Below are 1,153,433 nucleotides of genomic sequence, written 5' to 3' on the forward strand. Positions count from 1 at the left end.
TGAAGGCCACAAACCTTCCATTGGTAGTCATTACAAAGAGGGGAGGGGGGGGGGGGGGGATGAAGGAGTGTGTCACCTTGGCACCGGCTGAGTGCCTGCCTTCCAACTGCTACAGGGCACTGAGGCTGGAGGATACTGCCATGAAATCCGCAGAGCCGTCAGCATTCACCTTCTATTAGTATGCAGAGTTCAGGTCAGAAAAACAATTGCCAGTGCGCACAGACATCACGGAGGTCAGCTGGGCATGGGTATCATGTGGTGACACCATTATTGAAGAGGATCTCTAAGTTGGTGAAAGAGATGACCTTTGTTCGATTTCTTGGAGCCTTTGCAGCTGGCAGATGGAAGACAGTGACTCTTGCTGGCTGGAGGGACGCAGAAAGTCTTCATAGGAGTATTCATTATATCCTTTCTGGCCTGTTATTCATGTAGCACTTGGCTTCATCCATTGAGATGAAAAGTTTCACAGCTGGAGGAGGAGACTGGGATGCTACCATGACACCGCAGTGCTGAATTTGAGGTCATCTCTACGTGACCATGCCCTTTGTGGAGCGAGAAACAACAAGAACAGTACTATAAGTACTGAATAGTAGAATGCAGGGTTTCTGACTAGCCACCAACAGGGTAAAGCACTTTTTCCTTTACCCGGATCTCCTGGGCAGAACCCTCATCAAGATACACAGGACAATCTCAGAAGCAGCAGCATGGTCTCCATTGCAATTGATAGAGGGGGGAGAAGGAGACGGACAATCACCCTCGTGTGCATCCCTACCACAGGTTACACATTTGGCCGGGTGTTCACACATGGCCATTCGACTGTGGTTGTAACAATGGCACTGGTAGCAGCACATCAGGTTGAAATATATGGCCAGACTGCAGTAACGTCATAACCTGCTTTGATCTTTTACAGAAGCAGCACTCAATCAAGAGTGAGAAAAAGTGTGTGTGTGTGTGTGTGTGTGTGTGTGTGTGTGTGTGTGTGTGTGTGTGTGTGTGCACTAAGGAGGCATCTACATTCATCAGCCAATGGACTGCAATGACACGCTGATCAGAGACATACGTTTGGATTTCTGCATGTCAGACCATCGAGCAGCCTAGTGTAGATAACGCCATGGAGGGGCAAAGCTGCAAACAGTTTTTGTGCTTGATAATCAGAAGTAGTCTCCAAATGCAAAGTATCATTACATAAACGAGAGCAACACTTCACAGGGCCAGCAATTGCATCAACACCTTCCTGAATAATACACGGACTTGCAGTAGCAAAGGAGTGACCTCGTTCAGTACGTGAAACCACAAGGAACTGTGGTGCAGCTGGGAATGTCTGAATTGTTAGCCTCATTCTGTTTATGTTTAGTAGTCACTGACTGAAGATGATTATCTCATTGTCTGTAAATCCCCCAGATTGCCAGAGTCTCCAATAGCACCCTCCTTCCAGCTGGGGGGTCCATTCAGAAGGGCACACACCCACCTTAGGTGATTTCGGAAGGCAAGAGCTCAGGCTATCACTCCCTACGTGGACCTGGCCTGTACCATGATGTGTTGGGTTGAGGGAGTACTCGACATCATGGTCACCAGCACCCTGGACTGTACCAGCGGGTACACGCAAACCATACATGTCAATCTGGGGCTGGGAATTCTGCGTTACCCTGTCACCTGTTACACGTTAGACGCGCGTGCTGGCCTTCGGAGTGCACATTGAGAAAGAAAGAAAAGCGGACCCTCAAATGCCGAAGCCTAGGAAGGATAGATGTTGAATGAAGAGAAAAGGAAAGAAAAGAAAAACACTGGAGAGACTGTTCTGATACCTGCTTCTGAAAAGACAGAACACAGTTCCGAAAACATCCCAGACATGTTGCCCAAGGGAGGGAAAAACAATAGCAAGAGGATATACATGCAGCATGTAAGAGAAACGTTGCACAGGCTGGTGGCTCGTGGAAGCCAAAGAGCCCGCCTCCTGTCGGGAAAGACAGGATCAGAAATGCCAAAACTCATGATCTAAATAAAGTGGTTCTATGATATTTTGCTTAGTCAATGAAGGTGCAGAGGCTTTCATGTTATATTTTCAATTGTAAATTGCAAAGGTCAGACATGAAACTTTTTCTGACAGTAGCATTACTTTATTCAGTATTATACATTACATACATGAAACTACACTATTAAACAGAATGTTTTATTTTCTTGGTCTTCTCATTTGCAGATTTGGCCTTATGTTTCAACTTCAGGGCTATAATCTTTTTCTTCTGTTCAGTTTTATTTATTTTCTGTTTCTGTAAAAAGAAAAAGTTCTAGTAAAGTTATTGATGACAAATAGCACTATTTATAACAAAGCACTACACTATAAAACTTTAAGACTGAAATTCCAAAATTTCTACACTAGTTCTGGCACAGTAGAAGTGATTGCCAGCAACAGATAACAAATTCAAATTCTCAATGGTAAACCTTACGTGTGTGTGTGGGGGGGGGGGGGGGGGGGGGTACTGAAGCAGCTGCCTTCAACTGCTGTACTGGAATATCACATGGCTCCTTTCTTTCACCATATATTTTTAAAATTTTAAGTATACAGTTCTAGCATAGTAGTATGTTTCATAGTAGAAATACCTTGCAAAATTTAGAAATAAGTTGTTCCACAATGTCTTCTAACTAGGTCTATCAGGCACCAATGTGTGGTATGATTCTGACCTTTATTAAGTAGGTCTGATAAAGCATTTCCTTAGCAGTGTACACTAACCTTCTTACACAACTGATTTTTAATAACCCAAAGAATGGTGGAAACTCCAAGATGACATATTCACAGAAGACATAAGCAAATCAATAAGTTTACATACAGACAGTGTAGTATAGAAATTCTTTTGACGGTCCTGATTTTTAATTACTGCCTTAACAGTTATTGACATTACAATGATAGCACACATGTCCACAAAAATTTATCTATAGGGTGAGGGAGAATATGCCTATAAAAAATAAATCAAACAATAGAAGGTCCAGTTTCATGTATCAACAATATTATGAAAAGATAGATGAGTATGCACCACAAAGATACATAGAGTAGTGGACAGGAAGAATAAAAAGACTGTTACACATTGAGCTTTCAGCCAAAGCCTTCTTCAGAAAGGAAAAGCACATCTCATGCATACATTATCGCTATTTCCAACTAGAATTACTCTACTCAGTGTCCATTCCCACCTCTTCCTTCCTGTGTTTTTTCATCACCTTCCAAACTGCACGTGCTCTGATTCTGGACAGAGAGGCTGGAGATAGTGGTCATGTGCATAAGATATGCTTGCTTATGTGTATGTGTGTTTCCTTTCTGAAGACAACATTTGTTGAAAGCTCAATGTGCAACAGTCTTCATGTCCTGCCTATCTGCAAAGCAATGTGTCCTTTTTACAGCAAGTAGTAACCTTACAGTGAGTAGTGGTAGTGATAATTCTTGCAGTCTCTACAAAATTATGAAAATCTAATTGCACATTAAGTCACGTTGCATTATTTTCTCATTCTTTTTTTTCGCCAACACCGGTTAACCATTTGCTCCAGGGTCTTTCCTACGCAGCTCATTAAAGTGATGTTCTGGTAACAATGTGAACATATTTGGCCCTTATCTGGTTCAAGGAGAGGTATAAAAATTGCCTCACTGCACAAGTTGGGAAAGTGACTTGTCTGCCACATCAAATGAAAAGATTCGAGAAGGATTTACTTTGAGATTACTAGAAAATGCCTAAGCAGGATGCACCAGATTTGGTCATCGGGTGCAGTGTCATGAGCCTCACTCAGTGCAACATCCAGCTCCCATGTGGAGAAAATGCAGTTGTACAACTCTGAATTGTTGGATCTTAAGTCCAACTGGCCCCTTTCTACAGTCACATTGTAGTGGCAGAATGGTGGATCCTGGGTGGCATGGGCAGTAGTCATTGCATAATGCTCTGCCATCGCCTGGGAAATATCTCAAAGCATTGTGTGAAGACACCTTGTTTCAGGACTGCTGCTATTGGCAAGCAACAGTGTTTACGGGAAAGCATCCTGATGGATTCCTATGTTTATGTAGAACAAGAGGAATGGTTGACAGACTCCAGGGACGCTTGCCATGATCTTTCCTTGTTCTCCTGGATGAGACGTCAAGCCCTGCCCCTATCAACTTCGAAGACTGTGAGGTTTTCTGCTGTTGTGCAGCACTTGAACCATCACAGAACTACATGCCCAACCCGAACTATTGACCAGTACACATCCATCCACCTAGAGACAGGTTGCCTCCAAAAATGACTGGACGACTTCTGGATGGAGACAACAGCAGCATAATGGATCACTCGTCCACTGTGGCTCACCCACTCTGGACATTGTTGTGGTGTTTAAACACAGTCAGCTGGCTGAACAGTGTCCAGACAGCTCTTATGATCATTCATCTTGGCTGTCTCTTTTCAGAGAGAGCTGGTCACTGGAATGAAGGTCATCAGTGACTTGCCACTGAACGAAGTCCAAAAGGGTGGGAGAGAAGAGAGTTCAACAGCTGTGGACTAACCAGCACCAGCACTGAAATGAGTGGTAAAGACTTTGTTGAGGAAGCACAGCTCATGAAACAGCATGTGGCTCTCCAGAACCTAGCCCCAGGGGTCGAGCTCTGAAGTCCCCCAGTAGAAGAAATAATGGGGTTGGGGGTCATTCTATAAGATCTGTTAGAGCCTCAGGAGTATCGCATTTGCTGAGGTAAATGCTGCTAGCAAACAGTGATTGTCCAACACACATTAATTTCAACTGCAACCACTTGCAGGTCAGTAGGCAGGGGGACAGGACAAGAGTGGTTTACATTACTGATTAACACAGTGACACCTCCCTTCATGCTTTTCCCAGTCATGTCATCCTCACAGTGTAGCCCAATAGTAAAGGGGCGTCAGACATTTTAAAATGCATTTCCTCAAAAGCACAACCACAGGAGTTTTAGTTCATACATGTCCTGAAACTAGCAATGTTCCACTGTAGTATGGGGATAGCTCTTTCAACCTTTGTTTCCATGGGGGAAGGGAGCCCCTGATAGGTGGAGGCTCAGTCTTGTGCAGTGTCCCAGTCCAAAACCAAGACCATTTTCTCTGAGGAAGAATCAAGAGAGACATCAGAGAGGAGGAGGAGGAGGAGGAGGAGGAGGAGGAGGAGGATGATGATGATGATATCCAACAGTTTACTTCCCGACTGATAGTGGTCGACACTGTGTTTAATTTTTTGGCATGGGCAGGCTCCAGAGCCACAACTGTGGTTGTGGTAGTGGGCATGGTGGATAGTGGACCAGACTGAACCTTTCGAGGGGCAGGGAGCTCTGCCACATCGGCAACTATGGCTTTTCCTGATTTTTCGGTCAGTGATGAAATTGGTCTAGGTTTCAAAATAACTGCAGTGGCCCAAGTGCTTTGACAAACGCATGTATTACTGCTGGAACTAGCAACCTCCGTTTGAGTGCTATCGGTCTTCTGAACTCACTGTTTCAGAACTTTAGCAGAGGAGGTAGCCTGTGGCAGAGAGAGAGAGGGGGGGGGGGGGCGCGGTTGCGTAACCTTATAGATTTTTTTGGGCTCACCATATGGGACGTGCTTTCTTGTTTTCATCTCTTGTATCTTCCTTCCTTGAAGACAAACACTGCAATCCCTAATCCAAATACAGTGAGCCCCAGAGAAGTTTACACCTTTAGAGGAGATAAATGACTCCTTTGTAGGCTTCCTTATCATATTTGCCACAAGTGGCTTCTCCGTGGTACCTGAGAGTAGTGTGCTCTAAGTGCTGGCGTTTAAATCAGTACATTGGGTTGGGAGGCATAAGGCCACACCTGCCTTGACGTGCTCTGGAAGTTTCATGCTATTAAAGGTAATTAAAAAAAAAAAGGGCAATTTGACAAGAACGCCATTCACCATTTTCACGATATCTTGCAGATCAACACTGCCTTCTTGGGTCCATTCAGCTTTCAGTTCTTCTTTGGGAATATCCACCAGATTCATACAAGTCAACACCTTTGCTATAGTCAAGTTGGTGTGCAGCTCAGTTTCAGTGGTATATTCTCCAAGACTTTTCGCTTTCTGCACGCTCATTGCCTGTTAGAAACTAGAGGTTTTGGCCAATCACGTCCCATTGTGCAATCACTTGACAGATTTTAATGGACCTATGTAGCTTCTTAAGCCCTTCTGAATGTATTAAGGTGTGTCTTTTAGGAGTCCTCTGGTTAGATTTGGTGTTAATAGTTACAAGTGATCCACCCATTCCACTGGAATGAGGGGGAGAAAATTTTGAGGGTTCCATCTTGGTCCCAACAGCAGCCTCGAGTACAATGATCCACTCATACTGAGCCCCCCTTTGCACTGAATGGTGCTTGTTGAAGCATACCCAGAGCTTACAATGACAAAGGACTGGTGGTGCTTACCAGGAGCCCTGGAGTCACCAAGCCAGTACCTAGCAAATACATGCTGAGCCTCCAACAGTGGGAATTTGCAGCCCATTCCTTCTAAACATAAATTCTTAACCACTATGCCACCTCAGTTGGTCTTTACGTACATTTCACTAAATATCCCACGTTCCCACTTTTATCAACGTGGAAGAATTAATCTCAACAATTTAAGAATTTTTTAGTCCATTATGTACTGGTACTCGCTGCATTTCATAGTTATTTGGGTACTGCAGAATGAGATCCACAACCTAAACAAATTTGAAATACTAATTAATCTAACATCCAGGATAGAACGACAATATTATGGAATGGATAGACTGCAACTCACCATATCCCGCACACATGCAAAAAACACACAACTAATGTCTCTGGCCTCGGCACCCAGAAACTGTAGTCGTGTGTGTGAACTGTAGCTGCAGGTGAGAGTGCATGTGTGTGGTGTCCAATTTTGATGAAGGACTTTTTGGCCAAAAGCTTTCTGTTTGACAGTCTTTTTGTTGTGCCTATCTGCGACTCAGCTGCTATATGTTGAGTAGCAATCTATTCTTTTTCCTAATACTGAAATACTAATGGTAGTTTTTACCCATATTCCCACTGTACTGTAAATTTGTTTACTGATGGGGCAACTAAGTAAATTCAATGGGGCACAAAGAGAATTGAATTGTCTAAAGGGTATTCACCTGTGACAACGATGTTTAATATGAATAATAACTTTAAGAAAAACAACATGTATGAATGTAACTGGAACCTATGTAATTATATATAATACATATTTGACTGTGGTATCAGACACAGGAAAAAGGTCAAGTAGAAAATTTAAGACAATAAGTATTACAGATTACATTTACCTGCTTCTTTAAGTACCACCACATCAGCAATAAATCTAACATAAAAAATTGATGTGAAGATCTGAATATTAGTATAGCAGCTGTACGTTTTACGACCACACAAAAACAGGAAAACTTACTTTCTTCTGCTTCCTATCAAGACTCTTTTGCCCTTGGAAAGGCAACCTTTTCTGTTTTGGTTTCACTGTTTTATCTGATGTATGTTCAGAAAATTTTCTGTCTGGAATGTTACTTTCTTTACTACTATGCTCCTTCCTCTTTGCAGCTTTCATTCTGACAATATCTTTGAAATGAGGATTTTGTCCAGATTTTCTGGCAGAATGACAGTTCATTTTGTTACTGCGGCTATTAACTCCAAATTTCTTCTTTCGAATAACTCTTGATACACGTAGTGGCCTGTCTTTGAGTGATGTTCCATGAAGATTTAATGCCAGTTCCACTGCATCTGCACTCTGTAGAAAAGAAAGACACATATTTTTCAAATGAGTCACTGATTTTCAATACCTGTTAATTTGCCACCCCCCCCCCCCCCCAATAATAACTGTTTTATATGTCAAAAGAGCATGTTTTGAGCTGCACAGTTTAGAACATAATACAAGTTCCAGAAGCTGTTATTTCTGTTATAAGAGTAACTGCAGAAATGTCTGAAGTTACAGACACTGTTATCTCCATGTTGGCCACAGTTTCAGTAGACGATAAATACGGACAACAAAACAGTATCTAAAAACTATTATAATGAGTTCACATTTAATGATCTGGATAAAGATTTATTTCTAAAACCCGTTACTTTAGTGCACTTGTCAAATTGTTTTTAAAATACATTTTAAACATTGCACAAACTTCTCTTGTGAGAAGTTGGATCTTGGCATAAATACACATTGAGTAACAGCTGGTCACTTAACTAAACTTAACACATTGTAGGCCTCATTTTAAGAAGTACACTACATAAATCATGGATAAGTAAGTCTTAGTATTTTCCAGCCATTTTATTGCACAAGCTCCTGTAGTGGAATTGAGCAAAAGCAACAGATGAAGAAACATTGGGCAAAAATGTTGAAAAGAAAATAAGGTAAAATTTATTATTTTAATTTATAATATACTTCTGCTTGCTTTTTCAAATAACATTCTTATAGCCAAGAAAATTTGTAGTATCTAATGTCCATTGCATTTACATCACCATACATTCCAGCAAGGGATTTCCAACAACACCCTCATGGAAGAATGTGGGCAACTTTCCATACAAGATACAGAAGTTCATGCAACACCTGACAGGCCCTGAATGATTTCATTCTTAATTACACAATCAGTAAAGTGGAGAAGGTCATTAGAAAGACTAAATACAACATTCTAAAGCTACATAATGGGAGGCTACAGTGTCTGTAAAAAAGTATTCACTAAACACTTAGGGTAGGGCAATATCGTGTTCAGAATCTGTGTAAACAGTTTCCGGAGACTGGAGTAACTCCCAAGGACAGAAGAGGTGATGACAGAATCTCACACTTATGGTGATAGGTGGTGGTCTGTGAAAGATTTTACTGAAATCATTAAAACCTACTGAGAAACATTACTGTCAGAGGAAAAACATTCACAGGCAATATTTACGTAGAGACCTTTCAATTTTCAAATTATACAAAATGCATTTTATAATAATTACAATATTAGATTTGGATCTCCTGCCACAGGTGAAGCTCTCTTGGTCCCAGATCAGGATGTTATGTTTTGCTATACATGGTTAGAAAATGAATTCTAACAAGGTTCATGTCAAAATGCATCAATTTTTCATAGACTGTGCAATAAAAATCTAAAAAATATACATACACTAAAGCTACTAGCCTATGGTTATGGAGCGCAAAACAAAAATCGAGTTATAATTGACATATGCACAATTGTCCACAAAATATTACACATGCCAACTTTTTTTTTTTTTCAGTTGTCAACCATTCATATATCCCTGTTGATCACATATTTGGTCCGACTGAAAAGGAATTACTTTCAAAGAGCTCTACCTTGAACCCCAGTAACTACTATGCCATTGTCAGAAACTTACGGACACTCTACAAACTTTGTTCAGATGTACAAGTTGTTGACTGGAAGACATCTCTTAAAGATCCCATGAAACCTCCCTCTTCCGGGCACTTTCAGTTTAAGCTTTCAAAAAGTACATTATTTAAAGAAAGATCAGAGCACTATTACTACTCAATGGGAACAAAGCTATAACACTGATATCAGATGTGGTAATAGTATCTGCAGAAAGGAAGTAAAAATCAGCAAATATAAATGAAAGTTTCATGGGGAAAAAAAGGTTAATGTGCAACAGTCCTTTTACTGAACCGCTATGGATCAGGTTGGATGGACGTTTATGAACTTTCATTCTACAAGGATGTCTTCAAACAGCAGTCTGGATCTGAACTGGATGAAGAATCTGATGTCAGATTTACCTGATGAGGCTAAGAGCAGATCAGTATTTGATTTAAAAAGTAGTGATTCATAATGATATGCTATTTTAATACAAAGTTAACAATTGTTCAAAAAATATTAATTAGTAGGTATGCACTGTTATTCTTTCTTTTCTTATTTTTCATGTGTACCCATCATTTTAATGCCAAAATATTTCCAGAAACTTATGTTCAGATTATAGTTCCGAAACGTGTTATATTAAAAAAATACTCTGGTGTGATTTATGGGAAGTGTAAATATAAGTCCAAAATATAAAAGAAAATTGTAATAAGTACATAATAACAATAAAACCCATTTAAAACTGAGTGACAGTTTTTGTTTTTGTTTTTTCCGTTCCTGAAAATTTTTATTACATAGAGGTAAGGGACTTTCGAAACAGTCAAGTTTCATATGACTACATCTCGATCATTCGTACAGATTTCATCTTTTACTTAGAGAATGTTAAGACAAAGAAACATTTTTTAAAGGAAAAGAGCAGCCACCTACAATGTTTCATGAGGACACCCTCAGAAATACCCTACCTAACAAAATGGAAATTTTGGGAGAAAACATCTTTAGTTCTCTACAGGGTCTCCTTTCAGATCGATATAGCAATGTTCAAACGCTTTGATAGTGTGCTATAGTGAGAATCATCTAGCTCTGCAAAACAGCCTTCAACTGCAGACACCACCACTTAATTTTTGGCCCACCTTTTATGAGGAAGCCATTTCTTGAAGTTTGGAAACACAAAATACCCAAAGGAAGAAGCAATTCGAATTTTTAACTCTTAGATTTTGGTCATGGCAAAAATGGAGTTGTAAACTGGTGCAAGATCATGACCAAATGTACCTTTCTTTTTCACTAAATTAAGCAATTTTTTCTCTATTTCGTAACTCAAAAACTGCAATAAGTTCGCATAATACTCGCCATTGACTCCTCCTCCTTTTTGAAGATAATCAATGAAAATAACACCACACACACAAAAAAACCTGATGCGCTGACCTTGTCTGTAGATGGAACGTTTTTGCCTTCTTTGGAGCTGAGTCTCCCCTTCCAGGTGATTGTTTCAACTGTTCCTCTGCCATGTTTCATTCAGGGTTATGAACTGATGCAAAAACTGGGCTTTACTGCTGTGGAACATCAAACACACGACTGAAACTTCCTCACAATGCTGTTTTTGTTCAACTGCGAGCCCCTAAATGCAGCACCCATGCTTTCTCAGATTAAAATTTTCCATCAGTATGCAATGGAACAGCAATTCTTGAAATACATACAACATAGACTAGCTTTCATATCATCAGTTGATGGTCATTCAATACAATTTTGTGAATTTTCTCCACAATATCTACATCTACATATGCCACCCGCAAGCCAATGTACAATGTATGGCAGATATGGTGGGTAGTATCCTGTACCACTATTAGTCATTTTACTTCCTGTTCCAACCGCATACAGAACGACTATCTGTATGCCTCTCTTTTTTTCTGTGACTTAGGAAAAGGGAAAAAACGAAAATGGAAACAAGCAGCAATGGGAACGAAAATCAAAAAATTGGGGAAACTAAAAGCAGAAGGAAAGCTTAAAAAACCACTACAGAAAGGGGTTGGTTGTCCCCAAAAAGAGCTTCAAATGACTTATGTCATCTCACTGGCACAAATAAACTTGAGAACGAGATCGGCTGAGCTAAAATGGATGATATATCAGGCAACAGCTGTAGACGGGCGCAGAATGAAGTAACATAGGGAGCGCAGAATGAAGTAATATAGGGACACTCAAGTAAAAGGTGTCTTACCATCCACAGCTGAGAGAAGTGGGGACAGAGTGGGGGAGGATTGCCGCTTAAAAGATGTCAATGACTAAAAAGACAATGCCCTATCCCGAGTCTAGTTAAAATTGCCTCCTCCCAACGGCGCGTTCGGGAGGAAGAGGTCCAAGCACAGGGAAGTGCTTTAACATCCCGCAATTTATTATGGGGAAGTGTCAACCAATGTGTGTGCCATAAAAGAACACGACGGCATAAAACACTCTGTAGATCGGCAAAGGGAATCGTGCGAATAGCTGGCCAAAGAAGAGAGACTGCAGCCTTGGCCCCTATTTCGGCCACCTCATTTCCACAGATACCAACGTGTCCTGTGATCCAGAGGAACGCCACGGAGACGCCCCCCAAGTGCAGCAAGTGTCTGTCCCGAATCCGGTGGACCAGAGGGTGGATGGGGTAGAGAGCTTTGAGACTGAGGAGAGAACTAAGAGAATCTGAACAGATAACATACCGCATCCGCTGATGGCGACGGATATATTTGACAGCCTGGAGAACAGCGTAAAGCTCCGCAGTATAAGACGAACACTGGTTGGGAAGCAGAAATCTATTTGGGGTGTCGCCAACAATATAGACACTCCCTACCCCTAACGATATTTTTGAGCCATCAGTGTACATAAATGTGGCTTCCTTCATTTGTGCACATAGAGCAGAAAATGCCCGACAATAAACAATAAATGTGCACTCTGCCATAAATTAGTGAAGAAAAAGGGGCAACCGACCGCGAAAGCCCCAAGATAACAGTGTGCGGAGGATGCCTGTCCTCCAACAGGTATCGTATGCTCTCTCCAGATCAAAAAATATTGCTACTGTTTGGCGTTTCCAGAGAAAATTGTTCATAATATAAGTGGAGAGAGCAACAAAATGGTCAACTGCAGAACGATGCTTTCGGCAACCCCATTGGGTGGTGTTAAAAGACTGCGGGACTCCAGCCACCAAGCTAAACGGCAATTCACCATACACTCCAAAACCTTACTTACACTACTCGTGAGAGATATGGGGCGATAGCTAGAGGGGAGATGTTTGTCCTTTCCAGGTTTCGGAACAGTAACGATGATAGCTTCCCACCATCGTCTGGGAAAAGTACTGTCGGTCCAAATTCGATTATAAAGGCGAAGGAGGTAATGCAGACTATGGCATGATAAATGCAGCAACATTTGGTTGTGGATACCATCTGGTCCTGGGGCGGAGGAGCGAGAAGAAGAGAGTGCATGTTCGAGTTCCCACATGGAGAAAACAGTATTGTAGCTTTCGCAATTTTGAGAGGACAAAGCAAGAGGTCACACTTCCACTGCACGTTTCTTCGGGAGAAATGCTGGCGGGTAATTTGAAGAGCTCGAAATCTCAGCATAGTGTTGACCCAATGAGTTGGGGTCCACTAATGTATCATGCACGACAGTGAGCCTTGACACTGGGGAGAAACTAGGCGCGCCCAATAACCGTCAAAGCCAACTCCAAACTTTAGAGGAGGGAGTAAAGGTGTTGAAATAGCTAGTAAAGAAGTTCCAGCTTGCCTTTTTGCTATTACGGATGACGCGACGGCACCGCGCACGGAACTGCTTATAGCGGATACAGTTGGCCAAAGTAGGATGATGTCTGAAAACGCGAAGAGCACGTCGCCGCTCACGTATTGAGTCACGGCATGCCTCGTTTCACCAAGGAACTAGGGACGCCGGGGCATTCGGCGGTGCGAGGTATTGAACGTTCCGCAGCTGTAAGAATAACGTCTGTAATATGAGTGACCTCATCGTCAACGCTAGGAAAGTGACGGTCATAGAATGTCGCTAGAGACGAAAAAAGTGTCAAATCAGCTTGGGCAAACTTCCAGCGTCTCGGGCGCATATATGGCAGTTGTGGCTGCAATCTAAGGACACATGGAAAGTGGTCACTTGAGTATGTATCAGCAAGGGCGAACCATTCGAGGCGCCGAGCTAGCGGAACAGTACCGACCGAAAGGTCCAAATGAGAGAAATTTGTCGTGGACACAGACAAAAATGTAGGGTCCCCAGTGTTGAGGCAAACAAGATCCGCTCGGTGGAAGACATCTAGCAATAGTGAGCCACGCGGACAAGGATGTGGAGATCCCCAAAGTGGGTGGTGGGCATTGAAGTCCCCAAGCAGCAAACAGGGGGGTGGAAGCTGACCAAGAAGATGAGGGAGATCACCTCGTGCCATTGGTGTGGACGATGGAATGTATACAGTACAAAGAGAGAAGGTGTATCCAGAAAGGAAAGACGGACAGTGACTGCTTGGAATGAAGTGTTTAAGGGGATTGGATGATAATGGACAGTATCATGGAGAAGAATCATGAGTCCTCCATGTGCTGGAGTGCCTTCAACAGAGGGGGGATCAAATCGGACTGACTGAAAATGGGGCAAAACAAAGTGGTCGTGAGGATGCAGCTTTGTTTCCTGGAAACAGAAAATGACCGGCGAGTAGGATCGTAAGAGGATTGTCAATTGATCCTGATAGGCTTGAATGCTACAGCTATTCCAATGGATAATGGGCATAGGGTGGACAGAAAATGAAGAATGTGACCAAGGTTGCCATCAACTCAACGACTGCTCAGAGCTTGTGACCGACAGTGTGGAACGGCACTCAGGTAAAGGCAGAAGCTCCTGATCCATGAGTAGTTCAGGAGCAGCTTCTGCCACCAGCGACCACCTGCCAGCAGTGCACCTTGGTGACACAGAAGACGGCTGAGGGCGGTTACTGCCAGGTAGTGCCGTAGACGAGACACTCCGTGGTGGAGAAGGAGAGGAACTGGGTTTCTTATTAGCCTTTTGGAAACATGATGTTTAGATGAAGGAGGAACCGATGGTTGTGAAGTTGGGGTACATAAAAAATTTTCACGAGTATGCTCTTTTTTGAAGTCTGGGTGTCTGACTTGGGATTGAGATTTAGCAGAACCCAATGAAGGGTGAGCCATAGAGTGAGTAGGCAAAAGTGGGGAGGTTGAACGGGCGATCTTTGCGCTGGCCGATCTGACGACCGTGTCATTAAAGGTGTTGGCAAGGACAGTGCTGTATTTTCCTGTTTGAGGCACAGTGGGCTTTCGACTGGCAAATAATTTTTGAGCAGCAAAGGTCGACACCTTTTCCTTCACTCTGATTTCCTGAATGAGCTTTTCGTCTTTAAAAATGGGGCAATCTCCAGAGGAAGCAGCGTCGTCACCCATACAGTTGATGCCACGAGGGGATGGAGGTGGACAAGCACCCTCATGGGCATCCTTGCCACACGTAACACATTTGGCCAGATTAGAACAGGACTGGCTGGTACGATTGAACCGCTGACACCGATGGCAACGCGTAGGGTATGGGACGTAGGGGCAAACGGAAATTATCTCATAGCCCGCTTTTATGTTCAATGGGAGTTGAACTCTGTCAAATGTCAAGAAGACAGTACGGGTTGGAACAATGTTTGTGTCAACCCTTTTCATGACTCTATGAACAGCCGTTATGCCCTGGTCAGACAGGTAGTGTTGAATTTCCTCATCGGACAATCTGTCAAGGGAGCGTGTATAAACGACTCCACGTGAGGAATTTAAAGTGCGGTGTGGTTCCACCCGGACAGGGAAGGTGTGGAGCAGTAAAGTATGCAGCAATTTTTGTGCCTGGAAGGCACTGACTGTTTCGGTGCCATTCCGTAATCTGGAACAAGACTTTACAGGACCTGCAATTGGGTCGCCACCTTTCTGAATAATGAAAAGGTTGACCGTGGAGAAGTCGTGACCTTCGTCAGACCGAGAAACAACAAGGAACTGTGGCAACGATGGAAGAACCGTCTGTGGCTGAGACTCCGTGAACTTACGCTTGTGAGCAGACATAGTGGAAGATGAGGAAACCATTGCGGAAGAATCCCCATGATTACCGGCGTCTCCGATGGTGCGCTCCTCCCTTGTGGGGGCCCTCTCTGAGGGCACTCCCGCCTTAGATGATTGTTCACACCTCCCGAGAAACGGACGGAGGGACCAATCAGCATTTTTGGACGGTATCAGCTCGGGTAATCACCCCTCCCTGGGCCTGGCCCTTACCAGGGGGTACGTACGTGTCCTACCTGTCTACCCGAGGCCGGGAATTACGCGTTACCCCGTCACTGGCTACACACAAAAATGCGTGGGTCGGCCTTCAGACACGCACAGGGAGGAAAATAAAAAGAGAGGGAAAAACAAAGAAAGGGAAAGGAAAGAAGAGAGGTCTCAAACACTGCAGCGGAGAAAAGGGTAAAGAGAAGAGGTAAGGAAAAGAGAAGGACAAAGGAAGTCTGAAGACGTGCAAGCAGAGAAAGCGAAGAATGTGTTACGTTTTCGAGCATCCGTCTCCGGATGTAGGCCCGAAACATACTCCCAGAGGGGGAGAAAGGGAAGGAAAGTGCCGGAGGTGTGGGGAGGGTGGCAAGATGGGGGATAGGGAAGGATGCCGAAAAGGAAGTTATGCAGCCCGGAAAGAAAGGAGAGCCACATTATCTCGGGGTACCGTGCTCCCTACGCACGTATCCACAAAAGAGCTGTGGACCCCCTGGGGGGCTATATGCCTCTGTAGGAGCCCTGATTTCTATTATCTTCAGGATCTTTGCATGAAATGTTCTACAGTCAGCTTCAAATGCCTTTCTCCAAGTTTCATCTATGCTGTTCCTCAAAAGGAGCATTGCCTTCTCTTCATGAGCTCCCATTTGAGTTCCTGAAGCATCTTCATAATACTTGTGTGATATTAAAACCTGTTGTTGTTGTTGTGGTCTTCAGTCCTGAAACTGGTTTGATGCAGCTCTCCATGCTACTCTATCCTGTGCAAGCTTCTTCATCTCCCAGTACCTACTGCAACCTACATCCTTCTGAATTTGCTTAGTGTAGTCATCTCTTGGTCTCCCTCTACGATTTTTACCCTCCACGCTGCCCTCCAATACTAAATTGGTGATCCCTTGATGCCTCAGAACATGTCCTACCAACCGATCCCTTCTTCTGGTCAGTTGTGCCACAAACTTCTCTTCTCCCCAATCCTATTCAATACTTCCTCACTATCATCACTAGTTATGTGATCTACCCATCTAATCTTCAGCATTCTTCTGTAGCACCACATTTCGAAAGCTTCTATTCTCTTCTTGTCCAAACTATTTATCGTCCATGATTCACTTCCATACATGGCTACACTCCATACAAATACTTTCAGAAATGACTTCCTGATACTTAAATCTATACTCGATGTTAACAAATTTCTCTTCTTCAGAAACGCTTTCCTTGCCATTGCCAGTCTACATTTTATATCCTCTCTACTTCGACCATCATCAGTTACTTTGCTCCCCAAATAGCAAAACTCCTTTACTACTTTAAGAGTCTCATTTCCTAATCTAATTCCCTCAGCATCACCCGACTTAATTCGACTACATTCCATTGTCCTCGTTTTGCTTTTGTTGATGTTCATCTTATATACTCCTCTCAAGACACTATCCATTCCGTTCAACTGCTCTTCCAAGTCCTTTGCTATCTCTGACAGAATTACGATGTCATCGGCGAACCTCAAAGTTTTTATTTCTTCTCCATGGACTTCAATACCTACTCCGAATTTTTCTTTTGTTTCCTTCACTGCTTGCTCAATATACAGATTGAATAACATCGGGGATAGACTACAACCCTGTCTCACTCCCTTCCCAACCGCTGCTTCCCTTTCATGCCCCTCGACTCTTACAACTGCCATCTGGTTTCTGTACAAATTGTATATAGCCTTTCACTCCCTGTATTTTACCCCTGTCACCTTCAGAATTTGAAAGAGTATTCCAGTCAACATTGTCAAAAGCTTTCTCTAAGTCTACAAATGCTAGAAACGTAGGTTTGCCCTTCCTTAATCTAGCGTCTAAGGTAAGTCGTAGGGTCAGTATTGCCTCACGAGTTCCAACATTTCTACGGAATCCAAACTGATCTTCCCCGAGGTCGGCTTCTACTAGTTTTTCCATTCGTCTGTAAAGAACTCGTGTTAGTATTTTGCAGCTGTGACTTATTAAACTGATAGTTCGGTAATTTTCACATCTGTCAACACCTGCTTTCTTTGGGATTGGAATTATTATATTCTTCTTGAAGTCTGAGGGAATTTCACCAGTCTCAAATATCTTGCTCACCAGATGGTAGAGTTTTGTCAGGACTGGCTCTCCCAAGGCTGTCAGTAGTTCTAATGGAATGTTGTCTACTTCTGGGGCCTTGTTTCGACTTCGGTCTTTCAGTGCTCTGTCAAACTCTTTCACGCAGTATCACATCTCCCATTTCATCTTCATCCACATCCTCTTCCATTTCCATAATATTGTCCTCAAGTACATCGCCCTTGTATAGACCCTCTATATACTCCTTCCATCTTTCTGCTTTCCCTTCTTTGGTAATAACTGGGTTTCCATCTGAGCTCTTAATATTCATACAAGTGGTCCTCTTTTCTCCAAAGGTCTCTTTAATTTTCCTGTAGGCAGTATCTATCTTACCCCTAGTGAGATAAGCCTCTACATCCTTACATTTGTCCACTAGCCATCCCTGCTTAGTCATTTTGCACTTCCTGTCGATCTCATTTTTGAGACGTATGTATTCCTTTTTGCCTGCTTCATTTACTGTATTTTTATATTTTCTCCTTTCATCAATTAAATTCAATATTTCTTCTGTTACCCAAAGATTTCTACTAGCCCTCCTCTTTTTACCTACTTGATCCTCTGCTGCCTTCACTATTTCATGCTTCAAAGCTACCCATTCTTCTTCTATTGTATTTCTTTCCCCCATTCCTGTCAATTGCTCCCTTATGCTCGCCTTGAAACTCCGTACAACCTCTGGTTCTTTTAGTTTATCCATGTCCCATCCTCCTTAAATTCCCACCTTTGTGCAGTTTCTTCAGTTTTAATCTACAGGTCATAACCAACAGATTGTGGTCAGAGTCCACATCTGCCCCTGGAAATGTCTTACAATTTAAAACCTGGTTCCTAAATCTCTGTCGTACCATTATATAATCTATCTGAAACCTGTCAGTATCTCCAGGTTTCTTCCATGTATACAGCCTTCTTTTATGATTCTTGAACCAAGTGTTACCTATGATTAAGTTGTGCTCTGTGCAAAATTCTACCAGGCGGCTTCCTCTTTCATTTCTTTGCCCCAGTTCGTATTCACCTACTACGTTTCCTTCTCTCCCTTTTCCTACTACCAAATTCCAGTCACCCATGACTATTAAATTTTCGTCACCCTTCACTATCTGAATAATTGCTTTTATTTGATCACACATTTCTTCAATTTCTTCGTCATCTGCAGAGCTAGTTGGTATATAAACTTGTACTACTGTAGTAGGTGTGGGCTTCGTATCTATCTTGGGCACAATAATGCGTTCACTATGTTGTTTGTAGTAGCTTACCCGCATTCCCATTTCCCTGTTTAAATTTTCTAACCCACCTGCCCAATTAAGGGATCTGACATTCCACACTCCGACCCGTAGAACGCCAGATTTCTTTCTCCTGATAACGACATCCTCTTGAGTAGTCCCCGCCAGGAGATCCGAATGGGGGACTATTTTACCTCCGGAATATTTTACCCAAGAGGATGCCATCATCATTTAATCATACAGTAAAGCTGCATGTCCTCAGAAAAAATTACAGCTGTAGTTTCCCCTTGCTTTCAGCCGTTCGCAGTACCAGCACAGCAAGACTGTTTTGGTCATTATTACAAGGCCAGATCAGTCAATCATCCAGACTGTTGCCCCTGCAACTACTGAAAAGGCTGCTGCCCCTCTTCAGGAACCACACGTTTGTCTGTCCTCTCAACAGATACCCCTCCGTTGTGGTTGCACCTACGGTACGGCTATCTGTATCGCTGAGGCACGCAAGCCTCCCCACCAACGGCAAGGTCCATGGTTAGTAACAAATTGGGCAGCCCGCCTCTGAACTGCTTCGCTATCTTCCTTTAATCTGACCTGATGTGGATCACAACACACTCGCAGTACACAAGAATGGGTTGCTCTACTATGAACATGCAGTTTCCTTTACAAATGAACCACACATTACAAAATTCTCCCAATAAACTGAAGTCAACCGCTTACTTTCACCACTACAATCCTCACATATTCGTTCCATTTCTACTGCTCTGCTACATTACCTACCTATGCAACTGACTCGACTGTGTCAAGCAGCACACTATTAATGCTGTTTCAAACTTACAGGTTTCATTTTTTAACACACCTGCATTAATTTACGAGTTTGTACATTTAGAGCTAGGTGCCATTCATCACACCAACTAGAAATTTTGTCCAAGTCATTTTGTATCCTCTTACAGCCACTAACCTTCAACACCTCCCCATATATCACAGCATCATCAGCAAACAACCACAAGTTTGTGCTCATTCTGTCTGCCAGCTCATTTATGTAGATAGAAAGTAATAGTGGTCTTTTAACGTTTCCCTGGCGCACTCCTGACGATACCCTTGTCTCTGCTGAACCCTCGCTGCTGACAACACATTGGGTTATGTCTTCAAGCCACTCACTTATCTGGGAACCTATTCCATATGCATATACCTCTGGTAACAGTCAACAGTGGGGCACCGTGTGCAATGCGCTTTTGGAAGTTTAGGGATGCAGAATCTGTCTGTTGCCTTTCATCCATTTCATTTATATCTACATCCATACTCCGCAAGCCACCTGACTGTGTGTGGCAGAGGGTTTCACATGGTATCATGCAGGAAAAGGGCAGGGCAAGTTTATAAAACTGTGCTGATTTGTGGACAGAAGCTTTTCTACTACTACTACTACTACTACATGATCAGGCCCAGTGGACCGCACGCATCTACAAGTTTCCTCCTCCACTGTATTCTGTCCATTGCTGCTATCCGCCATTCGTCCACATCTATTGACATTTGTTTTAAATCTTCATGAAGTCCATCCCTCCATCGCTTCTTGGGTCTCCCTGGCGGTCTCTTTCCTGTAGGTGTGAAATCCAGGAGCTTCCGAGGCCATCTGTGATCCTCCATCCGGGCCACATGGCCGGCCCACTGCATTCGTTTGGTTTTCACAGCTCCTGCTATGTAGGGCTGCTGGTATAGGTCCTCAAGCTCTTGGTTGTATCTGATCCTCCATTCCCCTGTATCTGCATCCAGAACCGGACCGAAGATCTTCCGAAGCAATTTTCTCTCAAAGACAAGGAGCTTATGGAAGTCCTGTTTCCGGATACTCCATGTCTCTCAGCCATTTAGAACAACAGGCTGGATCAGGGTTTTGTACAGTCGTATCTTGAACTGTCTGGAGACAAATTTGGACCGAAGCAGTTGTGCTAGGCTGTGGTAAGATCGGTTTCCTGCTTGTATTCTGGCATTGATCTCTGCTTCACATGACAAGTTCTCGGTGAAAAGTGCCCCTAGGTATTTGAATTCTTGCACTCTCTTGTAGGAATGGTCCCCAACCTGCAGTGATTGTGGATGATCAGCAGTCTGACAATAACCACACGTCATAAAGAGGTACTCTGTCTTAGCTTTGTTTATGTTTAGCCCAAATTTGCTGGCAGCCTCCTTTAGTGCTTTGGTCATTTGCTCCAACTCCTCTTCCGACCTAGAGAGTGAACAGATGTCGTCTGCATAGGCTAAGTATGCCAGTCTCTTTCCTTCTATTTCAATCTCTTCGTTCTCTTGGAAGGTCTTGCGTACGATCTTCTCGAGGGCAAAGTTGAACAGGATAGGGGACAACCCATCTCCTTGCCTGAGTCCTGTCTCAATTTCAAATTCCTCAGTTACGTGATTTCCCATCTTCACCTTTGCATGTGTTTCGTTCAGACAGATCTGTATCCGATTGATGAGTTTCTCTGCTATGCCAAACTCCCTTAAACAGTTGAGCAGGCTCTTGCAATGTATGCAATCATAGGCCTTCTTAAAATCAACGAATAAAATATGCAAATCTTTACCATATTCACCCAGTTTCTCAGTGAGCTGCCGGAGACTGAAGATGTGATCTACTGTTGACCGTCCTGGCCGGAAACCTCCCTGGTACTCCCCAATCACCGATTCTGCCACTAGTTGAATGCTGTGTATGAGGCAATTGGACAGGATCTTATAGCAGACGTTAAGCAGGGCGATTCTTCTATAGTTGTCTCATTTCAGTTTGTCGCCCTTCTTATGTATTGGACAAATCAGAGCCGTTTTCCATTCTCCTGGTAGTTCTTCTTTGGTCCATATTGCCTGTATCAGTCTGTATTTTCTCTGCAAGTTTCTCTCCTCCTGCCAGGATCATTTCAGCCTGTATTCCATCTTCACCTGAACTCTTATTCTGTTTAAGGTGTGATTCTGGTTTTTATCTCATCCAGGGTAGGTGGGTGCATCGGCTGTAATTGGATACTGGAAATCAAACTGCAGTTCGGGTTCATCACAATTTAGCAGCTGTCGAAAGTACTCTTTCCATCTCTCAGGTATGTCCCTATTGTTCGTCAGGATCTTATCACGGGAATCTTTGAGAAATTTCTGCTTGGCCTGGTGACCTTTGCAGAGGTACTTCACCCTCAGAAACATTTCCCTCATCTTTTGTCCTCTGAAGTCTGTTTCTGCTTCAGTGATATTCCTTATGTATTTCCTCTTTGCTCTTCTCAGAATTGCTTGTGAAGTCTTTCGGACCCCCTCAAATTGTGCTTTGGCCTGTGCCAGATTTGTCCCCTTCAGCCATTTGTTCCTGCCTTCTTTTCTCCTTTCCAGGGCATCTGCACATTCCTTTCCAAACCAGATCTTCTTGCCCACTGGATTTCCCATGAGTGTTTCCTTTGCTGTATCCCTAACTTTTCTACCCCAAGGAAATTTCTGGCGTGGTTATCTCATCTGACTGAGCATTGCTAAGTTCATCTTGGCAGTTTGTAAGGCCTCATTTGAACTATGCCACCCAACAATTTACCTCTGTGAACAAAGGAGCAGACACTCCCCAGATCAGAATCTAGCTCAGCTTTAATATTAGTTGGATTGAGACCTTTCAAACATAACCATCACAAGTCTGATCCAAGTTTACAAAGTTCCTGAATGTGGTAACTATTGATGACTGGCAAATAAACAGTAAACAAATTAACATAACCAAACTTCAAACTTAATCTTTATATGGCTGGCATTTTAAGCATAGTCATTTGTTTGAAACAACAACTGCAATCTATATGTCACTTCGGGTACTTCTGGGACCAACATCATATTTGAAAGGCATTGCTGCTTCTCATTGAAATATTCTGTGGTGCTAATTTTTACACTTTTATCTTGAGTAGAACAACAAATTTTATGTTATAAACAAACATTTAAACATTTTAAGTACAAGGCAAATTGCAAAGTAGTTTAAACCTACACTAGCAACAAAGTAAAACATCTGAGTGAAGTGTGGGGTGGGCAAACTTTCTCTATGAAAGAAGCTGTTCCTGCTCAAGTGGCAATATGCTAAAATGAATAGCTTTTTCTTCCTCCTCCTCAGAGTGTGTGATACAAGGTAGTGGGGTCTCCTCTTTACACTATCTGTCTCCAACTGATGTGATCTTGTGGTCAGTCATCAGAGTGGAAACCCACTATCTTCGAGGTCTACATGGTGGGTACCTAGCCAACAGTGCCTCTTTCAGCCAACAGATTGGCTGCCATTGACTTTCATCGAAAATTTGTGTTTTGGTATTGTCTCTCAATCTGCTCAAAGTACACTTCCATACCATCATAGACTACTTTCCATCACTTTCTCTACAGTAGAAGCTACTATGTCCCACTTTTAAGTATCAGGCCAGTCCTCCACCCGTATGTTTTGGTTTGCATTATAGTAAGCCACTGCTCCACTTCCTTTATTGCAGGCTAACATTCTGCACCATACACTGCAACTGGGCACAGTGTAGAGTGGTATATTCACGTCTGGATTCAGTCTGTGGTCTTACCATCACCAAGAAAACCAGTCATTGACCGCCGTTTGAGACATGCGTTACTGTTTTCAATTTCAGGAATGAGTGATTTTGTTTTTTTTTAGCCAAGGTACTTCGACAAAGGAAGAGGACCAGCACTCTAGTTAAACTGAGCTGCAGTGTTGAACTGCAAAGAAGGAAGAACATGTGACCCTCCATTTAGGTCATGGTCAGCTGGCCTTCATTACTGTTAGGTAATATATGCACATTTCCAAAAGTTTTCTGCAGGTACTTCAAAAGGTTCCATGGCTACTCTCCAGTTGCTCATTAAGGTCCTGCCTTTATAATGTGGCTAAGATACATTGAGTCTGTGTTTCACATTCTGCATTTCATTGCCTTTCAGATTTTTCTGTCCTTGAGAGATAAATTTTTTCTAACCACCACTTCATCTTCCCAAAAAGCATAATTTTGTAGTTTTGAAAACTTGCTGCTGCTCACATAAAACCAGTCTTTTTCATTTTCCAGTGCCACACAGGAGGTACAGCTTTGTTTAACTTCAGCATCTGTCCTCTTCCTTTCTTCAGTCTTAATTCTTGCCTAAAACAATTCAATTATATTACAGTTAGCAACAATGACAAAGATTGGATTGATGCAGCTCTCAACACTAGTTTATGTCCTGCACAAGCCTCTACATCTCTGCATGGGTATGACTAACTATATCCTTGGGGGGTTGCTTAGTGTAATGAAGCCCTGGTATGCCTCAACAACTTTTACCCTACACACTTACTTCCATGAAAGAATGGATGATTCATTGATGTCTCAGGACGTATCCTGAGAACCGATTCCTTCTTTTAGTGAATTTGGCGCCACGAATTTCTTTTCTTCCCAATTTGATTCAGTAGTTATTCATTAGTTATCCGAGCTATCCATCAGGTCTTCCACACTTCCCTGTAGCAGCACATTAAAAGTATTTCTTGACTGTTATTACTAGTTCGCATTTTATATCCTCTCTACTTATGCCATCATCAGTTATTTTGCTGCCCATATAGCAATTCTCATCTGCTACTTTTACTGTCTAGTTTTCTAATTTAATTTTATCAGAACTGGCTGATTTGATCAGAATACATTATTTGCCTCATTTTGCTTCTGTTAATGTTCATCTTATAATCTCTTTTCAAGACACTATCCATTCTGTTCGACTGTTCTTCAAAGCCCCTTGTTGTCTGACAGAATCACATTGTCATGAGAAAACCTTGATTTCCTTTGCTGTTTGCTCAATGTACCGTTTGAACAATACTGGGGTGAGGTACCATCCTGTCTTGCTCTCTTTTCAACTACTGCTTCTCTTTCATGCCCTTCGACTCCGCAATCTGGTTTCTGTGCAAGTTGTTGATCACTATTTCTCCCCCACCCCACCCTGTATTCTACCCTGCTACCTTCAGAATTTCTAACAGTAATCCAGTCACCATTTATACATGCTCTTCATAAATATACAAACATAAACATAGGTTTGCCAATTCTCCAATGTGTCTTCTAAATAAGTGGTAGGGTCAGTACTACCTTGTGTGTTTCTACATTCCTCCGCAATCTACACTGACCTTTCCCAATGGCTGTGTCTAGCAGTTTTTCCATTTTTCTGAAAATAATTTATGTCAATATTTGGCAACCACAATTAATTAAACTGACAGTTCAGCTTTACACACACCTCTGAGCACCTGCCATCCTTGGATTGGCATTGCCATATTATTCACGAACTCAGAGGGCATTTAACTTCTCTCATACACATTGCACAGGCGTCCAGTCTGGGGTTTGTACGCAGAGTGAATAACCCAGTTACAGAAAACATCAGGATTACGAATAGGACCACATATGCCTCAAATGAAACATGTAGCCCAAGAGGTATGATCCCCTCGGGCTGAGATACATGGACTGCAGCCCTGATAGCAGCAGCAGCGGCAGCGGCGGTCTTGTTTCCCCATCAGATCAATGTGACCACGGACCCACACAAACATCAGTGACTCCATCAACAGTGAGCAAATGACAGCTTTCCCAAACCCGTTGCACTAAGGAGTGGACAGTGTACAGCTCGCAGAGGTTCTGAAGGGCACGGAGTGTCAGAGCAGATGACAACTGGAAAGCCCATGTTGCTGGATGTACTGCATGGCCGGATGGGTGAAGAGCCCCACTGTAAATACTGAGCAATGTTCTGGAAGCTGATACCAAAATTTGTCGGTGCCATTGACAAAGGCACACTTGACACTGCGATTAGTCAAAGAGCAATCAGCGTACACAAAGCTACTATCACAAAGTTACATGTGAAGGTCAATAAACTTACAGCAATAGAGTGAGGCTGGAGTACTGTAGGCAGATGAAGTCCAAGGTAAAAATGGGCTACTACAGAGAGCCAAGGTGGTGAAGGGTTCACACCCATTGGGACAATGGCAGGCAGCATTACGTTAGGCCACGAGAACAATAGCCAAAAGTGAACTCCAGGAGTCAGCAGCAAAAAGGGGCATGCCCCAATATTGGCAGTCAAATGAGTCATCCAAGAAGTAGACACAGGACGGGTGGCCGGGCATGACAGACAAATGGCATGCGCATCGGCTGAGGAAACATCACATTGGTATTACAGCAGTAGTTCAGCAGATTCGGCATACATACTCTCAACTGGGATAATGGAAAAGGTACCAGTGGCCAAAAGGATCCCACGATGGGGGTCAGTATTGAGACAGCATAAAGACGGAGAGGCAAGCAGCTGCATACATGAAATGCCCATAGTCTAGTTTTGAACGGACAAGGGACCCATACAAATGGAGGAGGGTTGTCTGATCTGCTTGCCAGGAAGTACTGCCAAAGACAAGTAGGGCAATGAGAGACCGTATACAGCTGGCAGCAAGGTAAGATACGTGGGAGGACCAAGGGAGATCCCTATCGAGTATGAGCCCTAGGAATTTCATAGTTTCAATGAATGAAAGAGCAGCAGGCCCAAGTTGTAAATATGGTGGAAGAAACCAATTATGCTGCCAGGAATTAATACAAACTGTTTTGCCAGTGGAAAAGCTAAAAGCAATTGTCATGGCTCCAAGAGTAAAGACAATCCAGACAACGCTGGTGACATCACTCAAGGAGACAAGGCCATGCAGAATGGCCACGGTGGCAAAATCGTCAACGAGGAGGGAGCCGGAGATGCCCTGTGGGAGACAGACTACAACAGGGGTAGTGGTGATAGCAAAGAGGACGACATTCAGGATGGAACCCTGAGGCACACCATTTTCCAGGATAAATGTGTTCAACAAGGCCAAATCCACAGATACCTTGAAAACTGTGACTTTTACAAATTCCTGAAGGAAATCGGGAAGCCGGACTCTGAAACCTCATGTGTAGAGAGTACAGAGGATATCAATCCTCCAGCAGGTGTCTTAGGCTTTCTCCAAATCGAAAAACAATGCCACAGTCTGGTATTTCTGCAAAAAACCATTCATGACATGGGTTGACAGTGTTGATGTGGCGAAGCAAGCATGGATCTCATTACTTCATCTCTTCTTTGGCGTCTGCCTCCTTAAATTCATTTTGACTAATTACCACTAACAAAGAAGAATATAATCTTCATTTTCGCAACAGAGAAAGGTTGGCCCTCAGTCTTAAGACTTGTAACACCAGATCTAATTTTTGCTTAGTTTTGTGTATGTAATCCTTTTCTTAACTTATTTTGACTATTCCCAGCTAATATCACTTGTTATAGGGTGAAATCATTAATTGTTTCGTGACTTAGATTCTACTGTTGACTTATAAACAAATATTAAGTTCTGTAGTACTTACAAACATTTGGAAGAAGAACTACAAGAATTCTTGAAGTATTTATTTGTTTCTATTCAGAAACATATTAGCAAACTCAGCCCTTAATTAATTTCAAAATAATTACCAGGTTTGTACAGAGTATTGTTTGTATAACTATATCTGTCAATTTCATTATTTAAACAAATAATTCGGCCTAACCTTTGTGGTAGAAATAACTGTTTAAAAGGAGAAAATTTTCAATGTATTCAGTTTTAATGTATTCAGTTTTAATGTATTCAGTTTTAATGTATTCAGTTTTAATGTATTCAGTTTTAATGTATTCAGTTTTAATGTATTCAGTTTTAATGTATTCAGTTTTACTGTATTCAGTTTTACTGTATTCAGTTTTACTGTATTCAGTTTTAATTTAATTTATATCGGACAATGTATAGTGTCAGTGTGTATTATTCTGAGGCTATTTAAAGGCCCGATTTTTGGTCCCAAAACAACAGTCAGTCCAGGGCCGATTTTCAGACAGGGAGTTTGTATCAGTTTCAAGTAGCAATAATGCATTAACAATGGAATTAGTGTAACACAAATAGGCCATGTGTTAAAACACTGACAGTGTCTGTTCAATTTATTTCAGAAATAGTGTCACACTTACCTTATTATTCTGCAAGAACTGAATTGTGTGGTTAGGTATTTACTGCTCATAGATACTCAACATCAAACTATTGTAGCAGTATGCTGATGTTTGTTTTCAAACTATTAATGGGGATTTTCATTCACCAATGGCGAACTGGCTATGTAACTGTGTAATATTGGGGGACTGCGAAAAGTGAAAACTGAAATGCAACTATGCAACTGTCAGTTTCATCATTTACAATAGTCAGTGTAGAACTTCCACCACCAATTTTTCAACCAGTATAACAACGCAGTATTTCGACACCGAGGACTATCAATGAAGAAATAAAGCAGGTGATCATCACAACGAGGTGATCAACTGCAAAACGGCTTGCTCGAAATCCACATCATGTAGTGATTAGTAAATTGTAAGACTCGTGCCACCATACCAGCTGGGCATGAATCATACATCACCTTACAAATACAGCTGGTGAGAGAAATGGGGCGGTAAGTAGAAGTAAGGTGTTAGTCCTTACCGGGCTTCGGTATGGGAACGACAGTAACTTCCTGCAAGCGTTTGGGAAACATGCCCGCTGCCCAGAAGCAATTGCATGTATGAAGGAGAAAAGGCTTTCCCACGAGAGAAAGGTTATACAACATATGAATGTGAACCATGTCCAGCCTTCGGGTGGCATGAAGTGAAAGCATGACCTAGCTCCCTCATAGTAATGACAGCACTATAAAGTGCTCACGATTCTGGGAAAAGAAGGGTATCGCCCGAGCCACCTCCACTCGTTTCCGACAGAGGAAGGCAGGGTGATAGTGGGCGGAGCTCAAAATCACTGCAAAATAACGGCCCAAGGTGTTGGAAATAGCAAGAGGATCCACTACATCATCTGCTACTGTCAGACCGGAAATTGGGGAATGGGCATTGGTCCCACAGGGCATTGGAAGTTGGCCCACAGGAAGAGGGAATGGAACCGCTAACATCCAGCTAACTTTTTTGTTATCGCAAAGAATGTGACAACACTGTGCACACTTCTGTTTATAATGACTGCAGTTTGCACTCTTAGGATGACTGTTAAAAAACACAGAGCGCACAACTCCGCATGCGAATTGCATCGTGGGTTGCCTCAGTCCACCAAGGGACTGGGACACTGCACGTTCAAGAGGAAGTGCGAGGAATGGATTATTCTGTGGCGGTATGGACAATATTTGTAAGATATTATAACTGGTCATCATAAATGGGGACATATTGTTCACTGAAGGTCACCAGGGAGGAGTGAAGCCTTCAGTCGGCTGCCATTTTTGGTGTGCATGTAGGGAGGGGAGGTAGGAGTTAGCAAATCGACAGCACACGGGAAATGATCACACAAGTACGTGTAAAAGAGAATGGATCACTCGAGACGATGGGCAAGCTGGGCAGTGCAGAAGGAATGATCCAAATGGGAATAGGTGTCTGTGGAGTCTGGAAAGGACGTGGGTGCTCCCACAATAAAACAAATGCAGTTATATTGATTGAGGTCAGCCAAGAGGGCACCCCTCTGACAAGTTCTGGGAGAACCCCAAAGCGGATGGTGAACATTAAACTTGCCCATCAGCAGGAAGGGGCAAGGGAGTTGCCCAATAACCTGGGGGAAGTGTGCCCTGGTGAAACTAAATGACGGAGGGATGTAAATGGTACAAAGAGAAAATGTGAAGTAAGGAAGGAAAAGGCGGACTGCAACAGCTCGATGGGTTGGTTTGTGGGATTGAAGGGACCAGACTGCTACGGCCATCAGTCATTCAGGGAGATGGTTTGACTATGAATGTCATACCAGATGAGCAGCATGACTCCCTCACGAGTTGGAATGCCATCAACAGTGGGAAGGTTAATGGGGACTGGAAAGAAATGCGAGAGCTCGAAGCACTTGTGAGGAAGCAATTTTGTTTCCTGGAGGCAGAGAACAAGCAGACGCCGCAATTCCAAGAGGATCTGCAATTCCTCTTTGTTGGACCTAGGCTGTTAATGTTCCATTAGAGGAGAGTCATTAAGATGTAAAGGGAGGAGGAAAAAAAATGAAGGGGTGTCACCTCAGCGACAAGCCGAGTGTCAGCCTACAAACACACTGCTACAGGGCGGAGAGGCTGGAGGATCCTGCACACCAAGAGATCTGTAGAGGCAATGGCATTCTCCCTCTGTCAGTCCGCAGAGTCCAGGGCAGAAAAATGGTCGGCGGTGCGCACCGGCGACACTTGAGTTCAGCCGGGTGAGGGTATCATTTAGCGACACCAATAGGATCTCCGAGTCAGCATAGGAAAAGACCGTTGGATGGAGGTACGTAAAAGGTCTGTACGTGAGTATTTCTGCTGTCCTTTCCAGCCTGCCAGTTGTGTAGCAGATGATTTCTCCCCAAGCGGCAAAAATTTAGTAGTTTGTTGCACAGCTGGAGGAGGAGACAGGGAGGCTACCGTGACACTGAGTGATTGTACAATCATGGTTCTGAATTTGAGGTAGCATGTCTGCACGGCCATGTCCTTCATGGAGCAAGAACAGTACTGCAAGTGCAGGATGACAGAACGCAAGGTTTCCGACTAGCCAACAACTTGCGAGTGACAGGGTAAGGTACTTTTTCCTTCACCCAGATCTCCCGTAACTTCATAGCCTGCTTTGACCTTTGATAGAAGCACCACTGTCTCAAAAGGGAGAAAAAGAGTGCTTGTGACCCGAAAGACTGCAATGACGTCCTGAACAGAGAGGTACACTTGGATTTCTACATGTCAGACCATGAAGTACCCCAGTGTAAATAACACTATGGAAAGAATTTAGCAATTGATGAGCCAGGCATGAGCAGGATAGCTGTAGAGGAGTGAAGCTGCAAGCAGCTGTGCTTGAAAACCAGGAGTAGTTTCCAAAAGCAAAGTGCCATTGCAGAAATGAGAGCAACTTTCCACAGGGCCGGCAATTTTATCAACACCTTTCTGAATAATCAGTGGATTTACCAATGCAAAGGATTGACTTTTCTCAGTGTGTGAAACCACGTGTAACTGTGGTGCAGCTAGGAGGGTCTGTGAGTCATCTAGTTCCGTTCCATTCCATTCCATTTACATTTAGTGGCCATTGAATGTGAAGATGACAATTGGCTCAATGCATGGAAATTCCCCAAGAATGACAGCGTCTCCAATGGCATGCTCCTTTCAACTCACGGACACCCCTCAGAGGGAGACGCATCTGCCTTATGTGACCATCCACACCTCAGATCACACCTCACCAACACCTGACAGAGAGACCATTCAGCAATTTTGGAGGTAGCAGCTCAGGCAATCGCCCTAGCCTGTTACGGGCCCTGTCGACCCTGAGCTGGGAATTACATGTTACCCAGTCACCTGTTACATGTCAGATACACAGATCGGCTTTCAGGAGCACACAGGGAGGAAGAAGAGAAAGAGGGACCTCAAACACTGAAGCTGAGGAAGGATAGGAGAAGGGGAATGATGAAAGAAAAATGGAAGGAAAAACATTGGAGAGACTGTTCTGATGTTGCCTACTGAAAATGCAGAACACAGTCCCAAAAACATCCGAGATGTGTTTCCCCTAAGGAGGGGAAAAAGAACAAGAGGTTACACATGCGGCACGGAAAGGAGAAGATACTGCAACAGCTGGGGACCCATGGTAGCCAAGCACGAACCTGCCAAAGGGCGATGAGTCCCCTCAGGGGACTTCTAGGGTTTAAATTGCCAACAAGGAAAAGTCCACACTATGATGAAGGATCACAATGCTTGAAAAGAAGACACAAAACACAAATCAACATGTTTTTAACAACAAGCACCAACAATGAGCATAGTATATTTATGATTTCAATGGGCAGGCCATCTGATGAGAGTGAAAAAGAATAAAATGGTTTCAGAAATATTTGAATAGTCATCTGACAAAAGACAAAGAGGGGACCCAGGAATCCACAGCTAAATTAAAACTTATGGCACAGTGCCCATATACCATATGGATGCACTTGCCCTGGGGATGCCAACAGAACGCATATCCCATCAGCTTGACCTCCGTCCTTAAGCATGTTTAGTACGATTCCAAAGCCGTTTGACCAAGTAATGTGGAGGTACTTCATTGTTCCATAGCCAGAGGCCAGTGCTTATTGGCTATGAGAGAAGTACAAGGACTGAGTTATCTGTAGTTCATTTGCAGGCACTCTTGTGGATCAAAATGGAGAGTAGCAATCTGAAGGAGTCCTATATTTTAAGATATTTTATATTAGGATACCGGGTCAGAAATTAAAAATACCGACAGAGAGAATTCGTATCTCCAGATGAGAAAGAAAGAGATGATTCATATATGTCTGTTTGTTGTCTGTCAAGTGGTTTGCACTGTGAACACTGTGCACTAGTTCAGTACCATTGAGACTTCCACATACTGATTTACACATTATTTTTCTATGCTGATAGTGGTAAAGACCATTGTCACCATCTCTGGTACCTGGTCATGTGTGAAAGAGAGCAAGATGATGGTAACTAGACAATCAGCTACAACTGCCAATTTTCAGGAAGAAGTCAGTGAAGCCTCAATCTTTTCAGGTGCCGCTGAGGAGTTTCATTATTTTAATTATTTTGTTGACAACTGCACGATTCGAGACATCAAATGTGAAACAAATCAGTATGCTGACAACATTGTTGCAAAATGAAATGTAAAGACAGTCTAAAAAAACTTTGGCATAAAGGCTATGTGGTGAAGTTACTTGAAATTTACTAGTGTCTCAGTATTATTTTGCGTATGTGCACCCTCAGATTGTCCAAACTCAGTCAACAGACTCATGTTTTGGCGTCAGGATCTGCAAGTACATCGTTGAGTCATGACCAATTCTGTGCTATAGTGTTTATGTTACACTTCAATGACAATGTTACACATGTCACCGAGAGGCAGAGGAAAGCACAACCCATGTCATAAGGTGAGGCCTTTCTTTGATTTCCTCTTAAGGACACATAAGAACACTTTTCATACGGGGGACACTTTTCATACGGAGCGAGGGGGGGGGGGGGGGAGTTCGGCCGCCAAGTGCAATCTTATTTCAGTCGACAACACATTGGGCAAGTACACAAGTGGAGAAAGTCTAACGCGGCCAGGAATAGAAATCGGGCCCACTGCATCGGAGGCAAGCACGTTATCACCAGTTAAGCATGTGGACTTCATACGAGCAATAATCATCTAATACACAAGGCAATGTGACCTTTTTGTGGCAGGGTCAGGCTTAGGATGCACATGAAAAACAAACCTTAGTTTCTTCATGTCTGGTGAGTACTGCTACTCTGTGTACCGAACTGATTACTAACGACTCCAATTGCTGCTACCTCACGAGCAGTTTCAGCTTTTGCATTTTCAATAAAAAAGCTGTGATCATTCTTTGAGTAAAATAAACAGTTTTTTTAGCAATCAAAACAGAACTACATTTGAAGGCATCACACTGCTTGATGACACATAGGTTTATACAAATTTTATATTGACAAAAGGACGAACAGACCTTATTGCCAAATGAACAAAAAAGGTTCAATATGAAAGGATTACGGGATAACTGTATTTCATGCTGACTCAAGTCATGACTTCATTTCACACTTTTTTTTGCTCTTTTGTTCCAGAAAAGAAGATTACCACAAGGTAATAAAATATTGCCAGTTTTCACGGAATGGTTTTCTAATTTTCTGCTCCAAAATGTTTCCTTGTATTCAACAGTAGCAGTAATTGGCATGTGCTATGAAGAAATGAATAACAATGCAGTAGAGAAAAGCGGATATTTTGTTTTTAGTGTAGACTGAACCTCACATAAGGCCAATATAAACATTTTTAAAGCTGCAAAAGACAACCCTACGCTATCAAGTTAAACTGGTATGGTGAAAAGTCAAGAGCACAATCAAGCTTCCTCCACATCATGCTCAGTTAAGTCCTATAAAACTTATATAGGCATAGATGTAAAGTAATGTGGTAAATACCCATGCCGTTGCAGATACATGGAGCCAAGAGGACCAACTGTCTCTACAACCTGTATTCCAACAATCCTCAACAATTTCAAGACAACTTCTGTGTCTGAAGACCGTAATGATTCTTCCTGTGTGAGTGTCACTGCTTACACCACAATCATTAGTAGTTATAAAACATTAAATAACACAGGTGCCCTGTTCGGCATTGCTTGCTTGTTAATTAATACTTCATTGAGAGCTGTTTAATGACTATATGCGAAAACCAGGAGTGAGACACCCTACGTGCAAGCACCTGCAACACTGCTCTCCCCTGCATGAAACTAATAAAAGTTACAAATTATTTTGAACATACAATAGAAAAAAATTGGGCCAAGGTGCTAAACAATATTTCAGCTCTAGTGCCAAAACCACATATTCTGTTTTCTCAGCACTCAGTGGTTACCTAAAGCCTTTCATTGGCTGGGTGGGCTGACACAAAGAACAAGCAATGCCAGCACAAGCATTCCAACAGGCACTTACCTCAGTTATAACTTTAGTCATATGCGCTAGTCCGTTCCTTGGATGAAGTCTAAAACAGTGGCAGTTCCAACCACACTGCTTTTCCTCTATAACGTGCAGGGTGGTAATGGGTTTATTTCTCATAACCAAAGGAATGATAGTTTCAAATAACCAATGAGAGGCAAGAATAGAAGCATTTCTCTACAAGATATACATTACTACAGACTAAAGAAAATATCAATAGATTGCTGTTTATGTAGTCTAGCTCAGAAACCATAAGAGCACACAGGTCATTCATAACTACTACAGCATAGTATACTTTAGAACTTCGTACAGCAGAGGTGGCAGCATGTTGCAAATTTGCGTAAAAGTAATCCCTCTTTAACAACACTAAGCAAACATGGAAATTTAAATAGAATATTTCATTATTCACATTGTATATAACTGACAATCTACAAATAAAATTCAATCCCGCTAATACAAGAAAGTTTTCTGAATTGCAATGATTCAGAATTGAAATACATACCTCAAAGGTGACATAAGCAAATCCTTTCCCAATACCAGTTTTCATGTCTCTTACAATTCTGATGTCCAGTATCCTACCACATTTCTCAAATATTCTCCAAATTTCTTCTTCTTCAGTTGCTTTAATTAGAAAAGATGCCAAAGTACAATACACTTCATATTATATGAGTAAAATGATATATATGGGGAAAAATAAAACCTTTCAACTTACAGAATGGAACATTTCCTAAGAAAACAGATCTCTTTTGATCATGCTTATTTGAGTTCAAGGCTTCATCCACAAAAATGTGATGATCTTCAACAAGTGTTCCATTTGCAGCTAGTGCAGATAATGCATCTTCTTTAAGTTCAAAGCGAACAAATGCTGAAATAGTTGATCTCTCAGCATGAAATTTGTTCTTGATTACAGCAAATTTCTTTGAGATTTTTATGTCCTCCACAGCAGCACATCTTAATCTTATTGATTCAATTTCACCAAATTCTTTAAAGATTTTCTTTATCTTCTTTTTATTTAAAGTGTGTGGAAGGTTTTTCACAAAAATTGTTCTCTCTTCTTGCTCTGTGTCGCGGGTAGGTTTTCCATTATTCTGCTTCAATTGTATACGTTTCAGTGCATTAAAGGCATTATTGCTCACATTTCCGCTATCATTAAGGTCAGGTGTTGAACTAAAATGATCTGTGGCATCTGCATCTGATATTTCTTCAGAACAATTTTCTGTTCTGTAAGACAAAAACAGAAAATATAAATGAACCAAAGATTCTATGCACCAAAGTAGTCTACAACAAAAACTATCCAAGTAGGAGAGGGAGTGGGAGTGGGAGTGGGAAAAAAAGGCTCTAAAGATGAGTTACTCTTAGAACCCCAAGCCAATAAAGGAACAATATATTGAATGGATTTATTGAATTAATTTTTTATTTTCTCAAACATTTCAAGAAGGAAAATTTCACCTCTTACAGCTATCATTTTTCTGAAGATTGATACCAGTGCAATAAGGCCACAAAAACAAAATCTGAGGTCAGTTGGACAGTGTTTGGCAAGGAAACTGACCGTCTTATTCTGTTAACAATCCTAGTAACTGCTTTCCGCAATTCAGTTTAACTGCAAAAAATCTAAATGACAATGGATGGTAGAGATTCGAAGCCATTTTTTTTAGAAATTAAGTTTCTTGTATTAACCATTGAAATTTGCTTTTCCAGTCTTACAAATGAATAAATAAAAATGTTTGCTTGTAACAACAAATAGAAAAGATGCAATCTGACATTTTATCCATCATCAAATCTGTAAGTCAGTAGGCTACTCTGAGGTATTTTGTACACATCATGAAGTAGTTTAAGTGCAGTATTGTGGTGGCATTGCTCCTGAAGTAGCAGTACTCAATATACAGACTAACAGACACATTGAAAGATGGTGATAAACAGCAACAGGAAAGTAGGTGCAGCAGACAACATAAACTCACAGGGGTGAGTTCGTGTGGAGAGGAAACTCATGAATATTCAACACCCCTGCCATTCAGTGGTGAGATGGCCTGCTAAGCCAACAAAAGAAAGCTATTATATACACTCATTAGCCAGGATGTTGTGACCAGTGGCCTACTATCAATATAAACCCGCCCAGGAGATAGCAGCACCACCTGGTGAAGAGTGACTGCTAGCCAGATCACGCACACTGCATGCAGTGTTAAGGAGTGTGCTGTCTGTGTAGAAAATGGGAAAGGTGCATGATTCGACTTTGACCTAGAACAGATTGTGATGGCCTGGGGGCTTGGCACGAGCATTTTGGAAAATTGTCAGGCGTTCGGGAAGTGTTGCCGTATCTTCAACACGTGGCAAAATCAAGGTAAAACCATGTCACATTGACATGGGGTTTGGCAGCCACTCCTCATTACACATGTCAGATGTCTTTGGCTGGCCAGACTCATAGAAAAGGACAGATAATGAACTGTGACGGAACTAATAGCAGACCTTAATGCTGGACACAGTACAAGTGTGTGTGAACACACAGTGCACCGAACACTCCTAACAAAGACTCGTGCATGTGCCAATGTTAAAACCACGACATCAACAACTACAACTGAAATGGGCACGTGACCATACTCTGATGAATCACAATACCTTCTTCATAATGCCAATGGGAGTGTGCAAGACTGTCCTCTTCCAGGGGAACAGCTCCTTGGCACATGTACTGTGGTAAAAAGACAAGCTGGTGGTGGATCCATTGTGCTCTGGAGAAAATTCCGAGGGCATTCATGGGTCCAGTGGAGCTCGTGCAAGGCAATATGACAACCAAAGAGTATTATACACTTGATGCAGACCACGTACACCACTTCATGAATATGTTTCCTGATGGCAGTGGCATTTCTCAACAAGATAACGCACCATGTCACAAGGCCAGTAGTTTGATGGAGTGGTTCGCCGAACACAATGGCAAGTTCCAATTGATGTGCTGGTCCCCCCCCCCCCCCCCCCCCCCAACTCACCAGACATCTGGGATGTCAAAACCATCATGTTTCAGAGCACTGAGGAGTTCCCACTCCGTAAATGGGGCGTTACAGGGTTCACTGTGGTGTTTACTGATGAAATCACTTTCCCCTTCCCGCCGCCATTTGACAGTGCGAAAGGCTGGGAGGGGGAGGGGGAGGGTAATTCTCCAGCACAAAGACTTCAGCAAAGTGATCGGCAATAGCGTTTGCGTCAGTAGATAACACGCCATTTATGTTAAAACTGGGAACACCTGTTGGGGTCTGGTACCCAAAAACAAGTTTGATCTTAGCCTAGACTTGGGAAGGTGACATATGGCACACAATGTTTGAGACGTATCCCTCCAAACACTCCTGCTTCCGTCGTTTGTTAAATGGCGAATGCAGACACGGAGCTGTTTAAAGGCTACGAGGGGCTCCAAGGAAGGACGCCGCTTATGCCACTGTAGAGCTTGCTGACGCACCTTAATTTCTTCAGCGACTTCTGACGACCACCAAGGGAGAGCCTTTCGTCGCGGCCACCCTAAAGAGCGAGGGATCGTGTATTATACCACAGAAACGATAGTTGCAGTCAACTGCCCAACCATCACATCGATGTTACCGTGTGGGGGAGATTCAACAGACAGCAGAGGTGAAAGTTTCCCAGTTCACTTTGTTTAAAGCCCGTCTGGGCAGGCGTCTGTGGGAAGTGGTCACTACCACACCACACCACACAGGTCGTCATGTGCTCTTCAGTGGATAGATGGCAGAAGGCCAGGACTGAAAACGAGGAGATCAATACGTGCCATGTGTCACACTGAAATGTGTGGGGGCACCTGTATTTAAGAGGTGGAGGTGGAGTTGTGACCGTAAATTTTCGACCTCCCTACCTTGGCCAGTAAGCACAGTGTCACCCCACAAGGGGTTATGAGCGTTAAACTCTCCCAAAAGTAGGAAACGTTTAGTAAGCTGATCAATCAGTGCAGCAAATACGTTCAGGGGTACCGCACCACCTGGAGGAAGATATACGTTGCAGACAGTTATTTCCTGTGTTGTCCTCATCCCGATAGCCACAGCTTCAAGAGGATTTTGAAGGGGTACATGCTCATTGGATACTGAGTTCAGGACACTGACGCAAACTGCACCTGACACCCAATTATAGTCACTACAGTTCCTGCAATATCACTTATAGTCACAGAGGGGAGGGGTCCACATTGCTGGGAACCAGGTTTCCTGAAGGGCAATGCAGAAAGCATGTGTAAAGCTGAACAGTTGCTATAGCTCAGTCAGGCGGTGGAAAAAAACATCACAATTCCACTGGAGGATGATATGATTTTAAGGCTGGGAAGACACGGAACATTCAATGAGGCAGTTTACACCTCAGGGTCACCTGCTGCCAGCGATTTATTTCCTGAGCAGTTTGTATCAAGGGGGCAAGTGTACTCTTACGGCTCAGAGAGCCGACCGGAATTTGCGGAACGGATGGGGCTACAACCGTTCTTGTAACGGTGGCGTAAGAGGTGGTCACAGCCACAGGATGAAGATGCTCTAATTTCTTCTTAGCCTCAGTACAGGTCAGTTGGTCCAGGGTCTTGTATTCCATGATTTTACTTCCGCGATGTAAAACCCAACAGTCTGGCAAACAAGGGGAACGATGCTCTCTGCAGTTGACAAAGATGGGAGGTGGGGCACGTGGACTATTGGGATATGGTGGGTGCCCACATCTCTGATTGTGACACTGGAAGTATAGCGGGAAGACATATGGCCGAACATCCTGCACTTAAAGCGCCGCATAGGAGGAGGGATATATTTACATTACAGCAATAGACCATCACCTTGACCTTCTCAAACAATGTGTCACACTCGAAGGCCAAAATGGAGGCACCGATGGCAACCTGATTATCCCTCTGACCCTGATGGACACGCAGGACAAAATGAATGCCTCGTCACTAAGTTGGCATGCAGCTCGTCGTCAGATTGCAAACGAAGGTCCCTTGGGCAGAGGATGCTATTTTTATCAAGACTGACCCTGACCGCATTTTGGACAAGCCCACCACCTCCCCAAACTTGTCGTCTAGATGGTCAACAAAAAACTGTTGCTTCACTGATATAAAGGAATCCCCATCCATATGTTTTGTTTTCTTTTCTTTTAGGGGCAAAAAACAACTCGGGTCATACGCACCCAAGTCAAAACTATAGGACACAAATACAGAGATGACGGGAACAACTATATATCAGTCTCAAAGGACAGAACAAGAGACAGCTAAAAAAGGCACATGGAAAAAGGGCTAAAGAATCATCATACAAAAATGGAGGTCCAAAACTAAAAATTAAATGGCCTTCTCTATGGCGGATAAAAATTAAAAGGCGCTTGACAGACCACACATCATTCGCTAAAACGGCGATAAATCAGATGGCAAACCCAAGCTGGAACGTAAATTGGTAAAAAAGAGCATTCCAGCAGGAAGTGGTGGACAGTTAAAATTTGGACGCAATGCGTACGAAGTGGTGGGGCAGCACCACTGAGCAAATCATGATGGCCCAGTACACAGCCGAATTAAAATAATCTCCTTCGGGGGGGAGGGGGCGCTTAGTAAGCTGACGCTTATCCCGTTGAAGGGAGGACCATTGGCAATGCCAAAGGGACACCACCTCCTGACAGACGGCAATGCAGAGATCATTGAACAGAATAGAGGTACTCGCAGGCTAAGGTAAGAGGACTGCAGCCTTGGCATCAGCGTCAGCAGCCTCATTCCCTGGCAGGCCGACATGACCAGGGACCCACAGATACATGACATTGGCTCCACCATGAGCGAGCAAGGGACAGTTTCCCTGTACCCACTACACTAAGGGACAGAGACTTTGGAGGGTGCTGAGTGAGTCTAAGAGGACACAAATGGGAAGGCAGTGTCGCCAGATGTACTCCATGGCCTCATACTAGGCAAAAAACTCAGCTGTAAATACAGAGAAGTGAGCCGGAAGCCGATATTGAAAGACATGGTGCCAATGACAAAGGTACACCAGAACCCACAGTCAGTCCGAGGGCCATCAGTGTACACAAAGGTACTATCGCTAAGTTCCATGCCTACGTCATGAAACTGAAGGCGATAGACCGAGGCTGGAGTAGTGTCCTTAGAAAGTGAATGAAGGCCAAGGTTGACATGGGCCGCTTCACCAAACCAAGACAGTGAAGGGTTCGCACCCACTGGGAAAGTTGCAGGTAGCAGAAGTTAAACCCCCATATCAAGTGGTGAAAGTGGACTCCAGAAGGTAAGAGAAGAGGAATGAGCCCCATACTGATGATCTAAGGAATCATCAAAGGAGGTGGCATAGGAGGGGTGGCTACGAATGGCAGACGAACACATGCATACCTGCTGAGGAGGAAGTCACAGAGGTAGGACAGTGGTATTTCAGCAGCTTCAGCATACAGACTCTCAACTGAGCTGGTCTAAAAGGTGCTGGTAGCCAAACAGATGCCATGATGATGGATAGTTTTGAGACTGCATAAAAGGGATGGGCATGCAGATACATGAATAAAGCAGCCATAGTCGAGTTTCGAACGAACAAGGGATTGGTACAAACGGAGGAGGGAGGTTCGATCAGCACGTCAGTAAGTACCATTGATGACATGTAGGATATTGACGGACTGCGTGCAGTGGGCTGTCAGGTAAGAGACATGGGAGGACAAAGAGTGTTTCCTATCTAGCATGAGCCCCAGGAATTTCATAGTGTCAACGAACGATAGGGCAATATGCCCAAGATGTAGAGATGGTGGGAGAAACCATTTGCACCACCAGAAATTCATACATATAGTTTTGTCAGTGGAAAAGTGAAAGACATTGGTGATGTTCCAGGAGTGAAGACAATCAAGACAGCGCTGAAGATGGCGCTCAGTGAGACATATCTGTGGAGAACTGCCATAGATGGCAAAATCATCGACAAAAAGGGAGCAGGAGACGCCTGGTGGGCGACAGGCCATGATAGGGTTAGTGGTAATAGCAAAGAGGATGATGCTCACGACAGAACGCTGAGGCATCTTCCTGAATAAAGGTATTTACTCGAATCTAAGCCACACATGAAAACAGACTTGAAATCAATGAAAAAAAAAAAATTCCCGAATCTAAGCCGCACTTGTAATTTGAGACTTAAAATTCAAGGGGAGAGAAAAGTTTTAGGCCGCACCTCCAAATCGAAACAAAGTTGGTCCATTGTAATATGAGACAATTTAAGTCGAATGAATGACGATACAGCTACAGTAGTTTGGTTTGAGTCTTAAGCTTAAAGCTTTACCAGGTAGCCATTGCTATGTGTCAGGCGCTCCGTCCGTATTTGGACGTGTACTCCCTTCCTTTTTCACGTGCTTCGTCTGGTTTGAATTGATTGCTTATTTTTCTTTGATCTGATAAGTGCCGTTCGTTTTGTTATAGGTGTTTACGTCACTCTAAGCTGAAAATGCATTATTGCACTGTGTCATTCATTGTTTGTCACATTCTGATAATGAGTGTTTATGGCCTGTCGCCACTTGTGGTATGCCTTGCTTTTGTGCGCACTACCACCGCTTACAGTTAAAAAGAGAGAGAAATCGTCTTATAAGCGAAACAATGGCAAGAGACTGCTATTTGTTGTTACACTGCTGCTTTCTTTGATAATGATCAACAAGAGCTAAATAATATACTGCATATGATAGATGTTCTGAACGAGAGTTTAGCGAAAAATTTTCTCCGTTTGAAAATCTTTGCAGACGCCTCTTTAGTACATTACATTCTGCATTGAAATTAGAGTCATCTTAGATTTAAAAATCTAGTCAATTCCCGTGCTTCATTTTTGACTATATCACTATTAGGCATAAGAATAATACGGATATAAACATGACAGGATATCTACATCTACATCCATACTCCGCAAGCCACCTGACGGTGTGTGGCGGAGGGTTTGTTCTTCCGCACTTGCTGTTGTCTCACTCTAGTTTCGTTGTTTATTAGGCAGACAGGATTTAAATGAGATAGCAGCAAACACAAAAGAATACATGGCAAAATGCTTATATTCATATTATTCTTATGGTGAAGAGAATAATGCATGTGATTCACAATACAAAAAGTTCCTATTAGCAACCATCTCTTCTCACAGGCAGGAAAAAATTCAGAACGTAGAGTTGGCCATATTGACAAACATCCCAAACAGTCTTGCCAGTCGGATTGTCGTAGTACATTGAAATGCTGCTACATTCGAAGATGAACAATACTGAATTTGTATTTACTTCGTTGGATAATGTATGAAAATGTAGTGGTTAAAACTCGAGGCGGACAGAAAAAAGCTCATCTTCCACTGACGCAGATGTTTTGGCGCCAGAATTTATCATTGTGCCTGCAAAACATGCCTGTGTAGCGCTACATATATTCGACAGCAGAAGTTGGTTGTGGTGGCACCTACCAACATTTTTCAGAACTTCCGCTTACTTTGCACTCGATTCTAAGCCGCAGGCAGTTTTCTGGATTACAAAAACTGGAAAAAAAAGTGCAGCTTAGATTCGAGTAAATACAGTAGGCAGAACCCACACGTACCTTAAAAATCCAGTCTTTAAAAAATGACCAAAAAAAAACAGGGCAGGCACCCACAGAAGCCCCACGTGTAAAGAGTACAGAGGATACCAGTTCTCCAGCAGGTGGTGTAGGCCTTCTCTAAATCGAAACACAGTCTGGGGTTTCCACAGAAAACCATTCATGACATAAGTGAACAAAGGAATGAGATGGTCAACTGCAGAACACTGCGCTCAAAATCCACACTGTGCATCTGAGAGTAAATGGCTAGACTCGAGCCACCACACCAGCCGGGCATGAATCATACGTTCCATCACCATGCAAACACAGCTGGTAAGAGAGATGGGGCAGTAGCTGGAAAGAAGGTTTTTGTCCATACTGGGCTTAGGTATGGGTATGACTGTGGCTTCAAGCAAGCATCCAGGAAATGAGCTCTCAGCCCAGATGCGGTTGTATGTGTTATGCAGAAAGTGCTTGTCCAAAAGAGAGAGGTGCTACAACTTCTGAATGTGGATAGCATCTGGCCCTGGGGTGGATGACTGGGATGAACTGAGAGCATGATCTATCTCCCTCATAGTGAAGGCAGCATTGTAGCACTCATGATTCAGAGAAAAGAAGGGAAGCGCCCGAGCCACCTCCACTCATTTCCTATGGATAAAGGCAGGATGATAGTGGGAAGATCTCGAAACTTCCGAAAAATGGCGGCCCAAAGTGTTGGAGATAGCAATAGGATCCATGATGACACTGGCACCTAATGTCAGGCCGGAAATGGGGGAATGGATCTTGGTTTCAAAGAGCCATCACAGGTTGGCCCACATGACAGAGGAATGTGTGGAAATGTGAAAATAACTAGTGACTGAAATCCAACTAGCTATTTTACTACCCCCGAAGAACACGACGACATTTTGCACGCATCTGTTTGAAGTGAATGCAATTTTCCAGCGTAGGGTGGCAGTTAAAAACGCAGGGAGCACGTCTCCAAGCACAAATTGTGTTGCGGCATGCATCAGTCCACCAAAGGTCTGGGACACGATGTGGTAAAGAGGTAGTGCAAGGAATTGAATGTTCTGCAGCAGGAAGGATAACGCTGGTGAGATTCTCCACCCAGTCATCACAACTGAGGAAATGTTTCTCTGCGAAGGTCGCTACGGAGGTGTAAAGCTGCCAGTCAGCCTTAGTATGCTGCCATTTGGGCATGCATGTAAATGGGGTAGGAGTCACTAGACGGAGACCACACGGGAAATGGTCACTGGAGTAAGCATCAGAAAGAACAGACCACTCATGACAATCGGCAAGCTGGGCAGTGCAAAAGTATAAGTCCAAATGAGAATAGGTGTGCGACGAGTCAGAAAGGAAAGTGGGCGCAGAGGCAGAAGAGGTTGAGTTGGTTAAGAAGGTCAGCCAAGAGGGAACCTCTCTGGCAGGTCCTAGGAGAACCCCAAAGGGGATGACAGGCATTAAAGCAACTGAGTAGTAAAAACAGGGGAGGTAACTGCCGAATAAGCTGAAGGAAGTCTGCCCTGGTGACATCGAAGGACAGAGGTAAATAAATGGTACAGAAGGAGAAAGTCAGGTGTGGAAGGTAAAGGCGAACGGCAACAGCCTGGAAGATGGCTAGTCAGGGAGATGGGTTGACTATGAAGGTCATCCATTGTGAACAGCATGACGCCCCACGAGATGAGATGCCGACCTCAGGGGGAAGATTAAAACGAATCGGTAAGTAATGTTAAAGCCGAAAGTGGTCTTGAGAGTCCTAATTTCGTTTCCTGAAGGCAGAGTACAAGCAGATGCTGCAATGCTAGAAGCAGCCATAAATCCTCTGTATGGGACCAAAGGCCGTGAACGTTCCACTGGAGGGCAGTCAAGGGAATGAATAGATGTAGGGGTGTCAACTCAGTCGCCGAGGGACAGCTGGTGGAGAGTCACTACTAAAGGGAACAGAAGCAGGAGGATCCTGCTCCATGGGAACCACAGAAGCATTGGCGTGCTTGTGCGATCAGTCTGTGGAGTCTAACACTGAAAAATGGTTGGTGGTGCACACCGGCCAAACAGAGGCCGGGCGGGCTAAGTGACTACGTGGCACACCGTCAAGCAGGGTCATCGAGTTGGTGAAGGAGAAGACAGTTTGTCTTTACCAGACATCTTCAAGCCCTTATGGTTAGAGGAAGACTTGGATGTTGTTTGGCTGCAGCGACGGAGGAAGTCTCCTTGGGAGTACTACTCCTGCCCTTTCCTGCCTGCTGGTTGTGGAGTGGGTAGCTTAACCCACTAAGGCGAGAGTTTGACGGTTTGTTGCACAGCGGGACGGCAATGCTACCTTGACACTGGGCGACTTCACAACCAAGAGCCAAATTTAAGCTCATTTGTCTGTGTGGCCACATCCTCCATGGAGCAAGGGGTAACAAGAACAGAACTATAGTTGCCAGATGGGAGAACATAGGGTCTGCGACTAGCCAGTAATTTGCGGGCTACTGGGTAAGGCAGTTTTTCCTTTACCCGAATCTCTTGTACAGCCCGTTCATCTAGACACAAGGGACAATCCCAGCAGGAAGCTGCATGGTTGCCAGTGCAGTTGACACAGCGGGGAGGAGGCAAACATTCGCCCTCGTGTGCATCCCTGCCAAGGTTAAGCATTTGGCTGGGTGTCGACAAGATGTTCTAGGTGACTCAACTGATGACATTGGTAGCAGCATATCTGATTTGGAATGTACAGCCGGACTGTGAAGACTTCATAACTGGCTTTATAATCTTGAACGGAAGCACCACACTATCATAGGCGAGGAAAAGAGTACACCTTTTTCATTAAATGATGGATGGCAATGACAGAGAGATAAGAGTGTATGTCAGTCTCAGACTGTCAAATAGCCTGGGGTAAATTACACCAGGGGAAGAATTCAACACGGACAGGGTAGCTGTCGAGAAGTGAGTCAGCAAGTAGTAGTTGTGCTTGAGAATCTCAAGCCACCTCCAAAAGTGCCACTCAGTAAATGAGAGCAGGATTTCAAAGGGCCAGCAATGGCATCAACACCTTTCTGAATAATAAACAGTTTGACCATGGCTGCGAAGGACTCACCATCTTCAGTACATGATACCACAAAGTACCGCGATGCAGAAGGAAGGGTCTTCTCTGAATCAGTAGCTTCATGATGTTTACGTTTTGTCAATTTAGATGGAGAGGATGAGAGACTCATCCCTAGGAAATTCCCCATGATTGCCAGCGTCTCCAATGGCACGCTCCTTCCAATTGTGTGCCCCCTTCACACAGTGGCACACCCGCCTTTGTTGATTGTTCACACCTCACCTCAGGTCACACCTACCGAACACCTGACAGAGGGACTAATCAGCAATTTGGGAAGGTTACAACTCCCTGGGCCTGGCCTGTACCAGGGAATATGTGCGAACCCTACCTGTTGACCTGGGGCTGGGAATTGTGTGTTACACAGTCACCTTTTACATGTCAAGACGCATGGGCCAGCCTTCTGGAGCGCACAGGGAGGATGAAGAAAAAAAGAGGATCCTTGAATGCCGAAGTGGAAGAACGAGAGGAGAAGGGAAACAAATGAAGGAAAAGGGAGCCAAAAAGAAAGTTGAGACTGTTCGCAGGTCAGTGAGAGTGCAGAACATTCCCAATAATACCCTAGAAATGTTCCCCAAGGGAGGGGAAATGGATAGCAAGAGGATAGAGAGACAGCACGGAAGCGAAAAAGTGCTGCAAATGCTGGGGCCCCATGGTAGCCAAGAATAAACATGTCAGAGTGGTGAGCCCCCTGGGGATGTCCCCCTCCGTTCTCGTACATAACTAGGTACCGAGGTGAATAACACTTGCTGCCACCCTTAGCCTGGTATTCCTCCCACGGTCTGGCCAGTGAGGGGAATGATTTAGGGTCCTACTTCCTTGCATTGTACTGAGACTTAGAACACTTACAGACTGCTGGTGTTTGATCACCAGCAAGTGATGACATGGTATGCTTCATCGCGTGTCATACGCCCTGATGCCACCCACTCTGAACAGGGGTCCTCCCCACAGGCACCATCCAACTGCAGCAAAGGCCACCTGGCAGGATGGCCATTGACAGGAGTCCCGATGCCCCAGGATGACAGGCATCTATTCCCTGGCATACATGGGGAGTTAACAGCGCAGGCATCAGCACAGCGATCCCTGTGTTATCAGGGTCATCGTCGGCGCAGAAAGAGACACTGCAGTGCTTGGTGGAAAATGCACACGGAGGTGTCCTCGCCAAAGAGATGGAGAATGAGCGGGACTGCAATGCAATGTCGAGAAAGTGGGCTACAGGACTCAAGGCACGTGGGCACGATGCACCTTGTAAGGCACCCTTCCCAATTGCCTCACTCTTACGAAAAATTTGAAAGAATGGAGGTCAAACCCGACATGGGACCATCACATAAAGGCCGAAACGTGAGAGACTCCTTTTAGTCACCTCTTATGAGAGACATGATTACCTTGGGCCTATTCTTATCAACTGACCCGCACGGGGATGGGGGGTGGGGGTTCAAAGAGACTTTGAGGTACAATGTTTTGAGTGGCAGGAGGTTAAAGAGCATCTATAAACAGTTGAGACTGATATACCACATTCGTGATTTGCATAAATTAGTGAAATTTTTCGATTACGTAATTAGAATTACTAGATTTCCTGATGTGTTAGCATGATTTTTTTAAACTTACAATTAAGTCTTTATGTTCTCACAGAATAGAGTGATTAATTTTCAAAGTGCATTGGAAGTATGGCAAAACAATGTGTTTGGACTTTTCATATTGTGTAAGAAAGTTGAGCTGTTATATCATTCTTAATATTGGCACAATGGCAAGTGCACTTGCACTTTGTGGTGTCACTGTAACTACAATGATATGTCTAAGTTATTAACTTAACTCATGGGCAGGGCTTGAAGAGATCAGCCATGCTTAATGGATGGGAAGTGTCAATGTTTCTCATGCGTGGCTGAATAAGCTGCTTAACCCTTTTGCTGCTACACCTACATTTATGTCTACATCCAAACACTGCAAACCATGCATTGCAGAGAGTATGTCCCATTGTACCAGTTATTAGGGTTTCTTCCTGTTCCATTCACTTTTGGAGCATGGGATGATTGATTGATTGAACACCCCTGTGGGTGCAGTAATTATTCTAATCTTCTCTTCACAATCTGTATGTGGGTTATACATACTGAGGGGGTGGTGTGGGGGTGGGGGGTTGTATATTCCTAGAGTAATCATTTAAAGGCAGTTCTTGAAACACTGTTAATACACTTTCTTGGGATAGTTTATGTCTGTTTTCAAGAGTCTGCCAGTTCAGTTCCTTCAGTATCTCTTCGACACTTTCCCATGGATTAAACAAATCTGTGACCATTTGGGTTGTCCTTTTCTGGGTATACATTCAATTCCTATCTGGTACGGCGCCCATACACTTGAGCAATATTCTAGAATCAGTGATTTGTAAGCTATCTCTCTTGTAGAAACATTGCACATCACCAGTATTCTATCAATAAACCGAAGACTAGCACCTGCTTCACCCACAACCGAACCTATGGGATTATTCTATTTTATATCCCTGCAAAGTGTTAATGCCAGGTATTTGTACGAGTTAGCTGATTCCAACAGTGACTTGTTGATATTACAGTCATTGGATACCATGTTTTTTCATATTGTGAAGCGCAAATTATTACATTTCTGAACATTTAGGGCAAGTTGCCAATATTTGCATCATTGAAATCTTCAAGATCTGACTGAATATTTACTCACCTTCTTTCAGACAGTGCTTTGTTATAGATAACAGCATCAACCTCAAAAAGTCTGAGGTTATTATTAATATTGTCTGCGAGGTCATTAATATACAACATGAACAGCAAGGGTCCCAACACTTCCCTTGGGCACAACTGAAGTTACTTCTATATCCAACGAGAACTTTCCATCCAAAATAACCTACTGTGTCCTCCCTAACAAAAGGTCCTCAATCCAATCAAAATGTCACTCGATACCCCATACGATCGTATTTTTGACAATAAGCAGGGGCGCGACTGAGTCAAATGCTTTTCGGAAATCTAGAAACACTGCATCTACCTGGTTGCCTTGGTATAAAGCTTTCAGTATGTCATGTGAGAAAAATGCGAGTTGGGTTTCACTCGATCAATGTTGGTTGGCAATGAGGTCATTCTGCTCAAGATTCATACAATTTAAGATTCTACAACAAACTGATGTCAAGGATGCTGGATGGTAGTTTTGTGGATCACTACTTCTTCCCTTCTTGTAGACAGGCATGACCTGTGCCTTTTTCACACAATTGGGCATGGTTTTTTGTTCGAGGGATCTACAAGAGGGGCCAACTCAGCCGCAAATTCAGTACAGAATCTGACAGGAATCCCACTGGGGCCTGGAGCTTTGTTCAATTTTAACAGTTTCAGCTGTTTCTCAACACCACTGACAGTAATACTAATTTCATTCATCTTTACAGTGGTAAGGGGATTTAATTGGGGGAATTCTCCCAGATTTTCCTTCGTAAAGGAACATTTGAAAAGCAGAGTTATGCATCTCAGCTTTTGCTTTGGTACCCTCAATTTTAGTTCAGAATTTATGTATTAATTATTTTTTTGTTTTGTTTTGTGAAACATCATTTGACAATATTCTGCTACTGTAGTAACTGAAGGCATGCCGTATTGTTCTCTTGACAGCCAAACACATTTCATTCAGCATCCCTCTATCTATAGGCCTATGCTTTTTTACACCTATTATGCAGTAGCATATGTTTCTTTAGAAGTTACTTTACAGTGATGGAATACCATGGAGGTTCCCTCCCATTGTGAACTGTTCTACTGGGTATGTATCTATCCAACAAGAGGTCAACTACACTAGACTCTTGCTAATCCAGCCCTCAATAGTCCAGCCTCTCAGTAATTCGGCACACATCCAAAAACACGTGCACAATGAATTATCATGTGTAAGCTTAGTGCTTTATGTAGTGTATTTGAAATTGTAGCTTTCTTTACAGTTCGGAATAATGCATTCTAAAAGGAAACACGTTACACTAGACCTCAAGCAAAACTCTAAATCTGAGGTAAGTTAAATGGAGGTTCTTCGCAGAAAGCCATTGCGGCTGAGTTCAATGTTGGACGAGCAACTATTTACGACACCAAAAAGAAAGAAGATGTTATTTGACAGTACTTCACACAAATCAATAGCGAGTTGGGAAAACAGAAAGTTTTGTGAATGAGTGAGAATGAAGAACTGGTCGTAGCTGTTTATAGATGGTTCATACAACAACACAGTAAAGGAATTAGAATCCGTAGCTCAATTACGACGGAAAAAGCAGCTGCATTTAACAAACAACTTGGCAGCAGTAACTTGTGTGCAGCAAGTGGAAGTTGTCTATCAAACTGGAAAAAACAACACGGCATTCAGCAGCTGCTAGAGAAAATCACTCAGCTAGCAGTAAGGATGCTGATGAGTTTGTAAGCAAGATACGGCAGATAACAGAGGAAGATGATTTAACTCTTGATGCCTTGTATAATGCTGATGAAACAGGACTCTTTTACAAGATGCTTCCTTCAAAAACATTAACTGCCAAGAATGAGAAGGAAGTGCTTGGTTAAAAGCAACAGAAACAGGGTGTAACATTAATGACGTGGAAGTCATAAACTACTGTTTACGGCGATGGGATTTAAAATCCCAACATCCACCTTGTTTTCAACACAATGACAAACATTCTACCACTGCACTATTGCTCTCAGAAGAAAGTGTGGATGGACAGACAAATATTCTCTCCATGGTTCCACGAAATGTTGTACTGGCAGTGAGAAAAGAGATAAAGAAGAAAAAAAAAGCTTCCACTGGAAGCTACCCTTATACTTGACAATCCTCCCAGTCATCCTTCAGATGTTTCTCTAAAGTCCGATGGTATACAAGCACTCTTTCTCCCACACAATGTGACAGTCCTAATTCAGCCCACGCAGCAGCAAATTTTGGAATCAATTTAACATCACTATCGACATTCACTTCTCGCCTCCTTGCTGAACAAAAGCGAAAACAACTATCAGGACTATGCTGAAGGCATGCAAAGCAATTAACATACACTAGGTCTTCCAAGCAGCCAATGCACGGGATAAAGTGGGGAGCGCTACCGTAATAAAGAGCTGGAGAAAATTGTGGCCATCCACTGATGTCGAGTTGGATTCAGTAGCGAGTGACAGCGATGAACCTGTCAATTCAGAATTATTACTTTGTACACTGTAATGATAATGAAGATATTACTACGTGTCTGAATGAGGAAAACTGTGATGTGGATCAAACTTTAACAGGTGAAGAAATAATCAAAGGGAAACAAGAAAGTAATAATGAAAGTGATTAAGAAGAGGACACAGGAGGAGAGAGCACGAAGATTTCTCACACTGCCGGTGCTGAAGCTGCAGAGGTCTTCCCAGAGTACATTATGCAACAACCAGGTACGTGCAGTACCGACGTAATGCTCGTAAAGCGGTTGCGTGATAAAGCGTGCCACCGTCGTCTATTCTCATTGCGACAGTTAAAAATTAGGGACACGTTTCATAGTGAGTGATACAACTGTATAATTACGTACTGCTTACACTCTAAGACTAAGTTTTCTTTGAAAATTAATGTATTTTTTGATTTAATAAAGTATATCCCCTATGTTTTAAAATTTTATCCTTCTGCTTAATAAAGTACAGTGCACTATATTCCCTATGTTTTCAAAATAAATAGAAACAAAATAATGAATAAAATAAATTTCAGACACTCAATAATCCGGCACTTCCACTAAAGTGGCACCCATGTGTGCCAGGAATGGCTGGATTAGTGAGAGCCTAGTGTATTCTTTTTAAACTTATGCCATAGTTCCTCTATACACTCCTGACCTGTGCTGAAAGTTTCAAGTTCTTCATTGAGATACGACACTGCTGATTTTTATCTACTCTGATTACAGAACACGTTTATCTTGCTGCCTGTTTAGTTGAGCTTTGTACATTGGTAATCATTGATGCCACAACCACGTCATGGTCCCCGATACAAGTTTTGATATGGACATCGTCAAAGGGGTCAGATCTATATCTCACAATTTGTCATCTATTTGTCAATATATACAGATGATCTCTTTGCATTCCTTACAGAGACAGCTTTTGTTGTGGCTGTACTGCTCACCAAATGCTGGTGCCCGTGTTGAAAAATGGGGTTCTGGCCAATATGAAATCCTCATCCGATTTTTTGAGAATTGTTACGTGAAAACATTCGATTTTTGTGTATCTTACAGTCTGACATCTGGACTTGATAAAGAACTGAATTTCTTTTCACTGTCATAGTTATTGTGCATTAAATTAGGTAAAAATATTGCTTGAAATTTTTAAGAATTCACAAAGGTAAAGGTGTACAATGTGACCTTTGCACATGGTTGATTTTAGCTTATACATTGCTATGAACGAAATGTAGAAAAGGTATCAAAATTTTACTTGAAACTGAAAGGTTACGTCATTTCTTTCTCGAGGTATTGGGTTTTATATCCAAAGGACAGTAGTGCACGACACCCCCATTCACATCCTTGCGCATCGTGAATTGTGTGGTTGTAAAAATCTTCATATCTCAAATGATTCAAGATATCAAAACATGGATTCCTGAATATACAATGAGGCAGATATGTTGTATGATAAATATGTGAAGCTTTCTTATTCACCGAGTTATGGAAGTAACTTGTCCATAGCAGTGAGAGGTCAGCAGCTCAGGATGCATTCAAACGTCCCTAAAAATATAGGAAAATCCAAGCAGCACGACAAGTATACATGCCCACAGCAGTGATAGGGTTAAACAAGAGGCAGACACACTACAATGAAAATAATCTATTTGCCATAAATTTAAAATTTTCATGACAATCAGTCATTTGAACTTCGAAAGTTTCTGCAGAGGGACTTGGACTATTATTTCACTCATGAAAAGTCACAGCATCATACTTACATTTTTTTTGTGAACAGCAGCAACAAAACTTAATAAACTTATTGCAGTTTGTGCGACTTAATTAAATTTAATGAGTGTTTAACTTCAGATTTTGAGCTGGACAATAAAAATAATTTAGTATAGTATAGTATCTGATTTCACCATGAGTGAAACACCAACTAACTTTCATTGGTGAATGCCTTTTTTTTCCTTTTTTTTTTGGGGGGGGGGGGGGGGGGTGTGATTACAGCTGTGTGTGTTCAAACTCTCAGACTACATCAATTCAAACTGCTGATCTCATAAATTGAATGAGGATGAAGGGGATGAGGTGGGGTAGCAAGCTTTAACACTCTTGAACTTAACTGGTTGGTTAGTTGGAATCAAAGTGACCAAACTGCAAGGTCATCAGTGCCTTCATCCTATATGTGTCGAAGTAGGAATAAACCTCAAAGGAAGGAAACAAATACTAAATCCGAGGAAGCCAAATTGTGAACAAGATGAAATAACACAGAGATAAAAACAAGGAGAAGTAGGAGAGTAGTGGGAGGGAGTAAGATGGGTGAGCTGCTCTGTCTAGAATGCAGTTTGAAGCCCCAGTGGCAGCTTATGTAGTGGGAGATGCACCTTCTTCATACAACCAGCATTACTTTGTCCTACGTTACAGCAACAAAATTAGTAACACAAACATAATGATAATATCTTAGGAGATAAAACATTAGAAGATGGCAATTATACAAGACTAAAAAGGTGGGAAGAGTAGGAGACAGGTCGGACCACCGACCGAGGGCCACCATGGGTCCCCTCGGCCAGAGCAGGTGAGGGCTGCCAATCCAAACGCTCAGGCAATCAATGAGGCCAACGAGCCCCATCTCACAGGGAGAAGTACAAACCATCTTCATGGGTGAAATGTAAAAGCAGGTCCGCTGCTTTGGCATCATCCACTACCACCAGAGGTAGCGTGTCTGGAAGGTTAAGAGATAACTGCAAAGCAGCCAAATTTGGGCAGTCGAGTAGGATGTGGGCCATAGACAGGCACTACATCACCAGTATGGTGGGTCCTTGTGTCTGAGAATGTGGCTGTGAATCAGCCAACTGTGGCCAATGCATAGCCAACAAAGAACAGTGGATTCCCTGCCAGAAGTGTATGTTTGGGGAGTCCATAGCAGACCGTTCCAAGATCCAGACTTTCAAAACTGATGGTGTAGAGTTGACCGAAGGTCCAGTTATGGGACTTGCAATTCCCAAAAAACCAGTATCCTCGTAGCCAACTTTTCCACGTGGTCAGCTTGTTCATTCCTTGTGATCTCAACACGTCCAGGGGTCCAAACAATGGCGACCGTTTGTCTAACTTGATGGAGGTCAGAAGGAAGAGCCAGGATAGTCATGACTAATGGGTGACAAGGGTAGGACTGGTCTACAGCCTGAAGGCTGCTCAGGAAGTCACTGCAGAACAGAAGCATCTTGCTGAAGCAAGAATGGGCATGGCTAAGGGCTCACTGATGGCCAATTCAGCAAAGAGCGTAGTTCGTTGCACCTTGCACTTGTGTATTCAAAACTGGTTTTCCATTGACTGCTGAATCACCAGCAGTATGTCAATTCTGATCCTGGAAATGAGTTGAGGACATCCGGGAACAGACAGTGAACCACCATGGAGTCAAATGAATCTTTCAGTTCAAAGGATAAACTGACACACATATGAGGTGATACATGCCAACTGAGGCAGATATGAAGTCAGGGTACATGCCATGAGGGTGTGCGTGAGTGCTCCCCGACAAAATGAGACACTGGGGGAGTTGGAGTCCAGAGCAGAGACACTGGTCTAACTGCAGTTGTGAGCCCAGTTCTGGTCCCTGTTATGGGCGATGGATCTCCCTACTAGGAAAAAGGACATGATAGTTTGGATGCTTAGGGGAGCTGTGAACGTATATAGCAGAACTGAGCAGCTGTTGCTGGCATCTGATCCATAGTGGAGCAACACCAGTCTCCACGAGCAGCCTGTTCACAGGGCTAGTTCGAAAGACTCCTGATGCAATGAGATTTATCTGGTCCAGTGACAAAAATGCCAAGGGTGATGCCAAACCAAATGCCAGACTCCCATAGTCAAGAAGGGACAGGATCACAGCTCTGTAAAGTTGCAGACAGGTAGCGCAGACTGCACCCCCGCTGGTGTTATCGAGGTAGTGAAGTATATTAAGATGTACAATGCACTTTCACTTAAGTTGGTGAAGATGGGAAAGCCACATCACATGGCCATCAAAGATCAGACTCAAAAATGGACAAGTCTCCACCACATTGAGGAGCTGGTAGTAGAGGTTGTCAGAAGTGGATGACATGATTCTTGGTGGCTGAAAACAAAGTAGTGGGTGAGGGCTCATGACTGCACCTTCGAATAGTGCTCTGCAGTCTGTTCAGCCAAAATCTGCAGCAATAGTAAAAACAAAGACCATCAGCAAACAAGGAGGTTGATACTGAAGATCTGACAGCTGCTGATAGATCACTGATGGCTTCTAGAAAGAGAGGGACACTCAATACAACCTGCAGTGTCCATTCTTCCGGTTCCCTTAGATATGGGGGGCACTGTGGGAAGCAAGAACTTTAACCCAGAATGTACAGTGCACAATAAGTTCTGCATAAAATTCAAAGGTGGGCCCTGGAAACACCATTCATGTAAGGTAGGGAGTAAGTGGTATTGTCATATGATGTCTTAAGCCCTTTGTAGGTCAAAGAAGACAGCAATAAGGTGTTGATGTTGGTTAAAGGCTGTCTGGATGTTGAACACCAGGCAAACCAAATTATCAGCAATGGAATGGTCTTGGCAAAAACTGCCCTGGGATGGAGCCAGAAGGCCCCAAGACTCAAGGAGCCAACGCAGCCACCAGCTCGCCATGCATTTGAGCAACTTACAGACAACATTTGAGAGACTAATTGGGCAATAGCTGTCCATTTCTAAGGATGCTTACCCAATTTCAGGACATGGACAATGATGCTTTCTGGCCACTGAGATAGTAACTCACTCTAGCTCGGGATGGTAAGGAGAATCTCCTGATGGGTGAGCATTTTGATACAAATGCAGTCTGGTCATAGGGCTGTATCAGTGCAAAGGGCTAGGGCACTGAAGAATTCCCACACAGTGAATGGTGCATTGTAGGGCTCCAGATGAAGTGTAGTGAAAAGTAGGTGTATTTGCGCCACATTCTCTTTAAGGACAGAAAAAGTAAGTTCCTAGATTCAGAGGCTGGAGCATAATGGAGGGCAAAATTTTTGCCCTGGGTTAGTGAAGACAGTACATTTCAATGAAATACCAGGTACACCTGCTGTGGACTGGTACTCAAGAGGCATTTGATCTTCGTCCAAACCTGTGAAGGACGAATGTGTAGTCCAATGGTTCAAAGGTACCATTCCCAACATTCTTGCTTGCATTTTTTTGTTAGGTGGTGGACCCTGGCATGAAGCCGTTTAAAGGTAGTAAGGTACCCACTGAGGGACGTCATTTATTGCGTTGGAGAGCTTACTTGAATGGCCTCAGTGATTTCTTAAGTCCACCAAGGTACTATCTTCCAAAGTGGGGATCCCGAAGAACATGGGATCGCCAAGTCAGCTGTCAATAGAATGGGTGCTGTTGCATTCTGGGCAGACGTATCAATACCTCCATGTAGCAGGGAGATAAGAACGGTAGAGGACAAAACATTCCAGTTGGCACTGTTGAGAGCCAATCTGGATGGGCACCCAGTAGTGATGCTGACAGAGGGACAGAAAGGTTGGGAAGTGATCACTACCACACAGGTCATCTTAAACCCTCCAGTGGATGGATGGGGAAGACGTGGGCTGGAAACTGCAAAAGCAATGGCCAAGTGCCATGTGCCACAATTAAAAGTGATGAGGCCACCAGTATTCCACGAACAGAGGTCGAGGTCTGCCAGTAAGTTTTTGATGTCACTGTCAGTTATCACAGTTACACCCCAAAAAGGGTTATAGAAACTGAAGTTGCGCAGGATAAGAAAGGCAGGAGGAGCTGAGAAATAATTTCAGACAATACATCGGAAAGGAGATACATGACTGTCACGTTTTTTGAATGTATTTCAGGAGCTTGAAGATGACCCAAAGTTTGAACCTGGCTGATCACACATTTAGGCTGTGGACACCCCCCCTCCCCACACACACACACACACACACACACACACACACACACACACACACACACACACACACACACACACACACACACACAAACAGAAAAAGAAGCACATGTTCGCTATGTACAGAGTCCGTAAGATATGTGCAAACTTCACCCAATGTGATTCTTAAAATATCCCCAATCACTATGAAGGGCAGGTGTAAACAATGCTAGAAACCAAGTTTCCTGGCAGACAATGCTGAAAGCAAGGGAAAAGCTTAAGAGATGTCATAGCTCTGCTATGTGCTCGAAAAACTGCTATAATTCCAATGGAGAGGTGAGGGCATGAAGGGATCAGGGAGGCAGGTTACACCTCAGGATGTCACCTGGTGCCACTGGTTGAGAGCTTATGATATCAACACACACAGGTTGAGAGACACTGTGTGGTGCAATCTGGAGCTCTGGGGAATGTTGCCTCAGCCATGGAAGTGGAACACATGGGATCTGGCCATCATCTCCTTTGCCTTTGAACAATTTTTTTTATCTTTCTTCTCCTTACGGGGTTCAGATGACTGGGAGGGCTTCCCAGATTTAGTTTCAGAGGCTGAGGAAGATCGCAAAGCCCTACTATCAGCAGCCTGTAGCTCCTTCAGCCACTGGCTGGAATCCCATTACAGCCCGGCAGAAACGCTGGAGGGGAGGACCCCTTCCTGCCGTGAGAATACAGACTAGAGTGATGCAGAAGGAGGAGAGGCCCCAACCATCATGTGTGCAGGCACTGTCATAACCTTGGTATGTTAGCCTGTCCAGAATCTTATACTCCTCTCTCTCTCTCTCTCTCTCTCTCTCTCTCTCTCTCTCTCTCTCTCTGAAAGACAGTGGAGTCTGATGAGAAAGGAGAATGGTGCTCTCCACAGTTGATGGAATAGAAGGAACATTCACGTGCAACTGTGTTCCACAATCCTTATAACCTGGGCTGGTGTCGCAATACAGAGACATGTGCCTGAATTTCTTACATTTGAAGCACCGTATACAAGAGGATCATACAGTTTCACATCACATTGGTACATTATCACCTTGATCATTTCAGGGAACAAGACACCATCAGAGGCCTACATAAATGTCCCAGTAGTAATCCTCTTGTCCTTTGGCCTCCTATGTACTGACTGACTAAGTGTACAGCCTGTCACTCCAGCCTGTCAGACTACAAGATGTGGTCATGGTGGGAAATGATGACTTGACTCATACTAATTACAGGGAGTGATGGTCACAGGATTGTTATCCAGCATGTCACAAGTCAGCAAGATCCATGACTGGGCAGGAGACGAAGCTTTAATCAAAACTGGAAACACGTTTCATTTTGGAGAAGGCTGAAACTTTCTCAAACTTGTCCTCCGTATTCTCTACAAAGAATAAAGGCTTGGTGGCCAAAAAAAATTCTCAACTACCCCTGTACAAATCAGGTATTAAGGACAGTATTTCTTTGCTTGTCATTTTGCCCTACATTCCTCCCACAGCATAGCTAGGAAGGAGACATTTAGGCGATGTATCACTCAGCACTGAACAAGTTATTTCCTTCTGAAGAGACTGTTGAGGCTGTATGACCACCAGTGGGGGAAGAGGCTGTTGAGACAGACCAGTGGGGGAAAGCTTCATCCACTTCATATGAAAGTCACCTGCCATAGTGCCACCTACTCCAAATGGGGGCTTTTCCCATGGATACCACCCAGCCTCTCAGCAACAGATACCTGGCCAGTGATCCATTGCTAGGAGTCCCCGTGCCCAAGTTATGATGGGCACATACTCCTCAGCACACATGTGGAGAGTTGAACACGGGCACCAACAGTGCAATCACTGTGTGGTCAGAGGACTACCACTGTACAGGTACTTTATGAACAATCCCCCCCCCCCCCCCCCCCCCCCCACACACACACACACACTATGGCTACAGTGCTGGGTTTTGGACTATTACCTTATTATAAAAAAAGGCTGCTAAACTGAAAAGAAACAAAGGTATAATACACATTGGGTGACCTTACCTGCACAATCCACACTTCTGACGATTTGGAAAAGTGGTGGCAGGTCAAACCAAACAATGGGAGCCATGTACTTATTAATGAAATTGAAAACTAGGGTCCTGAATTACGTACCACATAAAAGAGGGTTCTGTACCAGGACAGATAGGCAGGAGGAGGAAAGAAATTTATGTATAGGCTTGCAGCACAGGAAGGGAAGTAGCACTGCACAGGCTGGCACCCCCACGGTAGCCAAGCACATCCCCACAAAAGGGTTGTGAGCCTCCCAGGGGAAGGGGGGGAGGGGGGAGGAGGGGTGTTACCTTTATACAGGAATACCTTAAGAAAAATCTTTCAATAATAAATCTACTTGTTTAAAAAAGTGTTAGGTCATAAATTTCACAGGTAGGTATTGAATTGCACTGAAAACAGAAATAAACCTAGTAATATTACACAATGAACAACATTAATCTAGCAGAATCTTCTAATTAGGAAATAACAGAAATAACTTATGGTTAGCAGACTGAAACACACAATTAGAATATCTTTTTTCTAGAAAAAGTAGAAAGAGTTCTGTTAAATCAGACATGCTCAACTCTCCCTTGATTCTCAGTTCAGGACATCTAAGAACAAGATTATATTGATTTTAAGTCCTCTCATCCCAAGTTTGATATCACTCGATTTCAAATGTGTGTTTGGAAAAAGGGTGAGGGTAAGGGGTAAGGCAAAATACATCATACATACATACCTGTGTAGTTTTGACTTTATTGTAATATTTTCATAGCTGGATGTTTTCCTTTTGTTTTGTGATGTTTTCTCAGTTAATGGAAACTGTTGTTTTATAACTTTCTTTTGAAAAATAATCTTTTCATTGCTATTTTCTTTTATTCCAGAAATTAGACTTGACAAACTGCCAACTTCATAAGCCATGTTACCTGTAAGATTTAATCAAATATAGAACTTATCAGGTCTCATTACCGAACAGCACTGAAAACAAGCAATTTAAATTTGAACAAAAAAAATGCAAATTACGATTAAATCGAACACGTACAGTATTGATACCGACACAGCAGAGCAAGCATAAATCTCTGCACCAGCAGTTTACAGATCTAATTTTGCTTTGCTTTGCTTTGTTTTGTTTTGGGACACAAAAACAGCTAGGATCATAAGTGTATGTCAGAACCATAGAACACAAGGACAAAAAAGGAGTTAAAAATGGTTACACATTAGCTCAATTGAAAGACAGCTAAAAACACGGACTCTGAGAAAGGTCCACAAAATACAACTTAGAGACAACGGAGGTCCAGAACTAAAGATTAAATGTCCTTCACCATATTGCTACAAGGGATAAAGAGTGCGACGTGGCCAACAGCCCGCACGACATTCGCTAAAATGCCTGATAGCTCAGGCAGCGAACATAAATTAGAATGTAATTGGTTAAAAAAAGGGCATTCATTGAGGAAATAGCAAACCGTTACATGCTGAGGACAATAAGCTCAAAGTGGTGATGGATCAAAATTAACAAATGGCGATGGTTAAAAAGACAGTGCCCAATACACAACCTAGCTAAAATGATCTCATAAGGGCAAGAGAGATGATAGGTGGTCAGCCAAGCCGCTGGGAAAGGTTTCCATGATGGGAAGGCCAATGGTGACACCACCTGCTGACAGACAGCAACACAGAGATCATTGGGAGAGAATGTAAGAACTAGCGGACCGAGGCATGAGGACTGCAGCCTTGGCAACAGCATCAGCAACCTTGTTTGTCAGACCAATGTGACCAGGGATCCACAAACGTAACAGTGGCTCCATCAAGAGTGAGCAAGTGCAAGCTTTCCTGGACCTGATGAACTACAGGATGGGCACTGTACAACACACAGAAGTTGACGGACATTGAGAGAGAGTGAGCAGATGATGCAATTGAAAATCCTGTGTCACTAACTGTATTGCATGGCCTGAATATAGGACCAAGAGCTCCGCTGTAAATACTGAGCAGTGTTTCAGAAGACGGTACCAAAAAGTGTGTGTGTGCCAATAATGAAAGCACACCCGACAACACGGATAGCCATCAGTGTACACAAAGGTAATAGCACAAAGTTCCATGCGAAGTCAAGAAACTTACAGTGATAAAGAGAGTCTGGAGTAGAGTCCTTAGGAAGCTAGTGAAAAAGATGAAGAGGGGCTGGTGCACAAAGCCAAGGTGGTGAAGGATTTACACCGATTGGGTAAGAGTGGCAGGTAGTGTGACATTAAGCCACTGGAGCAACAGCCAAAAGCAAAGTCCAGGAGGTAACAGAAGAGGGATGCGCCCCATACTGGCAATCAAAGGAGTCATCGAAGGAGGCACAGGAGGAGTGGACATGCGTTGCAGATAAACAGCATGCGTATCTGCCGAGGAGAAAATTACAGCAATATGGCTGCAGTAGTTTGACAGCTTCTACATAGACTCTCAACCAGGCTGGTGTAAAACGCACCAGTGGTCAATCGGATTTCATGAAGATCGATTCTGTTTAGCGTAAGATGGATGGACATGTAGATGCGTAACCAAAACACCAACAGTATAGTTTCCAACAGACAAGGGACTGGTATGAATGGAGGAAGGTGGTCCGATCCACTCCCCAGGAAGTACTGCTGAGGACACACATGGCATTCAGAGACCGAGTACAACAGGTGGCTATGTAAGACAGGGGAGGTCAAAGAAAGTTTCCTATCGAGCATGAGCCCTAGGAATTTCATAGTTGCAATGAACCAAAGAGCCACAAGCCCAAGATGTAAATACAGTGGCAGAAACCAAATTCATACAAATGGTTCTGTCATTGGGAGAGCGAAAGCTGCTGTCTATGCTCCACAACTAAAGACAATTGAGACAACACTGAAAATGTCACTCAAGGAGACAAGTCCGTGGCAAACTGCAATAGATGGCGAAATCATTAACGAAAACGGAGCCTGAGATGTCCAGCGGGAGACGGGCAAAAATGGGTTAGCTGATTGGGGTTTAAGGGACCAAACAGCAAGGTCATCAGTCACTTGATTCAAAGGCAGTCCATTCGGACGGATTTACATCTCAGAAGAGCCATAACAATAAAAGTTAAAAGGCTAAAAAACATAAAAGTGCAGTTGTGTTGCCAATGATGTAAACAAAAGGGGGCGAAGTCAGCAAGTGGACAACCCCAAGGCTATGCTAGGTGCAGGAAATATCCCACCTCTGATACAGTATAGTCCGGCCTGACAGCTGAGTGGTCAGAGCGGCGGTCTGTCACGCCAAGGGGTCCGGGTTCAATTTCGAGCTGGGCCAGGGATATTCCCTGCTCATAGACTGAATGTTGGTTGGTTGAAAGAGAGAGAAGGGACCAAACTACAAGGTCATCGGTCTCTTGCTCCTAATAAAACAATGCCAGAACGGTGAGAATAAAACGGACGAAATATATAACACAAAACAGAAAGAAAGGAAAAGAGACAAGAATGAAGGGAAGGCAACGAATACTAAAAGAAACAAAAGAGGACAATAAAACAAGAGAGAGACACTAGAAACAGAAGGGAGTAAAGCATGAAAGCAGATTACAGTGGCTGGCCAACCATGAGAATAAAAGGAAAAGCCAGCCACTCTGCAATACATTGAAACCTCCAGCCTAAAAGCACTAGGGTGGAGGACACGGAGGGACAAAGGACATGCACTAAAACCTACACACAAGTATAAAACCCACTCTCACAGATAAAATGTAAAACTAAAGCTGCTGTGGAGGCATTGTCGCCCAACACCAAACGCAGGGTGATGGGAAAGTTAAAAGACTGTCGCACGGTGGCTAAGAGTGGATAGTCCAGGAAGAGATGGACCACTGTCATTTGGGAGCCACAGCAACACAGGTGCATCCTCGCGACATAGTAGATAACAATGCGTTAGCCACGTATGGCTAATGCAGAGTCAGCAGAGGACAACTGATTCCTTAATGACACACAGTTTGTTGTGTGTGCTGTTATGCCATTCCGTCTCCCAAAACCGGAAAATCTGGTGCTGTAAGGAAGAACACAGGTCAACTTCGGAGATGCCTAGCTACAGAAGCGGTTTCCGCGTCGCCTGTTTGGCCAGCCTGTCAGCAAGTTCGTTACCGGGGATTCCGACATGTCCTGGGATCCACACAAACACCAAGGAGCGATAGGACTGTTCCAGAGCGTAGTAGTAGTAGTAGTAGTAATAGTAGTAGTAGTAGTAGTAGTAGTAGTTGTTGTTGTTGTTGTTGTCTTCAGTTCTGAGACTGGTTTGATGCAGCTCTCCATGCTACTCTATCCTGTGCAAGCTGCTTCATCTCCCAGTATCTACTGCAACCTACATCCTTCGGAATCTGTTTAGCGTGTTCATCTCTTGGTCTCCCTCTACGATTTTTTCCCTCCACTCTGCCCTCCAATACCAAATTGGTGGTCCCTTGATGCCCCAGGACATGTCCTATCAACCGATCCCTTCTTCTGGTCAAGTTGTGCCACAAACTTCTCTTCTCCCCAACCCTATTCAATACTTCATTAGTTATGTGATCTACCCATCTAATCTTCAGCATTCTTCTGTAGCACCACATTTCGAAGGCTTCTATTCTCTTCTTGTCCAAACTATTTATCGTCCATGTTTCATTCCCATACATGGCTACACTCCATACAAATACTTTCAGGAACAACTTCCTGATACATAAATCTATATTCGATGTTAACAAATTTCTCTTCTTCAGAAATGCTTTCCTTGCCATTTCCAGCCTACATTTTATATCCTCTCTACTTCGACCACCATCAGTTATTTTGCTCCCCAAATAGCAAAACTCCTTTACTACTTTTAGTGTCATTTCCTAATCTAATTCCCTCAGCATCACCCGATTTAATTCGATTACATTCCATTATCCTCGTTTTGCTTTTGTTGATGTTCATCTTATATCCTCTTTTCAAGACACTGTCCACTGCGTTCAACTGCTCTTTTAAGTCCTTTTCTGTCTCTGACAGAATTACAATGTCATCAGCGAACCTCAGTTTTTATTTCTTCTCAATGGATGTTAATACCTACTTCGAATTATTCTTTTGTTTCCCTTACTGCTTGCTCAATATACAGATTGAATAACATCGGGGAGAGGCTACAACCTTGTCTCACTCCCTTCCCAACCACTGCTTCCCTTTCATGCCCCTCGACTCTTATAACTGCCATCTGGTTTCTGTACAAATTGTAAATAGCCTTTCGCTCCATGTATTTTACCCCTGCCACCTTCAGAATTTGAAAGAGAGTATTCCAGTCAACATTGTCAAAAGCTTTCTCTAAGTCTACAAATGCTACAAACGTAGGTTTGCCTTTCCTTAATCTAGTTTCTAAGGTAAGTCGTAGGGTCAGTATTGCCTCACGTGTTCCAATATTTCTACGGAATCCAAACTAATCTTCCCCAAGGTCAGCTTCTTACCATTTGTCTGTAGAGAATACACGTTAGTATTTTGCAGCTGTGACTTATTAAACTGATTGTTCGGTAATTTTCACACCTGCTTTCTTTGGGATTGGAATTTTTATATTCTTCTTGAAGTCTAAGGGTATTTCGCCTGTCTCATACATCTTGCTCATTAGGTGGTAGAGTTTTGTCAGGACTGGCTCTCCCAAGGCCGCCAGTAGTTCTAATGGAATGTTGTCTACTCCGAGGGCCTTGTTTCGACTCAGGTCTTTCAGTGCTCTGTCAAACTCTTCACGCAGTATCGTATCTCCTATTTCATCTTCATCTACATCCTCTTCCATTTCCATAATATTGTCCTCAAGTACATTGCCCTTGTATAGGCCCTCTATATACTCTTTCAACCTTTCTGCTTTCCCTTCTTTGCTTACAACTGGGTTTCCATCTGAACTCTTGACATTCATGCAAGTGGTTCTCTTTTCTCCAAAGGTCTCTTTAATTTTCCTGTAGGCAGTATCTAGGCAGGCATAGATGGACTCCTGAATGGACACTACCAGAGGGTGGCGAGGGTAGTACTGGTCGATAGCTTGTAGGGTACTCAATGAGTCAGTACACGGGAGAAATTACTCGCCAGGGCATGAGCGGATGTACTTAACAGCACGAGATATGGCCGCAAAACTGGCAAGGAGTGCTGCTCAACATGTCCTCCATGAACACATGCGAAGCCTAGGTGACCATCAGCCATTGAGCCGTTGATGTAAACCACTTTAGACTCCTGGAACACGTCAAGAATAGAGAGGAAGCAACAGGGGAGAGTGGAGAGGTTAATGTACTCCTTAGGGCCATGCAAAAGGTCCAGACGAAGCTGCGACCAAGGTGTACACCATGGAGACTTACGTGAACAGACCACAAGTAGAAGTGGTAAAGTGAAGGACTCCAGTTCGGAGAGAAGGGACCGCACGCAAACAGCAATCGTCAGCCCCGATCTGGGCTGCCGATGCGGGACATGGACTGCCTCGAGTGGGAAAAGGAAACGGTAATTTAGATGCTCAGGGGAACTATGAATGTGTGCTGCGTAACTAGCAAGCAGTTGCGCCCGTCTCATCTGCAGTGGAGGGACACCAGCCTCCACCAGTATGCTGGTCACCGGACTCGTCTTAAAAGCTCCTGTCACTAATCGAACCCCACAGTGGTGCACAGGATCGAGTAAATGCAATGCTGAAGGCGCTGCCAAACCATAAACCACACTCCCATAGTCAATTCGGAATTGGACAAGGGCTCCGTAGAGCTGCAGCAGTGTATAGAGATCTGCATCCCAAAATTGGTGTTGCTCAAGCAACAGAGGGCATTGAAGTGCTACCAGCACTTCTGCTTAAGCGAAGATGAGGGAGCCAAGTCAAACGGGTGTCGAAAACCAGTCCTACGAATTGATATGCCTCCACTACAGTGAGTGGATCGTCATTAAGATAAAGTGTGGGTTCCGGATGAACAGTACGATGGCAACTGAAGTGCATGACACATGACTTTGCGGCTGAAAACTGGAAGCCGTGGGCTAGAGCCCATGACTGTGCCTTGTGGATGGCTCCATGGAGGTGCCAATCAGCAACAACAGTACTGGAGCAGCAGTACGAAATACAAAAGTCGTCTGCATAGAAGGTGAGATGGAGGGCCCTACAGCCACTGCTAGACCATTAATGGACACTAAAAAGAGACACACGCTCAATACAGAGCCCTGCAGGACTCCATTCTCCTGGGTATGGATGGAACTACAGGAGTCACCAACTTGTACACGGAAGGTATGGAGCAACAGGGAGTTTTGGATAAAAATCTGGAGTGGTCCCCAGAGACCCAACTTTCACAATGTGGCAAGTGATGTCACATGCTTTATGTTAGTCAAAAGAGATGGCAATTAAGTGCTGCTGTCTGTAAAAGGCTGTTCGGATGGCAGACTCAATGGACAAGATTATCAGTGGTAGAGCAACCCTGGCAAAAGATGCCCTGACATGGAGCCAGCAAGCCACCTGATTCTAGGGACCAACCCAACTGCCGACATACCATACGTTCCAGCAGCTTACAAAAAACGTTGTTGAGGCTGATGGGCCACTAGCTTTGCACATGAAGCAAGTTTTTACTGGGTTTGAGCACCAGAATGATGGTGCTCTCCCACCACTATGATGGGAAGACACCATCGCACCAGATCCAGTTGAAGATGGCTAGGAGATATCACTTGTAGTCAAATGAGAGATGTTTAATCATCTGACTGTGGATGCGATCAGGCCCAGGAACTGTGTCAGGGCAATGTGCAATGGCAATGAGGAGCTCTCACTCAGTAAATGGGGCGTTATAGGATTCACTGCAGTATGTAATGAATGTGAAGACGCTCCCTTATAGCCGCCGTTTGAGTGTGCGAAAGGCTAGGGGGTAATTCTCCAACGCAGAGGCTCGAGCAAAGTGCTCAGCAAAGTCCTCGGCAATCGCGTGTGCGTCTGTACATAACTCATCATTTACGGTAACACCGGGGAGAGCAGTTGGGGCTTGGTACCCGAAAAGACATTTAGTCTTTGCCCAGACTTGGGAAGGTGACTTGTGGCACCCAATAGTGGAGAGTTATGTCTCCCAACACACTTCCTTCAATTGTTTGATAAGGTAGCGAACACAGGCACAGAGCCACTTAAAAGCTATGAGGTCCTGCAGGGAAGGGTGAGGCTTATGCCACTGTAGAGCTCACCAACGCTCCGTAATTGCTTCAGCCACTTCCAGCGACCACCAAGGGACTGCCTTAGACCTCGGGCACCCTAAAGAGCGAGGAATCTCATTTTCTGCTGCAGAAACAATTGTGCTAGTCACCTGCTTAAACTTCACATCAATGTTACCATGTGGTGGAGATTCAGCAGTAACAACAGAGGTGAAAGTTCCCCCGTCCACCTTGTTCAAAGCCCATCTGGGCAGGCGTCCATGGGCATGACCCCGAGGGTGTGATAGGAAGATGGGGAAGTGGTCACTGCCACACACATGTCATCATGTGCTCTCCAGTGGATAGATGGGAGAAATACTGGGCTGCAAATTGATAAATCAATGGCCATAACTATCATGAGCCACACTGAAATGTGTGGCAGCCCCAGTATTTAAGAAGCAGACGTCAAATTACATAAGTAAAGTTTCGACATCTCTCTGCCAGTAAGCATGGTACCACCCCACAAGGGGTTATGGGCATTAAAATGTCCCAGAAGTAGCAAAGGTTTTGGGAGTTGATGAATCAGTGCAGCTAATACATTCAGGGGTACTGCACTATCTGGAGGAAGATATACATTGCAGACAGCTATTTCATGTGTCATCCTTATTCTGACAGCCACAGTTTCAAGAAGTTTGAAGGGGCATATGTTCACCGCAGACCGAGTTTAGAACATAAACACAAACGCTACCCGATACTCGATTATAGTCGCTACGGTTCCTGTAATATCCCTTATAGCCACGGAGGGCAGGGGTCCGCATAGCTTGGAACCACGTTTCCTGGAGGGCAATGCACATAGCAGGTGTAAAGCGTACCAGTTGCCGTAGCTCAGCCATGTGGTGGAAAAAAACGCCACAATTGACATCGTCAGACTGGGAAGGCATGGTACATTCAATGAGGCAGTTTACACCTCAGAGTCACATGTTGCCACCAATTTATTGCCTGAGCAAATCTATATCCACTGTGTCTGAGGTTCTGGCGAGATCCAGGTCCTCAGCGGATGCCAAAATCTCCACTAGATCCTCAGCTCCAGAGCTTGTAGGTAGTCGTGGTGTGGGTGCCACCACAATTTCCTTTTTCTTAGGGGTTTTCTTCATGGATTTCTCTCGCTGCTCCTTGGGTTTCCCTGGCTGCGAGGACTTTACTGGCTCGGTCTCCGGGACTGAGGATGAGCGTGTATGACCAGCTGCTTTTGGGCTCCTCAGCCACTGGAAGAAACCTGGGAAGGGAGTGACCCAAGGGACCCCTTCCTAGCCAGAGAAGCCGAAGAAGACTTATGCTTCTCCAGCTTAGAAGTGGGGACAGATGTCCCCGATGGCCCGATGGATGGGAGAGGGGGGGGGGGGGGGGGGGGGGGAAGGGTTTGCTCCTGTAGTAGGTGGTGTAGGAGCAACAGGGAAGGAAATGCCCCCCAGCATCAAGGGGACAGGTGTAGTCTTCTCCGTCTGAGAGGTGACCTGGGTTGGCAGAGCTGATGGTGCCAGAACTGTTGTAGTGGCAGCATAAGATGATGTACGCTGAGGATGCAGGCGTTCAAATTTTCCTCTTACCCTCAGTGTATGTCAGCCCGTCCAGTGTCTTGTACTCCATGATTTTCCTTTCTTTCTGGAGAATCCTGCCGTCAGGTGAGCAAGGTGAATGGTGCTCTCCACAGTTGACACAGATGGGAGGCAGGGCACATGGAGTATCGTGATGCGATGGGTGTCCGCAATCTCAGCATGTGTATACAGTGGGAAGACATATGGCCGAACTTCCAGCACTGCATCGGGGGAGGAATATAGGGCTTTACATTGCACCGGTAAACCACCATCTTGACCTTCTCGGGCAATGTATCACCCTCAAACGCCAAGATGAAGGCCCAAGTGGCAACCTGATTATCCTTCGGACCCTGGTGGACACACCGGACGAAATGTACACCTCGCCACTCTAAATTGGCGTGCAGCTCATTGTTGGACTGAAATATGATACCCTGGATCATATTTAAGCTCTTATGGGGTGTGATGGTTACATAAACGTCTCCCAACTTGTCACAAGCGAGTAACTCCCGTGACTGCGCAGAAGATGCTATTTTGATCAAGATTGACCCAGATCTCATTTTGGACAAGCTCTCTACCGCCCCGAACTTGTCCTCTAAATACTCAACAAAAAGCTGAGGCTTCATCATCATGAAAGATTCCCCATCAGCTCTTGAACATACAAGGTACTGGGGCGAGTAAGATCCGCTGCCATCCTTAACCAGACGTTCCTACCATAGTGTGGCCAGGGAGGGGAACAATTTGGGGTCATACTTCTGTGTGATGAATTGACCTCATGATAACTTGGAGACTGCTGGTGTTTCACCGTTTCACCACCAGCAACAGATGATGGACTTCGCTTCATCGTGTGTTATCTGCCATGATGCCACCCAATCCGACCACGGGCCCTCCCCACAGGCGCCACCCAGCCACAGCAAAGGCCACCTGGCAGGATGACCATTGCCAGGAGTCCCGATGCCCCAGGGGGATGGGCATACGTGGTGAGTTAATGGCGCAGGCATCAACAGAGCGATCCCCATGTGGTCCGAGGGTTGCAATCAACAGGGTACATGGCAGCCCCACCACAATGGACTGGCTACCGTGCTGGACATCAGGTGCAAAGAAGTCCATGGTCATCGCCGAAGCAGAAATCGGCACTGCATACTGCATGGTGAAAAACGCACCCAAGGTGGTGTCCTCGCCCAAGAGATGGAGAATAGGCAGGACTGCAATGTGACGACAAGAAAGTGGGCTAAAGATCTCAATGCATGATGGACACGATGCACCTTGTAAGGCGCCCTTCCCCAATTGGCTCACTCTTATGGAAAATATTGAAGAATGGAGGTCAAACCCTACAGGGGACAGACACATAAAGGCTGAAACGTGTGAAATTCCTTTTAGTTGCCTCGTACGACAGGATGGAGCAACTCGGGTCAGACCCGCAGGGGGGGGGGGGGGGGGGGGGGGACTGGGTGATGTGTTGTCCTCGTTATTTCGTCATCGTTAGTGGAAGGGAACATGAAACCACCAGTGGAATCACTTCCCTAGACACTCATGCGGTGGACTTCTCTGACAAGGCTTCCCCCATGACAAGACCTGCTGTAAGGCAGAACACAAAGCTGGTTTAGATGCAGTACACGCAAGACCAACTGCTATTCAAAAGCGTTCCAACTGCTAAAATGTGAATGTGCATACTATAAAAGGACACTACCCAAATTAAAAAAGCAATAAAAAACAGAGTAAAAGGGAGAGAAAGAGGACCTTGGCCAGGGTGGGGAGTCAGGAATCTCCAAACACAGCTTACAGTGGGAGACACCCCAACACCAGAATGAGATTAAAAAACCTTAAAACTGAGAATAAAAACCACTTTCACGAAGGAAACAGAGCCAGTACGACCATCCGGGAATCTTAAGCCAACATTAAAGGTAAAGTGGGGAGAAGTCTGTACTTAGTACACATAGCCAAAAAAAGGGGGCATTCCACCAAAATGTGGGCTACAGATCGTTGGGCTCCACAACCACATTATAAGTGGAGGTGGCTCATTGCGCAAAGGAAACCATGTGTCAGCCTGGTATGGCCGATGCAGAGACGACACAGGGTGGTTGAGGCCTTTTGGGAGAGGCGGAAGGAAGAACGCCATGGGACTGGTGTCACCTTAATTGCACGAACTTTATTAGACAGGGAGGTAGCCTCCCAGGAGTTGGCCCATGACTGTGTGAAGTGGGATTTGATGTGAAGCCGTAAATCCACTGCAGGAGAGGGTTACAGAGAAGTGGGGTAAGTGACTGCTCACCCAGTCAAACGATCAGCAAGCTTATTACCTGGGATACCCAAATGGCCAGCAACCCAAAGGAAGTCAACGGAACAAGCAGCACGGTGAAGATCAGCAAGATGATCATGGAAGGCCGAGACCAAGAGATGGCGGGAAAAACACCTATCAATAGCCTAGTGAAGGAAAGCAGCCGGATAGGAGGTTGATGCTGATGCTATTGCAAAATGGGTCGCAAGATGTTCCGCAAGAATCAACGGGTCTGTGCAAAGGCCATCTGGGAGGGCAAGGCCCGGGAGGGTAGACTGCCGATGGCAACCTTGGAGAGAGTGAAGTGTAGCCCATACTGGTGACATAGGGACAGTAGAGCCCAGGGAAGGAACAAAGCATTCCCAACACATCCATATGCTCCGTTACATTAAGTAACGGGCTTTGGCGCAAAGGCGTTTAAAGTTAATAAGATTGACAGTGGATGGGTGCCACTTAAGAAGTTGCAAAGCTCGACAGATAGCAATGGCAATGGCCGTACGCCACTACAGGAGTTAACGGCATGAAATAGTCCAGATGAGTGTGGGATAGCAAGGCAACAGTGCGAACAATCACATCAGATACATCACGTAGGACGTAAGCAATACAACCTTATGAAGACTGAGAAAAAACAACCTGTGCAGTATATAGAGGCCAACTGGCACGTCGGAAAGACCAACCAGGTAACCTGTCCATTGGAGAGTGAGAGAATCATTGGAAAGTAGTCACTATCGCAAAGGTCATTGTGGGGCGACCAATGTAATGAACGGAGGAGGGAGGGAGGGAGAAGAAAAAGAAAGATCAATGGCCAAAAATGCACAATGAACAGCACTGAAATGGGTAGGGGAGCCATCATTAAGGAGGCACAAGTAATGGTTTGCAAGAAACTTGTCTATGAGAAGAACCCGACTAGATGGAATGAACTGGCCCAGAAGGGATGAATCCACGAGGAGGAGGAGAGGAGGAAGAAGTCGAAGAAGGGCAGTTAAGGCAGCAGTTGGAAGGGGCCCTGTCAGGAGGGAGATAAATATTGCAAACTGTGACCCCAGAGTCCAGGTGGACATTAACAGCAACCGCTTCCAATGCAGTCTGAAGAGGAATCCACGTACTAGCAATGTACGTACAGACCAACGTACAAACGCCACCAGATTCCCACAGGGGAGCAACCCAACTGCAACAGAAAGCACCGAACCCACGGAGGGTCGTTGAGTGGTCCTCAGATTCCTGCAGAACCACACAAGCTGCAGAATAAAATGAAATAATGGATTTCAGCTCTGGAAGTTGACTGTAATACCCATAACAATTCCATTGGATAACCACAGAACGATGATTCAAATGGGGGGTGAACAGGCTGAAGCCTCTCATGCCGTCGGGTCACCACCCGTCACCGACAAGGAGGGGGCGACATCCATGAACAGCAAGTCAGAGTCAGGTTGCGAAAGTGAGGACGGGACCTCTGGAAACATCAGAGTCCTTGTCCCAGGACTTGCATTTCTTCTTCTTTTCTGTTTAGGATTGAGGAGGGCTGTACTGCAAAAAGGAGCCAGCTGCAGCAAGATCTGCAACAGAAAGAGAGCAGGTGACCTGGGAGCCCACAGACCGTGATTCTTGTGGTCGTCATGTGGCAGCAGACCTTTGGCCTGGAAGATGCCAGGAAGAGGGGTTCTGGGAGGGGCGCCCTAGTCTGGCAGACGACGAAGAAGTGGGACACTTCTGCAGCTGGGGAGGGGGTGAGGAGAGGGGTTCAGGACTGAGGTAAAGAAGGGGGGGGGGGGGGGGGGGGGAAGGGGTGATGATGTAACTAAAGCATAGCTAGATGTCACGTCACTGACACAGGATGAAGACGTGCATACTTCTTACGAGCCTCAGTGTAGGTTAGACCATCATTCTTTTCCTTCTTATAAGCCGGGCAATACAGTCAATGTGGAGAATGACTGTGACGAAAATTAACCTACACAGGAGGAGGAACTCCTCTCATGGAATGGACTGCCACAACCACAGAGGGGGGTTTGCGAACAATGGGATGTATGGCTTCACGTCACATTGATAAATCATAATCTTGACCTTCTCAGGGAGGTATCTCCTTCAAAGGCCAGGATAAAGGCACCAGTATCAATTCGCTTGTCGTTCGGGCCCTTCTGAACACGTCGAACAGAGTGAACACCCCACTGTCATAGCTTGTCCCCAAGTTCCTCATCAGTTTGATGGATGAGGTCCCTGTGAAAAATTACACCATGAACCATATTCAAAAACTGGGGAGAGGACAGGGGGGAGGGGGGGGGGCGGTAATGGACACAGAAATTGTGCCAAGACTGTCACAGGCACAAAGGGCCACAGACTGGGCAACTGAAGCAGCTCAGATCAACAACGAACCCGATCGCATCTTGCTCAGAGAGTCCACTTCGCCAAACTTTTCTTCTATGTGCTACACAAAAAATAAAGGTTGGGTATTGGTGGAAGTATCCCCACCAGTCTTGATGCAAACCAGATAGCGGGGGAAAGGTTTCAGCCCTAGCCGATGAGCCTGACCCTCCTCCCAAGGGACTGTTTAAGGGGCAGAAGAAGCAGCACTAAAAGAATAATTTCCATTCAAAGAGACGGCTGTAGAAGAAAAGCCAGTGTTCTGGACCCGTATGCATTTCATTTGCATAGCATCCGCGCTGATAACACCCACTCCGAGCAGGAGCTCTCCCCATGGGCACCACCCAGCCACAGCAAGGGCCATCTGGCACAGCGGCCATTGCCGAGAGTTCTGATGCTCCAGGATGACAAGCAACCACTCCTAGGCTTAGATGAGGTAGTCACAGCTCAGGTATCAGACGTGTGATCCCTGTGTTTTCAGGGGCTCAACCAAAAGTTCACATAGTGACACCACCACCACAGGCTGGCTACTCTGCTTGGGGTCATTCCATGCCAAATGGTCTAGAGGCTCCCACATGACCCTCATGGATTTTGATGAAATTTTGTATGAACATTCACATGTTCTCAATGAACACTGGTAAAGTCTCAGGTTCAGAAATTCAATACTTTTGGAGATAAAGTCACTTGTTTAAGACCATAGCACAGCTTTCTATAGTGCTGTCCTTGAATTTTCAGCAACTTTGAGATGAGATATCTAAGTATTTGCATGAAAGAAACAAAACTTTGCCATCTTATACAACTTTTAGAGCTCTTTCAAGTAAAATATTAAGAGAAGGATTTCTGAGCAATTTTCATATAGATAATTTGAAGCAAAGTTGGGTGAAAAAAAAAGCTGTTTTAAAAAATGCGAACTTTAGTTTTTTATATCTCCAAAAGTAACTGTGGATGTACATGAAACTTTGCACACCATAAGTCACCAAACAAGGTCTTATAAAATTTCATTCTCCTATTGCTTTCCATTATTTCACAAATCCAGGGTGAAGTTGACGATTTTTCAAAAAAAAGTGTTTTCCCCAAACTCTTCTAAACTGTGTTTTCTCCAAACTCTTCTAAACTATGGTCATTAGAAAGAGCATATTCTAAACTATCTAGAAAAGTGGATTTGGTTTTGCAATGCAAGCATATAAGGCCCTAAAAAGTAGCATCATCAAAGAGGCGCACTGGAAGTTTGAACACGTTTTTCTGGCACTCAAATTATACCTGAAATCTTTTATGTTGCCTTATACATTCATTCATTCATTAATGTCTGGGATAAGTGAAATAAGAAGTCCTGATGAATAGGACTAGCATAAGTCCTAATAGCAAAAGAATAAAAGTAAAAACAATGTTATTTCTTAATTGTCAGCCCCCCCCCACACACACACACACACAATTATTATTATTATTATTATTATTATTATTATTATTATTATTATTATTATTATTATTATTATTATTATTAAGAATGAATGTAAATTGTAAAATTTATTTGCATAATCATCTAATTATTAGTTGTCTATTTAATGAACAACACCAGCGTAAGCTGATGGAAAAGATGTGTAGAAATGAGTTGCTTTGGTCCACGATGGCTTAACCACTGCTAGTTTCATTTCACATGGGAAAACCAGCATTCCAATTGCCATAGGGGCCACGCCCGATAGCTTAGCAACAACAGATATGGGTGGGTTTCTTTACCACAGGATCCCAAGCATTATAGTAAAATTATTTAAGTGCCCTGTGTAAAATTAGAAAGCACTCTTGGGTTTCTTAGATTGTTTCCTCTAACCTATTTCAATTTTTGATGTGCTACATTAATTTTCTGACGAATATCAAGGGGAATGATGTATTCCGGTAAGACAAATTTACTGATGGAGCTGGAATAACTGCAATAATGTGGTGTTCCAGAACCCAACACTTGTCACTTCTTGGTGGCCAATAAAATAAATTTGCTGGACCATGTAGGTGCATAAAGTTTATTAATGCATCCCTTTTCTCTGTGGAGGTCTCTCAGATATTCCCAATCCACCACAGGTTTTCATAGATGCTTGCAACATACTGTCCTGGTTGGAGAGCAGACCTTAATATGCCTCCTTCATTACTGTGATGCATTTTAGCTAGAAAAGATGAACAATAATTTGAAACTCTGCTGACCTGAATTGTTGTTTCATCAATAGGTTTGACCAAGTTTAAACCTCTCTTCTTGTGACACAATATGTTTTTCAATTTCATCTTTACTGGCAAAAACAAATTTAATTCCATTAATGTTTTCAGAGCAGAAGTGAAACAGATCTAGGGGAGTGAGAATTTGTCCATTACGTGGCCGTTGCAAGCTTGCTCTTGCTGCTAACCGCTTTGTTGTACCTCCAATCCCATCACAAGGTGATTTCCCGTGACTAGTAGAAATTCGGCTGTCACTCCAAAATCACTCTTATGATAGCACAAATTTAGGAAATTCTTGAAATTTTTATACTGAGCACAGGAGCCATCACTGAAATAATGAATGTGGGTTATCTGTGCAAACCTTGCTTTTATATATTTGATGAGCCCCTTGATAAAAAACGAACTGTAATAGTGTCATTTTGCAAACCATCACTGATAATGTAAAAACTTAAAAGATTCTACTTTCTCATATTGACGAAAGTAGATAACAAATGGATGAATTGTTGCTTGACTATTGTCCCAGTGGAAGCCTTGCACAGCGTCCTGAATGATAAAAGAATAATTTTCTGCAAAATCCATAAGGACAACAAGCTCTTCGTCTTTCAGATGACATTTAAGGCCTTTAAGATGCAAGCTTTGATGCTTGGCAATGTAATGATGGCATGACAGACTCCATATTTTATTTTTTCCATCTTCAATAAATTCATCCACTACCATTTGCTTCGTGTCCAGTGTGGCCCGATCAGTATGTATCCTTTGCTAAAACACAGTAACTTCCTGTGGCTCATGATCTAGGAAATAGCTGGCAATTTTACATGCTATAGTTTCGGGCCCAGGACACCTTTCACAGCGATGTAGCATGCACTGTTTAGAGTTCAAACTGCCTTGCTGAGAATCTCGTTATAATTTTCACGTATACCAGCTCCGCTAAGTGTAAGCTTAACATTTTGGCAAATTTTACACAAGCAAACAGCATGCATTCCAGCTGCTCCTACTGTCACACACCATTTGGGTCTAAGTTCACAAAACTTTGAGAACCCTATTTCTGGATCATTTATATTCTTCGGGGAAGAAGGCCAGAAGGCCAGTGTTCACGCTGTCTGCTTGCCGGGGGGTCTCATCCGAGATGTGGAGGAGGCCCTACCGGCGGCGACAGAGAGCACTGGATGCACCCAACTGCAAATTGTTGCTCATGTCGGCACCAATGACTCCTGCCGTCTGGGTTCAGAGGTCATCCTCAGTTCGTACAGGCGGTTGGCGGAGTTGGTGAAGGCGGAAAGCCTCGCTCGCGAGGTGGAATCAGAGCTAACTATTTGTAGTATCGTTCCCAGAACCGATCACGGTCCTCTGGTTTGGAGCCGAGTGGAAGGCTTAAACCAGAGGCTCAGACGATTCTGCGGAGAGCTGGGGTGCAAATTTCTCGACCTCTGCTATCGGGTGGAGAAATGTAGGGTCCCCCTGAATAGGTCAGGCGTGCACTACACGCCGGAAGCGGCTACAAGGGTAGCGGAGTATGTGTGGAGTGCACATGGGGTTTTTTTAGGTTAAAGAATTCCCTCCCTAGGCCCGACAAGACACCTCCTGAGACACGGCATGGCAGGAGTAGGCAAAATGCAACATGAAATAACAATATTAATGTGCTAATAGTAAACTGCAGGAGCGTCTATAGAAAGGTCCCAGAACTGCTCTCATTAATAAACGGTCACAATGCCCATATAGTACTAGGGACAGAAAGTTGGCTGAAACCACATGTAAACAGTAATGAAATCCTAAACTCAGATTAGAATGTATACCGCAGAGACAGGCTGGACAGTGAAGGGGGAGGTGTGTTTATAGCGATAAGAAGTGCAATAGTATCGAAGGAAATTGACGGAGATTCGAATTGTGAAATGATTTGGGTCAAGGTCACGGTTAAAGCAGGCTCAGGCATGGTAATTGGATGTCTCTATAGGCCCCCAGGCTCAGCAGCTGTTGTGGCTCAGCACCTGAAGAATAATTTGGAAAATATTTCGAGTAGATTTCCCCACCATGTTATAGTTCTGGGTGGAGATTTTAATTTGCTGGATATAGACAGAGACTGAAACGTTCATAACGGGTGGCAGGGACAAAGAATCCAGTGAAATATTTTTAAGTGCTTTATCTGTAAACTACCTTGGGCAGTTAAACAGAGAACCGACTCGTGGCGATAACATATTAGACCTTCTGGTGACAAACAGACCCGAACTATTTGAATCAGTTAATGCAGAACAGGGAATCAGCGATCATAAAGCAGTTACTGCATCAATGATTTCAGCCGTAAATAGAAATATTACTTTTCTGGAGACGAGAAATCTACTCTGTAGGAATCAGCATGGGTTTCGGAAAAGACAGTCTTGTGAAACTCAGCTCACGCTATTCGTCCACGAGACTCAGAGGGCCTTAGACACGGGTTCACAGGTAGATGCCGTGTTTCTTGACTTCCGCAAGGTATTCGATACAGTTCCCCAAAGTCGTTTAATGAACAAAGTAAGAGCATACGGACTATCAGATCAATTGTGTGATTGGATTGAGGAGTTCCTAGATAATAGAACGCAGCATGTCATTCTCAATGGAGAGAAGTCTTCCGAAGTAAGAGTGATTTCAGGTGTGCCGCAGGGGAGTGGCATAGGACCGTTGCTATTCACAATATACATAAATGACCTGGTGGATGACATCAGATGTTCACTGAGGCTTTTTGCAGATGATGCTGTGGTGTATCGAGAGGTTGCAACAATGGAAAATTGCACTGAAATGCAGGAGGATCTGCAGCGACTTGACGCATGGTGCACGGAATGGCAATTGAATCTCAATGTAGACAAGTATAATGTGATGCGATTAAATAGAAAGACAGGTCCCTTATTTAGCTACAAAATAGCAGGTCAGCAACTGGAAGCAGTTAATTCCATAAATTATCTGGGAGTACGCATTAGGAGTGATTTAAAATGGAATGATCAAATAAGTTGATTGTCGGTAAAGCAGATGCCAGACAGATTCATTGGAAGAATCCTAAGGAAATGCAATCAGACAACAAAGGAAGTAGGTTACAGTACGCTTGTTCGCCCACTGCTTGAATACTGCTCAGCAATGTGGGATCCGCACCAGATAGGGTTGATAGAAGAGAGAGAGAAGATCCAATGGAGAGCAGTGTGCTTTGTTACAGGATCATTTATTAATTGTGAAAGCATTACGGAGATGATAGATAAACTCCAGTGGAAGCATCTGCAGGAGAGACGCCCAGTAGCTCGGTACGGGCTTTTGTTAAAGTTTCGAGAACATACCTTCACCGAAGAGTCAAGCAGTATATGCTCCCTCCTACGTATATCTCGCGAAGAGACCATGAGGATAAAATCAGAGGTTAGAGCCCACACAGAAGCATACCGACAATCCTTCTTTCCACGTACAATACAAGACTGGAATAGAAGGGAGAACCGATAGAGGTACTCAGGGCACCCTCCGCCACACACCGTCAGGTGTCTTGAGGAGTATGGATGTGGATGTAGATATAGATAACATATTTCCTGTAAATTGCAAAGTAACAACCTATTCTCCACGTATGTCTTTCTATCTAAAAGTCTAACTGAAATACTTTTTTTCCAGGGCACACCCTACTATACTCATCTTCAAAAAAATTTCACACTCTACTAGCAACTTCTGCTGGTAATTTCCTGCTTTGCCTATTTTTGGGAAGTGCCAGAATGCCCTTCTCTGCCTTAAGCTTCCGAGTATTCTTCACCATTCTTTCGTACACGCCGAACTGAGCTGCTGTTTGTCTGACTGTCCAACTTACAGGTGCCAAGGTTAAAATTTGCATCTGTTCTTTATGAATTGCATTCTGCATCTTGGGTTTCAGTTCAGTCAGCAAATGTGCATAGTCGGCACAGTTTCCACATTCCTTAATTTCACTAGCATCTTCAATTTTTCAGTTTACTCCCATTACATTTACAATTCTGTTTTTAATCACATTTTGAGCCTTTTGAATTTTCTTCTTCACATATTGGGGCTTATCTCTGTAGCTTACTGTTCTCTTCAGGGATGAAATACGCCAGACAAATTTTCTGACCTGGCTTTATGTTATTAACGAGCTGCTTCTTCAACATATCAGAAGCCTTATTAGTTGTTTCAGTATAAAGAGTGATAATTCCTGCCTTAACATTATAATTCACCTTCCCAAAGGGAATGAAGCATTTTTTTGTAACCTCTCATATTGTGTCAATTACAGGGCTTCATGGTGTAGGCAAACTTGAGAGGTATTGTCCAGCTTTGCTTCACAACATCGGACCAACAACTCTTTTTCCTCATCACTAAAATCCGCAAACCATTTTAAAGCAGCTTTTTTGGCAAAGAAAGTGACATGACTCTTTGTTCCACTATCTCCTTGCCCAATTGAGCACGAAGGTATGCTGTTCCCTTCTGCATCCATCTCTAATCAGTAAATGAATAATGTATTTGGCCTCTAAGTGCAAATTATAATCTGCTTAAATTTCAGAGAAATTGCTACTGAATGAAATTATACACAATGTATAATACCAATGAAAAAAATCTAATATGAGATATATGCTATAAAAGACACAAAACAATTTTTTGTAAATTAGATTACAAACCTTGATGGTCTTACGAATCACTTAACAAGCCACACTCAGTCAAGAGAACGCACTCACTATGCTGCAAACACACCACTGAAATATTGATTGTTCAAACAAGGCTCACAATAATGAAACAATCTGATTCTTTAAGTAATTGTTGCCATGATATTTTCTATAAACAGTGAATCTTGTGAATTTTCTCTGCGAAACTAGTGGTTACATATTTACCAAGGTAGTAGGCTACATTTAAGTGTGATTAGAAACAAAATTAAAACTCTTAGATGTTTAACCTAATTTCAAATGTTTCCCTAATAACTTTAAGACAAAAATTCACAGGTTACAACACCTAGGTATTAAAATCTCTGAAATATTGATTGGAAAATTTACATCACTTGATGCATGATTCAAGCAAACCGATTCTTTTTTTGGAAAAATGTTTTATACAATTGAATCCAAAAATTAGGTCTTCATTTTCCACTTGTAAATATTTACAATTTTGAGAAGTACAAAAAATATGAAGCTATTATTCCTTATGATCTCTCTCTTTCTTTCTTTTAAGGGCTACTTCTCATGGTTTTCAAGTTTTTCTGACAGTCATTGCCTATTTACCAGATCTTTTTATTTCAATTATTCAAGGCCCTAATAAATAATTATTAGGCATAATAAAAGGTTTAAGGTATAACTGAGTGCCAGAAAAATGTGTTCAAACTTCCAGTGTGCCTCTTTCATGATGCTACTTTTTAGGGCCTTATATGCATGCATTACAAAACCAAATCCACTTTTCTAGGTAGTTTAGAATATGCTCTTTCTAATGACCATAATTTAGAAGAGTTTGGAGAAAACACTTTTTTGAAAAATTTGACTAAAAATACCCATTTTTAGCACTTTTTGAAAAATCGTCAACTTCAACCTTGATTTGTGAAATAATGGAAAGCAATAGGAGAATGAAATTTTATATTATAAGACCTTGTGTTGGTGAGTTATGGTGTGCAAAATTTCATGTACATCCACAATTACTTTTGGAGATATAAAAAACTAAAGTTCGCATTTTTTTTTAAACAGCTATTTTTTCGCCCAACTTTGCTTCAAATTATCTATATGAAAATTGCTCAGAAATCCTTTTCTTAATATTTTATTTGAAAGAGCTCTAAAAGTTGTATAAGATGGCCAAGTTTTGTTTCTTTCATGCAAATACTTAGAGATATCTCATCTCAAAGTTGCTGAAAATTCAAGGATGCACTATTGGAAGCTGTGCTATGGTTTCAAACAAGTGTCTATATCTGTGCAAGTATTGAATTTCTGAAACTGAAGCTTTACCAGTGTTCATTGAGAACATGTGTGAATGTTCCTACAAAATTTCAACAAAATCCATGATGGTCATGTGGGAACATTTCTTGATATTAGACCACTTGGCACGGAATGGCCCATGTACTAAGTATTGGTTTCCCCTGCCACTTAGGTCCAGAATTATGACTTGTGAAAGAAGGTGGCGTGACCCAGAAATTGCAACCTGCATCTGGCAATCTACCTTCAGACCCAACTTCAGGTCTTAACAACTTTGGAATTATTCCACACAGTCCAGTGAAATTTTTACATCCCAGTAACATCCATTTAGAGAACACACTCCATGAATCTTAACACCAACGACATATTTCTGAGGGAAAATAAAAAAATCCAAAATGTGATTAACAAACAGTAATATGTTAAAAAGTACGTATCGTAGGTGCCCTCTATGGCAAATATAATTCACTCAAAAAGGTTATACATTTTTTTGTGGTATGCTTACTGTGGCCTAAACACACACAGAACTCATTATGCCCATATCAGTCATGAAAAATAGGTTACACATACACAAAAATTTGAAAAATTACATGAACAACATGGATAGTCGAAGTGTGGTAGCACAAAAGGGACAAGTGGTATCCAAGCCAAATTTCACACACTGCATAAGTAGACAATTATACATATCTCAAAATCTCAGCAGGTCATTGCTTGACATTTGTGTACAAAGGAAGTTGACAGATGTATTTGGTAATGTGGCGATTGTTCCACAATTTTGTAAAAACATATCGTAAACTGTTCTGCCTCTTCTTATCCTCTCCCCCAACTGTTTAATCACTAAGCAACAACTTATAGACAGATTACCCCAACCTACCATTAATGTTTACTGCATCTTAACTGCTAAAAACCAGTCTATTGTGCTTCAAACAGAAGTTCTCCCACACTTTAGCTACTGTACTCTGCACACTGAGTGACAAATTGTACTGCCTTCCTGACACTTGGGAAGGAACTGGAACTGTCATAAGAATATGTTCAAAAGGAATCCAACACCTGTCTGCCAAATGTGGCCAATGAAATGATCTTGTTGGTCCTGCTGGTGCCATGAAGTTCACAAATCCATCACCTTCTGCTTCACAGCACTCTGCAACACATAATAAGTACCATTTGTCGTCATAAACAGCAATAACATAGCAACCTAGTCATATGTTGCTGCTTTTGCTTCTGAATCCTGAGTGAGACACACTGTGAAGAGACATGTTGTGCATGAACCTATAGTTGTAATCTTACAGTCTGCTCATCTGCTCAATGTCAGAGACCGCTGGAGAGAAGTGATGATGGCTCCTTGTGCCTGCAACAGTTTTAAGGTGTTCTAGTCTGCTTTTTAGGAACTCTTCGACTGATTTCACCTTATCTTTTGAAACACAGAATGATTGTATGTCAGATATTTTTTCTGTACCCAAAATAATTGAAGAGGTGTTAGAATGTGACCTTCTGTAGGGTGCTGCAGACTAGCTCGTGATGCCATGTGCTTAATAGTAGCACCAATACCATCACATACATTCTTACCATGACTTCTTGTGAAAAAATTCCATTCTGCTTGAATCTGAAAATCATGGTAATGCATGCACAAAGTTTTTGAGATTTTTACAGTTTTTGTACTGACTAGCTGCCCCATCACTGAAGTATTTCACAAAATGTATGTGAGGCTGTTTGTTTTCCATGACAGTGCGAATGTGGGTATGAACTGCAATGGCATCATGAATTAAACAGTCACTAAAAACACGCAGGTTACTGACAGACACATCACTTGATTCACCTCTATAGTATATCGCAAATGGCTTGAGAGTTGCTTGACTGTTGTCCCAATGACATCCTTGGATGGCATCTCGAACTATACATGTATAATTTTCAGAAAAGTCTAGTATTACTATAATTTCATCTTGTTTCAAATTATCCTTACAAAACTGGAGATAAGTCGACTGTACTGTTGCTGTGTGTGGTCAGGTTATCCATTTTTTGACAACACATTTCAACAAAATCTTTCAGTGCACTTTGCTTTGTTTAAGACTTGGGCACTCCACGTGTGTCCATTGTTTATAAGAAACAAGTTCATCGTCACTTTTCACACCTGTGTATCATGCACTGGTAGCAACTGATATCACACACTAGCAGCTTCATTGCACCTTTGTAATCCAGACCAGAATCCTTTATAGCAGCAAACATCAGCTTAGCATTTTGATGGGTCTCACATACATAAACACTGTGTGTGCCCCTTGCACTTACAGGCACAACCCATTCTGTCCGAAGATTGAAAAAAGATGATAGACCTACTTTGGTATTGGGATACTTTCCCTTGAATTCTACATATAGCTCTGATATGTTGCATAGCAACAGTCTTTTTAGCATCTGTACATGTACATTTCCCATTTTCACCATTACATATTCTTTTCTCCAGGCATTATTTGGCTGTAGTCATTATTTTCATAAAACTCTGACACTAGCACCTTTATTTCTGAACTCAATTGCTTATCCTGAGCCTGCTGAAGCTGTGGAAGCACACCTTGGGTTGCTTTTATTTTCCTAGCTTGCTTTACCATATATGTAGAAACATTGAAGTCCTTCACAGTGTAGTCAATAGACCAGCTGGTAGGTGCAAGGGTAAGAATAGCTACTTTTTTCTGCCGTGTGGATATGGCACGTTTTTCTTTCAACTCGTGCACAATTTTGGCCAAATCAGAGCATTTCTGGCACGATTTCTGTTCCTTTGGAGCAGATAGTTCTCTCTCTTCCACCATTAGTGTGTCAGCTATTTTTTGTTTTAATTCCATTTGAACTTCTTGTAGTTTTCTTCTACCATAGCTGTGCCTGTCTCTTTTCCCAACTTTGTGTGTCTTCATGGGAGACAAACCAAGACCAGTCACTGAAGTATTTAATTGCTCATCGGCTGTGGCTGTAGGTGGCTTATGCTCTTCATCACCGTCATGTAAATTATCAGAATATTCTTCATTTTTTAGCAATGTAACAAATCTGGAACATAACTTTTGTCCTGGTTTCATGTCAAGTCCCATGCACTGATTCACTTTCAATACTGATTTATACCAATTTCTTTGAGGTTACACTTCACTGTCTTCTTATGAATCCAAAATGGGTCAAAACAACTTCTTTGTAGGAAAGAATACTTATCCAGAAACACTTTCATATGATGATAAACACTAAAGTTTCCTGGAACTGTACTTTTTGTGCCCACAGGGTGTATCCCGGATCTACATAGCAAACAAATCTTTGTCCGATTCATCCAGATCATACAGTACAAAGCGATTGCCACATTTTGTTCCATATGTTGTTTTATGACATTCAGATGCTTGTGCTCTACCAATACTGCAACTTGTTTGAACAAAAGCGCCACTAGTACACTCTTCTACCTCCATACTGACTTTCCACAACAGTACTGACCAGTCTGAACTAGAATCTTAAACACATGAGTAACCTGTAATTGTTGCTTGTTTCCTTTTTTGTTCCTGCCTAACAACGACTCATTCTGTCCCTGAAAACTACCATTGTTTAACTTTCTGTTGCCCAATGGTTCCCAACAATTGCTGCAGCTTTATCTGAAACAAGCTGTTTGCATCATCACTATGACTTGCTAAATAGTGTTAAAAGAAACGTAACCAAATACATGTCTGTCAACTTTTATTGTACACAAATGCCTTGTCATAACAAGTTGAAATTTTGCCACATATTATATTATGGTCTACTTATGCAGTGTGTGAAATTTGGCGTGGATATCACTTGTCCCTTTTGTGCTACAACACTTCGAAAATCCATGTTTTTCAGGTAATGTTTCAAATTTTTGTATTTTCATCTGCATGTAACTGTTTGTGTGACTGATATAGGCAAGATGAGTTCTGTGTGTGTTTAGGCCACATTAAGCTTCCCATCAAGAAAAAATTTATACCCTTTTTGAGTGAATTGTATTTGGCAGAGAGAGCACATACAATATGTACCTTTTAAAGAATTACATTTTTTAATCACATCTTGGAATTTTTTATTTTCCCTCAGAAATATATTGTTGGTGTTTTGATTCATAGAGTGTGTTCTCTAAATGGATGTTACTGGGTTGTAAAAATTTCACTGAACTGTGCGAAGTAGTTACAAAGTTATTAAGACCTTAAGTTGGGCCTGAAGATAAATTGCCAGATGCGAGTTGCAATTTCCGGGTCACACAATCTTCTTTCACAAGCCATAATTCTGGAACTAAATGGCAGGGGAACTTAAAATTTTGTACATGAGTGTTCCACACTTGGTAACATTGGTGTGCTAAATTTCAGCCGATCTGAGACTATCAGCTAGAACATTTTCTCTGTACTTTATGAGAGGAGCAGGGAGAAAAGAAGCCACGAAGAAAACACTAGTGTCTTGTATCTCTGCAGTATGATTGCATTATTGTGTGATACACTTTACAAGAAAAGAAAAAAAAAATGTCAATTCCAGTATTGTTAAATGTTTTAAGAGTTGTTTCTAGTTTGGGAATAGCTGGTGATCTGGACTTCAATTAGAACACTTACTAATAACTGCATCTCGATAATTAGGTTTGTCACTGTAAAGGGAGGACACCACTGACTTAACATTTCATACGGCAATAATCTAAAGGATCTAATGAGGGGTAGTACTCTACTATACCATTTTAGCGACTGAAAATATGCTCTCTGACAAAATAGGGCATTTTAAAGGAAAATCATAAATACAAAACTAAGATTTCGACCCATATAAATCTAGGCTGCAGATTAATGTACATGTGAACACAGTTCGCGACAATTTATAAGATGAATATACCACACAAATTACCTATGTTACGTAACACTGACTTCTTACCTAAAGTTCATACCGACATCATATACATTTTTGGTTAGGTTGAATCAGTTTTTGCTTAACCACCCACCACTCCTATCTTCAAATTACTGGAGTATCATAATAAATAAATCTTATTCACCAAATCTTGTTGGTATAAGCAAGATATCACGTACATTACCGACAAGAAAAGTACCATTATTTATGATTGTACTCAACGAGAGAAAACTTTGATTCACACAACATACTGTGCACTACGCTACTCCTCGTCTGCATTCTACATTTCAAAACCAGACCGCAAAACAGATAGTAATAAACTCATAGGCTTACCATCTAATAGACGTGGACCATGCCATACAAAAATGTCCAAAAGAGCACGTAGGTACACAATCCGCCAAAGAACCCGTTTGTCACAATGTGTGTCCTACTGATGAAGTATTTCTTCCACTGCGACCCCGCCTTTAGAAGAATTAACGCTGATAGTCCCAACAAAGCGAAAACATAAAATGCGAAACCATACAACCCTGTGAATCCAAGCAGACCAGCAGTTCCGCCTGACAAGGCGGCCATAGATGTTCTGCAGTATTCCACTATAACAGCATTGTTCCTTCGAGCTGCTTCACTATACGCTACAATTTCTCCTGATTTCTCAAGTTTCGTTCTCACTCTACCAACAGGCATCTCAGTAGCACCTCTAAAGAATTTACTTCCAACTTACATCAACAATGATCGAATCTATCGCGAAGTAGCGCATGCGCAGTTGAGACAGGCTGGAAAAAATTGCGTTTGGTTTGTCATACACTGAAATTTTCTACTCAAATAATCTCTTTGACAGTAAGGGGAGGTGTACCTTAGATCATAGATGGTCGAAGAGATGTACACTATCGTATTTCTTTGTCAAGGTTGATACGTCAAAGAAATTTGATGGTGTAGTAGGAAACTTTGTCAAGTCTTGTCTGTCGTCAAATAAATATCATAATCTAGGTCCTCGCCGTAGATTTGATCATAAAAATCGTTTGTCTTCTGTTCACTGCAATATGAAATGGAACAGCTTCGACTGCTGACTTCAGTATAGCTTTTTCACGCCTCTGCAATGTGTGTGTAAACATAGCTTTAAAGTTGGTTTGTTCCGTATACTTTTTTTATAATAAACTTGCTTCGGCTAGAGTGGGGGGTGAGCAAAGAGCGCAGTGCATGCTATTAATTGTGTGTTGATGGACAGGTGGAAAATGCTACAGACGGTGCCACGACTAAAATCACAGCTACAGCCATCGACCTCTACATTTGGTAACATCCAGGCAGCTTTTCAGCAAGCCGGAATAGATGACGTGATCACACTCTAAAATTAAAAAAAATCTTTCATACTTTTCCATTCTGCTTGACTATTTTTGGACTCTGCATGCCACAAGTTAAAAAGCGCTTCATCTGTTTCGTACTTTTTATTAATTTTGTAGTTGCTGGAAAATTAATTCCATTAATTAAATAATTCAAAATTACAAATAGTTCTTATTGCCCATATAGTGTACCAAACATTTACTTACTTTCACATATTCCCCCTCGAGTGCTTTATAAATCGCTTCACACGTTGCTGGAATTATTTGGTTAATGTGCAATGTTATATTCGTGTGCTGTGTTGTAAACTAGAGTAGCTCTCTCAAGTATCAAGAAATCGGTGTGTCACAGTTTTCCTGTCTTCAGCACATATAGCATTTCTAAAGAAAGTATTCTGATTTGTAATATGAGAAGCCACTTTAATGAGCAAATACGGAAATACACTCTCATCCATTCATAATTTATATATTCAGACTTGACTTCCTCCACTTGCAGTTCTCGTAACAAATTTTGCTGAATGCTTTTACTTTCTCGACGCAATACCTCAAGCTTCATTCAGGTATGTGTTCATTTTTACTGCTGCATTTCTTCAAATACACAATGCAATAGTGGTACCAGCAACAGCAGCATGTAATTATAAGTTCTCCGCCATCTTGAAAACCGAGCGAGGTGGCGCAGTGGTTAGGCACTGGACTCGCATTAGGGAGGACGACAATTCAATCCCAAGTCCTCCATCCTGATTTAGGTTTTCCGTGATTTCCCTAAATCACTCCAGACCAATGCCGGGATGGTTCCTCTGAAAGGGCACAGCCGACTTCCTTCACCATCCTTCCCTAATCCGATGAGACCGATGATCTCGCTGTCTGGTCTCCTTCCCCAAAAACAACCCCAACCCATCTTGAAATTAGACGAAGAATATGATGACAGTGTAAAACTCCATTTTAGCACCACGCCAATGATCTTTGTCAAAGAAATTCGAGCAAATCTGATCGTATTTCTTTGTTAAGTAAATATGATATTGTAATACCGGTCTTAGAACAGTCCCACCTAGGAATAAGGCTGATACACTGTGTGTACCTGCAGGTGTATATTGGACTTTACGTTTATCAAGTGTATATTGGACTTTACGTTTATCAAATAATTCATTTATCTGAAATAAAAAGAACTTCTAATACTTTAAATAATGTTTCCTTATTTTTTACGAAAGAATTTTTTTTGTAAAACCACCTTTAAACTTAAGGAATTTGAAGTTAAGTGAAATCATGAATTGTCTTTATAAATATCTGTTTACAGAAATCAAGGAAAGGTTTGAGAATTCAATAAACAATGAATTAGTATTTATGTTACCATATTTGTTTATTATCTAAAAGCACAAGAAAATAAACAGAGCCAAATTTTCAATCCTTTTTCTTCTTCTCTTGAGGGTTGTAACATTATTTGTATTTACAATGTCATTGACCCACTTTCTATAATTGTTCAAAAGAATATTGACAGCAGCACCATGTATATTGTCAATGGTTTAATGTACATAGTGATTTGCTGTGCAAGCAAAACCCTAAGAATATGTCATCAGGTAAGTTGTTATGACATACACAATACAATAAATTTCTTTGACACTTTTCCTGAAGAAATAACTCTTCTTTTTCTGTGAGCAGTTTCTGTGCAATAACATATACACAAGCTACGTATGTTCTAACATCCTGACTAGGATACAGAGACCACTTCTACTGGTCACAGTTGTTAAATGATTTCTGTCATCTTTCACATTCTCATCATCTCCTGCTAGATAAATTTTACAATAATCACATTTAAGTTCTTAATGACTGCATATGAGCAGTAACCACTTATGTAGTGAAGTACAGGCCACAAGTCCTCATCTAACTCCTGTATCTCTATATCTTCCGCTACTACTTTTAACTCTTCATTATATGTCACTTTTGGAAGGTCATTTATGTCTGTCTCATTAGAAAAAATATCATACTTGGCAATTACAACATCACCCATTTTTTGGGATTTAAATATTAATGATACATTGCTTTGTACCCTCAGTTTACTTTCTGTCTCAAAAATCTGTCTAATTGACACATGGGAATTCCCACCACTCATATGACGAAATTTACCAAACCTGCTTTCCAGGTCATCAGTTTGAACCTTGGCTGTTAGAAAGTATTGCCTCATTTTCTCATTGAGCCAATACCAAGCCAGATCCAACAATGCAAGAGTGGTATGCCTAAGAGCTAAATGTGTTTGTCTGCTAAGACCAATTAAACCCTGAGAATTTTCCTTTCTTAACAAATTCGCAAACTGATGTAGGAACTCTTGTATGTGCTCAGAAATACTGGTTATTGGCTCTAGAAACCTATTTAATAACCTTTGACCTTTTAACAATGTTTTTACATTTACTGCATCCCACCACATGCAAATGATCTCAATGAAAGTTGCAGTATCATTGCAGTATTCAATATTGCGCTTAGAGCCAAATTCCGTGAGATCAATAGCTGTTGTATGGTCAAAAATATGGAGAGTAAGTTTTACATTCGGCCTTTCTATGGTTGAGGGATACAGTGCTTTATGACACGGCTTGTTTGCAAATTTCAATAAATTTGCATTTTCCACCATATTAAGAGATTTCAAACCATTGAAAGACGCAAAACCATCTTCCAGCTCATTATTAAAACCCAGAAACTCTATAATCTCTTCTTTCTGATTCAGCCAACTGTTACGTATGCATTTTAGTAGGTACACACTATCAAATAGAAAATGAAAAGGCCTGCTTCCAGGACCTGGAGAAGGGTGTCGGTAATTAATTTTAAATTCAGGTGGATCATTGAAGTAAGATATTCATGGAATTATTATCAGATACAATACCAACAACTTCAAATACTATGCTTTCTAACTTAAATACAGTATCTTTCAGGAAGCTGAAAAGAGCAGAGGACTGCATGACTTTGACCAGCAGAATATCAGCTACATCAGTGTACCTGTGTATCCAAACTATGTACCATGAATACGTAGGCTGAAGATGCACATTCACGACTATTATAGGCCTGGCCAACTATGTTTCCCCATTTGTAGTCCATTTGTGACTTTAAATGGATTTCATCCATCCAGAGGAGAACTGTCCGGTCTTCTTCAGTTAAAAATCTCACTTTCTTAGTTATGTATCCAAGAAAATGTGCAGGAACTTGTTCAAAATCAGGATTACTAGCAAATCCATCACATATTCTAGCCAGAGTGGCAGGGCCAGGCATAGTTATTATACCACTGCTTCTTAAAAACTTGTAACAGTGACGAGAAATAGAATTAACTAATGACCACAAAACTAAAATATTCCATGAATATCTTGAACTGTACTTCTTGCATTTTGGCAATGAAATCTGTTCTTTCATAAAGTTTATAATTTCATGTTTATATAGCAACTTTTCAGATAAATTATTCAAAATAGTGGTTATGAAATCAATACCCTCATTAGATTCCTGATATTCTCTGTTGCTAAATTTTAATTTGACAATATTAAGAATATTAGTTAACTCTGTTGTGGTACTTACAGTTACTGGAAACCTTATAGTCCCTATTTGACCAAGCTGTAAATCATTGACATGAACAGTGAGAGCGAGATTTGCATTAATTGTAACATAACACAGAACTTTCAAAAATGGCTCCTCACTAACTAAAAGAAAATACACACTATTCAACTTTTTGACACAGGTCCACTCATTCAAATCACTAATATTAATTTTATCACACAATTACTTCAACAAGGAGAATGATATTGCCTTCTTATGGTCTTCATGAGTAATAAAACTTTCTTTCAGCACAGATCTGATAAAAGCATTTTCCAAACACTCTCTTTGATCTTCACGATGTTCTCTTGATGCTGATGGTGTAGATAAATATTCAAGACATAACGGCAATAGTGCTGGTATTGCACCTATAAAAAATATTAATTTTTAGTATCTTATTGTATAAACCAAAAGCATAACAGATGCATCCAACAATTATATAACCTAACTCAAAATCCGTAGACAACCAACTTACCTTTCCTTAGACATGGACGGTCAAGAGGCGCTGTAATTAATCTTCCAGTCTTAACATCATATGCTGATGTAGTTCTTTCTATATCGTGTGCTTGGAAATACAGCTCACAAACCTGTTAAAAATAATGGATTACGTTACATTAGTATGAGTAAAGTTTGGCCTATGTATACTGGTTATATTTATAAATTAAAGTCAACGCTCAGACTAAACAGAACCATTTCATAGGTTTATTTACGAAAGCTGCTACTTACCACAGAGAGATCTGAAGGGGTAAAATTATCACGGTAAACTGCTCTTATCCATTTTCTCCTTGCATCTTCATCATGAGGGAAATGGAATGTACTGACTCTTTCCTGAGCAGTATAATTGCCTCTAAAGCAGGCATACAGCACCTGCATGTCATATTTATTTGTTGATGAACACTATTACACCAACATTTCAATTCACAATCATATAACGGCTACACAGGCGAAACAATCAAGACAGCACATGTGGCTTTGTGTTTGTTATGACCCGTAGTGCTTACGTCATGAGCGACTCCAAAGACAGTGTACCAACCTTGTTCCTAGGAGGCACTGCTTAGAACATATTTGATCGAAGGCGCAATTCACATGTTTCGTTGTCTAGCCACCTGTTGTGCTAGTTGACATATCTGCTATCCGCGTGTTGCTCAAATGTTTCTGCCTTAAATAATGAAACAGTGCATCAGGCACGTGGGTGAAAGCTGTTGGGAAGAAGAGCCAACAAGCCACATAGTTCCTTCTTGACCACTAGAGATGGTAGGGGTCAAACGAAGCTGGAACTGATCGATGAGAACTGTCCAATGCCGGTTGTTGATAGTCTTCTGTCTTGCCCTGTACTGAAATCTACGGTTGCAGTCGTCTTTGTATTTGTTTCATATTTACATACTACTGATCTGCATAATAAAGAGGTTTTTTAGTTTAAATTTCGTAAATTGGAATTGAAGAGTTTTCCAGCTGAAAAGATGTTCACAATTAACCCTAAGGTAAGACATTTAATTTTCAATAAATAATCTCATAGTCTATAAATGAAATGTATTCTATCATGAATTAACCTGTGTGGTTTCCGTTTGTTTATTTATTTACCTTTGAAATATCACTAGTAAATTAATTTAATGAAGAATTTTGCGTTTTTTTCAGAATGTTCAACACAATAAATTGGTGCTGAAATACTCCTGTAAACTCCGCAGCTGTTCATCTGGATGTTATGTGGGTTGAACAGAGAAAGTCAGCAACAAGCATTTCTACAGGCTTCCAAAACAACCTCAAGAATTGCTTCTGAAGTGGAAAAATATTTGTAAACTGTAACCTGATGTGAACTGTGCCACTTCTTTTCTATGTGAAGATCATTTTTTCGAAAAAGTTTTTATGAATAATACTAGGCATAGGCTAAACATAGGTGTTTCTCCAAAACATGTGGCAGGCGTTCCTTGTGAAATTGCTAATATCATTAGTGAATCAGGTAAAACTGTTTCTAATTGGGAAATTTTTATTGTGTGCTTGAGAAATAAAAAGTAAGTTTTGTTTTTATTTCACTCTTTTTATCCACCTTTTATGTCTTTGGTACTTAATATTGATGTCTTCTTTTTGTGTTGAAGCATTTACAAACGTAAAATGTTGGAACATTTTTTTAAGAAATTAATGGTCAGTATAGCAATTTTCCTGGGCAATTGGTCAGAAATTACAGTCCTGAAACATAGTTGCAACAAACTTTACAATTCTTCACAATTAACACTGTGATAAAGATTTCTTAATTCAGCCTCTTTAACTGAAGATTATTCTCTTAATAATAGTTTTTTTCCTCCATTGACCCCACAGCTTGTAAGACGTTTCGAAAACATCATTGGAGCAGTGACTGTCAGACGAAAATGTCAAAAATAGACTCATAAACTGACACACTTTTATCAATATGTAAAGGCTCCAGAATGTATTGCGCATCATCAGAACTAGACGCAACACTTGAAACTGACATAAGTCGAAACAAGCTTGTCGATTAAATAACTGCAGCTAAATAAAATTTTTGCAGTCAGATTGGACTGCAAATATTCCTGAACAATAGGTTTGTCACTGCTGTATTGCCATGGGCTATATATATGCTTAAATTATTTTATTATGATGCTAACCAAAACATTTACAGAAAACTGAGATAACAACATTAAAAGCAAAACATCCTACAACATACATAAGCTAGGAGGGATACTACCTGCAATCTTTGTCTTTTTAGTTCATCTCCATGCCACTAGAGGCGCTGCTATCGGTCTGCGTTTCTATCTTTCAACTTGGGAGTTGTACTTCTCTTTTCTTGTCGTTCTGTGGCACCTGGTACATATCTTTTTCATGTTTTATCACTGTGCGTTTCGAGAATTTATTCTCATTGTCAAGAGAAAGTATTTACAATGGTTAGTTGATTGGTTGATTTGGGGGAGGAGACCAAACATTTAGGTCATTGGTCCCATCGGATTAGGGATGGTGGGGAAAGAATTGTGCAGCGCCTTTTCAAAGAAACCATCTTGCAATTACCTGAATCGTTCTAGGGAAATCTGTGTACTGTTTGTATTTGTGCCGTTCCTCTCTTGCACTGTACTATGTCGCCTTTTTGAGGTTAAGGTACCGTACTGTGGCACATCCATTATATGCATGCGTGCACACACAAACACACACACACAGCAGCAGCAGCATTTCCAGATTTTTTGTAAATTTCCCCACAGTTGATTAAAAAATCTCCTAAAACGACCTACAATGGTACCTTTTTGGCATTTGCTCCTCAAACACATTAAATAAAATGAATAAGTATGTTTATCACCAATATTGGCAGCAGGAAGAGCCGGAATTATGTGCCCATACCGTAAAATTATAGTACATATATAAAATATACTCCACAAACTAAAATATTTATTTTGTAAATAAAAACAGATAGCTTGATCATAAAAATATAAAGCATAGTTTTTGGGCACCACATTTGTTTTCTTCAAATTTTTCATTGTCCTGTTGATTTACCATTAGATGCTACAGAAACTTTAGAAACAGATAGAAAAGTTATTTTGTGGCGGTGTAATTTAATTTTTTAAAATTTAATGAGCTGATACCAATACATAATATAAATTTTCTCTTCCATAAAAATTATAGAACATTAACGTATTGTCATAAAGGTAAGTTACATGGTACACTCCTGGAAATGGAAAAAAGAACACATTGACACCGGTGTGTCAGACCCACCATACTTGCTCCGGACACTGCGAGAGGGCTGTACAAGCAATGATCACATGCACGGCACAGCGGACACACCAGGAACCGCGGAGTTGGCCGTCGAATGGCGCTAGCTGCGCAGCATTTGTGCACCGCCGCCGTCAGTGTCAGCCAGTTTGCCGTGACATACGGAGCTCCATCGCAGTCTTTAACACTGGTAGCATGCCGCGACAGCGTGGACGTGAACCGTATGTGCAGTTGACGGACTTTGAGCGAGGATGTATAGTGGGCATGCGGGAGACCGGGTGGACGTACCGCCGAATTGCTCAACACGTGGGGCGTGAGGTCTCCACAGTACATCGATGTTGTCGCCAGTGGTCGGCGGAAGGTGCACGTGCCCGTCGACCTGGGACCAGACCGCAGCGACGCACGGATGCACCCCAAGACCGTAGGATCCTACGCAGTGCCGTAGGGGACCGCACCGCCACTTCAAAGCAAATTAGGGACACTGTTGCTCCTGGGGTATCGGCGAGGATCATTCGCAACCGTCTCCATGAAGCTGGGCTACGGTCCCGCACACCGTTAGGCCGTCTTCCGCTCACGCCCCAACATCGTGCAGCCCGCCTCCAGTGGTGTCGCGACAGGCGTGAATGGAGGGACGAATGGAGACGTGTCGTCTTCAGCTATGAGAGTCGCTTCTGCCTTGGTGCCAATGATGGTCGTATGCGTGTTTGGCGCCGTGCAGGTGAGCGCCACAATCAGGACTGCATACGACCGAGGCACACAGGGCCAACACCCAGCATCATGGTGTGGGGAGCGATCTCCTACACTGGCCGTACACCTCTGGTGATCGTCAAGGGGACACTGAATAGTGCACGGTACATCCAAACCGTCATCGAACCCATCGTTCTACCATTCCTAGACCGGCAAGGGAACTTGCTGTTCCAACAGGACAATGCACGTCCGCATGTATCCCGTGCCACCCAACGTGCTCTAGAAGGTGTAAGTCAACTACCCTGGCCAGCAAGAACTCCGGATCTGTCCCCCATTGAGCATGTTTGGGACTGGATGAAGCGTCGTCTCACGCAGTCTGCACGCCCAACACGAACGCTGGTCCAACTGAGGCGCCAGGTGGAAATGGCATGGCAAGCCGTTCCACAGGACTACATCCAGCATCTCTACGATCGTCTTCATGGGAGAATAGCAGCCTGCATTGCTGCGAAAGGTGGATATACACTGTACTAGTGCCGACATTGTGCATGCTCTGTTGCCTGTGTCTATGTGCCTGTGGTTCTGTCTGTGTGATCATGTGATGCATCTGACCCCAGGAATGTGTCAATAAAGTTTCCCCTTCCTGGGACAATGAATCCACGGTGTTCTTATTTCAATTTCCAGGAGTGTACAAAGAATGAAATTATGTGATATGAAGACCTACTATAATTGTTTCACTAATGCAAATGCTGTTTATTATTATTTATATTGGAATAAAACAATAATAAAACCAGCAAGATCAATCCTTTTAAGTCAGAGTTGCAATCACATCAGCATCATATTCACTATTATGTACCGGATGGTCAAAAAGTCAGTACAAATTTGAAAACTTAATAAACCATGGAATAATGTAGACAGAGAGGTAAAAATTGACACACATGCTTGGAATGACATGGGATTTTATTAGAACCAAAAAGAAAAACAAAGTTCACAAAATGTCCTACAGATGGCGCTGGACAGCAAAACGTCAGTGACTGCGCATGACAATTGTGTATAAATGGAGCTGTAATGACAGAGAGAATCAGATGCGCCAGCAGTCGCAGCATGTTGACGTTACCTGAAAAGGCGCTTTTAGTGAAGCTGTATTATCATAATGGGGAATGTGCTAGCTCAGCGTTACAATCCGATCGCCATAGGAAGGGGATTCGAATGAGTAAAGGTCCATTGACAAGTGCAGCTGTGGCGAGAATGATTTCGAAGTTCGATGCCACGGGTTGTTTAGACAATAGACCCCGTAGTGGCCGACCGAGCACAAGGCGTAATCCTGCTGAGACAGTTCAGGAAGAAATTGAGACTGTAGCGGGTTCGTCTATGCACGGGGAAGTCAGCACTCGTGCAGTCGCACGTCGCACCGGCATTATATACACTACTATTTGGTTGGCACTTAGGCATACCCTCCGATGCTATCTGTATAAAATCCATCACATCGTGAACTGTTACTTGGCGATTTAGTGAAGCGGAGGGCATTTGCAGTGTGGGCGTTTCAAACGATGGCAGAATATGACGGTTGGTTGAGTAACGTGTTGTGGACCGACGAAGCTCATTTCACGCTCCGAGGGTCTGTCATCGCCCACAACTGCAGAATTTGGGCTACCGAAAATCCTAGAACTGTCGTGGAAACTCCATTGCACGACGAGAAAGTCACAGTATGGGTTGGATTTATCACATCTACCGGTATCGGGCCTTTTTTCTTCGTGGAAATGCGTGTTTCTGGTTTTGTAACTGTTACCGTGACGACTGAGAGGCATGCCGATATCTTACAGAATCGCATCATCCCCAGCCTGGCTGATAAACACCTGCTGGAATGTATGATGTTTATGCAGGATGGCGCTCCACCCCATATTCCAGGACGCGTGAAAGATCTCTTGCGTGCGTCGTTTGGTGATGATCGTGTGCTCAGCCGCCACTTTTGTCACGCTTGGCCTCCCAGTTCCCCAGACCTCAGTCCGTGCGACTCGATCGACCGACATCTTTAGGGATGCTGAAAGACAACATCCGACGCCAAAGCCTCACCATAACTCCAGACATGCTTTACAGTGCTGTTCACAACATTATGCCTCGACTACAGCTATTGTTGAGGAATGATGGTATATACACTCCTGGAAATTGAAATAAGAACACCCTGAATTCATTGTCCCAGGAAGGGAAAACTTTATTGACACATTCCTGGGGTCAGATACATCATATGATCACACTGACAGAACCACAAGCACATAGACACAGGCAACAGAGCATGCACAATGTCGGCACTAGTACAGTGTATATCCACCTTTCGCAACAATGCAGGCTGCTATTCTCCCATGGAGACGATCGTAGAGATGCTGGATGTAGTCCTGTGGAACCACTTGCCATGCCATTTCTACCTGGTGCCTCAGTTGGAACAGCGTTCATGCTGGACGTGCAGACCGCGTGAGACGACGCTTCATCCAGTCCCAAACATGCTCAATGGGGGACAGATCCGGAGATCTTGCTGGCCAGGATAGTTGACTTACACCTTCTAGAGCACGTTGGGTGGCACGGGATACATGCGGACGTGCATTGTCCTGTTGGAACAGCAAGTTCCCTTGCCGGTCTAGGAATGGTAGAACGATGGGTTCGATGACGGTTTGGATGTACCGTGCACTATTCAGTGTCCCCTCGACGATCACCAGAGGTGTACGGCCAGTGTAGGAGATCGCTCCCCACACCATGATGCTGGGTGTTGGCCCTGTGTGCCTCGGTCGTATGCAGTCCTGATTGTGGCGCTCACCTGCACGGCGCCAAACACGCATACGACCATCATTGGCACCAAGGCAGAAGCGACTCTCATAGCTGAAGACGACACGTCTCCATTCGTCCCTCCATTCACGCCTGTCGCGACACCACTGGAGGCGGGCTGCACGATGTTGGGGCGTGAGCGGAAGACGGCCTAACGGTGTGCGGGACCGTAGCCCAGCTTCATGGAGACGGTTGCGAATGATCCTCGCCGATACCCCAGGAGCAACAGTGTCCCTAATTTGCTTTGAAGTGGCGGTGCGGTCCCCTACGGCACTGTGTAGGATCCTACGGTCTTGGCGTGCATCCGTGCGTCGCTGCGGTCCGGTCCCAGGTCGACAGGCACGTGCACCTTGCGCCGACCACTGGCGACAACATCGATGTACTGTGGAGGCCTCACGCCCCACGTGTTGAGCAATTCGGCGGTACGTCCACCCGGCCTCCCGCATGCCCACTATACACCCTCGCTCAAAGTCCGTCAACTGCACATACGGTTCACGTCCACGCTGTCGCGGCATGCTACCAGTGTTAAAGACTGCGATGGAGCTCCGTATGCCACAGCAAACTGGCTGACACTGACGGCGGCGGTGCACAAATGCTGCGCAGCTAGCGCCATTCGACGGCCAACACCGCGGTTCCTGGTGTGTCCGCTGTGCCGTGCATGTGATCATTGCTTGTACAGCCCTCTCGCAGTGTCCGGAGCAAGTATGGTGGGTCTGACACACCGGTGTCAATGTGTTCCTTTTTCCATTTCCAGGAGTGTATATTGAGCGTTTCCTGTAAAGAACATCACCTTAGCTTGTCGTACGTTGTTATGCTAATTATTGTTATTCTGATCAGATGAAGCGCCATCTCTCGGACATTTTTCGAACTTTTGTATTTTTTTGGTTCTATTAAAACCCCATGTCATTCCAAGCATGTGTGTCAAGTTGTACCTCTCTATCTACATTATTCCATGATTTATTCAGTTTTCAAATTTATACTGACTTTTTTGATCACCCAGTACATTCTCTGCCTTTAATCTGGTAGGAATTTTAGTGCTTAGCTCGGATTTAATGTACCCTTCATTCTTCAAACTGTACTGCACTCTAATTTTGTGATCTGCTTTGCTTGTGTGCATTCCGTTTCTCTATTTGTCTTTTACCGCATTTATTATGGAGAATGGTCTCTCCGCACTAGTACTGTAGAATGACAGCTTCAAAACTCTTATCATCTATTTGCGGATAGTCGAGAATTTACACTCTTCAGCAGCATCTTCAGAGGCTGAAATTTAATCACAAAACGACTCTGCTTTTTGGGTTATTTAACAGAAAGAAAGAAAGAAATTTTGATTGCTAGTGACTTTAATACAGATTTTCTAATGCAATCTTCCAGTAAACATTTACTGCAGTTAGTAATGTTGTCTTTAAATCTAACTCACACTGTAAAATCTCTACCTAGGATCACTAAATCTTTAAGGACAGCCATTGATAACATTTTTATAGATAAATCAAAGGAACAAAATCATATCATAAAACCTGTAATAAATGTACTATCAGATCATGACATCCAGCTCCTTGTTTTAGATGTAAATTCTAAGCAGATTATCAAGACTGCTAAATATGAGTACAGGAGAGTAGTCAATCAGCCAAAAATTGTGTGTTTTAGAAAACTGCTCAAAGATATGAACTGGAAAGATGTTTGTAGTACTCATCACATGAATGAAAAATATAACACATTCATGAACAATGTCAGTACCATGTTTGAAAACTGTTTTCCTCTAAAAGTTACTCAAATTAAACAGAAGTCTGTAATAACACCATGGATCACACAAGGAATAAAGATTTCCTGTAAGACAAAAAAAAAATGTATCTGTCAACCAAGAATAGCTTAATGCTGATGATTTAGCTAAATACAAGGAATACTGTAAAATATTTTTAAAAAATAATTCAAACATCTAAACAAATGCACTACGAGAAGAAGATAACAATGTCAGGGAACAAAATAAAAGTATATGGGATATAGTGAAAGAAGAGACTGGTAGAACCAGAAAGGAAATGGAGCAAATAGCTCTGAGGCTAGATGACACATTAGTAACCAATGGGCATAGTGTAGAAAATCTATTTAACAAGTACTTTATATCCATTACTGATAGAATGAGATTGTCAGGATCAGTAAATAATGCCCTTGAATATCTGAAACTAGCCTTTACAAATAGCTTCTGGTACATGAATATGTCACTCACTTCACCAAAAGAAATAACTTCCATAATAAAATCTTTAAAAACAAAGCATTCTAGTGGTTACGATGAAATATCAACAAAGTTAATTAAGGCATGTTCTTGTGAGTTTAGTACAATTCTAAATTATTGTGTAACCAGTCAATTGTAACTGGGAAATTTCCTGATTGTCTAAAATATGCAGATCTTAATCCTCTGTTCAAGGAAGGGGATAAAGGGATACCATCAAACTACAGACCCATTTCACTTTTGCCAGCATTCTAAAATTTTTTAGAAAAAGTAATGTACAGGCAGCTTCTCAACCATCTGATGACAAATAACATATTATCAAGAACACAGTTTGGATTTCTGAAGGGTTCTGATATCGAAAAGGCTATTTACACCTACAGTGAAAATGTACTTAATTCATTAAATAACATGATACAAGCAGCAAGTATTTTCTGAGATTTGTCAAAGGCATCTGATTGTGTGAACCACAACATCCTTTTAAATAAATTAGAATTCTATGGTGCCACGTACGGTGCTGCAAAATGGTTCGTCATACCTCGATAACAGGAAACAGAGGGTGTCAGTGCAAGGGACTAGTGAGTTAAGTCTTCAGTCATCATCAGAATGGGAAGAAATTACATGTGGTGTCCCACAAGGATCCATCTAAGGGACATTGCTTTTTCTTGTGTACATTAATGATCTCTCATAAGTTACACTGCCAGAAGCAGAGTTCGTTTTGTTTGCATTTGACACAAGTATTTCAATAAATAGTATGTCGAGTGTAGTTCTAGAAAGATCTACTAATGTCATTTTCATGGATATTAATAAATGGTTTAAAGCCAACTCACTAACATTAAACTTCGAAAAGACTCACTATATGCAATTCAGAACCTGTAAGAGGTTTCCATCCAGCATATGCATAAAGTATGAAGAAGAACACATAGAAGAGGTTGACAGTCTTAAATTCCTGAGATTATAACTTGATAATAAATTCAGTTGGGAGGAGCACACAACAGAAGAGCAGAAATGCCTTAACAAATCTGCTTTTGCAATTCGAGTGTTAGCAGACATAGGCTACATAAAAATGAAAAAGCTTCCATACTTTGCCTACTTTCATTCCATAATGTTACATGGTATAATATTTTGGGGTAACTCTGCAAGTCAAACAAAAGTTTTCAGAGTCCAAAAGCGTGTAATACATATTATTTGTGGAGTAAATTAACAGACGTCCTGTAGAAACCTCTTCAAAGAACTGGATATACTAACTATTGCCTCTTAGTCTATGTAGTCCTTAATGAAATTTGGCCTAAATAATATATCTCTTTTTCCAACAAACAGCTCAGTTCATAATACAATACCAGGAACAAAAATGATCTGCACGAGGACTTAAAAGCACTTACTTTAGTTCAAAAAGGGGTCCACTACTCAGGAAGACTCATCTTCAATAATTTGCCAGCAAACATAAAACATTCAGTTACAAATAAAGATCAGTTTAAAAGGAGCCTGATAGTCTTACTAGTGGCCAACTCCTTCTATTCAATTGACGAATTTTTTAATAGAAACAAATGATGTATTGTATTTATTCAGACTATTAGTAATGTTATTTCAGTTTTTTTAATAAAAAAATGAAAAAAATCCACATCCACGAGGATCTCCTCAACACGGATCTATGGAATGAAAAACTAATCTAATGTAATCTAATCCATTGTTGGAGAGGGATAACTCGTTATTGATCCAAAGTACTGTCAACGTTGTCAGCTCCAAGCAATTCCTTAAAATTTGCCATTATATACCCCACATTATGCTGAACATGTTTAGTAGTGAAATCAGGTGTAAAAAGGCAATTTTTTCTAGAAGCTTTACATTTTTTGGAATTCTCCTCTTAATTTCTTGGCATAATTGACAAAGAATACCACTTATCACTTCATTGTTACTAAATCCTAAATTGATGCACTCAATATGCGTCACATAATCTCTGAAATTGAAGCCAGACAAAACTTGTTTCTTTACATTGCTTAATCGTTCTGGAGAACTTAAACTGACAGATAGTTCAGCAGAAAAGTATGTAGTTCCGATAACAGAGGTTCACCATTATCAGTCTGAAACATGTAAGTACAATAGGTGACTGCTTTCAGTGAGTGTTTCAAAGGTATAGGATACACTTTATTGGATTTTGATAGTAGTATAACATGTAATTCACCAGTGGTATAGCATCTTTCTTAATTCTTGGGCAATTTAAAGAGAAACTCTAAAGAATCCCATTGGTCTAAAATTTTAGTAATGGCTCACTTGTCTCTGACAAGTTGTTTATTTTGGGCAGTTTCTTTTTGGCCAGTGTTTCATGCATCAGAGATTATTCAGTTTGCCACTTAGTACTGCATGAAAACCATTTTTGAACTTCTCTGCCAATGTATTGTAAATGTGAAAGCAACATTTTGGAAACATTTCCTGCAGAAAGATGCAGTGGGTGTGACACACATTTGACAGTAGTAAGTTGGGCCAGAGCTTACTTCCAAACTGAAGAGAATTAATGATGATCTCCTGCCATTGCAATAGCTCTGTCCAAAGCTGCACCTATTAACTTATTTAAATAAAGTCATATGTAGTTAGTTGCTTTTTAAGCACATTATCCAAAGAGTCAGCATCACCACCTTCTTTTAAATTATATTACTATTATACTTTTCTTACTATTATACATTTAGTGTTTTCACTAAAATTATGCACAATGATGCACAATATTTTCTTGGTGTCAATGGACTTCCTCTCATCTCTTATCAGCGAATAAGGACTTTGCCAATGTCTTCAATGAGATCCTCAAGCAAACATGGTGAAATCATATTAATAACCAGCTCTGCACATTTAGCGTGATACAACTTCATTCCACTGAGAACAGTAGATGACTTGTCCAAAGTTAGAAAGCTAGCAACAGAGGTGCGAGATGGTAAACTGCTGATACCAAACAATGTTCTGCAATGAATCCCGCCACTTCCAGCTCAGGAACTTTTCTTTCTCTAGGTATATTTGCACCACAAAATTTTGCTAATCTTGAGTTCCTGCAACCGAATTGAGAAAATCTGAGGGCCTGTAAATACTTCTTACAATTTGCATGGTTAGACAAATCATTTTTATGTGCTTCCAGTGTGTGTTTGCACAATTTGCGGAATGCTTGGTTTCGTCGCCTTTAGGACACATGAACAACCCTGAAACGAATTGACATTATAGTAATGTATCTTGGTATGGTCAGTACTACAAACAGACTGATGGAATTGCAATCGGAAGCCCGTTGTCACCTATTGTGGCCAATTTGTTTATGGAGGACTTTGAGGAACGTGCATTGGAGTCATCGACATTGAGACCTGCGTGTTTTTTCAGATATGTAGACGATACTTTTGTTTCTTGGCCTCATGGTAGTGAGAATTTAAACCGCTTTTTGGAACATCTGAGTTCATTCCACCGGAATATTCAGTTCACTATGGAGATGGAAAAGAATGGATGTCTTCCCTTCCTTGATGTGTTGGTCAGAAGGAAGACTGATGGTACGTTGGGACATTTTGTTTATTGGAAGGCTACGCTCACTGACTTGTATCTGCAAGCTGATAGTTGTCACATCCAGCTCAGCATGAAGGAGTACTTCGCACCTTGGTTCACAGCTCCCACGTTATCTCAGACCCTGAAAGTTTGGCAGCTGAGCTATCACATCTCGAAGTCACCTTTCGTCAGAATGGTTATAGTGAGAGGCGATCAAACGTGAGTTGCGTTTTCAGCCTTCTGTGCAACGGGTGAGTGACGATAGCAACGAAGTGGCACCTAAGTCTATGGCCTTTTTGCCTTATGCAGGAAGCACTTCCAACAGGAGTGGCCGTATTTTGAGGAAATGTGATGTGAAATGTGTTTCTCGACCATCTTCTAACGCCCTGTTGGCGTCCCTAAAAGATGATCTTGGTTTGCGTAAGGCTGGTGTCTATCGTATTCCTTGCAGTTGTGACATGCCATATATTGATCAGACAATCAGGACTGTGGAAGACTGGTGTATTGAACATAAGCGTCACACACGCTTACAATAGCCGAGCAAATCCGCTATTACAGAACATTGCCTTGACACCAGTCATCCTATGGAATACAACAACACGGAGATTCAGGCTTGCATGTCCAGCTATTGGGACAGTGTTATTAAGGAAGCTGTTGAAATCAAACTATCAAGCAACCTTATAAACAGAGATGGTGGATTTTGTTTAAATGCTGGATCCGGTTCTGTCTCTCGTCAAGAAACAGAGGGACAGAATTAGTGGTACCTCACCTGTTGATTAACAGTCACTATCGATGTTTCTGATCTTGGTTATCCTCGGTTGTGTATTGACTCTGTGGTTACTTGTTCTGTGTGCGGTATCTTCCTTGTTTCTCCTCTGTGAACCGAGGTATGAAATTCCCTTACACATTGCTTCCTCCTTGCATTTGTGCCTTCAGAATGGCAGGGTGTGCTCCTGTCGAAATATTGGCGGTGGTCGACGACGTTTATTTGAAATTTTAATATTGTCAGTAAATGGACTGTTGTCAAACAGTGAACATGTAAGTGGAATTACAGTATTTTAATGGTAAGTTACCCCTGCAGTGCTGGCACTATAAACTACGCTATATGGCAAAAGGAGAAGTCATGCAAATATGTATTGACATGTTTAGTACAGATTCTAACTGCAGCAGTTATGTACAGTTTATACAAGAAAAGGAAACAGTACTAGATACAATGAAATACAATAAAGTAACACAGCACACAACAATGGTTACCTCACACAGTACTGGTAGCTAGCTAATACTACTGTTGCCTAATTGTGTGGAGCTTGGAAGCAGTTACAAAAAAGATGCACAAAAACCCAAACCCCATATGATCAATGCAGACAAAAGTTTGTTGTCAACTTAGATGATTTGTTTGATACTGCACACGCTGATTTGCTTCAATTAATGATGACAGGTCGGTCTGAACACTTAGCTGGAGTGGACAAAAAAATGATAATGAAGAAGCAAGTGCATGCTTAAAACTATTAAGTAAAATGACACGCTAAATAACTCTCCAAGACAACTCCCTTGACACCATTCTATGAACCAGTACAAAAGACTAATTTCCTGATTTTAATGAAAATGACATGAATTTACAAGAAGATCTTCTTACTCTGTTCGAGAACATACATCACAGAACCCATAGAACAATTATGCAGAAAAATCTACAATGAGCAGCAGTAGATAGGTACCAATTAAGTATGAAATATTCCGTGTTTGTGTTTGAAGCTACATTTAGGCATTTGGACAAAATACTGATGAATGTCATGAAAGTAAGTTCTCGATTCAAAGAATTCGTGCAGAATAATGGAAAGAACGTACAGAATCCATAAAACCTAACTAGCAAAATGAACTACTGGATGTTATAACTGTTCACTGGGATGGCAGACTGTTGCCTAGACGATTTGCGAGAGTTAGCAGAGATTTCTGTGATATTTTTGTGTGTAGATACACAGAAAATTAAACACTCGACATCCAGGTGCAATACACCAAGCTCGATGAAAGACAAAAGCTATTTATTCCGTAAAAATATCATTAATTTATGTTCAGTACTAACTTACGAGTAAGGATAGGGCAGCAGCGCTGATAGAAATTATCCTGTTCATTGTCACATTCTGCATCCAGTCATGGATTTAATTTATTTTGGCAGTAAAAGCACCCTACCCAGACTTGTGTTTTTTGAAGTCAATGGTAGGCTTATGTAAAAATTGATGAAAGTGTCTGACACCCAGCTTTACACCAGAAAGGCCAGTGTTTATGGTCTTTTGCTGTTAAAGGTTCTGTCTTCCCACTGTTTGACAGTGATGTGGATCAATAAATGATGTAAAAATGGTTGAAAATTTAATGAAAGAGAATTTATCAGCCCCTGACGAACATTACATCCCATCGAAGGAAGAACTTTTACTTCCATTCAACAGTAAGTTAAATAAGACTTTTTATATTATAGAAAAATACATTTACGAATTCATTCGAGTTAGAAGCAATTCATTGTTCGTTCGTCTTAAAATTGATGGCAGTTTTCTATGCCAATGCTCTTCTATGTGGCCAAATAATGCTTTTTTCGAGAAGCCAGAAACAAGGTTTCATTGCTGAGGGCAGTGAACGATAAAGTTAATAAGCAGTCAAGTTGATGCAAGAACATTCTTTAATATTAAAATTTTGGGTGCCAGATCTCCCGTACTCGCCTATCTCAGTATACAGCCTCTCCTCCCACAACCATCAATACATAAAAATCACAAGTTTAGATATTTTAAAACTTTTGAACAAACTTACAATGAGAAATCGTTTTTTACAGAAGTCTGTTCTGAATTTCAAGTTTTTAAAACATAATTTATTATATCAAAACAAAGAAACCATAAGATTTAAATGAACAACAGATGTTATCGTCTGTCGCCATAGCAGTCTCACTCTGCTCCCTATTTCTGCTCGATCCATCGACCCAAGTCAGTAGTCTTCGTAACTAAAATATCAGGTTTTCAACTGCTCCCAGACACTTCGTTTACATGCGACACATCTTCCGAAAGATGGAAACTGAATTTCCGTTTATCGCTGTCATGGTTAAATGTTATGGTCTGAAGCAGATCTGCTAGCTCAGTTCATCATGGCACCTGGAAAATAACTGTTACAGTTTCTGGTTTAGTCATGCACAATCACTATTTCTCTTCAATCAGACAAGGCATAAACAGCTTCAGTCTAAAATTTCTTCACCGGCCGTTGTGGCCGCGCTGCTGCTACGATCGCAAGTTCGAATCCTGCCTGGGGCATGGATGTATGTGATGTCCTTAGGCTAGTTAGGTAGTTGAAAGTCTAGGGAACTGATGACCTCAGATGTTTAAGTCCAATTGTGCTTAGATCCATTAAAATTTCTTCTTATCCTTCGCCATACAAAAAGCCATTCCGTCAATACTAGAGGAAAAATGTTGAATATAAGATGAGACCTGACAGCCCAAGCACATTTCAACATCGCTTGCATTTACGTGGGACCGAAAATCTACTGTGGAATTAGAAAACTGACTAGTAGAAGCGGATTTCCAGGGTCGATTTTGAAGTGTTTACATGACCATCCAGAAGCGGTATTTGGAAATCGGTCAACGAAATCCAGTTTAGGGAGCCCAATGTAAACGTGGTCTTGCAACAAACATACATACCTACATTAATCCTTGTTCTTAGATCATGAATACGACATTTCGTAATTATGTAGAATGTGTCACTTTAACATAACTTTTCTTTAGACAAAATAATTAATTAATATTTTTCAATTAGTTGCATTGTAGCTGCTGAGTGAATATGTGTCCACTATTAATGAATAGAACATTTAGCGATGAATGATAGTGAAGATATTCGCAGCAGCAGATTAAAGTTACATAATGATTTAATACAACCCTATTATTTTAAATCTCTGGTGTGGACTTATTCCATCATGTTCCAAATAAATTCAGAGGGAGGTGCCGGCCGAAATTAAGCCCTTCACAAAACTATCATCATTTAATGACAATTGAGGAAAAACAAAAGTAGTTTTTGTTAAGTTCCATACATCGGAAAAAAACCACTTATGTCATTGCATACTCTAATGGTAACACCAAGCAAGCAAAAAGGTGCCCCCAAACGATAACACTGAAGTCTAGACCACAGACTTAGCCAAAGACCGCACTGCACCCCTCGTTTCTGACTAACGAGAGCGAAAGAGATTTATTTGTATTTTCGGTCAGTCCGTGATGTGTGGTTTTGTCGGCAGGTATCAGCATTATCTGGTTCTATCCTGTAAAGGCTCTTCAGGGAGCGAATCAGATTATTCTACCAAAACGAAAATAAACCCATAACGCCAATAATCCCATTACAATTAATACATAGTTGCTTCTTATTTCAGTGACATACAAAACAACATGAAAACCCACAGAGCCAACTCAGTATGAATAAAAATACAAACCTGAAACCAGAACCCAACCTCCCACATTTCAACTCTCTACTAAGTACTCACTGATCTCATGCAATAAGCAGTATTGGAATAGTACAATACTATAAAGCGTGATTTCGTCATAATTGCATTTATTCTAAAAATAAAGTGAAAGTCGCTTTAGACGAGATTGAATGTCTAGTTTGCATCAAGTGATGTACCTAGAAACCATATAAATTAAGAAGTTTACCAGAAAATTGTGGCTTGGCTCGCATGGTAAATAGTTTAGATAATAGATACGTTCTTCCACTCTTTCAGTTAATATACCCTACAAGTAACAGCATCAGCACATACAGTAACAAACAAAATACCCAAAAACGAATACGACATACATCTATACCCACAACATTCGGCATCTGTGTTCTAAATAAACCACTTCTTTGGTGACTGCAAGAAAGAGCCACAAATTGACACAGTGTGCTACAATGAAGATTCTACATTGTTGTACTTACTTTTGGAGAAAAGACAACCACTTGTCAAAGGTTGCTTGAAATCATTGCTCACTATCTTTCAAGTCAACAAAAGTTAGTTAGTTACATGTTCCAGTGATAAATTTACAGTAACAGTTACGATGTAGAAAGTGTTAAGTGCATAAAAAATGCACACATGAATCAAGCTTCTTTTCTTTAAGCTTAAAATTTTAGTTTCAATAATGGTACAGATGGCAGATTAAAGGTTTTTGAGAGACTGGAAGTACCTGTGCGCCACAACATGATAATATATTTTAGGAATGAATACATGTGGAGAATAAGTAGTTCCCAAAAAAGGCAAAACGGTCCACAGGTTAAGCAAACTTACACTTTTACTTAATGGTTTCTGAACTGTACATCACGCTACAATTGTTAGTTAATCAATTGGGCATTATGGTGTGATAATTCATTTGTCACAGGAAAAGCACGTGTTAGTTTTACATCCTGTTGCTGTACAAATTTATTATGTATTAGAGTGCTACTGTCTCGAGCCATCTTGAGCCATACGTGTATGGCAGTTGATCACTGACTCTAAGTTAGTTCACTTTTCCTATCAGGATTGGTTACAAAGTTTCCATTGAAATCACTACAGATCAATAACTTCTCATTTTGGCTGATAGACAGCTTAATAGGGGGTAAAAAGTTTTATGAATTGCTCCCAATCTCCTAATGGGGATCTGTACACTGTTGCTAATACGAACACTACATTATCTATCTGTAGTTCACATGCACACACCTTTAAGTGCTGATCGACACAAAATTTCCTTAATTCTACGGTTTTTTTTATAAGCTTGTTTTCTGTAAATGGCAGCTCCTCCTTTATCCATGCTATATCTGCAAGTGTAAGATGCTAAATTATACCCATTTATACTCACACTATCCATCCCCACATTTACATGGTGTTCAGAAAGACAAATTATACCAATTTCATTCTTATTTTTGAGATCATCTTAATATACCAAAAGCTCATCTACTTTATTTTTTATTCCCCTGATATTTTGATGAAGTTAGTTTTATATTTATTTACTGTACATGAAGCTTCTTTTATTCTATTTTTCTTTATTGTTGTCTGTCTCGTCATTGGTTGTGATACAAAATGTCAGCTGAAGACGTTCTTAATTATTACTGACGCCATTTCCTCATCAAGATCCTGATTTTCTTTTACATATTTGGATTAAATGTATATAATGAAAAAATTTGATCAGCTTGTCTCATTGATTTTGGTAACACCAATTTTATTGTTGATTGACAATAGATTGCAGATAATTAGTGCCAATGTTAATAAACAACACTGTAATAAATGCCCAAACATTACAAATACTGGAAATTATTTAATCTGAAAAAAATTTTGGCTGGTTCAGTTGGCAGGGAGTGAGCGCAATTTGTCCACTGCTTGAGAATCGAGTGTGAGCTTAATCTCACTAATAATTGCGCAACAGCATAGCATGCTTATTTCTATCTATGCCACCTCCAATCTAAAATTAGCCAAATTAATGTGCTCAAGTCATTTATAGCAATGTGTATGGTATGTGACTCCTAATTATCATCTCTTATGATTGAATGCTTGAATGGAAGAAAGATAATTTCTTCATTTTTAAAACGATGTTAACAGAGGGTAATGAGATTCTTTTGCTTTTGATACCCCAGGCTATATACATGCAACACGTTTCTGTGGAAACTCTCTCAATAGAATAAAATTACACTATGATGTATTGAATTTTCACTAAGTTGAAATATACAGGTTATTTAAAAGTCTAACAGGAACCTAGTCATGGGCGTATCCAGCAAGGGGCAACATCATACGGACGAACACCATCGATGGGAAGTGGCAGAATGATTGTGTCGAACACATTCCCATGGCTGCAACTGTATATCGATCAAACCTACTGTCATGTATTTAGTATACAAATGAACAGAAACGACCAACGAGGTCAGAATCTGAAAAGGAAGCCAGTGACTCCACCATTTCTTTGAGAACAAAACATAGTAGCGTGTATCCATTGCTGTGTTGTTCATCGAAGTAATAATGAAAAAATTTTTACTTGTGCTGCCTACATATGCGCTAACAGAAGTGGGAAGTCAACTATTACTTTACACAGGTAAATGCTGCGGGTAAAAAATAATTCTAGTTTAAATAAACAGTGTGCTCCAGTGAAGTCACTCATTGCCTCCAAACTTTTATGTTTACAATACATGGTTTCCCAAAGGACACCACAAGCAAAAGTGTGTGGATGAAGGCATTGTGACGAAAAGACTACAACCTACAAAATGTAGTAGAATGTCTTCAGAGCATTTGCCAGAAGCTAACAATGAAGGAATGTAATGATCAAATATTCGTCTCAGAGACGGCGCCGTTCGATGCATTTTCTCATCATTTCCCTTATACCTGCAGAGTGCAAGTTGCACTAGATGTTTCATACATGACTCTAATTTTTAAGTCCATGTTACATATTTATATGACCCTCTTTGTTGATTATGTGGTTCCATGTGGTACTGGAGTGCCATGTATATTTTTACTTCATTATTTACATTTGAGTGAATACTGTAACAAAGAATCGATCATTTATGTAAAAAATTTTGGCATAGCGTATTTTTTCATATGATTGTTGTGCTCTGTGTAATTATTGTGTAATAAATCTTTTGTACTTCTTGGAAAAACTATGTATATATGTATGTCATTATGAAATTAACAAGGTACCTTTTTTAAAACTGGCTTTTAAGGGGTGTTGAGAATGGATTGGTCTATTCTAGTGTGTGTAGGCAGTGTGAAGCATTCCAAAAATATTTCTATTACAGTTTTCTTATGCAGGTTGTGATGAGATGACTGATACAGGTAAGCTTTGTTTATAGCGACATAAATAGGATCCCATGGTTAGTTTAACTTCTTTAATAGTCAATTTCGTGTGATACACAACGCTATCTGTTATTGCCTGCAAAAACTGCCAGGCAGTGTAAATTTGTACAAACATGCTGTTATGTGTATTAGATGGTCCTAGTTTAAGGTTTATTGCGCAAATTGCTAATACAAAATAATTGTGTGCGTTATAATGTTGTAGTAGTTACAAATAGCAATTAGTATTAACTGTACAACTGCCAACCTGTCTCTCTTGGAATTGTTGGTCATCCAAGCAGACAGTGGTCTGTTTTGGGTATCACACACGAATTCTTTACAGACGAATGGAAAAACTGGTAGAAGCCGACCTTGGGGAAGATCAGTTTGAATTCCGTAGAAATGTTGGAATACATAAGGCAATACTGACCCTACGACGTAACTTAGAAGCTAGATTAAGAAAAGGCAAACCTACATTTCTAGAATTTGTAGACATAGAGAGAGCTTTTGACGATGTTGACAGGAATACTCTCTTTCAAGTTCTGAAGGTGGCAGGGGTAAAATGCTGGGAGCAAAAGGCTATTTACAATTTGTACAGAAACCAGATGGCAGTTATAAGAGTCGAGGGCCATGAAAGGCAAACAGTGGTTGGGAAGGGAGTGAGACATCGTTGTAGCCTATCTCCGATGTTATTCAGTCTGTATATTGAGCAAGCAGTGAAGGAAACAAAAGAAACATTCGGAGTAGAAATTAAAATCCATGGAGAAGAAATATAAAACTTTGAGGTTCGCCAATGACATTGTAATTCTGTCAGAGACAGCAAAGGACATGGAGGAGCAGTTGAACTGAATGGACAGTGTCTTGAAAGGAGGATATAATATGAACATCAACAAAAGCATAACGAGGATAACGGAATGTAGTCGAATTAACTAGGGTGATGCTGCAGGAATTAGATTAGGAAATGAGACGCTTAAAATAATAAATGTTAAGCTCTAAATAATAAATCCCGTTGGAGTTTGCTGGTCTCCCATCAGGCGCCTCCCCAGGTGGCGGATAGGGGAATGCTCACTAGATATGATGGGTACCGCTGAAATAAAATACCCGGGGTGCATCAAAACTAGCAACTGCTGCCTTGTAGTATGATATTGGCTTATCAAAGGCTAAAGGAAGAAAACCTTGAGTAAAAATTACCTGGTCCTCCGGGTTGGGGGTTGTGCAGTGGGCCAGCTCCTCACTCACATAAAAACATAAAAATGCTAAAAAACCTAATAATATGCCTCGGAGAAATTGGAACTTTGGACGACGAACTGGTGATGAGAAACGGAAAATTATGTTTGGATGCTGGAATGTGCAAGGTATTTCCACTAAAATAAATTTACTACCTGCAGAACTTGACATGTTCAACATGGATGTGGTCGTACTCTCTGAAAAAAAGAAGAAAAGTATCAGAACAGTCTTTGCGGCCAGGATGGAAAGGAAACTGGTTGAATCATTTGAAGGAAGTAGAGAGGAAATATATGACTATATAAAAGCTAATTTGAAAATCATAGCAACTGAGGTGTTGGGTAAAAAAGACAGCAATCACAGCCATGCAGCAGAGTGGTGGTAAGAGGAACTTGAGGTCCTCATTAGAGAAAAACGAAATGCATTCCTTCAGTGGTTGAATGATAAATCAGAAGAAACAAGATCAATATACAAGGAAAAGAAGAATGAAGTGGTGAAAAAAATAAGGATGGCAAAAAATAAAGCATGGGAAAGAACATGTGCCAAGGTGAATAGCAAATTAGGATTTGGGAGAGCAAAAGAAGCAAGGTGAGTATTGAAAGGGCTTCGACAGGATACAAAAAGCTAAACTAATCTCCAACTGATAACACAAAAGGAATGGGAAGAGTATTTCCGAAAATTATTAAATGAGGACAGAGAAGAATATCTAGAAGAAGGAACAGAGGAAGATAAAGGACATGAAGATGATGAGATCCAGATTTTAGAAAGTAAAGTACTTCAGGCGTTGAGAACAGGAAAGAATGGTAAATCACCGGGACCAGGCAATATCAGTCTGGAGTGTCTGAAATATGGTGGTGACAAAATTGTGAAACTGATAACACAGCTCTTCAACAAAATGATACATGGACAGTCAATACCCAACGTGATGAAGCTAGGTTACATTAATACAATATTTAAGAAAGCGGATCGTAAAATTTGTTCAAACTTTCGAGGAATTTGTGTTACAAACACATTAATGACAATTTTTGCCAAAGTAATTAAAAACAAACTGGAAAAAAATTTTAGAACTCAAGAAAGAACAATGTGGATTCACGGCTGGGAGATCATGTGTAGACCATATTTTCACATTACGACAGATTTTGGAGAAACATAGGGAAAAATCAAAAGATATAGGATTAATTTTCAAATATCTAGAAAAAGCGTATGATACTGTTCCAAGAAAATTACTTTGGAGAGCACTACATATGGCAAACATAAACCCTTCCTTAATTAAAATAATACAGCAGATGTATAAAGATAACATTTGCCAAGTGAAAGTTGGTAATAAACTTCCACAGAAATTTAGAACAAGCAAAGGCCTTTTACAGGGCTGTCCCATGTCACCATCATTATTTAAAATCTATATAGATATTAGCCTTAGAACAATGTCTCCTAAATGTAATAGTATGGGATTAGAAATAAGAGATAGAGCTTACCTACATCATTTATTATTTGCTGATGATCAAGTAGTCGTAGCACAAGATGGGGAGGATGCTAACTATATGTGCAATCAACTAGCAGTAGCATACAAAACTTGGGGTTTGAAGATTAATTACCAAAAAACAGAATACTTGAGTAATGATTCAGATGAGCTATACATTGAAGGAAAGAAAATAAAAAAGATAAACACTTTCTGTTATTTGGGATCCATTTTAAATATCGAGGGAAAATCAGAGTCAGAAATCAATAAAAGAATTAGTAGTGGACGGAGGGTCATTGGGATGCTTAACTCAGTCTTATGGAGCAGGAATGTAATGAGCAGAACTAAAAAATTAATATACAAATCCATATTAGAGAATGTGGTTCTGTATGGAATGGAGACCTGGACAATTAACATAAAGCACATTAAAAAATTACAAGCTCTAGAGATGGACTTTTGGAGAAGATCGGCAAGAATCTCCAGGATAGAAAAGATAAGGAACACCAAAGTAATAAAGAGAATGGAAATAAAAGAAAGAATATATGACGTAATGGATAGGAAGAAATTACAGTGGTACGGGCATGTACGACGAATGGACAAAATCAGAATACCAAAATTGATACTGGAGTGGGAACCCGAGGGGAGAAGAAGAAGGGGACGCCCTATGACCACCTTGATCCAAAATGTACAGCACACAATGAGGAGAATGGGCGCAGAGGAAGAAGACACACAAGATCGAAACACCTGGAGAAATATTTTGAGAATATAGTTTAAGAACGGTTATTGTTTGTATTGTAATTTCCAAGTAAATTATTATGTTGGAGATATGCCTCTGTAGTGAGGAAAAGCTCAAAATAATAATAAAATAAAAATAATAAATGAGTTCTGCTATTTGGGTAGCAAAATAACTGCTGATGGTCGAAGTAGAGAGGACATAAAATGTAGACTGGCAATGGCAAGGAAAGCATTTCTGAAGAAGAGAAATTTGTTAACATCGAGTATAGATTTAAGTGTCAGAAGTCGTTTCTGAAAGTATCTGTATGGAGTGTAGCCATGTATAAAAGTGATACATGGACAATAAATAGTTTAGACAAGAAGACAGTAGAAGCTTTCAAAATGTGGTGCTATAGAAGAATGCTTAAGATTATATGGGTAGATCACATAACTAATGAGGAGGTATTGAATAGAAATGGAGAGAAGAGAAATTTGTGGCACAACTTAACTAGAAGAAGGGATCGGTTGGTAGGACATATTCTGAGGCATCAAGGGATCATCAATTTGGTACTGGAGGGTAGTTTGGAGGGTAAAAATCGTAGAGGGAGACCAAGAGATGAATACGCTTAACAGATTCAGAAGGATGTAGGTTGCAGAATGTACTGGGAGATGAAGAAGCTTTCACAGGATAGAGTAGCATGGAGAGCTGCATCAAACCAGTCTCTGGACTAATGAATACACTAACAGATTCTGAATGATGTACGTTGCAGTAGGTACTGGGAGATGAAGCTACATCAAACCAGTCTCTGGACTGAAGACCACAGCAACAACAATAACAACATTGATGTCTACCAGTAATGTTATACTTAAGACAATTCTATTATATGACAAATTATTACAGTTTTAGGCTGTAGGATCCGAGCCTAGACTGCTGAATACATTATGTATACTAGAACAAATGTTGTGATGGTGGTCCCAAAACTCATATGTTTTACAGAAACCATTGCAGGAGAGCATCCTATCTGTAAAATGTGATGAAGGGGAGAATGAACAATCAACAAATTCTCAGGAGAGTAAGTTTTACAGTGAAATTCAAACAATTACTGCAGAGGTTCCCAACTTTTTCTCCTGTGGATCTCTTTGATGAACAAAGTTATATGGCAGAACCTCTTTTGACTGCCTTACATCTTATCTGCTACTCATATGCAAAATTTGTGATAAGGGGAGGAGTGGAGGTAAATGAGATCCAATTTTTATATTGTGTTATTGTAAAGGCAGTAGAGATCAAAGGCTGGGAGATTGCATGCTATATACCTATGGATCAATGGAGCAAAGGGACTGATGACCTGGAGGAATGGTCCTCTTTTATCCAAATAACCAAGCAATCAGTGAATCACGTAATAGAGATTGGGCAGCACTGTTCCAGAAATGATAATTTATGAAAATAAAATGTTATAATGTGTTGATACTTTTGGAATTTAATGGCTCTCTTTGTTTTCTAGTGTTGCCAGACGGTGGCCCTGTCAATGCAAACACACCACATGATGTCCCTACTGCTCATCTGAAGAGAAAATTGGACACAGTGTGTGAAGGAAACAAGCAGTACCATGAGAAAATAAAGCTTCTTATACGTCAATAAGAAAAATACTATTGTCATTTGCATAATTTAATCAAAGCACTACAGAAGAAGAACTATATGGATGAAGAAAGTGCTTCAGCGCTGGGAGATGTATTAGGAATAAATGAACAGTTTTTGTCACATTAGTTTTGCAAAGACTACAGATTCCATTGTTCCTAGAAAATATGAAGCAGCTTTGAGGTCTTTTCTTTAATGCTTAACCTTCTTCACTGAAAGGTTATGATTATGTCAGGACCCCATTCGATACTTCATTGCCACAGCATCGAACAATAAGTAAGTGGTATGGATGGGGCATCTGGTTTCACAAATGAGGCATCTGTACTTTTGAGATTGAAAGCTGCCTCAAGTAGTTCATACTTTCCTGTCATTTGTAATCTGATAATGGATGACATGCAATAAGGCGGCTTGTGGAATTTTATGGCCATAAATACTTTGGTTATGTTGACATGAGCTCTGCTATTGAATCAGTTTGCAAAAGGAGCTCAAAGAGAAATTTTGGTGAGGAAATGCATTGTTATTGCAGAGTATGTAGGAGTCAAATATGTATCTTTGATGTGTGATGGTGCTTCATCAAATCTTGCAATGTCAACTTCTCTTGGTTGATCTCTGGACCCATTAACTCGTAGCTCACTCTACAGAAGCTGGAGCCTTCAATGTGACAACTTCAGACAGCTTTTCAGAATGCATGTCTAGTCATACATTAAAAACAAAACTGTTTTATTTTGTAACAAGTGCAACTGTATTACTATAGCATATAGACAAGAGAGAATCGCTTATATTCTTCATATTTAAATAGTGAAAATGCAGTTTTAACGAGTGTTGTAAAATCTAATATACAAAATCAGGAATTAGAACAGAAGTCAATGATGCTGTAGGATGTGTGGTACGTGTATTAATTAGCACAAGTCTACGATTAATAGAAGTGTGCAAGAAGAAATTACCATTACAAATTATCAATACCCATGAATGAAATTTAAATATACAGAAAACTTATTATGTAGCAAAAACAAAATATCGTGCAGCTGTATATGGGATCACAATCAATATGTTCTTATACATTAAAAAACAAGCTTTCCGTGTCGATAATGATAGATGAGAGTCATTTGCTGTTATTTATTAAATTAAATGTGCATGAAGTGGTTTGCAACATTATTACACAGTCGCTTAATTCATTAGCATTTCAGTGAAAGTTTCCTTGGTGTTTACTGTAGGAAAATGTAACATTTCTATTTTGATGATGAAAAGTAGCATACTTTCAATGAGCTCTTTCGAAAAATTTCCTTCCATTTATAAATCCTTTTGCAGTGTGCTAATAAAAATTTCATATAATACAGTTTAACATCAGAATAATCTTTATTCTTTCCTTACACCACACTTTCTAAAACAGGAGATTCAATAGACAAAAATCAGAATGAGTTGTGTAAGACCAAAACATGAAATTAATAGGATGCAGTAATATAACTATGTAACTATTTTTTTGTTTTCTTTGAAATACATTAAGTTTCCTTGTATCCTTGCTGTTCTTTTTGAGTGGATGCTATCATTTTTTGTTTTGCATAATTATTCAGCGGAATATTTGAGACTGTATTGGTTATATCTTCATACATGGCTCTTGGAGCATCACCACACAAACATGTACACACATCGAAATAAGTTTTGAATCATCCTGGTTCCCAGAACCCCTGAAGACAGACATTGACTGTGGATATTGTATCTCAGACACAGTCATTTTGACTGCCCAGAGATGTCACTAAACCTACCCAATAGATGTAAAAAACCATGCATGAACAGCGCCTACTAGACAGAGAGTGTCTGACAGACAATCAGTTCCAGTCATTCCACCAAGAAGGAGGCAGACAGCTCGTGTTGTCTGTAGTTCAACAATGCCTAGACGGTCAATACCGCAGTTCGATCGCGTCCGCATTGTTGCTTTGTGCCAGGAGGAGCTCTCAACAAGGGAAGTGTCCAGGCATTTCGGAATGGACCAAAGGGATGTTGTTCAGACATGGAGAAGATACAGAGAGACAGGAACTGTCGATGACATGCCTCGCCAAGGCCGCCAAAGGGCTTAATGTACAACTTTTAAGTAACAATAGAAAGGAATGTTGTGAACGCCGAGAGAGGAAACCTTACGAAAATTGATACGTTTATACTCCACTCATTTAGAGCAGCGATATGTGCAAGAACAAGCATTCTTTCCCCTGCTCCCCTCAACATGATTAAATCCGCTCAAAAGTAAGGAATTGTGGATCTTTTGCAAATGGGTCTCTATCTTATAACTAGATTGTCGACTATCAGTCATGAAATATGACCCAAAGCGCAATACAATCATTCTTGGCAAATCTTAGTGCTGATTTCTGCTATACAAGATACTCAGCATAGACCCGGTCAGTATCATGGACTCTGTGGTGCAATGTATAGTGCACATAACTATGGATAAGAAGAATGAAGGTTCGAATACTGCAAAGGACATAAATTTTTAAAATATTTACATGATATATGAAAATAGTGTTAGCAAGAACTCATTGTAACAGTTGTTTCGTTCGTGGGATGTATTGTATATATAGCTTCACTTTAATCTTTGAGAAACGGACAACAGAGGATAACTGCATCTACTTTGCTTACAAACAATTACCTTTCTTGGAAAGCACTGTTATTACTGAACATATCGCCATATTCCCACACTACAATGGGTTGCAGGATGGCGAGCTTTTGAATATGGAGAGATATAAAGAATGTGCAACATGCAGGTAGCACAAACGAAAGGGCTGTGCTTATTGTGAGTGTAAACTAACATCAGTGTCTGAAGCAGACTTAACTTCATATTATGTAAGGTGATGAAATGTCAAAAGCTTAACATTAAGGATCCTAGATAGACAGTGAATGAATGAATGAATAAAAATAGCCTCTGTTATCCCATTGAGGGCAAAGACCTCCTACAAGTAGGGGTAGCTGCTTTTAACGCTAGTGAGCCAGTCCCCGTAAGAGGGTACCACACGTAATGCACACGAGACATTAAATTATACTTGATCACTTAGTTGTAGTTCCATGTCTTTCCATACCTTTCTGTTTCTGGCTGTACTGGTCCACTCTCTACCTGATTGCTTCCTGAATAAGTCATATCACATGCATCTTGGTCTTCCTGGGAATCTCATGCTGATGTAGGGGTCCCATGTGGCAGCTTATGCTGTCCATCTGTCGTCTTGCAGCCTCGCCACGTGGCCGCCCCATTTAGATTTGGTCTTTGTAGCCTGTCTATTATTGCTGACATCTTGTGTATCGAGGTGTTTGGTATTCTGTCTTTCAGAGTGCCAAGAATCTTCCTCTGCATTTTCCTTTGGAATACCTGTAGAGTGTTTCTCTCTCTGGCTTTGAGAACTCATGTCTGACATCCATATAATAACACTGGAAAAATGCAGCTTTCGAGTGCCACCATTTTGAGCCTCCTCTTCAGGTTTCTGTCTATCAATATGAACTTTAAGGCTCAGAAAGATTACCAAGGGAAGGAAACTTTAATTTCTTTTTTCATTTTGTTATTAAAGGAAATTATTTTGCCTAGGTATATGTATTGTGATGCATAAATTAGTTCCATTCCTTAAAGATATATTAGGGTTTATAATTCATCTGTCATTACCTACATTTTAGATTTGTTCATTGTGAGTCCTACCATCTTGCTTTATGTGTTCAGCTCCTGGAGCATCGATTGCAGTTCCCTTGCAGTTTTGACAAAGAGGGCTACACTGTCAGCGAACCTCAAATTTGTTAGTATCTTGCTGTTGAGGCATAATCCAACATTGTATATGTTGTCTTCTCCAGGTGACTTTCCACTTTTCAGTTCAGTGGTAGTTGTTCTAACCTTGCTGTGTATTATAGATAGTATGGTTCTAGTGGTGTTTGGGTCTCGATCCACAGGGCTGCAGTCTGTGGCTTTGTTTGGTAGAGAACTTGAGTATATTGCTTTGTGGAATTCCGTTGCTGATTTGATTACACCCTCTCTTGTGTTCAGTTGCGCAGCTAGTGCTCTCGCGGTCACGTTCTCGCTTCCCGAGCATGGTGTCCCGGGTTCAATTCCTGGTGTGGTCAGAGATTTTCACCTGCCTCGAGATGACTGGGTGTTTGTGTTGTCCTCATCATTTCATCATTCATGGAAGTGGCGAGATTGGACTGAGCAAAGGTTGGCGATTTGCATGGGCGCTGATAACCACGTAGTTGAGCTCCCAGCAAACCAAACATCATCATCGTCATCTCGTATTCAGATGTTCCCCCCCCCCCCCCCTGATTCTTCACACCTAGTATCCATTGTTTCCCGCCCTGGGCGCTTATTCTCGCTGGACAGTACAGAGCCAAAAAAGGCATTGTTTGCAATAAAGTAAAAACTTTGTGATCACATTAACTAGAAGATATGTTTTTGAACATGATGTGTGTGAACAAATATTGCAAATGTAAGTGCACATAAACACCAGAGAAAACGCAGTTGTATTCTGTTTCTTATTCTGCAGTGAAGTTTTGTAATTGTGATTTGGTTTAACAAGATTAGATTAGAATCAGTTTTCGTTCCACAGACCCAAAAATGCGATAATTCTCGGCAATGAGTAACATGTAAGGAAGTATAACATAAAAAATGAAACATTTGGACTTTATACTTACTACCCTGATGATCTGTCAGGAGATAATCAAAATAGATGAATACACTGCAGCAAACTGGAACCGCTAATATTTACAGAATTAATACACTGTCAGAATGACACATTATTAAGCACTTTTCATAAATTTATCATACAAAAAAACCTATTCTTGACTGTTATGACCAAGTGCTGTCAGAATTGAAATCTAGGAGACATTTTTACTTAAGCTTGTGTCACAGTCCCTCTTAAGATTTTCATATATAGAGTAGAAGGAGCTGCATACCAAAAAGTCTTTCAAGCTCTGTTTAAACAGTGCATCATCTGAAATAAGTTTTTAATTTATTGAAAATGTGTGTTCCTGAATATTGGGCCCCTTTTTGGACCAAGGTGAGTTTAGGTCTTTAGGAAGATTATTTTTATTCCTAGTATTGATACTATGTATTGAGCTATTAGTTGGAAATAGAGATGTATTACATGCAATAGGAAGAAATATTCTGAGAAGCAGTGGTTAGAATAGAAAGTTCCTTGAACATGTTTCTACATGATGTTCTTGAACTTACACGTCAAATATTTCTTATTATAATCTTTTGCACGCTAAAAACTTTTTCTCAGTTTGATGAGTTACCCCAGAATATGCTTCCATGTGATTGAATGAACGGAATCAAAGTATGTAAGTTTTTATATTTGTATCTCCTACAACTGACATTATTCGCTCTGCAAATACAGTCTTGCTTAGGCGCTTCAGCAGTTCTGTGGTAGGTCCTTCCCAACTAAATTTACTATCGAGCTAAAATCCCAGCAATTTAACATCGACAACTTCTTCGATTTGCATGTCTTCATATGTCTTCATTAGAGAAGGAAATCTCTTACAGGTTTTGAACTGCATATAGTGGGTCTTTTCAAAGCTTAATGTCAGTGAATTAGCTTTAAACCACTTATTAATGTCAGTGAAATTTTGATTAGCAGCTATTTCTAAATTTTTACTTGACTTACTACTTATTGCAATGTTTGTATCACCTGGAGACAAAATAAACTTAGCATCTGCAATGTACAATCGACAGGTCATGTACAGGGTGTTTCACTAAGTGTGTTTGCCTCTGTAAGTTACGAAGTAATAGATGACAGAAATATTTATTGCAGTAGGTCGCCATAAGAAACTTTACACTGTCTATGGAGCTATGAACATAGTTTATTGTGTTATAATCCAAAGAATACAGCAAAAAGATACAATTTTTAAATGGACCAATAGTTGTTTCTATCATGCACTGGAATCAGTAACACCAGCTGTGTATACATCAATTTAAATTACATTCCTATCACTTTTAGTTTGGGAGCCCTTCAAGTTGTAAGGGCAGATACCACACATGCTGTGCATAACGCAATGCGCCTTCTAAATGTGGTGAGGCCAAGCTGTAACGTCGCCGGTGTCACAGAGTGAGAACCTTCCTCGATGTGCTGTTAGACTGCTGGCGGTCGCCGCATACGGCCGTATACCCGACGGTTCGAGCCACACAAGCAAACAGGGCCCAATATGTCACAGTTACTAACATCTGATGAAGATGGCATACATGAACAACGAGTATGATGACATGTTGCTGATGCTCGGCGACTGCCGTCACGATGCCACTGAAGCAGCCATGGCGTACACCGTGAGATATCCTAGTCAAAGTGCTCCAGCAGCCATTACATTCTTACATGCCGAACAACGACTTCGGGAAACAGGCGGTTTGGTAATGCGCCACAGCAACAGACAAAGAACTTCAAGAAGTGAGGAGACGGAGGGGTTTGTTTTAGCTCACCCAGGAGCTGCATGGGAACGATTTCCATGCGAGAGTTACATTCTGTGAATGGGCCATGTGTAATTTCACGCTGGAGTCTTTACAAGGTGTTATGTTCTCTGGTGAGTCCACGTTCACAAATTATGGTACTGTGAATCGCCATAATGTGCACTACTGGGCCGCAGGCAATCCCAGTGGGTATAACCTATAGACCGTCAACGTAGGTGGTCTATTAATGTATGGTGTGGAATTTTTGGGGATGATATCATCAGTCCACACTACTTCCCAGGTACACTGACAGGTTAGTTATATCGCATGTTTATAATCGACAGTTTAGGTGGACTCCTTGAACATGTGGGTCTACACACGAGAGTCCATAAGTGGATGCAGCACCATGGTCACCCAGCCCATTCTGCATGTGCTGTTGTGGAAGAACTAAACAACAGGTTTGCAGAAAGGTGACTGGGGCGCCATGGTCCTCATTCATGGCCCGCAAGGTCGCCCAATTTAACACCATTAGTTTTCTTTTGGTGTGGATATCTAAAGGATCGTGTTTATGTCACTGAGCACACATCCCCAGATGATCTAAAATGGCGCATCGAGGATGCATGTTGCTCCATGACACCGGCGATGTTACATCTCGTCAGCAGATCCTTTAGAAGGCGCATTACGTTGTGCATTCAAGAACATGGACACACATTTGAACATCTCATTTAAAACAACGTCCCACCGCCAGAACATCCGTCACCCACCACTCAGCCATGTATTATGTACGGCGTGTGGTATCTGCCCCTGAAAGTTTGAAGGGTTTTAGCTCCCAAATTAAAAGTGATAAGAATGCAATTAAAATTGTTGTATACACAGCTGGTGTTACTGACTCCAGTACATAATAGAAACAACTATTGTTCCATTTAAAAAATTGTATCATATTTCTGTAACTCCTTGGATAATGACACAATAAATTATGTTAATAGCTGCCGGCCGGAGTGTCCGAGCGGTTCTAGGCGCTTCAGTTTGGAACGGCGAGACCGCTATGGTAGCAGGTTCGAATCCTGCCTCGGGCATGGATGTGTGTGATGTCCTTAGGGTAGTTAGGTTTAAGTAGTTCTAAGTTCTAGGGGACTGATGACCTCAGATGTTAAGTCCCATAGTGCTCAGAGCCATTTGAACCATATGTTAATAGCTCCGCAAACAGTGTAACCTTTCTAATGGTGACCTACCACAATAAATATTTCCGTCGCCTATTACTTCATAACTCACAGAGGCAAACACATTTAGTGAAACATCCTGTATGTACACAAGAAAAAACAAGTAACCCAAGATGGAACGTTGAGAAACACCACATGTAATGAATTCCCAGTCAGATGGAGACTGATTACTGTACAGGTATTTTACAACGACACCCTTTGTTTCCTGTTAGTTAGGTAAGAGTCGAATCATTTCGCAGCATTGCCGGTGACACCATAATATTCTAATTTACTTAAGAGAATGCTGTGATTCACGCAGTCAAAGGCTTTTCACAGGTCACAGGAAATTCCAGTAGCCTCAAATTTCTTACCTAATGAATTAAGTACATTCTCATTGTTAGCGTAAATAGCTTTCTCTATATCAGAATCCCTAAGAAACCCAAACTGTCACTCAGACAATATGTTATTTGCAATATTAGACTGTCCACCTCTCTACAAATCGAGCTATCAATGGTGTGCAAAGAAGTGAGTAAACGATAATTTTTACTAAGAGTTTAATTTCATTGACTCACGCTATCCTTCTTTGTAACACTGCGATAGAATATCTTGGAGATAAATTATTGTTAACTACAGAGTGCTAGACCTTTTTAATTAAGTAAGGGAATTTAGGCACCACTGTGGTGGCATTTTGCCACTGAAACAAATTTTTACGAACATTCTCATTCTCTGAAATATTTAAAAATAATTTTTCAAGAGTTGCTATGAATGTGTTCGTGGAGTGAGGTGCAAGATACCATTTTAATCCATTTTCCGGAACGTAAATTCCGAAACAACGCATCACAGTGAATTAGCTTTATGTCAGTAGGAACAGCGAGGTAGTCAATGACGTCACAGTCATCACATGTCTCTAATTGTGCGTTTTAGTGGGCTTTCAAATTATTTGGATTTCATTTCGTTTTTTATAAATGAATATTGAAATTCAAGAAGGAAAAAACGTATATTATGAACATAAAATGACATAATTAACCGTTTAAGACGATTTCCAGAAAACAGTCAAATACCCTGTTCTACCTACAGTTTCACAGGAGTCTGTAAAATTTTCTTGGTATTGCGATGTCTCTTAATTTTGGGTCGAACCCTTGGGTATTTCTCCTCGTTTCCTTGAACATCTTTAAAAGTATTGAAGTTTATTAAATCTCCTTCTTCGCAGTGGTTACCACAGATCTCTTGGAAGGCAACCAGTCTTTTCTTGGAATGGCTTTTAACCACTCACGAAGCATATCCGTATCTCTTGGGAACCGCAACACTGTGAAATAGCTTTTATCGTCACTGTATCAGTAATTGCTTCAGCATCCTGGGACACGACACCAAGACTTGTCTGGCATCTGAAAAATATCATTAAATTAATAGCAACACAGTTCCTCCAGACAACTAACTACTCTTCACTAGCATGTTTACCATGTCAACAAGCCTCTGCACCAGCCTTGAGGAGCTCTGTGTTTCCTAATAAGTTTTAACATCTCTCTGTATTGTTCATTAGTTATTGTGAATTTTAATATGTTTTGTACATCCCATGTTTTCTGTTTGGTTATTGTGTCTGTCATTCTGGGTGTCAATAGCAATTGCTTACTGAATGCCTCTCGAGGATTCGTAATTCAAGAACGATTTACTTCAGAGTCTACATTCGGGTTTATACTCGACGGACAGTGATAATGATATGCTCCCTGTGCACTTTGTTTGGTAAATACTGTTGCCGCAATAAAATATTTTTTCCAGAAACCTGCATTCCCAGTGTGTTCACGTTTTTCAAAGGTTACAGAGCCTGAATTGAACTGGACCTGAAATCTGTGGGCAAATATTCATGTTATGGCGACTTAACAGCACAAGAACTGTGTAGCTCCTCAGCAAACTAGAAGAAATAAAAGTGAAGGATATTGATGATTTAAAAAATTCAAAACTGAAAGACACCATCTCTATTCTAATTAATATTGTCTTCTATGAAACCCAAATTTTTCGTGTCCAGGTAGAGGAATGTTAATATATATGCAATATTTCGTGATTAAAGTTGTGTAAACAATTTTTTTATAAAATAAAACAGAAATTATGCATTGAAAATGTAGTATTACATGCTGTTTAGGCAAACGAAATTTTCCACTCCCAATTTATGACCAGGAAAGATTATCGTGATAAAATAGTAAAGTAGTATCAGATAGAGAATAAATTGCAAAACACATTCCATGTGAAATCGTTCTGTTTCACATTTGTGTAGAGTTGTATGGAAAAGTGTGCCGTTCGAGTAATTGGCAAGGCGCAATGGCGAATAAATGTGTTCACGTGTTGTAGCTGTGGCCTTTTATGTTTTGACGTCGCTGTTTGGTGATGCTTTGACTGTCAATGAGCAGACAGACGCAGCTGTGGGAAAAGGAAGTGAGTTTTACTTAGGATACTTCTTTTTGAGGCTTCAAGGCAGATGTTACATTTGAATTAAATTGTATCTGTTCAACGTTAAAAGGTAATTGTGATGTGTACACCCACTAAAACAAATACAAGGCACTCAATGGCGAAGTGTTAATGTCATTTCACAATTAGAGGGGATACGATTTCTCCTTCCATGAATAACAGCTTCAAAGGAGAAGAGTTCAAGTCTTTCCAGGGCTATGTATGATTCAATGGAGATACTGCTTTGCAGGACCTCCTCATAAAGAAGATAAATAACGGCGACCGAGTTACATTAAAGATAAATTAACACACGATACGTCAAGTGACACATCAAAATTCAGTGTTCTGACTCAGCTCCAAATGCATAAGAAGAGGGTCAAAAACACTTCAAAAGTCAACTGAACTTCAAATAACATCTAAGAACACCCCTGAAGTGGTTCTCAGTTTTAGGATTGCTCACTGAAATGCTTTATTTTGAAATGTGAAATAAATTTTTCAAACACGTACATAAGTCGCCAATTACTAGCTAACGAAATTTCCACCCTAATCGCTCCAGTTTCCCAAGCTGAAAATGTAATATCTCGCTGTGACCTCGTTTTGAAATTCGCAAACTAAATGCTTTCGTCACTTAGTGTTTCTCGTACCTCTGTTATAAGAGGCATTGTGGGGACATAAAGTGCACTCTCCTAAATGACATTGATGGTCCCCAAACACAGTGTTTGAAATGACGTTGCAGCATGGAAGGCATCTTCTGATGAGCAAGTGTATTACCTGAGAATATCCTTCAACAACGAGTTCCATCTTCCTCCAATAAACATTTTCCCTCGTATTTTCTCTTCAATGACGAGTTGTAATATTTGGTATCTTTCTCCTATTATAGTGTGTCCCAGATGTTGAGTTTTCCTTCGTTCTTGCTTTTCATATGATGAAGAACATCTTCGTTTGAAGAGGGACGACAGTACAGATGCATTTCAAAAGCAGCAGTTCCTTTATCTAGATATTGGTCAAGTGTCCACAGTTCGCATCGATAGAGAAAAATGGAGATGTATAGCAACTAATCTTTCCATGCTAACAAAATGACTGCTGGTCTGTTCTATGTCAGGTCTGACCTCATTCTTCCAGTTACACTATGCATCCAGTTATGCTACGAGAGTGCCCAAGTATTTCAAGGAGGATACAATCTTGTTTCATTTATTGACAATATCTCTTGGATTCTCACTTAGAGAAGTTTTCTTTGATCTTGGAAGTGTTGACACACAGGCCAAACTCTTTGAAGCACATGACGAAATTGTCAGTTGTGTGTTGGAGTGCTTTGCAGATCATTTTCTATGGTGACAGTGTCAGATTTGTACCTAACATTACTAATTATCTTTCCGTTTATAATGATCCCATAGCTTTCTTCTGCCAAAATTTCCCTGAAAAATGCTTCGCAGCAAATGTTAAACAATAGATGTAGTAGTATACAGCCCTGTCAACCTGGAATAACTCCAGTCTCATTGAATTGTAATACTTTTTGATTGCACTCATTTTATGTGTGTATTGTTCTACGACAATTACCTTTATTAAAATTTATCAGACAAAAATAATTTATTTGTAACCTAAACCTAAAATTTTGTCCATAACTTGCCACCCCCTAAATTATGCCGCACAGGAAAGAGTACGAATTACTAGCGACATACACTGTATTGAGTCATTGACCGCACATTTTAGTACCATTGACAGTCGTTACAGCCACCATTTCACGCTTTCTCTGAGTCGCTTCACTTAGTCGTAATCAATTCTCATTTTCTTCCTGCATAAAAGTACTGCCGAACTTACCTAACCATTCCTCATCGACAATGGCCGAGTTCAGCCAAGTGTCGTCGAAAACCATAACACATTTCGCAGCAGTGAGACTCAAGTCCCAGATACCTCATTCTAGCCCACACATGGCTAACCAAACACTTTTGTTGCCAGTCTCCCTCCTCAGACTTTCACTCATCGTCTTGGTTTGAATGGTTCATCAACTCAGGTTTATGATCAAATTGACTGAGGAGATGAAAGTCACAATCTGAGCTTTGAAGACCCAATCTTTTTCAACAGTGGTGCCTGTGCTGTTTGGAGGGGGGGGGGGGTGAACGATCATTCTCCCACCCCACCCCCATATCCCCCTATGTTTGTAATACCTTTGTCTGACTGTGTATGTGCAGTGAGAGACAGCCAGTACTCAGAACACATGGTTCATACTATTGTGGGACAATGATGATCAATTTGCAAGGTGGGTAAATGATGTTCAGTGACAAGCTAATTACTATTATCCTAAATAAGCATACTTAAACATCTTAGCATGGCCTCCCTTCCATCATTCAACAAGATCTGGATCATACTGAGTAGATCTGACTAGTTCTGACTGGTTCTAACAAGTCACATTTATTGTAAGAAACTGATGCCTGTTACATGAAACTGGAATAATTTGTTGCATATTATGTGCAACTGTAACAAGTAGCCCCTTCATAGTAACAATGTAAAAGTAAAAATTTGCCCTTCTTGTTGTAGCAAAATTTTATTGGATTGCAACTGATACAGTAAAACTAACAAATTGCATCATACAGCACCAAGTTATACCAAAAACATGTTTGACTTCCATTACTACTGGATAATACACTCCTGGAAATTGAAATAAGAACACCGTGAAATCATTGTCCCGGGAAGGCGAAACTTTATTGACACATTCCTGGGGTCAGACACATCACATGATCACACTGACAGAACCACACGCACATAGACACAGGCAACAGAGCATGCACAATGTCGGCACTAGTACAGTGTATATCCACCTTTCGCAGCAATGCAGGCTGATATTCTCCCATGGAGACGATCGTAGAGATGCTGGATGTAGTCCTGTGGAACGGCTTGCCATGCCATTTCCACCTGGCGCCTCAGTTGGACCAGCGTTCGTGCTGGACGTGCAGACCGCGTGAGACGACGCTTCATCCAGTCCCAAACATGCTCAATGGGGGACAGATCCGGAGTTCTTGCTGGCCAGAGTAGTTGACTTACACCTTCTAGAGCACGTTGGGTGGCACGGGATACATGCGGACGTGCATTGTCCTGTTGGAACAGCAAGTTCCCTTGCCGGTCAAGGAATGGTAGAACGATGGGTTCCATGACGGTTTGGATGTACTGTGCACTATTCAGTGTCCCCTCGACGATCACCAGAGGTGTACGGCCAGTGTAGGAGATCGCTCCCCACACCATGATGCCGGGTGTTGGCCCTGTGTGCCTCGGTCATATGCAGTCCTGATTGTGGCGCTCACCTGCACGGCGCCAAACACGCATATGACCATCATTGGCACCAAGGCAGAAGCGACTCTCATCGCTGAAGACGACACGTCTCCATTCGTCCCTCCATTCACGCCTGTCGCGACACCACTGGAGGCGGGCTGCACAATGTTGGGGCGTGAGCGGAAGACAGCCTAACGGTGTGCGGGACCGTAGCCCAGCTTCATGGAGACGGTTGCGAATGGTCCTCGCCGATACCCCAGGAGCAACAGTGTCCCTAATTTGCTGGGAAGTGGCGGTGCAGTCCCCTACGGCACTGCGTAGGATCCTACGGTCTTGGCGTGCATCCATGCGTCGCTGCGGTCCGGTCCCAGGTCGACGGGCTCGTGCACCTTACGTCGACCACTGGCGACAACATCGATGTACTGTAGAGACCTCACGCCCCACGTGTTGAGCAATTCGGCGGTACGTCCACCCGGCCTCCCGCATGCCCACTATACGCCCTCGCCCAAAGTCCGTCAACTGCACATACGGTTCACGTCCACGCTGTCGCGGCATGCTACCAGTGTTAAAGACTGCGATGGAGCTCCGTATGCCACGGCAAACTGGCTGACACTGACGGCGGCGGTGCACAAATGCTGCGCAGCTAGCGCCATTCGACGGCCAACACCGCGGTTCCTGGTGTGTCCGCTGTGCCGTGCGTGTGATCATTGCTTGTACAGCCCTCTCGCAGTGTCCGGGGCAAATATGGTGGGTCTGACACACCGGTGTCAATGTGTTCTTTTTTCCATTTCCAGGAGTGTATGAAGTGGGGCAATGACAGAATAAAGTGGAACAAATTGCAATTTGATTCACAGAGACCAGTAAAACAACAGGGTGCCATTACCTTGACTGTAACTGGGGCTATGATGGTTGGCCTATATGGCGACTGTCATTAACCACCAAATACTACTGGGTGGGGTAATGATGGTCATTTGAAATGATGATTATCATTACCTTGCACATGCATTTATTTTGACATAGCGAAATACGACGTGCTAAGAGATTGCATTAATGTGCATGTGCAGACATGAGCATGTTTAATCATGACACTGACGTAGCAAGCTGAGACATGTTCTGACAAGTTGTGTCGCACATCAAAACTTGTTCCAAAAGCAGACATTCATGATGTCACATGTGCATGTCAGTAGCCTACCAATGAGACCACAGCCACACTTCCTTTACTTGAAAGCATCATAAAGTCTCACATGGGTCAGTGACCTTAATCATATGATGTCACAATTCAAGATAGAGGAATCCATGATGCCACAGTAGTTTTACACCAGTCAGTAAAACAAAACAGCTGATCTAAGTCTGTACTGGCCTTTTAAACAAATACCATCATGATAATGTGGATTCTGCCATTTTGGATTATGACATATTGCAGTCACAGTCAGAGACCCCTGTGTAACATGAATAAGACGTCATAACAAAGGGGGTGTGGCTATGATGTCATGAATAGCACACTGATCTGCACACATGATGCCACAAATTTTACTAAGCTTGTTGAAACAAGTATTGATTTGCTGGTATCACTTACTGTCTATTCGCTTTTGCTTACTAGAACAAGTTACAATTTGCCGGAACAAGTCTCATCTTGCTTAGTTGGCATCGTGATTACACTTCCTGTTGTCTGTGTATGTGCATTGATACAATCTCTATGCATGTCATATTTTGCTGGGCTGAGGTAAATGCAAATGTGTATAATGTCACTTACAATTTCAACTGACCAGCAATGTCACATTCAATAGTACTTGGGAGTAACAATGGACACCATAATAACTGATCACTATTGCCCCAGTTTCATTCAAGATAATGACACCCCGTTTTTTAACGCTCTCTGTGAATGTAATTTCAATCTGTTCCATTCTGTGATTGCCACATTCAACAGTACAAAGTAGGTAATGGCAGTCACATATAATTTTGATGTAATATAGTGATGTATTGGGCAATTTGCTACGTTTTTGATGTAACATTGCATAATTTGTTACACTTTTACAGAAACAGTCACAATTTATTACAATTTCTCTCTAATAAGAAGAGCAATTTTTTACAGTTACGTTTTTGCTATGAAAAAGGCACTTTCTCACAAGTTCATGTCAGTTTGTTACAATTTTGATGTAACATGATGATATGATATGTTGGAACCAACCAGAACTAGTCTGGACTACTCAGAATGATTTGTAACTTGCTCAGCAATGTAAGCGAGGCTGACTAAGATGTGTGTATGCTTTTGCAGGGTAATGTTAGTCACCCTGTCAACTAACATCATATCCTCATCCTGTAAAATTACCATCAGTGCCTCACAATTGTGTCAACCACGTGTTCTGGGTACTGGCAGTCACCCACTTCACATACACACCGTCAGTTACTGGTGTCACGGGATACAGCAGCTGACAGCCACTCTCAGGTTATGGCAGCAGAATACTACTTCGATTCTGAATGCCTATTTCCTTTTGTCATGCATCACTCCCTTGCATGCTTACCATATCATTTTGTATCAGTTTCTCATCTGTAACTTGAGAAAAGAAAAAGTGGATTTGCAAATGCAAACTACATCAGATACTTCATGCTTTCCAAACAACAAGAGATGGGATGCTCATAGAAACTGTACAAAGTTCTCAGAGCAACTCGAATATATAGAAATTCTGGAAAGTGTCCAATTCAAAGACAAATTGCCCCTCCTGAATAATGGGTGAGGGTCAGTTAATGAAACAGATCTTTGAGAGTCAAAGGAATTTATAGCAAACGTCAACGAATCGAAGTTGCATAGCTAAAAAATCGTAAGCCTGCCAGCAAATAGATATAACTGTTTTTGCAAGAACATACAGATGTTATACAAAGAATACGAGATACAATGATTCCATCAAGCTGCAGTTTTACTGATGTTTATCATGAAAAGGTGGTTATAGTACTTCTACTACTAGTAGTAGTATGGTTGGTAAAAATATGTAGAATATCCGAAAACGGCAAAAACTAAACAATGATGTTCTTTTATTTATGTATATGCATAAATAAATCAACCATTTTCCAACAGTATACTTAGGTGGATATAGTGTATGTTCTTTCCAGTATGTCTGGAAGAACAGACACCATTGATGACCTGCAGCCGTCTAAAACGAAATTAAAATTATATATTAATACCTTCAGCTGCTGATGGGAGTTGATATATATCAACGGGGACAGAGATCTCCTGCTTACACGGCAGACGCTCTACCACGGGAGGCATGATCCAGATACTCCCTGCACTAGCACCATCCTCTGTGCCCTTGGTGGCTCAGATGGAGGTATTAATATAAAATTTTAATTTCATTTTACAACAAGGATATTTTTATTCACTTTCTACGTCATGAAAAGTTCAATCAGGTATAAAATTACTTTAAAAACAGTATATGGATTTGCCGATGTGTTTTGTAAGCATAGTAATATATGGAGCATTTTCGTACAACACCTGGAGGTAATACATGGGGGAACTTGTTACACTTGTTATATTTTTGCTGTAACAAGGAAACAATTTGTTACATTTGCGAATGTAATTTCCGTGTCTAATAGGAAAAGATTACAAAGGTTTTGTACTAAAAGATGAAATTAACACTGAAGCTTTGGGTCACTGAAATCTGATTTCACAGGACAGAGTGGATCAGGTTGTGGTTGTGGAATGGGGCCAAAATCAGTTACTGTTAGTTGCACAAAACACACAGACTTTATTTCCCCAAAAGCACTTAATCACATGTGCCCTTAAAAGGATTCAAAAACAATACAGCTGAAGGCCCAAACGCAAATTATTAAAATTGCTTTAAGGAATACACACAACTGAAGGTCTTAGTTAAAAAAAGGAAAAAAATGACATAAATACTCCGCTGAAGGCCACGCACTGGAATAGAACAACTCAAGGTTTAAGGCCTGGATAACACAGATTTACAAAAGAGCAAAATTCCCCTTTCTTTCTTTTTTAAAAAAAATTAGTTCAAACAAGAATCTTCAAGGTTTTAACTTAAGACAGCTGAAGGCCTTGTTTTAAAATTAAAACAAGCTAAATTAATAGGCAACTGAACGCTTCACACAGTACTTGAGACAAAAATCACAATCTAAAAACAACAGAACAATGGTGGTCAGATCTGTTCCAAGGGTCGGCCTGAGGAGGTAACTGTAACATAAGCTTCGGTGAGACAGGCAGCCAAGAGTAAGACTAAATAATCAGATGGCAACCTGACCCAGAAACGGCTGAAGGACCAACCAACAACCTGATCAATTCCCTTCCGCCGACCAACGGCACGACAACAGAAAATATCAGTGAGGACGAAGATACCAGCAGCACTATGTCTTCAAAATTGGCGTCAACAGACAGCCAAGGCACAATAACCACTCAAAAATATGAACAACTCCAAAGGCTGTCGAACTACACGCGGTACAGTTAGCATCAACACGGCGAGGAAAAACAGACTGCGGAACACTATGCTAATGACCTTGCTGCTCTGTCTCAAGCAACCGACTGGGTACTCCAGTACGCAGACAGCCTTAATACCGGCTCAGTGCAAATCACAGAAGCTACACACAGTTCCACATAAACACTCGCACCAAGGACTCTTACAATGCTAAAACGAATCACTGTGGAACAACAAGGAGAAACCACAAGTCGACATACACAGAGTTTCCATAAGCGGTCGGCGACCATATACACGACGTCCGATGAGAAGACCAACCGAACGATCAACCAAGGTCGTCCCCACTCAAGTAATGTGTGTCGGCAACGGTCGGGCGTGTCATGGCTGTCTGGAGCTCAATGCAGCTCCATCCCGACTCCCTTGACGTCCGTTCAGAACTCGGAGACACAGCGACACGGGCACACTGGTCCGGACTCAAACATGCAGAGGGAACACTTGCCCATTGGCCACCTCGACATTTCTGCACAAGCAAAGAACTGACCCACGTCCGGCAAGATGACCAACTAACGAGGCCCACGAACGGTCAAAAAAAGAAGAAACAAACACATGTCGCCTGATGAGTCGACCGACCGAACGACCAACTAACGGTCGTTCCCACCCCAGTCTCCTTCCATCGGACAGTTCATGTGTGTCGCCATCAGTCGGCGAGTACTGGCTTTCCGCACCTCACTGGCGCTCCATCCCGACTCCCTTTGGTCGGACGATGTCCCAGAGACACTGACTCAGATCCAACCATGCAGAGGTAACACTTAGCCATTGGCCATACGACATCTCTGTACAAGGAAGGAACGACCCACGTCCAGCAACATGGCCAACTGATGAGGCCCAGAAATGGTCAAAAGACCAAATACACATCGCCCGATGAGACGACCGCCCGAACGACCAACCAGCGGTCGTTCCCGATCCAGTCTCTTACCGTTGGACAGTGCATGTGTGTCGCAAGCGGTCGGCGAGTACTGGCTGTCCGGACCTCACTGGCGCTGCGTCCCAACTGAACTCCGACAGACCACGACCCAGAAATACTAGCGCCCGCTCCAGAGATAGTACGACAGTGCACTTACCGATAAGCGCTGCTGCTGCCACTCACGGGTAAGCAAACCAGCAACTTAGTGACGCCAGTAAATCGAATAAGAAACGAGGCGACAGTTCTGTAAAGACAAGCTGTTAAGTAAGAAACGCCATGAACACGAGCCGCGAGCGGCACAGTCACTAAAATGTTGGCTGACTTTGGTATCGGTTTTAGAAAAGAGTTTTTCATAAAGATATATATGAGAATAACACTCTTTACTTTGATTTAAAGATCAAATTAGTCTCACTGATAAGTACACTTTAACCTGTGAGCTAGTTCAGCAGAAGTGTCCAAGTGTGTTTTGTAAAGTTATAGAACAAATTGCTACACCTTTTGGGCTCCTTTACTGTGTAGTAGAAAGATAGAATTATGCTCATCAACAAATCAATAATTTATTTCAGTATTGTCAATTACTGGGCTGTGTGTAGTTTATAATAAAGATAATTTAGATGTGGAAATATTGAATTCTATAGTCTATTGTGCTTGCAAGATGTGGTGCAGATATCGAAACTTGTGTCAAAGTATTCCTTTCGTTTCATTACTGTTTTAACATGGAACAGTATTTCAGATAGCATTTCCAGTTGAAAATTAAAGTTGAACCATGTTGTATTGTGATGTTATGGATCAACAAAAGTGTTCATCTAATAATTCGATCTTTTTTGAGTACCAACCATGGTCCGAGTTCGATAGGCAATGGGTTAGCAAAGTTTGTAAAGAAGAAACATTGTTAGCAAGAATCTTAAGATGTTCTTCACCACTTCACTTTTACATGACACTCCAATAAATATTCAGATAGGCATAAGCTATATTGTAAACGTAGACTTCCACAGCCTGTTGTCACAGTCAATAAAATTCTTCTAGGTTTGTGCGTGCGTTTCTTCTGGGTTTGTGACCATATTGTCAACTATAATATTCTGACGTTTCGGCGACTATTGCAAGACGCCTTCCAACCTGAGGGAGACGCCTTGCAATAGTCGTCGAAACCTCAGAATATTATAGTTCACAATATGGTCACAAACCTAGCAGAATTTTGTTGACCTAGGCTATATTTTTTAAACTACAGTACAAGTTTTCTGTTAACACCGACTATGAGGGAGAAAATGCTGTGCACTACTATGAAAACGCGCAGTTTCATTTTCTTCTCACTATCAGTTTTAGCTATGGTAGCAGGCATTAAAATTATTAGACAGACTTTTTCTTCCATAAATATTCCTTCCCCCGCATGCATTTTCAAACAAAAATTGTATGTACAACTACGTCCTATGGTCTGTTTTTTTTCCTGGGAGTCAATTTTAACAGGGAAGCTGTATTTATGGCTTATGGAACTGTGATCAGAATACTACTATAGAACCTGAATCATCCACAACTTTGGAATCCAACCAATTTTCAGATTAGCACACTGAAGAAACTATTCTCACAGATACAGCACCTGGAAAGGTTTCTCTCTTACCCCCATTTATTTTAAGCGACTTCAGTTCCCAATCAAGGCTTCTTTGGCTACAACAATAAACAAGGTTCAAGGTCAGTGAGAGAGGGAAATAGGAAATCGACAGAGAGGGGCGGACGACGGTGGGGGGGGGGGGGAGGCAACTGAACACAGACATAGGGAAGGAAGAGTTGAGCAGAGAAAGGAGGGAGGAGGTGGAGACAGATAGGGGGCAGGAGGAGATGGATCAAGGATTGCGTGGAGAGGTGATAGACACAGATAAGTAGGAGGAGCATGTAGAGGAGGAGATAAGCAAGGAGAGTTGAGAGCAGGGTAGGGACATAGAGAGGGGGTAGAAGGACATCATGAAGTTTATCCAGTTCCCACACATTTCTAGAAATTGCAAGGCATTGCTGATATAGTTGTCTTCTATGGGTTGTCATGTGCAAATGCATTTTCTCAGGTGTTTTCGCAAATATTTGCAATTTAATTTTTGCAATGTGTATCTGTTTTAATCCCAAACAAATTCTCCTCATCAAGTCTTTCATAAGACGTTCAGTGCCTATTGAATGCCTTGGTTCGTTTACATTTCAAACAAGATGATTGTTAAAACGGAATTTTATGTGCCCATTTGATTTATCGATACATATTGGCAGGAACAGTAAAACACGGAGAATAATAGTACTCTAGCAGTGACAGAACAGCACGATTCACCACGGCAGAAGCAGTCAACGGGGTCCAGGGCGGTGCTGGAGTACTGGTTATTCCTCGTGTTTCACTGTCCCTATTACTGCACATCGGTAAAACACATATCGGGCTAGACTAATTTGGGATCACTTTGTGTAATGGGTATCTAAAATCCGCTTTAAAAACCGTTTTGTTTGTAATGAGAAAGAACATTGAACGTTGCGTGAAAAAAATGATCTGTAATATTTATTTGAGATGAATCCAGCTATACATTTTCAAAAACAAAATTGCAAATATCTGCCAAAATTCCAGAGAAAGTGCATCTGATGGCTCTTAGGAGAGACACCCTGTATATATACAGGGTGGTCCATTGATAGTGACCGGGCCAAATATCTCATGAAATAAGCATCAAACGAAAAAACTACAAGGAACGAAACTAGTCTAGCTTGATGGGTGAAACCAGATGGCACTATGGTTGGCCCGCTAGATGGCGCTGCCGTAGGTCAAACGGATATCAAGTGCGTTTTTTTTTAAATAGGGAACCCCATTTTTATTACATATTCGTGTAGTACGTAAAGAAATATGAATGTTTTAGGTGGACCACTTTCTTCACTTTGTGATGGATGGCGCTGTAATAGTCACAAACGTATAAGTACGTGGTATCATATAACATTCCGCCAGTGCAGATGGTATTTGTTTCGTGACACATTACCCATGTTAAAATGGACCGTTTACCAATGGCGGAAAAGGTCGTTATCGTGTTGATGTATGGCTATTATGATCACAATGCCCAATGGGCGTGTGCTATGTATGCTGCTTGGTATCCTAGACGACATCATCCAAGTGTCCGGACCGTTCGCCGGATAGTTACGTTATTTAAGGAAACAGGAAGTGTTCAGCCACATGTGAAACATCAACCACGGCCTGCAACAAATGATGATGTCCAAGTAGGCGTTTTAGCTGCTGTCGCGGCTAATCCGCACATCAGTAGCAGACAAATTGTGCGAGAATCGGGAATCTCAAAAACGTCGGTGTTGAGAATGCTACATCAACATCGATTGCAACCGTACCATATTTCTGTGCACCAGGAATTGCATGGCGATGACTTTGAACGTCGTGTACAGTTCTGCCACTGGGCACAAGAGAAATAACGAGACGATGACAGATTTTTGCACGCGTTCTATTTAGCGACGAAGCGTCATTTACCAACAGCGGTAACGTAAACCGGCATAATATGTATGCACTATTAGGCAACGGAAAATCCACGATGGCTGCGACAAGTGGAACATCATCGACCTTGGCGGGTTAATGTGTGGTGCGGCATTATGGGAGGGAGGATAATTGGCCCCCATTTTATCGATGGCAATCTAAATAGTGCAATGTATGCTGATTTTCTACGTAATGTTCTACCGATGTTACTACAAGATGCTTCACTGCATTACAGAATGGCGATGTACTTCCAACATGATGGATGTCCAGCACATAGCTCGCATGCGGTTGAAGCAGTATTGAATAGCATATTTCATGACAGATGGATTGGTCGTCGAAGCACCATGCCATGGCCCACACGTTCATCGGATCTGACGTCCCCGAATTTCTTTCTGTGGGGAAAGTTGAAGTTGCTATCGTGATCCACCGACAACGCCTGACAACATGCATCAGCGCATTGTCAGTGCATGAGCGAACATGACATAAGGTGAACTACTCGCTGTTGAGAGGAATGTCGTTACTCGTATTGCCAAATGCATTGAGGTTGACAGACATTGCTTTGAGCAAAAATGGTTCAAATGGCTCTGAGCACTATGGGACTTAACATCTGTGGTCATCAGTCCCCCAGAACTTAGAACTACTTAAACCTAACTAACCTAAGGACATCACACACATCCATGCCCGAGGCAGGATTCGAACCTGCGACCGTAGCACTCGCGTGGTTCCGGACTGCGTGCCTAGAACCGCTAGACCACCGCGGCCGACGCTTTGAGCATTTATTGCATTAATGTGGTATTTACAGGTAATCACGCTGTAACTGCATGCATTCTCAGAAATGATAAGTTCACAAAGGTACATGTATCACATTTGAACAACTGAAATAAAATGTTCAGACGTACTTACTTTCTGTATTTTAATTTTAAAAACCTACCTGTTACCAACTGTTCATCTAAAATTGTGACCCATATGTTTGTGACTATTACAGCGCCATCTATCACAAAGCGAAAAAAGTGGTCCAACTAAAATATTCATATTTCTTTATGTACTACACGAATATGTAATAAAAAAGGCGCTCCGTTTTTAAAAAACACAGTTGCTATCCGTTTGACCTAAGGCAGCGCCATCTGCCAGGCCAACCATAGTGCCATCTGGTTTCCCCTTCAAGCTAGGCAAGTTTGGTTCTTCATAGTTTTTTCGTTTGACGCTTATTTCGTGAGATATTTGTCCCGGTCACGATCAATATATATATATATATATATATCAATATATATATATATATATATATATATATATATATATCAATATATATATATATATATGTGTGTGTGTGTGTGTGTGTGTGTGTGTGTGTGTGTGTGTGTGTGTGTGTGTGTGTGTGCGTGTGTGTGTGTGTGTGTGTCTCATGGTTATGAACACTTTATCTTCACTACTGTGGAATATGTCTCTTCTACTGAACAAGTGCTCATGGCTCTTAAGCTGTTCATTTTACACCCCATGTTTACTGGATTTCTTTACTCCTTTTGGGTCTAAAATGTGGAAAGTAAAGAGTTTTGTGTACAAGAGATATGTTTTGCAGCACTGAAGATGAGGCATGTGTGTTGTGCATTTTAGACCCCACATTTAGCAGACTTTTTTTCTTGTTTTCATATAAGGAACCTATTCCCAAAGTTTATACAAGAATTTCTGAAACATCCTGTAATAGTATAGTTTTGCTGTGAAATTGTGTTGTTTTGTTTCCTTCCTTGCACTCGGATTTTAATACGGTAGCAGATGGCTTAAACACTTACCAGATTTTTAAATGGTCAGTTGTTCTTTGCTCGCTGCTGAACTGGTAAGTTTATACTTTTACCACACAGTATACAAAACTCGAAAACTGTTGTATATTCTGGTTAAATGCTTTGTGTACAAACAATTTAAAACACTTCAATACAATGAAAACTAAAAATGAAAACAAAGGAGTCCTTATATTCTATATGGTTTATTATCATTTTGAGTTCTCAGCCCCCAAAGTGGACAAAGTCACAAGGAGGAATCGAAATTTACATCCTGACACAAGTGTTAAAGCTACCTTAGACAAAATGCGGACAAATAGTGGCATGTGGGCTGCATATGGCTTGCTAATGGTTATGTGTGACCTGCCAACGCTATCAGCATTGTTGTGTAACAATTTATACCTTTCATGAAATGCAGAGTTAACTAATGCATGCAGTCATTTTAAGTGGTGCGGCTGTCTGCTGATCTCTGCTTCCACTAAATGGCACCTAAGCCAAAATTATTGCCCACCACCGCCACCCTAGATTATAATGTATATCCAATTCCTGTACATATTTAGCATCTATGAAGCATTGCTGCGTTCACTAACACATTTATAAAATAAATAACACTGGAAGCCGAAAACGCTGCCTGCTGTAGCAAACCAACAAGCAGCTGACATCTCAGTATCGCCTGCAGACACATTACTCTTTAGAGTTTTATTGAATCTGTTAATGCAAGCATTTCAAATTCCTCTGATTTAATAGTTTCACAGTGACAGGAGCCATTTACCACATACAATCCACAGTTTCTACAATGGCTGGATCTTCCAAACCACAACGCTTATATGACTTCCTTTTACCGATCCATTTTAAGTTTATCTATTTATTCATCCAAAAATCTTTCAGAAACACACACGCACATTCACACACACACCTACAACTAAAGAAAATTTTAGCGTAATATCATGTTGTTGTTCTTGTAGTTCCAGAGGTTGTGAAAGACTGTATGCTGATATATTTTTTTACTTTTTTGAAAACACTCTGAAATCAAATGGAGTACAGCGGCAGTTATTACGATAATAGTATTATTACGATAATAGTATTTCCAAACACAATCACCAAGGAGTAGTCAACGATACTCTACAATGGCTGGTGAAGACTAGTGGGATCACAAATTACAATAAAGTTGACCTTTTTGTGCCATGACTGGAGTTTCCTCACTTGAGCGACACCACTGAAAAACTGAGTGTTCAGGCATGCAAGCACAGTGGCACTGCAGTATGCCACTGACTGTGACACCATTTTATTTGTGTGCATGAATCGGGATTTAGAGTCTGGTGTCTTTCCTCATCAGCTCAAAATCTTAGAAGTTGTCCCAGTTCTTAAAAAATTGTGAAAACAACTCCCCAAAGCTACACTTCCGTCTCAATTATGCCATAGCTTTCAAGGATGCAGGAATCGTTAAAGCTGGGTGCACGCAAGCAACTAATGTTACACAACAGCCTGTGGCTTTTTATACTGGTACCATGAGCTACCATTCACACAGAGCGCCACAAATTCTATTTAGTTGCACAGTTTTCGACGTGACGTCAACTGAAAACATATGGATGGGTATTAACGTTGTAGTGGAACTATAACTGTGACAAGAATTAAATACAAGGTGGGCGAAACCTAAATTTTGGACCCAAAAATAGATTTCATGCAGGGATAAATCAGGGGACACAAACACATTTACAAAAGAAATAACACCCAAAGACGAAAATGCTGTCTGATATGGGAAATTAAACATTAACTGGCACATAAATATCATCTGCAGACACGCCACTCTTCTAATAATCTTATTGCATTCATTAATACAAGCATTTCGAAACAACTAATTTTTGAAACTTCCTGGCAGATTAAAACTGTGTGCCCGACCGAGACTCGAACTCGGGACCTTTGCCTTTCGCGGGCAAATGCTGTACCATCTGAGCTACCGAAGCACGACTCACGTCCGGTACTCACAGCTTTACTTCTGCCAGTATCTCGTCTCCTACCTTACAAACTTTACAGAAGCTCTTCTGCGAACCTTGCAGAACTAGCACTCCTGAAAGAAAGGATAGAGCGGAGACATGGCTTAGCCACAGCCTGGGGGATGTTTCCAGAATGAGATTTTCACTCTGCAGCGGAGTGTGCGCTGATATGAAACTTCGTGGCACATTAAAACTGTGTGCCCGACCGAGACTCGATCTCGAGACCTTTGCGTTTCACGGGCAAGTGCTCTACCATCTGAGCTACCGAAGCACGACTCACGCCCAGTACTCACAGCTTTACTTCTGCCAGTATCTCGTCACCTACCTTTCAAACTTTACAGAAGCTAGTGGCATACTGTAGTGGCAGTGCAGTTGCATGTGTGAATTCCCAACTTTTCGTGGCACAACTTAAAAATGCAACTTTTGTCATGGCACACAAAGTTGAACTTGGTTATAGTTTGTTGTGCCACTTTCCTGACAGTACCGCTTCCTGATGGCAGTATTTTGAAGCATGAGCATTGTGCCGCAGTTATCATGGAGTAATTGCTGCTGTACTCCATTCGATATCAGTGTGTTTTGATTTTATTTCTGAAAATGTGAAAGCAATGGTCAGCTGGTACAATTTCACATCTTCTGGAAATACAAAAACAGCAAACTATTTGCTACTGATTTTCGGACTCATTGGTAGTGAGTGTGTGTGTGTGTGTGTGTGTGTGTGTGTGTGTGTGTGTGTGTGTGTGTGTGTGTGTGTGTGTGTGTGTGTAAGAGAGAGAGAGAGAGAGAGCAATACTTGCAAACCAATGACGATTCAACAATCTTAAAAGACTTTTTGATGAATAAATAAATAAATTTAATATATGTTAACAAAAGAGTGAGTCATATAAACTTCACGATTTGTGAGCCCAAGCCAAGCATTGTATTAATTGTTGATTATATGCAAGAATAGATCCAGAGAGTGATGTGCCAGCTGTTGAACGAAAAATCAGTTGTTTGAAATACTTATAATAACGAATAAAATGTTATTCTAAAATCTTGGGGGAGTGGCATGTCTCCAGATGACATTCACATGCCAGTTGTTGGTTAGTTTGCCATTGTACACAGTATTTTCGTCTCCTAGTGTTATCTTGTTCATAAGTTTATTTGGGGCCTGTGTGAAATCTAGTTTCGGATCCAACATTTGGGTTTCCTCTTCATGTGTTTAACTCTTGACACAACTCTAACGCCATAGGCTGCACTATAACATTCATATCTGTCCATGTGATTTCAATTGACACCACACTGAAAGCTGTGCAATTATGTAGAATTTGTAGCATCCTGTATAAACAGTAGATCACAATGCCGCTACAGAAAGCTACAGGCAGTGGTGCCACATTAGATGCATGTGTGAACCCATCATAAGAACTTGGTGACTCAAGCAAGCCATTCGACTGCATTCTCTAGGACATTTTACCAGCAATAATGGAGTTCTATGAAGTAGACAATCCCAACGCTGGGCAGAAACTGCATCCTATTTGGATAAGAGAAGATATTTTTTCTCAATCAGCAATAGATATGTCCCTTTAATCAAAATAAACACTGCAGTTCCACATGGTTATGTCCTTGAATACTTCTCTTCAATCTTTGGAATTAAATATCTGTCACGTTATGAAGCTCAGTTTGTTATATGCTGTGCTGACGACACAACCTTCCTTACCACATATCATGAAATTGCAACTCTGGGTAAGATCACTTGAATCTGTATTGTAATTGTTTGCTTCCAATACACTTCTCCGCAACTCAAACAAAACTCTACACCTCCTTTTTATGGGTGTCTAGAATTTTGGGCTCTTCCACTTACATATTTCTTATAGCCCACCTGTGTCAGTACATTCCCTTCACGTCGTTAACATTCGGAATAAATAAAAAATATTTTGTATAATGCTTAAGAAAGCTCCCTTGGAACACTGTTGTCATCACTTCATGAAGTTGAGAGTAACGACTATTGTCAATATGTACATTTACAATTGTACAGTTTACATCAAAGGGATAATAGATAAATTATAGGCAGAGAAGAAATTTACCCTCAAGCAAATCTGGATGTACAAAGGTAGACATTAGCACTATGGGAAAATCACATAACACAAACCCATTCAGGATCTTCAATAAACTTTTAATCTGTGATCAGTCTCTGTAAAATGAATTAGTGTAACAGGATATCAAACAGTTTATTTTACAATTTAAAGATTTTTTTAACATCTCAGAAAATGATTGACTTTTATGAAATCTATTGCATTATGTTACACTTGCCTTCTATGTTAGTAGATACTTCATCAATAATAACACCGTCTTGCATAAGTTATGATACAGTGGAACTTCACTTAACGAGTGCAATTCGCATACCGAGCAAAACAAAATTCAAAAAAATGACTGACTTTACGAGAAATTTTTTCACATAACCAGTGATGACATTTAGTGTAGCGTCACCAGTCGTTCGCACACGGTAGGGGAAACGTTCAACAATATGAACATCTTTCATTTTGTGTATGGACAATGTTTCTAGTACCTACTGCCCTCTGGGTTTAGCGCTCTTTCTGCTACCTTCTTAGTGCAGCCTGTGATCACATATTTTTCTAATCTTGTGCTCACACAGTGTCTTTTGTGTGCATATTTTAATAACCTTAATAGAAATGTCCCCAAAGATAAAGCTGCAAGAAGGCGACCATGCGAAAAAGAAAATGACCTTAGAAATGAAGCATAAAATCACTGAAAACCGCGAACGTTGCGTGAGCATTGCTGATTTAGCACGCTTATACAATCGGTCCACATGAACTATTTGCACTGTCCTCAAGGCTCTGAGCACTATGGGACTTAACAGCTGAGGTGAGCAGTCCCCTAGAACTTGGAACTACTTAAAGCTAACTAACCTAAGGACATCGCACAACACGCAGTCATCACGAGGCAGAAAAAATCCCTGACCCCACCGGGAATCGAATCCGGGAACCCGGGCGTGGGAAGCGGGAACGCTACCGCACCACTGTCCTCAAGAACAACGACAAGATTAAGGAGATAGGTGCTTCAAAGGGAGTGATAAGAGTATCTCAACAACGGTTTCGTTTTCTGGACGATGTCGAAAGACTGCTCCTTATATGGATAAATGAAAAGCAATTGTAAGTCGAGATTAGTAATGAGAACATCATTTGTGAAAAGACGAAAATGATTTTCACCAACCTCATTAAGAAGATGCCAGGATCATAACAGCAGAGGAGAATGCATTGCCCAGTCACAAGCCAATGAAACACCATCTCACACTGCTATTCTGTGCCAGTGCAAGTTGCTATTTGAAAATTAAACAGGTGCTTGTTCATCATTCGGAAACTCCATGAGCCTTCAAGAAGTCTCAAGTTCAGAAGAGCATATTAAATGTGATGTGGAGGTCAATCAACAAGGCTGGGTTGACACTTGATCTTTTTTGTGATTGGATAAATTAAGTGTTTGGTCAAAGAAAAGTCGTGAGGAGAGGGCTTGAGCCATGCTTGGGTAGCTCAGTTGGTAGAGCACTTTCCCGAGAAAGGCAGAGGTCCCGAGTTCGAGTCTTGGTCTGGCACACAGTTTTAATCAGCAAGAAAGTTTCATATGTGCGCACACTCAGCTGCAGATTGGAAATCTCTTTCTAAGTGTTTGGTCCTTTGGCGAAAAAATATTTTGCTTGATATGAATCTGCCACTTTCTGTCTTGCTTGTCATGGATAACCCTCCTGCCCATTCCCCAGGCCTACAATTCATCAAGATCCAATTTCTGCCATCCAACACCACTCCGTTACTCCATTCTATGGGCCATCAGATTATTTCTAACTTTATGAAGCTCTACACTAAAGCACTCTTCGAGCATTGCTTTCAGTTGTCTGAAACTACCAATCTCACTCTCAGAGAGGTTTAGAAATATCACTTCATCATCTTTGCCTGCGTCAAGATGATATAAAAGTTGTGGGAGGGGGTTAACAAGAGAACTCTCATTTCTGCTTGGAAGAAGCTTTGGGCAGAGTGCACTGTCGAATGTGACTCTGAAGAATTTGAGTCGGTACCTGTGGAGCCTGCACTCAATTAGATTGTGTCTTTGGCAAAGAGCATGGGAGTAGACATGGATAACAATGATACCAATGAGCTTGTGGAACGTCACACCCAAGAAATGACCACTGAAGTACTTATGGAGCAGAAGTGTGCTTCACAGCATGAAATCGTGGAGATGAGTTCGCTAGAGGAGGAGGCACTAACAGCAAAGAAACATATCATCTGGAACAATAAGAGAATGCTGAAAGCATGGAAATTTTTTGTGTTGAATACTGAAAATCATCACTCCAATAAAGCAGTGGCTAGGTGTAGGTACAAATTTATTTTATGATAATGCTGTGTCTCATTTTCGCCAAGTGTTGAGGTATCAGCAGAAAAAAATAGCTATAGATAGAATTAGTGTATCATGAATAATAAAGTACATAATACTGAATATATAATTTTCTTTGACTAACTGGCAAGAATAAGAAAAAACTTTTGGTACTTCTTCTCCATGGAACCCATCACCATATTAATTTATACGGGATAAATTGTTTCGCTTAAAGAGTGTTTCGCACCACCAGTAAAATTCTAGAATGAATTAAGCTCGCTATGTGATGTTAAACTGTACTTACATACGTGAACTGTATCAACGATAAAGTCAATCACGTTGCAAAATGTTCAATAGTTTAAAAATCTTGATTCTTGAATCTAGCCTTGGTTCCAAGACGTTTATTAATATTTTAGTTGACACTTTGTAGACCTAATAAAGGTAAAGGAAACCAATAAGCAATAATAAGAATGATAAATTGCGCAAAACTACAAAAAACGTAGGCGCAAAAATGTTTCCCAAGCAAAAGTGTACTTAAAATTATAAATAAAACTTGTGGCGCACTCGAGAGTTAATATTTGTAAATTATATCTCTGAACTTTGTTTACATTCTTATTACTTAGAAACTGTTATCATCTCTGATCTTGTTCACATGCACAATGTTTTGGATGTTCATTAAACATATAAATACATCATTTGTTGCCTTTTATTGACATTCTACCATGATCGATAAACCATATTGGTGACGCCGACGTGATTAATAATAAGCGGAACGCATTTGTGGTTAGTGAAGTGTAAAAATTATCGGCGACAGCAACGCCGCAAATACCGAAGATTCCATCCGGCTGGAATAAAAGCGTAAAGGTATGGCTCCTTCAAGTGAAGCGCAGTTTACGACGTTGGGTATCACTGGAATCGGATGTTGTAGAATTGATTTCTGACTTTTTGACTCGACCATTATCTACCACTCCGTTCACAGAGCTTAAATTCAAACTATTTCAGGAATTCGATGAGTCAGAAAATAGAAAAGTAACGAAATTATTAACAGAAGTGGAATTAGGTGATAAGAAGTCAACTCAGCTTTATCGTGATATCGAAACTTTAGCTGGTATGCAAGTCAATGACGATTTTTTGAAAACCATATTTATGCGGCGGCTTCCTGTCACGCACGTTCTATACTAACTGTAAGTAAAGATGATCTAGACATCATAGCCACAATGGCTGACAAAATTGTCGAATTTACACAAACACGGTCGAATATATGCAGGCATCATTCACTGTTGCAGTCAGTAAAGTAAATGATACCAGTAACAATAGAATCTCAAAACTAGAAACGCCGATTGCTGAATTAAAGCTGACAATCAGTGAATTGAAAACATTGTCACGTTCAAGAGGAAGTTCAAGTTCATCTCGCTCCTAACCAAGTAGATCATGAGACAGGTCATGGGAAGGCCAGCATTTTCATTCTAATGGAGCATTATGTTCGTATCACTTTAAATATCGCCACATGGCAAAGAAATGTCAGAGCCAATGCTCGTTTCGACCATCTCCCATCCAAGATTGCAACAGTCAAACTAAAACGCTCCACACTAGCGGTAGCAGGTGATTGGAGCCATCTTTCACGCCGTCTATTACTCACAGGTAGAAGTAGCGGAAGTCGTTACCTAATTGACACCAGAACTGACATTTCTGTGATTCCGCCTTCGAACAGTGATCGCCGAAAGAAAACAGATCGTAAACTTTATGCTGCAAATTGGACTGGTATTAATAGTTACGGAGAGCGTCTGTTATTATCCAGTTTGGGTTTACGGCGCAACTTCACAAGGAATTTCGTAACTGCAGATGTGCAGTCGCCGATTGTCGGAGCCGACCATTATAATCTTTTAGTAGACCTCAAGAACAGACGACTAATCGACCCAGTAACGTCAGCAGCAACATCTGGTACATTCATTAAGCTCTCGGGCATAGAAACAGTTCATGTAATGATACGAGATCATAAATATGCTGCCATTCTAAAGAAATTTTCCAACTCGCTCCAAGAAAACATCCATTTTGACATCCCACATACCACTGTGTTTCATACGATTGTCACAGAAGGACATCCTGTAGCAGCAAGGCATGACGACTACCGCCAGATAAAGTAGCTAAAGCAGAGTTCCAACAGATGATTAATATGAAAATCTGTCAGCCGTCAAAGAGCGCCTGGGCAAGCTCCCTCCACTTAGTTCCCAAGAAAGACGGATTCTGGAGGCCTTGCGGAGAATACCATGCTCTCAACAAAGTCACCAAGCCTGATAGGTATCCTGTTCCGAACCTTTAAGATTTTAACAGCCAACTGCATGGAAAACAAATATTTTCAAAAATAGATCTGGTCAGAGCTTATCATCACATCCCTGTACGTCCAGATGATGTACCTAAGACCGCAGTGATAACTCCATTTGGTTTGTTTGCGACTTCCGTTTGGACTCCAAAATGCAGCATAAACTTTTCAAAGGTATATCGACAATATCCTGAGAGGCCTCGATTTCGTGTACTGTTATATAGATGACATTGTAGAGGCATCACAAGATGAATAAGAGCACAAGAAGCATCTTCAATTCCTTTTCGAATGCTTCAGTAAATTCAACATCAGAATCAATCTGAACAAATGTATTTACTGTTCAATAGAAGTACCTTTCCTGCGATATTTGGTAACCGCAGAGGGAATTAGACCACTACCAGATCGACTACAAACCAGTGTTCACTATCCGCTACCTACAACAATAAAAGAACTGCGCAGATTTCTTGATCTCATTAATTTTTACTGAAGATCACTACCAAATTCAGCCACTAAACAAGCAGACCTTTTGGACCTACTCCATGGGACTAAGAAAAATGATAACAGGAAAATTAATTGGGCAGAAAATTTTCGTCAAGCCTTTGATGACCTAAAAAATAGTTTGGCCAGTTTAGCACTTCTGGCTCATTAATCTTCAAATTTTCCTCTAATTTTAATGGTTGACGCCTTACAACAACTCAAAGATAGTAATCTGCAACCATTAGCATTCTTTTCAAAGAAACTGACAAATGCAGAGATGAATTACTCAAACTATGACAGAGAATCCCTCGCTGCCTACTCAGCAGTCAAGCGCTTTCAGTACATGCTTGAAGTACGTAATTCTCCAATTTACACCGACCACAGGCCACTCACCTTCATGTTCAAGCAACGTTCGGAGAAAGCTTATCCATGTCAGATCCGACACATTAGTTTAATCAGACAGTTCAGCACAGACATACGTTGCACTACAGGGAAGGAGAACTTTGCAGCCGACACTTATTCACGAATTGCTTCAATAACTATACCTCCAGCTGTTACCATGGAACAAATTGCCAACGATGTTATGAAGAGCATGCACACATCAAGAATACAACGGCCCTTGCAGTTCAAACAATAACGTTGCCAAATGGTAAACAACTTGTTTGTGACATATCTGGAGATATGATCTGCCAATATGTACCTCAACAACTACGATAAGCAGTTTTCAACTCTCTACACAATTTAGCTAACCCTGTTATTCAAGCAACCATTAATTGGGTGAGAAATCACTTCATTTGGCCATTACTAAAAAAAGACGTGGTGGCCTCGACTTTAGCATGTATTCCTTGCCAACAAAGTAAAGTCTAAAGACACACCAACAACGCAGTGGGACATTATCCTCAAATGACAACAAGATTCAGTCACATTAACGTGAACATAGTTGGGCCCCTATCTCCATGACAAGGATATCGCTTTTTACTAACAATTATTAATCGTTTTTGCCAATGGCCAGAAACAGCGCCACTAGCTGACATCACAGCAGAAGCAGTTTCATTTGTCGTAGTCTCAACATGGATATCTCGTTTTGGCGTGCCTCATATCATAACTACTGATTGCAGAAGGCAGTTGAATGTTTACTTTTCAAATGTCTAACAAGCACACAAAGCATCATCCGCATTGAAACTACAGCATAATATCCTGCAGCCTATGGAAAAATTGAACCATGGCATGGTCAGTTAAAATCTGCTTTAAAAGCACAGATGTGTGATGATTAGGTTACGATGCTTCCTCTGGTCCTGTTAGGACTTCGCTTCTACATTATCCCTTAAGTCAATGCCTCGCCAGTGGAAATGACCTATGGTTCAGCAATCAGTTTAGCAGGAGCATTTCTGAATGAACAGAAATTACTATCTGACACTCCAACCTTTGTCTTCAAATTGAAGGAACAAATGAGGAGCCTAAGACCGATTCCAACAGAACATCACAACCACAAGAAGATCTTTATTCACCCACAGCTGATGACAAGCAAGTTCGTCTTCGCTTGACGTGATGCTGTCAGAACACCACTTCAGCCAACATGTGACAGGCCATATCTAGTCCTGTCTCTCGATGACAGGCACTTCAAGGTGGAGATGCCAATAGAAAAACAAACTATTAGCACTGACTGATTCAAACCGTCCTTCCTTCCGACAGACTATTCATCAGACAACATGGGAGACAAAGCAGGATACACCACTTCAGATATTCCATCACATTACATTCCAAAGACTGTCAACCTTCAGAAGACAACAGACAGCAACCAGACCAGTGCACCTTCACCACGGATCACCAGATCAGGTAGACAGGTCAGCGTCCCTCGAAAATACATGGACGCTGCCACTGCAAAGGGAGTGTGTGGCGGACTCGAGTGTTAATATTTGTAAATTACTATCCAGAATTCCTGGTCCATATGGGAGGAAAAGCTAAGAAATGGCTGGCGGAGTTCTTCACTGACATCATGCTGACTGGTCAACTGGTCAACTTCCACCAGGCGAAGATAATATCTAGTCTGAAACTTGGCATACCCAGCAACATGGTAGAAAGCTATCGCCCCTTTGCCCTACTTACCTGCTGCTACAAGTTTTTGAAAGGCTAGTATATAACAGAATAAGTAGCACTATCCTAGAGAACGTTCCAATTGATCAGGCAGGCTTAAGACCAGGGCGTAGCTGCTGTGACCAAGTATTTTCTCTCACGTCCTTCATAAAGTCAGGATACCAAATGAAGCACCGAGTGAGGTGGCGCAGTGGTTAGCACACTGGACTCGCATTCAGGAGGACGACGATTCAATCCCGTCTCCAGCCATCCTGATTTAGGTTTTCCGTGATTTCCCTAAATCGCTACAGGCAAATGCCGGGATGGTTCCTTTGAAAGGGCACGGCTGATTTCCTTCCCCATCCTTCCCTCACCCGAGCTTGCGCTCCGTCTCTAATGACCTCGTTGTCGACGGGACGTTAAACACTAATCTCCTCCTCCTCCAAATGAAGCAGAAAACATCTGTTGTGCTTGTTGATCTAATAGCCACCTTCGACACTGAGTGGAGGGACGGCCTTATCTACAAATTTCTGTGCATCATACCATGCAGAACAATTGCTTGACTGATTAACAGCATGCTAAGTTATCAGACGTTCCAGGCAATCACTGGAAGCAACATAAGTAAGGAGAGGAAGCTGAACAACAGATTGCTTCAAGGATCAGTTGTCTCATCATTACTGTTCAACCTATATCTATCTGATCTAACTGACACTTAATCCAGAAAATACTGCTATGCCGATGACCTGGCTCTAGTCGTAAAACACCAGGAAATGAAGACAACAGAAGAGATTCTAACCAACGATTATTAATATCTCGTAGCACATAGCTACCAGCATGTGGTATGTCCACAATTTCATAAGGACCCATTTACAAATGTTGCCATTTCTTGTTCAGTCTGTTGATAACTGACGATTTTGTATATTTTCTTAGCAAGACCTTATTGTCGATGTTATAAGTACATACTCTTATTAGTTTTTTGTCATATTTCTTTTTACATAATTCAGTGGCTTTAGCTAAGGCTAATCGAATCCGGTCGAGAAGAATTGGTCAATCAATATCTGGTTCTACTATCTTTGGCCACTTTTTCTTTATGCGCCCAAGATATTGAATATGAGGATTTACAATAGATTTAATGCAGGTAGACATCCACAACTCATTCACAATCTTTAATAATGCCTGGTTTAGTATCAAATACATTAATATACCCATTAAATACAGCTGCTAAATTACTTCTCTGTTCATCCAACAAATATCAGACTCTCATGTTTTTTGAAATACTAATTCTTTTATTTCTGACACAGAATTCTCAGCTAATGAACATAGGTGATAATCATTATTCAAGTAAAGTAATTTTACTTCCTTACTCTGAACTCTTATTCTATTACATATATTTTGCACATATTCAAGCTTCCATACTAGATGCAACATAACTACCTTACCCTGATTGTTCTGAATACACTTTCGTGATGTCGAGCATTATGTCTCATCCACACATAAAGTCAATCCCCCAAATACAAGGAAAAGATAGATGAGGAGCCAACAAGAAGTTACATTCTATTATTTCCCTTTGTGCTTCTACATCCCCTAATGCTTGGGGTTTAATAACGACAGAGTGTGATCCCAAAGCTTCAGACAAGATGCAGTTAGTTACAGTCAATACAGGTAACTTTTGTTTAGTGGCTAAATATTTAAACAACCCAATATTCAACATAGTGAAGGCAGCGCCGGTATCTAACAGAATTTCAACATCTTCATCAATGATTTTGACCTTAAGAACAGCCCGTACCACTTCCATGGGACTATTACGTAGTTTTCCCGGGTTGTCTAACAGTTCGTTTCGAATGTCTGCTCCCTCATTATACTTTAAAACATACAGGTTAATATTGTCATGGCCTCTCAACACCCCACCAGCAACACTGGGAAGACTCAGAGCAGCTGATTCTAGTTTGCTGTATTATTTGGCTGAGGGCTATCTGTGTCTTCGAGCACCACCACCCAAACTTTCGAACCTTGCTCGTTCCATTCAGCATTATTATTGTGAGTATTAGACTCTGGTGTAGGGAGCACCGGTGTTGGCACATATTGACTATTTGCCGTTATCACATTCGTAGGAGCCCCCCCCCCCCCCAATGTACATTCTGGCTCTTTCCCCAATTAACACACCTATAATTAAATGGTCCATGACTTTCCCCCTGTTCATCATAATTCTCTTTTCTATCAATTCCCTTGGAACTGCCTCTCGGAAAATTTCTGTTGTTACATTTGTAAGTGTATTTTCTACTCTTATCGCTTTTATTTAATTGTGTATCCACACTTTCTTGCCACATAGGGAGTTCAGACATAACATTTCCCTTTATTAAATTGAATTCTTCTTTAAGCTTAGCTATCGTTTCAGATTCTTCGTACTTTGGTGCATCTGGTCTACATTGTTGCATCACATTATTAATCGCGCTATTAACATGAGTCTGAACATCCACGGATTTTGCTTTCAAGCACTCAGATACATCATCTTCTAATTTCCTAGCTTGTTTGGTCAGATAGTCATCAAGATACACCTGACCAACTACTTATAACTTCTTAACCTTATCACAAACCTGTTCAATCTGTGTGGTCATTTAATCATGTTCTTTACTAAAGTCATTTACATTATCTTCTAGACTAGCTACATTAGTTTTAAAAGAGTTGGTTACACATTGAGTTGACTCTACAGTTAATGACAGCTTACTTGAAGTATATGATAATTTTATCAAAACTAGACATGATTGTCTTAGTGGGATTGCCACAATCCTTCTTTGAATAAAAATATGGCATTTAAGGCTTTGATCGCTATTTATTAAATTTCAGTGACAGGTTTCTGGCTAGCTGCCCACCTTCAGATCTGTTAAATAAAGTTAAAAGTATCATTAACACGAGAGACATAGTTATTGATAGAACTAACTTAATTTACAAAAAGAAATTTTGTGACGTGTTAAACGCCAACATACCATATATTGCAATTACAGAGTAACTTGTCAGTACAGAACTATTGGTTCACTGTCATAACTAAAGTAATTTTTAATCTGTTAAAACCTTACATCACCATTTGGAGAAACCTGATTGGTAAAAGTATAAAGTGCCCTCTATCTGTAAGAATTGTGCATATGCACTAAGATGTTATTTTTTCACCTTACATATTAATGGCGAATATACTTTTTAGTAATAAGATAGTATAAAAATATTAATTCTTTTTTGAGTGGACCTTGAAATGAAATAATGTTCCTGCGTTCTTGTTCATTATTAGAGTTAACTAAAAACTGAAACAACATTTTCATACTTATTGGTGCAGACGACACAATGTCCACACCCACAGTTTGATTGGCGCTAGGCACGCCTATAGTATCTCTGTGTTCATTCTTAGAGCTAGTCTCTCTTGCACGCACCGAACCTCTATTAATCAATTCAGATTCCTCAGTCTCCACGTTATTTTGTTTAGCCACATTTCCTATACAGAGCTTATCACTATGAGGCTCGTCGAATTCGACATCTGACGTGTTGACATCAAGATTGGATCTCATTTTGATGGGTTATTTTACACCGAACACAAGTATGAAAAATCACTGTTACTACATCATAACTGCTTATGATATTCCTGAGCCACCAATCTGCCTCGTTCAAGCACTCTGAAGAAATGCTTCATAGATGTAAATGATTCCATTACTCAACTCAAAATCCGCGCCACAGCATTCATGAGGACGACGGTTCAATCCCATGTCCGGCCATCCTGATTTAGGTTTTCTGTGATTTCCCTAAGTCACTCCAGGCAAATACCGGGATGGTTCTTTTGAAAGGGCACAGCCGATTTCCTTCCCCATCCTCCCCTAATCTGATGAGACCGATGACCAATCCGCGATACAGGAAGTGAAGTGAACTGTTTCCTACCTGAGTTTCTTCACAGCTTCGAATGTCACTTAGCGACGACTCGAGAGACAGCGCCGCGTCTTCAGCAACCACTCGCAAAGACGACAGCTCCAACAGAAGCCCCGCTGGTTGGTGGTTCCCCTTAAGACCTGCGTCGATCGGCGTGTGTTATGACTGAATCACAACCATGTTGTCAAGTCGTTGTTGAAGCAATTGGTGGAAATTGTAGTAACTCCAGTTACCCTCGTTGATAGTAACGTTGATATTCCTAATTTTCATGTGCCTTTATATCCATTTTCCAGTCCCACGCTGACTGTGCCAGGTTATGCCCGCTCACCCACCGTCATCACAACTACACTTATATAGCTTCAACGTTTCCCCCTTCGACAGTGGAACTGATCTCACAAGTTTGTACACACACACACACACACACACACACGGACAGACAGACAGATATATACATATATAGTCCCGGCTAGCTCATTTGGTAGAGCATGAGAGACTTAATCTCATGGTTGTGGGTTTGAGCCCCACGTTGGGTGCCAGTTTATGCCCGCACACCCACTGTCGTCACGACTGCACAGATACCGCTTCGCCGTTTCCCCCCAGCAGCGGAGCTGATCTCAAAAGTTTCTGTATATATTGTCCCAGCTAGTAGAGAACCATTCCCTGCTGTGTGGGTCGGGCATAAAACATCTCTGAATCACCTTGTGAATCTAATTGTCTGAACTAGCAGTTCAATGTTGATCTCGTTTTCTATTTCCAAAGACAGTGATTCTATTTATTACTCGGGAATAACATAGCAGTCGGGTTCCATTCTATTTTTTCTAATTTTTGTTCCCCAAATAATTTGATTTGGTTATCTTCGAAGTCAATATTTCTTCGTTAAATTCTATTATCGGTTTGCAACAGGTCGATCAGCTTTTCGCAATAACCCTTGAATATTCACAGATATACTTGTCTATGTACGAGCTGATTTTTCAATTTAGGTAACACGGAGAAAGTCTCGTAAAGATTTTGTTTTATTGACACAATACATTTCTTAAATTAATGAGAGATGGCACTGGGGAATCTATGAAGGACTTGATCCTAGTGTGTATCGTTTTGGTATAATAACAGTTAATCCGTACCACAGTCCTTCGCGTTCCTAGCACCAAAGATATGATTTCCCAAGATACTGTCCTTTACCATTAAAATCTGATATATCATAAATAAGTCTCTGACTTTACAATGTCTAAGCCTCTTAATTCTCACGACACGATATTAATCGTACGTTCAGGTTCTTTCAATGTCTGTTCAGCACAAATTATGTCTTTTCACAGGGACTATATCTCACGTTCCGTTTAATAGCAGAATCATCTTGACAACGATCGGCAAAGATTTTAGCATGATAAGGTCCAACTATTTTCTGCCCCAATCTCATAATAATCTATTATCCACCACTCCAATGTCTAATCCAGTTACCTGAATGATATTTAATTAGGCTTATAACACATTAACTTCCGACTACCACGGAAGACTGCGAACATGCACCATTGAAATCAAAAGACTCAAAAGAGCTAACAATGCTGTGCATTGGTTTATATTTTATATTCAAAACAAAACGCAGCTCTGCTATGTCTTCCTTGAATTCCCTTTGCGTTTCTCTATATCAAATATGTACTATTTGTAAAATTTTGACTAACTATTACTTGGAAATACAACTACCGTGTTTTGGCTCTTGGGTAATTTCGTATTACAGAATTTAATCTAATATTCGTTTCTGAATACCCACTCTCTACTGAGCGGTTACAGTTGCTCTACAGGCAGTCTCAAAATGTACACAACGATATTTCTGTCACACACTTATTCCGTGCATCTCTGGACAGCAGGGTTCGTATGTCTCAGTTCATAGTGAATTATGGGTACTGTTGATGTAGACGAGGAATGTTGTCCTATATTTGGGAGATAGTTAGCTGATCTCAGTGCAAAAATGAATTTAAGTCAGTTGAAAAATTCTTTAATTAGGCGAAGCGGCCGGCAAAATGTAAACAAAACTCCCGGGTGCTGTGAAGTGCAAGAAGAGGAAAATGGCGAATCACAGATATCTGCTCTAAAATGTTCAAAGACTGACTCGTCTTTGATAAAGGAGAGTGCGCGGTGTCAGTGCAAGAATAATGCTTCAAACGATAAGCCGAGTATATTGAAAAGCTTTAAGAAAAAATTTCGCTTAAAGTCTAGTGTTGGAAGGACGGTGAAAAGTAAGCCTAAACAAGCCGTTCGAGGCATAGATCCATCTACACTTTATGCTCGTAGTTTACACGATTCTTCAACTAGTGATGAGTGTGTGTCGGATAAAGTGGACCCTCTGCGTGTTGTAGGAGAAATGAATCATATACAAGTAGTGACGAATAATGGAATACCACAGCAGTGCGAGTCGAGTGCCTCCCAGACGTCAACACAACAAGCTAGCCAGTGGGGAGGAAGTTCTGTTTGTCCCTTAGTCAAGAAACGTACATCACAAGACAACGATGATTGTTCAGCCGACGGAGATGACCATTCTGGAGGGTCGGGAACTGACACTGGGCAACAGCTTATACTGAGATTAGAGAACGAGAATGGTACTCAGAGCGAAACTGAAACCGAGAGTGAGAGCTTGGCTAGCCCTCGTAGTCTAACAGGTGAGCTGTTCGAGCTGGCAAAGTACGGCTGGTACTGGGGCCCAATTACACGAGAAGAGGCAGAAGAAAAGCTATTGGATGCACCTGATGGTTCGTTCCTTGTTAGAGATTCGTCTGCAGACCGCTACTTGCTAAGTGTCAGTTTCCGCAGCGCAGGCAAGACGTTTCATGCCAGAATTGAGCACAGCCATGGAGTATTTAGTTTCTACGCAAATCCTGGACGTGAAGGGTTTCCAAGTATCTCTGAACTAATTGCACATTCTATGACATATTCAGAATCAGCTGTTTTCTGTTATTCTCGCCCTCGTGCTCCAGGATACCCTGCATTTCCTGTTCGCTTGGTGAAGCCTGTATCTCGCTTCACGCAAGTACGATCTCTTCAGTACCTATGCAGGTTCGTTATAAGACAGTACACCAGAGTTGATAATATACAGAAACTACCCCTGCCTAGGAGACTGTTAAGTTATGTGCAGGAAGGACATTATTGACACCTGCTGACTGTGTGTCACCTCTTTGGGGTTGAACTTTATTATGTGGTTGATAGCACTCCTGTAACTTTTTTGTGTTCCCATGTTTAACGACTGACTTTTGTACAGTTATTGTTGTATTACATGTTGTATTTTACTTTAATGTCGATGACTAAAGGCAAAAATCAGACTAAATTCCTGTGTATAAAACATTGCTGCAATTGAAAATTTTTAATGTCCTGCTAATTTTGCAGCTGCTGGTGCAGTGGTAATTTTTTTCAGAAAATAAGTTGCACAAATTTGGAGGACAATAGAAATTAAATGGGTGAAGCTTTATTTCATTCCTTGCAACAGAGCAGTGGAAGAGTTTTCATACAATAATGAATTCATGAATCCAGTGCGTGAAAATTATGCAATGGATATTACATTTGTATTTGTTAGTAGTTGATGGAAGCTTGTGGTATAGTTGGACTCCTTGCAGATCTACAGCCAACACAGCTTAATTTTGCCTCTTTAAATCCCATGTCATTGCGCTGCTTAAGTCACAGCAAATTAATTTTTCCTGTGATGAGTTTAATATTTTCCAAGTATTCTGCATTTTCACGGGTGCATTTTTTGTTGCTACAACATTTCAGTGTAAACTGGTCTGTAAATGTTGGTAACTATAAATCTTGAGTCATAGGAAAATTGAAGCACATTTATGCTATGGTGATTAAACCATAAAAAATGTGTAAGTACTGGGTAATCTGTTTCCTTCCAAAGCACATTTTACTACATAGGATCTATCAGAATCATGTGAAATATAGTGATTTCTGTATACAAAGATGTATTTTAAAATGGGGGATTCTGTTCCTATGTTTCTGACATACCGATATTGCAAGCAAGATATTTGTAAACGTCAGTCAGACGCAGTACTATATGAATATTTGCAAATAATACCCAACCTTCTATCATGACTTTATTTACATTTGTTTTATCATTGGTTGCAGTAACATCTACACTGAAGGATGTTTGAGAGAGAAGTACGTGAGAATAATGTGAGCCCGTTATATGATTTCATCATTATCTGTAATGGGTTTGATAGTTTTACATTTGTAACTTTGATTCACAGTATAGGGTTCTTCGCATGGTACAGGGAATGATTTGGCAATTTTCCTTTTCCAGATTCTTGTATACCTATCACCCATAATTCAGTTTATATTGAGTGACACTTTGGGCATCACTTACTTTAATACAGATGTAGGCCCTGCTGTCATGGAATTAGGTATTTTTCACTGTTTCACTCTTCTCCTCCCCTCCTCCTCCCCCCCCCCCCCCCCCAAAAAAAAGGATAGGATGGATGAATATTGGTTTGAATTTGCATTATGACGGTTAGGTTGTGCGTATAATTTTAGAAGACCAGGACTGCCAGATAGCAATTGAAGATTAAAGATATTAGTCTAGAAGTTTGTACAGTGACTGAGTAAAGGAAGGAATAGTGGAGGTTCAACAGATTCTAATTTTATTCATACTAAAGCTACAGTTATTTACCAGTTTTTGTGCACACCCAAGCATAGTTGGTGTTATGTGTAAATTATGGCCCTAATTTTGTGGAATCCCCATCTTCCCCCTTCATACCTCTACCCCTCCCCCCTTCTTACTCACACACACAAAATTTAAAGTGCTACATTATTAATTAAAATCGCAACCAAATTGTGACGCATAGCTATTCCCAATTTGATACCGACTTGTAGATTAAATTAGTGAAATGCACATCAAAATGTTATACTTTATGTGATATTCTTAATAAGTAATGTAATTTGCGATGAGAATTGTCCATGAAATTACAATTTAAGTAAGAAAATTGTGTAATTTTTTGATCTCACTTCTGTTACCAGAAAAGTTGAATAAGTGAAATATTTGTCAGCTGTCTTTATTATCTGTTTAAGAATTTAAAAAGATATTTATATTCTAATCAAGAGTGTTTTGAGAAATTTAGTATGTACCATCCTTCCCTATATATGCTACAGAACGTTGTATAGTTGACAGCTGTGTAAGAACATGCGTAACATTAATAGAGAGAAAGTTCGCAGATTTGTGAAAATAAAGGAAGAAACACAAATGCATCAAATTGCTTCTGTGTAATGGAACTGTGTTGCATTATTGTGTAATACCAGTTGTGCCTGTGCCCATATAAGACTATTATTGTATGAACATATAGTGTAGAGAGTGGTTTGTTACACTATTTAGAGTTACGACTGAATTAGTCAATTCTATCACGTATGCTGTTGAAGTATTTTTGATACTTTTATGTTTTCAGATTAAACATAAGAAATAAGAAAGCTTACAGTACCGTAAGTGAATGCTGACTATCAGAAATATTGGCTTCTTTCTCATCATTTGTAGTTAATATTGTTGACAAAATAATGGTTTTTTTGTGTGTATGTCTGTGGTCGTTTAGAAAGGTCCTATTACTTTGTTTAGTAATGGATAATTTGGTTTTCTAAGTATGCTGTGTGGGATTAGTTTGACCAAACTGGAAACTTCAAGCTGAGTGCAAGACCAGAAGTAAATGATAAATCTGACGGAACAGTTACAAACTAAATGGTAAACAATGAAGCTTTTATATTTTATTTACAAGTAGACAGAACAGCTTGGAACAAAACACAGTTCAGTGAACTGTGAAGACTTGTGTTAATGTCCCAGGAAACAATATTTAGTGAATATTCTGGACAGTTATGTAAGCTGTTGATGTGCCTTTCTATCTCTGGGAAAAATCCCTTACTGTATGCTGAGTGCTAACTAGTTGTATATGAATGTACAACTGCATTGATAGCTTTAATCTCAACTATCCCTCTGTTGTTTGTAGATGTGAGAAGAAAATTATTTATGATTAGTATCTATTCCCTTGTTGACACACCATGTCCTACAGTCTAACATACCTGTGATTTTCAGAAATAAAAGAAATTTCACTGGTGAATTTAATTTAAGAACTTGTTCTCATTCTTATTTGTTTTTATTTAGTACCACAAAACTAAAATTACCATTTTGCTGCTGGTGCTTATGTATGGTTCTTTAATAGCAGTTGAAATGTATAACACTGTTAAATGAATTCTTGCTTGCACATGGGAATGGGATTTTTGTTTGCTTGAGCAGCTCAAGAATGCCCATGAAACATTATTTTCTGTGCTGTTATCTCTGTGGATCCATGGGAAACAGGTACTGGAGGAGGCACCGTGCAGGGTATACACTGTAATGAGCTCTCATGGACATCAATTATAACTTTAAAAATTTTGTTTTAAAGGCTTTAAATGCAGAAGTCCTTCCAATGATATTTATGTATAGTATCATGCATTTCAGGTGATGATAAATGGAATTTTCATAACTCTGTATGCATTTTATGATATCACACTGTGACTAATATTGAGTTTGACGTACTTTTATCCCTTCTATCTACCTCAATCAGAAATATCTGAAGAGGTGACAGTGCTTACAAATTCAGAAGTTTAAAATGCTGAACAAGAATTTGTTTTTGATTATGATCATCGGCACTGGGACTACGGTATATTCAGTCTTGTTGGCTGTTGCTGTCTTCTGGGAAGCAAGGATGCCCGTATGCGGGGGCAAGGCACCCCCCCCCCTCCTCCTCCTCCTCCTCCAGCTCTCAGACAGTGGTTAAAATAAAGTGTTGTCGGGTGCCTTTATATTAAGAAAATGATTTAAAGCTTCGTATTACACGTTTTTATCTGGGTCGGAACTGGGACTTTATGACTAATAGCAAGTCACCTTTTTGTCTTCCAAAATATTAAAAGTACTCCATACTTGCAGGTCTTGCTCAAACTATTCAATGGGTGCTCTTTGCTCAAGGGGGACAAAAAGTTTTGCAATGGAAATACCGTGTTCCTAAGACAGGTCAGACATTTTCAACCCACTGCTGGATGAAGACCCATTCCATACTTTCTCCACTGATCCTGATCTCCAGCTATATACATCCGTGCTCTGCCTGCATATTTTTGTGGCTTTTCTACTTACCTTGCCATCTTGGTTTTTTCTTATCTCACTTAAATGACCATTGTATTTTTGCTACATTGCAGAATTCAAAATCTGAGCATTGCATAAATCATCATTCATCAAATTTTGACATATTTGCGACTTACATTTTTGTGTACTCTCAATAAAATTAGTTACCAAATCCAAATTTTGACACAATACTTGTGTTTGTGCCAAGTAACAGTAATGAGAACCTGGGGGCCAAAGATAAGTTATGTTTCCATGAATTGAAAAATCTTTGAAGCCTGGGAATGTGTGTTCAAGACAAATTTATTGTAGCAGTGAAAACTGTCTAATTCACAACAGCAAATTGTACAGCTTTTACAGTTTAATCAGTGCAGTGATGTTTCGCTGTCACTAAACAGAAACCTACATGGGGCACAAGTGCTGTCCCGATGCGTTCAGTGACCTGCACCGAGATGTTCAAAAAATGCTACAGGCGCTGAATGTTATCTTTACTTTCCTCAATTGATGCCAGTCGACATGGGTTAATCATTCTTCTTAATTACAGACTGTTTACCAGAGCCCTAGGGTGGCTGCTTCTGATCATTAGTGCCAATAACAGCCTATAAATGATATTTGTATTGTATAGAGAAAGAAGCTACAGCAAGCACATGTTGGATCGGAAGGTCCAACTGGAAATAAGAAATGAAAATGTCACATTGTATTTTTTGCTCTGTCTCAAGGCCCCACAGGTGTGCTCTCTCTCTCTCTCTCTCTCTCTCTCTCTCTCTCTCTCTCTCTCTCTCTCTCTCTCTCTCTCTCTCCATTGCTCCCCTCTCCTCCTCACCTCACCCAACCCTTTTGGATCTGTGCTTGGTTTATAGCATCTGGTGTACCTACAGATTAACTTCATTATCTACTACTATGAATGTTGTTTTCCTAATATCTGCTGGTGATTTTAACAGTCTTGTATATTTCATCTCCAGCCATTGTACATATATTATATGATCTGCTCTGCTTTTTCATTTGCATTTGGAGGCTCTTACTTACATTTACATGCCACTGATTGTAGATATTACACCCTAGAATGAGACATAAGTGTTCGCACATCACATTATTATTTTTGTTATGTACATTGAAGCAATATTTAGCTGTGTGAAACTGGAAATTTCTGCACTGGTATTTCCAAATAGGCAATCTACATCTGTGATTTACTGGCATCCTGATATTTGTTCACAGTGGCTTTACTGGATGTTATTGTCTTTCAGTACTGTTGAATGTTCCCTTTTTAAATGTGTCGGTTGATGATCCTTCAATTATTTGCTGTATACTTTTGTGAGAATCGCGCGATATGTAATTTTTAATTTATATGATATCAGAAATTAATGTTTCCTTCACAACTGACAGTAGTGACAGGAACTTCTGGGAGATGAAATTCCTAAGGAAATATCTCCGTGGTAACAATTCGCCTATATTGGTAGCTATGGAAATTAATTCTTCTTGCGTGATGTAGCCCCCAGTTTGTTTGTCAAAGACAGCTGCACCGTTTTGTCTATTTTCATTAGCTTTGTTTCCTTGTGAATCAGTTTCATGGTTAATATTGTCCTCGTAAAAGCAGAATGGGTTACAACATTGCCATAGGTATGTACTTGGGAGTTTTTCAGGTCAGCTTTTTGAAGGCTCTTTTATATTAGATTTCTTTTAATTTCCTTTTTTGTGGAATTTATAAGTGGACTTTATTTGTCACAAGGTTTTTCATTGAGGGTCACTTTATATTCCCATTCTCAATGTGAAACTTAAAATAGTTGGGTGATTTGTCTTTCAAACATTGAAGCTAAATTTCACTGTTTCCTTCTCAGTAATTTATTTTACAGCTCCAGTATTTCATCCCCTAAGTGCTTTGTATAATTCCTCCTGTTTTCCATCTTTTATTTACTGCACGAGTGCTGTTGCTGCTAAATACCAACATTTGAGATGGGGTGTGGATCCTCTAACCAGCTACTGCTCAAGAGCATTTGGAGTATGTTGGCACACACAAATTTTTATAGCTTAGCATTTATTCTCAGTAAATAAAATATTGTAACTACAGGGACGGATGGTTTATAAATAATAACTTATATATGCAATAAGATGTAAAATTGGTCCAGTAGAAATAATATACTTACTACTAAACAAGTTGGCCTGTGCCACATAATATAAACCGGTACTCCCTGTTTGACTTACCAGCATAAAACTGTGGGCTTATTAGCATGTAGTAGATACGAATGAATTCACACGTGTATGTAAAGCATTTAACATGTATAGAAGATAAATTCTGTTCAATAACACTGCTGTTAACAGTACTATATACATTTGTGTATTATGAAGTGGTGATTTGCTGTATACGTTCTTTGTCAGTCAGAAAACCTGGAATGAGATGCGAACTCAAGAAAGACTGAAAATTATCCACATGGATAATGGATGTTTGTTTATGTATTTTTGGCAAACCTTTATTTTGTGTTATTTAAGTAATCACAACTGTGTTTTCTAATGCACACAGTTGGCAGCCCTAGTCTAGATTGTGTCTTGATGACTTATGGATTCATCAGTAGAGTTGTCACTGCCCAGTGGTCCCATTATGAAGTAGAACTTCCAGCAATGTGAAATGAATCAAGTTGTACATTAACAAAAGAGTGAAATAGGTAAAGTATACATGGAAGTGTCAGAGTTGTGGTTGTATAAAGTGCAATTAAACCAAAATAATCTCATTACTAGCAGCATATATTATTAAGGAATAAATTAGTGTGAGAGCTCAAAAGATCTTTTAGCAAGATTTTTAGTTTCCTTTTTCACACAGTATTCTTACTGCTTTCTGTAGCTAAAAGAGTGTTTTATTTACTGAAGCCGAATTGTGGCACAATATAATTATGTGAGACAACAAGGAATTTCAGGTGAACACGAAGAGGTCTGTCTACTTGTAGCTACAAAACTGCTAAATTTAGTTCCTCAATTAGTTTGTCAGTATTTTGGCACCATTTTTGCTTGTTATCCAGCCGAACCAATATAATAGTGTTTCGTTTAGTGTATGACCATTAATGCACATTTATGGCACCAGTGGATGACTTTATTTGTTTAAAATTGTGTCATATTAATTTTTATGAACCTGTAGGTCTGTTCAGCCATGTCTGGCTTATTTCTGACAATTAAGTGTGCTCCTGTCATTGGCAAACATTAGTTTCTGAACAAAAATTTAAAGTAAATTTATAATAATTTATGCAAGGCGGTATCCAATATTGATATGCGAGTGACTTGTGTTTCCCCAGTTTGAGTGTAATTTTGTGGTACAGTGTGAGTGTTGTGGAAGAAAGACTCCATTTCAGGGATGTCACAAAATTTTAATTTTGCATATACAATTTTATGGTGTACAGAAACAATGGCCTAAGTCGTTAGTCCAAAGACTGATTTAATGTAGCTCCTCCTGCTGCTCGAATCTTGCACATGCCTCTTCATAGCTACACAGCTACTGCAGGCTTCATCCATCTGAACCTACACACTGTTCTCAAGCATTGGGTTCCTTGAAGCTTCAGGAAGTATCCTATCAATTGATCCTTTCTTGAGTTCAGCTGTGACACAAATATCTTTTTTACCCAGTTCGATACAGTACCTTGGTATATGATTTATCCGTGTAACAGTCTTTATTCTTGTACTTCACCACATTTCAGAAGCTTCATTTTCCTCTTGTCTGTGCTGTTTATTGTACACATTTTTACTTCTGTACAAGGTTTATATACCATTAATACGTTTAGACAGAATTTCTAACATTTAATTTGTATATTCAGTGCTAACAAATTTCACTTTCTCAGAAAAACTTTTCTTGCTAATGCCAGTCTGCATTTTATATCCTCTCTGCTTGAGCCATTGTCAGTTATTTTGCTGCCCAGATTTCCAAAGTCATCTACTACTTTTAGAGTCTTATTTCCTAATCTTACTCTTTATTAGCGTCACCTGATTTCATCTGAATCCAATCAATTACCCTTGTTTTATTGTTGTTGATGTTGAAGTTAAAACCTCCTTTGAAAACACTATCCATTCCGTTCAGCTGCTCTTCTAAGTTCTTATCTAGGTGTATCTCACAGAATTACAGTGCTATTGTTAAAGCTCAAAAGTTTTTATTTCTTCTTCCTGACCTTTAATTCCCTTTCCAAATTTCTCCTTTTTTCTTTTGCTGGTTTCTCTGTCAATATATTATGTAACATCAGTGAGTCACTTTAATTCGGTCTTATTCCATTCTCAACTACTTTCTCTGTCATGCCTGTGGACTCATAATGACAGTTTGGTTTCCAAAGTTGTAGATAATTTTTTACTCTCTGTTACCTTCAGAGTTTCAAAAAGTTTGTTCCAGTCAACATTCCCAAAAGTATTATCAACATCTACAAATCCTGTAAATGGAAGTTTTTCTTTATTCAGGTTACCTGGGGCAAGGAAAGTTGTCAAGTTAGTATTGCCGAGTGTGTTCTAATGTTACTACAGAATTCAAGCTAACCCCCTCCGAGGTCAGCATCTACTAGTTTTCCCATTCTTATTTATATAATTTGTATCAGCTTTTTACAGTCATAGCATACTAAACTAATGGTATGGTACTACTCATTCTGGTCTGCATCTGTTTTCCGCAGAGTAGGAATTAGGCTTATTACATTCTTCTTGAAGTCTGTATTATCGCAAAATATGGGAGAGAGTGTCACAGAAATCATACAGGGTTTGGGCTGGAAATCATTAAAAGAAAGGCATTTTTCATTGCGACGGAATCTTATCACAAAACTCCAGTCACCAACTTTCTCCTCCGAATGTGAAAATATTTTGTTGACACCGACCTACATAGGGAGGAATGATCACCACAATAAAATAAGAAAATCAGAGCTCATATAGAAAGATATAGGTGTCCATTCTTTCTGCGCGCTATACGAGATTGGAATAACAGAAAGTTGTGAAGGTGGTTCGATGAACCCTCTGCCAGGCACTTATATGTGATTTGCAAGTATCCATGTAGATGTAGAGAGTTTTGTCTGTCTCTTACATCTTGTACGCCAGGTCTAATAGTTTTGTCATGGCTGGCTCTTCCGAGGATCTCAATAATCCTGAGGGAGTGCCGTTTGCTCCAGATTAGAGTATATCTATTGACCTAAATCTTTCACAGTGCTGTCAAATTTTTCTTGCAGCATCTTATTGCCCATCTGTCTTCGTATACTTCCTCTTCTCTAATGTCGTCTTCAAATTTGCTTATCTTGTGGTGACTTGCAATATATTCCTTCCACCTTTTAGCCTTCCCTTCTATGCTCTGTTTGTTGTTCTTGTCTGAGCTCTTAATATTCATAGACATGCTTCTTATTTCACAAAAGTGCTCTTTAATTTTCCTGCAGGTGTCATCTATCTTCCCTCTAGCCATGCATAGTTCTATATCTAGCCATTCTTGCTTTGCCATTTTGCACTGCCTGTCAATCTCATTGTTTTAGGGTTACTGTATTTCCTTTTCCCTGCTACATTTTTATATTTTATATTTTCCTTGATTAGGTTGAATACTTCATGTGTTACATAAGGATATCTACTTGGTCTTCGCTTTTTACTTGTTTGATCCACTCCTGCCTTCTTTATTTCCCCTCACAGAAGTAACCAATGTTCTAACATATACATTTCCCCCATTTCCATCAATTATTGCTATCTTTGAAACTCCCAAAAACATTGGCTTCTTCAATTTATACTGATCCAATCTAATTTCCCACCTTTCTTCAGTTTTAAGCTGCCCTTCAAAACCAAAATATTTGATTGCTCTTCACATCTGCCCCTGGAAATGTTTTTCAGTTTAACATTTATTTCACCTCTATGTCTTACCATTATAAAATCTAACACTGAATGGTGTGCAGAAAAGCAATGCCTCAGAATTTTGTATGTGAAAACTCTTATTAAAGCTTTTTAAATAAACCAAACAACAATTCTATGTCTTTATTCTTCATGTCTACAAAATTATTTCTCACTGTAGTCAACTTGGTGATGAATACATTTCTCCCAACAAGAGACCAGTTTGTTGATACCATCACTGTAGTATGTTTGATTTTGTTGCACTGCTTCATCACTTTGAAAGTGAAGTCCCCAAGTGTTCTTTAAGTTTTGGAAACAGATGAAAATCTGATGAGACCAAGTTGGCACTGTATGGAGGATGGTCAGTGACAGTGAACCCAATGTGTCAGATTGTTGCCGATGTCACAGTGATCATGCATTGTCATGCTGAAGTAGAGGATCTCCATATGTGGATGAACTTTTTGAATTCAAAAGTTGATTATGGCACACTGTTTCTCACAGACCGCCATAGTTACGTTATACACCACCATGTTACATGCTACAATTTGGAGCTCTCTGGTGGCAGAGGGCTACAAATCTGTAAACATGAAGAATAAAGATGTAAAATTTTAAGACATTTGTTTTCTTTCTCATCCTTTTCCTATCATCATTAAATTTTTGCCCTTCTTAATTATCTGAATAATTTCTTTTATAACATCTGTTGTTACCCTAATGGGTTGCAACATACTTACATGAATCCCTCAGTCAAATAGGAAATGATGTGAGATTTTTCAGGACCACTGACACTCTGGCACATGAATGGCTTCGTGTGAGGGAATAAATTGGTGAAAGGGTCTAGCTGCGGTTTATCAGGTCTCTATGGTTGGAGGCCTTACAGAAAGACTCGGGTATCATGCTAGGGAGATGGAAATAAAGATACGAGCATCTGGGTTGGTATCTTGATCTGATTTTATTGCTTCTTTCCGAGTTCACATGAACGTGTTGAAGAGGACAAAACTCTGGGTCATTATTTTCAATGGGTGTAGAACACAGACATTTCTATATACTCCAATTACTAGAACAAACAGCCTGTCTGGCCTATCACTTTGACTCGAATCATGAAAAGGATTCTCAATAGAATCCTTCAATCACATAATTTTCTGATGTCAGTTGACACAATGTCTGAGGCTCATCTGCAGGCAGGAACTCTCAAACTGTTGAACTCTGCCACTGGTGGCCTCTTTATACTGTATACTTATAGATGGTAAGTAACTGTGTTGCTCTTTTGCCCACAGTTTGCAATCAGCCAAATTGAAATTAGTGGTTTCTTAATGCTCACATGATATCGGTCTGGTGAAAATGTTAAGCACTTCACGTCTCCATCTAAATTTTTACCAAGATGACTTATTATTATTATTATCATTATTATTTATTTATTTATTTATTTATTTTGTTGGCAATCCGTTCATGATCTGATCATTACACTTCCCTGGGGAGAAGATTTGTCCTCAAATTTTACATTTTTTTAACGCAAGTTACATACATGAATACATAGATTCCTCTTTCCTTTCAACACATACATACATACATACATACATACATACACTCTCTCTCTCTCTCTCTCTCTCTCTCTCTCTTTGTATATGCATCCTTGAAGCATTGGTCTGTACAATATCTGATTATCTCCTTTTCTTTGCCCTTCATCTGTGATTCTGTCTCACATGATGAAGCACTGTGGGTAGAGGAAACTTCACCAGGGGGAGGTGCACTTCTTGTGAGATGTTCCCATGAGCTGGATCATAATATCCATGCACCTGGTTGTAACACTTCTCTTCTTTCCATTTCCTGTGATAGTTGCTGGGATTGAAATGCCTAAGAAGCAATCTCATAGCTATGAGGGTGGCAGTTGTTGCTAGTGCACAGATGAATATGAGTGTTTCCAAACTGGATCTCTCAGTTTCTGCTATTCTTTTATGTTGTTGTTGTCTTCAGTCCTGATACTGGTTTGATGCAACTCTCCATGCTACTCTATCCTGTGCAAGCTTCTTCATCTCCCAGTACCTACTGCAGCCTACATCCTTCTGAATATGCTTAGTGTATTAATTACCCTCCACGCTGCCCTCCAATACTAAATTGGTGATCCCTCGATGTCTCAGAACATGTCCTACCAACCGATCCCTTCTTCTAGTCAAGTTGTGCCACAAGCTCCTCTTCTCCACAATTCTATTCAATACCTTCTCATTAGTTATGTGATCTACGCATCTAATCTTCAGCATTCTTCTGTAGCACCACATTTCAAAAGCTTCTATTCTCGTCTTGTCTAAACTATTTATTGCCCACACTTTACTTTCAGAAACAACTTCCTGACATTTAAATCTATACTCTATGTTAACAAATTTTTCTTCTTCAGAAACGCTTTCCTTGCCTTTTATGTAATCCTAACTTATTTTCTAATTCATGCAGATGCTGCCCTACTCCTTTTAAGTCCTGCCCCTCTCTGGGGGCTAAATAAATCCATTCATTAGCTCCTACTGGAGGCCAAATGTTGCTTGCTATCAATACAAGTTTCTTTATGCAGTTATTTGGAATCTTATTTATTTATTTTATTTATGTACATGTCAAGTTCTGTAGGACCAAATTGAGGAGCAAATCTCCAAGGTCATGGAACGTGTCAGTACATGAACTTACAATATAAAAGTAATAACAGATAAAAATAAATGCTATCAGCAATACAATGAGAATCAGCTTAATTTTTCAAGGAACTCCTCGACAGAATAGAAGGAGTGACCCATGAGGAAACTCTTCAGTTTCGATTTGAAAGCGCATGGATTACTACTAAGATTTTCGAATTCGAGTGGTAGCTTATTAAAAATGGATGCAGCAGTGTACTGCACACCTTCTTGCACAAGAGTTAAGGAAGTCTGATCCAAATGGAGGTTTGATTTCTGCTGAGTATTAACCGAGTGAAAATTGCTTATTGTTGGAAATAAACTAATATTGGTAACAAGAAACGACAATAAGGAATACACATATTGAGAGGCCAATGTCAAAATACCCAGACTCGTGAACAGAAGTCTCTTTCAGTTATTTCCACAGCTCTATCACACAGAGGTTGTGCTCCTTGTCGTTTTGATCACAAACATGTTTGCGTATCTTCTGGGCTTGTCGTACTTATTTGCAGACTAACTGATCCTGGTGTATGGCTGCTTGTTGTTGCCTGACATCATCTATTGGCAGACAGTCACCTTCAGGAGCTAGCTATACATACCATTCCTTCCCACCTATTATGGGAAGTGGTAATGCCATGTATAATTTGAAGAGCTGATATTCCACTAAGGAAACTTTCAATACAAAACAATGCGTCATCACAGTTTGTATCATTCAGAGGACGCCATTCCCAGTCTCCTCTTTCAGGTCTAGGGGTAACTCCTTGTCGTCGATATCACTCTTGATTATTTGAAGTATTCTATAACCTGTGTGGGATTAATGATATGTGGAGTTAGTAGCCCCTTCTGTGCATTCACAGTTGTTCGTCCTCTCCAGGTAACTCTTGAACTATTATGAGCATTTGTGTTATCTTCTAATTGAATACTGTCTCTAAGATAATCTGCTGCATTCTCTGATCTGTTTCGTCCTGTAATTTGGATACTTGTTACTTCATTTTCTCCATACTGGATCACATGATAGTATAATTGTGCCAATCCTCTTCTGGCTGTTAAAGTTCGTTATTGCTGATCTTATTAAGTTCCTTCTGGCTTAAGTGCTGTAGTTGTTTCTGTTCATCTTATACTTATTTTATTCTGGTTTCAATGTACTCTGTGTCTTGCTCATTTAAGGTACTGAATAAAAGTTTGCTGGCAGCGCCAATGAAGTTCATGAGTCCTCACTTAGTCATGGTTCATGATGTACCAGCTTCTTAATCAGTGCAGTGATTCTCATAGTCTGTTTTACTGGCATTCTACAACATTTTGTGTAGAGTGTCCTTCCATAGCACCTAGCACTTCTATATGGATCCATTTGTCCCAATACACTGTGGCAGCTTGTGCCATTCGTATTGTACTGTTGGCTTCTTCCTCCAGCCTCCTTTAATTTAAATGGGTCACAATCTTTGTTGTGATGCTGGTGATCTGTACCTTCCCTTCTGCATCTTATTACGCTCCTGGAGATGTGCAGAACTCCTGGATCTGGTAAGCTTCTGACATAAATGGACTGACGTCGCCGTTGTCCACCCACTTACTAAAATGGCTCCATGCAGCATTGATGTTGGGACCATACGTAAAGTAAAAGGAATTATCTTTACTCTCTTGATGTTTACAATCCAACCCGAGAAATCTGCAGTGGCGGAACATTGCCTTAACGAGGGACACAGAATGATGTACGACAGGACACAATTGATCTCTCCTGCTTCTCGCTATTGGGAATGTATTCTTAAAGAATCTATTGAAATCAGATTAGCAAGCAATATTATTAACAGGGATAGAGGTTTTCCTCTAAGCAAAATATGGAATCCGATGTTGTCGGACATTAAAGAAAAACGTTCTTCTTTTCGATCTTTGGATCCTTCCTGATGCGATTTATCGTTTCCGCCGTCTTTTTCCACCGGCGCGCTGCGTGTCTTCTTACCGCCAGGAGGCGCTATCTTCTCGCGCACGCGCGGTGAACGGTTTGTGGTGTATAAAGGTTTCCGTCGTTGTGGCTGGAACTCAGTTCCGGCGAGGCAGTGCACCAGCATTAACTCACCTGAGGATGGCGGCCAGCTGGTCCGCCGAAATATTGTGTCTGGAGGACGAAATGATCCGGCTGCAAACCCGTGAAGAATATCAATCCAACTTCAAGTTTCCTTCTCTGTCTCCTCCTCCCATTTGCTACTGCTACCACAGTTAGGCTAATAGAGGCAAAGTGATCGATGGTCGGCTTGTCTCTTGAGAACCAATCACAATATCTTCCTTACCTACACCCTCAGTATGCAAGACCTTTCTTCATCAGCTTTTATAGTTTTTACCAATTCTCTCCTCCTATTTCAGAACACCGTACTCTATTTCTTCCAACCTCACACATCTAAAGTTAGAAGAACTCTTTTGGTCAGTCTGAATGTGCAGTTAAGAATTTCTTATTCATTAGCTGGAGCACTACATTTGGTCCACACTACCTTATAACATGGAAGGGCCGTCTCTGTGGGTGTATCAACTTCTTTAACCTCCCTCTTCTCACACTTTCATCATGTAATAATACTTTGACTCCACCCTTAAATTCCTTGAGATTTTGCATGCAATACAGTATTCCTTGTTCTCTCCTTACAATCTTAATGAAAAAACAACTATAATGGGGCGAGGAATTTGGTGTGGTATTATATACAAAGGTGGCAAGATGCATCCATTTGTCCCAATTTTCCTGCTCCATTCCCACCTAATGACGTAGATATTCTTTTAATGTTCTATGTGTTCTTTTGAGTGCTTTACTTGTCTGTGGGTGGTATGCATGAGACTGAATCTTTTTAATCCTCAGTAAACATTGTCTTTTGAGAATGTCACTCAGGAAATTTGTCTCTTGGTCACTCAGTAGTTCTAGATGGTATTCCATAATTGCAGATTATTTTCTCGACTTGTGTTATTGTATCAGTGTCCTGTTGTGCTATAGGTACTGCTACAACAACCTTCGTGACGACATCCTGGAGCGTTAATATGTATCTATTGCCTTTCTCTGTTATTTGAAGCAGTCTGACCATGATATCACAATGAGCGAATACTTGGCTAAATAGTTCAATCAACCCAGTAAACACTTCAGGCCTTCTTCACCTTATTTTGTGTAACTTTGTTCTTCTAACAATTCTTGCAACTTCAAATGTATTCTTCTGTGTCTCTCTTCTTATCTCTCCATGCTATGTACTGTTTAATGCAGTCTATGTGCAGCTGATCCCTTGGTGTCCCCTACAGTTGAATCGTGAAACTGCTTCAGAGTAGCTCATTTCTCTTCTTCCCTGATCACTGATTGGTGGTCATCATGATCTTCCTCATCAGCCTCTTCCATGCTCCGAATGACTGCAGCAGGATCTCACAGTATGCGTGGCAAAACAACTGCTTCAGAGTTTTCTTATCTGTTTTTGTGTACAGTCTCAAAGTTGTAATATTGATGAAGGATCACTTACATGCGCCCACCATTCCAGTGGTAGTGCACACGATAAATTTTCTTCCATACACATAAGGCCGGTAGTGCTTTACTACCCATACTAGGCTACAAGTTCTCACTCTGTCATACTATATTATCTCTTGGTGCGGTTCAGTGTTCTGGATGCGAAGGTAACTGGTAAATCCTGTCCTAGTTGTTCTTGATTCAGAAGCACCTCAATCATTTTCTTGCTTGTGTCTGTGGTGGTTATGAATTGCTTTGTGAAATCAGGATACTTTAAGATTGGTGGGCTTACTATTTTCTCTTTTAAATTCCTAGAAAGCTGCTTCTTGCTGTATTGACCACACATAGTTTGCTCCTTTCTTCAGCAGTTTATGTAATGGCTTTGCTATCCAACTGAAGTCCTTGGTGGGACAATCCAGGGGAAACTAACTGTTTTGTAGTACTGGGGTCTTCTTCTGTAGTACTCAGAATACTCGTGAGACACGCGCCTCTCTAATGCTGCAGACAGACACACACCCGTCTGCAACTGCTGCTTTTCCATTATTCCTTCAGTCAGGTCTGTAGGCTGAACCATAGACCGTAAAATCTTCTCCTCTCATGAGCCTACTCGTATAACGTCACTTGAGCACTCTTTCTGTCCCATCTGCTGCTTGACTTTTTCCTATGTTTCCCTTAGTTGTAGTGTCTCTTTGCTCCTGATGCCTTTTGGTTTCTCTCTCCAGCTCTACCTGCATCCCTACTGATGCCCTCATTCTTGCTATCCATTCCTCTTGGCTACCTAAATTCCTGTCCATGGGACAACGTTCCTTTCTGCACAGCTCTCTGCCAGTCCACAAGATTCGACAATTCTGCTCCTGTTCCATATGTAGCCGTAATTGTCAGCTCTTGACCCATAATGTTTTCGTTGTATAATCTATGATTAATTTTTGCTTCTCATAGAAGTCTCTGTCTAAAATTCCCTCATACAGGATATCTAGCTTATCCCCTGCTATGTGGAACTTGTGCCCCGCACACATTGGCCTCTATTCTCAACAGTAACATCATGGCTCCGCATGTCTCCCTTACTTCTTCAGTGATCCCTCTTGGTTTTATTCTCTCGTCGGCATCAATGCCCTTCGTGCTATCCACTGCATCCAATGTTGTACCTACTAATGAAAAACCAAATAGAGATGCTTAGATTTACTTGTGCAGACACTGCATGATCTATCAACAGACATTAGTTCAATAATAAAACACCCCAGAAAGATTACAAAAATCATTATGTCACTAAAATGTAATAATTATGCCAGCTATGATAGTGAGTATAGTAGAATATTAAAATCTTGAGCTGTCTTGATAGGATCGTACTTGAGATATCTTTACGATCAATCAATGGCTCAGCATGTTTTGTAACAGATTTAAAGATGCTATACCAACATCCATCTATAAAACTGAAGATAGGCAAACTACATGTAATTTTAGTTGTAGTTGCTAGGTTAGGGAAACCAGTTAATGCATTATTCAATACTGGATTCATACGTTAATACGTGACACATTTCTCAATTTTAATAAACGGTACTCCTGTCTCTAATCACATACATTAATGTGTGCAGTATCTCCGACTACGGAAGTACTCCACCTATTGTGTTCTGTATTTATGTTTCTTACTTTCATACATATTAAACATTGTATAAGACCATTTAAAGTAATTTAATGACATGTATACAGCAAAGTTTATCATCTCATTTTGTATACTAAATTACCCAAAAATAGAGATCAAAAGACAAAATATACATATTTCAATTTGGTTTATTTAATCATTTCATTTCAAACTCAATTCAGTTACTAATGCAGTTTCTGGCTAAAATTAGTAAATCTGTAACACGTAACCTACTGGAAAATATTGTAAAAACAGGATAGATACTAATCCAATATGTAAACATTTAAACTATTATCTACTTCTTAAATTACTTTAAAAACATTTATGTTTATACGATTCATAGTACTTCAATCTTGAATTTACTATACATGAAACCTTTGAGTATGTGGTCCATATATGAAGGGCATTCAATAAGTAATTTTTTATTGGCCAGTTTCAGTTGGAAATATGCTTAATTTGCTGTGGGACAGCATGAAATATTTGATCTGCATCTGCTATAGTTTCACAAAGTTCCAGTGGCACTATATGTAACTTCAAGTTGGCATCTGTAACGGAGGCGCGTTCCTGGGAGAGGGTGATCATTGAGTTTCTTCTGGCAGAAAACCAAACTATCACACATGCTTGCGGAATGCCTATCTTGACCTGGCAGTGAACAAAAGCATGATGAGTCATTGGATGAAGCATCTATCAACATCATAACAAGATCTCGAGCCCTCTTGGTATGATGATTGTTCTTGGCTGTTCCAGTACCCTCAACTGTGCTTAGAATGTAACACCGTTTTGATAAAAGTTTTATTAACTTAGGTCATTTGTACAAGATACTTTCTTTTTTTTAACTATGTTCAGTTGTAAAGTGTACGTAAGTTTTTAAAATTATCAAATAAATATAGTTATAAAACATACACTACACCAAGACTGAGAGATGTGATCACAATGAAATCAATTCCACCAATTAGGGATGTAACACTACACAAATGATTAGATTTACAGATTTACCCATGCACTGCGACTGTGGAAATTCGGTACAGAGCAGCGCCACCATGTCCTACAATCGAATCCACTAGATGTCATTGCGTGCTTGAATATGCTGCTGGGAAATACTCTGCCATAGGATTTATAGGCACATCCACAAAACATCAACTGTGGCTGCAGGAGGAACTGAACGAACAAGTTGCCGACCGACTATATTCCAGACATGTTCAGTGTTTGATGGGTTAATTGTCAGGTGAATGGGCAGTCCCATCATTCTTTGAAGAAAGCTTGTACAATCTTCGCCACATGTGCTGAGCGTTGACCTACTGAAATATGTCATGTGGAACGGCATTCGGGAGGTGCAGTGCCTCGGGCTGTAAAACCTCCCTGATGTAAGGTTAGCTGTTCAGATTGCTCTCAAGACATAGAAGGCAAGATCACGTGTTATGAACGATTGTGTCCCAAACCATCACACTGGCCATTTGTCCACTATGCTACTTAACAATACAGTCTGCCTGATAGTGTTCACCATGGTGGTGTCGAATGTGTATACAGCCATCACTGTAGGACAATTTGAAGCAGAACTCATTCAAAGACACTGAATTTTGCCACTCAGCATGCCAGTATTGGCATTCAAGTGCCTGTTGCAGTCTGCAACGTTGGCGGTTTCTTGTCAGTGGAAGCCAACACAATGACATGTTGTCACTAGTTCAATTTGAAGAAGATGGCATTGATCCATAGAGGCAGAGATGTCCACACCTGCTGCAGTGCTCCAATGTTGTGCTAACACTGTGGACAAAGCTGTTCTGTCCATTACATCTAAGCAGACAAGATGGCAGTCACACTGTGGTCACAATGTGTCATCCAATGCCCTGTCTGTACTGCGTATGGCCATCTTGTCTCGACCGAGTCAGTGCACATGCAGGTATGCATGCATGCATGCACAGCAATATTGTAATTTATCTGTTGATACCCAGCAGCAACTTTCAATTAAAACATCCTCCCCTGTAAGGGAGTTACATTATGTTTGTACGAGTACAGCTTGTGATGGCATACGGCAGTCTGGGTCTGGCCGTGAGTCGCGGATATCTGAGACAAAGCAGGAGATTAGTATTTATCATCCCACCAACAATGACGTCATTAGAGATGGAGCACAAGATCGGATTAAAGCTCTTTCAAAGGAACCATACTGGCATTTGCCTGAAGTGATTTAAGGAAACCATGGAAAACTTAAATCAGGATAGCCGGACATTGGTTTGGACCATCATCCTGAAGAGTGAATCTTATGTGCACAGCATTCCACCACCTCGCTCGGTGATAACCATAGCTGTTAAAGTGGCTGCTCACATACAGTGGGAAATCTGGGTCTGAGTCCTAGTCTGGCACAAATTCTCACTGTTATCATTCCCTGATGATTGTTCTTGGCGAGCTGCTTTTCTCCTTTTTGTATATAGGTATGACTTTTGAAATTCTAAGCTGATCAGGGAACTTTTGAAGCAGCATATCAGTTGCTGATATGTTTGACTGGTTAATTTATCATCTTAATTCACTCACTGAGTAAAAGGCTCATATTATGCAGTTTTAAACGAGCAAAAATGACGTGTCAGTATCATGCCTGTATAAATGGTCAAATACTAGATGAAGCACAATGCGTGAAATTATTTGAAGTCCAAGTGAATAATGAATTAAAATGCAGTACAAACATAGACAAACCAATCGAGAGAGAGAGAGAGAGAGAGAGAGAGAGAGAGAGAGAGAGAGCGAGCAGTTCAGTGTGCTTTGCCCTGCATTGATGTAAAGGCAACAGTATTGGTTCATTTCCATATTTTTACTCCTTTTTGTCTTATTGAGTTGGATTCTGGGTCATTGCATCTAAAGCAAATAAAATCTTTATTGAGCAGAAGCGAACAGAAAGAATATTGTGTAAAATAGATAACTGCTGAAGTTTTTTAAGGATCTCAGTATTCTTGTGTTCACTTTCCAATAGATTTACTTCTTTGCTGTTTATCAGTTTCAGCTGAATTATAACCTACACAGTCACAATACGAGATGCAAAAAAATATTGGCATAGACTTTGCCTCCTTGTCCCAAAATATTGTTCAGTTGCTCTTCTGTATCAAAAGGAGAATCCAACTGAAATTAACCAAATAACAGTGGAGATAAAAGCTGACCAGTACTTACCATTAAGTAGTGAAATTCCATTACTGCCAATTCACACATTTAAGAGAAGATAAAACTGTTTCTAGCTTTTGGAACTATTAGTTTCTTTCTCAGAGAAGAAACGAGGGAAGGATTTGGAAAACTAGGAAGGAGGGCCTAGTCACCAAGGCCCAGATTCACAATTATCTGTTGTGAGGACAAGTGGAGACAAAAGGTGAAGGAAGAAATGTCGGAGAGAGTAGTATGTTAAACACGTGCACTGGCAAGTACTTACCACTTACCTATGTTAAGATTGCATGAACTTATGCTTTACAGTTGACAATGAAGATAAAATATTTTACTAATTTAATAATTTTTCACTGGGGTGGGATAATCAATATTTATGCAGATACAAAATTTGGGGCCTGTCATTCTTCGATACTCCCTAAATGAATCATAACTGTACTAGAGGAGACCAATAAATTTATATAGGATAGACATACAGGCAAGAATGGTCAAAAACTAAAACAATTTAGTTCCATACCCTAAGTATTTTATTAACACAACTTTGTTTTCAGCATAGAGGATGAAATGCACTTGCTAACAATGTAACTTTGCATGGCAAAGATAAATTAGCACTACTTATTTTTACATCACCGAAAAGCTTTATTTAATCCAAGTATGTTCCGTGCCTGAAAAAGAAAAAGGAAATAATTAGAATAATAGTAACAATATATTGGTAGAAAGAAGCCTGAAGTTGTCACATCAGAACATTAGTAATGAATAACAACAATAGGGAAAAGACATATTGCTACTCACCACAAAGAGGTGGTGTTGAGTCATACACAAGCACAATGAAAAAGAATGCTAGAAATTTTCAGCTTTCAGGCTAAATTCCTTATCGGGTGGAGAAAACCACTCTGTAAAGCTCTGACTTCTGACCCACCCTGTACTGATGATGTTCTCCCTGCACAACACACAACTAGGAGTCTGCACGGCTTGTAGGTGCTGTGCCTCATGTCCCATATACCTCTGGCCAATACAATCATTCCTGGACTTTTAATTGATTCCACTACCTCCATTCAACCTCACATATTTTTGTATGTTTCCCTGTACCTTCCTGTAACACATGTACTTTGGTGCATCACATACCTAACAACCCCCACCCCTTTCCTTCCAAGCATGCACCTTACAGACATAAGATAATCCAATTACTTCTGCTGCTTTCTCTCTTCAAATATCTCCACCCATTATTCATGCAAAACCATATAAATCAGTCAATATCTTTGTACTGCCTTCTCTTCATGTATACAATTCTCTTGCTCTGTAATCCCAAATTCCTGCATTCCATCTGTAGATGGAAAACCTTGCCCTCCAGGAACTGGAACACATTCATGCTTCCATGTAAGAATGAAATTGTCTAATCCCCTCACCTCACCCTAGCACTATCGCTAATCACTACGCAAGCCTCCATCAAAACTCCCCTGAATGTAACCAACAAACCCTGCCTTGCAGATCTATAACACCCTCAAAAACTCCATCCCATCACTGTACAGATTCTAGAACCTAAACGGACCTGAAACACTGTCATGAAGTTTTCCTCCAAAAGCTTCAGTCCCACAGAAGTAAAAACACTTAGGCATTACCTACAGCCTCACACCCAAATTCAGTGATACTGGGCCTCTTAAAGACCTCTCCTCCCCTTCTCTCGGTCCCTACAGTGCAAACACTTTCTCCAGCTCCAACCTTATCAATCGGACTAAATCCAAGAACAATACTTAAACTTGGATGACTCTGTTCACTCCCCCAACCACAATTCACTCCCACTGTCCCAAATCAACCCCTGTTAACTTTCCAGAATTTCCTTTGAACTTTGCCTCATTGTCATTCCTCAAAAACCTCAATATGGAAACCAACTTGACATCTGAAGAAAGAACAGCAAATCAGCACCTCAAACCTGATCCCAAACTTGTATTCCTACCTGTTGACAAAGGTTCCACCACTGTGGCCAGTTAGGATCAGAAGGATTATCTGTTGGAGGGACTCTGCCAGCTGTAAGATACATCTACCAGCTGTCAGTTACATCTACTTAAATGCCTTTCCACAGCAACCCCATTTCAAAAAACTAGCATGACTCCAGTCCTTAGGTCATCAACCCCATAAATCCCCACATTCCAATCTTCTATGTGGCCCATCACTGTGCCCCCTCAGAGAGAATCTCTGCCTTCACGAACCAACACCTCCAGCCTATGTACCTGTAACACAACCTCCTACATAAAAGACACCAAGCATTTTCTCTGACTACCCTCTCCCCTCCTCCAAGGTTTCTGTTCCTTTACCACCCAATGCCCAGCTTGTCACTGTTGATGGCATTGCTGCTATCAAACATTACCTTTCCCAGCAACCAACTGAGTAGATGTTGTTGTTGTCTTCAGTCCAGAGAGTGCTCTTTGATGCAGCTCTCCATGCTACTCTACCTGTGCAAGCTTCATCATCTCCCAGTACCTACTGCAGCCTACATCTTTCTGAATCTGCTTAGTGTATTCATCTCTTAGTCTCCCTCTACTATTTTTACGCTCCATGCTGCCTTCCAATGCTAAAATGGTGATCCCTTGATGCCTCAGAACATGTCCTACCAACCAATGCCTTCTTCTTGTCAAGTTATGCCACAAATTTCTCTTCTCCCCAGTTCTATTCAATACCTCCTCATTAGTTATGTAATCTACCCATCTAATCTTCAGCATTCTTCTGTAGCACCACATTTTGACAGCTTCTACTCTCTTCTTGCCCAAACTATATATCATCCATGTTTCACTTCCATATATGGCTACACACCATACAAATAGTTTCAGAAATGACTTCCTGACACTTAAATCTATACTCGATGTTAACAAATTTGTCTTCTTCAGAAACACTTTCCTTGACATTGCCAGACTACATTTTATATCCTCCCTACTTCGACCATCATCAGTTACTTTGCTCCCCAAATAGCAATAAATCCTTTACTACTTTAACCGTCTCATTTCCTAATGTAATTCCCTCAGCATCACCCGACTTAATTCAGCTACATTCCATTATCCTCATTTTGCTTTTGTTGATGTTCATCTTATCCTCCTTTCAAGACACTGTCCATTCCGTTCAACTGCTCTTCCAGGTCCTTTGCTGTCTCCGACAGAATTACAATGTCATCGGAGAACCTCAAAGTTTTTATTTCTTCTCCATGGATTTTAATTCCTACTCTGAATTTCTCTTTTGTTTCCTTTAATGCTTGCTCAATATACTGGATGAATAACATCGAGGGTAGGCTCACTCCATTCCCAACCACTGCTTCCCTTTCGTGCCCCTTGACTCTTATAACTGCCATCTGGTTTCTGTACAAGTTGTATTTAGCCCTTCACTCCCTGTATTTTATTCCCATCACCTTCAGAATTTGGAAGAGAGTATTCCAATCAACATTATCAAAAGCTATCTCTAAGTCTACAAAAGCTAGAAACATAGGTTTGCCTTTCCTAAATCTTTCTTCTAAGATAAGCCCTAGGATCAGTATCGCCTCACGTGTTCCAACATTCCTACAGAATCCAAACTGAACTTCCACGAGGCCGGCTTCTACCAGTTTTTCCATTCGTCTGTAAAGAATTCGTATTAGTATTTTGCAGCTGTGACTTAGTAAACTGATAGTTCGGCGATTTTCAATCTGTCAACACTTGCTTTCTTTGGGATTGGAATTCTTACAGTCTTATTGAAGTCTGGGGGTATTTCACCTGTCTCATACATCTTCCTCACCAGATGGTAGAGTTTTGTCAGGGTTGTCTCTCCCAAGGCTGTTAGTAGTGTAAGTAGGCTGTTTACGTTTTCTTATTGGTAACGCCACGTAGCACTCTGTAAGAAAATCACTGGCTGTGCTGTGTGCAGTCTGTGGCTGGTTTGCATTGTTGTCTGCCATTGTAGTGTCGGGCAGCGGCAGCTGGATGCTAACAGCGCGTAGCGTTGCGCAGTTGGAGGTGAGCCGCCAGCAGTGGTGGACGGGGGTAGAGAGGTGGCGGAGTTTTGAAATTTGTAAGAATTGGTGTCACGAACTGATTTATATATTATGACTATTAAGGTAAATACATTGTCTGTTCTGTATTAAAATCTTTCATTTGCTAACTATGCCTGTCAGTAGTTAGTGCCTTCAGTAGTTTGAATATTTTATTTAGCTGGCAGTAGTGGTGCTCGCTGTATTGCAGTAGCTTGAGTAACGAAGATTTTTGTGAGGTAAGTGATTTGTGAAACGTATAGGTATTTGAAAGTCAGATTGCGTTGTGCTAAAAACTATTGTGTGTCAGTTTAAGCACAGTCCTGTAAAATTTTTCAAAGGGGACGTTTCATATGTCGACCCTTAGCCTAGGATACTTTACTGGAATCTTCTGAGTTTTTCCTTGCAGTTTGTGTAATTAGTGTAGCTTTTGTTTATTGCTAGCGCGTAATCATAGAGAGAATTTCCTTTGTAGTTGCAGTCTTTCATTGTTGTGCAGTAAAATAGTTGTGGCATGCATGTAGTTTTGCACGAAGTATTTCGCAGCTGCGCTTGCAATTAACTAGATATTATTTTCAGTGCTATGTTAATGTGTTCTCTTATTTTTGTTCTTCAAATTGTGTTTTTCTGTGTTGTCGTGTGAAAAATCGTGACAATAATGGCGTGTGAAAAACGTAACACTAGGCTCCAAACTAAACTGAGAAATGACAGTGAAGACGAAAGCAGTGTGTTAGCGTCACCATGTAATGAATTCACTAACGTTCAAAGTAGTAATTTGGTAATTGTGCATAGGGAAATGGAGCGGACTGCAAATAATGGTGTAGGCAGTGAAACAATTAGTGAACAGGGAAGCGTTATCGATCGATCGGTCGGCAACAGCTCGCCTCAGGAGTCCGAAATGACAGGACACAATCTTGCAAATACTGTAGATTCAGATTTTGCGTCCTCACCGTTTTCTCAAATAAATCAAGACACATTTTCTGCTTTTCAAAATGCGAATATTGCCGGTTCAAATGCACTGCCGAAAAGCACTGAGGAACATGTTTCAGACGCCAGTGCATTGTTATTACAATTAATACAACAAATGGGACAAAAGCTTCAAAAGTTAGACACAATGGAACAAAATCAGAGACAAACACAGCAACAGTTGGACACAATGGAACATAATCTTCGTAAGTTAGACACCACACTTGAACAAACACGTGAAGATTTAACTACTGAGTTACATAACATTGAATCGAAATGTCAAAAAATCTGTAATGACGTAAAAACACAAATTTGTGAGCATTTTCAACCTATTTTTTTGCGGCATGAAAACTCATTACAGAATCACGAAGCAGCCATAAAAGAATTGCAAACTGTTGTTCGTGAAAATCACGACACCTTGCAAGCTAAAATGGACTCAGTTGCATCCACCGATTCGGTTACGCAACTTGCAAGAACTCAGGAAAACTTAAAGGACACATTAGATTCGATTTCAACACAAATGGACACTCTGAAACTTGGTTCAGAAAAACACACCGAGGAAATGTGTTCACTATCGGAGAAAGTAGCCGAACTTTCGGATCAGTTCACTAATTTATCTACGAAGGTAGATGATAATCTGAATGACACAAAACCGGTAGTCTTTAATGACACAGAAGAGTTCGAAGAAATTAGGAAATTCAAACAAAATCAGAATCAAATTAATACGCAACACCAAAGAGAAATCCGGGAAGTACAAGATCAGTTGACACAGGTAATACAAGAATTACGTATTTCAGAGGACACTCGCACTCCAATACGGGAAGAGGGACATAAAAATACGGAACTGCCACAAAATAACAACACAGGGCACTTTGGAGATTATGAAAGAAATTGGCAAAGTACACCGAATTTTGAGATGGAACCGCCGAAACGACGTAACAATGACCGATATGCGACCCGCCGACACGATGATTTTGACTATAAGCTGTTCATTACTACACGTAAATTCAAAACATTTAAGAAATCTGGCAACGACATTCATCCTCAAGCGTGGCTTCATCAATTCTCTCATTGTTTTCCTCCCAACTGGTCACTAGAGCACAGATTAGAATTTATGTGTGGCTACTTAGAGAATGAACCAGCTGTAAGAGTGCGATCGGTCATTGACGATTGCTACAGTGAAGGAGAATTTTATCATGCCTTCCTCTCATCATATTGGTCTCAAGCCACGCAAGACCGAGTAAAACATAGCATCATGATGAAAAACTTTGAACAATCTGAATTTTCCAGTCTTGTCAAATATTTTGAAGACATGTTGCATAAGAATCAATATCTTTCAAACCCATACAGCCCCTCAGAACTCATCCGCATGTGCTTAATCAAATTGCCTGATCATTTACAACACATTATTTTGGTAGGACGTTGCAAAGACGACCAGTGAAGCTTTTCAGCGACTCTTACAAGAACTGGAAATTGACACTGACAATCGCGGAACGCAAAAACAGAAGCACAACAATTACAGGCCATATCCGTCGCAATTCTGCGATGAAAGAAATAACAACTGGACACGACAAGGCTATTCTCACAACACAAATCGTGACCAAAACAAACACCACCCGTATGACAACCACTGGCAGAGTAATAGTTACAGAGAAAGATCATATTTCCGTAGTAATGAACATGACAGAGACAATCACAGAAACAGACAATATGGCAACCAGAACTATTATTATCATGGGAGACGGAATAACTTCAGACGCAAGGGTCCACCGCGCAGTGATAATTCAGGAAGAAATTCTCCACCACATGACCGACAAACAAGAAATTACAGGAACTACCGACATGACGGCAGACGATATAATCATAATGACAGACCGGAAATCCATCAGAATTGGCGAGCTTCAAACAGGGTAGGGCCCTCGCGGCAAGGTGAATTTGTAGAAGTTAGGTCTCCTAATCCCAATAACGACGCGTGCCAACAAAGAAACAGACAATGACTCGCATCGCAGGCAGCCGCGTGCGCCGGCTGGCTCAGAGAAAAGTAACATAAGCTAACCTTGAGCAAAATTCCAGTGTTCCTTACCGACGTAATCACATGATAATTGCTGTTCAGTTGACAGTCTGCGTACTAGGAAGAGTAAAGGATTGTACTACATTTCACATGTGAAACCATTTATTGAAAGATAATCTGCTTTTTAACTTTGCCTTTGCCATATAACTTTTCACTTCACATTTCTAGTATGCTTTGTCACACTGAGAAACTGTTAACATGCAACAATGTTTTGAAGTTAAATATCCAGTCAAGAACCAAGAGAACTTATTTAAACAGAAATTACGAATGCATTGTTATAGTGAACAGACGTCACAGTGTTATTGTGCGTGCACATTCTTGCTTGTTAGTTGCACGATTACGTAACGACTATAAGGCTGACACACTTAGAACAGTTACCAGTACTGCTAATGAGATTTTAATGCAACATTTTGGTTTACTTGAAAATAAATTCTGGATTTGAAGTACTTTCTGTGAAATTAAGAATGACTTAGAATTTGGTTTATTTGACAGCTACACTATTATATCACGACGCTACTAATGTGTGACACAATTTACAATGTTGCTTTTGCGGTGTCTCTGTTTTATAACTGCACAGTTTTTCTGAATTTTTCTGGAAAGTAAAACATGTTTTAGTAGTAACGTTTGTGGTATAGCTACAATGAGACAGCCTTTTCTGTAGCACAACAATACGTACAGTACAGTACTTACTTCATCACGGCAATAAGCGTAATAACTAAGATATCTATACGCAAAGCATTTCAATTTCGTTTATCATGAGGTAAGTACATTGACTTCTGCAGAACTTAGCTTTCGGAGGACAATAACTACGACACTTCCACAGAGATTGTCTTACAGCAAGACGCACATTTAGCGCTACAGGACACGCATTAAACTATTTATTTTTCAACATATTTGAATTACAAAGAAAGTTTTACGTGATACATTTCATTCCATTGCTGTAATCTGTAACACCTGAGGATATAATTACATTATTCCTCAGGGGGGTACACGCTTACTTTGTGTACCATGTGTTTGGCAAGCACAAGGAGCCCTAGCTAATATGGTATTTGTTTATACAAGTTTACACATCGGTACCATATTTCTCTAACACATAAATTACACAGCTATCTGATCATTTAACTGAGAGAGACAAACATTTACTTTACTACATCAGTGACAGATGTTTACGTAATTACACCATTGGATAACTTCACCCTTACGAAGTTGTATTTTGTGAACTGTTCATATTTTTTCGGAACCATTGTGATACTATGAGAGCTTTGAATGACATATTTGGTATGGGATCACGATTTTTAAAGTACGTTTGAGGCAGATGACACTTTTGACATGAGCAGAGAATTTTTTTTTAGGTTTTGAAATTATTGGAGGAAGCTACGGAGATTTTGAGAATTTGACTGTGGTGTTATGATGTTATTATTACGACGACGATGTGAATTATGCTGCTGAAGTATGCTTAAGCTGATGCTATATGAGTTATTTGGTTATGCTACGTATCTGTTATGATGACATATTGAAGAAGTGTCGACAAATATACATATGTGTAATAAGGTAAGGAATAATGAGTAGTGGTTAGGGACTCTGGTTTGTGAAAAAGGATGTTGGAAACCAAGAATCGTACTTTAAGAGTTATGAAATGTGTGTATACGCGTGAATGTATCACAAGGCCGCCAAAAATTTTTGGACACTGTTATATTTACAGGATTTTGTTTCCACATATTTGTAACGCAAATGCTTGACCTGTGAAATTTTTTATATGAGACAGCCACTGTAGCGGAAACTGGTGTCGTAAATATTTCGGTAAGAAAGTTAAGTGACCACCTGAACATAATTCGTCGTGGGCGCCCAGCTGGGCGACAGCCACCAGGAAACAAGCCATTAGTGTGTGCCTTTCAGAGGCACAGGTAAAAAAATACGACATGCTCAAACTTGTAAACATATGATTACACTGTGGAGCTCTTAATTTATGATATTTACTAAAATGCCTAATGAAACGACGAGAAATATTTCGGCTATTGTCCTGCTAGTTGAGAGAAATGCCATGTGGCTTGCTTTATGGATTTATTTACTCATTTTGTTTAATATCTAGTTTCTAACTGCACTGAAGCATTGGTTAAAATAAATTTTATGGATGTACTAATATAAATATTTTATGCCTACAGATCCAGTAAATAATAACTTTATGATGTACTTAAAAAAAAAAAAAAAAACGAAGTAGCACAAAAAGACATTTCCCTTCACAGAAATTGCATACAGAATTGTCTTTTCAAGTACATGGTAATATTTTTTTACAATAAATTTTTGTCGTGCACCACTTTAATTACATAGACATTAAGATGTGAATAGACATTGTCCTTATCTGCATTGTTGTCTTTAGTGTAACATTTTTTCTGCTTGAGCTTTGCCATGTTTAGATATAAATTATTACATTTATTGCTGCTCGCTATGCTTACTTGCATTTTTTTGTCATTGCTGTTTGTATTAATTGTTTTGTGCTGCTGCATTGCCTCGTCCCTTAGTTTAGCATCTGAGCTCAGTAGATTTAAGATAGTTTAAGAGGGGGTAGACTATATAAGAAACTAACTATAATGAGTTGGAAGAAAAGCATTGAGAAGCTATAAGAAAATGGTTTGGCCAAAAAAAGTAGTGTACAGTGGAGAAAAACTATTTTTGAAAGAGGATGTGAACAGAATACAGAAAGCAGGCTTAGATAGGACTTTTTGGGAATCATGATGAATGAAGGGAGATCTCTATGGCAAAATACTGCAGTAAAACATACCCAGTCCTTTCCTTTTGTGTTATCGCACTATGTGTTTGTGTACCCTTGTGTATTTATTTTCTTCCTGTCTCTGTGTGCTGTTTCATAGAATTTTTTCTCTTCTAATACTAAGCTACATTCACTATGATGAGGAATACTGTTATCCTCAAATATAATTTGCGTTAATAACATGTTATTTACTTCGTAAAGATGTTTACACATTATTTATTCTGTTTTGTTCTAATGCTCATGTGTGAAGTTGATGTTTCAAAAGTTATTCTGATCTTTTATGTATGTACTTATGTCGTAATTTTTGTAACACTGATGTATTTGCTATTTCGATTCTTTTGTAACGCCTGTACTACTGCTAATGTTATCTGTATTGTTATGTTCTTTAATGATGTATTTTGTATTTTGTTATTGTATTCTTGTGTTATAAAATTGTAATTGACACCAGTTCATCAAATTAAGTAACTTGTAAATTACATTTCACTGCACATGTTTCTGTTGGTCATAGTATATGGACAATATGTGAGAAGTAGGGACTGATAGTGTTTGCACATGTGTTAATAATTCAGCAACGGACTGGTTAACAGCATTGCTGGTTCTAAGGACAATTCCAAAAACTTTGTGAGTGGACAAGTGGTGGGTTATGGACTTGCTATGTTATCCGCAAGACTCTTCAATGGTGATTGTGCGCCTGCACAGTCAAACAGATGGCTGCTGGCCATCTCTACAAGGACTACAGTGGGTCTACACCTTTGATGACCCACCAATACCATAATCTCTACCAGGACTACAGTGGGTCTGCTCTGTGATGACCTAAGTACCAATAGTCTTCAACTTCGACTGACTCTGCTGTGGGTTTGCTCTGTTGTGGCCCATTACCTGTCTGCATGTCAAGAGTCAGCACTGTCTCTCCGTTGGAAGGACAACACTACTTCTTTAAGAGTGCATGGAAATCCACTACTTCCGTGTGCATTTTCTTTTACTACTCAGACTTTGAGAAAAACACTGCAATTTTACTTTGATGAATGATCATGACTGTCTTTATGGACTGTGAGAAAATTTTAGCTTTTGACCAACATTGTATCAAAAAGTGTGTGCATTCCATTTCTTTGTTATTGTAATCATGAAAAAATTTTTCAAATCTGTATTGGCCAATGCCCAAAACAACTTGTAAATTTTTTTGTGGGGAGCATGGGGGCTATGTAAGTAGGCTGTTTACGTTTTCTTATTGGTAACGCCACGTAGCACTCTGTAAGAAAATCACTGGCTGTGCTGTGTGCAGTCTGTGGCTGGTTTGCATTGTTGTCTGCCATTGTAGTGTCGGGCAGCGGCAGCTGGATGCTAACAGCGCGTAGCGTTGCGCAGTTGGAGGTGAGCCGCCAGCAGTGGTGGACGGGGGTAGAGAGGTGGCGGAGTTTTGAAATTTGTAAGAATTGGTGTCACGAACTGATTTATATATTATGACTATTAAGGTAAATACATTGTCTGTTCTGTATTAAAATCTTTCATTTGCTAACTATGCCTGTCAGTAGTTAGTGCCTTCAGTAGTTTGAATATTTTATTTAGCTGGCAGTAGTGGTGCTCGCTGTATTGCAGTAGCTTGAGTAACGAAGATTTTTGTGAGGTAAGTGATTTGTGAAACGTATAGGTTAATGTTAGTCAGGGCCATTCTTTCGTAGGGATTTTTGAAAGTCAGATTGCGTTGCGCTAAAAACTATTGTGTGTCAGTTTAAGCACAGTCGTGTAAAATTTTTCAAAGGGGACGTTTCAGTAGTTCTAATGGAATGTTGTCTACTCCCGGGGTCTTGTTTTGACTTCAGTCTTTCAGTGCTCCGTCAAACTCTTTCACACAGTATCATATCTCCCATTTCATCCACATCCTCTTCCATTTCCATAATATTGTCCTCAAGTACATCGCCTTTGTATAGACCCTCTATATACTCCTTCCACCTTTCTGCTTTCCCTTCTTTGCTTAGAACTGGGTTTCCATCTGAGCTCTTAATATTCATACAAGTGGTCCTTTTTTCTCCAAAGGTCTCTTTAATTTTCCTGTAGGCAGTATCTATCTTACCCCTAGTGAGATAAGCCTCTACATCCTTACATTTGTCCTCTAGCCATCCATTCTTAGACATTTTGCACTTCCTGTCGATATCATTTTTGAGACGTTTGTATTCCTTTTTGCTTGCTTCATTTCCTGCATTTTTATATTTTCTCCTTTCATCAGTTAAATTCAATATTTCTTCTGTTACCCAAGGGTTTCTACTAGCCCTCGTCTTTTTACCTATTTGATCCTCTGCTGACTTCACTATTTCATCCCTCAGAGCTATCCATTCTTCTTCTACTGTATTTCTTTCCCCCATTCCTGTCAATTGTTCCCTTCGCTCTCCCTGAATCTCTGTACAACCTCTGGTTCTTTCAGTTTATCTAGGTCGCATCTCCTTAAATTCCCACCTTTTTGCAGTTTCTTCAGTTTTAATCTACAGGCCATAACCAATAGATTGTGGTCAGAGTCCACATCTTACCTAAACCATGGAATCCCTCTCTGTGGCCTTAAAAATTCCTTTCTCTGCCTCCTCCTCCCCCCCCCCCCCCCTCCCTCCTACTCTGACAATGACCTTCATCTTTCCAGATTCTGCCAGTCTCCGTCTGTCTCAAAGCTGTACTGCAAAAACACATTTCCATGGCACAGTCAGCCCAGAAAAACACCTGCTCCCTTCCCAAGATACTGACACTGTGCAGTCCCTGCTAAATACATCACATCTTTGAAACTGAACCCTTTGCTCTCCGGCACCTGGAAGAGCATTCCACACACCAACACCTGGAAGAGCATTCCCGACACCAACTCCATAAGTTACCCAACGTACTGACATCCTAATGCAGCCTTGAGGCGTCATCTCAAACTCTTATGCACAACGTTCGTCCTCTTCAATGGCTCATAGTGCCCAGACACTGCCAACTGGACCTTTTCAATTTTGCCCATCCCCCAAAACTCCCTCCCAACACACTGTCAAATCAAGATTCAAAACATTCCCAAAACACCATTGTTAACCTTTCCACCAAACTGTCGGTCCCATACAAGTTTCAGTCCTATCTAAGGGCTCAACTTTAGCCCTACACCGAAATTTAACCATTTTGGACCTGTCAACAACCTATTTTCCTCTTCGAGATCCCTACAGTGGATACACTTTTCCATCACCAATCCCTCCAACCAGAGCCACCCTAATCTTTCCACTGAACATTGCCTCTCCCAGTTCACACCACCAATCTAACCATTAGTCTCCTATTCAACCACCTAACCACCAACTTATCACCTTCCAGGAATCTCTTACCTCCAACATGGCCTCCCCATCCTTCCCCAGGTCATTTCCTAAGAACACCAACCTTTCAGTGGAAGAAAGAAACACTTACACAACCTCAAAGCAAATCCTGACCTAATCATCCTACCAGCAGACAAAGGTTCACCTCTGTTGTTATGAATCACAGTGACTACCTGGTGGAAGGCATCTGACAATTATCTGACTCTTCTACATATAAATTCTGCCTGAGTGCTCACATCCCAGAAGTCCAACATAACCTCCAATCTCTGCTTAAAGCCTTAGGCCCTTTCCAGAATCTCTCCCCTGAATCCATTTCCCTCCTTACCTCTACAACAATCCACACACCTAACTTCTACATGCTTCCCAAAATTCACAAACTCAACAACTCTGGGTACCCCACTGTCGCACATACTGTGCCCCCACCGAAAGAGTTTTGGCCCTCATTGACCAATGCTGTTGTTGTAGTCTTCAGTCCCGAGACTAGTTTGATGCAGCTCCCCATGCTACTTTATCCTGTGCAAGCTTCTTCATCTCCCCGTACTTACTGCAACCTACATCCTTCTGAATCTGCTTAGTGTATTGATCTCTTGGTCTCCCTCTATGATTTTTACCCTCCACACTGCCTTCCAATGCTAAATTTGTGATCCCTTGATGCCTCAGAACATGTCCTACCAACCAGTTCCTTCTTCTTGTCAAGTTATGCCACAAACTCCTCTTCTCCCCAATTCTATTCAATGCCTCCTCATTAGTTATGTGATCTACCCATCTACTCTTCAGCATTCTTTTGTAACACCACATTTCGAAAGCTTCTATTCTCGTCTTGTCCAAACTATTTATCATCAATGTTTCACCTCCATACATGGCTACACTCTATACAAATACTTTCAGAAAGGACTTCCTGACATTTAAGTCTATACTCGATGTTAACAAATTTCTCTTCTTCAGAAACACTTTCCTTCCCATTGCCAGTCTACATTTTATATCTTCTCCACTTCGACCATCATCAGTTATTTTGCTCCTCAAATAGCAAAACTCCTTTACTACTTTAAGTGTCTCATTTCCTAATCTAATTCCCTCAGCATCACCCGATTTAATTTGACTACATACCATTATCCTCGCTTTTCTTTTGTTGATGTTTATCTTATATCCTCCTTTCGAGACACTGTCCATTCCATTGAACAGCTCTTCCAAGTCCTTTGCTGTCTCTGACAGAATGACAATGTCATCATCGGCAAACTTCAACATTTTATTTCTTCTCCGTAGACTACGCCGATTTTTTTTTTTTTTTGCTCAATATACAGGTTGAATAACATCGGGGACAGGCTACAACCCTGTCTCACTCCTCAACTACTGCTTCCCTTTCATGCCCCTCGACTCTTATAACTGCCATCTGGTTTCTGTACAAACTGTAAATAGCCTTTCTCTCCCTGTATTTTACCCCTGCCACCTTTAGAATTTGAAACAGAGTATTCCAGTCAACATTATCAAAAGCTTTCTCTCAGTCTACAAATGCTAGAAATGTAGGTTTGCCATTCCTTAATCTTTCTCCTTAAGTTGTAAGGTCAATATTGCCGGATGTATTCCAATATTTCTATGGAATCCAAACTGATCTTTCCCGAGGTCGGCTTCTACTAGTTTTTCCATTCGTCTGTAAAGAATTCGTGTTAGTATTTTTAAACTGATTGTTTGGTATTTTCAGATCTGTTAACACCTGCTTTCCTTGGGGTTGGAATTATTATATTCTTCTTGAAGTCTGAGGGAATTTCGCCTGTCTCATACATCTTGCTCACCAGATGGCAGAGTTTTGTCAGGACTGTCTCTCCCAAGGCCGTCAGTAGTTCCAATGAAATGTTGTCTTCTCCAGGGGCCTTATTTCGACTTCGGTCTTTCAGTGCTCTGTCAAACTCTTTCACGCAGTATCACATCTCCCATTTCATCTTCATCCACATCCTCTTCCATTTCCATAATATTGTCCTCAAGTACATCGCCCTTGTATAGACCCTCTATATACTCCTTCCACCTTTCTGCTTTCCCTTCTTTGCCTTGAACTGGGTTTCCACCAAAGCTCTTGATATTCATACAAGTGGTTCTCTTTTCTCCAAAGGTCTCTTTAATTTTCCTGTAGGCAGTCTCTATCTTGCCCCTAGTGAGATAAGCCTCTACATCCTTACATTTGTCCTCTAGCCATCCCTGCTTAACCATTTTGCACTTCCTGTCGATCTCATTTTTGAGACGTTTGTATTCCTTTTTGCGTGCTTCACTTGCTGCATTTTTGTATTTTCTCCTTTCATCAATTAAATTCAGTATCTCTTCTGTTACACAAGGATTTCTGCTAGCCATTGTCTTTTTACCTATTTGATCCTCTGCTGACTTCACTATTTCATCCCTCAAAGCTACCAATTCTTCTTCTACTGTATTTCTTTCCCCCATTCCTGTCAATTGTTCCCTTACACTCTCCCTGAAACTCTGTACAACCTCTGGTTCTTTCAGTTTATCCAGGTTCCATCTCCTTAAATTCCCACCTTTTTGCAGTTTCTTCAGTTTTAATCTACAGTTCATAACCAATAGATGTGGTCAGAGTCCACATCTGCCCCTGGAAATGTCTTAAATTGACCAATACCTCTAACGAATTGTCATAATCTAGCTTCCCACCTCAAAGATACCAATCAGTTTCTTCACCGACTCTCCACCATCCACACCCCTTTACCATTACTGTTGATGCCACACCCCTCTACAGGGTGGAGAAAAACTGGGTCGCATAACTTTACCCCTGGATAGCTGATGCCAGTAGGAACAAAAATTACTGATGTTGTGTAGGTCGATAATGCACCATTTTTAAACTGTGGAAACTTGGCGCCACGCGCTTTGATTGGCCATGGGATTGCCCTGCTGGCGAATGCTCTGGACAATGCATGACTGCGAATGCTTTGCCTGCTGGAGATCATGATGTACCCAAGGTGGCCTGCACACTCGGTAGTAGTGTGCCAGCCTTCCACTCTGAAGGCCTGAGGTCGAAGCCGCTGGGATCCTGACACATCCATTGTAGTTTCATGATAAGATGTACTGGGAACAACACCATCAATAGCTGTTAATTCGTGTACAGAAAGTCTTTTACAAATTGTGTTGGCCCTGAAAAGTGCCTTTTTTCATAGCTAGTACATTGTTTACTTGAAGCTGTAGCTTTAACTGGTGACCCTCTAATGCGACAGAAGCTCGATAACATCTCACTGTGTTTTGCCGAACTCTTTCAAAGGTTCCTGGTATTGTCATGATGCAACTAGTGGCATGTTGAATGCGATCCAATAATTCCTCTTAATTTCTAGTTGGTTCACGTCCAGATGGGTGAACTAGAACCTTGAAGAATCCCCACAGAAAAAGTCCGGTGGCGTGAGGTCTGGTGATTGTGGAGATCACTTTCTACGAGCACCTCTGCTAATTACCTGGCCGTCGAAGAGTTCATTTAAACATCCACACACAGCACAACTGTTATGTGCAGGTGCCCCATGATGCTGCAACCCCAAGTGTAGCTGTATGTGCAGGTGAACATCTTCCAGCAGGCCAGGTTCAGTCACTTGCAAAAAGTGAAGGTAATTTTCCCCAATAAGTTGAGGAGGTAGACAGACCGGCCCAATCAAATGGTCACCCACAATGCTTGCCCAAATGTTGAGTGAAAATCGTTCCTGTTGTCCATGGACGTATGATGGGAGGATTTCCCTTTGCCCAACAATGAACGTTTCGAGTGCTGTAAGAGTCATTCTGATGGAAGATGCACTCATGGTAAACAACATAATGGTGGGGAAGTTGGGATCTCGTGCAACATGTCACCCTAGCCTATGTTCATAGTCCGCCAGAGGATTTAGGTCTTGGAGAGGGTGGACACCAAATGGACACTGGCCGTCATCCCTCAAAACCACCCAGACTAACCAATGAGTGACCCTCATGCCGTGTCAAACTGCTCGAGTACTTGTACGTTCTTCCTCGAAGTGCTCTAGAACCGGCTCTTCAAATGCAGCACCCCATCGTGTTCAAGGTCTTCCAGCATCACCATGTTATCCAATTAATGAGCCTGTTTCACCAAGTCGCTAGTGAATTGCTATAAATGTCTGCAGGTGTGGGGGCATCTTGCTGGATACCATTCCTCATACAGCACATTACCATCGGCTAGTCCATAAGCAAAAACCATATCTCATTGTTCTTCAAATGAATACTGTGCCCCCATGCTTACTGTGTGCCTAAATCATAGGTGATGTGTGTATGCTCTAAAGCGAAGCTTGCGTATGAATGCCTCTGATGTGAGGTGGAGACAAACAGCAACACCTATTCAACACATGTGTGTATAACATTGGGGCAGTGACAGGGCGAGGGACGTTTGTCTGTGCGAACCATCAACCATAGCGCTGACCGTCAATCAACAAATGGCAGGGCAATCCCACAGCCAATCAGAGTGTGTGGTGCCAAGTTTCCGTAGTTTAAAAATGGTGCATTTTCGATTTTCACAACATTTTGATTCCTACTGGCATCAGCTATTGAGGGTTAAAATTTCATGTCACAATTTATGGGTCATCTACAGGAAACCTTCGTAGCCTCCCAGAACCTTAACCCCTGCTCTGGGTCAGATTCATTGATGATATCTTCACTATCTGGACGCACGGCCAAGACACCTTGTCTTCTCTCCTTCACACCCTCAACAACTTCTCTCCCATCTGGTTCTCCTCAACCCAGCATGCCGCCTTCTTAGACGTTGACCACCTCCTCTCTGATGGCCCCATCCACACCTCTGTCCACATTAAACATACCAATCATCAACAGTACCTGAATTTCAGTAGCTGCCATACCTTCTACACCAAAAAATCTGTCTCGTACAGCCTGGCAACCTGGTTATGGCGTATCTACAGTGACAAGAACTCCTTTCCCAGTATGCTGAAGGTCTCGCCAAGGCCTTCACAGGCAAGCACTAACCCCCAGACATAATCCAGAAACAGATCTCCCATGCCATCTCCCCTACATACTCCCAATCCCCCCCCCCCCCCCCCCAAGTGTCAGCTACAAAATAGTTCCCCATTTTTTACCCAATACCACTCTGGATTGGAGCAACTTAACCAAATCCTTTGTCACGGCTTTGATTATCCATCATCATGCCCTGAAATGTGGGTCGCCCTACCCAAAATTCTTCCCAACCTTCCTGAAGTGGTATCCTGTTGCCCTCCCATCCTCCGTAACATCCTAGCCCTTCCCTATGCCACTCCCAATTCCAACCCATACCCACAAGAATCATATCCCTGTGGAAGACCCAAGTGCAAGAGCTGTTCTATCCACCCATCCAGCACTTCCTATTCCACTCCAGTCATATACTTATCTTACCCTATCAAAGGCCGAGCCACCTGTGAAAACAGCCATGTTGTATACCAGCTCTGCTGCAGCCATTGCACAGATTTTGTATATTTGTATGACTACCAACCAGCTGTCCAGCGAAAGAACGGCACTGCCAATCTGTGGCCAAGAGCAAAGTAAACTGCCCTGTGGCACAAGATGCAGCTGAACACAGCATGCTTTATTACAATGGCTGTTTCACAACGGAGGTGATTTGGATCCTTTCCTCCTCTACCAGCTTTTCTGAACTGCATTAGTGAGACTTATCCTTACAACACATTCTCCATTCCCAAAATCATCCCAGTGTCAGCCTATGGTAACCTACTGTCCCCACACCTCCTCCCTTTTCACATTTCCTCACCCTCTTTGTGTGCCACCCTCTGCCAGTTTACCACCCATCCTTGCTTTAACCAGCTCCTCTCCTCCTCATTCTTCCCCCCACACGCCACCTGTGGACACTGCACCTGGCAGTCCCTAGTCCCTCATGCCCTGCCAGACTCCCCTCTTCTCCTCATCCACACATACCCTGCTCTCTCCCCTCTCCCTTTCCCTGCCCAACTCCAGATTGCTATTCACATGAGAGTTGTATTCTGGTTGGAGCTGCCGGTAATTATGGTCATGTGTATGTCGATGTGCTTGCTTGTGTGAATGTGTGTGTGTGTTTTCTTTTCTGAAGAAGTCTTTGGCTGAAAGCTATAGTGCATAACAGTCTTTTTATTGTGCCCGTCTGCAACTCCACAGGTCATCTTTACGATGAGTAGCAATCTATCCTTTTCCTAATATTGTTGGTATTCCAACCCGGAGTTATCAAGTTTCGATTTTACTTAACAAATATACAGGGTGATTCAAAAAGAATACCACAACTTTAGGAATTTAAAACCCTGCAACGACAAAAGGCAGAGCTAAGCACTATCTGTCAGCGAATTAAGGGAGCTATAAAGTTTCATTTAGTTGTACATTTGTTCACTTGAGGCGCTGTTGACTAGGCGTCAGCGTCAGTTGATGCTAAGATGGCGACCGCTCAAGAGAAAGCTTTTTGTGTTATTGAGTACGGCAGAAGTGAATCGACGACAGTTGTTCAGCGTGCATTTCGAACGAAGTATGGTGTTAAACCTCCTGATAGGTGGTGTATTAAACGTTGGTATAAACAGTTTACAGAGAATGGGTGTTTGTGCAAAGGGAAAAGTTCTGGACGGCCGAGAACGAGTGATGAAAATGTAGCACGCATCCAGCAAGCATTTGTTCACAGCCCAGGAAAAATCGACTCGCAGAGCTAGCAGAGAGCTGCAAATTCCACGATCAACTGTATGGAGAGTCCTACGAAAAAGGTTAGTTATGAAACTTTATCGTCTGAAATTGGTTCAAGCACTGTCTGCAGCTGATAAGATTAAAAGAATCTATTTCTGTGATTTTATCCTTGCTCAAATGGAAACAGATGAATCTTTCGTTTCAAAGATTGTGTTTAGTGATGAAGCAACTTTCCACACTAACGGGAAAGTCAACCGTCACAATGTCTGTAAATGGGCACTGAGAATCCGCGGGAAACAACTCAGTATGAACGTGACTCGCTTAAGGTGAACGTTTTATGTGCCATTTCAGCCAATAAAGTTTTTGGTCCCTTTTTCTTCGAAGGTGCTACTGTAAATGGATTACAGTATCTGGAGATGTTAGAGAATTGGCTGTTCCCCCAGCTCAAACAAGAAGCACAACAATTCATATTTCAGCAGGATGGAGCGCCACCACATTGGCACTTATCTGTCCGTAACTACCTGAACGTCAACTACCCGAGGCGATGGATCGGCCGCCAGGCAGCCCGTGCCAGAGCACTTCATCACTGGCCTCCAAGAAGCCCTGATCTTACCCCCTGCGATTTTTTCTTATGGGGGTATGTTAAGGATATGGTGTTTCGGCCACCTCTCCCAGCCACCATTGATGATTTGAAATGAGAAATAACAGCAGCTATCCAAACTGTTACGCCTGATATGCTACAGAGTGTGTGGAACGAGTTGGAGTATCGGGTTGATATTGCTCGAGTGTCTGGAGAGGGCCATATTGAACATCTCTGAACTTGTTTTTGAGTGAAAAAAAACCTTTTTAAATACTCTTTGTAATGATGTATAACAGAAGGTTATATTATGTTTCTTTCATTAAATACACATTTTTAAAGTTGTGGTATTCTTTTTGAATCACCCTGTATATCTTTCTTGTCATTTTATTTGTCCTTTGTACTTTAGAAATAATTGTTACCACAACTGCATCATGGTCACTGATATGCAGAACCATAATACTAGAGGCAAAACAAAATTAGACATACCTAGGCACAGGCTGACAAGAACAGGGAATTCCCATCTAATCAAAAGTCTAAAAATATTTAATAAACTTCCATTTTCTTCTCGGTCGGCTCACGTAAGTAGCTTTAGGAGCAAGCCACTAAACTGGTTACTAATCAATCCTTTTTACAGTATAACAGAATTTATGACTATAAAATCAATTGACATTAATTTTTAAGGATTTCATTATGTGATGGCACTGAATGTATTTATCTTATGTTATGGTTTATGTTATCATCTATGGGCACTATCTGCAATGCTCATTTAGCTTTAAGGTACTATTCAAGGAAAACGTTATACGACATCCATGTAAATTGCCTATTCCACCTCAGGTGATCAATGGTGAATAAAGAATCTGAATCTGAGATGATGGAATTCATGGCATGCAATTTGAAGAAGCTACTTTTGAGAAACAGTGCAAAAAGCCTTTTAGAAATCTACACATGAAATTGTCCTGAGATCCCCTTATGGCAGCACTAATTATTTCAAGTGAATATAAAAGCTAGTCGTGTTTCACGAGATCAATATTTCTTTTTTCTTTCCTTTTTTAAAATTTCATACTTATTCATCAATTGCTAATTCCACAAACTCATATGATATGAGCATTGACAACTGAACTTATGAACATATACAATAATAATATGTTAAATTAAAAATTTATACACTAAATTTGTGTGTTTGGTGCAGGGTACCACATTATTATGGAATTACTTTGTCATGAACATAGCTGTTGATTTATAAGGTGTATAGATAGCTCTAAAAGGACCCAGAAGATTTGTCCCACAGATTATTTCCAGAAGTTAAGTGAGAATGGAAAAATGCATAATATGAATGCAGAAACTGCTCCTTACTGGCACAGGATTTTCATTTGCCTAGTAAGTAAATCACCCACAATAGTCGAGTGGGGAACTGCCCTGTGTGTCCATTTAAATTCCAGTTGTGGGTTCAAAGGAATTCCTGGTAATCTGACAGATTCACACTCATTTACCTTTTCACCCAGTTTATGGAGAAAAAAGTGTATAGTTTCCATTAGATTTTACCCATTACAAATGGCTAGTGAAAGCCCATGACCATAAAAAATATTTTTAATGAAATAATATATTATTATTATTATTATTATTATTATTATTATTATTTTGCATGGCCCGATTTGGGAAATGATTTCCCACATGCCATTTATTCGTGGCAAGCCATTTATTCGTGCCTCCCCATGAACCATGGACCTTGCTGTTGGTGGGGAGACTTGCGTGCCTCAGCGATACAGATAGCCGTACCGTAGGTACAACCACAACGGAGAGGTATCTGTTGAGAGGCCAGACAAATGTGTGGTTCCTGAAGAGGGGCAGCAGCCTCTTCAGTAGTTGAAAGGGCAACAGTCTGGATGATTGACTGATCTGGCCTTGTAACAATAACCAGAACGGCCTTGCTGTGCTGGTACTGCGAACGGCTGAAAGCAAGCGGAAACTACTGCCGTAATTTTTCCCGAGGGCACGCAGCTCTACTGTATGATTAAATGATTATGGCGTCCTCTTGGGTAAAATATTCCAGAGGTAAAATAGTCCCCCATTCGGATCTCCGGGCGGGGACTACTCAAGAGGATGTCGTTATCAGGAGAAAGAAAACTGGCATTCTACGGATCGGAGCGTGGAATGTCAGATCCCTTAATCGGACAGGTAGGTTAGAAAATCTAAAAAGGGAAATGGACAGGTTAAAGTTAGATATAGTGGGAATTAGTGAAGTTCGGTGGCAGGAGGAACAAGACCTCTGGTCAGGTGACTACAGGGTTATAAACACAAAATCAGATAGGGGTAACGCAGCAGTAGGTTTAATAATGAATAGGAAAATAGGAATGCGGATAAGCTACTACAAACAGCATAGTGAACGCATTATTGTGGCCAAGATAGATACAAAGCCCACACCTACTACAGTAGTACAAGTTTATAGGCCAACTAGCTCTGCAGATGACGAAGAAATTGATGAAATGTATGATTAAATAAAAGAAATTATTCAGATAGTGAAGGGAGATGAAAATTTAACAGTCATGAGTGACTGGAATTCGAGTGTAGGAAAAGCGACAGAAGGAAACGTAGTAGGTGAATATGGATTGGGGCTAAGAAATGAAAGAGGAAGCCATCTGGTAAAATTTTGCACAGAGCACAGCTTAGTCATAGCTAACACTTGGTTTAAGAATCATGAAAGAAGGCTGTATACATGGAAGAACCCTGGAGATACTAAAAGGTATCAGATAGATTATATAATGGTAAGACAGAGATTTAGGAACCAGGTTTTAAATTGTAAGATATTTCCAGGGGCAGATGTGGACTCTGACCACAATCTATTGGTTATGACCTGTAGATTAAAACTGAAGAAACTGCAAAAAGGTGGGAATTTAAGGAGATGGGACCTGGATTAACTGAAAGAACCAGAGGTTGTACAGAGTTTCAGGGAGATCATAATCGAACAATTGTCAGGAATGGGGGAAACAAGTACAGTAGAAGAAGAATGGGTAGCTTTGAGGGGTGAAGTAGTGAAGGCAGCAGAGGATCAAGTAGGTAAAAAGACAAGGGCTAGTAGAAATCCTTGGGTAACAGAAGAAATACTGAAATTAATTAATGAAAGGAGAAAATATAAAAATGCAATAAATGAAGCAGGCAAAAAGGAATACAAACGTCTCAAAAATGAGATCGACAGGAAGTGCAAAACGGATAAGCAGGGATGGGTGGAGGACAAATGTGAGGATGTAGTGGCTTATCTCACCAGGGGTAAGATAGATACAGCCTACAGGAAAATTAAAGAGACCTTTGGAGAAAAGAGAACCACTTGTATGGACATCAAGAGCTCAGATGGAAACCCAGTTCTAAGCAAAGAAGGGAAAGCAGAAAGGTGGAAGGAGTATATAGAGGGTCTATACAAGGGCGATGTACTTGAGGACAATATTATGGAAATGGAAGAGGATGTAGATGAAGATGAAATGGGAGATACGATACTGCGTGAAGAGTTTGACAGAGCACTGAAAGACCTGAGTCGAAACAAGGCCCCTGGAGTGGACAACATTCCATTGGAACTACTGACGGCCTTGGGAGAGCCAGTCTTGACAAAACTCTACCATCTGGTGAGCAAGATGTATGAGACAGGCGAAATACCCTCAGACTTCAAGAAGAATATAATAATTCCAATCCCAAAGAAAGCAGGTGTTGACAGATGTGAAAAATACCAAACTATCAGTTAATAAGCCACAGCTGCAAAATACTAACACGAGTTCTTTACAGACGAATGGAAAAACTAGTAGAAGCCGACCTCGGGGAAGATCTGTTTGGATTCCGTAGAAACACTGGAACACGTGAGGCAATACTGACCCTACGACTTATCTTAGAAGAAAGATTAAGGAAAGGCAACACCTATGTTTCTAGCATTTGTAGACTTAGAGAAAGCTTTTGACACTGTTGACTGGAATACTCTCTTTCAAATTCTAAAGGTGGCAGGGGTAAAATACAGGGAGCGGAAGGCTATTTACAATTTGTACAGAAACCAGATGGCAGTTGTAAGAGTCGAGGGGCATGAAAGGGAAACAGCGGTTGGGAAGGGAGTGAGACAGGGTTGTAGCCTGTCCCCTATGTTATTCAATCTGTATATTGAGCAAGCAGTAAAGGAAACAAAAAAGAAAAGTTCGGAGTAGGTATTAAAATCCATGGAGAAGAAATAAAAACTTTGAGGTTCGCCGATGACATTGTAATTCTGTCAGAGACAGCAAGGGACTTGGAAGAGCAGTTGAATGGAATGGATAGTGTCTTGAGAGGAGTATATAAGATGAACATCAACAAAAGCAAAACGAGGACAATGGAATATAGTCGAATTAAGTCGGGTGATGCTGAGGGAATTAGATTAGGAAATGAGACACTTAAAGTAGTAAAGGAGTTTTGCTATTTGGGGAGCAAAATAACTGATGATGTTCGAAGTAAAGAGGATATAAAATGTAGACTGGCAATGGCATAGAAAGCGTTTCTGAAGAAGAGAAATTTGTTATCATCGAGTATAGATTTAAGTGTCAGGAAGTCTTTTCTGAAAGTATTTGTATGGAGTGTAGCCATGTATGGAAGTGAAACATGGACGATAAATAGTTTAGACATGAAGAGAATAGAAGCCTTCAAAATGCGGTGCTACAGAAGAATGCTGAAAATTAGATGGGTAGATCACATAACTAATGAGGAAGTATTGAATAGGATTGAGGAGAAGAGACGTTTGTGGCACAACTTGACCAGAAGAAGGGATCGGTTGGTAGGACATGTTCTGAGGCATCAAGGAATTACCAATTTAGTACTGGAGGGCAGCGTGGAGGGTAAAAATCGTAGAGGAAGACCAAGAGATGAATACACTAAGCAGATTCAGAAGGATGTAGGTTGCAGTAGGTACTGGGAGGTGAAGAAGCTTGCACAGGATAGAGTAGCATGGAGAGCTGCATCAAACCAGTCTCGGGACTGAAGACCACAACAACAACAACATTTATTTGTGATGGATTTTTTATGTCCGAGTTGCTGCATTATTCTGTTGTCTTTACTGTAATATAGAAATACACAATAATTTTTAATTAATTATAATCCATCTTCATATAGAATTAGTAGTGGAATTCGGAAAGACTGTTACTTAAGGTTTTTTTCTGGTCTACTTTCACTACTTTCTGTGCATGTTCACCCTACGCATACCACCACCACCACCACCACTACTGCTACTTTCTGTGAATAGTACACAATGAAAATAGCAAAACATACAAAACCAAATAGTTACAAAGATTTTTTTTACATGTATTACCCAACCACAGTATTATTGTACTTTGCTTCCCGTGGCCATTATTGGAAACACAAAGTGACATTACAGTAAACAAGCAAAGTGGTGACTAAAGAAAACACACAGTATTGTGAATGATTTTAAGACATTTGTGCATGTGTTATTAAGTGGTTCAATGTGTCGTCATGAAATATCGTGATAAAAAATCGTGACAAGCCAACCACAGTGCCCTCACTCCCAAGTACAGTAATATCATGGTCAACTGGGAGTCAGCGGACAGAATGCTGTACTTTGTCTACAGAGTACATATACGTTCATTCAGAGGGCATTTATCTTAATAATATGGGTCCTTACTTCCTTGTATATATTTACAATGGTACTTATTTCTACATGTTACTAATTTTCTTTAAGCATAATCTCAACATATTTGAAGTTATTCACTGATTCACTTTCCAGTTTTCCATTTATTTCCAAATTTGAGTCCTATATTTGTGTGTGTGTGTGTGTGTGTGTGTGTGTGTGTGTGTGTGTGTGTGTGTGTGTGTGTGTAGGGGGGACGGGGGAGGGAAGCAGTGCTATTTCGATGTGTGTCTACTCTTTAATGTGCTCCGTATACCTGCTATTAACATCTTGGCCTGTTTGTCCTGGGTAGAATATGGAGCATTCCTGTCCTGTTATTTTGTATACTCCAGAGCCTGAATATGAGTCATGATTTAACTACAGGGTGTTACAAAAACGTACGGCCAAACTTTCAGGAAACATTCCTCACACACGAAGAAAGAAAATATGTTATGTGGACATGTGTCCGGAAATGCTTACTTTCCATGTTAGAGCTCATTTTATTACTTCTCTTCATATCACATTAATCATGCAATGGAAACACACAGCAACACAACGTACCAGTGTGACTTCAAACACTTTGTTACAGGAAATGTTCAAAATGTCCTGCATTAGCGAGGATACTTGCATCTACCCTACGTCGCATGGAATCCCTGATGTGCTGATGCAGCCCTGGAGAATGGCGTATTTTATCACAGCCATCCACAATACGAGCAAGAAGAGTCTCTACATTTGGTACCAAGGTTGCGTAGACAAGAGCTTTCAAATGCCCCCATAAATGAAAGTCAAGAGTGTTGAGGTCAGGAGAGCGTGGAGGCCATGGAATTGGTCCGCCTCTACCAATCCATTGGTCACCGAATCTGTTGTTGAGAAGTGTATGAACACTTCGACTGAAACGTGCACGAGCTCCATCGTGCATGAACCACATGTTGTGTCGTACTTGTAAAGGCACATGTTCTAGCAGCACAGGTAGAGTATCCCGTATGAAATCATGGCGGTGAATCGAGGAAGTACAGTGCACACTGACGAAACTAAAATGAGCTCTAACATGGAAATTAAGCATTTTGGACACATGTCCACATAACATCTTTTCTTTATTTGTGTGTGAGGAATGTTTCCTGAAAGTTTGGCCGTACCTTTTTGTAACACCCTGTATATGAAATTTCTGAATTGCTTCACTAGTCTACATCAGATAATTACATGAACAAGACAAAAACATAAATCACTTTACCCTAATAGCCACAAGACATAACACATGCACATTGAAAATTAATATGAAAAATACAATGAGCAACACCACAACCTTTGCAACTTTGTGTAACCCAGGCATTCATATACAAGCAGCATACATATCAGTGAGGCACCACAGGGCAACTAAAATACCTTTAAAAAATTGCAACAGGAAACAAACAAAGTGAAACAGATTGCAATTGCCAACGATAATACTTTTTCCACAAGTGACACATAGCGATATTTTTTTTAAAAAAAGGGGGAAAAAGGAAAAAAAAACTAAACACAAACCATATGGCAGGAGAAAGGTATTCTTACATATTATATTAAGATAGAACATAAGTTCAAAAACACTGAGACACACATATTTTGTAGTGGTGAGTACACAGAAGTGTGTACTTGTGAATTTGTGAATTAATACTGATAAGTAGTTCATTTTCAGCAGTAACTTTATACAGACCCCCACTGTGAAATTGTGAACTGTTTACGAGGAATCTAGATTCCTTACTATGTAATCTGTCAAACAGCAGCAAGCAGTTAATAGTCTGTGGAGACTTCACTGTAGATTTTCTAAACAATTCTGATTGGAAAATTGATCTGGAAACCTTATTTTCATCCTTCAATTTGATATCAGTAATAACTTTCAACACAAAAGGATAAAGGCAGTAAGACCCTAATTGATAACATTTTCTTTGGTGAAGAAAAATACCTATTTATTCAGTAACAAATGCTCTCTCTGATCACAATCCATAATTACTTAGAATAAACTAGATAGTGCTTGATGTTCCTCAAAGAAATCAGTTATCTCAATAAATGTCTTTAAGACTACTTTACAAGAGATGACCTGGGATAAAATTTATAATGAACCAAATGCTAACATAAAATTTAATCTATTTCATGTTACATTCATACCATTATTTGAAAATACCTTTCCATACAAGCTAATCAAAAAGGATACTATGCAGTAATGTAAAAAAACCACGAATCACTAGCGGGGTTTGTGAAAGGAAAATGGAAATGTTTCTCTTGACAAGAACAAGTAGAGATCCTGTAGTAATTCCACAATACAAGAATTATTTGAAACTACTACAAAAGTTATTAAAACATCAAGGAATGTGCATAAAATGTCAGAAATCAGTAACTGCAAAAACAGACTTAAGTCCATATGGAATGTAGAGAAATGAGAGACAGGACACCCAGCCACAGAAAAAGATGACATCTCTACTGAACTGAATGGAAGCACTATAAATGATGAGTCTCATGTAGTAAATATATTTAATAATCATTTCATAAATATACTAGAAAAATAGGGGCAAACAGATCACGAGGGAAATCACAGCAATGTGTTGAAAAAGCAACTCTCACAAAATGAAGTCATACTTCTCACATTTTCTCCAAAATAAAATCTCATTTGGAGTTGAAAGTGTTTTCAATAGAATACTAATGAGTTGTTCCTACATGATCAGCCATAATGCTTCAATAACTCAAGGCATTTTTTCAGAGAGACTGAATTATACTATTTTCAAACTCCTCTTTATGAAAAGTGGTAGTAGAGATGTCCATAACTACCAAACTATTTACTGCTAACATCATTTTCCAAAATTTTTGAGAAGGTGATGTACACTAGAATAGAGTCTCACTAGAGCAACAACAATATTCTCAGCAAATCATAGTTTGGATTTTAGAAGAATTTGTCAAGTATTTAATTTCCAGTCAATGATCCATGCAAATCTGGCCCACACCATTGTGGAGCCACCACTAGCTTGCAAAGTGCCTTGTTGACAATCTGGGCCACGGCTTCTTGGGATCTGTGCCACACCTGAACCGTACCCTCAGCTCTTACCAACTGAAATTGGGACTTGTCTGACCAGGCTACAGCTTTCTGGTTGTCTACGGTTCAACCAGTGTGGTCACGAGCCCAGGAGATGCATTGCAGGTGATGTCATGCTGTTAGCAAAGGCACTTGTGTCAGTCGTCTACTGCCACAGCCCATTAATGCCACATTTTGCCACACTATTCTAATGAACACATTCTCCATACATCACACATTCATTTCCACGGTTATTTGATGTAGTGTTGCTCGACTGTTAGCACTGACAACTCTATGCAAACGCCACTGCTCTCAGTCATTAAGTGAAGGCTGTCGGCAAATATGTTATCAACATTGAGAAGTAATGCCTGAAATTTGGTATTCTCAGCACACTCTTGACACTATGGCGTCCAGGGGCAGCATCTGCAACCCAAACAACAACTATGCTGCACAGGCGAGGAATGCGCCACTCATGCATATGGCCGTGACATCGCTAGATGCCTGACTTACTGGCAAGTCACCAGGAGGCATACTGGGAGTGAGGAGCCTAACCAGCAATCGCCAGAGGCCACTACACTACCACCTAGCCATGTCACTGCCAGTGACGTGTGCGGAGAGTGCAGCAATTTTTGTTCTCAGTGTACCGTCCTGAAAGGAATAAACATTGTGAACTTCTAGCTGGGCTAGTCATTAAGACCCAATCAAGGAATGTAAAACTTCACACTGTGCATCTCGGCATAACGAATTCCCTAAAGATTTCCAAAATGGAATGTTCCCTGTATCTAACTCCAACTACCGTTCCATGTTCGAAGTCAGTCCATTTCCACTGTGCAGACATAATCACATTGGAAACTATTTCACATGAATCTCTTCAGTACAAATGACAGCTCTGTCAAGGCACAGCCCTTTTGCACCTTGTGTATGTAATAGTACCGCCTACGTATACATGCCTATCGCTATCCCACGAGTTTTGTCACCTCAGTGTAAGTGTAACACATAGTGGGGAAATAATAAACAGGGTGGAAAATTAATTTCCGAGGTGTCAAACTGGAAAAGGCAGATTTATGAACTCTTAAAACTACTTAGTTAAAACACATTTGCACTTGCAATCATTGCAAATCTCATGGAGAGATAAAATAGATAAATAAATAAGTTGACATACTTTGCATATTTTCATTCAATTATGTCATATGGAATAATGTACTTGGGTAACTCATCTATAAGAAAGAAAGTTTTCATTGTTGAAAAATGTGCCATACAAATAACCTGTGGTACTCACCCAAATCATCTTGTAGATGTCTGTCTAAAGAGATGGGCATTCTGACCACCACTTCACAGTGTATTTATTTCCTCATGAAGTTTGTTATAAATAATTCACTACAGTTTAAAAGGAAAAATGATGTACACAATAACAAGAGCAGAAGTAAAAATAACATTGATTACACCACGCTAGGATTGTTTTTAGCACAAAAAGGGTTGCACAATGCCACAACTACAAATTTTGGTGACTTGGCCAGAATATAAAATGTCAGATGGACAGCAAAGAAAAATTTATAAACAAACTGTGAAAGTTTCTCCTTGTGACTCTGACATCTGGTCCCAATCCCTTTGTTCACGGCACACATCCCTGTCCCTTACATCCTCCCACCAAGGCCTACTCCAGCGCAGTCACAAGCGTTGCCTATCCCATCAAATTATGGCTACCTGTGAAAGCAGTCACGTGATGTACCTGCTAAGCTGCTATCTCTGTGCTGCATTCTATGTGGGCATGACAACCAACAAGCTGGGTATCCATATTAATAGCCACTGAAAAACTGTGGCCAAGAAACAGCTGGACCACCTAGCTGCTTAGAACACTGCCCAACACAATGTTCTTCGCTTCAGTGTCTGCTTCGCATCTGGATCCTTCCTACCAACTCCAGCTTCTCCAAATTGCACAGCTGACAATTCTGCCTGAAATTTATTCTATGTTCCCATAACCCCCCCTGGCCCGAACCTTCATTAGTCACTCTCCTTCACCCAGCTATGCCCCTTTCCTGTTCCCACTCCATCACCATACAGCCTTCTAGTCTGCCAACATATCCACAGTCTTCATACGTGCATCCTCTACGGCTCCCTTGAAAATTGTAAAATACACACATCAAAAAACGTTCTGCTTCACCCCGGTTCCCAGAACTCCTGAAGATAGATGTTTACTGTGGATATTGTATCACAGACACAGACCCTTTGTCTGTTCCGAGATGTTACTAAACCCACCCAAAGATGTCAACAACCATGCACGAGCAGTGCCTATTAGACGGAGGGCGTTAGACAGCTGACCAGTTCCAGTCAGCCCATCAGGAAGGAGGTACACAGCTCGTGTTGTCTGTAGTTCAACCATGCACAGACAGTCAATACCGTGGTTCAATTGTGTCCGCATTGTTACTTTGTGCCAGGAAGGGTTCTCAACAAGGGAAGTGACCAGGCGTCTCGGAGTGAACCAAAGCGATGTTGTTGGGACATGGAGGAGATACAGAGAGACAGGAACTGTCGATGACATGACTCGCTCAGGCCGTCCGAGGGCTACTACCGCAGTGGATGACTGCTACCTACGGATTATGGCTCAAAGGAACCCTGACAGCAATGCCACCATGTTGAATAATGCTTTTCGTACAGCCACAGGACTCATGTTATGACTCAAACTGTGTGCAATAGGCTGCGTAATGCACAACTTCACTCCCAACGTCCAGGGTGAGGGCCATCTTTGCAGTGGTAGCAGATGTGAAAGTGTTCCAGTCAGCCTTGAGAAGAACCCATCTGGGCAAGTGTTGAGATGAGGGACACTGCAGTGTGGACAGAAAGAGTGGAAGGTGGTCACTACCACACAAGTCGTCATGTGCTCTCCAGTGGATAGATGGAAGAAGGCCAGGACTGCAAACTGAGAGATCAATGGCCGAATATGTTCTATGTGCCACACTGAAATGTGTGGGGGCACTTGTATTTAGGAGGCAAAGGTCGAGGTGAGTTAGTAGTTCGTCAACATCTTTGCCACAGCCATTAACCTTGGCTCCACCCCACAACGGGTAATGGGTGTTAAAATCACCCAGAACTAGAAAAGGTGGGGGAGAATTGTGAAATAAGTGCAGCCAAACATAGGGTGGTGTTTCACCATATGGAGGGAGGTAGATGTTACAGATGGTAGTTTCCTGCATTGTCATCACCTTTACAGGTGCAGCTTCTAAAGGTGTTTGAAGGGGCTCAGGTTCACTACAGACGGAGGAAAGAATGAAAATACATACTCCACCTGACAGTCTGTCACAGGCAGGACGGTTTGTGTAGTACCCCGGTAGCCGCGAAGGGCGGGGGTCCGCATAGCGGGAAACAAGGAATCTCAAATGACAATGCAAAAGGCAGGTATACTACTTAAAGAGCTGACATACCTCAGCCAGGTGGGAGAAAAAACTTCTGCGGTTCCACTGGAGAATGACACTTTCTGTAGTCTGGAATGGCATGGATGACCAAGGAGGCAAATTAGGCTTCAGGATCACCTGTCACCACTGGATGAGTGTTGGCGTCCAGTACCATTGCATCCGAGGTGTTGGCGAGATCTGGGTCCTCAGGGGACGCCGGAATCTCCACCTCGTTCTCTGATGTAGAGCCGTGGGGGATTGCTGCTGTAGGGGACACTGGAGGCTGTCGTTTCTTAGTGGGTTACTGCTTTAAGGTTTTGCCCTCTCGCCGCTCCTTACTGACTTGCTGGGAGGGCTTCTTGGAAGTAGCTTCAGGGACAGAGCAAGACCTTGAAGCTCTTGGACCAGCAGTGGCTCTTTCAACTACTGGCTGGTGTACACTGGACAATTGGGGGAGACCATGGAAGGTAGAGTCCCAAGGGACCCCTACCGGATAAGAGGAGCCGGAGGAGGTCATTGCTTCTCTGGCTGGGGGGAGGGGACCGATGGCCTCGGCATTTTGCGGGGCGATTCTCCCAAAGTAGAATGCCTGGGAGCAACAGAACAAGATGTGCCCCCAGTCAATTGGATGGGGGAGGAAGATGGGCGGCCCTGGGGTCCCACTGGAGCAACCTTAGAGGATGGGCATAACCGCGTCATTGATGGTGACATCATCGCGGCGGCAGCATATGAAGGTAGCATGGCAACGGGGTTTAGTCGGTCATATTTGAGTTTAGCCTCAAGGTAAGATAGCCTATTCTGAAGGCTTGTACTCCATAATTTTGCACTCCTTTTGAAGTACCAGGCACTCTGGTGAGCAGGGGGAGTGATGCTGGCTACAGTTCACACAAGTGGGAGGAGGTGCACATGGAGTATTCGGATGCAGCAAACGTCCACAGTCTCTACTTATGGCATTGAATGGGCACCGGGAGGACATGTGCCCAAATTTCTAGCACTTAAAGCACTGCATAGGGGGAGGGACATAGGGTTTGATGTCACATCAGAAAAACCATCACCTTGAACTTTTTCAGGTAATGAATCACACTGAAAGGCCAAGATGAAGGCCTACTGTCTTTGGGTCCCCTGTAAATGCACCGAACGAAATGAACACCCCGCCATTCTGACTTGGCACGCAGCTCGTCATTGGACTGTAACACGAGGTCGCGATGAAAAATAATTCCCTGGACCATATTGAGGCTTTGTGAGGAGTGACCGAAACAGAAATATCACCCAGCCTGTCACAGGCGAGTAACACCCGGGACTGCGTTGGGGACGCCGTCTGAATTAAAACCGGCCCACTGCACATTTTGGACAGAGCTGTCACTTCCCCAAACTTATCCTCCAGGTGCTCAACAAAAAAAAGAGATCCTTCATTTCCAGAAAGGAGTACCCATTGGTTCCGTTGCAAACTAAGTGACGTGGCGAATAAGGATCCTGTTCCTTTGAAGTCCTACGTTCCTCCAAAGGTGTCGCTAGGGAGAGGAACGATTTGGGGTCATACTTGTCAGCATTGAAATCAACCTTTCCTTTCTTAGAGACTGCTGGGGCCATTTGGTCCCCAGTAAAAGATGACTTAGTCCGCTTCACTGCGGGTCATCCGCCCTGATGCCATCCTCTTCGATCAGGGGCTCTCCCTACGGGCGCCACTCAGCCACAGCAAACGCCACCTGGCACGATGGCCGTTGCCAAGAGTCTGAATGCCCCACGAAGACAGGCATCTACCCCTTGGCATGCATGGGGAGTTTACAGCTCAGGTATCAGCAGTGCAATCCCTGTGTTGTCAGGGGCTACCACCAAATGGGTACATGACAGCCCCATCACAAGAAACTGGCTACCATTCTGGATTTTGGGTGTAGAGAAATCCAATATTGTCACGGGGGTGAAAGAGGACAGGAGACAACCGAAGAAGATGACATACTCCGGGAAGTGTCATTGCACAAATAGTTGAAGTACAGGTGGAGATGCAAACCCATGACGAAAAGAGGTTCAGGAGATCAAATCTAAGGTCTCTAGGGCTAACTTGTGCACCATGTATAGCATCCTTCCCGATATGGACTGCACTTCTGCTGGATTTGTAAAGTGGCAGGTCAAACCAGAAAATGGGACATGAACTCCTAGGGCCAAAACAGGTGAGGCACCTTTTAGTCACCTCTCTGGACTTGCAGGGGGTTGTTCATGTGAGAGTAACTGTGGGAACAAGTGAAGATTACTTCTGAAGAGGCACTTTGTGTGAAATCTGCAATACTCCTAGCATTCTTGTTGAGTGTGTCTGTCTGTACAAATCAATATTTCCTCTTTGGGACAAAGAGAAGATGAAATAATTAAGGACAACACGAACATCCAGTCCTCCAGCAAACAAAATTAGATACATTTTGATTAATCGTCAATTATGGTTCATTGTCCTAGATACAATATTGCTCAAATTTAGATATTAGGATATTATGTGATGCGCTGTCAAATGCTTCACTCGGATCAAGCAATATAACACAGGCAAACTGTTGTAATCCTATATACAGTGTGAGCGTGCGTAGTAAACGGTGTGTGGTACAAGCGGCTCCGTGGCCAGCCTAGAGAGATTGCCTCACAATGTGGACAGATAGCACAGCAAGCGCTGTGCCGTATGCACGACAACCCGATACAATCCCCACATGCTGGGCTCTCGGCATCACTTATGTTTGCTTGCTTATAGTATGCTCAATTACAAGACTGTATATTGATGTGTTCTATAGTTACAAGACTTTGAACTGTTCTATACATCATTCAGTGTCATTGTGGGTCACTTTATGTGGAAGCAGAATAAAACTTGGACGGTGTTACTTCCGATTTATGCCTGTACAATATTATAACATACTTGGTGATGAGTGCGGTATTCTACTCCGTGTTTTCAGTATACATGTTTCTTTGGTTCAGTATACATGTCAGTGGAAGGAGTTCTTCAGTCTGTTATTGAACAACAGTGAGGTCTCGCCAACCGGCAGCAGACTCTCTCCGTAGCAGTAAACAATTTGGCAGCCACACTGATGTGCCAAGTTCCAACATAATTGACACAGCCGCCACTGTTTCATCTGATGATTCTGTGGAAGATTTTCAAGCTTTTGGAGTTGTTGACCTCAAGCTGTGTCAGGCTTTATTTTTGTCATGCCTTTCCCCTTATGTTTATCACCTTTTGTCATGTGGCTCCTCTTCAGGAACCTGCGAGTCTCTCTTTTGATGAAACATGTCAGTTCTCTAATTATCATAGCAAACATACTCATGTTATAGCTGCACGTGTCGAGTTCTACCATTATCAAACGCAGTTGCAACAATTGTACAGAGCTCGGGCAGTGGAACTTCACAGGCTTAGCTGTTGTTGCAGTTACTGAGACCTCCTGGGCTGCTGATTTGATGGTTTTTGATGCTATAATATGAAGTTTGTGAACATGCTTTACAAAATGAAAATCCACAGATGTTCTCAACATTGCTCAGTCGTTTTAAGTATGTAGGGCAGCATGAAATCAGACAGAAGCGCGGTGTGAAAGAGCCATCATTGTTTCCTCTCCTCCTCAGCTGCCATTTGTTAGCTCACGGACGGGGTGGGGGGGAGGGGGGGGGGGAGGGGACGACAATGTAGTGGACGCGTAAGCAGAGCTGCAGGGGGCAGCAACATGCTAAGCAGCAACAGCTGCGGCAGCAGCAGTCTGTGTCACAACAGCCGCCATGTGCTCCTCTTCCGTCATGCCTTTATTGTTTTGCTCAACATCAAGGTCCATGTGGGTTTGAGAATTTGAGTGGCTGCTGCTTACATGTCCACTTGCATTTTTAACATATTACCTATCACATGTACTTCAATGTAGATTTGTTTGCTTGGAACCATGTTTCCTGGAGGGCAATGCAGTCAGCAGGTGTGAAGCTTAACAGTTGCCGTAGCTCAGGCTGGCGGTGGAAAAAACCACTGCAATTCCACTGGAGGATGACATCGTGAGACTGGGAAGGCATGGAACATTCAATGAGGCAGTTTACGCCTCTGAGTCACCTGCTGCCACCGATTTATTGACTGAACAATCTGTATCCATTGCATCTGAAGGTCTGGCGAGATCTAGGTCCTCAGCGGACGCCAAAATCTCCACCCCATCCTCAGCTGCAGAGCTTGTAGGTAGCGCTCGTGTGGGTGCCACTGCAATTTCCTTGGTCTTAGGGGTCTTCTTCTTGGATTTCTCTTGTTGCTCCTTGGGGTTGCTGCTGTCTCCCACTGGTTGGTGAGTTACAACAAACAACAAATATCCATATTAGGACAGTTTTCTACTTCCACAGTGTTCGAAGCAGTTGTTAGGTCTTGGATCTTTCTAGTAGTGGACCATGCCAATATTAAAAAACTTATTTGGGTCAGAAATCTTTAAAATTTTTGGGTTCTCTATTTCTAAAGAAGCACATCTGGTATCAGGTCAAGTTCTGGATCAACAACTGGATGCACTCTGTTCTGAATATTCCTTGCTGTTTTGGGAAGGTTTATGGTGTGGTACCAGTTTTGAGGCTCACATCACAATGAAACTAATGGCAAGACCCCATTTTTTCCATGCCTGCCTAGTCCCAATAGCTTTTACAGGAGCAAGTCAAATTGGAAACAATTGACTTATGTCTCCTCTAGTGAATGTTTTACTCTTTTGGTAGTTGCACCTAACAGTAACCTTCTGATCTGTCGTGATTTTAAAGCATACGTAAATTCACAGTCTATTATTGATACCTATTCCTTACCCCATCCACTTTTAATCTTTCAGGAAGTTCCATATCAGCACATAATCTGCTGCAGAGTGAATATCTCATTCTGGAAAGTTAGCACAGCTTTCCAAGGGCTGACATTCTTTCGAAATACACTTGTCAGAAGCCTAATTAAAACTCCCTTTGAATGACGATTCCAAAGGTATCTTCGAAATGAATACTCCCTTTGTGTTATATCAAAACCAGCATCTGTAATTCGAAGTGGCTAGTGCTCCTGCTACTTTCCGAGTTTTGGAGCAACTCGAGGCCTCTGTACTGGGGCATGAGAGCTGCCTGGATCGTATTGTGGTCTCAGGTTCATCAACTTATGAACATCTATGGAAGCTTTGTGCCTTGTTCACAGTGCTACAGGCTGCTGGTTGGGCAAGTCACAGTTTTTTCCGACTTCTATTGTCTGTTTCTGATTTGAAGTCTCTTGTGCTGGCATTAAGTCATTATGCCAGAATAAATGCTATTGCAGATTTCCCACATCCTGATTTTATCGAAGAGTTGCAAGCCTTTCTTGAAAAAATTGCATGTGACCATAAATTTCTTCCTGGTGCAGCCACACTCTCCCGGTCACTTCACACTCTCTTATGTAAAGACATTCCTTTTCACTGGTCACTCACCTGCGAGCGTGCTTTTACCCTGCTAAGATCAAAATTACACTCAGCACCTTGCCCGGTTACCATCCAATTAGGCAAATCTCTTGTTTTGGCCATAGACACCTCCCGATATGGCTTTGGGGTTGTTCTTGTGGACAAATACGCAGATATTTCTAAACGCTCTATTGTGTAAACTTCCAAAACTTTGAATCAGGTGCAACAGCGTTACTTCCAGACAGAAAAAGAAGCATACTCAAATAAATTTCATGTTTTCCTATACAATTACATTTGATTACTGATCATAAACTTCTCATCTCTCCTTTCAGTCCTGCAGCACCTTAACGAACGAAGTGGCCCACTGCATGCAATGCTGGGCCCTGTTTTTGTCAGACTGTGACTATGAGATTCATTTCCAACCCACAGCAGAAAACATTAATGAGGATGCTCTTTGTCGATTGCCAGTTGGCCCCGATTCAGAATTTGATGAGGATGAATTGTTGTATTTCCATTTACAAGTTGAACCCCAAAACTCCAGCTGCTGTCATTGCCAATCCTGTCTTATGTCAGTTTGTTCAGTTTTAACACCATGGCTGGCCATATAAATGATCAGGCCGAGTGTTGTATCCTTTGCTAATTATTATGCTTTCTGGCACTGCCTCTCAGTTCTTGATGGTGTGTTACTGTTGGCTATTGAACAGCCAGTGCCCAGGGTTTCGATCTCCTATGTACTGCAGTGTGATGTCATGTACCTTGTCCACCTGGACCACTCGGGTGTTTCTCATACAAAATGGCTGTCCCACTGACACGGGTTTTGGCTGGTTATTGACAATGAGGTCAAACAAGTTGTGACAGCCTGCCTGCAGTGAACTATCCATTAAGCAGCACCACAGGCCTCTCTTTCCCCATCCCCACCTTCCAGCAAGTATATGAGTGTTTTCATGCTCATATTAAGGGTCCATTCCTTACCTTCTTTTGGCTTGTAGAAGTTGATGCTGTCTCAAAGTTGCCTTACGTGGTTTGTTGCCGGTCCACATTCACGGCACCTTCACTCACAGGCCTCTCAAAAAATTTTTCCCTTAAAAGGATTTTCATATGTACTTCTAATGTAAAATGATGCACAGTTTCTGTCTAAAGACTTTGTACATAAATTTTCAAAGTGTGGCATCCAGTATGTTGCTGCTCCTTCCTTTCATTCTCAGTACACTGGAGAGGCAGATCAGCTGGTTTGTACATTCAAAGCCCAGGTGAAAGAAATAATTTGCTCAGTCTTCTCACAAGGAAGCCCTCGATAGGTTCTTCAGTTCATATAGGTTCACTCCACTCTGAGAAAGCACCCTGGCAGAGCTGCCTCACACCTCCAGCCTGGTATGCTACTTCATCTGCTCAAGCCAATGCCCAGCTGCCCTCAGGCACCCACCTTGCAGCTATCCTATCCGGTCTCACTGTCTGGGCCTGCAGGTTTGTCTCGTGCTCTAAGTGGACATCGGCAGTCGACCAACAGTGCCGAGGTCACCCTGTCTTCATTGAGCGCACCTCCGATGGCTTAATGTCACAATGTTACTACCAGTTCTGACTTGTGCTGGTTGTGTGTCGGTAACTCATTTTTTCAAGGTATTCCATAATGTTGGAACACAGAATATGTTCCAAAATCCTACTGCAAATCAATATCAATGTTACGGGTGTATAATTCAATTCTATTTACACTGACCAGCCAGTGCATTATGACTAACTACGTAACAGCCGTTATGTCCACCTTTGGCTCAGAAGACAGCGCCGATACTTCGTGGCACGGAAGCAGTGACGCCTTGGTTGGTTGCTGGAGGGAGTTGGCATCACATCTGCACACACAAGTCAGCTTATTCCCGTAAATTTCACAGATGGGGCGATTAGTTCTGACACCACATTCAATTACATCCCAGATGTGCTCGATTGAGTTCATACCTGGCGAATTGGGGGATCAGCACATCAACTGGAGCTCGCCACTGTGTTCCTCCAACTACTCCTTTACACTACTGGCCTTGTGACATGGTGTATTATCTTGTTGAAAAATGCCACTGCAGTCAGGAAATATTATCGTCATGAAGGGGTGTATGTGGTCTGAAACCAATGTAAGAAACTCCTCGCCCATCACGGTGCCTTACACGTGATCCACGGGGCCGAAAGATGGCCATGTGAATGTTCCTCTGAGCATAATGGAGCCGCCACCAGCTTTTCTCCATCCCGAAGTACAGGTGTCAAGGAGCTGCTCCCCTGCAAGACGACAGATTCGTGCCCTCCAATCAGCACGATAAAGAAAGTATCAGGATTCATTGGACCGTGCAACACTGGGCCACTGAACCAACGTCCATTGCCGACGATTGTATGCACATTTCAGTTGTGGTTGCCGATTTCGTGGTGTTAATGTTGGCACACAAAAGGTCGTCAGCTGCAGAGGCTAATCGTTAGGAGAGTTCAGTGTACTGTGTGTACAGACACACTTGTACTCTGCCTAGAATTAGAGTCTGATGTTAGTTCCCACAACAGTTTGCCCGCTTTCCTATTTTACAAGCCTGTGACGTCCAACACCTGTAACGAGGGGTAGCTGCCCAACCCCATTTTGTATTGAGTTGGTTTCACCTCGTTTTGAAGACACTCACCACAGCACTCCTCGAACGCTCTTCAAGTTGTGCCGTTTCTGAAATGCTCGTGCCAAACCTCCGGGTCAAAATAATCTGCCCACAGTCAATTTCAGATAGGTTACAAGAATTCCCCATGTTACACACAGGCAGTATGCTCACTGATATTACACGTACATGCACCATGTGTGTGTGTGTGTGTGTGTGTGTGTGTGTGTGTGTGTGTGTGTGTGTGTGAGACCAGAAGTCATTCCTCACCAGGTGATGTTGCTATTGCTTGGGTGGGTTTACATCAGTAATGCTGCTATCGCCTGGATTGATTTACACCGATAGTAGGATGGTGGTCATAATGCTCTTTTCAGTCTTTAGGCACAAATGCTTCATCTAACTGTTGGTTTGTACACAATGGCCAAAAATGGAGCAATTTTGTGAGCATACTTCAAAGGAACGTAATTGGTGTACAGGCTGGACCAGAAGATTTACCTTTATTGATTGACTTCACTGCACTGAGGTTCTCTACTTCCAAATCACTAATGTTGCAGCTGTTTATGATCTGAAGTTTTGAATTCTTACTCAATCTTCATTGGTGGAGGAATTTTGGAAAATCATGTTTAGGAACTCTGCTATAGTGGCATTGTCACCAGTAACATTGCCATTATATTTGTAAAGACTGAAGACACACTATTCCCTCAATATTGCTTGTCACAAAGACATCTGCCTTAAATAGTTTAAGGAAATCGTGTAAGAGCTACATCTCGAGGGCTACACAGGAATTAAAACCCTGCTTATGCCAAATGTGATTCCGGAGTGTTAATCACATTGCAGAGAGGGGTGAGGGCAGAGAGGGGAGTGGGGGGAGGGAAGCATTGTGTGGGGTGGGGGGTGGAGTGGGGGTGGGGGTGAGGGGGTGGACTGGGAGTGGGGGCGAGGGGAGTGGCCAGGTGGGGATGGACTGGGAGTGGTTGTGGGGGTGATGGTGATGGACTGGGAGTGGTTGTGGAGGTGATGGTATTGGACTGGAAAGGGGGGGGGGGGGCATGGACTTGGGGTGGTGCAGTGGGGATGGACTGTGTGGAGGAAGGGTGGGAGTGGAGGGGGAGAGATTTTAGATGGCAGGGGAATGGAAGGGGGTGGTGGAAACTGAATTGTATATATAAACTGCTTGCTCCTGAAGCTTTTGCTTGCAAGCACATCAGTTTAACCCCATCAGTTAATCACTTTGAATGTATTTTCCATTTTTGCCTTCACTTTCAAGAGACAAATGTATTCTTGTTCTTTTCCTGTAACTGTAAACACACACACACACACACACACACACACACACACACACACACACACACACACCAAAAATCTTAGAAATTTGATTTCAGAAATCTTTAGCTCCTTTCTGTCTTTCTTCAGTATTTACTGCAGTTTAACTACCTTATCAAATGAAAGGGGGAAAGACTTGAGTTCAATATTTTGTAGATATCAACATTATTCATCTTGAGATTAAACCTCTTCTGTCCCTGTTGACTTACAAATAGCTTTGTTTTTGGAGAGGATCTACCTTGAGCAACACATAATTTTTTATCTTTTATTTTATTTCCCCAACATTCTGCTGCAATTTTGGTATCATCAGTGGGCTTTTATTACCTTTTTTGTTACCACATGCTGCAGTTTTCTTGGATTTTTAGTTTTTTATTGCAGTTGTTTTCTTTACAGTTTGTCATTTTTTCTGCTTTCCTCAGCATGTGGTAACAAGAAAAATAATAAAAGCCCACTGATGAGGCTGAAACTTCAATGAAATATGTCTGAGAAAAAAAGGTAAAAATAGTGTTTTGGGCAAGGTGGACACATTATTAATGACAAGAGCACAATTCCAGTGTTGGCAAGGATGGAGAAGGAATTTGGTCAGAATTTTTTTTGAAGAATTAGACTGGCACTGGACACTAGTGATTTATGGAAATATTGGAAAACTTAAGACAGATGTGGGGATGGGAATTTGAACCTCTTTGGTTACTTTTCACAATAACATAGGTACTGTACAGCTCCTTTTTAATCATGTTTTGGAACTAAAAACAGTGAGTAATGAAATTAAAGGCCTCCAGTCCAGAGAAAGGAGTAAAAATACCAGTTTATATCACTACTGAAATTGTCAAATTCGTAAACATGGTGACAGAGTAAATTATAACTGTGTAGAGGTATTCAAAACACATTTCTCTTACTGTGATAAAAGCAGCAGTAGCAGTTTCTCGAGCTATGGTTGACGCTTCTTCTGACTGGTGCAGATACGTATGTAACCTCTCAGCATCATCAATTCGTCTACGCAGAAATTGCCATGTTTCCTGGAAACCATCTGATTTATCTTGTATCATGTAGAGCTCCGTCATTTTATAGATCCCAGCCAGAGAGATCCTCCTTGTGTACCAACCAAACTGAAAGAAAATGTTTCACTTATGCATAGTGTAGTAAATCAGGTTCCATTATTTTGGAAATAAATGAAAATAAAGCTGAATAAGATAAAAGAAAAAAAAAACAATCTTTTATCTTAGTGCAGTACACATAACAGAGTTTTATGTCGTCCTTTTAAACAGTACACTGCTTAGGTGATAGCTCCATTCTTTACACAGACATTGAGGATGTCTTTGATGTTTTCCATAACCCAATCACTTCAAACAGAATCCACTTCCTGGATCACACAACATGGATGCAGGTATCTCAGAGAGGGCAAGGGGGGAGGGGAGAGAGAGAGAGAGAGAGAGAGAGAGAGAGAGAGAGAGAGAGAGAGAGAGAGAGAGAGAGATCAATACACAGGTTTCAAAATTCCTGCTATTCAGTTCTTTTTGATCATAACTTTCTTTGCAGAATTCTTCCATTGTGACCTCAAACAGTTCGGGCTGATAACTGTAGGATAGTCACACTTTTGTATAGGTCTAGTGTCTGGGAGACTACTCCAGTGATGCTCTTGCGGAAATGACAATTTTCCACTACAACAGTGGGAAAATATCGACCAGATGATGTCTGTTACAAACTGTTTTGCTGAAGCCTATGGTTCAAGTGTAATTTTGTTATTAGGGTTACTGATGACTACACACACAATGCATGGGATATTTTTACTGGAGATCTGTCATTTTTAATATGCTCCTCAGCAATGAGAAGTAATCATTACCAGTCCGACCTGTGGCTGACAGTAAACACACACACACACACACACACACACACACACACACACACACACACACACACACACCAGCTCAAGTGCACTATTTCCACCATATCATTCCTCCCAATGAATACATGCACCTCTTTAATGAGAAAGTCAGTTACTTTGCACACTTTAATGTAACCTAAAATTTTACTGACTCTTCTGAATAGCTGCTGTAGTAACCAAGTAATACGAGAACCCGATCCAAGTAACACAAATACAGCTTTGTTCTTAAACCTCTGAACAATAACGGAAATAAGCCTCTCTTGACTCCGCACATAACATGACAAAATAATCATACAGAAGGTGCAACATAAGTGATACACAGAAAAACTGATGTGAGCAGTAGGAACTAAATGAACATAGTGAGAGTGAAGCAGTACTGCTCCGCGAGCATATAGGTGCGAGTCACCGGTAGATAGAGCGGCACAGTCCGTGCCTTATGCACACCTCCTACAGGTGCGTCTAGTGGCTGGCACTTGCTCATACAGTTGGCAGCTGATTTAAGTACACACATGTGGCAACACTACACTCCGTGCATTTGCACTCACTCACACACACACACACACACACACACACACACACACACACTCACACGTCCTAGTAGCAGGCTACAGCACAACTCTCCCTTGTGCAAAGAGGGTGCCCAGGTGACAGAGGAGGTGCCAGTGGCCCGATGAGAGATGCATCCATCAGATCTGGAACAGTGCTAGCCGGTACTGATGGCAGGGGTGGGACAGTGTGGCGGGTGGGCACCAGAGTACAGGTCTGGCAACCGAACCCTTGGGCCCACACCTGTGATCCCAGCACAAAGTGGCTGCAAGAAACTGATCACAGCAGGTGCGTTGCAGACTGCAGAAGGTGGAGGAGCAGGTATGCCGCCAGCTCTGAAGCAATTCGGCTGGGCTCCACTCCTCGATAGGCATTGAGAGATTGGCGGTCAGGAAATGGGGAAGGGCACTGTCTGGCGAAGAATCCACAACAAACTTTTTCATTTGGAATTCGAATGTATGCACTAGGCATTCTGCCTCACAATTTGATTGAGGTTGGAATGGCGGAGTGATACTGTGACAAATTCTGTGAGGGGACTAACAATTGAAAGATGTGCGAAACAAACTGGGGGCTCATTATTCAAAAGTATATGAATTATGACCAGAACCGATGTCGATGCACACCACAGAATGTAGAGAAATGGGAAAAATATACCTACGACAACCAGGCAATAGGAATTCGAGAAGAGAGCCGCAAATTCTAAATGAATGCATTCCCGTGGCTGGTATGGAGTGGGCCAGTGGGAAAGAGACTCCCTAGGAGCTGCCTATTGTCGGGCACACTGCTCAGAAGCCACACAAAGAAGAAAATTCACCATCAATCACTGGCCAAAAAAATGTCTCCTAGCTAACAGTTTACTGTGTGAAGCTCTCGAATGGCCCTGGCGGAGAAGGCACAGAACCTCGCTTAACAAAGTGGTGGGAACGACTACTGCGGCACAGGGGTCTTCCGTAGACAACAACAGAACACTGTCAAAAACAGAAAGGCAATACTGTAAGGAAAAGTAGTTGCGCATGAGGTCCGTAGCCCGACCTGGCAGATTTTCTAGCCAGCCCTGTTGAACAAAGCGAACCGTGTGGCAGGAAACGAGGTCAGCAGCAAAGGCACCTGTTATGCACTAGCTTGTAATTGGAAAACCCCCCGTGGTCTCTGTTTCACTATGGGGTTGAAAGTACAGCAATTCTTCACGATCAAAGGTGGGTTCAGCACACAGGAAGGTGAGACAAGGCATCTGTCTCCTAGGATGGCCTGAAGCTCCTTTGTGGACGAGGGGCAAAACATAGACGTAACGGGGGACACGTGGTCGACTAGAGCCTACCTTGTGAGACCTCGAACCCCAAATAAACAATAGAAAGCTGAAAAAACTGAGATTTAGTGAGGTTACACTGCAAGCCTTCGGACTGTAGGAAAGGACACAAAGTGCAAATTTTTCAAGTGATCGACTGTGGAGGAACCTGTGACAACGATATCATACAGATAATTAGCACAACCCAAGACAGGGATAATCAATTGCTCTAAAAATTGTAGGAAGAAAGCAGGGGCGCTAGTCACACCAAAAGGCACATGCAAATACTGACAGAGACCAAAACAAGTGTCCAAAATCAGAACTCGCCGAGACTCCTCGTCCACAGGAACCTGCAGATGCATTTCAGACAAATCAATTTTACTAAACAGTGAGGTCATCAGTACCGCAATTCAAAAGTTACATTTATAAGATAGAGGCATCTGTGAAAAGTGGGTGGATCCAGTCAAAGGGTCAAACTATAAAGCAGCGAAGCTAAAAACACAAACAGTGCAAGGCATAAAAGGTTAGGTCAAATCCAAAAACTGGAAAAACAGAGCGATAAAAGAGTGGTTTTTGCAGAAGGGAGTGGTCATGGGGCCCCAGATACAGAAAACAAAATGAGAGGCCCCAACCACAACCACCCTGCCTCTGCTCCAGGAGGAAAGGAAAACCTTATAATTGAAAATAAAAACCACTTTCACTTAGGAAACTGAGGACCATTTCAAATATCCATGCATCGTCTACTAATATTAAAGACAAGGAATTTGGAAGGCTGTACTTAGTATGAAGGGCTAAAAAAAGGGGACATTTCTCCAATATATGGGATACTGCCACTCTGGCTTGATAACCAAATTGTGGGGGTGGCTCGTTATGCAATAGGAAACAATGGGCGAGAGTAGTATGAGCAATGCATAGGCATTGTAAGAGAGTGGAATGCTTCCGAGAGGAGCAGAAGGAAGAGTGCCAAACTACAGCGGTCTCCTTGATTGTGCACAGTTTATTACTGAGAGCAGTAGTGCACCAGACAACATTCCACTTTTGCGCAAAAAGGGATTTGTTGTCTATCCGCATATCTGCACCTGGAATCATGAAAGGGAATAGAGGTTAAATATCTGCATCTCTAGCCCGACAGTCAGCCAGTTCATTTCCTGGGATGCCCACGTGACTTGAGACACAGAGAGAATCAACAGAGCAGATGGCATGGCCAAGGACAGAGATGGTTGGTTTCTTTTGTGGGGGTTAAAGGGACCACACTGCTACGGTCATCGGTCCCTTTTTCCAAACACTAAGAACATCCACAGAGAGTAAAAACGATCAACAGACGATAAGACAGACAACACAGAACAAGAGAAACGTAGACAAAGACCAGACAAGACGAACTAAAATCACACAGAGTGTGACGGTGGTTGGCCGACCATACAAACAAAAAGGGAAAAGCCAACCACCGAGAAACACATGAAAAATCAGTATAATCGTAAGGCCAGAGGCCAAAATCAACACAAAAACTCATACACTTACATTAAGCGATAAAATCCCCCTGCCCGAATAAAACGCAGAACTATGTCCGCTATGGAAGAGTCGTCAGATAAAAGCGCGAAGAGCGTATCAGGCAGTGCTAAACTCTGCCTGAGAACAGTTAAAAGGGCGCACTCCAACAGAATATGGACCACCGTCAAGGACGCCCCACAACGACAAAGAGGGGGATCCTCACGACACAGTAAATACCTGTGCGTGAGTAGGGTGTGGCCAATGCGGAGCCGACAAAGGACGACTGATTCCCAGCGGTTGGCTCGCATGGATGACTGCCACACAGTAGTCATCTCCTTGATACGGCGGAGTTTGTTTGGCAAGGGCAGGTTGCGTCAATCAGTGTCCCATAAATCGAAAACTTTGCGGCGCAATAGTGTCCGCAAATCAGTCGCCGGGAGGCAAATCTCCAGAGATGGTGCACTAGTGGCCTCTTTCGCCAGGCGGTCAACAGTTTCATTTCCGGGTATCCCAACATGGCCCGGGGTCCAAAAGAAGACCACAGATCTGCCGCAACGGGCAAGAGTATGCAGGGACTCCTGGATAGCCATCACCAGACGAGAACGAGGGAAACACTGGTCGAGAGCTCGTAAACCGCTCAGGGAATCGCTACAGATAAAGAAGGACTCACCTGAGCAGGAGCGGATATACTCTAGGGCACGAAAGATGGCGACCAGCTCAGCAGCGTAAACACTGCAGCCAGCCGGCAACGAACGTTGTTCAGAATGGTCCCCTAGAGTTTGTGCATAACTGACACGACCAGCAACCATCAAATCGTCAGTATAGACAACGCCAGAGCCCTCATACGTGGCCAGGATGGAATAAAAGCGGCGTCGGAAGGCCACCGGAGGGACTGAGTCCTTCGGGCCCTGTGCCAAGTCCAGCCGAAGGCAAGGGCGAGGCACACACCATGGGGGTGTACGCAGAGGGGCCCGGAAAGGAGGTGGTACAGGGAAACACCCAATCCCGCAGAGAAGCTGTTTGACGCGTACGGCGATCGGACAACCCGACCGGGGCCGACGTTCTGGCAGACGGACGACTCACTGCGGGAACAGGACACGATAATTTGGATGCCCGGGCAAGCTAAAAACATGGGCAGAATAAGCAGCCAGTAATTGTTGGCGTCGTAACCGCAGTGGAGGGACACCTGCCTCCACAAGTATGCTGTCCACAGGGCTGGACTGGAAGGCACCAGTGGCAAGGCGTATCCCGCTATGGAGGATTGGGTCCAGCAGCTGCAACGCAGATGGGGACGCTGAGCCATAAGCCAGACTCCCATAGTCCAGACGGGACTGGATCAACGCCTGGTAAAGCCGTAGGAGAGTAGATCGGTCGGCGCCCCACCTGGTGTGGCTCAGGCATCGCAGAGCATTTAGATGCCGCCAACACGCCTTTTTAAGCTGCCGAATATGAGGCAGCCAAGTCAACCGGGCATCAAAAACCACCCCCAAAAACCTATGTAACTCCACCACTGTAAGATGCTCGCCATCAAGATAAAGCCGCGGCTCCGGGTTAACAGTGCGTCGCCGGCAGAAATGCATAACGCACGTCTTGACTGCCGAAAACTGAAAACCATGCGCTACAGCCCAAAACTGCGCCTTGCGGTTTGCGCCCTGTATCTGATGTTCAGCAGCTGCAATGCCAATAGAGCTGTAGTAAAGGCAGAAGTCGTCAGCATACAGGGAAGCAGAGACAGAATTTCCCACGGCCGCAGCGAGCCCGTTAATGGCTATTAAAAACAAACACACACTTAGAACAGAACCCTGTGGCACACCGTTCTCCTGGACTTGGGAGGAACTATATGAGGCCGCGACGTGCACGCGGAAGGTACGATACGACAGAAAATTGCGGATATAGATCGGCAGAGGGCCCCGAAGGCCCCATCCATGAAGCATTGAAAGGATGTGATGACACCATGTCGTATCATACGCCTTCCGCATGTCGAAAAAGACAGTACGGATGGCCGACTCCAGGCTCACCAGATTGTCAGCGGCGGAGCGGCCTTTACGGAACCCACTCTGAGACGGAGCCAGAAGGCCCCGAGACTCCAGGACCCAATTCAAGCGCCGGCTCACCATCCGTTCAAGCAACTTGCAAAGAACGTTGGTGAGGCTAATGGGATGGTAGCTGTCCACCTCCAAAGGGTTCTTCCCCGGTTTCAGAATGGGGACAACAAGACTTTCCCGCCATTGCGACGGAAACTCACCCTCGACCCAAATGCGGTTGTAAAGGTCGAGGAGGCGTCGCTGGCAGTCCACTGAAAGGTGTTTCAGCATCTGAGAGTGGATGCTATCTGGCCCAGGAGCGGTATCAGGACAAGCGGCGAGGGTACTGCGGAATTCCCACTCACTGAATGGAACATTGTACAATTCAGGATGGTGGGTGCGAAAAGAAAGACTCCGACGTTCTATCCGCTCTTTAGTGGAGCGGAAGCCCAAGGGGTAGTCGGTAGAAGTGGAATTCAGAGCAAAGTGCTTGGCCAAGCAGTTTGCAATGACGTCGGAGTCAGTGCAAACTGCTCCATTCAGTGAGAGCGCAGGGACGCTGACAGGGGTCCGATAGCCATAGAGGCGGCGAATCTTGGCCCAGACCTGCGATGGAGTGACATGGAGGCCAATGGTGGACACTTTCCGCTCCCAGCACTCCTGCTTGCGTTGGCGGATAATGCGGCGAGCTCGCGCACGCAGCCGTTTGAAGGCGATAAGGTGTTCGATTGAGGGATGTCGCTTGTAACGCTGGAGCGCCCGCCGGCGAGCTTTAATCGCTTCAGCGATCTCAGGCGACCACCAAGGCACAGTCCGCCGCCGAGGGGACCCAGAAGAACGAGGAGTGGCAGATTCAGCAGCAGTAACGATGCCGGTGGAGACCGATTGAACCACTGCATCAATGTCATCGGTAGAGAGAGGCTCAATAGCGGCAGTGGAGGAGAACAAGTCCCAGTCAGCCTTATTCAGAGCCCATCTGCTAGGGCACCCAGAAGACTGACGCTGTGGCAGTGACAGAAAGATCGGAAAGTGATCACTACCACAAAGGTCGTCATGCACTCTCCATTGGACAGACGGTAAGAGGCTTGGGCTACAGATCGAAAGGTCAATGGCAGATTATGTGCCATGCGCCACACTGAAGTGTGTGAAGCACCATCATTTAATATCGAGAGATCGAGCTACGCCAATAAATGCTCAACGATGGTGCCTCGACCTGTTACCACCGACCCACCCCACAGATGGTTATGGGCGTTAAAGTCGCCCAGGAACAAAAAAGGTGGCGGCAATTGGGCTATCAGAGCAGCCAAGACATGCTGCGCGACATCACCATCCGATGGAAGGTAAAGACTGCAGACGGTAACAGCCTGTGGCGTCCACACCCGAACAGCAACAGCCTCTAAAGGTGTTTGGAGAGGTACAGACTCGCTGTGAAGAGATTTCAGGACATATATGCAGACGCCACCAGACACCCTTTCATAAGCTGCCCGGTTCTTATAATAACCCCGGTAGCCACGGAGGGCGGGGGTTCGCATTGCCGGAAACCAAGTTTCCTGCAGAGCAATGCAGAAGAAAGGGTGAAGGCTGATAAGTTGGCGGAGCTCATCTAGATTGTGGAAGAAACAGCTGCAGTTCCACTGGAGGATGGTGTTGTCCATGGTTGATAAAGGCGTGATGGGACTAGGAAGGGAGATTACGCCGCTGGGTCACCTGCTGCCTCCGGTTTAGCACCTGTGATAGTGCTTTCCATGGCGTCTGATGGACCGGCGAGATCGAGGTCCTCAGCAGACGCCAGAATCTCCACCGCATCCTCAGACGCAGAGCCGGAAGGTTGCGGTGGGATGGCTGCCACCGCGAGTTCCTTGGGCTGAGAGCTCTTCTTGGGTTTCCACGCCGTTCCTTGGGTCGCACTGACTGGGAGGGCTTCACCGATTCAGTCTCCAGGAAGGAGGAGGATCGTGAAGCCCTACGACCAGCTGATTGCGGGTACTTACGCCACTGTCGGTCGTCAGCCTTCTCGCTGTTGGAAACCTGGGAAGGGAGGGACCCAAGGGACCCCTTGCGAGCGTGAGAAGCCAAAGAAGTTGGACACTTCTCCAGCTTAGAAGTGGGGACGGACGTCCCCGATGGGTGGGATGGTGTTGCTCCTGAGGTAGGCGGCGCAGGAGCAACCCGATGGGTAGAGCTGGAGAGGGGGCAGGAGGAGTTTTACTACTCGTTGATCCGGCCACAATTGGAGAACCAGACGGGGCTAGCACAGGTGTTGTAGCAGCAGCATAGGAAGATGTCATTCTCACAGGATGGCGTCGGTCGTATTTCCTTTTGGCCTCAGTATAGGTTAGTCGGTCCAGGGTCTTGTATTCCATGACTTTATGCTCTTTCTGGAAAATTCGGCAGTCTGGCGAGCAAGGTGAATGGTGCTCCCCGCAGTTGACACAGATGGGAGGCGGGGCACATGGAGTATTGGGATGTGATGGGCATCCGCAATCTCGACATGTGAGGCTGGAAGTGCAGCAAGAAGACATATGGCCGAACTTCCAGCACTTAAAGCACCGCATCGGGGGAGGGATATAGGGCATAACGTCACATCGGTAGACCATCACCTTGACCTTTTCCGGTAATCTATCCCCTTCAAAGGCCAAGATGAAGGCACCGGTAGCAATCTGATTTTCCTTCGGACCCCAATGAACGCACCGGACGAAATGTACACCCTGGCGCTCTAAATTGGCGCGCAGCTCTTCATCAGACTGCAAAAGAAGATCCCTATGGTAAATAACTCCCTGGACCATATTTAAACTCTTATGGGGTGTGATCGTAATGGCAACATCCCCCAACTTGTCACAAGCAAGTAACCGTCGTGACTGGGCAGAGGATGCCGTTTGTATCAGGACTGACCCAGAGCACATTTTTGACAAGCCCTCCACTTCCCCAAACTTGTCCTCTAAATGCTCGACGAAGAACTGAGGCTTTGTGGAGAGAAAAGAGTCCCCATCAGCCCTCGTACAAACTAAGAAGCGGGGCGAATAACTGCTACTGCCATCCTGAGACTTACGTTCCTCCCACGGTGTGGCCAGGGAGGGGAACATTTTCGGATCGTACTTCTGAGCATTAAACTGAGCCCGAGAACGGTTAGAGACTGCTGGCCACCAGCGAGAGACGATGTACCACGCTTCATTGCGGGTCATCCGCCCTGATGCCACCTACTCCGACCAAGGGCCCTCCCCACGGGCGCCACCCAGCCACGGCAAGAGCCACCTGGCGGGATGGCCGTTGCCGGGAGTCCCGATACCCCAGGAGGATAGGAATCTACTCCTTGGCATACGTGGGGAGTTAACTGCGCAGGCATCAGTAGAGCGATCCCTGTGTTGTCAGGGGGCTACAACCAACAGGGTACATGACGGCCCCACCACAACGGACTGGCTACCGTGCTGGATGTTAGGTAACATGTGATCCATGGTCGCCGTCGGTGCAGAAAGAGGCACTGCACAGCGCAAGGTGTAATCTGCAATGCACCAAGTAAGGCGCCCTTCCCCAATCGGCTCGCTCTTCGGAAAATTTTGAGAGATGGTGGTCAAACCCAACAGGGGACCATCATATAAGGCCGAAAAGTTTGAGACACCGTTTAGTCACCTCTTACGACAGGCAGGAATACCGCGGGCCTATTCTAACCCCTGAACCTGCAGAGGGGCAAGGGCAGAGAGAAGGTCTTGGATAACAGAGATCAAAGGGTGACAAGAGTAGTGCCAGTAGGAGACATAAAGGCATATCCCGTCTTCTGTATTGTTTTGAAAGCATAAGTGTAGAAGATGGTAACACCATGGAACTCCTGAAGTATGGAATTTACAACATGTTGGAATACCAGAGGGGTGACGTTGGTCCCAATTTATGGCCGCCACGGCACCATTGGCAGCAGGGGAGGGGTAAGAAGGGGGGGGGGGGGGGAGGAGAAATACGCGGATCGCTTTCCACTGTGTGGAGATGGAGACCCCAACAGAGGGAAATGAGGCACATTCCAACCAGCAATCCCACCTGACGGGGGGTAACATGAGGGAGACGTCACTCAACTGAAAGACATGGTATACGGGACAGTCAGAAAATTATCAAATAGTGATTGCATACAAAATCAAGAGTTGGCTCTGTTGTATTTGCAGATGGCGAATGCCCGCTTCAGCAAGGAGGCCGTCGACACAACTAATGTGAAAGGCAATAATAGCCAGAAGCAGCCCATAATGATCAACAGGGTCAAGTAGTTTCAGAGTGGAATGATCCGCTGAGCCATAAACCTGACAGTCATAATCTAGTCTCTACAAAACCAGAGCATGGCAAAGACGGAGAAGATACGTGCACCCCAAGAAATGTGGGCCATGAGGCAGAGAGCATTAAGCTCCGTACTCATTTAGTCTTCAGGTGGCAAATATATGGGGCAGCCATGTGAACTGTTTAAAAAAAATATGGCCCAAGAAATGGGATTGCGCTACAACATCTAGCATAAATAAAGTTCTGGATCAGAGGTACTGTAGGTCCATGGCAAAAATGCATAATCCTCATTCGGTTGGGAGAAAACTGGACAGCATGAGGAAGGGCCCATGCAGAGGCCCATTGGATAGCACCTTGGAGCTGGAATTCAGCAGATGCTACCGAGTGGGAGCTGCACAGGATGCAAAAATTGTTCACATACAATGCTGCGGTAACCAGAAGCCCATTAATGGAGGTGATGAATAGTGTGACACTTAACACAAAACCCTGTGGGTTACTGTTCTCCTCAGTCCAAGAGGTGTTGAGTGAGGTGCTGACTCGAACCCTAAAGAACTGACGGGATAGAAACTCATGGATAAAAACTGTGTTGTATGCCTTATGCAGGTCAAAGAAGACTGCAACAAGGTGTCCGCAGTTAGTAAAAGCCTGTTTGATTACTGTTTCCAATCTGTGTAAATGGACAGTTGAAAGATCATCCTTCCCAGAAGCCACACTGATACAGGGACAAAAGGCCCGAGTTTCAAGTACACAACAAAATCAGAAGTTATCCATCCTCTTAGCAGTTTACAAAGTATGTTAGTCAAGCTAATTGGTCAGTAGCTGTCTGGGGATGCTGGGTTCTTCCTAGGCCTAAGGACACGGATAACTATGCCACTGCAATGGGGAGGCACCTGCGAGCCAAATCTGGTTGAAGACCCTGAGCAGATGTTGCCTCTTAGTAACAACCAAGTGTTGGATCATCTTGCTGTGGATGGAATCCAGACTAGGGGCCATGTCATGTTTTGGTTTTGTTATGCTTTAGAGTGCAAAAACGACTGGGGTCATATGTGTGCAAGTATGAAGACAGAGAGGAGTTAAAAAACGACTATACGTCAGTCCCAACTAACAGCGAAAAACAGGCACATGAAAAAATGGCTAAAAAAGACACCATACAGAAACTGAGGCCCAAAATTAAATGGTCATCACTGTATTGCTTTGGCACATAAAAAGTAAAATGCGGTCAACATGGATATTACACCAGGAAGTGGAGGACAGCTAAAACTTGGGCGCAATGCGTACAAAGTGGTGGGGTAGTGCCACCCAGAAAATGACGATGGCTACAAAGGCAATGCATGCAGCTAAGCTAAAATAACCTCCTCTCAGCGGGAGGGCTGAAAGGAAGTTGTCCAAGCTGCTGGGAAGGCTTAATAAGCCAGAGCTTATTGCCGTGAAGGGAGGACCATTGGCGATGCCGAAGGGTCACCACCACCTGACAGATGGCAACACAGAGATCATCGGAGGATACATAGGTACTCCTGGGCTGAGGTACGAGGACTGCAGCTTTGGCAGCAGCCTCATTTCCTGGCAGACTTACATGACCAGGAACCCACGGACACATCACACTGGCTCCACCAATAGTGAGCAAGTGACAGTTTTCCTGGACCTGCTACTCTAAGGGATGGGCGGTGTACAGTGCACAAAGACTTTGAAGGGCACTGAGTGAGTCTGAGCAAAGGCTGTGTTGCCGGATGTACTCCGTGGCCTGATACAAGGTGAAAAGCTCGCCTGTAAATACTGAGGAGTGGACCGGAAGCCGATAGCGAAAAACACAGGTGCCAATGACAACGGCACACCTGACCCCACGGTCAGTCTGAGAGCCATCAGTTATATGAAGTTACTATCGTGAAGTTCCATGCGAAGGTCATCAAACTGGAGGTGATAGACTGAGGCCGAAGTAGTGTCCTTAGGAAGCAAACATAGGCCAAAATTAACACAGGCCGCTTCACTAAGCAGAGGTGAGAAAGGGTTTACATCTGCCGGGTAAGGTGCAGGTAGTGTGAAGTTAAGCCTCTGTAGCAAGTGCCAAAAGCTTACTCCAAGAGGTAACAGAGAAGAAGAATGAGCCCCATACTGATGATCAAAGGAATCAGCAAAGGAGGAGGCATAGGATGGGTGGCAGGCAAGCAGCATGCATACCTGCTGAGGAGGACAGGGGTAGTTCAGCAACTTCAGCATACAGACTCTCAACTGGGCTTGTGTAAAAGGCACCCGTGGCCAAACGGATGCCATGATGATGGATAGTGTTGAGACGGTGTAAAAGGGATGGGCGTTCAGATGCATGAACAAAGCACTCATAGTCAAGTTTTGAACAGCCAAGGACTGGTACAAACAGCGGATGGTGGTTCAATTGGCACCCTACGAAGTACCATTGAGGACAAACACGACATTGATAAACCACATACAGCGGGCTGCCAGGTAAGACACATGGGAGGACCAAGAGCGTTCCTTATCAAGTGTGAGCCCCAGGAATTTTGTAGTTTAAATGAACGGAAGTGGGAAAAATCACTTGCGTCACCAGAGATTCATACAGATGGTTTTGTCAGTAGAAAAGCAAAAGCAAAAGCCATTGTAAAGCAAAAAAAAAGAAAGAAAGAAAGAAAAAATAGCCAGAGATGCCCGGTGGGAGACAGGCCATGCAACGGTTAATGGCAATAGCAAAGAGGACAACACTCAGGATGGAACCCTGAGGCACAGACGTTTCCTGGATAAAGGTGTTCGAGAAGACAGAACCCACATGCACCCTGAAAACACGATCTCTAAAAATGCTTGAAGGAAATAGGGGAGGCGACCATGTAAGCCCCATGTGTAAGGAGTACGGAGTACGGAGAATACCAGTTCTCCAGCAGGTGTCGTAGGCCTTCTCCAAATTGAAAAACATGGCCACAGCCTGGGATTTCTGCAAAAAACCATTCATGACATGGGTGGACAAAGTGACGAGATGATCAACTGCAGAATGCTGTGCTCAAAATCCACACTGTGCATTCGTCAGTAAATTGCGAGACTCGAGTTACCATACCAGCCAGGAATGAATCATATGTTCCATCACCTTGCAAATGCAGCTGGTAAGAGAGGTGGGACGGTAGCTAGAAGGAAGGTTTCTGTCCATACCGGGGTTAGGTATGAGTATGATGGTGACTTCACACCAACATCTGGGAAATGTGTCCTCGGCCCAGATCCAGTTATACATGTTAAGCAGAAAGTGCTTGCCTGCAAGAGAAAGTTGCTGCAACATCTGAATGTGAATGACGCCTGGCCCAGGGGTGGAGGATTGGTATGAACTGAGAGCAAGACTGAGCTCCCTCATAGTAAAGAAGGCATTGAACCACTCACGATTTGAAGAAGAGACGGGTATTGCCTGAGCTTTCTTTGCTCGTTTCCAATGAAGGAAGGCAGGGTGATAGTGGGAAGAGCTTGAAACTTCTGCAAAATGGTCGCCCAAGGTGTTGGAGATAGCAATAGGATCCACGATAACATCGGCTGCTACTGTGAATGGGGAAATGGATCTTGGTCCCAGAGAGCTGTCAGAGGTTGGCCCACATGACAGAGGAAGGGGTGGAACTGTTAAAAGAACTAGTGAATGAAATCCTGCTATCTCATAAGCTATACTGAAGAACGTGACGAAACTTTGCACACATCTTTGCAATGAATGCAGTTAAAAATGCGGATAATACGTCTCCGTGTGCAAATTGCTTCGTGGCATGTCTCAGTCCACCAAGGGACGGGGACACGACGTGGTAAAGAGGAAGTATGAGGAATGGAATATTACGCAGCAGTAAGGATAATGTTGGTGAGATAGTCCACCTGGTCATCACAACTGGCGAAATCTCGTTCAGCGAAGGTCGCCAAGGAGGAGTAAAGTTGCCAGTCAGCCGTGTCATGTGAAGAGGTAAGAGCCTGCATGAATTCCTATTCAGTGAAAGGTTCAGTGTAAGATTCAGCTCTATGGGGTTTTAAACAGAGGAGGGTATGAGTTAATGAGCATTGTGCTCTCATTTAAATATATAGCCAAAAGAGTCAGCCTACAGGAATTGTGAAACGAACCCTGTCGTCGAGGACCATGTGCCACAAAGGGCGCAGATTCACCATGAGATGGGGAAATTCACAGGTGTCTATTGTTTATTGAGGCCTAATCACTGTAGTGTGCGAGTGAGACAGACAAGAACCTATGTCATAGGGAAATCCAGTAGAAGGCTTATGTAGCTGAGGAGACAGCAGTGTTAAATATGGCAGACCTAAGATGCGTCATAAGGGGAAGCATTTACGGAAGCTATTTAATTCTGTAGTAAGTCAGGGAATGAAGCCACAGTAATTTTATACTGCCACCCATAAATTTTTATGGTGATCCCAATAAAACTTGAATACTGATCATATCTATAATAGTTTAGGATTTACTGTTAAAGTGAAATTAACAAGTTTTGTAACAAAGACCTGAATGCTAAAATCTGAACACTTTGGTCAATCTTGACGATCTACATTTCATATAGAAGCACATCATTAAAATGGCAAATGTTGTAAATATCAACTTTGTAACTTTATTTGTTTAAAAGATATAGTAAATTTAATTTCTCAGTATTTACAGTTAAGTATCAGATCATCATTTCCTCCACACAAAACACATTGAACGAAGACAGCATGACACCTTATTGAATCATGAGGTAATAGAATATTTGTTGTAAAGTTTAGTGCATAATTGTTACTTTTGCTCTTTATTTATTTATCATAAAGAACATTGGTGCAAGGTTACTGGCTGTGACATTCAAAGTTAAGAAGGAAACTGTATTGGTTTTATGTAAAAGAATTTAACAATGTATATTATTGTTACTTTATTTGGAATACAAAAGTGGCCAAGATTTGATTATTTAAATGTGTTTAAATGTAAAATAATGTAGAATAAGCTGTAGCCAATCAGATGGACAGGTTAAGGGTAGCGAGCTAGTTTGGCTGGAGACACCAAAGTGGACAGTTCAGATTGAGACACGAAAGTGGACAGTCAGTCTTGAGGCAGCTAGGAAGTGAAACGACTTAGAAAATTTCAAGTTGTGTGGTTTCGCGGGACTTAGTCTCTGAGCAGTGAGCAGCCGCGCACCTTGTGTGAACTCTGAACTTTTCACATAGTTAATGAGGTGAAGTGTTGGACTTTTAATTCACAATGAGATCGTGAATGATCGAACTGTGTCAAACGCATATGCACTCAAGTGTAACAGTGTTTCGAAATACGACCACTTTCACTGTTAGTTTGCTTTCTCAATAAACATTATTCTAACCAAATCGCAACTGTGTGACTTATATCATTTATGGGTTGTTAATTTAGTTCCTGATATTATTATTATTATTACTATTATTATATGTTACAATAACTTTTTATTCAGCAAACTTGCCATCAGTTAGACAATTTAACCACAGAGCCACAAGTGTTTAATTTAGGGCATGTAAGGAAAAACGTGCGGGCAACCCCTAGACGAGTTTGAGCCAAGACATTTCGATGAAGAGGAACTGCATGTGAGCCCGAACATCTTTGGGATGTTAGCTCGCAGGGGGTTCCTTAATCTCGATTTTTCTGCTGGAGAAAGGTATAAGGGTAGGAAGAGGAACCAGATGCTGTCACAAAGTGTGTCACAAGGTATTCTGCATTGACCAGTGTATCGGTACACAGACCACCCTGTAGGATAAGACCCTGGACAGCTAAGCATTTCTGGCAGCCCAGAACGCTACGGAGCTGGGACCAAACCTGCGATGTCCCCAGGGAGAAAACATACTGCTCCCAGCATTCCTTTTTACTCTGCTTAGTGAAATACTTGAAAGTGATAGGCCACGTATGTGATGGGAGTCATTTAAATAGTTGCAGCAGCCATCGGTGGTCCTGGATAGCGACTGCTATGTCCTTGCTCCACCACAGTATTGGTCGACGACGAAGAGGATCTGTGGGTAGGGGAATAGCAGTGCCATCAACATGAAGGATTGTGCCAGAAACATCTTGCACAATCACACCAGTCCAATCTGAGAGAGAGGTGTCGATGTGCAAAGCAAATGTATATAAAGGTGAATGCCCAATGTGGGGACTAGCAGAACAATAAAATTATCAGAAAGTGGTCCCTGTCACAAATTTCACCATAGGATGACCAGTGTAGTGAAGCCACGAGAGCAAGGGAGGAGACTGTGAGATACATGGCAGATGGTTGGTTCGTTGGTTGGTTTAAAGGCGGGAGAAGGGACCGAACTACGAAGTCATTAGTCCCTTGGTCCTAATAAAACAATGCCACAAGCGTGAGAATAAAACGGACGAGACATATAACACAAAACGGAAAGAAGGGAAAAGCTACAAGAACGAATGGAAAGCAATGAACACCAAAAGGAACTAAAGAGGACAAGAAAACAACAGAGAGACGCTAGAAAGAGAAGAGAGTAAAACATGAAAACAGATTACAGTGGCTGGCGAACCACGAGAATATAAAGGGAAAGCTAGTCACTCTGCAACACATTAAAACCTCCACCCTAAAAGCACTAGGGTGGAGCACACAGAGGGACAAAGGACATAGAAGTATAAAACCCATTCTCATGGATAAAACGTAAAACTAAAGCTGTTGTGGAGGCATTGTCACCCAACACGAAAGGGAGGGTGCTGGGAAAGTTAAAAGACTGCCGCAGGGCGGCTAAAAGTGGGCAGCAAGAGGTGGACCAGTGCCATTTGGGAGCCACAGCGACACTGAGGTGGGTGCTCACGACGGAGTAGGTAACCATGCGTTAGCCACATATGGCAAATGCGAAGCTGGCAGAGGACAACTGATTCCCTGCAAATGGCCTGCATGGAAGACTTCCACACATTCAGAGTCTCCTTAATGACACACAGTTTGTTGTGTGTGCTGTTATGCCATTCCGTCTCCCAAAACCGGAAAACCTTGCGGTGTAAGACATAACGCAGGTCAGCTTCGGATATGCTTATCTCCAGAAGCGGTTTCCGCACAGCCTGTTTGGCCAGCCTGTCGGCAAGTTCATTGCCGGCGATTCCGACGTGTTTTGGGGTCCACACAAACACCACGGAACAGCGGGACTGTTCCAGGGCATAGATGGACTCCTGAATGGATGCTACCAGAGGGTGGCGAGGGCAGTATTGGTCGATAGCTTGTAGGCTGCTCAATGAGTCAGTACACAGGAGAAATGACTCGCCAGGGCACTAGCGAATGTACTCAAGAACACAACAAATGGCCAGCAGCTCTGCAGTGAGAACATTGCAACCAACTGGCAAGGAGTGCTGCTCAATATGTCCTCCATGAACATATGCAAAGCCTATGTAACAATCAGCCATTTAGCCGTTGGTGTAAACCGCTTCAGAGCCCCAGAACACGTCAAGAATCAAAAGGAAGTGACGGCAGAGATGGGCGGGGTTAACAGAGTTCTTAGGGCCATGTAAAAGATCCAGATGAAGCTGTGGCCGAGGCGTACACCATGGAGGCATACATGAATGGACTGCGAGTGGAGGCGATAAAGGACCACACGCAAACCACATTCGTTAGCCTCGATGTGGGCTGCCGATGCGGGAGGTGGACTGCCACGGGCAGGAAAAAAGAGACGGTAATTCGGATGCTCAGGGGAACTATGAATGTGTGTTGCATAACTGGCAAACAGTTGCGCACATCTGATCTGCAGCGAAGGGACACCAGCCTCCACCAGTACGTTGGTCACCGGACTCTTCCTAAAAGCTCCTGTCGCTAATCGAACCCCACAGTGGTGCACAGGGTCGAGTAAATGCAATGCTGAAGGCGCTGCCAAACCATAAACCTGACTTCCATAGTCAATTCGCAATTGGACATGGGCTGTCTAGAGCTGCAGCAGTGTACAGCAATCTGCACACCAATTGGTGCTGCTCAGGCAAGAGAGGGCATTGACGTACTGCAAGCACTTCTGCTTAAGCTGACAGCCCTAGGAATTGATATGTCTCCACTACAGTGAGGGGATCATCATTAAGGTAAAGCTCAAGTTCCGGATGAACAGTATGACGCTGACAGAAGTGCATGACACACGACTTAGCGGCTGAAAACTGGAAGCCCTGGGCTAGAGCCCATGACTGCACCTTGTGGATGGCTACCTGGAGGTGCCACTCAGCAACAACAGTACTGGAGCAGCAGTACAAAATGCAGAAGTCGTCTGCATACAGAGGAGATGAGACAGAGGGCCCGACAGCTGCTGCTAGACTGTTAATGGCCACTAAAAATAGAGAGACACTCAATACAGAGCCCTGCGGGATTCCATTTTCTTGGATATGGATGGAACTATGGGAGTCACCAACTTGGAAACGGAAAGTACGGAGCGACAGGAAGTTTTGGATAAAAATCGGCAGTGATCGCCTCTCATACAATGTGGCCAGGATATGATGTCACCAATTCGTGTCATATGCTTTACGTAAGTCAAAGACGATGGCAATCAGGTGTTGCCATCTGGAAAGGCTGTTCGGATGGCAGACTCGATCAACACGAGGTTATCAGTGGTAGAGCGACCCTGGTGGAAGCCGCCCTGACATGGAGCTGGCAAGCCATGTGACTCCAGGACCCAACCCAACTGCCGACATACCGTATGTTCCAGCAGTTTACAAAGAACATTGGTGAGGCTGATGAGCCGATAGCTATTCACATCAATCGGGGTTTTAGCGGGTTTGAGCATCGGAATGATAGTGCTCTCCCGCCACTGCGATCGAAAGATGCCATCGCACCACGGCCGGTTGAAGGTGACGGCTTGTAGTCAGATGAGAGATGTTTAATCATCTGGCTGTGGATGCGATCACGCCCATGAGCTGGGTCAGGTAATGTTCAAGGGAGCTCCCACCCTGTAAATGGGGCATTACAGGATTCACTGCAGCATGTAGTGAATGAGAGGACGTTCCCTTTCAGCCGCCGTTTGACTGTGCGAAAGGCTGGGGGTTAATTCTCTGGTGCAAAGTGCTCGGCAATCGTGTTTGCTTTGGTACGTAACTCGCCATTTATGGTAACACCAGGGACAGCTGTTGGGGCCTGGTACCCGAAAAGACATTTGATCTTTGCCTAGACTTGGGAAGGTAATGTGTGACACCCAATGGTGGAGATGTATCTCTCCCAACATTCCTTCTTCCATTGTCTGATAAGATAGCAAACGAGGGCATGGAGCCATTTAAAGGCTATGAGATGCTCCAGGAGTGGGTGCCATTTATGCCGCTGTAGAGCTTGCCGACGCTCCTTAATTGCTTCAGTGACTTCTGGTGACCACCAAGGGACTGTCTTACGCCTCGGGCACCCTAAAGAGCGAGGAATCGCGTTTTCTGCCACAGAAACAATTGTGCTAGTCACTTGCTCAACCATCACATTGATGTTACCATGTGGGGGAGATTTAGTGGTGACAGCAGAGGTGAAAGTTCCCCAGTCCACCTCGTTCGAAGCCCATCTGGGCAGGAGTCCGTGTGCCTGATGCCAGGGCAGTGACAGGAAGATGGGGAAGTGGTCACTACCACACAGGTCGTCATGTGCTCTCCAGTGGATAGATGGGAGAATTCCTGGGCTGCAAATTGATAAATCAATGACCAAGTAACTACCATGAGCCACACTGAAATGTGTGGTGGCCCCGGTATTTAAGAGGCATAAGTCGAATTGCGACAGTAAAGTTTTGACACCTCTGCCTTGGCCAGTAAGCATGGTACCACCCTACAAGAGGTTATAGGCATTACAATCTCCCAGAAGTAGGAAAGGTTTAGGGAGTTGATCAATCAGTGCAGCTAATACATTCAGGGATAATACACCATCTGGAGGAAAATACACATTGCAGACAGTTATTTCCTGTGTCATTCTTATTCTGACAGCCACAACTTCAAGAGTGGTTTGAAGGGGCACATGTTCACCACAGACCGAGTTTAGGACATAAACGCAAACTCTACCTGACACTTGATTATAGTTGATACGGTTCCTGTAATATCCCTTATAGCCGCGGAGGACAGAGGTCCGCATTGCTGGGAACCAGGTTTCCTGGAGGGCAATGCAGACAGCAGGTGTGAAGCTTAACAGTTGCCGTAGCTCAGGCAGGCGGTGAGAAAACCACTGTAATTCCACTAGAGGATGACATCGTGAGACTGGGAAGGCATGGAACATTCAATGAGGCAGTTTACGCCTCTGAGTCACCTGCTGCCACCGATTTATTGCCTGAACAATCTATATCCATTGCATCTGAGGGTCTTGCGAGATCTAGGTCTTCAGCGGACGCCAAAATCTCCACCCCATCCTCAGCTGCAGAGCTTGTAGGTAGCGCTCGTGTGGGTGCCACTGCAATTTCCTTGGTCTTAGGGGTCTTCTTCTTGGATTTCTCTTGTTGCTGCTTGGGTTTCCCTGACTGGGAGGTCTTCACTGGCTCAGTCTCCGGAACTGAGGATGAGCGTACAATCATATGGCCAGCTTCTTTTGGGCTCTTCTGGCACTGGCAGGTGTTGTCTTTCCCACTAGAAGAAACCTGGGAAAGGAGTGACCAAAGGGACCCCTTCCTAGTGAGAGAAGCCGAAGAAGACTTACGCTTCTCCAGATTAGAAGTGGGGACGGCCGTCACCGGGTGGTTTGGGGGGAGTGTTGCTCCCGAAGTAGGTGGTGCAGGAGCAACAGGGAGGGAAATGCCCACCACCAGCAATTGTAGTATTGTAGCTCTGAGAGGTGACCTAGGTTGGCAGAGCTGATAGTGCCGGAACTGCTGTAGCAGCGGTGTAAGACGTTGTCGTATGTACAGGTGAAGGCATTCAAATTTTCTCTTAGCCTCAGTGTAGGTCAGTTGGTCCAGGGTCTTTCTGGAGAATACTGCAGTAAGGCGAGCAAGGCGAATGGTGCTCTCCGCAGTTGGCACATGGAGTGTTGGGATATAATGGGCGTCCACAATCTCGGCATGTGATGCCTGAAGTACAGCAGGAAGACATAGAGCCGAGCTTCCAGCATGAAATGGACACCTCGCTGCTCTAAGTTGGCACGCAGCTCATTGTCAGACTGCAAAAGAAGGTCTCTGTGAAATATGATACCCGGGACCATATTTAAGCTCTTATGGGGCATGATGGTTACAGAAACATCCCACAGCTTGTCACAAGCAAGTAACTCCCGTGACTGGACAGAGGATGCTGTTTTGATCAAGACTGACCCAGACCTCATTTTGGACAAGCCCTCCACCTCCCGGAACATGTCCTCTAAATGCTCAACAAAAAATTCAGGCTTCACCGTCATGAAAGATTCCCCATCAGCTTTCGAACATAGAAGGAACTGGAGCGAATAAGATCCACTGCCATCCTCAGCCTGACGTTCCTCCCATGGTGTGGCCAGGGAGGGGAAAGATTTGGGGTCGTACTTCTGTGCGTTGAATTGAGATTGTGATGGCTTAGAGACTGCTGGTGTTTCACCACTAGTAACAGATGGTGGACTATGCTTCATTGCGTGTAATCTGCCCTGATGCCACCCACTCCGACCAGGGGCCCTCCCCACGGGTGCCACCCAGCCACAGCAAAGGCCACCTGGCATGATGGCCATTGCTGGAAGTCCCGATGCCCCAGAGGGATGGCCATCTATCCCTTAGCATACATGAGGAGTTAACAGCGCAGGCATCAGCAGAATGATTGCTGTGTGGTCAGGGGGCTACAACCAACAGTGCCCAACCACAACGGACTGGCTCCCGTGCTGGATATCAGGTGCAAAGAAGTCCATGGTTATCGTCAAAGCAGAAATTGACACTGCTTAGTGCATGGTGGAAAATGCACACAGGATGGTGTCCCTGTCCAAGAGATGGAAAATGGGCAGGACTGCAATGCGACGGCGAGAAAGTGAGCTAAAGATCCCAATGCACAATGAACAAGATGCACCTCGTAAGGCACCCTTTCGCAATTGGATCGCTCTTCGGGAAAATTTTGAAGAATGGAGGTCAAACCCCAGACCGAAACATGTGAAACTCATTTTAGTCGCCTTGTACGACAGGCAGGAATATCTCGGGCCTATTTTAAACCCTGGACCCGCAGGGGGAATCAATGGCAGAAAAGGTGCCGTGACCATCACTGAAGTCTGTAGGATAACTGTCATTGAGGAGAGACTAACCAAAGTTTGTGATAAGTCGGTCAATTAGAAGATCTCTACCCATTGAAGTGGCACTCCCCCCACAGGGGGTGGTCTTCACTGAAGTCCTCAAGGAGGAGGTACAGGGGAAGTAGTTGCTGCATTAAGGTAGGCAGGTCAACAAGAGGAAATGGTCTAGCTAGAGGAAGGTCATTGCAAATGTTAATTGTTGCAGTCATTTGCACTCATACCACTATTGCTTCCAGGTTAGTGCCAAGGGGAATCCAGCCACTGATGACATTGGTGCGAAGCAAAGTGCAGACCCCTCCAGACACTATCCTGGGGCCGGCATGGTTCCGACAGAGCATCCAATCACCACAGAATGTTGGAGTTTGGTCATCACGAAAGTGTGTTTCTTGAAGAGCATGACAGGATGCAGAATAAGAGGAAACAAGTTGCTGTACTTCTGGTAGGTGACAGTAATATCTGTTGCAATTCCACTGGATTAGCGTGTGGTGAGAATTCAGCTTAGACACAAAGAAGCCACTTGGTCTGTGGTCATCACCAACGAGGATGGCATGACATCCATAAATAAGATGTCAGAATAAAGTTGTGAGGAGGAGATGGCCCAAGGGCACCAAGAGGGACCTTGTCCTGGAGCTTCTGTTTCTGCTTTCTCTCTTTTGGAGAATGAGGAGGGCAAGGCATGGAAGGGGATCAGGCTTCTGCAAGATCTGGGCCCAAAAGACAGCGAGCGTTTTTCAGGCACACAGAGAGTGCACCTTGTGCCCGAGTTGTGGTAACAGGCTTCTGTCCTGACAGACACTGGGGGGAGGGGTTCCGAGGAGGAGCCCCATTACTGGTGGGTGCTGAAGGAGGGGAAGACTTCTTCAGCTGGGGAGAGGGTGCGGCACTTGGAGGGGAAGGTGTGGAATCGCAGAGATGGGAGAGGGGGAGGGGGCTGGGTAAGGAAGAGGGAGGAGGGGGAACTGATGTAACAGAGGCAAAAGTTGAAGAAATTGCCACTGACTGGAGTTTATCCTATTTCTGGCGAATTTCAGCATAAAGTAGGTGATCCAGGAACATGTACTTTTTTATCTTGTTTTCTCTCTTGTAAGCTGGGCAATCTGCCGAGCATGGAGAGTGGCGGCCACTAGAAATTACACGCGCAGTTGGCAGAACACTGCAGCTTTCCTCACGGAGTGGGTGTCCACAGTCACCACACACAGGATCCATTGTACAGCAGAAAGACATATGCTCAAAATGCAAGCACTAAAAGCACTTCACGGATGGCGGGACATACTACTTCACGTCAAGTCGGTAACATATGATCTTAACCTCATCTGGGAGGGTATCCCCCTTTAAACACCAGGATAAAGGCACTGGTATCGGTGCGTTTGTCTTTGTGACTGCTCTGTACATCTTGAACAAAGTGAACACTTCACAACTCCAGATTAGCCTGGAGTTCCTCATCAGTTTGCAGGATGAGATCCCAATGGAAAATCATTCCGTGGACCATATTCAGTGACTGGTGAGGGGTAATAAACATTGGGTTGCTGCCTACATAATCACAAGCACGGAGGGCTCCAGACTAGGTGGCAGAACAAGCTTTGACCAACAAGGAGAAAGATCACGTGCTACTGAGTGACTCCACTTCACCAAAATTGTCCTCGATATTCTCCACAAAAACAATGGTTTTGTGACAGGGAATGTGTTTCCATCCATCCTAGTACAGACCAGCTGGTGGGAAAAGTATTTCATCCCAAGGACCCTGGCCCTCCTCCCAGGGTGTAGCCAGAGAAGGCAATGCTGCAGGGTCATACGAAGTAGCATTCAGTTAGCACTGGGAGAGAAAGCCATTTGAGAATAGTCATATTTCTGCAGCTGGATATGCTCCATGTGCCAAGCATCCACCCTGATACCACTGACTCTTATCAGTTTTCCTCACGGGTGCCACCCAGCTACAGCAAAGGTCGCCTGGCACGGCATACATGGGGAGGCGATGGTTCAGGTTGTTGTTGTGGTCTTCAGTCCTGAGACTGGTTTGATGCAGCTCTCCATGCTACTCCATCCTGAGCAAGCTTCTTCATTTCCCAGTACCTACTGCAGCCTACATCCTTCTGAATCTGCTTAGTGTATTCATTTCTTGGTCTCCCTCTACGATTTTTACCCTCCACGCTGCCCTCCAATACTAAATTTGTGATCCCTCGATGTCTCAGAACATGTCCTACCAACCGATCCCTTCTTCTAGTCAAGTTGTGCCACAAACTTCTCTTCTCCCCATTCCTATTCAATACCTCCTCATTAGTTATGTGATCTACCCATCTAATCTTCAGCATTCTTCTGTAGCGCCACATTTCGAAAGCTGCTATTTTCTTCTTGTTTAAACTATTTATCATCCGCATTTCACTTCCATACAAGGCTACACTCCATACAAATACTTTCAGAAACGACTTCCTGACACTTAATCTATACTCGATGTTAACATATTTCTCTTCTTCAGAAACGCTTTCCTTGCCATTGCCAGTCTACATTTTATATCCTCTCTACTTCGACCATCATCAGTTATTTTTCTCCCCAAATGGCAATAAATCCTTTACTACTTTAAGTGTCTCATTTCCTAATCTAATTCCCTCAGCATCACCCGACTGAATTCACCTACATTCCATTATCCTCGTTTTGCTTTTGTTGATGTGCATCTTATACCCTCCTTTCAAAACACTGTCCATTCCGTTCAACTGCTCTTTCATGTCCTTTGCTGTTTCTGACCTCCATGGATTTTAATACCTACTCAGAACTTATCTTTTGTTTCCTTTATTGCTTGCTCAATATACAGATTGAATAACATCGGGGAGAGGCTACAACTATGTCTCACTCCCTTCCCAACCAATGCTTCCCTTTCATACCCCTCGACTCATATAACTGCCATCTGGTCACTGTACAAATTGTAAATAGCCTTTCGCTCCCTGTATTTTACCCCTGCCACCTTCAGAATTTTAAAGAGAGTATTCCAATCAACATTATCAAAAGCTATCTCGAAGTCTACAAAAGCTAGAAACGTGGGTTTGCCTTTCCTTAATACATTTTCTAAGATAAGTCGTAGGATCAGTATTGCCTCGCGTGTTCCAACATTCCTACGGAATCCAAACTTATCTTCCCCGAGGCCAGCTTCTACCAGTTTTTCCATTCGTCTGTAAAGAATTCGCATTAGTATTTTGCAGCTGTGACGATAGTTCAGTAATTTTTACATCTGTCAACACCTTCTTTCTTTGGGATTGGAATAATTATATTCTTCTTTAAGTCTGAGGGAATTTTGCCTGTCTCATAGAGCTTGTTCACCAGATGGTAGAGTTTTGTTAGGACTGGCTCTCCCAAGGCTGTCAGTAGCTCTAATGTAATGTTGTCTACTCCGGGAGCCTTGCTTCGACTCACGCCTTTCAGTGCTCTGTCAAACTCTTCACGCACTATCATATCTCCCATTTCTTCTTCATCTACATCCTCTTCCATTTCCATAATATTGTCCTCAAGTACATCGGCCTTGTATAGACCCTCCATATACTCCTTCCACCTTTCTGCTTTCCCTTCTTTGCTTAGTGGTTCTCCTTTTTCCAAAGGTCTCTTTAATTTTCCTGTAGGGAGTATCTATCATACTCCTACTGAGATAAGCCTCTACATCCTTACATTTGTCCTCTAGCCATCCCTGCTTAGCCATTTCGCACTTCCTGTCGATATCATTATTGACATGTTTGTATTCCTTTTTGCCTGCTTCATTTCCTGCATTTTTATATTTTCTCCTTTCATCAATTAAATTCAGTATCTCTTCTGTTACCCAAAGATTTCTTCTAGCCCTCGTCTTTTTACCTATTTGATCCTCAGCTGCCTTCACTATTTCATCCCTCAAAGCTACCCATTCTTCTTCTACTGTATTTCTTTCCCCCCATTCCTGTCAATTGTTCTGTTATGCTCTCCCTGAAACTCTGTACATCCTCTGGTTCTTTCAGTTTATCCAGGTCCCATCTCCTTAAATTCCCACCTTTTTGCAGTTTCTTCAGTTTTAATCTACACGTCATAACCAATAGATTGTGGTCAGAGTCCACATCTGCCCCTGGAAATGTCTTACAATTTAAGACCTGGTTCCTAAATCTCTGTCTTACCCCTTATATAATCTATCTGAAACCTTTGAGTATCTCAAGGGTTCTTCCATGTATACAACCTTCTTTCATGATTCTTGAACCAAATATTAGCTATGATTAAGTTATGCTCTGTGCAAAATTCTACCAGGCAGCTTCCTCTTGCATTTCTTAGCCCCAATCCATATTCACCTACTACGTTTCCTTCTCTGCCTTTTCCTACTATCGAATTCCAGTCACCCATGACTATTAAATTTTCGTCTCCCTTCACTAACTGAATAATTTTTTAAATCTCATCATACATTTCATCAATTTCTTCATCATCTGCAGAGCTAGTTGGCATATAAACTTATACTACTGTAGTAGGCGTGGGCCTCGTGTCTATCTTGGCCATAATAATGCGTTCACTATACTGTTTGTAACAGCTTACCCACACTCCCATTTTTTTATTCATTATTAAACCTACTCCTGCATTACCCCTATTTGATTTTGTATTTATAACCCTGTATTCACCTGACCAAAAGTCTTGTTCCTCCTGCCACCGAACTTCAATTTATAACCCTGTATTCACCTGACCAAAAGTCTTGTTCCTCCTGCCACCGAACTTCACTAATTCCCACTATGTCTAACTTTAACCTATCCATTTCCCTTTTTAAATTTTCTAACCTACCTGCCCGATTAAGGGATCTGACATTCCAAGCTCCGATACGTAGAACGCCAGTTTTCTTTCTCCTGATAACGACATCCTCTTGAGTAGTCCCCGCCCGGAGGTCCGAATGGGGGACTATTTTACCTCCGGAATATTTTACCCAAGACGATGCCATCATCATTTAATCATACAGTAAAGCTGCATGCCCTCAGGAAAAATTACGGCTGTAGTTTCCCCTGCTGTAGGTTCAGGTATCAGTAGTGTATTCTCTTTGGTGTCAGGGGCTCAGCCAGATGGATACGTAACAGTGCCACCACATGGACTGGCTATACATGCTGGTGACCTAGTGGTGTGGAGGGGTGGTTATGGTGGGGAAGGAAGAGGGTAGGACAGTGAGGGGGTGAGGGATGGGGATGAAGGCGCGACAAGAGGGAGGGGGAGGGAGGGGGGAGACACTCGGGGACAGAGCTTTCCCCAAATGGCTCACACTAAAGACAGAAAGTTTAGAAGTGGAGGCCACACTCCAAGGGGGAACCAAAATGCCAAATAGGATGAAAGAGAAACAAAACTGCAAGCAATACAGGAAACCAGGTGGGTAGCAGGTCAACATAAATCAGAACACTGAGGGAGGGGAATGAGTGGCAGCAGGGATGGAGCGAGGACGGTGAGAAAGGGACACGGTGAGACGGTGAAATAAATGCAGCCAGGGAAGGAAGAATGGTCTCCAATAGGTTGGAGCCCTGTCTGCACCACACATGAACTCACGAACGAACTGAGTGCCCCCTGCGTGGAAGGGGGGGGGGGGGGGGGGGATGTGATGGACAGACCAAAGGAATGGTACTCTTGTCCGTTAATGGAACCTGACAAATTTGTCACTGCTAAAGTAATCAAGCTGGTAGCATGGCACCTATAATGATTAAACCTGATGAAACCCAACTTAAATACTTTGCACATGGAAACTGTTCCAAACTCATCACCAATCGTGTTGTAACCAAGTAATACATGTAACGTAAATATGGCTTTATTCATAAACCTCTCAATAATAATGAAAATAAGAAGAACGGGCAAGAGAAATGGAAATAGCATTCAGATTGTGTCAGAACAAATAAAAATCTAAATCATTCTCACACCAGGCTAAATTCCAACACTACAGCACAGTCGTCAAACCTGAATGTTTATTGCATCTACGACAATATCCAGGAAGGGACTTTCAGACTTTGAAATGAACAAAAGGAAACTCCTCAGCCAGATTCTTGGGCCCAGAAAAATATCTAATGGATTTATGTTCTGCCTAAGATCAAATCGTGAACTTTATCAACGATTTGAAAATATCACCACTACAATGAAGAAAAGAATACTGTCTTTTTACGGACATATTAGAATAATGGAATCGGAGAGGCTCGCCAACAGGATTCATCTCTTCCAGGAGAACAGGAAGACACAAGTTCTACGGGTGAAGAACTGCACTGGTTTCTAGAAAAATGTGGGATCACGGCAGACGAAATTGTGAGCAGGCAGATCTTTAGGAAAAAGGTTGCGGAGGTGAAGGATTTCCTCGAGGAGAAAACAAGGAAGAACAGAGTACTCTCGGCAGAAGAACGTGCACGAGTGAGCCACTGGACGAAGGAGTACTGGCGAAAGAGGACGGAAGAGAACTTTAGAAAGTGAGGGAAATTTTTAAACGTAGCCCATAGATGGCTGTAATGAAATAAATAAATGGAAATAAGCCTCTCGTGACTCCACACATAACAAGACAAAAGAATCATACAGAAGGTGCAACATATTCAATACAAAGAATAACTGATGTGAGCAGTACAAACCAAAAGGGCGTAATGAGGACTAGTGTGTGCTGCTCTGTGCATATATAGGTGCAAGTCACCAGTAGACGTCACGGCAGAGACCGTGCTATGTGTACGCTTCCTACACGCAGCCTCTATTGGCCAACCCACGTCGGTACCGTCGGCAGTTGACGGAAGTACACACGTGCAGCGGCACCACACTCGGCCCACCCACACTCACTCACACTAGCAGCAGGATACAGCAGCTGCAGCACGGGCGACGCTCTCGTTAACCAAACAAGACTCTGTAAACTTACCTACCATCGACAAGGCTGTGATCGAAATTATCTTGAAAATTTTGTCTCAATGTTACCATATAACTTTTGCTCGATTTTCATTCTGGTTAAGTCAAAACTATCTGTAGTACAGAACTACCTTATTTTGATTTAGCAAAATATGAAACTGCAACTTACAGCAGAAGGCCCAGACAAGGGAGTGATGAACAACTTGACTGTTCTGTGGCTCTGACATTCTTTTCTACTCATGACCTAGAGGAGGCACTAAGTTGCCGACATGCACAATGAATAGACTGTTAAACATTTAAGGTTTCGGACAGACGAGTTGGAAAACAGTGGCTGGAGATAGTGGGCACTGTGTGTGTGTGTGTGTGTGTGTGTGTGTGTGTGTGTGTGTGTGTGTGTGTGTTTTATCTACTTGAGGAGGAAGACTTTTTTGTCTGAAAGCTTAAATGCTTAGCAGTCTTTTCACTGTGGCTGTCTGACACTCAGTGCCTCCTAAGGGTTGAGCAGCAATCCATCCTTTTCATAACATCGTTGGATATATACAGTTATTTCTATGGCATGATGCTTTCCTTTGCATAAATGAATGTCTCATGCAGCTATCTTAAGCTGTTAATATTTTACTCTTGTGTACATAGTGATCTTAAGGAGTAAGTATTTTTACTGAACTATAACAGAAAGGAGCAAACAGTTGAGAAAGGAGGTGAAGATGTGAGAAGAAAGAGGTGAGTTTAGAGTTGTAACAAGGAGTTCTCAATGTTCAGTTCATACAACACAGTATCTGCAGCTGAAGACAATTGTAAAATACAAAGTGATATACAAAAAATCAACTATGAATTATGGACTAACGTCTATATTACAATAACATGTTACAGTCAGTTACAATGTCTGAGATTGGACTTGCAGGACTGTTCCAGTATCATCTGAGCTGTGACTGATAGGGCGGAATTTGGACTGTTGACTAGTATGCTTTTCTCATCAGCAAACATTACAATTTTCCAACTGTGTTTCAAAATCACTGCTAGGTCATTTGTGTACATCAAGAACAGGAGTGGGCCCAGTACCAATCCTTGTAACACCTCGTGTTAGAGTAGGTTTGACATTATGGTGTCTTATTCACAGACTATGTCACAGTCACGAAACTGTCACAAAGTAAATACTCCATCTATGCATCTACATCTACATATACATCTATACCCTGCAAACCACTATGAGGTGCATGGCAGAGAGTATGTCCATTCATGTATGGAGCGCAGGAAGAATTTTTTAATGCCTCTGTGAGTACACTTATTATTCTAATCTTATCCTCACAATCCCTATGTGAGCGATATGTATGGGATTGTAATATATCCCTAGAGTAATCATTTAAAGCCGGTTCTTGAAACTTCGTTAGAAGACTTTCTCAAGATAGTTTACATCTGTCTTCAAGACTCCACCAGTTCAATTCCTTCAGTATCTCTGTGACACTCTTCCATGGATTAAACAAACCAGTGACCATTTGTGCTGCCCTTCTCTGTATACGTTCCATATCCCCTGTTAGTCCTATCTGGTACGAGTCCCCATACAGTTGAGCAATATTCTAGAACTGGTCGCACAAGTGATATGTAAGCAATCTCTTTTGTAGACCGACTGCACTTCCCCAGTATTCTACCAATAAAACAAAATCTACCACCTGCTTTACCCACTACTGAACCTATGTGATCATTTCATATCATATCCCTATGAAGTGTTTCTCCCAGGTATTTGTACGAGTTGGCTGATTCCAACAGTGACTCACTCACATTGTCATAGGATACAATGTTTTTTTCATTTTGTGAAGCGCAAAATTTTACATTTCTGAACATTTACAGCAAGTTCCAATCTTGGCACCACTTTGAAATCTTATAAAGACCTGGCTGAATACTAATGTAGCATCTTTCACACAGTACTTGATTATAGGTAACTACATCATCTACCAAAAGTCTGATGTTACTATTAATATTGTCTGCAGTGTCATTAATATACAACATGAATAGCAAGGGGCCCAACACACTTCCCTGGAGCACATCTGAAGATATTTTCACATCTGACAATGACGCTCCATCCAAGATAACATACCAAAAAGTCCTTAATCCAGTCACAAATTTCACTTGGTAACACGTACAATCACACTTTTGACAATAAGTATAGGTGTGGCTTCAGTCAAATGCTTTTCAGAAATCAATAAATATTGCGTCTCACATGACATCAGTATGTCATGTGAGAAAAGTGCAAGTTGGGTTTAATTTGATTAGTGTTTTTGAAATCAATACTGGTTGGCATTGAGGTGGTCATTCTGTTAACTCAGCAGTAAATTCAGTATAGACTCTGATAGGGATTTCATCACACCTGGGAGCTTTGTTCAATTTTTAACAATTTCAGACACTAGTACTTATTTCATTCTTCTTTTCAGTGGAATGAGGATTAAATTGGTTTTACTTTGTAAAGGAATATTTAAAAACAAATTTGAGTATTTCTGCTTTTGCTTTGCTAACCTCAATTTCAGTTCCTGTCTCATTTACTAAGGACTGGATACTAACTTTGGTGCTGATAACAGCCTTTACATATGACCAAAATTTCTTTGGGTTTTATTAAAGGTCATTTGACAACAATCTGGTACAGTACTTGTTGAAGGCATCAAGTGCTACTTTCTTGACAGTCAAACGCGTTTCATTCAGCATCTCTGTATCTACAGTCTTACACTTTGTTCTACAACTATTATGCACTAGTCTCTGTTTCTTTAGAAGTTTCTTTAAAGTGACTGCACACTATGTGTACTCAGTGCACCCATTATGAACTCTTCTACTCAATGCACATCTATCCTGTGCATGGTCAAATATTCTCCCGAAAGTTTCAAGCTCCTCATTGACATATCACACTGTTGATTTTTTATCTACTTTACTTGAACATATATAACTTTCTGCTTGTTTTAGGTGTCCTTTGTACTTTGGCAATCACTGTTGCCACAACCACTTCATGGTCACTAATACCAGTTTTGATGTGTATATCCTCAAGGAGGTCAGGTCTATTTGTTGCCATTAAATCCAATATATTTCCATTGTGAGTGGAGTTCCTAACTATCTGTTTTAAGTAGTTATCAGAGAAGGCATTTAGGTATTGTTTCACAGGACGTATTATCGTGCCCACCACTAACAAAACAGTCATTTCCCCAATTAACTGTTTGATGATTAAAATCTCCACCAATGACTGAGACTATGATTTGGGAATTTTTGTGAAAGTGAAGGCGAGGTTTCCTCTAGAGTTTTTGGTCATTTCAGATGAATCCGGTGAACAATAAAAGGATCAAATTATTGTTTTACACCCACCCCTGATACTGAGTCTTGCCTGAACAATCTCACATGCAGTTTCAAATTCTACCTCAGTGTTTTGAGTTTCTTGTCTACTGTGAAAAATACACCACCTTCATTTCCCAGTCACCTATCCTTTTGATACACACAAATTTTCACTAAAAAATCTCACAACTATCAATTTCAGGTTTCAACCAGCTTTCTGTGTGTAGTATTATGGGAGCTTCACTGCTTTTCATGTATGCTTCAAACTTTGTTGTGAATGCTTTGGCAGCTTACCATTAGCATTTTAATACTCTCGCCTGAGAGAGGCATTTCTTTTGATCTTACATTGCTACTTCCGCGTTTCCTACAGCTATTGTTATCTAGGTTGGATGGAGAGTCATCTCATCTTAACAACCCTTATGTGTGCCCCACACACAACCAGTTACCTGAGTAGTTGCCTCTGATGTGTAGTGCTCACCTGATCCATTTCGTGGGACCCTACAGTTACCAACCCTACGGAACAAGTGCGAAAGGGATGACACTAATGCCAGAACATCTTGATTCGTCAAATTGATTTTTATAATCCACACAATAAAAGAGTGTGGCAAGGTCACAAAATATTCCACTTTATTTGGGAATTATGGTACACCTTTCTCTGTGGACAACTCTCTGTAAAAATGAAAATTAGAGGCAGTTAAAAAAAAATCTACCCACATGACAGATGACTCAGTATTCTATTGTAGCTTACATTCTCAAAAACTTTTTAAAAGAGGCCCATAATTGGAGGTGATTTGCTTGTCTTCAGTTTTGCAGTCAACTCGAGCAGAGCACAACAGGCTCAAGTTCAGTGGCTGCTACACAGTTAGTTAGTTAGTTAGATGTTCCATAGATCACTTGAACAATTCCTTTATTGAAATGAAATAAAATGAAATGAGCATATGGCGTCATTAGCTGGGAGGCCTCCCATCTGGGGATGTTCGGCCGCCAAGTGCAAGTCTTATTTCAGTCAACGCCACATTGGGCAACTTGCACGCCGATGATGAGGATGAAATAATGACGAAGACAACACGACACCCAGTCCCCGAGCGGAGAAAATCTCCAACCCGGCCAGGAATCGAACACAGGCCTGCTTGCATGGGAGGCGAGCATGTTACCACCCAGCTAAGCTGGTGGACTCTTTTATTGAAATTATGTGGTCCAAGTCAGTTTACAGGATATGTATACATGATTACTGATGACATTAATGAACACATTAAATAACTACAGCCTGAGCTGTTCAAACCTTTCCCTCCACCACCAGCTTACCATTAAACTATGAAGATGAGAATTATCCTTACAACACGCCCTTTGCTCCCATATCCCTCCTGGCCTTGAAATCTGTTAAGCCACTGTCCCACACCCTTCACCCATCAATTTCTGTGTCCTGTCAACCTTTCCTCATCGCCTTTATTGTGCAATGCACCCCACTCATACCATCCCTCCCTCATGAACTCCTAGCTACCAAACCTGCTTCCTCCCTGTGGGCCACCTCCACCCTCTATTCCTGCCTCCAAACTCTGCCCTCTCTACCCATCCTCAACCCCTCTTCCTGCCTCCCGCCTCTTGCCCCCTCTATCTAGCCCACACAACACAACCCACACCCCATTCTATTCCACCTGCTGTATTTTATCTTTATAACATGCAGATAGCCACTGAAGATGAGTTTACAAGTATGTGTTAGTATGATACATGTTTGATAATATTATTCTAGTATCATTACAATTTGGCTCACTGGAGCCTCATTACCACAGAAATAACAACCTAGAGTAAATGTTGAAAATGCAAGAAACTGTCTTCACATGCAGGTTATAACAACTGTGTAAACAGCAACTCTGTAGACAAACCACACTAAATGAACATTCAATACATTTCCATGGGGAAGTGAGAGACCTTCGCATTTAGCTGCGCCAGAAACTCACTTGTGGGGACCACATATAATCCATCACCAACTGAGCACATCTGAGGTCTTTCCAAAGTTCTACACGTAAAGCACTTAAACAGAGAACATATAAATCTGTGAAAATGACACCCATTAGACCACTGAGGGCATATGTAGTTTTAGTCCTGAGGTATGCAACTTCAATAAGTCTGTCATTCTGGCCGGTCATACTGAGCATGACCTTGTGCATCAGAAGCAATGCTCATTATGTGGACAGGCAGTATGAACTTCATTTCAAGTTTCTTATCAATGAATTTATAAAGCTTGCAACACAGCTTTATACGAACACACACCATCTTAATAATTCCTTCATTATGAGAATGGGAAACTATAATCACAATCACAGATGAAAGTGACACTTGACAAAGGGACCATTTCATAGCAGAACCCAACTGCCTGTATACACTCAACACTGCACATTACAATCAACACAATATTGGCAAGCCCTGTAAAGTAGAAATTTTGACTGACTGTCCCCGCAACACTTCAGCAAAAACTGATCACACCGAGACACGGGTGTGGCCCTTACACCGAAGAGTAGCAGCAAACCAACTTTACAATTAAAATCGTCTCTCTTATTATGACTTTGGCATGTTACAGATAGTAGACTGCAGCAGATGGTCCAGAAGAGGCAAGTGTCCAACAACAATGGTGACAACCCCAATACTAACAATTCTCTGTATCCTTGCATGAACCAACCCAGTTGGCACACTCAGGCAGCCAGTTCCCTTACAGCCTTTCCAAACTGTTTCAGATCCCCCCCCCCCCCCCCCCACACACACCCAAAAATAAAAAAATATGTATTCAACATCTAAATCCATGGACTACATTGCAGTCAAACTAGAGCATACTTGAAGTTACTTCTCCATCTGCTGATGCACTCCATCCAAAATAATATGCAGCATTCTCTCTAACAAGACATTCTCCCCAACCCTGTCATAGATTTTGCTGGACCCCCATATAATCGTACTTTCAATAATAAGTATATATAAGTATATACTAAGTCAAATGCTGTCTCTACCTGACTACCTTGATCCAAGGCTTCCAGGATGTCATGTGAAGAAAAAGTGAGTTGGGTTCCACTTTATCAATGTTTTCGGAATCCTTTAGGAATACCTCATTACATTTGAGCTCAGACTATGTTACAAGCTTCTACAAGAATTGGACGTCACCGATATCGGTCAGTTTTGTGGATCACCATTCCTGCAAAGGTTAAAACAGGAGATAACTCAGCTGTATATCTGGTATGGAATCTGATAAGGATTCCATGGAGCCTTGGAGATTTGTTAATTTTAGTGACTTCACCTGTTTCTCAGCATCACTGAAACTAATGTCTGTACAATTCATCATTGTTGTAGTGCAAGAATTAAATTGGGGCAACACCCCTGGAGCCATCTATATAAAAGGACATTAAAAAATGAATTAAGTGTTTCTGGGTTTGCTTTGCTACCCTCAATTTCAGTTTTCCTCTCACCCGTAAGTTCCTGGACACTAACCATGGTACCACTGGCAGCCTTTACATATGACCATTCAATAATATTCTGCTACAATAATTGTTTAAAGCTCCATGCACTGGCCTCTCAAGTTTCAAAAACACTTCATTCAGCATCTCTCTGTCTATAGTCCTATACTTTTTTTACACCTAACATGTAGTATTCTATGTTAGTTTAGAAGGTTTTTTACAGTGACTGTTTACTACACAGTGAGCCTCCCATCATAAACTCTTCTACCAGGTATATGCCTACCAACTGAATGGTAAAATGTTTTGTTTTTTCTTACAGTTTTTGCCTCCTGCAGCTTCCTCTAGTACAACAGTTATTATTCCCGGGAAACTTAATGTATGTCCTATTATCTTCTCATTAATGTTTGGTGATAACGACAGGCCTATTGGTTTCATATCAGAAGTGTTCTTCAAAGTTCAGTGTAACTATTCACAAATAGAGAAAGAAGCATGGGCTATAGTGTATGGTGTCACCAAATTTCACCACTATTTTTATGGCAGAAAATTCTAATTAGTAACGGATCGCATTGCAGTCCTAATTTCAACTGATGAACTACCCAAAAATTGCAAAGATAGGCTTTATTGTTGTCTTAGTACCAGCACGAGATTATGTATTGTCCAACAGCTCAACTTGATGTTGCGGACGCACTTTCACATCTTCCGATGGGCCCTGGTACAGACTTTGACACTTCTGCTGCATCTTGTTGTCACATCAATGCTCATCATTCTGAATTGCTTCAATCCTTTCCTTGAAACTATATGAAAATTACACAGGCCACGGAAGCTGATTCAGTTTTGAACATTTTACTAAAATACATTTGCACATCTTGGCCTCGCTCATTACATAGCATAAAGAACTCTGTAGTGTGCCAATATTTTGCATGTCAGCATAGCCTCGCTATACAGCAAGGTGCGATTCTTGTTCAAAATAACAGTGGGCAGTCATGTGCGTTGATCCCCAAAGCTTCCCAAAAAGAAGTGTTGCAGATACTTCACCAAGGACACTGTGGGATTGTTTGTACGAAACAGTTAGTGCATCGACTTTGTACTTGGCAGGATGTGGACACCCAAATAGAACGGATGACGTCACAGTATCACGCATGTGTGGAAAATCATTCCGCTCTGTCACAAAAATTCTCTGCTTGGCCCAAGTCAAAATCACCGTGGCAAGGTGTGACATAGACTTTGTGGGACCTTTTTGGAGCAGTCATAGGTTGATTGTGGTAGACTTGTATAGCAAGTTTCCTTTTGCTGGACCAATGAACCTGACAACATCACATAGCACAGCTCAGGCATTGTCCTCTATTTTTTGTCTCAAAGGTTTGCCCGAAATCATAGTGTTGGACAACAGCACTCAGTTCACATCGAGTCAATTTGAAACATTCTGTGAACACAATGACACACAGAACCATTCCATCCCCAGTCCAACGGCAAAGCGGAATGTTTTGTCAGAACCTTTAAGCAGCAGATAGCCAAATTTCACACCGGGTATCAAGCATTGCAACTGTTTCCCACCTCCTATCGTTCGCATCCACGAGATGGACCATTGCTGGTGTAATTGCTTCACGGCCACCGCCATCGGACACTGTTCCACCCTCATCTCATTTCAGGCCCAGACAGATTGCAGCACCGGCATCACAATCAAATTCGCTTCTGTCATGTGCACATGAGCCTTGTGTATTTCTTCCTCCAGATTCACGCATCCTGAGCTGCTGCAGTAGCTGTTAAAGGGCGTCAGCATGGCACCACGAGATGACCCCACAGAGATGCAGCCTTTGTCTCCTCTGCCTCCTGCTGTCCTACCGATGGAGCTGGACCCGTCCACGCCGCAGAAGCCAATGCCTTCTACGTACTGTTAGGGGCCGCAGGAGGTGGGCACGTACCCTTCTGAGCATTTTCTCAGGGACATTTCCACCAGAGCACAGGGTGCAACTGAGAGCCTGACATCTCCTGCAACCACAGCTTCTGGTCAACCAGAGCATCCACATTCCTGCTTCCCGTCCTGTTTTTGTGCTCCGTATATGACGACAGGTTTTTCACTTTTTTTGGGGGGGGGCGGGGAGAAATGTTACTGCATAATGTTAGCACTGGCACAACAGTCGGCAATGACAGAGATGAGGTTAGCCAGTCGCACGCTGACCGACCTCTCTCTAGGATGACAACGAGACAGCAGTGGCCCCTAGGTGAAGAGGATATAAGCGCCATGCCAAACTGGTGCAACCCACTTCGATAGCAGTTTTCACATTAGCCACTTCATTAGCTGACACATCATAGCCTGTACCACCAGCAAGCTCTACATTGCACAGACTTTTGTTTGGTTGTTCTGAAGAAGATTGATTATTTTGTACGTCACCCTTTGCTTGCGACAAATCTATCAAAGTTAAGTATTTGTAATTATCTTGTTGCTATAAAACTCATTAATACGAGCTGTTTGATTATTTGTCTAGTCTGCAGGATTCCTAGGCACAACATTTCTTGTATCACCAATTCTGTGCACAACCTCCTCATTTCTCAATTTATAAGTCTGCTTCATTTTCAACATCCTTCTGTAAGAATGCACCTTAAAACACTTCTACTCTCCTATGTTCCAACTGTACATGTTTCACTATCATACAACTCTGCACTTTATGTGTACATTCTGTGTTTGATAGTAGTAGACTTCTTTTACAGAAATAATCTTCTCTTTACCTGTACCCTTCTGTTTCTTACTGCCTTCTCTTTTTGTCTGCCGTACATTATTGTGCTTCCAAGTTAACATAATTCCTTCATCTCATCTAAATTTGTTACATATCTCATTTATCCTCTCCTAAATATTTTTATTTTTCTTTCAATCCACGTTCTGCAGACTATTCATTCCATTCGATAGGCCCTATAATAGTAGTTCACATTAATGCAAAATAGAATTACCGTAAGCAACTCTTATCCCTGATATCTTTTCAACTGTGAATTTTAGTCCCAATCTGAATCTTTCTTTCACTTCATCATGGCTTACCTGAGATTCAGAAGAAGGAATCAGCTGCACCCCTGCCATTTCATCATTTTTAATTTGAGAACTTATCCTCTGCTCCTCCAGCTTTACTGTTCTCTCTCAGTTCTTGCACATCTTGTGTATCACCCATCTTTCCCTTCACCTCACACATATTTTCTTGAAAGCTTTATGTTGCAGAACGCTTTTTCTAGTTCAACAAGCTGAAACGTGTCTCATGTTTCTCAGTTCTTATCTCTTTTATTAAGTACAGTCCCAGAACTTCCTCCACAATGTTTTACCTTTCCTGAAGTCGAAAGAATCATTATCTAAACAGAGCATTCAATTCTGAAAGTAAAAACGACACTCCACTTAGCTTTTGGAACTGATTGTTCCTTCCTCGAGGAAGCGAAGAGCGATAGGATGAGGAAGATTAAAAAGGGAGGGCGAGTTACTCAGAGTCCAGGATGAGAGGGACCAATCTGTCGTAAGATTAGTAGAGATGAAGATGTGAAGATGAAGGTGATGCACTGGGAAACACAGTGCTTACTTCTGTACAGAGACAGTAAGTCAGAGCAAGAGGTAAAGGTATATTAGGGGGAAGAGAGACGAATAGCGCAACTAAGAATCAAGATAAAGGAAAGTAGTAATAAATAAAATCAGAGTGACTGTTATGGGAACTGGGATGGACCTGACCTACATTAAGCTTTTCGTGGACTGCACGGAAATGGCACTTCACAAAACCGAGAAGCCAGGCTCTTTGGTTTGGCACCAATTTATTGATGACAACTTTGTGATCTGAACTCATGGTGAATAAAAATTCCTTCACTCCTTGCAACAACTGAACTCCTTTTCTCTACTCAAATTCATTTGGTTCTTTTCTAAATCTGAAGCACCAGCCTTGACATTAACCGCCATTTCATTGAATCCACGCCAAAACCACTGTCTATATAAAGCTCACCAATAAGCTACAATACTTTCACTTTCACAGCTGTCACCCCTCCGAGCGAGGTGGCGCAGTGGGTAGCACACTGGACTCGCATTCGGGAGGACGACGGTTCAATCCCGTCTCCGGCCATCCTGATTTAGGTTTTCCGTGATTTCCCTAAATCGCTTTAGGCAAATGCCAGGATGGTGCCTTTGAAAGGGCACGGCCGAATTCGTTCCCAATCCTTCCCTAACCCGAGCTTGCGCTCCGTCTCTAATGACCTTGTTGTCGACGGGACGTTAAACACTAACCACCACCACCACCACCACCTGTCACCCCTTCCATGTCAAATGCTTCCTCTACAGCCTAGACACCACTGGTATCTGCCCCATCAGTGAATCCCTCAACACTTTCACTGACAACCTTTTCTGGGTTTCTCCCTCCTGTAATTATACCACTAGCCCAGTCAATGACGACTGAAAAAGGGAAAACAATTCGTGTAGTCCCAATTTTTTGTACAGTGGTAGGGGGAAGTGTCATGAACAACATATTAAATCATCATTGCCTGTGGGGAGTGAGCGTTGGCGGGGGATTCAAGATCAGTTTTTATGCTTCTTTTGAATAACTTGAAAACTAATTCTTCTAGCAAAATGTTTCCAAGTTAAAAATTAAACTAAATCAAATTTACAACAAAAAATTGGCCCTATTCATTTTTTTCTCTAGCACTAATGGGTTCTGCATTTCAGGGCATGGAGAAATCACAAATTATTAAAAATGGTGTTATAATGACATAAAATAGATGTTTATTGTTAAATGAAGACCAAATATTAAATAACTGTACCATATTTAAGTACAGCAGAGCTGTATTGGGGAATCAATTATGTTCTAGGGATATGACTGGTGGTAGTGGAAGGGAGTGGGGTTGGAGGATAGAAGTGTGACGGAAGGCAGATCACCAGAACGAGGTCACTTCTTCCCTGATTGTATGTCTTCAGAACTAAGAAAGAGTACGTGGTCCCCAGTCTGTTTACACTGGTACATCATAAAAAATAACTACACGCCGTTTCACAATCGTACTGACCCTTCTGCAGTGAGCTTTTTAAGTCACTGTTGACACAATGTGCAGACACCTGGAGATCGTTTGTTTTCCACAAAGGGTATTAATGCTAAATGAAATACAGATTTAGTTACTAACAAAACTACACATATGAAAAGAATCTATGTAAATCTCCGCTCACCAACCTGCACTGCTAGTAAGGAAACCGACTGTTATTCATCCTGTACAACAGTTGGCTTTCTTCTGGGAAAGGTCAGTTCCCCACCACTGATCACTTTTCAGTTTACACACAGAATAAGCCACGATACACTCCCCAGCATTTCCTGTGCAGTTCACTTATGTGTGTAGGCCAAATAACTTCACTATGGTCATGTTTAAACAGCAGAGTGACAGTCAGTTTATTAAGTGAATACTTTTGTACCATAATATTTTTAATAAAATGTGTTTTATATGAAACATGTTCCCATAAACAATGGCTGAAAAGTGTTTAATCTGTGAGAGTAATGTTATCAGTAAGCTATGCAGTTTTGGTGAGAAAAGAACATGTAAATATGTGGATTGGTAAATGCCAGTCAGCTGAGAAAAGATGGGAAAGTTGTGAGATTCAGGAACCCAAAGCTTTGTTCATGTATTTGCAGAAAAGAGTACACCAGAGCTAACTCAATCAAAAGATTTCTAAGAGAGGTTGTTTCAAAGGATCAGCCTTCAATGACAGCTAGAGTCACATTTTTGTCTTCAGCTGAAGCGAAATGAATTTAGAAGTAGCTGTCGTCTTCTGTGAAAGCTACTGATGAATTTCTTTTTAGAAAGAGAAGGGAGGGGGGACAGTGGCGAAAGGTTTACAGTGTTCGATATTTCAGTTAAGCTAATATAATTACTGGAAAGGAAGGATGAATAGGGAGACATCATCCGAAGATATATCTGCTCTGTTGGGGATCTACACGTTGCAGAACTGAGATATTACAAGAACAGCTATAGAAATTTCTTTAAGGCATAGCACTTAAACCTATAAAAAGTGGCCCTGACTATGAATAAATTAATTTATCAATGGAGGAAATTACATAGAGGAGAATGACAACTGTCAGTTAACCATAGTTGAGCTGTTGGACCAAGTTTCAAGAACATTACAGACAGTTGAGGACAAACAGAGTAAAGTATGGGGACCACATTGTTTGCAGCACAATCCACACCAGAAAAACTGTTGTGTGCTTTCATGGCTCAGTTGAAAAAAAATTGAATGATGCCTGGTATCCTTCAAAGTGCAAAGTCAAATAAGCAGAACAGGAAAGAACTGTAAACGTAGAGGACAGTATAATCTTAGAACTGAGTTAATAGCATATGATAATTCTGTTTCTCCATCTTGTGACAAATTCTGTAGTGGGGCTGAGGAAATAGTATCTGAAGCACTCCTTGTTTTCATGGACTGCATTTCAGTAAAGAAAAGGCAAATCAGAAAATTGAAAAGAAGCTGATATATATACATCCCATGCCCTCACTGATTTCATTCGTCCTCAATCATTTGTGTCACGTGTACTACATGCTGTTGCTCTCTTCAGTCACAATAAGTCTAGATTAAAAAATTTGATCCATCTATTTGCTGGTTTGGGATTCTGTGGAATAGCACAACAGTTGTAGCAATCAACTGTCTACCACACTAGAGAGTGTGCCCCAAGTGGAACATTCTATCAAAATACATTTGACAACGTCAATTTCAACACCCACACTATAAATGGAATACTTTTCACAGCATGGGGGCATCAATTACATCACCCCAGCCTAATTTCCGTAACCACCTGAGGAGACCAGAAGCTTAAATCGGCTCCCTCTGCCATAGAAGTAGGCCATCTGGGTGTTTCGGAACTCCAGATATTTGAACATCAGACAAACAATGCATTATGGCAGATTACTGTCCTTGAGTTTAACATGATTAGTACCATTCCATTTGGCATATTAATGGCCACCATGCTGTGGATGTTCCATTCCATGCACTTCACTTTACAATTGTTACCAGTTCCTGCATGGAAGGGATTTGTGAAGTCTACCAGTAATACAGTTAATAGTGAAGGAAGTGCAGTATCAGACCCTCATGTGATTTTAATTATTCACGCACAGAAAACTCCAAATATACACTAATTCATCCTTCGGCAAAGACTGATTACACTGGAGAACTGTCTGCTACGGTCTTGCAACAGCTCATACAATGTATCATAAAAGCAATAAATTCTTGTCCATTTCTTATGATGCTGTGATGCTGCATAACAGATCTACCCAAGCCCATCCTGCTTCTTTTTTTCTCAGATGGATGTTGTAGACCGCTCTTTGTTGACGATTTGTGAGCTATTCGACACATGAAGCCATAAAATTTCTGTTCTATGTGAAGTAGGTGAGACACTAGTTCATTTTCCAATTCTGTGCATAATCCTAGTTTTCTTTCAGTGTTCCATGAAATTTATTTATTTATTTTTTCGAAGCAGAAGTTTCAGCCTTTCTAAATGTTTGTATCATCATGTGTCACATGGAAAATATTTTACTAGACTTCAGTAACCATACAGTTTTACACCCGACTGCACGAGTTACCTCAGTCATATTTGTTTCATACTGTTTCTTCCTTTTTCTCTTCAGAATATATTTTGACTTTGTGCTCAGCAGTCATTGAAGTGGCACAAATTTAGACCATATGTAATAGCTCAAATTTAGAACATTACCACTACATAATGTTGAGGTTAATTACAAAATGACGAAAAATAGTAGCTGTTACAAATAAGGATGCTATAAAAGCTAAGATTGCCCTTAACTCAGAATACCAGAGAGAAGACTATTTGTAAACACAAAAACTGTATGAAATAATAGCGAATGCATAAATGCAAAAGTTATAAGATGGTTCAAATTAAGTTATGTTGCCTACAATCACATTTGACAATGAAGTGACATGGCAATTTACAGAACTTACATGGTCTGTGAGACTTAACTGTTTCCAAATTTTCTTTGTTGTCTAAAAAAGCATTAGATGCTAACAGGCAAGAATATACATGTGCAGCATAGCTAAACTGATCAGACAGCAGTTCCACCAGCTGGTGGGAATGTGAGAAGTGACACCAGTCAGCACATCGATAGCTGCTATGATGGCCACAATATAAGAGCAGTGAGTGCACCATGCCAGGCGACCTCTGCCCTTTCCTGCCCGCAGCACCTCGTTCACCCACAGTCTGTCCGCTCCACTAGCATTCATACTCAAAAAGCCACACCAGTGTGCGGCGCACTCGAGTGAGTACAAGCGGCAAACCTCTGGTTCCTACATGAGAAATCGTCCCTGCTATAAGACCTGCCCCATGCAACCACCCACTACCACTTACTCCAGGGCCACTACTACTAAATCCTACAATATCAATGGCAGAGCAAACTGCAAAATCTTGCATGATGTTTTATCAATGAACTTGTGCACTGCACAGGCCCGCATTTTATACAGGCATGGGTGACACTAAACTGGTGAAGTGCATAAATGCACATAGAAAATCTGTTTGCTTTGGGATATACAGCAACCAGTTGTTGAATATGCTCCACAACATGACTCAAAGGAGCTGTGTGCTTGCTACAAAATGAAAAACAAAACAAAAAGGGAACTAAAACGTACATTAACATCATATAAATGAGGGGAGAAAACATTACTTGGTAATGATTAGTGAAACAGAAGAGCACAACTGACAGAAAGAAATAGTGGAATGTCACAGAAAATATTCTTAACATGAGACAGACATTGAGTGGTTCATACCATAAATGGTGCAATAGAAAATTGAGAGGAAGAATAAAATTTTCATGCACTTACATCAACAGATCTATCTCCAGCATAATAACATATATCATCAACTAGTGTCAGCAAGTTGGCAAGAGCAGTAGGAACATTAGGTGGTAAAGTCATTATTCCAACTGCTTGAGGCCACTTCTCTAAATATGGACCAATCATCCGTAGGCGATATTCCACGGCATCATTTACAAATACTGACGTAGGCTTCTTCCTGCAATATACAGTTGAGATAGCTGATTCCCTTGATCTCTGTGAAACAAGAAGGCAAAGAAACTGTACGTAGATTGGGGAATAGGAAAAACAAAAGTGATATATAGATGTTGATGAAGCCTTAGGAAGTAAATAAAATGGCACCCAGCCTTACCTGGCTAGATCTTCTGTTGTTGACTGGACCTCATTCTCAAGGTGCTGTGCAAGTTTCCGATTGCAGGAGGCATAAAAATGCTCCACCAAGTGAGCACCACCACGAGGGAAGAGGCCATGGGCAACACCTGGATAGCCGACAGACTCTGCTCCTGCATGTGACAAATTCAAACTGATATACTATGAGCACATAAATAGGGGAGGGTTTTAGCAAAAATTTATTTTGACTTTGCACTTAAACTTCTTAAGTAAAGACCAGCTTTACATGTTGTTTGTTTGTGTACTGAATTTAATTACTTAATAAATGCCTACTAATTATTTAATCTATTGCTAAATACACTACTGCCAGTGAATTCTTAAACAGACATCTAAAATGAAGGATACAGTTCCAGTTGCGCATCCATGGTGTGCACACCATAGTGCAGAGTGCTCACTACAGGAAGAGGCTGAGAAGAATAACTGTCTAGTGTTCCGGGCACGCCAGCAAGATTGTCGCATTGCTGTTCTAACAGCGAGTGAACAAGATTGTTGTATCGGTGTTGAACGTAGCACTATGGGAAAGCAAAGTGAAAGGAAGAAGACTGAAAAAAGAGAGCGATGCTTCGGTGGCTCTGCCTGCTCGATGTTTCGAGACTAAAAGTTCAAAGGTATGATGAGGCGGGCTGATGGGACGATACCCCGACTGAAGAGCCAGGCACCCCCAACAGACAATGCCTGGTGATAGACACCTCACACAGCAGTACCGAAGAGGACACACTACAAGACGGGACTGTTGCAAACAACAGAAACTGCTGCTACCTCAAAGCACTGACTCCCCCAGTTTACATTTGTTACCAGGGTGACGACTGGCCAGAGTTCGTCACCCAGCTCGAGAAAGTTGTGGCAGTGGAAATGAAGAGCCCGGAACGACAACTCACTGCTCATGATACAAGCAAAGCACGAGAGTGCTGCAAAGAAACTCGTGACCTACCTCATGTCGCACGCTGTCGCAGCACCGACAAAGGATGTGGAACCACAGAGAAAGCAGAGGAGGAGCATAGTCAGGGCAGGGTTTGAGAAGGTGGCTGTAAAGCTGCACAATTGGACAAATGGGGAGAGACCACCGCTCTTCATTCTCGCTGTAGAAAAAGCTGAGGGTGAAAGGACGCGGCCCACAGAGGATGTCTACAAGCTGCAGAAGCTCACAATATTCCCAGTAAAGGTGACGCCTCTCCCAGTGGAGCTCTACAGGAAACCACAGAGCTTCAGGTGTCAGCAAGAGGGGCATGCGGCTAATCGTAGCCGCAACGAGCTGGCATATGTCAAGTGTGCAGGAAACACCACTCAGACTTGCCCACGGAAGAGAGAAGATCCACAAACGTGCGCCACTGTGGAGGGCCACGTGTTACCAGGTGACACAGATGTGGAGCCTCCGCTGTCCACAAAAGCAATAGCAACACATCCAAGAAGACATCCCGTGGGACCTCAACTGGCGCCCAAACTGAGAAGAGATGAACTGGGAGACAAAGGCAGAGAAGAAACACAACTTCGAACTCCGAGAAGATGAGAGGTGAGGAGGCAGTGGCATCTCTTCATGTGCAGATGGCTTTCCCCACCACCAGTGAGAGTGGATGTGGAAGGGGAGGCCGGGCGCACACAGTGGAAGGGGAGGCCGGGCGCACACAGAAGAGTAGCACCAATCAGTGCCGATGTGCCGAGCAGCAAAAGTTTTTGCTGCGATAGAAGATGACGCAACCTAACTAGGTGATGAAGACACCTGATGCCCCGACATCGATGCTGCCCTGCAGGAAGCTGAGAGCCATTTCAGAATGGCAATCCAAATGAAAATGGAGGCTGCTTGTCTCCTATTGAAAGAGGCTCAGCGCCAGAGGCCATGAGAGCAACTGAGAGCTGAGCAGACGGGAGTTATCTCTATGTCACTCCGGCCTTCCAGACTGAGAACAGCTGTCTACAATAGCAAGAGACACAGACACTGCAAATGGAGGACCACAGAGACCGCCCAGAGCAGTATAAGAAGAAGAAAATTATAGCTAACCAAGCTACTCAGATGAAGGAAGCCAGCAGAGCAGACAACACCTGCCTACCATGACAGAAGACGAAAAACAAAAAGGCGCAAATACTAGGAACGTGAGACTCGAGCAGAGGCCTCCCACACCACAGCTACAAGCAGAGTGGCTGAGATGGTACTAAGAAGAAAGAAGAACATTGAGACCACACTGACGTTGAGGACATTCAATATTGGAAAGACCCACACTTCAGTCCGTCATCAGAAATCAAAGACTGACAAAGGTTGACAGGCCACAGAAAGTCACAGCACCAGCAGCTATGGGCGGATATTGCAGGTTTTCCTTAGGCCATAAGATGAATACCAGAGCTGTCTCCACAACCTCCCACAAATAAATTCCCAATTGGGAGACAAGCCCGTCCCCCTATCCCCCTACCCATAAATAAGAGTGAGCCAACAGAACAACCAATAAACACAATGGCTGAAAAATGTAGCCAAAAGGCACTCGATCAGCCTGGCCCCCCTCCTTCTGAGGTGGGAAAGAAGGAGCAAAAGAAAAGAGGAACCGAAAGTTCTTCTCTACTGTCAACAAACAAGAAATAATTTTTAATCTTTCTGGAGTGGTGGTAAGATGAATATGCAGCAAGTTTCTGTTCATGTGCAGATCTTGAGGAAATATCAGTTCAATAACTTTTGCTCTGTGCATCACTGCTTGTCTCTAAAATAAATTCAGCATTTCACCTTAACAGTCACAATTACAATCATTAATGTCCTAATATCTAGAGGTACTTCATGACTTAGAAAGACAGCATCAACTGTAAAACCAAGAGCAGTGAAAGTAATTATGGGGTGTTCACCAGCTGTCGCTATTACATGAATATTCAAGGGATTCTGACTGTACCGTCCATTAGTTACATCTGCTAAATATTCATGTGCTACCCAAGTAATGCACAAACTAATCCAAGTAACACAAATAAGTCTTTATTTATAAACCTTTGAACAATAACGGAAATAAGCCTGCTGTCACTTTGTATGTAAAAAAAAAAAATCACACATAAGATACAACATAAATGATACACAGAACAACTGATGTGAGTGGTACAAACTAAACAAGAGAGGGAATTGGATTAGGATATGACACACTTGAAGTAGTAGATGAGTTTTGCTATTTGGGGAGCAAAATAACTGATGATGGTCGAAGTAGAGAGGATATAAAATGTAGACTGGCTATGGCAAGGAAAGCGTTTCTGAAGAAGAGAAATTTGTTACCATTGAGTATAGATTTAAGTGTTGGGAAGTCTTTTCTGAACGTATTTGTATGGAGTGAAGCCATGTATCGAAGCGAAACATAAACAATAAATAGTTTAGACAAGAAGAGAATAGAAGCTTTCGAAATGTGGTGCTACAGAAGAATTCTGAAGGTTAGATGGGTGGATCATGTAACTAAGAACTGGGGAGAAGAGGAGTTTGCGGCACAATTTGACTACAAGAAGGAATTGGTAGGTAGGACATGTTTTGTGGCATCAAAGGATTACCGATTTAGTACTGGGGGGCAAAAATTGCAGAGAGGGGGCAAAAATTGTACAGTGAGACCAAGAGATGAATAAATAAGCAGATTCATAAGGATGTAGATTGCAGTAGTTATGTGGAGATGAAGAAGCTTGCACAGTGTACAGTAGGACGTAGCGCTGCATCAAACCAGCCTCTGGACTGAAGACGACAACAACAACAACAACAACAACAACAACAACTAAAGACTTTTTTGCTGTGTAAGAATCTTCTCACAAAATTCAAATCACCAACTTTCTCCTCCAAATGCAAAAATATTTTGTTGATGGCAACCTACGCAGGGAGAAACAATCACCAAGATAAAATAAAGGAAATCAGAGCTTGTACAGAAAGATATAGGTGTTCGTTCTTTCTGTGTGCTATACGAGATTGGAATAATAGAGAATTGTGAAGGTGCCTCAATGAACCCTCTGCCAGGCATTTACATGTGATTTGCAAAGTATCTGTGTAGATACAGACTGAGACGTAGCACACCTCTCTCTCATGCGAAGAGGGTGCCCGGGTGATGGAGGAGATGCCAGCAGCCCAATGAGAAACATGCTCATTGGATCTGGAACAATGGCAGCTGGTGTCAACAGTGGGGGTGGGACGATGTGCTGGTTGGGCATTGGAGCATATGATTGGAATGCGTGGGAACGTGGGCACGTCCAAGGGGTGGTGGGTTTGTGCAGTGCCCGACTACAGTACCAGTGAGGAGCGTACCATCACTATCTCTGTGCCATTGTCACGAGACAGGACCCAGTGTGGAGGAGATGGGCATCAACCAGCGAAGAATCCACAACAAACGTTTTCATTTGGGACTTAAAACCTACCCACTAGTAGTTGCGCCTTGCCATTTGATTGAAGGTTAAGTGGCAGAGCTGTAACACGACAAATGCCATGGCAGGAACAAAACAATTGAAAGGTTTAAGAAACAAGCTGGGGCCCATGGCCCATTATCAGAAACTAAGGTACAAGGCAACCCCTCACGAGAAGAACTCTGAAAACCATACAAATTATGACCTCGGCTGACGCACTGGAGACTAAGGAAACTGGGAAAATGCGTCCACATCCAAGAGCCAGTAGGAATTAAAGAAGAGACCTGCAAAGTCTATACAAATGTGTTCCCATCACTGGCACAGAGCAGGCCAGGGGACAGACATGCCCTGGGAGCTGTCGGTTGTCAGGAACACTGCTCACAACCTGTGACTAAACAGACAATTTCACTCCTAATCTCTGGCCAAAATACGTGTCTCCTAGCTGACACTTTAGTTTGTGAAATTCCTCCATGTCCCTGCTGGTGAAGGCATAGAACCTCGTGCTGCAATGCAGAAGAAATGGCAACTCTGGGAAGGAGGTCTTACACAAACAGCAGCCCTGCTGACCAAACTGAACCAAGATTTGGGTTGGTGACAACAGCAGTGCTAAGCACAAACTCATAATTGGGAAACCCTCAACCACAGTCTGCATTTCAACATCAAGATGGAAGCAAAGCATTCCTTCCTGACCGAAGTAAGGATAATGGCTATCAGGAAGGCAAGACAAGCCTTTCGCATTTACTTATTTAGACATAGGTTGAAAATGGATTTCATAATTGTAGCAAGACAAGAACAGGTTGTAGGTGATATGCTGCCTTGTCAGGAAAGAAGTATGAGGGTTAAACAAGGAAACCCACAGTTTATGGTCAGTAATAAGGTAAAACTTTGAGTCATACAAGAAAACATGAAATTTCTGGAGAGCACAGGCAACAACATAAGACTCTTCTTCCACCTGGCAGTATCATTGGTTGGCCGGAGTGAGACACTTAGAGATGAAAGCAATTAGGTTGTTCAGAGCTGTTGGCATATCAGTGAAGTAGGACTGCACCGAGGCTGTACTGTAAGGTGTCAGTCACAAAACTATGTGCTCGCCTAGAAAGAAAGTACCTGAACAAGGAGCAGGGTAGCTTGGATTCCAACATTCGAAAAGCACGTTCACAATCCAGGCTCCAGCATAAAGGTAAATTCTTGTGTAACAAGGCTTGCAATGGAAGGGCGAATACGGCAGTAATTTATGGCAGGAGGCTTTTTCCCTAGGGGAGCCCGAAGGTCTTCACGGTCGAGCAGCGAGGCACAGACGTAACAGTGGAGATGTGATCTGGCAGAGGGCGAACACCATCCTGTGAGACCTCGAAACCCAAATAAACACCAGAAGGTTGAAAGAAAAAAAAAAAAAAAAAGATTTTGTGAGGTTACACTGCAAGCCTGCTGACTGTAAGACAGAAAACAAAGAGTGCAAATTTCTCAAGTGACTGGCTGTGGAGGAGCCTGCGACAACAAATTCGTCTGGATAATTAAAGCAAACCATGACAGGCATAGTCAATTGCTCTAAAAATCATTGGAAAATAGCAGGGGCATGAGCCACTCCAAAAATAACGCACAAATATTGATAGGGACCAAAATGAGTGTCCAATATCAGAACTCGCTGAGAGTCTTCAACCACAGGAGTCTGCAAACTTGCTTCAGACAAATCAATTTTAGGAAAGTACTGGCCACCTTATTTTGTCCCCAGCAGTTCTTCCTGGAGTGGGAGAGGATACACATCTACAATTGACTGCAAACTGACAGTAATACTGAAGTCACCACAGAGGCGAAGTTTCCCGACAGCTTCCGAACTACAACCAGCGGAGACTACCATTCACTAGCCATAACAGGTTACACCACTCCCAGAGATTGAACTCTGTCCAAATCTGCTTCCGCTTCATCTTTCTGAGGGGCAGGAATAGGATGCGCACAATCAGAAAAGAGGCCGAGAGGTGGATTTGAAAGACATGTAAACAAGAAAAATTCATAGCACACATTATACCTTCTGAAAACAAGTCCAAATACTACTCACACAGTCTTCTCAATTTGGAATACAGTACCTGGCTGAACACAAGGTGAACTGCATCAGTCACAGCAAATAAAAATGCCTGAAATACATCCATCCCGGCCAGGTTCTTAAGACTGGCATAAGCAACCACCAAAAATGTAATGGAACAAATTACTGATTTGTAAGAGGCAGATGCCGTAAACTGTCCCAGCAGAGCAATGTTCTGTTTATTATAACTGACCAGCTTCCCGTATGACCAGTGTCAACAACGGTGAGCCTACACCCATAAACGTTCGAGAAATTGTCACTGCAGCACCTGTATCGACCTAGAGCCAGAGCACTTGGCGAGTAACACTTAATGCGATAAACAACTTGGGAGAAGTCACAAGCATTGGAGTCACACGGTTTACATCCGTGTCCATATCCTGAGCAAAATTTGGTGAATGACACTTCGAGGTAACATGGCCTCTCTTCTGGCAAGTGTTACAGGCAGCACAGTGCTTTGGGCACGCCAAATGTCTGTGATAGCAAAACAGAATGGACAAGACAGAACACAGAATGCTGATGCTGTGACGGTCACGGCTGCTTGGGCCAGCCTGGGTCTGCTCGGTACTTGGACCTCACGTTTATCGCCACCACTGCTTCTTCACACAAGCTATCTGTCCTAGTAGGCACATCTTTTGACATTATTGCCACATCGCCCCATGCTTCAATTTGTCATCTGCTGCCTGAGAAACTTCAAAAGATTGTGCTATTTGCAAAACTTCTGAAAACGGGGGTTTTTCACACAGTAAAGCCCTCTAGTGCAGTTCCTTGTCCACAGCTAAAAAGATAATTGCATTGTGTACCATAGACAATGCACAAGAGTAAACTAGGCACAGATACAAATTGACACTCATGGCTAATGCAGTGAAGTTCAGCTGCCCAGGCCCTGTTTGACTGGTTTGGTTTCGTTTGGCTTCGGTATAATTCACTCGTGCCGCTATGACAAGCATTCTTTCGTGATGGTGGTCGGACAATAAACTGCACATGTGATCAAAAGTAAGAGCTGCCAGTTCTTGTAAAAGGGCAAACTGACACAATAATTCATACATTTTAGATAGAATGTATGAGAGGAATTAGGCTTTACACAAACTCGAGTCTGTCACACCAAAAGCCAGAAAATGCTGTCCGAGTCTTTGTTTTGTAAGGTTCCCAATGCTCGGCTGAATCGTCAGACAGAGGAAAAGGGAATGGATAGATCGGTGGAACGGTACTCCATCTGCTAACGGAACCTGAAGAAGTGGTCACTGCTGAAGTAAGCTGTTCAATCAAGGCCGATGGCACAGTGTCCGTAATGACTAAATCTGATGAAACAGGCACGACTCGACAGTAGACGATGCAGCGGAGACTGTGTCTTTGAGTACACTTCCTACAGGTGGCTTATAGTGGCCAACTAGCACTGATAAAGCTGGCGGTCGATTTACATGCACACGCACAGTAACATTAAACTCGGCACACTCACAACCACACACACTAATAAGCAGGATACGACCAAAAATCCAGCGCAATTGTAAAATAACAGCAATGTCCGTAGCTAGAACACTAAAAGAAGAAAGTTATTTCTGTTACTTATCCTTAAGGCTCAGATCAGCCTACAAGAGGCTATACAAATGTAACTGTCAAAATGAAATGACCGTACAGCATTATTGGCCAGGAGACGCCACTTGGGGTTGTTTGGCTGTCTAGTCCAAGTCGGCTTATTTAACGACACGTTGGCAATTTGCGTGTCGACAGTGATGAAATGATTATGAGTACAACATGACACCCAGTCTCCGTATAGATAAAATCTCCAACTACTGCGATGAGTAGTGCGGGGTACAAAGAGGTGTGGTGTGAGGAGGGGGAGGGTTTGCAGGGTGGGGGAGGGGGAGCACGGTAGGGGAGGGAGAAGATTCCAGTGCTGCCTTAGATACACATCAGCAGGCTGTGCTGGAGGGCGACAGAGGACTACGCACAACTACATAAGTGTGCTGGAGGGACAGAAAGTGATTATGAGACTGAATTGTGATCAGGTGGGGGTGCAGAGCCAGATGAAGGCCAGAGGGGTAGTGGTACAAAGCATCTGCTGGAGGGAGAGTTCCCACATATACAACTCAGGAAAGGCAGCATTCAGTTTATAGCAACAACAAGAGCTGCAGGCACATTTTAGCGACGGGTGGTATTGCGGCACGATATCAATGTTGTCCTTGTCCTATGAATATGAATGTCTTATTCCTAGTTGTTCAAGGTGGTGTGTTTTTTTCTGAACACGAGTGTAGCTATGTACAGGAATAAGTCATAACTACATAATCTTAAACAGTAGTGCCAGATCACACAAAATATATGAAAATGGAAATGTCTGTAAAGGAAATAAAACTTTATTAATTACTAATAACCTTTATCATTGAAACTATAATGAGTTACAGACAATCCTACATTAATCAGACTAACTGGTATTCCATATACTCTTTTACAGTACAGGAGCACTATTTTTGAAGTATCTCTTTTAGTCTGTCTCTAAATCCATCCTAAGTTGCTGTTGCCTGCTTGTACCTTGTCGTTAAGTACTCCTGTACATCTCACATTGTCACAAGCCTTATATTAACCCTGATTCATCATAAGGACAATAGAAAGAAAAGGATAGATTGCTACTCACCATATAGTGGAGACGCTGAGTCCACAGAGAGGCACGACGAAAAGACTGCTAAACAGGTAAGCTTTCAGCCCAAAGGTAGACAACACACACTCATTCATGTAAACACGACTCTCACACACATGACCACTGTCTCTGGCTGCCAAGGGTAGACTGTGAGCAACTGTGTGGTATGGAAGAAGCAATCTGTGTGGTGGGGGTTTGGAGACACTGTGGTGGGGACGGGGAGGATTGGGAGTCGGTAAAGTACTGCTTCACGTGGATGTTTTGGAATTCTGAGTGGATAGGAAGGATTCCTCCAGATGGTTCATGAATAGAATGGCATAGACGTTGCCATGTAGGTGCCCATTGCCGTACCATGGATTTGTTTGTATGTAATGTCTTCAAAGGTGAAGTAATTTGCGTGAGGGTATAGTTGGTCATGGAGACCATGAAGGAGGTTGTGGGCTTGGAAACAGACAGGCCTTGAGGAAGGTAGTGTTCAATAGTGGCAAGGCTAAGGGCATTAGGGATGTTAGTGTAAAGGAGGTGGCATCAATAGCGATGAACAGGGCATCCTGTGGAAAGGGACAGGAACTGTTGCGAGTCAGTGAAGGAAATGGTTGGTGTCTTTTATATAGGAGGATAGGTTACGCATAACAGGTTGAAAGTGTTAAGGTAAGAAAGCAGAGATTATCTCAGTGGGGCGATAGTAACTGTCACAATGGGGCATCCTTGGTGATTGGATTTATGGACTTCATGAAGCTTGTAGGAGTGCGAGGATTGGTAAGGGTGAGGGGAAATAGAATCAGGGGAGAGGCTCTGAAATGAACCTACAGATTTGTGGAGACACTGGAGATCCTGATTTCTGGAATGGAGTCACTGTGGCAGGGTATGTAGAGGGGCAAATCTGACAGCTGGCAGAGTCCTTCCACCAGGTAATCCTTGCAGTTCAAAACCACAGTGGTCAAAATCAGGTTTTAAGTTGTGGATTGCAGTTCTGTCTGCAGATGTAAGTTTGACTTGCATGTTGAAGGGTTTGCGGAATGACAATGAGAGAAGGTACAAAGTTAAGAAATCCTGGAAAGTTAACATGGGATGACTGAGTGCAGTGGGGGTGGATCACAACTGGAAGTAGGAGTGAACTATGTTAGGCAGGATTCAACATTGGTTTTGGGTTCAGTCCGATTTGAAAGGTTGGGGGTGAAAAAGTGTTCCCACTGTAGGGACCGAGAGAAGGATGGAAAGTCTTTAAGAAGGCCAGCATGATCAAATTTGGGAATGGGGCAAAAGGTAAGGCCTTCAGAAAGGAGTGATACTTCTTTGGGACTAAGGGTTTTGGAAAAAAGGTTCAAGACTGTGTTTTGAGTCTATTTAGGTTAAGGAGTCTGTATGATGGTGGGAGGAAATTTTTGAGGGTGTGGTAAATGTAGTAGGTCTGTGAGGCAGGGTTTGTGAGGTATGAGGGGATGTCAAGGAGGTTTTGGAGACTGTTATACATGTGGTGAACAGTTGTAGTCCAAGGTGGGAGTAGGAGATGAACAGGGTGGAGAGTTTTTTGGGGTGTCACTGTATATGCTGTGCTAGTTCTTGGAGGACAAGAGTTTCAATGTGAGAGATGGAATACAGGAAACCGAGATTGCAAAGCAGGTGAATTTTAGGGATGAAGAGGAGGTATTACAAGGAGGCTTGGGCCTGATTTTTATGGTTTTGCAAAATCAGGTTGGTGAAAGGTACGGAGTAGATGAATCTGAACACACAGAGGACATTGTGGAAGGAGGGTTGCAGCCAGAGAGTGATAATTTCATGGTAAGACCATTATGGAGATTCCATGAGTCAGACAATAACACTGGAGGAGTATGCGGGACTGGTTTCTGACTGTGGGTAAGAAATTTTTCTGAACTGTCACAGATGGCAGGAGCAAGGATCAATGGTGGAGGATAAGAACACGTAAAAATATGTAAATAATATAGAAATAGATGTGAAAAAATAGCAAAAATATGCAAAAATACATGGGAAAAGGACAGAATGGATGAAGCATGGGAAAGAATATGAAATCAGAGGGAGTAGGGCTGATAGTGAAAGGTGAAAATGAACTGAAATTGACATAAAAGCACAAAGAGATCAAAGGTAAAAAAAAAAAGAAGGGACTATAATGTGGTTTGCACATTGGTGGTATATGAGGAAGGGAGACAGTAGATGTGACTAAATTTGGTGATGTTAGTATATGTGTACTGGCATCAGAGACGAGAAAGAGTGGGGGTGGGGAGCGGGTTGGTAGGACAGCGTACAAGTTTGTGTGAAAAAAGGAAGATACAGAAAACAACATGTGAAAATATGCAAGAATTACACAAGAGGAGTGATCAGTTTGAAGATCTAGAATGGAGTAATGTGGGACACAAGATGCTGCACCAACAACCAGTGCAGTCACATAGCCATATGTTGTCTGTGGATAGTCACATAGACTTGTGTTGTCTGTGGGCGAGACGGTTGGTAACATGTGGTTTGTTAAGTCAGACTGTGCGGTGTGGTTTGGAAGGTGACATGTAAAACACAGGAGGAAAAAAAAAGTCAAACCTACCAACCACCAGTAATACCTACACTTTGGCAGCTGCCACCCATTCCATACCAAGAACTCCCTCCAGTCTCCCATGGCCATTGCATCTGTAGTAACAAGCAGTACTTCCAAAAATATACCAAATGTCTCACTGAGGCCCCACAGACCAAAAAATCTCTCCCAACATTGTATAAAATGTACATATCTCTCCAGTCACCAGCTGCCACCCCCCCCCCCCCCTCAAAGTCCCACCGTTCAGCCACAAAGAAGCATTCTCCTCTGAACTCAGTACCACCCAGGACCAGAGCAACTGAACCACATTCCCTGCCAGAGTTTTGACTATGTCTCATATGCCCTGTAATGAGGAATGTCCTACCCACTATCCTTCTACTCATCCCACACTGGAACCCTGCCACTCACTAAACCTACACAATATCGTCGTCTGTCCCTACTCCACCCCTGTCCCCAACCTCTTGCCGCATGGCTCATATTCCCGTAAAATGTAAATGAAATGATCTTATGCACTTCTGGGGAAATTTGGATGCTGAGTTACAAAGTCTTTCTTATTTCAATTGAAACCACATTGAATGACTTGGGTGTCAATGATGATGAAATTATGATGAGAACAACACAACACCCAGTCCCCAAGTAGAGAAACTCTTCATCTTGGCCAAGAATCGAACCCGGGTCCGCTGCATGGCAGTCAGACGCACTAACCACAGAGGTGAAGGGGTGGACTGTATCCCTGTAATACATGTGGATGCAAGACCAGTCTCTAACATCCGTTCACCACCACCCACTCCAGTCCAGTCACAAGAATCACCTATCCTATCAAAGACGGGGCTATCTGTGAAACCAGTGATGTTATCTACAAGCTAAACTATAGTCATTGTGGTGTGTTCTACATGGGCATGACAAACAATAAGCTGTCTTTCTACATGAATGGCCACCAACAAACTGTCGTCAAGAAACAGCTGGACCACCCAGTTCAATGGCTACTTCACAGCCTGCATTATCCTGATCCTTCCTACCAATACTAGGTTTTCTGAACAGTGAAGGTCAGAATTGTCCCTACAATATACCCTAAGTTCCCTTAACACCCCTGGCCTCATCCTTCTTAGTCGCTGTCCTTCACCCACCTATCCCGTTTCCTGTTCCCACTCCAGAATACTGTTTCCTGTTCCCACTCCAGAACTATACAGCCTTATATTCCACCAAGAAACCCACAGTCTTGTTACTTCTCTCCTCCCACCCCCCTCCACATAACCTCCCATCTGCACCTAACTACAGTACTCTCTCCACACCACATACTTGTGCGTTTTAACCCTACCCTGTGTGTGTGTGTGTGTGTGTGTGTGTGTGTGTGTGTAGTGTTTACTTCAGGAAAAGGCATTTTGGTTGAAATCTTACTTGTTTAGCAAGCAATCTTTTACCATGCCTGTCTGCAACTCAACATCTCCACTATATGACAAGTAGCAGTCTATCCTTTTCATAATACTGTCATCATTCCATCCTGTATTTTCCATTCTTTCATCCACTATAAAAATATTATATGAATAGTGGGTTTGGTGTTGACACACATCGTCTTTGTTTGTAAACAACAGGGTACTACCCTGAATAAAACTCACAGTTTCAAGAACATACGTATGTGGTACTAGCAAGACATTTAGACCAAGGAAGAGACTTCATGTACTAGAAGGTAATGAAACTTTCTTCACTGTTTTACTAATTTATTTATGCATGAGGAATAGTTCTCTGTGTTTTACACTCCAGAAAGGAATACTGTTCGAGAAAAATGAGAGTACACTTGCAGTGTACACTGTTTTGAGTGTTTTAATGTCACAGATTTTTCTGTGTACATAAAGCATTATTACCATTACTCTTAATCTGTGTACATTAGAAGCAGTCAGTGTTCTCAAAAGCCTGCAGTGGTAGATTCTGTGTCTTACATGTAACTTGTCCCGTTTCACATCCCTGGCAGCTCCGCTTCATGCGGAATTTACAGGGCATGATGCATGAATGAATGATGGATTAATGCAGGTGACTCCCTTTGGTGGAAGAAGTTTTCACTACCACGGTTTGATCAGCAGCAGGAGAACAGATGGTCACATAAAATTTCTAATCACAAGACCTTCTGGTGGTACCCTGAATTAAATTCAGTGTTGATGGTGATCTGGGCTTCAGATGCAGACTTAAGTCTTGTCGTCCCAATGGCGTTAATTGAGAGAAGTTTGTTAGCTGCTCTCATAAACTCTTTCCAGTTCATTAGCTGAAAAAATCCGTCAGCTTCTCTCAGCCAACAATGCAATGAGACATTTTTTTCTTTTCACTAGTGAAAAATGTGTAATCAATAATCCAGAAGCCACGACATAATAAACAGTGTATTTGCGCAGACAACTGGTACCACGCAGAGGCTGAGGACTGAAGGGATAGTACAGACTGAGCACAAAACTGCCTCAGACTTGCTCAAGTAATGATATATTACCTATAGCACCGTTTTGGTTTAGTTAAGGCATACTACTAATTGCACTTATTACTTTTGCATATTTGCAGTTGCTGTAACAGAAATTATGACTCTTTGCACTTTAAAAAATTTCTAACACATACCTGCAGCTATTGCATGTTTTGTCCAGCCATACTGCAAAACATATGGTAGTGCCGCTGTTAAGATTTTGTCCTCCAATTTCTTCTCCTCTTCCATTCTTTCAACATTACCATTTGAAAATTCTTCACCTGATGATGCTGACTTTCCATCAGTAGCAACAGCACGAGAATGCCTCCACAGCGAAGTTGCCCACAAGCCTCGAACTCCTGGGGAAAAGTAAGTATGTAGAGAAACTGGGTCAGTGCTGTCTAATGTTACATGGAAGCTTGTTGAGTACCTTTGCACCAGAGTACAACATAACTCCACTCCAACTAGCACAAAAGTTGTTTGTATCTCTTATTTTGTTCAGCAGAATCAAACGGTGGACGGCCAGAATGGAGTAACAGCAATGTGGAAAGGACAGATTGCTGAAGAGCCTTGTTCAGAAGCTAAAATATTTCTAGCAATCCTTTTCATTTTGTGTGTGTGTGTGTGTGTGTGTGTGTGTGTGTGTGTGTGTGTGTGTGTGTGTGTGTGAGGGAGAGGGGGGGGGGGTGGCTCTGTGGTGATTAGCAATTTGTCCTTTCCACATTGCTGTTTTTAGTTTTTGTGTAGCTCACAGATCTGTTGCAACCAAGTTTTCATCGTCAGCAACAAAAACCATCAAGGAGTAAATGTATTAGGAAGAGAATGCAAGTATTCTAAACTCCTTAAACAAGTCTCTGCAATATTATACAATATTCTTTGATGTCACTTTTATATAATAAATACTTCACTTACTTTATGCTGCCCACAATAGGCAGCAAAAATGTGCAAACTAAGCCACAACCTTTATATTTAGGTCACTACAATGATAGAGGCTACCCAATTAAAACAAGCTGAGTTGTGCTTCTTCCCTAGACACCAAAGAATTTTAGAGTGTTTCATGTAGTATCTAACCATTAACTTCTACTTTAGGTGTTGTCACAGGACTATTCAGAAACCTTCACAATTAAATTTTGTTGGCTATGACAGCTGCACTACCATACATCAATATTTAAAAACAAAACATGTTTCAGTGTAGCCATTCATTACTGTTCATATTTCAACCATACTTACAGTTGTCCAGAATCAGACACATGCAATGTTTCACAGCGAATACTACAGACACATATATAAGGCATCTCAGTGGTAAAGTGTAAGACTACAAATGCAAAGGTCTCAGGTTCGATCCCGTCAGTTCTAGGATTTTTATCTGTAACTGATGTGAATAATCCCGAACTACACCGTGGTTAGGAAGCCGCGTTAATGTGTAGGTCCCCTTATAACTTGCTGAGTAAGCCAGTTCAAAGATCAGGGGAAGGTGATGGCATACCACCTCCGACAGGATTGTGTCTAGTAAAGCACTGTGGTGTTCATAACAGTCTTTGGACTGATGACAGCCTTAGTTAACAAGTTGACTGCCTCAAGCTTAGTGACGGAAGTTTCACCATCAGGCCAGGCCACACACACAGTGTGAAGCATGTGGGTCTGGTGGCCACATAGCAGTTGACGTGTTAACCAATGACATGTGAACTTCCTTATAAAATTATTCGTAATTTTCAACAAGGTTGATTCTAGCATTTTCAATTGGCTGTTTCTCATTTCGATGGCACTCTCTCTCTCTCTCATGAATCAAACAAATCCGTATACATTTAATAACCCGTTTTAGTCCTCTCTGCTATAGGTTCCACACATGTGAGCAATATTCTCAGATGGGACACTGAAGTCATTTGTAACCAGTCGCCTTTAAATGCTGGCTGCATTTTCCCAGTATCTTGCTAATGAATTTAAGTCTGACATCTGTTTTAGCTATGAATGCATCTATGTAAGCATTCTGTATCATAGCCTTACAAATTGTTTCACCCAAGTATTTGTATGAGTTGACTGATCCTAACTAGGAATCACCAAACTGTGTCACAGACAAAATGTTTAATTTTGTAAATGCATCATTTTGTGTTTCTCTGCATTAAAACCAAGTTGGTAATCTGTACACCACTTTAAAATCTTGTCAATATCTGGTAGGGCACTTCTGCAGCTTTCCTCAGAAGGTAGTTCATTATAGATAAATGCATCTACAAAAAGTCCAAGTTTACTGTTAATAGTAAATGTCCACAAAATAAATAATGCACAACATGAAAACAAGAATCTCAACAAACTTTCATGGACATACCTAAAGTTACTTCTATGTTAGTTGATGACACATTGTCTGAGGTAACATGCTGCACCCTGCCTAATGAGAACTCCTCACTCCAGCTGAAAATTTTGTTTGGTACCCCATATAATCAAACTTTTTATTAATAAATATTGGCAGAAGTGATCCACAAAGTTGACAAGGAGGTCATTCTGTTTGAAATTCTTCTTTATGTTTGATCTCAGACTATATACTAAGACTCTACAACAGACGGATGTCAGTGAGACTGGACAATAATTTTGTGGATCACTTCCATTACCCTTTTTGTAGACAAGTGAGAGTAAAGCCACTGGACTCAGTTTTTTGCTCGAGGTATCTACGGTAGGATAGGGTTAAAAAAGGGGCAAATAATGTAGATGCAAATTATCTGCAGTGTCTGATAGGTATTCTATGAGATCCTAAAATTAATTAGCAATTTTAGTCGTTTTTTAATGCCACTGGCATTAATGTCTATATCAGTCATATCTGCATTGGTGAGAGAAATAAACTGGTGCACCACTTTTTTGCCTTCCTCTATGAAAGAACGTTTGAAATCGAGTTAAGTTTTCTGCTTTAGCTTTTCTGCCCTCAATTCTAGTTCCTGTGTCATCCACAAGTGTCGGGACATAACTTTTGTGCCACTGACAGACTTTGCATATCAGAGAGAGTTCGTTGGATTTTTATTAAATCCTGTATGGTTACCACTGAACCTTCACAAACTACCCTCTTAACTCCACACACACTTAAGTCATCAATCAATCAATAAACAGCTAAATGTTTTGTTTTACACCTCTTATGCAGTAGTTACCGTGATCATATGCCTGGAAGGTTCTTCCCATCATGAACTTTTCTACTAGGTGCATATCTATCTAGTGTATGGACACTGCTTTAAATCTGAGACACAGCTGTTCTATGTGCACCTGCCCCGTAATAAATGTTTCAAGTTCCTCTTCCTGATATGACATAACTACCTTCTTATATGTTGTTGTTGTTGTTGTGGTCTTCAGTCCTGAGACTGGTTTGATGCAGCTCTCCTTGCTACTCTATCCTGTGCAAGCTTCTTCATCTCCCAGTACCTACTGCAACCTACATCTTTCTGGAGCTGCTTAGATATTCATCTCTTGGTCTCCCTCTATGATTTTTCGCCTTCACACTGCCCTCCAATACTAAATTTGTGATCCCTTGATGCCTCAGACATGTCCTACCAACCGGTTCCTTCTTCTTGTCAAGTTGTGCCACAAACTCCTCTTCTCCCCATTTCTATTCAGTACTTCCTTATTAGTTATGTAATCTACCCATCTAATCTTCAGCATTCTTCTGTAGCACAACATTTCGAAAGCTTCTATTCTCTTCTTGTCCAAACTATGTATCGACCATGTTTCACTTCCATACATGGATGGCTACACTCCATACAAATACTTTCAGAAACGACTTCCTGACATTTAAATCTATACTCGATGTTAACAAACTTCTCTTCTTCAGAAACGCTTTCCTTGCCATTGCCAGTCTACATTTTATATCCTCTCTACTTCGACCATCATCAGTTATTTTGCTCCCCAAATAGCAAAACTCTTTTACTACTTTAAGCCTCTCATTTCCTAATCTAATTCCCTCAGCATCACCCGACTCAATTAGACTACATTCCATTATCCTCATTTTGCTTTTGTTGATGTTCGTCTTATATCCTCCTTTCAAGACGCTGTCCATTCCGTTCAACTGCTCTTCCAAGTCCTTTGCTGTCTCTGACAGAATTACAATGTCATCGACGAACCTCAAAGCTTTTCTTTCTTCTCCATGGATTTTAATACCTTCTCTGAATTTTTCTTTTGTTTCCTTCACTGCTTACTCAATATACAGATTGAATAACATCGAGGACAGGCTAGAACCCTGTTTCACTCCCTTCCCAACCACTGTTTCCCTTTCATGCCCCTCGACTCTTATAACTGCCATCTGGTTTCTGTACAAATTGTAAATAGCCTTTTGCTCCTTGTATTTTAGCCCTGCCACCTTTAGAATTTGAAAGAGAGCATTCCAGTCAACATTGTCAATCTTCTTGCATAGCTTGCTGAAACTGTAAATCTTTTTGCTTGTGTTAGTTGTCCTCTGTACTTTGGTAACAACTGCCCGATGGTCACTGATGCCAATTTCAACCTAGATGTACTTAAATAGGTCATGTGTATTTGTTGCCATAAGGGTCATTATATGTCCATCATGAGTGGGCTCCTGAACTATCTGTCCTAGGTCGCTTTTGATAAATGCATTTACTGGTGTTAAGCATTATGTCTTGGCACATCCAACAATTCAAAACTGTAACCATCCCAGTTGGCTGTTGCATAATTTAAGCCACTTCCATTGATCACTGAATGATTGATGAATTTAGGTGCTAGCGAACTGAGGTTTTCCCTAAATTTTTCTGTTACACCTGCACGTGACTCCAGTAGTTGATACAAAGATGCAGTTGTAAGCGTACGTCCACCCTTGATACAGAGTATTGGCCAAACAATCTCGCATGCAGCTTCAATTTCTGTCTCTGTGAATTTGAGCTGTTCTGCAACAAATACGCCAACTGCATTTCTTATTTGCCTATCCTTCCAATATAACTATAGATTAACCCAAAATTTCTCATTGTAGTTGATATCAGGTTTTCAACAGCTTCCTATACCTAGTGTTATACACTGTTCAGTCATGTTCATGAGACCATTGCCTACATTCAAGGTTCACATGCAATAACTACTCACGGATGGCAGGTGGCAGCACTGGTAGTGAAAGCTATATAAAGCTTGTTCAAGGCAAGCAGAACACAGTGCAATTGTCATCGTAGTGCAGAAATAGATGATTTATCTGACGTCATAAAGGGAATGACTATTGGCTTTCGGGCCAGGGTGGAAGCATTTTCGAAATACCTAAGCTTGTCGACTATTCGTGTGCCATTGTGGTTAAAATATACCACACATTGCAAAATGTTGCTACCCAAAACTGGTACCGAGGCAATTGTTGCACCACGGGCCACAGATGACAGGGGTGAACAACGGCTGCAGAGATGTGTACAGGCAAATAGACCTGCAACTGTTGAGAAACTGACTGCCCAGATGAACCAAGGAGCTACCAACAGTGTCTCTTAAACGACTGTCCACCAAACATTGCTGCGTATGCACCTCCACAGCAGATGCCTAGTTCACGCACCCACGTACTTTTCATTGGTGATGATGGTTGGAATTTGCATCCCAGTTGTCCACCGAGTGGCGACAGATGAACTTTTCAGATAAATCATGTTTCACACTCCATCAGACAGATGGCCGCTGGCATGAAAGTCTGAAAGCAAAAACCCTACAACAATTGCTGGAAGATTCCAGACTGGAGGAGGAAGCATTATGGTCTTTGGAATGTTTTTGTGGCCTTCCTTGGGTAATCTCATCATTCTTGAACACACAAAGGAACAATACAGATATGTGTCTATCTCTGGGGACCACATCCACCTGTACATGCAGTTTGATTTCTTCAGCACAGTGGCATCTACCAATACCAGATCATTGCAACGTGTTGCACAACTCACAGTGTATATGCACCAGAGTGAGGTTTACTATACTCCCTCAGCCACCAGACTTCCCAGATTTAAACCCAACAGAGAACATGTGTGATGAACTGGATTGGGTTGTACACACCACAGATCCTCAATCAGAAGACACAGTGTAGCTGGGCAAGGTGCTGGAGTCAGCATGGTTCCATATCTCTACCAGTACCTTACAGAACCTCAGACACACTGCCTGCACATCTCACAGCTGTCCACACCGCAAAAGATGGTTATTCAGGCTTTTAATATGTGGCTACATTAATGCGACTGGACTGTGTACTAACTCCACTGCTTTTAATGAGTGATTCTAAATAAAGGGCTTTGTTGTGAATGTTTTAGCAATTAATCATTAGGATTTTTATAGCTGTGGGGGCAATTTATTTTAATTTCATCTAAAAACTAATTTCATCTAAAAACTGTGGGGTCTCCCGGAGCTAGCCTTATCTGTACTGGATGAGGAATTACTGAAGGTACAAACACCTGTGTGCACCCCACCCACAGTCAATCATCCGGATATCAGACACTGATACACAGTGCACACCAAATCCACTTAAGTGGACGCTACAATTCTTAACCCTAAGGCCCAAGTCCAGGAAGTCACCACTTAGCTTACCACAGAACCTCTGAAGTTTCTGGTTTCGATCTTTTTACTCGTCTCTGAACCAGTAGGCCAAAATTAGTTCTGGGAACAATGCTGCACATTGTGAGCTTCATTAAAACTCCACGAGCAAAGCTGGTCTTCTATAACCACTCAGCATGTTGAACAAGACCTCCAAGCAAACACACAGAGTGTACAAAGTGATCCCTTGTACCCCTTGCCACCTGTTCTTTAAGGGGTACCATTATTTATGATATGTCTGAACTGCAGATGGTCCTCAGACACTGACCATTTTGTGTGTTTACCTTCCCTTGACACATGAGGCACCAGGTTTGTCAATAGTTGTAGTGCGGCTCAGTGACACAGGCAGTGTAAGGCAGCGCATTAAAATTGTCCATTTGGGGATGGTTGTACTAACTTTCTCCCGTATCTTCAGTGTTCTGTTACATGTCTCCCGCCATTTCACCCAAAGACCCATTTGAAGCAGCTTCCAATCGCCTTACAGCAGTGCGAGCAGTTCCGGGCTGCTTACGAACAGCAACTAACTCATCCTGTGGCCAAGAACAGAATTTACGACGGATTGAATTCTTACTGGAATAACATTTATCTGAACACTTAAAAATGTTGTTGTTTTTGCTTTGTTTTGTTTAGTTATAGGGTGCAGAACTAACTAGTCATACACGCCCATGTCAAAACTGAAGCACACAAAGACAAAGAGAAGAGTTAAAAATGACTACATGTCAACCCCAATCTACAGATGAGAAGACAACTGAAAACAGGGTCATGGAGAAAGTCTATAAAACGTGTTATAGAGGTCCAGAACTAAAAAATAAGTGGCCTTCACCATATTGCTACGATGGATAAAAAGGGAAACGCAGCCGACAGCCCGTGCATTGTTCACTAAAACTGCCGATAACTCAGGCGGCAAACATAAGCGGGAAAGTAAGCAGTTGAAAAAAGGGCATTCCATCAGGAAATGGCGAACAATTAAAAGTTGAGCTCAATGTGCACAAAGTGGTGCACTACTTAACAAACGGTGATGGCTTAAAAGACAGTGCACAATATGCAACCTAGATACAATGATCTCCTTGTGGCGAGAGGACTGAGAAGATGTCATTCGAGCAGCTGGGAGGGGCTTAATAACCCGGAGCTTGTTCCCATGAAGGGTGGACCTCTGGTGATGCCAAAGTAACAGAGAAGACGGACACACTGCATACTGGCGATCAAAGGAATCATCGAAGAAGGAGGCATAGGATAGGTGAACATGCATGGAAAGGTGTTGAAGGTAGCAACAGGATTCACGATGATATCGTCTGGTATTGTAAGGCTGGAAATTGGGGAATGGATCTTGGTCCCAGAGAGCCATCGGAGGTTGGCCAACACAACAAAAGAGGGAGTGGACCTGTTAAAAGAAGCAGTGAATGAAATCTAGCTACCTTTTCTGCTATCCTGAAAAACATGACTACACTGTGCACACATCTGCTTATAATGAATGCACTTTGTCATCATAGGATGACAATTAAAAAGGTGGAGAGTACATCTCTGCATGCAAATTGCGCCCCGGCATGCCTCAGTCCACCAACCGAAAGGGACACGGCATGGTAAAGAGGAAGTGCAAAGAATGGAACATTCTGCAGCAGAAGTATAGCGTTTGTAAGATATTGCACCTGGTCATCACAACTGGGGAATCGTTGTTCGCCGAAGGTACCCAGGGAGGAGTAAAGCCTCTAGTTAGCCTTAGTATGCTGCCAATTGGGTGTGCATGTAGTTGGGGTAGGAGTCAGCAAACGGACAGCACATGGAAAATGGGTGTTCAACTATGTGTCAGAGAGAATGGACCACCCAAAACAATGGGCAAGCTAGGCAGTGCAGAAGGATACGTCCAAATCAGAATAAGTGCACATGAAATCTGAAAAGAATGTGGGTGCTCGTGTATTAAAGCAGAAGAGCTTAAGCTGATCAAGAACATCAGCTACAAGGGCACATCTAGGACAGGTTCTGGGAGAACCCCAAAGGGGATGGTGCGCATTGAAATCAGCGAGCAGCAGAAAGGGCTGAGGTACCTGCCCAGTAAATAGGGAAAAGGTCAAGTGAGAAACAAAAAAAGGGGAACTGCAACAACTTGAAGGTGGGTAGTCAGGGACTGCATGAGCAGCATGACTCCCCCACGTGATGGAATTCCGACCTCGGGGGGAAGGTCAAAATGGACCAGTAAGAAATGCGAGAGTTCAAAGCTGTTGTGATGAAGCAATTTTGTTTCCTGAAGGCAGAAATCAAGTGGACACTATGATTCTAAGAGCAGGCATAAATCCTCTTTGTTTGATCAATGGCCGCGAGCATTCCATTGGAAAAAGAGTCATGACGAGGGCAGAATGAAGGGGTGCCACCTCAGCGGCAGTGGAGTGTCAACCTTCAAAGACTCATTGATGCAGGGCACAGAGGCAGGAGGAGCCTGCTCCATGAGGTCTACAGAAGCATTAGCATTCTCCTTCTGTTGGCCTGTGGAGCCCAGGGCACAAGAAGAAGTTGTTAGAGTGACACTGAAGTCAGCTACGCAAGGGTATCACATGGCGACACCATCGAAGAGGATCTTCGAGTCAACGAAGGATAAGATTCTTTGCCTTTGTTTGACTTGTTCGAGCCCTTCTGGTCAGCATAGGAATACTGGTTGACAGGAGGGCTGTAGGAAACCTTCGTGGAAGTATTCCTTCTGTCATTTCCGGACGGCCGGCTATGTAGCTGGTGACTTCGCCCCCTGAGGCTAAGTTTAGCAGCTGGAGGAGGAGACGGACCCGCTACCGTGACCATAGGCAATTTCATAACTGTGGTACTAAATTTGAGGTTGCATGTCTGCACGGCCGTGTTCTTCGTGGAGCAAGATGTAGCTAGAGCAATACTGTGGGTGTTAGATGGGAGAACACAGGGTTCTCGACTAACCAACAACTTGTGAGCTACCAGATAAGGCACTTTTTCCTTCACCCAGATCTCATGGACAGCCCACTCACTGAGATACACAGGACAATCGCAGGAGGAGGCGGCATGGTCACCACTGCAGTTGATGCAGCAGGGAGGAGGAGGCAGACAATAGCCCCCGTAAGCAACCCTACCACAGGTTACATATTTGTCTGGGTGTCAACAGGTCTCTCGAGTGTGGTTGTAACGAGGACACTGGTAGCAGCGCATCAGGTTCGGAATATATAGTCTGACTGTGTTAACTTCATAACCTGCTTCGTTCTTTGATGGAACAACCACTCAATCAAAAGTGAGAGTGTGCTTGTAGGTACTATGGATGCGTGTACGTTTTTTCATCACCCAATGGATGGCAATGAGACTCATTTGGATTTCTGCCTCAGTCAGACCATCAAGCCTAGCTTAAATAACACAATGGGAAGAATTCAGCATTCAATGGTCTTCAACACAAACAGAATAGCCACGGAGGAGCAAAGCTGCATGTGGTTGTTGTGCCTGAGAATCAGAAGTAGTCTCTAAGAGCAATTGTTTACCTGAGGGCAGGATTTCACAGGGCCAGCAATTGCATCAACACCTTCCTGAACAATAAACGGATTTACAATTTACAGTTGCAAAAGACTGACCATCTTCGGTATGTGAAAACAAGAGGAACCGTGGTGCAACTGGGAAGGTCTTTGAATCATTAGCGTCATTCCATTTACATTTTGCAGCCACTGACTGTGAAAATTATTGGCATATTGTGGGAAAATCCCGCACGAATTCACCATCTCCGATGGCACAATCCTTCCATCTGGGGGCCCCCTTCAGAAGGGGGCACATCAGCCTTAGGTGATAGTTCACACCTCAGGTCACACCTCCCAAATACCTGGCAGAGGGACCAGTCAGCAAGCTGGGAAAGTAGCAGCTCAGGCAGTCACCCCTCCGGGCATGAGCCTGGCCTGTGCCAGGAGTATTTGTTACCTACCTGTCAACCCAGGGCTTGGAATTATGCATTATCCAGTCACCTGTTATGTGTTAGCTGTGTAGCCAGCCTTCGCGAGCGCAAAGAGAGGAAGAAGAAAAAGAGGAATCTCAAATGCTGAAGTGGAGGAAGGACAGGAGAAGGTGAATGAAGAAAGAAAGAGAAAAAAGAAGGAACAGTGAAGAGTATTCTGATACTGATTACAGAAAATGCAGAATACATTTCCAGAAACAGCCTAGAAATGTTCCCCAAGGGAGGAGCAAAGAGGATATACATGTAGCAAGGAAGGGAAAAGACACTGCAAGGCTGGGGCCCTGTGGTAGCCAAGCACGGACCTGCCAAAGAGCGGCGACCCCCTGGGAGGGGATAAGAATTGGTATGCTTCAAGTACTCCAAGTTCCCTCTGTGCACAACTAAGCGGTTTGTGCAAATAACAGAAGGAAAACCCGAGATAAAATTACATGTCTTTCAGAGGTAATTCGAGGTTACGCTCACTAAAAAACTTGTGTAACAATGTCAAAAATGGTGTTAATGTACAACATAACAATATTAAGTACTGTCCATATTGTGAATATCTTAACCTTATCATAACTCACAACTGAAATTCAAATGGCTTCCTAAGAACTTCTGTCAGTTACTACAGGGAAAAGATCGAGTGATTAGTTGTTTTGATGCCACCATTTTGGTATACATATTAAGCCCCGGATGCTGCATTATCGCACCATTCGCTTTGCTTGTGATGATGAATACTTCTCATGTGCTTCATAGTTTTAACCTCTCTGCTTATTTCAACTTTAAACAGGTACTTGTATAGTCAAGGTTATTTGTTTACACTGTTTACTAATGAATCATTTTTTGTATGCTTTGCTGCATCAAGGTACAAAGAGAGTTTCATTACATCGTTCAAAAACACAGTTTCATTTGGAGATTTTTTTTTTGGGAGCACTAAGTGTTCAAGCATTAAATGTTCAAGTGTACCAATAGTGTTGAGATTGAAGTAAGGACAGAGTCATGAACTATCAGTTGAATACATTTTATTGGGTTGAATTGAGAAGCAAATTATGGTGAGGATCCACCGTTAGCACTGCAATTGAACTAGCACAGATGTATGTTGCAATTGAGTGGTAAACAAGCACTGCACTCTAAGGTACATCTCTAACCTCAGCTGCTGCAGCGGTGAATCATACCTGGGACATAACATGCTTTGACTGGTTTTTATTTTTTTGTTTACCAGGTCCTGGAAGATCGAAATGCAGTTACCAGAACACCATTAACAGTAGCGCTTGATTGCTATAAATCTGGTCATTGTCTTGTTACATACACTCTATTATCAAACTGCATTTTTTTAAGAGCACTACAAGAATGAATCTTATCTTACTTCTGTTTGTGTGACTGTTAATGAGAGAGAGAGATCTTGAGTAACAGCCTAATATGATATAATTCTGTTAATCAGTTAGTTCAGTATGAACAACTTTTGCCCAATTCTACTCTTTCCAAAATACTTACCTACTGCAGAAAGTGAAATTACACATCAATCACATTTTATTTCACTGTTTCATTCCATCACGTTTGTGCACTCTATCACCTAGGTTGGTCTAAGGCCCTAGTGGCTGCTTGGGACATCATCCCAACAGGGGTGCCAGAAGCAGCCCAAGTACAAAATTTATACACAGGTTGCATCATAATTTGTGGCAAAACTGATGCATATGGAGTTATATAAAGGCGGGGAGGGGGAGATCGCATGCAGGTGGTGATATATTGCTTGTGTAGTAAAATTTTCTTTAACTGGCCCTGTTTTTGCTACATGTTTTCCACACATTCTTCTTTGGGTGGGCACGCTCGGATTCACTTACTGCTACAGCTTTAGTGATCTTAGTGGGTAATTTTCTTCTTCCTGTTTTTTTTTTTTTTTTTCTAGTTGTGCAGAAGATAAACAAATACACAGTTGCATTAACTTTATATATCATCAAAATGTCCTGCTGAACTGACGTGTGAGAGTGTATCACACATCCTTTGTAATTACAAAATATATGTGCATATTCTTGTACTGATGGTTAAAGACAGCTCCAACAAATTTATCAGGCATAGGAACTGCAAAAGAAAAGCACTGGCATGTAGAAATTACAAGATAGTGGAAATTAAAGATTTGGGTTTGTGTCCCTGTTGCAAAGCTTTAATTTGTGAAATGAGCTAAACGTTCCACATGGCATCCATCATACAAATACATCCATATTTTCACTTAGTTTTATGCTCCAAGACGAAACTTACTAGCAGTATCATATTACCTAAAGGGGAAAAAAAAAAATTGTGATCGAGAGTGAAAGTCCATTGTTCTTCATCGAGTAATTGGTTTCTGCTGTTGCATGGGAACAGGCAGAGCCTGCGCTTGTTCTCTATTTTCTGCAAACATTCCTATTTGTGCCAAAAACTGATGGAAGCTGTATCCTCACACCTGTTAAGTAGAGCATGAACCTTACCACATATGCAGGCTGTCCGATGTTTGAGGCCACAAATATGCTTACAACTGTCCATTACAATAACATCATTAGAAATAATATATATATTTTCTGTAGCAACACAGTGTCAAATCGTATTACAGAGACATCCTAGTAATGGAACAATTTATAAAAAATTAGACAGGGTGATTATAATTAAAGTTAAACCTTCAAAACACTGTAGAAATAACACCACTGGTCAAAATTATGTCAAATTGCAATGGAATATTATCAGAAAAGGTGGAAAATGTATAGCAGAAGGAAAAAAAAATCATGTGAAAACTGATCAAGAAATGGGGCTGTACGTGCGAGAATAAGTAAATGAAAACAGCTGTCGTGCACAAGGTCCATTGAAGTTTGTAGAAACATGCCTGGTACACAGCTTTTCCTCCTTTCGCCATGACTGTCTCAATGCAGGATTGCACTCTGCTGGTAAGGCTGTATTACAGGAATGATGACTGTGTACATGTCACTCTACAGAAGTTCCAGACACTGAAGGGTTTGAAAAAAGGCGTTGGTCTGATGACTGCTGTGGGTCTGGAGAAAATGATTTGGAAATTCGAAAAGATGGGTTCTTTTGGTGCACAACTTGGTAGAGGGAGGAAATAAATTGATTTAGCATCAATGCAGGAGGAGATGAGTGATGGTGTGCAAATGGGTAGTGTACAGAGAATTGCCTGAACATTGGACATACAAGTAAGCATGGTGCATAAAATTGTACGAAACATCCTTCTTTGCTATCCATTCCGAATTACCCAAGTGCACAAGTTGGTTCCTGTTGACCTGATGGAAAAAGAGACCTGTGTTTTAGAATTTCTAACTTGGATGGAAGTGGACAATGATTGGCCATAGAAGATTTTGTCGGCAGACAAAGCCCACTCCAATCTGACAGGAAATGTCAGTACACAGAATTGTCAAAATGGGCAATGGAAAATCCACACCCAAATCAACCAGTACCACTTCATCCTGTAAAGGTCACTACGTGGTGCAGGCTTACAGTATCATTTATCACAGGGGCTGTTACCTGTACCGTCACTGGTAAAGGCTGTGAGTGTCTTTTGCGCAACCATGTCATTACAGCTCTCCAACAGCGTGGATGGGATCATTTATGTACAAGATGGCACACCACCGCACATTGTAAATCCAGTTAAGCAGCTGCTGAAGCTTCATTTCGAAAATGCTACAATTTTCAGATGTCACTTCCTTGCCTCAAGACAATTAAAAACCGATGTGATTGATGCTTTTTTGTGTGGTTCCTGGCCTCAGGACAATTATCAGTTTTTACTGATTTTTCCCATCCGATGTGATATGACCTTGCCACGGTGGATGGGCTTACATAACTAACATCTCACACCTGTACAGCCATGCACACTCCCCATCGCACCCCCCCTCAGTTTTACTTATAATTTGGCACTGTGGATAGGCCTTGAAAAACTGAACACAGATCAATCGAGAAAACAGGAAGAAGTTGTGTGGAACTATGAAAAAAATAAGCAAAATATACAAACCGAGTAGTCCATGCGCAAGATAGGCAACATCAAGGATAGTGTGAGCTTAGGAGCGCAGTGGTCCCATGGTTAGCTTGAGCAGCTGCGGAACAAGAGGTCCTTGGTTCAAGTATTCGCTCGAGTGAAGAGTTTACTTTCTTTATTTTGGCAAAGTTATGATCTGTCCGTTTGTTCATTGACGTCTCTGTTCACTGTAATAAGTTTAGTGTCTGTGTTTTGCGAGCACACCGCAAAACCGTGCGATTAGTAGACGAAACGACGTGCCTCTCCAATGGAAACCGAAAACATTTGATCGCAAAGTCATAGGTCAACCGATTCCTCCACAGGAAAACACGTCGTCTGATATATTCTATATGACACTGGTGACGGCATGTGCGTCACATGACAGGAATATGTTGTCGATCCACCTAACTTGTACACTTGGCGAATGGGTAAAAAGATTATTCTACCTTCTTCTGAAAACAAAAAATTAAACTTTTCATTTAAGGGAAGACTTGAACCAAGGACCTCTCATCCCGCAGATGCTCACGCTAACCACGGAACCACAGCGCTCCTGAGCTCACACTATCCTTGATGCTGCCTATCTTGCACATGAACTACTCAGTTTGTATATTTTGCTTATTTTTTTTTATAGTTCCACATAACTTCTTCCTCTTTTCTCGATTGATCAGTGTTCAGTTTTTCAAGGCCTATCCACTATGCCAACTTGTAACTAAATCTGGAGGGGGGAGGGGGGGGGGGGCGGTGGTGCCATGGGGAGGTTCCCTTGTGAGTAGTACAGTTTGTTCACCATAAAATGTACACCTTCAGTGTTGTTGTATAATTCATTTGTCATTTGTAGTCTACCACTATTAAATTATGATGCTTACAGTGCCGGTGTAACTATTTATTTTTCTTCTGCCATATGTTTTCCCCCTTCTCTGATAACATTCCGATGCAAATTGACATCAGTCTACCCAGAGGTGTTATTTCTACAAGGGTGTGAAAGTTTAACTTTAATTATAATCACACGGTATATTACATATACTAAAAAAATACATACGTAAAACCGCATGTGTATTTCAATGCAACACTATGTCAAATTTCAAAGAATTTTGTGAAAAACTTGCAGAGATTTGTTATTAGGGACAGTTGTAGTTTATATATAAGTACAAACGTAGATGTTCATTTCTTCAAAATCTTACTTCTCCGAAAGTTCTTTACGGATTGTTTTGAAATTTTGACACAACACTGCATTTGAATACTCCTGTGTTTTCATATACCTTATGGAGCGCTATCTGGAATATGTGTAATAATAGGGGAAAAATTCTAAAAATGTAAAGCTGGTTTTTTCAGAATCTTTAATTCCCCACAAGTTCTTGACCAACTGCTTTGAAATTCTGACAAAACTTCGAATTATACCACAGGCATGTTTTTAGGTACCAGATTTTTTAATTCATATATATTTACAAATCCCACCATGAACCATGGACCTTGGCGTTGGTGGGGAGGCTTGCATGCCTCAGAGATACAGATAGTTGTACTGTAGGTGCAACCACAATGGAGAGGTATCTGTTGAGAAACAAGACAAACGTGTGGTTCCTGAAGAGGGGCAGCAGCCTTTTCAGTAGTTGCAGAGACAACAGCCTGGATGACTGACTTATCTGGCCCTGTAACAATAACCAAAATGGCCTTGCTGTGCTGGTACTGCAAATGGCTGAAAGCAAGGGGAAACTACAGCCGTAATTTTTCCTGAGGGCATGCAGCCTAACTGTATGGTTAAATGATGATGGCGTCCTCTTGGGTAAAATATTCTGGAGGTAAAATAGTCCCCCATTCGGATCTCTGGGCAGGGACAACTCAGGAGGATGTCGTTGTCAGAAAAAAGAAAACTGGCGTTCTACGAATCGGAGCATGGAATGTCAGATCCATTAATCGGGCAGGTAGGTTAGAAAATTTAAAAAGGGAAATGGATAGCTTAAAGTTAGATACAGTGGGAATTAGTGAAGTTTGGTGACAGGAGGAACAAGATTTCTAGTCAGGTGAATACAGGGTTATAAATACAAAATCAAATTGGGATAATGCAGGAGTAGGCTCAATAATTGAACAAAAAATAGGAGTGTGGATGGAAGCCCATGCCTACCACAGTAGTACAAGTTTGTATACCAACTAGCTCCGCAGATGACAAAGAGATGGATGAAATGTATGATGAGATGTTGTTGTTGTTGTTGTCTTCAGTCCTGGGACTGGTTTGATGCAGCTCTCCATGCTACTCTATCCTGTGCAAGCTGCTTCATCTCCCAGTACCTACTGCAACCTACATCCTTTTGAATCTGCTTAGTGTACTCATCTCTCGGTCTCCCTCTACGATTTTTACCCTCCACGCTGCCCTCCAACGCTAAATTTGTGATCCCTTGATGCCTCAAAACATGTCCTACCAACCGATCCCTTCTTCTAGTCAAGTTGTGCCACAAACTTCTCTTCTCCCCAATCCTATTCAATACCTCCTCATTAGTTACGTGATCTATCCATCTTATCTTCAGTATTCTTCTGTAGCACCACATTTCGAAAGCTTCTATTCTCTTCTTGTCCAAACTAGTAATCGTCCATGTTTCACTTCCATACATGGCTACATTCCAAACAAATACTTTCAGAAACGACTTCCTGATACATAAATCTATATTCGATGTTAATAAATTTCTCTTCTTCAGAAACACTTTCCTTGCCATTGCCAGTCTACATTTTATATCCTCTCTACTTCGACCGTCATCAGTTATTTTACTTCCTAAATAGCAAAACTCCTTTACTACTTTAAGTGTCTCATTTCCTAATCTAATTCCCTCAGCATCACCCGATTTAATTTGACTACATTCCATTATCCTCGTTTTGCTTTTGTTGATGTTCATCTTATATCCTCCTTTCAAGACACTGTCCATTCCGTTCAACTGCTCTTCCAAGTCCTTTGCCGTCTCTGACAGAATTACAATGTCATCGGCGAACCTCAAAGTTTTTACTTCGTCTCCATGAATTTTAATACCTACTCCAAAGTTTTCTTTTGTTTCCTTTACTGCTTGCTCAATATACAGATTGAATAACATCGGGGAGAGGCTACAACCCTGTCTCACTCCTTTCCCAACCACTGCTTCCCTTTCATGCCCCTCGACTTTTATGACTGCCATCTGGTTTCTGTACAAATTGTAAATAGCCTTTCGCTCCCTGTATTTTACCCCTGCCACCTTTAGAATTTGAAAAAGAGTATTCCAGTCAACTTTGTCAAAAGCTTTCTCTAAGTCTACAAATGCTAGAAACGTAGGTTTGCCTTTTCTTAATCTTTCTTCTAAGATAAGTCGTAAGGTCAGTATTGCCTCACGTGTTCCAACATTTCGACGGAATCCAAACTGATCCTCACCGAGGTCGGCTTCTACCAGTTTTTCCATTCGTCTGTAAAGAATTCGCGTTAGTATTTTGCAGCTGTGACTTATTAAACTGATAGTTCGGTAATTTTCACATCTGTCAGCACCTGCTTTCTTTGGGATTGGAATTATTATATTCTTCTTGAAGTCTGAGGGTATTTCGCCTGTCTCATACATCTTGCTCACCAGCTGGAAGAGTTTTGTCATGACTGGCTCTCCCAAGGCCGTCAGTAGTTCTAATGGAATGTTGTCTACTCCGGGGGCCTTGTTTCGACTGAGGTCTTTCAGTGCTCTGTCAAACTCTTCACGCAGTATCGTATCTCCCATTTCGTCTTCATCTACATCCTCTTCCATTTCCATAATATTGTCCTCAAGTACATCACCCTTGTATAAACCTTCTATATACTCCTTCCACCTTTCTGCCTTCCCTTCTTTGCTTAGAACTGGGTTGCCATCTGAGCTCTTGATATTCATACACGTGGTTCTCTTCTCTCCAAAGGTCTCTTTAATTTTCCTGTAGGCAGTATCTATCTTACCCCTAGTGAGATAAGCTTCTACATCCTTACATTTGTCCTCTAGCCATCCCTGTTTAGCCATTTTGCACTTCCTGTCGATCTCATTTTTGAGACGTCTGTATTCCTTTTTGCCTGCTTCATTTACTGCTTTTTTATATTTTCTCCTTTCATCAATTAAATTCAATATTTCTTCTGTTACCCAAGGATTTCTAGCAGTCCTCGTCTTTTTACCTACTTTATCCTCTGCTGCCTTCACTACTTCATCCCTCAGAGCTACCCATTCTTCTTCTACTGTATTTCTTTCCCCTATTCCTGTCAATTGTCCCCTTATGCTCTCCCTGAAACTCTGTACAACCTCTGGTTCTTTCAGTTTATCCAGGTCCCATCTCCTTAATTTCCCACATTTTTGCAGTTTCTTCAGTTTTAATCTACAGGTCATAACCAATAGATTGTGGTCCGAGTCCACATCTGCCCCTGGAAATGTCTTACATCTTAAAACCTGGTTCCTAAATCTCTGTCTTACCATTATATAATCTATTTGATACCTTTTAGTATCTCCAGGGTTCTTCCACGTATACAACCTTCTTTCATGATTCTTAAACCAAGTGTTAGCTGTGATTAAGTTGTGCTCTGTGCAAAATTCTACTAGGCGGCTTCCTCTTTCATTTCTTAGCCCCAATCCATATTCACCTACTATGTTTCCTTCTCTCCCTTTTCCTACACTCGAATTCCAGTCACCCATTACTATTAAATTTTCGTCTCCCTTCACTATCTGAACAATTTCTTTTATTTCATCGTACTTTTCTTCAATTTCTTCATCATCTGCAGAGCTAGTTGGCATATAAACTTGTACCACTGTAGTAGGTGTGGGCTTCGTATCTATCTTGGCCACAATAATGCGTTCACTATGCTGTTTGTAGTAGCTTACCCGCATTCCTATTTTCCTATTCATTATTAAACCTACTCCTGCATTACCCCTATTTGATTTTGTGTTTATAACCCTGTAGTCACCTGACCAGAAGTCTTGTTCCTCCTGCCACCGAACTTCACTAATTCCCACTATATCTAACTTTAACCTATCCATTTCCCTTTTTAAATTTTCTAACCTACCTGCCCGATTAAGGGATCTGACATTCCACGCTCCGATCCGTAGAACGCCAGTTTTCTTTCTCCTGATAACTACATCCTCCTGAGTAGTCCCCGCCCGGAGATCCGAATGGGGGACTATTTTACCTCCGGAATATTTTACCCAAGAGGATGCCATCATCATTTAATCATACAGTAAAGCTGCATGTCCTCGGGAAAAATTACGGCTGTAGTTTCCCCTTGCTTTCAGCCGTTCGCAGTACCAGAACAGCAAGGCCGTTTTGGTTAATGTTGCAAGGTCAGATCAGTCAATCATCCAGACTGTTGCCCCTGCAACTACTGAAAAGGCTGCTGCCCCTCTTCAGGAACCACACGTTTGTCTGGCCTCTCAACAGATACCCCTCCGTTGTGGTTGCACCTACGGTACGGCCATCTGTATCGCTGAGGCACGCAAGCCTCCCCACCAACGGCAAGGTCCATGGTTCATGGGGGGGGGGGGGGTTATGATGAGATAAAAGAAATTATTCAGATAGTGAAGGGAGATGATAATTTAATAGTCATGGGTGACTGGAATCGGTAGTAGGAAAAGGAAGAGAAGGAAATGTAGTAGGTAAATATAGAATGGGGTTAAGAAATGAAAGAGGAAGCTGCCTCATAGAATTTTGCACAGAGCATAACTTAATCATAGCTAAAACTTGGTTCAAGAATCATAAAACAAGGTTCTATACATGGAAGAGGTCTGGAGATACTCGAAGGTTTCAGAGAGATTACATAGTGGTAAGACAGAGATTTAGGAACCAGGTTTCAAATTATAAGACATTTCCAGGGGTAGATGTGGACTCTGACCACAATCTATTGGTTATGAAATGTAGATTAAAACTGAAGAAACTACAAAAAGGTGGGAATTTAAGGAGATGGGACCTGGATAAACTGACAGATCCAGAGGTTGTAGAGAGTTTCGGGGAGAGCATTAGGGAACGACTGACAAGAATGGGTAGTTTTGAGAGATGAAACAGTGAAGGCAGCAGAGGATCAAGTACGTAAAAAGACAAGGGCTAGTAGAATGTGGGTCTATACAAGGGCGATGTACCTGAGGACAATATTATGGAAATGGAAGAGAATGTAGATGAAGATGAAATGGGAGATATGATACTGCGTGAAGAGTTTGACAGAGCACTGAAAGGCCTAAGTCTAAACAAGGCCCCAGGAGTGATAACACTCCATTAGAACTACTGATAGCCTTGGGAGAGCCAGTTCTGATAAAACTCCCTCTACCACCTGGTGAGCAAGATGTATGAAGCAGGTGAAATACCCCCAGACTTCAAGCAGAATACAATAATTCAAATCCCAAAGAAAGCAGGTGTTGACAGATGTGGAAATTACCAAACTATCAGTTTAATAAGTCACGGCAACAAAATACTAACACAAATTGTTTACATACAAATGGAAGAACTGGTAGAAGCTGCCTCAGGGAAGATCAGTTTGGATTCCGTAGAATTGTTGGAACACATGAGGCAATACTGACACTACGATTTCACTTAGAAGATAGATTAAGGAATGTCAAACCTACATTTCTAGCATTTGAAGACTTAGAGACAGCATTTGACAATGCTGACTGGAATACTCTTTTTCAAATTCTGAAGGTGGCAGGTGTAAAACAGAGAACGAAAGGCTATTTACGATTTGTACAGAAACCAATGGCAGTAATAAGAGTAGGGTAGGTATTAAAATCCATGGAGAAGAAATAAAAACTTTGAGGTTCGTCGATGACATCGTAATTCTGTCAGAGACAGCAAAGGACTTGGAAGAGCAGTTGAACGGAATGGACAGTGTCTTGAAAGGAGGATATAAGATGAACATCAACAAAAGCAAAATGAGGATAATGGAATGTAGCTGAATTAAGTCTGGTGATGCTGAGGAATTAGATTAGGAAATGAGACACTTAAAGTAGGAAGTGAGTTTTGCTATTTGGGGAGCAAAATAACTAATGATGGTCAAAACAGAGAGGGTATAAAGTGTAGCTGGCAATGGCAAGGAAAGCGTTTCTCAAGAAGAGAAATTTTTAAAAACAAAGAGTATTGATTTAAGTGTCAGGAAGTCGTTTCTGGAAGTATTTGTATGGAGTGTAGCCATGTATGGAAGTGAAACATGGACGATAAATAGTTTGGACAAGATGAGAATAGAAGCTTTCAAAATGTAGTGCTACAGAAGAATGCTGAAGATTAGATGGGTGGAGGTATGAGTAGAAGTGGGGAGAAGCAAAATTTGTAGCATAACTTGATCAGAAGATGGGATCGATTGGTAGGACATGTTCTGAGGCATCAAGGGATCACCAATTTAGTATTGGAGGCCAGCGTGGAGGGTAAAAATCATAGAGGGAGACCAAGAGATGAATACACTAAGCAGATTCAGAAGGATGTAGGTTGCAGTAGGTACTGGGAGATGATGAAGCTTGCACAGGATAGAGTAGCATGGAGAGCTGCATGAAACCAGTCTCTGGACTGAAGACAACAACAACAAACATATTTACAAAAATGTAATATACAGGGTGGCCTATCACAGCACCATTTGGTTTCCCCCATCAAGCTAGATGAGTTTTGTTCTTTGTACTTTTTTTCATTTTATGCTTATTTCATGAGATATTTGGCCCAGTCACTATCAATGGACCACTCTGTATAAGTATCTATACAGTGCATAATGTATAAAAGGGTGAACATTGTTAACAAAAAAATACAAATATGCATTTCTGGTTCACTTCAAATTTTTACACATTTTGTAATAAATGACCACAGAGAGGAGGGAAGAGAAGATGGACAGAGGGGTGAGAGGAAAAGGAGGAGGTGGACAGAGAGAGGGGGCAGGAGGGGTAGGAGGAGATTGAGATGGACAAACAAAGGGGATGGGCGAGATGGACAGAGACAGGGAGGGAAGGAGATTAGGACATATGTCCAGTTTCCATACGTATTAGAAATGGGTGCTTTCTCTTTTCTTTCTGTTCCATTTAAACAGACTGAACCACAGCAAGGCGTGGGTGGGTAAAGGTAATAATGGAATTCTAATTTCTCAAGTTATTGACTACGGATGGAAAATTTCTGGTTTTACATCTGTCTGATCATTAACAATTATTGGATACTGTTAAGATTGTAAGGCATGACCGATGTTAATTTTTCTATTACTGTCATTATTGCTGCCACTGCTAGTGTGGTAGTCATTATTCTGCAGACCGATTTAACATATCTTTTGCCCTAGTTTTATCTTGTGCAATTATTTTCACACCTGCATAACCACCTTTGTTTGAGGCTTTGTCTCCCTCCATACTCTCTGGGCCACCTTACGGTCTGTGAAGGGTGGCACCTTGTGTACTACTGTCACAAATGGTCTGCTGGCAGAACTACTGTTAGTAAGAATCAATGTGATCTCTCTAATTTCACCTTCAAGGTCTTTTAACAAGATACATTATCAAGACATCCTTTTGTGATGCCCAGTTGGCCACCATTACAAAAGGAGGTGGAGAGAGTTGTGTTGCCAGCAAAGAAGCAGTAACAGTAGAATGGATAAGTAAGGAGAACTCCGAGACTTCAGATGTAGGCTTGTCACCGGATTTCACCTAAGTAATAAATCTATAAGATGCCTCAATGCTCCTGACACTGCTCGAGTCAACTGTCGGAGATGCTATAGTGGGGCGGAAATGTGAAGGAATGAGCACGGCTAAACAGTGATCAGTCAGACACTGAACTGACGGATGGAAGCCGTCTAGCATTGCAGAGTGCAGCTGTAAAAAATAGCTTGAAATCAAAAAGAGGAATAACTCAAATATTCTACAGTGTTGCTAGCAGTCCAGCTAGCACAGTGTTCGTATATAAGAAGTTAAAAAGAAGTGGGTTCAACAACTGAGCATCTCCTAGTAAGTCAACATTTCTGTAGTGAGTGCGAAGTGATGCTCCTGTCGGTGGATGGACAGTGGACAGTGGATGACTAAAAACAAGCAATTCAGAATGACGAATCGTGCTGCATCCTACGACAATCAGACAGAAGTGTTTGGCTTTCGTGAATGCCTGTGGAATGTTACCTGCCATCACGAACAGTGCCAGCAGTAAAGCATGGAGGAAGTGGTGGTGGTTTTGAGGCCCTCTCGCACGAGTAACAGATCGCTGTATTTGATCACCTGCCTCGCCCCTGCTACACATGGATGATTTGCCAACCAGTTTTGAAAAGTATTACAAATTCTACTGTGTCGAGCAGTTCTGGCAGGGAAAATGAACTGTTACACTGAGAACTGTTGAAGTTTATCTCTGTATTCCTAGGAATACAGAAACGAAATTTTTAAAAAAAGGAGAAAACTAAGAATCAAATTAGGGTCATAATTTATTAAACTCGTTCTGTAATGCTTCTCTTGGGAACTGTAGGCTACTTTACAGAATGTGATGCCAAGTGGATTGTGCACATCTTTCCACTGTATTAATGCAATAATGTTTATCTTTATTAGTCATCAAACCCTTTTTCATTCATTATACTTCCAGTTATACGAGGTGCATTCAAGTTCTAAGGCCTCCGATTATTTTTCTCTGGACTAGAAAGAGAGAGAAACATGTGCATTGTTTTAAAATGAGGCCGCGTTCATTGTCAATACATCCCAGAGATGGCAGCACTGTACGGCACATGGAATTTTATCGCCAGCGGCGAGAATGAGAACTGTTTTAAATACTTAAAATGGCGACGTTTTTCTTACTTGAGCAGCGTGCAATCATTCGTTTTCTGAATTTGCGTGGTGTGAAACCAATTGAAATTCGTCGACAGCTGAAGGAGACATGTGGTGATGGAGTTATGGACGTGTCAAAAGTGCGTTCGTGGGTGTGACAGTTTAATGAAGGCAGAACATTGTGTGACAACAAACCGAAACAACCTTGGGCTTGCACAAGCCGGTCTGACAACATGATCGAGAAAGTGGGGAGAATTGTTTTGGGGGATCGCCGTATGACTGTTGAACAGATCGCCTCCAGAGTTGGCATTTCTGTGGGTTCTGTGCACACAATCCTGCATGACGACCTGAAAATGCTAAAAATGTCATCCAGCTGGGTGCCACGAATGCTGACGGTTGACCACATGGCTGCCCGTGTGGCATGTTGCCAAGCAATGTTGACGTGCAACGGCAGCATGAATGGGACTTTCTTTTCGCCGTTGTGACAATGGACGAGACGTGGATGCCATTTTTCAATCCAGAAACAAAGCGCCAGTCAGCTCAATGGTAGCACACAGATAAACCGCCACCAAAAAAATTTCGGGTAACCGCCAGTGATGAAAAAATGATGGTGTCCATGTTCTGGGACAGTGAGGGCGTAATCCTTACCCATTGCGTCGAGAAGTAACGCCAGTTTCATCGAATTCGGGTGAGTAGTTCATTAGAAAAAAAATCGGAGGCCTCAGAACTTGAATGCACCTCGTACATCCAGTCTTTACACAATTTGTTTTGCACCCTCCATCTCTTATATTACAGTTTTAGGGTGCAAAACATCTATGATCATAAGTGCCTACTCTGTATAAACAGGAATTTAAATCAGCAGCAATGGGAGCAAAACTCACGGAGGAGCGAAACTAAAAATGGAAGGAAATCTTAGAAAAGTGCTTCAAATAACCATTGTCATCCCACTAACACAGATAAACTCAAGGACGCGATTGGCTAAGTGTGCATCATCTGCTAAAAGGGAAGATACATCAGGCAACAGCGGTAAGCGGGCATGTAGCAGATTAAAATAGGGGCACTGAAGTAACAGGTGTCGCATTGTCCGCGACTGAGAGCAGTGGGGACAACGCGAGGGAGGATCACCACTTAAAAGATGTCGATGGCTAAAAAGACAGTGTCCAATCCAGAATCTAGTTAAAATTACCTTCGAGGACCAGGCTGGGAGAAAGAGGTCCAAGCACAGTGAAGAAGTTTTATGTCCCACAATTTATATTAAGTGCAGACCATTGTGTGTGCCATAAAAGAGCAACACGACGACATAAACACTCTGTTCATTGGCAAAGGGAACCTTGCGAACAGCAGGTCAAGGAAGAGAGACAACAGCCTTTGCTGCTATATCGGCTGCCTCATTAAACATAGCATCCTCCATTTGTGTGCATAGAGAAGCAAATGCCCGATGATGAACTATTGGCTGGGTACTATTCTTGGGAAGCTGTCATAGGTCATAGAAAAGGCAGGTCCAGGAGCGAAACCAAGATGGCATCGTACCCCCATTTGTCAAGAAAGTTTTAGGAAAGTCGAAGGAAAGTGAATGGAACAACTGACAGAAATAGACTCCCGTGGTAGTAGTGAGGAAGGGCTGCCTGCGTACTCTAAATCCAAGGAAGTATCGAAAAAAAGGGCATGGGTAGGATGAGCAGGCGTGGAAGACAGATGACTAGCGTAGCGACTCAGAAGAACAGCTCGGCAATTGGACAGCAGAGGTTCAACAGTCTCAGCGTAAAGGCTCTCCCTGGGGCTAGTATAAAATGCTCCAGACACTAAACGCAATCCAGAGAATCTAGACGCCACAGAATTGATGGCCGTGCAGAGGAGTAAACTATGCTTCCATAGTCTAATTTCAAGTACACTAAGGCATGATATAGGCAGAGGAGGACCACTCACTCCGCTCCCCACGAGGCACCACTCAGAAGATGGAGGGTGCTGAGGGATGGCAGACAGCTAGCTGAAAGAGATTAAACATGGGAAGACCAACACAATTTTCTGTCAAATGTTAAGTCCCAAGAATTTGACAATGTGCATGAATGGAACGTCAACAGAGCCTAGATGTATGGAATGCGGATAAAACTCCATACAATGCCAAAAATATTTACACATACGGTCTTACTGGGAGAAAATCTGAAGCTGGTTTCGATGCTCCATGAGTGGAGGCAATCGACGCATCCTCGAAGATGACGTTCAAGAAGGGTGGTCCGCTGAAAGCGGTAGTAGATTGTGAAGTCATTGACGAAGAGGGAGCCCAAGACATCAGGAAGGAGACAATCCATAATTGGATTTATGGCAATGGAAAGCAGTACAAAACTTAACACGGAGCCCTGGGGCACCCTGTTTTCTTGGGAGAAAGTACAGGAAAGAGTAGTGTTCACCTGCACTTTAAATGTGCGCCCTGTCATAAATTCACAGATGAAAAGGGGTAGCCAAGCTCAAAAGCTCCAAGAGAATGGTGTGCAGAGGATACCTGTCCTCCAACAGGTATTGTCTGCCCTCTGCAGATCAAAAAACGTAGCTACTGTTTGATATTTCCTTAGAAAATTGTTCACGATGTAAATTGAAAAAGCAACAAGATGGTCTACTGCGGATCCATGGTTTTGGAAACCACATTGGGCATTTGTTAAAAGGTTTCAGGACTCCAGCCACCAGCCTAAACAGCTATTTGCCATACGCTCCAAAACCTTACATACACTACTTGTGAGAGAGATCAGGTGATAGCTAGGTGGGAGATGTTTGTCCTTTCCATGTTTCTGAACAGGAGTGGCAACAGCTTCCTGCCATCTTCTGGGAAAGGTACTGTCGGAGCAAATTCGATTATAAAGATGAAGGAGGTAATGCAGTCTAGGGTATGATTCCGGTCCTGGTCCTGGGGCAGAAGAGCAAGAGGAAGAGTGTGTGAGTCAGAGTTCCCACATAGAAAAAATGGTATTATAGCTTTCATGAGTCTGAGAGGCGAAAGCAAGAGGTCGCACTTCCGCTGCTTGTTTCTTTGGGAGGAAGACTGATGGGTAATTAGAAGAGCTCTAAATCCAAGAAGAGTGTTGACCCAAATTAGAAATTGCAATTGGATCCACTAAGGTATCTTGCGCAACAGTTAGCTCAGAGATAGGAGAAACTAGACATGCCGGATAGCAATCGAATTCACCTCCAAATTACAGATTGGGGGTGGGGGGTGAATGTGTTAAAGGAGCTGGTAAAGAAATCCCAGCTTGCCTTCTTACTACAGCATAAGATTTGATGGCATTGCACACGTAACTGCTTACAGCGGATACAGTTGGCCAATGTAGGATCATGGTGGAAAATGTAAAGAGCACATCTCTGCTCACATATTGCATCAAAGCACACCTTGTTCCGCCAAGGAAATGGAGGGCACTGGCGCAAAGGGGAGGTACGAGGTATTGAACGTTCCATGGCTGTAAGAATAACTTCTTTATCATGAGTGACCTGATCATCGATGCTAGGAAACTGACAGTCATCAGTGTTCAATCAGCCTGGGAAAACTTCCGCATCTTGGGCACGTAGATGGCAGTTGTGGCTGTAATCAAAGGACACAGGGAAAATGATCACCCGAGTGTGTATCAGCAAGAGTGAACCATTCAATGTGCCGAGCTAGCCAACTAGTACCAACCGAAAGGTCCAAATGAGAATAGGCTGACGTGGAGGCACACAAAAACGTAGGTTCCCCAGTGTTGAGGCAAACAAGATCCACTTGGTGGAAGAGGTCAGTCAATAGGGAGCCTCTTTGACAAGGATGCGGAGATCCCGAAAGTGGGTGGTGGGCTTTGAAGACCCCAACCAGCACACAGGGGGGTGGGAGCTGACCAAGGAGACTGAGATCAGCTCTTGCCATTGGTGTGGATGATCGATAATCTATGGTACAAAGAGAGAAGGTGAATACAGAAAGGGGAAGACGTACAGCGACAGCTTGGAAGGAACTGTGTAAGTGGATTGGGTGATAATTGATTGTACCACAGAGAAGAATCGTAAGTCCCCTGTGTGCCAGACTGCCAGCAACAGAGGGGAGATCAAATCAGACTGATTGGAAATGAGGGAAGACGAAGCTATCGTGGGGATGTAGCTTTGTGTTTCCTGAAGACAGAAGATGACTGGGGAATAGGATCGTAAAAGGATCGACAGTTCATCCCAACTGGAGCGAGTTCCCCAGATATTCCAACAGATAATTGACATAGGGTGGACGAAAAAAGGAAAAATCTCGCAACAGATGACGTCAACTCAGTGATCCCTGTGAGCCGATAGCGATGGCGTGGAATGGTATTCAGCCAAAGGTATAAGATCCTGATCTATAGGTTGTTCTGAGGCAGCTCCTGCCGCCAGTGATTGGCTGGTTGATCGGCTGCCAGTGGGGCGTCTCGGCGACAAGGAAGACGGCCGAGGGCAGCTACACCTGGGTGGCGCTGTAGAAGAGATACACCGTGGGGGAGGAGGAGAGGAACTTTGTTTCTTATGAGCCTTATTGGAAGCAGGACATTGAGATGAGGGAGGAGTCGATGGTTATGAGGTAGGCCCTTTTTTGGAAGTCTGGGCGTCCGATTTTGGGGCCCTCGAGTTAACAGGAGGTGATGAAGGTTGAGCTTTAGAGTGAGCAGGTGATAGTGGGGCGGTTGAACGGGTGATCTTGGGGCTGGGTGATCTGACGACTGTGGCGCTAAAGGTGAGGTCGCACGTCTGTGTGGCTACCTCACTAGTAGGTCAAGGACAGGTGAGGACAGTTCAATACTTGCACGCTGGGAGCACAGTGGGCTTTCTACTGGCGAATAACTTACGAGCAGCAAAGGTAGACACCTTTTCCTTCACTCTGATTTCCTGAACAATTTGTTCATCTTTAAAAAAGGGACATATTTCTAGAGGGAGCAGTGTGGTCACCCATACAGTTGATGCAATGAGGGGATGGAGATGGACAATCAGCCTCATGGGCATCCTTGCCACAGGTACCACATTTAGCTGTATTGAAAAATGACTAGCTGGTATGATTAAACCTCTGACACTGATAGCAATGCGTAGGGTTGGGAATGTAAGGCGAACTGAAATTATCTCATAGCCTGCTTTAATGTTCGATGGAAGTTGAACTCTGTCAAATGTCAAGAAGTGAGAGTGGGGTGGTACCAATTCCTTTTCAACCCTTTTCATTACTCAATGTACAGTCGTTACTCCCTGATCAGACAGGTAATTTTGAATGTCCACATTTGATAATCCGTCGAGCGATCTTTTACAGACCACTCCGCGTGATGAGTTAAAAGTACGGTGCGCTTCCACCCGGATATGGAATATGTGTAGTAGTGTAGTTCGATGCAATTTGTGTGCTGGAGGGCACTGTTTGTTTCTAACAACAAGGTGCCATTTTGTAACTGGGAACAAGACTTTACAGGACCTGCAATTGTGTCAACACCTTTCTGAATAATGAAAGGGTTGACTGTTGAGAAGTCTTGACTATCATCAGACCGAGAAACATCTAGGAACTTTGGCACTGATGGAAGAATTTTCTGTGGCTGAGACTCATCTACCTTTCTCTTGGGGGCAGAAGTTGTTGAAGTAGAAGAAACCATTGCGAAAGTATCCCCTATGATTATTGGCGTCCCTGATGGCATGGTCCTTTCTAGTGGGGGCCCTCACTGAGGGCACCCTCGCCTTAGGTGATTGTCCATGCCTCAGGTTACCCCTCCCGAGACATGGATGAAGGGACCAATCGGCATGTTCGGAAGGTATCAGCTTGGGTAACCACCCCTCCGTGGGCCTAGCCTTTACCAGGGTGATGTGTATGTCCTACTTGTCTACCTGGTGCAGGGAATTACACTTACCCCGTCACCGGCTACGTCTGGGAACACGTGGGTCGGCCTCCAGACATGCACAGGGAGGAACGAAAGAAAAAGGGAGGAACAAAGAAAAGGAAAGAAGAGAAGAATTCTCAAACACTGTGGTGGAGAAGAAGGTAAAGAGAAGAATCAAGGAAAGAGAAGGACAAAGTAAGGACAGATATGTTATACTGTAGAGATAAAAGAAGAGAAAGAAGGATTGGGGAGAGGGAGGGGTGTGGAAAGGGAAGGCATGCAGCCCAGAAAGGAAAGAGCTGCACTAGCTTGGGGTCCTGTGTTCGCAGTCTCAGTGTGTCTATGGAAATGTTAATAGCAGGACTGTTGATTACCATGACTATCATTATACATTGTGTGAGGGTGAGTTAGGTTATATGAAATGACAACAGACTCGAGTATGGCTGCATCATGTATTTGCACTGAACATTCAAATTAAAATGTCCACTTACTTAATATTATGGTACGTCATTCTGTTTAGAAGTTAATGCAATACCTGAGATCATTACCTTCTCTGGTTTTGGCTCTTGAGGAAGAGTGGGATAATATTTCTCCACAGACATTCACTCCATTCACTGAAAGTGTCCCCAGCAGAGCTCAAACATTCAAAGGCATATTACTGTCCACAAATAGGTGTCCAGATACATTTTATCAGATAGTTTGTACACAAGAGGAATCAATGCAATTATTTGAACTTCTATGAATGTTTGCACATGAATTTTAATAGGAAACTGCTCTATCATACACAGTGCCTCTGTTGTACAGTCTGCCACTGACTGGAAACTGGATGAGCATATGCATGATGCTTTTGCTCCTACTAAATGAACCTTTGATGAAACGTGCACCTCTTCTTCAGATTTTCTGTATATCCTGTGTCAATTCTTTTTGGTTCTTGATAAACCACACTGGGGAGTGCTGTGAGCTACCTCCTTCACAGATAATCCTCACTGCTTCAGGACTCTTCCAACAAATCTCTGTCAGGTATCCGGCTTTCCTACAGTTAGTTTTGTCCAGTCATTCTGTACACGGTGTCGAATATTTTATGCATGTGAATGCTTCCAGTGCTTGTTCAGCAGAAATCTAATCATACAGTAATGCGACTTTCTGCCTATTTACGTACAGTACACTACATTTATTTACATTCACAGTTAACTGCCAGTCCCTGCCACAAACTTTGATACTCTACAAGTCTTCCTACATTTTGCAGCAATTTTCTAGCATTATGATGTCTCTGTGTACAATAGCATCATCTGTAAACAGTCTCATGGGACTGCTGGCAGTCTCCACGAGCTCATTTACACTATGTAAAGAGTGAACAGTACTGGTCTGTAACACTGCCTTGTGGTGCGTCTGAAGTTACTTTTACATCTTAAGACTTACCTCTCTTAAGACTGATGCGCTGTGCTCTATTTGCTACAAACTCTTCAAGTCACAATACTGATATGATATTCCTTGCACTGCTAATTTATTCGTAAGGTGACAGCACAAAACTGTATCAAATGCCATCCATAGCCAAGCAACTTGATCTCTAATATGTACTGCTTTCTGGATGTTGTGGTAAAACAAAGCAAGACAGGTTTCACATCATCAACATTTGTGGAGTACATATTGATTCGTACAGAGATTTTCAGTCCATAGGTAGGTCATAATAAGTGAGCACAAGAAGCATTCTAAAATTCTAAAGTAGACAGACACGAGCAAAATAGGCCGATAATTGTGCACATCTACTTACTAAAAAACAGGAGTGACCTGCTTGGGACCCAAACTTATCTCCTCTTCCAGGTCAAATTCTATCAGTCAGTCCACCCCTCTGCCTTCTACACAGGCTTTCCACTTTTCAGCTCTCTCTTCTCAGTACTATTTGCCATCCAAATTCCTGATGTTCAAACAATTACTTCTATTTTTCCCCTTTGTGTTCTTCACTTTCCCTGTAAGTGGCACCCATCTTTCCCATAGACATGCGCATTTTACATTTCTCCTCTAGCTCTACCAATTGGCACTTCCTCCTGACATTTTTCAAACTATCCATTTTGCCTCTTATACTTTTCTTTTCAATAAATCAAGTTTAACATCGCCTGGGTTATACAAGGATCTATGTTGAATCTTGTCTTTATAATCAGTTTTTCCTCTACTGTCTTTATTCCTTCATCTCTCAGAGATATCAATTCCTCTCCATTGCATTTTTTTCTTCCATTTCAATTTACCATTTTCAGTTTTTCCTCTACTGGGTCAATCTATATGAAGTACTTGACCCTTTTTAAATATTTTATTTTTTTTATATGTGATTGCCCTATATTTGAGAAGTTCAAAACAGTTTTTTAAAATAATTTATCTTGGACCTTTACTGGGTGGCGCCCAGTCTTATTTGTAGATGTGCGACGATTTTTCAGTTTGGAGACATTAGCGAAAAATTGAATATCTCTGCACTGGGTTAAGTTACATTGCAATTGAAATGACTGCTTTTAGAAAAGTGTCCTCTACAACACTGTCTATTACACAAGATACCCTAAATTAAAAAATAATGAGTCAAAATGACCTCCAAAGTTTGGTATCCAAATTGCCAAAAAAATCCACTTTTTATTGGGGGGGGGGGGGGGGAGAGAGAGAGAGAGAGAGAGAGAGAGAGAGAGAGAGAGAGAGAGAGAGAGAGAGAGAGAGAGAGAGAATAATTTAAACAAACAAGAAGTGATTTATCAGAGTCTATTTTTTTCCTATAGTTAGATACGTATGGGGTTTCGTATCTCAGGTTGGACTGCATATAAAAATATGATTTTTGCACAGTTTGTACATCTATACGATAGCAACGTACTGTAAAAGTATTGATATCTTACTGTGAACAAAGATGTGAATATTTGAAAATTAGGAAATAATTCACATTACTCTACAACTGATCTTATGGCTGTTGACTATTTAAATGGTTTAATATTTCATTGCAATAAAATTTAATTGTGACATATATTTAGTTAACACTATCACCCAATATTAATTTAGTTTATTTATATTTAATAATGCAATATTAAACACTAGGAGCTTTCACATTTGTTCTATGGTACTAAAAATGTCCATTTCTGTTTAGGTTTATTGTCAATAAAGAAATATATTATTGCTGGGTGTGGCATTGCAAAAGTACATTATTGTTGGTTGTGGCACTGTTGTAGTCAGTCTGTTCTGAAACCTCTATTAGAGTGGATGTACATATTGGAGTGGATGTATATACTTCACTGAGAGTGTAGAATGTGTTTTGTTCTGTGTGTAATTTGTAATTAATTTTGAGAGATTAACTGGAATGCAATAACATGGATGAACAGTGCTCTGTTGGACAGATTGCAAGTGAAGTGTGTCACAAATCAGTTTACGGTGCAGTTTCAAAAAAACTTGAAAAATGTCAATGACTTTGATGAAGTTAGACAAACTTTGTTTAAATTTAAAGTAAGTTCTTCTCTAACATCAGTGTGTGAGTATCATGAACAGAAATATATTCTGAAGTACAACCACATTTTTGGAAGAAAGTGCTATGATCCACTTAAAGTTCATAAAAAGTCTATTACTAAAGGTTTGAGGGAAATAAAACTTTAACATTTGTCCTTGTTAGGTGAGAGTGAAACAGCTTCGCAGGTGAAACGTAATGTGATTCCTGGAAATTCCCTGTGCCCAAATTGTTACTCAAAGGTATTCCTCATGAATCAGAAGCAGAATCAAGTAACCTTGTTAATGACATTTATATTCTTAATGAGGAAGCTGTTAGTATATTGGATTTTGCTTGTTCTAAGTTAGATGTATCCCCTGCTTCAAAAATAATAAAATTAAGTAGCAGAAAAAGAAAAGCACCTATTGAAAATAAGGTACAACAAATTTCAGACAAAATTAGATTACACTTGGAATCATGCTTTAACAATGCAGATACCAACATTATTTCTAAAGAAGAAGAAGAAAACCTACCACCAGCATCATCTGACACTGAATATTTGAGCTTCATAGAGAAATTAAAAATTAAATGTTCAGTGACATCTAAAGAGGAAAAAGTTAAAATTTTAAGTTTGCTTCCTGACTCATGGTCAAGAGGAAAAATAGTTCATGAATTCAACGTTTCTCATCATTTGGTTAAACTAACCCAAAAAATTAGTGAAAGAGCAAGGCATGGTCTGTGACACTAACAGTTATGACTGCATGATGAGTTTGTGTAATAAATGCCCTGGTAAGGAAACTTTTATTGAATTGTTTGACGAATATGATGAGGAAATGCCAGACAGTATTACCTTCAAACAGTGGGTCACACCTGACAGGGCAGAAATGATAACAGTGGTTAAAGCTCAGGAAGAGTACTTGGAATCTTTAATTGATAACTTACAAAAACTCAAAAGTCACCACTATGTTTCTAAAATCCAAAGGAAGTTTTTGAAGGACCTAAAAGCACAACTTCATGAGCCTGAATGCATAGTGCTAGCTGATTTTGCAGAAAATTTTACATTTGTGATTCAGGATGCAATACAAGGGTACCACTGGGTCAATGACCAGGCAACAGTGCATCCTTTTATTCTCTACATTAAAAATGAGAAAGATGGAGTTTGCAGTTCATCGATTTGCATTCTAAGCAACTACTTGGAGCACAACACTTTAGCTGTACATGTGTTTCAAAAGTATGTAATAAATTACATAAAAGAAAATTTTCCCAAGGTTAAGAAGCTTATATACTTTTCATATGGAAGTGGTAGTCAGTATACGAACAAAAAGAATTTTTCAAATCTGTGCAACCACAAAGTAGACTTTGGGTTGATGGTTGAATGGCACTTTTTTTACATCTTGCCATGGTAAAAATGCATGTGATGGAGTAGGAGGTACAACAAAATGTGAAGTAAGTAAAACCAGCCTACAAAGACCAACCAAAGGCCAAATTCACACAGTACATGACATGTGTGTCTTTCGCAAGGATAATATGAAAGGCTTTACCTATTTTCTGATCAAGAAAGAAAAAGTGGTTCTGCCTATGAAAACAACACTTCAGACCAAATTTAAAAACTGTATAGCAATAAAAGGAACAAGGCATTTCCACAAATTCCTTGGCATTGCAAAAAACTTAGTTCAATGCTATGTAACATCAGAAACCGAAATTTATGAGGATCATTGTGTCAGTAAAAAACATCTGTCTTTAACGTTGAAAGACATAGTTGCATGTGTGTATGATGGGCAGTGGTGGCTTGCAGAGGTTGAAAGAATAAGCATGCCAAAATAATATAAATGTTAATTTCAGTGATGCTTACACTTTTTGTAAATAATTCAGTACCTTACTGCAATAATAATTGATTATATCCCCCCAATATCACACATGAATAGGCAACAACCGTAAGTTCAGGTGTAGAGTAATGTGGAGATAATCCACATTTAAAAAAATTCATTTCTTTGTTCACAGTCGCACATGAGATAACTAACCCCAAACTTAACAAAAAATGAAAATTTTCAAATTTCATAAAAAATTAAGGAAACATTTGTAAGAGTTCTTGCTCTATATGAGACTAGTAGTAAATGATATGTAAGTATAGGAAAAAATAGACTCTCATAAATCATTCCTTGTTTGTTATTTTTGGGTCTAAAAAGGGGATTTTTGAAAATTTGGATATCAAACTTTGGAGGTCATCTTGACTGGTTATTTTTGAATTTAGGATACCATGTAATAGACAATGTTGTAGAGGACACTTTTCTAAAAACAATCATGTCGATTGCAATGTTTTAACTTAACCCAGTGCAGAGATAATCATATTTTTTCTAACGTCTCTAAACTGAAATTGTCGCCCACTTCCTATGAAAATGGCCGCCATTCAGTAAAGGTGAAAGGCAATTTTTTTTTTAAAAAAAATTGCTGTTTTGAACTTCTCAATTTTAAAATATTTAAAAATGGTCAAGCAACCAACTTAATTTTTATTGGACCACTTCATTTGGATTGACCGTACTGCCTTTACTGCTTCATCTTTCAGATACCAATTCTTCTCCATTGCATTCTTTTCTTCTGTTTCAATTTGCCCTTACCTCAAAGATCTCTTATGCTTTTTTTTTTTTTTTTTTTTTTTTTTTTTTTTTTTTTTTTTTTTTTTTTTTTTTTTTACATATTCAGGTCCCCTATCTTAATTTCCTACATTTCTGCAATATTTTCAGCTTTAAACTGCATGTAAGAGCTAGTAAATCGTGGCAAAAGTACACTTCTGGAAATGTTTTGCAGTTTAAACTCTGTTTAGAAATCTCTGTTTTACCATTATATGGGGTGTCCCAGGAGGAGTGGTTTATAATCAGGGATGTGACAGGAATGATCATTCTAAGCAAAATAGTCTGTAACATGGGTTATAAAGCATGTAGCTTAAGAGCTATCAATACTTATTAATCTTCACTATTCCAAAATAATCTCGTCTAGTGAACAAGTGCTCGCAGCTTGTAAGGTATGCATTTTAAGGCAAATGTTTACTAGACACTTCTTTCTTTCAAATGACTGTTATTGCCATAAACTTTACTACTGATCACTCCTCCTGGAACACCCTGTATCATCTAACACAATATACCTTCCAGTATAAAAAGGTCAGTATCACATACTATGTTCTTAAACCAGCCTTTGGCACTAATTACAGATTGTCTTCTGTGCAGAATTTTTCCAAGCGGCTTCCCATTTCATCCCTTTCCCCCAGTTCATGTTCCACTACGATCTTACCTTCTCTTCCTTTCTCCAGTATCAAATTTCAGTTGGCCACCATGACTAAATTTCCATTTCCCTCGACATACTGAATAATTTCTTTACTCACATCATATATTTTTCTCAATTTTTCTGTAGATATACTAGGCATCTATGCTGTTACTATTGTGATGGGTCATAGCCTTTCGTCTATCTTGGCTATAATAATCTATTCAGTATATTGCTCATAGTTCGCTATGTTGTTGTCAACAAACCACCTAAATGGTCTTCAAACAGTGTGGCAATGTTCTTTTCACAGATGAGTCCCAATTTGGTCCAAAGAGTTATTCTCGACGGATTTGCATCTGCAGAGGATGTGGAACAGGATTTGGGGACCCAAACATTGTGGAAAGAGACCGATATCAAAGAGGATTCCTAATGTTGTGCGCAGGGATCATGTTGACCATTTAGAACACGTCTTTGTGAAATTGTACAGGTGAATAGAAAAGATTTAACTGCTGTCAGTTATAGTGACAAGATCTTGGGGCCTCATGTGTGGTTGTTGCGACGTGCTGCGGACCCAGTGGATGACAATACTCGACTTCATAGACCATGCGCAGTTTATGTTTTCTTGGAAGCAGAAGATATTGTACACATGGCACGGTCTGCTCACTCTCCTGAAATGAATCCAATAGAGCAGGTCTGGAACGCACTAGGGAGATGGGTTACGTCACGTTAGAGTCCTCCAACAATTCTCCAACACTTGCTAGCTGTTCTTCAGGAAGAATGGGCATTATTGCCTCAACACAAGATTAAAGATACCATTCACAGCATTTTCTGTCGTCATCAGGTCTGTACTGCTGCCAGAGAGTCACGCTCCATACTGAGCACAGTAACCAGCTGGTGTGTGTGTGTGTGTGTGTGTGTGTGTGTGTGTGTGTGTGTGTGTGTGTGCGCGCGCGCGCGCGCGTTGGAAGAAACAAAGACAGGGTGTATATGCCGACAAGGAAAACAAATTTCCAGATTTTTTGGTTAAAAATACACTTTCTCCTGGGTGAAATACACTTTTTCCATGCTAAGTGATGTATACTTTCCCTCGGAACTTTGAAACTTATCAATCCTTTAAAGTGTTATGGTTTTGTACAGGAGTGTAGGATTTCCAAGCATCTAAGAAAAAGAAACTCAGGAGGAAAAAAAGAAACTCAGGAGGGAAAAAAAAAACATTTTGGAAAGATCTTTGATGTACAACAATATCTATGCTGCATATTTTTGTATTACAAAGGTATAAAATTCCATCAGACACCGCATGTTACTTTCCGAAGCATTGAAATCGAGTTGTGATGCGATTTTGTCAGCCACTCATAGCTCATGTCACGTGATCTCACCAGCTGATGGCAGCGGATTTTCAGAGCATAGGACATGTGATGTAATAAGTCAATAGTAACATCACTGTTAAGTAATGAGAAAAACACAAACAGGAAATGTTAATGGTTTAAATTAATACACACAGTGTTGCTACAAGAAAAGCAAAGCTTTCACACATAATACTTGTCTCTACGATTAATAAGCTACATAAGAAGCTAAGCTTTGACATATAATGTTCATCTGTTTTGCGCGTCTACACTTTAATAACATACATCACACAAATGTGCCAGTAAAATTTTTTTAATGTTGTTTGTTGTTGTCTTCAGTCCTGAGACTGGTTTGATGCAGCTCTCCATTCTACCCTATCCTGTGCAAGCTTCTTCATCTCCCACTGCATACTACATCCTTCTGAATCTGCTTAGTGTATTCATCTCTTGGTCTCCCTCTACGATTTTTACCCTTCACGCTGCCCTCCAATTTGTGATCCCTTGATGCCTCAAAACATGTCCTACCAACCGATCCCTTCTTCTGGTCAACTTGTGTCACAAACTTCTCTTCTCCCCAATCCTATTCAATACCTCATCATTAGTTACATGATCTATCCACCTTATCTTCAGCATTCTTCTGTAGCACCACATTTCGAAAGCTTCTATTCTCTTCTTGTCCAAGTGTTATCGTCCATGTTTCACTTCCATACATGGCTACACTCCAAATATATACTTTCAGAAACGACTTCCTGATACATAAATCTATATTCGATGTTAACAAATTTCTCTTCTTCAGAAACGGTTTCCTTGTCATTGCCAGTCTACATTTTATATCCTCTCTACTTCGACCATCATCAGTTATTTTGCTCCCCAAATAGCAAAATTCCTTTACTACTTCAAGTGTCTCATTTCCTAGTCTAATTCCCTCAGCATCACCCGATTTAATTTGACATTTCATTATCCTCGTTTTGCTTTTGTTGATGTTCATCTTATATCCTCCTTTCAAGACACTGTCCATTTCGTTCAACTGCTCTTCCAAGTCCTTTGCAGTCTCTGACAGAATTACAATGTCATCGGCGAACCTCAAAGTTTTTACTACTTCTCCACGAATTTTAATACCTACTCCAAAGTTTTCTTTTGTTTCCTTTACTGCTTGCTCAATATACAGACTGAATAACATCGGGGAGAGGCTACAACCCTGTCTCACTCCTTTCCCAACCACTGCTTCTATTTCATGCCCCTCGACTCTTATGACTGCCATCTGGTTTCTGTACAAATTGTAAATAGCCTTTCGCTCCCTTAATTTTACCCCAGCCACCTTTAGAATTTGAAAGAGAGTATTCCAGTCAACATTGTCAAACGCTTTCTCTAAGTCTACAAATGCTAGAAACGTAGGTTTGCCTTTTCTTAATCTTTCTTCTAATATAAGTCGTAAAGTCAGTATTGCCTCAAGTGTTCCAACATTTCTACGGAATCCAAACTGATCCTTTCCGAGGTCCGCACCGCATCTACCAGTTTTTCCATTTGTCTGTAAAGAATTCGCGTTAGTATTTTGCAGCTGTGACTTATTAAACTGATAGTTCGGTAATTTTCACATTTGTCAGCACCTGCTTTCTTTGGGATTGGAATTATTATATTCTTCTTGAAGTCTGAGGGTATTTCGCCTGTTTCATACATCTTGCTCACCAGATGGTACAGTTTTGTCAGGACTGGCTCTCCCAAGGCTGTCTGTAGTTCTAATGGAATGTTGTCTACTCCTGGGGCCTTGTTTCGACTAAGGTCTTTCAGTGCTCTGTCAATCTCTTCACGCAGTATCGTATCTCCCATTTCGTCTTCATCTACATCCTCTTCCATTTCCATAATATTGTCCTCAAGTAGATCGCTCTTGTATAGACCATCTATATACTTCTTCAACCTTTCTGCCTTCCCTTCTTTGCTTAGAACCGGGTTGCCATCTGAGCTCTTGATATTCATACATGTGGTTCCCTTCTCTCCAAAGGTATCTTTAATTTTCCTGTAGGCAGTATCTATCTTACGCCTAGTGAGATAAGCTTCTACATCCTTACATTTGTCCTCTAGCCATCCCTGCTTAGTCATTTTGCACTTCCTGTCGATCTCATTTTTGAGACGTTAGTATTCCTTTTTGCCTGCTTCATTTACTGCATTTTTATATTTTCTCCTTTCATCAATTAAATTCAATATTTCTTCTGTTACCCAAGGATTTCTAGCAGCCCTCGTCTTTTTACCTACCTTATCCTCTGCTGCCTTCACTACTTCATTCCTCAGAGCTACCCATTCTTCTTCTACTGTGTTTCTGTCCCCCATTCCTGTCAATTGTTCCCTTATGCTCTCCTTGAAACTCTGTACAACCTCTGGTTCTTTCAGCTTATCCAGATCCCATGTCCTTAAATTCCCACCTTTTTGCAGTTTCTTCAGTTTTAACCTACAGGTCATAACCAATAGATTGTGGTCAGAGTCCACATCTGCCCCTGGAAATGTCCTACAATTTAAAACCTGATTCCTAAATCTCTGTCTTACCATTATATAATCTATCAAATACCTTTTAGTATCTCCAGGATTCTTCCATGTATACAACCTTCTTTTATGATTCTTGAACCAAGTGTTAGCTATGATTAAGTTATGCTCTGTGCAAAATTCTACCAGACGGCTTCCTCTTTCATTTCTTATCCCCAATCCATAATCACCTACTATGTTTTCTTCTCTCTCTTTTCCTACTGACGAATTCCAGTCACCCATGACTATTAAATTTTCGTCTCCCTTCACTACTTGAATAATTTCTTTTATATCATACATTTCATCAATTTCTTCATCATCTGCAGAGCTAGTTGGCATATAAACTTTTACTACTGTAGTAGGTGTGGGCTTCGTATCTATCTTGGCCACAATAATGCGTTCACTATGCTGTTTGTAGTAGCTTACCCGCACTCCTATTTTTTTATTCATTATTAAACCTACTCCTGCATTACCCCTATTTGATTTTGTATTTATAACCCTGTATTCACCTGACCAAAAGTCTTGTTCCTCCTGCCACCGACCTTCACTAATTCCCACTATATCTAACTTTAACCTGTCCATTTCCCTTTTTAGATTTTCTAACCTACCTGTCCGATTAAGGGATCTGACATTCCACGCTCCGATCCGTAGAATGCCAGTTTTCTTTCTCCTGATAACGACATCCTCTTGAGTAGTCCCCACCCGGAGATCCGAATGGGTGACTATTTTACCTCCGGAATATTTTACCCAAGAGGACACCATCATCATTTAATCATACAGTAAAGCTGCATGTCCTCAGGAAAAATTACGGCTGTAGTTTCCCCTTGCTTTCAGCCGTTCGCAGTACCAGCACAGCAAGGCCATTTTGGTTAATGTTACAAGGCCAGATCAGTCAATCATCCAGACTGTTGCCCCTGCAACTACTGAAAAGGCTGATGCCCCTCTTCAGGAACCACATGTTTGTCTGACCTCTCAACAGATACCCCTCCGTTGTGGTTGCACCTAACGGTACGGCCATCTGTATCGCTGAGGCACGCAAGCCTCTCCACCAACTGCAAGGTCCATGGTTCATGTGGGGATTGTTTTAATACCAACATAAATCTCTGCTGTTCTGGGCTCGAAATTCTTCTAAAAACTACATTTTTAAATTAAGAGTCAAACACTGTACGATTTAAGAAATTTACAGAATGAGATTTTCACTCTGCAGCGGAGTGTGCACTGATATGAAACTTCCTGGCAGATTCAAACTGTGTGCTGGACCGAGACTCGAACTCTGGACCTTTGCCTTTCGCAGGCAAGCGCTCTACCAACTGAGCTACCCAAGCACGACTCACGCCCCGTAATCACAGCTAGTATGGGGCGTGAGTCGTGCTTGGGTAGCTCAGTTGGTAGAGCGCTTGCCTGCGAAAGGCAAAGGTCCCGAGTTCGAGTCTCGGTCCGGCACACAGTTTTAATCTGCCAGGAAGTTTCATTTAAGAAATTCATCATAAATTCTCGCACCTAGTTCATTTTGGAGAGGAAGGAATTTTATTTAGAAAATAATGATTTTCAAACCACAATTCGCAATATTTTCCCGCAACCTTTTGGAAATAGATTTGTTTCAGAAGTTGCCAGAGAATGCCAGATAAGGAGGCGTCACTGCACTTGCGCAGCTAAGCCCGTATATTCGAACGTGTGAAACATCAAAAGATCTTACATTATGTCATAAAAGAAACAAGACATCAGAGGTAACTCCTAGAGCATCGGAATTACGTGAACCATATAAAAATGCATAATTCGCCTTAAAGTGCACATTCCTATGTCCAGATTCCCAATGAAGTAGGCCTTGACCTGATATTAAGCTTTTCAGTGTGGTTTTCGGGATGTAAATTTTCTTCGAGTACCAGTACTGTATTACCTCAAGTTTGGTTCTTTGTCATGGCATAATGCCATACATGCTAGAAGATGAAAACGTGCACTTGAAATGTAGCGGACGATCTAAACTTAGCCAATAGTGTGGAATTAAAACTTCGTTTAAATAAATTGACTGCCCGAGCGGGAAACCTTAATAAAAGTCAAATTTCTTTAGCAAAGTCACAAATATAATATCATTGTTCTGCAACATGATTAGTGCTTGACTGTCAAATAGTTGGAAATAAAATAAAATCTGAAACTAATAACAAATTGTAGCCTTCAGTGTTCATGTGAATGTGTTTTAATTCACTTGATAGCTCCCGGCCACAGATATCCATTTTGTTTTCATTTGGCGTGAGAGCAGTAAACTAAGAGGAAACAGCAAAATCACTGAATGTAAACACGGGTCACATGAAGACTACCCACTTCCCCACTCTAACTCAGACTGCTCTATGCATCATCAGCCCCGTACCTCAGATCTTTCTGAACTGGGGCAATACTAGATAGTGCTCCCCCCCTCCTTCACATGACCGTTTGAGATAGGACGTCAAAAAATTAAAAGGAAACAACTTTACAAAAATATGTTCATTTTGTAGCGGACATCTTTCTGAAAATTCTGATGTGTAAAAATGGCTCTGAGCACTATGGGACATAACATCTTAGGTCGTCAGTCCCCTAGAACTTAGAACGACTTAAACCTAACTAACCTAAGGACATCACACACAGCCATGCCCTAGGCAGGATTCGAACCTGCGATCGTAGCAGTCCCGCGGTTACGGACTGCAGCGCCTAGAACCGCACGACAACCGCGGCCAGCGATGCGTGAAACATATGTATTCGAGGAAGACATGTTATTTGGTCTTAAGTGTGCCGAAGTGCAGTGCCATGCTTTTCACGCAGCATTCTTCTACCGCATGTCACTGTATTTCACTCTGTGGAGCTCAAACATGTATTTTGTAATGGAAGCCATCAAACTATATTCAAGACAGTGAAAATTAAAATATCCTGTGGTACCTCTCCTGCTCCCAGTCGGCCGGTTTGACAATCTGGCCCTCTATCTCACAGTTAATGCAGGATACGATTATTTGTAATCAGGAGAACAAGAATTCTTCTGAAAATTTTATTGCCTATTAGCTAATAACTTGCTGTTCTGGGTGACATAAAATTAAATATAGGATATATAAAACCAGTAACGACAAGAAACAAGCAAGACGTTTCTTCAAGCCTTAGCTCCTAGCGTTTTAGTCTCTCTTTTAATCTGGAGCGTATGAATGAAATGTGAAACCATATACTAACATAAAGTCAGATCGAGAAACCACAACAGTCTTTCTGTAAAAGGAAAGCTCGTTAAAGGTTTTACTACAAGAACAACTGAAATGCCATTGTCTTATACCGGAAAAGCTGTTCATACAAATAGTACCCAAAACTGTTGTGGTTTCTCGATCTGACTATGTCTGTTTTGTCACAGTCTGCTAGATAAAACAAAACAGGCTTTTCTAATATTTCAGCAATTGTAATACACACCAAATACGCGGACTGTTTTGGCAATAATGGTCATTTTTGTAACACGACAGAATTTAATTCACTAAATACCAATATGAAACGCTTATTTGGCCTACTATAAGCAAAAAGCTTTATGTTAGTATATGGTTTCACATTTCATTCATACACTCCAGGTTCTCAAGCATGAGATTGAAAAGTAGTAATATGAAATTTCTGTATGAATTTGGAATCGTCATATTCTTCCATAATTTGTGTGATGTCCCCATTTCACCGGGTAGCATGTGGCTGCTTGCTGCTGCTGCCTACACAGTCAACAACCACATTTCTGTAGCCAGAAGCTTGAGAAGGTACTACTCATATGCGTCTGCGCATGAGGCTGATCAAATGAATATAATATAAAGTTGTGACGTCACGTTCATCAGGGGTTATTTGTTGTTATGAGGCATTGCAGTCTTTCCTAAAGCCTTTGACACATTTTGCCATTTGCAGACGCTTGGATGAGCACTGTTTTTTTATATGGCGCATTTCATTTCATTTGCAATTTAAGTTTTATTCTCTCATTCATGTTTTACGGCTGCAGTATTATTCTTCAGTATCGGTTCTTCCAGTCAAAATTACATACATTTAGCTAGAACAATGAAAAAATCCCGAAATTCTAAAAAATTCCCCGTTTTCTGCCGAATGAAAAAATTCCTGAGTTTTTGTGGTCGTCCCGCGTTGTGCACACCCTTAAAGAACATTTTTGTCATCCATTATGCATGTTGCAGTTTTTTACTTTCTGTGTTCTTTACATTGTTTCTACTTCACTGTTTACATTGTTTTGTGGCAAAATAAAATGTAACATTGCAAAATTTCCATCTGCTGCTTCAATTTTGGCATCCAGTGTCCATTCAAATGACAACTTTGGCAGAGGAGACACTGTGGCCAGTCAGCACTGTAGGGTTCTCAGAGCTGGAAGGTAGAGTACATAAATGTTACACTAACTGCAATTTTGAATCAGTGCTTCAACACAATGCCTCTCATTGTCCTTCTCACTTAGGTTGGTTCTGGCTGTGTGGGGGGAGGGGGGGGGGGGGAGGACTCAAGCTTCTTCACACATATGTTCGTTACTCATATTAATCACCTTCATCAGTCACTGAAGAGATGTGAGAACTCAGTTGAAAGGACAATTACTTACAAATGAAGATCTCTTGAATGATGTGTTACAGTCAATATGCACAGCAGCCATAAACGCTTTTGAAGAAAGAAGAGAAGGATAAATTAAGAAGTTTGAAGACTAATTTCGACAGTTCATGAGATAGCACAGTACAAATCATTTTGTAAAATAAATGTTGTTGGGAGAAAGTAGCATGCAGTAGTCGATAAAGGGGCCTGTGCTGAAACTTTCTAATAGGCTGAATAAAATAACTTCAAAACTGACATTGCAGAGGCAATGGGACAACTACCCCAGACAAAACTCTGTAGGTACCTACAAATCAGGCATCACAGCAAGTATGTGACACTCAAGACGTAACTGTGATTGGCTGGCAGGTGTCAATTACCACTCGATTCTGTGAAATATCACAAAATAACTTTAATGTAAGTATATTGACCTCTATACTCTTCAAAAAATGTCATGCAAATGATCTTTCTGCGTCTTTGTTTAATATATTTGTGTAACTTTTCTTTTCCTCTTGATTTATCTTCTGTTCAGTTTATTTCTTTCTGCACTACTTTGTTTGAAGTGTCTCATTTGTTATCATCAGTATTTGTGTCACTTGCAGTAAGTTTCACAATTAGTTAGCATTTATTCCTTCTGAGATTGACTATGAAGTCTCACAAGTGCAGGGGGGAAGGAAAAAAAAACAAAAAACGATCAGTCTCCTCCACTGGTAAACAAAATGTTCCAGTACAGGAAGTAACCATTAAAAGATAACAAAAGTAGGCCTATTTGTTTCTAGACAAATAGCCTTCTGTCAACAGTCAAAAATGTGTTTTAGTTAATTCAAACAATGGAAACTACAGGATGGAATATCAACAGCATATGGGAAAGATAGATTGCTACTTACCATAAACACGACACGCTAAGTTGCAGACATGCACAACTGATTCTGTTCTATGAGACAGTTGCATTCTATTCCAAGACCCCACAGATGGTGGTCATTTGCGCGTGCCTGTCCGAAATTTAATGTGTTATCTTAATGGTACGTAACAATCTCTCTTTTCCTTATATTGTCATTTTAGTTATTTTTTAGAGCTATGTTCTAGACCAGGAATAAAACTCTGCTCTCACTCTAATAGTTGCCAGAGTATCATATTCAATATCAATGTGATCCTTGCAGCCACAATTCCCTCTGAAGTGCAGAACTTTTCCTTCTGCAGTTACTCAGGGCATCACAATGCTGGAAGCAATTAATTTAAATAAGAAATTACCAGGGTACATTTAAGTTTGTGACAGTTTTTATTTAATAAATTTTTTTTGTTTGTTTAGCTGTCCCACAAATCACAGGCATTGTCAAGGTGTGATGGCTTGCACCCCTCAACAACACAGATACACCTACCTTACGTGCAACCACAACAGACAGGTGTCTGTGGAGAGGCCACACAAACATGTTGTGAGGACACAAGATTTCCCAGATGTTCTGAAGCCAAATAAATCATTTTGTTGGTTACGGGTGAACTCTCATACCACCTTTGAATACGAATGAACAAGCTTTATTAGCAGAAGATCTGTATGTTTCTTTATCCAGACGAAACAAAAAACCAAGTTAAAAGTTTAATTATTATGTAAGAGGATTTACTAAGGAGATACTCTTGTTTCACATGTTTTATTATTTTTGTCTGAGGTATTCCACATGAGCTCCATGCCATCCCAAGCATGTTGAGGCTGTAATTGGCACCATAACGTGCAAAGTAATGGGAGACAGCAGAAAACAGAATGAAGTCTATGCCTTGCTCAACATGTGCAGTACCTATAGCGTTGTGTCAGCTTGTATTTATGTTCTACTGTGGTCATCAAACAAATCAAACCACCCCTAGGATTCGAGAAGGTGAGCCCGCCCTGGATAAAATGCACTTCACAGATTAACAATGAGATGGTGATGTGAGGCAGGATACCCAGCCACCTACTGTTACTCATAAAAACGAGATGTACCTAGATGGTTAACCTCAGATCAAGTTTGTAACTAAAGCCTTCCTAAAAATCAGAAATGATGAGTCCTGGTTTTTGTAGCAATTAAATTGTTGTACAGACATAAGAAGAATTATCAACGAGTCAGGGGTTCACAGACTTCTCGCAGCTGAAGACCAGTGATGAGGTAATTTATAAACAAACTGAAATTTTGTAATGTGGTCCTTGAAGAGGGGCAAGCAGCCTTTTCAGTACTTGCAGAGAGAACAGTCCAGACGATCAATTACTTGGAGTCGCACCTGAGCCCACATGGCCTTGGTGTGCCAGTACTGTGAACAGCTGACAATATGGGGACACTAGATGATGACTATTTTGGATGTGGGGGAGAAAACAGCATTGTCACCAGTGCCCTTACAGAGAGTCAGCATGCCACTCTCATCGAGGGGAGGGGGAGAATGGGTTAGCTATGAAGGCAGTTCCCACAGGTCGAGTAGTTTATAATGCATCCAAGTCCACTTCCCCTCACCACCATCTTAAGGATGAGACCCAACAGTTCACAAAACCTGTGTGACAGTGTAAATGAGGATGGTGGGCAGATCTCCAGAGAAACTGAAGACTGCTCTGTAGTCCAAATATGCTGAACCGAAAGTGGCACCCACGAACTCAACAGAACGATGGCTCCTCTGACAGAGGAAGAGACCTTATGTTAAAGGGCTGTTTCCTATGCGCAGTTTGGTGAGCAGCTTTTCCTTCCATTGGTCTAGTTGGCATGAAGTCCATCATGTCTGTGTGGTTGATTCGAGTGATCGTAGTTTGTTGTCCGCCACTTCCAACCATTCAGATTCCAAATGAAAAATGATTCTTCTGTCAGATAATGAGATTGCGGCATAAAAGTGGTCAGCACCTTGGTGTACAACAACATCCCGACACGTTTCTTCGGCTGCTTTGTCAGGTATGTTGTTGCTCTGTAAGTCTATTTGCCAAGGTGCCTCCTTGACTGTGTTGGAGCCACTGCGTCATGGCTGAGCTGAATCAAATGCTCTCTTGGGTATATTATGTGGATCACAATGAGTGAGTTGGAATAGAAAAGAAACTTTGTTCTGTGGTGCCTTTACATCCACTCCAGTGCAGTCATACCACGTAACTCTGCATCATAATTTTTAAATTGCTCTGGAAAGCACAAGTGGAAAACCTTAACAGGGAAAAGATGTGAACAACCAAGCGCGTTCCATTGCGGGGATCTGTCTATACAAACAACAATAAAACTGCCCTCCCCAGATTTCCTTCCAATACTATTCTTGTGTTTTAGCGTGAACAACCAAGTGCATTCCATTGTGGGGATCTGTCTATACAAACAACAATAAAACTGCCCTCCCCAGATTTCCTTCCAATACTATTTTTGTGTTTTAGGGTGCAAAACATCTAAGGTCATAAGAGCCCAGTATGGGGCCACAGAATGCTGGGACCGCGAGGGTAAAAAACCGTTGCGAGGTCCAATACAAAAAGGAAGAATAAACAAATCTAAAACATCAAGACATTACAGAAGTATCTAAAAGATGTCGACAAGGCACTGGAGTCACCAGGTAGAAATCAAATCTCTTTTGTCATATTACTGCTTTTAAAAAAACTTAAAATGTGAGCCACAGCTCCCATGTCCAGCAAAGCGGCGACAGCCCGACCCTGAGATGTAAGTGGCTAAAATAGGGGCAGAGCATCAGGAAATGTCTGACTGTTAATGGCTGGCTACAGAAAGGACAGCTGGGTGGAGGGTCGCCACTCAACAAGTGGTGGTGACTAAAGTGGCAGTGTCCTATTCGCAACCGAGCTAACATTACTTCCTCATGGCGAGACGGCCAGGAGGAAGTCGACTAGGCTGCTGGCAGAGGTTTGACTTCTCCGAGTTTGTTCCCATGAAGAAAGCACCAATGGTCATGCCAAAGTGACGTGATACGCCGATAGAGAAAAGTACAAACATCTTGCGAGCGAACAGACTCAGAGACAGGCCGACTGATATGGACTGCGGCCTTAGATGCAGCATCATCCCAAGGCACACCAACACGGCCAGGAGCCCACATGAACATCACTTGGGCTCCCCCATCTGGGAACAAATGGAGGCAGTCCTGTATCCGTCGAACAATGGGGTGGACTGGATTGGAATCATCTAGACTCTGAAGGGCACTGAGGCAGTCAGAGCAGATCACAAAGCGAGTTAGCTGGTGCCTCAGGACGTAGTGAACAGCCCGATAGAGGGCAAAAAGCTCTGCTGTAAAAATTCTGCACTGGTCAAGAAGCCGGTATTGAAACTTATCGGGCCCGATGACAAAAGCACAGCCACACCTTGGGCGGACTTGGAACCATCAGTGTAAAAAAATATGCTGTCGGCAAGTTGTGAGCGAAGTTCGAGAAATTTGCAGCGATAGGTCAGCTCGGGAGTCGAATCCTTCGGGAACAAGCTGAGGTCAAAACGAACACAAACCTGTATCTGAAGCCAAGGCAGTGGAGGGCTCTCCCCCATTCGGAAAGTGGCAGGAAGTGTGAACTGCAGCTGCTGAATTAGGTGACAAAAGCGGATGGCGGGAGGCCGCAGAGAAGAAACGCACATCTCGTACTGGCGGTCAAAAATGTCATCAAAAAAAGTGTCAAAGAATGGGTGGCCTGGCATGGAAGAAAGCTGACACGAATACCTACTGAGTAAGATGTTGCGCCGGTATGACAGTGGAAGTTCATAGGCTTCTGCGTAGAGACTCTCAACAGGACTAGTACGGAAGGCACCAGTGGCGAGACGGATCCCCAAATGATGTATTGTACTTAGACGGTGTAAGATAGACGGCCGTGCAGAGGAGTAGACAATGCATCCATAATCCAACTTGGAGCAGACAAGAGATCGATAGAAGCGGAGGAGGACAGGGAGAGCATTTTGGCCCAGTCGCAAGACGGTGGAAGAAACACCTTGTACTGCCAGAAGTTGACACAAACAAATTTGGTAGCAGAAAAGCGGAAACCATTTGTAGCACTCCACGAATACAGATGGTCCAGACAATGCTGAAGACAGCGTTGCAGGAGACACGTCCGCTGGGAGCTGCAATAAACAGCAAAGTCGACAACCAAAACAGAACCAGAAATGCCAGCTGAAAGGCAGTCCATAATGGGGTTGACGGCTATGGCGAAGAGGACGACACTCAGTATGGAACCCTGAGGCACCCTGTTCTCCTGTGAAGAGGTGTGGGATAAGGAGGAACCCACACATACCCGGAAAACTATATCTGTTTAAAAATTCCTGAATGAAAGTGGGAAGACGACGGTGAAGGCCCCATGTGTGCATAGTATGTAGAATGCCTGTCTGCCAACAGGTATCATAGGCTTTCTCCAAATCAAAGAAAACATCCACTATTTGTCAATTCTGCATTAAATTATTCATGATGAACATCGACACCGGGTGGCGCTTTCGGAACCCATACTGAGAAGATGGTGTGACTCCAGCCACCACACCAATCTACCATTGATCATTCATTCCATCACCTTATAGATGCTGCTGGTAAGGGAAATCAGACGATAGCTGGAAGGATGGGATTTATCTTTACCAGGCTTAGGTAGCGGAACATTAACAGCTTCGCGCCAAGGCGTGGGAAATACACCGTCAGTCCAAATATGGTTTCAGGTATCAATGAGAAAGCGTCTTCCCACAGGAGGAAGATTCTGCAACATGAGGACGTGGATTGTATCGGGCACAGGAGCAGAAGACCTGGATGAGGACAGAGCACATTTGAGATTCCTCATAGTAAAAGGAGTATTGTAGCATTCTCGATTCAAAGAGAGAAAAGAGACAGCACGAGCCTCCTCCGCCTGTTTCCGAGGAAGGAAGACAGGATGGTAGTGGGTGGAGCTTGAAACCTCTGCAAAGTACTGGCCAAAAGTGTTGGAAACATCTACAGGGTCGACTATGACGTTTTCCGCCACCAGGGATTGGGGAGTCGGCTGTAGTCCCAGAAAGCCGCTGCAGGCCACTCCAAACGAGAGATGACGGAGTAAAGCTGTTGAATGAGCTGGTGAAGGAAACCTAGCATGCTTTCTTTAATAGTGCGGAGGCACTAAGTGCACGTCGTCAGGCACAAATCGCATTGCTGCACTCCACAGTCCACCAAGGGACCAGGAAATAACGGGGAGAAGTAGTAGTACGAGGGATAGAGGATTCGGCAGTTGACAGAATAATGTCCACGAGGTGCTCGAACAGATCACCACAGCTGGGAAACGGACGTTTGACAAAGACTTACGGAGGAATATCGCCTACTTACGGAGGAATATGAGCAAGAGAGAATTTCCAATGAGCGGGCTGCTGTGGTGGGGTATGACTGTACAGGCAAGTCACACAAGGGAAGTGGTCACTCGAGTAAGTATTGGGAAAAGGACACCACTTGAGACGTCAAGCGAGCTGGGCAGAGCAGATCAAGAGGTCTAAGAGGGAATAAGTGTGTATGGAATCAGAGAGATACGTGGCTTCGCCAGTGTTAAGGCACACAAGATGAAGAAGATCTGCCAAAAGAGAACCTCTCAGGCAGGCGACAGGTGAGTCCCAAAGCGTATGATGGGCGTTGGTGTCACCGAGGAGCAGAAAGGGTGGAGAAAGCTGGGCAACAAGCTGCATCAGGTCTGCATTAGTGACAGCAGAAGATGAAGGGATATAAATGGTGCAGAGGGAAAAGGTAAATTCAGGAAGGAAAACACGGATAGCAACTGCTTGCAGGTGGGTGTGCAAGGGGATAGGACGATGACAATCACCATCTCGTAGAAGCAGCACGACCCCACCATGGGCAGGACTCCCCACCCTAAGGGGAAGTTGCATCCAGAGCAATGTAAAATGGGAGAGAGCAAAATGGTCTTGAGGACATAGCTTGGTTTCTTGGAGACAGACGACAAGCGGACATTGCGATCACGGCAGCAGCTGGAGGTCCGCCCTTTTAGACCGAAGGCCATGGATATTCCATTGTAAAAGGGCCATAAAATTTAGGAACACTGGAGAATGAAGAAGAAACTCACTTCGACAACTGCTTAGGGCAAGCTGTCGAGGGAGGACGGACTCCGGAATCCACAGGTGGAGGATCTTTGTCCATCAACTCAGCAGGATCAATGGAGCTTCCCCGAAGTCGGTCAGTTGAAGAGGGCTTAAGAGTCTGAGAGGGGGAAGACTGTTTGCCTTTGGATGATTATTTTGGCTTTTGATGATTGGCAGAAGAGCCAGACAGCTGCAAACTTGAGTTACGCAAGAAATCTTCCCGGGAATAATCCTTTTTGAAAGGACGGTTCGCTGTCTGCGTTGCAACTGTCTTCATCGGTGAAAGCGAAGAACGGGCAGCAGAATCCACTGCCTGGGAAGCAGGAGAGAGTGTGTCAGCTTGAAGGCGAGGCGACTTGGCCACCATTGAACTGAACTGTAAGTCACAAGTTTGCGTACCATGTTTTTTGTGGGACAGGGAGAGGCTAACACAGTGATGTAGCTTCCAGACAAATGAACATTCGGTTTACGGTTTGCCAACAGTTTCTGGGCAACAGGAAAATGTACCTTCTCCGTCACCTTTATCTCCTGAACAGCCTGCTCGTCTTTGTAGACAGGACAAGAACGAGAAGAAGCAGAATGTTCTCTATGACAATTAATGCAGCGGGGGAAAGGAGGTGGACAGGCACCCTCGTGTGCATCCCTGCTACAAGTGACACATTTGGCCACATTTTTACATGATGTGCTGGTATGATTGAACTGGTGGGGGTGGGAGATTTAACACCTCAATGGATTGGGAATGTAGGGGCACACAGAGATGACTTCATAGCCTGCCTTGATCTTGGTAGGAAGCGTTAACCGATCGAACGTCAGGAATAATGGACAAGTGGGCACCAAATCGGCAGCTTCCTTCTTCATAACTCTATGAACAGCAGTAGCGCCCTGATCCGATAGATAATTAGTTATTTCGTCCTCTGTCAAGCCATCCAGCATCCGGGTGTAGATAACACCACAGTAGGAGTTAAGTGTCCTGCGAGCCTCTACTTTTATAGCATATTCGTCGAGGGTTTGGGCCTCGAGTAGTTTAAGGGCCTGGAGAGCACTACCAATTTCCAAAACCAGCGTTGTACTGCAGAGATGAGAGCATGACTTCACAGGGCCGGCGATGCCATCCATGCCTTTCTGTGCAACAAAGGGGTTTACAGAAGCAAAAGTCTGGTTTTCGTCTAAACGTGAGACTACTAGATATCCAGGTGCAACAGGAAGAGAAATTGAGGCAGGAGCCTCATTCCACTTTCTTTTATGTGAAACACTTGGAGAAAGACAAGGAAAATCAGTCATTGGGAAGAAGTCCCCCATGACTGCCAGCATTTCTGATGGCACGTTCCTTCTAGCAGGGGCCCTCCATAGGGGAGGCCCCCACCTTAGGTCACACCTCCCGTACGACAGACAGAGGGACCAATTGGCAGAGGAGGAAGGTAATAACAGTTCAGGCAATCACTCCTCCCTGGGCCTGGTCGGCAGCACGGGGTACGTGCGGGCCCTACATGCCAACCCGGGGCTCGGAATTACCTGTTGCCCAGTCTCCTGCTACGCATCCAACATATGGGTGGCCATCAGGCAACACAGAGAGGAGAAGAAAAGATAAGAAGGAATGGAAGAAAGGAAAGACGGCCTCAAACACAACAGCGGAGGAAATGGAGAGCAGAACAAGGAAAGAAAGGAGGAGGAAAAGGAGAGCAGAACAAAAAAAGAAAGGAAAGAGGGAACAGGGAAAGGGCAGTACAAGAGAGAAGAGATCTACAAGTAAACCAATGCAATTGAGCTTCAAGAGCCCATGTAGGCACGGGACATCTCCACGCGCGAGGGCTGGGGACCCGTGGTCCCCAAGTACATACTCACCAAAGAGCGGTGAGCTCACTGGAAAGGGGAGGGGGGGGGGGGGGGGGGGGGGGGGGGGGTAGCGATACTAAATTGTGAGCACTTTACCTTCGATACTATGAAACACTTTTCTTCTACTGAAGAAGTGCTCATAACTCTTAAGCTATGCATTTTAGAGCCCATATTTACAGAATTTTTCTGCTTCGAATGATTGTTCCCGACATATCCCCATATACTGACCATTCCTCCTGGGACGTATTCTGAGTAAGAGATACATCAAAAAATGTGCTAATTTTTTAAAATTTTTCATCATCCTCATCACCATCCTCTTCATCCACCTTTCAGAGAACTTGCAAAACAGACCATTCACAGAAATTCTATGTGAAGGATACTGTTAACTGTTACTTTACATTCTCTGTGAAGAAAACAAATTTCAAGGAACTCTGAATACACAAAAGTGAGACAAGTCAAAAACTACATTTGCTTTCAGAGCAGTTGACCAATATCTTTAGCCCAGGAGTGTATTCTGGATCAAAATGCTGATTCCACTAGATGTGATTCTGTGATAGTTTTACAATTACAGAGAAAACAGACAATGACACAGCTCAAGACATCTATGTAATTTCATTTTTCTCCCTCTAGGCAATATCAGTACGCCACAAGTTAAACACCATGTAACTAGTATTGTCAAACATACTCTCTGACTTACTTTCTATACAAAGTCTATGCTTTGTGAAATATTCCTAGGTGCTAGGTTGCAAGATAAATTATTCGAATGCCACACCAATGTCTTTAAAAAAAAAAAAAGTCAACTTATGAAAGATATTATTTTGAATAGCTTATAGCTTTTTATGTTTTCCTGAAAATGCATGGTTTTGTAAGACTATGCAGTAGCTTGTACTGTACTGATTAGATATGCTAAGAACTGTAGTACCTGTAGTAACAAACTGGTAAAGATGACACAGCCATTTATGCATTTGAGGCACTGTACATTTTAATTTACAGAGAAACATTGTAGATCTGAATTTGCAGACTAAGACCAAATGAACTGACAAAAAACTTGGCACTTATAAACATAAAATGAGGTAAAGTAAGACTGTAATTGCTATGCAAATGAATATTTGTACAGTAACAGTAATGAAAATCGCGAGTTGCAATGGGTATGCATCTACAAAATTAAATTTTATTTCAACCAGTGCATATTCAAACAAAATTTCCATTTTAAGGGTCTATATGCTTGTTATTGTAGCTTAAATGTGACTGGAATTGTTGTCTGCTGCACCACTACTAGTGGCAGGTAGCCAACCATCAGTCACAGCGATGTGTCAACATAGCCTACATCTTGCTGTGTGTATGGCTCTTCACAACTGTAGCATGGGGACTCTCATTGGCTCTACTAAACTTGTGACTGTTCAGTATTCCATCTCTGGTGAACAGGCTCATCCATGAAAAGTACACATGTAGGAAATTGAGGATCAACTCTTAGGTGGTTGCCCACGCAAGTCATCAGCAGCTGTGCACTGGCAGAACAGTGACATCACCCTGCACAGGCAGCAAACGAGCAGGACATGGCCTTGGGCAACCATGCAGATTGTATGTCTCAATCTGCAAAGCCTTACAACTTGTGGCACAATAAGTTAGTCGGAGTTCTGCACCAGCAGCAATGGAGTTCACCGAGACTGCATTAGTTTCACACTCCAGAGATCGCTCCGAGCAGCAGTCAGAAGAGTGCAGCTGCGAGTCTGAAATAATCTGAAACAGCCCTCAAAGAAAGGAACTGTTGCAGCCTTGTTAGTGCAGTGATGTTGGTAACACACTAGTCTCTGGATGGATGTTTACTTCTGGAAGTGATGTTTGTAATGGTACTTAGTTCTCACCCTGGACAGATTTATATACAAGGAAATTCCACGATGATGTTACAAACTTACAGGATGAGGGAGAATGGTAAATGTATCAGAGGCAAGGGAACCTCATCCAGAAATGACAGATCATTCTGATATCTCCGACAGTGGAATACGTGCACTGATACTACTGTTGCTAAGACTATATAGTAGGCAATGCAGACAAGCGATGGCATACTACATAGTGGCATCAGCAATCCTGGTGTACAATGTCTGTACTGTAATAGACTGCAGTCTGTGTTAAGTTGAAGTACTGGTGTCTACCAGCCCTAACCAAATGGAGTTTTACACGATGACAGAACTTACAGACACAATTTTCATGTATGGGCAACCAAATGGAAGCAGGAGAGGAGCAGAGAGATCATACCAGATCAGATATCCTCATAGAAGACATCTGGCTCACACCATGTTTCCAAGACTGCTCCAATAATTATGTGAAGCAGGGCAATTATTATCGCAGCACCATGACCAAGGAGGATGATGAACTACACGGACTCCCAGTTTCGAAGATGCAGTGCTTGCTTGCACAGCTCAGATGAGGTGCCTACAATGAGCAGTCAACCAGTTGTATGTGAAGTGCGTGCTTTTCCTACTTCCGTGTGGCAGTAGTACAAGAAATGCAAACACATCCCTACCATCCAAAGAAAGTGGATGATTTGACTCCTGCCAACTTCGGACATCATGCTGTGTTCAGGCAATGTTTCTTGCAGCGTCTTACAGTCAATACTCACTTTTCTGTTTATGTACTTTTTACAGATGAAGCCTGTTTCGCCAGAGACGGAATACTGAACAGTCAGTTTTAGTCATAACTTGGTCGATGAAAATGCACTCGCTACAGCTTTGAAGAGTCAGCAACATGGATTGTCAATCAGAGTTTGGGGAGGCATAACCAATGATAACTTAGTACACTCATTTCTTCTTCCTCCCAGCTAAATGCACCGGTGTACACAGTGTTTATTAGAGACAACCTACCCAAGTTCCTGAAATATATCCCCACTTGTTATTTGTCAATGGATGTGGTTTCAACATGATGGAGTCCCTCTTCACCTTGAACAGAGGGTTTATGACCTCCTGGATCACACATTCCCTGAGGAGTGGAGAGGCAGAGGAGATATTTCGTGACCGGCACATTCACCTGATCTCACCCCATGTGATTCCTTGTTGTGGGGCCTTGAGAAAAGTCTTGTGTATGAATCACCTTTTGAGACTGGAGAGTACCTCCTGGCAAGAATTTTACTGTCTACAAAACTGTTCTAATGACACAGGCTACATTATAACAGCTACGACAAACTTTATGTGCCAGTATGAGATTTTCACTCTGCAGCGGAGTGTGCGCTGATATGAAACTTCCTGGCAGATTAAAACTGTGTGCCCGACCGAGACTCGAACTCGGGACCTTTGCCTTTCACGGGCAAGTGCTCTACCATCTGAGCTACCGAAGCACGACTCACGCCCGGTAAAGCTGTGAGTACCGGGCGTGAGTCGTGCTTCGGTAGCTCAGATGGTAGAGCACTTGTCCGCAAAAGGCAAAGGTCCCGAGTTCGGGTCTCGGTCGGGTGCACAGTTTTAATCTGCCAGGAAGTTTCAAACTTTATGTGATTATTCCACCCCTGCACTGACACTTGGGGATGTCATTTTGAACAGCTTCTGTGAATGTAGCAGCTTGTGAAACTTGTGGAGATAAATAGAATTCATTATTACTGTACCATAGAGTTAGTATTTTAGATCACTCCGACATCAATTTGTGAGCCCCATTATTAGTCCATCAATGGGTGTATCTATTTGAGTGTATTGGGGTATATTCGGCAGGAATTCTGTATGTTATTAACAGGGTTCATAAGTTGGGGGCCTTAGTCTAGCGAAGCATGTGGCCTAGGTTGAGATTGTGTAGATTTTTGCTTATACTTTCCGACTCTGGTGTTTCTGGTCTATGGTCCCTTGCCTGAAATTGAACATTTACCCTTCTCCATCACCCCTGAAAGTTGATATCATCACGGACTCACTCTGTAAGTGTATAACCTGAAGTGGATGTTATGGTTTATGTTGTGTTGCAATACATAAATGCTCAATTACAGTGTACTAATTAACCTGCGCAGAGATGTTTCAGAACCAGGTCATGACAAGGGTGAGTGCCCAAACACAATGTTGCAATCGGTCTTATCTCAAACTGCTATACAGCAATAATACATAGCAGATAAGATCAGTGAATGCCTGGCGTTTTCTAATATGACCCAGAAGATGGTATATTTATTAATAGATATCTTTCCAACTGTCAAGCTGGAATGATGATTTGACTTCTGCGAGACTGACCTAGACTAAAAATATTTGGCAAGTTATAAAATTGTTAACACAGCAGTACGCTCAAAAGTATATATGCAGGATTAACAATAATGATTTTAGGAAAAGTTCACAAATCATACATTAGATGGATTGATATTTACAGTATCATATTTTACGGAATATAAGAGACACTTTTTTCTTCAAAAATTGCCTCCAAAATTTAGGTGCCTCTTATTCTTGAAATTAATATAAAAGTGTCCAATGTTCGATTTAAAATTCCCGTCAATCTTAAAAATGACCACATATTCGATGCTGGGAAAACCTACCTATTACTAGAAACATCAGATTCAATTAGCAGCAGCACTGCACAAATGTGACAAACATGAGTTGTGAAAATTCACAAGCTTGCTAACACCCGTCTCCCTCCCACCTCGCCATCACAAACCCAGAACACTTTCTAGCCTATGGTGTATCATTGCAGTCTGCAGTAGCAATGAACTTGAATTGAAAGCGATTTGTGTTATCAATAACAGTACATATTTTTGTTAGCAGCTAGTTTCATAACGGAAAAAATAAAAGGTATTCATATGATGTGGGCTATAAATTGAAAGTAATAGCAGATGCAGAACAACATGGAAACAGAGCAGCCGAGTGGCATTTCGGGCCTCCACCACAGAATAGACATTCGCAATCACAGCCTAGTAAAAAAGAGCTGAAACAATGATGAAGACTAAATGTGTAAAGAGAGAATTGAATGCAAAATGAACATAACTAGATGATGGCATATTGAAACAGATTTGAAGACACTGTCAAAATGGCATTGGAATTAATACAAAAATGATTCAAATAGGTTCGAGTTGATTGGTGCAACAGGTTTATGAAGCGTCATGGACTTAGAATGCGGACCAAAACCAAAATACCTCAGAAAATGCCACAAGAGTATAAGTATTATCTTTCCATCACTTTATTATTCAATATCAAAAGAAAACTAGTGTGGAACTAAGCCAAATAGCGGATATGGACGAAACTCCTCTGACATTTAATGTGCCAAGTAACAGAAATGTTGCCATGAAAGGTCTAAAACTGTAACTATAAAAACAAATGAACATGAAAAAATGCACTACACTGTTTCATGTTGTGTTGACAGTACTAAACTTAATCCAGTGATCATGTTCAAGTGCATAACATGCCAAAACCTTCTAAAATACCGCCAGGTGTTGTTCACATACACATCAAGGGTTCAATGGACAAGGCTGTATGAAATTATGGATTAACAGAATGTGGGAGAGAGGGAAAGGTGCTTTATTGAAGAAGAGTTCTCTTCTTGTCCTAGATCATTTTAGAAGCCATTTGAAAAATTCTGTGAAAGAGAAACTGAGACAGGGAAAAACAAAGCTTGTTGTTATTCCAGGACGACTTGCTTCACAACTGCAACATATTGATGCCTTCATAAATAAACCATTTGTAGAGCATTTGAGAGAGGAATGGAAGAAATAGATGATGGATGAAACCCAACATGAATTCACGCCGAAGGAAGAGAGGAGGAGAAGAAGAAAGTTCAGATGATTTCCAGGGATTTAAAAGGTCAAGTCAGTTTTATACACTTAGATTGCAAAGCCAGAATAAAAAAATTCTAATAATAAAAATGGTATTTTTTAAAAATTGCTTAGAAATTAATCTGAGTCTTACAGTTTGTAACATCTTATAGTCCGTAAAATATGGTATTTCATTTTTGATCGTTTCTGGCTGTCAACATACACTCACATAACTTTGTTATACTTTGAAAGACAGCAAATAGAGAAATGGTATTCTGTGGGACTAATGCTGAAGAGTAATAATTTACCTATTAAATTGTTATTATGTGTATGTAATAATCAGCTGGCTTATTTTAAATCCAAAAACAAATACATTTTATAAGTTTTTTAATATTTTACTCTGCCACAAAATGTAAAGATATGTGTCAATGATTCAGTTGTTACATTACAGGCATGAACACTTTATTACACAAGTAGTGTAATGTTCAATAACAAGTACTAGCAAGGCACAATTTTAACAATGTCAACTTGAACCCTAAAAATCACATTGCGCACTTACACAACAACAATAACACACTCACATCAACATTACAGAGATTCTAAACACTCGTTCACTCGGCACAGAAGACTTTCTATCAAATCAAAATAGGTCAGTGAGCACTTTATTGTACTGACAGGATCTTGTTCGAAAAGTTTTCCTGCCACTGTAACTTTTATTTCCAGCCCATCACTTTTGTCTGAACTTGATTTGTTTTTTTTATTCTCGAGTTCTTCTTTGAGTTTCAGTTCATAGTGGCTTCTTGACAACTTAAGAGCTTCTTCAAGTGGATTAAGAAATGACTGCTTTAATTCAGGCAAACAATCAAGAAACCCTGTTTTGTTCTCTTTGTCTCTTATAACCATATAGCGAATGAAATTAAGAACAGAATTTATTCTCGACATATGTTCCAGAAGGTCAGTCTCTGCTCCTTCAGGTAGTGTACAACACTTCTTGACTAAAATCTGAAGCATTCTGCCTTTAAAATAAGGTGATACGTTGCTGCTAATCTTCATTTCTTCCAACATAACATTCTTTAAATACGTGACAAGAAAACTATTGACAGCAGAGTACTCAGCCGTTTGTGACAAATGCACTAGCAACAAATAAAGACATTTCCTGTCTAATACAGAAAGGTACACTTCAAAAACACTGACTGCAAGCTTTCTATACTCTTCAGTTGGACAATAAACCATCACAGGTTGTAAACGACCTAGAAATTTGCTGTGGATTTCACTTTCAACTGAAGAGTTTGTCAGGGATGCTTTAGCAATCCTTGATGTGACTGTGTGTGCTAAAATCAAGCCCTTGTATATTATCAATTGTTCAGAACATTTGAGCATTTCTGCACTAAGAAGTAAGTTTTTATGAAATACGTAAATGGGGTTGTAAACTGTAGGTAGAATTTCTTCAAGAAAATGTTCCCCAAGAATTAAATAATACAATGTACCCAAACCTAACATGGGGATTTCTTCATCTGTACCAAATATACTAGTTGATGGCTGCTCTAAAACTGGGTCATTGAGAGCATCTTCTACTGATTTATAATGGCTTTGCTGATCTCTCTTTTTTATCTTTGTGCTTTTAACTTCAGTATATTCTAAGAATTTTAAAAGATCATTTGCAATACAGAATAAATTTCTTACCAGATTCTCTGCGATGACTCTTGACTCACTTTTACTGTGACCTTCAAGTCTCAGAGAAGTGTGAATGAAGGGGTGGCCTAATATCATAATTATGGATCTGATTAAAAATTTTCTCTCTCTAGTTCTCTGTGCAGATGCTTCAATTGAGGTAACTGCAGTTTTGGCAGTTATCTGAGAAATGAAATGGCTATAAAATGGCTCAATACACCTATATACACTGACAATATGTTCTATGTTTGGATCACAATCTAGCAATTTTGTCTCTTCCCCTTCGAGATTGTGATTCTCTGGAGCTGGTAATTTTTTGACATTCTGTTCTATCATGTTTAGGCACCACATAAGAGAGAAACCTCTGTTTTTTTGAAGCCTGCCCAACACAACTTGTAATGGTTTTAGGATCATTATTAGTACAGTGTCGTCACCCAATGTTTCTCCTAATTCTACAAATTCAAGAAGTAAATTTTCTGGGATGGCTTTCTGTGCCAAACACAACAGAATATCCTGGACACACTGAAACACATTTGGTCTTTTCTTAAATACATCACGGGTCACAAACTGCTTCACTGCCTCGATAATGCTGCTGCTATCTTCCACAATACACTTTTCATACTTAACATCACTGAATATAGCACTAGCTTTCTCCGTTTCTCCAGCTGAAAGACAGTGCACCAACACTGCAGTATGCTCAAGGGGTGCTTCAGAGAGATTGTCAACATCATCCTCTGTTGTTACCGCCATTATCACGGTTCAGAAATCTTAAATGTCACTATTCTGCAATGATACAGCCAGTAGCTCAAAACAGTCAGATTCTTCCCAGTGAAGTCAACACTGAAAAGAGCATACATTCTAATAAACAAATGTTACAACTCTAACAGCGATTCTGGAAATTAAGGCATACAACATAATAACGCAGATATGTATTTGTTATTTTTGTAAAAATGCCATATGAAAGAAAAAAATATTATCAAAATGTGCAGGACCTCTACAAAACAGTCATACTAATTGGCAAATTAATTTATAAGTTAAGATGACAAAATAACTTTTATGCTAAATAACACATTTCATGAAAGCAGTGCCTTTTATTGTGATGCAAAATAGGCTTCCTTTTGCCTACATTTAAAAAAGTTCTGTCATTGCAAGATCAGGTTGTAGGCCTAATACCTTGTACATACTTAAACTGTGGAAAAATGATACTACATTGCACAACATGGACGAAAGAAAAATTGCTGTTTGATAACGACACCATCCCCGATGACTCGTTGGACAGATAAGAGCTAGGATTGGTGAACAATGAGAAAGGAGATCCAATACAATCTTTTCAAAGAAACCATCGTGACATAGTCCTACACAATGAGCCACTTAACTCGGTACATACAATGAGGTTTTGCAAATTTATATATGTGAAAGTCCACAAGCAGTGCAGTCTGTAGGAAGAAAATGGATGAACTCAGTCAACAGATGAACTTAGTAACTATTTGCAGACTTGACTATTAACAGGTCCCCACCTCACACATTCAATAGACTGCACAGATAAAAACTGCACAATTTTCGAGAAATTGCCACATTTTCGCGAGGCAGAACATGTGACATACAGAAAGTTGGAGTTACAACTTGAAATGCGGTCACCCACAGACTGAAATAAGGTGGTGATATGAAAAATAACAATAGAGCAGCCTGAAGGGGGTCCTTCTATAACTGAAATCTGTTACAATGGTACACTGTGTCTCCCCCCCCCCCCACCCCCCCCCCCCACCCCCCCCCCCGCTACACGCCATACTGTAGTCTGCAAAGAACAGGTCCACTGCCGTACGGAACTTCATTAGCAAGACAGATGTTGGCATCACTTAAGATGGCATGAGGTCCAACAAATAATCATGTGTTCTAGAAAATTTCACCTCAGAACCACAGGTTGAAAATACCAATGTATCACTTGGTTATCCAAATGGTAGTAATTCCAAAAGTTCAACTGTGGTCCAAAAATGTTTTCTTAAGCTATCAGCACAGATTCTTCATATGGTAAAAAATTTTAAAACAAAGAAGGCAGATATTACTTTATTATATATGTCAGGGAAGTTGTTAAGTACACAGTCCAATGTTTGCAGCAGCTGAGAAACAAATATAATGGCACAGGTTGTTGTTGTTGTTGTTGTTGTTTTCAATCTCTCTCTCTGCATGAAATAGTAAATTGGAGCCTTCTCAAGCATAAACAGGATACAAAGTGAGTGAATGAATGAAGAGCACTGTTTTGGAGTTTTGCTGCATCAAAATTTCAATGTGCCAAATAACAACATGGATGGATGGATGGATATGGTTGTACGGATGCACAACAGCAAGGTCTTTAGCGTGCGCGTGGAAACAGATTGAAATGGGTATTAGTAAAACGCACAAAGCAGGACGATAAAACAACACATAAAACACAGACATTTGATGTCTTATAAATTGTGTTAGCTGTCCAATGTCTTTTCTCAGTTTTTCTATTTCTGATCTGTAGCCTGTGTTGCCATGCTGGTTTTGTGGGTTTGTTCTGGTGTTGGTTGGTTCTGATCTCTGCCTAGAGTGTATATTTAGTGTAGTGAGTGCTCCTATATAAACCAGTAGTTGTACTCTTCCATAGTTGTGTTTTCATTTATTTTGTTGTGTATGATTGTGTTGATAGTTTTTATTGTTGTTTCGACTTGTGGGTTATTTGGCGGTCTATGCAAGAATGGTCTAATGTCTGTATTTGTGTCTTTGTATTCTATATATATCAGCTGAAATTTTTCTTCTATATCTAACATGTGTGTCACTTCGTGCTCTATTTGTACTTGTTCTGGTGGCAGTCTTAAGATTTTGTTTTCCTCCGATTGTTTAATTGATGTGTATTGTTCTTTGTTTGTTTGCTCTGGGATGTTTGAGTCCATTACTGTATTTTCTTCTTCTTCTGATGGCACATTATTTTGTTCCAGTATTTGTTGTACTTGTTGTTTGATGTTTTCTAATTCTGACTGGGGTATCCTGTTATTTTTGATTATTACACGGATCTGATCAGCTAGTCGTCGTTCTGTTAAAAATTTTAATTCTGGGTATCTGGTAATAAATGTTGTGTATACTTGTGATCTGTATCCAGTTTTGTTGGTTCCTAGGTTAGTTGCTTGGTAATAACAGAACATGAGGTGTCGATTAACTTCATCTGACCGTCTCATCCTCTGTCTTTGTTTTCCTTCTAGGGTGGTTGCAGGAAGCATATCCTGCAAAACACCTCTATTTGGATTTAAATCATTTTCCAGTTGGCTAGCAGTGTCGTTACCATTGTAACGGGCATAGGGTTTGTTGTGGTTGGCAGGAGAGGCAACCGTGTTTTTCTAAAGGAGGCCGAAATGCACGCGTTTTAGCTCACGCAGGCTGGCATGAGGTCTGGAACATGACAAGGGAATTACAAATGAGAAAAACGGACGTAGCTGGTGGAATACTTAACTTTAATCCATTAACAGAGAACATCGCTCTTTATGGTACATGATTCACAATATCAATAGTACGGATACTGGCGCCTTGCTAGGTCATAGCAAATAACGTAGCTGAAAGCTATGCTAACTATCGTCTCGGCAAATGAGAGCGTAGAAGTCAGTGGACCATCGCTAGCAAAGTCGGCTGTACAACTGGGGCGAGTGCTAGGAAGTCTCTCTAGACCTGCTGTGTGGCGGCACTCGGTCTGCAATCACTGATAGTGGTGACAAGCGGGTCCGACGTATACTACCGGACCGCGGCCGATTTAAAGGCTACCACCTAGCAAGTGTGGTGTCTGGCGGTGACACCACAGGGTTCAAGTGTCGTTCCCCACCATGACGGCGCTTGTCCGAGGCTTCTTTAGTTGTGTCCTGAACCAATGAACCAACTAATCACACTAAAAGGGGGGTTAGCCCTATTAGTGGTTTGTTCTTTTCATCGCCTTTTACGACTGGCAGAGCATACCGGAGGCCTATTCTTTATTATTATTATTATTATTATTATTATTATTATTATTATTATTAAACCTGCTGTGAAAAAAGGAGAACAGTCAGCTCCATGGCCTTAATGCTGTCATCATGGTTGAAAACTTGCACAACAGTAACCTAAGTCACGCATTTGAAAGCATGATAAAACCCAGGCAGTTACCAACTGTAGCCAGTCACAGGGAATGGATGTCGGTGCAGAAGTGGCAACAGCTGTAGGCTCCTCATTGCAAATATCTGTGGCGAGAAGTGCACCTTCCACATCTGTCTGGTATCATCACTGCTAGCCCGAGAAAGGTTGTCATGTTCAGTATGACTAAAATGGGGTGAGGAAATTAAACTTGTAGGTATCAGACAGCTTATTAGCTGAAACAGATAAATAAATTATGCACACAAAAATTTAAAAATGGCTGAATGTTGAGAAAGAGAGAGAGAGGATGGGGGGGGGGGGGCAGGGGGCCTCTCAGGACCCAAGTTACAGCAGGCAGCAGGATGTGCTCCTTCCACAACCACCCCTGACATCAAACACTGAGATGAATTAAAATTGTTGTAAAATTTTTCCCCTCAGCACATGAATGTCTTTTGCTGCCATCCCATCATTCACAAGCACCTGAGGAGGAAGGTATACAGGTTCATGGCTCATTTCAGAGTAGCTATGAAGCGCGTGAATACGAAAAATCATTACGAGATGACAATGGCTGCACTGGCGTATCTCTATATAAAAGTCACCCATGGGTAACGTTGCATGCACAATGGCAGCGACAGCAGTCACCAGCTCCTACTGTCAGAGCTCATCTGAGACAATCAGCCAACAGCTTTTCATAGTCCGTCAGTTTTTGTCGAGTTTTGTTGTGTTTGGGTGAATTCTATCAAGGAAGTTAAGATCTCTTCCCTCTGTTACAGGAATAACAAGAAAAGTTTAACAAATATATGAGATGAAGAGAAATACGTTCTATTAAATGTTCAAAACAAAGATTCCAAGACTTACCAAGCGGGAAAGCGCCGGCAGACAGGCACAACGAAGAAAACACACAAACACACACACACACACACACACACACACACACACACACACACACACACACACACACACACAGAATTACTAGCTTTCGCAACCGATGGTTGCTTCTTCAGGAAGGAGGGGGAAAGACGAAAGGAAGTGGGTTTTAAGGGAGAGGGTAAGGAGTCAAGGAGTTATTTCAATCCCGGGAGCGGAAAGACTTCCCTTGGGGGGAAAAAAAGGACAGGTGTACACTCGTACACACACACACACACACACACACACACACACACACATCCATCCGCACATACACAGACACAAGCAGACATATTTAAAGGCAAAGAGTAAGGGCAGAGATGTCAGTCGAGGCGGAAGTACAGAGGCAAAGAGGTTGTTGAAAGACAGGTGAGGTATGAGCGGCGGCACCTTGAAATTAGCGGAGGTTGAGGCCTGGCGGATATCGAGAAGAGAGGATATACTGAAGAGCGAGTTCCCATCTCTGGAGTTCGGATAGGTTGGTGTTGGTGGGAAGTATCCAGATAACCCGGACGGTGTTACACTGTGCCAAGATGTGCTGGCCGAGCACCAAGGCATGTTTAGCCACAGGGTGATCCTCATTACCAACAAACACTGTCTGCCTGTGTCCATTCATGCGAATGGACAGTTTGTTGCTGGTCATTCCCACATAGAAAGCGTAACAGTGCAGGCAGGTCAGTTGGTAAATCACGTGGGTGCTTTCACACGTGGCTCTCCCTTTGATCGTGTACACCTTCCGGGTTACAGGACTGGAGTAGGTAGTGATGGGAGGGTGCATGGGACAGGTTTTACACCCGGGGCGGTTACAAGGGTAGGAGCCAGAGGGTAGGGAAGGTGGTTTGGGGATTTCATAGGGATGAACCAAGATGTTACGAAGGTTAGGTGGACTGCAGAAAGACACTCTTGGTGGAGTGGGGAGGATTTCATGAAGGATGGATCTCATTTCGGGGCAGGATTTTAGGAAGTCGTATCCCTGCTGGAGAGCCACATTCAAGGTCTGATCCAGTCCCGGGAAGTATTCTGTCACAAGTGGGGCACTTTTGGGGTTCTTCTGTGAGAGGTTCTGGGTTTGAGGGGATGAGGAAGTGGCTCTGGTTATCTGCTTCTGTACCAGGTCGGGAGGGTAGTTGCGGGATGCGACAGCTGTTTTCAGGTTGTTGGTGTAATGGTCGAGGGATTCAGGACTGGAGCACATTCGTTTGCCACGAAGGCCTAGGCTGTAGGGAAGGGACCGTTTGATATGGAATGGGTGGCAGCTGTCATAATGGAGGTACTGTTGCTTGTTGGTGGGTTTGATGTGGACGGATGTATGAAGCTGGCCATTGGACAGATGGAGGTCAACGTCAAGGAAAGTGGCATGGGATTTGGAGTAGGACCAGGTGAATCTGATGGAACCAAAGGAGTTGAGGTTGGAGAGGAAATTCTGAAGTTGTTCTTCACTGTGAGTCCAGATCATGAAGATGTCATCAATAAATCTGTACCAAACTTTTGGTTGGCAGGCTTGGGTGACCAAGAAGGCTTTCTCTAAGCGACCCATAAATAGGTTGGCATACGAGGGGGCCATCCTGGTACCCATGGCTGTTCCCTTTAACTGTTGGTATGTCTGGCCTTCAAAAGTGAAGAAGTTGTGGGTCAGGATGAAGCTGGCTAAGGTGACGAGGAAAGAGGTTTTAGGTAGGGTGGCAGATGATCGGCGTGAAAGGAAGTGCTCCATTGCAGCGAGGCCCTGGACGTGCGGGATATTCGTGTATAGGGAAGTGGCATCAATGGTTACAAGGATGGTTTCCGGGGGTAACAGACTGGGTACGGATTCCAGGTGTTCGAGAAAGTGGTTGGTATCTTTGATGAAGGATGGGAGACTGCATGTAATGGGTTGAAGGTGTTGATCTACGTAGGCAGAGATACATTCTGTGGGGGCTTGGTAACCAGCTACAATGGGGTAGCCAGGATGTTTGGGTTTGTGAATTTTAGGAAGTAGGTAGAAGGTAGGAGTGCGAGGTGTCGGTGGGGTCAGGAGTTTGATGGAGTCAGGTGAAAGGTTTTGTAGGGGGCCTAAGGTTCTGAGGATTCCTTGAAGCTCCGCCTGGACATCAGGAATGGGATTACCTGGGCAAACTTTGTATGTAGAGTTGTCTGAAAGCTGACGCAGTTCCTCAGCCACATACTCCCGACGATCAAGTACCACGGTTGTGGAACCCTTGTCAGCCGGAAGAATGATGATGGATCGGTCAGCTTTCAGATCACGGGTAGCCTGGGCTTCGGCTGTGGTGATGTTGGGAGTAGGATTAAGGTTTTTCGAGAAAGATTGAGAGGCAAGGCTGGAAGTGAGAAATTCCTGGAAGGTTTGGAGAGGGTGATTTTGAGGAAGAGGAGGTGGGTCCTGCTGTGATGGAGGAAGGAACTGTTGCAGGCAGGGTTCCATTTGGATAGTGTCTTGGGGAGTTGGATCATTAGGAGTGGGATCAGGATTATTTTTCTTCGTGGCAAAGTGATATTTCCAACAGAGACTACGAGTGTAGGGCAGTAAATCTTTGACAAGGGCAGTTTGGTTGAACCTGGGGGTGGGGATGAAGGTGAGGCCTTTGGATAGGACAGAGGTTTCGGATTGGGAGAGGGGTTTGGAGGAAAGGTTAACTACTGAATTGGGGTGTTGTAGTTCCAGATTGTGTTGACTAGAGTTTTGAGGTGTTGGGGGGAGTGGAGCTGGAAGTTGGAGACTGAGTAGATGGGAGAGACTGGGTCTGTGTGCAATGAGAGGAGGTTGAGGTTTGTTGGAAAGGTTATGGAGGGTGAGTGAGTTGCCTTTCCGGAGGTGGGAAACCAGGAGATTGGATAGTTTTTTGAGGTGGAGGGTGACATGCTGTTCTAATTTGCGGTTGGCCTGTAGGAGGATGCTATGTACAGCCGGTGTGGATGTGGGAGAGGAAAGATTGAGGACTTTGATTTGGGATAGGAGTTGACGGGTGTGTTCATTGGCCGAGTCGATGTATAGGTGAAGGATTAGGTGGGTGAGGGCTATGGATTGTGCTGTTTGGAACTGGTATAAGGACTGATGGAAAGACGGATTGCAGCCAGAGATGGGAACTTTAAGAGTGAGGCCTTTGGGAATAATGCCAAATGTCAGACAAGCCTGAGTAAATAAAATATGGGAGTGTAATCTGGCTAGGGTGAAGGCATGTTTGCGGAGGGAATGTAAATAAAATTTAATGGGGTCGTTGTAGGGATATTGTGAGGTTGACATGGCATTAGAAGGTGGAAAGGGTAATAGAGATTTATATAGGGAGAGATATGGGTGTGAAAAAAGTCGAAAAAGTGTTGGTTTGAGATGAGCTATGTTGATCCTGTGCTGAACTTAGGTTGGTGAACAACCATAACGCTTTCAACATAACCGCTGCTATAAAATCCACTGTTCCAAGTTTACAAACATTTCGTGTAAACTTGTGAATACTATTTCACAGCTTCAGTTCCTTTCACCCATTAAACAACAATCTCAGTTATTTCCAACAACTTACGTTTTATTTCCATTCCCGTTTTTCCCTCATAACCTATCATTTTTTAGCAGCTTCCCACAGGTTTACAAGTTATTATTTCTTCATCAAACAATTGTTAGCCTCATTCTCATAACCTGCCAGTACACAACCAGTCCTTTGAATACATTTACACACATATTTTTCGAGATTTTATTCGAAAAATTTTTTCGAATTTTATTTTTTCGGAAATTATTTTTTCGTAACTTTTTTCGAAAATTTTTTTTCGAAATTTTCTTGAATTTCCCCACCCATTAACGTGATCTGGAGACAACATAACTACCTAACCTTTGCACCCATTGTTGTTCACCAACCTAAGTTCAGCACAGGATCAACATAGCTCATTTCAAACCAACACTTTTTCGACTTTTTTCACACCCATATCTCTCCCTATATAAATCTCTATTACCCTTTCCACCTTCTAATACCATGTCAACCTCACAACATCCCTACAACGACCCCATTAAATTTTATTTACATTCCCTCCGCAAACATGCCTTCACCCTAGCCAGATTACGCTCCCATATTTTATTTACTCAGGCTTGTCTGACATTTGGCATTACTCCCAAAGGCCTCACACTTAAAGTTCCCGTCTCTGGCTGCAATCCTTCTTTCCATCAGTCCTTATACCAGTTCCAAACAGCACAATCCATAGCCCTCACCCGCCTAATCCTTCACCTATACATCGACTCGGCCAATGAATACACCCGTCAACTCCTATCCCAAATCAAAGTCCTCAGTCTCTCCTCTCCCACATCCACACCGGCTGTACATAGCATCCCCCTACACGCCAACTGCAAATTAGAACAGCATGCCACCCTCCACGACCGTGGTACTTGATCGTCGGGAGTATGTGGCTGATGCGTCAGCTTTCAGACAACTCTACATACAAGGTTTGTCCAGGTAATCCCATTCCTGATGTCCAGGCGGAGCTTCAAGGAATCCTCAGAACCTTAGGCCCCCTACAAAACCTTTCACCTGACTCCATCAAACTCCTGACCCCATCGACACCTCGCACTCCTACCTTCTACCTACTTCCTAAAATTCACAAACCCAAACATCCTGGCCGCCCCATTGTAGCTGGTTACCAAGCCCCCACAGAATGTATCTCTGCCTACGTAGATCAACACCTTCAACCCATTACATGCAGTCTCCCATCCTTCATCAAAGACACCAACCACTTTCTCGAACGCCTGGAATCCGTACCCAGTCTGTTACCCCCGGAAACCATCCTTGTAACCATTGATGCCACTTCCCTATACACGAATATCCCGCACGTCCAGGGCCTCGCTGCAATGGAGCACTTCCTTTCACGCCAATCACCTGCCACCCTACTTAAAACCTCTTTCTTCGTCACCTTAGCCAGCTTCATCCTGACCCACAACTTCTTCACTTTTGAAGGCCAGACATACCAACAGTTAAAGGGAACAGCCATGGGTACCAGGATGGCCCCCTCGTATGCCAACCTATTTATGGGTCGCTTAGAGAAAGCCTTCTTGGTCACCCAAGCCTGCCAACCAAAAGTTTGGTACAGATTTATTGATGACATCTTCATGATCTGGACTCACAGTGAAGAACAACTCCAGAATTTCCTCTCCAACCTCAACTCCTTTGGTTCCATCAGATTCACCTGGTCCTACTCCAAATCCCATGCCACTTTCCTTGACGTTGACCTCCATCTGTCCAATGGCCAGCTTCATACATCCGTCCACATCAAACCCACCAACAAGCAACAGTACCTCCATTATGACAGCTGCCACCCATTCCATATCAAACGGTCCCTTCCCTACAGCCTAGGCCTTCGTGGCAAACGAATGTGCTCCAGTCCTGAATCCCTCGACCATTACACCAACAACCTGAAAACAGCTTTCGCATCCCGCAACTACCCTCCCGACCTGGTACAGAAGCAGATAACCAGAGCCACTTCCTCATCCCCTCAAACCCAGAACCTCTCACAGAAGAACCCCAAAAGTGCCCCACTTGTGACAGAATACTTCCCGGGACTGGATCAGACTTTGAATGTGGCTCTCCAGCAGGGATACGACTTCCTAAAATCCTGCCCCGAAATGAGATCCATCCTTCATGAAATCCTCCCCACTCCACCAAGAGTGTCTTTCTGCAGTCCACCTAACCTTCGTAACATCTTGGTTCATCCCTATGAAATCCCCAAACCACCTTCCCTACCCTCTGGCTCCTACCCTTGTAACCGCCCCCGGTGTAAAACCTGTCCCATGCACCCTCCCATCACTACCTACTCCAGTCCAGTAACCCGGAAGGTGTACACGATCAAAGGGAGAGCCACATGTGAAAGCACCCACGTGATTTACCAACTGACCTGCCTGCACTGTGACGCTTTCTATGTGGGAATGACCAGCAACAAACTGTCCATTCGCATGAATGGACACAGGCAGACAGTGTTTGTTGGTAATGAGGATCACCCTGTAGCTAAACATGCCTTGGTGCACGGCCAGCACATCTTGGCACAGTGTTACACCGTCCGGGTTATCTGGATACTTCCCACCAACACCAACCTATCCGAACTCTAGAGATGGGAACTCGCTCTTCAGTATATCCTCTCTTCTCGATATCCGCCAGGCCTCAACCTCCGCTAATTTCAAGGTGCCGCCGTTCATACCTCACCTGTCTTTCAACAACCTCTTTGCCTCTGTACTTCCGCCTCGACTGACATCTCTGCCCTTACTCTTTGCCTTTAAATATGTCTGCTTGTGTCTGTGTATGTGCGGATGGATGTGTGTGTGTGTGTGTGTGTGTGTGTGTGTGTGTGTGTGTGTACGAGTGTACACCTGTCCTTTTTTTCCCCCCCAAGGGAAGTCTTTCCGCTCCCGGGATTGGAATGACTTCTTGACTCCTTACCCTCTCCCTTAAAACCCACTTCCTTTCGTCTTTCCCTCTCCTTCCTGAAGAAGCAACCATCGGTTGCGAAAGCTAGTAATTCTGTGTGTGTGTGTGTGTGTGTGTGTGTGTGTGTGTGTGTGTTTTTTTTGTTCATTGTGCCTGTCTGCCGGCGCTTTCCCGCTTGGTAAGTCTTGGAATCTTTGTTTTTAATATATTTTTCCCATGTGGAAGTTTCTTTCTATTTTATTTACATCACTATTAAATGTTCAAGATGATTCCTGATGGCATTAAAAAGTAAGATCACAGATACACTGCAAAAATTCAAAACAATTCAACAAGCCAAACACATGCCAATTAACCATCAATTACTGTCTTTTAGCATGTGTGTGTAACAAAAACAAACTTCAGAGTAAGACACTTGAACCCCTAAAGCTCTGAAAAGTGGAAACATATACACCACATTTGCAAACCATCTCATGTAACAGGATCACAACCCTACTGGCATAAAATCACCAGTAACCAACAATAATAATCTGTTGATAACCGACATTGAACTATCACAACATAAGAAAGGATCCGCTACAGAAAATTTAAGGAACTTTTTGAGGTTATAATCTGGGCCTAGCATTTCTGAGGCAGATTTTGTCAATGCTGCATTAAATATAGAAATGAGGCTGAAATGGGTAAACAGTTGTAGAACATGCATAATGTAACATATGGTACTGTCCAATAAATTATTAATACAGTCTTAAGTTGTTCAAAAACCGGTGGTTTCCAATAAAGTAGTGATTTCCGGCCACCGATTCTGAGATATAGCTTTGTTATTGTCTTTTTTCCCTTAAGATGCCACAAATTCTTTCTTTCTTGTATTAAACTTAAAAATTTCTCACCATCATTATTTTGCATGTGGGAACATTCACAGGTTCAAATGAAGAAAACACACTTGAATTCCACTAATCTTTGTCCACTGTCTGCACTTTTGGGCACTGAGATCATTCGCAAAGAAATTGCACGCACAGTGGTGTACTGATATTAAAAGATTGTCCACAAGATTAACAATGTCTGTCATCGACAGAATCACCTGCCACTAACCACAGCCTAAGTTTGGTATGACCAATAAATAATCAGCCCAGTATGACTGCACCTTTCTGACAGGTGCGGAGAGAAGTATGCCATCCTTTGGTGGCCCCTTTGATTTCCTCCTCCTTGTTGAGGGTTGTGGTAGCCAGCGGCTCCATTTTCAAAACCTGACATCTCTATTCATCTGTAGGTCTGAGCCAGGTACACTGGGCTCAAGTTTTTTCCCCTGTGTGGTTGCTTCTTTATAATTTCTCAACAAGTTCATTTCCTGGTACATTCAAGTGTCTCAGTATCCAGTGTCCAGATTCAGAGCTGTGCAGCTCATCTAGTAAATCGTAGTTATTGGTGACCAAAACATTTCTGGGGTAGCATTGATATATTCCTTCTATGTAGGTCACCGAGTTGCTAAAATCCCAGATGTTTCGAGACTTAACGTGATACAAAGCCCCCCATACAGCTAAAGTATAATCAACTCTGCCACTAACTTTCACTCAATTTGTGTAGATGCATCCCAAATTGGGGCAGTAATGCAGAACTGAATGGAGTAGATATTTAAGACTTACATGGCCTGTATTTCCCTTAAGGCCATGGAAGAGGTCCATTCATATCACAGGACTTCGTACACACGAGGGAGTGTCAACAGCAAACTGTATGCAGACAGGGGGGCGGAGTTGGACGTTCTTGCATAGATCCCCCAATCGTAACCAAACTGGTCTGTCTAATGGGCTTGCTTGGAAAGCTTCAACTGCCAACTTCACACCATTGTGGGGGACAAGATCTAATGGTCTAAAAATACCAGTACTGATGGTGCTGCTGACACATAAGCAACACACAGTCCAGGCAGATTTTTTTTTTTTGTGGGGAAGGGAGGGGGGGCAAACACAAATAATGTCTTATGCACCTCTGTCAGAACCTTAGAACATGAAGACAAGAAAGACTACACATTACACCCAAATGACTGAAAGAAAGAGAGCTAAGAACAAGGACTTCCTCTTGGGGAAAGGTCCACAAAATACGCCATTGAGGTAACCGAGGTCCTGAACTAAAGATTAAATGTTCTTTGTCATACTGCTATAACAGATAAAAAGTAAAAACAGTCAACAGTCAGCAAGTCATTCCCTAAAACAGCGGATAACTCAGACTGTAAACATACATACCCCGTGGTCTAGGGGTAGCGCCTTTGATTCATAATCAAAACGTCTTCGGTCCCGGGTTCGATCCCTGCCACTGCCTAAATTTTGATAAATAATCAGCATTGGCGGCCGAAGACTTCCGGCATAAGAAGTCAGCCTCATTCTGCCAACGGCCTTGACAAAGAGGGCGGAGGAGCGGATAGAGGTTCAGGGCACTCTCTTGTCCTAGGGGTGGGAAATTGCCCCTAAAGGCAGAAGAATCAGCAATGATCAACGACATGAGGATGCAGAAGGCAATGGAAACCACTGCATTAAAGACATGTAACGTGCATCCACAGGACATGTGGCCTGTAGTTGAAGAAGTGTCATGATGATCTCTCCATTGGCAAAAGATTCCGGAATAGTCCCCCATTCGGATCTCCGGGAGGAGACTGCCAAGGGGGATGTTACCATGAGAAAAAGATTGAATAATCAACGAAAGGATAATGCTCTACGAGTCGGGGCGTGGAATGTCAGAAGCTTGAACGTGGTAGGAAAACTAGAAAATCTGAAAAGGGAAATGGAAAGGCTCAATCTAGATATAGTAGGTGTCAGTGAAGTGAAGTGGAAGGAAGACAAGGATTTCTGGTCAGATGAGTATCGGGTAATATCAACAGCAGCAGAAAATGGTATAACAGGTGTAGGATTCGTTATGAATAGGAAGGTAGGGCAGAGGGTGTGTTACTGTGAACAGTTCAGTAACCGGGTTGTTCTAATCAGAATCAACAGCAGACCAACACCGACAACGATAGTTCAGGTATACATGCCGACGTCGCAAGCTGAAGATGAACAGATAGAGAAAGTGTATGAGGATATTGAAAGGGTAATGCAGTATGTAAAGGGGGACGAAAATCTAATAGTCATGGGCAACTGGAATGCAGTTGTAGGGGAAGGAGTAGAAGAAAAGGTTACAGGAGAATAGGGGCTTGGGACAAGGAATGAAAGAGGAGAAAGACTAATTGAGTTCTGTAACAAGTTTCAGTTAGTAATAGCGAATACCCTGTTCAAGAATCACAAGAGGAGGAGGTATACTTGGAAAAGGCCGGGAGATACGGGAAGATTTCAATTAGATTACATCATGGTCAGACAGAGATTCCGAAATCAGATACTGGATTGTAAGGCGGACCCAGGTGCAGATATAGACACAGATCACAATATAGTAGTGATGAAGAGTAGGCTGAAGTTCAAGACATTAGTCAGGAAGAATCAATACGCTAAGAAGTGGGATACGGAAGTTCTAAGGAATGGCGAGATACGTTTGAAGTTCTCTAACACTATAGATACAGCAATAAGGAATAGCGCAGTAGGCAACACAGTTGAAGAGGAATGGACGTCTCTAAAAAGGTCCATCACAGAAGTTGGGAAGGAAAACATAGGTACAAAGAAGGTAGCTGCGAAGAAACCATGGGTAACAGAAGAAATACTTCAGTTGATTGATGAAAGGAGGAAGTACAAACATGTTCCGGGAAAATCAGGAATAAAGAAATACAAGTCGCTGAGGAATGAAATAAATAGCAAGTGCAGGAAAAATGTGAAGACATCGAAAGAGATATGATTGTTGGAAGGACAGACTCAGCATAAAGGAAAGTCAAAACAACCTTTGGTGACATTAAAAGCAACGGTGGTAACATTAAGAGTGCAACGGGAATTCCACTGTTACATGCAGAGGAGAGAGCAGATAGGTGGAATGAATACATTGAAAGCCTCTATGAGGGTGAAGATTTGTCTGAAGTGATAGAAGAAGAAACAGGAGTCGGTTTAGAAGAGATAGGGTATCCAGTATTAGAATCGGAATTTAAAAGAGCTTTGGAGGACTTACGGTCAAATAAGGCAGAAGGGATAGATAACATTCCATCAGAATTTCTAAAATCATTAGGGGAAGTGGCAACAAAACGACTATTCACGTTGGTGTGTAGAATATATGAGTCTGGCGACATACCATCTGACTTTCAGAAAAGCATCAACCACACAATTCCGAAGGCAGCAAGAGCTGACAAGTGCGAGAATTATCGCACAATCAGCCCAACAGTTCATGCATCGAAGCTGCTTACAAGAATAATATACAGAAGAATGTAAAAGAAAATTGAGAATGCGCTAGGTGACTATCAGCTTGGCTTTAGGAAAAGTAAAGGCATGAGAGAGACAATTCTGACGTTACGGCTAATAATGGAAGCAAAGCTAAAGAAAAATCAAGACACGTTCATAGTATTTGTCGACCTGGAAAAAGTGTTTGACAATATAAAATGGTGCAAGCTGTTCAAGATTCTGAAAAAAGTAGGGGTAAGCTATAGGGAGAGACGGGTCATATACAATATGTACAACAATCAAGAGGGAATAATAAGAGTGGACGATCAAGAATGAAGTGATCGTATTAAGAAGGGAGTAAGACAAGGCTGTAGCCTTTCGCCCCTACTCTTCAATCTGTACATCGAGGAAGAAATGATGGAAATAAAAGAAAGGTTCAAGAGTGGAATTAAAATACAAGGTGAAAGGATATCAATGATACAATTCGCTGATGACATTGCTATCCTGAGTGAAAGTGAAAAAGAATTAAATGATCTGCTGAACGGAATGAACAGTCTAATGAGTACACAGTATGGTTTGAGAGTAAATCGGAGAAAGACGAAGGTAATGAGTAGTAGTAGAAAAGAGAACAGCGAGAACCTTAACATCAGGATTGATGGTCACGAAGTCAATGAAGTTAAGGAATTCTGCTACCTAGGCAGTAAAATAACCAATGACGGACGGAGCAAGGAGGACATCAAAAGCAGACTCGCTATGGCAAAAAAGGCATTTCTGGCCAAGAGAAGTCTACTAATATCAAATACCGGCCTTAATTTGAGGAAGAAATTTCTGAGGATGTACGTCTGGAGTACAGCATTCTATGGTAGTGAAACATGGACTGTGGGAAAACCGGAACAGAAGAGAATCGAAGCATTTGAAATGTGGTGCTATAGACGAATGTTGAAAATTAGGTGGACTGATAAGGTAAGGAATGAGGAGGTTCTACGCAGAATCGGAGAGGAAAGGAATATGTGGAAAACACTGATAAGGATGATGGGACATCTGCTAAGACATGAGGGAATGACTTCCATGGTACTAGAGGGAGCTGTAGAGGGCAAAAACTGTAGAGGAAGACAGAGATTGGAATACGTCAAGCAAATAATTGAGGACGTAGGTTGCAAGTGCTACCCTGAGATGAAGAGGTTAGCACAGGAAAGGAATCCATGGCGGGCCGCATCAAACCAGTCAGTAGACTGATGACAAAAAAAAAAAGGGCATTCGGTCAGGATATGGCAAACTGTCAAAGGTTGATGACAATGTCCACAAAGTGAGGGGGGCTCACCACTTAACAAACAGCGATGGCTAAAACAACAATGTCCACAGCTGGGAGAGGTTTACCTCCATGGAGGCCAACAACAAAGGCACACCTGACACCATTGTCAGCCTGAGAGCCATCAGTGTACAGAAAGATACTGTCACAAAGTTCTGTGCAAAGGTTAAGAAACTTACGGACATGGACAAGTTTGTATTGGCATACAACAGCAAGGTCTTTATCGTGCGCTCGAAAACAGATTGAGACAAGTGTCAGCAAAATACACAAAACAGGAAGAGAAAACAATACATAAAAAACAGGTAACAAAAGTTGGAAAACTATGTGCATACCGACACAGAAACACAGAATGAAGTATTGCGTCAATAGTAAAACATTAATGACAAAGGAAGAAAGTGGTATAAGGAGTTAAAGCAATGTAACAGGTGCATGTGGCTGGCTGACCACAGGAATAAAAAAAAAGGAGAAGCCAGCCACCCCACAACAAACTTAAAGCTCCACCCTAGAAGTTTAGGCCAGAGTCCAGACACATAACAAAACTTTAAAAACTTAGTCACACTCTTATCGTCATCAGCTAAAATAGAGGGCAGATCCCCATCAATATTTGCTTCTGCCCTTGCATCACGATATAAAATGCACTCAATCAGAATAGAGATGCACATGCCACAAGCATCAGAAAGCAGGGGATACTATTACCGTAGTAAAAAGCTGTGTGTGAGAGGGCAGGTCCAATTCTGACATACACGAGTGTCACTTCATCCTGCCTGAGCAACTGGTAGGAAAAACGGCTCGGTTGCACTGCTGACTTCACCAACCACAGCTTACTGGCTGTTACCACTAACCATTCCTCATCCCACAATTGCATGTACTTCCTGAGCAGTGCAGAAACAACAGCCTGCAAGGGAATGGGACACTGTGCCACATCCTGTCCTTTATAGGCTTCCTTGGCAGCCTAAATCGCCCTGTTTATTTCCCCATATCCCTACATGATCTGGCACCCAGCTGAATGACACCTGCTTAACTTCCCGTTGGAGCAAGTACAGTTGGTCATCTATCAGCTGGACCAATTCCTCAGCTGGCTACTGGTTCTAAATGAATAGGAGTAAATGAGAAACCGTTTGCCCCAAATGCGGCGCATCTCCTCCAGTGCCTTCAAGGTGACATGGTCAGAGAATGTGACAGAGCAGCCAAGGGAATTCCCTTTTTTGGAGCTACCAGTGTACGCTACCATGAAACCGTGTGACATATCTAAAATGTTAAAAAAAAAAAAAAAAAAATAAAAAAAAAAAAATGGAGATTTAAATGTAAAATCTGATGAACGATCCTCCTCACAATTCGTCAAGCCTAAAATAAATCTTGGCCTCTAGAGAACCAAGGTGGAAATCTGTTCGCACCACAATTTAGAACATGAAGACCAGCCACACCCCTCTGTAGAAGGCAACCCTTTGCACGAATCCCATAGGGCCTCGGCGCCTGTTACAAGAATGCCTTTCCAGTGGAGGCTGAGATATGGTATGGTAGGCAGATATGTGTGGTGTGGGCAGTGTTTTGTACGCCTGGTGCACCATAAGAACCCACTGCCTGACGTGAAGTGGCAGTTCACCAGCCTCTGAACAGAGACTTGGTATGGAGCTTGTTCTGAATACTCCAGTAGCCAACCGAATCCCTTCGTGGTGCACCACATCCATCATCTTTAAATAAGATGGTCTTGTGGACCCCTACACCATGCACCCATAATCAAGCCAAGACCACACAAATGACCTGTAAAAGCGGAGCAGGCAAGTCCTGTCTGCTCCCCTGCATTGAGGCTAAGATAATTTAAAATACTTAAAGCCTTAAGTGACCATTTTTTCAGGTCCTCAAGATGGGTTAACCACGTAAGCTAGTTGTTGTTGTTGTTGTTGTTGTGGTCTTCAGTCCTGAGGCTGGTTTGATGCAGCTCTCCATGCTACTCTATCCTGTGCAAGGTTCTTCATCTCCCAGTACCTACTGCAGCCTACATCCATCTGAATCTGCTTAGTGTATTCATCTCTTGGTCTCCCTCTACCATTTTTACCCTCCACGCTGCCCTCCAGTACTAAATTGGTGATCCCTTGATGCCTCAGAACATGTCCTACCAACCGATCCCTTCTTCTAGTCAAGTTGTGCCACAAACTCCTCTTCTCCCCAATTCTATTCAATACCTCCTCATTAGTTATGTAATCTACCCATCTAATCTTCAGCATTCTTCTGTAGCACCACATTTCGAAAGCTTCTATTCTCTTCTTGTCTAAACTATTTATCATCCACGTTTCACTTCCATACAAGGCTACACTCCATACAAATACTTTCAGAAACGACTCCCTGACACTTACATCTATACTCGATGTTAACATATTTCTCTTCTTCAGAAACGCTTTCCTTGCCATTGCCAGTCTACATTTTATATCCTCTCTACTTCGACCGTCATCAGTTATTTTGCGCCCCGAATAGCAAAACTCACTTTAAGTGTTCCATTTCCTAATCTAATCCCTTAGCAACATCCGACTTAATTAGACTGCATTTCGTTATCCTCATTTTGCTTTTGTTGATGTTCATCTTATACCCTCCTTTCGAGACACTGTCCATTCCATTCAACTGCTCTTCCAAGTCCTTTGCTATCTCTGACAGAATTAAAATGTCATCAGCGAACCTCAAAGTTTTTATTTTTTCTACATGGATTTTAATACCTACTCCCTTTCGTGCCACCTCGACTCTCATAACTGCCATCTGGTTTCTGTACAAATTGTAAATAGCCTTTCGCTCCTTGTATTTTACCCCTGCAACCTTCAGAATTTGAAAAAGAGTATCCCAGTCAACATTGTCAAAAGCTTTCTCTAAGTCTACAAATGCTAGAAACGTAGGTTTGCCTTTCCTTAATCTATTTTCTAAGATAAGTCGTAGGGTCAGTATTGCCTCACGTGTTCCAACATTTCTACGGGATCCAAACTGATCTTCCTCAAGGTCGGCTTCTACCACTTTTTCCATTCGTCTGTAAAGAATTCACATTAGTATTTTGCAGCTGTGACTTATTAAACTGATAGTTCAGTAATTTTTACATCTGTCAACACCTGCTTTCTTTGGGATTGGAATTATTATATTCTTCTTGAAGTCTGAGGGAATTTCACCAATCTCATATATCTTGCTCACCAGATGGTAGAGTTTTGTCAGGACTGGCTCTCCCAAGGCTGTCAGTAGTTCTAATGGAATGTTGTCTACTTCTGGGGCCTTGTTTCGACTCAGATCTTTCAGTGCTCTGTCAAACTCTTCACGCAATATCGTATCTCCCATTTCATCTTCATCTACATCCTCTTCCATTTCCATAATATTGTCCTCAAGAACATCGCCCGTGTATAGACCCTCTATATACTACTTCCACCTTTCTGCCTTCCCTTCTTTGCTTAGAGCTGGGTTTCCATCTGAGCTCTTGATATTGATACAAGTGGTTCTCTTTTCTCTGAAGGTCTCTTTAATTTTCCTGTAGGCAGTATGTATCTGACCCCTCGTGAGATAAGCCTCTACATCCTTACATTTGTCCTCTAGCCATCCCTGCTTATCCATTTTGCACTTCCTGTCGATCTCATTTTTGAGACATCTGTATTTCTTTTTGCTTGCTACACTTACTGCATTTTTGTATTTTCTCCTTTTCTTTCTTCCTGGAGAATCCTGCAGTCTGGCGAGCAAGGTGAATGGTGGTCTCCACAGTTTACACAGATCGGAGGCGGAGCACAGGGAGTATTGGTTGGTTGGTTGGTTGATTGGGGTTGAAGGGACCAAACAGCAAGGTCATCAGTCCCTTGTTACAAAGACGGTCAGTTCCGACAGAGGGACAGCTCAGAAGAGTCAAAAACGATAAAGGTAAAAAGTAAAAGGCTAAAAAAAAAGTGCAGTTGTGTCGTCAATGATAAAAACACAAGGAGGGAAGTCAGTAAATGGGCAAACTCAAGAGAGGAAATATCCCACCTGTGAAGCAGTACAAGCAAGACCACATGCTATTTAAAAGCGTTCAACCGCCAGAGTGTAAAAGGGCGGATTGTAAAAGGGATTAAACAAACCTAAAAGGCGATAAAAACAGTAAAAGGGAAAAAAGATAGAACATGGCCAGGGAGGGGAGTCAGGAATCTCCAAGCACAGCCTACAGTGGGAGACATCCCAACCCTCACCGCCCTGCCCCTACTCCAGAGGGAGATGAAAATCCTTAAAACTGAGAATAAAAACCACTTTCACGGAGGAAACTGAGAACCAGTTCAACCATCCGGGAATCGTCTGCTAATATTAAGGGTAAAGTGCAGGGAAGTCTGTACTTAGTACGCAGAGCTAAAAGAAGGGGGCATTCCACCAAAATGTGGGCCACTGACTGGAAAGCTCCACAACCACAAAGTGGGGGTGGCTCACCACGCAAAAGAAAACCATGGGTCAGCCTGGTATGGCCGATGCGAAGACGACAGAGGGTGGTTGAGTCCTTTCGCGAGAGGCGTAAGGAAGAACGCCATGGGACAGGTGTCACCTTAATCGCACGAAGTTTATTAGACAAGGAGGTAGCCTCCCAGGATGTGGCCCATGATTGCGCAAAGTGGGATTTGAGATGAAGCCGTAAATCCGCCACAGGAGGGGTGACAGGGAATGGGGGGTAAGTGACTGCTCCCCCAGCCAAACGATCAGCAAGCTCATTTCCTTGGATGCCCACATGGCCAGGGACCCAAAGGAAGCTAACAGAGCAAGCAGCATGGTGGAGATCAGCAAGATGGTCATGGATGGAGGAGACCAAGGGATGACGGGAGAAACACTGGTCAAGTGCCTGAAGGCCACTCATTGAGTCTGTACATAACAAAACGCGATTGAGCTTGGACTGTTTAATAAAGGCCAGGGCCCGGGAGACCGCCATCAATTCCGCAGTGAACACCCCACATGCATTTGGCAGGAGATGATTTTCCATGCCTACAGAGGAGGTGAAGGCATAGCCCACACGATCAGCAGATTTAGAGCCATCAGTGTAAAACACAACAGCATCCCGAAACTCAGATAAAATGCGGCGGAAAAAACAACGGAACACCATCGGGGGAACGGAATCTTTCGGACCTCGGCAGAGATCCATCCGAACTCAGGGCCGAGGAACTAACCAAGGAGGTGTGTTGGGGAGGGAACGTGAGATACAGGAAAAGGAAGGAAGCTGAAAATCACGGCGAAGAGACGCTAGGCGGAGCCCAACCGGTAAACCCGCCCGAGGGCGGGAGTCAGGTGGGCGACTTCCTTGGGCAGGGAACAGGATAGAATAGGAAGGATGAGTGGGAGAGGAACGGACAGCGATTGCATACGAAACCAGAAGCTGGGAGCGCCGAACGGAAAGGGGGGGGATCCCAGCCTCAACCAGGAGACTATCTACAGGGCTAGTCGGGAAGGCACCGATGGCCAAACGGATACCACGATGGTGGACCGGATCCAAGAGGTGCAATGTAGAAGGGGCAGCTGAACCGTAAACTTGACAACCATAGTCCAAGCGAGACAACACTAAGGCCCGATAAAGGTGGAGGAGAGTGGAACGGTCAGCACCCCAAGAGGTGTGGGCAAGGAAGCGAAGGACATTTAGTTTACGGAAACATCCTATCTTCAGGCGTCTGATATGAGGCAGCCAAGTGAGCTTGTTGTCGAAAAGAAGGCCAAGGAAACGAAACTGTGGGACCACAGGTAATCGTTGTGCATTGAGATAGAGCTCTGGATTGGGGTGGACTGTCACACGGCGACAAAAGTGGACCACTCGCGATTTTAAAGGAGAAAACTGAAATCCGTGTGAGATGGTCCATGCAGAGGCACGCCGTATAGCACCCTGGAGCTGACGCTCTGCAGCGGCCATCGAAGAGGAACTAACCCAAATGCAGAAATCATCCACATACAGAGCAGGAGTGACCAAAGGACCGACGGAGGCCACAAGTCCATCTATAGCAATGAGGAACAGAAGTACACTCAATACGGAACCCTGAGGGATGCCATTCTCCTGGGTTCGCGGAGAACTTAAAACTGTACCAACCCTAACCCTAAACGAACGATGAAACAAGAACTGGCGGATAAAAATCGGGAGTGGGCCCCGAAGACCCCACTCATGAAGTGTAAGTAAAATATGATGGCGCCAAGCCGTATCATAGGCCTTGCGAAGGTCGAAAAATACAGCAACCAAATGGCGGCGCTGGGAAAAGGCCTGCCGAACTGCGGATTCCAAGCGAAGTAAATGATCGATCGGAGACCGTCCCTCTCGGAAGCCACACTGGTAAGGGGACAACAGACGCCGAGATTCGAGGACCCAAGTGAGCCGACGGGCTACCATCCGTTCAAGTAACTTACAAACAACGTTCGTCAGACTAATTGGCCGATAGCTGTCGACGAACAGGGGGTTCTTACCGGGCTTAATGACGGGAACCACGATGCTATCCCTCCATTGAGAAGGGAAGTCACCCTGGAGCCAAATACGGTTAAATACCCGGAGAAGATGTCGCTGTTGTGGAGCACTGAGATGTTGAAGCAGTTGGTTATGAATGAAGTCTGGGCCAGGGGCCGTATCATGAGAAGAGGAGAGTGCGGAAAGAAGTTCCCATTCAGTAAAAGCGTCATTGTATGATTCTGACTGGCTGGGGGTAAAACATAAGGCGGAAGCTTCGGCCCGCTGTTTCTGGGGAAGGAAAGCAGGCGGATAGGAGGCTGATGCCGACGCTGTTGCAAAATGGGTCGCAAGGTGTTCCGCGAGAATCAACGGGTCCGTGCAAAGGCCATCCGGGAGGTGAAGACCCGGGAGGGTAGACTGCCGATGGCAACCTTGGAGAGAGCGAAGTGTAGCCCATACCCGCGACAGAGGGACAGCAGAACCGAGGGAAGAAACAAAGCGTTCCCAACACATCCGTTTGCTCCGTTTGATTAAGTAACGGGCCCTTGCGCGAAGGCGTTTAAAGGTAATAAGATTGGCAACGGATGGATGCCTCTTAAGGTGTTGCAAAGCTCGACGGCGATCACGGATGGCAACGGCAATGTCGGAACTCCACCAAGGGACCTGCCGGCGGCGAAATGGTCCAGATGAGCGCGGGATAGCAAGGCTAGCAGCGTGAACAATCGCGTCAGACATGTCACGTATGACATCATCAATACCATCCGACAATGAGGGAGAAAAAACGACCTGTGCAGTATACAGAGGCCAATTGGCACGTTGGAAGGACCAACGAGGTGATCTGTCCATGGGGGAGCGGGAAGGGAGCGAGAGAATCAACGGGAAGTGGTCACTATCGCAAAGGTCGTCGTGCGGTGACCATTTTAGGGAAGGGAGGAGGGAGGGAGAAGAGAGAGAAAGATCAATGGCAGAAAAGCTACCATGACCGGCACTGAAATGGGTTGGGGAGCCATCGTTAAGAAGGCACAAGTCGTGGTCGGTAATAAACTGGTCAATGAGATGACCCCGACTAGATGGAAATGCACTGCCCCACAAGGGATGATGTGCATTAAAATCGCCAAGTATAAGGAAGGGAGGAGGAAGTTGCTGAAGGAGGGCACTTAAGGAGGCAGGTGTAGGAGTTCTGTCAGTAGGGAGATACAGATTGCAAATTGTGACTCCAGAGTCCAGGTGGATCCTAACAGCAACTGCTTCCAATGTAGTTTGGAGAGGAATCCACGTGCTGGCAATGTCCGTTCGGACCAACGTGCAAACTCCACCAGACGCCCGTAGGGGGCCGACCCGATTTCGACAGAAAGCACGGAAGCCACGGAGGGTTGGTGAGTGACCACCAGTAAAATGAGTTTCTTGTAGAACCACACAAGCCGCAGAGTAAAACGAAAGAAGGGATTGCAACTCCGGTAGGTGACGGTAATAGCCATTACAGTTCCACTGGATAGCCAAAGAACGATGAGTCAATTGGGGGGTGAACAGGCTAATGTCAGTCATGCCGGTGGGTCACCACCCGTCACCGACAAGGAGGGGGCGACATCCATGAATAACAGGTCAGAGTTAGGTTGTGAAGATGGGGACGAGACCTCTGGCGATACCAGAGACTCCTTGTCCCGGGACTTGTGCTTCTTCTTTCTTTCTGTTTGGGATCGTGGAGGGCTGTGCAACAAAATGGAGCCAGCCACAGCAAGATCGGGAACAGAAAGAGAGCGGGCGATCTGAGGGCCCGCAGACCGTGGTTCTCGTGGTGGCCGCGTGGCAGCAGACCTTTGGCCTGGAAGGTGCCGGGAAGGGGGATCCCGCGAGGGGCGCCCATGACCGGCAGACGCCGAAGAAGCAGGACACTTCTCCAGCCGGGGAGAGGAAGCGGTGCCCGGGGGGGATGGTGTGGGAACCGCAGGGGGAGGGTGGAGGAAAGGGGTTTGGGACTGGGGTAAGGAATGAGGAGGAGGGGGTGAAGATACTGCTGAAGCATAACTAGTTGTCAGGGTCACTGGATGAAGGCGTGTATACTTTTTACGGGCCTCGGTATAGGTGAGACGATCAAGAGTCTTATACTCCTGTATCTTTTTCTCTTTCTGATACACTGGGCAATCCAGTGACCGTGAAGAATGATTTCCACGACAATTTACGCACACAGGAGGGGGAACACAGGAACTTCCCTCATGGAACGGATGTCCACAGTCACCACAGAGGGGGGCCTGCGAACAGCGCGAAGACATGTGGCCAAAACGCAAACACTTGAAACATCGCATAGGTGGTGGGATGTATGGCTTCACGTCACACCGATAGACCATAATCTTGACCTTCTCAGAGAGGGTGTCCCCTTCAAAGGCCAAGATAAAGGCACCAGTGTCAACGCGGTTGTCCTTCGGACCCCTCTGAACCCGCCGAACAAAGTGAACCCCCCGCCGGCTTAGATTGTCCCGAAGTTCCTCATCAGATTGAAGGAGGAGGTCTCTATGGAAAATTACACCTTGCACCATGTTCAAGGACTGGTGTGGGGTAATTGACACAGGAATCGTACCAAGATGGGTACAGGCACGGAGAGCTGCAGACTGGGTAGCTGAAGCGGTTTTAATCAACAGCGACCCAGACCGCATCTTGCTGATAGAATCCACCTCGCCAAACTTGTCTTCGATGTGTTCAACAAAAAACATAGGTTTCGTATGAGTAAAAGTATCCCCATCAGTTCTGGCGCAAACCAGATAGCGAGGGAAAGGTTTCGCCCCCAGCCGACGAGCCTGGCCCTCCTCCCAGGGGGTAGCCACGGAAGGGAAGGCGGAAGGGGCAGAGGAAGCAGCACGTGAAGAATCTTTTCCAGTCAAAGAGACGGCCGGAGAACGGCCAGAGTTGTGGACTCTTATGCGTTTCATGAGCATAGTGTCCGCCCTGATACCACCCACTCCGATCAGGGGCTCTCCTCATGGGCGCCACCCAGCCACAGCAAGGGCCGTCTGGCACGGCGGCCATTGCTGGGAGTTCCGATGCTCCAGGACGACAAGCAACCACTCCTAGGCTTACATGAGGAGGTCACAGCTCAGGTATCAGACGTGTGATCCCTGTGTTTTCAGGGGGCTCAACCAAAAGGGTACATAGCGACCCCACCACACGGGCTGGCTACCGTGCTGGCTATGGACCCTAGCGTCAAACAACGACGTAAAGGAAACGATGGAATCAATGATGATGGCACACGCCGGAGACACTAGGTAAGGTGCTCTTCCCCAAATGGCTCACACTACGGAAGAAAATTTAGTGATGGAGGTCAAACCCCAGAGGGGACCAGAGAATACCAAAAGGATGAAGGAATTACAGAACAAGGCCGAATTGCAAGGTCAACAGAACCAGGAGAATAGCAGGGCCAACATAAGGAAGGACACCATAAGTAGGGACACCAAGAGAGGGAGAGGAGAGGTCGGAGGGAAGGATGAAGGACAGGAAAGGAGGGGAAGGCAAAGGAAATGCAGCCCGGAAAAAGAAGGAAGGCTGCAATAGCTTGGGGCCCCGTGCTCGCCACGCACGTACTCACGAAAGGACCGCGAGCCCCCTGGGGGGGGGGAGTATTGGGAAGTGAAGGACATCCACGATCTTGACAGGTGACACTGGAATTACAGTGGGAAGACTTATGGCTGAACTTCCAACACTTAATGCAATGCAGTGGCAAGGGAGGGCTTTATGTCACAGTGGTAGACCATCACCATGTGTCACCCTTGAAGGCCAAGATGAAAGTGCTGGTGGCAACCTGATTATCCCTCAGACTCCAGTGGATGCACCCAACAAAGTGGACAGCTCGCCGCTCTAAAGTGGCGTGCAGCTCATCATCAGACTGCTAAAGAAGGTACTTGTGAAATATGATACCCTGGATCATATCTGAGCTCTTATAGGGCATGATGGAAACAGAAACATCCCCCAGGTGAGTAGTGCCTGTGAATGGGAAGAGGATGCTGTTTTGATCAAGATCAACTCTGACCGCATTTTGGACAAACCTCCACCTCACCAAACTTGTCCGCTAAATGCTCCACAAAAAACTGATGTTTCATTGACAAGAAAGATTCCCCATCAACTCTCGTACATATGAGGTACGAGGGTGAATAACCTTCACTGCCATCTGTAGCCTGGCATTCCTCCCATCGTGCCATCCGTAGCTTGATGTGGCCGGGGGAGGGGTTGGGGTGGAAGGTTTCGGGGTCATATTTCTCAGCTTTGAAGTTAGTCCTTGACTGCTTATTAGGGATTGCTGGTGTTTGCCCACCAGCAAGAGATGACGTACTACACTTCATGACGTGTCATTCGCCCTGATGCCACCCACACCGACCTGAGGCTCTCCCCATAGGTGCCACCCAGCCGCAGCAAATGCCACCTGGCAGGATGGCCATTGTCGGGAGTCCCGATGCCCCAGGGTGACGGGCATCTACTCCTTGGCATACATGGGGAGTTAACGGCGCAGGTGTCAGCTACATCCAACAGGGTACATTGCGGCCCCATCACGACGGACTGGCTACCGTCCTGGATATCAGGTGCAAACGATCTAAGAAGTCCATTATTGTCGACAGCGCAGAGAACGATACTGCACAGAGGATGGAAGAAAACGCATCCACGAGGGTGACCTCGCTCAACAGCTGGAGAATGAGTGGAAGTGCAGATTCATGTCAACAAAGGATACAAGAGGTCTCAGCGCACGATAGACACTATACCCCATGTAAGGTGCCCTTTTCCAATTGGCTCGCCCTTCGGGAAAATTTTGAAATATGGACGTCAAACCCTATACACGATCATCACATGATGGCCGAAACACGTAAGATTCCTTTTAGTCGCTTCTTACAACAGGCAGGAATACCTTGGGCCTATTCAAACCCCCGGACCCGCAGGGGGGAAAATAGTGGAGGGACTGTTCTGTTGTCAGGCTACTAAAAATATCCAAGAACTGTTCCTCAAGGATGGGGAAAATGAATAGCAGGAGGATAAACATGCTGCAAAGGCAGGGGCCTCTAGGTAGCCAAGAACGAACTCACCAAATAGTGGTGAGCCCCCTGGCGGTGTTCAAATGTTTGTAATGTTAGGTCCGACAGGAAGGTGCCGCCACGAATCCTGTTGAGTTTGTTACGAGTAGAGATGGTAACTGCTCGATCCCCAAGCTTGTCACAGGCTTCTCTGTTGCAGCAAATTCTGCCAACACATCCATAAGATTAAAAAAAAATAAAAACAAAAAAAATACTAGGGCTTCATTGTCGCAAAATAATCCCCACCAGTTCTGGAGAACACCAAGAACGAAGAAAACTGTCTACCTGTAATTTTTTCGTGCCCAGCTCACCTGATGGTGTTGCCAAGTATCAGAGTTGTAAGCTTCTGCATTGAAGTCTTTGTTCCTATCTGCTGAGATGATTGTATTGCTAAGGTCACTGGTGTGGGTGTAAGTTTGGACTGTTTCATTGTGGATCATCTGTTCTGATATCACTCCCTCTGATCAGAGGCTCTCTCCATGTCTGCAACCGTGCCACAGCAGAGGCCATCTGTTGTAGTAAGTCCTCCCTTAACAGCCCTCACTTCTGTTAAATTTACGAAAGCAGAGGTAAAACTTTAGAAGGGTAGTATAAGTAATTAAGCCAGAAAGGTTGCTGGAGAGATTGTGATGTGAACTAATCTGACAGCTGTCCTGATAACAGCCCAGTTGTCAACATGAAAGCTCCATTTAGTTGCCTCTTGGAACAGGCAAGAGTTGTACAGGTCTATTCTAGCCCAAAACACCAGAAAGGGAAAAAAATCTTATGAGATATCCAAACACTGAATGCTGTTACATCTACTCTGACACTTTAAAATCTGGCAATGGAAAATCTAACATGGAATAATGTTCAGCAGTCTTTACATTGTGCCTATCTGTGAACTCAAATCTCTGGCATGTGGTGGGTAGCGTAATTTTTTTTTTCATAATACTGCCAATTTCAAATCTGGGACACTTGTAAAGAAAAAGATCTTGCACAGAGCCATACAGACCTGGCAATTAAAAGGAAGGTCAGCATTGGCCGTAATATTGATGGTTTATTGATAGCAAAATCGATTTTCAATCACATAGTGATCATCTTCAGTGCTGTGGTGTCACTGGTTTCAAGTTATTATCAGTAACCAAAACTGAGAAACGATCACAATGTTTCACAATACAGGATATGTGTTCTCATCTCCCGCCACTCACCCCCCCCCCCCCACCTATCTTCTCCTCGTCCACCCCCCCTCTCTTTCTGTACCTCATCTCCTCCCTCCCACCCCCTCCCTCCATCTCATCTCCCTCTCACCCCCTCCCATATCCTCCTCCCGCCTTCTTCTCTCTAGGATCTCCTCCTCTCTCCTTGCCTATCTTCTCTTCCTCCCTCACTCTCTGACTAAGTCTTGTTTACTGTTATTTCACGTGAAACCTTGACTGGGAACTGAAGTAACTTAAAGGAGCATACACACAAAGCAAATGGAACCAATGAATGACCACCAACCACTTCGTTGGCCAAGATTTTCTTAGTGTGTGTGTGTGGGTGGCAAATTAGAACCAATGAAGCGGTTCTCCTTAGTTGCAGTTTGTACATTCGGCAGTAACATTAAAGCATTGGCGGTGCGTTGGCCTTGAGACCCCTCATCAAGTGTGAATGTCGGGTTGAAAGTTCATTTGTACCGTGTGATTTACTGTGCCTGTTGAATGGGTGTTTATTAACTACATTTAAAAATACATTAAGCTGGTATACGAATCGCCAGTAGCAAAATATCTCAAAAGTGACCATAAATCTTTCTGCAGTGGGTATAGCTCTCCTAAAAGAGTTGTCATATTTTGAAGTCTTAGGGCCTACACAATTTAGTAACAGTTCAAAATGTCTAGCTGTCATTCAGAAAAATTATGAAATACCTCATACTCTGATTCAGTTTTAAAGTCAGTCAGTTTTATCCTACCACACTGCTTCCTACCTTTCCTTTTGGTGATATCTGTCAGAGTATTCACAAAAATCATTAGGTCACTGCAAAGCAGTAGCTTGTCTGACTATAAATAGTATCACCTCTTACAACTGGTATTGACAGAAGTGGCAACTCATAGATGCTGAAAATCTCTAGCAGGGAAGTTGCCATAGCCAACCGCAAGATATGACACGGGCATGTCACATGGACATAGGCCAGCCATTAGACAACCTCAGTGCTTGTTCTTTGTTGTACCAAGTGTTTAAATCAACAGGGTATTGGAGTACAGAAATGATTTAGAATGTCCATTACTGAGCTCTTTAAAAACTGTAATGTCTGCTGTTGAGAAGTATATTGATAAAAGGCCCACACCTGACACAGATAGCAGAATGATGGAACAGGCTTACAATTGGTTTACAGCCAACAGCTTAACCCTTAATCTTCCAGAGCTTCACAACATGCAGTTCCAAACAAGTAAAATGACATACAGGTATGAAAAGTAGAGATCAATGGGCAGATACTACATGACCTGACCGAGGATGTCCACATCGAAAGGGCCATTAGTAACCATGAGTCGGTTGTGGCAATATGTTGTTGTTGTTGTTGTTGTTGTTGTCGTCTTCATTCCTGAAACTGGTTTGATGCAGCTCTCCATGCTACTCTATCCTGTGCAAGCTTCTTCATCTCCCAGTACTTACTGCAACCTACGTCCTTCTGAATCTGCTTAGTGTATTCATCTCTTGGTCTCCCTGTACGATTTTTACCACCCACACTCACCTCCAATGCTAAATTTGTGATCCCTTGATGCCTCAGAACATGTCCTACCAACAGATCCCATCTTCTAGTCAAGTTGTACCACAAACTCCTCTTCTCCCCAATTCCATTCAATACCTCCCATTAGTTATGTGATCCACCCATCTAATCTTCAGCATTCTTCTGTAGCACCACATTTCGAAAGATTCTATTCTCTTCTTGTCCGAACTATTTATTGCCCATGTTTCACTTCCATAGGTGGCTACACTCCATACAAATACTCTCAGAAATGACTTCCTGACACTTAAATCTATACTCGATGTTAACAAATTTCTCTTCTTCAGAAATGCTTTCCTTGCCATTGCCAGTCAACATTTTATATCCTCTCTACTTCGACCATCATCAGTTATTTTTCGCTCCAAATAGCAAAACTCTACTCATGTGTCTCATTTCGTAATCTAATTCCCTCAGCATCACCCGACTTAATTAGACTACATTCCATTATCCTCATTTTGCTTTTGTTGAAGTTCATCTTATACCCTCCTTTCAAGATGCCGTCCATTCTGTTCAACTGCTCTTCCAAGTCCTTTGCTGTCTCTGACACAATTACAATGTCAACGGCGAACCTCAAAGTTTTTATTTGTTCTCCATGGTTTTTAATACCTACTCCCAATACAGATTTAATAACATTGGGGATAGGCTACAACCCTGTCTCACTCCCTTCCCAACCACTACTTCCCTCATCTTTTTACCTACTTGATCCTCTGCTGCCTTCACTACTTCAACCCCCAGAGCTACCCATTATTCTTCTTCTACTGTATTTCTTTCCCCCATTTGTGACAATTGTTGCCTTATGCTCTCCCTGAAACTCTCTACAACCTCTGGTTCTTTCGACTTATCCAGGTCCCATCTCCGTAAATTCCCACCTTTTTGCAGTTTCTTCAGTTTTAATCTACAGTTCATAACCAATAAATTGTGGTCAGAGTCCACATCTGCCCCTGGAATATCTTACAATTTAAAACCTCGTTCTTAAATCTCTGTCTCACCATTATATAATCTATGTGATACATTCTGGTATCTCCAGCATTCTTCCATGTATACAACCTTCTTTCATGATTCTTGAACCAAGTGTTAGCTATGATTAAGTTATGCTCTGTGCAAAATTCTACCAAGTGGCTTCCTCTTTCATTTCTTACCCCCAATCCATATTCACCTACTATGTTTCCTTCTCTCTCTTTTCCTACTCTCGAATTCCAGTCACCCACGACTATTAAATTTTCGTCTCCCTTCACTACCTGAATAATTTCTTTTACCTCATCATACATTTCATCAATTTCTTCATCATCTGCAGAGCTAGTTGGCATATAAACTTGTACTACTGTAGTAGGCATGGGCTTTGTGTCTATCTTGTCCACAATAATGCGTTCGCTATGCTGTTTGTAATAGCTTACCTGCACCCCTATTTTCCTATTCATTATTAAACCTACTCCTGCATTACTCCTATTTGATTTTGTATTTATAACCCTGTATACACCTGACCAGAAGTCTTGTTCCTCCTGCCACCGAACCTCACTAATTCCCACTATATCTAACTTTAACCTATCCATTTCCCTTTTTAAGTTTTCTAACCTACCTGCCCGATTAAGGGATCTGACATTCCACACTTCGATCTGTAGAACGCTAGTTTTCTTTCTCCTGATAACGACGTCCTCCTGAGTAGTCCCCGCCCGGAGATCCGAATGTGGGACTATTTTACCTCCGGAATATTTTACCCAAGAGGACACCATCGTCATTTAACCATACAGTAAAACTGCATGCCCTCAGGAAAAATTATGGCTGTAGTTTCCCATTGCTTTCAGCTGTTCGCAGTACCAGCACAGCAAAGCCGTTTCGGTTAGTGATACAAGGCCAGATCAATCATCCAGACTGTTACCCTGTCACCCCTGCAACTACTGAAAGGCTGCTGCCCCTCTTCAGGAACCACACGTTTGTCTGCCCTCTCAACATATACCCCTCCATTGTGGTTGCACCTACGGTACGGCCATCTGTATCGCTGAGGCACGCAAGGTTCCCCACCAATGGGAAGGTCCATGGTTCAAAAGAATAATATTAAAAAGGAAAACAATTTCTAATGTTCTGCAAAATTATATTTATTTGATCCTGAACTGGCTTTTGACTTGCCTTGCTACCTTCAGGGTGTCAACTTAATGTTGCAAAGAAAGATAAATAGGACGTGAGAGTTATTTGTACAGAAGATACAAAAATGACAAAGTGTTTACATTAACTAAACATGGGGCAAACAACATAACAAATGATGAGCAATGATATGAATCTACAGTTTGAATCTAGTATTTGTAATGAAAACTTAATTTAACAAAGGGGAAAATGGAAACTGAATCTGATCATTTAATACTAGGCCACCAGCTTAAACCGGGATGTCAAGTATGTCTTAATTGTGCCTATCTGCTACTTAACATGTCATCTTTATGGTAAGTAGCAATCTATGCTTACCTTATACTGTTAATATCTGTGTTTGTGATGTTCAGTTGACATCTGAAGATTGCCTGAAAAGCCAAAAGCCAGTTTGTGACCCAATAAATATAATTTTACAGAACATTAGGAGCTTTTTTCTTCTTTAATATTTCATCACGATCTGCCAAGAACCAACAGAAAATTCAGTTAATGTTCAAACGAATAATTGACCATGTACTTGCCAGATATTTACCCAGCAGAACAGTTCATAAAGGGAGCAACCCTCCATGGCATACAGCCACTGTAAATGAACTTCTACAGAAACACAGACAACTTCATAATAAGCGTAAAACAAAGGAGAGGTCTACACATACAGAGTCGCTGAAGTTCTTACAAAGATGCAAATAAAATAAGTGCAAGAGTTAGATGTCTTTGGACAAGTCAGTCAAAGTAATAAAACGAAATACACGAGCAGCTGCTCGGGTGTCATGAGCTAAAATATCCTGTAAAGTAGATGGCAGAGACAGGACAACATGAGATTGACTAAAACGGGGACACGACAATAAAATATGGCGCACTGTCAATGCATGACCACAAGGGCACTGCGGGGCTGGGTTACCGGAGAGCAGGTAGCGGTGGCTAAACCTGCAATGCCCAATCCGCAACCTGGTCAGAAGGACCTCTTCTCACCGAGATAGTCGGGAGGAGGTTGCCCATGCAGTTGGGAACAGTTTTACGGCCCGGAGCTTGTTTCCCTGAAGTGATGACCAAGTATCCCACCACAATGACACAAGCCTCTTACAAACAACCCCACTAGTGTCAGATGATGGGACACAATGGGAGGCTGGCCGAGGCAGGACGACTGCAGCCTTGGCTGCAGCATCAGCAGCCTCATTCCCAGGCACTCCTACATGGCCGGGAACCCACAGAAAGCTGACAGGAGAGCCATCATCAGCAAAAGAATGGAGGGACTGCTGGATCCATTGCACCAAGGGATGGACTGGATATGGAGCTCCAAGGCTCTGAAGAGCACTGAGTGAATCAGAGCAGAGTACATACGATGAATGGCAGTGGCGGCGGGCATACTGAACGGCCTGATGGAGAGCAAAAAGCTCGGCCGTAAAGCTGGAACACTGGTTGAGGAGCCGGTATTTAAAGGTGACGGCCCCGACGACAAAGGCACAGCCGACACCATCGTCAGTTTTGGAGCCATCAGTGTAAATAAAGGTGTGACTGGCAAGTCGCGCACGAAGTTCGACAAACCGTGAGCAATACACTGCAGCCGGAGTACCCTCCTTCGGGAGCGAGCTGAGGCCGAGATGAATATGAACCAGAGCCTGGAGCCAAGGTGGTGTCGGGCTCTCACCATCTCTGAAGGTGGTAGGGAGGGCAAAATCCAATTGTCGAAGCAGGCGACGAAAGCGGACTCCAGGGGGCAGACACGTACAACCCATACCGACGGTCGAGAGAATTGGCGAAGAAGGACTGATAAGAGGGGTGGTCGGGCATTGACAACAGCCAGCAGGCATACCGACAAAGCAGTACGTCGAGCCGGTAGGTCAATGGTAAGTCGGCAGCTTCAGCATAAAGACTCTCGATGGGACTAGTGTAGAATGCTCCAGTCGCAAGACGTAACCTCTGATGGTGGATGGAGTTGAGACGGCGTAAGAGGGATGGCCGAGCAGATGAGGCTCCCGTAATCCAGCTTTGATCGGACTATGGACCGATACAAGCGAAGCAGGACAGTGCGATCCGCTCCCCAAGATGAACCACTGAGAACTCTGAGGACATTAAGGGAATGTGTACAACGGGCAGCCAAATAAGAGACGTGCGGAGACCAACAAAGTTTCCTGTCCAGTGTGAGCCCTAGAAACTTAGTTGTTTCCACAAATGGGAAAACAACAAGACCGAGATGTAAGGATGGCGGAAGGAACATTTTATATCGCCAAAAGTTGACGCAAACCGTCTTCTCCTCAAAGAACCGGAAGCCATTAGCCACACTCCATGAGTACAGGCTGTCAAGACAACGCTGAAGGCAGCGCTCCAGGAGGAATGTTCTCTGGGCACTGCAGCAGATCGCGAAGTCATCGACAAAAAGAGAGCCTGAGACATTATATGGAATGCAATCCATAATTGGATTGATCGCTATGGCAAAAACGGCTACGCTCAAGACGGAGCCCTGACACACTCTGTTCTCCTGGAGGAAGACGTCGGACAGTACGGAACCCACACGTACCCTAAACTTTCGATCTGTTAAAAAGGAATCAATAAAAAGGGGCAGGCGACCGTGGAGACCCCACCTGTACATAGTGCGGAGGATACCTCCTCTCCAACAGGTATCATAAGCCTTCTCCAAATCGAAGAACACGGCTACCGTTTGGCGCTTTCGCAAAAAGTTGGTCATGACGGCTACCGTTTGGCGCTTTCGCAAAAAGTTGGTCATGATGAATGTCGACAAGGTCACAAGGTGGTCAACAGCGGAGGGGCGGCGACGAAAGCTGCATTGAACATTGGTAAGTAGCCGTCAAGATTCAAGAATCCAAACTAACCGAGCGTTAACCATGCGCTCCATCACCTTACAGACACAGCTTGTAAGAGAAATGGGGCGGTAACTAGAAGGAAGGCGTCTATCCTTCCCGGGTTTGGGTATAGGAACAACGACGGCGTCGTGCCAACGCATGGCGACTCGACCTTCGGTCCCGATGCGATTGTAGGTATGAAGTAGAAAGCTTTTGCCTGCAGGAGAAAGGTGTGTCAGCATCTGAACGTGAATGGCATCTGGCCCCGGAACATAGGACCGGGACAGTGCAAGTGCACGTTCGAGTTCCCGCATATTAAAGGGGGCATTAGAATTTTCCAGATTCAGCGAGTGGAAGGAAGGTCGCCGAGCCTCTTCTGCCTCTTTCCTGGGAAGGAACGCAGAGTGGTAATGGGCGGAGCTTGAAACCTCTGCGAAAAAGCGATCCACAGGATCAACAAGTACCTCATTACCTGAAGTTAGGCCAGTTACCGAGGACTGGGCCTTAATGCCAGACAGCCGGCGCAGGCCACCCCAGACGACAGAAGAGGGAGTAAAACTGTTAAAGGAGCTGGTGAAAGAGGCCCAACAAGGTTTTTTGCTGTCTTTGATGACTCTACAGCATTGCGCTCGGAGTCATTTGTATCCAATACAATTCGCCAACATAGGATGGCGGTGAAAGGTGCGTAAAGCACGTCGTCGAGCACAGATAGCGTCTCTACAAGACTCATTCGACCAGGGGACGGAAACGCGACGTGAAGAAGAGGTAGTACGAGGAATGGAACATTCGGCAGCATTGATGGTAACAGCTGTAAGGTATTCGACCTGACTGTCACAATTGAGAAAATCGTGGTCTGGAAAGGTCGCCAGGGAAGAGTAAAGTCCCCAGTCAGCTTTCGGTATGTTCCAGCTCGAAGGACGTGGGGATGGGGTGTGGTGCAGGAGACAAACGACACAGGGGAAATGGTCGCTCGAATAGGTGTCAGAAAGGACGTTCCACTTGAACCGACAGGCAAGAGTGGTAGAACAGATCGAGATGTCCAAGTTGGAGTAGGTATGAGTAGAGTCCGAGAGGAAAGTCGGGGCGCCAGTATTGAGGCAGACAAGATTGAGATGGTTGAAGACATCCGCCAAGAGGGAGCCTCTCTGACAGGATGCAGGAGAGCCTCAAAGGGGATAATGGGCATTGAAGTCGCCAAACAATAAAAACGGCGGAGGAAGCTGAACAATCAGGTGCATCATGTCAGCCCGACTAACTGCCGACGACGATGGAGTGTAGACAGTACAAACAGAAAAAGTAGAGGCAGAAAGAGTAATACAGACAGCTATTGCTTGGAGTGGGGTGGTCAATGGGATGGGATGATAATAGACATCGTTCCGAACGAACAACATGATCCCACCATGAGCTGGAATACCGTCCACAGGGGTGAGGTCAGACCGCTCTGAGGTATAGTGGGTAAAAGAAATACGGTCAGTTGGGCGCAACTTGGTTTCCTGGAGACCAAGGACGAGCGGACAGTGCAGGCGGAGGAGCAGTTGTAATTCCTCCTGATTAGATCGAATACCTCTTCCAATGTAACAAAGCCATCGCTAGTCAGAAAAAAAGGGGAACAAAACGGGTGAAGAGCTGGTCACCTCGACAGCCGCGGAGGGCCAGGTTTCGAGGGAACAACGCTACAACTGGCGGGAGGCGGATCCTGTTCCATCGAGTCGTCGCCAGCTGCGGCCACATTCCTGGGTTGCGTAGGAGGGGCAGCATCATTCGCCGACGACATGCCAGCTGAGTGCCTGGCAGCAGAGCGTCCCGGCAAAACTGAGGACGGCCGGGAGCAGCGACTCATGGATGGAGCGTCAGACGAAACGTGCCGCAGTGGACAGAGGGATAAAGACTTCTTCTTGGAGGCCTTCTTGGAAGTCCGATGAGGCACGGGGATGGTGGGCTTGACCCAAAGAAGGTCCTCACGCGCGGGGTCTGTTTTGGAATGCCGGACCTCTGAAGCCGGGGTCCGGAACGTTTCCCCGATGGACGCCTGAGAAGAGGATCGCTTCTCAGGTGGCGGAGGGGGAGGAAGGATGGCCCCTGGGGCAAAGGGGGCAGGGGCCACGAGGGAGGAGGATTTGGAAGGGAGGGATTTGGGAGGCGGAGGCATAGACCCCGAATGGGGTGAGGAGGTGGAGGGGGGACAGGATAGGGGCGAGGATACTGTGGAAGGAGTGTACACGACTGAGGCAAACGAAGTCGTCAACGTCACGGGATTGAGGCGGTTATACTTCTTCCTGGCCTTAGAATAAGAGAGATGGTCCAAAGTTTTTATTTGCTGAATCTTCTTCTCCTTCTGATACACGGGGCAGTCTAAAGATCTAGGCGAGTGGAGGCCAGGACAACTGACGCACCGAGGTGGTTAGGTGCATGTATTTTCCTCACGAAGAGGACGTCCACAATCGCCACAAAGGGGCTCAGCCTCACACCGTGACGACATGTGCCCGAAGCACAAACACTGAAAGCAGCGCATAGGAGGCGGGACGTAAGGTCGCACGTAGCACCGGTAGCACATCACCTTTTCCTTCTCCGGGAGAACGTCCCCCTCAAAGGCGAGGATAAAGGCCCCGGCGTCGATGCGACGGTCTTTGGGGCCGCGATGGACTTGCCGGATGAAATGCACGCCTCGGCGCTCCAGGTTGGCCCTGAGCTCCTCATCAGATTGCAGCAGGAGGTCCTGATGGAAAATAACCCCCTGCATCCGATTCAGTGCCAGATGCGGGACAATGGACATTGGGATGTCCCCTAGTCTGTCGCACGCCTGGAGCGACGCCGACTGTGTGGCGCAGGTGGTCTTTAAAAGAACGGACCCCGAACGCATTTTACTGAGAGCCTCGATTTCCCCAAAGACGTCCTCGAAATGCTGGACAAAGAACATGGACTTGGAGGTGGCGAACGTCCCCCCCATCGGTCCGAGAACAGACTAAATAGCGGGGGAAGTACTTCGGCCGAAGCCGGCGGGCCTGTCCTTCCTCCCAGGGAGTGGCCAAGGGGGAAAGGGCAGGAGAACCAGAACCAGAACCGGAGACACTACCTTTCTTTTTAAAAGACTCGACCGCAGATGGACCTGATACATGTTGACGTTTCATCTGCGAAACGTCCGCCCTGATATCACCCACTCCGACCAGGGGCTCTCCCCATGGGCGCCACCCAGCCTCAGCAAGGGCCACCTGGCAGGATGACCGTTGCCGGGAGTTCTGATGCCCCAAGGAGACGGGCATCTACTCCTTGGCCGACGTGGGGAGGGTACAGCTCAGGTATCGGCAGTACGATCCCTGTGTTGTCAGGGGGTTACAACCTAGAGGGTACATGACGACCCCACCACAACGGGCTGGCTACCGTGCTGGATTTCGGGTGCCATGGAAAGTCCATCATGATCGTAGGTGCTGATGGGGACGCACTATGGGCGTAACTTGTGCAACCCATCAGGCGTTTAGGCCCAATTTGAGGAATAGTGGGTGCAGTTACAACCCGTTACAATGCTGAGTGCCAAGGTCTTAGTGCACTGAGGACCAGTGATACACCACGTAAGGCGTCCTTCCCCAAAAGGCTCGCTCGTACTTCTGTAGAATTTTGAAAAATGGAGGTCAAACCCCAAGGGGGAACACTACATTAAGGCCGAAACATTTGAGACTCCATTTAGTCGCCTCTTACGACAGGCAGGAATACCGTGGGCCTATTCTTACCCCCGAAACCACAGGGGGGGGGGGGGGGGGGGGGGGAGACCTGAGTAACAAAATGGAGATCCCTGTTAATGGCTAGCAGCTCTGTTGTGAACAAACTACACGAACATGGTAGTAAATGGTGCTCCATGCCAGTAGGAGATGTAAAAGAGACCTCCTATCCAGCTATCGTTTTAGACTCATCAGCATAAAGGGAGGGCGGGAGTGTGGGAGGAAGTAGGAAGTACAGTGACTGGAGATGGAGATACCGACAGAAGGAACTGAGATGCATTCCAAGTGGCAATGCCTACCAAGTGTTGGTATCAGGAGGGCACATCCCTTATTTGCTAAGAGGGCAGGTCGTGGGATGGTCAGGGAATTAAATGGTTATTACATAAGAAAACAGGATTTGGCTCCGTCATATTTATAGAGGCGGCGGCCCTGCTTTTGCGAGGAGCCTGTCAACAGGACTAGTGCGAAAAGTGCCAATAGGCAGACGCATCCCATACTTATGAATAGGGTCAAGTTGTTTCAGGATGGAAGGAACTGCCAAGCCATAAACCTGATACCCATAATCTAATCTGGACAAAACCACAGCATGACAAAGATGGAGAAGAGAGCGTGGTCTGCACCTCAAGATGAATAGGCCACGAGGTGGAGAACATCAAGCTTCTGCATGCATGTAGTCTTCAGATGGCAATATGGGGCAGCCATGTCAGCTTTTTATCAAAAAGAATGCCCAAGAAACAGGACTGTGCTACAACATCTAAGTGTTGGTTGCCTAAATAAAGTTGTCGACATACAATGCCAAGGTAACCAGAGGCTCAGCAGAAGGTAGAAGCCCATTGACAGAGATGCTAAATAGTGTGACAACATAGAACCCAGTGGGATACTCTTCTCCTGTGTTTGAGGGCTGCTGAGCGAGGTGCCAACTGGAACCCAGAAGAGCCAATTGTATAAAAATCAGAAGGGGGCTGCGTAAGCCACAGTTATGGAGGGTAACTAATATGTGATGGTGTCAAGCTATATTGTATGCCTTACGTAGGTCAAAGAATACCGCGACAAGGTGTCTGCGGTTAGTAAAAGCCTGTCTCATTGCCATTTCCAATCTGAGTAAATGGTCAGTTGCACATAGTTCTTCACGGAAGAAACACTGATATGGGGGACCAACAAAAACGAGATTCAAGTACCCAACTTAATTGGAAGCTAACCATCCTCTCGAGCAATTTACAAAGTATGTCGGTCAGGCTAATCGGTCGGCAGGTGTCGAGAGATGTTGAGATCTTCCAGGGCTTAAGGACAAGGGTAACTATGCTGTCCTGCCATTGCAAGAGGAAGGCACCTTTGGGCCAAATCTGGTTGAAGACGCTGAGTAGATGTTGCCTCTGGATAATGTCCACGTGTTGGATCATCTAGTTGTGGGTGGAATCAAGGCCCAGGGCTATGTCACGTGAAGAGCTAAGAGCCTGCACAAATTCCCTTCCAGTGAAGGGTTCATTAGGGTTTCATCTTGGTGGGAGTTGAAACAGAGGGGGGTTTTCTTCAACTCGTCGTTTCTGCCGGGGAATGGTACCAGGATAGGAAGAGAATGCAGGTACTGTCGCAAAATGTGTCATGAGCTGTTCTGCAAGGACTGATGGACCTGTATATAAGAGCACCCTGCAGGTTAAGATGCTGCACAGCTGATGATAGCTGGCAGCCCAGAAGGTTATGGAGCTTGGACCAAGCCAGCGATGAAAAGCATATGTCCCCCAGGGAGGAAACACAGCGCTCCCAGCATTTCATTTTACTCAGCTTAATAAGGTAGTGGACCTTAGCACGGAGATGCTTTCATATAAGGTTGAACTGTGAAGGGTGTCACTAGATTGTTGCAGTGCCTTTTGGAAGTCCTGGATAGTGACTGTGACGTCCTCGGTCCACCACAGTACTGGCCGACAATGAGGGAGGTCTATCGATGGGGGATAGCAGTGCCAGCGAGATGAAGGAGAGCGTCACCAGAGACATCTTCCATCGATGCAATCCAAGAGAGAGGTGTTGATGTGCACAGCAGACGTATATAAAGGCAAACTGGCTCTGTGGAATGCCCAGTGTGGGACCTGTTTGCCTGTTGGTAGCAGAGGAAAGATAGAATCACCAGAAAGTGGTCACTGTCACAAAGACCATGGGATGATCAATGTAGGGAAGCCATCAGAGCAGGGGAGGAGATTGTGAGACCAATAGAAGAAAAGGTGCTGTGAGTGCAACTGAAGTGGGTAGGGGAACCATCACTGAGGAGACACAAATCAAAGTCTGTAATCAGTTGGTCAATTAAAAGACCCCTACCCAGTGAAAGTGGCACTACCCCATGTGGATGATGTGCAGTGAAGTCCCCAAGGAGGATATATGAGGACAGGAGATGCTGTATTAAACAGTTGAATCAGCATCCCCCGCTGACTTTCGTCCCATCACCATACGTGGAGCTGGCGAGGACCTTCCACGAGGTTCTGGCCTTGCACCTGATGCATCTGTGTGCTGTGGATGAATGTCAGTGGGCCTTCATACCTTGGGATGGGATGCTGGAAAACACGTCCATCTTGGATCAGGATCTTGTCAACGCAGTCCGCTCCTGCTGTTCTGTCTTTGTTGCGTCTCTCGACTTGTCTAAGGCGTTCGACTCATTAAAGCATGCTGCCCTGCACTCTGTGCTGAAAGCGCACGGCCTCCTAGGCGAATTTGCCGATTACGTTGAGAGCTGCTACAGAGGCAGCACGACAGTTATGGCGGGTGGCTGCAGCATCAGTGTGGCTGTGCAGCTGTCAAAGGGCATCTGTCGAGAGGACCCTCTCCCTCCACCCCCCCTCGTTTTCAACACGGCCATCGACATAATGCTCGACACCTTGCCTTCCCACATAGGAGCCCGGATTATAGGTCACAGAGTCAACACTGACATTTGCTGATGATGTCCTGCTGTTTGCATCAATGAAGAGGGGCCTGCAGTCCCTCATCGATGCAGCCCTCGGCTATCTGGGGCTGCAGATCAATGTGCAAATGTGTCTCAACCTCGCCTTAGTGGCCTCTGGCTACGAGAAGAAGGTGGAGGTGGGTGACTCCATCACCTTCACAGCTGGCAACGTCACCATGCCAGCCCTACACGGGGGTGTGACCTTCGTTACCTGGGGCCGCAGTTCTCCTCTTCTGGTAAGTGCTTGTTCCATCCTCGCCGCCATCTGCAGGAGCATTTGGACATCTTTACCCAGGCTCCCCTGAAGCTGCAACAGCACCTCTACGCCCTCGTCCACATGCTGTTACTGGGCCCGCATCATGGGCTGGCCCTCAGTCGCACCCAGATTGGTGCCATGAATGCCACGGACACTGTGGTGCGAGCAGCCATCAGGAGACGGTTCCGCCTCCCGGCGGACACCCCCTTGGGCTACTTCCACTCTCCTGTAGCCCATAGGGGGCTCAGCATTCCATCAGCCTGATGGATAGGCCCTACCCTATGGCAGGCCCGACTCCTGATGCTGCAGAAAATGGGGCCGCGGACGACACAGGCCTGCGCGAGGTACAGCATGAGGCCATGGAGATCGAGCGACTCTTGACGTGGGAAAGCCATCTCCTCCTGATGTCGGAGTAGGTCGGAGACATGTGGGCAGCCCGCCTACATGTTGCCTTCGATGGTGTGGCCCTCTCCGAGTCTGCCACCATCCGGTGGCAGCACCAGTGGGTCACCGATACCAGTCATCTCTTCTCTGGGCACAACTTCATCAATGCTATCTGCACCCGCATTAATACCTTGCCCTCCAAGGCATGACACAGTAATAGGTGCGAGGCTGATAACCGATGCTGCACAGGCTGCAGAGCCGTCAAGACTGTCAACCACGTCATCCAGGCTTGTGGACAAACGCACGGATCAAGTGTGAAATGTCATGACGCTGTTGAGAAGTACCTCGCCTGTGGATTCATGCAAAGGGGATTTGACATCTCGGTGGAACCCCACCTTCGAACAACGGAAGGACTCCGCAAGCCTGACTTTGTTGTGGTTGAAGATGGCCAGGCCCTCATAATTGGCAAACACCTTCAGTTCAACTGGTGCCGCCAGCAGAAGGTGGCAAAGTACAACATGCCATCCATCAGGCGTGCCGTTTTTGACCTGTGTCCCGGCATACACTTATTCGTGTTACTTATTAGTCGTCACTTATTTGTCGGTCACCTTGAAATGGAGGGGAACAGCGTCCCCAGTCTGTGAACGACCTCCTGAAGCTGGGCTTCCAGGTGCAGGAGTTCTCCATCATCTCATCCAGGGTGCTGACGTCATGATGTGCATCGCTCAGGATTTTTGAGCATATGATGGCACAGTGACCAATGTCCAGGGCTGGGATTGGGTAGAATGCTGGCTTCTCTCTCCCTAACTCCTGGGATATGTCACAGGAGTAATGCTGTCTTTGTTTCACGGGGCTGGGGTAAGAAATTACGGGGTGGAGCAGATGATGTGACAGAGGGGAGAGTTGAGGTAAGTGGCACTGGATGGAGCGGCAAGCCGCAGCATAAGCGATCCAGAGACTTGTATGATTGGATCTTCTTTTCTTGTTTGTAGGCTGGGCAATCTGGTGAATGTGGAGCGTGGTGGTCACAACAATTTACGTACACAGGTGGTGGAACAGAAGGGCTTTCTTCACGTAGTGGGTGTCCATAGTCACCATACAGAGCATCCGCCATGCAGTGGCAAGACATGCCCAAAACACAAGCCCCAAAACACCTCACGCATTGTAGGACGTACAGCTTCACGTCACGTCCATAACACACAACTTTGACCTTCTCTGGGAATGTTTCTCCCTCAAAGGCCAGAATAAAGGCAATGGTATTGGAGCAGTTGACTTTATGACTCTTCTCCACATGTTGAAATTAGCAAATGCCACGTTGCTTCTGATTAGCATCGAGTTCCTCGTACGTTTGCATGAGTAGTCCTGATGAAAAATCACTCCCAGGAACATATTCAGTGACTTTCTGAACAGCATGGCGGCGAGCTGGTATGACATGGGCATGCAAAAACTACCACAGTATCTACAAAAATGCACTGGCAGAAATGGTGATTATGTCACAAAATAGCTAAATGTTCAAGCTGTAAACTGATGTAAACCATTGTGGAAATAGACAGGTCTATGTACTTATATACATAAAAAAAAGAATGCCTTACTTTTGGGATTACCCTCGTATTTGTGGTTAACACTAAGAGCAAATTTGGGATAAACTTCACAGTTTGCAGCCAAAATACTAGTAGCAGAAATAATTTTCAAGACCCTTCTCTGATTCAGAATCAAGTTTTACATTCTGGTGCAAAAGTCTCTAAAAGGATATCAGTAGACATCAGGGAGGAAACTGAACAGTTCCAAATATTTGAAAACAAAAGAAAAGAATATCTTGTTAGGCACATCTCCTACAATTTTTCAGAATGCTTTTACTTGATAACATAAATTCAGCATTACTCCTATTTGTATTAAATGAAACCCGATTTTCCAGTATATGGACAGCTAACAGTGGCCAATGGAAACTTACATAAATATTTTGTTTGAAGCCTTAGAGAATAAAAGCAGTTGAATAGCACAGCAGGAGGGGGAGAAGTGGAGTTTTTCGAAGTAGCTGTATTTCTGCTAAGAGACAGATATGTAGCAATCTACAAGTAATTACCACAGCTACCAGTTTGAGTAGACTAGTGGCAGTCATAATTTGGTGTTAGTATACTTCACAGAAGTAGCTAGCAGTGGGTTCTCCAGCCTTTGAGTGTACAACTTGTCTCATTCCACATCCCCGATGGTTCTCCTAAGCCGATGGCATTTACAGAATGAATGAATGAATGACTAAATCAGATGCAGTTCCACTTGTTATCAGTCACGGTCCTAATATAATGTGACTGTCAGTTTATGTCACTGGGCTGGATCATTCATCTGAACTGTTGCTCCTGCAACAACTGTGAAGGGTGCTGTGACTATTATACTATCATATATATCTATCCCAATTTTCCTATCCTCATGCTGCCCTAGCCGTCATTCACTGCACCCTCTGCCTCTCGGCAGTCATATTGGCCTTGCGATCCACTGTCAACCGAGGGTGAGGATGAGAGAGTAGATCTGCTCCTGTGCAACTGCTTGTCCACTTAAATATATTCACACACAGATGACTCCGGCAAAGTTTCATGGGCTATGAGTTTTTTTAAAAAAGCCCTGCGGCAATGGAGTACTGACAGTGAGGCAAGAGTTTGGTGTGCCCGAACCTTAGTTGGTGCTCTGCATATTAGGCGGTCGACAGGCACGGGAAGACTGGTTCGGCAACTCTTCAGATGACAAAGCAGCCCTATTTAGGATTGCTCTGCTTCCCCTAATCCAGGGAGGGGCCTAGAAAAGGTGGCCACATAGCCCATCTCAACTCAGTGCAAGTGGCAAACTGCGGTCACTTGTTCACCAAAATCTGCGCTCGAAAAAATAATAAAGGAAATACTTACATTAAACACTTTATGACTGGTACATGGAACGTGTGTACTTTACTGGATAATGACCATAATCAATGTCCAGAGAGAAAGACAGCAGTTATTGCTAGAGAGATGGCTAGATATAACATCAGCATTGCCGCCCTAAGCAAAACACATCTTAGTGACTCCGGAGAGCTGTGTGAACAGCTCGGAGGTTACACCTACTACCGGAGTGGAAACCACCTACCGAAAGGGCAGAAAGTGGCGTAGGCTTTGCCATAAGCAATGAACTGGAGTGTTCATTGATGGAACTTCCAAAAGGCATCAGCGACAGAATCAAAACACTCAGACTAAAACTAACATCTAAGAAATACATTCATCTGGTTAGTGTCTACATACCTACACTGCCCTCTCCCAATGAAGAGAAGTACAAGTTCTACCAAGATCTCCGGTACATACTTCAGAGCATTCCTTCTGCGGATAAAGTCCTGTTGCTAGGAGATTTCAATGCTCGGGTTGGCAGTGATTTCAATGCTTGTAAGGAGTCACTGGTTGCCATGGAGTTGGAAAATGCAACTCAAATGGTCTTGATCTTTTAACTTTATGTGCTGAATTTGAACTCTGTTTGACAAGTACATATTTTCAGATGCCCGATAAATATAAAATGACATGGATGCACTCAAGATCTAAGCACTGGCACCTTCTAGATAATGTGATCACATGGAAAAAAGATCTTGGTGAAGTACTGATCACACGTGCTACGAGAGGCGCTCAGGGTTGGACAAACCATCGACTTGTGAGGTCCAAATTAAACATAACTTAGAAAGCACCATGCCGAGTGCCACACAAAATACAATCAAACTTATCCTTCAAAATCAAAACCTTGGTCCACAATTAGACTATGAGAGCAAAACTGGACAATGCATTCGGTTCTAATGGGCTTTTGATATCTAAGTCAGCCTCTGTAAATGAGCACTGAAATGTATAAGCTACTCAACTGCACAGATGTGCCATAGAAGTCTTGGAAAAACCTCAGGGAAAAAAACCAAGATTGGTTTGAAGACTCAGATGCAGAGATCAAAAAGCTTGTTAATGATTTCAGAGCATCTCTTTGCAGTCCTGATCTTGACAAGTGTTAAGTAGCACATTAAAACCTGGAAGTGAAGGTGCGTGCCCTCAAAGACCAATGGTGGCTGAATAAAGCCAATGAAATGCAATCACACGCTGACACAAACCAGACAGGCAGATTCTTCGAGTGCCTGAAAACTATCTTTGGTCCAAAATCAAGGAAGATAGCACCAGTTTATGACAGAAGAGTGATATCCTTGCTTGATGGGCAGAACATTTTGATGCCGTTCTTAACCCCAAACATCAGACGACTGATATTCCATACATAGAATCACTTGAAGGCCTGCCAGTCGCCGAACAACTTGCTGATGCCACTTCATTCAGTGAATTCATTTCAGCATTGGCTAAGCTGAAAAATAACAAATCAGCAGGATTAGACAACTTACCATCAGCACTTTATAAATATGATGGACCAAACATTACGAACCCACTGTTTGTTCTAATTTCAAAGATTTGAGAGTGCGAAATAATTCCACAAGATTGGAAAGATGCCTGCATTTGCAAGATTTACGAAGGCAAATGTGAAATTTCTGACTGCAGTTCTCACAGGGGAATCTCTCTCCTCTCAGCAGCAGGGAAAGTCCTGGCTCACATACTCAACAACCGCCTAACGCACCTTGCAGATAAAGTGCTACTAGAGACCAAGTGCGGCTTTCGCCTGAACGGAGGCACAATGGATGCCATATTTTTTGTCAAATAAATGCAAGAGAAAATCTTAGAGCAACATCAGCCTCTTTTCATGTGCTTTGTAGCCCTGGAAAAAGCATCTGACAAAGTCCCATGGGAAGCTCTTTGGATTATACTTAAGAAAACCAGCTGCCTTGACAAAATTATTAACTTGATTAGACAGTTTCATGACAACATGATGGCAAAACCCGCCATGAAAATGAGCTTTCAGACCAGTTTCCCATCACATGCGGTGTAAAACAAGGCTGTCTACTGGCTCCCACACTCTTCTCACTTTATTTCACAGCTGTTATGAGAGACGCGACCAAAGCCTGCAGTGGTCAAATGGGTCTTGACTCGAGAACAGACAAAAGTGTCTCTAACACCTCTCACCCCAGAACAAAGAGTCGCATAAATAAAATATATATCTTAGAAATTCTTTAAAAACAAAGATTCCAAGACTTACCAAGCGGGAAAGCGCCGGTAGACAGGCACAATAAATAAAACACACAAACACACACACACAGAATTTCTAGCTTTCACAACTGACGGTTGCTTCTTCAGGAAAGAGGGAAGGAGAGGGAAAGACGAAAGGATGAGGGTTTTAAGGGAGACGGTAAGAGGTCATTCCAATCCGGGGAGCAGAAAGACTTACCTTAGGGGGAAAAAGGACAGATGTACGCTCGCTCGCACACGCACGCGCAGAGAGAGAGAGAGAGAGAGAGAGAGAGAGAGAGAGAGAGATTTGCCATGTGGAAGTTTCTTTCTATTTTATTTAGAAATTCTTTACATAGATGACATATGTGTGATGGCTAATTCTCCTTAATCTCTCCAAACATACATGAACCTGCTAAATGACCCCCGCAGAAGATTTAGTTTAGTAATAAGCATCACCAAGACGCAAGTCGTTCAACAACCACTTACAGGTTCCAATATAGACATCTGCAGTATTAAGTTGGACAACATACATTTGGAAAACGTGTCTCACTTTATATATCTAGGTAGCCAAATCAGAAGCGACAATAGGTTGACAACAAAAGTTGCAGCTCAGATAGCCAATGAAGCCTCAGTTTTCGGCAAACTGAATCACCGAGTATGGAAATCACATTATCTTAGACTACAAACTAAAATTGTGGTCAACAAAGCGATAATGTTACCAACTTTACTCTATGTATTTGAAACCTGGTGGTGTATTAAAATTGACATTAGGAGGCTAGACACCTTTCATCCTCACTGTCTGATATCAATTCTCAACATGAAATGGGAAGACCGTGTTCCAAACACGGAGATTTTGCGTTGCGTGAAACTGCCTGGCATTGAAGCTCTCTTAATGAAACACCAACTGACATGAAGTGCACATATCATACAAATCATACACATGGACAACAGAAGACTTCCTAAAGCGGTGTTCTACTTACATCTCTCATGTGGGAAGCGGCGGCAAGATGGCCAACACCAGTGATATAAAACAAACACCGTTAAACACCACACCACAGCCTGTTGCATTCTGAGCAAATGTTGGGAGGAGCTTGAATTGCACCGAAAAGAGTGGTGCTCAACTGTACACGAGAGTGTGAAACAATTTGAGCATATTCGCCTAAAGAACCAAGATGACAAACGGAAGCTCCGCAAATCTAAGCCCAAGCCTAATTACATCTATACGTATAACTCCACTGGGCAACTGTATTGCACTTCATGCTATCAGATCTTCAAAGCAAAGCTTGGTTTTGCAAGCCACATCCGAGCCTGTCATCATACGTACTAAACGACTGACGGAGTCCCTGTCGCTGAACACTGCAAGGAGGACATGATGATGGTCATGTATTAGTCTGGCCTCTCCAAGATCTGGTTACACCTGCAGTACTGTTGCTTGTATTGTTGAGCCATGCAAGCCTCACAGCAGGGTTCATGTACGACAGCTCTAACTCTGGAGGTCACCTAAAACACTGTAGATTGCTACTCACCACATATATATATGAGACATTGGGTTGCACACAGGCACAACTAAAAGTCTCATGGGAGAAGCAATCTGGTATGGGTAAGGATGAGGCTGGGTTGGAGAGGGGAGGGACAGCAGGTTGGGGCTAGAAGAAGCTGTAGTGCTGCTTATGGTAGTGAGGAAGGATGTGGTGAGGAAAGGTAGGGTGGCTAGGTGCAGTTGGGAGGTTCATTAGTTATCGTGCCCATTGAGAACGCAGCACTGTGGTCACAGCTCAGCTTCTCGATCACATGACTGCTTTTGCATTTGATAGGATAGGACATGCCTGTGTGGGTATTTTCACACTGGCCCCTCAACATATATATTCCTGAATGAGATTTTCACTCTGCAGCAGAGTGTGCGCTCATATGAAACTTCCTGGCAGATTAAAATTGTGTGCTGGACCGAGACTCGGACTCGGGGCCTTTGCCTTTCGTGGGCAAGTATTCTACCATCAGAGCTACCCAAGCACGACTCACGGCCCGTCCTCAAAGCTTTACTACTGCCAGTACCTCGTCTCCTCCCTTCCAAGCCTGCTAGGTTCGCAGGAGAGCTTCTGTAAAGTTTGGGAGGTAGGAGACAAGGACACCAGTATTGGAGCAGCAGTACGAAATGCCAAAGTCATCTGCATACAGAGAAAGTGACAAAAAGGGCCCCGACAGCTGCGGTTAGACCATTAATGGCCACTAAAAATAGAGACATGTTCAATACAGAGCCCTGCAGGACTCCATTCTCCTGGATATGGATGGAACTATGGGAACTTGGACACGAAAAGTACGGAGCGACAGGAAGTTTTGGATAAAAATTGGGAGTGTTCCCCGGAGACCCCACTCAAATAATGCGTCAAGGATGTGATGTCGCCAGGTCGTGTCATATGCTTTACCTAAGTCAAAAAAGATGACCACCAGGTGTTGGCGTCTGGTAAAGGCTGTTCGGATGGCAGACTTGAGGGGTACAAGATTATCAGTGGTAGAGCGACCCTGGTGGAAGCTGTCCTGACATAGACCCAGCAGGCAAAATGACTGCAGGACCCAACCCAACTGCTGACACACCATACATTCCAGCAGCTTACAAACAACGTTGGTGACGCTGATGGGCTGAAAGCTATCCACATCAAGTGGGTTTTTACCGGGTTTGAGCACCGGAATGATGGTGCTCTCCCGCCATTGTGATGGAAAGATGCCATCGCAGAATATCCAGTTGAAAATGACGAGAAGATGTTGCTTGTAGTCAGATAAAAGATGTTCAATCATCTGGCTGTGGATCCAATCAGATCCAGGAGCTGTGTTGGGGCAATGTGCAAGAGCACTGAGGAGCTCCCACTCTGTAAATGGGGCGTTATAGGATTCACTATGGCATGTAGTGAATGAGAGGACTTTTGCTTCCAGCCACTGTTTCAGAGTGTGAAAGGCTCGGGAGTAATTCTCCGATGCAGAGGCTTGAGCAAAGTGCTTGGCAATGGCGTTTGCGTCAGTAGATAACATGCCATTTATGGTAACACTGGGAACATCTGTTGGGGTTTGGTACCCGAAAACATGCTTGATCTTTGCCCAGACTTGGGAAGGTGACGTATGGCACCCAATGGTCGAGATGTATCTCTCCCATCACTGCTGCTTCCGTCGTTTGATACGTTGGCGAATGCGGGCACGGAGCCATTTAGAGGCTATGAGGTGCTCCAGGAAAGGGTGCTGCTTATACCTCTGTAGAGCTTGCCGACACTCCTTAATTGCTTCAGGCACTTCCGGCGATCATGAAGGGATTGCCTTACAAGGGGGGCACCCTACAGACTGAGGGATCACATTTTCTGCCGCAGAAACAATTGGGGTAGTCACCTGCTCAACCATGACATCAATGTTACCGTGTGGGGGAGATCCAATGGTGATAGCAGAGGTGAAAGTTTCCCAGTCTGCCTTGTTTAAAGCCCATTTGTGCAGGCATCCGTGGGCCTGACACTGGAGCAGTGACAGGAACATGGGAAAGTGGTCACTACCACACAGGTCATCATGTGCCTTTCAGTGGATGGATGGGAGAAGTCCTGGTTTGCAAATTGATAAATCAATGGTCAAGTAATTGCCATGAGCCACACTGAACTATGTGGCGGCCCCAGTATTTAAGAGGCAGAGGTCGAACTGAGACAAAGTGTCGACATCTCTGCCTCGGCCAGTAGGTTCGGTGCCAAATCACATGCTGTTATGAGCATTAAAACTGAGTTTAGGACATAAACGCAAACTCTGCTTGACACTCGATTACAGTCACTACGGATACTGTAATATCCCTTACAGCTGCGGAGGGCAGGGGTCCACATTGTCAGGAACCTGGTTTCCTGGAGGGCTCAGAGGTGACTGGGGTTGGCGGAGCTGATGGCGCCAGAACTGTTGTAGCAGAGGCGTAAGATGATGTCACATACACGCGATGCAGGTGTTCAAATTTTCTCTTAGCCTCAGTGTAGGTGAGTTGGTCCAGGTTCTTGTACTCGATGATTATTCTTTCTTTCTGGAGATACCTGCAGTTTGGTGAGCAAAGTGAATGGTGCTCTCCGCAGCTGACACACATGGGAGGCGGGCACAGGGAGTATTGGGATGTGATAGGTGCCCCCATCTCGACATGTGATGCTAGAAGTACAGCGGGAAGACATATGGCCTAACTTCCAGCACTTAATTCATCACACAGGTAGACCATCACCTTGACCTTCTTGGCCAATGTATCACCCTCAAAGGCTATGATGAAGGCACCGGTGGCAACCTGAATACCACTTGGACCCCAGTGGACACGCTAGACAAAAAATGAACACCTCGCAGTTCTAAATTACTGTGCAGCTCATTGTTAGGCTGCAAAAGAAGGCCCCTGTGAAATGCGATACCCTGGACCATATTTAAGCTCTCATGGGGCATGATGGAAACAGAAACATACCCCAGCTTGTCGTAAGTGAGTAATGTCCGTGACTGGGCAGAGGATGTCGTTTTGATGAAGACTGACCTAGATTTTATTTTGGACAATCCATTCACTTCCCCAAAATTGTCCTCTAAATGCTCAACAAAAAACTGAGGCTTCACCGTCGTGAAAAATTCCCCACTGCCATCCTTAGCCTGACATTCCTCCCATGGTGTGGCCAGGGAGGGGAACTATTTGGTGTCATACTTCTGTGCGTTGAATTGAGCTCGTGAACGCTTAGAGCCTGCTGGTGTTTCACCACCAGCAAGAGATGATCGATTACGCTTCATTGCGTGTCATCCGCCCTGATGCCACCCATTTCGACCAGGGGCCCCACCCAGCCTCAGCAAAGGCCACCTGGCAGGGTGGCAATTGCCAGTAGTCCCAGTGCCCCAGGGGGACGAGAATCTACCCCTTGGCACACGTGGGGAGTTAACGGTGCAGGCATCAGCATGGTGATCCCTGTGTGATCAGGGGTATACAACCAACAGGGTACAAGGCGGCCCCACCACAACGGACTGGCTACTGTGCTGGATATCGGCTATCATGGGATCTATGCACTGTACTGCTTTCTACATGGACATGACAATTAACAACCTGTCTGTTCATGCGAACAGTCACCAAGCAACTGTGACCAAGAGACAGCTGGACCACCCAGTTGTTGAACATGTTGCCCATCTGGATCTTTCCTAGTAACATCACCTTTTCTGAACTATGTAGGTTGGAACTCTCCTTGTAACATAGCCTACGTTCTTGTAAGGCCCCTGGCCTCCCCCCCCCCCCCCCCCCCCTCTCAAACCAATGTCCTGGACTGCACCTAGCAGTCCCCTTCTTGTCCCTCCACACTCCCACAAGTAGTGCTACACCTTCGTCCAGCCCTGCTATTGTTTCTCCTCTCCGCCCCAGCCTTCCCCTCACCTCCACAATCCACATCATATTGCTTGTTCCATAAGGTGCTGTTTCAGTTTCAAGTCTGGCCACAGCAGCCAGAAACAGAGATCAGGAGGCCTTCTGGTTGAAAGTTTAATCGTACAATAGTCTTTTCGTTATATTTATCATCAATTCAACTTTTATATGGTAAGTAGCAATCTTGTCATATGAAGGACCACTTCTGTCAAACTGGAAACCAGTGGTCCTCAACCCTCCCCCCTCGTCATAGAACTAATGTAACTTCTTGCCTGGATGTTACAGAGAATCATGTGTCAGCACATACAACATTTGTTAAAACACAAATGTTTCCAACCCAGCTTATTCTTCTGAAAGGCTGAAATTTTTCCTCCAGCAATAGCATTTCCATGCCCTTGTTCCAGAAAGCAAAAGCCATGTGTGCAGAGAAAGTGATGGCTTATTGTTAGAAGAGTCCAGCATTCACTTTAGAATATTTTTGGAAAACGCAATTCAGGATGGCGGAATACTCTAATTCCTTATTTACAAATAAAATACTGAAGTAATGACAGGGTAAAGGGGCATGGGGACACTCAGTGCGATATGAAATGAACCAAACATGTAAGAAAATAACTAGTGTTTTTTAATTACTGTATTGAGCTTGTATTACATCAGAAACCAAGAACTGGGGCAGAAAGTGTCAGAGGAGAGTATGTCAATCATCTGTAATGGCTCCCAATTTAATAGCAGTTATTGGCAACATTAGAAATCTGAATAAAGTAACTCATAAAATGCCAAACAAAATTATATTTCAAAAATTAATTGACCTTTGACATAATAACAGAATTCTAATGGCTTGTGCAAACTGTTTTGCATATCAGCAGATGTATCTCCTCTGAATAAAGTTAACTCATTTAAATGCTCAAATCTGCATACAAAGCAGGTACTTGTTTGCAGCTTGCAGACTGATCAATTGAGAGTGTCACATGACCGAAAAATTAAAATCAACTGCACTGCCCATGGCTAGCTGGGCATCCAACTGTTCTAAGAAATATTTGTTGCTCATCATTTATGTGTAGTCTGCTTATTGACACTTTACATAACAAATCATGCACGACTGCAAAAATATATAGGTCACTTTCTTCCTGTTTGCTACAATGGGTCCCTTCTAATGGTCAAATTTTTGCATTTGATTTATCCTGGAAATCAAAGACACCGTTCCTTTATGAAGAATCTTACCTCAATTACCACTTCATCTAGTTTTGTAACATCTGAATAAGTCAGGAATTATGAATAATCAGTTCAAGATTTTTAAACATCTAGACCACTGTAACTGTAGTAATTTTTCTCTGTAATCACTAAATATGTCAAGGATTTGGTATATCTCAACAGCTTGAATTTCTCATCACCAGAACATCTGTTTAAATGACGAACAGGTACAAAATCAATATCTAGAAGACAGTGCATTATTATCTGTAATATATTTGCTATTCAATAAATACCATTTCATGTGTGCTAAGTAAACCCTCAGTATTGTTTCCAATGGAGCATTTTTGTTAATATTAATTGAGGTACATGAGACTTATCACCAAATTAATTAGAAGATATTGCATCTAAATGTACTACAAACCACTTTAAGCCCCTTTTCAAAAAGAAGTAATAGTGTTTTAACATGAATGGATGCATGTGGAGCAAGTTTTAAAGAACCATTGAGGGTAAATTTCAACAATGCTGAAATATATCACCAGCCCATCTTGGTGTATTGTTTCTGCAATAATATATTACCACATGCAATAATAAAGGGTGGGGTAAATAAAAGTGGCCTGGATGAGTGGATATGATTGTATGGGAATGTATGCATATTATCACATTCCATGATGTGCACACCACATAAATGCCAGCCATGTGTGCCATGTCGGTGCAGGTGGAGCAGTGCAAAGGGGACAATGGTACTCAAGTGGAGCAGCAGGTGTAGGTTGTGGAGTTTAGGCCAGCGAAGAGTGCCACGCAATGCTCAGTCCAAAAATGGTGAGAGGTAGGATCTGGTTTGGAAAAAAAACATTCTAAAACATGCCCGCACACCAGAAAATATGAGTGCAATTCAGCAGAAAATGTTCGAGAGTCTTATCAAACTAAATCGATGCCTGCTGCAAGACACCAACTGATCATGTTGATCATGAAGGCAAATACTCCACCTGGGACCTGCATATGCATCCCTACTGAGTTCACAGATTAAAACCAGTAGATACTCCTCACCACCTCCAGTTTTGTGAGTGAACAGATCTGTTCTTTATGTCTGATGAAGCCTGGTTTCCCTGAGTGTTTATGTCAATTCACAGAATCACAGGTTCTGGGCAGCAGAGAATTCACATAACTTCCACAAAACACAACCGCATGATCAGAAGGTTGAGGTCTGGTGTGCTGTGTCTGCACACCTCATTACTGATTCCATCTTTCTTCATCAGACACTGACTTTAGCATGTTACATTTCCAACATTTTTAAACATTTGTGGCAGCATTAACTGAGGAGGGAAAGACCTACAGTTTCTTCATATAGGATGAAGCAACTGCTAATACAAAACCTTGGACCACATTTACATAATCTTCACATTTGACAGAGTTGTTGGCAGAGGTCAGTCTGGTTGCCCTAGGAGACCATAAAGGTCACCTGATCTGTAAGTGTGCGATTACTTCGTGTGGGGAGCCCTCAAGTCTAACACGCAGTGCAACAACCGTCACAGTCTTTAAGAACTCCAGGAGCACATAAATTCCAGCAGTCCAGCTTTGATCCGCCTTCAGCAACTTGCTGAACAGGGTCCAAAAAGTGCTAAGAGGTGAATGGTGGTCACTATCAACATCTACCACAGTCATGTTAGTACTGCATTTCCTTTCCTCTCCTGTGTTTCTTTGTACCCTGGAACTCTGTTCTCCGGGCCACTTTCATTTGCCCCACCCAGTATGTGAAAAGTAAGCCGATTTCTTTTAGATTGGGTAACTTTATATTAAGCCCAAATTTGGCTAGCCATGAGTAAGAAAACATTGCAATTGCTATTTGTTCAAGCGGTTTCACAGGACACTAAATAACAACATGGACACTGTAACTGGTTCTGAGCATGTTTAAATGAACTGCTCAGCAGAACAAAAACTGACAAAAGGAAAGAATAATATGTCTGCCCCTTTTTTTGAACATAGCAGCAAGAAGTGAAACTAGGGGAATAAAGAGGGGAAAATTATCAATATTACAATTAAAACCTTAAAACTGAGTTTCATAAAGATGTTATCTTAGGGGTGGGGGTGGGGGAAGTGATAACAACTGAACTCAAGGCTGGGAAAAAAGGGGAGAGAGAGAGGGAGAGAGGGAGAGAGAGAGAGAGAGAGAGAGAGAGAGAGAGAGAGAGAGAGAGAGAGAAAGTTGTACTGGACACATCTTCTGATGCTGAAGGTGGTGGAGCTTGCTTACAGGATATATCTTCTTGTAAAAACATCGGCTTCGAATGATGATGATTTAAAGACTACAGATATATGACTTTGCACCACTGCAGGTTACAGGAAAGAATAAAAGTATAGTTAGGGCATGTAAAACTGAAATGAGACAAAGTATAATTCATGCAACCAACTATTTCCATTTTTAGCATTCTGTACGAGTAATTTTGTTGTATTTGCAAACATCCATAATAAATTGGCAGAACAAGTTTCATTAGTTTAAAAATAAAAAGAGCTGTTGCCGTTTTGATGTCTGAAGATGGGTTGTCTCGGCCTTATAAGTTACTCAATATACTACAGTAGGTCTACCAGAACCTAGCAGAGCTATTGGTAAGTACAAAATATACTGAACAATGTGACTTATAATCATTAAATAAAATAACTAAGAAATAGCACCTTATTCTTGACAATATTCTAGGAATAGCAAACATGTCCACAGATTATAAGGAAAACTACAACGTATATTACAACACCCGGGAAACTTTCTTTTAGATTTAACAATGATCACAGAAAACAGAGTACAAAACAGCACCATTAGCATTTCACTAACAGTCATTTAAAAAAACCTACTTAAAAAGGCTGAAGTTTATAGTCTGGCTATTTAGTTTCTGATTGGAACAGGTAGACTAAACGGAAAGTAGAGTCAATAAAGTAATAATTCAACTCAGAAGATCGATTTAATACGATGCTGCCTTCAGGCTTTGTACAGGAATCACTATCGGTGTCAGTGATGGAAATTCTTAAACTATATTTGTATTTCACTGGAACAATCAGTCACTGACGCAATGAAAATACTCCTGTCTCGTATTCGTCAGAATACTGACACAATTAAATAACAATAAAAAATCTACCGTCTAAACAATTCAATGTTTAACCAATGCTTTAAATTTTGTCCGCTTCCTTAACAGGGAAGCCGACTCCGGAGAGGAAAATGAGTCGACTTAATGGTATATTTTTACTGTAAAGCCACATAAGATTATCAGCTTCTTAAGTCATGATTAATACGTTGATGCATGCATTATATACCGTCAAATTGTATCACCAACACGCTTCTTTCATTTTTGTTGTGTTTTGATAGAAAGAGTTAATGTTAGCGTAACATATCGATGCTCGCTCACCTTGAAACGTTAACACTTTTTGTGCTCCGGCAAACTTCTGTAGCACAGCACACGCCATAGCTTTTTTAAAAAGTTAAGTAAATATAGATATTCAATATCAGGTATCTAATCACTGTTGCACCAAACAGAGGTACAATCTCGAGAAGGCTACGATCCTTATAACTACTGTCAAGCTCCAGCCATGGCTACCTTATAGGCGGCCGTGCTTCCCATGCTCCCGCATCTACCTGTATCTTTGACGTGCCGTGTCTTGAATCTGTGACTAGCTCTAATAATGGCTGAAGTTTTCGAGCAAGTGGTTGGAAGCTCAGTGCCAAAGCGAGAGTGTTGTAGTTCTTAGTGTCTTAAGAAATAGTATATTTTTATTAATAGGATATAAAATTGCGAGTGTTCATATGGTGATCGATTTTATCGTAAAATGTCAACTAGATCCCAACTAACAAAAGATTTAAACGGTAAGTTTCAGTTTGTTTTCATTAAGTACACACTTAAGTTTTGCTTTCCTTTGAAATGTGAGATCAAGGCTAAAATACGGCATGATTTATTGTTGTCTGCTTTGTTGATAGTATTTCATCTGGTGACAAAAAAATCTGGTGCATTACAATTTTGATTTGGTTACACCTATTTAATGATAATTCAGTTGCGTATCTGGACCGTTTGCTTTCTCGTTGTTTTACCAAATATTTCACGTGTGGCGATCTAGGCACCCAAGGTTTACACTGATGTATACAATAGAATCCTCGGCCCTGTTGGCTTTCGTATTTGTTTACTGCTACAGAACACAAAACTGATAAATCGTTAGAAATTAGTGGCGCTTGGCGTAGGTCCATTCTTCTCAATTTGGTATCTTGTGCTCTGGAAAAAAGACTCGATGCAGAATTGTTAGCAAGACAGAATATGTGCGATTAAGAACTGAACATATACCGTTTGGGGAAATTTTGTTGAGTTTTGCAGAGACTGTTTGCATTATTACCGAAGGTTTTTCTTGTGTGTTGCTCTCAGTGACAGCAGTGGTGCAGGAAACTGTCTGTATATCAAGTTCGCCACGTACGAGCGTGGATGAGATATGAAAAAACCATAGTTTCTGCGTTCGAACTTAATGACATTTCACATCACAGTCGGAATGTTTGACCAAAGTACGAGTGGAATTACATTAATACTTGTTCCTTAGATGATGAATACATGTCGTAATGATATGGAACGAATCATAACGTAAATGTGTGTGTGTGTTACTTCGTTTGGTGTGTGTCCCCATGATGTTTGAGATTATTAGATTCCTGTTAAATTCTTTATTATTATTTATATTACTATTCCAGTTTGTATTTGTACTGTTATTGAGCTTGTGTTTTATTTATGACATTGCAGTTTTTACAATAAAAATCCATCAAAAATGCCCCGTTGGAAATAAGTAGGCCTACAACTTAGTTAGTCTACTTAAACTTTAAAATAAAATCAGCCATATGCAGCTGCAGGCATACTGGCCACAACCAACACAGTTTATAAGATGTGGATAACAGTTTTGTAATCACAATATCATTTTTAGCACTACTTGAGGCCCTGAGTTTCATTTGATTGATGATTTTCTGTATGGAGATATTTGCAAAGGGCAAAGATATTTCAGGTGTGTAACAGTTTTTCTCGAATAATCACTGACTTAATGTGTTAAAAATGAGGTATCCATTTGGCTTTTTTGTATTTGCAAACCATCTTTTGCACATCTAAAATTTCTAGATGCGACAAGCCTCTTTTGGATTTGGATTGTCGGCAAATACATGTTATCTGCATTTTGCCTAAGATAGTAGATATTACTCTGTTGCTGTATGGTACACAGTTGAATAGTTTCCGTTTTTTATCTTCATTGGTATATGTTGCACATTAGTATATATCAAGTGTGGAATTGATCTGTAGTATTGTTTTGTATAAGTCAACAAACCAAATAAACCACAGGCATAAAATTTATGGTTCTTAATAGTGTATTACCCTGATGATTTTGATGAAGGTTTATGAGTTTGCAGTTTCATTTTCAACTGTTATGAAATTGGTGGATACAGAATCATTTTGTGCCTGTCTTGAAGATTATCCATCTCAACTAGGTCCTAAAACTTCAACCATGGGTGAAAGTGTTAAGGAGATGTATAATTTGGTATTTAACATCTGGTGGTTAAATACAAATGAAGTGATTTGGAGCATTGGTATTTCAGAAAAAAAAGTATGATGTATTTTGCACTAAGAATTAATTATGTGAATTATTTGTGTAAGATGAGTATGCTGCATTTAATGACAGCTGGTAAAAAGCAAATACGGACATGAAAAAAAAATCCAACTCATCTTTTTACTGTTAAGAAAACTGACCAAGCAGCGTACCTCTTCACTGTCCTACTTGAACTCTTAACAACCACTGTTTTCATATGTTCCACCCTGCGACTTAATACCTGTTTCCTCAAGTGAATAAATTTGTGCCTGGAAAGTTTTCTGAAGCGCCCTTGAAGATACTGTTGGGGGGCGTTCTACAGGCTCTCCACTATTGCACTTTATTTATTATTTATCTTTATTCACCCAAGGATCATCTTCATGTGATATAGGATTTGTCTCAAGTTATATTGTGCCAATCAATATGCTAGAAATAACACGCAGCCGGGATGTAATAGACTCGGTGGAAAAATGTTGGATGGAGTGAGCTGATGTAATGAGAATACATAGTGTTGAGTGAAAAGCTGCTGGGTTCGCTGGCAGTTTGAAAAGTATTCTCCTTGCCTTTGTAGAACATGTTGCATTAATAGTTAATTTGGGTAAACAGGGATATTCAGTTTTACCGTAGTTGTCGGCTGTGACGAGTGATGTAGGAACTGTGACAGATGTCATAAACAATGTGGTGACTATAATGTGGCAGTACATTAGTTATTGTTAAGTATTATGAAATGTATAGTTTCAGTTTTCATTCAGAATGATATAGGCAGAAAAGTTAAATGAGCATGTCTGGACAGAAATTTGAATACAATCTTCTCATTACAGTTTCATTGATTTGCAACTGCTTAAGCATATTTTGTTTTTTGGTTTGTTTCAGATGCTTATTCTTTGTAATAATTTTAGTTCTAAAAATGCATGTTTGCATATTAATCTTTTGGGACTGTTTACTTTTCAGAAATCACTAAATTATAGGTAATACAAAGTGATATATAAATAAAAAAATCACTATGCTACCAGTAATAATTTTTTTCTCGTTTCCAGCACATTTTGGAGACCTTGTTTTTTATATGGTGACAGTTCTTATTTGATTCTACTGAAAAAAAAAAAAACACCTCTGACGACAGGTGCTCTGTTGTTGTAGTTTATGCTCTGTCATGCATAAAGGCTGTGCGAAGTCCCAGCAAAACCAGTGGTAGCATAGCTGTCCAGCTGTTTTCATGGCACATAAGCATGGATGTCAACATTCTGTGCCATTCTCTGCCATTCCGTTACTTGCAGGATGGTAACTGGTCGTATGAGGTGCTGGAATCCACATTTTCAACTCAGATTTCCGCCCTGCTCCATGATGACACAAGCCGGACGCCAAAATGGGATATCCACATTTTTAGGAAGGGCTGTGCTATCAGTTGTGCCAACATATCACTGGTTAGTGTTACCTCCGCTCAGTGTGTATACCTATCTGTAGCTGTAAGTACGTAACGATATTCCTCTGATGGTGGGAGCAGGCCAACAAGGTCTGTGTGAACATGGGAGAAAGGATTTATTGTTTTAGGAAAGTCTCTCACTGGCCTGTGTGCATGTTGCTTTTTAGTACTGCGCCACATAATTTTTCTCCGTCGTCAGTTTGATGGTGGCTTTTGCACCGTGAAACTGTCAATTACTGCTCTTCCTTGCATTTGAAGCAGGGAGATGTGCATCTCGTGGCCTGATAAGCAAAATGCTTGTGACACCAATACACCAGATGATTTTCTCCTCCTTGGGTCATCTGAGCTGATGGATACCCCTCTTCTTTACCTTTCCCTGTGCAGGTCCACTTATTCATCACCAGTGACAACAGTGGCTTCTGACTTGTGTCTGTCTGGTATTTCACAAGTCAGAGCTACTCGTGGATATTCATCTGTTGCCCGTGCTGTATAGCTGTAGTCTCCCGAGTGTTGCTGTGTCACTGCTGAAGTACTCCCTTGCACCACTATAGCCTGAAGCTTACCAAGCGAGGTGGTTAAGACACTGGACTCGCATTCGGGAGGATGACGGTTCAATCCCGCGTCCGGCCATCCTGTTTTAGGTTTTCTGTGATTTCCCTAAATCACTCCAGGCAAATGCCGGGATGGTTCCTTTGAAAGGGCACGGCCGACTTCCTTCACTAATCCAATGAGACCGATGACCTCACTGTCTGGTATCCTTCCCCAAACAACCCCAAGCATGAAGATTGTCACCAAGCACAGATTTTTAATGCATTTCTTCCCTCACATCACCACTGCCATTCCACTGAAAGTGATAGTTGCTTTTGCCATACATGCAGGAGTGTTTCATCTGACATTGCTTCCTCTTCCACGATGCTCCTCAGCTGTCATCAGAATTCAGACAGCCTTCTATTGCTGATACACTCAAACTGAACCACTTCTTGTATTTATTGTTTGAACATTTTGTACATCCGTATCAGCACAATGTGGAGGTACTGTTGCTGTGAGGGTGATATCAATATAACGTTGCACACCATTTTGACTGCTCGGGCATCGAAGCTGTTAACCGTCACCACAAACTTTGTATTATCGCTAGTTATATTGTTTTGCATAGATGCTAAATCTAGCATTGCGAACCCCAGTTCAGGTTTCTTCAATAGGAACTTCCGCATGTGTTTTCATCTTCGAAGTGAAAATGATGTTAGACTCAGCAGACAAACTGCCTGTCATATTCAGCATTATTGATGTAAACTTACATTATCTTGTGCTGCAACTTGTTTTTGCATATCTCTAACCTACTCCTGTTGGTACTCGTTTAGGTATAAAAGCTGCCCTCCTATCTGACTTCACTTAACTTTTCAACATGAAGTCACTGTTTCACTCTGTACATTGCTGTTCAGCATACCACGGCAGATATTCATTTAGCAACCAAGCCATCCTCTCTTCCTCGTGATCCCCTCATTCGAAGACGGTTCCCTGGTGGACCCCAGCGATTGCTGCGACCATTAGACATTTAGGCGGACTCTCCAATGCCATAAATGGCACCCTTCACTGGAGCAACTCATGCCTTTAAATGGTTCTGTGCCTGCATCTACTACCTGATAAAACTGATGAAAGCAAGAATCATGGGAATGGTACATTTCCACCATTGGATCACATACCTCTCCATCACAAATAAGGCCAAAGATCAGGCGAATCTGCCAGACTTCATTCACAGCCAAATGCTGAAACATCTCTCAATGGATTGTCAGGATCACATTGCCGTTCTCTTTAATCTGATCCGGAATGAGGGCGAGTTCCCATCTCGGTGGCGAGAAAGTGCGGTAGTTCAGTACTAAAACCGGGTAAGAACCCACTTGAGGTGGACAGTTATTGCCCAACCAGTCTTACTGTTCTTCTCTGTACGTTGCTCGAATGTGTGGTGAGCAAGTGGCAGCATTGGCTTGTTGAGTCTTATGACCTTTTGGCTGCACCTCGGAGCAGTTTTTGCAAAGGCCACTCCACTGCTAATAATTTAGCTCATCTAGAATCCACCATCCACGTGGCCTATGCGCATCGTCAGCACCTCATAACTGTCTTGTTCAGTTTGTGGAAGGCTCACGACACGAAGTTATGTCACCGCATTCATACTATGTTACACAATTTGAGCCCACTTGTAATTTTTGTCAAGAACTTCCTGGTTAAAGTGGGCACTTTACTCAGTGCCCCCCTTACCCAAGAAAACGGAGTTCTGCAGGGCTCCGTGCTCAGCATCTCCCTCTTTTTGGCGGCCATCAATGGTCTAGCAGCAGCTGTGGAGCCTTTGGTATCACCTGCCTTGTATGTTGATGATTTTTGCTTTTATTATTACTCCTCTATTGCGGTCGTTGCTGAGCATTGCGTACAATTCGCCGTACAAAAGGTGCAGTCGTGGACTCCCACACAAGGCTTTTGGTTTTCAGCCGCCAAAATTCATGTCGAGCACTTCTGTCGCCATCATACTGCCCACTCACACCCAGTGCTCTATGGAGCCTATCAATTACTTCTTCTACTTGAGAGACACCACTTCCTGGCACTAGTCTTGGATTCCTGGCTGACGTGGTTTCATCAACCATCCTCTATCGACTCTGCATTAGTCACACTTGGCTGACCCATGGCCACATTCTCCGAAGTGGGGATCCCCCTCACTGCTGATGCGGAGCCCACCTGATGGTGGCCCACTTACTCATAGACTGTCCTCATTTGACTGCTTTGAGGCAAGACTGCCTTCATTTGACTCCTTTGAGGCAGCATCTTAATTTTCTTGACATGCTCCCTCTGCTACTAGCAGAAGATGCCAAGTGGCTGATCTGGTGTTGTGTTTTGCCTATGAAGGTAGTTTATATTCATGACAGTAAGGTAGGGCTTTTTTGCCTGCCTGAGTGGTTGGTGGGGCACACCTTTCCCACTCCTCTCAGGGGCTCAGCATTCGTTTGTTGAGTATGGGCTTGGTGACCCCAGGATTCCTGAGCTGGGGACTGGTAAGCACCATCAGTCCTCTGTCGCCTTAAGCTCTGGTCCTACTACAGCAAACACCATGCGGCTCTGCGGTGGAATGTTGTGTGTTTCGGAGAACAGGGGTCTTGGCTCCACCGCCTGGACGGCGATTAAGGTACACACCTCTTTAAAGAAACCTCAACCTCAAGGTGTGCTACCTGCTGAGGAGGTGAATGGCTATTGAGCTAAACCGGTCTTTAGCGGGCAACCTATGGGCACGTGGCGCCGCCCCCCCCCCCCCCCCCCCCCCCACCACCACCCCCCGTTGTATAAGGCTTGCTCAGGCATGCAGCGCTCTGCCTAGGTTGACAGTTCTTTCCCTAGCATCTTGTGAGATCCCTATGGAACGGTGTCAGGAAACTGCTATTCTTTATGGGACGGGTGTACCGTCAGACAGCACCTACACCCACTCCTCAAAGAGAGCTCGGTTGGTGTGTCCTCCCGAAAAGAAGCCTCAGAGTGATAGTAACAGGGCATTAGTGTGCCGTAACACTTACACTATAATCAAGTGAAATAGGGGAAGCTTTGAGGTGATATTCCCTTTCTACATTCACAAGATATTGAAGGATGTTGCTGGGTCTCTGAAAAGTGTCAAATGACTTTGTAATGGAACACTTCTAATTGAAACTGCTAATTCCAACCAAATATCTAAGCTGCTGGGATGTGAGACCTTAGGTGACTTCCCAGTCAAGGCTGAGTTGTGTAACACCCTTAACTTTAGTAAGGGCGTGGTTACTTGCTCCAGTATAATGGAGGTGGACCCCGCGGAGTTAGGTGAAGAGTGGAAGAATGTGAGCGTCACAGAGATGCAGATCCCCCTGCGGGTTAGAATAGGACTGCGGTATTCCTGCCTGTCGTAAGAGGCGACTAAAAGGAGTCTCAAACTTTTCGGCCTTATATGATGGTCCCCTGTTGGGTTTGATCTCCATCTCTCAAAATTTTCCGAAGAGTGAGCCGATTGGGGAAGGGCGCCTTACTTGGTGCATTGTGTCCATCTTGCGATCAGACCTTTCGCCAGCTTATACACTGTTGAACTGCAGTCCTGTGCGCTCTCCATCTCTTGGGCATGACTCTTTTTCTGCGTGCAGATAACACCTTGCACTGTGCAGTGCCTCTTTCTGCACCGACGGCGACCATGGACCACATGTTACCTAACATCCAGCACGGTAGCCAGTCCGTTGTGGTGGGGCCGCCATGTACCTACCCTGTTGGTTGTAGCCCCCTGACAACACAGGGATCGCTCTACTGATGCCTGCGCCATTAACTCCCCACGTATGCCAAGGAGTAGATGCCTATCCTCCTGGTGTTTCGGTACTCCCGGCAACGGCCATCCTGCCAGGTGGCTCTTGCAGTGGCTAGGTGGCGCCCTTGGGGAGGGCCCTTGGTCGGAGTAGGTGGCATCAGGGTGGATGACCCGCAGTGAAGCGTGGTACATCGTCTCTCGCTGGTGGCCAGCCACCAGCAGTCTCTAAGCGTTCTCGGGCTCAGTTTAACGCTCAGAAGTACGATCCGAAAACGTTCCCCTCCCTGGCCACACCGTGGGAGGAACGTAAGTCTCAGGATGGCAGTAGCAGTTATTCGCCTCGCTTCTTAGTTTGTACGAGGGTTGATGGGGAGTCTTTTCTCTCCACAGAGCCTCAGTTCTTCGTCGAGCATTTAGAGGACAAGTTTGGGGAGGTGGAGGGCTTGTCAAAAATGCGCTCTGGGTCAGTCCTGATACAAACGGCATCCTCTGCCCAGTCACGACGGTTACTTGCTTGTGACAAGTTGGAGGATGTTGCCGTTATGATCACACCCCATAAGAGTTTAAATATGGTCCAGGGAGTTATTTACCATAGGGATCTTCTTTTGCAGTCTGATGAAGAGCTGCGCGGCAATTGAGAGCGCCGAGGTGTACATTTCGTCCGGCGTGTTCATCGGGGTCCGAAGGAAAATCAGATTGCTACCAGTGCCTTCATCTTGGCTTTCGAAGGGGATACATTACCGGAAAAAGTCAAGGTGATCGTCTACCGATGTGAAGTTAAGCCCTATATCCCTCCCCCGATGCAGTGCTTTAAGTGCTGGAAGTTCGGCCATATGTCTTCTCGCTGCACTTCCAGCCTCACATGTCGAGATTGCGGATGCCCATCACATCCCAATACTCCATGTGCCCCACCTCCCATCCGTGTCAACTGCGGGGAGCACCATTCACCTTGCTCGCCAGACTGCCGAATTTTCCAGAAAGAGCGTAAAATCATGGAATACAAGACCCAGGACCGACTAACCTATACTGAGGCCAAGAGGAAATACGACCGACTCCATCCTGTGAGAATGACATCTTCCTACGCTCCTGCTACAACACCTGTGCTAGCCCCGTATGTTTCTCCAACTGTGGCGGGATCAACGAGTAGTAAAACTCCTCCTGCCCCCTCGCCAGTGGGGGGGCACTACCCACCCGGTTGCTCCTGCGCCACCTACCTCAGGAGCAACACCATCCCACCCATCGGGGACGTCAGTCCCCACTTCTAAGCCGGAGAAGTGTCCAACTTTTGCGGCTTCTCACGCTCGCAAGGGGTCCCTTGGGTCCCTCCCTTCCCAGGTTTCCGCCAGCGAGAAGCCTGACGACCGACAATGGTGTAAGTGCCCGCAATCATCTGGTCGTAGGGCTTCACGATCCTCCTCCGTCCCAGAGAGTGAATCGGTGAAGCCCTCCCAGCCGGTGCGACCCAAGGAACGGCGTGAGAAACCCAAGAAGAGCTCTCAGCCCAAGGAACTCGCGGTGGCAGCCATCCCACCGCAACCTTCCAGCTCTGCGTCTGAGGATGCGGTGGAGATTCTGGCATCCGCTGAGGACCTCGATCTCGCCAGTCCATCAGACGCCATGGAAAGCACTATCACAGGTGCTAAATCGGAGGCAGCAGGTGACCCAGCGGCGTAATTTCCCTTCCCAGTCCCGTCAAGCCTTTCTCAGCCATGGACAACACCATCCTCCAGTGGAACTGCAGCGGTTTCTTCCACCATCTAGCTGAGCTCCGCCAACTTATGAGCCTTGACCCTTTCCTCTGCATTGCTCTGCAGGAAACTTGGTTTCCGGCAATGCGAACCCCCGCCCTCCGTGGCTATCGGGGTTATTATAAGAACTGGGCAGCTTATGAAAGGGTGTCTGGTGGCGTCTGCATCTATGTCCTGAACTCTCTTCACAGCGAGTCTGTACCTCTCCACACAACTTCAGAGGCTGTCGCTTTTCGGGTGTGGACACCACAGGCTGTTACCGTCTGCAGTCTTTGCCTTCCACCGGATGGCATGTCCTGGCTGCTCTGATAGCTCAATTGCCTCCACCTTTCCTGTTACTGGGTGACTTTAACGCTTATAACCATCTGTGGGGTGGGTCAGTGGCAACAGGTCGAGGTGCCAACGTTGAGCATTTATTGGCTCAGCTCGATCTCTCGATCTTAAATGATGGTGCCTTCACACACTTCAGTGTGGCGCATGGCACATACTCCGCCATTGACCTTTCGATCTGTAGCCCTGGCCTCTTACCGTCTGTCCAATGGAGAGTGCATGACGACCTGTGTGGTAGTGACCACTTTCCGATCTTTCTGTCACTGCCACAGCATCAGTCTTCTGGGCGCCCTAGCAGATGGGCTATGAATCAGGCTGACTGGGACTTGTTCTCCTCCACTGCCACTATTGAGCCTCTCTCTAACGATGCCATTGATGCAGTGGTTCAATCGGTCACCACCGGCATCGTTACTGCCGCCAAATCTGCCATTCCCCGTTCTTCTGGGTCCCCTCGGCGGTGGACTGTGCCTTGGTGGTCGCCTGAGATCGCTGAAGCGATTAAAGCTCGCCGGCGGGTGCTCCAGTGTCACAAGCGACATCCCTCAATCGACCACCTTATCGCCTTCAAACGGCTGCGTGAGCGAGCCCGCTGCATTATCCGCCAACGCAAGCAGGAGTGCTAGGAGCGGTATGTGTCCACCATTGGCCTCCATGTCACTCCATCGCAGGTCCGGGCCAAGATTCGCCATCTCTATGGCTAACGGATCCCTGTCAGTGTTCCTGCACTCATACTGAATGGAGCAGTTTGTACTGACTCTGACGTCATTGCAAACCGCTTGGCAGAGCACTTTGCTATGAATTCCGCTTCTGCCAACTACCCCTTGGGCTTCCGCTCCATTAAGGAGCGGATAGAACGTCGGAGTCTTTCTTTTCGCACCCACCATCCTGAATTGTACAATGTTCCATTCAGTGAGTGGGAATTCCGCAGTGCCCTCGCCGCTTGTCCTGATACCGCTCCTGGGCCAGATAGCATCTGAGAGTGGACTGCCAGCGACGCCTCCTCGATCTTTACAACCGCATTTGGGTCGAGGGTGAGTTTCCGTCACAATGGCGGGAAAGTCTTGTTGTCCCCATTCTGAAACCAGGGAAGAACCCTTTGGAGGTGGACAGCTACCATTCCATTAGCCTCACCAACATTCTTTGCAAGTTGCTTGAACGGATGGTCAGCCAGCGCTTGAATTGGGTACTGGAGTCTTGAGGCCTTCTGGCTCCGTCTCAGGGTGGGTTCCATAAAGGCCGCTCCGCCGCTGACAATCTGGTGAGCCTGGAGTCGCCCATCCATACTGCCTTTGCCCGCCGTCAGCATCTCGTTGCTGTCTTTTTCGACATGCGGAAGGCGTATGATACAACATGGCGTCATCACATCCTTTCTACGCTTCATGGATGGGGTCTTCGGGGCCCTCTGCCCATCTATATCCGCAATTTTCTGTCGTATCGTACCTTCCGCGTGCACGTCGCGGCCTCATATAGTTTCTCCCAAGTTCAGGAGTACGGTGTGCCACAGGGTTCTGTTTAATAGCCATTAACGGGCTCGCTGCTTCCATGGGAAATTCTGTCTCCGCTTCCCTGTATGCTGACGACTTCTGCCTTTACTACAGCTCTATTGGCATTGCAGCTGCTGAACGTCAGCTACAGGGCGCAATCGGCAAGGCGCAGTCTTGGGCTGTAGCGCATTGTTTTCAGTTCTCGGCAGCCAAGACCTGCGTTATGCATTTCTGCCGGTGACTCACTGTTCACCCGGAGCCGCGGCGTTTTCTTGACGGCGAGCTTCTTACAGTGGTGGAGTTACAGGCGTGTTGGCGGCTTGTAAATGCTATGCGGTGCCTGAGCCACACCAGGTGGGGTGCCGACTGATCTACTCTCCTACGGCTTTACCAGGCGTTAATCCAGTCCCGTCTGGACTATGGGAGTCTGGCTTAGGGCTCAGCATCCCCATCTGCGTTGCGGCTGCTGGACCCAATCCTCCACAACAGGATACGTCTTGCCACTGGTGCCTTCCGGACCAGCCCTGTGGACAGCATACTTGTGGAGGGAAGTGTCCCTCCACTGCGGTTACGACGCCAACAATTACTGGCTACTTATGCTGCCCATGTTTTTAGCTTGCCTGGGCATCCAAATTTTCGTGTCCTGTTCCCGCAGTGAGTCGTCCATCTGCCAGAACGTCGGCCCCGGTTGGGTTGTCCGATCGCCGTACGCGTCAAATAGCTTCTTTATGGGCTTGGGTGTTTCCCTGTACCACCTCCTTTCCGGGCGCCTCTGCGTACACCCCTGTGGGGTGTGCCTCGCCCTTGCCTTTGGCTCGACTTGGCACAGGGCCCGAAGGACTCAGTCCCTCCGGAGGCCTTCCGACGTCGCTTTTATTCCATCGTGGCCACGTATCAGGGCTCTGACGTTGTCTACACCGACGGTTCGATGGTTGCTGGTCGTGTCGGTTATGCACTAACTCTAGGGGACCGTTCTGAACAACGTTCGTTGCCGGCGTACACCCCCGTGGGGGTGTGCCTCGCCCTTGCCTTTGGCTCGACTTGGCACAGGGCCCGAAGGACTCAGTCCCTCCGGAGGCCTTTCGACGCCGCTTTTATTCCATCCTGGCCACGTATCAGGGCTCTGACGTTGTCTACACCGACGGTTCGATGGTTGCTGGTCGTGTTGGTTATGCACTAACTCTAGGGGACCGTTCTGAACAACGTTCGTTGCCGGCTGGCTGCAGTGTTTACACTGCTGAGCTGGTCGCCATCTTTCGTGCCCTAGAGTATATCCGCTCCTGCTCAGGTGAGTCCTTCGTTATCTGTAGCGATTCGACCAGTGTTTCCCTCGTTCTCGTCTGGTGATGACTATCCAGGAGTCCCTGCATACTCTCGCCCGTTGCGTCAGATCTGTGGTCTTTGTTTGGACCTCGGCCCATGTTGGGATACCTGGAAATTAAACTGTTGACCGCCTGGCGAAAGAGGCCACTAGTGCACCATCTCTGGAGATTGGCCTCCCGACGACTGATTTGCGGACAGTATTACGCAGCAAAGTTTTCGATTTATGGGACACTGATTGGTGCAACCTGCCCGTGCCAAACAAACTCTGCCGTATCAAGGAGATGACTACTGTATGGCGGTCATCCATGGGAGCCAACCGCAGGGATTCAGTTGTCCTTTGTCGGCTCCTCATTGGCCACACCCGACTCACGCACAGTTATTTACTATGTCTTGAGGATCCCCCTTCTTGACGTTGTGGGGCATCCTTGACGGTGGTCCATATTCTGTTGGAGTGCGCCCTTTTAACTGTGCTCAGGCAGACTTGCGCTGCCTGATATGCTCTCTGCGCTTTTATCTGACGGCTCTTCCATAGCGGACATAGTTCTGCGTTTTATTCGGGCAGGGGGATTTTATCGCTTAATGTAAGTGTGTTTGTTTTTGTGTTGATTCTGGCCTATGGTCTACGATTTGTCTGATTTTTCATGTGTTTCTCGGTGGTTGGCTTTTTCCTTTTTGTTTGTATGGTCGGCCAACCACCGTCACACTCTGTGTGATTTTAGTTCGTCTTGTCTGGTCTTTGTCTACGTTTCTCTTGTTCCGTGTCGTCTGTTGATCGGTTTTATTCTCTGTGTGTGTTTTTAGTATTTGGAAAAAGGGACTGATGACCGTAGCAATCTGGTCCCTTTAACCCCCCACAAACCTATTGTTGCAGGTTTTGGCTGCTGCATGCCAATATATCGTCCACACCATATGCACATATAGGCATGAGGATGCGCACAGTGGATATTTTTGTCTCACTCACTCACTCAATTCAATTACACAGTACGAAATACTGCAACCAACCACAAGTACGACTGGTTGTGGTATTTCCTATAGCCTGATTTACCCCACCAGGGGGTCCATAACTCTTTGGTGTTTGGCGAGCACGGGACCCCGCAAGAGTGCGGCTCTCTTTCCTTTCTGGGCTGCATACCTTCCTTTTCCACATCCTTCCCCCCCCCCCCCCCATCCTCCCTCCCCCCCCTCACCTCCGCCTCTTCCCTTCCCCTTGTCCCCCTATGGGAGGATCTTTCATGCCTACGTCCGGAGATGTACGCTTGTAACTGTAAGACACTCTCTCTTCTTTGCTTTCTATGCTGGAAAGTATCTGTCCTCTCTTTGTCCTTCTCATTTCCTTGCCTCTTCTCTTTATCCTCTTCTCCGTTGTGGCGTTTGAGACCTCTTTTCTTTTCTTTGTTCCTCCTTTTCTCGTTCTTTCCTCCCTGTGTGAGTTTGAAGGCTGCCTGTGCGTTTCCACGCATAGTGATGGGGTAACGCATAATTCCCTGCCCCGGGTAGACGGGTAGGACACACACGTACCCCCTGGTAACGGCCGGGCCCAGGGAGTGGTGATTACCCGAGCTGGTACCTTCCAAATGTGCCGATTGGTCCCTTCGTCCATTTCTCGGGGTGTGTGACCTGAGGTGTGAACATTCGCGTAAGGTGGGAGTGCCCTCAGAGAGGGGACCCCCCCACAAGGGAAGAGCGCGCCATCGGAGAGACTGGTAATCGTGGGGGATTCTCCCGCAATGGTTTCCTCTACGTCTACAATTTCTGCTCACGAGCAAAAGTTAGATGAGTCTTGGCCACGGACAATTCTTCCATCAGTGTCACAGTTCCATGTTGTTTCTCATTCGGATGAAGGTCAAGACTTCTCCACAGTCAACCCTTTCATTATTCAGAAAGATGTCGACGCTGTTGCATGTCCTGTAAAGTCTTGTTCTCGATTACGAAATGGCACCTTGTTGTTAGAAACAGTCAGTGCCGTCCAGGGACAGAAATTGCTGCGAACTTCACTGCTACACACCTTCCCTGTCCGGGTGGAAGCGCACCGCACTTTAAAAACTCATCATGCGGGATGGCTTATACACACTCTCGACAGATTGTCCAACGAGGAAATTCGAAACTACCTGTCTGACCAGGACGTAACAGCTGTACATAGTCATGAAAAGGGTTGACAAGGACTTGGTTTCAGCCCCTTGACATTTGGCAGAGTTCACCTTCCATTGAACATTAAAGCGGGCTATGAGATAATTTCAGTTTGCCCTTACATTCCCAACCCTATGGGTTGCTGTCAGTGTCAGCAGTTTAATCATACTAGCTAGTAGTGTTCCAATCTAGCCATATGCATTACATGTGGCACGGGTGCCCATGAGGGTGCTTGTCCACCTCCATCCCCTCATTACATCAACTATATGGGTGACCACGCTGCTTCCTGTAGAGATAGCCCCATTTTCAAAGATGAACGGCTTATTCAGGAAATCAGAAAATGGTGTCTACATTTGCTGCTCGTACGTTATTCGCCAGTCGAAAGCCCACCGTGCGCCAAGCGGGTAAATATAGCACTGTCCTTGCCTACTAAGGAGGCAGCCACACAGACTTGTGCCACAGTCGTCAGATCGGCCAATGTAAAGACCGCCCGTTCGACCTCCCCTCTATCACCTGCTCACTCTACAGCTCACTCTACATCGGCTTCTACTAAATCACGAGCCCCAAAATCATATACCTGGATTTCCAAAAAAAGAACCTACTCGCGAAGATTTTTTATGTACCCCGATTTCACAACCATCGATTCCTCCCTCATCTCAACGTCCTGTTTCCAAGAAGGCTCATAAGAAACTAAGTTTCTATCCTCGTCCTCCGCAATGGCGTCTCTTATCTACAGCACCATCTGGCGGTAACCGCCCTCGGCCGTCTTCCATGTCGCCAAGGCACAATGCTGGTGGCCAATCAACTAGCCGATCGCTGGTGGCAGGAGCTGCCCCCGAACAACCTATGGATCAGGATCTTCTGCCTTTGGCTGAATGCCGTTCCACGCTGTCAGCCTCCGGCTCTCAGCAGTCGTTGAGTTGAGAGCAACCGTGGTAAGATTCTTCCCTTTTCTGTCCACCCTCTGTCAGTTATTCATTGGAGTATCTGCGCCATTAGAACCAGTCAGGATGAATTGTCGATCCTCCTACGATCCTACTCGTAGGTCGTCTTCCGTCTTCAGGGAAGAGAGCAGCATCCCCACAATCGCTTTTGTTTTCCCTCATTTCCAGTCAGTCCGGTATGTTCTCCCCTCTGTTGATGGCACTCCAGCACACTCCAAATTCTTCTCCATGATACTGTCCATTATGACCCAATCCCCTCAAACAGTTCCTTCCAAGCTGCCAAGCTGTTGCTGTCCGTCTTTCCCTTTCTGGATACACCTTCTCTCTTAGTACCATATACATTCCATCGTCGACATTGATGGCAAGAGCTGATCTCCTTCATCTCCTTGGACAGCTACCCCCCCCCCCCCCCCCCCCCCCCCCTATTTGCTGGTTGGGGTCTTCAGTGCCCACTACACCCGCTTTGGAGATCTCTTCGTCTTTGTCCGTTGGGCTCCCTATTGATTGGCGTTTTCCACCAAGCGGATCTTGTTTGCCTCAACACTGGGGAACCTACATTTTTTTCTGCCCCTTGACGAAATTCTCTCATTTGAACCTCTTGGTCGGTACTGTTCAGCTACCTCAGCGCTTTGAATGGTTCACTCTTGCTGATACACACTCGAGTGACCATTTTCCATGTGTCCTTCAATTGCAACCACAACTGCCATCTATGCGCCTGAGACTCTGGAAGTTTGTCTAAGCTGATTGGACACCTTTTTTGTCTCTAGTGACATTCAATGACCGTCACTTTCCTATCATCGACGATCAGGTCACTCATGATACAGAAGTTATTCTTACAGTCGCGGAACATTTAATACCTCGCACATCCAATTTGCCCCGGCGCCCGCCCCAGTTCCTTTGTGGAATGAGGCGTGCCGTGACGCAATATGTGAGCGGCGAGGTGCTCTTCGCGTTTTCCGCCACCATCCTACTTTGGCCAACTGTATCCCCTATTAGCAGCTATGTGTGCAATGCCCTCGCGTCATCTGCGATAGCAAGAAGGCAAGCTGGGACTTCTTTACTAGTTATTTCAACACCTTCACTCCCTCTCCTCTAGCTTTCACCCTATTTCTCTCACGAGTAGTGTATGTAAGGTTTTGCAGCGTATGGTGAATTGCTGTTTAGCCTGGTGGCTGGAGTCTCTAAGCCTTTTAACATCCATCAAATGCGGTTTTGGAAAGCATCATTCTGCAGTTGACCATCTTGTTGCTCTCTCCACTTATATCGTGAACAATTTTCTCAGGAAACGCCAAACGGTAGCAATATTTTTTGATCTGGAGAGATCATACGATACCTGTTGGACGACAGGCATCCTCCGCACATTGTTCTCTGGGGGCTTTCGAGGTCGGCTGCCCTTCGTGAATTTGTGGCAGAGTGCACATTTAAAGTGCGGGTGAACACTACTCTCTCCCATACTTTCTGCCAAGACTATGGGGTACCCCAGGGCTCTGTGCTAATTGTTGTACTGTTTGCCATTGCCATAAATCCAATTATGGATTGTCTCCTTCCCTACGTTTCAGGCTCCCTCTTTGTGGACGATTTTGCAATCTACTACAGCTCTCAACGAACCAGCCTTCTTGAACGATGTCTTCAAGGATGTCTCGGTCGCCACCACTCGTGGAGCATTGAAACTGGCTTCCGCTTTTCTCCCAGTAAGACCGTTTGTGTCAGTTTTTGGTGTGGTACGGAGTTTCTTCCACCTTCCCTACATCTAGGCCCTGTCGACCTTCCATTCGTGGATGTTGCTAAATTCTTGGGTCTTATATTAGACAGAAAACTGTGGTGGTCCTCCCACGTTTCCTATCTTTCGGCTTGCTGTCTGCGATCCCTCAACACCCTCCATGCTCTGAATGGTACCTCCTGGGGAGCTGACCGAGTGGTTCTTCTCTGCCTCTATCACGCCTCAGTGCAATTGAAATTGGACTATGGAAGCATAGTTTACTCCTCTGCTCAGCCGTCTATTATTCGGCATCTCGACTCTGTCCACCACTGTGGATTGCGTTCAGCATCTTGAGTGTTTTACACCAGCCCTGTGGAAAGCCTTTATGCTGAGACTGCTGACCCTTTGCTGTCCATTCGGCAAGCTGTCCTTCTGAGTCGTTATGCTAGCCATCTGTCTTCCATGCCTGCTAATCCAGCCCATGACCTTTTTTTTCGACGCCTACTTGGATTTAGGGTATGCAGGCTGCCCTTCCTCTCTACTACCACTGGGAGTCCGCTTTCGTCAACTGCTACATTCTCTTTCCTTCCACTTTCCTAAAACCTTCTGGACAACGGGGGGTACAGCACTGCCTTGGCTCCGCCCCCGGACCTGCATGCTCCGAGACCTTTGTCAGCTTCCCAAGGATAGTACCCTTTCTCTCATTTATTGTCAGGCATTTGCTGCTCTATGCACACAAATGAAGGATGCCACATTCATTTACACTGACAGCTCTAAAGCATCATTTGGTGTTGGGAGTGCCTATATTGTTGGCGACACCCCTAATCTATTTCGGCTTCCCGACCAGTGTTCAGTTTTTACTGCGGAGCTTTACACTGTTCTTCAGGCTGTCAAATACATCCATCGCCATCAGCAGATACAGTATATTATATGCTCAGATACGCTCAGCTCTCTCCTCAGTCTCCAACCTCTGTACCCTGTCCACCCTCTGGTCCACCAGATTCAGGACTGCCTCCACTTGGGGGCATTCCTCTGGATCCCAGGACACATTGGTATCCGTGGAAAGGAGACGGCCAATATAGCGGCAAAGGGCTGCAATCTCTCTTCTTCAGCCTGCTGTTAGCCTTCACTGACCGTAATTATCCTCCCATCCTTGTACAAAAACAAATCTCCCGTGCCTTATCTTTCCAGTCTCCTACCACCTCCCAAAGTCCCACAGTCTGGCCACAGAGGAGCATTCCCCTCGTAACTCAGTACCATTCGGGACTGGAGCAACTGAATTACATTCTTCGCCAGGGTTTCAATTACCTCTCGTTGTGCCCTGAAATGAGAAATGTCCTATGTCCTGCCCACTACCCTCCCCACCCCTCCTACCATGGCATTTCTCTGTCCACCGAACCTACACAATATACTCGTCCATCCTTACACAACCCCTGCTCCCAATCCCATACCTCATGGCTCATACCCCTGTAATAGACCTAGATGCAAGACCTGTCCCATACATCCTCCTACCACCACCTACTCCAGTCCGGTCACTAACTTCACTTACCCCATCAAAGGCAGGGCAACCTGTGAAACCAGTCATGTGATTTACAAGCTAAGCTGCAACCACTGTGCTGCATTCTATGTAGGCATGACAACCAACAAGCTGTCTGTCCGCATGACAACCAACAAGCTGGCTGGCTGTCCGTCTGCATGAACGGCCACCGACAAACTGAGGCCAAAAAACAAGTGGACCACCCTGTTGCTGAACATGCTACCAAACATGATATCCCTCATCTTAATGACTGCTTCACAGCCTGTGCCATATGGATCCTTCCCACCAACACCAGCTTTTCTGAATTGTGCAGGCGGGAGCTTTCTCTACAGTACATCGTACGTTCCTGTAACCCTCCTGGCCTCAACCTCCGTTAGTCACTGTCCTCACCCATCCAGCCCCCTCCCTGTTCCCATTCCAGCACTACACAGCCATCATTTCACTGCCACACCCAGTCTTTTAATTTCTCTCCTTTCCACTACTTACCCCCCCCCCCCCCCCCCTTCGCACCTTCTCTCCTGCCCTCCATCTAAACTGCAACACTTCACTGTCCGCCTGAACTACAACTGCCCACCCCAGCTTCCTCCTTACCCCCACCCAGTCGCTGCTCCCATCATGCACTGGTGCTGCTGCTTGCAGTGTGGCTTCAGTTCTCTGAGACTGCAGATGTGCGTGTGTGCGTGCGTGCGTGCGTGCGTGTGTACACTGCTGACAAAGGCCTTAATGGCCGAAATCTATAATTCTGTGAATCTTTTTGTTGTGCCTATTGTGATTCAGCATCTCCGCTATATGGTACTTTCCTTCTCTGGTATTGTTACATTCCATCCTGGATTTTCCATTGTTTGATGTTAAAAAGTCGTATATAGTATTTGTTTACAAAATCTGAAGTATTTTATTCAAATATACATACACTAATCAGTCAGAACATTATGACCACCTACCAACTCATGTGTCCAGAATTGGCGTAGATAACAGCAGCCATCAGGAAACATGATCGTCGTAAAGGGATGTAGGTGGTCTGCAACCAGTGGATGATACTACTCGGTCGTCATGGTTCCTTGCATGATTGTCACTGGAGCTATGGATGCTGAAATCGATGTTTCTCAAGAGCTGAATGAAGACGACGCCACCTTGACTCTGTCCCACCATACAGGTGTCAGGGAGCTGTTATCCTGGAAGATGAAGGATTAGCGCCCTCCCATTGGCATGATCAAGACGGTATTGGGACTCTTCAGCCATGCAATGCTCTGCCATTGTGCTAATGTCCACTGCCGATGGTCGAGTGCCCATTACAGTCGTAGTTGCTGATGCCGTGGTGTTAACATTGGCACATGCATGGGTTGTTTGCTGCAGAGGCCCATCGTTAGGAGTGTTAAGTGCATTGTGTGTTCAGACACACTTGTACTCTGCCACCAGTGATTCTGATGGTAGTTCTGCCACAATTTGTTGCCTGTCGTCCTTTCACCAGTCTGCCCAGCCTATGACATCTGACAGCTGCAATGAGGGTTGGCCACGCAACCCCACAATGTGTGGACGTTGTTTCAGCTTGGTTTCGACACATGTTGAAGACTCTAGCCAGAGCACTCTTTGAACAACCGTTTAGTTTTCAATTGCTTCTGCCGAGCCTCCTGGCCATCACACTCTGTCCTCGTCATGCTCAGATCGCGTGCCTTCTCCATTGTACATAGACTGTACGCTCACTGATACAGCTTGCACGATGCATGTGTCGTGACCAGCAATCATTCTTCGCCCAGTGACACTGCTATCGCCTGAATGGGTTGAAATCAATAGTAGGTTGGGGTAGGGTTTCCAGACGTACGGTTTTAGCCAGAACAATACGGAATTTTCCCGTTTTGTTGAGGGTATGGTACAAACCTTTAACTGTATGCCAGATGTTCAAATTTTGAACATGAAGTGTAATGACTTATATTTTTTAATCTTCCAGTACCAAATTTTATGATAAAGATTACATTTTTCATGCTAGGGTGCGTATGTGATGGCAGTTGAGACAGAGCGAGACGAATATGATGTGACAAGCAGGACTGCATTTTGTGCATCCATTACAAAGTGACCAGTGAGGCCTGCCTAGTTCTGGCACAGCAGAAATAAGTCGACTTTGGCGTGCTCATATTTTGTGTCGGTCACAGCCGGCCTCAGTGATCCTACTCAGAACTTTGCGTTATAGCTATTAATTGTTGTGGTGTGTACTTTTTATTATCAAAATGTAAGTTTTATTACTGGCACTTTTCAATTTCAAATTGTCTGTGATATGGAATTAGTAGCAAAAAGCACCATCATTCAACATGAAACTATAAATTCTGTTTGGAGCCTTGCTTTGACATAAAGTGATACCAGTATGTGTGTGTTAGTGTAGTACTACAACTTCGTGATGGAAGTGCAGCTTGTTCCCCCAACACCGCACCCCCTCAGAATTTTCCTTTTTTTTTTTTTTTTGTGAACAAACTGTACTTCTACTTCGTGCAACAAGCCATATTGTTTCATTCATTTCGGGGGCAGGTTCAACACTTTATCACAAGCCATCATGTATTTTACGTTTTAGACCGTATTTCTTTGTGGAAGTAGTGTGTTCAAAATGGATGTGACTGACAAATCCCACAAAAAGTAAATTAGATATTCAAACCAGCACACACCAGAGTAGGTGACAGCAAGTATATCGTTCAGTTTGGGAAAAAGAATTTCCAGAATTGCGACCATTTCCAGTAAATGTATATAAAGCAAGGTGTACTTTATGTGTTGGAAAAGCTGGAGATGTTGATATAGAATACAGTGCTTTGTTGAGGTGTATACCTACAAGAAGGTTAAGTCTAAAGCTTGTCATAGAAAGATTGTTGAAAACTCTTCCTGCATACTATTCTAGTGTAGATGATTGCCTCTGCTTCATTAAAAACCTCGTGATAGGTTTGTCTGGTTCAGGAAAACAACTTATTTTAGGGAATTAAATCTAAAATTTTCCTTGCACTTCACTAACATTTTTTCGAAGGGTAGGCTGAACTTAGGAAAAAAAAATGAAATGACAGTTTGACGTATACCATGTGATGGAGAAAATAAAAATGGCGTTAGAACATAGGATAAATGATCTGCTGGTTATAACATGGCAACAGTTGCTACTGCTTTTTGGTTATAACATGCAACAGTTGCTAGATAAATTGTAGGACCTGATTCCTGGTGAAAAACAAACACAAGTTGAAGAATGCAGACATATATAGGAAGTTTGTCTGAAATATTTTAATGAATGGTTTGATTTTGATGAGCGTAACTTTTTCCCTTTTATGCATTGAATATCATTTGAAAAAAAAAAAATCCTGAATTTCAAAATACTTTGAAATTAGCTGAATCACTTTGTATTGTTGATTTCCTTAGTATAGACAATATGTTTTCAGAGGTCGCTATGGTTTCTTATTTATTTTGGGGGCAAGTAAATGAGTATTTGAAAGCAAAGTTAGCTACTATAACAATACCAGAGATGGGTCTGCATTATCTAAATGATTGGCGCATCAAAATTGTGCAGTGTTTTAGTTACATCTGTTTTGACTATATTTCCTTCAAATCCATTCAGGGAGAGAGTTTTCTCCAGTACGAACATTTTATTATTTAGTGTATGGCTAATACAGACATATCATAAAATTAAATTACATATACATATGTACATATTGACACACAAGAAACTTAAGTTTGTCTGTACAACTGAATATCCAGTCCTTCAATCCAGTGCACTGCATCTGCAGTTGCTAGCAGGAAGTCCTCTTCATCATCGTGAAATGCTCGAATCCTGCATTCACTGAAATTGCCGTGAACAGTGTGGTATGGAGCCCCGCAGTCACAGGCTGGATTAGGCAGTTTCTTCCACTTAAAAGAGTGTGTCCCTGCATCGACCATGGCCAGTACGGATTCTGTTGGGAGTAATCCAGGTCTTGTGTGGTAGGTCGAATCCACTTGGAAGTTTAGCACCTGAAAAGATGTTATGCAGGCACACATGTCACTGCTTTGCTAGCAGCTTCGCACAGAGTTGGGTGGTGTGATTTCAGTCTCTTACGGTTTAAAAGTGGCAGGTTGCTATGTACAGGTAGGTTAGAATTCCTGGAGATCTTGTTGAATTCTCGCATAAGGGCAGTACATCTGTACAGATCAGGAGGCATTATACTGAACAGTGGAAGCCAATAAACTGGAGTAGATCTGATTGTGCCAGATATTATTCGTATTATCGTATTCAGCTGGGTGTCAACAAGCCTCATATGATGACCGTTCATCCAAACAGGTGCACAACACTCAGCACTTGCGTACACCAAGCCCAGAGCTGAAGATCATTATCTTAGTTTAAAAGTTGCACTGCTCTTCAGAAATTTCTATGGAACCTTCAGCTTCCAAGTTATAGTGGTTTTTGGTCTCCGGTAGAAATGTGAATACCTTAACATGACAATTCAGTGGGTTATGCTACTATATTTCAGATCTACACCTGCTCTGCGAGTTGAAGTTCTAACAGAAATGTAAAATGTATTGCGCGAAATATCATAAAGTTGATTCGTACAACCAAAAGTCTATATTGCTGCCAATGGTTGCTTGTGCGGTTTTAGAGAATGTCTTATGCCCTTTCTGGAGACAACATGTATAGTCTCTCTTCCAACGTATCAGTAGCTCCACATAACGCCGACTCACGACACCGATAAAATGTGGACCAACACAGCAAAATTCAGTGTTCCCGAGTCCAAAGGTGTTACAACATGAGCAAAATATGGAATTTTTATGTGGGAATTATGAATGAGTTTCTAGCAAATACCATGTTGCTCTTTGGTTGCTATAGTGCCAGATTGCCAGGGGGTTTTACGCTACATTTTACCACCGGTCTGTGGGTAACGGGTGATCTGTGTGGGTGGCGTTGGTTGAATATTTCACAATAACACGGATGCTCGCCTCTCCATGCACTAGGGCGACTTCAGTGCAGCCGCCTTGTGTTAATGCCATCACCTCTTACGTCACCTGAAGAAATATTAGTCGTAATTAGAACGTGAATAAAGCTGTTCGCAATGGAAAGGCTACACTGTTTTTTTGTTTAAATCTCTGATATATCACATGACCCTTATTTCATTGGAGATTTAAGAGATGCATACAAGATGACAGCTTCCAAAGTAGCCACCCTCTTGGTGACATAATCTCACGGGTTTACGCACTCTCCCATCTCATACTACTAGACTTCAAATTTCTGTTTATTCACTCATTTTTATTTTACAGGGGTGTTACACACTTACGGAATGTCTTTCAAAAATGATTGTCCGATTCGGCTTGTGATCTTCTGTTTCAAACTCCAGGACTGTACGTCATTTGAAGGGCACGACGAGAGACAATATATTATTTCAGTGTGTATTTTGTGCTAGTAAGACTGTACCAACAGTTAGGACTTCACTATATGAATTATTCTCTTCTGTTGCAGAAAGTGTGAAAGCGTTACTTGGAAAACATGTCAAGATACTGCACAAGAACGTCGTTAAGCTGGAGACGAAAGGAGACAAGACAGAAAACAGAGTGCTGGTGAGTTTTTATAATGTGAATGCACCTTTAGTTATGAGACCAGTGCTGGCGACTCTGCCTGCTTCTGTCCTCTCACTGTGTAATGAACAGCTAAGAAGCGAGATAGAGTACTTCTGTCCTCTCACTGTATAATGAACAGCTAAAAAGCGAGATAGAGTACTTCTGTCCTCTCACTGTGTAATGAACAGCTAAAAAGCGAGAGAGAGCACTTCGACAGTCACTCTTTATTATGAATTCTGTGAGCAATTCTTGTTCATATTTACATTTCTTTGTATATCCAATATCGAAAACTTTTTCTAGACTCATTTTGTGCTGTTAATCAATCTCATGTGGCTTGTAAGACCTGTGAAGTCGGAATTAGTCGCTTTGTTTCAAAGTTTACACAAATTGGCCCAATTTGCAGTACTCCAGTCATTATCGAGTATATGTAATACTCACTTCCATACACGAATAACATCAAAACATCAGTCAAAGGGCCCCTAATATGACCTACCATAATTATTTCTCTGTTCGTCAACCTCCTGGTTTGTAAAATCAATCTCTGACCTAAATGAATATTATCAGCAACTATCTTCCCTCGGTTTCCATAGGCCAAACCGCGTCTGAAGCTATGGAAGCGTGTGTTATCTTGGAAAGTTTAATAAGTGTCAAAAGGCAATTTTCAGAGGGTGGCTTTGTAATATCGTCTACACCTGTTACTATTATCGCCCATTATGTGAAATTAGGAGCACCGGTTCAAAGATGGAAAATCTCATACTGACTTAGCTTTTGTATGTGGATTTGAATGTGGTTCGCTGAAAAAAGATTTAATTTAAAAGTAAGACAAAATCAACTCCTTTAGGCTTTATTGGAAAACAATAAAACATTTGTACAATTAGATGGGGTTATTTTCATCAGAATTACGGAAACCAAATTTAAGAGTTAATTATGAGCCGGAAAGAACGTATGTATCTTTTCCGGTCCCCTCCCTGTGCATCACAGTACGTGTGATTCCAATTGAAACACGAAAAACACGTAAGACATTGTTCTCCGCTGAAATCATCAGAAAATTTATTATTACAAAATGCACAGGTGACATCCACAGAATCGTCACGAACAAACACCTCGAGATCGTCCTCCGGGTCTGCTAGTGACTCTCAGAAGAACTTGAGTTTTTAGACTTTCTTTTATGTTTCCTTTTATAGTTGGTGGCAGGATTCCTCATTTGTGTTGTGCCGGTTGTTGAAGACTCATTTGACATGTTTGTACCCTGAGAAGCATAAAAGGCACCCATATTTTCCTTATAAGAACAGGTCAGTACCTGATCTCTCCACGCTTTGGTTCGTGAGACGCTGGTTAGTACCGCTTTTATGTTCTTAGGCGAGACTGTAGGATGCACTGAGATGCAGGCATATGAGAAATGCGACTCGGATTGAGGTTCATCTTCACCTGCAGACTTAATTTGGCTCTTAACACTGTGAAAAAGGTCTGAGTGTTAGATGAACTGTGGCGATATCTGTAAGTAGTTGAGGCACACAATGAGCTTCACAAACACGCATTTTCGGTTATCGCTCACTTCACGAACAAAATTGGCATCAGGAAATACTGAGTCTTTATAGGAGTGGATGCCAGTGCCACGAAAACCACTCAATGCATTTCTCACGATTGCTGGTGTAGTGTATGTTTTGCCGTCGAGTTCAGCGTCTTCATATTGCGTCACAATTCTACCCTCATTATTGGAAATCCATTTCTCAGTTTCTATATTGTGAGTGGTGTCCAACCTGGATTAAAACAATCCGGTCTTCGGTAGTAATCGTCACAAAAGAAGCAAAATACTTCTTCCACTTGCAAAACAAATCACATTGAATCCATCCTGATGGATGATATCCTGGAATAGCTCAGAGGAGCTCCATTCATTAGTGTCAAGTCCTGCTTTTTTTTCTGGGGAAAACTATCATCAGAGGGACATACTGGTGGGCAGCTGTCGTTTGGGCGACGGTGGTGTTTAGCTTTCCCCTCTCTGCCCTGACAATTTGTAGATTGCAGTTTCTCTTTTGTACAAAGCTCGTTCACATTTATGCTTTTGACGGTTGTGGTTTTCTGGTTGGACTGAAGTAGATTTTATCAAGTTCTGTTCTAAATGAACTCACATTGTCTCGAGTGAAGACTGAGATTCTAGCCTTTGTCAGTGACTGTGGTGTTCTTATTGTTAAATAGGAACAACACATTTTCAAAAACAAGTCGAGCCACTTTTGACCCGCCGTGTTCGCCAATTTAGAAAAGGTAGGGCGCGGGTTGTTTCTTAAGACAAGTTGGAACACTACCTGCTTTACATCATTTCGATCCGAACCAAACAAATTCATTTCCACCTCCGTACAATACTTGACCAGCTCTTCTCTACCTCAGGCGTCATCGCAGGTTTCCTTCCAAGTTTCTGTCTTACAACTGCAGTTCCGTCTTCACTGTCTCCTTCTGCGAATCTTTTAACGGACTGGGTTCTTTCACTTTGGCAGCATTCTCTCTTTCTCCTGAACAGCCCGTCATGGAGTCTGAAGATTTGAAGTGCTCCAAGTTAGTCCCTTCTTCTTGTACAAGCCTTACAACAATAAAAATGACGAATTTAATAAAATCAAATCAATTTTAAGAGGAAAATGCAAGAAAGTTTGATTAACAAATTAAAATAAGTGCCTAGGGGTGATATTGGGAACCCAGTCACCCCCTCCCCCTACCCCTCCCCCTACCCTCCCCCTACCCCTACCCCTCACACACACACACACACACACACACACACACACACACACACACACACACACACACACACACCTGTTCTCACTATTAATATTATTGGAATCGTTATTTAACATACGTTCTAGTCGTAAAAACGGAATTATTGTATGTAAACACGTAGCAAGACAGCGCTTATAGCGGAGCTGTGCTAGGAGCAGCGCCGTGCTGGCGAAACAAAGCAGTACTGCTCAGTTCCGCTGCAAATGAAGCGGCGAGCAGAGCGTCAGAGTGACTCCGGCTGCCCTCCGACAGCAGTCAGTACTGTTGCTCGCTCTTGTGTTTCTTTTGTTGCACAAATGGCTCCAGCAGAAGCCTCGATAGTAGGTGTGTTCTTTTTCCCCCACGGCGTTCTTTATGGAACCGGCGGATAAGTTATATGATGTATGGCAGCAGTATTACAAAGTGCAAGTACAAATTATATTTTCTCAATCTCTTAGTTCTTTCATTGTCTTAAAGAGTTGAAGTAGTATAGCACACGAACACATGAAAATCTTGATTTATTATGTGAAAAAGTTTCCGAAACAGTCTCGTTTCAACAGCTTCGTTTGAAGGTCTGTCAAAGTTTCGCCCTCTCTTATAAATGCCTTGCATAGAACACTCAGTTTCTGTTGTATGTTGCTTGTGGACACTCTGGGATTCTTCTAGTTCAGTGTTGTAAAGAATATGCACATTGATCAATATCGACAGCAAATTCTGATGAAGTTCGTATTTGCTTCTAAAATATGCTCCACTTAGCGCTCATTATTCCTAAAGCACATTTGGTTAATGGTCTCTGTCTGGAAGACTGCTTGCCGAAATTATCTTTCCCTGGATTAAAGACCTATCGACTGTAAGAGTTAATAAAATGTCTCGTCTCCAGCGAACAGAACAAACACCTGATGTCTTTGGTAGTGGAGTGTGTGACGTTATATTAAGCTTTCCTTCCGGCATCAAGCGAAATACACAAGAAGAAAGAAATCTACTATCTTCTCTTTCCTCCGTATGTCACCGAACATCGATTATAACCAGTTTCCTGTGAGGATCTGCAACAGCTTGGAGAACGATCAAATAAAAATGTTTATAACTATTAAACATTGCACCAGAATTTTCTGAGCGTTTTAGACGAACGTGTTTTTTTGTCATTACCGACTGCATTTGGAAAGTTCAGTAGGACATACAAATCATTTACAGCATACAGAAAATCATCTTCCGAAGGCACTCTTGTTGCGACTGGAGGCAATTCCACAACATTTCGATAGCTGACTCTTACATCGCTTACAATTTTGAATGTCAGAGATATTTCTCGAAAACTTCCTATGGTTTATAGGAACCTGTAACAATTCTCGTTTACCAGCTGTCGGCGTCTTTAAAAAATTTCATTATTCCTATGAAAAAGAATCTGTAGTCGTTTGTATATCGCGTTAGATAAGAAAGTTACACACAGTAAGCATTTGCCAAAATCTTGTTTCGATATCTCAGTGTACACGAATACAAGGGTGTTACGAATATTTCATTCTCGCATTATCTTCTGGGCACGCAAGTACGAGTATAATCGTGTGTGTTATACAGGGTCTTACAAAAAGGTACAGCCAAAGTTTCAGGAAACATTCCTCACACACAAAGAAAGAAAATATGTTATGTGGACACGTGTCCATGATAGAGCTCATTTTATTACTTCTCTTCAAATCACATTAATCATGGAATGGAAACACACCGCAACAGAACGTACCAGCGTGACTTCAAACACTTTGTTGCAGGAAATGTTCCAAATGTCCTCCGTTAGCGAGGATACATGCATCCACCCGCCATCGCATGGAATCCCTGATGCGCTAATGGAGCCCTGGAGAATGGCGTGTTGTATCACAGCCGTCCACAATACGAGCACGAAGAGTCTTTACATTTGGTACCGGGGTTGCATAGACAAGAGCTTTCAAATGCCCCCATAAATGAAAGTCAAGAGGGTTGAGGTCAGGAGAGCGTGGAGGCTATGAAATTGGTCCGCCTCTACCAATCCATCGGTCACCGAATCTGTTGTTGAGAAGCGTACGAACACTGACTGAAATGTGCAGGAGCTCCATCGTGAATGAACCACATGTTGTGTCGTACTTGTAAAGGCACATGTTCTAGCAGCACAGGTAGAGTATCCCGTATGAAATCATGGCGGTGAATCGAGGAAGTACAGTACATACTGACGAAACTAAAATGAGCTCTAACATGGAAATTAAGCGTTTCCGGACAACTTGTGCACATAACATCTTTTCTTTATTTGTGTGTGAGGAATGTTTCCTGAAAGTTTGGCCGTACCTTTTTGTAACACCCTGTATACGATCCATTTTTTTCTAGATTGGAGTGAATTATAGATCCCATCACAAGTCTAAAGAATAGTCGAATATGTTGACTACATTTCGTATGCAGCAACATGTAATCTAATGAGCACCAAACGAAAATTCTTATCGACCTCTATTTTTCATTGCTAACTATTTGATTTTGTTGCAGTAGCTTGCTTAATTTTGAAATATCGCAATAACTATGAGGATTAACGATAAGGTAACCAGTTCATCGTGGAGCACGCGAATAAAGCTGTGAGATATGCAAGGATCAGTTTTCTTAAGAGACTGCAGACCGGCCGGCTGGGGCGCTTGCCGCCCACACTGGTGCTGCCGCGCCTCTCCCTGCTCCCACTCCAACTCCATTACGCGTGGCAGCGACGAAGAGCTGCGGCGGAGCTCAGGGTTGCTGCGGAAATTCTGAGGTAGCGCCACAGCGGTGTTATTAGGCTCAGCGGCCATATTTTGGATATCTACCCTACTATAAAAATACAACTCAAGTGTCACTAATATTTCTTTACGATTTAAATGATTGCTCCGTGAGATATTAGTGTTCCGTTTCGAAAACATCGGATATTCTCGATAGTGGCTGCTGTGAGCAACTGAGGTGGTTTAGATAGTGAAAATAATAATACACAATATCGCACAGTGATGGACTTATGACGTCGAAAACGTCAATCGTGTATGGTGTGTCGTTTTCGACCCCAATACAGATCCGACTCTGCGCGTGCACCCCCTATTTGCTAGCTAACGAAATACGCCTCCACGCCTAACGTAGCCAGCATCTGTCCCAAGTGGGCCTGATCCGCGTACTGTGCATCGGTACGGGTTGTGAGCCTGCGTTCGTGCTCGAGTTGTGTGATTCTCCTGTCTATAGCAGGTTCTCTCCTCCTAACAACATACGGATCGCTCGGATTGGATAATTGGTCTCTGAGGTATGACTCCCGTTCTTGGACATTTGCCGGATCCGTCGAGTCGAAAGTATTACTTAGCGAATGCACACTTGGCGAAATGGGGCCAGCACGACTGTTGGACCATCCCCCATTCGGCGTCACTGGTACCGACCTTTTCACGTCAAAAAGATGTTAATGTCGAAAATAATTAAAATTGTAGACAGTGCGATAAGGGACTCTACTAGCTTATGTGGTGTTCGGTAGCACTCTGAGTATACTAATATATATGATGATGCGTATTACATTTACTGATGCCTGAATTGTTTTCTGCTTTTACGCCATTAGTTGTGATAAAGGAAGGTAATATTCCTGATTTTTGATTGTGTTACATTATGTTTCTACTACTGACTGGATAATGAACTAGAGTATTCGAATTGGAAATGTTATGACTTTTAACTATGAAATCATAAGTGGAAGTTAATGAAATGCTTTTACGGACGGATGCCAAAGAGACATTATCAAACACATTTGAAATAAGCTTTCTAGGAAATGTAATAGCAAATGTTCTTAGCTACATTTTCTTCTCAATGGAAATCTCTCTCTCTTCTTTCTGCTGCGATGGTCATTTTGATACAGCCGTCGTAGAAGCTGCATCTTTTTGACCGTGTCGCCCAATGAAACAAACTCATATTTCGATGCTGTTAGATGAAGTATTTTTCAAATAAATAGACAGGCATGTATTTTACTTGAAGTTATTTATATTAACCCAAAAACCAATATTATTAACAAAGATGTTGTAATAGGAGGAGCGATAGTAATAAGAGGAGCGATAAAATGTGTGTCCTCTCTTCATTGAGACACACTACAGACTCTTTCTGCGGACGTAAAAAAAGTTAGTCACAGCTCTCTAACGGCATGTCTACTGCAACGCATCACTTCCGTTTTTACCGTAAGTGTATCTCTTGGGAATGTCTATCAATTGCTATTACATGGTGTACTCATTTCTACTTTTTCTCGTAGTGCTCTTGCTGTGTGCGCAACGTCTGAAACTAACGGGGATCGTCGAAACTATGAGTTCTTGGATAACTATCCGCGTTGGCTGCTCGTCGATAGGTTGCATATTGGTAAAATTTAAACAAATAGTCCGATGTTTATCTTTTCTCACAGCGATACACTGAAATTTAAATGTGATAGTTCTTCAATCCCCCAAGTGACGACGCAAAATACGAGATGTCTGACTAACACGTTGTTTGTCGAGCGCCGGTAGCCATACGTGGCTCATCTCTAGAAGCCGCAGTGCCCCCTACAACCGTAATACGTTACACACACAACTGTAGGACCCTAGAATTCGTTTTTAAAATTATTCTCTTAAGTTTCGTGACGCCTGCCGTTGCCAGACAGGTCGACATAAATGACTGACTGCGACGTCAATGACGGGGTTGACGCCGTTCTTTCCTCAGATGTCGAGCTATTGTACACTAGGTGTAGAAATTGCAAATGTTAATGCGTTACACTTATTTTAAAGTTTGTCACATTCACTATAATAATTTGCCCGACCCCCCACCCCTCCCCCCTCTGCACCCGTTTTATTTATTTGTGATCAGTTTTGCCACAGTAAATGTAGCATGCTTTGTTACACAACCTGCAATCTTCGGACTCCTAATTTCTTGCATGCTGTCCCCACAAACCTGTTTTAACCTCTCAAACTGTGTGCAGAAAACTTCGCCGTATGCTTCCTTCTCGATGTTGTCCAGTAATACATCAAGGAACTCAGTACGATATTTGTGGATAGAGACATGGGCGCCGAAGAATATGCAAGGTGGCTGGAACAGAGCTAAGACATTTGAGTGAACTCCTCTGCGATTAAGCAGTGGAACAAAAGCTTTTGCAGGCCTGCTTCTCGTGGATTCTGTTGAAAAGCGACATGTCGTCTGCAGATCTTTGTAAAGTGTGACGGTCGAAATGCATCCTCTTGCAGACTTCTCTTTTGACCACGTTCCTTTGCTTTCGTCGCATGTGGTAGACGACCAGCAGGCCACAAGATGAAGATTTGAGTCTGCCAGCCCTTTTCCGAGTCAAATTCATGTAGCAACGTCTGATCCCCCGCTAGTTGTGTTTATGATTGCGTGAATTTGGGATTATGAATCCGAAGGTTGAGGCGGCAGCCTTTTAGTTCCTTACGGCAGTATCGCGATTGTTTAGTAAAGAGAGACCAACATTAAGGTACCACATTAAAGTTTAACCTACATCAGTGAGGAAGGTACTGCACCCCGCCACACTTTTTGGTAAACAATCGGCTTCTCCGTAACTAGTAACTTAGCCATTCGTCAGACGGCAGCGAGGATTTCTTGTACAAATTTCACATTATTTTGATCTTGCGGAGAGGTTTTTCTTTCTTCGCTACAGCACAGAGATCTGCATCATTGATACGACTTGGTTGATGCTGGACGTGACCTCATTAGTCGGGATTCGAGTCCCGGTGTGCCGCACAGTTTTAGTTTTCGATTAAGTTTGAAGTTTAGTGTTTTTGTGTCTCTCTGACTTTAAACTGTTACCCAGTTTTGCCTTTGTGGGGTTGATTGGCTCAAGCTACCAGAACGGGTGCAGGGAATATATTGACTGTTGGAGGTGCACATTTTGCAGCCCAGTGGTCGGATCTAGGAATCTTTCTGGACGCAGTTAGGTAATAGATTTTTGAGGGACGGCAAATTTAACCCTTTCTCGTGGGTCAAAGCGAGGATGGCGCTTCATGATTGGACTGGTTTATGGCGTAACAATGCAGGAAACTGATGCGCGTTGGCTCACAAACATTTCGCAGTTGACCCTCAGAACAGCATCCCGCGTGCTGTACTGTCGAATCACCGCCCGTGGCTGCAGCTATGCCTTCTGAAAGCGAAACGTAAGGAACTTTTCATCGCTGCTTTTTTTCCCCCCACAGGGTAATTGGCCGTTACTCTTACTAGTGAAGCACTTCCCAAGTCGGTATGCTAAACGTCGCCACTTTCAGAAAGCAGTATGCTACAAACTGCGCTCGCCCGACGCAAGGCTTCTTGTGGCTTCCAAGTTGCTCATGTGCTCTTGCTGCTGTTCTGTTCTACATCTGCTGTCTACTTCGCAAGCCTCCTTGTGGCCTACCGATTCTCCCGATGAATCTGTCTGGCATTTGCCTTTCCTACAGTTACTTTTATGTGCTCCTTCCAATTAAAATCGCACGCACGCGTACCCCAGATTTGTAATGGATGTCACTGATTTCAGTGATTGTTCGACAATCGTCTAATCATACAATAAAGGAACTGTCCACGTGTTTATGTGCAGTGCGTTATATTTGTGTAGGTCGAGGATGAGCTGAAATTATCTGCACCGAACATTGGTCCTCATTAGGTCTTCCTGTATTTCGCTTAAATTTTGTAGCGTCGCGACTTCTCTAGAAAAGTTGACACACCATCATCTGCGAACAGGCGTTATCCACTCGGTCATTTATATAAAATATACTGCGTTGTGAAAATAACTCCCTTGAGGTGTGCTCGAAGTTATTGATTACGTCGAAACATTTCTCTCTGTTAAGACAAAACGTGAAATTTTATTTTTTATTATTTTTTATTTTCTGTGAAATATTCATCCCAGTTCCGTACGAACGTATTTTGTTTCTAATTCGATAGTGTGAGAATTGGTTGAACGCTTTACGGAAGTCAAGAAATTTGATATCAATGTGGGCGCTGGTATATTATACTGCTTTCTTGTTCTCATGGACGAATGGAAAGAGCTTCCACACGATGGTTATTTGCGGAATCCTTATTGATTCCTGCAGAGGAGGTCTTTGGTGTCCAGAAAGATAGTAAAACGCGATCAACACATTGACGTAAGCGATAGATCCCCATAGTGTGTGTGTGTGTGTGTGTGTGTGTGTGTGTGTGTGTGTGTGTGTGTGTGTGTTCTGGATGACCGTGCGTGGAAGGGGCATTAGCTAGCATTTTTCTAAAGACTGGGATACTTCGACGGTCCAGTGACTACCGTAGGACGTTGCTATACGAGGAGCAAGTTGTTCCTCATGTTCTGTGTAGTATGAGTGGAATCAAGTCACACCTGGCAAGTTGAACCTTTGTGGCGTGCACGGATAGCACTTAAACACAGATGTTCAAACGAGAAGCCTTCTCTTCCTTTGACAGCAGACACTACAGTAACCATCGATTGAGAACCTCTGTCTCACGAGATACGTGTGCTTCGTGTAGTGCTGTAATCACTCGGACTTGAACGTCGCGTTGAGACAGCCAACGATTCAGTCGCAAGAGTGCGTTGAGTTTCTCCGTCTCAATTATTTCCCGAGTACTGAATGGCTCTGTTTCGGTAGTGTCAGTTGTTGGACCGGCTCCTATTTTCAAACTATATTTTTCATGTCTCTGTTTGTTCAACCATTGTCCATAGGTGGAGTGGAATCGTCGGTTGCAAAATATAATTGTTTATGATGCACTGATATCCGTCCCAGAAACACATTGCAACTGTAACAAATGCCGTTTGAATTAAATGACTGACAGGTACTTGGCAATGCACGTCCCCTCCCTATAATTGCACATGACTGAACTTCCTTCTAAAAATGGTTCAAATGGCACTGAGCACTATGGGACTTAACTTCTGAGGTCATCAGTCCCCTAGAACTTAGAACTACTTAAACCTAACTAACCTAAGGACAACACACACATCCATGCCCGAGGCAGGATTCGAACCTGCGACCGTAGCGGTCTCGCGGTTCCAGACTGTAGCGCCTAGAACCGCTCGGCCACCCCGGCCGGCGAACTTTCTTCTGCTGGCCCTTTAAGTGATAAAAGATTTTTTCCAGCGTAAAAATGAAATACATGTCAGTATGTAGCGTTAGGTTTAGCAATGAATACACCTGCTGAATTTGTATTTATAGTCGTTTCTAAGTCTGTCGTAGGTTACGGACTGGCAAATATTGATACCAGTGACTTTGAAGAAGAAAAACATTTATTCCAGATGTTACCAGTAGTATACATGTTTAACAGTCTCACTTAAAGGGATGAGAAGTTATTGGTTGGCTTTCATTCAAGAGAATTCTCATATGTCGTAGAAGCAGGAAGGAAAGTGAAAAAAAACTTGAAAAGAAAAGGAAGCAAGGAGACAACTTAACAGGGAAGACGTTACTACGTGATGTAGTCCTCCAAGGTCTGCAGTAAGGGCGAATAACGAGAACTGCCCAAATGGATGGAGCGAGTAAGGAGAGTTGTCCTACTGGATGGAAACGCAATGGAGCCATTAGTCTGTTGCCGAGCGAACGGTCGCAGTACAGGATGTACGCTGTGTCTCTGTGACGTACGGCTGCTGGGATTCGATAAGCTGTTTCTCGGAAGTCGTGGGACGTCTGAGGTGATACGGTTTTGCGTCCTGCCCTGGTGCAACGTTCGCTCTTCTCTGAAGCCTGCAAGTATCACGTTTACGTATGGCGAGTTGTGCAGTAGGACAACCGCCCGCTACTCACAGTCCGCAAACATTTAGTATTGCCAAGAGACGGCGGACACTGAAAAGGAACTATGAATTACCATTCCTGCCGCTCTTTCAGGTCAGGATGTAGATGTTGAAATCGTTGAAGCGCAATGCGCAATCATTGAAGCAGGTGCTCCAGTTGACTCGGGCAGTGAGCCTCGAGTGCGCGGCTCACTTGTACGGCTTGAAATTAATTTCCCGTCTCAGCCACCCGACGTCTCCGGTCCAGCCAGGGCAGTGGCTTAGTGAGTTTCCCAGCCGGCCTCGCCACCTGTAAGCGCGCCGTCGCCCCAGGTCCTGCTGCTTGCCCGCTGAGCTCTCCGCTCCCCTCATCTCCCTCTCCCCCCACTCCTGTGCACCCCCCCCCCCCCCCCAACACACAAAGATGTTCCGCACGATTTTATCCATGCTTGTAGGACTTGAAAGTCAGTTGGCGAACATCAGTTTCCTAAAGCAGTCCGTCGAAAATAAAGCCTTCCAAGATTTTGGAGCATTAAGTGTTGAACAGTTCCAACAAGTCAACAGAACCTCCAGTGAGTGTGTTGGGAGGTTCTGGCCTCATTTTCTGGTATGCTGACGTCATCGATGATGAGTTATGGGTCTTCCCCTTCCCCCCTCCTCTTCTGACAAAGGCAAGTTGTCTTGTGTCTAAAACGGTGGGAATTCAGATTTCGGCAGGACATTCAAAATTTTGGCGATAATTTAAAAAAAAATAGGTAATTGCGGCAGTTTGGACTTAGTTATTGTTGTCCTAAATATAAATTGACGAGAAATTAAAAATGGTGCTATGTTGACTTGTAATAGACTTGTTTTGCTACAATGTCAGACGCAGCAGGTACGACCTGGAGTTCGGTGATGACTTGTGCTCTCCGCTCCCCTTCCTTCCGGTTCGCCTCCCTCACTACTCCTCCTCTGGCAAACGCCAATTCCCCTATGTGTAAACTACTGGGAATTCAAATTTTGGTGCGAAATTCAAAATATTTTTTTTTGGAGGGGGGGATTCAAAAACCAGGCAAATTGTGCTCATGTGGGAGCTGGGCTGTTGTCATGAGTATAAATTGGCAGGAAATTCAAAATGGTGCATTATCGGGCTCATGGACTTGGCATATTGGGACAGGCTCTAATGATGTCACATCCCTAAACTAAGAATAACATCGTGCTACGACATGAGAATGCAAGATGGCGATGGAAGATGGCCGACCTGGAAGTCTGATGCAGTATTGGTGACATCACAATCCGAGACTTGAAATACTGGCCCAGTATTGCTATGACATCAGAATACTGGGGAAGGATATCCAAGACTGTCAATACTGGGATAGGCTCTATGGTCAGAATCCAAGTTACAAAATACTGGCACTATGACATCTGAGACAAAGGATGTTTGTGCATGTCCTGTTCTGCCTGACATGTTTCCCCCATCTACTATTTACTCAGAAATGTCGTCACTGCTTCTCCTAACTCCAATTCATCTAACAAGTCCTGGAGCCGCACTGGAGGTAGGGGGCCGTGCGCAGAGCCGTCACATTCGTAGTGTTGGTTCAACTACCTCTCCCAAAGTGGAGGCTATCGCTGCATCTACAGTCCGTCTCCTAAGTTTTCTACGCATGTGCTACGTTTAAAGCAACTGCACTGAGCGGATAGTAACTTCATACTTATGTAAACAAACGGATACCAGGCTGGGGAGAAGTACCTATTCGATGACCACAAAGTTCGACATCGAGAATTCCGCCCACATTCGCCAAGAAGAATGTTGACACGAACACTGCCAGTGGCTGAAGAGAGGCACGCAGAGCTTATTTTGTCGCTCTTTGTGAGGGTTCTGAGTTAAAGTGACAGGAAACGCAGTTGTACTTTAACCTAAGTGACAGGTAAGAGGTAACGGTGGGAATTAGATTGGCGTGTTAGGATTGAGAAGCACCGGTAAGTTTCTATGGCCAAATCTACTTAATGGGGAACGAGGGATGAATGCTGGGGCAGCTAATGAGAAGCACCAATGATCTGCAACATATCATACATTCTGTATGGAAAAGGAAAATAAAGAGGTGCACTTCCATCTCCAGATGGTGGACACGTGCAAGCTCTGAAGTTTGGTGTTGGGTGGTGGGGGGGGGGGGGGGGATGCAGTAACATAACCAACATCACAAACCTCACAGAGCCATCAAACATATGAACAAATACTGTATGTGGAAGGTGACAGTTGAAAATGAATCGCGCCTGTACTTGTATTGTATGTGAACCGGGGGCCTAGAAACGACGGAGAGGCTCCGTCCCCGCCTCAGCCGCAGTGGTCCACAACCCCACGACGACTACCGCAGTCCACTTCACCCCTCCGCTGCCCCATACTAAACCACTCTTTCAAGGATATTGTGCGGTTCGGCCCCCGGCGGACCCTCTCCTCTCCAGGGAACGTCTCACACCAGATGAGTGTAACTCTGCGTAGTAGAGTAATGGTGGTGTACGCGTATGTGGAGAACTTGTTTGTGCAGCAATCGCCGACATAGCGTAACTGACGCGGAATGAGGAGAACCAGCCCGCATTCGCCGAGGCAGATAGAAAACCGCCTAAAACCATCCACAGAATGGCTGGCTCACTGGACCTCGACAGAAGTCTGCCGGTCGGATTCGTGTCGGGGACCAGGCGCTCCTTCCCAGTCCGGAAAGCCGTACGTTAGATCGCACGGCTAACTGGGTGGGCTCGCCTATACTTACTTACAGCTCGAACGGTACTCATCAAAATGTGACAAATAGAGGGATGAAAAACAGTGGCATATGATGAGAGTGAGAACATCACTCCTTTTCCTCCGCATTTCAACGCGAAAAACTGAGCTACCACCATCAACAGAGTGCAGCACCGAGTGGTGGTAGATGCCAGTATCAGACACTTGACACTGCGCATCCTGTCGATACGACCCAGAAACTACAAGCAAATGAAGCCCTCATCCATTCATGTAACGGGGAAGCATGAATTTCCCAGCACACAGTACAGTGGGCGCTGCTGCTCTCGGCTGGTGCTGACGGCCTGCGACCTGTAGGCCAACGTGCTCCTAGCAACCACAGTTCGTCGAATTTTCCTTAAGTCAGCGAACTTTTATGGTGCATACTTATCAGTTTTCTCCATAGGTCTTCCAAATGGTGACAGGTGACTTACATAAAGCGAGACATTGAATTTTCGTGTATATTTTATAGTGGAATCAACGAATAATGTATCGAATTCGGTACTGCCAGTTCTCAAATCTTGCAATTATGACATATAATAGTACTGTCCATTCAAGTAGCACGTTAACGTATTTGAATTTCTACTGGAAGCTCAAAACCATTACAACTTTGAAGGTGAATGTATCATACACATTTCTGACGAGCAGTGTACTTTTAGAACAAGTGTACCATTATTTCACCTCTGTTCTGCATGCTGCATTGATTTCTGCTCTTGTGTATCAGGTGCACTGTGCAGTGCTGGCGTCTCGACGATTGGTGTATATGTTGGATATATTGTTTACTTGAAGTCTGGAAACATTTCTATGTCCTGTGATAAATCGGGCGCTGCATCATAGTCGGACTGCAGGCAGACTCAGTTTGCATGCTGAGGGGTTCACAACACTTTGGTGAGTTCATGCTTGGCTACCACGGGCCCCCGCCTTTGCTGCACCTCTTCCCTTTCCATGATGCACGTCTATCCTCCTGCTGTTCTTTTTCCTCTCACTTGGGGAGCATGTGTTGAATAGTTTAGCGAATGCGATCCAATATTTAGATAGCTTGGCACTGGAACTATCGCTGATGTGTTTTTTCTTTCTTTCTTAGTTCTCTGTCTCCTCCCTTTCCTCCATTTCGGCGTTTGAGGTTTGTATGTTTCTTCTACTTCCCTGTGCCCTTGAAGGCTGACCCACTCATTTGACGTGTAACAAGTGACTGGGTAATGAGTGATTCCCAACATCAGGTCGGCAGGTAGGGTTTGCACGCACCCCTGGCACAGGCAAAAACAAAAGTGGGCTGTACACAGGTCCCTCTCATTATCTCACCGTCCAGCAATCAGGCCTTGATGACCCCACAATTGACGTGAAATGGTTACGACGGGCCATAAACTGCGTGCAGTCAGTTACACACAACGAAACCTGAAAGCCTCGTTTAACTGCTTAAGTAGTTAAAAGGCCAGAATTGGCGTGGTTCGACTCGACGACCCAGGCGTTATGGGGAAAAAACTGCAGAGGTGAGAAGGGGGGAGTTCCCCTGTGTGCTGTTGTGTTGTTCCGCCGCAGAACGCGTGGCGTGGCGTGGCGTGTGGCGGCCGTCCCGCCAGCTGTGCGGCCGGTGACCATCCACTCGCTGTCAACATTCAGGTTTTCAATAAAAGTTGCGTCGGCGGGATGAGGTGTGTAAGTAACGTTAACCGGCGCTTAGAGGGGTGCCGGCTGCGGAACGGCGCGTGTCACGAGTCGCGGCTGCCGGAGTCGATCAGCATCATTCCGATCAGGTTGGAACAAGCGTATCTCGCCAGTAGCAGAGAAACTTGCCGAAAAATCGCAATGAAATGCGATTCACGTCAATGCGGCAGCTCAGACTCGGTCGTAATCCGATAACGGGCGCTAAAATTAGGCTGTGTTAATAAAATTGCGACATACATCTTAAAATAATCAGTTAAACGCGATGTAAGTCATTGGGGCAGTGTAAGGCGAACAAATATACCTGTAACGTAGTAGAAAAAAGCAAAGAGGTTTTTCGTACCGTTTTCTTTTACGGTTGTTAGTGTATGGCTGAACGATGTACGTGAAGGACCAGACGAGTGTCTTAATGCATATTGCAGTCCAAGTTTCCGTATTTCTTCTCTGACAGCTTCACTGCCACCAGGACGTTAAACTCTGCTGCGTTGAGGCTTACTTTTGTCAGTGTGTTCTGTTTATCCCATAGTACCGCTGCCCAGTTTGTAGTAAGTAGTAAGGAAGCTGCCGTGAAATATTGCAATAGCAGCTGCACACCGGTAGTCGCAGTATGGCGACGTACGGGTCAGAATAACACGCACGCAGAACGATCGCGAGATAGGTGAGAATTTTGAGGCGGAGGTACTTCTCGGAAGTCTAGCACGACCGCCACGACGCCAGGACCACGACGGGCGAAGAGACGACTGGACGTCGCCACTAGCAGCCACGAGTTCGAGTCCCGGTTGGGCGAACCACCACCAGCACTGTGCCGGAGAGCAGCGACTCGCATCCCGCGCGCGGTAGTCACCACAGGTGCGAGAAGGGGCCATTCTCCGGTGGGTCACCATCGCAGCACAATTTGCGGCACTGCCGCCGTCACGGCCATTCTCCGGCCTGAGATCGTCTCCTCGCCAGACGGAAGCGGCCGGCCACGAGCCAGCGCTGGCCAGGGCCATCGCAGCGAAGCGAGTGCGGCTCCTTGAGCTAACGGCGCGGGCTGGAATTGAGACTGAATAAACGCCTTTATTTTGAACGCGGTATATATATAACACCCTGAAGAATAGTTGCATGTCGTCTTTCTTTCGTAGTACGCCACATTTCGTAGTACCGCATTTTATATTTAAGTTTTAGACTAGCCGAAGGCAAAGCTGTTCCCAAACACGTTTAAGGATGCTAACGAAGTACGTACGCTAGTCTGAACAGTATATAAACCACTCCGTCTACAGGTCACAAAAGGGCCATCGGGACCATCCGACCGCCGTGTCATCCGCACAGGACGATGATGCGGATAGGAGGGGCGTGGGGTCAGCACACCGCTCTCCCGGACGTTATGATGATATTCTTGACCGAAGCCACTAGTATTCGGTCGAGTAGCTCCTCAATTGGCATCACGAGGCCGAGTGCACCCCGAAAAATGGCAACAGCGCATGGCGGCCTGGACGGTCACCCATCCTAGTGCCGACCACGCCCGACAGCGCTTAACTTCGGTGATCTCGCGGGAACCGGTGTATGCGCTGCGGCTAGGCCGTTGCCCTAGTCTGGACAGTTTATACCAAATAAAAATTATTTCACAATATGGAGACATGTGTATCACCCGTCAAGGTAATTTATATCTAATAATCTAAAGTGTACAGTTCATGTTATAATGCTAACGAATCTAAAAACGTGAAGAAACAGTGTGAGTGTGGGGTATTTGGCGAAGGACTGCATTCAGCAGGAACTAAACGACTAGGGTTTAACCGAGCGCCGCGCTGTTGTCAGACGTCGCCTATTCAGAATAAATGTAGGCGTCCACATTCCCTGCATGCGACACTCATTTCCGAGTCGGCACACGTGCGACTATGAGCAAATCGGAGGTACGTGACACAGGCGTGTGGTGTCGTGAAAGATGTATCAGCAGCGCGGCTCTCGTGCCGCACGTTTAATGTGGGCTGCGAGAACGCCCGAGGCTGGCGCTAAGTGAACGGGGACCAACACGGATTGGCTTCACACTGATGTTTTTGATGCACGAGATACGTAACTGTGAATTCTTTGACGCGTGTCGTGTTTAGCGATGAAATGCGCGTTCTGTGAGACACCGGAGTAGCAAGGCCAGATCGTGTGCCATCCTCACCTTACTTTTCAGCCAGACTAAAATATTTCACCAGTGCATTTTGAATCACAAACATACATTTAATCTTGTGCTGTAAGTAGGGCGACCAACTCTCCCGTAGTATACGGGTTCTCCCGTACCTTAGCACTTTTTTTGTTTTGTTTAATTCTCCCATCTCTCTTATTGTCCACCTGTTTCTCTCTTAATTTCGTTTAGTGATCGCTGTTATAACCCGTGATGCACTATCGATAATTGCAATTCTTCCATTGAGATATTCTAAATCTTTCATTGATTTAATCGATACTATTCTCGATCACTGTTCGTGTCAGCAATCGAAACATATGAAGGTAAGCGCAAAAATTTCGATTGCTGCTAACTTCTTGGTTTTTTCATAATAACTACTGTGAAGCATTCGTGTATACAGTATTTTCATTTGGTTTTCAAGTTAATGGGTTTTTATTATGTGCTCTCGCCGTGAAAATGAAGATGTGAAAACTCCACGAAGCAAGAAGATGAAGTACTTTGTTTACTTGAAGATGTGGGAGGGACAATCTTCTTGGTTAAAGCCCATGGCCAACAACGTAAATCGAGCTTACTGAGTGCTATGTAAGCGTGACTTTAGCATCGGTCATGGTGATAGAGCTGACTGCAGCCAATATTCTACAGAATTACGCAATCGAAACGAAAGAGACGTAAAGGCGAATTCAAGTTTATTTAAATATTTTAGCAACGACATGAAAAACGTTTGCAGGTGAGCTAGCAACAATTTTTCATACGGTAAAGCATAAGATCAGCTATAGAAGTATGGATTGTGCAAATAAATTATCGAAGTACATTTTCCATGACTTTAATTTGGCCAATATGATGTCATGTGATCGAACTAAGGCAGAAGCAATTGTGAAAAACGATTTAGCTCAGAGAAGTATTCAGAGTTTTACTGGTGTCTTGAAAGATCCAGCTAAATCGAGTAACTTTTTTCTATTGCAACTGATGCTTCGAACCACAAAAACAGAAAGATGTCTCCTATTGTTCTAAGATATTTTGATCCTGAAAACGGGTTAAAAAACAGACTTCTGGACTTCATTGAACAGGCTAGTGAGACAGCTACTGCTGTTCCCAGTTTGATCAATTCTTCATTGAGTTTACATAATTTAGATGTAAAGTACATGACTGCATACTGTGCTGATAATGCAAATGTCAATTATGGGAAGCACAATTCTGTATTTAAACTGCTTAGAGAAGCATTTGGCAAAAGCAAATTGCTCAAATCACTTGCTACATAATGCATTAAAACATGCTTGTGATGCTTTAGATGTAGATATTGAAATGGTTGTTATGAAAATATATGGCCATTTCTCTGTATATGCAAAGAGAAGAGTTGCAAACATGCTTCAGTTTTGTTGCTGCTGAGTGCTAGAAATTGTTCGTCATGTTCCTACCTGTTGGCTTTTGTTGACATCTGCTGTGGACAGGCTAATCCAGAACTGGTTATCAATTAAAAGTTATTTCAAGAGTGTGGATGACTGTCCAAAAATATTTACGAAGTTTTTTTTTGTGAAGAAGATACAGAAAAAGAATGTGTTACTGAGGCTTATCTAAATTTCTTTTCCAACATAGGTGCTTCACTTGTTCAGTCTGAAAAAATATATGAAACTTCAAATTACTGCATCATGGAGTGCAATGAAATGATGAAAGATGTGTGTAGTAAGATTCAGCAAAGGATTAAAGACAGTTAAAGTCCATCCATGGAAAAAACGTGTCAGAGATGATTTTATTAATTTCTACCATTCCTTAAATAATTACACAACAAAAAATTTTTATGTAAGTCCAGTTCACTGTCTCTTAACCATTAAAGTTAGAAACTGAACTTTCTTTCAGAGAGTTACAAGCCATAGTTTCAGGATTTGCTCTTGATTTTGTAAATCAGGATGCTCTGTATGAGGAGTTTTCTATTGTAAAAAGTGCTGTCAGTATGGTGAAAACAGGAATAACAGCAGAAAGTTGGGTAAAAAATTTTAAAGATTTAAAATTCAAACAAATTGATGTCCCAAACCTTAGTAAAAATCAGGCTCAAATGCTCACACAGAGTTTTTTCTCTAATGAACAGTAAGAGGACATATCAAAGAAACAGTTGTAGCTTAGAACTTAAGACATAGCTTATGATTGAAATTAATTTTGATTGTAATTGCAAAGAGCTTTTTTTTTAATTTGTTCAGGAAGATAAGAAACTGCAGAGTTGTGCTGCTTCTGTAAATAAGCATTTGTAAATTTGTTACATTTTATTGTGATTATTTTTGAGCACTTTATGCCATGGAAAAAATAAATTGTTTTGTTTAAATTCCTTTGTGCTTCCATACACCAAAAAATGAGTGGATCCTTGTAGGTGTGAAACATAATAGAAAACATAACAAACATGCTTGAAACACCCATGTGTAACACATTTAAGTGCACTTTTAATATATTGAATTTACTCCACAAATAACTTTTATTAATTTCATTGCACTCTTATCTTGGTCTCAGCGTGACGAGCTATCCCAAAATATATGAGTAAAAGTAAGCAAAGTATGTCTTACTTTTTATGTTTACATCCCCATTGTCATCCAGTTGAAGGAAATGCGTATAATTGTGTAGCTGTCACTATTACTAAATCTCCCTTATTATCATGGTCACATTTTGGTCATCTCCCTTAAACCCGTCATCAAAAGTGGGTCGCCCTAGCTGTAAGCTCTTCAGCAATTGTGGATATATACCTCGTTCCGACAACATATATCTCGACTCAAAATAAATGCGACTACTCGCAATTTCAAGCGACACGCCGTATAAAGTTCCGTGAAAAGCGATCGAGTCTGGGCGTTGGCCGAGCAGCGGTCACCAGATCCTGCACTGCGCTGTGCCACAGTCGTGTGGTAAGGCGCCGGACTCGCATTTGGGACGACGGAGCTTGCGTCCAAATTTGGGCTTTACATACTTCCCCTGGATCGTTTGAGGCGTATGCCGCGATGCTTTTCTTGAAACAGTACGCGGCCATATTCCCTGCCGAGTGAGGATTACCAAATATCTCCAAAAGTTCTAGACCGATAAACATTGTTAGTCGTTAGTACAAATTCTGATAAACTATTATTGATTGGCTTGAGATTTTTACACAATACCCTTACAAACTTTCAGACAGACATTTAAAATTAAGAATGTAGAGATTTTTTTTGTTAAAACAATTTGCAAGAAAAGAAATGTGCTGTGAAAATGAGTCGTTTTATTTCCTTTCTCGCAGTCAAGTTTAACGACGGTAGCTGGGCATTTAAACCATTAGACAAACTGTTCCTCCCATACATATTCTTTCTCCTTATATATAATTTTCTGGAAACAATGTACACACAACTATGTATATAGTATTGTTTTCTTCCTTGTAGTCGGTTTTAACGGAAAACAAGAAGTTGAATTTATGGCTTATCAACTTATGATTTAAATACTACTATAGAAACTGGATCGTTCGGAACTATGAAATGCTATCCGTCTGCAGATCAAAACTATGCAAAACACTGTCCTCATAGATCCAGCAGCAGGTAAGATCTCGCAGACCCAGTATATCATCAATCCCAATCGATTTACCCATTCATTATAAGCTATTTCAGTCCCTAATCACGGTTTTGGTGGCAATAATCGCAAACTAATCTCATGTTCAGAAGGGGAGAGAGAAGAGGAAATTGATATAGAGAGGAGAGATGGGCAGAGGTAGAAGAGCGTAAGTGGTAGGGAGAGGGGCATTAGGAGAAGATGCACAAAGAGAGGGGTAGTAAGAAATTAGGAGGTACATTCAATTCGCGTACATATTTAGCACTTGCGAGGCTTTGCTGTAGTCGCCAGTGAATTAATAATTGCTTCTCACCTACGAGTCAAAGGCTTATCACAGTGAGAAGGGTCGTCTGTAACCTTAGACTTGAAGAAGAATGTAATAGTTCCAGTCCCAAAGAAAGCAGCTGCTGACGGTTGTGGACTGTACCGAACTAACAATTTAATAAGCTACAGTTGCAAAATACTAATACGAGTTATTTATAGAAGAATGGAGAAAATGGTAGAAGCTAACCTAGGTATCATTTTCGGTTCCAGAGAAATGTTGGAACGCTCGAGGCAATAGCGACGCTACGCTTTGTCTTAGAAGACAGGTTGAAGGAAAGCAAACCTAAGTTCATACCGTTTGCAGAATTAGCAAAAGTCACTGGAATACACATTCTCGAAGTATGCCTAGGAAATACATGTAGGGAAAGATTTTGCACAAATTGTACAGAAACCAGAATGCTGTTAAAGAGCGCAAGGACATGAAAGGGAAGCAGTGCTTAAGAAGGAATGGGATAGGTTATTAGCTTATCCCAGATATTGTTCAAGAATGTACATTGGGCGAGCAATAAAGGAAACCAATCAGGAATTTGGAAAGGGAATCAAAATTCGGGGAGAAGAAATAAAAAAAATGAAGGTTTGCCGATGAAATTGTAATTGTCGACAGCAAAAAAATTTCGAATACTTCGCCAGACATTGAAAGTGCGCGCTAATAGGTTATCGAGGCCGGTATCAGGTTCCCCGTGCATATTTCCCGCGGTGTGACTGCGGACATCTGCTCAGACTAGCCGCGGAGGCTCTTGGATGCGTAACGACGCGCTTATCAGCCGAGCCGCGTCCCTGGCAGAGCGTGTCGGTGCGGGAATTGCCCTCTTCCTGTACCTGCGCGGCGCGACCATCTCCTTCTGCAAGGACGAATTGTACTTGCCGTCAGTAGCTGAGCAATGAATGTGGAGGCCCTGTGGTGGCGCCGCTCTGTGGAGAAGACAATTGAAGGGAGGCAGCAGCAGAGTGGCGGCGCGAAGCAGCCCTCCTTTTTTCCAGCTCCAGCGACCACGCCGTTATGTGCATGGAATTTCTTACCTGGCAGCCCACACGTGTATTAAGAGGAAGCCTAAACACGCGTACTTATTCGGAAACACGAAGGCGTTACCCATTTACAACATTACTGTCACGGATGCGAGCCACCTCGTCGTTGGACATCTGTTCAGGACAGTTATCTAAGGCGAGGACCGAGTTGAAACTGACACACAAGGCCTAAGCAATCCAGCGTTGGCTCTCTATGTACTAGGAGTAGCATTATTGTTATGGTCATCAGTCCCAAGACTGGTTCGATGGAGCTCTCCACGCTAACTTGTGCACATATCTCCAGCTCTGCATATATACATCAACCTACATCTTCAAAAACCTGTCTACTGTTGTTACTTCTTGGTCCCTCTCTACAACTTCACTTCCCACATTTCTGTCATTAACCAAATTAACTGTTCCTTAAGATCTCATGATGTGTTACAACCTGAGGAACTACAATAGTCCGATCGTAAATATTGGTCCTTTGATTGCTCTGGGAGATGGCTGATCGGAAGTAGAACATATGAACCATTAGTTCACTTAAAAATAACAAAAAGTTGTACTTAACTATATACATTCCGTTGCCACAGGAATGTGGCAAATATTTACAACTGTATTTGAACAGCACAGCATCACTTAACATGCACACAATTACAAATTCTTCTCTTGATCTCAAAGTTCAATATTTACAAAATTGCAGTTCCATGTGAATAGCACAGGTGTCTAGACTAGATGATTTTGACTGCTTCATCGGAGGTCGCGAACTGGGTGAGAGTGAGTCCATGCTTGGCTCTAAATCGACCTCCGTGAGCATGGCTTCGCGGATTACAGCGAGGCATGGGTAATGTCTGTAGCATCGATATACATTGCCGGCTTTGGAGTGGCACCACGATTTTTGGACGATATCACAGGATGTGCTACCCTTCTTAAAATTAAACTGAGAAATAAAGATTTTTTCCACCGCGTCGATTCAGTACGTCATCATTAACTACTGAATGTCCACATACAGCTTCAGCATTGTTGGCTAACACCACATTCAGAAGTTCCGATTCTCTTCTCGACTGTGCGGGACCTCGTCTACGCTACACTACTACATAAGCGTACAATAGAAACGCATAATTTCAAAAATTGCTACTTAACACTAAAACTTACATGCGCCACTTCAGGAAGCGCTTCCTTGCTGTTGATTGCATATTACATTGAAGAGCCAAAGAAACTGGTACACCTGCCTAATAGAGGCTCCGCGAGCACGCAAAAATGCCGCAACACGACGTGGCATGGACTCGTCTGAAGTAGTGCTGATGGGAACAAACACCACGAATCCCCCAAGGCTGTCCATAAATCTGTACGAGTACGACGGGGTGGGGAGCTCTTCTGAACGGGACGTTGCAAAGCATCCCAAATATGCTCAACAATGTTCATGTCTGGGGAGTTCGGTGGCCAGCGAAAGTGCTTAAACTCAGAGGAGTGTTCCTGGAGCCACTCTGTAGCAATTCTGAACGTGTGGGGTGTCGCATTGTGCTACTGGAATCGCCCAAGTCCGTCGGAATGCACAATGGGCAAGAATGGATGCAGGTTATCACACAGGATTCTTACGTATATGTCAGCTGTCAGAGTTGTATCTAGACATGTCAGGGCTCCCGTAACGCTTCAAGTGCATACGCCCCACATTATTACAGAGCGTCCACCAACTTGAACAGTCCCCTGCTGACATGCAGTGTCCAAGAATTCATGGGTTGTCTCCATACCCGGAGACGTCCATATCTTCCATACAATTTGAAACGAGACTCGTACGACCAGACAACATGTTTCCAGTCGTCAACAGTCCAGTGTCGGTGTTGAAGGGCCAGGCGAGGCGTAAAGCTTTGTATCGTGCAGTCATTAAGGGTACACAAGTTGGCCTTAGGTTTCGAAAGCCCATATCGATAATGTTTCATTGAATGGTTCGTACACTGACAGTTGTTGATGGCCCAACGTTTAAATCAGCAGCAATTTGCGAAAGGGTCACGGTGAACGATTTTCTTCAGTCGTCGTTGGGCCCATTCTTGCAGGATCTTTTTTCGGCCGCAGCGATGTCGGAGATTTGATGTTTTACCGGATTCCTGATATTCACGGTACGCTTGTGGAATGGTCGTACGGGAAAGTCCCTACTTCACCTCTACCTCGAAGATGCTGTGTCCATAGCTTGTACACCGAATGTAACACCACGTTCCCTTCAGCTTATTGGGCAGCTATCTCCACCGTTTCTGCTACTTGGTGACTTTAATGCGCCTCATCCCCCTTGGGGTTCCCCTAAGACCTGCCAGAGCGGTGCCCTCTTGGCTGTCATGCTTAACCAACTCAACCTTTTCTGCCTTAACACAGGTGCACCCACTTTCCTTTCTGACACCTCGAACACCTATTCCCATTTGGACCTACGCTTTTGCACTGCCCAGCTTGCCCATCATCTTGAGTGGTCCTTTCTTTCTGACGCAAACTCGAGCGACCATTTTCCGAGTGCTCTCCTCCCTGGCGACCTTCACAGAACAAGATTTCCTCAGTTATGATGGATGACCAGGTGGACTATCTCACAAACGTTATCCTTAATGCTGCAGAACGTTCCATTCCTCGCAATTCCTCTTCACCACTTCGTGTCCCAGTACCGTGGTGGACTGAGGCATGCCGCGAAGAATTCGAATTGCGGCGGTTTTTTTCCATCGCCTGGCTGAGCTACGGCAACTGGTAAGCTTTACACCTGCTATCAGCATTGCCCTCCAGGAAACCTGGTTCCTAGCAATGCGGACCCATGACACCCGTGGCTATAAGGGATATTACAGGAACTATAGCGACTATAATCGAGTATCAAGTGGAGTTTGTGTTTATGTTCTAAACTCGGGCTGTATTGATCATGTGCCCCTTCAACCCCTCTTGAAGCTGTGGCTATGAGAATAAGGACGACGCAGGAAATAACTGCGTGCAGTGTACATCTTCCTCCAGATGGTGTAGTACCCCTGAATGTATTAGCTGCACTGATTGATCAACTCAAATCTTTCGTACTTGTGGGAGATTTTAATGTTTATAACCTCTTGTGGGCTGGTACCATGCTTACTGGCCGAGGCAGAGATGTCGAAACTTTACTGTCGCAATTCGACCTCTGCCTCTTAAATACTGGGGCCGCCCCACATTTCAGTGTGGCTCATGGTAGTTAATCAGCCATTGATTTATCAATTTGCAGTCCAGGACTTCTCCCATTTATCCACTGCAGAGCACATGACGACCTGTGTGGTAGCGACCACTTCCCCATCTTCCTGTCACTGCTCCAGCGCCAGGCGCACGCACGCCTGCCCAGATTTGCTTTGAACAAGGCGGACTGGGGAAATTTCACCTCTGCTGTCACCGTTGAATCTCCCCAGACGGTAACATCGATGTGATGGTTGAGCAGGTGACTAGCACATTGTTTCTGCGGCAGAAAAGGCGATCCCTCGCTCTTTAGGGTGCCCGAGGCGTAAGGCAGTCCCTTGGTGGTCGCCGGAAGTCGCTGTAGTAATGAAGGAGCGTCGGCGAGCTCTACAGCGGCATAAGTGGCTCCCTTCCCTGGAGGACCTGATAGCCTTTAAACGGCTCCGTTCCCGTGTTCGCTACCTTATCAAACAACGGGAGGAGGAGTGTTGGGATAGATGCGTCTCCACCATTGGGTGCCACATGTCACCTTCCCAAGTCTGGGCAAAGATCAGACGTCTTTTCGGGTACCAGGCCCCAACAGCTGTCCCTGGTGTTAAATAAATGGCGAGTTACGTAGCGACGCAAACGTGATTTCCGAGCACTTTGCTCGAGCCTTTGCATCGGAGAAATACCCCCCAGCCTTTCGCACACCCAGACGGCGGCTGGAAGGGAACGTCCTCACATTCACTACACGCAGCAGTGAATCGTGTAAAGCCCCATTTACAGAGTGGGAGCTCCTCAGCGCCTTTGAACATTGCCCCAGCACAACTCCTGGGCCTGATCACATCCACAGCCACATGATTAAACATCTCTCATCTGGCTACAAGCCGTCATCTTCATCCGCCTCTGGTGCGATGGCGTCTTTCCATCGCAGTGGCGGGAGAGCACCTTCATTCCGGTGCTCAAACCCGGTAAAACCCCGCTTGATGTGGATAGCCATCGGCCCATCAGCGTCACCAACATTCTTCGTAAGCTGCAGGAACTTACGGAATGTCGGCGATTGGGTTGGGTCCTGGAGTCACTTGGCTTGCTGCCTCCATGTCAGGGCGGCTTCGGCCATGGTCTCTCTACCACTGATAATCTTGTGTCCATCGAGTCTGCCATCCAAACAGCCTTTTCCAGACGGCAACACCTGATTGCCGTCTTTTTTGACTCACTTAAAGCATTCGACACAACTTGGCGACATCATATCCCTGCTACTTTGTATGAGTTGGGTCTCCAGGGTCCACTCCCGATTTTTATCCAAAACTTCCTGTCGCTCCGTCCTTTCCGTTTCCAATTTTTGATGACTACATCCATATCCAGGAGAATGGAGTTCCGCAGAGCTCTGTATTGAGTTTGTCTATTTTTAGTGGCCATTAACAATCTAGCAGCACCTGTGGGGCCCTCCGTCTCACCTTCTCTGTATGCAGGCGACTTCTGCATTTCGTACTGCTGCTCCAGTACTGTTGTTGCTGAGCAGCGACTCCAGGGAGCCATCCACAAGGCGCAGTCATGGGCTCTAGCCCGCGGCTTACAGATTTCAGCCGCAAAGTCGTGTCTCCTGCACTTCTGTCGGCGTGGTACCCTTCATCTGGAACCGTACTTTACCTTAATGACGACGATCCACTCACTGTAGTGGAGACATATCAATTCCTAGGACTAGTTTTCGACGCTCGATTGGCTTGGCCCCATCGTCTTCGTCAGCTTAAGCAGAAGTGCTGGCAGCACCTCAATGCCCTCCGTTACCTGAGCAACACCAATCGGGGTGCACATCGCTGTACGCTGCTGCAGCTCTACATAGCCCTTGTCGCCAAATTGACTATGGGAGTGCGGTTTATGGTTCGGCAGCGCCTTCAGCATTGCATTTACTCGACACTGTGCACCAATGTGGGGTTCGATTAGCGACAGGAGCTTTTAGGACGAGTCCGGTGACCAGCGTACTGATGAAAGCTGGTGTCCCTCCACTGCAGATGAGACGTGCGCAACTGCTCGGCAATTACGCAGCACACATTCATAGTTCCCCTGAGCATCAAAATTATCGTCTCCTTTTCCCACCTGCCCAGATTGGGGCTGACGATTGCTGCTCGCGTGCGGTCCCTTCTCTCCGAACTGGAGTCCTTCTCTTTACCACCTCTACTTGCGGTCCGTTCAAGTACGCCTCCATGGTGTACGCCTCGGCCGCAGCTTCGTCTTGATGTGTTTTGCATGGCCGTTAGGACTCCTTTAACCCCGCCCATCTCTGCTGTCACTTCCTCTCGATTCTTGACGTGCTCTGGGGCTCTGAAGTGGTTTACACCCACGGCTCAATGGCTGATGGTCACGTAGGCTTCGCATATGTTCATGGAGGGCATATTGAGCAGCACTCCTTGCCAGTTGGCTGCAGTGTTTTCACTGCAGAGCTGGCGGCCATATCTCGTGCTGTTGAGTACATCCGCTGATGCCCTGGCGAATCATTTCTCCTGTGTGCTGACTCAGTGAGCAGCCTACAAGCTACCGACCAGTCCTATCCTGGCCACCCTCTGGTAGCGTCCATTCATGAGTCCATCTATGACCCGGAACAGTCCCGCCGTTCCGTGGTGTTTGTGTGGACCCCAGGACACGTCGGACAGGCTGGCCAAACAGGCGGCGCGGAAACCGCTTCTGGAGATTGGCATCTCCGAATGTGACTTGCGTTCTGTCTTACGCTGCATGGTTTTCTGGCTTTGGAAGACGGAACGGCATAACAGCACGCACAACAAACTGCGTGTCATTAAGGAGACTATGAATGTGTGGAAGTCTTCCATGCAGGCCTCTCCCAGGGAATCAGTTGTCCTCTGCCGGCTCCACATTGTCCATACGTGGCTAACGCTAGGTTACCTACTCTGTTGGGAGGAACCACTTCAGTGTCGCTGTGGCTCCCAAATGACAGTTGTCCACCTCTTGCTGGACAGCCCACTTTTAGCCGCTCTGCTGCAGTCTTTTAACTTTCCCAGCACCCTGCCTTCGGTGTTGGGCGGCAATGCCTCCACAGCAGCTTTAGTTTTACGTTTTATCCTTGAGAGTGGGTTTTGTACTTCTATGTAGGTTTTAGTGCATGTCCTTTGTCCCTCTGTGTTCTCCATCCTAGTGCTTTTAGGGTGGAAGTTTTAATGTATTGCATAGTGGCTGGCTTTCCCTTTTTATTCTAGTGGTTGGCCAGCCATTGTAATTTGCCTTCATGTTTTACTCTCCTCTGTTTCTAGCGTCTCTCTGTTGTATTCTTTTCCTCTGTTGTTCCTTTTAGTGTTCGTTGCCTTCCCTTTGTTCTTGTGGCGTTTCCTTTCTTTCTGTCTTACGTCATATGTTTCGTCTGTTTTATTCTCACACTTGTGGCATTGTTTTATTAGGAGCAATCGACCGATGACCTCCTAGTTCGGTCTCTTCCCCCGCTTTTAAACTAACCAACCAACCAACCATGCCTGGCTGGTGTGGTGGCTCGAATCTCGCCATTTACTCACGAATGCACAGTGTGGATTCCGAGCTCGGCTTTCTGCAGTTGACCATCTCGTTACTGTGTCCACCCATGTCATGAATGGTTTTATGCTCCAATCCCAGACTGTGACCGTGTTTTTCGATTTGGAGTAGGCATACGACAGCTACTGGATAACTGGTATCCTCCGTACTCTCTACATGTGGGGCTCCCATGGACGCCTGCCCTGTTTTCTTGGTGCATTTTTATTTTGTGAGGGTGCGTCTGGTTTCTGTTTTGTCGGAAAACTTTATTCAGGAAAATGGTGTGCCTCAGGGTTCCGTCCAGAGCGTCATCCTCTTTGCTATCGCCTCTAACCTTAACATGGACTGTCTTCCACCAGGCGTCTCCGGCTCCTTTTTTATCGATGATTTTGCCAAGTATTGTAGTTCTCCACAGACTAGTCTCACTGAGCGGCGTCTTCAGCGCTATCTTGATCGTCTTCACTTCTGGAGCATCGCCAATGGCCTTCGCTGTATGAATTCTGGTTTCTCCCACCATCTCTACATCTTGGGCCTATTGCCCTTCCGTTCGTTGACACTACGGAACTCCTGGGGCTCATGCTGGATAGGAAACTCTCTTGGTCCTCCCATGTCTCTTACCTGGCAGCCCACTGTATACGGTCCCTCAATGTCCTACATGTCCTCAATGGTACCTCATTGGGTGCCGATCGAACCACCCCACTTCTTTTGTACCAGTCCCTTGTCCGTTCGAAACTTGACTACGGGTGCTTTGTTTATGTGCCTGTAGGCCCATCCCCTTTATGCCGTCTCAACGCTATCCATCATCCTGGCAACCGTTTGGCCACGGGCGCCTTTTAGACCAGCCCGGTTGAGAGTGTGTATCCTGAAGCTGCTGAACTACCACTGTCCTACCACGGTGCCTTTCTCCTCAGCAGGTATGCATGCCGCTTGTCTGCCACCCATCCTTCTTTAATGATTCCTTTGATCGTCAGTATGGGGCTCGTCCTTCTTCTCTGTTACCTCCTGGAGTACGCTTTTGACACTTTTTACAGCGGCTTAACTTCACAGTACCTGCACCTTTCCCGGTGGATGTGAACGCTTCCTCACCTTGGCTGTCAGCCCATGTTAACCTTGGCCTACATTTGCTTCCTGAGGACACTACTCCAGTTTCGGTCTATCGCCTTCAGTTTCACGACGTTTGCATGGGATTTACCGATAGTACCTTTGTACACACTGGTGGCTCTCAGACTGAACGTGGGGTTGGGTGTGCATTCGTCATTGGCACCCGTGTCTTTCGATATCGGCTTCCTGTCCACTACTCGGTATTTACATCCGAGCTCTTCGCCTTGTATCAGGCCACGGAGTACACCTGGTGGCACAGCCTTCCCTATTGTGTCCTCTGTTCAGACTGACTCAGCACCCTCCAATATCTCTGTGTGCTGTACACTGCTCATACCTTAGTGCAGCGGGGACAGGAAAACTGTCCCTTGCTCACTCTTGGTGGAGACAATGTCATGTATCTGTGGGTCCCTGGTCATGTCGGTCTGCCAGGAAGCGAGATTGCTGACGCTGCTGCCAAGGCTGCAGTCCTCTTACCTCAGCCCGCTAGTACCTCTATTCCCTCCGATGATCTCAGCCTTGCCATCTGTCAGGAGGTGGTATCCCTTTGGCATCGCCAATGGTCCTGCCTTCACGGGAATAAGCTTCGGCAAATTAAGCCTGTCCCGGCGTCTTGGACGACCTCCTCTCGACCCTCCCGTCGTGAGGAGATTATTTTAACTCAGCTGCGTATTGGGCATTGCGTTTTTAGCCATCGTCATATGCTCAGTGGCGCTACCCCGCCACTTTGTACGCATTGCGCTTAAATTTTTACCTGCTCGCCACTACTTGTTGGAATGCCCTGCAAAAAGGTGGGAATTTAAGGAGATGGGACCTGCTTAAACTGAAAGAACCTGAGGTTGTACAGAGTTTCAGGGAGAGCATGAGGGAACAATTGACATGAATGAGGAAAGAAATACAGTAGAAGAAGAATGGGTAGCTCTGAGGGATGAAGTAGTGAAGGCAGCAGAAGATCAAGTAGGTAAAAAGACGAGGGCTAGTAGAACTCCTTGGGTAACAGAAGAAATATTGAATTTAATTGATGAAAGGAGAAAATATAAAAACACAGTAAATGAAGCAGGCAAAAGGGATTACAAACGTCTCAAAAATGAGATCGACAGGAAGTGCAAAATGGCTAAGCAGGGATGGCTAGAGGACAAATGTAAGGATGTAGAGGCTTATCTCACGAGGGGTCAGGTAGATACTGCCTACAAGAAAATTAAAGAGACCTTTGGAGAAAAGAGGACCACTTGTATGAATATTAAGAGCTCAGATGGAAACCCACTACTAACCAAAGGGAAAGCAGAAAGGTGGAAGGAGTATATAGAGGCTCTATACAAGGGCGATGTACTTGAGGACAATATTATGGAAATGGAAGAGGATGTAGATGAAGATGAAATGGGAGATACGATACTGCGTGAAGAGTTTGACAGAGCACTGAAAGATCTGAGTCGAAACAAGGCCCTGGAGTAGACAACATTCCATTAGAACTACTGACGGCCTTGGGAGAACCAGTCCTGACAAAACTGTACCATCTGGTGAGCAAGATGTATGAGACAGGCGAAATACCCTCAGACTTCAAGAAGAATGTAATAATACCAATCCCCAAAGAAAGCAGGTGTTGACAGATGTGAAAATTACCGAACTATCAGTTTAATAAGTCACAGCTGCAAAATACTAACGTGAATTCTTTACAGACGAATGGAAAAACTGGTAGATGCGGACCTTGGGGAGGATCAGTTTGGATTTCGTAGAAATGTAGGAACACGTGAGGCAATACTGACCCTACGACTTATCTTAGAAGAAAGATTAAGAAAAGGCAAACCTACGTTTCTAGCATTTGTAGACTTAGAGAAAGCTTTTGACAATGTTGACTGGAATACTCTCTTTCAAATTCTAAAGGTGGCAGGGGTAAAATACATGGAGCGAAAAGCTATTTACAATTTGTACAGAAACCAGATGGCAGTTATGAGAGTCGAGGGGCACGAAAGGGAGTAGGTATTAAAATCCATGGAGAAGAAATAAAAACTTCGAGGTTCGCTGATGACATTGTAATTCTGGCAGAGACAGCAAAGGACTTGGAAGAGCAGTTGAACGGAATGGACAGTGTCTTGAAAGGAGGATATAAGATGAACATCAACAAAAAGCAAAACGAGGATAGTGGAATGTAGTCGAATTAAGTCGGGTGATGCTGAGGGAATTAGATTAGGAAATGAGACACTTAAAGTAGTAAAGGAGTTTTGCTATTTGGGGAGCAAAATAACTGATGATGTTGGAAGTAGAGAGGATATAATATGTAGGCTGGCAATGGCAAGGAAAGCGTTTCTGAAGAAGAGAAATTTGTTAATATCGAGTATAGTTTTAAGTGTCAGGAAGTCGTTTCTGAAAGTATTTGTATGGAGTGTAGCCATGTATGGGAATGAAACATGGACGATAAATAGTTTGGACAAGAAGAGAATAGAAGCTTTCGAAATGTGGTGCTACAGAAGAATGCTGAAGATTAGATGGGTAGATCACATAACTAATAAGGAGGTATTGGATAGAATTGGGGAGAAGAGCTTGTGGCACAACTTGACTAGAAGAAGGGACCGATTGGTAGGACATGTTCTGAGGCATCAAGGGATCACAAATTTAGCATTGGAGGGCAGCGTGGAGGGTAAAAATCGTAGAGGGAGACCAAGAGATGAATAGACTAAGCAGTTTTAGAAGGATGTAGGTTGCAGTAAGTACTGGGAGATGAAGCAGCTTGCACAGGATAGAGTAGCATGGAGAGCTGCATCAAACCAGTCTCAGGACTGAAGACAACAAGAACAATATATCCATTTCTGTATGTTTTTTTTTTTAGCCCTTTTCTCACGTGCCTTGTTTAGCTGTCTGCTATTCTGTCCATTGGGACTGATATATAGTAGTTTCCCTTGTCTCTTTGTTTGTGTTGTATAGTTTTGACTTGGGCGTGTATGACTTTATATATTTATTTCTCCCTTAAACAAAACAAACAACACCACGTTTATATTGATGTCAATCTTGATAACCTGTCGTTGTAGCAGCAGTAACCGACCTAACATGTGCGCCGACACTTGGTGTCTTATGTAGGCGTTGGCAATCGTAGAACCGTATTCTGCCTGTTTACGTAGCTCTGTACCACTTTCTTTCGCGCTTCAGTGTATATCCTCTTTGCTTCGGCCATCGGCATTTATTTTATTGCTCAAATAGCAAAATTCATCTGCCACTTCTTCTTAGTTCCTAATGTATTTATCACAGCATTCCTGATTTAGTTGACTTGACTCAGTTAGCCCTGTTTAACTTTTTTTTTATAATCATCTTATAACCTTTTCTTTAAGTTACTATCCTGTCTGTTAAGCTGCTCTTCCAAGCCCTTTACTGTGTCTTGGCAGAATTACTTTAGTATCGGCTAACGGCAATGTTTTTTTCTTCCTTTTTCTCTCTGAACTTTTAATTCTTTTTCCAGTTGTTACCTTAGTGTACTGGATGCTTAATGTCCACATTCATTAATCTGGATGATGGCTACAATCTTGTCTCACTTCTTAACTACTGCCTCCATTTAATCAATGACTTAGGAATTCGACACACGTTTCACACAGTAGATGCTAAAGACGGCCTCATCGCTAGTACAGCTCGTATTTAACGTTGGTATGTATACGACGTTAATATAAGTTCACGGGCTCCCTCGGCTAGTGTCAATTTGTATGAAATCCTTTGACTACTAGAATCACTAAACCCGACGTTTCGGTCATCTTTGAAGCGGTCGTCTTCAAGGCGACTGAACTATGTAAACACCCCTAGGAGTACCTTTGCAACCATGGTCGAAACGTCGACTGTATAGGGTGCAGTGTTTCGTAACTACGCAGTATAACAGTCTAAATGATGCTATTGAAGATGATGATAAAATTATTCCAATTTGCCAAACTCTTCATTTAACGCATTTCCATTTTTCTGCCATCTTCAAAGTAATCTCCAAAAATTCAAACACACACATTTTCCTAATTTTATTTTGCATGTGGAAGGTTGTGCCAACTTAAATGAACGATGAGAAGTCTGTCAGCCTAATAAATTTGTGCGTCTACAGCCTACTTTTCAGAATTATTAACCCGAAATTCATCCTTGTGTACTTTGAATTTCGTTTTCAAAGACGTTATCGTTTGACATATATAGTTCACATAAGAAGTGTTGCATCGAATTTTGTAGAATTCTGCTTTGTCATTTCATCCGCCACTTGCTAAAAGCTATACCTTGATTTATACATAACATACCGTTAGTTTTAAAATTCGGATTGTATCTTAAAAGATTGTAAAATATTGGGTAACTTCTGCACTAGATTACCAAAATTTGGATCATGATTGTTAACAAAATGTGTAGCATCGTCATATGTTTTGTGCTCTGTTTCCAACGTATTAATTTATTCACCTGATCTATTTGCTTTGGGTAACTGATTAATAATATTCAGTTCTTACCCTATTCCCTTTAGGCATGTATTTTGAACAGTTGGCGTTTTATGAACTTCGACCTCATGTCTACATTCTTATACCTTGATATGCAGACCGAGGAACAACAGTTCACTAATACTTTTGTGTTCTAATGTTACTTAAAAACCGTCTTGATTGCAAATTTTTTTTATTCAAATGACCGGTTTCGGTTCATTCAGAACCATCTTCAGATCTGTAAAGATGATACTAATTTACTATTTCACGGAAGCAAATCTTTTTCACCCTATCTAATCAACATCAAATGTACCAGAGCGTACCTGATATTTCAGTTAGAAACTTTTTGCAAACTTTTGTGTTCGACGGTAACATCAATTTTATCCTGAAAGTTATTAAACGTTTCAGCTATCTCCGTAAACTCGTCCCCGCTATTTATTGATAGTAGTGTATTACCCAAGTGGCTCTTACAGTTTATCTACCAGATGTTGGGGATTGTGAAAATTTTCTTTTCTGTATGGTTAATAAATATGTCTGCTATTGTTCCTGAAATGCTCGAGTCTAGCCTGCCATTTTTGGTAGAGACTGTCCTGTTGAAAGGGAAGTTGTTCAGAACTAACTGCAATAATGCAGTGACTTCAACACATACTTGATGAGACAGTTTCCTGTGTTTCAGAAAATTGGTTCGATTCACTCGAGTGAATCCCATTGTGGACAAGATGAAAGACAAGTTCGTCACCTCGCAGTTCGCCTCTGACGGTGAAACGGAAGAGGCAGTAGGGCTTACGGGAGTGTGGCTCATTGTGGCTCCCCGTGGCTGGAACGAGGAGGGGCGGCGTGCGCTACAGTGCTACCGGTGCCCGACCGCAGGACACGCGGATGACTGCTTTAGAAATGGTAGATCACTCAGTGCGGAACAGGCTCCAGGCTCCCGGTAGAGTTCACCGGAAGACTGGGAGTGGCGCGAGGGTTCTGGGGAAGTACGGTGCCTCTATAAAGTGAACCGATTTCATGTCTACCCCGTAAAAATTCCAGAGTACTATTACTTCAGCGTTTTGAGACGCTCGGAAGTAGATCTGATAGCAGAGATGGGCCGAATTCGTGGCGCATATATCAGTGCAGCTCGTACGAAAGTGTGATAAGGGATTCTCGGGGAACTCGCATGAGACATCTGGCAGAAAAGAGAAGTTCGTGCGAAAGCTTCTGGGTAATTTTAGAGACTTGTATGAGGAAGGCGCTGTAACAGTTCAACTTTTTCTGTAAAGAATCGAACTTCAGTGTACACACGTGACCACCGCCCATATTCGACGTCAACCACTCACAGGCGGTAGGTGGCTGCACCAGCAGTGGAGGGTATGTAAAGCGTACCTGGGTGTGCGGACAACAGTGCAGTCGTAGTCGCAATACGAAAACTGGAAGATTTGTGCAATTTCCTTTCGTCATTCTGGAAGGCACAATGGATCAGATCAGCAGAAGTATGCATCTGTTCTTAAAGACCATTTGCGGCCAAGCTTACATGCAGTTTATTTTCCTTCAGAACGATGGCATCTACCAGCAGAACAGTGCAACGTATCTCACAGCTCGCAGTGTACGTGTGTGATTCGAAGAACACAGAAAGGAGTTTGTTGTACTCCCCCGGCCATCAAACCTCCCAGATTAAAACCCAGTAGTGAATCTGTGGAACCAACTCGATCGAGCTGTTCGCGTGACGGATCCTCAGCTGAGAAACCTAGTGCAGTTCTCAATGCACTGCTCCACATCCCTGTCGGCACCTTCCAGAACCTCATTGATTGACTCCCTTCCTGCACGGTTCGCAGAGATCCGCGTTGCAAAGTGGTGGTTAATCAGGATTTTGACAGGTCGTCACGTTAATGTGACTGGACTGTGTATAAAACACCTTCAAATACATTTATGATTACTGTAGAAATGACTTAATATGTTAAATGTTGAAAGCAAAAACACGGGAAAAGTTTAAAAAAAAGTTCGAAGCTATACTTAATGGTTGTTGGAAGTCGCCAAGTGTTGTCATTAAGGAAGGCTGGAGGAATATAGTCTGAGTAATTTGCGCTTCATTTTAAACACAAGCTAGTGTTCACCTATCTCAGTATTTATCACATCGTATCTGCTCAACTACGTGTCGTACAATAATATAATTTTGCACGTACACTCAGTTCTATGTGTGGATACTGGCTGCATAGTGGGCTGCGAATAGTGTGTGTGTGTGGTACAGAAATAATAAAGCGAAAAATCAATGCTTGATGCTGAAGTTTTACTGCACGGACAGCGAAAATGCGGTAAGCGAGAAAGTGGTTTCCTTTCATAATTGTTATGGAGAGCGTCAGCGAGAAAAAGTTTCTTAATGGTTTGAAATTATGTGTAAAGTCTGTTGCAAGTGTCTAACTGCTCTGATTCTGAAATACTGGAGCAATCAACTCCGGGTATTTGCGCGTCATCAGGTACACTCACTCACGACAAGTACAGTTTATAACTTTAATATTTGTCGTATTGTGTTAAACTTTTGACATAAGGTTAGACCTCTTATCGAGTAGACCATTTCAGCATTTTAAATTTTTAGTTCAGTCAGTAATTACACGAAACATTAGAAATAAATTTTTTGTTGATCGTGGAAGCCGCTAGACAACCTTCAGCTGGCTCCGACTTCCGAGATAGTCATTTAGTAGTGTAACGTAGGGATCGCTACACGGGCGTGGGGCGAGAGAGATCGTGGAACCTAGTGCCAGCCGCCTCGTTGTGTACTCGAATGGCGAAAGGCAGGAACTTTGGACGTGCTGTTTGCAAACCACTCGAATGGCGAAAGGCAGCAACTTTGGACGTGCTGTTTGCAAACCACTGATGATGACAGTTCCCACAGGATTCTAACAATAGTTCCCACATAGGGCATTAGAAACAGGTTATAGTGCAGGAAGCAAGTGACGTATTCTGCTAACATTCACGTACGTGCGAACACCACACGCACTGAGGCTTGGTCCGGTGTCTGCATGCACTCTGAATTGCCGTACGATGATAGAGATAATTTGTATTTTCAATTGGTGTAATTTATGGCGTGGTTTACTAAATTTAACTCGTTGCTGGAATGTCGAGCAACAACAGAGAGAAGTTTCGCGTCACGGTTGCCAGTGAGCTCGCGGGGACTGTGCGCCCGCTTCTGCGCTCCCAGAATAGCGGCGCTGGAGTGGCGCGGCGCGGCGCGGCGCGGCGCCACTTGGCGCCGACCGTCTGGCTGGAGCCGGAGGCAGAGGCAGAGGCAGGAGCAGAGCGCGGGCTGACCGCAGTGGCGGCGCGGTCGATACCGCCACGCTGGCCTCCAGCCTGGCCCGCTGCCTGCAGGAGGGGCTGCCAGCTGACCAACACGCCACGCCACGCTCCGGCCCAACTCGTGCCGAGCTGGACGACACGGCAGCACCGCCGGTTGGCCGTCCCCCACGCCTCTGCTGCAAACCCGGTCGCGACACACGCAGGCTATCTCCCAAACAGAGTATAACGGATAACCCCCTTAAAATTCACGGCAATCACCTCCAAAGAGAGAATCGAGTCTCCTCAAGTCTGCACCACTCATTCCACCGCATACCGAAAGTCTGAAATCCAGAAATAGCTTACTCAGAGCGACCGAGGTCTGTGAACGACAAACTCAGCTCAAGTGGGTGGAGGTGTCGTCAACTCCAGAAACCGTCACTCGGTGCATTCGCCGCTCTCCGCTTCTCCTCATCCCAGCGCTCTCCACGACCCCTCCTTCGTCGCCATCACTAGAATAGGAACCACTTGCGGATAGGAACAACAAGGCGGAAAGAAAATCTCCTGAAATGAAGATGGTACTGAACTCGAGTCATTCACGTCAACAGCTTACGTCGCTAAACTACTGTAATACGCCCTCTCTTTTTTTCAAGTATATAATTCCAGTTTGCCTTACAAGTGCCCCAAGTATAGAACAGTTCTGTTCCTTTAATTCGTGCTTCTAATTTGACGTTTCTGACACGAAAGGAAAAACGTGCCTTTCCGGCGACTTTTCGTTGTTGCTGTCTGTCCGAGCAGTGGTTTCATGCAATTCCCCACCGTGAAAATATCTTCATCTCTGCGTAACTATTGTAACCTACATCCGTTTGGATCTCCATACTGTAGCCAGGCATTCTCCTTGTATAGTTTTCGCCTTACACCACTCCACAGTTATCTGCACTACGAAACGGAATTGACGATTTCTCGATGTCCCTTAACAAATCCCTTCTTTTAGTCAAGTTGTGCGATACATCCCGTTTCTCGCCCTCTTCATCAGTGACCTGACCTAAATACCTAATCTTCAGCACTTTTCTCCGGCGTTACATTTCAGTAGCTTCTATTTTGTCCTCGTCTGCACTGTTTATCGTCCACGTTTCACTTCCGTACAAACCAACGCTCCACACAAATCTTCCCGAAGTTGGTATTCATGTTTAACAGATTTGTCTTTCTCATCAAAGCTTTTCAACGATTACCATTGTAAATATTAATATCCAATTAGTTCTACCTTCATCAGTTACTTTGCTTCCCAAATGTCAAGTCCGTCAATTGTGTGCAATGGATACTTTTATTACGTAACCGTATCTGACAGAATGACCGTGTCGTCGGCGAAATTTTTAAGTTTTCATTTGTTCTCCCTGAACTGTTACTGCCTTTCCAAATTTCTCTTCGATTTGCCCAATGTACGGTTTGATTGATCGATACGCGGGTGACGCGGCACAATCCTGTGTCATACCCTTATCAAATAGTGCGTCCATCTGATGGTCTTCGACAATCGTTAAGTACAGTCCCGTTTCAGCACAACCTGTAGATGACCTTCCGTTTCCTATCACCCTGGTTTCTGTCACAGCACGACTTTACGTGTCCAGTAAGTGATCATTTTACGCTCTTTTGACGTATTCGGTCCAAATGGAGAATAAGAAATTAAATTATACGGTTTACGTGCGTATTACTCTTCTGCAATTACTCATAAACGTATTTGTACAGAAAAAACTCGCTGTACTAAAAAATTCTCCAATAAAAATTAACAAGTTTTTACAAAAAGCGACAAAATTCTAACAAACCTGGTGGAACAACAAATATTTCACGCATTGTCACGTTAATTTACGTTTTCGGAGAACATCGTGTGGCAGGTGCACGGAAACGTTAGCTCTACTCCAGTTGACGTCAGTCCAGTGCTGTGGAAAATGTTTTATGGTCTCGTGTTGCTGTTTACATATACTGTCCAGTCACGTTAATGTGAGAAACTGCCAGAAGCCCGAATAACCATCTTAAACAGGCCTGCTGGTAGGTGCCATCGAGCCGAGGAAAAACAGACGGCATATAGATGTGGACACGGTCCCCAAGGGTATAACCATAAACAGGATTGATTCATTGTGCCTTCCGGAATGACGAGCACAGTCCTCAGAACGTAACGCTTCCTCCTCCGGCCTTCCGACTATTGTTGCAGGGTATTTGCTTCCCGTCCGACGAGCCATCAGACGTGGTTCATCCGAGGCGGCCGGCTGTCGCCACTCGGTGGACGTCCAGTTGCGGTCTCGAAGTGCAGATTCCAGCATCGGCACGAGGGTGACGCCTGCTGCGGCTCCCGTGCGCAGCAACGTCCGTCGGTCAAACGTCCAAGAGACATTACTAGTGGCCCGTCGGTTCAGTGGGACGGTCGACTATTCGGCTGTTGCACGTCTATTCACTCGTACATGTCTCTGTAGCCGTCGCTCACACTTATCAGTGGCCCACGGCGCACCACGGTTGCTCTGTTTTGACATGTACGATATATTTTGACCGGTGGCACGCGTACAGTTTACAAACTGAGCCGTTTCGGAAATGCTTCCACGCTTGGCGCGAAAGTCAATGATCTTGCCCCTTTTGAATGTAAGACCAATCGCTCCGTTTCTGTGTTGCGATTACGACTGTACTGGACTTTGACTGCACTGTTTGCGCGTCCTCCCGACGTGCTTTGTGTACCATCCATTAGCTAGTGCTGTCACCTGCCGGCTTACTGGGATTTGTACCACACTCGAGCTCTGTCATCGGCGCTTACCAACTGAAACGGGGACTCATCGTATCAGGCCACGGTTTTCCTGTCGTCTAGGATCCAACTGATATGGTCACGAGCACAGAATTGGCGCTGCAGACGCTGTCGTGCTGCCAGCAAAGGCACTCGCCAAATTTCGCCACACCGTCTTAACGGATACGTTCGTCCCATATTGATTTCTGTGGTTATTTCACGCAGTATTGCTTGCCTGTTAGCACTAACAGCTACGAAAACACCAGAGCTCTCGATCGCTGAGCGAAGGACGTCGACTACTGCGTTGTCCGTGGTGTGACTTAGTGCCTGAAATTTGGTATTCTGTGCACGCTTTTGATCCAATCTCGGAATATTGAATTCCCTAACTATTACCGAAATGGACTGCTCCATGCGTCTAGCTCCAACTATTATTCTACGGTCAGAGTCTGTTAATCCACGTCGTGCGAATATAACCACGTCGGAACGTGTTCACACGAATCACCTGAGTAAAAATGACACCTCCGTCAGTTGCATTACCCTTTTATACCGTGTGTATGGGATTCTACCGCCATCTGTATATTTGTACGAGGTGCGACAATAAAGTAATGAGAGTGATGTGAAAAAAATTTTGCTTACCGTTTTAGGTAAGTTCAGTGTTGTCTCCTTCAAAGTAGTTCCCTTCTGATTGCACACACTTTTTTCAGCGCTTCTGCCATTGATGGTAACATTTCTGGAAATCATCTTCTGTAATATCCTCCAAGATCCTTGTTATAGCTTTTTGGACATCTTGTGTTGTTCGAAAATGGTGTCCTTTAACCGCCGTTTTGACTCTTGGAAATAGAAAAAATTCGCACGGAGCGATATCGGGTGAATAAGGTGGCTGTGGTAGTACTGAAATTTGTTTTGTGGTAAAAAATTGCTGTACAGACAGAGCATTATCGTGATGCAGAATCCACGGACACGAAGTCTTTCTAAAATTTCTTTGTAGTAATATTGGTTAACTGTTTATCCAGGAGGCACCAACTCTTTATGAACAATTCCCTTGGAATCAAAGAAGCACACAAGCATGCATTTCACTTTTGCCTTTGATATGCGAGCTTTTTTTGGTCTGAGTGATCTCTTCGAGCACCATTGCGAACTTTGGCGTTTTGTCTCTGGATCGTACTGGAAAAGAAAAGAAGAAGAAGAAGAAAACTTTCATCACCAGTGATAACACGACTCAACAATTCTGGATTGATTTCCGTTTCCTCTAACAGACCGGCTGCACATTTTTCCGTGTTTCTCGTTATTATGTGAGATTTTTGGGAAAAATTTTTGCATAAATCTTTCTCTTACCAAGATCTTCAGTTATTATTAGACGAATAGTTTCTCGATTGATGTTCAGTTCTTCTGTAATCATTTTCACAGATAATCTTCGATCAGACTGTAAGAGTTCACGCAGGCTGGCAAAGTTGACTTCCGTCCGTGAGGTTGATGGTCGTCCAGTGCGGTCCTCATCTTCAACATCCGTTCTGCCTTCACTAAACATTTTATGACAAAGAAGAACTTCAGCTCTTTAGATAACCTCCTCTCCAAAAGCCTTCTGAAGCTTACCGTAAGCTGTCATCGCGTTTTCACCCAATTTAACGCAAAAAGAAATGGCATACCGTTGCGCAATATTATGCGGTTTCATTTCCGTGACGAGAGACACAAACATGTGTTAACTTATTACAGCACAACTCACGACTGAACAGTAGCATCGATGTGCCGCTTGGACTAGAAGCAGCTTGTAGACCAAGGTCGAAAGTATTGTGCCTACGCAAGCCTGCAGGGTTGTCACATCTAATCACTTTATTGTCGTACCTCGTATATCGCTACACAATGACTTTTATCACGCCAGTGTATGCCGAAAATCTCATTTGTAGGAATGAATGTGCATTCCGCAATGGCATGTGCAGTGAGAAACAACTCTTCTTCATTTCATCCAATTACATCCTGAAAGAGATAAAAACGCGCTTCCAAATTGACCTTGTGAAGCACAGAACCCGTTTTATGATTGTACTGAAGGTTTCTCATAGAACCAGGCTCAGTATGGCGTTTCGCTGTCAACGAGGAGAAGTGGGCCAGAAACTAGGTTCGGGTACGTTTTAGGTCCGTTACTGTTCACAATAATTACAAGTTTCGCAAAACCTGCAGAGGCGTTATACATTCCGCAAGTACTGGCGGTTGGCTCCAAAGACAAAGTGTAACGCATTGCACGTAAATAAACCAGTTATTGTTTAACTGTACTATAGCAGTAAATCACCGATATTGTTCACAAACGTTAAATATGAATAAGCGTTCATCCGCCACAATTTAAAGTTGAGCTATCACGTGAAACTACAATTAAGAGAGGCAGATGCCAAACTAGGATTAATTGGAATGGTTCTGAGACAATGTAAACAGCCAACGAAGGAGGTAGAATAGAAAATGCTCGTTCCACTGTTTCTTGAGTGCTGTCCGGTAGAGGGGGTCTCTTAATAGCTGGCGCTAATAGGGGAGATAGACGTGATTCATAGGTCAGCGCGAGAGAGCCTCTGGGATGTCGTCCAGTCTCAGCGGCAGGCGCAGCCAGAGGCGACGTACGTCGCTGTCAGGTCTGCCATAGGGTCCATCAGGCCACGTCGTCCCGTACCCACTAGAGAAATAGTCACGAACACAATAACGTCGAAGTCTGCCAGCAGCCGCTCAACAGGAAACAGGTTGGCGATAGTCGTTTGTGGTCCACAATACGGAAATGAGTGCGTCACGATCGGATTTTTCTACGAAGAGAGCCCTGCCGCCCTTTCCCTCTACACGCAGTAATGTACAAAATATTTAAGGGCCGAACTCCAGCTCTAAAGCGTCGCCTGCCGAGTAGACTAGAGGAGGAAGTGTCTCGACCCGCCCCCTCCCTGCAAGCTAATGTCATTTGGACGAGTTACGCCTGCAAACCACGGACTGAGCAGTGTGGTGACATCTCCCTCCGCCTCGCCACCCGTAATTTCTTTTCCCATTGTTTCCTTAAAATCACTTGAGATGCACGCCGGATCGGTGGCTCTGGGAAGACCAGTGAAGGTGTCCCGCCCACATTCTTGGGCAGCGTGAGCTTGTGCTCCTCTGACGAGCGCGACGTTGATAGAAAGTTACACACTAAACGGTGAAGCGTGGAATCTCCGTCGTTATTGGAACAGCCCGTTGAACTTCGTATTCCGAGAACATCAGGCATTAAATACAGGGAACCAAACTGGAGCTGTAACAGTTGAATGACATGGAAGGATAGCAATAGTTGAAAAGGGAATGGCAGAGGGTTCTAGCCTGCCCCTGTGTTACACGGTCTGTGCACTGACAACGCAGTGAAGAAGACCAGCAAGAAACTTGAATATAATAATTAAAATCCGGGCAGAACAAATAAAAACTTTGACGTTTCCCGATCACATTGTGCACATTTCTGTCAAGGGCAGCAAAAGACTTGGAAGAGCAGTTGAATGTAATGAGGTTATAAGATGAATGATAAAAGTAAAACAAAGAAATGGAATGCAGTCGAATTAAAGGACACGATTTTTGGTTGGTTGGGCGAGGGGACCAAAGGGCGAGGTCATCGGTCCCGTCGGATTAGGGAAGGACGGGGTAGGAAGTCGGAAGTACCCTTCCAAAGGAACCATCCCGGGCATTTACCTAAAGCGATTTATGGAAATCACAGAACATCTAAATCGGGGTGGTCGCTCGCGCGTTTGAACCGCTGTCCTCGCGAATGCGTGTCCGGTGTGCTAATCACTGCGCCAACTCACTTGGTAAAGGACACGATGATTTGCGCATCAAAAACTGACGATGGCCAAATAATCGAGGAAAGCGCTCATGGAGAAATGTATTAACATCGAATACAAATTTTAGCGTTAGTATTTGCTCTGAGCGCAGCCTTGTTCGGTTGTACGGAAGTGAGACGTGGACGATAAACTCTACATACGACGATAAACTCTACATACAAGGAAAGAGAATGGCGTAGTATAGTAAACACCACTCAGGGATTAGGCCGTAGGCTTGCGAGAGCTGGGCAACTGCTGCATACAAGGCAGTGAGAGGAGCGAACCGTGATTTTGGGACATGGGAAGAGGAGCGAACCGTGATTTTGGGACATGAGATCAGTGAGTCGCCCACCCCACCAACGGTTATTGGTAGTAGGGGAATCCTGATGATGCCGCTGATTCTTTATTCAGCGGCTCTTCATTTGGACTCACGAGGGCTGAGTGTATCCCGTAACAACGTCCCTACCTCAGAAAAAAATTGAGCAATCGCACTCGGATCGTTCCGCACCGAGGGTAGCGGCACTAACCATTAGGCTGCGCAGCCTGTCGGAAAAAACAGAAGCTTTTAAAACCAGATGCTACAGAAGAACGCTGATTGGATACGTGGTTAAATGTACTAATGCACAGTTACTAAATAGAGTTGCGCAGAAGAGATCTTTGTGGTACAACTTTACTGAAGATAAGGGGAGGCTGACGGATCACGTCGAGTTGGATCAAGTAATAGTGAAGCTTCTAACAGGGGGAAGTGGAATTACGTAATTACGCACGTATGAAGTGGCTTACACAAGATGGACTGGCAGGGTGATGGTGAGTGTGGCACCGTTGGTATGAACCGTCATTATTCAGCGCTGTGGACGTTGTGTAGGCTCAATTACCTACTCCTGGCAGAAGGGAGGACGCGGCTGACGCTGGCCTTTAATAAAAAATTATATAAAAAATGGTTCAAATGGCTCTGAGCACTTTGGAACTTAACTTCTGAGGTCATCAGTCCCCTAGAACGTAGAACTACTTAAACCTAACTAACCTAAGGACATCACACACATCCATGCCCGAGGCAGGATTCGAACCTGTGACCGTAGCGGTCTCGCGGTTAAAAACTGTAGCGCCTAGCGGCCTTCGTACAGAGTTAAAGGTAGTCGGGCTTAGATAGTTCTGTAATGGAGGTTTTACTGAGGGCTTAAACCTCGAAAATCAGAACGTCAGACTGCAACAACTACGTTACGTCCGCTACGGGCATGTCAACTTTGGGGAAGGTCAGTGGGTTTTTCTGAGACTCTTTTGCAGTAGAGGAGAGTATCGAGGATGTGGAAACACCCCAGCAGTGGCGTTGAGGTGGCAGATAAATGACTGATTATTTTAAATGCAGTTTGTCCTATGTTGTTCGATTACTCTGTGTCTGCATTCATCACCCACTCGTGAGCCTGAAAATTAATCATTATGAATGTGATTGGGAATCAGTTCAGTGAAATCGACTCAAATACTGGCAGGTGTAAAATTTGGAAGAGAATATGTTCAAGAAAAGGAGGTACAGCTACATCTTTAAAATATTGTTTAATATCTTTTCATACGGCTATTACAAATAATGTTGGAAACGTGTAGATGAAAGAAGGCATACTTCGCGATTCTTCACTGTAAGAAACCGAGAAACAGGTAACTTTGGAAGAATATTCGATGACGAATAAAAAATAGTTTACATTTTTATTGTTTCGCTCTTATTTCCGATAGATGTTGTGTCCCGAGAGCGAGATCTCGGTGGCTAAGACCTACTTAGCTTTCCATATCTAGCTCTGTATTCGTGTCGATATAAAGATGATGACTATTCCTCAAAATCTATTTCGTTAGCAACGACGGCATGCTAATGCTAACAAACTGCCCTAAGTCTGAGAGCGGGCGACGAGCGACACATGGGTAGTTACTATTACGGACTTGTTCTCCTGTGGGTTGCGGACGGACCCGTTTTTACATTATTCGTAATGGTCGCTTTTTTGGCCCGAACCATGTTACGAAGGTTGTAGGAGGTTTCCTCTAACGTTGCCCAGTGCTCAGCGTGGCTAGAGTCATGTAGGCATTGCACGCCTCCCTTCATCCGTGAGTACGAGCCCCGTTTGTCGTTCGGCGCCGGCCGCGGTGGCCGTGCGGTTCTGGCGCTGCAGTTCGAAACCGCGGGCTGCTACGGTCGCAGGTTCGAATCCTGCCTCGGGCATGGGTGTGTGTGATGTCCTTGGGTTAGTTAGGTTTAAGTAGTTCTAAGTTCTAGGGGACTTATGAGCTAAGATGTTGAGTCCCATAGTGCTCAGAGCCATTTGAACCATTTTGTCGCTCGGCGCGTCTCGCATGATTGGACTGTTCGTTCCGACGATGTCGCAACGCTCCGGCTGGCTCTGGCTGTGAGCACCGAGGTGAATGCTTTCTGCCTTTTACGCCTTAAGGGGATCGGCGTTCGCGACAATGTGGTTCCGTTGGATCTTGAAATTTTCAATCGCGTAAGTAGTTTATAATAGAAATAATTTTGTTTAGTAAGTAATTGGACAATTTACACAGTGCTGCTGGTATTCGTAAGTAATAATAATAATAATAATAATAGTAATTATTATTATTATTATTACGTAAATTCTAGCTCCCACTGCGCCTGGAGTTGGGTTAAAACCGCGTGCTTGGCCTCCCTAGTGGCCAGGTGCGGATAAACTTGAAGCAGGGTGTGGCGGGAGGGGGGGGGGGGGGGGGGGGAAGGACGGTGCCGCATTCGCGTAACTCTGGCCATCGACCCCGTCGCTCCAGCTCCAGACCGGCGCTCCCCGTGGGCCGCTACGCTACCCAACTTGTGTTTTTCGTGACCACCCCACAACACGCACTGCTCTGGCCAGAAGTAGTGGCACTGGCAGAGTACAGGCGCTGTTGAGGGACCTGCACAGGTTCCGTACTTACTGACACCGCTAGTGAGTCAAACCCCCGTTATACTGAAGCGAACTTAAACTTTCAATAGTACCGACAGAGTTGTCAGTTGACAACGTGGTTTTACAGTGCTAAGATGCCGAACACCCAAAATAAAGCATGTGCCGCAGTTGTATTGCGTATAGCTTGATAGCTTGCAAGCAACAGAAAACAACGAAAAAGATTCAGTAGACCCGAGAATGCTCTTGGGGGGGGGGGGGGAGAGAGAGAGAGAGAGAGAGAGAGAGAGAGAGAGAGAGAGAGAGAGAGAGAGAGACTGACTACCGATTGAAATCAGAACCATGGACCCGAAAGATTTCATGACTTATTTTCCGATGAGTCCTGTATCGTACTAAAAGTTTTAAAGTTGGTACCAGATAAAATAGAGAATCAGAATACGTTAATGAGAGAAGCAGTCGCAGTCGCCAAGAGAATAGCACTAACTGTGAGATTTCTGGCGTGAGACAGGCCATTCTTATGCTCGGAGTTAACTTCTTAAATATCAACAAACACAATTAGTAAAATTGCCTGGCAAGAATATGTTCAGCCAATTAACGTAAACACTTCATTTCCGCTTATGGTAATTGCATTGCACGGGGACTACTCAAGAGGATGTCGTTATCAGGAGAAAGAAAACTGGCGTTCTACGGATCGGAGCGTGGAATGTCAGATCCCTTAATCGGGCAGGTAGGTTAGAAAATTTGAAAAGGGAAATGGATAGGTTAAAGTTAGATATAGTGGGAATTAGTGAAGTTCGGTGGCAGGAGGAACATGACTTTTGGTCAGGTGAATACAGGGTTATAAATACAAAATCAAATAGGGGTAATGCAGGAGTGGGTTTAATAATTCATAGGAAAATAGGAATGGGGGAAAGCTACTACAAACAGCATAGTGAACGCATTATTGTGGCCAAGATAGATACGAAGCCCACACTTACTACAGTAGTACAAGTTTATATGCCAACTAGCTCTTCAGATGACGAAGAAATTGAAGAAATATATCATGATATAAAAGAAAGTATTCAGATAGTGAACGGAGACGAAAATTTAATAGTCATGGGTGACTGGAATTCGAGTGTAGGAAAAGGGAGAGAAGGAAACGTAGTAGGTGAATTTGGATTGGGGCTAGGAAATGAAAGAGGAAGCCGCCTGGTAAAATTTTGCACAGAGCACAACTTAATCATAGCTAACACTTGGTTTAAGAACCATGATAGAATGTTGTTTACATGGAAGAACCCTGGAGATACTAAAAGGTATCAGATAGATTATATAATGGTAAGACAGAGATTTAGGAACCAGGTTTAAATTGTAAAACATTTCCAGGGGCAGATGTGGACTCTGACCTCAATCTATTGGTTATGAGCTGTAGATTAAAACTGAAGAAACTGCAAAAAGGTGGGAATTTAAGGAGATGGGACCTGGATAAACTGAAAGAACCAGTGGTTGTACAGAGTTTCAGGGAGAGCATAAGGGAACAATTGACAGGAATGGGGGAAAGAAATACAGTAGAAGAAGAATGGGTAACTTTGAGCGATGAAGTAGTGAAGGCAGCAGAGGATCAAGAAGGTAAAAAGACGAGGGCTAGTAGAAATCCTTGGGTAACAGAAGAAATATTGAATTCAATTGATAAAAGGAGAAAATATAAAAATGCAGTAAATGAAGCAGGCAAAAGGGATTACAAACGTCTCAAAAATGAGACCGACAGGAAGTGCAAAATGGCTAAGCAGGGATGGCTAGAGGACAAATGTAAGGATGTAGAGGCTTATCTCACTAGGGGTAAGATAGATACTGCCTACAGGAAAATTAAAGAGACCTTTGGAGATAAGAGAACCACTTGTATGAACTTCACGAGCTCAGATGGAAACCCAGTTCTAAGCAAAGAAGAGAAAGCAGAGAGGTGGAAGGAGTATATAGAGGGTCTATATAAGGGCGATGTACTTGAGGACAATATTATGGAAATGGAAGAGGATGTAGATGAAGATGAAATGGGAGATGTGATACTGCGTGAAGAGTTTGACAGAGCACTGAAAGATCTGAGTCGAAACAAACCCGGAGTAGACAACATTCCATTAGAACTACTGACGGCCTTGGGAGAACCAGTCCTGACAAAACTCTACCATCTGGTGAGCAAGATGTATGAGACAGGCGAAATACCCTCAGACTTCAAGAAGAATATAATAATTCCAATCCCAAAGAAAGCAGGTGTTGACAGATGTGAAAATTACCAAACTATCAGTTTAATAAGTCACAGCTGCATAATACTAACGCGAACTCTTTACAGACGAATGGAAAAACTAGTAGAAGCCGATCTCTGGGAAGATCAGTAAGGATTCCGTAGAAATGTTGGAACACATGAGGCCATACTGATTCTACGACTTATCTTAGAAAATGTATTAAGGAAAGGCAAACCTACGTTTCTAGCATCTGTAGACATAGAGAAATGGAATGTAGTCGAATTAAGTCGGGTGATGCTGTGCGAGTTAGATTAGGAAATGAGACACTTAAAGTAGGAAAGGAGTTTTGCTATTTGGGGAGCAAAATAATTGATGTTCAAAGTAGAGAGGATATAAAATGTAGGCTGGAAATGGCAAGGAAAGCGTTTCTGAAGAAGAGAAATTTGTTAACATCGAGTATAGAGTTAAGTGTCAGGAAGTCATTTCTGAAAGTATTTGTATGGCGTGTAGCCATGTATGGAAGTGAAACATGGACGATAAATAGTTTGGACAAGAAGAGAATAGAAGCTTTCGAAATGTGGTGCTACAGAAGAATGCTGAAGATTAGATGTATAGATCACATAACTAATGAGGAAGTATTGAATAGGATTGGGGAGAAGTTTGTGGCACAACTTGACCAGAAGAAGGGATCGGTTGATAGGACATGTTCTGAGGCATCAAGGGATCACCAATTTAGTATTGGAGGGCAGTGTGGAGGGTAAATACCGTAGAGGGAGACCAAGAGATGAATACACTAAGCAGAATCAGAAGGATGTAGGTTGCAGTAGGTACTGGGAGATGAAGAAGCTTGCACAGGATAGAGTAGCATGGAGAGCTGCATCAAACCAGTCTCAGGACTGAAGACCACAACAGCAACATACTAGTCATTGCAGATGTGACATATTTTTCAAAATGGAAGCAGTTTTTCCAAACTACCATGTAATTCTCCAACCTGTTTCAAATTAATCGAGTAAGCACAGTCATTTGAGAATCTTTCGTTAACGATCGTAAACAGGTTTATACAGTGATAACCTTTGAATAGCCATGTTAAATTTGTTTTTGTATTAAAAGACTATGTCGTACCTCAGATCACATTTTTAAGTACACAATGTCGGCTTGAAAACATAAACAGTGCACGCTAACGCCGTGTGGCTAGTTCGTGAAACTCGGTCAACATCTACATGGAAAATATTGCCAAACCGTAAGTGCTTGAGCTCACACGTTCATTATGTATTGACCATACTGAGAATATTTGAGGGCCATCGATTCTGCTCGTCATTGTTCTAGTATTGACAATACGTCAATGCACGCCTCCAGACAGTAATATATTGACGGTTTGACAATATTTTTGAAAGTGTGAGGGCCCGTTTGGATGGCGCTGTTGAGGTATCACATTACTCTCCTTTCAAAACTTGTCGTCTGTTGTAAAGCCAGTGGCAGCTCACAAACTGGCATAGTTTGTGAACTAGTGAACCGTTACTTATTGCGTCTCTCATATAAAGGTTCTTGTAACTCCTGCCAGTCGCTAAAAACCTTAATGTTGCTGTGTGTTTGTCGTGAGGACTGGCAGTCGCCCTGTGACACAGTCTTTTTCAGTTTCTCGCGTCACAAATGTTTACAGTTTACAATACGTTTGTGTGTCCGTAAGTAAATAATGCGCCAATCTTCTCGTTAGTGCCGTGGTACACGGAGAAAATTCACGTACGAGAATGCCCCTCTTTACAGTCAACAATCGCGGGACTGTCGTGAACGACGGTAGCCTTTGTTCCCTTCTTCAGCTAAAGAGCACTTCGCGCGACCGTCGTCACATCGTTGTTCTTCCTTCGTGACTACTTCGGAACGACTGAGCAGAAGTTTGAGTAGTGTAGCTGTGCTATTTGTGTGAATCTTGTCAGTTTTGTGTGATCGTGTAAGACCGACGACAAAACGTTTAAGTGTAGAGCAGGCTTACTATTTAAGTGAAGAGAAATAACCATTGTTTTGACTGAGTCGGAAACTGTAACAGCTGTAATATAATAATAATAATAATAATAATACTCTGTAACCCCTACAGCAGTGTGTATTGTGCTGTCAGTCAGTCAGCTTACAGTCGGCGTCTGAAGAAGCACTGTTGCGAAATAAAAATCAAAGATTCTCGCGGAGGTTTCTAGTAGACGTACCTTTCTTTGCGATCTTCATTACGGTTTAACGCGACACCAGTGCCTCCAATCGTCTCGTTCAACTTTCAGAAGACTGTTGTCAATAAATTGTTCTGCTGAATTCTGTCGGCATTTTGCCTCTGCCTGCCATGAATTTCGTGTGCATTGAACAGGATGAGTTGTTACACGTCCGCACTGTGCCCTTGTGGTGGTCATCCGTAGGCGGATGCACGGTGTCGGTACATTCGATTTTGTAGGAACCTTCAGCCGTAGAAAACACTTGTCACGACGGATTAGGCGGAATTTGACAGAAACGCGAATACAGGCTCGTGTCAATTGTTGTCAGCAAATGCTTGAAAAAATTCTCCCTCAGAAAAGGAAAAGCCCTACACAGTGTGACAGGAGATAAAACGTACATATATCGACACTAGCCGGAAACTGAGCACCAGTTAATTGTTTCGGTGTTCCAAGTACATGTTCGCCGATGACATTGCAATTCTGTCAGAGACAGCAAAGGACCTGGAAGAGCAGTTGAACGAAATGGTCAGTGTCTTGAAAGGAGTATATAAGGTGAACATCAGCAAAAGCAAAACGAGGATAATGGAATGTAGTAGTATTACATCAGGTGACGCTGAGGGAATTCGATTAGGAAATGAGACCGTTAAAGTAGTAAACGAGTTTTGCTATTTGTTTAGCAAAATAACTGATGATGGTCGAAGTAGAGAGGATATAAAATGTAGAATGGCAATGGCAAGGAAAGCATTTCTGAAGAAGGGAAATTTGCTAACATCGAGCATAGATTTGTCAGGAAGCGTTTCTTAAAGTATTTGTATGGAGTGTAGCCATGTATGGAAGTGAAACACGGACGATAAATAGTTTAGACAAGAAGAGAATAGAAGTTTTCGAAATGTGGCGCTACAGAAGAATGCTGAAGATTAGATGGGTAGATCACATAACTAATGAGGAGGGTCTGAAGAGAATTGGGGAGAAGGGGAATTTGAGTCATAATTTGGTTAGAAAAAGGGATCGGTTGGTAGGGCATGTTCTGAGGCATCAAGGGACCACCCATTTGGTATTGGAGGGCAGCGTGGAAAGTAAAAATCGTAGAGGGATACCGAGAGATGAATGCACTAAGCAGATTCAGAAGGCTGTAGGTTGCAGTAGGTACTGGGAGATGAAATTTCTACACTCATAGAGTAGCATGGAGAACTGCATCATACCAGTCTCTGGACTGAAAACAACAACAACAACAACCGTACCTTCGTGTGTAGTGTCATGAGCAAGATACATTTGTAACCTCCAAAACATGCTCTCACGTGGTTGTATTAGTACAAGGATGATTCGAAAAGTTCTCGGAACGGATTAGAAAAAAAAGTACTTACATCATTGAAACGTTTTCAGTTTTTCAATGTAGTCTCCTTGTAGATTAATGCACTTGGTCCAACGATGTTCCAGTGCCTTGATCCAATCTCGAAAAATGAGTTTCCTCCAAGCCTGCAAAATAGTTGCCCACTCCCGCCACCAGTTTTTCATTTGAGTGAATCCTCGTCCACCAAGACAAATTTTCAGTGTTGGGAAGAGATGGAAGTCTGACGAGGCCATACCAGGTGAATAACGCAGTTGTGGCACCAATTCGTACCTTAGTTCGTGTAATTTTGCCATGGCGACGGTACATGCGCGCGGGCGCGCGTCAAGAGTCGCGGCCCCCATCTTGCAGATAGTTTTTTTCATTTCTAATTCTTCAGTTAGAATGTGATATACACTTTCAGATATATCTGGCAAGCGTGAGCAGTTTCACGCACTTTCAATCGGAGATCCTCCATGACCATTTTGGGCACTTTTGCAATGATTTCTGGAGTAGTGACACGTCTTGGACGACCACTGAGTGGATTATCATCTATGCTCTCCCGACCAAAATTAAATTAATTTGCCCACTTGGCAACATTAGAGTATGAAGAAGCAAAGTCCCCCAGTGTATTCTGGAAATCGGCACGAATGTCTTTTTCTTTCATGCCTTTCTTTACGAAGTACTTATTCACTGCTCTGATCTCGATTTTTTCCGTCTTCGCAAATCACTACGCAGGAACAACAACAGAGCCACGTCACCGCTACAGCTCTCTTCCAAGAGCACAGACATGGCACGTGTTTACAGGCAACAGTTCAATGAACAACTCGTTGCGCTAGCGCTGACGTGGTGATTCCGAAAACTTTTCAAACCACCCTTGTATTTGATATAAAAATGTAATTATTCGTAACTTATGTAATCAGTTTACAGTCTTAAGACTTAGTGATTTTTTAAAAATAATTGAGTTCCATGGCCGGAAGAAAGTTGAACCCTTTTTTTTATTCGCCCGTCAAAAAATGTCATTTTAACCTCCAGAAGGCAATTACGGACGTGTTTGGAAACCACTGCTTTAGAGGATCGAGGAAGACTTAATGCTGAATATTATGCGAGTATTTGCTTGCGACAAATCATTTATGAATTCAGGTAGAACAATCGTAGACATCACATCATGACCATTGCATGTGTGAAACAATTGACTACATGACAGAGCAAACCATCTAGTTATCCCTGTTAACGATTTCTTTTTGTTCCCTTCTGTTAGTATAAAAGTACGTGGACAGCGGATTTCATCGTCTCAAGAAGCTTTATTGAATCCTTGAACCCACGCTATTTAGCTGCAATAGTGAGAGTGTGAAAATCTCTCTTTGAGATTGTACCATACGAATGATTTTCTATTAATGTGTTTCTAAAACATAAATAGAAGGATGCCAGTGTGTCGCGGATGTTAATACACCGAAGCGCCAAAGAAACATATAGGCACGTGTATTCAAATACAGGGATACGTAAACGGGCGGAATACGGCACTGCGGTCGGGAATGCCTGTATAAGACAAGTGTGGCGCAGTTGTTGGATCGGTCATTGCTGCCACAAAGCAGATTATCTAATTTTAAGTGAGTTCGAACGTGGTGTTATAGTCGGCGCACGAGCGATGGGACACAGCATCTTCTATTCAGCGATGGAGATTTTCTTGTACCACCATTTCACGAGTGTGTAGTGAATATCAGGAATCCTACATCTGTGCAGCCGGAACCAGATCCTGCAAGCTTTATGCCTCGCCTGGGCCCGTTAACACTGACATTCGACTATTGATACCTGGAAACATGCTGTCCGGTCAGACGAGTCTCGTTTAAAATTGTATCGAGCGGATGGACGTGTACTGGTATGGAGACAACCTCGTGAATCCTTGGGCACTTCAAGTCAGCAGGTACCTGTTTAAGCTGGTAGAGGCTCTGTAATGGTGCTGGGCGTGTGTAGTTGGAGTGATATGGGACCCCTGATACGCCTACATAGGACTCTGACAGGTGACACATACGTAAGCATCCTGTCTGATCACTTGCATACGTTCATGTCCATTGTGCATCCCGACGTACTTGGGCAATTCCAGGAGGACAGTGGGACACCCTACACGTCCAAAATTGCAATAGCAATATGGCACCAGGAACATTGTTTCGTGCTGTTGTGAGGTGCTGTTCAGAAGAGATCTCCATCCCGCCGTACTCTTACAGATTTATGGACAGCCCTGCAGGATTCATGGTGTCAATTACCTCCAGCACTTCTTCAGACATTAGTCGCGTCCATGTTACGTCGTGTTGCGGCAACTTCTGCGTGCTCGCAGTGGTCCTGCAGGATATTGTAGGCAGGTGTACCACTTTCTTTGGCTTTTCAGTGTATAACAATAGCCTAAGGACAGTTCTAAAATTTAAGTGTATCATGGCTGCGAAGCTTCTCCATACCCATAGAAATGCGTACAACGATTTCAATTCCGACTAACAAACAAATGCAACATTTACGCAGGACTTAAACAAGTCAATTGAGGATTTTATTTCGTCGCATACGACATACCGTGGTTCGACGGAACTGTGGCATGTAGTACATCTGAGCTTAACTGAGGAACCTACAAGAGCGGGAAGCTATGTAGATGCCAAGCAACTGCAAGCAAGAGTGCCTTGCCGGCTGACTCTCACAGGGCATACTCCCATTGGGGTATCCCGCCCCGCTAAAATGCTGAACTACGACGTTAAGAAACTGTCTTCATTTGTCATACTCTCTTCTGCATACAATCTTGACCGTGTGTGTCGGAGTGGGACGAAGTCTCAGTTTTTATCCTTCCTTTCTGACATAGAGAGAAGACGAGGTTCAAACTGCGGCTTAACAATGCAGCGCCGAAGTAGAAAAATTCTGTCTACCAGCGATATGGTTGAAATGGGCTGCAGCGTAACGATTAACTCCCAATGTTCAAATACCGTATCGTAAATATTTAGTCCCTGCAAACAGAGGTTTGTGTCTTCAATTAGTTTTGAAAGTCCCTTCGGATTTGCTGCACTAGTTAAATATTGCGAAACGAACGGTAAAGTTCTTATAAGAGATCGATAATTAGTCACTACGTAGATCAAAACTGACCTCAAGCACTGGTTGATAATTAAGCTCTTCAATTATTTATCACAAAACACTTTTTTAAAATTTTGATTTACTACTTTTTGCCTTTCTGGAATTAATGATACCAGTCTTACGAAGGCAGTCTCCTTCAAAACTGTCGCAGAATCAGATTCATGGAAAAATATAATTTGCTTCAGCAATTTCAGTAGGCTTTTGTTTCACGAAACATCTCAATATTGCAGTCAATAAAATTCATCTGGGTTTGAGGCCACATCGTCGTCTGTAAAATTCCGAGCAATGCACCCTGAGGAAGGCGCCTTGCAACAGTCACCGAAACGTCGGAATTTTACAGATGACAATGCGGCCTCAAATCCCTGTGACAACGGCCGCGGAAGCCTACGTTTACATCTCAATATTGCCTTTCAACTCGAAGTTATCGCGGACACTTCAGCTAAGTCAATGTTCATAAAAAAATTCTTCATTGCCTTGTCAAATAAAGACTTCGACAACCGAATATTAACGTTAACTAAATGTTTTATTTTCCACGAAACAACATGTACTCATTACTGTTAACATCTGTACAGTTTGGAATTCCATATAGAAGTCCTTATATTTTACATTTTTATTATACAATTCTTATACAATAAATTCGTAGAATTTGAACAATTTTGGAGCGATGTTCTCGCCGATAACAACCGTCGGCTCTATCAGATGAAGCAGGTTTGTCGGTGTACGATGAAGTTTATACGGACACCATAATATCAAGCCCTTTATGACATGATGATAAGCGAAGGATTATACGCGAAAATACGGTAGTTTGGGATTTTTACTTTCTGAGCTAGAAACCGTTGCGAAGCAAATAAACTGTGCATACATGAATAGCGGTTACGAAACAGACACAGCAATGAACTACACTCACTTCAGGATTAGTTAGTTGAGTGTAAGAACATCTTCTCATCAGATACCCGCCTCGCAGGGACCCTGCATTTCAGCAAGGTTCATTTTAGCGCTGTGCGTCCAGTAAAGTTCGGCTTCGTACTAAATATTTACCTAACAGTGGATTTCGGCTGCGTCCTTCCTGTAGTGCATGATTTCTCATTACACGTGGCTATACCGATAGGTGAGATGTGAGCTATTTAACAGTTATTCTCAGCTTTTCGCGCTCCATTTGGGTACGCAGCACGCTTTGTCAATAACGTAGAGCGTAAACATTTTGTGATAATTTGTTTAATTTATTAGGCGGGTGTAATGTTAAGTTGTGATGATGAGATGTAGTGTGTTTCTATTGTAAAGAAAAAAAAGATGCAAAGAAGTGAATTGCCAAGAAGTTAGAAACTTCAGCACAGGCTTTAACAATATCGCACAGCATGGGAGGAGGATATGCCATTTTGTTCATGGATAGCAAAGGCTATTAGGCAAAATTCAAACGCTGTAATGATTTTATAGTACCTACTTTTAACTGTTCTAAAGAAACACATGCAATTAAAAAAAACATATTAATAAAATGAGTGGTATCACTGAAAAATCATATGCAACATTGCAGTGTTTTTGTCTAGAGGCATGACAATGCTCTACAAACTAACTACGGTAGCCGAGCTTAAAACTGCCACTTTTGTAACATCTCGTGATATTCTTTTAATACAACTGACCACTTGGCAGCTATGCGAAAAAGTTCATTTCCTGTTTGCAAGATAGCCAAAAAAAGTGTTACGGAGGGGAAGAAAAGCACGGAATGCTATTGCAGCTTCTCATAAAAATATCTCATTTGCAAGCTTCTTTTCTTGTGTTCCGTTATAACACAATGGAAGGCCAAATATTGAGCACTCTCTTCAATTTGACTAGCATAATTGTCTGCAACTGGGGCTAACTTGTATGAGAACCTCACTCAGGCCTTAGTGCAACATAATACTATTACCTGAAACTAATTTGAAAGCGGTAATGTCAGCTAGCTGTTTAAAAACATATGCAGCTGAAAGTACATAAAATAGTGAGAAGCCAGCTGTCTACCTCTACAAAGAATGGAACTCTCCTGGCGTCTCAAATTGACTGTTGCATTACGTTCCGGCCGACGAAGCCCGTGACCGAAGGTATCACTACTGCTCGTCTTTACCCATCGAAGGATGTGGATGAAGTTGACAGCTTTCCAACTGTATCAGACGATTTTATTGAAGTCAGTGACAGTAAAGAGACTCATTCAGGCAAGTGCAAACAGTTCTAGCAGTGACATTGTTTATTTTTGTTTTATTTTGCTAAATAGATTTAATGTTGTTTTGTAAGTATGAAACATACGCCTATCAGCACTATATGATAGTTGGTGAGCAGAGATTCGAAACTAAAAATGTAGGATATTTTCAGTGGTGATATGATACTCCTGTAGTGGGTAGTATGATCTATTTGCAATGACGTCCTAACAACACTGTGATGAACTGCCCCGCACCGCCAGGCTCTGACTCGGGAGCAACACCGCTGGAACACCTTGTCAGTAACTTCCTGCAATACATGTAACAAACAAAAAAGATAGACATTTTAGTATACATTTTTAACGTAAACTTATTGCAAACTTTAGTCACGTAAACAAGGCTTACTTACCTTATTTCGCTTTAGCATAGAAGTAAGGATGGTGCGCATCCAAATTAGCGCACTACACCATACACAACCAAATAACTCTCCTCTTAATTTATCTCTCATGAAAGGTGATGAAAATCAGTTATTGTATAAGTTATAGATCCGGAAGCTCTCGATAAACCACGACATGCGTTACATTCCTTGTCAGGCGCTGCTGTTTGATATCGACATGGTTATGACGTCTGCTTGTGTACTGCATCGCGTTATAGAGCGGTCGTTCTCTATATCCTACTGAAATGCTGATATAATGCAGAACAGTACTTGTGCAGGCGTGATAAGTATGTAGATATAGACCCCTGAGTAGTCGACTGTAGAAGTAAGATACGGAAAGTCGTCTGCTTCACTCAGTAGAACTTCCAGCTATTGAATCTTTCATGCGAGTACGGACAAGAAAAGTTTTTTAAGGCACTACGGTCACATTCGGACGGTTATTTGCTTTAATTACGCAAAAGACAAGAGTGTATTGCGTGCTGTAAGGGCAAGAGGGCTTCACGGTCCACCTGACACCTCGCTCCGTATCCTCGAACCAAGTACCTCTGCACTTTTCTTAACGTTCGCTTGCTACTCTACACAGTACTCCAAGGGTGCCCGATTTAAAAACTCAAGGTGTAAAACCAGTAACTGATGATCACGCTGTTACTAAATCGTTCAATGCATTCCCCAGTTCAATATTCAAAGTACAACCTATTTTGATACTACTTGGATATTACTTCTGCGATATGTCTCCCAGGAACTGTTGCACAGTGATGCCTGGAAGGCACATACAACATATTAAGTTTATTTCCGGTGGAAAAGGGAGAACCGCGCGACGTGTTGGATTTCTCGAAAAGCTGTGACGGTTTCGCAGCCGCTGAGTACACTCTTTGTTGTGGACGTGGCGCGCTCACACACACACACACACACACACACACACCTCTGGCCACTTCCACCTCTCGAATCAGGAGGATCGCTTGTCGTGTAAAGCGTACTTAGAGCATGCACCGTGGTAATCTTCTGTCGTCGTTTATATAGAGGAGTGAGCTTTGTGTGTGAATCGTCTTGCACCCTCTCCTTTTCATTTCCATTTTCACAACAACTGAAACCATTCTAAGGTGGCCAGCCACTAATCACATCCGTCCGATGCGCGCGCGCGCGCGCGCGCGCACACACACACACACACACACACACACACACACACACACACACACACAAACACACACACACACACACACACACGGTCCTTTACTTTGCGGCGGAGGGAGGGACCTTACGCTTTTCAGTACGTTTCAAAAAAAGCCAAGACAATAGGTCGCATAATTCCTCATTAAAAGTTGACTGGACCGTCGCCTTAGCACTTAGTACAACGTTTCCCATCCTTTCCTAGACAATTACCCCTGAGTGTAGTCCTACATTGGCTAGAATCCCCCCACCCTCCTCCCCCATGCCGTTTGTTGAACCCTCTCCCACATTACCAAAAACTTCAGCTCCTAACTATACCGTGGAATTACAGACTATTCTTGAAACACATTTATTACTAAAATTATGAAAGATGTGAAACGTGAATGAGAATAATATTTAGTGGTGTGTGTGTGTGTGTGTGTGTGTGTGTGTTAGAATGAATGATAAAACAATTTGCGGTGCGTCGCAAGTGCTACCACAACTACTCCTCAGTGAGGGCAGACACGTGCTACAAAACATACTTCCCCTGCATTAATGCTATCCATTGCAGCACTTGCTTGACTTGCACACTGCAATCGCTTTCAAAATCAAACAAGTTCAGATGTGTGCACTATACTTCCTGTTCATAAATAGCTTGACTGCTGCACTCCTTACTTCTGAACTGGCGCAAATTAGATGATTTCATGCTATTAATGCTTTTGGCTAACCAGTCTAATAATAATAATAATAATAATAATAATAATAATAATAATAAGAATAAGAAGAAGAAGAATAGGATAGTATCGACGTCACGTGCCTGCCTTCGACAATGACCTCACGATCCTTTCTGGTGATGAACAAACAGCTAGACTGCAAATTTATTTTTCTAAAACCGAATTCATGGTTACAAAACAAATCAAAACATGAAATTCAATCACAAAATATGGCACAGTAAACAAAGTTAAACACTTCAAGTACTTAGGAGAAATTACACGAAAACTCGAAATGCCGAAAGCATATGGGAAAGTTGTGAGCATCTACAGTAAAAAAAAAATACATGAACGTCAACACTAAAGTTGGATCAAACCTGAAATACAGTACACCAGCGAGACTCTAAACCTTAATTACAAAGGAGACCTCGAAAATATCTAAATATCCGAAAAATCCTTGGCTCAAAACTTACAGACAAAGGATACCGTCTACGATCATGCACAGTCACAGAAAAATATTCCAGCATGAAAACAGATTTCCGAAAAAGACTACTGAAGTTCTACGAACACATGATGAGACGAGATGATAACCGAATAACAAAGAAAATTTTGACGTACTTACAGAAACTGAAAACACAACAGACTTGATAAAGCTGGTCGAAATTGATCTAAAAAATGCCAAAATCTTACCGAAAGACATCGAAGATCGAAACGTCTTGAGACTGGTCTACTGCTGGGAAATTTCATCACAAGGCAAACCCAAGGCATCCAGAAGAAAGTGGTCAGCAGAACGTCAAGCTAAGCATAGAGAGATGATGAAAAAATTCCTAAATAACAAGAAAAATAACAGCCACATGTCATAATTTGCTTTATGTGCTCCTCTATGGGTCTAAACATTGTAAACATAATAATAATAATAATAATAATAATAATAATAATAATAATAAATAAAAGTATGTGCAGCCCTTGTGTAGTTACTGCTGAATCGTGCTGTCAATTATTCATTTATCTGTTTCGACGCGAGTAATGATGCAATTTCTGGACACCTGCGCAGGTACTAAATTCAGCTTGGCAGAAGACATTTTCTTGAGATATTTAGCATTTGTTACATATATTTCTTACTTTTTATCATCAGCAATGTATGTGACAAAGCACAGCTTATGTGTGTAGTGGATGGACTATGTGAGGAATCTGTAACCTCCATCAGATTAATGTTACTAATTGAGAAAAAGTAATTATTGATAACTTACATAATTAATATTAGAATCATCCAAATTATAATAATAGTAATGATCTTGTAGAAGTAATTTAGTTTCGTGACTGAAACGGATTCGAATCTCTTAGCTTTTACCCCTCAGGAAATTTCATTTTACCCGTCACGGGATAACTATCCAGATTTTGGGAAACAGTGACCTAGTATATTGGTTTTACGGTCTTAACAAGCTCATACGCCCTTATTATGAATCATGATTTGACATAACATCACTATGGTTGTCTGGTCTATCATAGTAACTAGCGACGTATAAAGAATATTGAGAAAATATTAGAGTAGACTTTCGCGTCATAATCATGCCGTTATATTCGTAAAATTTGTAAATCAAATATCTGTTTTAAGGTGTTTATTGTTCAACTCCGTACGTGTGAAACATACGTTACTAAATATCTCCGCTGTGACTCGTGGGTAGCTCTCTCTGACGTCACTGGTTGCCGCTACATTGAAGTTCTAAGAAATGATCTGTTAAGCGAGGAGATAAATAAAAAAAGTGATTATGAATACCTCCGCAAGAAAGTTCCAGAGCGTCAATCAAAAAGCGGAATGCTAGCGTCGTTGTGTTTTTTTGTCACGCGAAGAGGCAAGGTACGGCAGAGGCCGTGAACGGTGTCCCGACGGGTACAAGCAACACAGACTCTAAAGGAAGGCCTCGGCGCTTGTTGGTGACGTTACGTCAGCTAGGCACGGCGAACGCCAGGTCTGTTGCTGGCAGAAACGCCTGGGCGTGCTTATCACTATAAATATCTTATTTTTGGACAAAATGTTTGGCATTGTTTTGGATTCTGCAGTTTTATTTAGATGAAAGATTTTCTTACTATCGTAAAGCTACAAATGAAGATCATAGTTTTGTATTACTGAATCCTGTCGAAACAAATGGAGATCAATATGAGAAGATGCTTTGCCCCATTGCAAGCTTCGGAAATTTTACATTAAAGTACCTATATTTACTTGATCCATTTTGTTATCGAAACTTACCCCAACCCCCTTACAGTTAACTCGTTTCTTTTATTTATCTATTTATTTTCGTTTGACATCGTCACTAGAAATGTGAACTAATTTACATGTGTAAATGTCCATCTGTTGCCAGTCATTAGATTACAGTCGTTATCAACGAAAGGAATTCTAAACAGGAAACAAAATAGGTTCATACGTCGAAAATACTGCTGGGCTTAAACTTTTTTAAACATGCACATTAGACAAGATAAATATTCCCCTCTTGCAATTGAAAGGAGAAACTTTATAAGAAAAAAAATTATTTGATAAAACAAGTATCTCTCTTTTGCCTCTTCTTCTGTCCCCCACCCCCTTCCCCCAACGTGTACAATCGCAAGATATTTCATTAACATTGAGTACTCCTCACCCCATAGTTAACCAAGATACCTAAAGAAGAGCACCAATATTTTCAGTTTCTTGTAAAAACAACCCAGTGCACACGTAACTTCCTCAGATTTACAAATAAGGTAAAGAAGCGCGAATTCTGTTGCTGCTGGTCCATGAAGTTGTCTTTTTATGTCAATCCTTAAAACGGGTGGAAATTTAAGTTCAGGAGTACACTATTTGTTAAGAAGTGTAATGAATTGCTCAATTAATTGATTGCAGAAATCTCTCAGAAGAATGCGTGTCGGTCAACAGCCTCCAATAGTTTCCCATTTTCCTGTGTCAGGGAGGGAGACACCACCATTATGAGTACGCCTGCAACAGATCTGGCGTTCGCCGTGCATAGCTGCCGTGACGTCACGAACAAGCGCCGAGGCCTTCCTTTGAGTCGGTGTTGGTACAAGAGTGGTGTCTCCACACAGCTGTGCCACGGCTGCTCGTCCACGGCGGGAGGGAGTTAGCAGCAGCAAAACGACTTGCAAATCGAAAATGGAGATTGCTACAGGTTTCCGATACAGAATTAGACCCAGGACAAAACGTCACGGGCAGCGGAGTGAAGAACGTAGTGTGGCAGTGAAAGAATATCAGGCAAGGATGCAGATAGAGAGGAATGCTGAACCGATCGAATACGATTCACATAGAGCCAAAATGACAGGTACCCAGTAAAAATTCGTCCGGCACCAAACTTACATCGGTTTGCATACCCCATAAATCCATTCAGACCAACTTCAATTTTACAGCCATCTAAGATTATTCTCTCGGTGGGACAGAGATATTTGTATTGCGCAGCGATATCCTCATTAGCATAACAACAATTGTTTAATAATATAGTCTACTTAGGTATACCGTATTTTAGTTACAATTTTGATTTTGTTAAGAATGTTGTCTGCGCTGAAGGAACCGCCGACATCAGTTTTTCCTCTGTACTAAAATAAGTTTGAGAATGTCACTTTTAATGGTTTTGACAGCTATTTCCCTAAACACGTAGATTACTGACAACTTTTTTAAAAACACTCTGACGCGAGACACGTTTAGTTTTGTTACAAATCTCTCTGTATGGAGCGTATGCGTTTTCCGTCATTGTTTTCAGCTATCTGTATTATTATTATTATTATTATTATTATTATTATTATTATCATTATTATTATTATATTTTTGTGTTTATCCAAAGGTTTTTTCCTTGCTGTTAGGTATGGATTCACACTTTACTAGCGATCTAACGATGTAACAGCCGGCCGGAGTGGCCGTGCGGTTCTAGGCGCGACAGTCTGGAACCGAGCGACCGCTACGGTCGCAGGTTCGAATCCTGCCTCGGGCATGAATGTGTGTGATGTTCTTAGGTTAGTTAGTTTTAATTAGTTCTAAGTTCTAGGCGACTGATGACCTCAGAAGTTAAGTCGCATAGTGCTCAGAGCCATTTCACGATGTAACAGGAACCGTTGCTTCCCACTGTCCGCTCCACCTCCTCTGTCCTCAAGGATCTTACATGGGACAACAATAACATAACTTTCTCTTGATGTTCTAATTTCCGTGATCTATCTTTATATTATTCTGCCAATGTAGTTTCTCCAAAATTTACAGTCGCTCTTTCCAAGTAAGATGTGATCTTTCTTGTAGAGTATCCAATTGCAGTGTAGTAATTTTCGTCGTCGTCGTCCCCTCCCCCCCCCCCCCCCCCCCTCCGCGCGCATGAAGTAACGACCAAGTAAATCGGAGCTACATTAAGTTTATGATACTTGAACTTAATTTATAGCTCTAATCAATCGGGATTATACGGACTTCCAACAGAGGAAACTTAGTCGCTAATGCATTGCAGAAGCTTTATTGAAGCGGCTGCTTTTGCCGAGAATCTCGACCTTTAGGAATCCTCACCTACCTTTGCTGCTATAACATTAACAAAGTATATACTCGTTCTTTGTGTCCTCCTAACTATCACGCATGTGAAAGCGACTTACCGCTTTTACAAAAGACGCCAACTTCCGCGCCTCACTTTTGCATACGCCTGTCAGCCGCAAGTCATGACATCAAATGCTGATATTCTACTTGCGACGGCACTTCTGAACAGAGATAAGCTCCTGCTGAAAGCGACTGTGATAACCTCGAATCGCAGAAATCTGCGAAATATGCGGGTTCACTCATTACATACATCGCAAATTCCAGCGGCCCCGTCACACTACCATCACGCACGTTCAGCAGTACTATGTGATATCTGAATTCTGGCACAGTCATCACGTGCAGAAACTGGCAATTGAACCTCAACATCAAATAATGAAAAAAAGCGAGACGAGAAGGGTTCAATAATCCGTACGCTGTTATTCTGACGTATATGTAATAAACTATAAGTATGGACATCATACGCCGATCTTAAATTTCTGTTGCCTTTTCAATTCAAAAGGAAGAAGGAAGGACACGTACTTACTACAGTGGTCGATCAGCATAATGCTTCGTTTTTTATGCAGTGTCTCCCTTCTGTACAAGACACAGAATGGACCATTTATATATTTTTTCCCCTAAAATAAACTGTGAACGCTTTTTCACCACTTTTCATGGCGCAGTGGTAGAACGCTGGACTCGTGTTCTGCCGGGTGTTTAGTTTCCGAGATATTTGTCTCCAAGTGACCTCGTGATTGGCGGGATGGCGAACCCTAGCCTCCCTTCCTCGTTATTCATGTTACCCTTCCTGTCTACGAACTGAGCATTGGCTAAAAACGTTCTGCGAAATGGAAACGCTAGAAGTAACACAGGAGCAGAATTCGCCTTTTTTCTGGATCATAACAGACTTACATAGAAGATGTCAAGTTGGATGGATACATATTGCCGCTCAGCTGCGCAGTACGTGAGACTCTGGTACGTTGCAGAGCTCCAGCAGTAGTGCTGTGCTGTGGTGCGTCGTTTTAATCTGTGACACAGGTAGGCCGTCTGTTGTGCCGTATTCCTCATAGTGAGGGCGGCAGATTAGCTCAGCGGGCCGATAGCTGGCCAAGCCCGCCAACTGCCGAGGCCCTGCCGCCTGCTTGCTTACTTCAGAGAGAGGGCGCCATCCTGCAAGTGACACTCGCAGTCCCTCTGTCCGACTGGTGTGTGAAGAGTAACAGGACATCAGTTGCGTCATAATTATCCTAGAAAATTTAAGTCGCAGTGCCGGTGACGGCTGCAAATTCAGCCGACCTTCAATGCTTTTACCGTGAAACACAAGCTTATCTTCTCCACTTTATTCAACTCTCAATGAAACTATATATATGAGCATAAAAAATTTGTGGTAATCGTGATTGTTTCTCAACTAAAATAAAAAAGTTGTGCTAAATCGATATATTTTTATTCCTTGCACTTTCCTCTTAAAATCATTGTGTCCCCATCAGACCCTCCCTGAAACCGCTACACCATGTCGGAGCCCCCTCGTAGTTGGTCTTTGACGGGAATTCCCGAAGCCCTCCTATTGGACACGTAACAAAATAATTTTGTATAAGTCATTTTCGATATATTTTCTATCAGCATACATAGTGTATTTAGATCTGACAAAATTGTGACGTGTTGAATCAAATGTCATTTTCATCGCCCACAAAATCGAGACAAAAGGGAACACCGAAAATAGATTTTTGAAATTCGGGTACGTATGCTGATAGAGAATTCAATTTAGAATGTCGGCGTCATATTCCGATCCAAATTGCGTGTACTGTTCCCAGACTAGGTTTCCCCGCCAGTTTGAAAAATACGGTTCCGTGAAAAACGCGTTTGAAGTTTTGGGTAACATTTTTTGTAGTTGAGCTAACCATTTCTTTAGTCAGTGATCGCTGGCCTACACAGCAATCCTTCCAGATCCCAAAGAAGGTTCTCCTCCATTGTCTTCGCGGTGATGGTGGTCCTGGGACTGTCTTTCGCAACGGGCGTCATCCGCTGCTCTGCTCGTTCTGAACTTCAGAAGCCTCAGTCAGGGAGAAAGGCCTAAAAGTGTAGTTACACAGTAGGTATATTGGAGGTTAAGTTACTTATTTATTTACACTGCACAGTAGCCCACCACCTGGGTTACTAAGGTGGGCCGTGTGCTACGTAAGAAAAGTAACAAGCCAGGCAGCATGTAGGTCTCTTAGCCGTTATGGCTGCTCACAAGTTAGGTTAGCTTGGCAAGCACCCATTCCGTTCCCGTTCCTGCCACGAGGTGGTGGACGTCTTTCTAATATTTCTGGCCTGGCTGTTGCCCTGCATGTTAGTGCTCTATATAATACAGTAAGCGATATTTGAATTCAGCATAATTAATAAAAGCAATATAATTATACAAAATATAAAAGAAAATAAAAATAGACAATTTCTAGAATATATAGTGCCAATTAAAACCAAGTTCTCACTCATGAGATTCCAGAATACATAGGATGTGCATGTGCCTAGAAGTTGAACATAACTAGATTTCTCTATATGAGATGGTAAATGAGGTTTAAATTTCACATGAATAATAAAAACATTATGAATATTAACATATAACAATAGAAGTATAAGATAACATTTGAAAGCTATTAGTCATAATCGAAGCCATAATTCTCGCATGGACGAGTATAGATACAAAAATATTAAGGTAGCTAGAAGTTGAACATAACCAATTCCTCTATACAAAATTAAAAGGAATTTAATTTAAAGATGAGATATCACTGCAATACAAACAATGTTTTCAGACAAAAGATTACCAAAATGCAAACGATATGTAGAAATTCATTAAATAAAACTAGAAGTAAATAAACACAACAAATGGTTTAATATTACATTGAAGAACAAATCTTAAGAATTGCATATGCGTAATAAATCTTGAATGCGCTAGAAATCTCTATATTAGAAAATGAAACGTTAAGTCTCGTGGAAATATAGAATATAATGATTCAAATGTGAAATTACTTAAGTTAATTGCAACTAAATCTAGTACATCTGCCAAGTCAAGTGACAAGGTTGTGAGCCAAGAGAGGGAACCTGCATTGTATGTCTAATGATAAGCGTCAGTCAGTCGGTATCTGTTCCTGTATCCGCGTCAGTGCCTGAACTTGAATCGTCCCATGTGTTGCGTTGTGGTACTGTTTCTATCTGTGTTCTTGTCCTTTCAGTAGGATGTTGATTTTTATACATTTCAGCAGTGTCGCTGACACTGAGTCAGCAAGACTATTTAAATTATTCCATTTATCGGAATCACGGAGAATCGTACTGACATCGTCGTCTCTTACAGCAGGTTTTGTGTGGTCGAGTAGATTACACGTTAACACGAACTGTTCAGGTGTTCCAAGACTGCCACATGTGCATACGCAGGAGGCGGCTACACGGGTAGCAGAGGCTGTGTGGCATGGACTGGGCGCTTTTTAGGTTTGAGGGTCTAGGGAAAACAAAAGATGGACTTCAGTCACAAAGGGTGCAGGCTGAACACAGGAAGAACGTAGATACAGGAACCATTGGAATAACAGTTGTAAATTGTCATAGCTGTGTTGGGAAAGTACCAGAGCTCCAAGCGCTAACAGAAAGCACTGATGCTCAAATCGTTATAGGCACTGAAAGCTGGATATAAGCTCAGCTGAAATTTTTTCGAAGAAAGGATAGGCTAAACACGGTTGGCGGTGGCATGTTTCTTGCTGTCAGAAGTATTTTATCTTGTCGCGAAATTGAAGTAGATGCTTCCTGTGAATTGGTTTGGGCAGAGGTCATTTTTGGTAACCGGAATAAAATAATAATTGGATCATTTACCGACCTCCCAATTCAGATGGAAGGTTCAAAGAGAACTTGAGTTTGATTTCAAACATGTACCTGACTCATACAATAGTAGTTGTGGTGACTTTAATTTACCCTTGATATGTTGGCGAAAATACATGTTTAATTCTGGAGGTATGCATAAAATATCATCCGAAATTGTGCTAAACGCATTCTCTGAAAATCATTTCGAGCAGTTAGTTCAGGAGCCCATGTGAATAGTAAACGGTTGTGGAAGCACACTTCATCTCTTTTAATAACGAGCATTAAAACCGATTCAGGGATTAGTGAACACAGAGTTGTCGTAGCGAGATTGAATATTGCAATCCCCAAATCCTCGAAAATAAGCGAGAAATATACCTCTTTAAAAAATTCAGATCAAATTCACTTGACACCTTCCAGAAAGACAATCTCCACTCATTTCAAATTAAAAGTATAAATGTAGACCAGATGTGGCTTAAATTCATAGAAATAGTATCGGCAGCAATTAAGAAATTCATACCGAATAAATTAATAAATGACGCAGGTGATCCTCCTTGGTACACAGAACGGGTTAGAACACTGTTTCAGAAACAACGAAACAAACATGCCAAATTTAAACAGACGCAAAATTCCAAAGAATGGCGATCTTTTACAGAAGCTCGAAATTTGGCGCGCACTTCAATGCAAGATGCCTATAACAGTTTCCACAACGAAACTTTGTCTCGAAACCTGCCAGAAAATCCAAAGAGAATCTGGTCGTATGTGAAGTATGTTAGCAGCAAGGAACAATCAATGCCTTCTCTGCATGATAGCAATGGAGATACTATCGAAGATAGTGCTGCCAAAGCAGAGTTACTAAACACAGCCTTCTGAAATGCCTTCACAAAAAAAGACGAAGTAAATATTCCAGATTCGAATCGAGAACAGCTGCCAAGATGAGTAACGTAGAAGTAAATATCCTCGGAGTAGTGAAGCAACTTAATCACTTAATAAAAGCAAGTCTTCTGGTCCAGACTGTATACCAATTAGGCTCCTTTCGGAGTATGCTGATGCGTTAGCTCCATACTTTATACAGCCGTTCGCTCGACGAAAGATCCGTACCCAAAGACTGGAATGTTACAGGTCACACCAATATTCAAGAAAGGTAGTAGGAGCAATCCACTACATTACAGGCCCATATCGTTAACGTCGACATGCAGCAGGATTTTAGAACGTAAATTGTGTTCGAACATTATGAATTACCTCGAAGAAAACTGTCTATTGACACACAGTCAACATGGGTTTACAAAACATAGTTCCTGTGAAACACAACTAGCTCTTTATTTACATGAGTGCTATTGACAAGGGATTTCAGATCGATTCCGTATTTCTGGATTTCCGGAAGGCTTTTAACACTGTACCACACAACTGGCTCGCAGTGAAATTGCGTGCTTATGGAATATCGTCTCAGTTCTGTGACTGGATTTCTGATTTCCTGTCAGGCCCTTTACTGTTCCTTATCTACAGGGTCGCGCACGAAATGTTACCATTTTGTTTTTGAATATAAACTTTATTGTCAATACAATCTGAAAGGAACATATACTACAATGAAGAGCCGTCCATGGAGATTTGTTCTAACTCAGCACATGCTCAATATGTCCATTTCGTTTCCTAACTTCCGCCAAACGAACACTGGAGTTAGTGATTACCCTACGACACATTTCTTCCGTAATTTCACTGCAAGCTTGAAGAATATGTCTTCTGAGCTACCGACGTACGCTGTTAATTTTTAAGATTCCGGCTGCCGAATCGTGAAACCGACCCTATTTATATAAGAAATGGTTAATTTCCAAGGATGTATGTCTACCTAAGCCTCGGGTTCCGAACAATGGACATCAAACTTGAGATTCTAAATCGATCACGCGACTTTGGTGGCTGGCGTTATGAGCATGTTTATAATGGTCACTGCAACAACGACAAAAGAAGAGCGTTACTAAAATACTTGTAATTACAAAGAAAACGACTTACCTCACTCGCCGTCAACGTGTTGTAACCTGGGTAGACTCTGCCAGTGTAGCATAAATACTGATAGAGTGTCACATGCATCACACGAACTCTACAGAGTGGGTGACGAACTCGTGGTTGAATCCTCCTGTTTTCAGCGTCTTGTAGGGCTGAAAGACGTCTGTAACCACTTTGCTACCGGGCCGTATAAAGTGCTTTATCAAACCGACTAATGTTACCTCGTCTCTGGACAACACTCTTGGCACAAATCACTTCCGGGACTCTCGTTCTGTATCACCCAGTACCCAAATATGTTTGATATCATTCTCTTATGGTCATCTTCTCTTGTTTTTCCTTCTTGCTATGTGCGATTCGTCCACTTCAACAACTTTATTTGGGCCACCGATCGGTACACTGTAGCTCGTCACTATTACATAACACACTTTTCTGCAAAACCCGAAATAGTTGCACACGGTATTGGTAGATAAGTCAGTTTCCGATGCTGTTGCTTGGTGGGTGTAGTCCCTAACCCAGCAAGATACAAGAATTATGCTGGTCCGGATCGATAATTTGGAATAGTCAAACCGTGTATTCTTCCTGATAGTCGTTCGCTTACCACGGTTTCCGCAATGAAATTCTAAAGGTACTTCACTATCAGAACTCGTCTTACGAACTTTTATAGACTTTGCGCCACCAAAGTCTACACAATCCCTTATTTCGTCACTTGGTATTAGTCCACATTTCCGACAAAACTTCAAGCAATTTTCTACATTGCATAAGCATGGAATTACGTTCTTCCACGTGAGGCAATCGGACGAAGAAACATATACAATACCAGACAGCCCACCCACTACCGACATAAACAGTTTGGGTTTCCCTAGAAACTCATAAATAATTTATCATAACGCACACCACCACAGCGCGTGATCGATTTAGAATTTCAACTTCGATATCTATCGTTTGGAGCCGGCAGCTTCGATAGGCAGACTTTCTTGAAAATTACCAAAAAATGGTACTATTTTGTGTGCCACTGGTAAAAGCTTTCGAAGAGGACGTGAACAAAATGAAGTGTGTGGGCACGTAATCTAACAGAGCTGGCAGCAAGTGTGTATAAAGTGATATTTAAGTGACAATAGTGTGCGTTTCACAGAAAAATAGAAAGCATTGTAATAGTGTTCATTCATACGGGTCGCATGCCGGCACCAGTCATTCAGCACCTAGGATTCTGAGTACAGTTGACAAAGACCTCGCCTACTGGCGCTGAAGTTGAAAGCATTGATAGGACTGGTAAGGGACTTGCACAACAGCTTGCAGCGAGATCTCAGTTCAGTTGCGTTCGGTATTAGACGAGAGATGGGAAGGCAGGAGTCGTCAAGATGAGACGACGACAGTGTTGCTGACAGTACGTCACGTGGTTGGAGGATGGCCTGCTCGCCATGCTCCTGGTGGGTCGGTGTGAGCTGCCAAGGGAAGCGGTCTGTGCCAACAACGGAACGGGGGCAGCAGGCGGTTATCCAGGCTGCGTCACTGCCGCCTCTACACGGCGGCAACAGCGAGAGGTCAGTGTGTCCATGTCTAATGAACTGTCACGTCTTCCATGTTGACCGTAACTTCTTAGAGCCCTGGCGTGGTTGAAACACTTACTGTTTTTGAACTGTGTCTGACACTAGTCCATCTCGTTGTTAACGATGTTTTTGATGACACAGATGACGAACTTGCTTAAATAAAACCGTTGTTTTGGAAAAAAACTAATACAAACACACCAACTCACTTCAGTAATGCAGACGGGCTAAAGAGCAGTGTCAGCCTTCTCGAAACGTCGCTTTTGGGTTGTGCGCGTAGGACCCGGCCCTTCTACATATCCTGCTCTCATTTACCCACACGTACTTACGTAAATACACCACCCCTAACCTCATCAAAATTCCCTCTGCTCATTAAACTACTTTCTGCTTTTATCTCATTTCAGGCGAAAAACAGGGGGGGGGGGGGGGGGCAGGGGAGCGGGGCGTGGCGTATATTGTCTTGGTGTAATCGCTAAGTGAACGACTACAGTTCATTGTGTATTTATCGGATGTGTTCTATCTAGCTTTCTCACACCCGTTACATGTGCGTGTGCGCGCGCGCATGTGAGGAGGGCGTTTATATAACAGTTCCAGTTCCATATTAACACAGCCGTGGCCTTACGATAACAAGTACCAATTTAAAAAAAACAAGTCTCAGGTGTGAAAGAACCATGACTTCCAAAATTCCAAGACGCGCGTTCGTTTGTGAAGGGGATGGAGGGGGGCAGTAGGAGTGGAGCGGTTGTTTTGTTATGGGTCGACGGTATTGTAACAGTCACGATTACTTTTCAGGCAGGCCGAAAAGCAGCGTACTTGCTTGGTATCGAACCTGGTAACTTCCGCTTTGTGCTACTAGTTTGCTTTCGTTGTTGTTAAAAATGAAGAGTAACTAAAGTAGCCGTCACGATGCACTTCTAGGAGCTCCCATTTTCGTGGGTTGTCTGTCGGCTTTATTGACACGTGTTCAACCGACCACGTAACTGAAGAAAGCACTGCCTTAGAAAATGGCCGGCCGTGGTGGCCGAGCGGTTCTAGTCACTACAGTCTGGAACCGCACGACCGCTACGGTCGCAGAATCGAATCCTGCCTCGGGCATAGATGTGTGTGATGTCCTTAGGTTAGTTAGGTTCAAGTGGTTCTAAGTTGTAGGCGACTGATGACCTCATAAGTAAAGTCCCATAGTGTTCAAAGCCATTTGATTTTGAACCTTGGAAAATACGCCATTTTTGTCACAATCTCCATTTCACTCAATTATCTTCAGAAGTTGCTACAGTTACTTTCGCTGTGGTGGCTGGCTATCATGACCTGTCCATTTTCAAGTATGGTCATATTCATGACATGCCTTTCATTTGCAACGTCTCCCACATAATATTGAGGTAACATTGCACTATGACCTATGACAGACTTCTGGAAGCGAAAACAAGATTTACTTTGTTGCAACTATAGCTGGAATCAAAACCAACTGATAGGTTTGAAAATGACCATAAAGTATGTTCCTTATACATGCTTCCAGCAGTTGTTGAACACTCCACAAATGCTGTGACTTGACACCTTCTGTCTTGACTTTCGAATGTCGAACATTGGTATTTTCATTTACTGAAGACGTAATTACGTTATAGAAATACAGAAAATTCTGGTCTGAGAGCAAGTGAGATCAGCTTTTCTGCAGTATACCTTATTCTCCATCCACGTAAAAATATACAATTCAGCACGACAGGATTTGATTCTTTTTTGTTTATCTACTGATTTCAGTTGTAAGCATTAATCATGTTTATATGCGTAATACTGCTGGAACAATTCTTAGGAAACTTATTAGATCATAATCAACAGATCTAATGACATTTGATCTAATTGAAGTTTCTCTCTCTCTCTCTCTCTCTCACACACACACACACACACACACACACACACACACACACACACACACCTTGTAGTGACCTTGCGTTTTCTGAGGGGACGACCTCTATGTGGGATATCGACAACAGCTTCGCTTCCTTCTCCAGGACGTTTCCAGGAGCCACACGCACGGCTCCCCTTCCGCTCACTTTCTCCAACACTGGATTCCCTTCTGTCTTCTGTTTCCGCCGTTTCTGCAGGGTGTTCCAAAAATGACCGGTATATTTGAAACGGCAATAAAAACTAAACGAGCAGCGATAGAAATACACCGTTTGTTGCAATATGCTTGGGACAGCAGTACATTTTCAGGCGGACAAACTTTCGAAATTACAGTAGTTACAATTTTCAACTACAGATGGCGCTGCAAGTGATGTGAAAGATATAGAAGACAATGCAGTCTGTGGGTGCGCCATTCTGTACGTCGTCTTTCTGCTGTAAGCGTGTGCTGTTCACAACGTGCAAGTGTGCTGTGGACAACATGGTTTATTCCTTAGAATAAAGGATTTTTCTGGTGTTGGAATTCGACCGCCTAGAACACAGTGTTGTTGCAACAAGATGAAGTTTCCAACAGAGGTTTAATGTAACCAAAGGACCGAAAAGCCATACAATAAAGGAAAAATTTCAACGGACTGGGAACGTGACGGATGAACGTGCTGGAAAGCTAGGGCGACCGCGTACGGCAACCACAGAGGGCAACGCGCAGATAGTGCAGCAGGTGATCCAACAGCGGCCTCGGGTTTCCGTTCGCCGTATTGCAGGTGCGGTCCAAATGACGCCAACGTCCACGTATCGTCCCATGTGCCAGAGTTTACACCTCTATCCATACAAAATTCAAACGTGGCAACCCCTCAGCGCCGCCACCATTGCTGCACGAAAGACATTCGCTAACGATATAGTGCACAGGATTGATGACGGCGATATGCACGTGGGCAGCATTTGGTTTACTGACGAAGCTTATTTTTACCTGGACGGCTTCGTTAATAAACAGAACTGGCACATATGGGGAACTGAAAAGCCCCATGTTGCAGTCCCATCGTCCCTGCATCCTCAAAAAGTACTGGTCTGGGCTGCCATTTCTTCCAAAGGAATCATTGGCCCATTTTTCAGATCCGAAACGGTTACTGCATCACGCTATCTGGACATTCTTCGTGAATTTGTGGCGGTACAAACTGCCTTAGACACACTGCGAACACCTCGTGGTTTATGCAAGATGGTGCCCGGCCACATCGCACGACCGACGTCTTTAATTTCCTGAATGAATATTTCGATGATCGTGTGATTGCTTTGGGCTATCCGAAACATACAGGAGGCGACGTGGATTGGCCTCTCTATTCGCCAGACATGAACCCCTGTGACTTCTTTCTGTGGGGACACTTGAAAGACCAGGTGTATCGCCAGAATCCAGAAACAATTGAACAGCTGAAGCAGTACATCTCATCTGCATGTGAAGCCATTCCGCCAGACACGTTGTCAAAGGTTTCGGGTAATTTCATTCAGAGACTACGCCATATTATTGCTACGCATGGTGGATATGTGGAAAATATCGTACTATAGAGTTTCCCAGGCCGCAGCGCCATCTATCGTTGACAATTGTAACTACTGTAATTTCGAAAGTTTGTCTGCCTGAAAATGTACTGTTGTCCCAAGCATATTGCAACAAACGGTGTATTTCTATCGCTGCTCGTTTAGTTTGTATTGCCGTTTCAAATATACCGGTCAGTTTTGAAACACCCTGTAACTGCACTTACAGTGCAGGCGTTGCTTTCACCCACTACGACGCAAATGTTGACAATTACTACATTTCACTGGCTGTAGCGCATAGGCTAGATCAACGCCGATTTCGTTCAGTCGAGTTTCCAGAAGAAAAGGAAGATAGATACATTTCGGTTAACATCCCATCGACGACGAGAGCATTGGAGGTAAGTCTCGATTTCAGATGGGACGAGGACGGGCAAGAAAATCGACAGTGCGATTGTCACAAGAACCATCCCGACATTTTGGAACTTCATCTGAATCACCGGACGGGGATTTGAACCGCCGCGTTCTCGATTGCTAGCCCCGTGTGTTAAGAAAATCGAGCTCATGCGGAGCATTGATTAAACGATAAGTTCAACCTAACAGCTGCAGACGACAGAAACACAAGGGGCTAGCGCACTTGCTGCGTGTAGAGATGTCCTAAGTGGCCGTGTCGGGACGGGAATCTGCCGAGACTCGGCGCGGCAGTGGTGCAGGTGAGTCAGAGATAGCGTCGTCGGCGGAAGTGGGTGAGTCAGGGGGGCTCGCAGCCGCTGGCAGTCAGTCACGGCCCCCTGGGCGCGGCCCATCTGTGACTCGGCCGCAAACACGCGCCTCGGTCGCCGTGCGGTGCGTACACAGCAGTGCCGACCGCCTCAGCGGGGTTTTCAGTGACTATTCCGTGCGTGACGCCTAGCCAGTGACGCGGAGTGTAGCGGACCTGCAGTTCATTCGGGAAGAGGGAGATGTATACCTCAATGTCTGCTTGTCTGCATGCAAAACATTATCTGAATCGGTGCTGTGAAGAGTTTTCCACACAGAAGATTATTGACAAAAGTGCACGAACAATCCTGTGTAATGCGGAATAGGTGACTAAATGCACGTGGACCTGCCAGTATAAAAGGAGCTGAGGGGTAGTGTTTTGTCAGTAGAGAAGCAGCAACAGCAGAATCTGTCGGTCAGGAGAGCTTAGTGTTTCGAACGTGGACTAGTCATCGCATACCACCTGAGGAAGAAACCCAGCAGGGACCTTTCAATCCTCCTACCGTTACCCAAGTCGACTCTTCGTGATGGAAGGGCAATGGAACGACCAGGCAGTTGTAAAAGATCGCAAAAATAAAAAATTACCAGAAGGAATTGCTTGTGAGTTCCGAAGTGCTACCAGCTGTCCAGCTAGCAGCAACTGTGGCAATCCATTGGATGGGTTTGGGTATGCCGAATGCCTGGAGAGCGTTACCTGTCATCACGTGTAAGAGGCAACAGAGACGCACAGGTGAGGTGGTGTTAGGGTATAGGGGTGTTTTTCGTCGTTAGGGTTCAAAAATGGTTCAAATGGCTCAGAGCACTATGGGACTTAACATCTGATGTCATCAGTCCCCTAGACTTATCTAGACTTATAACTACTTAAACCTAACTAACCTAAGGACATCACACACATCCAGGATTCGAACCTGCGACCGTAGCAGCAGCGCGGTTCCGGACCGAAGCGCCTAGAACCGCTCGGCCACACTGGCCGGCGTCGTTGGGGTACTGTGCTCTTATTTAGCTTAAGAAAAATGATAAATGGGGAAGGATATGAATGCATTTTACAGCATTTTGTACTGCATCAGTAGGGGAATAATTCAGTGACGATGGTTATTTGTATCAGCTCGACAGTCCACCTGTGTCATACAGCAGACTCTGACACAATGGTTCATGGAAAATAGCATTCCTAAAATGGGCTGGTCTGCCGAGAGTCATGGTCCGACCCAATCAGCACGTTCGGGAAAAGTTAATACGACGACTTTTCTCCAACATTACCATCTCTGATTTCGGCTGTTGAGGAAGACTCGACATTCAGACACCTCATTAAAAGTAATTGTAGCTCAAGCCACCATAGATGTCAAAGGTGACAATGGCCATGTCAGAGTCCACTAATAAATGCCCAGAAACTTTTCATCAGATAGTATACGTACTACATCTATCACGATTTCCCAGAACATTTGAATAGAAACGAAGTACTGAATAAGGTCAGCGTGTAATTTACGATGGCAATGTAGATATTCGTGTTGTGTTCTTTACCCCGTATTAGTCATCACTGCTGCTTACACATGTGTGCACGTGGCGTGGATGCAGTCTACCCCAATGCTGATGGCGTAAAGTAACTTTTTTCGGTTTTCCTCACTATCTTGTTGGCAGATAAGGACTACCTGTGGTATCATAGACCGATACCACTCTCTCTGACCTCTCACTCCTAGAGTGGAGACTAACGTTTCCGACAGCGCCGATAGTGGTCTCTTAGGGGCCCCGGCGGATCCAATGATGCGCGCCTACTGATCCACGCCTCCAGTGGCTCAGACTTCGAGAGAGCGCCCTCTGCCACCTCGATACACACTGAAGAACCACTGAACCTCTACACGTTCCTAATATCGTGTAGGGCCCCCGCGAGCACGCAGAAGTGCCGCAACACGACGTGGCACGGACTACACTAACGTCTGAAGTAGTGCTGAAGGGAATTAACACCATGAATCCTGGACGGCTGTCCGTAAATCCGTAAGAGAGCGAGGGGATGCAGGTATCTTGTGAACAGCACGTTGCAAGATATGCTGTGTTCACGACTGGGGAGTTTGTTGGCCAGCGGAAGTGTTTAAACTCAGAAGAGTGTTCTTGGAGCTACTCTGTAGCAATACTGCACGTCTGGCGTGTCGCATTCTCCCTGTTGGAATGCACAATCGACATGAATGGATGCAAGTGATCAGACAGGATTCCTACATACGTGTCACCTGTAAGAGCCGTATACAGACGTTTCAAGAGTCCCGTATCACTCCAACTGCACACGCCCCACAACATTACAGAACCTCCACCAACTTGAACGGTCCCCTGTTGAAGTGCAGTGTCCATGAATTCATGCGCTTGTCCCCATACCCGTACACGTTCATCCGCTCGATACAATTTGAAACGAGACTCGTCCGACCAGGCAACATGTTTCCAGTCAACAGTCCAATGTCGATGTTACGGGCCAAGGCGAGGTGCAAAGCTTCGTGTCGTGCAGTCATCAAGGTTACACGAGTGGGCCTTCGGCTCCGAAAGCCCATATCGTTGAATGGTTCGCAAGCTGACACTTGTTGACGGCCCAGCATTGAAACCTGCAGCAATTTGTTGTCTTACACAGGATTTGCCGACCTCTGCGCCGTATTATGCCTGTTTACATATCTCTGTATTTGAATACACATGCCTGTACCAGTTTCTTTGACGCTTCAGTGTAGGATGACCGGCAGCAGCTACACAGCCCAGTCTTCGTCAGTGATGGACATTTCGCTCGTACATACGTAGTGGATGCCTCACACTACACGAGGCTCCTTAGTTTGATCTTTTGTAAAGTTTCTTCGAAACACTTTCAGAAAGCTACTAGTTAAGAAAAACTTCTGTGTACTGTATTTGCGTGTTCTTTCTGCGCCTGTTCAGCGGGGACGCATAAGTCAGCCGGCCGCTGTGGGTGAGCAGTTCTAGGTGCTTCAGTCCGGAACTGCGCTGCTGCTAAGGTCGCAGGTTCGAATCCTGCCTCGGGCATGGATGTGTGTGATGTCCTTAGGTTAGTTAGGTTTAAGTAGTTCTAAGTCTAGTCGACTGATGACCTCAGATGTTAAGTTCTACATTGCTTAGAGCCATTTGAACCGTGTAAATCAGCGCATACTACGCCAACGCCGCGAGTAAAATTACTAAACTCTCTGTAATGTCATAAGCTTGGTGTTTTGTGTGCTGTTTATTATTATTGAATTGTACAGGTACCTCTGACAGTCTAAATCAGGAAGAAGTTTTGATTGTCGGCTGAATCATAGCGTAATATCGGCCTTAATGTCAGGGTGAAAGCTCCATTTCTTTACCCATTCGTCAACAGCCTGTTTTAATGACGAAGTCTTGATATTGTAGGGTGGTATTGCATTGTTCATCACAGGACGACACACACTGGCAACTAGGTGGCAGTACAACGCACCTATAATGAAAAACGTATGTTTTTTGGGGTGTCCGGATACTTTTGATAACGTAGTGTACATCTCCAGAACTTCCCGCTAAAGGCAGAGATCCCGAGATTGAGTCTCGGTCTGGGATACAGTTTTAATCTACCAGGAAGTTTCAATGATATATCTGTTTATCATACATAGTACGGCACGATTTTATTAATCATTTTTTTGCTGCCGTTTTGGAGTTTTTGTTGTTTATGTATGTGTTGCATTTTGAATGTTAATTCTGATGCAAGCAAAGTAGTTTTGTGTTCACTTCTTCTTCCTGTTGATAGCATGACGGTGATAATTCTGAGTGTTTATTCGGATTCATCGATAAAACTAATACTGCTAGTGACATCGAATCCTGCGCCAGCACGGCTGACATCTCTTTTTTTAAAAATCTATCTTCACCGGACAAAGTTGTTCCCTCTCTCGGGTTCTCGATGTAAGCATCCGGAGGCAGGCTCAGAAGAATGCGCAGAGTGTTCTCGGTGCCACGGATTCTGCGTCTTGGAACACTGTGCAGCTATGTGGCCACTTTGCGCGTCGTGTCTAGATGTACAGGATGTCGAGTACAAAGAAACGCTCCGCGTTCGCGTGACCGTCTGCGGCAAGGCTTGCGCGGATCGATGACTTCCCGCTGTCAGCGTCGGCAAGTGGGCGAGTTGGAAAGGCGCCACGCAGCTCGGTCGGAGGGTGCACCGGGTCGTGCTCCTGGCTCATCGGTTGTGACTAATATTTTTTTTTGTCACGGAGCTACGGCTTGTAATAACCGAGGTAACGCAGCGCAAGGCCACTGGAGCTGACTTGACTGCTGTGGGGTATAGCAAAGCTTAAATTGAAGTCGGAGTAAAGGAAACGATCTTGATTTACAGAGAAACACGCTCATCGTCTTGGTTTATTTGTGCCTAATTTGGAAATCTCAATTAAACGCTAGAGAGTCGTCGAACGGCTGCTGCATGTTGGTAGTTCTTAGATAAATATGTTCACACCGGCAGCGAATTGTAGAAATCAATCATTGTGCTATGAGTGTGGAAATGCGAATTTGTCACAATTCAAATGTAATTTTCTGTCGTGATAACGCGGGCGATATTATCGACAGAGACTTTTCGATTAAAAGTAATTTACGAAACTCATCTATTTCCGTACGACGTCGTTTATTCTGTGTCGGAAAGAATACATTTGAAATAGCAGTTCAGTGGAATAGTCACTTATCTGTTAAGAACACACGCAATAAATGACAACTGTGCACAGAAGTATGCTGAAAAGCCTAACTGTTACTATGGTATTATACCAGTGCTGTGATATTGTCTGTTGAGTGCCCCAGTAGGTCAGTGCACAGTCCACTGGGCAATTGAAACAGGTTATTAGAGGAGACAGTATATGAGTTATATTTGAGAGTTGAGTATTCTAGTAAAGAGGTTTTGTCTTCTGTCCCGCTTGGTCCTACCAGAATTTAACGGTCTCTCACGCAAGCCACCTATTATGATACTCAGATACGGTGTCGTCACTCACTCTTGCCAGGTTGTTCATGTTTTCCAAATTGAGGGACAATTGGCTCTGATGCACGAGCTGGACATAACGGCTCTTCCCCCTAATGTCTCACGGTACAATACCCGTGACTTCTTCATAGTTTCGGGTAGCTGTACCGAGTGCCGTTTCCTAGCACCTCTTAAATCGAACCGCAGATTTGTTTGGCAGTGGGGTTGCACGTATCCTGTTAAGCAATCGAACTGAGTCGAAGCATGTCAAAAGATTTTCGAAATATTATATTGCCCGATAGTGGAGAATAGCCATAAAATTTTAAATTAACGGAATGTGCCATAGATGAAAGAACGGTTCGAGATATAACTTGTTAAGAACCCAAGTGTGTCTTGTACCCTTCTGCGAAATAACTGTCTAAAAAGATTGTCTGAGACCTTCAGCCATGTTATGACGATGACTTGTGACGAAATCCAGACACAGCTGTACGAAGTAAGACCAGACTGTCACGTATATCGGAAAAGGCCGCGTTTCTTCAATAACGCAACTATCACAAAACGATCTCTCAGAGGGACTAGAGTTGAGAATTAATTCTTCACATAATACGTCTTACTGCTGTCGTGCGCGACGCTGAAGTGTGTGGAAACTTCCAACTCCTGAAAAGTTCATGGGATTATATGGGAAATCATTCCCTAAGCTACATGCTACGGTTGATCAGGAGTCCGACTCCACATCTATCAAGCAACTTACACAGAAACACTATCTCAACGAGAATATTTTGTGTGGGTGTGGGTGTGTGTGGGTGTGCGCGTGCGTACGTGTACGCGCCTCTGAGTGGCCGATTTTTAACGCAAGCATTTGTGCTTCAGTGCAAATGTACGATAGTAGAACCAGAAACGTTTGAAATGTCCGGCTACGAGCCTCCAGGTCAGTAAGAGCTCGCTTGACAAGACTGCAGATCGCTGCTCCATTTCTCCGAACCGTAGCCAGGGGTGCGCTGTATGCTTGACTTTCGAGACGATCCCAGAGGCCGCCCGCGTTGGGCGTCGTCTTAAATCTGCCGGTGCCCAGCCGCGTTCCCCTACCGTTGGCCACGGCTGCCCCTAACCACACATTTGCAAATGCCGCATCTGCAGACTGATGTTTATTGTCAATATTGTGTTTCTGCTGTCGTACCCGCGTCAGTTTTCGCTATTAATTATGGTGTATATTAATAGCAAAAATTGTATTGACATCTCGTGGAAATCGGGTTTCTGCCGGATATCAGCGTCTTCCAAACACGATATTTCGACGTCATTACTTGACGTCTTCATCAGGTGTTCCCTGAGACTGGCTGCTTGCTGGACCGGGTCGCATATTTATGCCTGCCCGGTGCCCGGTGTTCTGTTTGCCGTTCCCTAGTCGGTCCGCGCCCGCTAGTCGCGCTATCCTGCCGCTCTAGGTGCTCTCTATTTCGTCCGCGCCCGCTCTGGCCGTCCCCAACAGCGGTCGTGGCCTCCTGGTGTTCCCTTCTCGGTCCGCACCCGCGACTGGCGCTCCAATGCCGCTCTGGACGTTCCCTATTCCGTCCGCTCCCGCTCTGGCCGTCTCCGACTGCGGCTGAGGCTAGCTCCACAGCCTGCTGTTCGAGACCAGGCAGCGGCACCACCCCCAGGCACTGACAGGACTTCTGCAGCGAGTGTCGCGGAAGAAGTCAGGGCCATGAGGGAGGACTTCAAGCTGTTCCTGACACAACTTCCGCAGATGATTGCGTCTGCAGTGCAGTCGGCCGTTCAGGCCATCACCACACCAGCTGTCCCCACACCCAAACATGGATAGGCACATCCAGGGCCTAACCGTTTGTGTGTGGAATGCGAACAGCATCAGAACCCAAGCGGGAGAATTCCGCCAGTTCCTGCGTGATGAGCACGTGGACGTTTGCCTCGTCACCGAGACCTGGCTGAAGCCAGGCGTGGACGTGAGGGCTGCAAATTTCCGCTGCTACCGCACGGACCGGGCAACCTATGGAGGCGGAACGGCGGTGTACGTCAAAACGTCGTTGCGCCATCACCAGGTTCTACTCCCAGAGACGCCGACTCTGGAAACCACGGGCGTCGTCGTCTGCACTTCCGCAGGCCACGTCACGTTCGTGGCAGCGTACCGACAACCGTCGGGACACCTGCAATCCAGGGACATCGAGACGCTGCTGTCGATGCGCGGGCACCTCTTCATCGGCGGCGATCTCAATGCTAAACACCCGGAGTGGAACTCCAGGGTCACCACCATCAGCGGCAGACGACTACTCCGGGCCGCAAACCTCCACGACGCCATAGTGCTGGGTCCCTTCGACCCCACGCACTACCCGAAGCGTGGCCGTCCCGATGTTCTAGACATCGCGATCGTGAAAGGGGCAGCTCACAACGCGATCGCGACCACGCGCTGTGCCCTGTCCTCAGATCACCTGCCAGTGATCTTTGACATGGACACAGACGGGATGGCCCCACCTGAGCACCGCAGCGCCCGCCTCAACACCAATTGGGCGCACTTCCAACAGCACCTAGCAGAGACGGTCACCGCCACACCCGATCCGGACGTGGAGGGGGTGGACGCCGCGCTAGCTGCGTTCACCCACTACACACTCGCGGCGGCAGATGCGGCGGCGCCACAGCGATCAAGGAAGCCGATGGATAAATCCAAGCAGCTTCCGCCGGATATCTTGATGTCCATCCGTGAGAAGAACCGGGTCTTCCGTGAGTGGCAGATCACGAGAAGCCCCGCCACCAAACGCCTGCTAAATCGCCTGCGCCGCGAGATATCGGCGGCCGTCAGCCACCACCGAAATCGGGACTGGGCTGGCAAAATAGCCACGCTCAGAATCGATGACGGAAGCGCCTGGGCCGTAACTAAGAGCTTCCTGAGGAAGGGCCAACGCATCCCGCCGCTGCAAGTTGGCAGAGACGTCGTCGCGGAACCAGATGCCAAGGCGAGCGTCCTTGCGGACGCCTTCGCGGAAAACTTTACACCGGTGGACGACGTCGTCGATGACGACATGATCCGCGAGGTGGACGAGCGCCTCCCACTGTACCTGACCCAGCAGGAAGAGGACGACATCCTCACAGAGACAACAGAAGAAGAGGTCCAACATCACCTCAACTTCCTGCAGCCCAGGAAGGCAGGGGGATGTGACAAGATGGGTAACGCACTGCTGAAGAAGCTGCCGCCGGAAGCAGTGCGTGTCGTCACAGCGATATTCAACGCCATCCTTCGCACTGGCGTCTACCCTGCTGCGTGGAAACACGCAGAGGTGGTCGCCATCCCGAAGGCTGGCAAAGATCCTAGGCTGGCGCAAAGCTATCGCCCAATAAGCCTCCTGCCTTCCCTCTCGAAAACCTTCGAGAGGATTTACTCGATCCGACTGCAGCGCCACGTCAGTGAAGAAGGCCTGCTTCCTGACGAGCAGTTCGGATTCCGCCGCGGTCATGCTACGCAGCATCAGCTATTACGACTGGTGGAGCAGGCAATGGGGGCCCTGGAACATCGCGAGTACCTCGGGGCGGTTTTCCTTGATGTTTCTAGGGCCTTCGATAGCGTGTGGCACGACGGCCTCTTGTACAAGCTGCTGGTACAGGGGGTTCCTGTGTCGCACGTCCGCCTTCTCCAGTCGTACCTGAGCGGGCGCACCTTCCATGTGCGCGCTGACGGTGGCGTGTCAACGGCGCGCCACATCCGAGCAGGAGTACCGCAGGGGTCCGTGCTTGGCCCACTGCTGTACTCTCTGTAAACCGCCGACGTGCCAAAGTCGACGCCGAGGGTGCACCTGGCGCTCTACGCGGACGACACCGCCATCTACACTCGCAGCAAGGACGCGCAGCTAATGCGCCGCCGGCTGCAGCTCTCCTGCAACGAGATTGGAGCCTGGGCCACCAAATGGCGGCTCAAGTTCAACGCCGGGAAAAGCCAGGCGGTGATATTCACGCGCCGCCGCATTCCCGACGCGCTGCTGCAAGTGCGGATCATGGGAGGCCCCATCCCGTGGTCGCGCACAGGAAAATACCTCGGCGTCACCCTCGATCGACGCCTGACGTGGGGTCCACACATCCGGGAGCTGAGGGGCCGAGCGCTCGGCAGGTTGCGCCTGCTGTACCCGCTCCTCAACCCAACGACGACACTGCCCCCCCACTGCGGCCTCTCGCTGTACCTAGCACTCATCAGGCCAGTGCTAGAGTACGCGGCCGTGGTGTGGGGAAACGCGGCAGAAATGCACATCCAGACGCTGCAGCGTGTGCAGAATAAAGCCCTTCGGCTGGCTCTACACCTGCCGAGGGACTACGGCACACGCAGGCTGCACGACGCCGCTGGAGTCCAGATGTTGGAGCGCCGCTTCCGCGCGCTCGCTACACCATTTTATGAGTTGACGAGGACCTCCGAAAACCCGCTGGTCAGGGGGCTGGGAAACCAACCCCACTGGCGCCCAGCGACCAGATGGCCAGACCTGCTGCTGGAGTAATCCAAGCAGCAAGAGAAGAAAAATTACGAAGCGTGAAGACGTGAAGACGAACAAAACGTGAGGACCACAACGACAAATTGCGATCTCTGACGCAGGAACAGCAGGCCCTGCTTAACCTGCCCAAAACGTGCAGTGAATGCACGAGATGTCACGCACGACGACGACGAGGCTTCCTGGTGTTCCCTTGTATTGCTAAGCCAAGTAAACCTCTGTATATAAAAGGAAATGTCCCACCCGAATTCGTGACGCATCGCCGCCAAGCACTAGTTCCTAAAGATAGAAACTTGAAATTCTGAGAGGCTGTTGATCTTATAGCGTAGGCATCGTTGAAGAAGGGATTTGACGAAATTCCACCCCTAAGGAGGTGAAAACACTGGTTGAAAGTTTCCTTTCTGGAAGTAAATCATCGTTAAAGCACTAATAAAGCATTTTTAAAGTTAAGTCTATGAAATTTTGTGATTGACTTGGGGAAAGAAATATGTATTAGGGGATGAAAGTTTATTTGGAAATATCTTCACAAGAACTCAAAAGGCAGGATTAACAAAGACCCCAGACAAAATCTAACAGCACCGCTTTTTGGTCAGAACTATGTTCGGAAAAGACTTTGCCTCGCTTAACATGAAAAGATGATATTGCAGTTTGTGAGATGCATAAATATTTGATTAAAGGGAAAAAAGAATTAATGTCTGCAGGCCATACAGTCGACGCTAGTGAAGCAACGAGCGCCATGCTGATTTAAGTAGCTCTGTTAATGCCAGTGTTCACAACTTGCTTCCGAGTATTAACGACACGTATTCTGCGCTTAGCTTTGGATTAAATTTTGGTATTGTTTAGCGGCAAAACTATTGCACTGTTCTTACTGGTAAATTATAGATGTTCATTTAAAGTCGGGAGACAGCCTTTGAAGTATAAAACTGAAGTCGCTGTCGCGGTTACTGTTCTCTGTCTGCCTCTCTCGGTAAGATGTAGCAGTCTCTTTTTGATATTACGCTAATTCACACCAAATTATTGTTTTCGCTCTTAGTCGACAACTGGCTTGATATAAAAAGCTTTTGTGAGAAGTGCAAATAAGTGCAAGGAATTACGTATAGGAATATCAAAGAAGGGTAAATGTTTAGACGTTAGTGGCAGATCCCGATGTTCTAGACACACGTCATCACAACGCTTGATAATTGCTGTGGCGCAGATGAACGACGTCCTGGCGTCGTGGTAATGGACGGCCACCTCTCATCACACATGTCGGGCGTCGTAGGCTGGGCAGAATGGTAGAACAGGATAGGTGAGGTGGCCAACTGTGGCGGTGGGCGGAATACAAGTGTGTGTGTGTGTGTGTGTGTGTGTGTGTGTGTGTGTGTGTGACTGCGACTGGAATGTGCACGTGACCATCGGCACTGGATGTTGTCATAGTAGCAGAGCATTGAGTGGTCCGATGAATTCCGGTATCTTCGTCGTCGTGCCGCTGGGAGGTCGCGAGAATGTCGTCTCCCAGGGGAACAGCTCCTTCACACCTTGTTCGGCGGGATGGAGACAAGCCGGCAGCGGCTTTATTATGACTTGAGGGACATTATTGTGGGCATCCGAGGGTCTAATAGAGCTCGTGCAAGGCACCGTGACTTATATGTGCAGATGTGGTGCCAACTCCCTCCAGAGACGTGCCGAGGCCTCATTACTTCTATGCCACGAGGCGTCGCCACTGTTGTCCGTGCCGAAGGTGGACGTACCGGCTATTAGGTAGGGGCTCGTAATGTTCTGGCTGCTCAGTGTATGTCGTAAGTTCCGATCTTCACTTGTGTACAAGGTGTCGTCTTCTGAAACCGAATGAAGCTATTTTATACTCCAGGCATTTACAAGATTGCAAGCAATCGAGGTTTACATCTATCAATGAAGGAATAGGTACACAATTTTCGTAATTCAGGAATCCTTCCCCCCCTCCCCCCAAGGGGTTCACGGTTCTTTCGTGAGTTCGTGCGTGGCGCACACAGGGCTCCGAACTATTCCAGCTCATTCTTCATTCCCTAGCTGCATTTCCTTCTCCCTGTCCCCTCCCTCCCTATCCCCGCTCCTTCCTCTCTTTCGGTGTTCTGGTTTATGTCGACCTGGCTATTCCCCTGGTTTCCTGTATTGGTTGCAATTTTGTTCCTTTTGGCATTTCGGTCCCAACTTGAGGTTTGTCCTCCACCTCAAAATTTCCTGTTTTTAGTGTGAGCCATATGGAGAAGAACTCTCTACGTAGCATCTACAGTGTCTATTCCTCTCCCACCTCCCTTCCCCTAGCCCTCCCCTAATGTAGCCCGCTTCAACCCTGCTAGGTCATGCGTTCATTATTACGCCGCAAGGTTTTTCAGCTTTGTGAGACACAAACTGCGAGCCATTAAGGGGACCACGTATGTGTGGAAGTCCTCGACGAGGGCGTCTCGCAGGGACACTGTGGTTCTCTGCAGGCTCCGCATTGGCCATGCGTGGGCGACCCACGGCTACCTCCTACGCCGTGAAGACCCACCTCAGTGTCGGTCCGACAGTGGCCCATATTCTTCTACTATGTCCTCCTTTGGCTGCCCTGCGACTTCATCTTCGGTTGCCGGACTCGTTATCATTGATTTTAGCAGACAACGCCTCATCGGCTGATTTGGTTTTACGTTTCATCCGTGAAGGTCGGTTTTATCATTCCTTTGTCCCTCTGTGTCCTCCACCCTTGTGCTTTTAGGGTGAAGGTTTTAATGTGGTGCAGGGTGGCTGCCTTTTCCTTTTTATTTTGGTGGTCGGCCAGCCACTGTAATCTGCTTCCTTGTTTTACTCTCTTCTATCTGTTTCTTGAATCTCTCTGTTGTTCTCTTGTCCTCTTCTGTTCGTTGCCTTTCCTTCATTCTTGAGATCTTTCCTTTCTTTTCGTTTCGGGTTATATGTGTCGTCTATTTTATTCTCACACCTGTGGCATTGTTTTATTAAGAACGAGGGACTGATGACCTCGTAGCTTGGTCCCTTTCCCCCTCTTTTAAACAAACCAACCAACCAACCAACCCTGCTAGGTCACCAGCATGTGTAGCCAGTCTGTGTGGTTGGGCTGTTACGTACCCATATGGTTGAGCGCCCTGACTACACAGGGATCACATTACTGCTACCTGAGCTGTTCCTTCCCTGTGTATGCCAAAGAGTAGTTGCTTGTCTTCTTGGAGTATCGGAACATCCGGCAACGGCTGCCATGCCAGATGGCCCTCGCTGTGGCTGGGTGGCGCCCATGGCGAGAGCCCCTGGTCGGAGTGTGTGGTATCAGGGCAGATGCTTGGCGCTTGAAGTGTATCAGGCTGCAAACATCTGGTCGTTCTCACTCGGCCGTCTCTTCAAATGGTGAAGGATCCTTAAATGCTGCCTCGTATGACCTGCCAGCCTTCCCTTCCCTGGCTACCCCGTGGGAGGTGGGCCAGACCTGCTGCCTTGGGCTGAAACCCTTTCCCCGTTACCTCGTCTGTACTAGGACGGATGGGAACACTTTCGCCTCCACAAAGCCATTGTTTTTCGTGCACAACATCGAGGACAAGTTTGGTGAAGTGGAGTCTATTAGTAAGATGTGGTCGGGCTCCCTGTTGATCAAAGCTGCTTCTGCCTCCCAACCCTCAGCCATTCGTGCCTGTGATCGTCGTCACCAATCTCTGAATATGATCCGGGGCGTCATTTTTCATAGGGACCTCATCCTGCAAACTGATGAGGAACTCCAGGCTAATGTGGAGCGGCGGGGCATTCGTTTTGTTCGACGTGTGCAGAAGGGTCGCAAGGAACTGCACCGATACTGGCGCCTTCATTCTGGCTTTAGAGGGGGATACCCTCCCAGAGAAGGTCAAGGTTATATGCTACAGATGTCACTTCAAAACCGTACACCCCTCCACCTATGCAGTGCTTGCGTTTTGGGCATATGTCTTCACACTGTACGATGGACCCTGTGTGTGGTGACTGTGGCCACACGGTCCATGACTGAAGCCCTTGTGTTCCGCCACCTGTGTGTGTCAACTGTGCTGACTGCCACTCCCCTCGCTCGCCGGATTGCCCCGCTTACAAGAGCGAAAAGAAGATACAAGAATACAAATCCCTGTATCGCTTGTCTTACGCTGAGGCTCGACAAAAGTATCTTCAACTTTTGCGTCTGTTACTTCCTTTCCTTCTCTTCTTCCCTTGTCCTTACCCCAGCCCCACCCCACTCTTCCTTCCACCTCCCATGCAGTTCCCACAACGTCCCGTCAGGGAGTCGCTCCCCCTCCCCGGCCGAAAAAGGGCACCCATGTCCCCCTTCTTCGGCATCTGCCTGTGATGCGTGCTCCTTCCCAGGAACCCTCTGCCCAGGGTCTCTCAGGCCAGAAGACACTTACCACGACTCGCCCACCATCTGTGCCCCCCAAGGTTGCCCACTCTCTTTTGTTCCCCGATCTTGCAGACGTCTGTACTCCCCCTGTGTCCTGCCCTCCACCTCAGAAAGAGACGAATAAGAAACTTAAATCCCGAGACAAGGTGCCCCTGGAGGTGCCAACTCCCCCCCACAACCTGAGTCTGTCATCTTATTTATGGATGTCACCCCATCCTTGTCGGTGACAACTACTGAGAAAGTGACCTGACCTCCTCCTTGGCTCCTTCATGCCTACCTTGGACTCACGCCACACGATCATACAGTGGAAGTGCAACGGATACAATCGTCTCCTTCCAGCAATGCAATGTCTTGTCTCCACTTATTCTGCATCTGTCTTGTTCTTCAAGAAACGCATTTCCCTGATGACCACTCTAACTTTCCCTGGTTATCGGGCGTTCTGTCGGTACCGTGCTGGCCCTGGGATAGCATCTGGTGAGGTCTGCACTTTGGTTCGCTCCTATTTCCTTAGTGACTGGATCCGCCATGTACCACCTTGGAAGTGATACCGACAATCGCCCTTTGCAATGTCTGCCTCCCTCCAGGTCGGCCCCTTGCTTATATTGCACTATTTACCTTAATCCAGCAACTCCCGCCCTCATTTCTTCTCCTTGGGGATTTCAGTGCCCACCATCCATTGTCAGGGAGTGTCACTTCAACGGGTCAGGGTATGATAATCGAGAAACGTATTACACACTTCGATTTGTCTCCCCTCAACGATAGTTCCCCTACCCACTTCAGTTCTGCTCATGGCACGTTCTCTACTATCGATCTCTACGATCTCGTCCCCTGCTCTCGTGCCTTCCCTAAATTGGTCATCCCATGATGACCTTTGTGACAGTGACAACTACCCAGTGACACTACTGTTCTCCTGCTGCAGACAGGCCCCCACATTGGGCATTCTGAGGGCCAATTGGCTTTTACACACGTCTGCTGTCCGCTTTGACACCTCCCTCTCGAATTCCATTGATGTAGTCGTGCAAGGCATCTCTGCTGCTCTTCTTCATTCTGCTGGCACTGCTGTCCCCCTATCCACTGGGGCCCCTCATCATTGGCTGGTACTGTGGTGGACCAAGGACGTCGCAGTCTCTGTCGAGGACCGCCGATGGGCGCTGAAGCGATTTAAGGGACGCCTCTCCGAGACCAGCTTCCTAAGTTTTAAGCGTCTCTGCTGAGCTAAGGCTCGTTACATTATTAAGCGGAGTAAAAAGGAATTCTGGGAGCGCCATGTTTCCTCCCTGGGGACTATGCCTCTTTGTCACAGGTGTGGTCAAAGCTCCATAGCGTTCTGGACCGCCACAGTCAACTGTCTGCCCCCCATCTGTGTCAACTGCAGAGAGCATCATTCACCTTGCTAGCCAGACTGCAAGATTTTGCAGGAAGAGAGGAAAGTCATGGAGTACAAGACCATGGACCGACTGTTGTGAGTAGCCACGCATTAAGTTCGATAGAATGCAGTTAAAAAGAACGCTGTGCGACTTCAGGCTAAACGAAGCACACGGATACGTTTCCAGCTGCGGAGGGAGCTCTCGAGCATTGTTCTGTCATTTCTCTGGCGGACAGAGAAGGCGTGTTGTGATGACGGGCTTTGGAGAGTCGCGAGCTGAGGGAAGAGCCCTGGGCATTTGCCTCCGCTGGCCCGCCGGACGCGGCTGCTGGCCGTGCTGCTGACGCACCCCAGTTCACCCCACTGCCCGCTGTGCCTGCGCTCACCACAAAGGTCACGCTGGCCTTTCTTTGACGGCCTCCAAAACGTTTTTTACATCTTTCAGTGCTCGCTTTAAACACCTCTTTGGCCACAAAGCGACGCGCGCGGTATTGAGTAATAATTGTGAAAAATGCGGGAAAAATATGTGCTCGCCTGATTCTTCCGTTGAAATGATCGTGTCGGGTAACTTGGACTTGCGTATCGTTGGTCAAACATTTCGTTCATTCAGAAAACGGGGGGCAGTAGGTCTACGTATTTTTAAAGAGTCACTTTAATTTGCCTCCTGATAGTATTAGCTGTTTTAAGAGACAGCGTTTACTAGAAACTCCGACATTAGTCTGAAGACCAGGCGATAAACTGGTAGGGAAGGCCGGCAGACTTTAGTACACTTTAGTACGGTACAAACTGCTCCGCATGTGGGGACAGACTTCGCCCCCACCCATGAGATTTCATGTTGATTTTTCGTCAGGGCGCTGATGACCATGGTGTCGAGTGCCCCTTCAACTAAATCATCATCATGATCAGGCGACGATCAACCGGTCGCCGTTCAATGCTCTGCCCTGTAGTATCGTACGGACGCGCTATGGAGGGGCGTGTGGTCGGCACAGAAGTCTCTTGGCCGTTGTCGACCTTCCCGAACTCGGTGTGGCTACTTGTCATTCGAGTGGTTGTGTGCACCTCGTTCCGCTCCTCCCACCGAGGAAGAATTCGTGGTAATTTCGAGAATCGAACCCAGGTCTTTCGCACGATACTCGAATGTAGCAAAGTTCCTTGAGAAGGATGAACTTGTCTCCACAAATCAGCACAGTTTTAGAAAGCATCGCTCTTGCGAAACTCAGCTCGCTCTCTCCCTGCATATTATCCAAAGTTGTCGTCAGAATACCACAGGGAAATTTGATATTCTCTGTATACATAAATGATCTGGCGGACAGGGTGGGCAGCAGCCTGCGTAAGTTGAAGACCAGGTTGCACGCGTAGATGGGCACCCGTGCACAGACACCACTCCCCTCTCCCCCTTCTCGTTTCCTGCGTGGCATGCACTCACCTTACAGGACAAGGTTTGGATGAAGTGAAGAGAGGTTTCGAAAAAATGAGCACATTTGCGACTTGCAGACACTTTCTTCCGTTCAGATGTATAAAATTGACGCAGAAAATGATTTGTTTCGGGCTGTCCGGCGCCAACGGAAATTCATTTAATGACTATGAAGGCTTACATGTGGTTTGTTAGAAACACTGTCTTGAAGATAATGCGCAAAGACTATAGCCACAAATGAAAATTTCGAGAAAGCGCCCTGTCAAACAGAACTTTTCGCCTTGTTATCGCGTCTTATAAACTTTGCTTGTAGGTTGTTGGTAGAAATGTTGTAAAAGTCCTAAATTTATGTGGATTTTATGATTGCAGATATGAAAGTGTAAACACACTGATGTCCAAAATTAAAGCAACAAACCTTTATTTCTCCGTGTCTAATTCGGGACACAATCATATCGTCAACCAGATGTCCGTACGATCTTCTTCCGCACGGAATCCGGCATTCCGGTCAACGGATAACCGTGCCAGCGATGACATCAGTGCACCTATGAAATGAGGTAGTGTTGGCCAGGTAGTTGCACATCCAAAGTCACTATGTACACAGTCACAGACGGTGCAGTATGGCACAGAGAAGATGCCTAGCAGATTCTCTGCGGTGGATGACCTTAGGAAGAATGCAAACATGACAGTCGCGAACTGATGTATGGCCCAGTGGCTTAATGTCAATCGTCCTGTTGTTTCTCTGATGTGGCGACAGTTTATACAGACTGAACTCTATCCCAAAAACCAGGGCAGGGCCATCACGTGTGACATCAGAGAGAGAGAGAGGACCGTCATTTGGCTGTAAGGGCACGAGAGTACCGTCCTATTACTGTATAGAGGCAAACGATGTGCAGAAGGCTTCGGCAGAGCCGCCTTTACTGTCGGAGACCTGCTGTGTGTGTGTCTACCTCCGACACATCTTCACAAAAGGGAGCGACTAGGGTGGAATCGTCAACATGCCACCTGGACGGTCGGACAGTGGGCCAATGTTCTTTTCACAGATGAGTTCCGATTTCCTCCGGAGAGTGATCCTTGAGGGATTCGCATCTGGAGGGAACGTGGAACACGATTTCGGGACCCAAACATTGTGGAAAGAGATCGACATCGAGGAAGATACCTAATAATGTGAGCAGGGTATATGTTGACCACTCGAACACGTCTTCATGAAACTGTACATGAGAATCGGCAGGGTTTAACTACTATCTTGATGAGACCTTGGGTCGTTACGAGTTGCTGTGGACCCAGATTTTATATTAACGGACGATAATGCTCGACCTCACAGAGCACGGTTGCTTGATGTTTACTTGGAAACAGAGGCTATTGCACACATGGCGTGGCCTACTTGCTCGCCCAATTTAAATCCCATATAGCATGTCTGTGATGCACTAGGGAGACGGGTTGCATCACATCAGCTTCCATCAAACACTCTCCAAGACTTGCGAGCAGCTCTGCAGGAAGAATGAGCCTTATTGCCTCAACTTGAGATTGGCGGCGACATTCACAGCATACGCCATCGTTGTTCGGCCTGTATTGTTGCCAGTATTACCATTATTGTTGCCAGAGGGTGTCGCACCCCATACTGAGCACACTAACTAGTTATTGGAATGTGTATGCAAGTCCCTTAAGTTGGAAAAAAACGAAGAACCGTTTTGCCTGCCGTGTTGTATGATGCAGTTGTTTACGTTCTGAATTCTTTGCATTGTTTCTACTTTACTATCACCTGTTTATACTGTTTTGTGGCAAAATAAAAGCAATATCGCAAAATTTCCGTTTGTTGCTTTAATTTTGGACACTGTATGTTTCCGATAAATTGACTAATCCTAGAAAACGATAAGATGGAAAAAGGGAAAATGTGACTTTTTGCAGTAGTTTGTATTTTAAGTTGAAGACGAGGAATAGTTTTTAAGTTACACTGTGTTAAATAACGTTCTTTCTGCGAAGCACAGTGAACATTGTACTCACAAAGAAACAAAGAAAATCATCTTTCCGATTCATGCGTCGTTGCATTATTACTCGGAGGTAGGATCTGGATTCAGGCAATTAAGCGGACCGCTGCCGTAGCGTCGGTAATTGCAGCATCGCGTGTTTCGTGGACGCGGTCTGCACGCCGCCAACAGTATATACCGTCTGTAGCCTATGTTGTATTCGAGCGCAGAGTTCACGCCTATTGTGGAAGCGCTACATTTGAAACACCATTTGCGAGGTTGTTTTTTATTTTATTTTAAAAATGTTCTGCTGGAGTTCCACTGATCTAGAGTGTAGCTGGTGATACGAAGGAAGTAGCGCGGCGGCGTTATGATACGTAGAGGTCGTCAGGGACTTTGATAATCCAGAGAAGCCGGATCAGATCTGCATACCGCTTCGCATTTTTCGTGTTGACCTGGCAACTTCAGTACGGATCATTACATTAGACCACGCCGTTTCTGCTTCCATATCTTCCCAGTGGTGTCCTGTTGATCTCGCTTCAGTCTGTAAGTGGGCTCGATGTCGGTGAGACGTTAAACTGTACGCTGTCTTCAGTCTCCACGCTGCTGTATTGTACGAGGAGGAGAGGAGCAGAACTGAGAGATTCGCAAATTTAACAATTAAACTTACCGTGAATCTCTGAGCTTGGCTTTCTTTTTTTCGCAGTGCGTGAGAGGCCCGATTGTTGTCATATGAAGCAATTATCTGTAGTAAAGTACTATCTAAAAAGAACTGCAGAAATAAGTGTCAGATCGTGTAAGATTTCAAAGTGACAAAAAATTGGAAACTTGTTTAAAATGTTGAGAAACGTACAAGTAAACACTTCACAACCGCAAAAAACGTCGTAACTTATGATTGCAATAGCAGTTTCTCACAGTTGGAATGGACAAGTCATACAAATACTTGCAAAAATGATGTATATGAAACAGAATGATCAGATAGGCTTAGTCGTACTTAACGCAGTTGGCGGCCTTCGGTTGCATGGTAGTATAGGAAAACGCAATCATTCTGCAAAGGACGTCATTCTTCCTAGAATATTTCTCAAGTAGAACCAGCAGGGGATATTGAACAACCGTGGTAGCACGAATTATGGGGCACTTGTTTGACGCACGGGACGGTTTCACGGAAAACCAGAACTGGCAGCAGCTATCCCTCAAAAGCCTGCTCACAAAGTGTCAAGGACTACAATCAAACGGGGAATCTAGGAATTCGCGACAGCTCCAGCGCGCACAGCGGCATGCGAGGACGGGAAGAAGTCCTAGCAGGGGGCACGGCTGAAATACCTGCTGCAGTACGCCTCACAGTGGCTCGCGGAGTATGGGCGTGGGAATAAAGTCCAAATCTCAGTCACGTGCTGACGTAAAGTGTCCAGCCAGCACCCCCTATAGAGGAAAGTCTGCGCGCCCGCTCAGTGACGCACGCACGTAGTCTGGTGCCGGTGTCGCTGTCCGTTTGGCGACAGCAATAGACTGTTAAGGGAACCGCACGAGGAAAATTCGTAAAGAAATCTGACATACCTCTCTCATGAATTACAAGATTTCCTTTCTTTTTTTGCCTGTAATTTATTTCTGCATACCTTTTAGCCTCCACGTGAAAAGTGGATGTAATAACTTTCACTATCTGAGGCATCAAAACTCCCAAGTGAATGGACCCATTTCATTGTACTTTATTTTACAGTTGCTTTAATTGGGATTGTCACGACTTGTTTGATGACAGTCTGGTTAGCCGTTCAAAGATCGTCAGCTACACAAAGTGCAAGTGTTTTCACCAGTGTGCTCTTTTCCAATACCATTCCTAAACTGTAAGTGCTGTAGTATGAATTGTAAATCTCGAAAAGGCCAATCGAAACGTCTGCAACGGTATACATTTATATTTTATGGCTGATCACCATTCACCATTCATTCGTTTTGCGGTTCCTGTGTAAGAAGATTTTTATGACAAAAATTTTGATTGAAAGCCACCCGCGAAAGATTCTCGTATGCTCTCGCGGACTTTCTATTAGGATTTTTGTTTTGTTTTTTAAGTTAAATATTGCATCACTTTGACGCGGGTCTAATAATGTGGACGGCATTTTGCAAAGTAGCACACTGGCAGCTAAAATTTTACAGACACTGTTATTGCCGCTGTTTATTCCTTATGTAGCAAAATCCATTTTAAAACCAGATTGGATGATATACCTGTGAATTAAAAAAAGAAACACGAAAATTGGGCAAATAGTGTTCGAATTATAACACCCCCTATAGAGAGGCACTGGTAATAAGCAATTGTATAAGTCGTTTCAAAAACTAACACTGCCCTGAAAGACATGTTCTACATATGTTTTAGTCCACCATTTCAGCAACCTTGTATTCATGTTTTTTTTTAATTTAAAGACATTTCTCCTGTTCATAGTTTTTAAGTGAAATGCAGTTCTAATGAATGATATGATGTGTCTTCTCAGTTTGTGCACCTTTCCCTAAGAAACTTTCTTTCCATTAAGAAAATTTCACTGACCCAAGATGAGTATGTAATGGTATTGCCATAAAGTTTTGGTATGCCAATACAAATTTCAATGAATTCTCTTTTCTCAGTAAGTTAACTAAATTTCCATTATGTATTGAAATTACATGAGGTCTCAAAATACAGATTACCAGGTTAGAATTTCGCTGCTCTAAACTGAATACCTTTGAAGAAAGAATGTTTCTGTACTAAGAAATATATACTTTGAAACAAACTGTTTGCATGGATTGCACATAAATAAATTTCAACTACAAAGTAAACTTTCATTTCATCTGTTGAGAAGTTTTATGACATGATGTGACCTGTGGCTGTTAGTTCTTTGAGCTGAGAGTCGACAGAAGCTAGGTGCTACGCTGGAAATTTTTTTTAGCGCGCATTGACAAAATCACAAGACTAAATAATGTTATCATCATCATCATCATTTAAGACTAATTACGCCTTTCAGCGTTCAGTCTGGAGCATAGTCCCCCTTATAAAATTCCTCCACGATCCCCTATTCTGTGCTAACATTGGTGCCTCTTCTGATGTTAAGCCTATTACTTCAAAATCATTCTTAGCCGAATCCAAGTACCTTCTCCTCCTACCCTCTACTGCTAAACCCATGAGTCTCTTGGGTAACCTTGCTTCTCCCATACGTGTAACATGACCCCACCATCTAAGCCTCTTCGCCCTGACTGCTACATCTATAGAGTTCATTCCCAGTTTTTCTTTGATTTCCTCATTGTGGACAACCTCCTGCCATTGTTCCCATCTACTAGTACCTGCAATTATCATAGCTACTTTCATATCCGTAACCTCAACTTTATTGATAAGGTAACCTGAATCCATAATAATAATGTTATTGGTTCAAGTTTTCTAATTTTATTGTATTTCCACGTTATTAGGAGATCAAGCATTGATCGCCCTGCAGAACAATGAAGTTGTCATTCAGTACGAGGAAAAACAGTCATCTGTATGCGCTGTAAGTGTGTGTTTGCACTTCATAATACGTGTACATGGCATGGTCTTTGCATTTTCGGAAATACCATTTTGACTATTTGTTACAATGGTTTCCAAATGGGACCCGACACGAAATTAGTCTACGAGTGAATAAAAAAAGTGAAATTTGCAGCTTTGGCTCGTTTTTCGTTGAGTGACTAATAGAAGTTGCTGACCAACAATTACTGAATCATCCTGGAAGTTTGGAGGTTGTTATTGTCGGTTTGCTAAAGAAATTTGGCTTGCATTAATCAACTAAAATAAAAGTCTTTTCTGCAGAGGGAGTCACTTTAGTTGAACGGAAGAATTTCATTCCATAATATTGGCTAGTTTCAACTGTTCGCTCAATTGCAAGTGCACATTTTCAATATCTGGCACATATGGCACTATGCCCTAATAAAGAACCAAACATGTCATAATACAGTACTGTTACTCCGAGAAAAAAATCACAGTGAAAAAGCCCATACGAGGTACTTCAGTGTGAATCTGACCTTACGAATGTTCACTTCATGGCGAACTATGCATTTTAGTATCATGGAATTCAGATGGTGTTGGAGTGCTTTCCGAAACCGTGTTTCTTTTATGACATCCCATAATGCTATACATGTACGAACATCCCTAAATCTTCAGTAGAAAATAACTAAGCAAGCAAATTTGGTTGTGGTATTGAATAAAATATTTTATTTAAATATATTGACAGCCTTAGCAGAATAAATTGTACCTTTCATAAACCTACCTTTCGTGAAACACAATTTTTTTCGATCACAAAACGTGCTTCAGCACTTGTTTGATATCTCCTCGAGGCGTGACGTCATACTTTGTGTTGTTTACGTCTTAAATTTAGAGTGCCGTCCTTTCGTAAATTGTAAATTGAAAGTACGAAGTGTTTTATCATCGTAAATCCCCACATGGCTTTATATTTATTCCTAAAGTAGAATATAAACAGCCAGTTGTACAGTTCCTTGGCTTCACATAAGACATTGTTAATTTTTTTTTTATAGAGATCGAAATAGTCATGTAGTAACTCATTCTCCCTAGTTCTGGTGTATTTTTTTTATTTTTGCAAGAAATTTACGTTCCTTATTGCTAGCTTTGTGCAGTGCTGTATATGTGTTAACATGACTGGAAATGCTACGTAGCAGTATTACAGGGTATGAATGTAAAAGAAATGTACGTTAAAGTCGTCACAAAATGGGTAGTGTATGATAAAACAATTGTCCTAAGTTCAATAACTTTATATGTCCCTTCTGATCAACATGACGCACTGGTGCACATGGTCACGTGATGCTACAGTACTATCGGAATTCCATACAGGAATACGACGAAAAGTGTTTGAGCAAAACAAGCATCGACCACGGGGTCCTATGTAATCGTAGATGTCCATACGCAGTGACGCTTGTTACGTGCAGCTTGAAAGTAGTTTTTTTGAACTGCTCTGACAAATGTGAAGTCGTCCAAAAAACGAACAGGACTCTGTCCCTTGAGGAATGGTTTCCTTGCGCAATGGGAAGACAGACCAGAGTGCGAGATGTTTGTGCAGTAAGGCATCATGACACACATGTTAAAGCTTCGAATCGGGAGAGTTTTTTCGCTACCGGCCAGCAACTATATTTTTCCAAACGTAGTTCCATCTTTGATTTAAGTTAGTCAGCATAACTGATAAGAACATAGCGACGCTAGATGTTAGGCAGTTCGGTCCCTTTTACGGTGTGTTACAGTACCGGGCCACGCGGGCCTCATTCTGGAAGGGACGGTTCACATCGCCAGCTATCTGGTGAAGCTGTTTCGTGATTTACATAAATCTACCAAAGCGAACGTTGGGTTCTTCCTTCGGACACGGTGTTGCCGATTTCCCTTATCTACACGACCTTTTGGTCTCTTGAGTCCTTCTGGGTGATATTTGTATCCTAACTGCACATGTCTTTCTCGTCGAATATTGACCCAACCGCCGAACATCTGAGTTATGCTGGAGAAATGGATGTCGATACCTGATCCGTATAAATTTTAATGACTGATTACTGAGTGGTTTGTTCATTTTAAAGAGCGATATCTGCCTACTAATTTGTCAGTTTACTGAGTCTTGCACAGGACTGCTGAGCATGGAGAGGTGCTTCAAATCAGCCTTCTGACAATAAATGAGTTCATTTATGCAAGCACCTAATATCGACAAAAGTCTTAGTTTGATAAGAAACATAGATCAAATGATATTTGAACGTCTTATCCGGATTCTAAGGAGTCATGCTTTTCAATGAACTTGCCTGTGTCCCCCCCCCCACTCTCTCTCACCCCCTCACTCCCTCTCCCCCTAACCCCCTCCCCCTTCCCTCCTACCCACGGGGCTCTCACCTCTTTGGTGACTGTGCTTGTGCAGCAAAGGCTAGGGCCTATTGTAGCCCTCTTTCCTATCCATGCTGCATTTCTGTCCTTATGCTGGTCTTTCTCCTCTCCCTTGGGGAGACATCAGAACAGTCCCTCATCTTTTTTTTTCTGGTTCTTCATCTCTTAACGTTCCTCAACTTATGCGTTGAAGGTTCCTCTGTATCTTTTTCATCCCTGTGCGCTCTTGAAGGTGAATCCCCCAGCAGCACATCGGTGTCTCGTGGTATCATTTATTGAAGAACGTTAGTCCGTTTATTATTCAGAAAGTTGTTGATGCAGTTGCAGGCCATGTGAAAACCTGCTCTCGTTTACGTCATGGAACTCTGCTTTTGGAGGCCGATTGCGGTTATCAAGCCATCAACTGCTTCCAGCTTCGTTCCTCCACATCTATCCTGTTCTTGTCGAGGTCCATCAAATGCTGAATTCTTCACGTGGTTTTATTTACACTCGACTGCTCGATAGTCTGACCGAGAGAGAAATGCAAACGTACCTCTCTGATCATGGTGTCACTGCACTGCCTCAGGTAATGAGAAAGGTTGATGCAACCTTAGTGCCTACGTGCACTCTTTTTCTCATGATTGATAGAGTAGTGCTTCCATCAAAGAACAAAGCAGGCTATGAGTTCGTCACGGTCCGACCGTACATTCCGAACCCGATGTGTTGCTACTAGTGTCAACGTTACAACCACATGCGTATGTCCTGTCGAAACATCGCCACGTGTGTTACTTGTGGCAGGGACGCCCAGGAGGCTGACTGCCCGCCTCCTCCCCCCTGCTGATCAGCTGCAATGGCGACCATGCAGCATAATCCCTAGAATGTCCCGTGTACCTTGATGAGCGAGCCATCTAGGAAATCCAGGTGAAGAAAAAAAGTGCCTTACCCTCTCGCTCGCAAGTTGTTGGCTAGTCATCCATCTCACTGAAGACCCGGCTGGAAGCTGTTGCAGTCTGCATTCCTCTCCCTCACTTCACCTTTTTATTTTGTAACGTCTACATCCCACCGTCATTTGGTTCACAAGGGCGAAATTCTTCCAACTTACTGGTCGACTTCCTTACCCTTTTTTGTTGTTTGGTGAGTAAAGCACACTATTCCCCTTGGGGCTCTTCCAGAACCCGCGCGAATCCACTCCACGTCATCTGTCTGAACACTGGAGGACCCATGTTTCTTTCGGACTCCACATACACCTGTTCCCATTTGGAGCTATCGATCTGCACTTCTGAGTTTGCTTGTCGTCTCGAGTGGTTCATTCTCTGTGATACGTTCTTGAGTGACAATTTCCCGTGTGCTATCCATTTGCTGACTCCTGCCCCAGCCCCAACTACATGTAAACGCACTTGACAACTTTCTGAGACCGACTGGGCGCCTTACTCTTCCCTGGCCACCTTTGACGAATATTTCCCCATTTGTGAAGACCAGATAGAAGACCTTACAAACATTATCCTTGTAGCTCAGAACATTCTGTACCCTGCACTTCCTGCGCAGTGACCCCAGCCACCTGTTGCACTGAGGCGTGCCACAAAGCGATTCGCGCGCGGAGACATCATCTCCACATTTTTGACCGTCATCCTATGATGGCGAACTGTATTCGTCATAAGCAGTTATGTGCGCAGTGTCGTCACATGCTTAGGGATAGCAAAAAAGCTAGCTGGATTTCATTTAATAGTTCTTTTAACAGTTTCACTCCCTCTCCCGTTATGTGTGGCGACGTCGAAATACATTTTGGAACCAAGGTTTATTTTCCACTTTCCGGCCTTACTGTAGCAGATTCATTCTATTGCTGTGTCCAACTCCTTAGGCCGCTATCATCCTGCCTTGCTTCCTGGGAGGCCACGGCCAGCTAGTATTGTGGCTCGCACTCTACTAATCGCTGCACTGTGTAGATTTGGAGCGCGCCGTTGTGCAGTTGACTATTTCGTCACTTGGTCAACCCATGAATGGTTCTCTGCGGAAATACCAGGCTAGGGCCGTGTCTTTTGATTTGGGGAAAGCCTACAACACCTGCCGCAGTACAGGTATCTCCCGTACTCTATGCATATGGGGCTTCCAAGTCAGTCTACCTCATTTCCTTCAGGAATTTTTAAAAGACCGATTTTTCAGAATGTGTTTGGGTATGGCCTTGTCGCACACTTTTATCGTCGAAAATGGGGTGCCTCAGGGATTCGTCCAGAACGTCGTCCTCTTTGCTGGGGCCGTTAACCCTATTATTGCCTTTGTCCCGCCGGTGATCTCCTGCTCACTGACGGCTTTACGTTGTAGTTCTCCACGGACCGTTTGTATGAATTTCTGGCGGTGCAATGGGTTTGTTCCGTCTTTACATCTCTGTCCTGTCTGTTCACTGAAACTACTTAAGTCCTGGAGCTCATGCTTGATGGAAAGTTTCTTGGTCCTCCAACATATATTACCTGGCTGCACGCTGTACCCGGTCTCACAATGCCCTGTGTGTGTCGAAAAAGGTACTTCGTGCGGAGCAGATCAGACTACCGTTCAACGTTCATACGATCCCTTGTCTGTTCGAAACTATGCTGTGGGTTTGTGGTTTATGCATCTGCACGTCCGTCCATTTTACGCCATCTTAATACTACCCACCATCATGGAATCCGTTTGGCCACTGTCGATATTTACACTACTCCGGTTGAGAGAAGCTGCCGAATATTTGCTGCCATACTGTCGTGATATTCTCCTCAGCACATATGAATGCCGTTTGTCTGCCATGCCCAGCCATCCATACTGTTTCTCCTTCGATGACTCCGTTGACCGCTAGTACGGAGCACGTCGTTCTTCTCTGTTACTCCCGGACTTCGCTTTCGGCTATTGGTCCAGCAGCGTACCTTCATGCTGTTGGAACGTCCCCGGCGGGTGTAAACCCTTCACCACCTTAGCTTCTTACAGCGGCCCGTGTTCACCTTCAACTTCATTCGGTTCCTAAGGATACTTACTCCGGGTTCGATCTCTCACTATAAGTTTCTCGACCTCCTCACGAAATTTAGCGATGGTACCTTCATGTACACTGATGCCTGTAAGACAGCGTGGCGTCGGGTGTGCCTTTGTGATTGGCACCGACGACTTTCGGTATCGGCTTACGGAACGCTGCTCAACTTCTTCGCACTCTTTCAGGCCACGCAGTAGAGCCAGCGACAAAGGCTTTTTAATTGTGTCACATCCTTCGATTCTCCGAGTGCCCTTCAGAGCCTCTGTGTGCTGTACACAGTCCACCCCTTAGAGTATTAGGTCCAAGAAAGCTTCCACTTACTCGCTCTTGAGGGCGTCGTTGTGTTGTTTATGTAGGTCTGATGGGGCGCTAGGTCTTCCGTGCCTTCCGATGATCTTCGTGTTGCCATCTGTCGGAAAGTGGTTTCACTTTGGCATCACCACAGGGCTTCTCTTGATGGAGACAAGCTGTGGGTAATTAAACCTCTCCCTGCGACATGACTGACCTCCTCTCGGTCCTCTCGTGGCGAGGACATAATTTTAGCTAGGTCGTGTATTGGGCAGCGTCATCTTAAGCCATCGCCATTTGTTAAGTGCTGATGCCATGACTATGTGCTGTTGTCGTCAACCTTTGACGATTCGCTATTTCCTGACCGAATGTGTTTTATTTAACCTCTTACGTTCTAGTATCTGTCTGCCGTCTGAGTAGTCGGGTCGTTTTAGCGAACGACGCGCGGGCTATCTACTGCGATTTACGTTTTATCCGTCGCAGAAATATGGCGAAGGACATTTAATCTTTAGTTCGGGACCTCCGTTATCTCTACTACGTATTTTGTAGACTTTTGTCCAAGAGGAAGTCCTTGTTCTTAGCTTCCTTTCCGTCCCTCGATTGGGCTTACCGTGTAGTCGCTTACTTTTCGTACTAGTGTTCTAAGGTTGTGACGTGGTCGAGTATGAGCTTAGTTGAGCCCTGAAACGAAACGAAACAAAACAATCTCCCCCCCCCCCCTCTCTCTCACTCTCTCACTCACTCACTCACTCACTCACACACACACACACACACACACACACACACACACACACACACACACTCACTTGTCAGATTGCCATAAAATGAAGTTTATTGTGGGAAAAGGGAAAAAAAAGACAGAATTTTGTCCAAGTTGGATGAGAATACCAGGAGTGCCATCGTACAAAAAAATATGTTGGCTAAATATATTCCATTGTCGTAAAGCTGCGGAGTTAGTAATGAAATGTCGCGCAGAACAACTAATTGCGACACGACGGTCGAGGAACGTAGATTGTTTTTATGCTTAGTATAGTACAAATACTACCTCTCATTCAGCAACTGTAGACAACAGTAGCAGTTTCTCTATTCACTGGGTCGTTGTGTCTTCGCTGTCTAGTGCCACTGAAAGGTTGATGCAAAATAAGGTACGGTGCAGTAAAGTGCTCATTTTTAAATCGATGGCATACTTTAGTAAGAGCGAAATGATTCGTATTACTGGTAACATATGAAAGACGTAAGGTGTTTTTGCTCCAGAATAGCTCAGCGCCAGCGTCGGTAGAACAATTAAAATGAGATTTTGTATCCGACCAGAGAGATGTCACTTTCCGCTGCGTATCGGAGCTGACAATGACATATTGAGAACCTACCTGGAAATGCTTGCTTATCTAAGAGCTGATATCGCCTTAGGACTGCGCATGAGATTGCTAACACGTTCAACTGAATTTGCAACTCACTCGACTTGGTGATACGCAGGGAGTCTATAGACTACATTTTCGTGTGCGAAACTTGCATCAGCAAGGAATTGCCCAGCGATGTCGAGGTTACTCGGCTGCTGGTGGAAGCTGCATGCGGTGAAAGAATCCTCCTCGCGGCGTACCGTGCCCCTTCGCCGAATGTACATTACGAACAAGCGGCGGGCTTCAATCTTGGGTCTTGGGTTTGCGCTCACTCGCAGCTCGTATAAACGGTACAGATTGTAGAGGACGTCCCATGTTCAATTTCTTGCTTGACGTACTGGAACGAAAAGAACTCATTAGGCAGCATCAGCAATGAGACATTAAATGAATTTTTTTTTTCGTCAAATGTTTGGCTGGCATTGTTAAGATGGAGGGGGTGATCCGACGTTTTTGTGGCAGACGAGTTGTAGAATACAGTTCACAATTAGATATTCTTGGATAATCTAGAGCAATGACCAAAAGTTCAGTGTAACCATAATACATATTATCATGCTTCGAGAACGAACCAGGTGGATGTTTCAGTTCACTTGTAAAAACAAATAATTGTTTGCTGTTCCTGTTACGATGCGATGTACGTTATCGACTCGGCATTCCCGCAGCCGAATATTTTGTGCCTTTCTTCGCACCATTTCATGCGACCCTGATTTCCGCCTTCGATCAAATTATCAGCTATCGATCAACAACAAATATTTTCCACAGGTAAAATGTGAATGAAACATAGAGTGTAGCGGCACTTTATATAGGCTAAGCTGTAAGTCTCGTGTTGACCGTAAAGTCATGTAGCTAACGTCGTAGATGTTTTCTGGAACAAAAGATTTTGTCCAACCTTCAAGAAATGAATCGCCAACGAGAACTCGACCACCTGGAATTTCTACAAGAGCAGTCGAAAGCCGTGTACTCTGGAGGTGGCTGCCCACCAGAAGTTGAACGAAGCGGTGGGAGGAAACGTTGTTAAGCTTTTTCTAGAAATATAAAAAAGAAATCTCCTAAACAGTCTCCACACGAAATTTCCATTTATTCACAATACTCTTACCGGTATCTCAGCAGCTCTCTCTAAATTAAGTACTCTGCCAGTTTATGATCTAACAGTGTTTTAACAAAGTGATGTGACACCTGTATTATATTCTATTTTTACAACTGGCTGGATAATGAATCAGATATTTTGAATTGGAAATGTTTTATAAGTTTTGACTGTCAAATCATAAATGATAGTTCATGAATGCTTCTACGGCCGGCTACCGAACAGACACCGTCAGACATATCCAAAATAAACTTTCTAGGAAATTTAATAGTAAAAGTTTTCAGTTGTATTTTCTTCTTACGTAGTGGGAAACTTTACCTCTTTTTTTCTGTTGCGATGATCGTGTTGAATACAGCCGTCGTAGTAATTGCTAATTGTTGACCGCTTCTCTTAATGAAACAAACTCATATTTCGAGGCGTTGAAATGAACTGCTTGTCAAATAAGTAGACAGGTTCTGTATTTTTCTTGGTGTATACAGCTGCTGCGAAAATGGCGACTACAAGAAACGTGTTATTTAATGCATCCGATATCCAATATTATTAACAAAATTTGTAGAATAGGAGGAGCGATAAAATGTTCGCGGCCTCTCTTCATCAAGACATACCACGGACTTCTCTCTTTCTGCGACATACAAAAAAGTGACAGTCACATCTCTCTCATCTAACAGCATCTCTGCTGCAGCGCTTCCTTTTTTTTCTCATGTATACCTCTTTGGAAATAGCTGGCAAATGTCATTACACACCTCAGTTGCGACATCTAGTGGTTGTTTCTAAAAACGAAAAGGCGAACCTCTGTAAACATAGATATTAACGACACGTTTCTTAGTACCTTCAAAACAGATGGTACGAGAATCGAGCGACATAATGAAATTCTCAATCTTTGGTTTCGTGTTATTTATTTAACGTATTCCAAAACAGTCTTTCTTGTTGTTGTTGTTGTTGTTGTTGTTGTTGTTGTGGTGGTGGTGGTGGCCTTCAGTCCTGAGACTGTTTTGATGCAGCTCTCCATGATACTCTATCAAGTGCAAACTTCTTCATCTCCCAGTACCTACTGCAACCTACATCCTTCTGAATCTGCTTAGTGTATTCATCTCTTGGTCTCCATCTACGATTTTTACCCTCCACGCTGCCCTCCAATGCTAAATTTGTGATCCCTTGATGCCTCAAAACATGTCCTACCAACCGATCCCTTCTTCTAGTCAAGTTGTGCCACAAACTTATCTTCTCCCCAATCCTATTCAATACTTCCTCATTAGTTATGTGATCTATACATCTAATCTTCAGCATTCTTCTGTAGCAGCACATTTCGAAAGCTTCTATTCTCTTCTTGTCCAAACTATTTATCGTCCATGTTTCACTTCCATACATGGCTACACGCCAAACAAATACTTTCAGAAATGACTTCCTGACACTTAAATCTATACTCGATGTTAACAAATTTCTCTTCTTCAGAAACGCTTTCCTTGCCATTGCCAGTCTACATATTATATCCTCTCTTCTTCGACCATCATCAGTTATTTTGCTCCCCCAATAGCAGTACTCATTTACTACTTTAAGTGTCTCATTTCCTAATCTAATTCCCTCAGCATCACCCGACTTAAAACGACTACATTCCATTATCCTCGTTTTGGTTTTGTTGATATTCATCTTATAGCCTCCTTTCAAAACACTGTCCATTCCGTTCAACTGCTCTTCCAAGTCCTTTGCTGTCTCTGACAGAATTACAATGTCATCGGTGAACCTCAAAGCTTTTATTTTTTTCTCCATGGATTTTAATACCTACTCCGAATTTTTCTTTTGTTTCCTTCACTGCTTGCTCAATATAGAGATTGAATAACATCGGGGAGAGTCTACAACCCTGTCTCACTCCCTTCCCAACTACTGCTTCCCTTTGATGTCCCTCGACTCTTATAACTGCCATCTGGTTTATGTACAAAGTGTAAATAGCTTTTCGCTCCCTGTATTTCACCCGTGCCACCTTCAGAATTGGAAAGAGAGTATTCCAGTCAACATTCTCAAAAGCTTTCTTTAAGTCTACAAATGCTGCAAACGTAGGTTTGCCTTTCCTTAATCTTTCTTCTAAGATAAGTCGTAGGATCAGTATTGCATCAGTTGTTCCAACATTTTTACGGAATCCAAACTGATCTGCCCCGAGATCGGCTTCTATCACTTTTTCCATTCGTCTGTAAAGAATTCGTGTTAGTATTTTCCGGCAGTGACTTATTAAACTGATAGTTAAGTAATTTTCACATCTGTCAACACCAGCTTTCTTTGCGACTGGGATTATTATAATCTTCTTGAAGTCTGAGGGTATTTCGCCTGTCTCATACATCTTGCTCACTAGATGGTAGCGTTTTGTCAGGACTGGCTCTCCCAAGGCCGTCAGTAGTTCTAATGGAATGTTGTCTACTCCCGGGGCCTTGTTTAGACTTAGGCCTTTCAATGCTCTGTCAAACTCTTCACGCAGTATCGTATCTCCCATTTCATCTTCATCTACATCCTCTTCCATTTCCATAATATTGTCTTCAAGTACATCGCCCTTGTATAGACCCTCTATATACTCCTTCCACCTTTCTGCTTTCCCTTCTTTGGTTAGTAGTGGGTTTCCATCTGAGCTTTTGACATTCATACAAGTGGTTCTCTTTTCTCCAAAGGTCTCTTTAATTTTCCTGTAGGCAGTATCTGTCCTGCCTCTACATCCTTACATTTGTCCTCTTAGGCATTTTGCACTTCCTGTCGATGTCATTTTTGAGACGTTTGTATTCCTTTTTGCCTGCTTCATTTACTGCATTTTTATATTTTCTCCTTTCATTAATTAAATTAAATATTTCTTCTGTTACCCAAGGATTTCTACTAGCCCTCGTCTTTTTACCTACTTGATCCTCAGCTGCCTTCACTACTTCATCCCTCAAAGCTACTGTATTGCCGGCCGCTGTGGTCTCGCGGTTCTAGGCGCGCAGTCCGGAACCGTGCGACTGCTACGGTCGCAGGTTCGAATCCTGCCTCGGGCATGGATGTGTGTGGTGTCCTTAGGTTAGTTAGGTTTAAGTAGTTCTAAGTTCTAGGGGACTAATGACCACAGAAGTTGAGTCCCATAGTGCTCAGAGCCATTTGAACCATTTTTCTACTGTATTTCTTTCCCCCTTTCTTGTCAATTGTTCCCTTATGATCTCCCTGAAACTCTCTCTAACCTCTGGTTCTTTCAGTTTATCCAGGTCGCATCTCCTTAAATTACCCACCTTTTTGCAGTTTCTTCAGTTTTAATCTACAGCTCATAACCAATAGATTGTGGTCAGAGTCCACATCTGCCCCTGGAAATGTCTTAAAATTTAAAACCTGGTTCCTAAATCTCTGTCTTACAATTACATGATCTATCTGATACATTTTAGTATCTCCAGGGTTTTTCCATGTATACAACATTCTTTCATGATTCTTAAGCCAAGTGGTAGCTATGATTAAGTAGTGATCTGTGCAAAATTCTACCAGGCGGCTTCCTCTTTCATTTCTTAGCCCCAATCTATATTCACCTTCTACGTTTCCTTCTCTCCCTTTTCCTACACTCGAATTCCAGTCACCCATGACTATTAAATTTTCGTCTGAATAATTTCTTTTATTTCATCAGACATTTCTTCAATTTCTTCGTCATCTGCAGAGCTAGTTGGCATATAAACTTGTACTACTGTTGTAGGCGTGGGCTTCGTATCTATTTTGGCCACAATAATGCGTTCACTATGCTGTTTGTAGTAGCTTTCCCCCATTCCTATTTTCCTATTCATTATTAAACCTACTCCAGCGATACCCCTATTTGATTTTGTATTTATAATTCTATATTCACCTGACCAGATGTCTTGTTCGTCCTGCCACCGAACTTCACTAATTCCCACTATATCTAACTTAAACCAATCCATTTCCCTTTTTAAACTTTCTAACCTTCCTGCGCGATTAAGGGAACTGACATTCCACTCTCCGATCCGTAGAAAGCCAATTTTCTTTCTCCTGATAACCACGTCCTCTTGAGTAGTCCGCGCCCGGAGATCCGAATGGGGGACTATTTTACCTCTGGAATATTTTACCCAAGAGGACGCCATCATCATTTAACCATACAGTAAAGCTGCATGCCCTCGGGAAAAATTACGGCTGTAGTTTCCCCTTGCTTTCAGCCGTTCGCAGTACCAGCACAGCAAGGCCGTTTTGGTTAGTGTTGCAAGGCCAGATCAGTCAATCATCCAGACTGTTGCCCCTGCAACTACTGAAAAGGCTGCTGCCCCTCTTCAGGAACCACACGTTTGTCTGGCCTCACAACACATACCCCTCCGTTGTGGTTGCACCTACGATACGGCTATCTGTATCGCTGAGGCACGCAAGCCTCCTCACAAACGGCAAGGTCCATGATTAAATAGTCTTTACATATACTAAAAATATTGATTAATTTTGTCGTTGGAGCTCGTTTTAAAACGTTAAGACATATGCCGTAGTCTGAAACATATTACGTTTCAAGACAAGCTGCTTTAGTCAGTGTAGGTCCACCTGAGCATGCGGTTCCCCGTTGTCGTCACGAAACTGTATAGGAAGACACTAGACGATCAGCATTATTGCACAATATTTCCACTCCCTAGTGTTACTGAGACGTTAAAACAGAACACTGTCAAATAAGAGAAGTTTTGTGCCGACTGTTTACTTTATTATGTAATGTGCTGTCATTTGACTCGAGATTCGATGAGGTACAGCCACTGGAATCGGCTTTTCGTTCTTAAAACTTGCAAACTACATTACTTTGTTTTTGTACTTCTTATTTTTAACAAGAGTTTGTACTTGAAAATTGTCCCTAACGGAAACCTGTCATACAGTTAAAAAAAAGTTACGTGTTACTGTATGACATTTGTACGATTCATGGAAGCTGTGAAACACAGTCAAAAAAATAACTGTTATATAAAAAACGGATAACAGAAAAAATTAGTGTAATTTATGCTCGTTGAGTATAAAAAGAATACACTGTAGAATTAACTTTCCTATAGTATAACATTTCAAACCAGAGTAAATAATAACAAATGTGTTGAAATGCCCAGATAACACTTGCGCTAACACGTCACAATATATCCGTAAGTATCTTCGGGATTACAGATGACAACTGCGCAAAAACTACAGACATACAAAAGGTAGACACGAGCCAGTGGCTTGAGAGCATCTCCCCAGTTTTTAACTCACACCATAGATGCTCAACATGACACCGTCCACACGGGCGCAACTATGGCAGCACGCTTTGGAAATGCGTCCGTTGTGTTGGGGGTTGCAGGCCCAAACTACGGAGCGGATGATCTGACACGCCTGCCCCCTGGTGCAGCTACGTCACATCAAATATTAGAGATCGTAACTTGTGGTCTATACACTGATATGTATCATTCTTTTGTATGTATGGTGTTTTTTCACAGTCGTTTTCGGAAACCCTGCAAGTACCAATGAATGACTGAAAGCCTACATTATTTCAGAATAACAATGACTGTGTAGGGTCCACTGACGGGCAACTGTAGCACAGTATCCCCAGACTACGCGCTTTCGGCGAAAACAGAATTTCAATAAAAAAAGGTGTATCACAATCAACTCGCCAAAGGTAGTTTCGAGGAACATAGAGTGCTCCTCCCTCTTCATGGCGTCCTGGTCAGCATTGAAAACGATTAACATAACGATTTTCATATCTCTGCTGACGTCTCCGTACAACTTATACTAACGATGATTTCGTTTTGAATTGTTTAACAACACCTTAACGAAGGGATATAATGGGTTGATGCTAGGGTGATTTGTGGGAACAAGAGTTTCTACCGATCCATGATAGAGTATGCGCCATTTGTAGCGTAGCGTTGAACATTAGTCTGAGGCAAGTGATAATACTTTTGTAATCTTCCGCGTCGCGAATCGGTTAACATGAAAGTTTTCCGGGTGTTGCATCGCGTCGTATTCAGTGACAGTTTACAGTGCAATACAGATAGGTTTGATATGAAATTATACCTTTCTGCGGCTTGCGCACTTCTGCGCTGCTTCGGTTTTCTGTCAGAGGTACAGTTGTAAAGTTTAGTCGTTCTTCTGCTACAAAAAGCAGCATATGATGCTTTCAGCGGAATGCTATTTCTCCGGATGGGTTCACTACTGTTTTACTGCTCGGCATATAATTTTCCCCGTAGGAAGTTGTTTTAAAATTGTCGTTCAACTTGGTCGCGCTTGCCACTACATTAAAGAGGTAGACTGTATCAGGTAGAGGACCATCAGACGTTTTTCGCCGTTCCACGCAGTTTGTTTGTTGGCTGCTATTATCAGTGTGTCGTTGTTCCCATCAAGTGTTGGTGTTTCAGTTACTAAGAAGGATAACCAGAATGTCTTGAAGACAAAAGTAACAGATAAACATTTCAATAGAAAGATTCAAGCTAAAGGAATTAACATGGGAAGGTAAACGTGAATATAGCGTTGTGTCGCTAGGCGAAATAAGAGAGAACGATTTAATAGAATAACATATTTGCGGTACGTATGCTCCTGTGATTGCAGCATTAAGACTTGTTATGTCTCATTCCCAGGGACCTGTCACAAAATTTAGAAAGGAGAAGAAAAAAGTTTTCAGTGACGTGGATCTGGTATTTTGTCATGCCATATGATCTTTCACGAACATTTAAATTAAAAATTTATAGGATAGGTACTTCATAGGCCTAAAGGTGAAAAGGAGCAAAGCAAGGCTGTTGCGTATGCTCTGCGATTTTAAGTCTGTACTTGCAGAATATGACTGAGTACTAACTGCTATATGACAAGGGGGTCAACACTGGAAGAAGAAGAAAATGGTGTTCGAGGTTTGCAGAACGCGTGGTCCTTCTAGCAATGGGTGGAAGACTTGCAGGAAGCAGTGCAAGTCGTTCTTGAAGTTTAGGAAAGAGCTAGTAAATGGAAATCAGTACAAAGAAAAGAAAGTAATGGCTGTACGATGAAGGGCCAAGGTAACACCGAAAGAAGAATCACGAAACAGGTGTAAACTTTAAATACATAGGAACCATAATGGCACGCGGTTGGAAGAGCAGCATGGGAGTGAAAAACCGTGATTATAGTGGCGAAAGGGGCTTTTTGTAAGAAGAGGAAAATTTTCTGCCACAGTGTGAACAAAGATTTGAGGAAGGGACTTGGTAGTATCTTACATCTGCAGCTACAAAAATATCAATTGAGCCCCTTGCCCAAGTCAGGCTGCTTTACGGGGGCGACCGCGGGAGCAGTCATCGTCGCTGCCAGCCGAGACCCGTTGGGGCGCTCTCAACTGCACTGCCACTAGTACGAGAGGAACGTTTCATTGACAGCGTAATTGTGCATTAGAGGTAATGCAGAAGCGTCATTGGCGGCTATTTGTCAAATGCGGAGAGGCGAGGAGAGACTTCGTCAGTACCGTAAACGAGCACCACGGTCTCCGTGATAAATGGCTGGGAACCTGTGTTGTGCAGTGGCGCCCCCCTTTGTTCCCCGTGGACGGCTGGCTGGTGACTGAAGTAGATGATCCTCCGATACGGTGCTTTTCCTGGGCGGAGTGGGGATTGTCGAGCTCTTCACCTTCTTTGTACAACACGGGGCCGAACTGACGCCCTTTTCTGTGTGCCTGCAGACGGCGCTGGCTCTGGGTACTGGCAGGCGGTCATCATTTTGCGTGCCTACCAGCGCCCACGGAACTGGACATACTTCACTGAATTAGATCAGCCAAATACAGGTTAATGGGTTCGTGCAGTGAAAACGCGATCATCGAATGACAATTCGTTAATTTGTTTGCAGAGGAATGTGCCGTGTTTCTCTCGATATTTGTTGCAGCATCTCACTATTGCCGCCCTACGCAGTAAGTACTTACTACAACGTTACTTGAATGCATCTACAACATGGGCGCGAAATGAAACACCTTTTTTTAGACCGTAAACTGTATTCCCGGGGTTGATGCTGCGGAAAAGTACATTGAACAACTTCGTGCGACAGCTTAAAGTCGAGAAATGAGTAATAGTAACGTGTAACATTACATTATTACTTACTCCATAGATCATGAATGCGACATATCGTAATGATTTGGAATGTGTCAGTTTGACATAAGTTTTCTTTACAGAGTATACATGTATGTCCATCAAAAAAAGTTTTGCACCACCTCGGTTCCGCGAGTTTCGGAACCTGTGCAGAAAACTGGAATAAAAATAAGCATAAACATCATTTCCGCTCTTTTCATTGATCATGATAACCCCCACATTGCATGTTGTACCACCATACAGCGAGACCTTCAGAGGTGGTGGTCCAGATTGCTGTACATACCAGTACCTCTAATACCCGGTAGCACGTCCCCCTGCATTGATGTACGCCTCTATTCGTCGTGGAATACTATCCACAAGTTCATCAAGGTACTGTTGGTCCAGATTGTCCCACTCCTCAAATACGATTCGACGTAGATCCCTCAGAGTGATTGGTTGATCACGTTGTCCATAAACAGCCCTTTTTAATCTATCCCAGGCATGATCGATAGGGTTCATGTGTGGAGAACATGCTGGTCACTCTAGTCGAGCGATGTCGTTATCCTGAAGGAAGTAATTCACAAGATGTGCACGATGGGGGCGCGAATTGTTACCCATGAAGAGTGCCTCGCCAATATGGTACCGATATGGTTGCACTGTCGATCGGAGGATGGCATTCACGTATCGTACAGCCGTTACGGCGCCTTCTATGACCACCAGTGACGTTCCTCGGCCCCACATAATGCCACCCCAAAACAACGTGGAACCTCCACCTTGCTGCACTCGCTGGACAGTGTGTCTAAGGCGTTCAGCCTGATCGGGCTGCCTCCAACACGTCACCGACGATTGTCTGGTTGAAGGCATATGCGACATTCTTCGGTGAAGAGAACGTGGTGCCAATCCTGAGCTGAGCAGACCATTCGGCATGTTGTTGGGCCCATCTGTACCACGCTGCATGGTGTCGTGGATGAAAAGATGGACGTCGGGAGTAAAGTTGCGAATCTTGCAGCCTGTTGTGCACAGTTTACGTCGTAACACGACGTCCTGTGGCTGCACGAAAAGCATTATTCAACTAGGCGTCATTGCTGTCAGGGTTCCTCCGAGTCATAATCCTTATGTAGCGGTCATCCACTGCAGTAGTAGCTCTTGCGCGCAAGTCATCGACATTTCCTGTCTCTCTGTATCTCCTCCATGACCGAACAACATCGCTTTCGTTCAGTCCGAGACACCTGGACACTTCCCTCGTTGAGAGCCCTTCCTCGCACAATGTAACAATGCGGCTGCTATCGAACCGCGGTATTGACCGTCTAGGCATGGTTGAAGTACAGACAACACGAGCCGCGTATCTCCTTCTTGGTGGAATGAAAGGAACTGATCGGCTGTCGGACGCCCTCTGCCTAACAGGCGCTGCTCATGTTTACGTATTTGGGCTGGTTTAGTGACATCTCTGAACAGTCAATACAGATAACATCTTGGACCTACTGATAACAAACAGACCCGAACTTTTCGACTCTGAAAGTGCAGAACAGGAAATCAGTGATCATAAGGCCGTTGCAGCATCCCTGAATATGGACGTTAATAGGAATATAAAAAAGTGAGGAAGGTTTATCTGTTTAGCAAGACTAATAGAAGGCAGATTTCAGACTACCTAACAGATCAAAACGAAAATTTCTGTTCAGACACTGACAATGTTGAGTGTTTAAGGAAAAAGTTCAAGGCAATCGTAAAATGCGTTTTAGACAGGTACGTGCGGAGTAAAACTGTGAGGGAGGGAAAAAACCCACCGTGGTTCAACAACAAAGTTAGGAAACTACTGCGAAAGCAAAGAGAGCTTCACTGCAAGTTTAAACGCAGCCAAAACCTCTCAGACAAACAGAAGCTAAATAATGTCAAAGTTACCGTACGGAGGGCTATGCGTGAAGCGTTCAGTGAATTCGAAAGTAAACTTGACAGAAAATCCTAGGAAGTTCTGGTGTTACGTTAAATCAGTAAGTGGCTCGAAACAGCATATCCAGACACTCCGGGATGATGATGGCATTGAAACAGAGGATGACACGCGTTAAGCTGAAATACTAAACACCATTTTCCAAAGCTGTTTCACAGAGGAAGACCGCACTGCAGTTCCTTCTCTAAATCGTCGCACAAACGAAAAAATGGCTGACATCGAAATAAGTGTCCAAGGAATAGAAAAGCAATCGGAATCACTCAACAGAGGAAAGTCAACTGGACCTGACGGGATACCAATTCGATTCTACACAGAGTACGCGAAAGAACTTGCCCCATTCTAACAGCCGCGTACAGCAAGTCTCTAGAGGAACGGAAGGTTCCAAATGATTGGAAAAGAGCACAGGTAGTTCCAGTCTTCAAGAAGGGTCGTCAAGCAGATGCGCAAAACTATGGACCTATATCTCTGACGTCGATCTGTTGTAGAATTTTAGAACATGGTTTTTGCTGGAGTATCATGTCGTTTTTGGAAACCCAAAATCTACTCTGTAGGAATCAACGTGGATTCCGGAAACAGCGATCGTGTGAGACCCAACTCGCTTTATTTGTTCATGAGACCCAGAAAATATTAGATACAGACTCGCAGGTAGATGCTATTTTCCTTGACTTCCGGAAGGCGTTCGATACAGTTCCGCACTGTCGCCTGATAAACAAAGTAAGAGCCTACGGAATATCAGACCAGCTGTGTGGCTGGATTGAAGAATTTTTAGCAAACAGAACACAGCATGTTGTTATCAATGGAGAGACGTCTACAGACGTTAGAGTAACCTCTAGCGTACCACAGGGAAGTGTTATGGGACCGTTGCTTTTCACAATATATATAAATGACCTAGTAGATAGTGTCGGAAATTTCATGCGGCTTTTCGCGGATGATGCTGTAGTATACAGAGAAGTTGCAACATTAGAAAATTGTAGCGAAATGCAGGAAGATCTGCAGCGGATAGGCACTTGGTGCAGGGAGTGGCAACTGACCTTTAACATAGACAAATGTAATGTATTGCGAATACATAGAAAGAAGGATCCTTTATTGTATGATTATATGTTAGCAGAACAAACACTGGTAGCAGCTACTTCTGTAAAATGTCTGGGAGTATGAGTGTGGAACGATTTGAAGTGGAATGATCATATAAAATTAATTGTTGGTAAGGCGGGTACCAGGTTGAGATTCATTGGGAGAGTCCTTAGAAAATGTAGTCCACCAAGAAAGGTGGCGGCTTACAAAACGCTCGTTCGACCTGTACTTCAGTATTGCTCATCAGTGTGGGATCCGTACCAGATCGGGTTGACGGAGGAGATAGAGAAGATCCAAAGAAGAGCGGCGCGTTTCGTCACAGGGTTATTTGGTAAGCGTGATAGCGTTACGCAGATGTTTAGCAAACTCAAGTGGCAGACTCTGCAAGAGAGGCGCTCTGCATCGCGGTGTAGCTTGCTCGCAAGGTTTCGAGAGGGTGCGTTTCTGGGTGAGGTATCGAATATATTGCTTCCCCCTACTTATACCTCCCGAGGAGATCACGAATGTAAAATTAGAGAGATTCGAGTGCGCACGGAGGCTTTCAGACAGTCGTTCTTCCCGTGAATCATACGCGACTGGAACAGAAAAGGGAGGTAATGACAGTGGCACGTAAAGTGCCCTCCGCCACACACCGTTGGGTGGCTTGCGGAGTATAAATGTAGATGTAGATGAATCCCCAGTCAACGTGTATCTTCAGGAGTTCGGGGAATTGCGGTGATGCAAAACTTCGAGATATATCATATTTTTCATTTCTAGAAATTCATCTAGTGAGTAGAGGGAGTTGCCATTGAGAAATTGTTTAAATTTGTTTTTAAATGTTGGTTGGCTATCAGTCAGACTTTTAATGCTACTGTAGTTGGTGAATGACCAAAGATTTTTGTGGCAGCATAATTCACCTCTTTCTGTGCCAAAGTCAGATTTAACCCAGAATTGTGAAGATAATCCTTTCTTCTAGTGCTGTAGTTATGCACTTGGCTATTATTTTTTAATTGAGATGGATTATTAATAAGAAATTTCATAAGTGTGAATATATGTATTGCGAAGGTACTGTGAATATCTCTAGTTCGTTAAATAAATGTCAGCAATATGGTCTTAGGTGGCCTCCAGATAATATTTTCATTACACGCTTTTGTGCAATGAATGCTTTTCTTCTTTATGGTGAATTACCCCAAAATATGATGCCATATGAAAGCAACGCTAGTGAAAGGGGAAAGTGGAGAGCTATTAACGCAACCAGAGGAGATAAGGAAAAGATGGAAACAGTACTTTGATAAATTACTTAATGTGGAGTACGGCAATGGAAAGGGAATAGAAGAACGGCAGGGGGGCAGGGGTCTGGAAGAAGAGGAGGATATAACGATGTTAGAAGTGGAACTAGCTCTGAGAAAAATGAACACAGGAAAGGCACCTGTGATAGATGAAATTACTGTGAAGATGATCGACAGCTGAACCCATTGGCCTACAGTGGCTATATAGACTAATAAGATGCATTCGGACCCAAAAATACATATTTGAGGAATTTGGAAAGGGAATAATAATCCGAGTTTTCTAGAAGGGTGAGAGGAAAGTATGTGACAACTATCGAGGGATCACACTTACATCCCAAATAGCAAAAATAATAGGGGGGATACTGGAAAGAAGAGTGAGAGAAAAGGTGGAAGTGCAGCTAGAAGAGGATCAGTATGGCTTTCGTCATGGTAGATCAACAGTGGACCCAATCTTTAGTATGAGACAGTTGATGGAAAGACATTGGGCGTAAGGGAAAGATCTGGTGATGACATTTCTTGACGTAGTGAAAGCATATGACAGTGTTCCCAGGGAAAACGTAGTAGCAAACACTTGTAGTCATCCAGGCAATGAATGAAAAAGGCTCTAGTTGCGTGCAGACACCAGTTTGAAGAAGTGAATGGTTTAAGAATGTTACAGGACTAAGACAAGGAAGTGTGATATCACCAGTACTGTTTAGAACGGTGATGGATGAAATAGTCAAAGAGACGAAAGAAGACCATAGGGGAAGGGGACTGAAGCTATTACTATTTGCTAATGATATTGTGGTGTGAGGAACAAGCAGTAAGGAGGTACAAAAACGTAAGACATCTTAAATGATAAGGTCGTGAAATATGGAATGAAATTAAGTGTGAAGAAAAGCACGACCATGGTGGTAACCAGAGGGGGCAAGGAACAAATTCATATTAGGAGGCAGGATATTGAAATAGTGTACAACTTTAAATATTTGGGAAGTGTATTAATGGGGAATGCTCGTTTGGAGACATAAATTAGCAAAAGAACACAACAGAGTAGTACATTTTACCAGTGTTTGAGGGGCTTGGTGTGGGAAAGGGAAGTGACAATGAGGTGCAAGCTGGTGCTACACAAGGCTTACTTGACACCCATACTAATTTACGCCTCAGAGACTTGGACTACGACTGGAAGAGAGGAGAGTAGGACACTATGCAGTGAAATGAAGTTTCTGAGAAGTATGCTACTGAAGACGAGGAGAGACAGAGTGAAAAATGAAGATGTGAGGAGTAGAGAAGTTGACTGAGAAAATTGAAAAGAATAGATTAAAATGGTTTGGGTATGTGAAAAGGATGGGAGAGGAAATAATATCAATAATAATGGAGTACAAGATCGAGGGCAAGAGGAAGACCGAGAACAAGATGGATTGATAGAATAAATATGTGTTTAAGGAGGAGAAACCTGCTATGGAACCAAATTGTGGAAGAAGAATGGTGGAAAGACCGAGTAAAGTGGCGAACTACCATTGATACACCAACCCGACCAGATGTTGGATAGAGGGGAAACGAAGAAGAAGAAGAAGATGATGATGATGATGAAAGCAATGAATAAAAACAGACGTAGTAGGCTAATTTACTGATACGTTTATCACCAAAATTTCCGATAACCCTAATAGCATAAGTAACTGAATCTGTTTCAGCAGATCATCAATGTGTTTCTTCCAATTCAATTTCTCATTAGTGTACACAAGCAAAAATTTTGAATATTGTGACTTAGCATCAGACCTCTGTTCAAAGTCTACATTTTTCAATGGTGTTATGCCATTTACTAGACAGAATGGAATATACTGTGTTTTCTCAAAATTTAAAGGGAGTCCATTTCCAGAGAACCACTTAATAATTTTCTGAAAGACATTATTTACAATTTCCTCAGCTGATTCTTGTTTGTTGGCTGTGATTACTATGCTTGAATCATCAGCAAAATGAACTAGCTTTGCGTCTTCATGAGTATAGAGTGGCAAGTCATATATATTAAGAACAATAAGGGCCTCGAGACTGAACCCTGTGATACCTCCCCAGTTTGAGGACTCTGCCGATTTTTGCAGACTATCTCAACTGCTAATTTCAACCTTCTGTATTCTTCCAATTAAATACGAATTAAACTATTTGTGCACTGTCCTACTAATACCACAATACTTAAACTTATCTAGAAGACTTCCATGATTCACACATTCAAAAGCCTTTGAGAGATCACAAAAAATTCCAATGGGCGATGTTCAGTTATTCAAAGCACATATTATTTGATCACTGAAAGCATACATAGCATTTTCTGTTGACAAGCCTTTCTGAAAACCAAAGTGTCAGTTTGTTAATACTTTTTTTTACGAATATGTGATTCTACTCTGGAGTACATTACTTTTTCAAGAATTTTGGATAAATCTGTCAGAAGTGAGATTTCGCGCTGGTTGTTAGCATCAGACCTATCCCCTTTTTTATGCCGACCGCGGTGGTCTAGCGGTTCTAGGCGCTCAGTCCGGAGCCGCGCGACTGCTACGGTCGCAGGTTCGAATCCTGCCTCGGGCATGGATGTGTGTGATGTCCTTAGGTTAGTTAGGTTTAAGTAGTTCTAGGGGACTGATGACCATAGATGTTAAGTCCCATAGTGCTCAGAGCCATTTGAACACTTTTTTATGCATTTATTTAACAATAGCGTATTTCAGTCTATCTGGAAAAATGCCCTGGATCAGTGAGCTACTACATATGTGGCTATGAATCTTACATATCTATTGGGAACAAGCTGTTAGTACTCAGTTGGAAATTCCATCAATTCCATGTGAGCATTTACTGTTGAGTGTATTTATTATTTTCTTAATTTCTGTAGGAGAGGTGGGATGCATTTCAGTTTTATCAAATTGCATAAGTACTGCCCTATACTGCCTTACATTTTCTAATGAATTGCTGGATCATATTTTCTCTGAAACACGTAAAATTGATTATTAAAAATATCTTCTACTTCTGACGTTTTGTTAAAAAAACTTTTCATTGAGTTTGATAGAAATACAGTCCTCCTGAGTTTGATAGAAATACAGTCCTCCTGTGTCTGGTTTGCCCTGTCTCCCTTCAGCAATATTCCAAATTGTTTTAATTTGATAATCAGATGTGCTAATCTCAGATATACGGCACATACTTATGGAATAGTTATCTTAATGTTTCACTGTTTCTGGATGTTACTCCTGCTAGATATAAGATACATTTCCCTTTTCTGTTCAGAAGGAATTTTTATGCCTTTGTAAGCCATGGCTTTTTTATGGTATCTTACAATCATATTTCACTGTTTTCTTAAGGAATTTGTTTCCAAATACACTCGCAAAGGTATCATGCAATGTATCAAATTTTAAATTAGCGTCAGGTTCACTGTTCACCTCATCCCAGTCTAACTGATGCAAGCTTTCCATAAAATTTTCGATTGTTAAGTCGTTAATTGAACGCAGTATTTTGGAGGACTGTTTTGCTTTACTGTATGGAGCTATGTCAAATACTGTAAGTATCTATGCACCGTGATCAGACATACCATTATTAACAGGAAAAGTTTTTATTTGATTAAATTTATCGTAGGCTGTAAAAACATTATCCATCAGTGTGCTTCATTCCTGTACCACCCGAATCGGAAAATCAATAACTGACGTCAACTTGAAAGAACCAAGTAATACTTCAAAGTCTTTCAGAAAATCTACATTGATATCCCCACAAACAATAATTTGCTTCCCTCTGTCTGGCAAATAACACTACAAAGAATCCAAGATCTTCAGAAATAGCTGTCATGATCAAGTGGAAAGTTTTAGTTTATGTTTATGTGTTGTTGAATTTTTATTAAAGTATAGTATCGAATTCAGCAAATGCTACATGCTGATAAATGACGTAAGTCTGTAGCCAGTTTGGAACGTAACGTTCCGTTGATGCGAGTTGCCAGGTTTATCGGCTACGTATTTTAAGTGTTGCTAGCTTCTACATGTTCTGTACCGCTGCCACAGGGCTCTGATAAGCTAGCTGCTTGCTGACGTGGGAGCTGCAGCGTGTAGCGAGTGCGTCACGCAGCATGCAGCCGCCACCGCCGACTTCCGTGCCCAGTGGCGCGGTGTGTGTGTGTGTGTGTGTGTGTGTGTGTGTGTGTGTGTGTGTGTGTGTGTGTGTGTGTGTCTGGCGTAGTCCTCTTAAAACAAGTCCCGACCCTTCAACTGCCTTACCAGCATCTCACTCTTTGGACCTTCTCCTAGGCATATACTGAAGAGCCGAAGAAACTGGAACACCTGCCTAATATCGTGTAGCGCCCCCTCGATCACGCAGCATGGCGTGGCATGGACTGGACTAATGTCTGAAGTAGTGCTGCATCCTGCAGGGCTGTCCATAAATCCGTTAGAGTACGACGGGGTGGAGAGCTCTTCTGGACAGCACGTTGCAAGGCATAAAATATATGCTCAATAATGTTCATGTCTGGGGAATTTGGCGGCCACCGGAAGTGTTTAAACTCAGAAGAGTGTTCCTGGAGCGACGCTGTAGCAATTTTGTACGAGTGGGGTGTCGCATTGTCCTGCTGGAATTGCCCAAGTCCGTCGCAATGCACAATGGACATGAATGGATGCAGGTGATCAGACGGATGCTTACCTGTCAGAGTCGTATCTAGAGGTATTAGGGGCCCCATACCACTTCAAATGTACGCGCCCTACGCCATTACAGCGCCTTCACCAGCTTGCCACAGGTTCCTGCTGACATGCAGGGTCCATGGATTCATGATGCTGTCACACGTCTATCCGCTCGATACAATTTGAAATGAGACTCTTCCGACCAGGCATCATGTTTCCGGTCATCAACAGCCCAATGTAAAAAACTTTGTGTCGTGCAATCCTCAAGGATACACGAGCGGCTCAGAAAGCCCATATAGATGATAGTTCGGAGAATTGTTCGCACGCTGGCACTTGTTGATGGCCGAGAATTGAAATCTGCAGCAGTTTGCGGAAGGGTTGCACTTCTGTCACTTTCAACGATTCTCTTCGGTCGTCGTTGTTCCCGTTCTTACAGGATCTTTATCTGGCCGCAGCGATATCTGAGATTTTATGTTTTACCGGACTGCTGATGTTCACGGTACACTCGTGAAATGGTCGTGCTGGAAAACACCCACTTCATCGCTATCTCGGAGATGTTGTCTCTCATCTCTCGTGCGCCGACTATAATACCATGTTCAAACTCACTTAAAACCTGATAACCTGCCATTGTAGCAGCAGTAAGTGATCTGATAACTTCGCCAGACACCTATTTTGTTATATAGGCGTTACCTGTTTACATATCTCTGTATTTGAATTCGCATGCCTATCTCTGTTTCTCTGGCGCTTCAGTGTAATTATTAAGGCGTTGCAAATGATCGTTAGCATGAGAGTCCCAGTGGTTGTCTGTGTCGTTACATTTCTCTTTGCTAGCGCCTATGGGTGCCTCATTTATTTTCCTTTAATCCTTGATTCGTAATCTTTCACCTAGTACTCGTTTCCTATTTGAATTACAGATCGGGGTAGCGCAGTGGTTAGCACACTGGACTCTCATTTGGAAGGACGACGGTTCAAACCCGCGTCCGGCCATTCTGATTTAGGTTTTCCATGATTTACCTAAATCGCTTAAGACAAATGCAGGGATGGTTCCTTCGAAAGGGCACGGCCGACTTCCTTCTCCGCCCTTCCCTAACCCGGCCTTGTACTCCGTCCGTAATAACCTCGTTGTTGACGGGACGTCTAACACTAATATCTTTCCTCCTCCTCCTCCTCCTCCTCCTCCTCCTCCTCCTTCTGTTTGAATTGCGTGAAAGAACACCGAAGTGTTCGTGAGTAATTGTATGCCTTTGCGCCTGTGATAATCGGACAGCCACTGTGATAACCAGGGATACCTCATGCCGAAGTCTTCGGCAATAATAGTTAATGCATATCCGCGGTCCATGTCAGAGGCCGCAGCACCTGCAACACAGACAGACCTGTTGGCTGACTCCGCAGTACTACTGTGCCGATGCGCACACTGCTGCACGTTTACTACTTCGCTGTTTGCCACTGGCATTATGTGTTCCGTTTGCGAATAGTTCCACACGACGACACAATTTTACTGCAACAGTCGGAGCCGGCCGGTGTGGCCTGGCGGTTCTAGGCGCTTCAGTCTGGAACCGCGCTGCTGCTACGGTCGCAGGTTCGAATCCTGCCTCGGGCATGGATGTGTGTGATGTCCTTAGGTTAGTTAGGTTTAAGTAGTTCTAAGTCCTAGGGGACTGATGACCTCAGAGCCATTTGAACCATTTTGCAACAGTTGGACCTTCATTCCTCTGCAGATTTCGGACGCGTCGCTTCCACCGACTAAATCGCAACGCCTCTTTATTTTTGTGGAGTGTTTGCCTATAGTGGTGCTTCACTAACTGCCTGACGCGTAAACTACGGTTTCTTAACTATGGGAATTTCTCGCAGCCTGCTGCGTAAAACGTGTGCGAGAGCGCGCTCCTCACTCGCACAGCGCAAACGCGCCAGACCGTTTCCCTGAGACGCGGGCTCCACCTGTGGGAAGCGCTTGCGTGCTTGGGGAGAAGTCGCAGCGATTTGTTTGGATGGAGGAGTGAGGGAAGTCAGATTAATGAGCAACCAGCTAGGCGACAACCGCAGCATTTGTTTCACGCGCTCGGAAGCACGAAAGAAGCTGATTCGTCCGATTTCATTGTTGATACATTCACCAGAAATGTCGGTTCACCGCTTCTCTGCCTCGCAGTATGAGCAGCTTATCGAGCTGGTATCCGATAAATCGGAAGAAAAATGAATGAAACAGTCAAGAAGAAATGTCTCTTTATTATGGCCAGTGTAACGCAATTGCGATTATATTTGTACCATACTTATAAGTTGCGTGTTGTTGTTATTGTGATAAATAATGTGCGACGATAAAAATTCGGGCCGTTGAAGTAATCAGTGAATTTGCTCCTCACAGTGAATCCATCAGCTTTGGCCTAACCGCCTACTCTGCCAAGGTTGGGATGATGTCCTGATACCTCGGCGTTATAAGGCAATAGGAACTGGTATTCCTCCGCATATTCGAGCAAATGTTTCGTTACTGAAAAGGTATGCGCTCCTTCTTCACGATGTAAGTACATTTATTAAGCGATTCGCGCTTCTTTAGTGCCCTTCCCAATAATACACAGTCGTCGTCCTCTTCCCTGAATGCCAAGTCTTCTTTTTAGATCGAGCACTGCTCTGCATGTTTTGCCTTTGGTGCCTCCGCTACTGCCACCACTCCCCCCTGATCCCCGCGCTTGTGATAGCTAAAGTTCCTCGCGGCACGCTGGAACTCGGATCGCACCAATCAACCATACAGTCCTGATCCCGTCTAGAGAAAAAGTAGCACCCACAGACCCTCCAGCAGCTGTAAAAACAAATTAAAACGTTTCCAAAACTTCCTCTCGCTTTCTCCCCCTACAGAAAAAGTTGATTTGGTATGAATTCCGAGTAGTACGTGAGATTTTAATTTATTAGATCACTGTCAGTGACACTATTGGTCAGAAAGTCTGCACACGTTATCGACATATGCTACTGAAGTACTATAACATTATGTTGTTGTAAGACACAGTTTTTACCCCCTGTGGGTTCGGGGGTAAGAATAGGCCCACGGTATTCCTGCCTGTCGTAAGAGGCGACTACAAGGAGTCTCAAACGTTTCGGCCTTATGTGATGGTCCCCTACCGGTTTGACCTCCATCTTCTAAATTCTACCGAAGAGCGAGCTGATTGGGGAAGGGCGCCTTACAAGGTGCAATGTGTCCATCGCTCATTACCATCTCTAGCTTGGTTGGTCGTCGTCGCATAGCTGTCCCGCCCACTCACCATCTCTAGGGCGTGGCTTTGTTCTTGGGTGCGGTTTTTGCAGTCTGCTCTGCTGTGTCGCTTTATGCGCCAATGACGATCATGGGCTACATTTCACCTGAAATCCAGCACGGTAGCCAGTCCGTTGTGGTGGGGCCGCCATGTACCCTGTCGGTTGTAGCCCCCTGACAACACAGGGATCGCTCTACTGATGCCTGCGCCGTTAACTCCCCGCGTATGCCAAGGAGTAGATGCCTGTCTCCTTGGGGCATCGGGACTCCCGGCAATGGCCATCCCGCCAGGTGGTCGTTGCTGAGGCTGGGTGGCGCCCGTGGGGAGGGCCCTTGGTCGGAGTAGGTGGCATCAGGGCGGATGACCCGCGATGAAGCGTGGTACATCATCTCTTGCTGGCGGCCAACCGCCAGCAGTCTCTAAGCGTTCTCGACCTCAATACAACGCTCAGGCATATGATCCACAATCGTTCCCCTCCCTGGCCACACCATGGGAGGAACGAAAGGCTACGGTTGGCAGCGAACCTTATTCACCTCGCTATTTAGTCTGTACACGAGTCGATGGGGAATCGTTTATGGCGACCAAGCCTCAGTTTTTTGTCGAGCACTTGGAGGACAAGTTTGGGGAGGTGGAGGGCTTGTCCAAAATGCGCTCTGGGGCAGTATTGATCAAAACGGCATCCTCTGCACAGTCACGGCGGTTACTCGCTTGTGACAAGTTGGGGGATGTTTCCGTCACGATCACACCCCATAAGAGTCTCAACATGGTCCAGGGCATTATATTCTATAGGGACCTACTCTTGCAGTCAGACGACGAGCTACGCGCCAATTTAGAACGGCGGGGTGTTCACTTCGTCCGGCGCGTCCATCGGGGTCCGAGGGATAATCAGGTAGCCACCGGTGCCTTCATCTTGGCCTTCGAGGGTGACGTCCTACCCGAAAAGGTCAAGGTGATGGTCTACCGATGTGATGTGAAGCCCTATATCCCTCCCCCGATGAGGTGTTTCAAATGCTGGAAGTTCGGCCACATGTCATCTCGGTGTACTTCCAGCATGACATGCAGAGATTGTGGACGCCCTTCACATCCTAATACTGCATGTGCGCCGCCTCCCATCTGTGTGAACTGCGGCGAACACCATTCCCCTTGCTCGCCAGACTGCAAGGTTCTACTGAAAGAACGAAGGATCATGGAATATAAGGCCCTGGACCGCATGACCTATACTGAGGCTAAGCGGAAATACGAGAGGCTACATCCTGTGGCTCTGACCAGCTCCTATGCCACCGCTGCCAAAACAGTAGTTTTGTCATCTGCTGCACCGATTCCACTGAACACTCTGAGCCGGAATACTACACCTGCCCCCTTGATGGTGGGGGGCACTTCCCCATCTGTTGCTCCTGCACCACCTACCTCAGGAGCAACGACCCCCCAACCATCGGGGACACAAGTCCCCAACTCTAAGCCGGAGAAGCGTCCGACTTCTTCGGCGACTCTCTCTCGCAAGGGATCCCTCGGGTCCCTCCCTTCCCAGGTTTCCACCTCTGGGAAGGGTGACGTCAGCCAAGGGCTGAAATGCAGGCCAGCGGCTGGTCGCAGGGCTTCCCGCTCCTCCTCCGTCCCGGAGACTGACTCGGTGGAGCCCTCCCAGCCAGTAAAGCCCAAGGAGCAGAGAGAGAAGACGAAGAAGAAGAAGGCCTCTAAGGCCAAGGAACGCGCGGTGGCATCCACCCCACCGCTCCATACAGGCTCTGCGTCTGAGGATGAGGTGGAGATCCTGGCGTCCGCTGAGGACCTGGATCTCGCCATACCCTCAGACGCCAAGGACGCCGATTGTACTGGTCCTCGATCGGTGACAGCAGGTGACCCAGTGACGTGATCTGCCTCCTCGGTCCCTTCACGCCTATTTCGCCCATGGACAAAGTGATTCTCCAGTGGAACTGCAGCGGTTTTTTCCACCACCTTGCTGAGCTCCGCCAACTCGTCAGCAGTCACCCTTTCTTCTGCATTGCCCTCCAGGAAACGTGGTTTCCGGCAATGCGGACCCCTGCCCTACGAGGGTATCGGGGTTATTATAAGAACCGGGCAGCTTATGAGAGGGTGTCTGGTGGAGTCTGCGTCTACGTCCTTAACTCTATCTACAGCGAGTGTGTGCCTCTTCATACACCCTTAGAGGCTGTCGCTGTAAGGATGTGGACGCCTCAGCCTATTACTGTCTGCAGTTTGTACCTTCCGCCGGATGGTGATGTCTCTCGTCATGTGTTGGCTGCATTGATAGGACAACTGCCGCCTCCCTTTGTGTTGCTGGGCGACTTTAACGCCCATAACCCCTTGTGGGGTAGCGCCGCGATTACTGGCCGGGGCAGAGATGTCGAGACTCTTCTGTCACAGCTTGACCTCTGCCTTTTAAACACGGGAGAGGCGACCCACTTTAGTGCGGTCCATGGCTCGTTTTCGGCCATTGACCTTTCTATTTGCAGCCCCGGACTTTCACCATCCATCCACTGGAGGGTCCATGACGACTTATGTGGTAGTGACCATTTCCCCATCTTTCTGTCACTGCCACAGCGTCACTCTTCTGAACGCCCCTCCAGATGGGCTCTGAATAAGGCTGATTGGGACTTATTTACATCTGTCGCAGTGATCGCACCTCCTTCCACTGATCCGATTGATGCGGTGGTTCAGTCGGTCACCACCAGCATCGTTTCTGCGGCGGCATCTGCGATTCCCTGTACATCCGGGTCACCTCGGCGGAGGACTGTGACGTGGTGGTCGCCCGAGATCGCAGAGGCGATTCGAGATCGCCGGCGGGCTCTTCAGCGCCATAAGCGGCACCCGTCGTTGGAGACCCTCATTGCTTTTAAACAGTTCCGCGCCCGAGCCCGACGCCTTATCCGCCAACGGAAGCAGGAGTGCTGGGAACGTTATGTTTCCACCATTGGCGTCCGTACCTCCGCATCGCAGGTTTGGGCCAAGATTCGGCGACTCCAAGGCTATCGGCCACCTGTCTCTGTCCCTGGGCTTTCGCTGAATGGAGCAGTGTGCACCGACTCCGACACGATTGCGGACCGGTTAGCAGAGCATTTTGCTCAGTGTTCCGCGTCAACGAACTACCCGTTGGCCTTCCGCTCCCGGAAAGAGCGGTTGGAAAGTCGGAGGCTTTCCTTTCACACGCGCCACGCGGAGTCGTACAATGCTCCTTTCAGCGAATGGGAATTCCAGAGCGCACTTTCTGCTTGCCCTGATACGGCTCCTGGACCAGACCGCATTCACAGCCAGATGCTGAAACACCTCTCAGTGCCTTGCCAGCGACGCCTCCTAGATCTTTTCAATCGCGTCTGGGTCGAGGGTGTTTTCCCGTCTCAATGGCGGGAAAGCATAGTCCTCCCCGTATTGAAACCTGGCAAGAACCCGCTGGAGGTGGACAGCTATCGCCCCATAAGCCTCACCAACGTTCCTTGCAAGTTGCTGGAACGTATGGTGAGCCGGAGGTTGAGTTGGCTCCTCGAGTCTCGGGGCCTTCTGGCTCCGTCTCAGGGTGGGTTCCGTAAAGGCCGCTCTGCCGTCGATAATCTGGTCTCCCTGGAGTCTGCCATCCGTACAGCCTTTGCGCGCCGCCAACATCTGGTTGCCGTCTTCTTCGACATGCGGAAGGCATACGATACATCCTGGCCACACTTCATGGGTGGGGCCTTAGGGGCCCGCTCCCGATTTTTATTCAGAATTTTCTTTCGTATCGTTCCTTCCGCGTGCAAGTAGCTGCGTCGCATAGTTCCTCCCGGGTCCAGGAGAACGGGGTCCCACAGGGGTCTGTCCTCAGTGTGTCCCTGTTTTTAATTGCCATCAATGGGCTCGTTGAGGCGGTGGGGTCGTCCGTCGCGGCTTCTTTATATGCGGACGACTTCTGCCTATATTACAGCTCCAGTGGCATCGCCGCTGCTGAACGGCAGCTGCAAGGTGCCATCCGCAAGGCGCAGTCGTGGGCTGTAGCGCACGGCTTCCAGTTTTCGGCCGCGAAGACCTGCGTTATGCATTTCTGCCGGCGTCGCACGGTTCACCCTGAGCCGCGCCTTTACCTTGACGGTGAACCTCTTGCTGTGGTCGCGACGCATCGGTTCTTGGGACTGGTGTTCGATACCCGGTCGACTTGGCTGCCCCATATTAGGCAGCTGAAGCAAACATGCTGGCGGCACTTAAACGCTCTCCGTTGCTTAAGCCACACCAGGTGGGGTGCCGACCGGTCCACCCTCCTCCACCTATATCAAGCGCTGATCCAGTCCCGCCTTGATTATGGGTGTGTGGCGTACGGTTCTGCCTCGCCTTCAGCATTGCGATTGCTGGATCCCATACACCACTGCGGGATCCGCCTCGCCACGGGAGCGTTCCGGACAAGCCCCGTCGACAGCATACTTGTGGAGGCTGGTGTCCCTCCATTGCGGTTCCGGCGTGACCGCCTTCTGGCCGCCTATGCCGCGCACGTTTATAGCATGCCAGGGCATCCAAACTACCGTCTCCTGTTCCCGCGCTCGATCGTCCATGTTCCAGACAGGCGGCCCCGGTCAGGGTGTCCCATTGCGGTTCGCCTCCGGGACCTTCTCCGTGGCCTTGACTTTTTTCCTCTGCCGCCTGTTTTCCGGGCCAATCTCCGTCTGCCCCCGTGGAGTGTGCCCCGACCGTGCCTTCGGCTCGACTTGGCACAGGGTCCGAAGGTCTCAGTGCCTCCGGAGGCCCTCCGCCGCCGCTTTCTTTCCATCCTGGCCGAGTTTCCGAACGCGGCGGTGGCCTACACCGACGGTTCGGTGGTCTCTGGTCACACTGGTTACGCTCTCACTCTACGGGATTATTGTGAGCAACGGTCATTGGCAGCTGGCTCCAGTGTATACACTGCCGAGTTGGTTGCCATCTATCGTGCCCTAGAGTTTCTCCGCTCCCGCTCAGGTGAGTCCTTTGTCATCTGTAGTGACTCCCTGAGCGGTTTACGAGCTCTTGACCAGTGTTTCCCTCGTTCCCGTCTGGTGCTGGCCATCCAGGAGTCCCTCCATACTCTCGTCCGTTGCGGCCGCTCTGTCACCTTTGTTTGGTCCCCGGGTCACGTCGGCATCCCGGGTAACGAGCGGGTTGACGAACTGGCGAAACAGGCGGTCAGTTCCCCGGCCATGGACATCGGTCTTTTAGAGAGTGACGTCCGATCCGTATTGCGGCAGAAGGTCCTTGCTGCTTGGCGTGATGAGTGGCGCACCCTGCCCTCTCCCAACAAACTTCGGGCAGTCAAGGAGACAACCAGTGTGTGGCGCTCCTCCATGCGGGGGTCTCGCAAGGACGCTGTCGTCCTCTGCCGGCTCCGCATAGGACATACCCGGCTCACGCACGCGTATCTCTTGTGCCGTGACGACCCGCCTCTCTGTCGCTGCGGATTGGCCCTGACCGTGGTACACGTCTTACTAGACTGCCCAGTTTTAACTGCCCTCAGGCAGACGTTCGCGCTGCCTGATACACTCCCTGCTCTTTTAACCGATGACTCTACTATGGCTGACTTAGTTCTCCGTTGTATTCGAGCAGGGGGTTTTTATCATTCAATATGAGAGTCCCTTTTTATTTTTTTTTAGTGTCGACTGTGGCTTTTGGCCTGGGGTTTTAGTTTGTGGTGTTTTAATGTGTCCCTTGGTTGTTGGCCTTTCCAGTTTTATTTTCATGGTCGGCCAATGACCGTCGCACTCTGTGTGTCTTTTAATCTCTTTTCTCTGGTCTTCGTCTATGTCTTTCTTGTACTGTGTCGTCCCTTGTCTCCGTTATGTGTTTATTGCTTGTTGGACTTTTCTTCGTGTATTATTATGGTCGTGGAACAAGGGACCGATGACCTAAGTAGTCTGGTCCCTTTAACCCCCACAAACCAACCAACCTAAGACACAGTTTAGGAGATACGGCGTGATAAATATTTATTAGCGCGAAAAATCAATTTTCTTAAAAGCTTAAAATATTTCTCTATTTCAGTAGCACTAAATTTTCATCGGCTTAAAAAAGGTGTCTGAAGTCTTGTATATTTGTGAAATTACTTCCACTTTCATTTTTTATCTTGCGCCGCGCCTAGGAAAACTTTGCTCGCAGCGTTCTGCGGCCTGCATTGGACAACGAAAGACAAAAGTGTATTGTGCAGCACGCTGCGATAAATTTCCGCATCTGGGAAAACGTAGCTTTAGGATGCTCCGGAAACACTATTTATTGTTACTCCTCAGTTTCTCCCGCAGGAAATAATTCACGGGTGTACGGCCGGATATCGGTGTCCAAAGGGAACAGTACGATGTTGCCATTATCAGTTATGCTGATGCAAAATATTTATCTGCATATATTTCGATGGAAGTTATAACAAAACCAGTCTATCGACATCATGAATGAGAAATATATCACTACTGAAAATCTGGAGGGTGCAAGGTGACCTCCTGTATCGTGTTGGGCAATGTAGGCGGCCAAACATTCCTGTTGGAGTTTACATACTTAGTGAAGAAGCTAAGTCACCCGGTGCTAGAGTTTTGTATGTTTCACAGGAGAGGGATGATGGAAAAACTTTGAAAACAGCGGGGCACTGCTTGTAAGAAAATTTATGGTGAAATTGGTGTTGTTGTGTTCGTTCCCTAGTGGAAAGACGAATCAGATAGTTTGGTAGCGAATTACATGCATCGAGATGTAATCAGTACAAACTAAAACACTTTGTACCCCCGCCCCTCCCCCCTCCGAACTGTCTGCCTGATCGAGATGGGTAAAAAATTCCGTGAGGAGCGGTATACATGTCAAAGAATCAAAAACTGTCGCCAGCAGTGAATGATGAAATCTACCAATCCTAAATGTTACAAGGGTATCTGACCATTTCCTGTGCCTTACAGGTTCAACAAAAAGGCGTCAAAAAGTGTGTGATGAGCCTGAACGATGTGAATCCGTATCCATGGTAACAGCAATTCATAGCTGCAACCTCTCTGTAATCCAGAATTTTAAGTCTTTGTTCATCACGAAATTGAGACGATGGGGTTGGACAGCGTTGAGAAGACGAATCGGGGGGAGGGATAGCCACTATTGGAAACAATGCGCACGCAGACGTCGAGAACGAAAGAATGGGACCTGTTTTAGACTTTGATCACACGATGCCCCTACGGAAACTAAGTTAAGAGACACCTGAATTGGTATGATACGATTACTAAGCGCCTAAAGTCTTCGTCTATCGGAAGGCGACAGTGCATCAACACACTTCCACCTGTGAGCAACACGTAGACTCGACGTTAGATCAGAGTGGGATTTTGGGAGGGTCCTTTGCTACGACAGATCAACTGCAGCACTTGGCTCTCGTCAAGTTGATGTCAATGAAGTCGTCGTAGAAACTAAAGATAAACTGATGGGTTGGGTCCTAGCTTTTGTAAGCTTACTTCGATCTTCTGAAGCAGAGGTCACGACGGGTACAGTGTAGCCAAAGAAGCAGGCGTTCGTATTCTTGGAAGTACATCGCAAGTTGCTTTCTTTCTATATTCGAACACCCAGGTAGTAGATTACCGCTGTATTTCCGGCTTGTACCCGGATTTTGTTTTTCATCGGTCGAAGTATTTGAGCACAGCTTTGTTCTTGAACGTCATAAAATTGTGCGTAATCCCCAAGAACAGATCTTTCTAACAGCTAAGAGTTCGTGCAAAATCGAATGTGCCACAGTGTTAGATACCACGTCACGTGCCGATCCTCTTCAATCATGTAGCTCACGGCATTAATGAAATGCTGCTTTTTTGTGTGAAACAACAAACGGTTTTGGTAGACCTTCACGAAAGTCTTCGCTGACGGAACTACGACCACGATGGGATACTGCGAAGCAGTCACTTCTCCAGTTGTTCAGTTAGGCCTTTATGGAAATCATTTTAAAAATCCATTGAAAACCGTCACGTGAAATTTCGGATTTTTTTCAAGACTAGTCCTTTAAACGTTCGCTTTAAGCAAAGAAATTGGTCAGATCATGAGCTGCCGTTGTTTTAACAATACCAGATGGCAAAATTTTAAAACAATGTCAGTGTTGCATCTCAGTAGAGCGTCTGTAGAATGTTGAAGGGTGCAACTAGTATGATCTTCAGTTGTTGATGTAGAAAGTAAATTGTTTATCTAATTACTTTATTTCCGCCAATTATTTGCTTCGGCCATATCTCTTGGGCTTGACTTTTGCAAATTAAGCACCTCCGTTGATCCTAGAACGAAAATTTTATCGGGTGTCGAGGCTACTGTTACAATCGGCCAAACAACGAGAATACTACGCATAGTTCGCATTTAACCTTCTGGACATCGACCGGAAAAGTACAGGCCTTGCACCACCGTTAAATCACAAGCACTCCGGAGCTACCGACTGCCTCTTCTCGGTTGAAGAGTATCATCACATAAAGTATTGCCTTTGGATACCAACAGCCGCCGTTGGTCCCTTAGACGTGTGCGAATATTTCTTGTTGTAAGGAATAATGTGGGACTTGGAAGTGTACGCGAGCCTGCCCAAAATGACTTATCATCAACATTCATCACAGGCATACTAAAGTAAACAGTCCAGAAAGTTTGGCTATGCAGACGACCGGACAACAGCTATCCAACACAAAAACTTCGAACCAACTGAAGATATCCTAACTTCTGATCTATACATTTCGAGCAACTATTCCCGTAAATGAAGGTTACAATCAAACTCAAATAAAACAGGAGTTTCATGTCCAGTAGATTGGCACAGACAACGTTCGATGTCTATTTTGTAGGTGAAAAACTTCATCATAACATGCATGCAAATTACCTGGGGATCGTATTCGTTGGGACACTCTCTCCTAAGGAGCACTTGACACGAACATCTGCTAAGCTCAAAACCAGAAACAACATCCTTCATAAACTCTGTGGTTCTTGTTGGGGATCGTCAGCAGACACACTCCGGGTACCGGCATCCGGATTGGTATACTCAGCCTGCATGGTTCAATAGTTCAAAGGTAAAAAAGAGAGACAGATGTAAAACTTAACGTGCCTATACATGTTGGTGGGTCTATACGATCTACTCCCACACAATAGCTACCTGTCTTGAGCCGCAATCCTCCACCTGATATCAGATGGAAGAGCGTGCTACTGCGTGAATATCAGAAGATTGCTAATTACACCGGCCTCCCAATAATGGGCGACATAGTCCCTTCGGAGTGAAAAAGACTAAGATCAAGACATTCCACTGTCACCACAGCCAGGACTCTCTTTAAAACTGAATTCTGTACCATCGATGATAGAAACTCTGCTGGCAACAAAACTGTTCTCCACAATGCCTGAAGCTGCCTTGCATCCAGAAGAAATCCCCTGGATTCGACCAGCCTCGGGCAGTTTAGACTACCTTAACCACACCCTAACGGCCCCTGGGACATGTGCAGACACATTCTACTAGTGAAGTAAATCTTCATCATCGTGTGACGGTGACGCTCATGTTGTATCAGGATCTCCCTCACGTGCATACAAGAGTCCTTTCGAAGATCTCCTGACAACGGCGAGTGACGTTGTAAAATACATAAAAGACCATGATAAGCATGTATAACTGTTGTCATTTGTTATTTTATGCTGAGAGCTGTTCTTAAATTTTGATGAGTAATGGTTTTGTAATGTATGTTAATGTGTTGCCATACGATAAATAAACGTTCATGCGTCAAGCATAATTTGCGAAGTAGCAGACTGGACCTTAGCTAGTTTCCCTTGCAGTGAGAGAGAGCGTCGTCGTTCATAAACGAAAATCTATAGCTATTCGTTAACATGCGACATGTTTATTTTCTCGCTAAACGATATTCTTTTAGGAGGCGTATCTCTTGCGATTACCGGTTGAATTTCCAATGTTTCTGTCGGCATCGCCCTTAAATGGTTCCCATAGAACACTCGTTCCCAACATGGCGGTCATTACCATCTGAGGGGTAAAATGAAATGTTCTGAGGAGGGGTAAAAAACAAGGAGTTCGGTTGTGTTCCGGTCACAAAACTGAATTATTTTTAAAATATTCAAAAATGGTTCAAATGGCTCTGAGCACTATGGGACTTAACATCTTAGGTCATCAGTCCCCTAGAACTTAGAACTACTTAAACCTAACTAACCTAAGGACATCACATACATCCATGCCCGAGGCAGGATTCGAACCTGCGACCGTAGCAGTCGCGCGGTTCCTGAGTGAAGTGCCTAGAATACTCGGCCACCATGGCCGGCTTTAAAAAATTGTCACTATTAATAATATTTCGCAGTGTTGTAATATTAATTACAGAAGTTACCAATCATTACCTTTTTTGTCAAATACTGTCATTACGTGTGACACATTGTGGTGGTTACAGCTTGTGAAACGAATATGTGAATAATATCTTCATTGGTCCTCCACATACTACACATATACGTTGTTCAAAGTGAAATTGAGATTTAGATGCTTAAATTTCTCATGAAAAAGTTGTTGGTAGTTCCTTCAGTGGACCAGAAATTGCTTCATCATTCACCTCGCAACAGATAAACGAACTGATTGACAGCACAGCAGAATAGTGACTATATAGCAGCCACTACATTGCTGAAAACCTGGACGATATTATTATTATTATTATTATTATTATTATTATTATTTCTTTCTTATCTCAGACGTTATGTCTGTTTAAAGTAGAAAGTGACGCGGACCTTGATCAAGCGTGACTTCCTTTTAACTGTACGGTATATGTTGTATTGCATTTAGGAAATTTCGGGTAATTGAACATGTATAAATAATTACGGATTTCTGTAGTTGTATATATAAGTTTGGATGTAGCTGTATTGCATTGATGTACTGGTGGATATTGTGTGGTATGACTCCTATAGTTGATAGTATAATTGGTATAATGTCAACTTTATGCTGATGCCATATATCCTTGACTTCCTCAGCCAGTTGGATGTATTTTACAATTTTTTCTCCTGTTTTCTTTTGTATATTTGTTGTATTGGGTATGGATGTTTCAATTAGTTGTGTTAATTTCTTCTTTTTACTGGTGAGTATGACGTCAGGTTTGTTATGTGGTGTTGTTTTATCTGTTATAATGGTTCTATTCCAGTATAATTTGTATTCATCATTCTCCAGTACATTTTGTGGTGCACACTTGTATGTGGGAACGTGTTGTTTTATAAGTTTATGTTGTAAGGCAAGCTGTTGTATTTTTGCTACATTGTCATGTCTTCTGGGGTATTCTGTATTTGCTAGTATTGTACATCCGCTTGTGATGTGATCTACTGTTTCTATTTGTTGTTTGCAAAGTCTGCATTTATCTGTTGTGGTATTGGGATCTTTAATAGTATGCTTGCTGTAATATCTGGTGTTTATTGTTTGATCCTGTATTGCAATCATGAATCCTTCCGTCTCATTATATATCTATTGCCTTTTCTTAGCCATGTGTTGGATGCGTCTTGATCGATGTGTGGCTGTGTTAGATGATACCGGTGCTTGCCATGTGTTTTCTTTTTCCAATTTACTTTCTTCGTATCTGTTGATGTTATGTGATCTAAAGGGTTGTAGAAGTGGATATGAAATTGCAGTGGTGTAGCCGATGTATTTATGAGTGATTGCTCTGTGTATTTTGCTAGTTTCTGCTCGTTCCAGAAAGAATTTTCATAAATTGTCTACCTGTCCATAATGTAGGTTTTTTGTCGATAAATCCACTTCCTTCCTTTGTTCTTAATGTGAATCTTTGTGTTGCTGAATGTATGTGATGTATTCTATATTTGTGGCACTGTGATCATGTAAGTGTATTGAGTGCTTGTAGGTCTGTGTTACTCCATTTCACTACTTCAAATGAGTAGGTCAATATTGGTATAGGATAAGTATTTATAGCTTTTGTTTTGTTTCTTGCTGTCAATTCTGTTTTCAGTATTTTTGTTAGTCTTTGTCTATATTTTTCTTTTAGTTCTTCTTTAATATTTGTATTATCTATTCCTATTTTTTGTCTGTATCGTAGGTATTTATAGGCACCTGATTTCCATCGCTTCTATGCAGTCGCTGTGGTTATCCAATACGTAATCTTCTTGTTTAGTGTGTTTTCCCTTGACTATGCTATTTTTCTTACATTTGTCTGTTCCAAAAGTCATATTTATATCATTGCTGAATACTTCTGTTATCTTTAGTAATTGTTATTATTATTATTATTATTATTATTTCTTCTCTTTCCTGTCGCAGACGTTATGTCAGGTTAAAAATAAAAGTGACGCGGACCTTGATCTAGCGTGACTTCCTTTTAACTGTACGTTATATGTTACATTGCATTTAGGAACTTTCGGGTAATTGAACATGTATTTCAGATTTCTGTAGTTGTATATATACGTTTGGATGTAGCTGTATTGCGTTGATGTACTGGTGGATATTGTGTGGTATGACTCCTGTAGTTGATAGTATAATTGGTATAATGTCAACTTTATCCTGATGCCACATTTCTTTGACTTCCTCATCCAGTTGAATGTATTTTTCAATTTTTTCTCCTGTTTTCTTTTGTATATTTGTTGTATTAGGAATGGATATTTCGATTAGTTGTGTTAGTTTCTTCTTTTTATTTGTGAGTATGTCAGGTTTGTTATGTGGTGTTGTTTTATCTCGTATAATGGTTCTGTTCCAGTATAATTTGTATTCATTATTCTCCATTACATTTTGTGGTGCGTGCTTGTATGTGGGAACGTGTTGCTTTATTGGTTTATGTTGTATGGCAAGTTGTTGATGTATTATTATTATTATTATTATTATTATTATTAGTGGCAGATATCAGAATTAAAGCAGTGGCAGTTTTCCAATTTATACTACTTTTACAATCAAATGAATTACAAATAGTAACTCGGTTGATTTTAAATGGGAATCCAAGGTGTGGGGGTAATAGCAGGTGTCGCTAGGGAGAGATGTTCAGGAAGCAAGTTTTGTAATAAATGTCTGCCCTAAGTGTGGGTCGTGATCTGGAATTAGATAGTATTCCTTCTGCACTGAGAATTGGTTCAACGCTCTACAAAACACCTACAAAAACTAAATATTATTTATCTGTCGTCATTTTAAAAATCAAACTTCGAATACTTTTTTACAATTTCTGGTGTTTAGTTTGGCGGTAGAGTTGATGATGGTGCGGTGTGGCGGGTCTAGCTTATGTCAGTCAGGGTGTAAAGATCTGAGAAAAGTTAAGATCCACTGCCGTAGACGATTATTCAGTTTGCAGCGTGTTGCCTTATTGTCGTGTTTGGGAGAAATTATGATTGTCACTTGGCGCGAGGCGTCAGAGATAACGGACCGTTCGCATGTTGATGTTGCGCTGTGCATTTTGAGCGCAAAAGAAATCGTGTTGCAGTTCATGCCGTTGTATCTTCAGTTCCTACAATTGTGGAAACAAAGGTCCGCGAAATATATAAGAAAAACACCGAGTACAAGCGAAAGTGTGACGAAATGAGGCAGTCAAGGCTTTCCGGATCTTCCACCGACGATATGTTTATGCCCACATTGTGGTACTTTAAAACACTGACATTTTTAAGTGGCTAAATTGAAGATGATGTCGGGGTTGATTATGCGAAGACATTGCAGATGGGTTGTACTATGTCTTCATTTTCAATTCTTAGGAGTTTTACTGACAATTCGTACAAAGTTAATGTAATCATTAGGATATGTGCGTAACATTCCCCGTAGCAGATTTTTAAGTTTTAAGCTTCAACAATTCTTTCAAGTCGCGGAATCAGTGTCTCGTTTTACTTTCTTCATGCACAGCACAGCACTTTTTGCTTTAAAAGCTTGTTTAAGATGGACGAACTGGATTTATAAGCCTGTGCGCGTGTCTGAGAAAGATGAGGAAAGCAGTTAGTGACTCTGACGAACATGTTTGATCGTTTACATACACCATGTTTTAGCACATCCCTTTTGTTTTAAATAAGATTTTCAGCAGTGGCTGTGCATTTAGTGAAGTTTCTTTTCTAAAATGTCGGGAGACATTGCAAATCGATTACCTTCGAAAACTTGACATGTTAGTTGTCTCGTATGACGACGTCGATGTTCGACGTTTCCGAGTAATTCTCTCGGATTCTGCCGTAACCTCTGCATCACCAACACACTTGGATAAACCAAGGCGACATAAAAGTGATCCGCGGCCATGCTTTATTTTGTGTTACCAGTGCAGTAGTTTCGGTTCTGGGCTTATTTCGTTGTCGATAAATCATAAAATACGTCGTGAGCTAAGGAGGAAAGTATCTTGCTGTTTTCCTGTCGCATGACTGACGCTGGTATCATTCAGGGCAAGAATTCTATGAAATCGGCTGTTAAAAATGATACCCATTAACACCATCGATTTACGTTGGCTTCTTACAGCACTCAGAATACCGTGTCGTATATGAGTGGTGATATGTAGATGTAGCAACTGAAACGTATTAGAAGATCATCGACGCAGCAATTTATATCACAAAAATCATTTTTTCAAGTGAGGGAGCTTTTTAATATTACGGACAAAATACATATGCTTATAAGTAGTTGCTATTGCATAAAATGGTATATTAACCACACCATTGCGTTCTGTAAAAGTAATGTGAACATTCTGCAGAGTGCTTTTGTTGTGTATTGCTTCAAACCACCTGCCAATGGTTAATCTTGTGTTTTATTGCAGGTGTTTTCCCCATGCCGGTTGTTCCTGCTCACCGCGAAGGTGCCAACCAAGGTAAGTGTAGTGTTTTATCTGTCGAACAGATCTTTCACTGTCCGCCGAAGCTTCTCGGCTACTTAGTTGTTGGGGCCGGTGCACGAACCCGGGCCCTTGTCTCTCGCGAGCAGTGCCGCTACGGGGCACGACTGTTGCTGTGGCATTTGATTCCTAACTGAATGAAGTCAGTGCATTTAATGTTGGATGCAGTGGAAGTGAGAGTAAACGAGCACTCGGTTCTTGTAATTGGGTTCGTGGACTCTAAAGATTGTCCGTAATTGTAGGTTAACAATTGTAAAAGCGACTTTATATAGCGTGAGGCGGTAACTGAAATGAAATTCATCATGTTGTGCCGGGCGTCAAATGGCCTACCTTTCGTAGCAGGGCAGTGAGTTAACTAATGGAATACTACTCCATTTGCTGATACTTCATTCAAGTCCACCACTCGTTCCGACTTTCACAACCAGGCGAGTTTCACGTGAATCTGGAACTGTCATTGTCCATGCGTAATGTGGGTATATAAATATGATACTAAGAGGACACCGATAACTACGTTCAAAAATCTTCAAATGTGTGTGAATTCCTAAGGGACCAAACTGTTTAGGTCATCGGTGCGTAGGCCTACACACTACATAAACTAACTTATGCTAAGAACAACGCACACACCCGTGCCCTAGGGAGGACACGACCCCCGGCGGGAGGGACCGCGCAATCTGTGACATTGCGCCTCAAACCGCGTGACCACTCCTCGCGGCACCTAAGTTCATATACGTATATTATAAGTACAGGATATATAATATCGTTCATTATGCTGTTGTGAAACGACGCCAAATAGTAAAAAAAAAATAAAGTAGGGCGGGTTTCAAACTTAGATGCCCAATGATAACGTAGGAAAAATAAGCTTGTCATGATTATAAAATCTGTAAAATACAAGACATTAAAAGCATTGTTATTTTTACGTTTAAAAGAAGTTAAATTCTCATATCCGAAATTTCTGTTTGCATTATTTACCGGTGACAAGCTGGAACCACTTCTTTGGATTTAATGAAATTCCGAAATAGTTGCTGTGGAAGCCTCCCTGGCTGTCTCTTTTGATGTATTAGTCTTACGCGTAAGTGCTGGATACGGGCACTCTAGTCTTACGGTCCGAATTCCAGCAGGAAATTTTGGTTCAGACGTATGAACTCTCATGTATTGCTCATTTCACGCAGAATGCATTAAGCTGCACAAGAACAGAGAAGCGGGAATAAACTGTACACACTCTTCAGCCATATTACTTTAAATGCGACTTACCTTCAAGGTTCATTTTCGAGCTAGCGTAAACCGGTGTAAGAAATGGCATTCACGAAGGAAGACAAGTGAGGAAAGGACACAGCACTGCACAGAAGTCTACATTTGGTTTTGACTATATGAGTGACTTCCGTCTGCTGTCCTTTGCAAGGTAGTTGTTCCTTATTTTAGAATAGTCGTAGTGGAAAAAAATTTCAAAAATGTCATGTTTTGCAAGTGATTTCCTTCACGATTTTACAAGTAGATCTCTCAGAAAAGCGAGTATGGTCGACGTTATATCCAGACGCTATTTAGAAACTTCTCTGCTGTTCGGAATTTTCAATGCGATCGTTTTTGTTTGAAATAATTGGCAACCTTAAATGGCAATTTTATGTATTAAATCACGTGTTTGCCTTCAGGCGCCTCCGCAGACATTGATTAAATATAAACTAAAACTACTCTCCATCACGCTTGCAGTGAGCGAATTTTACATTTATCGCACACATTTATGAATTTTAATTAACGTTATGATACGTAACCTTCCGTATAGAACATCATGAGTGCTTTAAATGCCTACTATACACTTACTAACAGTCATTTCTCTAAGCCACAATGGCACATCTTTTACATAGCAGCCCCACACAACACAGATCTAATTTTTAATATACTCATCACTTTTAGTTTCTGTTCGGAGTCTAAGACCAGAGATACTGACATATGGTAACATGCACCACACATTTGTCTGTAGTGTACAAACCTACAATCTAGAGGATCCATTTGAAACTGAAATAATAATAGATATTTGCAGTCCACTAAAAACATATTCCTTTCAGTGAATGGTGGCTTTCTTGTTGTTTGCAGCAAAGAAAAAACACAGTTGGACATTTTTAAGTTTGTTTAGAAGAAATTTCAAGGAACGATAGTGGCGAGAAGAAATTTCAAGGAACGATAGTGGCGAACTTCTTCCATTGCATTAGTAACTTGATAAAATTTCTCAAGTGATGGGTACTGCCATCAACACTACATTGTGGTTCTACGAAATATTGACCATAACCTGCGGTATATCTACGATTACAATGAGGATTCAGATAATCCCCACCTCCACCCGCCACCCCCTCTCCTGGGGGCTCACAACTCACTGCTGAGTTCGGGCTTGGCTACCACGGGCCCCCAGACTTTACAGCATCTTGTCTGTCTTCTTGCTACTTTTTTCCCCTCCCTTGAAAAAGCATGTGTGAGATTGTTCTTGAAAATGTGTTGTACATTTTCGGTGCCTGACACCAGAACAGTCTCTCCACTGTTTTTTCGTTCTTCGTTCCTCTTCTCCTATCTTTCCTCCGCGTCGGCGTTTGAGGTTCCTTTTTTTCCATGTTCGTCCCTGTGCGCTCCTGAAGGCCGGCCCACACGTCTGACGCCTAATAGGTGAATGGGTAACGCGTAATTCCCAGTCCCGTGTCGACAGGTAGGGCCCGCACGTACCCCCTGGTGCAGGCCAGATCCAGGCACGGGTGTTTACATGAGCTGTTACCGTCACATACTGCCAGTTGGTCCCTCTGTGAGGCGTGGCATAAGATGCGAACAGTCACCTAAGGCGGGTGCGCCGCCCTCTGAGAGGGCCCGCAGTTGGAACGTGCACGCCATCGGAGACCCTGGCAATCGTGGGCTGTTTTCTCGCAATGAACCAATCATCATATGCACAGTCTACGTAAATGGAGTGTGGCTAACAACTCAAAGACCCTTACAGATACACCACAGTTCTTTGTGGTTTCATGTACTGAACACGGTCAGTCCTTTGCTATGTTTAATCCGTTTCTTATTCAGAAAGGTGTTGATGGAATTGCCGGCCCTGTGAAATCCTGCTCACATTTACGCAATGGCAGTTTGCTTTTGGAGTCTACTTGTGATTCTCAAGCACAACTGCTTGCAGCTTCGCTCGTCCACGGTTATCCTGTTCCTGTCGAGCCCCATTGAATGCTGAATTCTTCCCGTGGCGTTATTGACACTAGGCTGACGATGATCTATCCGAGGCAGAAATCCAAACTTACCTCTCTGATAAGACCGTCATTGCAATCCATCAGGTGTTGAAAAAGGTAGATGCATCCTTAGTGCCCACACTCTTGTTCCGACATTTGGTAGAGTGGTGCTTCGATCAGAGATCAAAGGAGGCTATCATGTTATCATATTTCGAACATGATGCACTGCTATCAGTGTCATCGTTACAACCACACTCGAATATACTGTCGACACCTGGCCAAATGTGTAACCTGTGGTATGGATGATCACGAGGGTGATGCTCCGTCTCCTTCTTCATGCTGTATCAACTGCAGTGGCGACCATGCCGCCGCCTCCGGAGATTGTCCCGTGTATTTCGATGAGCGGACCGTCCAGGAGATCTGGGTGAAAGAAAAAGTGCCTTAATTGTCGCTCGTGAGTAATTGGCTAGTTGGAGGCACTTGCACTTTACTATCTGGCACTTACAGTAACGTTCTTTCTATATCCAGCGCCACGAAGGACATGGCCACGCAGACATGCGAGCTCCAATTCAACACCGCTGTTGTAAAATCGCCCACTGTCACGGTAGCATCCCCGTCTCCTCCTCCTCCTCCTACAGCTGTGGAACAAGCCATCAAACTTTTCGCCTCATCGGGCGAATTTACCTGCTACACAACCAGCAGGCCAGAAAGGACAGAAGTAATACCCCCGCGAAGAAATTTAATGTCCCTCCATCCAACAACATCTGAATCGTCATCTGCCAACTGAAAAGGCTCCAAGAAATCAAAGGGAAATGGCGTTGTTCTCTTTCTCTGACTCGGCGATCCTCTTCAACAGTGTCGCCACGTGATATCCTCATCTGGCCGACCTCCAAGTTGCCGGTGCGCACCGCCAACAGTTTTTCTGCCCTGGACTCCGCAGACCTACAGATGGAGATTGGCGACACGTCTATAGATCTCATGGAGCAAGATCCTCCAGCCTCTGCGCACTGTGGCAGAAAGTCTTCGAAAGCTCGGACTCGGGCAGCTGCCGAGGTGACACTGCTTCATTTTTTTCTCCCTCCTCTCTTTTCTTCATCATGACTCCCCTCCAATGGAATGTTTGTGACCTTAGATCCAACAAGAAGGAATTACGACTGCTCTCGGAATATCAGCGTCCACTTGTTCTCTGCCTCCAGGAATAAAATGGAGTCCTCACAACTGCTTAGACCTCTCGCATTTCTTTCTGGTCCGCTTTGACATTCTCACCCAGGACGGCATTCGATCTCATGGGGGAGTCATGCTGCTCATCCGGGATGATGATCACAATCATACCAAGCTGGCTTCAAGCTGTTGCTGTCTGCATTTGCCTATCTCACTTCACGTTCTCTCTTTGTACCGCTTACATCCCTGTGTCATTCGCTATCATCAGGACAGACTTCTTCCAGCTTATTGGACAAACTCCCTCACCTCTTTCTGCTGCTAGATGACTTTAATGCGCACCATCCCCTTTAGGGTTCCTTCAGAACGGCGCCTTCTGGCCTAATCTCAGTTAACAAAACCTAATCTACCATAACGCTGGCTGACCCACATTCCTTTCAGACTCCACACACACCTGTTCCTATGCGAACCTCTTCTTCTGCTTGCTCATCGTCTCGAATGGTCTGTTCCCTCTGACACATACTCAAGTGACCATTTCCCAGTTTCCATCCGTTTGCTGACTCCTTCTCCACCTAAGTCCACACCCAAATGGCAGCTTTATGACGCTGTCTGGATACTTTACACCTTCCTGGCGGCCTTCGACGAACACCATTTACCCAGTTTTCATTACCAGGTAGAATACCTTTCTAACGCTATCCTTACCGCCACCGAACGTTTAATTCCTCGCACTTCATCCTTACAGTGCCGTGTCCCGGTCCCTTGGTGCACTAAGGCTTCCGGCGACGCAATTCACGCGCGGAAACGCGCTCTCTGCGTTTTCAACCGTCATCCTACCTTGGCGAACTGTATTCGTTATAAAAACTTGCGTGCACAGTGTTGTCGCGTTCTTCGGGATATCAAAAATGGTAGCTGGATTTCATTTACTAGTTCTTTTAATAGTTCCATTTCCTTTTCCATCGTGCGGGCCATATCCGACGGCTCTCTGGGATCAAGGTCCACTCCCCAATTTCCAGTCTGACGCAGTGGGCTCCATTCCTATTTTGAGGAGATTTCGAGCTCCAACCACTGTCACTCCTCCAGTGGAAACGAGTGGAGGCGGCTCAGGCGATTTTTACTATGAAGGAGCTAGATCATGCCCTCACGTCATCGCAATTTTTCGCTCAAGGGCGCGACGATGTTCACATTTCATATGTTGCAGCACATTTCTCTTGCAGGTAAGTACTTCCTCCTTCATATGTACAATCGCATCTGGGCTGAGGGCATGTTTCCCACGCGCTGGCGTGAAGCCACTCTCATACCAATAAGCAAGCCTGGTTAGGACAAACGCCTTCCTTCTAGCTACCGACTCATTTCTCTCACCAGCTGTGTTTGCAGTGATAGAATGTATGATTCATGCCTGGCTGGTACGTTGGCTCGAGTCTCGTAATTTACTAACCACTGCGCAGTGTGGATTTCGAATGCGCCGTTCTGCAGTTGACAATCTTGTCATTATGTCAATCCATGTCATGAAGGTTTTTCTTCTGAAATATCAGGCTGTGGCCGTGTGTTTCGATTTGGAGAAAACGCACATCATCTGCTGGAGGACTCGTATTCTCCGTAGACTCTACGTATGGTGGTCCTGAAGCCTCCTGCCCCATTCCCTTCATGAATTTTCTCTTTTCTACTTACAAAACTGTTTATATGAATTTCTGGCGGCGCATTGGTTTCTACCACCGTCTTACATCTTGGGACTGTTTCTCTTCCATTCGTTGAAACTACAAAATTCCAGGGGCTCATGCTCGATGGAAAGCTTTCTTGGTCCTCCCACGTGTCTTACTTGGCCGCCAACTGTACCTGGTCCCTCAATGTCATACATGTCCTCAATGTCATACATGTCTTCAGTGGTACTTCCTGGGGAGCAGATTGAATGTCCGTCCCCCATTTGTACCGATCTTTTGTTCATTCGAATCTAGACTACGGGTGTTTCGTTTAGCATTTGCATGCCCGTCCATCTTAGCCCTTCTCCATACAAACTGCCATCTTGGCCTCTGTTCGGCCACTGATGCCTCTTACATTAGCCCGGTTGACAGCCTGTATGCAGAAGCTGCCAAAGCTCCGCTATCATAGCGACGTGATGTCCTGCACAGTGGATAAGTACGCCGTTTGTCTTGCATGCCTGGCCACACGTTCCATGCCTCCTGCGGTGACTCCTTTGTCCACCAGTATAGGGCGCATCCCTCATTTGTGTTACCCCCTGGAGTCTGTTTTGAGCTATTGCTGGGACAGGTTATCTTCACGCTACCTGCCACTTTCCCAATGGATGTGAACCCTTCACCACCTTTGCTTCGTGCGGCGGTTCCTTATTGACCTTGGACTTCATTCACTTCCTAACGACACTGCTTCAGACTCGTCCTGTTGCTGTAACTTTCACGACCTTCGCGGGGAACTTCACGATGGAAACTTTGTGTAGAACGATGGCTGTAGGACTGACCGTGGTGTCTGGTGTCCCAACGTCATTGGCACCGACGATTTTCGGTATCGGCTTCCTGGACAGTGCTCAGCATTCGTAGCGGAGCCCTTCGCCTTGTATCAGGCCACGCAGTATATCCGGCGAGACAGGATTTTCAGTTGTGTGCTCAGACTCTGTGTGCCCTACAGAGCCTCTGTGCGCTGTACACCATCCTTCCATTAGTGAAATAGGTCCAGTAAAGCTTTTACTTGCTTATTCTTGATGAAGCCACTGTGATCTTTATTTGGATTCCTGGTCACGTTGGTCTGGCGGGAAAGAGGTAGCTGACGCTGCTGCCAAGGCTGCAGTCCTCGTATGTCGGCCTGCTAATTCTTCCATTCTCTCGAATGACCCCTGTGTTGTCGTCTGTCTGTATGTGGTGTCGCTTTGGCGTCTTCCTCTTATAGGAACAAGCTGTGGGGGAATTCTTCCAGTGGCTTGGACGACCTCCTCTCGGCACTCTCTCCCCAAGGTTGCATATTAGGCAGAGTCATTTTAGCTATCGCAGTTTGTTAAGCAGTGATCCCCTACCACTTTGTGCTCATTGTCCTCAACCTTTGACGATTCACCATTTGCTGACGGAATGCCTTTTTGTTAACCGCGTACGTTGACCACTTACGTTCTAATGTATGTTTGCCGCCTTGAGTTATTGACCGTTTTAGCGAACGCCGCGCCGGCTGTCGACCGCGTTTTACTTTTTATCCGTCGTATCAGTATGGCGAAGGATATTGAAACTTTAGTTCAGGTACTCCGTTGTCTCTATGGTGCTTTTAATGGACCTTTACACAAGTCCCTGTTTTTAGCTGTCTTTCCTTCCATCGATTGTGCTTAACGTGTACTCGCTTTTAACTCCGTTTTCGTCTTCGTGTTCTACGGTTCTCACATGGGCATATATGGCCTTCGTTGTTTTTGCGCCCTAAAACTAAATAGACAGAACTCGCCCAGACGCGGCACCAAGCTTATGCCATCATGTTGGCCATCTGTCAGTTGGTGCACGCTGGTCCAGGCCGAGTGTAAAGTTAGTATGAGCAGGAAGATAGCCGGTAGTGTGCGTGCTGGTTCGCTGCGCCGTCGCTGTGGGTGCAACACAGAAACTGGGTTGCTTGCTTGTCAAGATGCAGCAATAGGAGGACATCATGAGCGCCCCGTTAGCTCTGTAGTCTTCCTCACATGACTCGTAAACTGTTCATTAAAATTTGGTTTTTACATTACGTATAGCTTTATATGTCAGCTTCATGGTGATGTGCCCATCATCTTGCTAATGTTCATAGTTAATTAAAGTAAGATGCTGTGCGAAAATTGATGGAGGTTGCAATGAAATGTATGGGCCGCTGTGATTTTGCCTTTGGCACATATTACACTAAAAGTTGTTGCGAATGAAATTTAGCTAAAATATTGAGTTTTTGTTTTCTTTTGGGAGGTGGTCTCTATCTGCCTCTAGTCTGGAGAAAACTGAATTTATATATCACGTTTACTCCTAGCCACACGTGTACGAGATGGAAATATTCATAACTTACCTCATATGTCCTAACCGTTCGAGATATCGAAACAAGAGTATGCTAAATGATAGCATACCATGAGGAGAGTATATTGCCATAATATGGTTAACATACGGAACCTTCTGCCTGTATCAGTATGGCCAAAGCTACAGTTTTCATTATTTTTTTTTCTTTCAGTACAGTACTGCGATATTTGAAAAGTCGTTGATAGCTAGTGAAAGAGAATTTTCTATAGTGAAAATAAACGTGAGGTTTTCTCTAAGGTATTCACCTCTTTGGTCACTTATTGCTTCTTTAATAAGACACTGAATTATGATTCTGTAACAGTAGTTATTGCAAGGTGAGTTAGTGCAATGTATACAGTGTTTCGGAAAAAAATTAACGTGGCAGTTAGTTAAATGTATGCATTACTCAAAACTTCTCACTGAAAACACTAAAGAAAAAAACACTAAAGAAAAAAAATATATATAAATAAATTGCCATTTCTGTTAAAATTTCAGGGTAATCCTGTAGCGCAGAGTTTTCAATAATGAACAGCTGGGATAGAAATTTAGCTAATAATTTTCTTTCTACATGTCTGTTACATTTGACATGTGAAAAAGTGCTCAAAATAGTGTACCATCTTTCCGTTGGTGTCCTTGTACAGAGTGAGACAATGAATCGTCTTACTACAAATACTTTTAATTAATCAATAATATTGACTTTGCTGAGTAGTTGGGTCAAGGTTCTGCAAGTTGTCAGGGAAAGAGTTTTATTGAATCAGTTGACTGTCCAGCAAAAATGCAGCATTTTTCTATTAGAAATACAAATTTAGTGTTTTTGTATCTCTGGGCGACAAGGTTACAAAATCCGGATACTCATTACTTTATGAACTTCTTGAGACTCTTTATTACAGTTAAAACAGATTAAAAACATGTATAGTCTAACTTAAACATACCAAAAGACAAATAACATGACGGAGGTCATCACTTACTCTGAATGGCGATAGCAACAGAAAGATGGTGCACTATTTGCTGCAATTATTTCTCAGATGAAGAACAGGAAGAAAATCATTTGGTAAGTTCTCAGTCCAGTCGTTCGATGTTAAAAATACGATGGGTTACATGATTGTCCCGAAATATACAACAGAATTGGCAAGTTACTTTTGTCTGAATTGTTAATCATTCCTAATTTGAACAGGCATCACCAATTATGAGTAATGGCTTCTGTTCTCTTGTTAACATGTTTAATTTTGCTTCTTTTGCCAAAACATAGAAAAACAGTATAATTTGACAAACTCGCCTTGCAGTAGCTATTGCGACATAATTCTGAAACAGTTGTAATGGTACTTTGACTACCGCGCCTCCGCCAATACGTAGATATAGTTCACGATCGCGCACGCAGAAGAGCGCTGTGCCAGCGACCGATTTTTATAAACAATTTTGTTCTTTTTTCTTTTTTTTTTTACTTTTGCGTAGGTTTTGCTTTTAACAGCTAATTGATTTCTCTCTCTCTCTCTCTCTCTCTCTCTCTCTCTCTCTCTCTCTCTCTCTCTCTCTCTCTCTCGACTTGATACGAAAGACGTGTATTTTTCTGCGCTGTGTTGAATGTGCTTTTGGGTGGAAATTAAAATTATATTACAAAGCGAGGTTGTTTCAATAGTGATTCGAGGTGGTTATCGCGAAATTTGTGAATTGATCATGACAGTGACAACTTGAAGTAGTTTTCAACAGACGGAGAAAAGTGAAAGACGGGTCGTCCTACAAGGGAATTAGGAGGACAGCCATGAAGACTATATTGTAATTAGTACTGCGTTTCTAACAAGATTATAAGGTAAATTTCCACTAGTTTCTGATGCTATTTCCGTACAGTCGCTTTTTGTAGTGTTGCCGACCCGGTCTGCCATGCACGGTCAAATTACAGCACTATCTCAATCAATAATACGAAGTCCGCCTTATCCGTAACTAACCCAATCAGATTTTCTATTTTATATTTTCACGGCAGAACCCCGAGTAAAGGAAACACTACACAGTGTCATATTAAACGAGCAATTGGTGACCAGAGAGGTCAATACCTTACAGAAAACCTCATCGTTACGGTTTGCAGTAACATATCTAGTTTCATGGTTGTTTTCACACTAGCATATTCTCTTTCCAAGATCTGTTGAAGACTCTTCGAAAATTGTAGTACTGGATTGAAAAAAATAGCGCAAAAACCACAGCTTCTGCTATATCGCTGTAGATAACAAAGTTCTATATGTTAACCATATCGCAGAATAATTGAATATTTCATTCTTGAGCGTGTGCGATCGGAAGTGAAGGTGTTACATAAATTCCATTTTCTCGAGATTGTAGATGGATACAGACATCCTCCCAAGCGTAAAAGAAAAAATCAATATTTTAGCTAAATTTCACTCATAGCAACATATGGTGTAACATGCACCAAACGAAAAACTATAGCGACGTCTATTTTTCATTACAATGTTTTCTAATTTCATGTAGTGTCGTACTTAAATGCAAATATCATGTTAGATATGACCGACCATTGCCGACGTTTTGGACATTTCCGCATAAAGCTGACGTACAAAGCAAGAAGTAACGCGAAATTCACTTTTAAAAAAAATACCGATTAGTTGCGGAAAATGGTTTTAGAAAGGTTGGAGGGCATACGCCTCTATCTCGTCTGCACAACGCACCGCCAACGGGCGCACCAAAAGCGTGCACAGAATGTCTCGTTCATTCCGGCTCGCCGGCCGGCGCCGCCATTGTGTGCTGCCTCATTAGGTAACGAGGGGACATTTTCTGCGCTGGGTCCAGCCGCCCCCCTGCGCAAGTAGCCTCCCTCTCTTTCTGTGCACACCCAGTATCAGCGGGTAAAAATTAATCAAACAGCTTAATGTAAGATACATATTTTTTCTGTACACATTTAAACTTAGTTTTTCGTGTCTTATTTTGTAAAATGATTGTATATACATCATACTACGCAACAACAATGGCAGTTTCAGACCCACTTTAAAATTGCCTGAATGGGAAGACCGAAACCGACGTGGACTTGAATAAAGTACCTAACAGCAGCCTCTGAACATACTGATTAAGCGTCTCTGTATTTGGTGTGTCTCCAGCATATATGTGGACCCTGGAAGTTTACTAGTTCTCACCTATCCATAAATAGTTTGCAGCCGAGTACAATTTGTCCCAGTAAACGGATGTTGCATATTCTGAGAACGGTTGAGACCAAGTACTACTGTGAAGTATTTACTTCTCTGGTACTTTTCGGAGCCGCCGATAGTTCATTGTAGACACGTGTTACACGACTTACGCTGCTGTTACGGGTCGTTCGGAAATTTGGATATATCGTATTTAAGGCTTAAGTCATTAGCTTATCCCTTTTTGCAAATTTTCGATGAATTCATTATTTATTTTCTGTTGTTCACAATGCATATGTACTTGCCAACGTACATTATCAGAATCCAACGCAAGTTACTCCCAAACTTGGACTGTACAATAGACATTATGCTCACTGGAGGTCGCATGCAGAAAAAAGATATTTAGTAGAATAACTATGACAAATTATTTGTGTGTATTTTACGCAGCCCCCCCATGAACCATGGACCTTGCCGCTGGTGGAGAGGCTTGCGTGCCTCAGCGATACAGATAGCCGTACCGTAGGTGCAACCACAACGGAGGGGTATCTGTTGAGAGGCCAGACAAACGTGTGGTTCCTGAAGAGGGGCAGCAGCCTTTTCAGTAGTTGCAGGGGCAACAGTCTGGATGATTGACTGATCTGGCCTTGTAACACTAGCCAAAACGGCCTTGCTGTGCTGGTACTGCGAACGGCTGAAAGCAAGGGGAAACTACAGCCGTAATTTTTCCCGAGGGCATGTAGCTTTACTGTATGATTAAATGATGATGACGTCCTCTTGGGTAAAATATTCCGGAGGTAAAATAGTCCCCCATTCGGATCTCCGGGCTGGGACTGCTCAGGAGGACTTCGTTATCAGGAGAAAGAAAACTGGCGTTCAACGGGTCGGAGCGTGGAATGTCAGATCCCTTAATCGGGCAGGTACGTTAGAAAATACAAAAAGGGAAATGGATAGGTTAAAGTTAGATATAGTGGGAATTAGTGAAAGTTCGGTGGCAGGAGGAACAAGACTTCTGGTCAGGTGACTACAGGGTTATAAACACAAAATCAAATAGGGGTAATGCAGGAGTAGGTTTAATAATGAATAGGAAAATAGGAATGCGGGTAAGCTACTACAAACAACATAGTGAACGCATTATTGTGGCCAAAATAGATACGAAGCCCACACCTACTACAGTAGTACAAGTTTATATGCCAACTAGCTCTGCAGATGACGAAGAAATTGAAGAAATGTATGATCAAATAAAAGAAATTATTCAGATAGTGAAGGGTGACGAAAATTTAATAGTCATGGGTGTCTGGAATTCGGTAGTAGGAAAAGGGAGAGAAGGAAACGTAGTAGGTGAATATGGACTGGGCAAAGAAAGGAAAGAGGAAGCCGCCTGGTAGAATTTTGCACAGAGCACAACTTAATCATAGGTAACACTTGGTTCAAGAATCATAAAAGAAGGCTGTAAACATGGAAGAAGCCTGGAGATACTGACAGGTTTAAGATAGATTATATAATGGTACGACAGAGATTTAGGAACCAGGTTTTAAATTGTAAGACATTTCCAGGGGCAGATATGGACTCTGACCACAATATGTTGGTTATGACCTGTAGATTATAACTGAAGAAACTGCAAAAATGTGGGAATTTAAGGAGATGGGACCTGGATAAACTAAAAGAACAAGAGGTTGTACGGAGTTTCAAGGAGAGCATAAGGGAGCAATTGACAGGAATGGGGGAAAGAAATACAATAGAAAAAGAATGGGTAGCTTGAGGGATGAAATAGTGAAGGCAGCATAGGATCAAGTTGGTAAAAAGACGAGGGCTACTAGAAATCCTTGGGTAACAGAAGAAATATTGAATTTAAATGATGAAAGGAGAAAATATAAGAATGCAGTAAATGAAGCAGGCAAAAAAGGAATACAAACGTCTCAAAAATGAGGTCGACAGGAAGTGCAAAATGGCTAAGCAGGGATGGCTAGAGGACAAATGTAAGGATGTAGAGGCTTATCTCACTAGGGGTAAGATAGATACTGCCTACAGGAAAATTAAAGAGACCTTTGGAGAAAAGAGGACCACTTGTATGAATATTAAGAGCTCAGATGGAAACCCACTACTAACCAAAGAAGGGAAAGCAGAAAGGTGGAAGGAGTATATAGAGGGTCTATACAAGGGCGATGTACTTGAGGACAATATTATGGAAATGGAAGAAGATGTAGATGAAGATGAAATGGGAAATACGATACTGCGTGAAGATTTTGACAGAGCACTGAAAGATCTGAGTCGAAACAAACCCGGAGTAGACAACATTCCATTAGAACTACTGACGGCCTTGGGAGAACCAGTCCTGACAAAACTGTACCATCTGGTGAGCAAGATGTATGAGACAGGCGAAATACCCTCAGACTTCAAGAAGAATATAATAATTCCAATCCCAAAGAAAGCAGGTGTTGACAGATGTGAAAATTACCGAACTATCAGTTTAATAAGTCACAGCTGCATAATACTAACGCGAATTCTTTACAGACGAATGGAAAAACTAGTAGAAGCCGACCTCGGGGAAGATCAGTTTGGATTCCGTAGAAATGTTGGAACACATGAGGCAATACTGACCCTACGACTTATCTTAGATGCTAGATTAAGGAAGGGCAAACCTACGTTTCTAGCATCTGTAGACATAGAGAAATGGAATGTAGTCGAATTAAGTCGGGTGATGCTGAGGGAATTAGATTAGGAAATGAGACGCTTAAAGTAGTAAAGGAGTTTTGCTATTTGGGGAGCAAAATAACTGATGATGTTCGAAGTAGAGAGGATATAATATGTAGGCTGGAAATGGAAAGGAAAGCGTGTCTGAAGAAGAGAAATTTGTTAACACCGAGTATAGATTTAAGTGTCAGGAAGTCGTTTCTGAAAATATTTGTATGGAGTGTAGCCATGTATGGAAGTGAAACATGGACGATAAATAGTTTGGACACGAAGAGAGTAGAAGCTTTCGAAATGTGGTGCTACAGAAGAACGCTGAAGATTAGATGGGTAGATTACATAACTAATGAGGAGGTATTTAATAGAATTGGGGAGAAGAGAAGTTTGTGGCACAGCTTGACCAGAAGAAGGGATCGGTTGGTAGGACATGTTCTGAGGCATCAAGGGATCACCAATTTAGTATTGGAGGGCAGCGTGGAGGGTAAGAAACGTAGAGGGAGACCAAGAGATGACTACACTAAGCAGATTCAGAAGGATGTAGGTTGCAGTAGGTACCGGGAGATGAAGAAGCTTGCACAGGATAGAGCAGCATGGAGAGCTGCATCAAACCAGTTTCAGGACTGAAGACCACAACAACAACATTTTACGCAGTTTATTTACATTTTGGATTGTGATGCGATTATTTCAAGTATCCTGACGTTTTATTTCCAAGAACTAATACATGTACAAAAAGTAACTGTGAGGTACGCGTGGGGGAAATAAATCTTTATTGCAGTGAGGACACGTGATTTATGGGTGAGGGAGCCCAGGAGGTGAAGAAGCTGGCTTCCAGGTCACTTGGCTCAGTTCTACCTCACTTGGCTTAATTCTGGCTTAAATAGGTAAAAAATCATATCGCTGTGCTTTCAACGACCCAGTTTTAACTACTTTTTGAAAGCAATTAAATTTTACGTCTTTTAATAATGATTTTGCGTCTCTAATTGTAGCTACTTATGCAGAAATGTAATAAATTTTCCCTCTGTAAAGGGAAGTTGAAAATAAACTGTCTACTAAAAACAAAAATGTCTACAACAAATATTCTGCAGAAAGGAAAACCAACCAACGAAAGGTTTGGCTTATGGTTACTAACAGAAAATTTAAATAATAATAATCTTGTTACAAATATTGGAGAAGAAAAATTAGAATAATTTAAACCAGTTACAGAACTATTCTACGATAATATCGTAGTTAAAATCACATATGTAATACACTGTACAAAAGCTGCAAACAGAAATCAATTTTTAGTTAAGAAAGTAATATGTGGTTCATTTAACAGCTTCTTGCAATGAATATTTTATAAATTTTGTTCTCCATCAGAGCCCTCGTATGCTTTCTCGTCTTTAGGCTACATCAATTGGAAAGTGTACAGATTGAAAAAAGTGAATCTGTAACTGGCAGCAGAACAACTGTCAAGTCACGCTGGCGAGCGCCCTACAATGGCGTCAATAAAAGCTTCAGTCGGCCGGCAGCTGGACACGAACCACTAGATCTCGAGGATACCCGGACCTCGAGACTGTCAAATACGTCCTGTCCCGAGTTGTGCCCAGCCGCACCCTGCCTTGGAACGAGGTGTACGACTTGGTATTCTACCGCCTGCGTGCTGTGCGTGGATCTTGATCTGAGAGACCCCATATCTATCGACACTGCCCGCCGATAACTCCGTAAAGCGAATGTGATGGGAGAGCTGCTATACCGAAACCATTAGTGACGACAACCATCGCAAAGAAGCGTAAAACATGGTGAGAGGAGCACAAATCCTGGACGACTGATAAGTGTAAACACGTCATGTGGTCCGACGAATCAATATTTTCGTTATTTCAAACATCAGACCGGGTTTACGTCCGCAGAACGCCAAAAGAATCCTACAGTCGGAATTCTTACGCATGGAGGTGGATGTGTCATGGGATGGGCAGCCATGTCGTGGTATTCTGCTGGTCCCATCAATACTTTCAAAGGACTTCTTACAGCCAACGAGATGTGAGCATGCATGTATATCCAAAGGAACTTTGCCACCGTAATTTAGAACAACACAGGCACTGCAATATGTTAATTATCTGCCGACACCGGACAAGCCTCTTCCAAGTAAAATGTCTCCCCTGTAGGAGAACATACGTGATGGATGTACGAATATAGGCTATAGACAATGGTTGACGACATACGGAATTTTTATTGTGGCCGTGAGTCGTGCACGTATAGCTAGAACTCTTAAGGCTACCGCTCGCGGAAATCCGGGGTCGAGTTCCGGTGAGGCATAAATTTTCGTTCTCGTCATTCCACTCGACAGCAGATGGTTGTCCATATTCACAATTGCGAATACATTTAATCTATAAAATAATTATTGCTCCAGAACAAGATTCGAAACTGTGAGTGCCCCAGTTTACAGTGCTTACAAGAATATAGCCTGAAGAGTAGAAGTTGGTAATTGGTCAGACCAGATCTGGAATTAGATAGTATTCCCTCTGCACTGAGAATTGGTTCAACGCTCTACAAAACACCTACAAAAACTAAATATTATTTATCTGTCGTCATTTTAAAAATCAAACTTGGAATACTTTTTTACAATTTCTGGTGTTTAGTTTGGCGGTAGAGTTGATGATGGTGCGGTGTGGCGAGTCTAGCTTATGTCAGTCAGGGTGTAAAAATCTGAGAAAAGTTATACACCGTTGAACTGCAGTCCTGTCCGCTCTCCATCTCTTGGGCATGATTCTTTTTCTGCGTGCAGATAACACCTTGCACTGTGCAGTGCCTCTTTCTGCACCGACGGCGACCATGGACCACATGTTACCTAACATCCAGCACGGTACCCAGTCCGTTGTGGTGGGGCCGCCATGTACCCTATTGGTTGTAGCCCCCTGACAACACAGGGATCGCTCTACTGATGCCTGCGCCGTTAATTCCCCACGTATGCCAAGGAGTAGATGCCTATCCTTCTGGGGTATCGGGACTCCCGGCAACGGCCATCCTGCCAGGTGGCTCTTGCCGTGGCTGGGTGGCGCCCGTGGGGAGGGCCCTTGGTCGGAGTAGGTGGCATCAGGGCGGATGACCCGCAATGAAGCGTGGTACATCGTCTCTCGCTGGTGGCCAGCAGTCTGTAAGTGTTCTCGGGCTCAGTTTAACGCTCAGAAGTACGATCCGAAAACGTTCCCCTCCCTGGCCACACCGTGGGAGGAACGTAAGTCTCAGGATGGCAGTAGCAGTTATTCGCCCCGCTTCTTAGTTTGTACGAGGGTTGATGGGGAGTCTTTTCTCTCCACAAAGCCTCAGTTCTTCGTCGAGAATTTAGAGGACAAGTTTGGGGAGGTGGAGGGCTTGTCAAAAATGCGCTCTGGGTCAGTCCTGATACAAACGGCATCCTCTGCCCAGTCACGACGGTTACTCGCTTGTGACAAGTTGGGGGATGTTGCCGTTACGATCACACCCCATAAGAGTTTAAATATTGTCCAGGGAGTTATTTACCATAGGGATCTTCTTTTGCAGTCTGATGAAGAGCTGCGCGCCAATTTAGAGCGCCGAGGTGTACATTTCGTCCGGCGCGTTCATCGGGGTCCGAAGGAAAATCAGATTGCTACCGGTGCCTTCATCTTGGCCTTCGAAGGGGATACATTACCGGAAAAGTCAAGGTGATGGTCTACCGGTGTGACGTTAAGCCCTATATCCCTCCCCCGATGCGGTGCTTTAAGTGCTGGAAGTTTGGCCTTATGTCTTCTCGCTGCACTTCCAGCCTCACATGTCGAGATTGCGGACGCCCATCACATCCCAATACTGCATGTGCCCCGCCTCCCATCTGTGTCAACTGCAGGGAGCACCATTCACCTTGCTCGCCAGACTGCCGAATTTTCCAGAAAGAGCGTAAAATCATGGAATACAAGACCTTGGACCGACTAACCTATACTGAGGCCAAGAGGAAATACGACCGACGCCATCCTGTGAGAATGACATCTTCCTACGCTGCTGCTACAGCACCTGTGCTAGCCCCGTATGTTTCTCCAATTGTGGCCGGATCGACGAGTAGTAAAGCTCCTCCTGCCCCCTCGCGAGTGGGGGGCTCTACCCACCGGGTTGCTCCTGCGCCACCTACCTCAGGAGCAACACCATCCCACCCATCGGGGACGTCCGTCCCCACTTCTAAGCCGGAGGAGTGTCCAACTTCTGCGGCTTCTCACGCTCGCAAGGGGTCCTTTGGGTCCCTCCCTTCCCAGGTTTCCGCCAGCGAGAAGCCTGACGACCGACAATGGCGTAAGTGCCCGCAATCAGCTGGTCGTAGGGCTTCACGATCCTCCTTCGTCCCGGAGACTGAATCGGTGAAGCCCTCCCAGCCGGTGCGACCCAAGGAACGGCGTGAGAATCCCAAGAAGAGCTCTCAGCCCAAGGAACTCGCGGTGGCAGCCATCCCACCGCAACCTTCCAGCTCTACGTCTGAGGATGCGGTGAAGATTCTGGCGTCCGCTGAGGACCTCGATCTCGCCGGTCCATCAGACGCCATGGAAAGCACTATCACAGGTGCTAAATCGGAGGCAGCAGGTGACCCAGCGGCGTAATCTCCCTTCCTAGTCCCGTCAAGCCTTTCTGAGCCATGGACAACACCATCCTCCAGTGGAACTGCAGCGGTTTCTTCCACCATCTAGCTGAGCTCCGCCAACTTATGAGCTTTCACCCTTTCCTCTGCATTGCTCTGCAGGAAACTTGGTTTCCGGCAATGTGAACCCGCGCCCTCTGTGGCTATCGGGGTTTTTATAAGAACCGGGCAGCTTATGAAAGGGTGTCTGGTGGCGTCTGCATCTATGTCCTGAACTATCTTCACAGCGAGTCTGTACCTCTCCACACACCTTTAGAGGCTGTCGCTGTTCGGGTGTGGACACCACAGGCTGTTACCGTCTGGAGTTTTTACCTTCCACCGGATGGTGATGTCGCGCAGCATGTCCTGGCTGCTCTGATAGCTCAGTTGCCACCACCTTTCCTGTTACTAGGCGAATTTAACGCCCATAACCATCTGTGGGGTGGGTCAGTGGCAACAGGTCGAGGCGCCACCATCGTTGAGCATTTGTTGGCGCAGCTCGATCTCTCAATCTTAAATGATGGTGCCTTCACACACTTCAGTGTGGCGCATGGCACATACTCCGCCATTGACCTTTCGATCTGTAGCCCTAGCCTCTTACCGTCTGTCCAATGGAGAGTGCATGACGACCTGTGTGGTACTGACCACTTTCCGATCTTTCTGTCACTGCCACAGCGTCAGTCTTCTGGGCGCCCTAGCAGATGGGCTATGAATCAGGCTGACTGGGACGTGTTCTCCTCCACTGCCGCTATTGAGCCTCTCTCTAACGATGCCATTGATGCAGTGGTTCAATCGGTCACCACCGGCATCGTTACTGCCGTCGAATCTGCCATTGCCCGTTCTTCTGGGTCCCTTCGGCGGCAGACTGTGCCTTGGTGGTCGCCTGAGATCGCTGAAGCGATTAAAGCTCGCCGGCGGGCGCTCCAGCGTCACAAGCGACATCCCTCAATCGACCAACTTATCGCCTTCAAACGGCTGCGTGCGCGAGCCCGCTGCATTATCCGCCAACGCAAGCAGGAGTGCTGGGAGCGGTATGTGTCCACCATTGGCCTCCATGTCACCCCATCGCAGGTCTGGGCCAAGATTCGCCGCCTCTATGGCTATCGGACCCCTGTCAGCGTCCCTGCGCTCTCACTGAATGGAGCAGTTTGTACTGACTCCGACGTCATTGCGAACCGCTTGGCAGAGCACTTTGCGATAACTTCCGCTTCTGCCAACTACCCCTTGGGCTTCTGCTCCATTAAGGAGCGGATAGAACGTCGGAGTCTTTTTTTCGCACTCACCATCCTGAATTGTACAATGTTCCTTTCATTCAGTGAGTGGGAATTTCGAAGTGCCCTCGCCGCTTGTCCTGATACCGCTCCTGGGCCAGATAGCATCCACTCTCAGATGCTGAAACACCTTTCAGTGGACTGCCAGCGACGCCTCCTCGATCTTTACAACCGCATTTGGGTCGAGGGTGAGTTTCCGTCGCAATGGAGGGAAAGTCTTGTTGTCCCCATTCTGCAACCAGGGAAGAACCCTTTGGAGGTGGACAGCTACCGTCCCATTAGCCTCACCAACGTTCTTTGCAAGTTGCTTGAACGGATGGTGAGCCGGCGCTTGAATTGGGTACTGGAGTCTCAAGGCCTTCTGGCTCCGTCTCAGGGTGGGTTCCGTAAAGGCCGCTCCGCCGCCGACAATCTGGTGAGCCTGGAGTCGCCCATTCGTACTGCCTTTGCCCGCCGTCAGCATCTCGTTGCTGTCTTTTTCGACATGCGGAAGGCGTATGATAAGACATGGCGTCATCACATCCTTTTTACGATTCATGGATGGGGTCTTCGGGGCCCTCTGCCGATCTATATCCGCAATTTTCTGTCGTATCGTACCTTCCGCGTGCACGACGCGGCCTCATATAGTTTCTCCTAAGTCCAGGTGAACGGTGTGCCACAGGGTTCTGTTCTCAGTGTGTGTCTGTTTGTAATAGCTATTAACGGGCTCGCAGCCAAGACCTGCGTTATGCATTTCTGCCGGCGACGCACTGTTCACCCGGAGCCGCGGCTTTATCTTGACGGCGAGCTTTTTAAAGTGGTGGTCACATAGGTTTTTGGGGATGGTTTTTGATGCCCGGTTGACTTGGCTGCCTCATATTCGGCAGCTTAAACAGGCGTGTTGGCGGCATCTAAATGCTATGCGATGCCTGAGCCACACCAGGTGGGGCGCCGACCGATCTACTCTCCTACGGCTTTACCACGCGTTAATCCAGTCCCGTCTGGACTACGGGGTCTGGCTTATGGCTCAGCATACCCAATCCTCCACAGCGGGATACGCCTTACCACTGTTCCCTTACGGACCAGCCCTGTGGACAGCATATTCGTGGAGGCAGGTGTCCCGCCACTGCGGTTACGACGCCAACAATTACTGGCTGCTTATGCTGCCCATGTTTTTAGCTTGCCCGGGCATCCAAATTATCGTGTCCTCTTCCCGCAGTCAGTCGTTCATCTGCCAGAACGTCGGCCACAGTTGGGTTGTCCGATCGCCGTACGTGTCAAACAGCTTCTTTATGGGCTTGGGTGTTTCCCTGTACCACCTCCTTTCCGGGCGCCTCTGCGTACACGCCCATGGTGTGTGCCTCGCCCTTGGCTTCGGCTCGACTTGGCACATGGCCCGAAGGACTCAGTCCCTTCGGAGGCCTTCCGACGCCGCTTTTATTCCATCCTGGCCATGTATCAGGGCTCTGGCGTTGTCTACACCGACGGTTCGATGGTTGCTGGTCTAGTCGGTTATGCACTAACTCTAGGGGACCGTTCTGAACAACTTTCGTTGCCGGCTGGCTGCAGTGTTTACACTGCTGAGCTGGTCGCCATCTTTCGTGCCCTAGAGTATATCCGCTCCTGCTCAGGTGAGTCCTTCGTTATCTGTAGCGATTCCCTGAGCGGTTTACGAGCTCTCGACCACTGTTTCCCTCGTTCTCGTCTGGTGATGGCTATCCAGGAGTCCCTGCATACTCTCGCTCGTAGCTGCAGGTCTTTGTTTGGACCCCAGGCCATGTTGGTATACCCGGCAATGAAACTGTTGACCGCCTGGCGAAAGAGGCCACCAGTGCGCCATCTCTGGAGATTGGCCTCCTGGTGGCTGATTTGCTTGCAGTCTTACGCCGCAAAGTTCTCTCGTTTTGGGATGCTGAATGGCGCGGTCTGACCACCCCTAACAAACTCCGTGCCGTCAAGGACACGACGACTGTTTGGCGGTCATCCATGCGAGCCAACCGCAGGGACTCAGTCGTCCTTTGTCGGCTCCGCATTGGCCACACCCGACTCACGCACAGTTATTTACCCTTGTCGTGAGGATCTCCCTCTTTGTCGTTGTGGGGCGTCCTTGACGGTGGTCCATATTCTGTCGGAGTGCGCCCTTTTAACCGTGCTCAGGCAGACTTTTCAATGCCTCTGCTCTTTTATCAGATGACTCTGCCATGGTGGACTTGGTTTTGTGTTGTATTCGGGCAGGAGGTTTTTATCCTTTAATCTGAGTGTGGTTTTTTTTGTGTTGATTATGGCTTTTAGCCTCTGATTTTAAACTGAGTTTTTAAAGTGTTCTTGGTGGTTGGCTTTTCCTCTTTTTCTCTACTATAGGCCAACCACCGTCACACTGTGTGTTTTAATTTGCTTTGTCTGGTCTCTGTCAGAGTATTTCATGTCCTGTTTCGTCTGCTGTCTTTCCTGTTGTTCGTTTTTTTATTCTCTTCGGGTGGTTTTAGTTTTTATGGAACAAGGGACCGATGACCATAGTAGTCTGGTCCCTTTAATCCCACAAACAAACAAACAAACAAACCAACCAACCAACCAACCTTCCCTAGACCACGTAATAGCATTTAAGCGGCTCCATGCCCGCGTTCTCCAGCTTATAAAAGGACGGAATCCGGAGTGTTGGGAGAGATACGTGTCGACCATTGGGTGCCATTCGTCATCTTCCCAAGTCCGGACGAATATCAGACGTCTTTTTTGGTACCAGACTCAAACAGGTGTCCCTGGCATTAACATCGATAGTGTGTTATCTACCGACGCAAATGCTGAGCACTATGCTTGAGCTTCTGCGTCGGAGAACAACCCCCCCCCCCCCCCCCCCCCAGCCTCAAACACCCTCAAACAGCGGATGGAAAGGAAAGTCCTCTCGTTCACTACACGCCACAGTGAACCCTATAATGTCCCATTTACAGAGTGGGAGTTCCTCAGCGCCCTTGCACATTGCCCCGACACAGATCATGGGCTGGATCGGATCCACATTCAGATGATTAAACATCTAGTGACTACAAGCGACATCTCCTCTTCATCTTCACCAGATCTGGTGCGATGGTGTCTTTCCATTGCAATGGTGGGAGAGCGCCATCATTCTGGTACTCAAACCTGGTCAAAACCGCATGATGTGGATAGCTACTGGCCCATTAGTCTCACCAGTTTTCTTTGTAAGCTGCTGGAATGTGTGGTGTGTCAGTGTTTGGGTTGGGTTCTGAAGTCACTTGCCTACTAGCTCCATGTCAGGGCGGCTTTCGCCGGGGTGGCTCTACCACTGATGATATTGTGTCCCTCGAGACTGCCATCTGAACAGCCTTTTCCAGATGCCAACATCTGGTTTCCATCTTTTTTAACTTAAGTAAGCATATGATACTACCTGGCGACATCATATCCTTGCCACATTGTATGAGTGGGGTCTCTGGGGCCCGCTCCCGATTTTTATCCTAAACGTCCTGTCACTCCATACTTCCAGTGTCCATGTCGGTGCCTCCCATAGTTCCCCCGTTTTCAGTAGAATTGCGTTCCGCAGGGCTCCATATTGAGTGTGTCTCTATTTTTAGTGGCTATTAACGGTCTAGCAGCAGCTGTAGGGCCGTCGGTCTCACCTTCTCTTTTTGCAGATTGCTTCTGCTCCTCCATTACTGGTGTTCGTAAAAGTTGCGCTTACAGGGAGCCATTCGCAAGGCGCAGTTATGGGCTCTAGCCCAATGCTTCCCGTTTTCAGCCGTGAAGTCGTGTGTCATGCATTTCTGTCAGCGTTGCACCTTTTATCCAGAACCAGAACTTTACCTTAATGACGATCCACTCACTGTAATGGAGACATATCGATTCTTGGGACTAGTTTTCGACGCCCGATTGACTTGGCTACCTCACCTATGTCAGCTTAAGTGGAAGCTCTGACAGCACCTCACTACCCTCTGCTGCCTGAGCAACACCAACTCAGGCTCTACGCTGCTGCAGCTCTACAGAGCCCTTGTTCAATCCCACCTTGACTATGGGAGTTTGATTTGCTGTTCGACGGCGCCCTCAGCGTTGCATTTACTCGACCCTATGCACCACTGCGGGGTTCACCTAGCGACGGGAGCTTTTAGTACGAGTCCGGTGACCAGTGTCCTGGTGGAAGCTGGAGTCCCTCCATTGAAGGTTAGGCGTGTACAACTTCTCGGCAGTTACGTTGCACACGTTCGTAAGTTCTCCTGTGCATCCGAATTACCATATCATTTTCCCAACCTGGCGGCTTATCTCCCGCATTGGCAGCCCAGGTCAGGGCATAGGATTGCGGTTTGTGTCCGGTCCTTTCTGTCTGAATTGGAGTCCTTCCCATTATCACCTATCCTCGAGGTCCATTCAAAGTACGCCTCCATGGTGTACACCTAGGCCGCAGATACTTCCGGACCTTTCGTATGGCCCTGTGGCTCCCTGCCATCACTTCGTCTCGATTCTCGACATGTACTGGGGCCATGAAGTGATTTACACCAACGGCTCGATGGCTGATGGTCACGTAGGCTTTATGTATGTTCATGTCTCACACCGCAGGGTTTTTCGGCTTTGGGAGATAGCTATGGCATGACAGTACGCACAACAAACTGTGTGTCATTAAGGAGACAATGAATGTGTGGAAGTGTTCCATGCGGTCCTCTCGCAGGGGATCAGTTGTCTCTCGCAGGGGATCAGTAGTCTCTTGTCGGCTCCACAATGGCCATACGTGGCTAACGCATGGCTACCTCCCCCGTCGCGAGGACCCACCTCGTTGTCGCTGTGGCTCACAAATGACTGTCGTCACCTCTTACTGGACTGCCGACTTTCAGCCGCTCTGCGGCGGACTTTTAACTTTCCCAGCACCCTGCACACTGCCTTCGGCGTTGGGCGACAGCGCCTCAACAGCAGCTTTAGTTTTACGTTTTATAAGTGAGGGTGGGGTTTATAATTTGATCTAAGTTTCAGCGCATGTCCTTTGTCCCTCTTGTATCATCCACCCTAGTGCTTTTTGGCTGTAGGTTTCAATGTGTTGCTGAGTGGCTGGCTGGATTCTCCTTTTTATTCTCATGGTCAGCCAGCCATGATAATCTGCTCTCTTGTTTTGATCTCTTCTACATGTTTCTTGAGCCTATCTGTGGTTCTCTTGTCCGATTTTGTCCATTTTAGTGTTTGTTGACCTTCTGTCATTCTTTTGGTATTCTCCTTTCTTCCAGCTGTGTTTCGTATGTCTCAATTATTTTACTTTTACCCTTGTGGAATTATTTTAATCGGAACGAGGGACCTATGACGTAGCAGTTTGGTTCCTCCCCCCTCTTTTAAACAAACAAACCAACTCAAGTAGGACTCGAGAATAGATTGCACTAGTATTGTGCACACGATCTTCTTTACAGATAAGCAACATTTTTCTAGAATTCTCCCAATAAACCAAAGTCAACCATTTGCCTTTCCTACTACCGAGCACTTATGTGCTCGCTCAATATCACATCGCTTTACAACGTTACATGTAGATACACTGGACACCCCGAAAAACATACGTTTTTCATATTAGGTGCATTTTGCTGCCACCTACTGCCTGGTAATCCGTATCAGCGACCTCAGTAGTCAACTGACATCGTGAGAGAGCAGAATGGGGAGCTCCGCGGAACTTACGGACTTACAAACTGGTGAGGTGATTGGGTGTCCCTTGTGTCGTACGTCTGCACGCGCGATCTCCACAGTCCTAAACATAGCTAGGTCCACTGTTTCCGATGTGATAGTTAAGTGGAAACGTGAAAGGGACATATGCAGTACAAAAGTGTACAGGCCGACGTCATCTGTTGACTGACAGAGACCACCGACAGTTGAAGAGGATTGTAATGTGTAATGGGCAAACATCTATCCAGATCATTGCACAGGAATTCCAAACTGCATCATGATCCAGAACTACTATGACAGTTAGGCGGAAGGTGACAGAACTTGCATTTCATGGTCGACCGGGTGCTCATAAGCCACACATCAAGCCAGTAAATGCCAAACGACGCCTCGCTTGGTTTAAGAAGCGTAAACAGTGGAAGAACGTTGTGTGGAGTGACGAGTCACGGTACGCAAATGTGGCGATCCGATGGTGAACGTCATCTGCCAGCGTGTGTTGTGGCAACAGTAAAATTAGGAGGCGAGGGGTGTTATGGTGTGCTTCTCACTGTTGAAGAGTAATTTCGGAATGGCGATTGCATCTTTCAACACGATCGGGCACATGTTCATAATGCACGGCCTGTGGTTGCAATAACATCCCTGTAATGGACTGTCTTGCACAGAGTCGTTCTGAATTCTATCGAACACCCTTGGAACGTTTTGGAAAGCCGACTTCGTGCCAGGCGACTTCGATACCTTTCCTCAGTGCAACACTCCGTAACGAATGAGCTGCCATTCCCCAAGAAACCTTCCAGCACTTGATTGAACGTACGCCTGCGAGAGTGGAAGCTATCATCAAGGCTAAGGGTGGGCCAACACTATATTGAATGTCAGCATTACCGATGGAGGGCGCCACGGACTTTTACGCAATTTTCAACCAGGTGTTCGGATACTCTTGATCACATAGAGTATTTAGTTGTTGTGACTGCCCCCAAGCAGCATACTGCGAATACTGTATTCAAACAAAGTGTGATTGTTTTTCCTATTCATCTATATCAACTTTCCTACATTTACAGCAAAGTGCCATTCATGATACGAAATAGAAATTCTGCCCAAGCAATCCTCTATCCTCCACGACGGAAGTGTTTTGCACACTGTAGCGTCATCAGCAAACCATCGCAGGTTGCTGCTCACATTGTCAGTCAGATCGTGTCTGTGTATAGAGGACCAGAGTGGTCCTATCGCACTTCCCTGTATCACTTCTGACGATCCATCTACATCCATACTCCACAAGCCACTTGACGGTGTGTGGCGGAGGGTACTTTGAGTACCTCTATCGGCTCTCCCTTCTATTCCAGTCTCGTATTGGTCGTGGAACAAAAGATTGTCGGTATGCCTCTGTGTGGGCTCTAATCTCTTTGATTTTATCCTCATGGTCTCTTCACGAGATACACGTAGGAGGGAGAAATATACTGCTTGACTCCTCGGTGAAGGTATGTTCTCGGAACATCAACAAAAGCCCGTACCGAGCTACTGAGCGTCTCTCCTGCAGAGTATTCCACTGGAGTTTGTCATCTCCGTGACGCTTTCGCGATTACTATATGATCCTGTAACGAAGCTCGCTGCTCTCTCTCTCTCTCTCTCTCTCTCTCTCTCTCTCTCTCTCTCTCTCTCTCTCTCTCTCTCTCCCTCCCCCCCCCCCCTCCCCTACCAACCCTATCTGGTGCGGATACCACACTGGTGAGCAGTAGTATTCAAGCAGTGGGCGAACAAGTGTACTGTAACCTACTTCCTTTGTTTTCGGATTGCATTTCCTTAGGATTCTTCGAATGAGTATCAGTCTGGCATTTGCTTTAACGACGATCAACTTTATATGATCCTTCCATTTTAAATCACTCCTAATGCCTACTCTCAGATAAGTTATGGAATTAACTGCTTCCAGTTGCTGACCTCCTATATTGTAGCTAAATGATAACGTATCTTTCTTTCTGTGTATTCGCAGCACATTACACTTGTCTACATTGAGATTCAATTGCCATTCCCCGCACCATGCGTCAATTTGTTGCAGATCCTCCTGCATTTCAGTAAAATTTTCCGTTGTTACAACCTTTCTATATACGACACTGTCATCCGCAGAAAGCCTCAGTGAACTGCTGATGTTATCCACAAGGTCATTTATATACACTCCTGGAAATTGAAATAAGAACACCGTGAATTCATTGTCCCAGGAAGGGGAAACTTTATTGACACATTCCTGGGGTCAGATACATCACATGATCACACTGACAGAACCACAGGCACATAGACACAGGCAACAGAGCATGCACAATGTCGGCACTAGTGCAGTGTATATCCACCTTTCGCAGCAATGCAGGCTGCTATTCTCCCATGGAGACGATCGTAGAGATGCTGGATGTAGTCCTGTGGAACGGCTTGCCATGCCATTTCCACCTGGCGCCTCAGTTGGACCAGCGTTTGTGCTGGACGTGCAGACCGCGTGAGACGACGCTTCATCCAGTCCCAAACATGCTCAATGGGGGACAGATCCGGAGATCACGCCTGTCGCGACACCACTGGAGGCGGGCTGCACGATGTTGGGGCGTGAGCGGAAGACGGCCTAACGGTGTGCGGGACCGTAGCCCAGCTTCATGGAGACGGTTGCGAATGGTCCTCGCCGATACCCCAGGAGCAACAGTGTCCCTAATTTGCTGGGAAGTGGCGGTGCGGTCCCCTACGGCACTGCATAGGATCCTACGGTCTTGGCGTGCATCCGTGCGTCGCTGCGTTCCGGTCCCAGGTCGACGGGCACGTGCACCTTCCGCCGACCACTGGCGACAATATCGATGTACTGTGGAGACCTCACGCCCCACGTGTTGAGCAATTCGGCGGTACGTCCACCCGGCCTCCCGCATGCCCACTATACGCCCTCGCTCAAAGTCCGTCAACTGCACATACGGTTCACGTCCACTCTGTCGCGGCATGCTACCAGTGTTAAAGACTGCGATGGAGCTCCGTATGCCATGGCAAACTGGCTGACACTGACGGCGGCGGTGCACAAATGCTGCGCAGCTAGCGCCATTCGACGGCCAACACCGCGGTTCCTGGTGTGTCCGCTGTGCCGTGCGTGTGATCATTGCTTGTACAGCCCTCTCGCAGTGTCCGGAGCAAGTATGGTGGGTCTGACACACCGGTGTCAATGTGTTCTTTTTTCCATTTCCAGGAGTGTATATTGTGAATAGCAACGGTCCAACGACACTCCCCTGTGGCACACCTGAAACCACTCTTGCTTCGGAAGACTTCTCTCCATTGAGAATGACGTGCTGCCTTCTGTTATCTAGGAACTCTTCAATCCAATCACGCAATTGGCCTGATAGTCCATATGCTCTTACTTTGTTCATCAAACGGCTGTGGGAACTGTATCGAACGCCTTGCGGAAGTCAAGAAACACGACATCTACCTGTGAACCTGTGTCTATGGCCCTCTGAGTCTCCCGGACGAATAGCGCGAGCTGGGTTTCACACGATCGTCTTTTTCGAAACCCATGCTGATTCCTACAAAATAGATTTCTAGTCTCCAGAAAAGTCATTATACTCGAACATAATAGGTGTTCCAAAATTCTAAAACTGATCGATGTTAGAGATATAGGTCTATAGTTCTGCACATCTGTTCGACGTCCCTTCTTGAAAACGGGGATGTCCTGTGCCCTTTTCCAATCCTTTGGAACGCTACTTTTTCTAGAGACCTACGGTACACCGCTGCAAGAAGCGGGGCAAGTTCCTTCGCGTACTCTGTGTAAAATCGAACTGGTATCCCATCAGGTCCAGCGACCCTTCCTCTTTGGAGCGATTTTAATTGTTTTTCTATTCCTCTGTCATCTATTTCGATATCTGCCATTTTGTCATCTGTGCTACAGTGTAGAAAAGAAACTACAGTGCAGTCTTCCTCTGTGAAACAGCTTTGGAAAAAGACATTTAGTATTTCTGCCTTTAGTCTGTCATCCTCTGTTACACTATCATTTTGGCCACAGAGTGTCTGGACATTTTGTTTTGATCCACCTACCGCTTTGACATAAGACCAAAATTTCTTAGGATTTTTCTGCCGAGTCAGTACACAGAACTTTACTTTCGAATTCGTTGAACGCCTCTCGCATAGCCCTCCTCACACTATATTTTGCTTCTGGTAATTTTTGTTTGTCTGCAAGGCTTTGGCTATGTTAATGTTTGCTGTGAAGTTCCCTATGCTTCCATAGCAGTTTTCTAACTTGGTTGTTGTACCATGGTGGCTCTTTTCCATCTCTTACGTCTTGATTGGCACATACTCATCTAATGCATATTGTACGATGGTTTGAACTTCGTCCACTGATCGTCAACACTATCTGTACTTGAGACAAAACTTTAGTGTTGAGCCGTCAAGTACTCTAAAATCTGCTCTTTGTCACTTTTGCTAAACAGAGAAATCGTCCTAACTTTTTTAATATTTCTAGTTACGGCTGAAATCATCGATGCAGTAACCGCTTTATGATACCTCTGTCTCGGATGAACACTCGTCGTCGGCTTAAGATATTTTCAAGCCACTCACATATCTGAGAGCCTACACCATATGCTCAGACCTTCGTTCGCACGAAAATTAGGAATATGGAGTCTGTCTATCCTTCGTCCATGGCTCGTAGAACATTGTCCAACAAAATGACAAACTGAGTTTCGGACGAGCAAATTTGATTTGCTTTCCCGCCACAAGAAAATTTATGGTTTTCGAAATTATAGAATATTCTCAAGAATTCTGCAGAAAGTCAGCTCTAAGGATATTGGTCTATGCTTCGCAAGTTGATTCTTGTATGCTTTTTACAATATTTACGGGAGCCACTTGCACTGTTTGACAGTCACTTGGTACTTTGCGCTGTCTGACGGATTTACTATAAATTCATGCTGAGTAAGAGAACAATTCCGAAGAGTACACTCTCTAAAATCGATTTGGAATTTTGTCCGGGCCAAGCGATTTAATCATTTCCATTTCTTCCAGCTGACTATCAACCCCAGGGATACCTGTTTCTGTCCCTTCCATACGGGAATCTGTGCGACCACCAAACGATGGTATGTCTAAACGATGATCCTCCTTCGTTAATGATTGTTAACACGAAATTTAAAACTTCATCTTTATTTTAATAGTGTACTGTTGTCATACGATACTCGTCGACGAGTAACTGAGTAGAAGTCTTTGACCCGTTTATGAATTTTGTGCAGGATCAGAATTTTCTCGGTTTCTTTGCAACTTATTTCACTAACATGGGGCAGTGAAAGTCGTATGCTGCGCACATCGATCTTTCTACATTTTTTGTCCCGTCTATATTTCTTTGTTCTCATTTGAAACTAGAGTGTAACAGTCTCTCTTACCTCAGCATTTTCTGTCTTTTGTTATTAAATCGTGGTGGGTTTTTCCTTCCAGGTCCTCGATCTACAACTGGAAATTTGCCCATAACTCCTCTACATGCATCGTAGAAGAACTATATTCGTTGTCTACGTCGGATTTGACGACTGCGTATCTGCTGTCCTATCATTCTTGACGGAATTTTTAAATACCGTAACCACTGTCGTTATTATGTCACGGTCACTAATCCCTTTCTGCATACTAATACTCGATATGGAAAGGCCCGTTTGTAACTGCAAGGTCTAAAATACTCCCACAGCTTATGGGTTCCTGGACAAGCCGCTCAAGACTGTTCTCGGAAAATGTGTATAGAACTACTTCACAAGATTATCAGCCCATATCACCTGCAATGAATCCATGATATTCCAGCCTGTACTCTGGAGGATAAGGTCGCCTCCAGTCAATATTGGATGATCGGCTTACTTCCGGGAAGAGTTTCCTTGAATGGTTCGACAACTGTTGCGGCGGATTTCGGTTGTTTCGGATGATTATCTTGATTTCACCTGGGCCAGTTGCTTTCATCGCAGTCAGACCTAGACAGAGACGACATTACTGTCGATTACGATGAACACTCTCTCTCCTGTGCCGTCTAACCTATCTTTTCGATATATATCTTCACTGTCAGGTTAAATATTTTGAAGTTTTCTGCTTCGGGTTTCATCCATGTGTCAGTTCCGAGTATAATTTGAGCAGGACAGGTTTTTTGGAGGATGGTTTCATGGATTTTTATTACAGATGCTTATGTAATTTACTGTTAAAATTTTCGCATTCAAAGTGTCTTCATTTTTTAAGTGATCCGTTTTCGTTCTGTTCATATCGACTGGAGGGGAATACATCTCAACCCCCTACATATATCCCCCCCCCCTCCCCAGAGCTCTTTCCTGGAGGTGTGTGTGTGTGTGTGTGTGTGTGTGTGTGTGTGTGTGTCGCACAAGGGGGGCCTCATGCTATTGCACCCCTCTCCTCTCCCGGGCTGCCTTCCCTTCCCCATATCCACTCCTTCCAATCTGAGCTCCTCCCCCCTGCCACCCCCCCCCCCTTCTTTCTCCCACACTGTTTCCCTTTCCGACGACTCAGCTATTCACTGGGTTCTGCTAGTCCGTTTCAGCCTTGTCTCGCGTTTCCACTCTTCCCTTTTTTCACCTTTTTCTGGTCCCCCCTTGGGATTTGGCCTCTCTTTCTAAATTGTTTCCGTAGTGTGAGTCATTTGAGGAAGAACTCCCTCCCCAGCATCTCCAGAAACAGGGCTGTTGTGTACCCATGTGGCTGAGCCGCCTGACAAAACAGAGCTCACATTCCAGTAGCTGAGTTGCCACTGCCTTGTGTATGCCTAGGAGTGGTTATTCAGCTTTTTGGGGCATTGGAACTTCCACCACCGACTGCTGGGCCAGGCAGCTCTTCCTGCAGCTGGCTGGCACCCACAGGGTGAGCTCCGGTTCGGAGTGGGTGGTACCAGGGCGAAAGCAATGGACCAAAGTTCCTTTTTATGCATTTCGTTCGTGGAGGTTGCCTACGTCAGGGGCGGGTATGCTCTCAGGAGCAAACCTATTGTTCTCCAGGCTATAATGTTAGGTCGCTCCAGTTTCCGACCCATTAGTTGTACTGAATGTAACATTGTTAATATTCCAATGTAAGGAATATATATATATCCAGCGTATGACATACCTTCTTGCAGGTTCCTCTACGATAAACTATGGTAACCAACCATATATCGATTCTGTGTGAAGTGCACAATATAGCTTTCCACATATGTATAGCGTCCACTGTTCACATTCGATCACGGTGCAGAAATTATGATATACCTGCATTAGTCCTATATAAAATGATCGTTACTAACAAAAAATACCTCTTAGAAGGAAACAGATAAACGCATAGTAGCTGCGTTTGACATGTGTAATTACACGTCATGCACCACTAACTCTGTAAACAGGACATCTGTCAGGCAAATGTATACACGGGGATTGAAGTGCATCACAAACACCTATCGCTAACTTAGAATCATCTTAGTTATGAACCTGAAGTCTTAATTTATACCCAAGATGCGATAGGGGAATGGAGAACATCGCATAGATCTTCGTTCGTTCAGAGAAATGTGTTATGTTTCATCACACCTGAGATGGAAGTCCGCTGATCACCAAGAGGTTTACTGTTAATGGTAGCAAGTAGACACTGCTCGAAGACCCCACAGAACACGCGGTTGTATACAAGTCGAACGCTCACGCTATGTCACACGACCATTGCATCCTGACAGAACAGTTGAAAAATTGACCTGCAGAATCTTCTCTCTCTCGAATGCATCATTAGTCTACCATTATATCGCACCTCGTTACAACTCCATGTCATCCTTTAACGCAGATGCAAGTAAGTTTAGAGGCAGATGGTTCTCTGCATTTATTACATTAATGTGGTATTTACAGGTAATCGCGCTGTAATAGCATGCGTTCTCAGAAATAAGTTAACAAAGGTACATGTCTCACATTGGAACAACTGAAATAAAATGTTCAAACGTAGCTACTTTCTGTTTTTTAATTTAAAAAACGTACCTGTTACCAACTATTCGTCTAAAATTGTGAGCCATATGTTTGTGACTATTACAGCGCCATATATCACAAAGCGAAAACAGTGGTCCAACTGAAACATTCATATTTCTTTACGTACTACACGAATATGTAATAAAAATGGGGTTCCTATTTACAAAAAAACACAGTTGATATCCATTTGATCCATGGCAGCGTCATTTAGCGAGCCAACCATAGCGCCATCTGGTTTCCCGCTTGAAGCTAGAAGAGTTTTATTCTTTTTAGTTTTTTTCGTTTTACGCTTATTTCGTGAGATATGTGGCCCGGTCACTAACAATGGACCACCCTGTATATAAAAGACGCCAATGTGTGTTGGCTGGTTTTACAAGTATCGAAAATACCAAAAGGTTTCGTGGAAATGGTGAAATCGATAAACAGAAAAGACTCTAGGTCTTTTTTAAATTATAATTTTTATCCTTTATTCATCGCAAATACGTATGGCGGGAGGATTTTTTGCAGTGCGAAAACGACACCCAGCCGGTGCAAGTGTGGACGTACAATAATTTTTCTTATATACACCTATAATTGATAGTCAGAAACGTAAATCTGCTACTTGAACGTAAAGGTACTGTGGCTTATGTTCCCATCATACGTCTCTGGAAAGTAATCAAACTACTATTCACATAAAAAAAAACAAAAAAATTACGTGTGCGTAGTCGTAATGGAAGAATAGATTAGACATGGTGAATTGTGATTTCAACGCACTGAGGAGTAGCTGCACAATATAGCATTCCAACAGTTCAACTGGACCTGCTATAGTGTACAAACAGGACGGGCAATACGGCTGTAACAATATGTCCCCTCATCGGCACTCCTAAGCGTACTCTTGCATTTTTATTTTTTTTGTTCTATCGACAGTGATGTTAATACATTACACCAAACCGCGTCGGTGATGTCTTTCCAAGCATTACATCGGCGGGTGTGGTATTCATTATCACATGCCTGCCCAGTTAGCCGTGCAGTCTAACGCACGGCTTTCAGGATTGGGGAGGAGTGCCTGGTCCCCGGCGCGAATCCGCCCGGTGAACCACTCTTTCCTAAAATTCTTCCAGTAAACCGAAATCGATCATTCGCCTTTCCTACCAGTTTTCACATGCTCGTTCCTGAAATGGGCTTTCACTGTTTGTTTATACCACCCAATGGTGAATGACGGAAGGTGTGGACCAAAGGGATTTGAGGCACTTCATTCACTGTTTATTTTTTACAACACACTTCTTTATTAATAACATTGATAATACTTTTAAAAGGAAAGAACCCAACAGGCCTTGTAAATCGCCTAACTGCATAAGTGAACTACTGAAAATAATCGTTAATGTTTAGGAACACAAACTTCAATCACAAATAGCATTCAGTTGTTTACTAATTAATTAAATGTCTGTTCAAGGCAATTTCCCACATAATTAACAACTTGAAACCACCTAAACATGTTTACAGAATTATGGAAAAGAAATGCAAATACATCTTCTGTTTAGCAAATTAACCACTTTCGGCCTGCGACACCAACAACATAACTCGTTATCATTACCCGCATAGAGCCACTCCGAGGTACTGGAAGCAAAACATAATTCTTCCACGTGTACACCAAAGGCACGGTTTCTCAGAATGCAAGCCGTAAGAAGCCAGTCAACACACTCCGGCCACCAAGTACAGGAAGGTGTCGGGCTAGTAAACAACGCTCGCTACAGTGGGCGAGCGCGGCCACATAACTACTTGCCACAGTGGGTCGATTTCTCCCACAGCCTCTGCGAAGACCGGTGGCGAAATTAATGAAATTAGCACCACCTGTGGCACAAAGGGCAAGCAACTCACCAACATAATAAGGACATAAATGATTTGCCTATACAACGTGTCCAAAACAGCTGTCTATCCACTACTTCCAGCACCTCAGAGGACACCACTTAACACAGTGAATTCAGAGTCGTCTAAACATACCGCACAATCTGCGCAAAACCACAAACTTCCTGAGCATGAGCGCACTACGCTTAAAATAAGGAGTATTAACTTAACACAACATACAACTTCTAAGTCTCTGGGTGACTGGCCTGGACCCGTGAAATGGATCTACCAACACGTCATGGCCAATAAACCGCCTCCGCTCTCCCCTTGCGAGGCACGAATAGGATATGTCCTGCAACACACTGATTAAAATATCTAAAACAGTGTTCGTTACAAGATTAACACTCAATGTTACGATCAGAAAGAGACATCGGCTCGTTACAATAAACGCACAACTTACGTGGCTGAAAAACACAACCAAGTCAGTGGCACGCATGGAGGTCAGTAGTAGTAAGGCCCTTTATTATTTTCCCATTCAGTGGGGCGTAAAACAATAACGCTTAAACAGAGAAGTATGAACGCATTTGAGCAATTCAGTGACTGACAACAACTAAGTTTTTAAATGCAGAACACAAGTTCTCACAGGATAAACGAGGCCTTACGCAGTGGACTCCTAATAGTAAGGTCAACCGTCCAATAAATACACCACAACGGCAAGCACACTCAGTAATCGCTAGAACGATGGACACTGAGAACAAAATGCTGCTTATATCCAAACCAGCTGTGCTTGCAATGGCATCACATCACTCAGAGCCATAGAGACGAGAGTGTAGTCACTAAAAGCAAACGGTAAATCCATCATAAACAAGGAAGCAGTGTGTTCCCGACAGCATCGGCGCCTCTACCCACCAAGTCCGCTGCAAACGCCCAAACACAATCAGGTAACGCGGCAAACTTTTCTCTTTCCACCACACACGGCGTCGGCAGACACGGCTTCACGCTCCGTGCGCTACTGCCTATCTCACTGGTTCTGCTGGCCCTCCAAAATCCCACTACTCCACTGTCAGAGGTGCCTCGCCGGCTTCCCCCACGAGGGGGCGCCACTTCTCTCTTTCCTCCGCGATACAGCGATAATATTACACGCGGTACGTTCGATAGCTCAAACCCCAGCCGCCACGGCTCAGTTCCGTCTCATATCGCTTTGCAACGTTACTCTTGGATGGTTAAATGACTTGACTGTGTCAAACAGCACACTTGTAATACTGTATCTCAACATTACAGGTTTGGTCCTCCTCCTCATTCGCATTAACTTATATTTTTCTGCATTTAGGGCTAGCTGCCATTCATGACACCAACTAGAAATATTGTCTAAGTCGTCTTCTATCATCCTGCAGTGACTCAACTTCGACACTTTACCATCTGCCACGGCATCGTCAGCACACAACTACAGATTGCTGCCCACCCTATCGGTTGCCGAATCATTAATGTATATAGAGAACAACAATGGTCGTATAACACTTCCCTGCGCACTCCTGATGATGCCGATGTCTCTTATGAGCACTTGCCGTCGAGGAGAAGATACTGGCTTCTATTATTTAAGTAGTCTTCGTGCCACCCACATATCCGTGAACTTACTCTGTTTGCTCGTACCTGTGCTAACAGCCTGCAATGGGACACAGGGTCCAATGCTTTCGAGAAATGTAGAAATATGGGATATGCCTGTTGCCCTTACCCATAGCTAATCATGTGAGAAAAGGGCAAACTGAGTTTCGCACAAATGATTCTTTCTAAAACAGTGCTGTTTCCTCTTTACCTCTAACTTGTCCACTTTACCTTTCCTCCTCACTGGTGGTTCCTGTCCCCTCCCTTGACGGAACTGCTCCTTCTCCTCAGTGGCAGAAAGAAACTGTCTTCTCTGGCACCTGCCGAGTATGGGGCTTCCACTTGCAAAAAAACGCCTCTTACTTAGAGCTGGACATGGGGTCCGCATTCTGTGGGCCTCAAGCCCGCTCATTTTCTTTCTGATCCTGATTTTGCTGTGACTTCCTCTCTTTCCGACCACACCTCCCCTCGCCCTTCACAGGAGGAAGAGGAGGAGGAGGAGGAGAAGAAGAAGAAGAACATTCAGATGCGCAAGTCTCATGACGAGGGCCTCCCAAAATACCAGGGGATGTCGCCCCTTTCTTCTCACTCCTTACTGATGATGGACACTGACTCAGCTTGACATCCATCCGTCTCATGTAATACTCTCTTTCAGTAGAACTGTAATGGTTACTATTGTCTCCTTTCAGAACTGCAGCCTTTTCTTTCTCTCTACTCTGTAGCCTGTGTTGTATTCCAGGAATCTCATTTCATGGATATTCGTTCACTGACTTTTGTTGTTGTTGTTGTTGTTGTTTTTGTTGTTTTTGTTGTCTTCAGTCCTGAGACTGGTTTGATGCAGCTCTCCATGCTAATCTCTATCCTGTGCAAGCCTCTTCATCTCCCAGTACCCACTGCAACCTACATCCTTCTGAATCTGCTTAGTGTATTCATCTCTTGGTCTCCCTCTACGATTTTTACCCTCCACGCTGCCCTCCAATACTAAATTGGTGATCCATTGATGCTTCAGAACATGTCCTACCAACCGATCCCTTCTTCTGGTCAAGTTGTGCCACAAACTTCTATTCTCCCCTATTCTATTCAATACCTCCTCATTAGTTATGTGATCTACCCATCTAATCTTCAGCATTCTTCTGTAGCACCACATTTCGAAAACTTATATTCTCTTCTTGTCCAACCTAGTTATCGTCCATGTTTCACTTCCATACATGGCTATACTCTATACAAATACTTTCAGAAACGACTTCCTGACACTTAAATCTATGCTCGATGTTAACAAATTTCTCTTCTTCAGAAACGCTTTCCTTGCCATTGCCAGTCTACATTTTATATCCTCTCTACTTCGACCGTCATCAGTTATTTTGCTCCCCAAATAGCAAAACTCCTTTACTACTTCAAGTGTCTCATTTCCTAATCTAATTCCCTCAACATCACCCGACTTAATTCGACTACATTCCATTATCCTCGTTTTGCTTTTGTTGATGTTCATCTTATATCCTCCTTTCAAGACACTATCCATTCCGTTCAACTGCTCTTCCAAGTCCTTTGCTGTCTCTGACAGAATTACAATGTCATCGGCGAACCTCAAAGTTTTTATTTCTTCTCCATGGATTTTAATACCTACTCCCTTTCGTGCCCCTCGACTCTCATAACTGCCATCTGGTTTCTGTACAAATTGTAAATAGCCTTTCGGTCCCTGTATTTTACCCCTGCCTCCTTCAGAATTTGAAAGAGAGTATTCCAGTCAACATTGTCAAAAGCTTTCTCTAAGTCGACAAATGCTAGAAACGTAGGTTTGCCCTTCCTTAATCTAGCATCTAAGATAAGTCGTAGGGTCAGTATTGCCTCACGTGTTTCAACATTTCTACGGAATCCAAACTGATCTTCCCCGAGGTCGGATTCTACAAGTTTTTCCATTCGTCTGTAAAGAATTCGCGTTAGTATTTTGCAACTGTGACTTATTAAACTGATAGTTCGGTAATTTTCACATCTGTCAACACCTGCTTTCTTTGGGGATTGGTATTATTATATTCTTCTTGAAGTCTGAGGGTATTTCGCCTGTCTCATACATATTGCTCAGCAGATGGTACAGTTTTGTCAGGACTGGTTCTCCCAAGGCCGTCAGTAGCTCTAATGGAATGTTGTCTACTCCGGGGGCCTTGTTTCGACTCGGGTCTTTCAGTGCTCTGTCAAACTCTTCACGCAGTATCGTATCTCCCATTTCATCTTCATCTACATCTTCTTCCATTTCCATAATATTGTCCTCAAGTACATCGCCCTTGTATAGACCCTCTATATACTCCTTCCACCTTTCTGCTTTCCCTTCTTTGCTTAGAACTGGGTTTCCATCTGAGCTCTTGATGTTCATACAAGTGGGTCTCTTATCTCCAAAGGTCTCTTTAATTTTCCTGTAGGCAGTATCTACGGGGTGTTTCAAAAATGACCGGTATATTTGAAACGGCAATACAAACTAAACGAGCAGCGATAGAAATACACTGTGTGTTGCAATATGCTTGGGACAACAGTACATTTTCAGGCACACAAACTTTGGAAATTACAGTAGTTACAATTGTCAACAACAGATGGCCCTGCGGTCTGGGAAACTCTATAGTACGATATTTTCCACATATCCACCATGCGTAGCAATAATATGGCATAGTCTCTGAATGAAATTACCCGAAACCTTTGACAACGGGTCTGGCGGAATGGCTTCACATGCAGGTGAGATGTACTGCTTCAGCTCTTCAATTGTTTCTGGATTCTGGCGGTACACCTGGTCTTTCAAGTGTCCCCACAGAAAGAAGTCACAGGGGTTCATGTCTGGCGAATAGGGAGGCCACGCCGCCTCCTGTATGTTTCGGATAGCCCAAAGCAATCACACGATCATCGAAATATTCATTCAGGAAATTAAAGACGTCGGCCGTGCGATGTGGCCGGGCACCATCTTGCATAAACCACGAGGTGTTCGCAGTGTGTCTAAGGCAGTTTGTACCGCCACAAATTCACGAAGAACGTCCAGATAGCGTGATGCAGTAACCGTTTCGGATCTGAAAAATGGGACAATGATTCCTTTGGAAGAAATGGCGGCCCAGACCAGTACTTTTTGAGGATGCAGTGACGATGGGACTGCAACATGGGGCTTTTCGGTTCCCCATATGCGCCAGTTCTGTTTATTGACAAAGCCGTCCAGGTAAAAATAAGCTTCGTCAATAATCCAAATGCTGCCCACATGCATATCGCTGTCATCAATCCTGTGCACTATATCGGTAGCGAATGTCTCTCGTGCAGCAATGGTAGCGGCGCTGAGGGGTTGCCGCGTTTGAATTTTGTTTGGATAGAGGTGTAAACTCTGGCGCATAAGACGATACGTGGACGTTGGCGTCATTCGGGCCGCAGCTGCAACACGGCGAACGGAAACCCGAGGCCGCTGTTGGATCACCTGCTGCACTAGCTGCGCGTTGCTTTCTGTGGTTGCCGTACGCGGTCGCCCTACCTTTCCAGCACGTTCATCCGTCACGTCCCCAGTCCGTTGAAATTTTACAAACACATCCTTTATTGTATCGCTTTTCGGTCCTTTGGTTACATTAAACGTCTGTTGGAAACTTCATCTTGTTGCAACAACACTGTGTTCTAGGCGGTCGAATTCCAACACCAGAAAAATCCTTTATTCTAAGGAATAAACCATGTTGTCCACAACACACTTGCACGTTGTGAACAGCACACGCTTACAGCAGAAAGACGACGTACAGAATGGCGCACCCACAGACTGCATTGTCTTCTATATCTTTCACATCACTTGCAGCGCCATCTGTAGTTGAAAATTGTAACTACTGTAATTTCGAAAGTTTGTCCGCCTGAAAATGTACTGTTGTCCCAAGCATATTTGCAACAAACGGTGTATTTCTATCGCTGCTCATTTAGTTTTTATTGCCGTTTCAAATATACTGGTCATTTTTGAAACACCCTGTATCTTACCCCTAGTGAGATGAGCCTCTACATCCTTACATTTGTCCTCTAGCCGTCCCTGCTTAGCCATTTTGCACTTCCTGTTGATCTCATTTTTGAGACGTTTGTATTCCTTTTTGCCTGCTTCATTTACTGCATTTTTATATTTTCTCCTTTCATCAATTAATTTCAATATTTCTTCTGTTACCCAAGGATTTCTACTAGCCCTTGTCTCTTTACCTACTTAATCCCTCAAAGCTACTCATTCTTCTTCTACTGTATTTCTTTACCCCATTCCTGTCAATTGCTCCCTTATGCTCTCCGTGAAACTCTGTACAACCTCTGGTTCTTTCAGTTTATCCAGGTCCCATCTCCTTAAATTTCCACCTTTTTGCAGTTTCTTCAGTTTTAATCTACAGTTCATAACTAATAGATTGTGGTCGGAGTCCACATCTGCCCCTGGAAATGTCTTACAATTTAAAACCTGGTTCCTAAATCTCTCTCTTACCATTATATAATCTATCTGAAACTTGTCAGTATCTCCAGGCTTCTTCCATGTATACAGCCTTCTTTTATGATTCTTGAACCAAGTGTTACCTATGATTATGATGTGCTCTGTGCAAAATTCTACCAGGTGGCTTCCTCTTTCATTTCTTTGTCCCAGTCCATAGTCACCTACTCTGTTTCCTTCTCTCCCTTTTCCCACTACCGAATTCCAGTCACCCATGACTATTAAATTCTCCTCTCCCTTCACTATCTGAATAATTTCTTTTATTTGATCATACATTTCTTCAATTTCTTCGTCATCTGCAGAGCTAGTTGGCACATAAACTTGTACTACTGTAGTAGGCGTGGGCTTCGTATCTATCTTGGCCACAATAATGCGTTCACTATGTTGTTTGTAGTAGCTTACCCGCGTTCCTATTTTCCTATTCATTATTAAACCTACTCCTGCATTACCCCTATTTGATTTCGTGTTTATAACCCTGTAGTCACCTGACCAGAAGTCTTGTTCCTCCTGCCACCGAACTTCACTAATTCCCACTATATCTAACTTTAACCTGTCCATTTCCCTTTTTAGATTTTCTAACATACCTGTCCGATTAAGGGATCTGACATTCCACACTCCGATCCGTAGAACGCCAGTTTTCTTTCTCCTGATAACAACATCCTCGAGTAGTCCCCGCCCGGAGATCCGAATGGGGGACTATTTTACCTCCGGAATATTTTACCCATTTAATCATACAGTAAAGCTGCATGCTGCAGTACCAGCACAGCAAGGCCGTTTTGGTTATTGTTACAAGGCCAGATCAGTCAATCATCCAGACTGTTGCCCCTGCAACTACTGTAAAGGATGCTGCCCCTCTTCAGGAACCACACGTTTGTCTGGCCTCTCAACAGATACCCCTCCGTTGTGGTTGAACCTACGGTACAGCTATTTGTATCACTGAGGCACGCAAGCCTCCCCACCAACGGCAAGGTCCATGGTTCATGGGGGGAGGTACCGACTCTTATGGTTTCCAAACTTCCTCCCGGAACCGTGTTGGTCCTTTGTGATCCTCTGGTGGTGTCTGTCCTTCGGTCTTTATGGGCATTGTTAATTATTGGGTTCCCCTTCGAACTGTTCTGGAAGCAGTGGCATTTCACATGTTCTTAGATGCTGCAGTAACAATATGTAGTCTTTAGCTCCCTCCAGGCTGGCCTCCTTCTCTTCCTACTCTTCTTCCCTCTATCGACGAACTCCTTCTCCCTCCCTTCTCGTTGGGGATTTTAATGCCCATAACCTTCTTTGGGGTGATACTGTGTCGGCGTACTGGGGCAGGATTGTTGAAGGCCTGCTGGTAAGGCTTCATCTCTGCCTCCTCAACACTGGAGCTCCATACACATTAGTGTGGCACATGGCACTTCCTTGACCATTGCTCTCTTTCCCTCTGTTGCCCTGGAATTCTCCCCACCATTCAATGGGTAGTTCATGACGATTTGTATGACAACAATCCTTTTCCGATTGTCTTGTCTTTTTTCTGAAGCCTGGATGCCCTTCCACGTGGGACTTTACTAATGTGGATGGGGATGCCTTTTTCCTTGTCTACCAACCCAACTGTTCCACCACACAATGGCATTGATGAGTCCGTATAGAGTTTGACCGACGGTATCTTTCGCCAACTGCTTTAGTGATTACTTATTCCTAAGTATTTTCCCCGACAGAAGACTGTCCCTTCATGAAACCTCTAAATTGCTGCAACTGTTAAAGACCGCCGCTGAGCCTTCCAACGCTACAAGCGGCATCCACCTCAGATCACCTCCTGGACTCTAAGCAGCTTTATGCTCAGACCAGTTATCTAATTAAATGCCAGAAACAGATTTTTTGGGAATGGTACGTTGCTGCCATAGGGCTGCATACTCCGTCTTTGCAGGTGGGGTAAAGATAAGGCACATTTTTGGTTGCTGTCCTATTGGTGTCCTGAGAATTTCCCAGAGTGAGGTTATCCTCATCAGCCCAGGCTCTAGCACTGAACATTTTGCTCGACATTTCTAGCAGGCCTCAGCATTCGTCCACTGTCTGCCTGTGTTCTGTTTTCTCAAACACCATCTGAAATGACTCCTTTTATCTCTCGTTCCCCATCACCTGGAGTCTTATAATGTCCTGTTTAGCAAGTGGGAAGTCGCCAGGGACCTTGCTCTCTGCACCAACATGGCTCCTGGACAAGCCTGGGTGCACAACCAAATGCTTGCCCTTTTCAGGCGTCTCTGGAGCAAGAGGGAATTCTCTTGCCAGTGGCAAGAAAGTGTCATCATTCCAGTTTCGAAATAGGTTAAACGGCCTCTACAGACAGACAGCTATCACCCGATCAATTTAATCAGTGTACTATGCAAGTTACTTGGAACATATGGTGAGTTGAAAGCTGTATTGGATCCTTGAACCCCGGGACCTTCTGGCTTCAATGCAGATGGTTTTGCCAACAAGGCCGTTTGATGACAGAGTTTAGTCCACATGGAGTGTGCTACCAAGTGAGATAGCGCAGTGGTTAACACCCTGGACTCATGTTGGGGAGCTCGATGGTTCAAACCTGCATCCAGCAATCTGGATTTAGGTTTTCCATGATTTCTCTAAGTTGCTTCAGGCAAATGCTGGAATGGTTCCTTTGAAAGGGCATGGCTGATTTCCTTGCCTATCATTCCCTAATCCAAACTTTCACTTCATCTATAATGACCTCATTAACCGTGGGACATTAAACACTAATCTCCTGATCCTCCTGAAGTCTGCTATCTGAATGAATTTTTCCCAGTGTTAACACATTGTTGAACCCTTCTTGGTCTGCGTGTAGCTTATGATGCCACATTGCGCCACCACATCCTTTGCCACCTTACATGAGTGAGGCCTCTTTGGCCCCCTCTCGGTTTTTATCAAGAATTTTCTTTCATGTCACATTTTTCAGGCACAAGTTGGTACTTGCACCCACATCCGCAGGAGAATGGGGTTCCATTGGGTTCTGTTTTTGAGTGTCTCTCTTCGTGTTTTGGGTCCCCCCCTCCCCCACCACCACCATACTCTTTCTATGTTGATGACTTTTGCATTTATTTTTGTTTGTCCACTGTGGGTATTGCTGAATGCGGTGTGCAGGGAGCAATATATAGAGTGCATGCAGTCATGGGCTCTTGCTCATGGCTTCCAGTTGCCTAAGACCTGCGTTACATATTTCTGTTGGCCCCATACAGTGCGACCCCATGCGGATTTGTACCTTGATGGACAGCCTCTCAATGTGGTGGACTCTCATCGTTTTTTAGGATTTGTCTTTGATGCCCAGTTGATATGGGCCCCCATCTTCGTCAACTAAAGCAGACTTGTTGGTCACATCTCAATGCTCTTTGGTGCCTCAGTAGTACGATTTGGGGTGTGGACAGATGTATTTTGTTATGGATCTGCAAAGTATTGGTCCAGCCCCATCTAGATAATGAGAGTCTTACATACAGCTCAGCGTCACCTTCTTTGTTACCGGAGCTGTACCTGATACACCATTGTGGGGCACACCTGGCAACTAGCGCTTTTCGGACTGTCCTCGTGATCAGGCTCCTAGCTGAGGCAGGGCTTCTACCATTGTAGGTTCTGCTCAAAGCACTGTTGAGTCACTTATGCATTACGCATCCAAACTTCCATCTCTTCTTTCCAGCTGATCTGCTTCCTATAACGGCAGCCGAAGCCTGAGTTTACCATTGCCGTTCGCATCCAGTCCCATTTTTTACTCCAGCTCTCCCGTCGTCACCTCTTTCCTGGGCCTGTTCACATACAACTGTATGGTGCATCACTTGTCGACAGCTCTGTCTTGACCTATCACAAGGTCCGAAGAGCTCGGCTCTCTATTCCATTCCCAGCGCATTTTGGGATTCAGAAGTAATTTATACTGATGGCTTGATGGTTGCTGGACACACTGTCTTTTCTTGCATTGATGTGTGAAGTAATGAACTCTGCTCCTTGCCGGAAGGCTCCCGTCTCTTCACTGCAAAGTTGGTAGCTCTTGAGCATATCTGTTCCTGCACCGTTGAGCCCTTCCTCATTAATAGCGACTCCTTGAGCTGTTCACAAGCTGTCGATTGGTGTTACCGTCACCATCCCTTTGTACTGACTATCAAGGATTCCTTTTTTGCCCTCAAACAATGTGGTGAAAGATGAAAATCGTAGAATGCAGTAAGCAGATTCAGAAGCATGTAGGTTGCCATAGTTTCTCGGAGATGAAGAGACGTGGACGGCATATAGTAGCTTGGTTAGCTGCAGCAAACCAGTCTTTGGAATGATGACCACAGTAGCAGCAGCAACAACAGCAACAACCTGATGGTGGTCTGTGGACCAAAACTGGTTGTGGAATAAAACAATTGTATCAGCAAGTCTTTCCGTAATTGTGATATTCAAATAGTTAGATATGTGAGGACAAGGACAGAGACAGAGAAGATAGACTATGACTCTTAAGCACTCTATAACTGCAGACATTCGTAGCATATGTCAAATTCTGTGTGTATTTCATCCACCTTTATTACCATTGTTCATGTTTACTGAATACAAGTGCAGTAATCAGTTGTCACCTACTGTTCTTGCCATACTCAAAATAAACCATAAAATAATAACCTGTTGTTAAAATAATGATAAGCTAATGTATTTTCCTTTTCCCTTTCCACTTCATTGTCCCATCTTCTCTTTTTCCACTGATAGCATCTTATGTGCAACTAAAAAGAAAGGCATAAACGCAAGGAAGGAGTTAAAAAATCTATATTCCATGTACTTAACAAGTTTTAATTCATTGCTTTTCTTTTTAACAGATTGAATCACACTTCCATTACCTAGAAATACAAGCTGTTGAAAGCAAGAAATCAAATCAGGTATGTACTTTGTTTTATTTATGTATTCTGCAGTTTAAAATAACAGTGTAACTATTGTTTCTCTTTTCAGTTCCTATAACTTATCATATTGCATCATTCTGTTTGTAATAAATGTTGAATTTTGTTATATGATATTCAGCACATGATCATTGAACACTGTTCTTCTGAATAGTAAATTACGCAATTTTTTGACTTCAAATTAGATTTTCAGGTGATTGCAAACATATAGTGGTACAATGCATCCAATGCAGGCAGTTTACCAGTTGAGGCTTTAGTCTGAGAATGAATTTTGTATGAAAAAGTGTGAAACAGATTTGTAATGGAAACTGTAACCTTGTTGTGTAATTATAGTTATTTCTTGTGTGTACCATGCAACAATACTTCTGATGTTCTTCCCCTCCTTACAGCATGATGAAATTTCCTTATAGCAGACAGTGAATCTTGACTTAGTAACACTGTGATTATTTTTGCAGTTGTGCCTCACTGTTGGTGATAAGCAGTACTCCTTTTTGACTGCTGATGATTCAGCCAGCCATGATGTTGACTCCATGATAAAAGCGCTGACAACAGCCATCAGAAATATATTTCCTACAGTTCCTTTACAGTGAGTAATGTATAATTTACACTGTGTGTGTGTGTGTTGTGTTGTGTGTGTGTGTGTGTGTGTGTGTGTGTGTGTGTGTGTGTGTCACATACTTAGTCTGAGTAGTGCAGTACTGCTCAGTGAATCACACAGCTTATTATTATTATTATTATTATTATTATTATTATTATTATTATTTTAAGTGTTCAGTAGCGTTGCCTAAGTGCTGCATTAATGACACCATTCTGTGTGCACTCCTGTGTTGTGAGGCCGTCAATTGTAACTTTAGATTGGGGTACAAACTGATTCATTATTTGGAGCTAAGAAGATGGCATACACCTGAGACTTACATGATTCGTCAGCGGTCTCAGGCGCATATTTCCGGACCTTTCGTGTAGGGTGGATGCTGTGTCCTGCTACTATTGTGTGTCGGTGTGAGTACGCCAAGTGTCGTGTCGCTGCACGTTTGTACTGCCACCTATATCAGTGTGGGCAAGCCACTGGAAGCAGCCTCCGCCTGTAGGAAGTGTTCACGTTGCACGGTCTCCACTGCACTGCACTGTCTACCGGCAACTTGCACCTAGAGATGCGCGGACCAGTGCTGACTCCCTCCCAGTATGTTTGTTTAGTAGGTACTGTCTCTGTCAGCTGTTCTGTGTATCACTTACATTACACCTTCTGTATTGTTCTTTGCTCTTGAAACATGTGGAGTCACGAGAGGCTTATTTGTGTTACTGTTCTGAGGTTTATAAATAAAGCCATATTCGTGTTACTTAGACCGGTTTCGTATATTACTTGGTTACTACACGATTGGCGCCAAGTTTTGAACTGTTTCCGCGTGTGCAGTGTTTCAGTGCTGTTTCATCAGGTTTAGTCATTAAAGACTGAACAACTTACTTCGGCATTGAGCTCTTTGGCAGCTTCCATTATCAGAGAGAATACCGTTTCTCCAGTCTATCCACCCACTTTTCGTCCGTACGTTGATTCAGGCGAGGGTTGCAAAGCTTACGAAGAAAGACACGGACAGCATTTCTTGGCTTTCGTGTGGCAGCCTAATTTGTGCAAAGCCTTATTCCTCTCATGGATTCCACCAAAGGCATATCAGTTACTGTGTCAAGTAGCCCTTTACAAGAACTGTTAGCTCTTACCTTTAGTTACATGTGCAGTGTATTGTCACATTACCATCGCAGACAAACATGTTGTAGCGGCATGAGTTGCATTCTACAGATGCGACAAGAAACCAGACCAGTCATACAGGACTGCACAGTCAAACTTCACAGCCTTAACTGTGTCTCTTTGTTACTGATGCCCATAATGACTCTTATGCAAACTGTACAATGCACTACGCAATTTTCTGTTTGGCTGCAGACAAGGAAGTGCCCCCCCAGCATGTCTGGGGGTTAGAATAGGCGCGAGGTATTCCTGCCTGTCCTACGAGGCGATTAAAAGGAAACACATGTTTTGCTCTTTATGTGATGGTCCTCTGTAAGGTTTGACCTCCATTGTTCAAAATTTTCTCGAACTGCGAGCCAGTTGGGGAAGGGCGCTTTACAAGGTGCATCGTGTCCATTCTGCATTGAGATCTTTAGCCCTCTTTCTCGTCATCGCATTGCAGTCCTGCCCATTCTCCATCTCTTGGGGGCGACACCTTCTGGGTGCATTTTCCACCATGCACTACTCAGTGTTGATTTCTGCGTTGACGATGACCGTGGACTTCTTTGCACCTTATATCCGTTCTGGTGGGGCCACCGTGTACCCTGTTGGTTGTAGCCCCCTGACTACACAGGGATCACTCTGCTGATGCCTTCACCGTTAACTCCCCACGTATGCCAACGGGTAGATGCCCATCCTCCTGGTGCATCGGGACTCCTGGCAATGGCCATCCTGCCAGGTGGCCTTTGCTGCAGCTGGGTGGCGCCCATGGGTAGGGCCCCTGGTCGGAATGGGTGGCATCAGGGCGGATGACAGACGATGAAGCATAGTCCATCATCGCTTGCTGCTGGTGAAATACCAGCAGTCTGTAAGCGATCAAGAGCTCAATTCAACGCACAGAAGTACGACCCCAAATCAGTCACACCATGGCCACACCATGGGAGGAACGTCAGGCTAAAGATGGCAGCGGATCTTATTCGCCCCATTACCTTGTATGTTCGAGAGCTGATGGTGAATCTTTCATGACGATGAGCCCTCAGTTTTTTCTTGAGCACTTAGAGGACAAGTTCGGGGAGGTGGAGGGCTTGTCCAAAATGAGATCTGGATCAGTCTTGATCAAAACAGCATCCTCTGCCCAGTCACGGGAGTTACTCGCTTGTGACAAGCTGGGCACTGTTTTTGTAACCATCATGCCCCATAAGAGCTGAAATATGGTACAGGGTATCCTATTTCACAGAGACCTTCTTTTGCAGTCCGATGATGAGCTGCGCACCAATTTAGAGCGGCGAGGTGTCCATTTCGTACTGGAAGTTCGGCTCTATGTCTTCCCTCTGTACTTCCAGCATCACATGCCGAGATTGCGGATGCCCATCACATCCCAATACACCATGTGCCCCGCCTCCCATCTGTGTCAACTGTGGAGAGCACCATTCCCCTTGCTCACCTGACTGCAGGATTCTCCAGAAAGAAAGGAAAATCATGGAGTACCAGACCCTGGATGCACTGACCTACACTGAGGCTAAGAGAAAAATTTAACATGTGCATCCTGTGCGTATGACATAGTCTTACGCCATCTCTACAACAGTTCTGCCACCATTAGCTCCGCTAACCCAGGGCACCTCTCAGAGCTGGAAGACTACACCTGTGGGGGCGCATTTCCCTCCCTGTTGCTACTGCACCACCTAATTCAGGAGCAACTTCCCCCCTTCCCCCAACCCAACTATTGGGGACATCCGTCCAAAGCCAGAGAAGCGTAAGTCTTCTTCGGCTTCTCTCACTAGGAAGGGGTCTCTTGGCTCAGTCCCTTCCCAGGTTTCTTCTAGTGGGAAAGACCCATCAGTGGCTGAAGAGCCCAAAAGCAGCTGGTCATACGGCTTCATGCTCATCCTCAGTTCCAGAGACGGAGCCAGTGAAGTCCTCCCAGCCAGGGAATTCAAGGAGCAGTGAGAGAAATCCAAAAAGGTAACCACTAAGACCAAGGAAATTGCAGTGGCACCCACACCAGCACTAACTACAAGCTCTGCGCCTGATGATGGGGTGGAGATTTTGGCGTCCGCTGAGGACCTAGATCTCGCCAGACCCTCAGACACAATGGACATAGGCTGCTCAGGCAATAAATCTGTGGCAGCAGGTGACTCTCTGGCGTAAACTGCCATATTGAATGTTTCATGCCTTTCCAGTCTCACGATGTCATCCTCCAGTGGAATTGCGGCAGTTTTTTCCACCGCCTGGCTGAGCTAGGGCAACTGTTAAGCTTCACACCTGCTATCTCCATTGCTCTCCATGTAACCTGGTTCCAAGCAATGTGGACCCCCTGCCCTCCGCGGCTATGAGGGATATTACAGGAGCCGTAGTGACTATAACCGAGTGTCAGGTGGAGTATGCGTTTATGTCCTAAACTCAGTCTTCAGTGAACATGTGCCCCTACACTGCAGATCAGACGTGTGCAACTGCTTGCCAGTTACGCAGCACGCATTCATAGTTCCCCTGAGCATCCGAATTACTGTCTCCTTTTCCTGCCTGCAGTAGTCCATCTCCTGCATCGGCAGCCCAGATCGGGGCTAACGATTGCAGTTCGCGTGCGGTTCCTTCTCCCCGAACTGGAGACCTTCTCTCTACTTGCGGTCCGTTCACGTACGCCTCCATGGTGTATGCCTCGGCCGCAGCTTCGTCTAGACGTGTTTTGCATGGCCCTAAGGACTGCGTTAACCCTGCCCATCTCCGCTGTCACTTCCTCTCGATTCTTGACGTGTTCCGGGGCTCTGAAGTGGTTTACACTGGCGGCTCAATGGCTGTTGGTCACGTAGGCTTCGCATATGTTCATGGAGGACATATTGAGCAGCACTCCTTGCCAGTTGGCTGCAGTGTTTTCACTGCAGAGCTGGCAGCCATATCTCGTTCTGTTGAGCACATCTGATGATGCCCTGGCAAGTCATTTTTCATGTGTACTGACTCAATGAGCAGCCTATAAGCTATCGACCAGTGCTACCCTCGCCACCCTCTGGTAGCTTCCATTCAGGGGTCCATCTGTGCCCTGGAACAGTCCCGCCCTTCTGTGATGTTTGTGTGGACCCCAGGCCACGTCGGAATCCCTGACAATGAACTTCCTGACAGGCTGGCCAAACAGCGACGCGGAAATCGCTTCCGGAGATAGGCATCTCCGAAGCTGACTTGCACTCTGTCTTACACCGCATGGTTTTTGGGATATGGAATGGCATAACAGCACACATAACAAACTGTGTGTCATTAAGGAGACTATGAATGTGTGGAAGTCTTCCATGCAGGTCTCTCGCAGGGAATCAGTTATCCTCCGCCAGCTCCTCATTGTCCATAAGTGGCTAACGCATGGTTACCTACTCTATGAGGAGGACCCACCTCAGTGTTGCAGTGGCTCCCAAATGACAGTTGTCCACCTGTTGTTGGACTGCCCAATTTTATCCGCTCTGCGGCAGACTTTTAACTTCCCAGCACCCTGCCTTCGGTGTTGGGCGACAATGCCTCCACAGCTTCTTTAGTTTCATGTTTTTTGTGTGTGAGAGTGGGTTTTATGCTTCTATGTAGGTTTTACCGCTTGTCCTTTGTCCCTCTGTGTCCTCCACCCTAGTGCTTTTAGGGTGGAGGTTTTAATGTGTTGCAGAGTGGCTGGCCTTCCCTTTTTATTCTTGTGGTTGGACAGCCATTGTAATCTGCTTTCATGTTTTACTCTCTTCTGTTTCTAGAGTCTATTGTTTCCTTGTCCTCTCTTGTTCCTTTTAGTGTTTGTTGCCTTCGCTTCATTCTTTTGGCAATTTCTTTCTTTCTGTTTTCCGTTTTGTGTTATATGTTTCGTCCGTTTTATTCTCACACCTGTGGCATTGTTTTATTAGGAACAAGGGACTGATGTCCTCGTAGTTTGGCCCCTTCTCCCGGCTTTAAACCAAGCAACCAAACAAGGAAGTGCATCAGAGGACTTTACTCTGTGAAAAGCCCCCATTGGCAGAAGTTTTGCAGATAGCACAAGCTTTGCGCCAGCATCAGCGTTCTGTTTCCAACTTGTCCTCTCTGTTTTGTCCAACACGACCGTTTGGCAAGCCCTGGGCGCTGGACTACTTGTAATGCTTGCCAGAAGGAGATAAAATCGTTTCCGTATGTCATACGCGGCTCAAGATATGGACATGGATCTAAACTGTGCGAGTCCAATGTTTGTGACTTCTCCCAAGTTGTTTATCGAGTTTTTCCGCAAGTGCTCGGGCTACAGGTTGACACAGGTGCTGCAGTGTCGGTAATGAATTCTTAAACGTATGTCAGTTTAGGCTTACCGCCATTGACACTGGTCACATGGTCATGTATAACGAATCAGAACATAGTGAGAGTTGAGTCAACGCTGCTCAGCACATATATAGGCGCGAGTCACCGGTAGGTGGTGCGGTGGAGACCTTGCCGTGGATGCGTCGTCTGCAGGCGTCTTCTAGTGGCCGGCTCGCACTGATACCAACTGGCGGTTGATGTAACTACAAATGTGTGGCGCACTTACAGCAGTGGAGAATTTTAGAGCAACACCCCCCTATCCGTCCAAACAAACAGATCAGGCGTGCACTACACAAAGGTAGTGGTTACATATTTAGTGAAAACATGTAGTGTGCACATGAGAGTTAAAGGAATCCTTCTGCAAGGTCTAAGATAAATTATCTGCTTTAATCAGGGACAGATGGGGCAAATTAGTACAAGACGAAAACTTTTATCTTGATAGATCGAAAAGAGAGAATCTGGTCTTAGTGGCAAGATTCATGAGAAAGTCTCATTTACTAAAGACAATAAAGCGTATATAATATTAAGGACATAAATTTGGGTGAAATTGGAAGTGAATAGTCAATTTAAATTGGAATACACAGGGTGTTCACTTTAAATGAAGACATTGAAATATCTTAAACTACACATTGTGTAAAATAAATGTTTATGAAACCCGAGAAAGGTCAGTCCATAAGTTTAAGTAAACGCAATCAACAATACAATAAGAATCAGCTTAATTTTTTCATGGAACTCCTCAACAGAATAGAAGGAGCGACCCATGAGGAAACTCTTCAGTTTTGATTTGAAAGCGCATGGATTACTGCTAAGATTTTTGAATTTGAGTGGTAGCTTATTGAAAATGGATGCAGCCGTACACTGCACACCTTTTTGCACAAGAGTTAAGGATGTCCGATCCAAATGAAGGTTTGATTTCTGCCAAGTATTAACCAAGTGAAAGCTGTTTAACAAGAAATAACAGCAAGGAATATACATATTGAGAGGCCAATATCAAAATACCCAGACTCGTGAACAGGGGTTGACAAGAGGTTTGTGAACTTACACCACTTATTGCCCGAACTGCACGTTTCTGAACCAAAAATATCCTTTTAAAATGGGAAAATTTACCCGAAAATATAATACCATATGACATAAGAGAATGGAAATAAGCAAAGTAGGCTAATTTTCGTGTTGAACGATCACTCACTTCTGACACTGTACAAATAGTAAAAATGGCATTATTAGGTCTTTGAACAAGATCCTGAATGTGGGTTTTCCACGACAGCTTACTATTCTATCTGAACACCTAGAAATTTTGAACTGTGCAGTTTCACTAATCATATGCCTGTTCTGTGGAATTAAAACGTTAGGTTTTGTTGAATTGTGTGTTAGAAACTGTAAAAACTGAGTCTTACTGTGATTTAGCGTTAGTTTATTTCCTACAAGCCATGAACTTGTGCCATGTACTGCACTATTTGAAACTCAGCCAATGTTGCACACAGCAGAAATATTTTATAGTTACCTGTAATACTAGAGGGCATCTCATTCATATAAATAAGGAACAGGAGAGGCCCCAACACTGATCCCTGGGGCACCCCCCACTTGACCGTACCCAACTCAGATGCCACATCACAGCCATTATCAACATTGTGAATAATGACCTCTTGTTGTCTGTTGCTAAAGTAAGATACTCCCCGTATTCTGCAATGGTCCAACTTCAGGAGCAATATTTTGTGATCAACACAATCAAATGCCTTAGTAAAATCAAGAAATATGCCAAACATTTGAAACCTTTTGTTTATCCTATCTAGTACCTCACAGAGAAAAGAGAATATAGCATTTTCAGTTGTTAAACGACTTCTAAAGCCGAACTGTACATTTGATAGCAAATCGTGTGTTATAAAATAATCAATTATCCTTATATACACAGCCTTTTCAATATCACTGATGGCAAAGAAATAGGTCCAAAATTTTCTACATTATCAAAAAAATGGTTCATATGGCTCTGAGGTCATCAGTCCCCTAGAACTTAGAACTACTTAAACCTAACCAACCTAAGGACATCACACACATCCACGCCCGGGGTAGGATTCTAACCTGCGACCCTAGCGGTCGGGCGGTTCCCAACTGAAGCGCATAGAACCGCTCGGCCACAACGGCCGGCTCTAGATTATCCCTTCCTCCCTTTTTATAAAGCAGCTTTACTACTGAGTACTTCAATTGCTCAGGAAACTGACCATTCCTAAAGGAAAAATTACAAATATGGCTAAATACAGGGCTAACATGTGCAGCACAGTACTTTAATATTCTGCTAGACACTCCACCATAACCATGCGAGTCCTGGCAAAGATACAGCTGTTCTCGCTGAGGTAGGATAGCGATATTATTTGGGTGTGAGCCATTGGTTGTAAGTCCCCACGAACCTTAGAGACCAATATTATATGTGAAAGCTTTTCTTTTCTTGTAGAACACTATGTATATTAATTTAAATAATTAACTTTTCCTATTTGTTTATTCGCGCTACTTAATGTTGATGGTACTATTGGCTGACTACATTACGTGTCTTTTATTCTGAATATCCGCTGTCATCGGCTGGCGAGATCACATGACATGAGCTGTGACTGGCTTACAAAATCGCATTGCAATTTCGATTTCAATGCTTCAGAAGGTAACATGCAGTGTTTGGTGTAACTCGCACTTATACTTTTATAATACAAAAATTTGCAACATACATACTGCTGCACACCTAAGATCTTTGCAAGACAGGTTTCCCTGAGTTTTGTTTTCTGAACTGACGAGAAATTTTATGCCGGTTTATCAGCCGTAGCCTTTCAAACGACTGATAACTTACCCAGTTCCAAGGGAAAGTATACTGTCACTTAGCATGGAAAAAGCGTGTTTTTGCCTGGGAGAAAATGTATTTTTAACCAGGAAATCCAGGAAAAATTAGGAGATGTTTTTTCCTTGTCCACATATACACCTTGGATAAGTAAGTGTGCAGGCAATAAACACTACACAAGTATTGTAATATTTGGAGCCACTATCTTTTCTGTACCTGTACAATATGTGAGCTCCGGATGGAGTATAATACCTTTTATCATAGGTCGTAGTTTACTAAACGGCCAGAGTGGTGCATCGAGTAGTTCTCCATTTGATATGTCAGAATAATACAACATTGCGAATGCGGTTTCCATTTAGAAGTGGTGAAATACTGGCCTGTCCTATCCACTCAGCATGCAGGTGTGGTCCCAAGTGCTTCTGAATATTCAAGGACTATTGAGTAGCATGTAGTAAATTATGGTGGTGAAATGAAGAAAATGCATCACACGAAACAAACGTAGATTTTACTGTAGAATCATAACGGGCAAAATTGGGGTTCCCATTGAAGATATCTAAGTTGCCCCTGCCAACCACGCACGGGTTGGGGTGGCGGGTTGAAATTGGAGATACAATTTTTTTATCAGTTATATAGTTTTGAGATATGTCAAATGTCTTCAGTTAAAATGAACAGCCTGTATATTGCAACCCTAGGTTGTATGTAAGTGCTGGAAGTGCACTTATTGTCATAAAGCAATGCACAATATCTGTTTCAGGGTGTATACGACACGGAACAACTGGGAGACCCGGGAAAACCCGGGAATTTTTCATTGTTTTTGTTTTCAGTTAAATTTTTGTAATTTTGACTTCCAAGAACCGATATTCTAACAAAGGATATTTCTGTATCCTGTTACTGTAGAATAATACTGTAGCAATAAAACATGAACAAGAGAAAAAACGAAAATAAAACTGAAATTGCGAAGGAAATGCGCCATATGCAACAACAAATTACTGTGCACATACAATCGTCTGCCAACAGCAAAATGTGTCAAAGGCTTTAAGAAGTCTAAGTAATGCTTCGTAACAACAAATTGGCTCTGACGAGTGTGACGTCACAACTGTTTACATTAAATTTGTGTTAGCAGTTACTAGCAGGATCATGCACATGCCGAGCTGAATAGTACCTTCTCCTGCTTCTGCCTACAGAAATGTGGCTGTTGGCTGTCTAAGCTGTCGCAGGAAAATGCTACTGGAAAAAATTTACCGGAGGCCAAGCTGTCAGAATCATGCATGAGCAGCAGGCCCGGATCTAGGAGCGGGAGGGTGAAATTCATTTTTTTTTTTTTTTTTTTAGAAAAAATAACCTTGTTTCGCAAAGCATCCATCATTCAACATTGGTCTATCGATAATTCATATGACTTTGAAAAGCATCCTTGTCGATTTTTGAACACATTCTAAGTTGATTTCTCAATGAATCATAAGTTTATTTGTAAATGTGTGCATAGTGTATGTGATGTCTCTGTCAAGGGAATCCTCGTCGCATCTAGAAACAAACTTCCGTGCAGACAAAAGGGGCTATACGAGCTGAGTGGAGTAAAGCCGAACGGATGAATGCGAGCTGCTGTCTCATTACGTGGTTGATTGGGTTTCTGAATGATGAGCGTTATTATAATTACTAGCAAAATCCGTAGATTTAGACTACCAGAGTGGAAATAAAAGACTAACAGGAATAATGGGTAAGAAAGATTACGTGTTTTCTTCTCGGTGTAATGAAGTTAACCGGCAAATAAGCTTTGACATGGCAGGAATAGTAACAGAATTAGTGATGACAAGACTGTTTGTTAGAACGAGGAAGGGGAAGAAACGAGTCATCACACAAATTATGGAAAAATCTGACAATTCCCAATTTGTATAAAAATTTCAAACTACTACCTTTCAATCTGATGCCTGAGAAATGGAGCATATGAATGTAGTGTGAAACTATTTCGCAACCTAAGGCTTTTTTATTGTAGTAGATCCAATAGGCATTTGATATTGGTACTTGAATTATATTCTGTCGCGTTATAAAAAATTACCATTTGTGCCAAAACAGTCTCTCTTATTTGGTGTGTGTTACAATTGCTGCAACAAAATAGGTAGGCCTATTCTGTTTTATCTAGCAGACAGTGACAAAATACACATAATCAGATCGAGAAATCACACCAGTCTTGGGTCCTTTTTGTATTAACAGCTATTTCAGCATTAGACAATGACATTTCGATTTTTCATGTACCAAAATGTTTTACAAACTTTGGTGAAGTAATAGATTCTTTCGGAGAAAGGAAAGCACGCTATTTGAAGCTGTAGCAAGAGTAGAGGAATAAAATTCTAGGAGCTAAGGATTGAAGAAATGTCTACTGTCTTGCTTGTCTCTTGTCTTTACTGGCTTCAGTATCCCTTGTTTATTTTTATGTCACACAAAGCACTAAGTTGTTAGCTAATAGGGAATAAGGAGTTCAAATTTTCTGAAGCTGGTCGACTGGAAGCAAGAGTCGCACCACAAGACATTTTAATTTCCACTGTCCTGAGTGTAGTTTGAAGGCATCCATTACAGAGTATACATGTTTCAATTCCACAGATGTGCTATAGAAGAATGCTATGTGAAGAGGCATGGCACTGCACTTTGGCACACGTAAGGCCATATAACATGACTTTCCTCGAATACATATGCTTTACGCATCAGACTCTTCAGAAAGATGTGCGCTACAAAGTGAACATATTTTTGAAAATTCGATTTAAAAAAAAAAAAATTTTTGACGTCCTATTTCAAATGCTTGAGGGAGGGAGGGGGAGGGGAGCGGGCAGCGGCGCCACTATCTAGTATTGCCCAAGTTCGGAAATATCATTGATCCGGGCCTGATGCGCAGAGTAGTCTGAGTTAGAGTGGGGAAGTGGGTAGTCTCCATGTCACCCGTGTTTACATTTAGTGATTTTGCTGTTTCCTCTTCATTTAGTACTCTCACGTCAGATGTAAACAAAACGGATTTCTGTGGCTAGGAGCTATAAAGTGAATTAAATACATTCACATAGTTACTGAAGGCTAAGATATGTTATTAGTTTCAGATTTTATTTATTTCCATCTTTCTGATTATCAAGCATTAATTGTCTTGCAGAACAATGAAGTTACTTTTGTCAGCTTGCTAAAGAAATTTTCTTTTATTAATTTTTTCCACTGAGACAGTCAATATATTTTAACAGCGTTGGCTAGTTTCAACTTCTCGCTGCATTTCAAGCGCACGTTTTCATCTTCTAGCACATATGGCATTATGCCATAACAAAGAACCAAACATGAAATGACACAGTACTGGTACTCCAACGAAATTTACATCCTGAAAGCCAGATTGAAAAGCTTAGTATCAGGTCGAGGCCCACTTCACTGGGAATCTGGACATTTTAGTATGGGTCGCTAAATTCTGATACTCTTGGAGTATCCTCTAATGTCTGGTTTCTTTTATGACATAATGTAAGATCTTTTAATATTTTACACGTTCGAGCATATGGGCCTCCTACGTCATCGTAGCTGTGTAAGTGCGGTGGCGCCTATTATCTGGTGCTCTCTGGCAACTGCTGAAACGAACCTATTTCTAACAGGTTGTGGGAAAATATTGTGAATAATTATTTGAAAAGCGTTTCTTTCAAAGTAAATTTCCTTTTACGTAAGTTGAACTATGTGCGAGAGTATATGATGAATTTCTTAAATCACAGAGCGTTTGAATCTCATTTAAAAATCAACTCATTGATGACGAACCATGGAGAAGTATTTCAAGCCCAGAATATCTGACAGTTATGTTGTTATTAAAAATTTTACTGGCCCTTTTTTGTTATATATCTTACAGTGTAAGACGCGCATAAAAGACCAACATTATGTGTTAGAGATTAGCTTCTCTTGCAGTGTATTGACCTTAGAGACCATTATCATATGTGAAAGCTGTGCTTTTCTTGTAGCAACACTATATGTATTAATTTAAGCCATTAACTTTTCCTGTTTGTGTGTTCGGTCTACTTAACAGTGATGTTGCTATTGGCGGACCAAATCATGTGTCCTAAGCTTTGAATATTCACTGTCATTGGCTGGCGAGATCACGTGACATGAGCTATAACTGCTTCAAAAGCGCATTGCAATTTTGATTTCAATGCTTTGGAAAGTAATATGCGGTTGTTGAGGGAATTCAAGTTTATGCTTTCGTAATTTGAAAATATGCACCGTACATGATGCTGTTAATCGAAGATCTTTCCTAAATGTGTTTTTTCCCCGAGTTTCATTTTATAACGCACCGGGAAATTTAACATCCATGTGTGAAACCATAACCATTCAAAGGATTGTCCGCCCTGATAGCTGAGTAGTCAGTGCGGCGGTCCATCACACCAAGGGACGCGGATTTGACTTCCGGCTGAGTTGGAGATTTTCTCCGCTCAGGGACTGTGTGTTGTGTTGTCCTCATTATCATTTCATCATCATCAGTGGAAGGCAACGGGAATCACTTCCCTAGACTCTCATGTGGTAGACATCTCTGACGAGGCTTCCCTGATGTCAAGACCTGCCATAAGGCGGAACACAGAGTATAGAAGTATTCAAAGGATTGATTAGTTACACAGTTCCGAGAGAAAATATACTGTCAGTTAACAGGGAAAAAGTATGTTTTCACTTGGGAGAAAGTGTATTTTTAATTGGGAAATCCAGTAGAAATCTGGGAATTTTTTCCGTGTTTGCGTATGCACCCTTTATTTCAGTTATTACAGATTCTGAATATGAAATAATCTGTGTATAGGTAAGCATCAAAGATGTCTCAAACATGGTAGTCGAATCTTATAGATAATTTGCATTTGGAGTTACAGTGACTAAACGTTTCAGAGGGAACTTGCGGAATGTTGAGATTGTTTCCTGGTCACGCTATTGTGATAGGGTGAGACTTCAGCTTGTGAGCTACAGAGTGGAAGACTCATATGGTTAGAACTGTTACAGGGGGCAGAGATTACTTCCCTTCCCTCCGCCACCGTACTTTGAGAAGTTGGCAATAGGACAGACTCATACGAGCAAAATCTTTGATCTAGTAACAAACAGATCTAAGCTTCTCACATCAGTTCACTTAGAAGAGGGTATCAGTAAACATAAGGCTCGTATAAACTACAGCTGCTATAAGGAATGTTAAGAAAAGTAAGAGAAAAAAATGTGTAACAAGAGTGAGAGGAAACAAACTGTGTAGTATCTGGGCAGTCAACATCAAATATTCAACACTAAGGATGGACATTTGGAGCACAAGTAAATAAAATTCAAAGCAGTGTTCAATTTACTTTAGACTTCACAATACTGTTATGATATTTAGGAGGGCTGGGAAAGATGCACCATGCTTCAATAACCTTGGTACAAAAGGAAAGGGAACTACATCCAATATTTAAAGAAGTTGAAGCATTATTGACAAAACCTAGAAAAAGATAAACAGGGCATATCAATAGTAATATGAAAAGACAATTAATAATAATAATCTGAGCAGCATTCAATTAATTTGGTATAAAATTTTGCCGACAAATTTGACCAAAAAGCCTAAAAAGTTAATAGCTAATTTAAAGTCAGTAAATAGATAATAATCATCTACTTCAGTTTGTAAGCAGTATCATATATTCTTATTGTTAACAGGCTTTTTTTCATTAAAGGCATATTATCAGGAGGATAGAAGTGGTGCCAGAGTCACGAAACCAGTACCTGCAAGATAGTCCCAGTGATGGGCGTGCCACGGCTGTTGGTCCATGTGGTGGCTTCTCCACACAGTATGCTTGCATGTGTGATTACCACAATATGCCTTATCGGGAGGAGGTGTCCTGGGTATGTTTTGTTTTACTTCACTTTACTATGATGGAACTAACATAAGGATGCACTGTTACCGTGTCTTCTTCTTACTACATTAGCTTTTACCTTATCATTTATTTTTCATCATGTCATTCAGTTGTTAAGATGCAGTCATAATTGTATATTAAAGGAAGTCATTAATTACAGATTAAAACTTTTATATGTATGTTTACATACCCTTTTTTCTTGTTGAGTTGGCATTAGTAGTGTACTACTTAACTAGGTACATGTTTAGGCTATTAGTTTGATAACAGAAAGTTATTTTTATTATTGATGTATTTTCAAGTGTTCATCAAAGTTGCTGATTCCATTTTATACCAAATATGTTGCTGATTGACCTGGTCGTTCAATCAGCTGCCGAGAGCTCCAACAAGACTGTGAAGTATTACTACATAACTATTTATAGCCGAGTTTGGTTCCTAATGCTCTCTACATCCTTTGATATTATTTTTTTTATTCAGAGCCCACACTGTCATTCCACAAAATGCACGTTCTCTGTATATTCCATCTGTGGTGGATGATACAATCCACAAGACATTAATTGAGTGCGAGGTCCAAAGCTGTGGTTAATTTGAAATCTCTGTCCCATTTTATTAGATTTTTCGATATTGCCACTTCAACGTAGTCTTTAGGTTTGCTGCCTCAAAAAGTTGATGTTTGCACTACGATATTGACCTCGTCATATGAGTGAATTTATCAATCGTCAAAACACTGTGCATAAAATGGAATTGGCAACTTGACAGAACACTGTAAAGAACACCATTAATCATTCACACTGAGAGAATCTGATTGCTCACATAATTATTTATGTTTGCATTTTCATAAAATGTATAATTGTCCTTCTCGTAGGACGTGGACACAATATACCTCTCTCATGACACACGAGAACTATGTCTGAGGGACTTCGACCACCTAGATCCAAAGTAAGTATCACATTTCAAGTTGCACAATAATGACAGAATGTGTGGGAGGAATGATTCAGTATTCCATGGTAGAGAACAAAAGTTGGTGAAAAATTTGGGGGCAAAGTACTTGTTTTTGAGACCAACACTTTACCCCAATGCTATTCAGTATGTGATCTGACTCATTACAGAATGTTTTCTCCTTCTGCATTATAGTACACTGGTGATGCTTGTAAGGAGAGCTGTACAGGGACCAGCTGGAATGTAGTGTAACAACTTTCCTGGGAGTTGAGTTCTCTTTCAGAATCTTCACTTGTGTTTCAGTATATGTGTACAATTCCTCTGCAACTGAATTATCTTGGTTCAGCAATTTACGATGATTGGAGTCCTATACCAGAACAGAACTTGGGAATAGTATGTATATTTTTGTAGTAGGTATTCTCTGTAGGATAATCACCAGTTGCCATTTCGGCTCTTGAGGTTTTCTCAGATGCCTCGGTTATAGAGCAACTGCTGGAAACACAAATATATGTCCAAATCCAAATCTCAGCATACATCATTCTTTGGTGTTCTGATGCTCCTGTAGCTGTGTTTGCAGAATAAATTATGAGACTTAAGTTTCAACTGTTTATTCAGGCCACAAAGTTTTATGTTATTCTTCTTGCCCCAACGTGTTCAGCCACATTGGTGCCATGACTGGAGGGGGATTCTTATAGTATTGAAATTTTGAAATAAATGTTTTACAATAAAATTCATGAGTGAAAATTACGGCTAAAAAATTTGTCTGTTAAAATCTTCTATGTTAATTTTTAGTTGCGTATGCTTTAAGAGGCTTCAGTAACTGGTCGTATATCTTCTCACCTGCAACAGCATGATGCTTTTCTGACAGTAATAGGAGGTTAACGCAATAACTTTGTATTTCCACTGTAATCTGTAATATTTCACAACGTAAGTACTAAAAGTGTGTGTGTCTGTGTGTGTGTGTGTGTGTGTGTGTGTGTGTGTGTGTGTGTATTTGTATTTGTTCTGTACTATTTGGCTCTGAAGAGGGACATGGATGAAGCTTGGCAACACATTCATTTTTTCTGTGTGTGCGTAAATAACCACTTAACACTTCAACTATACAGTGAACACCAGCAATGTAGAAAAAAGATAGATTGCTACGTACTGTAAAGAAGACACATTTAGTTGCTGACAGGCACAAGTAAAAGACACTTAAACACAAAGCTTTTGGCCACAGCCTTCACCAGCAAAAGAGAGGCGGAGGAATACACACAATTCATACGAACAAGCAAGCACATCTCACGCACACATGGCTGCCAACTCTGGTAGCTCTGGCCAGAATGCATTTGTCACGTGGGATGGCAGCAACAATTTGGAGGAGATGCGGAAGGGGAAGGGATAGTAGTATACGAGTAGAGGGGACAGAAGAGAGTTGTCTGGAAGAGTGTGCTGGGACGTGAATGTTAAAATGTGTGTGAAATCTGATGGGACTTAACTGCCAAGGTCATCGCTCCCTAAGCTTACACACTATTTAATCTAAATTATCTGAAGGACAAACACACACACACACACACACACACACACACACACACACACACACACACCCATGGCCGAGGGAGGACTCGAACCACCGCCAACAGATGTAGTATGTTGTAGGGCAAGGAAGTGGGGGGGGGGGGGGGGGGGGGGGAGAGGAGAGTGAAAAGGAGAGGAGCGGGAAAAGATGGGCAGGTGCATCAGCAGAGGGTTGCAAACAAAGAGGCTGGAAGAGGAAAATGGGGAGGAGATGATAGGAAAGAAATGGAACACAGCGTAGTTGCAATAAGGTATGTAAACGAACGACTGATGTGGATAGATTTCACAGTGTCTAGCAAGAAAATTAGGATTGTGTCAGTATATTCGCATTGTGAAGTGCAAAATGGCTAAGATAGATGGATAGTTTTTATTATGCACTCAGTGATGTAGTTGTTAGAGTAAAGGACAAGGACAGTGTTTTGCTCATGGGTGATTTTAATGCCAGGCTTGGAAATCGAACTGAAAGGCATGAAAAGGCTATGTGTAAATTTGGAGAGGATATGGAGGCCAACAGGAATGGGAAACAACTCTTGGATTTCTGTGTCAGTATGGGCTTAGTAATCACAAACTCCTTTTTTTTTTTTTTTTTTTTTTTTTTTATACTTGGGAAGGCAGGGGAACCAGATCTGTCATTGACTATGTAATAACAGATCAGGAATTCAGGAAGGCTGTGAGGGACACACATGTATTCAGGGGATTCTTTGATGACACTGATCATTATGTAATCTGCAGTGAAATTGGTGTTGTGAGGCCGAAAGTGCAGGAGGTAAGGGCCATATGTAGGAGGATAATAGTGGAGAAACTTCAGGATACGGAAATTAGTCACAAGTACATAACAGTGATCTCAGAAAGGTACCAGTTAGTTGAATATAGTCAATTACAGCCATTGGAAAAGGAATGGACAAGGTACAGGGACACAGCACTGTTGTTGTTGTTGTTGTTGTTGTTGTGGTCTTCTAGTTGTTGTTGTGGTCTTCAGTCCTGAGACTGGTTTGATGCATCTCTCCATGCTACTCTATCCTGTGGAAGCTTCTTCATCTCCCAATACCCACTGCAACCCACATCCTTCTGAATCTGCTTAGTGTAGTCATCTCTTGGTCTCCCTCTACGATTTTTACCCTCTACACTGCCCTCCAATACTAAACTGGTGATCCCTTGATGCCTCAGAACATGTCCTACCAACCGATCCCTTCTTCTGGTCAAGTTGTGCCACAAACTCCTCTTCTCCCCAATCCTATTCAATACTCCCTCATTAGTTATGTGATCTACCCATCTAATCTTCAGCATTCTTCTGTAGCACCACATTTCGAAAACTTCTATTCTCTTCTTGTCCAAACTAGTTATCGTCCATGTTTCACTTCCATACATGGCTACACTCCATACAAATACTTTCAGAAACGACTTCCTGACACTTCAATCTGTACTCGATGTTAACAAATTTCTCTTCTTCAGAAACGCTTTCCTTGCCATTGCCAGTCTACATTTTATATCCCCTCTACTTTGACCATCATCAGTTATTTTGCTCCCCAAATAGCAAAACTCACTTTAAGTGTCCCATTTCCTAATCTAATCCCTCAGCATCACCCGACTTAGACTCCATTTCATTATCCTCGTTTGCTTTTGTTGATGTTCATCTTATACCCTCCTTTCAAGACACTGTCCATTCCGTTCAACTGCTCTTCCAAGTCCTTTGCTGTCTCTGACAGAATTACGATGTCATCGGCGAACCTCAAAGTTTTTATTTATTCTCCATGGATTTTAATACCTACTCCCTTTCGTGCCCCTCGACTCTCATAACTGCCATCTGGTTTCTGTACAAATTGTAAAAAGCCTTTCGGTCCCTGTATTTTACCCCTGCCAACTTCAGAATTTGAAAGAGGGTATTCCAGTCAACATTGTCAAAAGCTTTCTCTAAGTCTACAAATGTTAGAAATGAAGGTTTGCCCTTCCTTAATCTAGCTTCTAAGATAAGTCGTAGGGTCAGTATTGCCTCACGTGTTCCAGTGTTTCTACGGAATCCAAACTGATCTTCCCCAAGGTGGGCTTCTACTAGTTTTTCCATTCGTCTGTAAAGAATTCGCATTAGTATTTTGCAGCTGTGACTTATTAAACTGATAGTTCAGTAATTTTCACATCTGTCAACACCTGCTTTCTTTGGGGATTGGAATTATTATATTCTTCTTGAAGTCTGAGGGTATTTCGCCTGTCTCATACATCTTGCTCACCAGATGGTACAGTTTTGTCAGGACTGGCTTTCCCAAGGCTGTCAGTAGTTCCAGTGGAATGTTGTCTACTCCAGGGGCCTTGTTTCGACTTCGGTCTTTCAGTGCTCTGTCAAACTCTACACGCAGTATCGTATCTCCCGTTTCATCTTCATCTACATCCTCTTCCATTTCCATAATATTGTCCTCAAGTACATCGCCCTTGTATAGACCCTCTATATACTCCTTCCACCTTTCTGCTTTCTCTTCTTTGCTTAGAACTGGGTTTCCATCTGAGCTCGTGATGTTCATACAAGTGGTTCACTTATCTCCAAAGGTCTCTTTAATTTTCCTGTAGGCAGTATCTATCTTACCCTAGTGAGATAAGCCTCTACATCCTTACATTTGTCCTCTAGCCATCCCTGCTTAGCCATTTTGCACTTCCTGTCGATCTCATTTTTGAGACGTCTGTATTCCTTTTTGCCTGCTTCATTTACTGTGTTTTTATATTTTCTCCTTTAATCAATTAAATGCAATATTTCTTCTGTTACCCAAGGATTTCTACTAGCCCTTATCTTTTTACCTACTTGATCCTCTGCTGCCTTCCCCACTTCATCCCTCAAAGTTACCCATTCTTCTTCTATTGTATTTCTTTCCCTCATTCCTGTCAATTGTTCCCTTATGCTCTCCCTGAAACTCTGTACAACCTCTGATTCTTTCAGTTTATCCAGGCCCCATCTCCTTAAATTTCCACCTTTTTGCAGTTTCTTCAGTTTTAATCTACAGTTCATAACCAATAGATTGTGGTCAGAGTCCACATCTGCCCCTGGAAATGTCTTACAGTATAAAACTTGGTTCCTAAATCTCTGTCTTACCATTATATAATCTATCTGATACCTTCTAGTATTTCCAGGATTCTTCCATGTATACAGCCTTCTTTCATGATTCTTGAACCAAGAGTTAGCTATGATTAAGTTATGCTCTGTGCAAAATTCTACCAGGTGGCTTCCTCTTTCATTTCTTTGCCCCAGTCCATATTCACCTACTACGTTTCCTTCTCTCCCTTTTCCTACACTCGAATTCCAGTCACCCATGACTATTAAATTTTCATCTCCCTTCGCTATCTGATTAATTTCTTTTATTTCATCATACATTTCTTCAATTTCATCGTCATCTGCAGAGCTAGTTGGCATATAAACTTGTACTACTGTAGTAGGCGTGGGCTTCGTATCTATCTTGGCCACAATAATGTGTTCACTATGCTCTTTAGAAGTGGCTAAAGTATGTTTTGGAACAGTAGTGTGTAAAGGTAGGATGAAGCAAACAGCTTGGTGGAATGACACAGTCAAGGCAGCCTGTAATAGGAAAAAGAAGGCATATCAAAAATGGCTGCATACTAGAACTCGGGTAGACAGAGAAAGTTATGTTGAAGAAAGAAACAAAGCCAAACAGATAATTGCAGCATCCAATAAGAAATCTTGGGAACACTTTGGAAACAGGGTGGAGACTTTGGGTCAAGCTGCTGGAAAACCATTCTGGAGTGTAATTAGCAGTCTTTGAAAGGGAGATATGAAGGAAATGACAAGTATGCTGGACAGGCCAGGAAAACTGCTGGTGAATCCTGTGGATGCCTTGGGCAGATGGAGGGAATATTTTGAAGAGTTGCTCATTATAGGTGAAGATACGATCAGTAATGTTTCAGATTTCGAGGTAAAATGGGATAGGAATGATGAAGGAAATAGGATCACATTTGAGGAAGTGGAGGAAATGGTCAGTAGATTGCAGTGCAATAAAGCAGCTGGGGTGGATGAAATTAAGTCAGAACTCGTGAAATACAGTGGAATGGCAGGTCTTAAATGGCTACTCAGGATAATTGAAATGGCCTGGGAGTCGGGACAGGTTCCATCAGACTGGACAAAAGCAGTAATCACACCAATCTTTAAACATGGAAACAGAAAAGATTGTAACAACTACAGAGGTATCTCTTTAATCAGCGTTGTGGGTAAAATCTTCTCAGGTATTGTTGAAAAGAAAGTGCGAGTATTAGTTGAGGACCAATTGGATGAAAATCAGTGTGGGTTTAGGCCTCTTAGAGGTTACAGCAAATAATGGAGAAGTGTTATGAGTGGAACAGGGAATTGTATCTATGCTTTATAGATCTAGAGAAGGCGGCTGGGTCCCTAGGAGGAAGTTATTGTCTGTTCTACAAGATTATGGAATAGGAGGCAAACTTTTGCAAGCAATTAAAGGTCTTTACATGGATAGTCAGGCAGCAGTTAGAGTTGACGGTAAATTGAGTTCATGGTTCAGAGTAGTTTCAGGGGTAAGACAAGGCTGCAACCTGTCTCCACTATTGTTCATATTATTTATGGATCATATGTTGAAAACAATAGACTGGCTGAGTGAGATCAAGACATGTGAACACAAAATAAGCAGTCTTGCATATGCGGATGACTTAGTTGTGATGGCAGATTCGATTGGAAGTTTGCAAAGTAATATTTCAGAGCTAGATCAGAAATGTAAGGACTATAGTATAAGATTAGCATCTCCAAAACGAAAGTAATGTCAGTGGGAAAGAAATATAAACGGATTGAGTGCCAAATAGGAGGAACAAAGTTAGAACAGGTGGACGGTTTCAAGTACTTAGGATACATATTCTCACAGGATGGCAACAAAGTGAAAGAACTGGAAGCAAGGTGTAGCAAAGCCAATGCAGTTAGCGCTCATCTACGATCTACTCTCTTCTGTAAATAGGAAGTCAGTACCAAGACTAAGTTATCTGTGCACCGTTCAATCTTTCGACCAACTTTGTTGTACGGGAGCGAAAGCTGGGTGGATTCAGGTTACCTTATCAATAAGGTTGAGGTTACGGATATGAAAGTAGCTAGGATGATTGCAGGTACTAGTAGATGGGAACAATGGTAGGAGGGTGTCCACAATGAGGAAATCAAAGGAAAACTGGGAATGAACTCTATAGATGTAGCAGTCAGGACGAACAGGCTTAGATGTTGGGGTCATGTTACACACATGGGAGAAGCAAGGTTACCCAAGAGACTCATGTGTTCAGCAGTAGAGGGTAGGAGTCAGGGCAGACCAAGGAGAAGGTACTTGGATTCGGTTAAGAATGATTTTGAAGTAATAGGTTTAACATCAGAAGAGGCACCAATGTTAGCACTGAATAGGGGATCATGGAGGAATTTTATAAGGGGGGCAATGCTCCAGACTGAATGCTGAAAGGCATAATCAGTCTCAAATGATGATGATAGGACAAAGGGGGTGGAAACCCTTGGGTGGAGGGTGTGGGAGAGTATGTTATTGTAGGTTGAAGCCAGGATAATTACAGGAGCAGGGACTGTGTTGTAAGGATAACACCCATCTGTGCAGTTCAGAAAAGCTGGTGGTAGAGAGGAGGATCCAGATGGCTCCAGTAGGAAAGCAGCCATTGAAATAAAGCATGTCATGCTAAGCTGCATGTTGAGCCACTTTGCTGTTGGCACAGTTTGGCAGTGCTGTTCATTCTGATGGACAGATGGTTGGTAGTACTACCAATATAAAAAGCTGTGCAATGGTTGCAGAAGAGTTGGTAAATGACACGACTGCTTTCACAGATGGACCGACCCCTGATGGTTTAGGATAAACCTTTGACAGGACTGGAATGGGAAGTGCTGAATGGGCAGATTGGGCAGGTGTTGCACCTTGGTCTTCTATAGACATAACATTCTTGTGGCAATGCGTTGGAATTGGGAGTGGCATAGGCATAGATGAGGTTGATAATGATGTGGAGGTTGGGTGGATGTTGGAACACCACTTGAGGGGTGGGAAGGAACTCGAGTAGGATGTCCCTCATTTCAGGGCCTGATGATAGGTAATCAAAGCCCTGCTGAAGGATGTGGTTCAGTTGTTCCAGTCTGGCGTAGTACTGGGTGACGAACAGGGTACTTCATTGTGACCGGTTTTTGGGGTTGATGAGAGGATTGTGGGTGTGAAGGGAAATGGCATGGGAGATTGTGTGCGGGCTAGGTCTGGGGGATAGTGCCTGTCTGTGAAGACTCAGCATACTGAGCAAGGGAGTTCTTACTACAGCAGATACACTGTCCTAGGATGACCAGTCTATATGGGAGGAATTTTTTTGGTGTGAAAGAGGCTGTTGAAATGTAGGTACTGTGGTGATAGGTGGATTTAATGTGGACAGAGGTGCATATGGAGCAAGCAGAGAGGAGGCGATCTGTGTCTGGCAAGCTGGGACACTGGGTTAAGGAGGAACAGGTGAAGCAGTTGGGAGAGAAGTTGTTGAGGTTGTGAAGGAATGAAGATGGGTATCCTGACCTGGAGTCCAGATCATGAAGGTATCAACAATGAACATTAATCAGACTAGGGGTTTTCCATTTTGGGAGGCAAGAAAGGCCTTTTCTAGATGAGCCAAAAAAAGGATAGCATAGGAGGTTGCCATCCGTTGTCCATGGCAGTGCTGCAGATTTGTAAGTAAGAGAGTCGGTGATGGAAGTGGTTAGTATCTTTGGTGGAGGAAGCTAGATTACAGGCAATTTGTTGGAGGTGTTGATCAATGAGTGCCGAAATTCTTTCAGTGTGGATGCAATAACCAGCCACAATGGTGCATCCAGAATTGTTGGGTTTGTGGAATTTTGGGAGCTTGTAGAAGGTGGGCATGTGGGGTGTCACACAGGGGGTATAGAGGTGAGGGGGGAAATGGATTCAGGGGAGAGGATATTGGAAGGGTGTAAGGGTTTAAGCATGGATTGGAGTTTGTGTTGTACTTCTGAGATGGGATCACTCTGGCATAGTTCATAGGTAGAGGTGTAGGATAATTGTCAGAGGCCTTCCACCAGGTAGTCACTACAATTCATAACAACAGTGGTGGTGCCTTTGTGTGCAGGTAGGATGATTAGGTCAGGATTTGTTTTGAGTTTGTGTATGGCTATTCTTTCTTCTGCTGAAAGGTAAGTCTTCTGAGGAAGGGACCTGAGGAAGGATGGTGAGGCTAAGTTGCAGGTAAGAAATTCCTAGAAGATGACCAGCGGTTGGTTAGGTGATGGTACGAATTGTGAGACGCAGGGTTCAGTGTTGGAATTAGGTTAGTTTTGGTGGGAGGGGTTGGTGGCAAAGAAGTGCTCCGATTACTTTTGGGTACAGGGCTAAATATGAGGCCTTTGAATAGGATTGAAAGTTTTGTGAGCTGAGGGTTTTGTTGGAAGGGTTAACAATAGTGATAAGGGAAGCTTTAGTCCCATTGGGAGCGAGTTTTGAGGGATGTGGAAAGTTGAAAAGTTCAGCTAGGCAGGATTTAGGTGCTATGAGGGGTGGTTGAGGAGTAAGACTGTGGGTAGAGTAGCAGTTGGGTAGTGGCATGCGCCCTGATGTGGCTGTAGGATGTTAGCAGATTTGATAACTTATGTGGATGGTGTAGAGAGTCGGTGATGGAAGTGGTTAGTATCTTTGGTGGAGGAAGCTAGATTACAGGCAATTTGTTGGAGGTGTTGATCAATGAGTGCCGAAATTCTTTCAGTGTGGATGCAATAACCAGCCACAATGGTGCATCCAGAATTGTTGGGTTTGTGGAATTTTGGGAGCTTGTAGAAGGTGGGCATGTGGGGTGTCACACAGGGGGTATAGAGGTGCATGTGCTGAAGAGCAAGGAATTCAATTGCAGAGGTGTGGATGTATGGAGCAGGGACTATACGGCAGTAATATACGGCGGCTGAAGCAGAGCTGGTTCTGGGATGCCTGTGCCATGGACTTGTGTTTTTGCTGTACCAGGTTAGTTAGGGCCAGGGACTCGGAGAATCTGTAGAGGTGAAGGTCATTGTGAAAGGAGGGGTATGATTCAGAGAAAGAAAATTTTATGACTAAGCCATTTAATGGGATACTGTGGTTTCCTGAACTGAAGCAGAAAGATGGAGGAGGGGTACATTGTGGCAGGAATAGTTTAAAGGAAATGGGAATGATGTGGGATTGGGCAAACTGTGGCAAAGAGCAAAGTAAATAACCCTGTGGCACGACATGTAGCTTAGCATAACATACCTGATTTCAGTGGCTGCTACGTTACTGGAGTCATCTGGATCCTACACTCTGCTACTAGCTTTTCTAAACTGCGCAGATGGGAGTTATCCTTAGAACACATTTTCCGCTCCCGTAAGTATCCCAACCTCAACCTACAGTACTATAATACTATCATACTGTCGTACTATCATACTGTCCCCACACCCTCCACCCAAGAGTTTCCATCCCCCATTGTTATATTATTTCATCCCCATTTTTGTCTCTCGGTCTCTTTGTTTGCCACCCTCTGCCAATGGACCTGCCCATCTTTTCCCACTTCTCTCCTTTTCGCTCCTTTTTTTTCTTCATCTCACTGCCCCACAACCTGCTGACACTGCGTCCATTGGCATTCTAGTTCCAGCACATTCCTCCAGACAGCATTCCACTCTCCCCCACTCATACACTACTATCCCTTCCCCTTCCTGCCCCCTCCAAATTGCTGCTGCCAGCCCACGTGACAGTTGCTTTCTGGCCTAGCTGCCGGAATTGGCACTAGTGCTTGCTTGTGTGTGTGAGTGGTATGTGTTCCTCTGTTTCTCTTTTGCTGATGAAAGTTGTGGCCACAAGCTTTGTGTAAGCGCCTTTTAATTGTGCATGTCTGCAACTTAACGTGTCTTCATTATGGTAAGTAGGAGTTTGTGTTTTCTTGCATCGCTGGTATTCCTACATGGAGTTCCCATTGTTTAACTAAACAGTGAGTTGTTTGTTACCATTCTTCTTTCCATTATTTATATTCTATCAAGGCCTTCCAACTGTCTGCAACAGATTTTTCAAAAAACTTGTGAGACCTAATTGTATTTCACAAATTTTATTGTCAGTCATGTAGTTTTGAACTGCAGAAAAATAAGACCCCACTAATGATGACGCATACATGCGGAAACTCATTTAATGACGAAAAATAACCCAGGAGAATTATTGTTGTTTTTGTGAATAGAAGGAACCCAATCCCCATAAATTGTAATGCATTGTTTTAACATTCTGCAAAATTTGTATATCACTTTATCTTTATTACTTAGATAAGCTCTTAATTGAGGGTGCAACACATACTATTATTCTCCTTGTTATTCTTTCAGGTGTACAGACTACTGTTTCATTCTTATCATTATTTTTATAATAATTTGATTAGTATTGTTAACTGTTTCCAATCTGTAACTATTTGGAATATGGAGGATACTGTCTTTTGAATTTTCTTGTAGCCCTTCTTATCTGAACAGCTTTAACTTCATTTGTGTTACGGTAAAAACAAGGATGACAGTGAAAGGAGCTTTAGTCCAGCATTTGGCAGACACTATGACTGCAGAGCTTGTGGACATGGCCATCAGTGGTACAGCTTGCAAGACATAATCTATACTGGTATAAGTAATCCATAGTTTGTTTAACTCCTCAGTCACAAAAGGCATACATTGCTCAGTAATCCCATGTCTACAGATCGTCGTTTTACTTGTTACCCCTGTTCCGATGCTGTCCTGGGTGTCCTATAAAGGCAGTTCTTTGGTGGAACCAGCAGCTAGATTTCCTGATGGTATTCATACCTTGTCTTCCACATAGATAAATTGGTACGTGTCTGTTTTTCCAGTGTTATCTGTTTCCAGTGTTTTTGCAGTGTTGTGAAACTTTTATAATGGATGTTTTATACCTTCTCCTGCACACTGCTACCTCACACTTGATTGCTGGAGTGGCAATTCCAGTTAAATGATGCTGCAGTGCAGGTTTCAGACATCCAGTAATGAGTCTACATGACTCATTAAGAGTGAATTATATTTGTTTTGTATAGACAGCATTGTATAAGAGGGGCTGCATTACCCATGGATAAAGCTGTTGTTTTAACTGTTTTCGCTGGTGCACCTGAAGACGGAACAGTAATTTTGTGCAAGATGTTGTGCCTTGCAGACACTTGTTGTTTTACATTCGGGCCGTGCTTCTCAAAAGTCAGTGTACAGTCCCCAATGTATTTGGGCTGAAAATGGGCGTTCCAGCTGCATTTCTCTCAAAATGAGAGAAAACACTGAACTGTGGAAACTCATTCTTTTGGAACCCCTATTGACTATTCTGAAAGTATCTTGAATCATTTGTGTAAGATGGCAATCTCTAGTTATTCTATGCATTTTGAGCAAGAACATTTGAGGATTGGCTGTGCTGTAAGCTGCTGTTAGATCAATAAATGATGTCCCAGTGTCCTTTCTTGTCTCAAAGCCATCTTCAGTATGTTGGGTTAGATTTAATACCTGTGCTGTGCAGTCTTTAGGTAGTCTGAATCCAGCTTGATGTGCTATTAAGATGGGTCCAACTGCTCCTGAGAGTCTTACTATATATCGTTTGTTGAAAGATCTAGTAAATAGGAGAGAGACTGCTCTGAAATTCATTGGGCTTGCCTTTAAGAATGGCAACTACACGAGATTTCCTCCATAATTTTGGGATCTGGCAACATATACTGAAGAAACATAGGAGCCAGTCATACAGTTTTAGACCAAATTTTTTTATTTTTTCAAGTCATATATGATCTAAGCCAGCAGCTTTACTAACTTAAGCACCTGGTATTGCCCTCTTCTTGAGTAAATGGTTGAGAAAGATCACTTAGTTCCTCTTCTGGAGATATGTGTGCTTTTGCCGAAGAATTATGAATGTGACAGTTCTGTTAACCATTCTTAAGCAAGCTATTAAGTATTTGATCAGAAGTAACATTGGCATGTACAGATCTCTTTATAGGATCATTATTTAATCTCTTCAGCAGTGCCCATGCTTTTTGCCAAATTCTGGACTTAATAGTTCTTCCACGAGTTCAATCCACTTCTCTCTTGACTTCAGTGATTGATTTGTTAGCATGTTGCCAGCTAGAGTTGTTTCCCTGCTCCTTGGATTTTCCTCAAAAAGTTCAAAGTACTTGTTGCTTAGTGCTCACACTAGTTGCCTGTATGTAATTTGCTCAACAGCCCCAAGGAGTAGCTATCTGTTTGCATTTCTAAACTGTTTCAACAAAACATTCGAAGGACCCAGGTGTAGGGACCAGTTTAGTTATCTTCTGATCTAATATGACTTTGAATTTCTCCCAATTAACCTTACCGAAGTTAAATCTTCAATTGACTGATAACTAAGTGGGCTGTTATTGGTGAAATGACCTGACATATTATTAGTCAATGTTGGGAGTTTGGGGTGGTCTTAGCACTTTATTCAGCAATGTTATCAACAACAAACAAAAGGTGAGGAATGTAGCTGTTGTCCGTCTGCTGCTATTGAACAGTGAGTGTTGTTTGTTATCATGAGTTAATGTCAGCTAATAGGAGTCTGCCCACTGAAGAAAATTTTATTGTTCTCAACCTCATGAATGTTGAATATTCAATACTGTGAAACAATTACTAACAAAGAGATAGAGGGGCTGGCCAGTACTTACCTCAGCTCAGTACAGCCGATAGAAACACAAAAAACAACCGAAAATTTAAGTTCCTAGCTTTCGGAATAAATGTTCCTTCATCAGGGAGGAGAGAGGGGAAAGAAAGGGAAGAAGGGAAAGTGGATTTAGTTACTCACAACCCAGGTTATGAAGCAACAGGGAAAGGAAAACAGGGAAGGTAACAAGGATGGAGGCATGGTTGTCTGAGGGAAGCCAAAGATATTCTACTGCAGGTACTGTGCCAGCTTCAAACCAAAGAGGATGCATACAGAAGTAAAGAGGTGTATAGTATAAAGATGTAGGATGCAAAGATGCATGAATGGCTAAAGAGGAAAGGGAAAGAGGAGAAGACTGAAAAGTAAATGGGAGTGAGGTTGTTTAACGTAGGTTCAGTCCAGGGGGATGGCGGGATGAAAGGATGTGCTGGAGTGCAAGTTCCCATCTCCACAGTTCAGAGGGACTGGTGTTGGGTGGGAGAAGCCAAATGGCACATACAGTGTAGCAGGTTCCTAGGTCCCTAGAATTATGCTGGAGGGCATGCTCCGCTACTGGGTATTGGACATCTCCTAGGCGGACAGTTCGTCTGTGTCCGTTCATACGCTCCCCCAAAACCATCCCTTGCAGACATTTCAGGAATTCCTCACATCCAGTGTTGCCTCCCAGTCCTTCTTGAAGAACATCCCGACAATCCCCAACATCACCCCAGCTGAATCCCGTGCCATTAAGCAGCTGAAAACAGACCGCTCTATTGTAATCCTTCCGGTGGATAAAGGCTCCACAACTGTGGTACTTGACCGTGTGGAGTATGTGGCAGAAGGACTGCGTCAACTCTCCGACACCTCAACCTACAAAGCTGTTACCCAGGATCCCATTCCCTCCATTCAGACTGAGCTGCAGAAAATCCTAAAAATCCAAGGTCCCTCACAAGGCCTCACAATGGCTTCCATAGACTTACTCACTCCACCTGAGCCACGTACCCCTACCTTCTACCTATTACCCAAAATCCACAAAGAGAACCATCCTGGCCGTCCCATTGTAGCAGGCTTCAAAGCCCCAACAGAACGTATCTCAGCTCTGGTAGACCAACACCTCCAACCTATCACCTGCAGACTCCCATCCTACATCAAGGACACAAACCACTTCCTAGAACGCCTCAAATCCATTCCCACTCCTCTCCCACCTGAAACCTTTCTTGTGACCATAGATGCTACATCCCTTTACACAAACATCCCACACACCCATGGTCTCTCTGCCCTTGAGCACTACCTCTCCCAATGCCCACCCGAAAATCTTCCAAAACCCTCGTTCCTTATCACACTTACCAACTTCATCCTCACCCATAATTACTTCACTTTTGAAGGCCAGACCTACAAACAAATCAGGGGAACTGCCATGGGAACCAGGATGGCTCCATCATATGCCAACCTCTTCATGGGCCGCATGGAGGAGGCTTTCCTGAAGACCCAACAGCTGCTTCCCCTGGCCTGGTATAGGTTTATAGATGACATCTTTGTGGTCTGGACTCATGGTGAAGAAACACTCCTTAATTTCCTCCATAACCTCAACTCCTTTTCGAATCTGAATTTCACCTGGTCCTTCTCCAAAACCCATGCCACCTTCCTGGATGTTGACCTTCATCTTGTTGAAGCTCACATCCACACCTCTGTCCATATCAAACCCACCAACAAACAACAGTACCTTCACTTTGATAGCTGCCATCCATTCCACATCAAATGCTCCCTTCCCTACAGCCTAGGTATTCGTGGCAAACGTATCTGCTCCAGTGACGAATCCCTCAACAATTACACCAATAACCTGACCAGTGCTTTCCTCTCCCGCAACTATCCTGCAGACCTTGTACACAAACAGATCTCCCGAGCAATACATTCCTCCCCGTCCAACAACAATATTCCTACCCTCAGACCATACAGAAGCATCCCCCTTGTCACCCAATATTATCCTGGCCTCGAATACATCAATAAATTTCTCCGCCAGGGATATGACTTTCTCAAGTCAACCACTGAAATGAGATCATCCCTTGACAAAATTCTCCCCACACCACCCAGAGTTGCCTTTCGTCGTCCCCCTAACTTCCGTAACATCCTTGTTAAACCCTGCAATATTCTCAGACTACCTTCTCTACCCAGCGGTTCCTACCCCTGTAACCGACCCCGCTGCAAAACCTGCCCCATGCATCCCCCCACAAGCACCTACTCCAGCCCCGCTACTAGGAAAACATACACAATTCAAGGCAGGGCCACGTGTGAGACTACACATGTCATTTATCAGCTGACATGCCTCCACTGCACAGCCTTTTACATTGGTATGACAACAACTAAACTGGCTGAGCGTATGAACGGACACAGACGAACTGTCCGCCTAGGAGATGTCCAATACCCAGTAGCGGAGCATGCCCTCCAGCATAATTCTAGGGACCTAGGAACCTGCTACACTGTATGTGCCATTTGGCTTCTCCCACCCAACACCAGTCCCTCTGAACTGTGGAGATGGGAACTTGCACTCCAGCACATCCTTTCATCCCGCCATCCCCCTGGACTGAACCTACGTTAAACAACCTCACTCCCATTTACTTTTCAGTCTTCTCCTCTTTCCCTTTCCTCTTTAGCCATTCATGCATCTTTGCATCCTACATCTTTATACTATACACCTCTTTACTTCTGTATGCATCCTCTTTGGTTTGAAGCTGGCACAGTACCTGCAGTAGAATATCTTTGGCTTCCCTCAGACAACCATGCCTCCATCCTTGTTACCTTCCCTGTTTTCCTTTCCCTGTTGCTTCATAACCTGGGTTGTGAGTAACTAAATCCACTTTCCCTTCTTCCCTTTCTTTCCCCTCTCTCCTCCCTGATGAAGGAACATTTATTCCGAAAGCTAGGAACTTAAATTTTCGGTTGTTTTTTGTGTTTCTATTGGCTGTACTGAGCTGAGGTAAGTACTGGCCAGCCCCTCTATCTCTTTGTTAGTAATTGTTTCACATCTTTATATGAGATTTTCCATTAATTAGTTATATTCAATACTGTGAATGTTGAAATTGCCAATTTCAAACTTCACACCCTTCTTTTATGGAAGTTCTCAAGTTTTTCAAAATCAAATTTATTGCCTGGAGGTTTGTACACAGAGGAAATAATACAGTCACGCAGTTGAATGGTGATGCACTTTTAACTTGTTTCTTTTTCTAACATTATTATGTGTATTATGATAGCTTGGATGCACAATTCATCATGTTTCTGATTGATGCATACACAGGGTATGTGTGCCCCGGGCAACTGAGAAAAACTCGGTAATTTTTCCATCCGGGAGAAAACCAGGGAAAACAGAGGAATTTTTCATAATTCTGGGAATTTTTCATTGTTTTAGTTTCCAGTTAAATTTCTGTAATTTTGACTCATGAGAACTGATACTCTAACAAAGAATATTTTTGTATTTTGCTACTGTAGAATAATAGTGCAGCTATAAAACATAAATGAGGAAAAAAAAAACTAAAACTAAATTTTTGTTGCAAGTGGAACATTGTGCAAACACAAGCGTTTGCCAAAAGCAAAATGACCCCCAAAACCTTATGACGAATACTTGCAATACTATGTAACAACAAACTGCTTCCAATGAGTGTGGCATCACAAGTAGTTTACATTAGGTTTGTTTGAGCAGTTGGCAGTGAGCTAATGCACATGCACAATTGAGTTGTGTATGAGCAGTACAATCTCTCGCTTGTGGCTACTTGAAGTGTGGCAGTAGCTGTATCAGCAGTAGCAGCAAGCATCCAGATGCTAACTGGAAGAATTTTTCTTTCGTGCCCAAGCTCCAAATTTGCACACGCGCAGAGCAGAGTTGTTGTGAGGATAATAGTAGTCTCCACATGACCCATGTTTAGGTTTAGTGGTTTTGCTTTTTGCTCCTAGTTTACAGCTCCCATGTCAAATGAAAACAAAACGGGTTTCTATGGCCGGGAGCTATCAAGCGAATTAAAATATGTTCAGATAATTACGGAAGGCTAAAATATATTGTTAGTTTGTTTTCTGATTTTTTATTCTATTTCCACATTTTTGCCAGTCAGGCATTAAACACGTTGCAGAAGGGTGAAGTTATTTTTGTCAGTTTGCTAAGGACATTTGGCCTTTATTAATCTTTTCTGCTTAGGCAGCCCATTTATTTGAAAAGAAGTTTCATTCTGCAATATTGGCTAGTTCCAGATGTTCGCTGAATTTCAAGTACACGTTTTCATCTTCCAGCACATACAACATTATGCCACAGTACAGAACCAAACAGGAGATAGTACAGTACTGGTACTCCAAGAAAATTTACATCCTGAAAACCACACTAAATAGGTTAATATCAGGTTGGGGACTACTTCATTGTGAATCTGGACATATGAATGTGCACTTCACGCCGAATTCTGCATTTTAATATGGTTTAGGATTTCCAGTGCTCTTGGAGTATCCTCTCATGTTATGTTTCATTTATGACATAATATAAGATCTTGTAGAGATACACATTTCCTGTGTGATTGCAGCTGCGGATGCGCGTTAATGCCTGTTTTCTGGAACTCTCGGGCAATTGTTGAAATGAACCTATTTGTAACAGCACTCGGAAAAATATTGCAAATGGTATGAGAATTTCCTCAATCACAGGGTGTTTGACTCTTTTTTAAAACTGAATACATAGTGGGCCAGCCACTTAGAAGAAATTCAAGCCGAGAAGGGCTATGTCAGTGTTTTAAATTTTACTTGCACATTTGTGTGGTGCATCTTAGAGTGTAACACATGCAAAATAAGACCAATATTAATCTGGAAGTTTAGCTTCTCTTGAGACTAATATTATGTGCGAAAGCTTAGCTTTTCTTGTAACTACACTATGCATATTAATTTCAACCATTAACTTTTCCTATTTGTGTGTTTGCACTACTTAACAGTGATGATGCTATTGTCTCTGAATATTTGCTACCTTGTGATGGCGAGATCACATCACATAACATGATCTACAATTGCTTACAAAAGTGCATCACAATATCAATTTCAATGCTTTGGAAGGTAGCATGGTGAGATTCGAATTTACACTTTCGTAATACAAAAATATGCAGTGTATATGTTGCTGCACATCAAAGAGCTTGCCAAAACTTTTTTCTTAGGTTTCATTTTCCAAAGTTGTGGTAAGTTCTCCGGCATTGTACAAAACGTTAACCATTCTAAGGATTGACAAGTTTACACTTCCAAAGGAATGTATACTGTCACTTAAAACAGAAAAAGTGTATTTTCACCCATTGAAGATGAGCCTGGTATGTCATCTTTGGCCCTGGAAAAGATTGAAGTTTAGCTGGCAGATTATCTTTCATTTCTAAGGATGCTTTTTTGCTGAAAGGATCAGCCTGATAACATAGGTGGAGTTAATTTTTGTTGTTGTTCTTCTTCTTCTTCTTTCTCGTTGTCTTTTTCCCCAACCAGAATGTTATATTTGTCCAACTAGAACTTACCAAGAGTATATGCTTTCTAACATAAATCATTTACTAATTGATAAGTATATACAACATAATCAATTTAGGGTTCATATATTTCCTACTTAAGTGTCAGTTCAGTCCTAAAACATAATATCTAATATCACTAAGTTAATTTTGTTCATTTTTAGTAAATTATTTGCCATGATTGGATATAACTGTGAATGTCACCTTGCTATCAACATTGTGCGATTTTTCAGGGACATAGTGCCTATAATCAGCGCCCTAGAGTACAATACATGGTTCACAAAACTGAAAGCCAGCAATATGAAGCTGACCCATGAGGCCTTGGATCGGTTATTGCACATATTGAAGAAGACTCTTAGCCTTGAGGAACTTTATCTGGATAACCTCGGTGTTAAATGGTAAGAGATACATGCTTCCAATTATCTTCTGCTGCAGCAGTCTTCAATTCGAAGGCAAAATCTTCTGTGTTGTTATGCTATGTCATACTCTTCAAATTAGAGCAAAGTATGAAATATGAAGTAGTGGAACATTAGGAGGACTGCAGCCAGGACGTAGATTTCAACAATGTATGTGTGTTAATGAAAGAATGTAACATTTATTGAAGGAGAAGCAGTTGATATTTACAAGAATGAAGGTAATTTCACTAGGCGTGACAACTGTAGGCTTCCAGCTTCTTGACTTCCTCCCATCAAGGAATTTGGAAATTTGTGGTAAGGTCTTATGGGACCAAACTGCTGAGGTCATTGGTTCCTAAGCTTATGCACTATTTAATGTAACTTAAACTAACTTACACTAAAGACAAAACACACACACACACACACACACACACACACACACACACACACACACAAGCCTAAGGGAGAACTCGAACCTCCGATGGGGGGAGCCGTGCGGACCATGACAAGACACTTTAGACTGTGCAGTTACCCCACATGGCACCTCCCGTCAAAGAAGTAAAAACTTGGCCACAGCGCACTAGAAATACAAACCACTGCCAGGAAACTGCCTCTGTGGCATGATGATACTGCAAGGTTAAGGTGATCGCTTTTATGGTGTGTGGCCAGATGGCGAGGCCAGCTGGTGTGTCTGCTGTAGGAATGAGAGGAGGACCGCAGTAAATATCGAGCTGTTTCTCACATAAATTATTTCTAACATATGTAACATGTAACATGAACACTAAAAAAGAAAAGTAATTGCTCTTGTATATTAATCAAGGAGATACTAGAGCTGCCTCCTTTCATTGTTCAATCATTGCTGACACCTACTTAGGAAATTGCTCAGTTGTAACTGCAGTTTTTTTCTGAGAAATTGTGCCAATTTTGTATTGAATGTATGTTTTAAGTTTGTGTTAAGTTTATTGATTTGAATTGTGCACTTCCTCTTTTAATGCCCCCCCCCCCTCCACACACACACACACACACACACACACACACACACACACACACACACACACACAGATAAGAATTAAAAGTGGATAAATTCAGGTAATGAGATGGCCATATGTTGTTAGTGACGAAACATGTCATGAATTTACTGAAATGCCAAAGCTAGCTGTGTTTCTTTCACTGCTAATAATGCACCACTCTCCTGTTTTTGATCATTCTGGGGTTCATCATGTAGTATGTTAGGCTTTTCAGAACTCCAGTTATTGTTATTTTGTCCAAAAATAAAGTTTGGTTAGGGTCAGTTTCTGCACTATGCACACTAGTCAAATTCAATTCACTAAACCTCAACATTTTTGCTGGGTTTATGTTCTTGTGCTGCAGTTATTTTACAGGGTTGTAGCTTCAGTAACTTCATAACTTTTTGAGCAGAGTCATAGGAAATTCCCATTGCTGAGAAAGACATCAAACTGATTTTCAAGGAAGCCTTTCCAGAGCATGTCCGATGTGAGCCAGAGTTTCTTCTATGAGTCCTACACGTGAGAGTCTCATGTTTCCTGTCTGTTTCACGAAATTTTCTTACCAGTCGATGAATCTTATTCCAATTATAAACTTGAATATCAGGGAATTCCTTTTTAAATAATCTCCTTATTCTGTGCACATGCATGAATCGTACATGAATACTCTTTGGTGAATAGAATACTTGTATTTTCCCATTTCACTTTCTACACTTCTACTTGATGAACTATATTGCATCGCCTAACAAACAAAAGTTGCAACAGAAGGGAAATGTACTTCTTATCAGTGCTGTCACCAGCTGCCAGCTGGCAAGAGAAAGAATCCCCACCAGGTGGGTGTGTTCAGTATTGATCACCCTGTATTTTGATAAATATTCCTACTCTCTTTCTCTGCCTGTTATTGTTACCCAGCCAATGATATTGGCCCATCATAGGTAGCCTTTTAAGTAATGCCACCTTTTAAGAACAAGAATGGGAAAGCTCCCTGTTATAAGTGAATGCAACATTGCTCTTTGACAGTATTGAGTAAACAGAGGACACCAGAAGATTCTGAAGATGCTAGCAGAGGTGCAAAATGTTGATTTGTGTGAAGAAATTTGACGGGGAAGATGCCTCTTATGTGAGTACATGTATGGCAAGCATGGGACCCCAAGCTACTGCAGCACCTATTTTCGTTCCTGACTTGCAATCTCTCATCTCTGAATATCCTTCCTTCACTTGCTCTCTTTTTTTATTTCAGCCGGGTCATTCCATAGGTTCTTCCTTTCTTGGAATATTCCTTCATTTATCACTTTTTGGCTGAAGTAATTTGTCGTTTCCTAATGAGTCTGACCTTCATTATTCAGATATCTCTGTACGTGAACTGACTGGGGAAGAACCTCTTGAATAGCTCTTACTGCTCCCATTGTGCCAGATGGCCTTTGATGCGGCTGCTTGATGTCTGTGGGAAGAGTCCTCGATCAGAGTAGAACATCTGGGTGACATACCAGTGACCATTGCCCCACAGAAGACTTTAAATCTGATCCAAGGAATCATCTTCCACTGAGACCCTACACTTCAAACAGATGAGGAGCTACAGGCTAATCTTGATCAGTGTGATGTTCATTTTATCTCTTGCACCCAGAAAGGTCCCAATGATGATAACACAAATCAGGCACATGTATCTTATTCTTGGAAGTGAATGCCCTCCCAGAAAAAGTTAAGTCATGGTGTTCAGGTATGACTGAAACCACATATTCCACTGCACATGAGGTGCTTCCAATGCTTACATTTTAGTCATATCATATGACTCATATGTCATTCCACATCATGGCAGACCCTAAATGTAGTAACTGCGGATGATCACTCCATGAGGCTGTCCTTGTAAACAGCCACATTTGTGTGTGAGTTGTACAGAACACCATCCACCACGTGCCTAGTCTTCAAGGAAGAAAGTAAAGTTGTGTACTGAGGTGTATAAAAAATTTGAATGCCTAAATCCTGTTGATAAGACGTCCAGTTATGCAAAAGCCACAATCATCACTCCACCATTAAAGATGTCTTTATCCTCGCACAACTACTGCTGTCACAGAGGTCTCATCATGATTTGTTTGTCTGTAATGGCACAGGATAAGGAAATGAGTGCAGTAAGATTGAAACCAGTGTTGTGTAGACAGTGAGGAAGTGAGAGAGTCTAAAAAGCAAACCATGGAATAAATTTGTGTTGGTTGTCGATGGAAACAGTTTAGTTCAAAGTGCTTGCATCTTGCATAAACTGCTCACTGTTGTGGTTCCAGTTTGGAACTATTCATTTAAAGAAACACAGCTGAAAGAAATCTAACATTGACACAGTTCCTTCAGGGATGCCGACAGTAACAAAAATAGCATAACAACAAAATGCGTTGCATTGTGTGTCAAAGATATGAGACCTTTTGATGCTGTTCTGGTGTAGGCTTCAGAGAACAAAGCCAAGAATGTCTAGATATGCACTATGGGGAAGTCAGCATTTCAGATGTCATGCTATACCCCTACACTGTAAGCAGACATGCAAAGAACAGGTTGATACAACGTGAAACAGCATAATACCTTTCTTTATTAAGAAAGTTATTGAGAAAATTTGCATTGCAACTGTTTCACACAAATGGGTGCATTATTTGACACTTTCAGCGCATTACATAATCACGGACAGAAAATATTAACAAAGAAATGTAAGAATGTATAGCTGATTGCAATGCATTAAAAAACAACAAAAGGCTTCTTTGTGCTTGTCATTGTAATAACACAGCACTTAGCAGCACTTTAGATGATGGTTGCCTTTTGCTAAATTATGCCCCAAAGATTCTAGCAACATTAAATGCTGCAAAATGTGTTGTACAAAACATGAAGAAAACTGGTGTTTGCTTACCTTTAAAATCATCTTTGAAACAAGATGAAATTGCTGTGTTAGTGACGAAGAAGAATTCCACTTCAATAAAAAAAATGTATGTTTCCTGGAACCATTTAAAGTGGGAGTGATGAGTTAGAAGGCGGAAAAAACAACCTACAATCTAGTTAGATCATGCATGGTTTAACAACAAATCTGCCAAGTCAATGAAAATAACTATCAAATAGTGTGAAGTGAGTTACATGACTGCAGTGACAAGTATTTGTTCTTTATGGTACAAAGAAAGGATGAATTTGTAATTAACTAGCTTAATTGATGTATACAACAGATATGTGTTTTTTAATATGAGGTATGGGGGATTAATAATTGACCTGTGATGTTTGTACACAAGAAGGTCGTAATTACTTTCGACCATAAAATTCATATCTTCCTTAGGTTATTTTCACTTGTTGTCAATATGCTTGACACAAATGAAAAGCAGGATATTCTTAGCACTGTGCGACAAAAGTGGGCTAATTTTACAGGCACTGCATGCAGTCATTCACGTAATCCTCCTTGTATAGCTATTGTGTATTGTCTTACAGCCAAATAGAAGTTGTATAATATTTTATCAGTGTAAAATACATTTTTTGTGGGTACACTTACATACAGTCCTGTATTACTACTCTCTCTCTGTTGTTTTTTTTAAATTAGAGCTATCAAGTACTGTGTCATCACAACACACACACACACACACACACACACACACACACAGAGAGAGAGAGAGAGAGAGAGAGAGAGAGATCATTTCAGGAACTTGGACTATAAGAAATTCTCAGTTGCAGATGAACTAGAGCCATATATTTTAATGCATGTTGCAGTAGATCTGTATATTTGAATTCACATAGGATAGAACATACGTGTAAACTATCTATAAGTGATGGCTGCAGTTATAAGATGTATTTTATATATCCCAGCAACAAGCACAGGTAGTAAGTGATGCTTCAGTAATGCTAACAAGCTATTAACAAACTGGCACAATCAATTAAATCTAGACTGCAACAATGATGCTGCTGCTTATCAATAGTAATTGCAAATTTTCTTTAATTGAAAAGTGTGAATATTTACGGCTATGCATAAATAATGTTGTTAGTATTTTTTCTTTCTACTTTCAGTTGTTCCCTAGATTCAAGAGTATGTATTTAATATTTGTGCAGTTTCCTATTATTGGCAAGCAGAATAAATCTTCTGCTTGGAAATAAGACTTTTTGTACTGAATATTAGATTATTATCCATGTGATGCATCAAATTAATTGTCGTGTATGTGTTCTTGGAAATGTTACTTTAGTGTTAAAAAAGAGATAAAGAAAACAAGAAAAGGGAAAGAGAGAGAAAATGAGAGAGGGAGATATTGGATTTACAGTGTGGTGGGGCAAGGAAAGGGCGAGGTTGGTTGTCAACTAAGACTGTTCACACTCGGATATTCGCATGTGCCAACAGTCATGGAGTGAGTATGTGGCTGAGTAGAGTACTGTGGGGCTGTACACAAGCATCTCAGTCCCACCCTTCAGCGGGCAAGCCGTAACTGGTCAAACATATAGCCTCACAGCACTATACTCGAAAATTGTAGATAAAATGGAATATGCTTTTACAGTCAGGAACACCATTTGTTGCCAGGAACATGTCGTGTTTTTGCAGCAGAAGTCATAGCCGTTAACAGAGCTCTACAGTTTATGAAATGGGTCTACCTTCACTGCGTTTTAAAATGTCAGCCCTCCAGGCTATTGACCAATGTTACTCTTGTCACTATGTTGTCTCTGCTATTCACGACCTTCCTCCTGAACGTGATCATACTGACTGATCAGTTGCCTTTCTTTGGACCCCAGGTCATGTGGGTATCTCGGGGAATGAACTGGCTGACCATTTGATAAGAGGAGCGATTACTTGCCCCATTTGCTTTGCTGATCCCAGCTACGGATTTGTGGGTGCATCTAAGAATTGTGCTTGCTCAGGGATGGAATAACATCTGGTAGTAAACTGCACCCTCTAATAAACTCTGTGCTGTAGAGGAAACCGTTGCTGCATGGTGCTCTTCCTTCCTTTCCTCCCAGAAAAAATCCACTGTCTTTTGTCGTGTTCACATTGGCCATAACAGGCTAACCCATGGTTTTTATTTTATTTGATGAGCCATCCCCACAGTGTAGTTATAGAGCCTTATAGGCAGTAGCTCATATCCTGGTGGAATGCCCCTTCTTCTGGCCCTTGATGCTGAGTGTGGGCTTCTAAATTCTGTGCTTCTACTTTTGGAAGACAATTCGTGGTTATCTGTTTTATCCATGAAAGTGGCTTTATTTTCAGATATAAGGTTGTTAGCTACCTTTTGTGACAAGCGCAGGATGATTGGGGTTGGGGTGTGTCTCATTGCGTGCTGGATCAGGGGGCCCCTGATACTAGCATACCTCCTTGACGTGCTCACTCATTACTCTCTTTCTCTCGTTTTAATTGCTTTAAGGCTTGTCTCCTTTTCTGCCACATCCTATTTTCTATTTTAGATGTAGGACTTTGTTGGATGATAGGTGTTCTTTAACCATTTGGCTGTACTGGAGCAGAGGTGGGACAGCTGCAGGTGGGACATGCCTCGTCGCATACAGAGCCCCGGGAATACCCGCCGGCTGCCTTACCTCTTCTCCCAACTAATGTCCATTACAATTCTGGCGTTCTCACTTTTAGTGCCAGATTACAGTGGAGCTGTATAACAGTGCAGAGCGGAGTTACATGTTGAGCGTATGCCAGTGCACTGCTTTGTGCTCAGGTATAATGAGGCAGGTCATGGAGCAGCAGTCAGCAGGCTCACTGGAGTGTGTGGGTGGAAAACATGCAGGCTAGCCAATCTGCAGTCTTTCTCAAATGATTTTAAAGAAACTACTCTGTGGAAAAAATATGATTCTTGCACATCTCGTAACTTTACTCCTCAGCTTCATGATGAACACTCTGTTATTTTGTTAATGGTAATAGTTATTGTGATATTTGAAACTTGAGTAACCTACTGCAAGAATTTCGAAAAGATTGCTTTGAAAATTAGGGGTTTCTATGAACTGGCATTTCGGTCATGTTATTAGGTCATATGTTTCTGCGTATGAATGTAGCTAACCTACTGAATTATTCATTAAACTTAGAATAATGTTGCTATCGATGACCTGTCTCAAGAAAACTGATGTACAGTGCTTAATTGCAAACTCACATGCCAGTGGAAAAGCCAAAATGGAAATATTTGTAACTTCCTCAAGTCTCAGAAACAGTATGAGGTATTGAAACAATATTTTGGCAAATGATTGTATGCAAAGGGGAGACTATTTTTCTATATGATTAATAGAGCAAACTTCCATATCTGTCCGACAGGCATTCAAGCTGCTACAGATTTTACCAGCTAAATAACGTCTTTTTTGAGGGCCATCGATAGCTGATGCAGGTTCTTAGAAACCAGAAGTAGTGTTTGAGACATTCACAGTAAATTGTTTATATGACATACAGAACTTTCCAATTGCAGTCAGTGACGTTGACAGAAAACATTTTCACCTGAAATACTCAGAAAATTTTGGTACAATATTCTGTAGTAATAAAAAATTTTGTGCGATCATACGACAAGCATTTGCCGATCCTCAGGGGAAACTCCTTATAATCGATGTTGAGGGATATGTGTAGGAAAGTGTATTTCACTTGATGCAAGGATGGGAGCACCACCAGACTCTCCACAGCTAAATACATCAGTGGGATTGCCTTTTGTATTCATTAGAGAATAGGCATATTCATCGTTGTGGCATTTTATCAAATATTACAGACGATCTATATCAATTGAGTGAATGTTTCAACAAATGCTTTTCCAGACCACAATGATTAATAGAAGGTGCTTTTGGAATAATGAACACTAAGTGGAGCATATTTTGGAAGCCAGTAGAAGATTCCAGAATTTGCTGAGAATCTTGTCAAATATACATGTTCTCCACGATACTGCCGTTCACCTACAAGAATCCCTCATTGCTGAGGAGCAACATACAGTAGACATCGAGCATTCTATGCAAGGCATTTATCAGACAGGACGAAACTTTAACAAACATTTAAATGGAGGTGCCGAAAGGTGACGATTTTGGAAGTTTTTTGTCATATAATACAACACAATTTTCATGTGTTTCTCAGTTATGCTACTGCAACTTTACTATTGCATCTTTTAAGACAGTGAAAGAAATGAGAAATTAATGAAATGCCTTCTGTACCTGTAGTCTGTAATTCTGCTGCAACCTCATCATTTAGTGGGCCAAAATGAGTCAATTGTGATGATCATTATTTTGGTGGTCCCATAAAGGACGCCAAGTAAAAACGGCTGCTATCGAAGCTTCCACAGATACCAGATTCTCAACAGTATAACAGCAGAAACACAGCATAAGAAATAGTACTGACTCTGCTACCAGTAGCGACAACCAAAAACCGCCGGTGATCCACTACCACAGCTCTCTGAAACAAACGCATTCGATTTGCTCGGCGCCGCTCTGTGGCACTCTTCTTTGCTTGTGGTACCACTATAATTGTGTGCACTGGACAATTATTGTTTGTTTTGCCATAGCTACTATGCTTGCTCTGCCGCGCCGCTCTGGTTTGCGATGCTGCTCCACTCTAACCGCAGTCTTCCTGCTCTGAGCGGCAGGAAACATTCTTTGCTCTGTAACTGTCTTCACCCTTCACTGAGATGGTAGGGGTTGTTTGGGGGTAAGTGTGTCAGCAGCTAGGTGTGGAATGAAGATGTCTCATGTAACTCCAAGCTAATAATAATGTATTGATCTCACCAGGTGCCTGTCCTGAGCTGTGATTGTAAAACCTGGACAGTAAAGTAAAGGGATTTAAGTAAGGTATAGGCATGTGAAATGAAATTTAACAGAACCAGAGTAATAGCAACGAGGATGGATAGGTTATTAAATGTAGTGATGAGGTAGATAATAAAGGATGTATCCTTACTGAAGCAGATGGAATCGGCAATGCTTAATTGGTAGAGAAACGTAAAGAAAATCACACAAGACAGAATACTGAGGCAGATGCATGAATTGTGACTCTAAGGCAAGAGATGAACATGTAGTTGGCTGAAAGGATTGGAGGAGAATATTCCGAGAGGATGGGAGGATGGTGATGGGAGGATTGAGAAAAATGGAGTGGCTGATATGCAAAGGAGACCTGCCGTGGCTGCAAACTCTTCCTGGTAATCCAGAATGAGATTTTCACTCTGCAGCGGTTTGTGCACTGATATGAAACATCCTGGCCGATTAAAACTGTGTGTCCGACCGAGACTCAAACTCGGGACCTTTGCCTTTCGCAGGCAAGTGCTCTACCATCTGAGCTACCGAAGCACGACTCACGCCTGGCACTCATAGCTTTACTTCTGCCAGTATCTCGTCTCCTACCTTCCAAACTTTACAGAAGCTCTCCTGCGAACCTTGCAGGACGCACTCCTGAAAGAAAGGATATTGCGGAGACATGGCTTAGCCACAGCCTGGGGGATGTTTCCAGAATAAGTTTGGAAGGTAGGAGACAAGATACTGGTAGAATTAAAGCTGTGAGTGCCGGACGTGAGTCGTGCTTCGGTAGCTCAGATGGTAGAGCACTTGCCTGCGAAAGGCAAAGGTCCCGAGTTTGAGTCTCGGTTGGGCACACAGTTTTAATGTTTGTTTGTGCTCTGGGAAATAAACATCATAGTACAATAAACCAATAAGTAAGTAAGTATTTTTCTTTGCTGAGTATCCATATATGTATAATTAAATGTAGTGTGTGTGTGTGTGTGTGTGTGTGTGTGTGTGTGTTTGTTAGCAGTAGGTAAACAACAGCCAGTTAGTAAGGAGAAGTAAAGCAAAGTAAAATATATAAGTAACCAAATATTTGGAAATAGGCTGAAGTAAATTTAAAACTATACCTACTTCTTCATATAAAAACCTTAAAAAGTGATAGAACCACTATCAAAGGGCATCACAGCCTATTGAATGCCTCATTGGCATGAATATGATTATTAGGGCTTGTGCAACTAATTTAATGTGTCTCTGTTGCCTTTGTATAATTTTAAACATAATTATTGATAAAATAATTAGAATAAGCATTTGAATAACTGTGCTCACTCAATGTGTTTCTTGGATTAGATTGTCACTTCAAATCACCTACCCCTTCGCAGTGCTTCTTTTAGATTAGCTGACTATTGCTTAGAAGTATACTTTGATGAGATTTTGGGGTGACTGATAGACAACTGTTGTGTGTGGTTTGTAAGTTTTAACCTTTTTGCTTTTCACTGAAGTATACAGTAAAGTAATACTTTTAAAGTTGCTTTCTGCCCAAGACTTCTGTATGCAGTAAGTAGTAGCAATATCGTAATTCATATTGTTGTTATTTCATCCCAGATTTCCCATTGTACAATTATTCTTTGCTCCCATTCAGTGCATATTTCCTACACCACTTCTAACATAAATAAAGTCCTTTTCCCACACAAAAGCCTAGCATTGTATGCAGCTCATATTCTGCTGGATAGTATCATCCGCTGTACCAATTACCAATGGCAAAAGCTATTATTTGTGTCTGCATAAATAGTAGACTTTTAATCAGTGTCTTATTCATTTTCTTTGCACACACTCACCGACAGATAGTAAATAGAATATTCTGTTCACTGTATACATTATATTGAACAAACTATGTATGGTACACACTATAGGACAGTCAGCAACTCCTGCTCTAGTTCTGGTGAGTGCAAGTTCTCCATTACAGTATGCTCTGTGTGTTCTTAAACAACCACTATTAGATGCTCTAGTAGAACATACTGCAATACTAATTCTGGCAACATTAACCCCTCAGTATTTAGGAATGATAGAGAGCTCTGTTAAAAAAAAAAAAATAAATAAATAAATAAAAAAATAAAAAAGTGTGTCGTGTACACTCCAAGAATGTTACAGTATACTGAAGTGAAACACCATCGATTGAGCAACCACACTGTTGCTTAAATTAGTGGTTTCATATTATAAATCATTAAGATTATAAAGATAAATTAATTGTACTTTTATTTAGCATGTTACTGAAATAATTATGTGCTACAGGTTATGAAACGCAACTGCTATTCTCCTTCTGTAGCAACAAAATATTTGGAAGAAGAAGAAGAAAAAAAAAATTACATTTCTATCTCCTTGTTTCAGGGATTTTGCTCACAAACTGTCACTGGCGTTAATAGCCAACAGCAACTCTCCTCTTCATACTTTAGACTTGTCTAACAATCTGATAGAGGATAAAGGTAATTTTTTAATTGTTTACTCCATCTTACTGCATACCATTTTGATGTTTTGAAGTTATGTCTTGATGTAGTGTAGAATTTTATTAGTTGTGTGTTTTAATTTCACAGCCGCTGGCTATGTGCTGAGGTTATGATAAAACAGTAGTGGCATTTGCAGTATCTTTACTGACATCATTTAAGGTGCTGTTTCAAATCACTGTTCATTGAATGAAGTAATGTAAGTGAGGGGATGAAACACCATTCAAAAAAGTATTGTGCACTTTATTTCTTCAGGTTTTAGTTGTCCACAGATAAACTATTTCTCCTTGTACGGTAGACTATTGTAAAATAACATTAACTGAACTTGAACATCATTGATAAATGGTTTAGGTCATATGCACATACAAAAATAGCTAAGATTTTCAAGTTTATTCCTTGATGGAGCAATAAGATATCAGTGAGTGGAAACTGCTAATTGGGAAACATCTAAATGTTTGGATCTCAGACAATGGATTATCAGACAGATTTCCTCATTCATTTAACATATGAAGGTTTTGCTTCCCATTTCCACCATGGTATCCATATTGCTGGAAGAGATAAAACTATTAACTTCATGTAGCAACTATGAAGTAAGCGAGTAACAACACATGCTTATTTGACAAAGATGGCCACCAGGATGACGACTTTGTAAATGGGGGTTCCACAACTGGACCATCAGTTGACTCTAAGCCGTATTTTGTTGGGGGTCTGGAACTATGAATGTTCTGCAATGGATTTTCCAAACAAACTGGGGGCAATAAAGAGACCACAACCACACGACAGTCTTCCCTTTGTGGGCTTCTTGCAGGGAATCCACTGTTCTTTGTCAGCTGTGCATTGGCCATACTAGGCTGTCCGCAGCCACAGCCTCCAATGTGTGGATCCACCTTACTGCTGATTTGTTGCCTGCATGACGGTGGCCCACATCCTACTAGACTGCCAAAATTTGGCTGCTTTACGGTGATATTTTAACTTTCCTAATACACTACCTCTGGTGCTACCAGATGATGTCAAAGCAGCTGAGCTGGTTTTCTGTTCCACCTGTGAAGGTGGTTTCTATTCATCTCTGTGAGATGGGGAACTTTGGTCCCATTGACTGCCTAAGGAGTTAAGGGGGCACCCCTTTCCTGGTTTGGGCCAGGAGATGTACAATGGCCTTTTCTCGACAGTCTGGTGTGTCGCCTACCCCTCCCATCTTTTTATTGTCCTTATTATTTTACAATTGCTATTTTTAATTTTTTACCTTTCCTTAAATTTTATCATCTTGGCCATGCTGCTCATTTTCTTGGAGTAACAAGTGGTGTGATGGGATGTAGAGGATGTCTCCCTCGCTGCATACCATGCTTCAAGGGATCTCCAACTGCATTCTGGGCAGAACAGCTCACCCATCTTACCCCCCATCCCCCTTTCTCACCCCCTCTTACTGCTGCTTGATATTATCTCTGTCTTGTTGTATCTTGCTTACAGTTGGGCTTTCTGGGATTTGCATTTTATGTCCTTTTTCTTAGCATTATTCGTGGTTTGGTACATAAAGGATGAAGGGACTGGTGACATCGCAATTTGGGCCCCTTATCTACAGTATACTATCAAGCAATTGTTGCTGCTGTCTTCAGAGACTAGAGTTTCCACAGTATACTCATAGTGAGAATTTAGAAGAAAGGTAAACAGTTGGTCACTAAGAATGTTGAAAAAAAAAACACCCTGATTCTTGTTCATGTTAATCTTTACCTAGGCACTGTGAGGGATGGTGGGTTACAGAACCACCTACAGATCGAACTAAAACGTCCATACTCTAATGTTTAAATGCCTCATTGGGCCATTTGTGCACTTGACACTACGCATAATTTGAGAAAGAGACATCATTATAACCTGTCTAGACAGACTGTGTGCCTCCAGTCAGCTGCTGCCCACTTTGTGTTGTTTTCCCCACTGAAGACATGCAGTTTTATGTGCCAGAGTGGGCAATGGTCTTCTGCGAGGTACAAAACTCTAAATATCCATTCTGTGAACTTCCCTAATCAGTGTTCACTTGGGAACTGGTTTAGGTGGACTTGCATTCACTGCAGCTGCAATTCCTTTCAAGTTTGAGACTGGTCTTAATTGTGAAGGTATCATGAATAAACCTGAACGAGACATGGGCTAGTTAGGAATGTTTCCTCTAGACGGCCCATAAACAGACAGGCATAGGATGACGCCACACAGATGCCCATGGGCATGCCACAGATCTGATAAATTAGCTTCCTCAGAGAAAAGTAGTTGTGTGTGAGGACGTAATTAAGTAGAGGCATTAGAAGAAATGAGATGTTGTGGCAAGTTGTGTTCATTTTCAGCAAGGCTGTGGGCATGGGGGATGTTGGATGTATAGAGAGCTGACGTCAACAGTGACAAGTAGTGATCTCCATGATAAAGAGTTGGGGATGATTGAGAATTGGTGGAGGACGTGATAGTATCTTTTACAGGCTAGCCTATAGGCAATTGGTCAGAGGAGTTGGTGGACAAGAATGGAGATTCTTGCAGGGGCAAACCCTCTCTGGCACCTACCCACCCCCCTAGTTAATTTCCAGCAATGTCTTATGTTCAATTTCACCTTATCACCCTTACCTGCTATGTAAATCTGTCAGTGGAAGAAAGAACAGCCATCCAGAACCTCAAGACAGACCCTGATTTCTTCAGCCTCCTTGCAGACATAGGCTCTCCACTTCTGTCATGATGAATCACAGTGACTGCCTCACAGAAAGCATCTGCCAACTATGTGACATCAACTACATGTTCTGCCATAGTGATCACATACAAAAAGGCCAGCAAAGTCTCCAATCCCTATTCAAACCCTTGAGTCCATCTTAGAACACCCACCTCCCCTGCATCCGTGCCCATCCCCATCCTCTCCCTAACATCCCGCTGCACACCCACCATCTACTTGCTTTTCAAGATCCATAAGCTAACAATCCTGGATGCCCCTTTGTAGCTGTCCATCTTAGAACACCCACCTCCCCTGCATCCGTGCCCATCCCCATCCTCTCCCTAACATCCCGCTGCACACTCACCATCTACTTGCTTTTCAAGATCCATAAGCTAACAATCCTGGATGCCCCTTTGTAGCTGGTTAATGCAGTCCCACTGAAAGAATCTCTGCTCTTGTCATCAGTCTCATAGATCCATTTGTTTGTAGTCTAGTCTCTTGTATTAAAGATATGAACTATTTCCTTCACCAATTCTCAGCCATCCCCACCCCATTATCACCTGGATTCCTACTTTTCACTGTTGATGCCCGCTCCCACAGATAAACATATCCCTACCCATGGACTTGTTGCCATTGAACACTAAGTCTCCAATCCTCCAGATTGCAACCACATTTCCTCATTCCTTGTACATCTAACTTATTATTTTCATTGTATGTTTGTTATGTATATGTTTGTTATATTCATTATTATAACTAATTATATCTTCACACATAACTTCTTCTCTTTTGAGTGGTAGATACCTAAAGAAATCTGTGTGTGTCAATATACACTCCTGGAAATTGAAATAAGAACACCGTGAATTCATTGTCCCAGGAAGGGGAAACTTTATTGACACATTCCTGGGGTCAGATACATCACATGATCACACTGACAGAACCACAGGCACATAGACACAGGCAACAGAGCATGCACAATGTCGGCACTAGTGCAGTGTATATCCACCTTTCGCAGCAATGCAGGCTGCTATTCTCCCATGGAGACGATCATAGAGATGCTGGATGTAGTCCTGTGGAACGGCTTGCCATGCCATTTCCACCTGGCGCCTCAGTTGGACCAGCGTTCGTGCTGGACGTGCAGACCGCGTGAGACGACGCTTCATCCAGTCCCAAACATGCTCAATGGGGGACAGATCCTGAGATCTTGCTGGCCAGGGTAGTTGACTTACACCTTCTAGAGCACGTTGGGTGGCACGGGATACATGCGGACGTGCATTGTCCTGTTGGAACAGCAAGTTCCCTTGCCGGTCTAGGAATGGTAGAACGATGGGTTCGATGACGGTTTGGATGTACCGTGCACTATTCAGTGTCCCCTCGACGATCACCAGAGGTGTACGACCAGTGTAGGAGATCGCTCCCCACACCATGATGCCGGGTGTTGGCCCTGTGTGCCTCGGTCGTATGCAGTCCTGATTGTGGCGCTCACCTGCACGGCGCCAAACACGCATACGACCATCATTGGCACCAAGGCAGAAGCGACTCTAATCGTTGAAGACGAAACGTCTCCATTCGTCCCTCCATTCACGCCTGTCGCGACACCACTGGAGGCGGGCTGCACGATGTAGGGGCGTGAGTGGAAGATGGCCTAACGGTGTGCGGGACCGTAGCCCAGCTTCATGGAGACGGTTGCGAATGGTCCTCGCCGATACCCCAGGAGCAACAGTGTCCCTAATTTGCTGGGAAGTGGTGGTGCGGTCCCCTACGGCACTGCGTAGGATCCTACGGTCTTGGCGTGCATCCGTGCGTCGCTGCAGTCCGGTCCCAGGTCGACGGGCACGTGCACCTTCTGCCGACCACTGGCGACAACATCGATGTACTGTGGAGAACTCACGCCCCATGTGTTGAGCAATTCGGCTGTACGTCCATCCGGCCTCCCGCATGCCCACTGTACGCCCTCGCTCAAAGTCCGGCAACTGCACATACGGTTCATGTCCACACTGTCGCAGCATGCTACCAGTGTTAAAGACTGCGATGGAGCTCCGTATGCCACGGCAAACTGGCTGACACTGATGGCGGCGGTGCACAAATGCTACGCAGCTAGCGCCATTCGACGGCCAACACCGCGGTTCCTGGTGTGTCCGCTGAGCCGTGAGTGTGATCACTGCTTGTACAGCCCTCTCGCAGTGTCTGGAGCAAGTATGGTGGGTCTGACACACCGGTGTCAATGTGTTCTTTTTTCCTTTTCCAGGAGTGTACATATGGCACCCTCCTGTCTCTTTGTTTGCCATGTAGAGGAAACTTTCATAGTTCCCCAAAACCTCACACTTCTTCTCTTGTTCAGGTTCATTGTTGATACCTTCATGATTGGACCCGGGGCCAAGACATTCTGTTCACCTGGTCTGCCTCAGCCCAATGTTCCACCTTCCTTGACATTGCCTTCACCTCTCTGATGCTTCTGTACATATCAAGCACACCAATTATCAGTGTTAGCTGCATTTTGGAAACCGCCGTCTCTTCCACACCTAAAAATCAATTCCATGTAGTCAGAACACCTGTGTACAGGGTATTGGCAGTGATAAGAATTCCCATGCCCAGTATACTGGAGGTCTCACTAATGTATTCACAGACAAGCACTTTCCCACAAAGTTAAGAGTAGAAATAGATTTCCCAGGCCAAATCCTCCCTCCCAAAAACCCCAAGAACAAGCTGCACAGGAGCAGTCCTCTACATTCCCCACCCCCTACCTATGCCCCGCAACAACCCCTAATATGAACTGCACAGATACCACCCCCTCCCTCCCATAAGCAATGTGTATCATTCCAGCAACTGAACCATTTCCTGCACCACGGCTTCAATTGCCATAAGATATTCATAAGTGAGGTCACATCCTGCCCATAAGCCCTCCCATCTCCATGCCCAACTCCAATGTGAAAGTCTACCACTTACCCAACTTACACAATATCCTGATCCATCACTATGCCCCTCCCACTCCCAACCACTTGCTGCATGGATGATATCTCTGTGGAAAGTCTGGGTGCAAGAATACCCAACTCAACCACACAGTACATCATACTCCAGTCCCATTACAGGCTTATCGTATTTTATCAAAGGCAGAGCCACATGTGAAAGTAGTCATATCATGTACTGGCTCTGCTTCAGTCTCTGCATATTTTTTTTTATATGGACCATTACCGCCAACCAGTAGGCTACCCAAGTGAATGGCCCCTGTCAAACAATGGCCACAGCTCAGCTTGACCATTCAGTGATGGAACATGCTGCTGCAAGCTCAGTTTCAGTGGATTCTGCTCAACCTTTCCAATCTCCTCCCAGCCCACACCCCCATGTCATGTTGTCATGAACTGCACAAACCTGCTGACGCTGATGCCCTTGTGTTGTTTCCCTATCTTGTGCTTTTTCTGCTTCTCCCTCCTGCATTCCTACTGCTGCCTCCTTCAAAGTAGTCAGTCAGCTTTCCCCAACTCTCCCTCCCTATCCGTGCCTTTTTTCCCCCAGCAGCTACTCCATCCAACAGAACCTCCTTGTGTGTGTGTGTGTGTGTGTGTGTGTGTGTGTGTGTGTGTGTGTGTACACCACACCTATGCCTACTGTCAAAAGTTTTAACATATGGGGTATCAGCTGAATTTGTGACTGGATTGATGATGTTTTGGTAGGGAGGGGACAACCTGTTATCTAGGATGGAGAGTCATTGTCAGATGTAGAAGTAACTTCGGCTGTGTCCCAGGGAAGTGTATTTGGACATTTGCTGTTTTTGTTGTATACTAATGACCTTGCAGACAACATTAATAGTCACCTCAGACTGTTTGCAACTGATGCTATTGTGTATAATAAAGTACTGTCTGAAAGATGTGGCATAAATATTCAGTTGATAAGGTTTCAAATTGGTGCGAAGGTTGGCAACATGTTTTAAATGCTCAAAAATGTAAAATCGTGCACTTGCCAAAACGAAAAAATTTTGTCTCCTAGGACTGTAATATCAATGATTCAAATTGACAAGTTCATGCAAATACCTGGTGTAACTCTTTGTTTCTGGGTGTAACAACTTGTATGGATGTAAAATGGAATTATCATATAGGCTCAGTTGTGGGTAAAGCAGGAGGTAGACTTCAGTTTATTGTTAGAATAATGGGAAAGTGCAATCAGTCTACAAAGTACATTATGTGATCAAAATTATCCACACACCCCCAAAAAACATAATTTTTTTCATATTAGGTGCATTGTGCTGCCACCTACTGCTAGTACTCAATATCGTCAACCTCAGCAGCCATTAGACATCGTGAGAGAGCAGAATGGGGAACTCCACGCAACTCACAGACTTTGAACATGGTAGGGTGAACAACGCCTCACTTGGTGTAAGGAGTGTAACGATTGGACGATTGGACGATTGAACAGTGGTAAAATGTTGTGTGGAGTGACAAATCACGGTACACAGTGTGGTACCTGTTGGCAGAGTGAGGGTATGGCGAATGCCCAGTGAACGTCATCTGCCAGTGTGTGTAGTGCCAACAGTAGAATTCGGAGGCAGTAGTGTTACATTGTGGTCGTGTTTTTAATGGAGGAGGCTTGCAACCTTTGTTGTTTTGCGTGATGCACTGATATTTTGAGCACCTTCTTGCTTCTCATTGTTGAAGAGCAATTCGAGGATGGCGATTGCATCTTTTAACACAATCGAGCACCAGTTCATAGTGCACAGCCTGTGGCGGAGTGGTTGCATGACAATAACTTCCCTGTAATAGACTGGCCTGCACAGAATCCTGAACTGAATCTTTTAGAACACCTTCGGGATGTTTTGGAATGCCAAAGGTCTCACCAACTGACATTGATTGATACCTCTCCTTAGTGCAGCACTCCATGAAGAATGGGCTGCCCCCCCCCCCCCCCCCCACCCCCCTGCCCCACCTCCAAGAACCTGATTGAATGTGTGCCTGTAGGAGTGGAAGCTGTCATCAGGGCTAAGGGTGGGCCAACACCACATACAGTTCCAGCATTACCGATGGAGGGCACCACAAACTTGTAAGTCATTTTCAGCTAGGTGTCCAGATACTTTTGATCACATAGTGTAGTTTGCTTACAAATCATTTGTATGGACCATTCTAGATTATTGCTAAATTGTATGGGACCCACACTAAATAGGACACAGAGGAGGGCAGCACAAATGGTCACTGGTTTGTATGACCCATAGGAGAGTGTTACAGTAATGCTGAAGAAACTGAACTGCCAGACTCTTGAAGATAGATGAAAACCATCATGATAAAGTCTACTAACAAAGTTTCAAGAATGAACTTTAAATGATGACTGTAGGAATAAATCACAACTTTCTATGTAATGCTCATGTAGGAATCTTGAACACAAGATTGGAGTAATTACAGCACACACAGAGGCAGTCAATCATTCTTCTCATGCTCCATATGTGGATGAAACAGGAAGAAACCCTAATAACTGGTACAATGGAACATACCCTGTGCCATGCCCTTCAGTATGTGTGTGTGTTTTCCATCATTTTAGTTTTGGGCCTGTCGGTAACTCAACATTTCTACTACTTGGTTTTTGTTTCTTCTACTTGTAAATTATTTATGTTCAGTAGGATATTGATATTGAAAATTGCTATGCCCTTTTTACACTGAAGTCTTGTGGACAGCTTGTTTGTTACTGGAGCCAAGAGCAACTGCACATTGCTGTCAGGTGGGGTGCTCTGCTGTGTCTCATTCTTTCGTGTGTTGAGCTAATATGTTCTGATACACTCTGTGGCTTTGTATCAGAGCAAAGTTGGTCAGAAGTAAAGTGTTAATGCATATCTTTATGCCTTAAACTGGTTAAAATAACATACTACTGAACTGATATAGAAACAGGACCTCATCTGAACTGGCAAATAAATGCTGTTATTTGCAGAAATATTGTACAACAGATAAATTTCAGAAACATGCACATAATAGTTTCTGCAGTATAACCAGGTTTTTCTTTTTTTTTAAAAAAAAAGAAAGAAAAAGGAAACCACCTCAAGGTATCTCATATGTACCACTTTTTTTAATCACTTTACATTTTTCTACTTGTTTTGCAAATGTAAGTTTCTGCAAGTGAGCTGCAAAAATCGGGACTTAAAGGTAACATTAATTGGGCTGTGTGATTCCTTAGACATGAAACCACTTTTTCTAAAGTAGTATGTGGATCCATATATTCTTAAAATTTTTGACTTTTCAACAGTAAATTTGCTAAATTAAGTGTTTTATTGCACTTTAACATTTGGTGTGTTTTATTTTTTTCACAAGAGTTGTTATCGTAATATGCAGATTATCACTTAACACGTGTAATTTCTTTTTCTTGTAGGTGCCTCTAGTTTGTGTGGAATTATTGCCAAAATTATGCAAGGTGTGACTTTTAAGTTTATTATTTTTGTATGTAAAACTAATTTGTGTTAATAGAATTGTGTTGAATTTCTGCATGGTACTTGTGATTAACATGTACTTTTCAGTTTACTGTTGGAACGTAGCAACAGATATCTCACTTCCTTTGCATGATGTCTATGTAGTTGTTGCCTCTTCAGTGTGTGTCAAAGGCAAGCAGACTGTTAACTGTGAATGTGATATTTCCCCCTACTTTTCTTTACTTTGTGTAGTGTATAAGCGGAAAATGCTATTAATTTTCAGCATGTTATTTGCATTTAAATATATTACTTGTCTGTATAGATTGATTATCCACATTTAAGGTAGAGTTCTAAAACTTGATAATTTGTTAAAGTTACGTCGATCAGAGCATTCAAAAACAGGTGAATTTTTTTGGCGAGGAAAGAGTTATGTATTTCTTTTTGAGCTTTGTTGCAGGCTCAGCTGGGAAAATTGTACATTTATATTACAGCTTCTGATTATATCTTTGTCACTGTACGTCCTTCTCTTATCAATTGTTGTTCTCTGTGTTTTGTCTTTCAACACCTTCTGTGGCCTATTTGTGATATTTTGATAACTGTTTGTTTGATTTGTTTTATTTAATTAATTGTGTGTGTGTTGTTGCAGAATATGAAATGTACAGATTGCTATTCACTTTATGCAGGTGGTGTTAAGTGGCATCCAGGCATATTGGAAAATAACTGTCTGATATTAGCTGTTGGACTAAGCCCTACATCAGCTGCAGACAAAAACATGCACACATGTGCGCGCACACACACACACACACACACACACACACACACACACACACACACACACACACACGCTCCCGCACGCGCACACGTACACGTACATGTACACGTACACGTACACGGTGCACGGGGTGTGTGTGTGTGTGTGTGTGTGTGTGTGTGTGTGTGTGTGTGTGTGTGTGTGATGAAGGACTTAGTCCAACAGCTGGTAATATCTAGCAGTCCTCTTTCAATGTGCCTGCCTGCCACTCGGTGCCTCCTCAGTCTTCCAGTTTTTTACTGTTGCTACTCTATTCTGGATTTCCCATTGTTCAGTTCTGAATCTGTTGCTCTGCATTGTTTATTCCAAAGACTGTTTTTACTGTGTACCATTATTTGCTTGGATAGTAATCTCCTGGATAAGTTTTTTTCCTTTGATTTCCATTTTAAAACTCTGTCTTCTCAACTACTCTCCATAATTCTGCAGTTACAGGGGGGGGGGATGTGCAAAAATGATGTTGTTGTTGCGGTCTTCAGTCCTGAGACTGGTTTGATGCAGCTCTCCATGCTACTCTATCCTGTGCAAGCTTCTTCATCTCCCTGTAACTACTGCAACCTACATCCTTCTGAATCTGCTTAGTGTATGCATCTCTTGGTCTCCCTCTACAATTTTTACCATATTCAATGATGATCCACATTTTTAAAAATCTTGTACAGCCAGTCTTTCCCAGTCATTAGTAGTCATATCAACCAAAAATATTTTCTCCATTATTAAGACATAATGTGTTCATATTTAGCTATAGAGACTTGACAGCTTGTTGTATTGTTTTTTAGTTATTTATTGCTTTATTTATCGAGGAAATACTGGAACTATGTCACACACATGAACAGACATTCTCTGTTGTATATCGTGACATTTATTAAGACACATGACATGACATGACAGGTTGAGGTTTGGAGGTTGATATTCAGGTGTGAAAATTAGACTCATTAAGACAAATTACTGTGCGTATTGCAGCAAAGAGCGTGAGAGATGGTGTGGGATAGAGTATTACACAGGAAGGGAGAGTTTTGCTCACTGAAAAAGTACCTCATTGTTTGAGAGAGAACTGACTATGTATGTTAATTATTTAAGAAAAAATTATGAACTTGACAAAGGGAGTCACTTCAACTTTTCTTAAATGTAACAGGGCACTGAATTTGCACAGAGTGCAGATTAATTTCTCCCAGAGCTGGACAGCAGTGACATTGAAGAAGTTTGTGAATATTTTAGTTTTAGGGATGGCCATTGCTGTGATACTAAATAAGCAACACCTTGTGTTGTGATTACGGAGAGATGTTAGATGCTGATCTCTGATGTGAGGTACTAAGGTGCACGAACACTGAGATACTGATGTAGACCTCATATCGGTAGTCGTGCAACTTGTCTGGCAGCAACTGTACGAGCATAAAAATTGCTAATACGATTAAATAAACAAACAAATGTAACATACATAACCATTTGTGTGTAGTTCTATCTGTGTGGAAGTTTCACTACTCGTACCACCTCAGATTACATCACAGTAGTGGAGGTTTGACAGAACAAGTATTTGTACAGATTTATGTTTGTGGATTTCAGAAATAATTCATTTCGGATGGGATATTAGAGCTCTTTGCATTTAATTTTTTTAAAGTATTTAATCTTCCTATCACCTGTTTGAATTTTGTTTTGCTAACAGCTGAAAGCAAGATGATTTCTTTAAAAAATTATTTATAGAGCGGTGAGTTTCATCTGGGTGTTGGCAGTATCGATATCTTACAACCTGACACTAAAGTAAAGGAGGAGGTCAACAGGACAGAAGTCATATTTACAGTACTGCCAATACGCACACATAAAGGTACAAGTGAGACACTTCCTAGGTGTCTGAATTAATAGTACCTTTCTCAGGGAGGAGAGGGGCTAGGTTGGGGGAGGCTAAAAAGTGAGCACACATTACTCTGAGGCCAGGATAGGAGGAGAGAGACCACCTGTGACAGCGTGCCTGCTGCCTGATTTGCTTACTTTCCTTTTAATTTTCCCCACCCTGAACCCAGAGGAAGTCGAGGGCATACCACCTCCACTAGGGCAGTGCCTAGTAAAGCATTCAGATGAACAGACAGGGTGTATATAACCCAGTACAACCGGGAGATCCGGGAAAAACCCAGGAATTTTTTCATCCGGGAGAAAACCTGGGATATTTTTAGAATTCCGGGAATTTTTCATTGTTTGAGTTTTCAGTTAAATTTTTGTAATTTTGACTTGTAAGAACCGATACTCTAACAAAGGATATTACTGTATACCACTACTGCAGAATAATCAATAAAACATAAACGAGAGAAAAAGACAGAAATAACTTAAATTGCAAAGGAAATGCGCCATATACAACGACGACGACACGGTGCTCATGCAAGCGTCTGCCAAGTGAAAATGTGTCAATGGCTTTAGAAGACTTTGCAGTGCTTTATAACAACAAATTGCCTCCGATGAGCATGAAGTCGCAACTTTTTACATGCGCAGTTGAGTCACGTTTGAGTAGTAGATTCTCCCGCTTCTGGCTACAGGAAGCAGGAACTGCTGTGCAAACAGTCGCAGCAAGCAGCTAGATGCTACTGGGAAAAGGGGGCGCCAAATTCATATTCTTGAGGAACAAAAACTTGTTTCACAAAGCGCCTAGCATCCATCGCACGTTTATCTATCAATTATTCATATGATTTTGAAATGCTTCCCAGTTGGTTTTTGAACATTTTTGAACACATTTTAATTTGATTTCTGAATGGATGCATAGTTAACGTGATGTTTCTGTCAGGAGAATCCTCATCGCATCTAGAAATAAACTTTCTGCAGACAAAAGGGGGCAGGGCAATACAAGCTGAGGGAGTAAAGCTGAACAGATGAATGCCAATCAGTGTCTGATTATGTGGTTGATTGGGTTTGTGAATGATCAGCATTGTTATAATTACTAGCGAAATCCATAGATTCAGACTACCAGAATGGAAATAAACGACTAACAGGAGAGAAAGATTACATATTATCTTCTCGGTGTATCCAAGAAAATGAAATTTTGACAATTTTTTTTGGCTAGATCGCTACACTAGTAACGACCAGTTGTACAGTCCCCGGCTAGCAGACGCAGAAGTTCTATTCTGGAAGTAACACGGAAAATGTGTTGTTCGAACACGTAATAACGCCTAACCGGAAAATAATCGTGGGATAACTAAACCTGTGATTCTGACAGGATTAGTGAAGTTAATCGGTGAACAAATTTTGACAATGGCAGCAATAGCTACAGAATTGGTGATGACAAGATTGTTAGAACGAGGAAGGAGAAGAAATGGGGACATTCCAAATTTATATAAAAATTTCGTAATACTACTTTTCGATCTCATGCTTGAGAAGCTGGTGTGTATGAATTAAATGTGAAACTATTTCCTAACATAAAGCTTTTTGCTTGTAGTAGGCCTAATAGGCATTTGATATTGGTACTTCGTCAATTATATTCTGTCGTGTTGTAAAAATGACCATTTGTGCCAAACAAAACAGTCTTGTTTATTTGATGTGTTACAAAACTGCTGCCACATTAGAAAGGCCTATTTTGTTTTATCTAGCAGACAGTGACAAAATAGGTGTAATCCGATCGAGGAACCACACCAGTCTTGGGTATTATTTGTATTAACAGATTTTCAGTATTAGATAATGACATTCCGATTTTTCATGTAGCAAAACGTTTGACGAACTTTGATGAGGTAATAGATCCTTTCACAGAAAGGAAAGGACGCCATGTAAATCTGTAGCAACGTGAGAGAGAAAAAAATGCTAGGAGCTAAGCTTTTAAGAAATGTGTAATTTATTGCTTATCTCTTGTCAGTATTGGTTTTATATACCCTATATTTAATTTTATGTCGGACAAAACGGCAAGATACTAACTAATAGGTAATAAAGAGTTAAGATTTTCTGAAGAGTTCTTGTTCTCTCGATTACAAATAATCCCATGAGATATTAACTGCGAGATTTTTTTAAAGAAGGATGGGCTGTGTAACCGGCTGACTGGGAGCAGGAGAGGCACCACAGGACATTTCAATTTCCACTTGCCTGAATATGGTTTGGATGTGCGGTAGAAAAATGCTTTATGAAGAGGCGTGGCACTGCACTTTGGCATACTTAAGACCAAATAATATGTCTTACATTTCCTCGAATACATATGTTTTATGTTTTAGACTTTTCAGGAAGATGTGCGCTACAAGATGAACATATTTTGAAAATTCGATATTTTTGATATTGACTCGGTTCACAAATGTCGTATATCCGGGGCTGATGTGCAGAGCAGTCTGAGTTATAGTGGGTAGTCTCCACATGACCCGTGTTTACATTTGGTGATTTTGCTGTTTCCCCTTCGCTTACTCTCACGTCAAATGAAAACAAAACGGATATCTGAGGCCAGGAGCTATCAAGTGAATTAAAACACATTCACATAATTACAGAAGGCTAAAATATGTCAGTTTTTATTTTATTTCCACCTTTCTGACAGTCAAGCATTAATCGCCTTGCCGAACAATGAAGTTATTTTTGTCCGTTTGCTAAAGAAAAAAAAAAGAAAAATGACTTTTGTTAACCTTTTCCGCAGAGGCAGTAAATATATTTGAAACAAAATGTTTAATTCCACAGTACTGGCTAGTTTCAACTGTTAGCTGCATTTCAGGCACACATTTTCATTTTCTAGCACCTATGGCATTATGTCATAATAAAGAACCAAACATGATATAATACAGTACTGGTGCTCCACGAAAATTTACGTCCCGAAAGCCATACTGAAAAGCTTAATATCAGGTCGTGGCCTACTTCATTGGGAATTCGGACATACGAATGAGCACTTTAAATGTGCACATTTTAATATTGTTCATGAAATTCAGATGCTCTTGCTGTATCCTCTGATGTCTTGTTTCTTTTATGACAAATGTATGATCTTTCAATGCTTTACACGTAGGTACATACGGGCTTCCTACGTCATGATAACTACCCAAGCGCGGTGTCACCTGTTATCTGCGCTTTCTGGCAACTGCTGAAACGAACCTATTTCTAACAGGTCGCTGGAAAATATTGTGAATAATGGTTTGAAAAGCATCACTTTCAAAGTAAACATCCTTTTACGTATGTTGAACTATGTGCAAGAATGTACCATGAATTTATTAAATAACAGTGTGTTTGACTATCATTTAAAAATCAACTCTTTGATGACGCACCATTTAGAAGAATTTCGAACCCTGAAGATCAGACATTTATGTCATTATTAAAAATTTTACTGGCACATTTGTGTAATATATCTTAAAGTGTAACATGCGCAACAAGATCAACAGTATATGCGAAAGCATAGCTTCTCTTGCAGCGTGAGAACAATATTATATGTGAAAACTTTGCTTTTCTTGCAGCAACACTATGTACATTAATTTAAACTATTAACTTTCCCTGTTCGTATGTTGGTGCTACTTAACAGTGATGTTGCTGTTGGCTAACTACATCACGTGTCCTATGCTCTCAATATCCGCTGTCACCGGCTGGCGAGATCACGTGACATGAGCTACGAACGGCCTACAAAAGCGCATTGAACGCTCTATTTCAATGATTCGGAAAGTAACATGCGGTGTTTGGTGGAATTCCAGTGTCTACTTTCGTAATAAGAAAATACGCAGCGTACATGTTGCTGCACATCAAAGATGTTTCCAAAACATCTTTTTGCCTGACTTTCGTTTTCTAAAGTGCCGGGAAAGTGTACGTCAATGTATAAGACCGTAACCATTGACAGGATTGATAAGGGAAAGTATACTGTCACCTGGGAGAAAGTCTATTTTTAACCGGGAAATCCGGGATTTTTTAAATTTTTTTTTATTTTAATTTTTTTAAATTTTTCCCCCCCTTTTCCACGTATACACCCTGAGTTGAGGACAGGTTTGCTTTTATGGAACACCTGTGTATTTGTTGTATCTTACTTGACTTCATTATATTGCCTGAAATCAACTACACATTGAATTCCTACTTTTCTCTAACGTCTAGTGCTCTTTGTACCATTCTAAGGCTTTAGTTTATCGTGAATGTGACTCTGCGGTAATATTTGACAACTGGAATCATCCTTTCGCAGTTTCTGAAAAAGTATACATGTGATCATCAGTTCTTTTGTTTTTCTCAAATTGTTTGATGTTATTCTGTGGTGCATCCGTGTTTCTGCTTTTTCAATAACTTGGAGAAGATTAGTTTGGATTCCGTAGAAATGTTGCAACTTATCATACGAAATAGATTAAGGAAAGGCAAACCTACATTTCTACCATTTGTAGACTTAAAGAAAGCTTTTGACAATATTGACTGGAATACTCTCTTTCAAACTCTGAAGGTGGCAGGCGTAAAATACAGGGAGTGAAAGGCTATTTACAATTTGTACAGAAACCAGATGGCAGTTATGAGTGCCAAGGTACATGGAAGCGAAGCAGTGGTTGGGAAGGGAGTGAGACAGCATTGTAGCCTGTCCCCAATGTTATTCAATCTGTATATTGAGCAAGCAGTAAAGGAAACAATAGAAAAATTCGGAGTAGGAGTTAAAATCCACAGGGATGAAACAAAAAGTTTGAAGTTCACCAATGACATTGTTATTCTGTCAGAGACAGCAAAGGATGTAAGATGAACATCAACAAAATCAAAACGAGGATAATGGAATGTAATCGAATTTAGTTGGATGATGCTGAAGGCATTAGATTAGGAAATGAGACACTTGAAGTAGTAAATTAGTTTTGCTATTTGAGGAGCAAAATAACTGATGATGGTCGAAGTAGAGAGGATATAAAATGAAGACTGGCAATGGCAAGGAAAGTGTTTCCGAAGAAAACAAATTTGTTAACATCGGGTACAGATTTAACTGTCAGGAAGTCATTTCTGAAAGAATTTGTGTGGAGTATAGCCATGTATGGATGTGAAATGTGGACGATAAACCGTTTGGACAAGAAGAGAATAGAAGCTTTCGAAATGTCGTACTACAGAAGAATGCTGACGAATAGATGGGTAGATCACATAACTAATGAGGTGGTATTGAACGTGGCACAACTTGACTAGAAGAAGGGATCAGTTGGTAGGACATATTCTGATGTATCAAGGGATCACCAGTTTAGTATTGGAGGGCAGCGTGGAGGGTAAAAATCGTAGAGGTAGACCAAGAGATTCAGAAGGATGGAGGTTGCAGTAGGTACTGGTACTGGGAGATGAAAAAGCTTGCACAGGATAGAGTAGCGTGGAGGGCTGCATCAAACCAGTCTCAGGACTGAAGACAACAACAACAACAACAATTATTATATTCGGATTAGAAATATCAGGAAATAGAATAATTAGACTGTGAAAACACAGTATGTTTGTATCATATCTGTTGAGAACATTAAAACACATAGGGCACTTGGGGTGGCACGAACAGTATCATTCTCTGCGCTGGTCTATGGCACAGATGGTATTGAAACGTAGGGCTCATCGTTTGCTCTTATGCACATTCACAGTACACGTCATAGACATCTCATTCTTGATTGTAGTAAAATTAGGGACTACTGTACCAGTCAGCTCACATAATGTGTCTGGAGTTCAGTTGCTCAGGTGGTGTCATAGTCAGCTCACATGCTGTGTCTGGGGTTCAGTTGCTCAGGTGGTGTCATAGTCAGCTCACATGCTGTGTCTGGGGTTCAGTTGCTCAGGTGGTGTCATTGATCAGCGGAGTAGATGTTTGCAGCCTCGTTTTCTCAGGAGGAGGCATGGCAAGATTCTCACATGACTGTAGGAAGCTCTTCCCAGATCTCCGCCATCGAGGAAGAGAGGTATACCCGTGCAACGGTTGGCCACTGCTCTGCTTCATTTTAAACCTCTGCTTATCGGCAGCCACTTCACTGCATACAGATGGTGGCATTGTTCCAGCTAGGTAATAAAAGTTTATATGAAATAGTAGGCTTGAGGCAGTCCTTAATCAGCCCGCAGGCTTCTCTGAGTAAATGTTCTATTCCTTGGTCTTGTATAGAATGCTCTGGACTGTGCCGAAAAGGCACATTCTACTGTGCCAGTGCAGCTGCACTGGTTTTTGGAGGGTATGAGCCCCATTTTGATCCTGCCACTTTACAAAGCCGATTGTTTCATGTGGAGTTTTTCATTTTGATGTTCTTACAATGTTTTCTAACGTAACTTTGGAATGTGACAGAGCAGTAATCAGGATCCTGGCAATACTATATGTAGCTCACGATGAGCATCTCTGTTCTGTAGACGGAATATGCAAACTTGTGTGCTAGAAGGGTTTGGTCTTAAATGGTTCCAATTATAGCATACTGATGGATTTCTTGGGGTTTTTGTCAGATTTCCGTATCCACTGTCAAAGCTGTTGTTTTGTGCAGCAAGGGCTATTTCATACAAACAAAGGAAGCTTCATGTACTAATCCAATGGCTAGTCATTGAAGTAGATATTGGAGAGGTGATTTTGCAGAAGAGTGCTGGTGAATTCAGTGACATGGAGGCCATTGAGAAAGTTGTACAATCAGACATGCATTAACTATGATTGACAGTATCACATGCTGTTGTCAAATCTGTGCAAGCCATACCAGCAATACGATGAGTTTCAAACTCACCTTACGTGAACGGTGTAATATTCAAGAGTTACCTTGTACAACTTTTTTTTGGCTGAAGCCCTAATTGCTCATTTATAAGTAGAGGATGAATTATTGATAGATTTCTATTAGGTATCATGTATTTTATCAGTTTGTAGATGTGGCTTGTAAAGGCTAACTGAGCTAAGGTTCTCATGATCATTTGCTTCATTGCCTGGTTTATGCTTCCTTGCCTCCTTTGAGAAGAAGTATTACTTCCCCCCCCCCCCCTCCCCTCCCCTCCCCTCCCCTCCCCTCAATACCTTTGTTGTTTGATGGCTGCTCATGCAATTTTTGAAGAGCTGAAGGATCCATTCTCTTCCTGATGGGCCAAAAGTTCAAAGTTCAGGTGGCATCTTAGCTGGCTTTCAGGTGGTTACCTTCAGTGCATTCTTGCATTGCTGTGGCCATTCAAATTGTTGTGCTCATATCCCTGAGGCAGTAAATGTCAACAATCACAGTTTTTGTACGCAGGCCCTAAAAGTTACTTGGAACTTTGACACAGGGAATCAGCACTCGATGGTTTGTAAATTGATGTGATTCTGCAGCCTTTCATTTACTAAGTGTTTCCCCCTCAGTGAAGTTTGTTGATAAGAACTCTAAATTACGAAAGGAGAATATGGCACTTTCATGTTTTTGATAGGGTCTTTCAGTAACCATTCACATTCAATCATTTATATGTCTCTGAATGTCAAGAGTCTCATGCACGTGTAACATAGGACATGGCCTAATTAAAGCTTTCATATTTACTGTTGGAAACACGTTATAGCACAGATACATACTGTGAAATACTCACTAAAATTTTGAAGTTTTTAGTTATTTTATTGCAAATGCTGTCTGTTTCCACCACCACCAGCAGCTGCTGCATCATAAATCACATGTAGATAATAATTAATACATCATTAACTTTATGTAACATTTCTTCATTGATTGAAGTTACTACAGCTCTTACCATGTTCTACAACTCATCTGTGTCACAAAGTAACGGACAAATGATATCCTTAGGAGAAAAAGTTGCACGGTTATGCCTGGAGATGTTTTAGGCTAAGAATATAGGGCAATTTCACAGGTTCCCGTGCACCCCTATCGAGCATTGAGGCAGCATGTCATTGAGAATTCAGGTACAGTGTTGTATGATGGAACTCCATACTATTGGAAAATGGAGTCATTAGACTCGTCCTCAGGTTGTCAGAAAAGCCAAGTCTGTAACATTCAAAGATTGTTCATTCCAGTCGCTGTGTTTTGTTAAACAAAAAAGGTCCCATAAACTTTTTAACAGGAAATGGCACAAAACATTTTCACTTTAGGCAAGTATGTTTCATGCTAAACAATTACATAAGGACTCTGAGGGTTCCATACACACACATTCTGTCTGTTCACTGTACTGAAAACTTCAAAAGGTATTTTTATCATCAAAAACAAACTGTGAGAAGAATCTATCATCTTCCACATCTTCAAGCAGAGCATTGCTAAAGCTGACACATTTCCTTGTATTAGCAGCCTAAAGAGTATGCACTAATTGCAGCCCTTATGGTTTAAACACCAAACATCCCTTTAACACGTGTCAGCCAGTAATGTGAGGAATTGCAGGTTTGCCGCTCATGCAGCGAGAAGACCGTTGTGGACCCCACACAACTATTTGCTGGAGTCATTCCACCACTTAATCAGAACTGCAAGGTACAAAGTCTCTAAGGTTAAACTTTTCTGTAATAGTTCTCACATGTGTTTCACACAAAATTCATGTTTAACCCAGCAAATCTAACAATTTCAGTAATATTTGCAGCTGTAATACTTCTCATGTCATTAATTTACTTACACTTTAAAATGAGGACAGAAAGAAATACATTGAGACATATACAGTTATGTAATACTGATGCAGCTGAAGTTTGGTATGGATAAGATAACAGTTGATACGCTCGGTTGAGCTATTCATAATTATGTATAATAGACATAATTATAACCAGATGATATAACAGTAATTTTACTAACTTAATAATAAATGGTGATTGCTCTCCTGTGACAATTTATTTTACAGGAGAATAGCAATTCACCTCATTCATAACACAAAGAGTTTTGTGCTTAATTTATCTCTTGCATCTAAACTAAAGAGAGTAGTGTCTGACAGAAGAATGTGGCATATCTGAGTTTATGATCGAGCAAAGTGGCACCATGGTTAGCAATGGATTGCATTTGGGAGGATGGTGGTTCAATTCCCTATCTGCTGACCCAGATTTAGTCATACATTGTAGGCCTTTGTGGCTGACAGCATCTTCAGTTAAAACTTCTGGGCTGAGAGGCCATGGTCTATGTATATAACTGCTTCCTAATGTTGCATCTCCAACTGCCTTAGTGGTAGTGGCCGTTTTACCTCCAAACATGTCTCCCACAGTTGGAGATGAAATCTTAGGAAGCAGTTCTATACATCAACTGTGGCCTCTCAGCCTGGAAGTTTTAACTGAAGAAGACATCTCGATTTAACTCTTCCACAATTTCCCCCACACAACCTGAAACAAATGTATGGCTGGTTCTGTAGTAATTGAATTTTGTTAAGGCTCCACCAGAGTGCGTATGCCTCAGGTTAGCTGGGGAATCAAGGAAAAACACAAGAATTTTTTCAGCCAGGAAAAACCCAAGATTTTTTCATTATTTTAGTTTTCAGTTAAATTTTTGTAACTTTGACTGGTAAAATGGAAATGAGCATTTGGCGTCATTGGCTGGGAGGCCCCTTACAGGGCAGGTCTAGCCGCCTTGGTGCAGGTCTTATTGCAATCGACGCCACACTGGGTGACCTGCGCCCCGAATTGGGATGAAACGATGGTGAAGAGTCCCTGAGTGGAGAAAATCCCCGACCCAGCCGGAAATCGAATCCGGGCCCCTTAGGATGGCAATCTGTCACACTGACCATTCAACTGTCGGGTCGGACGACTTTGACTGGTAAGAACTTGGGACGGCCTTTTGCTGCACCACTGTCTTAGCAGTTTGGCCATCTGCTAAGGCAGCAAGTTTCACCCCTCATGCAGTACTTCCGTTCATGGCTGTTGATCTTGCCGTGTGACAGGACTGCTTTAATTTGGATAGCTGCACCAATACCACCACATAGCAGGGAGCTAAGGACTGTGGAAGGAAAACATCCCAGTCAGCATAATTCAGTGCCCACCTACCAATGGAGCATTTCATTGCCTTTAAAAGGTTCTGTGCCCAGGTTCACACCTTATAAAATGATGAGAGCAAGAATGCTGGGAATAGTACATTTCAGCCATTGTACACACATCCCTCTGTCACAGGTCTGGGTGAAGACCATATCCCTCTATGCATAGCAGTCCCCTGCTGTTGCACCTGGTATTTCCTGGAACAGTGTGGTACTCACTGACCTAGATGCTGTTGCTGAGCATTTTCCTCTGCATTATGCTAGAGCCTCTGCATTCGAGAACTATCAACCTATCTTCCATGTCCTCAAACAGCAGGTGGAACAAGTGCACTTGTCCGTCACTACATGTCACTTGGAGCCAAATAATGCTCTATTCTGTGGGTGGGAATTCTTCAGTGCTGTAGTCCTTTGGCCTGATACAGGCCCGGGGCCAGACCACATCCACAACTGAATGCTCAAACACCTGTCAGTGGATTACCAGTGTCATCTCCTTCAACTGCATCTTGAGTGAGGATGAGTGCCATTCTCAGTGGCAAGAAAGAATCATTGCCTTGGTTCTGAAAGTGGATAAGCAGTCTCTAGAGATGGACGGTTGTTGCCCAATTAATCTCACCAGTGTTCTCTGTAAGTTGCTTGAACACATGTCGAGCTGGCAGCTACATCGGCTCCTTGAGTCTTGTGACATTCTGGTTCCGTTCCAGGGTGGCTTTCCTCATGACCGTTCCACTGCTGATAACTTGGTTTGTCTGATGTCTGCCAACCGGACAGTTTCTGACATATACCATCACCTTATTACTGTCTTCCTCAACTTGCAAAAGGCTTTTGACATCACATGGTGACACCACATCCTCACTACCTTATGTGAGTGGGGTCTCTGGGGCCCACTTCAGATTTTGCCCAGAACTACATTCTTGGTTCAAGTTGATGCTTCCCACAGTACACTCTCCTCCCCCCCCCCCCCCCCCCCCCCTCTCTCCCTGCCTCTCTCCCTTCCATATGCAAGAGAATGGGGTTCAGTACAGCTCTGTATCAAGTGCTCCTCTGTTTTTGCTGGCCACCAATGGTCTAGCAGCAGCTGTGGGGTCTTCATATCACCTTCCTTGTATACCGATGATTTTTGCTTTTACTGTTTCTCCTCTAGTATGAGTGTTAATGAATGCTTACTGCAGGGAAAGGTGCAGTCTTGGACTCTTCTCACCCCTTGCTTTCTGTTTTCAGCTGCTAAGACTGACACAATCCTAATTTTTATCCTAATGACCAATTACTCAATGTGGTGGAGACTTATCACTTTTTGAGATTGGTCTTAAATGCCCATTGACATGGCTTCCACATCTTCGCTAACATAAGGAAAGGTGCTGGCTACACCTTAATACGCTTTGCTGCCTCAATAACACCAGTTGAGCGTGCAGACTGCACTATCTTTTTGCAGCATTACAAAACCCTCAGCGTTGCAGTCACTGGAGCCAATGGACCACTGTGGGGTCTGACTCATAACACAAGCCTTTCGAACTAGACCTGTGAACAGCCTACTCACAGAGGCTGGTCCCTCCACTACGGATCAGGCACCAACAACAGCAATTCAGTTATGCTGTACACATTCGTAGCTCCCATAAGCATCCAAACTAATGATGCTTCTAATCTGCAGCAACTCACTGAGCAGCTTTCAGGCAGTGGACCAGTGCTACCCTCGTCACCAATTAGTCATCACTATCGAGGATCTTTTATCTGATCTCCATCAAGCTGGACTGCTGGTCATCTTTGTTTAGGCCTCTGGTCATGTTTGGATCTCAGGGAATGAACATGCCTTGTTTGGCAAAGTGGGCTACCAGGATGCCGATTTTGGAAATGGGGGTCCCACAACTGGAATTCTGGTTGACTCTACACCATTAGTTGTTGGAGGTATGGAACCCAGAATGGCCTACCCTGGATTCCCCAAACAAACCGAGGGCAATAAAGGAGACCACGAAAATGTGTCAGTGTTCCTTTTGCACTTCTCACAGGCAGTCACCCATCCTTTGTCAGTTATACATTTGCCACACTCGACTGGAAGCACCTGACCTGGTTTTATGTTTTGCCCATGAATCATCTCTGTTAATGTGGGGCACTTTCGCCCCGTTGACCACCTGAGGGGTTGGAGGGTCTGCTCTGATACAGAAGAACCACGGCGGTGATTGCTCAGCAGTCCAGCCTGTCTCCTACCCTTCCCATCTCTTTATGCTTTTCCATTTACCATTTTTAATGTTCTATCTTGCCAAAAATTTTATCATCATGTCTGTGCTGCTCGTTTTCTTGGGGTAATGGATGGTGAGATGGTACTGGTGTGATGCAGAGGATATGTCTCCTACTGCATACTGTGCTCTGAGGACCTCCCAGCTGCAATCTGGGCAGACAAAACTCACCTACCTTACTCCCTCTCACTCCTCCCCTACTTCTCCTTGCTTTTATCTCTGTCTTACTGTATCTTCATTACAACTGGGCTTCCCAGGATTTGCCTTTTGTATCTTTCTTATGATAATTATTCCTGATTTAACACAAACGGGGTGAAGGGACTGATGACCTCGTGGTTTGGTTCCTTTAACTCTAAAAAGCCAGCCAAACCAAACTACTAAACCCACTGCACCTTGGGTAGTGGAGTTCTCATCTGTCTCAGATCCTGATGGCTACTTCCTTTTGTCAGGGCATCTTGTCTCGTCATAACCGCAGTTGTTTTGAGAAGATAAGCTGCCAGTTTTCCTCCCTGTCCTTTCCCAGCCCAACTTGTATTGACTACTGGTGAGTGGATGTTAGACCTTCTTTCCGAGTTTGCATAGCAGAGAGTGGTAGACATGGCTCTTCGTATGGCAAAGATTAATGAAGACACCATATTTTGAGATATTGTTCACTATTCTAGTGCAAGAGAAAGAGTAACCAGCTGTTTTGTGTAGCAAATTGACTAACTTAACTGAAAGTGGGACAACGTTTATCACACTGAGTTTGAACAGAAAATATCAACAACACTTTTGTATACATTTCTACTTTTCTTTCATTCTTATTTACAAATTGTTCAGAATTAAACTAGCCATTTCTTTTTTAATCTGCTCTAGGCAGAAAAATATAGCAACAGTTAACTTCCAAAATATATTGTAGTACATAAATTTGGCATTCTTATTTCTAGGAGTGTTCAGTTACAGTAACAAAAATTTTCTGATTATAGCTGCTACAGTCTATGTACCCCATAATTCATTTACATCATAATTTTCTTCCAAATAGATAACCATTTTTTGATACCAACATACCTACACTATTTCTCGACCATTTGCAAATTTTGTACACACCCAGTGATTAAATTATCATTACATGTTCCCATTGTCATCATCATCATCATCATCATCATCTCCTTTCAAGGATTTGATGTTACAGTCACCTGTTTGATTCTCTTCATCCAGTCACCTGTTACGAGGTCACCTAGTTCTCTTTTTCAAGTTGGGCAACAATTCATTATTTTTTTGGCAGTCTGTTTTCTGTTGTTGTGTCAACATGATCCTTCCATTTCATTCTATTCTATTTTATGGTATTCTGCCTGGTCATTAACTGAAAAGATAGTCAAATTAAATCTTATTTTTTTCATTCCATATTTTATCCATTATTACAGCCCATTACATATCTCAAAAAGTCATCCCTACTGCCTGTATAATTTTTTTTTATTGTCCATGGTTTAGAACCATATATAACCATAACTTTATAGAATTTCTGGATATTTCCGTTCTTGTTTTATTACCAAAGTTCTACTAGTCATTCTGAAGATAGCTTGAAAGCTGTTGAACTTTTTGTCAGTGTCTTTGTCGTAATTTACATTAATATCTTTTCCTATAAAATGGTTCTAAAATTTTCTCATTTGTGTGTGTGTGTGTTTCTTTTCTTTTTCTTTTTCTTTTTACCTGTCTGGATTCATTCCTTTGAACGCCATTATATTTTTATTAGTTGCAGATACAGTTAAATTGAAATACATTACATTTTGGCTGAGTGTGCAGACTGCTGTTTGTATATTATCTTCTATTTCCTGTATAGTTATTTGTTCATCAGTGTATAATAGAGTATTTAATGGTATACTAGATCATATTTTAATTTGTAACTGTATTTCATCATTCCACTTCATAACAAGGTCGTCACCATATAAATGAAATAAAGTGGGAGATGGATTATACTCTTGTCAAAGATCCTAGGTTATTAAAATTTCATCTGTCATTTTTAAACTTGAACATTCAACTATGTTCATATTTACATGTAGACTCTTTAAGAGGCAAACAAAGTGTCTAGGGAAATTTTTAGTTCTAATATTTTCCACAAAATGGCTGTTTTTCAGTAACAGCCGGTATGTCCGCCTTTGGTACAGATAACAGCAACAATGCGTTGTGGCAGGGGAAGCAATGAGGAAGACTTGGTAGGTTCCTGGAGGGAGCTGGTAACACATCTGCTGCCCACGCGTCACCTAATTCCCGTAAATTCTGGGGAGGGGGCCGATGAGCTCTGGCACCACCTTCAGTTACATAACAGATGTCTTTGATCGTGTTATCTCGAGAGTTGGGGGGGGGGGGGGGGGGGAGGAGGGGAGGGGGGAGCGTTAGCAAATCATTTGGCTTGAACAACTCCATCACACTCCTGGCCATGTGACATGGTGCACCATATTACTGAAAAATGCTATTGCTGTCGGGAAACACGCTCGTCATAAAGGGGTGTATGTTGTCTGCAATCAGTTTAGGATGCTCCTTGGCTGTCATATCCTCTTGAACAAGGTCCACTGGACCCATGGATGCTCACGTGAATGTTCCCCAGAGCATAAAGGAGCAACTGCCTGCTTGTCTCCATCTTGCAGTACAGGCATCAAGGAGCTGTGCCCTAGAAGACGACAGATGCGAGAAGGTGTTGGGATTCAGCAGACCGTTCAGTGCTCTGCCACTGCACCAACATCCAGTGCTGATGGTCGCATTCCCATTTCAGTTCTGGTTAACGATGTTGTGGTGTTCGTGTTGGTACATGAATGAGTTGTTGGCTGCGGAATCTTGTTGTTAGGTGTATCCGACATCTGTAGTGAGGGGTGGCTGTCCGACCCGATGACATCTGGACATGATTTAATGTAGGTCTTGCCACATGTTGAAGACACTCACCCAGCAATCCTTGAACACCTGATAAGTTGTGCAGTTTGTAAACTGCCTGTGCTGAGCCTCTGGGACATCACAGTCTGCCCTTAGTCGGACTCAGATTGATCACATGCCTTCCACATTGTACACACGGGTGGCATGCACACTGAAAACTACATGCACTGTGCATGTTTCTGACTAGCAGTCATTCCTTGCCAGATGATGCTGCTATGACTTGGACGGGTTTATGTCAATAGTTGGTCGGTGGTCATAATGTTCTGGCTGATCACTGTGTGTTACTGTTACATGTATGTACTTGAATCCTGATTGTTATTGTGCAATTATTGTGATTTGATTAAGATAACTATGTCTGTGTAGTTGAAGTAGTTGGGATGCTGCAGGTCATTGTTGATTACTTCTCATAATTATTGCATGTTAATAAGATAAACTTGTGACATGGCTTTATTTATAATACTGTTGTAAATATCTTACTCCATACAGCACATTCTAATTTGTAATGTTTAATGCATTATACATGCTTCGAGAAATCATGTGAGTGGGAATACATAGCTTTCACTTTTATATTATACTGATAAATGTGCTGTTTCTGTCTGGAAGCAAAAATAATGAAGGGCCTAATAGTTCTAAGATTATACCCAGATTCTCTCTACATGTTATTTGTGGTACAAGACCTTCATACCAATGATATTTATTGTCTGGTTTTAATTTCTGTAATGTTGTTATGATACGATGTATGTGTATAACACTGTGACTTAGGTGACATGGATTAATAAAGACAAGTTCTGCAATTTGTGTGTATCATGTTGAGTCTTTGCCAATGCAAACATAAATTTCTTATTTAAAAGCTAGTGGTGGCTTAGGAAGATAAAATTGATGGGGCAGAGAAGGTAGTCCAGCTCAAAATTCACCAGGAGGGCAGAAAGATAGGGATAAAAATAATGGGAAACTTGAGTGGACATGATTTATAAGCAACATGTTATCTTTAATAATGGTAATCGACATAACATCAGATAGCTGGACGTGGGTTTCTTTTTTAATAAACATCATGAAAAATGCAAGTGAGAGAAACGAGGCAAGGAAGAAAGCAAATATAAAAATAGGCAACAGTAAATCATCTCCAGAAAGACACACTTACTTGAAAATTGGAAAGCATTAGGGTAAGGCTAGGAGTTATATAAGTTGTTTTTGTATTGTGTTTTGGCTTGCACACTGAGATGACAATAGTCAATGGATGCCTCCTCATATCATGTCGGCCCTTCTTTTGCCCAGCATAATGCATCATGGAGTCAACAAGTTGTTGTAAGTCCGCTGCAGAAATAATGAGCCATGCTGCCTCTATAGCTGTCAGTAATTGTTAAATAGGTGTCCATAATTGTGAAGTGTTGCTGGTCCAAGATTTTGTGTATGAATTGACCTCACTACTATGTCCTATAAATGTTCAATGTGATTCATCTTGGACAATGTGGGTGGTCAAAACTTTTGTTCAAATTGTAAAGAATGTTCTGACATGGACCATTGTCATTCATAAAAATTCTGTCATCGTTGGGGAATGTGAAGTCCGTGAATGGCTGCAACTGGTTTCCAAGAAGTCAAACCATTTCCAGTCCATTCCACACCATTATGGACCACCAGCAGATTGCACAGTCCCTTGTTGATGACTTGTGTCCGTGGCTTCATGGAGTCTGCAGCACACTCGAACCCTATCATCAGCATTTAGCAGCTGAAATGGGGATTCATCTGACCAGGCCACAGTTTTCCTGTTATCTAGGGTCCAACTGATACGGTCCCGGGCCCAGGAGAGGCACTGCAGATAGTGTCGTGCTGTTAGCAAAGGCACTTGTATCTGTCACCTGGTGCCATAGCTAACTAATTCCAAATTTCGTAAATAAAATAGAAAGAAACTTCCACATGGGAAAAATATATTAAAAACAAAGATTCCAAGACTTACCAAGCGGGAAAGTGCCGGCAGACAGGCACAATGAACAAAACACACAAACACACACACAGAATTACTAGCTTTCGCAACCGATGGTTGCTTCTTCAGGAAGGAGAGGGAAAGACGAAAAGATGTGGGTTTTAAGGGAGAGGGTAAGGAGTCATTCCAATCCCGGGAGCGGAAAGACTTCCCTCCCCCCCCCCCCCCCCCCCTCCCCCCCTAAGGGAAGTCTTTCCGCTCCCGGGATTGGAATGACTCCTTACCCTCTCCCTTAAAACCCACATCTTTTCGTCTTTCCCTCTCCTTCCTGAAGAAGCAACCATCGGTTGCGAAAGCTAGTAATTTGTTTGTGTGTTTTGTTCATTGTGCCTGTCTGCCGGCGCTTTCCCACTTGGTAAGTCTTGGAATCTTTGTTTTTAATATATAATTCCAAATTCCACCGCACTTTCCTAACGGGTACTTCTGTCACATGTTTCACATTGATTTCTGCGGTTATTTCACACACTTTTGCTTGTCTATTAGCATTGACAACTCTACGCAAATGCTGCTGCTCTCTGTTGTTGACTGAAGGACGTCAGCTACTGCTTTCTTCATGGGGAGAGTTAATGCCTGAAATGTGGTGTTCTCATCACACTCTTGACACTGTGGATCTTGGAATATTGGATTCCGTAACAATTTCCGAAATGGAATGTCCCATGCACCTACCTCCAACTACCATTCTGCGTTCAGAGTCTGTTAACAGATGGTAGAGCAGTTTCCCGCAAAAGGCAAATGTCCCATGTTCTAGTCTGTCTGGCACACAGTTTTAATCTGCCAGTCTGTTAACTTATTTAATGTGGCCATAATCACTTCAGATAACTTTTCACATGAATCACCTGACAGCTCTGCCAAAGCATCGCCGTTTTATACCTGTGAACACAATACTACAATCACCATTATATGTGCTTACCGCTATTCCATGACTTTTGTCACATCAGTGTATTTGTTAATAACCATGTAACCTAAAAGTTAACAATCTAATTCATGTTACTTGACCTCTAATTGTGTGTAGGTGTTAATCAGCTGAGTAGCCCACTTGGGAAACTTCCAAAAGGCTTGGTTCATCTAAACCTTTCTCACTGTGGTTTGTCCTCAAAGGGTGTAAACCAGCTCGCACATGCACTGTCGGTCAATAAGCTGGTCCCAAGCACATTAAGCTACCTCAACCTCAGTGGGAACAATCTCAAGGAGGAAATAAATGTGAGTTGTACAAGAAAGACTATAAGTAATTTTCTGTTTTTATTAGTTTAAAATTCCATGTATTTGATGTTTACAATGAAGATATTTCTGGTCGTAGAGGAAATCAATAGCCTATATTAATATAAGCTCAAATGAAAGGGAAAAAGTGTTTTGTTCAGAAAAACACACACAGACAGACACACACACACACACACACACACACACACACACACACACACACACACACACACAGCCAGAGAAAGAAAGGGAGGAGGGAGTGGCCATTATTCTGTGTAGTCAGTCTTTTTTTGAGAAGCTGTTTTAGTAGCATGCATGAATTTGCAATTTCCACAAAACTTCCCATGGTCAATAAGATTAAATGTAGATTTGAAAGAGCTAAATTTTGAAATGGCAATAGATCCTAATTAAAACATATTACAGCAGATTGTACTAACTACTGAAGTTCTGGAACAGAATTCGGCATTTACACACTTACTTTGCATACTCTATGCTAGTCTCAACTATTTGTGTCATTTACACAATACTGAAACACCATATGAACTCTTTGTATTAATAATCAATAGAATCACTTAACAGTAATGAATTATACAACCATTTTTATTATTTTCTTTAACTTTCACATTAACTGTTATTTTTTTCAGAACCTTTGTAACTTCCTTGCACAGCCAAACAGTTTGACACACTTAGATCTTTCTGGAACTGATACGGTACTAGAGTCGGTAAGTAGTAAATTTGATTATTTAGTTTTGTATCATAAAAATATCATAATAAGCTTCACAGATATTAGTAAATTAGAAACAGCTTTCAGTTTGTAGATGTGGTATTTCCAGCAAAGCTCAATAGCAGTAACAATATCTGATGGTGACTTAACTTGAGCGGAGGTACATATTATGTTTCTTTGCATGTTGCTCTGATTCCTTTTTTTACAAAACTGCTTCTCAGAGAAATCATCACACCTGTCTTTAACATAGTAGAGTCCACATTTTATTCAGAATGTTGTAAATTATCCATTTGATGTTTTTTTTTTATTTTAGTGAAACGATTTGATGTAATTTATCTTCATGTACTAATTCGAGTAGTGCTTCTTTATCTTACAGAAAATGATAAAAACATGTTTCTCTTTACTGTCAAGTGAAATTGTTCCTGGACAGTAAAACCATAGTTGGGATTATAAGTAGAATCATTAAATGAACAGTTCTTTTACATTTTATTATGCTAAATGTCTTCTTACGAAATGCTTAATATATAATTTACATGAAAATGACATTTCCAGTAATTTATCTCTGATAAAACATGATTATTCCACTGACTTGAAATAAGTACATCTTGCCTGAAAGAAGTCATTGCCCTACATAGGCTGCTTTAATTTTGAAATACACACTTTATTTAATGCTTTTGCACTATTAGCTAATTATGTCATCTTGGGTATTTTCAAGTAACCTTCGTCACAGTGAAAAATTGTAGTTACTTATCATATCTCCCTCGAATTAGCTAATAGTGCAAAAACACAAAGTGAAGTGTTTACTTAAAAAATAAACACAATCTGTGTTGGTCAATGATTTCCATCAAGAAATTTTCAGCAGCAATGGACCCATATATACAAAAGACTATTAAATACAACTGTGTTGAAAAATTGTGCGTCTGGCATTAAAATATAAATGAATCGTAGGCTAAAATGTATGTGCGCCATGGAGTTGTTGCAAATATGTAATAATATTATTGGAGAGGTCAGGAGAGCAACCACATTTAGTTAACTGCGTGAATGTTCCATTGTTACTATAGTTTAAATGAAATTAGTAAGTGAAAGATGTAAACATTAAAGGAAAGCCATAGATTGAGAATATACAAGTATTTGTAATGTAAAGTCAACAGATTGAACTGTTTGTTCATGATCCTGTTCATTATGTTATCTGTATGGTTGCTAAATATTTAACACACAAATGTCTTATATATCCCATATTTAAGTACCAATGACATCTTTCAGTGTAAATTGTAAAAAGCTTTAAATCAAGAGGCTACTTTTTGCAATTTCAGATATTTGGAGCTCTCTTGAGAGGATGTGCAACTAACTTGGTACATTTAAATGTTTCCCGCAACATGTTCAGCACAAAGAAGACCAAAGAAGTTCCACCATCATTCAAACAGTTCTTCACAAGTACACTGAGCCTCAAATCTCTCAATATGTCATTTTGCAAACTGCCTCTGGAAGCTCTGAAGTAATTATTCAAAGTATTTTACGTTTATATGATTTTTATTAAAATTGTATAATTTTAAGTAATTTATGTGGTAAGACTTGATTTTCAAATATCCTTTGTAATTCCTGCCATTTTTGTGAAATAATGGCTAGATTTGTTTGGTACAAGAGTAGCTTCAACTTATGTGAAATTATTCACTGTTCTTGGCATATTTCTTGGGAAAATAGTGTCTTGTATATTACTGAAGTACAAAAACAGAAAATATAATGTAGATAAAATGAAAGTGTAATATCTATCAAGTTGTAAGAAATTTTGAAGTACTTTTTTATTTTATTTATTTATTTAGCACAGTTGTGTTGAAGTTCTGATGCTTTGTGTGTGTGTGTGTGTGTGTGTGTGTGTGTGTGTGAGTGTGTGTGTGTTTTTCCCTGTGGGCATGGTTGCTTCGTAAGGAAAACTAAGCTGTAGTAAGCAAAACTGTATTGTAAGTAATTATGTTGGATACCTACCTATCGTTTACTGAAAGCAGAGCATATGGTGCACAGTCCACAGAAACACAAATACTGGTCATACACTTATACTTGGCCCATCTGTGGTTGTTGATGACGCCTGACTTCGTGCTGCTCCAGGTTGTTTACACTGGTTGTCAGCCTTACGTACATAACGGTATTGTGTGCTGAAACTATAAGTAGCCATTGTAATAATATTGTAGATCTGTGTGCTTTGTGATTGTTAATATTATTTAAAGAAATAAACAAAGAAGCTGTATGTGGTCCTTTTAGTGACTCGTGTTAACTTTTGTGTTATTTCTGCAACACATTAATCCATTACATGTTGGTTTCCTTTATGAGCTATAAGCTGGCGCCTGTCCGCAGTGTGAAATAAAATTTAGAATACTGTCCTATTAATTTCCTGTGGCTTATGTGTATCTACACTACTGGCCATTACAATTGCTGCTCCACGAAGATGATGTGCTACAGACGTGAAATTTAACCGCCAGGAAGAAGATGCTGTGATATGCAAATGATTAGCTTTTCAAAGCATTCGCACAAGGTTGGCGCCAGTGGTGACACCTACTACGTGCTGACATGAGGAAAGTTTCCAACCGATTCCTTATACACAAACAGTAGTTGACTGGCGTTGCCTGGTGAAACGTTGCTGTCATGCCTCGTGTAAGGAGGAGAAATGCGTACCATCACGTTTCCGACTTTGATAAAGGTCGGATTGTAGCCTATTGCGATTGCGGTTTATTGTATCGCGACATTGCTGCTGGCGTTGGTCGAGATCCAGTGACTGTTAGCAGAATATGGAATCGGAGGGTTCAGGAGGGTAATACGGAACAGCTTCGGATCCCAACAGCTTCGGATCCCAACAGCTTCGTATCACTAGCAGTCGAGATGACAGGCATCTTATTCGCATGGCTGTAACTCATAGTGCAGATATGTCTCGATCCCTGAGTCAACATATGGGGACGTTTGCAAGACAACAACCATCTGCACGAACAGTTTGATGATGTTTGCAGCAGCATGGACCATCATCTCGGAGACCTTGGCTGCGGTTACCCTTGACACTGCATCACAGACAGGAGCACCTGCGATGGTGTACTCCACAACGAACCTGGTTGCACGAATGGCAAAACATCATTTTTTCGGATGAATCAAGGTTCTGTTTACAGCATCACAATGGTCACATCTGTGTTTGGCGAGATCACGGTGAATGCACATTGGAAGCGTGTATTCGTCATCGCAATACTGGTGTATCACCCGGTGTGATGGTATGGGGTGCCATTGGTTACACGTCTCGGTCACCTCTTGTTCACATTGACGGTACTTTGAACCGTGGACATTACATTTTAGATGTGTTACGACCCGTGGCTCTACCCTTCATTCGATCCCTGCGAAACACTATGTTTTAGCAGTATAATGCATGACCACATGTTGCAGGTCCTGTACAGGCCTTTCTGGATACAGAAAATGCTCGACTGCTGCCCTGGCCTGCACGTTCTCCAGATCTCTCACCAATTGAAAACATCTGCTCAATGGTGGCCGAGCAACAGGCTCGTCACAAGACGCCAGTCACTACTCTTGATGAACTGTGGTAGTGTTGAAGCTCCATGGGCAGCTGTACCTGTACACGCCATCAAAGCTCTGTTTGACTCAATGCCCAGGCGTATCAAGGCCGTTATTACGGCCAGAGGTGGTTGTTCTTAGTGCTGATTTCTCAGGATCTATGCACCCAAATTGTGTGAAAATGTAATCAGATGTCAGTTCTAGTATAATATACATTACGTCCAATGAATAGCCGTTTATTTTAATGGCCAGTAGTCCAGATCCAGTATTTGGAGGGACTGTCCTTTCTTTTAGCAGCTGTGTTTTTATTGTTTTATCAATGTTACAAAAAGAATAGGTTGTTGTACTCCACACACACACACACACACACACACACACACACACACACACACACACACACACACACAAAGAGCACAACCTGCACGAGTGGAAGGCAAACCTTCAAAACTTGTTAACAAAGGAGTGTATCCAGTTGCAAGAATTTAATAATTTTTGTGTAGGTGTGAAATGATGGTCAGAACCCTAATTCAGTGGTACTGAAAAGAGGAATACACTTAACAGTGTAACTGGAAGAAATTAGATAAGTATCTTATATTTTTTTCATAACATATATCTTCTGTTGTTCCTTACTTGGCAACAATGTTACTAGTAAAACAATTTGAGGAATGAAGCTAACAACTGAGGAAATACTTGAAATGCTGAGTTGTTAGTAGTCACGTAAACTAGACTTAGAACTTCAGAAGCTTTTGGACAAGTTATACTTCAGAGCTTGCGCCATGCCCCCTCCGCTCTGCCCCTCATCTCCTCCCCCCTCCCCCTACTCCCCACATGCACAGAGGGATTGTCCCACCTGACAGCACTGTGCTAGCATGCAGCTTAAGAGGACTGAAGGGATGTGTCAGGTGGAGTGGGCAACGGACGGTAGGAAGTGTGGAGTGGGAGAGAAGGAGGGATGGGGAAGGGCAGCTGATAGCTGTGAGGTCAGCAGGCGCATGGGACGGGAATGTAGAACTGGTGAGCTCAGCTGATTCTGGCTGCAGCAGCAGTTGTTGCACATAGTTACATATCTTTGTGTTTGGAAATGAGAAACCCCCTACCCCCCAGTGTTTTCTAACTATCTCAAAGTGGTATTCTACCACTTGCATAATGTCCTAGTCTGTCCTCATGCCACACCCAATCCCGACTCATTGTCATGTGGATCGTACTGCTGTGGAAGACCTTTTTACTGATACCTGTTCAATACTCAACCAGCACAGCCCACTCCAACCTCATTATGGGTTTATCTTATCCTGTTGGACATGTGGCTGCCTGTGAAACCAGTTGTGTCATATACCAGCTCTGTAATAATTTGTGCACAGCCTTTTACACGAGCATGACCATCAACAGGCTGTTATCTCAAATGATAGTCCACTGCCAAACTGTGGCTGGGAGCAGTGTTCACTGACTGGCTGTAGAACACACTGCTAAGCATGAGGTGGTGGATTTTCACAGTCTGTGATATTTGCATTTTTCCCCACACCACCAACTTCTCTGAATTACATATGTGAGAATTTTCCTACAACACATCCTGAAATCCGGAACTCCTCTCATTCTCAGTCTCCATGAATGCCTGTCTCACACCTGTCCCACGAACCTCACTTCACGCATCTGTTCTACACCCACACACTCTTGTCCATAGTATCATTATTCCCCCATTCTGTCTCCCCCTCTCAGTTGACTCCTGCAGGACATTGTGCACTGCGCACAGCTGTCCCTGCCTGCAGAAATAGTGAGCTGAGCTCACAGTGCCACATTCCCATCCCATCCCCCTGCTAACCTGCTGCCTCTCCCTCCCAGTCATCAGCATTTCAAGATCGACTTCCGGAAACATATATACTCGTACAGTCCTTAGGGTCCCAGGTATCACATCCCGTAGCGATTCACCCTAGTGGGGCCTTTGTTTGGAAGAAATGGATGAAAAAGAAAGCTTCGGAATTTCACACAAGAATCTATACTATTACAATATAATGCATATACTGTCAGCTGAAGTAATGCAGGGGCCAACACGTCTGCTTAGTGTGGAAAAAGTTGGGACACAAGATTATCAGTGGTAGGGTGACCCTGGCAGAAGCCGCCCTGACATGGAGCCAGTAGGCCGCATGACTCAAGGACCCTACCCAGCCATTGACACACCATATGTTCCAGCAGCTTACACAGAAAGATGGTGAGACTCATGGGCCAGTAGCTATCCACATCAAGCGGGTTTCAACCGGGTTTGAGTACCAGAATGATGGTGCTCTCGTGCCATGCCATTGCACCAGATCCACTTGAAGATAACAGGGAGATGTTGCTTGTAGTCAGATGAGAGATGTTTAATCACCTGACTGTGGATCCAACCTGACCCAGGAGCTGTGTCGGGGCAATGGGCAAGGGCACTAAGGAGCTCCCACTCTGTAAATGGGACGTTATAGGATTCACTGTGGCGTGTAGTGAACTAGAGCACTTTCCCTTCCAGCTGCCGTTTGAGGGTGCGAAAGGCTGGGGGGTAAGTCTCCGACACTGAGACTTGAGCATAGTGCTCATCAAAGTGCTCGGCAATCACGCCGCTCAACACGATGTTCTTCATCTCAATGACTGCTTCAAAGCAAAGCCTGTGCCATCTGGATCCTTCCCACCACCACCAGACTTCCTGAATTACGCAATTGGGAACTCTCCCTGCAATAATCCTACCTTCCCTTATCCATCCTGGTTGCAAACTACATTAGTCATTATCTTTACCCATCTAGTCCCTTTGCTGTTTCCATTCCAGCACTCTACAGCTCTCTATTCCACCAACACACCCAGGCTTTATAGATCTCTCCTTTTCTGCTACCCTCCCCCCTCCTCCTCTTCCCACTGTCTCCTCTGCCCTCTGCATAACCTTCCGACTGCACCTAGCTGCCACACTCTTCACCTCGTCCCTGCGCGCTCCCAGCAGCACTTTACCGTCCCCCACCCCTACCCTGCTATCCCTCCCCCTTTCTGCCCCAGCCACCTCATTACACCTACCCAGTTGGCTCTTCCACAGTGCCCTGCTACTCGCAGTCTGACGCCAGGGGTGTGTGTGTTGTCTAATTTTTAGAAAGGCCTTGTTGCCCGAAAGCTAATTGTGTTACAGTCTTTTTGTTGTGCCTTTCTGCGACTCAGCATCTTTGCTATATGGTAAGTGGCAACTATCCTTTGCATCATATTGTTATATTTAATGTTGTTATTTACTGTTGGTAGACAAACATCTAGAGCTATTGTATTGTTTAACATTTCCTATTGCAGGTAAATATAAAAGGAGATTATCGTGTGGAAGTATGTCTGTTTCTATCTGAGTGCAGAGTAAAATGATTGAGCTTAAATAGTTAGTTCATGTTCCAAGTACTGTTTGTTTAATTGTTGTTGTTAAGAACTACAGCACTCAGTGAACAGTTTGCTTTGGTGACAGGAACCTATTGCTTGGACTGGCATGCAATGAGTCTACAGTTGACCTGGAACTCGATCTGAGCTGCAACAACCTGGGTGCCCAAGGCGCCCACGTGTTAGAATCTTGCGTGCACGGTATCCGCTGCATCTCGAGTTTGGACATCAGTGAAAACAGTGAGCCGATATGTTAACAGTTTCTCTTTCTTTGTATAAAATTTGTACATTAATTTACTGTAACAACCATGTATGTCAAAGTTGGGAGATATTTCAGAGAAGAAGCGTTCTTATTTAAAAGGTCAGTCTGAATTTAAGAAAGAAAAATAATGTGTGTGTGTGTGTGTGTGTGTGTGTGTGTGTGTGTGTGTGTGTGTGTGTGTGTGTGTGTGAGAGAGAGAGAGAGAGAGAGAGAGAGAGAGAGAGAGAGAGAGAGATTTGGGGGGAGGGGGGTATGCAGCGGTCGGAATCAATGGATGTTGTTAAATATACAGATCTAAAATGAAATGAAAAGAGTGAGCTTCTGCTAGTTATATTTACTGCTGTCATGTTTTTGCATAATTTTTTCTGTGCTGTAGAAGAAAATCATATCTCATCTATAATTATTACAAAAATCTACAGCGTGGTTACTGAAGAGTCAGTTGTTGACAACATTGGCATTCCATTATATAGATATGTGTCAGTTATTTTCCTCTCATTGCAAACAGAAATTTCCACAGATATTTGTTATGGGTTTACAATGTTTGCTCATAACTGTAAGTGATACATGTGTTCACCAATCTTTTTCAGAATTAAATCCGAGTTTAGGACTGGACTTGAAAGAAGTGCACCATTAAAGACAAAGACAGTTTTGTTACCAAGATGGAATTTTAAAAAGTCTATGAGAGTTCCTTTATTGGCCTTGGGGGGCAACAACTGCTTCTTTTATTTGGTTACTGCTACACCACTGAAATTCAGTCTTATGTAGTAATGCAGACAAACACAACACAAAATATTGAATTTATTTAATAATGTTATATGGTTTTTAGTTTTCTAGTTTGGTTATCATATTCTTATTGTTGTTGTTGTTGTGGTCTTCAGTCCTGAGATTTGTTTGATGCAGCTCCCCCTGGCTACCGTATCCTGCACATACTTCTTCATCTCCCAGTACCTACTGCAACACACATCCTTATGAATCTGCTTAGTGTGTTCATCTCTTGGTCTCCCTCTACGATTTTTACCCTCCACGCTGCCCTCCAATGCTAAATTTGTGATCCCTTGATGCCTCAGAACATGTCCTACTAACCGGTCCCTTCTTTTTGTCAAGTTGTGCCACATGCTTCTCTTCTCCCCAATTCTATTCAATACTTCACCATTAGTTACGTGATCTACCAATCTAATCTTCAGCATTCTTCTGTTGCACCACATTTTGAAAGCTTCTATTCTCTCCTTGTCCAAACAATTTATCGTCCATGTTTCACTTCCATACATGACTACACTCCATACAAATACTTTCAGAAACGACTTCCTGACACTTAAATCTATACTCGATGTTAACAAATTTCTCTTCTTCAGGAGCGCTTTCCTTGCCATTGCCAGCCTACATTTTATATCTTCTCTACTTCGACCATCATCAGTTATTTTGCTCCCCAAATAGCAAAACTACTTTACTACTTTAAGTGTCTCGTTTCCTAATCTAATTCCCTCAGCATCACCCAACTTAATTCGACTACATTCCATTATCCTCGTTTTACTTTTGTTGATGTTCATCTTATATCCTTCTTTCAAGACACTGTCCATTCCGTTCAACTGCTCCTTTTCTGTCTCTGACAGAATTACAGTGTCATCAGCGAACCTCAGTTTTTATTTCTTCTCAATGGATGTTAATACCTACTTCAAATTATTCTTTTGTTTCCCTTACTGCTTGCTCAATATACAGATTGAATAACATCGGGGAGAAGCTACAACCTTGTCTCACTCCCTTCCCAACCACTGCTTCCCTTTCGCTCCATGTATTTTACCCCTGCCACCTTTAGAATTTGAAAGAGAGTATTCCAGTCAACATTGTCAAAAGCTTTCACTAAGTCTGCAAATGCTAGAAACGTGGGTTTGCCTTTCCTTGATCTTTCTTCTAAGATAAGTCGTAAGGTCAGTATTCCTATGGAATCCAAACTGATCTTCCCCGAGGTCTGCTTCTACCAGTTTTTCCCATTTGTCTGTAAATAATTCGTGTTAGTATTTTGCGGCCGTGGCTTATTAAACTGATAGTTCAGTAATTTTCACATCTGTCAACACTTGCTTTCGTTGGGATTGGAATTATTATATTCTTCTTGAAGTTTGAGGGTATTTCACCTGTCTCAAACAACTTGCTCACCAGATGGTAAGGCCATCAGTAGTTCTAATGGAATGTTGTCTACTCCCGGGGCCTTGTTTCGACTCAGGTCTTTCAGTACTCTGTCAAACTCTTCACGCAGTATCATATCTCCCATTTCATCTTCATCTACATCCTCTTCCATTTCCATAATATTGTCCTCAAGTACATCGCCCTTGTGTAGACCCTCTATATACTCCTTCCACCTTTCTGCTTTTCTCCTCTTTGCTTAGAACTGGGTTTCCATCTGAGCTCTTGATATTCATACAAGTGTTTCTCTTTTCTCCAAAGGTCTCTTTAATTTTCCTGTAGGCAGTATCTATCTTACCCCTAGTGAGAAAACCCACTACATTATTACATTTGTCCTCTAGCCATCCCTGCTTAGCCATTTTGCACTTCCTGTCGATCTCATTTTTGAGACATCTGTATTCCTTTTTGCTTGCTTCATTTACTGCATTTTTATATTTTCTCCTTTCATCAATTAAATTCAATATTACTTCTGTTACCCAAGGATTTCTACTAGCCCTCGTCTTGTTACCTACTTGATCCTGTGCTGCCTTCACTACTTCATCCCTCAAAGCTACCCATTCTTCTTCTACTGTATTTCTTTCCCCCATTTCTGTCAATTGTTCCTTTATGCTCTCCCTGAAACTCTGTACAACCTCTGGTTCTTTCAGTTTATCCAGGTCCCATCTCCTTAAATTCCCACCTTTTTTGCAGTTTCTTCAGTTTTAATCTACAGTTCATAATCAATAGATTGTGGTCAGAGTCCACATCTGCCCCTGGAAATGTCTTTCAATATAAAACCTGGTTCCTAAATCTCTGTCTTACCATTATATAATCTATCTGATACCTTCTAGTATCTCCAGGTTTCTTCCATGTATACAACCTTCTTTCATGATTCTTGAACCAAGTGTTACCTATGATTATGATGTGCTCTGTGCAAAATTCTACCAGGTGGCTTCCTCTTTTATTTCTTTGCTCCAGTCCATAGTCACCTACTATGTTTCCTTCTCTCCCTTTTCCCACTACCGAATTCCAGTCACCCATGACTATTAAATTCTCCTCTCCCTTCACTATCTGAATAATTTCTTTTATTTGATCATACATTTCTTCAATTTCTTCGTCATCTGCAGAGCTAGTTGGCATATAAACTTGTACTACTGTAGTAGGCGTGGGCTTTGTGTCTATCTTGGCCACAATAATGTGTTCACTATGCTGTTTGTAGTAGCTTACCCGCACTCCTATTTTTGTATTCATTATTAAACCTTCTCCTGCATTACCCCTATTTGATTTTGTGTTTATAACCCTGTATCCACCTGACCAAAAGTCTTGTTCCTCCTGCCACCGAACTTCAATAATTCCCACTATATCTAACGTTAAGCTATCCATTTCCCTTTCTAAATTTTGTAATCTACCTGCCCGGTTAAGGGATCTGACATTCCACACTTCGATCCGTAGAACGCCAGTTTTCTTTTTCCTGATAACGACATCCTCTTGAGTAGTCCCTGGCCGCTGATCCGAACGGGGGACTATTTTACCTCCGGAATATTTTACCCAAGAGGGCGCCATCATCATTTATCCATACAGTAAAGCTTCTTATTATGTAATGAAAATAAAGGGTGGTGACTAGTTATCACTGTATAAAAAGTACTGATTAAATAGTGTAATAGTGTTATACTATGTACAGTTCATTTTTAGTTCTCTTTCAAAACTTCATGCATGTTTGCAAGTACGTTGGCTGGGGTCTTGTAGGAATTACAGTATTGGTAGTGTTAATTGTTTGTGCTACACATGAAATCTACATTTTCACAACTGCTCTTTAATTCATAATTAAGTGCTTGGCATACCTTTAATTGAACCACTTCCACATTATTTCTCTACCATTGCACCCCCTGAACAGCGCATGGGAGAAACCAAACACTTAAATCTTTCTGCGAGAGTTCTGATTTTTTGTATTTTAGTGTGATGATCATTTCTGCATATGTAGACGGGTGTCAAAAAAACATTTTTATATCAGGATGAGAAAGTTGGGATTGTAATTTCATTAAGAGATCTCGCCACAATGAAAAGCGCATTCATTGTAATGATTGAAACACCAACATGTGTGTCATATCTGTGATACTTTGTCTCGTGTTTCATGATAATACAGAATGAGTTATCCTCCTTTGAACTTTCCTATGTTCTCCTTTTTCTTGTATGCTATAGATCCCATACTGTGCAGCAGTATTCCAGCAGAGGACAGACAAGTGTAGCGTAGGGGTAGTCTCTTTAGTAGACCTGTTGCCTCTTCAAAGTGTTTTTCCACTAAAATGCAATCTTTGGTTTACCTTGCCTTCTACATTTTCTGTGTGAACATGGCAGTGTGAGTTGTAATTCCAAGGTATTTAGTTGAAATGATAATCCATAGAAATGTGTGATTTATTCTGCAGCCAAAATTTAACAGATCACTTTTAGTAGTCTCGTGGATCACCTCACACTTTTTTATTATTTAGGTTCAATTGCCACATTTTGCACCAATTCATGTAAATCATTTGCAATTGGTCAACACCAACTGTAAATGGTTTACATGATGACTTTGCTTGGTGGTAAAGGACAGCATCATCTGCAAACAAGGTAAGAGACCTGCCTAAATTGTCTCCCAAATCACTCTCATGGATTAACACCAGAGGGCCTATAACACTTCCTTGGAGAATACCAAATATCAGTTCTGTGTTATTTGATGACATTCCTTCAGTTATTAGAAACTGTCACCTTACTGATACGAAATCATGAATGCAGCGTCACAACTGTGATGATACTCCACACGCATGCAGTTTCATTATAAGCCACTTCTAAAGAAAGGTATCAAAAGCCCTCTGGAAGTCCAGAGATGAGGATTCAGAGGTTTCCTGTTGATAGCAATCCTTACTTCATGGAAAAAAGACAATTTGTTTTTATGAATATTTGCTAACTGTGTGTCAGTAGATGGGTTTCTTCTAGGTAATTCATAATGGTTGAGCACCGTATATTCCAAAGTCCTGCTACAAATCAACATCAGTGATATGATTCTGTAATACAGCAGATTACTTCTATTTCCTTTCTTGTGTATTGGTGGGACTTATGCAGCTTTCCACTCTTCAGTGTACTTTTCTTACAAGCAGAAGAATCTCTTGGTATTTTCTGTAGGATTTCGAGACATTTTGTCACGGGAACTATTGACAGCATCTCATATTGAAATCTCTACTTAATTTCAAGCTTCTGTAAAACATCACCAATCTCATATAATTTTGTTTCTTTTAAATTTGACATGCTTTTTTGTTGCTTGTGCTCTGACCTGTTTTATGTGCCGTGATGAATAATCAGGTCCATCTCTCATCACTTTGTTAGGTATAAATCTCGCAATTGCTGTTGGTGCAATTTCTTTTAATTTAAGCCATATTTGATCTACACTTGTTGGTAAAGGTAATATACTACCACTGTTGCTGCCACTCCCCATGTTCCCACCTGTTCTAAACTAGTATTTGGCGACGTAACTAACTTATTTACAAATGTTGCTGGAAATAAGTGTATGAGCATGTTATCCATCCTAAACTAAATCATGTAGAATAACATAACTTAACATAACATAACATAATACTAGCTACTAAAACATGTGTAAGGCATAATAATTTCTACTTTCAAAACACTTGTCATGGACAGTCTGATGACCTGACTGTGAATTCCCCTCTGATTCCTATTCTATCTGAATTTTTGTAAAGAATTGCAAATTCATTTTCCCACAGAAAGAACCACTTACTTGCAAAATGTTCAGGTATATGGATTTTGTGCTATATTTACAGTCAGGTACTACTAGACAATTATATACATTCTTGCAATGTTTGTGCTCCAAACATAATAAAATTTAGTGGCTGGGAGGCTTTTCTGTAAATTTCTTGTGCCTTAACATAAATACTAAACAAAGAAACTCTTGTCTAGCAGCTACAGAAAAACAGCAGCTACTGAAACTGTAATCCCTTCAAGTTTGTGCAAAGTCACAAATGTGCAGCTTACCAATCCAAATTATTCATATCAGTTCCATTGACATCATCTGCCTTACACCCTGTCAGCCTTAAACATGTCCGTTAACGGCTACCCCTCTTACTGGATTGATAATATTTGACAAAGAGAAATGGATGAAATTACAGGTCTTCTGTACACGGGCGAATAGAAACCACTTCATAGTTACAAACACAGGTGCCCCATGCCAACTGCTGGCAAAATTTTGGATAGTCTTCCGAGGAAGTTAGCATCGCAGCTACTGTCTGTCAAGCACTGACTAAAAATTCAGTTAAATTCCTCATTTTATTCACATACCTTGAATCAGTGCTTTTTGTTTTCAAGGAGTATCAGCAAAGATTTTGTTAAGTCTGGGTCAAAAGCTGGCCTAAAATGTGTTAATTCTAGCCAGAGTGGTAATTCATGACTTGCAGATGACCCAGTCCAGTCCATTACAAAAATGCAGTAAAAGACAGATCGCTACTTACCATAAAAAAGACACATCAAGTTGCAGAGGGGCACAATTAAGACACTTACATAAAGCTTATGGCCACAGTCTTCATCAGTAAAACACACACACACACACACACACACACACACACACACACACACACACACACACACGTACGACGACAACAACAACAACCGCCAACTCCAGCATCTAGGACAGAATGCAACTATTCTGTGAGAAGTGAGCAGCAGTCTGGAGGGCTTGGGGAAGGAGAAGGGATAGTAGTGTATGGGTGGGGAGAGAGATGAACACTTTCTGGTGGAGTGTGCAGGGACAGTGCCAACATGTCCAATGTCTCAGGATGTTGTGGGGCAGGGAGATGAGAAAAAAAAAAGAGCTAGGCAGGGAAAGATGGGCGGATGAGTTGGCAGAGGGCTGCGAATAAACAGTGTGGGAGATGATAAGACGGGGGAGGTGGAAAATGTTGGGTGGAAGGTTTAGGGGATAGTGCATTACTGTAAGTTGAGGCCGGGGTAATTACAGGAGCGGAGAACGTGTTGTAAGGATAACTCCCATTTGTGCAGTTCTGAAAAGCTGGTGGTGGAGATTTTTTTTTTTTTTGGGGGGGGGGGGGGGGGGTAGGGCTCCACGTAGCAAAGGTTGTAAAGCAGCCATTTAAATCAAACCGGTTACATTCAGTTGCAAATTGTGCTACATGATGGCCTACTTTACTCTTAGTTTTAGTTTGGAATTGGCCTTTCATCGTGATGGACAACTGGTTTGTAGTCATAGCAATATAAAAAGTTGTGCAATGGTTGCAGCAGTGCTGGTAAATGACATGGCTGCATTCACATGTGGTCTGGTCCCTGATGGGGTAGAATAAACCCATGACAGGACTGGAACAGGAAGTGCTGGATGTGTGGATAGGGCAGGTCTTCACCTTGGTCTTCCACAGGCGTAAGATCCATGTGGTAATGTGTTGGAATTGGGAATGGCATAGGGATAGAATAGGATGTTGTGGAATTTGTGTGGGTGACAGAATACCACTTTAGGATGGGTGGGAAGCATCTCGGGTTGGATGTCCCTCATTTCAGGGCATGGTGATAGGTAATCAAAGCCCTGGCGAAAGATGTGGTTCAGTTGTTCCAGTCTGGGGTAGTACTGGACAATGAAGGAGACACTCTTTTGTGGCTGGTTATTGGGGCTGGTGGAAGGAGTGGGGGGGGGGGGGGGGATGGCATGGGAGATCTGATTGTAGATTAGGTCTGGGGGATACTGCCTGTCTGTAAAGGCCTTGGTGAGAGATTCAGCATACTGAGCAGGGGAGCTCTTGTCACAGCAGATATGCCGTCCTGGGATGGCCAGGCTGTATGGGAGGGATTTTTGGTGTGAAAGGAATGACAGCTGTTAAAATGCAGGTAGTGTTGGTGTTTGGTGGTTCATTGTTAACAGAGGTGCGGGTGGCGGCATCAGGGAGGAAGAGGTGAACAACTAGGAAGGTGGCACCCTGAGTTGAGGGGGACCAGGATTGTGAAGGAACAAAGATAGGCTGCTTTGGCTCTTAGTCCACATCATGAAAATATCATCAACGAACCTTAACCAGGCTAGGGGTTTGGTGATTCAGGAGACTGGGAAGGTCTTCTCTAGATGGTCCATAAAAAGGTTGACAGAGGAGGGTGCCATGCGGGTGCCCATGGTTGTCCATGGTTGTGTCATGGATTTGTTTATATACATTCTCTTCAAAGTAGTAGTAGTTCTGGGTTAGTATAAAGTAAATAAGGTGTTTGAGGAATGAGGCAGTGGGTTCGTACACTCAAGGACGTTGGGAAAGGTAATGTCCAATAACGGTAAGACCATGGGCATGAGGTATGTTAGCGTTTAGGGAGGTGCCAGTGTCATTGTAACTGCTGTCTGCTTCACATCTCCTAGGAAGCTTTAATTTTCAAGTACTAGTAATAGGGTTCCATAGACTCATGTTCGTTTTGAATACAGTCCAGAGATAGTTAGTGCTTATTTTCATTGTTTCCAGCAAGAAGTGTCTAGTGACCACAGTTTAGTCAGTTATCAGCCGCCTTTAGTGAATTAGCAGTCTAGTTAAAAGTTGATTACTTAACTCTCTACAGTAAATTGTTGATTTCTTAGGATGGATAGGATGTGTGACTGCTGTGTACGAATGCAGGAGCAGCTGGCCACTATTCGCGAACAGCTGAATGTGCTGATAGCCGCGGTCAGCCATCTTCAGGCTGCTGCCTCGGAGTGTAGTGTCAGTGGGGAGTCTGGTTCGTTGCGTGGTACACCCCAGGTGTTTCGTGCTTCACCCACGGTCCCTGCTGACAGGACATCTTCGCCAGTACCAGGTGCGGTTGGACCACTCTCTCCCCGAGGGGAGTGGCGGGTTCAACGGCGTTTGCGTCACACGAGGCGGAGGGTCAGTGTGGAGACTGGCCGTGTGGCATTGCCCACTCTGCCTGTGAGTTGACATGTGGCCACTCCTTCAGCTAGGTCCGAGCAGGCACACAGGGGGGGGGGGGGGGGGAGGAGTGTATTGGTGATTGGGAGCTCCAATGTTAGGCAAATGATGGAGCCACTTAGGGAAATAGCAGAAAGGTCGGGGAAGAAGGCCAGTGTTCACTATGTGTGTTTACCAGGGGGGCTCATCTTACCCAGCGGCGATAGAGAGCGCTGGGTGCACCAGACTGCAAATTGTTGCTCATATCAGCACCAATGACTCCTGTCATATGGGTTCAGAGGTGATCCTCAATTCAAACAGTCGATAGGCGGAGGTGGTGAAGGCGGAAAGCCTTGCTCACGGGGGTGAGCTAACTATTTGTAGTGTCGTTCCCAGAACTGACTGCGGTCCTCTGTTTTGGAGCCAAGTGGATACCTTAAACCAGAGGCTCATACGATTCTGCGGAGATCTTGGGTGCAAATTTCTCGACCTCCGCTATTGGGTGGAGAAATGTAGGGTCCCCCTGATTAGGTCAGGCATGCACTAATGCAGGAAGCGGCTACAAGGGTAACAAAGTATGTGTGGAGTGCACATGCGTTTTTTTTAGGTTGGAGAATTCCCTTCCTACGCCCGACAAGACGCCTCCTGAGATGCGACAAGGTAGCAGTAGGCAAAAGGCAACAGGAAATGGCAGTATTAATGTAATCAACTGCAGGAGTGTCTATAGGAAGGTCCCAGAACTGCTCTCATTAATAAACGGCCACAATACGCACATAGCACTAGGGACGGAAAGTTGGCTGAAACCAGATGTAAACGGTAATGAAATTCTAAACTCCTGTTGGAAGATAATCCCTCAGAGACAGGCTGGACAGTGATGGGGGAGGCGTGTTTATAGCGATAAAGAGTACAATAGTATCGAAGGAAATTGACAGAGACCTGAAATGTGAAATAATTTGGGTGAAGGTCACGGTTAAAGCAGGCTCAGACATGGTAATGGGATGTCTCTATAGCCCCCCCCCCTCCCCACCCCCCTCCTGGATCAGCAGTGGTGTGGCAGAACACCTGAAGCAAAATGTCGAAAACATTTCATGGAGATTTTAATTTACCAGATATAGACTGGGAGACTCAAACGTTTATAACAGGTGGCAGGGACAAAGATTCCAGTGAAATTTTTTTAAGTGCATTATCTGAAGACTACCTTGAACAGTTAAACACGGAATCAACTCGTGGCGATAACATATTAGACCTTCTGGTGACAAACAGACCCAAACTATTTGAAACAGTTAACGCAGAACAGGGAATCAGCGATCATAAAGCGGTTACAGCATTGGTGATTTCAGCCATAAATGGAAACATTAAAAAGGTAGGAAGATTTTTCTATGTAGCAGAAGTGACAAAAAGCAGATTTCAGAGTACTTGACGGCTCAACACAGAAGTTTTATCTCAAGTATAGATAATGTTGAGGACCAGTGGTCAAAGTTCAAAACCATCGTACCATATGCGTTAGATGAGTATGTGCCAAGAAAGATAATAAGAGATGGAAAAGAGCCACCATGATACAACAACCAAGTTAGAAAACTGCTGTGGAAGCATAGGGTACTTCGCAGCAAATATTAACATAGCCAAAGCCTTGCAGACAAACAAAAATTACATGAAGCAAAATATAGTGTGAGGAGGGCTATACGAGAGGCGTTCAACGAATTCGAACACAAAGTTCTTTGTACTGACTTGGCAGAAAATCCTAAGAAATTTTGGTCTTATGTCAAAGCGGTAGATGGATCAAAACAAAATCTCAGACACTCTGTGACCAAAATGGTAGTGAAACAGAGGATGACAGACTAAAGGACGAAATACTAAATGTCTTCTTCCAAAGCTGTTTCACAGAGGAAGACTGCACTGTAGTTTCTTCTCTAGATTGTTGCACAATGGTAGATATCGAAATAGATGACAGAGGAATAGAAAAACAATTAAAATCGCTCTCAAAACAGGAAGGGTCGCTGGACCTGATGGGATACCAGTTCGATTTTACACAGAGTACGCAAAGGAACTTGCCCCGCTTCTTGCAGCGGTGTACCGTAGTTCTCTAGAAGAAAGTAGTGTTCCAAAGGATTGGAAAAGGGCACAGGTCATCCCCGTTTTCAAGAAGGGACGTCGAACAGATGTGCAGAACTATAGACCTATATCTCTAACATCGATCAGTTTTAGAATTTTGGAACACCTATTATGTTCGAGTATAATGACTTTTCTGGAGACTAGAAATCTACTTTGTAGGAATCAGCATGGGTTTCGAAAAAGACGGTCGTGTGAAACCCAGCTCGCGCTATTCATCCACGAGACTCAGAGGGCCATAGACACAGGTTCACAGGTAGATGCTGTATTTCTTGACTTCCGCAAGGCGTTCGATACAGTTCCCCACAGTCGTTTAATCAACAAAGTAAGGGTATATGGACTGTCAGATCAATTGTGTGATTGGATTGAAGAGTTCCTAGATAACAGAATGCAGCATGTCATTCTCAATGGAGAGAAGTCTTCCGAAGCAAGAGTGGTTTCAGGTGTGCCACAGGGGAGTGTCGTTGGACCGTTGCTATTCACAATATACATAAATGACCTTGTGGATAACATCAGAAGTTCACTGAGGCTTATTGCGGATGATGCTCTAGTATATCGAGAGGTTGTAACAGTGGAAAATTGTACTGAAATGCAGGAGGATCTGCAACAAATTGACGCATGGTGCGGGGAATGGCAATTGAATCTCAATGTAGACAAGTGTAATGTGCTGCAAATACACAGAAAGAAAGATCCTTTATCATTTAGCTACAATATAGCAGGTCAGCAACTGGAAGCAGTTAATTCCATAAATTATCTGAGAGTAGGCATTAGGAGTGATTTAAAATGGAATGACCACCTAAATTTATCGTCAGTAAAGCAGATGCCAGACTGAGATTCATTGGAAGAATCCTAAGGAAATGCAGTCCAAGAACAAAGGAAGTAAGTTAACAGTACACTTGTTCGCTCACTGCTTGAATACTGCTCACTGGTGTGGGATTCGTACCAGATAAGATTGATAGAAGAGATAGGGAAGATACAATGGAGAGCAGTGCGCTTCGTTACAGGATCATTTTGTAATCAAGAAAGTGTTACGGAGATGATAGATAAACTCCAGTGGAAGACTCTGCAGGAGAGATGCTCAATAGCACGGTACGGGCTTTTGTGCAGGGTGTCATAGGGATGTGGGGGGAAATGAAATGAAGGGATATGTTCTGAGAAAGTCCTAAGGCTTTTAGCAGTGATTAGAGTTTGTGTTGGTCTTCTGGAATGGCGTAACTGTGGCAGAGTTTATAGGTGGAGAAGTCCGGTAATTGGCAGAGGTCTTCTGCCAGATAATTACTGTGATTCATAACTACAGTCATGGAATCTTTGTCTGTATACTGACACTGTTGATAAGGTCAGGTCTTCTTGTAGTTACAATATCTAAAATATTTCCGTCGCATGTGGGTTATCGAACTACCTGCTAAAGACAGATTTTGAAGAATGTGCTCAGAACTACTGCACAAGATTGTCTGGTTATACCACCTGCAATGAATCTGCAGACATACCAGTCTGTACTTAGTAGGTTAGTCACATCCAATATTGCAGGATCAGGTTATGTTCATGCTACTGAGTGTAGACTTTTTTTGAATGCTGATACAGTTGTTATGAGGAATGAGGTGATTGGTGAGAAAACATCTGATTTACTTGAGGCCAGTTATTCACATCCAGTTACCTTTCCTGTCAGACTCGTTTTTTACCTCGATAAACATAATATTTTTGTCAGTTGCAATAAACATTCCCCCTTCTATGACATTTAAACTGTCTTTTGAATAATTGTTACATTCCTCGTTAAATATTTCAGATCTTTGTATTTAGTTTCATTCAGCTCTTGATTTCAAATGTGATTTGAGTGTGACAACTTTTCTGCAGGGCATAAATTCAGGGACTTTTCTACAAATGCTTTCACAATTTACTGTTAAGATTTTAACATTGAACTGTTTTACATAATGTGCAATCTTACCGCCTAGCTTAAAGTAAGAACATTTGTAGTCCACAGTGCTCTGCCATTTGAGTAGCAGCTTCTTCTATGTAGTGTATCCATGACCTATAAACACTCCACCTGTTAACAAAAGTCCTGAAAACTGCAACCTCGACTATCATGGAATCTGCCGGCCAATGATCTTTTTCAGTGCAGATGCTCTCACATTGGTCAAACTCTTACCGGAATCGGTAGATTGGCTGCCATGAGTAATGAGTATAATGGACAGGGTTGCAACAAATGTAGTGTGTGGACAGTAAGTTGGAAATGTGGGTCTCAAGGGGAGCATGGCAGAGATAAGTCCCTGCAGTTGCACTGTCCTCTATGTCGTTCATAGCTCAGTCAGATAGAGCATCTGCCATGGAAGCAGGAGATCCTGGGTTCGAGTCCTAGTTGGGGCACACATTTTCAACTGTCCCTGTTGATATTTATCAATGCCTGTAAGCAACTAATGGTCTGGATTTCATTTTAATTTTATCACAGAATGAATGGAACCTCTGGTTGAGACCATGCACTTGGCTCCAGATAAAAGGATCCCAATAAGTTCTGGACATGATACAGCTGTTGTTCTGGTCTTCAGTCCAGAGACTGGTTTGATGCAGAGCTCTCTCCATGCTACTCTATCCTGTGCAAGCTTCATCATCTCCCAGTACCTACTGCAACCTACATCCTTCTGAATCTGTTTAGTGTATTCATTTCTTGGTCTCCCTCTATGATTTTTACCCTCCATGTTACCCTCCAATACCAAATTGGTAATCCCTTGATGTCTCAGAATATGCCCTACCAACCGATCCCTTCTTCTAGTCAAGTTGTGCCACAAATTTCTCTTCTCTCCAATCATTCAATACCTCCTCATTAGTTGTGTGAGCTACCCATCTAATCTTCAGCATTCTTCTGTAGCACCACATTTCGAAAGCTTCTATTCTCTTCTTTTACAGACTATTTATCGTCCATGTTTCACTTCCATACATGGCTACACTCCATACAAATACTTTCAGAAACGACTTCCTGACACTTAAATCTATACTCGCTGTTAACAAATTTCTCTTCTTCAGAAATGCTTTCCTTGACATTGCCAGTCTACATTTTATATCCTCTCTACTTCGACCATCATCAGTTATTTTGCTCCCCAAGAAGCAAAACTCATTTATTACTTTAAGTGTCTCATTTCCTAATCTAATTTCCACAACATGACCCCATTTAATTCGGCTACATTCCATTATCCTCATTTTGCTTTTGTTGATGCTAATCTTATATCCTTAATAAATTATATGATACTGTGCAGGAACTGTTTCAAAATTCGACTACATTCCATTATCCTCATTTTGCTTTTGTTGATGCTAATCTTATATCCTTAATAAATTATATGATACTGTGCAGGAACTGTTTCAAAATACTGTTGGGTAACATGTACACAAGCAGTACAACTAATCCCGATGCACAAATTGTCCCAGTTGTTTCCAAGTCAGAGTCTGAGCATAATCAATGCAGTACCATAATAGGATGGCAAGGATTGCTTCACATGCAGTAAATGAATAATATCCTTGAAGTGCACTTATTTAAAGCAGCCAAGGACCCAAAGGATTTGGTCATTTAAGTTAGACCTCCTGGCAGCCTCAGTGTCTGTGCCTGCTCCCTGTGGAGGCACACAGTTCATTCCACCTCCATACCACAGAATGCTGACAAGATATCCTCATTGCCACTTGGCAGAGATACAATAACTATGTCATCTGCAAAATGTTTGATGTTACTATTAATATTGTCTTCCAGGTCATTAATACACGAGAATAGGGAGGATCCCAACAAATGTCACCAGTGCACACATGAAATTAACTCTACATTTGTCGATGACTCTCCATCGGAGCTAACATGCTGCTTTCCCTCCAATCAGAAAATCCTCAATCCAGATTCAAATTTTATTGGGTACCCCATATTTTAATCACACTTTTGTTACTAAGAATAGGTGTGGGAGTGAGTCAAATGCTTCTCTGAATTCAACTAACTGACCAAATCCACTGCTTTTAGCATTTTATGTGAGAAATTACTCATATTTTTTAAATCCATGCCAGTTGGCACCAATGTCATTCTATTCGAGACACATCATTCCAGTTGATCTCAGAATTTGTTATGGGATTCCACAGAGATGGGCATCAATGGTACTGGATGGTAGTTTTGTGGCTACCTTTTGCCACCAGGTGTAACATGTGTTTTCTTCTGATTACTGGGCACAATTTTTTGTTTGGGGGATCTACAGTAGACTGTGCTTAGTGGGAGGACTATCTCAGCTACACATTGTGCATAGAATCTGGTAGGGATTCCATGAGATCCTGCAGCTTTGTTAAATTTTGGCAACTTCAGCTGTTTTGCAGTACTACTGACACTAATATCTATATCAGTCATCTTTGTAGAGATGCAAGAATTTAATTCCAGTAGTACTCCTGCATTTCCTCTCCAAAAGAACATTTTAAAATGAAGTTGAGTATTTCTCCTTTGGTACCCTCAATTTTAGTGTGTGTGCAGTGCATGAGTGTCAGGATACAAAGTTTGGTGCCACTAACAGCCTTTCCATGTGACAAGGCTTTTTTGTGACAGTTTTCTAAGCCATTGTTCTCTACTGTCATCCACAGTCAAATGACTACTGACTCAAAACAGTGACATCTGTGACTTTTTAAGCAAGCAATAGATGCCACTGCACTCGTGCAACGTTGTGATGAGCTACCAACTTTTAAAGATAGGGAGACAACTTTTTTGAATATGCCTTTTATTATGTCCTTTTAAAAATTGTACTCTTCCCGCTCTAAGTTCTTTGTTATTGTATTGAGCTATGAGTGTTACGCTAATGATACATGATGTGTGTTCGTGTTTTATACTTAAAGATACCATGAGATTGTTCTTACTAGGATTTTATTATTTTTTCAGTTTATATGGTCAGTTTTTCATACAATATTTTCTTAGTTCTAAGCTTGCAGAAGAAATCTTAAATTCCCACTTACGTTATGTCTTTTATTTGTCTTTGTCTGGGCTTGATAGCTATTATCCTCCAGATTACTCAGTAATGTTTACTTTTTTGATGTTTGTCAATTTTCTTTTATGTAAATAATGGAGTTATACAATATATAGTGCTGTATTTCAATGAATGAAACATTTAATTTTCATAGTTATCCTTTGCATGTTAATGTGCAGTTCTGGTATGGTTTTGCGTCGTTTGATGCCCTCTTCTTTGCTCTTTTTTTTTTTGTATAGAAAATGCATATTTTTCTTGTTATGTAACTTGAGTTTTAATTTCTTTTTGTTGTAGATATGGATGCAGACTTAGCTTCTGTGGTGACTGCAATTAGCAAAAATAAATCAATCAAGCACTTGAGCATGGGCAGGAACCTCAATAACATGAAAGCTAAATATATTGCCTCTGTTATGGATGCTGTTGTGCAGATGATACAGGTTTGTAATAAGATATAACATGTCAGGTACTGTAGAAAGTACCAAGGAGAAGCTAAAGTATCAGAACTGTTTCCTGATCCCCTAAGATTTATACAAAGAGTTATTTTAGTAGCAGTCTCCTTTCCAGAAGGAAACTGAGGGATCGCGTCATAATGGCTTAGAGTGATTCAGAAGAAAGTAGAGACCAGCATACAGCCATTTCCGCATTCTTTGCTGCCCTCCACATAATAGTAGGAAATGTAGAAATGGACAGTGTACTAAGGTTTTTTAACTGTAAAACTGATTTTACCCTAGATGGCAGAATGCAGAATGGTTTCAAATTATTCTATTTTATTAAGATCACAGGACAAGTGATGGGATGCAGCTTCTGTAATAATTATGTGTTTCCTGATGATTGTTTTGATTCAAACTGGTCGTGAATATAACGATTTATTTTATCAACAGGTGATAGTGGTACATAAATATGAATTTCTTTAAATAAATTTGCATTAGACTCTTCTTTGTGCCCAGAAAGAGGCAAATTAAAGATTATTGAGCAGCTAAAAATGTGAATGAAAACTCTTACTTGCTTAATCAAATGTGGAGCTGCAATTGTGCCTCTCTTTGAATTGTTAGTTGCTCGACTTTACCATAAATGGGAAGAGAGGAGTTGCTGTTGTTGTGGTCTTCAGTCCAGAGACTGGTTTGATGCAGCCTCCATGCTTCGCTATCCTGTGCTAGCCTCTTCACCTCTGAATTAGTACTGAAACCCATATCCTTCTGAATCTGCTTAATGTATTCATCTCTTGGTCTCCCCCTACGATTTTTACCCCTCCAGTCCTAAATTGGTGATCCCTTGACGTCTCAGAATGTGCCCTACCAACCGATCCCTTCTTCTACTCAGCTTGTATCACAAATTCCTCTTCTCCTCAATTCTATTCAGTAGCTCCTCATTCGTTACATGATCTCCCAATCCAATCTTCAGCATTCTTCTGTAGCACCACATTTTGAAAGCTTCTATTCTCGGTTACACTTCACACAAATACTTTCAGAAAGGACTTCCTGCCACTTAAATCTGTACTCAATGTTAACAAATTTCCCTTCTTCAGAAATGCTTTCCTTGCCATTGCCAGTCTACATTTTATATCCTCTCTATTTCGACCATCATCAGTTATTTTGCTCCCCAAATAGCAAAACTCCATTACTACTTCAAGTGTCTCATTTCCTAATCTAATTCCCTCAGCATCACCCGACTTAGTTCGACTACATTCCATTATCCTCGTTTTACTTTTGTTGATGTTCATCTTATATCCTCCTCTCAAGCACTGTCCGTTCCGTTCAACTGCTCTGCCAAGTCCTTTGCTGTCGTTGACAGAATTACAATGTCATCGGCGAACCTCAATGTTTTTATTTCTTCTCCCTGGATTTTAATACCCACTACAAATTTTTCTTCTGTTTCCTATACTGCTTGCTCAACATACAAATTGAATAACCTCGGGAACAGGCTACAACGCTGTCTCACTCCCTTCCCAACCACTGCTTCCCTTTCAGGTTCCTCGAGTCTTATAACTGCCATCTGGTTTCTGTAAAAATTGTAAATAGCCTTTTGCTCCATGTATTTTACCCCTGCCACCTTTAGAATTTGAAAGAGAGTATTCCAGTCAACATTGTCAAAAGCTTTCTCTGAGTCTTCAAATGCTAGAAACGTGGGTTTGCCCTTCCTTAATATTCCCTCCAAGACAAGTTGCAAGGTCAGTATTGCCTCACGTGCTCCGACATCTGTACAGAAACCAAACTGATCTTCCCCAAGGCAGGCTTCTACCAGTTTTTTCCATTTGTCTGTAAATAATTCGCGTTAGTATTTTGCAGCTGTATCTTATTAAACTGATAGTTCGGTAATTTTCACATCTGTTAACACCTGCTTTCTTTTGGATTGGAATTATTATATTCTTCTTGAAGTCTTAGGATATTTCACCTGTCTCGTACACCATGCTCACCAGATGGTAAGGTTTTGTCAGGACTTGCTCTCCCAAGGCCTTCAGTAGTTCTAATGGAATGTTGTCTACTCCCGGGGCCTTGTTTCGACTTAGGTCGTTCAGTGCTCTGTCAATCTCTTCACGCAGTATCGTATCTCCCATTTCATCTTCATCTACATCTTCTTCCATTTGCATAATGTTGTCCTCAAGTACATCGCCCTTTTATAGACCCTCTGTATACTCCTTCCACCTTTCTGCTTTCTCCTCTTTGCTTAGAACTGGATTTCCATCTGAGCTCTTGATATTCATACAAGTGGCTCTCTTTTCTCCAAAGGTCTCTTTAATTTTCCTGTAGGCAGTATATCTCTTACCCCTGGTGATATGCACCTCTACATCCTTACATTTGTCCTCTAGCCATCCCTGCTTAGCCATTTTGCGCTTCTTGTCGATCTCATTTTTGAGACGTTTGTATTCCATTTTGCTTGCTTCATTTACTGCATTTTTGTATTTTCTCCTTTCATCAATTAAATTCAGTATCTCTTCTGTTACCCAAGGATTTCTACTAGCCCTCGTCTTGTTACCTACTTGATCCTCTGCTGCCTTCACTATTTCATTCCTCAAAGCTACCCATTCTTCTTCTACTGTACTTCTTTCCCCCATTCCTGTCAATTGTTCCCTTATGCTGTCCCTGAAACTCTGTACAACCTCTGGTTCTTTCAGTTTATCCAGGTTCCATTGAACACACCCGGCAACTCCTATCCTTAATAAATGTCCTCAATCTTTCCTCTCCCACCGGCTGTTCAGAGCATCCTCCTACAGGCCAGCCGCAAATTAGAACAGCATGCCACCGTCTACCTCAAAAAACTATCCAATCTCCTGGGTTCCCACCTCTGGAAAGGCAACTCACTCACCCTTCACAACCTTTCCAGCAAACCTCAACCCCCTCTCATTGCACACAAACCCAGTCTCTCCGATCTACTCAATCTCCAACTTCCAGCTCCACTCCCTCCAAAACCTCAAAATTCCAGTCAACACAATCTGGAACCACTACACCCTAATTCAGTAGTTAACCTTTCCTCCAAACCTCTCTCCCAATCCGAAACCTCTGTCCTATCCAAAGGCCTCACCTTCAGCTCCACTACCAGATTCAACCAAACAGCCCTCGTCAAAGATTTACTGTCCTACACTCGTACTCTCTGCTGGAAATATCACTTTGCCACGAAGAAAAATGATCCTAATCCTACTCCTAATGATCCAACTCCCCAAAAACACTATCGAAATTGAACCCTGCCTGGAACAGTTCTGTCCTCCGCCACAGAGGGACACACCTCCTCTACCTCAAAATCACCCTCTCCAAACCTTCCAGAAATTTCTGACTTCCAGCCTTGCCTCTCAATCCTTCTTAAGAAACCTTAATCCTACTCCCATCATCACCACTGCTGAAGCCCAAGCTATCCGTGATTCTTCCGGCGGACAAGGGTTCCACGACCGTGGTACTTGATCGTTGGGAGTATGTGGCTGAGGGACTGCGTCAGCTATCAGACAACACCACATACAAAGTTTGCCAAGGTAGTCCCATTCCTGATGTCCAGGCGGAGCTTCAAGGAATCCTCAGAACCTTAGGCCCCCTACAAAATCTTTCACCTTACTCCATCAACCTCCAGACCCCACCGACACCCTGCACCCCTACCTTCTACCTTAAATTCACAAACCCAATCATCCCGGCCGCCCCATTGTAGCTGGTTACCAAGCCCCCACAGAACGTATCTCTGCCTACGTAGATCAACACCTTCAACCCATTACATGCAGTCTCCCATCCTTCACAAAGACACCAACCACTTTCTCGAACGCCTGGAATCCTCACCCAGTCTGTTACCCCCGGAAACCATCCTTGTAACCATTGATGCCACTTCCTTATACACAAATATTCCGCACGTCCAGGGCCTCGTTGCGATGGAGCACTTCCTTTCACGCCGATCATCTGCCTCCCTACCTAAAATCTCTTTCCTCATGACCTTAGCCAGCTTCATCCTGACCCACAACTTCTTCACTTTTGAAGGCCAGACATACCAACAATTAAAGGGAACAGCCATGGGTACCAGGATGGCCCCCTCGTACGCCAACCTATTCATGGGTCGCTTAGAGGAAGCCTTCTTGGTTACCCAGGCCTGCCAACCCTAAGTTTGGTTCAGATTTATTGATGACATCTTCATGATCTGGACTCACAGTGAAAAACAACTCCAGAATTTCCTCTCCAACCTCAACTCCTTTGGTTCCATCAGATTCACCTGGTCCTACTCCAAATCCCATGCCACTTTCCTTGACATTGACCTCCATCTGTCCAATGGCCAGCTTCACACATCCGTCCACATCAGACCCACCAACAAGCAACAGTACCTCCATTATGACAGCTGCCACCCATTCCACATCAAACGGTCCCTTCCCTACAGCCTAGGCCTTCATGGCAAACGAATCTGCTCCAGTCCGGAATCCTTGAACATTACACCAACAACCTGGAAACAGCTTTCGCATCTCGCAACTATCCTCCCGACCTGGTACTGAAGCAAATAACCAGAGCCACTTCCTCATCCCCTCAAACCCAGAACCTCCCACAGAAGAACCACAAAAGTGCCCCACTTGTGACAGGATATTTTCCAGGACTGGATCAGACTCTGAATGTGGCTCTCCAGCAGGGATACGACTTCCTAAAATCCTGCCCCAAAATGAGTTCCATCCTTCATGAAATCCTCCCCACTCCACCGAGAGTGTGTTTCCGCCGTCCACCTAACCTTCGTGACCTCTTGGTTCATCCCTATGAAATCCCCAAACCACCTTCCCTACCCTCTGGCTCCTACCCTTGTAACCACCCTGTGTGTAAAACCTGTCCTGTGCACCCTCCCACCACCACCTACTCCAGTCCTGTAACCCGGAAGGTGTACACGATCAAAGGCAGAGCCACGTGTGATAGCACCCACGTGATTTACCAACTGACCTGCCTACACTGTGACGCTTTCTATGTAGGAATGACCAGCAACAAACTGTCCATTCACATGAATGGACACAGGCAGACAGTGTTTGTTGGTAATGAGGATCACCCTGTGGCTAAACATGGCTTGGTGCACGGCCAGCACATCTTGGCAGTGTTACACCGTCCGGGTTATCTGGATACTTCCCACCAACACCAACCTATCCAAACTCCGGAGATGGGAACTCGCCCTTCAGTATATCCTCTCTTCTCGATATCCGCCAGGCCTCAACCTCCGCTAATTTCAAGTTGCCGCCACTCATACCTCACCTGTCTTTCAACAACATCTTTGCCTCTGCACTTCCACCTCGACTGACATCTCTGACCGAACTCTTTGCCTATAGAAATATCTGCTTGTGTCTGTGTATGTGCGGATGGATATGTGTGTGTGTGCGCGAGTGTACACCTGTCCTTTTTTCCCCCCTAAGGGAAGTCTTTCTGCTCCCGGGATTGGAATGACTCCTTACCCTCTCCCTTAATACCCTTATCCTTTCGTCTTTCCCTCTCCTTCCCTCTTTCCTGAAGAAGCAAGTGCCGGTAGCGAAAGCTAGAAATTCTGTGTGTGTGTTTGTGTGTTTTATTTATTGTGCCTATCTACCTGCGCTTTCCAGCTTGGTAAGTCTTGAAATCTTTGTTTTTAATATATTTTTCCCAAGTGGAAGTTTCTTTCTATTTTATTTACATCATCATGTATATATATACGAAGAGGAGTAAGTCACGTTGCAACAAAAAAAGTTATCAGTGTGAGGAAAGTATAGTCTTCCAGTAAAAGAGTGTAAGGGAGGGAGTGTATTCTGTGGTGTACCAACAAATAAAAAGCTGAGAAAAGGAAGCACAGTTGAGCTGTGTAATGCATATGGTTGTGTTTAAGAATGTACTTAGCTTTTTGGTTTGGATGCAGCATAACCATGTTACCAGCAAGTTATTTGGATAGAAGTTACAAATGATGATGTAGTGTGACACACAGAATATCTTGAAGATGTTTCTTACTCTGGTTGGATTGTAGTCATTGGGTTACTGTGATTATGGCTGCTACATGAAATTGAATAATCAAAGACATAGTTCCCTCTCTTTTCTCCTTTGTATCTTATCTCCTACACAATTCTTTCCATGGTACATGTTGGCCTCATTGGATCGTTGGGTGCCTAATAAGAAGTGTCTGATTTGTATTTCGTGAATGAAAGGAAATCAATACTAATATTTCATTATATACATATGTAATTTTCTATTTGTTCATTTATTAGTGAAATTGATTTCAGGAAGAAGACTGTGTTCTTCAGTCATTATGCATACCAGATTCCAAACTGAAGTCGGATCTCTACAATTTGATTAATGCATTGGGGAGTAATCAGTGCTTGCAGATGATAGACATCAGGTACTCTCTCTCTCCTTTCTTCTTGTTTCTAAAGTAGATTGACAGTATCTAAAGTATATGAAGTCTACAATTGGTTAAAATTCTCTTTATATCTTTTGCAGCTACAATTTTTGTTTAGTCAGACATCTTGTATTTTGTGAAGTGTAATTTTTGCACTGAAATAATTTATAGTTTTAATGTAATTACTGACAATACATTTGGAGTGGTGAAACACGTGTGGCTGTTCAGGAGTCAGAGGATGTATTCAATTTATGGTTCTCGGGTCTGCTGCTGTGTGACACTGTGTGTATCCCACAAATACTGTTCCTAGTCTGATGGTGACTGTGTTCTACTGTTAGCAGTTAATGACTGTGGGTCTCCACACTACTGTGGTCTGTGATGGAGGCCTCATTTGAAAGCCACCTGTGTGTGATTGAGGTGCTTGCAGATAGATGATGGAAGTTTTCACAGACTCCAACTGGGAACTGAGCTGCGGCCTACCATGTGTGTGCCAAATTTAGCTGTGGGTTTGGATAAAGTGCGCTGTTGTCAAATATTCTTGTTTCTCTTTATATTTAATCATAGCTAGCACAGGATTCCAAGCTGTACTTATTGTACATTATTCACTTTACAGTTACATATTGCCTCCTTCATCACACATCCCCCCAGAAAGATAAAACTGATTTAGTATTTGTGATGAATGTACTACTGCATTATCTTTTTTTTCTATATTTTTTTCCTTCTTAATCCCATCTACGATTGGAGGCATACCATGTACTGCTGAGGTGCCTTGAGAGTGCAGGTTTTCCACGACTTCTCATCCTTCCACAGTTCTTGTCCCTTTACCTCCAGACTCCTTGTTGGTCACAATGCATGGTGCATCCTTACATACCAACACACCCTACACCCATTACCTTGCAGCCATGGAATACTACTTTTCTCAATGTTTCCGTGGTACAAAATCCACCACGTCTTTCCTAATCCTTCTAGCAAACCACATCCTGATCCACAGCTTTGCGTGCGTGTGTGCGTGTGTGCGTGTGTGCGTGTGTGCGTGTGTGTGTGTGTGTGCGTGCGTGCGCGTGCGTGTGCGTGAGTGAGTATATACCTCTCCTTTTTTCCCCCTAAGGTAAGTCTTTCCACTCCTGGGATTGGAATGACTCCTTACCCTCTCCCTTAAAACCCACATCCTTTCATCTTTCCTTCTCCTTCCCTCTTTCCTGACGAAGCAACCACCGGTTGCGAAAGCTCGAAATTTTGTGTGTGTGTTTGTGTGTTTTTTTTATTGTGCCTATCCACCGGCGCTTTCCCGCTTGGTAAGTCTTGGAATCTTTGTTTTTAATAATAAAGGAAAACATTCCACGTGGGGAAAAATATATCTAAAAACAAAGTTGATTTGACTTACCAGACAAAAGCGCTACAAATGTTTTGAACAGCTGTTTCACTGCACAAGCCATTTGGATACTGGCTTTCAGCACTGATTTCTCTGAAATATGCAAGAGGGAACCTCTCTCCATCACATTCTGCGGTCTCGCACTCCTCCTCACCTAAACCTCCCCACAAGGTGCTCGCCTTTCTTTGGCAGGTTCGTGCTTGGCTACCATAGGGCCCCAGCCTTTGCAGCCTCTTTACTGTTCATGCTGCATGTACATTCTCTTACGATTCTTTCCCCCCACCTCCTGACTGTATCAACTGCAATGGCGACCATGCAGCCTTCTTCCAAGATTGTGTCCCATATATCTCAATGAGCATGCCGTTCAAAAGATTCAGGGGTAGGGAAATGTGCTTTACCCTGTCACTTGCAAGTTGTTGGCTAGTCGGAAACCTTGCATTCTACGATCTGGCACTTGCAGTACTGTTCTTCCTCCATGAAGAACATGGCGACACAGACATGCGACCTCAAATTCAGCACTGCGTTTGTATAATCACTCAGTGTCATGGTAGCATCCCTGTTTCCTCCCTCCTCCAGCTGTGCAACAAGCCATCAGACTTTTGCCTCACGGGGCAAAGTCCTCTGCTACACAACCAGCAGGCCGGAAAAGGCAGAAGGAATACTCCTGTGTAGACTTTTTACGTCCCTCCAGCCAACAAGCTTGTGAGTCTCCCTCTGTCAACCATAAAGGCCCTAAGAAATCAAACAAAGGCAAATGGTCTTCTTCTTCGCTGACTTGGAGATCCCCTTCAATATTGTCGTCAAATGATAGCCTCACCTGGCCGACCTCCGTGTCACTAGTGTGCACGACCAATCGTTTTTCTGCTCATGACTTAGTGTATCGACAGAGGGAGAATGCTGACGCCTCTGTAGATCTCGTGGAGCAGGATTCTCCAGCCTCTGCGCCCTGTAGTACAGGGTCCATGAAGACTAGCACTCGGCAGCCTTAAAGGTGACACCCCTTAATCTTTTCCTCCTCCCCTTTCCTCATCGTGACTCTCCTCCAATGGAACATTCATGGCCTTAGATCCAACAAAGAAGAATTACGGCTGCTCTTGGAATCACAGCATCCACTTGTTCTCTGCCACCAAGAAACAAAATTGCGTCTTCACAACTGCTCTGAACTCTCGCATTTTTTCCCAGTCTGCTTTGACCTTCCCCCGGTTTATGGCATTTTATCTTGTGGGGGAGTCATGCTACTCATCTAGGATGATGATCATAGTCAAACCATCTTAATGAACACCTGGCTCCAAACCATTGCTGTCCAGAATTTTCCTTCCTCACTTAACTGTTTTTTGTACCGTTTACTGTCATTCGGTGTCAGCAGGGCAGACCTCCTCCAGCTTATTGGGCAACTCCTTCACCCCTTTCTGTTGCTTGGTAACTTTAATGCACACCATCCTCTTTGGAGTTCTCCCAGAAACTGTCTGATCATTATCCTCTTGGGTGACCTTGTCAGTCAATTTATTCTCGTTTGTCTTCACACGGGAGAACCCATGTTCCTATCGGAGTCCACCCACACCTATTCGCATTTGCATCTATCCCTCCGCACTGCCCAGCTTGCCTGTCATCTTGTGTGGTCCATCCTATGTGACAAGTACTCGAGCGACCATTCCCAATGTGCTATCCGTTTGCTTACCCCTATCCCACCTACATGCGTGCACAAGTGGTAGCTTTCTAAGGCCAACTGAAATCTCTACTCCTCCCTGCCAACCTTCAACAAACTTTTCCCCAGTTGTGATGACCTGGTAAAATAACTTACAAACATTATCCTTACCGCTGCAGAATGTTTCATTCCTGGCACTAGATCTTTACTGCACTGTGACCTGATCCCTTGATGGACTGAGGTGTGGCATGAAGTGATTTGCGTGCTAGGCAATGCTCTCTGTGTTTTTAACCATCTTCCTTAGACGGTGAACTGCATTCAGTGTAAACAGCTGCCTGCACTGTGTCATTGTGTTCTTCGGGATAGCAAAAAGGTAATTTAATTTCATCTGCTAGTTATTTCAACAGATCCACTCCCTCTTCCATCATGTGGCCCAATTGCCGACAGCTCTCTGGGACCAAGGTCCATTCCCCAATTTCTGGCCTGACCATAGCAGATGATGTCATAGTGGACCCTATTGCTATCTTCAACACCTTGGGCTGCAATTTTGTGGAAATTTCAGGCTCCATCCACTCCATTGGAACTGAGTGGAGGATGCTTGGGCAATACCCCTTTCTTCTCACAATCATGAGTACTACAATGCCGCCTTAACTGTGAGGGAGCACCTCATCCTGATCCTCCGCCGTAGTGCTGGACAATTTTCACATTCAGGTATGCAGAACCTTTCTCTTGCAGGCAAGCACGTTCTCATTCTCACATACAACCACATCTGGGCAGAGGGCAAGTTCCCCAGACGCTTAGGTGAAGCCATTGCCATACCCATACCCAAGACCAGAAAGGACAAACACCTTCCTTCTAGCTACCGTCCCATTTCTCTCACCAGCTGTGTTTCCAAGTTGATGGTTTCATGCCCGGCTGGTACGGTGGCTCGAGTCTTGGAATTTCCTAACCACTGCACAGTGTGGATTTACTGGGTGCCGTTCTGCAGTTGTCTATCTCGTCATTTTGTCCAACCACATCATAAATGGTTTTCTGTAGATGTACCAGACTGTGGTTGTTTTTTTGATTTGGAGAAAGTCTCTGATGCCTGCTGAAGGACCGGTATCCTCCATATTCTCTACATGTGAGACTTCCAAGGCCGCATGCCGTATTTTCTTCTTCAGGAATTTTCAAAAGACCGTGTTTTGAAAGTCTGTGTGGGTTCTGCCTTGTCAGACACCTTTATCAAGGAAAATGGTGTGTTCAGGGTTCCACGCTGTGCATCATCCTCTCCCCCTCTCCCCTCTCCCCCCTCTACCCCTCTACCCCTCTACCCCTCTCACCCTCTCCTCCCCTCACCCTCTCCGCCTCTCACCTGTTCTCCCCCTCTCTCCCCCCTCTCTCCCCCCTCTCTCCCCCCTCTTCCCCACTCTCCCCCCCTCTTCCCCTCTCTCCCCCCTCTTCCCCTCTCTCCCCCCTCTTCCCCTCTCTCCCCCCTCTTCCCCTCTCTCCCCCCCTCTTCCCCTCTCTCCCCCCCTCTTCCCCTCTCTCCCCCCTCTTCCCCTCTCTCCCCCCTCTTCCCCTCTCTCTCCCCTCTTCCCCTCTCTCCCCCCTCTTCCCCTCTCTCCCCCCTCTTCCCCTCTCTCCCCCCCTCTTCCCCTCTCTCCCCCCTCTTCCCCTCTCTCCCCCCTCTTCCCCTCACTCCCCACCTCTCCCCCTCTCTCCCCCGTCTTCCCCTCTCTCCCCCACCTCTCCCCCTCTCTCTCCCCCTCTTCCCCTCTCTCTCCCCCACCTCTCCCCCACCTCTCCCCCTCTCTCTCCCCCCTCTCTCTCCCCTCTCTCTCCCCTCTCTCCCCCTCTCTCTCCCCTCTCTCCCCCCTCTCTCTCCCCTCTCTCCCCCCTCTCTCCCCCCTCTCTCCCCCCCCTCTCTCCCCCCTCTCTCCCCCTCTCTCCCCCTCTCTCCCCCTCTCTCCCCCTCTCTCCCCCTCTCACCCCCTCTCTCCCCCCTCTCTCCCCCTCTCTCCCCCCTCTCTCCCCCCTCTCTCTCCCCCCTCTCTCCCCCCTCTCTCCCCCTCTCTCCCCCCTCTCTCCCCCCTCTCTCCCCCCCTCTCTCCCCCTCTCTCCCCCCCTCTCTCCCCCCTCTCTCCCCCCCTCTCTCCCCCTCTCTCCCCCTCTCTCCCCCCTCTCTCCCCCTCTCTCCCCCTCTCTCCCCCTCTCTCCCCCTCTTCCCCCCCTCTCTCCCCCCTCTCTCCCCCTCCCCCCCCCTCTCTCCCCCCTCTCCCCCCTCTCTCTCCCCTCTCTCTCCCCCCTCTCTCCTCCCCTCTCTCTCCCCCCTCTCTCTCCCCTCTCTCTCCCCCTCTCTCTCTGCCTCTCTCTCTCCCCCTCTCTCTCTCCCCTCTCTCTCTCCCCTCTCTCTCTCCCCCCCTCTCTCCCCTCTCTCTCCTCGCCCCTCTCTCCCCCCCTCTCTCCCCCCCTCTCTCCCCCCTCTCTCCCCCCTCTCTCCCCCCTCTCTCCCCCCTCTCTCCCCCCTCTCTCCCCACTCTCTCCCCCTCTCTCCCCCCTCTCTCCCCCTCTCTCCCCCCCCTCTCTCTCCCCCTCTCTCTCTCTCCCCTCTCTCTCTACCCCCTCTCTCTACCCCCCTCTCTCTCCCCCCCTCTCTCTCCCCCCTCTCTCTCCCCCCCTCTCTCTCCCCCCCTCTCTCTCCCCCTCTCTCTCCCCCTCTCTCTCTCCCCCTCTCTCTCTCCCCTCTCTCTCTCCCCTCTATCTCTCCCCTCTATCTCTCCCCTCTCTCTCCCCTCTCTCTCCCCTCTCTCTCCCCCTCTCTCTCCCCTCTCTCTCCCCTCTCTCCCCCCCTCTCTCTCCCCTCTCTCTCCCCTCTCTATCCCCTCTCTCCCCCCTCTCTCCCCCCTCTCTCTCCCCCCCTCTCTCCCCCCTCTCTCCCCCCCTCTCTCCCCCTCTCTCCCCCTCTCTCTCCCCCTCTTCCCGCTCCCCCCCTCCCCCTCCCCCCGTCTTCCCCCTCTCTCCCCCCCTCTCTCCCCCTCTCTCCCCCCTCTCCCCCCTCCCTCCCCCCTCTCCCCCTCTCCCCCTCTCTCCCCCTCTCTCCCCCCCTCTACCCCTCCTCTCTCCCCCCTCTCCCCTACACTAGAACGTATTGTTCACACTCCCCCACTCTCCCCCCACTCTCCCCCCACACCCCCCTCCTCTCTCCCCCCACTCTCCCCCCTCTCCCCCCCCTCCTTCCCCCCCTCTCCCCCTCTCCCCCCCCTCTCTCCCCCCTCTCTCCCACCCTCACTCACCCCCCTCTCTCCCCCCTCTCTCCCCCCCTCTCTCCCCCTCTCCCCCTCTCTCCCCCCCACTCTCTCTCCCACCCCTCTCTCACCCCCCCACTCCCCCCCTCACTCCCCCTCTCACACCCCTCTCTCCCGCTCCCCCGCTCTCTCTTCTTCCCCATTGTTTCCTTAGTTTCCCCCCTCCCTCCCTCCTTCCTATATGTCGTATCCTCTGAATTCCTATCTTCTTCTTGTTGAGATGTTCAGTCATCTGTTGATAGACCTGTCTCATACTATCACGCAAATCCTTGCTCACATTGTGCATCCTTCCTTATACCACACCCCTCCCCCCACCACACCTCCATGTGCCCAGGCAAACTTCTCTTAACAGCTGCTAACAAGCAGTTGGCCTTGCCTCAGTTATGTACATTTGGTTGTCTGTGTAGTTTTATGTGAAAGAGGAGCAGTTTTGAAAGCTAGTTTGAATACTGTTTTCTGTTGCTTGTTTATATCTACCACGTCACAGAGCTATAGGTAAGTGGTTGCATTTCCTTTGTTGTAAGTGTTGTTCCACCCAGGAATTTCCACTGTTGTTATAATGTAAATATTGAGTTGTTTGTCACATATGCTTGGTCATTCAGAAGTGTTTTCTTTTCTTCTTGGCTTTCTAATGTATGATGATTTTCTTGCAAAGTCAAAGGTGTCTTTTACAATGTATTCCGATTATTTTCATGTTCTTCCCTGGAGGCTGGCTTGTGATTATGCTTCCTGTGATAATCTGCAAATGTGGAATGATTTGCCCCTTACTCTGTGCTTTCAAGTGTTCTTTGTATCTTGACATTGAATTTTGTACCTTTCTTGCCCCCACATACCTACTATCACAAGTGTTACTTTGTAATCAATATATACTTGCATTTTAGTATAAATCTATGTCTTATGCTCAGTTTTGTAGGGTGTTTTTAATGGAATTAAGTGTTTTGTATGCTGTGTTCATATCTTAATTTTTGAAAATGTTGCTAATTTTGCGTGAGAGTTTGTATGTTGTCGTCTACCATCTTGTGTTTTCCTGACTAGTGCGTGTGGTTGTTACGGTACTGAGTGTGCATGATTGCATTGGATCCGTTTTGTTGCTTGTAGCTTTGTGTTGGATGTCTACATCTACATCTATACTTCGCAAGCCACCTGACGGTGTGTGGCGGAGGGTAACTTGAGTACCTCTATCGGTTCTCCCTTCTATTCCAGTCTCGTATTGTTCGTGGAAAGAGAGAGTGTCTGTGTGCCTCTGTGTGGACTCTGATCTCTCTAATATTATCCTCATGGTCTCTTCGCGAGATGTATGTAGGAGGTATGAATAGGCTGCTTGACTCCTCGGTGAAGGTATGTTCTCAGAACTCCAACAAAAGCCCATACCGAGCCACTGAGCATCTCTCTTGCAGAGTCTTCCACTGGAGTCTATCAATCATCTCTGTAACGCTTTCGTGGTTACTAAATGATCCTGCAATGAAGCGTGCTTCTCTCTGTTGGATCTTCTCTATCTTTTCTATCAACCCTATCTGGTACGGATTCCACACATTCAAGCAGCAGCATTCAAGCAGTGGGCAAACAAGTGTACTGTAACCTACTTCCTTTGTTTTGGGACTGAATTACCTTAGGATTCTTCCATTGAATCTCAGTCTGGCATCTGCTTTACCAACGATTAATTTTATATGGTCATTCCATTTTAGATCACTCCTAATGCCTACTACCAGATAATTTATGGAATTAACTGCTTCCAGTTGCTGACCTGCTATATTGTAGCTTAATGATAAAGGATCTTTCTTTCTATGTATTTGCAGCACATTGCCATTCCCTGCACCATGCGTCACTTCATTGCAGATCCTCCTGCATTTCATTATGATTTTCCATTCTTTTAATCTTGTGGTTTACCTTGCTGACTGTTACTGTTGTATCCACAGTAGAGTAACATCCCAAGAGATGATCGTCAGAATAATTCCAGACCATTCCTTTCCCCTCACTCTTGCATGATCCCCTTCAACTAACTTTTAAACCAAAAACAAAACATGTTTGAACATAGAACTTTTTACCCACTCCTTGACCGCTATTAGGTCATCATTCAACTTTCCATAACCACCTTCATGACTAACCACAATCACACACTACCAAACATAATTTTAAAAAAAAGTCTTGGCTGTCACGACTATATGAAAACTCAAAGTTGAGCGATCAGTGTTAAAAAAAAAAGAAGCTTTGTGGGATTTTTGACATTGTTTGTTCTGCAAAAGAGAATCGAATCTGGAGTAAAACTGGTTGGTTTTAGCCTCAAATCACTATGTACATTCATTATATTCCCGTACTTATTTTTTAAAAAAAACGGAAGCTGTCTCGCATGGATAGGTGGTTGAAAAGCCCATTTGATCTCTTGGTGCAATTTTGACAATTGCTGGATACTTCTGCCAAACACTTTTCCAGAACTGGACCAATGGTGGTGTTTTAAAAAATGATTTTAGAGTCTGGTCACATGATAGTTCAGATAGCAAGTCTCTTTCACTTCAGGACTTTTTCCATTTCCTTAAGTCACCTACTCAAAAGGTATTTCTGATCCATTGGATTTTGCCCTCAATTTTAGGGAAGTAGTTCCTAAAAGAAACATGAAAAGGCTTAGATACTGCTCTAGTTAGTTGATTTGTCATTCATATGAATGCAGAATAAAATGTATAATCACCGTATTAGACAAGTTATTGAAATAAATTATTATTAGATTAATTTTTTTTTCAAAAATTAATTGTTTTAGATAAAGTTACTGTCTGAAGAAAATTAGTGTTTACAATTCAACCTCCTAAAAATTTGGCACAAAATTTGGGAAAATATGTACCTTTAATTTGGTGATGTTGGAGGTCAAAGATTTGAAGTGTTCTTTATTGTTGTAGCTATTGATGTGTATCAACTCTGATTTTGTTGGTTCCCAGAAAATCATGTAAGACTGGAAATATGTTGAAGAGCTCTTGTTCCACTTTTTTAGTCCATTGCAGAAGTTTCATTGTCATTGCTTCTTTGTCTTGTGCAAAAAACTGATGAATGTCCTTGCACAACTGACAAGGGGAGGTCACCAATCGGGACACGCCAATTTCGCCCAAATTGCGTGTATAGAAGGAGGTGGGTCTCCTCATCACATGCCTTAAATATTTCGCCTGGGTGGACCTTAGGAAAAGAGAAAATGCTCTCGAAAGTTTTTCCAGTAGCACTATGTACCTTATTCAGCACTCCGTTCGTCATTAACGGTGTAGAGTGTTGGTCAAGCACATTGCTTACGAAACAGGCGACCTGGGATCAATCCCAGGTGCTTCCTGATTTTTTTTTCTGTTTTTTCCCATGTTTATTTTACTTTGTTTCTTCCAATTGTTCTACTATTTACCATAGAAATTAAACACATTCAAGAAGTATATTTTTATAATTAGGCAAAAGTGTTAATATGAAAATAAAGCTTCCAAAGATTCTTGTGATTACGTGCTCTACTTTTTATTTATTATCACAGTTGAAGGTTTGCAGTTTTTATGGTGACATCTATCACAGAAACATGTGAAACATATGTATGTTTCACACCAGGCACATTTTATGAAGGCATTGTTTGAGTTGTTACATTTTGCCGAAACATGTGTCATTGGAAAGGACATTTCATTCTAGTTTTGAAACGACAGTTTTTCTGATATCAGTTTGTGTGCTAACCAAGCGTACTGGATCATAGGGGTGAACACAGGAGCACTGAATTGATGTTGCATGATCGAATGTCTTTTAATTGCATCTTCTCTTGATGATATTTTTCGCTGTTGTTGGAGCAATTCAGGGATACTTTATAGTCTTTTAATTAGAATTTTGACTTGGCAATAGAAATATACATCACATGGTTGAACCAGCGGTGTACATTTTGGTGGAATGACCTTCGTGGTACTCATTGCCTTGCCTAGCTCATTCGTAACTCTCTCATCATACAACGTTGAATCTGTTTGGCTGCTCCAAGAATCCACCAACAGAAGAAATTTATTGTCTGTGATGTATGGCTTCAGTGTTGTTTTCAAGAATGTTGCATAAAGCTCTTTTGTTAGTTTCCCTGACATGCAACAAGTAAAGACAACATTTTCGTGCTCCTCTTCTAATTTTTTGACAGTGGTGGCAACCCAAGGACCTAATTTATTTTCAGGCTCTTGCAAACATAAAAACACAAGGGGTAAAGCTTTCCCTGAAGCGGTTAAACTGAACTGTGCTGCATAAGAGTGGGTGGTCTTCAATAGATTGAGTTTCTTCACCATAACAGTCTTTTCACCTTTAACATCCAGAGACCTGTTGTACATTGACTCATACTGGCATATGATCTGGTCGGTGTTATATATAGTCGATGTTGAAATGTCTCATCTGCATATGAAATTTCTCTGCTGCTGCCACTGTTTCGTCCAAAGTTGCGACATCATTTTTGCTGACGAATTTCGTGATTTTTCGCTGCCTTATCAAATATTTTTTCTTGAAGGATTTTGCCCAAGTATTAGAAGCATGGAAGTGAAAATTCTCTGACAAATACGGAAATTCAGTGGTCATTGCCCATTGCTGTAGGTTTCTAGTTGTGACCTGTTCATAACAGCGTCGTGCCTCTTGAAATATTTCCCATTTTTCCAAGTCAGTTAAGGACAATTATTCAAGTCTGGTGCCACCTTGGTGTACTTCTTTCCTCCAAATTTTAAGATAATCGCTTTTCTTCAGGATTGGGAATCTAGACTTACATGTTGCAAATTTCCATTTCGGATAAGTGTCATCAAATTCCAGATTTTGGTGGGTAGAATTGACATTCCTTTGTGCGTGGTATAGGATAACAATGGAGCATGTCAGCTCCTATTGTGCCTCTCACATTGCAACATGAAGTTTTACATGGCTCTTAGCTTTGAATATTGTAATTGATAAAATTTGATCATTAACAGTGCTTTTTATTAAGTTGCTTATATCATGAAGATTATTAGCTGGAAAATGTTCCTAACATTTGCAGAAGTTTATTCCACAAATACTAACAAAAAACTAGTTTCACTCTGCCTAAAAGTTTTCCTGGAATTACAAAATGAGAATTGTTTATGTTTTGTGTTAAAGTGTCAATTACTAACAGTCCAACCAGCACAGAAATATTTGTATGCTTGTCAAGATCTAAACAAAATTATCATCAGAATATGAATAAAAATAATAAATTGATTTTTAAAAAGACTAGATAAATTAAATAAGATTGTCACAAAATTTATATAAGCCTGTAAGAGTGGCAGATGACACTGGAGGTCAACCCTTAATGTCATACTTATCTTGACAATATTATGAAAAGGATAGATTACAATGAGGAGTGTGTAGAGGAAATGCTGAGTCGCAGATAGCTGCAACAGAAAGACTGTCAAGCAAGTAAGCTTTCGGCCAAATGAGCTTTCATCGGAATTACACACACACACACACACACACACACACACACACACAGTCGCTGGCTACTGAGGCCAGACTGCAAGCAGCAGCACATGATGTGAGAAGCAATCTGGGTGGTGGAGCTAAAGAGGAGGCTGGGGTGGGGAGGGGACAGATAGCAGGTTAATCAGGGTAATTACCCTCCCAACCTTGTACAGAAAGAGATCTTCCGTGCCTTATCTCTCCAGTCATCCACCACCTCCCAAAGTCCCACCGTCCAACCACAGATGAACTGGAACAACTGAGTCACGTTCTCCTCCAGGGTTTCAACTACCTTGTCATTCCGTGAAGTAGAGAACATCCTTTTCACTATCCTTCCCATCCTTCCTCCCACAGTGGTATACCAGTGCCCACTGTACCTACACAATATCCTCATCCATCCCTGCAAAACTCCTGCTTGCAACCCCTTACTTCATGGCTCCTATCGCTGTAATAGATTTAGATGCAAGATGTCTCCTAAACATCCTCCCACCACCACCTACTCCAGTCCAGTCACAAGCATCATCTATCCCATTAAAGGAAAGGCTACCTGTGAAATCACTCATGTGATCTACAAACTAAGCTGCAACCACTGTGTTGCATTTTATGTAGGCATGACAACCAAGAAGCTGTCTGCCTACGTGAATGGCCACAGACTAACTGTGCCCAAGAAACAAGTGGACCATCCAGTTGTTGAGCACACTGCTCAATGCAACATTCCCCATTTTAAGGACTGCTTCACAGACTTTGCCATCTGGATCCTTCCTACCAACACCAGCAGGTGGAAACTCTCCCTCCAATATATCCTATGTTCCTTTAACCCTCCTGGCTTCAACCTTCGTTAGTCATTGTCCTACACCCACGTATCCCCTTCCCTGTTCCCACTTGGACACTACATAGCCCTCTAATACTCCAATGCACCCACAGTCTTTTTACTTCTGTAGTTTTCCACTGCGATCCCCCATTCTCACCCCCACCCCCTCTCGGCACCCTCTTTCTAACCTCCTAAATGCACCTAGCTGTCCTACCCTCTCTCCAACTCGTCCCTGTATGCTCCCACAAGCAGGACTTCACTGTCTCTCACTGTTACCATGCTATCCCTCCCCTCCCTGTGCAACCCTAAAAAGCCCTATCATCCATATTGCTTCTCCCATGCCAGGCTGCTGTTTGCAGTCATTTGTCGTGGTGTGTGTGTGTGTGTGTGTGTGTGTGTGTGTGTGTGTGTGTGTGTGTGTGTGATCTAATTCCAACAAAGGCTTTTTCGGCCGAAGGCTTACTTGTGTGACAGTCTTTTTTTTTGGGCGTATCTGTGGCTCAGCATGGATAATTTTCCATTGCTTGTTCATACTTATCTTAATATCGTATATTGGTACGTTCCAGACTGTTGAATTGTAACCTTTATTGTCCCATCACATTGTCAGTTACATTGTCTCTCACTTGTGAAGGTTTGCAATGAACTTTTATCTTATCATGCTTTTTCCTATTTCCCTCATGCCTTCCTCATAAACAAACAGTACTCTTCATGTCCCAAAGTTAGAGATGTAATGTGCGTTTCCTTTTTCCTGTTTTTGTGTGTTAGTAAGTCCTGTTCCAACAAACAGTAAATAGGTGCCATTTTTCTGTCTCATGAATTCTTATCCTTGGTATTTGATATTTATTGTTTGTATTTGGATTGGTGTTTCAGTGGAAACATGATGGGGGACAATGGGGCCAGGCTCCTTGCAAAAGCACTGCAGATCAACTCGAAATTGCGAACAATAATTTATGATCGCAACAATATAACATTGCAAGGTTATTCGGACATAGCCTATGCATTGGAGAGGTAAATCTTGTTATCATCCATCAAAAATCTAACTTCTAATTGTGACTGGAAAACGGCAATGTAATATTTTTATTCATATTATTTATAAGATGTTGCCATGTATTTAAACTGGACACAGATACTGTGTGCAGTTTTTTCCTGTAATGGAATCTTTAGGAGCTTCTCTGTTCTTGTACAAACATACATTGCATCAAAAATTGTTCAATAGTACTTACGTATGCTTCATTGTTACAGTAATTACACTGTACGCTACATGCCTTTTCCAATTTATGACATTGTCCCCTGTATGAAGACTTCTGCAGAAAGAACAGATGCCGTTATGAAGAAAATCCAAGATATCCTGCACAGAAATGTCACACCAAAAATATACAGTAATGGCCAGGCCTTCAGATTGCAGCAGGTAACTCGTTTGTTGCTCACATACAAGATTTCAATGATAGATTGAAGTTAATTTCAATAAATGAGCTGCTCGGTGGAACACAATGGTAAGCGCCATCGCCGTGTATTTTGCGGTAGATGGCTAATGACACCACCTGTGGGATGCACAATGCAGTAAACTTACTATTAGTTCCAAATTCACTCAACAGACATCAGGGCCGAGCTTAGTGGTAAGCGCCACTGCCCGTATGTTGCGGAAACATAATGGTAAGTGACAGAGAGAATGGCAGCAAGCAAAAACATCTCCGAGATTATGGCAACAGTGAACATGGCAGAAGACGAGAAATATACTTCCAATGATACTAATATCTTCGAGAGGGATCCAGAATACATTCCTAACGATTCAGATGACTCAAAGGTATGTTATTTTGTAAATATACTGTCTTTAGTACGTTTCACGAACATAATGGTACGTGCATGTACATACCATTATGTTCCTGAAGTACATTAATTTTGAGGTTATTTTAGAATGGCTACATTTTTTTTGGGCAAGTGGTGTGTGAAAGCGCATTTTTCATTTATATTATTACATGTAAGAATAATAATGGTAACGGTAATAGTAGTTTTCGTTGTTATACAGGTTAATAGCGAATCGGATCATATTGCCCAAAACAACAAACAGTGTATTGCTCCTGCAGAAACCATTCAGGAACAGACAAAGATGTCGTCTCGGAAAAGGTGCTGCTGTGGCCAAAATAAGAACTCAAACATGGTATTGTTTTGGAAATATCTAATTTCAACTGGTAGATTTCGTGTGATTGAACACCACTTCCCCGTGAGTGGGCACACAATTTCGCGTCCGATAAAGATTTCCCGACAATTGAAAATTACATTCGCCGACAAGTACAAGATGTGCACAGTCCAGATCAGTGGTGCGAGATCATCAAGAAGTCGGCTAAGAAGAATCCATTGCTTATTTATAACATGAAGAGAGAGGATTTCTATCAAATACAATACTCCAAAGAAGCGTTTGTCCTCAGAAAGAATAGTCGAGATGTCAACCTAAGGAAAGTATGTAGGTGGAAGGTGACCTCCAAATATCCATCATCTTTATTCATCAGCGAGACATTTTGTCATGACATTTGGCATGAAATAAGCTTCAGGAAACGTGGGAGACAAGGACCAGTTCCTATGCTTCGACTTAAATACAATGGACCAAGGCTTATTGAAAAGAAGAAAGTTGCTGACATCCTGTCGCTCCTAAATTACATACCTCCTGTGCACCATGGATTTATCCTGTCACTAAAGCCAACAGTTTTGGATGAAAAAGGCTTTAGTAATATGATTTTGCAGTTTCAGTAAAGTGTTGAAGACTTACTGTAAAATTTAATATGTAATGTTCTATCACTATGTGTTGTTAATGGTGTATGGTAATGTAATAATTTTTGTATATTTCATTTGTTTTGGTCAGTTCTGAGTTTCATTTATGTCTTTATAGTAGAATATAGATGTTGGAATCACTACAGAATAAAAGTACTGTTAAAAAAAAAATTATTCAGATTTGCAGATCAATTGAAACTTTAGATGCACTGTATCCCGAAACTGTGATTTTGGCGCTTACCATTTTGTTCCCTCGAGCAGCTCAAATATGATAGTCATACCTCATACAGTATTCAAACCAATGCATTAATGTGGTATACTATTAGTTTTAAGGTATTACCTACACCAATAATAATAATAATAAGTTGTAGAAGTAAGTGACAGCAAATTTTTTATACATATCGCTGCCCCTCCCCTCCCCCTCCTTGTCCTACCCCCCCTCATTGCAAAATTCCTTTTGCCTCATGTTAACACTCATGTCCTTTGAGAACTTTATTTATCCTCTGCTGATGTGAATGGATTATGAGGCAAAAGTGATATATTTTAAATCTGATTCTTATTTACAGGGATTCCTATTGAGCTCCACACAGCAAATGGTGGATCGACTAGTAGTACAGACACAGAATAAGATACGTACTCTTGCTCAGGAATCAACAGAGAATAACAATGATATTAATCAAGCAACAGGGCTCATAAAGGATGCTGATAACTCCAAACAGGTTTGCATTTACTTTCTAATGTTTACACTGATCTCTGTCCCCCTCCCTCCCTCCCTCCCTCCCTCCCTCCCTCCCTCCCACATAGTTGGTGGAATGTCCCGGTAAATAGTACAGTATCAAATGATCACCTGACCTGCTTCTTGACAAATTAATTGAAGGTTGAGCAATGTATGAATGTATATCAAGGACACATCACCTCATTATAGTACATACACTGGTGTCCAAAATTAAAGCAACAGACTGAAATTTTGCAAATTGCGTTTATTTTGCCACAAAACAGTACTAACAGGTGATAGTAAAGTAGAAACTATGGAAAGTATACAGACCGTAATCAACTGCTACATGCATAATGTTAGACAAAAATGTTCTTTGTTTTTGAACTTAATGGATTTAGACACACATTCCAACAACTGGTTAATATTCTCAGTATTGCAGGGATATAAAAATAGAACAAAACTTACACTGATGCACTTCTACAATGATTGATCAAATTATAGTTAGAAACAGCGAATACAATTACATCTTGAATTGTTGCCAGTTGTTGTGGCAATTCATTGCTGATATGTATGTCAAACCGTGGACCACTGGCCTTGCTGTTGGTGAGGAGCCTTGCGTGCCTCAGCAATACAGATAGCTGTACCGTAGGTGCAACCACAACAGAGGGATATCTGTTGAATGGGGCCAGAGAAACGTGTGGTTCCTGAAGAGGGGCAGCAGCCTTTTCAGTAGCTGCAGGGGCATCAGTCTGGATGATTGACTGATCTGGCCTTGTAACGCTAACCAAAACGGCCTTGCTGTGCTGGTAATGCGAACGGCTGAAAGTAAGGGGAAACTATAGTTGTAATTTTTCCCGAGGTCATGCAGCTTCACTGTATGGTGCATGGAGAGCTGCATCAAACCAGACTCAGGACTGAAGACCACAACAACAACGACATTGATTTGGTAACATTCTTTAATAAACAATAATTGGTATTGAGACAGTAACACGACACAACCATATAGAAACAGGTGGTCACACACTAACACAAAACATTTACATAAAAGCCGGTAACGTAGTAGCATGGACACCAGATCTGGGTTTTGTTGCTGGTGCTGTAATCGGTTCAGAATCTGCAGTAGCTGGCTTTCCTTGTTTGTTTGTCAGTCGTACTGCCAACTTTAAGGCACTTGTATAGTGACATGAATTGCCATGTTCCAGCAGCCCAAGTATAGATGTATCTGAATTAAATCGGGAGAGCCTGAGGAAATTTGATTAGAAAATGAGAGACTCAGAAAGTAGAAGCAGAGATTTCATATTTAGGCACTAAAATAATATATGATGGCTGAAGTAGATAGTGTACAAAATGCAGAATGGCAGTGGCAAAAAAAGTGTTTTGGGGGAAGACAAATTTGTTAACATTGAATATAAATTCAAAGTGTTAGGAAATCTTTACCAAAGGTATTTGTCTGGAGTGTAGCCAGTATGGAAGTGAAATGTGGATGATAAGCAGTTCATACAAGAAGAGAATGGAAGCTTTTGAAATGTGGTGCTACAGAACTGTGAAGAAGATTAAATGAGTAGATCACATAAGGAACAGGGTGGTGCTGAATACATCTGGGGAGTGTAGAAATTTGTTGGTTGATAGAATACACTCTGAGACGTCAAGGGATCACCAGGTTAGAATGGGAAGGAAGTGTGGAGGGCAAGACTCGTAAACAAGCCAAGAGATGAATGTAGTAAGCAGCTGCAAATGGATGTAGGTTGCAGTAATTCTTCAGAGATGAAGAGGCTTGCACAGGATAGAGAAATGCAGAAAGCTGCATCAAACCAGTCTTCAGACTCAAAACCACAACAACAACAGTAAATTAACTTTCAAGAAATTTCAAGAACAATATTGAGAATTGTCAAAATAGTTCACAATACAAAACCCTCAACATGATTGGGTTATTGGAAATACTGCTGCTGGGAATGTTAATGGGAAATCACATAATGAAGTAGTTGTAAACAAGTTTATTGCACGTTATTGACAGCAAGGTCATAATTTTTTGCACTGCAATGTGTAAGGGGACGAGACTTCGATAACACATCACACATACCAGATAAGAAGTGAAAATTGGGTGCATAAACCTTTTTTGTCGACAAAAAGATGACAAATAATGTGAAAATGGCAGTTTTCAGTGACTCAACACGAAAAAGCAGTTTTTACGAAATGTTGAAAAATTTGGCATTTTCTTCATTTCCTGTAAATTGTTGTAAATTTGTAGGCAGCAGTTTACCAATGTTGTTCACAGATAGTAATTTAATGTTGGTATTGTATCTCGACTTCTGTAGGTTGACATTTGCTTATAAAATTAAAGTGATCATTCATTTCCCACCTACAGAATGGGTGCACTACATTTAATTTTGCCAAAAGAAAGTCATGTTTGTCAAGTGTCACATTTCCTGATAGTTTATCTCAATAAATTGTGCCAGAAATTATACATTTGAAGAGACAGTTAATGAGGTGCATCAGTTGAACTTCATATTCTCATAGTATGCAAGTGCGATAGCAAAAACCACTAAATATGGAACTCTACTTTTGCAAACATGTAACCCAACGTGACTCCCACTCGGTTTTCTGTTATCGGCCAATCAGACCACCTTGAGCTGCACTATAGATTGGGCTGTAGCCTTTAACTTTACTTCATGAAGTTGTAAAAATAAAAATTAGTAACGACTGAAGCATACATTCTCATTGTTCTGCTATACTGTCAGAAACTGTTTTGTGATATTACATGTCCTGTGTTGTGACTGACTGATAGAACCAAGCCGAGCGGATACCATGCCTATTTACATATTTGCGAAGCTAAAGTACTGCATTTTGGTGGTTTTCATAGTTACACTACATACTGCGCATGTGTTGTTGTGAACTTCATCCTGAAGAATGATTTGATACAGCTCCCCGTGCTATTATATCGTCTACAAGCCTCTTCATATCTGAATAACCACAACTAACTACCATTTTAACGTGCTTACTGCCTTTACGCTTTCTTCTGTTCCAGATTGACTATTCCTTGATCCACCAGGTTGTGCCAGATATTTGAAAGTCTAGATTGGAATATTAACAAGTATGAAAAGGGTAAATAGCTACACACCATAAAGATGGCACTTTGAGTTGCAGACAGGCACAACAGAAAGACTGTTACTCACAGAGCTTTTGGCCAAAGCATTTTTAGGAAAACACACACACACACACACACACACACACACACACACACACACACACACACACACACACGACTAGGCACACATCATGCACACATGACCTCTGTCTCTTGGCACTGTGGTGAGAACATATTCTGGCATCTGTGGCCGCGAATAGCGATCATATGTGCATGTGGTGTGTCTGCTTGTGGAAATGTGTCTGTGTTTCCTTATCTGAAGAAGGCCTTAGGTAAAAACTAAATCTGTGAAAGTCTTATTGTTTTGCCTGTCTGCAGCTCAGCTTGTTGTCTTTACTGTGAGTAGCAGTCTACCGTTTTCATAATAGTCTCCCCAATTCTATTGAGTACCTCTTTGTTTTTTATACAATTTACCCATATAATCTTCAAAATTTCTCTGTTCTCTTCTTGCTCTCTAAATCTGCAAATGATATAAACATAGGTTTGCCTTCCTTCACTCTGTCTTTTAGGGTAAGCTGTAGGGTCATATTTTGCATGGTGTGTACCTACACTTCTCGGAAACCCAGGCTTATCTTCCCTGAGATTACCTTCTACTAGTTTTTCTATTTTGTTGTAAATAATTTGTGTAAATATTATGCAGTCATCATCTATTAAACTGATAGTTTGACAGTAATCACATCTGTCAGCGCCTGCCTTCTTTATAACTGGAATTGTTACGTTCTCCTTTCAGTCTGAGCCTATTTTGCATGTGTCATTTATTTTGCACAGTAGCTGGAATAGTTTTATCATGATTGATTTTCCTCAGGATATCAATAATTTCGAAGAAACGTCGTTTACTCCTGGAGCCTTGTCTTTGCTTATCTTGACCACACTAAATAACTGTTTGTCCAGATGCAAATTACAAATTGTTTCAATCAAATGTTCTTTAGCCATGAGGGGGACATCAATCAGCTTGATTGCCTTCGTCATAGCTTTGCTTTTTATGAAGATATGAACAGTGGTATGACTTTTTCAAATGGCACTCGGTAGTTTTTATTCAGTTTCCTCTCCTAAAGAATTATTCAGAAACGTATCACAGTGTACTATTCACATTATTAATTACATAAAACAACATTGATGTTGCCACTCCCTGCGCTTAGTGCAGGTCCTCAGGGTAACAGAACACATACACATGCTGACGTTGGCAGAGGACAAATGTAAACATTAGTAGAATGCACACCTGTCATTCCATCAACCATTGTCAGTTGAAGAGTTGTGTGAGTAGAATGTACACCACTGAAGAGAAGGTAAAAATGCTACTCATCTATGGGGAATGTTAAGTTAGCAGAACAGTAATTGAAATGCTGTTTTCGTATGCATGGATATATTTAGTACAGTAGTTTAGTACTTTTAAATACTGTTGTCCAGAGAAGGCATACAGTAGAGGCTGTCCTTCCCACAAACTGTGTCAACATAACGTTTCTTTTATTGTTGTTGAAGGTGGGCAAAATGCTATGCAGGCAGCGGAACTGTACAGAGAGCGATACCCTGACAAGGACCCACCTTCCCGATGGATGTTTTCTCGTCATGTTGCGACGCTTCAGGAAGCAGGAAGTTTCAATCCACGACAACGCAATCTTTGTAGCACTCGCAGAGACGAATCTGCCGAAGTTACTCTTCTCGCTTCTGTTCCTAGGAATCCGCATATGAGCACACGAGATTGGCATTCATAAAACCAGTGTACATCATATTCTTACACATCGTCGGTTCCATCTTTACCATGTACCCCTACATCAGGAATTGCACGGGAATGATTTCCAGAATCGTTACAGTTCTGTCAGTGGCCACAGCAGCAAATCCTCGCCAACACAAACTTCTTCTCCAATGTTCTATTTACTGACGAATGTTCCTTCTCAAACAAAGGACAGGTAAATACAAGGGACAACCCACGATGGCTTAGACAGGTGGAACTTCAGCGTCAGTAGAGTGTTAACGTCTGGTGTGGGATTCTCGGTACTACAATTATTGGCCCATATTTAAACAGTGGTAGTTTAAATGGCACAGTGTATGCCAACTTCCTCATACAAATTCTTCCTTCTCTTCTGGATGAAGTGCTTCTAAGAACCACAGTGCTAATGTGGTATCAATATGCGGATGTCAAACACACAATGACTTGCGTGCATGTTGTGTTCTGAACCGAAGGTATCTTGCCAGATGGATTGGCCCAGGAGGAACAGTTACTTGGCCTGCTAGGTCTCCTGATTTAAATCCTCTGCACTTTTTTTATTTGGGGATGCATTAAAGACCTTGTCTATAGTAACATTCCAACAACTCCAGAGGACATGAAGGAACATATCCTGCTTGCTTGTAATTCTCTTCAGTAGGCAACTCTGGAAGCAGTAAATAATTCTATCATTCAACGAGTACACCAGTGTTTTGGTGTCGAGGGTTTCCAATTTGAGCACCTTCGAATGTTCTACTCCTGGGCAATGGTACTGAAGAGTCAAAGTCAATTTTTTGTTACGTTTTTACTTGTTTTTCATTTGTTTTTTGACAAATCCAGCAAGTGGCTGAGTTTGTCATCCCGGGTGTAAAGTCAATGTTGTGTTATGTAATTAATAATGTCATGTTTCAGTGAATGGTACACTGTGATAGATACATTTTTGAATAGGTCTTTAGGAGAGGAAATGAATTACCGAATAAAAATTACGACGTACCATCTAAAAAACGTCATAGCGCTGCTCATACCTTTGTAAAAAAACAAAGCTACAACAAAAGCAATAGTATTGATCGATGTCCGAGTGACGGCTAAAGAACATTTGCTCGAAACATTTTGTATTTTGCATCTGGACAAACAGTTATTTCAGGTGGTCAAGATAAATGGGACACCCTGTATATTACTTCCACTTTTTAGCTTTCCTGTCTTTGCTTAGTACTGGCTTGCCATCTAGCTCTCAATATTCATACAGCTGCTTGTCTTTCCTCCAAAGGTCAATTTAATTTTCTTATAGGTAGCATCTATTTTTCCCCTCTAGATATGCATGCTTCTGCAGCCTTGCATTTGTTCTCTAACAATTCCTGATAGCCACATTTCACTTTCTGCTAATCACATATTCAGAGATCAGCATTTTCTTTAATTTGTTTAATTCACTGTTTTTTTTTAGTTCTGTTATCTAAGTTCAATGTGTAGAGTGTTCTCTGAGGATTTGTGCAGGTCTGGGCTCTGTGCTGCTTCAAGTGTCATACCTCACTTGCTAGAATTCATCTTTTGTATTATTTTTACCATTTCAGTTAATCACCACCTAAAGTTATGCAACTCGACAATCTCTGGTTCTTTCAATTTATTCAGGTCCCATTTCCCTAAGTTTCTATCTTTGTACTATTTGATCAGTTTTAATCTGTCCTTCATAACCAGTAAATTATCGTCAGAGGCCCCTCCTTACCCTAGAAGTTATTTACAGTTTAAAATCTGGCTTTGAAGCCTCCTCCTTACCATTATGTAATGTATTTGAAACTTTCCCGTGCCTCTGCCTTCTTTCGTTATTTATAAACCAAATTTTGGCAAGAATTCTAGTCCTCTATTACAGTTAAATTCTCTCTCTCTCTCTCTCTCTCTCTCTCTCTCTCTCTCTCTCTCTCTCTCTCTCTATCTCACACACACACACACACACACACACACACACACACACACACAGACACACAATTACAAATATAACATAATAATAACAGGTGAAATTGTTATAGAAAAAAATAAATAAAAATTTCTGTAGATATTCACATTTATGTTTCTGTTCATCATATCAATGAAAGACCTCCACAGTACTCTGGGACGCGTTCCAAAATAGTGACTTGCTTTGATCACTATGGGCAACATTATCATCTTAATAGATTCTAGATGCCATCATTACTGACTTCAGTGTTTATAAAGTGGCTGTGATGTTGTATGTGATATAACATGCCAGGAAAGGTCTGTTATCACTGGGGGTATTTTTACTTTTACATTTGTATTTTTGTTCATCTTTGCAATTGAAGACCCTACAATACCTTGAGCCAAGTACTGAAATTGTGTTTTGGTGTGTCCTCTGTTAGTAGACAATGCCACAGGATATTCTAAAATGTATACACACAACACATACATGTTGTATTAGTGCACAGAAATACTACTGGTGACAGATTTTTAAACTTCTGAAACATATAGTGGAAAGAAATGGTCACTGTTAAAAATAAACTTGTAGTTTCAATGATGTCCTATCTGTGCAGTGATATCCTTGTTGATATTTATCTATATTTGCTAATCACAAAAATGATTGCAGCTTCTGACAAGACTACAAGAAGCTGTGCAGTGCAAAGAAGAAGCCGGAAACCCGATTGATGTAAAGCTGCGTGAAGTCTCGGATGAACTGCATGCGGTCATTGTTGAGTACCTGCAGGTAAGGGATATAAGAATAATCTCTAGTTTTAGATATGAAGACTCAATTTATCTGTTCAGCAAGTGGAATGTATACTGTATGAGTACTTGTGCCCTTGGCATGTCAGTTATTTAAGACAACAATTATCTGTCTTGTTCATTGCACTTCTTTATCACAAATGCAGGTCACTGTGGACCAGTCATTCCGATGCCTGAATGGTAATGTAGTGGTGTCTTGTAAAGCATCCTTGAAGGATGTATCAGAGCCAGGTGGACCATAGTTCGCTCTTCAGTTCCACATTGGTCACATCAGGAGCATTCTGAAGCTCATTGTAGATTTGTCTCAGATACCACAGTTGTGCAAATTCTGTTGATGTTGCACCACTATCTTATGGGAGGAGAAAATTGTGGTACCTTCAAAGTTGGATCTGCCACAATATGGGAATTTTTGATATTACGATCTTGCCAAAGTGATTCCAGTGACGTTGAAGTCAGGGAATTGATTGATGACTGTCCTATATTGACATTGGTATCAGTTGCTGCCATTTTAAGGAATTCTACAACGATGATGATGGGAAGGGATGGGATGAGTCAAAATTGGATTATTCCGACTGTGATTTGAGGGCTGCCAGTCACCTACGTACACAGTAATACAGTTGTTATGTCCACAGCTCGTGGTCTCGCGATAGCGTTCTTGCTTCCTGAGTGTGGGGTCGATACTCTGCGGGGTCAGAGATTTTCATCTGCCTCGAGATGACTTGATGTTGTTGTGTCTTCATCATCATCATCATCATCATCATCATCATCCCCATTCATCCCCATTACGGTCGGAGGAAGGCAATGGCAAACCACTTCCACTAGGACCTTGCCTAGTGCAGCGGTACGGATTTCCCGCATCATCTCCTATGCTCCGTCACGGAGTATGGGACTTCATTAACAGATTTGTTATAATAATTCCAGTTATGGTTTCCATTGTTTGTTTTATCAGTGTGTTGACAAGATTGATATGGCAGCTATTGATCTGGACAGGAGCATAGTATTCTGTGGTTGGGTGTATGGGGCTATTGTGTTAATGCTTTTTTATAGACTTAAAGAAAATACTTGACTTCCCACAGAGATGAATGTGGAAAAGTCTGTCACTGAACATCTTGTTTAGCAGATGAAAATCTGCAAGGAATACGCTGGTACATCTGGGGTACTAGTCCTCCTTGCTAAAGTACACTCCTGGAAATTGAAATAAGAACACCGTGAATTCATTGTCCCAGGAAGGGGAAACTTTATTGACACATTCCTGGGGTCAGATACATCACATGATCACACTGACAGAACCACAGGCACATAGACACAGGCAACAGAGCATGCACAATGTCGGCACTAGTACAGTGTATATCCACCTTTCGCAGCAATGCAGGCTGCTATTCTCCCATGGAGACGATCGTAGAGATGCTGGATGTAGTCCTGTGGAACGGCTTGCCATGCCATTTCCACCTGGCGCCTCAGTTGGACCAGCGTTCGTGCTGGACGTGCAGACCGCGTGAGACGACGCTTCATCCAGTCCCGAAAATGCTCAATGGAGGACACATCCGGAGATCTTGCTGGCCAGGGTAGTTGACTTACACCTTCTAGAGCACGTTGGGTGGCATGGGATACATGCGGACGTGCATTGTCCTGTTGGAACAGCAAGTTCCCTTGCCGGTCTAGGAATGGTAGAACGATGGGTTTGTTGACGGTTTGGATGTACCGAGCACTATTCAGTGTCCCCTCGACGATCACCAGAGGTGTACGGCCAGTGTAGGAGATCGCTCCCCACACCATGATGCCGGGTGTTGGCCCTGTGTGCCTCGGTCGTATGCAGTCCTGATTGTGGTGCTCACCTGCACGGCGCCAAACACGCATACGACCATCATTGGCACCAAGGCAGAAGCGACTCTCATCGCTGAAGATGACAAGTCTCCATTCGTCCCTCCATTCACGCCTGTCGCGACACCACTGGAGGCGGGCTGCACGATGTTGGGGCGTGAGTGGAAGACGGCTTAACAGTGTGCGGGACCGTAGCCCAGCTTCATGGAGACGGTTGCGAATGGTCCTCACCGATACCCCAGGAGCAACAGTGTCCCTAATTTGCTGGGAAGTGGAGGTGCGGTCCCCTACGGCACTGCGTAGGATCCTACGGTCTTGGCGTGCATCTGTGCGTCGCTGCGGTCCGGTCCCAGGTCGACGGGCACGTGCACCTTCCGCCGACCACTGGCGACAACATCGATGTACTGTGGAGACCTCACGCCCCACGTGTTGAGCAATTCGGCGGTACGTCCACCCGGCCTCCCGCATGCCCACTATACGCCCTCGCTCAAAGTCCGTCAACTGCACATATGGTTCACGTCCACACTGTCGCGGCATGCTACCAGTGTTAAGGACTGCGATGGAGCTCCGTATGCCACGGCAAATTGGCTGACACTGACGGCGGCGGTGCACAAATGCTGCGCAGCTAGCGCCATTCGACGGCCAACACCGCGGTTCCTGGTGTGTCCGCTGTGCCGTGCGTGTGATCATTGCTTGTACAGCCCTCTCACAGTGTCCGGAGCAAGTATGGTGGGTCTGACACACCGGTGTCAATGTGTTCTTTTTTCCATTTCCAGGAGTGTATATCTAAGACTGGACTTAAATCAATAAATCAATAAACACAGCAGATGTTATCAATTTTTATTGAAACCCTCTCTGTTTTTTAATTGTGATTTAGAGGGCCTGATTGCAACAGCTTCTTGCTGGTTTAAAACGATCTTGCTCTATTGGTATGCTATTGTTCACAAATTGTGTTAAGATGCACATAAAGAACTATTTCAAAGATCTAGCAGAAAATGTGTAAAAGTACAGTAGTCTGTAGCTTTCTGCAACGCCATGTTTTCCCAGGCTGAGAGAGAACAGGATGAAAATTCTATACAAGAGGTCCAACCACTGATAAAGGTAAAAGGAGTACCTTTACGAATAGTGGAATTCGTAGCCCTGAGGCAAAAGATTTGCAGGATCAGTAGTATAGCCAGAGTTATGTAGTAGAAGACGAAATGGAAGAAAACAGAAAAATTCAATCAGTCCTAATATATAAAATAAACACACAATGCAAGATGTTAAAGTGAAACTGTGGTAGTGTTTTTACTACTATTACTATAGTTAGATGACTACTTTTCGAACTACTACTGATGCTGCTGATAGTGATGATTATGATTTTGATATAGCATAAAAATTCCCCTCTTCTCTATAGTAGTGAAAACTCATTATAATACTTCAGGAATTTACTCAGCAGCATGTCCTTTCCTCATAAATATATCACTGAAAAATCAATTTTTGCAGACTAAGTCTGTTTTTATGTGGACGGTTCATATATATATATATATTTATTTCTGAAGCAGTTTCCAGAATTGTGGGAAGACTGGTAGTTATTCATATTCTCTAAATTGGCAGTAGCAGCATTGTTTCACAAAAAGATCTTGCCACAACGAAAACACCTTTGTTTTAATGATTGTCACCCTAACTTAATTGTCATATGCATGACACTCTCTCCCCTATTTCACAATAATACAAAGTGAGCTGCCCTTCTTTCGAATTTTTTGATGCCCTCCGTCAATGCTATGTAGTAAGGATGCCACACACAACACTACTCTTAACACAGGACAAACAATTGTAGTGTAATCAGTCTCTTTAGTAGACCTGTTGTATCTTCTAAGTGTTCTGCCAGTAAAGCATAGTCGGCATTTTTCCATCCCCACACGGTTACCTATGTGACCTTTAGAATTGAATTTGTTTGCAACTGTAATTCCTGTATAGAACAATGAAAAAAAAGGGTGGACTGTAACAATATTATGAAAAGGATATAGTGTATATGCTGAGTCGCAGATAGGCACAACAAAAAGGGCTTGCAGAATGAGCTTTCACCCAACAAGGCCTTTGTTGAAAGTAGACCACGCACTTGCAACCACAGCCTTCACCCCCCCCCCCCCCCCCCCCCCCCCCCTCACACACACACACACACACACCATTGCTCTGCAGGGCATAGCGATAGTTGCTACCCATGAGCTGTCCAGATGGATAATTTGGTAGTTTGCTGTTGCTTTCCACACCTGTATGCTGTTGACCTTGGCAGCTCATCCACCCTCAGGGATAGTTTTCCCATCCCAAGGGCAAAGGGGTACCCTAACTCAAAGGGTGTCCGACCTCTATCTGCTCATTCATGCTCTGAGGAGACTGTTGGCATTTCATAGACATCGGTTCCTCCTTCCAGGAGACATTTGGTCTGCACCTACATTAGTTATCTTACGCATTCTGTTCCCCATTGTCCATAGGTTGGACCTTTCCCTTCAAAGAAGAAGAGTTCATAGGGCATACCTTGTACCCTTTCTGGAGTTTTGGGTGGCACATCAGTATTTGCAGAGGAAATTATATTCACACCTGACTTACCAGCTACCAGCATATGTCTGTGGTGCAACTTTATAATAAAGAACCTTCTTTTGAATTATTGTTGAACTAACGTCTCTTTAAACAGAAGCAAAACATAATAAATAATATCTTATTATGAGATCAATTAAGCCACAAATTATCCTTAAGTGGAGGGTAATAATTAATGCACTCTGCTCTTCATTTGACATGTAGCATACATCCCAGTATATTTACAACTTTATCATTTTTCATTAATCAATGTTTGTAAGTACTCTTCCCCCATATTTAATTTTTTGTGTCTTTAGTATTCCGTTTGTGATTTTTTTTAACAGCAGCTTCAGTCTCGTCTGGTTTTCTGTTGGTAATTTCAAGCTGTGCATTTCCTGAATTTTCCCTACGTGAAATGAAATTTAATTATTTAAATTAACTTTTTTCAGGCTTCGGTCATAGGGACAGTGAAACCATCCTCTCGCCACCCCCTCCCCCCCCCCCCCCCAATAAAAAGGCTGTCTCCATCTGTATTATATAGATATAAAGCAGTAATGGTAGGTAACAGCTCCCCATCTAGTTGAAATGTTACACAGTCAATGGGCCCATGGAAAAATACTTTCAGATAATGTCCTGCTTTTGAGATACCTAATACAAAACCTCCCCCTCTCCCTTTTAGTTGAAAGAAGTGAATTAGGTGCAACACCAACCACATCTGTTATAAACATGTATGATACAAAAGGAAGAGCTAGTTAAACAGTGTAATATCTTGATGAAATGTAGCTGAATCAGAATCATTCCAGGGAAACCTAGTAGTAAAGTAATAATTCGACTGTCTGTTTTAAAGTTCCCATAGGAATATGTTCTCCAAAAATTATTCTGCATGCTGGCTCTTCTTTTGAGGGTAAACTTATATTTAATTGTAAGAAAAACAGCAGTGACTACCATTCAGATATGAATGCTGTTGGTTTCAGGAAGTGGTTGACTGAACAATTCTTGCTGTATCTCGCTTCAAAGCCGGTCATGTAATATACGATGCCAGTTATCATTCAGTTGTTACAGAGGAAACACCATGTGCTCTGACTTAAAAGCAAAAATATTCTGCACAGGTCATTAATTAATATTCCTGTAGCTCATTAATTTATTAAAGTTTCACAACAGAATGCACAAAGTTGATTTTCTAGCACATGAATGTGGTCACATAATTTTGTGGTTATCTGCATATCGCTATCAGTATAATCGGAGGGAATTAATTTGGGCAGAGGTTAAATGCTATGTGGAAGAAAAGAAAATGATTCGAGATAACAGATGCTGAATCACTTGTGCATGAAGCAGTGGACAACATTCCCCCTTTGGCATTGGCTCAGTGTGAATGGCACGCTGAAATGCTTCAGAAATAAGACTTTTACAGGGAGGTGAAGATCGATATAAGTCTTGACACTGTGATTGTAAATTTACAATCAGTTGATTCGGACACCCACAGATAGCAGTGACAGTGGTATTACAATGTAGAACAAAGTTATGTAATAATATTCCTTGGTTTTAAAGATTCCTGGTTTAAAAAATGTGTTTGTCAACATATCAACTGCATACATAGTATGTGAGAACTTCCTAGACTTTATTGATTAGGAATTTGCATCCTATGAGGTATGCAGAGTTTAATGTTCATCATATTGCCTGAGGGAAAGTGAAGATTTTCCTACAATGTTGTATGCTCTAATAACTCACAAGAATTCAGCCAAATAAATTTGCCAAAAACTTTGATGGTTCACAGGTAGCCCTCCTTATCATTTTAAAGCATTTTCCAATAATTACCTTGAAAATGACAGGGATTTACTTGTTGAAACATCAAAGTATATTACATGTTCTAATATATCAGGGGAATAACAAATTTTTAAACCAACTTCGATCAAAAATCTGCATGAGAGAAATCTGACTTCACGTTTTGATGATATTGTGTCATGCATTTCATTGCATTACTGTCCTACACTCATAGTCTCTGCTGGAAATATCACTTTGCCACGAAGAAAAATAATCCTGATCCCACTCCTAATGATACAACTCCCCAAGACACGATCCAAATTGATCCCTGCCTGGAACAGTTCCGTCCTCCGTCACAGTGGGACCCACCTCCTCTTCATCAAAATCACCCTCTCAAAACCTTCCAGGAATTTCTCACTTCCAGCCTTGCCTCTCAATCTTTCTTAAAAAACCTTAATCCTACTCCGAACATCACCACAGTCGAAGCCCAGGCTATCCGTGATCTGAAAGCTGACTGATCCATCATCATTCTTCCGGCTGACAAGGGTTCCACAACCGTGGTACTAGATCGTCGGGAGAATGTGGCTGAGGGACTGTGTCAGCTTTCAGACAACTCTACATACAAAGTTTGCCAAGGTAATCCCATTCCTGATGACCAGGCGGAGCTTCAAGGAATCCTCAGAACCTTAGGCCCCCTACAAAACCTTTCACCTGACTCCATCAAACTCCTGACCCCACCGACACCTTGCACTCCTACCTTCTACCTACTTCCTAAAATTCACAAACCCAAACATCCTGGCTACCCCATTGTAGCTGGTTACCAAGCCCCCACAGAACGTATCTCTGCCTACGTAGATCAACACCTTCAACCCATTACATGCAATCTCCCATCCTTCATCAAAGACACCAACCACTTTCTCGAACGCCTGGAATCCTTACCCAGTCTGTTACCCCCGGAAACCATCCTTGTAACCATTGATGACACTTCCCTATACACAAATATCCCGCACGTCCAGGGCCTCGCTGCAATGGAGCACTTCCTTTCACGCCGATCACCTGCCTCCCTACCTAAAACCTCTTTCGTCATCACCTTAGCCAGCTTCATCCTGACCCACAACTTGTTCACTTTTGAAGGCCAGACATACCAACAATTAAAGGGAACAGCCATGGGTACCAGGATGGCCCCCTCGTATGCCAACCTATTTATGGTTCGCTTAGAGGAAGCCTTCTTGGTTACCCAGGCCTGCCAACCCAAAGTTTGGTACAGATTTATTGATGACATCTTCATGATCTGGACTCACAGTGAAGAACAACTCCTGAATTTCCTCTCCAACCTCAACTCCTTTGGTTCCATCAGATTCACCTGGTCCCACTCCAAATCCCATGCCACTTTCCTTGACATTGACCTCCATCTGTCCAATGCCCAGCTTCACACATCCGTCCACTTCAAACCCACCAACAAGCAACAGTACCTCCATTATGACAGCTGCCACCCATTCCACATTAAACGGTCCCTTCCCTATAGCCTAGGTCTTCGTGACAAACGAATCTTCTCCAGTCCGGAATCCCTGAACCATCACACCAACAACCTGAAAACAGATTTCGCATCCCGCAACTACCCTCCCGACCTGTTACAGAAGCAAGTAACCAGAGCCACTTCCTCATCATATCAAACCCAGAACCTCCCACAGAAGAACCACAAAAGTGCCCCACTTGTGACAGGATATTTTCCAGGACTGGATCAGACTCTGAATGTGGCTCTCCAGCAGGGATACGACGTCCTAAAATCCTGCCACAAAATGAGATCCATCCTTCATGAAATCCTCCCCACTCCACCAAGAGTGTCTTTCTGCCGTCCACCTAACCTTCGTAACCTCTTAGTTTAACCCTATGAGATCCCCAAACCACCTTCCCTACCCTCTGGCTCCTACCCTTGTAACCGCCCCCGGTGTAAAACCTGTCCCATGCACCCTCCCATCACTACCTACTCCAGTCCTGTAACCCGGAAGGTGTACATGATCAAAGGCAGAGCCACATGTGAAAGCACCCAAGTGATTTACCAACTTATCTACCTACACTGTGATGCTTTCTATGTGGGAATGACCAGCAACAAACTGTCCATTCGCATGAATGGACACAGGCAGACAGTGTTTGTTGGTAATAGGATCACCCTGTGGCTAAACATGGCTTGGTGCACGGCCAGCACATCTTGGCACAGTGTTACACCGTCTGGGTTGTCGGGCTACTTCCCGCTAACACCAACCTGTCAGAATTCCGGAGATAGGAACGTGCCCTTCAGTATATCCTCTCTTCTCGATATCCGCCAGGCCTCAATCTCTGCTAATTTCAATTTGCCGCCGCTCATACCTCAACTGTCTTTCAACAAGATCTTTGCCTCTGTACTTCCACCTCGACTGACATCTCTGCCCGAACTCTTTGCCTTTACAGATGTCTGCTTGTGTCAGTGTATGTGTGGATGGATATGTGTGTGTGTGCGAGTGTACACCTGTCCTTTTTTCTCCCTAAGGTAAGTCTTTCTGCTCCCGGGATTGGAATGACTCCTTACCCTCTCCCTTAAAACCCACATCCTTTCGTCTCCTCCCTCGTTCCTGAAGAAGCAACCGTCGGTTGCTAAAGCTAGAAATTTTGTGTGTGTGTTTTATTTATTGTGCCTGTCTACCGGCACTTACCCGCTTGGTAAGCCTTGGAATCTTTGTTTTTAATATATGAACATGTAATATGATCTACCATCAGCAAATGAACCTGATTAATGTCCATAGCAGCATGGTTTGAAAACACGGACTTCGTTTGCCTGCTCTGTGCTGCTACGTATGGGCAAACCTCATTCCTTCCACACTTCGCTATCATTCAGCCTCTGTGCTGAAGTGCCTTCCTACAAGATGCAAGCTATAATATATGCATTTAGTCACTGGTATATTTTGAAAGCACCCTCTTTTAAGCTAGATTAAACATATAAAGTGGGTACGCATGCGGCTCCTACAAGTGTGCATGCGGCTCCTACAAGTGTGCATGCGTGCCCCCCCCCCCCCCCCCCCCCACACACACACACACACACACACACACACACACACACACACACACACACACACACACACATATGCACCAACACCAACACTAATCCTTGTTCCATAGATCATGAATATGACATTTTGTGATGATGTGGAACGTGTCACTTTAACGTAAGTTTTCTTTACACAAAATAATTAATTTTTTTCAGTTACTACTTCATATCTAAGAATTCACCTGTTGGTAGAAGGAGTTGTCATTCAGAAATTCTTTTAATTTGCTTTTAAATGTTGGTTGGCTATTTGTCAGATTTTTAATACTATTTGGCAAATGACCAAAGATTTTTGTGGCAGCATAATTCATCCCTTTCTGTGCCAAAGTGAGATTTAATCCAGAATAGTGAACATCGTCTTTTCTTTTAGTGTTGTAGCTATGCACTTCCCTGTTATTTTTGAATTGGGATGAGTTATTAGTGACAAATTTCATATGTGAATATATGTATTGCGAAGGTACTGTGAATATCTCGAGTTCCTTAAATAAATGACTGCTAGGTGATCTTGGATGGGCTCGAGCTATTATTCTGATTTCACACTTTTGTGCAATGGATACTTTGTCTTTTAGTGATGAATTGCCCCAAAATATTATGCCATATAAAAGCAGTCAATGAAAATAGGCATAGTAGGATAATTTACTGATACTTTTATCGCTAAAATTTGCAATACCCTAATAGCATAAGTAGCTGAACCTAACCATTTCAGCAGATCGTCGATGTGTTTCTTCAAATTCAGTTTCTCATCAATGAACACACCCAGAAATTTTGAGTATTGTTCCATAGCAACAGACTTCTATTCATAGTCTCAACACACACACACACACACACACACACACACACACACACACACACACACACACACACCTCTAGCACAGTTATATTGTGCTGGCTGAATACAGAATGTTGTTTGGATGGTAGACTCTGGTGAATGATTGTGTCATATGTAGTGGGAAAGGGGAGAAAAGATGTGGGTAGTAGGAGGAAGGGATGGTTGGAGAAGGGTAGCTGATGGGTGTAAGGGGGCAGCAGCAGTCAGATTGAAATGTGGGATAGAGAATTAGCAGATTCGTGGGATAGGAATGCAACACACAGCCACTGGAACTGGTGGGCAATGACAGTGGTGTGAGGGATTGTGTTGGGAAGTGTGACAAGAGTAGAGGAAGAGTCATGACTATGGGCACCCCTTATGGCACCAACCTATGCCAGTCTGTTTATGGACCATTCAGAGGAAACCTTTGTAGTCTCCCAAAATCCAAAGTCCTTCTCTAATTCAGGTTTTTTAATGTCATCTTTGTTATCTGGATCCAGAGCCAACACCCTATACTCATTTCTCCACAGCATCAGTGCTTTCTCTTCTGCTTGATACATCTGGTTCTTCTATGTTCACCATCCCCCTTCGTGTACATTGATCTTCACCTCTATGATGGCTCCATCAGTACTTTTTTGTCCAAAAAAGCCCACTAAAGATTGACAGTACTATGATTTTCACAGCTATCATTCCTTCTACATCAAAAATTCTCTCTCATCTATTCTGGCTACCTGTGGGTGGCACATCGACAGTGATGAGAATTTCTTTTGCTGAATTTCTTTCCGTGACTTTCACAGTTGGGCACTGTCCCACAAACAGTCTGTAAACAGATTTCACATGCATACCCTCACATACCTCTAATACTCCCACCATCCCCAAGAACCGTCTGCAAAAGAGAACCACTCCCTCTTCTTTATCACCCAATATCGTGCCTAACTGGAACAACTGAACATTAGCCTTCACCAGGGCTTACAATATCTATCATTTGTGGAGGTGAGGGACGTCCTACACTCAATCCTTCCCAACCTTCCTAAAGTGGTATCTACCACCCACCCACCCAACCTGCACAACATCCTAGTCCATCCCTTTGCCACACACACAGTCCATACTACTTGCCGCATGTGAAAGTCCCAGGTACAAGGCCTGTCAGATTCACCAACACAGCACGTCATACTTCAGTCCCGTCACAGGCAAGGCCACTTGTGAAGGCAGCTGTATTTTATACCAGTTCTGATGCAATTTCTGCACAGCATTTTAGCGAGCATTTCCATCAACCGTCAACCCAAATGAATGAACACAACCGAACTGTGGATAAGACTAGAGTTGACCACCGAGTGGCAGAATGCACTGCTGGGTGCAACGTGCTGGATTTTAGTGGCTGCTTCATAACACACACCAGATTTTCTGAACTGTGTAGATGGGACTGATCCTAGCAACACATCCTTTGTTCCCTTAATCCTCCAAGTTTCGACCTCCACTAACCCACTGCACACACACCCTCCATTGGCGTTTGTGCAGTTTTGAAGATTTATAATGGCTGTTGAACGACAAAGCTAAACTCTATTTTATTACACTTGAGGTATGAATTAAAAATGCCTTCAGTCACAACCTTTCGTGTTTTATTCAGTATGTGATGCGTTTTGGACATTGTGGATCTATTATCAGGTGTAATTCGTCTTAGTACATGCTTTACTTTTTCTCTTGAATGAGGTGAAATGCATATTCTTGGAATTTTGTAAGTAGTGGAAAAGATGAACAGTGTAAACTTACCAAATAATCCAAGAACAGTGTTTTTAACATTTTAGCACCAACATACTTTTTTTTCTCCATCGTTTGCTGGTGCTGTAGCTAAAACATTAAAAATGGTTTTCTTGGATTATGTGGTAAGTTTACACTGTTCATCTTTTCCACTATATCACACATTTTTTTGCGCTTGACTTACAAAATTTGTGACCTAACATCAAACCTTTTCGTGGCAGGAATTGCATTTCCCCTCATTCGAGAGAGGAAAAAAAAGCATGTATTAAGACGAATTACAGCTGATGATGAGCCGACAGAGTCTGAAATGCATTTTTAATTAATAAAACACGAAAAGTTGTGACTGAAGGGGATAAAATTAAATTGTTTTATTAGAACTTTTATGTTGTATCTTTGTTACCTTTGACTTTGATACTTCCAGCCAGTTTTTGTTCAGAAAGATTTAACCAGTTACATTTTCATTTTGTATCTGTGTGCTGTAACATTATTGTAGAGAACTCCACAAATTACGTGCTAATTATTTATTTATTTTCTGACTTACAAAAAAGAGAAAAATTGCGTGAAATAATGTGAGATTCTTTTGTTTTCAGAATTCTTTGGAGAGCATGATGAAATGTGCACAAGAACAGTGCCCACATGTTCTGTCTGATGAACATGTACGTGCAGAAATTCTGAAATTGTGCAGAGAAAAAAATCGTCTTTCTTCAGATTTTGTGCACTCTTGTGTTGTTGAGCGTGCTGGCACAGAAATTGTTAACAGAATCAAGTAAGTTACTGAATATATCTTGATGATTGGAAAAGTTAAATATTTAAGTAAGATTTCAATTGTAATGTATGTTTAATTTGATGCTTTCGCTCAGTTTTCCGGTATATGTTTTCATGGACCCATTGCAAGTAGAAGGTATGAGAGTAGCTGTTGCAGGGATTGGGCGGTGGGGGGAGTGAAATGATTGAAGACACAGGAAAGGACACAGGATTGTATGAGTCCAGCCCTGGGCAGTTCAATAATTGAAGGATGTGTTCGAGGGACAGTATCCAGAGGCAGACTTCCAGGTTTCCAAATACCATACAGTTTGGAAATATTGTGTGTTTTACTGTTAGTTATTTTATGTTATTCATGAAATGTAATTTTCCTACTGATCGAGATATTACTGTATATCAAATGATAATGAAGAAATATCAGCAAAGGTCAGCCATTAAATACGTACAAATTTTCTGGCACCACACCCATATTGGAAGAGAGAGTGCCACTCGTTTTTAATGAAGAATTAAGCTTTAGATAGTTTTGTGTTAATTGGTGTAAGGGTAGTGTTATCACTCACCTTTGTGGCGAAAATATCATTGCTTTTCTCATACATTGTAGACAGCTGCACTGCATGCTGACTACTGATAATCCTCAACAGTATGTGTGGTACTTTGCTAGGGTTTAAGATAGTGTCAAGGGAGAGTTCGAGAGTAGACTTTCCTGATGATAGGTCTTCCAAGAGGGCCCATGGTTCTTTCATGAGTTTAAACAAGGTGCCCAATCTTCCTTCCGGGGCTACAAGCCCATCCCTGTACCTCTACCTCCCTGTCCTCACTCCTCCCCCTCTGCCCCCCTCCTTCCCTTTCTCAGTGTTCTTCCTTATGTTGACCTGGATATGCATCTGTATTCCTTGTGGTTTTGTTCCCCTCGCCTTTTCTCTGTCATCCTTCCTGTTTGGCATTTTTGGTCTGCTATTGGGGTTTTATCTCCACTTCCAAATTTTCTCTAATTGGTGTAAACCATTCAGGTAAGAACTCCCTGTGGTGCTGCTGTTACGTACCCATCTGGCAGAACGCCATGTCAACACCAGTATCACACTTCTGATGTCTGAGCTGTTGACTCCGCATGTACGAGGGGATACCCAAAAAGAAAAACAGAATAACATTGCCATGGGCAGAGCTTGTGTAGTACACATTTCTGCCATTAGGCTTGTGTAGCACAATTCATTGCCAATACAGCACCATCTGTGTTGTCGATCTGGCTTGTTCTGTTCATCTGCAGTGATTCTTTTTACTAGTGCTGTTTTGTTCTTGTTTCATTTTTTATGATGGCAAGTTTGTGAAATTTTGTTTTCTACTCAGTAAAAATGTTGCTGAAACTGTTTTAATGTTGCAAACACCTTACCAAGATGATGATGTGCCAAAATCTCAAATCTACGATTGGTTTGCTCGATTTAAAAATAGCGACTTCATTCTGAATATCTATCAGCTGCCCGAATTGACAAAAATATTGAAAAAATTTGAGAACTCAAGCTCACAGACTGTCAACAGACAGTTGAACAACAGTCAGAGATTAGTGGGTAATCGTGGAGCTCAGTGTACTTAACATTAACAGAAGACTTGAGAATGAAAAGAGTCACTGCCAAGTTTGTTCCTCATGTTTTGACTGACGTTCAAAAGGAATATCGAGTTGAAACATGTCGTGCTTTGAAACAACAGCTTGAAACTTATCCTGATTACCTGTCTAAGGTAATTACTAGTGAAGACTCGAGGTGCTGCGGTTACAACCTAAAAACAAAGCAACAGTCAAGCCAGTGGAAGATGTTGTCATTCACCAGTAAACAAAAGTGGTCAAACATCAAAACAATGCTGATTTGCATTTTTTGATAGCAAGGGCACAGTTCATTCAGAGTTTGTTCCCTCAGGTCATACCGCCAATAAAACATTTTATTTTGAAGTTTTTAAGAAGATTCCGCAAGAGTGTTAGTCATAAACGACTCCAATTGTGGCAGGCAGGAGACTGGTTCTTCCATCAAGACAATGCACCTGCACACACAGCCATCTCCATTAGACAGTTTTTGGCTAAAAATGGCACGGTTCCTCTGCCCCGAGCACTTTACTCGCCTGACCTGGCTCCGTGCAACTTTCTCCAAGCATGAAAAGGGACATAAAAGGACACTGATTTGACAACATTGAAGAAGTCAAGGGGAAAAAAAGGGAAAAGCTGTCAGCGATATCTAAAGATGACATAAAAAATGTTTCAGACAGTGAAAGCACCGATGGGACAATTATATTAGTTGTAATGGAGAGCATTTTGAAGGGGATAAGATAGTTTCATAAACAATTTGAAAATATATGGCTTTTACAAAAATAGTTCCTTTTTGGGGGGGAGGGGGGGGTTACCTCCTCATATGCCTAGGAGTGGTTGCTTGTCATTTTGGAGCATTATAATGCCCGGAATTGGCTGCCATACCAGATGGCCCTCAGCCTTGCTGTGGCTGGCTGGCATCCATGGGTGCAGCTCCTGATTGGAGTGGGTGGTATCAGGGCAGATGCTTTGTGCATAAAGCATATCAAGCTCCAAAAATATGACCATTCCCCTATGGCCGTCTCGTCAAGTGGTAACGCATCCTTAAATGCTGCTGCTTAAGACCGCATGGCTTTCTCTTCCCTGGCAGGAGGGCCAGGCTTGCCAGCTTGGTGTGAAACAGTTTCCCCACTGCCTGGTCTGTACTAGGACAGATGTGGAAAATATCAAAGACAAGTTCGGCAAAGTGGGGTCTCTCAGCAAGATATGGTTAGGTTTCCTATTGCTGCATGTCTTTGTGCTTATGATCATTTTGGGGATGCTCCAGTGTCCATTACACCTCACCCATCTTCGAATATGGTTCAGGGAGTCATGTTTCATAGGGACCTCATCCTTCAACTGATGATCTCCAGGCCCATCTGAAAAGACTTTCATTTTGCTCGGTATGTGCAGGAAGGCCATAAGGACAACTGTACCTGTACTGGTACCTTTATTCTGGCTTTTGAGAGGGTTACATTGCTCCCAGAGAAGGTCAATGTTTTGTGTTGTTAATGTGACATGAAGCCATACATCCCGCTGCCCGTGAGATGCTTTTGGGGCTTTCATTTGAGACACGTCTTACTGTTGTATGGTGGACCCTCTGTGTGGTGACTATGGACACCCACTCCATGAGGGCAGCCCATGTGTTCCACTATCCTGTATGTTAATTGTCACAACGGTAACTCTCCATGGTCACCAGATTGCTCACCTTATAAGAAAGAAAAGAAGATAAAAGTATAAAAACGTGTGGTTTCTGAAGAGGGGCAGCAGCCTTTTCAGTAGTTGCAAGGCCAACAGTCTGGATGATTGACTGATCTGGCCTTGTAACAATAACCAAAATGGCTTTGCTGTGCTGGTACTGCGAACGGCTGAAAGCAAGGGGAAACTACGGCCGTAATTTTTCCCGTGGGCATGCAGCTTTACTGTATGATTAAATGATGATGGCGTCCTCGTGGGTAAAATATTCTGGAGGTAAAATAGTCCCCCATTCGGATCTCCGGGCGGGGACTACTCGTGGATGTTGTTATCAGGAGAAAGAAAACTGGCGTTCTACGGATCGGAGTGTGGAATGTCAGATCCCTTAATCGGGCAGGTAGGTTAGAAAAATTAAAAAGGGAAATGGATAGTTTAAAGTTAGATATAGTGGGAATTAGTGAAGTTCGGTGGCAGGAGGAACAAGACTTCTGGTCAGGTGACTACAGGGTTATAAACACAAAATCAAATAGGGGTAATGCAGGAGTTGGTTTAATAATGAATACAAAAATAGGAGTGCGGGTAAGCTACTACAAACAGCATAGTGAACACATTATTGTGGCCAAGATAGACACAAAGCCCACACCTACTACAGTAGTACAAGTTTACATGCCAACTAGCTCTACAGATGATGATGAAATTGAAGAAATGTATGATGAGATAAAAGAAATTATTCACGTAGTGAAGGGTGACGAAAATTTAATAGTCATGGGTGACTGGAATTCGAGAGTAGGAAAAGGGAGAGAAGGAAACATAGTAGGTGAATATGGATTGGTGTTAAGAAATGAAAGAGGAAGCCACCTGGTAGTTTTGCACAGAGCATAACTTAATCATAGCTAACACTTGGTTTAAGAATCATGAAAGAAGGTTGTATACATGGAAGAACCCTGGAGATACTAAAAGTTATCAGGTAGATTATATAATGGTAAGACAGATTTAGGAATCATGTTTTAAATTGTAAGACATTTCCAGGGGCAGATGTGGACTCTGACCACAATCTATTGGTTATGACCTGTAGATTAAAACTGAAAAAACTGCAAAAAGGTGGAAATTTAAGGAGATGGGGCCTGGATAAACTGAAAGAACCAGAGGTTGTACAGAGTTTCAGGGAGAGCATAAGGGAACAGTTGACAGAAATGGGGAAAAGAAATACAGTAGAAGAAGAATGGGTAGCTTTGAGAGATGAAGTAGTGAAGGCAGCAGAGGATCAAGTAGGTAAAAAGGCAAGGGCTAGTAGAAATGCTTGGGCAACAGAAGAAATATTGAATTTAATTGATGAAAGTAGAAAATATAAAAATGTGGTAAATGAAGCAGGCAAAAAGGAATACAAATGTCTCAAAAATGAGATCGACAGGAAGTGCAAAATGGCTAAGCAGGGATGGCTAGATGACAAATGAAAGGATGTAGAGGCTTATCTCACTAGGGGTAAGATAGATACTGCCTACAGTAAAATTAAAGAGACCTTTGGAGAAAAGAGAAACACTTGTGTGAATATCAAGAGCTCAGATGGCAACCCAGTTCTAAGCAAAGAAGGGAAAGCAGAAAGGTGGAAGGAGTATATAGAAGGTTTATACAAGGGCGATGTACTTGAGGACAATATTATGGAAATGGAAGAGGATGTAGATGAAAATGAAATGGGAGATATGATACTGCGTGAAGAGATTGACAGAGCAGTGAAAGACCCTAGTCGAAACAAGGAGTAGAGAACATTCCATTGGCACTACTGACGGCCTCGGGAGAGCCAGTCCTTACAAAACTCTACCATCTGGTGAGCAAGATGTATGAAACAGGCAAAATACACTTAGACTTCAAGAAGAATATAATAATTCCAATCCCAAAGAAAGCATGTGTTGACAGATGTGAAAATTACCGAACAATCAGTTTAATTAGCCACAGCTGCAATATACTAACACGAATTCTTTACAGACGAATGGAAAAACTATTAGAAGCCGACCTCGGGGAAGATCAGTTTAGATTCCGTAGAAACACTGGAGCACGTGAGGCAGTACTGACCCTACGACTTATCTTAGAAGGAAAGATAAAGGAAAGGCAAACCTACGTTTCTAGCATTTGTAGACTTAGAGAAAGCTTTTGACAATGGTGACTGGAATACTCGCTCTCAAATTCTGAAGGTGGCATTGGTAAAATACAGGGAGCGAAAGGCTAATTACAATTTATACAGAAACCAGAGGGCAGTTATAAGAGTCGTGGGGTATGAAAGGGAAGCAGTGGTCGGGAAGGGAGTAAGACAGATTTGTAGCCTCTCCCCGATGTTATTCAATCTGTATATTGAGCAAGCAGTAAAGGAAACAAAAGAAAAATTCGGAGTAGGTACTAAAATCCACGGAGAAGAAATAAAAACTTTGAGATTCGCCGATGACATTGAAATTCTGTCAGAGACAGCAAAGGACTTGGAAGAGCAGTTGAATGGAATGGACAGTGTTTTGAAAGGAGGATATAAGATGAACATCAACAAATGCAAAACGAGGATAATGGAATGTAGTCGAATAAAGTTGGGTGATGCTGAGGGAATTAGATTAGGAAATGAGACACTTAAAGTAGTAAAGGAGTTTTGCTATTTGGGGAGCAAAATAACTGATGATGGTCGAAGTAGAGAGGATATAAAATGTAGACTGGCGATGGCAAGGAAAGCGTTTCTGAAGAAGAGAAATTTGGTAACATCGAGTATAAATTTAAGTGTCAGAATGTCATTTCTGAAAGTATTTGTATTTTGTGTAGCCATGTATGGAAGTGAGACATGGATGATAAATAGTTTGGACAAGAAGAGAATAGAAGCTTTCGAAATGTGGTGCTACAGAAGATTGCTGAAGATTAGATGGGTAGATCACATAACTAATGAGGAAGTATTGAATAGGATTGGGGAGAAGAGAAGTTTATGGCACAACTTGACCAGAAGAAGGGATCGGTTGGTAGGACATGTTCTGAGGCATCAAGGGATCACCAATTTGGTATTGGAGGGCAGCGTGGAGGGTAAAAATGGTAGAGGGAGACCAAGAGATGAATACACTAAGCAGATTCAGAAGGATGTAGGTTGCAGTAGGTACTGGGAGATGAAGAAGCTAGCACAGGATAGAGTAGCATGGATAGCTGCATCAAACCAGTCTCAGGACTGAAGACCGCAACATCAACAAGAAGTCCCTGGATCATTTGTCTTACACTGAGACTCATTAGAAATTTGACTTGACTTCATCCTGCATCAGTGACTTCTAGTTTTGCCTCTGTTACACCCTTTCTCCCTCCTCCCTCTCTTTTACCACAGTCCCATGTCTGTCTCCTCTCCCCCTTCCCTGCACTTCTTTTTATCTGCCTTCTGGGTGCCACTCCCACTCCCACTCCATGGAATTCCTGCTACCACAGCTCAGCCAAGGGAAGCATAGTCGGCACACCCCATAGTCGCCCACTCTCTTTTTATTCCGGATCTTCCAGAAGCCTACTCTCCTCCTATGCCCTGCCCTCCTGAGCCTATGAAAGAAAAGGAGGAGCAACATAAGTACCAGGACAAGGCTCCCTGGTGGCCCTGGAGATGGCATCTCCGCCCTCGCAACCTGAGTCTGACATCTTTTTTATGGATGTCACAATGTCGTCAGCAGTGATGGATGGTGCGATGGCATTATTCGTTCCAGCCTGTTTTGCCTCCCATTTGGATATCCATTTTTCAATGGAACTGAATAGCAGTCCCTTATTGTCTTTTGTTTGAGAGCTTGTGTTGTTCTCGAGGAATCTCATATTACTAATGCTCATTCACTGACCCTTCGTGGGTTCCATGCTTTCTGTTGCAACTGGGTCAGCCCTCTGAGGGCTTCCAGTGGTGTCTGCACATTAGTCCTTACGGATATTGTCATTAGATAGATCCCACTTCATACACCATTTTGGAAATGGTTGCCATTTAGATCCACTTGGACTCTGCAGTCTAGTCTGCAATCTCTATCATGGTTTGCGACCCACATCTGCTGTCCTAATTGCCCTCCTTCAGCAAACTCCCCTCTCCATTCCACGTCATTATATGTTTTAGTGCCCATCACTATTTGTGGGGCAGTGCTTCCTCATCTAGTCAGGAGCTCCTCGTTGGCCAATTCCTAGTGTACCATGACCTTCGGCTTGTTATTGATGGTTTCCCTACTCATTTTAGTGCCACCTATGGCACTTTTTTTGCAATTGATCTTTTACTCTCTTCCCCTCACCCTCCCCTTCTTCCTCTCTCACACAGGTCACCACATGATGACCTTTGTGATAGTGATTCTCTCATTTTCTTCCTGCCTTCTGCTGACCAGGCTTCCCCGCAGGGCTTTTAATTGTGCCGTTTGGCCTCTATATACATCCCAGGTTGTGTTTCTGCATTTTTTGTAAGCTTGTATTGATGAAATTGTCCGTGATCTGTCCAGTAAGACCGAGCTAGGTGGCGCAGTGGTTAGACACTGGACTCGCATTCGGGAGGACGACGGTTCAATCCCGCATCCGGCCATCCTGATTTAGCTTTTCTGGGATTTCCCCAAATCGCTCCAATCAAATGCTGAGATGGTTCCTTTCAAATGGCACAGCCGACTTCCTTCCCTAATCTGATGAGACCGATGACCTTGCTGTCTGGTCTCCTTCCCCAAAACCAACCAACCAATACCTCCTCATTATGTCCAGTAAGATAATCAGCACCACTAGCATTTCCGTTCCCCACTTGACAGTCCTAGTTTGCTATCGGCCAGCTCTGTGGTGGAGCATGGCCGTTGCCACTACTATTCGTAATTGTCTCACGCCTTGTATCATCGTAAGTGGCACCTGTTCTCTGCCAGTCTTTTTACCTAGAAACGTCTTCTTGCCGAAGCTTGTTACTTAATCAAACAGAGCAAATGGATGTGTTGGGAGCACTTTGTCTCTTATCTGTGTTCTTGTGATACACTCCGCACTCTCCAAGGCTGTCAGCGGCGGTCTTCCATTCTGGCCTTTCCCTTCTAAGTGGTGTTTGTACAGATCCATCAGTTCCAGCAGATCACCTTGCAATCCATTTTCCGACAGCATCAGCCTGCTACCCAGCTGCCTTCCTCCTCCAGAAACAGCCGGCTGAAGCTATCGGCTTATATTTCACACTTGTCAGATGGAACCTTACAATGAACCTTTTACTGAATGGGAGCTTCTTCTGGCCCTCTCTTCTTCCCACGATTCAGTTCCTTACCCTCATTTATAACCAGCTGTGTCAGCATCTCAGTCCTCCACAGCACCAGTATCTCCTCCATGTGTTTAATAGTGTTTGGTTTCAAGTGATTTTCCCCTCTCAGTGGAGAGACAGTACCATGGTTCCTGTCCTCAAGCCCAGCAAGGATCTGTTGTCCCTTGCTAGTTACTGGCCCATCAGTCTGACAAGTGTCCCCTGCAAGTTACTAGAGCAGATGGTGGCTCTTAGTCTCAGTTGGGTCCATGATTCCTAACATCTTGTCCCAGTTTCGTTCGATCTTCGTAAGGCCTATGACACAGCTTGGCACCATCACATTCTTCTTTGTCCACCAGTTCCTGTCATTTAGATTCTGGGTTGGCACTGTTTTCAGCTCCTTACTAAGTCTTCTCAACCCCGCTATTAGTGGACTTGCAGCCTCTGCTGGAGTGTGGGTCACCCCTGCTCCGTATTCGAATGAGTTCTATATTCGGGCTAACTACCACTCAATGGCCTCTGCGGAATGACAGTCAAAACGTGCTATCAGGCGTTCTTCTACATGGACATACTCTCACAGTTTTCAGTTCTCTCCCCTTAAGTGACGGTTGGTGCATTTCTGTCAGCATACTATGGCCCGTCCTGATCCAGAGCTCTACCTCCTGGACAGGGGTCCCCCAGTTCCATTTATTGGGTCTTATTTTTGACAACAAGTATACTTGGTTGCCCCGTCTGAAGGTTGATTGTGTAAATGCAGTGTTCTTCACTTCCTTGCCCACACTTCTTGGGGCTCTGATCATTCGACCCTTCTGTGCCTTTACTAAGCATTAGTTCTCATGTGGACTGTAGTTGTTAAGTTTAAGGATCAGCTCCCCTTCCGCGCTGCTCCTGTTGGATCTGGTTCACTTTCATGTTATCCACCAGTGTCTTTCTCACTAGGCCTGTCGATCGTCCTCTGGTTGATGCTGGAATCCCTTCTCTTTAGATTCACCATTCCCAGCTCCTGATTTCCTATGCCATCACTATCCCATTCTTTGCCTGCTCATCCCTCCTATTCTATTCTTTTCGCAACAGAGGGTCATCAACAACTTGGTGCCTACACTTCGGACTTCCGTCTCCCCAATGTTTACTTTTCCCCATGTTCTCTCACGAACCACTCATCCCCCATCCCCAAATTCTGTTATGTATAGACCCAATGAGTGGCCTTTAGGCTATTGCTATATTTTTTCTGCCATCCCTTGATCTGTGCCAACTGTGACTTCGTCGCTGATCTTGGTTTCCTGATCATATGTCTAATAAACTTCGCACCACCCAGGAGACTCACACGATGTGGCATTCTTCCCTCTGCCTCTCCTGGCAGGAATATAACATCCTCTTCATATTGGCAATACTAGGTTGACCCATGGTTTATACCCTTTGTACTAAACATGCCCTCCCACCTCCCTTGTCTCGGGTGTCAGCGAACGGCGCTTGCATGGTTAACGTGTGTCCTTTGTTTTCTTCATGATAGTGGTTTATACTTTCAGGTACAAACTGTTGAATTTTCCTCTGGAATTTGCATCCCTCAGTTAGTATAGGCAGTGATTGTGGAGGCCTCGACTTTCCCTTCACACTGGCCAGGTTCTTCCCCCCTTTCCCTTCATTTTGTCTAGTTTATGGCGCTGTTGTATTTCCCCTTCTCTTGTGTCTTCTTCCCCTAGTGTTGTCCTCATTGTATCGTGATAATGTTAGGGTATAGTGTGGCTGTCGAGATGGGTCAGTGGCAGTGCTGGTGCCCCACCGCGCATACCATTTCTGGGACACCCCTGCTCTCCATGTTTCCATCCATCCCTCTCCTGTACTTTCCTCGTCCTACTGCCCAGATGTCCCTTTTCACTCTTTGTTTGCATGTTATGCCTTCCCTATGACTGAACTGTGCTGTTAGTGTTCTTCCTCCCTTGATTTCCACCATTATAGCTTATGGGACCGATGACCTCACTGGCCCTCCCTCAAATCAACCAACCAACCATTCCTGACAGTGGACAATTATCGACTACTCACACTATGGTAGTAATTAGTGGACAGAAATTATTTTAGTTAATTATTTTTTATGTGCCAAGAACATTCTAGTGATTTGTAGTAAATCTGCAAGAATACTGGCTTCTTTATGAAGGTTAATTTATTAATCAAAGTTAGCACTGAGAACATTATAATAATTGGCCTTGGGGGCTAATTTGATTGAGAATCCTTTTTGAACTAAACCCATTGTTTTAAGTAAGTGAGAGTGAATAAGATGATTAACTTGCTTGATTTCATGAATTTGAATAAACAAAAGTAAGATTGCCAATCTTATCATTTACTGAAACAGCATTAGCCGTAGTTCCCTATTGCAGGAAAGAGGGCACCAGCCTTACAATAAGTGCACAATGAGAAAAATTTTGCAATTGCGTTTCTGATTTTGCAATTGTTGCATTTTATGCAAGTTATGATAAGGTGTGGTTACAGTGTGTACAGTGTATGTTGAATGCTTAACAATAGCAAATTTGAAAACAGATTTCTTGCCAGTATTTGGACAGTTCCAAAAATAGCCTAACCGATTTTTTTCCGAAGATGTATTATGTAGATTGGATGTGTGTCTACCTTCTACAGTCAGAAATGATACACAATCTAACTATGGGCAGACCAGTGACACTGCTCCAAACCATGTCGTGGAAAGTGTTATTACCTCACAAAGGGTGACACAAAAACTGATAGCCTCTGCTACGCAAGTTGTTTGGATCAACTGGATGAGTAAATATCTTAGAAGGGAGTGAAAATAAATTCTGACTATGTGCCTGCCCAGAAAGGTGTTATGGTAATTGTAAAAATGAGGGTTTTGGAGCATTTTCTTGTAACATGCAGACTGTTTACAGAAACGTTTTTTATTTATTTGCTGCGAGAACTTTATGGTATACTGTCTAGATACTATGACAGACCGTGCATTCCAGTAATTACAAAAACTAACTGTGTTTAAAGTTCATTGATGTAAAAGGGATATGCATTAGAAACTAAGTGTCTTTTTACTCTGTCTTTCAATCTCAGTCTGAGAACTGTATAACTTAACTTTGTATCTATGTGATATTATACTGCTAACATACCTGCTGACTGATAAAATAGTGTGATGACCTGTCATACCTTTGCACTTAATCTATTTTTGTTGTTTTTTATGTAGTCTTAGACAAACTGAACTCGATCAGTAACAAACTATGACACTTTTCAACATATTATTGTGAGACTGTTTAGCAAAGACTGACTTCTACCTTCTATGTTGGTGGAAGAGGGTAGTAATTATTGAGTAAAAGATGGGCCTGAGTCAAACCTGTTCATAAGCAAGTAATTCAACTAGTTGCTTAAAACCTAGACACTGGCATTTCATACTCCTTCAAAAACAGTGCAGTATTTATAAACAGACACATTATACATTAGCTTTCCTGCAACCACTACAGAGCCTTCTATGTTATTATGAGTGTTCAATCACATAAATGGTAACATTCTTGATTGAGAATGTTGCTCAATACAATGACAATTTCTCATCGTGTACCATTTGAATTTCCCCCACCATCACAGGTCTTCTGAATTGTGTTGGTGAGCACTGTACTTGAAAAATGTCTCTTGTTCCTATTCTCCCTCTGATACCTGTCTCTCAACTTCCTGTTTCCACCCTGTTGTCCTCAGACTGGCTCTTGTTCCCCATATCTCTCTTTTTGTTCCACCCCAACTTTATCTTTGAAATCGTTCCTGTCACCTGTTTATTTAATATGTTCTGTTTGCTTCCCCCAGTATTTGCCCCTCTCACTTTTTCTCCATGTTCCTTCTCACATTCCCAACTCTGTCTCCACCCGCATTTAGCTACTTACTCCATTTCAGCACAATCTTTTGTAGCCCCTATCCATCCCATTTCTCCCCTCCTCCTTATCGCCCCATTCATTTCTACACCACCCATCACATCAAGGTTCACCACGTATTTTAGTCAAGTGTTAGGTTCAGAAAAGAACAGTGGCAGATTTTGTTTGTGTGTGTGTGTGTGTGTGTGTGTGTGTATGTGTGTGTGTAACATCATGTTTGCCTTTTTTGTGCTTGTCTCATTTAGTGAGCAGTAACATTCTTCTTATTTATATACATATGTAAATATATCCTGTATTTTCCATTATTGTATTTAAAGGAACTCTTTTATTTCATTTTTTATTCTATACTTCTCTCATTTGAAGTGTTGTAACCTGTGTAATTGGCTATGTTTACTGCCCTACATATTACAAGAACAAACTATTTACCACTTAGCTAAAATGTGAGCTATAAAAAAAATATTGCATATAAATAGTTCTTCTCTTGTATGCCACTATAGTGCTACGAAACCACTGAAACAGTAAGGTGCAAAGGTTGGAGTATTATAGATTATTAGTTTGACCTTCAAATATTCCAAGGAATTGTATGCTCTTGTGTTAATTTTTTATTACACTGTGCATATTTGATTGATACTATTAATAAAGATTTGTGAAGCATAATTGAATCATTTCATTGTGATATTGCTGACATGATGTATGCACTAAGCTACTGAAAGACACATACCATTCTTTTGTGTGCTAAGTTATTTTAATATGGCTTTCTCTTCCAGTGAATTGAATTTGGCTGTGGCTGCCCGTGTGTCAGACCGCATTACAGATGAAGTCATAGAATCACTGTCGAGGAGTTACAAAGCACTGGTGAGACAGTATTCTAAGTAGTCCTTACAAAATCCAAATAGAGATTTTGTATTATTTATTTAAATTGGTTAGACGCATAGACTATCGCACAAAGTGAACTACGATCTGCGGTTGCCACTTTTCTTACCCTTCCAGAATTGTTTCATCCTCTTGCTATGTTTAGCTTGTCACTTGTCCATCCATTTTCCTGTAGATCTTTTGGGTTTTTCTTCTGGTGCAACCACCCAGCAGTGGATCTTCTGTCTGAAGATTTTTCAATGTGTAATGTCTGCGGATGTGATGTTGGCATTTTTGAGATCAGTTTGAACTTGTTTGATCCAAAGTGTTGTCACTTTTAGTTTCTGTAAGTACATTAGAATTTTCTGTGTTAACCTGTTGTCATTCGCTCTCATGATGGGTCCATAGAACTTCCGTCGTCATTTGCGTAAGTGTTTCAGTGTTTGTGTATTTTTCTGTTGTTGTGTTTGATTGTGTCTATATTCTTTGTCTGTGACCTTTGGACACAGGATTTTGCGAATGATTTTACTTTCAACTTTTTTGATGTAGTCACGATCCCTTTGGGTTTGATGACAGTCACATAACATCTATTTTTTGTTTTGAAATTCATGCACCTTTTGTTGTAGAGTTTGCAATTTTCCCGTACGCTTTTTGTATTTTGACTTCACCTGCTTTTTGGGCTAATCTTTCTGTTCCAGTGGGTTCGATGATTTTGCCCAAGTATTTAAAGTGATTGACTCTGTTTATTGTGCAGTATACTGTAATTAAATTTTCTATTTTGTAGCCATAAATTCTGTTTTTGTGAAAGAGACTTGGAGCCCATCTTTTTCAGCACATTCTTTGAGCACTTTGATCTGACAAATTGTTGTTTGTTCATCCTCCGAGAGGATTGCAAGGTTGCCAGTGAAGGCTAAACATGTGACATTGATTTTATCCCGTTTTTTTTCGTATCGTGATGGGTCTCCAGCTGTTTTTGTTTTTTCACTTCCTTTTCCCATTCTTTGATGACCTTACCGAGAACAGTGTTGAAGAGTAGTAGTCTTATCACCTTGTCAGATGCTGGTTTTGATGAGGAATGGTTGGAAGATTTCTCAGCTGAACTTGACTTTGGAAGTTGTGCCAGTTAAGGTTTATTGGATGAGTCAGTGTGTTTTGTATTATTATTATTGTTATTATTATTATTATTATTATTATTATTATTGTTATTATCATTATCATCATCATCATCATCAGTAGTAGTAGTAGCAGCAGCAGCACAAGCAGCAGTCTTTCTTGTTCTCTTGCTATGTTACAATAACACTGAGTTATCTGGATTCTGCTTAAAGGAAGTCTATAGTTGGCACAATGAATGTTTACATTTTCCTCTCCATTTCTGAGGACACTGGGACCAATTGACTGTGAGATATCTAATGAAATATGACTTAATACAAGAGGTACTAGATAGCACACTTTATTAGGGAACTGTGTGTTATCACATACACTGAAGCAGCAAAGAAACTGGTATAGGCAAGCGTATTCAAGTACAGGGATATGTAAACAGGTTGAACACAGCACTGCCGTCAGTAACGCCTATACAAGGCAACAAGTGTCTGACACAGTTGTTAGATTGGTTATTGCTGCTAGAATGGCAAATTATCAAGGACTTAAGTGAGTTTGAACATGGTGTTATAGTCGGTGCATGAGCGATGGGACACAGCATCTCCGAGATAGTGATGAAGTGGGCATTTTACATACGACAATTTCATGAAGGTGTTCGGGAAATATAGATTAGACAGAATTGGTGGTGGAGCGTTTGTGTCTGTCAGTAGTGGTTTATGTTGTAGTGAAGTCTAAGTAGATAGTCCGTGCGAATTGGTATGGGTGGAGGTTATACTTAACAGCCAAACTAAGTTAATAATTGGCTCCTTCTACTGACCCCCAGACTTCGATGATATACACTCCTGGAAATGGAAAAAAGAACACATTGACACCGGTGTGTCAGACCCACCATACTTGCTCCGGACACTGCGAGAGGGCTGTACAAGCAATGATCACACGCACGGCACAGCGGACACACCAGGAACCGCGGTGTTGGCCGTCGAATGGCACTAGCTGCGCAGCATTTGTGCACCGCCGCCGTCAGTGTCAGCCAGTTTGCCGTGGCATACGGAGCTCCATCGCAGTCTTTAACATTGGTAGCATGCCGCGACAGCGTGGACGTGAACCGTATGTGCAGTTGACGGACTTTGAGCGAGAGCGTATAAAGGGCATGCGGGAGGCCGGGTGGACGTACCGCCGAATTGCTCAACACGTGGGGCGTGAGGTCTCCACATTACATCGATGTTGTCGCCAGTGGTCGGCGGAAGGTGCACGTGCCCGTCAACCTGGGACCGGACCGCAGCGATGCACGGATGCACGCCAAGACCGTAGGATCCTACGCAGTGCCGTAGGGGACCGCACCTCCACTTCCCAGCAAATTAGGGACACTGTTGCTCCTGGGGTATCGGTGAGGACCATTCGCAACCGTCTCCATGAAGCTGGGCTACGGTCCCGCACACCGTTAGGCCGTCTTCCACTCATGCCCCAACATCGTGCAGCCCGCCTCCAGTGGTGTCGCGACAGGCGTGAATAGAGGGACGAATGGAGACGTGTCGTCTTCAGCGATGAGAGTCGCTTCTGCCTTGGTGCCAATGATGGTCGTATGCGTGTTTGGCGCCGTGCAGGTGAGCGCCACAATCAGGACTGCATACGACCGAGGCACACAGGGCCAACACCCGGCATCATAGTGTGGGGAGCGATCTCCTACACTGGCTGTACACCTCTGGTGATCGTCGAGGGGACACTGAATAGTGCACGGTACATCCAAACCGTCATCGAACCCATCGTTCTACCATTCCTAGACCGGCAAGGGAACTTGCTGTTCCAACAGGACGATGCACGTCCGCATGTATCCCATGCCACCCAACGTGCTCTAGAAGGTGTAAGTCAACTACCCTGGCCAGCAAGATCTCCGGATGTGTCCCCCATTGAGCATGTTTGGGACTGGATGAAGCGTCGTCTCACGCGGTCTGCACGTCCAGCACGAACGCTGGTCCAACTGAGGCGCCAGGTGGAAATGGCATGGCAAGCTGGTCCACAGGACTACATCCAGCATCTCTACGATCGTCTCCATGGGAGAATAGCAGCCTGCATTGCTGCGAAAGGTGGATATACACTGTACTAGTGCCGACATTGTGCATGTTCTGTTGCCTGTGTCTATGTGCCTGTGGTTCTGTCAGTGTGATCATGTGATGTATCTGACCCCAGGAATGTGTCAATAAAGTTTCCCCTTCCTGGGACAATGAATTCACGGTGTTCTTATTTCAATTTCCAGGAGTGTAGTTGCTGAACAGTTCAGAGAAAATTGGAGACTCGTAACAAATAAATACCCCACTCATACGGTTATAGTTGGTGGGGACTTCAACCTTCCCTCGATATGCTGGCAAAAATACTTGTTCAAAACTGGGGGTAGTTCAGAAAACATCTTCAGAGATTGTCCTAAATGCTTTCTCCAAAAATTATTTCGAGCAGTTAGTCCACGAACCCACACAAATTGTAAATGGTTGCGAAAACACACTTGACCTCTTAGCCACAAACAATCCAGAGCTAATAGAGAGCATCATGACTGATACAGGGATTAGTGATCACAAGGTTGTAGTAGCTAGGCTCAGTACTGTTTCTTCCAAATCCACCAGAAACAAACGCAAAGTAACTTTATTTAAAAAAGGGGATAAAGTGTCACTAGAAGCCTTTCTAAGAGACAGTCTCCATTCCTTCCAAACTGACTATGCAAATGTAGAGGAGATGTGGCTCAAATTCAAAGATATAGTAGCAACAGCAATTGAGAGATTCATACCTCATAAATTGGTAAGAGATGGAACTGATCCCCCATGGTACACAAAACAGGTCCGAACACTGTTGCAGAGGCAACGGAAAAAGCATGCGAAGTTCAGAAGAACGCGAAATCCCGAAGATTGGCTAAAATTTATAGATGCGCGAAATTTGGCACGGACTTCAATGCGAGATGCCTTTAATAGCTTCCACAACGAAACAGTCTCAAAATTTGGTAGAAAATCCAAAGAAATTCTGGTCGTATGTAAAGTACACAAGCAGCAAGACGCAGTCAATACCTTCTCTGCGCAGTGCCGATGGTACTGTAACCGACGACTGTGCAGATAAAGCGAAGTTATTGAACTCAGTTTTACGAAATTCCTTCACCATGGAAGACGAATGGAATATTCCAGAATTTGAAACACGAACAGCTGGTAGCATGAGTTTCTTAGAAGTAGATACCTTAGGGTTTGTGAAGCAACTCAAATCACTTGATACGGGCAGGTCTTCAGGTCCAGATTGTATACCGATTAGGTTCCTTTCAGATTACACTGATGCAATAGCTCCCTACTTAGCAATCGTATACAACCACTCGCTCACCGATAGATCTGTACCTACAGATTGGAAAATTGCGCAGGTCGCACCAGTGTTTAAGAAGGTTAGTAGGAGTAATCCATCAAACTACAGATCTATATCATTGACATTGGTTTGCCGTAGGGTTTTGGAGCATATAATGTATTCATACATTATGAATCACCTCGAAGGGAACGACCTATTGATACGTAATCAGCATGGTTTCAGAAAACATCGTTCTTGTGCAATGCAGCTAGCTCTTTATTCGCACGAAGTAATGGCCGCTATTGACAGGGGATCTCAATATGATTCCGTATTTCTAGATTTCCGGAAAGCTTTTGACACCGTTCCTCGCAAGCAACTCCTACACAAGCTGCGAGCCTATGGGGTATAGTCTAAGAAGTGCTACTGGATTTATGATTTCCTGTCAGGAAGGTCGCAGGTCGCAGTTCGTAATAATAGATAGCAAATCATCGAGTAAGACTGAAGTGATATCAAGGGTTCCCCAGGGAAGTGTCCTGGGACCTCTGCTGTTCCTGTTCTATATAAATGACCTGGGTGACAATCTGAGCAGTTCTCTTAGGTTGTTCGCAGATGATGCTGTAATTTACCGTCTAGTAAGGTCATCGGAAGACCAGTATCAGTTGCAAAGCGATTTATAAAAGATTGCTGTATGGTGTGGCAGGTGGCAGTTGACGCTAAATAACGAAAAGTGTGAGGTGATCCACATGAGTTCCAAAAGAAATCCGTTGGAATTCGATTACTCGATAAATAGTACAATTCTCAAGGCTGTCAATTCAGCTAAGTACCTGGGTGTTAAAATTACGAACAACTTCAGTTGGAAAGACCACATAGATAATATTGTTGGGAAGGCGAGCCAAAGGTTGCGTTTCATTGGCAGGACACTTAGAAGATGCAACAAGTCCACTAAAGAGACAGCTTACACTACACTCGTTCGTCCTCTGTTAGAATATTGCTGCGCAGTGGGGTTCCTTGCCAGGTGGGATTGATGGGTGACATCGAAAGGGTGCAAAAAAGGGCAGCTCATTTTGTATTATCACGTAATAGGGGAGAGAGTGTGGCAGATATGATACGCGAGTTCAGATGGAAGTCATTAAAGCAAAGACTTTTTCATCGCGGCGAGATCTATTTACGAAATTTCAGTCACCAACTTTCTCTTCCGAATGCAAAAATATTTTGGTGAGCCCAACCTACATAGGTAGGAGTGGTCGTCAAAATAAAATAAGAGAAATCAGAGCTCGAACAGAAAGGTTTAGGTGTTTGTTTTTCCCGCTCGCTGTTCGGGAGTGGAATGGTAGCGAGATAGTGTGATTGTGGTTCGATGAACCCTCTGCCAAGCACTTAAATGTGAATTGCAGAGTAATCATGTAGATGGAGATGTAAAAGGTACCGTGAGTATCAGGAATCCAGTAAAACATCAAATCACTGCCGTTGGAGAAAGATCCTCAAGAACAGGGCCAATGAAAACTGGAGAGAACTGTTCAACATGACATAATTTAGACTCTTCTGCAAATTGTTGCAGATTTCAATGCTGGGCCAGCAACAAGTGTCAGCGTGTGAATCATTTGATGACTGCATGACACAAAGCATTTTGCCTCGCCAGGGTCCATCAACACTGACATTGTACTGTTGACTGGAAACATCTCGTCTGGACAGAAGAGCCTCATTTCAAATTATATCGAACAGATGGATCTCATGAATCCATGGATCCTGCATGTCAGCAGGGGGCTGTTCAAGCTGGTGGAGGCTCTGTAATGGTGTGGGGCGTGTGCAGTTGCAGTGATATGGGATCCTTTATGTAAGCATCCTGTCTCATCAACTGTATCCATTCATGTCCATTGTGCATTCTGATAGACTAATGAAATTATAGGAGGACAGTGTGACACATCACTCATCCAGAATTGCTACAGAGTGGCACCAGGAACATTGTTTTGAGTTTAAACACATCTTCTGGCCACCAAACTCACCAGACATGAATGTTACTGAGCATATCTGGGATGCCGTGCAATGTACTCTTCAGAAGAGATCTCCATCCCTTCATACTGTTATGGTTTTATGGACAGCCTTGCAGAATTCATGGTGTTAGTTCCCTCCAGAACTACTTCAGACATTAGTTGAGTCCATGCCACGTCATGTTGTTGCACTTTAGCATGTTCGTGGGGGCCCTACACGATACGAGGCAGGTGTACCAGTTTCTTGGCTGTTTAGTGTTTTAGCACACAATCATTGCCTAGTCTTCCAACCCCACAACCAACCTTCAATTGATTCCATATGATGAGAACACATTTCATCAGAATCAGTTATTTTGGTGGCAGCTACAAACGTGCTCCTGTGCTCCATCTGAAAATGTACTGTAGAGAAAAAAACATGAGGTCGAAGCTGTAAATTTGATTGTGGACCAAATACATTCAGTTAGTGGTACTTGCTTTCTAGGTAGGGAGCTGGTCATTCAATATGAGGCTATGCAGGAACTTTGATGTTTTCCCCATCCAGCTGTTCACAAGAAGACATCTGTAGTAAACATCTCACGCACTGCCGAGTTGATCAAGTAAGCTGAAAATTGTTGGAGCAGGAGGAAGCACATCTAAAATAAAAAAAATAGTTGTGCCCTAATACGCCATGACCGATAGCTCCATACTAATGTGAGCAGTCTTTATTTTGTTCTGCAAAGCCCTGTATTTTGTAATCTTTATGAATTTGCAGAAAACGATTAAGCTGTGTAACATTTTACCTTGAGTACCCTCCAGATTTAGTTTATTATTTGAATGAGATAAAATTACATATTTTTAAAACTTCTAAGTTAACTAGCTCCGTAAAATAATATGGTCATGTTATGTTAATCAAGTAGGACAAACTTCTGACAGTTTCCAAACTTCTGACAGTTTCCAAACTTCTGACAGTTTCCAAACTTCTGACAGTATCCAAACTTCTGACAGTATCCAAACTTCTGACAGTTTCCAAACTTCTGACAGTTTCCAAACTGCTGACAGTTTCCAAACTGCTGACAGTTTCCAAACTGCTGACAGTTTCCAAACTGCTGACAGTTTCCAAACTGCTGACAGTTTCCAAACTGCTGACAGTTTCCAAACTGCTGACAGTTTCCAAACTGCTGACAGTTTCCAAACTGCTGACAGTTTCCAAACTGCTGACAGTTTCCAAACTGCTGACAGTTTCCAAACTGCTGACAGTTTCCAAACTGCTGACAGTTTCCAAACTGCTGACAGTTTCCAAACTGCTGACAGTTTCCAAACTGCTGACAGTTTCCAAACTGCTGACAGTTTCCAAACTGCTGACAGTTTCCAAACTGCTGACAGTTTCCAAACTGCTGACAGTTTCCAAACTGCTGACAGTTTCCAAACTGCTGACAGTTTCCAAACTGCTGACAGTTTCCAAACTGCTGACAGTTTCCAAACTGCTGACAGTTTCCAAACTGCTGACAGTTTCCAAACTGCTGACAGTTTCCAAACTGCTGACAGTTTCCAAACTGCTGACAGTTTCCAAACTGCTGACAGTTTCCAAACTGCTGACAGTTTCCAAACTGCTGACAGTTTCCAAACTGCTGACAGTTTCCAAACTGCTGACAGTTTCCAAACTGCTGACAGTTTCCAAACTGCTGACAGTTTCCAAACTGCTGACAGTTTCCAAACTGCTGACAGTTTCCAAACTGCTGACAGTTTCCAAACTGCTGACAGTTTCCAAACTGCTGACAGTTTCCAAACTGCTGACAGTTTCCAAACTGCTGACAGTTTCCAAACTGCTGACAGTTTCCAAACTGCTGACAGTTTCCAAACTGCTGACAGTTTCCAAACTGCTGACAGTTTCCAAACTGCTGACAGTTTCCAAACTGCTGACAGTTTCCAAACTGCTTGACAGTTTCCAAACTGCTTGACAGTTTCCAAACTGCTTGACAGTTTCCAAACTGCTTGACAGTTTCCAAACTGCTTGACAGTTTCCAAACTGCTTGACAGTTTCCAAACTGCTTGACAGTTTCCAAACTGCTTGACAGTTTCCAAACTGCTTGACAGTTTCCAAACTGCTTGACAGTTTCCAAACTGCTTGACAGTTTCCAAACTGCTTGACAGTTTCCAAACTGCTTGACAGTTTCCAGTGGAGGAGCTTGAACAACACACACACACACACACACACACACACACACAGACAGAGAGAGAGAGAGAGAGAGAGAGAGAGAGAGAGAGAGAGAGAGAGAGAGAGAGAAATTCTGCTACAATACAAACTTGGCAAAACATTCACAGAGACATTTCAGGTACTTAGGCAAGTATATGGGAGAGGATTGTGTGAGACGCACACAATGCTGTGAGTTTTCAACAGGGCGGAATGTCGGTCTGTGATTCCAAGCCTGGACACCCTTCCACATCAATGGATGATGACCAAGTGGATATTGTTTGTACTGCAATTCGTGGATATCATTGTTTAACTGTTTGGGAAGTTGCTGAGGAAGTGGGCATCAGCGTAGGATCCTGTCATCAAATTTTGTGTGAAAAACAAGAGTCGCATTGTGTCAGTGCAAAATTCGTACTGCATTTGTTGACTGAAGACTAGAAACAGATCTGTGTTGGAATGTGTGTGAAACTGCTTGCTGCTGTTAATGACAATGAAAATTTCCTTAAGAACATCATAACAGGCAATGAGACGTGGGTTTACAGCTATCTACATCTACATCTACATCCATACTCCGCAAGCCACCTGATGGTGTGTGGCGGAGGGTACCCTGAGTACCTCTATCGGTTCTCCCTTCTATTCCAGTCTCCTATTGTACGTGGAAAGAAGGATTGTCGGTATGCTTCTGTGTGGGCTCTAATCTCTTTGATTTTATCGTCATGGTCTCTTCGCGAGATATACGTAGGAGGGAGCAATATACTGCTTGATTCTTCGGTGAAGGTATGTTCTCGAAACTTTAACAAAAGCCCGTACCGAGCTACTGAGCGTCTCTCCTGCAGAGTCTTCCACTGGAGTTTATCTATCATCTCCGTAACGCTTTCGCGATTACTAAATGATCCTGTAACGAAGCGCGCTGCTCTCCGTTGGATCTTCTCTATCTCTTCTATCAACCCTACCTGGTGCGGATCCCACACTGCTGAGCAGTATTCAAGCATTGGGCGAACAAGCGTACTGTAACCTACTTCCTTTGTTGTCGGATTGCATTTCCTAAGGATTCTTCCAATGAATCTCAGTCTGGCATCTGCTTTACCGACGATCAGCTTTATATGATCATTCCATTTTAAATCACTCCTAATGAGTACTCCCAGATAATTTATGGAATTAACTGCTTCCAGTTGCTGACCTGCTATTTTGTAGCTAAATGATAAGGGACCTATCTTTCTATGTATTCGCATCACATTACACTTGTCTACATTGAGATTCAATTGCCATTCTCTGAACCATGCCTCAATTCGCTGCAGATCCTCCTGCATTTCAGTACAATTTTCCATTGTTGCAACCTCTCGATACACCACAGCATCATCTGCAAAAAGCCTCAGTGAACTTCCGATGTCATCCACCAGGTCATTTATGTATATTGTGAATAGCAACGGTCCTATGACACTCCCCTGCGGCACACCTGAAATCACTCTTACTTCGGAAGACTTCTCTCCATTGAGAATGACATGCTGCGTTCTGTTATCTAGGAACTCCTCAATCCAATCACACAATTGATCTGATTGTCCGTATGCTCTTACTTTGTTCATTAAACGACTGTGGGAACTGTGTCAAACGCCTTGCGGAAGTCAAGAAACAAATATGCATCCGTCGCAGTGGGTGGGCAAATGGTCAGCTCGTCCAAAAAAAAGCACATGAGTCAGTCGGAGGTCGAGGTGATGCTGGTTGTGTGTTTTGACGTTAAAGGCATCATCCATCATGAATTTCTGCCATATAGTCGGATGATAACCAAGGAAGTCTACCAAGGAATCCTAGTGCACAGGACTACGCCTGAATTGTGGGAAAACCAGAGTTGGATGTTGCGTCATGACAGTGCACTAGCTCATACGTCACTCCTTGTCTGCAGCTATCTAGCAAAACGCAACATTCCCTCAGTGCCCCATCCACCGTATTCTGTGGATCTAGCCCCAGCAGACATGTCCCGGTTTACTAAACTGAAAAAGATGTTGAAAGAACGTTGTTTCTAAGCTGTAGAGGAGATAAAAGACAATGCGATGTGTGTCGTCCCACAAAATGTGTTCCAGGAGGCATTCCAAAACTGAAAGAAATGATGGGAATGGTGTGTTGCCAGTAGAGTGGACTATTTCAAAGGAGACAGTGCTTAAAATGTTGTACAATAATCAATAAAGCTGATGCAGCAAAAGTTAGGTTTCTTTTTGAACATACCTCATATTTCTTTGTAGTGTTTTGGTTTTATTGGTTCTTCAGAAAATTTGTTTTCAAGGTGATTAAGCAAGATGTTGGTCAGCAGGCCAATTATGGGTGACCCCATGAGAGTCCTTCCTGTTGGAAATTTTGTCCTGTGATAACTTTCAGGATAGTAGAGTCTTCTTGTGTCTGTATTTGTGGGACAATATTTGTCTGTCTTAGCTATCTTTAAATTATTTTGAGTCTTTCTTTAGTTGGTATGTGGATGTATATTGATGTGATGTCAAATGAGAGTAGTGTAGCTGTGTTGAGTAAATTCGTATCTTTAAATTGTTGATTAGATAATTAGTGTTTTCCGAGCTTCTGTTGTTTTTATAAGTGTAGTGTTTTTGTAGAAATGTGTGCATGTACCTGGCTAAATGGTTTGTTGGAACAATTGTGAAAGTGATCATAGGTCTCATTGAAGTATTGGACTTGTGAATCTTTGACAGACCACTCACTGAGTGTGGGTGACCTGGGATTCTTTTGTGTTGTTCTATTTATTTGACTTTGTTAGAGGATAGATTAGATGTTTTTGGTAGTTTTTGTTTGTGTCTTTGGAATCGTTGGGTGGGGTCAATTTTTATCTTTGTTATTTGGCTTTCTCTTATGAAATTTAATATTTTATATGTATAGTCCTTTTCATACATGACAACCAATGTTCTTCCCTTGTCTGCCCTCATAATCATTGCATTGTGTGACTATAGCTTTTTGTGTATGTCTTTAGCTCTTTTCTCCTCCTTGGTTGTCTGTTATCACGTAGACTATTTTTGTTCTTCCTAATCGTCTGTCTGATTGTTCTGCTATTAATTCTTTGGTTAGCTCTGCATTGAAATTTCCTGTATCTTTCTGTTCTTCTTATTCTATTATATATTTGCTTTCTGTAATGATGTTTTCTATTGTTTTTGTGTGATACGTGTTTAGATTGTGTTTGGGTCCCTTTTGGAGTACTTCTTTTTCTTGTGTTGAGAACTGTAATTCAGCTGAACTAACAATTCTTGTATAGAATGTATGTTTCACATGCTGGTTCCTGTTCCTCCTATTGGGTGGGTTTGTGTTTAACAGTTTTCTTTAGTTTCTGGTCTTGTTTCACGATTTTATTTTCTGTTTATGCCTGTATGTGAGATTTTGCCTGCTCAGTCATTTCATAAGTTATTGCAGATTGTTTAATGTGATTGCGTAGTTGTAATTGTGTTTTAGCAGCAATATTAGGAAAGAAGAGAAGAGCACTGAGTGGCAGGGTGTGCAGGGGGAGTGGAAAAGGAGAGGAGGGAAGCAGGGAAGGGGAAAGGACAGGCAGGTACATTGGCAGAGGGCAGCACACAAAGAGGGTGGAGGAATGTGATGGGTGATAGGACTGAGGGGCAGAAACTGTTGGGTGGGAGTTGTGGGGACAGTAGCTTACCATAGGTTGAGGCCAGGATAATTTCCAGTGTGGAAAATGTATTGAAAGAACAACTCCCACCTGCGCAGTTGAGGATGGATGGGGGTGGGGTGAAGGGGGGTCCTGATAGCTCAGCTCAGGTTGTAAAGCAGGCATTGAAATCTAGCCTGCTACTGCAAGCTGCATGTTATGCTACACTGTGGCTTACTTTGCTCTTTGCCTTAGTTTGGCAGTGGGCTTTCAACCTGGTGGACAGCTAGTTGGTACTCCACAAACTCTGTTGCAACCATCGCACAGCATTTTATGTTTGTATGACATCCAGCCAGACGTGCACCAGATGAATGGTCGCACCAGTGTTCAAGAAGGGTAGTAGGAGTAATCCATTTAACCACAGACCTACATCATTGACGTCGGTCTGCAGTAGGGTTTTGGAGCATATACTGTATTCAAACATTATGAATCACCTCGAAGGGAACGATCTATTGACACGTAATCAGCATGGCTTCAGAAAACATCGCTCTTGTGCATCGCAGCTAGCTCTTTATTCGCACGAAGTAATGGCCGCTATCGACAGGGGATCTCAAGTTGATTCCGTATTTCTAGATTTCCGGAAAGCTTTTGACACCGTTCCTCACGAGCGACTTATAATCAAGCTGCGGAGCTATGGGGTATCGTCTCAGTTGTGCGACTGGATTCGTGATTTCCTGTCAGGAAGGTCGCAGTTCGTAGTAACAGACGGCAAATCATCGAGTAAAACTGAAGTGATATCAGGTGTTCCCCAGGGAGCGTCCTGGGACCTCTGCTGTTCCTGATCTATATAAATGACCTGGGTGACAATCTGAGCAGTTCTCTTAGATTGTTCGCAGATGATGCTGTAATTTACCGTCTAGTAAGGTCATCGGAAGACCAGTATCAGTTGCAAAGCGATTTAGAAAAGATTGCTGTATGGTGTGTCAGGTGGCAGTTGCCGCTAAATAACGAAAAGTGTGAGATGATCCACATGAGTTCCAAAAGAAATCCGTTGGAATTCGATTACTCGATAAATAGTACAATTCTCAAGGCTGTCAATTCAGCTAAGTACCTGGGTGTTAAAATTACGAACAACTTCAGTTGGAAAGACCACATAGATAATATTGTTGGGAAGGCGAGCCAAAGGTTGCGTTTCATTGGCAGGACACTTAGAAGATGCAAAAAGTCCACTAAAGAGACAGCTTACACTACACTCGTTCGTCCTCTGTTAGAATATTGCTGCGCGGTGTGGGATCTTTACCAGGTGGGATTGACAGAGGACATCGAAAGGGTGCAAAAAAGGGCAGCTCGTTTTGTATTATCACGTTATAGGGGAGAGAGTGTGGCAGATATGATACACGAGTTAGGATGGAAGTCATTACAGCATAGACGTTTTTCGTCGCGGCGAGACCTTTTTACGAAATTTCAGTCACCAACTTTCTCTTCCGAATGCGAAAATATTTTGTTGAGCCCAACCTACATAGGTAGGAATGATCATCAAAATAAAATAAGAGAAATCAGAGCTCGAACAGAAAGGTTTAGGTGTTCGTTTTTCCCGCTCACTGTTCGGGAGTGGAATAGTAGAGAGATAGTATGATTGTGGTTCGATGAACCCTCTGCCAAGCACTTAAATGTGAATTGCAGAGTAGTGATGTAGATGTAGATGTAGTACTCCACCCTGTGGCACAACCATGCAGCTGAATGTAACAGGCCTGATTTCAGTGGCTGCTTCATGACCCAGGCAGTCTGGATCCTCCCCTCCAACACCATCTATTCTGAACTGCACAGATGGGAGCTACCATTAGGACATATTCTCTCCTCTGCCACAAGCTTTTCTGAAAGACACAGATAGGAGTTATCATTAGAACATGTTCTCCCCTCCCAAAATTATTCCGGCCTCAACATGTGGTAACTTACTATCCCCTCACCCTCCACCCAGAACTCTCCATTCTTTTGTTCTGTCACCTCCTCCGTTCCACAATCCCTCACTCTCATTGACATTGTACCAACCCATCAATTCCCCTCCCTTCTCTCCTCTCACTCTCTCACTCTCTCCCACTCCCCCACTCCCTCCCTCTCTCCCACTCCCTCTCTCCCACTCTCCCACTCCCTGCCTCTCCTCCCCCCCCCCCCCCCCTGTGCACCCCCAACAGACAGCACTCTTTCCTCCTCCCACCCATACCCTGCTACTCATTTCCCTTCTGGCCCCACTACAGACTGCTATTAATATGACACATTCCAGTTGGAGCTGCCAGTGGTAGCAGTCAGGTGTACATGTGGTGTGCTCACTTGTGTGAATATCTGTGTGTGTGCGTGTGCGCACGCGTCCGCGTGTGCGTGCTGAAGAAATCTATGGCTGAAAGCTATGAAGTGTAAATATGTAATAGTCTTTTCATTGTGCCTGTCCGCAGCTCGTCAGGTCATTTTTATGGTGAGTAGCAGTCTAGCCCTTTCCTGATGTTGGTGGTATTCCAACCTGTTGTTTCCATTGTTTGTAAGTGTTTTGTATATCATTCTGTTGAGCAGTCATTTCTTTGAGTGCAGGGATTGTATTTTCTCTCCAAGCCAAGAAAATTTTGCTTTTCTTTTTGCAAATTGTGCAGCAAATGACATTTTTTTTACATTAATCTTGACATATTCATGAATAACAGTTTTAGATAAACATATTTTGTTAAACCTTATATTTCATATGGTTTGGTGTAGTTACAGTGCTCTATTCCTATACTGATTGAAGAGCAACAAGGGGAATGCTTGACAAGGCACTGAAACAATCTTATTGGAGTTTTGAACTCCCTTCCCGTGCATGCAGAAAATAAAAAATTAAGGATGGGTCCATCTTTTTACAAGTAAAACAGACTTAGTATTATGTTTAGGTTAATAAATATGTTATATCAGATTTTGTTGTTATTTAAATTATTTATGCACTTTACCTTGTAACTTACAGTGCGAATGTCCTGTGGCTGCCAACCGAAATTGGCCACAGATCTAAATTATTACACCATGTCATCTGCAAACATGAAGGTTATTAGGAGTTGAATTTTGTTTATAATCCAATCTTTAAAATGTATGTTCAGGTGAAAATCATGGCATATGCTTGGATTTGGCTTTATTATCATAGTATTTGGCCACTCCTGATCCGGGACAAGTTTGTTTTCCTGTGCCAAATGTGTTTTTGTGTTGTTGCATTTACCTGTGGACATTGATAAAATTTTTTGTGAAGCTGAAGCATGGAGAACTGTTATGTCTACTTTTTAATGAGGGTGAGGGAGGGAGGAAAGAAGAGAGAGGGGGGTGGGGTGTATAACTGTGAAACAAAAGACAGAGCAGATAGACAATATGAGGTAACTGGATGGTAGAAAGATGTTGCCCTGCCCTTTGGAGGACATCGTTGAAAGATTAGTCTTATGTATGTATCTGTCAATAACTCAGTGCCTGGACACTACACACTGAGATGTTACCTTTACTCCTTTGGTTATTTGTATTCAAATCATAACTTTCTATTATCATGAAAAAAATAACCTGTGAATTTCTGTACGGTTGCTACATGTAAATGAATACTTGTTGGTGACACATGCTTTTGTTTTGTTCACAGGTTGGTGATACAAATGAAAAGCGTTCCTCAACACCGGATGTATTGAGAACCAGGTCTCGTGTGAGTTCTGGCTCGTCACGCAATGATCCCAGTGACACCTTCTCCACAGCTGACACCATTAGCCAACGTTCGGACCAGTCACCAATGGTATGTCAACCTATTTTTTTTAACTTAAATAAAATTTGTAGTGTTTCACTATGGTATGTTAGCATTCTAAACCAAATAATGAAAAGAGAAACAAATATATTCTGCTCCAATGAAAGGAACAAGAACTATATATGTTGATCTAACAGTTGAACATAAAGTGTTATTGTTTCATGATTCTTGCATAATGGTTGAAATAAAAACAATGCTAAGTTTTTCCCATAATCCTTAAATGTGAAATTTGATGATTTCTCAGTTTCCAAGATTTTTCCAAAACTGAGGAAGCTCACAACTTTTAACTATGTGTCACTATATGTATTAAATTTGATGTAATATACTGTATGTTGATTGGGCACTAATAAACGTTTTTATATTTTTCCCACTTTAAACTGAACCATTCTATCAGAAATTGGAGTATTTAAACCTCGTAAGTATGAGCTATGGAATAAATTGTATATAACTCATTTGATCTCTTAACAATTGATAACACGCATGAATATATGGATGAGCATGACTATTGTAAACTTTTGTCAAGTATTACATTTCCTCTCATGTTGTTTCATAATCACAAAACCTCTTTGGTTCTTTTGACATGCGTCATATATTAAAAAGAGCTGAATAATTTTTCTGTAGCTACCTTTACAGAGACATAATGTATAGCATCTTCATTGATTTGAACTTTCTGAATGCACATTCTGTTCACAGCACAGTATGTTAGCGTGTAAGTTGTGTCTTTTCTGTGTTGCCTTATTTGTCTAGCACATAAAATCTATAAATTGTTAGTAGACACTGTGTTGGCATGTTCATTCAGTAAATGGAAAAAAATTGTCTTGCATTCACAAGTACTTGCATTCTTAAAAATTTGCACCATTACATGAACTGTGTAAACATTTGGAAAAGAGGTTTAGCATTGTTTATTGTTAATTTTTTGTAATTAAGTAATGTTTCTTTAGGGGGACATATGAGACAATGTCTCGGTTAGATAAGGAAAAGACAAAAAATAGTGAAAAGCTCAATATACAACCCACAAAATAAAGAATACAAAAGCTTACCTGAGCTTATGTATTTTTACTCCTTAATGGAGTGCATGCTGTGATAAACATATTTGATGCCTTGAAACCAAATGTAGCATGTAATTGAAACCTTTTTGAAAGTGTGTAATGGAGAGGCACTAGCAGCAAGTTGATTAACTCCTGGTGGTATTTTAGAAATGCACAGAAGGGAAGCAGTGTACTCTCCACAAAAAAGTAGATGTTCATGCTGAGTTCCTGATTTGGCATGTAGTCTTAGTGTTCAGTAATTTAGCTCTTACTTTGGTGACGACACTATCTTCTATGTGTAATGGTATAGGCTTCAGAATTTTGTTGCATGTATTAGGATTTTTTTAAAAAGTAAATACCATTCATTTTGCAAATTCGGATCTGTAAAAAGATTAAAAATCACAAATCTTTTTATCATCACATAATGATTATTTAAATCAGTAATTGTAATTTACTTTGAATTATACATGTATATTATTACAGTAACTAAAAAAAAATGAGGAAAGTGAAAAGCTCCCAGTATTGTAACAATAGTTTCTAAATCACTATATCACTGAGTGCTCTGTTCCCGGAATCTCCTCTGCTACTCGTACACACATTTCAGGGACGTGTAGGGTTCACATTCCACAGCTGACATGTGATGATGAATTTTGGGTGCTCCAGCAATGCCAGACAATAGAAAATGAACCATACCTCTCTGCTCTTATTTGTTTGCCTGCATGTCAACAACTGTACAAACACACTAGACTAGTCCAACAACAGCCAAGGTCATAACCCAACATGCGCACACACCTGTGACATGGCACTCTGCCTTTCCCTTACCACAGCAATGACAATATTGAAACATAACAACAGTGGGGCCATCTGTAAAGTGGACGTTGTATTAAGGCAGTGTTTGTATATTTGATGCCACAGGGATTGAGTTTTATCATGGCAGTCACTGGATTGATGAGATGTATATGACAGGATACTGTTTATTTATTTTTCTTATACATCTAAGGATCATCTCACAATGTTACAGGATTTTTCAAGGTAATACATTGCCAGTAAGACACAGCATACATGCAGTAAAACCCCCTTTGTAACAAATCTCTTGGGACCCAATGTCTTTCCCCTTAAATAAGGGTTTTCTTGAAATGGGAGCTATGCAGAGTACTTGGAAGGAGTGATGCTGAATCATAATTAAAGCTTGTTTAGATGATGTAAGTGCTATTTAATTACCCTGTGCTACAAATTTAAATGCAGTAAATATGCAGTTATTACTCTTTTCACAGAACACATCTGTTGTTATTTTTTAAAATCAAGATTTCTTTATATTTTGTCCTTTCAACATCATGCAGTGAAAGATGTTTCTCTCCAGCTATTTGATATAAGTTAGAATTCAGTCATCTACATTAAAAGAGGAAAAGAAATTGCTGACAATATCAATTTTTTGCACAGCAGCAGTGAATCTTGACACAGTGCCTTTCCTTCTTTTCTTCTTCTTCTTCTTCTTCTTCTTCTTCTTCTTCCTCTTCCTCACTGTCACTGCTAACTCCTACCTGTATTCCTTCATAAGCATTTCACTTGCTTCAATCTTCTGTGTGGACGTAATCACATCTTCATCACAACAATGTCCTGGAATGTGGAATATTCAGAAATATCAATTTTACTACTTCATACTTCTCTTGGAACAAGGCTGTCTTCAGCAGCAACTGATGTGTCTCAGCCATCCCTATATCTAAGCTCTCAGCCCTGTATCAATTGAAGCAATGCAATGTTTTCTCTAGTTTACACTTTCTGTGATCAGAGACTCACTTTCTCCATGTACACTTTTAAATGACAGATAACGGTGTTTTTAATTATTCAAACACTGATGACTCCTGGGCTGGGAAGATGCTGCTTTGCCCCCTTGCGTCACTTCCTGACTACACCCGCAAGTGTCCACCTGAAAAACTAAGCTAATGGACATTACAATCTTGACACACAATCCTTGTGGAAACACTAAACGATAACCATGTACCGAAATGTGGCAAGGTGCTGTGGTATCCCCTTTCATTACTGTCCACAACTCTGAGTCCGCTCGGTGACCTTTAATTTTGTAATATGCATTACTTGTGAAGAACGTTTTAGCTGCCTTTTTTTAAACAAACATGTTTTAGTAATCTTTTTCACTTGCTTTGGCAATTTTATCCCCTGATATAAAATTCTGTTTTCCATGTTTTATTTTTACTTGGTATATGTTATCCAAATAAGGTCTTGTGCCCTGATTACAAATAGAACTGTTAGTGCAGTATTTAGTAATATTTTTCCCTGATAAGCACAATGGATTGATATATGTACTCACTTAGTGCAGAAAGGATGCCTAATTTTTTGAATCACTTTTTACTATGAGCCCGACTACTGCTTCCTATTATTATTTTTATGATCTTTTTATGCAATTTAAAAACTGTGTCCATATTTTGTGCTTTCAGTTCCCAGAAAAGAAGGCCCTAGCTAAGAATTGAGCTTTTGCAGACACAGTATGTCACCACAGAACACTGTGTGTAACAAACTTCTTCTAACACAGTGAGAGCATAGCATGCTGATGACATTCTTTTTGCCAGTATCTTTGTATGTGCGTTTCATGTTAGTTGACAATCGTTGTTCATCCCTAAAAACTTGGTGTTTGTTGCACAGTCTATAGAGATATAATATGTGCTTAAAGTGACAAGAGTTGCTTTCTCCTTTTATGCTGAAATGCATTCTGTACTTTTTTGTGTTCAATGTTAATTTATCACATACTGCCCAATATTAAACATCCTTGAGGGTTTCACTTCCTTTCTCTAATAAAAGTTCTGACATCATCTCAGGGATTGTGATATTGTTGCCATTGGCAAAGAGAACTTTTTCTCCATATTTTACACAGTCAGGAAAGTCATTGGTAGATATGAAGAATGGAATTCGATCAACTACATTACCCTGAGGTACAACTATGTTTATATATTTCTTGTTCGACAATTTTTTATTAAAATTTTAGCATCAACAGTAATGCGAACTATCTCCACCTTTAGGAAGGTGTTTTTGAAGAAAGATTAAAAGCAATCATTTGCTTTTCTCTCATACCTAATGATTCTAGTTTTCTCAGTAGTATTTTATTGGCAGCCGTGCCAGAAGCCTTGAATGAGACTAAAAAAGGCCTGTAGAACTATCGTAGCTATGAAGAGCACCAACTAGCACTTTTGTGGACTCGGCAGTGGCTGATATTGTACTTCCTCCACTTCTGAAACCAAACTGTGCTTTGTTAAAGATATTGTAATTACTCATGTTACTTGTCAGTCTCTCTTTCATGATTGCTTCAATTATTTTCAAGAATGAAGACAGCATTGAAATTGACCTGTAGTTTTCAATACTTTCCACATTACCTGTTTTAGCAAGGGCACCACTTGGTCATGCTTAAGATATTCTGGGAAAACATGTCAATTGAAAGACTAATTTATTTTGTTTTGTTAATGGGGACTGTATGCTATTTATGCATGCCTTCAGAACAGAGATGTGAACCTCATCTATGCCTGCTGACTTCCTATTTTTAATTGTTGGGCTTTCTAACTTGAAGCTCTGCCGTGAGAATATCATCAATGTGTTTGCTATATAAGTCATTGTGGATGCTACATGCGAGTCAGGAAGATTTTGTTGCAGCTTCTCCGCAATACCAGAGAAATAATCTGTTATAGAATATGCTAGTTCCTGAGAAATTTTTAAAATGTTATCTCCACCTTTTGATTTGTGTATTATTACTCCTGTGTCTGCATTTTCCAGTCTGTTGTTTTGTAATCTCCCACACCAGTTAGCTTTTATTATTTGCATTATATATTAATTATTCATTGAATGAATTTTTTGTCAAAAGCAATGCCTTCCGGTGTACTTTTTTATATCTTTGATTGTAGTGGTGTAACTGTGGATTAGTGCAACACTTTCGCAAGGAACTTAGAAATTTAACTGTCTGTGAGAACTTTCTAGGAGTTGCAGTTATCTATCAATTTTTCTTACCTATAGCAATAGATGTGGCTATTTTTGGAAATATCATCTCAAAAAATAATTTAAATAATATGCAAAATCAAGATAACTTGGCATCTGCATTGCTTGCCATATACTTTCCCATGTTTCATATGCCAATGCCCCAGAAAAAGTATGTATCTTTTTGATCTGAGAAATTCTTTTGATAGGCCTGCAGCTTTTTCAGGTTTCACAGAGCCTCACTTTAACTTTATCTTACACAAATGTTCCAAAATACCAAGATCTGTAATAAATACTTCACAATTTTCCCTATCAGTGTTTGTAAGTACATTGTGTTAAACTGAATCTGAACTTTCTGAAACCATCGTAGCAGTATTTACCGTTTCTGCCACATCAAAAGCACTCAAAATGTTTTAGGAGATATTACTAATTTTACTCTCAACAATTCATGTCTCCACATGTTACTATGCTAGTTTTGGGGGCTGAGACCATTTCCAGGACTCCAGTTAATTTGTTGAAGAAAGTGTCTATTACCAAACACAGAGTAATCAGCTGGTTATAGGTTCTAGCTTCGTTACTTTAGTGGCTAGAATACTAAATGTTCATCTACACTAATTATGATCACATCTTCTCTAGCTTTAAAGTAAGTGCCACACCTTATACAGAAACCTAACCCCCACCCTTTGGGGCAGACCTGCAGCAGCAACTTGCACATTCAAATGATGATAACACTATATGTTGCAATTTGCCATTTCTTTACCAGTGCTCTGTAATGCATACTACCTTGTTGCTCAATGACTATAATTCAACTTCAAACCATTGTAGTTTGTTCTTTATGGACTGCACATTTTGATGGATAATAGAACATTCTGGGCAAATTTCTATGGTTTTTGTACACTCTAGGGTGGCACATAATTTGTCCTCCATACATCTTCCAGACGTCTCAGAGCTGGTTGAGATCCTTGTAAGAGAGGGAAGCCTGTTGTCATGATGTATCCTGAAAAGAAAAAAAAAGCATACTTCTTCTACCCATAACAACAGATATTTGACCATGTGTGGCCCCACACCCACCCACTAGATACTAACCAATCAACTCCATCATCATCGTCACTGTCCCAGACATGTTGAGGTGCAGACCAAGCCTAGTGTAGCTCCCGATAATACCAACTGGCATCACCACAATGTGTGCCGTGCCATCGGTCATGGATACCATCTCCAGCTCTGCATTGACATATCTTGCATTGCCGAGACGAGGCCCATGGTGCCGTTGGAACAGCCTTAACCAAGCTCATGCTGGTGCCACCAGTTGGGCAAACTATCTTAGTCAGGTCACCACCTATATTGTATGCCTTGTCCCTGTCCAGGTTGTTCCCTGCCCCACCCACTATCACTAACTGATCCTGTTTCATGAAATCCTTGTAAACACTCAGTCACCTGATCCGACCCGGCAATTGACTTTCACTTGCTGACAATGTGATGCTCCTCCCCTAACTTCTCCTGTAACAGAGGTCCTACACCTCTGCCACTACTGCTACCTATCAGCTGTACTCTCTTCGCCCTCATGTTAATGTTATTCCTAACCTTCGTGATCGCAGGCAGGGTCTACTGCACATATCCTACTTGTACGTCATCTAGATGCTCCTCTCCACTAACCTCTGGCTGGCTGGTAGAGACAACTAAACTATTAGGTCGCGTCCTCCTCCTGCTAGCCCTCCTACTGGCTGCCAGTTCCCAACTACCTCCCTCACTGCCGTCTTCCCTCATCCTCGTCAGCTCTCTCCTTGCTGCAAATTATGCAGTTCCAGGAAGGTTGCTCAATGAGCTCCACAGAGTCTCTCTCACTATATTGCCTGCATTGAAATTATTTGCTACTGTTTCCACAATGTATCCCACTACCCAATTTCCTACGACAGCTTTCACAGAGTCCACTCTTGGTAAAATAATGTCTAAAGTAACAAAAAAAACCTTAAATATGGAACACTAATGGAATATTGCTAAATATGTTAGATTTAGTCATTATAAAAAGAATGTTACCTCTGCTGACTCGTTACTGCCGCAATCTCAGAAACCTTGAGACATGAGGTTGTAAGCGAATGTAAACAAACATTTGTCAGAAATCACACCTAACAGCAATTCGAAACAACTCCTCATATTTCTGAAACCTAACACAGAAATGCAAAGACTTTTGAAGGAAAAAAAGACAGTATTGTGGCTGTTCATGGCATACATATGAATGTATACAACAATGAAGGAAAAGATAGATTGCTACTTACTGTAAAAGAGACACATCAAGTTGCAGACAGGCATGATTAAATGACAGTCACATATAGCTTTTGGCTGCAGCCTTCATCAGTAAACACACACACACACACACACACACACACACACACACACACACACACACACACACACACACACACAAACACAAACAATAAAGCACTCTCATGCACATAGAGCTACTACCTCCAGCATCTCGGGTTGGAATACAACATCATATGGAAGGTGAGCAGCAAACTGGAAGAGGATGGGAAAGGGCAAGGGCAAAGGGAAGGGATAGTAGTGCACAGGTGGGGAGAGAGACGAACTGTGTCTAGTGGAGTGTGCAGGCACGAGACTGCCAACAGGTGTAGTGTTAGGAGGTTGTGGGGCAGGGAGGTGGGGAAAAAAGGAGCACAAAACAAGAATGAGGAGGAGGCGATAGGACACGGGTTGTGGAAACTGTTGGGTGGAGAGTGTGGGGACAGTGTACTACTGCAGGTTGAGGCCAGGATAATTACAATAGTGGAGAACATGTTATAAGCACAACTCCCATGTGCGCTGTTCAGAAAAGCTGGTGGTGGAGGGAAGCAGCCAGTGAAATAAAGTGTGTTATGTTCAAGTGCATGTTGCGCCACAGGGTGGGGTACTATGATCTTCGCCACAGTTTAATGATGGCCATTCATCCTGGTGCAGAACAGATTGGTAGCCACACGAATGTCGAAAGCTGTGCAGTGGTGCACAGTTGGTGCAACTAACAACCAGCTGTCCACCAGAATGAAAGGTCAGTGCCAAACTAAAACCAAGGGCAAAGTAAGACACCGTGTAGCACAACATGCAGCTGAATGTAACTGGCTTGTTTTCAATGGCTGTGTTACAACCTGTGCTATCCGGATCCCCCACCACCACCCTCCACCACCAGCTTTTCTGAACTGCGCACATTGGGAGTTACGTTTACAACATATTCCATGTTCCTGTATTTATCCTGGCCTCAAGCTACAGTAATACACTGTTCTCACACCATCCACCCAACACTTTCCACCCCCTCTGTCCTATCATCTCCGCTCCATTCTTGTCTCTCACACTGTTTATTTGCATCCCTCTGCCAGCACCCCCGCCTGTCTTTAGCTACTCCTTTCCTTTTTTGTTCCTTTCTTTCCCCCCATATACCTGCCCGACGACCTCCTGACACTGTGCCTGTTGGCAGTCTAGTCACTGCACACTCCACCAAACAACGTTCATCTCTCTCCCTGTCCGTATAATACTATCCCTTCCCCTCCCCACTCCCTTCAGACTGCTGCTTGCATGCCACACGATATTTGCATTTTGACCGTGATGCTGGAGTTGGCGGTCATTTGTGTGTGTGTGTGTGTGTGTGTGTGTGTGTGTGTGTGTGTGTGTGTGTTTTTCTCTCTCTCTCTCTCTCTCTCTCTCTCTCTCTCTCTCTCTCTCTCTCTCCCCCCCCCCCCCCCCTCCCTCCCTCACTCCCTCTCTGGCCAGCACATTTTCCAGATCTCTTACCAATTGAAAACGTCTGGTCGGTGGTGGCCGAGCAATTAGATCATCACAATACGCCACTCCCTACTCCTGATGAACTGTGGTATCGTGTTGCAGCTGCATGGACAGCTCTACCTGTACACGCCATCCAAGCTCTTTTGACTCAATGCCCAGGCATATCAAGGCCATTATTACGGCCAGTTCTGGGTACTGATTTCTCAGGATCTATGTACCTAAATTGCGTCAAAATGTAATCACATGTCAGTTCTAGTATAATATATTTGTCCAATGAATACCCGTTTATGGTCTGCATTTCTTCTTGGTGTAGCAATTTTCATGGCCAGTAGTGTATTAACGACTGCATTCAAATGACTTTGGTCATGCGAGGTCTTCCCGAGTGCATTAAGGAAGCTGAAGAATGTCCTGAAATGCGGACAACCGTCGTTTCAGCCCTGTGCACTACAGCTATTCTTTGAAGAATTTAGCAGAAGCAGATAGACATTGGTTGGTGTACTCAAAGAACAAGGAAGCTGTGTTCTGCTTATGTTGCAAACTTTTTTCGTCATCTACAGAAAAAAATTGCAAAGAACGATATAAGCGACTGACGGCACCTTGCTTCGCATCTCGAAAGTTATGGGAAGTCTACTGAGCATTTGAATTCACATAAAATGTGGATCGTGTTTTCAGAGGGACTGAAAAAAGTCACGAACTGTCGACGCCCATCATCAAAGGCTTCAGAATACTGAAAGCGAACATTAGAAAAATGTTCTTGAGCGCTTAATAGCAATAATCCATTTCCTGGGTCGGCATTGTCTGCCTTTGAGATACACTCTTTCAGCCTGACAGTGGAAACTTCTTGAATTCTTCGGAAAGATGTGATGGAGCACCTGTACAGAACAAAGCAAGGTGAGAACAAGGGTCGTCATTATCTTGGAAAAGAAACACAGAATGAAATAATTCATGTTATTGGATCATCTATAGCCAACAACATTCTATTAATGATGAATTCTGCTAAGTATTACAGTATAATTCTGGATTGCACACCACATATTTCAAAAGTTGAGGTACGTTTCGTCCAGGAGACAAGACTCGACGGGGTATACGATGTCCGAATTCGGGAGCATTTCCTGGGATTTCTTCCAGTGCCTTACACTTCAAGCTCCATTTTGACACAGGTCTACTCAAGTTTTTAGAAGATAAAAAAAAATCCTATTGTGTGGATATGAGAGGGCAAGGATATGACAATGGAGCAAACATGAAAGGAAAGAAGTCTGGTCTCCAGAAAAGAATTTCAGACATGAATAAGAGAGCATTTTATTTACCGTGTAGCAGTCACTCATTGAATCTTATTGTATACGTTGCTGCTTTGTCGTCTAAATATGCTGTTTCTGTGTTTTAGACAGTGAAAATCTTGTATGACTTCTTCTCATTCTCTGTTTGACGTTGGGATGTCTTGAAGAAGTATCTGCTTTACCTATCGCTGAAACCACTGAGTGATACTAGGTGGAAAAGTTGCATCGCTGCACTTACTCCAATGAAGTTTCAAATTGGAGACGTTTATGATGCACTAGTTCAGATATCAGAAGAATTTGATGGCATGGCCACTCACGAAGCAACGTCACTTGCGAATCAAATAATAAAATTACACCTTTCTCACTTCTCTGGTAATCTTGTACGACATTCTGCTTCACATCAGTGTAGTCAATAAGACCCTCCAGGCCACTGACATAAATGTTTCTGAGGCCGTGGAAATGCTTGAAAAAACGAAAGCATATTTTGAGATCTGCAGAAGAGAAGAAAAGTTTGTGTCTTTCTTGGCAGATTCCAAAGAATTGGCTACAGAATTAGAGCTAGAAGATCTAACGTTACCACGGATAAGTGTTTCGCGGTGACGAAGTAAGAAGCCAATATACTTTACCTATGAAGGAAGGGATGAGACAATAGATGACCCAACAAAACATTACAAGATTGAATTCTACTATTAACTTTTAGATATAGTAACCACATCTTTGAATGAAAGATTCAATCAACTGAAATCTCATTGTGACTATTTTGATTTTCTCTATAACATCGACGAGCTGAAGCATGCACCTCCTCACAGCCTGAACACAAAGTGTAGAAACCTCGCAGCGATTTTGCAAGATCATGAGTCAAGCGACATTGATGCACTGGAGTTGAGGGAAGAACTAAAAGTGCTTTCAACATTGTTGAAACCTGGAGTAAATCCAAAAGAGACTCTGAAGTATATAGGAAGACATAATTTTTGCCCTAATGTTAACATTGCTCTGAGATTTCTCCTAATGCTCCCAGTGACAGTTCCAAGTTGAGAGAGGGGATTCTCAAAACTGAAATTGATAAAGACATACCTCCGATCAACAATGAGCCAAACTCGTTTGAATGATCTTGCAACAATATCGATTGAGCATGAGCTTGCAGAGGACTGAAATTACACGGATTGTGTGAAAGAGTTTGCACAAGTAAAAGCCAGGAAGGTTGGACTTGTCTAGTATTTTTTAAAATTTTTGTATTATGATCAGTGTCTTTGTTATTTACTGTGTTGTTTCTTATTTTGTTCTACATTAAATAGTTATTGTAAATATTATTGTTCAAACCAAATTATCATTAAATTGTAAATATATATTGTTTTCTGTTGAATACATTATCTGTTCACAACCACTGAAAAATGTTTATTTACGTTAATTGTAAGTTAATGCTGCGCAGGATTAGCCGAGCAGTCTAAGGCACTGCAGTCATGGAATGTGCGGCTGATCCCAGCAGAGGTTCGAGTCCTCCCTCAGGCATGGCTGTGTGTGTTTGTCCTTAGGATAATTTAAGTAGTGTGTAAGGTTATGGTCTGACGACCTGAGCTGTTAAGTCCCAAAGATTTCACACACATTTGATCATTTTTGTAAATTCACGTGGCTTATTAAAATTAGTTAGATTTCTTCAATCAGGTTTGACTCCATTTTTGAGCTGGTGCCCCGCGACTGTTTTGTACAAATCTGTAGAGAATGTCACCAATCAGTCGCAATTTTTGTTTTCATTTTCCAGATCTATGTAGATTCTGGGCACTATTCTCAATGCTTTGAGTTGTGTTCATGTCTATACTGTCATGCTGAACGTAACTGTCAACATGATGGTTTCGATGTAAGCACATATTAAAAGCTTAGAGATTGGCCACTCAGTGGCTGAAACGTAGGTAGATCTGAAAAGTAAAAACAAAAGTTGTGATTGATTGCTGACATTTCCTACAGATTTGTTTAAATAATATTCCACAAATATTTTGTAAAAAAATAAATTGGGGGGGGGGGGGGGGGGGCAATTTAGCAGCTCGCCCAGGGTGGCACTTGGGCTATCGCCGGCCCTGCAGGAGTGGCTTAAATCAATTTAACATTTTCGGTCCAAGTAACTCTGATTTATGGTAAGTATTTGTGTGGAATGCAGTGAAACAAAAGTGAAACATGGACAGTACAAAATTCAGACATGAAGAAAATAGTAGCTTTCAAAATGTGGCAATATAGATTGGGTGGGTGGATCAAATAATGAATTAGGTGGTACTGAATTGAATTGAATATATCAGTATAGCAACAATACAAATTAGCTAGGTTCCTACTCGCATATAGAGGAGGCATTCAGCAGCAGGCAGGAACATTTAAAAGTACACATGAAAATAAATGATCAGACACAGCCCTTCTTAAGGTTTAGAAAAGCACCTTGCACACACTTTGCCACTGTTGTCCGGGACCACTGAGGACCTCGGTGCCTTTAGATGACAGTGGCTCTGTGTGTGTGTGTGTGTGTGTGTGTGTGTGTGTGTGTGTGTGTGTGTGTGAAGGAAAAACTATGTACAATAGCTTAGCCTACTTTTAAATGTGCCTCTCTGCCTCTCAATGCCTCATCTGTGTAATGAGTAGCCAATCCTAATTCATATTCTTGTTAATCCATCCTGGATTTACCATTGTTTAATCTATCAATACATTGGTGTCAGTATTCATACTGTCGATACTGTCATTTTGTCATTATAACAGCATGTCAAATCCAGACAATTTGATGTGTACCATAGAGATGATATAGAAATACTATCTGAATTTAATTTTGTGTTTTACAGGCCACTCCACATCTCTCTACAAAACGAAAAAGTCTCCATGGTCGTAAACTGAGACCAAAATCTGTTGTAGACAGTATAGAGGGTCTTTCAGCTGATGACATTCCAGATTTGCTTCCACCACTGCCCTGCTCAGAAAGAGGTGAGCAGGTGAACTAAATTGAAGTAAGCTGTTACGTGGCATTACTTTATTGTTTCAGGAAACTGTCATAGTTTTACATAATTTATTCTCTCCTATTTTCGCACCCCATTCCAGTTTCTTAGATTGCCAAGTGGCTGGAAAAATGCAGACTTTACTTGCAAAACTCTTGTGATCTATGTAGCAAATTTTGGAAAAATGGGAGAGAATAATTTTCACTGTTACATATGAAGGACTATGATGAAAAGACTGTAAATATAATTTGGGTTCCACCCAGAACTAATTGTGTGATACAGCCTCCCGATAAGAAGAAGAAGAAGAAGAAGAAGGAGTTCAATAGCTTAAAGCATTGTTCAGAAAATTGATGGACAATATAATTTCTGATAGCTCTCTGTTATTCGAGGTTTATCACTATGTTAAACTTCAAACATTTCTGATTTTCAGTTTTCATCACAACATTTTACAAATTCAATCAAGTGTGCTTGGTACACAGCGCAACATGCGGGATAGCAGGCAAAAGCCATTTCTTACTCCACTCAAGTTCTGTATAAAAAAAACGTGGGGAGGGGGGGGCACACACACACACACACACACACACACACACACACACACACACACACACACAGCAATCCTCCAGTGAATCCCAAGAATGAGTTACAAAGGAGCCATCTAACACCACCGGACTGGTACATATCATGGCTTGGTATGGTCCTTTCGACTCCTCCTCAAGTGGTGTTCCATGGCCCACCAAACCTCTTCGACATCCTAGTCCATTTCTATGCCACTCTCAATCCCACCCTATTGCCACAAGTGTCGTATCCCAGTGGCAGGCCAGGGTGCAAGACCTGCTTAATCCACCCACCCAGCACTTTCTATTCCAGTCCTGTCACAGGCTTATCCTACCCTATCAAAGGCTGAGCTATCTGTAAAAACAGTCACGCCATATATCAGCTCTGCTGCAGCTTTTTATATTGATGGGAGTTCCAACCAGTTGTCCACAAGGATGAACGGCTGCCACCAAACTGTGGCACAACATGCAGCTGAATAGAACACACTTGATTTCAGTGGCTGTTTTACAACCTTTACAGCACTTCCTCTGCTTCCGCAACTACCCTGATGTCAACCTATTGTTCCCGCATACCCATCAAACAAGATTTTAAACACGGCTGAAACAGCAACTGTTGAAATTCTTCACTATAAAGGATGACAGCCAAAACGGTTTCAGGATAAAAATTTATTAAAATTCTTTACCAAGTTTTCGGTATATATATAAATATACCTTCATCAGAAGTAATAAATCTAAAATTACATCATGCAATGGAGATTAATATAACAGTTGTGCCAAAGGCGTCGTTAAGCACCAGTACTTTGCCTATGAGCTATCATACTGCTGCTAAACTGTTCGCACTGACCCTGTGCCTATAGTCATGTCGTACAGATGGAGAAGATGTCTTAATTATTAATGACGCCTTTGGCACAACTGTTATATTAATCTCCATTGCATTACGTAATTTTAGATTTATTACTTACGATGAAGATATACCGAAACCTTGGTCAAGAATTTTAATAATTTTAATAAATTTATATCCTGCAACTGTTTTGGCTGTCATCCTTTATCGTGAAGCTCCATCAAACAATTTCCATTCCCTCTGTTCTATCATGCACATAATAAATTGTCTGTTCCTGTTCCAGTTGGTAAACCAAGGTGATAATACTGTTTGCGGTTGCAGCTTGCCATATTGTATGCCTTTTGATATATTGGTCAAATACTATTGCGTATGCCTGTTGTTTCTTGCTATTTTGCTTGCTTAAGCTCAGCATTTCTTGACAAAGAAGCATTATCATTTAGGATTTAGTCTAAGTTCATTGCATATGTGCAACTTGATGAGTACCAGATGTTCTTGAGGTCTCGAAACATTGTGTTTTAATTCCGTATTGCAGAATCACCCGACTGTGGCCCATTACGGCTAAGACATCTCGTGAAGGGACGCCCACGTCGTGCAAAAACACGCGCTCCAACGAGGCCGGTTCTACGTCCTTCAGAGTTAACAGATGTCGACGGTTTGGGTCTTTCTGAAGGTCTCGACACTTTCTTTCGACCTGGATCGACAACACCTCTTGTCTCTCCAGTTTCTGATGACAGGTTAGAACTACAGTCAACTACTTTTGGTGAGTTTAATAAGAATGTAACGAAATGGAAGATCAAAAAGCAAGTTGAAGCAGAATTACATAACTGTTTAAGGAAGTAGTGGAGTCAATGGACTTATGGGATGAAATATATAAAAATTGGCAGTAGCCACTGATACTGGTCATGATTCCAGTTGAGGAGACAAAAATGACACATGTTAATATTGAATACTGTCAATCTAATACTAGATGTGACAAAAGTGGGAGCTTTAAGTAGAAAAATATTCATAAAACAGATAGCTTTGTTATTCAGGAACAGGTGGGTTCATTTTACTGCCGTCTCCTCTCCCCTCCACCCTCCGTTAACATCCTGACCGCACCTAGCTGCGCTACCCTCTCGTCACCACATCCCTCTATACGCCCTACAAGCAGCACTTTACCATCCGCCACCTCTACTGTGCTATCCTTGCCCTTCCCTCCCTGCCTCCTCCTTACACCCACCACCCAGTTGCCTCTCCCATCGTGTGCTGCTGCTTGCTGTTTAGCTTCAGCAGCTAGAGACTGTGGTCGTGTGCGTGTGAAAGGGGAATTGTCTTTTTTCGGCGAAGGCAATGATCTTCTGTATGTTAAGCAATCTATATAAAAAAAAATTCACTAAAATTTTGTCTTAGAGTGACTCAGTCTGCTAGAAAAGTACTTGTGGAAGGGTTCTGGGATACGCATTGTATACTATTGGTGGACTTTGGTGAACATGGGATCACTGTGAATGCTGCCCTTATTTAAAAATTTAGTTAAGTTGGTGTCATGACCTTTGTGACCAACACTGCAGTATTAATTAATAAATTTGGGTGGGGGATGGTCCAGCATCCACCACATAGTCTGGACCTTGCACCATCGGACTTTCATCTGTTTGGTCCCATGAAAAAATTTCTGGCTCAGCAATGCTTTGCGGCAGATGCGGAAGTGAAACATGCAATCCACAGATGGCTTTACTCCAGTCAGTGGACTTCTACAAACAGGGCACCTTGAAACTGGTACTATGATGGGAAAAATTTGTTGAAAATGTTGGTGCCTTTGTAGAAAAATAGCTAAAAGATGTAAGTTCTTTTTTTTACCTATTGAACTTTTTGGTAATAAAATTATTGTGCATTACTTTCTAATTTTCCTTCGTATAACATCATTGAGTACTAAGTGTGCTGGTATAATATTATTATGGTTTCATTGTTGAATTGCTTTTCAGTTCACACACGTTTCCATCAGATGTCAGCCCTAACCACACACCACTAATAAAAGATGAACTAAATTACCAAGAAAACAAAACAATGTCATCTGAAATTGTTAGAAATGTGAGAATCACCCCAGAGATGAGCAGAAGCTTTACAGAAGAAGACTCCAGAAGTGAAACACGATTGGGGAGAAGGTAATACAGTTACTCAGATTTTGTGCGACTCTGACACTTTGATCTAAAATAAAATAAAAATAACAGAAAAGCACCAAATAAAATAATTAAAAGGCTATCACTTTTACATCAGGCATACCAGTCTTCCAAACTGTCTAGCCAGTGATAACAGCCACTGTCTACCTTACTCTTTCTGCAGTTGTGGCATTTATTTTTTGCTCATTAATAGGCAGATTCTTTTAGTGGGGCATGTTAGCTTTTCATATTGATGATGATAAGCTTTTTTGTGCAATTTAATTAGCTCTGGCTTATGTCATCAAAGAATGATCTATTTCCCTAATAAATCCCAGTTACAAACTGTCATCTGAAATATTGAGACCAATTTTTTTTCTCCCTTCCTTGTGCAGTTATTCGCCTGTAAATAGTGTCATACCCTTAAAGTGGAGCCCTTTCTATTTCCAGGGGATTACATATTGACACTGCAAGTAAGAGCACGATGAACAGCAGAGTGTTGAAAGTAAGCATTCATTGTAAAAAAGGATTGTAATGGAATAGTGGAATACACAAGCATATCAAAACAAAAATTCAATTTTGAAAACTATTATATTATGAGACAGAGATTTTAGCAATTAATTATCTTTGAGAGGCAAAATATTTAGTACTGCTGAGAGGCACATACAGAAGTAAATGTGCACAACATTATCATAGCTCTGGAACTGTTAGTTCCATTCTCAGGAAGAAGAGAGGCATAGGTTGTGAAAGGTTAAAAAGGGAGGGCAGGATGAAAGGAGAGGGGCACACTTGTAGGGCGATAGTCGGCAAAGATTAAGGATCCCTTTTTAACCCATTGTGTTGCCCCTCTCCTCTCTGATGAAGGAACTAGCAGTTCCAAAAGCATTTTTACTTTTGTACATATCTATCAGCAGTACTAAATATTTCACCTCCCAAAGATAATTACTACCCAGAAGTGTAGTTATATAATTTAAAAATCATCGTCATGCTCAGTTTTAGAGCTCTGGGCCTCAATCTGTAAAAATGGAACCCTTATAGACTAGCTATGTTGTCTGTCTGACTGACTGTTCAGGACCCTTTTTTTGAGGAAAGCATAGACATATTAAGTTCAGATTTATCTCACATTCTCTCATTGTCTCCACTAAGCTTGTACCAGTGGAAGCTAGGAACGGATGTTGATTGGTGGCTTGTATCCTCTTTCTATAACAGAAACTGCGCTTGTATGTTAACTGTGTTCTGTATTCATAAGAATAAGAAATCAACGTCACTCAAGATAGTCGTTATGGTACAAGCTCTCTGCAGTAGTCCACATTAGCCTCACTGCTGGTGAAGTACAAGTCTACTTTGTACTCTATTCTGGTCGCTATGTACTGCCTGATTCTGAGCTAGTGACAGAGCTAACTGCTACTGCGACTCCTACTCGGCTGCGACACACTGGAACTCACTGTATGCAGCAGACTGGCCCTCCGGTGTGTGGTGGTGATCTAAATAGAGGGGGCCAAGGGGCGTTGATGGCACGTTTCCTACGAGTCTGTCATTGGCCTGTACTGATCTTCTCACAACCTCTTTGCTCCATGTTGTGCTGATGTCAGCACACTGAGGTCATGGTCTGTTGGACATCTGAAGGTTTTAAGCTTCTGAATCAGTGCAATCAAAGAGGTTGGCCATTTATGTCACATATATTGATACTTGAAAACTCACTCTTCAGAATCTATAGGATATGTCCTGTTGAGCTATAATCATGAAATTTGGAAAGGCACGGGGTTTTACAGTGCAAGAAAAGTAAAAGATCTGAAACTTGATAAAGTGTAATTCTATCACATATAAAATGTCTTTTGCCATTCGAACATACATTGCCTTCAACATCTGTCAAAACCATAACAGACAGACATTACTTCATTCAAACATAAAATGTAAGCTGTAATGCAACACTGTCGCATCATCTGTTCAATGAGGTCGTCCATGCCCTGCCAAGCACAGTGCCAGCGTGCTAACTGTTCAGTGCGAACAATTCTCCAATGTCCTTGGTGGAACAATTGCAAAACGTCCTTTTGAAACACTTTGGGAATAAGCACATGCGATTGTACACTGTCATTTTGAACTAGAATCACACCTTGTTGTACTGAAAGGCTATGCCTACGAGCAAAGTATCGGTTCACAACTGAGTTCTGGATACTGTTCAGTGAATGAGGCCATGACGTGTGAATATAATGCAACAAAATCTTGAGATCTGGGTCTGTTCTATGGTCTGTGGTATTTTTCTGTCGTGCAAGGGAAAAAGATTCCAGCAATTCAGAGTCCTGCACATCAATTTGACAACAACATGTAGCAGATGCATCAAAATCAGACTCAGGGCCAATCAGAAGACAAGATAGGGTGTCTACATTGCCATGCTTTGCTGTAGGTCTGTACACAATTTCATACTATTACTGCGTCACAATTTTTGAGTAGTGCGTGTTGGAACAAGTTTTACTGGATGGGCCAAGGACTGCAAAGGCTTACAATCTGTCAATAAATAGAACTTGCAACCATACAAATAGTGACAGAATTTTGACGCACCATACACAGCTTCTTTCTCAATTTGTGAATAATCACATTGGGTTCGAGTTAACACCTTCAATAAGTCTGTCTTGTGCCCTAATTCTATGCAAAAGCACTGTGACATCTCCGTAGGAAGAAGCGTCAACTTGCAAAACTACTGGCCTGGCAGGTCAAGTGAAGCATTTTTTAGTTTCTGAAATGCATTGTGACAGTTTTTAGTCCACACAAAAGGTACATTTTTGTGATGCAATGAAGCTTTGATACGAGCGGCATTTGTTATGAACCAAATTTAGTATGTCATTATGCGTAGTACTGACTGGAGTTCAGACACGTTGCAATGGACTGCCAGGTTACAGATTGCAAGCAAATGAGATTGGAGGGGGTACACACCCTGACTGTTTATCACATGACCTAAGTACTGTAGTTCTGTTCGAAAACAGTCACACTTTTCAAGATGACACTTGAGTGCTTCTTCTTACAACATTTGAAAAAGAATACACAAATTGGCTGTGTGTTCCTCTGGTGTATGACCTGAGATGACAGTATTGTCAAGGTAGTTTGAATAAAATGGCACTTTTGCAGTCAGCTGTTCCAAGTAACGTCGAAAAATGGCAGGTGCGGAAGCACTGGCGAAGGGCAAGCGCAAACTTGAGTAGTCCTAAGTGAGTATTTACAACAAACACTTTCTGTGATTCTTTATCCAATGGAATTTGCAGGTAGGCATCATTCAAATCTATGTTAGAAATGTAACGTTCTGCACCAAGTCTGTCCCTGATTTCCTCAGCATGAGGTAATAGATTGTCTGCGGGTTGACTGTATACTTGAAGTCAACACAAATGCGAATGCAGCCAGAAGGCTTAGGCAACAAAACGAAATGAGTGCCCATTGAGTAGCTTAAATGGGAGCAGTCACACCATTATCTTTCAATTCATTGGCTACTTTGTCTCTTAAAGGAATTGGAATGGGGTGGGCTCAGAAAAGTTTAGGCTGTGCAATATGTTTCAGTGTAATATGCACTATGAAGTTATTAGCTTTTCTCCATTCCTTCTGAAAATAGTTCAGAAAAGTTTTTAAGCAAGCTAGGTACATTGTCTTTTGGACTGGAAGTCAATATGGAGGAGGAGGAGGATCTTAGTGTTTAACGTCCAGTCGACAACGAGGTCATTAGAGACGGAGCGCAATCTCGGGTGAGGGAAGGATGGGGAAGGAAATCGGCCGTGCCCTTTCAAAGGAACCATCCCGGCATTTGCCTGAAGCGAAAAACCTAAATCAGGATGGCCGGAGACGGGATTGAACCAAAGTCGATATGGACAGTACGTTGTTATGGATGCTAAGTCCAAACAAATCAAAGGCTTGCAAACTGAAATTTTTTCCACCGTTTTTGGATTGTAACAGAGTGAAATTCTCTGTCCTAGTGTGAAATTTGTAAGTGGGAGGCAAACTACACTGTCCAAGCACTGGAATGTCCCATCCGGTGTAAGCAATGACGTGGTTGCTAGATTTAGAAAGTCGTAGTGAACCTAACTGTTCATACATGGCACTATTAAGCAACGTTACTGAGGCACCTGTGTCTAACTGAAAGTTAGCACAATGGCCAGAAATTCATAATGAGACAAATAGTTTGTTAGAACATCGTTGCAGAGCACTGGGACAAGAATGAGGCACAACCTTAATCTTACTTTTGTCGGAACCTATTGTAGATCTGGAAAACACAATGATCACTGCATGAGTGTGAGCATGTTTTTTTCTGAGAGTGGACAAAATTAACGTTTCTGTGCCCTTGCAAACAAACTCCCCGGACATGGCCTTCTTTTCCAAACTTGTAACACATTGCGTTACATGATGGCAATCCTGTCTTTTATGGCGAGCAAAACATATTGGGCAAGACTTTAGTATGTTACCAGCTTGTTTACATGTCTATGTGGCTATCCAAACATCTGTGTACGCGTTCGATGTTGTGGCTTCATGGGGCAGTCACGAGAAAGGAGCGACCCAACCTGAGAAATCGGAGCCTGGTCAAACTTAGAGAAATTGGGGCCTGGTAAAACTCATTGGCTGCTATGGCAATCGTATTGCTCTAAGATTTGGAACACTTGAGGAAGTGATGGATCAGAGTATTTTAAGATCTGTTTCCGTATTCTACTGTCTGGGACATTGAGCATTATAGCATCCCTATTCAGTAAGTCACTGCCAAATCTACACTTAAATTTACCCTTCCTAGTGATATCCGTTAATTCTGTGTACCACTGACTGTTCGTCTGTTTCGGCTTTTTCTGCAAGTGAAAGAACTGATACCTGGTTGCAGCCACTTGGACTTTTCAGTCATAGTACTTGGTTAATGCAGCAATTACTTCATCATAACTGAGTTTGTATGCAGTTGGGAATAGTTTTTGTTTTAACCTGAACACTGGGGACCTCACAGTTGAAAGAAAGTATTGTAGCTTTACAGCACCTTGAACTCAATGAACTTCACAATGTGCTCAAACTTTGTCAGGTATTCTAGTCATTCTTCTTTTGTGTTGTTAAATTGCCGGAACATTAGTATGCTGGTCAGTGGCATTTGTTGGACTTGTTGTTTGGTTGGGTGTTTTTGTGTGGTTGACATGACTTGTGCAACCAGAACTTGGTTGTACTGTCAGTACTGTCATCAGCAAAGCAACAATTTGCTGTTTCTGAAACTGAAAAATTGAAAAGCTTGTGTTAGATCTATCACATTGGCCATCTGCAGCTGAGGTGCAGGGGCAGGGGGTGGAGGGGACGGTGTAGCCATGGTTTACATAAATATGTCAGAACAAGCAAGCAAAGCCTTTGAAAAGAGAAATTTGATTAGTTATGTGGCTCTCCTCCTGAAATATATGCAAGAACACAAGAAGAAATCTCAAGATTGTCGTCATGGTACAAGCTCTGTGTAATAGTCCACGTTAACCTCACTGCTGGTGAAGTACAGGTCTGCTTTGTACTCTATTCTCGTTGCTATGTGCTGCCCGATTCTGAGCTAGCAGAGGAGCTAACTGCCACTGTGACTCCTCCTGGGCTGCCACTGATGACACACTGGAATTCACTGGATGCGACAGACGGGCCCTCCACTTCGCAGTGGTGATCTAAATATTGGGGGCCAAGGGGTGTCGGTGGCAAGTTTCCAATGAGTCTCTCTTCAGTCTCTATCAATCTTCTCACAAACTCTGTGCCACACAATGTGCTGATGGCAGCTTATACCAGCACACTAAGGTCATGGTCTGTTGGACATCTGAAGGTTTTAAGCTTCTAAATCAGTGCAACGAAAAAAAATTGGCCATATGTGTCACATATATTGATACTTGAAAACTCGCTCATCAAAACCTATGGGATATGTCCTGTTACGCTATAATCATGCAATTCGGAATGGCACACGGTTTTACAGTGCAAGAAAGTTAAATGATCTGAAATTTGATAAAATGTAATTCTATCATATATAAAATATCTTTTGCCATTCGAACATACATTGCATTCATTTGTCAAAACCATAACAGACTGACATTACTTCATTCAAACATAAAATTTGAGCTGTAGTCATATTTTAGTAAGTAAGTAAAGATGGTTTTATTAAATCTATTGCCTCTACATATATAAACTTTCAAGTCCCCTGCTCGCTTCTTTTTGTATGTATGGGCTAGTCTGACAAACTGCTGTAGAGATTTTGATTCAGTCTTGGAATTCCCTGGTCAAATATCTTCGCAGTGTCGATATGTATAACAGGGAAAATTGTTGAGATTCTCGATTCCCTGGATGGTTGAACTGTATAATGTATACACAATTAGCTTTTTATGGAACCCTCTGTGCACCAGTCATGCTCACACTTGGCCAAATTTTTGGGAGTTTATTATACATTTTGCTTTAACAGATAAGTTACTATTGGGTAAGCATATTATTAGTAATATTTTAAATCATCAGGACTAAGACCCCAAAGCTCAAAGAATTTCGTAAATACAATTCGCTGTGGACATTATGAAAATTTAACAGCCACATCTAGTTGGTGTCTGGATTTATTTCATAAGCCTCCTGTTGTAGAAAGTGGCAGGAGTTATTCTTGAATAGGTTAGAAAAATGTAGTTAACAGGTGCTGCTTATCTTCCCACTGCTGTTATTAAGTTCTTTTCTATGTATACATCATTCTCAGAGTGTTCAGTATTATTACGTAGATATCTTAGTTTCATTATTCAATGTGACATGTCAATAGTCATGGAAGTACAACTTTATCCTGTTGTGTATGTCTGTAGCTCACCGTTACCAAAAGCAATTTCTGGGCTTCTGGAGCCTGTCTCATCACAGCTGGCAGCTGGAGCTGCGATGCAGTCACAGTCGACTGACAGCCTGGAGCGTCGGTCGCCACTGACTGGGCGACGGTCTCAGGGTGATTCTCCACTTACGGCTTCCCCTCTGGCTCTCTCCCGAAGGCTGGCACAGTCATCAAATGCTGAACAAATATGTGGAGGTGAGTGCAGCTGATGCCACCTGACATGTGCTAGTACTGTCTGTTCAAAGGGCTTTTAAGGTTTTTTGTGACTGGTGTGAAAGATAATGTTAATTGAAGTTTTGTACCAGACAGAAAAAAATTAGGAAAATCTTACTGCCTCCATTTGCTTTGTGAGTCAATAAATGGGTCTAATTCTGTATAAGCCAGAAAATTAGCCATGAAACAATGGAAAATGCAGGATGGAATGTAACAGTATTGCGAAAAGAATAGTAGCTGAATCGCAGATAGGCACAGAAAAAGACTGTCAGAAAGTTAGCTTCTAGTTGGTCGAAAGCGCTCTCTCTCTCTCTCTCTCTCTCTCTCTCTCTCTCTCTCTCTCTCTCTCTTGTTTTTATTTATGTATTTTATCTGCAACATAGCATCTCTGTTATATGGTGTGTTGTTATTGCATGCTTGTTACAATGCACTCATCAGTAGAGTCATTTATTGGAATATAGCTTTTGAATATTACTAGTGGAGAACACATCATTTACATGCTTTCATGCAAGGAGGACAATTGTAATCATTATTACACATTTTGTGTCCTTTCTTGCTCACAAATCTGAAAACATTAAAGTGCAAAAATCTCAAGTAACCTTTTTTGTCTCAGTCTCTCTCTTCCCCCTTTCCAATACATCTTTACAGTTCAGTTATAAGATCCAGTCCATGTGTTTTGAGCTTCATGACAGTGTGGAAATGAAAGACTATACATATTGTGTAGTTGAACAAGAGGCGTCTTTAGCCAGATTGAACTAGAAAACGTGTCTGAATCTGTGACTTACTTACCTTCCTCCTTCTTAGTAATTCACAAAAGGATAAAATATAATAATGAAGCAAGCAAGTGGGAATACTGGTGTTCAAAATGCGATACTGACAGAGAGTGCAAAATTGAAACTGAAAGGAGGAAGGAATATGTAGAGAGTCCATACAGTAGAAACAAATTTGATGCCAATAGTATAGAAAAGGAAGAGGAAGTAGATGAGGATGAAATGATATATTGCAAGAGGATTCCAACAGAACACTGAAAGGCCTAAGTCGATACAATATGCCTGGAGTAGATGACATTCCCTGGAAATTATTGAGAACAGTCCATGACAAAACTATTTCACCAGGATGTAAAATAATTTTTGTCTGAATTTTGCTACTATGTTTCACTAAACTTATCATTCGGTAATTACCTATTTATGGGTCGCTTAGAGGAAGCCTTTTTGGTTACCCAAGCCTGCCAACCCAAAGTTTGGTACAGATTTATTGACGACATCTTCATGATCTGGATTCACAGTGAAGAACAACTCCAGAATTTCCTTTCCAACCTCAACTCCTTTGGTTCCATCAGATTCACCTGGCCCTACTCCAAATCCCATTCCACTTTCCTTGACGTTGACCTCCATCTGTCCAATGGCCAGCTTCATACATCCGTCCACATCAAACCCACCAACAAGCAAGAGTACCTCCATTATGACAGCTGCCACCCATTCCATATCAAACGGTCCCTTCCGTACAGCCTAGGCCTTCGAGGCAAACGAATCTGCTCCAGTCCTGAATCCCTGAACCATTACACCAACAACCTGAAAACAGCTTTCGCATCCCGCAACTACCCTCCCGACCTGGTACAGAGGCAAATAACCAGAGCCACTTCCTCATCCCCTCAAACCCAGAACCTCCCACAGAAGAACCACAAAAGTGCCCCACTTGTGACAGGATATTTTCCAGGACTGGATCAGACTCTGAATGTGGCTCTCCAGCAGGGATATGACTTCCTAAAATCCTGCCCCAAAATGAGATCCATCCTTCATGAAATCCTCCCCACTCCACCAAGAGTGTCTTTCTGCAGTCCACCTAACCTTCGTAACATCTTGGTTCATCCCTATGAAATCCCCAAACCACCTTCCCTACCCTCTGGCTCCTACCCTTCTAACCGCCCCCGGTGTAAAACCTGTCCTATGCACCCTCCCATCACCACTTACTCCAGTCCTGTAACCCGGAAGGTATACACGATCAAAGGCAGAGCCACATGTGAAAGCACCCATGTGATTTACCAACTGACCTGCCTACACTGTGACGCTTTCTATGTGGGAATGACCAGCAACAAACTGTCTATTCGCATGAATGGACACAGGCAGACAGTGTTTGTTGGTAATGAGGATCACCCTGTGGCTAAACATGCCTTGGTGCATGGCCAGCACATCTTGGCATAGTGTTACACCGTCCGGGTTATGTGGATACTTCCCACCAACACCAACCTATCCGAACTCCGGAGATGGGAACTTGCCCTTCAATATATCCTCTCTTCTCGTTATCCACCAGGCCTCACCTGTCATTCAACATCATCTTTGCCTCTGCACTTCCGCCTCGACTGACATCTCTGCCCAAACTCTTTGCCTGTAAATATGTCTGCTTGTGTCTGTATATGTATGGATAGGTGTGCGTGCGTGCGTGCGTGCGCGGGCGTGCGTGCGTGCGAGTATATACCTATCCTTTTCCCCCCTAAGGTAAGTCTTTCCGCTCCCGGGATTGGAGTGACTCCTTACCTAACCTTACCTAGTAGATAATGTCGGAAGTTCCATGCAGCTTTTCGCGGATGATGCTGTAGTATACAGAGAAGTTGCAGCATTAGAAAATTGTAGCGAAATGCAGGAAGATCTGCAGCGGATAGGATCTTGGTGCAGGGAGTGGCAACTGACCCTAACATAGACAAATGTAATGTATTGCGAATACATAGAAAGAAGGATCCTTTATTGTATGGTTATATGATAGCGGAACAAACACTGGTAGCAGTTACTTCTGTAAAATATCTGGGAGCATGCGTGCGGAATGATTTCAAATGGAATGATCATATAAAATTAATTGTTGGTAAGGAGGGTACCAGGTTGAGATTCATTGGGAGAGTCCTTAGAAAATGTAGTCCATCAACAAAGGAGGTGGCTTACAAAACACTCGTTTGACGTATACTTGAGTATTGCTCATCAGTGTGGGATCCGTACCAGATCGGGTTGACGGAGGAGATAGAGAAGATCCAAAGAAGAGTGGCACGTTTCGTCACAGGGTTATTTGGTAACCGTGATACCGTTACGGAGATGTTTAACGAACTCAAGTGGCAAACTCTGCAAGAGAGGTGCTCTGCATCGCGATGTAGCTTGCTCGCCAGGTTTCGAGAGTGTGCGTTTCTGGATGAGGTATTGAATATATTGCTTCCCCCTACTTATGCCTCCCGAGGAGATCACGAATGTAAAATTAGAGAGATTCAAGCGCGCACGGAGGCTTTCAGATAGTCTTTCTTCCCGCGAACCATATGAGACTGGAACAGGAAAGAGAGGTAATGACAGTGGCACGTAAAGTACCCTCTACCACACACTGTTGGGTGGTTTGCGGAGTATAAATGTAGATGTAGATGTACCCTCTCCCTTAAAACCCACATCCTTTCATCTTTCCCTCTCCTTCCCTCTTTCCTGATGAAGCAACTGTCGGTTGCAAAAGCTTGAATTTCGTGTGTATGTTTGTGTTTGTTTATGTGTCTATCGACTTGCCAGCGCTTTTGTTTGGTAAGTCACATCATCTTAGGTAATCGTCATATTTCATGTATTGTCATGTTTCTAGTAGGCCTTGTCGTTTTGCCTATTTCATCCTCAGTTGCCTTTATTATTTTGTCTTTCAAAACTATCCATTCATCTTGTATTTCATTCAGTAACCCATTGCATAATGCTCCCTTTGAAATTTTCAACAACCTCTGGCTCTTTCAATTTGTTTGGGTACCATCTCCTTATTTTGTGACCTCTGTGCAATTTCTTAAGTTTTAATCTGCAACTCAAAACCAATAGGTTATGCTCAGAATCCAAATTGTAGCTGGAAATGTTTCTCAGTTTGAAACCCAATTTTGAAATTTCTCTCTTAGCATTCTATAATGTACCTGAAACTCTCTGATGCCTACAGATGTCCTTGATTCTTAAGCCAAGTGTTTGCAATTATTTAAGTATGCTCGATGCAAAATTCCACAATGCAGCTTCTCATATAATTCCTTTCCTCCCAGTTCATGTTCTCATTTTGTTTTTCCTTGTTTTCCTTTTCCTACTAATGAATTTGTTCTCCATCACAATTTAATTTTTGGCTCCCTAAACCATCTGAAAAATTTCTTTTATCACCCCATACATATTTTCGATCTCTTCATCGTTTGGAGGTACTAATCATATGAATGTGTACTACTGGAGCAGATACTGACTTTTTGCGTTTCTTTTGGCAATGATAGTGTGTTCACTGTGCTATTCATAAAAGCTTATGTGTATTCGTGGTTTCCTGTTTATTCTTAGACATATTACATTATTGCTCCTATTTGATTTTGTGCTGACCCTTAGAATGTCAGTTTTGTTTTTCCTGAAGACATCCTGCTGAATACTTTCCACTCAGTGATCCAAATGGGGTACTATTTTACCAAAAAGGGTGTCTTCATCATTAAGATATGCAGTAGAGCTGATGGTGCTTGGGAAATATAACAAGTATTGTTTTCCCCTTAATTTTAGTTGTTTGTTGTACCAACATAGTGAATTCATGTTGACTAATTTTACAAGGCCATACATATGTTTTTGGATGGGGTCCACCGGTAGCAAAACACAATTTTGTTTTTATCCCAAACATGTGTCACTGCAGTTGCAGCAGCATCATCAGTGGGCTTTTATTTTGTGGGTTTTTACCATGTGGTAAGCCACAAAAACCCACTGATGATGGTGCAACAGCAGTGAAACATGTTTGATATGAAAAACAATGTGTTTAGCTAAAGGCAGACCCATCCAAAAACATATGTATTGTTAAAGCGAACACAGACAAAAGAGCTTCAACACCAAGATGATTATTTACAAGTCCTGATGAGTCATTCATCCAGATTGTGGTGCTGCAACTACTTGAAGACTTGTGCCCTCTTCAGAAACTGTGAGATAGTTTAGGTACTCTGCAAATACCCATCAGTTGTGGTTTGCACCTTTGATACGGTTATCTGTAGTGCTGAGGCATGCAATAACCTCACATCAATGAGGTCCTTGGTTAAAGTGTCTGGATGAATGCAATAAGTAAAAGGGTTTCAGAAATTACTGCAGTGTAATAATTCCAATACTAAAGGAGGCAGATGTTTTCAGGCGAGAACGTTACTGACCTAACAGTTTAATAAGTCATGCGTTTAAAACAGTGATGCAATTAGTAGTGGTAGGGATAAAATATAGGGAGCTATATCATATCTACAATGTGTACAGAGATAGGAATTGTTGTAAGAGCCAAAGGACATGAAAACAGAAGCAGTAGTTGAGAAGGGAGTGAGATGTGATCGTAGAATTTCCCTGATGTTATTCAATCTGTTCGTTGAACAAATAGTGATGAAACCAAAGATAAATTTGGAAAGGCAATTAAAGTTCAGGGAGAAGAAATAAACAGTTAAGAGTTTTGTTCATAGCATTGTAATTATATGAGATAGCAAAGGATTTGAAAGAATAGTTGAATGTAATGGAAAAGTGTCTGGAAAAGACACTGTAAACTGAAAATCAACAAAAGCAAAACATGGGTAATGAAATGTAGTCAAATTAAACACTAAAGGTCCAGGTTAGGAAATAACAATAGTAGGAAAAAAGGATAGATTGCTACTCACCATAAAGAAAGCACATTGAATTGGAGACAGGCACAATAAAAAGACTGTTGCACATTTAGCTTTCAGCGAAAGCCTTCCCCAAACAGAAAGCAGACATAGATTCACACAACCGAGCATAGCTAATGCACACACGCCACCAACTCTGGCAACTCCGAATGGAATACTGTCACTTTGAATGAGAGTAGCAATCTGGAGTGGGACAGAGAAGGTGGAGGAGAGCACAGCACAGGCAGGGGAAGAGAAAAGCAGTGTCTGGCAGAGTGTGCGAGGACTAGATGGAAGAATGCCGAGGCTGCATCACAGTTCTGTGAGGCAGGGAGATTTGGAGGGGGGAGAAGTGGGAAGAGAGAGGAGCAGGGGCAGGAAAAATGGGCAGGTGTGTTAGAAGAGGGTGGCACACTGTGAGGATGAGAGGGTGTGAATAGGGAGGAGGTGATAGGACAGAGGGGAGGGTGTGAGGACAGTAGGTTACTGTACGTTGATGCTGGGATAATTTCGGAAGCAGAGAATGTGCTGTAAGGGAGGATCCAGATGGTCTAGGTTGTAAAGCAGCCATTGAAATCAAGAGTGTTATGTTCAGCTGCATATTGTGCCACAGGGTAGTCTACCAAGCTGTCGGCCACATTTTGGTGTTGGCTGTTCATCCTGGTGGACAGCTCGTTTGTAGTCCTTTGAATAAAAAAAGCTGTGCAGTGATCGCAGAAGAAGTGGTGTAGGACGTGGCTGCTTTCATAGGTGGCTTTGCCTCTGACGGTGTAGGATAAGTGTGTGACAGGACTGGAATAGGAAGTGCTGGATGGATGGATTGACTGGGCCTCACAGATAGATGTGATCACTGTGGCAAGGGATTGAGTTTGATAGTTATCATACGGATGGACTAGAATGTTGTGGAAGTTAGGTGGGTAATGGATTACCACTTTAGGGCGGGTTGTAAGGATCTCGGGTAGGATTTCTCTCATTTCAGGACAGGGTGATAGTTTCCTGTCCTCTTGCAATGGTTGTCATTCTCCAATGGATCTAGTCACTGATATGCTTCCATAAATGTTTCACAAATGTAGAAACTGGCAGTTCTTAAGTCCTCAAAACATCTTGTACCACAAATTGTGTGAAGCAGGAAACACAAATAGAACTACCCAGCATTTGTGGATGCACAGTGTATACTCACCCTTCCGTCTCAATATTGAATACTTTGCACTGACGCTCCACATTTTTGCCTGTAGAATTTTTTTCTTCGACACCCTCTGTGTGTACTACTTTCTGTACAAAATAAAATCCTTTTAAGAGATTATCTTGACACAAATTGAAGAAGGTAGTCAAAGTCTCCTGTGCTGGTGCTTCCATCCTTCTGCAGTTTACTTGGTCAAATTCACACATTGCCCATATTTGAAGTGGACAGTTAAGTGGATAACAGCTGGATGACAATCGCATATTTGGAAACTTAAAATACACTGAGCTGCTTCATTGCTGTTATCGTAATGACTCATTTGAGACATTACTGTTCCACCATGTGTCCCCTCTTGTCAGTGTAAAAATGTCCATGTTAGTATCCTAGTTCACATACATGCACACGCATGTAATGGATATTTTATATCTGTATGGGAAAGGTGTGATTCTTACAGAAAAATCTGTTTATTCTCAATTCAGATTTATTGGTGGCCTCTTTTTCTGATCTTTGCCATAAATCCACTCTTTTTCTGGTGATTTTGGCCCATATATTTTTGATAGCCATCTTCGCCAGTTTGAATTACATTATTGTACAGAGTTCAGCATCTTTGTACGACTTCCAAAATTCAGCCTTTATGATGATATCTATTTGATTAGGCTGCATTTTTGAAGCTGAATCAGGAAGTGCAAATGTGGCAGTCATAAGTTTTACAGCTCAATCAAATACATCCCAAAGATGGCAGCACAAACTGTTTTATTTTTAATGAGCGCTTCAGTAAATTAAATTAGTTTTTGATGAAAAACTCTGGCAGTAATGCCATATTAGTCAGTGATTTTATTCTTTCATTTGTGGTCAAGAAGACTTGCATCTAAACATTATGAATAAGTTGGGCAGACCATATTTTCTGGTGTATGTTATTGCAGTGAGTGAAGACTCGTGCATGTGATGTGAGCTTCTGGAGAACATTGCTAATGAGGGGATTGATGACGTTGTCATTGCCATCTCCCATTATTGTGTGTCTTAAATCGATATATATTTATCCAGATAAAATTTCGTTGATTATGGTGGTTAGATGGTAACCATTACAACTCAGTTTTGACATGATGTTGTTGTCGTCATTGTCGTCGTTGTTGTTGTTGTTGTTGTCTTCAGTCCAGAGACTGGTATGATGCAGCTCTCCATGCTACTCTATCCTGTGAAAGCTGCTTCATGTCTCAGTACCTACGGCAACCTACATCCTTCTCAATATGCTTAGTGTATTCATCTCTTGGTCTCCCTCTACGATTTTTACCCTCCACGCTGCCCTCCAATACCAAATTGGTGATCCCTTGATGCCTCAGAACATGTCCTACCAACCGATACCTTCTTCTGGTCAAGTTGTGCCACAAACTTCTCTTCTCCCCAATCCTATACAATACTTCCTCATTAGTTAAGTGATCTACCCATCTAATCTTCAGCATTCTTCTGTAACACCACATTTTGAAAGCTTCTATTCTCTTCTTGTCCAAACTATTTATCGTCCATGTTTCACTTTCATACTTGGCTACACTCAATACAAATACTTTCAGACATGACTTCCTGACACTTAAATCTATATTCGATGTTAACAAATGTCTCTTCTTCAGAAATGCTTTCCTTGCCATTGCCAGTCTACATTTTATATCCTCTCTTCTTCGACCATCATCAGTTATTTTGCTCCCCAATAGCAATACTCATTTACTACTTTAAGTGTCTCATTTCCTAATCTAATTCCCTCAGCATCACCCGACTTAATTCAACTAAATTCCATTATCCTCGTTTTGCTTTTGTTGATATTCATGTTCATCTTATATCCTCCTTTCAAGACACTGTTCATTCTGTTCAACTGCTCTTCCAAGCCCTTTGCTGTCTCTGGCAGAATTACAATGTCATCGGAGACCGTAAAAGTTTTTATTTATTCTCCATGGGTTTTAATATCTACTTTGAATTTTTCTTTTGTTTCCTTTACTGCTTGCTCAAAATACAGATTGAATAACATTGGGGAGAGGCTACAATGCTGTCTCACTCCCTTCCCAACCACTGCTTTCCTTTCATGTCCCTCGACTCTTATAACTGCCATCTCGTTTCTGTACAAATTGTAAATAGCCTTTCACTCCCTGTATTTTACCCCTACCACCTTCAAAATTTGAAAGAGATTATTCCAGTCAACATTGTCAAAAGCTTTCTCTAAGTCTACAAATGCTAGAAACGTAGGTTTGCCTTTCCTTAATCTATCTTCTAAGATAAGTCGTATGGTCAGTATTGCCTCATGTGCTCCAATATTTCTACAGAATCCAAAACTGATCTTCCCCAAGGCCGGCTTCTACCAGTTTTTCCATTCGCCTGTAAAGAATTGGCATTAGTATTTTGCAGCTGTGACTTATTAAACTGATAGTTCAGTAATTTTCACATCTGTCAACACTTGCTTTCTTTGGGATTGGAATTATTATATCCTTCTTGAAGTCTGAGGGTATTTCACCTGTCTCATACATCTTGCTCACCAGATGGTAAGGTTTTGTCTGGACTGGCTCTCCCAAGGCTATCAGTAGTCCCAATGGAATGTTGTCTACTCCCAGGGCCTTGTTTTGACGTAGGTCTTTCAGTGCTCTGTCAAACTCTGTCATCTTCATCTACATCCTCCTCCATTTCCATAATATTGTCCTCAAGTACATCGCCCTTATATAGACCCTCTATATACTCCTTCCACCTTTCTGCTTACCCTTCTTTGCTTAGAACTGGGTTTCCATCTGAGCTCTTGATTTTCATACAAGTGGTTCTCTTTTCTCCAAAAGTCTCTTTAATTTTCCTATAGGCAGTATGTATCTTACCCGTAGCGAGATATGCCTCTACATCCTTACATTTGTCCTCTAGCCATCCCTGCTTAGCCCTTTTGCACTTCCTGTCGATATCATTTTTGAGACGTTTGTATTCCTTTTTGTCTGTTTCATTGACTGCTTTTTTTATATTTTCACCTTTCATCAATTAAATTAAATATTTCTTCTGTTATCCAAGGATTTCTACTAGCCCTCGTCTTTTTACCTACTTGATCCTCTGCTGCCTTCACTATTTCATCTGTCAAAGCAACCCATTTTTCTTCTACTTTATTTCTTTCCCCTATTCCAGTCTATCATTCCTTATGCTCTCCCAGAAACTCTCTACAACCTCTGGTTCTTTCAGTTAATCCAGGTCCCATCTCCTTAAATTCCCACCTTTTTGCAGTTTCTTCAGTTTTAATCTACACGTCATAACCAATAGATTGTGGTCAGAGTCCACATCTGCCCCTGGAAATGTCTTGCAATTTAAAACCTGGTTCCTAAATCTGTCTTACCATTATATAATCTATCTGATACCTTATAGTATCTCCAGGCCTCTTCCATGTATATGACCTTCTTTCATGATTCTTGAACTAAATGTTAGCTATGATTAAGTGCAAAATTCTACGAGGCAGCCTTCTCTTTCATTTCTTACCCCCATTCCATATTCACCTACTATGTTTCCTTCTCTTCCTTTTCCTACTATCAAATTCCAGTCACCCATGACTATTAAATTTTCGCCTCCCTTCACTATCTGAATAATTTCTTGCAGAGCTAGTTGGCATATAAACTTTTACTACTGTGGTAGGCGTGGTCTTCATGTCTATCTTGGCTACAATAATGCTTACCCACACCCCTATTTTTTTTTTATTCCTTATTAAACCTACTCCAGCATTACCCCTGCTTGATTTTGTATTTATAACCCTGTTTTCACCTGACCAGAAGTCTTGTTCTTCCTGCCACCACACTTCACTAATACCCGCTATATCTGACTTTCACCTATCCATTTTCCTTTTTAAATTTTCTAACCTAGTGCCCGATTAAGGGATCCGACATTCCACACTCCGATCCGTAGAGTGCCAGTTTCCTTTCTTCTGATAACGATGTCCTCCTGAGTATTCCCCTCCCGGAGATCCGAATTGGGGACTATTTTAACTCCGGAATATTTTACCCAAGAGGACACTCTGGTACCGCGCACCATGGAATTTGAATATGCGCCAGACGTCATGGACGTCGAAGACACGTAGAGGTCTCTGCACCATTGCGCCGTAAGCTGTGGCCTCTTGGCCCGCTTTTTGTGTGAGGGCACCACAGTGGAACACGTGGTCCCAGCGACCAATAGTGACACCGCTGATATCATACTTAAGCGCCTGCCTCGCGCTCAGCCAGCAATGATTACATTGCATGCGTTTCACGACATATCGCCTCAGACTGCATATTGACATTCATGTTTCTATTCCAGTGGATGTGGTTGTCTCTTTGGTTTGTTACTCTATTGTCTGTTCTTGTTGTCTCATAAGGTCCTCCGTTGGTCGCGTCCGTCCTCTCCCGTTGTGTTGTTGTTCGCGGGTCCCGCCGCATTTCTGTCACTACTACCCCCTGACCGTTCCGGTCGCCATTACAACAGACGCCATCATCATTTAACCATACTGTAAAGTTGCATGCCTTTGGGAAAAATTACAGCTGTATTTTCCCCTTGCCTTCAGCCGTTCGCTACACCAGCACAGTAAGGCTGTTTTGGTTAGTATTACAAGCCCATATCAGTCAATCATCCAGACTGTTGCCCCTGCAACTACTGAAAAGGCTACTGCCCCTCTTCAGGAACTATACATTTGTCTGGCCTCTCAACAGATACCCCTCCGTTGTGGTTGCACCTAAGGTATGGCTATCTGTTTCGCTGAGGCATGCGAGCCTCCTCACCAACAGCAAGGCCAGTGGTCCATGGTTTGACATACATATCAGCAAGGAATTGCCACAACAACTGGCAACAATTCAAGATGTAATTGTATCCGTTGTTTCTAACTATAATTTGATCATTCATTGTAGAAGTGCATCAGTGTTAGTTTTGTTTTATTTTTATATCCCTGCTTAGACATGTAGGATGCTGCAAAAATATCTGTGGATACTATTATGATGTGTTTCAACAGTGTGTTGCAGTGTACTATTTCAGATATGAATAATGATATCATGCTGCCTGTATTTGTTGTCAACAATAACAACTAAAATTTTGGCAATTTAAGGTACATTAAACCTTTGTTTGTTCTCACTGCTGGGTCCTTTGTTGGCCCGAATGATGATCTCAAAGTAGTCATTGACCATATGTTCCAGAAAAGTCATTAACTTATTGCCCAGTCACTGTGATTATGGAGTAGACATTGTAAGTCCTTTTAGAGTTGTTCATAACTCTTAAAATATGCTTATAGAAAGTTTGCCATTAGCAGTAGCCAGCTCACTCGATGGGAAATTTGTCCTCTGACCTTCAAAACTGGTTTCAAAGTACCTTTGCTGTGTTTAAATATAGCTCCAAATGATTTCATGTGGGAGCATGTGCTGTATCAGTACACAATTTGTAGAAAGTATACTGATTCTGGCCTCTTTACAGTAATAAAAGACAATAATTCTGTTAGTGAAGCTTGAAGTGTTATCGGTCTGACTGTGCCAGTTATACCTGCATTTTCCCCCTAGAATTTATCTGTGCCACAATAGGCACATATTTTTTCGATGACGTATTCTTTCCCCGGCTGCTGTGTCCGAGCGGTTCTAGGCGCTTTAGTCTAGAACCGCGCGATCGCTACGGTCGCTGGTTTGAATCCTGCCTCGGGCATGGATGTGTGTGATGTCCTTAGGTTAGGTAGGTTTAAGAAGCTCTAAGTTCTAGGGGACTGATGACCTCAGATGTTAAGTCTCATGATGCTCAGAGCCATTTGTATCCTTTCGTGGGCTCATAATGGGACCCTGTAAGTTCCACTTTGCAATTACTGTTTTTTTCTGCTTCTCAATTTCCTTGAAATGATTTTATTATTTCTGTTCCCTAATATCTTCATGTTCTTCTAAGTTCAATCTCTTATTCATTGTACTCCTACACGAGTCATCTTTCTCTTTCTGTTCCCATTTTATTTCTCCATACCACCTCGTTTCTTTGTGCTCTTGCTTGAGATTGTACAAGAATTAGTTTCTTGTTATAAAACACTTGCAGAAAATTTTAGAATTTCCTAGAATATTCTTTTTAATTGCACATCTTGTTTCTTTTTCATACCTTGTGCCTTGCTTACACATTTCTGCTACTAACTGGTACGTGACACCATTAAAAATGTTTAGAAGCAGTCTTAGCCTTCTCACACAAAAGGAAAAAGTGCTAGGAAAAGAGAGATTCTATCTCGCCACACTTTTTTAGCACTCATTCCCACCAATCGTAGACAGTGCTACCAAACTTTCTAATTATTGATGGCACACCAAGCACTCCCTGGCTTCACAATCACGAGTGGGTGTCAGTGAGTGGTTGTGGAGAAAAGTGGATGTTAATGAAAACTACACAGCCTGTTGATGAAATTTGATCAAATATTGATGGTAATTTGACGTCAATTGCAGAATGGAAGTGTGCAGTTGTTGTTTGTATTTTTGCTCCTTAGGGCATAGCACATTTGCAGTGTCGTATCTAGCACTGTTACAAGATTGCTTGAAAAATTATATTTGTACAGTTCCTGATAGCTATCCCTCCTCTCAAGAGGAAAATTCACTTTTGTTTCTTACCCTTATCTTATCATCTCTGGGCTGTTTTCTTCTGACACGTCCCACTTCACCTCTGTTTCTCCTATTCCTCATGAGAGGTTATACTGGAGTCTTTACTGGCCAGCTGCTCCTTTCTCACATTCCTCAACCTATCACCATTTTCCATTCTATCCTTATTACACCCTGAGGAAGGTACTAATAGTTCTTAAGATAGGATTACTATTTTCATTTTTAAATGTGTCTAATCAGCTATACTGGAAGGTAAGTACTGGCCAACTGTTTTGCCTTTGTGTATTAAATAATTGTGTTAGCTATGGCAGCATTAGAACCTTCTTCTTTGTATCACATTAGGACAGTGTGTAAGGGAGGAAAGTGATGGCACTGTACAAGATGGGCTGGAGAGTCGTTCCGGGATTGGTGGACCCTATAGATCTAGAGCTGGCACAGGACCTGAAGTCAGGAAAAGAACATCTAGCAAGCAGGTTTGTACCTGTAGCCAAGCATGCCATTTTGTACTGAGGGTCATCTTGCATCATGATAATGTTTATTTTGATTCAGAATGCACAGGCTTTTTTTTTTAAAGCAACAACATTTGATAGAGATGTTCTTTGAAGTTGTACAATAATTATTAATGATTTCAATGAGTATCTGTATTTGTTCTTTTGAGGCAATCACTTTTACTATGTTTCCTCAAAGTTCTGCTGTATGTACTTGTTTCCTTTTTAGTGTATAATTCTTATTTTGTGTTTATGACTATAACTGTTCATTTACTTTCCTTACATTAGTTGTGAAACAGTTTTACTACGTTAGTGTACAGATGCACCCACCCTCCAACATACTATGATAGTTACACTCGTGTTGGTACAATGAAGGATATGGCACAGTAGTTAAGACACTGAAACCACATTAAAGACGTAAACATTTCTGTCCCATAATCTTGATTTAGACACAGTCATTTCCCTAAATCACTCGAGGCTAATGCTGGGACGGTTCCTTAAACATGGCCAGTCATCATCTTAGACCAGTTTGAGGTGGTTCTTTTCACATAAGGACTTCAGCATTGGCTGCTCCGACCTTCCTATCTTCACTTGTTGCTCCACTTTCTAATGACCTTTTGGATTTGGTTAATTTTATTCGTTACTCTGCATGATCAAAAACTCGTAGATCTCTGTTTGTTGTATGTAGTTCTCTATGTGTCTGCACTGCTTGTTTATTTCCTGTTTGTGAGTTGACTTCACACTTGGTGTTTTGTAGTTGAAATCACAAAATTTAATACTGTTAAACATGAAAGTACAGATTGTAATTATCAGTCACAGCATAGTATTGGCTGTGGTGTTGGAAGTTATTAAGTTTCCTCTCCATTATTGATACAGTTAATTAAAAGTTACACTCTGTACACCACATAAGCTAGTGTCTTGATGTATCTGTCATTGCATGAAATTTTTGTTGTTGCATCCTGTGGGCCCATATTATGGAATAGGCTTGGTATTTTCTGCTCCTTGGGAATGTAAATATGCACAATATGCGTTCCGGCTCTCTCCATCAACTTCAATCTTGCAACTTTCACAGCAAGTGTTAGTAGGAAATAACTTTGCCTTATAAAGTGACCATAAAGGCAGATAATGCAGCATTCATACTTAGTTTGCTATAATATCCTGGAAGAATATAGATTGATCACCTTAATCTTGTGTTACTATGTGCTTTCCTCTCTTAACCAGCAGAAATGACCTACATGAATGATGACTGAAAATGTGTCATTTTGTATTGAGAATTATTTAGCTAGTTTTGCTGATGTTCAAGAGCCAGATGTCCATTGAAGACTGTATTCTTTCAGTACTACAAGTCTGTCTTGCAAATAACAACATTGTATAACTTTTTGAACTGTGTGAAATATTCCACACCATACTTCATATGGTATATCCAAACCAAGCACTAGGGTTTTATTTTCATTGATATCTTCCCTTTTATTTCCAAAATCGGTAAAATATGAAATTACTTTTTCTCATTGAATAAACAAAAATTCCTTTCAGTTAGATAATAGTCCATGGCATGAATAACTCAGGAATAACCTATTAATGACAACTTGTATTACTTATAGCAGCCAGAAAAGTTCCCTATACAAGTGATGAGTTCAGGAGGCACTTCTCATACTTCATGAAATTACCCTGCTGTAGGTGTCAGTGCAGGAGTTACATTGCATGAGTAGCACATTAGATATATTTTCTATGACAAGAGAACTTGTGGTACCATTTGGAAGCTCCTTCTTAGTCTAGAACAATCTTTCCTGTGTAAATAACATTTATGTGATTGACTCAGGGTGTTACTTCTGAATGGAGAATGGTGTTCCTTAAGGAAGCGTTTAAATTACCTGAATTCTTTGGAACATGTCACAGGAGCAACGACTAAGCGTATTTGTGAAATGTACATTAACTCACTTTCCCTACTGAATTTAGTGCTCTGTACAGATAAAAGTGCACATAACAGCTGCAGGAAAAGTAATGCATGTCCACAAAAGCTAGTAATGTGGTCAGATATGACAGCAGTTGGTTCTTATAAATATATTTACAGTGAATTCGTATGGATTTGAGCATATTTTGTAGGTTTGTTTAAATATATTTGCAGCAAATTAGTGTGCATTTGAGCATATTTTGAAACACTTCTAGTTGCTTCTTCTGTTATGTCTTAGATGTGCATCAATGCATTTGTTATAGATTGCTGTAAGAAACATTGAAAGTGATGATACACACAGTTCTTAGTGAGAATTCAGACAGTAGAATAATAACTGGTAAACTGTTTTTGATTATGAGGAAATTACATGTCTGTCTAGAAATTCCCAGTACTTATTGCTTTTTTAGCACATCAGTTGCGTAATCTGTGAAACATCAAAAAAAAAAAAAAAAAAAAAAAACCATGTGACGATATTCGTCATGAAACGTTTGTATGTGACAGTGTGTCCAATGGTCTTATGTGGATTTGTTATGTAATTATTAAGTGTGTATTAAGATCAACTTTGCTTTTCCAAGGTGGAGTATGCGTGTCTCATATGGTCCAGATCCACACATGGCAAAAAAGTCAGTACAAACCTAAATGACATTTGCAGGCTAACAACAGTACATGTGAAACCCACACCAGTTGGGAGGCCACTGTGTGTAACACGACCAGATTGTCAGATCCTGAATCCCAAATAATTGCCCATGTGCATACACAAAAAGCTAAAACAGTTTTTAGATGAGTTCCACCCCCTATCAAGTGGATCTGGTGGACTTATTCCCATGAGTGATTCCTTAATACTGAGCTAAATGAGCCCATGAAGTACTACCCTGCCTCACAAGAAATGCTCAGTTGCAATACATCAAGTTGGACGATTTGGAGAATGCCGAATCACACGAGAATGTGTCTAGCACCAGTAAAAACAAATCCAATTAAATGGGACCTTAAAGACGAACCAGTCAACAAATGTGACTGGGGTTGACTGGAGGGAGTGAGGGGGAGGGGGGGGGGTGGCGGCATTGGACATCATCTATAATATCTGAACTGCACCATAAGATGTGCCTATGACTATTTGTGGTTTGACAAGAAAGTAGCACTGGACGTGGCCCAATATTAGGCTGAAAAACTTCAAGAGAAGGCCGAAATACTAAATGTCTTTTTCCAAAGCTGTTTCACAGAGGAAGACTGCACTGTAGTTCCTTCTCTACATTGTCGCACAGATGACAAAATGGTAGATATCGAAATAGACGACAGAGGGATAGAGAAATAATTAAAATCGCTCAAAAGAGGAAAGGCCGCTGGACCTGATGGGATACCAGTTCGATTTTACACAGAGTACGCGAAGGAACTTGCCCCCCTTCCTGCAGCGGCGTACTGTAGGTCTCTAGAAGAGTGTAGCATTCCAAAGAATTGGAAAAGGGCACAGGTCATCCCCGTTTTCAAGAAGGGACGTCGAACAGATGTGCAGAACTATAGACCTATATCTGTAACGTCGATCAGTTGTAGAATTTTGGAACACGTATTATGTTAGAGTATAATGGCTTTTCTGGAGATTAGAAATCTACTCTGTAGGAATCAGCATGGGTTTCGAAAAAGACGGTCGTGTGAAACCCAGCTCGTGCTATTTGTCCACAAGACTCGGAGGGCCATAGACACAGGTTCACAGGTAGATGCCGTGTTTCTTGACTTCCGCAAGGTGTTCGATACAGTTCCCCACAGTTGTTTAATGAAAAAAGTAAGAGCATATGGACTATCAGACCAATTGTGTGATTGGATTGACGAGTTCCTAGATAACAGAACGCAGCATGTCATTCTCAATGGAGAGAAGTCTTCCAAAGTAAGAGTGATTTCAGGTGTGCCACAGGGGAGTGTCGTAGGACCGTTGCTATTCACAATATACTAAAATGATGTAGTGGATAACATCGGAAGTTCACTGAGGCTTTTTGCGGATGATGCTGTGGTATATCGAGAGGCTGTAACAATGGAAAATTGTACTGAAATGCTGTAGGATCTGTAGCGAATTGACGCATGGTGCAGGGAATGGCAATTGAATCTCAATGTAGACAAGTGTAATGTGCTGCAAATACATAGAAACATAGATCCCTTATCATTTAGCTACAAAATAGCAGGTCAGCAACTGAAAGCAGTTAATTCCATAAATTATCTGGGAGTACGCATTAGGAGTGGTTTAAAGTGGTATGATCATATAAAGCTAATCGTTGGTAAGGCAGATGCCAGACTGAGATTCATTGGAAGAATCCTAAGGAAATGCAATCCGAAAACAAAGGAAGTAGGTTACAGTACACTTGTTCGCCCACTGCTTGGATACTGCTCACTGGTGTGGGATCCGTACCAGATAGGGTTGATAGAAGAGATAGAGAAGATCCAACGGAGAGCAGCGCGCTTCGTTACCGGATCATTTAGTAATCGCAAAAGCATTACGGAGATTATAGATAAACTCTAGTGGAAGACTCTGCAGGAGAGACGCTCAGTACGGGCTTTTGTTAAAGTTTCGGAGAACATACCTTCACCGAAGAGTCAAGCAGTATATTTCTCCCTCCTACGTATATCTCGCGAAGAGACCATGAGGATAAAATCAGAGAGATTAGAGCCCACACAGAAGCATACCGACAATCCTTCTTTCCACGAACAATACGAGACTGGAATAGAAGGGAGAACCGATAGAGGTACTCAGGGTACCCTCCGCCACACACCGTCAGGTGGCTTGTGGAGTATGGATGTAGATGTAGATGTAGATGTAGAAGATAAATTTTCCAGGAATGAAAAAGTAAGGCAGATTAAGTGAGTATGTAAATAAAAGGTGACTGGACAGTTACCAGTAATGAAACAGTATTATGCTTGACACGAGTACTATTTTTTTAAACATGGGCAACTCTGATAAGTTTTCATCACATTCCGAAGTGAAATGTATTAATCGCACTGAAAGAAAATGAACAAACTGATGGGAATGAAACTGATGAATATTTAATGATGAGGAATGGCGTCAGTGCGAATTTGTATACATCCCTTGTGACAGGTTCAGTCTCCATTTTTTGTCCTTTCTAGTGTTTGATTCATACTTCTAATGAATCTCATTTCTGTTGCCTGAGTTCCGCTGAGGTCATTGTTTAGTAGGGTACACATTTCTAAACCATATGTTAGGACTGGTACGAAATAGGTATGGTACTTCTGCTTTTCATGGCATTTTATCATCCCAGAGAGCATTTCTTATTTGACTGAAAACATTGCATGTTTCCTGTGTCCTGCTGAGTATTTCCTGCTTAATGGTGTTGTCTTTCATGATCATTCTACCTAAGTACTTGACACAGATTCTCCTTTGACTCATTACAGAACTATATTTGAGGTTATTCCTTGCCTGTTGATGGCCATTTCTGGTGCCTTTGTTTTACTCATTTTTAGTCCGAAATTTTTGAATATGTTGTTCCCTCCAATCATTAAGTTTCTTGTGTGCTTCAGCTTCTGTCTCTCCCCCATACTATCAAATCATCAGCAAAAACCAGGGGACTTGATTCGCTGTGGCATAGTCCATTTGAAGACTGGGAAAAAATCTTACCTTCATAGACTTGGACGTTGTTGAATTTAGCATATGTTAAAATGAACGGCGAAGTAAGGAACACGTATTTTCCAACAAAATTCTGCTCTGAGATACAGCCCTCCAAAGATGACAGTGCACATACCATTTTAAAGATGCGAATTTTGGAAACATTTGGAACATTCCTTTATGATTACAAAGAAATCCTCCACTTGGATTTACCTGTCAGAGTTCTTTTACTATAGCGTTCTGAACTTTTTTTTAAATTAATGGATTTTTTTTTTTCAAAATGCCAATCAATAAAATTTAGACTTTTTTTCTTTTCTTTTAATTAGTACCATATAGTTCTACATTCCCTGAAAAGGAGAGCTTCCACTTTCAGGTTGAACAGGTTTTATAAACAACTGAAATTTTTGCCATACATAAAACCTGTTTTATTACCACATTACCACATAACAGGCTGATAAAAATCAAAACCTAGCCTTATTGAACATAATTTTATTTTTGAAAGATGAGGAAGAGACTCAGATTTCAAGCATTTTAAATGGCTCCAAATGTATGTGAAAGGTCCAAAGACCTAAAGGTTTCAATTTATACAACTTCTGTGCATTTCTTGATTTCTCTACCATTTACTTTGAAACTGATGGAATGTGGTTCAAACTTGTTTTATTTGAAAAATTCTCTGGAATAATAGTTAAAACTTGAACCTTTTCACTGTAGGTTGCATAATATTCAGTAGCTGAATTGATATCTGCGAAAAATTCCTGGCAAGAGGTGCAAGAGTGCTTTGGTTCATTTTCTTCTGAAGATGGAATTTCTACTTTGAAGAGTGTGCTCAGTTTTGCTGTAGTGTATTCCTAGCTTTAGTAACTCCTCTGCGCTTTCTTGATGCATAGAACTTATGACTAGACTTCACTGCCCACGGTTTCTTAATAGGACTAATACCAACCTCTGTAACTGACTGATTCAGTGTATTTATTTCTCCCTCTGTTGATGCAAAATCTGCGTCATCTGCACCGTGGGAGGCTTCACCTTGTACAGATACTATCATTGTTGTTATTCTTTCAAAACATTTATAACACAAAAAGGCATCACTGGAAGCATCTTCACTTTGAAACAGAGACTTCAAATGAGAACACATATTCCCAAATATTAAAAACAAAGATTCCAAGACTTACCAAGCGGGAAAGCGCTGGTAGATAGGCACAATAAAAAAAACGCACAAACACACACACAGAATTTCGAGCTTTTGCAACCGGCGGCTGCTTCGTCAGGAAAGAGGGAAGGAAGAGGAAAGATGAAAGGATGTGGGTTTTAAGGTAGAGGGTAAGGAGTCATTCCAATCGAGGGAGCGGAAAGACTTACCTTCGGAGGAAAAAAGGATAGGTATATACTTGCTCTCGCATGCGCGCGCGCGCACTTGCGCACACACACACACACACACACACACACACACACACACACACACACACACACACACACACATACACATATCCATCCATACATACACAGACACAAGCAGACATATTTAAAGGCAAAGAGTATGGGCAGAGATGTAAGTCAAGGCGGAAGTGTGGAGGCAAAGATGATGTTGAATGACAGGTGAGGTATGAGTGGCGGCAACTTGAAATTAGCGGAGATTGAGGCCTGGTGGATAATGAGAAGAGAGGATATATTGAAGGGCATGTTCCCATCTCCGGAGTTGGAATAGGTTGGTGTTGGTGGGAAGTATCCAGATAACTCGGACGGTGTAACACTGTGCCAAGATGTGCTGGCTGTGCACCAAGGCATGTTTAGCCACAGAGTGATCCTCATTACCAACAAACACTGTCTGCCTGTGTCCACTCATGCGAATGGACAGTTTGTTGCTGGTCATTCCCACATAGAAAGCGTCACAGTGTAGGCAGGTCAGTTGGTAAATCATGTGGGTGCTTTCACACGTGGCTCTGCCTTTGATCGTGTATACCTTCCGGGTTACAGGACTGGAGTAAGTGGTGATGGGATGGTGCATAGGACAGGTTTTACACTGGGGCCGGTTAGAAGGGTAGGAGCCAGAGGGTAGGGAAGGTGGTTTGGGGATTTCATAGGGATGAACCAAGATGTTACGAAGGTTAGGTGGACGGTGGAAAGACACTCTTGGTGGAGTGGGGAGGATTTCATGAAGGATTGATCTCATTTCAGGGCAGGATTTTAGGAAGTCGTATCCCTGCTGGAGAGCCACATTCAGAGTTTACTGACCTGCTTACACTGTGACACTTTCTATGTGGGAATGACCAGCAACAAACTGTCCATTCGCATGAATGGACACAGGCAGACAGTGTGTGTTGGTAATGAGGATCACCCTGTGGCTAAACATGCCTTGGTGCACAGCCAGCACATCTTGGCACAGTGTTACACTGTCCGAGTTATCTGGATACTTCCTACCAACACCAACCTATCCGAACTCCAGAGATGGGAACTTGCCCTTCAATATATCCTCTCTTCTCGTTATCCACCAGGCCTCAATCTCTGCTAATTTCAAGTTGCCGCCACTAATACCTCACCTGTCATTCAACATCATCCTTGCCTCCACAGTTCCGCCTTGACTTATACCTCTGCCCATACTCTTTGCCTTCAAATATGTCTGCTTGTGTCTGTGTATGTATGGAGGGATATGTGTGTGTGTGTGTGTGTGTGTGTGTGTGTGTGTGTGTGTGTGTGTGTGGGCGCGCGCGCGTGTGCGAGAGTATATACCTATCCTTTTTTCCCCCTAAGGTAAATCTTTCTGCTCCCGGGATTGGAATGACTCCTTACCCTCTCCCTTAAAACCCACATCCTTTCATCTTTCCTTTTCCTTCCCTCTTTCCTGACGAAGCAGCCGCCGTTTGCGAAATCTCAAATTCTGTGTGTGTGTTTGTGTGTTTTATTCATTGTGCCTATCTACCAGCGCTTTCCCGCTTGGTAAGTCTTGAAATCTTTGAAAGAAACTTCCACATGGGAAAAATATAATAAAAAGAAAGATTCCAAGACTTACCAAGCGGGAAAGTGCCGGTAGACAGGCACAATAAAATAACACACAAACACAAAATTTCGAGCTTTCGCAACCGGCGGCTGCTTCGTCAGGAAAGAGGGAAGGAAGAGGAAAGATGAAAGGATGTGGGTTTTAAGGGAGAGGGTAAGGAGTCATTCCAATCCCGGGAGTGGAAAGACTTACATTAGGGGGAAAAAAGGATAGGTATATACTCACGCACGCGTACACACACACACACACACACACACACACACACACACACACACACACACATCCATCCATCCATCCATACATACATACATACACAGACACAAGCAGACATACACTGTGAGTCCAGATCCAGATCCTGATGTCCAGGAGGAGCTTCAAGGAATCCTCAGAACCTTAGGCCTCCTACAAAACCTTTCATCTGACTCCATCAAACTCCTGACCCCACCGACACCTCGCCCACCTACCTTCTACCTACTTCCTAAAATTTACAAACCAAAACATCCTGGCCATCCCATTGTAGCTGGTTAGCAAGCCCCCACAGAACGTATCTCTGCCTACGTAGATCAACACCTTCAACCCATTACATCAGTCTCCCATCCTTCATCAAAAACACCAACTACTTCCTCGAACGCCTGGAATCCTTACCTAGTCTGTTACCCCCAGAAACCATCCTTGTAACCATTGATGCCGCTTCCCTATACACAAATATCCCGCACGTCCAGGGCCTCACCGCAGTGGAGCACTTCCTTTAACGCTGATCACCTGCCACGCTACCTAAAACCTCTTTCCTCATGACCTTAGCCAGCTTCATCCTTACCCACAACTTATTTACTTTTGAAGGCCAGACATACCAACAATTAATGGGAACAGCCATGGGTACCAGGATGGCCCCCTCATATGTCAACCTATTTATGGGTCACTTAGAGGAAGCCTTCTTGGTTACCCAGGCCTGCCAACCCAAAGTTTGGTACACATTTATTGGTGAAATCTTCATGATCTGGACTCACAGTGAAGAACAACTCCTGAATTTCCTTTCCAACTTCAACTCCTTTGGTTCCATCAGATTCACCTGGTCCTACTCCAAATCCCATGCCACTTTCCTTGACGTTGACCTCCATCTGTCCAATGGCCAGCTTCACACATCTGTCCATATCAAACCCACCAAGAAGCAAGAGTACCTCCATTATGACAGCTGCCACCCATTCCATATCAAATGGTCCCTTCCCTACAGCCTAGGCCTTCGTGGCAAGCGAATGTGTTCCAATCCTGAATCCCTGGACCATTACATCAACAACCTGAAAACAGCTTTCGCATCCCGCAACTACCCTCCTGACCTGGTACAGAAGCAGATAACCAGAGCCACTTCCTCATCCCCACAAACCCAGAACCTCTCACAGAAGTACCCCAAAAGTGCCCCACTTGTGACAGGATACTTCCTGGGACTGGATCAGACTCTGAATGTGGCTCTCCAGCAGGGATATGACTTCCTAAAATCCTGCCCCGAAATGAGATCCATCCTTCATGAAATCCTCCCCACTCCACCAAGAGTGTCTTTCCGCCGTCCACCTAACCTTCGTAACCTCTTGGTTCATCCCTATGAAATCCCCAAACCACCTTCGCTACCCTCTGGCTCCTACCCTTGCAACCGCTCCCGGTGTAAAACCTGTCCTATGCACCCTCCCACCACCACCTACTCCAGTCCTGTAACCCGGAAGGTGTATACGATCAAAGGCAGAGCTACGTGTGAAAGCACCCACGTGATTTACCAACTGACCTGCCTACACTGTGACGCTTTCTATGTGGGAATGACCAGCAACAAACTGTCCATTCGCATGAGTGGACACAGGCAGACAGTGTTTGTTGGTAATGAGGATCACCCTGTGGCTAAACATGCCTTGGTGCACAGCCAGCACATCTTGGCACAGTATTACACTGTCCGAGTTATCTGGATACTTCCCACCAACACCAACCTATTCCAACTCCGGAGATGGGAACATGCCCTTCAATATATCCTCTCTTCTCATTATCCACCAGGCCTCAATCTCCGCTAATTTCAAGTTGCCGCCACTCATACCTCACTTGTCATCCAACATCATCTTTGCCTCCACACTTCCGCCTTGACTTACATCTCTGCCCATACTCTTTGCCTTTAAATATGTCTGCTTGTGTCTGTGTGTGTATGGATGGATATGCGTGTGTGTGTGTGTGTGTGTGTGTGTGTGTGTGTGTGTGTGTGTGTGTGTGTGTGTGTGTGGGCGCGCGCGTGCGCGAGAGTATATACCTATCCTTTTTTCCCCCTAAGGTAAATCTTTCTGCTCCCGGGATTGGAATGACTCCTTACCCTCTCCCTTAAAACCCACATCCTTTCATCTTTCCTTTTCCTTCCCTCTTTTCTAATGAAGCAGCTGCCAGTTGGGAAAGCTCAAATTCTGTGTGTGTGTTTGTGTGTTTTATTCATTGTATATATAAAATAGAAAGAAACTTCAACATGGGAAAAATTTATTAAAAACAAATATTCCAAGACTTACCAAGCGGGATAGTGCCGGTAGATAGGCACAGTGAATAAAACACAAACACACTATATCAGCTCACTTCACTCTCCTGTGGCCCCAGTCAGAAGACATTTCAAACAGTCCTTTTTACAAAACACACTACAGCTGTGTCAACTGGCAAATTCTCCACAAGAACACAGAACTCACTGAATGGTCTCAGATTTCTTAGTAGCCTTGGAGGCCTGTATCTTGGGGCAGAAATTTTTTGGAGAAAACAAAAGGATACTTGTTTCTTACTTACTCCTAAATTTTAACATATGCTACATTGAATAATATACGAGACTATGAAGGAAACCGCCCCCCTCTCCCCCTCCTGCCAGGAATGATATGGATTATGCCCTGTCAATTTCTTGATAATTTTTATGATCTTTTCCATTTCTACTACAAACAGGAGTGGTGACAGGGCACTTCCTTGTTGGCTTGTTGGACACCCCTCTTTGTTGCAGAGTATTCTATCATCCATTGCCAGATAGGATACAGCTGTAACACTTTTGGTATAGCATATTGACGTTGTCGAATAGGTACTTTGGCACTTTTAAGTCTCCCAAACATTCCCATATCTTGTATTGAGGAACACGATCCTCAATCAAAGCAACAATCAAGCCAGTAGAAGACATTACGTTTACGTCTTCCCGAGAAAGCTAGTCAGGAGAATTCAAACATTAAGACATTGCTGATTTCTTTTTTCGTTGTGAGAAGAGTCTTCTATTCATAATTTATTCTGCAGTGTCAGACAGTTAATTGGGCTTTCTGTTGGGGAATTTTGAAAAGGTTGTGCAATATTATCCAGCAGAAATGGCCTGATTTGTGGCTGTTAGGTGACTGGTTTTTCCATCTTTACAGTGCCCCTGCTCATACAGGCCTGTCTGTATGACAGTGCTTGAACAAAAATGGTATGACCCCTCTCCTTTATCAACCCCCCACCGCATACTCACCTGACATTGCCCCATGCGACTTTTTTTGTTTTGTTTTCTAGAATGAAAAGAGTCATGAAAGGAAAACGTTTTGCTGATGTTGCTGAGGTGAAGAAAAAGACAACGTAGGTACTGTCGAGCATCACAAAATATGAATTTAAACAATGTTTTGAAAAATGGAATAAAAGATCAGGCAAGTGTGTAATAGTGCAAGTGGAAAGTACTTGAAGTGGTCAGAGGTTTGTGCTCAAAATATGAATAAATAAGGTAAAAAAAGTTTGGTTACTTTTGGTCACCCCTTGTGTTAGATGCCTAATCTGCTACAATTTTTGGCAACTTTTCATTCATATTTGTCTCACTTTCTCCCCACAACAGATGTGTCTCACTCTACCTTAGCATCGAGTGACATAGCATATCCCACCCCCTCCCACTTTTGCAACTAGTACCTTTCACTCTGAGATTTTAATGAAGGTGTGCCTCCTCACTTATTTTATGATAATTTTTTTCCCATCCTGAACAAAACTGAATAGCTCGAGAAGGAATTTGAATTATGTTTCTTGTCAATAATGAATTAATTCCTCAAGCACTACTATGGCTGCTTATTGCTACTTTATCCTGAACCAGTTACGTAAAATATCTGCTGGGACTGGTATCAACAGTCGCCTGAAAAATATGTCTTCCACCATGTCCTTTCATACTGATGGAATTTAATGTAATTTTTGGTGAAAATGCCAAAAAAGTGCTTCAACACAATCTGTATTGATGGGATTTGATAGCTTATGTTATTATAATATTATTATTATTGGTTATTTAATTGCAGTTGCTATCAAAATTTAAGCTGTTGTGCTCATTGCTGAGCATCATGAACCAAGTGTTTCCATCCTGGATGGTTACCAGTTCCTCCTAGGAGCCTATTGAAGAGGAAGTCAGTAGACCTAGATTTCATGTATCCACGTGTTCACTGCTCTTCCTCTCAGTCCCTTGCTCTCTGTCTTCCATCCCATGATGATTTTCTCCACCACTTCTTGCAATACGGCCAAAGAACCGGAGAATTTTTTGGTTGACACAAGAAGGAACAATACCTGGAGATATTGAGCTGCTTAGTTTTTCTTCTTCTGGTCCATTTCATGTGCAGCATCATGTACCAGCACCAGAACTCAAATGCATCAGTATGCTGCTTGTTTCTGGCCTTAAGAGTCCACATTGTGCAACTATAAAGAAAGTCAGAAAATGTAAGTGTTTCAATAAGCCAGATCTTTGTGCTGTTCTTCATTGCTCTTTTCTGCCAGATCTTGATGAGCTGTTGCCCTATTGTGATCAGTCGTCTTATCTCATCATTACAGCTCCACATGTTGCATTTGGTTGACGCAAGATGGGTGAAAGAATACACGATTTCTAGATCCTTTTTTAATCGATCTAATATTTGGACCTCTATAAATTATCTTGAGTTTGGACCTGCTGAGATTGATGTCTAACACACATGATAGACCATTGTCCTTTACTTTTGTGTGTAGCTCAGAAGTTTATCTTCAGTGCTGATTAAGTGCACAGTGTCATGGTTGTTAATAATCCCTTCACCATCTGAAGTGCCTTTAGTCTAACCATCAAGAGGACACAACCCTTTCTAACACCTTTTGACACACTGAAGAAATCAGATGTGCCAGTACTTGTTGTCACAGCAGTGAGGTGATTGTTGTATAGACTTTTGATCAGTCCTATCAAGTTTGGGGGTACAGCAACCCTTCAAGCACCAGTAATAATTTTTTCCAGACAACAAAGTCAAAGGTTATCCCATAGTCCAGTAGGCAGATGAAACAGGAACACACAACTCTTATGATTTCTCAGTTACTTCTTGTATGTTGAAGATCTGTTAACAAGTGCCTTTTCCTTCAACAAAACCTGTTTGTTCTATGGATGTGTGAGGATGAATGTACAGCTCTGAACACAGGCTCAAGATGAAGAACAAAATTTTACTTATGTAGGATATGAGAGCAGTAGTTCAGTAGCTGGAGCAGTGTCCGGCTGACCCTTTCTTGTGTTTGGGGAATGAAGAGAGACTTCAGCCATTCTTATGGCCATTCCCCAGTTTCTCATATTCTTATACACAATGAATGCCGCACATAAAACTCTTCTTGCCCCATGTCTTTGATCATCTCCCCAGATATACTGTCTATACTTGAGGATTTATAATTCTTCAGATGTTGAATTGTGTTCTATATTTCTCTATGAAAGATTGTAGGTTACAGTGTAATTTGCTCAACTGCTTGATTGTCCATACTGTTATTAATTCCAGAGTACAACTTTTCACAGTACTGATTCCACCTCACAATAAAGTCTTCATTTACTACAATTGAATTACCACTCTTGTCTTTACCACCTGCGCACAAGAATTATATTAACTGGTCATGCTATTGACTTCTTGAAGAGATCACATACTTGATTGTGATTATGATGTTATTTTATCTCCTTACAGATTTTCTTAATGAAATGTGTTGTGTCCTTTCTACAATTCTGTCGTATTTTGCACAGATTCTTATATCCATCTTGATTATGAGTAGAGTGGATTGTGATATCCAAGGATGTTTTGTACTGTGTGACTGTTGTGGTGTCAGAAGTTACAAACAAATAACCTTCCTCTTTTGATCCAACGTTAATGACACTGCTGCTTCTTATCGAAACTGATGTTTTTGACTTGTGGCCTTAGAAGCTCACCAGATTCCCAAAGAGCTCCATTGTTTGTACATATAAGCCATCTATCTCCACTTTTTTCAATAGATTTAGTTTAATCCGCACTTTAACGAACAGCAGACTGCAATCATTTTCACAGTCTCTTCCTGGAAAGGGTCTTCCAGTCTAAGACTGAAGTCTTCCACTGTTTTCATATAAGGATGAAGTCAATCTGGTTTGTAAATATATCGCCAGGTGATGTCTAAATGTACTGTTGTCTTGGGTGAGGTTGAAACATAGTGTTACAGTTGGTCATGTCATTACACATGCAGAAATCCAGTAACTACTTGCATCATTCATTTCTCTCACCTAGTAGACCATAAAGTCCAATCACAGATTGTGTCATGGGTGGATCTCCAGTTTTGGCATTGAAGTTTCCTTGAATTATTGCCAGCTCTTAATTGGGTATCTTACTCAGGACATCTTCCAGTTTTTCGGAGCACTCCTCTGTCATGTCATGATTCTACAGCAGTATGGAAAGTTTTCCCCTCTGAAGTAGTCCACAAACAATCTGTAGTGTTGGTCTATGGCTTCTCTCAGTCCGGACTCCTTCAGGAGATCTGATAGCAGCATTTGAAGTTGTGGACAATTTAGAACTGAGCAGATCCATAGGAGTTCTTATAGGAAAAATTTCAGTGGTCATTTCCCAGCACCTTCCACTGATCTCCATATTACGTCTGCTCATTGGGATTGATTACCCAACCCTCCACTGAGTTTCTCAGCTCAACAGGGGCACCAAGTATAGGTAGGTGACAGAAGATAGGAAAACTCTCTTTCTGAGCTTCTTGTATTCACATATCATTCCCATGTTTGCCTTTCACAGCGCTCCCCAGGTCATTTCCTCACTCCCAAAATTTCATTACAAAGGCAAATTTTGCAGTGTCCATAAGGGAAATGTGATGGAGTGGGTACTGATAACTTCACCATAGTAGTTATCAAATACACTTTCAGTCATTAAATGTGCAGTGTAATCAGTGTGTTAATATTAGGGCAGTATGTAGAACATCTCTATTAAAAACACAGTCTACCCACTTTTTCTGCTTTGATTTTTTATATTATTGATCTTGGACATTTCTGGACAGACCAAAGTAACCACAAACCACTGAAAAAAAACTGTAGTAGTATAACTACCTACCTCTTCTCCTCTTAGCATAGGGTGACACAGTATCAAAACAATTTTATATTTAAAGTAGACAGATAAGTAATTATGCTGTATTCAACTCGACGTCTTTCTATTGCCGATTTCCATAGGGAAACTGGTATAACCCTCTCATCTTCTTTCTCTTTTTTCAGTTCTTGCCTTCAGTGATCCTGTTTCTATTATATCAGCCTACTGAATGCCGTGCACTAGAAAAAAAAATTCCCAGCTTCATCTGCAATGATTGCTTTTTTCCCAAAATTGCTGATGTCTGGTTTCATGACCCTTTCTTGTATTAGCTGCTGTTTATACAGAATTTCTTCTACAGAAACAATAAAGTTGGATAAGTATAGTCTGTAATGTTATGATTGGTCGCAAATGCAAACATTATATGTATTCAATTTTTTTGCTGATTTTGCAGACTTTTTTACTGCAGTGTATTAAGAGGAAAGACAGATCATTGACTCAATGCAATTAATGATTCGTATTTGAAATTTAGTGTTTGGTTAATCCTTACAATTTGAAGAATTCTTTTCGGAATTGTACATGCCCCATATTTTCCTTTTTTTGTATTTTATTTGTTAAATAAAGAAAACAAACACTAAAATCAAAGTGATGTATGTCTTCAGGTATGAAGCAGAAGATATCTGATTTTGGAACTGCTGGGAGAATAAAATAAAAAAAACTGATCAAAACATTTGACTATTAAGATTTCTGTTCCTCTCTGGAACAAATTTTTAATAGTTGGCAAATGATCTGTCTTTCCAACTGCTATATTCTATTGTGAATATATTCCATTCTTGTCTTCTGTGGAGCCTCAAAACACTTTAGCTTCCTGCAACTATATTTATCAAGTCCAAGGTTTTCCACTTCCATGCATCACTGCCATCCTTAAAACATTCTAACATGTTAATCAGAAGGATCTCAGCGAAGTGTATTACTTGGCATCTCAGTGTTATCTACATCTTGACTTACATTCTAGCTTCAGTGTGCTTTTACATCAGAATATGTCCTACTCTCACTGGCAGAAAGTTAAAAAGATTGAAGTAGTTCATTTTATCTTTCCTCACAAATTTTCCATAAATTTGTCTTCAAAATTATTTACTTCGTATACTTTCATTAGTAAGTAGTAGTAATTGAGTTTTCACCCTTAGGATGTGGATGCCGAAAAACCACCCTCTCCCATTGTGGCACCTGGTGTGAAACTGCGTTCCACAGGACTTGTGGAATCACTGCGTTCTCCTACTGAAAGTTTTCCAAAGGGAACCACAGCTGACGGTCCGAAGTCACCAGTTCTTAAGTCGACAACAAAAGACGCTTCCCTAAGGACAAATGACAGTAGTCAGTTTCAGTTGAATGCAATTACTTTGTCCATATAGTAGTACCAAATAGATACATTTTATTTCATTAATAAATGTTTAGCATGTTGTTAATGTTCTGTAATATATTTTAAAATGTTTTATAATTTCCGTCTTACATTATATCTGAGTGATATACAAACAATTGACAAAAATTGTGTAGCCCCTTTCCCAAAAAAGTTATGAAAATCTGTGATGTACTTCTGCATTCATTTCAAATGTGTTCAGTGAGAAATATCATTAGAGTTCAGTGAGTGTCGTTTGTAGTTGTTGACGTCTGCAAAATTTTCAGTTGTATTCTTCCATTCCAGCAACCTGCTGTGGTGGCAAACAGTGCAACAGCCGACAGAAACCACCTCCCCCCATTGCACCGAAGCCAAGACCATGGTCTGTTGTCGGAGGGGATCGGAAGTCAGGTTTGTATCCATTCAATGAATATCTGTTGAGCTTCCACAGCAGAGGAGCCTTCATCAGGAATTTCGTTAATGAAGAGGAAGAAAAGAAGTGTGAAAAGAAGTTAAGATGCTGAAAGGAAGAAAACTCACACAATGGAATCTCTCTCTCTCTCTCTCTCTCTCTCTCTCTCTCTCTCTCTCGTGTGGGTGTGGGTGTAGGGGTTGATTTTATATAGGTGTGCTCTAAAGAGGATTCTAAGTTAGGTAGCTGAACTATGTTGTCCAGCCAAGCCTATTATTTATGGGTAAAAGTATGATTTTTTTTCCTCACTAATTTATGTAAAATTTCACAAGGCAGCTAGTAATTTTCCCATTATAATTCACAAATTAATCATTAAAAGTTTCATTATGGTGGTTCTGAATTATTTACGGTTTCATTATTGAGGTTCTGAATTATTTACGTGAATGTTAATGTAAAAGTTACTAAAAACATCCTTTATTATTTTATTGTATTCCTGATTATGATTACATAACACATTACATTATCACTGGGCCCTCCTATCCATGGTTTACTTTGTGGAAGAAAACATAGCACTTGTTACAATGTTCTTATTTCAATAGTTGTCTTGGTCATTGACAGTTGAAATTATAATCCAAAAAATCTCTCTGCTTCAGCGGATGAACAGGGATCCAAATAGACCTTAAGATAGCATTTGAAAAATTCATGTGTATTAATTTCGATACTTGTAGTGACTGAATATTTCAACCTGTTGTCCAGAATGTCTTTCATTTTAATTTAGCAGAATATCTTCAAGAGCGAGGTACCCAGGTGTTTTAACACTTTGAAGAGAGATAATTTTTGTCATCTTTTGCTCATTGCTGAAATGTTTGTATAGTTTGATTGAATTACATTAGCTGGATGAAATAAATCATTCAGAAGTGCAAATAACATGCGAGCATCACTTGGAGATGTGTGCTTTTCAGTTTTTTATACAACTAAAACACTAACTTTCATAAAAGGAAAGGCACCTCACTTTTTAGGGAGTATCTAAGTCCCTCAATAATTTTACTATCTAGTTCAGCAACATGACCAGAAGCAATTACGTTCATCGTATCCTGCAGTTCTTTTATTGTTGAAACCAGCAAATGAGAATAGGGATAATCAGACTCTTCTAATTCCAAACAATGTCTGCAATAAACTTGCAGTGTGCATAACAAAAGCTACTGGCATTTAACAAGGTTGTGAAATCTGGCATCTTTCATTGCTGCCAACCTGTTTACTGTGGGAATAGATTTTAGTGACAGTTGTTTGAATGGAGGGCACCTTTAAACCAACTTCCTCATCTACTCAACACAGGCTCAGGATACAATGAAACCGACATATCTAGAAAGTTTTCATCTATGTATGAACGGAACAAGTGTTCCTTCCCTCTGACAACCATGCCTCCATCCTTGCTACCTTCCCTGTTTTCCTTTCCCCGTTGCTTCATAACCTGGGTTGTGAGTAACTGAATCCACTCTCCCTTCTTCCCTTTCTTTCCCCTCTCTCCTCCCTGTTGAAGGAACATTTGTTCCGAAAGCTAGGAACGTAAATTTTCGGTTCTGTTTTTTGTATCTATCGGCTGCACTGAGCTGAGGTAAGTACTGGCCAGCCCCTCTATCTTAGTATTTGTTTCCCTTCTAAAGACTGTTTTATGCCTGCTGGTATTTTGTTTGCATAATGTGGGGCGTATTGTTCCCTTGGTTGCTAACCAGTAGAAAAAAGGAAACTCAGTATCATCAAAAGCTCTTAGAAATACTGGTTTTATTAACTTTACCTGCAGGATGTTGATTTTGAGTAGCTTTGCAGTTATTTCGTGAATAAATTCTGTCTCTTCACTCTTAGACAGCACCAGATTTACTATGTTTCCTAACCAGGGCGATATTAAGTTGTGGTGCCCTGCCATACTTCTGTAACCAGAAACGAAAGAAGGTACAACTCATACATGACTCAACTGCAAATTATTGTTTCCTCTTCGTTTATTGCTCTTATGTTAAATGATAACGGATTTTGCGGCCGGGGGTTATCAAATGAATTAAAATATGTTCGAATAATTACGGAAGGCTAAAATATGTTATTAGTTTTAGATTTTATTTGCACCTTCTACATCTACATCTACATCCATACTCTGCAAGCCACCTGACGGTGTGTGGCGGAGGGTACCCTGAGTACCTCTATCGGTTCTCCCTTCTATTCCAGTCTCGTATTGTACGTGGAAAGAAGGATTGTCGGTATGGTTCTGTGTGGGCTCTAATCTCTCTGATTTTATCCTCACGGTCTCTTCGCGAGATATACGTAGGAGGGAGCAATATACTGCTTGACTCTTCGGTGAAGGTATGTTCTCGAAACTTTAACAAAAGCCCGTACCGAGCTACTGAGCGTCTCTCCTGCAGAGTCTTCCACTGGAGTTTATCTATCATCTCCTTAACGCTTTCGCAATTACTAAATGATCCTGTAACGAAGCGCGCTGCTCTCCGTTGGATCTTCTCTATCTCTTCTATCAACCCTATCTGGTGCGGATTCCACACTGCTGAGCAGTATTCAAGCAGTGGGCGAACAAGCGTACTGTAACCTACTTCCTTTGTTGTCGGATTGCATTTCCTTAGGATTCTTCCAATGAATCTCAGTCTGGCATCTGCTTTACCGACGATCAACTTTATATGATCATTCCACCTTCCTGACAGTCGAGCATTAATCGCTTTGCAGAACAATGAAGTTATTTTTGTCGGTTTGCTAAAGAGATTTGGATTTCATTAATCTTTTCTGCTTTATTAGAAACGAAGTGTTTAATTTCACACTATTGGCTAGTTTCAACTGTTTTCTGCATTTCAAGTGCACGTATGGCATTTTGCCATAATAAAGAATCAAACATGAGATAATACAGTACTGGTACTCCAAGAAAATTTACATACGAGTCTTGGACACATGAATGTGCATTTTAAGCCGAATTATGCATTTTAGTATGGTTCACGAAATTATGATACTCGTTAAGTATCCTCTGATGTCTTGTTTGTTTTATGACATAATGTAAGATCTTTTAATGTTTTACACATGCTAACATATGGGCTTCCTGCGTCATCGTAGCTGCGTAAGTGCGGTGATGCCTGTTATCTGGAGCTCTCTTCCAAGTGCTGAAACGAAACTATTTCTATCAGGTCGCAGGAAAATATTGCGAATGGTGTTTTGAAAAGCATTACATTCAAACCAAATTTCCTTTAACGCAAGATGAACTCCGTGCCAGAATGTACGATGAATTTTTTAAATCACAAAGCGTTTGACTCTCATTTAAAAATCAACTCTTTGAGGACGACCATTAAGAAGAATTTCGAGCCCAGAAGATCAGACATTTACGTCGTTATTAAAAATTTTACTGGCACATTTGTGTTATGTATCTTAAAGTGTAACACACGCAAAAAAGATTAACATTATATGTGAAAGTTTAGGTTCTCTTCCAGCTTATTAATCTTAGAGACCAATATTATATGTGAATGCTATGTATATTAATTTCAACAATTAACTTTTCTTATATGTGTGTTCGCATTACTTAAGAGTGATCTTGCTATTGGCTGACTACATTACGTGTCCTGTTGTCATCAGCTGGCAATATCACGTGACATAAGCTATGACTGGCTTACAAAAGTACATCGAAATCTCGATTTCAATGCTTAGGAAAGTGGCATGTTGTATTTGGTTGAATTCAAATTTATACCTTCGTAATACAAAAATATGCAGCGTACGTGTTGCTGCCGATCATAGTTTTTTCAAAACATGTTCGCCCCCACCCCAAGTTTAATTTTCTAAAGTGCCGGGAAATTCTACGTCGGTATATAAAACCGTAAACGTTCAAACATTTGATGAGTTTTACAGTGCCGAGGAAGAGTATACTGTCACTTAACATGGGAAAAGTGTATTTTCACCCGGGATAAAGTGTATTTTTAAGCGGGAAATCCGGGAAAAATCTGGGAATTTTTTTTTCCTTGTCCACATATACACCCTGTTAGATTTCTTTTTGCTTATCTTACAAAAATTGTATTGTTCCATGTCATTTTACTGTTAAACTGTTTAATTTACATTCTAAATATTCTATATTTTTAAAGCAATGTTTTGAGACAGTGTTTTTCTTCTCCCACTTGATACGAACAGTACACAATAAAAATTGCTTGCTGAAATGTATAAATCTCCACTTGCAAATTGTTTAGCTCTACTGTGCATTGTGACACTTGTCGAACAATCCACCTTCACTACTGCTTGTGAACTATAACTTGGCATTTGGCAAGCAGCGGTTATGAGGAACAGGGAGAGCAGGTAGGGAGTGCTGAGGGGAAGGTGGAATGCAGCAGGAAACCAGGAAACTCCACCTCCATGTACTGTGAGTATGTAGTGCAGGCAACGGAAACTTATTTTTTGGCTGTCCACAAGCTCCATATAATCTGCTTCCTTTTCTGAACTGGAGTGAAGGGATAATTCTGCAATGTGACAGCAACTGCACCATCACTCATTTTTGGAAAGAAAAAAAAATGCAATGGAAATAGGCCAACAAAACACACACAATGACATTACAACTCAGCAACAAAGTCGATGGCAGTGCAATATGACATGAAAAAATAATGGGAGGAGGGGTTGTTAGTTCTATAATGTTATAAATCCATATAGTGGCATACTTCAGCTGTGGCTTGCAGTTGGCATGTTTCACTATGTTTGATCCGTCATTCATCTCTCTATTATTTTTGATTATGCACGGTCATCTTTACGAATTGTTCTGGTGGTTCAGCTAATCTGTTCCATCGTCATGTATGAACTTTCCGTTCTGAACTGCAATTGTTTGCAGGGTGATGTTGAAATATGAGTATATGACATGTACTTTGAGCTACAAAATAAGCTTCAAACTCTTAAGTTTCACTTACCTATATTTTAAATTCTTCCTGTCTCGCAATGTCAGATCCCCTCAATTATAACTTGACATAGTCAAAACTTTCAACTCAGTATTATAGGCCCTACATCAAAGTTCCATCTTTTTAAATCAAAAAGTGATTCGTTTGTTTTGGGTCCCTGTGGACATAGTCGGTGGCCCTCTTGCTCAGAGCTGTCCATGACACTGTCTACACAAGAGTGTCATACCATATCTATGATGTGCAGCAAGTGACTGGTACTCATTCCCTGATGACTCACTGCTGCTCTCATTGTTACTGCACACGCCAAAGCACCCAGCATCTGCTCCTTTATTTTACACTACTTAACATATATCGGCTACCATGATCATCTTTAGCTGGTAATAATATTAAAACTCAAACAAAATGTTTAATAAAATACCCTGTTACACTACAGTAGTTGAAAATGGCTAATGGTATGCTGTGCATTTGGCAACAAACACCTGCAGATCCCTACAGCATGAAGTCTCCTAACTGTTTCTGACTGCTACCAATCAGAACTATGGAATCTGCATGCCTCGTTATAGTTCAACATGGTGGTGATTTTAGTCACCTTATTTTACCTGAACCAGGTCGCCAAAATACACCAACACTTTGTGCAGTCAGCTGTGCTGCCAGTAAATGTTATTAGAGATTTCCAAGAATATTAGCACTATAGCATGAGGAGACAGGCTTAGATAGGATTCCCAGCCATCCTGAGGACAACATTCCATGTATTTTGTTTTGCAAGAAGCCTGGAGTCGAAGTTGATAATATTTGTGCCAATTTTCTTAGAAAACACCTGGCCCTCCCTAAACACATCTACTCTTTGGTGTCATGCCTTGGAGAGATTTCCCAAAAAATTAAAGATAACGGGTATTTTTGTCCTTCCCTTTCTCTTCATACACATAATCTTGGAACAAAATTTCAAGTTTGTTATTCTCTACAAATTTTATTGTCATATTGCATTTATTGTAAAATAAATAAATTTCACTTTAAGACAATATTATGACTTTAATTCTTGGAATAAGATCATTATTTTCATAAGCACAAACATATGACTCATAAAGATATTATAAAATCGCTTCAAAATGTTTTCTATCGCATTTTATTATCAGTGCAATGAAAATCATTGCTCAATTTGTGGATCTTCCTACTGCTCAATGCTCTTTTTTATCTACATCTTTTCTCATTAGTCATGTGTCATAGTCAAGTATATTATCTTTACTGGGCTCACCCATCATGTCTGGAATGTCTGAGATGTGGGTTAGGAAACGTGCAACATCATTCAGGTCCTTTACAAAATGACCTTAATAAATATCAAAGGAAAATTGGGAACGTTGTAAAAATTATTATGGAGATAAACTTTCTGTAGATCATAGTTGGAGCTGTTAGGTTGGTGTGTACGTTCGTAGTGTTTTCGTTTTGCATATGGATATTCTGGTTGCTGTGTGTGTGTTTATCAATTGTAATTTTTATTTGTACTTCACTGTTGCTATTGCCATTTTGTCTCTCTGAGATAGTGAGTGGAACTGTGGACACTAGAAAATGGAGTGCCAGGTGGAGAAATTGGAACATTTCACAGATTTTGTTCTGTTTAAGTTCAATAGAAGGGTGACAACAGCAGAGGCAGCCAGAAGCATTTGTGCCATGTATGAGAATAATGCCATTGGACAGAGCACAGCGAGAAAATAGTTCTCTCATTTTAAGGTGGATCATTTCAACATTAGTGACTCCACATTCACGAAGACCTTCAGGGTTTGAAGAAGATCATTTAAAGCCATTAATCTACAATGATCCAAGTCAGTGTACTTGAGAACTGTCAAATGGGATGAAGTGTGAACATTTGCATGCAGTGGTGGAGATTCAAAAATCAGGTGTATTGGTACCACATGTTATAAGGCAAAATCACAAAAATCACTGGCTGGCTATATGTGTTTCTCTGCTTGATCATCCTTAGTTGGTTCATGAACAATACCTATCATTCCTATCCCCCATCATTACTAGTTACTAGAAATGATGTCATTATGCTAACATAAGGCAAAGAAAGGAATGGTTGAGCTCAAATGAAGCAGCAATTTCCCATACAAAGACCTGCCCATGTTCACAATAGATTATGTTATGCATCTGGTGGAACGCTGTGGTGTGGTGCACTCAGATTTGCTTCCCCTAGGTGTATCCATCACTGCTGACATTCGTCAGCAACTGAGACATATTGCAGACACACGCGAAGAACAGTGAGCAAGAAGACTGCATGAAATGACACTTCTCCACAATAACAGCCACCCGCACTCTGCTAGACTGACAAAAAATACTATACAGGAGAAGGGTTTGAAATTCATTCCCCACCCACCTGATCTTGTGCTCTCAGATTTTCATTTTTTTTTCCAGTCTCTATCAAACAACCTTCAAACTTCCTTTCTGGATGAAAATGCACTCCACACCTGGCTCAATGAGGTCTTTGCCTCAAAACCTCATGATTTCTACAGTTGTGGAATCGAATAGTTGCCCCAGAATTGTGCAGACTGTTGTAAAGAGTGAAGGAGAATATATTATTGATGATTTAAGTATCTGTTATGCATTGTGTTTATTGAAATTATGGTAAAACCCAATGAACTTGCATGCCAGCCCAATAATATTGAACACAGTATAAGATGACACAGTTCACATTATTTTTGTTTTCATGTTTTCTTAGTTGTAGATCGATCTACAACAGCTTGTGACGTTCACCTGCTTAAATTCTTCTTTGATAGTCCATTGGTGTTGACATACTGCATTGTTATACTGGCTGTAAAATGGGAGGTGGAAGTTCAGCACTGACTACCATAAATGATGTATGCGACAGTTGCACAGTTATGTTTCTAGTTCTTTACTTTTACTGTTCACAACCCCACACGCCCCCCCCCCCCCCCACCCGCCCCCCACCCCCCACCCCCGACCACCACCAACCGCAATATTACACAGTTATACGGCCAATTCACCATTGGTAAATGTTAAGCCTCATTAATGCATTGCAGGCAAAAATCAGCATACTGCTGCTGTTGAATATCTATGAGGAGTAACAACCTAACCACATAGTTCACAGTTCTTGTAGAATAATACAGTACGTGTGACACTATTTCTCAAATAAATTGAACAGACACTGTCATTGTTTTAACACATGGCGTATTTCCAGTAAATTAATGCATTGTTGTTACTCTAACTGATACGGATTTCCCATCTGAAAATCGGCTGTGGACTGACTGTATCGGGACCAAAAGTTTGGCCTTTATATATCCTCACAATAATAGGCGCTGAAACTATACATTGTTCAACGTTTTAATTTACAGAAATTACAATTAAAACGTAACTCCTTCAATTAACTGAATACATCAAAGAATTCCTTCTTTTTAACAGTTTCTTCTACTACAAGGACTAAGCAGAATTATTTGTTTAAATAATGAAATTAACAGATATAGTTAAGCAAACAATACTTTTGACAAACCTGGTAATTAGTTTGGAATTAATTAAGGGCTGGCTTTGCTAATATGTTTTCGAATGGAGCCAGTCGTAATAGTTCTTCTTGATAATGTTTATAATTATTACAGAATTTATATTTGTTTATAAGTTAACAGTAGAATTTAATTCATGAAACAATTACTGATTTCACACTATAACAAAGGATATTAACTAAGAATAGTCCAAATAAATTAGGAAATTGAATACATACACAAAACTAAGCACAAAATTAGACCTGGTGCTATATTTATTAAGACTGAGGGCCAACCTTTATATAAATGCAGGTTATACCCATGTATGTATATGTTAATTAGGCAAAAGTGAAAATAAAATGGATTTAAGAAGGCAAATGGCAACAAGAGAAGAAGTAAAGAGATCCCAGCTTGCTTCGTCACACACTATGGCTCTTTGTTTTGTTGTAACAGTTTTTATTGTGAACAGTTGGATGTTTATTCTTTCAGTTGTAGTCAAACAGAAACTGTCTTTCTGCAGGGGAGTTTTCGTTGCTGAGTGATGGTTCCAGTACGAATACCTCTGCTGCCAATACCCCTGACTTGGATTCAGGAGATACGCTGGATGAATCTACAGACTCTGGAGTCGCAAGTTTGGGATCTGGTATGGATACACAATACTTTTGGTTCCTTCACCATCACTCCAATGCTACGAATTATTTTACTGCTCTGAGAATTGAATTGATGGTTCATTTTATGTAATTTTAAACCTGCAAGTAATGAGAAATACTGTCATAAACTGATCACATAACATATTGCGCCTACGATGTATCTGTTACCGTATGTGGGCTGACATCTGAGTGAGAAGGAAATGAAGAAATAACCATTATTAACTAAAAAAGTAACTTTGGTATGAAATAACAACAAAGCAATAAGCAAAATACAGCCAGATGTGTGAAAGTGAATTTGTGTATCAGTGTCAGCTTCTGCATGATAATCAGTACCCTGTTGCTATGCCCTGGGCATTCTAAAATATTAGCACTTTCCTCGGCGTGTTGTCCTCAAGAAGATTGAGACAATAGTCACAACCCTGTCCCACTCAAAGAAAGCCCTCCTGAGATCACCTGTTTGTGAGAAGGGCCCTTGCGATGATGTGCTCAAGTGATCGATTGGGTCTGTGTAAGCAGATACTGCTCACAGAGGGGAGATGGTTGTTGTTGTTGCGGTCTTCAGTCCTGAGACTGGTTTGATGCAGCTCTCCATGCTACTCTATCCTGTGCAAGCTTCTTCATCTCCCAGTACCTACTGCAACCTACATCCTTCTGAATCTGCTTAGTGTATTCATCTCTTGGTCTCCCTCTACGATTTTTACCCTCCACGCTGCCCTCCAATACCAAATTGGTGATCCCTTGATGCCTCAGAACATGTCCTACCAACCGATACCTTCTTCTGGTCAAGTTGTGCCACAAACTTCTCTTCTCCCCAATCCTATACAATACTTCCTCATTAGTTAAGTGATCTACCCATCTAATCTTCAGCATTCTTCTGTAACACCACATTTTGAAAGCTTCTATTCTCTTCTTGTCCAAACTATTTATCGTCCATGTTTCACTTTCATACTTGGCTACACTCAATACAAATACTTTCAGACATGACTTCCTGACACTTAAATCTATACTCGATGTTAACAAATTTCTCTTCTTCAGAAACGCTTTCCTTGCCATTACCAGTCTACATTTTATATCCTCTCTACTTCGACCAACATCAGTTATTTTACTTCCAAACTAGTAAAACTCCTTTACTACTTTAAGTGTCTCATTTCCTAATCTAATTCCCTCAGCATCACCCGATTTAATTTGACTACATTCCATTATCCTCGTTTTGCTTTTGTCGATGTTCATCTTATATCTTCCTTTCAAGACACTGTCCATTCCATTCAACTGCTCTTCCAAGTCCTTTGCTGTCTCTGACAGAATAACAATGTCATCGGCAAACCTCAAAGTTTTTATTTCTTCTCCATGGATTTTAATACCTACTTCGAATTTTTCTTTTGTTTCCTATACTGCTTGCTCAATATACAGACTGAATAACATCGGGGAGAGGCTACAACCTGTCTTACTCCCTTCCCAACAACTGCTTCCCTTTCTTGTCCCTTGACTATTATAACTGCCATCTGGTTTCTGTACAAACTGTAAATAGCCTTTCGCTCCCTGTATTTTACCCCTGCCACCTTTAGAATTTGAAATTGTTAGGTAATTTTCACATCTGTCAACACCTGCTTTCTTTGGAATTGGAATTATTATATTCTTCTTGAAGTCTTAGGGTATTTCGCCTGTTTCATACATCTTGCTCACCGGATGGTACAGTTTTGTCAGTACTGGCTCTCCCGAGGCCGTCAGTAGTTCCAATGGAATGTTGCCTACTCCGGGGGCCTTGTTTCGACTCAGGTCTTTCAGTGCTCTGTCAAACTCTTCACGCAATATCATATCTCCCATTTCATCTTCATCTACATCCTCTTCCATTTCCATAATATTGTCCTAAAGTGCATCGCCGTTGTATAGACCCTCTATATACTCCTTCCACCTTTCTCCTTTCCCTTCTTTGCTTAGAACTGGGTTTCCATCTGAGCTCTTGATGTTCATGCAAGTGTTCTCTTATCTCCAAAGGTCTCTTTAATTTTCCTGCAGGCAGTATCTATCTTACCCCTAGTGAGATAAGCCTCTACATCCTTACATTTGTCATCTAGCCATCCCTGCTTAGCCATTTTGCAGTTCCTGTCAATCTCATTTTTGAGACGTTTGTATTCCTTTTTGTCTGCTTCATTTTCTGCATTTTTATATTTTCTCCTTTCATCAATTAAATTCAATATTTCTTCTGTTACCCAAGGATTTCTACTAGCCCTCATCTTTTTACCTACTTGATCCTCTGCTGCCTTCACTACTTCATCCCTCAAAGTTACCCATTCTTCTTCTATTGTATTTCTTTCTCCCATTCCTGTCAGCTGTTTCCCTGTACAACCTCTGGTTCTTTCAGTTTATCCAGGTCCCATCTCCTTAATATCCCACATTTTTGCAGTTTCTTCAGTTTTAATCTACAGGTCATAACCAATAGATTGTGGTCAGAGTCCACATCTGCCCCTGGAAATGTCTTACAATTTAAAGCCTGATTCCTAAATCTCTGTCTTACCATTATGTAATCTACCTGATAACTTTTAGTATCTCCAGGGTTCTTCCATGTATACAACCTTCTTTCATGATTCTTAAACCAAGTGTTAGCTATGATTAAGTTATGCTCTGTGCAAAACTACCAGGTGGCTTCCTCTTTCATTTCTTAACACCAATCCATATTCACCTACTATGTTTCCTTCTCTCCCTTTTCCTACTCTCGAATTCCAGTCACCCATGACTATTAAATTTTCGTCACCCTTCACTACGTGAATAATTTCTTTTATCTCATCATACATTTCTTCAATTTCATCATCATCTGTAGAGCTAGTTGGCATATAAACTTGTACTACTGTAGTAGGTGTGGGCTTTGTGTCTATCTTGGCCACAATAATGTGTTCACTATGCTGTTTGTAGTAGCTTACCCGCACTCCTATTTTTGTATTCATTATTAAACCAACTCCTGCATTACCCCTATTTGATTTTGTGTTTATAACCCTGTAGTCACCTGACCAGAAGTCTTGTTCCTCCTGTCACCGAACTTCACTAATTCCCACTATATCTAACTTTAACCTATCCATTTCCCTTTTTAAATTTTCTAACCTACCTGCCTGATTAAGGGATCTGACATTCCGGTCTGTAGAACGCCAGTTTTCTTTCTCCTGATAATGACATCCTCTTGAGTAGTCCCCGCCCGGAGATCCAAATGGGGGACTGTTTTACTTCCGGAATATTTTACCCAAGAGGACGCCATCAATATTTAATCATACAGTAAAGCTGCATGTCCTCGGGAAAAATTACGGCCGTAGTTTCCCCTTGCTTTCAGCCATTCGCAGTACAAGCACAGCAAAGCCATTTTGGTTATTGTTACAAGGCCAGATCAGTCAATCATCCAGACTGTTGCCCCTGCAACTACTGAAAAGGCTGCTGCCCCTCTTCAGGAACCACACATTTGTCTGGCCTCTCAACAGATACCCCTCCGTTGTGGTTGCACCTACGGTACGGCTATCTGTATCGCTGAGGCACGCAAGCCTCCCCACCAACGGCAAGGTCCATGGTTCATGGGGGAAGGGGGAGATGGTAGCAGTGCGAATCAAATCTGAGCGAACAATTTGCAAATCAGTACACTGGGCCATGGCGCCATTATGTGAACTGCTCCTCAAAAATCCCTCATACGGTGTGCTTGCACAATATAGTGTACACACTTTCAAAGAAAAATACTGACTTGGTGCTGTGAGCCACATAGCACTCATAGCGCCCAAAGGAATGACATATGCAATCAGAACATGCACACTCAAACACAGATAGCTGTTTCCCTTCTCTGATTTGATCGTAGCTTGACTGACAGTCATTTCAGCAATCAACATTGGTTTCATTTCACCAATCAACATTGGTTTCTTGATAATGCAGAGAGAATGCAACAGAACATGTTTTTGTCCATTTTATTTGCTGACCAGCACACATTTCAAGAGAAATGGTGTAATTTTAGTGCTAAATCTGGCTCGCATTTGAAGAGAAATGGAATAATTTTGATGAGATAATTTCTTTGCGTGTTTTGGGGTACTCACATTGTTTATCTCATAAATTTTGGGCGTATCATAATATTTGAGGGTTGTAGCATCGCGTTTTAATACCTGAATAGTGTAAAATCGCGTAGTCTCCTTCTGCTGCTGAGCAGTGTGTTAGCAGTGCGCAAGTAGCACCATTTACTAGGCAATCTTGTATTTTAATAACCATTTAAATTTTGTGTCGAATTGTTTGTGCTCTCTGTAGATTAGTTCAGATGTTCTCTGCATAACAATATTTAGCATGGATAGGGACTGCGACTGCTGTGTTCGGATGCGGGCTGAGTTGACATCCCTTCGCTCCCAGCTTCAGGCAGTGTTGGCTTCGGTCACACAGCTTGAGGCTGTTGCCAATGGGCATCACTGTGGGAGTCTGGATGGGAGTTTCTCGGGGACGGCCAGCTCATCCCATGCATCCCCCGTTCGGACTACGGATGTGGCTGCCCAGGATACTGCCCACATTGAGGCTGACCCCTCACCCGTGGTTGAGTGGGAGGTCATTTCAAGATGTAGCAGGGGGCAAAAGGCATGCCGGAGGGCTGAAAAAGAAGGCCTCTCCAGTTTGTCTGACGAACCAGTTTCAGGCTCTGTCTCCGGCTGATACTGATCTTCGGCCGGACATGGCTGCTTGTCCTGTTCCAGAGGTTGCCCCTCAGTCTGCAAGATCCGGTTGGACACAGAGGGTAGGCTTACTGGTAGTTGGGAGCTCCCACGTCAGGTGCGTGATGGGGCCCCTTAGGGATATAGCAGCAAGAGAGAGGAAGAAAACCAATGTGCACTCCGTGTGCATACCAGGGGGAGTCATTCCAGATGTGGAAAGGGTCCTTCTGGATGCCATGAAGGGTACACGGTGCACCCATCCATCCTCAGGTGGTCACTCATATTGGCACCAATGTGTGTCGCTATGGATCGCAGGAAATCCTCTCTGGCTTCCAGCGGCTATCTGATCTGGTGAAGACTGCCAGTCTCGCTAGCAGGACGAAAGCAGAGCTCACCATCTGCAGCATTGTTGACAGGACTGACTGCGGACCTTTGGTACAGAGCCGAGTGGAGGGTCTGAATAACAGGCTGAGACGGTTCTGCGGCCGTGTGGGCTGCAGATTCCTCGACTTGTGCCATAGGATGGTGGGGTTTCGGGTTCCGCTGACTAGGTCAGGAGTCCACTACACACAACAGGCAGCTACACGGGTAGCAGGGGTTGTGTGGTGTGGACTGGGCAGTTTTTTTAGGTTAGATAGCCTCGGGCAAGTACAGAAAGGGCAACAGCCTTAAAGGGTGTGGGGCAAAGTCAGGACATGCAGGGACCAAGCAGCAATAGGTGACCAATTCTCAATGACACTGTTGTTTCTTTGCCACCATCAGACTGTCTGATATGCCTCTGCTGTTACATTCATTGCCTCTCTGTTGGACTGTATTGATGAGCTTGTGCAAGGCATCTCAGTTGTGATCCTCCACATCACTTGAACTTCTGTTCCCCTTTCTACATGCCACCAACCCCCTTTTCTATATCATATCACTGGAATTTCTGTTCCCCTTTCTAAATGCCCCCCACCCCAGTTAACATTTTCAAAAGCTTTCTTTTAAGTTTACATATGCTCATTTGCGTTCCTTTAACCTACCTTCTGTGGTAAGTCATAAGGTCAGTATTGCCGTGCATGTTCCTACATTTCTCTGAAATCAAGACTTACCTTCCCAAGATCGTCTTCTACCAGTTTTTCCATTCTTCTGTAAATAATTTGTGTTATTTTGCAACCAGGACTTGTTAAACTGATAGTTCAGTAATTTTCACACCTATCAGCAACAGCTTTCTTTGGCAATGGAACTATTATGTTCTTGAAGTCTGAAGGTATTTCACCTGTCTCATACATCTTGCACACCAGATGGAAAAGTTTAGTCATGGCTGACTCTCCCAAAGCTGTCAGTAGTTCTGACGAATGTCATCTACTGTAGAGGCGTTGATCATCTATACATATTCATTTATTATAGCAATATTGGAAAACCTGGTGCTGCAAATCTGTCAAGTAAGTGATTAAGTGTCCAAAGCAGTTACAGTTTTGCATGTGGGTTTATATGAGTTCTGTTGTTGGTAAGAAATGTGCAGAATATACCATGACCACAGCTGTCTGTGAAATGCTTAGAGTTATTTCCTCCTCATCGAGATAGCATACATGGCAAAAAGTTTCCTCTGGTGGACTCGACCAGCTGTCAGGTTTTCAGTTTCCTCCCAGTTTGTGGTCATGTTTGCAAAAGTTCGTTACCAGTCTATCCATCCCTTGGTTTCTACAACATTGTTGAATTGGGGATTGTTCCATCTTTTGTGCATAGAACATGACACACAAGCTTACATCATCTTTCAGAAATGATTTTATAGGTGCTATGTAGACCACTTCTTCTCAGTGTTTCATCATCTGAAATATGGTCACGGTAGTTGATCTTCGGAATCATCCTGGAGCATCGTTAGTGAAAAACTTTGAACTCACATGCTGATTTTGTATTTTCCCAGTCTCACATCCCTTGACAGATTGATAGAGCAATACAGCCGAAGTGTTGTGGACATATTTATAGAGTCTAATTGTTGTATGGATCACATTTGTTAGAAGATAGCAAAAGCTTTCCCAATTCTGCAGATGGTGTCTGCATCTGTGTCCCCATTATTATAGACAAGGCTGCTGACGTGTGGACATTGGTCAGCATCTTGTAGTATCTTCTGTCTCACTATAATATGGGTAGATACATTTCCACTTTTTATGCACATTGTTTTGTTTTACCACTATTTATTTTTTGCCTTACAGAATTCCTTCCAGCTTTGTAGTCATTAGTTGTAAACTTTGTGGTTTTCCTGCCGGAAGAACCATCACCAAAATCCAGATATGAAATCCTAGATTGTTGATTCAAACATATGTCCATGGTGGAGTCTGTGGTTTTTCTCTTTATGAAATCTATGACTAATATGAGAAAAAATAGTGACAAAAAGCATTTTGGTCTGACACTGGTAGTAATATTAAAGAAAGGAGTGTTCCCACCATCTGTTCTTATGCAGCAGCTCAGATTCAGGTACATGTTTCTGACAACATAAATGACATGGTCAGGAATTCCATCGATTTACAATATTCCACATGATTCTCAATGTATATTGTCAAATGCTTTTTGAAATCAATGAATTTTGGATGCAGAAACAATTGAATTGTTCAACTATGTTTTAACAGAACAAATATTTGTTCTTAACAGGATCGCCCACTTCAAAAGCCAGCATGTCCTTCTCGTAGTTGAAAAAGTGCTGCTTCCTGCAGCCTTTTTTGGAAGAAGAAAGCAAAAGATTTTGTGTCGCACTGGGAGAAAATTGATGCCTGTTCACTTTGTACATTTGGTAGAATTTCTTTTCTTTTACTACCTTAACAAGGTTGCCACGCATCCATTTGATAAGGTGGTGGTATTTAATAAGGTGGTGAATTAAGTCCTGACCTCCATAGTTCAGAATTTTGGCTGAGGTTTCATCCAAACCAGTGTCCTTGTACTTTTTAAGCGTTGTGATTACTGCACACACTTATACTTCTGTGATATCACCTGTGTTTATTGTTAGGTCTTTTATTTATGGAACATTTTCGAGGTTGTAAGCAAAAAGTGGGTTGGACTGTTTTAAGGTTTCTTTGAAGTACTTAACCCTTAACGCACTGAACAGCCTGTTCTTTTTTGATCAGACGTTTGCCATTTCAGTTCTTTATGGGACGTTACCAGGAAAAAGAAAACTGGCGTTCTACGGATCGGAACTTGGAATGTCAGATCCCTTAACCAGGCAGGTAGATTAGAAAATTTAAAAAGGGAAATGGATAGGTTAAAGTTAGATATAGTGGGAATTAGTGAAATTCGATGCCAGAAGGAATAAGACGTTTGGTCAGGTGAAAACAAGGTTATAATCACAAAATCAAATAGGGGTAATGCAGGAGTAGGTTTAATAATGAATAAAAAAATAGGACTGCGGATAAGCTACTACAAACAGCATAGTAAACGCATTATTGTGGCCAAGATAGACACGAAGCCCACGCCTACTACAGTAGTACAAGTTTATATGCCAACTAGCTCTGCAGATGATGAACAAATTGAAGAAATGTATGATGAGATAAAAGAAATTATTCAGATAGTGAAGGGAGACGAAAATTTAATAGTCATGGGTGACTGGAATTCGAGAGTAGGAAAAAAGGAGAGAAGGAAACATAGTAGGTGAATATGGATTGGGGGGAAGAAATGGAAGAGGAAGCCACCTGGTAGAGTTTTGCACAGAGCATAACTTAATCTTAGAAAACACTTGGTTCAAGAATCATGAAGGAAGGTTGTATACATGGAAGAATCCTGGTGATACTAGAAGGTATCAGATAGATTATATAATGGTAAGACAGAGATTTAGGAACCAGGTTTTAAATTGTAAGACATTTGCAGGGGCAGATGTGGACTCTGTCACAATCTATTGGTTATGAAATGTAGATTAAAAATGAAGAAACTGCAAAAAGGTGGGTAATTTAAGGAGATGGGACCTGGATAAACTGACTAAACCAGAGGTTGTACAGAGTTTCAGGGAGAGCATAAGGGAACAAACGGCAGGAATGGGGGAAAGAAACACAATAGAAGAAGAATGGGTAGCTTTGAGGGATGAAGTAGTGAAGGCAGCAGAGGATCAAGTAAGTAAAAAAAACGAAGTCTAGTAGAAATCCTTAGGTAACAGAAGAAATATCGAATTTAATTGATGAAAGTAGAAAATATAAAAATGCAGTACATGAAGCAGGCAGAAAAGAAGACAAACGTCTCAAAAATGAGATTGACAGGAAGTGCAAAATGGCTCAGCAGGGATGGCTAGATGATAAATGTCAGTATGTAGAGGCTTATCTCACTAGGGGTAAGACAGATACTGCCTACAGGAAAATTAAAGAGACTTTTGGAAAAAAGAGAACCACTTGTATGAATATCAAGAGCTCAGATGGAAACCCAGTTCTAAGCAAAGAATGGAAAGCAGAAAGGTTGAAGGAGTATATAGAGGGTCTATAGAAGGGCATACTTGAGGACAATATTATGGAAATGGAAGAGGATGTATATGAAGATGAAATGGGAAATACGATACTGCGTGAAGAGTTTGACAGACCACTGAAAGACCTAAGTCAAAACAAGGCCCCGGGAGTAGACAACATTTCATTGGAACTATTGATAGCCTTGGGAGAGCCAGTCATGACAAAACTCTACCATCTGGTGAGCAAGATGTATGAAACAGGTGAAATACCCTCATACTTCAAGAAGAATATAATAATTCCAATCCCAAAGAAAGCCGGTGTTGACAGATGTGAAAATTACTGAACTATCAGTTTAATAATTCACAGCTGCAAAATACTAATGCCAATTCTTTACAGACGAATGGAAAAAACTGGTGGAAGCTGGCCTTGGGGAAGTTAAGTTTGGATTCTGTAGAAATATTGGAGCACATGAAGCAATACTGACCCTACGACTTATCTTAGAAGAAAGATTAAGGAAAGGCAAACCTATGTTTCTTGCATTTGTAGACTTAGAGAAAACTTTTGACAATGTTGACTGGTATACTCTCTTTCAAATTCTAAAGGTGGCAGGGGTAAAATACAGGGAGCCAAAGGCTATTTACAATTTGTACAGAAACCAGATGGCAGTTACAAGATTCGAGGGGGCATGAAAAGGAAGCAGTGGTTGGGAAGGGAGTGAGGCAGGGTTGTAGCCTCTCCCCAATGTTATTCAATCTGTATATTGAGCAAGCAGTAAAGGAAACAAAAGAAAAATTTGGAGTAGGTATTAAAATCCATGGAGAAGAAATAAAAACTTTGAGGTTCGCCGATGACATCGTAATTCTATCAGAGACAGCAAAGGACTTGGAAGAGCAGTTGAACGGAATAGACAGTGTCTTGAAAGGAGGGTATAAGATGAATATCAACAAAACCAAAACGAGGATAATGGAATGTAGTACAATTAAGTCGGGTGATGCTGATGGAATTAGATTAGGAAATCAGTAGTAAAGGAGTTTTGCTATTTGGGGAGCAAAATAACTGATGATGGACGAAATAGAGAAGATATAAAATGTAGACTGGCAATGGCAACGAAAGTGTTTCTGAAGAGAAATTTGTTAACATCGAGTATAGATTTAAGTGTCAGGAAGTCGTTTCTGAAAGTATTTGTATGGAGTGTAGCCATGTATGGAAGTGAAACATGGACGATAAATAGTTTGGACAAGAAGAGAATAGAAGCTTTCGAAACGTGATGCTACAGAAGGATGCTGAAGATTAGATGGGTAGATCACATAACCAATGAGGAAGTATTGAATAGAATTGGGGAGAAGAGGAGTATGTGGCACAACTTGACAAAAAGAAGGGACCTGTTAGTGGGACATGTTCTGAGGCATCAAGGGATCACAAATTTAGCAATGGAAGGCAGCGTGGAGGGTTAAAAATCATAGAGGGAGACCAAGAGATGAATACACTAAGCAGATTCAGAAGGATGTGGGTTGCAGTAAGTACTGGGAGGTGAAGAAGCTTGCACAGGATAGGGTAGCATGGAGGGCTGCATCAAACCAGTCTCAGGACTGAAGACCACTACAACAACAACAACAACAACAACAACATGGGACTATTTGAAAGACTATGTTCTCCAGTAAGCTCACAAATTATACGAAATAATGTTGTGGTGTCATTTCAAGAGCTAACATTTTGCATATGTTTTCATCTAGCTATTTGAAGCTCTTTACCATACTTCTTTCATCTACCAGATACCAAGTTTGGTCTTGAATCTGTCAGTGTTTCTATGTTCCTCAGTGTCATCCAATTGTCTGTTCAGCACATGTGCACACAGAATCCGTTAAATTAAACAGTTGCATTTTGACACTATCAGGTAGATATTAAAGTACCTGGAATCCATTTTCAAGGCTTATTATGAGTGAATTTCCTCTTTTTTTTTTTAACTGTGCCACATAAAGTGTTCGTTTAGGTTATTGGCATTGCCGCAGTTTGAAATTTACTGTCATGTCTGCTTGGACTGAAAAGTGGTCCAATGCGACATTTGCAGTCACCATAGGTACATGTGTCTTGCAAACATTGCTTCCATCAACTATTTATGCATTGGAATGAAATTCTGGGATCCTTATTATGAGAGTGTTCATAATGAGATTTTCACTCGGCAGCGGAGTGTGCACTGATATGAAACTTCCCATCAGATTAAAACTGTGTGCCGAACTGAGATTCAAATTCAGGACCTGTTCATGTTCAGTGTGTGCACTGAAAGTCAGTAGAAACAGAATGCTTTGGTCAGAATGTCTGTTTGCACTACTGCTGATACAGTTTCACAGTGTACTGCAGTAGCCAGATCTTGCTCTCTAAGATTTATTATTAACTCCCTGAAATATTCGTTTATGAAGGTTTGCACTGACTTCAATACATATTGTGCATTAGCTCAGTTGGACAAAAATTTGTAAGATTTTTTTTAATAAGCTATGCTAGTATTTATGAAACTGAATAATTTGCAATATTGGTCACTTTTCAGTTTATTTACATAGATTACAGGTTATGGATTTACAACCACCAGCAGATTGTAAGCTACTCTGTATTATTCTCTATTGTGGAGTGGGCTCACAAACATTATTTGTAAGGATGGAGGTGAACCATTGCAGTACAACGACTGCATTTATTCATCCATTCCACACAACATTACATAGTAACAGTTGTTACAACTGGTATAACCAAGTGCCAGTGCTACACAAATAAAACTTGAATATGTTAAGCAACTCATGTGCGCAACCAGTTTGTGTGTCTGCACACCATTTCCACTCTTGCGTGCTACTGCATCATGCTGTTGCAGTCACAAATCCAGTCCATTGTTGTGACAAACAAAGAAAGCAACTCTCTCCCACATTCACACTACAGAAGACAGTTGCACGTACATACACACAGGATGGTGCAAAACTTGAACATCTGATCTACATGTATGAGGTGTGATAAAAACACACTTTTGCCAATCTTGTAAGCACTTCTAGAACTTTTTTTTTTTTTTTTTTTTTTTTTTTTTTTTTTTTTTTTTTTTTTTCATTGTGGTGTTCAGCTTCTTCAGTAATTCTGTCTTTATCTCATCAGTGCAAAACGATGTCAGTCCATGGTTCTTTTCAGCCTCAGTAATGGAAAGAAATCACAGGGGACAATGTCCAGTGAATACCATGGCTGAGACAACGTGACAGTTTCGTTTTTTTTTTTTTCCCCAAAAAAGTGATGAATAAGCATTGAGATGTGAGCGAGAACGTTATGGTGATTTAATATTGGTGAGTGGTTTTGCTACAATTCTATCTTTTTCTTTGGATTGCTTCACACAAATGGTGCATAACTTCCAAGAAGTATTCCTTATTGACCTTACAACCATAAGGAAGGAACTCATGGTGCACTGTCGCATTGTAATTGAAGAAAACAGTGAGAAGAACCTTAACATGTGATTGAACTTCTTGAATTTTTTCAGTCTTGGCTCTTCAGGCAGTTTCCATTGGGACAATTGGGACTTGGTTTCAATATCACACACACACACACACACACACACTCTCTCTGCTTGATGTGAGCCAAAGGATGTGCTGACATCATCAGCAACCTCTCTGACAGTGATTCGGCAATTTTCCAGGACAAGTTTTGTTACTTCTTCCACATTGTCATCAGATATTGGTGCGTGTGCTGTCCATTTTCTAAGACAACTTCTCGACCCTCTTGGAAACATTTATACCAGTTGTAAAAATTTGTCCTGGTCATAATAGATTTGGCAAAAGCCACAGTCAACATTTTGAATGCAGTGCTGCACTTTATTTTATATTTCAAGCAAAATTAAATGCAAATTCTTTACTCCATCCTTTTTAAAAGTAAAAATTGGTTGAGCACTCGAAAACAAGTTTAACCTTTTCGAATGTCAGCAATAAACTAAATATTCGAGACAGTGGAAAATGCAAACATACATCTGTACTAAAACAAAAAAGGATTTTGAAAATCAGTTGTATAAAGCCTATGAAATTAAAAAAAATTGTTACTTTTGGATCAAACCTCATATATATTTCATACAAGAAAGAGGACACAGAATCATTAAATGAAGTGTACTGATAGTTAAGACTATATGAGGACCCCAGACATCAAGGGGTCTCGGTGACAAAATCATAGTTTTGAGAAAACGTAAGTCAAAGTTTAATGGTTTTCATAGGAGGGGACATGAGATTTTCACCATTTCGAACATTTCAGATGAATGCTCAGGTCCTTAGCCTTTTATTACCAATGTCAGTAAGTTAGTAGAACATCTGGTTTATGGCTGATAGGTACAAGGAATGGACAATATGCACTTAGACCCCTTTACCTCTCACTTACAATAGAGTAAAATGATAATGCTCAGAGAGCGTACTGAACACAACAGGCATTTATTGCTGTAACAGGATATAATATTGTGTTAATTGTGTACTGATTGATTTACAAAATACAAATATTTGGGTTTAACACTTATAAACATGTATCACAATCATCATCTGTGTCATAGATGTTGTTATCCAAGTCCGTAGTGACATCATCCGCATGAGCAAATGGTTCACCAGTCTGTGTTTCATGGGATAAATATTTATAAAATTGGTGGTTTATTGGTGGCACAAATTGCAGAAGTGCCATCAGATCTTCATATTTTATGTATTTTAGCTTTGGCTTCACAGCAATGGATTGAAGTCTGGGAAGTTGTTTAGGCATTTTTACTGTTCGCTGCTTGTTCATTGGCAGTTTCTGGTAAGCAGAATACCCTCAGCAGATGTTTTCCTATGAAAAAGGGTATTTGGGTTTGCCTTTTCAAAATGAAGTACCTGCATTCTACGTATCTCTGGCACGGTGCTGTTAAAGTACTGGTTTAGAGTGCTGCAGATCAACGAAGTCTTCATCCGTCATGTTAGTAACAACAAATTTTCGACTTGCTGCAGCAGCCAGATTCATCCAGTCTTCTGGTATATAAATGTGACGTTGGTTCCCCTTTCTTTTAAGGTCAGTGATCCCGAAGTCCTGGTCACATTCATTGTATGAGTGTCCAGAAACGAGGAAATACTGATCAACAGTTTCAATTTGGGTGTTCTAACAATATAGCACCAAAATTTTACTATTAGGTGGCTCTTGTTCTGGCCTCCACAGTTGTCACTGAAGGCTAAGATGTGCTTGACAGTGTGAGGAAGACTCTGGATATACTTCAACAGGCAAAATGCTGTCTCCTGGCAACACCTACTTGCCTGTCCTTCATGCCACATAAACATACGGGCAGTACTAATGGTTAAGTTGTGTATATTGAGGTTGTATGTCCACAACTGTCATATTGTAAGCTTTTGAGTTCATTGCATGTGATGCCGGAATCATCTTTTGAAGATCAAAGCATATTGCAACATGGTTGTTGTCCTTTAATTCCTTGCATTTCCTTTTGGCTTCTTTTCCTACTTCTGCCTTCCAGAGACGACATTATGTTTCAACTTCAGCTGCCTTTTTTCATCATGCGTACCATGTACAATTCTCATTTGCAAACTGTCGCAAGTTACACAGGTATTGATACGAGGCCTCTGAAAGCTTAGGTTAAATTCTCTCCTGAATATATGTCTGTACAAAATTTCACTTTCAGGTTTCACTTTTTTGTCTTCCTGGCAAAATGTTTCATATATTTTATACATCATTGTCACTCTTAAGTGTGAATGTAAGTACTTTTGGTTTGGAGCTTTTGCTCTACTATAATGACTTGTGTACATTGGGAATCTTCTTATATGCTCCTTGATTATTGCAGTTCTGTTGACTGGAATTTTATTTAGGGCTCCTTCCTCCCCTGTTTGTCACTGGCAAAATGCCAGGTGGATTTGATTTTTTGTTAATGATAATGTTTCTTATCTTTTTGTTAAATATGTCAAGAGGTTTTTTTCAAAAATAGGTTTTCCGCACTCTAAAACTGCCCAGTTTATAAATACATGAAAAATCTTTGTGTGTAACAGCTGCGATTTTCTTCCTCAACACAGGCTGTATGTCTACGGCACCATTCAAGAATGATGTCTGAAGTTCCCAGCTACCTAGTTTCCAATAATCTCTAAATATTACTTCCCTATGATTTTTGGGAATATTTTCATTACATTTGTACGTACACAGGTGATTGTATTCCCGTATCTTTTTAGCCCCATGCAGCGTTATATTACAGTCAACATAAGCCTGTCCTGTGTTCCTCAATATCTTCCTCTTCTGAGATTTCCAGGTGTGCTCCCTTTGTACCCTTTTTCTCCCAGGCTGAGGTTCAGGGGGAATAGCATCAGCAAGCAAGTCCTCAATTTGACCAGGTCTTCGTTCTGCTTCTTCTTCTTCTTCTTCTTCTTCTTCTTCTTCTTCTGTGTCATCTAAAAATGATGTATACTAAATCATGGTTTTTGTAATGGTGGCTAACAACATTGTGGTGTCTTAAATTGTATTAAAATTTAAACACAATAATAAACACATTAGATATCTAGCTTCAGATGTATACAACTCACAGATGTAACATAACTGAAGAAGCTCCACTGGTATCATCATCATCATCACAAGGATTCCAATCACTGCCTGTATCAGAATCATAACCATCTTCAAACAGTGGTGCGTCACTGCTACTACTATTATAACTGTCACTGTCATTATTGGTATCGCCATTACTTTTTCTATTATCAGCCTTGGGCATAGCATCTGGAAATAACTACTTCTTAAAAAAAAATTCACACTCAATTTCATTGTTTGTTGCTACACTGACGAGAGGCCTAAAGTTTCCATACGTCAACCAGTAAATAAATAAATTGTTTCCCAGATGTAAATACGTAAGCAACTAGAAAAAAAAATAGTATTGTAACAAAATGTACCAATCATTTGTAGCTTAGGTTGAATGTTTTTCTCAGCCCCATTCATTGTATACAAACGATGCATTTACAATTCCTTTGTATGAAACACCCAAATGTGACTAAAGACGCCACCAAAGATTCACTTGTCAGCCAGTGTTGTACAGAAGATAATGTGGTGACATGCTTTGTCACTAGCACTGATGTCTGCTTCCACGAACGGAATCTATTGCACTGTTTAGTGGTAAAGAGGTCCTAGTGATATTCGACCTCTACTGAGCCACTGTTTAACTACAACACACCAAGTAGTCAAGAGGCTTCATGCTAGTTGGCACGTACTGTCGAGAAAATCACTAGGATTCACTTTACCAAACAGATTAGTATTATCATGTTCCTGTAATTAACACATTTTTGTCAAAAATGTTCTTAGATCCCTTGACCTCTGGGGTCCTCATATGTCATGTATGTTGCTGCTCTTATAAAACTGTGAATTCTTCATTTTATTTAGATATCCACGTACCTGGTTAAGTAATTGAAGGTGTTGCGAAAAAACAGAGAAGGATATGAAACCCACTTGCCGTACATCCAAATTGACAACCTTAACCATATAAGTAAGGTTGAGAAGCCACATCTTTGAATATTGGTTTCCCTTGTGTTTTTACTGTTGGTTTGTGATGTTGCAAGTAAAATTTCCACAGTGCCGCATGAAATGTAATGGTTCTGTAAAATCATGTATTTTAGAAGAGTTTTATTTTTTCAGGAGGAGGTTGCAGTGCTGGAACCACAGTGCCTGAGAAACGATCAGTGAGGGAGCTAGCTGCCAGCTTAGATAAACAAGGTTCGGGTGGCAGGACTGGCTCCTCACACAGTACAGAATCAGGTAAGGCAAGGTAGTGTGAAAACTGCATTCAGCAATTCCATTCAGTTGAAGACCTCTTCACTCAGCTGAGATTAACAGGCAATTCATTCTATAATATATATGAATACTCTACTGGATGAAGTTGAAGTTGCTTTATTACCTTCAGTATTCTTAAAAAGAGTGCTGTTACTATTAGTAGCGAATTGGTCTACTGCTGCTGCTGCTGCTACTACCACCACCACCTCCACCACCACCACCTCCACCACACCACACCACACCGCACCACCTTTTTTCAAAGGATGGGGCCCCTCCACGCCCACACCAACGTGGTGACCAAACGAAAAGTTCTACTGTCACCTCTGTAAACATGTTACTTTTTGAATCAGGCGTCACAAGATGTGGGCTGTGATGTTATCCATGCGTCTGGGTAAGTTTACTCATTAACATGGTCCATCAGGAGATAGAAGTGGTCGAAAACTATTGAAGGTTAGCAGTTGTAAGGGCAGAGGAAAAAAAAATGCCAAGGCCAGCGCCAAGGGAAAAAACCTCTGTGACAGTAGGACGGGTACTAAGGGCAGTAGTGGCTTGCTAGCTGCGACAGAGCATGCAAGGTGAGGTGAGGTTAGCATGAGGTGTCGTGCATCGTTACCTATGTGCTGCATGTGCGTTAGCTGGGTCAGTCCGGGAGCTGCGGCTGGGCTCGCTTGTAGTCTCCTGGGCCGGCCGCAGTGGCTTCCTCCCTGTAACATAAGAGTTCGGCGCGGCAACACATGCGTTGCTGTTAGGCCCTCTGCTGGGCCTTGTCGCTTACTCAACGCTTCCTTGGGCCGCTGAGAGCTCGTGAAGAGGTTTCTGTGCTATGTGCGCCGCGGAGAGCAAATTGTTGTGCTTTGTTCTCACAATGCGTGCAGATTGTCGTGTTCCACGCCTCGCAGCATGGGAAAGAAGGGTGTGCAGAGGAAACCTGCTGATACGAAGGGTTGTTCGGTTGTGCAACTCACCGAGTCCGCCGACCATGCAAGGAACTCCCAAGAAGACGAGTCGCAGCCTGTCCCCCCTTTGTACGTCAAGTGCAAAGGCAGGTGGACAGCACTGTTCAACACCATTACGAATTGCGCTCGGAATGAAGTGGTCTACGAGTCTGTCGATACAGACTCGCTGATCTGCGTTCGAGCTGCAAACGTGCAGTGGCCAACCACATAGTCTACGTACCGCCGGCGCATGAGAAGGCACCTTCTGTAGGAAAGACGAAGACGACCGAGGCACTCCTCAGGGGGCTACCTTGGTGCTGTGATGAGGCAGCGGTCCGGGAAGGGCTGCTGCGAGCCGAGTTTGGTAATGCAACCGCAAGGCTGCACAACTGGACCAACAGGCGGGAGCGATATCTTCGACTTGCGGAAGCTGCTGGGCTTCCCGGTTACGACAGAGGCTCTCCTGATCGCGATGGACCCTCAGCCCCAGTGCTTCAGGTGCCAGGGCGAGGGCCATGTTGCGAAGTATTGCCGCAACGCAGCGCGGTGCGTCAAGTGCTCAGGCGAGCACAACAGCCGCACCTGAAACCGTGGCAGCAACGTTCTGCCGACCTGTGTCTGGTGTGGCGGCCCGCATGTCAGCAGTTGGCGCGGTTGTGCAGCTTTCTCAAGCTGCAACTGTGCCTGGGGTGGCGAGGCGGCCGCGGCCGCACCGACGCAGCAGCAGAAGCGAAGACGACGTCGGATATGGCGTAGGGCGCAGAACAGCCTCGTGCAGCTGAGGGACGGCGCAGTAGCAGCTCCACCTGCCAGGGGCAGAGACAACTGCTCGGAAACGGGCAGCCAGGACACAGCTCGCACTCACGAGAAGAAATGTGACCTTGAACTCGGCACCATCGTGAAGGAGGCCACTGCAGCCCTCAAAGCCGTCATAGCGGCAGAGAGGGCTGCCTTCGCAGCCGCCATGGCTGCAGAGAAGGAAGAGGCCTTGAGGCAACTGCGAACAGTTTTCGCCCAAGGCCTCAGCGCAGTAGTACCTGCGAACACTCCTGCGACCTCACAGAAGGACGTTCGCGCGTCTATCCCAGCGGTTGCCCCAGCATCACCGCAGGTGATAGGCGCAAAGAAGTAAACCGCCATCCCAGCGGAACCGGTGGCAATGCCGACCGCTGCAGGAGCGGGCCCCGCAAGGGATCGAGAAGCCAAAAAGGCAGCCTTTATCGCACAAGTGCGAGCAAACGGTAATACTTCCTCCGACGCTGAATTGGTGCAGCTCTCTGAACAAACGGAGCTCATAGATGCTACATTACAGTAAGGCTGCGACGTGCAGTAGAGGAGGACGCTGAATGGTGGCTGATCGCTGCCATCCTGCACCAGCCTGATTTCACCAAGTCACTGACAACAAGGCGCAGCAGAGAACGGAAAAAGAAAAGTCTAGGCAGACTATTAATATCACCACCACCACCACCACCACAAATGGGAATATTAATATTAGTAAATTGTATGCCTGCTGTGGTGGCTTTTTGCCGTACTACAAATCCAAAGGCTCAGGATTTAATCAAAAGTCAGTGATAGAAAGAGTCCTGTCATTTACCACTTCTTTCATCTTTGCAAAGAGTTTTTTTAATGTGAAAAATGTCAAGTTGGACTGTGGTTTGAAGTCTGTGGTAGGTCCTTGTAATTGGCTGTGAGAGTCAATTTGTTGGTATGAGACAGGCAGGAGCATATCACCTACAATAAGACTGTACCTAGTAAAGCACTTTGGTCTTCAGACGTACCTTGTGATGGTGGTGATTATTCCATTTTCTCATAGAGGTACTGAACTATGTTCTAAAATGGAAAATTATACACTCAGTTCAGTAATAAATGTAAAAAAATTGGTGAGGAATCAACGATCGATATTTAATAATTGAAATGTAGCTACTTCATGCATGTTGAAGTGTACTGAATAATACTGGTATTGAACTGAGTATTCGTGGAAGAAGAACATTGATTATACTGTTTGTTGGTGTCTTTCAAAGTTCTGAAAATAGTATTATGATAATTTAGATTTACGAGATATACCATAACTTTCCTTTAAAGTAATGATTTGTAGGTGTAATTCAACCTAAAGGGAGTATTCCAACATTTTAAGCATACTGTTACTTTCTGTTGCTGCTGTGAGCTCTGAAAAACCAAATATTTAGATAATAGTACTAATGCACAACCCATATCCATAAAGAACATTTTGAAACCTGGATTGCCACCAGTAATTGTAAGTATTGGCTACATTGGAAGAGCCACGAAACAATGTGATGCAATGTGTACCTTGTAAAATTCATGGTGATGAATCAGTAGAGAAGTTAAATGATTAAATCTCGGTACACTTGCCAGATATAACAATACTTCAATGAGTACTGTGGGCATTAATGACTAATAGAAGAAATTGAAAGGACCATCATTTTCTTGACTCACCTCTCAGCCAAAAGAACGGATAAAGAAAAGTCTAGGCAGACTATTAATATCACAAATAGCGCAGAACATAAATGGCTGCTGAATACATCTGAGAGGGCTTAAATAGTCAGAGGGAAAGACACTGCTGTGCTTGTTGTCTCAAAGAACAAGTTTTTGATATTTACTGTTGCATAGGAATAATACTTCAGGGAAAAAAATGCTGCTCCATGATTAAGGATATAGTGGTTTTGTTTCTAAATAACCTCTACTACTTGCATTTTCTCCTGGCACTTGAGATGTTTTCTTTTGCAGTATTATGGTAACAGTACATTAGATTGTCCCTGTTATATATATCTCGACAAAGGAGCCTTCACGGGTCCTGCTGGACAACTTTCCCTGATGTCTCATCCTCAGACTTCAGTATAACTACACTGCGACAGCTGTCTCAGCTTACTGAAAACTCCATGCCATCTGGAGAACTGCGTATACTGAATACTGTGAGCAGTTCGCATTTCAGCAGTGATGAGCTATTGCTCTCCAACATTAACCTTTCATTGTGCTTTCAGTGTCACTTGTCAGTTGTAGGATTCATCAAAAGAAAGCCACAATAATGGATGCCCAGAAAAAGAGCTGCTGATTGTTTTACAAATTTAGCATATAAAAGAATACCAGAGGAATTAGAGGAGACATGAAACTGTAGTGTTGCTTTGGGATGGAGTTTCACCTAAACAATACAAGGCAACATTTGCTAATAAAGCTCTTGTGTTACAACCACAGGTAGATGAGGTCCAGCCTTGAACAGAAGAATTTGAGAAAGAGTGGACAGGATTTCATCACTGTGAACTTCACAGTTTATGCTGATTTTGGTGTCATGGCACGACACCTATACCAAATTTCATTGGTGTATATAATACTCATGATAAAGAAGAGCACTAATACCTTGAAAAAGCCCAAAAGAAGAAGAATAATGATGAGCAGCAAAGATAAAGAACAAGAGCTGTAAGAGAGAACAGTAAATGGCAGTGTTGATGCAGTGCTGAAAGTGATTAATAACAATAGATAATATTGTGTATATAAACATTAGCATCTAGAAGCATCTGCAAGGACATGAAATGGGATGAAAAAAGTATGTGCTATATCAGATGCTGAGTGGCATTAATAATCCTTTTCTTATCTGATTTTAATCAAGGACCTTCGCTTTACTTTATTTATAGCTATAAATAAGCACCGTGCATGATACAAACTTTTTTTTAAAGTTACTAAAGAAATTTGGCTTATACAAATTAGCTGCTACTTGCATGCTAGTACATGCTGTACAAATATGTAAATACACTAAAGCACCAAAGAAACTGTTACAGGCATGCTTATTCAAATGCAGAAATATGTAAAGAGACAGAATACAGCATAGCATTGGCAACACCAGGTGTGTGGCACAGTTGTTAGATGGGTTAATGCTGCTACAATGGCAGTGAGTTTGAATGTGGTGTTATAGTCTGCACACGAGCTATATGACACAGCATTTCCGGGGTAACAATGAAATGGGGATTTTCCTGTACGCCCATTTTACGAGTGCATTGGGAATCTGGTAAAACATCAAACCTCGGACATCGCTGCGGCTGTAAAAAGATCCCGCAAGAGCAGGACCGACGACGACTGAAGAGAATTATTCAACATGACAGAAGTGCAACCCTTCTGCAAATTGCTGCAGATTTCGGTGCTGGGCCATCAATAATGTCAGCATGCAAACTGTTCGACAAAACATCATCAATGTGGACTCCTAGCACTGAAGGCCTATTTTTACCCTTGATGACTGCATGACACAAAGCTTTACACCTTGCCTGGGCCCGTCAACACCGACTTTGGATTGTTGGTGACTCTAAACATGTTGCCTGGTCGGCCGAGTCTTGTTTCTAATTGTATCGAGCAGATGGATGTTTACGAGTATGGAAACATCATAATGAATCCATGGACCCTGCTGACATGCAGGGTCCTGTTCAAGCTGGTGAAGGCTCTGTAATGGTGTGGGGTGTGTGCAGTTGGAGAGATATATGGGACACTGATACATCTAGATACAACTCTGACCAGTGTCACATATGTAAGCATCCTATCTGATCTCCTGAATCCATTCATGTCCATCGTGCATTTCGTTGCACTTTGGCAATTCTGGCAGAACACTGTGACACCCCACACATACAGAATTGCTGCAGGATGGCTTCAGGAATGCTCTTCTTCTGCTGGCCACCACGCTCTTCAGATATGAACATTATTGAGCCTATCTGCAATTCCTTACAACGTGCTGTTTAGAAGAGATCTCCATCCCCTCATACTCTTATGGGTTTCCAGTAATACATCAGACATTAGTCAAGTGCATGCCTGTTTGGCTGGAATTTTCGTTTGATATCTTTTTTTTTTTTGTGCCTACCTGCAACTCAGCATCTTTGCTATATGGTGAGTAGCAACTATTCTTTTCACAATAGTGTGGTTATTCCAGCCTGGATTTTCCATTGTTTAGATATATTGATTGATTGAGGAAAATTATTTTCATTGTATGTAAGTAAAGTGGCTTTCTAGGAAATTGTTTCCTTCAGAATTAATGGGGACTCATAATAAAGGAAACCACACAATAATATGTCGATATTGCTGCAGATTGCCACTTAGTGTATACTGCACCTTCTTCATAGATTTACTTTTGAACTGAAGTTGTAAACTGTAAGGGAGAAGCTGTTTATAATCCTTTGTCATTCTTTGAGACTTGTGATATGTTAATTAGTTAGTTAATGAATCAATATTCCATAGATCATTTGCCAAATTTCCATGAAATGAATGTGTTTACAAGATATGAATACACGTTAATTTGAACCTTCAAAACACAGTTTCCCACAAATGTCATACACGTCAAGTCAAAACTCTTCTGACACACTTTCTCTGATATCTATCGATGTTGTTTTGACAGAAGGATGCTTTAAATCTCTAAAGGCACATGACAATTTTTTTGGTATGTAACCATAATTACCTTTTGGACAGTATAACACCTTGAATACCAGCACATTATCACAAATAAATGTAATGTGTATGTGTGTCGAGTTCACAAAGAAAATGTTGAATTATATTGTTAACAATATACATAAATGCCATCTCCCCTTTTTGCACTTGGGCATGACCTCTGACAGCGTAGGTTACAATGCATGTGACAATGGCTCTACAATTAGTATGTATGGGTCAGTGCAGTCGTTCTGTTTAGAAACACAACACACATTCAGTATTAGATGCATTTGCACTGGTGAGCAGGTATTCTCACAAGAAAAATACTCCAGCTCAAACAGCTACAACTGAATAAAAATAATTTTAAAAAACCACAGTGTACCTGCTCAGACACACACTAAAGATAATTTTCTTGTAAAACTATGCTTTGGTCTATAATTGTCATTTGAAGAAACAATATCATCTTAACAGGCATTTATGACCATCAGATTCAGAAGAGTCATGAACGAGGTATTATTTGACAACAAAAACCAAGCATATGCTTTGAAACAGTAGATGTTAACACAAACATAGAGCCATATTTACCAATAAAAAGTTGCTATACTTTCTTGCCTTGTGTGCAACAGTATATGTTGACACATGCAGAGAGCCATATTTCCCAGTAAGAAGTTACTATACTTTCTTGCCTTATTTGCCATCAAAATGTAGATGTGTAGTTTGACTGAAGTGATTAAAAACACAACTGATTGGAAAACACACGAAAATCTGAATACTATAAACCCTGTAGCTTTTGATATTGCATTATTTCTGTGGGGTCTTGCCCACTCGTCGCTGAGAACCGATTTTCAGTTCCAACATGTAAAATAATTAATTACACAGTTTTTTTAAAGTACAGTGGTACAAAACTGAGCTTGTGTCAACAGCATTTGGTGAGTAAAAATTACCTTGCATTCAAAATGTAGCATTGTCCCAGAAAATGATTGCACGAGGCAAGCGCAATGCTTATGAATTTTTTTTTCCTTCTTCTTCTTCTTCTTCTTCTTCTTCTTCTTCTTCTTCCAGTCTTGTAGTAATTGCTTACACTATTTTTATTTATATTTGCTTTTGCTGAGCTATTGTCATTGTTGCCACTAGAAAATGTATCTGTCAGCTGCACGGCTGGCTCTGAAGCCCCTCTCCGCTCTCGCAACTTCATGCATTTGACTCGGAGAAGTGATGGACCATCCTCCACTGAAACAAAGGTAACTAATTCCTTTGCATAAGTGCTTTTTTATAGTAGCTTTTGTAATATCAAAATGACAATAACTAACATGTTTAAGGCTGTATTCATTTCTTTTCTTTATAAAATGAATTTTAAGTGAGATGACGTGACTCTCATCACTTCTCTCCATTTTCTTTCTGTGATCAGATTTCTAATGGTTAGGTGTTAAGGCATATTGAGAAGAAGTGGGTTGCTGCTTTTCATGGGGTTTCTTCTCGTTCCATTTCCATGTAGGCAGTGAGAAGGATGACTGCTCCCTTTTCTGCTTTACATTTCATATATTGTTAATAAACACATGGTCGCTAGCTGAAAACATACTCGGATACATTGGTGGTGGTCGGGGTAGGTAACTACTTTTTGGGTTTTAATTTAGCTGCAATTTACACAGTTGTTCAGAGCACCATTAGCAGAGTCTGCGATCTTTACTTATACACATACTCAGTAAACCACTGTAAAATGGATGACAGAGGGTACTTCCCATTGAGCCACACATCAGAGTTTCTTCGCATTCCATTCCCAAACAGGCCATGAGAAGAATGACTGCTTAAATACCTCTCTGTGACCTGTATTTATTCTAAGCTTGTCGTTTGGATCTCTAGAAAAGTGACATGTAAGGGGTTAAATATATTTTGGGGTTCCTCAATTAAAAATTTATGAGTAGACTTTTGTGCCAATGGCCTTGCCACAATGGTAACACTGTTTTCCGTCAGATCACCGAAGTTAAGCACTGTCGGGCTTGGCTAGCACTCAGATGGATCACCGTCCGGGTCTGCTGAGTGCTGTTGGCAAGTGGGGTGCACTCAACCTTTGTGAGGCCAATTGAGGAGCTACTTGATTGAGAAGCAGTGGCACCGGTCACAAAAACTGACAGTGGCCACGAGACCGATGTGCCGAACATGTGCCCCTCCAGATCTGCATTCAGTGATGCCTAAGGGCTGAGGATGACATGGCAGCTGGTTGGGATCATTGGGCCTTCAAGGTCTGTTCGGACATTTATATATAGCTATATTAAAGATCTAAGCGGGCATTGAAGGCCCACACCGTGACAGTTTCCTGTGAATCAAACAAATCTATGAGCATTTGTGCAACTGTTTCTTTTTATTTGTTGAGTAGATCTGTTGGGTCTAGTTGGTGTCATCCACACGTCTTTTCCTTATTCTTAGGTGGGGCATATGAATGTTTTGTAAACAGTCTCCTTTGTGTACTGATAACATTAGCCCAGTTGATGTCAGTCAAATTGTACAAATACCAGAATGTAGCCATTTGTGTGGATATGAAATGAAATGACAAAATAGTCTTACTCGTATGTAAAGCTGGTGGCAGCCTTTGATTCATTGGAAGGAAACTGGAAAAATCCAGTCCCCTTACAAACAGTTTGTAAACCCATACTGGAATATTGCTCAAGTTTGTGGGACCCATGGTGAATAGGACTGACAGGGGATGTGGGATGTATAAAGTGAAGGAGAGTAAGAATAGCTGAAGTTTTTTTTTTTTTTTTTTTTTTTTTTTTTTTAGCCATGGAAGAGGGTCACAGAGATGTGGAAAAAACTGAATGGCAGATGCGTGATGATAGACATAAGATATTCTGTGAAAACATACTTAGGCAGTTTCAAGGAATATAGGAATATACTGTATATCACCCCTGACAGGATCCCGAAGACAGGATTGTACTAATTACAGGATGCAGAGAGGCATTTAAGGAATAGTATCCCTTATTGAAGGTTATAATGCACAGATATTAATAGGATGAGAAAGTTGGTTGAATTCAGAAGTGAGTAGTAATCAAATCTTAATTCAGATTGGAATATTTATCAAAAGATTAGATTAGTCACCAATGGTGGTGGCATATTGATTGCAGCGAAGAATTTGATAATATCTAGTGAGGTTATTGTGATTCCATATGTGAAATAATTTGGCTGAAGTTAAGCATCGAAGGTGGGACAGAAATGATAACTGGATACTTTTATAGACCACCGTGCATTAGAAGCTGTAGTGGTAGAGCTCTTCAGAAAGGATTTGCAGAATTTCATGATAAGGGGTACCTGGAACTTCCCAAGTATAGAGTGGGAGAGTCATGCTATCAAAACTGGTGCCAGAGGCAGGGATTCATGTGACATTATTCTGTATGTCTTGTCTGGAAATTACTTCAAGCAAAGAGTTGCAGAACCAACTTATGCAGGTAACATCTTAGACCTCCTAGCAACGACCAGTCTAGAACTTTTTGAATTGGTTGACGTTGAGGAGACTATCAGTGAGCATAAGACAGTGACAGTATATATGACAATAGGTGTTGCAAGAAATGTTAAGAAACTTGGGAAAATAATTTTTTAGCAAGTGTGACAGGATACAAAGTGCAGTGTACCCGAGTAGTCAACATAGAATATTCAGAAGCTGGAGATGTGGAGCTCAAATGGAAAAAATTTAAAAGCATCGTTCAGTATGCCCTCGACAAGTATATTCCGATTAAGGTCTTAAGGGATGGGAAAGACCAACTGTGGTTTAATAGCTCTGTTCAAAAAACTGCTATGTAAACAGAGAAAGAGCTTCATCACATATTCAAGAGAAGTTAAAACGTAACTGGCAAACAAAAGCTTGTAGTGACCCGCAGCCACATACCATGTGCGTTTGTGTTAGTGCACGAGTGTCAAATTTTTGTGCGTCCGTCAGCAGTTCTGTGCGCAACGCCAGGGGCCCTGGATTTATTCACGTTAAGCATGAATAATTAATTCCTTGTTTTTGTTACCTTTTGTATGTTTATTATTCTATTTTTTAACCTCTCTTTCTCTTGTGTGTGTTCCTTTCATATGTGTTTAGTAATGCTAGCAATGAGGAGATCACTGATCTCGACTAGACTATTGCAAATTTCTAGAATCGTGAGCTCTGTATTTTAGTGCTACATACAGAAATAAGGTTCCGTTGTTTAGTTTAACATATTGTGGTTATTGTGGTGTTTGCATCATTTTTGTAGCAGGCATGGTGGAGCTGCAGGACCTAATTCATTTACACTCCAGCTAAAAGCTGAATGAAGCGAAAATAAGCGTAAGGAGATCAATAAGAGAAGTGTTCAGTGACTTTGAAAGTAAAATTTTGTAGGTAGTTTGAAATCGTCTATTCAGTCACTCGGAGACCAAATGGTAAGTGAGAGAGAAGGCCGAAGTACTGAATTTGGTCTTACAATACTGTTTCACTGCAGAAAAACTTTGTTAAAGTTCATCTTTAAATAATTGTATGAACTTTGAAATGACAGATATTGAGATAATTGATAGCAGAAAAAAAAAAAACAATCGCTTTGTAATGGAAAAGTGTCAGGACCAGGTGAGACACTTGTAAGATTCTTGAGAGCAGTTGATCTGATGGGATCAATGTATCCTTATCGAAGATCCTACAGAGATTATGCGAAATAACTTGCTCCCTTTCTACCAGCATTTTATGATAGGCTACTGGAGCAATGAGGGGTACCTAGTGACTGGAAAAAGTGTAGGTTGTTCCCATTTTTGAGAACGGTTGTAGGACAGGTGTGCACAATTATCATATATTTTGATCATGTATTATGACATTTTTGGGAAAAAAATATACCCTCCTCAAAAATCAACATAGATTTCACAAACAGAGATGTTACAAAACTCAGCTCATCCTGTTTCTCCACAAGATCCACAGCGCTGTAGACATTGGCACTCAGGTTGATGCCTCAGGTGAGTCTCGACTGCCCTGCAGCACCAGAAGAAAGAAAATAATAATAATAATAATAATAATAATAATAATAATTGGGGGTGGTGAAGCAAGAGAAATAGAGCTTAGAGAGTATGGAGTATCGGACCAGATTTGTTAGTTAGTTAGTTAGTTAGTTATATTACTTGTTCCATGGATCATGAACACGATTCTTTCGTAATGATGTGGAACGTGTCAAAGTACACAAGATTCATTTATCCCAAATAATCATTGTTAGTCTTACATACGGTACAATTGTTAATGCTTACTGTATTTCTTTGGCCTATGTCTAAAAATTCATCTATGGAGTAGAAGGAGTTGTCATTCAGGAATTCCCTTAACTTACTTTTGAATGCCGATTGGTTGTCTGTCAGACTTTTGATATTGTTTGGCAATTGACCAAAAATCTTTGTGGCAGTATAATTCACCTCCTTTTGTGCCAATGTCAAATTCAATGAACGGTAGTGAAGGTCACCCTGTCTCCTAGTATTGTAGCTGTGGACTGTGCTATTAATTCTGAAGTGATCTGGGTTACTAACAACAAATCTCATTAGGCTGTATATATATTGTGAAGCTACTGGCAATATCCCTAATTCTTTAAATAATTGTCTAAAAGATGATCTTGGATGAGCCCCAGACATTATTCTGATAACACGTTTTTGTGCAATAAATACCTTCTTTTTTAGTGATGAATTGCCCCAAAAGATGATTCCGTAAGAAAGCAACGAATGAAAATATGCATGGTACGCTAACTTACTGATGTGCTTGTCTCCAAAATTTGCAATGACACTAATAGCATAGGTAGCTGACTAAGAGTCCTGCAGTCAAGACTTCCTTGCAGATAGAACTCAACACATTGCTCTTAACAGAACAAAATCAACAGATGTAAAAGTAATTTTGGAAATACCATAAGGTAGTGTCATAGGACTGTTGCTGTTTACAATGTATATACATAGTCTAGTAGATTGCATCAAATGCTCTTTAAAGTTGTTTGCAGATGATGAGGGCTTGTCTGTAAGAAGGTAGTATTGCCAGAAGGCAGTAGCAATTTGAAGAAGGACCTACAAGAGGATTGATGCATGGTGCAAGGACTGACAACTAACCCAGAATGCAAATAACAACATATTGTCCATACATACGAAAAGAAATCTACTCTGCAGAACTACATTATTGATGTAAAATTGCTGCAAAAAGTAGCTACTGTAAAATATCTGGTAATATCTATCCAGAGTAGCTGTAAGTGCAATGAACACATAAAACAAAAAGTATGAAAAGGAGATACCAGACTGAGATTTGTAGGAAGAATCATCTCATTCATCCACTAAAGAAGTGGTGAGCAAGACACTTGTTTGACCGGTTCTTGAGCATTGTTCATCAATCAGAGACCCATACAAGATAGGACTGATAGAAGAGAGAGAGAGGGTGAGAAGATCAAACAAAGAGGGGTGTGTTACAGCAAACTCCAGTGGCAGATGACACAAGAGAGATAATGTGCATCACAGAGAGGTTTTGCTACTGCAGTGACGAAGAGTAGTTTCCTGGAAGTGTCAGACAATATACTACCTCACGAGACGACATCAATGAGAAAATTTGATAAATTTAAGCTATTACATAGGCCTATCAACTGTCACTTTTCCCATACGCTAGTCACAAATGGAACAAGGAAGGTGGCAGTCGGTTAGTGATACTAGAACTAATCTCCACCAAACACTGTCAGGTGGTTTGTGGACATGAAGATCAATGTAGATCATTCTTCTTGTTCTCTATATGTGAGTGGAACAGGAAGAAATCCTAATAACTGACACAGAGAGAAATAGTTCTAATAACTGGTAGACTGGGAAATACACCTTGTCATGCACTGTTGCAGAGTATAGATAGAGATGCAGATGCTATCAATGCAGCAATGCCTGTCATTGCTACCTGCTACTGAAACCCTGTAGTCACTTCATTTCACATCCTTGTAAATTGTTACAAGCTGAAGCTTGTGTGATTTGACTGATTCCTATTGTGAATCTTTGCTGTTGTAGTCATAGGATATTACGTTTTGTGAAGTGCAAAATTTTACATTATTGAATGTTTTAATCTAGTTACCAATCTTTCCACCAATTTTGAATCTTATCACAGCTGTGTCCTCTTTATTAAACACAGTCAGACAAGATTCATTTGATACTCCATACAATCCATACTTAGTAAGAGTGTCAGTATGGTATCTCAGAAGTGAAGTAATACTGCATGTAATTGATCACCTTAATCCATGGCTTTCATGGAGCTGTGTGAGGAAAGTGAAAGTTGGGTTTCATATGATCAGTATTTTTGGAATCTGTGCTGGTTGGCATTGAACGGGTCATTGTGTTCAAGATATCTCATTGTATTTTAGCTAGAAATTGTTCTAAAAATTTACAGCTGATGGAGGTCAGTAAAACTGGAGGGTAGTTTTGTGCATCACTTCTGCTGCCATTCCTGTAAATGTGTCCTCTGGTGTCATCCACTGAATGGGCACAGCTTCTTTTTTCAGTGGATCTGTGGTATGTTGTAGTGAAGAGAGTGGCTCTGCTGCAAAACCTGTAGAGAAACTCGTGGGAATTCCATTGGGCCCTGAAGCTTTGTTTGGGCATATTTCTGTATTTTTCTTTGTAAAGTGAGATTTTAAATCAGGTTACCTTATGTCTACATTTATTTTTCTACCCTCAAATTCAGATCCTGTGTCATTTATGAGTCTCTGGACGCTAATTTTGGTGACACTGGCTGCATTCATGTATGACCAGAATTTGTTTGGTTTTTGTGGGAAGTCTTCCCACATGATTCTGCTATTAACAGTGATTGAAGACTAAATGTATTGTCCTGTTGACAGCCAAACATGTTTCATTCAGCATCTCTCTATCTATAAACCTATGCTTTGTTTTACACCTCTTCGTTTAGAGATACTGATATTGTCATTGGTACAATTGTCTTGTGGTCACTGACACACGTTTCAGTTTGTATGTTCTCAAAGAGATTCGGAGTATATGTTGCCATTAGATGCAAAATACATTTCTGTCATGAATCATCTTCTGTGCCATCTGTTCTTGTAGGTAACATATACTTTTTTTTTTTCCCAGGATGTATTTGCCATGCTCATCACTTATAAAACTGTAATTTTTGCTGTCATTGGATGGATGACTAAAGTCTGTTTCAGTAATGACTGTCTGATTGGAAAACCTATGTATTATCAACCTGACAACTAAAAGTTTTCATTTACATGCTGCAAGGAGGAGAGAGGTGTTGAATCTCCCTGTTGAAATGGACCTTGTTAAAAGGTTTTGCTCACCACACTACTGACTCTTGCACAGGGATCTCATGTGCAGTTTCAATTTCTATCATGGCAGATCTTGGTGATAAATACCCCAGTAGTTCATCCTCTTAATATGCTCATATATTTACACCAAAAATCTTACTGTTGTCAGTTTCAAATCTCGGATAGCTTTTAGTCCGTAGTGTTAAGTGATCTCCATTGCTTTTTAGGAGTAATGGTTTCTCAGGGACTTTGCCAAGAATGCTTTGGCAGTTGATCCCTGGGATTTATTTTGTTCTTACACTAGTACTTCAAGGTTTTGTTCAGATATTATTTTGTGGATTGTGAGGAGAGTTGCCTAGTCTGAAAAACCCCTGTATACATACAACACAATCAACAACACTACAGTTCTGAAACCCTGCGACACAAGGTCAGAAAATTATAGTTTTCTGATAAATTAAAATATTCTGGTTGTTTCAGTTTTGTTAGGTTTAATGATGGTAAATTGTGAGTAGGTTAATTCTCCTGAGTGATCAAAAATGTGTGGAATTTTTTGTCCACGTATTAATAATACTGTGACATACTACAAAGTCATGAACATAATACAAATAGGGGAAGGAGTAGAGGTAACCGCATTATTGAAAATGTTGAAATTTCTTCAGACCTAACTTATACAAAACTGCATCGCAGGGACAATGTAGCCACGTACGTGTATTTGCTTATACGAGTTAGCCTTCAAGGAGGACATTGTCCGAAACATCAGCCACATTTGCAGTCCCATTTTTGTGCCTGTTGTCTGATCAGTGGCTCAACTATACAGTCAGTAGTTACCTTTACTCATTCTAAATGTTAATAATATCTTGATGGCAGTATATGTTAACACATGTCCCTTTATTAAGAAAGAAGGTCAGTGCTGCTAGCCGTTGATGACACTACACACACAAGAATGACACACATGAATAAGCTTCCGTTTGTCTGCCTAACAAACAAAAATTTCTATAAATATTCATCTGCAGAAATCATTGAATTACGTATGTACTAAACCAATGTGGAAACTACTAAGCATGTTCTAAGTAATTTATTGTATGTTGTCAGTCATATCTATTCCAAAGTAATTTTTACATGTTTCATCTGGGCCTTTTGTTGATTATTTTGTGTTCTTTGCTAGAAGACAGCCTGCCAAATAAAAAGGAATAGTTATTAACAGAATAAAATATTGAACATTCACAAGTGTGTAATTGATTTGCTACTAATTTTCTGTCTGCTACACCAGCTCAAAACTAGCACATTTTTTAAGTGGTAGACCAGTATGTACATTTTTTGAACATTTGTAGTGAAATTTATCTTCAAATATAAAAGGTAGGCTCAATGTTAGTTACTATGATATTGAAAAAACTGCCTAAGTAATGCCTGATAGGATTCATTTACCTAACACAATTTTTTTATCCTTGTTTTAAGGAAGTTCTGGAGAGCTCGGTTGAAGATAATGGGATACTTGAAAGGAAGATAGAAATTGTTACCTCAAGGAAGAAGAGACAAAGCTATGTGCTGAACTCCCAGTATGCATTTGACGAAGATGTAATAGATGTCTGACAGCATTTACAACTTCAAAACATTATTTTTTATTTTGTGTACTGAGTTACATTGAACATCATTCCTCTTCCCCCACTCTCTCTGGCATATGCCAGATGACTGATGTAAAAATGTTTTACCTTATTCACTGACTTGTTATAGTTAAAAAGAATTTTATTATCAGTATAGTGAAAGTATTTTATATGCAGTAAACTGTGTGCTTTTTGGCATTCATACTGCCAGATCTTTTGTGTGCGCTTGTGTGTGTGTGTGTGTGTGTGTGTGTGTGTGTGTGTGTGTGTGTGTGTGTGTGTTTCCACAGATGTACTACACATTGTCATAACAATATCTGCAGAGCTGAAATAATATTTGTTTTAAATCAGAAATTTTTTCTGGGATATTTATTAGAATTTTATTTTTCATGGTTAATGGGTTTTGTAAATTATGATTAAAAGCCCATAGTGAGTGTTACAATGGAATGTTTATATCACAACAGTTCTAATTTGACTCTGCACTCATGGTTAAGTTATGAAACAGTTCTTTTACAATGACATCTAAGATGTAGTACAGAATTACATCCCTCTTCTTACAAATTCAGTTTCATTATTGTTATATTCTGTTTTACAATGTGAAATGACACTGTATTTCACTTTTGTTGTTTAATGCTCTCAGTTAATATTTCCCACCATGTCGTACTTGCTCTCAGAATTTGAGTGGTGCTTGAATTCACAGTTCTATTATGGCAAACCTGTTCCTGTGGTGTTTTCACTCTTTCTTCTATTCTTGTAAGAGGCTGCTCTGCTAATTTTGGATCAACTTCAGAGGAACTAGCTTTTCTCCAAGTATCTCCTTTCACAGAGATTTTATATGTGGTTGCTAAGTACACCTACTGAACCACTGGGAGGTAAATTTCTCCATTACTTTTGGCATGCTTTCTTCCTAATAATTGAGATAAACAGTCCTAAAAATATTATTTTCTTATGTTATTATTATTATTATTATTATTATTATTATTTAGTAACAAGATTCTGTTTTGTATTAAGTATTACTTTTGAAACCTATGCAAGGTTCTTTTTAAGTGTTAGAAGTTGGTGAGTGTTCATGATAAGAGTAAATTCCCAAGCTCATAATTCATTAAGTTCGTTGAGTGCAGCTGATCATCGTCAAATGTGTGTTCCTATTTCCCACTTTATTTTCATTCCAGCAGTCTGTCTTTTCCAGCACTCTAACTGCACGATTGCGTAATTTCCAGTATTGATAAAGCGTTGTACAAACCACAGTCAAAATGATAGAAAATATTCATCACACAACATATTTATGATATTGTTATCATAAATTGAAGGTTGTCGAAGATAACCGTTTATTCATTTTATCTTCAGCCATGAACCCAATTCCTGTAAAAAAAAAAAAAAGAAAAAAAAAGGTGCATACAGATTAGCATGCTATTGCGGATAATTATTTGCTCTTTTGTCAGAAATATCATTAGAGTCACTAATTGTGTAGTTAAGCTAAGTGTTAAATGATGATGCAATTATTGTCACTTTCATCTTCTGATTGAGAATGACAAAGATCACTCAGTAAATAATGAGTATGCGTTGGTAGTGTTTTATTCCTGGTCATACACTTCAATTGTAATACTGTTTCATATCAGTAATCACGTAGGCTTTTGTTGTTATCATAACTGCTTCTAAATCAATGAAAATGTGAAACCTTTAAGCTGGCAGAGCTGCTGTAGCAAGTTAGATGTGCTATAGTGTCTCAAAAGATTCTTTCATTTTTTAACTTCTAGAGGAAAATACCTGTGCAGTGAACAGTGAAATTTCATTTACTCTTATGCAGAAATTTCATTTACATTGACTTGGACGATCCTTCTACATCTGGTGAACATTATACTTCCACGAGGTACATATTTCTCATTACATACACTAATTATTTTACACTAATTAATTTATTTTTTTACTTCAGTTATTACAATACAGCTACATAAACTCACTATTTGACAGATTTTTTTGCCTGTTGGGTTACCATTGTATTATCTTACACTCTTTCAAGCAACAAATTAAAGGCTATCTACTCAAATGCATCCTTGGATATCTCTGTTTTTTATGTCGTTGAACTTTCGAATGACTGGAGCTTGGTGGTTTGTATCGACAAACTACTTCCAAGCTGATTTCCGCATCACACTGGAACCATTTTGAAGTGCTGTAATGTATAATATAATCTACTTGTGTTTTCAGTATTTATTTTGCTATACCTTAATTTAGTAGCTTTGTAGTTTGCTTCCTTGCGCTTATGGGGAGGAGAAGATGGAGAAAATCTTTATTGCAGTTGTATCTTCATTCATATCTGGTCCATTTTTATTTGTGCTCTTGAGTGGAGTTCACATAGTAAACTGTTATTTTTATGAAAACCTCCTATTACCCAAAATAAACTTCACTAGAAAGCAAGTAAAGTTTCATTTTGCTAAAGATTGTGAAATCCTCTTTATGAAGTGTGCACAAAATTTGTGTTTTTGCTGGCAGTATATTCGCTGTGCCATTTCATGTCTGATCTTGCACTGCTGCAAATAGTATTTGAATGTTGTCAGTAATACCTCTACTTTGATGAACAATCTGGTCAGTGTTTATTGAAATTTTTGCTGTTGTTGTTCGTACCAAAATTGTTGTTAGAGTATAAAATCATCAGACTTCTTCTTTACATTGTTGGATTGCGTATTGTGTGACCATGCCCATTTCAATGCAAAATTGTGCAAACATCACAGTAACAGGTTTCAGGAATCTGTGTAGATAATCAACGAAAGTTTTGCTTACAAAATTTTTACAAATTGTTTCATTTGACCCACCCTCAAGTGGTATTAATTACTGAACTCACTCACTGTTTTAAGTGATTTGTGTAGTAGATTTGTTCTGTTCTAGCAATATAGTTTGAGGAAAGAATTAACAAAACTATTTCCTGTTGTATTCTGATCCACTTGTATTCCATGGAGACTGTAACAAAATGAATTAGAATGTACAGATAAACAGTAATCATTAGTGTTTAATTTTATATTCATTAGTTATAAGTGAACAGTCTGAAGTGATGGGGATTATGAAAGTTCTATAGAGCGAGTGATAGATAAAAGTTTTGTAGAGTGAGTGATAGATAATACCTGCTTCCATGCACTAGAAATTTGAACTCTTCCACCACTGTGATTTAATTGCAGTATTGTCTTTGAATATATATATATATAGGTGTGCGTGTGTGTGTGTGTGTGTGTGTGTGTGTGTGTGTGTGTGTGTGTGTGTGTGTTACAGGAATCAGCATTCCTTAAGTTTTTTGACTTGGGCAGATCAATGAGGAGAAGTTAATATGGTGAGCCATCTAAAATAAAAAGGCAGTAACATTTGAAATGTTGGGATGGTTTGCATCACAGAGCCTTTTCTTTTTAAAAAAAAAAGACATTAAATGGCAATCATAAATTCTCATGAGGATATAATGTACAGGGGTCATTAGATGATTGCTTTGCTTACATATTATTAAGCACAATCCTACCTTTGATTTTACTTGTCATTCATCAGAGCTTTTCATGTAACACAATACTACAGTACTGTAGAATTGATAAAAGGTGCACTCTAGACTCCACATGAACTCATCAGAAATTGTAATTCTGCAGTAAAGACATTGCCTACATGTTTGTGTTCTGTTTCCCCTCCCCTTTGTAAAAGGGAAAGAATTAACATACGCAGTTAAGCTTATGATGTCTGGGATATGTGGAATGAATATTTAATGGACAGCATTTTTTGAAAATTTCATTATCTAAATCATTATCTGATTGCAGACACTTTAATAAAAATTATATTTTAAGTGAGGACTTATATGGATCCCAACTTGGGTTTGTGCTGTACACTAATACATTCGGATGATGCCTAAGTAATCGTTTAAAATTCAGATTCTTTTGAAGGTTTTTTTCCCCTGATGATCAGTGTATTCTTAATGCAGTACCATAGCAGAGCAGCACTCAGTATACCTAAGCATGTTGTGAGAACAATTGGAAGCAGTTGATGTACTACCTAGCTTGTACAATTTTGCACCATCACATATCAAAAGAACGTACAGATGCGTCTTTTGGCAACTGTGGTACTGGGTCAGCCCATATTAAATCAACCAAGGATTTAGCCCTCATAGGTTAGATATTTATTGTTTATTTTCTGTACCAATAGAACAAACAAAAATTCATACTGCTTTGATGCAAAGACCATTTGTTTTTCAAAATTGAAGAAATGAAAACTGCTCATTGTTCTGAGAGTGCATTGGAATAAAAATGTCTGTAACCTCAAAGCTATTGATGCTAGGAAGTTGTGGCTGATGTCATTGTAAATTTCCTGGTTTTAAACTTTGAGATGTAACACAATAAATAAACTTTAATTTGGTATGTAACACAATAGATACTTAAAAAATTTACGTCATTATACAAAAATTACATTAAAAAAATTACATTTATCCAACATTTGTGGAGACTACACTCTCTCTTGCGGATGTTATCTACATTCGTATCTGTACCTCTAAGTGGAAAAACTAGTTGTATAGTAAAATAAAGGTACTACAACAAATTCATACTTTTTGACTGAATTGATGACAAAAATCAGTCTGTTACCATACTATTTATAAAATTAATTTTCATTTAAACCATACTTTTCTGAAAAAAAAATTATCATGAGTATGTTTTACATTATAAAAAACCAAAATTTTTGAATATTTGCATGATGAAGTTAATTTCACAGTAGTGTTGTGTTGCATATCAAATCAAAGCATTGGTCATCAGCTTTAAAATGACAGTACTGTCAGATCAATAGAGTCGATGGTTTTGGAGTTATTTTTCATTTTATCCGTCAAAAAAATTTGTGAAATCAGAAATTTTAATATTTTGAATTATCAACAACAAATAACTGGCTTGTCAAGAGCTCTTAGAATTTGTGGTACTTGATAATTGCACAGGTGCTGCCAAATATTATAAGTCAGAGAAATCTGGAATATCCAGATCCAAGCGTTAACCAGAATTGGTTGATTTGACCTTATCATGTTTCTGTAAAATATTTAATGAATCTACAAAGAATTTCAGATAGTTAAGCAGTGTTCTGTGAGCAACTAGACCACGCACCATTTTTAGCCTTGATATTTCTAGTGGCTGACCATATTGTGTTAAAAAAACATGTGATGACTGTATTATCAGCTGTCACTACAAAAGCTTTCTCTAAAAAAACCTGTGTATTCTGACCCATGTATGAATGGTCCTCATATTTAATTTATAAAGCCATATGATTATTTGTATTAATGTATTGATACGTTAAATATTCAGTTTTCAATTTTGATTATCTAGTTTATAACGTGTGATACTTTTGAATCAGTATTTATACTAATGTTTTTTATTAGAATTTTTATCTGTTAACTGCTATTATTAATAAACTTAATAATGTTATTACTTTTTCTCTGTTTAAATTTTCGAAAAGGTTTTTTTCCGTTGTATTGTTATTTTTTTCTTTTCGTTGTAGCAATGTTTTAAACTGAGATATCAATTCCAGTATTTTAGTTTCGAAGTAGATCCAGATATTGTTAATCACTTACACCTATTATATTTGCAAAATAACACACAGGAAACTTACAAATTTAGTACAAGGTCTCACCATTGTGATTGCAGGATGTTCTTCTGTGATTAATATGCTAAACTCTCATGAGGAAAATATTTTAATATTTTATTGTGTTTCAGTTAATTGTTTAATTAAAATATACTCCTACCTGGAGCTTCCATTGTTTTAATTAAAACATTTGATGATTTCAATTGTAAAATGACAGTGATACTGGAATATGTTCTGTGTGGAATGGATATTGATTTTATACAACTGAATTGTAGCTGCTTAGTGCATCAGATTTCTGAAAAGTTGTCTTTATGCGTTTTCTCATTTGGTGGACATCTATTTGAGAGAAATGAGAGAAAAGACTACAAAAACTGTGTAACACAGACAAATGTGTAAGTATTAGCAGTTTGCCAAGGTTCTCAGTGATTTGAAATTTCTTTAATGAAATTTTGTATTTAATTTGAGACAAATTGTGAGTTTTACAGGCTAGTCTGTGACAACATAGATTAGATAGTGTGAAGGACTGTGTATTGTTGAATATTTGACACGATGTATAATTACTGAATGTACATATGCTGACATATATGTTGTAGTCACAAAACAGAACAGCTTTTAGTTCACCTAATTATACCTACAAGAGTCTTTAATTTCAATTGTAGTTACGTTTCAAAAATTCACATGTGTATAATCCAGTCATTTACAACATTCCTGTAAAAACTGCCTACTCTTCTTTGCCTTCAATCTAAGTACAGAGGTGAGATAATAAAAGGACTGTTTTAAAGTATTTGTATTTTGCAGTTGGTAATTACATGGTATCACTATCTAAATTGTGAGTGAATTATAAAATTTGTGACACACACACACACACACACACACACACACACACACACACACACACACACAGTATATCTGCAACCTCTTCGTCTTTCTCGGCAAATTGCGTTAATATACAGCTCTCGGGTGTACATCCGAAAAAGTTACGTTAATGAAATGTATAGTCTGAGGTCAAAGTATGACATTTAGGATATTGACTGCCACAATATTGTTACTTATTTTCTCTGACATTCTCGCAGGTCTGAAGAGTACAGGTTCTGGTTGGAAACACTGTGGTAGGCTGCTGCAACAAAGCCCTGTAGGTTGTGGGCACTGCCAAGTGCCTATCAGCTTGCTTGCACACAGGCACAGGTCGGGCAGGCATTCTGTACTTGCACCAGACGCCAGGCCAGAGTTGCCTGCAGGCTCTCGGTCAGTGTAGTACACTGTAGCCCAACTGCCGCACTGCTTGCATGTCAGCCATTTGCTCGCCTCTGCTGACCTCTGCCCGTGAACACAGAGCTGCCCATCAGTGGGCACACGAAGTAGAACGGCCTGTACTGCACTTAAGATTGTGTCGTATGTGTGTGGAATTCAGCTGCAAAAAAAACTCGTGACCATTTTCAACATCTGCAAATTATGTGCACCGATGTCAGTTTGGCATGTACATTGTAATACATCTAATGTAGATGACCACCTGTACTGATGCTGACTGATTCTCGTAGTTTCTCTTCGGTACCTCCACTCCCCTACTCTCCATCACCGCAAAGCTGGAAGTCTACATCAGTGTGGGATAGTGTCTGCTCTGAGATGTACACTACACCTCAGTACACATGTATTCTTCACTAAGATTGGTCATTAGTAATGGTGACCAGTTTATCAACTACAAAAATTTATAGGCACATTGAACCAGATCAGAGCATAAAACTAAAGTGGTGAACTTAATTGTTGGATTGCAAAACAGAAACATGATTCACATTTACGCAAAAAAAAACACAGTTTTCATTTAACACTGTCTTGCAGTAATTTATTGAAAATGATTACATGTGTCAGTTCAGGTAATGTAGTCCATAATGAGCTGCTCGCTGTCTGACAATAACTTGTTTCACTGACTGACGGTGACATTCCACACTCTCATTAATCACAACACAATTCATTTAAAGTGTTGCTTAATTTGAAGTACTGTAATCACTCTAAAGATTTTCCGTGTTAATACTATTTAGTTTCACTGTCATCAGTGTGAATATTTTCATTTACAAAAGGTGCATAACTGAGAGGTGACCCAACATAGATCTTACTCACGGGCTGTTTAATCATGAACTAATTTTGAGTAAAATATAACTATTTATTTGTAGGTATGACTACAAACTTGTTATTTTCCAGACTATGTAATACTTTGAAAACTGGCTAGGCTGGATTTTACTTGTTTGGATGAACTAAAAGAACAATTGCAATTCTGGCTTATGTACAATGTTGCTGGTCAGAACTTTGAAAAATACATGGATATTATTATTCTTCTGTGTTGTGGATTCACTTGTTTACATGTACGAGTACCATATTGTGAATCATAGTAAATCTTATGAAATTATTGATTAGTTAGCTAATTAATTAATGCTGTATGTCATATTGTAGAAAACAATTAAGGTAATGAAAGTACGTAGTCAAAGTTCGGAATCTAACAGTTATTGTGATAAAATCTGCAGTGGAAGTTGGAAGTGGCTCTAAACTTCAAGTCCAGTTACTTTGGGAGATAATTAGCTTTGGGTGATTTTAAATACGTTGCACAAATTGTCAGAATGTTTAGCCTTCTGTTGGTGTGGGTCATTATATGGAATTATTCGAATAAGCTCACAAAAGTTCTACATACATCAAACTACAGTTTTAATTTTAATTAACTGTAAGTTATATTTAACATGCTGTACAGCCACAAACTGTTGCTCTTGGAATCAGCACACTGGGAAGAATATACTGAACAATGAATCTAAATTGGAGGTGGAACTTAATTGCACTTTTGGAATGTCTCATATTTACAGTATGATGATTTTTGAAAGTCTAGCAGAGAAAGGGAAAAAATTCGTTATTAACCAGGACAGAAAACATAACAGATGGGTTAAAATCCACCTCACTATCTCACACACCATATATTAGTATTTATCCTCTGTTGGGTACATAAGGGAGTGAGAATAGTGTTTAATGTATGCTTGTCTCATTCAGACTGATTTGACATATTGTTCAAAACCTTATAATATATTTTACAAATACTTTTTCTGAAGATGATATAGTGGAGATGCTGAATCACAGATAGGCAAAATAAAAAGTCTGTCATAAATAAATAAAACTTTCAGCCATTAAAGCATTCAACAACAACACACACACACACACACACACACACACACACACACACACACACGAAACCACTATGGTTTGTGTGTGTGTATTCTTGATGAAGGCCTTAATGGCCGAAAGCTTTATTTATTTGTGGCCGTCTATCTGCGACTGAGCATCTCCGCTATGTGGTGAGCAGCAACTTTCTTTTCCATAATATTGTTCCATTCCATCCTGGATTTTCCATTGTCTGATTTTCTGTAGATGAGCTTTAGTAGATAGGTTATATACATGAAAGAGGCCTGGAGATTCTAGAAAGATACAGACATACTACATAATGGCTATACATATATTTGAAACTCCAAAACAGTTCCAAGGGGACTCTATGAATAATGCATTCATGATTAACTACAGATTAAAATTGAAGAAATTGCAGAAAGGTAACAAAATCCAGGTGACAGGACTTATATAAACTGAAAGAACCATAGGTTGTTGAAATATTTATTCAGAGCATTAGGCAATGATTGATGAAAATGGGAAAGGAATAAAGTAGAAGCTGACTGAGTAGATTGAGAGATGAAATAGTAAGAGCCGCAGAAGATCAAATGCGGAAAAAGAGAAAACCTAATAGAAATCCTGGGATAATGCACAAAATCTAACTAAGGAAAAGAGAAAACATGAAAATGCCGATGAAGCAGGTAAAGAAATGCAGACATCATAAAAGAAAAAGAAAAAGGTTGACAAGAAGCACAAAATAGTAAAGCAGAAACTAGAATGAGATTTTCACTATGCAGTGGAGTGTGCACTGATATGAAACTTCGTGGCAGATTGAAAATGTGTGCCAGAGCTAGACTCGAACTCGGGACCTTTGCCTTTTGCAGGCAAGTGCTCTACCATCTGAGCTACCCAAGCACGACTCAAGTTTCATATCAGCGCACGCTCTGCTGCAGGGTGAAAATCTCATTCTGGAAACATTCCCAAGCTAAGCCATGTCCCCGCATTGTCCTTTCTTTCAGGAGTGCTAGTTCTGCAAGGTTCGCAGGAGAGCTTCTGTAAAGTTTGGAAGGTAGGAGATGGGGTACTGGCAGAAGTAAAGCTGTGAGGACGGGACGTGAGTCTGAGGGTCTTGAAGTCTTAAGGTATTTCGCCTGTCTCATACATCTTGCTCACCAGATGGTAGAGATTTGTCAGGCTACCAGTAGTTCTAATGGGATGTTGTCTTGTCCCGGGGCCTTGTTTCGACTTAGGTCTTCCAGTACTCTGCCGAATTCTTCATGCATTATCATATATCCCATTTCATCTTGATTTAAGTCCTCTTCCATTTCTATAATATTGCTCTCAAGTACACTGCCCTTGTATAGACCCTATATACTCCTTCTACCTTTATGCTTTCCCTTCTTTGCTTGGAACTGGTTTTCCATCTGAGCTTTTGATATTCTCAGGTGGTTCTCTTTTCTCCAAAGGTCTCTCTATTTTTCCTTTCCTATCGTACCCCTAGTGGTATACACATGTACATTCTTACATTTGTCCTCTAGCCATCCCTGCCTAGCCATTTTGCAATTCCTGTCTATCTCATTTTTGGGGTGTTTATATTACTTTTCATCTGCTTCATTTACTAAAGATTTAAATTTTCTTCATTCATTTGTTAAGTCCAATATCTCTTCTGTTATGCGTGGATTTCTACTAAACCTCGTCTTTTTACCTACTTGATCCTCTGATGCCTTCACTATTTCATCTCTCAAAGCTACCCATTCTTCCTCTGCTGTATCTCTTTCCTCTTGTTCTTTCAGTTTATCTGGATCCCATCTCCTTAAATCCCAGCATTTTTGCAGTTTCTTCAGTTTCAATCTACAGTTCATAACCAATAAATTGTGGTCAGAGTCCGCATCTACCCCTGGAAATGTCTTAAAATTTAACACCAGGTTCCTAAATCTCTGTCTGTACCATTATATAATCTATATTAAAGCTTCCACATATGCAACCTTCTGTCATGGTTCTTAAACCAAGTGTTAGCTATGATTGAGTTATGCTCTGTGCAAAATTCTACCAGGCGGCTTACCCTTTCATTCCTTACCCACAGCCCATATTCACCTACTTCTTTTCCTTCTCTTCCTTTTCCTACTATCGAATTCTAGTTCCCCCAGATTATTAAATTTTCATCTCTCTTAACTGAATAATTTCTTGTATCACACCACATGTTTCTTCGATCTCATCATCTGTGGAGCTAGTTGGCATATAAACTTGTACAAGGTGCGGTCTTCGTGTGTATCTTGGCTACAATAATGTATTCACTATGCTGTTCGTAGTACCCTATCCGTGTTCCTATTTTTTTTATTAACTGTTAAACCCACTCCTGCATTACACTTACGGATTCGTATTTATAGCTCTATATTCAACTGACCAGTAGTCTTGCTCATCCGACCACCAAACTTCACTAATTCCCACTATATCTAATTTTCACATATCCATTTCCCTTTTCAAATTTTTCTAACCTACCTGCCCGATTAAGGGATCTGATATCCCATGATCCAATCCACAGATCACCAGTTTTGTTTCTTCTGATAACAGCGTCTTCCTGAGTAGCCCCCACTCGGAGATCTAAATGGGGGATTATTTTACCTCAAGAATGGTTTACCCAAGAGGATACCCTCATCATTTAACCAAACAGTAAAGCTGCATATCCTCAGGGAAAAACTATGTAGTTTCCCCTTGCTTTCAGCCGTTCACAGTACCGGCACAGCAAGGCCATTTTGGTTAACGTTACAAGGCCAAATCATCCAGACTGTTGCCTCTGAAACTACTGAAAAGGTTGCTGCCCCTCTTCAGGAGGTGCACATTTGTCTAGCCTCTCAATAGACACCGTTACAGTACAGCTATCTGTATCACTGAGGTATGCAAGCCTCCCCACGGCAAGGTCCATGGTCATGGGGGGTGGGGTGGGGGGGGGTGTCATTCCAGAGATTAGGGGTAACTTACTTTCGCAGCACACAATGCACTATGTGCAGTGACCAGGATAGTTCTTTTTTTTTTACACACTGGTCTTTGTGAGATTCTTAGAACCTTGGTCTACCCTGAAGCAGTGCATAATGCGGTTCAACCTAGTAAAGCTGTTTAAGAGGGTGGCTGCAACACGTGTCTGCAAGATGCATAAAAAGTGCCTGCTGCAAAGAGGATTTATACCATTAGGTCAAACTGAGGGTGCTAAATGAAGCCAAGTTGTTGTCTAAAATTGCTGTATTATATTCTCATTTTAGTGATCACATTCTGATACCAAGTCTGCCCTAACACAGAGTAGTTGATGTAAAGACATATACTTTCTTATACACTGAAGCGCCGAAGAAACTGGTACAGGTGTGTGTATTCAAATAAAGAGATATGTAAACAGACAGAATACAGTGCTGTGGTCAGCAATGCCAATATAAGACAAATGTCTGGCACAGTTGTTAGATTGGTTGCTGCTGTTATGATGGCAGGTTATTAAGATTTAATTGAATTTGAACGTCGTGCTATAGTCGGCACATGAGCGATGGGACACAGCATCTCTGAGGTAGCAATCAAGGGGGGATTTTTCCACATGAGCATTTCACAAGTGTACTGTGTATAACAGGAATCCGTTAAAACATCAAACCTCCAACATTGTGGCGGCCGAAAAAAGGTTCTGCAAGAACAGGACCAATGATGACTGAAGAGAATCATTCCACGTGATGCAACTTGCTGTTTACAAGACATCTCCACTCCCACATATTCTGACAGATTTATGAAGAGCCCTGCAGGATTCATGGTGTCAGTTCCCTTCAGCACCATTTCAGACATTAGTCGAGGCCACGCCACATCGTGTTGCGGCACTTCTGCATGCTCGAGGGAGCCCTACGCGATATTAGGCAGGTGTACCAGTTTCTTTGGCTATTCAGTGTAGTTCGTTCTATTATGTTCACTCACAGAACTCATTCTCTCGTTAGTAGCCAGATTAGGTGTAGAACCTATGAACTTATGTCCAAAGAATCATAACTTTTACCTGTCAGTAAAGAGTTGCAAATTTCACAATCTGATCTTTCAGAACTATGACTTCGTAGCATGTCACAAAGAACTTTTTAACCCGTAGGAAGAAAGTTACAAATTCTGTAAAACTTGCACAAATTCAGGAAGTAATGTTTCCCTCATCTCATCTCTTCTCTTCATTTTCACAAACCACTCAGTTTCTCAGCAAATACAGGTTATAATATTTTTATAAAATTATTGTAACCCCAAATTATAAGTAGTTGGTACTCGATGAGACAAGTGCGCAAAAATCTCTCTCACTTCCATAGCACATGACTGTTCCCTTCTGTCAGTGCTGGAACATTCTTTTGTTCTAATCCCACAAGAGAACACAACATGATGACTGACACAACAAACTTTATTAAGTCTAGAAAACGATGCATTATAATGGGTACGCTAGCCACAGAGGGACTCCCATTAACACATATGTAACTGAATTTGAGCTGATTGAGCCCATCTCTAAAAGCTATTGGGCAGCCAGTAGACAGCACCAAAGAGAGGTTGCACATGCATCCTTGAGTGGTGACCTCTGACGGTTGACAAAATTTTAGCTGTGTCTGCCGACATCTGTGGCACGCCATATGACTGTGCACTCGGATCTCAGGTGTGAATCCATGCTCATCGCTATACCCCTCCCCCCTTTAAGGAGAGCATTCTGATCCTTGGCGTGAGTTGTAGATGGCCACAATGTGGAAATGGTGTCCATGTCCATGGGGGCCCCTGAGGCAAGGGGAGCAAGCAGCCCCCATCGCCGGAGACCTGGGGGTATGGGCGAAAGTGGCTGGTGTGAGGAGAGACCTGAAATACCTCCCATTGGAGCACAAGATGACAGAACTAGCGATGGGCAGTACAAGTCAGTGTGCTTGGCAACCTCTGACAGCAGTGTGGAAGGTGGAGGTGACACTGCCGTAAGCTGAGGCTGCTCCTGTGTCACTGAACCCACAAGAGGTATGCACTCTGGTTGGAAAGTGATGGCGTGTGAGACTAGGACACAGGAGTTGTAGCAGCTTCCTCGACTGGTGCCTGTGGAGATCTGATGGGCTATGGGAACCAATAAGAGAATAGGAGTTGTCCAGTAGGCCAACAGAAAAAAATTAACGTCTGAGACAGAAACTGGGGTCCATTGTCAGAAATGAGGGCAACTGAAAGACATTCCACAGAAAATTTTTTTGCGTAGAGCTTGAAGGGTGATGTTGGTAGTGGTTGAGGGACCACTGGACCACATACGGAAAATGCAAAAATACATCAAGGATAATCTGTCAGAACACATTCAGAAACAGACCGTACAATGAACATAGATGCGTTCCCAGAGCTCAGTACCTGAAGGCAATGGAGAGAAAGATGAGCGGGGAGCCACCTGCCAACTACAATGCTGGGGAAACGCAGCAACCAAGTGTCGCCAGTTCTTGGTCCATGCCGGGCCAGTAAGTTTTTCTGCAAGCCAATGCTTTGGTGTGGGAAGCACCCCAGTCCCCATCATGTAACAGCTGTAAGACTTCCTGCTACAAACTCCCAGGAATGACCAGCAGGGAAGCTGCATTGTCTGTGGAGAGGAGGAGGATCTCGTCAATGACCAAAAGATAATGGCACAAGACAGAGTTGTCGACTCCCAGGCAAATGTGTAACCTGTGGTTGGGATGCACATGGGGGTGATTGTTCGCCTCCTCCCTGCTGTATCAACTGCAATGGCTTCCATGCCGCCTCCTCTCGGCATTTTTGTCCTGTTACTGTCTAGTTGCAAATCCTGTGTTCTACCATCTGGCACTTATAGTTTTGTTCTTGTTACATCTCGCTCCATGAAGTACATGGCCACGCAGACTTGCAATCTCAAATTCAGCTCTGAGGTTGTGAAATCGTCCAGTGTGAAGGTAGGATCTCCGTCCCCTCGTCCAGCTGTGCAACAAACCATCAAACTCTCGCCTCAGGGGGCAAAGCCACCAGCTACACAACCAACAGGCCAGAAAGGACAGAAGCAGTACTCCTGTGATGACTTCCTGTGTCCCTCAAGCCAGCCAACTCCCGAGTCTTTCTCCACTACCCAGAAAGGGTTGAAGAAGTCGAACAAAGGCAAACACTCTTCTCCTTTGCTGACTCGAAGATCCTCTTCAACTGTGTCAGTGATACTGTTGCCTGAGTAGCCTCTGTGTCGCCAGTACACGCCACCAATCGTTTTTCTGCTTTGGCCTCTACAGACTGACACCACAAGAAACACCATGCTTCTGTGGATCTCATGGAGCAGAATACTCTGTGCCCTGTAGCAGTGAGTCTTGGCCAGCACTCGGCAGCCGCCAAGGTGACACCCCTTCATTTTCTCCTCATCCTGACTCTCCTCCAATGGAACGTTCGTGACCTTCAATACCACAAAGAGGATTTACAGCTGCTTTGAGAATTGCAGCATCCCCTTGTACTCGCTCTTGAGGAAACAAAATTGCATCCTCACAACCGCTTTGAGCTTTCACATTTCTTCCCAGTCTGTTTTGACCTCTCCACTGAGGTCGGCATTCCATCTAATGGGATAGTCATGCTGCTCATATGGGATGATATTCATAGTCAAACCATCTCCCTGACTACCCATCTTCAAGCTGCTGCTGTTCGCCTTTTCCTTCCTCACCTGACTTTTTCCCTTTGTACCATTTATATCCCTCCGTCATTTGATCTCACCAGTGCAGACTTCCTCCAGTTTATTGGGCCTTATCCATTTTTGCTATTCGGTGACTTTAATGCACATCATCCCCTTTGGGGTTCTCCCAGAACCTGTCAGAGAGGTGCCCTCTTGGCTCACTTTCTTAATGAACTTAACCTCTCCTGCCTTTACACAGGTGCACCCATATTCCTTTCTGACTCCTCGCACACCTATTCCAATTTGGACCTATTTTTCTGCACTGCCTAGCTTGCCCATCATCTCGAGTGGACCATTGTTTCAGACACCTACTCAAGCGACCATTTCATATGTGCAATCCGTTTGTTGACTCCTACCACACCAGTGTGCACACCCAAATAGCAGCTTACTAAGGCTGAATGGTGGCTTTACTCCTCCCTGGCGACCTTAGAAGATTTCCCCAGTTATGATGGCCAGGTGGAATATTGTACAAATATTATCCTTACTGCTGGAGAACGCTCCATTCGTCGCACTTCCTGTTAACCACGCCATGTCCAACGCATGCTGCAACGCAATTTGTGCGTGGAGATGTGCTTCCGCAGTTTTATGCGTCATCCTACGGTAGCAAACTGCATTCATTATAATCAGCTGCTTGCACAGTGTTGTCGGGATAGCAAAAAAGCTAGCTGGACTTCATTCACTATTTCTTTTAACAGTTACGCCCCTTCCTCTGTCATGCGGGCCAACCTTGGATGGCTCCCTGGGACCCAATTTCTGGCCCGACTGTAGCAGACGATGTTATTATGGACCCTATTGCTATCTTCAACACCTTGAGCCACCGTCTGCAGAAATTTTGAGCTCTTCTCACTGTCTGCTTGTGTATGTGCGGATGGATATGTGTGTGTGTGCGAGTGTACTGTCCTTTTTTTCCCCCTAAGGGAAGTCTTTCCGCTCCCGGGATTGGAATGACTCCTTACCCTCTCCCTTAAAACCCACATCCTTTCATCTTTCCTTTTCCTTTCCTCTTTCCTGATGAAGCAGCCGCCGGTTATGAAAGCTCGAAATTCTGTGTGTGTGTGTTTGTGTGTTTTATTCATTGTGCCTATCTACCGGCGCTTTCCCGCTTGGTAAGTCTTGGAATCTTCGTTTTTAATATATTTTTCCCATGTGGAAGTTTCTTTCTATTTTATATATATATACACTCCTGGAAATTGAAATAATAACACATTGTCCCAGGAAGGGGAAACTTTATTGACACATTCCTGGGGTCAGATACATCACATGATCACACTGACAGAACCACAGGCACATAGACACAGGCCACAGAGCACGCACAATGTCGGCACTAGTACAGTGTATATCACCCTTTCGCAGCAATGCAGGCTGCTATTCTCCCATGGAGACGATCATAGAGATGCTGGATGTAGTCCTGTGGAACGGCTTGCCATGCCATTTCCACCTGGCGCCTCAGTTGGACCAGCGTTCGTGCTGGACGTGCAGACCGCGTGAGACGACGCTTCATCCAGTCCCAAACATGCTCAATGGGGGACAGATCCGGAGATCTTGCTGGCCAGGGTAGTTGACTTACACCTTCTAGAGCACGTTGGGTGGCACGGGATACATGCGGACGTGCATTGTCCTGTTGGAACAGCAAGTTCCCTTGCCGGTCTAGGAATGGTAGAACGATGGGTTCGATGATGGTTTGGATGTACTGTGCACTATTCAGTGTCCCCTCGACGATCACCAGAGGTGTACGGCCAGTGTAGGAGATCGCTCCCCACACCATGATGCCGGGTGTTGGCCCTGTGTGCCTCGGTCGTATGCAGTCCTGATTGTGGCGCTCACCTGCACGGCGCCAAACACGCATACGACCATCATTGGCACCAAGGCAGAAGCGACTCTCATCGCTGAAGAAGACACATCTCCATTCGTCCCTCCATTCACGCCTGTCGCGACACCATTGGAGGCGGGCTGCACGATGTTGGAGCGTGAGTGGAAGACGGCCTAACGGTGTGCGGGACCGTAGCCCAGCTTCATGGAGACGGTTGCGAATGGTCCTCGCCGATAACCCAGGAGCAACAGTGTCCCTAATTTGCTGGGAAGTGGTGGTGCAGTCCCCTACGGCACTGCGTAGGATCCTATGGTCTTGGCGTGCATCCATGCGTCGCTGTGGTCCGGTCCCAGGTTGATGGGCACGTGCACCTTCCGGCGACCACTGGCGACAACATCGATGTACTGTGGAGACTTCACGCCCCACGTGTTGAGCAATTCGGCGGTACGTCCATCCGGCCTCCCGCATGCCCACTATACGCCCTTGCTCAAAGTCCGTCAACTGCACATACGGTTCACGTCCACGCTGTCGCGGCATGCTACCAGTGTTAAAGACTGTGATGGAGCTCCGTATGCCACGGCAAACTGGCTGACACTGACGGCGGCGGTGCACAAATGCTGCGCAGCTAGCGCCATTCGACGGCCAACACCGCGGTTCCTGGTGTGTCCGCTGTGCCGTGCGTGTGATCATTGCTTGTACAGCCCTCTCGCAGTGTCCGGAGCAAGTATGGTGGGTCTGACACACCGGTGTCAATGTGTTCTTTTTTCCATTTCCAGGAGTATATATATATATATCCTGAAGAAGCAACCATCCGTTGCGAAAGCTAGTAATTCTGTGTGTGTGTTTGTGTGTTTTGTTCATTGTGCCTGTCTGCCGGCGCTTTCCCGCTTGGTAAGTCTTGGAATCTTTGTTTTTAATATATATATATATATATATATGTGTGTGTGTGTGTGTGTGTGTGTGTGTGTGTGTGTGTGTGTGTGTGTGTGTGTTTTTTATTTCTGCATCCAAACGAGGAATCTGTCCAACTTCTTATAATATGTAGTGGTTTTGCTTAAGTGAACCTGCCTCCCACTCATCTATTTAGCTGTCTCAATCTGTTTACTATTCTTGTTGTTCCATCCTGAATGTTGCATTGTTTGAAATCCTACAACTTCACTAGTCGAATCAGGAAAAGTATACAGTTTATAGGTCATCAGGAAGCCCCACCATCCTTTGTGCTTCTTTAAATAAACAAACTCGCATCTATAAAATATCACATCTCCTGAAACATTTGTCATACAGTGTTATATCTTTGCAGCTCCACATCAACAAGATGCATAAAGTCATTTTACTGTCTCACAGTCAGTTTCATTTGGTCTGACTGGATCTACTAAATGAAGAAAGGTCATTGCATAAAATATCTGTTCTGCATTGTCTCCTTAGGTACACAGATTTTGCTACAAACTTCACTAGCACATATTTCCAGAAAGGAAAGTACAAAAATAAGCACAGTTTGTACTAATACTCCATCTCTCTCTTCTCTTTTTTTCTCCTCCCTCCCTCCCTATCTCTGTAAATCCAGGATGGAATGTAACAGTATTATGAAAAGGAAAGTTGCTACTCACTATATAGTGGAGGTGCTGAGTCACAGATAGGCTCAGCAATTCCGCTGTACACTTACAAGAGTATTCTGCAATTTACATGGAAGTTCATGGCAGAGTGTTCATCAAACTGCTAATAGATTATTCCTCTACCATTCCACTCTGGAACAGCAAAAAAATTGAACACCTAAATCTTTCCATGCAAACTCAGTTTCTACAAAATATTTTCACCTCTGGACTAGAAAATTGTTAATTGAAATTTTATGGAGAGACCTTGCCAGAAGGGGGAAAAACCTCCATTTCAACAACTGCCGCCCCATCGTGCGTATCATATCCCTGACAATCTCTTCCCTCTTTTGTGATAATGCGAAACAAGCTAGCCTTCTTTGAATGTTTTCGAAGTCCTCCATCTGTCCTCTTGGGCAAGAATGCCACACTGTGCAGCAATCCTCCGTAAGAAGGTGGGAAGCATAGGGCACACAGTCTCTTTAGTAGATTTGTAACATTTTCTAAAGTTTCTACCAATGAAATACAGTCTTTGGTTTGCCTTCCCCACAACACTTTCTTTGGCATGATTACAATTTAAGTTGTTTGTAATTCAATTAATTCTTAGGTACTTATTGGAATTGACATCCTTTCAGTTTGTTTGATTCATCATGTAACTGAAGTTTAAGGGATTACTTTTAGTGCTCATGTGAAGGATCTCACACTTTTTGTTTTTTAGAGTCAATTGCCACTTTTTGCATTGTACAGCATCTTCTCTAAATCGTTCTACAGTTGCTTTTGAACTTCAGATGACTTTACTGCTGTGTGTGGTTGCTCACAACATCACCTGCAAAACATCTAACAGGACCACTCAAAACGTCTTCTACATTTATACACTTTAAGAACAGCAGAGAAGCCGAAGCACTACCTTGGGAAACCCCTATATCACTTCTCTTTAACTCCATGACTTTCTGTCAGTTATTACGAACTGTCACCTTTCTCACAGAAAATCACAAATCCAGTCGCACAACTGTGATGATACTCCACAGGCACACTATTTGAAAAGAAGTCACTTGCAGTGAATGGGTATCAGAAGCCTTCTGCAAATCTAGAAACATAATCAGTTTGAGATTCCATGCTGCTGGCATTCATTATTTTGTATGAATAAAAGGCCAGTTGAGTTACAAGACTATCATATTTTCTGAATCTGTGCTGTATGTGAATAAATCACTTTCTTTGAGGTATTTCATAATATTTGAACACATCAACATGTACACAGATACTCTGCAAATGACACTCATGTACCTGGCAGAGGGTTCATTGAACCACCTTCACAACTATTCTCTGTTATTCCCGTCCCATACAGGCTGCAGAAAAAGTGAGCACCTGTATCTTTCTGTACAAACACTGAATTTCCTTATTTTGTTATATAATCGATTCTCCCTATATAGGTCAGTGTCAACAAAATATTTTCTCATTTGGAGGAGGAAGTTAGTGATTGAAATTTCATAAGGAGATACCGCTTCAAGAAAAAACGCCTTTGTTTTATTGATGTCCACCCAAAATTCTGTATCATGTCCGTGACACACTCCTCTTTTTCGGGATAATACAAAATGTGCTGCTCTTATTGGAAATTTCTTGATGTACTCCATTAATCCTATCTGGTAGGGATCCCAGACCACACAGTAGTACTCCATAAGAGGTTGGACAAGTGTAGTGTAGGGCATCTGTTTAGTAGATCTGTTACATTTTCTATGTCTTCTGTGAATAAAACGCAGTCTTTGGTTTGTCTTCCCCACAACATTTTCTGTGTGTTCTTTCCAATTTAAGTTGTTTCTAATTCCTAGCTATTTAGTTGAGTTTATGACCTTTATCATATAACCAAAGTCTAACGGATTCATTTTAGCGTTCATGTGGATGACTGCACAATTTTCGTTATTTACTGTTAATTGCTAATTCTTGCACCATGCAGATATCTTTTCTAAATCGTTCTGCAATTTGTTTTGATCCTCTGATTACTTTATCAGACGATAACCGACAGCAACATCTGCAAACAACCTAAGAAGACTGCTCAGATTGTCTCTTAAATCATTTATCTAGATAAGAAACAGTAGGGCGCCTATAACACTACCTTGGGGAATGCAAGAAATCACTTCTCTTTTACTCGATGACTTTCCGTCAAGTACTACAAACTGTGTCCTCTCTGACAGGAAATCACGAATCCAGTCACATAACTGAGACGATATTCCATAAGCACGCAATTTCAGTACAAGCCGCTTGTGTTGTACAGTGTCAAAATCTTTCCGGAAGTCCAGAAATACGGAATCAGTCTAAAATCTCTTGTCAATGGCACTCAACATTTCGTGCGAGTAAAGAACTAAGAACGATGTTTTCTAAATCCGTGTTGACTGTGTGTCAATTGATCGTTTCCTTCGAGTTAGTTCATAATGTCCGAAAACGATATACCTTTCAAAATCCTACTGGGTATCGACGTTTATGAAATGGGCCTGTAATTTAGCGGCTTGCTCGTACTACCTTTCTTGAATAATGGCGTGACCTGTACAACTTTCCAGTGTTTGGATACGGATCTTTTGTCTAGCGGGTGGTTGCGTGCTACTGCAGCTACTGTATCAGCATACTCTGAAAGGAACCAAATTGGTGTGCAGTTTCTACCGGAAGACTTGCTTTAATTACGCGATTAAAGTTGCTTCACTACTCCAAGGATATCTACCTTGAAGTTATTCATGTTGGCAGCTGTTCTTGTTTGGAATTCTGGAACATTTATTCGTCTTCTTTGTTGAAGGAACTTCAGAAGCCTGTGTTTAGTAACTCAGCTTTAACAGTACTGTTGTCGATAGTGTTTCCGTTGCTATCGCACAGATAAATCATCGATTGTGTATTGCCACTAGCATACTTTACATATGATTGGAATCTCTTTGGATTTTCTGCCAGGTTTTAAGACAGAGGCTCGTTGTTGAAACTGTTATAAGCATCTCGCACTGAAGTTCACATAAAAATCCCTTGTCAATTTTAAGCTTCTGTAAATGATTGCCAATCTTGGAGATTTTGCAGTCGTTTAAGTGTTTTTCGTTGTTTCTGCAACAGTGTTATGACTTGTTTTGTGTACAAAGGGGGATCAGCTCTGTTGGTACATGAAATCATTTGCCAGATAGAAAGCATATGAAAGATTTCTTTTATGGTTGGCTTAATAGCACAGTGGTCAATCAGATCTTACTCATACTACCCAGTAATCTGCATCTTTTGATCAATGCAGTTCTGAAAGAAAACCTCACGCACACCTCATGTGCGCCTCATGCAAACATGACTGCGATGTCTGGCAGCTCCAATTTTGATCAGAGCTGCTGGAGACAGCAGTCATGTGTACATGAGCTGTGCTTGCTTGTGTGTGTGTGTGTGTGTGTTGTGTGTGTGTGTGTGTGTGTGTGTGTGTGTGTGTGTGTGTGTTTTTCTGAAGAAAGCTGTGGTCAAAAGATAAACATGTACATTTTTTTCAATGTGCTACTCTGCAGCATAAAGTGTCATCTTTAGAGTGAGTAGCAATGTAGCGATGTATCCTTTTCCTAATGTTTTTGATATTCCAACCTGAACTTTCCATTTTATAGTGACAGTAATGTCCTCCAACAGGTAAAGTGATAGTAACTGCCTGAACTGAAATAATTACTACATAAGTTTTAACTTTATGATCAAAATGATGTTTACTTGTTTATTTGATGCTCTGTTATTTCTTTAAAGTTCTTCTGTTACTTTTACACAAAACATATTAGCACGTCAGGAAGTCATTTATTATGGAAAGTCATAAATTCTCTGTTTTAGGTAATTTTGCTTATTTCAAAAGTTACTTCAAATATTATATTTCAGTTCATACTGTCATTAACTGTTATCATTAAGAAAGACTATACACATTTTCATAACAGTTATCTTATTAAATGCCTTTAATAATCCTAATTATGTACATAACATCTGAACTCTTTTCAAGTTTCTGCATCTAGCTTGACACAACAAGGCAATTGATTCATGTGTAACATATATTGCCTCAGCTTCCAAAAGCATTTCCAAGGGCCATGGGTTACAGCGGTGAACGAAAATATGACCAAAAAAAGAGAACAACGGCTGTAAAAGTCAGTCACTGCCAAACTGAATGCACTTGCAAACCCAGTCACTATGAAAACAACACCAGGGGAGTGCATAAAGCAGGAACTGCAGGTCGAGTTGGAGTTCCAAAACAACTCATCAATGATGCAGAGGCCCATAATGGGAAAACAATGTGCCAAAGCCACGAAGCCTGGGCTATGGAGCCATGGGAGAAAGTTTGTGTCTTGTTTCAAGCTGACTCCAACTTCTGGTCGAGTTTCTGTCTCAAGAGTGAAACTCGGTGGGGGTTCAGAGATGAGTTGGACAGTCCTGTCATGGTATCCAATGGGCCCCAGGTTACTCAGCAAGGCCACATTACTACCAAGGAATATGTGACCATTTTGGCTGATGAGGCCCATACCATAGTACAATTTTCATTCATAATGCTATGTTCCAAGATGTCAGAGCCACTGTTTTAAGAGTGAGCTAAAAAGGGGTGGAATGGGGTGTGGTGTATGTATAGAAACAGATGCTAATGTCAAATTCAGTTTTTTTTTACATAGCAAATTTGTGTCAACATTTCAATGTTGCCTTCCTAAAAAATTACCTGGAAGATCCATTAAAAAACAAGTCAGTCATATATAACTAAGGGAATTAATATCTCTTATAAGGGGACCAGGAAAAAAATATGTAAAGCCCAGAGAAAGTCAAAGTTCACATTACTTGCATACTACAAAAAGATGTTGTAGTATTTCAAGGAAAGTCATTAAAGTGTCCAGATGTATGCATCTCCTGACAGAAATAAATAATGCAGATAATAAGATTAAAACTATGTGGGACATCGTCAAATGCAAGACAGGACAGGCAGTCAGCATGCAACAACATTCCATAACAACTGAACTAAATGACAATCTTGTTACTTGTAATACACAAACTGCAAGTAGTTTTAACAATCAGTTTGTAAATGTAGCAGCAAATACAGAATTAGAGAGTTCAGTTGAAGAAGCAAGAGAATATATAAAAAATGTAATTCTGCACAACCTTCAAGAACTAGGAGCAGCACCAGCATCCTTCACTGAAATTAATTTGATTATAAAAACTCTAAATTAACAAAAATTCGTGTTGGGTTGATGGTATTTCAAACACATTTATGAAAAGTTGTTCAAGTTACTAAATCATGTCCTTAATTATAAAAAATATACAATGAATTATTGGCACAGGAAATTTGTCCAGATAGGTTAAAATATGCAGTTGTTAAACTACTTCATAAATGCTATTTATACATTCACTCATCAATTAGTATAAGTCTTTAATAATAATGCATCAGTGGTTGTTATTTTGTGTGTTCCCAAGGTGTTTCAATGTATAGATCATGTTATTCTCTTAGAAAAACACAGTGGGTTTGAATCAACAAACACAATGCAATAGGTTCATACAATTGAACGAGTTAAACAAGGCACAGAAGATTTAGGTGATAATGTATTAGAAGCTATTGAAGAAAATAGAGAAGCTAAGATATGGTTCCTTATAATCAAGGAGATAAACAAAAAAATACAATTTTAATGAATATGATTTTATTCTTAAATAAGGTAGTGTTTTGGCAAAAATATAAACAGACATTTAACAGTTAATGATTTTAACATTTGGATGAGTGTTTTTGACAAACTTTAGTAATTGATACCTTACATTCAGAGAATTAAAATTGTACACAGTTGAAATTTTGTAAACATAGGATTAAAAGATTCTGTTAATGCTGTTTCAGTTGATGTAAAGTTAATCAAATTCAGTGAAATAACTTAATCATTCTTTTCAATATAATTGGAGAATCAATTACATCTACTGTTCGAAACATAAAATGTGTACTGAAACACACAATCCTCATAGAGTAACAACTAAAAATGGAAAACAAGGAATTGAAGGATTTTTTTCAATTTGTAAAACCAAAAAAGTAATTTTTTTATAATATTTGGTAGGTAATGGATTAAATATTCGTGAGGACACTGTTACTGAGTTACATAAGCCAATGAGAAAAATTTTTAATGACAAAATGCAATATCTTTTGGAATAGATGATTTATGGCAAGCTGCGTTAATCAAAACGAACTACTATAGATATTTTTCGAAATTTGCTTGGGATAGTTCAGTTAAAGACAAAACAAATAAAGATACAGCAGATTGTTATGGAAAAAAATAGGCAACGAAACCAAACAATTTACAAACAGCTAATGGTATAGAATTTTATAATCAAGAATTTCAAGCATTAATGAAAAAAGTTAATCATATTTCAACTTTTAGTGAAATAAAGGCATCTGTAGTTGAACGATTTAATAGAACATTAAAAGAAAAATTGTGGAAAAAATTTAACCTAGACGGAACTTGCGAATGTGTTGAACTAGTTTCTTAATTAATTGATGAATAAATAACACAAAAAATCAACAATAAAAACAAAACCAAATGATGAAAACAAAGTAACTGAAAAAATATCATTGAAAACTGTTTACGTAATAAATGTGTCAGGTAATGATGCCAAACATAAAATTGGTGACAAAGTAAGAATAAGTGAATTAAAAAGTATTCTGCCAACTGCTCAACAGAAATTTTTGAAATTGAAGATGTTATTCATTCTAACCCATCACATATAAATCGAAGGACAGAAATGGTGAAGAAGTACAAGCAAATTTTTATGAAGAGGAACTATTGAAAACGAATTTTCCAGATGGTTATCTTGTTGAAAAAGTTTTGATAAAGAAAGGAGGTAATGTATACGTTAAATGGTTTGTTCATATGAACAGAATGAAATTATACACCTTTTTTCCGTTATTAAGTGTTAATGATTTTTCCATACTTCCAAATAGGGGAGTTAATTTTTTATAAATAAAAAATCTTAGATATATTTGTGGTTAGTTATTTATAATAATAATCAATATGCTTGCTGTTTTATTACAGATTTATTTGACCTGCAGTGTTGTTTTTTATTAATATTTATTTAACATTTGCCATATTTTCGGATTCATGTAAAAACCTTTTAATAAATCCCATCTTGGAAAATTTCTGCTAAGGCATTTTAGATTTCACAATTAAAGAATACAAATCTGCATAATTTATAAACCTTCTAAATGAATGGAACTACAGCTGTAAACTATCCCTTAGTTCTTAACATTATTTATATGTTTACTTTTGACACAAAATTACAAAGCATCTCTAGAATTAACATATTCCAAAATATCACAAATATTTTTTCTTTAAGATTTATTAAAACTTTTTATCATTGTATATAAGTTTTTTTTAAATATAAAAAGACTCCATGAACATATAACAAAATTTATCAGATTTCATATCTTAAATTTTTTTTAATAAATGAAAACTGAAAATAAAATGATTTGGCTTTAGTGCAAACAAGAAAAAATTTAAAGAATAAATAAAAATTACAGTAAGAATACAACTTCAAACATGGGTTTTATTGAGTGTAGATGTAAGAAAACAAAAAGAATGTAGTGAAAATAAATATTAAGACTTGGAATAAAAATTAATGTGAAAATAGTAAAAAAGAAATAAAAATTTATTTTAAATATGTATATAACTGTGACTATGATCAATAAAAAAAGTAAATAACTTGAATGTTTTTATGTAAATTTGTCTGAAAAGTATATCTGAATACACAACAAAAATTAGCATATCATGAGAAAATATTAAAAACTCATTAATTTTTATTTTCTTATTTATTTAGTTACTCCTCTATGCAGTTGTCTAATTCAGATAAGAAATCTTTGTTATCATCTAATATTTATTTGAGTTTAATTTTATTTAGTCTAATTCCATGTTGTAATGTAATATGTTCATTATTGTTTCAAATTTTCAAACCTATTTTTGTAATCAAGTAAACAAATTTTTACTTTTTTTAACAGAATTTATAGATTTTTTTCTCTTCCTTATCACTGTCCTAATAAGCATACATTTTCGATCTTCAACTAACACGTTCTAACACAAATTTTCCATAATTTTCAAGTTTCATTTTTCCTATAACTTTCTTATTTTCTTGTGGAATTTCGTAAATATTATCTTTTGAGTAATCACTTGTGTCAAATTCAATTATCATAGATTTCATATCTTTACAGATCGCTTCAGATCTTACATCATAGGTTAAAGAATCTGAATCCACTGTATTTTGGATTCATAACATTCTAATGAAAATCATACATTTTTATTTTCTAAATGTCTAGAATATGCAATTGAATGTAAATCGGTTAATTGAATTTTAGTGTTGTTTTTTCATGTAAACTACAACTAGATTTTCTTAATATTTAATAGTATGTTCTAAATTACGTTTTGAAATATGTTTCGTATATTTTACTGGTCCGTTATTATTTTAACATTTTGTCTATTTCTAAATATATTTCATCATCTTTCAAAATACTGAATTATTCGATAATTTGTAGAAATCTTTTTCGGAACCATTTTGGGATTTAATTCTCATTTGTGTATTAAAAGATATATTTTTAACATATCTGACTGTTCAAATTATAAAACTGTACGAGTTTTGTTAACTTACACCAAGACGTAAGCGTTGTTTAACAATTCTATGATGTACAATATATTTTCATTTATTATTTAATGTTGTTTCTAACTAATTTCCTGCTTCTGGTGCGAATGGCAAAACTTCAAGTAAATCATGTAATTTTTTATATATTCTACATCGACTTCTAAAATATAACCATATTTATTATTATTGTTATTTAGTATTTTATGTGTTTTCTCAGACTTAAAACACTTTCGATGTAACCAACTGAAATCGCAAATTTATAAACATTGAGATATTGCCCATTCATATAAATTCTTTGCATATAAATATACAATATAATTTGATTGTTTTCTGGCTCATTATTTTTCATATATTTTTTATTTGATTTAGCATATCTTTTAATAGTGTGACATATCCCACCTCAGATTAATTTTTCAGGAAATAAAATCGTATCATAAGAGTGTAATAATTCTAATTCAATTTTTGTAATTTCTAACATACAGAGATTGCCAGAAAAATGTACACATCTTTGTCAGGCTCTATAGATATATTGGTATTGTCATTAGATTCGAGTTACGAGTGCGTTGTACTATGGTCTTTGGCTCAAGAGATGTTCTTACTTTCATCTCAGTATTGAAAAAACTAGGTGGGTGGAGTACACTTGACATTCGAGCAACGAAAATGTATTGTGAAGTAGTTATTCAAATTTGATAATACCATTGAAGTGCAATGTCAGTGGAGGCAGGAGTCTGAAACATAACTGCCAACCCACCTAACAAATAAACAGGTCATTGACAAGTTTGAATTGTATGGAACTATTTGTGTTATTCATAAAGGACGATTGACGACAGTATACCGCTGTAAGTTCTGCTTCATGGGCTCTCGTGTTGGAAACGTTGGTTAATTCTCCACAGAAATCTGGAACACAATGTGCATGTGATGTGGGGGCTAGAAGTACAAGTGTAAAAAGAATTCTGAAAGCTGCAAACTAGAAAGTTTACGTTCCACGATTGCTGCACGCAGTTAGTGATGAACATTCTAATCAGTGAATTCAATTTTGCGAATGGTATCACCAAATGGTAACTGATGACAAACAATATGTGACACAGATAGTGGGGGCTGAGGTGAGGCACAATTTATACTTAATGGAATCATGCACCGGCTTAACAGTGTGTACTGGGCATCGGAAAATGGGTACGTTGATGTGGATAAAGCTGTCAATCCACGAGGGATTCATGTGTTATGCGGACTATTATCTAGGGGCTTAGTAGGACCCTTCTTCTTTGATGCTACCTTCACTGGAGGGTTGTACCTGTAATTTTGACAGGTATATGTATACTTTATAGAGCTAACAAAGAGTTGTTCTACCAACAAGATGAGCGCCACCACACTACCACCTAGCTGTACGACGTTTAAAGGATCACAATTTACTGTGGCACTGGATTGGCGAAGAGGGTCCATTGAGTTCCCTCCACGGTCGCGTGAAAGATATCATCTAGCGACATAAGCCGAGCATGCTGGAGGAACTTAACAAGGAGATTAGAGTGACATGTGCAGCGATCTCCAATCTAACATTGACTGATGTAGTTGCGGCGACCGCTCGTCGTTCTGTTCTGTGTATAGCCACCAACAGTGAAGATTTTCAACATTTAATGTAACCAGATGCTAAACTGAAGATTGCGCAACATGCATGATCGATTATTAAATATAAAATAAACACATAAGTAGTACTTTTTGTTCCTTAAAGCGCATATACATTTTTCTGATGGACTCAGTAGAATTCCAAGATAAACCATGTGCTGTAAAATACCAAGATGGCTCGAATTTATACGATGTGATAGACATATCTCTAAAATTTTCTAAAATATTTGCTAAAATTAAAATGTCATTTTTATTATATAATCTTGTATTTTCAGCTAAATGTTTAATATTATTTTTTTTCCTAAGTAGATTTGCACAGAGATAATCTTTATTAGAAGTATTTCCTTTATTAAGTCTGTAATAAAAGTTTATTTTCTTGTAAATTTTATTATGAATTCACACATTCATAAGGAAAATCACTTTTTTAAATATGAAATGTAATTGTACACATGTAAAATATGTAGCTGTTTCCCAAAATTGTTCATTTTTAAATTTAGAAGCTAATTTATTTAAACCTGAAGCCATAAATTCAAATGTATCTAAAAGTCTGAATGTTAATCTACCTTCAACATGTTTACTAAAATAAATATATTTTGCACATCATTTGTAATAGCATAAGTATCTCGATTATCTATTGTTTGATGAACAAAGAAACATCATAATTTGCTAAATTATGAATATAAACTAAAATAAAAGAATGATTTGTACAATTAAGGTTACAATATTCATTAGCAACACTTCGATATTTTCCTGTTAAATGCCAATGTGCTTTTATTTTTTCTGCTTTAGCAAATTTATTTTCATATTTAAAACAAGTTTTTGAGTTAAAAATTTATTTTATTTTCATTTATGAGTATTGGTACATCGATCATGTAATTTAGCAATTTCTAGATATTTTTGTAACATTTCAACATTTTTTGCTGTATTTTTAATAGTAAACATAGCAGGATTTTTATAATTACAGTTATAATATTTAACATGATAATGAACTGAAATTGTTAAATGCATTTGATAATTATTAATATAAGCTTTTTCAGGATCTGGTTGACAAGTGTTAATATCTCTTAACCGGAATTCAAAATTTGCATAAATTATAAAAGGTACTCATAATAAATTATTCTAGTTTTTAAACTGAATTCTTCCACCTTCTACAGGTGTATATACTTACAATCGTTTTTGTGAGTACCTAATTTTTCTTGAGGGTAATAGCATCTTAAACAGCTGTGACAAGAATAAAATATTTCAATACATTCACTTTTTTCGAACTAATTAATCTAGATGAATTTTTTACCCAAAAGTAATGTGTATTACTTTTATCTCGAATTAAAAGAAGATTAACGTGTTTTCCCTATTTATACATTGTATAGTAAGGAGGATGTACAATACATTTTTCATCATAAGAATAAACGTTAATTGAAATATTCCACTTCTTTTCAAATTTAAGAGTATCTGTTAATTGAATAGGAAAAATATTTTTCTCTATTTCGAAAATTTCAACTTATTCAAGTCTAGTATTTTTAAAATTATTAACCCTCTATTATTAACTGTTTCTACATGATCATTTTCTGGATTAAAGATGGTTTCATTGAATGAAGAAAATATATTGATGTGTGTTTTTACCTTAATTACAGCTGTTTTATCTTTAATTTCTTTTTGTAAATCGATATAAGATGGGCCAATAATTGGATTGCGTCAATTAACATTTTACACTAAGCTATTTATATAAAATAAAGGCAATCATACTGTTTTTTCTCTTCTGCCGTTTCACATACTATTTTTTGTTTATTTTTGATAATAATATTCGAAATTGTTTGTTCTTAACAAAACCTCATTATTTGTTTTAAGATTAAATTGTTGTATTTCGTCTTTATTTTTAAAGTTTCAATAAAATTTCATATTAGCTTTAATCACTATTCTTTGTATTAAAATAATGTAATTAAAAATAGAGATGATGCATCAATTTTATTAACAGAATTAATTTTGTAAGTTATTATTCTCGACGTAAAAGAAGAAACGTTTCTGTTAGATCCTTTAACATGATTTAAAAACATCTTTATCATGTAGAAAATTAGATAATTTTTTTGATAACTGTTTGTTTAATTTCTTGGTATTCATCCACCAGTAGCTTTTGAAAATAATTTTTAATTTTGATATGATTAATGTTAGCATCAGATCTATTGATAAGAACTCCTAATTGTTATTTATAAAGTCTAGAATAATTTTTAATTTTTTTGATTTACCGATTTTAATTTTTTATGATTTTTTTAATCACATAGTTATCATTGTTTATATTATCCTTGATTGTTCATATGATCAATTAATTATTGTTTATTAAGTTTGGAATATATTTTAAAATATTTGATTTACAGAAATCATGAAGTTCCTTTAAGGAGTTTGTATTCAAGTCCCTGTCATTATAATTAATATTCTCAGTAGGATTTAGAATAAGGCAATTTATTTTTCTTCCTTAAGTTTAGAATAACTTTTAATATTTTCGTTTTACGAATTGTTTGCAGTTCTTCTGTAATTTTATATCTTAATTCTCTCTTCTTCATTTCTTTCATATTAAAATAATCAATAATTTCCTCTATATCTGGCCGAGTGAAATCTGAATAACCTTTTTTTAATAATAATTTCCTAATTCATAATAACTTAATCCACATTTTTGTTTACAATTGTTTTCTATGTTTTCAAATAGCTCAGGTTTGGAGTACTTTTGTTTGCCCTTTATTATATAAAAATGTAGTTTTATGAAAAATTGAAATGATTTTAGTTGAAGTGTAATGTTGAGTTTTAATCAAAATTTTTTAATTGACGATATAAATAGATGAGGTTTGATAGAACTCATTTACAAAGAGAAATGTTTGTTAGATTTTTATTTTTAAATGAATAAAAATTTAATCGGTGGATAGAGATCAACCCAATTTGGAAGAGGTTATTCATAAATAAATAAATATTAGATTTTTTAAACAAATGAAAATTTGATTCATGGATATAGATGAACACATCAGAGGAACTATTTACAAAAAAATGTTATTAATTTTTTTTCATAAATAAATTTTCGTTTGGGGATATAGATAAATTTTCTGATGGGAAACAGAATAACTAAAATCTTGCTTTTAATGTGAGAATTTTATAAAAAATATGATCTTTGCCCCAGAACTTTCTTACATATAACACTCAGTCTACATAAAAAAAACCTTCTGATCAATTATATCGAATAATTTAATATTAAATTCAAATTCAATTGCATAAAAACCCATGCTGTTTTCTATTTATAATGATGACATATTGGATCCTTATAAAGAATTTCCTGATAACAACTGTCTGAAAATATTTTGCATATATAACAAATCACTGCTTTGACAATTTATGGGGTGAATTACTATTTCTTCTGATTGGTTTTCCTGTCCTTTTCATATAAAAACTATTAATATTTTTAATAATTTTATTTTCTAAGAAAGCCTGCAGCTACTTCGGAACAAAATTAGATTCCCAGCATTTTGGAGAAATGTGATATATGTTGTTTTCAAAGCTCTTGTAACTGAGAAGTGACATATATTAATATTTTTTTGTAAACTGCTTAAGAGTTCACTGCTTAAATAACTGCATTCTCTTAGCTAAATGTCTAGCTTTACTTTTGAACAAAATTCAAAATCAAAAACTTTGTAAGTACCTTAGCTATGTGCGCTATTTAAATAAAGACTTTTTTGCATGAAAATTCTCACAGAACAGAGTCATCAGGACATCGATACATTGAAAATTCAATATAAAAAGATATTTTAGTGTTGCCAAAAAAATCAATATAAAAAAGATGTTTTAGTCTTGACCAAAAATATACTGTATGAAAAGATGTCTTAGTCTTGCCAAAAATAAATTTTATTAGTTCTTTTCTCGTGAGGCCAAGTAAATGGACAAAGTTTGATCTATTAAAACTGGTATGAAGAAGTACATTACAAGATCAATAACAAAATATTGAGAATATCCATGAAAAATTAAGATTTCGGTTAAAAAAGTATTGTCAGTAAGCAAACACACCTGTTAGACAAATGAGAAATAACAAAAGGAATTTCACTAGCAAGCTAATTTTCGTTAAACCTAATTAAAATATTGGTACAGTAATTTCCCAATAATATCCTTTGAAATGAAAATTTCGAATAATAATACTGGCTAATTATTTTGTACATACAATTCATACTAATGAAGGTGTTTACAATATATTCATAACTCAATTATCTTAAAATATGACTTTCAATACTGAGGTAGCCAGAAGTTCCTACTTTTTTCCTGACCCACCCATGATGAGTCAGTAAGCTGTCTATCAGGCTGTATGGATTTTAAGGCATCTGGTACATTTACTGCAATACCTCTATAACGAATAAAAAGATAGTATTTAGCATCTGCTTTTCAGTTCTTGGACATGTATTCTTCTACCTGAGAAAACGAGACCAGTGCCCTTTCTTTTTCATAATTATTTTTGGAAGTTGATGAAACATTTCATACCTCAATTGTTTTGTGGTTGTTACTGCAAAAATATGTTGTATGTTTTAATAATTTTCAGTGCAACATCTAATTTATTAAGCAAGTGAACAAATGATTTATGTTACCCGAAATGGTGTAGTACAACAGAAAATGGAATCGAATGCAAATACAAGAATAAAGAATTTTGGTCTCCTTTTTATTACCATAAATTAAGTACACACCTGAGAACTGAAAAGCGAGGACTTAGATACGAGAACTAGTAAACGAGATCTGATAAGTGAGAAAGAACACTGACACATTCTCGGAAAAAAGAACTTTGGAGTTGCCATTACTTGTGACTGCACTTGTGATGTAAACAGTTTTGTACAGGAGTGAAAGAACTGCCCATCCTCTATCCAAACCAATACTTCATGATAAATAATCTAAAATTGAATGTAAGCTTTTTCTTTTTTGTTGCTTTTTTTAAATATATTCTTTGGCCTCAAATCACAAATAAGCAGTTTTGATCTATCACCAGATCATCATCAGACGATGCGCCAAAGAAGCACAAAAAGATGGGAGAGCACCATACTTTTGTGATAGGTTGTCACAGATGAATTGGGTTCTGAACAGGTAATGAATGACACTATTGTTGCATGCTTAAAATGTAACTACTGAAACATATTTATGGCCGAAATGAACACATTATCTTTTGCCATGCTACTTCATTGCTGTATGTGTGGTTCAGGGTGAAGGTACATTTATGTACATTATAGAACCTATGCGAGTACAGGCTTTCTCGGCGAATTTCATATATGAAGTCTTCACAGGTTGTCAGCTGAGTAGCATCGTCGTCTCGTAGCAATGTTTCAATGGAATGGGTCTCCATCATCGTCAGGCGAAGTGTCGGGATATCGTCGGTCGCGGGCTTATATCTCAGCTGGACCGCTCTCCTCTTCCCGTGGCCGGCCAATCACGCGCCCGCGGAATCGCCCGATGCGCCTGGATCGGCCGGTGGTGGGGGAGACGCGTGCGCGGGGTTCGAGTCCCAGCGTCCGCCTCTGTCTGCTCTGTACGCGGCCCTCGGTGGAACAGAACTTTTTTCTCTGATTTACCTGATTGCAGGCTCCCAGGCTGTGCTGAGATGGCAGCCACTGTCGCGGTTGATTAGGTTGTCGTGTAACCGTATTTCTATGGACTCTTTGATTACTGAGTCCCAAAATCCGTTTGCACTGCATATTTTCTTTGTGTCCTCGAAGTCGAAGGTGTGCTTCTCTTCAATACTGTGTTCCGCTACAGCAGATTTGTTGGTCTGACCCAAGCGTACATGCCTAATGTGTTCACTGCGGCGCTGTGAGACGCATTGCATCGAAACGTTGCTACGAGACGACGATGCTACTCGGCTGACAACCCATGAAGACTTCATATATTATAGAACTTATCTAACACTGGTAGTGAAATAGACTGTCGCCGGTAATACAGCACAAAGCGCAGTCCAGTAGGAACTCTTCCTCGTAGCACTGCTTAAAAAAAACGGCTCACAAACATCTGCAGGGACTTGCAGATTAACTGGAGAGTCTAAATCTTTGTCGCCGGACAAGGTGCTCTTCTCGCTGCTTGCTGTGGGCTAGGCGTTGATTGGAGCGTAATGTGGCGGAGAACTGACATCTCGTGTCCTTATGCCAGTCTATTTAAAGACGTCGCCGACGGTGGCGCGGAGAACTTCCCTGGGCGTGTCTTGCTACTTCCATCTCAACACCATGGCCAGCGATGCTCCGATAGCGAGAAGCGTCGTTTTGGCGTCGATAGCAGTCGTCAGCGGTACGCCTGTCGACTACACTGCACGTTGCTAGCAGATTCAGAAACAAATCAAATGAATTTCTGTACGCAGCTGTACATACCTGAATTCGTTAGATGGTAATTCGTCAACTATACTGGCCCGCAGTGCAGCTCACGGTGTGAGTAGATGTGCTCTCCGATTTTTTGAACTGACAGCTACAGCTTTACTACGTCGTAATATAAAGTTGGCAAATTTCAAGTGGTCTCTGGACTATCAATAATATCGTGCTGTATTGACCTTTGGCTAGAGACAGCGAATCGATATTGCGTAATATTAGCATCAAATCCCAACGTGAAAACATGATAGATACGGACGCAAGGTGTCATGTGGCTCTTGGGCTGCGTCTCTGGTTACCTAAGGAAAAGCATAGATGAATGTACGAGTGGTACAAAAAGAGAACAAAACTAACTCATGATTACTGGAATCTTCTGCGGATGGAATATCGCTAATTTAATGTACTTTCGCAGACTATTAGGACCGATTCACAATGAGATGATGCAATAATCGATACGACACATTGCAGTAAAGGTAGTGTGATATGTTGTTTAATGACGCAACACTCATGTTCCCACTGAGCTAATATAATATGCGGTACCATATGTGACGCCACTCGCCATACGACAATCAACAAGACACCACGAATAACGTTTCTCCTTCATTTCAGTTACAATCAAGACCATCTTTAATGTGCCCCTTACTCCGATTAAATAACCTTTTATATATTCTTTGAAAATGTGTTAATATTTCAGTTCGTTATTATTATGTTAATTTAAGATTTCTATTATTATTATTTCAGTGAAATTCTCTGTATGTAGCACAATACTCCTACAATTGATAAAACAAAAAAACAGTCTAGCAATTCTTTGCACATTCTAAGCCACATACGATCGATACTTTACAAACACATTAAAACATAACCAAACCCACCTCGATAATTATTCGTGAAAATAAATTTGCATTTAGCTGTTACTTTTTGCTTTTCGACATGCTTGATCAAATTTGATGTCCACTTTTTGCAATGAAACCCTTCCTCACTTAGATGTAGTACAGGCCAGGACCTAATTCCACACAATATCTTAAAATGACCGACAGATTCGTTGTTAAGCTGCCTGGTCTATGTCTCCAGCTTTGCTATAATAAAATATATTAAATAATCTGCACTGACAGTAAAGTGCCTGTAAAAATAACGTAATTTTAAATGGAGAGCGGACTGCAGCGCTCCAGCGATGCTGTTTTCTCTCCATTGCAGACAACGGTAGAATTCTGAAAACAGATATTCTTCGACACTTCTACAAATAAAACTCAAATCACACTTTATTATCCATTTGACAACAGTTCAGTAAATTACGTCACATTACATTACAGACCTCGATAAGCAATAATAACACTCCAGGAGACAACCAGAGAGAGACAGAGAGGGAGAGAGAACCTACACATATACAAATCGCTTGAAAACCGCAGATGAATACTTATCAGTACAATGATTCGTTTGCTTTTGAAATCAATAATTATTTTTTTGGTTTTAAACCAATATTTTTGTCATTGAAGGTGTAAACTCCTGTATTTATGAATTTCACAGTGACATGAGATTTCCTCATAGTTTTTCTACATCCCACTTTGCTTGTGAGAAACATCATTATTTCATATGCATATATGGATGCAACATGCCTCCTTGGAATGCTAATGCAGTGTTTGTTATTGGCATCCCACGAGCATGTCTATACTACAGAACACTCGTAATTGTAGCACTAGTGTCCACAGTTATGGTTCAGTTTACACGTTACCACTTTACATTCATTTAATTTTATTTGTTACATTCGTTTAAGGTCTTGTCAGTGGGAACCCATCTGTTCCTGTGCTACTTTCTATACTAGGTTTTACTTTGAGTTATATTGAAAATTTAAGTAATACATAGTTTATGTGAAGTATACATTCAAAACTGTTTTCAGATATTGTATGAAGAAAGACTCTTGTTGTAAAGTTTCACAAGGTTTATGGTTGGTGTTTGGTTTGAACAGTCTTCGTAGTTTCCCTTACATGCAGATAGTTTCTGACTGTATGGGTAAGAAAATATACAATAAAATTCGACATTTGTGAGAAGTCTACTCCATTGCATACAGCTGCTTCTGGACATAGCTGCTGCTGTGTCGTCATATGGTTGAGTATGTGGTATCGAGTACACCCAGTTGGAACATGGGCATTTAATCCATGACCTTCAGCTGTTGTCTGGTTGGCTGTTGGTGTAGATGTCTCGTATTGCGTTGTCTCATTCACGCCTGGTGATACTCTGCTTATGCTGGCCAACTCAGTGAGATGGGTGCACAAAATAACCCCAGAATACAGCAATTCATTCTATACTAGCTCTGACATTAAATCTGTGGTAAACACACCATTGTTAGCTATTATTGTCTAACACAGGATCAGTACAGAAAGTGATTTTTTTTGTCTTGAGTTCACAGTTTCATATGTTTTAAATATTGACATTCTGTAATAAGTTTATTTCACTGTTTTTTCAGTATTTTCCACTTTGCATACAAATAAAATAACAAATAAAGTGTTTATATACAAGAAGGCACTCATTTAATGTCCACCTGCTAGTGACTGCTTGCATTCTCTGTTTTAAAAACATACTCGCATCAGTTCCAAAATCATTGACTGTTGTCTTTATGCATTAAACCACTGTCCATACTTAATGCAATGCCACTTCACAGTAGTTTTGCATACTTTAAATTTGAAACCCTGTTTGTCACTGTCATGTATTATGCTCATATTCACTGTGTTCACTAAACACTGTGTGTACAGTTAACATATATTTAACACAGTTCTGAGCCACTAACACACTTCTTTATAAAGTTCATGTTAGTATAATCTGTATCCACAGATTTACAAAATTACAGTATTTAGTTCTTTTATGCCACACCATGTGAAATAATCGATCAATGGATCACTGTGACCTGGCTTACAGACTCTAGCCTGACGTTAAAATAAAGATTTAATTCCATTTATAGTTTATTTTAAGTAAATCGTTACTGTTACTACACATTTGAGATTACATTTTCGAGGACACCAGCGCATGTTCCCATAAGTAAATAAAAATACACATCAAGATTCTTAGTTTCAGAAGATTCTGTAAATAGGGCTTCAACAAGGAAGCTGTAAATGTAGACAATGTGCACCTTACTTACACGGTTTCAGGACTTCAGATGAGTGCACCAAAGACACTCATAGTACATTCGTGCACTAATTCTTCCCATCAAGTTTGTTCTGTTAAGTTATTATCTTTAGTCATTTCCCTATCTACTATTATTACATAAAATACAAAATAATTCATTAATATCCTTCATTGAAATGTAAAAATTTGTAATATAAATACATCTAAGTAATGCAGTAATTTAATTTGTAATAATATTACTCCATTAAAACTTATTTAGTTGTGTATCTTGGAGATTTTATTATCTTCAATTAAATATTCACTACTTATCTTTTTTCGAACCCACAGTGCAAAATATCTCTGCTAATGACATGATTGTTATGATATCAGTCATCTACACTGCCCTTTAAAAGGTTTTTATTTTATAAATCAGTCACAATAAGCCCATTTCGGCATATTGCCATTATCAGGTATAAAATGTAAGCAGGTGATGGTATTAATATAATGGTCCATAACTATTATCAGAAGAGTTACAATACATTCATTTCGAGTTTTCACCTTACATGTACTGTCTTTGCTACCATGTCCTGTCTTCTTTTAAAATTGTTACTTTCTCTTTAGATATATGTTGGGGATGGGTATTACACCATATTTTCTGATTGTAGATGTTGAACAAATGTGGATGTGTTGTTTTCACTTTCTCTGGTATGCTCTTTATATCTAATCATGTCATATGTAGAATTTATGGCATGTTGTATACCAAATTTTGTAATCACTAGGGTTATTGTGTACTGGAATTATAGAACTGCCATTGTGCATTTTGTGTTTGAGATTATGTATGCATTGTGATATGCAAAGGCGATATTGGTTTGGTGAATAATTTACTAACTTTGATTCAGATGTTTCCTAGATAAGTTCTGGTACAATAGTTGTTTTCTTATTTTTGATTTTGTGCGTATTTAACATTATTTATTTATGTGTATTAGGCCTTTTTCTTGTGTTTTACTGTATTATAATTGTGTTATACTTTATGGATCTTAATCGTTTTGCTGAGGTCAGCAAACAATAGTAACCATAGAACAAATCTAGTCAAATACATAAAAATCTTAATACAAGAGACTAAAATATTTTACAACTAATAAAACTTGTCTTACATCAGAATTACTTCGAGTTTGATAATAAAATATATACACAAAGTATGGAGAAGCGATGGGATGTAGTATTACTGGAACCATAGCTGACATATTCCTTAACAGCTTGAAAGAAAACTTGTATGAAATAAAGAATGGAACTAGTGAAAAAGTCATATACTCCTACACATATGTAAATGACAATCTAACGTTTGTAGAAAGTAGCATTAATGACATAGACAAAATACATAAAGTATTCAATCAATTACATTCCAAAATGAAATTTACCATAGAACACGAAATTAACAAAACAATTAACTCATTCAACTTAACTATTACAAACACTAGCAACAAACATTGCTTCCAGTTTACAGAAAACCTACCACAACAGGCTGTATTATAAGTGCACGCTCATGTCATCCCAAAGTCCACAAACCCGCATTCTTCTACGCACTGCTCAACAGATTAATAAATTTGCTGCTTGAAGATGGAGCAGTTAAGACGGAAATAAAATTTTTAGAATACATACATCAGCAAAACAATTATGACACCAAAATCGTAGCACAATTATAATACAGTAAAACACAAGCAAAAAGACCCAATACACATAAATAAATAATATTAAATGTGCTCAAAACGAAAAAGAAGAAAACAACACATATAACTAGAACTCATCTAGGAAACATCTGAATCAAAATTAGTAAATTATTCATCAACCCGATATCGCCTTTGCATATCAAACACACAACCTCAAACACAAAATCCACAAAGGCAGCTCTATAATTCCAATACACATTAGCACCAGCCTTTACAAAATTTTGTGTACAACATGCCACAAGTATAGGACAATATAGGACAAACTGATAGAAACTTCAACATTAGATATAAAGAGCACACAAGAGAAAGTGAAGACAACCCATCCACATTTTTTCAACATCTACAATCAGAAAACACGACGTAAAACCCATAAATGCAGCACTATAAATCCTCCATGTTACGAAAAATGGAGCACTCTCCTTGGGAAATAGAGAGATGTTCACAAGCATAGAGCAACCCCAAAAATTTATTGAATGAGCAGATCAACCTAAAACACAAAAAGTACATAGAAACGTTATTCACATAACAAAGCAAGAAAATGGGCAAAGTAATAAATCAGACACTAAATAATCCATAAGCATAGGAACAACAATGACAACATGAAGGGTATACATCAAAGAGATAACGCCAAGAAAACATCGCAAATTATTACTAAAAAATAAAAATGTAACATAAAAATCTCAACTAAGACTAAAACAAATTTGAGGTAGAAACATAGTTGTAATCAAACCTACAAAACCGAATTTCTACACATCACTTACTTATAATGGCAACTATGCAAACATGTAATATCGCTGGTCCACTGTCATCCAAGCTCTCGTGAGGAAAATAACACACATAAAAACGGACTAAAGTCAGGTATTTGTCTCCAACATACATCTAAGGAGAAAGTAATAATCCTAAAAAAAGACAAGACATGGCAGCAAAGACAGTACATGTATAGTAAAAACTCTAAACAAATGTATTATAACATTTCTGATAATAGTTACAGACCATTATATTAATACCAACAGTTGCTTAAGTATTTATACCTGACGATGGCAATATGCTGAAATGGGCTCATCGATTTATAAAGTGAAAACCGCTTAAAGAGCATAACGAATTTTGAGTAGTTTACTGCAAAAGACAATGCAGTCTTGTCTCCATAATCAACACATATTATTAAAACATACTGACTACAACATATATTCTTACACAAGATAGGATTTGATCAAAATGAGATTACTTGCAAGTACTATGCTGCAAACTGACAGCTATTCTGTACACCGTAATTAGTTCGTCAAATCCTTGTACAGGTGTAAACCTTCAATTTTTTTTACCTTCTGCATTTGCTAGTAAATAACAGCACCCATTTGGGGTACTAATTACCTTGTAGGGCATGCATATAGCAATTGCATTTTCTTACTTTAGGCTGATGGTTTAGGGAGGGTCCACAATATAACACTAAACCGTCGACCTGAAATTGTTGTTCATTTCTCACACTCGTGTAAGATTTTAATTTGCTAACCTGAGCACACTTCGTTAAATCTGCAACTACCTCTTTTATTATCCTTTGTTTGGTCCTTGCTGGTCTTGACAATTGTGGTGAAGGTGTAATCCACTCCTTAACATTACCTCAGCCGGTTTGTAACAAGGCAAAGCGTGAGGTAGGTTATTGTCCACTCTTTCAAATACGTTACATAATCTGCCCATTTAGAGTGCTGGTTATGGATGTGGCATTTAACGAATCTATTGAACTCTCTAAAATTTTTGTTCCACCAGGCTTTGTACCGCATGGAGACGTGATATTAAGATACGTTTTATTCCTGCTCCTTAAGGACAGCTATCCAAAGATACCTAGTACACGGTGCTATATTATTTGAGATAATGGCCTTTCACTTACCTACCTTAGGTACATAGTCTTTCAAGAGTCGCTTGACAATAGGAATCGCTGTAGATGTTCTCATAGAGTACATTTTTACATAATTAGAGAATGTATTATATATAGCTAGCAGATACTTTATAGCGCCTCTTGCAGTGGGTAAACATCCAGCTATGTCTACATATACTAACCGTTCTGGAATACTGGAGACTACAAGATGTAGTGCAGTTCGATAGGAACTATTTGCATGCTTTGTCTTTTAACAAATGTCGCAAATTCTCACGATTCGTTGTACTCTGCTTTTTAAATTGGGGACAGGGCAATATCTTTTTATGACACATTTTCTAGTCCTACATGAGCCTAGGTGACGTCTGCATATTAGATAAAAGTTTTCCACACATGACTGCAGAATACACGTCAGAGTCTACACACTTTCTATAAAATAAGACATTATCCTCTACTTTGTATTTATTCCTCAAACCACTGGTTTAATCTTGTGATACAAATTTATTTGCATCACTCTGATTAGGGAGGGTGTAAGTTTTGCAACTCTGCTATGTCAGTGCACATACGCAAAAACATTTGCCTGTGTTCTTTGTCTTTTACCAACAATATTTTACACTCGGAGACTTGCTCAATTATCTCTGTGAGTTCATGTAAACCTTGTGGAACATTTATGCTTTCCTTTGATATACATTATCTGAAACCGATATTTTTGTAAGATCAGCCTGCCATGTAACAGTTAGCAGGTGAGGAAGAAATTCAGGGCCTGATGCTCGCAGAAAATGTTTGCTTGTTCACCGTAAATATACAAATTAGGCGATGTTTGATTTCAACAATATCAGTTCCATTCTATCGAATGCGTCTTGCCATTCCGCTGATCAAACCCAAGGCACATTCTTGTGTAATAGACTCAATAATGTATCATTGTTGAATATCTGGTGTGGCATGAAACGCCGGAAGAAGTATACTAACCTTTAAGTGTTTTTTACTCAGTGGCTGCAGGAAATCCTCAATTGTATGCAATTTTGGATCAGGCAATATTCCAGGGGTTAAATTACATGTCTCGAGGAATTTCATTTATTCTCTGTCAAACTTCAATTTTCCTGAGTTGGCAGTCACACCTGCTTCTGCGAATTTTCATATAATTCTCTTTATTGTTTCTAAGTTCATGTCTCATGTCTGGGTTGCTAGTCAAGCAAGTAGTCCACAAGTCTCTCCAGGAGTTCTGGGTCTAACAATGCGTTTAATGCAGGATTAAATTCACCTGCGCTCACACTGAGCTAAAGGGAAGAATCTAAAACTGGTAGCTTCTTCCGCAAAAAATGAAAGCTATGAAATTTCTTTGCTGGTTCAGGTAACAAGTTCGATCGATGTTAAATACTTTCCACCGAAGAATGGATTTGTTTCTACAGATTGTCTGGTCTGGTACGTACTGGCACTATAATTTTACTGATATCATTGGCATCCAGAGCTACTCTCACATTTCCTCCAGCTTTTGCCACTGCAACTGGCGGACTGCTGTAAGATGAAGGTGACGGCTCGATAATTTCACATTTTATCATTTTCTTATCTCTTTAGTAACAGACTACTATATGGTCAGTGGGATGGTGTATGTGAGAAAAATGTATCATGTTGTATTACCTCAATATACCTTCATAACACCGAGTTTCTCTGAAAATACATCTTAATATTTAGTAGATAAATGATTTAGCTCAGATTAGTGGCCTGTAGTCAAGTAAACTGATTCTCTCAACTTGGAGGAAATCAGTTCTACCTGAAATTTTTTCTCCCTATGTAACAATATAGCAGAATTCTACATTGTATAAGTTAATGCTAATTTGCAATATTTGCGGACTCCTACACCTTAGCCTGATATTCTGGCAGTATTTGCCACAAACCTCTTTCGTGTTTGCCATTGCCACTGAATCTCTTCTACTGTCATTGAAAATGCAGAATTAACAATTAGGGAGATCAATGTTTGCTCCCCACTCGCGGAGGAACTCGCAACTCATAATATAGGACACGGGCAATCTTTTAACTACGAGAAAGCTGCATAACATCGCTTCCTTTCCGACGGTGCTCTTACTCCATCTCTCCATTGGAGTGCACTAGGTTTCATCCCTTGTGCAGGATTATGGCTAACATTATTATGACTGTTGGCATTGTTCGGGGATGGTCCCTGTTTCTGATGCCAATTTCCTGGCTAGCCACCTGGTCCAGAATTTCTAGTATTTCGTCTTTTATTAATACTGTTTTGGCCTGAATTGAATCAATCTTCATACCCAAGTTTCCTGTAAGGCGGATGACCATTTCCGTTCTGTGCCATTCCGTTACTCATTTTTTTCTATTGCCATTGTTATTGTGATTTGGTGAATGGTTCTGCTTATTGCGTTTGAACGGAGATGAATTACCATTAACGTGCTCGCCGATTTGCTTCATGTCCCTTCTTGTATTAGATCAACAGAATCTAATACATTAAATGTTCCATGTAATGTTCCAGTACGTTAATAAGGTTTTCTTTTACGTTGTTCGGTAACCACATTTAGAGTAATCGAATTACATCACGCTTTGGATAGGTTCATCCCAGTAGCGTGTGTTATATGTATATATCTCAAAATATTTTCTCAGTGTACCCTGTTTGTGATTTATACATCAGTGGACTGTAAACTCGATTTCGCAACTGTTCTTAAATACACTCCTGGAAATGGAAAAAAGAACACATTGACACCGGTGTGTCAGACCCACCATACTTGCTCCGGACACTGAGAGAGGGCTGTACAAGCATTGATCACACGCACGGCACAGCGGACACACCAGGAACCGCGGTGTTGGCCGTCGAATGGCGCTAGCTGCGCAGCATTTGTGCACGCCGCCGTCAGTGTCAGCCAGTTTGCCGTGGCATACGGAGCTCCATCGCAGTCTTTAACACTGGTAGCATGCCGCGACAGCGTGGACGTGAACCGTATGTGCAGTTGACGGACTTTGAGCGAGGGCGTATAGTGGGCATGCGGGAGGCCGGGTGGACGTACTGCCGAATTGCTCAACACGTGGGGCGTGAGGTCTCCACAGTACATCGATGTTGTCGCCAGTGGTCGGCGGAAGGTGCACGTGCCCGTCGACCTGGGACCAGACCGCAGCGACGCACGGATGCACGCCAAGACCGTAGGATCCTACGCAGTGCCGTAGGGGACCGCTCCGCCACTTCCCAGCAAATTAGGGACACTGTTGCTCCTGGGGTATCGCCGAGGACCATTCGCAACCGTCTCCATGAAGCTGGGCTACGGTCCCGCACACCGTTAAGCCGTCTTCCGCTCACGCCCCAACATCGTGCAGCCCGCCTCCGATGGTGTCGCGACAGGCGTGAATGGAGGGACGAATGGAGACGTGTCGTCTTCAGCGATGAGAGTCGCTTCTGCCTTGGTGCCAATGATGGTCGTATGCGTGTTTGGCGCCGTGCAGGTGAGCGCCACAATCAGGACTGCATACGACCGAGGCACACAGGGCCAACACCCGGCATCATGGTGTGGGGAGCGATCTCCTACACTGGCCGTACACCTCTGGTGATCGTCGAGGGGACACTGAATAGTGCACGGTACATCCAAACCGTCATCGAACCCATCGTTCTACCATTCCTAGACCGGCAAGGGAACTTGCTGTTCCAACAGGACAATGCACGTCCGCATGTATCCCGTGCCACCCAACGTGCTCTAGAAGGTGTAAGTCAACTACCCTGGCCAGCAAGATCTCCGGATCTGTCCCCCATTGAGCATGTTTGGGACTGGATGAAGCGTCGTCTCACGCGGTCTGCACGTCCAGCACGAACGCTGGTCCAACTGAGGCGCCAGGTGGAAATGGCATGGCAAGCCGTTCCACAGGACTACATCCAGCATCTCTACGATCGTCTCCATGGGAGAATAGCAGCCTGCATTGCTGCGAAAGGTGGATATACACTGTACTAGTGCCGACATTGTGCACGCTCTGTGGCCTGTGTCTATGCGCCTGTGGTTCTGTCAGTGTGATCATGTGATGTATCTGACCCCAGGAATGTGTCAATAAAGTTTCCCCTTCCTGGGACAATGAATTCACGGTGTTCTAATTTCAATTTCCAGGAGTGTACAAGGAGACCAAAATTTCGATAAAAACGCTTTTTCGAATTGTTTCTAGGTTGTACAATTTACGTTGCGCATAACACTGATTCGCCTTGTATATGAGAGATGATAAATTGTATTTTCTGTCTCTCTAACCTCGCATATGGCAATATGTTCTTAAATCTGCTTCTGAATTCTGCGAGCCTAATCGATTTCTTTTCACCCCTTCCTCTAGTACGATCCTGTAGGCACCGCCTTCACAACTGCCATTAATTGTCCCATAATCGCCGGCAGATGTGACCGAGCGGTTCTAGGCGCTTCAGTCTGGAACCGCACGACCCTACGGTCGCAGGTTCGAATCATGCCTCGGGCATGGATGTGTGTGATGTCCTTAGGTTAGGTAGGTTTAAGTAGTTCTAAGTTCTAGGAGACTGATGACCTCAGATGTTAAATCCAATAGTGCTCAGAGCCATTTGTCCCATATTCAGGCTGAGGCTACTTGCATTACACACACAGGGCTGATCGTAACTGCCAGGAAAACTATGCGCATTGCCATACAAGTTTCCTCGGTACACATTATTGTTTCTTTCTTGTTTGTTGCTATCTTTTTGCTAGCCGCTGTGGCCGAACGGTACTAGGCACTTCAGTCTGGAACCATGGGGCTGCTATGGTCGCAGATTCGAATCATGCCTCGAGCATGGATGTGTGTGATGTCTTTAGGTTAGTTAGGTTCAAGTAGTTCTAAGTCTAGGGGACTGGTGACCTCAGATGTTAAGTCCCGTAGTGCTTAGAGCCATCTGAACCATTTTTTTGCTATCTTTTTCTTCTTTTTTTCGAATGCTCACTCGGTATTGCTATTATTCCAAGGTGGTAAACTAGATTTATTGACTGGGCAGCTTGGTTTAGGTGCAGTACGTTCTGTATTAACAACAGTATTATATGGGAGCTCACAACTTATTCGTTGTATAGCACCACTGGCTGAGTTCTCCTTCAGCTTTCTTTGTCTGTTCCGACAAATGCTGCCCTACGCTTTTGTCCATTCCGAGTAGTAGGTTCTCTAAACACTCCGTTGTTCTCTGTACATCTTCTTTCACTGCGTTATACTCCGTTTGCAAAGTTTGCAACTGGTTTGCTAACGTACTGACTAGGTCGGGTAGGTATTTACAGGCTTTTTAAGCTCTATAAAGTCACCTTCTGTTTCGTTTAGACTATGTTCTAGTTATTTTATCACCTTCATTCAATTTTAATTCTAACAGTATATCACGTTGTTTATAGCATTCTGCCTTTTTTTCTCACATTCCTATAACTTTATCTCTAACTGAGCTTGCACTTTAGTGACCAAAAGTTTGTCACATTCAGCTTGTTTCAAATCACGTTCCCTATCGCTTTATTCTAGATTTCTTAACACTTCTTCATTCTGTCCCCGGTAGCTAAGAGGTCAGCACGACAGGATGTAATTCCTAAGAGCCCGAAATCGATTCCCGGCTGGGTTGGTGATTTTCTCCACTCAGAGACTGAGTGTTGTGTTGTCCTAACCATCATCATTTCATCCCCATCGCTGCGCATGTCGCCGAAGTGGCGTCACATCGAAAGACTTGCACCCGAGGAACGGTATGCCCGACGGGAGGCCCTAGTCACATGACATTTATATTTTTAAAAGTTCTGCAAATGGGTGTGGAATCAGAGAACAAATTGGTGCCGTTTCAGCCTTACCTGTTCCCAGAGCAATACTCACTTTCATAGGTGTACCTACGTTTGATTATCTTATTACTAGCAATAAACGATATCTGTTCTTTGAACTAGTGCTTCCCACGTCCAGTGTTGAATTGGCTGTAGTGGAGGCTGACTAACTTCCTCTAAATTATGAACAGTGTTTCTCACAGATATGCGTTGCATAGCTTGTGATTCTACTTTTTTGCCTTACTTGACCGTACCTAACAATATATATTTATATATCTGACTAATAAATGCATACAAAATTCTTCACTCGACAAGGTACAGTAACACAATACACACATAAATAATTACTTTACTTTCGTGTGAAGTAAAAACTTTCTGCAGCGCATCACGAGATATCTCCTATAAAATCATTACTAAAACCACACGAAAACAGGAGTAATCATCTTGTGGTTGAAGCTCTATTCTTCCATGTTTGCTGTAACAATATGTATGTTTTTGGATAGGGTCCGCCTTTAGGAAAACACATTTCAGTTTTTTAACCCAAACATGTTCCACTGCACTTGCAGCATCTTCAGTGGGCTGTTCCATCTGTTAAAGATAAAGAGTGTTCTTTGCTGTTTGTATACATGTAGCTATTAGTTTTTAAATTGTAATGACAGATATTCGAAGAAAACACATAAATTACGAATTCATACCTTTTTACCATATGGTGTAAGTTTTCTGATGTGTTGTGTTTCTACAGTGACCGTTTTTTTTTTTTTTTTCACAGTTTGTCATCTGCAACCACTTATACCTTAAAGTAGACAAATTGATTAAGCCAAAATTACGATTTGAAAACTTGTCATTTCTGTGCCTGAAATTATTTAATTCTCCGTGTGTGTGTGTGTGTATATATATTTACATAATGTTTCACTTACATTTTCCTTTTAATCATCTTCATCATTGTTGAACATTATATATTGAGTTGTAACTCTCACTGTCACAGTTACTGTTTCACTGCTTTACCAGCTGTAAAAGCAAACATGGCAGGCAGTGGAACAACTGAAGGTGTAAAAACAAGATGACTGACGGTGGAACAGTTCAAGGTGTTCCTAGCGGTTGTTTGAATCTTTCAGAGGCGTTAATAGTTTTTTTCCTTTGTGTGTTTGTGTGTGTGTGTGTGTGTGTGTGTGTGTGTGTGTGTGTGTGTGTGTGTGTGTGTGTGTGTGAAATGAAAGAGAGAGAGAGAGAGAGAGAGAGAGTGAGGGTGACAGTGGTTTAGGGATTTATTTTATTTGTGTGTGTGTGTGTGTTTGTGTGTTTGTGTGTGAGGGGGTGGGAAGGTTGGGGGGGGGGAGCTTTTAACATTTTAATGTTCGTATAATAAGTTGCTGTGTCTTTAATCTAAGAATAGATGATCAATGCAACTAGCTGCTATCTCTGTGTAATGTCTTGTCTGTGCAGACATGTGTCTGTTGTCTTTAAGATCCCTTCACCTTCACACATAAGTCTATACAGTAAAGTAATATCCTCCCAGTTCTTGGCTGATCCGTGATGAGACAGGTGAAAAATTTGACTAATGGAGGATTATTAGTATTATCCTTATTTTCATTCACTCTCTCTCTTACTCTCCTTTCTCTATGTATAGTTTTTAATATAAGATTTCATTATGTGATATAGTGATAAAAGGAATCAGCCAAATAGAATCTTTGGTGGAGTAATTCGTCTTGGTAATCAGCGGCTGGCTTGCTGTAACAGATCTTTACATTTATTATTACTGTTAAACACCGCAGTCAGTCGGGAGAATCAATCATTTGGACAATTTGTTCCTTTTATGAAAGACTGCGAATTCCAGATGTGTACGAAGCCGTTTTGGACGATTTAACAGAGACTCAGTGATTGCAGGCTCTCTTTGACACAGATGAAACTACCCCACTAATTACAGGGCCAATGTAATCAACAAATGATTCAGAAAAAAACTCATTCGTGCATTCACTACAGAACAAATGAAATGCTCCTTAGAAAAATTATACATGACTGTGCTTAACTGACACACAATATTTTTTTAGCACAATGCAATCTGACTTTCAATATCCCTACAAGAGATTGGCCCTGACTAAATTAACCTATACCTTAGACAAATCACTTACCTCACAAAAACCTTCGTTACTCGAACTACTGCAATACAGCGAGCGCCACTACTGCCAGCTAAATAAAAGATTCAAACTACTGAAGGCACTAACTTCTGATAGGCATAGTTAGCAAATGAAAGATTTTGAAAGAGAACAAACAATATATTTACCTTAATAGTGTTCAAAAGTCATAATATATCTAGTAATTCATGACATCCAGTCTCACAAATTTACTGTCCCTGATGGACACACTTCCAGATCATCCACTCTCAAATCTCCGCCATTTCTCTCCCCACATCTACCACTGCTGGCGGCTCACCTCCAACTGTGCACCGCTACATGCTGTTCACATCCAGCTGCCCAATACTACAATAGCCAACAAGAATGCAAACCAGCCACAGACTGCACACAGCACAGCCAGTGGTTTTCATACAGAGCGCTACGTGGCGTTACCAATATAAAAACCTAAACAGCCTACTTACACAAAAAAGTCACAAACCTTATTTATGGCGGAAATCGTGTATTAAATCCATCTCCATTACATGTCCAGATCTCCGGTGATTCCACGCCTTAATTATTTTCCTTTTACAATCTCTTTCTCTTCAAAACAAACCGCTAGCGGCACAAATGTTAATTGGCTCGCTTTAGCGAGAAGAAAAGCAGAATATGTATCTCTCAGAAGCACGTCAATCCTGCAACAGATACTCCAGAAGCTGTCCTAGTTACCACTTCAACAACCATGGAGAATGCATCTATGCATCTCTGTTATTTCAAAGAATAAATGCACTCTCAAGTACTTTGGCGTCGAAGAGCTGTCGCCGCATATATTACGAGAAAATCAGATCAGATAACTTTTCCAAAGTGAGGGTCTATCCATTCGGGAACTTTCTTAAGGAGGGTAATCTTGGAAAACCTCTTAAGCCTAGACCCCTAGCCTATGGTACACAGAAGATAGGAAAGCCTACAGAAGAGAAAAAATAATTTTGAAATTGACCTCTAAAGGAAAGATAGGGATAGATTTATATAACGATTTGGAGAAGAGTGATTTGTGTCTCTAGCTAAAAAAAATTACAATCAATAACTCAAGGTTTTTTTTTTACTATCTTGTTCCCAGGACAATACCTTGCGGTGCTGAAACTCCCCCGGATCTTGCATGTCCCCGACATCCAAATTTGTAGTCAGTCTTCTACATGGCCCACAATGGGAAGAGTAGAAGGGACAGGGATACCAGTTTTTACATGCAACATTCATTCCAAAAGAATTAGCAATGACCGAAAGGGAAACTCTTCCTGCAAAAGAACTGGTTAGGTTGCACCGTCCAAGATTCTCCTTTTTGAAAACAAAATCCCTATGGCTTCATGTATCCTTTTTCTTACGATGTACTGCAAGGAATTTAGCCATTGACTTAAGGTTTCCATTTATCCATTGACTAATGCTGTTGCCGAAAACATCATAATATTTACTCTAGTTTAAATTTTCTTTTGGACTTCGCATATCACTTAATCACCACTTGTGCTTATAAGTCCAAATTTTTTGACACATTTTTTGTGAATGATTTACTCTTCCTAATTTAAAGGGTTCTTGCAACTTGCAGTAGATTTTGGATTCAAATCATCGAATAATGGAAAGTGTGGTTAATTTTATACAAAGACACAATCCATCATTTCCTTGAAAAGTCATATCATTTATCTATACTCATAAATATGTTACCTTAAATACATATATTTCTCCACTTGATTGCTTTAATGTAAAAGTTATTAGTGGCGAGGAATGTGGATTCACTTCTTTCACATATATGGAAATGGATTTTCAAACAAAATTCCAAAGTGAACAAGACCCATTAAATAACTACGAGTTCTATGAATATTAACGTCTTTTGACATTCAACAATAAATCAAGAACTCTTAACCTCTAATTATGACACTTTTTTGAAGTTGAACATCAGTCAGTTCCCCCTCGCGTTTGATGCGAGTCTCTTACAAAGCATCAAAGCATATCTGTGTCGTCTATATCGATTCTAACTCTCGTGCCGACATCAGTTGTTTTGTGCGGGAAATTATCTTTGCGGAATTTTCCGTCACTCATGATTCACTGCCTAAACGCATCACTTCACACATTTACACATCTAAGCGTGCACTTGAAATTATATATGAAAATTCACTGGGAACCTCTTTTGATTATGCAGCATCATTTTCGGGAAATATTTCTTTCTTCTTGAAGGTCATTGAGATCCTTTATAATTCTTTATGACATTAGCAATGCTAAAGTTCTATGCTTACCCAAACACAGGTGAAACCTATCTCCACTATCTTCTTTACAGCACTCGATAGTTATAGTTATTCACTATTTCTACAATCTGTGTCACTGATTAATTATTTCAATTTAAAGTTTTCTAACACTAGACACACACAGTTTATTGTTATGTTTTTACGAGCGTTCATCTCTGTCACTCGGAACACCATTCATCCCTATTTTCATTAAATTTTTTCAAGTCATTATGGGAAAATAACCCTTTAATTTTGTAATGCTAACAGATGCTACTGTATGCTAACAGATAAACCCCAGGGTTCGGAATTTGTAGAATGAAGTATGGGCCAGAATATAATAACTCCCATTTCTTTATACTCTTCTTTATTAAGGATAATTTGGTATGTCTTTTGACTAGTACCTTCTCTCCGACGTGGTACGCCTGCCCCGTCTTGATTAATTTGTCATATTGTTGTTTTCTCTGATCAGCCTTTTGCGTCATATTTATGATGGCTTGTCTTATTTTTTCTTCCCAAGGCATCTCAGTTTCCTGAGTTTTGGGCATATGTTCAGTCCAGAAGTTTTCTTCTTTCGCCTCAAACATCAATTCATGAGGTAGTATAACCAGTGGAGGAGTGGGTCATGTTGTTGTATATCTGCTCAAATTCTTCCACATAATTTGCCCACGCAGTCTGCTTATTATGGCAATAGGTCCTCATAAAACGATTGAACTCTCTAAAAATTCTCTCAACCAAATTGCCTTGTGGGTGGTGAAATGATGTTAGTATGTGCTTCACACCGACTTGAGACAAAGCCTGTTTCCGTCGGAGTCCCGTGAATATCTTAGCATTGTCTGTTATTTTCGCCTTAGTTATACCAACACGTGGAAGATAATCCCTTGTCAATCTTATTACAATTACTTTGTCTGTAGAAGCCTTTATCGGGTATAGCTTTACGTATTTCGTACACACATCAAGAAATGCCAATACATATCTAACACCTCCTCTTGAAGTAGGTAACGGTCCACACAGATCGCACGAAATTAATTCTTTTGGTTCTCGGACTAATACAGATCATAATGGGTGCTTACTCCCTTTTTAATCCGGCTTTGCTTTTTGACAGATTATGCATTTCTTCAAGACCTCATGCACTCTGCGCTTTATGCTGGGAAAATAACAGTACACACTTATCTTGTCTGCACATTTTGTCGTACCGAAATGTCCCCAAGTTAAATGGGTGAACCATATGAGTTTCTCTATTTGCGCCTCAGGCATACATACACACCAACGGACTTTGTTTGGCCTTCCACAGCGGAAAAATAATACGCCATTTACCAGCTTGTAATAATTTGTCATCTGATCCGAAGGTTGCTGTTGTAACCTTTGAATGACACTTCCCCATTGAGCTTCTCTTTTCTGTAGCTGTGCCATATGCACACACAAATTGACGTAGTACTTCTTATATGGATTTTCCTGCAGCAGCAATACAGGGAATTCTGAGTTATTATTTACTTCAATCTCTTTAGTCAAACCCTGTGGTGATCTTGAGACAGTGTCAGCAATAATGTTTTGCTGTCCTGAGACATGCATAGACTTAAGTTGGTATTGTTGCAGAGCGAGAGTCCATCTAGACAGTCTGGGGTGTAACAGTTTACAAATTTGTAAAAACGTTAATGATGATGATCGCAATATACGACTGTCTTTGACCCATACAGATAATAATGAAATTTTTTAAATCCCCAGGTGACCGCAAGAGCCTCTAATTCTGTCGCCGTGTAAGTTCGTTCACAACTGGACAAAACACGACTAGCAAACGTAATAGGACAGAAAGTGAGTTGTCCATTTATATTGCGTACTTGGAAAAGGCACGCTGCAATACTCACATTCGAAGAATCTGTTGACAAGTAAAATTCTTCTTGCATGTCCGGATGGTACAAAAGCGATGCATTTACAAATTGTTTTTTATCTCTTCGAATGCTTCTTGACACTCTAATGTCCAGAGCCAGGGCACATCCTTCTTCAGCAGACTATTTTAGAGCTGCTGCGTTCGTCGCCTGATTTGTTATGAATCTTCTAAAAAATGAGGCAAGGCCCGTAAATCCTTTTAATTGCCTCCTATTCCTGGATGTTGGAAACTTACTAATTGCAATTAGCTTCTCCTTGGTTGGTGAAATTCCCTTTGCGTCAATTATATGCTCCAGGAACTTGATTCTGTTTACTGCAAAATGGGATTTCTGTAGGTTAGCAGTTATTCCTGTGGTTTTGAACACGTCCAACACTCGGTTCAGTTAGGCAAATCATCAACAAACGCTGTTTTCCTGCTTCTGAGTTCTGGGCCTGGTGCATAATCTAGAGCTGCTATAAAAATTCCAGCACTAATGTTGAGTCTGAAAGGAACTACGATGAATTGGTAACTTCTTCCGGAATAAATGAAAGCCGTATACTTCCTTGATGACTCATTCAGCTTGACTTGCTAATAAGAGCTCCGCATATCAATGCTCGTCAAATATTTGACATCCTGGAACCGTTGCATAAGTTCGCCTATGTTTTCCGGATGTGTTCTCACTGGAATTATGATTTTATTTATTTCTATGGCGTCGAGTACCAGCCTAACAGTCCCATTTGCTTTTGGCACAGCTAACAATGGGGAGCAGTATGGGCTTGTAGAGGGGTATTGACGTAGGCTGTCGACTCCGTTAATGGAATTTACCACCAAATTTTTCATAACAAGGAATGTGCTTAACATTGCTACATTTCCGAATTTCACACCAAGTAGTGACTGCACCTTTACATTAGCCGATCGAGCCCCAACGGCGCCTATTATTCTGCAATTTTGAACTGAAAAAATTGGTACTCGTCTTATATTTCTGATCCTGTTGAATAGTGCCTCCGAAATAACATTTGTGGTTGCAGCTGTGTCTAAACCCGCCACTATAGGTACGGTCTTCATACTGACTTGCACTTCGGCTACTGCCACCTGTTCCTTATCCTCATCTTGTGGTTCTAAGTCCTCAGTTAGTTCAGCTGCCAGTAATCGTTCATCATTATGCGTTAGCATGGGTACACATATCCTGTTGCCCCTCAACCACTTGTTAACTACTCCTCCAGGGCACGAGTTGGTCCTTACGAGTTTGTTAGATTTTGATTTGGCTGCTGGTTGACATCATGCGTCACTTCGGTAATTACCGGTTGATTCGGAGATGTCCGTGCCCACTGATGTTGGCTATTTGAATTCATTTCTCCCGGTTGATTCCAATTTCTATCATTGTTGTTATTCCAGGCTTGGGGTCTGAAATTTCTTTCGTTCCCCAGCACGGGGTTTTATCTTTTCCCGTTCCTGTTGTTCCTTGAATAGCCCCTCGCAAGACCATTGCCGGGATTACTATTGAGATTTTGAGGGGTTCCTCCATTATTTAACGATCTCTGTTCATTCCTTCTAAGTGTCAATTGATCGCCATTGGTGTAACCCATACCTCCACCTTGCCTACCATTTGGCGGAGGTTCTATCGCCCTATATTGAAATATGTTAGTACGGGCTTTCTGGTTGTTCTCTTCGATAATATCTATATGGTCTAACGTCGTGAGGAACGACTCCAAGTCTTTGTCGTTGCCGTAAATCAGTTGATTCCGGATGCTAGTTGGTAGTCTTGCCTTAAGTATGTTTATTATGTCTGGCAAGGGCATAGGTCTGTCCCAGTATCTCGTTTTATTTATATATTTTTCGAAATACCTTCTAAGGCTTCCTTTCGAAAAGGAGAAAGGCTCTGGGTAGAGCACCTCTTGCCTTAGGCGCTCCTGTACCCCTTCTGGCCAGAAATTTGCTAAAAACGCCTTCTCAAAATCGTCATATGTCTGGCAAACAGAAGTCATGTCCAAGGCCCACGAACCTTGTATATATCCTGTAACAAAACTGATCTGTCACTCCGACCAATTTCTGGGTAGCACTCCTCTGAAACTTCAAATAAAAACAATTGGATGGACCCCCCTTTTGTCAGGGTTAAAAATTTGGAATTGACGATGCTTTATCATTTTTTTCTTCGGAATGGCAAAGGCTTTCGTAATCTCCGGTAGATAAGAATTCACGCGAATAACCAGCTTGTGGCAGTTTAATGTTTGAATTACTTGCACAAGTCGGTAGTGTGTGCGAATGGGCAGTAACTAGCTCTATAGTCGCTGCCAACTTCTGCTGCTGCCCTGTATTCATTTGTTCTGAGCTTTGTTGTGAAGCGCGCAACGACTCTTCTATCGTTTGTTTCCAATGCTCAAGATCAGCACCTAACTGATGTTGCATCTCCTCAAGTCCTTTTGCAAACAAATTCTCTTCCTGTTAGCCAGATAAATTTTGGAACGCTGCCTTAACATTTTGCTCAACGTTTTCACACATTAGCCTTTTGTTTTGTAAGGTGATTTCGGATAATTTACCCGTTAATACGTTAATTTGGTGGTCTATAACGTCTTGACGCTCTGTCAGATGTTCAACGCTTTCCTTTAGGTTAGTCTGTGTACGTGCCAATTCAGGAAGTTGCGCAATTGCACATGCCATGGCGTCTTGCTTTTGTACTAATTGCGGAACCATTTCCACTTGTTCCCGTACGGTTAATAGTCACACACTCCTTCATTTAGACACGTACGCGCTGAATAGATTCCTCACATTGTGCTTTCACCAATTGTATTTGTGCAGTTAGTTTTCGTTCCGTCTCTTCGGCCTGATCTTTGAGTTCCTTGGCCTTCGCCTCTATCCGCTGCTCTAATTCGGAAAAAACTGTCTTGTAACTGCTGCTTAATCTCAGTCTGGACTAATTTCATCTCTTCTTGAGTTTGAGTGGCTGTCACTAATTGTGCTTTAATATCGGTTTTCAGATTTTTCTTCCCTTCAGTAACTGAGGCTAATTTCGCATTAATATCGATTTTCAAAGTATTCATGCTCTCGGTTATCATCTGCATCTGTCTCGTGATAATTACCAATGGATCTAATCCCTGCTGCGTACTCACTGTTACACCCGCAGCCGTGTCTACAGGGCGTTTTGTTACGCTATCTGTCGCCATCGGCCCTACAACACTTCTTACTGCTTCGTTATTATCAGTGCTAACAGCTGAAGGTTGATGCGTGCTGCTTTGCTCTGCTTGACTCATCGTAAACATTGCCCTAGTTAAAACCATATAAATGTTCTACTGTCACTAAATATAAATTCCTTCACACAAGAGTACTTCTGTGTCTAATTTCTTAATGTACACATACAGAAGATAAATGCAACTGGGACAGGACAATCAAAACACTTCCTATATCTAACATGATCACAAATAATCAATATTCAATCATCAAACAACACTAAATAAAAAGCGTATACTTCAATTGTACTAGCAAGTAGCAAGCTTTAATAATAAAAATATAAATCTGGCCTTTTCTCTGCGCACAGCGTGCAGTCTTTCGGCTTTATTTGTGGATCCACTTATATCACCTCACTTATATCACCTGCGAGTGTTTCCTCTCTTTTCTAAGCGTCAGTTAGGTTAGCTCGTTGTATTTGACATGATACAGAGAACAAAATTATTTTAGCAACGTCCAAAAACGTGTCCTGTCACGGATTGGCCATTTTAACTTTTTAATGTTCGTATAATAAGTTGCTTTAATCTAAGAATTGATGATCAATACAGCTAGCCGCTATCTCTGTGTAATGTCTTGTGTGTATAGACGTGTGTCTGTTGTCTTTAAGATCCCTTCATCTTCACACATAAGTCTATACAGTAAACTAAAGCCCTCCCAGTTCTTGGCTGATACGTGATAAGACAGGCGAAAAAATTGACTAATGGAGGATTATTAGTATTATCTCTATTTTCATTCGCTCTCTCTCTTTCTCTCCTTTATCTATGTATAGTTTTTAATTTAAGATTTCATTACGTGATATAGTGATAAAAATCAGCAAAATAGAATCTTTGGTGGAGTCATTCGTCTTGGTAATCAGCGGCTGGCTTGCTGTAAGAGATCTTTACATTTATTATTACTGTTAAACACTGCAGTCAGTCGGGAGAATCAATCGTTTGGGCAATTAGTTCCTTTTACGAAAGATTGCGAATTCCAGATGTGTACGAAGCCTTTTTGGACGATTTAACAGAGACTCAGTGATTGCAGGCTCTCTGCGACACAGCTGAAACTTCCACACTAATTACAGGGCCAACGTGATCAACAAATGATTCAGAAAAAAACTCATTCGTTCATTCACTCCACCACAAAAAAAGTCACAAACCTTATTTATGGATGAAATCGTGTATTAAATCCATCTCCATTACATGACCAGATCTCCGGTGATTCCACGCCTTAATTATTTTCCTTTTACAATCTCTTTCTCTTCAAAACAAACCGCTAGCGGCACAAATGTTAATTGGCTCGCTATAGCGAAAAGAAAAGCAGAATACGTATCTTTCAGAAACACGCCAATTGTTGGGTTATGTTTCATGTCCATGAGGTGTTCAGCAAATGTGGAATGACAGCTGTTACTCTTTAATGCTCTTCTGTGTTCTGTGTATCTGGTATTAAAGTTTCAGTTTATCTGTCCTATATAGACTGCTTTGCAGTCGTGGCATGTTAGTTGGTAAATACCAGATGTGTTTTGTTTGTCTGTGCTTGTGTTGGTTGTCCTTAGTTTTCTCTGTGTTGAGTAGTCTGTCCTGTAGGCTACTTTTACTCCTTGTTTTTTGGGTATGTTGCCTATTATGTGGACTGCTTTGTTGTTGTAGGTGAGAGTGAACCATCTGTCTGTCGTTGTGGGTGTTTCCTGTTCATGTGTGCATGTGAATGGGTTCTGTGTGTTTGTAAATTGATAAGGTGGCTTTTGTTTTTGTGTGTTGGATGTCCTTTTCAATTTTGTGGCTCAGTTTATCTATAGTGTTTATGTTATATCCATTCTCTGCTGCTATTTGTCTGATTGTCTGCAGTTCATTCTTGTAGTTTTTTTCAGTGAGTGGGGTTTTGTGCAGTCTGTGTAGCATATATTGGAAGCCAGCTAGTTTGTGTGTAATCAGATGAATGTGAATGACTGTGCTGGTGGTGGTCACTTTCCTGAATATAGAGAATTGGTGTTGGTTGTTGTGTCTGTATATTGTGAGGTCAAGTTTAATCTTTTGTCGTGTTTTATTTCTATAGTGAATTTTATTTTTGGGTGTACTTTGTTTGTATCACTGTGGAGTTGTTGGATGCGACTTGGTGTTATAAGGCATATGATGTCATCTACATAACGGTACCAATATATTACCTGCTACTGTTTGGGTCTTATTATTGTTTCAAATATTTTATTTTCAATGTGATTGAGAAAAATGTTGGCTAGGAGTCCACTGACTGGTGCCAGGAGTATATGCACGACGTTCTTACCATGTATGTGACATTCACATTGAGCACCATATTTTATGTACCTGTACTATGATATAATTGTAAAAAATTGACATTGGTTTAATACTTGTACAAATAAAACTCAACTCAAACTTTAACTTGTTATCTATTTGATATCAGCTCAGTAAATTACGTTACATTACATTATAGACTTGGTAAGCAGTATATGTAATGACGCTTGGGAAGACATCCAGAGAGAGAGAGAATCTTCAGATAAGTCGGTAGAAGATCGGAGGTGAAAACGTATCAGTGCAATGATATTGGTAATTTTTCAAGTTGATTATTATTGTCTTGGTTTTTAAAACTATTATTTTTGTGACTGTTCGCATAAAATACTGTCTTCATTCATTTCATAACCACGCGAGTTTTTCTCATGGTTTTCTACGTCTGACTTCACTTGAAAAAAGTATTATTATTACGTGTTGGTACAGGGACGCTATACTCTTCTGAAGAGAAGGTTATTGTGGTTTATCATTATTCAAAACTCAAAAAACTGAGACAGCTATACGGTGCTGTAAATATAAAAAATAGTTTAGCTGTGGCTCAGTACCCACATAGATTCCACAAATTGTACAGAATGAGTCCAAACAGATTGCACTCTTTGAGCAATTAGTATCAGCTACTCTGTCAACGCAGGACACAAATTTTCAACTTGCTACCTCTTCTGCTGAGAAGCTACTCGTTGCAGTAAGGTAAGTTGGTGCAAGTACTTGAGTGACATTTAAAATACCGTTACGATAAATTTATTTTTTGTACGAGCGCCTAGCATGGTATTTCATTCAGTGTGGTACACGTGTAAATAATAGTTACAAATTAATTAATCTAAGATAGTATTTCTACAATTTTTCGATTTCGCATAGTGATGTATTATTCGGATCGAAGAGTATTCAGAAGAAAGTTTGCTGGATTTGGAGAGACGCCAGTCAGCACAGTTGGAGTAGCAGTGGGTGGGTGTCTCTGTGTAGGGATGGAATGCAAGAAGCGCAGGACGATAAGGGAAATCCCAGTGTGTACTGCTCAGATTCGCCAGCTATTTTTTTTAGAAGGAATGAGAATTTAGCTTTCAGATCTATTCAGAACATTTCACAAAGTTTCCTGAAATCAGGGAACACAGACTGAAAAATCATCCAGCCAGTATAATCAGCTGATGAGTTTCAGTAAGGTTTTTTCCCTGCTTCGGCTTGTATTACTAGCACAGGAGATAATCAGCTGATGAGTTTCAGTAAGCTTTTTCTCTGCTTCGGCTTCTATTACTAGCACAGGACAAAACCAAAGGCAAGGCAGCTCGGCACTCCGCATAGCATGCAACAGTAGTCTCGCGTGTGGTGGCTAGCTGCCAACCTCAATGCGGACAACTTCCAACATATATCACGTATTTTCTGGAGGATGGCGAAAGGTATCACTCTCCTTCCACTGTTAAAAACAATATCAATATGTTATCTATATTTCTTGTGGAGCAACGTGAACTATGAAATGGACCAAACGTAAAATGGCCAGCGGCCACATTTTACACTGCAAACTTTTCAAAATGTGCGCCGTGTTTTACTTACTACAAAATATCACAATAATATGGACAATAACCAAAATAAAACCATTATCAAGTTGTGATGTCAGACTATAAGACGCGAAAAATCTTTTTTTTTAGTGAATAGGTTCTTCAAAATCGAATGAGACACACCGACTGCATAGCAGAGAACATACGCAAATCCGAGAGGAGTGGTTTTCAATTTTTTATTTAAAAAGTTAAAATTGTATTGAGAAACGAACCGCAGGGACGGCAGTAGCTTTCTTCAACTTCATAAATCGGTATTTTTTCCCTCCCGCGGTATCACCTGACAGGCTGCACTCCGTGCCGTGCTGGGCGGTGCGACTGACAACGTGTCGCTGCCTGCCCGCCACGCCGAGTCGATCCCAGTAAGTTCCTTCCTGCACGCTCTGCCGCCGCGGCTTGCGTCGTGTGCCATCGAGAACTGTCCCCTATACCTGTAATAATTGTCACTACATCTGTGTAATATTCATTTATTTAGATACAATGCTACAAACAACACGTACACATTTTTGTTTATATTCTGGTAACAAATGTTGGCACGTGGCATCGAAGTACCAAACTGTTTGGCTTCTGTTACTGGTGAGGACCAGACCTTCGACTATAGATACTAGTAGACTGGCCTTGCTGTGCAGAAGCTATAGGGCTGATGTGGCTCCAACATAAACCACGGGACTGTCGGCAAAACGTGGCGGGATTTCAAATCAGCGGTGTGCCATCCTATGTTTGTATCGCATTTTACCCACATTTCTCAATTGACTGCCAAACGCTTCCAACAAAAATTACTTTTTTATTTGTGAAAAATTATGTCAGAACTACCTTTGACATGGATTTGTCCACAGTACCATGTATAAAATCTAACAAATACATCGAACGCCCCACTAGTGGGCAGCGGGGCGAAATTACTATAAACTATCAATTAAAGTAAAATGTCGTTAAAATTCTTTTAAACAGTAAGAGTGGGCTCATGTGAAAACTTTAAATATTGGATTCGCCGCGTTGTGAGTTCTAATCACTTATAAAAGAAAATCGGATATGGGAATTATGTCAACTATAGGTGCCAAAATTTTCGACTTTAGGAGCAGGTCCATCTTAGAGTATCAATTTTAGGTGAACTCCAAAGGTTCAGTTCCTACTATTTTTATAAATGTTTGAACTATCAGTTTTAAAAAAAATGATATTTTAGATGAAAGGTGAGACTTTGAAGTTTCAGAAAATAATTTTGTAACCTACGTTTATTTAATAGTATTAGAAGGTAGAAAAAAATTCTCTTCATGTGTCGACTATTGGTGCTCTTACCTTATTATAATCTCACTAGTATATACAAAAAGGCGCGTGTGTGCAGATGGCTTAAAGTTTTTCCGTTTCAGGGCCTGTATCAAAAGCTGCCTTCGGTTTTCATCCTTAGGAACCTATGAGTAGGAACTAGAAACAGTTATAATTACTTCTGTAACCGAATTATCACAGATACTTTCCAAAATGTAATATGAGTCTGACTTTGCAGGCGTCGCTGTCAACACTTTAATTTACGTGATACTCTATTTCAAGTGTAAAAAACATATAAAAGTCACTTCAGCAGATTTCATTAAACGCATCTGCACTATCATAGAAACACACGTGAAATGTAATGTCATTTTCCCCGACAAAACGCTGAGTACAGCCATAAGCGCAACACGAAACAACCATGTTTTGCCAACATTCAAGTGACTTTAGCCCAGAGATGTTGGAGCCACGAAAATGACGTCAGGACCACTCTATTATATTTATGGTCGAAGGACTAGATCCGCTTTCCGATGCCCACATATTTATTATCAGTTCTTTGATATAAATTGTCGCCGGCCGGAATGGCCGTGCTGTTCTAGGCGCTACAGTGTGGAACCGAGCGACTGCTACGGTCGCAGGTTCCAATCCTGCCTCGGGGATGGATGTGTGTGATGTCCTTAGGTTAGTTAGGTTTAATTAGTTCTAAGCTCTAGGCGACTGATGACCTCAGAAGTTAAGTCGCATAGTGCTCAGAGCCATTTGAACCATTTTATAAATTGTCCGCAATGAATTTAATTTCTTTATCTGCTTTTGCGTGCATTTCCATATAGCTGATCGTAGTGCTCTTTTTTCCTTTTGATGATTACTAGACATATTTCGTTTAACACAGCATAACCCCTATATACTTCCAGTAGTTCTCAAATGAACATGCATGCCACTGATTTTGAAGCCGTTTCCGCCTCACGACACAACAAATCGTGCAAAATATACAGTTTGGCACAGCAGACAGCACTGACAAAGATACACGGTATTAGCTTCAGACTAAACAGCCGAGCAGTTTGCTAATTTCTGTAGATCTGTCGCTATACTGCACAATATATTGCACAATTTTCAACCTCAAGTACAGACGGTCGACAGTACTGAAGCGTACCCACTGATCTCGATGCTATGTGCAACGGAGAACCATACTGATAAGATAGGGCAATATAAAATGTCCTCTATTTATGTAACTGATTCTACTATAATCATGGCATGATCATACTATTACGTGGAATGAGTGTACACTCGCTGACACAGGAAAATAGAGGAAAAAGACACCCTGCCACGCTCATGAGATAGGTATTTAATGAACTTAATTGCTGAGTGCGCTAGACACCAACTTAACGTAGCTCGTGACAACCGGCGCTAGCCTCACGCATTCACTGAGCCAAGGTCTGATTCAGACAACCACTCACAACGGTTTAAATTAACAAATTCGAGTGCGGATTTGGAAGGTGTTCACAAAAACAGTAATTACAGGTTGCTAATAATTTGCACATGGGATTTGTCCAACAATAAATGATCAGATCTCGTTAAGCAGAAGGTATACACACAAATTAATAAATGAAACTGCCCTTCACAGTTGAGAAGATAAGCAATTTAGTTCCTATACAGGGTGTTACAGAAAGGTACGGCCAAACTTTTAGGAAACATTCCTCACGCACAAAGAAAGAAAATATGTTATGTGGACATGTGTCCGGAAACGCTTACTTTCCATGTTAGAGCTCATTTTATTACTTCTCTTGAAATCACGTTAATCATGGAATGGAAACACACAGCAACAGAACGTACCAGCGTGACTTCAAACACTTTGTTACAGGAAATGTTCAAAATGTCCTCAGTTAACGAGAATACATGCATACACCATCCGTCGTATGGAATCCCTGATGCGCTGATGCAGATATGGAGAATGGCGCAGTGTGTCACAGTCGTCCACAATACGAGCACGAAGAGTCTCTACATTTGGTACTGGGGTTGCGTAGACAAGAAAATGGCTCTGAGCACTATGGGACTTAACATCTATGGTCATCAGTCCCCTAGAACTTAGAACTACTTAAACCTAACTAACCTAAGGACACCACACACGTCTGTGCCCGAGGCAGGATTCGAACCTGCGACCGTAGCAGTCGCGCGGTTCCGGACTGAGCGCCTAGAACCGCTAGACCACCGCGGCCGGCTGCGTAGACAAGAGCTTTCAAATGCCCCCATAAATGAAAGTCAAGAGGGTTGAGGTCAGGAAAGCGTGGAGGCCATGGAATTGGTCCGCCTCTACCAATCCATCGGTCACCGAATCTGTTGTTGAGAAGCGTACGAAGACTTGGACTGAAATGTGCAGGAGCTCCATCGTGCATGAGCCACATGTTGTGTCGTACTTGTAAAGGCACATATTCTAGCAGCACAGGTAGATTATCCCGTAAGAAATCATGATAACGTGCTCCGTTGAGCATAGGTGGAAGAACATGGGGCCCAATCGAGACATCACCAACAATGCCTGTCCAAAAGTTCACAGAAAATCTGTGTTGATGACGTGATTGCTCAATTGCGTACGGATTCTCGTCAGCTCACACATGTTGATTGTGAAAATTTACAATTTGATCACGTTGGAATGAAGCCTCATCTGTAAAGAGAACATTTGCACTGAAATGAGGATTGACAGATTGTTGGATGAACCATTGGCAGAAGTGTACCCGTGGAGGCCAACCAGCTGCTGATAGTGCCTGCACACGCTGTACATGGTACGGAAACAACTGGTTCTCCCGTAGCACTCTCCATACAGTGACGAGGTCAACGTTACCTTGTACAGCAGCAACTTCTCTGACGCTGACATTAGGGTTATCGTCAACTGCACGCAGGTGTCCTCGTCGTTCTAGGTCTTCCCCAGTCGCGAGTCATAGGCTGGAATGTTCCGTGCTCCTAAGACGCCGATCAATTGCTTCGAACGTCTTCCTGTCGGGACACCTTCGTTCTGGAAATCTGTATCGATACAATCGTACCGCGCCACGGCTATTGCCCCGTGCTAATCCATACATCAAATGGGCATCTGCCAACTGCGCATTTGTAAACATTGCACTGACTGGAAAACCACGTTCGTGGTGAACAGTAACCTGTTGATGCTACGTACTGATGTGCTTGATGCTAGTACTGTAGAGCAATAAGTCGCATGTCAACACAAGCACCGAAGTCAACATTACCTTCCTTCAATTGGGCCAACTGGCGGTGAGTCGAGGAAGTACAGTATATACTGACGAAACTAAAATGAGCTCTAACATGGAAAGTAAGCGTTTCCGGACAACTTGTGCACATAACATCTTTTCTTTATTTGTGTGTGAGGAATGTTTCCTGAAAGTTTGGCCGTACCTTTTCGTAACACCGTGTATACGGTTGTGTACAAAAATTATTTCGATTTGTAGTTTAGTTTGCTACTATAAGGCAAGTCTGAAAATTTCCGTGAATGGTCTCAGGAGATAAGGGAAACGAGAGTTACAAACAAAGTGCTTTTACTGACCTTCGAAGCAATCGCCATTAGCTATGAAATGCTTCTGAGACGAAGTGCAGTCGAGAAGAGAACTCCTGTTGCATGACCACCGGGTGTCTGCCCTTACGTTGCCATTCACGGTTCCACTCGTGGTAAGCAACTGGCTTTGTAATTAGTTTGAGAAACTGGTCGTAGAGGGAATTATGCTTCATTAATGCTCCTCTTCGTTTGATGTTCGACTACACCGTAATGTGAAACTCCGTGATGTCCTTTATCCATTGCAGTGTTGCAATTGTTAGAGCGAGGCCATCTCATCTCATTTATACCTAAGATGTTGGTCCTCATCCTTTTCGTTTCTCGGATGGTATTGTGTGTTTTCCACTTTGTGTCATTGTCTGTTATTCCAGGAGCACATCGTAGTGGCTAATCAGGTGCTATGTTTCCTTGATACATCGTTCACAATGTTCATCCCCAGAGGTCAGAACGGATGACTACAGTCACAACATTCGAGCTGACTCATCACCACGGTGATGATACTAAGGACAGCTAGGGATCTCTGAGGGAGTGGTTTAACTTTACCTTCTCTATTTTGAGCCACTTACTGACTAGTGGTTCATCGGCCTTAGGAGGTGTGGGAGGCGCCAGAAGAACATCTGTAAATTCACAGTGAAGTGCAGCATTATTCTGTGGCGACGAGCGCACGGAAGATCTGCTTTACTCTTTGCTTTTTATGAGTATTCTTTGCATTGAGTTAGATTTTTCAGATGATTAGTGTTAGAGCTTAAAGAAATAAGAAGTTATCGCCCGACTACGTCGTTGGATCTCTTCAGCAGCCAGATATAAGCAGTAGTTGGCTGAAGTGGCGACCTCTTATATTGAACTCAGCCTGGCAAAGCTTTGTCGATGAAGCACTAAGAGGTTTATCGTACTGCTTCGCATACCTCGGTGATATCCTGGTCTTTTCGGCACCCGAGAAACTGAACGAAAAGCATCTAAAGATCTGATGCATGTGGTCAACGAATCAAAGTGTTTACTTCGACGACGTCAGGTACCATTCTTGGACTACTCAGTGACAGTAGTCCGCATCAGCCCACTGCGAGGTAAACTTGCCATTATCGAAGATACGTCTGGCCCCGTCGATTGTCGCCAACTACGCCTGTTCCTCGGAGCAGCTGGTTTCCACAGACAACATGTGCCTAATGCGAAGGCCATCCGGGCTCCTTTGACGTCAGCATTAGCCGGCAAGGACGCAGTGACAACAGAGATGCTGACCGAGGCGTGCCTGCGTCAGTCACTCATGCTGCCTCAGCCGGTGCCTCAGGCGCGACTGGCAATTGTTGCGGATGCTTAGCAGCAAGCCATTGGCGCGGCTCTACACCTGCCACTGGCAGCCCCTGGGCTTACGTCGTCGTATATTAATTAAATGGAACGCTTACGATAGGGTGTCGCTGGCAATTTACGAAGCTGCAGACACTTCCGGCCACAAGTGGAAGCCGTGCCACTGACAGTCTTCATAGTCCCCAAGCCGATTATTTTCGTCTTCAGTAGGAATAAGGATAGCTGCTCACCTCGACAATTTAGACAACTCGAATTCATCGCCCAATTCACGACAGACCTGTAGCATGTAAAAGGAGCTGAGAACGTCGTGGCGGATTTCCTGTCTCGGTCGGAATCGATCTCTCAGGCTATTGGCTACAAGCAGTTAGCTGCTGCGCAAGAGACAGACCAACAACTTGCTGAATTCCGTTGCGACAGTACATCCGGGTTACGTCTGCGGAAAATACAACCTGCTGGTGAACGTTTCCGCCTTTGTGCGAAGTATTACAAGGAAAACCGAGACGTTTTGTACAGGAGAAACTGCGACGGGAATCATTTGGCAGCATCCATGAGCTGACTCATCCGGGAATAAGCGCCAGCGCCAAACTCATGACTAACAGATTCGGGTGGCCAACTAGTTGGGCAAAAACGTGCTTAGATTGTCTGAGGGTCAAAGCTGGACGCCGTGCGTACAGAGTGATAGCAGACGTCCCACTTACGAGGCAACCTTCCACACATGTGCACCTGGACATCATGGGACCTCGGGAGGACACCGCTACTTGCTCACTGCGGTGGACCGCCTCACCAGATGAGCGGATGCGATTCCCTCATCGGTCATTTCCGCGGAAACGGTAGCACGAGTACTTATTTCGTCGTGGATCGCACGTCTCGGCTGCCGTTTACATGTCACGACAGACCAGGCGCGTCAGTTCGAATCGACGCTCTTCTCAGAATAGGCCAACCTCTGCAGTTTCCGCCATCATCATACCGTGGCTTACCACCCAAAAAGCAATGGAATGGTGGAACTCTTGTATAGAACGTTAAAAGCCGCGTTAATGTGCCACGTGCAGTTTTGGTCGTGAGCCTTGCCATTGGTTTTGTTGGGCCTTCGCATAGCATTAAAAGCGGATTTAGGAGCATCCACTGCAGAATTGGTTTGTGGTGAACCCTTACGACAGACAGCTGAATTCTTCGCTGATCAAAGCGGGGCACGACAGACCGAATTGCCTTATGTACTGCAAATGGTGCGCGAGCATATGACCAGACTTCACCCATCCGCTGTCTGGAGACATGGGGCGGTAACTACATTCGTACACACGTCTATGCACGGATGGAAGCTGTCAAGTCACCGCTGCAGACCTTATATTCTGGGCTCGTAGAGTGCTCCGGGATGGACACGTCGTGCACATAGATCGAAATGGGAAGAGCCAAGTGGTATCGTTGGCACGGGTCAAACCTGCTCAAATGTTACAGACCTAAGAGGACAAACACGCTGAACACGAAGTGTCACCTTCCACACTATTGGACATGGACGACACCGTCTCGGCGCCACAAGAGGAAGTTCCGGGTGGTTATAATTAAACTTTACCTATTCAACACATTATAACACGGAAACTAATTAACATACGAGTAGCAAACTTGGTAGCATTAATGTCCATAGTATAGGGTGCACGATTTCCACGCGTCACAGTACCACCATCCAGTTCCAACTCTGGCCATTTGATTTATCGTGGATTTTCCTGCCTGCTTTGAGTATATTGAAAGATAATCGAATAATAATAATTAATGATAATAGTATGTGATCAGTTTATACAAACTTTGCGCGCTTGACAATGGGTTTTTACGTAAGATCCGTTCATTGTAAATTGGACCGTGAGTGTTTTTTCTTTATCGGACTTCGTTGTTTGAATAATTGCAAACCTGTGGTTCGTACTGGACCTTTGATATAATTTGTAACACTGAAGCTTTAGCCTTGTCAAGGTACTGTTTAAAAGGAACAATTGCTACCAGCATAAATGAAACACAAGATTAAATAATATCAATGTATTCACAAAATATTATACTATATCTACATCTACATGGATACTCTGTAAATCACATTTAAGTGCATGGCAGAGGTTTCATCGAACCACCATCACAATTCTCTATTATTCCAATCTCATATAGCGCGCGAAAAAATGAACACCTATATATTTCCGTACAAGCTCTGATTTCCCTTATTTTATCGTGGTGATCGTTTCTCCCCTATGTACGTCGGTGTCAACAAAATACTTTCGCAGTCGGAGGAGAAAGTTGGTGATTGCAATTTCGTGAGAAGATTCCTTCGCAACGAAAAACGCCTTTCCTTTAATGATTTCCAGCGCAATTCCTGTATCATTTCTGTGACACTCTCTCCCATATTTCGCGATAAATAACACGTGCTGCCTTTCTTTGAACTTTTTCGATGCACCACGTCAGTCCTATCTGGTAAGGATCCCACACTGGCCGGCCGGTGTGGCCGTGCGGTTCTAGGCGCTTCAGTTTGGAACCGAATGACTGCTACGGTCGCAGGTTTGAATCCTGCCTCGGGCATGGATGTGAGTTAGGTTTAAGTAGTTCTAAGTTCTAGGGGACTGATGACCACAGATGTGAAGTCCCATAGTGCTCAGAGCCATTTGAATCATTTTTTTTTCTAGGGGACTGATGACCACAGATGTGAAGTCCCATAGTGCTCAGAGCCATTTGAATCATTTTTTTGACCCCACACCGCGCAGCAGTATTCTAAAAGAGGACGGACAAGCGTAGTGTAGGCAATCTCCTTAGTAGGTTTGTTACATTTTCTAAGTGTCATGTCAATAAAAAGCAAACTTTGGTTAGCCTTCCCACAACATTTTCTGTGTGTTCTTTCCAATTTAAGTTGTTCGTAATTGTAATACCTAGGTATTTAGTTGAATTTACGGCTTTTAGATTAGACTGATTTATCGTGTAACCGAAGTTTAACGAGTTCCTTTTGGCACTCATGTGGATGACCTCACACTTTTCGTTATTTAGGCTCAACTGCCACTTTAGTGGGTTACTCCTACTACCTTTCTTGAATATTGGTGTGACCTGTGCAACTTTCCAGTCTCTGGAAAGGTTGTTTATGATTGTTAAGTATGGTGCTAATGCATCAGCATACTCTGAAAGGAACCTAATTGGTATCATTCTGGACCAGTAGACTTGCTTTTATCAAGTGATTTGAGTTGATTCACTACTCCGAGGATATTTACTTCTACGTTACTCATTTTGGCAGCTGATCTCGATTCGAATTCCAGAATATTTACTTCGTTTTCGTTTGTGAAGGCATTTCGGAAGGCTGTGTTTAGTAACTCTGCTTTGGCAGCACTGTCTTCGATAGTATCTCCATTGCAATCGCGCAGAGAAGGCATTGATTGTTTATTGCCGCTAACATGCTTCACATACCAACAGAATCTCTTTGGATTTTCTGCCAGGGACAAAGTTTCACTGTTTAAACTGTTACAGGCGTCTCGCATTGAACTCCGCGCTAAATATCGAGCTTCTGTAAAGGACAGACAATCTTGGGGATTTTGCGTCTGCTTAAAGTTGGCATGCTTGTTTCGTTGTTTCTGCAACAGTGTTCTAACCCGTTTTGTGTACCGAGGAGGATCAGCTCCGTCGTTTGTTAATTTATTTGGTATAAATCTCTCAATTGCTGTCGATACTATTCCTCTGAATTTAAGCCACATCTGGTCTGCACTTATATTACTAATTTGGAATGAGTGGTGATTCTCTCTGAGGAAGGAGTCACGAGAATTTTTATCTGCTTTTTTGAGTACGTATATTTTTCGAGGATTTGGGTATTACAATATTCAATCTCGCTACGACAACCCTGTGTTCACTAATCCCTGTATCAGTTTTAATGCTCGTTATTCTTCTTCTTCTTTATCGTCTCCTTGTCCCACGTCACGTAGGGTCGGCGTTGCTCTTCTGGATCTTTCTCCTCCATAGTTCTCTATCCATTGCCTCTTCCTTCTTCCATCCTTTCTCCCTTAGGTCCCCGGATATCTTATCCTTCCACCTCATCTTCGGTCTTCCTCTCCTTCTCGCTCCTTCAATCTTTATATCTTCAACTCTGTTTCCTATATAGTTTTCCACTTTTATCTATAAGTGTCCGTACCACCTTAGTCTGCTCTCTTGCATCTTTTACCCCACGGGTCCCACTTTCACAGTTCCTCAACAAATTCATTGCTAATCCTGTCCTTCCTTGTTACCCCACACATCCACCTCAGCATCCTCATTTCGGCCACTTCCATCTTCCTTTCCTGGGCTACTGTGATTTGCTATACCACTGCCCCGTACATCAGAGCTGGCCTTACCACCGACTTATACACTTTCCTTTTCAACCCAATGCTCACCCTCTTGTCACACAACATACCACTCATTTTCCTCCAGTTGTTCCAACCGCAATTTATTCGGTCTTGTATCTCGCTTTCCAGTCCTCCGTCCCTCTGTATGTGCGACTCCAGGTATTTAAATTTGCAGACCGATTTCAGATCATCATCCTGGATCTTGCAAGACCTCATCTGCACATCCTTCAGTGCTAAATATTCGGATCTTGTCCTGCTGATTTTCATCCCTCTTTCTTCTAGTCCCTTCCTCCAATCCTCCAGCTTTTCCTCAAGTCTATCGATACTCTGCTCACAAAGAACCACATCATCCGCAAACATCATATTCCACGGCGCTTCCTTCTAAACATCTTTCACCAGCACATCCATAATCAGGTCAAAGAGGTAGAGACTAAGCGCAGACCCTTTTAATGCTCTTTATTAACTCATTATTATTGGTTGCTAAGAGGTCAAGTGTGTTTTCACAACCGTTTACTATTCGCGTGGGCTCATGAACTAACTGCTCGAAATAATTTTCAGAGAATACATTTAGCACAATTTCGGATGATATTTTATGCGTACCTCCGGAATTAAACATGTGTTTTCGCCAACATATCGAGGGTAAATTAAAGTCACCACAAACTATTATCGTATGAGTCGGGTACGTGTTTGAAATCAAAATGGTTTTCTTTGAACTTTTCAGCAATTGTATCATCTAAACTGGGAGGTCGGTAAAAGGATCCAATTATTATTTTGTTCCTGTTGCCAACAATGACCTCTTATAAATATAAATGGTCTTTTTCGTATCTGAACTTTACACACACAGAAGAGAGATAATAGTACGCAATATTAATTATGTTTGATATTTTACAAACTTTGCTTTTTTTATGTGCTTGGGCAAGCCATCTTTTTCCGTTATGTTAATTATGACCTCGCTCTTGCAGATTCACCTTTTATCTTTTATATCAGACTTCGTATTTCATATCAGCACCCGAAGACGAAAATGATTCGTGCTGGACGACTATCTTTTCAATTTACGGATCCTTTCTTTGCCAAACCAAGACACTCAACAATCTTACAAATAACTAGTGACACAAAATAAAGCATACATGGATTAGTAATAATTATATTCTGAAATAGAAACATAGTTTAAAAATACACTTACATCATGTGACTACGATTGGTGGTGGTTACAACTCGTCGGCCGTTATGGCCGAGCGGTTCCAGGCCTCTGTAATAAAAAAAACTGGGTTAATGGATCAACGACGAACTGAAACGGATGTCTTGCGACGTCCGCACCGAGCAGATGCAACGAACGAAAACGAACAAAATGAAACTACAAAGAAAAAAATAAGGCGCTACAATGTGGAACCGCGCGCCAGCTACGGTCACAGGTTCGAATCCTGCCTCGGACATGGATGTGTCTGATGTTCTTAGGTTAGTTAGGTTTAAGTAGTTCTAATTTTTATGGGACTGATGACCTCAGAAGTTAAGTCCCATAGTGCTCAGAGCCATTAGAACCATTTTTGATTGCAACTAGTGAATAAAATTTTGAAATAATACAATGTTAATGGCAGTGTACCACACACGTCCGATCTGTACAGTTTCTATCAAACAAAAAGTAACCTATACTCTTGACATCTGACGATCGGAATTCTTCCTCTGTTTTCCCTCGGCTGCAGGAAATGCTTGCACAGCCGTGGATTTCATCTGTGATTTTTTAATGTATCTTCATATTTCAACTTAATACTACGACTTTTTGCTAAATGACCGCTCAGCGTGCAAATGTGCCTTCAAACTGCCCCCTGAGTTGGGAGGCGAAAGGTCACACCTGTAGGGGAGCAACTCACTCTAAAGCACATTTCATTAATACATTTGCAAATACAAATACATAACATATACAATGTACGTGAGATATACATAATATTTACATGAAATATGTTTGTCTTTGAATGTGGCAGGTGCGCCTTTAACAGTCTTATGTTGGTACCACGCTTGTATCAGTTCTATGTTGGCACTTCAGTTGTCGCGCATGCGCAGTCGCGCTATTTCAGCCGTTGCGGGGCGGTTGCTTCGCGAAGTTCGTTACACGTGATGTTGTTTGTTATTATTTCGTACGTTCGTGTGCACTAGTGGCCGTTATGACAACATTTACCGTCAAGAATTTGGTAATGTGGATTTACATTTGAAAAACGTACAGAAACATATGGTTACAATATGTGCTAACATTAAATTACAAGTTATTTTTGTTCATTGTCTCTTTCACACGGTGTTGTGCTTGTAATGTCCTTTTGTTTCAGATATAATATTTTCGCACCAGGTTGTACGTCATCTGATAGAAGACTGGAAAATTCCCATTTTACAGCATGGGTTCGTGAAGGCATGGCAGCAGGTTCTCGGCGCTGGCGTCGTTCCTCGTTCAACCAGGTAGGAGTGTCCGTCTTTTCCGAGAACGTTATGCTCCCAGAGGACCAGTCCAAAATTCCTCCACCCGTCGAGTGGTCTTCTTCGCGTTGGAAGAAAGTGACCACAGGTACGGTAGGGAACCAGTTCTTGCTATTCAGGTTTGCGGATATGCAACGCAGTAAATGTCAATTTGCGATGCACTCAAAAGTTTCGGAGCACTTCACTATCACAGTTTTTGACGTGCTTTGCGTGTTAAGCGATACACAAATGTTCGTACACACGTAGACGTGACGTAGTATAAATGTCCACTGACATTTCTTTACACACAATTCATAATATGATTTTTGCATTTACAATTTGTAAACAAATTCTCAAACACAAATATTTCATCGTGTCTCTATACATTACATTATATGTTGAATAGTCTCCTTTTCTGTGTGTTGAACGGCACACCAGTTTCTCGTGGTTACAAGTTTAGTGGTGTAGAGAGAACGTCCACAAATAGTTTCTGGTTACGCAGATCACATAACTTACTCGTATGTTCACGTCCGACAAGTACAGGTATTGTACTCAATTGAGCATACATCGTTTCAGTTTTACATTAATACAGATAAATGCATGGAAATGTGTTACAGATAAATTCTTTTACGTAGGTACAAATACATATAAAGATGTTACATTTTGGCTTTTACACAAATATCGCAACATATTTCTCGTATTGTTTTACAAGCACGATTGGTTAAATAAAAACATTTTCAAATAGGTTTACATGAATTTTACAATCATGACTGGTTTAAATTTTGTGTTTTGAGTTGTGCAAATGATGTCAACTAAAATAAAAAAGGGTTAGACACGACATCTCACACCAGCATTAAGACCAAGCACATATCTAGTAATAGGCAAAAGGCAAAAGCATGAGCTAACATAAGTCTCAAAAAAAGATACTCGCGACGCGAGTGTAAGTGTGCCTCGTCAGCATGGCCTTAACTGCTTGTAAGTATGCATGTTCAGTGGTGAGATGCGTATCTGTTCGGTTTCTGGATGAAACTGTCAGCTGTAAAATAATTAAGTCTTTTACGTCAACCAGTCGTCAGTAGTTAATACTGACGGTGCAGATAGTCTCGTAGGCTGAAAATATGTCTTCTTCAGACCTGTTTTAAAATTAATATAAAGCTTACTTTAAAGTGTTATGTGGCTACTGTAAGTATTCGGCGAAGACTAATCTCTTCTTTCCCCTTATGCTGCTAACACGAACAGCTGAAATAAATTCTTATACTACTTAGCTTCTCTGTGGAAGTACTGTGAGTTACGTGTATTTGATAGTTGTGTATAACTTAAGCATGATCTATAGGTGTCTGTCGTTGAGCATAGTATACTTTTAGATCACGGTGAGCATGAAGTCCAATAGTTTTGCTTGTCTTAGGGTGCTGCAGCAGATATGCATTGGGACGTGGAATGCTGATAATGATATAAGGACCGTCGTACAGCAGACGCCACTTCGGGTTGCGCCGCTGAAGAGCTGATGGTTTATGGTGAGTACGCCCAACTACCTTCATACCTATTCTGTACTGTTGCTTCCGTTTGACAGTGCGCATGCGCTTTGTTTGTTCTCTCGGCTTCGCTTTGTTTCTTCTATCGGCTTACTTAGCGTCGCGCAAACTTCTCTTACCTTTTCTTCGTGGGTTGCATTCTGAAAATAAAATTTAGGTAGTGGTGTTGTCCAATCGTTCTCTTCCTTACGATCGAACATGAGTTCATTTGGAGTGTAGAGAGTTTCATAGATGTTGAGGTTATTGTGTACCTCCTCGAATAAAGACAAATACGTTACCCAACTGGTATGCTTATTAGAAATGTAAATCCTCCTGAATCGGTTCACCTCATGGAACACGCGCTGAATGGGACTACATTGTTGGCTGAACCTGTAAATTATTATAGTTTTAATGCTATTGTCTTTTAGACATTTTCGCCACTTGTATCCAGTATAATATGCGGCATCGTCGGATAGAAGTGGCTTTTGGTTTTCCCAATTGAGGAATGTAGTCATATGAGAAACGTCAGGTGATAGTTGAAGCAGTAGCTGATCTTATGGCATACAGTTTATCGTGTTTAGTGAATATATCATAAAATGCGAGGTTGTATTTTACACCTCCACAGATTGTGGGATGTGGACCACTTATATCAGTACTTACTATTTTTAAAGGTATAATGGTATAACAGGTGTAGGATTCGTTATGAATAGGAAAGTAGGGCAGAGGGTGTGTTACTGTGAACAGTTCAGTGACCGGGTTGTTCTAATCAGAATCGACAGCAGACCAACACCGACAACGATAGTTCAGGTATACATGCCGATGCCGCAAGCTGAAGATGAACAGATGGAGAGAGTGTATGAGGATATTGAAAGGGTAATGCAGTATGTAAAGGGGGACGAAAATCTAATAGTCATGGGCGACTGGAATGCAGTTGTAGGGGAAGAAGTAGAAGAAAAGGTTACAGGAGAATATGGGCTTGGGACAAGGAATGATAGAGGAGAAAGACTAATTGAGTTCTGTAACAAGTTTCAGCTAGTAATAGCGAATACCCTGTTCAAGAATCACAAGAGGAGGAGGTATACTTGGAAAAGGCCGGGAGATACGGGAACATTTCAATTAGATTACATCATGGTCAGACAGAGATTCCGAAATCGGATACTGGATTGTAAGGCGTACCCAGGAGCAGATATAGTCTCAGATCACAATATAGTAGTGATGAAGAGTGGACGATGAAGAACGAAGTGCTCGTGTTAAGAAGGGAGTAAGACAAGGCTGTAGCCTTTCGCCCCTACTCTTCAATCTGTACATCGAGGAAGCGATTATGGTAATAAAAGAAAGGTTCAGGAGTGGAATTAAAATACAAGGTGAAAGAATATCAATGATACGATTCGCTGACGACATTACTATCCTGAGTGAAAGTGAAGAAGGCAGTCAAATAACCAATGACGAACGGAGCAAGGAGGACATCAAAAGCAGACCCGCTATGGCAAAAAAGGCATTTCTGGCCAAGAGAAGTCTACTAATATCAAATACCGGCCTTAATTTGAGGAAGAAACTTCTGAGGATGTACGTCTGGAGTACAGCATTGTATGGTAGTGGAACATGGACTGTGGGAAAACCGGAACAGAAGAGAATCGAAGCATTTGAGATGTGGTGCTACAGACGAATGTTGAAAATTAGGTGGACTGATAAGGTAAGGAATGAGGAGGTTCTACACAGAATCGGAGAGGAAAGGAATATGTGGAAAACACTGATAAGGAGAAGGGACAGGATGATAGGACATCTGCTAAGACATGAGGGAATGACTTCCACGGTACTAGAGGGAGCTGTAGAGGGCAAAAAACTGTAGAGGAAGACAGAGATTGGAATACATCAAGCAAATAATTGAGGACGTAGGTTGCAAGTGCTACTCTGAGATGAAGAGGTTAGCACAGGAAAGGAATTCGTGGCGGGCAGCATCAAACCAGTCAGTAGACTGATGACCCACAAAAAAAAAAAAAAAAAAAAAAAGAAAATAAACGTTCTAGGGGACTGATGACCACAGATCTTAAGTCCCATAGTGCTCAGAGCCATTTGAACAATTTAAAGGTTCGCTGGGGAAAATTGAATGAAGATCAGTTTTTGTGGATAAGTTCAACGGTTTAGATTTCTGGAAGATCACAGACGTCTTGAGTGCACTGTGGATCTTGCGTCTCATATTACTAAAATAACAATAGGTACTGAGTTTTGCTAAGCAGTTCTTGGTACCATAATGACCCCAGACAAAATGTGTGTGCCAAATAAGGTTTCGTTCAGAATCTTTGGGAACGTAGACATAACAAGTAGTGGCTTCAGGATGTCGGCGATTATCACTATTTATTGAATATCGGTTCGGTAGAGGGTGGTCAGGTTGATTCGTTAATAAAATTCTTACCTTGTTCCAGTGCGGATCGGATTTTGCAATCTTGACATATTTCTGCATAAGTCAGTGTAGTGTTGGTGATATTGTTTATCCTGTAGTCTTTTACATTCTCCAGGTCGGGATTACTCCGATTCAAACCTTGTGGTAGGCGAGACAAAGCGTCGGCTATGACGTTGTCTTTACCCTTAATGTGTACAATTTCACAAGAATATTTCTGTAGTGATAGAGCCCAACGTGATAGTGTTGGATGTACTAGCTTACAGCTTAACAAAAATTTGAGTTTGGTGGTCAGTATAAATATTTGTGTGCTTACCATGTAAATAATAATTAAATTTCCTGAACCTCCACACTATAGAGAGTGTTTAAAGTTCTGTGGTAGAGCACGACCGTTCACATTCACTAAGTGTGCAGCTCGCAAAACTAATAAGTTTCACCATTTCATGCTCTCCAGTCTTTACAACTTGAAACGTGGAGGGTTCAATAATTTTCCACTCTAGCATTTGCTTTAACTCGTGCCATACTGCGGGTCGTTGTGACAGTGGCACATTATATGTTTTGTGGAAGACAATGTGGGTAGGCGTAACTTCTATCTTATAAATGTATGTGTTGATCACATCCGGTCGTTTGCTGAAAACCTGTATATATTTAGACAAAATATCAAAGGGTTCATTGCGTTCATCTCGTGTGACAGCTGTGGTTTGTGACAGCTTATCACCAATTAAAACTTTCAGATCCTCGAACTCGGCTTCAGGTGCGTGTGCCTGTGCATCATCTTCAACAGTGTCGCGTATTAATTGAATCTTGTGGGACATGAAAGGGAAGCAGTGGTTGGGAAGGGGCTGAGACAGGGTTGTAGTCTCTCCCCGATGTTATTCAATCTGTATATTGAGTAAGCAGTAAAGGAAAGAAAAGAAAAATTTGTAGTAGGTATTAAAATCCACGGAGAAGAAATAAAAACTTTGAGGTTCGCCGATGACATTGTAATTCCGTCAGAGACAGCAAAGGACTTGGAAGAGCAATTGAACGGAATAAGAGAGTGTCTTGAAAGGAGGATATAAGATGAACATCAACAAAAGCAAAACGAGGATAATGGAATGTAGTCGAATTAAGTCGGGTGATGCTGAGGGAATTAGATTAGGAAGTGAGACACTTAAAGTAGTAAAGGAGTTTTGCTATTTGGGGAGCAAAATAACTGATGATGGTCGAAGTAGAGAGGATATAAAATGTAGACTGGCAATGGCAAGAAAAGCGTTTCTGAAGGAGAGAAGTTTGTTAACATCGAGTATAGATTTAAGTGTCAGGAAGTCATTTCTGAAAGTATTTGTTTGGAGTGTAGCCATGTATGGAAGTGAAACATGGACGATAAATATTTTGGACAAGAAGAGAATATAAGCTTTCGAAATGTGGTGCTACAGAAGAATGCTGAAGATTAGATGGGTAGATCACATAACTAATGAGGAAGTATTGAATAGGATTGGAGAGAAGAGAAGTTTGTGGCACAACTTGACCAGAAGAAGGGATCGGTTGGTAGGACATGTTTTGAGGCATCAAGGGATCACCAATTTAGTATTGGAGGGTAGCGTGGAGGGTAAAAATCGTAGAGGGAGACCAAGAGATGAATACACTAAGCAGATTCAGAAGGGTGTAGGTTGCAGTAGGTACTGGGAGATGAAGAAGCTTGCACAGGGTAGAATAGCATGGAGAGCTGCATCAAACCAGTCTCAGGACTGAAGACAACAACAACAACAACAACAACAACAACCCAGTACAACATTTTTCATGTTTTAGAGTCCTGGTATCAAGATTAATTGAAATTTCACTACCCTTATCTCCAAGTATACATTTACGTTTGGAGAAGTCAATTGTGCTGTCCTTCTCACATAAAATATCCAAACCTAATTTGTAACCAGGTTTTGGACAACTAGGAATGGCCATAGTACGGTTCCACTACATACCTTTACAGTCACAAATAAGCCTACCTGTTTCTTAACTCTAAAAGACTACGTACGGCAGTTTAAAATTTTGCAATTCTGGACAGGATGCTCTGGCACACGTTCAAATTAACACATCTTATTATAAAAATCATGTGATAAGGCGCTAATAGCCGCTCCTGTGTCCTGAATAATTGTAGTGTGAATACCACCTACAACACCAGTGGTTGAGGCTAAAACAATTTCAGTAGTTGGTGAACGACATTCAGTATTCTCTTGCAGGAGTTCATCTGATAAAATCTCATCGTGATTGTATCTTATAAGTAATAGTGGTGGCTGTATACAACTGTTTGTGTCCGCCCCCGCCCCCCCCCCCCCCCCCCCCCGTCATGAACCAGGGACCTTGCCGTTGGTGGGAGGCTTGCGTGACTCAGCGACACAAGTAGCCGCACCGTAGGTGAAACCACAACGGAGGGGTATCTGTTGAGAGGCCAGACAAACATGTGGTTCCTGAAGAGGGACAGCAGCCTTTTCAGTAGTTGCAGGGGCAACAGTCTGGATGATTGACTGATCTGGCATTGTAACACTAATTAAAGCGGCCTTGCTGTGCAGGTACTGTGAACGGCTGAAAGCTAGGGGAAACTAAAGACGTAATTTTTCCCGAGGGCATCTAGCTTTACTGTATGGTTCAATGATGATGGCGTCCTCTTGGGTAAAATATTCTGGAGGTAAAATAGTCCCCCATTCGGATCTCCGGGCGGGGACTACTCAAGAGGACGTCGTTATCAGGAGACAGAAAACTGGCGTTCTACGGATAGGAGCGTGGAATGTCAGATCCCTTAATCGGGCAAGTAGGTTAGAAAATTTAAAAAGGGAAATGGATAGATTAAAGTTCGATACAGTGGGAATTAGTGAAGTTCGGTGGCAGGAGGGACAAGACTTTTGGTCAAGTGAATACAGGGTTATAAATACAAAATCAAATAGGGGTAATGCAGGAGTAGGTTTAATAATGAATAAAAAATAGGAGTGCGGGTAAGCTACTATAAACAGCATAGTAACGTATTATTGTGGCCGAGATAGACACGAAGCCCATGCCTACTACAGTAGTACAAGTTTATACGCCAACCAGCTCTGCAGATGATGATGAAATTGATGAAATGTATGATGAAATAAAAGAAATTATTCAGGTAGTGAATGGAGACGAAAATTTAATAGTCATGGGTGACTGGAATTCGAGAGTAGGAAAAGGGAGAGAAGAAAACATAGTAGGTGAATATGGATTGGGGGTAAGAAATGAAAGAAGAAGCCTTCTGCTAGGATTTGGCTCAGAGCATAACTTAATCATAGCTAACACTTGGTTCAAGAATCATGGAAGAACTCTGAAGGTACTAGAAGGTTTCAGATAGATTATATAATGGCAAGACAGAGATTTAGGAACCAGATTTTAAATTGTAAGACATTTCCAGGGGCAGATTTGGACTCCGACCACAATCTATTAGTTATGAACTGTAGATTAAAACTGAAGAAACTGCAAAAAGGTGGGAATTTAAGGAGATGGGACCTGGATAAACTGACTAAACCAGAGGTTGTACAGAGTTTCAGGGAGAGCATAAGGAAACAATTGACAGGAATGGGGGAAAGAAATACAGCGGAAGAAGAATGGGTGGTTCTGAGGGATGAAGTAGTGAAGGCAGCAGAGGATTAAGTAGGGTAAAAAGACGAGGGCTACTACAAATCCTTGGGTAGAAATATTCAACTAAATTGATGAAAGGAGAAAATAAAAAAATGCAGTAAATGAAGCAGGCAAAAAGGAATACAAACGTCTCAAAAATGAGATCGACAGGAAGTGCAAAATGGCTGAGCAGGGATGGATAGAGGACAAATGTAAGGATGTAGAGGCACATAGGGGTAAGATAGATACTGCCTACAGGAAAATTAAAGAGACCTTAGGGGGAAAGAGAGCCACTTGTATGAATATCAAGAGCTCAGACGGATACTCAGTTCTAAGCAAAGAAGGGAAAGCAGAAAGATGGAAGGAGTACATAGAGGGTTTATACAAAGGCGATGTACTTGAGGACAATATTATGGAAATGGAAGAGGAGGTAGATGAAGATGTAATAGGAGATATGATACTGCGTGAAGAGTTTGATAGAGTACTGAAAGACCTGAATCGAAACAAGGCCCCAGGAGTAGTCAACATTCCTGTATAACTACTGACGGCCTTGGGGTAGCCAGTCCTGACAAAACTCTACTATCAGGTGAGCAAGATGTATGGGACAGGCGAAATACCCTCAGACTTAAAGAAGAATGTAATAATTGCAATCCCAAAGAAAGCAGGTGTTGACAGATGTGAAAATTACCGAACTATCAGTTTAATAAGTCACAGCTGCAAAATACTAACGCGAATTCTTTACAGACGAATGGAAAAAGTGGTGGATGCGGACCTCGGGGAGGATCAGTTTGGATTCCGTAGAAATGTTGGAACACGTGAGGCAATAAAGACCTTACGACTTACTTAGAAGAAAGATTAAGAAAAGGCAAACCTACGTTTCTAGCATTTGTAGACTTAGAGAAAGCTTTTGACAATGTTGACTGGAATACTCTCTTTCAAATTCTAAAGGTGGCAGGGGTAAAATGCAGGTAGCGAAAGGCTATTTACAATTTGTACAGAAACCAGATGGCAGTTATAATAGTCGAGGGGCATGAAAGGGAAGCAGTGGTTGGGAAAGGAATGAGACAGAGTTGTAGCCTCTCCCCGATGTTATTCAATCTGTATATTGAGTAACCACTAAAGGAAACAAAAGAAAAATTTGGAGTAGGTATTAAAATTCATGGAGAAGAAGTAAAAACTTTGAGGTTCGCCGATGACATTGTAATTCTGTCAGAGACGGCAAAGGACTTGGACGAGCTGTTGAACGAAATGGACAGTGTCTTGAAAGGAGGATATAAGATGAACATCAACAAAAGCAAAACGAGGATAATGGTATGTAGTCAAATTAAATCGGGTGATGCTGAGGGAATTAGATTAGGAAATGAAACACTTAAAGTAGTAAAGGAGTTTTACTATTTAGGAAGTAAAATAACTGATGATGGTCGAAGTAGAGAGGATATAAAATGTAGACTGGCAATGGCAAGGAAAGCGTTTCTGAAGAAGAGAAATTTGTTAACATCGAATATAGATTTATGTATCAGGAAGTCGTTTCTGAAAGTATTTGTTTGGAGTGTAGCCATGTATGGAAGTGAAACATGGACGATAACTAGTTGACAAGAAGAGAATAGAAGCTTTCGAAATGTGGTGCTACAGAAGAATACTGTTGATAAGGTGGATAGATCACGTAACTAATGAGGAGGTATTGAATAGGATTGGGGAGAAGAGAAGTTTGTGGCACAACTTGACTAGAAGAAGGGTTCGGTTGGGAGGACATGTTTTGAGGCATCAAGGGATCACAAATTTAGCATTGGAGGGCAGCGTGGAGGGTAAAAACCGTAGAGGGAGACCAAGAGATGAATACACTAAACAGATTCAGAAGGATGTATGTTGCAGTGGGTACTGGGAGATGAAGAAGCTTGCACAGTATAGAGTAGCATGGAGGGCTGCATCAATCCAGTCTCAGGACTGAAGACAACAACAACAACAACAGTGTCGGAATATTTTGACATTGTGCAGCGTGGTTGTTGTTGTTATTATAACTCCAGCTCTGTTGCCGGTTTGATAGTGGTTATTACTGTTGTTATTGTGTTGTGTATCCGACAGCAGCCGGCACGTCTGAATTTGTGTACTGTGTACCTTGCATGGCGCTTGTGTAAACATTGTAGCAACAGTTTTGCCGTGTAGAGCACTGGTCCTCATACAGCATGTCAATAGTCAAGCACAGTAAGAAAATATTCTACGTCATTATCGGGAATGCGCAGAACTTTTTCTTTTATCTTGAATGGCACTCTCGCTTTCAATTTGCGGAGGATATCACGTGTTGCAACTGTCTCGTCAAGGAAATGTCCCATGTTAAGATACTTTTCAAAATACCCGCGGAAATTGCCATGTTTAGATTAAATGGTTCTTGATCTACAATTTGTGTATGGAGTGTGACCAGATTTTAAAAAAATGCACCCTCAAACTGCTCGTACGTGACACATCTGTCGGCTTCATTGTACGCCCATACAGCTGCGGCGCATTGGATGTAACCGACTACATAGGATATTTTCTTGTGGTCACTCCACGTGCGAGGGAATACATTATTGAATGCTTTTAGAAAAATAACTGGATGTACAATTTTCTTTTCTGGGATGAATGGCTGAAATTGTCTGTGTTTGATGAGACTTTCTTCCTCTATGGCATTGTAATAATGGCTACTTTCACAGTGGTTATTGTGCAGATTAAATGTTGCATGATATGGAAAACGTTGCTGACAATTGTCTCGACTTTATTGTAGTGTCATGTTGCGGTGTGCACTGTTGTTGCCTGTATGTACTGTGCGGTGTGTTCGCGTCATAAATATATTTCTACTCATTTCCAAACTCAATGTTTTGATCGCTGGTCGTACATGATTGTCATACTGTTTGTTTAGCGGTGCTGCAGATTGAGTTGTTTCATTTATTTGATGTTTGTTTTTGTTTAGGAGTTGCGCGACAGTGTCTTGGACAACAGTAGGCAATTTTTCATGAATGCATTAATCAATATACTTGTCTTCTTCATCGATCCAGCTGTAGAATTCTTTGTTAATGTGTGAAAAATGTCGGTCAGTTTGTAACTGTGTTTTGTCAGAGAGCTGCGTGTCTATAGTGTTCACCTTGCTCTCGACTTCGGCAATACGCATTTTTATGTTGTCGTGCGCTGCCGGATATGACTTGATTTGAGATATAACAGTCACATGTTTTACTGAGGTTGTTGACCTCTGTTTGTATGTGTGCTACGTCTTTACTCGAGGTTTGTTGCTAAATTGCAATTTCTGAAAATTTTGTGCTGAGATCTGACACTTGTGTAGTCAGTCGGTCGTTTATTTCTTCAACACGCCTACACAAAGCATAATTTCTTGTCTCTAGTGTATTTAAGTCTGTTTTCATTTCATCATGAGTCGTTTTCATTTGGCTCATGATTGCTTGAAACATTGCAAAAATACTGTTAGTTTGCGTTTATTCCACCCCCGTGAGGTCGCCTGACATGACGTCACACATTAAAATCGGTTCGGAATTGGCTTTTGATATGTTACTGGTAGACGGTCTGTTACCCAAATTAGCGTCACCATATTCGTCAATGATATGTCCTTTGTCAAAATTTACGTCAACTGTAACATCATTTTGAGTATTTGTTATGATGTCAGAGTCGGATTGTGTCACCGTTTGTCGTTTCTGGCTTTCCATTACTGTAGATTGCATCCTGGTTACTACCATGTCACACGCAATATCGCATGCACACGCATGTGCGTTGTAATGAATGTAAATATTAATTTCGCAGTGGGACAATGCTTGAGCAAAGATATTTATTAACAAGCGTATTCATTAAATTTTTACAGCTAATGTTTGCTTGCCATCTTAAATCGCACAGAACGGAAGCTGCCCGTGTTGCGTTGCGATAAATTCCTATTGTTGTACAATATGGCTGATAGAAAATAATTTTGTGACCGGAATTTAACTTGAAATTCGGAATTTAACTTGAAATTCACACTTTCGTAAAGGGGAAATTTTGATCGAGTGAGTAAGCAAGCTACTATTGCGCAAAGCACTTGGTCAAATTGCTGGAAGTCGCCAATATAAATATAAATGGTCTTTTTCGTATCTGAACTTTACACACACAGAAGAGAGATAATAGTACGCAATATTAATTATGTTTGATATTTTACAATCTTTGCTTTTTTATGTGCTTGGGCAAGACATCTTTGCCCGTTATGTTAATAATGACCGCGCTCTTGCAGATTCACCTTTTATCTTTTATATCAGACTTCGTCTTTCAGGTCAGCACCCAAAGACGTCGATGGTTCGCGCTGGACGACTATCTTTTCAATTAACAGATCCTTTCTTTGCCAAGCCAAGACACTCAACAATCTTACAAATAACTAGTGACACAAAATAAAATATACATGGATTAGTAATGATTATATTCTGAAATAGAAACATAGTTTAAAAATACACTTACATCATGTGACTACGAGTGCCGGTGATTGCAACTCGTGAATAAAATATGGAAATAATACAATGTTAATGGCGGTGTGCCACACACGTCCGATTTGTACAGGACCTATCAAACGAAAAGTAACCTATACTTTCGTCTTCTGTCGATCGTAATTGTTCCTCTGTTTTCCAGCGGCTGCAGGCAATGCTTGCATAGCCGTGGATTTCATTTGTGGTTTTTTAATGTACCTTTATTTTTCAACTTTTAACTACGACTTTTTCCCAAATAACCGCTTAGAGTGCAAATGCGCCTTTAAACTCTGCCTATACTAACTCACAGGAAGTATCTGCTTCAATTTCACGACAAGCTAAACTACTTCCGACAGCAACAAACACGCCACCACCAACTATGTTTGTAAGTAGGCTGTTTAGATTTTTTTATTGGTAACGCCACGTAGCGCTCTGTATGAAAATCACTGGCTGTGCTGTGTGCAGTCTGTGGCTGGTTTGCATTGTTGTAATACTCGCCATTGTAGTGTTGGGCAGCTGGATGTTAACAGCGCGTAGCGTTGAGCAGTTGGAGGTGAGCCGCCAGCAGTGATGATGTGAGGAGAGAAATGGCGGAGTTTTGAAATTCGTAAGGCAGGGTGTCATGAACTGCTACATATATTATGACTTTTGATGATATTAAGGTAAACACATTGTTTGTTCTCTATTAAAATCTTTAATTTGCTAACTATCCCTATCAGTAGTTAGTGCCTTCCGTAGTTTGAATCTTTTATTTAGCTGGCAGTAGTGGCGCTCGCTGTATTGCAGTAGTTCGAGTAACCAAGATTTTTGTGAGATAAGTGATTTGTGAAACGTATAGGTTAATGTTAGTCAGGGCCATTCTTTTGTAGGGATTTTTGAAAGTCAGATTGCGTTGCGCTAAAAATATTGTGTGTCAGATTAAGCACAGTCCTGCATAATTTTTCTAAGGGGACGTTTCATAAGTCGACCCCTAGCCGAGGATACCTCACTGGAATCTTCTGATTTTTTCTTGTAGTTTGTGTAATTAGTGTAGATTTTGCTTATTGCTAGCGCGTAATTGTAGAGAGAATCTCCTTTGTAGTTGCAGTCTTTCATTGTTGTACAGTAAAACAGGTGTGGCACGCATGTAAATTTGCACCAAGTATTTCGCAGCTGCGCTTCCAATTAACTAGATATTATTTTCAGTGCTATGTTAATGTGTTCTCTTATTTTCGCTCTTCAAATTGTGTTTTTCTGTGTTGTCGTGTGAAATATTGTGACAATAACGGCGTGTGAAAAACGTAATACTAGGCTCCAAAGTAAATTGAGAAATGAAAGTGAAGACGAAAGCAGTGTGTTAGCGCCACCATGTAATGAATCAACTAATGCTCAAAGTAGTGATTTGGTAATTGTGCATAGGGAAATGGAGCGGGCTGCAAATAATGGCGTTGGCAGTGAAACAATTAGTGAACAGGGAAGCATTATCGATCGATCGGTCGGCAACAGCTCGCCTCAGGATTCCGAAATACCAGGACACGATCTTGCAAATACTGTAGATTCAGGTTTTGCGTGTTCACCGATTTCTCAAATAAATCAAGACACATTTTCTGATTTTCAAAATGCGAATATTACCGGTTCAAATACACTGCCGAATAGCACTGAGGAACATGTTTCAGACACCAGTGCACTGTTATTACAGTTAATGCAACAAATGGGATAAAGGCTACAAAAGTTAGACTTAACGCTTGAACAAAATCAGAAACAAATGGGACAAAATCTTCAAAAGTTAAACACAATGGAACAACACCAGAGACAAACACACAACAGTTAGTCACAATGGAACAAAATGAGAGACAAACACAGCAAAAGCTTCAAACGTTAGACACAATGGAACAAAAGCTTCAAAAGTTAGACACCACTCTTGAACAAACACGTGAAGATTTAACTAATGAGTTACATAACATTGAATCGAAATGTCAAAAAGTCTGTAATGACGTAAAAACACAAATTTGTTTGCATTTTCAACCTATTTTTTCGCGGCATGAAAATGCATTACAGACTCACGAAGCAGCCATAAAAGAACTGCAAACTATTGTTCATGAAAATCATGAGACCTTGCAAGCTAAAATTGACTTAGTTGCATCTACCGATTCGTTTAGTCCAATTGCAAAAACTCAAGAAAACTTAAAGGACACAGTAGATATTCTGAAAATTGGTTCAGAAAGACACCTGGAGGAAATTAGTTCATTATCAGAGAAAGTAGTTGAACTTTCGGATCAGCTAAATAATTTATCTACGAAGGTAGATGATAATCTCAATGACACAAAACCGGTAGTCTTTAATGACACAGAAAGAGTGTGAACAAATTAGGAAATTCAAACAAAATCAGAATCAAATTATTACGCAACACCAAAGAGAAATCCGGGAAGTACAAGATCAGCTGACACAGGTAATACAAGAATTACGTATTTCAGAGGACACTCGCGCTCCAATGCGGGAAGAGGGACGTAGAAATACGGAACAGCCACAAAATGATAACACAGGGCACTTCGGAAAATATGAAAGAAATTGGCAAAGTACACCGAATTTTGAGATGGAACCGCCGAAACGACGTAACAATGACCGACATGCGACTCGCCGACATGATTATTTTGACTATAAGCTGTTCATTACTACACGTAAATTCAAAACATTTAAGAATTATGGCAACGACATTCATCCACAAGCGTGGCTTCATTAATTCTCTCATTGTTTTCCTCCCAACTGGTCATTAGAACACAGATTACAATTTATGTGTGGCTTATGCCTTTCACTCAGCATATTGGCCTCAAGCCACACAAGACCGAGTAAAACATGGCACCATAATGATGAAACATTTCGAACAATCTGAATTTTCCAATCTTGTGAAATATTTTGAAGACATGTTGCACAAGAATCAGTACCTGTCAAACCCATACAGCCCGTCAGAAGTCATCCGCATTTGCTTAATCAAACTTCCTGAACATTTACCACATATTATTTTGGCAGGACGTTGCAAAGATGACATTGAAGCTTTTCAGGGACTGTTACAAGAATTGGAAATTGACAATGACAATCGCGGAACGCGGAAACAGGAACACAACAATTACAGGTCACATGCGTCACAATTTCGCGATGAAAGAAATAACAGGACACGACAAGGCTATTCTCACAACACAAATCGTGACAAAAACAGACACCACCCGTATGACAACCGTTGGCAGAGTAGTAATAATTACATGGAAAGATCAACTCTCCGCGATAATGACTATCACAGAGACAATCAGAGAAACAGACAATATGGGAACCAAAATAAATATTATCAGGGGAGACAGAATAACTTTAGACGCAACGGTCCAGCGCGCAGTTAGGATTCAGGGCGAAATTCTCCACCACGTGCCTGACAAGGAAGAAACTGAGTCAATTTTAGCTTGCAAGGTCTCATGATTTTCATGAACAATAGTTTGCAGTTCTTTTATGGCTGCTTAGTGATTCTGTAATGCATTTTCATGACGCGAAAAAATAGGTTGAAAATGCTCACAAATTTGTGTTTTTACGTCATTACAGACTTCTTGACATTTCGATTCAATGTTATGTAACTCAGTAGTTAAATCTTCACGTGTCTGTTCAAGTGTGGTGTCTAACTTCCGAACATTTTGTTCCATTGTGTCTAACGTTTGAAGCTTTTGCTGTGTTGACGACATGACGACAGACGATATGATCGTAACAACAGACCTGAATTGCATCAGAACTGGCGGGATTCAAACAGAGCAGGGCCCTCACGACAAGGTGAATTTGTAGAAGTTAGGTCTCAAAGTCCCAATAACGACGCGCGCCAACAAAGAGACAATAGGCAATGACTCATACCGCTGGCAGCCACAAAACGTACGTATGAAACTGACGACGCAGCTGCCGTAGCTAGTAATTACGTAAAAATGGAAGACATGAGGAACATCTTATTCCAGGAACACGACGTAAAACATAACAACATTGCATATCCTGTGATTAACATTACTGTAAATGACGTAAAATTTACGGCAGTACTTGACTCTGGCAGTCCCATTTCAGTAATTAGTGAAACAGCTTTTAGCAAATGCAACAAATCGAACGATTGCCCCACACTTCCGTTACGTAGGATTAAATTACAAGGTGCAGTCATTGGAAAAAGTGTAGATGTACGCCAACAACCCAACTTAGAATTCTTTTGTCAAAGCCACAGCTTCTCTATGAACTTTCTCATTGTTCCATTATTGTCGACGGAAATTATACTGGGAGTAGACTTTTTGAATGAATACAAAGCAATCTTAAACTTTCACGATGCTGAAATAAGTTTAGAGAAAGAAGGTAAGTCAATAGCTTTGAAATTTGAAGATTGGCTCTCAAACCATGACGAGGAAATTAATCGGCTTTACCTTCTGTTAGACAACAATTCGGAATTTTCTACGGTTCTAGACACTAACAATCACTGTGCCAGTACTGACAGGGATGTTATCGATGACATATTTGATACTAATGAGTTAATTCAGAATAAAATTCAAACAATCGAGAATTGCAATGACACTGATAGGCAAGACCTTTTTAAGATTTTACAAGCACATTCCACAGTTTATACTCACAAAACAAGAACAATCAAGGGATTTAAATACCAATTTCGTGTTCGTGAGCATACAAAATTTTGCGTTAGACCATACGTAATTCCGGCGCATTATAGGGACCGTGTTAGAACAGAAATACAATCTATGCTTGACGAGGGCATTATTGAGCCTGCAGTAAGGTCATACAACAATCCATTACATGCTGTTGAGAAGAAAAATGGATCGATCAGGCTTGTCTTAGATTCGAGACAAGTCAATACTATCATCATTCCTGAAACAGACAGGCCGCAAACGATGGAAGAACTTCTTCAAAATTTTAATGGTGTAAAAGTGTTGTCTTCCATTGATCTCAGATCCAGCTTTTATCAGATCGAACTTCATCCAGAATGTAGAAAATACACAGCTTTCCTTTGTTTCGGCGTTTGTTATCAGTTTCGGAAACTTCCTTTTGGTTTGAACATTTCTTCAGCAGTATTCATTCGCTGGCTAAATTCCGTATTACCTGAGTTCTTAAAACGTCACATCACCTTATATGTGAACGATATTCTGATAGCAGAAGCCTCATGGGAACAACATAATCGCATCCTCAACAGTGTGTTACATATTTTTTCAGAATCTGGAATTACAGTTAACTTGGAAAACTGTGTGCCCGACCGAGACTCGAACTCGGGACCTTTGCCTTTCGCGGGCAAGTGCTCTACCATCTGAGCTACCGAAGCACGACTCACGCCCCGTACTCACAGCTTTACTTCTGCCAGTATCCGTCTCCTACCTTCCAAACTTTACAGAAGCTCTCCTGCGAACCTTAGATTTAAGTTAGCTTAAGATGGAGTAGGCTATATAAGAGAATGAGTTGTGATGAATTGGAAGAAATGCATTGAGAAGCTATAAGAAAATGGTTTGGCCAAAAAAGGATTTTGAAAGAGGATATGAACAAAAAAGGTCGGGTTTAGGGGCAACAGGTTTAGGTAGGATTTTCTTGGAAATAAATTATGAGGTAAGATAATGGAAAATAAATAATGAGGTAAGAAAAATGTGAACATATAAATACAGAAAGCATGCTTGGATAGGATTTTTTTGGTGGAAACAAATGTTGAAATAAGAGGAAAGATCTATGAAATGAAGTTTTGGGTTGGACTGCAGTACCAAATGTTACACTGAACACGAACCCTGTCTTTCCTTTTGTATTATTCTGCTATGTGTTTATGTACCCTTGTGTATTTGTCTTCTTCCTGTCTTTATGTGTTTATGTAATAAGATTTATGCTGTAGAATTTTTCAAATACTATGTTTTTTTCTTGTGAAGATGTTTAGACATTATTAGTCCTGTTCTGTTTCAACGCTCATGTGTGAAATTAATGTTTCGAGAACTATTCTCGTTATTTTATGTATTTACTTATGTCATAATTCCTGTAACCCTGATGTATATGTTTATTTCTATTCTTTTGTAAAGCCTGTATTACTACAAATGTTATCTGTATTGTTATGTTCTTTAATGATGTATTTTGTACCTTTGTTATTGTATTCTTATGTTATAAAATTGTAATTGACACCAGTTCATCAAATTAAGTAACTTGTAAGTTACATTTCACTGCACATGTTTCTGTTGGTCGTAGTATATGGACAATATGTGAGGAGTTGGGACTGATTGTATTTACACGTGTGTTACTAATTCAGCAAGGGACAGGTTAACAGCATTGCTGGTTCTAAGGACAATTAGAAAAAAACTTTGTGAGTGGACAAGTGGTGGTTCAAGGACTTGCGATATTGTCTTCAAGACTCTAAGATGGTGATTGTGCACCGGCACAGTCGCAACAGATGGCTGCTAGCCATCTCTACAAGAACTACAGTGGGTCTGTATCTTTGATGGCCCACCAATACCATTATTTCTACAAGGACTGCAGTGGGATTGCACCTCTGGTGGCCCAACAATACCACAATCTCTACCAGGACTACAGTCGGTCTGCATCTTTGATGGCCCACCAATACCATAATCTCTACCAGGACTACAGTGGGTCTGCTCTGTGATGACCTACCTACCAGTATTCTTCAAAACTTCGAATGACTCTGCTGTGGGTTTCCTCTGTTGTGGCCTTTTACCTGTCTGCATGTCAAGAGTCAGCACTGTCTTTCCGTTGGAAGGACAACACTACTTCTTCAAGACTGCATGGAAATCCACGACTTCCGTGTGCATTGTCTTTTACTGCTCAGACTTTGAGAAAACAAACGGCAGTTTTACTGTGATGAATGATCAGAACTGTCTTTATGGACTGTGAGAAAATTTTTGATTATGACCAACATTGTATTAATAAGTGTGTGCATTTGATATCTTTCTTACTGTAATTATGAAATTTTTTTTCAAATCTGTAATGGCCAGTGCCCAAAACAATTTGTAAAATTTTTTGTGGGGAGTATGGGGGCTATGTAAGTAGGCTGTTTAGGTTTTTTTATTGGTAACGCCACGTAGCGCTCTGTATGAAAATCACTGCCTGATCTATGTGCAGTCAGTGGCTGGTTGGCATTGTTGTAATACTCACCATTGTAGTGTTGGGCAGATGGATGTTAACAGTGCGTTGCGTTGCGCAGTTGGAGGTGAGCCGCCAGCAGTGGTGGATGTAGGGAGAGAAATGGCGGAGTTTTGAAATTTGTAAGACTGGGTGTCATGAACTGCTACATATATTATGACTTTTGATGATATTAAGGTAAATACATTGTTTGTTCTCTATTAAAATCTTTAATTTGCTAACTGTACCTATCAGTAGTTTGTGAGGTAAGTGATTCATGAAAGGTATAGGTTATTGTTAGTCAAGGCCATTCCTTTGTAGGGATTTTTGAAAGTCAGATTGCGTTGCGCTAAAAATATTGTGTGTCAGTTTAAGCACAGTAATTCATTAATTTTTCTAAGGGGACGTTTCAGGTTTAGCCTATCTTTTCGGAAACTATTAGGTTCTTCGCAGAAACTTCGGCTGAGCTTATATCCGGCTTTAGCCAGCTTTGAGAGCCTATAACGATTTGAGCATCAGTGCTTTCTACTAGCGCTTGGAGCTCTGATACTCTTCCAACACAGCTACAACAATTTACAATTGTTATACCAATGGTTCCTGTATCTAAGTTCTTCCTGTGTTCAGCCTGCACCATTTGTGACTGAAGCCTTTCTTATGTTTTCCTGAGACCCTCTAATGTAAAAAAACCGCCCAGTCCACGCTACACATCCCCTGCTACCCATGTAGCTTCCTCCTGCGTGTAGTCGACACCTGGGCTATTTTGCTTGTCGTGAATCACAGTAGAGCAGCGATTAGCAGTCTAACAACACTTTATTTCATAGTCACAGAACATACAGTACAACATGTCAAACGCACATTGTCCTAAGAGTAAAAAAACAGTCTCACACTTGCCAGACGTACATCACTCTGTGACATCCTCCCCACCCTGGTCGAATTCCAAAGGTACGCCAGCTGCAGAGGACGACTAATGATGTGGCCGTCTGGTGTCCGGAGTATTATCGTCCTTACCCTGCCGCCTCTTCCTGGTAGTATCTTTTCTATCCTGGCCTTCTTCCACATACAGTCATGGAAATAAGTATTCACACAGTACGCGGTGACAAACTACGATGGTGTGTTGGGATAGTAAATCACCCACAGCGCCGATACGAATAAGTACGATGATGTAGCGTCAGATAACCATGTTCTTGGTAATGAAGCTTCTCGTATGCCATGAATCTATTGTGGGAAAATAAAATTTGTTACACTCCTCACGTCTACGACAGGGCAAAATGTATTCATACAGCGGATTACGTTCAACCAAACAAACGGCTGACACAGCCCCAGAGTGCATGCCACACTTGTGTAGTCTTGTGGCGGCCGCGAAGCAACAGCACGTCGGACGAGGGTACCGTGGAACAGCAGGACGGCCGACAAGGGGAAGGAAACGACCATTGAGGAACGAAACATCGTTGTCGCCCAATAGCTTCAACACAAGTCTATGCCGAAATTGCAAACATCATAGGACGAAGCCGAGCGACTGTGCAATGTATCATTAACCAATATAAGGACAGACATGTAGTAATAAACAGTGAACGACACGATCGTCAAGAGAAGCTTACAGCAAAAGAGACCAGAATGCTACTAAGAATCATCAAGAAAAACCCGAAAACGACAGCGTCGGTACTATCCGCATATGTACATGACCATTTCCGAAAGGACATCACTCCAAGGGCAGTTCGTACCATTCTCAATCGTTCGAGCTGCAGAGCCAGGGTCCCGAGACGAGAGCCCTGCATCAACAAAAAGAACAGGAAGTGGCGGATGGAATTCGCGAAACAGCATGTATCCAAGACAGCAGACTTCTGGGTTACTGTATTGTTTAGTGATGAAAGTAAATTTAATATCGTGCACAATGATGGTAGGATCTTGGTCTGGAGAAGACCGGCAGAAACAACATTCAACCCACAGTGAAGCACGGAGATGGTGGAGTGATGGTATAGGGCTGTATGTCAGCCTCCGGTGTCGGAAAATTAGTGTTTGTGGAAGGTACCTTGGACAGATTTGTGTATATGAACATTCTCAAACACAACTTACAACAGAGTGTGGACGCTTTGAGTCTTCCTAGAAATTACTTCCAACAGGACAATTATCCCAAACATACGGCACAAATTGTCCGGCTGTGGTTGCTCTACAACACTCCACGCACTCTTAAAACACCATCTCAGAGTCCGGACCTGAATCCCATCTATCACTTGTGGAGTGAGCTGGAAACACGAGTGAGAAAACACGACATCCGTAGTAAGGCCTCTTAGAAAGAGGCCCTCCTTCGAGAATGGGAAGGTATCACGCCGGAAACTACAAGAAAAATTGGTCCATTCCATGCCACAGAGGTTGCGGGAAGTAATACATCGCAAGGGTATGCATACGAAGTATTAAACATGTTCTGGCTTTGTTAGAAGTATCATTTTCTGTTGGTATGAATACTTAATTCCCAGCGCAGTAGAGAACTTGGCAGACGTTTTTGTATTTTGTTTTGTAAAGGCTTGTTCATTCTCGTTCTATATACCAGCATAGCTGCATTGGCGACGGGACAATGTGTAAAGTGCATATCCAGTTAGTGTTTTTGGTTCGTATGCTCAATAAAGGCAATTTACTTTTCCACACTCTAGTGTATGAATACTTATTTCCATTACTGTATGTCGCAGACGAAGGTCCTCTTGGATCAGCACGATGTCGCCAGGGCGAAAGGGGATGACTCGTCCCGATGGTAGTTCCGGAGCTCCAATAGGTCTTCTTTAATCCAACGGTTCCAAAAGCTGTCACAGAGTAGCTGCCTCAGTCGGAATTCCTTCGTTAAACTCGTGTTCAGCTCTGGTCCTGTCGGAATAGTCGTAAGTTTTTCTCCCGTTAGAAAATAGGAAGGTGTGAGTGCATCAGAATCATCTCCTGGTGTGATGGGCCTGGAGTTCACTTCGGCTTCAATACTGATCGAGGTGGCGTTCAGTTGTTCCTCAGTGAGCATTGCGAGTCCCAGTACCTTCCGTAGGAAACGCTTTATAGTACCCGCCATTCTTTCCCACCGTCCTCCCCACCAAGCCGCCGGGAGACAATGAATTCCCAAGTAATACCGTGGTGGGCGAGGAACTAAGTTTTGTGGTGGTTAATGCCTTCCAAAGTTGGGCTAGTTCCATATTAGTGGCGTGGAATGTTTTCGCCTTATCTGTATATATCATGTGGGGTAGTCAGCATCTTCCGGCGAATCGCTGAAGAGCCATAAGAAACTTGTCCGTTGACAAGTCTGTACAGAGTTCGAGGTGTACTGCTCGTGTGGTAGCACATGTGAAAAGAGTGACATATGACTTGTGCGTTTCCTTCCCCACTTTGATGAATAGTGGGTCAGCAAAGTCTATTCCGGTTACAGCAAATGGTTTTGCATGCGAAACTCGTTCAGGTGGCATCGGTGCTTCGATCTGTTGCCCTCGTGGATTCTTCAAGATCTTGCACGCGAGGCATGAGTGCGGGATTCTTTTGATGGCCTGACGAGCTATAAGGATCCAAAATTCGGTTCGCAGTTCGGATAGTACAGAACGAACACCAAAGTGATGGAGGCGGATGTATGTCTCTCGAATAACCAATTGTGTGAAGTGGTGGAACCGTCAAGGAGTACAGGTTGTTTTTGTTCCCTATTTAGGCTAGTGCACTGCAGTGGACCTCCTAGACGTATCAGTCCATCTTCTACGATAGGATTGTATCGTACGATTTTTGACTCTCTTGGCAGCGGTAAGTTATTCTGAAGTGCATTTAATTCGCTAGGGAAGGAACTTTCTGGCCCACTCGAATCCAATACATTTTGGCAGCTGATAATTCGGTGCCTGTAAGTTCTCCTGAAGATTTATTCTTCTGACGAATGCCGTGTAGGAAGTGGAGAGTCCATGCTGTGATACGAATGAGCTTCCTGTATGAGCTGAATTTAAATAAGTTCAGAAGGCTGGTTGGTGTAGATATCGACAAGACTTGGCTCTGGGTTTTGTTCCACTTTTCTTCGGGAAGAAGTCGTACCATCGTTGGAGTATCCTGTGGTCAGCAGTCAGGAGGGCGTGTAAGCCAAGGCGGCCCATGCCACCAAATATGCAGAGAATTCATTTGGTAGCCGAGGAGTCCACGTGAGAGGTGGTCAGCAGGATTGTCTGGTCCTGAGTAGTGTTTCCATTGCGTGGAAGTCGTGTGCGTTTGTATCTCAGTTACACGATTACAAACGAAGGTCTTCCATCTGTTAGGATCACAGTGAATCCAATTTAGTGTTATTGTAGAATCCGCCCACAATATCGCATGGGCAATTTTAAAGTCTGTTGCACGGCAAAAGTGACAAAACAGTCTGGTCCCAACTACTGCCGCTAAAAGATCGAGTCCAGGCAATGTCACTTTCTTAATAGGAGCAAGGCTGTTCTTGCTACACGCTAAATGGGTTACGACGTCATCATCGAAGACATTACGAATGTACAAAGCTGCTCCATATGCCTTTTCCGAGGCGTCACAGAATACGTGCAGCTGAGAGTCCATGACCTGTAGCTATCCATCTAGGGACACGTATATGTGACAATGAAGATATCCAAGAGCGTCATCGTGTCCAAGGGCATAAGTTCATCCCAGCCAATTCCTCGGCACCATGTGTCCTGGAATAGCAATTTCCCAACAAGAGAAACACGGGCAAACAATCCGAGTGGTTCATAGAATTTAGCCGTACATTGTAAAAGGAGTCGTTTGGTGGCTGGCTCTTCTGACGTCCTTCTGATGATTTCGCTAGGATAGATACAGAATAGTCACCTGCGGTGTTCCAGTCTACGCCTAAAACTTGAGTCTGGGTGTGGAGTTCTCACCCTTCTGCCCTCCATATAGTTTCGAGTTCTTCACAGTTGGTAGCCCATTTTGATAAGGGGAGACTGATTAATTTCATTAGGGTCACAAGTTCATAGTATATAGTTATCACTAAATTATCACCTTTTACTGAGATCACAAAGTCATCCATGTATGCAGTCTTGTTTATAAGTGCCGCTAGGGTGGGAAATGCTGTCATACTGTTAGGATCACAGTGAATCCAATTTAGTGTTATTGTAGAATCCGCCCACAATATCGCATGGGCAATTTTAAAGTCTGTTGCACGGCAAAAGTGACAAAACAGTCTGGTCCCAACTACTGCCGCTAAAAGATCGAGTCCAGGCAATGTCACTTTCTTAATAGGAGCAAGGCTGTTCTTGCTACACGCTAAATGGGTTACGACGTCATCATCGAAGACATTACGAATGTACAAAGCTGCTCCATATGCCTTTTCCGAGGCGTCACAGAATACGTGCAGCTGAGAGTCCATGACCTGTAGCTATCCATCTAGGGACACGTATATGTGACAATGAAGATATCCAAGAGCGTCATCGTGTCCAAGGGCATAAGTTCATCCCAGCCAATTCCTCGGCACCATGTGTCCTGGAATAGCAATTTCCCAACAAGAGAAACACGGGCAAACAATCCGAGTGGTTCATAGAATTTAGCCGTACATTGTAAAAGGAGTCGTTTGGTGGCTGGCTCTTCTGACGTCCTTCTGATGATTTCGCTAGGATAGATACAGAATAGTCACCTGCGGTGTTCCAGTCTACGCCTAAAACTTGAGTCTGGGTGTGGAGTTCTCACCCTTCTGCCCTCCATATAGTTTCGAGTTCTTCACAGTTGGTAGCCCATTTTGATAAGGGGAGACTGATTAATTTCATTAGGGTCACAAGTTCATAGTATATAGTTATCACTAAATTATCACCTTTTACTGAGATCACAAAGTCATCCATGTATGCAGTCTTGTTTATAAGTGCCGCTAGGGTGGGAAATGCTGTCATACATTTGTCGGTAAGTTCTCTTAGTGTTGCAGAAAGTAAAAATGGGCTGTAGGTCAGGCCGAATGGATGTCTGTTAAAATGGTATTCTGTTAGTTCGTCGTTTGAAGATTTCCTGTTTGATCTTGGCTAATTTTGAACCAGAAGAATCTGCTCAAGTCTTTGTCCTTTTCGTTCAAGATTAATTGAAGGAAAGCTTGTGTGATGTCCGCGACGATAGTCTGAAACGCAGTAAAATTTCCAGAATCTCTAGTAATAGGTTCGGTACTACTTCTAATACCCCATTCAGAGAAGGTGCATTGTTGAGATGAGGCGTCAAAGACTATTCTCCACTTAGTGGTTCCGTATTTCTCCGTCCTCACTGCATGATGAAGGAGATACAATTGCTCCTTTCCTGAGAGTGGGGTGGGAGCGACTTCTACTTGCCCCTTCATAATGCAGTCTAGCATAGGATCGAAATACATTTTCTTAAAGGTCTCTTGACGTTGAAATCTTTCCCTAAGGTGCTTGAATAGTTTTTCCGCGATCGGTCTGTTACTCAAAAGTACTGTATGTTGTCTTTTGGGAAGTGTAACCACTGCTCGATGATCCTTTATAGAGAAAGATGCTCTAAACTCTTCAAGAAGTCTCGTACCCTTGTTGTTCACAGGTAAATCCTGATCGGCAGTAATCCCTATAGTCTCCAAGTCCCAAAAGCGTCTGAAATCATTGTCCGAGTGCAGAGGAGATCGGACAGTCTGAGCAGAATTTACCGCGGTTGCATGCACATAGGCTTGTGACTTGTTACCACTAAGTATCCAGCCAAATAGAGAAGGAACTAGCATTGAGGTTTCAAAGATGCGTATTGGCGAATTGTGCTACACTACCTTCCAATAGAAATCACCTCGTACAAGAATCTCCCCGGGAAGATATTCTGCTGAATCGGTTTTCGGATCTGCTAGCGTAATCTTACTTGCATGTGGTAAACTCTGTATATGTTGTGGAACCGAAGGCTGGTGAGAAATAACGTGAGTACTTTCGAAGGCAGTAAGTGGCACTGAAGAATTCTGACAAAGCCCCTTCGTATTAAACTGAACAAGCCTGCGGTGGCGTGGACGTGTAGTGTTGGATTCAAAGGAACAAACGGTTGGTTCTTGTCGGTCTACCGTTTGCAGTTTCAGATCATCAATCAGCGATTTTGCTATGTAGCCGGACTGACTACCTGCGTCCAGTAGACATCGCGTTGTCCTGCTCAATTCTGTAGGTCCTGAGACGCATACTTGAGCTGTCTTAAGGTACGTGTATCCGTGGCGAGCGACAGATACCTTTCCCACGGAAGTAACGTACGTCTGACCCGCAGGACTCCTAATATCCTTTCTTTCCTCACAAATGGACTTATGATGCAGTCTTTTACAGTTAACACACCGAGCCCTTTTCTTTCTTTTTGCAATTTGACACTTCGTGCCGACGTTGAAGACAAAGAAAGCATCTGTTTGCTAGTTTCAATTTATCTATTCGATCATTAACGCGTACGATCTTCCTACAGTCTTGCGCCCAATGACCGCAAGATTCGCAAAAGACGAGGAATTTGTTCCTTTACTCTGGTATCCTTCGGAGTCAATCTTTTAGATTTCGCGTGTACGTGTAGTGTGGACGCTGTGGGAAGGTTACTAGAAGCACTGGAAAATTCACCGCGTATCTTCTGCTTGGTAAGCGCCCCGTCGACTTCCTCGTCCAGAAACTCCATCAGTTGCAAAATGTCCCTGTCGGATATTCCCGTACGCTTGGCGTGAATTATCCAGCGGCAGCATATGTCATCCGGAAAAGCGCGTAAAATTTTCGGCGCGAGGACTCGGCCGTATCCGTTCACGTCTTCCCGGAGAGCTTGAATACGTCGCTGGCATTCAATGAATGTTGAATTAAATTCCTCTGGGTGGGGAGTGGATAGGATCAAGGGTCTTAAAGGATTTGCGCTCAGGAAAGGGATGCATTAATCACATAATCACAGAGAAAACAAATATTACAGTGCGCACTTAAAATAAAATCTATCACTTCAAGCATGTATATCTAATATGTATCATGCTGCAGCTTGCTTACTGCTCTTTGTTCATTTCTTAGACTAAGTCAAGTTTATGCATTACGCATTTGGGTATTAATTATCATTTGTTTATATAAGCCTCTCACTAGAGTGTTGTTGTTTGCTGCTGTGGCGATCTGTGAAACTTGGGCGAGATTCTTATTCTATTTGCCGCTAGCTTGTGAATTTGTAGTATTGCTAATGCTCTATAGTACCGTAAATTTGCATAATAAACCATGTTACTCATATGTTCTTTTACTCAGCTTGTTTATAGTCTGGACTCATCTTACTTTGCGTTATGTAATAAACTTCCTTTTTATTCCATCACGCTTTTACTTAAGGGTAACGTCAGGTCTTTTTAGGACAATTGCACTGCGTTATCAATCTGTTCATGCTTAATCCTAGGTATCTGTTAACTTCAAAGAGATGTTATATTATCGCTGGCACAGCACTGTGCTGGAACTTACAAGTTAAATCTACCGACTGTTTTGCGCTAATAGGCGGTGCCTTATTTACTTTACATTTGAAATTAGGGAATTACCTCATGGAATAGAATGTTTTCACACTACTTTCCTCCATTGTCTGGACGTTAGGTATTTTCTTCCAAAACAGGTCATTAATTTGTCCTCGATTAAATTTCACTTACTAATACTAAGAGCACATAATCATCATTTTTGTATTTACCATTTAGCGAGAGAAGTGCATTATTCGCTCCTTCCTCTTTCCTCGTTTTAGTACCTTGGGGATAATTAATACCTCTCGAGTACATCATTTTTCTTACATACCAACTTATAACTAAAATTGGAAATCGCCTCTAGGACATGTCCTCCTGTTTACATAAAGATTCTTCATATAAATACTTGTCTACAACTTATTCTGTATTTTATTTTCCAGACACGTTGTTTTAATACACAAGGTTTCCTTTTAGCACCGGTTAACGTCCGTAGTCAGTTCAGTTCAGTTCAGTTCTTGTCACTCATTGGTTAATCCTGATCTCCAATACCTTAGAATTTTCTTACAGCTTAAATTAACTTAGTTCCTGACGTTATAAAATTTTATTAAATCATGATGGTGGAACAATCCTTTGATTTTATTCGTGGCATGGTCAGATAAATAGCTACCGATGTGTGGTTTCCTCATTATCATAAAGGGACCTTCATAAATGTGTTGCCACTTGTGATTCTTCGTTAACAACAGGGATGGTTTAAAGTGAGTCCTGACTAATACCTTTTCTCCTTCTTTGAAATCGATAACTCTGTTTACCTTCTTATCAAATGCCTTTTTTCGGAGGTTAGCATACGTTGTTAATGATATGAGAGCTTGCCTTATTTTTGCATATAGGTCCAATTCATTGTCTTGTAACTTTGGAAGGGGGTCTATCCACTCATTCCTTTCTTTTGATCTTGACATTAACTCATGTGGCGTGAATCCGGTCGACAGATGAGGAAGGTGGTTTACAATCTGTTCGATAAGTGTTACGAAGTCTACCCACTTAAGATTGCTTATTCGGAATGTACGTCCTTATAAATCTGTTAAATTCTTTGAAGATTCTTCCTGTCGTATTCGATTGCGGTCGAAACCGGGACATCAAAATTTGTTTGATTCCATGGCGAGCAAGAAATGCACGCCACTGGCGTGATGTGAAATTTGAAGCATTATCGGACAAGATTGATTCAGGAACTCCGAATCGTGGAAAATAATCATTTTCACTGCGACAAATTATCGGATTTGCACAAAATGATTTCACTGCGTACAGTCTTATGTGCTTAGAAAAATTGTCCAGGATTGCTACTAAGTATTTAGCGCCTCCCCTACCGGTGGGTAGTGCACCTGCCAAATCAATACTAAGAAGCTGGTTTGGCCTTTCAGCAGTTATTGGATTTAGTGGGATTGAAGTGGAAATGTTTAAGGATTTTGCCTTTTGACAGATGACACAGTTTCTCAATAATTGATGGATTCTCTGATGTAGATTCGGAACATAACAATAAGTCGAGATTTTTCTTTGGCATTTCTCTGGTCCGTAGTGGCCCCATGAAATGTGGGTGTGCCACAGATGATGTTCGATGAAATTTCGAGGGCTGCACACACACCATCGTTCAGATGAATCCGACGTCTTATGAAATAGCCCTTGGGTATGAACTTTATAAAACTTTGACAACTTGTGAGCTGGATTTTCGTGAAGAATTTGTTTAACCTTTTTCCATCTTGGATCTGTATTTTGAAGAATCTGAATCTGCCTACATAACTGAAGAAAATACTTTCTGTGAATTGGATCTTTGATTAACAAAATTTTGTAATTAGACATTTGTTCCACCAGTTTACTGGTTTCTGGTAAGCCCTCAGTTGAGCGAGAAAGTGCGTCTGCTATAACATTATCTTTACCTTTTATATATACAATGTCAGAGTCATGTTCCTGCAGGAATAAGCACCATCGAGTACGACGGGGATGTTGCAACTTGCATGTAAGGAGAAATGATAAGGCTTGATGGTCTGAATAGACTTTAATTTTTCTTCCATAGATATAAAAGTTCAATTGCCTAAAAGCCCATACCACTGCGAGTGCCTCCAACTCCGTAACCGAATAAGACTTTTCACACTCAGATAACACTCGACTCGCAAAGCTAATCACTTGGATTTGCACGAGTCCATCTACTAATTGAATCTGGAAAAGACAAGCGCCGATGCTCACAAATGAAGCGTCTGAAGTAATGCAAAATTTCTTATCCATCTGAGGATGATGGAGAATGTTACTGTTAACCAAACTGCCTTTAGTTTTCTGAAATGCGTCTTGGCACTCCGGCGTCCAATTCCAATGTGAATTCTTTTTCAAAAGGTTGTGAAGAGCGGGGTTGTTCAATAGCTGATTGGGAACAAAACGTCTGAAGACTGACGTAAGACCGATAAATCCTGCCAGTTGCCTTTTTGTAACAGGGGTTGGAAAGTTTTTTTTATAGCAGACAATTTTTCCGGGCCAGGTTTAATTCCTTCAGGGCTGATGATGTGTCGTAAAAATTTAATTTCACTTTCTCCAAACTTGGATTTCTTAAGATTTGCTGTAACACCATACTCTCTGAATCGTTGAAATACCTTTTGCAGAAGGGCCACATGATCTTCCCAATTTTTCTATGCTACAAGAACGTCATCCACATAGACCGTTACCTCATCTAAAAGTTCAGGACCTAGTACATAGTCAAGGGCTGAAATAAAAATTCCGGGACTCATATTTAGTCCAAACGGTTCAACTTTGAAATGGTAGGATCTATCTGCAAATATAAACGCAGTGTACTTCCTAGACTCCTGCTGCGCAAGTTTTACTTGCCAGTAACTACTTTTCAAGTCGAGGGTGCTCAAATACTTAACTCCATGAAACTTCTGCAGATGCACTTCGAGCCTCAGGTCTCGTTATTATGATTATTGATTAATCTTGCATCTAGGACTAGCCTTACGCTACCATCTGATTTTAGTACAGACGATGAAGTACTCTAATAAAGTGAATGAGATACTTCTATCACATTCCAGCGTAACATCTCGCACTTGATAGCTTCGCGCCCTGCATATGGAATGGAATAGCATGTTCTACAGTAGGGTGAATGGGGCAGGACAACCATTCGATATTCAAAGCCTTTTATTGGTCCACGTTTCTCAGAAAATACTTTAACTTAATCTGTTAACAAATTGTAAAGATAATTCTTCTGTTATTTAGATAATTCAGTGGTTCTTAGAAAATACTTGAACCTAATCTCTTAACAAATTGTAAAGCTCATTCTTCTGTTGTTTAGATAATTCAGTGGACTCACTAGCTTTACCGTATAATTCATTCTGACCGGGAATTAGGTCTTAATACTCATCGTCATTAACACTTTCTGTCTGACTACTGTTGTGTTTTAGTCCATGGCCGTACTGCTATTTGAAACACACCAAAGTTTGTCTTCACCTTACTTCTTAACAAATTTACTGTTACTTGTTGCTCACCCGCTACTAGAGTACAGATTCCACACTCGATGTTAATTTTAGCTTTCGTCTGTATCAAGAATTCCATACTCAGGATACATGGCACTGATAGATTTTTAACAATAAGAAAAATGCATGTTACTTAAATAGACTCTTCTGGATTTGAAGCTGAGTCTGAAGATTTACACGTTGTGTTAGAGGACCAATTGCTCCCGAAACGGTGCAACCTTGAATTGGAAGTGATAAAAATTTGCATACAAACGATATTTGCTTAAATAAACATAAACATAAAGATAAGACATTTATATTAGCTCCTGTTTCTACCATGGCTGTTACTGGTATGCTGGCAGTTGATACTCTTATGGAAGCTTGAACTTGTTCGTCCCATGCGCCATCATTGTCTTTCGTCTCAGTGTCTGCTACTAGATCATCCCGTAAGTTTGTCTCTTTCTCATACCTAATTGCTTTAATTTGGTGTGGACTAATGGACAGGGTTCAAACGTGCAGCATCCTCTAGGAGGCTCAAAGGTGCTGCTTTTAATTTTCCGCTCAACGCTTACTTTCCTGATGATTTATATATCTTAAAGTTTCTTCTATCTCGAATTGGTGTTGATTTTGTGGTACGAACTCGGGTGGAAATGGATCTTGTTGTCCTTGCGTATTCTCTTGGGCATAATAAATTTGCGTATTATGTGGGCGTTTAGGCTTCAGACTTACCGAAGGTCAGTTCGCTTGTTGCGTGAAGTGTATATTTTGTGGCTGAAAAATATTTTGCTGTGGCTTGTGTTTGTCGTAACCGTTACTGAAAGGTGTGCGTTGGTCTCCACGTTGATTATGCCATTTATTTCCTTTCCACTGACGATTTGAATCGTAAGACTGATAGTTTTGATGATTACCGTTGATTGGTTGCGTTTTTCCATATTGCTGGGGCTGTGTTTTATAATGTGCATTTCCGTACTGATGTGGTGACGAATTATATGTTGGATTGTATCTCTGGACGTTATTGTACTTATTTTTGTATTTACTGTTGGAGTACGTAGTGTGTTTATTTTTGAAACCGTTTTGTGGTTGGTACTGGCTGTCGCTGTGACGCGCTTTCGCTCGGCCACCATCGTCGCCTGCGTATTCTGTATTGTGCTGGGAGCCTGCACTGAAGTGGGCGTTGCCAACATCAACTCTAGCGTCCTCTAAATCAGATCTAATGAGTCTAACACAGATAGGAAGGTGTCCGTATCGTCCTCAGACACGTTTACTAACTTTTCTCTGATCGCAATCGGTAGCTTAGTTTTTAGAATCACAATAATCATAAAATGAGGTTGTATATGTTGTGGTTGGCAGGAGAGCCAACACCGTTTTACTAAAGGAGGCCGAAATGCACGCGTTTTAGCTCACGCAGGCTGGCGTGAGGTCTGGAACATGACAAGGAAATTAGAATTTAGAAAAACGGACGTAGCTGGTGGAATACTTAACTTTAATCCATTAATGATGAACGTCGGTTTTGGCGGTACATGATTCAATATCATTAGTAACTGATATTGGCGCCTTGATAGGTCGTAGAAAATGACGTAGCTGAAGGCTATGCTAAACTATCGTCTCGGCAAATGAGAACATATTTTGTCAGTAAACCCTCGCTAGCAAAGTCGGTTGTACTACTGGGGCGAGTGTTAGGAAGTCTCTATAGACCTGCCGTGTGGCGGCGCTCGGTCTGCAATCACTGATAGTGGCGACACGCGGGTCCGATGTATACTAAAGTACCGCGGCCGATTTAAAGGCTACCACCTAGCAAGTGTGGTGTCTGGCGGTGACACCACATTTCTCCCCCGCAAATCGGCGTACGGTTGTATTATAAGGCTCTGCCCGCCGTGGGGAGGACCCCATGTTGACGTATGCGACGAGGCGAGGCTGCGCCACCCGCACCCTGCCATTCGGACCGCGGGGAGCTAGGAAACGCCTGAAAACCTGCTCCAGGGTGCCCGCCAACATGTGCGCCCTTAGAGAGACAGGAGGGGCTGAAGGGTCGACCTCCATCGGGCCGGGGCACCCGACGGGGGAAGACGACATATGGTCCGGAGCGGGCAAGAGTTCCATGTCTGAGGACAACTGGTCACGGGGAGGATCGGCGGCGCGTGACCCAGGGAGGCTCCCGGCGGCTGCAGCGACGCGTCCACTGCGGGCATCGCCGGCGGGAGATCAGGCGGCGGCGGCGGCGGCGGCGGCGGCGTGTCGCCGTGGGGCAAAATGGAAGGCAGGGTCGTAACACCTGGGGCTGAGGTGAGCCAGTAGATGGGTCACCGGGGCGCTGACCAGACGGCACTGACGCTGAAAGCAGACGGCGAGCGGCGAATCCCGTGCGACGACAGAGGCGCAGCTGAGTGAGATGGCGGGGCACCTCACCGGAGGCCCCCAAAACCAGTTACATAGCGCGTCCGAGGCAGAGAAGAATGCGCCCTTCGAGCCAACGCCGTGAACCTCGATAGTGGCGGTAGTAGACAACGTCGCCCGGGGTAAAAGCAGGTGCCTGCCGCTGCACAGGAACCTGATGCGGCGGATGTAGCAAAGGCATCAAGGTTCGATGAGGGCGACAGTGGAGCAACTCAGCCGGCGAGCGATCATCTCGGGGCTGAGAGCGATACGAGGACAAAAACAGCAATAAAGCATCCTCCAGAGAATACGACTCTTTCAACTTTAACATCTGTGACTTGAAAGTCCTGACCAATCGTTCAGCGGCACCGTCTGACTGTGGCTAAAACGGCGCGGACGTCAGATGTTGAATGCCATTGGCCTTGCAGAATGACTGAAATTCTGCGGACATGACTTGTGGGCCATTTTCGGAAACAATTGCCTGTAAAATACCTTCACTGCAAAAGATTGCAGACAACGCTTGGATGGTGGCAGACGATGTCGTGGAAGACATCCGGACAACAAAAGGAAAATTACTGAATAAATCCATCACTACCAACCATCGAGCATTCCAGAATGGACCAGCAAAATCGATGTGTAAGCGTTGCCAAGGGGAAGTGGCTTTTGGCCATGCAAAGAATTTCCGCAGTGGTGCTGATTGTTGTTCGGCACACACCATGCAAGAAGAGCACATATTCGTAATCGCGGCATCGAATCCGAACCAAGTACAGTGCTGACGAGCAAGTTGTTTCGTTCTCACTATACCCCAATGTCCTTGGTGGAGAAGCTGTACGACAGAGGACTGTAACGAACGTGGTACCACGATCCTGGATTGATCATTATCAGAACGCAACAGCAAAACACCACGTCGAACAAAAGTCTCTCCTTGTGAGCAAAAAATCGGCGAACCAACGGGTCTCCGATCCGTGACCTTGACAAGGGCCTTTGCGTAACAAAAAAAACGCAGAACGGTAGCAAGGATAGGGTCGGCAGCTGTGGCTGTAGCTACACGACGAAAATCAATCGGAAACGATCCGACCACGTCATTGGTTTCCGCATCAATGAACATGCAAGCAAGTTCGGATGAATCGAATGCCCTATCCTCACCAACAGGCAAACTGGACAACACATTGGCGTTTCCGTGCTTAGCAGTGGACCGATACAAGATATCGTAGCAGTACTGCGAGAGGAAAATAGACCAGCGAATGAATTTCTGCGCTGTACGGATGAAAAAGCGATGTCAAAGGTTTGTGGTCTGTGATGGTGGTGAAATGACGACCATACAAGAAGTCATGAAACTTTAACACCAAATACGAGAGCCAATGCTTCTTTCTCGATCTGTAAATAGTTTCTTTGCGCCGACGAGAGCAATTTGGATGCAAAGCCAAAAGGGCGATCGTGCGATCCACCTTTGTGTGCAAGCACTGCACCGATCCCGAAATCCGAGGCATCCACCATCAACAGAAGGGGCTTCTGGGGATCGAATGTCGTAAGGCAAGTATTGGAAAGCAACGCCGATTTCAACTGGCGAAAGGCGCGTTCGCATTCCGTCGTCCAGACGAACGGAACTCCTGTACGACGTAAGCGATGAAGCGGAGCTGAAATGGAAGAGGCATGTAGCACATATCTGTTATAGTAATTTATTTTTTCCAGCACACTCTGTAGCTGCTTCAAATTCTGCGGCGAAGGCAAGTCTTGTATGGCACGAAGGTGTATGGGACTGGAGTGTATGCCTTGGGCGTTGAGTACATGTCCCAGGTATGGCAAATCATGAGCAAAAAACACACATTTGTCCTTCCGCAAGCGAAGACTATTTTGTCGCAAGACCTGAAATAATGTTCTGAGATTGGCCAAATGTTCTTACGTCTTTCCGGAGATCACAATATTGCCAGATAATTTGCTGCAGTAGGGACCGACGCACAAACAGTTTGTAGATATTGCTGAAACAATGCAGGGGCGGATGCACATCCGAATGGCAGTCTTTTGAATCGATACAAACCAAGATGCGTGTTAACCACCAAAACGTTCTGGGATTCTTTGTCCACCGCTATTTGCAAGTATGCATATGCGAGGTCCAACTTCGAAAAATATTTACCCAGGCACAGTTTGTCAAAAAGATCTTCCGGGCGGGGTAGAAGAAAAGTTGCAATCACTAGTTGTGGAGTCACTGTTGCCTTGAAGTCCACACAAAGTCTCAATTTTCCCAATGGTTTTGGCAAAATTACTAAGGGTGATGCCCAGAGAGAAGCCTGCACACGTTCAATTACACCTCGTGATTCCAAGTCGTGTAATGTTTTTGCGACCTCATCACGCAATGCGTGGGGAACATTGCGCGCTCTCAAAAATTTCGGTTGCGCGTTTACTTTCAGTTCGAAATGTGCTTTATAGTTCTTAGTGCAACCAAGGCCCGATGCAAAAATGTCTGCAAATTCTTCACATAGACGAGAAACACTGTCGGAAGGCACAGTCTGGTTCACTGATAGGACCGGACTTACTATAGACAAGTTAAACAACTGAAATAAATCGAAACCAAACATGTTCACTGCAGAAGAAGAAAGAAGGACGTAAAATGACACAAGTTTTGATTGTCCTTTGTAAGTTGCAAGAAGGCTGCACTGTCCTAACACAGGGATATCTTGACCTGAATAACTACTTAACATTTGCGGCACGCAACGGAGGTGTGCCCAGCAGTTTGTAAGTGTCTTAATTGATCAGTGAAACTGCAGCTCCGGTATCGAGCTGGAATGGTATCACTTTGCCGTTAATGTCCAAGTCTACAAAAAGTTATTGTCCTGCTGACGACAAGAGCGACTGTCTCGTGCAACGTGAACGGACACTGGTACATAATCACTTACGACTTGACGGGACTTCCGGCGATGTCGACGCACACTATTTGTGGGATGAACACAGTCACTGTTAGAGAGAGTGGAATGAACCACATGAGTTTCCATGGGCGAAGTTTCACGAATCCGGCGCGAAGCAAAGGGCCTGGAATGGTTGTGAGTTTCCGATCTGAGCTTTTTCTGGCAAACACTCTGAACATGTCCTTTTTTATTGCAGAAAAAGCAAATAGCTTGGCGTGACGGGCAGTCCTCACGCGAATGTCTAGTAGCGCACTGCGGGCATGATTTTAGCACTGCATTTTCTTGCCGGCGCGGCACACGTGGCTGAGAGCGCCCGGCGGGCCGGTTAACCTGACACACTGCTGGCGAAGTTTCCAATGATTCCTGAGCAAAGTCAAGTGTGTCCTGCCGATCCAATATATCCATCACTTGTTGAAGGGAGGGATTGACTAGTTTCAAAATCTGTCTCCTTATACGAACATCAGAAACGTTCTGTGCAATTGCATAACGTACCATAGTATCTGAATAAGGAAGTCCACATTGCCACTCAAAAACACAATCCCTAGTAAGGCCTTGCAAGGTTGCAACCCACTCCCGATGAGTCTGACCTGCCATACGCTTTGTACGAAAGAAGGTATAGCGTTTCGCAACTACATTGACTGATTCTTTGAAATATGCATCTAATACAAACAAAATTTCTTCATAGGACAGAGTTGCTACGTCGCGTCGGGGAAATAATTTGACTATCACACGGTACGTTTGAACCCCGACGGATGAAAGGAGAAAAGGCTGCCGCTCGTTACCTTGAATTCTGTAGGCGGCGAGATGGAATCCACATTGGCGTGACCACTCTGTCCAGCTTTCCAGTGCAGCATTAAAAGGTCGAAAAGTTGGTGCAACTGCGTGTTGTGGCTGCGTTAGCGGTGGAGCGGCTGCTGCCGCATCGTTTTGCATCGCACGTTGACCCTGGACGAGCTGTCCAAGGGCATCCAGTAACGCCTGCGTCTGCTGCGTAAGCCATAAATTTCGGACAGTACATCTGGAGATTGTGGCGAAGCCATTACACAAGTAAATCAGGGCAATATCGATAAGAACGCAATTTTGCCTCGTCGCCAATGTTGTGGTTGGCAGGAGAGCCAACACCGTTTTACTAAAGGAGGCCGAAATGCACGCGTTTTAGCTCACGCAGGCTGGCCTGAGGTCTGGAACATGAACAGGAAATAAGAATTTAGAAAAACGGACGTAACTTTAATCCATTAATGATGAACGTCGGTTTTGACGGTACATGATTCAAAACCATTAGTAACTGATAATAGCACCTTGCTAGGTCGTAGCAAATGACGTAGCTGAAGGCTATGCTAAACTAACGTCTCGGCAAATGAGAGCGTATTTTGTCAGTGAACCGTCGCTAGCAAAGTGGGTTGTACAACTGGGGCGAGTGCTAGGAAGTCTCTCTAGACCTGCCGTGTGGCGGCGCTTGGTCTGCAATCGAGGATAGTGGCGACACGCGGGTCCGACGTATACTAACGTACCGCGGCTGATTTAAAGGCTACCACCTAGCAAGTGTGGTGTCTGGCGGTGACACCACAGTATACATGGAAGAATCCTGGAGATACTAGAAGGTATCAGATAGATTATATAATGGTAAGACAGAGATCTCGGAACCGGGTTTTAAATTGTAAGACATTTCCAGGAGCAGATGTGGACCCTGACCACAATCTACTGGTTATGAACTGTAGATTAACACTGAAGAAACTGCAAAAAGGTGGGAATTTAAGGAGATGGGACCTGGATAAACTGACTAAACCAGAGGTTGTGCAGAGTTTCAGGGAGAGCACAAGGGAACAATTGACAGGAATGGGAGAAAGAAATACAGTAGAAGAAGAATGGGTAGCTCTGAGGGATGAAGTAGTGAAGGCAGCAGAGGATCAAGTAGGTAAAAAGACGAGGGCTAGAGAAATCCTTGGGTAACAGAAGAAATATTGGTTTTAATTGATGAAAGGGAAAAATATAAAAACGCAGTAAATGAGGCAGGCAAAAGGGAATACAAACGTCTCAAAAATGTGATCGATACGAAGTGCAAAATGGCTAACCAGGGATGGCTAGATGACAAATGTAAGGATGTAGAGGCTTATCTCACTAGGGGTAAGATAGATACTGCCTACAGGAAAACTAAAGAGACCTTTGGAGAAAAGAGAGCCACTTGTATGAATATCAAGAGCTTAGATGGAAACCCAGTTCTAAGCAAAGATGGGAAAGCAGAAAGGTGGAAGGAGTATATAGAGGGTCTATACAAGGGCGATGTACTTGAAGACAATATTATGGAAATGGAAGAGGAGGTAGATGAAGATCAAATGGGAGATACGATACTGCGTGAAGAGTTTGACACAGCACTGTAAGACCTGAGTCGAAACAAGGCCCCGGGAGTAGACAACATTCCATTAGAACTACTGACAGCCTTGGGAGAGCCAGTTCTGACAAAACTCTACCATCGGGTGAGCAAGATGTATGAAACAGGCGAAATACCCTCAGACTTCAAGAAGAATATAATAATCCCAGTCCCAAAGAAAGCAGATGTTGACAAATGTGAAAATTACCGAACTATCAGTTTTATAAGTCACAGTCGCAAAAAGCTAACACGAATACTTTACAGGCAAATCGAAAAACTGGTAGAAGCCGATCTCGGGGAAGATCAGTTTCGATTCCGCAGAAATGTTGGAACACGTGAGACAATACTGACACTACGACTTATCTTAGAAGAAAGATTAAGGAAAGGCGAACCTAAATTTCTAGCATTTGTGTACTTAGAGAAAGCTTTTGACAATGTTGACTGGAATACTCTCTTTCAAATTCTAAAGGTGGCAGGGGTAAAATGCAGGGAGCGATAGGCTATTTACAATTTGTACAGAAACCAGATGGCAGTTATAAGAGTCGAGGGACAAGAAAGGGAAGCAGTTGTTGGGAAGGGAGTAAGACAGGGTTGTAGTCTCTCCCCGATGTTATTCAGTCTGTATATTGAGCAAGCAGTATAGGAAACAAAAGAAAAATTCGGAGTAGTTATTAAAATCCATGGAGAAGAAATAAAAACTTTGAGGTTCGCCGATGACATTGTAATTTTGTCAGAGACAGCATAGGACTTGGAAGAGCAGTTGAATGGAATGGACAGTGTCTTGAAAGGAAGATATAAGATGAACATCAACAAAAGCAAAACGAGGATAATGGAATGTGGTGGTATTAAGTCGGGTGATGCCGAGGGAATTAGATTAGGAAATGAGACACTTAAAGTAGTAAGGGAGTTTACTATTTGGGGAGCAAAATAACTGATGATGGTCGAAGTAGAGACGATGGAAGTCGTTTCTGTAAGTACTTGTATGGAGTGTAGCCATGTATGGAAGTGAAACATGGACGATAAATAGTTTGGACAAGAAGAGATTAGAAGTTTTTGAAATGTGTTGTTACAGAAGAATGCTGAAGGTTAGATGGGTAGATCACATAACTAATGAGGAGGTATTGAATAGAACTGGGGAGAAGAGGAGTTTGTTGCACAACTTGACAAGAAGAAGGGATCGGTTGGCAGTACATGTTCTGAGGCATCAAGGGATCACAAATTTAGCATTGGAGGGCCGTGTGTGTGTGTGGGGGGGGGGGGGGGGGTAATAATCGTAGAGGGAGACCAAGAGATGAATACACTAAGCAGATTCAGAAGGATGTAGGTTGCAGTAAGTACTCTTAGATGAAGAAGCTTGCACAGGATAGAGTAGCATGGAGAGCTGCATCAAAGCAGTCTCATGACTGAAGATGACAACAACAAGAATAACGTCTTTGGCGGTGATCGGCGAATCCCAGAACTTGATTTTCGCTCAATACTTTTCAGAATATCTCCTCAGACTACCGCGCTTACTGTTAAACATAAACCTCTTTTCTCACGCGCTGCTGCACACCAGAACTCTAGAATTTAGCTAAAAACGTCTGTTCAGACTCTTTGTGACTTTTACAAGAGTCGACCATTTCGGTTCCCCATAGGGCAGCATCGCCTACTATAAATCCAGTAACGCATTGAATTCGCTGGCGGTCACTCCATTATTCGGAAAAAATCCTGAAAAATTTCGGAATAATACTATAGGATGAATTTCTCTTTTCTGTGGGTGAAAGGTCGGAAAAACGGGATGTTTGATCACGCTTTCCTCGTGCATCAAACTGACAGAATTGGGTGGGCTGGTTGGTTAAATTGTGCTTCTATAGAGCTATGAGTTTGAGCGTTATCAATTGGTGAACGGTAATGTATCTGCTGTTGTTCATTACATCGTGAATTGTTCCACTCTCCTGACACGGGATGTGGGGAATTTTCAACTTGACATTTTAGTGTACGAACTTCATCAACCGTCTGTTGACGCCATTCAGGTAAATCTTTAGCTAACGTTCGTCTTATCTGGCCTAATTCTGACATCACCGTGTCTCCTGTTTTTCCAGGGGCTGCCAATATTGCAAAAGTCACGTTTTTGACAGTTTCCCTGAGTTCGTTCTTGACTTTGTTTTCTATGAATCAGTCTTTCTTTTTAATCCACTGTTGCTAGTGGTCGGACAATGCTTCAGCATGTGCCTTAACAGTATTCTTTATTTGATCCTCTACATTAATAGTCTAAATCTGTTTGGAAAGATCAACAACATTCTCGATCGTGTCTACTGTGGTTTTAACGCCCTTGACCTCATCAGAGATTGCATTATAATCTTCTTTTAAGATCGCAGCTTGTTGATGATATTCCATCACTTTTGGAATTACCTCTCCCTTGGCTGCTTTGATTTTTTCATCTAACAGTTTTGAGATATCCTCCATTTTTGACTCTACTTGTGTGTCAATTTGTAACCTCATGGTCGTGATCTGACTACTGATTTGGTTTTGGACATCATCCAACAGGGTATTTAAATCAGCTGTTATGTCTGCCTTTAGTTCGGCCTTTACCGAATTTAACCGTGTATTTAGATCATTTATCTACGTTTGCAGATCTGTTTTTACTGAATTTATGTCTGCTTTTACTGAATTGCACAGATTTGTAAGGACCTGATCTTTATTATGCCTTCTTTCGGCCTTCCCTTTTTCTTCGCGGGCCTTTTCATCTAGTTTTTCTTGCTTTTCACGTTCCTTTCTTTGCACATCTCTCTGTCTTTGAATTTCGAACTTGCGTTCCATTATTGCTTCGATCATTGGGGCCAAGTCATTTTTTTCAAAAACGGGAATAGTTTGCAGACTAGGACCAGCTTATAAAACTTCGGTCGAAGCTGCATCTGTCTACGCACGTGTACCTATCGCGTGTGATCGTAATGGATAGTGAGGTCCATTCTCATCACCGCTGTCATCTGCTTTTGTCTGTGTCCGCTATTTACTGTCGGCCATGTTCATGAATTATTTGTCAAACGTCAAAATGCTACAGATACTGTTTGTGACTGCCGTCAGTCGTTTGTCTGTGACGTAGTGCTATGGCTTACTGGGACCTAAGATGAAATTTTAACTCTGGGTAACAACTGACGTTCACGTGCGCCAGGAAGACAAGATGGTTCCAACTAATTACAGACAAATGAAATATCACACGATTTTACCAGTTTTGAGCGTAATTATCCGCCACATTGTAAAAATTTTTTGATGCACTGACAACAATGGTACACTTTCATTGAATTTAAGTACATAAGAATGGACTATGGACAAATTGAAATAAAGCTGTTTCTAGGCAAGGAAAGACAGGTTTACGTTCTGATCAACTCGAAAGATGCAACGTCACTACGAATGCTTGGCTACTGCTTATGAAAATTTCACTTAATATGGCTGTCTTGCTGGCGATGCGGCTGGATACTCGCGTTTTTTGGTAATTTCATCAATCGTTCTTCTGAATGAATTAAAAGGTTTTCCCACTTCTCTTTCTCGGTTGATTTGCATCCACGTGAAAAAATGAAACAATTGTTAGAACAAGCAGTGAAATATTTTAAACACATACATGAAATGATTTTGTAATCAAGTCCCTGACCGGGCGCCAAGTGTAGCGTTGCTCTTGAGGAGCAAAAAAGAAAAACAATTGTTTTTTTTTTAAACGTCGAAAAAGTGAATATTTTGGTGGGCCACTTGGCAACAGAATCAGGGATTGATTACACTATTGTAATAACATACGTTGAGCATTGTTGTTGTTGTTGTGGTCTTCAGTCCTGAGACTGGTTTGATGCAGCTCTCCATGCTGCTCTATCCTGTGCAAGCTTCTTCATCTCCCAGTACCTACTGCAACCTACATCCTTCTGAATCTGCTTGGTGTATTCATCTCTTGGTCTCCCTCTACGATTTTTACCCTCCACGCTGTCCTCCAATACTAAATTGGTGATCCCTTCATGCGTCAGAACATGTCCTACAAACCGATCCCTTCTTCTAGTCAAGTTGTGCCACAAATTTCTCTTCCCTCCAATTTTATTCAGTACCTTCTCTTTAGTCATTTAGTCTACCCATCTAATCTTCAGCATTCTTCTGTAGCACCACATTTCGAAAGCTTCTATTTGTCTTCTTGTCCAAACTATTTATCGTTCATGTTTCACTTCCATACATGGCTACACTCCATACAAATACTTTCAGAAAGGACTTCCTGACACTTAAATCTATACTCGATGTTAAGAAATTTCTCTTCTTCAGAAATACTTTCCTTGCTATTGCCAGTCTACATTTTATATCTTCTCTACTTCGACCATCATCAGTTATTTTGCTCCCCAAATAGAAAAACTCCTTTACTATTTTAAGTGTCTCATTTCCTAATCTAATTCCCTCAGCATTACCAGACTTAATTAGACTACATTCCATTATCCTCGTTTTGCTCTTGTTGATGTTCATCTTATGTCCTCCTTTCAAGACACTGTCCATTTCCTTCAACAGCTCGTCCAAGTCCTTTGCCGTCTCTGACAGAATTGCAATGTCATCGGCGAACCTCAAAGTTTTTACTTCTTCTCCATGGATTTTAATACCTACTCTGAACTTTTCTTTTGTTTCCTATACTGCTTGCTCAATATACAGACTGAATAACAACGGGGAGAGGCTACAACCCTGTCTCACTCCCTTCCCAACCGCTGCTTCCCTTTCGTGCCCCTGGACTCTTATGACTGCCATCTGGTTTCTGTACAAATTGTAAGTAGCCATTCGCTCCCTGTATTTTACCACTGCCACCTTTAGAATTTGAAAGAGTATATTCCAGTCAACATTGTCAAAAGCTTTCTCTAAGTCTACAAATGCTAGAAACGTAGGTTTGTCTTTCCTTAATCTTTCTTCTAAGATAAGTCGTAGGGCAAGTATTGCCTCACGTGTTCCAACATTTCTGCGGAATCGAAACTGATCTTCCCCAAGGTCGGCTTCTACTAGTTTTTCCATTCGTCTGTAAAGAATTCGCGTTAGTATTTTGCAGCTGTGGTTTATAAAACTGATAGTTCGGTAATTTTCACATCTTCCCACATCTCCTTTCTTTGGGATTGCAATTATTATATTCTTCTTTAAGTCTGAGGGTATTTCGCCTGTCTCATACATCTTGCTCACCAGATGGCAGAGTTTTGTCTGGACTGGCTCTCCCAAGGCCGTCAGAAGTTCTAATGGAATGTTGTCTACTCCCGGGGCGTTGAGCACTAACTACCTGAATAAGAGAAACATTTACATTTCTATGTATTTTTATATTCGCGATGTAGTCATACCCGGAACGACACTAAGGCACCAGAGGATTTATAGACTTCAAAAGAAATGAAACAGTACACCATTAAAATAATTGGTTCAGAAATAATAGGAAAACAATAATGTTCCTTCTGCCTCATGCTGCGTTCGGCCCGTCAGCGTGATCGTAATTTCTGGTGATGAACTAAAAAAAAAGTAATTACCAATTGATTAAATGAGGAGATGGAAATCATCAAGGTTAATTTACTAAAATAAGCACACTTATCTTTAACACAGTTTTTTTAATGCTACGTATCCTTTCATATTAAATTACAATAGATGACCATTGTGGTTAAATACTTCATACATGACAGTCAAGTGTCCTCTTGATGCTGTCTGTTCGTAATCAGTTCCAAGAAACTACATGTTTTCTGATTGGAAAAAATAACAGCATATTCACTCAATATTTTCACATGAAATATAAAATACCGTTGCGGAACGCAGCAAGTGCGCGTTCGCCTTTCGTGGAATACAAACAGTAAAAAGGGTGAGGCGCCAAATGCCTTATTTGTCTTGAAACAACAGAATTATTTTTTATATCATTAATCGATACATGTACATAGAGATTTACAGCACCGCGCAAGAACAGCAAAGATATAGAATCGCTGCTATGCGATGGTTCATTTCTTTTACTTTACAATTGTTCGATAACTTTAGGCCATCAGGCGTGTACTATTGAGCGTATATTAATGTTTGTTAGGCGAAAGTTACTAATATTACAATACATATCTGTTTTCATTACCAAAGCGAACACTTAGATTATTAGTATTACTACACTCCGGTCGAATGTCATCGTTCAATTGTTTTGCCGTGGTGCGTTGAATTGAGCTGCCTCAGCTATGACATGTTTATTATTTTTCATAAATGCGGCTACGGTGTCGCGCACAATCGTCAGTAATTTTTCTTTTATGCATTGGTCGAAAAATTTATTCTTCCGATCAATACAGTCCGGAACCGCGCTGCTGCTGAACCATTTTGAATCCATTCATGACATTATTTATGTTGGCAAAATGGTTGCCAGTGTGTAATTGCAGTTTGTAAGTTGTTTATCCATAGTGTTAACTTTGCCTTCAAGTACAGTAATTCGCGTTTTTACTGAGTCATGAACTGACAGATAACATTTCACTTGAGTGTCAACAGCTTGGCATGTAGTGTTTAAATGATTGACTTCAGTTTGAATATCTTTTACGCCTTTTATGGTTTTTTCCTGCTGTAAGTTGAATTCGGAAAGTGTTGAGTAATGTTCGGAAACTTGGCCGCACAGTCTCTTGTCGTGTACTCTTTCACACAAAGTAGCATTACAAGTTTTTAGTGCTCCTAATTCAGCCTCAATCTCGTCATGTCGCGTTTTTAAAAAGTCATGTGTTCGTCAATGTTTTTTTTTGTATTAAGTCGTCTGATTTTGTATTGACATGACGTCACGAACAAGAATGGGCTCTAATCTGTCTTTAGCTATTTGACTAGTGGTCGGTCTATTTACGAAATTTCCGTTACTAGGCATGTTACTGCTGAGTGATCGTTACTATTGGGGTCAACTCTGGAATCATCGAAAGTGTTTTGTCGGCTGTCCAAGTAGGATTTTTTGCGCCTGTTGTCTGTCGTGTTCTATTTTTGATAACTGTTTATGCGTTACCACCATGCTACACGTAATGTGTATTGCAAGAACAATCATTAAACACGTTTGGGAATGAATTAATGAAATTAATTTCGTATGGCAACAGTGTTCGCTTCACTGAGCAAGATGTAGCAAATACAATAAAAGGTCTAAACACGAAGTCACCGGTTTGATTTGTCGTGGCTTTTCCTGTCTGGTGTGAGTATGTCGAAGGACAAGCAAATAATAATAATTAATCATAACAGTATGTGATTAGTTTATACAATCTTTGCGGGCTTGACCATGGCATTTTGCGTAAGGTCCGTTCACTGCGAATTGGACCGTGAGTAATTTTTCTTTATCGGACTTCGTTGTTTGAATAATTGCAAACCTTTGGTTCGTACTGGATCTTTGGTATAATTTGTAACACGGAACCTTTAGCCTTGCCAAGGAAGATCGCAACATAAATGAAACATTAGATTAAATAATGTCACTGTATTCACAAAATATTATGCCAAGTTAAATGACATAGACACTTAAATTAATTCTGTTGCTGTGTGCAACTATGACCACGCCTAGTGAGATTGCGTCTCAGTACATGTAATAATGGCGGTGTGCCAAATAATTACCTGCAGCGATGGCAGATATGCGTCCGATCAGGACGGCTTCCAGAACAAAAAAGGTGCCACTTATCGGCAAGGCAAGACAACTGAACTGCATAATTATTCCAATACAACCGATTATACTAATTAACATCTTATGTAATTCTTTATTTATATTCTGAACTTATATCTACGTTTTTGGTATATATCCACGCTCATCCTGCAAATGTGCCTTTAAAGCTATGATGTGCCGTGATCAGTCATCGTGATTCATAGTCTCACATACCTGACCAATCGCTGTGATTTGTTGACTTGCCAACATCAGCTTGGACAAAAGGAGCAGGGCATTATTGGTGAAGCTCTATCAGCAGCAGCAGTCAGCCAGGACACACGCAGCAACAGAGAAGTAACAGATTTTGTGACTTCTACGAGTTTCTAACCAGGAGAGAATTTTATAATATCGTCTGTTTGCTTCAATAGTTTAGTTTCTTGAGTTTCTGCGTGTAAATTTAACATCTAGTAGCCGTATTTCTCGCGTTTACACTTGCGTCGGAAAGTAAACCGATTTTGAGACATATTACAAGTTCGAAATCAGGGGCGAATCATTTTGTTTCACCTGAGTGCTTCGGTAGTTAGATTTTTGAATCTCTGCGTATTAATCTATTTTATTAGACACAGTTTACGCATTTTCGTCAGCGTCTACAGTAGAGTCCTGCAGAAAGTGCCGATGGTACGTGTATCTGGATAGTTTAGTTTTCTAAGGCCTTCAGTGTGGACAGGGACTATGACTTGTGTGCGGACGTGAGCCCAGTTGGTGGCGCTTCGCTCTCAGCTTCAGGCTGTGATGGCTTCGGTTACACAGCTTGTGGCTGCAGTGGATGGGCACCACTGTTGTGGGTCGGCCGTGTGGATCCAATGGACGTCCAGCACTTCAGAGTTCTCCGATCGATCCTCGCCAGTGCCTACCACAGTTACTGATCGCACTGAGGTTGACCCTTCTCCAGTGGTGGAGTGAAAGGTCGCCCCAGGGCGTAGCAGGTGTCGAAAGACTTCCCAGGCGGCCGCACATAAGGCCTCCCAGGTTAGTCTGACAAACAGGTTCCAGGTGCTGTCTGTGGCTGACACTGTCACTGTGCCAGATGTCGTCGCCTGCCCTGTTTCAGAGGAAACCTCTCTGCCTGCAAGATCCTGACAATCACAGAGTGTGGAATTATTGATGCTCTAACGTTAGGCGCGTTATGGCGTCGCTCAGGGACGTGGCTGCCAAGAAGGAGAAGAAAACCAATGTGCACTCCGTGTGCATACTGGGTGGAGTCATTCCAGACGTGGAAGGGGTCCTCCAGGATGCTATGAAGAGCACAGCGTGCAGCCAACTGCAGATGGTAGCTCACGTCGGCACCAAAGATGTGTGTAACTTTGGATCAGAAGAAATTCTCTCTGGTTCCGAGCATCTAACAGAATTGGTAAAGGCTGCCAGTCTTGATTGTCAGATGAAAGCAGAGCTGACCATTTGCAGCATAGACGACAGGACCGATTGCAGGCCTCTGATACAGAGCCGAATGGAGGGTCTGCATCAGAGGCTCAGACAATTCTGCGACCGTGTAGGCTGCAGATTCCTCGACTTGCGCCGAAAGGTGGTTGGTTTTTGGGTTTTACTGAACAGGTCAGGAGTCCACTATATGCAGGAGGCGGCTACACGGGTAGCAGGAGCTGTGTGGCGTGGGCTGGGCGGTCTTTTAGGTTAGAGGATCTCGGGAAAACACTAAAAGGGCCTCAAAGGGTGGAGGCCGAGCACAGGAAGAACGTAGCTACAGGAACCATAACAGTTGTAAATTGTCTTAGCTGTGTTGGGCAACTGCGAGCTTCAAGCGCTAATAGAAAGCAATGATACATCGTTATAGGCACTGAAAGCCGGCTAAAGCCGGAGATAAGCTCAGCCGAAATTTTTGCGAAGAACCTAACAGTGTTCCGGAAGGATAGGCTAAACGTGGTTGGCGGTGGCGTGTTATTAACAATATAAGTGTAGACCAGATGTGGCTTGAATTCAAAGAAATAGTATCGGCAGCAACTGAGAGGTTTATACCAAATAAATAAACAAACGGCGGAGCTGATCCTCCTTGGTACATAAAACGGGTCAGAACATTGTTGCATAAACAACGAAACAAACACGCCAAATTTAAACAGACGCAAAATCCCCAAGATTAGCGATATTTTACAGAAGCTCGAAATTCAACGTGGACTTCAGTACGAGATGCTTAGAATAGTTTCCACAACGAAACTTTGTCACGAAACCTGACAGAAAATCCAAAGAGGTTCTGGTCGTATGTGAAGTATGTTAGCGGCAAGACACAATCAATGCCGTCTCTGCGCGATAGCAAAGGAGATGATATCGAAAACAGTGCTGCCAAAGCAGAGTAACTAATCGCAGCCTTCCAAAATGCCGTAACAAAAGAAGACAAAGTAAATATTCCACAATTCGAATCAAGAACGGCTGCCAACATGAGTAACGTAGAAGTAAATATGCTCGGAGTAGTGAAACAAATTTTCTGGTCCAGACTGCATACCAATTAGGTTCCTTTCAGAGTACGCTATTGCAATATCTCCATACTTAACCATCATAAACAACCGTTGGCTCGACAAAAGATCCGTATCCAAAGACTGGAAAGTTGAACAGGTCACACCAATATTCAAGAAAGATAGTAGGAGTAATCCACTAAATTACAAGCGCATATCATTAACGTTGATATGCAGCACGATTTTAGAACATATATTGTGTTCGAACATTATGAATTACGTCGAAGGAAACTGTCTATTGACTCACAGTCAACATGGGTTTAGAAAATATCGTTCTAGTGAAATACAGCTAGCTCTTTATTCGCATGAGGTGTTGAGTGCAGTTGACAAGGGACTTCAGATTGATTCCGTATTTCTGGATTTCCGGAAGGCTTTTGACACTACCACATAAGCGGCTTGTAGTGAAATTGCGTGCTTATGGAATATCGTCTCAGTTATGTGAATGGATTCGTGATTTCCTGTCAGAGAGGTCGCAGTTCGTAGTAACCAATGGAAAGTCATTGAATAAAGCTTAAGTGATTTTTGGCGTTTCCCAAGGTAGTGTTACAGGCTCTTTGCTATTCCTCATCAATATAAACGATTTGGGAGACAATCTGAGCAGCCGTCTTAGGTTGTTTGCAGATGACGCAATCGTTTCTTGACTATTAAAGTCATCAGAAGATCAAAACGAACTGCAAAACGATTTAGGAAAGATATCTGTATGGTGCGAAAATTTGCAGTTGGCCCTAAATAACGAAGAGTGTGGGTGTTGTCCATGAGTGCTAAAAGGAATCCGTTAAACTTCGGTTACACGATAAATGAATCAAATCTAAAGGCCGTAAATTCAACTAAATACCTAGGAATTTTAACACATAGAAAATGTTGTGGGGAAGCTAACCAAAGACTGCGTTTTATTGGCGGGACACTTAGAAGGTGCAACAGATCTACTAAAGAGCCTGCCTACACTATGCTTGTCCGTCCTCTTTTAGACGAGTGCTTCGACGTGTGGGATCTTTATCAGATAGGATTGACTGAGTACATCGAAAACGTTCAAAGACGATCATCACTTTTTGTATTATCGCTAAATAGGGGAGAGTGTGTCACTGAAATGATTGGGGGTGGACATCATTAAAACAAAGGCGTTTTTCGTTGCGACAGAATCTGCTGGCGATATTCCCATCACCGGCTTTCTCCTTCGAATGCGAAAATATTTTGTTGACACCGACCTACATAGGGAGTAACGATTACCACGATAAAATAAAGGAAATTAGAACTCGTATGGAAAGATATAGGTGTCCGTTCTTTCCGCGCGCTGTACGAGATTGGAATAATGGAGAATTGTGCGGGTGGTTCGATGAACCCTCTGCAAGGCAAATGTGATTTTCAGAGTATCCACGTAGATGTAGATGAAGATCCAAACGATAGTAATGCTGCAGCTGCACTTGGAGAATATTGCCGGCCGAAAGGATTGCGGAAGTGTCCTCTTTGTCCACCCTGTGTGCGGAGCATGATGAGGAAGTTCGAATCAACAGGAGAACTGGGCGTCGCTGTGGTGGTAAGAGGCCGACGAGCGGTTGCACGACAGGTGGTTCATTATGTCGCTGTTGCTATGGCAGACAACGCTGAGCGCAATTCCCGGTCATCCGGTTGTGACCGTGCTGTGTCACGATATTTGAACATCCCGTGATGTTCTGTACAGAAAGTGCTTCGAACCATTCTCAAATGGTATCCGTACAACGGCGAGTTGGCTTCGCTCTCCACTTTCTCGTGAGAATTGAAGTTGACGAGGGGTGGACCTGGAGCCTCCTACGGCCAGGCGAGGCTCATTTTTCCTCTGGTGGTGAGGTGAACAAACAGAATTGCCGACGAGGCTCTTTTTTCCTCTGGTGGTGAGGTGAACAAACAGAATTGCCGAGTGTGGGGATATTCATCTCCAGTCACTGTGCAGGAAGTTCCTCTGTATGGTGAATGTGTCAGCGTATGGTCTTGTTCACTGCTACGTTCATCATTGGCCCATTCCTTTTCGAACAGGCTGGCGTTCCAGTGTTACTGCCCAGCGTTAGTGCGATATGCTTCGCCAACATGTCAGACCCGCTCTACAGGAGAGAAACGCTTTCAACTCAACAGTTTTCATGCAAGATGTGGCCCCACCGCACATCGCTCGTGAAGTTCAACTGCTTCTCCGAAACACATTTGGAAACTATCGAATTATCAGCTGATCGTTTCCAAATGTTCAGCCGGCACGATCGCCTGATCTGTGATTTCTGGTTGAGGGACTACCTGAAGGACAGGAGAACATTCACACATGTGCTGATCTGAAGCGCAGCATATCAAGAGAGGTAGCTAACATGCATACGGACACGCTTCGTTCTGCGTTGCAGAATGCAGTCCAGCGCTTTCAGACTCTTTTGAACACTGATGGGCGTCATATTGAGCCTCTTCTTTAGCAATAATAGTACCGGTGTGCAATGGTGCGATGTACCGTAGCAGCACATTTAATTGGATTGATGCTGTATCATTTCTCTTTCACGTGTCCTTGACGTTAAAGCTACCACGTTTAGTACTCGCACGGTAATTAGTTTTCGTGTTATAGCGTATTAATTTTAATTATAACCACCTGGTAGTACCGTCACTGCCAGCACCACAGCCTGTGAAGTTCAAGCAATGCCATCAGTGCACACTAGAGCTGGACGTCGGGTAACATACAAGTACCCCTACATTCCAGGAGCTCCGCTATACCGCGGTGGACGAAGGAGGCGGGGGGGGGGGGGGGGCGTAGCTGTGTGGGAGTCTCCAGAACATCTGTGAATGCCCAGTGCGGCGCTGCATTATTCTGTGGCGACGAACACACCAACTTAAAGAAACAAAAAGTAACTGCCTGACTACTTGGTTCGTTCCCTTTACCAAAGATAATCTGTAGTTGGCTAAACAGGGGTCGCGAGAGCGTCCCAAACCTTTACCCGCTCACCCATCCTTCTAAGGCTCGTTGGTGTTTGGCATAAAAAAGACTTTTTACATCCCTAACACGTTGTGTTCTTTACGATTCAGCTACAACTAGTAAGGGAACACAGTATTTTAAAACTTAACGTGTCACCAAACGACAGTCTTTCCACACAAACGCATTGATATTGTTAATGAGCGCAAGTTGATGTAGGGACCCAAGGGGACAGCTTGCATTTGTCCAGTATCTCGTTGGTAGAGCAGTTCACACTTGCGTTTATCGAGGTAGTTCAGCTTTATTTAATGTTACACAACAAAATAAAGCAAACAAAGTTTTCGTATCGTCAGTGTTGTTGTAGTTTCTCAATTTTTTAAATGTTAATTCTGACAGTAAAGTAGTACTACAAATGAGTGGCTATTAAACTTCGAAGAAACCCAGAATGCCCAAATCTCTGATTTGATGCCGAGTGTGACGCTTCTAATTGGCGGTAAAAGTAATTACATGATATGCGCTTAGCAAAGAATCTTTACCATACCTAGTGTACTGAAACTTTAGATTTCTCGTGACATACAAATATTCTATGAACCACTATACTACAGGAAAGTGGCCATATTATCTCTTTTATCGCTTGTCTCTTTGATCTTGTTGCTCAGCTCTTGCCTTGCCTTGCCTTGTGCTCGTGCCTGTGTCTGCCATTCCACATACAGAGGCTTGCTGTCTATTCATGTAAGATGAATTACCCTTAAGTAATAATTATCAGCGTTCGATTTTAAAAATTTGTTTCTGCTCTGAAATGTAAACCTTTTCCTCTCATTACCATGTACGTAGGTGTTGCCAATGCTTTGTATTGATGGAGGCTCGTGTGGTGTTTTAATTTAATTCCAAAAATAGCTTAAAATTCGTTTTCTTTCATTTCTCACGCTCTGCATTCTGAACGAAGTCCGATTTTCAGTTAACATAGCACGGTTATCTTTGATTGTTGAAAATTTATCTTTACGTAAAACCACATCAGGAGAAGCTTGCAATAGCTTTGGATTGATCCTGACGCAATAACATTTCAAAATTAAAAGAATTTTCAAGTTATTTTGACTCAGAAAGAAAAAATATTCAATTCCCATACGAGAGATAATTTTACGTAGCAGTAAAATATATCTATGACCTCAGAATAACGATTCCTGACATCACGATATTTTCACTTTACGCAAAGGGTGTATTTGAAGACCAATTTCCATTATTAAATGAAGGAAGCGAAGTTACTAACAATAAAAGGTAATTATTCTTGCTTTCCCAGTAATTGTTTCGAGATATACAGGGTGAGCACAAAGTCTTGCCGTGATTATAACAATTTCTTACAGAATAACCGTTTGACATAATAATTTAATTTTGATGCCGTTACATAAGTTAGTGTTATAAGTTTTTTTTAGACCACTTACGTTAGTGAACCACAACGTGTGCTCCCTTGGTAGCTCGGAGATTGTCGAGGCGGTATTCCAGTTCCCGCCAGTTGTTTCGTAACATGTGTCCTGTCGCAGTACCCACAGTAGCTTGTATCCTAGCCTTCAGTTCATCGACGTCAGCAACTGGTGTGACGAAGACTCTGTCCTTGATATAGCGCCAGAAAAAAAAGTCAAGGGGCGTAATGTCTGGAGAGCGGGGTGGCCAGGGTGTTGGACAATTCCTTTCAGTCCACCGATCCGGCCGTTACGCCTTGTGACTTTTTTTTCTGGGGCTATATCAAGGACAGTCTTCGTCACACCAGCTGCGGACGTAGACGAACTGAAGGCTATGATGCAAGTTGCTGTGGGTAGTGTGACAGGACACATGTTACAAAACACCTGGCGGAAACTGGAGTACCGCCTCTACATTCTCCGAGTTAACAAGGGAGCACATGTTGAGGTTCACTAACCTAGGTGATATTAAAGTGAAACGCTTCTTCTGTAACAAATTATTATAATCAGGGCAAAAATTTATGCTCACCCTATATTTTCTCAGTTTCCCATACCAAAATCATTCAAATCATAAGAAAGTGTAGGTAGTTTCTAGATTACCATTCACAAAATACGCCCTTCTGCACGTCAGGCTGTGCCTTTGTTTTTTGCCTGTAATATTATTAACGCAGTTGAAAATTTAATAGTGTACTTTGGTCATTGTTTCGTATAATTTCTTTGATTAAAGCGCCCTGAACTTCGAGTTCAGTAGCAACTATAGGATTGTTATCGTCAAAGAAGAAGATCATTGATTCTGTAGCTTATTATTGATTAATAGACCTTAAAGAACTATAGATATGATTGACATATCTATGTGCATCATCAGTTACTGCTTAAGTTTTATCGAAAAATGTTAGTACCAGAATGAACAATGCTCCTATCATACCACAAAAAGGCGAATATGTCCTGGGCAAAGTTAGGGATGTAAGAGAAAGGAACTAGGTTTTCGACTTACCTGGCAACTTCAAAGACGTTTGAATCCAAATATCTTGACATATTAGCCATTTTTTCTTGCTTTTATTAATACCCGTGTCATGTAATACAACGCATAATGATGTAATTTCGTATAACATGACACATGCAAGCATGTCATCCAGCGTGCATCATGACACGATGTGTCATTAACCTTTGGATGGATGCATCCCCAATGGTCTACTTTCTATTACAGACGCACCACCATCCTCTAATACTTCCTACTGTAGATGCATCCCACTCTCTAGAAGTACATAAATCTGTGTCTATTTGTTCTTACTCCCTTCTCCATATGTTTAAAAGGAGGTGGGTTTGTGGGAGAAATGGTCCCCTCAGAGAAAAATCAACCCCCACCCCAACGAGAAATCGAAAATTAGTGGAACAAATACACCTCCAGAAATTTTATCGCCACAGAAAAACTTTTTTTAGCTGTTACGTGTATGCTCCCCGTGTGTGCATTTGCCAGTTACCTACATCGGGTGCGTCCCCATTGGGATTGGGGAACGCTCGCTGACTCCGCCGCCGGCCGAGTCGGGAGGTGGTCAGGAAATAAAATTCTCACCGTGGAATAACAGCTGGACTGGTCCTCGAGGTCGGGGGCAGGGCAGTGGCCTCACAACATGCCCCATAAAAAGGACGTTGTTACGAAATTTCAAGAAAATTCTTCGGAGGAAAATAGAAACAAGGAATATAAAAAACGGCTTATGAACACGGACTTAACATTAGTACTTTGACAATACCTGGAACTCTGAATATTCTGTCAGAAGAACTCGACAGATATGAAATGGATCTTGTAGCACTGCAAGAAATTAGATATCCACGACCAGGAAAACTGGAAACGGACAAGCGCATTCTACATCTACTACATCTACATCCATACTCCGCAGGCCACCTGACGGTGTGTGACGGAGGGTACCCTGAGTACCTCTATCGGTTCTCCCTTCTATTCCAGTCTCGTATTGTACGTGGAAAGAAGGATTGTCGGTATGCTTCTGTGTGGGCTCTAATCTCTCTGATTTTATCCTCATGGTCTCTTCGCGAGATATACGTAGGAGGGAGCAATATACTGCTTGACTCTTCGGTGAAGGTATGTTCTCGAAACTTTAACAAAAGCCCGTACCGAGCTACTGAGCGTCTCTCCTGCAGAGTCTTCCACTGGAGTTTATCTATCATCTCCGTAACGCTTTCGCAATTACTAAATGATCCTGTAACGAAGCGCGCTGCTCTCCGTTGGATCTTCTCTATCTCTTCTATCAACCCTACCTGGTGCGGATCCCACACTGCTGAGCAGTATTCAAGCATTGGGCGAACAAGCGTACTGTAACCTACTTCCTTTGTTGTCGGATTGCATTTCCTTAGGATTCTTCCAATGAATCTCAGTCTGCCATCTGCCTTACCGACGATCAACTTTATATGATCATTCCATTTTAAATCACTCCTAATGAGTACTCCCAGATAATTTATGGAATTAACTGCTTCCAGTTGCTGACCTGCTATTTTGTAGCTAAATGATAAGGGACGTATCTTTCTATGTATTCGCATCACATTACACTTGTCTACATTGAGATTCAATTGCCATTCCGTGCACCAAGCGTCAATTCGCTGCAGATCCTCCTGCATTTCAGTACAATTTTCCATTGTTGCAACCTCTCGATACACCACAGCATCATCTGCAAAAAGTCTCAGTGAACTTCCGATGTCATCCACCAGGTCATTTATGTATATTGTGAATAGCAACGGTCCTATGACACTCCCCTGCGGCACACCTGAAATCACTCTTACTTCGGAAGACTTCTCTCCATTGAGAATGACATGCTGCGTTCTGTTATCTAGGAACTCCTCAATCCAATCACACAATTGATCTGATAGTCCGTATGCTGTTACTTTGTTCATTAAACGACTGTGGGGAACTGTGTCGAACGCCTTGCGGAAGTCAAGAAACACGGCATCTACCTGTGAACCCGTGTCTAAGGCCCTCTGAGTCTCGTGGACGAATAGCGCGAGCTGGGTTTCACACGACCGTCTTTTTCGAAACCCATGCTGATTCCTACAGAGTAGATTTCTAGTCTCCAGAAAAGACATTATACTCGAGCATAATACGTGTTCCAAAATTCTACAACTGATCGACGTTAGAGATGTAGGTCTATAGTTCTGCACATCTGTTCGACGTCCCTTCTTGAAAACGGGGATGACCTGTGCCCTTTTCCATTCCTTTGGAACGCTTCGCTCTTCTAGAGACCTACGGTACACCGCTGCAAGAAGGGGGGCAAGTTCCTTCGCGTACTCTGTGTAAAATCGAACTGGTATTCCATCAGGACCAGCGGCCTTTCCTCTTTTGAGCGATTTTAATTGTTTCTCTATCGCTCTGTCGTCTATTTCGATATCTACCATTTTGTCAACTGTGCGACAATCTAGAGAAGGAAGCACAGTGCAGTCTTCCTCTGTGAAACAGCTTTGGAAGAAGACATTTAGTAATTCGGCCTTTAGTCTGTCATCCTCTGTTTCAGTACCATTTTGGTCACAGAGTGTCTGGACATTTTGTTTTGATCCACCTACCGCTTTGACATAGGACCAAAATATCTTAGGATTTTCTGCCAAGTCAGTACATAGAACTTTACTTTCGAATTCATTGAAAGCCTCTCGCATAGCCCTCCTCACACTGCATTTCGCTTCGCGTAATTTTTGTTTGTCTGCAAGGCTTTGGCTATGTTTATGTTTGCTGTGAAGTTCCCTTTGCTTCCGCAGCAGTTTTCTAACTCGGTTGTTGTACCACGGTGGCTCTTTCCCATCTCTTACGATCTTGCTTGGCACATACTCATCTAACGCATATTGTACCATGGTTTTGAACTTGGTCCACTGATCGTCAACACTGTCTGTACTTGAGACAAAACTTTTGTGTTGAGCCACCAAGTACTCTGAAATCTGCTTTTTGTCACTTTTGCTAAACAGAAAAATCTTCCTACCTTTCTTAATATTTCTATTTACTGCTGAAATCATCGATGCAGTAACCGCTTTATGATCGCTGATTCCCTGTTCTGCATTAACTGATTCAAATAGTTCGGGTCTGTTTGTCACCAGAAGGTCTAATATGTTATCGCCACGAGTCGGTTTTCTGTTTAACTGCTCAAGGTAGTTTTCAGATAAAGCACTTAAAAATATTTCACTGGATTCTTTGTCCCTGCCACCCGTTATGAACGTTTGAGTCTCCCAGTCTATATCCGGCAAATTAAAATCTTCACCCAGAACTATAACATGGTGGGGAAATCTACTCGAAATATTTTCCAAATTATTCTTCAGCTGCTGAGTCACAACAGCTGCTGAGCCCGGGGGCCTATAGAGACATCCAATTACCATGTCTGAGCCTGCTTTAACCGTGACCTTCACCCAAATCATTTCACAATTCGAATCTCCGTCAATTTCCTTCGATGCTATTGCACTTCTTATCGCTATAAACACGCCTCCCCCTTCACTGTCCAGCCTATCTCTGCGGTATACATTCCAATCCGAGTTTAGGATTTCATTACTGTTTACGTCTGGTTTCAGCCAACTTTCTGTTCCTAGTACTATATGGGCGTTGTGACCGTTTATTAATGAGAGCAGTTCTGGGACCTTTCTATAGACGCTCCTGCAGTTTACTATAAGCACATTAATATTGTTATTTCATGTTGCATTTTGCCTACTCCTGCCTTGCCGCGTCTCAGGAGGCGTCTTGTCGGGCCTAGGGAAGGAATTCTCTAACCTAAAAAAACCCCATGTGCACTCCACACGTACTCCGCTACCCTCGTAGCCGCTTCCGGCGTGTAGTGCACGCCTGACCTATTCAGGGGGACCCTACATTTCTCCACCCGATAGCGGAGGTCGAGAAATTTGCACCCCAGCTCTCCGCAGAATCGTCTGAGCCTCTGGTTTAAGCCTTCCACTCGGCTCCAAACCAAAGGACCGCGATCGGTTCTGGGAACGATACTACAAATAGTTAGCTCTGATTCCACCCCGCGAGCGAGGCTTTCCGCCTTCACCAACTCCGCCAACCGCCTGTACGAACTGAGGATGACCTCTGAACCCAGACTATACTACAGTGGACCGTAAGATGGAAAGTTCCAGAAGGGAGGACGTTTTATGGTCAGCAAAAAAACAAGAGAGCGCGAGGGAGAGGTGGGATAGCAGCTGAATTGTTTAAGAAGGGAGGAATAAAAACTGCAAAACAAATACACAAACTTGTTGCAACCATCTGGAAAGAAGAAAGAATGCCAAAGGAGTGGACAGAAGCAATAATAACACCAGTTCATAAAAAGGGCGACAAACAATAATACAGGAACTACAGAGGCATCTCATTAATTAGCACCGCCTATAAAGTGTTCTCCAAGATCCTCCAGCAAAAATTAGAACCATATTTAAAAGAGATAATAAAGAGAAACAAGCGAGATTTATGAAGGACTGTTCAACTACTGACCAGATACTCACACTGAAAGAAGCCATACCCAAATATTGAGAGTATAGCAAAACAATGGAAATATTATTTGTTGATTTTAAGAAAGCCTATGACATTGTGTTCAGAGATAAGTTGCGGGAGAAAATGCGGAGATTCATACCAAAGAAGATTATAAATCTTATGAATCTGACGCTGAAAGGCTCTAAAGGGCTGGTGAATACCGATGGAAAACATTGCAAGCAGCAGTCAGACCAGTAACACTGTAATACAGGAAGCGCTGGCACCGGCCTTTGCCGATGTCGTAGCACTAATCACAGAAAATCCGGATGACCTTAAAAGAGTGGGCAAAAAGACTCTTTCGAAAAGCAAAGGAAGCTGGATTAGAAGTAAATGATGAGAAAACAGAATTCATTAGCGTAGAAAGAAATTACAGAACAAAAAGGCGTAGTAAACAATAAAAACGACGAGAAGCAAGAAATAGAGGCGAGGATCAAAGCTTCATCCAGAGCATACACACTCAACAGACTACTATCACTTGAAATTTTTTCGAGAGGAACCAGAGTAAGAATATATAAAACCATGACCAGACCAAGATTACTATATCAGGCAGGAATACGGAGATAAGCAAATACGCGGAGAAAAGGTAAAAGTTTTTGAAAATAAAATCCTGCTATAGATATGTTAACCAATGTATGAGGGAGAGGAATGGCGAAGAAGAAAGAAAAGGGAGTTCAGGGAGCTGTACAGTGAACCAGATATAGTTGCGGAAGCCAAGACAAGAAGACTAAGGTGGTCCGATTACATCTGTAGAAGAGAGCAGGGATCTTTACTAAGAGAAGTCTCAGAGAATAAACCGTAAGGACGAAGACCTGCAGATAGGCCGAAAATGAGGTGCACGTACCAGGTCGCCCAAGATCTCCAGGTACTGGCAGCAAGCAAAGTAGACAGAATAGGCTACCGTGGAAGAGGCAGCGCGTATATGTGAAGATGTTTTGATTTAAATGCCTTTCAGGCTGCCAGATATGTCGAAAAACTAGTTCCCTTCTTTTACGTCCCTAACCCTGCCCAGGACATATTCGCTTAAAAAGTATGATAGGAGCATTTTTTATTCTGGTTCCCAACTTTTATTATACCGTGAATTATTGCAACAACCAATCCGAACTAAGTATAAGTAAGATTGGCTGAAATAAGCAGAAGATTTGAGAAACAATGTATGCATGATAAAAAACTAACAATTTTTCAAACCTGTGCGAAAATTGGCGAGCTTCAGATTGTTTTGCCGAAAATAAATTTTCTACAAGACAGAACAGTAGTTTTTGAAGACAATGCAGTAAAAACGTTCTCTATTGGTTAGAAATAGGGTGACCACTTTTGACAATTATTTTTGTAGCAATTTTAGAGTTAGTTCAATTTTCCTCGAGGTCATCAATAAAGCTTCAAATTATCGATCAAACAGTATATCATGTTGCAGAGGGTTGGGCATAATTTGATCATTTTAAGGTGAATAATCTACGCAACGATAGTAAACTGGAATAACCAGTTGTTTTAATTAAATCCAAATACAGAGCTTAAAGTGCAACGCATTTCTACCAAACGCGTGTAAACGCTTTTTCGCACGTGAGACCCAACAGTAAAAGATTTTTGCATACGTTTTTTTATAATTAGAGAAAGAATATATTGTTTTATTATCATCTGTTACAACCGGGTTTTAGGTGCATGTTATGTGTAACTTTAGACCACCATAAAGTGAAGACGAAGGAAGCTTTCACAAAACAACAGGACGACCCTTAATTACATGTATTTTTCGACCTTATAACAAAATTTGAACCGATTCACACGAATTTGGAACGCAAGAGTGGCGTACTTAACTAAACTCACAAAAAACTTATTTTTTGACGCAAAATACGAATGAAGCTAGAATTTTGAAGGCGATTTATCAATTTTATTTCAAGAATGCATTTTTGATTTATTTGATTGCCTTTAAACTATTCCCTTGTATTCTATTCACGCAAGAACGAACGTTACGTGGTATACTTAGCTCGAATTTAAATGATCGTATCTCGACCATGGATAAAGATTACTGGATAAACAAAAAATTCGTTTTGACTTTATTCACCTATATATCTTCGTGCAGAGTTTGAATCGATTCGTACACGTTCGAAAAAAACATCCAAGGAAAGCCCATTTCTGTATGTTTTTGTACGTATACAAATGGGCCATTAACTGAGCATTAACTTCAAACCAAGTAAAATCTCTTGCAAAAGGAATTAGTTGATTCGCAAAATCTATCTGGGCGCCACCTCCGGTTCGTCGTTGAAACCTTGCTTAAAACACTGTAAAATTGCTACAGTAAGACAAATATGTAGATATAAAGAATAAACATGTAGAATGTTAATAGTATTGGTTTAATTCAAAAAGCTTTAAGTTTTCACATAAAAAATTAAAAGCATTACTTCATTACTTTTCAGCACACCCTCGTATTATATGTTACTAACAAAATTTTTGGTAACTGGAAACATTTGTATTGCCACCGAAAAGGGAGTTCGCAGTTTTACTGTTTTAACTCCCCTTACATCGAGCTCATAACCAACAACGTGAGAACAGCGTTTCAGATTGTAAAAGATATTTTAACAGGTATCACATTTCCCAGATGAAGAACTTTTTTTTTATTACTTCGTTATTGGATTGTAGCACACATACTTTTTAGCCATCAAAAATTAAAAGGTTTGCCAAACATAGCAAGGTAACATTTGACTTTCGTCATACATGCGTAAATTTATTTTCAGACTGAAAATGTTTTATGAATTCAGTTAAACTGTTAGACACAATTGACAGCTAACCACTCGTTTGTATTAAAACAGTTAATTCAGTTCGTGAATTAAGTTCCATTTAGAATTTCATCTACATGATTTATCTACATGATTACTCTGCAATTCACAATTAAGTGGTTGGCAGGGGGTTCATTTAACAACCTTCATGCTATTTCTGTACCTGTTTTAATGATTACCACCCTAATTCGTATACCATATCTGTGACAATCTCTCTTCTATTTCACGATAATACAAAATGAGCTGCTCCTCTTTGATCTTTTTTGGGGTCCTTCGTCAATCCCATCTGATGGGGATCCCACACTGAACAGCAACACTCATAACAATATTGTCACAGAAGAAGCTGAGTAGCACCATGGTGCAGTGGTTATGATACTAAACTGTTGCATGGAGGGTCGTGAGTTCACAACTCACCTGGACTGTGCAATTTTAATTTCTATATTAGGTTTGAGTATATTCTAGAAGTATCCACAAATGTCAAGAGTGACTTTACTGGAATGTTCTGCAGCTGTATATATAATGTATGTGTTCTGGTCTGAGGCAGTTCGCCCCGTGCAAGTGGTCAATAAACCTTTGTTAAGTGAAGTTAGTGTTTGTCATTCATCTAATTACACCGTCTTCTATGTGACATTGCTCTGGTGGAGGTCCCCGGTATTGGAACTTGTGATAGCGCACATTATCGACGACACAGTGGCTCTCATCAGGCCACGACAGAGCCGCCGTTTACTTGGCGAGAAACTCGAGTTCAAGCCATATTCAACAGACCACAATCTATCGGAGACAGAAGAAAAAGAAGACATTACCGTGACAGCAGCTGTGTGCCACCACATGAGACACCCTTCCGGGTTCTTTGATGACGATGGTCAAGATCCAAACAAGTGGCTGAAGGTATATGAGCGTATAGACAAATTTAACAAATTGGATGACACCTTGAGTTTAGCTAATGTATTTTTCTACTTGGAGGGCATGCCAAGCAACAGTATGAGAACAATGAGGATAAGTTCACAAGCTGGGAAGTATTCCAGCCAGAACTGTGCAATTATTTCGATGACACACAACGACAAAGGTGCAAGGCTGAAGATAAATTAAAGTGTAGGGCACAGTGTCCAAGAGAAACTACAGCATCTTACATTTAAGACGTCTTAAAGCTGTGTAATATAGTGGATCCTAGAATGAAGAAGGAAGACAAGGTTGCACATCTCGTGAAGGGTGTTGCTGACGATTTTGCGTGTCATCCTTGCGCAGGGGCCATGCTAATCTTCTCTGTATCGTTCCAATTTGATGTTTGCTTGTGCTGTACACCTGGCTATGGCATCATATGCACTCTTGTCTGTATCTCCAAGACCTGGGGTAGTGGAAAGTGGTTGGCAGTGACCATGTCTCGAGAACTACTTTAAAATTTTGATTCTGCCTTTCTCACAGCGCTTGCACTGAAACAGGATGTGATTTACATCAGAAATGGGTACTTCACCACATTGACAGCAGGGTGTCTCCAATACGTCAATTCTATGCAAGTGGGTGGCGATGAGTTCATCACTGACAGGGGAACATTCCCAAGTGTAAATAAACGATCTTGATGATACTTGGCGGGTGTGTAGAATAAGGGTTAAAAAAAACCGAAAGTAATTTGGCATATGAGGTTTAGAGGGAATATCTTGTAAACGATGCATATAAGAAATGTTTTTCATACAAAAGTTGATATGTAATTAACATTCTTGAAAACTATATAGACAATTTTTGTATTAATGTGAAGGTTAGCGTAGTACCACACCATCATTAATTAATTCTAAAAATGAAAACTGTTGAAACAACGTAAATTAAAGAAACTTTCAAGTGATATACGTCCATGTGTAATGCAGCTAGTTTCTGAAATACCATTTTTGGAAACTAAGCTGTACACAGTGTGCTGTGAAGTAATTCGGAGATATATAAACCTTCAATATTATCATAACTAATTATTTTACATATATTTGTTTTATGTTTTAAATTGTTATTTTGCATTTTACATTCATGTTTTTTTGTTTTTTGTTTGCCATTCCACATATATGTGCTTTGTTAATTGAAAATAAAAAGTGACTCTTTATTATGACACAAAATCATTACAATAATAATAATAATAATAATAATAATAATAATGTATAAAGAAATGCTTAAAATATGACCTTTTTTGCAGTGTGGACATAAAATAAACAATTTTTCACATAATATAAACGACGGGGAACACAATATAAAACAAAGTTCAGCAGGATTTCAAATTGTCACAGGTGAGCTTCTCAATAACCTGATTTGTCCCAGGCATACTTCAATACATTGGTAAGCTTTGATAAAGACAAATGATTATATATTAGTGACTGCAGCTTGATTATATTGATTCTCGAGTGGAGATGCTACTGTTCAACTAGACCTGAAAATCTTCTCACAAAGTTCTTCCAACTTCGAAAGCAGTACTTATCCCACGGCTATATCAGTGCTGTTGAGCTCTTTGGAATCACCAGATGAACAAGTTTCTTGTTTTCAGGTGCGACGCTCAATACCGTTTTTCACAATGACCACCCGCGATTTTATAGATTTAAAAGAAACTGTTGGTTAATTAGGACCGAAAATTAGAGAATCTCTTTTTGAAACGCCAAGTGTCATTGGGACAGCATAGAAGTCTAGTAAACGAACGTCTGATAAGGTCGAGAGGTATTTGCAATATGTTTTTTTGCTCTGTCATGGAGAAGAACATCGTGAGTAGGTTAGATGTTTTTTGCCCAGTCATGGAGAAGAACATCGTGAGTAGGTTTTCAGATCGAGATCTGTTGAATGATTATGATGTTAGTCTCCACTTGAAAAACTATATAACCAGCCTGCAGTCACTAGTAATAATCCTCTTTTCCAATGATTACCAGTGTACTAAAATATGCCTGATATGAATCAAGGTATGTAGAGGCTGACCCATGACAATTTGAAATCCTGCAGAATTTGTTTTATGTTTATTCCGTCATGCGTATTATGTAAAAAATTTCATTCACTTTACGTGCATGGTATAAAAAGGCGTTACATTTTAAGAAGTTCTTAATGTCCGCCCCAGATATCTGAGTGGTGAGCGCGACGGAGTGTCATACCTCACGACTAGGGTTCGATTCCCGACTGGGTCGGAGCTTTTCTACGCTCAGGGACTGGGTATTGAGTTGTCATTACCATCGTCATTTCATCCCCACCGACACTCAAGTTGCCGAAGTGGCGTCAACTAAAAAGACTTGCACCAGGCGAACGGTCTACCCGACGGGAGGCCCTAGACACGGGGCATTTCCATTTCCATTACGTAATGATTTTATATGGAATAATGAGTTACTTACTATTCTCAGTTAACAAAATGCATGTATAGGAAACAATAAAGTAAAAAACAACACAAAAGCAATATAAAATGTAAAATATCAATTTAAAACATATAACAAATTTAAGGAGAATAAATAATTAGAATAATAATAACTGTATAAATATTTTAGTCATGTGTGTTAAAAATAATCTGACAGCACATCCATGGATGTATGCGTCTTGAAAGTTTCTTTCATTTATGATGTAACCGCAGTCTTTGTTTTTCAAAATTAATTAATAGTATTTTGCAAGCTTACGCATTATTCAAAAGTTGATTATACAGTTTTCAAGAGCATATTGAACTGCTACGTCGTAAAGAAAAATTAATTAACTTCACCTTTGACTTTGACACAGATAAGACAGGTATTGCGTTTAAACTCTCTTTCGATATTTTTGCCTAGATGCATAGTTTTTAAAAAAATTTTACCTGTGTAATATAAAAATCTGTGAAAAATTTGACTATTGATAATACACTACTGGCCATTAAAATTGCTACACCACGAAGATGACATGCTACAGACGCGAAATTTCACCGACAAGAAGAAGATACTGTGATATGCAAACGATTAGCTTTTCAGAGCATTCACACGAGGTTGGCGCCTGTGGCGACACCTACAACGTGCTGACATGACGAAAGTTTCCAACCGACTTCTCATACACAAACAACAGTTGACCGGCGTTGCCTAGTGAAACATTGTTGTTGATGCCTCGTGTAAGGAGGAGAAATGCGTGCCATCACGTTTCCGGCTTTGATAAAGGTGGGATTGTGGCCTGTCGCGATTGCGGTTTATCGTATCGCGACATTGCTGCTAGCGTTGTTCGAGATCCAATGACTGTTAGCAGAATATGGAATCGGTGGGTTCAGGAGCGTTAATACGGAATCCCGTACTCGATCCCAACGGCCTCGTATCACTAGCAGTGGAGATTACAGGCATCTTATCCGCATGGATGTAACGGATCGTGCAGCCACGTCTCGATCCCTGAGTCAACAGATGGGCACTTTCGCAAGACAACAACTATCTGCACGAACAGTTCGACGACGTTTGCAGGAGCATGGACTATCAGCTCGGAGACCATGGCTGCGGGTACCCTTGACGCTGCATCACAGACAGGAGCGCCTGCGATGCTGAACTCGACGACGAACCTGGGTCATTTTTTCGGGTGAATCCAGGTTCTGTTTACAGCGTCATGATGGTCGCATCCGTGTTTGCCGACGTCGCGGTGAACGCACACTGGAAGCGTGTATTTGTCATCGCCATACTGGCGTATCACCCGGCGTGATGGTATGGGGTGCCATTGGTTACACGTCTCGGGCCCCTCTTGTTCGCATTGACTCCACTTTGAACAGGGGATGTTACATTTCAGATGTGTTATGATCCGTGGCTCTACCCTTCGTTCGATCCCTGCGAAACCCTACATTTCAGCAGGATAATGCACGACCGCATGTTGCAGGTCCTGTACGGGCCTCTCTGGATACAGAAAATGTTCGACTGCTGCCCTGGCCAGCACATTCTCCAGATATCTCACAAATTGAAAACGTCTGGTCAATGGTGGCCGAGCAACTGGCTCGTCACAATACACCAGGCACTACTCTTGATGAAGTGTGGTATCGTGTAGAAGCTGCATGGGCAGCTATACCTGTACACGCCATTCCAACTCTGACTAAATGCCCAGGCTATCATGGTCGTTATTACGGCCAGAGGTGGTTCTTCTGGGTACTGATTTCTCAGGATCTATGCACCCAAATTGCGTGAAAATGTAATCACATGTCAGTTCTAGTATAATATATTTGTCCAATGAATACCCGTTTATCATCTGCATTTCTTCTTGGTGTAACAATTTTAATGGCCAGTAGTGTATATGTTTTTTCTTAGTGGCCGCTGTAAGAAGAGAACGGGTAAGGTAACGGGTGAGTTAGCGGTCGAGGGTTTCTGTCTCTCCGGTTCTCAGAGAACGTCGGAGACAACTCCTACAATTCGCGATGAAAACTCGGTCTCTAGTGGCAGCTAGAGTACTCACTGTGACCGTAGGATTTTCTGGAAACACTTCCAGAATGGGAAGGTTGAACAATAATGATAATATGATATCTTCTTACTAACAAACTTGTCGCTTAGGGAACGTCTTTAACACACAGGCTGACGGCGAAATACACTGCTGGAAATTGAAATAAGAACACCGTGAATTCATTGTCCCAGGAAGGGGAAACTTTATTGACACATTCCTGGGGTCAGATACATCACATGATCACACTGACAGAACCACAGGCACATAGACACAGGCAACAGAGCATGCACAATGTCGGCACTAATACAGTGTATATCCACCTTTCGCAGCAATGCAGGCTGCTATTCCCCCATGGAGACGATCGTAGAGATGCTGGATGTAGTCCTGTGGAACAGCTTGCCATGCCATTTCCACCTGGCGCCTCAGTTGGACCAGCGATTGTGCTGGACGTGCAGACCGCGTGAGACGACGCTTCATCCAGACCCAAACATGCTCAATGGGGGACAGATCCGGAGATCTTGCTGGCCAGGGTAGTTGACTTACACCTTCTAGAGCACGTTGGGTGGCACGGGATACATGCGGACGTGCATTGTCCTGTTGGAACAGCAAGTTCCCTTGCCGGTCTAGGAATGGTAGAACGATGGGTTCGATGACGGTTTGGATGTACCGTGCAATATTCAGTGTCTCCTCGACGATCACCAGAGGTGTACGCCTGTCGCGACACCACTGGAGGCGGGCTGCACGATGTTGGGGCGTGAGCGGAAGACGGCCTAACGGTGTGCGGGACCGTAGCCCAGCTTCATGGAGACGGTTGCGAATGGTCCTCGCCGATACCCCAGGAGCAACAGTGTCCCTAATTTGCTGGGAAGTGGCGGTGCGGTCCCCTACGGCACTGCGTAGGATCCTACGGTCTTGGCGTGCATCCGTGCGTCGCTGCGGTCCGGTCCCAGGTCGACGGGCACGTGCACCTTCCGTCGACCACTGGCGACAACATCGATGTACTGTGGAGACGTCACGCCCCACGTGTTGAGCAATTCGGCGGTACGTCCACCCGGCCTCCCGCATGCCCACTATACGCCCTCGCTCAAAGTCCGTGAACTGCACATACGGTTCACGTCCACGCTGTCGCGGCATGCTACCAGTGTTAAAGACTGCGATGGAGCTCCGTATGCCACGGCAAACTGGCTGACACTGACGGCGGCGGTGCACAAATGCTGCGCAGCTAGCGCCATTGGACGGCCAACACCGCGGTTCCTGGTGTGTCCGCTGTGCCGTTCGTGTGATCATTGCTTGTACAGCCCTCTCGCAGTGTCCGGAGCAAGTATGGTGGGTCTGACACACCGGTGTCAGTGTTGTTTTTTCCATTTCCAGGAGTGTAATTCGCTTCGTTCGGACCGTGATAGTAGCAGATTCGCCCAGTATTTTCAATTTGCGAAGAAATCACTCTGCACTGGATTGCTAAGTACACTAATCGTTTTTTGAAGGCCCAGGGATCCTACATCGCATAAAAGTTAGTAGACGATATTTACCTTTTTTTCACAAAAATAATTTTTTTATTCTCGGTAAGTGCTATTTCCAGTTGTTGTTGTTGTTGTTGGTGTTATTGTTGTTGTTGTTGATGATGATGATAAACACCCAGTCATCTCGAGGTAGGAGAAAATCCCTGACCCCGCCGGGAATCTAACCCAGGACCCCGTGGTTTGGAAGCGCCAACGCGACCGCGAGAGAACGAGCTGCGGACGATTATAAGTTGTGTCTCCGCTGCACTTCAGATTACGGATATATGCAAACTATGTATCTACTCCCCCCCCCCCCCCCCTCCCAAAAAAATGTCCAATCGGCATTCCTTATCTCCAACAATTACAAAAAGTAATCGTTTCGCAGATATTCCTTGGAAACATAATATCCAAATTATCTTGTGGCGCGTGTTTTACACCTTATAAGTGAGATTTAGCAATAATAATACGTATTGCGTTATTTTACCCCCAACTCCCTCCCTGCACACCCGCCCAATCTACTCACGATCGGTTTCTTATACTTGCAAATCTTCCGTCGTGAGAAACGATAGAAACGGGGCGCTTTTAGTTTTTTGGAATGTTTGCAATTTATAAACAATGCCTGTCTTGGTGTGAATGGATGAATGCTGGCATAGCTTTTGCCTCTTCCGTTTTAGCTTTCATTCCATTCCTCCTACCATCAAAGAGTCGTTGCTTTTCTTGTTGTTGTTGTTGTCTTCAGTCCTGAGACTGGTTTGATGCAGCTCTCCATGTAGCTCTATCCTGTGCAAGCTTCTTCAGCTCCCATTACCTACTGCAACCTACATCCTTCTGAATCTGCTTAGTGTATTCATCTCTTGGTCTCCCTCTACGATTTTTACCCTCCACGCTGCCCTCCAATGCTAAATTTGCGATCCCTTGATGCCTCAAAACATGTCCTACCAACCGATCCCTTCTTCTAGTCAAGTTGTGCCACAAACTTCTCGTCTCCCCAATCCTATTCAATACCTCCTCATTAGTTACGTGATCTATCCACCTTATTTTCAGCATTCTTCTGTAGCACCACATTTCGAAAGCTTCTATTCTCTTCTTGTCCGAACTAGTTATCGTCCATGTTTCACTTTCATACATGGCTACACTCCATACAAATACTTTCAGAAACGACTTCCTGACACTTAAATCTGTACTCGATGTTAACAAATATCTCTTCTTCAGAAACGCTTTTTTTGCCATTGCCAGTCTCAATTTTATATCCTCTCTATTTCAACCATCATCAGTTATTTTGCTCCCCAAATAGCAAAACTCCTTTACTACTTTAAGTGTCTCATTTCCTAATGTAATTCCCTCAGCATCACCCGACTACATTCCATTATCCTCGTTTTGCTTTTGTTCATGTTCATCTTATATTCTCCTTTCAAGACACTATCCATTCCGTTCAACTGCTCTTCCAGATCCTCTGCTGTCACTTACTGAATTACAATGTCATCGCCGAACCTCAAAGTTTTTATTTCTTCTCCATGGTTTTTAATACCTACTCCGAATTTTTCTTTTGTTTCCTTTACTGCTTGCTCAATATACAGATTGAATAACATCGGGGAGAGGCTACAACCCTGTCTCACTCCTTTCCCAACCACTGCTTCCTTTTCATGCCCTCGACTCTTATGACTGCCATCTGGTTTCTGTACAAATTGTAAATGGCCTTTCGCTCCCTGTATTTTACCCCTGCCACCTTCAGAATTTGAAAGAGAGTATTCCAGTCAACATTGTCAAAAGCTTTCTCTAAGTCTACAAATGCTAGAAACGTAGGTTTGCCTGTTCTTAATCTTTCTTCTAAAATAAATCGTAAGGTCAGTATTGTCTCACGTGTTCCAACATTTCTACGAAATCCCAACTGATCCTTCCCGAGGTCCGCATCTACCAGTTTTTCCATTCGTCTGTAACGAATTCGCGTTAATATTTTGCAGCTGTGACTTATTAAACTGATTGTTCGGTAATTTTCAGATCTGTCAGCACCTGCTTTCTTTGGGATTGGAATTATTATATTCTTCTGGAAGTCTGAGGGTATTTCGCCTGTCTCACAGAAGATAATCTGTTTGCGCTAATTTATGTCTCACTAGTAGATCAAGTTTGTAATTTATTTACTGCTAAAGTGATGTTTAATCCATACAAATTCTATAATTTGACCAGTCTTCCTTGTTTGATAATAGAGAGCTAGTATGTGGAGAGTGGATTTACTAATTCTTTTGTTCCAGTTCCTTTAACTAATTAATTTCGAAAGACTTTGTGGGTCAGTAATTAATATTGGCTTGGAGGTATTGAGGAATCTTGCGTATTTTATTGCACGCATAACAGCACGTGTTTCGGCTAGAAAGACAGAAGCATCGCATGGTAGTTGAAACTTGCTTCCTTGCGCAGTTTGTGGACAGAAAAGCGGATCCCGAATGATTTTCCGTGTCCAGTTTTGAGCCCTCTATAGGGATTTTAGTGTATCCTGCCCACTTTTCTTCCAGGTACGGTGAAAGTGAAAGCTGCCTTTATTCTTTTTCTTTACTGCAACGATCGACATTAATTACATGAATGTTGTAATAAAAGCTGTATAGCAGTATAGGAACAGTGGAAAAATTTGAATTCGTTGTATTTTATTTTTCAGCTATTTCCAGAGTTCGTACCGGTTATAGACACGAGACTTGTATTCTTGCATCTCTGTAATTCCCGATTTGAGAGAGCTTTTCGGAACTTTTTATCAGTTGATGGTTAGCATCTGCCACTCTTTGTAGAATATAAAGGTCACACAACATTCTTCTGCTTATATGTAGAGGTATTTCTGTTGTTTCCAGGAGATGTGCGTTAGCGGAGAAGAAAGCGTAACTGCAAGGCAGACGCTTAGACTTTTGTAGCGCAGTTTGTCAGGCGGTGCTAGGTACTTTTTAGCAGCGATGCGACGGGCCGTGCGTCCGTAGTCTATACGGAACAATATCAACGCGTGTTATAAAGTAAGCTGAGTGTTGGGTGAGCTACCCGCCATAATGTCGTCATTAGGTTCAATGTTTTTTCGTATCTACTATGGATTTGATAGGAGGTCCCCAACTAATTTCTAGATCAAACAGAATGCCAAGATCCCTAGACTGCGATTTTATTCCTACTTTATGAGCGCAGAGTCTTACAATGTACAAACAGCGTGGTAAAGTTCTTTTGCGAAAGCAACGATTACGGATTTTTCTGGAGAAATCTTTAACCCACCGCCATGTATTGTCTGGTCCGTGCGCCCGTCCCCCTTGACAGCTAACGCGCTGCCTGATCCAGAGGGTCCGTCGACACGTAAGTACAAATGTCGTCTGCGTACTGGAGGATACTCACAGGGGTAGAGAAGTCTGCTCGAGCTCGTAAGCCCCGGTTACAAAGAGTATAGACTGAGATAGCTTGTTGTGAAAGACTGGTTGTAAGAATGCACGGTCCACTTAGTTTATTCCAGAAGCGAACCCACATCCTTCGTTTGACGAGAAAAGTGTTTAATTCTGTAAATAAGCTGTGGCAGCATTCAACTTATTTATTATCACAGGTGTTTGAACACCATCACAGGCTGCCAAAAAGTCAACCAAGACAGCTGTAACACCCTCGTTTGTTGTTTGCGTCGCAAATGTCAGAGGTTAAGATATTTAAATTATCAAGTATTCCTCTGCCTTTCCCAACACCTTACTGACTCGATGGCGGGATCTGATTTGAACGAAACCACGATTCTAAACGATTTTTGAAGAAACGATCTAAAGTTTTGCAGATGCAGGAAGAAAGAGAAATAGGTCTGTCGTGGCTTTCTGTTTATCTGACGAGGTTTCAGTGTATGTAGCACTACCTGAATTGTCCAATCCTCTATTAGTTCGTCGTTCATCCATATTTAGTTAAATATCTGTACCAGTTTTCTGTGTGCTGCGTCAGGCAGATTTTCTATCACTTGGTAGTATTCTCATTCCTTGCCAAGTGGGGAATTTGCCACGTTTTTAATGTCTTCCAGCTTTTCTTCGTGTGAAAATGATACAAAGAGAGTGTGACTGTAATCCCTTTACTCCGTGGAAAGTGTATGTAGCACTACCTGAATTGTCCAATCCTCTATTAGTTCGTCGTTCATCCATATTTAGTTAAATATCTGTACCAGTTTTCTGTGTGCTGCGTCAGACAGATTTTCTATCACTTGGTAGTATTCTCATTGCTTGCCAAGTGGGGAATTTGCCACGTTTTTAATGTCTTCCAGCTTTTCTTCGTGTGAAAATGATACAAAGAGAGTGTGACTGTAATCCCTTTACTCCGTGGAACGAAATGGCTACTCGTCTGTGGAAGGTGGTGATATTAAGTCCACAAAATCTTCAAGCTAAGTATTATTTAATGATTAAATATTTTTTGAACTCTTGTTTTTCAGAAACATTAATTTCCTCTACACATCAGCGATAGAAACATTATTAATTACGGATTCACAAAAATGTTTCCAGGTGTTGTCCTCACGGCCTTTTAACTGTCTTGGAACTCTCGCAGCCACTTTATGATATGCGATGAAATTGTGCCACGTTCTGTCCTTTCCGACAACTACCGTGCTCCAGCTTTAACTGCGCTGTAGCAGTCTGGTGCTCTCCAGGAGGGGGGTGGACTGTTGCTTCAAGACGATGAGTTGCTTTCGTCATGGATCTGAAACTGTTCCAGTTGCTTCAGTAGTTGAAATGAGCTGCTTTTAGGCGTCTTTCTGACGTCATAGATCATTAAAGTACTGAAACTTCTCTTGGGCTGTAGCAGCCCGCTTTGGCTAGTCAGCTTCATTGTTTCTCCACCCACTGTGTGGAGAGATAACACGAAGTGAATTTATAGAGGAATCTGTTGTGATTTGCCGATGGAGGCGGTCTGAGCCATTCCGTTACACGGTGGAAGTCAACAGAGCACGATGTCAGATCCACGGCAGATAATCTTCTGTACAGGGCAAGTTTCCCTTTAGGGTAGCCATCGTTTGACAGTACTAAACTGAGATTTTCATTAAATGCAATCAAATCTTTGCTATCCACGACATCTACTTCACACCGCCAATTTGCGCATATGAGAAATGACGTTTAAAGCTGGGGATTAAGCCGATACACTCCAAGGTTACATTTTTTACTCTTTGGATATTTGTCAATGGTGATAATGGTTAATGTGTGTTTTTGGAAAGTAAATTACCGCAGCCTCTGCTTGCCAGTCTGCCGTCCTACGATCGATGTCATCTTTTTTAAACTGAACCGTATCTCTAATCGAAATGTTTATTCTTCCTTTCCCATCGTCTCTGTCGTGTTCATTGAACTGTAATTGATTGGATGGATTGAAGCAAGTTTCACAGAATAAAGCTAATGATAGATATGTGCTTGCTGCTGAGTACCTTACAAGAGCCTGCCTCGTTTCCGTGTCTGATTTTCGGCGGAAAGAAAGATGTGCAGTAGGGAAACACCAAAGCTGTGAATAGCAGCTTCTCGATCAGGGTGAGATATACCCAGAACAGAAGAAGGGTGTGAATTGTTTTGTGCAGAAATCTATGGACGCTGAAATTTGGTGTACCATATCAGAATAGCGGTCGTAGCCTTTTTACTGCCATAGTTTGGTCTAGCTAGCAGTAGAGAGCGCTTTTGTCGTAGGAACAGTGGCGGCAGTCTACGCAGATAAAGATCCCAAGGACGGAATACGAGACGTGTAACAATTTCCGTAGGCTTCACCGCTGATAAACTGGCCAAGAGCGACGGGTGGCGGTGCTGTGTTAAGAGCCGGACCCCCCACTGGCCGAGTACCAAACCTCCTGCACTCCTGCGTACTTCACGCAGCCAGCATCAGTGCGTGAGGCAGTTGTGGCGTCGCAGAACTGACCGGACGCACGGAGCTACAGGGCACAAATACAGATGCTGAGGAAGCTGACGACAACTCATTAGGTGTCGTACGTTCTTTCAGTTGTGCATCTTCAGTTATTTTCCTTGTGAATCTTCTAACGTCGTTACTAATAATTCAGATTTTATTTCTGCAAAGATGTCTGCATTAGATAATGCTGTGTCAACATGGCGAATAACTCCTCAACACTTTGTTAGAAAGAGCATACCTTTCTGCCCAAAGACTTCAAGCATTCTTAACTTGTTCTACATCTACATCTACATGGATACTCTGCAAAACACATTCTGCATCTACATACATACTCCGCAATCCACCATACAGTGCGTGGCGGAGGGTACCTCGCACCACAACTAGCAACTTCTCTCCCTGTTCCACTTCCAAACAGAACGAGGGAAAAATGACTACCTATATGCCTCTGTACGAGCCCTAATCTCTCTTATCTTATCTTTGTGATCTTTCCGCGAAATGTTAGTTGGCGGCAGTAAAATTGTACTGCAGTCAGCCTCAAATGCTGGTTCTCTAAATTTCCTCAGTAGCGATTCACGAAAAGAACGCCTCCTTTCCTCCAGAGACTCCCACCCGAGTTCCTGGAGCATTTCCGTAACACTCGCGTGATGATCAAACGTACCAGTAACAAACCTAGCAGCCCGCCTCTGAATTGCTTCTATGACCTCCCTCAATCTGACCTGATAGGGATCCCAAATGGTCGAGCAGTACTCAAGAATAGGTCGTATTAGTGTTTTATAAGCGGTCTCCTTCACAGATGAACCACATCTTCCCAAAATTCTACCAATGAACCGAAGGCGACTATCCGCCTTCCCCACAGCTGCCATTACATGCTTGTCCCACTTCATATCGCTCTGCAATGTTACGACCAAATATTTAATCGACGTGACTGTGTCAAGCGCTACACTTCTAATGGAGTATTCTTTTTCCTATTCATCTGCATTAATTTACATTTATCTATATTTAGAGTCAGCTGCCATTCTTTACACCAATCACAAATCTTGTCCAAGTCATCTTGTATCCTCCTACAGTCACTCAACGACGACACCTTCCCGTACACCACAGCATCATCAAAAACAGCCTCACATTGCTATCCACCCTATCCAAAAGATCATTTATGTAGATAGAAAACAACAGCAGACCTACCACACTTCCCTGGGAAACTCCAGATGTTACCCTCACCTCCGATGAACACTCACCATCGAGGACAACGTACTGGGTGCCTGGCAGAGGGAATTTGCTACATCCCTAGTTTTGGTTTCAGTTTTGTATTTGTTTGTGCCAACAGCCGAAATATTAATAATTTAATGTCGTATTACTCTCTTTACGACTATCAGACTCTTGGGGAACAGGCTATCTAACCAATTTCTGTCTCCGGGATTTGCACACAGGTTGCGACAACTCTTACAGTGTAGGCTACATTTGAAATATCTACCACTGCATTAGCAACGATTACCGCTACTGTATGCGTCAGGATCTGGTATTTGTAATGACGGTGGTGATCGTCGTCTTGACTTTTGTCGCTGCGTGTTATTTTTCGGGCACTGCGATGGGATTGTTCCTTGCGATGGACGACGTTCCACCTTCATCTGCTAATTCTGGGGCCAGTGACGGAGCAAATATATTTCTGCGGTACCCAGCTGATGTTGATCTGTAGTTAGCTCTGTCGAAGGAGACTGCATCACGAATGGGTCGCCAAGGTGGCGCGTACGTACTGCCCTCGGCTTGTGTCGGCTGCGATCCCTTCATTGGCTTCCATTTCAAGTATCGTCGCCGAGAGTCATCGACTAGCGGCGGTGCCTTAACGCTTGTTGCTGACCATTCGTGAGTGAAACATTCAGCGTATTCGGCGAGAACACCCGACACGATATGCGCGAGGCGCCACCGTGGAACGTCTGGCCGAAGCGACGCCTTCGAATGGAGGCAAAGCGAGGACCTACCCGTCGCCAGCTGCTTCGCCGAGACGCTTTGCACGTCAGACAACGCACTTTAGAACAGAACTCTTAACATTTAATCTGTTTCTCATTCTTTTAGAGAGAAATCGGAAAACCGTGTCATTATCTTTGCTGTCCAGACATAAGTGGGATGAAAATTTTATGCCACACGCCGTTCTGTCTCATCATAATCCGACTTAAGATCCCGTACGTCATCGATCTTATGTGTCAGATTCACTCTTATCGATCCACGGATTTTTTCAACAATCCCGCACACGATCTACCAAGCTTGTCAATTTAAGGCGGATAGGAAGTCAAACGGGCCGACTTGGAGCAGGAGAGGCACCAGTGAACATTTTAATTTCCAGTGTCTATACGTTTACGAATAAATTCATAAAACTTTGTCAAAATGACCAGAAAGGATTCAGGATTTACGCTCATGGCAGTGGAAGTTCAAAAATATAAGAAAATATTTTTTTTTACATTTGAAATTTGACCTTTTTTCCATTACCATTGGGAGCATTTGTTGCTATAGGTACACTTTTCTTCATAAGTAAGAGAGATTCTTCGATGAATTTTGCACAGCATACAAACCATACTTACAGGTGTATGAAACTCTAGAATTTTCCAAATCTACTGAAAACTGTGGTAAAAATTGAGATAATTGACTATAAAATTTGAGTTTTTACTAAATATTAAGTTTAAAACGTAACAGGACCTTCATTTTTTCATAAATTAAATAATTTCTAGAGTTTCATACACCTCTAAGTATGATTTGTATGCTGTGCAAAATTCATCGAAGAATCTCTCTTACTTACGAAGAAAAGTGTACCTAGAGCAACAAACGCAGCCAATAGTAAATGAAAAAGTGATGAACTTTCACAAGTAAAACAAAATTTAATTTTGTTATGTTTTTGAACTTACACTGCTATGAGTGTGAATCCTGAATCCTTCCTGGCCATGCTGACAAAGTTTCATCAATTTATTCGTAAAAGTATAGACAGTGGGAAAAGTCCTGTGGTGTCTCTTCTGCTCCAAGACGGCTCGTGTAACCTCGTACGCCGCTTAACCTCACTTCTGAAGGAGAAAGCTGTATTTTGGCACTTGTGGGAATGGCTTCAAATGCAGATAAAGCATTTCTAACATTGACTCTGACACTACATTTAAAGAAGAGGAGGAAAACAACGTCGCGGGCCAGAAAATGGTTTAAATTCAGAGAGAAAAATGCAGATGAAGAACTGGAAATGTTACAGTCAGAACTTGATGATTTATAGGAACGGACAGTGAAACTTTTAGTAACTTCATTACAGGTACTTCACCCTCACACTGAAAAAAAAAAGACACAAGTACGCGAACATTTCTCTACTACCTGGTCCTCTAAAGACGTTACCATAACGTGGAAACCTGTCTGTGGCAGAACCCGGAGAAGCGCTATTTTTTAATTGTATTGCTCTCCCACTTGTACACCCATTTTCAGAACAAAGAGAACACCTTGAACGACTAGAGATAGAACATTCATATTCACGGGTCACGCACCGTAGTAGGTTGCGCAGAAATGATTAGCATTTGAAGCATGTTGGCGCGCGGGTTCGAGGTCAACATTGGTATCGCGGCGCAACAACCGTACCTGTAATATGTGCCTACGGCGCTCATTGTCGCTAAAAAACCGAAGATAATGGATCAGTGTGACTTGGGCACATGTGCAGGATGCATCGCAGACCGTACCATCAAATCAGTGTGGTTGAAAGAGGGCGCATTATTGGCATTAGAGATGTGAAGCATCCATCCGGGAAATTACTGCTCGTGGGGGACCAAGCGTTTCGGCTGTGCAGCGGGTGTGCGCAGAGTGGTTCACGCTCGGCCGTACAACACGATGAGGTGGGTCGTGTTGCACCACCCCGAGAACGTAGATGTGCTCTTGCGCAACAGTGGGACACATTGTACATTATCAGGGGTGACAGTCCGTCGCCATTTATTACCTCGTGGCTTACTGCGCATCGTCCACTTCTCCACCTACCTTTGTCGACTGTGTAGAAGCAAGCTAGACGGCAATGGTGTACGGAACAACGTCACTGGGGACAGGAATGGCATCAGAAAGTGTTTGCGGATGAATCCAGGTTCTGTTTGTTTGAAAATGGTGGGCGCATTTTGGTTCGCCGCAAACAGGGCAGCGGCATCGCAGTGACTGCATTCGTACAAGACACTGCCAGCTCGAGACCTTACGGTGCTACTGGGTACAACCACAAATCACAGTTGGTGCGTGTCCATGGCACTGTGACCTGTGTGGCCTACGTGAATGACGTCCTGCGAGCCGTAGCCGTACCCTTATGCACAAGAGCCCAGACGCCATGTTTCAGCAAGACAATGCACGAATGCATGTTGCCTTCTTGCTGTCACAGCCCTGGGCCCCCAGATCACCAGACTTGTCGCAAATCCAAAATGTATGGGCTATGGTGAAACGACGGATACAGCGCTATGACTCAGTGGCAACCAGCGCAGATGAACTTTGGACCCAGGTGAGTGCAGCATGGATGACTATACCACAGGACGGCATTTGCGCATTATACGCACTCATCCTATCAGCACCGGTGACATGCCCTTACACTTTTTCTGTGTAAGCGATTTCAATCACTGGTCAGCTGCTCCAGTGGACCGATGCCTGTATATTTAATGGGATCGCCACATATGCGCGATGCCAACATGCAGACGGTATTTGTTTCCCAATATATCGGAAGAGAGATAAGGTAAAATCTTATTGAGTTCTCTACCAGGTAACGTTAGCCAAGTTTTTATAGTCTGTAGTATTATTCCAACGGATGATACAAAAATAGCAACGGGAGAGAGAGAGAGAGAGAGAGAGAGAGAGAGAGAGAGAGAGAGAGAGAGAGAGAGAGACTGAGACTGTGCTGCCAACGAAGACTCAGACACTATTACACTGCCGCATTCTAGCATGGTAATCATAGCAACATGGTAAACGAGATTAGGACATGTACAGGGTGATATTATAGACACTCATTCGATTTCAGTGAATTGTACGTTTTATTCTTATGAATTTCTTTGTGCAGACTGCGATTACTCTGCATTGTTTTGAATTTCCTCCTGTACGTTAGTGTGCTATTTTTCTCGTTGTGATAGCTCTCTGTCAGCCATCTAAATAATGGAACAGTGCTGTCGGAACGTGATGTTATTTTGAGAGAATTAGCCGAGGTCTATAATTTGATGGGGGACATCTCTCACTCACCGAAATTAGGTGGATTCAAACGCTATATATCGAAGACTTGAAGATTCGTGAAAATATGGCAGGTAAGCGATACTGCGACGATATGAGAGTTGAAAGGTGAGCTCTCTACTGTTTCTTCTATGTATTGTGACAAACATATTACCACCTGTCACCTACATCTCGCGAAGTGACTGTCAAGAGAAACTTAGGTGCTAGTACAAAGGTATCTACGGAAATACAATCAGCAGCAGAACTTTTGTCGTTTGTTATCTCGATAAATTACGCACAATATTTTTCCGTGTGTTTTGTGTGTCTACATACGGATCGGCGGACCAAATTTACGTGTATATGCTTACTTCGCGAGCCGTCGTACCGTGTCTAGGGGAGGCTATCCTGTACCACTATTAATTATTCCCTTTCCTACTCCGCTCGCAAATATAGCGAGGGAGAAGTACTGCCTATATGTCATCCGACGAGCACTAATTTCTCATATCTTACCTTCGTGGTCCCTATGCGAAGTGAATGTTGGCGGTACTTGTCTTCAAAGTCACTTCTCAATAGCGTTCCTGAAAAGAACACTGTCTTCCTTCCATTTGAGTTCTCGAATCCGCCCACTAATTTGGCAGGGGCTAATAGGAACGCTTCTATAGGGCTGTATTCTGAGAGAAACGTAGGTCTGCAGACTCGTAAGGGTCTGGGATGTCGCGGTCAATATTGCCCACTGTGTCAGAGTTTCCAGGGTATTTCGAATACGCATCTCAGAAAATCTCAGTTTGCAGGGTTGGATGAGGGGAAACATATTGTTCAGCATCCTGGTATTTACTCCAGTGACATTTAAGCTTCCAGTCCTTGTGAGAAGGTTAGGAAAACTTTTGCGAGTCTGGAATCATTGACAGCTGTCTGGCACGATGAGCAGTGAGTTGTCGGCCTTTTTTTGTTGTTTTCAGATGTGGAGCCCCTCCACGCCCACACCGGCATGATGGCCAACACAAAAGGTCTACTGCCATCTCTGCATAAGGGTTAGTATTCACTAAAGTGAGGTGTCGCAGGATGTGGGTACTGCGATGTTTGCGTACGTCTGGTTAAGATTAACCATTAATACGCGCTCATCTGGAGATAGATTGGTCGAAATCTGACGAAGGGTAGCGGTTTTAAGGGCAGAGGAAGAAAAGTGCCAAGGCCAGAGCCAAGGGAAAAAAACCTCTGCGATAGTTAGGTCGGGTGGTAAGAGCAGTAGCTGTTGTCTTGCTGCTTGCGATAGGTCGAGCAAGGATAGGCTTTGTTAGTAGTGGGTATCATGTTTGTCGATACCTTCGCGTTGTGCGTTGTGCTGGTCGGCGACTGGCGCTGGGTGCTGGTGCAGAGTCCTCGTTCAGCGTCAGCAACCTGCAACAGTTAGGTTTGTTATCGATCTTGTGTCCGATAGGTCATATACCGGGAGCACAGTGTGAGGGAATGTTGGCAGCTTGTTTGTGCGCCTGTGGGCGAGCACGTCAGTGTCCCTGCTGTGGCCTGTTGGTCGGCTCTAGTAGCAGCTAGTAGTTGCCAGTCAGTGTTGCTGATATGCAGGGGCTTACCGACGTTTGTCGCTGTTTTCGTTTGTTATTTTACCACAGGTGGCTATGCCCTAGCTAGCAGTGTCTTTGGCCGCTTGTGTTTCCACCTGTGGTTGTGATCGTAGTTTCCCAGAGTGAGGATGAACGGATTGTTCGTGTGTCTCGAGTTCCTGTATAGTCGTGTGGCGTGTTTTTTGAATACTTCCTTGAGGGTATCAAGGCGGTATTCATGTTGAAGATCCACGGTGCGTGTGTAGCGTGGAGCGTTGCTAATGATTCGTAGCACCTTGTTCTGTATGATCTGCAGGCGGTGCAGTCGTGTAGGAGCTGCATATTCCCTGACGGGAGCTGCGTACGTCATCAGACGTCTAATCAGTGTCATGTATATGGACCTCGACACCCTCCTATTCAGTGTGCTTTCCCTGTTGAGCATTGGGTAGAGCTGTTTGAGCCTCGCGTGCGCTCGTTTGGCAACGTATTCAATGTGGTCCCTCCATGTACGTTTCCGGTCCAGCCAGACACCAAGGTACCTGACTTTCTCTCGGAAACGTATTGGGCGTGTATGTAGTGTTGTTGGTCTACAGTGTTGGTGTTTGCGCAGTAGTTTCGGTCTGCGTGTGAACAGAACTGCTTCGCTTGTCGACGTTTACTTTAATACGCCATCGCTCCAACCAAGGCTCAGCTGTTCTGAGTGCTGTCTGTATTCGTGAATTGATGTTCGACGGTTTTCAGTCTTGCGCGAGGATGGCTGTGTCATCCGCGTAGACGGCTAACGTCGTGTTTTGTGTCGCTGGGAAGTCATTAATTTACAGGTTATACAAGATGGGCCCTGGAATGCTTCCTTGGGGTACTCCAGCTTGTATACCGTGTTGTGTTGATTGTTTGTCCTGCACGTTAGTGTTGAAACATCTGTTCGTGAGATACGAGTGTATGAGACGTACGAGTCCGTCCGGGAAACCAGCTTCGCTTAGTTTTCGTATGAGTCCATTGTGCCAGAGACGATCGAAAGCCTTTTGGATGTCTAGGAACACGGCCCCTGTGGCTTTGTGCATGTTGTAGCCGTGTGTTATATGTTCGACTACGCGGAGGAGTTGTTGTGTTGTCGAGTGGCGATTCCTGAAGCCGAATTGCTCCGGCCTTAGGGTGTCGTTGGCGATGCAATGCCTAGTGATACGTTTTAGTATTCCTTCTCAACAATCTTATTGAGCGAGCACAGCAGACTGATGGGTCGGTAATTTTGTGGGAGGGAGCGGTCTTTCCCTGGCTTCCTGAACATCAGGACCTTGGCCGCCGTCCAAAAGTCAGGGAAGTGTTGGTGTCTCAGGATGGCATTCGTTAAGTGTGTGAGGTATTCTACGGCTTTATCCGTGAACTCCTGGAGGACACGGTTTTGAATGCCATCAGGCCCAGGGGCTTTTCTAGCGTTGGTGTGCTTGATAGCCCATTTGATTTCATTGTGCTAGTACGTCTTATTTCGTTGCGCGAGGGCTGGGCTACAAGTTGTGTAACCTCCTGGTCCGTTTCAAGTGTGAATGCTGGGTCTGAAGGAACCAGATTCGGCATGAAAGACGCTGCAAGTGTTGTGGCCATAGGCTCTGCCTTCTCCGTCGCGGAGTAGGCTGGGCCGTCTGGTCCTTGTAAACGTGGGAATGTAATGAGTTGTCGGCCGGGAGCGGTACAGCTCTTATGTGCGGGTGCAGCTTCGTGACTTGGTGACGGATGTTCACATGCGACCCGGTGGCAGAAGCGTCGCGAGGGCTGGAGAAGACAGTGAAACATGCTTTGTTTTGAGTCATCAATCTTCTGAATAGTTTGATATGGCCCGCCTCGAATTCCTCCCCTCTTCATCTCAAGAGTAGCACTGGCAACCTACGTACTCAATCATTGGCTGGATGCTTTCCAGTCTCTGTCTTCCTTTGAGCTTTACAAGTCCCTGTAGTGCCATAGAAGTCATTCCCTGATATATTAACTATTCGAACGGTATGTGAAGTAAGTGATAGCTCGATACGAAAAGTAGTCTGCCTTCCTTATTTTCATTCGATAATGACGTGTGGTATTACATTTCGGGCTAACCCTGCCCCGCTTTGGGCAGAAAGTGGTGTACGTTGGTGAACCACTTGTCGACTCCTGTTCATTAGTCTTGGTATTCTGACGCTGACCTCTTAACATACATGTTCCCTACTGTCGTTTCCTGTTTACAACATCAGTCTATTCCAAAGACGTAGACGCTTTCACTCAGTTAATACTAAGCAGAAATCCAATCTGCATTCGGATCGCACGTCCTTGACTCTTGTGCAGAATGGTATGCAGTATACTGCTGCATCCATTTTCAATAGCTACCACAAGAATTCAAAAATCTTAGCAGTAATCCATCTGCTTTCAAATCTAAACTGAAGAGTTTGCTCATAGGTCACTCCCTCTATTCTGTTGAGGAGTTCCTTAAAAAATTAAGCTGATTGCTGTGTTAAATTGTTGAATGAGTTTACATAAACTTATGGTTTGTCTTCTTCTGGGGCAATGAACATTTTATCTTATCTGTTATTACTTTTATGTTGTAATTCAATGTACCGCCACGTTCCATGACTGGAAATTTGCACCTCAATTGGGTTCTACGGAACTAGACGTGTAAAACTAAAAAAAAAAATGTCCTATCATCTTACCCCTTCTCCGTGTCAGTCTTTTCCACATACTCCTTTCCTCTCCGATTCTGCGCAGAACCTCCACACTCCTTACCCTATCGGTCCACGTAATTTTTCAACATACGTCTGGAACACCACATCTTAAATGCTTCGATTCTCTTCTGGTTTTCCAACAATCAGTGTTTCACTTCGATACAATACTGTTCTCCAAATGTGCATTCTCAGAAATCTATTCCTCATTAAGGCCTTTGTTTGATATTAGTAGATTTCTCCTGGCCAGAACACCCTTTTCGCCAGTGCTAGTCTGCTATTGATGTCCTCCTTGCTTCACCCGTCATTGGTTATTTTGCTGGTTAGGTAGCAGAATTATTTAACTTCATCTACTTCGTGACCATCAATCCTGATGTTAAATTTCTCGATGTTCTCACTTCTGCTACTTTTCATTGCTTTTGTCTTTCTTCCATTTACTCTCAATCCATTTTCTATACTCAGACTGTTCATTCCATTCAGCAGATCATGTAATTCTTCACTTTCACTCAGGGTGGCAATGTCATCAGTGAAGCGTGTCATTGATATCCTTTCACCTTGAATTTTAATCCCACTCCTGAACACTTCTTTTAATTACATCATTGCTTCTTCGATTTACAGATTGAACAGTAGGGGCGAAGGACTATATCCCTGTCTTACATCCTTGGTCATTCACTCTTATTATTCCCCCCTTGACTTTCGTACATGTTGAATGTTACCGGTCGCTCCCTGTAGCGTACCCATATTTTTCTCAGAATTTCGAATATCTTGCACCATTTTACAGTGTCGAACGCTTTTTCCAGATAGACAAATCCTATGAAAGTGTCTTGATTTTTCTTAAGTCTTGCTTCCATTATCAATTCCAATGTCACAATTGCCTCTCCAGCGCCTTCACCTATCCTAAAGGCAAACTAATCATCATCTAACACATCTTCAAAAAATGGTTCAAATGGCTCTGAGCACTATGGGACTTAACAGCTGAGGTCACCAGTCCCCTAGAACTTAGAACTACGTAAACCTAACCAACCTAAGGACATCAAACACATCCATGCCCGAGACAGGATTTGAACCTGCGACCGTAGCAGTCGCGCGGTTCCGGACTGAAGCGCCTAGAACTGCTCGGTCACCGCGATCGGCAATACATCTACAATTTTCTTTTCCATTCTTCTGTATATTATTCTTGTCAGCAACATGGATGCATAAGTTGATAAGCTGAATGTGCGAAAATTTCGCAGTTCTCATCTCTTGCAGTCTTCGGAATTATGTGGATGACATTTTTCCGAAAATCAGATGGTATGTCGCCAGACTTGTAGATTCTACACTTAGACGTAGATAGTCGTTTTGTTGCCACTTCCCCCAATGATTTTAGAAATTCTCATGGAATGTTGTCTACCTCTTCTGCGTTATTTGATCTTAAGCCCTCTTAAATTCTGATTCTAATATTGCATCCCTTATCTCTTCTAAATCGACTCCTGTTTCTTCTTCTATCACATCAGACAAATCTTCCCCCTCATAGAGACCTTCAATATACTCTCTCCTCTGCATTTAACAATGAAATTCTTATTGCACTCCTAATGTTAGCACCGTTGCTTTTAATTCACCGAAGGTCATTTTGAGTTTCCTATATGCTGAGTCTGTCCTTCCGACAATAATTTCTTTTTCGAATTGTTCGCACTTTTCATGCAGCCATTTGGTTTTTAGCTTACCTGCACTTCCTGCTTATTTCATACCTCAGCGACTTGTATTTCTGTATTCCTGAATTCTCCTGAACGTTTTTGTACTTCCTTCTTTCATCGATCAACTGAAGTATTTCTTTTGTTACCCATGGTTTCTTCGCAGTTACCTTCTTTGTGACTGCGTTTTTCTTTCCAACTGCCGTGTTTGCCCTTCTTAGAGATTCCCATTCCTCTCCAACTGTAGCCTACTCCTCATCACCACAACACTGTGATATGAGTCTGTATCTGCTCCTGGGCACACCTAAACTACGTTTACTCTGAGGGATTTGTCGCGGAAATTTGTACCTGGCACAAGTCGCGGAGAAAGGTATCTCGGCACAGGTATCTCGGCACATGTATATCGAGACTTAGTTCAGGGAGATGTGCTCGGCACAAGTTGCCAGGTAGAGCGTTCTCGCTGGCGACATGTAGCGAGTCAGTTTGACGGAACGTAGCGTCTGACGCAGAAGTTTTATTTCTATGCGCTAGCGCTGTGATTCTAATTGTAAAACGGGAGGAACGTAGATGGTGGGTGTGTAATTTTCTCAGTAAACGGCGTAGTCATGGAGCTTACAGTTCAGTGATGTGTGACCATAAAGTTAAAGGCGTTTCAAAAATTTTGTTCGTATTTCTACGACAGAATTTGAAGTATTACTAAATATGACTGGCCAATACTACACACTGAAGGACAAAAATTTTTGAGATGCTGTAACTCCTGCAGAAGAACTTGCGTTACATTACGCTTTTTAGCTACAGGAGATTAGTATAGCTCATTGATGTACGTGCATAGGATTTCCAAATTCAAAATCTGTCAAATAATACCAAAAATGTGTCAAGCTATAATAAAGGCACTTCAAGGAGAAATTAAGGTAGGAACTGTTATCTTTATCTATTTTTTATTTAAATGAATATTTAAAATGAAAAAGCTATTACTACTTGACAACTTCGGTTTTCTTCTGAAAAAATATATACATTTTCCGACTGCCCCCCGAAGTTCAATTCAGTTACTTCACTTGTACACTCATTCTTCTAGCTCTTCTATTTTTGCTACGAAGATCAAATCTTGTATCTTCTTTTCTGAAATTGTTGATCGTTTATGGTTTCGCATTTCTCTCGGTTGGCAATCAACGTATTTTGAAAACGACGTGAACTTGTCGGCCTTTTTCCCTACAATGTGCTGGCCTGTGCATGCAGCGTCATCAGCTGTGTTTAGATTACCGTTGATAATTTTGGCCTTCTTTCGCGGTTGACTTGAAGGCTCTATTGTGTACTTGAGGTACTCTGTTCTTCTCTGCAGGTCCTCTGTTCCTCTTCCAGCGTTGTGTCCACTTCTCTCTTCCGATGTACACTAACAAAAAGCGGGAAAAACATCATTCAGATTTTTTGTTTATTTTTCCAGGTAGCAAATTCTGAAGCTCAGTGGAAGGAAATTGAATGAGAATTTGAGATTCGCTGGAACTTTCCTCGCTGCATAGGGGCTTTAGATGGTAAACACGTAGAAATAGTTAATCCTGCACATGCTGGAAGCATTTATTATAACTACAAAGACACTTTCAGTATTGTTTTAATGGCATTAGTAGATGCCGACTACCAGTTTTTTTAGGCAGATTGTGGGAGTACAAGGACGTATATCAGATGGAGGTGTATTCAATTGTTCAACAAAGCCCTTCAAGCATGTGCGCTGCATGTACCAGGATCGAAATCTCTGTCTGGAAGAACAGTGTGTACACCCTACGTAATTGCTGCTGACGATGCCTTTGCATTACAACAACACGTCATGAAGCCTTTCCCAGGGAATCGTAACAAAGCCAGCAAAGAAAGAATATATAATCACAAGTTCAGTAGAGCCCGTCGAGTTATAGAAAATGCCTTTGGCATGTTATCAGCAGTCTTTAGCGTTCAACGAAAACCGATTCACCTCAATCCCCAGAAACAAGTATTGCAACGTTGTGCTGCATTTATCTCAACAATTTCTTAATAAGAAATCGAGAAGGACGCATAATTTATTTGCCCGCCAGGCAGTTTCGATTATGAAAATATAGAACGAGGGACATAGAACCTGGGACATAGAGATACCACCTACCACTCACATCGTTACCAAGAACGGGTAGAAATGTTGCCGAAGACGCGAAGTGAGTGAGGAATGCGTTTGCTGCATGTTTTGTCACCGACGAAGGACAAGTGGAATGGCAAAATTTGTTTGCTTAGTTCAGTGATGAATATCAAATTCATAGAAAATGCTTTCTTTTCTCGTGTACAAGTGTAAATAACACAATTACATTCCTGAGTGTTATGTAAATCAAAATGTTTTACAAAAATAATGTAAAATAAATACGCTATAACTTACCTCAAACGTGGATAAACTCGTTCTTGGTTTTTTTATATCCTTTAGGAAGAACAACGGTTCGAAGGCATACCATTTAGATGAGTAAACCTCTTCCAGAACGTGATGTCTTCCAAGAAACACATTTATTGAATTCCCTGAGGAAATGTGACCTCAGGTTATGTAATTTACTGTCCATCTCCTTATCGGAAACTTCGAATAAACACTGAAGCTCATAAATTGCATCTCGTTCGGCGTTTCTGTTTTTGTAATCGGGGCTGGCCGCGGTGGCTTCTATAGTCGCAGGTTCGAATCCTGCCTCGGGCATGGATGTGTGTGATGTCCTTAGGTTAGTTACGCGTAAGTAGTTCTAAGTTTAGGGGACTGATGACCTCAGCTGTTAAGTCCCATAGTGCTTAGAGCCATTTGGACCATTTTTTGTGATTGGGGGATTTCGTCCACTCCATCTGTGGAAATTGATATTTAAGGACTGATACAGAATACTACAGAAACCTAACGTGCTTGTACACACAACCTATTTCTTGTACCCAAGACGGAACGGAACGAGTCTGCCTGTGATCTGCACATGCGCAGTAGAAAATGTATGTGGCATTTGTGCCAGGTTTTGGATCAGCGAGCGGATACAGGCACATGTGCCAGAACAGAGTAATTCTCGGAATTCTGGCGACAATGTTGCAGGCACACGTTACAGGAAATGGTAACTTGTGCCACATCTCATCGGCTACATATGCCAAGCACAAATCTCCGCGACAAATCCCTCATTGTAAACGTAGCTTTACAATTCAGTATCTGATTTCGGAATCTCTGTCTGACCATGATGTAATCTGACTGAAATATTCCTGTAACGACCGACTTTTTTTCAAGCATACCTTCTCCTCTTGTGATTCTTGAATAGAATATTCGCTACTACTAGCTGAAATTTATTGTAGAACTCTATCAGTCTTTCTCATCTCTCGTTCCTTGTGCCAAGCCCATATTCTCATTTGCATTCCAGTCCCCCATAACTAGTAGATTTTCATCTTCCTTTATGCACTGTATTACCCTTTCAATGTTTTAATATACTTACTGTATCTCTTCATCTTCAGCTTGCGACGTCGGCATGTATACCTGAACTATCGTTGTCGGTGTTGGTCCGCTGTCGATTCTGACAAGAACAACCCTATCACACACCCTTTGCCCTACCTTTCTATTCATAATTATTCCTACTCCCTTTAAACAATTTCTCTGCCTCGTGATGATTGGGTGTTGTGTGATGTCCTTAGGTTAGTTAGGTTTAAGTAGTTCTACGTTCTAGGGGACTGATGATCATAGATGTTAAGTCCCATAGTGCTCAGAGCCCTTTGAACCAGTTGAACCTTTAAACAATTTTCTGCTGCTGTTGATATTGTCCTATGATCATGTAACCAGAAATTCTTCTCTTCTTTCCATTTCACTTCAGTGACCCCTACTATGTGTAGATTGAGTCTTTGCATTTTTCTTTTCAGCTTTTGTAGTTTCCGTGCCACGTTCAAGCTATTGACATCCCCTGCGCCGACTCGTAAAACATTATCATTTCGTTGGTTATTCAATCTTTTTCTCGTGGTTGCCTCCGCTTTGGTAGTCCCCTCTCGGAGATCCGAATTGGGGAATTGGGGACTATTCCGGAATGCTTTGCCAATGGAGAGATCATCATGACACTTTTCCAATTAAAGGCCAGTGTCCTGCGGATACACGTTGTGTGTCTTTACTGCAGTGGCTTCCATTGCCTTCTGCATCCTCATGCCATTTATCACTGTTGATTCTTCCGCCTTTTCGGGCAGTTTCCCACCCCAAGGACAAGAGGGCTCTCCGAACCTTGTCCGCTCGTCCCTCTTTGACAAGGCCGTTGGCAGAATGAGGGTGGCTTCTTACGCCGGAAGTCTTCGGCCGCCAGTGCTGATTATTAATCAAGAATCAAGCGGTGGCAGGTTTCGAGCCCGGGGCTGAGGACTGCTAATCAAAGTCGCCATCTCTAGGCCACAGGTGCGTCCTATTATCCGGGCAGACTAACAGGTCTTAGCAGGACTAGTTCAGGAGCAGTATACCTGAATTCTAAGTGATTTTTTTCCATCAGCATGACAAGACAACCGAGAGACAGAACACAATTAGCGCTGAATATCTTCAGCTATCTGACGACGGTTACCGTCCAGTTTGTTATCGGAGCAAGTGACTATCGAGCCTGTGGGAAGCCTCCAGAAACATCACGGCTATCTGACGAGTGTAATCCAACCGCAGGAAAAAATTCTCATCATGCAAAGGGACCATCTTGATCAAATTAATTGAGTAATCAATCAATAAATTTGATGTCAATGACGTGCTGCCGGGCGGGTGGAAGCGAGGACGACAGTATCACGGATATGATTCGAGAGTTGTGTCGGTTATCGGGCGTTTCTTCGTTGTGGCAAGATCTTTTACCGGAATTTCAATCTCCCACCTACACAGAAAGAGATGATCATCCTAATATAATCAGCTATACTACCGAATTCATAAAGTGATACATAGTATAAACCTGATATTTACAACTTCTGTGTCTTGTCACCTTGAGATTCTTCGTATGTGATGAGACGTTTGTTCACTTTAAGAGAGAGAGAGAGTTCTAAAGTGAGGGGGCGTCCTGTGACAGATGTAGAGCATGCTCTCGGCACTCCGTCATGAGCCGAAAATGACTTTGATATTCTAGTCCTGTGATGTGGGACATAACAGATGAGCAAATACATTTTTCTACCTGATGAGAAAATACCCAGAGGATGTATAGCCTATGCCATACTGCTGCACAAGATTTTCAGAACAAGTAACGATACTTCAGCGATGTGAAAACGTGTGTAGGGTCGTATAAACGGGAGGAATCTACATTTCGAATGGGAAATTCGAAGTGTATTCTCAAGAACATCCCCGTTTCGAATTTTTTAAACTGAGTGGTCTATGTCATTGATGGGGCTGCAGTTAGCCGCATTGTGCCGCTGCTGGTGACGGGATTGGTCGGACAGCCTTACATACACTATGTGATCAAAAGTATTCGGACACCTGGCTCAAAATGACTTAAAAGTTCGTGGCGCCCTCCATCGGTAATGCTGGAATTCAATATGGTGTTGGCCCACCCTTAGCCTTGATGACAGCTTCCACTCTCGCAGGCGTACGTTCAATCAGGTGCTGGAAGGTTTCTTGGGGAATGGCAGCCCATTCTTCAGGGAGTGCTGCATTGAGAAGAGGTATCGATGTCAGTCGGTGAGGCCTGGCACGATGTTGGAGTTCCAAAACATCCCAAAGGTGTTCTATAGGATTCAAGTCAGGACTCTGTGCAGGCCAGTCCATTACAGGGATGTTATTGTCGTGTAACAATTCCACCACAGGCTGTGCATTATGAACAGGTGCTCGATCGTGTTGAAAGATGCAATCGCCATCCCCGAATTGCTCAGCGACACTGGGAAGCAAGAAGGTGCTTAAAACATTAATATAGGCACTACAAGATAATGCCACGCAAAACAACAAGGGGTGCAAGCACCCTGCATGAAAAACATGACCACACCATAACAACAACACCACCTCCGAATTTTGCTATTGGCACTACACACGCTGGCATATGGCGCTCATCAGACATTTGCCATACCTACACTCTGACATCGGATCGCCACGTTGTGTACCGTGATTCCTCACTCCACAAAACATTTTTCCTCTGTTTAATCGTCCAACGTTTACACTCCTTACACCAAGCGAGGCGGCGTGGTGCGTGGCTTATGAGCAGCCGCTCGACCATGAAATACAAGTTTTCTCACCTCCCGCCTAACTGTCATAGTACTTGCAGTGGATCTTGATGCAGTTTGGAATTCCTGTGTGATGGTCTGGATAGATGTCTGCCTGTTACACATTATGACTCTCTTCAACTGCCGGCGGTCTCTGTCAGTCAACAGATGAGTTCGGCCTGTACGCTTTTGTGCTGTACGTGTCCCTTTACGTTTCCATTTCACTATCACATCGAAAACAGTGGACCTAGGGATGTTATAGTAGCGTGGAAATCTCGCGTGCAGACGTATGACACAAGTGACATCCAATCACCTGACCACGTTCTAAGTCCGTGAGTTCCGTGGAGCGTCCCATTCTGCCCTCTCATGATGTCTAATGACTACTGAGGTCGCTGATATGGAGTACCTGGCAGTAGGTGGCAGCACAATGCACCTAATACGAAAAACGCATGTTTTTGGGGGTGACTGGATACTTTTGATGACGTACTGTAGATGCTTAGCCCGGCCTCCGTCGACAGCTGGTTTCTCAGCTGGTCGGCTCCTCAGGTCCACAGCCCTCTGGGTAGGCGCGTCCGACTAGAGGTGGAGGTGGCTAGTCGGTTTTCTTTTTCGTATTGAGACACCGTGTTCAAGTAAGATAATGGACACTACATTCCAAACAAAATATCGTAAGATATATTTCCTGCGTTTCTGTTGGCTAGGATTTGACTTGCGACTCGTAAATATGTATAAGTGTGTTTCGTCCTCAAATGATGTTGCCACAGGAGTCCTATAGGGCAGGTTGTTGCAAGCTACTTGAACAGTGGTTAGCTGTTCTATTATTATTATTATTATTATTATTATTATTATTATTATTACCCATCCTTACGTGTCTCCCAGCAGCAACTATTCATTTGTAAACCGGCAGGAGGGTACTCCTAGTGCTTCAGTGATAGCTTTATGTCCTATTCCCCATACAGGGCTATTGGGTCGATTTTCTGGAGCAACTCTTTAGCGACAGACTAATAGCAAATAACCTGTTCACAACCAGCAGATATTGACTTATAGATCTGTAGGAGACTACTCTGCTGTACTTCAGTGATAGATCACTGCGCTATTATTATTACCACCAAATTTCCCATATAGGACTACAGGAACTCTCCAATGGTAGACTGATAGCGAAAATATCCACTCCATGTCTAGCAATTCTGGCGTTCTACGGATCGGAGCGTGGAATGTCAGATCCCTTAATCGAGCAGGTAGGTTAGAAAATTTAAAAAGGGAAATGGATAGGTTAAAGTTAGATATAGTGGGAATTAGTGAAGTTCGGTGGCAGGAGGAACAAGACTTCTGGTCAGATAAATACAGGGTTATAAATACAAAATCAAATAGGGGTAATGCAGAAGTAGGTTTAATAATGAATAAAAGAATAGGTGTACGGGTAAGATACTACAAACAGCATAGTGAAGGCATTATTATTGTCAAGATAGACACGAAGCCCACGTCTACTACAGTAGTACAACTTTATTTGCCAACTAGCTCTGCAAATGACGAAGAAATTGATGAAATCTATGATGAGATAAAAGAAATTATTCAGGTAGTGAAGGGAGACGAAACTTTAATAGTCATGGGTGACTGGAATTCGTCAGTAGGAAAGGGAAGAGAAGGAAACGTAGTAGGTGAATATGGATTGGGGCTAAGAAATGAAAGAGGAAGCCGCCTGGTAGCATTTTGCGCAGAGCATAACTTAATCATAGCTAATACTTGGTTTAAGAATCATGAAAGAAAGTTTTATACATGGAAGAACCCTGGAGATACTAGAAGGTATCAGATAGATTATATAATGGTAAGACAGAGATTTAGGAACCAGGTTTTAAATTGTAATACATTTCAGGGGGCAGATGTGGACTCTGACGACAATCTATTAGTTATGAACTGTAGATAAAAACTGAAAAAACTACAAAAAGGTGGGAATTTAAGGACCTGGATAAACTGAAAGAACCAGAGATTGTACAGAGTTTCAGGGAGAGCATAAGGGAACAATTGACAGGAATGGGGGAAAGAAATACAGTAGAAGAAGAATGGGTAGCTTTGGGGGATGAAATAGTGAAGGCAGCTGTGGATCAAATAGGTAAAAAGAGGAGGGCTAGTAGAAACTTTTGGGTAACAGAAGAAATATTGAATTTAATTGATGAAGGGAGAAAATATTAAAAATGCAGTAAATGAAGCAGACAAAAAGGAATACAAACGTCTCAAAAATAAGCTCGACAGGAAGTGCAAAATGGCTAAGCAGGGATGGCTAGAGGACAAATGTAAGGATGTAGAGGCTTATCTCACTAGGGGTAACATCGATACTGCCTACAGGAAAATTAAAAAGACCTTTGGAGAAAGGAGAACCACTTGCATCAATATCAAGAGCTAAGATGGAAACCTAGTTCTAAGCAAAGAAGGGAAAGCAGAAAGGTGGAAGGACTATATAGAGGGCCTATACAAGGGCGATGTATTTGAGGACAATATTATGGAAATGGAAGAAGATGTAGATGAAAATGAAATGGGAGATATTATACTGCGTAAAGAGTTTGACAGAGCACTGATAGACCCGAGTCAAAACAAGACCCCCGGAGTAGACAACATTCCATTAGAACTACTGACAACCTTGGGAGAGCCAGTCCTGACAAAATTCTACCATCTGGTGAGCAAGATATATGAGACAGGCGAAATTCCCTCAGACTTCAAGAAGAATATAATAATTCCAATCCCAAAGAAAGCAGGTGTTGACAGATGTGAAAATTACCGAACTATTAGTTTAATAAGTCACAGCTGCAAAATACTAACGCGTATTCTTTACAGACGAATCGAAAAACTGATAGAAGCCGAACTCGGGGAAGATCAGTTTGGATTCTGTAGAAATGTTGGAACACGTGAGACAATACTGACCCTACGACTAATCTTAGAAGAAAGGTTAAGGAAAGACAAACCTACGTTTCTAGCATTTGTAGACTTAGAGAAAGCTTTTGACAATGTTGATTGCACTACTCTCTTACAAATTCTGAAGGTGGCAGGGGTAAAATACAGGGATCGAAAGGCTATTTACAATTTGTACAGAAAGCAGATGGCAGTTATAAGAGTCGAAGACACGAAAGGGAAGAAGTGGTTGGGAAGGGAGTGAGACAGGGTTGTAGCCTGTCCCCGATGTTATTCAATCTGTATATTGAGCAAGCAGTAAAGGAAACAAAAGAAAAGTTCGGATTAGGTATTAAAATCCACGGAGAAGGAATGAAAACGTTGAGGTTCGCCGATGACATTGTAATTCTGTCAGAGACAGCAAAGGACTTGGAGGAGCAGTTGAATGGAATGGACAGTGTCTTGAAAGGAGGGTATAAGATGAACATCAACAAAAGCAAAACGAGGATAATGAAATGTAGTCGAATTAAGTCGGGTGATGCCGAGGGAATGAGATTAGGAAATGACAAACTTAAAGTAGTAAAAGAGTTATGCTACTTGGGGAGCAAAATAACTGATGATGTTCGAAGTAGAGATGATATAAAACGTAGACTGGCAATGGGAAGGAAAGCGTTTCTGAAGAACAGAAATTTGTTAACATCGAGTATAGATTTAAGTGTCAGGACGTCGTTTCTGAAAGTATTTGTGTGGAGTGTAGCCCTGTATGGAAGTGAAACGTGGACGATAATTAGTTTAGACAAGAAGAGAATAGAAGCTTTTGAAATGTGGTGCTACAGGAGAATGCTGAAGGTTAAATTGGTTGATCACATAACTAATGGGGAGGTATTGAATATAATTGAGGAGAAGAGGCGCTTGTGGCACAACTTGACTAGAAGAAGCGATCGGTTTGTAGGACATGTTGTGAGGCATCGAGGGATCACCAATTTAGTATTGGAGGGCAGCGTGGAGGGTAAAAATCGTAGAGGGAGACCAAGAGACGAATACACCTAGCAGATTCAGAAGGATGTAGGTTGCAGTAGGTACTAGGAGATGAAGAAGCTTGCACAAGATAGAGTAGCAGGGAGAGCTGCATCAAACCAGGCTCAGGACTGAAGACTACAATAACAACATCTAGCAATTATCGACGAAACTGGGTGGATGTACTGTCTTAGTGCTTGATCAGTGACAATTCAAATTGTTTAAATAAACAGTGTACCACATTGCATACAAATAAAGATTTACATCCACCTTGTCCAGCAGCTCAGCAAACAGTCCTCTTCTAGCGATTTTCGTGATGGAGGACGAGTGAGGAGGGTAGGTGGAGGAGGAGGTATAGGGGGTGGGCCTGGGGAGAGAGAGGTAAGGGGAGGGATGAGGGGAATGTGGGGACAAGTAGGGATATGGTAGGGAAGTAGGAGAGTGGTGCGAGTTAGAGGGAGAGGGAGAGGGATGTGAGGAGGAGGTATAGGGGGTGGAGGTGGGGAGAGAAAGGTAAGGGGAGGAATGAGGGGAATGTGGGGACAAGTAGGGGATGGTAGGGAAGTAGGAGAGTGGTGCGAGTTAGAGGGAGAAGGAGGGGGATGTGAGGAGGAGGTATAGGGGGTGGGGGTGGGGAGAGAGAGGTAAGGGGGGGAATGAGGGGAATGTGGGGATAAGTAGGGGATGGTAGGGAAGTAGGAGAGTGGTGCGAGTTTGAGGGAGAAGGAGGGGGATGTGAGGAGGAGGTATAGGGGGTGGGGGTGGGGAGAGAGAGGTAAGGGGGGGATGAGGGGAATGTGGGGACAAGTAGGGGATGGTAGGGAAGTAGGAGAGTGGTGCGAGTTTGAGGGAGAAGGAGGGGGATGTGAGGAGGAGGTATAGGGGGTGGGGGTGGGGAGAGAGAGGTAAGGGGAGGGATGAGGGGAATGTGGGGACAAGTAGGGGTATGATAGAGGAGTATGAGAGTGGTGAGAGTTAGAGGGAGAGGGAGAGGGATTGGTATGGGAGGAGGAGGTATAGGGGGTGGGGGTGGTGAGAGAGAGATAAGGGTGGGATGAGGGGAATGTTGGGACAAGTAGGGGTATGACAGGGGAGTAGGAGAGTGGTGAGAGGGAGAGGGAGAGGGAGGGAGGGGGATGGGAGGAGGAGGTATAGGGGGTGGGGAGGGAGAGGTAAGGGGATGGATGAGGGGAATGTGGGGACACATAGGGGTATGGTAGGGGATTAGGAGAGTGGTGAGACTTAGAGGATGAGGGAGAGGGAGGGGGATGGGAGGAGGAGGTATAGGGGGTGGGGGTGGGGACAGAGAGGTAAGGGGAGGGGTGAGGGGAATGTGGGGACAAGTAAGGGTATGGTAGGGGAGTAGGAGAGTGGTGAGAGTTAGAGGGAGAGGGAGAGGGAGGGGGAGGGGGATGGGAGGAGAGGAGAGGGATGAGGAAAGTGGTGGGTGGGACATGGGCAAAGGCCAATGGTGTTATATGTCGGAGGTGTTGTGATGTAGCCCAGCTGGTGTCTGGACCTCTAGGTGAACAGACAACATTTGATATTCCCACCAATAAATTTGAATGTCCCACCAGAATTTCAATTTCCCAGCTTTTCCAGGTGTGGGGGTCGTGGATGGGAGGGGAGGGGAATAGGACCAACGTGTAACCTGGGGAAAACTGATGACATCTTCAGTGGATGGGGTAATTAATAGATCAATTAATTAATTGGCATAATTAATTTAATATCAATTTGATATAAAATGTGGCACAGGAACTGCATCATTCCACTACCAGGATCGATTGGTGAACTTCACTACAGAACCCTGTGGATGGTGTGTATCAGAGTCTCAGACTGTTCTGTGATAGTGTAGGCTATATATTTCTCGATTTGCCCCATAGGGTAGTGGGGTATCAGATCCCTCTTAGTAGGTCAGATGTGCACCACACTCAGGAGATGGCTAGATGGTTACTGAGGTCTGTGTAGAATGGACTGTCCTTTTTTTTAGGCTATACATCAGACTGGACATAAAGAATAAAAGAGGAAAAACAGGATAGATTGACAATCAGATATCGCTCCTCTCAGATATCGGTTCTGCCGCCAAAGGTTGCTTACTAAGGTATTTATCATGTTGGTTACTTAATTCTAGATTGTACTTTGTGTTTATATACTAGGTGATAAAGGATTGCTATAGATGCATGTTGTGTATATTAAGTATTGTGTCTCTCCACGTGTCTTACATGTACACTGTTTTTAATTTACTCTATGTGCTAAAAATCAATGCCATTATAATAATAGGTTTAATGTGGCGCCTGGAAGAGTAACTGACCAAAATTACATGATAACATATATCTGTCTGTTTTGACCTACATTTCATTTTCCAGAGTCCGCCAGAAAAATGAATGCACTCTTTGTCTTTGTCGATATTGTTTCCAGAATGAGATTTTCGCTCTGCAGCGGAGTGAAAATCACATTCTGGAAACATCCCCCAGACTGTGGCTAAGCCATGTCTCAGCAGTATCCTTTCTTTGAGGAGTGCTAGTTCTCCAAGGTTCGCAGGAGAGCTTCTGTAAAGTTTGGAAGGTACGAGACGAGATACTAACAGAAGTAAAGCTGTGAGTACCGGCCGTGAGTCGTGCTTCGGTAGCTCAGATGGTAGAGCACTTGCCTGCGAAAGGCAAAGGCCCGAGTTCGAGTCTCGGTCGGGCACACAGATTTAATCTGCCAGGAAGTTTCATCGATATTGTTGTTCGATTTGAGTTGCGAGTGTGTTGTAGTTTGGTCTTTGGTTCAACAGATGTTAGTATTTTTATCTCGGTATTGCGAAAACAAGGTGGCTGGAGCACGCTTGACATTCGAGCAACGAAAATGTATTGGGAAGTTGTTTCTCAAGTTTCATAATGCCGTTGAAGTGCAGCATTAGTGGAGGCGGGAGTCTGAAACAGAACCGCCAACCCGCCTAGCAATTAAACGCCTCATGACAAGTTTGAATCGCATGGAACGATTTGTGATATTCACAATGGAAGATCAGAAAGACAGCTACAATTCCTCCTTCGTCGGCTCTCATGTTGTAAACGTTTGTTAATTCTTCACAGAAGTCTTCTATGCAATGGGCACGTGAAGTGGGAGTTAGGAGTTCAAGTGTATGAAGAATTCTGAAAGGTGCAAAGTGGAATGTTTACATTCCACCATTACTGCACACGATTAATAATGACGATCCCGATCGCCGAATACAATTTTGCGATTGGTATCAGCAACTGGTAACTGATGACAAATAATTTGTGATGAAGGTAGTGTGGAGTGACAAAGCACAATTTAAACTTAATGGAATCGTGAATCGGCGTAAGAGTGTGTACTGGGCACAGGAAAATTCGCATGTTTGTGGGGATGAAGCTGTCAATCTACCAGGGGTTCATGTGTAGCATGGACTATCACCTAGGGGCTTAGTAGGATCCTTTTTCTTTTATGCTACTGTCACTGGAGAAGTGTACCTGGAAATGTTACGCACATCAATTTTGCCTCGTATACGTGCACTTTATGGAGCTGATGAAGCTGTCTTCTACCAACAGAATGGGGCGCCATCACACTACCGCCTAGCTGTACGAGCTTCCCTGGATGACAATTTTCTGGGACATTGGTTTGGACGAAGAGGGCCCATTGAGTTCCCTCCACAGTCGCCATATCTAACACCTAAGGACGTTTACTTCTGGGAAACTGTGAAAGATAACGTCTACCGACGTAAGCCACGCACGATGGAGGAACTTCGCCAGGACATTACAGTGACATGTGCAGCGGTCTCCGCTGTAACATTTACTGACGAATTTCGGCGACCGCTCGTCGTTCTGTTATGTGTATAGCCGCCAACGGTGAACATTTTGAACACATAAAGTAACCATATGCTAAACTGAAGGTTGTGCAACATGTGTGATCAATTATTAAATGTAAAATAAACACATAAGTAATACTTTTCGTTCCTTAAAGTGTGTATACATTTTGCTGGGTGCTTGCATGTTCATCTTCATGTCTTACATCCCCTGTGTCAGCGTCGGAGGAGTCCGTTGTACTGCAGTCTTCATATGAACTGACGCAGTCGTCTGTCTGACGTCTGCTACGACGCCTGTAAGGTATAATAATCAGGCTCATCGGTGGTTATGTAGGATTTGCAGCAGAGATAGGAAGATAGTGGAACAGGAGGGGAAAATTGCTGCCCTTCAGGCTGAGCTCCATAATACCACGTCACAAATTTTTTCAAACCAAGTGCTAGTCTGGATCACGCGACAGAGGATACAAGTTCACTCTGTAAAGGATTTATCAGGGAAGACACCGTGGTTATTGTGGGAGGGCCAGGGAACATCGACAGAGATTCTGGGTACAGTATAGAGTGTGACCCGGTATAGATTGCGTCGGCATCGAGACACACCAATGTTGAATTTGTATCTGTCCTGAGACGCCATGACCGGCCTCATTTGAACTCTTCTGTTGGGAGAGTTAATTTGGAGTTGGAACAGCTGCTTGGGTCGGGTTCAGGGGCTCATATTGGTGTGGTTCCTGTTGATTCTCTCAGTAGGTGGGACTACACCAGGCACGGCCTACATCTCAACAGGAAAGGGAAGGGGAAACTGGCTGGAGTAATAGCACGAATTGTAAGGGGGGGAGGCACTGCCATGAATGGTAAAATACCAGTGGTTACAGTTGTTGGTGCAGCACCTTTTTTAAGATAGGTAATACAGAAATTTGTCAAGTTCTACGAGAAGTTAGGATTGAAACAAATCTTCAGTTTAGGAAAGAAATTAAACAGCACAATTATAGCACATTGGATCACCAATCACAGCTATCAATTATAAAATTTCACCAATCACCAGAAATTTTATCTCCACCAAGTTGTATCTCAGTCCTAGGTAATTGCATTGATCAACCCAGTTGAAATGATCTAACTTTGGCACAGAAAGGGGGTGAATTATACTGCCACTAAAGTCTTTGGTCACTTACCAAATAGTATCAAAAGTCTGACAAATAACCAATAAGCATTTAAGAAGAAATTAAAAGAATTTCTGAATGACAACTCCTGCTCCATAGAGGAATTTTTAGATATAAATTATAAAAAAATAAAAAAACGTAAATAAGACATTAGTTATATTAACTTAATTAGGCTGTTAAATTAACTTAATTATGTCATGTATTGGAAAATTTGACTCGTTCCACACCATAACGAAATATCGTATTCATGATCCATGGAACTAGTATTAATCTAATCTAATCTAATCTAATCCACCTTGGACAAGGCCGCAGCGCGAAATTCATAGCAGGTCGTGACGTCACTCCAAGCTGGCCACCATTTTGTGTTTAGAAGCGTTTGTTTATCTACACGTTTGTTGGATCTAGTGCTACATTCAGGCTTAAAACTAGCGATTATAGTGTTTACTTCTAGTGAATCAACTGTGAATATGGTTTACAAAAGTTGTGTGCCAAGGTGTCGTGGGAATTACGTAACTGGATCGACAGTAATGTTGTTTTCCTTTCCGAAAGATGCGAATCTGCGTCGGAAATGGCTTCCAGCGATTCATCGAGACAATTTCCAACCAACTCAGCACACGAAGGTATGTAAAAACTATCTACCTAGTACAATTAGAAATTTAACCAACAGGATGAAGATGCTGTGATATGCAAATGATTAGCATTTCGGACCATTCACACAAGGTTTGCGCCTGTGACGACACCTACAACGTGCTGACATGAGGAAAATTTCCAATCGATTTCTCATACGCAAACACCAGTCGATGGGCGTTGCCTGGTGATACGTTGTTTTGATGCCTCGTGTAAGGAGGAGAAATTCTTACCATCACGTTTCCGACTTTGATAAAGTTTGGATTGTAGCCTGTCGCTATTGCGATTTATCGTATCGCGACATTGCTGCTAGCGTTGTTCGAGATCCAATGACTGTTAGCAGAATATGGAATCGGTGGGTTCAGGAGGGTTAATACGGAACGCCGTGCTGGATCCCAACGGCATCGTATCACTAGCAGTCGTGATGACAGGCATCTTATCCGCATGGCTGTAACGGATCGTGCAGCCACGTCTCGATCCCTGAGTCAACAGATGGGGACGTTTGCAAGAGAACAACCATCTGCACGAACAGCTCGACGACGTTTACAGCAGCATGGACTATCAGCTCGGAGACTATGGCTGCGGTTACCCTTGACGCTGCATCACAGACAGGAGCGCCTACGGTGGTCTACTCAACGACGAACCTGGGCGCACGAATGGCAAAACGTCATTTTTTCGGATGAATCCAATGTAGAGCATCATGATTGTCGCATCCGTGTTTGGCGACATCGCGGTAAACGCACAGTCGAAGCGTGTATTCGTCATCGCCATGCTGGCGTATTATCCGTCGTGATGGTATGGGGTGCCATTGGTTAGACGTCTCGGTCACCTCTTTTTCGCATTGACGGCACTTTGAACAGTGGAGTTACATTTCAGATGTGTTACGACCCGTGGCTGTACGGGCTCTTCTGGATACAGAAAATGTTCGACTGCTGCCCTGGCCAGCAGATTCTCCATATCTCTCACCAATTGAAAACGTCTGGCCAATGGTGGCCGAGCAACTGGCTCGTTACAATACGCCGGCCGATGTGGCCGAGCGGTTGTAGGCTTTTCAGTCTGGAACCGCGCGTCCGCTACGGTCGCAGGTTCGAATCCTGTCTCGGGCATGGATGTATGTGATGTCGTTAGGTTAGTTAGGTTTAAGTAGTTCTAAGTTCTAGGGGACTGATGACCTCAGCTGTTACGTCCCATAGTGCTGGGAGCCATGTGAACCATTTCGTCACAATACGCCAGTCACTACTCGTGATGAACTGTGGTATCGTGTTGAAGCTGAATGGGGAGCTGTACCTGTACACGCCATCAAAGCTCTGTTTCACTCAATGCCCTTGCGTATCAAGGCCGTTATTGCGGCTAGAGGTGGTTGTTCTGGGTACTGATTTCCCAGGATCTATGCAGCCAAATTGGGTGAAAATGTAATCACATGTCAGTTCTAGTATATTTGTCCAATGAATACCCGTTTATCATCTGCATTTCTTCTTGGTGTAGCAATTTTAAGGGCCTGTAGTGTAATTTTAAAGACGAAATATAAATTTGTGGCTCGTGTTACATTTCTTTCGTGTTTAAATTTCTCTGCAATTGGTATTTCTGTTACACATTACCGATACGTTTGATTCTCTGTGAGTGGGTTTTGTTTTTCACGTTCACATTAGTTAGCATGAGTGCTAACTAATGTTGAAACTGCTGTTTTCCTGTTTAAAAAGCAATCTCTCTGTATTAAGCATATCTGTGTTGTTTTTCGATGTGTTAGTTTTTCCCGTTATTAGACATTCGCCAACTCACAACCAAATAATCATGTGTTAACCAACCTACAGTACAGATTACGCTGCAGAATATGTGCCATCACAAACAGATTTCAGTGGTGTCCTGTATCACTTGAGCCGCCTCATATAACGATATTCCCGTTAATAACGCATCCAGTTACCTAATCTGTCCCGTATCTTAAATGTCCCAGATGGTTAACTGACATATCAAGTGTCCTTTAGTTCATGCAGCACAGCTTGGTACGGAATGTTTAGTTGATATTTTCTTAACATACTTCCAATTGGATGGTCATGACTGTCTTATTTAGGTGTGCCATTTATGTTGGCATCTGTTCAACTTCATTTTGTGTTTGGCATGCGTTTGCTTTGTAGTTGTTCTTCTATCGAAACATGAAATTTGTGCTATATCAAGACCCTCATTCAGCATTACCTGCAATGACACAGCTTTAATATGTGTTGGCATTATAACATCCACAGCGAAATACTATTTTGCACCTGTCGATATCTCATATACCATGTCAATGAAGAAACTGTAAAGTCAAAATTATAAAATAATTGCTATGTTATCATGCAGAGTCCAACAGATCACTGAAATTTGGTGACACTTAATCCATAATAGGAACTTCACTCTTATAGTTCCATAAATATCACAGCAGTGCTGTAACACAAGCAGTTCACAGGTATATTCATCATATAATGATGCATGTTGAGGCATGCTCCTAGCGCTTATTGTACTAATTAATGAAAGAATATTACAATGCAATATGCATGTTGTTGTAGATCATGGTATATTACTGTTAGGCCTAAATGATTTGTGTACTTCCACTAAGGTGTGACCTGTCAAGTTGATATTGGTGGAAAATAAATGAGTGCCCAGTGTTTTTTACTTTCACACACAGACAAACATCTCTAGATCATGCTGTATACTGTACAGACTCACACAACTTTGTTGTAGGTTTGTGAACTTCACCGAACCTGACATTTGCCGGCATATGGAATGTTACGATGAAGTGAAAGGCACAAAGCTTACTGTCAAGCTTTCGAGACCGTCCTTGTTACCAGGCTGCCCAAGCTATTTGTCTTGTCCATCCACCAGTTCTCGAGAAAATGCCGAAGAAAGGCGAGCTAGATTGGACCATGAGCATCTTCTACAAGCAATTAAAGACAGGATAGTAACCAAAACAGAGTATGTTTCGAGGAAGTTATTTTCTACTTTTGAAGCATAATTGCACTGCTTAGAAAAAGAAACCATTCCCAGAGAGTGGCCCGTTGTTAGGAGAAGCGACTGTGTCCTATTTCTATTGCTTACTGCACTGCCCGCTCCATCTGTGTCTGTACCTGTTGTAGTGACAAATGAGTTGCAGTTGTCTGCCTATGTAAGTAACACTGAGATAAGAATAACAGTCAGTAGTAAAATATCAGACAAACTTTCAGATGTGAGTGATTTGTTTACAGTATTAGACAAAGTGAAAGAATTAGTCAGTGCGAAAGAAAATTCATTAAAAAGCCAGTGCCTTCTTATACAGGACATTTTAAATGATATATGCAGTTCTGTAGATGAGGAAAAATAGAGACAAATTCAATTCTTAAGTGAGCAAGTTAAGTTGCTATGTAGCAGTGAGGAAAACTATACGTATAATCCTCACTTTTCTGTATTTTGTTGTATCCTACATTCTATCTCCCCTCATGTCTACAAATTTTTGAGGCTGTCTGATAATCTTATTCTTCCTCATCCAAGAACTTTACAGAAAATATGTTCTTCATATAGTAATGGTCCTCATAATGAACAAAATGAAGGTGCTCTGCTCCTGTATATTAAGGAAAGATTTGAATCTTTGCAGGAAAGTGATGTACCATTTCTTTAATGATGGATGAAATTCATATTAAACCTTATTTTGGTTACAAGGGAGGAAACATTGTGGGGGTAGCATTTGATAGTGACAAGGCTGCTACTACAGCATATGTCTTTATCATATAATCATTGATGTCTTCTTTCAAAGAAGTGGTGCATGTCCTTCCAGTGAGAAACCTTGTAGCTGAACAGTTATTTTTGTGTGTGAAGAAAGTATTATGTAGTTCCATAAAAACACGGGAGAATTGCCAGATATCAGTAACGTTCTGCCAAACATCACATCAAGTATTATGTAGCTTTCATGACATTGGTTTAAAACTTATTTGTGTAGTTAGTGACAACAATGCTATAAATAGGAAATCTATGGTACTTCTTAGCTCACCTCCAAAACTTAGTAAAGTTTACCCACATCAAGCTAATCCAACTCAGCCACTATTTTTTATAAGTGATTCTGTTCACATCCTTAAGTGTACACGTAATAACTGCGTTAATCAAAAGGACTCTCAAGTTTTGCTCAAATATCCACAATTTGTTGGAAGTAGTGATGATTGTCAGGTGTTAGCGGCATCTTTTGGAGCACTGAGGCAGCTTCATTAGATTGAATGTAATGGTCTACTTAAGCACTCTTATGGCCTTAGTTTGAAGTCTCTTTATCCATCTTCACTTGAGAAACAGAATGTGAGCCTTATTTTGCAGGTATTAAATGCATATACAGCAGAAGCCGTTTCTCTCTCTCTCTCTCTCTCGCTCTCTCTCTGCCTCAGTGCTCAACACACACATCGCACACACGTAAACCCACACAAACCACACACCCTAACGCCAAATACAATTCAAACTCGCGCGCCTCACCCAGCAGAACACGCTACGAAACAAATGAACGCCACACAGCCACAACAACATGTAATGGCGGCGAAAACTCCGCCTATGGTTTGAGTAATCGGAAAAAGTGCATTGCCACGTGAACACAGGCAAAGAAGTAAGCCTATTTACTTCGCCAACAACACAGGAGAACGCACTACAATTTCAAAACTCTTAAGTTGCAGAAAGAAAACGTGATACAGATTTATTTCCGTTCGTAAATGCATAACAAACAGAAAATAAATTACGTTTTGCTGTTCGCAGATGACAAGTTGTAATTGTGTAGCAGAACAGCTACCAAAATAAATGGATAATAACATCATATAAGGTGTGTTAGTTATGCTTACACCCACTTTTCGTTAATTAAGTTATAAATGCCACTTTTATTTAATGTTGTAAACAACACAAATGTTAATATGTTAACAACCAATTTACAATTAAAAATAATTAAAAAAATAGAACCCACTGACGATAGCACAAAAGTGCTGAAACATGTATGGGTGAAACAAAAAGAAAAAAAAGGTGTCTTGCATAAGGCGGAACTTCCCATAGCGCTTTCTTAGCAAACACGGAGACAACAAGAACTGCACCACAAGATGATTAATATATCAAATGTGTACAACTAATCAATCATTTTGTGTAATTTCACTGAACGCAGAAAAGGCTTGCTGCCTTTTAAGATGGAAATTGTGGCGTATTTCTGTAATGGAACCAGGTTGTGCCCTGGATTTTGTAACTGCTTTTTCAAGAAGTACCTATACATATGGCTGACTTAAATAAATTATTGTTCATTACTTCTACTGTTTTATATATCCTACATTACCATAAACTATTAATAATTATATTATTTTAAGCATGCTGAGGACTATAAGTGCAATCTCACAGTAGTTTGTCTACGTATTAAACTTGCTGTAGTCACCAGCAGTGATTTCTGATCTATCCCTGGAGTTACTAAAGTGCAAATGTGAATTGTAGTGTCCCTTGTCCTGATGTTTAGTACAATTCTTTGTATCGTATACAGCATTCCCTTTGTTTTGCAGGATAGCTTGATTCCCTTACTGAGTAACTGTCTCCTGCAGTCACGTAGGTAGACGTTTAATGAAATTCTGTTACGAAATACAACTTCAAACAATGGAACAAATTAATCTAAAAATAGGTTAAATTAATTATTGACATTTTTTTGCTTTAGTCTCATTCCAACTGCTGCAAATGTCTGCTGAAGTTTTGTAGATTTTCAGTGTTGACTTGTTTGCACGTTCTATTGATAAAACAGTAAGCAGGGGTTACAGCATGCCTTTTGAACAGCTGCCGACCATGGTCAGGAAGACATCTGAAGTTTCACTTAAACACATGCTAATTCTTTTATCTCCAGAGTATTGTCAGTCAGGCTTGTAAAGTACTTTACAACTCAAGGTGGTGGAGGACGTACTCAGACCCGCGCCGGCCATGTCACCCGTACGATATAACGCGAGTGGATTGTAAAAGGTACTGTAGATTTCCTGAAGAGTCCACTGTGATGTACAGGTCGGTGCCCTCTTTGCACCCATCACAGGCTGAGCTCACCTGTTTCTTCCGGTTGGCGACGCCTCCTGCCCGCTCCGGTGCATTGGGAGGCAACCAGCAGCAGCTTCGACGTGTACAGCAGTTCTAACAAACTTCACCCCGACATAGGGCACCCAGTTTAAAAAACCCATTTTACCCAATCCGAAGCAGCGATTTTGTTGACCATATACCTCAAATTCCTCACGAAAAATGGGGATTCTTCCCGTTTATAAGAGTTATTTTCGAAGATTCACATCGCTAAATTATCGTTACTTGTTGTGAAAGTCCTGTACAGGACTATGGCAAAGGCTTCGTTCCTTCTAAGTGTTTTTTCATCAGGCAGAAAAAATATCTTATCTGCTACGACCTGCATCACAAGACTATAATGTTGTTGTTGTGGTCTTCAGTCCTGAGACTGGTTTGATGCAGCTCTCCATGCTACTCTATCCTGTGCAAGCTACTTCATCTCCCAGAACCCACTGCAACCCACATCCTTCTGAATCTGCTTAGTATATTCATCCCTTGGTCTCCCCCCTACGATTTTTACCCTCCACGCTACCCTCCAATACTAAATTGGTGATCCCTTGATGCCTCAGAACATGTCCTACCAACCGATCCCTTCTTCTGGTCAAGTTGTGCCACAAACTTCTCTTCTCCCCAATCCTATACAATACTTCCTCATTAGTTATGCGATCTACCCATCTAATCTTCAGCATTCTTCTGCAGCTCCACATTTCGAAAGCTTCTATTCTCTTCTTGTCCAAACTATTTATCGTCCATGTTTCACTTCCATACATGGCTACACTCCATACAAATACTTTCAGAAAAGACTTCTTGACACTTAACTCTATACTCGATGGTACTTTAAGTGTCTCATTTACTAATCTAATTCCCTCAGCATTACCAGACTTAATTCGACTACATTCCATTATCCTCGTTTTGCTCTTGTAGATGTTCATCTTATATCCTCCTTTCAAGACATTATCCATTCCGTTCAACTGCTCTTCCCAAGTCCTTTGCCGTCTCTGACAGAATTACAATGTCATCGGCGAACCTCAAAGTTTTTATTTCTTCTCCGTGGATTTTAATATCTACTCCAAATTTTTCTTTTGTTTCCTTTACTGCTTACTCAATATACAGATTGAATAACATCGGGGAGAGACTACAACCCTGTCTCCGTTCCTTCCCAATCACTGCTTCCCTTTCATGTCCCTCGACTCTTATAACTGCCATTTGGTTTCTGTACAAATTGTGAAAAGCCTTTCGCTCCCTATATTTTACCCCTGCCACCTTCAGAATTTGAAAGAGAGTATTCCAGTCAACATTGTCAAAAGCTTTCTCTAAGTCTACAAATGCTAGAAACGTAGGTTTGCCCTTCCTTAATCTAGTTTCTAAGATAAGTCGTAGGGTCAGTATTGCCTCACGTGTTCCAACATTTCTACGGAATCGAAACTGATCTTCCCCGAGGTCGGCTTCTACTAGTTTTTCCATTCGTCTGTAAAGAATTCGCGTCAGTATTTTGCAGCTGTGACTTATTAAACTGATAGTTCGGTAATTTTCACATCTGTCAGCACATGCTTTCTTTGGGATTGGAATTATTATATTCTTCTTGAAGTCTGAGGGTATTTCGCCTGTTTCATACATCTTGCTCACCAGATGGTAGAGTTTTGTCAGGACTGGCTCCCCAAGGCCGTCAGTAGTTCCAATGGAATGTTGTCTACTCCGGGGGCCTTGTTTCGCCTCAGGTCTTTCAGTGCTGTGTCAAACTCTTAACGCAGTATCGTATCTGCCATTTCGTCTTCATCTACATCCTCTTCCATTTCCATAATATTGTCCTCAAGTACATCGCCCTTGTATAGACCCTCTATATACTCCTTCCACCTTTCTGCTTTCCCGTCTTTGCTTAGAACTGGGATTCCATCTGAGCTCTTGATATTCATACAAGTGGTTCTCTTATCTCCAAATGTCTTTTTAATTTTTCTGTAGTCAGTATCGATGTTACCCCTAGTGAGATAAGCCTCTACATCCTTACATTTGTCCTCTGGCCATCCCTGCTTAGCCATTTTGCACTTCCTGTCGATCTCATTTTTTAGACGTTTATATTCCTTTCTGCCTGCTTCATTTACTGCATTTTTATATTTTCTCCTTTCATCAATTAAATTCAATATTTCTTCTGTTACCCAAGGATTTCTACTAGCCCTCGTCTTTTTACCTACTTGATCCTCTGCTGCCTTCACTACTTCATCCCTCAAAGCTACCCATTCTTCTTCTACTGTATTTCTTTCCTCCATTCCTGTCAATTGCTCCCTTATGCTCTCCCTGAAACTCTGTACAACCTCTGGTTCTTTTAGTTTATGCGTGTCCCATCTCCTTAAATTCCCACCTTTTTGCAGTTTCTTCAGTTTTAATCTACAGCTCATAACCAATAGATTGTGGTCAGAGTCCACATCTGTCCCTGGAAATGTCTTACAATTAAAAACCTGGTTCCTAAATCTCTGTCTTACCATTATATAATCTATCTGATACCTTTTAGTGTGTCCAGGGTTCTTCCATGTATACAGCGTTCTTTGATGATTCTTGAACCAAGTGTTACCTATGATTAAGTTGTGCTCTGTGCAAAATTCTACGAGGCGGCTTCCTCTTTCATTTCTTTGCCCCAGTCCATAATCACCTACTACGTTTCCTTCTCTCCCTTTACCTACTACCGAATTCCAGTCACCCAAGACTATTAAATTTTCATCTCCCTTCACTATAATATTAAACTGATTTCTGGTTCATGATGGACTGCTAAGACCTACCACTGTCACGCCTCCTCACTTTCGGACCCTCCCTTAAGGGAACAGCACAGAGAAGTTGTAAACAGAAGATTTATACTACGTATCACTTTATAAATTCGGTAATACATCTGATTTTATGGCGATGGTACTGTCTTCCTGGGTAGGTGAGAGATTTCAATATGGTTAAAAGACTTCACAGCAAGGAAAAGAAAGCATAGTCAAGAATCATATCCGTAGTGCCTTAGCCATCACTCCATCCAGCAGGCGGCATGTCACACATATCAAATTGATAGGATAATTAATTAATTTGATCATGAGAATTAGTTCCCATGGCGGGTAAATTTTCTTCTCCAGTAGTCGGATTACACTCACCAGGAGTTCAAATGGGAATCCCTGTTGGGAAGACCACGATCTTTTCGAGGAGCGCTGCTGAGAACGGACATTTGAAACTGACCTCAGGGAGACGCCACTGCCAACAACACACATTCCGCATAAGGACCGAGCTATTACAAACATGATCACAACTACTGTGTCAGAGCCGCCGCGCGGAAAAAGTGGTCTTGGTTCTACTGTCACACACAAAAGTTGCTGATAGCGTTACAATTTGCCAGTTCTTATCTGTAATTTCAACGCCGGCCAATGACACAGCAGCATGCTTCCCAATTTCTGTATCACTGCTAAAACCGCCCCACCTCTACTTTGCGAGTACCATCGAGAAAGTAGATAGGTGACAGCGCAGTATGTCCATTCATTGTTAATTCTCCAACATACACTCCTGGAAATTGAAATAAGAACACCGTGAATTCATTGTCCCAGGAAGGGGAAACTTTATTGACACATTCCTGGGGTCAGATACATCACATGATCACACTGACAGAACCACAGGCACATAGACACAGACAACAGAGCATGCACAATGTCGGCACTAGTACAGTGTATATCCAACTTTCGCAGCAATGCAGGCTGCTATTCTCCCATGGAGACGATCGTAGAGATGCTGGATGTAGTCCTGTGGAACGGCTTGCCATGCCATTTCCACCTGGCGCCTCAGTTGGACCAGCGATTGTGCTGGACGTGCAGACCGCGTGAGACGACGCTTCATCCAGTCCCAAACATGCTCAATGGGGGACAGATCCGGAGATCTTGCTGGCCAGGGTAGTTGACTTACACCTTCTAGAGCACGTTGGGTGGCACGGGATACATGCGGACGTGCATTGTCCTGTTGGAACAGCAAGTTCCCTTGCCGGTCTAGGAATGGTAGAACGATGGGTTCGATGACGGTTTGGATGTACCGTGCACTATTCAGTGTCCCCTCGACGATCACCAGAGGTGTACGGCCAGTGTAGGAGATCGCTCCCCACACCATGATGCCGGGTGTTGGCCCTGTGTGCCTCGGTCGTATGCAGTCCTTATTGTGGCGCTCACCTGCACGGCGCCAAACACGCATACGACCATCATTGGCACCAAGGCAGAAGCGACTCTCATCGCTGAAGACGACACGTCTCCATTCGTCCCTCCATTCACGCCTGTCGCGACACCACTGGAGGCGGGCTGCACGATGTTCGGGCGTGAGCGGAAGACGGCCTAACGGTGTGCGGGACTGTAGCCCAGCTTCATGGAGACGGTTGCGAATGGTCCTCGCCGATACCCCAGGAGCAACAGTGTCCCTGATTTGCTGGGAAGTGGCGGTGCGGTCCCCTACGGCACTGCGTAGGATCCTACGGTCTTGGGGTGCATCCGTGCGTCGCTGCGGTCCGGTCCCAGGTCGACGGGCACGTGCACCTTCCGCCGACCACTGGCGACAACATCGATGTACTGTGGAGACCTCACGCCCCACGTGTTGAGCAATTCGGCGGTACGTCCACCCGGCCTCCCGCATGCCCACTATACGCCCTCGCTCAAAGTCCGTGAACTGCACATACGGTTCACGTCCTCGCTGTCGCGGCATGCTACCAGTGTTAAATACTGCGATGGAGCTCCGTATGCCACGGCAAACTGGCTGACACTGACGGCGGCGGTGCACAAATGCTGCGCAGCTAGCGCCATTCGACGGCCAACACCGCGGTTCCTGGTGTGTCCGCTGTGCCGTGCGTGTGATCATTGCTTGTACAGCCCTCTCGCAGTGTCCGGAGCAAGTATGGTGGGTTTGACACACCGGTGTCAATGTGTTCTTTTTTCCATTTCCAGGAGTGTATATACCGAAGTATACCAGACAACGATCTACATATTTGTAACTCTTTGATAATAGTGCGTAATTTACGATTACGATTGTCCATCTTTCCCTATACGTCTGGGCGTCACCAAGCATTCTCTCAGTCCTAGGATAAAGCTGGAGATTGAAAGATCTCCTCGAATTGTCTTTGACCATCCCTCCCTGCAACACTGTCACCCATTTAATCTGCAGCTGACTAGAAGTAAACTGCTTCAATCCACATCTCGTGAGTCAGTTACTGCTGTCCTGTACCAATCTTACACACGGCAACCGAACAAGTGCACAACATTTCTCCAGATGTGCGCATGTCGAGGAGGTTAGCACCACTTACCGGCGTGTAGTAAATACGTAAGTGTTGTGATGATATAACAGACCGTTAAGAAGTAGAAGGTACGTGAGGTTTTTACGCCTGATGTAACTCCAAAACAGACGGAGTTGAAGAATTTTACTTAAATCACTTACGCTATCAATTCTATTGTTGTAGTGTCAGGGCTCAGTACCAAGAACGTATTGGGAAGAGAGAACTTAAACATATGCATTCCAAAGGCTACATGGTCCTACACTTAAAATACGCTATAATGCCAGTGCGATCGGCTTCCGACCTATTACTCGTGTGGAAAGCAACGCCGTTGACATTCCAAATGTAACAAATACATCCCCAGCGTATGACGTATATACTCCATGCAAGTTTCTCTACGATTAACGATGGTGACAAGTGATAAAACCTGCGAGGTGCCGTGGCTATCAGTGTATTTAACACTAAATTCTTCTGTAATCTTCTTATGCAAATGTTGCTCTAAGGCCCCCCCCCCCCCTCCCCCCTTCTCTAACACCGACTTTTGCTGTTGCACATGGATTAAGAAGAAACGCGATCTGACTGTAATCGACCCTGCAAGTGGAGTAGAAAAGAGTTTGGCACCTGCAGTAATTTAATTTGATAGAAATTAATTTGATAAAGGGAAGTTTCATTAACGTAGTGAGAAATGAAAGTGTTGCTCTACCGATGAACAGAATGAAAGTTCAGTCCAAAATAACAATTTGATTTATTGTGACTAAACTCAAAATAATAAACAAAACACATTAAACATTTCTAATATGTCAAATTGGATACTCAAATAAATGCTGTGAAGGTGAAGTTGTACATAAACTAGATTGTGACATTTATGACCAAGTGGTATGTGGAGCCAATTTCTTGCAACTCAAATTTTAAGAGACACACCCAGCCAACCCAACATTAATTGCCGCTACAGTACTGAGAACTCAGACAATGAACACCCAAGACAGAACCACGTTAGGAAAGACGGGAACAGGCGCGCTCTGCTGAGCTCTGATTGTCACGTAGCAGTATTCCCTAATCTGTCGGTGCTGCGGAGATACATTACCAAGCTGTCTTCTTAACTGCAAGGACACGATCTGGCGTACTGGAAGCGATGGCTGGTTGCCTCGACGTCCCGTCGTGGTGATGCTAAAGTCGCCGCGAGTATACCCCGAAACAAATTATCCCGGTCTGTTTGTTCCAGACTAAAGACTTCCTAGCAACACAAATGCGTCTCTGAGGGAGACGAAGAAGGCTCGCTACATAATCACTGACGATACAGTGATTGATTTTAACAAGCGAAGTCACACAGTAACTCCGATAGTCGTTTTAGCCAAAACTGCTCAAGACAGAAAGCATAGGCCGCTTGTACGCAGAACACTCAATTGCCAACTGTACTCGGAAAGTTACCTTGAAGTCGAAACTTCAGCAACTTCGTCAAACAGTTACAATTAAATGAAAGTACAAGGTGATTCAAAAAGAATACCACAACTTTAAACATGTGTATTTAATGAAAGAAACATAATATAACCTTCTGTTGTACATCATTACAAAGAGTATTTAAAAAGGTTTTTTTTTCACTCAAAACCAAGTTCAGAGATGTTCAATATGGCCCCCTTCAGACACTCGAGCAATATCAACCCGATACTCCAACTCGTTCCACACTCTCAGTAGCATATCAGGTGAAACAGATTGGATAGCTGCTGTTATTTCTCGTTTCAAATCATCAATGGTGGCTGGGAGAGGTGGCCGAAACACCATATCCTTAACATACCCCCATAAGAAAAAATCGCAGGGGGTAAGATCAGGGCTTCTTGGAGACCAGTGATGAAGTCCTCTGTCACGGGCTGCCTGGCGGCCGATCCATCGCCTCGGGTAGTTGACGTTCAGATAGTTACGGACAGATAAGTGCCAATGTGGTGGCGCTCCATCCTGCTGAAATATGAATTGTTGTGCTTCTTGTTCGAGCTGAGGGAACAGCCAATTCTCTAACATCTCCAGATACTGTAGTCCAGTTACAGTAGCACCTTCGAAGAAAAAGGGACCAAAAACTTTATTGGCTGAAATGGCATAGAAAACGTTCACCTTAGGCGAGTCACGTTCATACTGAGTTGTTTTCTGCGGATTCTCAGTGCCCCATATACAGACATTGTGACGGTTGACTTTCCCGTTAGTGTGGAAAGTTGCTTCATCACTAAACACAATCTTTGAAACGAAAGATTCATCTGTTTCCATTTGAGCAAGGATAAAATCACAGAAATCGATTCTTTTAATATTATCAGCTGCAGACAGTGCTTGAACCAATTTCAGACGATAAGGTTTCATAACTAACCTTTTTCGTAGGACTCTCCATACAGTTGATCGTGGAATTTGCAGCTCTCTGCTAGCTCTGCGAGTCGATTTTTCCTTGGCTGCGAACAAATGCTTCCTGGATGCGTGCTACATTTTCATCACTCGTTCTCGGCCGTCCAGAACTTTTCCCTTTGCACAAACACCCATTCTCTGTAAACTGTTTATACCAACGTTTAATACACCTCCTATCAGGAGGTTTAACACCATACTTCGTTCGAAATGCACGCTGAACAACTGTCGTCGATTCACTTCTGCCGTACTTAATAACACAAAAAGCTTTCTGTTGAGCGGTCGCAATCTTAGCATCAACTGACGCTGACGCCTAGTCAACAGCGCCTCAAGCGAACAAATGTACAACTAAATGAAACTTTATAGCTCCCTTAATTCGCCGACAGATAGTGCTTAGCTCTGCCTTTTGTCGTTGCAGAGTTTTAAATTCCTAAAGTTGTGGTATTCTTTTTGAATCACCCTGTATATTAGACAGCCAATGGGAGCCAGGCTGTCCAGAGCAACGAATGCTCATCTTGTAACCTACTCCGACCGAAAGGTGAGAGCCGACTCCCTCAGAGCACCCGTACAAGCCGAACACAGAACATTCCCGCCCCCACAGTAGTGGCCATGGATAAACGTTCCAATCAGCAACTCGAAAACCGGCGGGAAATTGCACTGTATTGTCGAAGCACTGCTATTCTACCAATGGAGATACCGATTTTGCTACGTCACAGAGCTATCCTCTGAGCAGCCCGAATCACAGTTATGATTTTGCAGAAAACCCGGGAATTGCCCGCCAAGACTGCCTGGGAACACAAGTCATTCCCACACCTCGCTGGTAGCCCGTCAGAAAGTGTTTTCACTGAGTTCCTGCGAAATAACGGAATCTCTAGCCCCAGCCGCTCCTTCAGGCCCCTTTGGGCATGTCGCCCCCGCTCTTATGAAAATGTCGGCGTCTGGAAAGCATCCACTCGACTCCCTCACACCCGTTGGCATAACCCTTTCAAGATCAGCAGAGCCCGCCTGTCATCGCACCACCCGGGTGACGAGAGACACTGCGTGGGAAGTCCGCGTGGGAAGGAATAGCAACTTTGGACCACATGCAATTAGAGAGGAAAATATTCATATCTTCTGAATTCTCAGTACTAGCCTTGTAATGACAATACTCAGCCATACTAACCCAAATCGAATTACTCAGAGTAAGATATAAATATGAGAGGGACCAAGTCACTGTGTGCATCTAAAGGTTTGCCACCTCTCAAACCTACACTGCACATCAAAGAAAACATCGCTTCCTTGTAGCACAAACACTACATAGGTTTCCAGATGTGTATGAAACCTGCTGTTTACGAATTCATGCCCTATTACGTTTCAGAAACTATGATATGTTCACAACAGCCCTATAAAATGATCGTCGACAGCCGAAAATAAGTACGAAGAAACAGTGACATCTTGGGAGTAAATCAACTTTACGATCAGTAGCAGTATGTCTTACCGCAGCTTACCAACGCCCCTTTTAACCTTCCTCTTGCACACAGGAGCCATGGGCTGATGTTCGGCTGTATTTCTCACCTGTGCGACAATACTGCCGTTTCGTCTTGACGTCACGTCTCTCTAGAATGCCTACTCTCGCCGCTATTAAGATGCGTGTATGTAGTATCAGTCTACTCTCCTCCTCCAGAACACGCAATTGTATTGTGTGTCTGAAATCTTATGGGACTTAACTGCTAAGGTCATCAGTGCCTGAGCTTACCTACTACTTAACCTATATTATCCTAAGGACAAACACACACACCTATGCCTGAGGGAGGACTCGAACCTCCGCCGGGACCAGCCGCACAGCCCATGACTGCAGCGCCCTAGACCGCTCGGCTACCCACGCGCGTCGCGCAATTTTATTAATTGTGTTTAGTATTTTAATGGTATTTGTCTCTAATTTTATGTACTCTCAGCCAGTTTCCGTAATTTTACTAGGTTTTCGTGATTTTACGTATTTCATGGTATTTCGCTCAATTTTTACGTATCTCACATCAATTTTTCGTGTTTATACCAGGTTTTCCTCGAATTTTACAGATTTTGTGTCATCTTCCTTAGTTTTTCCACAGTTTTTAATAGGTATATGATATGGTCATGTTGCTGACATACCTATGTGGTGTTTGAGTTTCTATGAGAATATCTGCGCTTCTTATACACCAACCTACTTAAAAATTCTAAGACTTGCCCTCTCCCCGATGATTCACATGCACGCCTTTAGGATAGGACGAACATGAAATGTATAGCAACAGTCGTTTCGTACCTATATGAAACTGAAGACTCGATTTACGTCCAAGATGTGGCCTACTTCGCATACTTCTTCGTTCGTCTAGAGGAGGGCGCCGAAACAGGATGGACTGTTTCATCATCATTAAACACGTAAGCTGGAAGTCCTCTGATGACTGAGAGGTTTGATGTTAACTGTCGCATGTAGATAGCGCTCTAAGTTGCACACAGAAAACGCAGTTGTATACGAGTCTATCGCTGGTTATAACACACAAATGATGCACCACCGAAGGAACAACGGAGAAAAAGGTTAAATGCGTGGTAAATGACCTGTAGCATCACCCCCCTCTCTCTAGAACGCATCGTCAGTCTTATTATTGAATCATACCTTCTTATAGTTCCCTCTCAACCGACCACTCCATGTACTTTCAATCATTCTTTATTGCAGATCCTTGTCAATTTAGAGGCAGCTGGCTCTCTTTTCCAAGAAAGCATTAAAGACAGCAGTAAACTTGCATGTATCACTATTACCTCAATAGGTATACAGTAGAATGTTAAAATAATATAGAGCAACTGTTTGTAAGGTGGTTTTTTAGCTAACCTGCATGGTTGTGATTGACGGAGAGTACAGAGAAGCCCATTGTAAATACTGTTTGTTAGGGTTTAAAAAACCTAAACAGTTCTGCACAGGGACAAACACGCGATTCATTCTGTAGTTGTTTACTGCAGTCACCCCAGACGGTAATACAATGCTCTTCAGCTAAGGACACTTTATAAAAATTTATAAGGCGATTGCCGATAACTTTGGCGTCACACCTGGGCTTGTGAACCGACAAACATATATTTATTACTCTAAATTCATCCAAGTTAAACATTCTGTTCCAACCGTCTTATCGCTGTCGACAAAAAATGACTATTTCCTTTGTTCCCGGTGTTTCCATGTCAATGTTTCTTCTTGCGTTGCATACTCTTTCTCATGTACAAGAATTTTCCTGCACCAGGCAGAAGAAATGCAAGTACTCTCTCAGTTTCCCCACATTTCGGCGTATTTTCACTCAATTAATGCGTATTTTCCGTCATTTTTCGTAATTTTATCGATTTTATACCACTTTTACCATTCGATCAGGAAATCACTTCTCGTTCCGTTTTCTCAAATTGCTTGTAAATGTAGTACACATTGCAAAACATAGGGCAAATGCACTGTTTTTCTGATCGGATGGCATAGTACAGCACTGTACTTGAATGCATCCAAGCACATATTCTACAGTTGCAGGGCGTCTTCTGTATTGTCTGCATGTCTGTGTCCGTGCATGTGTGGCGGACATCTCAATTCCTACCGCTCCAATCATCCCCTGGTGCCCCGCACATCCCGGGGTGCTTCACTCAGGCGTACACGCACGCCCACGCTCCGGTCCCTGAACGTCGTCGCCGCCACTATTTGGTGGGCAGCGTGTGGGCGTCTGGGAGGTGAGTGCGCGGTATGTGCGGATGTTTCAGCCATCTCCTACGTCTAGCCACGGCAGTGGACTCTGCCTTGCAGTGGTATTTGCTGTTGTTTCTATTCTGTCATGCGGCAGAACCTTCCTCAATTCTTCCAACTGTAGCGGAGACAACTGGCACGCTTGCGTTCGATACGGGCGGGGTGCGGGTACGTCTCTCCCGGCCGGCGCGCTCCGTGATCGCGACTTTGTGTGATCGGCAGGATTTCTTTTTTCACCAGATACGTTTAGTGGAAACGTTGTGGTGGAGGAGGGTGTCCGTGTTCTCAAACGTCTTTGCGTACAAGACCTCGGATATATTTACTGCTACGATCTATTTGTGACAGAAATTTCATTAGTTGATTTGCATAATGTTTGCGTGTGTATCAAATTGCCGGCTAGTATATCGCACTTCATTCCACTGATGATATGTAGATACTGTTTGCAGGGTTTACTGTCTGTGCAATAGGCATGTATGTTTCTCGATCTGTAAAAAAAAGTTTGCCGCTGAAATTCTCGTAATTTGTCCATCTGCAGAAACCGATGGTGGGTTTCGAAATGTGTCATGAACTTTTAGATACGTCATTGTTCTAATTTTCCCATCTGTGCTTAGAGGTCAGTGTGCTTAGAAAAGTGAGGAAAATAAAAAGTAAGAGCTTTAACATTCCTGACTCCGGCAGCAAATATAAACTAAGCCCAATCTGTGTTGCCATGCGCAATCAGAATAAAAAAGTGCCACAATTGTTTGAATATTCCTTACTGCCTTGTCACCCACAAAGTGTTTTAAGTAGATGGTAATCCATACACTTTAGTCAATTTCCTGACAAATTCCTTAACTAAATAAATAAACTGTATCACAAACACTGTCTCGTACCTCATAAATTTTTAAATAAATAATATTCCACACACACACTATATAAATTATTTAAAAAAGCATACCATCCACTGCAATTTATTTCCAGCCAAATGGCCAATCTTGTGAGCCTTTTTCACACCAATTTCCACCCCTAGGTATTTAGTGAATTTACGGCCTTTACATTTGATTGAGATATAGTGTACGTCCCCCCCCCCCCCCCCCCCCCCCCCCCATGAACCATGGACCTTGCCGTTGGTGGGGAGGCTTGCGTGCCTCAGCGATACAGATAGCCGTACCGTAGGTACAACCACAATGGAGGGGTATCTGTTGAGAGGGTAGACAAACATGTGGTTCCTGAAGAGGGGCAGCAGCCTGTTCAGTAGTTGCAAGGGCAACAGTCTGGATGATTGACTGATATGGCCTTGTAACAATGACCAAAACGGCCTTGCTGTGCTGGTACTGCGAACGGCTGAAAGCAAGGGGAAACTACGGCCGTAATTTTTCCCGAGGGCATGCAGCTTTACTGTAATATTAAATGATGATGACATCCTCTTGGGTAAAATATTCCTGAGGTAAAATAGTCCCCCATTCGGATCTCCGGGCGGGGACTACTCAAGAGGATGTCGTAATCAGGAGAAAGAAAACAGGCGTTCTACGGATCGGAGCGTGGAATGTCAGATCTCTTAATCGGGCAGGTAGGTTAGAAAATTTAAAAAGGGAAATGGATAGGTTAAAGTTAGATATAGTGGGAATTAGTGAAGTTCAGTGGCAGGACGAACAAGACTTTTGGTCAGGCGCATACAGGGTTATAAATACAAAATCAAATAGGGGTAATGCAGGAGTAGGTTTAATAGTGAATAGGAAAATAGGAATGCTGGTAAGCTACTACAGACAGCATAGTGAACGCATTATTGGAAGAACCCTGGAGATACTAAAAGGTATCACATAGATTATATAATGGTAAGACAGAGATTTAGGAAACAGGTTGTAAATTGTAAGACATTTCCAGGGGCAGACGTAGATTCTGATCACAATCTATTGGTTATGAGCTGTAGATTCAAACTGAAGAAACTGCAAAAAGGTGGGAATTTAAGGAAATGGGTCCTGGATAAACTGAAAGAACCAGAGGTTGTACAGAGTTTCAGGGAGAGCATAAGAGAACAATTGACAGGAATGGGGGAAAGAAATACAGTAGAAGAAGAATGGGTAGCTTTGAGGGACGAAGTAGTGAAGGCAGCAGAGGATCAAGTAGGTAAAAAGACGAGGTCTAGTAGAAATCCTTGGGTAACAGAAGAAATATTGAATTTAATTGATGAAAGGAGAAAATATAAAAATGCAGTAAGTGAAGCAGACAAAAAGGAATACAAACGTCTCAAAAATGAGATCGACAGGAAGTGCAAAATGGCTAAACAGGGATGGCTAGAGGATAAAGGTAAGGATGTAGAGGCATATCTCACTAGGGGTAAGATAGATACTGCCTACAGGAAAATTAAAGAGACCTTTGGAGACAAGAGAACCACTTGTATGAACATCAAGGGCTCAGATGGAAACCCAGTTCTAAGCAAAGAAGGGAAACAGAAATGTGGAAGGAGTATATAGAGGGTCTATACAAGGGCGCTGTACTTGAGGACAATATTATGGAAATGGAGGAGTATGTAGATGAAGATGACAGAGTTTGACAGAGCACTGAAAGACCTAAGTCAAAACAAGGCCCTGGGAGTAGACAACATTCCATTGGAACTACTGACGGCCTTGGGAGAGCCGGTCCTGACAAAGCTCTACCAGCTGGTAAGCAAGATGTGTGAAACAGGCGAAATACCCTCAGACTTCAAGAAGAATATAATAATTCCAATCCCAATGAAAGGAGGTGTTGACAGATGTGGAAATTACCGAACAATCAGTTTAATAAGCCACAGCTGCAAAATACTAACACGAATTCTTTACAGACGAATGGAAAAACTAGTAGAAGCCGACCTCGGGGAAGATCAGTTTGGATTCCGTAGAATTACTGGAACACGTGAGGCAATACTGACCCTACGACTTATCTTAGAAGAAAGATTAAGGAAAGGCAAACCTACGTTTCTAGCATTTGTAGACTTAGAGAAAGCTTTTGACAATGTTGACTGGAATACTCTCTTTCAAATTCTAAAGGTGGCAGGGGCAAAATACAGGGAGCGAACGGCTTTTCACAATTTGTACAGAAACCAGATGGCAGTTATAAGAGTCGAGGGACATGAAAGGGCAGTGGTTGGGAAGGGAGTGAGACAGGGTTGTAGTCTCTCACCGATGTTATTCAATCTGTATATTGAGCAAGCAGTAAAGGAAACAAAAGAAAAATTTGAAGTAGGTATTAAAATCCATGGAGAAGAAGTAAAAACTTTGAGGTTGGCCGATGACATTGTAATTCTATCAGAGACAGCAAAGGAATTGGAAGAGCAGTTGAACGGAATGGACAGTGTCTTGAAAGGAGGAGATGAAGAACCTTGCACAGGATAGAGTAGCATGGAGAGCTGCATCAAACCAGTCTCAGGACTGAAGACCACAACAACAACAACATAGTGTACGTTTCACAGATTTTTTTAGCACTCATGTGGATGACCTCACACTCTTCATTATGCAGGGTCAACTGCCAATTTTCGCACCATTGGCGTATCCTCTCTAAATCGTTTTGCAATTTGTTTTGATCTTCTGATGACTTTCGTGGACAATAAACGACAGTATCTGCAAACGACCTTTGATGGCTGCGCAGATTCTCTCTTAAATTGTTTATACAGATAAAGAACAACAGAGGGCCTATAACACTATCTTGGTAAACCCCAAAACTCACTTCTGTTTTACCTGATGACTCTCTGTCAATTACTATGAACTGTGATGTCTCTTGACAGGAAATCACGCATCCAGTCGCACAGCTGAAACGACATTACATAACCATACAGTTTGATTACAAGCTGCGTCTGAGGTACAAACAAGTCGCCTGATGTGGCGTCGACTGAAGTAACACTTGCATTCGGCTGCCTAACTTCCCGAATCAGGCCTCCTGGCCAATAATACCATATGATCATTTCATGTGAGGTACAGTGTCAAATGCCTTTTGGAAATCTAGAAATACGGAATCAATTTGAAATTCGTTATTGATAGCACTCATCACCTCTTGTGTGTAAAGGGCTGGTTGTGTCTCACAAGAATGGTGTTTTCTAAATCCGTATTGACTTTTCAGGGTAATTAATACTGTTCAAACAGAATAAATTTTATAAAATCCTGCTGCATACCGACAATAATGTTATGGTGCTGTAATTTAGTGGATTACTCCTGTTGCCTTTCTGGAACATTGGTGTAACGTTCTGACAATCCACTCCTTTTTACGTTTGTCAGACATCAGCAGAAACATGCTGTGAGTGCGTTAGCGTCACTAGAGTAAATTTTTAAGGTTAGAAGTGGACCTTTATTCTATTACAGAGAACATCGGTGTTTAGCTGTACTAAATTTGTTTCATTCCTATATTATTGTTGAAGGTTGGTTGGTTTTGGGGAAGGAGACCAGACAGCGAGGTCATCGGTCTCATCGGATTAGGGAAGGACAGGGAAGGAAGTCGGCCGTGCCCTTTGAAAGAAACCATCCCGGCATTTGCCTGGAGCGATTTAGGGAAATCACGGAAAACCTAAATCAGGATGGCTGGACGCGGGATTGAACCGTCGTCCTCCCGAATGCGAGTCCAGTGTCTAACCACTGCGGCACCTCGCTCGGTTTATTGTTAAAGAAGCACACGGGTTTACATAGATTGTGACATGAGAATTTCAGGAGACTTGACAAGATAGTGCATTACGTCCTGTTTAGCAGAAATAACATTGAACACAACAATATCAAATTTAAAAAGAACGTTCTCTACAAGATTTTTCGTATTTCCAGACAGTGCAGTTGGCCAATATTACGACAAATCGTCCGAGTTGGTTTCTAAGTTCGGTACTATTTAGGATGACAATCAAGTCTACGGAGAATGGTTAGTTTTTGTGACAAGATGAGCAAAAGATTACTCAAGATTGCTCGAGTTCACAATAGACGCAAGCTGGTGTACCAACAAGTTTACCCCTCTGTGAGCAGCATTTACCTTTAGATGTGATGTGCTGTCGACTGCATGGCTGCTCTGGGCCTCTGAAAATCCTATAAAAGCTAATCAAAATCTTTACTTATTTTATGAGCTGAAACTGTCTTATGTTTCTCATTAGGCGAGAAAACATGCATTTATCCCTAGTCTGAAAAATATGGCGATATACACGTGCATAGATGGAGCAGCGTGTATACTTCAACACCCTCTCAGTTCTCACAAGAACAATTAACTACATGGCTGTTTCGTGTCTCCACTATCGGAGCTCAACGACTCTTCAGCTAATTTGTAGCTGAATATCAGCGAAAGTGAACGCAGTGTTCACACAAAATTGTTCTTTTGGCGTCGTACAGAGAGTGATGCGCCCTGTTTTACACTTGACACTGGTTCAGAAGAGAGTCCCCGAAGGTTTAGGTACTGTATCTTTCGTAACAAATTGTCCCCCAATTGTGTCCTTCCGTGCTTCATGTCAGGGCTTTTGCAGACCAATGGGAGTATTCCTTTCATCCTGTAAAACTACCCCTGCCAATCGCAAAGGATCTACCTTTAAACTGCATTGAAACATCGCCCCTTTTTGTCCTTCCACGTTTATTTCACCCAATCGGACATTTTGTGCTCGCTCCTGACGTCTGTAAGTTGCACACGTGCATCACAAGCGTACCACGGAGCTTTCACGTGATCAGTTGCGCCACTGGTCTGTTTGTATCCATCTGCAAATTCCCAAACGCAGTTTTCTAAAGAGTTTCTCCGTCACAGGCAGCGCTGGGCCGCTACCTGCTCCCCTCAATGTATTGCCCAGCACGTTCGTCGCCCCTCTCGCCGTGGGTCACCAATTCTTGTCAGAAGCCTTCCGTTAGACGTGGGCCGTGACTCCGGAACTCACGTCTGCCCCCAAACTAAAAGCTTTTTTCCAACAGCTTTTTTCACCTTTTGCTCCTTGACATGCAGGATTTGGGTTCGGTGTGTTGATACAATCGAATCGAGTGTCATCCCTTTTGGCATTACCTACTGTACGTTTTGATAGGCACTACCACTGAAGTATGTCTGGTGACATATTCTTCTATTTGTTATGATGTGTAAAATCTCATGCAAGGCGAAAAACTAACATTCATTCAAGCTGCCACCTTACAACGTGTGCAACTTTCCTGTCTGTGGGTAAGCATCTTTCTGCGAGCGAGTGGTATGTATGATTGTTTAGTATGGAGCGCTCGCATCAGCATACTCTTAAAGGAACGTAAGTGGTATGCAGTCTGGGCCGTAAGACTTGCTTTTATTAAGTGACTGAAGTTGCTTCACTGTCTGATCGTTATGTCGATCGGCAAGACTCTCGACACCGTTCACAGCGCCTCTGTCGAAGCAGAGCGGAATGCACATGGTGGCCTTGCCAGTACACGCCTCCATCCGTGCCTCGGTGCGGTCCTGTCGGTCACTAGAGCGAGACTCTGTGTCCGTATACTCACTGTGAAGCCCACTGCCGATCCGCAGAGAGGGCATTGGTATGTTGAAACGTGTGTGAGCGGGAGATTTGGATGGGATTCGGTTAATGAAAGGGGACCTACAATGAAAAGGGGACATACAATTCAAAGTTTATTTCCCCCAAACAATTAATCAGTTGTAATAAATTACACTGTCGCTTACAAATCACAGTGACACAAACAAATCAAGCTGCTTACAATATGAGGTAATATGAATGTTATATACCACAGGTAAACAGAGAAACTTCAAAACTGTTTACAATTTGATTCATTAACAAATAATCATTGAATATTAAACTACATACTTTCGCCTAATACAGTTAAATTTTTAAATGTGAAGCACAAATGTATAGTTTACAATTACATTTTTAGTTGAAGTTACTTCTTCCTATACCTTATTTAAAAGACTGATAAAATTTCCAACAGGTATCTCAATTAAAAATGCCCTAAAATCCTTAACACAACAACACGTACATGACTATATGTACGGCAAAGCCCAACATCAACAGCGCAAAACACATTCAAACTCTCGCCAACATGGGCCGCTTGGCGGTCAAAACATGTTACTACTACAGCAGCCGGCAAACTTACATAGGTAATAACACAGGCCACCTAGCAATCTTGCCAAAATCAATTTACGCGAAGGTGGAAGAAGGGGGGGGGGGGGGGGAACACAATAAATACCATACGCTAATGCACTTACCAAACCTATTACTAATAATACAGTATAAAAGGCTCTCAATTAATGACAAATCCTGAATAGGCCCGGCAATATTACACCTGAGCGCTAGTAGCCAAAATGAGATTGCAGATACCAAGGTCTGACATCATCTTAGGGCTAACTGGCGCAACAAATAAATAAGAGTAAAAGAACAGGAAAATGCCAATGCCCAAGAATTTAAATAGGATTAAGTACACACGAGGCTAAAATCAATTGCTAGCACCTTGGACATCATCTTAGGCTTAATTGACACTACAAATAAATAAAAGTAAAAGAACAGACAAATGACAATGCCCAGCAATTTAAATAAAAGTAAGTAAGCACAAGGCTAAAAGCAATTGCTAGCAACTTAACAAGCACACACAAAAATATCAGACTGCTGCCACATCACAAACGGAACAGGCGCGCGTGCAGTCCCCAGCAAGCCAGAAAACCAGTAACACACACTCCAGCAACCGATCCAGCCTGACCACAGTCATTTCAACTCATAATCAGGGCGCGTGAGCGCACCGGATCCACGCAAAACACACACTGACAAGTAATTCCCACCAACAGATACGGCTGCCCCCCGGGCGGGAAAACAGGGGCGACGACCGGGTACACACCAGCAGAAAGCTTGACACCCAGACTCCGGCTAAAACGGAGTCACGCATAAAATATAAACAACAGTTGAAGTAAGTTGAAGCGAACCCCGCCATGCAGACCGGACAGAACAAACATACAGAAAGCGTGCCCTGCAGTCCTTACAGCTCCCGGGTGCGGAAACCCAAGCGATATCGTGGCACCCTTTTCACAGGCTGAGAACCTCGAGCGATCGCGTGCAGGGATCCATCAGTTGTCCACTACAGCACGTCACCAACACGCCACACCGCCCAACGGCCAAATCAGCAAGGCCAATCGACAACGAGACCGGACCTCCGTGCCGGGGCGGAAGGCAAAATACCGCCAGCTCGGTGCGAATCCAACTGCGGAGCGCGCGCGGCCCCCCCGCGAAAAACGCTCCAGAGGGCAGCAGCCGCCTCAGCGCGTGCGCAGGCCGAACCAGACGGAAACAGAAAGTGGCTATCGATAGTGCCGGATACGCAACGTGCCAGAGAAATGGCACAGTGTGTAGTGGGTAGTCCGTTCTTAGAAGTGCTTTGGAGTTGCACGATGGAACAGCTCGGCAGACGACTGGCGGGTGGAGGGTCGAACAGAGCGGCCGAATCCTGGCTGGCGATTCGTGTCCAGCCTGTGAGGTAACGGTGGCAAAATCCGACCGTTTTTAAACCGATATCTGTATTTTATCTCTGAATAACTGGGATTTTTCAGTATTTGTTTGGTCTCAGTGATAACAGGTGTTTTTCACTGTTATTAGTAACCAGGTAAAAAAGTGTAAATGTCATTTAGTCATAGCAGCAGTGCTAAAAATTTTCATTGTCAAATAACCGTTTTTATATAAAAAGGAGTAATTTTTTATTGGTGAAATTTTCATCGGTTTGAAATATTTCGTTTTTATACAAAATGAGAAAAGTGAACAGTGCTATTGTAAGAGCAATGTCTCAGGAACAAGCAAGAACTGGTACAGCATTACCGTGACAACAATGTCCCTGGTGCCGCGGGTCGTACAGTACGCGGGAACTGCTGCGGCTGCTGGTCTGGGGAGAGCGGCAGCGGAGGGGGGCGTCTCAGGGCGCCGCAGGGGACAAGGCGAGCGCCGGGGGGCGAGCGCCGCTCTACACTGGAGCCTACGCCCACGTCTTTTGTAAATATTAAGTGGGCCCCCTCCATGCCCATACTTGCACGGTGACCGTTCAAAGAGCTATGCTGACACCTCTGATTTCTTCCTACCGAAAATGAATTCCACTGAAAATGCAGCGATTGATTTTAGGCTGCCTCGCTAACCATTTGTAACTTCCAGAGAAGCGTCACGAATGGCGAATTTTGAGTAAAATCTACACATTTCTCTTGTTACCGTGTTAAAACTATCTTTTTTTCCAAACATAATGGGGTTTTCACTGCTTCGCCTCACCAGCGTGTTGTCCACACACAATTGCGAGAGAAATCTGAAACAGTGGTTTACTATTTTAAGTGAGAAATTGAGAAAAAGTGTAGTCAGTAGGTTATGAAAAAGCACATCATCCGTACAAAAAACCGGGTTACGTCTTCACATGTGTTGTTCCATAACCCATAACATTTTTTTGTTCTATCAGCTATCGATGACCCTTAAAAATCACATTCTTTCACCGAATGAGTCTGTAGTTATTAGAATGACACGGCAGATAATGAAGTTTTACATAATAGTGATATGGTAAAATACTCACCTCTTTGTGTACTATCATTTGCCAAAATCTCATTTCGATATCTGAAAGCGTTTACGAAGTATGACGAATGTTCTGAATATTTCACTCTGGCTTTATCGTTGACGTAGTGAGATAGCAAATGAGTGTGCTACATCAGATCAGTTTTCTCAAGATTGGTGACAGATAGGTACCTCTACCCAAGTCTAAAGAAAAGTTCGATACGTTTCCTAAATTTCATACGCAACAACATATTATGTAACATGCAGCAAACGTAAAATCATAGTGACCTCTGTTTTTTATTGCACACTTTTCCGAATTTGCGTAGTATCTTAATTTCACGGAAATATCACAATAACTAAGGCCATTAACGAAATTATGGGCACATTGTCATGAGCCTAAAAAAAAAGCCGCTCGGAGTGGCCGCGCGGTTTGAGGCACCATGTCAAGGATTGCCCGGCCCCTCCCGCCAGAGGTTCGAGTCCTCGCTCCAGCATGGGTGTGTGCGTGTTGTTATTAGCATAAGTTAGTTTTAGTTAGTTTAAATAGTGCGTAAGTCTAGGGACCGATGACCTGAGCAGTTTGGTTCCTTAGGAACACACACACACACACACACACACACACACACACACACACACACACACCTAAAAAAAAATAAAACTATAACTAAAGCAAAAATAAATTTTTTCACCGAAAAGTTTCTATAAAATCGTCTGAGAAAGATGTGCTCCTCCAGTCTGTCTTTGCTCAGCGGGTGAAAGGTCGGAAACACTGGCCTACCCTTCCGAACATACGAATAAACTTGCCCAACGCTTTGGACGAAAACTGATCACTGTGCGTCCGCCACCGAATCCTGCGTGAACAGTGTGCAAAAGGAGGAGGAGATTAGTGTTTGACGTCCCGTCGACGACGAGGTCATCAGAGACGGAACACACACCCTTTCGATGAAATCTTCCCAGCATTGACCTTAAGCGATTTAGGGAAATCACAGAAAACCTAAATCAGGATGCTGGACACAGGTTTGAACCGTTGTCCTCCCGAATGCGAGTCCAGGGGTTACCACTGCGCTACCCCGTCGGCCGGTGGGAAAGCCTTCCACCAACGTGGTGTATGTGGGCAGTAATTCCTCGCTATTGTCATCGGACATCCGTTGTATTGTAGATAGGCACCAACCCTAGTCTGCATATATTTTCACGAAGTGACTTAGCAATGAAGTACAATGCTTCATTCGTTTTAACAGATTTCTCTGCCATCTTCATGAAATGATATAACAGAAAGGAAATATGGTAACAGTAATAAATTAAAAACTTGTCAACAATTCATTCACAGTATACAATAAAAACAGCAAGTAGCTGATCGATTCGTAATGCCCAACTTGTGGTATGATCCCCGATTACAATATGATTTAAGAGTAGAGTTTTGAGAAATTAGAATCAATACCATACCGGTCATTTTTTGTAGTAATCAAGTACTTATGGCTTTTCGACAAAAGTTGCGAATGGTGGATGGGCTGTTTCCTTTTATTTGTGCATTTAATTTAATAGCCTGATTCCATGTATCTTGAAACTGAAAGGGTCAAAAATTTTGAAAATTTTATCGATTTCTACGTTTATTACAGGAAATAATAGGAACAAAAATACGAAAATCGGTTACTTTAGAAACTGGTTTTTTGACTAGCCTTAACTATCAGGTTAAATTGGCGTGAAAAAAGCCATATTTTACTTTTTGTTTATTTCATTAAAAGTACAGAATAACACACAGCCATGAAATTTCAGGTGGATAGGATGCTCGAAATGTAATAGTAAAGACATCTTATTCTTTCAGTCTTACAGACTATTTTAGGTCATATAAAGGAAATAATGTACATAAAAAAACCTCTAAGCTTACAGAGAATTTAATGCTTTACGATTGTTAAAGTGGTTCTGTATAATTCTTTTCTGACTAGTAGAGGAGAATGTAATTTATAGTGTATAATGCAAACATAAAGTAAGACAGACAGAGTTACAATACAATAAGAGTGGTGAAAATAAGTTGCAAAATGCAGAGGGAAAGGATATGCTACATTTAGATTGTGATATAAGTTAAGTAGCTTGTTGGTTGATAATAGCCTATTTCTACCTATTTCAAGTGAGAATATGTAGGTAGAGTTTCGAGATAATCTCTTCTGTAGCAGTGTATGTTTATGGAGGTTTGTTGTGTCTGTGCGTATTGATATATTACCTCGAGTGCTGCATGTAGGGATACTACATTTGTCTGCCTTATTGTTGGTAGTTGCGGTATATTCTGTGTGATACCTTAGGTACGTACACACATGGTGTTATACAGGGTGTTTCAAAAATGACCGGTATATTTGAAACGGCAATACAAACTAAACGAGCAGCAATAGAAATACACCGTTTGTTGCAATATGCTTGGGACAACAGTACATTTTCAGGCAGATAAACTTTCGAAATTACAGTAGTTACAATTGTCAACAACAGATGGCGCTGCGGTCTGGGAAACTCTATAGTACGATATTTTCCACATATCCACCATGCGTAGGAATAATATGGCGTAGTCTCTGAATGAAATTACCCGAAACCTTTGACAACGTGTCTGGCGGAATGGCTTCACATGCAGATGAGATGTACTGCTTCAGCTGTTCAATTGTTTCTGGATTCTGGCGGTACACCTGGTCTTTCAAGTGTCCCCACAGAAAGAAGTCACAGGAGTTCATGTCTGGCGAATAGGGAGGCCAATCCACGCCGCCTCCTGTATGTTTCGGATAGCCCAAAGCAATCACACGATCATCGAAATATTCATTCAGGAAATTAAAGACGTCGGCCGTGCGATGTGGCCGGGCACCATCTTGCATAAACCACGAGGTGTTCGCAGTGTCGTCTAAGGCAGTTTGTACCTCCACAAATTCACGAAGAATGTCCAGTTAGCGTGATGCAGTAATCGTTTCGGATCTGAAAAATGGGCCAATGATTCCTTTGGAAGAAATGGTGGCCCAGACCAGTACTTTTTGAGGATGCAGGGACGATGGGACTGCAACATGGGGCTTTTCGGTTCCCCATATGCGCCAGTTCTGTTTATTGACGAAGTCGTCCAGGTAAAAATAAGCTTCGTCAGTAAACCAAATGCTGCCCACATGCATATCGCCGTCATCAATCCTGTGCACTATATCGTTAGCGAATGTCTCTCGTGTAGCAATGGTAGCGGCTCTGAGGGGTTGCCGTGTTTGAATTTAGTATGGATAGAGGTGTAAACTCTGGCGCATGAGACGATACGTGGACGTTGGCGTCATTTGGACCGCAGCTGCAACACAGCGAACGGGAACCCGAGGATGCTGTTGGATCACCTGCTGCACTAGCTGCGCGTTGCCCTCTGTGGTTGCCGTACGCGGTCGCCCTACCTTTCCAGCACGTTCATCCGTCACGTTCCCAGTCCGTTAAAATTTTTCAAACAGATCCTTTATTGTAACGCTTTTCGGTCCTTTGGTTACATTAAACCTCCGTTGAAAACTCCGTCTTGTTGCAACAACACTGTGTTCTAGGCGTTGGAATTCCAACACCAGAAAAATCCTCTGTTCTAAGGAATAAACCATGTTGTCCACAGCACACTTGCACGTTGTGAACAGCACACGCTTACAGCAGAAAGACGACGTACAGAAATGGCACACCCACAGACTGTGTTGTCTTCTATATCTTTCACATCACTTGCAGCGCCATCTGTTGTTGAAAATTGTAACTACTGTAATTTCGAAAGTTTGTCCGCCTGAAAATGTACTGTTGTCCCAAGCATATTGCAACAAACGGTGTATTTCTATCGCTGCTCGTTTAGTTTTTATTGCCGTTTCAAATGTACCAGTCATTTTTGAAACACCCTGTACATACTATATACTGACTGAGCATTTGATAGATGGACTACATGCATTTTAGCTTTATTTCAAGAATAAACTTACGGTTGTAAATTTATTAGTCGAAACGGAGTGTAGTTCATTGCTAATTGAGTGCAGTATTCCTTAAATAACTTAATGCAAAACATTTTTAATTTTATACACGGTTTATACAGAAAATACATTTGGTACATGAAATATTTTGATTGCAGCTTTACACAGTAGAGAATATTCTTCTGTCTGGACAGAATAAGAGGAATAACACTTTGCTGCCTATGTATAGTATAGTATAAACAATATATAATGTGTCCGCAGCTCGTGGTCTTGCGGTAGCGTTCTCGCTTGCGGCGCACGGGGTCCCGGGTTCGATTCCTGGCGGGGTCAGGGATTTTCTCTTCTTCGTGATGACTGGGTGTTGTGTGTTCATCGTCATTGACTCGCAAGTCGCCGAAGAGGACTTGCAATACGGCGGCCGAACGTCGCCCCATGGGGGCCTCTCGGCCAACAATGCCATACGATCATTTCATTTCATTTTCAATGTACAATGTGTCTCTGAGGAGGAGGAGCCTCTCAATTAAAGAACTGCCTAGAGCCGGTACGTTACTACCAGAGTCTTAGTACGTGGTGTCACTGCTCGCGTCGGTGCTTTGTCCGTTTTATGATTGTGACTGCCTGTCGTGCTGTCCCGTGCAGTGTGACGTGTTGTAGGTTTGGGTCCTTACGTGTCGATCCTTTCTGTTACACGAGCACTTGGTGTGATATTTGCTTCGCCGGTTCCGGAATGTGTGGTCGTGCTTGTGTACCGACATAACCGATTATTTGAGCAGTACCCGCCGCCCCTAGCGTGGGGCCCTACAGGGACGGCTGCGGCGGCGCCGGCACGTGGCCTGCGACGACGGCGGCGGCGAAGGCGAATGCGACGCGGGCCGAGCGCAGCCGATGTTAGCCGAGGCGAGCCGAGGCGGCGGGGCCGGCCCGGGCAGCGCAGTGCGCGTCCGGCCGCAGCGCGCGACCCGCGACCCGCGACTCACGCCATGCCGACCGACGACGGCGCGCTCACCGTGGCCATGTCCAAGGGCCGCTCCGCCTCCATCTGCGCGCCCGGCTTCTCCAGCATGGAGGCCGTGGCCGCCGCAGCCGCAGCGGCCGCCGCCGGCGGGGGCGGAGGCAGCGGCAGTGGGGGCGGCGGCGGGACCCCGGTGGCCGGGAGGCGGCGCCGGCCCGCGGCCCGGTCGCAGAGCGCGCGCCTCACCGGCGGCAAGTCCGTGCGGCGGCGAGCGGCCGCGGGGGCGGCCGGGGGCGGCGGGGGTGGCGGCGAGGGCATGCGGGGTGGCGTGAGCGAGCCGCGCCTCGCCGGGCACGGGGCGGAGGGCACGCCGCCCCCGGCGCCGGGGCTGGGGCTGCCCGCCGCCGCTACCCCCGAGGCGTCGCCCGGCTTCCGCAGGCGGGGCTCGAGCCGGCGCTCCGTGCACCACGGCCACGGCCACGGCCACGGCCACGCTCACGGCCACGCGCAGCAGCCGCCGCCCCGCAAGTCCGCCGCCTACCTGGACGTGCCCGACGCGCTGGGCGGGCCGCTCGAGGGCGAGGACGACGAGTCGTATCGCCTGCGCTCCTTCAGCCTCACCTCCAAAGGTAGGCGCCGCCCACCAGCCACGTGCCGGCTGCCGGCCTGTCACACGGGTGTTCGAGCCGTGTTCCCACGCGATCTGATCGTTTAAGCGCAAGTTTCGGATCGGTTCGCCACTTTACTGGTGACGGACCCTACCGACGTATTTATTTACAGTTGCGGAGCACACCGCTCACTAATGCGTGACTGAGGAACGAGTCCGGACACCTGACTTCGTGGTGTCAGCTTCTCCGATTACGGTTCATATTACGCAGCAAGTTTCTTCAGAATTTTTGTTTTGTTTCCGGAGGGTCCCCAACTACGATCCTCAGTAGACACACTTCCGTAACTTTCCTGCGCGATTTCATGCGAAAGATGCGTGTAAATTTAAATTAAAATATTTCAGGTACGTAATTTATTGCTTGCACAGTGAGATTCTATTATTATGATGTGAATTTTGTCATAGAATGAGAGCAGAGGCAGCCCACGAGGGCAAACGAAGACTTGAATAGTACCGAAGCACTAAACAGCCGTAGTTTACTGAACAGATTGCATACAGCGAAATTACTCACAACAGGATGCATGACAAGTGACTGCAACACTAACGAGAACACCACACGGCGTTCAGATTTTTGTAATTATTTTATTTTTATGATACGACAAGTTGAGAACTCATTCTCGAGAAAATCGACTTTGAAGTTTTCTGAATAGAGGTCGATTTTCGATGGGCAGCTCGGCTGTGTGGCAGAAGGCTCGCCCCAACATCGCCTGCCTCCAGTAGATTCCTGGTCACAGTAAACTTTTAAACAATGGCGCGTGGTCTATCTCGTGAAACTTTGAAAGATATAAAAATTAAAAACATAATTTTAATTATTTTAACGTGGACAATCTTTATTAACAATCTTAATAAGATGTTGGTGATTAAGAATTAATATTTGCAATGAAAACTGCATTTTTATGAGCGATGTGCATTTAGAAACAAAAAGACGTGCATTTTCATAAAAACGTCAGTCATCTGTATGTTAATTAGCATACATTTCATGAATTTTATATTTAAATATTAGAGGTATTCGAAGTGATCGAAATAAGGAGAAACAATGCCCGCAAAAAGACTCACACCAGTGATTAGCGCTACCGAAATTCCTTTACTCCTTTACGTTCTTCACACTTCACCGAAATGCTCGTAGAACAACATCCCCCTTTGTTTAAAAATTTGCATCGGCTGCGAATCAAATCTTGCTGCCCAGGTGGTGGGCAGGCATACGCTAGCGACGCGATCTGGCAAGGGTTTGCCCTTGCTTTTCTGGATTTAAAAATACTTGGATAACTTCAAAGTCCATTTTCTCGAGAATTTTTGAGATTTGCACCGAACTGCTCTGAGCGATTAACATTTAATTTCTGGACTTCACGAATCATAAATATAAAAAATTACAAAAATCAGATTTCTCTGTCGTCAGCTTGTAAGCCGTTCCTACACTGCCGTGAGATCTCGATCATCTGCAAAACAGGAACACATATCTGCCGTGTAACGTCGTTTTTTAGTTGCTGGTGGGATTAAAACGATTTTACTTTATTATATATTGGGCATTATTTTATGTTAAACATTTTCTGTTGCTAATTTGCTTATAAAAATCTCGTGCAGCCTATTCTAGAAGATTACTCAGGTATCTCGGAGCCATATAAAAGCAAGACTAAGAAGGGATGTTGAACGTATGGAAACAAAGGCACCACGAGTAAACAGAGACTTGCTTTGTCCTCTGGACAGCGTCACGGAAACGCTGATCTCACAGAGCCTTCGACACACGTGCCAGCCATACCGCAAAAGCCTACTTACCAGGTTTCAAGAGCCTGCATTACTTGGGAAGTACAGCACAAACTCGTGGTTGTCGCTTGCGTGTGGACGATGAAGATAAGAGTATGTACAGCACGCACAGGGACACACGGGCTCATTCTCACCGCCCTCTACAGCCACTTAGAACGACAATACACCGTAATAACGTGTAGTGTGGGACGTATTTTCTCCCATGCACTTCACAGTGATTTGCAGGCTATATACGTAGATATAAGTGAATAATCTAATTCTGTGATGTACTGTGACTCGTGTGTCGAACGACCTCCTATAAAGATACTACAGGCCGAGTGTTGAAGGTATAGGAATAAATAAATAAATAAAAAACTGCACAAGTGCGAGTACGACTCGCACTCCGCGGGCCCGTGCAGACTTAATTACGTGCACATACAACAGTAATAACGGCCTGGTGCAAGTGTGTCTACTGTACGCCACTTGGCCAATTGCGTGTCCGTAAGCCTACCCCAGTTCTCAAACGGTTCAAATGGCTCTGAGCGCTACGGCACTTAACATCTGAGGTCATCAGTCCCCTAGACTTAGAACTACGTAAAGCTATCTAACCTAAGGACGTCACACACATCGGTGCTCGAGGCAGGATTCGAACCTGCGACCGCAGCAGGAGCGCGGTCCCGGACTGAAGCGCCCCAGTTCTCGAAACGGCTAAAGGCGACCCACAGTACAACGTGCAATCCGAACCACGTGTTGTTTCTGATGACTCCTCAAGTCTCTGAGAGGTGAAGGCTAAGTTAAAACTGATGTGGGAAAGTCAGTAAAGTCAGTGGCCGCCCGAGATTCAGTTCTCAGATGCGCGCTTTACCACAGGACCACCAGGACCGAGTGTTGTAGAAAGACTTCACCTGCAACTTCTGAGGAGTGAGTTTGCGAGTATCAGAACATTTGACATATACGATTGCGTTGACATAGAAATTTAACTTTGTTTACACCGCCAATTGCCTGTATACCGTAGTATTTGACATAAATTTCAGCTCGATAGCTCTACCCATTCTCGATAAATACGGACATACGTATAGGCAGAGAGACGGACAATAAAGTGGTCATATAAGGGCTCCCTTTTTAGCGACTGAGGTACTCAGCCTACAGTGTAATTTTAAAGAAACACGCTGTGTGATACTGTAAAATGACTTTTAAAAAAAAATAATAATATCAATATTTATATATGTGTTTGGAGAGAGAGAGAGAGAGATTGATTTTTGATTGAGATTTTGACTTTAAGTCGTAACTGGTACCTGAATTTTGGTTGCTGCCTCCTTGAATGATCAGCTTCTGCACTAGTTGGTGACGTATTACAGTTTGGTGGAAGTTATTGTTCTTTAGGGTTTAAAATACGACACTGTTAGTTACTTGGCCGTATTGCGGATAGCTTTGAGCTCGTGTTTTCGTACTTTTCATACCTAAGGGACCACTGTTGTAAGTAAGAAAGATCAAACAGCAATCTGCTTTTCGTGAGAAAAGGAGACTACTTGACTCACAAACTTCCTTCAAACTACACGTCCTGCTACATCAAAATTGGTCAGTGGAGTTCAGCACTATAAATTCTGTCGACTGATAGACGGCGACGACAATTAAGTTCACCTATTTTTCCTAAAACAAGGCACTTCTATTCTTCACTTCCAGAAAATTTGTATACATAAATGTTTGGAAACTCCTACACATGCTTCACTCGGTTTTATCACTAAAATATCCATTTTCATTCAAAGTAACTACACGTTCTGAGCGACGGCCTAGCAACACGTCCTCTTTCTATCGCTGCGGGGATTGCGCGCTAAAGAGTTTCTCGCTGTTCAGCTGCACTTCACTTCAAGTGCTTTTTGAATCACATTTACATTTACGGTATTTATATACATTACTGAGCTTGTCAGAATAAAATCAGGCACAAATTAGTTAAAGAAAAAAAACCGTGAGGCCCATTACAATACGGTCCCTGAGAGGAGAAGGGACAAATCCTGTCTAAAGAACATACTCCGTTTCCATTTTAGATGTCGGTTTTACTGGTCCCGTGCACAGCAGCCAGTTCCATAATTCCGCGTGAGTGGCGCGCTGCTGCGGCCACATCGCTCGCGAGCCGATTTCGGCCTCGGCACGTGGGCGGGCATTACTGGCAACCGCCACCGCCACGGGCCTCGCAGGCAGGCGAGCAACATCGGACGGGATACGCGCACACAGCGCGGCGTGCTGCGAGGCGTCAAGAGACCGCCGTTGAGCCTGCACACCGCGCACTCCCCGTGTTCGGTGTACCGCTGTCGTTTCTTATCCCGTCAGGCGTCGCCCCGCAGGTTGGCTACGTCGTTCATTGCTCAGAGCGACTGTCGACTGGCAGCACACGCCGTGGCCCCGACGGTCGTCACCCGCAATGCTGCTCCAAACACGGAAACATTTTACACACACACATGGCAGTTACAGATTCCGATATTGTGTATTTGGTTCGTTTCATTGTCGCTGCAGTGACGTGGACTCTAGCTCGACTTTCTTTTTAAGGCCGTATGGCACAGTGGCCGTATGGCATTACCCGTTCTGTGTTTTCTTAAACAGCTGGACCCGAATACTGCGAAGGCTGCTGTAATAGGGTTCAGACCGATTCTTATCCACATCAAAAACGATATAATATATATATATATATATATATATATATATATATATATATATATATATACATATATGTGTGTGTGTGTGTGTGTGTGTGTGTGTGTGTGTGTGATATGGAACGTGTATACACACACATCGTTTCACAACATAGTGAGAAAACATAGAAAAATATTTTTTTTCTTTTAATATATATATATATATATATATATATATATATATATATATATATATATATATATATAATCAGATTCCTTGTATAGGAAACAACCATCTCGTATAACGTATCACTCAGATACAAAATAGTGAAGTAGTGGCCAGACCTGTGCGCTGTGTCCTTCACGTTAAGAGTCAAAATTATAAACACAAGAACAAAGGACCCTAAACTGACTTTTCTGAGATTAGAAACGAAGTTCGGAAATTATACTTAAGCCGATACGACGTCTTCAGTGGGTAATGCACGTGAGATACGGGGGCTGAAAAAAATACGGAAACAACGTGAGAAACGTATGCTTGAACATCAGCGCAGAGGCTAAACAAGCCTACAGGTGGCACTCTTGTATTGGACCACCAACGCCACCTGTGCAATATACTAAGTACACTCTAAGGAAAAAAGAAACGGCGCACCACTAAGGCATTATCTGAATGGAACGGAAATCGCTAGACTTGACGCCAAAAAAAGTGGGTCACTGCCGAATACAACCAACGTAATGTAGCTGTGTTGCAGGTCCTCTAAACACCAAAACCCCGTGTCCTACTGTCGTTTGACTACACACAATGATACCGCAAGAGATTGCTAGAGACCAAAGGTCTTTATGACAGTAAGTCTAAGCGTCAACTAATATCCTCATACGAAAGATATTAGAAAACACGTTCTAAGCGATGAGACACCCCATAACACTCATAAACTAACCTTAATTACAACAACTGTCATTCCAAAAGTTCTGAGAAAACGGATTATTTTACATATATAGTCAAAATTAAATACTTGAGACAATATATGGCGTTACAAAGCTGTACGGCAATTTGAAAAAAAGTTTTCGCTCTCGGGAAGGTTTTCCATCCACGTGCTGAACGTCGCTCAACAGTGAGTGGCTCTGGAAACTGGATATTGGACGAACCAGTAAAAAACGCTATTAACGGCAACAAGCACTCTACGGAAATCTCAACATTAACAGCGAATCACCAGTAATATCATTGTTCTCGTAACACATCAACAGCTACGTCTACACAAATTTAACTTTAAATGACATGACCAACGTCGTCGTTCTGGACCTGGATTCAAACAGAGCACCTATAACCATTGTTAACTAAGCTAAGCTTTGTTTGTGCCTTATTGAGGCCCGATCACTAGGCATAAATAGACGTGAAGTATAGACGTTTGCACCAGTATAAGTTATTAATTCAGATCTTGAAAATGAATGACGAAAATGTTTGTACTGAGCCGGCCGCGGTGGTCTCGCGGTTCTAGGCGCGCAGTCCGGAACCGTGCGACTGCTACGGTCGCAGGTTCGAATCCTGCCTCGGACATGGATGTGTGTGATTTCCTTAGGTTAGTTAAGTTTAAGTAGTTCTAAGTTCTAGGGGACCGATGACCACAGCAGTTGAGTCCCATAGTGCTCAGAGACATTTTTGTTTGTACTGAACTGGGAATCCTGTCATAACAGTTAACTTCCTGGGAACTACCCCCAACGACGTTTAATATGGTGTCATTCACAAGGAACAAGGTATGCTCATGTTTAAAATTGAAATGCCGTCATGTAAAGCTTGTGAGAGGGATGCAAACCCAGCATCTAATCGGAATGTTAACGAAGTACGTAAAATCAGAAGTTAAATATCAAATATTTTCACCAATAGTGATATGTTGGAACCTTAAAGGACGATAGAATTGTTTTTGCCTGACTGGGATTCGAACCCAGCATCTAGCGCCGTCGTTTTCTAGCCAGGAGCAGACGATAAATAGCTATTGTTGGTTCACCTGTAGCGAGATGGGCGTATGTTTAGCTAGACATCAGGCGACGAAAAGTTCTGTGCTGAATGGAATTCAAACCCCGCACACGTGGTCATGAAGAACTTTAACTATCAAATTCTTTTCCAATAATAGCTAGGAGTGATGGAAAATACTCGGCTGGCTAGAAGTTGAATCCACAACATATCGTCGTTGGTGATCACAACGAACGCAACATCAAACACAAATCGTTTACGCCAGTAGGGTGGAGAGGAATTTTTGAACTTCAAAAGATGTAAGGAAACGTTTGATCTTATAATGTTGCGATAATAAGCTCATCATGTGGCTGTGAAACGAACATGTTACAGCTGACAACGCACGAAGACACGATGAAAATGCAAATATTTTTCACTAGCAGTTCGGAGTGCACATTCTAGGGCTTGAAATGAAATAATGAATATTTTGTGCTGATCAAGATTCGAAACCAGATAGGTGCCTTTCGAGGAGGCCTAGAAGAGTTTGCAACCTTGGCGAACACAGTGAAATCGAATTCGAATCCCAGCCCAACACCACAATTTTCAACGTCTCACTTTCAAATAAAGTAAGAGCCCTGTGAACTTACATCGCCATTGGTTCATTAAATGAAATACGTTTCCTAGTTTACGACGGCTTGCTGGTGACAGAGTCTCTGGCTTCCGGGGTTGCTCCATCTGTCACAGCTCAAACGAATGCCGCTCTGACCCAGTCGGCAGCGAAGGGATGTTATCTTCACTGCGGACATTGAACTACGGAGCTTACTGGCGTCCTGCACTTGGCGTTACTACCGGTGAAGGAGAGCTACTTGTGTTTGTTAAAATCTACGCATGACGTGAGATGTGTACCTACACGTTTTACATATCAATACAAGATTAATCCACCAGAGCACAGAACCCCCTGCCAAGCACATAATTATGAATTGCAGAGTATTCGTTTAGATATAGATACAGATGTCAAGGGAGGAGTAACAGGAAGGAGGGCGCGATCTGGGAATGGATAGAAGTGCATAAGTGCAAAATATAAGCGTGAAATGCTTGCAAAGTATTGCTCACTCAGATGTGTGCCATAGTTCGTTTTATCTTTGGACCGAGAGATAAGGAAGGACTGTTTTCAGAACGAAGAATGGGTTATAGGGAAGGGGAGATCAAAGAATACGGTTTCATAGGTGTTGAGAGGAATGATAGAGAGTAAAGACAGCAGAAATTAAAAGAGAAAATGTAGCGTCAGTGGAAACCGCTAGATTTGTTTATAAAGTTTTGGGGGAAAGGAATAGAAGGGCACTTGCGGCGATAGTGTCAGAGAGAGAGAGAGAGAGATCGTTTGCGTATTGCGTGGAGGACGGAGGGTGTATTCATGGATGGAGGGGAAGAGAGAGATGTATTTGAAATAACAAAAACTATTGTGACAGTCCATCTACCCTGATTAGTTTGTAGGTATCTAGACAGCTGATTAGTTTGTAGGTATCTAGACAGGATATAAATGAAATCAAAATAGAATATTTAACAAACTGTATATTCAAAAGAAACCCACTTGAATTAAAAAGGCAACTCAAACTAACCCATATTGTATCTTTTCTGTTGCCACACAATCTTCCACTAGCTCCCAATGAGGAAAAGTTACGAAAAAGAAGACAAAACAAAACATTTTAAGGACTCTAATATTTTATGCAGAATCCTTCATTATTTTGTACTTTTATCATGCGTCTTGGCATAGAATATATAAGCTGTCGGACGTAACGGCCTGAAGAAGCAACTTCCTCCCAGGCTTCAAGGACGGAGTCCCAAAGAGCGTCCGCAGTAGTTGGTTGGTTTCGTGGCCAGTTCTCTGAGCCCACATGTTATCTATGGGGTTCATATCAGCCGCCCGTGGCGGCCAGTCCATGACGTTGACGCCAATCGTGTAGAGCCGCTGCTGAACAAATGCAGACTTGTACATGGGAGAATGGTCCTCTTGCATTGTTACGTCACCTTCGGCGTACAGCATTTGCACTGACGGAAGCATCACATTTTCCAATATGTGGGCATACTGCACACTGTCCAAAGTTCCTTCTATCCTGTGAAAAATTCCCGCCCCTCTCGCAGAAATCAACCCCAGCAGGTAACAGATAGCCGGCCACTTCTTCTCGTCGTGCTTACATATTCGCGTCGATGGCGAGTCCCTTGCGGCCTGTAAAAGATTCGTGGACCATCGTTACTGGTGGAAAACACCTTCTCATCAGTGAAAATGACGTTCTCCCACGACGCTCTCAGATGGAGCTCCGCAAATGAGGTGGCACAGATATTAATTTTTTTAGGGTCAAAGTGGCGGTAAAGTAGATCTTTCTTCTTTACAATCAGGAAAGAAAGGGGGTAGCGTCTTTAAACATAAAAATGGTAGGGCGACCGCTCGCAATAATCGAGAAATCCGGGTTGGAGTCACGGTCCAGCACAAATTTTCACTGTCGTTATTCCTTTATACGGCTGATGATTATCCTTATTCGGAACTGCGAATACATTTAATATATTTCATAACGGCTGTAGTCACAGCAGTGCCTGTTTCCTTGGACTTGCATCCATGCCCGAGGAACATTAGGCCTACGCTTCTCCCCAACACAGACACTGCAATATCGTACTGAAAAAATCAACATTCCAGTAGCGTCTGATTTGTGGAAACGAGATTTACAGCAGCTTAAAAATTGCAACTGTTGGCAGTGGTCGCTGTGGTCCTCTATGCATTTTTGTGCTGGTGAATGATATTCAAACCCACATAACGCAGAACTCCTACGTAGACCGTCTCAGTACTCCGGCGTATGTTTTCCTTCGCTTAATTAAGCTCGTGCACTTTTTTTCTAACAAAATACGTCACAAGAAGAGAGGTGAAACGAATGAGGCGTCCACGAGCCCGTGTTTATTGTGCTTTCTTCTGAAGAGGAGGCAACACCTGATAATTCTTATGGCACGCAACTCCACCTTGCTGCAAAAAACAGTAGTCTTTCAGGTTCTTTTAGCTGAGACCAGGAAGACTCGTTTGAAAGAACATCTGTCGATAATGGGACTACCAGGAAGCTTTCGCCAATGATGGACAATAATGAAAGTTGTATGTGCTTACCACCACAGTTGGTGATCAGATGGCGTTTATCTGCCACCAGTTTCTATCCAAACGAGCGACAATGGCAAATTGAAACTGCAGAGTGCATCAGGAAACACATCGGTGTGCAGTGCGTTATGCTGCTCACCTGTGTGTAAGTGCAAAAACTATGACCCCACAAATTGTTATTCGATTTAAACTCGTATGCTAACCTTTGACTAAACAGAACGTAATTTGAACTGAACTGTAACTGATCTGAACACAACTAAAGTAAAATAGTTATCTGGCCCTAATCACTTATTGTGGTCCTTTCTGTCAGTTTCTGTACATTGCTCTACTTTATCCAATTTTTCCTATATGAGACTCTGTATCTTGATTTCCTGATCCATTTCATCGTAACAGGTATGTGCACAACTTATGTCATTACGAAAGCACTAGGATGGGATTTTCAATGCATTATTTGTTGAAAAACATAAACAATTTCTTTCTTCTTCTTGTTTCGAGATCCAGTCTTGAAATATTAATGAAACTGGCTTACCTTCCATTCCTATTTCGGCGCCATTGAAATTCAGAACAGCTTTATATTTGTTTAGGAAATCTACTCCTAATATTATTTCAGTGGACAAAAGAGAAACAACCAAGAATGTCATCGAAAATTTTCAGCCTTGACACAAACATTCCAAATAGACATGATGGTTCATGTCGACACTATTTTCCAGAAGTAGCTCCTCGTATTTTAGTATTATGTAAAGTCGGACAATCTGCTATTGTCCTACGTTTGTGGAATCCAGTTGCACTGACCACATAAATGGACAATCAAAGTCAAGGGCAGCGGAAAGTGTAATACTGCGTACTGAAATGTTTATTATTGGATTTCTACAGATTTTTTTTGTGTTCAGTCTCTTCCAGTAAAATGTCTCTAATGGCTTCAAAACGCACGGAGTTCAAAGTTTCGGCAGCGGCGTGTTTTGTGTGATACACAGCATTGCTTGCTGCCGGAGTCGCGGCTCATTGTCTTGTATTGCTTCCCCGTCGTTGATTATATCAACTATTTCCAGGTGTCGCGCTGGGCTTGCTCTTTCAGAATCTTGCTACTGTGAATTATGATGCGGCCCGGGATTAGCCGAACGGTCTCAGGCGTTGCAGTCATGGACTGTGCGGCTGGTCTTGACGGAGGTTCGAGTCCCCCCTCGGGCATGGGTGTGTGTGTTTGTCCTTAGGATAATTTAGGTTAAGTAACGTGTAAGCTTAGAGACTGATGACCTTTGCCGTTAAGTCCCATAAGATTTCACACACATTTGAACATTTGAATTATGATGTTGATACTGTGGCGTTGGCTGTTATTTGCGCTAACTGTTGTTGTGTCATGTATTTTGCAAATTCGATCTACTAAGTGTACCCATGAGAATTTGTACGATTACCATCTACGTGAGGGTACTGTCTGTGAGTATTATGATTGTTATGTTGTCATTACCGTAGCTCCCGTGATGTCCGTTACTTCGTTCTCACAATACTCATTATTCAACAGCGAGAATTGTTCGTCATACGGGTTTTGTCAGTTATCCCGTCTGTAATTGTTTTTGTAGATCTGTTTGTTATGAAAGATCACATAGTTTTTGCTTTCAAGTGGTATAAAGGCGTCATGCGTGTCATACTTCCTGTTGTCAGTGTTGCTGTGTTTTTTCGTTAAACCGTTGTCACTATCCAATTCCATATGCTGGAGTAATGTTTGAATTGCCTCTAAATCACTTGACATCTGCCAAAATTACATGTCTCAAATGTGCAGGTAACTTTGTTAAGCAAATGTGAATTAGCACTGACGGACTGAATGGGTTTGATAAGTACTGATTCCTGAATACCATGGCTTCGAAGTATTTTGCTTAGCTCGAGAAGTCGGACTGTTCAAAGTTCCGTAACATTGTTACGCTATGTTTTACTCGATCTTGTGTGGCCTGCGACCAGTAAGCTGATAAAAATGCCCGACAGAAATCATTTACACTACGGCAGTCTCTCACTATTGAGCGCATTCTTGCGGCCGGTTCATTTCCAAATAACCGCAGAGAAATTCTAATTTGTGTTCAAGTAGCCAATTTGGTGGTAAATAATATAGAAACTGATCAATCCAAGCTTGGAAGCGAATTTCGTTACCGTAATTCTAGAAAACTTTGAACATACGTACTGTCAAAAAGTGTTTGTAGTCAAAGTTACCATTTCTGCGTGAACCAGATTGTTCTCTATTGCACTACATCGGCGATTCATCGTCATACGTGGATGTGTGGTACTGTTTTTGTGGAAAGTCACCTAACCGCCATAAATTTGTATGGATAGCAAAGTTTTCTCAATATGAACGTACACAGTCAAATTCGCCTTTTTCATTGTCGCAGTTGAGCTTTCATTAAAATCACTCGATTTTCTCATTAATAGTGTTCCTGTAGCTCTTGTTTTCTCAATTTTCTGTTGGTTTTCTTTAATATTTATTAATGACTGATATCCTGCTCTTTCTGAAAATTGTACTGGCATTGCGTCATCTGAATCTCTTCCTTCACTGGTTAATAAATTTGCCACGAAATAAATCTGGAATAAATTTGCCGTTTGCGTTGTCAGGTTTATACTTTTTATTTTTTTACTTTTTTTTAAATTGTGCTTAACTTTTATTTTTGTTCTTCAGAAGTTAGTGTCAAAGTTTCCACTTGTTCACCAATTTCTTTTGCCGTTCTGTTAAGATGTTCGTTATGTTATTTTATCTGTGTGGCTGTCGCAATCGGAACTATAGTGTTGATCTTAGCTAACAATTCGTTCTTGTTATTATGCTGATTTGTTTTCACGTTTTCGTGTTCTGTTACAAGGTCACGCATTCTAGTTGCAGAATTGTTCATTGTTGGTTAAAGATCATTTTTAACTTCTTCCCTAATCTCAGCTGATAAATTTTATATTTTCAATTTCACTTCTTCCTGTGATTTTCTGTTCTCTTCCTGTGATTTCCTTATCTCATCTTGTGGGTTTCTGTTCATTTCCTGTGTTTCGTCGATTTTATTACTCATTTCATCTTATATTTCTTTAAGCATCTGGCGAATTGATCCTAGGAAATTTGTCGGATTCGCGCAGTGTGGTTCTGTATAGCTGTTCACTGAAGGTGATGTGTGTGGTTATTCCTTCAAAAGACATGGACGGAAAACGTGATTCTTATCTGTCTGTTACTATTTCTGTAAACTTTCTCACGACTGTGGCGAGTTTTGTAAGCTTTCGCTGGACAGTGGCGACTCATACCGACCAACACAACTTCAGAATTTGTGTGTTCATTATCTATCGTTTTTTTCTGTTTCATTATTGCTCGCTAAAATAGTTGATAATACCGGATCTGCGCAGTTTCCTGCTACCTCATGTAAACTAATGGTATTGGTACGCTACTGGTATTGGTTGTTTTTCAACACCCTCTGTTGTATTGTGCTACGACGAACTTTAATGTTGATTTCTGTTGTACCAAACATGACCTAGATAGACTGAAGAATAAGATAGAAGTGCTAGCGAAGGTGGAAAAGTCAACACACGTTATATTTGCATCCCGCACTGCAGTTAATGTATACAGATCGTTGAATTTCGGAATACGACTCATATATATCTACTGAGGTACTGCATGCTGACTATATAGATAAACTGAAGAGTAGGACATTATGACTCAAAAAAGTGATATATTTAACATTATGTTCGAAATATGAATGTACGTGATATTTATCCCAACTGTTTTCTCTGCCCTGCATTCCTTTGTTTCTCAATATTCGTCTTTGCTGTTAAATCTCTGCAGTACATCATCTGGGGTTGCTTCTGACGTCATTGGTCAAAGCCGATGAGTTGTATCCCATTCTTCAGTAACCCCAACTGTTGCATGTGGTAATGCGTAAAGATAAATAGTGGGGTGCTAGAGTAACTATTCCTATGAAATGACAATCCAAGACAACTATTTTAGAATGAAGTATATAGTCTAAAAGACAGGATAAAACTTCTCGTGACCATCACACATAACATTGGTCTGAACAATATTATGTTTAACAAAGTTCAACCATGATTTAAAAAGAGTACAAAGTTAACAGAGAATTTCTATAAAAATCAAACAGCTTAATCGATTAATGTACAAATCATGACTCAGAGAAGTGGGATGATCTTTCTCTCAGCTCTGAGCAAGTTAAGTAGCTTACAATAATCATTCCTAACTGCGCAGTGTTGCAGTCTTACCTCAAACTTCTTCTGCTCAAAAAAATTATTATTAATGATAATGATAAATGAAGCAGGCAAAAAGGAATACAATCGTATCAAAAATGAGATCGTCAGGAAGAGCAAACTGGCTAAGCATAGATGGCTAGAGGACAAATGTAAGGATGTAGAGGCTTATCTAATTAGGGGTAAGATAGATACTGTCTACAGGAAAATTAAAGAGACCTTAGGAGATAAGAGAACCACTTGTATGAACATCAAGAGCTCAGATGGAAACCCAGTTCTAAGTAAGGAAGGGAAAGCAGAAAGGTGGAAGGAGTATATAGAGGGTCTATACAAGGGCGATATACTTGAGGACAATATTATGGAAATGGAAGAAGATGTGGATGAAGTTGAAATGAGAAATACGATACTGCGTGAAGAGTTTGACAGACCACTGAAAGACCTGAGTCGAAACAAGGCCCCCGGAGTAGACAACATTCCATTGGAACTACTGACGATCTTGGGAGAACCACTCCTGACAAAACTCTACCATCTGGTGAGCAAGATGTATGAAACAGGCGAAATACCCTCAGACTTCAAGAAGAATATAATAATTCCAATCCCAAAGAAAGCAGGTGTTGACAGATGTGAAAATTAACGAAATGTCAGTTTAATAAGTCACAGCTGCAAAATACTAACACGAATTCTTTACAGACGAATGGAAAAACTAGTAGAAGCCGACCTCGGGGAAGATCAGTTTGGATTCCGTTGAAATGATGGAACACGTGAGGCAATACTGGCCCTACGACTTACCTTAGAAGCTAGATTAAGGAAGGGCAAACCTACGTTTCTAGCATTTGTAGACTTAGAGAAAGCTTTTGACAATGTTGACTGGAATACTCTCTTTCAAATTCTGAAGGTGGCAGGGGTAAAATACAAGGAACGAAAGGCTATTTACAATTTGTACAGAGACCAGATGGCAGTTATAAGAGTTGAGGGGCATGAAAGGGAAGCAGTGGTTGGGAAGGGAGTAAGACAGGATTGTAGCCTCTCCCCGATGTTACTAAAAATTTGGAGTAGGTATTAAAATCTATGGAGAAGAAATGAAACTCTGAGGTTCGCCGATGACATTGTAATTCTGTCAGAGACAGCAAAGGACTTGGAAGAGCAGTTGAACGAAATGGACAGTGTCTTGAAAGGATGGTGTAAGATACAAAAGCAAAACGAGGATAATGGAATGATGGAATGTAGTCGAATTAAGTCGGATGATGCTGAGGAAATTACATTAGGAAATGGGATACTCAAAGCACTAAAGGAGTTTTGCTATTTGGGGAGCAAAATGACTTATGAAGGTCGAAGTAGAGAGAGTATAAAATGTAGACTGGCAATGCAAGGAAAGCGTTTCTGAAGAAGAGAAATTTGTTAACATCGAGTATAGATTTAAGTGTCAGGAAGTATTTGTATTTGTATGGAGTGTAGCCATGTATAGAAGTGAAACATGGACGATAAATAGTTTAGACAAGAAGAGAATGGAAGCTTTCGAAATGTGGTGCTACAGAAGAATGCTGAATATTAGATGGGTAGATCACATAACTAATGAGGAAGTATTGAACAGGATTGGGGAGAGGAGAAGTTTCTGGCACAACTTGACTAGATGAAGGGATCGGTTCGTAGGACATGTCGTGAGGCATCAAGCGATCACCAATTTAGTATTGGAGGGCAGCGTGGAGGATAAAAATCGTAGAGGGAGACCAAGTGATGAATATACTAAGCAGATTCAGAAGGATGTAGGTTGCAGTAGGCACTGGGAGATGAAGAAGCTTGCACAGGATAGAGTAGCATGGAGAGCTGCATCAAACCAGTCTCAGGACTGAAGACAACAACAACAACAATGATAATAATATCATTCAAAATTTATATTCCTTTTACCTTTCAGTGTGTACATGATATTCATCTTTGCTGTCTATTCTTCATCTAACAGACACAGTCACAAGTCCACATAGTACTACGGAAGTAAATACGTCCATCACCTCCCACTCTTCACTTAAGAATGTATCGAACTGCGCAGAGGCAAAGACTGTGTCACGATAAGACCAAAGATTGTTTAACGTTAAGATAACTTGCTCTCTCTGTGAAGTGCACATTGACAAACGATTCAAATGGCTCTGAGCACTATGGGACTTAACTTCTGAGGTCATCCGTCCCCTAGAACCTAGAACTAGTTAAACTTAACTAACCTAAGGACATCACACACATCTATGCCCGAGGCAGGATTCGAATCTGCGACGGTGGCGGTCGCGCGGTTGCAGACTGTAGCGCATAGAACCGCTCGGCCACTTCGGCCGCGCGCACGTTGACGGCATACAAAAATCAGAATGACATTAGCATTTACAAGAGGCCCAGGCGATTTTGTATAATTTTATTATTCTGACGATACAGTAAGAGTGTAACCGTTTATCGTGCTGTATCGATCGATTCTATTTTCCTTAAATGGTTGTTCCGACCGAAAGAAAGGTTATTTCATCAGCAGCTCTTGCGCCTACATAAATACGGTCTTTCTTAAGAACATTTGTAGTTTCGTCCTTAGGTATAACGGTTAGGGTCCCAATGGTGATAGCGCGACTACTGGCTACGATTCCGACACGGATAGCTACGCTAAACACCCTCTAGCGCAGGGACGGGCGAATCAGGTTTTATCGCTGGTAACTGTCCTCCAATGGCAGGAGGCGTGCTTTTGCAGAACTTTGGATCAAATAATTGTCTTATTAATAGAAGAGATGAATTACCTGAACGAACCAGCGATCATTGTGAATACTTTGCGGTTGAAACAGTCCAGGTCACTCACAAAAGTGTCCGCATTAATGGCCGTGCGTAATCGTGGTCTCAACTCATTACGCATAAGGTTTTAATGCTGACACTGAACCTTGTTCTACAAGCTTTAACCTTTCTCGTATCTGATGACGGAACTAGCCGGGACGTCGTAATAAATGAAGAAATTTTAAAAGGGACCAGGACGGTTTTATTCACAAATGATTAGGTGCCACAGCACCGGATAAATTCCAGACTTCTCGCCGGTATCTCTTGTAGTGGAGACATGGTGATGTGCCTTTCAGTGTAGAAGCTGGAATGGGCCTCTTCGCCTTCTTACATCTACGCCCTCTCGTCATCATCAAAAAAAGTGTATCACAAACACTTATCACACCTACCTACAGAAGGCAGACACGCTGAAGGAACAAAAATAAACGGTTGCAGAGCTAAGATTATTGTACTGCAGTACCCTCCAGTAACAAAGTGTGTCATCATATCATCAACATTTCATATTGCACAAAAATAGCCCCCACTGTGCAAAGACATTGGTGGACAGGATATTTTATATTCGTGACCAGACCGTGGGTCGGAGATAGAAATGGACTCCTAGAAATTCAAGCATATAACTCACTGAGGCATTTTTCTGCATTTTTGTTTTGGCTCCATCATTTCGTCGTTTAGGTGTATGATTTTCAGATTTTCTTCCTTTTTGCATAAAACTGTATATGCTTTTCCTTATGAATTTCAGGAGGAATAAAATGATTTTATGTAGCGAATATGTCGACGTTTTCAGTTCTTTCAACCACACAGTTGATGTTGCTTCACTATATGTTATGTACAACATATCCATTAATGACAATGTCACATCACGAATATAGCCTCTCACTTCACGCGCCATAGTACAGAGCCCTTCTCAGAGCTAATACCATTATCTTTGCTCGAGTCAACAAATAGAGAGTATTTACATCTACATCAAGAACAGCACTTTATACGGGCCAAACTGTGAAACTACAAATGAGATTTTTAATGTTATTGCGTTTCGTGGCAATTTTTAAACTGAGCAATGTAATTAGTTTTTGTGTATTTCTTGTTCAAGCAAATATATCTCCTGTTTCGGTTAGCATTACGAGTGGTAGGGTAATGGTGGTACTGGGTCAATTTACATTATACTGATGTCAAATTAATTATGCAAATAAATTAAACTGATCAATTAATTACCCCCACCCATCTGATGATGTCATGGGTTTTCCGCAGTTACTCGTGGAAGTAAATCACTTAGAATTCTGGTGTACTGTTCGCAAACTAAACCTGCTCAGGCCTGTCAGTTTAGGGGGCCTCCACGACTGCGACACTTCCGCTCTCCCCCTTCCCGCCCCCGTCAGTCGTTCGTGTGTGAACAGCTGCCGCTGCCAGCATTGGGTTGCGAACCTCGGCCCTCACGTCGGTGTCGTACCGCTCCCAGACGACAACCCACCACTCGCCGTGCTGGACAGCAGTTAATGATTTCAGACTTGCAAAAGTTTTCCTATCCTTATCAAATGGGCGCTTAAATGTCACAGGGGTAAACAGGTCTACACTCCACTGTTGGGGCTGTGTTCGGCTACGGCTCACCCACTCCTGCGAACGTCGTCTGATAGCGCCGTCACTCCTGTTCATATGTCGAGCGATTCGCCGATTACTCCAACCGGCTTCTTTGAGCCCAACTACACGTCCTCTCTCGACATCTGCGTATTATGTTCACGCGCCTGTCTGCGAGGCACAACTAGTGTCCAACTGAGTACACGGACTGAAGTACCCAAAGTCTTTATGCCCTGGTATCGACATGTCCCCTGTTTACTATCCTTGCAGCGTCACACATCCGTACAGCGGCCGCCGAGATTGCATTTTCCGTCGACAGCTGTATCAATATCAGTTTGTGACCGATCTGCATAACTCATTCGTGGTGCGTCATTTTTCTTGCCTGTTTTCTATTGTATTAGAAGCAAAGGGAGAAAACGCTGTGTGGACAACAAAAAATTCTTGAGTACTTCTCACTCCGATGAGTTCTAAGTTCCTTGCAGTATCGAAACTATAAATGTGACTAAAAGTTCATTAGGTTTTGAAAATGGGATTTTTTAACGATCGTTTAAATTTGCTCTTACCACCTGATCGGTTCATTAAATTGCTAATTTCCGAAAAACTAAACTTTGATTAGCACAATGTCCAGTGTTTTTATTAATGTTAGTTTTAAAATTTTCACTCTGTTAATGTCTTGAGTATGAAATAACCACAGTTTAATTCTGCCTTATGTTTCTGAGTCTTGTAGTGGTTATTATGGGCAACTGCCCGCCGAAACAATTAAAAAAAAAGAAACTATAGTTAGCACTAGGCAGTAACCAATTTTCGTTTATCCTGTTGCATACACCGAGATGTCTTATGCATTGCTTAACAATGCTATGGAGCGAACACATGAGACTATTGGCTCTGAGCACCATGGGACTTAACATCTGAGGTTATCAGTCCCCGACAACTTAGAACTACTTAAACCTAACTAACCTAAGGACATCACACAACACCCAGTCATCACGAGGACATGAGACTATTGTTTTTTGTGCGATGTGGCTAGACTTATGTCTACGTACAGTGCTATCGTTCTCATTGCAGCCTAGTGCGTGTTCGCTCTCTTGGAACGATGCCGGACTGTTCTATTGATTTTGCAGTCAGCCTTTCTACCGAAGCGATCGCAGATTTCTGTCGTGTTTCGCGTATTGTTTACTCGTACATCTTATCTCGTCCCTCTGCAATATGTGTCAGTTAATCTAATTCTCTTCAACTTTTCCAGGCTCTTTCCTCGCGAGCATTGTACGTAACAGCGTAATAAGTCAGTGCCCTAAGCACCACCAAAGAATGCTACCTGTGACTTTTTCGAAATAAATATGAGAGTGTCCATAGTCTGCGCTTCATGGAACTCTGGTAAGCCTTGACGTAAGGAAGTGTTTATTTTATTTCGAGGTAAATATTAATAGAATAAAAAATGCGCTTCAGTAATTTATTTGTTGCGTTACTCGTTTCGAAGACTAGACCTTCATCTTCAGGTGCCGCCAAGTAATTGTGGGAAGACGAACGTGTGGCGGTCGGCCCAGTCGTTTCCTGCACGTGGGCGTGGCCCTCACAACTCACCGGCCTCACCGACACACATTTATAATTCCATAATTACGTGGTGACACCTCAAGACGAGGCTTTGTGCTTCGAAATCGGTCGTGCAATAAATAAGAAATTACTGCCAACTGAGGCGGATTTTTTATTCTACTAATATGTTTATCAGTTACGGATGAAATATTTTTATTTTAAGGAACTGAAATCCAAATTTTTCTCAGTTAACAACAATTAAACATTATCTTGCCCACTGAAAGGGACTCATTTCTATTTCTTGTTTGTGTCCCTGTTTTTAAAGTAGCATTTTAGGGGATTATTTAGAAGAGGTATTAAAACAAAATCTAATGTCTATAGTGAAGCGTGCCTTACTTCGCTCGTCGATGTTTTCACGACCTTGTTATTATCATATACAGGGTGTTACAAAAAGGTACAGCCAAACTTTCAGGAAACATTCCTCAGACACAAATAAAGAAAAGATGTTATGTGCACTAGTTGTCCGGAAACGCTTAATTTCCATGTTAGAGCTCATTTTAGTTTCGTCAGTATGTACTGTACTTCCTCGATTCACCGCCATGATTTCATACGGGATACTCTACCTGTGCTATTAGAACATATGCCTTTACAAGTACCACACAACATGCGGTTCATGGACGATGGGGCTCCTGCACATTTCAGTCGGAGTGTTCGTACGCTTCTCAACAACAAATTCGGTGACCGATGGATTGGTAGAGACGGACCGATTCCGTTGCCTCCATGCTCTCCTGACCTCAACCCTCTTGACTTTCGTTTATGGGGGCATTTGAAAGCTCTTGTCTACGCAACCCCGGTACCAAATGTAGAGACTCTTCGTTCTCGTATTGTGGACGGCTGTGATATAATACGCCATTCTCCATAGCTGCATCAGCGCATCAGGGATTCCATGCGACGGAGGGTGAATGCATGTATCCTCGCTAACGGAGGACATTTTGAACATTTCCTCTAACAAAGTGTTTGAAGTCACGCCGGTACGTTCTATTGCTGTGTGTTTCCATTCCATGATTAATGTGATTTGAAGAGAAGTAATAAAATGAGCTCTAACGTGGAAAGTAAGCCTTTCCGGACACATGTCCACATATTTTCTTTCTTTGTGTGTGAGGAATGTTTCCTGAAAGTTTGGCCGTACCTTTTTGTAACACCCTGTATTTAAGAGTAACTAAATATTTTTATCTATTGTCAATGGTGATTACGAACTTATTTGTGACGGAAGCTACTTAGAATCAGAACTGATCTGACAGTTACGACCGGGTCCAAGTTGGCAAGTGGGAACCGAGCTCGCATATACAAGTATTCTACGAGTTTTGGACTCGAAAGGGCGGGCCAGCAGTGTCGGCCCGCTGAGGGTCTCCTTCTGTGTGGGTGCATGAAATGGATTCCGTGTACGAGACGCAGAAACATATCGAAGGAAAAAAATCGCAACACCAAAAAATAGTTACTTTAGAATAACAACATTTTGGAGATAATTTGTCTAGGTAACACATTAAGTGACTAACGTTGCAAGATCACGAGTTAATGTCAGAGCGAGAGTAGCCATTGCAAATGTGACATGCTGGTACATCAATAACAGATGCAACTGCCAGAATGTTCAATACGAGCGTGCAACCGTGCATGCATCGTGTTGTACAGGTGCCGGATGTCAGTTTGTGAGCTGGAGCTCCTTGCCTGTGGCGCCTGACCGGTCAGTAGAGTACACTGAGTGCTGGCTGCGGGTGACACCGGTGCCGTCGTCCGATGAGGCGCCACATGTGCTCGATTTGGGACACGTGTGGTGATGTAGCAGCCGAAGCAACACGTCGACATGCTACAACAGTGGGGTGTGGGCGAGTTTTCACCTGTTGGACTACACATGAACGGCAGCATGACAAGTCGAGTCACCAAACCGACGTGCGTAGAATAGCCACGAAAGTGCTCCTGCTGTCATTCGAAATCGCATCCCAGATCATAACTCCAGGTGACGGTCCAGTGTGTCTAGCACGCAGACGTGTCCTCAGCTGGTCCTCCTAATCAGCATATGGCCATCACTGGCACCGACGTAGATGCAGCTTTCGCGAGGAAGCACAACAGACCCCCACCTTGCCCTGCACGAGCTCTCACCTGACACCCCTCAAGTCGTGGAATGCACCGTACAGGGCGTCTGGCTCAGAGCTGTCCTCGAAGTAACCGATTTGTAACAAATCTTTGTGCCACTGTGGTGCCAACTGCTGCTCAGATTACTAGCCATACGCTAAACACGGTGGTCTTCCTTTTCGGTACTGCCACGTGGCCATCCGAAGCATGGGCTTCTTGCGGCCGTACACTCTCGTAACCACGACTGCCAGAAATCGTGTATAGTGGCTACACTCCTACCAAATCTTTTTCATTATCGCGGAAGGAACATCCAGCTTCTCGCAGCATTACTACACGACCTCGTTCAAACTCAGTGAGATGTTTATGGCGTCTTTCTAGCCTTAAGGACATTCTCGATTAACGTCAACTAATGATGACGACCAGCACAGCGCTTATTTACAGCAAACCTGATTTCCGTCACAGTGGCGGTACTGGTGCCACTCTCTCGCGGCTGGCGCCAAATTTGAACAGACGTCGTCTTTCCGATGTAGAATGACGTCTACGAACTTTGGTTCATGTAGCACAACTGCTTCACGGGTATATGTATGGTGCGTTTACATTCGTGGACAACCAGTGCTACAAGAAACGTGTCATTATGCTTTGCAGACTGATGGCTGTAGCTTCTACCAAACGGACAACCAGTCTTCCGGAGTGTCTGTCGGTGTCTCGTACGCCAAACCCTTGATCTGCCACCGTAAAAGGAAGTCTGTTGGGGCGCGGTCGGGAGGACGTGGTGGGCACGGGGAAGTGGCCCACCCTCCCCAAACTGACAAACTGGGGAAGTCACGGTCTGAGCGTTCTCTGACGTCAAAGGCAGTGCGATGGGCCCCCGTCGTGCTGCAACTGTAATCATTGCCTGGCGGCAGTCGGCGCACTGCCATACGTTTTAGGCAGTATTTCACGGAGAAAGATTCAGCAATTTCCTTCACCGAACGTGTTAGGCAGAAGATACGGGCCGGTGATTTGGTCAGGAACAATATCAGCACACACTGTTATGGAATATTTCTGTCGATGGTGGAACACACGAGTTGCCTTAGGGTTTTACACTGCCAGACATTGCTGTTGTCACTGTGAAATATTCCTTCCTTGTAAAGGCAACCACGCATTTAGAAATTAGCGATGTCTGCAGTTTGGTGTAAATAAAACTGGTAAAATTCCACGCGCGGGGCAAATTCATCAGCTCCTACGTTTTGTACCTCCTGATATTTCAAATGGGTGCACGCCGTCTGGTGCAGGACGTTCCACGAACTGGCGTTGGTGTTTTAATTTCTTGACTACGCGTCATGTACTGCTGCTTGGATTTTTCTGGATTCGCTGTAACAGAGCTTCCTCATACGGAACAGTTTGCACATGCGAAGTCTACCAGTCTCCCATTGCTCTCATCTAAGATTTCCTATTTCACGAAGGCGACGCCCATCAGTCCTGTGGAATGTGACACGGTTCGGTAGTCTCCCTCCTGGAAATCGTCGTGGACACAGGCGTCTTCGCTCCTCGAATGTTGCATCGAGCCTCCCCATAAATGAAATGCCTGTCAGCTATCACAATTAGAGTGTAATCAGTTATCAGGAACCTGTGAACACTAGCAGAAACTTCCAAGTAAAAAGAACATAACAAAGAATAATAATGTATTTGTTTATCCAGGGACACAGACACTGACAGAGATAGTGAGAATTTACCTTTCCTAGCAGTAAGATGGAATTCTGATTTAAATCACATTCCAGTGTCAGCGTATTGCATACGAAACAACTGAGAACGATGGCCTAAGGTACTCCAGCATCAGACCCTTCAACGAACCCTAGTGGGGAAACCGTGCACCTGTGACATTTGTATGACGAAACAAATGTATTTCTCTTTACCTCGTCTAATCAATCTGGGAATTTGTATACATAGTTTCTTTGCCCTGAAATTTTACTGTGTGTGTACTCTTGTACAGGAAGGAGTACATTCTAGACTTACGAAAAAAAACAACAACATTGAAATGCTAGGTTTACTGGATATTATATGTCCATTTAACAGAGCATCTTCTCCGCAGCGAAATAATAATAATAATAATAATAATAATAATAATAATAATAATAATAATAATACTTCCGTACGGGTCAAAGACTGGTGCAGATCGTTGAGTTGTCCGCCGTTTTGGAGACTTGCGGATCTGCAACCTACCTCAGAAATTCTGGCGGGATGAGGGGACCTGTGGTTTGACGTGAAATCTGAAGCGTTCGTCGTTCCTGTCGAATATTCACATCATTCAGAGCTAAAGGGGTTGCCCAGAAAGTAATGCACTGCGGTTTTTACTTCAACAATTCCTTATTGAACGCAATGAGAATTTCACACACGGAAGAATGGTGTTGTATGCACACACCGTATTTTTCCGAGTAACGTAACCACAAGGGCGTGTATGCCCAGTCGGTACCAATCCTTTTCCTGTGCGAATCACCTCCTCATCGTCCTCAAAATGTCTTCCACGAATGACAAAAATGGCTCTGAGCACTATGGGACTCAACTGCTGTGGTCATTAGTCCCCTAGAACTTAGAACTACTTAAACCTAACTAACCTAAGGACATCACACACATCCATGCCCGAGGCAGGATTCGAACCCACGAATGGCATCCTGTAATGGCTCAAACAAGTGGAGGTCCGAGGGAGCTAGGTCAGGGCTGTAGGGTGGATGGGGTGTCACTGTCCAATCCTGTTTTGCGATGTGTTCAGCAGTCCTGAGACTTGTGTGGCGCCGAGGGCTATCGAGTTCCAGGGAAACATCTCCTGGATTGGTGTGACGCCGAAGTCGCCGGAAGTACGTCTCGAGCTTTGTTAACGTGTTGACATATGCTTCTGAATTAATGGTACCGCCTCTTGGCATAACATCAATGAGAATCACACTTCCACAGTCCCAGAATACGGTGATGGTGACCTTACCGGCGGAAGCAGTCGCTTCGAAATTTTTCTTCTGTGCGGAGTGGGAATGGTGTCATTCCGTGGACTGTCGTTTTGTTTCGGGCTCAAAATGGTAATCCCGGTTTTCATCACCTGTCACAATCCGGGACAAGATGGCCCCCCTTCAGCTTCAAAACGTTGCAACAAGTCAGGACAAATGATTTTTCTGTGCGATTTGTGGTCCACCGTTAGACTCCGCGGAACCCACCTCGCACACACTTCTGAATATCCAAGTGTGCGGATAACTACATCCACACTTCCTTTGCCGATTGACAGATGCAGCGCAAACTGCCGAGTCGTAATGCGTCTGTCCTTGCCAATGACGACGGCTGCCCGCTGCAGAACGCCACGTGTGACAGCCGTGGGTGGTCTCCCCGACCGCTGCAAATCGTGGAGCTCCGCCGAATCGCCTTCTGACGGCCTCATTTCCGTCCCCAGCGACTGACTGTACTTCTGTAGACTTTGCCAGGCGCTAGTGTGTATTCCTACAATTTCATGTTCTGCAGGGAGAAATTCAGTGACGCCACATTGCTTGTAACGTACATCGCCTACAGATGCCATTTTGAAATTGTCCTGCAGCTTCGCTATGTGTCGGAAGCGACATTCAGGAGACTTCAGAAAATACATACACTCCTGGAAATGGAAAAAAGAACACATTGACACCGGTGTGTCAGACCCACCATACTTGCTCCGGACACTGCGATAGGGCTGTACAAGCAATGATCACACGCACGGCACAGCGGACACACCAGGAACCGCGGTGTTGGCCGTCGAATGGCGCTAGCTGCGCAGCATTTGTGCACCGCCGCCGTCAGTGTCAGCCAGTTTGCCGTGGCATACGGAGCTCCATCGCAGTCTTTAACACTGGTAGCATGCCGCGACAGCGTGGACGTGAACCGTATGTGCAGTTGACGAACTTTGAGCGAGGGTGTATAGTGGGCATGCGGGAGGCCGGGTGGACGTACCGCCGAATTGCTCAACACGTGGGGCGTGAGGTCTCCACAGTACATCGATGTTGTCGCCACTGGTCGGCGGAAGGTGCACGTGCCCGTCGACCTGGGACCGGACCGCAGCGACGCACGGATGCACGCCAAGACCGTAGGATCCTACGCAGTGCCGTAGGGGACCGCACCGCCACTTCCCAGCAAATTAGGGACACTGTTGCTCCTGGGGTATCGACGAGGACCATTCGCAACCGTCTCCATGAAGCTGGGCTACGGTCCCGCACACCGTTAGGCCGTCTTCCGCTCACGCCCCTATATCGTGCAGCCCGCCTCCAGTGGTGTCGCGACAGGCGTGAATGGAGAGACCAATGGAGACGTGTCGTCTTCAGCGATGAGAGTCGCTTCTGCCTTGGTGCCAATGATGGTCGTATGCGTGTTTGGCGCCGTGCAGGTGAGCGCCACAATCAGGACTGCATACGACCGAGGCACACAGGGCCAACACCCGGCATCATGGTGTGGGGAGCGATCTCCTACACTGGCCGTACACCTTTGGTGATCGTCGAGGGGACACTGAATAGTGCACGGTACATCCAAACCGTCATAGAACCCATCGTTCTACCATTCCTAGACCGGCAAGGGAACTTGCTGTTCCAACAGGACAATGCACGTCCGCATATATCCCGTGCCACCCAACGTGCTCTAGAAGGTGTAAGTCAACTACCCTGGCCAGCAAGATCTCCGGATCTGTCCCCCATTGAGCATGTTTGGGACTGGATGAAGCGTCGTCTCACGCGGTCAGCACGTCCAGCACGAACGCTGGTCCAACTGAGGCGCAAGGTGGAAATGGCATGGCAAGCCGTTCCACAGGACTACATCCAGCATCTCTACGATCGTCTCCATGGGAGAATAGCAGCCTGCATTGCTGCGAAACGTGGATATACACTGTACTAGTGCCGACATTGTGCATGCTCTGTTGCCTGTGTCTATGTGCCTGTGGTTCTGTCAGTGTGATCATGTGATGTATCTGACCCCAGGAATGTGTCAATGAAGTTTCCCCTTCCTGGGACAATGAATTCACGGTGTTCTTATTTCAATTTCCAGGAGTGTACATATGTAACGTTTCCATTCGCAGCACTGCTTTCGTCTGAGAAGTAAACTGCGGTGCGTTGCTTTCTGGGCAACCCTCGTACATGAGCATGCGTACTGTGCCAGTCTCTACGAAGAGCGGGGACAGGGTCCTCATCCCTGTACCGCGAGTGCGATTGCTTCGTGACGCGACGAGGCGACGCAGCCCGGCGCCGCTGAGAGAGGTCGTCCCCGGCAGTACGGCGGCCGCAGCGCACGCACCCCGCGTCCCCTGGCAGGGCGGCAACCGTGCAGAGCCGGCGAGCGGCGGCCACAGCCACGGCGCCGTGTGTCGTGCTCGTCACCTCTCTTCTCTATCGCTCACTTAATTTCCCTCCCACTTGCAGAGAGGGGTGGCCAACAATAGGGGTGTGACTGGCAGCTTCTCTTAGACCAAATAACGTTACAAGTATGTAATTTACGAGCACGTATAACTGCAAATGACAAGATTAAAATAATTGCTCTTTACAGTAAAAATAATTTCCTTGAATGCTCTAAAAAAAAAAAAAAGCAACGATGAAGATCATGACGGTACCGCTTCTGCTCAGGCACTGAACTGTACTGCCAGTGAATGTTGTACGGCGGCAAGGAAGGATGAAGGAATGTGGGGGGGTGGGATGTGATAAATCAGATGGAGACGCACAAGCAGTGGCTGGAAGGAGTGAGGGCGGATGAGGTAGTGGGGGGCCTCTGGCCGAGGAGAGTGTGCGGGGCCGCCACGGTGGGCCGACGTCTCGGAAGATGTCTGGGTGAGAGAGAGGGAGCCGTTCTGACAGGTATGGAGGGTGTGGAGCTGGGGGGAGGGTATTGGAGAGCACGCCGGACAGATCATTTAGTTCTTTATTTACTTGATGCATTCATAACACCTGCCCTTGTGTGTGTCTAAAGCAGGTCGTACAACACGTCAGTACACTGATTTTTCTGCGTAGTATTATGCGTTCTTTACCTTAAAGTTTAACGATGACATATCAACGTCGATAGGCAGCAGGATTTTCGATCATACACTGCGTTCAAACGTTATGAATCACCTAGAACAAAACGGTCTATTGACACACATTCGGCACGGATTTAGCAAACCTTGTGAAACACGAACTAGCTCTTTACTTGCTCGAAGTGTTAAGTGTTAGTCAAATTGCGTGCTTTTGGAAAATCGTCTCAGTTATGTGATTGGATTTATGATTTCCTATCAGAGAGGTCACAGTCCATAGTACTTCACGGAAAGTCATCGAGTGAAACACATGTGATTTCTGATATATAGGCCATTTGATGTTCCTTATCTACAATATATAAACGATTTAGGAGACAATCTGAGCAACCGTCTTACGTTGTTTGCAAATGATTCTGTCGTTTACCGACTAGTAAAGTCATCAAAAGATTAAAACAAATTGCAAAACGATTTAGAAAAGATACCAGTCTGGGGCGAAAATTAGCAACTCACCCTAAACAACAAAAAGTGTGAGGTCATCGACATGAGTGCTAAAAACTATCCGTTAAACTTCGGTTACACAATCTGTCAAATCTAAAGGCCGCGAATTCGACTAAATACCTGTTGTTGCGGTCTTCAGTCCACAGACTGATTTGATCCACCTCTCCGTGCTACTATATCATGTGCACGCTTCTTCATCTCCCAGTACCTATTGCAGCCTACATCCTTCTTAATCTGCTTAGTGTATTCATCTCTTGGTCTCCCTCTACGATTTTTACCCTCCACACTGCCCTCCAGCACTAAATTGGTGATCCCTTCATGCCTCAGAACATATCCTACAAACCGATCTCTTCTTCTAGTCAAGTTGGGCCACAACTTTCTCTTATCCCCAATTCTATTCAGTACCTCCTCATTACTCATTTGGTTTACCCATCTAATCTTCAGCACCCTTCGGTAGCACCGTATTTCTATTCTCTTCTTGTCTAAACTATTTACTGTCCATGTTTCACTTTCATAAATGGCTACACATCACACAAATACTTTCAGAAAAGATTTCCTGACAATTAAATCTGTACTCTGTTAACAAATTTCTCTTCTTCAGAAACGCTTTCCTTGCCGTTGCCAGTCTACATCTCATATCCTCTCCGACCACCGTCTGTTACTTCGCTCACCAAATAGCAAAACTCATTTACTAATCTAATCCCTCAGCATCACCCGACTTAAATCGACTATATGCCATTATCCTCGTTTTGCTTTTGTTGATGTTCATCTTGCACCCTCCTTTCAAGACACTCTTCATTCCGTTCAACTGCTCATCCAGATCCTTTGCTGTCATTTACTGAATTACAATGTCATCGCCGAACCTCAAAGTTTTTATTTCTTCTCCATGGATTTTAATACCTACTCCGAATTTTTCTTTTGTTTCCTTTACTGCTTGGTCAATATACAGATTTAATAACATCGGGGAGAGGCTACAACCCTGTCTTACTCCCTTCCCGACCACAGCTTCCCTTTCATGTCACTCGACTCTTATAACTGCCATCTGGTTTCTGTACAAATTGTAAATAGCCTTTCGCGCCCTGTATTTTACCCCTGCCACCTTTAGAATTTGAAAGAGAGTATTCCAGTCAACATTGTCAAAAGCTTTCTCTAAGTCTGCAAATGCTAGAAATGTAGGTTTGCCTTTCCTACATCTATTTTCTAAGATACGTCGTAGGGTCAGTATTGCCTCATGTGTTCCGGCATTTCTACGGAATCCAAACTGATCTTCCCCGAGGTCGGCTTCTACCAGTTTTCCCATTCGTCGGTAAAGAATTCGTGTTAGTATTTTGCAGCCGTGGCTCATTAAAATGATAGTTCGGTAATTTTCACATCTGTTAACACCTGCATTCTTAGGGATTCGAATTATTATATATTTCTTGAGGTCTGAGTGTATTTCGCCTGTCTCATACATCCTGCTCACTAGGCTGTCAGTAGTTCTAATACGATGTTGGCCACTCCGGGGGCCTTGTTTCGACTCAGGTCTTTCAGTGTTCTGTCAAACTCTTCACGCAGTATCGTATTTCTCATTTCAACTTCATCCACATCTTCTTCCATTTCCATAATATTCTCCCCAAGTACATCGCCCTTGTATAGACCCTCTATATACTCCTTCCATCTTTCTGCTTTCCCTTATTTGCTTAGATTTGGGTTTCCATCTGAGCTCTTGATATTCATACAAGTGGCTCTCTTTTCTCCAAAGGTCTCTTTAATTTTCCTGTAGGCAGTATCTATCTTACCCCTAGTGAGATAAGCCTCTACATCCTTAAATACGTCCTCTGGCCATCTCTGCTTAGCTATTTTGCACTTCCTGTCGATCTCATTTTTGAGACGTTTGTATTCCTTTTCGCCTTCTGCATTTTTATGTTTTCTCCTTTCATCAATTAAATTCTATATATCTTTCGTTACCCAAGGATTTATATTAGCCCTCGTCTTTTTAGTTACTTGACCCTCTGCTGCCTTTACTATTTCATCTCACAAAGCTACCTATTCTTCATCTACTGTATTTTTTCCCCCTATTCTTGTCAATCGTTCCCTAACGCTCTCCCTGAAACTCTCTACAACGTCTGGTTCTGTCAGTTTCTCCATGTCCCATCTCCTTAAATTCTTACATTTTTGCAGTCTCTTCAGTTTTAATCTACAGTTCATAAGCAGTAGATTGTGGTCATAGTCTACATCTGCCTTACAATTTAAAACATGGTTCCCAAATCTCTGGCTTACCATTATGTAATCTATCTGAAACCTTCCAGTATCTCCAGGCCTCGTCCATGTATAGAACCTTCTTTCATGATTCTTGAACCAAGTGTTAGCTGTGATTAAGTTATGCTCTGTGCAAAATTCTACCGGTCGGCTTCCTCTTTTATTCCTTACCCCCATTCCATATTCACCTAATACGTTTCCTTCTCTTCTTTTTTCTACTATCAAAATGTTCAAATAAGTGTGAATTACTAAGGGACCAGACTGCTTAGGTCATCGGTCCGTAGACTTACACACTACTTAACTTAAAGTAACCTATGCTAAGAACAACAAACACACCCATGCCCGAGGGAGGACTCGAACCTCCGGCGGGAGGGGCCTCGCAATCTTCCTACTATGGAATTCCAATCACCCATGACTATTAAATTTTCGTCTCCCTTCACTACCTGAATAATTTCTTTTATCTCATTATACATTTCATCAATTTCTTCGTCATCTGCAGAGCTAGTTGGCATAGAAATTTGTACTACTGTTGTAGGCGTGGGCTTCGTGTCAATCTTGGCCACAATATTGCGTTCACTATGTTGTTTGCAGTAGCTTACCCGAACTCCAATTTTTTTATTCATTATTAAAGCCACCCCTGCATTACCCCTATATGATTTTGTATTTATGATCCTGTATTCGCCTGACCAGAAGTCTTGTTCCTCCTGCCACCGAACTCCACTAATTCCCACTATATCTAACTTTAACCCATCCATTTCCCTTTTTAAATTTTCTAACCTACCTGCCCGATTAAGGGATCTGACATTTCACGCTCCGACCCGTAGAACGCCAGTTTCCTTTCTGCTGATAACATCCTCTTGAGTAGTCCCCGCCCGGAGATCCGAATGGGGGACTACTTTACCTCCGGAATATTTTACCCAAGAGGACGCCATCATCATTTATCCATACAGTAAAGCTGCATGCCCTCGGGAAAAATTACGGCCATAGTTTCCCCTTGCTTTCAGCCGTTCGCAGTACCAGCACAGCAAGGCCGTGTTGGTTATTGTTACAAGGCCAGATCAGTTAATCATCCAGACTGTTGCTCCTGCAACTACTGAAAAGGCTGCTTCCCCTCTTCAGAATCCACACGTTTGTCTGGACTCTCAACAGTTACCCCTCCGTTGTGGTTGCATCTACGGTGTGGCTATCTGTATCGCTGGAAAATGGAAAATGTTGTTGCGGAAGTGAACCGAAGCCTGCGTTTTATTGACAGAACACTGAGACGATGTAACAGATGTACTAAAGAGACTGCATACACTACACCTGTCCCTCCTCTTTTAGAATATTGCTTCGCAGTGCAGGATGCTTGACTCAAAGGACTGACGGAGTACATTAAAAAGTTCAAAGAGGGGCGGAACGTTTTCGTATATAGATGAAGAAAAAGTTAAGCAGCCTACTACACTTCATCCATCTGTGATTAACTGTGTGCTTCTTTAGGAATTCTGGAAAAACATGGAGTCCTCACAGTTATTATTAGTAATAACTAACGTCTTTATATTAAAAATAAATTGAAGCTAAATGGCGGCTGAATATGCCCTTATTAACGGACACCACACAGAGAACTGTTTGTCTCTTCCTGAACATCCGCACAACCGCTGCCCTTCCATCCTCCCTCGTCGTTCGCATACTGATTCTTACTCATCCATCATCTTCTGGTGATGTTTCTTATGCGCTTGTTTCTGTTTGTAGTAACTGCTCCGGACTTGTTTAGTTCATTCCTAGATAAATTTTTCGTGACTACACTCAGTCAGTGGAATGTGTCGGCGTTTCTAATTAGATACGTCATTTCACGCCGAGCACGTTCGTGTCTCCTAGATCGCACTTGGTGTGGATACGTGAACAGCAGATGCTAGGGGATCCTAAATCACCACAGTTGCTCAGCGCTAACGGTCTCTTTCCTGTTCAGTGTACGTAATGCGGTAAGGGCCGAGTGCTGATATAAATTGAACCACACTTGTGCTGGGGCCGATACGTTTTATTTGTTGTCGCTGTCTCGTTTTGGAAGGAGACTATATGCCCAGCATACTGCATTTCCGCTGCCTTTCATCGAGTGTCCAATCTCGAAGATCTAAGTTATGGGTTATTCTGGAGTCCGTAATTGCTTGTACTTTATCTGCGTTGATGAAATGGGAGATATGATACTGCGTGAAGAGTTTGACAGAGCACTGAAAGACCTGAGTCGAAACAAGGCCCCGGGAGTAGACTACATTCCATTAGAACTACTGACAGCCTTCGGAGAGCCAGTCCTGACAAAACTCTACCATCTGGCGAGCAAGATGTATTAAACAGGCGAAATACCCTCAGACTTCAAGAAGAATATAATAATTCCAATCCCAAAGAAATCAAGTATAGACAGATGTGAAAATTACTGAACTATCAGTTTAATAAGTTACGGCTGCAAAATACTAACGCGAATTCTTTACAGACGAATGCAAAAACTGGTAGAAGCCAATCTCGGTGAAGATCAGTTTGGATTCCGTAGAAATATTGGAACACGTGAGGCAATACTGACCTTACCACTTATCTTAGAAAATAGATCAAGGAAAAGCAAACCTACATTTCTAGCATTTGTAGACTTAGAGAAAGCCTTTGACAACGTTCACTGGAATACTGTCTTTCAAATTCTAAAGGTGGCAGGGGTAAATACAGGGAGCGAAAGGCTATTTACAATTTGTAGAGAAAGCAGATGGCAGTTATAAGAATCGAGGGAGACGAAAGGGAAGCAGTGGTTGGGAAGGGAGTGAGACAGGGTTGTAGCTTCTCCCCGATGTTATTCAATCTGTATATTGAGCAAGAAGTAAAGGAAACAAAAGAAAAATTCGGAGTAGGTATTAAAATCCATGGAGAAGAAATAAAAACTTTGACGTTCGGCGATGGCATTGTAATTCAGTAAGTGACAGCAAAGGATCTGGAAGAGCAGTTGAACGGAATGGATAGTGTCTTGAAAGGAGGATATAAGATGAACATGAACAAAAGCAAAACGAGGATAATGGAATGTAGTCGGGTGATGCTGAGGGAATTACATTAGGAAATCAGATAAAGTACTAAAGGAGTTTTGCTATTTGGGGAGGAAAATAACTGATGATGGTTGAAATAGAGATGATATAAAATGTAGACTGGCAATTGCAAGGAAAGCGTTTCTGAAGAAGAGATATTTGTTAACATCGAGTACAGATTTAAGTGTCAGGAAGTCGTTTCTGAAAGTATTTGTATGGAGTGTAGCCATGTATGGAAGTGAAACATGGACGATAAACCGTTTGGGCAAGAAGAGAACAGAAACTTTTGAAATGTGGTGCTACAGAAGAATGCTGAAGATTAGATGGGTAGATCACATAACTAATGAGGAAGTATTGAATAGGATTGAGGAGAAGAGAAATTCGTGGCACAACTTGACAAGAAGAAGGGATCGGTTGATAGAACATGTTCTGAGGCATCAAGGGATCACCAATCTAGTATTGGAGGGCAGCATGGAGGGTAAAAATCGTAGAGGAAGACTAAGAGGTGAATAGACTAAGCAGATTCGGAAAGATGTAGGTTGCTGGAGTTACTGGGAGATGAAGAAGCTTGCACAGGAGAGCGTGGAAAGCTGCACCAAAACAGTCTCAGGACTGAAGGCCACAACAAAAACAACAACATCCCTCAACAGTCAATATGCTGCGGCAAAATATCGTTATATGATGTCAGCGGGACATATTCCAATAATGGTGCTAGTTACCGGTTACCGGTGTAGTAGCGTAGTTTCCCGGTAGTGCAGGATTTGCGAAGTTATGCGACGAATCGGAGGGCAGCAGGCTGTTGGGTGATGTGCAGCGGGTGCGCGCCGCTGCCGCATTCTGAGCACCAGGCCACTCTCCCACTTGCTGCTGCTGCTCCGTCGCGCCGGCTGGCTTCACCACGGCGAGTGTTGACAGCGTCCCCAGGGAAGGCGGACTGCAGCGGCAGCGCCAGAAGACGGCGAGGTCGTGGCGGCCTCCTCCTCCAGAATTAGGCGCCGGGGGTCGTCGCCCGCTCGACCCACGTGCTGTCCGCCGCCTGCTCACCCACCTTCAGCGGCCCTCTGCCCTGCGAGGCGCGGCGCGCGTCCAAAGATACCCGGCGACCGGGCAGCAGGTAGCAGGTAGTACAGTCACGAACTGCTGTCGTGCGCGCAGATTGCAACTATTTGCACGAGCCACGAATATTCCAGAATGATGGTATTCACACAGATACCGAATATTCCACAATACACAAACACTACGTAGTTCGAGAACCACGTAGAAATGATATATACTGAATCCCAAATAATTGTTGCTGGTTCAGTCTGAGCTTGTGACTTGCAACTTACGTACATCGACGCTAACTACTACGCCACGTTCGATACACCACAGCCTGCAGTAGTATTTGGCAGACACTGGAACGAGATGGATATGCAGCTAAATTGCGAAAACCTGAGTCCAGCTACGTAAATCCCAGATTGTCTGGGATTGCTTAAACTCACGAGGAGCCTTAGATGCACATATTGTTAAACGGCTAAAGGGCAACTGGTATATTTAATATTGCGAATGAAAAGTTGCTGCAAAAAGTGTAAAACAACTGGTTTTGAAAATAATTTTTTCTTTGAAGAAGGGTGTGATTCAAAGCCTACTGTCTTCAACGCTAAGATCTGATTAATTTACACTCATACTCAGAGAGAAACATAACACCTTCAAGGACTAGAGATAGGACGTCAATATTCATACGACATGTATGTACATTAGTATGTTCTGCAGAAATGGTTGGCATTTGAATCACATCGGCCGGCGGGTTGAAGGTAAGATGATGGCCGCATTCTGGTTCGCGGCACACAGGGAGAGCAGCGTCGCAGTGACATAGAGCGCCAATACGAGGCCTTACGGTGTGGGGTGCCACTGCATACAATCACAAATCACAGTTGGTTTTTCAGCGAGGCAATGCACGACCACATGTTGATGCAGGAACACGTGCCTTCTCGGAGTCACAATACGCCGGTCTTTTGCCCTGGCCCGCCAGATCGACAGACTTGTGCCGATCTGAAATGTGTGGGACGCGCTGAAACAACGGGAGCAGCGTTGTGACCCAGTGACAACCACCACAGAGGTACTAACGAACCAAATGAGCGCAGTACGGATGGCTATTCCACGCGCCTTATACGGGTCGATGGAACAAGTCATCGTAGCCTTGGGCGGGCACTGAGCCTACTAGGCAACACGACACGTGCTAAACCGAGCTGCCGGAAATGCAATACTGACGTATAGCCCCTCAGAATACACACGTCGTATCTCTAATCGTTCAAGGTCTTCTGTTTTTTTCCTGAATATGAGTGTATAACGCTCCTAGACAGCTGGAGGCAATCTATAAAGACTCACAAATTTATGAAAGTTGTCAGAATCCAGGAAGATTGTAAATAAAACAGGAATGCCTCAAAACAGAACCAGTATAAATATCGAAACTATCACAGGGAGTGGATATATATTTACAAGCAGTAATTAGGATCCTGTTCGTATTTAAATGTGCTTTCAGCTCTTACTTTTTTAATTCGACTGTTTTTCAGTTTGCTTCGCCCTCTTACTCATACTGCTCGCACAGGACGACCCACAGAGTTGTTTACAATAACGATTATGTAGACACAATATATGCTTTCCTTTCAAATTCTTTGTCCTGCTTCTCTAAATAAACGAATGTCACATTAATTTCAAACTACAGTTTTGCCCTTTTTTATGTTGATGCAAAGACAGTAATTCATTTCTACACAACCGCCCACACAGTTATATAAATGTGCCAGACCAATTATTGTACGTTGTCAACTCTTCGACTCATTTCACCAAAACAATTTGTTCATGATGGCCATTAGTAGTACAAAATCTTGATATCTGAATACTTTTGAATCACTCCAGACATCACTAAATGCGGTGCACCATTTTGTCCTTATATATGGAGTTTTATTTTAGGTGACAAGTGATTCTGATGCCACATCAATAAAATGGACGAAGCTAAGTTTACAAATCCATCTTCCTACCGTTTCTGCGAAAACAGTTTGATTAAGAGTGACCACTAAAGTAAAAGTAAATGTACATAATCGTCGTGAAGGGTGGCTTAGTGCATCTTCATCTACGTCTACACTTCGAAAACAAGTATAAACTGCAATGCTATGAAGATGCTCTCAGGTCTTCTATGTTAATCGATAGGAGACAGGTTGGTCAAGTTGCAACCAATGAAAAAATGCTTCTACCGGAGCACAAAAGAGGTGAATGTGCTCCTCTTTATTAAAAGATTCTGAATGAAAAGTGGTTCTACCTTCGTCACCACCTCCAAAACGTTTCGCAAAAATATTTGCATGCGAACACATTCGCGCTTTTTTTAACATGCAACTCATCTCCCTCCCCCCCCCCCCCCAAAGTGCCCCAACTGTAACTCGCTCATACCCACTAGTCCAGTGCTCTAAGCCTGTCATGCTCATCCGCTCCCAGCCGCCCATTGTCACTCACTCATTTGGCCCAACTCATCGCCGTTACCTTTTTCCGACTCTCCAGCTGTCATTGTTTCCTGTCTCACAGCCTCCGTTCTGTGCTGCTACTACTGTCTCCGTGTTCCTCTTGTTCTCTCTTACTGCCAATATTCCACTGATTCCTTCCCACTGCTTCTGTCTAATTTTACTATCACTGTCTCTCTCTTCCTCGTTTTCATTCTCATAGACTCTGCCTCTCATTATCACTCACTCTCACCCACTTCCACATTCTTCTTTTCTTTATCCTCTCCTACTGCCACTGTCTGCTTGACTCTTTTCTAGTAATATTCTCTATCTACTATGTTCCACTGCCACTGTGTCCCTCTCTTTTTCCCACACTGTCGTAATCTCCTTCGCTTTTTCTATAAAACCACTGTTACTAACCGTCTTCGAATGTTTATTACATCTCCGTCTCTTTTCTACTGTCACTGTCTCTTTGTCATTCAGAATAAAAATGCACGAATGTGTTCACATGTCAATATTTTTGCAAAAATTTTGAAGATGCTAAGGGAGATAGACTGGGGCAGCAAGTAACCCATTTTTCAGGCGGAGTCTTTGAATATAGAGGAGTGTATTCGTATTAACAGAATCTTCCGTCGGTTCTTGGTAGAACAACATTGTAATAAATGAAAGGCACCAGTTTGCTTTTGTTCTACAATATTACTTTTATTGCTAACCGGTTTTCGGTTTACAAGGCCATCTTCAGGCATTTACTGAGTAGTATCACGAAAGAAGTTAAATGTTAGTAGACAACATTGGAAGAGAAGTAACATAGCTAGACTGAAGTAGAAAGATACAGTAAGTAACATCTTTGCAACGAAACAGTAAAAACTGACAGGAAAACCTTTAGCACAAAATAGGAATAGCATGCCTACATAACTGTTTCTATTAATAAACAAAACTAATAAAATAAGATAAAATTAGTACTAGACAAGGCTGCATCAAGAGGTATAAAACATGGAGAGTGATACACAACCAATTAAAAAAGAAGAGACAGTTTTCAATGTAAATACAGAACACATAAGGAACATAAGCAATATCAATAAGATAAACAGAAATTAATAAAGGCAGGAAAATCGAGGTGTTTGAAGGAAACTACAGTTTGATAGTGTGGTGGTACTGCATTTTAACATTAACATTATAATCAAAGCAGTGGATGGGTACCAGTTTTCATTAAATAAATGAGCAAAGTAAAATATGAACAGTATTTGAGCAGACAACTACAAGGGGAGTTAAACATGGACAGTAATACAAGTACAAGTTAAAAGGAAACCCTTAACTATTGAAACTACAGCCTATGTGGAATACAAAGACAACTGCAACAAATAAAACAACTTAGTGAATACAGGAAAATGGGAATATGTAGGAAGAGAGAGTGTGGGAAGTAATGAACAACAAAGATGATAATATGAAGTTTAGGAGAGGGGAAGTGTTGAGTTGTGTCTGGTCATTTAGGATGAGATCTGGACTGTGAGCAAGATGTTTGTTAATTTCCAGGGCTTCCAGCAGGTTGAGTTTATGGCCTTTGTTTGCTAAGTGAGGCATATGGGACACTGGCTGGTAGTTGTGACCCTCACTCAGTACATGCTCAGCAAATGTGGAGTCTGAATTCTGCAGCCTCCAGCTGCGTTCATGTTCAGCCAGCCTAGTTGATATGTCTTTGCCTGACTGACCAATGTAAAATTTGTCACAATCAGAACAGGTGATTTTGTATACCCCACTGTTGGCTAATAACTGGATCTTGTCTTTGCTATTAAAAACACACTGGGCTGTCATGTTCCCGACATAGCAGAAAAGACTATACTTGCAGGATTTCAGTGCCTTGGCTACAATCTTTGATACCTGACCTAGAAATGGTAGTGTACACCATTTCTTGCAGTCAGTGGGTGGGAAAGCAGGTGGGGCATAGTACACTCAATGGTACACCGTCTCATTTCTATCTTCATGTCCAGAGATGATTTTAAAGCAGAGTTAGATACAATAAAATTTATTGCCACAGCCAATGGCTACAATCCAGTTCTTATTGACCACATCTTGACAGAAAACAAAAACGGAAAATTATACCCCTCCTCTATGCCCCACCTTTTCATTTATTATTCGCCTTTTCCCGCTTCTTCCCTTCTTTTCCCTCCCACAGCAGCACATGCCACTCACATGAAAAGAACTTGATGGGTCAGTAGAAATTTGGTAGTTTACTTACGTGAAATTGTAATAACGCGAAACTAATTTTCACCTCAGTCCGGATTGTACGTGCAAAAACATTTTTCGTGTGCTTCAGTATTACAACCTGGAGTTCCCAGAACCCTTCTGATTATGACGGTGATACTGAAGAGCATATTACTTCGTTGTACGTCACTTTATAAAACAAGTTTTCGCTACACGACATTTTGGATGTGTATTTATGTGCGCAAGCAGGGTACCTTTGAACCTCTGTATCTCAGAAACGGATAAAGATATCTTGAAAATTCTCAAGGCTGTTTGAGACCAGAATCTCAGCAATAAATCGTAAAAATTACAGACACTTGCTGTGAATAACCGTCATGGAATAAGCGACTAGGTTTCGGTGCGCTGCTGACGGCGAAAAATATGATCAAATACGCTTTTTGGGGGGTTTCCTCAGAAACCGTACATCAGAACATGCATCTCACACTTATTTATTCATTCATTTGACGGTATACTCGCGGTTTAATTAAATCATTGGTTTATCATCAATCAGTTTATTTAATTTTTACTTGCTTGTCTTACATGTTCGAGTAGGGTAACGTTAAATCTCTGTGTCAGGGAAAGAAAATTTTCAATGTTCGAGATGGGGATCTTAGGAATACTAGGTGATCAAAAAGTCAGTATAAATTTCAAAACTGAATAAATTACGGAATACTGTAGATAGAGAGGTACAAATTGACACACATGCTTGGAATGACATGGGGTTTTATTAGAACTAAAAATTTCAAAAAATGTCTGACAGATGGCGCTTCATCTGATCAGAATAGCAATAATTAGCATAACAAAGTAAGACAAAGAAAAGATGATGTTATTTAGAGGAAATGCTCAATGTATCCACCATCATTCCTCAACTATAGCTGTAGTCGAGGAATAATGGTGTGAACATCACTGTGAAGCATGTCCGGAGTTATGGTGAGGGATTGGCGTCGGATGTTGTCTTTCAGCATCCCTAGAGATGTCGGTCGGTCACGATACACTTGCGACTTCAAGTAACCCCAAAGCCAATAATCGCACGGACTGAGGTCTGGTGACATGGGAGGCCAAGCATGACGAAAGTGACGGCTGAGCACACGATCATCACCAAGCGACGCTCGCAAGAGATCTTTCACGCGTCTAGCAATATGGGATGGTTCTAATAAAACCCGTGTCATTCCAAGCATGTGTGTCAATTTTTACCTCTCTATCTACATTATTCCATGGTTTATGAAGTTTTCAAATTTGTACTGACTTTTTGATCACCTGGTATATCGTAAAAAATTCAGCCATTTGCTGCACATACCCTTCTTGGAATCCGCGGCTGGGGTTTGGTCCTATGCTTACGGCGAAAAAATGGTAAAAACTCTTTTTTAAACTTTTCTCAGGAATCGCCCATAGATTTACGAAAATGCATCAATTATTCATTCATACTTTCACAAGGGATCACAAATTTAGCATTGGAGGGCAGCGTGGAGGGTAAAAATCGTAGAGGGAGACCAAGAAATGAATACACTAAGCAGATTCAGAAGGATGTAGGTTGCAGCAAGTACTGGGAGATGAAGAAGCTTGCACAGGATAGAGTAGCATGGAGAGCTGCATCAAACCAGTCTGAGGACTGAAGACCACAACAACAACAGCATTCACAGTTATACCCGTCATTCATACATTCACAGATATACCCGTCAGTTTATTTGAATTACGGGTTTGTCACGATATATCCGTCCTCAAGCAATCTATCTAGGTGTACGAATAGGATAACTTTGAACCTTTGATCTGGGAAAGGTATAATCGAGAAAGTTTTCAATGTTGTTCTAGATCGGGATTTAAGAATTTACTGAGAAAATTTAAGCCAATTGCTGTGCGTAATCATCTTTGAACCATGAGCTTGGTTTTGGGCCGCCCGTGTCCTCGAAAGTGTAATAAAAATCCCTTTTCCGGGGTTTTCCGAGGAACCGCACACGGACTAGTGGCGCCTCCTAGTCCCGTCAAGCCCGCCGTAGCCCACGTCAAACGGTAAAAAGAACCAACCGATTGGCTGCACTTGCTTCAGCAGGAGGAAGTGTAGGACACTGACACTAAGGCGATCCTTCTTTCGGATACACAAATGGTCCGTAGCTCAAAGGCCACGAAAAACACTTGATCCTACCTTTTTGTCACCTGTAGAACCATAGGCATCGACCCCGGTAAAATCCCGTTTTTATGCGCGGCATTTTGGAACAAATTGGTGAGCAAGTTCTCACCTGCATACCGATGCACGTTATTCAGATAAGGAAACGAATGTAATGTCGCATTGACGACCAGTTCGTCAGAAACGAAACGAAATCTCGGACTGAACAGCGATGCGCACACAAATAGGTTGCGTTCTCTTCACGGTAATCATCCCGGCCTGCGAATCAACCAATCTGGGATAACCACAGGAACCTAAATCTTGTTGGCGCCGCCGGGGCGGGAACATGAATGGCGCTGCCCCGTGCGTCACCGATCACTGTGCGAGAGTCGTTCAGATGTAACGTGAAAAATTTTCACTAGCTATCTCCGCCCGCCCTTTCTCTCTCTCTCTCTCTGTCTCTCTCTCTCTCTCTTCGGTGATTTCAAAAATGCGCCCCTGCAACAATAGTAGTTAGGAGACGCAGCTTGCACGCCGCATTCGAGGACAAAAGCGAAAAGAGGGCGAGAACTAGGTGGTGCGTTAACTTTCTCCACCGTAGCTGGTGACGTAGCGTGTTGCCAGAAGACTCCGAGGTGAAAATGAACGACTGCAGTGCACACTCGTCCAAGTACCTCGTTAGGAAAAAAATTCTCCAGCACGCGCCAATTTCGACAGCTACAGCAGATGGCACAGCAGTATTGTAGAAACAAAATAAGTGAGACCGTTCTCGATGTTCAGACACTGATTTGACGCAGCTCTGCGCTCTATTCTGAGCCCGTTCGTTGCTGGCCCGTTTCTGCAGCACGCATTAGCCTGAGTGTGCTTACCGAAGGCCAGCTTTGGTCTCGACTTGCAGTTGTTATTTCCCCCACACTTCCCACCATCACTGACTATTTCTTAGTGCTTCCGAATGTGTCTTACTATCCAGTCCCATACATTTGCGAAATTTTGCTACATACTTCTTTTCTCCTCAGACAGATTCAACAGCTTTTCATGACTTATCCGATCTCTCCACGTGATCTTTAGCATTCGTGTATAGCACTACAATCAAATGTTGCCGTTCTTCTTTCAGTGCTGCTCATCTCCACGTTCTTCTTACGAACAAGGATAAGCTGTAGGGAGATGTCTTCAGAAAACGTTTCCTAATACACTGATGGAAAAAAATCGCACCACCATTGTACGATGTATACGAAAGTTGGTAGGCGTGTTTCTACATCTTAAAAAGGAACTGGCGCTATCAGAGCCGCTACGAACACGGAAATCAGGTTTCCTATACACAAACGTTGTAACGGTCGTCAGAGTTAGTTACATTTGAGATTAGACGTGGTGACTTGATGTTAGTCAAGAATGACTTCTGGGCGACAAAGACTCCATTATCAACAGCGAACGAGATCGTGTAATAGAGCTACGAAGAGCTGTATGTTCCCTCTGCGACACTGCAGAAAGACTTGGCGGGAATGTACCCACTGTACACGACTGCTGGCAGCGGCGGTCACGAAAATGTACGGTCGCAAGAACACCGGGTTCAGGATAGACACGTGGCAGTACCGGGGGTCTGGCGCATTGTATTGCATCTGCAGCAGCAGTTAACACCACAGTGACAAAATGAACTGTCATCAATCGGTTATTACAAGGGCAACGCCGGCCGGTGTGGTCGAGCGGTTTTAGGCGCTACAGTCTGGAACCGCGCGCCGCTACGGTCGCAGGTTCGAATCCTGCCTCGGACATAGATATGTGTGATGTCCTTAGGTTAGTTCTAGGGGACTGATGACCTCAGAAGTTAAGTCCCATAGTGCTCAGAGCCATTTTTGAACCTTGCCAGTTCTTGTACTGTCCCTATCGTACTATTTACATCTATGACGTCATTATCTGCTGTCTCCAACATCGTTTTTAATGGTTTCCTACCAGCAGGTAACAAACTTATTCTCATTTGTACTAGCGTTTGTGGAATTATCTGTGTTATCTACTGTTACTGAGCCCGAAGTTTCTAATAGGGTTACTTAACATTGTTGATATTCGTGCTGTACGTCTGTTATCATTTTCCCTTTTTCTACTTCAGTAGATGTATTTATGAACGTATTCTGTAAACGGTGGGCTTCATTTCTTACCTCATAGATGTCAAATGTGAGTTTGAAGAACAAGACTGCATTCTCCAACAGCTGCATTTTAATCACCTCTGCTTCACGTAAGTGTGAGAGCATTATACCCCCGATGATACATTTCAGCATCATCTTTGACACTACCTAGGAGAAAGGAATTACCATGAATCCCCTCGCTCCTCAGGAACACCTGATGTTCTCGTCGGTAATTTCACTATTGACCAATGAAGTTATCTCCACTCCCTGGTATGGTCCTTCAAAGTTTGTCAAAAATTTATTGGTTTTACTCCTTGGGGTATACAGATTTGCTAGTAGAACCCACTGTCCTACTCCATACTGAGGTAATTTACTTATACCCTGCCCAATTCAGTCTTGACGCTCCTGTGACGGTATTTGTGCGTTTCAGTCTCTGCCGAACTACTTTTAAAGTTTTTGCGAATTGCTTCACATTTTCACCCTGTGTTTCTACCTTCGGTTTGCACTAAATCAAAAGTTGACAGCATCTTTCACCCGTTCACAACTTCGTATGGTGAATGACCTAACTCTGTGTGGATTTCGGTGTTGTATGCAATCGCCACATAGTCTAAATTGATATTACAATCTAGATATTGACTATTATTCACATGGTGAATTAACATCTCCACTATGCTATGGTGGACTCGTTCCATACGATCATTAGGTTGCGAGTGGGATGGACTAGTATGCAATTTCTTTACTTTCAATTGAAGACATTACTGTTTCAGCAGATCAGACATAAAATTAGTGCCTTGATCTATGACTATAGCTTCTGATACACCGAACATAAGTAACCAGTTGTTAACCATGGCTTGAGCTACAGCGCTCACTTTTTAATGTGCTGTTGCTGTCATTAAAGGTATCTTGAAAAATGGTACTTACATATCATCCGGTAGACTCCTACTAAACAATCCCAATACATCCGTTCCTATCGTATGAAAAGACTTTGCTGATTCTGGCAATTCTAAAGTTGTATCTTTTTGTGATTCAACTGTGTTCCTTGAGCACAGGGTGTGCAGCTCTTTACATACTTTTCTACGTCGTCAAGTCGTGTTCTCCACCAAAATCTTTCTGCGACTCTTAACAGCCCTCCTACCTCCATGTCCTGGTAGTACACGGTCATGTGCATGTTGTAACACTTCGGTCTGTAGTGCTGCAGGAACGATTATTTGTGGTCCGCATTTAGTTGGTGTACACAGTACAGGTCCGGTGGAGCACCTGCAACACAACACGACAGCCAAGGTGTATCTTACCCTGTCGCAGACCACGTAAACCCATCCACGACGATCATGTTTCCCGACGTCAGTGGGATTTTTCAACAAGATAGTGCGTCATGTCACAAGCTCAGGAGTGTGTGGAGTGGTTCGAGGAACACAGAGACGCGTTCCAATTGATGTGCTGCCCCCCCTCCCCCTCCAACTCGCCAAATCTGAGTCCGATCGAACACATTTGGGATGTGATTGAACGTGGCGTCAGAGCTATAAGGGAATGAGGTGACCCGTGTGTGCAGTTGCTGGTGCCAGCTCCCTCAGCCACATAGCAGCTATTAGATAGGTGGTCATAATGTTCCACTACAGTAGTACAAGTTTATATGCCAACTAGCTCTGCAGATGACGAAGAAATTGAAGAAATGTACGATGAGATAAAAGAAACTATTCAGATAGTGAAGGGAGACGAAAATTTAATAGTCATGGGTGACTGGAATTCGGTAGTAGGAAAAGGGAGAGAAGAAAACGTAGTAGGTGAATATGGATTGGGGCTAAGAAATGAAAGAGGAAGCCGCCTGGTAGAATTTTGCACAGAGCACAACTTAATCATAGCTAACACTTGGTTTCTTGGTTTAAGAATCAGAAAAGAAGGTTGTATACATGGAAGAACCCTGGAGATACTAAAAGGTTTCAGATAGATTATATAATGGTAAGACAGAGATTTAGGAACCAGGTTTTAAATTGTAAGCCATTTCCAGGGGCAGATGTGGACTCTGACCCCAATCTATTGGTTATGACCTGTAGATTAAAACTGAAGAAACTGAAAAAAGGTGGGAATTTAAGGAGATGGCCTGGATAAACTGAAAGAACCAGAGCTTGTACAGAGTTTCAGGGAGAGCATAAGGGAACAATTGATAGGAATGGGGAAAGAAATACAGTAGAAGAAGAATGGGTAGCTTTGAGGGATGAAGTAGTGAAGGCAGCAGAGGATCAAGTAGGTATAAAGATGAGGGCTAGTAGGAATCCTTGGGTAACAGAAGAAATATTGAATTTAATTGATGAAAGGGGAAAATATAAAAATGCAGTAAATGAAGCAGGCAAAAAGGAATACAAACATCTCAAAAATGAGATTGACAGGAAGTGCAAAATGGCTAAGCAGAGATGGCTAAATGACAAATGTAAGGGTGTAGCGGCTTATCTCACTAGGGGTAAGATAGATACCGCCTACATGAAAATTAAAGAGACCTTTGTAGATAAGAGAACCACTTGTATGAATGTCAAGAGCTCAGATGGAAACCCAGTTCTAAGCAAAGAAGGGAAAGCAGAAAGGTGGAAGGAGTATATAGAGGGTCTATACAAGGGCGATGCACTTGAGGACAATATTATGGAAATGGAAGAGGATGTAGATGAAGATGAAATGGGAGATATGATATTGCGTGAAGAGTTTGACAGAGCACTGAAAGACCTGAGTCGAAACAAGGCCCACGGAGTAGACAACATTCCATTGGAACTACTGACCCCCTTGGGAGAGCCAGTCCTGACAAAACTCTACCATCTGGTGAGCAAGATGTTTGAAACAGGCGAAATACCCTCAGACTTCAAGAAGAATATAATAATTCCAATCCCAAAGAAAGCAGGTGTTGACAGATGTGAAAATTACCGAACAGTCAGTTTAATAAGCCACAGCTGCAAAATACTAACACGAATTCTTAACAGACGAATAGAAAAACTAGTAGAAACCGACCTCGGGGAAGATCAGTTTGGATTCCGTAGAAACACTGGAACACGTGAGGCAATACTGACCTTACGACTTATCTTAGAAGAAAGATTAAGGCAAACCTACGTTTCTAGCATTTGTAGACATAGAGAAAGCTTTTGACAATGTTGACTGGAATACTCTCTTTCAAATTCTAAAGGTGGCAGGGGTAAAATACAAGGAGCGAAAGGCTATTTTCAATTTGTACCGAAACCAGATGGCAGTTTTCCCTTTCATGTCGAGGGACATGAAAGGGAAGCAGTGGTCGGGAAGGGAGTAAGACAGGGATGTAGCCTCTCCCCGATGTTATTCAATCTGTATATTAAGCAATCAGTGCAAGAAACAAAAGAAAAATTCGGAGTAGGTATTAAAGTCCTTGGAGAAGAAATAAAAACGTTCAGGTACATTGTAATTCTGTCAGAGACAGCAAAGGACTTGGAAGAGCAGTTGAATGGAATGGACAGTGTCTTGAAAGGAGGATATAAGATGAACATCAACAAAAGCAAAACGATGATAATGGAATGTAGTCGAATTAAGTCGGGTGATGCTGAGGGAATTAGATTAGGAAATGAGACACTTAAAGTAACATCGAGTATAGATTTAAGTATCAGGAAGTCTTGTCTGAAAGTATTTGTATGGAGTGTAGCCATGTATGGAAGTGAAACAAGGACGATAAATAGTTTGGACAAGAAGAGAATAGAAGCTTTCGAAATGTGGTGCTACAGAAGAGTGCTCAAGATTAGATGGGTAGATCACATAACTAAGGAGGAAGTATTGAATAGGATTGGGGAGAAGAGATGTTTGTGGCACAACTTGACCAGAAGAAGGGATCGGTTGGTAGGACATGTTCTGAGGCATCAAGGGATCACCAATTTGGTATTGGAGGGCAACGTGGAGGGTAAAAACCGTAGAGGGAGACCAAGAGATGAATACACTAAGCAGATTCAGAAGGATGTAGGTTGCAGTAGGTACTGGGAGGTGGAGAAGCTTGCACAGGATAGAGTAGCATGGAGAGCTGCGTCAAACCAGTCTCAGGACTGAAGACCGCAACAACAACAACAACAATGTTCTGGATGATTAGTGTAAAGTAATTTCATTAAAAGTGGATGGTGAAAGAGATATTTGTATCCTTTACGCTATTTTTATTGCTCACATACAATATAATTGGTCAAAGGTTTTAAAAGAGATGGTGTTTCAACGGTGGACGGGTATGTGGTGTGACCGACTCGGAGATATACGCGCAGTGCCAGAAAAGCAGCCGATGTTTGGCCAGAGCGGCGCTCGGCGATGACCCAGCCGCCGCCTCGGCGCCGTGTAAACCGCGGCGTCGGCGTGTAAACACGGCGGCCGGCCGTACATAATGCCTCGCGTAAACCGTGCCCTCCGCGGCGCTCATTTTAAATCCGCAAACAGCTCCTGTCTTCAATCAGAGCTCCTGTTGGAAGGCCGCGCCGCCTTCAGCGCCTTCCTAGGCCACGAGGGACTCAAGTAAATGACGCCAGAGCCAGGGCGGTGCCAGTGTGTCAGCGTCCGATTCGTCCGCCATCTCTCAGACCCACAGGAAGCGCCGCTACACAAGTACCTGGACAAGCGTCGTGCGAGAGCTCGCCTTACGGGGGAGTGTGCACCGCGTACTGGCATATTGTACGGGCTGGAGAAATTGGGAGTGTCCACAAAAACACGTTAATGAACACGAAAACTGCCCACCACAAAGAATACTGGAATCCATCACTTTCGACGCATCAACCGGTGCGCGTGTACATCACCCGCACGATCTGTGCCAGGCACTTGACTGTGTCATTACTGCTGAGTGACCGATGGAAGCAAACGTATTGAGTGAGTGTGCTCATCATAAAGTAGCGTGTGTTCACTGTCGAGTGGTATACGAAACAGAATTCGTGGAAACGTGTACGAAATTGTTTGAACTAGAATTTAAGACTGGAAATGTTCTGGCAAAAACCTCCAGGAAAGCATGCAATGCAAAACTTACTTGTTAGTGGCAAAACTGCGTAAAACGGCTTGTGCCATTATGCTCAAGAAATGCCCATAAGTAGTTTAAAGAGCTGCTGCATATTCGCAAGATTGGTGCATGCGTGCAATGTGTGGTGTACGCGAGGTAACAGAATTCTATCAAAAAGTGACTAATACTTCCCAGTATGTTCAGAAACGATACTAGGGATTTTTTCAGCGAAAAGGAGCAATAGAACACACACCTCCCTTGACAACCTTGTCGCGAGTGCACGAGGAGTTCCGCGAGGAGAGGGGACCATCGGCAGAGGCAGTGCGCCTGACTCTCTCCCTGTGATTTCTGCCTGGGGTGGATTGACCACGCGCTGAAGGAGCCTGAGCGGAACACTGGGAACGCTACCGCCGCTCTCCCTCACCTCAGACAGCGCCGCTACGCATCTCTCACAGTTCAGTAAATCGAGCCAGGCGCTGTACCCATGTCGACGATGTCATCTCCAGCACGCTCTGTCAACTACAGTGGCAGGGAACAAACCCGCGTCAGTCCGACATTGAGTTCCGACTTTTGCATGTCACAATTTGAAACAGAAGCAAAAGAGTGGAGAATTAATTAAATCCCAACAACTACAACAAATAAGTAATGATGTTTTGTGATACTCAACCTACAGCCATAACACTGTGTTCTGTTGAAACTCGTGCCGGGGTGGAGTGGTCGAGGGTTGTGGCGTGGGAGGGTGGGTGGTAGTTAAGTAGGGTGCGACCACCAGGTACGCTATGGCCAATATCCCACACAATAGCAGGCCGCTTATCAGCTTTAGCCGTAACACAGGGTGCGGGCATAGAAAGCAGTCTCGGAAACCACTTTGCGCAAATTTGGCAGTTGGTCACAAGGCTGAAACCTTACGGAGCGACGGCGATGCACTGCCGGACGAGCTGAGTCGCCGTGGCTCACTGCCACTGCCGCCACTAGCTTTGGCAGCCTGTCCGTGGCGGAGAGGAGGTTCGTCCTGAAGCGCGTGTTGTGATGCTGGAAACTCTCATTACTTACGTCAAGAGATTCTGCCTCAATTGGAAACAGGAGTGTGGTGTACTACACTGAAGCACCAGAGAAACTGGTATACGCAGGCGTATTCAAATACAGAGATACGTAAAGAGGCAGAATACGGCGCTGAGGTGGGCAACGCCTAAATAAGACAAAACGAGTCTGGTGCAGTTGTTAGATCGGTTACTGCTGCTACAATGGCAGGTTATCAAGCTTAAAGTGAATTTGAACGTGGTGTTAAAGTCGACGCACGACGAAGGGGCACAGCATCTCCGACCTAGCGATGAAGTGGGGATTTTCCCGTACTACCGATTTACGACTGCATCGTGAATATCAGGAATCAGGTAATAGATCAAATCTCCGACATCTCTGCGGCCGGAAAAAGATCGTGCAAGAACAGAACCAACGACTACTGAAGAGAGTACATTCCTGGAAATGGAGAAAAGAACACATTGACACCGGTGTGTCAGACCCACCATACTTGCTCCGGACACTGCGAGAGGGCTGTACAAGCAATGATCACACGCACGGCACAGCGGACACACCAGGAAACGCGGTGTTGGCCGTCGAATGGCGCTAGCTGCGCAGCATTTGTGCACCGCGCCGTCAGTGTCAGCCAGTTTGCCGTGGCATACGGAGCTGCATCGCAGTCTTTAACACTGGTAGCATGCCGTGGCAGCGTGGACGTGAACCGTATGTGCAGTTGACGGACTTTGAGCGAGGGCGTCTTCCACTCACGCCCCAACATCGTGCAGCCCGCCTCCAGTGGTGTCGCGACAGGCGTGAATGGAGGGACGAATGGAGACGTGTCGTCTTCAGCGATGAGAGTCGCTTCTGCCTTGGTACCAGTGATGGTCGTATGCGTGTTTGGCGCCGTGCTGGTGAGCGCCACAATCAGGACTGCATACGACCGAGGCACACAGGGCCAACACCCGGCATCATGGTGTGGGGAGCGATATCCTACACTGGCCGTACCACGGTGATCGTCGAGGGGACACTGAATAGTGCACGGTACATCCAAACCGTCATCGAACCCATCGTTCTACCATTCCTAGACCGGCAAGGGAACGTGCTGTTCCAACAGGACAATGCACATCCGCATGTATCCCGTGCCACCCAACGTGCTCTAGAAGGTGTAAGTCAACTACCCTGGCCAGCAAGATCTCCGGATGTGTCCCCCATTGAGCATGTTTGGGACTGGATGAAGCGTCGTCTCACGCGGTCTGCACGTCCAGCACGAACGGTGGTCCAACTGAGGCGCCAGGTGGAAATGGCATGGCAAGCCGTTCCACAGGACTACATCCAGCATCTCTACGATCGTTTCCATGGGAGAATAGCAGCCTGCATTGCTGCGAAAGGTGGATATACACTGTACTAGTGCCGACATTGTGCATGCTTTGTTGCCTGTGTCTATGTGCCTGTGGTTCTGTCAGTGTGATCATGTGATGTATCTGACCCCAGGAATGTGTCAATAAAGTTTCCCCTTCCTGGGACAATGAATTCACGTTGTTCTTATTTCAATTTCCAGGAGTGTAGTTTAACGTGACAAAAGTGCAGCCCTTCCGCAAACTGCTGCAGATTTCAGTGCTTGGCAGTCAACAAGTGTCAGTGTGTGAATCATTCAACGAAACATCATCGATATGGTCTTTCGAAGCCGAAGTCCCACTCGTGTACGCTTGATGACTTTACGCCTCGCCTGGGCCCATCAACACCGACATTGGACTGTTGGTGACTCGAAATATGTTGCCTGGTCGGGCGAGCCTCGTTTCAAATTCTTTCGAGCGGATGGTAATGTACGGGTATGGAGACAATCTCATGAATTCGTGGACACCTCACGTCAGCAGGAGACTGTTCAAGCTGATGGAGGCTCTGTAATGGTGTGGGGCGTGTGCATCTGGAGTGATATTGGACACCTGATACGTCTAGATACCACTCTGATAGGTGACACGTACATACGCGTCCTGTCTGTCCACCTGCATACATTCATGTCCATTGTCCATTGTGACCGACTTTGGCCATTCCAGCAGGACAATGCGAGACCCCACGCATCCAGAATTGCTACAGAGTGTCTCCAGGAACACTCTTCTGAGTTTAAACACTTCCGCTGGCCTCCAAACTCCGCAGACATGAACATTATTGAGCATATCTGGGATGCCTTGCAACGTGCTGTTCAGAAGAGATTTCCACCCCCTCTTACGGATTTATGGACAGCCCAACAGGATGACTCCAGCATTACTTCAGACATTAGTCATCCATGCGTAGTCGTGTTGCGGCACTTCTGAGTGCTCGCGGTGGCCCTAATCGATATTAGGCAGGTCTACCAGTTTATTTGGCTCTTCAATGTATTAGCGCAGCATGAACTACGGCACCGATCCTTTTCCACCATGTGTAGTTGTGCCACGCGGGACAGCATACGCAAAAGCGCACACCACCAGAGCGCCTGTCACACGACGAATATCGGACCTGCGTGGTCATTCCCCCCCCCTCTCCCCCCCCCCCCCCCCCCCCGCAACGTTTCAGTATCTCACGACAGCACTCCAGCATGTCTGAGTGTTCAGAAACTGCTGAGGCTGAATTGTAACGAATGTTCAGTAAAATCACAACTTGCTAAGAAAACTCTGTTGCAGAGGATAAATGAACTGCTATTTGAAAAAATATGCCGTCAATTCTCTATCCAAAAGTTGCTCTCTTCATTCGAAATTTTCAATTCTGTCAGATGATGTAATTGTAGTTTAGCAGTATAAGCCACCGAGAGTCAAATGACAAAACCACTTCCAGTAGAAATTAATGTTCACGCCATTGTATTTTCTCATAATATTTACAGTCGTGCGCCACTTAAAATTTCTAGCTAGCATTTACAATCAGCCGTTACACTCCAAAATAGCAGTATATCGTGCTTGGTGCTGTATAGTACGTTATCGATTCACATACAGATTGGAAAAGGAAGGAACTTTTTTTAACACGGGGGCTGCGTGCTGTGGGGACCACGTGTCTGGAGCACCACTCCCTATTATTTTCTTTCACTTTATTCTGGCATATTCTTTGGAGCGTATCGAGAGAAAAAATTGCAGAAAGGGATGCGTTCTTACTAGCCTTTACTTCTCTTGGACGCATAGGACCACAAAAGACGGATCACAAGTTCGGTTCTTGAAATCGATGTGAGAATGAATCACCATTGAGCTTTGTAATAAAACCCTTCCAGCTATATTAAGAAAACGAAAAATTCAAATTATGGCGGCACGATAAGTCTGTGAAGTCGGACAGAATATATCACGGAAAATATCTCTCTCAGGGAGAGGCTACAACCCTGTCTAACTCCCTTCTCAAACACAGTTTCCCTTTCGTGCCCCTCGACTCTCATAACTGCCATCTGGTTTCCGTACAAATTATAAATAGCCTTTCTATCCCTGTAGTTTACCCCTGCCACCTTTAGAATTTGAAAGAGAGTATTCCAGTCAACATTGTCAAAAGCTTTCTCTATGTCTACAAATGCTAGAAATGTAGGTTTGCCTTGCCTTAATCTTTCTTCTAAGATAAGTCGTAAGGTCAGTATTGCCTCACGTGTTCCAGTATTTCTACGGAATCCAAACTGATCTCCCCGAGGTCGGCTTCTACTAGTTTTTCCATTCGTCTGTAAAGAATTCTTATTAGTATTTTGCAGCTGTGGCTTATTAAACTGATTGTTCGGTAATTTTCACGTCTATCAACACCTGCTTTCTTTGGGATTGGAATTATTATATTGACGTCTGAGGGTATTTCGCCTGTTTCATACATCTTGCTCACCAGATGGTAGAGTTTTGTCAGGACTGACTCTCCCAAGGACGTCAGTAGTTCTAATGGAATGTTGTCTACTCCGTGGGCCTTGTTTCGACTCAGGTCTTTCAGTGCTCTGTCAAACTCTTCACGCAGTATTGTATCTCCCATTTCGTCTTAATCTACATCCTCTTCCATTTCCAGAATATTGTCCTCAAGTACGTCGCCCTTGTACGGACGCTCTATATTCTCCTTCAACTATTCTGCTTTCCCTTCTTTGCTTAGAACTGGGTTTCCATCTGAGCTCTTGATATTCATACAAGTGGTTCTCTTTTCTCCAAAGGTCTCTTTAATTGTCCTGTAGGCAGTCTCTATCTTACCCCTGGTGAGATAAGCCTCTACATCCTTACATTTGTCCTCCAGCCATCCCTGCTTAGCCATTTTGCACATCCTGTCGATCACATTTTTGAGACGTTTGTATTCCTTTTTGCCTGCTTCATTTACCGCATTTTTATATTTTCTCCTTTCATCAGTTAAATTCAATATTTCTTCTGTTACCCAAGGATTTCTACTAGCCCTCGTCTTTTTACCTACTTGATCCTCTGCTGCCTTCACTACTTCATCCCTCAAAGCTACCCATTCTTCTTCTACTGTATTTCTTTCCCCCATTCCTGTCAATTGTTCCATTATGCTCTCCCTGAAACTCTGTATAACCTCTTGTTCTTTATCCAGGTCCCATCTCCTTAAGTTCCCACCTTTTTGCAGTTTCTTCAGTTTTAATCTACAGGTCATAACCAATAGATTGGGGTCAGAGTCCACATCTGCCCCTGGAAATGTCTTACAATTTAAAACCTGGTTCCTAAATCTCTGTCTTACCATTATATAATCTATCTGAAACCTTTTAGTATCTCCAGGTTTCTTCCATGTAAACAACCTTCTTTCCTGATTCTTGAACCAAGTGTTAGCTATGATTAAGTTGTGCTCTGTGCAAAATTCTACCAGGCGGCTTCCTCTTTCATTTCTTAGCCCCAATCCGTGTTCACCTACTACGTTTCCTTCTCTCCCTTCTCCTACTACCGAATTCCAGTCACCCATGACTATTATATTTTCGTCTTCCTTCACTATCTGAATAATTTCTTTTATTTTCATCATACATTTCTTCAATTTCTTCGTCATCTGCAGAGCTAGTTGGCATATAAGCTTGTACTACTGTAGTAGGTGTGGGCTTCGTATCTATCTTGGCAACAATAATGCGTTCACTATGCTGTTTGTAGTAGCTTAACCACATTCCTATTTCCCTATTCATTATTAAACCTACTCCTGGATTACCCGTATTGGATTTTGTGTTTATAACCCTGTAGTCACCTGACCAGAGCCCGCATCTCGTGGTCGTGCGGTAGCGTTCTCGCTTCCCACGCCCGGGTTCCCGGGTTCGATTCCCGGCGGGGTCAGGGATTTTCTCTGCCTCGTCATGACTGGGTGTTGTGTGATGTCCTTAGGCTAGTTGGGTTTAAGTAGTTCTAAGTTCTAGGGGACTGATGACCATAGACGTTAAGTCCCATAGTGCTCAGAGCCATTTGAACCATTCACCTGACCAGAAGTTTTGTTCCTCCTGCCACAGAACTTCACTAATTCGCACGATATCTAACTTTAACCTATCCATTTCCCTTATTAAATTTTCTAACGTACCTGCCCGATTAAGTGATCTGACATTCCACGCTCCGATCCGTAGAACGCCAGTTTCCTTTCTCCTGATAACGACGTCCTCTTGAGTAGTCGCTGCCCGGAGATCGGAATGGGGGACTATTTTACTTCCGGAATATTTTACCCAAGAGGAAGCCATCATCATTTAATCATACAGTAAAGCTGCATGCCCTCGGGAAAAATTACGGCCGTAGTTTCCCCTTGCTTTCAGCCGTTCGCAGTACCAGCACAGCAAGGCCGTTTTGGTTAATGTTGCAAGGCCAGATCAGTCAATCATGCAGACTGTTGCTACTGAAAAGGCTGCTGCCACTCTTCAGGAACCACACGTTTGTCTGGCCTCTCAACAGATACTCCTCCGTTGTGGTTGCACCTACGGTGCGGCTGTCTGTAACGCTGAGGCTCTGAAGTCTCCCCATTTACGGAAAGATCTATGTTTGAAATGTGGGTGGGAGTGCATCTAAATTTGTGATTTTGTTTAAATGTCGAGCAACATCCGTACTAGGTTTTGCGCTTCTAGGAAAATACGACCCGAACAAACGCTGGTGCAACGAGCTAGTACTGTAGTGCAACAAGACACGCTTACTCTGTGAGGACGTGCTGAAAGGTAATGCCTCCGAATTTTTAATGTGAAAACACCTATAGCTCCGAAATAAAACGAACTTGATTAACATTCTACATCTTCATTCTTCATGTGTACGCATTTATTTCTCGACATAATCACACTGGTGACGAATAGAGTTCTCCCAAAAAGAGGCCAGTTTGTAGGTACCAGCACTGTAGAATGTTGGACTTACACCGCTTCATAACTATCAAAGTCCTCGAAGGTGTTTTTTAAGTTTTGGAAATAGACGAATATCTGATGTGATCAAGTAGGGAGAGGTATGAGGTAAGGATCCTGTTGCATCGTACATTCTTGTAACTATAACAAATAAAAAAATAAAAAAATTGGAGCCCTGGCGGGCACCGCACTAAATTAATTTCTCATTATCTCTGGAGTTTACGATTGCCTCGCGAATGTGGAAGCAGTTACGTTGGTTAGGTTGGCCGGTCAGTGCGAACGATCTGAGAACGATGCGCAGAGCAACGGTTCCACGTACAATATCGCGATTTCGACAGATCTGTGGTTGCCAAACACAGAGTAGCGCAGAATCTCAGGCCACAGTACGACCTCGCGGCGCTCCAGATAGGTCTACAGTTGGCTGGCGGGACGGGCGGAAAGGTCGCGCACGTCGTACAGGGGAGAGTCTGCGTTGCAAGCGGACCGCTGTTGCAGCTTGTTCTGCCGCGCGCCACGTTACTGTTCGCTTTTTTTGCGTGTCACACTGCAAAGTATGCTCGAGAACTTGTATTTTCCTACTAGCTTTTTTCCAGAACGGAGAGAAAATATATGAAAGCAAAAGGATATCTACGTTTCGCAATACCAAGACAAGTAAGAAGCGTGCAATATGTACAAACAAGAACGTAATTATTACTTCTTTTGGTGGAAATTGTTTCAGCAACGAAAAAGACATACCTCTCACACAAGAAAAAATTTATGTTATTTTGCTTTTAGAAACAAACCAAGGCGCTAAGGATAATGTAAAAACGCTCTATTCACTGCCCTGTAAATACTCTTTGATATGTCTATGCGTATGATGACATTTTGATGTGTATGGTAGACACGTTGAAATTAGTCTCACAGTTTAACTGTCCTCTGGTTTCAAGTTATCATACCCCTTACGCCACCTTGAGAGGAAGAATAATATGTTACAAAATAATATTTTCCATGTAGTTTAGACACATCTCTGTGTAAAGCGATGGTAAAGCAATTTCAATCCACCACAAAGTAAATAGTTTCTCGCCCACTTCGTAGCTTCGAGTATGGCCCGCTTTGTTTCGTTCCAACTCGGCCGTGTTGCTAGTTTAAATTGCGCCCCAAGCACCGATGTGCCATACCCAATTTTTATGTTCCTCAAAGATGTTAACCACTATTCAGATGTCCCTTTGCGATGTAAACAACTTGTACTGCAGTTGTGTTATTTATGAGAAATAATAAATAACCTAATATACCCTCGACTTAGGTTTCCGAAGATATTACAGTGTCAGTGTTGCTAAGAACAATGCAGTGTTCCTTTGGAAGTGCATTCGTGTCCGAAGGAACAGGCACTGCTGAAACTTAGTGTTATGAAACACATGTAACTTATTTTTCTTTCTTTTCTTTTTTTTATAGCCTTTATTAAATAGCTCTGAGCACTATGGGACTTAACAACTGAGGTCATTAGTCCCCTACAACGTAGAGCTACTTAAACCTAACTAACCTAAGGACACCACACACATCCATGCCGAGGAAATATTCGAACCTGCGACCGTAGCGGTCACGCGGTTCCAGACTGAAGCGCCTAGAACCGCTCGGCCACACCGGCCGGCAAAAACTTTATTATTACAATAAAATATACAGTATAATGATACAACAAAACCCATAACCATAACTAATTAGTGGGTCTATATGTGATACAACATAAAAACAAAGAATAATTGTTACGAAAACTTTCAAGTACTGGCATAACTATGAACAACGTTAATCTATTTGATTAATCTACTCTAATTCTAATATACTCTTCAGCGTTACAGTTGCGCCAGTTCATATATGAACACACTGTTGTGGCCCGCTCACCGAGCTAACGCCAGGGAACGTGGGCTAGGCACTAAGCTGGCCAAGTTAGTAGGGATACTACTTGGCAGTAGGGATATGAAACGCTTTTGCAATTGCGAATACGAACAGCCAACAGCTACTCGCTGAAGACCCAAAGAAACTGGTATCGAGCAGGGCCTCCGCGAGAACGCAGAAGTGCCGCAACACGACGTGGCACGGACTCAACTAAGGTCTAAAGATGTGGTGCAGGGAACTGACACCACGAATCCCTCAGGGCTGTCGATAAATCCGTAAGAGTACCAGGGGGTGAAGATCTCTTCTGAACAGCACGTTGCAAGGCATCCCAGATATTCTCAATAGTGTTCATGTCTGTGGAGTTTGGTGGCCAGCGGAAGTGTTTAAACTCAGAGACACTCTGTAGCAATTCTGGATGCGTGACGTGTCGCATTGTCCTGCTGGAATTGCGAAAGTCCATCGCAATGGACAATGCACAGGAATGGATGCAGGTGATCAGACAGGATGCTTACGTACGTTTCACTTGTCAGAGTCGTATCTAGACGTATCAGGGATCTCATTTCACTTCAACTGCACACGCCGCACACCATTATAGCGCCTCCACCAGCTTGAACAGTTCCCTGCTGACATGCAGAGTCCATGGATTTATGAGGTTGTCTCCATTCCTGTACGCGTCCATCCGCTCGATACAATTTGAAACGAGAATCGTCCGACCAGGCAACTTGTTTGCAGCCATGAATGGTCTAATGTCGGTGTTGGCGGGCTGACGCGAGGCGTAAATCTTTGCGTCGTGCAGTCATCAAGGGTACAAGAGATTGCCTTCGGCTCCGAAAGCCCGTGTCGATGATGTTTCGTTGAATGGTTCGCACGCTGACACTTGTTGATGGTCAAGCACTGAAATCTGCAGCAGTTTGCGGAAGGTCTGCGCTTCTGTCACGTCGAACGATTCTCTTCATTCTTCATTGGTCCCGTTGTTGCAGGATCTTTTTCCCGCCGCAGCGATGTCCGACATTTGATGTTTTACCGGACTGCTGATATTCACGGTACACTCGTGAAATGGTCGTACGGGAAAATTCCCACTTCATCGACACCTCGGAGATGTTGTGTCCATCGCTCGTGCATCGACTATAACATCATGTTCAAACTCTCTTAGATCTTGATAACCTGCCATTTTAGCAGCAGTAACCGATCTAACAACTGCACCAAACTGTTGTTGTCTCACATAGGCGTTGCCGACCACACCGCCGTATTCTGCCTGCTCACATATCTCTGTATTTGAATATGCATGTGAACACCAGTTTTTTTGGCGCTTAAGTGTATAGGAGACTGACGACAATGAAAATTTGTGGCGGACCGGGAGCCGAACTCGGATGTTCCGTTTTACGTAAGCGGCTGCGTTAATCGCTTTATTTTATTTTATGATAACCTTGTTGCGTCCCAAGGGATGGGTGGGCAGGGGTGGACTGGGGCCACAACCCGAGGCCTGGTCGCCATGTGTCGTCTCCACCCGCCAGGAACCGAGGAAAGCGTAGGGAACGTGGAGTAGAGTTACAATGAATGGCATTCATCAAGGAACTACCAAAAATCAAGGCCACTTTTCTCAGCAGCAGTGAGCTGCGTGTCCACAAATCCACTTCACAGAGTTCGTCTTCGCTTACGAGGAGCAGTTGAATAGGCTTCTGATGAGGAGCCGTACGGGTAATTAGGGACAACATCTGTCCCTCCAACAACTAGACACCTCTTGCCGATCTGCACACCAGTCGATGCTCGTCTGTGTGCAAAACATCACAGGCGACACACAATGGGGGGTGTACGAGATGAATCCAGTGAACGCGTGACCGGCACACTTGCTTCCCATTGACAGTAAGGCACCGTGCAGACTGGACGTCAGTGTCAAGATAAGGAGCGCACACCGATCGCCAAACGGCACGCCAGTCGACGGGGCAGATGTACCTCAGGTCTACGAAAAAGTGGCGGAAGTAAAAGAGGTTCGGCGGGACGTCCGAAAGCGGGATAAGTGCAAGGGCTATAGCAACATACTGGTAAGGCACGTAAGATAACTGCGCCAAAAAGCCATGTGAGAGCGAATGAAATGGTCCCCCGCATTGCCAGGCACATGATACAGACACAAACCGCCCCTGCCCCTGCACCACGGCAGGGCGACGGTCTCGGACCTTATCTTGAACAGCAAGCTGTGGCAAACAAATGAACCCAATGCCGCTAGCGAGCGGCTCGCCACGGAAGGCGGAATAGGAAGTGTCTGTGCCGCGTGGGGAATGCGTGAGGCCAAATATACATTTACACATTGAGTCCATTGGAGAAGAGTGCTCGTAAACGGTGCCAGCGCTGGCACTTGAAGGCCTAAGCATCGGATGGCATCACGCAAGGAGCAGCGCCGTCCGCGGAAAGCCCCACACCTGCAGCCGCTTCGCTCGATTTGCGCACGTTCAGGCAGCTACCAGTAACCCAAGGCAGCGACTCCCTGGCCTCAATAGCGCTACGACTGACGATGGCGAGATAGTCTGCATAAGCAGTGCTGCTGAATACGTGGTCACCGAGGGATGTCCCAGAGAGGCACTGACGGAGGCCGCAGAGCGACGGTTCCACGGTGAAAGCTTACAACAGTGCAGAGAGCGGGCAACATTGGCGCACTGATCGACGGATAGAGATGGGAAGAGTCAGACGGCCATTTTAGAACACAGGAGACGTAGCTCCACGAAGGAGACGCTTTACTACGTCGACGGTAGTATCAGGGTATTCCATATTGCGGAGCACCCCTTCCAGGTAGACGCGATCGACTCGATCGAACGCCTGTCTGTAGTCAAGAGCTGCCACAAGTCCAGGCATACGATGAGCGTGAGAAAGAGCGATTATGCCCCAATAGGGACAGAGGGAAGTGCTGTTGGTATTGGCACCAGCCTAAGAAGTTTGATCGGGCGAATCCACGTACTGAGCCGTCTGTTTAAACCATTTTCGTCTACACTGGCGCAAGAAGGGGTCGAAATGTCCGATAAAACTACAGTGGGCGGCGGTCATGGCGAGACGATCTGTTAGTAGAACCCGCCTGGGTACCACCGTGGCCATGGTCCTCTGTGACAAGAGATCCATCGTCGCATTCAGACGAACTGAGCCAAAAGAGAGTCTGGAGACCGCTGTAATATTGGCAGGATGGTGTTGTTAAGAGTGCAGCATAACATGGAGGGCAGATCCTACATGGAAACGGCGCCCATCATTAATCAAAGTCCCCCGGCGGTGGCGTCGTTGTGCGATGAAGTGATACACAGATGGTCACTCCTGGCCTAACCTGTCGTGTGTGCGCGCCATGACTATTGTCCCTTCAAGGTGGCGGGGAGAGAGGGATGTGAGCTGTGTCTTGCCTTGAGTTCTGGTGAATCCGGAATCATAGTACATTCCCGGAGAATGGTGATACAGAATTTCTGAGTTGGTCGCCGCCAAGCTGCAGGCACTAAGGCCTTGCGGAGGGCAGGCTTTGACAGATCACGCATCGAGACAGGGCAGAGTGACAGGCGTCACGGCGTCGACGACAAGCTGTCCACGTGGCCTTGATGAGGCGCCGGCAGCCGGGGGAAGTAAGGGGACCCGTGTTCAGTTTCCACGGTCCAGGCAGCGCCACGCCCTTTGGCGGTAGAGACTAATGGCGCAGATATATTCCTCACGGTCAGAGAACGCAATGGGCCAGATTTCGGGAGTCTGCACTCATTGACAATATCGCGGGAGATATAAACAAGTTCGAGGCGGCTGGAAGAATGGCTACAGAGATGCCATACGATCGCGACGAACATATTCTCAAGAATCCAGAGGACTGAAGTGCTGGAGAATTGTCGCTAGCGCCGCGCACGGAGAGTGTCGTAGTAGCTGGCATTTGGGTGTCTGGGTGCAGTTGAAATCGCCTCCCACGATCAATGCATCCTGCCAACCCAGGAAAAGAGGCGTGACTGTCTTTGAGAAGGAGGTGGAATGTTCACGGCGGCGACCCGAACCAGATGGCGCATACGCACTGACGATCGTAACGCCACTAAACGCGAGAGTCTGGCATCAGGTAGATAGGCAATTTCACCAGCGAGGATAAATACTCGTAAGAGTATTGCCACCCATTAGCAGTAGGGGAAGCATGAGAGACGTGCGCTATAATACCAGGGGAGCACAAAAAGTTGCAATGTGCACCTCCTGAAGGAGAGCAGCTTCAACATCTGCAGCGTACAGCATGTTATGAAGTAAAGCCAGTTTGTTGGGTACACGAATAATATCGACACTGACTCTGGCTTTGTGATAATTCTGAAAAACTGCCATCGCTGGGAGGACAGGCCATTCAAACGCAGGGGAAGTGCAGGGAGACACATTTCATCCCGTATAAAATGTTATACTTCATACACCTTCGGTCGTTATTGATCCAAAGGAAGAGTTAATTTAGTTGTGGCTTGGCGGTAAGAAAATGCCACGATGGTAGATGAAGTCAGACTCTGAGACAAGCCGGTATGCGAAAGTAAACAAATGTGCGCTCGCTCGCAAGCAGCGCAATAGGCGAATTCAAACAAGGCGTGCACGCCTCACCACAGACCGTCGCTTCCGCTGTCTGTTCACGACTTGTGGCCAGACCCAAATTTCTGTACGTCATGGCTCGTGCGTCACAACTTATACTCCTACACACATTGTAATTGCATGAGTGCACGTCCGAAAGAACGTTGCATTGAGCTTCTTAACAACACAGACACTGCAATATCATATCTATCTGCCGATACCAGCAATTACATAATGTGTGTACAAGTACAGGTTATGATAAAGGAAACAATGGCATATGGAAGTTTGAGTCTGGCTATGAAGTTAAACACAGACATACGGTCTGAACAGTTAGGACAGAAAACTATCACTGAACTGTAGGAAGAGTTGCCGCCTACCGATCTACAAGTGTACAGGCGCTGAGGAAATTGTCGTGAAAAACCACCACTCGTAAGCAATGGCTCGTAATGCAATACATGCCCCGGGAATTGAGAAAAGTCATTATAATTACAAAACTGCCAAAAAACCACCCGAAAAGATCTTGCCACTAGAGATAGGCAGCAGCTGCATGTGTGTTCACCTCGTGACAGACTAAGCGCTAAAGGTGGCAAAAAATAACGTAACCGATAGAAATAACAGGTTACTGAGAAGTAACGGTTACTGCGATAACCGTTCCTCTGATACAGGCAGTTATTTCAATAACTGTCTAATGTCAACAGTGCCTCGCGCCATCTGTTGACCGAAGATCGTACTACGCTTTCCCGTCAACTCATCGGAGATCTGGTTAGGAACTAAGGAGAGGGTAGACTATTTGGAAGGCGTTCTGTAGGCCATGGGAATAACTGTGAGACTGCGCGCCATCTGTTGATAAGAACTGTGTACTATATCGTGCGTCTTCGTTACATTTAGCACAAACAATTAAATAAAGTTAATGACCGAGCGGTGGCTGATAGGAGCTGCAGTACAGGCATTAACAAGTACGGTCGTACCCTTAAGCCACTGTCTCATATGTCAATTTATCTTGGACGGGCTGTATAAAGAGAGGTACCATAAGGAATTCGAGCGACTATGGAAATAACTGTC

General features: G+C 42.6%; 6 protein-coding genes, 1 non-coding gene and 1 pseudogene across 15 annotated transcripts; 3 read left to right on the forward strand and 5 right to left on the reverse strand.

The window, feature by feature from the left end:
- Positions 1-2,095: 2,095 nt before the first annotated feature.
- Positions 2,096-86,923, reverse strand: LOC126354520 (RNA-binding protein 34-like). 2 transcript variants are annotated; one of them, XM_050004243.1, is made up of 6 exons: positions 86,364-86,923; positions 59,547-59,733; positions 34,942-35,450; positions 34,732-34,850; positions 7,386-7,718; positions 2,096-2,267 (listed from the first exon to the last, which is right to left on the reverse strand). In XM_050004243.1, exons 2-6 carry the CDS (start codon positions 59,726-59,728, stop codon positions 2,157-2,159), a joined length of 1,254 nt encoding a protein of 417 aa, XP_049860200.1. In that variant the 5' UTR covers positions 59,729-59,733; positions 86,364-86,923; the 3' UTR covers positions 2,096-2,156. The 2 variants fall into 2 exon arrangements, with proteins under 2 accessions (XP_049860200.1, XP_049860201.1); XM_050004244.1 differs by having other exon boundaries at positions 86,752-86,909.
- Positions 86,924-157,531: 70,608 nt separating this feature from the next.
- Positions 157,532-169,278, forward strand: LOC126356057 (suppressor of cytokine signaling 4-like). The gene has a single exon (XM_050006751.1). The coding sequence runs from the start codon at positions 157,708-157,710 to the stop codon at positions 158,881-158,883; it is 1,176 nt and encodes a 391-aa protein (XP_049862708.1). The 5' UTR covers positions 157,532-157,707; the 3' UTR covers positions 158,884-169,278.
- A 10,777-nt stretch (positions 169,279-180,055) lies between these two features.
- LOC126356060 (ubiquinone biosynthesis protein COQ9, mitochondrial) lies at positions 180,056-401,468 on the reverse strand. Its single transcript, XM_050006762.1, has 6 exons — positions 401,272-401,468; positions 281,740-281,943; positions 267,521-267,671; positions 267,178-267,367; positions 222,111-222,320; positions 180,056-180,216 (listed from the first exon to the last, which is right to left on the reverse strand). The coding sequence occupies exons 1-6, from the start codon at positions 401,327-401,329 to the stop codon at positions 180,178-180,180; spliced, it is 852 nt and encodes a 283-aa protein (XP_049862719.1). The 5' UTR covers positions 401,330-401,468; the 3' UTR covers positions 180,056-180,177.
- Positions 341,616-401,282, reverse strand: LOC126356059 (glomulin). The gene is made up of 2 exons (XM_050006761.1): positions 401,180-401,282; positions 341,616-343,681 (listed from the first exon to the last, which is right to left on the reverse strand). The coding sequence occupies exon 2, from the start codon at positions 343,589-343,591 to the stop codon at positions 341,759-341,761; it is 1,833 nt and encodes a 610-aa protein (XP_049862718.1). The 5' UTR covers positions 343,592-343,681; positions 401,180-401,282; the 3' UTR covers positions 341,616-341,758.
- A 64-nt stretch (positions 401,469-401,532) lies between the features above and the next one.
- On the forward strand, positions 401,533-889,635 carry LOC126356058 (F-actin-uncapping protein LRRC16A). 8 transcript variants are annotated; one of them, XM_050006752.1, is made up of 35 exons: positions 401,553-401,726; positions 425,818-425,915; positions 567,878-567,928; positions 614,200-614,259; positions 614,733-614,863; positions 628,769-628,937; positions 629,811-629,884; positions 648,797-648,961; positions 660,016-660,110; positions 669,148-669,189; positions 689,875-690,062; positions 690,704-690,781; positions 692,097-692,278; positions 697,778-697,929; positions 714,384-714,526; positions 720,766-720,881; positions 734,291-734,428; positions 734,663-734,828; positions 736,753-736,905; positions 744,339-744,455; positions 756,846-757,021; positions 770,107-770,194; positions 785,983-786,129; positions 786,533-786,553; positions 799,003-799,141; positions 801,080-801,281; positions 802,506-802,685; positions 809,474-809,688; positions 823,412-823,542; positions 840,590-840,776; positions 841,105-841,209; positions 850,126-850,248; positions 866,943-867,062; positions 874,562-874,668; positions 883,126-889,635. In XM_050006752.1, exons 1-35 carry the CDS (start codon positions 401,690-401,692, stop codon positions 883,258-883,260), a joined length of 4,431 nt encoding a protein of 1,476 aa, XP_049862709.1. In that variant the 5' UTR covers positions 401,553-401,689; the 3' UTR covers positions 883,261-889,635. The 8 variants fall into 8 exon arrangements, with proteins under 8 accessions (XP_049862717.1, XP_049862712.1, XP_049862710.1 ...); XM_050006753.1 differs by lacking the exon at positions 786,533-786,553 and having other exon boundaries at positions 401,542-401,726; XM_050006754.1 differs by lacking the exon at positions 669,148-669,189 and having other exon boundaries at positions 401,542-401,726.
- Positions 443,203-443,320, reverse strand: LOC126357003 (5S ribosomal RNA; annotated as a pseudogene).
- A 130,125-nt stretch (positions 889,636-1,019,760) lies between the features above and the next one.
- Positions 1,019,761-1,019,863, reverse strand: LOC126357174 (U6 spliceosomal RNA). Its single transcript, XR_007566148.1, has one exon. It is a non-coding gene; the product is annotated as a U6 spliceosomal RNA (small nuclear RNA).
- Positions 1,019,864-1,089,735: 69,872 nt separating this feature from the next.
- On the forward strand, positions 1,089,736-1,090,422 carry LOC126354219 (alanine and glycine-rich protein-like). Its single transcript, XM_050003700.1, has one exon. The coding sequence runs from the start codon at positions 1,089,736-1,089,738 to the stop codon at positions 1,090,420-1,090,422; it is 687 nt and encodes a 228-aa protein (XP_049859657.1).
- The last annotated feature ends 63,011 nt before the right edge of the window (positions 1,090,423-1,153,433 follow it).

This window comes from Schistocerca gregaria, chromosome 3 (genome assembly GCF_023897955.1).
Source record: "Schistocerca gregaria isolate iqSchGreg1 chromosome 3, iqSchGreg1.2, whole genome shotgun sequence".
In the NCBI taxonomy this organism is placed as follows: domain Eukaryota; kingdom Metazoa; phylum Arthropoda; class Insecta; order Orthoptera; family Acrididae; genus Schistocerca; species Schistocerca gregaria.

What these genes read in the sequence shown, in the direction of transcription:
- LOC126356060 (XM_050006762.1), bottom strand. Translation starts at nt 401,329, where the DNA reads ATGGCGTGTGCTGTGCTACAGAAGTTTGCCGGAGCACAAAAAGTGTTA. An exon ending in AAAAGTGTTAACGTTTCAAG is followed by an intron (nt 281,944 to 401,271) that starts GTGAGCGAGCAT and finishes ACTTTTCCCCAG; the next exon opens with GAGTTCGAGGCTTGTGGGCA. An exon ending in CTACTGCTGCTTTTATCACA is followed by an intron (nt 180,217 to 222,110) that starts GTAAGAGAAATG and finishes TTTCTTTTTCAG; the next exon opens with GCACGGAACATACTTGGATT.
- LOC126356059 (XM_050006761.1), bottom strand. Translation starts at nt 343,591, where the DNA reads ATGGCGGTAACAACAGAGGATGATGTTGACAATCTCTCTGAAGCACCC.
- LOC126356057 (XM_050006751.1), top strand. Translation starts at nt 157,708, where the DNA reads ATGAATTTAAGTCAGTTGAAAAATTCTTTAATTAGGCGAAGCGGCCGG.
- LOC126354520 (XM_050004243.1), bottom strand. Translation starts at nt 59,728, where the DNA reads ATGGCTTATGAAGTTGGCAGTTTGTCAAGTCTAATTTCTGGAATAAAA. An exon ending in CTTAGGAAATGTTCCATTCT is followed by an intron (nt 34,851 to 34,941) that starts GTAAGTTGAAAG and finishes TTCTAATTAAAG; the next exon opens with CAACTGAAGAAGAAGAAATT. An exon ending in TTGCTTATGTCACCTTTGAG is followed by an intron (nt 7,719 to 34,731) that starts GTATGTATTTCA and finishes TCTTTTCTACAG; the next exon opens with AGTGCAGATGCAGTGGAACT.
- LOC126354219 (XM_050003700.1), top strand. Translation starts at nt 1,089,736, where the DNA reads ATGCCGACCGACGACGGCGCGCTCACCGTGGCCATGTCCAAGGGCCGC.
- LOC126356058 (XM_050006752.1), top strand. Translation starts at nt 401,690, where the DNA reads ATGTCAACTAGATCCCAACTAACAAAAGATTTAAACG. An exon ending in CTGCCTCTGGAAGCTCTGAA is followed by an intron (nt 692,279 to 697,777) that starts GTAATTATTCAA and finishes CTTTGGTGACAG; the next exon opens with GAACCTATTGCTTGGACTGG. An exon ending in GAAACACGATTGGGGAGAAG is followed by an intron (nt 802,686 to 809,473) that starts GTAATACAGTTA and finishes GTATGTCTGTAG; the next exon opens with CTCACCGTTACCAAAAGCAA.